The sequence below is a fragment of the Molossus molossus genome, unplaced genomic scaffold, assembly GCF_014108415.1.
Source record: "Molossus molossus isolate mMolMol1 unplaced genomic scaffold, mMolMol1.p scaffold_m16_p_18, whole genome shotgun sequence".
Taxonomy (NCBI): domain Eukaryota; kingdom Metazoa; phylum Chordata; class Mammalia; order Chiroptera; family Molossidae; genus Molossus; species Molossus molossus.
The window spans coordinates 22,423,880-23,577,312 of NW_023425353.1; the positions used below are offsets into that span (position 1 = coordinate 22,423,880).

Here is a 1,153,433-nt window from a genome sequence, read left to right on the forward strand (position 1 = left end):
ATTATTGGCAATTATGCTCTCCCATAGAGTGGGTTCCCTTTCCATTTTGATGGTTGTTTCTTTTGCTGTGCAGAAGCTTTGTAGTTTGATGTAGTCCCATGTGTTTATTTTGTACTTTGTTTCTGTTGCCTTGGATGATGTATCAGTGAAAATTCGGCTGCGTATGATGTCTGAAATTTTGTTGCCTACAGTTTCTTCTAGGATTTTTATGGATTCACGATCAGATGTAAGTCTTTTATCTATTTTGAGTTTATTCTTGTGTATAGTGTAAGTTGATGGTCTAGTTTCATTTTTTTGCATGTAGCTGTCCCATTTTCCCAACACCATTTATTAAATAGGCTGTCTTTACTCCATTGTATGCTCTTGCCACCTTTGTCAAATATTAATTGAGCATAATGTCTTGGGTCAATTTCCAGGTTTTGCGTTCTGTTTCACTGGGTCAATTTCCGGGATCTATGTTCTGTTCCACTGGTCTATATACCTGTTCTGGTGCCAGTAACAGGCTGTTTTGATTACAGTAGCTTTGTAGTATAACCTGATATCTGGTACTGTTATCCCACCTACTTTGTCCTTCTTTTTCAAGATTGCTGTGGCTATTCAGGCTCTTTTTTGGTTTCATATGAACTTTTGAAATATTTGTTCTAGTTCTGTGAAATATGTCATTGGTATTTTGATGGAGATTGCATTGAATCTATAGATTGCTTTGGGTACTATGGACATTTTAATGATGTTGATTCTTCCAATCCATGAACAAGCTATGTGTTTCTACTTTTTTATATCTTCCTCTATTTCTTTTTTCAATGACCTGTAGTTTTCGGCAAATAAGTCCTTTACTTCTTTGGTTAAGTTTATTCCTAGGTATCTTAAATATTTGCTGCAATGGTAAATTGAATTGTTATTTTAGTTTTTCTTTCTGTGAATGCATCATTGGTGTATAAGAATGCCGCTGCTTTCTTGACATTAATTTTTTATCCTTCTACTTTGCCAAATTCATGTATTAACTTGAGGTTTTTGATGGAATCTTTAATATTTTCTATGTATAATATTATGTCTTCTGTGAATAATGACAGTTTCACTTCCTCCTTTCCAATTTGGATTCCTTTTATTTTTTCTTCATTCCTGAATGCTGTGGCTAAGACTTTCAGTACTATGTTAAATAAGAGTGGTGAAAGTGGGCATCCCTGTCTTGTTCCCGTTAAGGGAATGCTTTTAGTTTCTGCCCATTGAGTATGATGTTGGCTTTAGGTCTTTCATATATGGCCTTTATTATGTCAAGATATAATCCCTCTATTTCCACATTGCTGAGCATTTTTATCATAAATGGGTGCTGGATTTTGTCGAATGCTTATTCAGCATCTGTTGATTTGATTATGTGGTTTTTATCTATCATTTGGTTTACGTGGTGTATCACATTTATTGATTTGTGAATATTGTACCAGCCTTGCATCCCTGGGATGAATCCAACTTCATCATGATGAATAATTTTTTTATAATTAATTAATTTATTTTTGTTACAGATGTTTCTCCTTTTTCCCCCACTGGTTCCCCCCACCCCCTCCCTTCCCACCTTGTCCCCAGCTTTCTTGTCCATGTCCATTGTTCATGCATATAAGTTCTGTGGTTTATTTATCCCCCATCATCCCCTCTTCTGGGGATTGCCACTCTGTAACCTCCTTCCACGTCTCTGGGACTACCTTGTTCCTCAGACTGTTGTGTTCATTATATTCCACAAATAAGTGAGATCATATGATACTTGTCTTTCTCTGTTTGGCTTGTTTTGCTTAGGTTGATACTTTCCAGGTCCCTCCATGTTGTCTCAAAGGATAAGAGATCTTTCTTTATTACAGCTGCAGAGTACTCCATTGTGTATATGTACCACTGCTTTTTTATCCATTCATCTACTGAGGAACATTTAGGTTGTTTCTAGATCTTAGCTATTGTAAATAGTGCTGCTATGAACATGGGGGTACATATATTCTTTCTAATTGGTATTTCAGGCTTCTTAGGGTATATTCCTAAGAGATCACTGGGTCAAATGGCAGTTCAATTTTTAATTTTTTGAGGTAACACCATATTGTTTTCCATAGTGGCTGCACCAGTCTGCATTCCCACCAGCAGTGTACTAGAGTCCCCCTTTCTCCACACCCTTCCCAACACTTGATGTTTGATGATTTGTTGATGGCGGCCATTCTGACAGGTATGAGGTGATACCTTATTGTTGTTTTATGCATCTCTCTGATGATTAGTGATGTTGAGCATTTCTTCGTATGTCTCTTGGCCATTTGTATGTCCTGTTTGGAGAGGTGTCTGTTTAGATCCTTTGCTCATTTTTAAATTGGGTTCTTTGTCTTCCTTTTGTTGAGTTTTATGAGCACTCTCTATATATTGGAAATTAACTTCTTATCTGATATATCATTGGTAATTATGCTCTCCCATACAGTGGGTTGCCTTTACATTTTGATGATTGTATCTTTTGCTGTGCAGAAGCTTTTGAGTTTGATGCAGTCTAGTGTTCATTTTCTCCTTTGTTTCTGTTGCCTTAGGTGATGTATCAGTGAATATTCTGCTGCATATGATGTCTGAAATTTTGTTGCCTACCTTTTCTTCTAGGATTTTTATGGATTCATGAGTCATATTTAAGTCTTTTATCCATTTTGAGTTTATTCTTATGCATGGTGTAAGTTGACAGTCTAGTTTCATTTTTTTTGCATGTAGCTGTCCAGGTTTCCCAACACCATTTATTAACGAGGCTGTCCTTACTCCACAGTATGCTCTTGCCACCTTTGTTAAATATTAATTGAGCATATTGCCTTGGGTCCATTTCTGGATTGTCTATTCTGTTCCATTGGTCTATCTGCCTGTTCTTGTACCTGTACCAGCCTGTTTTGATTACAGTGACCTTGTCGTATAAACTGAAATCTGGTAGTGTGATCCCTCCTACTTTGTTCTTCTTTTTCAAGATTGCTGTGGCTATTCGAGGTCTCTTTTGATTCCATATGAACTTTTGAAGTATTTGTTCTAGTTCTATGAAATATGTCGTTGGTATTTTGATGAGGATTGCATTGAATCTATAGATTGCTTTGGGTAGTATGGACATTTTAATGATGTTAATTCTTCCAATCCATGAACAGGGTATGTTGTTCCACTTTTTTATATCTTCCTCTATGTCTTTTTTTAATGACCTGTAGTTTTCTGCGAATAGGTCCTTTATTTCTTTGGTTAAATTTTTGAATAATTTTTTTGTTGTATTGCTGGATCCGATTTGGTAGTATTGTGTTAAGGATTTTGGCATCTATATTTATCAGCCATATTGGCCTGTAGCTTTCTTTCTTTGTAGTGTCTTTTCCTGGTTGTCTAATTAGAATTATGCTGGCCTCATAAAAGTGGTTTGGAAGTCTTCCTTCTTAAATTTTTTGAAATAGGTTGAGGATAATGGGAGTTAGTTCTTCATTAAGTGTTCAGTAAAATTCCCCCGTGAAGCCGTCCAGGAGTGGGCTTTTGTTGGATGGGAGAGTCTTGATTACCTCTTCAATTTTCTTGGTTTTTATTGGTCTGTTCAAGTTTTCTATCTCTTCCCTGTCCAGTTTTAGGAGACTATGTATTTCTAGAAATTCATTTATCTCACTTAGATTGTCAAATTTTTTGCCATGTAATTGTTCATAGTAGTTGTTAACAATCCTTTGTATTTCTGTGGTGTCAGTTGTTACTTCTCCTCTTTCATTTCTGATTTTGTGTATTTGGGTTCTCTCTCTTTGTTTCTTGGTGAGTCTAGCTAAGGGTCCATCAATCTTGTTTATCTTTTCAAAAAACCAACTCTTTGTTTCACTGATCCTTTAGATTGATTTTTTTGCTCTCTATGTCATTTGTTTCTGCTCTGATCTTTACTATTTCCTCCTTCTACTTGCTCTGGGGTTTTCTTTTGGTTTGCTTTCTAGTTCTTTAAGTTGTGAGGTTAGATAGTCTATTAGAAATTTTCCTTGCTTCTCAAGGTAGGCCTGTAGTGCTACGAACTTCCCTCTCAGAACTGCTTTTGCTGCATCCCATAGATTTTGTGGTGTTGTGTGTTCATTTTTGTTGGTTTCCAGGAAGGTTTTTATTTCTTCTTTTATCTCCTCAGTAACCCATTCACTGTTTAATAGCATGCTGTTTAGCCTCCATGTGTTCAAATGTCTTTGCATGTTCTTGTTGGAATTGATTTCTAGTTTCATGTCATTGTAATCTGAGAAGATGCTTGATATGATTTCAATCTTCTTGAACTTGTAGAGACTTAGATTGTGTTCTAACATGTGGTCTGTCTTTGAGAATGTTCCATGTGCACTTGAGAAGAATGTGAATTCTGTAGTTTTGGGTTGTAATTTTCTGTAGGTATCTATTAAATCCATTTGGTCTAGTGCTTCATTTAGAGTCTCTGTTTTCTTGTTAATTTTTTTGTCTAGAGAATCAATCCAGTGATGCCAGTGGGGTGTTGAAGTCCCCTGCGATGATTGTATTTCTGTTGATTTCTCCTTTGAAGTCCTCCAAAAGATTTTTAATATATTTTGGTGCTTCTATATTGGGTACATATATGTTTACCAAGGTTATATCTTCCTGTTGGATGGATCCTCTCAATATTATGTAGTAACCTTCTTTGTCTCTAGTTATGGCCTTCATTCTAAAATCTATTTTATCAGATATGAGTATTTCTACCCTAGCTTTTTTTCCCTTTCGTTTGCTTGGAAGATTTTTTTCCATCTGTTTACTTTCAACTTATGTGAGTCTTTTGTTGTGAGGTAGGTCTCTTGTAAACAACATATACATGAGTCATGCTTTCTTATCCAATCAGCTACTCTTTGTCTGTTTATTGGTGCATTCAAACCATTTACATTTAAGGTGATAATTGATATGTACCTATTTATTAACATTTTTGTGTAATGTGGTTATATTTTTCTTCCTATTTCTTCTACTAATCACAGCAGTCCTTTTAGCATATCTTGCCATGCTGGTTTGGTGTTAATATATTCCCTTAGACTTTTTTTGTCTGGGAAGCTCTTTATTTGACCTTCTATTTTGAATAATAGCCTTGCTGGATAGAGTAGTCTTGGATTCAGGTCCTTGTTTTTCATGGCCTTGATTATTTCATGCCATTCCCTTCTGGCCTGTAGTGTTTCTGTTGAGAAGTCAGCTGAGAGCCTTATGGGGGTTCCTTTGTAGGTAACCTGTTGCTTATCCCTTGCCGACTTTAGGATTCTCTCTTTGTTTTTAATTTTTGGCATTTTAATTACTGTGTGTCTTAGTGTTGGCCTGTTTGGATTCTTCTTATTTGGGGCTCTCTGTGCTTCTTGAACTTAAATGCCTTCTTTCTTCACCAAATAAGAGAAGTTTTCTGTCACTATTTCTTCAAATATATTCTCTAACACTTGCTCATTTTATTCTTCTTTGGGGACTCCTATGATGTGAATATTATTACGTTTCCAGTTGTCCCACAGTTCCCTTAAGCTGTCTTCCTGTTTTTTAATGGTTTTTTTCCTTTTGGTTTTCTGATTGGTTGATTTTTCCTACCCTGTCTTGTAATTCGTTGATGTGGTCCTCAGCTTTTTCTAGTCTGCTGTTTAGTCCTTCCATTGTATTCTTTACTTCTGCTATGTCATTCTTCATTTCTTCTTGGTGGTTTTTCATTTTTAATTCATTGATTTTTAATATTTCTATGTCTTTACTCATGGTGTTGTTCTTGCTCATGCTGTTGAGCTTCCTCGAGATCATGACTCTGAATTCTACCTCTGATAACTTGCTTAACTGCATTTCATTTTTCTCATTTTTGGTAGAGGTCTCTTGTTCTTCCATTTGGGATTTGTTTTGTTGTTTCACTATTTTGCCTATCTCAGTGGGTATTGGAGCCTGTCAAATTTTCCCTGTGGGTGTTCATGTTCTGCTGTTTGTGGCTCTCTCTCTACTGGGTTTGGAAGAGCGTGGGAGGACCCTTGTTAAAGAGCACTGTCAAATCTTACTTTCCTGGATAGATTTGCAAGCCCAGGAATGTTTCAGTTGTATACTAGCTTTTTGCAGGGAGGCTATTAGTTGCAGTTACCTGAAGAGCCTTGGTTTCTCAGTTAAATGAAAAACTCCCTCAGGTGTTCTGCATAAGAGGATTTCCAGAGGGTTGTGCAGATTCTGGTTCTTAATGAACCTCAGTTTGAAAGTCAATGGCCGATCTGGTTGGGGTCCAATCTCCTGAGGGAGGGGCCACCACCTCTCCCCAGAGCCATGGGAAGTATGAAGATGGCCACTGTCCTGCGTGGCCGCAACACAGCAAAAGCTCTGAGTGCCCTCCAAATCCTGAGTGTCCCCACACAGTTACAGTCCAGTTCCTTCTCCTCTGCCAGAGCTTAAGGTGAGGGGCTCTGGCTATTTTAGCACTCTGTCACGGCCCTCTGTGCTGTGGACTGCAACTAGACCATGTTTCCCTCTCAAAACTCCTGCTCCTCCCACCTTTTTTTCTTTGTCAAGGGAAGGTAATTCTACAGCACCTGCTCCATTTCAACTGCGTTTTTAAAGCTTCTGCAGCTGATCTTCATGCTTTGGGTTCCTGTTTTTTTTTTTCTCCAGTATAGGTTTTATGGCCCATCCAAAGAAACATTTTTTTTTTTATATACACCTGTGATTCCCTTTCACTGCTCTCTGTTGTGTTCTCCTAGCACGATCCTGATCCACATTAAATCTAAATTTCTACTTACTCTGTGTCTATAGCTGAGCAGTGAACCACTTGGCTGACTGATGCCATTTCAGTTTCCATTATGAATCTCAACTGGGTCCTGAGATGTCTTATCAAGTTGTTCTGATGGTTTCCTGCTCTCTGGAGATAAACTCATATCTTTTCTATTCTCTTTCTGAAACTCACTTTAATAAAGAAGTGGTCACCTTATCTTTTCTCTGTGTCCCTTCTCCACTTCCACTCCATCACCTCCTTACCAGATCGGCCTGTTTTCCTGCCTTTCCTCCTGTTATAATGGATGGACTTCTCCTTGCCCCTAGTAAAGGCAATATTCATCCACTGCTCCTGTCTATTTGGCTTATTCAGGGAATGCTATGGCCTCTCATTCTTGACTCTTTTTCTACTCCAATCAACATACAAACATAAAGAAAAACTTGCTCTCGTATTTAAAAATAAATCTCATTCTAAGCTCTACCACCTCTTTTAACTGCTTTCTCATTCCCTTGCTTTGCTTAATGATAAAGATCCTTGAGCATGTTGCCTATTCCTGCTGTCTCCACTCGCTTCACCCTTCTTTGTTTCTCAGTCACCTCCAGATAAATTTTGGCCTCCCCCACTCCACTGAAACCACTTTTGACAAGTTTAACAATTAAGTGTTTTTTTAAAAAAATAGAAGTTAGGATGATGTACATATATACTACTAGGAAAACTACTAAGCCATAAAAAATAGTGAAAGATGGCCATCTGTGACAATGTAGATGGACCTGGAGAATATCATGCTACATGAAAGAAATCAGACGGAATGGAACCAGACTCATAAGATTTCACTCATATGTGGGGTATAAAACAGAAAGCAACAAACAAGAAAATAAAGCAAACTTATGTTGTCTGTACAACAGCGTGGTGGTTACAAGAGGGGAAGAGAGATAAAGCGAGGATGAAGGAATACAGAAAGGGGGTCAAATATGTGCTGATGGAAGGAGACTAGTCTATGGGCGGTGAGCACACAATGCAATATACAGATGTTGTGTTATAGAATTGTACACCTGAACCTTATATAATCTTATTAACCAATGTTACCCCCATACATTTTATTTAAAAATAGAGAGGCTAGGAAAAAGTGCCATGGAAGCTGCTGTTTTTCATTGAAAGCCTGTTGAAAAGTCTCCTGGAATAATCATTTCCTTTTTCCTATTCCCATCATCAGAGAGAAAGAGTCAAGATATTGTGAAATTAATATTATACTTAACCTATTAAAGGCAAAATAAAATGGATAGCTAGTGCTCATTTTTTCTTACCTTCTTACCTTGAGTTTGGCGGTAACAATCCACAGTGTTATGATGCAAAAATTACTCAACTTTAGTTTTCTGTCACAGTGACAGTTTATAGGCAGTTTTAAGTCTCAATTTTATTAGTAATTTGTTCAATTTATTTCTTTATTTGGATTTTGTTCAATTTTTACTTTTAATAATACTCCATTTTGTAGAAGTTATATTTTGCCAAGTAAATTGTTTTCTTTTTATTTTACCTAAATTAAGAGATTCAAGAGTGTACTTAATAACATTGAACCATGTACTTATAAACGTGGTTAGGATGTTAAATTTTATGTTATTTGTGTTTTACCACAATAAAAAAAATTAAAAACAGATTTTATAAGCTGAGCGATTTTTTTTCTTAATCAGGAAATAATTAGCATATAGTCTTTAGACTTAATATTATTTTTAGTATTTTAATTTTTCTCTATATTCTGTGGATATATATTTTCTATTCTTCATATAGTTTATTTAATAACAAAATTAAATAGGTAGCTAGACAAACTCCATATATTTGAAAATTTAAAAGAAACTATTCAATAATTCATGGGTCAAAAATTAATCATAATGGATATTAGAAAAATTTTAGCACTGACAGAAAGTTAAAACAGCACACAGAAATGCCAGAAGTATAGAACTAAAATGATGTTTGAAGGAAACTGGATTCCTTAAATACTTATATCAGAAAAGAATAAGGTATAGGGAAGGTTATCTATGAAAATAAAGCCACAATTACACAATAAAATGACATGATCAAAGTTATGCCAGCAATTTTTAAAACAGATTAAACAGACACATTACCAAAGGAATAAAAGGCATATTATCTTAAAAAGAAATCAGAGCCCTGGCTGATTTTGCTCAGTGGTTAGAGCATTGACCCTCAGTCCAAAGAGTTTCAGGTTTGATTTCAGTAAAGGGCACATACATGGTTGTGGTTCAGTCCCCTGCCTTAGTTGGGGTCATGCAGGAGGCAACCAGTCAATGTGTCTCTCTCACATGGATGTTTCTCTCTCTCTCTCTCTCTCTCTCTCTCCCCCCCCGCTCCTCTTCCTCCTCCTCTTCCTCTTCCTCCACCTCCTCCTCCTCCCTCCCTACCTCCCACTCTATCTGAAGATAAATGGAAAAAAAGTATCCTTGGGTGAGGATTTATTTTATTTTTTTAATTAAAAATTTTTTTTCTTTATTGATTTTCAGAGAGAAGAACGGAGAGGGAGAGAGAGATAGAAACATCAACGAGAGAGAACATCAATTGGCTGCCTCCTGCATGCCCCATGACTGGGGATTTAGCTCACAACCTGGGCATGTGCCCTGACCAGGAATCGAACCAGTGACCTCTTGCTGCATGGGTCGATGCTCAACCACTGATCCACACTGGCTGAGCTTGGGTGAGGATTTCAAAAAAAAAAAAAGAAATAAAAAAACTAAAAAACATTATTGAACCAATAAAGGAATTGAGTCAGTTGGTTAAAAACTTTTCACAAGAAAGCACCAGACCCAGAAAAATGTAGTCAAATTTTCCCAAATGCATAAGAAAGAGGTCACTGTAATGTTACATAAACTCATCCAGAGAATAGAAACAAACAAAAGGAAGTTTGTCCTTAACCCACTTTAAGGGACAAACAGCCCAAATACCCAAAGCGAAGAAACAAAAGAGAAAAAAATCACAAGCTTCTCACAACCATGAACATATATACAACTCTTAGGTCAAATCAAATTTAATCCAGTAATGTATGTAAAAGATAATATTTTATGACAGACGGTTTTATACCAGGATGGCAAGTTTAGTTTAATATTAGAAAATCAATGAATGTGATTTATCTCAATAATATATTAAAGGAGGGAAACTATCTGAAAATCATAATAGATGTGGAAGGAAGCATCTAATATAATTCAACATCATATTAAAAATCTTTTTACAAACGGGGAATAAAAAGTCACTTTTTAACTCATAAGTGAAATACACACACATACATGTTCAGTAAACATCATTTTTTAAATTGAATTTATTGGAGTGACATTGGTTAATAAAATTATATAGGTTCAGGTGTACAATTCTATCATAAATTGTTGTATGAATATACTTTTAATATGTTGATGACTAGTATATAATTTATTACCTCAGCTGTTTTGGCATAGGTTTTCTCCCTTTCTTTCTTCCTCCTTTCCTCCCTCCCTCTTCCTTCTTTCCTTCCTTCCTTCCTTCCTTCCTTCCTTCCTTCCTTCCTTCCTTCCTTCCTTTCTCTCTCTCTCTCTCTCTCTCCCCCCCCCCCCTCTCTCTCAGCCAGGCTTAGTGCACCAACTAGATTTGGGCAGCTTAACTGTTTTCAGTGGGTGATGTGGTCCAGTATGATCTTTATCTAAACTTTAGATAACTTCCATTTTAGACAAGGTCCTAGGGATTGGCAGTGTTGGAGCAATACCGTGATTTGCATCCTGATGGCATGTGGGTTATAGACTGTATCAGATAAAATCACAAGACACCATGGGTTAGGGGTTCACGGTCATACTGAGAACTGATTGCAGGTGAGATCAGGGTAGTGAACCATTTCTTCCGGCCTTGAAGACAACTGTGAAGTCTGTTCTGGTGTCCTTCTGTCTGGCCTCATGGAAAGTAGCCACGGGTTCATCCCACTTTAGGGCTGAGAGACTAAAACGTAACTTCGATCAGATGTTATCTTTAGCCTGCCGGAGGTCCAGACCAGTGACCATCAGTCAGGTCCTGGCTACTGTCTCCTGCTGCCTCAGGGGATGCTGATTATCCAGGAAAGGCTACATCTGTGACAGAGAGTGGGCTTTAATCAAAGTTATCAGGACCCTCAGTTTTAGAAAAAAAATCTCTATCATCTTCTGCTCCTTAGGCTGTACTTCAAAATGGCATCATTTTCTGTCAGAAGGCACTTCCATTCTGTTTCCTTTCTAATTTCAGTAGAAAGAGGATTGGATTTCAAAAGTCGCCGGTGCAGTACCGCTCTGAAAAACAGAAGCAAACAAACAGAAATCACGTCGAGTGTCCTTTGAAGGGAGAAAGACAGGAGAGCTGGTTTAGGTTGAATTACCAGGGCCGTTGACTCCTGACCCAGACCGGGGTGGGGCTCAGTGCGGGAAGCTGCCCGGGAGCTCAGCAGACGCCCAGACTCCACCAGCCTTCTCACCGGCAGAAACAGAAAAACCTAACAGGCAAACAAACGCTCGTAAAATCATCAGAGGGAAATCTAAATGAGTTTTTTTGTTTTTTTTTGTATCCTGAAGCTTTTTCAGGAGACAAATCAATCAAGTGCATTAATATCTGGTATGAAAAAAAACTGGAAAACATATATTAAAACTATTTAAAAAGAGGATCATGGAATAATATTTCTTCTGTTATCTAAAAGCATTATTTATTCACTGTTTATCTCTTATTTTATGATTTTTCCCTCAGGAAGAAATAATACAATTTTCAAAATTATTTGAAATTTGTTTTTAAGCAGAGAAATGAGTTATGTGATAATATATTTCTGGCCGTTATTTCAAAGATGGATTTTGGGGGGATAAAATTGGAGTCAGGGATAGTCATTTGGAGGCTATTGCAGTAACTTAGGTGGACTCATCTTGGTATTGGTGTGTTTGCATATTTTTCTTTACTGAATATCTATGTTATGCAGGCTGAGTCTAACACATGGAGGGCAGAGGGCCTCATGAAATTGCATTTGTTCTTTGTGTAAGTCGTCCTTTGTCCATAGGGCAGGGCTGTGTGTCCGTTTCATTTGCTGGTTGGTTTCCCAGTGCTCCGTTACCGTCAGCCGATGCAGTGCCTGGCTTGGGGTGGGCTCTGGAGCACTGGGCGTCGGGCACAGACCTTCAACCAGAGAATGTATAAATGCAGTGAAGATACCGCCATCTTCTTCTATCTGAACAACCCAGAAAACAAGAGACTGAGAAACAAACTAGCAGGTACTTGAAAACGTCAAATGATAACAATCACCAATGATGAGGAAGGGGTGTCTTGGGAAGACAGGGTCCTTGGGGCGCAGGAAGGCCCAGAAGAGAATCGCTGATGCAGCAGAATGTGGCGAAAGCGGGCAGAGGACGCAGCCCCCACACCCGAGGCGGCCACAGCAGCAACAGGGGATGTGTCACAGAAGATGCAGACACAAAACGACCCACCAAACCCTCTGTTTGGCACCTTGATGTGGCGGAACTCCAGGGAGTGGAGGGCGGGGGGAGAGCGGGATTGAAGATGGTAACAGGGCAGTTTCGCTGGGAGGAGTCTGCCCCTGAGGTAAGGTCTGGAGGGAAGATTTAGAATTGTTACCAGATCTGAGGCTGCAGACCTCTGACAATCAGGGATAAGTAGAGGCTCAAGGAACAATCCTCTTTCACATTCTCTCTCGCTCAGATGCACGCGTGCACCCACACATGGCCTGAGGAACTCCACCCTGAATCAGATCCATTGCACGTGCCGCAGCCCTGGACCCGGGAAGGACTCACCTACTTCAAAGTGAACAGTGTTTCAAAAGGAAGCAGCGTATCTATGTATCAATGAGAAAATATTACATATATAAAAGTTTTTTAAAGAGGAAGGAATGAGTGGAGCCAGAAAAACACTAAATACTATCATGAGACAGAAGAATATCGTGACCAAAGAAATTTCCACAAAGTCAAAGATTTTAAAGAAATAGTCTTTTTTTGTTTGTTTGTTGAAGTTGATGCAGAGATATGACTTCAGGTAAGAAATTATAGCTATGTTTCAACAGGAACAGATGAAAACCCAGGAGGCAGAGCTCGGGAAAAAGTTGGAACAGAAAAATTAAACAGCACAAAAATGAAGATCTTATTAAAAAAATGAAAACAAATAAAAAAATTAAAAAAAATTAAAGCAAACATAAAACCTCAGGGAGTGTTTAAAACACAACAAAAAATATGGAAGACAGGACAGATTAAAGAAAGTGAACATAGAGTCCAGAAACTTAAATCAATTAGGGTTAGAGAAAAAAAAAGATACTAAAAATGGACAAAGGAGTGTCAATATACATTTAACGTCCTTAATTTAAAAAACTTTCCACCAAGGTGGAAATTGAAAATATATTCTGAAATATCATTCAAAAAAACATTCTAAACATAAAATATTTACAACCACATCATGCCTCGAGATGTAAGGTCTGGTTAAAGCTGAAACCCAGCCTAGGAAAGGTTGTGATGAATTTTAAAGATAATAATATAATTTGGAGAAGGCATTCTAGCAAAGGGATCAAATAACTTCTAAGGGAGAGGTATCAGGCTGGCTTTAGAATTCACACAGTGCACTTCATTAGAAAACTGGAGAGAAATGCTCAGTGCTCCAGAAAATAAAACATGAGCACAATGTTACACCTAGACACAGAGTTGAAATAGAAAGGCAGCAGCAGTTACTTTTGATCATAGAAACATTATAAGAATACATTTCCTATAAATCTACCTTGAAGAAACCATTAAAAATAAATCTCAATTGAACACTAGCTGAATCGAGACATGGTAACAAAAGGACAGGGGTGTTAAATCCATTTAACTTGAAAACTAAGAAAGAAACAATTCTTGGAATCGCAGTTTCAGTATGGAATGTGAATAGAATGGCAATGAAGAAACAGTATAACTAGTGAAAGTTGGGACAGAAATTAGACAATCGTGTAGAATATTAATTATTTCATCTTTTACAATCATAAGTCTAAAAGTCTCATTTATATCTGATAATTATCAGCATAGAAAATATAGTCAATAATATGTAATAACTGTGTATGGTGCTGGGGGGGTGTACTGGAAATCTTGGGGGGAGCACTTTGTAAAGTATGTGACTGTCTAACCACTATGCTATACATCTGAAACTAGTACAACATAATATTGAAAGTAAATGGTAATTGGAAATATATATATATATATATATGGTTTGAGTATAGTTTAAGGTAGTGATATTCAAGTGGTGTGCCACAAAAAATTTTTAAAACATGCAATAGCTGACTATTTAGTTAGGGCCACTGACCCCTATGACAACACCCAACACTACAAGAACCATCTGGTGTAAATGAGTGAATATTACACTTTTTTTTTTTGTCAGATTGGGAAAAAAAGATATATTTTTTGTTGTGCCACAGAATTTGAGTAATTACTTTATGTGGGCCATGAGATAAAAAAGTTGAAAATTGCTGGTTTAAGGTACAGGAGAACTAATCATTGAGCAGCAACTACTACACAGCTTGTTGTGGGGAAGCAATCGGAAATCTATCAGTTCATTGTTCCAAGTGGCTACAAAATGGAAGATCCCACATTCTCAGTGATGTGATAGACATAAAATAAAACACTAAAATGACCCAACACAGGAGAAAACATTTCCAAAGTAAAGTAAGCTATCCAACCCACACACAAGAAAGCAATGAGGTTATATAGAACATACAAAAAAAGAAAGCAATAAAAGAGACCCCATAACAAAAAATATGATGCTGCAATAAACATGAATTATATATTTTTAATATAAATGGGATACAATTATTGGGAAGAAAAGTGACTCAGGCTGTACCACCAAGCAAACACCATATCATGTTGTATACACAGGGTGGGCAAATGTAGGTTTCCAGTTGTAATACAAGTGACTAATATGATAATGAATAAATAATAATGCAAGAATAAACTCTGTGTTTCATATACCCACAACTGTGAAACTATTTTTGTCCATCCCCTTACGTGGTAAATCTAAAGCTGAAAGATTAAAAATAAAAGGTTTATAACAGCTTACTGAGCCCACATATATCAAATTTGATGCTTTCAATATAGAAAAGGATGAATTGGGCAAAAAGCATTTAATGTTATAGAGAAGGTTCTGTGGGTTGAATTGTGTTTCCCCAAGAAGATATATTCAAACCCTAAACCCTGGTAGCTGTGAATGTGACCATTTTTGGAAATGGATCTCACAGATGTAATCAAGTTAAAATAAGCTCCTACTGGAGTAGGGTGGTCTCTAATCCAGTGCCTGGTGTTCTTATAAGAGAGAAACTTGGGCAGAGGGACACACAGCACAGGAGAAGGTGGAGTCAGAGACTGGAGTTCTGCTGCTGCAGCCGAAGGGATGCCGAAGATTGCCATGAACTGCCAGAATGTAGGGAAAGGCAAACACTCCCCTTGCCCTAGGGTCTTCAGGGCAAGCCCGGACTTGTGGAAACCTCGATTTGGGACTTCTGACCCCTGAACCAAAGGACAATACATTTCTTTTGTTCCAGATGACCAAGTTTGTGGTACTTTGTTATGTCAGCCCTAAGAAATTAATATACAAGGGAAACGAAATTCCAATTAATAGAGTTCATAAATAAAAACATACAGTAAATCATTAAAAATATTAGACAAACACATTGGTCATAGGAGACAATAATTTTCCTATCTAGATCATGAAGATCATGGCAGTTGGTGAAGTGGATCTAAGATATTAGTATCTAGACTCTGAAAGAGAAGGTACCTAATCTTCCTGCCCATTACATGTTTATTAAAAATAAATTCTAAAATATTGAAATATTACAGACAATTATATCTAAATCCAATGTAGTAAAACTAAAAATTAAGATCAAAATTACAAATCATGGCTAACCACCTGGTAAAATAAATAAGAGAATTACATGGGGTGGGGAGAAAGAGAGGGAGAGAGAGAGAACATAGTAGAGAGAGAGAAATGATGGGAAAAAGAGGGATAGAGAGAGAGATCATACGTGTATGCTAGTGTTTTAAATATTAGATCAGCAAAGAAATCAAAATAAAAATTTCAGGATATATAAAAATAATGACAAATAAATGCTACATAATGGAACTTAAGAGATACAAGAGCGTGCTCACAGGAAAATATATATCCTTAAATATTTACATTGTAAACAGGTGGAATGAAAGTCAGTGCTTGGAACACTCAAATCAAAAAAGAAAAGAAAATGAATACATACATGTGAAAGTGTTTGTTTCCTAAAACCTATGGCCTAATGGAAAATACTCCAATTTTCCACTGAAGTCAGGAAGAAGACAAGGAAGTCCCCTATTACAAGTATAAATGTGCCATTAAATGTTGGAAAGAAGTGAATAGTGTTATCATTATTTGCAAAAGATATGGCATAATGGGAAAACATGAGAATGTCAGCTGGGAACTTATTATACCAAATGAAAGGACTCAGTGTGATGTCTGGGGACAAAAGTATTATACAGAAATCAATAGCCTTCCTACATACAACAGATTTTATTTTAAAGTGGCAGAAGCTATTCTATTTTTAATAAAAGAGAAAGATGAAATACCTATGCATGAACTAAAAATATTGAAGATACATTTATTGAAAAACTTTAAAAAATTTAAGACATCTTAAAGACAATTGACCAGAGGCAAAGGCATATGGATTCTGGACAAGTAGTCTCTATCCAATGAAGATTTTAATTCGCCCTACATTCATTTATACATTCAATGCAATTCCAATAAAAATGCTAACAAGATCTTTTTTTCCTCTGAAATTAGTGAATCAGATTTAAAAAATACTTGGAAAACTAGTCATGTGATAATAGAAAACATTTTTGGAAGAAGACTGTAAAGATATAGGAATCAAGACCTGAGAACCTAAATCATACTACCGATATTATCAAACTAAAGTACTGAATGTCAGATACATTACTGGAACAGAGTACAGTCCAGCTGTAGACCCAAATGCATAAGGGATGTTTTTCTGTGTCAAAATGGGGCATATATTAAGGAAGAAAGAAGAGATTATTTGATAAATGCCATAGAAAAAAAATGGAATAAAATTTAAAAAGATAAATGAAACATGGATGTACTCGATTGAAACACGGGAGCATTATTATTATTATGGAGCAAGGGAGGCTTTCAGCGTGGTCCATGTCATAGAAACCACCCCCCAAAATTGATGAGTCCAATTGCACGAACATTTTGCTTGCAAAGGGGACACTAGAAGCAGTGTCAAAGACAGGAGAACAAATGAGGAAAAGGTTTCCAGTAAGACCATAATATAACTAATGTTCATTTTATTATAAGAACTTCTTATGTATCAGAAAACAAACCAATAGGAAAAAGTAGGCATAAGATAAAATTTACAGAAAAATAAAATAAAAGATCTTATAAATATTTGAAAAGATACTAAGATTCACTTAGATAAAAATATATTTATAAAATGTACAGTGAGACACCATTTTCACTTATCAATAGAGGAAATGAAGAAACATTCTTTTTTTGTTACCAAATTGTAAAACCCCAGAGGTCAGCTTCACAATACATTTAATAATATGTATCAAAATTTAAAATGTAGTTACACTTCGATTTAGCAAATTTACTTCTAAAATTTAATAGGTATACACAGAGGCAGATGTATAAGAATAGTCATTGAAATACTTGCAATAGTTAGAAATACTCCAGATGTTGAGCATTAGAAACGTGAATTTAATATATGATAGAACTTGAATGTGTTACCATTTGTGTGCTGCAGGAAAAGAATATATTAGGAAGAATTCCTATAAAATGGAAAATAGTGCTTGCATAGAGGGAAGGAAACGAGAAAGCAAGCAAGTGGGGAAGAGGGTCTTATTGTCCCCATATGTACGTCTGTCAGTTTTGATGGTATGCCATATGCATATAATACCCATCAAAACTGATACAGAAAAAATGGTCACGTATGTAAAAGGACTTAGGAGTCACTTCACATATGTAGTTTATACTGACTTAAACTTGGTATGCATGTTTCCTTCAGGAATTAATGTTACATTATTTTGGGTGTTAGATGGTTCCATTTCTTTTTTAGAGACCAATATACACACGGAATAGACAGAAAAGCTTTCAAAATACTAAAGCGGAAAGTTACCAGTTCTTTCACCATTGATCTGGTGGCCTATGTATGCTTAGTTAAGATAAGAAAAATTCAAGATAAAAGTTTTGTAACTTGCAGTTGTCAAATCACCATTTCTTGTAGGCTTAGCTATTTATATATTTGAAGCAGAACTCTTGAACTCTGCTCATTTGCATAGGTCAGTTAATAAATCCTCCAAATATTTAATTTATACGCAAGATGTATCTAACCCAGAGGTTCCAATCTGTCTTGATTTAATTTGCTATTCTATTTCTTTATTTTAGAACAGTCTGACTATTTACTACAATGCTTGTACTTCTCATTAAAATTCCAACATGGACCTTTCCATCCACTCGACAAATATTTACTTAAGCTCTGGGGCTTTGCAGAATGTGGGATGTTTGTACAGAAGATCTTGGAAGAGAGAATCACATGTTCTGAAATGCCTTATAAGTCTCTGATATTTTGCTGAAATGTAAAATCTTTATATACACTTACATTAAAATTACATTTATTGAATGACAGACATTAGTATATAAAAGTAAATGGTTACTAGGCTTAGAGTGGTCATCCATTGTTAGGTATAAAATTCTGGATCACTCTGTTATAAACTAGAAACTAATGTGATACTATACTTGAATATAAAAGTGATAAGAATAAATAAATGTGACATGGTCATTGATAATCTAGAAGTGTAGAGAGCTACATGGGCTATTCCTATAATGCAGTGTGGCCAATGATTTAGGAAATGATTTACATGAGCCCTGTGGAGAGCATAAAGGAAAGTCTTGCTGGAGCTGGTGACTCTGAGTCTGAAGAGATGGATTGAACTGAACTGGAGCAAATACAGAGAATGCTGCTCACTGGTGAAGCACTACTTTTGAATCCCAGAATCCATAGCTTCCTAGCTGAGTGACCATGGGCAAGTTACTTCACCTTTCTGATTAAAATCGCTATACAGCAGCCCATGCCTGTCAGTGTGGACTGAGGATTCACTGCGGTAGTTAGAACAGTACCTGGAGTGTAGTAAGACAAGGGCCTCGAAGACAAGGGAGTGATGTGAATGAGGATACAGAGACACGAAAAGAAATACAGTTCTGTTACAGTGTCAAGTTCAAGGGAGGGACGACAGGAGATGCTACTGGAGGGGTAGGCAGGGACCCGAGCACTGTGGTGATTTTGAATGTCATCTTTAGGCACTTAGAAATCATGCTGATGTGGGGAGATTGTCCGCAGAGGAGTGTTGTGGAGAGATGGGGGGAACCATGGGTCCCATGAATTCCAGCTTGAAACCAGGTTTTGGTGGTTATCTGCAAAGAAGAGACTATTGCTGGTGAAGAGAAGATAAGTGAGGGAACAAGAGCTAAATGGCATTAGTCACAACCCCTTTCCCCATTTTTTTAAAATCCAAAATCTCACTTTAAACAGCTAAGCCTTTCAATTTGCTCAAGTATCAGCTCAGTTGAGCATTATGGAGAATAAAGAAGTAGAGGAGTCTCCCCCTGACAGATTATGCCTTCTCTCTGTCGATGCAAACGCTCCCTGAAATCACCCTGAAATCTCTCCTCTGTTCCTGAGGACTGGTCGGGAACCCAGCAGGCTATAGTAATCTAATCTCTACAGAAATTCATAAGACAGAAGTGACAGGACAGAGTTTCACTCTACTACATTCAGAATGTTCACATCTCATGGCTAGATGTCACCGAATCTTTATCCATTAAAAGAACATCAGATTCATAAAAATCTAGTAATTTTCTTTTTATTTGATTTGATGTGGCATTTTGAAGGGATTCTGGGCATTTTCCATCTCTGCTTTTACACATTTGAATTCTATATAGACATTTTCAAGGTCTTAGTTGCTGAATCTGCATTGTTAAGATGAAATCATGAGCCTTTTGATTTAATGTAAGAGCTTCATTATTCTCAGCTGTGTCATTGGCTGCCTGCGTCTTTTTTGCCTGAAAATGCCATCAGGATTCATCAAAGTAAACAAAAGTCTCTTAAGACTTACTTTCTGTCTGAGAACAATAGGAACAGTAGCTGGAAGGGTACAAAGAAGTCTGAAGAGGATACACAGTATACTTTCTCAGGCCAACATTTTGAAAATGTCTGATAAATTCAGAGAATGACTCCCCACTTCCTTCCCACAGAAGAAGAGTTCAGATTAAAGACAGTAGCGCAGCTTTCTCTTTTAGTGTGTTGTTTACGTGATATTTCTTGAAGCTGAAGTGGATGCTTATTCCTGTGACATTCATGTCTTCATTCTTCAAATGTAGTGTATCCAAGAACGTGGAGTAAGCATCACATACCACTGTACCTATGAAGTCAGGATTTTCAATAGAAAAAAATGTCACCTTTCCCATTGCATCACCTGACTATTAAAGTGACTCAGTCACCTGGCCGGTGTGGCTCAGTGGTTGAGCATTGGATCCATGCATCAAGAGGTTGCCGGTTCGATTCCCGGTAGAGTCACATGCCCAGGTCATGGGCCAAATCCCCAGTGGGGGCATGCAGGAGGTGGCTGATCAATGTTCTCTCTCTCTCTCCTTCTACCTTCCTCTCTCTGTAAACAATAAAGAAAAAAAATTTTAAGTAATAATAATATAAACAGTCTGTAGATAAAGCAAAATCAAGAGTGTGGTTCTGGTCCATCTAAACTTGGGGCACACAGCTTTGAACGGTTTTCCAGGATTTATTACCATATAGTCAGCGGGCTTTAGTTCCTAGCCACAATTCTACCCTGAAGAACGAGCCTGGGGGACTAAGGCTGGCTATCGAAGAAATGTGATTACTTTCTCTCTCTCTCTCTCTCTCGTTTTCTTTGCCTTTCTTCACCACGTTGCAAGTTTCTGTGAAGACCAAAATGGGATTTTTCTTCTGCCGAGGCTGGCCATCTCTCACCTGGTTCCTTCTGCAGTGTTGGCAGTAATTCTGGAGTTGTCAGCCCTAACATAAAACTCCTTCCCCTGCTTTCTCTGTTGGATCCTAGACATCTTCCTAGGGCGTCCATGGTCAGGGTTGGGGGAAGGATTGGTGGCTGGGGAGGGGAGACATGTAAGGAATTTTGTGGTTTCAGAGGTTTTAGTTGTGGTATGTTTTTCTATTTGTTTGCATGGAAATATAACCAGATAGCATGGGGTTTGGAGGCTGGACTGTGGCGAGTCTATTATCACTGGAATGGTGACTCTGATTGCCTCCGTTTGACCGTTTTATTGATAACTAAGATATATAAACAAGAACAGCTCCTTCCCATAATTCAAACCAACAACTGATTTATACAGCACTATGTAGTCTCAGACTGACATGATTGTCAAAGGTCTGAAAGAAATGTGCTACTTAATCCCTTTCCTGACTGTCATTCTCTTCAAAGGGTATTTCTGGGACTACATGAAGGTGAAAACGTAAGAAGATGTGGAACATAGTCTTAAAATTTGTCAATGTTCAATACAGGGTGTGGCAAAAATAAGTTTCCAGTTGGAGTACGCAAAAAATAGAGTCTATTCTTGGATTATTCATTAATTATTGTAATACTTTCCATATGAATAACTCTAAACCTACTTTTGCCTCACCCTGTAGGTAGAAGTCAGGGATTTGTTATTTCTCCTTTCCAAAGACATTTTTCCTTCACGATTCCGTCTTCTTGACACGTCCAGAATGGAGAAAAGAATGATTGTAAAATTGTTGAAATAGAGGATGATATTAAACCACTGTCTGAATGATTTTTAGAAAGCAGTATGTTTTACTGAAACATTTCATCTTGATTTCCATTTGTTCTTCTTCATGTAAAAATAAATCAAGGCATGTAGGAGCTGAGTCACCACTTAGGCACCAGATTCTTTGTGTTGTGTTTCCAATACAATCACTATCGGAGTGGCAATTGCACAGGTAGGAGACACTGGTGCTGCCTTGGTCCTCACTGGGCAGATAGCTGCGGGGTGTGCGCATGCGCTGGTATGTACAACTCACCAGCCTGCAGCATCAGTTTGCTTTTCCATTGCACAACCACCCAAATCCCCTGTGCCTCCCATGGAAAACATCTATTTCAAAATAAATCTTTGATGGTCAAAATACATTTGAAAAAATGAATGTGGAGAAATTTCCAAGGGGGGGGGTGTCATAATTTTCAGACACCCGATGAGTTCTTGAAGCATTTTCCAAAATTCACAGGTTTGGATGAGATTTTTTTTTTTTTAGGAAAGGAAGAATGGAGACTAAATTACAGGGAAAGAAAGAAAGAAAATAATTCTCTGATTCTAGGATCATTGAATGTTACACCTTATTCCATATTATGTCAAGTGTAATAACATGGCGGAAAGAATGCTGAGTCACAGGTTCTTCCTTTTATAGAAGACGCTGGGACCCAGAGCAGAGAGGGATGTGCCCAGGCCACACGGCTCTTCATAGGTCTTACGACAGAACCCGGCTTCCTCATAGCCTTTCCCTGTGGGCATTTGTCTACTCCTATAAGTAAACCACAAATTTAATGTGATTATAACAAACATCAGGTTGTGTATGTTCCTTATTCGTCAACAAAACATATTCGCTGTGAATCTACTAAAATAGAAACATCTTCTCTTTCACTTTACATATCTTTGTACAAATGAGTGCTCAGTCCAGACATAATATTACAAGCTGCTTGCACTGGCTGGGATACATAGTGGATGTTTAAAGAATTCTCACGCTAGGGTCGCCTGCCTGCCCCTTCATTCATGAAGCTCATGGTAAGTGTGGACTAAAGGGGCATTTTCCAAACGGGCAGGTGTGGGCTCCTGCTCTCATGTGCATCTTTGCGAAGTAGACAGAAGTGTTCTGAAGATGAGGGAGGTCTGAACAGGACCTTTCCCCAAGTGAGACAGGTAAGTAAGCCAGCACACGTCGAATAGGGAAACCGAGGCAGAGAGCTGAACAAACTGACAGAGCAATTTACAATGAATACAGAAGGCCACCTCCCTAGAGATAACATCTGGGCCTCGTTGTATTCCAGCTCTAGGCCCAGAAAAGCAGTAAAACAGGTGGGTGACACCAGGACCAGCTGCGATGACCAAGGACCCTGCCCTGTCACTGACCAATCAGTGGAGACCATGACCCTGAAAGAGCACGCCTAGAAAACTGATGAATATTCTGTGGAAACCCTCCCCCGAGACCATCCTTACGTTTACCGCCTACCATCTTGAGAGGCAAAAGCCTCAAGACAAAGGACCAGCCCGAGCTCTTGCTCTGGGGAGCAGCCTGCACCATTCCCTCCCCCTCTTCTTCCCTCTCTTCTTCCCCCACCAGCACACATCTCCTAAACTCTAATGAACCCCTTGGACTTGCAATCAGGGGAGAAATGGGCAGCAGCAGCTCATCCCGGGCTGACCCCCTGAACCTGTCCCACAGCCCCGTTTCCCTGACTTCCTGTGAGTGAAGGCAGCCCAGCCTGCGCTCTCCTGTTGCTGCTTCTGTGCCGAGCCCTTCTGCATTTTAGGACATTTAGCAGCATCTTTGGCCTCTACTCCATGGATGCAGTCACTTCCCGTAACAGTGACCATCAAACATACCTCCAGACATTGCCAAATGTGCCCTGGGGGGGCAAAATTGTTTTTGATGGGGCGCCCTCTGTGTCCCCACCTGTTACTGGTGTAAGTGGAGCTCTTGGGGTACCACAGGGAAAGGAATTTCCTGAAGCCCCTCAGGAGGATGAGGTGTCATGGAAAGCCTTATTGATGAGGTACCTTTAAGGGAGTTTCCTTCCAAGGTCCCATCACCTTCCACCCCACCATGGAAAAGTCCAGCCTTGTCTGCAGCAGGGCCGAGATCAGAGCCACTGCCCAGAGTTGCCACTCCACAGCAAAGCACAGTCGAGTTCAGCATCTGTCTAGTTTAGCTTGTGTTCCTGGCTGCAGCCCATGGCGCCTGGGTCTGGCCATGCGTACGAAGGCCACCTAGCTATGGAGGGAGGCCGGGTAAGTGCAGGACATGGACCAGGTGGAAACAGGAGTATAAGAGCAAACAAGTAAGAAGAGAACATGTCCTTGTCTGCAGACTGTAACTGGGAGCTTAGCCAATTCATCCTTCAGGATTTTGTGCACTTGTCCCCCTAGCTAATGATCTTTGTTCCCAGGTTAGACTGACAGGCAAGCCCCTTCCTTACATCACCAACTTTAATGTGCAGGTGCCCATCTTCTCTTCCTCCAGTGATTTGCAGGGACTGGACTAGTGGTTCCTGGGGAGTGTGAAGCTGCAGCTGCCCGGATGACCATTCTTATAATGTCTGGCCTCCCCTTTGCTCTCTTCCTATGTTTAATATTAATAACTAGCTAGTTATGACGGTAACAAAATCATCTCTGATTGAAAGCTATTTGTCTTTTAGCCATTGTAACAACGTAGCCCAGCTTTTAAAAGGAATCCCAGACCTGAGCAAATAGTTGGTTTTCAGTTTGGGAGATAGTTTTATTATACTTTGTGTTTCTCAAACTTGATGAGTGTGAGAGGCACTTGGGAGGCCTGTAAAATGTAGATTGCTGCCCCCCTCCTCACTGGTCCCCCAGATTCGAATTCAGTTCGTCTGGGTGGGGTCAACGTCTTTGCTTTTCTAACAGTTTCCTTAAAATTTAAAGTGATGCCCACGCTGGCAATCTGGGGACCACACGCTGAAATTTATCATCAACACCACTGCTCAGCACTTCTGCCTCAGCTTTTGCTGCTTAGATGCTTGTTAGGCAGGACCATACTTTATTTTTATTTTTTCCTCATTGTATCTCTCTACCCCCAGCTCTGTGCACATAGTAAGCCTCCATTAAATTGAACAAATAAACCAGAAAGTGCCTTACAGAGGTTAAAAGGACTTCCGATATAAAATGTCCTTAGTAAGGTAATGGAATATGCAAGCTTTGGGGGTCAGGTTTCCAGAAGCCTTTTTGACAAGAGCTAAATGAAATGCCTCCAGTGCATTTGAATTCACTGGGAGTCAGACAAAGGGCTGCTGTAAATTATTCTGTTGTCATGGCATATCAGGGAAGTTGATGGATAAAGGGACATACTAATGAGACTCTAAGTGATAGAGAACGAAATCAACAGTCTCTACGAGACTTCTTTTGAACAGCGTTGGGAAGGCATCTATTCTCATCATTACTGATCATCAGGATCTCTAAGCTTTTTAGGAGGTGCATTAACTTGAAAAGATCTTGTTCTTCCGCATCGTATCTGCCTAGATATTGGGAAAATAAAGTGGTGAGAGACCATTTTGGGAGTAGAAAATTTAAGAGGAGTTATTAGTCATAATGAGTTTTACTGCTGTGCATCCTACAGTCACGGTTGTCCTTTCTAAGCATTTTTATGCCTAATGCCCTCTGCAGTCCCCTTGTAACCCATTGAAGGTAAGTAAGACAATGATCCCCCCCACCGTGTTTTAAGAGAAAAAGAGAAACCGAGGCACAGAATCTTTAATTGAGAGTAAAACTAAAATTTTAATTGAAATACATCTTTTCAGAAATAGAGCTAAGGTGAGAAAATAAAGATCTTGATTCTTAAAAAGGGGTCCTTCTAAATAGACCACACACGAACACTGACTGCCTCTTCACTTCTCAATTATACGATTAATTTCTTCTTTCACGTGTTCCTCTGTTTCTTTCCTCAGGCACGTTCCTCTTTAAAGCCTGGAATCCTCTTGCCCAATGTCTACAAACCTAGGTCTTTACTATTCAGGTCTTTGCTCAAATGTCATCTCTTCCCAGAGGCCATTCCGAGCCTCCTCTTTTAAGTCGCAGGCAAAGCGCCCATATGTAACATCCTGTTTACTTCATTCATAGAGCTAATCGCAAGCTGACATTGGCGCATGAATTTTTCTCTATGTGTTGTTAGCTGGTCTCTCACTGGAATGTCAACTCCTCAAGGGTCGCGGCATCCTTTGTCTTATCTACTCTCGTATTAATAGCATCTTAGCGCGGTGCTTCAGCATTAACAAGCACTTGGTACATATTGGTTAACTGAACTGATTCATTGTCCCTTGAGTTCCTGCCATGGACCGGGCACCAATAATATTAAATGCAGTTGTTGCCTCAAAGAAACTAATCCTAGGTACCTGGAGATCATCTTCCAGGTGGGCCCGGTCTCCAGTTTGTCCTTTTGCTGCACATTCGTCCTTTCTTAATTCTGCAGGAATAATCTTGCAGCATCTATAGAGATGCCAGTGGCCAGTAAGATCAGTTAGTTTAATAAGAGACAACACAGCATAATGCCTGGCAGAGTGGACTATTGAGCCAGATTGCCTGATTCATTTTCTGGTTCTGCCATTTGCTACCTGTGTGGCTTTAGGCAAGTTATATACCCTCTCTGAGCCCCAGTTTCCTCATCTGAAATGGAGGTAATAATATCCATCTTTGTTCTAAGGATTAAATTTTTTTTTCTTTATTGATTTTTAGAAAGAGAGGAAGGGAGAAGGAGAGAGAGATAGAAACATCAATGAGAGAGAACATCATTTGGCTGCCTCCTGCATGCCTCCCAATAGGGACTTGGCCCACAAACTAGGCATGTGCCCTGACTGGGAATCAAACCGGTGACCTCTCGGTGATGCTCAACCACTGAGCCACACCAGCTGGGCATGTTCTAAGGATTTAAGTTAATATGTGTAAAGTGCTTAAAATAGTACCTCAGCTATATTGAGCACAGTATAAATGTAACTCATATTATTATATGTAGCCACAGATGAGAGTTCCTTCAAAATCAGATTCCATATAATTAGGTTACTGAAATTTAGGAAATAACCCACAAAAACCATGATCACCACCAAGAAATGTGAGGGATGCTGGGTGAGGATATTTTAGACATACGAATGTAGGCTAATATATTTTGCCTTTATTTTACCCTCAACCCCATTTAGATTATATATTGAGAACATTTCAATTTCAAGATATACAGAATGAAATTAGGGGAATCAATAGCTTTTCTAAGATGTCGTGTCATACAGCATAAAGTCCCCTCTAATAAGTCTGCGCTGGGGAGAGTGATGCATGATTGTATATGAGCTAAGTGTGCCTTCATTTAAATGGACTCAGCATTTCAGCACAACTTTACCAGCCCAGGGAGGAGTAAATGAGGAGAAGCAGCCACAGCTCAAACACGTGTCACGGGCACATGCTAAAAGCTGCCTGGGCAGCAATAGCATTCTACTGAAAGGGTTCTGCTGGGATCACCCAGAATCACCACCAAGCAGAGAGGAAATCAAGTTGGAAACTCAGTATATGAGCAGAAAGCAGTTGAAAAGTGTAAAGAAAAGGCACAGCAAGAAGATGGGTCCATGTGAACACTAATAACCACTTACAAGCCAGAAATGAGTCCATAAGGACAAACCCCTTTATTCAAACCAGCAAAATTCCTTTTATGTTACTTTATTTTGTTAATTCATCACTTCTGTCACGTGAACATATTTAACATAGCTAACCAAACATGAAGGGTTTTGGAAGAAGATGGTAGTGACAGTAACAATTTAGCTTATTCCATATGACACTTTGGTCATGGTGGACCACGCAGACAAGGGCGGTCCCACGAGACGATACCGGAGCTGGATTTCCTGTAAGAACTGGAGGGCTCTGTGGCGCAGGAGGAATTTTTTGTCTCTAATGGAGCGTTATCTGTGGGGCTTGGCAGCAGGTTCCCTCCCACTCCCAGCACCTCAACTTTTGAGTGAGATTACATCCCAGTTGGTCAGCCACGGACCTGTTTCAGGCTGTCCCCCCAGTACCTATTCAGAGGGCGCTACAGCCCTTCCAGGTCCAGCGATGGTCTTCAGAGAACACTGCTGTAAATTCTCTGTGGAGGCCCTAAGCTCCTCCTGTGCAGGGACCCGGTCCCCAGGAGCTACCTGAACAAGCATTAAGTGCCATTGCTGTTTTAGTCAAAGCTTCCCGGACTCATGGAGCCAGCCTGTCCCTGTACTTCGGGACTGTTTTCAGGTTGTGATGATGTAAAGCACAGGTAAGTTTTATTTCTCCTGTTAGTTCAGTGCCAGAGAGAGCTCTTTGTGCCTGGTAGGGTCATTGGAACCAAAAACAAGTTTCCGGAGTCAAAACCTTGAGTCCTTAGTTCCACACCCTCCACCTGCTAAGCACTCTCTCTCTCTCTCTCTTTTATTTATGAATACCGCAAAGTTCCTTGATCGACCACACACGCAACCGCCCAACTCGCGTTGCCATGACAATGCCCAATGCCCTTTTATCTCTCCATCTTGATTTCTTGTTGCTACTGATTCTCGAGCTACCTTTCACTCCCTCCTGAGAGTCACTGTTTCTCCTCGATATTTCCAATCAATTCAGCCCATACTGCTGCTCATGAAGCTGCATTGATGGCTTTGATGTTCCGTTTCTGACCTTGTTGGAAGGAAGCAGGGGAGAGGGCTTGTGGGGCAGTGTTATTAAAGCCCACAGCAGTGTGCAATAACGTCCTGGCCTTCACACACTCACCACTCACTACTGACTCTCCCAGAACAACTTCCAGTCTGGCCAGCTCCATTCCTGGTAAGTCCCTTATGTAGGTGGGCCATTTTGTATCTTCTATACCATGATTTTGTTGTACATTTTCTATGTTTAAATACACAGATACTTACTATTGTATTATAATTGCCTGCAGTATTCAGTACAGTAACATGGCCAGCTTGTGGCCTAGGAGTAATGGGCTAGACCACCTAGCCCAGGGGTGTAGTAGGCTTTCGCATCTAGGTTTGTGTAAGTGCACCTGCAGTGTTCCCACAATGACCAGCGTGCCTAACGATACATTTCTCCCTATCATTAAGTGACACATGGCTGTACAATGTAATAGCAATGCATTTGAAATGTGTATGTTCATGTTAACCAGAGAACGACTTTTCTAACCTTAATTTTGCACATTAAGCATGTGTGTATCTTTGGTCAAATGTTCTTCAAAACCTTTTCCAGATTGTTAGAAGTCCTCATGCTATAAGTTGAGCTATTTAATCTCATTTATTTTCTCTTTATGTAGCAGCCACTAGCTGTTCTCACTTTCTCATTTCCAGACCTTTCACAATTATTGCCAAAAAGCATATCTAGTCGACTGCTCAGTCATAATTTTGCTACTTGTTCTTTTATTACACTGCTTGATCTCATTCCTACTGCTGTGGAATTCAGACTGTCAATCGGCACCTTTCAGGTGGTCTGTGAGCCTACAGAAGTTTTTCTCTTCACTTCATCTTGACGTCAACATCTACCCACTCAGACTCCCAATGTCTTCTTCCGCTCTATACAAATCCCATACTTGTCATTTCTGTACTAACTTAATCTAAAAATATGTATTTAGTGGCTCTTCTCTACTTCCTTGTTTATTTTTCAAAACAAAATCTCAAATTATAAGTTCTTGGCATGGAAAGATAATAAACACCTATTAAAAAAAAGGTAATAAAGCATTAAGGTGTCATGAAGAGTATGATCCTATTTCTATTAAAATTAAAGGAGATAGCCTTGGACCGTTTGGCTCAGTGGTTGGAGCATCAGCCTGCAGTCCAGAGACACCCAGGTTGGGTTCCCGTTAAGGGCACGTACCTCAGTTGCAGTTTGTCCCTGGCCCTAGTTGGGTCATGTGGGTGTCCCTTTCACATCGATGTTTCTCTCTCTCCTTTCCACTCTACCTAAACAGAAAATGAAAAAAAATGTCCTTAGGTGAGGATAAAACAAAAGAAAACAAAATAAAATTAAAGAAGATATAGTTTGAGCATAAAAAGTACTAATGGGCCCTGGCTGGTTTGGCTCAGCAGTTAAAGCATCAGCCTGCGGTCCAGAGAGACCCGGGTTTGGTTCCCACTAAGGGCATGTACCTCGGTTGCAGTTTGTCCCCGGCCCTGGTTGGGTCGTGCGGATGGCAGCCACTTTATGTGTCCCTTTCACGTAGATGTTTCTCTCTCTCTCTCTCTCCCTCCCACTCTATCTGAACAAAATATGGAAAAATTTCCTTGGGTGAGGATAAAAAAAAAAAAAAGTACTAATGGTCTGGATCAACTCATTCACTAATTATCTCTGAAAACAGATTTTTCAGGAATTTTTTATTTTTGTATATTTTTTTCTATACTTTTTCTTTAATTGCCAATATGTACTGGTTTTACTTGTTTTATTATCAGAAGATAACAATAAAGGCTTGTTTTTCTATTGACAAATAAAAGACAAAAGAAACATATCTATTTTACTGAAAGGAGATGAATGTGAGATGTTATATGGGTTTAATGGAGATAAACATTTAGTCCCAGTTATATATAAGACATAAGAGTAACAGACTAGAAATAAATGAAAGGTAGGTCTGAAACCTTAACGTGCTTGGCATTAAGCTAGACAATTCAATAAATGATTCAAAAGTCATCAAACCTTATTTATTTATTCAAAAATATCAGGGACTCTTTTGGCATGGAGATGCCCTCTGAACCATCAAATCCTTTTATTTCTACAGCTAACATCTAGTGGAGGAGACAGGCTACCAATAAATAAATATACCACCTGACAATAGTAAAGAAATACAATGCAGGGTAAGAGAGGGTGACAGAGCAATGATGTTTCAGATAAGGCATTCAGGAGAGGCTACTCTGAGAATGAGAGATTCTAGCAAAGAGGCTGCTCTCTCAGACAACAGCAGAGGAAATCGCCAGTGCAAAGGCCCTGAGGCAGTACATGTGAACAGCATTTGAAGTACTCCAAGAACCATTGTGGCTACCGGAGGAAATCAAAAAGTGATGTGATGGAGAATGAAATCAGAGAGATGGGACAAGGTGGAAGACAAATCATATGCAACCTTCTAGAGCAAGGTAAGGTTTTTAATTTTATAACAATTGTTACAGGAAGCTGTGGAAAGGGTGAGGGAAATGGAGTGAGAGTGTTTTATTTACAGTGTAACAGAATCATCTGGCTCTCTGTGGAGAACAGTGGAGGTCAGGAAGGAAGGACAGGTGACCTGTTTACTGAGAGATGATAGTTTGGAGCAGAGTTTGGAAAACTACAGGCCATAGCCACATTCAGTCCACCAGCTCTTTTAGTTGTTTAGTCTGAGAGCTAAGAATGGTTTTGCAGTTTTAAATGATTTCATTTTAAATGGTTATAGAAGTACCTACATGCTATCCTTGATTTTTTGCCTCTTGACCTGCAAAGCTTAAGACATTTACTCTCTAGCCCTTTAAGAAAAGGTTGACCAACTTCTGGCTTAGACGACAATGTTAGGCTTTAGGCCCATGCAATTTAATTGTTTATTATTTCTCCGTACAAAATTTTACTCGAAATAAGAGGAAGAGAAATGTGATTGGCAGATAGAATGAAGGCAGAACATGGAGAAGAGAGATACTTGGATTCAAGACCCATGTGAAAGGCCAAGTGACAGAATTTGCTTATGGATTGAATGTGATGTGTGAGAGGAGTCAGAGATGACCCCAGGAGTTCTGGTTTGAGCAACTAGGTGGATGATGGTGCCCATTTCTGAGCTGGCGATGACTGGGAAGGAGGATGGGCCAGGGTAGGGGGAATTGAGAGTGTTGCTTTGGATGTGTTACTATTGGGATTCTTACTAGATGTCATTTCAAGCATGCCTAATGGATGCCAAGAAGGTGATGCAAACAATGTGTGCTGTGGAATCTCAGAAGAAGGCTGAGAACATGTAGTTGGCATGTGGATAAGACTAACAATCATAATGAAGATGGTAATAATAATAATACGGCCTTAATCTACTTGAAGCAATGTGCAACCTATATGAGCATGCATGCACCTGCCAGACCTTCAACGACAAGGAGCATAACTGATCAAGGGTCCCAGAGCTGAGCTCTGAAGTCCACTGCTCTGGTTGCACTGAAGCCACACCCCCTGTGATGTAACAGTGAAAGGGCTGGACACGGCAGGGGTCCTGGAGCAAGCAGGACTTTGTAGGGGCTGACTGTGTCTTGCAGAAGCTTTGCTGAAACTTGTTAAACTGTGCGGCTGTTAAGGGCACTGCTTCCCCAATCTTCCTCCCAGGGTCAGCCTTGCACCTTGTCTCCGGGCTCCCCTCACCCACATCCTGTCCCTCTCTCTCTCACATAGTCATTTCCCCTGAATCAATCCTTGCATGTTTAATTCTCCTGATCTCTGCCTCAGATACCACACTAAACACAGGACCTGACTTCTTATTTCATTTAAATCCCGTGAGAGGCCACTTAAACAACTTTTTAAAAATAGGCTTTTAGTCTCACATTAGAAATCAAGAAACTAAGTATTGAAGAGGCGAAATGATTTTTTAAATAGTTTTCAGCCTTTATTTTCACAAGTTATTATTTTATGTCTCCTGTTGTCAGAAACGAGATAGAGATGGCTTTCTCACTCTAACCTGTGGTCACCCAGTCTGTCACCACACTGGTTCTCAGGTGGGGACAGCTTTCGAAGGGGATGTTTGACAGGGTCTGGAGACATTGCTGATTGTCACGACGGGGTGGAGATGGTGCTAGCCTCTGGGGGTTGCTGCCAGGGATGCTGCTGACCGTCCTACAGTGCACAAATCAGCCCTGTCTACCAAGGGTTTCCAGCGCCAAACAGCCATAGCACCGGGCTGAGAAGCCTACATGACACGCGCAGAATCTTGTAGTGGTAGAAATGGGGGCAGAGCCCCAAGATCTATATGAGCAATGGGAGAAGCAGGACAGTGGGGGTAGAAGAGTAAAAAGAAATAAATAAGCTCACTCTCGGGGTCTAAGTAAAGAAGAAGGAGCCAAAATAAGCTTAATATATTAAATGTTAACTGTTTACTGTGTGAAAATCTCACACGCTGCATGACCAAAGAGACTCGGATCCAGAGAAAAATAATTGGTTTCAGCTCATTTTAAAATCAATTGAGTTTTGCTGAATAAATGCCATTTGAACACTGCCTAGGAAAAACAATGCCGTGGATGCATTTGCACACTTAGTTATGTGCCAGGCATTTCTGCGAAGCATTTTTACCAGATACACACTGTCATTGACCTCCTTTTGAAGAGGAGAAAACTGAGACCTTGGCTGAGGATGGAATTGAACTGGAGTACAACCTAGAGTCCAGACCGGGAGACGTGAGCTCTACAGCTTTATTCCAGAATGCCCGCCAGAGATTGGAATTTGTGACTCGGTTAGTAAGGACAGTCTTTAAATCTTAAAGAATTGATATTAACCCTGGCCAGTTTGGCTCATCGGTTAGAGCATCAGCCCGTGGACCGGATAGTCCTGGATTCAGTTCCCACTAAGGGCATGTACCTCGGTTGAAGTTTGTCCCCAGCCCCGGTTGGGGTCATGTGGGTGGTGACCAGTCGATGTGTCTCTCTCACATTGATGTTTCTCTCTGTATACTCCCTCTCTCCCTGCCGCTCTATCTGAAGATAAATGAGAAAATGTCCTCAGGTGAGGATAAAAAAAAAAAATTGATATTAATAATTCACAAGCAAGCAGTCATTTAACTGACAACTATCTATTACTTTGATTTCTCTTTTTTTCATTTTTTTTTGTAAAAAACACAAGGTGAATTTGGGATTTTATTAAACACAAGCATAATAATAAAAAAAAAGCAACAAGAAACAAACAACCCAGAAGTTGTTTTGTTTTGTTTTTTAATGTTGGCATGCATACGTGTTGTGTTATATAGATTCCATATGAATGATAAGAATACGCTGTGGGTTAAGACTTAGTGCTAAAGTGTAGTAAAAGTGCATTATTTTAATTAAACTTTTATTTTTGCAATCCAACAATATTTTGTACTACATGAAAAATACTGATTGTCAGTTGTGTTTATTTTCATTAGCAGATATTAGTTGGTTTACAACAACTTCTTGTTTAATCTTTTACTTCTGTAGAGAGAGCATTTTATTGATTGAAATCCTGCTTAAGTGTTTTGTAAAACCATCATTTTGTGCAAGAAATAGTTTCCCTAGAGGGTTCTAAAATTCTCTTTTTCAGAACAATAAACAATGGCTTTGTCATTTCTTACTGTAGTATACTATAGTATTTCAACTGTAGAGGAAACTTAATAATCACTAATACAGGTATTTGCCAGGATTTTCCCGGAGAACTCACAAGCCATTTGGAAAAAAATCAACATCCAGCAGTAAGAGAAATCCTGCATCCTTTCGTTCCGGGTACCCCACCCCCATTACACTGGGTGTTAATTCTCCTGAATAGGTTTTATTGGATGGAGTGAAATTAAATTCCCATACACATTCCTTGGAAAATCCATTGTTTAGTCCCATGAAATTTAGACATACAGTATTTTTTTCAGACTATTGTTTTTTCATTCTGGAGAAGAAAGGGAAAGAAATGAAGACTGGCAACTTACACACAGGGAAGAAAATGTTCTGAAGAACGTTCTGCAGTGGACGACTTATTTAGAAATAGATGCACTGGTAACAGTCACACTGATCACAGTGGCCAACATTTACTGAGCACTCTACGCTAAGCATTCCATGTCTGCTGAGTCCTCAGATCACACACCCCAAGAAGTTGGTTCTGAATTTGCCATTTGACACATTAAGAAATACACAGTTAGGTTAAGTAACTTGTTCAGCTGGGAATTGACAGGGGTGGGTTACAAGCCCAAGTGATCTTGCTCTAGAACAGAAGATCTTGACCAAAAGAACTGCTCATGAGTTTGTTCCCTTCTTCTGCGTCTCTCCTTGAACCTCCTACGGTGTGACCTCAGTTAATAAACAGCTAGGCAGGATGACACACACCACATTGACCACATGGAGTGAAGGGTTCAGTAGACCAGGCTCTGGCCTCAGGGCGAGGAACGTTGGAGGACACTTAGGCTTACTTCTCTGGGTCTGAGGAACTTCAGCTGTAAAATTGAATAGGCTACATGATATAATCTCTGAAGCCCTTCCTCAGAAGCTCAGAATACCACAGGAAAATGTCACAGGGTCCCATTGTCCATGTCTCTTTAGGTGCATTCTGAATGCACAGAGCTGAAGTCTTTGTAGAGATAAAAGTTAGGAATGTACTCTGTGGGTCACACATGATCAACCTGATGCTGAAAAGACAAATCAAATATACGTTAGCAGGGGCAAGAACAATAAATGCAGTTTATTCCAGTGTAGACTTTTCCTTCTCCATCATGATGTGTACATGGGCATTGGTGTCACAGAACGTAAATGACCATGGCTAAAGCAAAAGGTCAGACTGACTGTGTGAGGGCATCTCCCATGTGCTGGGCACCTCTCTTATGGTACAGCAACATTTTTATAAATGGAATCATGCAAATATAAAATACTGCGCTGCTTAAGGATATCAAAATACTCTTACTTTATGTACAAAAATTGAATAAGAAAAATTTCCTCAAATGAAAAGTAGAATCTTGTTCAAACAGTGGTGAGTCAAGTGTGCTGGAAACTGACTGCACTGTCCGTGTGGTGGAGCTAGTTGAGCTGGTGAAAAGAAATAGCCAGCTTGCTGCCTCACAGTGGGCCTCAGTTTATATGATACCGTCTGGACCACATCTGCCTGATAAAGTGATAGTCTTGCAGCTCACTCTGTCACAGCATGAGCCCCTGACTCCGTCTCGGCATTCTCTTATAAATGTAACATGTATTGTTTCCATCTAACAGTGAAAATACTAGCATCCATCTGTACAGGAAAATGTATTTGAACTCATATGTAACCATAAAGTTTATGTGCGTGGGATTCAGATCCAACACTTGGCAGAGCCTGAACTGACTGCTTGAGATTTTTTTTTTTAGGCTTGTACAAGACCTTATTTAAACTTGCAAATGACTATCTTAAAAGCTAAACCTTATAGGTGAAAACTGAGCTACAATGTGGATTATTACCTTTTAGACATAATGGTCAATACGCAGGTTCAAAATTTCATGAGATTGTTTAGTGAGAAAGGAATCCCATAGCAAAATCCCATACAGCTCAATCTATCAGAAAGTAGTCCTTAAAGGATGTACATTTATCAAAGTGTACATGCTTCCATAAAAATTACATTGGCCTTCAAATGTAGCTAATTAAAAGTAGAAATTTACCTGCTACTTTTTCATCTTTAATATTATTGACATAAAAATAGTCATTCGGAATGCTCATAAAAATTGCTTTTCATGTTCCTTACAACCGAAAACAGCTTCCCCGCAATTGGATTAATCCACATTCTCGGAAACATTTGCCGGAACTTTGAGATAAAAGAAAAACATCCTTATGGTGCACCCCTCTTGAGAAAGCAGTAGAAGCAAGATCAGAGTCCAAAATTATTCAGTTCTGCCCCAGCTCTTTCTTGAAACCTTTCCATGGCTGTGATGTGCAAGAAATAGCTGGGGAATTTATGTCTCCACCCCCTCAAGAAACAGAAATCATCTGCTCTCCCCCCGCCTTTTTTTTTTTTTTTTTTTCCCCTACAAATATGAAAGAGGAAAACTGCCCATGATGGTTTGTGGAGAGTAGGTGTGTGTGAGATGTGCTGTTTCCATGGTTAGCTCAGAAGCTGGTGTCACGATTGCTTCCTACACAGCAATATGGGAAACCACAGGAGCAGCAGGAACCCCAGTTGGCAGAATCGCCCATTGTTCCTGTTAAGTAGACAGTTATTTGAGGGAGGAATCCTCAGGCCACCTTGGAAAAGTTAGTCATTGTTTCATGTAGAAATTAGAAGCTCCTAAAATAGTATAATACATTTCAAAGTCTTTCGGAAGTAAATTGTGACACGGTCATAAGTTGTGTTACAATTATTATCATGTTTGTTACTATATTCTTATAGCTTGATACAAGTCTTTTAACAGATACAAAAAATGTTTGCCAGAAAGCAAGAGTTTTGTTCAACAAGAATGATCATTAATATTAAAAACTTAATGAGCCAGAGTAGCTCATTGGGTTGAACGTCGCCCTGTGCGCCGAAGTTACCGGTTCGATACGTGGTCAGGGCACGTATCTGGGTTGTGTGTTAGCTCCCCGCTGGGGGTGCATGCCTGATCCATGTTTCTCTCTTACGTCAATGTTTCTCTCCCTCCCTCTATCTAAGCATGTCCTCGGGTGAATATTTTTTAAAAAACAACAAGAAGAAAACAAAATTAAATTAGATGTGTTAGAAGTTGCCTAGAGAAAAACTGGGTTAAGGAATGTTGACTTGAAGCAGATTGGGACAGGATGGTCCGGGACTGTGAGGCGATCCAAGATGACAGAGCAGTGTGTTGCCTGCCGGCCACTGCACTGGTTTGGCACTGAGACCAAAGGAGCCACTTCTAATAGTGGGACTATGACAAGTGAACCAGGCGTCAGTGTAACAGCAGCAGGCTCTGTGGTCTGAGCAAACTCTGGGGGCTCCATTCCATGTGTTTATTTCAGCAAGTACCATGGGAGAGAAGATGCTAGGAAGAAACAGCAATTTGCAAAGACCATCTTGAGAGGTTTTCCATAAAATCAGAGTCCTGGTCCACAAAGTATGTGCTGCAATCTGTGTCCTTTTGTTCTTGCTCTCAGAACAGCTCTGTGTAGATGCCTTGTCTCCCCCTTATTCACCACATTATGACATCAAGGGATCTTCCAAGGTGCCAAGTGCTCTGATGCCTGTGGAGACCAGTTGTCCCTTCAGAGAAAGTTGGCAGGTCATCTGTTCTAACAAGTCATCACTGAGTTCAGTGTTCAGGTAATTATTCAGGTGTTTCGAGTGCTGCTCAATGGTTCCCTGGGAGGCCTTCGCTGGAACTGGGTGTGGCTTGAACTTGGGAACTACTCATGTCCCAAATTTAGGTGTTTTCAAACTATGTTTTGACTGAACAATCCTTTGTTCAAAGAAGTACTTACAAAGATGGCCAGCAAATGAAATACAGAGGAAGAGCTGCTGTTGCTGAGGTTGAGAGCCCTGTCTGCTCCCCGCCTGTGTCCACCTGCTGCCTTGGCTTGTTCCCCAGGAGCCACTGAGGGAGTCCCATTGACCAGCCAGGGCCCCGCCACGTCCAGTGTAGGAAACACTGCTTAGACAAACTCTGTTTCATTGTCTTTAAGTCCATTTCCGGAGGTCTATTACTATGTTATCTGAAAATGTTTCCTCTGCACTCTAAAAATACCCTCTGGTTCTAACACAGTTAGCATTGCAATATGGATGTGTACCTATAGAATTGTAGTATTCAGGAGTCTTTAAGCAAGTGGCAGAAAACCCAAATTAATCTCACTTAAAGGTGTTCTGATGGGTGACACAATTGTAGGGTTCAAGCCCCCAGAAAGCAGAGAACAGGCAAGATTCCATCACCTGTTCTCTCTCTCTTTACCTGTGATTTGCCTTGTGTGACTGGTAATTGGCTTTATTTATGGGCAGGTATTCTTTTCTTTTTTTTTTAATCCCCACCAGGGACATTTTTGCATTTATTTTCAGATAGAGCAGAAGGGAGAGAGGGAGGAAGAGAGAGAGAGAAATATCCATGTGAGAGAGACATATCGATTGGTTGCCACCCACACAACCCCAACCAGGGCCGGGGATAAACTGCAGCCCAGGTATCTACCCTTAGTGGGAACCGAACCCAGAACTCTTGGGTCCCCAGGCTGACACTCTAACTACTGAGCCAAACTGGCCAGGGCAGGGCAGGCGTTCTTCATGTGGTAGCCCCCTACCATGTCTTTAAGGTGCCTTCCTTTTTGGTAATTCTAACACAATATTTGGAGTTGTGTTTCATTGGACCTGTTGTTGTTCTTCATTAATAGACTATATTTTTTTAGAGCAGTTTTATGTTTACAGATAGATTGAGCAGAAAGTACAGAGTTCTCATATACTTTTTCCCCTACACACACAGAGTCCCCTATTAACAGTGTTCATTAGTGTGGTACATTTGCTACAGTGGGTAAACCAGTATTGACATTTTGTTAACTAGAGTCCATAGCTTACATTAGGGTTCACACTTTGCATTGTACAATTATATAGGTTTAGACAAATGCACAGTGTCGGGTACCTGCCTTTATAGTATCACAAGAAATAGTTTCACTCCCCTAAAAATGTCCTGTGCCTATGCATCCTTCCCTCCCTCCTGCTGAACTTCTGACAGCCAGTGATATTTTACTTTTTACAGAATGTCATGTAGTTGGAATCAGAGAGTATTTAGCCTTTTCAGACTGGTTTCTTTCCTTTAGCAATATTATTTAAGGTTACACATGTCTGTTTGCAGCTTGAAAGCCCATTTTGTTTTATTGCTGAGTAATATTCCATTGTATGGATATACCATAGTTTATTTATTCCCCTATTGAAGGACACTTTGAATGCATCCAAGGATTGGCAGTTTTGAATTAGGTTACTATAAACACTCGTGTAGGTTCTGTGTGAACGTACATTTTTAAATCACATGGATAAATAACATAGAGCATAATTGGGAGATCATATTGTAAGACTACTTTTAGCTTTATAGGGAGCTGCTAACTGTTTTCCAATACCATTCTGCATTCCTAGCATCAATAAGTGAGAGTTCCTGTTTATCCACATCCTGGCCAGTGTTGGAGATTTTAGCCATTCTACAAAATGTGTAGTGGTGTCTTATTGTTGTTTTAATTCGTGATTCCCAATGAGGTTGGACATGTCTTCATTGGTGTACATCCTCAAACCGATCTATGTAGCCAAGTTGGTGGAATGTCTTATTACTCAGGTCTCTGTCTCAGGGCTGTCACTCAAGCAGGGAGCATAGGATAGAGAGAGGTCTGCAGTTACCAAATTTGCAAAGGAGAAGTGATTTGCAGTTATCTAAGAAAAATAATTTGATGACACAGTGATAAACACATCATATAGACACACAGAAAGATAAAAAACCTCCTGACAAAAATATAATAATATTAGAAGTGTTTCATCTGAGAAGAAAACATGTGGTGTTATTTAAAAGTTCATGTGGTATATGTATGGAGTGGAGGAAGGAATAATTAGCAAAGGAAGTAGGGGCTTAATTGCTACAATTTAAAAAAATAGAATGAAATACATTTATTTTTCATATTAATTCTCTCTTGTGTCTATTTATGAGTATGTATAGCTCCTTTCTGTATGAAACATATCACATAGTGGAAAAGAAATAAACAACCCGCTAGAGGTATTTTACAAATTAAATTAAACTATTATTCAATGTAATTACTAGCCTGCATGTTTTAAAGTTCTCTAAATAAGAACTATGAAGGTTGTTTACCAAATGGTTCCTTGAACTCATGAATCATCAACAATGACTGTGTTGATCACATAGCATATGTTTTAGCTGAGGATGTATTGTTGGCAATGGATATATAATGCCTATGAAGTCAAAGAGCTTTTTATATATGTTGATTCAATAGGGTTCTTTGAAAATGAATATATTATCCAATTAATAGATTGCCACTCTAAATCCAGTTGTTGAGTTTGAATCCTGAAGTAGGAAGGAATGAGCATGGGTTAAATGTGTATAAACATTGGTGCACGTTAGGGATGTGACTTCAGGAGAAAACATGGGAGTTAGTGTTACATTCCATGGTTTCATAATGATATTTGTCCAATAACTGATTTAATCTTGGAGTTGATCATTAGCAAAAGTGTAAGCCACACGGCAACTGACATGTACAAATGTGCTTTTATCAGTTAGTTTTATCCATTGAGGACAACAGTTTAAAGATGTAACATTCTCTAAGTTTTTTAATGCAGTATTCTAAAGACTCCCTTCAGAAATAAATTCATTGTTGGGAAGGTTCTGCTGTGTGGAATGTTCTACTATGTAGAATCTTTGTAGTTTCATGAAAGAATAGTGTTGAAAAGAATTTAAGTTGATGATAGGCTAATTCTATTCAACATGTTTATTTCATCCAAAGTTCTGATAGCATCAACAGTTGGTGTTTTCTGGAAATGCAGAAGTGGGGGAAAGAAAAGAAGAATCTATTTATATGGAAGATGTAGATTTTTTACATACTATGTGGAAAAGCAAATTCAACCTAAGTCAAATGGCCAAGAAATGATGGAGTTTGCTAAAGAGAAAAAATCCTATATATTTATATAGATTTCATCAATATCTATCTTTAGTTTTAAATTTATTGATACAATAGGATTTGTGAAGGAAGGTAAATGATGTAGCTACCTGTTTCACTAAAACCGACCACAGTAGTTATTGGCTTAATCAGCCTGCCTTTGTATTTGAAAGAAGACAAGCTGTTTTGCCTCTATAATCACAGATATACAACAAAGGACCCTATTTTCTGACTATGAACTGGAGAACTTAGTTTTAAATTCATCCATCCATTCATTCAAGTGATTTTAATTTAACTGAGATTTAAGACATCATGTAACTATCAACATTCAATAATGTTAGAACTCTCGCATTATTATTTTCATTATCATAACTATTGCTGTTTTCATTGTCATCATCAATAATTCATTTCCATAACATTTTATAATAGTCAAGTTGCCCAAGATACTCAAATTAAATATGATACCATGTTTTGGTCAAAAAAATTGTTTGGGGTTCTAAGTTTAAAGGAGAGACAAAGGGAGAATCTAGATTGAAATGAATTGATTTAAAGATGTAATCCACCATATATTATCTGAGTGATTAATTTGGAGTACTGTGTTTTACTGTAGGTAGAACCAAGAATTGACAGAAAGTATGGCTTACTCTTGAAATGATTTTCCGAAATCCACCGAATCATTCTGAGCCTTTATTTCCTCAGCTGGTAAACAGAGCATAGTTAGAATGAAGTCAACAAGTACTTAGCTTATGTAGTCACTGTCTTTCAAAACAATTGAATTGTCTCAGTGGAATGCCACTCACTTCTTCCTGGCATCTTTATCATAATTTCAGCTTCGGAAAGGGTTGCCAACTGTCTGCCCAACTCTTCCCACTCTATCTGAGTTATATAGCAACCTGCCTTTTGATTCTCTGTCCAGACTGAGATCTTTTTTTTTTTTTTTACCTTGGGTACTTTATTTTAGAAGATTCCAGCTATGGAAAAAGACAAATATAAAATGACAAATCAGGTATCAGAATATATATTTTTTAAATGTCTTCAATCATAAATGATCCTAGAAAAGAGTGCCCTTAAAATTCACTGCTGGTATTTGTCCATCTTCATTCATGCAGTTTGGTCCAGAAAGGAGGAAGCTTGTCATTTTAAGAGCAAATATAGGACTCAATATCTCATTCATTCAGAAGGGGGCACACTTGTGCTTTTAATAGCAGATGTATTCATATTTGCTAGTATATGAAATTTATACATAAACTCCTAGAAAATGACTCCTCATTATCAGAGTTTCCTAAAATACATATGTATATATTTGGGGAAGGGCGAGGGCTTCTTTTTTAAGTCCAGAGTCCTATTAAGTTGAAAACTTTATAATTTTGTTTGATAATTATGTAAAATAATTAGCTTTGCTATTCACAAAGACTTCTGTGACCATGGAAATAACATGCTTTTGACAAATTCTGATCATTTTTGTTTACCAGAGTTCAGTCTCTGAATTTGGGCAACCTATAGCCTTGAAGATATTTGTCTGTGGTGGCAGTGTGCTATCCTTTGTACGCGAAGATGAAAGTGGCCTACTTGGAAGAAGACTTATGCAATGAGTTATCTTTCTACCAGTGGGCTTACTTGTCCCAAGTCATAATCTTTTTCAGGAACACAAGGAAAACCTTAGCATGGTGTTTGCCTAAAATTAGGAGTTTTCTCTGGAGCTTTTTCCAATCATGTTTAGCCCCCACCACTTTGGCCTCAGTATTGGTATGCTCTACCTAATGTAGGGATTTGGTCACAAAGAATAAAACCCAAGCAGTTTAACTAACACAGAAATATCTGTAACAAATACAGAGAACAGGAGAGGATAGAATATAATTAAATTTTGCCTTGAGGTTTTGTTAAAAATAATCTTGGTTATGATCACTATGACAATATATATATATATATATATATACACAAAGGAGCATATATGTAATATATAAAGTGTTTTACAAAGTATTAAGATTATTTAAAGTAACTCAGTGAAAAAATGGGCAAAAGCAAAAGATGGTTATATGACAATTTATAAGAAGAAGAATGAATAGAAAATTAAAATATATTTAATATCTCTACAGTATAGACAGTCTATGTTATAATCCCCAAACTGCATGTTAAACAATGCGTTTGAGCTTTGGACCTGTGTAAATGACTAAGAGTATTTTAATACTAAGAAGAAATGTTGATTTACAGGTGAGTAAAAGAGTATATGTGCAAATATCTATCTACCTATACAAAAGTACATATTCTAAAGTAAAAATATATCTTTCATGTATGTTTAAATTAAGATTTTTAATTAAATGTGCCCAAAACAAAACAGAGAGACGAGAGTGAGATTGTTGAGCATTTGCTCCTAGCTTGGTCTGAGCCCTACCTAAGTAATGTCTCGCCTTTTCATTTCCCAGCCTGGTGTTGATCACTTCTCTCCTTCCTTCAGTATTTTCTCAGTCTTCTGCCTTCACAAACTTTTCTCTCTAAGGTTAATAATCCTGATGCAGATGTAAATTGGAACTATCTTTCTAGATGATCATATGGCAGTATCTGTCACTAATTTCAATGCATATAACCCGTGACCAGCCTTTCAACATCTCTCTGGAGGAAATAATTAGACATTTTAAAGAGATAAATGTGCAAACATATTTATTGCCGTGATATTAAAGCAGTGAGCAGTTGGTAACCACATAAGTGTCCATCAAAGGGAATTAAAGTAAATTGTGCTGAAACCCTTCAAATGAATATTTTATAACTATTAATACCATAAAATGATTCACGTATATTAATTTAAAAAGTCCAAATATTTTGATAAATTGAAAAAGTAGGTTAAAACAGAGATTATGGAGTGTTTTGAATTATATGAGAGAAAAACGTAGAATTATGTAGGTATGGAATAAGTACCTGAACTACATGCTCCAACATTCTCTCCATGGTGATTTTCTTGGCATGGTAGGGTTACATATGTTCTTGATGATATATCCTATTCTGATATTTTACAATCATGTCATTAACTTATATTCAGAAAAAATAACAGAAGTGTTGCTAAAACACAACCAATCTTAAACTCAAATTGCTTGGTTTTCATGGAGAGAAAAAGAGACTAGAATAATTGCCTTAGTAGTGATAGGATCCATAACTAGAATGGAGCAATGGAAATGAGGGACAGTGTGAGAAGGTAGGAATGTAATGGCCCAGACTTAGACATACCGAGCCCACAGAGTGGCACGTTTTAGAAAGAAGCTTCTCTTATGTTACTCCCACGCTTCAAGCCTTCCAGATCACCCATCACAACAACATGAGTAACATCTGAATCTTACCCTGGCCTTGAAGGTCCTGTATGAACCTGGCTCCCCTCTAACTCCCTCTTGTCCTTTCAGTCTCCTCCATTGATGATAGTAGGTCTTCTGACCACTGCACACTGACCACTCCCATCTTGGAATGTCTGGTGGACCTTGCTCTACCCGCAAGTCACCTTTCTGGTAACTGTGCCCCCTCCTCCCTCTCATCACTCAGGATGGAGACAGTGCTACCTAAGGAAGGCTTTCCCCAATTATTCTAGTGTAGCATATCCGCGACACCCCAGTTATCTTGTTGTCTTCATGGTGTCATTTTCCTCTCTGAATCTCACTCATACTTAAGCTTGCTAAAGAGAGGGACAGGTTCTGTCATCTGCCTTGCGCCGACCTTATTGCACAGAGAACAGCATGCTTTTACATCTGTGTCTGTTGTCTTTGGGCTGAACATCTCTCACGGAAAGGTCACAGGGATCCCGGGGTGTCTCCTGAAAACCAGGAAGGGAGAAGAAAACTACTCTTTGATGAGAAAGGGCATCCATATCAGTAAAAACAGCCAAAGGGAATAGAGGGATAAAAAATTCAGGGCAGAATTTGGCCTGCTGGCCCAGATGGTAAGGGAATAAACTACTTGTGATGTTTAATGTAAAGCTATATAAAAGTTAATAGGTTTGTGAACAAATGTCCCAAACTCTCAGCTCAGGGTATGATTTCCCAATCCAAGAAACTTTTCTACCCCAAAGGTTAACAATTTTTACTCAGCTTTTGTGCAAAGAACCTGCCACTGTTTCATATTTTCTTTTCTTTCTCTGTTTCCTTAATGAAAATGTTCAGTATTACTGGGTGGAATTCTGCCCTGTTGTTTAATATCATGGCACTTTCTCCCAGACAGTCTGATGTCTTATCACTGGGAGCCATTGGTGCTAACCAGGACAGTGTATGGTACCAGGGCGTGTGCTAGCAAACTGGGTTCTAGTTCACATTCTTCCGTAATTCACAAACCAGCTACTGATTTTTTTAGAGCCTTTGATTTTTTATTTATTATTTATTTATTTATTTATTTATTTTTAAATTTTTTTCTTTATTGATTTTAGAGAGAGAGGAAGGGAGAGAAAGAGAGATAGAAACATCAATGAGAGAGAACATCAGTTGGCTGCCTCCAACATGCCCCTCGTTGGGGATTTGACCTACAACCTGGGTATGTGCCCTGACTGGGAATTGAACCAGTGACCTCTTGGTGCATAGGTCAATGCTCAACCACTAAGCTACACCAGCTGGACTAGAGCCTTTTATTTTAACGGGAGTATTTGTTTTTATATGTGGATTTTCATTACTCAGCAGTAACAACATCATGATGGAGATGCCAGGCTCTTATTTGCAATTCCTACCCAGAGAGCTACCTGGGATCTAATTTGGAGTCCCTATTCTGGGATTTGGGACATAAAGGTCTTTTCTTGCTACTTCATGGCTGTACAAGCATGTCTGATCTGGGGGTTTCATATGTGCTGCTGTTTACTGGAGAAGGTAAAGGAATCTGATCAGCTGTAACCTTTCTGGGGCAACAGGATGTTCAGAGAATTCTTCAGAATAAACATCTACAGCAGAGTTGTGAGGCCAAAGGGGGACAGAAAGACGCTTTTGCCCTCAGGGTACCTCTCGGACTTTGGGTACTAGCCTGGGCAGGTAGGTGTCTGAGCAGGTAACTAGTCTGGGCAGGTAAGTGTCTGGGCAGGTAACTGTCTGAGTAGACTACTAATCTGAGCAGGTAACTGTCTGAGAAGGTAACTAGTCTGGGCAGGTAAGTGTCTGAGCAGGTAACTAGTCTGGGCAGGTAAGTGTCTGAGCAGGCTACTAGTCTGGGCAGGTAACTTAGTAGACTACTAGTCTGGGCAGGTAACTGAGCAGGCTACTAGTCTGGGCAGGTAACTGTCTGAGCAGGCTATGCCTTTGTAGACATCTTTAGGATGAACAGACAGGGAGAACCTTGTTGTCATTTTTATTGGCAGAATCTACCACCCTGCCCAAGTTAATTATGCCTGAGAAGAATAGTGTCTGGGCACCTGAAGTTTTCAGCCTGCTGCCTTATTTTCCAGTACCAAGTAGTCTATCAAGCCATGTGCATACATGCATTCCACAAGGTCCTCTCCTGGTTTTGCAGCAGACGATGAAACACGGTGTAGAAACGTCTGTGTAATTGTCGGTTTACTGAGCACTTCAGATGTGCCGACGCTGATTAGGTTCCACGTGTGCCTCCTGTCATTTAGTCTTCCCAATAACCCTGCAGAGGAGGTATTGTTGCTCCCACTTAGTAGCCGAGTACATTGGGGCTTAGAACTATTTTGCCCCAAATCACATGACTAAATAATGCATGAGTGGTACTTGAACTGGATTTACTACTGGTTATAATGCATCCCACGCCTTGGTCCAGAGCTGAACTTGCAGACCAGGATCGCCTTTGAGGCAGGAGGCAGGAGGCAGGAGGCAGGAGGCAGGAGGCAGGAGGCAGGAGGCAGGAGGCAGGCTCCAGGGCTCCGCGTATGTGATGTTATGCTCATGCAACTCACGCTTCCGGTTGAAGAGAAGCTTCCTGGCAGAATTTGCTTTCTGGATTCTGGATACAAAGATTCAAAGGGTCTGGTTCTGCTTGAAAAGCCCACGTGCAAAAATAAACAAAGCACCTTGAAATTGCCAGTGAAGAGATCACCCTGAAATCCACAGAGTGGAGTAAAAAGCATAAGCTTTAGAGGAGGAAAATGTGTTTTAAAATAAGGAAATATCCATTATAGCTTCTTAAATGTCATTTATTCAGAGAAGGTGAATTGACGGGGATAAAAGACCTTGAATAAGACTACTTTTCATGTCTGTTTAAATAAAAATTTTATTCAATTTGTGGTACATTAAATAGCTTAAAATTTAAAGTGGTATTCTTAAATTCAAATATGTGAAAATAATTTTTTATGTAATTTATTACAGTTCTTACTGAAGTGGGTCTGAGTTGTGAACAGTTTATGTGATACTTTTCCCTAAAATATCAATAAATTTATACATATCCATTCTTAGACATTTAAATATTATATAAAAATAATATCCATGCTTTCATCCAAAATTTAATAATATAATTTTCCAGCCTTGATTTTAATGGAAGCTAAAAATATAAGATTTTAACACTTTTTATAAGTGTATAGATGATTTTTTAAAAAGACGTTTACCTGTTGAACCATCCATTAGATATATATTGATACAACCCAAGCTCTGGTCACTAGGTTCCATCCTCCATTAAACCTAGTGGAGGAAAAGTTAGGTAAACTGAGACTTAAAATGCAGTATGACAAGTGTTACGGTAGGGCCGGTGTGGTATACTATAATCACACATTGCAGGGTTATCGTATTTGAATTGGGTGGGGGAGGGGTCAGAGAAAGTGACAGGGAAAGCAATACCCAACATATTAGTAAAAGTCAAGGAAAGAGATGGCAAAGAATCATTCAGCCACAGAAAACATCCTACGTGAAGGTACAGAGGCAACAGAAGATTGGATGTTCTTTGAAGAAGTCAGAGAAGTTCAATGTGGGTAAAAGTTAGTATTCCTGTAAGGATGAAACAGGAATTGGGGATAATAGATAAGACTGAGTTCATGGAAGTTCTTGTCACCATTATAAGCTCTTCCGAGAGCCCTGGGATTCCATGGTCATGTCTCCAATAAGGAATTCCGGTCAGGTTCGCATTTTAGAAAAGTCATTTTGTTGTGCAGATAAGGTCATGGACAGGTGAGAGCAGCAAAGCCAGAGGCGGAGGGACCCATCTTCCGGGTGACAGATGTTGTTGGCATGACCTAGGATACCACCAAGTGGGGGTGGACAGAAGTGGCTGGAATCATCACATTTTTAGAAGATTAAATTGAGAGGCTTCACAGATGTTTGAAAGTGGAGGAAGGTGAGGGTCAGAGAAGTGAACTAGATTTCTGGGATCTGCCACCTTGGTAGCTGGGTTCCACTTCCAAAGGTAGAAAGCAGAGCGTTGAAAGTGAAAGTAATGAGGTCATTTGGGGCCTAGGAAATTTTATATTTCTCTGGGAATCCAAATGAGATGGCTAGCAGAAATGTGGATCTATAGATTTGGAGCTAGATATAAATTCTGAAGTTTTCAGCAGGTAGACGGTAATTGAACATATGGGAGTGAATTATATTACCCAGGGAAGATATTTAAGAATTAATCTCTAACTTTGGGGTCAGATGAATTATCCAAGAGATCTGATGAAATGCAGAATCCTGGGTACCGACTGCAGAGTGAGGAGGTGTAGGCTGTAGCTCACATCTACATCTTTGACAAGTAGAATCCCATCCCATCATTTTGAGTTAGATGATGCTCTGACCTCATTTTGAAGTAAAAGGGGAAGAGGATCCTGCAGAGAAGTCTGAGTGGCTTCAGCACATAACAGACGACCAGGGGAAGAGAAACCCAGAAAGAGGACTGAAGAAGTAACCAGAGGTATGGAAGGAAACCCAGGAGAATAAAATCTGTCAAGTTCTATGGAAAGAGAGTGGGTGTGAGAGAAGGACTGGTCCGCGGGGCAAACATGTTGAGCGAGAACGATGCAGACTGAAATAGACCCACTGGATGTAAGGAAAAGGAGGTCATCGCAAAGTTGGCAAGATCGGTTCCAGTAGAATAATGTGGGCTGAAGCCATATTGCAGTGGGTTGAGGGTTGAACTTAAGATGAGGATGAAGAGACAGGAAGCAGAGACAGAATCTTTGAAAAGAAGTTAGGCTTCGACGGGAAGGAGGTTGCTCGGCTGAAGGTGGAGCGGAGCGTGAATGTGTTAGGAAGCCAACCACGGAGTCTTATCTCACACCTGACACGTGTCACCGCTACTTTCTCGAAGGTCTTTTTTTTTTAAAAGTTGTACTAAAGCATAACTTAAATAGTATAAAATTCAGTCATTTAAAGTGTATATTTTAATAAAGTTATAACATTGTACAAGCTTCACCACTTTCCAGTATTAAATAATTCCATTGTCCCAAAGGTGTCCCTCATGCCCACTGACAATTCATCCCCAGCCCCATGCCCAGCCTCAGGCAAACACTCATGTACTTTCAATCTTTCTAATTTGTGTACTTTGCCTATTCTACATATTGTGTATAAATTGCATATGTGGTCTTTTGTGTGTGGCTTGTTTGACCTAGTATTTTGTTCATGAGTTTTACCCATGTGGCAGCATACTGTTAGTCTGTTCTTGTTTATTGCTGAATTGTGTTCCATTTGTGGCTCTACCGCCTACAGTGTATCCATTCATAAGCTCAGGGATATCTGGTTCGCTTCCACTTTTTGACTGTCACTCATGAATTGTACTGATATGAGTACCCACACGTAAATTCGTATGTAAAAGTATGTTTTCATTTCTCTAGGGTACTTATATAAGAGTGCGATTGCTGGATTGTATATTATTATTATTTATTATTTTCTTTTTACAGACTTAAAGGCTTTATTGCTTTTTATAAAGTTAAGTAACAGGCAAAATAATCCATGGCATTACGAAGCAGAACAATAGTAGTGACATCTACAGGTGCAAACTGGCTGGAAGAGGGGGCACAAGACCTTTCTGGAGTGACAGAAATATTCTGTATCATGATCAGGGGCATTGCCCAAATGCATAAATGTGTCAAAATAATCAGCTGGCCCTGGCCAGTGTGGCTCAGTTGATTGGAGCATTATTCCAGGCATAAACCAAAGGGTGGATTCAATTCCTGGCCAGGGCACATACCTAGGTCGCAGGTTCTATCCCTCATTGGGGCACATATGGGAGGCAATGGATGTCTGCCTCTCTCTCTCTCTGTCTCCCTGCTTCCTTCCCTCCCTCTCTTCCTCTCTCTAAAAATCAATAAATATCAATCAATTGTACAGCCTTCATTTCACTCTATATAAATTTCACCTAAAATAAAACTTCTACAAAATAATGCTTTGGCTTATGAGGTATTTTTTTAAGTTTCCCATTTATGTTTTATAAAAAATTATTTTATTAAGTTGTTTTTGTTACAGATGTTTCTACCATTTGACCCAGTGATCCCACTTCTAGGAATATACCCTAAGAAGCCTAAGACACCAATCAGAAAGAATAGATGTATCCCCATGTTCATAGCAGCACTATTTACAATAGCTAAGATCTGGAAACATCTCAAGTGTCCATCAGTAGATGAGTGGATAAAAAAGCTGTGATACACAATGGAATATTATGCAGCTGTAAGAAAGAAAGATATCTTATCCTTTGAGATGACATGGAAGGACCTGGAGAGTATTATGCTAAGTGAAACAAACCAAGCAGAGAAAGACAAATATCACATGATCTCACTTATTTGTGGAATATAATGAACTAAACAAACTGGTGAACAAAATTGACCCAGAGACGTAGAGGTAGGGTAGAGACTGACAAACCTCAGAAGAGGGGGTGTTGGGGGGGGGGAGATAAACCACAGAACTTATATGCATGTATGCAACAACCAGTGGACATGGACAACAAAGCTGGGGATGGGGTAGGAGGAATGGGGAGGAGGGTGTCAATGGGGGGAAAAGGAGAAACATCTGGATTGTATATTAAATTAATGTTGAACTTTCTAAGAAACTATCGAGCACGTCTCCAAAGTGGCTGCAGTTTTACATTCCTACTCTCCTGCCCCAGCCCTACTGAAGCTCATACTTCTTTCCTACTTATTTATAACTGCATTCATTTAGTCAGCCTGGAAGGAAAAAGAGCTGTGCTTCCTTTGGATAGTAGGGAGCAAAGGAAGGAGCTGCCTTATGTTTTGTGCATTAGGGTTATGCCAAAAATGATTGAAACTAGTCTGCATATCATCCTGCCCCCTAGTGGTGGTCTAGATACATGGGCCAAACTTGGAAATGAATTTTTTCTATCCTTTCCATCACATACTCTGTCTCTCCACCTCTGTCTTTTCTTGCAAATATGTAACAGTAGACCGCTGGTTTAAGTATGTCCAAACAAATGTAGGTGCTGCCCTGTGGGGTCCAGTGGGGCAGGAGGGTGGAAGTCCCTACATCCTGCTGTCTACTTGTGATATCAGTATCAATATCATAGCTTAAGTATCTCCCAGCTGGGGGGATTGGGGAATGCTGTTGAACTCCATTTAAACTCAATTTTCTCATCTTTACAATGAAGATTATAATAATACCTACTTTAGAGGGATGCTGTGATGATTAAATGAGATTGCATATGCAAAACACCTAGCATAGTTCAACCCAGAATTGGCATTCAAGAAAGTTGCAGGCATTCATGTTTTATAATGATAAAAGTGTTCAAGAATATACTCAAAGACTACAATGCAATTTTATTCATAATATGTATTTAGTTTTTCTCATTTGTTCATATTTCACATTAATATTCTTTATCTCAAATGGAAACCTCTTTAAATTCAGAACTCGATTGTTTTTATTTAATATGGATAAAAATTACAACAATCCCAACAGTAACATTTTTCTTATTTTAGAGTAACAATATATCAGGATATTTGTTAAACTCTTTCTTATGTAAAAGTTCATGCTGAAAGTTTTATGCGATTGGCCAACATCTCAGATGATCTGTGTCAGAGGAAAGTTTTCAGTACCCTGACCCTACACCTTAAGTACCTGCTGTGCACTGCCTGTGGGAATGATCATGTCGCTGCAGCTTGCTGACACTGAGAGGTACAACGACTAGAAAATCTCTTGAGATGTGGCTTAGACTCAGTACCTCATGAGTTTTATTGCTCTGGCAAAGAGAAGAGTCAAGAGCAGGAATGGTCTTTGTCCGATGACTGTTACTCTCAGCTACTTGCAATTCAAGGTCGTTGCATCCTTCCTCCTACCCCCCCCCCCCACACACACACACTTACTTTCTTTCTTACTTAAAAAAAAAAACAAAAAAATAAACAATAGAAATTTATTCCCCACCATTCTGGAGGCTGGGAAGTCCATGATCAAGGTGCTGGTAGATTCAGTGTCTAGTGAGAGCCTCTTCACTGGTTCACAGACTGTCACCTTCCTGCTGTGCCCTCACATGGTGGAAGGAGCAAGACAGTTCCCTGAGGGTCTGCTTACTTTATTTATTTAAAAAAAAAACTTTTATAAAAGTCCTAGAAGAAAATGTAGGCAACAAAATTTCGGACATCATACGGAGCAGAATTTTCACTGATACATCACCTAAGGCAACAGAAATAAAGGAGAAAATGAACACATGGGACTACATCAAACTAAAAAGCTTCTGCACAGCAAAAGAAACAATCATCAAAATGGAAAGGCAACCCACTGTATGGGAGAACATCATTGCTAATGATGTATCAGATAAGGGGTAAATTTCCAATATATATAGAGTGCTCATACAACTCCACAAAAGGAAGACAAAGAACCCAATTTAAAAATGGGCAGAGGAGCTGAATAGACACCTCTCCAAACAGGACATACAAATGGCCAAGAGACATATGAAGAAATGCTCAACATCACTAATCATCAGAGAGATGCAAATTAAAACAACAATGAGGTATCACCTCACACCTGTCAGAATGGCCACCATCAACAAATCATCAAACAACAAGTGTTGGTGAGGGTGTGGAGAAAAGGGGACTTTAATACACTGCTGGTGGGAATGCAGACTGGTGCAGCCGCTATGGAAAATAATATGGTGCTACCTCAAAAAATTAAAAATTGAACTTCCATTTGACCCAGTGATCCCACTTCTGGGAATATACCCTAAGAAGCCTGAAACACCAATCAGGAAGAATATATGTACCCCCATGTTCATAGCAGCACTATTTACAATAGCTAAGATCTGGAAACAGCCCAAGTGTCCACCAGTAGACGACTGGATCAAAAAGCTGTGGTACATATACACAATAGAGTACTATGCAGCGGTAAGAAAGAAAGATCTCTTATCCTTTGAGACGACATGGAGGGACCTGGAAAGTATTATCCTAAGTGAAAGAAGCCAAGCAGAAAAAGACAAATACCACATGATCTCACTTATATACGGAATATAATGAACATAACAGTCTGAGGAATACAGTAGACCCAGACACATGGAAGTAGGGCATAGACTGACATCCCTCAGAAGAGGGGATGGGGGGTAGGGGGTGGGAAGAGGTAAACCACAGAACTTATATGCATGTATGCATGACCAATGGACATGGACAACTAAGCCGGGGACAGGGGGGAGGGTGGGGTGGGGTGGGGTGTGCCAGTGGGGTAAAAAGGTAAAATATCTGTAACAAAAAAATAAATAAAAATTCATAAAAAAAAAAAAATAAATAAATAAAAAAACTTTTTTCCTTAATTGTTTTCTAGAGAGAAAGGAAGGGAGAGGGAGAAAGAGACATAAATATTGATGAAAGAGAACATCGATTGGTCACCTCTTGCATGCCCCCACTGGGGATTGGGCCCACAACCTGGGCATGTGCCCTGACCGGGAACCAAACCGGCGACCTCTTGGTGCATGGATCGATGCTCAACCACTGAGCCACACCAGCTGGGCGGGTCTTCTTACTTTAATAGGTAAATTTTGCCCTAGAATGGTCAAAGGTTACTTTCTACAGTTTGCCTATATAGGTTATTTAATACATAGACTTTCTCTTTTTATCTTTTTTTTTTTTTTTTTTTATCCTCACCTGAGGACATTTTTCTATTTTTTGTTCAGGTAGAGTGGGAGGGGGAGAGAGGAAGAGAGAGAGAAACATCGACGTGAAAGGGACACATCGAGTGGCTGCCACCCGCACGACCAACCAGGGCCGGGGACAAACTGCAACCGAGATACGTGCCCTTAGCGGGAACTGAACCCGGGTCTCTCGGGACCGCAGGCCGATGCTCTAACCGCTGAGCCAAACTGGCCAGGGCTCTTTTTATCTTTTAATAATGCTGCAGACTGTGTTTTTTTTTTTTCTTCCTAGAATTTATTCTCTGAGGGCAGTTGTTCAGTTGTTCATTTTATAGGGATGCTTTAAAATGTTCATAAGAAAGCTCTCCCCATGCAGAGATCACGCCTCTAACGTGGAAATCAGTTGTTGAGAAAGAAGAACAGTTACTGAAGCACTTTGGACAGCCCATCGTGGTGGGCAGACCCAGAGGGACTCCTTACCATGCAGACCTGCACATCCCATGATTCAGGAGGCATGGCTTCTCTTCAGTGTGCAGTAGCCTGTGGAGGAAGACGTGTAAAGTAGCGACAGTCATGTGAACATGTCTGGCAGGCAACCAAGTAGATGGCACTGGTGCACCTGGGGCTACAAATTGTATTTTCAACCTGGGTCTGCATTTGAAACGTGTTTCTACTATTTCTCTCAATGTCGTCCATCTTAATGCTTTCTATTCCATCTAATTTTTTAAACAGTGAATGTATTCTACAATTTGAAAAAAGTTAAAGTGGTTCTTCATGCCAGAGAGCGAAACTAGTGTGGTCCGCCAGCTAGTCGTCAGTTTCTAGATCTCTAAATTATCGGTCCTCAATCACCCCATAATTGAGCCTAGAATTCTGAAACCAATGTGAGAAAAAGATTGTTTCCTGTGATTTTTAAAGTGTCTGCGAGCCAGCATGTAGAGATCGGGGTGTTTTATACGGAAGTTTTCAGTTGGGCCCCTCTGGTCAACGGAAGATTTCCAAGTGCGGCCTGAGACCCGAGCGTCCCTGCGCACTCTCCTCCTGGCTCCGCTGGCCCTGGGCACTTTGCGCTCCTGCTTGGCGTCAGTGGACATTTAATCTACTGATAGATGTCAATCCATTTAATCCACTTAAAAAAATCTCTTCCCTTGTAGAAAATTGATCCGAAATGTAAAGGTGCTTTCCTAATGCAATCAAGCCAAAACTTACCATCCATTTTAAAGGGAATTTTGAGGCAACCCTAGCATCATGTAGACAGCATGGTGGACATTGAATTTCCTATGCTACCACAGAAATGGTACCTGCTGGGTGTTAAGTACTCGCTGTGTCAGGTGCTGTGGTTTACATATATTACGTCACTTAATTCTCACAACAAGCCAGGAAGTAGGGGCCACATGCTAGTGTTAGTTTAACAACAACAACAGCAACAACCCGAAACTGAGAGAGGCCTGCACAGGGCCCAGGGACACGTAGCTGGCAAGGGGTTGAGCTGGGGAAATTCTCTCTCTAAAACCCACATTCTTTTTTAAAAATATGTTTTTATTGATTTTTCAGGGAGAGAGGGAGATAGAAACATCGATGTGAGAGAGAAACATCTATCAGCTGCCTCCTGCACACCCCCCATTGGGGATCAAGGCCACAACCTGGGCATGTGCCCTGACCCGAAATCGAACCAGGACCTCTCAGTCTGTGGGACAACGCTCAGTCCACTGGGCCACACCAGCCGGGCTAAAACCCACATTCTTAACCACTCTCATACTTTGTGTTCCTCTGACATTTATATTCTAAACTAGTTTTTAAATGTGTCTGTAAATTTTCAAAAGTATTTTTGCATATGCATACTTAGGAACATATAAGTACATAAATATGTAAATTGGCATAAAAATACTTGTCCTCATACTGAATAAAGGGCTCCAGATACTCTCTGCTCCCCACATCCCCTTTAGGTCACCGAGGGTCCGCTTTTTATGAATCATGCATCAAAGGGTCAGGGCTGGGGAGCATTCCCCCCCAGTATTTTCCTTTTTTCCCTATTGTAAATGAATTATGTATACACCCTGAAGTAATTAGCAAACACGCTGTTGTTCAGCTGAATTTTAAACTAATTAAACTGACCTAATTCCTGTCAGAAATAATTAGGATAAAATATGTCCTCCCCGAGCAAGTGTCTCCGGCTGAGAAGCGGGAGCGCGGCCCCGGAGCGTGTACTACGTGCACATGGAGATGGAGAGGCTGTTTACTTAATGGCTTCGGAGGAAATGAAAAACGGCTGCTGTGTGTGAAATGCCACCTAGACATCCTCTCCTCAGTGTCTGTATCTGAATAAAAACAAGAGGCTGAACTAACGACAGGACTCTGGCAGGAGCAATATCAATGACCTCTTAACACACCGTGGTTTGCAGTTAAAATTTAAAAGCTAGTCTCTCCTCTTCTCAAAGACTTTCAAACGAAGGCGTGTGCTCCACTTTCTAGTCCATTCAATTCTCTTAACATAAAAACCATTCAACTGTCTTCTAATGCTCTACCCCAACCCCTACCTGTCCTTTTTAAATTATTTAATTTAGAAAAATGTAACATCCTTAGTGTTCTAATGAATGGAATCATGTAATAATCAAGTCCTAAGCTGTATGTTTCTAGGAGGGTTATGTGGGGAAAGAAAATAAGCGAGCTTTACCCACAGATGCAGCTGGTCAAAGAGTTGACTGCAGGTTTGAGTAGGATGGTGTCTGCTACCAATGACTGCAGGGAGCCTTAACCACGCCCTATTCTTCTGCAGCAGTCCTGCGGCCCTCGAACCCTGCTCTCTGATGTACTAAGGGGCTCTTGGGGAAGGGGAGCACTGCAGAACATTATTCCCATCGCCAAGCAGTTCAGAGTTAATAATTTCTTTATTAAACCTATGAACCCTTCATCTTTTATAGTCCTCCCTCCCCAACCCCCTTCGAAGTTAGTTTCTAGGCAACCAATAAGCACTGAATTACATTAAGCTCTTTTATTTCAAGGCTGCAGTTGAAGGTTTTGCTGCATATTTGTTGGCTCATTTATGGAGACTGCAGCATAATATTCATTAATTCTGTTTAATCTTCAGGACTTTGGTGATTTGGTCCTAAACCACATTACCTGTACCTGTTGTCATGTTTGAGTCACCCCAGTCCTGTGATGCTATTTTATATGTTAATTGTGCCAAAGGCTCTGTGAGCTCTCATTTGGAATCACTGAAGGAAGCAGAATTTCCACAATTTCTGGTTTTGGGGGATCATTCAGCACTTTCAGGTAGCCTGTTAGGATATTACATTTTTCAAAATGTCCTGTCTTGAACGGCCAATGTGTCTACGGCTGACTTTTAAAAAGGAAGAACATATAGTTTAGGAGTAGACTGAAAAAGTAATCAGCATCTGCAAAAGGAAGGATGCTGTTTGTTCTGACAAATTCAGGTTTTGATGTGAAAGAGAGCACATGTACATATTCCTTCATTGGCGTGAGTCAAGGAATCGAGGCTGTCATTTCAAATATCACCCAGCTCTGTGGCTCTGTGTGGGGGCGAAGATCAACCTCCCCGCAGGACTGTTCTCGGTTTCGAATGTTGAATGCTTTGAGACCTTTCTCTCAACAACTCTGAGCAAACATTCTCTCTGTCTGTCTCTGTCTCTGTCTCTCTCTGCCCACATACATTTAGTTCCTCACAACTGAGCAAAAACAGTAATGGCATGTTTTTTATTCTCTAGTTCTTTTAAAACACAAAAAAACATTGGTTACACTAAAGGTTGGCTTGGAAGGGAGGAAAGTAAAATCCTTTGAAAAGCTGACTCAATCTCTCTTCCTTCACCTGATCAAATTCTAGCTAGTGGGGTGGGTGTATGAGTCTGGGTGAGAAAAGTGAATAGTCCTGAAGTTGGCTCAACCAGCTGTGCACCACAGAGTCGCCGTGGACAAAATGTTCAGAAGGTCTCGTTCTCAAGGAGGAACTCCCCAAAGACAACACTGCCCAGCACCCTCCGCCTCTATAAGGTGCCATTCGACAACGTTTTCCATGGTATGGGCAGAGTGATGGTTGGCATCCCCAGGCTTGTCTCACAGAACCTTCCTGTATGGTCCCCCATATGCCTCCTTCTTTCCCCTCTGCCAACTGATACCAGTGTCCCGCGGGACGATGCTCCATCCCAGTGACCATCTGGGCGCATCACTGCTTCAAACCCTGCCAGTAAAGCTATTGTTAATCACTGAGAATTTGGGTGCATCTGTTTCAACAGCTAATATTACTTTCACTGATTCAAGTGCTGTGAGCTCCATGATAGGTTGGCTTCAGCCGGTAGAACCACACACACTCCTCACAGCCGGCTGGGAGCCGATTGCAGAACTCAGCAGTTACAGGGACCAGAAAGTGCCCAAATCCATTCAGTTGTTAGACTAGCAGAAAAAACAGACATAATTCAGACTGTGGCAATGCATTCATTAAGTATATACATGCAAAGAAATGCAAGACGGGAACTCAGTGGCTTATGCCTCATGATGTCAAAAGACTTACATTACCCTGGCATTGACAGATGTTTTTTATTTATTAGCTATTGTTTCCAAATGTTAGTCTGGCCAAAAACAAGTCTGCATTTCAGGTTGTACTCAGTGAACTGAGTCCAGGGTAGACTCTAGACTCAGTAGGTTAAATTGTTTCTTAAAATAGTTGTTTTCCCTTTTGAGCTCTAAGGGCACCTAGAAAACATTTCACTTAACCCTTCCTTTCATGGATGAAGAGAAACCTCTTTTCCAAACGAATAATACCATCTGCTTTAATAAATGTAATATTTAATGTGTGCCAGGAACTATGTTATTCTGTGTTTTAACCAATATTTTTATTGTGAAAGTTAGCATCCACATAGAGGAGTCTGCCGTGAGAGATATATAGGTCAGTGATTTATCACAAAAATAACACCCATATAATGCCACTCGGGTTGAGAAATTGATGGTTGCCCACTCTCTGCTTTCCTTCCCACCTCCCTACTGCCTTTCTCTTACCATCACGGTTGCACTTTACTTTTCCTTATAGTTTTACCAATTATATATACATCCCAAAATGATGTGTGTCTGTGTTTAAGTTCAATTAACTGAATCACAATAGTATATATGCTTTGGTTTGCCTTGTTTCACACCACTGTACATTGGTGATGTCATTCCTGTTCTTGTTTGTAGTATCACTTTGATTATTTTTATTTCATTGTATAAATATGTCACAATTTATTCTACTGTGTCAATATTCTAAAACTGACCTAGTTTGGGATGAACAGCATTCAGTTGTTTGGCTGCTATGAATACAGCAGCTCTAAGTAAGCGTGCACCTGCTTCGCGGCAGACACGTATGTCTATTTCACCTCCTAAGTCTCAGACTTTGGTGTCATATCAAGCATGCATGCTTGTGTAGAATTCGAGGATACTCTCTCATGAAAATAGCTGGGAAGGAAGGGCTAAAATAACATACAGTGATACCTCGGTTCTCGAACATAATTCGTTCCAGGAGGACGGTCGAGAACCAAATTGTTCGAGAACCGAAGCAATGAAACCCAATAGGAAATAATGGAAACTGGATTAATTCGTTCCAAGTCCCAGAAAATGCCTATTTACTGGCCTAATTTGTATATAATATGTAGAAAAACATAAGTCTCAACAAGAAATAAAAGTGTACAGTATGTCTAAGGGTTAAATTCAGTGTAAAGCGTGACTCTCTCCACAAAGCGTGACTCTCTCCCTGCACTCACACTGATGACGCAAGCAAGGCGCGCTGGGCCGAATGAACGCCATTCGGCTCAACTCGGCTCATCTCGGAAGTTCGAGTTCCAAATATTTGTTCGGATTCCAAGACAAAAGTTTCTCGAATCTCCTGGTCGAATACCGATTTGGTCGAAATCCGAGGCGTTCGAGAACCGAGGTATCACTGTAATAGAACCAGATATACGGAATCGGTTACCTGATTGCGGTCTCACAGATTTTTAGTTCAATGTTTAGTGGGTTAATCTGAGTTCCATCATGTATCATTGAAGCAAATGAAGAGAGAAGAATAGGTGATCAGTCTCCTCTTTGGAATGGCATCATTCAGTTTTTCGTTTTGTTTGCCCATTGTTAACACGGATGAGTGCCTTCTTCTTGCTCTCAGGTTTTGCTTTCTCGCTTTTATTGCATTATTTCTGTCCTATGTCAAGCCAGGTTCGCCCACACCACCGCATATGCTGTTCGCTGTGCCTGGGATGCTCTCCCTGCCAAGCCGTGAGTGGCCAGCTCCTTTTCTTACCATGACCGTTTCAGCTCAGAAGTCTTCCCTGATGGTCCTACCTGCCCCAGTCACTCTCTATTATGTTACGTTTTGTGACTGCTTTTAGAGAACATATCACAAGAAATGGTTGTCCTGTTTTTGTGTTATTTTATTTTCTGGTCCCTCCTTTTCCTGCCTTCCTAATATATGTACTCCGGGAATCTGATTTTGTTTTTTGAACAAGCTAGCTCCAATAAGTCAAACAATATCTGGTTCATAATGGGTATTTAATAAATGTTTAATAAATAAATAGATGAAAGGACTAACGAGGGAGGGAGGCCAAGCAGTAAGAGGCTATCCACGTGTCACAAAAATTCTGTAATTCTGCATGACGTGTACATGAGAGGAGATTTGTGTAAGGAGACGGCAAACAGTCCTACAAACCAACCCACTGAAGGTCAGAGAGAGGGAGGAAGCCCAGTGTTCACATAGCGAGGTAGGCTGAAGCAACAAGGGGACAAAGACCCAAGACGGCATGTGACCGTCATTCCAATTTCCTATGTATCTCTGTGCCACACTCTGTATACTTGAATTCTTAACTGTCTGACTCATGTTCATCTCAAAGAAAGAATGTGAGTCAAAGTGACTTCAGGGTTACTAGCCATGGAAACAGGAGAGACAGTGTGGTCATTAGATGCTGTTGTCAAAGAACAAGGGAGGGACAAAGAAGAAGAAACCAGTAAGCAAGGGTTTGGTCTTCTCCCACATTCATTTAGGAGCAATTGGCCAATGGCCAATGTTTAGTGTGAGCGTTGCAATTGGGTAACCCTGGGAGAACAAGTCTATGCAAAATTGCTCATCTATCACTGTTGTAATAACAGATACAGAGGGTCAGTATTTACAAAGGTCCGTGAGAATGTGTAGGAAGATAAGTCTGGGAGTGATCCCCAGGAAATCACAGAGCATTGGGGCTCATCTCAGAGGTAGACATTCCAGGAGTTGAACAGATCATTGGCAATTAAATACATTGCTACACACAAAGAGAAGAGAGGTAAGTCCTACTGTAAGCAGACTCAGTGTAAAGTAGTCAATAGATGGCAGAGGGGAAAAGTGAGCATTTCTGAGCAAAAAAAAAAAAAGACTTTGATGTGATGACTATGAATTTAAGTGAAGCAGAGAATCTGGGACAGAGATCCACGCCTCTCATTTGTGAGAGCTCAGAAGGGGAGAGTCGCAGTGAGTAATTCTGCTTGGCAGTCAATTTATTATCACCCTCCTCTTTCCCCTATTAAAAAAAAAAAAAAAACAAAACTGTAAAATTAGACTAGGTAACAGCCAGATCATCTCCCTCCTAAAGGCAACTCAGCATTCCCCAGCATTTCCATATCACCTTTCAAGAACCGTTTCATACCAAATGAAGTTCGCTTTGCTACCTTGCAAGCAGAGCTTCGGCTTCCAGTTTCTCTTGTGTGTGGTTCACGTGCTGAGCAGGTCCTGGGTGGATGATCCCAACCCTGACCTCTCTCTGCCCTCAGAACTGCCACACTCCGTGAGCCCCGAGAGTTTTCTGTTTCCACACCAGCAGCTAGGAACACAGGTGTGCCTCTATCAGCGGGCTGTTCCTCAAGGGTCCAGAGTGTGTGATCTATTTCACGAAAGTAGCGCCGTTAGTCCCTCAATGTAAGAGAAGAAGAAGCCGATCTCAGTACAACCCTGTGAAACTTGTATTTTCTAGTCTGGGGATAGGCAACATTGAATGAAGAGTCTAGTTCCAGCTTCACTCAGAGGTAGTTCAGGTCAGGAAATCGAGATGAGGATATTATGGCCCAGGGAGAAGTGATTTATAGAATTTATTCCTTGATGCATTTATGTAACATCTAGTTACTGAACCCCAACCACGCATGGACCGCATACTTCACCAGTGGTTAGACAGATAAAATAGTGATTGAGACTTGATTTTTGCCTTCAGGAAAGTGCCAACAACTGGTAGTTAAGATGATGAAACAGAGCGGTAGGCATTGCCATGGCATAAACGAAGACAGTGCATGCACCCGGCAAGAGTGCGGCTGTGGACTGAGGCCATCTGAGTTTAGACACAGCACCACTGCTCACCTGTGCTATGGCCTTGGGCATTCAGCTCACTACTTCAGCTTCTTGTTCTGTGAAATGTTGGTAACAGCAGCGTTGATCTTGCAGGGTTGCTAGATGAGTAAAAGCGAAAACACATCTACGCTTAGGAAAATATTTAAATTAGAAACTGATCAATTAATGCATTCGTAGGAGTCATTGTAGTAGACTAGAAATGTCATCATTGTTACTAAAAGCCAGACCTGTAATTTAAAAAGAAAGCTTCCCAGCAGTTTGACGAGGAGGTCAAGGCTGTAATAAGGTTTCCAAAGAGGGTGCTAGCAAAGGGATTAAATCATTTTCTGGGTTGCTGGCTCTGGTTTCCTAGACTTTATCGCTGACATTTCAAGGCTTTCTGAATGTCAAGTTTTGGCCTAGCCCATACTGCACTAAACACAACCCTAGGAGTGCGTCTCGTGCTCAGGATGAGCTTAGATTTCTATCTCGTGATCCCGTAAATGGCAGTCAGTAAGCACATGAGGATGGAACTACTCTCTCTCTCACGCAAAGATATTGTTTCAGTTGGAAGTGTGGCTTCCTGGGGCATTTTTCTTGCCCACTAACCCAAACATGATGAGCTATATAAAACATGTGTGTGCATAAGATGTGATATAAATGCAAGTTGGTAACCTTTTCTATCTCCCACCATAGGCTGGAAGTGCTCCCAAGTCTGGGATGTATCAGTTATTTATTGCCGAGTAACAAACCACTCCAAATCTTGGTGACTGAAATGATAATGACTGAATCTGAAATGGGGGCAGGGCTCCATGGGGATGAGTTTCTCTGCTCCAGGTGACACCACTGGGGAAGCTTGACTTGGAACTGGGCATCTGCTTTCACGGTGGCTTGGTGACATGGCTGCAAGTTGGCAGTGAGGTCAACCATTGCTGGGGGGCTTCCTGTCCTGCCGGCTGTTTGTTTGAGCTTCCTCGAAGCATGGCTGCCCCAGGCAGGCACATAGCTTAGGGCTCCTAGGTGAGTGTCATAAGAACCAGGTAGACACTGCATGGCTTTTCTGATCTAGCTTCAGGATTCAAGTCACATTCGTTTCAAGCCCGTGCAGCGTCATGGGGCAAAAGTATAGACCCTTATCTCTCCTTAGGGGACGACTCGAATTTCATGATGAGAAAAGCCTGTGGGTGTGACCATACTCAAAACAACACTCTGCCAGAAATGCCACTTCTTTGCCCAGTGGAGTGTCCAGCACAGTGTCCGACATAACATGGGTGCTAAGAATTATTGCCATGGAATGAGTACATTCAGCAAATGAAAATAAATTAATAAATCGGTATTGTTATTCTAGTTTCTGCCCCTTTCCATCTGACACTGATTTCGGAGTCAAACTTGGCTCCCTGGCTTGAAACTGCCTCTTTCTTCTGGGCATTTACTTTTGTGTGTTTACACATGATTTTGAAGTTCTGAACTCCTTTGGGAAGTAAAAAAATGATTCCAAAGAAAGATTGGTAGTGCCTTTGAAGAGTGGTCATTTGAATAAACGAGGTGGAATTTGATTGTAAAGATTTATCAGATCATCAAAGGATGTCATAAGAGGAGAAAATAGTTCTGAAAGAGGAACGTAACTGATGAAGAACCAGCATGGTTGCTGGAAGGACACAATGTGACAGTCAATTGGGCAGCTTCTCGAGGAAAAGCAGCCTCAAGAAGCATCAGCAGAACTGTGGTTAATTAATAATCAGCAGTGGAAGAGGGTGCTCTAAAGAGATTAGAGGTACCAATCGAAGCTGGGCCTCCTGGGAAATATGGGAAGACTGAAGTACTTCTGTGTGCAATGTGATTAAAATCATCAACAAGAATGTTGAACATCAAATTGTGAATTTAAAAGACTCAGCGTCCCTGTCTAACGCTGTAGCAAACGTCAAACAGTAATTCTGATTCATCTTGGAATGTGGGGAAGACCACCAACATAGTGGCTGTTTTCAGAAGGCACAGTGGAACTGTCTTGTTCTTTGTCCCTAGCAATCTGATATGTTATGACCCATCAAGATTTTAGTTCCTGTGCCTTTCATATAAAACATAGTCACAGCTAAGAATTGCAACTTGAACTGTGCAATGTAGGATAAGTTACAGATGATAAATTTCTGCTCTTTATCGTCATTTCTATTTTTGATGAAAACAGGGAAGAGTTTGTAAAATCTTCAGAATAGAAAAAAAAATAGAATACTGTTGATCATGTCATTCTTGGTTATTTTATCAACATCAAGTGTTTCTTGGATTCTTCCAGAATGGTTAACTTTTTTTCCAACTTGGATTGAAGTTAAGAAAATAATCTGCATTCTTTCTTTCTTTATTTTTTAATCATCCTTTTCTAAATTTTTGTTGAGGGAGAAAGTTACACACACAGGGATGTAGCTATCAGGCTTCCGAGTGTCAAAAAATATTAAGAAAGCAGTATCATTCTTGTGTCTTCATACTGAACCCATCTGCCTACTGTCATGATAACGTGTTGGCTTTTTTATTTTATTTTATTAAATTAACACATGATGTTGCTGAGAAAATTATGAGAAAACATAATTTTAAGTATGTGGTAAAATTTACATTTATGTACATATTAATAGTTTAGGATTTCAACACCATAATTTTATCACTGGTTTAAAAAAATACTGAAAATATTTTTGATTTAGCTTCAGATTTGCTATGAGAGATTTAAAATGTAACATGTTCTAACATGGGCTGAGAAGTGAAAGACATTATTTAGAAGTTTACTTATATAATTTAAATTATGCTCAAACAGATATTGCTTGCTAAGTAGAACACGAATTTATGTTTTGTTGTGCATAAATAAATGAGATTTTAAAAGTAAATATATGGCCCTGGCCAGTTTGGCTCAGCAGCTGGAGCATCAGCTTGCAGACCAATAAGTCACGGGTTCGATTCCGGTCAAGGGCACGCACCTCGGTTGCGGTTTGTCTCCAGCCCTGGTCAGTTGACGTGTCCCTCTCACACTGATGTTTCTCTCTCTCCCTCTCTCTCTCTCTCTCTTTCTCTCCCTCCCACTCTATCTGAGGATAAATGGAAAAAGTATCCTCAGGTGAGGATTAGAAAAACAAAAATAAAAGTAAATATGTGTTTTCACTGGTATAATTCGGACTCTCAGATTAAGAGATCTGAAGCACCATGCCATGAGCCTAATGGCGGGGATTCCGGATATGGTTAAACCCTTTCCACAGATCAAAAGCACTGCTCATCAATATCCTGGCATGTGCTCTCTTGCGCTCTCTCTCTCTCTATTTTAACCCTCACCAGAGGTTATTGAGAGAGAGAGAGAGAGAGAGAAACATCAATCAGTTGCCTTCCAATCCAAACATGAAACCCAGGTATGTGCCCTGACCAGGAACCAACCCAGCAGCCTTTCGGTGCACAGGACAATGCCCAGCCAGCTGAGCCGCTTGGGCCAGGCTGCCTGGCCATCTCTTCAAAGGGGCACCGCTCGGTGTGCAAAGGCGAGCACACGAAATGGAGATAAAGGTCCAGATGTGGCTGTGGCTACACAATGAGATACTGACCCATCAATCGGAAGTAGTTTCTCTTCTCTATCCTCACTAGCTCCTCACTTTATACCACCCCCTTTTATCATAGTCCTAATCATCCCCTGCAATTAGATCTTTATTTGTGCACTAATGTACTGCTGTCTCCCTTGCCGGTGTCGGGGACTCCGTGAGGAAAGGCTGTGGGGAATGTGGGTTTCCCCCTGGAATCCCCAGTGCTCAGCTCAGGGCGCTGCGCACAGCACTCTCTTCAGGTAGTTTATGAAAGGGTGAGGCTGCTCCCGTTTGAGGAAAGGGGTTTCTTATTTAACCTTGATCAGAGTCCCATGCACGATTCCCAGGCCTCCATTTACACTCCAGTACATGTGAAGTCCCCAGCCTTGCCCCTCTCTGGTAATAGTCGCGAGTTTAATTCAGCATCTGTTGTCTTCTTTACATTTTCTTTGCACCAGCCCCATAGAGGTGTGGCTCCTTTAAATAGCCCCCACATCTCAAGCTGCCTTTCATGCTATCATGTCCTTTATAGAGTCTCGAGGCATCTGGTAGAAAGGTATGAGTAAAATCTAGCAATAATAATAATGACAATAAATAAAATCTGGCGAACCAGCTCATCTGTCAGTTAGTGGCATGAACCTCCCGGGTAAAAAGTAAACATTTGGCTGGACCAGGTTGTCACTAAAAAGGAGGAAAAATAGCTTTCTCAGTTCACATGATTTTTCTCTCTTTCGAGACTTCTGACTGAGGTGAGATGAGATACACTGTTACTTGATTTTATTTCTTTTTATCCCCCTGTGTGTGTTACAGTGTCTGGTGTGGCACTTGGTTCACTGAAGACCTCCAACAGGGTCTGGTGACTTGAATTCAAGGACTTTTCTCTAGTCGCTTGGTGGGAGGGCATGACATAGGCGAGGGAAAGGAGCGAAGGGGTTCCAGGTTTCACGGCCCACCCTGGAGTATTCCGTGCTGACTGGAGCACTTCGAGCTGTGCAACCTTGGTCAAGTTGGGTCAACTTTCAAAATCTTAGTTTCTCCATTTAAGAAATAAGTTTGCTTTGTTTGATAAAGTAATGCAAGCTTTGCTGTTTTTGGAACAGTGCCAGCACAGTGTATGAGTATACATACACACCCTCCCACAAATGATAAATGATTATTTATTAGCAAATGCAAGATCGAGTTTAACCCTCTGAAATAATCTCCTAAACCTTCCAAACTGCCAAAGCCAATATAATCGTGGTACACTGAACTCCCCATGACTTTAGCATCAAAAAGCAGGTCAGATCTTGTTGAAACAAGTCACAGAAGGTTTACCAATAATATTAAGAGAAGGATAAGAGTCCCCTGTTTTCTGTAATAGTTTTGCTTATCCTGAACAGCACTGTGGAAAGACTCTACCATATTTGGTACCACTCAGGACCTTTTTAAAAAGGTGCTTTAAAAATGTCTCTCTTTTTTTGCAATATCCATAACACGAGAGAAGGTGAGACTCTTCACAAGCTTAACAGCAGAAATAGATCAGAAACTTTTTTTCCCCCTAAATAAAGACCTTATTTTCATGGTGCCTAGTCTCTTTGACCTAAATTGCAATAAGTCAGTATGTGTGAAATTACCTTTTCTAGGACAAAAGATCATAGCAAAAAAAAAAAAAAAAAAAAAGAGGCAGTAAATGGTAAGAGAAAGAGAGAAGAATATATGCAACATAGGCAAGAGTTCAGGCTGCTTGTCCAAGAGCCTGGGACTACTAGGAAACTAAGTAGTTATAACAAAGAGAACTCAGAGAGGCAACAACTAATGAGATGACTAGTAATGATCTCCACTGGGCAGTCATGATTAGGAGGGCGAGGAGGTCTTTTAAGAATGAAAATACAATGATGGCGAGGCCAAAGAATGTCGTTTAATTGAGTTCTCTATTTCTGGGGCTGATTTTATTAAACTTTTTTATCACTTTCAAGTTCATGGTGATGGCATGGCAGATTTATTTCTGTAATTAAATGGATTGTTATTTACCAACAGAAATAAAGCTGGAGTGAAAAGACACATGATCAGTAACATAGTTCAGACTTTATGAATTATTCCTGAGGGCTGATGAATGGGATAATTATTTCTTTCTGTAACAGGTTAGTGAATTGTGTCTCAGGTCTGAACAAACATTGGAAACAGATCAGAAAAGACCAATTACTAGCAATTCGTGACTGTCCATTTTTCCCCCTTCCTTGGCTTCAGAATAAGTCATAACAATATTACAAAATATCACCTTTTCATAGTGCTGTGGTCAGCACTTGAACAATGCTAGTTACAGTCATAATATTAGTGCTGGCGGGTGAAACGTTGGGCTGGATTTGTAAGCCGTGACGTGATGTGTGGGAGCCTCCAGCTTGGTGCAGGAGTTCCGCGTGTTAGGGGTGGGTGACGTATGAACAGACAGGTTCTGAATGAGTCAGCCCGACACAGGCTGGGCACTTTCACTTGGTTGCAGAAACATCTGAAAGGTAACAATGACTGATAACGATACCTCTCAACAGCCTGAGAGCATTATTACATCTTAAAGGATCTCTGATTGGGCTGAAAAATATTGCAAAGGGATAATTCAGTCTTCAGGACAGGGAAATGGGATTAACACAGGAGCGCTGGTCACAGCATCTACAATCAATCTCTGCTGAGTTTCTCCAGGCCACACCCTTGGAGGATGTTTACATGATACTGCTCATGGGATCTACCCAAATCAACCAAATTTCGTTTAAGAGTGAAGGATGAAAGAACATTCCATTTTCAGTTTGAAAAGTTGAATAAGCCTCTAGAAAATTGAGTGTAGAATAAGATAAAACCATCTCCCAATTTTTAAGAGCCGACACTAGTGGAAGCAAGCCTGTTGAGCTTTCCATACCAAGCAGAGTGAAAACAAGAACAGAATTCTTGGTGAGACAGTCGTTGTGCTAATGTAGGTCTCACATCAGTCAGGATGGGTGCATTCATGCTGTGTTAACAAACATCCCACAAACCTCAGAGGCTCTAAGCAACAAAGGTCTTTCTAGGGCTCTGTGTCCGTCTTGGGTTAGCAGGAGTCTGCTTCATATTGTCTTCACTCAGGGGCACAGGCTGATGAACCCACCACGATTTGATGTATCATTTGCCACCTAGGAAAGGAAAGGTAAAACATTGTGTGCTGGTTCATACAGACCCCTACTCACACATTATAGGCCTAAGCAAGCCACCGACACGCCCAGCTTCAAGTGTAATTTGACCATAGTCCCAGAATGAAGAAAAGAGGAAATGCTTGGTAAAGAGCCACAGCAGGAGACTCATCTTTTCTTGATTCACAATGTTTAATTGTTATATATTTTAATATATGTACATTTTAATATTACCCAGTTACCCCCCTTTTCTCCTTTACTATTTGAAGTTATCCCAAGAAACAGACCCTAGAAGTTTCTAGGTTCAGAAACACTGGATTTTGGTGTTAGAGAGATCTCAGAATAGTTGACTTATCTCTTCAATTTACAAATAAAATTGAAGAAGAAAATGTGACCTGGCTATGTTCCGTTACTTACCTAATTGCATAAACTGAGATCATGTCAAAGGTGTGTTCTGATTCTTAATCAGCGTCTTTTCTGTTACATTGCCAAGTATCCTTTGGGATGCTATAGTAGTAACTGGAGTTGATGAAGGGTTTCAATTGAGATTTCAATAATATTCTTTATAGAAAGTACAGAATTTTCATTTTTTGTTTTTGATAAAGCATTGTGTTTGTCTGCATGCTAGCACTTACAAACCCCCTTTGCTATAAGTTTGTGAGAATGGAACATTTGTGTTTCAATAGCTGTTAGGTTCCCAGTGTGTAGAATAGCATCTGGCAGACAGAAGGAACTTCACATTTATCAATTTTTTATTTGTTGGTTTTGTGAATGTCCATTTACCCCGCTCTTCAGTGAATCTAAGAGACAAGTGTTGTTTTATTTATTTGTGTAGTATCACTACTAAACATTACGCCTAAGCCATAGCATGTAGTTAAATTTTGTGATAAGTTAATAAATAAAATAGTAAGCTATTGTTGATATCATGAAGACCATAGGGAAAATCATAATTAGTAGAAAGGCTGAACTAACACATATTTTTCAAATAAATCTTATTTTATTTAAGGTCATAAATGATAACAAAGGTAATGCCACCACCCAAAGGAATCTCTTTTTTGAAATTTATAGCTTAAATGCATAAATTTACCTGCCCGTTTGTAAAAATGAAGTTCTTAATGAATTATCCAATAAATCTGCTTATTAAAAAAATATTTTCTTTAGCTTAGATCTGAAATATTTGCCATCAGTCCCATTTTAGATGTTTTGAAACAATTTGGAATGCTCAGCCAGACTGACCACTGGCTAGCAAATATATAGATGGACTTGAGTTGAATTTACCGTAGTAACTATAACATTTGTCTTCAGCTGCCGACTCACACATGCTTAACTATAGCATTCTAAATAATTACTAGAATTTTCTATTCAGTATTTAATTTACAAGGTGTATAAACTTCTCATCCCTTCTTCAGCAAAATTTTAGTCAAGTATCGGGTTGCCACATATACAAAAGATTAAAATATAAATGCAAATCTCAAAGCAAGCGCTCACTTAGGATGAGTCTTCCACATCCCCTGTCTCATTTTATTTAGAATTTCTTTGGCTTCCAGCAGATTTCATGCAAAAACTCTGTGTCCTTGGACCAGTCCCTTTAGGGATATGTTGGTTTATTATTATGGTGTACTGACATTTGTGTGTGTGTGTGTGTGTGTGTGTCAGGGTGGAGAGGGCATGGGTAGGGAGAGGAATTTTGTACTTTTTATTTCCCAGTTGCAGAAAGTTAAAAATCAGAAGCACTGATTTAAAAGGCCCATAAGCTTGACTTTCTCAGGACTGCCCAGAGCAAATAGCACTGTTAGCATCTCTAACCAGAATGCCACAGTTCCTGTCTCACCACCTCAGAGAAGGAAACCTCAGCATTTTGACGTATCCTAGGCACAGCCAACTGTATGTTCAAGAGAAAGGGATATTTTTGCTATTTCATGAAACCCATGAAAGACAGCTTATATCAGATACCACATGGCCAAACTTCATAAAATCATCCAAATTTCCTTCTGCTTTCCTCTCTCTTGTCTTACCTCCCCACAAACAGGCCCTTTATTTTCCTTTCTCTGCAGCCTTCGAAGTCCAACTGGTTTCAGCTTTCTTTCTACCATCTCTCTCATGCCCTAACACACACACAAGTGCACATGCATGCACGCGGACACACACACACACACACACACACACACCGCCTCTTCTTACTTCCAACAAAGTCCCTCTCCTGACTTCGTCAGTAAGGATTTCCATCTTCACTCCATTAAGAAATATAAAAGATATGTCCTTTTAGGAAGCAAGAAAGCCCATCTGTAGCAAAGAATACTTTCCCCCTTGTCACTCATAGAGGAACTAGGACTCAGTTCTGTGTCAAACTTTGTCCTACACTTGAATTAACATATTAATTCGTTTAGTCAATAAATATTTACTGAGTGACTACTAGTGCCAGACATTTTTCAAAATATAAGCTCAATGTTTAATAATAATTCTCAAATTTATGGTTTGTTTAACCAAAAAAAAAAAATCATGTCATTTGCAGTAAATATCTAGTGTGTGGGATGATCGTGGGGCACTCCCTAGGTGGTATTGGGAGGAGGAAGGGGTGTGTATGAGGCTAAGAAAGGCAGCCCGCTCTCTTGGATCTATGCAATTGATAGAAGGGATTTTAGTGCAGTAAATATAAAGCCTAAATGTCCACTCTTGTCTTTGGATATTTATTTTTGGCCTAAGAGTAAAATTTTGAGTTCAAGGACATCAAAGAGTAAATGAACTAAAGCATGAGACTAAAAAAGAATAACAACATGGACAACAAAGCTGGGGGCGGGGAGGAGGGTGTCAATGGGGTAAAAAGGAGAAACATCTGTAATAAATAAATAAATAAATAGTCAAAAAAGATTAACAGGAGGTAATAGTTAGAATGAACCTAGAAATTATAGTCCCTTTTATGTTGGTGAGAACTAAGAAGTACACAGGGAGGAGACAACATTGTCGGGCAAGTCACTGGCAAGGAGAGCCAGAGTCCTAGAAGCCATGGAAGCTCCTAACAGTGTCTCAATAAGTCATGTTCCACTTACATTAACCAGAAAAGGTTTCTGTGGTGTGGGCTTCAGTGCCCCAGACACATGGTATACTGGAAAGAGCATAAACTTTGATATCAAAACATCGTTTTGCTTTCCTGAATCTCAGCTCATAAACTATGGGAATTGTGATAATAATGATCTCACAAGGTAATAGTTGGAATGAAGTGGTGTGATAAAGTCTAAAGTTTGAAGTGCTATATCTGGTAACATCAATAGAGCTGCATACAGTCCCCCTAATCCCAGGATTTCTTGAGAAAATCAAAGCGACTCTTCACAAATTTTCAGGGAAAATAATAATTAAGCATTGACTTTATTTTATAAGCAATGGATTACCAATCTCTTTCTTTCTGACAAAATCTGCTTTCAGAAGGTTTGCCGTGGACATTATCTTTCACCCTCAAAGTAATTTTCTCTACTCCTAAATGGTCATTTCTTAACCAATAGAATTCCAGAGTTGAAGTCAGTATTAGGGAACATTTATTGAACATGAGCTCTGTTGCCAGAAATTGTAGAGTGTCAGCCATCACACTGAAGGGTTCTGGGCTGGTCAAGGTCATGTACCTGGGTTCTGCATGGATCCCTGGTCCTGCTGGGCATGTGCAGAAAGCATCCAGTCAGTGTGTCTCTCTCACATCAACGTTTCTCTCTCTCTCTCCTTTCTCTCTTCCTTCTTCCCTCCCTCCCTTTGGCTCTCTCTCTAAAAAAAGTCAATGGAAAAAAATATCCTCAGGTGAGGATTAACAACCACAAAAAAATTAGACTTAAAGAGGTAGAAATGTCCTGCTGAAGTTTGTAAATCTGATAAACAAGTGTGTTTGAAGCCACGTATTTTTATTTCAAGTCCGGAGCACTTTTTACAGCAATAAATAGATGTTTCCACCCCGCCTCTTTCCCGTGTGTAAGAGGTGAGGGTTTCATTCAGCCTTTTGATTTCCTGAGAAGGTGAAATCAGAAAGTGAGTGTTACCTCACTCATCTCTGATGCATGGTCTACATTCATCTGTTTGTTGGTCCTATTTAGTAGTAAAATAAATTCAGTATAAACCAAAAGGGGAAGGATTTTCCCTGTTCATTTTATTGAAGGCAAACTGTTTAAAAAGCACTGAATGTCCCTCTTTCACTATAATTTTTTGCCTGTATAGGCACTCTGGTAGGTCACATAAGCAGCATTTTCCTTCTCATACCCACATAGTTTCCTCATCTGTAAATCAAGGATAATGTCAGCACAGACCTCACAGGGCTTTTGTAGGAATTAAAGACGACACATAGTTCTGTAGACTACAAAATATTTATAAAGCACACAGTGCTCCAATGTTAACTTATATTTCTAAAAAGAACGCATTACCCACTTTCAACATAGATGTATATACATGGTTTCCCCACTGTTTGAAAGCAGAACATTCCCATGAAACCTTCCATAAGCCCAAGCAATGACCAAAGGACACATATTGCTAAGAGACGTATAAAATAAATCAAGACAAAGCACAGGTGCTCCCAAAGTTCCAAGTTGCAGCGGCTTCCTGCGGAGATGCCCAGAGTGTTTCCCAGGGAAGGAGCTTGGTGGGTGCTCGCTGCTCTCAGGCTTCCGGCCCAGCACATGCTCAAGGCTAGCTTTGCTCTCTGCCTTTCTTCCTAAAGTGAAACTCTTCTATTGCTTTCAGTTCGCGGAAACAGGTATTGATGTTGTTCTTTTGCAAAAGTGAAGTGGCATGAAGCGAAATTTTGAAAAGTGGGGGAGCCCGGCCAGTGTGGCTCAGTGGTTGAGCATCAACCCATGCACCAAGAGGTTGCCAGTTCAATTCCCAGTCAGGGCACATGCCCATGTTGTGGGCCCGATCCCCAGTGGGGGGCATGCAGGAGGTGGCCAATGTTCTCGTCAGTGTTTCTGTCTCTCTCTCCTTCTTCCTTCCTCTCTCTCTAAAAATCAATAAAGAAAAAAAAATTTTTTTAAAGTGGGGGATACCTGTAATATTAATATATCATATTCTTACATTTAATTTTTATACATAAGTGATTTCTTGTATAATTATATATTTATAAATTTGATATAATTCATATATATCCATATACATATAGATATGTGTGTATGTGTGTATGTATATATATATACATATATATACACAAGAAAATATATATGTACATGGATATATATATCTCTCTCTCTTACAAAAGAAGAGCCCTCTGTGAAGTTAGCACACATGCATCCTTCTAGGGTCAACAATACATCTGCTTCTCTGATTCAGGAACTACAACTTTCCTGGTAGGACCATCTGTCTCTCAGAGTGTGTAGTCTGTAGTCCATCATTATCAAAAATGATTGGATTTGTTAAATAAGCAGATTTTTAGGCCCCAGCCAGACCTACGGAATTGAAATCCCTGGGGTTTGCATTTTTCATAAGAATCCTGTGAAATCTAAAGAGTTTGGATATTTTCCCCCCTTTTTCTGGTTCTGTGAATTGCCGTGGGCAAGTCATGTAACATTTTTGCATCTTATGATTTGATAGAAAAAAAACACCTTTGGTCTTGAAGATGGAGACCCACAATCTGGATTTGAATCTGCCAATTTCTCATTGTGTGCCTTTGAGAAGAGCACATGGCGTCTCTCTCTTTCTCTTTTTTAGCATGTATAAAATGCAAATATCAATGCCTGTTCAGCCTAACATCTGTTTTTTATGAAGACAAAATTAGAATAATAGAAGTAAGTAAAATTTCGAAACTCTGAGGGCTATAGAGAGGAGAGCATTTATTTTCTGTAAAATAGAAGATTTCACAGAATTGAGGGCAAAATTTAAGATTAGTTAGGAATTAGTTTGAATTTTTTTTTCAAAGTTAGGTATTTCTAAAAGGAGAATGTGTCTTGAATGAATCACTTACAACCCTTTTGGGTTGTATTGTTTTACATTAGATAGTGGCAATAATTTATGAAGTGGTTCAGAATTCTCGAATGGAGAATATTATAAATATCCTTATATTTCCCTTATAATTATAATCCATAATTACTAAATGCATAATAGTAAAAATAAATGCCATTTTGGCATAATTGCCTGTTAATGGCACCGCACTTGTTATGCAGACTGAAATAAAGGACAACCTAAATGTTATTATAATAAATAATAGACTCTAAGGATTAAATGATAAATCTTTTTTTGCACATTATTCTACTCCCTTCCTGCCTGAGCTTGGCACAGGGCTGCAGGGTTCTGGTAATTTACCAGAATTAGATCCAACCCAGCTACTCATTCTAGTATTCTCTAGAACGAAAAGGATTTTTCCTCCCATTTTTCTTGTGATTAAACCAGACTAGGTAAATGTTCCTCTGAAGCTGTTGTTTATATCAGGAAATTGACTCTTGATTCACAAAAATCTTTTCTCTCAAAGTTACTGTTCTGTGCAAATAAATAATCATAAGCATGTACTGGGAAGCTCAAAAAATCAGAATTGATGTTCTAGATACCTTGATATTATCAGCAGGGCCTCTAATTTTATACTTTTTGCTGATGCAAATGGTTAAGGATCCCAGGACAAAAAGGAAGTTCTGGGTGGGAAAATCTCAGGTCATTTCTCACTACTTGTGGCTGGGAGACCAAATGGTATCAGGACATGAAAGTTAGTAACACCACATTTGTCACTTTCTTTGTGTCAAAAAATATTATTTTCCTCCTGAATTCTTTCCCTTCCCCTCCCAACCCTGCTCCTTCTTTCTTTCCACTTTCTTTTCCCCATTGTTCATAATTTCCTCATTAGAAGACAAATTCTTAAATGTATTCTCAATACAAACATGTATTCCCTTGGTTGAACTTAATTTATCATAAAGTGTAAATGACTACTAGCAAGCTTCTTCAGAGGAAAGACCTTTCAGGGTACTTAGTAGTTGAAGGGGTATTACAATCTAATTAGAAAGGCAACTTCAGATAAAACACAAATCTTCTAGGCACCTTTTATGCAAGCCGAGAATATTTTTGATGATTATATGATTATGAGGTCTCTCACTTAAATACACTTGGATTTATACCTTTTTGATTCAAATTGTCATTAATTTTGGATCACACCAGGCAGAAGGTTCGATGATATTGTCCAAGTTAGTTTAGCTTACAAAAACGTGAAGGTAGCTGCACATTTCTGGTGAATAGAGAATTTTCCAGTTCCTAATGGAAAACCATCCACAGGGTGGTTGGCTACTCCCTTCAACAAATGAGAGGGAGCACACTGATTTCTTAGCTCATCCCAGGATACATGACAGAGCCATGAATCAAAGATTAGAATTTTGCTTGAGTTAAGTCACCAAATGTCACTCAATTCTCAGTGTCATATAGCTATGACACCTGGATCTCTGCCCATCCTGACTCCAGCCAAGAGATAATTGCTTATATTCAAGCCTAGGCATGCAGCACACATTGGGCTCCTGGTGGGACTCAGAGAGAGAAAGTGAGTGTGAAGAATTCCAAACTTTGATTCCAGTAGAGCTTTTTTCTTTTCTTTCTTTCTATTTTTTTTTTTGTAATTCTTGACACCAATAATCCCTTGCTCCTTGTAATTTTTGGAATAATAAGAATCCGTGACACAATTTGTTAGGAGCCTCTGCAGAGACACCCATAGACTGGCACAGACCAGACAACGCAGGCAGAGAACAGACGCACTTGGGGCTCAGTACACCATTTGCTCTGTTTGTGCTTAGTTTACGTAGCGCTACCGGCAATTTCAAAACAATATTCTTCATTGCTGCACATCTGCAATGAAGCTGTGTGGTGGAAGCCACCCCAACTAAGACTCTAAAGAAGCCCAATGTGTGCATATCTTACATTGGGAAATAGCTTATGCAAAGCACTTGAAGGAAAAGGGATGAGAGAGAACATCTCCAAAAACTAAATGTCTCCATCAATAGAAATTACAGCTACCTCACTCATCTATTAGTAAGGTGACCTAACAAATGAAAAATAAGTCATCGATTAACATACATATTACCAAACTCCTGTGCTTACTAAGTGTAAATATAATTAATAAATACAAAGGACTTTTAAACTCATTATACAGATGAGGCAGGAATAGGTTTACAGTTGTCAGTATGTGAAACGGAGTTTATTCCTGTATTATTATTTAGTAATCATTGTATTATTTTCCATGTGAACAACTGTAAACCTACTTTGGCCCCTCCCTGGCTTTTACAATTATTTCTAATGGTGATAAAAATAAAAGCCTTGGATGATTGGACTTCTATTAAGCGTAAGATTTCATAGTGTTGGCAGTTGCTGCATTTTGTTTTGTTTTATTTTTCTCGGAAACAGGTTGAAACCCCTAATTTATTTCATTAAATGCCATATTTTGCAAAAGAGTCTATGAAATCATGATTCCCTCCCTCCCCCCACAAAATGGTATATATTCCTCAGAAATGAATTCCACTTAAATGTTTCTGATTAGCACAATTATTCCTGAGGGTGCTTGAAAATAATTTAATGTAATTTAATAATGCCTGCTTTGGAAAAGTGAAATTTGGAAAAATGATAAAAATAGTAAAAAGCATGACTACAGAATAAAATAGCTTTGTTAGCTTACCTCAAAGAGGGAGGAAAATTGGACCACGGACTCCGAATTTATAAGGGAGTCATTACAGCTCTAGCAGTAAACATAGCTCTTAGGACCTCTGGCCTGTGACTGTTGTGGACCTGGTTAGCAGAGTGGGGGGCTGATTTGGAGGGAGGCAGCAGGCAGGCCAGGTGTGTGCCCCAAAGTAAATCTGTTGAACTGTAGGCGCCAGACCCTCGCACCTCAGAACGTTCTTGTGCCTATTGAAGATAACAATATTCCTGCTTGAGAAAACATGCACTCCCCCATGCTTGCACGAAGGGCGTCTTTGAGTTATTAGGCATTGGTAGGAATGGCATCAACTAGGCAAAGTGGACAAGTCCCAACAGGAAGGTTTCCAATAGTTTAGAAGGCAACCGCCATCACAAAATTTTTAAATAACAGCAAACTACTCTGCTTTCTGCCCTATCAGACATTTGATATTAAAAAAAAGAAATAGTTCTCACATTTTTGCAATTATAGCAGGACCTTCTCATGACTGTCATGTCCTGGCTATTGAGCAGCAGGCCACTTTCATCTGGTGTCACTTTCCGCCACGCTTGTCACACTGCAGCTGCTCTGCTCCTGTTTTACTTTTTTCTGGGCCATAAATCTCTTTCCCTATACCGAGCCTCACATTGTCCTCCTCCCTCCCTCCCTCCCTCCCTCCCTCCCTCCCTCCCTCCCTCCCTCCCTCCCTCCCTTCCTTCCTTCCTTCCTTCCTTCCTTCCTTCCTTCCTTCCCTTTCTTCCTCTCTTTTAATTCCTTACTCTCTTCCTTCTTTCTTTTTTCCTACCTACCTCCTTTCATCCCGCCTTCTCTCCCTTCCTCCTCTCCTCCTCCCCCTCCTTCTTTCTTCCTCCTTCCCTTCCTTTTTCTTTTTCTCTTTTTTTTTTTATCTTTCTTCCCCTTTGATAATCAACTCCTTCTCACTTTCAGGCCCCTGATATATCATTCACCTGGAATGCTTTCCCAGCCCTGCCCACCACATCTGAATAGGTTTTCCCCTCACCCCCAAGTATTATCTGCCCCAATGTCTTATTTTTACCTAAGATCTATTAAAATGAGAAATTCTTTTTATTGTTCACCTCTTTTTGTCTCCTAGTGACCTTATGGGAAACCATGACTACGTGGGAAATGTAGAATTAGTGAAAAGGTAAACCTTTATTTCTACATTAGATCAAGGAATACAATGCGGTTGGGAATAAAGTCATACTTAAACTAGAGAATGTTGTACCTATTACTGTCTAGAAAAATGGTTGAGAATGATAAAAAGTACAAAACGATTCCTTCAAAGAAAATTAACTCGGTTGGAAGGACTTTACTTCCTTTGGGTTTTTCTGGGATTTTCACTTATGCCTGAGAGGCTGTAACTGAGTCCAGCTTGTATGGCTTCTAGAAAATAGGCAAATACTACTAAAACAGAGGCTGTGAGGAGAGATCATAGCCAAGATATTCTTCTTAAAGAAGAGCATATCCCTACAGTGAATTTGTTTCAAATTCACTGCTACATTTCTCTAACAGTATTATATGGGAGATCTTTTTTGGAAGAAAACAATGGATAATTTAAGAAAAAAAAGAAAAGAAAAGAAAGCCAAGCTGGGAACTTGAACATGGAAGATCGAATCTTTTGACACTAGACTAAAATTGCATTTTTGCTTTCAGATAATGGATAATCAAGAGGAAAATATTTTAGGGAAAAAGTATTTTTTCTGTACGATGATGATAGAGCTGTTGATCTGCTAAATATTCGGTCCTTTAAAATGTACTTTAGTGCTCACATGAAGACTGTGATTCATTAAGGCCAATATTATATATTTCATTAAAGCAGAATTTTTCAATAAAATGCTTCCCTATAACATGTTGTTCTTATTAAAAGTATTGGCCTGATTCATCAGCTGCAAGCTTTAAAAAATGAGACCAACATTAATTTTATACATAAAATAATTCTCCACAGCTCTAATGCTTCCATATTTTTTTAGGCTATTGATATTTACATATATCAGAATAATTAACTCTGGGACATGAATTCTTATGACTATCTGAAAACATTTTGAGGGTGTATTCTAAAGAGTTTCTGTTTTTCAAAATGGCTCATGAATCATTTTAATAAATGAAACAAAGACAAGAACTACACATTTTCATAGAATCAATGAAACAAATATTACTTTCTCTGCAAAGAGATCAACATGGATTTCCTCCCAGATATTTTTACTTTCTATTCTAATGTTTGTATGTAGATATGTTTGTGTTTATGTGTATATATAAAAAATGTATACACTCCCACTTAAATGTGGAAAGAATAAAATATGGCGTCTTTCTTTCTCTATAAGTGAATTTCTGTAAAACTTAAACTTCCTAAGGGGAAGGTAACTCACTATGAGGTGGATAGTCAAGTCATAGTTTATACTTACTATCAAGATTGTTGATTCCATCTCAAAGGGTGTTCCATCTTTCCCCTTTCAAATGTAGTTGTTTTTCTTTTGTTTTTTTTTTTAATCCTCACTCAAGAATATGTTTTTTATTGACTTCTAGAGAGAGAGGAAGGGGGGGAGAGAGAGAGAGAGAGAAACATCTATGTGAGAGAGAAACATCCATTGGTTGCCTCTTGTATGTGCCCTGACCGTGCATCAAACCCACAACCTAGGCATGAACCCTGACTAGAATCAAACCTGCAACTTTTTGGTGTATGGATGACACTCCAACCAACTAAGCCACCTGGCCAGGGCTCAGCTGTAGTTTTACTCTAGGTACACAAAGATACCTATGTCCATGGATATAGGGAAGAGACCACTGGTCTGCAAGCTGTTCTCTTTCTAGCTCAAATAGATTCTATATGATCCCTAACTAGTCTTAACCAGACCGAGCCACCATCTCACACTGTGCTCCACCTGCTGCTGAAGTGCCTTGAAGCTGGTATAACTTACGATCGCGACCCTATCCCCAGTTACTTGGCTCCATCTTGGTTCTCACTGATGCTTCAGATCCTATGAATCTCAGAAACGCCTGCCATCCAGGCCCTGGCTTGACTGTTCATGTCAAGGCCTCCATCTCAACGCTGCTCTTCCCTCACCATGAGGGTCACAGCCTTATGGAAAGCTTGGCTTGGCCGCCAGTCCTCACTCCTTCCCTGGAAGCTTACCGGAATGTCTAGATCCTCCTTCGGTTTCGTGCGGACCTGACACGACCGCATGTGTGCTGTCTTCTCAGACCTTCCCGACCACCCTCCCTCAGCTGCCCGTGACCATGAGCAGCTCCTTTTCAGAGGAAAGAACTTGCAGGGAGTTTAGCAAGTGAAGGTGCAACACTGCATGACTGGAAAAAAGAATTTTTTAGGTACCTCTCTTGAAGAAAAGAAATGTTTTAAAATGATCTTTAAGCAATAGTGAGGTTGCTTACTAAAACACACCTAATTCATATATTTTTTAAAATTCAACACTGCCTTCTACCTTGTTAGGTACAAAATTTATTGGAGCTTCCAGATGCTGATATTGTTGTTGACATAGAGAATGAAGATAAATTTTCTTCGTTGGAAAAGTATAAGCCAACATGAGACATGAAACTGAATAGTGACTGTTATTCTGGGCTGACCTTGCCCTATTTTTACTTGAGGTAATAAACTTCATGACCAAGCCTTCAGGGTAGAATGGATACAAAGAAAGAAATTGACTTACCAGTAGGAGGATATACAGGGAAACTGTTTTAAAAATAGACTTCTAGTATTATATTTTATGCGTAGTTTGAATGAAACAGAAATCTTCCATGTACCATGACTGGTCTGATTGGTCAGTTAATGACAAAAAAAATTTTTTTTAAAGAGTCATTTTTAAATGTTTAATATATAACTACTATTTTAACTGTCATCCATTTTCCAATATTTTGAAGTAAGTCTACATTTTGATTTTGTCTTTTGTTTTTGTTTCATTTTATTTTTTAGTGGGAGTTTGCTGATTGAAGAGCTGTGTTCCTTATTGTGTATAAACTGTATCTTTACTATATTGACTTCTATTTCCAGGTTGTCTTTTTTAAGTCAAATGAGGACTCAAATATATTTGCAAAACCATTCAAGGCTAGACTCCTCCTAGCGTTGACATTCCCCACCCAATCTTTTTTATCTATGTTTTTCTATATAATTCAAGACTCTTTTTTATAACTTGCTTAATTGTTTTGAAAACATTCAGCATAGTTTCAAAAGAACTGCTCTCATTTCGTGCTCATGATACATCAGGTGGTATAAACAATGAAAGAAGTAATAAAAGTTATACCTGGAAAAAATAGATTTTGGAGAAGAACACAGATTATTCTTGCTAAATGCTTACCAATGTGGTGGCACCAGGAATGGAGAACATTAGACCATAACTTAGTAGCCTTGAGCAGTCCTTGGGTGATATGTACATAATTACAAGTTTTTCAAAGGAAATTGAAATTCTTAGTTAATCCAAAAGTTAGTTAAGTGGAGGCCAGTTAAAGGGCTTCCACCATATTTACTTACCGTTTTTATTTTTGTACAGAAATACCAATCGTGTGTGTATTCTTTTCTTTTTTTTTTTTTTTTTTATCCTCACCCGAGGACATTTTTCCATTTTCTGTTCAGGTAGAGTGGGAGGGAGTGAGAGGAACAGAGAGAGAGAGAGAAACAACGATGTGAAAGGGACACATCGAGTGGCTGCCACCCGCACAACCGACCAGGGCCGGGGACAAACTGCAACCGAGGTACATGCCCTTAGCGGGAACCAAACCCGGGACTCTCCAGTCCGCAGGCCAACACTCTAACCGCTGAGCCAAACCGGCCAGGGCTCTTTTCTTTTTTTAAGCTTGGTTGGATCCAGTAGCCTCTGGACCCCTTTCTGGCAGAGATATGCTCAGAAGCACTGGACTGGCTCAGTGGTTGAGCGTGGACCCGTGCACCAAGGGGTTGCCAGTTCGATTCCCGATCAGGGCACATGCCCAGATTGTGGGCCTGATCCCCAGTGGAGGGCGTGCAGGAGGTGGCCAATCAATGTTCTCTCTCATCGCTATTTCTATCTCTATCTCCCTCTCCCTTCCTCTTTCTCTAAAAATCAGTAAAGAAAAATAATTGTTAAAAAAACATCCCACCAAGCACAAAAATTAAAATTATATGGCATTACCTATCACAAATAGACCCCCCCTATTATTTATTTTCATGTTTGTTTTTCTTCTAATACTTTATGTAGTATTATACTGCATAATTTAGTGCTAGTATGAAAAACATAAAAACAGATAGATAAAAGTGTGTGACCTCATCAATGATTGTCAGTCTACATCAGTTAACTAATTTTTTTTTCATGTTCTTCACTCCAGTGTGAGGAGGGGTAAATGTAAATCTCTCTCCATCTCCTGAGGTTTCTGATGCTACACGCAGCTCTGTGATACTGTGAGCAGGACGGCCTCCAGCGCTTTGGCAGGTGTTTTCAGTCATCACCTGCTGTGCGCTATGCCTCATGGGTACCCTGGGTAACGCTGACAGTGAGTGGATAGCGCTATTTGGTCTTCCAGCATTGATGTTCAGTTTTAGGCCAATATTATTTTCTTTCTGATTTCCCTCATCTTTTTGAAATTTATAGAAAACACAAAATGAAATAATTATTTAATGGTTAACATAGTACCATTAAAAAAAGATAGATGCCCAGCCGGAGTGGCTCAGTTGGGTGAGCATTGCCCTGTGCACTGAAAGTTGCCAGCTCAGTACCCTGGTCAAGGCACACACCCAGGCTGTGTTAGATCCCTGGTCAGGGTGTGCAGGGCAGCTGGTTGATGTTTCTTTCTCTCTCTCTCCCTCTCTTCCTCTGTCTAAGCATGTCCTCAGGTGAAGATTAAAAAAAAAAAAAAGACAGCTTTCTAAGTAAGTCTTTTTAGCTGGGACCAATTTTACTATAAGTTTCAAAATTATGAAAATATTTTTGCATTAAACGTGTCTATTGGTTCCCTTAACAATGAATTTAGGAGTTTTTCAGGTCATGTTCCAAACTCCTTTTAGTTTCAATTAAGATTTAGTGAAATATTTGTAAAATTCATACATGAAAGAATATAAGACTGTAAATGGAAATGCAAATCACATTCTTTAGAATTATCTTTCTGCTTATACCTAGTAATTTTCATTCATTTCAATAAAATCGCTAGCCTCATGCCTGACACATATTTGGCACTGAGAAAGGTTTATTAAATTAATGCATTTGAGGTGAAATAACTGTTTGGTTAAGTCTTCTCTGTTTTAAATGTTTTTTTGTTGTTGTTTTTTTTTTTTACAAGATGTTTTCCATTTTTATTTTTATTTATCATTATTTTTATCCTAAACCCTAGGACATTTTTTTTTTTTTTTGCATTTATCTTCAGATAGAGCAGCAGGAGGGAGAGAGGGGGGAACGAGAGAGAGAGAAACATCAATGTGAGAGAGAGACATCGATTGGTGTAAACATTATTAGAAGAATGCACTGGTTAACAATAGAAAATTTGTAATTTTAAGAAAAGATGTTTTTATTAAGTTCAGAAGGATGCTATAGGGAGATACTTCCCTTCACTTGCCCCATCTCGGAAATGTGGTTTGTGTTGTGGTTTGACATTTTAGGGCTGTCCCTTTTAGGCCGATCTTAAATAAGCCATCTTCTCACATAATTGGACAGAAGCAAAATGCTACTACCCTCACAGAAAATGTCACCTGCAATAGATTGGCATTATGCTTGAGATGATAAGTATTACACTAATTCCCAGAGCGCTCTCTCTGTGTTTATCTCTGAAATATTTCTACCTGATGGTATCTAAGAGGAGAGATTTGATTATTTTATTAGGTCAAGTTTTAATCCTTGATAGAGAGCAAAGTATTATAAAAACAGGGCCTGGGACAGTACAGTTTGCTTTAGTCACTGACCATTAGAGCTGGAAAGGACAGCTCCTGACTTCAGTGACATGAATGAAGAAGAAACCCAGTTGCAGAACCACTCTGTGGGGAGGCCTGAGCTCAACCAATAGAGTTCCTGGTTCTTCAATGTTTTTCGCTCAATAGCATTTCTGCAGGTTTCTTTTTACACTGTGGTTTTTATTAGATTAAAAAAAAATTAACACAATGGTATAATCTAAAGTTTCCATGATGAAAAGGTGCAAAATTAGTTTCTAAGAGACAAAATGATCTCCCCAAGTCATAACTCTAGCAGCAGACATAGTTGGAAGTAGGACTATGGTTTTTTGAGTTTTAGTGCATAGTGCTTTTTATTTCACTTTTCCATTCTATTAAAGACCTGAGAACCCAACTGGAATGCCATAATAAGACACGATGACTTGAAAAATTGACAGAATGAATGAAAGGGTTATAAAGAGGATTGGAATCATCATTGATTATCCTTGCCTCATGAATTTTGCCTTGACATACTTCTTTCTCTACCTGTTTGAGTATATACGGATATTGGAAGTAATACAGAATTAAAATACTAGAAGTTTATCCAAAATGCATGAGGTTATTCATCTATATCAAGGTTCTCAACCACAGCACTACTGGAATTGGGGGCTGAATCATCCTTTGCTGTTTGCTCTCCTGTGTATTGCAGGACGCATAGCAGCAAGCATCCCTGGCCTCAACCCACTAGATACCAGGAGAGATGTCTGTCATGACAATCAAAATGTCTCCAGACAGTTCCAAGTATCCACTGAGGGGCAATATCAACCTTGGTTGAAACCACTCCTCTGGATCATGTCGAAACTAGATCAGAATTGAGAGATCTAACTGGAGCTTACCATATGTTGATTTTTGTGTATGGGCATTTGTTCCAAGATTATAAGTAGTCCAATGAGATACTTTGGAAATCCTCTGGGAAAAGATTGGGGCTGTGCAAGTGAGGCAGGTGTGGGGGGCAGGGCTTCGAGTGAAGGGATGAAGTGGGCTGCATAGGAATGGACTACACGCTTGGTGGATGTGGTGTGGTGAGTCAACAAAAATATCCAATAATTGTCATTTAATAGAAGTCAGTTGTCACTAACTCCTTCATGTGGCCCCGCAAATAATGGGCAGAAAAGAGTTACATATTTGTCTGTGATGTCCGGGAAAGGCAGTCAAACTCTAGCATAGAGCATGGTGATGGGGACTGGGTTCTTCAATGCTTGCTAATTTGATGCCTGGGTGTGTTTTAGAGTGGAAAATGGAAAAGTCATGAAGAAAGGGCTCTCTTGAGAAGTGGGCTACGGCACTCTGTGCAACTTCCATCTTAAACTTATTCTTTTACTGCCAAACCCAAGATCTGTAAATCAGCTTGCTGCAGTTGCAATAAAAGGGAGTTGTTTGTTGTTTTATTTTTTTAGTTCTTTTTACTTTGTATTTCGTGAACAACTGCTATTGCCAATGTGGAATTGCTCTCTCAGCCGCAGTGGCTGACCAGTTGTTCATACGAAGCATGACTCATTTTTGCCCAGATTACTTTCATGATATTTTTATATATATTTTTAGGGCCATTGGCATGAAAGTCTCTTACTTTTGGATTTTGACCTTTAACGATTCTGTAAGGTGGGTGGGACTGTGATTGTCTTGCTTGCCAATACAAAGAGCCTGGCCACAACAAGAGAGAACAAAGCCAGCAATCAAAGAAATACAAAGGCGAATAGACCCTCAAAGGCAAAGAGCCCAAAGACTTCTTTAAGCACCTTGATCAAGTCATATCTGAAGCTAGTTTTTCCCTCTTGGACATCCAGCAACAAGAGTCAACAAAATTACCTTTTTGTTGTTGTTGCTGCTTCATATTGTCCATGTTAAGTTTCCATCACTTACAAATTAAAATGATCTGGGAGTATAGTGAATATTCCCATTTAACAAATGTGGGCTAGGAATTGCAAATACAAAGACATAGCAAGGTGACAGCTATAGAGAAGAAGAACAATGGTATAACAATAAGAGGTAGAAAGTCTCATGCACCTTAATGCAGGGATAATGAACAAATAAAGAGCGAACATGCAAGTTATCTTGCAAGCCTGTTTCTCAAGGACAAGCAAGGCATCAGAGAAAAATGACCTCATAACAGATTGAAATAGAGACGATAATGGAGGATGGAAATGTCCAGAATCAAACCAGAGACTTTGTCCTTCTAGTCCCCTACTGTTTGCAGAGTCTGACAATGGAGGACCAATAGTTCAACTCACGGACATAAAAAACTATAATGTATTTATTAAACAAACATTTACAAGGTGGAGGGTTCTGATTTGATAAAGACCAAGTCTCTGGACTTTAGTCTTTGCCAGAGATTTTGGTCTAGGGAGGAAAGAAACAATTCAAGAAATCATGCACACGATTATAGCTATTGCAGTGTAGGTAAGTGCAGAATGCAGATGGGAAATGTACTCTGTTACTTGTGACAGATAAAATCCAATTCAAACTAGCTTCAGTAGGGGGAGAAAAGCTTGCATGGGGGATGCATTCAGGCACAGCTAGACTCCAGAGATCAAATCATGGCACCAGAACTCTGTCTTTCTCTCTGCCTCTTAGTTTTGCTTGCTTCTGAGTTGGCTTTTATGTATCTTCAGGGAATGTCTTTCCACAGTGTGGCAAAAGCGGCCATTGGCAGCTCTGGGTTAACATCATTAGAAGTCATGAGTCCAGTGTCCTCTTCCCCCAAATGACACTGACTGATTCTGCTTTAGTCTGACGCTTATTTCTGGACCCATCTTTGTATCTAAGAGGATGTGTTTCAGCCTTTCCCCTGTTCCACTCTGTAGTTCATGCTGGACCATGAGACTGAGCGACCACTAAGATAAGGAAAAGTGAGAGAGTTATCTAAAGGGCAAGAAGCTGTAGTCAATATTACTGATTGTTGTTATTATTAATGCGTTAGTCTTCATCATCATTATTGTAGATGTCCTTCAGTCTCCTAACACATCCTAGGTTGGACCTGGAAGTTGTTAGGTGACATAGAGAGTAAGTATTCATATGATCACCATTAGGTTTGGATAAAAATCAAGAGGATACATTAGTGTAAAGGATTCAGTGTAATTACATAGGCATGCTTTGGGAAAATTCCCTAATGTCTACATATGCATGAATATTATCTATCATTTATTGAGTATTGATTATGTGCCAATTATTTACTAAGTAAGCTCTTCATCTGATCATCTCATTTAATTCTCCCAAACTTTATAAGGTAAACATTACTCTTCTTCTCAAATTACAAATAATGCCCAGTGAGGTTAAATAATGTACCTAATGAGCAAGTGGCAGAGATTGAATTGAAACCCAGGAAGTGTGAAGCAGGAACTTGAATATTTAATATGACTGTCCTTAAGGTGACCAAACATTTCAATGTATATCTCTTGTCTTTATATAATCATTAGTAACATCCCCTTCTACTCCAAAAATAGCAGATTTGGACAGTGAAATACACAGTCATCACCCTAACATTGCCTTCTTCCTGGACATGTATGAACTTTTATATATTTTATGTATGTGTCTTGCTTTCAAAGTGATTTTTAAAATTTGTGTTTTTAATTATATGTGAGGAGCTTCAGATTTATGGAGAAGTTGTAAAGACAGTAGAGAGTTCTTATATACCCATACACCCCGTTTACTCTGTTATTAGCATCTTATATTAATTTGTCACAATGACTGATCAAATGGACACATGATTATTAACTAAAGTCCATACTTAGGTGTATTTCCTTGGTTTTTACCTACTGTCCTTCGTCTGCTCCAGGAGTCCATTCAGGACACCACAGTGCATTTAATTACCATGTCTCCATAGGCTCCTCTTAATGTGACAGGTTCTCAGTCTTGTTTTGATGACATGGATACTTTTGAGGAGCACTGGTCAGATATTTTGTAGAATGTCTCTCAGTTGGAATTTCTGCGATGTTTCTCTCGCAGAGAAAAACTACAACAGTAAAGTGCCAATTTTATCTCATCACATCAAGGGTTTATACTGTTAATGTGGCTTGTCACAGTTGATGTTAACCTTGATCACCTGGTTGAAATAGTTTTTGACATGTTTCTCCACCATAAAGTTTCTCTTTCAAAATAGTTACTGACCTTTTCAAGGTATGTTTACATGGAGAAAATGCATACATTTCAAGTGTTTGCATTCATTACTTTTAATGGATATATTTACCCATGTAACCATTATCCTAATCAAGATGTTAAATATTTCCATCAACCTTCTAAAATTGTTTTAACTTCTCTTAATTAAATATTTTTATTTTAAAGAGTCCTTTCAGTCATAATTGAATCAGAAGTGCCCCAACTCTAGCAGACATATTACACACTTTTGATATGCCTGGAAATAGCCGTATGGTTAACTTTTGTTTATTCCACCAGGTTACCTTTTATAGATTGGCTGTTTACTCACACACATATCTTCCCTAAAAGGAGTAACTAGGAAATGTACCCTTACTATTCTATGGACTTAAAATCTTGCCCCATAAGTAGAAACGTTAAGGTTGAACCTTGTGCCATAAGTAGAAACATGGGGATGAAAAAACCTCCTAAGAAAAGAAAATGTATTTTAAAAACTCACAACGATCCAGTAGCTTCCTTTATAACTGCTGAGAGTGTGACAAGATGTGAAGAAGCCTGACTTGACCTTGACCAATCGGACAGAGAGAAAACTGTTTTGAGTAAAATTATGGGATACTATCTCTGAAGAGTAGGAATGCAAAGCAAGAAAATCAGGTGGTATTTTATATTCCAAGGTCTGCAAGAAAACAGTGGACCTGAAGTAGGAGAGAGACAGCTGTGATCTTAACATCGTAAGACTTGATATTAATGTTGGAAAGAGAAGTTTCTAAAGCGCTATATCAATGCCTTTTTGAAAGTGTTAGTTATAACATTAATCACTGTTAGAGTTATGAGAAAAATAATGTTTTACGAGAAGCAACACAAACATACATGTAAAAGTTCATGAGAAAACATGTAAGTTTATATTTTAATGATAATTATAAAAATGATGGCATGTAATTAGAACTGAAAGAAATGTTAAAACTCAGAAAGTAAAAAAAAAAAAATCATTTGTTTATAGATGATAAAAATAAATAAGGGAAGAGTTCAAGCCAGGCCGGTGTGGCTCAGTGATTGAGCATCAACCCATGCACCTAGAGGTCACCAGTTCGGTCAGGGCACATGCCCAGGTTGTGGGCCTGATCTCCAGTGGGGGGCATGCAGGAGGCAACCAATCAATGTTCTCTCTCATTGATGTTTCTATCTCTCTCTTCCTCTTTTTCTCTCTCTCTCTCTCTCTCAGATCAATAAAGAAAAAAATCTTAAAAAAAAAAAAGAGTTCATTAGTTTGCCTAGATCCTGATGTTTTCTAACCTTTTATATCAACTTTATTGAAATATAATTCAAATAAACCAAAATGCACACATAGTAAGAGTATCGATTGATGTGTTTATTAATAGGTAAATTAAGCATAACACATTATATTAAAAAAAAAAAAAAAAAAACTACCACAATCAAGTTGCAGAACAGGTTATCAGTGACCTGGAAAGGTTGCTTATACTCATTCCATTTGCTAAGACTAGGCCCAGGCTGACCTGCTGTCACGATGCATTCATTTTGACTTTCTGGAACTTCATGTATGAGGCGTTATGACACACATTTTGGTCTTCCTTATTTTACTTAGTAACACCTGTGTTGTATATATCAGTAGTTTCTATCTTATGGCTGAATTAAGTATACCACGATGTATTTATCCTTTTTAATGGGCATTTGGGTTGTTTTTATTTTATAGTTATTTTGAATAGCACCATTATAAACATTTATACAGAAATTTCTATGGGTGTACATTTTTATTTCCTTGAGTAGAAATGGAAATGTTGGTCTGTATGGTCAGTGTATGTTTAACTTCAGAGTTTTCTCAAGGGGTTGCACCATTGTACATTCTGACCAGCAGTGTATAAAATACTAGTTCCTTTACATCCTTGCCAACACTTAAAATAGTCAGTTGTTTTTCTTTTAGCCATTCTAATAGGTGATGAGGTCTCATTGAGTTTTAATTTGCTTATCCCTGATAACTAAAAGTGCTGAGCATCTTTTCATTTCCTACTGCGCTCCGTGTATCTTCTTCAGTGCACATATCTATCCTTTATTCTCTGTGTGTAGTATATAATTTTTTATATACAAGTTCTTTATCAAATATATGTTTTGTGTAATTTTCTTTATTTCTGCTACCTTCTCTTCCATTTTCTGAGACTGTAAAATTGAAATTTTTTTCTTAAAATTTTTATTAAATTCACCAGGGAACCCATATGGACCTGGAATTTTCTTTGTGGGAAGGATGTTTTTATATATTATTTTATTTATCTTATTTAAGCAGCTTTATTTAGATTTTTTTTTTTTTTTTTTTAGTTAAAATACATCAGTTTCAAGGGTACAATTTAATCATTTTCGGTAACTTGGTTACCAAGTTGTGTCACCATCAACATAATCAGTTTCAGAGCATTTTTATTCCACTAATAAAATCTTTTAAGCCCACTTCCAGTTAATTTCAATTTCTACCACCAGCCCCAGGCAATCCATGGGAAGGTTTTTAATCATAATGGGAATTTAACAGCTATCAACCCATTTATATTTTTTCTTTCTTTTTGAATCAGTTTTGGTAACTTGTGTTTTTCAAGCAATTTTATCCATTTCATTTAGTTATTAATTTTTTGTATAAAATTTTATGTGACATTGTCTTTTCAAGAATGTTGGATCTAGAGTGATTTTTTATTTTTATTTTTCTATTGCTCATTTCTCTTTTATTTTAATCTGTCTAGCTAGACATTTTCAATTTTACTAATCTAGATAAGGAACAGCTTTTGGTATTAGGTGATTTTTCTCTCCTTTAGTTCTTTTCTGTTTCAATGATTTATGCTGTTTATTCTTTCTTCCCACTTACTGTGGGTTTAATTTCTTTTTATCTTTTTAGTTTCTAATGCAAAATTTAGATGATTGACTTAACACATATTTTTGTAACAAAAGGATTTAAGCAATAAATCTCTCCCTGAGATCTGCTTTAGCTACACTCAACAAAAATTGGCAGGCTGTTTTTTTGTGTTTTTTTTAATCACTCATTTAAAAATATTTTCTAATTTAGCTGATATTTTTGTTTGAATTATGGGTTATTTGGAAATGCATTGTTTAATATTAAATTATTAGGGGATTTTCTAGTTATCATTCTGTTATTGATATATATGTTAATGCCATTTCTATGAGAATGAGTCCAGTACTTTTTTTTTTTTTTTTTCCTGGTACGTGCCCCTAGCGGGAACCAAACCCTGGACTCTCTGGTCTGCAAGCCAACACTCCAGCCGCTGAGCCAAACCAGCCAGGGCGAGTTCAGTACTTTTGAATGTATTGAGACTTGTGTATGGAACAATATATGGCCTACCTCGATCAAAGCTTTGTGTTTCTTCAAGTTCATCGATCTTTTCTTTTGTGGTGCAACTGCTATTACACACATGCAGTAAATTTCAGCTCTAGACTTTCCATCTGGTTGTTTTTATATCTTCTACTTATCATTGTGTTTATGTTTCCCTCGAATTCTTGAACGTATCTACACTAGTTAAACGATCTACAATTGTTTTCGATTGCTGTGTCACAAACTACCACAGATTTTGTGGCTTAAAACAACACTCATCTGTCTCACAGCTCCATTGCTCAGATGTATGGGGTGGGCGCAGCTCAGTTCTCTCCTGAGCCTCTCACCGGGCTAACATCAACATGTTAGCAGACTAGGCTCTTATGCGGAGGCTCCGGGGAGGAATCCACTTCCAGGCTTATTCGGGTTATTAGCAGATTTCGGTTCCTTGCAACTGCAGGACTGATACTCCTGTCTTCTTGCTGGATGTCATCCAGCTGCTAGGACTACTCTCAGGTCCTTCCATATGGCTTCCTCTCTCTCTCTCTCTCAGCAACAGAGAACCTCCCTCATGTCACATCCCTCCCACACTTAGCATCTCTCTGACTTACTCTTTTGCAAACAGCCAAAGAAGTCTCTGTGTTTAAAGAACTTTTGTAATTAGGTTAGGCTCACCTAGATCATCTCTCTCAAAGTCAACTGACTCATAACCTTAACTACATCTGCAAAACTCCTTTTGCCGTGTGCTATAATATGATCACGGGGCCTATTTTGGACTCCTGTCTACCACACTGTTTTATTGCACTGTGCTTGTCTGCTGATTACAAAATCTGTCATTATTTTATCTGTTTTTATTGACTATTTTTCCTCCTGCCTTTTCACGTGCCTTATAATCCTTACTGGACTCTGCACAGTGTGAATGTAACATGGTGAAGTGTCTGCATTTCACTTCCTTTAAAAACTGTTACATTTTGTTTTGGCAGTCATTAAGTTACTTGCAGATCACCTTGATTCTTTCAATGTTTGTTTGTTTGTTTTAAGGGTTGACATTTAGTCCTGCTACTAAAATGTAACCTTTCTGGGTCTCTACTGAATGCTCTGAATATTCAACAAGAACTCTCCCCTCTTGAGGGTCATAACTCCAATGTCTCCCAAGTCTGTGAGAGCTCTGTTCCAGTTTCCCAGTAGTTGTTATATTCCTGAGGTCCCAGTTCCTCATCCTCTGTTTCCACAGTTTATTGTTGAGCCAGAACTCAACGGATCTTCATCCAGATTTCTGTCCTTCTTTCTTTAAGCGACTACTTTCGTGTACTTTTCTCTGCAAAGTACATCCTCCTTAGCCTCTCTGAACTCTGATCTCTGTCTCCTTAAATTAGTCAATCTACCATGCTCAGCTTGGGTCTGAAAAATAGCACCAGGCAGAAAATCAGGACATTCACAGAGCTCTCCTCATTAGTTCTTCTTCAAGAATCAGTGTTCTGAGCTGCTGGTTCCTAGTGTCTTTAAAAAGTTGTTTAATATATTTTAACTTTCTAATAATTGGCAATGAGAGGGAAAGTCTGGGACCAATTACTCCATCATAGAGAGAAGAAGCAGAGGTCCTCCATCAAGAGTGATTGACTCAATGAATGTCTACAAGAGCTTAGCTGCTACCTTCTCCCAACAGAACTGAGACCTAATTGCAATTCTTTTGCATTTGCTTTTTCATGGGGGCAAGGAGGTGTCCCGAGGGACTGAAAAATCAAAATCTTTAGAGGATAGAGAACTTATATGGCTAAGACACTAGTATCAACTTGTGTTACATAATTTCAGAGCAGATATGATCAAGAGAAATTGCCCCGCATCACAAAGACTCAAGGCTTGCAAAGAACGTAAGTAATTACCCTACAGAATATTTTTTGATTATTAATGAGGTGTGGATATTGGTCTCATAAGACATATTTAAACAGAGAAAACTGTCCAATATTTTGAACATTTTAACAATAAATTTATGATATCTCTTTCAACTACGTTGAAGGACACATGCTCATCTGGATGGCCATGTTCAGATAATGTGAAAATAGAGTTGTTAGAAAATACACTAAACCCTGGACCTTGCAGACCTCGATTTAATGGAGTTAGGATTGAATGGATGAAATTTCTGGTCCATATGTCACATATGAAAATTAATACCCTGTTAATTTTAACCAAGATTTGCTTATAATTAAATCAACAGGTTATTTTGTTATTTTACTGTTATTTTAAACAAATTTTAGAGAATAGGCCATATGTTGAAAAAAACAACAACACTGTAATAATTTTGCTGACATAAACATATTACATATCTACAATTACAGTCTACATATTTAAATCCAAGAGTCACGGGTTTGGCAAATGGTGAGTACGTGATCATGCTGCGTCCCACAAGGCAATTGGTTCTGTTGTGGCATGGCCTGACTTTCTGCAGCAGTTTTAATGAGAATCCAGCTAATGTGGCCGATGTCCCCACATGCACTCAGCCATGCCCTAGCGTGTGCATTTGTGTGCTCTTAGTGACTGGTGAATGCATGCATTTACTAGACCTAGTCAGTATAACTTTAAAATTACAGCAATGCATATGGAAAACATTTCAGCAAAATTAAACTTTTTATACATACTTAATTTCAATTACACAAACATATCTACATAAGTAAAACCAGGAAAACTAACTAATGTGTCAATTTTTTAACATAAACATTCAGAAAATCTACTTCATTATATAATGGACTTTCAGCTTTAACGGACACTCCCTCACCTGAATTAGTCCATTATATCGAGATTTTACTATATAAAGTAACCAACTAATATTTACCAAATCAAATCTTACCTCAGTAGCCTGGGCTAAAGTGTACACTGATACCATAATGAAAGGGATATTTGGAACCCAGACGGAAGCTATGCCCCTGGCTCACTCCAAATGAGGTGTTGAACTTGAACTTGACTCAGGCAGGTGTTGTACTTGGAAGTTTCAGGATTTAGAGGTGGGAAGCCATTTGGTCAGGAGTGACAGCTCAGTAACTGCAACAGGACATGACACCGGGGGAGAGTTGTGACAAAGACAAAGCAGCTTGTCTTGGACTGTAAGGTACAGTAGAGGTATTCATCTAGGTATTCATGAAGACCTAGATGCTGATTGAGAGCAGACACACCGTACCTCTGGTATGCACCGTGCACATGAGTATGGTTGGCACAGAAAACAGGAATTGGACAGCTGACTACCTATTATTCACTGGACATACCCTGAACATGCTTTACCTAGGAGAACTAATCCTGGAAACACTCTGCTATTAGGGATCAGTGTCTAACACAGAGACAGGAAATATACTGTAGTAGTTAATAGCATGGTCACTGAACTTAGACATGCATGTGAGCTCTGCCTCTGTACCCACGAGTTAGGTGGAACAGTGGTTGAGATACGTAGACTTTGGAGATAGACGTTCTGGTGCTTCCTAGCTTTATATCCTTGGCAAGTCTCTTAAAAACTCTGCACCTCAATTTCTTCATCTGAAAAACGGAGGTTATCATAATGATACCTACCTTATATGTGCTGGGGATTAAATAAATTCTCACTTTATTGTGAGGATTTAAACAATCAACAGCAAATACCAGATGTGTTAGCTATTATAATTATGTCTTGTATAAAATTAGAATAACAACAATAACAGTCTAACTTTTAGAGGTTTGATGTAGAGATTAAATGAGTTACTATCTATAAACTGCCCATTCTAGGCAGTAAGTGCTCAATGAAAAAGAATAAACTTTAGTTTTGAACACATGGGACTACATCAAACTCAAAAGCTTCTGCACAGCAAAAGAAACAACTACCAAAATGGAAAGGCAACACACTTTATGGGAAAGCATAATTCCCATGATACATCAGATAAGGGGTTAATTTCCAAAATATATAGAGTGCTCATATAACTCAACAAAAGGAAGACAAAGAACCCAATAAAAAATGGGCAGAGGAACTAAATAGACACCTCTCCAAACCGGACATACAAATGGCTAAGAGACATATGAAGAAATGCTCATCATCACTAATCATCAGAGAGATGCAAATCAAAACAACAATGAGGTATCACCTCACACCTGTCAGAATGGCCGCCATCAACAAATCATCAAACAACAAGTGCTGGCGAGGGTGTGGAGAAAAGGGAACTCTAGTACACTGCTGGTGGGAATGCAGACTGGTGCAGCCACTATGGAAAACACTATGATGTTACCTCAAAAAGTTGATAATTGAATTGCCATTTGACCCAGTGATCCCACTTCTAGGAATATACCCTAGGAAACCCGAAACACCAATCAGAAAGAATATATGTACCCCCATGTTCATAGCAGCATTATTTACAAGAGCTAAAATCTGGAAATAGCCCAAATGTCCATCAGTAGATAAATGGATAAAAAAGCTGTGGTACATATCCACAATGGAGTACTATGCAGCTGTAAGAAAGGAAAAGCTCTTATCCTTTGAGACAATATGGAGGGACCTGGAGAGTATTATCCTAAGTGAAACAAGCCAAGCAGAGAAAGACAAGTATCATATGATATCACTTATTTGTGGAATATAATGAATATAACAGTCTGAAGAACAGGGTAGTCCCAGAGACATGGGAGTAGGGTAAAGACTGACAATCCCCAGAAGAGGGGGTGGTGGGGGAGAGATAAACCACAGAACTTATATGCATGTACGCATAACCAATGGACAGGGTGAGGAGGGAGGGGGCGGAGGGTGTCAATGAGGGAAAAAGGAGAAACAACTGTAACAAAAATAAATAAATAATAAAAGCTGGGTAAAAAAAAAAAAAAAGAATAAACTTCACACATTGGTTATGGTCAGTTTAAGAACTCCACAAGGGATTAAGAAGCACAAATTCATTGCTAGACTGACAAACCTCAAAGAGAAAGGGGTTGGGGGGGGGTGGGAAGAAATAAACCAAAGAACTTATATGCATAACCAATGGACACAGACAATAGTGTGGGAAAAGGTTGGAGGGGGGCGGGAGTGGGGAGGAGGGGGTCAATGGGGGGAAAATGTGGAACATCTGTAATACATTTTACATCCAACAATAAAGATTAAAAAATAATAATAATAAATAAAAAAGAACTCCACAAGGTTCTACCGGCAGGTTCAGATGCCTCCATTGTCCATAGATAAGCAGGTGTTGAGAGTACAATGGCATGATTCTTCCTTATGATAAAGCAAACTCCACTACTTTAGAATCATTACTAACTTTAGGTAGGTAAAGTATTACACCCCATATATTGTATGTGTTACTTACATAAGAAAATCTATGCTATTGCCATACTGTTATCATGAAATGAATATAAATTGTATATTTAAGACAATTTAAAAATCCATTAGTTATACTCAAGCCTTCTTAATTTTTAATTTTACTTTTCACTCAACTGGTCATTTGAAGTCACTGTCATTTGATATCATATGCTCAAGGTCTGGATTCATATCAAGAGCTAACCCTAAGAGTTTTAGACTCTATGTCATAGTTCAAAACTTTCTATAGTTCATTCCCAAGGAGTCCAATAATTAGTAGCGTTTTTCTTTTAATTATCTGCTTGTCTTTAGCTGTAACAACCTAAATTAGCATCCTCAGTTTTGAAGGACCCCACTCAAATGAACTACTAGTGGAAGCAAAGAACGGGAATATATTTGGGTATCAAAATGTAAGGTTCAAAGGCAAAGCAGCTTCAGGCATTGCTGGATCCAGAGTGTGCGATGACCTCACCAGGCTCTGCTTTTCTCTGTGCCATGGATCTGCTTCCATGTGAGCTGATTTTTGTTCTCTGATAGGCTTTATTCATATGGTGCGGAAGAAGGACAGCTACTGGAGGCCCCAGTTTCTATCCTCACAGATAAGAATCCAAGAGGAATAGTCCTGACTTCTTTAAGCATCAGTACATCAGCTTGCAGGTTCTTTACCTATCCTTCAGTGGTTCAGCCTCAGCAGGGGAAGGAAGTGATCAGTTCTGCCAGCCCTTGATGTGTGCCTACAATTGAGTTTGGGTATGGGAGGCATTAATGTTGACAGCTCCATCTCAACACAGAGGGTTCTTCCCATAGGAATGGCTGATGATGTTACCAAAGGAAGAACATTTCATCCCCTACCAACTTAGGTGGTGCAGAGAATTAGAGGTTTTTTAACACGATGGGACCAGGAAATAGATGCTGGGTAAATGACACAAGACGTCTACTACATATAAATATGACAAACTAGAAAACCATTTCTCTTCCTGTCTCTTCAAGAAAAAGTGACCTCCACTCAGTAATGCAAATCAAGTGTAAGATGGGCAGGGGAATGAATGTAGACCTACACGAAGGATAGAAGAATAGCCCAAGCATGTTAGCAAACAGGGATCACAGCACTTAAGGAAGACAACTTTGTAATTACAATTTGGATTTAAATAGAGAGGGAACTGGATGTGAAGACATTTTCTGCAGATGATGACGTGCAGGGAAGAACAAGGAAAATAAAACTGAGATGATTAAGAAAACACAATACTAAGAATATAAATTAGGACTGAGCCCTTAACTTTAGTTATACATTTTCATTGATTCCTTTTAAGGACACATTACTGACTACACAGAACCAAACCTGTAAACACGTTTCATAAGGTGCCATCTTTGTGCCTAAAACTAGCTTCTCTTCCAGTTAAATATAATACTAGAACAATGCCCCCGTTGTAGATTAACCATTCTCACACAAAGATTTTTCATTCCAGATCCTATGCATCCTTTTCCCGTGTATCTGGTAACAGATCACTCTTTCTGTTTGGTTCAGGTGCTGCTAGTGCCTGGCTTCTCACCTTCCTCAGCCAGCCTATGGCAATGGCCCCAGTTATTGCTCCAGGAATGGTCACTTGGCTCAGGAGGAACCAACTAGAGCCTTCCATGAGAGTCAATCAAGCACTTGAAGGTCAGAGTCTTATAATCTTATGCAACTTGTGTACAACAAAGTTATTAGTAAATCTACTAGTCATCCTTTACATTCTAGAGGCCGCAGACTGTGACTAAGAGGACAGCAATTTATCTGCCACTGTCTCTACCAGTTTGTATTTTGGTCACAGTCGAATAAAGGCAGTGGGGAATAACAAAACCAGTTCTGATTCATCGAACACATGAGTGCTTCTTAGGTGCTGAACACCATCCTAAACACTGTCCAGGAGAAAAGATAAACAATACCCAGCCCTTACCCTCAAGGATCGTACAACCTGGCAGGGGAAATAGACATGCACACAGATGACTGCAGTGAAAAGAAGACAATGATGGCTGCCAGATGCTGGGGAGAATGAGCAGGGCGAAGAGAGTACCCAGAATAAGGCAACAATGAGAGTCACAAGATATATTTACTGAGCCATCCCAAGATGTGAAATGAAAATGAAAGAGTAGAACATGGGTCCAGACATGAACAGGTAAAGAAATCAAGTGACGTTACCTGCTCCCCAACTCCCCAGATATTATTTTGTCACCAAGTTCTTAATAAAATAGCCTTAAATTTAAAACTTAATAAGGATCTAGTCTCTGTCACGTACAGGCTGAAATACTGATACCTAAATATTAGGATCAGAATACCTGTGTTTCCAAGTACGCCTTTCTGTTGCTCTGTGTGCTTCTTTTTATCTTTCTAAATTAGCTGAGTCTACCTAAACTGGTTATCTCCTTCAGCTGTTCCACCCTTTGTGATCTGGTATATTGGAACAGGTGAATTAAAATGATCTTTTTGTCTTTGAACAAGAGAAAGAAAATACTATATAATTAAAAAATTCCAGAGGCAAGCTTTCAGGCAAGGCTGACTCCAGGAGTTTAAGCAGGCCCCTGCTCATTTCTGTCCCCATAGCTCTTTCTCTCTTCCTTTTCCCTCTCCTGTATCTCTTATTATTGGATTCAGATATATCCCTGTTAATGTGGAAGCTTCTGGCACAGCTACAGGCGTATTATCCTCATTCAGGACTCCCAGGGAGGAACGGGGGCCATCATAGCATAAGGTTGTAGCAGACCATTGTATTCAGAATAGCCTGGTACTGGCACAAGAACAGACATATAGATCAGTGTTACAGAACAGAGAACCCAGGTATCAATCCAAGACAGTATGCAGAATTAATATTCAATAAAGGAGGCAGAGCATACAATGGAGAAAAGACAGTAATAAATCAATAAATGGTGTTGGGAAAATTGGACAGGTACTTGCAAAAAAATGAAATTAGACCAAATTACACAATACACAAGAATAAACTCTAAATGGATAAAAAACTTAAATGTAACTCTTGAAACCATAAAAATCCCAGAAGAAAATGTAGGCAGCAAAATCTCAGACATCACACATAGCAGAATTTTCACTGATACATCACCTAGGGCAAGACAAAGGGAAAAATTAACAAATGGGACTACATCAAACTAAAAATCTCCTGCACAGCAAAAGAAACCAGCATTAAAATGAAAAGAGAACCCACTCTCTGGGAGAATATATTTGCCAACAATACATCAAATAAGTGGTTAATTTCCAAAATACATAAAGTACTCATACAGCTCCACAAAAGGAAGATAAGCAATCCAATTTAAAAATGGCAGAGGACCTAAATAGACTATTCTCCAAACAGGATTTACAAATGGCTAATAGACATATGCAAAAATGCTCCATGTCACTAATCATCAGAGAGATGCTAGTGGAAAAGACTATGAGGTATCACCTCACACCTGTCAGAATGGCCACTATCAACAAATCATCAAACAACAAGTGTTGGTGAGGGTGTGGAGAAAAGGGGACTCTAGTACACTGCTGGTGGGAATGCAGACTGGTGCAGCCACTATGGAAAACACTGTGGTGTTATTTCAAAAAGTTAAAAATTGAATTGCCATTTGACCCAGTGATCCCACTTCTAGGAATATATCCCAAGAAGCCAGAAACACCAATCAGAAAGAGTATATGCACCCCTATGTTTATAGCAGCACTATTTACAATAGCTAAGATCTGGAAACAACTCAAATGCCCATCAGCAGATCAGTGGATAAAAGAGCTGTGGTACATATACACAATGGAATACTATGCAGCTATAAGAAAGAAAGTTCTCTTACACTTTGAGACAACATGAAGGGACCTGGAGAGTATTATGCTGAGTGAAATAAACCAGTCAGAGAAAGACAAGTACCACATGATCTCATTTATTTATGGAATATCATGAACAAAATAAGCTGTCAACCAAAACAGGTTCAGAGTCATGGAAGTAGGGTATAGTCTGATATACCTCAGAGGGATGGGGGTGGGGTTAGGGAAGAAAGAAACCAAAGAACTTGTATGCATATATGTACAACCAATGGACACAGACATTAGTTTGGAGAAAGCAGGAGGGGGGTGGCAGTGGGGAGGAGGGAATGATTGGGGAAAAAAGGGGGGATGTCTGTAATACTTTCAACAATACAATAAATAAATAAATAAAAGTGATTGATAATGACTTTGTATACACAAGTAGATTAGTATATTAATTACAGCATTGTTTTCTTGAACATGGCCATAAAATGTTGTTCTTACAAAATCAGAATAGTATTTAACATTTTCAAAAAATATATAAAGTGTTTTGAGGCTACAGGGGCCCCCATTTTCCCAACTCATGCACAGATTGTCTACTGGATAGTGCTAATTCTGTTCATACCTGAGTTACTTCAGCAAAGACCAGGGATTAGCCCTGGATGGTTCTTACTGAGTTCCATCCTTAATCTCATCATCACTATGGTTAGAAGGATCCCATGCTTTGACTAGCCAAGCCTGGATAATAGTAAGCAGTGTCTGTTTTTCTCACACCTTAAGTATTGAAACATGAAGAAAGGACATATCCAAAAAGAAATTGATGAACTTGGTTTTCCTTCGAAGAAAGAGGATTAGGTGATGGATAAGAAGAATCAAGTCCTCTATACCAGGAAATGTTTGTAATAATCTTTGGATATCAAAAAAAAAAAAAAAAGGGTCTCCTACATATAAAGCAACAGAGTATATTGGCCTAAGAGGAGCCTCATGGTCAAAGGCACATGGCCTATTTTAACAGAGGATTTGGGAGTTAGAACATAACTTGGAGAGTGTCCAATTCCATCTCATCATTTTACAGATGGAAAAACTAAAACCCAGACAAGGGAACAGAAATGCCAAGGGATACACAGGTAGTTGGTGGCAGAGACAACCAACTACCTGTCTAATGACTTCTTTGGTTGTGTGTGTGTTTTGTACAAGTTCGTCTTTTTGTACATTAATAACAAAAAGTACACTCTCGCTTCTGGTTTTCTTTCACCCTCAAGTCTGTACAATATAGTTTTGCTGCACTCCGATAGAAAGCCCGATGAAGGGCTGAGTCAACCTTCCAAAGCCCACTCTGGTCCCTAAGGACAAAAACATCACCTGTCCTTATATGGGTCTTAGGGCCACTTGTTGCTTGAAGGGACCGAGTTTGGGCTGAGCCTGCAGGAGCACCTTTGAAAAACAGCTTCTTAATCGCACCGCAGCCTGCTGTGGGATCCTGATATTACCCTCAGGACACCTCTGGCCAGAGAAAGACAGAAAGGCATCCGGAATCACTGAAGAGACTTCTGTCTGCTCATCTTTCTTCCTCCCACTAGCACTTCCTTTCTGCTGTTTCCTGTCCTCCAAAACCTGTCATCAGCCCAGAAACCTCTCTGGAAATGGGTAGGATGGAGCCGCACACCTGTCAGCGCCGGGAAGGAAAGTGCGCTCTGCAGACTTCTCCGTCATCCGTCTCTTGCGAAGGAAAGAAGAAAAGGGCACGTCTGAGGTTTCCACCAGAGATGTAGTGGCTACTTCAGTTGCTTCACCGGACTCTGGTCCCAGTAAACCCTGAAGACCAAGCATGTACTTGCATTCCTAACGTTTTCGTTAGCGTGATTCCCTGCAGGCTAGCCCGGTGCCTGGCTCCGGAGAAGTCTCTGGGTACAGGTACTGTACGTCGTGAATCAGGCTCCCGTGGATGTACGTTTTTCTTGAGAAAAACTGGCACAGATGGATCAGCAGTAGAGAGGAGTCTTCCCTTGGCCCTCCGTCACTGGTTTCTCCACCGCGAGACTCCTAGGCATTCTCCCGGAGCTAACAGCGGGGCTCCGGACCTCCGGCCAGGGGCTAGCTGTCAGCCCCGGACATCCTGGCCCCATCCCGGGGCAGATGCCACCCGTGTTTGTGGGTGCAGGCGGACGATCAAGAGGCTTTTCCTACAGAGAGACGGGGGCACCAGCTCTCCCCTCGCCTGGACCCGAAATCCCTAGATTCCCCGGGGACCGAGAAACTCCCAATCGCAGGCACTCCCCCACACCCCCGCCAGCCGCCCACCCATTCCCCCCCTTACCTCAGTACGCAGCCCCTCCCTGCGTGATGATGCAAACCAGTGGGGAGGGCGGGCACTGGGAAGGGTGGGGAGAGACCGTGAGCTAGCGAGGGAGGGAGGGAGTGGGAGGAGGAGGAGAGGGAGCCGAACGACCATTTAAAGCGATAGCAATCCGTGCCCTCTCCCCAGTGTTGGGCTGTTGAAGAGCGCGAGCGGCTAGCCGGGGAGCGCCAGCGCGGAGCACTCGCCGGCGGATCCGAGAGCGCACGGCGCCCCAAGCTGGCAGGCGCCGCGGGATCCCCTCCACTCTCCAGCCGCCCCTCCGCGGGCGCCCCCACCCTCTGTGCCAGCAGGAGCCCCTGGGCTTCCCTGGAGGAGCTCACCTCAAGAAGCCCGGACCCCAGCGAGCGCGCCACCATACCCTCCAGCGCCGCCGCCGCCGCCGCAGCCAGAGCAGCATGGTCCAGCTGGGGAAGCTGCTCCGCGTCCTGACTTTGATGAAGTTCCCCTGCTGCGTGCTGGAGGTGCTCCTGTGCGCGCTGGCAGCGGCGGCGCGCGGCCAGGAGATGTACGCCCCGCACTCTATCCGGATCGAGGGGGACGTCACCCTCGGGGGGCTGTTCCCTGTGCACGCCAAGGGTCCCAGCGGAGTGCCCTGCGGCGACATCAAGAGGGAGAACGGGATCCACAGGCTGGAAGCGATGCTCTACGCCCTGGACCAGATCAACAGCGATCCCAACCTGCTGCCCAATGTGACACTGGGCGCGCGGATCCTGGACACTTGTTCCAGGGACACTTACGCGCTCGAACAGTCGCTCACTTTCGTCCAGGCGCTCATCCAGAAAGACACCTCCGATGTGCGCTGCACCAACGGCGAGCCTCCGGTTTTCGTCAAGCCGGAGAAAGTAGTTGGAGTGATTGGGGCTTCGGGGAGTTCGGTCTCCATCATGGTAGCCAACATCCTGAGGCTTTTCCAGGTAGGGGGGCGCTCCCTCGGGCAGAGCGCGCCGTACCTCCCGGCGCTGTTTATCCTAAAAAGCTGGTTTGGACTCCAGGGTGCGGGGTCAGGTCAGCCTTCTCGCATTTCCACCCTGGAGATCCTGCCGAATCCCTTCCACCCCGCCGGAGGAGGTACCTTCCCTGCTTGGTTCATTTCCCTTCCATCTCTCCCCTGTCCGAGCTTCACTCCATCCGGCTTGACATCCTGGATTTATGGCCCCATTTACAAGAAGCAATCTGCGAAAAACAAGGCGATGATTTAAATGGGTTTGCATTAGAGTGAATTATGGTCCGAAAACAGGCTTGTAAAAGTGCCCCGGGCTCCTGTGAGAGCCGGTTAGGCGCATGGAATATGAAAGATGAGAAGACGCTTGGAACCTGGGCATTTCTCAACTCCCCAGCTCCCCAGCCCCAAGCCGCCGGGCACGCTGCAGCTACCTTGGAAAATTTCGAGAAGAGCTAGGGAGGCACTACTTAGACTGAGGTGTAGGTCTTCGCCTCCATGTGGATGTTAATTGCCCACCTCTCTCAGGTTGGATTTTCCGACCTGTAGCCTGCCTCCGCGAGGGCATGGGCGGACAGCACGGGGACGCTCCCCAAGTGGGGAGATGCCACCCGCAGACGTGCCCCCCTGGTGATGTGCTGTAAGCCAATGTTTGCACCGTCTAAATGGCATTTGCAGTCCAGCCACTGGCAGGAGCTGGGCGATCGGCTTTCTACTCCTTCCACTTCAGAGCCAGAGATGAGCTCATGCTAACTGCGAAACAAAATCGCTTTCGCTGCCTCATCCCTCCGCCCGCCCATCCTTTCCCGAGACTTCCCTAACGCAGCCCCCCAACCCCAACCCTCCGCTCCTAGGAAGATTCCCGGAGCCGGGCGAGAAGGCGCCTAGAGCGAGGCAGTGAGTGGGGTGCGCTGAGCAAGGCCCCGCGGTCTTCGGGCTCCGGGCGCCGGGCCACTGAGAAATGGGAGGAAGGCGGATGGGGCAGCTGAGCGGTGGGTCTACCGCAGAGCTCCCGGGCCGGCTGCTCCCGCAGACGGCCCCGTGGTGCCTGTGCTGTCTTGCTCTAAATGGATGGCTTGGGGGTTAAGAAATTGAATTTCTGGGTCTGCGTGACTGTGGGTTCCCTTCTCCTGGCTTCTCCGTGTATCTTTCTCTCCTTTCTCCCTGCTTCGTTTTTTCCTCTATTTATTTTCCTCCCTTTCAATTTCTGCCTCTCTTCTCGCTCTCTAACCCCACCTCCGAATTTGTTGTTCATCTCTGTCTGGGGATGATCCTTACCTAATGCACAGCTCTCTCCCTGCCCGATAGTACCCAGACCCAATTAATCCCTTCTCCAGATGTTCCGGCTTACTCGGTGCCCTGTGCTTCCCGGGTTAAAGACTTGGCTTCCTCTCCAGTGCTCTTCCTAAGGGTGCTGGGTTTCTGGAGAGGACTCCTTGTGGGATTCAAACTGTCACCGCAGCAGCTCCCAGGAGTGTGAAGTTTGTTCCTGCGCCAGAAGGAGGGGTGCCTTCCAAGGCTGCAACCTGGTCTGGCCTTTCTGATGTCTGAGCCTCCCTAACACCTCCTCAGTGTGCCATCACGAAGCTCCCTAGATGTTTGCAAACCCCAAAGTGTTTTGGGGGCAGCCTTCACTCTGAGTGGGCGCTTTCAGAAAGAGCTTGGGTTGTGCAAACCAAAACCCAGAGCCAGGATTTCCTTCATCCCTGAGCTTCAAGCTAGACAGCTGGAGGGGGCAGTGCTGTGGGAGAGACCAGGTCAGGGACCACCTGAGAGTCTCTGGGGTTGAAGGTGTGTTTGGTGTGCTGCGTTTTCACATTATTGTGCTGCCTGTGTCTGTGCTCGCTCGGAGCAGGGCAGTGCTGCAGACGGGCCTGTCAGGAAAAAAGACTGAGATGTTCAAGTCAAGGGAGAGACTGCAGACTAGGTTGAAGGACTGTGTTTGCTGAAAAAGATTCCAGGGGGAGCTGATTCCTCTTCCAGTGTGTGAACCTGAGGCACTTGTGAGGAAAGAAACAGCTTGCCTTACACTTAGTCCCTCCATTCCTTGGGCTGGGAAGGGAAGGAGCTGAATCCAGTGATAGCAGTGTGGGCTGGAAGCAAAGCCATTCAGAGAAAACACTGTCATTTTCCTCTAATTTGCAAATTGCAGCTATTCGTGTTGGATTGAGCAGCTGAGGGGAAAAAGAGCCCCCCGTTTTCACCTGCGTTTATTGAGAAGAGGCTGGTAGTAGGAGGAATGCACCAACTTGTGGCGTGTGCTGCAATATATAACTTGTGCTGTGTATGACTGCTGGTGTGGGCATCCTGGTTAGCCATTGCCCATGTTGGAATCTATAGCAGCCTTTTCTGCATATGATCTTAGAAGCTCCTGGCATTCAATCCAATCCCCAGGTTCCCAGGCTATGTAAGCCTGCAAAATGAATAGAGAATGGTGGTATACAGACCCATTGTTCAAAGGCACAGTCAATTTAGGGAGAGAGGGAAAGAACAGGAGGTGAATCTTCTCTGGGATTGCTGGGTTCAGCCCAAATAACACTGTCCTATAAAAAAGAAACTCCTCTAGATGATTGAATTCTCTGCTCTCCAGAGATTCTAGTTCTCTTTTCCCCAGTCCCCGTGGGTTGCTGTGGGGATCATGCCAAACCTATCATTTTAGACAAAAATGTGTGGTAAGATAAGCTTCTAGACTTGGGGAAGGAATACCTAATGACTTAAATGGGGGGTACGAAGTGCTGGCGGGCGGGACGGAATAATGAGATAGTAATAGATGTAGCAAATGCTGCCAGCTAAGCCTGGAATGAAGTTCCTCCCTCACAGGCAGGACCTGGGCAAGAATGACTACTCAGATGCAAACAGCGTCTATGACTTTCAAAGTCTCACTTGCCTGCTGGTGGGCCAGAGCAAAGACAGAGCCAGCAAGTCTTCTCTCTGGCCCTCTCCTCTGTCTGCACACCGAATTGGGTAGTAAGTGACACGTCTGAGGATAAGAATCACATCCAATGGGTCTTTCAAATCCAGGAATGTGAGGATAATGAAATTAGTGTGTGGCCAGGGCTCTGCCAACTGCAATTAAGTCACTGTAACTGCCCAGCAATGCCTTTTCAGCCTCAAAGAAGCGTCGTCGGGGAGGAGGAATTTCTGGAGATTTGTTTCTGAGCCTGTACAAGAGAATACTCTCTAATGCTAAGAAAGATGAAATGTAAATTAATATTAACTATGAGTAACCTATTTTGAAAATAATCACAGAGTAGGGATGCTAAAAGTGGAGAGCTTATGTAATATGGTGCCCGGAGGCTACATCTGCTGACCACCGTTTCATGGGCCATAAGTAAGATACTTTCTAGTGGAAAGTAACGGCAATGTTTTTATTCCAGGCTTCACTGTTATGGACTTGAGAGCAAATACTCTGAGGGTATAAATTACTCTTGCAACACCCTGACTCTGAATGAAGAATATTTCATATGTAGTGTCATAGTCCGAGCTATAGACTTGGAATTGAATGGCATCTGTTTCAGTTTTGTTCCCTCGAAAGCGATAGATGGAAAAAAGCGGTCCACTGACCCTTGTTGGAGCATATTGCAAATCTAACCCTGTGGACCTGATACCATAAATGAAATGCACTTGTACATCTGTAAATGTTTTCCTTCTGTCCGTTGAAGCTGGAATATGATCTCAAATTTCTGAGACAACATTTTATATAAAAGTGCCTATTGTTCTTTCTTTTTTCTTCTTATCTATCTGTCTCTCTATCTTACATAATTGGATAGAAGTAGATACCTGGTATGGTGTGGTATTACTATAGTGGACTTTTTTTTTTTTTTGAAACAATTCTAACCTACTCTTTTTAAACTTTCATAAATATAGGTGCCAGTGCCTTTTGGAATAGTCTTTATAACAATCTCTGCCTCCACACTGACTGTGTTTCGGGAAACTTACCTAACAGATGGTGAGTGGGCAATTTTTAAAGGGGCATTTTTTAAAAGAGCAGAGAGGAAAGGCAGAGAGATAGGTGCATGCTATATTGAGGCTTCCTCCATGTGTATTTCATGTGTGCATACCCCTGCGACTGGGGTGTCTTTGGACATGTTTGCTTCAAGAATTGTTGAAATAGCGGATGCCTTTAATCACGGGTGGGGAACCTTTTTTTCTGCCAAGGACCATTTGGGTATTTATAACATCATTTGTGGACCATACAAAATTATCAACTTGAAAATTAGCCTGCTAGATTTGGTCAGGCCAATGTGGTGAGGTGTGAAAGGTTAGCTGGTATTGATTTCAGGCCTGCGGGCTGGACGTTCCTTAATTCAACTTTATAAACATTTAGAATTTAACACATTTTAAATACTCTAATTTTTACAAATATTGATTGGTCATGGATTTAAAAGACTGTATGTAGCCAGGTTACACAAAGTATGCTCTAGTCTCAATCCTGCCATTCATTAGCTGTGTTATCCTAATAAGTCAGTTAACTTTTCTAGGTCTCATTTTCTTCATCTGATTTTTGTTTCTTTAAAAAATGTAGTTTCCAGAAGTCTGTAATCTCTGTGTGTCATAGTTTAGCTTGGAGAAAACCTGCTCTTGACAAAACCCCATTACTCTGAATTTCCAGCTCCCACTTGGAACATTTGAGTGAGTTTGGGGAACATTTTAAGGATACACTTAATATAATCATCGTAGTAAATATTATCCTCGCTGATTTCCGTACTCAGACTTCCCCTGACTCTTTTACCACCATGCTCCTTAGTGAGCTGCCATGAGGCTGGCGAGCAGGAGGGGGCTCCTCAGTCAGCCTGCTGCATGGCCGTGACCGGGCAGGCAGTCAGAACGTGGAGTCTGGAGTAGCCCATGTAGTTCTCATTATTCAGTGCCCCATCCCCTCTCAGCTTGCACAGACACCAGACTTTTCTTTTGGAGACTGCAGCAATGACATGCTGCCTCCTCCCTGGCCCCAGGGATGGTTGGTTCAGTTAGGCCTTAGCTCAGTCTATCAGAATCCTCCCCCAGACTTTTCTGTCGAAGAAAAGTGGACAGGTTGTCTTTTCTTTCTGGGATTTCTAAGCTGGAGAGCTATGACTTCGGGACTCCCAGTGGTCATCCAATACAAGAAGAGACTTTCCGCAGGAAGGAGTCATGCGGTGGTGAGCAGGAGTGAGTGATGGTGAGAACCAGGATTCTGTGGGTGTTCTGGAACTCCCAACCGAGTCTCCACTGCATCTCTGCATTTCCAATGCTTGCTGTGTGTTTGTTTGCTTTTAAGATTTCCTCCCAGCCATGTTGAAAGCAATTGGAAGCATCGTAGCTACAACAGCCGATTTCCGATTTCCGATGCTTGTAAGGTCCGCTGACTGGAAATCGGGTAAAAACTAGTATCTGATACTTTCTTTACTTTCAGTACGATTCTTCTAGCCCAGGTTTGGGATATTCAAAACTCTGCATCCTTCCCCACTCTGCATCCTTCCCCATCGCGCCAGCATTTACTGTCTCAGCTTTCAGCATTTCCCGTCTTTCCCATCTCCATGCCGTTGACAGAGAGGGCAGACGCTTCCTGATGTAAACTGCAGCCTATAGGCCTTCCGTTCAGAAGCTTCAGAATCATACTTGGTTTCTTTCATTAAAGCACATCTTCTGTGCTGTCCCCAGGGCTCCGAAGCATTTCATAGCATAATGGAGTACGAAGTACATTAAACTCCTGGGTCCCTCCACAGTAAGCATCAAGCCAAACTCAGCTTCCTACCCTCTTCTACTTTAAAGAGGCAGAAAAGAAAAGTGGTAAACATTTCCCCAACAACTAAACTGCACAGATGATTGCCATGTAAGAGGACACGTATGTAACACATAGTCAGATTACCTAATTACTGGACCTTTTGCCCAGTGCACAGTAAATACATATGTTTACGCACTGAATAAAAACACAAAACGGTAAAATCTTCGTACAGGTAAATATCGATCTGAGAAGAGTGTTGTGCCAGCACACTTCACATTCTGTCATTTCCTGTTGGACAAGTAAACTCCATTCAGTTATATTTATACTAGATGTTTCCTGGATTGAGATTATGAGGTCAAAAATAAAATATCTGAAATTGCAAAGATATAGGACACATACCTTATTTTAGGACAGCAGAAGTTCTAATTTCTTTTCAATAATAGTCATAGCAGCCATAATAATATTAATTTGAGTCATGCAATGTACTATACATACCTCCTCTCATTTAATTTTTACAATAGTCCTGCAAAGAGCATAGTTTCATCTGGTTAAAGAGAGTGATTCTCATGACCTCACATCATGTAGCAGGTAAGTGTTGACGATTAGATTCAAACTTCGGTTTGTCTCACAATATCCAGGTTGTTAACCGCTAAGCATACTGCTCTGCTATTGTACAAATGCAGAAATGCTTAAAATAATCATAGCTTTGCCTTCCCTGGAATTATAGTGACTTAAAGACATCAAAGATACTGATTGCTTAACCACCTCTATTTACAGAAAGATATAATATTTTCCATTCTAAAGCAAGATTAAATCTGTGGGTCCATAGAAACTTGAGCACACAAATTGTCACCAAAAAATGAAAGACTATTGTTCTTCATCATTCAACAGGTAGCCCTGTGTGCAGACAATAAATATATAGTAGACTTTTCATTCAAATAAATGAGAAAAGATGTTTCTCTTCATCCTGATTCAGTGCCCATCTTTATGGATTATGATGGCTCTTCCTAAACTTTATTTCATTTACTCCACTCTTTCTACAGACCTCAAGTGGGGAAATTCATCATTCAGATATATGTGCAAAGTGAGATGATTGTATTAATACAATTGCTGAAAGTCAAGTTGAAGAGCCCAGGAAATACATCCTAATAAATGCAACATTACTGTTTGTGTGGGCTGCAGAGTGAGGAGCAGGAGAATTTTCAGTTTAATGGATTATTTTGCCTGTTGCTATAAGAGTGCTGCAGTGTAATAGTTTTATAATTGGTCATTTACAGAAGTCTCCATCTCCGGGTGTTATGCTTTCTCCATTGTGCGGCTGCTGATTTTTTTCTCTTGATCTTGATGGCAGACAGCAAAGAAGCCATGTCCAAGGATTCAAACTGCTTTTCTGCGTTATTGTTTAGATATAAATATCCTCATTTATTAAAGTACTATTTAAACATTTATATCATGTTTTAAAATGGATTATGTTCTGAAGGTATTAGCACAGGCAGACCTAATAGGGGATGTTTTCTAGTGGAAAACACTCTTCTATCCAAGTACTTATCAGAATTTTTATGTAGGGGCTAAGAGTAAAATTCTGAATTTCAGTTCATACTCACCATCTGGTACTTGTCTGTCTGTGATCAAATAGCCGTCACACCTTTCTCATCAATTTCCTTATCTTTGCAATGGGGATCATAAGAATGTACCTGCCGGATTGAATACTTGTAAGGATTGCACGAAACATGCGTGGAAATATTTTAGCACCAAGTTTGCATTGTGATGAGTGTTCAATACATTTAAAAGTTACTAGTTTGCTATTATGCTATCATTAAATGTCACTATTGCTGAATTTGCTATAAGATTACTATAAAAATCTATGCTGGATTCCACTATTCTGTTTCTTCTGTTTAGATGGAAAAATATATACACAGAGAGAAAGTGGACACTCAGTGCTACTGCTCAGTGGAGTGGGAATTCCCAGGGCACCCCTGAAAGCAAATAGTGAAGTCCCGGGACCTGACGTAGCAGGGAGGCTGAGGGCAGGGGGCGGTGGCGTTGGCCAGCTCCAGGTTTGAATTCCATAAAGACCCTTTTCTAGCTACAGAACCTTGAAGTTACTTAAACTTTTTGAGCTTTATTGTTAGTTTCCTCATCTATATATTTTTTTCCAGAAATATTTATTAAGCATCCCTATATGCACTGTCCTATTGCTTGGACCTGTCAGTGAATAGAATAGATAAGACCTTCCTTCCTTCCTTCCTTCCTTCCTTCCTTCCTTCCTTCCTTCCTTCCTTCCTTCCTTCCTTCCTTCCTTCCTCCCTTCCCTTCCTTCCCTTCCTTCCCTTCCTTCCCTTCCTTCCTTTCCTTCCTTCCCTGAAAACTAATGTGGATACATAGCTGGCAGGTTAGAAGAATGTCAGGGAGGCCATCATGGCCGAGTAAGTCCAAGGGAAGGAAGGAGCAGCAGGAGGGTTTGAGGTCAGAGATGGGCTGGGGTAGATTGAGTAGGTCTACCTATCACAAGTATTTTGTCTTTTACTCTAACTGCAGGCAGCCAGTGGTAGGATTTTAGCACAGGTGTGCCATGATCTGTCTCTTGTTTTAAAATAATAAGACTGTCTGTGGTATTGAGGACAGGGAGAGAGTAGAATCTGAGAGAATTCCAAGAGATGACCACTGATGTCTACAAGGCAGATGCTGGTGCTTTGTGCAGGGTGTTAGCAGCAGATGTTCTGAGAGGTGGCAGATTTGGAAGGTTGGGACAGCATTTCCTGGGAGTGCGATGGAGATGTGAAGGGGACAAAGACAAATACAAGACTTGGGGCCTGAGCTGCTGGAAAAGTGAAGTTTCAGTCACCTGAGATGGAAAAGGCTTAGGAAGAAACACGTCTGAGGGATTAAAGATCAGTTTTGGAGATACCAAATTTGAGGTGTTTTCTTGATATCCAAGTATAGATGTTGAATATACAGTGGTATGTGCATATCTGCCATTCTGCACAAAGGTCTAGACTAAGGACACATTTTAATAAAGTGAAGATATGAAGAATGATTACATGGAAGGGTCATTATAAAGATTAAATGGAGTTGTGCGATGAACACTGTGTTCTCAAAACATTCAATAAGTATTCACTAAAAATAATGATCTGAAATGAAAAACAAATCCTGTACACTTGACCCTTGAACAACATGGGGGTAGGGGGCACCCTCTTGCACAGCCCAAAATCCACATATAGCTCTGACTCCCCCAAAACTCAGTGGTCCCTCAGCATCTGCCGGGGATTGATTCCAGGACCCTTGCAGATACCGAAATTCATGGATGATCAAGTCCCTTATATAAAATGATGTGGAACAATACATATAGCCGGACTTCTGCCTCTCTGGACTTTCGATTGCAGATCAAAAACATTGTTTTCCACCCACAGTTGGTTGAATCCACAGATGCAAAACCTCTGGCTACCAAGGACTGACTGTATATTTATTGAACAATGTGTGCAGATAAGTGGAACTGTGCAGCTCAAACCCGACTTGGTCAAGGGTCAACTCTAGTTCGTATTCACAGTAAAACTGAACAAAATGGTGTCACGTTATTTTAATAGTGTCTGTGACACATTTGTTTTGGTCAAGGCACCATAAGTGCAAACATTTAAAGTCAACATCCGAGTCTCCTGCCTTTCATTCTGATATTGTCGCCACAACCACATTTTGTAAAATTCGGGTTCGTCCCTCTTCCATTAGAAGTAATTGTGAGCCATCTAGTTTAGTGCCATTACATATATAATTTTTTATTTTATAATTTATTATATATAATTTATTATTTTATGCCTCATCAAACTCGGTGGAGAATTTGCATCCCTGATATACATCAGAGTTTAAGCAGTCACCCAAATATTCAAGGAAAAATAATGTGTTTGTCTTATAATAACCATATGGATAGCTACTTTGAACAATTTTACCAGGGATTTCACATCTTTCACTCATTTGACAATTGAAAACATGGCAGGAAAAATTTTAGTCACTGGTTTTAAGCCCCTTTTGGCTATTTGTAAATCCTTAAACAGCCTTTGTAGTTAAACCAAAATTCTGTCCATATTCGTTTAGCTACCAGATATTGGTCTAGACATGTACTTATATATATTTTTTAAAAAGGCCCTGGCCAGTGTGGCTCAGTAGGTTGGAACATTGTCCTGTGCACCCAAGGGTCATGGGTTTGATTCCAGTCTGGGCACATTCCCTGGTTGCAGGTTCAATCCCTGGACAAGGCATGTACAGGAGGCAAGTCAATGTTTCTCTCTCACATCAATGTTTCTCCCTCTCTCTCCCTCTTCCTTCCTCTCTCTAGAAATCAATGAAAAACACCTCGGGTGAGGATAAAATATAAAAATAAATAAATGCATGGCCACGCTGTCTCTGCACATCTCAAATTTCATGTTAACACTATCATTATGTAAACTATATTTTAATTGTAATTATAACAAATTTTATATCACCACACATCTATTCCTATTGTGCAGGGGGAGCGGCATGTAGTACATTCTATCAAAATATAGCATCTGAAGAGCGGCACAGAGGGTAATTGTGTAATTTTGTATTCATTATAATTAAGTTCAGTCGAGTTGGCATAATAGAATTACGATGAAAAAACAAAACAAAAACACAACACATCGAGGCACCATGGCTCTCTCTCCTCACACACCATGGGAAGAGTTCGCATCTTTCTGTACAAAACTGGAGAAAGGCAGAGGCCAGAGGATGAGTCACAGGCAGGAGAAGAGCAGAAGTATGACAGGCGACGTGAAAATGAAATACTGCTTTTGGATTTGGTCGGTGGGAAGAACCTGCGGGTGGGTACGCCGGCTGGGGCCACATTTTCTGAAAGACTGAAGCCCCCTGTCATATGCTGCCCCCCTCGCGCAGCAGCGAGGACACAGGCTTTGCCTCCTGCTTCTCGGTAACTGGAAGAGAAAGCTGTCACGGAGGAGGACCGTTGGAGCCAAGGACACGGTGTGGAAATGCCGGGCGCTCCCCGAGCTGCTCCTCTCCGAGCTTGCTCTCGGTAGCCCGGATCATGTAGTCCCGGAGTGCGGTACAGCGAAGGGTTATCGGGATTTCTCCATCTTCAGGAGGCTGCAGAGCATAATGGTTAAGGCTGTAGGTGCTGGGCCTAGTTCAGATCCCTGCTTTCCACTTGCGAACCATACAAGCTTGGGCAGTTTACCTAATTCCCTGGCCTCAGTATTCCCTTCAGTAAAATGGTCATAATGAGATGCTGTCCTCATTGGACTGTTTTCCAGGTGAAATGGGGTTACCAGTGCCAAGCGCTTAATGCCCAGAGCAGCGTGAGGTCTATTTGTTACGGTGGTGGCACCACCATGGTCGTGCCAGGCGTCGCTGCTCTTTCTTACGCCTTGTTCCATTATTCCCCAGCCCCCGTTCCTGCCATGTTTTCTGTTCAAGGGCAGAGTTGTGACAGAGCCTTTGCTTCCACTGACATCTCCCTTGTCATCAGGCGGCTTTACCGGGACACACCATTTATCGCTGCCCGTTCAAACAGGGCCTCTTTTGAGAAGCGGAGTTGGACGTTGAGGCCACGTGGGGTCAAGGAGAGCGAATTTTCTTTCTTCTTCACCCAGGGGCAAAGTGAAATATTCAATCTTCAGAAGGAGAATGGGCAAAAGGAAAAATGTTCCCATGTGATTAAGAACAAGCCAGACAGCCCTGGCCAGCGGTTAGAGCATCGGCCCGCAGACCAGAAAGGCCCAGGTTCGGTTCCCTCTAAGGGCACGTACCTCGGTTGCGGTTCATCCCCGGCCCTGGTTGGGGTCGTGTGGGTGGCAACCATGTGATGTGCCTCTCTCACATGGATGTTTCTCCGTTTCTCTTCCTCCCTCACTCCCTCCTGCTCTATCTGAAGATAGATGCAAAAATGTGCAATGATGAGAATTAAAACAAAACAAAACAAGCCAGACAGACTGCATGTGAACTCATTGCCACCCGCGCTGGCAGTGCCGTGGTGGGTGATCCTTCTGAACGCCGAGCCTTCCCGTCATGGGGAAAGAAAGGCTTGCACTCCCACAACCCACTGCGTGGCATGGCTGTGGGGATTACACGAGTAAGTTCACTTACAGCATCCAGCACACCGTTCGGCACAGAGCATGCACGTAATACATTTTAGCTTCCAAGATACCACTGCTCATAATATTGAGTAGTTGAGCGAATCCGAGGCCCTTGCGTCTCTGAGTGCACAGGCTCCTTTGGACAGCCGGCTCACACTCTTCAAGCAGTGCCGGTGTAAAGCCTCCGGATCCCAGGGGTTCTCCACCTGCACCTCAGCCCAGAGCCAGTTCCGGGGGCGGACCCTGTCCACCGCTGCCACCGTCAGCATCGCCACCACCTCACACCACACGGGCGCTCTCTGTGCCAGGCGCGAACTGCCCTGCGCGTGCGTGTCTCCTGTTGTTACAGTGCAGGCGGGAGTCTTTTTTTTTTTTTCTTTATTGATTCTAGAGAGAGATAGAAACCTCGATGAGAGAGAACATCGATTGGCCCCCTCCTGCATGCCCCCCGACCGGGCATCGGGCCCACAACCTGGGCATGTACCCTGACTGGGAACCAAACTGATGACGTCTTGGAATATGGGCCGATACTCAACCACCGAGCCACACCGGCCGGACTAGGTGGGAGTCTCTAGCATCCCCACTTTACAGGTAAAGACACCAAAAGTAAGCAACTTGAACCATGCAAGAGGTGGAGCCAGGTTTTCAAAACCCTCTTTCTCCCACCTCAGGAGCCCTGGAATGCAGGGTGGGCAAAAGTAGGGTTACAGTTGTGAGTCCATGAAGCAGAGTTTATTTTTGTATTGTTATTTATTCATTCCTGTCTTATTTTCCATATGAACAACTGTGAAAGTACTTGAGTCCCATCCCGTATTCCTATCCCGCACCCTGTTAGGAAAATCTGGCAGCCACGCCAGTAAGAGTGGAGACGATTCTCAGTCCTCACTTCCTATTCCTCACACCTCCTCCCGGGCTGCAGAAAGGGGAGGAGACCAAAAGGGGCCTACTCCCTTGAACCTTTGCAGAATCAACTGACTAATCATTTCTGTTCTTCTGAAGAATCCATCCTCAAATGTTCCTTTTAGTGCTTACCTTGGCCTTTTAGTATTTTTATGTTCTGTACATGACTCATCCACTCTATTTAATGTTAATTTATTGGAGGTCAAGTATAGGGTCTTACTCATCCTGAAGTACAATTATGTGCTGTAGCATGTCCCGCCGGCCTTCTGCAGTTCTTCATTTGAGTTTGCTTGAACTGTGCTCAGCAACAGTACATTCAACATTACATAGAAAACTCTTTCTTATAAGGAATACTTTCCATTTTTTTCTTTTTATTGAATTTATTGGAAAACTTTTAAAACAAATGTCTAGCTGGTTACTTTTATAGGATTAGTATAGAGGTTCTGGATCTTTGAATTATATATATATATATATATACACACACACACACACACACACACACACATTCATACATACACAATACATACATACACACACACATACATATATATTAGGTTAAGTAGGTCCTATATCTTATTTTAACATTTAGTAATAAACCTGAGTTTTCTCTATCAAACCTATCTGGCTTCACTAGCCTTTAACTTGGGCAGTTGATGATGTGTTGGTGACTTCTGCGTTTACAGTGATATCATCTGATCCTGGCAGGGGTAGGCTGGGTGGGAAGGGTTTCTACAGAACTAGCATAAAGAACTTGAGTTTTTTCATATTTCTGCAGAGGGAATCAGTTGTTCTATTTGTGTAATCCATTCATTCAGGAGGTATAAAACTAATTTCAAAATGTTTGTCCTGATGTGCTCATATTCTTCTCTTTAGTCTAAACTGGGGAGAGAGTAGGTTCCATGAAAGAAGGTCATTGTGATGACTGGGAGCACTGGGGTAGGAGAGTCACCCCGAGTTTCGTTTTAATCTCTTCCCTATTGACACTAATTAGATATGACTTGACTGCTTGTTTACTAGGTGCGAGGTGCATTGCTGACCATTGCACATGGATCGTGTCATTTATCCCTTCAGAGTCATATAGTAAAAATATGTACTGTTATCTTTGCCTGTAATGCACACATGGGCCAGAGCCTCAGAAGTGGTCATTTGCTCATTAAAATCTAGTAGAAGTGGAACTTGGACTCGGGTCTCTCTGACTCCCAAATCAGTGACTTTTCCCCATTAAATTAAAGTTGTATAACTCTTTGAGAGTACCCTAGATAGTTTCTATAATTTCCTAGGCTGTAAAGTTTTACAATTGTTTGTCTGATTCTAAGCGTACATGGGTGAAGAGTAGGGAAGAATTCCGTTGTATTGAGTGGTATTTTTCTCAGATAAGTATGAGGTCTGCTTCATGACACCCATTCATTCATTCATGCAACATATATTGAATGTCTACTATGTGCAAGGACACATCATAGTAGAGTGAGTGCCCCTTCCATGGAGTCTCCCTGTCTGTGAGAGAAGCCTTGGGCTGGCTTGCCTGGTCTGCATGGGGAGGGCTTTGGTGCTGAGACCCTAGCTTGTCCCATACCGACAAAGCAAGAAATCCTCACATTGGTTCACAGGTACCTCGATGCCATGGTACAGCAGCACACTTGGATCTCATTATTTTTGCCTGGAATGGGTGCTAGAAAGCCTTTGGGGTTTGACATGGAAAGTGGGTGCAGTCATGGGCTTATTGCTACTATACATATGTAGACATCATGTATTGTCAGCTTGCAGCTACCTGCCATTCCTGACTACTCCTGCTTTTTAAAAACTAAACAAGTACCTTCTTATCCCTCATATGGATCAGCTCTTGACAAAGGCTCCAGAGAGCCTAGCATCCCCTAGTAAGTACATCACTGGCTAAACAAATGGTTTTTCAAATACTGCTCATTAAATGACCCAAGAGGTAGACTGACATTCCTCTGCAGAGTAGAAAATGATATCCCTTTGCAGTTCATGGGGAAAAATAGGCCACTGGACATGCTTTCTCAATTTAAATGCTCAAATTATATGAAAAAATGCCATATATATAACTATTGTCCTCAATTTAAAAATATTAAAATTATTTATACATGATTGTAAATAATTTTAAATTGAGGATATATATATATATATATATACACACACAAATGTTTGCTTCTGCTAGCAAGTTAACAAATGAAATTATTAACACACACACAAGAAAATGATCAATCAGATTAGTTTAAGAACTTGCTTTTTTGTAGGTTTGTGTTTGTGATTTTATACCTGCAGATGTATTTGCTGAAGAAAAGATTTCTTTCACTTTAGACAAAATTGAATTCATTGATCACCCATGCAGCATATTTCAAACATCTTAGTGCAGTTTTAATCTTTAATAGCATCAGAAGTATGGAATTGCAAACATATCAACAAGTCATTTGAACACTTAATTATTTAAATTTCACTTATATCTGTTTACTTTTGTGAAGGCTTGAAAAATAAACATTTAAGTGTATTTATCTGTTTCTTTCTGTGTGATGGAAGATTACAAACACTGAGTGAAACACAAAAAGTGGGAATTAAAAAGGTATTATTCAAAATGATCAAAACTAAGAAAATGGCAAGGACATTCAAAGAATTAAATTTTCAAAGGGTGCTTTTTGGAGTATGTAGTATTTCTTCTCTGAGGGAATTAATCTTGAAGCTCTACTAAGACCTTTGAGACATCTGTTTAATAAGCAACTACTTTGTGTCTGAGACTTTGTGTCACTATACACTAGAGATTCAAAAATAATAATAATAGTACAAACAACAACACATCTTCACAGACATTCCTTGCAAGGAACTAAAGTTCACTGAGAAAACAGGCCAGTAAATCACACATTAAAGATGGCAGGATGCCCAGCCGGCTTGGCTCAGTGGTTGAGCATCCACCCATGGACCAAGAGGTGGCCAATTTGATTCCCGGTCAGGGCACATGCCCAGGTATGGGCCCGATCCCCAGTTGGGGGCATGCAGAAGGCAGCCAATTGGTGTGTCTCTCTCATTGATGTTTCTCTCTCTCTCTCTGTCCCTCTCCCTTCCTCTCTCTAAAAGTCAATAAAAATATATATATGTTAGAAAAATTAAAAAAGGCAGGGATTCTCAAACTTAGTGTGAAGGATCCTGGCAGGCACACTAACCAGCCAGATTCCTGGACCCCTGCTGCAGCTGGTCAGGTTTAAGGCCTTGGAAACTATTTTTGGTGGGCATCTCCAGGACAGTCTGAGACGGGTGGATGTTCTCAGTTATCCTCAACCTTCAGCGTGCATCAGATTTGCCTGCGAGTCTCTTTGAAACACACATTCCTGGGCTCCTCCCCCAGAGTTTCTGGATCAGTAGGTTTCCATGTCTCTATGTGTTGCTGACGTGACTGGCCCAGGAACCACACTTTGAGAACCACTTGTCTGTGGAGAACACACCTTCTGAAAGCCTGCAGTGTGGGATCGTGCATGTGACGAATGAGACGGCCACAGAGAACCATAGGCAGGCAAAGGGTCCATACCCTACACTGGCCAAAGGTGATAATAGTAACTAGAATTAACTAACCCCAGAGAGATTACAGGAACTTCAGCTCCACTGATCCCTTTCCTAAGGTACGCAGGGCCTACTAAGTGTCCTCATCTTGCGTGGGAAGCCAGAGAAAGTGTTAACTGGGCCAAGTCCCAAACTGCTGTCGCAGATTAAGAATTCAAATCCAGGAAGCCCGATCCAGAGCTCACACGCTTAACCATTCTGCTTCTGGAGAACTGAAAGGTTGTCCTGAAGGCTTCCTACGGGGACTGGCCTCCGAGTGGGGACAGCAGCACGAGTGGACATAAACACATGACTCACTTTTTCCGGAGGAGGGGAGCGAGGATCGGGGCTTCCAGAGGAACTCGCCCTCCCCACACAGCTACCCTACGCAAGTCTGATTACGAGGAACCTGCAACAGGAGTAGGACTGTGGGATGATACTGGAAAGGGTTCTAGAAGCCCGAGGCCGGAGTTCCATATCTGTGAGTAATGAGTCTGGCTGAACTAACAGACAGTGAAGAGGATTTTCTTATTGTTTGAATGTAACAAGAAGTTTGCAGGTGGTCCTTCTAATGTGAACTCAGCTGCTGAAGAACATCAACGATGGGAAGATTCCTTCCATCTTTCAGCTCCCACGTCTCTAGCATGTCTCTCTGACCCCCTTCGTCACAAGATGACTGCCTGCTGAATCTCTAACACTGTTCCAAGCATTGGGGTAGGTGGGCAGGCAGGGAGGGAGGGAGGGTCCAAATCAGAGAGCAAATTATATGCCACAAACCATGAGCAGACTTCCACACAGATCTCATCAGCTAGGGATTTAAACCGGCTGCTTCAGCCTGAAGGATAACAGTACCTCCTAAACCAGGGCTCTGATAGCAAGGAATAGGGGTGGTTATCAACTAGACAGCTCTCTTCTTCCCACTATCCCCCCAAAAATACCCCCCAAAGTCTATTTTATTTCATGTGCTTTACTTTAAAGAATGGTAAGGTATTATCACATATCTGTAAATAGCCCCTTGGAAAGGGTACAATTATATAATTATACTACACTCCCCACCCCCACACCCCCAGAGAGCTTCTTCCTTCTAAAAACTCTTTGAAAACTGTTCAAAGTTAAGGCCATTTTGATCTTAATTTAGTAACTTGCTGTTGATTATCCTAGAATGACGTCCTCTCTCTGCAGATGTTCTGTTGGGCTTTAGAAAATTCTGGAAGAAGCAGTGGACACAGAAGTTTTATGGTCCATATATAAGCGATGTGAATCTGTTTGAAATAAAATCCATTTAGGGACCAAAGGCATTTCATGTCTTCGCTATTTTTTCCCCACTCTCTACATTTTCATGATTTTTTTCCTTCCAAAATGCCTTTGAACAAATCTGTTAGATATCACCCATCCATTTCCCCTGTCTGAATTCTTTATTACCAAACATCCGTCAGTACACTGCCGCTCACTCCTCTTTGTCAAAGGCATTTCTCTGGGTCCGCACCCCTCTTATCTCATATTGGGACTCATATTTCAAGCTGAAGCAGCAGTCTGCTATGACTTCTCCATAACCTGAAGAGCCTGATTGTGTTGGGGGGGGGGGGGTAGAGTTTACTGATTAACTTAAAAGGTAAGCAATATGTGGAATGTCTCTGAGAATTAAAAAATAAGATAAAAATATAAGCACTGGAAGGCACTCAGAATTGATCACTTCAAATATTTCATTTTACCGATCAGACAACTGAGGTCTACAGGAAAAACTGCATTAGTTAAACACGAAGAGATAAACCTTGACTCTCTGCAGCGTGACACACTGGAATTTCATTTCTTACTCAGGAGTTTAGTATTTGCTTTGGTGGTTGAGGGGTCCATTTTCTGCTCATGTGATCCAGGAACCCACCTTCCTTCATCATGTGGCTTCTACATTTAGCTCAAAAAATAAAGGGGAGAAAGTTGCAAGATCAAATATCCACTTATTATCCTTCAACTCTAACCTATTCATCTCATTTCTGGTCCCATCCCTTGGGGAAAAGCAGTAATGAGGTCACAGGTAGAAGACAGATGCAAGCAAAGATGGAGAATATTGTCCCTGGCTTGGTTCTAGTGATGCCTCTACCATCTGGAGGAGCTTATTCAAGGCTGCAGGCAACAGTTCGTCATTTTTGCCACAATGAGTGGTTAGCTTAAGGCAATGGGTTGTGTGTTTTTGAGAGACAGAGAGAGAATATACAGACACACACATACACACACACACATGCATATAGGTATATTTTAGTATGTATACTAAACACACACACACACACATCGAGTCTATATGCGTTAGTATATGCTGACACTTGGGGGCTTCTATCATCTGAAAAGAGTATAGATCCAATTTCTTCTTGTTGCTTTAAGTCAAGATCACTACTATCTAGTTCCCTCCAGGGTGCTACCTCACCCCCACTTCAGCATCAGATGAAAACTGTGAAAAAAATTATCCCCAAACCTCCAATGCTGTGAGAAGTAATACAATACTGAATTCTTAACAATATTATACCGTGCAACTTCTACCAATTTTAGATGATGAATCTGTAAGAAGTAAATTTAGATTGAAATGTTAAAAGGTCATTTTTCTTTCACAGGTACTTTGAGCCATGATGCAAAATAAGTGAAAAATTAGAGAAATTGAAACCTTCTTGAAAATTAAAATATTTCAAATTGTAATACTAATACAAACTAATTGCAGAAACTCCAAGGAGTGAGAGGATGTAAAGAAGGAAAAAAAAGTAAAAATAAACTCAAAAATCTCATTTCTGATAAACCACCTCTATAACATTTTTGAGAATTTTTTGTGAGACATTTTTCCTGAGGGAGGTGCATACAAACACAATGCAAGCATAAGATATCTTTAATTAGATCAAACTATAAAATGATTCTATAACATATTTTTTACATGGCAATGTATTATGTGCACAATTCCATATCACCTAATAAAAATCTATATCATCATTTTATGGTCAAACAGCATCTCATTATTTATTGAATCAGTCTCCTGCTCAACATTTAAATTACCCCTGTTTTGCTTCTCTAAACAATGAAAGAAACATCCTTGTTAATATGTCTTTGAGCATTTGTTCATTTTTTCCCCCTTAGAATGGATTTTCAGAAAGCAAATGGCTGCTTGTCAATTTTGGTCTATACTGACGTATTGTCTTCCAGAGTGATTACACTGCCTTACTTTTCTGCTAGAAATTTAGCATCCTCTGTGGTTTCTTACTGTCTCAACAACACCACTATTATTAGTTTGTTTAAATCTGTCATTCTGATGAGTAAAATATGACACAGATTATTTTCTTTGATTAATAATAGAGAGATTAAACATATTTTCATGTATTTATTAGCTATTTATATTTCTTCTTTGGGAACTTTATAACCTTTACATATTTTTCTCATTATTTATAACAACTTTTTATGTATGAATGTGTTTATTTTGTTATATTATTACAAATACAGTTTGTGTTATTTTTAATTTACTAATTTCCATTTTATATGTGTACGACTTGTTTAATATTATCACATTTATTCAAAAACCCTCTAATGAACACAGACATGTCCACTTATTTTCTTTTGGGCCATATGGGAATGTAAATCCTTATTTCATGTGGGTGGAAAGAGTCTATTCCCTCTGAAAGGATGCAGAATTTGAGATTTTATAGGGTAGACAAATGTACAGAAGAAAGTCTATAAATCATACTCCATTAGTGGTAGCCTAATTTATAAAAATAGCATTTGAAGTTGTATGCTTGCCATCAGCTAAGAAAATAATTACTTTTCTAGAATGAAATGCCAATATTAGCAAGAACAGCCTAGGATTGGCTAGTGACAAAAAGGGGGTGGCGGTATTGGAGGGGGGACTAGCCTGTGTCCCCTCCAAGACAGTTAGAACTTTAAACTGCAGGTCCTTGATCCAATTAGCCTGGCAAGTGTGGGCTGTCAGGTAGGGTGAGAGACTGAGCAGGTCACGAGTTCACCGGTGCAGCGAAGGCCGTAGGGGCGGGGGGAAGCGGGGAGGAGGGGGTCAGTGGGGCAAAAAAGGAGGAACATCTGTACTTTCAACAACAAATATAAATAAATAAATAGGACAACAGCAACAAAAAGAGTTCATCCTTGAATCTGGAAACGAGCAGAGAACTGTGTCAGGCAGATGTGATCAATCCGTGGCCTGCAGACTTGGAGTGCCCCCCGCAGTCCTTAAAGTCAGTGTGAGACAAAACGACAACATGAATTATATTGATGACAGTCTCAATGAGGTGACATTTAGCCCTTTAAATGACCCGACTTGTTTTTGCAGTGTGCCACCCATTGGGAAAACGGGCAAAGCCATTTGACAGATCTATCTGGTACAATGAATGAGTCTGACACTCACATTTTGAAAAACTGAAATTGTATCCATTTGTCAAAACCATTGGCTACTTGTTCTACTTAGAACATTGTGGGCAGTAAGATATTACCCCATTTCACCCCTAGAGCTGTTCACAAATTGAAGCTGCCTCATCAGGTAGTCAGGTTCTTGTCACTGAGAGGTTCACATGATCAACCAATAAAGAGACTGTTTATAATTTTATAAGTATTGTATTCACTAGGGCATTCAAGTTATTCTAAAGAGATTCTACCACTATTTTAGAATAGTTTTGAATACTTTTATTTGATTAGTCATAATCTTCTAATTATGACACTTATCACCATTTTGACCATTAAACCATGTCCTTTTCTATGAGTCTAACCACTGCGCTGTACACTGGAAACTAATATAATATTGAATGTCAAGTGTAATTGAAAATAAATTTAAATTAAAAAAATAAATATTTTAAATAAAAAAGAAAGTAAATATAACCTGTGGCTGAGCAATCTCACCTTTATTTATTTATTTTTATTCCTCAACAGAGAATATTTTTCCACTTATCATCAGATGGAGTGGGAGGGAGGGAAGGAGAGAGAGAGAGAAAGAAACATCAACATGGGAGAGACACATCGACTGCCTGCCTTCCACACCACCCCAACCAGGGCTAGGGAAGACCCCAACCAAGACCAGGGAAAACCCCAACCAAGGCCAGGGAAAAAACGCAACCGAGGTACATGCCCTTGATCAGAATTGAACCCGTGACTCATTGGTCCGCGGGCCGACATTCTCACCACTGATTCAAACCAGCCAGGTGCAATTTCACCTTTTGATAAATATCTCAGAGAAACTCTTGCTTATCTATAGCAAGAAACATATAGATACTCAGTAAGGTATTTTTCACTACAATTACCAATAAAGAGCCTAAGTACAAAAAACAAACAAAAAACAATATGTCTTTATTGTCTCATAGCCTAGCTCTGTGGTCTTGGGCAAGACATTACCTGCTTGGACACACTTTTCTTTTATATAAAATAGAAACAATGTTATCCGCTTTGAGGACTGCAGAAAGATGACTGGTGATGTTTGTAAAGTGCCTAGTAGGTAGCCTGGCCCATAAAAGTTACTTAGTTAATTGTAGATGCTGTACATTTTATTTTTAATTTCATTTACAAATATTGCTATATATTGGTTAGAACTCTAACATTTATTCTGAGAGTGGAGAACTTTGGCAACTAAGAAAGCTGTTTGGACTTCTCCAGTGTTCTATATACACCTCCCTTCTATTCCTAGATCATTTATATTAAGAGGATAAATGGTGCTTTTTTTCATGATTCCAAGGTGATGAGAAACTAGGTGAAGGTTCAGTATACACCTGCAAATCTAAATGGATTTCCATGCCAAGCGCAAATGTGAGCAAGGCATTATTCCCACCTTACCAGAGAGGTGGAGTGAAGAACAACCGCTGGAGGAGACTCTGGGCCGGGAGCTGAGAGAGCTCATTCCTGTATATTACCCCACAGCGGCTCCAGGTGCTTTTAGTAGCAGGAATTTCTGCCCTATATCCTTGTGTCAGTAAATTATACCCCATAACTCATATCTGGTAAGTGTTACAGTTATAATAAATATGATTTTTAATCTTTCCTTTCTTCTAAGCATTTTAAATTCATAACATATCGAGGAACACTATATTAGAATAATCAAGAGTGAAGTTTCTTGGGCTAAAAATCCTGGGGTGGAAACTCACCTCCATTGCCTCTTTTTTGTTTTGTTTTGCTTTAGTTTTGTTGAGGTATAATGAACAGATAAAGTGGTAAGATATCTAAATTGTCCATTGTGATGATTTGGCATATGTACACATTGGAAAGGATCTCTTCATCGAGTTAATTAGCACATCCAGTACCTCACATATGTACCCCCTTACTCTCTTAGCAAATTTCTATAATACAATGCAGTATTTTTAACTGTAGTCACCATGTTATACATCAGACACTTAGACCATGTTCATCTTATAGTGGAAGTGTGTACCTTTCACGCACCCTCCTGATATCCTCCACCCCGGCCCCTGGCCACTGGGGGTGGGGTTTCCTCATATAAATGCTACCATCCAGTATTTGTTTTTATCTGTCTGGCTCATTCCACTTATCATAATACCATCCAGTTTCACCTATAATGTCACAAATGACAGGATTTCGTTTTCTAAAGGCTGAATAATATCCAACACCTCTTCAATGAGTGATTTGGGTACATGGTTCACCCTTTTCAAGCCCCGGGACTTTCTTTTTACTCTTCTCTAAAAAATATACTAACAGTTTATTTTCTGATATGCATCATGTTTGTTGAATCGACAGACGCTTAGTTGAGATAATAAATGTGGCACTTAGCATGGTATTAATATTTATTATTTCCTATTAATTTTTATAATAAATGATGTATTAAGTGATCATAATAATAGTTTTATAAAATGCTTGGGATACACCATGCGCTCTTCCTGTATTATCTCCACTGAATCCGTACTGCAAGTCACTGGTGGCTGGAATCTTCCACCTCGTTTTCTTCAGAGAAAATGGAAAGGCAGCAAAACCCAAGAGCTTGCTGAAGATAGGAACTCAGGTCTGAATCACTCACGTAACGCTCCTGACTACTTACTGTCTATAATTCCACATGGCTTTGTTTTCAACTTCCAAGCATCTGATCTGAAATTCCTTTCTGTATCTGGATAACTTTCCACTGTGTGAGTCCTGGTGAGAAGCAGACTTCCTCCCAATACACAAGCTGGAAATACCAGAAACATGGCTTGCTCTTTTCTCCAGCCTGCCCTCCAGCTGGGAGACAGTCAGGTGCCCTGGGGTTGGCCAGTCACATCCATGTGATAAATGATGTGAAGAAACAAGTCCAGCAGTGCCTGGGCCAGCCTCCCACGTTCTGTTCCTGCCAGGTCCGTGCGGCACATGGGACAAGTGGCACCACGTTGGCACGATTCTATAATTTCAATAGGGTGGCCTTGACTCCTGATAGTTAGTCTGCTTCGAGTCACTGAGACCTAACCAATGACCTTGCAAAGAATTTCTTTCTGCTTGAATCAGCCATCTCAGGTTCCTGTTGCTTGCAAAAAAAAAAAAAAAAAAAGAGTGTTCCTGATATACAATGGTGACCTACTTACCAAGCAGTTGTAACATTCCTGTCAGGAGCAGAGGGTGGGAAAGTCCCCTGTACATCTGAACAGGGGGGCGAAGACCCAAGAAGGAAGAATTTAAGCCAGTTCTGCTTGTGTTCTAATTGTACCTGCGGCTGCCTGTTTCACAGAGCACATGCTAAGCACCATGTCCCTTCACCCATTACCGACAGGTGTGGTAAACCCGGGCTGCCGCCCAGAGGCCACGGAGCTGTTCCATGGACACTCGGAGGTGAAATGCTTCACTCACTGTCTTTGTCACTTGACACGACATTGTTCCTCTCTTTGGAAAACAGCATCCTCTGTGTGTGACAAGAATATGTTTAACCAAGACATAAATGGACAGAGGTGAAAGAGAGCAAAATTAGCTGCAGCAATAAAAAGCATTTTCTGTTGCCCTGGCCTGTTTGGCTCAGCGGTTAGAGCGTCCACCTGTGGTCCGGAGAGACCCGGGTTCGGTTCCCGCTAAGGGCATGTACCTCGGTTGCAGTTTGTCCCCGGCCCTGGTTGGTCGTGCGGGTGGCAACCACTCGATATGTCCCTTTCACATCGATGTTTCCCTCTCTCTCTCTTCCTCTCTCTCCCTCCCACTCTGTCTGTACAACAAATGGAAAAGTGTCCTCGGAAGAGGATAAAAAATAAAAAAAAAGCATTTTCTGTTACTTGATGGCGTTAGGACCCCACATACAATGTGAGTCTTTGAAAGGAAGGTGTGTGGCCCAGAGAATATTGAACTTCCATGTGGTAATTTGTCCTCTATCATAATGAAGACGATGATGATAGCATCAGTGACATGTAGCAGCATTGCCTGGGTGAAAGGCACAGCACCCTAACAACTTTGTATCTCCACTCCAGCCCTGTGACGTAGGAGATATTACCATTCCATTATCTTCAAGGTTCAAAAGAATTAGGAATTTACCCAAGATCACAGTTACGTGGTAGAAAGACCTCGGCCTGACTTCTCAGCCTGTGCTCTTAGCAATTATGTAACTCGGTGCAAATCCATCTAAACGTTGCCAAAGCAATAAAACATGTACCCACTTCTGACAGATTCTAACCCAAAGCACTTGCACTAAGCACAAAGCACTTGCACTAAGATGTCTTCATAGACAATGGACACTATCAGGGAGATTGTTTAAAAGTGCACTTGTACACTGCATAAGCTTCTGAGTAATTCACTAACACAAATCTTAATCCAGTTCTACTGTCATTCATCTCTTACACAGCCTTTGACTTATTGAAGCAATTATCCTTGTTCGTTCCCACAAGCACAAACTGGACATCCCAAGCTGCTCACCACCTTGTGAACACGCTTCCTTACTCAGGGGCTGAGTAAGAGTGATGGGGAAGGCGTACATAAATCTCATCCACACAGCGTGCAAAATGTTTTTGTTCTTTATTTTTTATTGAAATATAGTGAATATGCCGTATTATATTAGATTCAAGTGTACAACATCGTTATTCAACATTTATATATCTAATGAACGGGTCACCACAATAAGTCTAGTAACTGTCTGACACCATACAAGTTATTACAATATTATTGACCGTATTCCCTGTGCTGTACATTACGTCCCTGTGACTGATTGATTTTTGTATAGAGTACTGGATTTTTAGAGAGAGCGGCAGGGAGAGGGAGAGAGGAACATCGATGTGAGAGCATAACATCGATCAACTGCCTCCTGTATGACCCCACCAGGAATCCCGTGGGCAACCCCGGCACGTGCCTTTGACCAGGAACCAAACCAGCAACCTCCTGGGGCATGGGATGATGCCCAACCTCCTGGGCCACACTGGCCAGGGCCTCATTGATTTTATAAGTGATAATTTCTCCTCTTATTCTTCACTTTTTTTGTCCTTTACATGTAGTTTATTATTTATATTCTATTTTAATAACACTAATAATTATAGACTGATGAAAACTCATCTAACTCTACACTTTTATCCCCAAATCATGGAAAATAAGGTAGTGAGTGGAAAACCTACATAAATCTTTTTTTTTTGGTGGGATGAGGGGCTAACCTTAGTATTTCTCCTTAGCATTTCCTTTAAATTGTTTATTGTGCCTTCAGTGAATGGGAGCGACTTCCAATAGGATAAATAGTAGTCTGGAGGGCAAACCTAAGGAGAGGAAAATGGAAATTTTAGGTTATGGTTAAATCAACCACACTTTTTTTTTTTTAGTAAAACAAACAAACAAAAAAACATTACCTTTGTAAAGTTCAACACCTTCAGTTCCACGTGAAAATCTTTCCATTTCCAGGTACAACTTTGCACAAAATGCCAGGACATCATCAGCAGAGCAGTGCCGAGCACACCTACTTTAGTTCTCTCTGCTTTCTTTATTTCTTGCTATATTGACATTAAAATCCATTGCGGAATCACGTATTAAGCAGTCTACAAAATTTTTATGACATTTGATCTAAATCTCCAAAGTATATTTTAGATGGAGATGCTGTGAAAATCACATGAGAAAAAAAAATCTGGAAATATTCTTATGTTATGAAATATACAAAAATAGCTAAAGCAAACCTTAGTTCTAGCTACTCAAGGATTATTTCTTTGGTGGTGTTATATTATGGCAGAAAAGAATTGATACATCTCTTAACCCTGTCCTACAAATGCTGAGGAGTGGGGATGGCTGAACTAAATTAATTGGTTTGGAGTCAAGTGGTAGCTTTTAACAGCCATCCTTCTTGGTGACATTCCTGAAGCAAATGCAATTCATTAACCATTGCTGCTAAATATGCTTTTGTGTACCTTTCCCAAAAGAGTATTATCAAATATATGTTTTTATTTTTAAATGATTCATATAAATGCATCATTTATATTAGTATTCTCCCTAATAGATCAAAATATATTTTGCGCTGTGTTCATCTCCTATGGCTTAAAAAGGGACTATATGTTTAAACTCATTCAAATATTTGCTAGGTGCCCACTAAGCACCAGGCACCCCGCTAGGCAGCAGAGGTATTGCCTCAGAGAAGGAAAATGTCTTTGTCCTCCAGAACTGATATTACTGTAAAAGAAATATTAGTCAGACTAAGTCCGTTTCTTTGCTACAGAGCTTAAGATTCTTGTGAATGAAGAGTCTAGTGAACAGCAGGTCCTAAATTTGTTAGAAATGAATCCTTCCTTTTATGGACTCTCTCGTAGGATTTGTGATCCATGGAACACGCTTTGGGAAACACTAGCATTCTATCATTGTTAGATAATTACCTTCTATTAAGCAACTACATGCTGAATCTGTGACATTATTCTGGACTTTTTGGAGGATACAATGATGTACATGACCACTGCAATTATAGGGGGTCCAATTTAGTTAGCAAGAGAAGACTCAGTTGTTGTAACTTAATGTAACAAAGAAATACACACGCATATGCATGTGTTTATATGTCAAATACAATATTTATAGTACACTGTATCTTCTGAAGAAGATAAAGTTGTTTTCAAAGTAGGACCTTACAGTGGGTTTCACTGAGAAAGTAGAATGTGAGTCAGGAGGAATTTTAGTGAGTGTATTTGGTTCTCACTGTAGGAGAAAATCAGGCATTTTCACTGGTTTTCTGACCTTGATGGAACAGCATTTTATCTGGAGGGATCAGTGTGATCGAACATGCAGCGGTGGAGATGGCCAGAGTGTGATGTTTCTGTACCTGGAGAGTACTGAAACATTGTTTCTGGAACATCTCAAGTGAAATGCAAGTGCAACGGAAGCCCGTGCCCTTTGCACAGCTTTGAGCCTATGGCATGCAGCAGTGTTTTAGATGGTCATTATCCAAGAGGGTTCTTAGTCACAGGAGTGGAAAAGAAAGGCCTCTCTTCCTGTGTTTCTGCACTCTGCTCACAAGCGAGAGGAGGTACCCACGTCATCAACCTCGTCACAGGTATCTACAAAGGGGGATGTCAAGACTCAGTCAGTGAAAAGTAACTATAATTCCAAAGGACTCCAAAGATATGCTACAACTTTGGTATATCTTATGCACTTCGTACAACCAAGATGTCCCCTCAGTGGCCCCCCTCCTTAGAAATGCCAGTACACTTCTTCTGGTATATGGCAGAACTTTAGAGGAAAAGCTCGGATAAGGGTGAGAAACCGTCTTAAAAGTCTAGCTCCTTGAACAGAGCCTAACACCCAACAGGTTTTCAACAATCTTAACAACCCTACTCATAAGAAACCATTAGAATAACTGCTCTTTTATGCCAGAATACATTACCAGAAATATATTACCATGTTTTTGTTTTTGTTTTTCTTCAGCTTTACAACTTGAGTTTTATTATTATTTTCTTTTACAGGTCAGGAAAGTGAGGCTTAGAGATCCTAGGTCACTTGGTCAAGGTCACACAGTTAGTAAGAGAGAAATCTGCATGCTCTCTCTCAGCTCCTACAGGCTACCATTTAAGCTTTCAAAATGTACCGAAAACATTTTAATAAATAAGTAAATAAATCCTCATAGTCAGACTGACCAGATCATTATAGTATGTTCAGCAAAGTGGGGAAATAGCATAATAATAGTTGGATAGTTAATACTAGAATTCACATACATTGAATTTTCTAAATGATGTTTAGCCGATGTTTTTATGATGACAACCATTGAATAGAAATGGGCATATTTTGGTGATTGGAATAAGATCTCACATTGAGTGAAATGTACACTTATTCCGAGACCAGGACGACGTGTGTAACAAATGGCACCGAGATGACATCCAGAAGTGCTCTTGTGTGGTTCATCATGTCAGCCCAGCCAATAATTCTAAAATGTTCAGGGCTGATCATCTATGCAGCCATAAAGCATATTTCTAATCAATGCAAATAATATTTTTCCTATGCTAAACCCAGAGTTAAATTATAACACACAGCATAAGATTTATGGACCATTTTTTCATCATCCTGTTGTTAAATTACTTCGTTTGAAGCCATTCAGAAGGATGTGACTAGAAGCTGTGCCTGGCGGTTGCAATGAGATTGGACTTTGATGAAAGTGTTCCCACCCCTGTCCCCGACTTCTCGCTTCTTGGGAAAGCAGGGAAATTTCCTTCTAGATAAATTTATATGTTTAAAATCTGGCTCCTGTTATGCGTAGGGGGGACTGTTATGTCTTCTAAGCAAAACCTATCTTGGCATGTAAAATGATTTTTAACTACCAGTGAGTGAAATGAACAGTGAATCTGAGGTGAGGTCTCTTGCTATTTGGTTCCTGGATCACCTTTCTGAATATATTTTGCTTGAGACTAAGTTTGAATTGAATAACTATCCACAAGGCAGTGTCTGTGGCTGATCTACATAATCTAAACGCAGGCTCTTTGAGGTTAGCTGCTATATCTGCATCATTATGTAACCCTGATTCGAAGCTCAGTGCCTCGCATTTAGAAGGTGCTCAGGAAATACTTGTATGAATAATGTGTGTGTTTGTGTGATGATCAAAGGTCAGCGGCCCATTTGACAGAGACGGAGTCCTCACACTTGTGTTCTGGGAACATCCGGTGCCGGAGTCTTTGCTACATCATTCTTCAGTCCCCTTTGCAGGCTTCTCCACAGGCCTTTCCTGTCCTCAGAATGCCCATCTTTTCATGTGTTTCCTGCAGAGCATCGCTTTTTAAATATGCAGTCCCCTCATCACCTCTTTGAGATGGAATTTGTTACCTCCCTATGAAGAGAATGTGTTTCTTCCTCAGATATGCTCTTCTGCTCTACTAAAACACGTAGCCATTATCACATCGCATTATACTTGTTTGTTTACTTACAGTTTGCTTGAACAGAATGTAGTCCGAGCATGGTGCCTCCATTTCATGTAATTTTTCAATTACAGTTGATATTCAATATTATGTCATATTAGTTTCCGGTGTACAGCATAGTGGTTAGACATTCATATAATTTACAACGTGATCCTGCTGATAATCCAGGTACCCACCTGGCCTTGGTGCATTTCTTCGTGACATGTAGCACCAGGAAATTATTCTGACACCGGAAAGGCTGGCTGAATAAGATCCCATTGTATTGGCAATATAGAGACAATAGTATTTCTTTGAACTTCTGACTGACAGTTAGGAATACAGCTGGACTCAAGCCCTAAAATGTTTGTAGTTCATACTATTGAACAGCTTCTTAGGTCATTGTATAGGGAAAGCATTGTCACCTGAATAGGCAGTTCACAAAGTGTGGTCCCCAGACCAGCACATCAGCTTCTCCTGGGACTTTGTTAGAAATCAAATTCTTGGGCCCTGCCCCAGACCAACAGAAGCAGACTCCGGGGTGGCCCAGTGTCTCTGTTTTACCGAACCCTCCGTGGGATGCTGATGCATACTCAAGTTTGCGAACCATTGGCCTAAACTGAGAACTTATGGTTTAGGCTTTGGACAGACCTGAGTCCTGAGCCCCACGAAGCCACTGGCGTGACCATGAGCAAGTGACTTCTGGTACCTTCTAACCATCTTCGTGCCCTGCTTATTAAATAGTGATTTAATGAAATTAGATGAATGCATGCAGTGTCCTCGCGAGAGTGAGCGAAACAGCGTATGTGACAATAAATTCTAGCTGTTATCATCATCATCATATCATCATCATCAATCAGAGCTCATTGACTCATCCTGAAGACACTCTTCTAATAGGTGTGAGACTGTGGCTTGTAAAGTCAGAGGCTTAGAAGAGCACAGTGAGAAGTTCGTCAGGCGGGGTTTCGGCTGGATAAGTCAAGCAGCATGTAGAGAAATAAGAGATGGAGCAGCATCCTGGGTTCAGTAAGAGTCTGGCTACTTGATCATCTTGACCTAGGATGGGAAGGAGAAGGGAGGCATTGCTGGGGAGAGAAGGCCACCTCTGTAACTTGGTGGGGTGGGACCCAGAGGAATGAACATCCTGACACCAATCTCCACCTTCACTCCCTATGTGTCCTCTTGCTGCTCCTCATTGGGGAGCCTAAGAGGAGCCAGAGCAAGGACACCTATGAAGGCAGTCCATGCAGACCAGCCACTGCACAGAGCTGGATGGAGAAAGGGCCTGGAAGGGCAGATAAGATACATTTCCACAGGGGATGAGCAAAGTGTACCATCACTTGCCACGCTATCCTAATTCTCTTTGGAGGGTCGTGGAGGAACACATGGTGCTTTCTGACTCGGCAGATCCAGGAGGCTTCGGGCAGAAGTAGCATTTAAGTTGATCTTTAAAGGAAGATTCGGGTTTGTTTTTTGCTTTTTCACTTACAGGACCTTCGCTCTTACTCTGTCTTAGTTTCAGATGTGCAGCACAGCGGTTAGGCAGTCATGGACTTCACAGAGTGGTCCCCCCGGTATTTCAAGTACCTGAAGATTTGGATTTGAATGGAGTAAGAATTGGTGAAGAACCAAGGGAGAGGGAGAGATTCATTGTAAGGAGAGAAAAAGCAATAGAATAAAGACAAGAAAAATCAACACATATGATGGAAACAGCATCTACCCTGTGGGTGCTTGGAGCAGAGAAAGGGCAGGGGAGAGCTGGAGGTCAGGATGAAGTAGGTACTTGAATAACACTCCAGTTTCCATCTTTAACCTCAGTGTCCACCTTTGCCTACTTTCTAAGTCCTTCACTGAGAATGGGAGAGTAACAGTGAACTTGACTGGGGTGAGGAGAAAGGCAGAATAAGGAAAAGAGAGAAGAGACTAGAAAGGTTAGTAGTACTTTGGGGACGCTGGGTAATGGTGGGTGATGCTATCGCATCAAAGCATGGGCAGTGACTGTGACAAATTCAGGCTCAGTTCTTCCTACTTGACTGCAGTCAAGGTACTTAAACGCTGTAGGACGCCATCTGCCAGTCTCTGAGGTGGGGATAAATGTAGCTTCCTCAAGGGTTGCTATGAGTATCTAATGAAAAATGTAAGTAAGAATTGAGTCCAGTGGTGAGTTCTTAGTACACATAAACTAAGATGATGATGATGATGATGATGATGATGATGATAATGATGATAAGAATAATAGTTACCACCTATTGATCACTTGCTATACGCCTGATACTGTGCTGGTTCTTTTACATACGTCTCTTTTTTCAATTAGCTTTCTTCTCTCTCAGCTCTCTTTCTAGAGGCAAGAGACAATTGATAGTGCAGTCATGAGGAAAGTATCAGAGCAAAAATGTGCCAGACAGTTAATTCTTAGTGAGCCCATCAGCCTTCTAACAGGGTCATATGAAATGTATGACAAAGACTTGTGCTTACAGTACTCAGTTTGGACAACTTCTGCTCAAGTATGAATTTAATGAATAGGCACAAACAAGCTGGGGCTTCTGAGAGAGTATGTGGTACTATTAGTATATTGTGATGTCTTTTGAAAGTTCTATGGTTTCTGGAGATCACAGCACGTACCAGGAAAGGGTGAGAAGCTCTCTCAGGAAGCTACTGAGAAAGCCAAGTTGCTAAGACTCCAAAAGGGAATATCAGTATGAATCCAGGTTGCTCACAGGCTTTCTAAGAACATTTCCATGAGAAATATTTATGATTAGATGTCAGCATAAAGGAAAATGCTGGTTTTGTGAATGGTTATTTATTTTAGACAAAAGGGCTAATGATAAAAATAATGACAATTTGATAAACTTTTGAAAGTTCATTGACCAAACTGAGACTAAAGAGCGCAATAAAGCAAGTATGAGCATACTTGCACTTACCTCCTTGTGGAGTTGAACAGAGAGCGCACCTGGCACGTTAAGGGGCTGAATTTTATCCAGGGTCACAGTTATGGTGCACTGGGGACATAAACCCATTCCTAAAATTCTTGGGTCTGTATTCTGTTTTTTTGTAGTTGTTGTTAATCCTCACCTGAAGATATTTTTTTTCCATTGATCTTTAGAGAGAGTGAAAGGGAGGGATAAAAGGGATGGGAAAGAGAGAGAGAGAAATGTGAGGTAGACACATCCATTGGCTGCCTCCTGCACGCACCCCAACTGGGACAGAATTGAACCTGCAGCCCAGGTACCTGCCCTTGACTGGGAATCAGTTAGATCAGATGCTCTAACCACTGAGCGACATCGGCCAGGGCTCAGGTCGATATTCTTTCAGCAGTCAAATGTTTGCTTGTCGAAAACAGCGAGAACTTATTTCCAGGGAACATACCTGAGAACGAAATAATTTGGGCAATAAAGAATAGTGCTGTAACAGCTAATTTAAGAATCCAAAAATAGAGGCTAAAAGTGAAGCAATTATTGGTGAAAAGAATGCACACATTCCACTGGAAAAGGGATATATATGGTCAGAGACGGCAGTTTGAAAATGGTGAGTCACCAAAAGTAAAAATTGGAATGGCAAGCCGTTTGGGAGCCTTCGAGAGAGATTTTATAGCTTGAACAGCAGCAACAAGTTAAGAATAAGATGTGAAGCGAACATGTGGACTGCATCCTGGAAAGGAAGCCTTGCAGAGACCTCATCAGCCTAAACTTGTGCTTCTGTGTGTCTGAGCGGATTGCAGGGCGCGAAAACAGCTGTTTTAAATGTACAGACACTTAATTCTGTCAGCTGGTGAATGAGATGAGGTATTTTTGCATTTACAGTCATTCGTGTTCATAAATACCACTTTAAAAATGAACAAAATCCATCATTTCGGTACTAGTATAAAGAGTGGGAAGATCATCTCTGCCTTGAGAAGATGAGGGCATAGAAATTTAGAGAGATCGCATTTTGGAAAATTATAGTAACATTTGTTAGCTGCTGTAGTTTTGAAATGCGGTCATTTAAAGAGAAGGAGACTGTTGATTTTTACAAGGTAACATGTTGGTGTAAAAAGAAGAGAACCTTGTAGAGGTCCCTAAAATGTTCTTGTAAGGATATATTGCAATGTCATTGCAACAAAATAAACACATTTCCCATGAAAATGCAGTGAGGGCAATGGAATAATACAGGTGAAATCCTTCTGGCCTGAGGAGTACCATCAGGGGAAGGTGTTATTGTTTAACACACCACGACCTGGCCTGTGGGTGCCAGACAGTGGCTATTTTTACACGATCCGATGGAGCAAGCACAGTATTTCTAGCCTCAGCACTGGGCAAGAATCGTTTTGTTTGCACCTTCGGGATTGCCTCCTCTATTGGAACTGGATAATCCCTCCTCCCCTACACTGGAAGTAGTTTTTATTCACTAGAACTAAAGTTTATTCTCCGGACTGAGCTTTCTCAACTCTTACAGGTCTAAAATTCATGATACGAAGCACGCTGTATGTGTAATTATTTTAACTTAGGAGTTATCTAAGGTGATTTATGCAATTAAACATGAGTTGCGTGGCAGATGCCAAAATTAATTGTCAACTGTCAGTTTTTCTTTTGAAATCATACATATTATATAACAAAATACAACTAGAGCTAGAAGTCTAAAGAGGCAAAAGATTTAATTGTTTGAAGAGAATTTTTTCTTCCTATCAATTTAACAAGAAGCAGTTAGTAAGACAATTTAGAAGAAAATGGTTTCTGTTTTTTTTGTTGTTATTTTATTTTAATTTGTGTTATTTATGAGTGCTTTTGGCAAGCCAAGGATTTTGTGAAACAAAATTAATGAGTTTTTAAATTTGTATTGACTTACATTTTTGTTGTTTTTAATTTTTTTTCTTTTGGTTTTAATCCATACTGTCTCCAATTACTTTTTTATTTGGAAATCATTTCTTTTTCTCAGGATTGCCATCTCAGAGAAATCCTTTTAAACTACAATGTGTTGGACTTTTCCTTGGACTACTTCTACATTTGTATTTAGTTAGTATGCTTCCAGTTTTCTACACATTTGATGAGAACTTTTCTGTCTGAAGAATTCTTTGTATTTGATCCTTGGAGACAAAATTTATTGAGGGTTTCCTTGGGCTTACATTAGACTAAAAAACTAATTTTTGAATGAAAGGTAAAGGCTTTATTTCAAAGTAATTAAACATTATATGTATATGGGAAATAATTTACGCCTTTCAACAGACCACCCAGCTCTTACCCTCCAGATCACTGTCGACTACTAAGCACATACCTCCAATACGTGGCATTACTTTTGTGACTGCATGTCCGGGGGCATTGTGTCTTTCATAAAAGTCACAGGCTCTTTGCATGTTTTCATTTGTTTGTTTTAATGAGAGCTACCCCTAAAACAAGCTGTACACTTATATACGTGAACACTTGTAAATGTTCCTGGAAAAGGAACATTTTTAGGCAGGTTCATTATCCAATTATGCCTTTGGGTCACTTAGAAAGCTTAGACTCCCAAAGCCCAAATTCATAGATTTTTAGGGTTTTTGTAGTATATGCCTCTAGTTTGTAGATAAACATTTGAGTTGTATAAAATCCAAGTTAGCTTAGCTCAAAATCTAGAACTGTAATTTCACTACCTCCAATACTTGGACAATCCGGCTTTATAAACTCTTGGTAACTGCTGTGGCATTCATTCTGTTAGCTGGAAAATGTTTGGGTTAGTCTTCCAGTGCCATTAATAAGAAAAGAAAAATGTATTTTGTCTAAACTAGGTTGAAAGCAGAATATGGTTGCCAAACCAGATCTGCACATTTCTTAAGAGTTTGGAGAGACACCCAAGCAGCATCTACTGGCCTTCATGACCTTCAGTTTGACTTGCTCAAGAATTGGTAAGATGTAGTAAGGTCCACAGGATGTACTATTGAATTTATTGAAAATATGTACACACAGGCGCACACACAGGCGCGCACACACACACACACACACACACACACACACACACCAAACACCAGCATGCACTTACTCTAGAGCCCAGTATTTTAAGAAGTAGAATTCCTGTGTGCTTCTGGATTAAGGTGGACCATGTATTTACTGGCCACACTAACTAGAAATTCCATAAACAGTTCAAAAACATCTTCTTCAAATTTTGTTTTAAAGAAATGATGATAATTATTTTCCCGAAGGAGTTTTATTCTGACTTTCCAAACTGATTTTTCTTTCTAAGGGTAAATGCTTGTGGGTTTCCTTTTTAATCTCTCATTATAAAAATGTCTAGCTTCTTACAAAACCTGATTTCTCAATGCTTTTTTAGTATGATAACATGGAAACAATGATGATATTTCATCAGTCTTGGTTTTGTTTGAGTTGAAAGGTTATATGATTCTACTGTATACTGTAAAAATAATGTTAAATATTTTGAATTGCTTATAAATAAAATTATATTACTATCTTTGTTTTTAAGGCACATAGACAATATGAACTATGTGCCTCAGATCACGTTGTTCTATTAGCAATGCATATAGTCCCTGTATTTTTCAATATTTATGATATTTTCAGTCCTGACACTTCTCTGTTAGATTTAAATCCTTTCTTCCTCCCTATGTACCACCACTTGAGTCATTTAATATATAATCTCACAACTCATCTTCATACTTGTTTTACGTTTTTCCTCACAGTTTCATTTATTTATTTATTTATTTATTTATTTATTTATTTATTTATTTATTTAATTTTTGTTACAGATGCTTCTCCTTTTTTATCCCATTGACACCCTCCTCCCAAACCCCCACCCCATCCCCAGAATTATTGTCTATGTCCATTGGTTATGCATACATGCATATAAGTTCTGTGGTTTATCTCTTCCCTCCTCCCACCACCACCTCTTCTGAGGGTTGTCAGTCTCTAACCTACTCCCATGTCTCTGGGACTACCCTGTTCTTCAGACTGTTATATTCATTATATTCCACAAATAAGTGATATCATATGATACTTGTCTTTCTCTGCTTGGCTTGTTTCACTTAGGATAATACTTTCCAGGTCCCTCCATATTGTCTCAAAGGATAAGAGCTCTTTCTTTCTTACAGCTGCATGGTACTCCATTGTGTATATGTACCACAGTGTTTTATCCATTCGTCTACAGATGGACATGTTGGCTGTTTCCAGATCTTAGCTATTGTAAATAGTGCTGCTACGAACATGGGGTACATATATTCTTTCTGATTGGTATTTTGGGCTTCTTAGGGTATATTCCTAGAAGTGGAATCACTGGGTCAAATGGAAGTTCAATTTTTAATTTTTTGAGGTAACATTACAGTGTTTTTCATAATGGCTGCACCAGTCTGCATTCCCACCCACAGTGTACTAGAGTTTCCTTTCTCCACACCCTCGCCAACACTTGTTGTTTGATGATTTGTTGATGGCGGCCATTCTGACAGGTGTGAGGTGGTACCTCATTGTTGTTTTAATTTGCATCTCTCTGATAATTAGTGATGTTGAGCATTTCTTCATATGTCTCTTAGCCATTTGTATGTCCTCTTTGAAGAGGTGTCTATTTCATTCCTCTGCCCATTTTTTTAATTGGGTTGTCTTCCTTTTGTTGAGCTGTATGAGCACACTATATATTTTGGAAATTAACCCCTTATCTGATGTATCATTGGCAATGATGCTCTTCCATAGAGTGGGTTGCCTTTCTATTTTGGTGGTTGTTTCTTTTGCTGTACAGAAGCTTTTGAGTTTGATGTAGTCCCATGTGTTCATTTTCTCCTTTGTTTCTGTTGCCTTAGGTGATGTATCAGTGAAAATTCTGCTACATATGATGTCCGAAATTTTGTTGCCTACATTTTCTTCTAGGATTTTTATTGATTCACAGGTCACATTTAAGTCTTTTATCGATATTGTGTTTATTTTTGTGTATGGTGTAAATTGATGGTCTAGTTTTATTTTTTTGCATGTAGCTGTCCAATTATTTTCCTAACACCATTTATTAAAGAGGCTGTCTTTACTCCATTGTATGCTCTTGGCACCTTTGTCAAATATTAATTGAGCATAATGCCAATTTCTGGGTTCTCTGTTCTGTTCTACTTGTCTATGTGCCTGTTCTTGTGCCAGTACCAGGCTGTTGTGATTACTGTAGCTTTGTAGTATAACCTGATATTTGGTATTGTGATCCCACCTACTTTGTCTTTCTTTTTCAAGATTGCTGTGGCTATTCAGGGTCTTTTTTGGTTCCATATGAACTTTTAAAGTATTTGTTCTAGTTCTGTGAACTATGTCTTTGGTATTTTGATGCGTATCACATTGAATCTATAGATTGCTTTGTGTAATATGGACATTTTGAAGATGTTGATTCTTCCAATTCATGAACAAGGTATGTACTTCCACTTTTGTATCTTCCTCTATTTCTTTTGTCAAAGTCCTGTAGTTTTCTGTAAATAGGTCCTTTACTTCTTTAGTGAAGTTTATTCCTATGTATCTTAATTTTTTTTGCCGCGATAGTAAATGGGATTGTTTTTTCAGTTTCTCTTTCTGTGAGTTCATCATTGGCATCAAGATTCTTGATGTTAATTTTGTATGCTGCTACTTTGCTAAATTCATTTATTAACTTGAATAGATTTTTGATGGAGTCTTTAGGGTTTTTTATGTATAATATTATGTCATCTACAAATAATGACAGTTTCACTTCCTCCTTTTCAGTTTGGATCCCTTTTATTTTTTCTTCATGTCCGATTGCTGTGGCTAAGACTTCCAGTACCATGTTAAATAAGAGTGGCAAAAGTGGGCATCCCTGTCTTGTTCCTGTTCTTAAGGGAAATGCTTTTAGTTTCTGCCCATTGAGTATGATGTTGGCTGTAGGTCTTTCATGTATATGGCCTTTATTTTGTCGAGATATGATGCCTCTATTCTCAAATTGCTGAGTGTTTTTATCAGAAATGGATGCTGGATTTTGTCGAAGGCTTTTTCAGCATCTATTGATATGATCATGTGGTTTTTATTCTTCATTTTATTTATGTGGTATATCACAATAATTGATTTGTGAATATTGTACCAGCCTTGTATCCCTGGGATGAATCCCACTGGTCATGGTGAATAATTTTTTTCATGTATTGCTGGATTCAGTTTGCTAGTATTTTGTTCAGGATTCTGGCATCTATGTTCATCAGGGATATTGGCCTGTAGTTTTATTTCTTTGTAATGTCTTCTTCTGGTTTTGGAATTAGAATTATGCTAGGCTCATAAAACAAGTTTGGAAGTCTTCCTTCTTCTTAAATTTTTTGAAATAGTTTGAGGAGAATGGGTGTTAGTTCTTTTTTGAATGTTTGGTAAAACTCCTCCATGAAGCCATCCGGGCCTGGGCTTTTGTTTGCTGAAGATTATATCTTCAATTTCCTTAGTTGTTATTGGTCTGTTCAAGTTTTCTATCTCTTCCTGATCCAGTTTTGGGAGACTATGTGTTTCTAGAAATTTGTTCATTTCACTTAGATTGTCAAATTTGTTGGCATATAATTGTTCATAGTGGTTGTTAATGATCTTTTGTACTTCTGTGATGTCAGTTGTTACTTCTCCTCTTTCACTTCTGATTTTGTGTATTTGGGTTCTCTCTCTTTGATTCTTGGTGAGTCTAGCTAAGGGTTCATCAATCTTGTTTATCTTTTCGAAAAACCAGCTCTTTGTTTCATTGATTCTTTGAATTGATTTTTTCGTCTCTGTGTCATTTATTTCTGCTGTAATCTTTACTATTTTCTTTCTTCTACTTGCTCTGGGTTTCCTTTTTGTTTGCTTTCCAGTTCTTTAAGTTGTGAGGATAGATATTCTATTAGAAATTTTTCTTGCTTCTTGAGATAGGCCTGTAGTGCTATGAATTTCCCTCTCAGAACTGCTTTCACTGCATCTCATAGATTTTGTGTGGTTGTGTGTTCATTTTCATTGGTTTCCAGGAAGCTTTTAATTTCTTCCTTGATCTTCTCGGTAACCCATTCATTGTTTAATAACATGCTATTTAGTTCCATGTGTTCAAATGTTTTTGCATGTTCTTGTTGCAATTGATTTCTAGTTTCATGCCATTGTTATCTGAGAAGATGCTTGATATGATTTCAATCTTCTTGAACTTGTAGAGACTTAGTTTGTGTCTTAACATGTGGTGTATCTTTGAGAATGTCCCATGTGCACTTGAGAAGAATGTGAATTCTGTAGTTTTGAGGTTTATTTCTCTGTAGATATTTATTAAATTCATTTGTTCCAGTGCTTCATTTAGAGTCTCTGTTTCCTTGCTAATTTCCTTGCTAATTTTTTTTGTCCAGAGGATCTATCCAGTGGTGTCAACAGGGTATTGAAGTTCCTTGCTATGATTGTATTGCTGTCGATTTCTCATTTGAAGTCCTCCAGAAGATTTTTAATATATTTTGGTGCTTCTATATTGGGTGTATATATGTTTATCAAGGTGATATCTTCATGCTGGATAGATCCTTTAAATATTATGTAGTGGCCTTCTTTGTCTCTAGTTATGGCCTTCATTTTGAAATCTGTTTCATCAGATATGAGTATTGCTACCCCGGCTTTTTTTTTCCTTTCTGTTTGCTTGGAAGATTTTTTTCCATCCCTTCACTTTCAACCTATGTGAGTCTCTTGTCATGAGGTGGATGTCTTGTGAACAACATATAGATGAATCATGATTTTTTATCCAATCAGCTACTCTCTGTCTTTTATCTCAGCATTAAATCCATTTCCATTTAAGGTGATTATTGATATGTAGTAATTTATTGCCATTTTTGTTTAGTTTGGTAGTATTTTTCTTCCAATTTCTTCTACTAATTTCATCAGTCCTTTTAACATTTCTTGCAGTGCTGGTTTGGTGCTAATGTATTCCCTTAGCCTTTTTTTGTCTTGGAAGCTCTTTATTTGACCTTCTATTTTGAATGATAGACTTGCTGGGTAGAGAAGTCTTGGATTCAGATCCTTGTTTTTCATGTCCTTGATTAATTCATGCCATTCCCTTCTGGCCTGTAGTGTTTCTGATAAGAAGTCAGCTGAGAGCCTTATGGGGATTCCTTTGTAGGTAACCTGTTGTTTATCTCTTGCTGCCTTTAGGATTCTCTCTTTGTCTTTAATTTTTGGCAATTTAATTACTATGTGTTTTGCTGTGGACCTGTTTGGGTTCTTCTTACTTGGGGCTTTCTGTGCTACTTGAACTTGAATGCCTTCTTCCTTCACCAAATTAGGGAGGTTTTCTGTCACTATTTCTTGAAATATATTCTCTAACCATTGCTCATTTTCTTCCTCTTCGGGGACTCCTATGATGCAAATATTATTACATTTCCTGTTGTCCCACAGTTTCCTTTAGCCGTCTTCCTGTTTTTTAATTGTTTTTTTTTTTTTTTTTTTTGGTTTCCTGATTGGTTGATTTTTTCTACCTGTCTTCTAATTCACTGATCCGGTCCTCAGCTTCCTCTACTCTGCTGGTTAGGTCTTCTAATATGTTCTTCATTTTTGATATGTCATTCTTTATTTCTTCTTGGCAGTTTTTAGTTTCCAATTGGTTGGTTTTCAACATTTCTATGTCTTTACTCATGGTGTTGATGTCCTTACTCATGCTGTTGAGCTTCCTCAAGATCTTGGCTCTAAATTATAGCTCTGTTAACTTGCTTAACTGCTCCTCATTTATCTCATCTTTGGTCGAGGTCTTTTGTTCTTTCATTTGGTGTTTGTTTCTTTATTTCACCATTTTGGCTAGCACAGTGGGCTTTGGAGACTGCCAGATTTTCCCTGTGGGTGTTGGTGTTCTGCTGTTTGTGGCTCCCTCTCTTGGATTTGGATGAGCAAGGGAGAACCCACGTTAACCACTGTTAAGTCTTCCTTTCCTGGTTAGAGTTGCTTGCCCAGGAATGGTTCAGTTATCCTCTAGATTTTTGCCTGGAGGCTATCAGTAGGGGTTCCTTGAAGAGCCTTGGCTTCTCAATTGAATGAAAAACTCCCTCAGGTGCTCAGTATAAGGAGATTTCCTGAGGGTAGGGCAGATGCTGGTTGTTAATGAGCCTCAATTTGCATTTCAATGGGTCACCGGGTGGGGTTGACTCTCTGAGGGAGGGGCCACTGCCTTTCCTCAGAGCCCTGGGAAGGAGTACGATGGCCATTGTCCTGTGTGGCTGCAACTCAGCAAAAGCTCTGAGCACCCTCCAAATCCTGAGTGTCCCCACACAGTTCCAGTCCAGTCCAGTCCGCCTTTCTTCTGCCAGAGCCCAAGGTGAGTAGCTGTGGCTATTTTAGCATCTTTCCAGGCTGTGAGCTGTGGAGCCACTTGGGAGTTTAACCCGAGGGCGCTGCTCACAGCCAAAGCCACTGCTAACAGTGGGCTCCCAGCCCCCCTCTCATGCCTCTGCAATCCTACCAGGATCGAGTCAGTGTCCCTGGTTATATGATCCTCGCAAGCTGCTTTTCTGTTGCTTTTTCCTGATGATTTGTCTTTATTTTAGTTGTAATTCCAGTTTGGTCCTAGGAGATGGTCTGTCTAGCTTCCATTCACTCTGCCGCCATTTTGGAATTCCTGTCATACTTGTTTTAAATATATAAACACACACACACACTCATATTTGAAAGACTGGATTGTTCTGTATTTTCAGATATTTTGCAAATATAGTGTTGACTACAAATCATATCCTATGCCTTAATTTATTTTTCTCACAGAATTATAGTTTTATATTTCATCAGTGTTGCTCCATATAAATTAATTTATTGCTCAGGCCACTGTCAAATATTTCCCCATAATTTAATAGCATGTTTTGCTTATCCATTACCCTAGTGATGAATAGTCAGGCTGTTTTCAACACTTTATGCCCACCATACAGCGTTAATCAACTAACTACATGTCCTCTTAAGGAGCAGTGTGGAGTGTCTCTAGGGTTTACACTCAGAAAAAGTGGGGTAGAATTTGCATACACAACTTAATTCACAGATTACTCTATAGAATAGCTGCGCCATTTACCTCTCTCTCTCTCTTATAACGTCCTTTGGTGACAGATATCACTTTTCTCTCTCACCACATCCTTTGCCACCACATGATACTAAAACTTGCAGTTTAACTTTTGGAAGTCTGGCATGTGTCGATTTGCTTAGCTTGCCATATTTGTTTTAATTCTGCATTTTTCTGATTTTACCAAGGTTGAGTCTTTATATACTTTTTGCTGTTCATATTTCATGTTCTGTGAATTGCGTATTTATAACCTTTACCCATCATTCTAACGAGTATCCAGTGCTTTATTTAGATTTGTAGTTGTTTTATATTCAGATATGAATTCGTTATTGATTTTTAGATATTGTATGTGTCTTCTTCCCAATGTTTTTAACACTGACTTTGGTGTCCTTTATTGTACATAAAGTACAAATTATAATGGAGTCAAATTCATTCGTTTTGTTCTATGCAATATCTGCTTTTTTAAAAAAAAATCTATTTTCTTCTTTACCCTGAAATTGCAAATATTTTCTCCCATAATTTCTTTCTTCTAGATTTTACCTTTCACATTTAATTCTTTCTAAATCATTGTTAGATTATTTTTTAACATTTACTTTTTTCCTTACAATTGACATACAATATTATATTAGTTGCAGGTGCAGAAGAAAGCGATTAGACATTTATATACCCTATGAAGTGAAAACCCCAATATGTCTAGTTCCCACCTGACACCATTCACAATTATGATAATATTATTGTCTATATTCCCTGTGCTGTAGTTCACATCCCTGCATCTAGTGTTATTACTGGCAATTTGTACTTCACATTTACTTCTTAAACCTATTGAATTTGAATGTCACGCATAGTGCGGGGTTGTACAATGTGATGGTGTAAAGAATGAGCTCTGAGGACAGACTGTGTGGGTTCAGTTACAGCTTGACACGTACCTCATAGGTTGCTCACTTTCTGTCTCATCTCTATTCTTCACCTGTAAAGTGAGCAAAATTGTGTATGCTTCTGGATATTTTTATGAAGATTACATGAGCTCTATAGTACTGAGCACAATACAGGGGTGGGCAAAAATAGGTTAATAGTAATAATAAAATAATACAATAACGAATAAATAATGATACAAGAATAAACTCTGTGTTTCACATACAACTGTAAACCTACTTTGGCCAAACCCCTGTTAAAGTGATATTATTAAGTTGAGATCAAGTCTGATATAACTTTACATAGTGAGTCTGTTTCCCCAAAACCTATACTTCAACTTGCTCCACAAGATTCTGGCACTGTTCCTTTCATGTGCCAACTTCCTGTCTGTATTTGGCTCTATGTGTAGGGCCCTGTTTGGGTGTGTTTTCATGTTGGCCTTTTCTTCCAACAGCATCACACCATGTTTAGTTGTCATGACTTCCCAGTGTGTCTCAGCATCTGCTAGGGCAAGTTCTCCACCCTGGTCTTATTTTCAAAAACTGCTTTAGCTCTGTGGGGAAATTAATTAGTATAAGAAAATTGACATTAGTGTAGTATTATGTCATCTCATCCATAAATGTGTATATATATTTTTACTGGTGTGTCCTCTGATAGTTAATGCTTTCACTATGAAGATTTTGTGTGTGTTATTTATTAGATAAAGCTCTATACAATCTGGTGTTTGTTGCTATTGCAAATATATCTTGTATCTGATCTTGTTATTGATGCATTTGAGGAATACAATTGATTTTAGTGTATCGATTTTTTTTTTTAACCACTATGTTGAACTCTCAGATTTAGTAGCATATTTGTTTTTCTGGCTTTCCAAATAAATAAATGATCAAAGCAATCTATAAATATGATATGGTAATCTATATTTTTCTAAACTGATCTCTCTGTCTCTCTCAATACATATCTTTTATATTTTGGGAAGTTTTAATAGATCATGGTAAGTGGAAGCAATCAGGTTGGAAATTTTTATCTTGAATCTCTGCATAAGGCAAATGTTAATGTTTTTATTTTATTATTTTATTAATTTTATTTCTTAATTTATTTTTTATTATTGACAGTATATCATATAATCCTCATTCCCCTCTCTTTGCCCCCTTCACCCAGCCCCTGCTCCACCCCAAGCCTTCACCACACTATTGTCTTTATCCATGGGCTATGCATATATGCATACAAGTTCTTTGGTTAATTTTATTTTTTAATTAAATATATCCGGGTGATATTGGTTAATAAAATTACATAGGTTTCAAGTGTACAATGCTATGATATATCATCTATATATTGCACTGTGTGCCCACCACCCAAAAAGTCAGATCTTCTGTCCTCATATATTTAACCCCCTTTGTCCTCTGCTAAGCCCACACCCCTTCCCTCTGGTAACCACCGTACTATTTATCTGTGTCTATGAGTTTTTATCTGTTCGTTTGTCGCTTTCAGTTTTATATCCCACATAAGTTTGAACTCATATAGTTCTTAATGTTTTTTGTCTGACTTATTTCACTAAACATGATATTCTCAAGGTTTATCCACATTGCCACAAGCGGAAGTGTTTCCAATTTTGTTATGGCTGAGTAGGCCATTGTATGAATGTACCACATCATTATCCAATCATCTACCGAAGGGCTCTTCAGTTGTTTTCAATCTCTTTGGCCACTGTAAATAATGCTGGAATGAACAGAGGGGTGCATATATTTTTGTGAAGAAATGTTTTCAAAAGGGAACCTTAATGCGCTGTTGATGGAAATGCAGATGGGTGCAGCCACTATGGGAAACAATATGGAACTTTCTTTTGACCCAGTGATCCCACTTCTGGGAATATATCCTAAGAATCCCAAAACACCAATCAGAAAGAATATTTGCACCCCTATGTTCACAGCAGAATTATTTACAACAGTCAAGATCTGGAAACAGCCCAAGTGCCCATCAGTAGATGTGTGGATAAAAAAGCTGTGGTACATATACACAATGGAATACTATACAATTGTAAAAAACAAGGAACTCTAACCCTTTACTACAGTATGGATGAAACTGGAGATTATTATGCTAAGTGAAATAAACCAGTCAGAGATAAGACAAATACCATATGATTTCACTCGTATGTAGAATCTAATGAATAAAATACACTGGCAAACAAAATAGAACCAGAGGTATGGATACATGCAACAGACTGACAGATGTCAGAGGAGAGGGTGTTCGGGTGAACTGGATAAAAGAAGGTAAAGAGATTAGCCCAAAGCATAGATACATAGCCCATGGACGCAGACAACAGTGTGGTGCAGGTCAGAGGTGGGGGGGGGTGAAGGTGGGAAAAGGGGGAAAAAATTGGGACATCTGTAATAATGTTAACAATAAAAAAGCAAAACCTCAAAAAAAGTGTAAGGGTAGATATCTAGAAGAGGGGTTGCTGGGTCATATAGTAACTCTATTACTCATTTTTTGAGGAGTGTCGATACAGTTTTACCAGTTTACATTCCCACCAGCAGTGAATGAGGGTTCAAGGGCTTTAACACTTGTTAATATTTGTCTTCTTGATAATAGCCTTTCTAACAGGTATGAGGTGGTATCTCATTGCAGTTTGGATTTGCATTTCCCTAATATCTAGTGAAGCTGAGCATCTTTTCATGTATCTTTGGCCATTTGTATGTCTTCTTGGAGGAAGTGTCTATTTCAGTCTTCTGCCCATTATTAGTGGGACTATTTTGTTTGGTATTGAGCTGTATGAGTTCTTTATATATTTTGGATATTAACCCCTTGTTGGAATTGTTAATTTTTTTGAAAAAATTATTAGAATGATCATTTTCATTAACATATGCATGAGCCATTTATTTTTGGTATATAGACCTTATCAAGAAAAGATAGATTTTATCTGGGTCTAGTTCATAGGTTTTAAAATTCATCAGATGCTTGTTATCCCCTACATTTAATACAATGATTATATGATTTGCTTCCTTTAGTTAACTAATACAGTGAATCATGGTGATTGATTTTCTGATATTGAGCTGACCTTGCATTCTCTGGGATAAACCCACTTGACTGTATTATATTATTGTATAAGTTAGTTTTTGGTGCATTACAAGCCACCTCAAAACTTAGTGGCTTAAAATAGCAGTCACTTGGCAATTTGGAACTAGATTCATCTGGGTAGTTTTTTGGTTTCTGGTTTTATCTGAGCTCATTTCATACAGCACCAGTGAGGAATGAACCAGCTGAGTGAGAGCTGGTCAGAGAAAGCCACACTCATAAATCATGATTGCCTTGGACAATGAGAGGACCTTGCCTATTTGTCTTCAAACCCTAGTAGGCTAGTCCACTCCTACTGAGGTCACACTTCTTTGCTGTTTTCTCATTGTCTAGAGCAAATGATAACAAAGCCCAGAGTCTGTGCTGGAGTGGGTGACCAAGGAAAGAGGATGTAAGAAGGGTGTTTCATTTCTGAAACATCTTATCACAATATTTTTTATACACTTTAAAATTGGGTGGAATAGTATAGTCAGATATTAGACTTCTGTTTGATAAGGGAGATTTGACTGTAATTTTTAAAATATTGTGTTCATTCAGTATGCTACTCTTCTTCTACCTCCAACACCATCATTCTAGCTTAGGATATTTAAATGGATTGAAGGAATAGAAATGCGTATTAGATTTTAAATCACATAGTCTTGGACAAGTGATTCCCATCATGCACTGAGGATGTTCAAAAGGCTTTGTTCTCACAGTGGGCTGTAAACCCATATGCGCACCAAGCATTTTCAAGGATCATCCTATACACTACATCTCACTTATTCCTTACTAACATTTTCCCTATGTTTTCAGTAAATATTGTACAAGGAACTAAAATTTATTGCAAAGTGTCTCTAGGGTTAAAAAATGGTATTTCTGAGTATACATTAGATTTTGTACCTTGATGCATTTTTTTTTTTAATAATAATCAATAGCTATTTAAAGTGGACTGAAGACATACAAAATTCTTATTCTGGGTTCTTTTTTTATTTTTCAATTAAAAAAGTAGTAACCCTGGCCAGTTTTGCTCAGTGGTTAGAGCATCAGTCTAGGGCATGTCCCTGGGTTGCAGATTTGATCCCTGACCCCGGTCAGTGTCATGCAGGAGGCCACCAATCAATGTGTCTCTCTCTCATCGATGTTTCTCTCTCTCTTTCTCTCTCTAACCCCCTCCCTCTCTCCCTCCCTCCCTCCATCCCTTTATCCCTTCCACTGTTTCTAAGAATCAATGAAAAAAATATCTTTGGGTGAGAATTAACAAAGAAACAAATAAATTTGAAAAAAGTAGTAAACACTTGAAGAATAATAAAAATATAGTAAAGTAAGAAGGAAATACTCTCCATTACCCCATCCTCACAGGGAAAATTACTATAAAGTTAAGATATAAATTTTAAAATATTTACAAGATGAAAGTGACTCTAAAAATGTCCTTGGAGACATTTGACCACTGAAGAATTATGTTGGAGAATGTAAGTAACAATTTGATCTCAGATCTAAAATACATTGGCAAAAAGTAAAAATATTGTTCTAACAGCATGGCCACAAATCAAAGAACTATATTTAGAACTAAAGACAAATTATGATCATTGGGTCCAATTTCACATTTTTTATATGAGGACTCTGAAAATTCATGAATCATTGAAGGACCTCTAATCACTTCTAAGTAATTTCAGAACGCTATTTTCTCCTAGTTTGACCATGAAAAGAATAGATTTAGAAAGAGAAATAAATTCTTTTGGAGAAAGAATGAGGCCATTTTGATTTTAAGGAATCATGAAGAGATGAAGATTATTCTTTTATAATTTCCTGGTGGCTAGAGCTCTCCCAAGATTACGTCTCATTAAAGTAGAGAAATACAGGACGTTATCTCAAACATCACATCAATCCACTTCCGGTCAACTCTCTTCTGGGTGAACATCTTTAATTTCATTTGTATTATATAGTATTTTAAATTATGAATTTGTTTTATCTTCTTGGGTCAGCTTATTTTAGCCATGTGGGTCTTTTCTCTGATTAGTTATCCTTTTTTCCTTCTTCTTCCCTCCCTCCTTTTCTCCCTTTCCATTTGTGAATTGAAAAGAAAATTCCCTTACATATGTTAAACTATGCAACAGCAAAACCCCCAAAATAGAACATATATTTTCTAAAAAAATAATAACTAAGAAAATATTATAGCAGCAGAATCTAAGACTTTTTGTCCTTTCTGTCTTAAAGTAGATTTAGAAATCTCTTTTTTTCTAATTCAGGGATGTTAGTTGAGCCTTTGTTTCAAACAAACAAACAAACAAACAAACAAACAAACAGAAAAAGCTAATTAGTTTACATAGTTCTTTTACAAGGTTACCTTCACCTTTGGAAATGAATAATGATAAAAAGAATATGATGTACTTAGATAATGTCTTCTTTTTTTTTTTTTTTTCTCATGGGTTCAATACACTTTAGTTTATAGCTCTAACCTACTTAATTCTGCAACAAACTTAAGCAGGAACAAAGAGGTAGATTGTTCTTTCCCTCATTTCACAGATGAGAAAACTGAGGTTCAAAGAGGTTAAATGATTTGGCCAAGGTCATCCTTTGAGAAGATGCCAGAGCCAGGAATAGCACCCCAATCCTCTGTCTTCTCTAATGTGATTCCAGTCACTAGTCCACTCTGACTGCAGAAATGCACTGTACCTGTCCTCACATAGTCCCTGATGTGTCTTTTTATTATGACACCAAGATAGTGACAAGACTGACCAAACACAAAGAATGTGTACAAAAGGAGCAGCCTTTGTGCTGACTCTGACCCATAAAATTCCACAGCCACATTGCAGGAGAAACAAGAGACATCCATTAAGACCATGTCCTCATTAGTTCTAGCTAGAACTAGGTTCTGTAGAAATTAAAAATATGTCTTGTGGCTTGACTGCTAAAATGAGTGCCTTGGGAGTCAGAGATGCATTGCTGCTCCGGTAAGTCAAGACGCCCTTTGCTAATTGTTTCTCCTCTATTTCTTAGAGAATTTAAATGAATGATCGGCATCATATATTATACTTCAGTACTATTCATCATCCAGCTTGTACATATTTGCAGGAAAGAAAGTTGCCCAAGTCATTAAATCCTCCCATGATTCAAAATCTTATGACCTTAGGTGGCAGTTGGGTAGGCAGCTTACTAGGTGCATTAAATCATCTCTGTTATGGACCTACAGGAACATGACCTTCGACTTGTCAAGTTGTTTCTTCATGAAATGAAAATTGAACTGAGAGGTTAGGGAAAACTTCTGAAAGTGTCTGGCTGCTCCAGTCATTTAATGAGGTCCTTAGCATTTCTAGCTGTTAAGCTTGCCCTTTGGTGGCTACTCAAAAAGCAATAATAAAACTGTCCAGCTCTTCTGAGACAGTTTTCTAGCTCTCAAATGTGTAATAAAGAAAACCACCCATTTGGTCCATTATCTTGTATCAATTACTATTCAGGGATAAGTTAGTCTTCCTCTATGAGCACCTTCGGGAAAGACCTGGGGTCTTCTTTTTCACTGTCTTAGGCAGATAGCACAGTCCATGGCACAGATTAAGTACTCAAAAATGTCAGTTCCATGAGTGGCTGGATTGTCAATGTCCTGCAACCCACACATAACTAAGTTAATGTTGTGATTTTTACTGTCTATAACAGGAAATGACTTAGGCCAGGGAAATAAATGTCATCCACATGTGCCACCACTGGTCCCTCTCATGTCATTACAGTACTTGATGATCTGTAATGACATTCTCTCTCTTTGGGTATAGACATGGTAGGTGTAGTAAATGAACAATAAATCTTGATTTCTCATGTCAGAAACTAATATGGATCAGGAAATTCTCTCTTAGCAGATTGCCTTTAATTAGTGAATTGGGAACCTATGCCCCTTACATCTTTTCTTAACTACATGACCTCCTAAATCACAGCAGAAAGGAATAGGGATAGCATAAGGTCTCCTAGCCAGGCCTGGAAGAGGTAGACTCATATACTTTTAGCCAGAATGAAAAGAGCCTGGGAAAAGTAATTGTTCTGTGCATCCAGGAAGAGAAAAGCAAAATGCATCTGTGTCTCAGTCACAATTGAACTCATGTAGATAGTGTCAGAATTAAGTTGAATTCTCAGGACACTAAGCTGCCACTGAAGCGTTGCTTGGTGAGGTAGCATCAGATGCTACAGGTTTCGGGCTTAGTCTTACAAGACTGTGCCTCCTCCAGATGCCAGTGGCCTGTGCTTCTGACCCATGGGAAATTGGTCAGGAGGTCCAACTGCTATCAGACAAAGTGAGCGGTCCTCTTCCCCACTGGGTGCTGCCGAGGGTGGGCCTCTTATGATATCGTGGGAAGAAAAAGATTTTCTGAGACTCACACAGGAGAATGAGTAATTATTATTTGCATGTAATTGAATCCCTGTGTTTCCAAAGTCCCATTTCCCTTAGTCCAGTCAGAGAAGTGTAGCTGGGGTTTCAGTAGAGCTAGAAGCAAAGCCAGTGTCCAGAGTATCCTTTCCATGTTGGAGCTGGGTCCAGTACAGCATCAGGCTAGTTGCAGTCCATTAGTCCACTGTGTGGGGGGATTGGCATGGCCATGGGCCACATGGAAGAATGCCAGGAAGTCAGACGTGAGCCATGAGCCAAGCATGCCAAGAGGAACCAAGAGCATAAGAGCCCAAGAGAACAAACTCCTTTGTTTAGGAGGTTAAGTATCCCAAAATGCTGAGGGCTTGCAGTGACCAAGCCAAGTCTGGCCAATGTTCTCAGGTGTGACTGACAGTCAAGCACCTTTGCTAGTTCCCCTACATAACTGGGCATTTGTTTATCTTCCCTTTGTCCAATCTCTTACCCCCAGTGTTTTGCAGAGAACATGCCTATCATGTTAGGCCTTCCTTATACTCCTTTCCTGTTATTAATACATGTAGTTAGCTAATGACAACAGTATCACAACAACCCTCTCCTTGGGTTTGGTTAATTTGCTAGAGTGGCTCACAGAACTCACAAAAACATTTCACTTACTAGATTAACCAGTTTATTATACAGGGATGTAACTCAGAAACAGCCAAAAGGAAGATCTACGTAGGGTAAGGTATGGGGAAAGAGCATGGGATTTCCATGCCCTCTGTGAGTGTGCCAACTTCCCAAATCTCCATGTGTTCATCCACCTGGAAGATCCCTGAACTGTGTCCTTCTGGGTTTTTATGGGAGCTTCATTATCCACTGGACAATGGCGATTGGACTCAGTTTTTCAGCTCCTCTCCTCTCCCCTGCTGTAGTCAGGAGGATGGGACATCCAATCACACATTTGATACCACAGGCAATTGGTGGCCCCCATCCTTCTGGGGGAGTCCCAAATCTCCTTATTAGCATAGCAAAAGGCACCATCACTGCAGCCATCACTCAGGAATTCCAGGGGTTTTAGGAGCTCTGTGCCAGGAACAGGACAATGACCAAGCACATATTTCTTATTATAAATTACAGTATCAGAGTTACCCACCCAAACAGGTGGTAGTCACCAAGGAAAATAACCTAATATCCAATGATCTTTGCTATTTATTTTTAAAATCAGATTTAAGAAGAGATATTTTATGGCTGATAAAAACTTCTCCTACTCCTTATTTATTTCTAAATTTGTAGTTTAGTTTTGAAAATCGTCTTACGTTTCTAAAGGTTAGAACAAAATTTTCCAAGGTGAAGAAAATTTTTTTCTTCTAAAGGGAGAGTATTTTAGATTTAGTAAAATGGCTATGATGCTAGGAACATGTGACAGTCATGCTTGTGACCTTTTTGAACTGATTTGCATTGTCTCAGCTAATTTAAATTCAGCAACTATAAGCAAAAAATAAATCTGATAATTATGGCAATTTTTCAGGTTGATGGCACTAGATTATGAAAGAAGATCTCAGACTGAAACCAGAATTTTCCCTTAAATATGTTCAAAAGAATACCGACTTCATGGTCATTCTCATTAGTCAGACTGTGGCCAGAGAAATGTAGTTCTCCACCACTAGTAGGAGAGCAGCTGTCACGATATCTTGAGAAAATGGATTTTCTAAGACTCCCACAGGAGAATGAAGTGTGCTAATAGACTTAATTTTTGTGGAGTTGTATTCCTTGGGTTGCAAAGTCCCAGTTCCCTTGGTCCAGTCTTGGAAAGGGGTCATCTGGGGATTCAGCAGAGCTGGAAATAGGGCCAGTGTCCAGAGTTTTCATTCCATGGTGAAGCTGAGTCTGGAGAGCATCAGGCATCAGGCTAGATCAGTCCATCTGTCCATTGTGTGGATCCCACATGGTCGTGAGCCTCATGGGAGAATGCAGGGGAACTCACCCCCTGCAACAGGAGAGCCAGGAGTTCAGGAGGGCAAGAGCTATGAGAGAGGACTCGCTTTTGGAGCTTACGCATCTTAGAGTGTGTGCCCTTGCAGTGACCATGCCTATTTTGGCCACTGACTTGTTCCCAGGTGTGACTGACAGGTAAGCACCTTCCCATGTCACCCAGATTTGACTGGGCATGTGTCTAAACGCCTTTGTCAAGTCCTTAGCCCAGTGATCCGCGGGGAACAGACAGAGAGTGTGCACTGCAGCTTCCTGGCAAAGCTGTGTCAATGGCTGCATTAGCTAGTCCCCCCTTTCCTCCTTTCCTGTTCATGGTAACCAGGTTATTAATGCTGTCAAGGTTTTTGGACTGAAATAAATTTGAGAAATGCTCTATTCAATAAAATATAACATGGTTTTCGCCTGGAGGATTTTTGAGATGTGGAATGAGCTATAATGTGCCCTATGAATTTATATGTTAAGTAGAATTTGGTGTGAAGTGTTTTTAAACTTCATTTGGCTACACAACCGTTTGTTGATGGAAATTTTAAAGGATTCTTATTTCTGAAAGTGCTGTTCTAGTCTCTGTTATGCCCATTAAAATCTTAGCATTTGGAAAGAGGCCTGTAGATAAGCTTATCCAATTTCTGATATGGAAATCTACCCTATATCCATGCTATAGGCTCATTTATCCATGGAGGAATATTCAGCTGATTCTATAGTTAGAATGCACTCCTGTTAAAAAGTTTAAACTTTTTAAGTTTATTTTTCTATTATAAAATTTTAACTTTAAAAATCTTATCTTTTGGATCTAGACCTGATTTCTGCATTAAGACATATCCTACTCAAGTAAAAGAATCTTTTTTTTTTAAATGATGTTTTGTTTAACCTGAAAACAAAAACACTTAAAATCCCAAATGATAACCATTTATATATCAATCATATCTCAAGAAAACTGGGGGAAAATTAGTGAACAAAGTTTAATTGAAAATAATTTAAAAATTTTTTTCTTTATTGATTTTAGGGAGAGGGAGAGGAGATAGAAGCATTGATGAGAGAGAACATCAATTGGTTGCCTCCTGCATCCCCCTCCTGTTTGGCCCACGACTTGGGCATATGCCCTGACTGGGAATTGAACTGGTGACCTCTTGGTGCATGGGTGGTTGCAAGCCACACCAGCCGGGCTGAAAATAATTTTTAAAATAATTTTGATTTGAAATGTATGTTGAAATAGGTTGTCATTAAATAAATAAAACCAGTGAGTTTTCTCATATATCTAAAAGAATTTAGACTAAATTGCAATTATGCACAATTGCTAGAATCAAAAAGAGAATTGCATGTTACTTTGAGAGATTATTCCAACTGAACTGGATTATAGCACAGTGCCCTGCCCATCACTGTGTGCTCAATGCTGGCAGCTCAGCCAAGCAGGATGATTCTGGTAACAGTTCATTCAAGGCATTCATCATTTTCTCTAAGGCTTTCACTTAATTATTTGATATCCAGGTAAATTTATTTTGCAGTCCTTATTGTGTCCCTTTCTCTCTTTGAATTGTTAACTATATATTTTTGCCAGATCCTCATTTATCAATGACTTTGTATGTTTATTCCAGCAGATTTCTGGTATTATTTACAATGGCTTCATGGTACTCTATCTGCACAGTTTCAAATTTCACTTTATTTTAATTTCATTTTTATTAAATATACAATAGAAATATGCATATATGTATAGTAAATATGTTATTACATTAAATCATGCTTAGAAGGGATGAATTCCATGGGCAACTTAAAACTATGAGAATGTAGATGAGTATACTTGGATATCAAGAACCTCATGTTTTGTGAAAATAGGTATAGTGAACTCCCCAAATCTTCTCTTCTCTGTTCTTACTTTCCTCCAGTCCTTTATTCTGGAGTCCTCGATTCTCTTGTCAATATCGAATTCTTGACTATTTGCAGGCCTTTCATCCCTTCCTCATTTCTAGATCCCAGTTGGATGAATAGTTTGGTTTCATCGTTTATTTTGAAGTGGTGGTCTGAGTGAAGCCAGGAGCTTGTTCCATTCAAAGCTTAGTGTTTCAGCAATTTTAATAGCAAGGGTAAGGATGGGTTGTCCTCAACCAGCACAGTCTTCCACCCAAACTTTCTTTTGAGCAACTCCCTACAGTAGAGAGATAGACAACCAGATTAAATGATTAAGTCTAAAACTATGACTAGACATGTCCTCCAACCTTGGCTCCCTGGGCATGCCCTCCCTCTGCTCAAAACAGCCTGCCAGGTAAAATCTCAGTTCTCTAGCTTTGCATTCTGGAATAATGCAAACTTGAATCCCTCAAGTTCAATTCTAGCCCTACTCCTCACTTCCTTCTTTCACACACCATCTGTTCACCTGACTGCATTCATTTACCTGGAGTACAAGTTCTTTCTTTTTCTCATATTCCAGTGTACCCTCGTTTCCTTTGCCTAGCAGTTCACTTCAAAGTCTTTCTAGTCCTAAATCCTACTTGGCTTCTGCTTGACTGCCCTTACTAATGGGCCTTAGGAAAATGTTATCCTTTCCAGGATCAATAAGTCAATCAATCAATAAACCATTAGTATGTTTACAATCTCCTTCAACAAAAATTTCCCCCTCGATCCAAGTAAAGTTAATTTTTTATCAGTAATAGCTATATCGTTCTCATAGAAATGTGTTTTAACTCACTTATTTGCCTAAATGCTATCTAAAATACTACAAAATTCGTCATTTTATGGGTTATTTTTACATGTTTGGTGTTTCTATGACATTGTCAGCTGGCACTGTCAGCTCCTTGGAGCCTTAAAGTATATATTACCGATTTTTCCAAGCCCCTAATGCCCTGCCTTTTTTTACACTTAGTGGGTGTTCAATAAATTTGACTTTGACATTTTAGAAAATGAAGGAAGCTCCCCCAGTCCTACCCATCTGTATTCAAGACCAGTGTGGGCCCTCTCTTTCTTTGCACATTGTTTTCTCACAGCAGCTGGGCAGATGTGTTCGACAAGAAAGGCAGGAGGACAATTCTACATGTTTTCAGACCTAAGCCATATGCACAGTCATATGCAGTACTTTTCCGCATCATAACTGTATTCTTCAACGTATACCCTGGAGAACTGTCCTTTTATGATTCTATGATGAATCATGTAAAATAGTCATTGACATTTAAAAATACTCTTTAGAGTACAATTTTTTCCAAAGTTTTGTTTTTTTATTTTTATGAATATAACCATTATTTAACAATTAAGAGGAGCCAAAACATAATAAGTTGGTTTTTGTTGTTTTCTGTTTGTTTTATACCATAGTATATTTTGGAGATGTTGGGACAACTTTTACTTATATTCTATAGCAGTACATATGCACAATGTTTTAAAAATCTCATGTATAAATATTGAAAGTTACCATTACTTGGATGCCAGATATGAAGAAATGTGATTCATTGAAATATTTCTAATTTCCTGATTTTAAAATAGGAAGCACTTTCTCAAAAGTTTGTCTCCTCACAGTCATAAAGTTTCCATCTTTAACAAAAGTCACTTGGTTCTATGCATGCCAATGAAGTTGAATCTTAAATTTACAAGTCCATGCTAATGCATTCTCTGCTAAAGTTGGGAGATTTTTTTTCTATGTATCCATTGATATTTCACTATTTATCAACATGGTATAAATGCTTGGGTGAGTTTGCGCAAAAGGCATCTAAATTCATGGAGATTAATGTGGAAGTGGGACAATAGAATGAAATATCACAACTAATGGGCTTGATGCTTTTATTTCATTTTGTACTCAAATATATTAAATGTAGATTTTTTAAAAACTACGTCTCAGTTCTGTATATATAGTTCAGCCAATAGCAGAATTACTCCTAAAGCATCCTATCTTTCAACCCAACCCATCAGCTATAGCCTGTACACATAATGGCAAAGTCAGACCTTGACTTGTTTTTCTCTGTTCCAATGGGCAAGGATAGACAGCAAATAGGAACCCAGTTTGAGCAGAATTTCCAATATAAACCCAGGGTAAATGTTTAACATGTTGCTTTCCTTTTTTGTGTTATGATCAAACAAATTTATCGATCAGTCATTTATTTATGTGTTCTCATAGAATTGTATTCCTCCATTAAGCACACTTCCTGTGTACCAAATGTGGATGCTACAGTGATGAGCAATCAGACATAGCCCATGTCGTCACAGATTACACATTTCAGGACACATACGGGACTAAAAGTACCAGTAAGAAGAAGGGGTTCAGACATCAATTAAGTAATCACACAAAAAAACTTGTGAAAGAAAATAATGATGCTAAGGGAGCAAGTAGAGGGAGATCCAGTATTGGCAGGAGGTCCAAGAAACACTTCCCTGTGGCAGTACCATGTGAACTCAGGTCAGAGGGATGCGTTACCCGAACAGTGGCAGTGATGGGGAGAGTTTGAGAAATGAGCAGCAATGCAGGGAGGTGAAGCTTTATTAAGAACCTATTAGGTACCGCTACTATTCCCAGCCCTGAGCATTAAGGAAAAAAAGAACAATTCCAAAAAAACTGGGTGGAGAAGAGGATGTTGGGAAATGAGGCTATTAGTTACTAATATCACTATTAGTAACCCTTCGGATGTTTCCCAATTCAGACATAGTTGTTTCCTTTGGCCTGGGAAAGTGAAGAGACTCCTAGTGATCTATTCAGGAAAAAACTAGCAATGCCAGTCACTAGTTGTGTGACCTCAGGCAGATTACTTAACCACTTTACTCCTCAGTTTTCTCATCTGTCAAATGATAGGGTTAATAGTACCTTATAGGGTTTTGTGAGAATTTAATGAGTTTATGACTTTGTCCAGCAAATAGTCGCTACCTAATTACATGGTATTTTTTGCCTGGTATTTTACATGGTATAGTTTACTAAATTAGGAGTTGAAGAAAATAATTGTAATTAAATAACGGTGAGTATTGATATCATAGCCATTCAAAGTAAATTGCAAGTGATCAATAAAAAATTCCATACAAGGCTAAAATTCAGATACAGAAATGGGAAAATGTTGAGAGGAACAAAACTGATGACAGAAACTGCTTAAAATATGTGCATTAGGAAATGACACCTAGGAAAACTAGAAATCAATAAAGTTTTGTTAATTGCTATTTTTTGGAAAGGGAAGATGGATGTTTGCAATCAAATTCAATGGAAGATTTTTTTAAATGTTCCCTGGGAACAGAGAGGCATAAACAAATGCTCATGATTTCGTGGCTTGGGCTGAAGCATTTCTCAAATGTCCTTGAAAGTTCCCAAAGACAGTCTTTCCTGAGAAAAGTATTTCTCTTGTGAGTAAATAATGTTCTTGCCTAGAAATGAAATGCAGTAATACATTACACTGCAGCTGAACTGATAGCAAGACCGGCAACAGAAGTTCAGGAGAAAAAAAGAAAACATCACATTGCAATCTAGAGTTCGAGGCTCTGTATCTAAACTTCCTCAACTTCTTAAGGGATGTCCTTCATCTAAATCAAAATAGTCTAGAGAAGAAATTTGCCTACTCTTTGCTTAATCATTGGAGGAATTTATTTGGAATTATTATTTATCCTGAATCTTCTGCCTTAAACTTTTTATGGTTTTAGCTGCACAACTGAGAAGCTGGGGTTTCTTTTCAATGAAGCCATATAGCGATGGCATTTAAAATATTTCCTTGCTTTTGAAGAAAGCTTCATACTTTCCAAAGTGCTTTATATGTGCATCTCAATGAGGCAGGTAGAACAAGACCTGTCAACAGTATTTTACAGAAGAAGAAATGGAGGCTGTAAGGAAAGCTGCTTGTTCAAGGTCATTCGGTGAGTTAGACGAGGATTGCATCACAGAATATTCATAGTTCAGCAGGGAAAGCTGAAGATTTTAGTCCATCTTTACACAAGTATTTTTTGCATGCATTTTTCATTTATGCAAAATGAAGTTTATTGGGTACCCAGCACCTCCCTCATGTGACGTAGAGGCTAGTGAGACACTGATGAAGATGACTCAAACGGTCCTGATGGCTGATCACATGGGCTTTAGAATCTGAATTCCAGCTCCATCCCTTAAAGAAGTTTTTTAACCTCTCAGAGCCTGTTTCTCATTTCATTAAATGGCCATTTCAATAGTATTGAATATGTTCATTCATTCACTTGCTAAAGCACCTACTACATGTTAAATACTCTGCTAAGAATGGCTAACTTCTCCAGGAGGCTGGGAGGCATCCTGCAGAGGGTAATTTAGAGTTAAGGCTTGAAGTGACCTTAGGAGAAGGTGAAAGGCTCAAATGGCAGCTAAAAGAGAAAGCACTCTTACACAGGTCCTGGAAACATTGGAAGTGGCAGTATGTTGGGGCTTTGGACAGACGTACCACCCTTCCAGCCTCAGTTTTCACATATTGAAGACGGGAATAATGATCAAACAAGTCTCAGAGTTCATTGGTAATGATTAAATGAGGATTATATAAGCATGGAAAGGGGCAGAGGAATTTGATAACTTATTTCATATGAGAGTATAAGTAAAATTTGTCTCCATGATCCTCTCTCTACCGAGAGATCACAGCACTCTTTAATCTCCTCTCTGAGTCTGAATATGGGCTGGTAATTTTACTCAGCCATCATATCAGGCAGCCCTTACCATATTGATCAGTTGGAAATTCTCGCTCCTCTACTGTAATATAATTTAATTTTAATTTTAGTTCTTCAGGTGTGTGGGCATAAATAGCAGGAAACTAAAGTATATTTCAGATTTTTAATTAAAAAATGTAGAAAACCACCTGGCTGGTGTGGCTCGGTGGATTGAGCATTCTCCCATGGACTGAGAGGTCCTGGTTCAATTGCTGGTCAGGTACATGCCTGGGTTGTGGCTCAACCCCCAGTAGAGGGTAAATGCAGGAGATAACTGATGGATGTTTCTCTTTCACATCAATATTTCTATCTCTCTCCCCCTTCCTCTCCCTCTCAAAAAAAAATTAATACAAACATATAAAAAATGTAAAAAAAAATATTTTATTGTTTCTCATTTTACCTTTGGATACACTTTTACCTCTACACCCAGGCAAAGAGACTCTGAAGTAAACATTATAAAAATTTAATTTCTCATATAAGATAATGGGAGTCTGTCCCTACTTGATTTAGATCTATGCTAATTCTTAACCTCAGGAGGATGCTATAGACAAAAGTTATTTTTAGAAGATTCCAAATTATTTAATTTCTGAGACTATTTAATCATAATAAGAAGTTAGGATTTTATGAAAACATCCTACTTTCCTTTTCTTGTACCTTAACTTGTTTAGAGAAAAATTGGACCTGCTTCACCTTGAGTTTATCAACTAGTTGAGTTGCTAAAATTATACATGGTTAGTTTATGCTGATTTAGTTTACCCCCTCCCCAAATTATGATTGTTCAGCAAACATTTACCATGCCTTTTGTTTTTAGAAGTTTTTTAAAAAAATACACGATCTTATTTGCTCATAATGCTAGGAATTATTAATATATATACATGTTTATTTACTTAGAGCAGTTTTAGGTTCACAGTAAAATTGAGCAGAAGGTTTAGACATTTCCCATACACCCCCTGTCCTGTGCACCTCCCAACCCCTACACACAGTCTCCCCCACCATCAACATCTCTCATCAGAGGGTACATTTGTTACAATTAATAAACCTATGTTGTTAAATCATTATCACCCAGAATCTATAGTTAACCTTAGGATTTACTCTTGGTGTTGCTTTGGACAAATTTATAATGACGTGTATTCAACATTACGGCATTATACAGAATAGTGTCACTGCCCTAAGAATCCTCTATGTCCTGTCCATTCATCCATTCCTCCCCACTGAACTCTGATAACCACTGATATTTTTACCGTGACATAGTTGGAATCATACTATATATAGCCTTTACAGATTTGCTTCTTTCACTTACATGCAGTTAAGTTTCCTTTGTGCAGTTTCATATCATACACTTTTATAGAAGGGAGTAGACACAAGGGGTAAGAGTCAGACAAAGTTTTGCTCTATTCCTTGGCTATACCAATTACATTTTAGAGAGAGACAGGAAGAAAGAGAGAGATTTGTTGTTCCGTCTTTCTGTGCAGTCATTGGTTGATTTCTGTATGTGCCCTGATTGGGGATCGAACCCACAAACTTGGCATATTGGGACAATGCTCTAACCAGCTGAACTACCTGGTCAAGGCATATTCAATTAATATGTAATATATAGCCACTAAATGCTATAAAGCGTGACATAATGTAAAGCATGGTTTCTTGTTTCTTTTAATTTAAATACATACATATTCTTCTTTATTTAGAGAAGATATTTGAAATTGCTAAACTATTTAGTGACATAGTAATGATGAAATTTTACCAATCCTCAAACCAAGAAAAATAGAGGTGGGTGACTTTCCTCACAAATGTGTTAGATAATGTTTCTGCAGATCAAATTAAACTAGTTGACTACAGACTTTCTGAGTTGCCAGGCTTAATGGCCACGTACTTTCGATCACTCTAATGCCCATGATCCCCAGCACCTGGGGCTGGGCCAGCCTCTCCCTCTGGGTTCCCAACCTGGTTGGGTTTCATTCCTGTGATGCTCTCAGGGAAAGCCCTATTCCTGAGAAGTGGCTTCTGTGTGAGTTTCTTACGTTCATATCTCATTTAATGGAGCCTGAATGGATCCAGACATGGTCACAAGAATCATACATAACCGAGAATGTCATCGGCACATGTCTAACCAATAGGAAGATTATGATCTAGAGATATTTCTCACCAGGCTGGCGTGACTCAATGGATTAAGCGACATCCCATGGACTGAGAGGTCTCAGTTTGATTCCCCATCAGGGCTGCGGGCTCAATCCCCAGTAGGGGGCGTGCAAGAGGCAGCCAATCGATGTTTCTCTCACATCGATGTCTCTATCTCTCTCTCCCTTCCGCTTTCTCTAAGAAATCAATAAAAATATATTTAAAAAATAATAATAAAATAAAGAAACTTCTCAGCTGATGGAAGCTTTAGAAAAGTTTAAAGCGACAGATGATTTTTAATTTTTTTTTTTATGAATTTTTTATTTATTTTTTTGTTACAGATATTTTACCTTTTTACCCCATTGGCACCCCCCACCTCACCCCACCCCCGCCCCATCCCCGGCTTAGTTGTCCATGTCCATTGGTCATGCATACATGCATATAAGTTCTACAGATGATTTTTAAATAGCAGCATACAACTTCTGGAACCTGGCTGACATTCTCATGTGAACCAGCGTGAACATTTCTTCCAAAAGCATCCATCACCTTAATTTAGAGGAATCTTCCTTTAGCAAGTGCCTTAGCTCACGCTACAGCCTTACTTTGGCTTATTTGTGTGGTTTAGTTCTAGCCCCCAGCAGGAAGAGGCTGCCAAGAGGCAACTTGTTTGGCTTGGGAGCCGGCCCAACATGAAAAGTTTGCAGGTGGAATCAGAAAGAGCAGCTGCAGAAAGAGAGGTGGGGGTAGATGACAGCTAATGATTCAGAAAGCAATTTGCATGAGAGCCTTCTGCTTAACAGGAGGTAGCATGTGCCCAGGCGATGGTTTACCCTCCACCACCAAGCTGGCCTCTACACCCTGAGTGTTCATTCAGTCAATACCCGAGTCCTGAGGGATTGCCCAGCACACAGCCTGACTTACCTGAGTTAACAGGACCTGCCATCTAGAATTTCAAAGAGCTGTGCATTTATGAGAACACAGGGATTTATTTCATCCTGCAGTTAAGGATGCTCAGTCCCACACAAGCTGATTTAACAACAAATGTTTAAGTACAGATTCAAGACCATCTAGCTACTATCCATCAACAACTTGCTGTGTACCAGGCTCTGCATTGTGTGCTTTACATATTGGATCTTATTTAATAACAGACTTCTGAAGTGGGTGTTTGCAAATCCCAGCCAAGGGCTCTACGTACAAGGAAAAATAGCCAGAAAAAAAGTGAAGTATCATTCATTAATAGTGAGCTAGCCCCTGTTACCTCATTTTGGAATTCTAAATGAGGCCCTTTGCCTTCTTTCTCGCCTCCAAATCACAGATGACTAGATCACAGGACACGCTTAAGCTAACATGCTTTATTCTCCAAATCATAGACTGAGATACTGGATACTGGAACAGACTGTGTGACATGTTTGTCACTTTTCAATGCAATAACTCTGCTCACTGCTCAATAGATGTTTGGTTATTGACCAATAACATTAGCAATTCCTCTTCCAGGAATAGGATGGAGTGGGGAGGCACCTGATCTGTTATTCCCTCCCAAACATGTGAAGGCTGAAGCATGTTCGGAGGAGAAGCATGTATTTTGTCACATGTCTGATTCCCTGTTTTACAGATGTGCAAAGGGAAGATTGAAGAGGCTGCCACTTGTCCATGTGACCTAGCTTTTAACCTTTCTGTTATACTTATTCCTTCTCACTGGCCAATTTGCCTTTTATACTGGTGTCCTGAGAAACAGACCACAGTTCAGTACAGAAATGAACAATCATAAATAAGCTTGAAATGCACATTATTTCCATTAGCTAAGATGGTCACTTGTTTCTTGTAAGTGAGGTTTTCCACCTTTTTGTGGCTGTGACTAGATAATGCTGTGCTTCAGCTGATGAAATAGACAAGAATGCTAAGTATAATAGTCCATATAAGAATCATAGTCCCGGCCGGTGTGGCTCAGTGGTTGAGCATTGACCCAAGCACCAAGAGGTCGCTGGTTCTACTCCTGGTCAAGGCACATGCCCAGGTTGTGAGCCCGATCCCCAGTGAGGGGCATGCAGGAGGTGGCCAGTTGATGTTCTCTCTCATTGATGTTTCTACCTCTCTCTCTGAAATCAATAAAGAAAAAAAAAAATTTTTTTTTAATGATCATAGCTTTCTTTAAGCCCTATGTGTACTTCTAGAGTTTAGATTCTTGATCAAATAGGTTCCTCTTTTCCATGAAGGAAATGAACACAGGATTTCACTTGAAATATCCACTTTTTTCTTCTTCTAGCTATTGTTGGGTTTTGGACATGGTAGATAAAGCCATATCCTTGAGAAAAACCACACAATTGTGGAACTCGAGAATGCATGCAGCTCAGAACTGTGAGAAGAAACCAGAGGAAGACTAACATGCCTGGAAGTATATTACACATCTACATTGAAGCCAGAGCTGAACACATAACTCATCTGGGAAGACGCTCAGAACATGATTGCCAGTCATTTAATGCTCTGTTCAAAGATGATGGAAACACGGGTGAAGTATGGTGTTCTGACTGCCATCAGAATTGTCGGGTTTCAAACAGCCGTGCATTCGTTGGCTCAGACAGGTACAGGAGGTTGACTGATTAAGTGAAGATGACATAGGAGGCCTGCATTCATGTCTTGTCTTGGCCACTGACAGGGATAATGTTGACTTCACGCCCATCGCACAGTCATCTACTGCCTTGATTTCCTTACCTGTAAATGAGGGAGTGACTATAGTTCTTTAATAACCTGTGATCATCTTTAGTCCTATGATCCTAGATGTGTCTTCATTTAACACAGTTTGAGGATTGAGGCCTCAACTCAAACAAGACAAAAAATGTCCTTTTATTTCTAAAATGGCTTCGACACCACATTAACATGGCAAATGAGATCTTTTGAGGATTGTTCAAAGAATCACCAGTGTCGAATTCATCTCCACGGTTGGTTTTTATTGTCTGTTTAACTTTGACTAGCTCTATAATAGTTTTATTTTTTTTCTCTGCACCTGGGCTAGCAGGCTGGGTGGTTGGAGAAGCACATCAACACTTATTTTAGCTGCTTTGTTATCAGAGCCAACGCTGTGATCTTTGCTCTGTCTATGAATTATTTATGTAATCTGATGTGCTTTTCCCTGGATTCATGGGATTTCCTTTTGTCGTGATGTTTCTTTGCATTGATGGGACTGTAAATACAGCTGACTAAACCTCATTAATGCCTGAACACATGTCAGATCTTTTGTCTGAAGGATACTAGCTTTCATCCTGCTCATAGGCCTATATACATGTCCATTCATTTGCTTTTTTTTCTCCTGTTCACCCATGACAGTAGTGTCTGTGGAGTACATAAAATAACAACACCTAATACTTATTTAAATTGGAGTCTGAACACTTGACCCCTTCCTAACTTTTTAAATTTGCTATCTTAGTGGCAACGCGGACCTCTGTTCCTTTCTCTGAATCTCAGTTCACCTGCTGTATGAAAAGAATGATGCCTACCACACAGTGTGATAAAAGTAGAAGGAATTCTGCCCATCTTCCACAAGGCTGGGGACCATAACTGGGCTGGTTTTCGCCAGAGTTGGAGGCACAGTCTGCAATGTTCTGTTGGAACCTGTTGACTACATGGAGTTCAGTGTGTCACTCTGATGGCACCTCAAAGAGGTAGACAGATACCTTCCAGAGCATCATCAACTAAAATAAAGTGAGAGGCATTTTTTTTTTTTATCCTCACCTGAGGACATTTTTGCATTTATCTTCAGATAGAGTGGGAGGGAGAGAGGAATGAAGAGAGAGAGAGAGAAACATTGAGTGGTTGCCAACCACACGATCTCAACCGAGTTGGGGACGAACCATAGTACGTGCCCTTAGCAGGTACCGAACCTGGGACTCTCTGGTTCGCGGGCTTACACTCTAACCACTGAGCAAACTGCCCAGGGCAAGTGAGAGTCATTTTGACATCTCATCAGGAGAGAGATGATCTATGGTGTTAATGATTCTTAACTCTGGCTCTCCATTAAAATCTTCTGGGGTACTTTTAGAAGTCTTAATGCCCAGGCTGTAATTTATATCAATGAAATATGAATTTCTGGGGAGTTGGACTGAGGCACTGGTATAGTTTAAGGTTTGCAGAATGTGATGGTTAATACTGTGTCCACTTGACTGGATCATGGGGTGCCCAGAAAATGAACTACATGTTATTTCTGGGTGGGTCTGTGAAGTTGGTTAGTATTTGAATCAGAAGATGGGGTAAAGCAGATTGCGCTCCCCAATTAGGTGGGCCTTGTTCAATCCGTGGAGAGCCTGAATAAAATAAAAGGCAGAAGAAGGGAGAGTTCAGTCTCTCAGCCTGACTACCCCAGCTAGAACACCGGGATACCCTGCCGTCAGCCCTCCTGTTCTCAGAACTGCACCACTAACTCTCCTGGGTCTGCAGCTTATATTTCATATGTTTACTATTCAATATGTAATATGTATTTAATATTAAATATATATATTAAAGTAACTACATATGTTGCTTTACATATACATATGTGTGTATGTATATACATATGTATATATTCTGTTAGTTCTATTTCTCTAAAGAACTCTAACAGGGAGGGTAATTTCAATGCCCAGAGAGGATTAAGAACTACTATATATGTTGAAATACTGGGGCTAAAGTATCACAAAAGTGGATGCTCTGCCAAATGAGTAGCGATGTGGATTTTTATTTCTTTTTAAATTGTAGCCAAGCAGCCCTGGCCGGTTTGGCTCAGCGGTTAGAGCGTCGGCCTGCGGTCCAGAGAGACCCAGGTTCAGTTCCCGCTAAGGGCACGTACCTCGGTTGCAGTTTGTCTCCGGCCCTGGTCGGTCGTGCGGGTGGCAGCCACTCAATGTGTTCCTTTCACGTTGATGTTTCTCTCTCTCTCTCTGTTCCTCTCTCTCCCTCCCACTCTACCTGAACAAAAAAAAAAAAAGGAAAAATGTCCTCGGGTGAGGATTAAATAAATAAATAAATAAATAAATTGTAGCCAAACATATATATCAAAACACTCTGGGAGGCTGCAAGACACTAAGTAAAGGGACTTATAATATGTCAGCATTAAAACTACGTCTCCAACATGCTACTTAGTAGAAGGGATCTTAGGCCTATGATACGGAAACTTCCATTCCTGTATCATTGAGGGAGATAAAGGGAAGGTCCCAGAATTATTGAAATTTTTGAAGAACCCTGTAACCCTTTTGGGCATCATGATATCAGAACTCATTGGCCCCTGGTTCTTGTTTTGTGATATAGGTACCCACAGTTACATAGGAAATTGACACCTAAAACTACTTCTCAGCTAGAAGTGGAAAGGATAAATATCTGTCATTGAAGAAGGAAATAGAGGTAGGTGTAAGTGAAGAATACAGTAGAGAAAAAGCAAAATAATCTATTTAGAGAAGACTTGCTCCAGGGGTGAGCGCTGGCTATATAAGCATCTGTATTTCCTCCTTCAGGGTCCACTGCATGCTCTATTCTACATTCTTTCAGTTCCCTTCAAGAGTTTCACTTCTGCTGGCATTGTGTTCCATGGAATCCCTGGCACTTAGCAAGTCCCTCTGTAAGTATTTGTTGAATCAAGAATCAATGAATCAGTGAATCAACGAATCCTTCTCAAATCAATTACCTGCTTACTACCACAATTGAAAAGGTTATATTGTTATATTGTTAGGTCGCAAAGGGAAATATGACCTTGATATTAGAAGGTGACTTGATGTCTTCTATGAAATCACTCAAAGTAAAAATGTACTCCATTAAAGTAGGTTCTGGTCATCTAGCCTCATTCTGAGCACTTCTGAAGAGTTGAATGCTGTAGCTGGTGAGTTAAGTCACATCCTAGATATGAATAGCTATAATTTCTATAAAGTATTTTCTTATGTCTGCCTCCCTGAAGCATCCCACCCATTGGTCTTAGTTTGACTTAATGGAACTGCAGGGAAAAATATTTCAGTTTCAAATACACTTGTTGGCATGTCAGATATTTGTAGTCCATTATCACATTACTGAAATTTCCTTTTCTTAAGATAAATGTTCAGTGTTTTTCTTCTAGTAATCTTATGAAAGTATGTACAGTCCACTCACCATCTTGTTTACCAATGTTTGCGCTTGTTTTTGTTTTCTAAAATTACTTCAAAAAAGGGAGTGCTAAGAATTAGATCTAGTGCTCCTGACATGGTCTGTCTGAGACAGAGTAAGATACACACACACACACACACACACAGAGAAACTATATTTCTATTAAGTGTAATTCGTATATCACATTATCTACATATGCTTATTTCAAAAATAAAAATATAAAATAGTGTAAAATATGTACTATTTTACATAATAGAGTATAGCTATAGAGTAGTATAAAAAAGAACACCCAAATCATTCAAAATAACCCATTCCCAGAGAAAAGCCCTTTCAGATTCTTTCCTGTCCATTTGTCTCTCTTTCTCTTCCTGTATTTTGTGTGTTTATTTGTGTGAACATCACACAAGTACCCATACCTGATACATTTTACCTAAATAAGAATTCAGTGTTTTAAAACTGTTTTTAAAACTGTTTTTAAAATATAATACAAATATGGGACATTATTACATGGCTATACATTTAGTTCTACATCAAAGTTTGTAAACTCTTAGCTGATGAGTAAATTCAGCCCACAGACATTTTATTTCCCCCAAGGATGTGCACAGCATTTGAAAACCCTGTACATTTTGCAGCTTCTCTGGGACACACTTGTAATATGGGTGTGCAACCTTACAGAGGAAGTGGACTTTCAGGAGCTTCCTTTACACGGGGCAGGTACTCTCCTCTCCAATGGACTTAGTCATCAGCATTGCCTGCTTCTTAGTCTGTGAACACAGCCCCGTTTTAACAGCTACAGAACTATATGCAGTGGATGTACCACAATTCATCTCATAACCCCCTTTTGATAGACTCAGTGTTGGTTCATGTTTCTTCTGTTTTAAATAGTGTTGCAGCAAGTGTCTTTTGTCCAGTGTGTTCACCAGTTGCTTGACCATCTTATGATACATGGCCAGACTAGATATAGAACTGTTGGGCCAAAATAGACTTTGAGGTTTTTGAACTTGTAGTCTTGGAAACATCATCAGGCCTACAAAAACTGCCTATAAATTTTATAATGTTAAGCAAAAATTTGACCATTATATATGTAACACCAAATTTAAAAAATAGAATTGTTCAAAATTCTATAGTAGCTAAATCAATATTTTATTATAGAAAATGGTAAGATATAGAAAAATTGTAAAAGTAAAAATAGACATACATATACTTCCACAACTGAGATAATTATCTTTTTTACATCTTTCCACTTATATGTACATATGTATTTATATACACATATATATTTACATATACTGATGTTTTCTACACACATTATTTAGTAGTGTTAAGATGTACTGTTTGTGTAATTTTCTTTCTCTTACATTTTCATCTCACATTTATCATGACGATCTTTCATATGATCTAATAGTCTTCATTTGGATAAGTTACAAGTTGCTGCCTATTTAAACATATAGGGTCACTTACTTAAATAACCCCCTATTAATGGGCACTTACATGGTTTTCAAGTTTTTCTTTTTACGAATAATGCTCTAATTAATGCTATTTGCATAGGCTTCTGTAACTTCCTCAAATTATACTTTTAGAATAAATTTTTGCATATCTAATCACTAGGTCAAAAATCCAACTTGTACTTATACAGAACATTTTTAAAAATCTAAATTCACACCTCCACATTCATGGTGACATCAATTAATTTATTTTATTTGCTTTGCTCTTTTTATGCCCTGTTGACAGGCAGGTAGATGGATAGACAGATATTTATTGTAATTTAATACATCCCCCATTGGTCTTATTGCCTCACCTCTCTGCCCATCCTAAATGCTTTTGCATAGTTTGGGCATTCATTAGGCATTTTGCCAAAAAGTCAGTTCAAATTTCCTCGGCTAGTTGCCCAGTGCTGGCCCCCTCCTCAGGCACTAAAATATGCAATTCTAATTGTTAGCGTTTGTTACTGGAGATAAGATGAAGCCCCACAGTTTCCCTATCGGAGCCTACCATGTGCTGGTTTCGCAGGAAAGCGGATCATTACTTCACTCGCACAATGAAGCCGTGCTGATTGATATTCCATCAATGCACCACCGCAAAGGAGGAAGCAAAATCTGTTGAAGTTTTTGAATATGAAAATAATGCCGTAGCCCTGGCTGGTTTGGCTCAGCGGTTGGAGCAGCGGCCTGTGGACCAGAGAGTCCAGGGTTCGGTTCCCACTAGGGGCATGTACCAAAAAAAGAGAGAAAAGAATGATGTAAATGACAAATATTATTTATTATTAAGTATAATTAGTAATTATAAAGCAGATCCTTTTCTGCCAAAGTGCCACATACCTTTCAAAATGAAGCCTTGTAACATATGATGTTTAGCTGGGGGGCAATGCGTATTTCTGTTTTTCGTCACAGCCCAGACAGTGCCAGGCAAACTGCTGATAGAATCAGTGGAAGCTAGTTAAGCAGGTGATTCTCCTCTTACCCTCCCACGTATCACTAAGTGGCTTTCCCATGGATTGCAGTTACTGGAAGGTGTCACTGTAGCCTTCTGCCGGATTTGCCCTGGGAAGGTCGCCTTTTAAACGGAGCACGCCGGGCTAGTAAGTAACGGTTTCGGAGCACTTGTTGGTCTCTCTCAATGATTAGGTTCCCCCGAGACTGCACTGCCGCAAACATGCCAGTGATAGTATTTGAAAGTGGTTTTTCTGTCTGCCCTTCCTGCTGGAAGCTTTATCTAGGTGCCGAGTTAATACTGCAGGCAGCGCGGGCCTCTGCTCCCCCGCCCGCTCGGAACGCTGAGACAACACTGGGGAGAGACGGTGACTGCCAACCTGTTCCCTTCCCTGTGCTAATGTTACTGTCGCACACGCCGCGTTGCCACCACAAATCGGAGTGAAAGCGGTCCAGGTTCTTTAGGGAGGTGTGGGCATGGGGTCATCTCCGTTATGTAAAGAGGGTGCTTGTGTTTGGCGAGAGGCCCATATCCATCTTTAATAATGCACAGCGCTCCCGTTCTTCCTCGTGCCCATTCCTGATGTTGGTCTCCGCGCCTCCCTGGCCGCCTCCCCCATCCCACCAGCTGCTGGGCTCTGGGCTTGCTCTGGACTGTCTTTGGAGACAGCCCCGAGAGCACAGGGCATGAGCTCTGCAAAAACAAAGCGGTCTTTTCTGAGCCCTGGAAAATAAAATAAGAATCAGGAAACTGCTGAAAGGGTGTCTGAGCTAAAATTGAATAATTATGCTGTGGTGCCCTGTTCAGAAAGATGACACAGCAGACTTCCTGCACATTATCACCCAGCAGGTGTGTGTGTGTGTTTCCAGGGAAGCGAGAACAGATATTGTCCATAATTGAGAGAGAAAACTAGAGAAGGATATGGAGGAAGCATTTGGCATCATTAAGGTGTATGGAACAGAAAATGGGCCCTACACCTGGCCTGCTTACAAAGACAGACTTGCTAAAATGAGCACGTAGAAGAAGATAAAAATTGATTAGCATCATGAGTAGCTGTAGGGAAGGTAGGAGGTGCTTGACCGCACCTTTTGCTGGGGTGCTGTCAGAGTGACCCCGGAGATTGTGGAGAGTCTATGAGCCCTAGCTCTTTCTAGCCTCAGGTGGGAACAACTCCCTCCCCCACGGATAAACCGCTCTCACCCCTTCCAAAAGGCAGGCACCTGCAAATGTGTCTGAAGTGATTACCTAATTTCCCCTAACCCCTGTGTGGCTGCGGAGTGAAATAAAGTGGATGCACAGGCAGACAAAGGTAGTAGCTCTGGAGTGAGGGAGAACAGCGCTGAAATCACAACCCTACCATTTATGTAGTTATGTCAGTTGAAAAAGTTCCTAAATTCTTTGAACTGCAGTTGCCTTGTCTATACGATGGAAATAGGGTCAGTCCTTGATGGGTTATTGTAAACATTATACATAATAAATGGAAAAGGCTCGCCCAGGGCTGGCATGAAACAGACGCTCAACGTGGTGACCATTACTATAACTCAGGGAAAATGGTTTATCCAATAGAGGCAGTCCTAAAGTGAAACAATATGTAATGTAAACTTATTCAGAGGGACTTCTAAGTAAACAAAGGTGCAACTGATTGCGTAACTACAGCCTGTGGCTGGGTCTCAATGCATCAATGCATAGCCAAGGAGATTCACAGCATTTACTGTAGGCAGCACATTTTCAATTAATGTCATCATAAGAACTAAACCTTTGTAATTATTTGGTTTCTAAGTGTTTGATTTTTCAACTTTAATAATGCATTAGAGTACTTCTGAGTTTAGCTCTTACTAAATTATAAATGCTATCATTTTATACCTAAGATGCATGGATTACTCAATGTAGGTAGAGGAAAAAAATAAATGTTTCAGGCTGGCTGACTCTCGCTTGCTGGGGTTCTGCTGTCAAGACACAGACAAGGGGGTGAAGTCAGCAAAGCTGGCCGGTTGGTCATTTCTAAATGTGCTAGGATTAGATCAAGATGCTAATTTCCAACTGCATGTTTCTGTTCAGGTGGTCTTCTTTGCTTAAGTGTAAGAATATATTTTTCTGTGTATTTTATTTTTTTTATCCTCACCTGAGGACATTTTTTTCATTTTTGCTCAGAGTGGGAGGGAAAGAGAGGAAGAGAGAGAGAGAGAGAAAGAGAGAGAGAGAGAGAGAGAGAGAAACATTGATGTGAAAGGAACACATCGAGTGGCTGCCTCCTGCACAACCCCAACGGGGGCCAGGGACAGATATGTGCCCCTGGCGGGAACTGAATCCGGGTCTCTCTAGACCACGGGCCGACGCTCTAACCACTGAGCAGACCGGCCAGGGCTTTTCTGTGTATTTTTGACAGCTCTGTTGTCTCAAATAAAAACCATGAAGTCACCATGGCTGGTTTTGCTCAGCAGTTAGAGAGTCAGCCAGAGGACAGAAGAGTCCCGTATTAGAGTCCAGTCAAGGGCACGGACCTAGGTTTCAGCTTGTCCCTGACCTTGGTCGGGATGGTGGGAGAGGCAACCAATCAATGAGTCTCTCTCACATCGATGTTTCTCTCTCTCCCTACCCCACCCCCGTCTGAAAATAAAATGGAAAAATACCCTTAGGTGAGGATTTAAAAAAAAAACATGAAAAAGACAAACCATGCAAAAGCACTCAGTGTATCTCACTTGGTCACCTCTCACCCTTAGGACTTGTCTCAAATGCTAGCTGCCCATTCCAAATATTGAAATGCCCATAGTTTTCTACCATTATTACCTTCACCACCTCCATCATTATTGCTCCTATCAGTTCAGCACCTATGCAGACCCAGGCTTCCTATCCATTTACAGTGCTCACATAAAATTATATTAACCACTTAGAGTAAAATGGTACCATCTTAAGTGCCCGTTCTGAATGATTGGTAGTGGCTTCCAGAAGCACTGAGTTAAGAAAAGTGTCCAGGCTCCGTGTAGCCTTGGTGGGGAAGAATGTCATGATTGATTAGCGATGCCTGCCCTGGGGGAAGACGAAAGAGCAGAACTGGGAAGAGTGACGTGTGGGACAGAGAGGGTGGCGATTCTCGGGCTCCCTTCATTTCCTCCCTCTTGATAACCTTTCTGGAGACGGGAGTAATGTTTCCACTTTCCATCATGGTGCTGCACGGTTCACTTCCAGACCATTTATTTATTCTCTCAGTCCTGCATTTATTCCTGCTGAGTCCTGACTCAGAACTGTCACACACTCCGCTGCCTCACCGTGGATGCTCCGCTGGGACCCCAGACTCCAAAGCGACCTCTGCAGGGACGCCTTCCCTGTTGATCCTAAGAAACTCCCCCGTCATCGCATGTGGCAATATCTTCCTCTTTTAAGCTACAATCCTTATGTAAATTTGTAATTATTTGTTGGGATGTTTACTTGTGTATCTATTGTTTCCCTCTAAACTCTACAAGCCCAAGAACCGTATCTCTCTCCTGACTAGTCACCTTGGACCCAGTACACACATAGGACACTGAATAAACATTTAATGTGTATTTGTTGAAACAATGCATGCACTAAATTTTAGAGATTCAAACTTGATAAAACCGGGATCCTGGCTGCAGGGAACTCATATTCTAGTGAAGGAGAAGGTTGATTAAGTAAGTAATTGTGATGCAATATGGTACCAGAAATACAGCTGTAAGGAAATACCACTGCCTGGGTTGGCCACAGGTGCTGAGTGAACCTCTGACAAGTGATGATTAGATTGGGCTTTGAAGAATAAGGGGTCAAAATGGACCTCAACACAATTTCTACTTAAAAATCAAATGCTACAACTTGTGCTATTTCAAAGATATGTTGCACTAAAATATTTTTTTAAATCAAATGCCAGATATAACATATACCTATAGTATTGCCCTGAAGCATTTCAAAGGAAATATAATGACTCTCTTGCCTAAGAAGGCATACAATTAGGCATTCCCCATAAGGATGTTCTTAGTGTTAACCATTTATCCTGCTTTTTTACTTGATATATCCACTAATTGTTCTGATCCAGGGGCCTTGATGGAAGCTCTTGGTCCATCTGCCACAGGGCCAGTGGGGACTGTGTGAGCATGAATCTTGCGAAGTTTTAAGCAGAAAATGTCTCAAGCATCTCCTACAGTTAGGGAACATGTGGTTACAGTGGAATAATTCAGAGGAGTGAAATTGCATTTGTCTTTTTAGATTTAAATGTATGACTTGGGAATAATACAGGGAGAGTCATTACTAGTACAGCAAAGGATAATTAAAATAAAAGATGGTTTGCCCAGCCAGTGTGGCTCAGTGGGTTGAGCGTCGTCCCATGAACTGAGAGGTCCTGGTTCAATTCCTTCAGGATCAAGGTACATGCCCGGGTTGCAGGCTAAATCCCCAGTAGGGAGGGGGCGTGCAGGAGATGGCCTATCAATGCTTCTCTCTCACACTGATATTTCTATTTCTCTATCCTTTCCTCTCTCTCTAAAAAAAAAAAAAAAAAAAATTGATAAAAAACATTTTTATTAAAAAAAGATGTTTTTAGGTACTATTACAGCTTCAGTGATACATTGTTAGGTGTTGTATTGATTATAGCAGGAGGTAGCATGTCCCTTTGCAGTTGAAGCCTTTTTAGGAATAAGCTGAAGTTTTTGGCTTGATCATTTGTTTATTTTTTAATAAGGTACAGAGGAAGGAAGGGAAGGATAAATTAAGAAAAGATGGGGCCAAACATTTCCTTCAATCACATTTAAAATAAGAGGGAGTTTAATAAAATACAGGAAGGAAAACTAAAAGGCAGCAATTTTTAGAAAAGAAGGCTTTTATAATTATATCACAGCACTTGAGAGAGCTGTAGTGCTTTGTGCTGGACTCTCAACTTTCCCCAAAACATGTTCATTCACCGGAACTCCAATCTTGAGCAAAGAAGAGCTTTCTGGGCATGAACTGGATCCTAACTTTATTGCAGTTCTGTGTGAACCTGTATGTCATGCACAGATAGATGCAGAAATGGTGTTTAAATCAAACAGATGCTGCTTACTTTAAGATGAAAGTTGCCCAATGAATTTTACATTAAAGTGGAAGAATTTATGCAAAGCCGGTAACATCTTCAGCCCATGTTTTATTTGGAGTACAGGAGGCCATTGATGTAAAATGCATTCTGTGACTTGCTTCAGATCAAACTAAAACGGGATGAAGGGGAAACAAAGTAACTGCAAGCTTTGGCTTGCAAAATCAAACCAGAAGTGTTAGTCTAAAGTTGTAGTCATGGATAAGATTACGTTAAAAAAAGCCCAGGCCCTCAGAGAGGGGTGGGGAAGAGGGGGAAATAAATGAAGGAACTTACATGCACATATGCATGACCAATGGACATAGACAACAATGCTGTGTGGGAGGGTGGGGAGCAAGATCAGAAGGAGGGTGTCTGGAGGGGGAAGGAGAAACATCTATAACAAAAATAAATGAATAAAAATTGCAAAAGAAAAAATAAAAATGAAAGAGCCAATTTGGTGAGCTCCAACAATTAATAGCTGGCTACAGAAATCAAGCTTGCCAATGATCCTGGGACACAGTGATGGGAGAAGTAGAAGGACCCTGGGAGAGTGTGATAGGAAAGGAGAAAGATGTCAGCACTGTCACATGTCAAGAAGTCAGGCAGTCAAGAAGATGAGGTAAAGTGCCTCTTAGATTTGGGGAGTCACTGAACTCCTTAGTGATAACTGTGTAGGTTCAGAAAGGCCCAGAAGCCAGAAGAGTGAGTGGGAAGTGAATGGAGTCAATAAATAGAGAGGGAAAATGTCCTTTGTATTAGTTAGCACTCTTAATTTTACCTTTGATCAAAAGAGAAGTTTAAATATAAGGATACAGAGGGTGTCTCAAACACCCAAGGGCATAGCCTGGCTGGCGTAGCTTAGTGGTTGAGTGTTGACCCATGCACCAAGAGGTCACCAGTTCGATTCCTGGTCAGGGCACATGCCCAGGTTGTGGGCCCGGTCCCCAGTGTGGGGTATGCAGGAGTCGGCCAATCAATGTTCTTTCTCATCGATGTTTCTCTCTCTCTCTCTCTCTCTCTCTCTCATTTCCTCTCTCTCTAAAATCAATAAATAAAAACAAACAGACAAATAAACCCCAAGGGCATAGATGCAGCCACATCTTAGGAACTTACAGGTTCCAGGGATAAGAGCATCCTTGGAGACCAAGAAATCCTCTCTCCGTGTCCTTACCACCCTCTTTGCATATCGACTTCATTCCTACATTGAGTTTTTTTGCCTCTTTCTGTACAACATAGAAAGAAAAAACTGCCGTCATTACAAGTGTGTATCTCCTTTCCAAAGAACAATGAGGCTGGTCTGGAACTGCCCCGTCCTACTTCCAATGCCCAGAGCTCATTATCACTGGGTCAGGCCCAACCACCTGCAGCTAGAGGCGTGGCCATGCCCACCAAACCACGTGGACAGCAGAGGGAGAAGCTGTTTCTGGAAAGGCTGTTAGGCAGACAGGCCTATATTTGCCTACCAGCATCTTATGGTAAAGAATTTTAAAAATGTGGTTCAAAATGCCCATTGCATTGGAAACACTTGGCACCCTCCTAAAAGGGCAGACCCCAGAGTCTTACTCCAGATCTGCTCCACTAGCAGCTCTTCAAGTGGAGCCTTGGCATCTTCTCTTCCAGCAAGTTCCTTGATGCTCATAATTCACCCTGGAGTTTAGGAATCACTGCTCTAGAAGGGAAATCTTATGTTCGTGCTTAACCACACCTTTGGATGCCACGCCCATTAGAACCTCCCCTCTGCCTCATCAGTTTCAACCCCACTGCGGGAATCTGGATTCGGACTCTGAATTACCTTTCTTTCCTCCGTGTGTGGAAAGACTCCAGCCTGAAACGATAAGGAATGCAGAAAATACACTCCAGAAATGTTCACCGACAAATTTGTATAGTGAAGACAGTCCCTGAACTGCTGACAGGTGAACGTGATATTAAGCACAGAGGCTGTATCTTTGTATAATTTCACACGCCATGTATACTATCCACAGAGAGACTTGCCATCAGAGCATCGGCTATCAGCCGGTTTCTTCTCTCTGCTCTTGTCCATCCACTGGGCCTTACAAGTATACCCACCCCCATCTCTTACCCATGTCCTTACCCACCTCTTAGGATACAGCATGGAAAAACCCTTGCTCACCCTCTCTCCCCGCCTTTTATCTGAAATATAGCTAAGAGAATAGGGTCAACTAATTTCGCCCATTGCTTGTGGCAGTTTTTTCATGTTTCCCCCACTGACTTAGAGCCTCAGCCCTTAAACCACGGAGACCTCACCTTCTTGCTCCCAGGTACGTTACATCGAAAGGGTCAAGAGGCTGACCACCTCTCTCCAAGGGCCAATGCACATCATCAGTTTTTATTTATGTATTTTTAGTTTTTATTTATTAATTTGTTTTTGTTACAGATGTTTCTCATTTTCCCCCCACTGGCACCTTCCTCCCCTTCCCCCCACCCCATCCCCAGCTTTGTTGTCTATGTCCATTGGTCATGCATACATGCATGTAAGTTCTGTGGTTTATCTCTTCCCCCACAAACCCCCTTCCTCTGAAGCTTGTCAGCCTGTACCCCACCTCTATGTCTCTGGGTTAATTTTGTTCAGCAGTTTGTTTAGTTCATTATATTCCACAAATAAGTGAGACCATGTGATATTTGTCTTTCTCTGCTTGGCTTGTTTTGCCTAGCATAATACTCTCCAGGTCCTTCCATGCCATCTCAAAGGATAAAAGATCTTTCTTTCTTATACCTGCATAGTATTCTATTGTGTACATGTACCAGAGCTTTTTAATCCACTCATCTACTGATAGACACTTGGGTTGTTTCCAGATCTTAGCTATAGTAAATAGTGCTGCTATGAACATAGGGATACATATATTCTTTCTGATTGGTGTTTCAGGCTTCTTAGGGTATATTCCTAGAAGTGGGATCACTGGGGCAAATGGCAGTTCAATTTTTAACTCACATCCTCAGTTTTATAGTGCCGAGAGCCCTGCCGGTGTGGCTTAGTGGCTGAGCATCAAGCCATGCACCAGGAGGTCTCCGGTTCCATTCCCAGTCAGGGCACATACCCAGGTTGTGTGCCCGATCCCCAGTGGGGTGTGTGCAGAAGGCAGCCAGTCGATGTTCTCTCTCATCGATGTTTCTATCTCTCTCTCCTTCTCCCTTCCTTTCTCTCTAAAGTCAATAAAGAAAGATAAATAAACAAATAAAATAAAGTGCTGAGAAGCCCAGTGATATGTAAACCTTTTCCCTTTTAAATCATTTCCCAAACTTATTACACTTGTACTCGTTCTCCCCCGGACACACTAACATCCCTAAAACATGCATGAACCATGGCTGGTCTGGAGAACTAGGACTTGAGCTGAACTCCTCCTCCAGGTGGAGAGAGGGTTTTAGGTGATAAAGCAGAAGAGAACTTGGGGGAGAAAAGACGCGCTCCTGTTTTCTTGCCCCCGCAGAATGAGGAGCCGGGTCACGCCCGACCCACGTGGCTCTCGTACTTCCTCCACACCCCGAGAGTAATTAAATATAAAGCAAAGGTTATGGAATGAATATGACATTTTTTGAGTAGCTGAGTTGCTCTTTTTAAAAAAGAAAATCTATTTATTTACATTTACATTGTAGAAATGCCGCAGCGCTCCAAGGACAATGTGAACTTAACCTATACTTTCCCACCCAAAGAGATTTATTGTTAGTATTTTAATATATACTCTCTGTCCCAGTTTAATATTTATTGTCTGTCACCTCAAAATTCACCCATTTTTACCTGCTCTGTGAAAACCTATCAGGGCCCTTTAAGTACTTTTTCCTTGGGCCGCCTGTGTGATATGAGCCTTTACTAACAGGTGGCGCTGGAGGGATGTTGCAGGAGAGGCCTTGCCTCTGGGCGCTGTGCTTGCTGGGGAGGCTCTTGGCTTCCCCAGTGTCAGGCTCCAGCACCTGGCAGGCTCCCAGCACCCAGCTCTGCAGCGCTCCCACCTTCTCCAGCCCTCAGGGTCTCTGCAGCACCCAGCTCCTGCAGCTCCCAGAGCTCCCTAGGGTGCCCTGCTCCACAGTGCACACGGCTTCTTCCAGGAGGTCCTCAGCACTCCCCAGCAGCCAACAGCTTCCCCCCACTCCTCCCATCAAGAAGTTTTGCAGTAGAGTGCCTCAGGTGAGAACCCTTGACGAGTAGCTTTCCCTGGAACCTGAGAGGATGTATTTCCAGCAGGTTGCAGAGGGCATATTGCCAGGAAGCTTTGCCATGAGGAAGTACAGCAATTCTCTGTGCCATCCAGTAAGCCATGCTCAATCCAGCCAGGGCTGAACCTCTGTCCTGAGGGGTCGGAGGGAGCCTTCTTTCTCAGCTCGAAGGTTAGTAGCTATTTCTCACATCTGCTGTCCCTATATTTTTTTTAGAGTTCACTTCACTTGTCACTAGCAATTCTTTCATTAAACAAATCCCCGTTACAAGTTAATTATTTGTATTAAAACTTCATTGCTAAAATTACCATGCTATATTTTCTGTCCTGATTGGAGCCAAAATAGTACTGGATAAGTTACCGAATCTAATACTGATATATGTATTGTTTCAGTTTTAAAAAAGAATCAGGAACCCCTCTTCACATCATTGTATGAGCTTCTGCATCATTATTTTAATGGGTGTGCAGTAGCCCATATAGTACTAGATACTTTGTTTTTGCCTCTTGTGTGTGTACTGTTCATTTTCCAAAATTCTAAACAATGCTCTGGTGAACATCCTTTGCTCATATTCGTGATTGTCTTACAATTAACTAGCATCCTTTGCTTCTATCCATAATGATTTTCTTACAATTAACTCTTAGTCATTTGCACATTTCAGTCAGAGGCAAATGCTGAACACACCAGGTAAAGTGCATTATGTATTTCCAGGAGAACAATGAATAGAGTGCTTAGTGGTATAATGAAACATCGGGAAAAGGTGAGAAAATGGTGGTTTTTATTGTCTTCTGCCAGACTTCCACAGCAGGGATCTGAAAAATCTCTGGTGTAACACAGGCACTGAAACGAGATTTGAGATTGAGCTGTTGAATAGCCATTATCCTAAATCACTTCTAGCTGTTTTTCTGATTGAATGTTTTCCTTGTATTTACAATCGGGGAATCCACTTCATGAAACAAAATGGGAAAGAAGTAAATGACTCAAAACCTCTTGGTTGTTCTTGGAAGGGAGAGAGGTTTGGGAGAGCAAAGTGTTCACCTGAACTTCTTAGACAAATTGACCCTGGCTGGTTTCCAGGGCTGTCAGAAAAAGAACCCCCGTGGCTTCTGTGGGAAACCCTACCCCACGGGCTCAGCTGTTGTCTTGAGATGACTACATCTCACGTGTCAACAATCTCAGACTGCGCTAAACCTACCTGAACTACTGAGGCTCTTTCAGGTCCGTGGGAACCAACGAAGGAACAGTCCTGATTGGTGACCACTGAAAATTGTCTCCCATCAGGAAGCACATGAGGGCAATCCCTTCTAGAACCAGACATGCTCCTGGAAGTGCTCATCTTAATTCCATGTTTGTTTCCGATTTGCTCTACAGCCGTCCCTGCCACTTCGCGCTTCGACTTTCGCGGCTTCACTCTATCCGGTTTGTTCAAATATATTCATTAAAAAGTTGACCGAGACAGTGGAAATGATACAGCGTGCGCTTGGCTGTCTGGGTCAGTTATACACCCCTGCATTACAGTTACAATTAAAATTACTATACGTATGGACTGTAGGCCTATGTATTCGAGCACCGCAGGAATCCTTCAACGCCAGGTGCAACCGCTAGGGTCTGGAACAAATTAACCTGGATAAATGAGGGACGACTGTAGGTGTTTCCCAAATGAGCTGGTGGGACTGTTAGTACAGTGTGCCATTTAGTGGTTGGCAAGAGAGGCTGTGCTAATCTCAGAACAAGGAGATGGAATGTATGATACATATAATCGCAATATAATTATAAAAGTAGAAATGGGGCATCATTGTTGTCATAGTTACTATGATCAACAACACAATCACTATCACTTATTGAGCTCCTACTTTGTAGACAATATGCCTCTTGTTTCTGAATTAGTTCAATTCGTACTCACAAAGCCCTGAAAAAGTACCAGTGATATCCCCATTTTACAGATAAAGACACTGAGGAAAAGTTAAGAATTGGCCTGTGATCACACAGTTATCTATCTGTCCAGCCGAATTAAACTGTCTGACTCCAAGATCGGGGGAATACGGTGGCCTGGGCACCATGCTTTACCGCTTCCCACATATTTAGGAGCAAAAAGACATTGAATAGTCGGCCTTAAAGGGAATCGGGAATCTTTCTTCACATTGAGGCAGGTCCTTCCAGCTTTGATTTCAATGGAGTGTCTAAGAGACTTAATGTATCATCTAGTATTATCAAATTAAATGACTGCACGTCCCCCCATAATTCGCCATTTTGAGTCGAATTGCTTGGATGTATCATGCTTCATAGTGCTCTGTGATTTAGCATAGCTATTATCAAGTATTTCCCACCTGATGTCACTGTACATGACAAATAGGTCTTACATGCATGACATTTTCTCATGTGCTTATCCAAAATTAATGTGTGAGTCTGAAGTTTGTACAATTTCTTCCAGGCCAGCTGTCATTTTACACCTTTTTCTCCCATTTGCCCTAGAGTCTGCAATTAAGGGCCTACAGTCCAGAGAAACAGAGAGAGATGTTGGCCTGAAAATACATCTTGAGCCTCTATAACGTGCAAAGAGCTAGATCACTGCGGTAGGCTTGTAGGGGATTTAAAAATAACAAGACAGCCTAGGAGAGATAGGCATTGACACCATTGGCCAAAGTCACTTTAATCACAGGGCAGTCAAGAGGGCAAGGAAGTGGGGAGAGGAACACATCAGCGGGGAGAGTGTGTGGTCCATTCAAGTTTCTTCAGCGGAATTCTACTGTTTGAATGTGGGCCACTTCTGGGAAATTCTGTACCATGAAGGTTTTGCTCAGTGTTACAATGTTTCTGGCAAAACAATGAAGGGATCAAGAGGTAATAGGAGATGAAACAGGTAGCAAATCATAAATTTGTGTCTAAAACACAGAGAAGGTCAAACCAACCTCCCAATCCCCCAATCTATTGATATTCCGTGATAGTATAGAATTTTTACTCTGGCACTTGCTGTTGATTTATTAGGAGGCAGAATGGCATAAAAGTCAGAATAACTCAGGTTGTAAACTAAACTCCCCCACACTGTGTTTGAATTTATGACTAAAATAACTACTGCTAAGATTCTATACATTTTAATAAGTAGTTTCCACAACAACTTAAACAGGATCACAAAGTCACATGATGCTCCAGGGATCTCAACACATATTTAATGTACACCTTCGTTTGAGAGATGACGAAACTCCGGCTAAAATTTCAAAAAGGAGAACTGTTCACACCCAATAAAAAAAAAAGTGTAAAGGAGTTGTCATCAGAAATATGCACTTATCATACTTCCTAATTCTGTGATTCATCTACCTTACCACCAATCAATAAATTTGATTCTTCAAATATAGATTATTTTGGCCAGGCTTCTTAGGGTAGATTTTTTTTTTTTTTTAATGGGCGAAGAAACACATAGTGGCAAAAATTAAGTAAATCTAGGATTTTTTTTTTTTTTTAACCAGAGTTATTCACATTGTTATTTTGGGCTCAGAGCTACAGATTGATGCCACATTTCAATGGAAAGCATATTTATTTCATATTTATAAATCTTTAGATTTTGCCTGTGTCATAAAAAATATGGTATACAGTAGTGAGCTGTATGAGATTAATTCCTATTCTGTGTCAAAAAGCTCCATGGTAGGCAATTAATGCATAAAACACCAGCAATTGCCATCCTCAGGGCTGCATTTGCAGAAGGAATTACAGGTCCCAAATACCATCATTATCCTGGCCTTTCTTTTTTGTTTGTGTGGGTCTAGGGAATATATAATCTTAAATTGAATATTTACCTAATCAACAGGCTAAAGGTGTCTTCTGGTTTCTGCCCCCTTTAACTTTAGAGCAAGGTATCTGGCTATGAATATTAATATGTTGCTCATATACTAGGGTATTACTGCTCACTGTTTTCACTTCATGGCACACTTATAAAATATGTATATGCCACACTAGGGTAAGCTGGAGAAGATCTAAATGGAGCTTGGTAAAAATTATATATCCTTCTTTATATTAAATAGTGATATAAAAATAAAATGAACAACTATAAGATAAATAAACACAAACAATTATAATAAAAATATAAAGTATGTAGGAAGATATTAAATACTTAATTTTTATAAAACTCTCAATTAATGTTTTCTAAAGAGAAACTTGTGCTTCCTTCCACAAACATCATTTTATCACTTATATCTTATGTTTTAAGTGGTGACTATCATTCTAACCAAGATATTTTATATTATTGTCCAATTTTTGGTAGTCACCTTTGATGAGAAATGTATAATCATGTTTACAACCATTCAAAAATTTATGAGTTTATTTATTTATTTTAAGAATCTCGTTTATTCTCGCTTTCACATGCAGAAAAAACAAATTATTGGAATACCTTCTGACAATGTGTGTGAGACTGAACTGAATCCAAAGGTGTTGCTGCTTTTACGAGTATGTCATAGGAATGAGGGCGGAAGGCACAGGCCGTGTTCAAGGCCCCACATCTACCAGGCAGTCTCATTGTCTTTCAGTGAAGACAGAGACAGGGGGTCACTACCTCAAACCATGCTGCCAAGTTGTCCCTGACCTGCCACTCCTGGCCAGTCACACCTCTGCCCTGGAACATGAATTGTGCTAGTGATCCCAGCAACCCCTTGGTCACTAGGAGCGTCTGCGTACTCTCAGCTGGTTTAACAGAAGGAGATGCCCATTGGTTGAATTTTGAGCAAATTGTGGTGGATCGAGGGGGGTGGTTTTACTGTGCCTACTGTGACCGCTTTGACCCTCTATCACTCTGTCTCTCTTGAGTCAGCTTCTTGGGATACAGTGTGAATTGCCCCAGGTTTCTGGGTAACCCAGGCTTCCGCTGGGAGCCCCAAGGGTTGAGGGGGTCATTATCACATGTCCCTCTTATAAATATTAGATTCACAACTATGTACCTAGATGGACAGGTTGGGACCCTGTGCTTTACATATTGATTTAAAACAGTCTTGAAGAAAATTGAAAGTAATACCTGAACTTCTTTATTTTCTTCTTTCTTGATCTAGACAAAACCTGCAGCCTCACAGGGGGTGAAAAAAGACTTTTCATACTGAAAATACACATTTATATTTTTGTCTTCTGTTGAAAGCAATCAGCAGGAAGGTAACACGCTTTGAGCACAAAGAGGCAATTCAAGGTTGGGTGCTTTGCCTAAGCCAGAAAGGTTTATGGGGAGAAATTGAGGGTGAAGAGTCAAAATAGACACACTTTTTCTGTTTTTATTTTTGTAATCTCTAATCATTTGATTTAGTTCTGTTCTTTGAATGATTTTGAACTGATTTAGACACAGCCATATTTAAATATAAGCTCAAAAAAGAGATTCTAAAGTCCAATGAAGAGTAATTTGGGTTGTCTTGATATGGTAATGGCATTTTTATTCTCTATATACTTCAGTCTCCCCATTCCTATATCACTATTTGTATTCAGGGATTCATCCATTTACATATTCATTTATATGTTCATGAAGTATTTGTTAATGTGGCTACACCTGGTGTAGCCATTATCATGCCATTACCTTGGAGGCTGTCCAGTCTCGTGGGGAATCAGAGAGGGTAACATATAATTATTGTGCAATTGGACAAGTGTCACTGTAGTCACATGGACAGAACATCAGGAGAGAATAGTCTCATTCAGTTTTGTTATATATTTGAACACTTATATAATAAAGCTTCATGAGGGAATTTCTCCTAATAGAGATTGTGCTTTCAAAGGCACAATTCTTGTCTTAATCACAATCAACTATCGTTATCTCTATTTATATATTTTCAGCTATTTCTTACGATCTCTCCTTACTTCCTTCTTCCCCCAGAATGTTGCTTTTGTTTTTGCAAAGTGGTAATACTACCTCAATTATTGCCTGTACGATAGTGAAGATTAAAAGAAATAATGCAGTTGAAAGCTAGACTTTTAATAGCTTTTTGAGGTATAATCAGAATAACATAAAAGAAACTGTACATCATCAAAATGAATAATATGGAAAATTTTAACTTATGTATAAATCTGGGAAACTTGTTACAATACCCAACACTTACAAAAGTTTTCTCATGCATTGTTCTTATTACTTGTAGATTCACTTGTATTTTCTAAAATATTATTAGGGACTCATGCATTCAGTTATTCTTTCACTCAGCATAATTATTTGGAGACGTATTCATGTTACAGCATGTTTCAGTAGTTTGTTGCTTGTAACAGCTAAGTAGTATTTCATTGTCTGGATGTACCCTTTTGTTTATCCATTCACTTGGGAATTTGGGTTACTTTCAGTTATTTCAGCTATTGAAGTAAAGATGCTACAAACATTTAAGTACGGGTCTTTGTGTGGGTGTATACTTTGATTTCTCTCAGGTAGATACATGGGAGATTAACGGTTATATCATACAGCAAGGGTATGCTTAACTTTCTAAGAAATTGCCAAACTGTTTTCAGAAGTAATTGTACCATTTTATATTTCCACCATCTCTGTGGGAGAGTTTCAGTTACCTACATTCGCACCAAACGTTGTATAGTCAGTCTTTTCAATGTTTAGTCATCCTAATATATATGTAGTGATACCTTACTGAGGTATTTTTATTCATATTTCCTAATGACTGATGATTTTGATTCTTTCTTTATATATCTTTTTGCCATTATGACTTCTTTCTTGATAACGAATGTTTAAATCTTTTTCCAGCTTTTAAGTTTTTTTCTTACCATTGAGCTTTTGAGGATAGTTCGTCTATTCTAGAGACAAGTTCTTTATCAGATGTATGCTTTGATGATTTTTTTGTTCAGGCTATGGATTATCTTCATTCTTCTAGCAATGTATTTCAAAAAGCAGAAATTTTTTATTTATTTTATCAAGTCCACTGTATTATTATTTTTTATTTTATGGTTCATGTCTATGTGTATAGTCTATGAAATCTTTGCCAAAACGAAGGTTCCAACATTCTCTCCTATGTTTTGATGTATTTTAGAGTTTTATAATTTACAATTAGGTCAATAGTATATTTTGAGTTATTTTTTGTATGGTGTGAGGGATGAATTAAAGTTTATCATTTTGCACATGGAAATCCAGTTTTTCCAGCACCATTGTTGGAAAGATTTTTCTTTCTCTGTTGCATGGCCTTTGTCAAAAATCTTCTGCCAGTATTTGTGGGGGTCAATTTATACACTCTACATTCTGCTTCCTTGGCACATTTGTTTATTTTTATGCTAATCCCTCTCAATTACTGTCACTTTATAACAAATATTAATGTCAGATAATAAAAGGTAACGAGCTTTGTTCTTTAATATTATTTTTGTCTATTCTGAGTACTATGCACGTCCACATGAAATTTAGAATCAGCTTCTCAGTTTTGACAAAATTACCTGCTGTGCTCTGTGAGGAACTGCATTAAATTTATTGATCAATTGGAGCAGAAGTGACTTCTTTACAATATTGAGCTTAATGGCGAATGAAAAAGATGTGTCTCTCTTTAGATCTTCTTTAATGTCCACAGCACTGTTTTGCAGTCTTTGGTGTGCACAGCTTACACATCTTTTGTTTGATTTACCCCTAAATCTTTCAAACTTTTGATGCTATAGGAAATGTTATATTTTTAATTCCAACTCTTTGTTTCTGGTATATAGAATACATTTGGTTTTTTAATACTGATCTCATATGTTACAACTGGCTAAACTTGCTTTCTTAGGTTTATGAACTCTTTTGTAGATGGCATGCAATTTTCTACATTTGTGATTATGGCATCTGCAAATAAAGACAGGTTGATTTCTTCATTTTTAGTGTGGATGCCTTTTATTTACTTTTCTAGCCTTATAGCACTGACTAGTATCTCTAATACAGTTGAATAGCAGTGGCCCAGGAGACATCCTGTCTTCCCCATGATTTTAGAAGAAAAGCATGAAATCTTTCATCGTCAAATATAATGTATGCATCTATTTTCATAGATGCCCATTGTCAGGTTAAGGAAGGACCCTCCTACTCCTAATTTTCTGAAAACTTCTATCAGAAATGGGTGGTGGTTTTGTTAATCAATTTTTCTGCATGAAATGAACCCATCTGGCTTGGAGTTTTTATTGTGAGATATTTTTCCTCCATAAATTTGACTTTTTAGTAATATACACCTAGTCAGATGTTCTATTTCTTGAGTGAGTTTTGGTAACTGCGCCTTTCATCTAAGATAGCAATTTATTGACCAAAATGTATTCATAATATTCCATTATCATCTTTTTAGTATCTGTAGAATCTGTAGTTATGTTACCTCTCATTTCTGAGATTGGTAATTTGTGTCTTCTTTCTTTTTTTTTCTTGATCTGACTAGAATTTTACCAATTGATTTTTTTTCAAAAATTTAATTTTAGGTCTCATGGACTTTAGGTCTTGTTTTTTGTTTTCTGTATGATTGATTTCACTCTGACCTTTATTATTTTCTGTCCTCAGTTGACTTCAGCTATATATTTTATAATTTCATTTTTCAATTACAATTCACATTTGGTATTATTTTGTATTAGTTTTAGGTGTACAACATAGTGGTCACAGTGGTTCTCAAGCTTCCTAATGCCACGACCCTTTAATATAGTTTCTCATGTTGTGGTGACCCCCAATCATAAAATTATTTTCGTTGCTCCTTTATAACTGCAATTTTGCTACTGTTATGTCTTAGGTGACCCCAGTGAAAGGGTCATTTGATCCCCAAAGGGGTTGCGACCCACAGATTGAAAACCTCTGGTTAGAGAATCATATACTTTTGCCTGGTCTTAAGGCAGTTTCATTTTTAATTGTTTGAGAAACTTCCATGCTGTTTTCCACAATGGCTGTACCAGTCTGCACCCCCACCCACAGTGCACCAGGGTTCCCTTCTTTCTACATCCTCGCCAACACTTGCTGTTTGTTCGTTTATTGACGATAGCCATGAGAGCCATTCTGACAGGTGTGAGGTGGTGTCTCATTGCGGTTTTAATTTGCATTTTCCTGGAGATTAGTGACACTGAACATCTTTTTATATGTCTGTTGGCCATCTGTATGTTTTCTTTGGAGAAATGTCTATTCAGGTCCTTAGCCCATTTTAATTGGATTGTTTGGGGGTGTTGCATTGTATTGGTTCTTTATAAATTTTGAATATTAACCCCTTATCAGATGTATCATTGGCCCATATGTTTTCCTATTCAGTATGTTGTTTTTTCATTTTGTTTATGGTTTCCTTTTCTGTGCAAAACCTATTTAGTTTCATGTAGTCCCATTTGTTTATTTTATCTTTGATACTTCGGCCTGAGGAGATATACAAGAAAAAATGCTGCTAAGAGAAATGTCAGAGATTTTACTGCCTATTTTTTCTTCTAGGATTTTTACGGTTTTAAGTCTTATATTTAAATATTTAATCAATTTGAATTTATTGTTTATGGAGTAAGAAGGTGGTCTAGTTTCATTTTTTTGCTCGTATCTGTCCAATTTTCTCAACACTATTTATTGAATAGGCCATCTTTATCCTATTGTATGTTCTTGACTCCTTTGTCAAATATTAATTGGCCACATAGATGTGGGGTTTTTTCTGGACTCTCTATTCTGTTTTATTGAGCTCTGTGTCTGTTTTTATGCCAATATCATGTTGTTTTGATTACTGTGACCTTATAATATAGTTTGATATCAGATAGCATGACACCTTCAACTTTGTTCTTCTTCTCATGATTGCTGCAGTTGTTCGGGGTCTTCTGTGATTCCATACACATTTTTGGATTATTTGTTCTAGTTCTGTGAAAAATCCCTTTGGTATTTTGATAGGAATTGTGTTGCATTTATAGATTGCTTTGGGTGATATGGATATTTTATTTCATTAAAATTTTTTTTATTGATTGATTTTTAGAGAGAGAGGAAAAAAGAGGAAGAGAGAGAGATAGAAACATCAATGAGAGAGAACATTGATTGACTGCCTCCTGCATGCCCCCCACTGGGGACTGGGCCCACAACCTGGGCATGTGCCCGGACTGGGAATTGAACCGGCCACCTCTTGGTGCATGGGTCGATGCTCAACCACTGAGCCACACCAGATGGGCTGGATATTTTAATGATATTAATTCTTTCTATTCATAAGCACAGTATATGCTTACATTTATTTATATATTTTGTTTTCTTCATGTCTTATAATTTTTGAGTATAGGTTTTTATCCCCTTGGTTAAATTTATTCCCAGGTATTTAATTTTTTAATGCAATTGTAAATGGGATTGTTTTCTTTTCTGATAGTTTAGTATTGGTTTACAAAAAGGCAACCGATTTCTGGCCCAGCCAGTGTAGCTAAGTGTTGAGCATCGACCCATGCACCAAGAGGTCGCTAGTTTGATTCCCGATCAGGGCATGTGCCCAGGCTGTGGGCCCAACCCCCAGTAGGAGGAATGCAGGAGGCTACCAGTCGATGTTCTGTCTCATTGATGTTTCTGTCTCTCTCTCCCTCTTCCTTCCTCTCTCTCTAAAAATGAATAAAAAAGAAAAGAAAAGGCAACCAATTTCTGGATATTTATTTTGTATCCTGATACTTTACTGAATTTATTTATCAGTTCTAATATTTTTTTGGTTGAGTCTTTAGGGTTGTCTGTTTACAGTGTCATGCCATTTGCATAATAATGACAGTTTTACATCTTCCTTTCCAATTTGGATGCCTTTTATTTCTTCTTACCTGATTGTTGTGGCTAGGACTTCCAGTACTATGTTGAATAAGAGAGGTGAAAGTAGACATCTCTGTCTTGTTCCTGGTCATAAGGGAAATGCTTTTAGTTTTTGCCCATGGAGTATGATGTTAGCTGTAGGTTTGTCATATATGGTCTTTATTTTGTTGAAATGTGTTCCCTTTATTCCCACATTGCTGAGAGTTTTTATCATACATGGCTTCTAGGTTTTGTCAAATGCTTTTTCTGCATCTATTGCTATGCTCATATAATTTTTATTTTTGTTTTGTTTATGTGGTGTATCATGTTAATTAACTTGTGGATATTGTACCAACCTTACATTCCAGGAATAACTCCCGCTTGATCATGGAACGTGATTTTTTTTAATGTATTGCTTAATTCAGTTTGCTAACATTTTATTGAGAATTTTTACATCTGTGTTCATCAGGGATATTAGCCTATAATCTTCTTTCTTTGTGGCGTCTTTATCATATTTTGGAATTAGGATAATTTTGGCCTTGCAAAATGAGTTTGAGCGTCTTCACTTTGGGTATAATTTTCTCTTTTATTCTAGTCTCTTAATGTGAAACCTGAGGTAATTGATTTGAGATCTTCTTTTTCCAATATAGGCATTTACTGCTGTACATTTCTTCTTTGATGCTGTTTTAGTGGCACTTCACAAATATTGACAGCTTTTGTTTTCGTTGAAATTTTGTTCAAAATAGTTTTTCATTTCTCTTTGGATTTTTTTCCCGTTCATCAGTTACTTAAAACTGTGTTAAAATTTACAAGTATTTGGAGGGATTGTTTTTATAGACCATTGATTTCATTTGTAGAACTTGAACCATTTCAAATTTCTTGAGACTTGTGTTTTTATTTGTGGCTCAGAATATAATCTATATTGATAAATGTTCTCTGTGTGTGTATTATCTACTATTGTTGGGGAAAGAGTTATTTAGGTCTTGTTAGTTGATAAATGTTAATTAGGCCAAGTTAGTTGATAATGCTGTAAAAACCTGATATATCTTTACTGACTTTTTTATCTACTTACTCTTGAGACTATTTTCCTTCATGCATTTTGTAGCTCTATGGTTTTGTTTTGTGTTGTTTTTCTTGTATAGACATTTAAGAGTGTTGTCTGCTTGATAAATGGATCCCTTTATCATTATGAAATGATCTTTTTTTTTTATTCCTCTTAAATTTCTGTGCTCTGGCCAAGTGTTTTCTATAGCTCCAATCTGGAGCTAGTTTATCTTAGATTTAAAATATTCTTTCTCCTGGGGTCACTTTAGTGTATGACTAAGTATTCCACACAACTGAGGCCAGTCCCTCAGTTATTTGCCCAATGTCCCATGATTATGTGGTTCTGCATCTGGGTGGTGGCAGTCTTCTACCTTGTGAGCACCAGGCTCTGTTACCACTAATCCTTAATTGTCCTTTTCTTGCTTCCTAATGATTTCTTCACAGGTCTGGTCTAATCAATACTCTGCTAAACACGCGAGGAGAACTCTTTGAAGACCTCTCCTTTCTAGTTTTCCATTCTGTCAACTCAAGCAGCTTTAAATCTCTAGGCTCTCAACTCTGTTTCCTCAACTCAAGCAGACTGCCAGGCATCATCTCATGCCCCCCCCTGCTCTGTGGTCTGCAAATTCTCCCAGCTCAGTAAGCTGGCAATCACAGGTCTCAGCGCACTTGTTTTCTGTCTCAAGGAACCGCTGGCCTTCATTGCCTGATATCCAGTTTCTTGAAAATTTGCTTCATGTCTTACCCATTTCTCTCTCTCTCTCCCTCCCTCCCTCCCTCTCTCTCCTCTCCCCTCCTATCCCCTCCCATCCCTCCCTCCTCCTCTCCTCTCTTAACTTTTTTTTCCCTAATGTTTTGGACAGGAGGATGAATCTAGTCCTCATCACTTACTCCAGTATTCCTTTGTAGCTAGAATTGGGAGTATGTGAACGTACAGAATTGAATTAATTGAACCATATGACTCTCCTTCCTCTGTTGCTCCATTACCAACATTCTCATGGTTAAAATGAAGTTTCGCGGTTCCCTGTGGATTTCCTCAATGGAGTCGTGATGCAAAATTCCAATGGAAATGGATAATAGACTGCACAATACACCATCTGTTCTTAATGAAATAAAGAAGAGTCACATTTCTGCACTATATCAGTGAGGATAATGAGAGTTGGTGTAACAACAAATCTTTATTTGTTAGTGACAACATAAGAAAACAAAGGTTGATTTCTTGTTCACACAGTAATCCAACACATGGTTTCTGATTTGCTAACGGTTTTTCTCCATGCAATGAATTAGGAACCTGGCTCCTTCCATGTCCTGACTTTGCTACTTCCTAGGGCCTCAGAGCCATTAGAATATAGCCGGAAAACAGAGGAGAAGAAGGTATAGAAGGTTCTGTTCTTGGTCCCCTCAAGCCAGAAGTGACATTCACTTTCATTGCCAAGATCCAGATGCGGGAGGTGCTGGTGCCCTGGCCAGCCAGCATCAAGCAGCAACTCGACACAGAGGAAGGAAGCAGGCTCTTTGCCAAATTGCTCACCATCTCATGACAGACATAGGGAACGTTGTGACCTTTTGCTCTTTCTAAGATGCTGGCTTCATTTTTTCCCCACCCCTCCAACCCTCATCAAGAGCAGCAGCCTGAAGACCAGCCCGAGTTCCATCCACTCACGCTGCCGGGGGAGCCTGCTGCTTTGGCACGTCAAGCACAGCACTCGGGGCTTCTTTCCACGTTCGGGTCAACACCACGCCTTACCCATCACCAGGTTGCTGCTGAAGAATCTTAAACATGTGGTGTTCACATGAAAGGAAAAGATGATTAGCTTCCAAGATGTTTGTGAGCCAGAAGTGCTCTACTCCTTACTCCTAACCTATTAACCTACTAACCAAGTAGGTTGGTACCTGCTGGAGTTCTGCAGGCTCTGTGGACTGCTCCCTTGAGGTACATGAAGAAGTCATAGACTGAACAGGCTGGTTGTGAGGACTAAATGAGATATTTAATGTCAAGTGCTGAGCATGGTGTCAGGCAATATACAAAGCAATCCATTATCGAGACTCTTGTGATTGTTAAGTAAAGATAGGATATAAAGTAAAAATTAAAGTGTGCTTCTTGTGGGGGGTGATGAAAGATGGAAGTTTTTAAACCTGTATTATTTTCTGCAACTAACTTCCAGTATGGTTTCAGTGTGTGCTTGCTATCTGATTACTCAAGGGAGTGGATTTTTCTCCTTATCACACAGATATCATCTGAATAAGGTCTGAATATTTGTAACTGGATTCGCTTTTAGGATTTCAGCACCTTGTAAGAGACAGCAGGGTACTAAAGCCCTTTGGTTATAAACTCAGAGTTCAAATTCTGGCTCCAGTACTTACCACCTGAGCAACCTGTTTCTGATCTGTGACTTTTAGGCAGTGATATTTCTTCAAGGGACATTATGATGGAACCACCTTTAGCAGAAGAAATTACATGTAGTAAATACCTAATGCTTCTTATTATAATCAGAATACTTACAAAGAAGAAGCAGAATAATGTAATAAACAGACTATCAGGATTAAGGTGGGATGACTTAAAGTTACATCAATGGTATTTTTTTTTGCTTTTAATCTTGATTAGCCTCAGTCTCCTTATCTATAAAATGGGGCTAATAATACTCTCTGCACAGGGTCTATATAGTGATTATAAGTTATGTGAACACACAAAGAACCTTGTCTAGAACTTGTAAAATTGCCCAGAACATATTAAAATTATTTTCTTTCATTGATAATATCTGTGGCTCTAGGCTAATTGATCTTCCTCTTAATATAAATTATGCCTTCTACATGGCCCATTAGAGTTAATATTAAAAAAAAAAATTCAAGCAACTGTGAATAATAGTACTACATGTCATATTATTATTTAAAAATAGAATAACATCCTTTCTCGCCCTGACCGGTTTGGCTCAGCATTTAGAGCATTGGCCTGAGGTCCCAAGAGACCCGGGTTCGGTTCCCGCTAAGGGCACATACGTCAGTTGCAGTTTGTCCCCAGCCCTGGTTGGTCGTGTGGATGGCAGCCACTCGATGTGTCACTTTCACGTTGATGTTTCTCTCTCTCTCTCTCTCCCTCCCACTCTACCTGAACAAAAAATGGAAAAATGCCCTCAGTTGAGGATTAAAAAAATAAAATAAAATAAAAAATAGAATAACATTTTTTTCTTCAAAGACTTGGCCATTGGAATTATAGAGGAGGCCACTGCTGCCTTTTTGTGGTGACATTTCTGAAGCACACAGTATGACATGAATTCCTCTCATCCACAAAGCAGGGAAATATTAACATGCATGTTTTATCAGCCCTACCCCACGTTAGTTTTAAGATCATTACCAAATACTAATTCCACTGGGAAATGTAATACCATGCTAGAGGATCCCTCAGTACAGAAGTTTAGAAAAGCATAAAATAAATTCAGAAACAGATCAAACTGGCCCAGGCCCCGGACACGGCACCCCAGGCAGGCCAGGCCGGGGCCAACGGCCAGCAAGCGCTGTGATGCATACATGGCGTCTGCCTGCAGCGCCGGTGGGGGCAGGTGGGCGTCGCTCCTGGTGAGCCGCCTCTGTCGTGCAGACCAGATCACTGCATCCTGCCAGAGAAGCTCTGCTGTCTCATATAGTCTTTTCTTTTTTATCCTCACCTGAGAACATTTTTGCATTTATCTTCAGATAGAGCGGGAGGGAGGGGGAGGGGAAAGAGAGAGAGAAACATCGATGTGAGAGAGACACATTGATTGGCTGGCACCCACATGACCCCAACCGGGGCCAGGGACAAACTGCAGCTGAGGAACATGCCCTTAGTGGGATCCGAACCTCCGACTCTCTAGTCTGCAGGCCGACGCTCTAACCACGGAGCCAAACCGGCGAGGGCTATCCTCATATATTCTTCTCTGAGACTTGGAACAAACTAAGGCGCTATTAAGACTTTTTTAACAAGGAAGAACGTTGATGGCTTTCTCTAGCATCTCCTTCATCCTCTTTCTCCTGTTTCTCTCTGTGGACCACATCCCCAGTTCTCAGAATCCTTCCAGGACACCAGCCTCTTCTACGTAGTTACCTGCTCAGTACTACTCATAGATCTCTCTTCTCTCCCAGTCCCTTGAAACAATGTTCGTATCTTTCAATTGAGTGTTAAATCACATAATCTTTTCCATATCATTTAAGTATGTTACTATGTTTTGTTCAAGGAGCGTAGGTGGCAGGGAATGCTGTCTGAGGGAGAGGCTAATACTTGAAGGTGGGCTGATTATATCCTAAATTACAACTTGTAACCCTGTCGTACTGGACACATTGACCAAATAAATATAAACTCAATTAAAATGACACACAAGGATGGCTTCATAAAAATGCTGTTGAGAATAACATCAAGTTTACATCAAACTGAATATCTAAAAATAGCCAGGGGATTATTTAACCTTCCATTTACATGTATCAGTACAGCGTAAAGATTTGCTCACTATAATTTTGTAGGGCGTTCCAGATGCCTTAAGTGGCCCCATGAGCATCTTTTTAATGTAACTTTTGGACCCTGGTTTTACACATTGGGATTGCCACCATGTACAATCCTAAAAATTTTCATCAAGTCTGACTATTGCTTTTATTTCATGAGCTATTTCCATTTATTTAATCTCTGAGCTGCAGGAATACTTCCCAGGACCCAGGGCCCTCCATCTCAATAAAGGTGCCTAACCTACCAGCTTTCTGAGTGCAGTGAGCTCAGAATGTAGCTGGATGGTGGGGAAGCCCAGTGTGATATGTGACATTGCTTCATTCCAAGGTGGGTGTTCCCTGAGGACTGCACCCACACAGCACAAAAGTCCCCTCTGCACCTGCATTTCCAACACCAACTGACATGTCAGTGTTGCTCTTTGGTGTTCCATAGGCAGAACATCTTGCATAGGGTACTTTTAAGTTGTATTACACCTCCACGTAGATTTTTTTTTTTTTACTGGTTTCTGAGTGAGTCTCAAAGCATTTTTTCCGGCCTATCCATGCCCACCCCTGTTCACCTCCCATCTCCCACCTGGATAGTAGAACACAGTACCTGGACACCTTTCCTCACGTTCACCATTGATCCATCTCTTTTTGCCCTGTCCTCAAAGACCCATTTGACAGGAAAGGAGATTTATTTCCAGATATTCGCCAGCACACGTGAGCCTATCGTGCTTCACGCGTCCATTCAATGTGCTAGACATTGAGGAAACACAGTGAACAGAAAGGGAATATTCGCTCTCTGCATGCGGCTGGAAATGCAGACGAAGACAGTCAGCAAACAGGTGTGGCACTAATGATAAAACCCAGGTGATGCATTTAATGAATGGAAAGTGTTTTGACATAGGATGAGGAAGAGGAGCTCATCTTGTCCAGAAGCAGGTGATGAAGGGATAACAGATGGATTTTTTATATCACTCTTTTGAGGTATAATTTATATATAGTACATTGTATATATTTATTTATTTTTCTTTATTGATTTTAGAGAGAGGAAGAAAGAGGGAGTGAGAGATAGAAACATTGATGAGAGAAAACATTGATTGGCCACCTCCTGCATGCCCCCCACTGGGAATTTGGCCCACAACCTGGGCATGTGCCCTGACAAGGAATTGAACCAGTGACTTCTTGGTGCATGGGTCGAAGCTCAACCACTGAGCCACACCAGCCAGGCACTGTATATATTTAAAGTGTACTAAATTATATGATTTTTGGTGTATGTGTAAACCCATGAAACCATCATCACAATCACAGCATCAACTATGTTATCAGTCTTAATGCATTTTCATGCCCCTTTACAATCCCTCCATCACTTTGATGTATTATGATATATTAGTTTACATTTTTTATAATTTTATAAAAAAGAGCAGCAAGTATGCTTTTTTTCCTTCTTCTGGTCTGACTTGTTTTACTGAGCATAATGATTTTGAGATCCACCATGTTATTGCATGTATCAATAGTCTGTTCCATGTATTTATTTATTTACTTATTTATTTCTTACTGAATAGTATTTCACTGTAAAAATGTATCTGTCACCTGCTGGTGGGCATATGGGTTATTGCCAGTCTTGTCTACTCTCCATAAAGTGGCTATGAATACTCGTCTATAAACCTTGGTGTGGATATTATACTTTCATTCCCTGTGGGTAGTTCCCTAGGAGTAGAATTGCTGGGACATAATATCAGGACTTTTGACTGGTGCAAGCGAACAGCGCAGGAAGCCAGAGCGTGCATAGAATTGCATCTTTGAAGGAGAGTTGGGACATCTGTCAGTCCCTTCCCAACTGGCTACCTAGTTCAAAGGTACCTCATCTTTGGCAAGTTTCAGTTTTAGTTCTTGATCTGCACTTTCAAATATGGTTCCCTGTCAGTATTCTTTTAGTTCAGTAAGTGGCATCATCATTTTCACAGTTGGCAGAACTTGAAGCCGGCCTTGACACCTGCCCCCATCACCCTCTTTAATTCCTACAGTTTTCCCTCATGAAAATCTCTACCCTGTGCACTGCCAAGGCCCAGGTATATAGGTCACTGTGATCTGTCCCCGCTCCACTGGCCACCATCCCTTAACTTGCTCTCTTTGTCCACCATCTGCAGTTAAGACAAAATGACCTTCGCAAATGTAAACCTGAGTATTTCACTCTACGCTGACACCTTTTACTGCCTCCGGAACAGTGGGTTAAAGCCGCAGATCTGAGCCTTGGTTTTACAGTCTGTGTGGGCATGTCTCTCTGATGCACACTTCAGCAGTACGACTCCATATTTTTTTACCCTCCTATTCCATTTTATGTTTCACCCATAATGAGTTTTATTTAGGTAATCAAATTCTTCAAGCTCTTTCTCACCTCTTGACTTTTACACTCTCAATGTCTTCGTCTCTATCCCCATTTATTAGTCGGTTCTTACTTAATTTAAATATCATTTTCCCTGGAAATGATTCCATCTAGGTAAAGTAACTTTTGCAGCTTGGTACTCCATACCAATCTTAAGTTATTATTGTGGTCAAGATTCTGGTCAGCCTCTCTAATTATAGGTAAGGCCTAACTTATTTATCATTGCATCTCTAATACTGAGCAATAGCTCATCTTGAACATATTAAGTCCTTGAACTCATTTGAAGTGAATAAGTAGCTGTGACAGCGACCTAGACCTTATATAACAGATGCCTGGCAAATATTTCAGAAGACAAACTGAGATAAATTATATTCATGCAGGGTTTCCCAATAACCGATATGGATGTCACCAATTTCATACACTAAAGCCCATGACTTTGCTTATGGGGGAGCCCCTCTGGCTCCATTTAAAATCACGTTATATCATACAAAGGGTTAGTTTCCAAAATATATAAAAAACTCATACAAATCAATAAAAGGAAGGCAAACAATCCAATTAAAAAACGGGCAAAGGATCTAATTAGGTACTTCTCCAAAGAGGATATACAATCAGCTAAGAGTCATATGAAAAAGTGCTCAATGTCACTAATCATCAGAAAGATGCAGATTAAAATGACTATAAAGTATCACCTCACACCTGTCAGAAAGGCTGCCATCAACAAATCATCAAACAACAAGTGTTGGCGAGGGTGTGGAGAAAAGGGGACTCTAGTACACTGCTGGTGGGAATGCAGACTGATGCAGCCACTATGGAAAACAATATGGTGTTTCCTCAAAAAATTAAAAATAGGATTGCCATTTGACCTAGTGATTCCACTTCTAGGTACATATCCTAAGAAACCTGAAACACCAATCAGAAAGAATATATGTACCCCCATGTTCATGGCAGCACTATTTACAATAGCTAAGATTGGGAAACAGCCCAAGTTTCCATCAGTAGATGACTGGACAAAAAATCTATAGTACATTTACATAATGGAATACTATGCAGCTGTGAAAACGAAAGATCTCTTACCCTTTGAGACAGCATAGAGAGATCTGGAGAGTATTATACTACGTGAAATAAGCCAGTCAGGGAAAAACAAGTGTCATGTGATCTCACTTATATGTGGAATCTAATGAACAAAATAGGTCTAGAGGCATGGAAGCCTGGCACAGGTGGACAGATCTCAGAGGGACAATGGGAGGAAGAGTGGGCAGAGATTAACCAAAGAATTTATAAGTGTATGTGCATAATCCATGGACACAGACAGTAGTGTGGTGAAGGCCTGGGGTGGGGTGGGAAGCAGGTGGAGGAAAGCAGTGGGGGAAAATGGGGGGCATCTGTAATACTCGCAACACTACACTAAAGATAAAAAACAACTAAATAAAATCACTTTATACTCATACAATTTTAGTAAATGCAAGTGCCATGTTTTTACAGCAGAGGACATAAGCAGAACATCCAGTGGTCAAAGGGAAGAATCAATGTGAACATAGGCATGTACACCATAGCAAAGAGTAAAGATACTAGAACAAACGAAAATAGAATTTGAAACCTCAGTAGTCTAGGGCAGTTTTGTCCAGGGTCATATAACCTTATAGTATTATTTGATGATAGTACAGACAATTTTTTTAAACATAGAGGCAAAGTTACTAATTAAATACTGACCTGATGAGGCTACTAATATTAATAGGTACCTGTGATTGTGTTCTATGTGCTAGAATTAAAGCTAAGCTCTTCCTACGCATTCGCTCATTCAATTCTAGTATTCACCCAATCTTAGCTATTGTAAATAGTGCTGCCATGAACATAGGGGTGCATATATTCTTTCTGATTGGTGTTTCAGGTTTCATAGGATATATACCTGGAAGTGGAATCACTAGGTCAATAGGTATTGATACAAATAGGTATTGATACATTTTACAAAAGAGAAAAGGAAAGCTAAGAGAAGTTACATATCTTGGCCTTGGTTATATGGCTTTTGAATCTATCCTGATTAGTCTAATAAAAGATTGTTATGTTATTATACCCCATTTAAGGAAACAGTAAATGTTAAAAGAATTCCATTAAAACCAGATATTATTCTTTAAATTTTTTTATTATCTAGGGAGATGTTGAATGATCTAAGATAGTACTTAAGGTAGAAACACCTATTTCCCAATCATGCCAAGTAAATGACGTTTTTCCGTAAATGCTCTCTGTGATTACATTACACTTCCTGATTACCTGCGAGACTGAAAAGATTCCAGCAAACAGCTTCCTGAAAAGTGGCAAGAGCTGCTGCTAACACGAGACAATGTATTATCCCATATGGGCTCATTAAGGGGCTTGGTTATCATCTCTAATTGCAAAGAACATATATCCCTCAAATGAGTCCATAGTTTTCTAATAAGAAGTACAAGGATTGTAAATAGAACCTATTAGCAGATCCATTCACAACCCATTTGTCTTTACGACTCTATGCATTATGGATCATCAGCCCACGATCATGCAGACCCCATCAACGCTCATCTTCCTTATGGCAAGTTTAAAATGTGGTGTCTCTACTGGGAGAATACTTTTTTTCATACTTGTGAGTGATAGACTCCTACATTCCTAAACACATCTTGCTTAAAGTAATTAACTCTAGCATTGCACTGGGCAAACATACTCCACAGCTGTCTTTTAAAGAGTACTAGCCCCAGGCGATGGCTCAAGGTCAGCCTGCCCCCAGTCCATTCCTCCACTTTCACTGACCTCTTTATGTTGGCTGCTTCCCAACCTCCTCTCTTTTTGACATATTTTCCTCTCCTGGATTTGAAAGATGCCCAAAGAATCACTGTGGTGCCCGTGTAGACTTCCCCATTCCCAGCCATGACCTCACCTTTAGCATTTTGGAAGCCCGCCAAGCATGGCATATAATCAACACGCTCCACCCACACAAATCAGCATCTCTTCATATCTCCTGTGTTCTCACCACCAACTCTTCCCCCGAAAGACCAGTGGGCTTACCCTCCTCATACCTTTACTCCTCCATCACTCTGCACCTACCCAAAGTCCAGGCATTCCAGGATCTTTAAATACTCAGATTTTATCTCCATAGCCCTTTACAGTTCTTAAACTGACATTTCTCCCATCTCTCTTCAATCCCTCATTTCCCAAATACTTTATACATACCCTCTGGAACAAATAATCAGTCATTTCCAAAATTCCAATTTTCAAATTCTTATTTTAATATTTCCTTCATCTTTTGGCATAAATAAAAAATACTAATATATCCCTGGCTGTGTGTTTCCATGGTTACAGCATTGGCCCCCAGACCAAAGGGTCGTGGGTTTGATTACCGGTCAAGGGCACATACCTGGGTTGCAGGTTCAATCCCCAGTCCCAGTCAGGGTTGTGAGGGAGTCAACCAATTGATGTGTCTCTTTCACATCGATGTCTCTCTCTCTCTCTCTCTCTCTCTCTCTCCCTCCCATCCACTCTCTCTAAAAAAAGAAAAAATCAATGGAAAAAATCCTCAGGTAAAGATTAACAACAGCAAAATACTAATATAATACAAAATAATATTGAATGTCAATTTCAATTTAAAAATAAAATTAAAATAAATAAACTGAAAAACAACAAAAGACTGACTTCCCCTGATGACATAGTTTTCCTTACCATCCCCTAAGGTAAGAACTCTTTTTCCTCCTCCATACTACCTATTATAGAGCTCAGAGACTCAAATGTCATTCTCTTCCCCCCTCATTACTGTTTCTAAGATGTTTCTTCTCATTAAAAAAACTCAGCTTGTTTGAAGCACATCCCAACAAATAGTACTATCGTGGTTGTCCTAATCATCTATTACATCCCATTTATTTCTTTTCATTTCCTGAATATTTTTGTTTGCAGCCTTCTGTCTGCCACTATTCTTTGTTTATATAGATCTAATTGATGAGAAAGAGAAACATCGATGAGAGAGAGAAACATCAATCTGCTGCCTCCTGCTTGCCCCCTGATGGGCGTGTGCCTTGACTGGGAATCAAACCAGCGACCTCTCTGTGCATGGGATACTTTCAGAATTGCAAAATTCACATGGATCATATGTTCCAAATCCATTCTTCCAGTTCCTTGGCCTCTGCACATTTGGTGATCTTCTTTTCCACTCAACTTCAGCCTCTCATTCCTTTGGACAGATCCTAGAACGTATCACCAAGTGTCACTTCCTAAACCTCAGTTGCTAGCATCTCACGTTCTCACAGCCACCTCCTGTCTTTCCATTCCACACAAATATTCTTTCTACCATTTGCTGACCCCTCTCAGATCTCGAACAACTTCAACTTAAGTCAACTTCTCCTTCTAGTTTAATTGCTACCGTTCTTGTCATAATCATTTCCTTGCTTGAACCTTCAAATGCTTTGTCCCTTCCCATCTGTTCTGCTTTCCTTGTGACCCTACTCTAATTCTTCACCTCCCCCAAAGCTGAACTGTAGAGTGTGGCTTGTGAAAGATGCACAAGGGTTCCTACTGGTTTCACACTTACTGTCTCAATGGACCTCCACACTGACAAGGACAAACACAAAACTAAAATGACCTGTGAGGATGACACCTATTTATCCCCATTCAGTCGGCACATTTAATGCAGGTAAGAAGAGGTTAAATATGACAGGTTTCCCTTAGCACAAGTCATTTTACTAGGGTCACAGTACTAGTAAGATCAAGATTGGGGTCTAAACCCAGAACTAACTGGAAGTCTTGCTCCTGGTCACTGGGCCACCCTGCAGCGTGCATGACATCCCCAAAGTAGTGGAGGGGGAGTAGTTCAGATTTCATCAAGGAGACCAACAAATCAATAAAATTAAAAAAAGTGGAAAAGATTTCTACCTTTTTTTTAAAAAATGCTGTAATCATTTTACTTTTAAAGTCGAAGCTGCTTACTTGTGGCCAGCTATTACCAATCATGGAGTGATTGTGAGGAGGTGCACTTCAAGGTTCAATGCACGGGAAACTGCCTTCATCCCTGGAAGGCTTCCGGAGAACCCAGTCACTGAGTGACTCTGCAGTGTGCAATTGCAGCTTTTATAAATAAGATTAAAAAGACTCTCGGTTATCTCTGGGAGACCTTATTTTCTTTGGGGATGTTTTTCAGGTGGCCGGTGTTCTGCAAAGTGGGTCTAGCTGCTGCTTCAGCACAAACATGAAGCTCTGCAATTTTTCGAGGCCAGAACAAAATAGGGCCATGTAGAAAACTCAGAGGTTGAAGTCACTTAAAGACTTTCATTGACTGATGTTGCTGCTTTCTTGAGCTTGGCAACCTCAAATACCTATTTTATAACTGAAAACAACATCTGCATAATAACACTGCCAGAATGCAGATGTTTCTGGAGCTATATCGTGACAAGGAGGCATGGGTAGACTACTGCATGAAAAAAATACATCCCTGGAAAATAAAAGTGGTGATCCTAATGCTAAATTTTATCCACAGGCATTTTAGCATTTCTGAAGTCAGGGTATAGTTTAACAATTGATGCAGGTCGTGCTGTAATTGACGGTGCTTTTTCCTTTCTTGTATAAAAGAATGGTATGATTTACATGAATGACATCCTAATTTGGATGAAATCAACACTAATAATAAGGGTATTCTCAGCATAAAGAAGAAAATATAAGCTATTTTTTTATTTCCATTTTCCATTGTGCTCATCAGATTTTGCTAAACTGAAATTCTATTGGAATTTTCTCTACAGACTTTGTTTTCTCTACAGACAGTGTGTGTGTGTGTGTGTGTGTGTGTGTGTGTGTGTGTGACTTCAGTGCCTTCATTTCACCGCTTAATTTTTGTACAAGACCATCTACCTTTGCTCCTTCCATGTTCTCACCACTGACTCACAGCCCGGCCCTCACCCCCTTATGCAATGCTGAGCAAAGCTGTTCTTTTCAAGGTCAAGAATAGTCTTATTTTATTTTATTTTATTTTTTGTATTAAGTTATAATTGACATAAAATCTATATTAGTTTTAGGTGTAAAACATAAGGATTTGATATTTGTATATATTGTGAAATGCGGAGGAAACAGCCTCTTAATCACCAAATTCAAAATTGACGTCCTGCCAGATTACTCACTGGGTGCCACTGGGTGCCTCCCTCCAAGTGTCTGTGTGCTCTGGCCTTCGTTTTCTTCTTTGTCACCACTCTGGCCCAAGTCCATGCTTCTGACCAATTCATCATCAGGGTGTCTGAGTGCCAGAGAGGCCGCTCCTCGTCCCTAACCTTGTCCAGCCCGCTGTGCTCCCTGCGGCCAGAGCCCAAGCTCCGTGTCTGGCGTGCAGCAGTTACTCAGGACAGTTTGCCTAATTGAACTGAACTGTGTCGTGACAACCCACAAAGAGGAAGGACACCTGGGAGACGGCAGAGGGATGATGGTGCAGCCCATGATGAGTCTGGTCTTAGGTGCAGACCAAGTCCTGACTCAGAGGGCTGGACCCTAACCTGCAAGGACCTGAGCTCCTCCTCTCGCTTTGTCAGCCCTGCCGCAGCCACTCTTGTTTACTTTTCTGGATGCCAAACACAGTTGTTTAAACATTTCGATGCCTTTCTGTTTCAGGCCCTATCAGGCTTTTAGCCAACTTTAAAGAAACTTTAGGATGAATTTATGACAGGAAGTCAATATTTGCAGTCAGAGATGTGAGGTGTCACTGTCAAGCACAAGCTTCATTTTTTAATGTTATTTCAGTTGAACCTCATTTAATTTTTTTCAGCTTTATTGACAAGAAAAACATTGTATATATTTAACATGTACACCATGATATTTTGCTATACATATACATTGTGAAATTATTACTACAATCAAACTAATTAACGTATCTATCACCTCAAAGTTACCATTTTTTTTTTTTAATTTAAATATGTTTTTATTGATTTGTAGAGAGAGAGGAAGGGGAAAAGAGAGAGAAACATCCATGTGAGAGAGAAATATCAGTCAGCTGCCTCCTGCATGCCCCATACTGGGATGGAGCCCGAAACCCGGGCATGTGCCCTGACCAGGAATGAAATCGGGACCTCTCAGTCCATGGGACAATGCTAAATCCACTGAGCCACACTGGCTGGCAAAGTTGCCTTTCTTTTCAGTTAAGATCTACTGTCAGCAAATTTCAAGTGTACAACATTTTATTAGCTAAAGTCAACGTGCTGTGCATTTTCAGACCTTCATCATCTTATAACTGAAAGTTTGTTCTCTTTGACCAACATCATCTTATTTCCCCCATACCTCAGCTCCTGGTAATGATGGTTCTACTTTCTGATTTTATCAGTTTGACTGTTTTGAATTGCAAATACAAGTGAGATCACGTAGCATTTTTCTTTCCCCGTCTGGCTTATTTAACTTAGTATTATCGATGGTTCATCCATGGTTCTGCAAATGACAGGATTTCTATCTTTTGTAAGGCTGAATAATATTCCACTGTTTTATCACCTTTTCTCAACCTCATTTAATTTATCCTTAAAATTGGAATGATAAAACCTGTCATATCTACTTTGTAAGGTTGCTGTAAAGATCTCAGTTAATATATATGAAAATATTAATCTAATTTCTAATTTTAGTTTTTCTAATTCAGAACCCTGTCCTATGAGAATTGTGAAGCAGAGAAAGGTTGTAGGTCATTTTTTACCTGTTCCTCAAGATCCCCGTGAGAACACATAATATTGATATATTTTCTTTGAGGGGTGGCAAAAGTGAAATAGATTTTAATTCAATGGGAACAAAAATACAATGTATCAAAATTTATGTGATGCAACCAAAACAGTGCTTAAAAGAAAATCTATCATTTTAATTACATATGTAAAAAAGGAAAAAGGACCCGGCCAGTGTGGCTCAGTGGTTGAGTGTCAACCCATGCATCAAGAAGTCGCCAGTTCAATTCCTGGTCAGGGCTCATGCCCGGGTTGTGGGCCTGATCCTCTCTCTCCCTCTCCCTCCCTCTCTCTCTCTCAAATTAATGAAGAAAAAATCATTTAAAGAGGAAAAAGGAAGTTTATCAATTATTTTATTTTTTCAAATAACTTTCTTTTTATTTTATTAACTTTCTGTGTCATTTGTTTTCTACTTCATTGATTTCTTCCCTGATATTATTTTCTCCCTACCTTGGTTTTCATGTGCATTTCTTTTTCTAGCACCTTAAAGTAGAAACTTAGATCATTATTTTTACACCTTTTTCCTCTTTAAATGGTTTTTTCTTCATTAATTAGAGAGAGAGAAGGAGGGAGAGGGAGAGAGAGAGAGAAACATCAATGAGAGAGAACATCGATTGGCCGCCTCCTGCATGCCTCCTACTGGGGAACAGGCCCACAACTCAAAAAATTAAAAATTAAACTTCCACTTGACCCAGTGATCCCACTTCTAGGAATATACCCTAAGAAGCCTAAAACACCAATCAAAAAGAATATATGTACCCCCATGTTTGTAGCAGCACTATTTACAATAGCTAAGATCTGGAAGCAGCCCAAGTGTCCATCAGCAGACGAATGGATAGAAAAGCTGTGGTACATATACACAATGGAGTACTATGCAGTTGTAAGAAAGAAAGCTCTCTTATCCTTTGAGACTACATGGAGGGACCTGGAAAGTATCATCCTAAGTGAAATAAGCCAAACAGAGAAAGACAAGTTTCATATGATCTCACTTATTAGTGAAATATAATGAACATAACAGTCTGAGGAATGGGGTAGTCCCAGAGACGTGGAAGTGGGGTACAGACTGACAATCCCCTAAAGAGGGGGGTGGTGGGGGAGAAATAAACCACAGAACTTATATGCATGTATGCATGAACAGTGGACATGGACAACAAACTGGGGAAAGGGCAGGGAGGGAGGGGGGGGATTAGTGGGGAAAAAAGGAGAAACATCGGTAACAAAAATAATTAATATAAAAAAAAAGAAATCAAGACAAAAAACACAAATTATTAAGAGGGTGTACCACTCCAGGTCCTACAGAGGATACATTTTCTTTAAATCAACATTCCTCCTAGTGGTTGTAAATTTATCCCTTCCTCTGTTCTCTAAAACTATTTGCAATGCCCCTGCACCCTTGGCCTCATAAATAACCCAATTAAATTATGATCTAACTTTTATCTGGGTGGCATTGAGTAAAGTGTGTTGATAATTCACATTAAATGTCAGTGGATGACAACCAACATGATCCCCCAAGAGATATATACCCATAAATTTTCTTGTTTAAAGGCACTATATTAAACAATATGACTGATAAATTATATTCAATCTAAACATCAAACGTGGGAGCATTTTAAATTGTTACATAATATTGCATTATATGAAATTAATTTTATTTCATGAAACTCAGAAGTGCAAAGAAAGGGATTGATTAAATGAATTTCTTATAATGGAATACTATTCAGTCACTTGAAATTATGATATATAACGACACTGACTTGGAAAGATGTTTGTGAATATTATTCAATTCATTAAAATATTATAAAATTATTTATATGATATGATGTTTGTGTTGTCTGTATTTGTATTTTTACCTAAAAAGTGTGCATAAACATATTAATAATTGTTATTTAAAATAATCAAATTATTTGGGGTTATTATTTTTCTTCTCTGAATTTTGAGATTTTCATTTATTGCTTAATTAAAGTATTATTAAATTAAGTTAAATGCCATGTATTATCAAAATGGAATACTTTGCTAATGAGGAGAAGAATGTCACACATGAAGACAAGAGAGTATGAGAAATATTGGGAGGGAGAGATTTTACCTATTATAACATATTCCGATGCTTTATTTATTTATTCAGATGGTGTTTATTGAGCATCTACTATATCCCGTTTCCTGTTCTAGGAACTAGGGAAATAAATGATGAGCAAACAGACCCTGTTTCTACTTTTCTGTACCCATTGTTTAATGAAGGAGAGCAATAGAAATCAAATTGCTATTTACAGGTACAGGCACAAACAGTAAGAGCTATAGGGAAATGTTTGAGAGCCTTTATTTGTAGCTATGCAATATGGGGGTGGGATATGTGTGTTTAAAGAAGGTTTCATCAACAAAGTAGCATTTGGACTGAGATCGGAGGGATACAAGTAGCTTGTGGCTGGTGGCGAGATAGAGGAAGAATGTTCCCAGCAGTGGGAACCCCTGTCCAAAGACACTGGTGGGAGGGAGCTGCCACTTTCCGCTTGAGAGGGACTGGCTCAAAGCCAAAGTGGCTGAAGCACAGAGATTGAGCTGCTTGGGAAGAATCCTGGTTCTCTTTGATGACTTAGGCTTATAGATGGCACTTTCTCCCCCTTAATTTTATGATCAGGACCTTTTACTTTTACTTGATAGCTCAAGTACATGCTATAAGGAGATTCCTTCATTTAAAATTTTAGCCTGCTCTTAATCCTTCTCAGCCCAATTTCCACCTGTGATCAACTGTTTTTCCTTGCTTTCTGGGGAATTAAATGAGCACTGTTTTGCTTGTGTCCATCGGAGGCTTGCTGATAATGAGCAATGAGAAGAAAGAAGTTGAGCAACTTTTCAGCATAGTCAGAAACAGGTTGCAGTTGAGCTGAGAAACGCTGTCCTTACTGAATGGAAATAATGCTTTGATGATCCATGTGACCATACCCTATCATATGCACCAAGGTGATCTGAAAGATTTTCAAAGCTGAGAGAATCATTAGACAGAAATCTTTTAGAAAAAATGTAGATATCACTGGTGGTTGTATTAAATGCCTTTAGGTTCTCCCCCAACCCAGGTTCTTGTGACGTTAAGAAGAATTTACTGTGGTTCCACAGGTACTTGCTACGTTCAGGGAATTGTTTATACATCTAGAATTCATTTTATGTATTTTAATGGCATCATTTTAATCTCGTTCTCTATCAGACCACATAATTAGAGTAGGCAGGAGGGAAAGAGTTGTGACAATATAATTTTCCTTCATAACTGGTTCCTCTCTTTTGCTGATCAAAATAGAATAACCTTAAATAGGAGGGGAAACATGTAAGGACACACAGTTGGACGAGCAACACAGGGACCTTCTAAGCTGGAGACTTTCTGGGGGCTCCAGCTGTAGAGAGAAATATGGTATGTTTTCGCAGTTTGCATTTCTGGCATATTCTTAGAGAGCAGAGGCAGATTTTACCAACTGGTGAACTTTCCAAACATCGCTTAGCTTTGAGTTTGTACAAGCATTTCCCTGTCTTCCTGTGTTCATTCTGCATGGCACTTTTAAAAATTGGAACCCCTGTTTAAGTTCAATAGATGTGATAAATCACTACATCTATTAGAAAGTTCCAAACTTTACCATAGCGAAGCATGCCTCAAAGAGAAGAGAGATATTCTAAAGGCAGATATGGAAACTGTGGCAGTAAATGATTTATAAAGCAAGAGAGTTTCTGTAATTGCTAATAAAACAAAATAGATGGAGTCCAGGTGTTGCGAGAGCAGAAGTTTCATTGCAGAGAGCTGGGGTTATAGATTCTGGCCTTGCCATTGATTATTTATCTGACCTTTGGCCATGAGATGTAACCTCTTTCATCTCCAGGTGTCTCACCTGTAAAGAAAATAATGATAATAGCTTACAAATTATAATGAGGATTAGAACTGATTAAAGAACATTGGTATGGAAGTGTGTTGTAGTCCACTGACTGGGAGTATTTATTGGCTCTCAGCCGAGATTAGTAACCTCTATAAGCATTGCTTTTGGGTTCCTTGACTATAAGACCCATAAAAAGCTTTCTTTGACTTCCTGTAATTAAGTGACTATTGTTCTACACAAATATTACTTTATTTACTGAAGTTGAAATGAGTTTATGTAACCATACATTATAAATCATTTTCTTTTTTTTTAGTCTTCATGAAAAGAGAGATAGTTTGGGGGATACTTTTATCTATGTAATCAATTAGGGTGGATGGGGTTAGATACTAATGTAGAACATATAGAAGAAAAACTCTTTTGTCCTATGTAAATGTAGAACATTGGCACATTATCTCAACGCCAGGCTCGGGGGCCAGGCAGACATTAGCATCCTCATTCTGCCATTTCGTACAGTGGTCCTCAAACCTGGCTGGCCACTAGAATTCCCTGTTAGTGCCCCACCCCAGGCCAGTCAGCCAGTGTTTAAGTGGGGAAGGGGGGTGGTAAGAAGATCAGAGCACCGATGTTTGTTAAAAATAAACAGAAACAAATGCATGGTGGCCAGACTGAATTGAATAGCTCTTTGAGGTCGGGCCATTTATTTATCCTCCCTGAAACTTAGTGCATTACTTTCCTACGGCAGCAGTAACAAAGCACCGTGAACTGGGTGGATTTGAGCAGCAGAAATGTGCTGTCGCACGTTCTGGAGGCCAACAATGTGGGATCTAGGTCAACGGTGGCGGCTGGTCCACTTTCCCCCTGGGTCTAGGGAAGGATTGGTCCCCGACTTCTCTCTCGGCTGCTGGTAGCCTTGGTCCTTCCTTCTGTGTATGTCTGGTTGTTTCCGTTTTCACTTTTTATTTCCAGTGAACCAAAATTTTAAAGTTGAAAGCACAACTCTTTTCTTATTGTGGTTGTTCTTGTTTTTGAATTTCTGGAATTTATAGTTTAAAGGCTGGTCCCATCAGAGCAGGGTCGGTATGGCCCCTTGGCGATTTAGAGAAATCTTTGTACCTACATAATCTGTTTTCACCTCAAAATAGCCATGGGAGGTAGTCACTGCTGTCCCCATTGTATAGATGAAGATGCTGACTACTCAGAGAAGTTTATGAAATTTTCTGCAGTCAGAGTTCATGAATGGTTAATGAATTTATGAATCTAGACTTGAACCCAAGACTCTAACTTGATATCAGTGTTCTGTCCATTGTGTTTCAGTTTCTACTTAGGGGATTTTGAAGACAATGGGACTATTATAGATTGTGAATGGGTTGGAGAAAAGCAAATGAATGTGCTCCTGAGAGTTGGTGGGAAATCTGTGTGACATCACCATGGTTTCCCCTTGACCACTCCCCTTGGAGAGTTGACAGTTCCAGCCCATGCTGAGCTCTTCGAAGACAGAGGGAGTGATGGCTGGGGCGCCGGAGGCCTGCACCCCCGGGTTTGCATGTTGCACGTTCTGGAGCACAAGGGAGTTACCTGGCAAAGCAAGTCCTGGCTGTGATGGGAATCGGCAGCTCATTTCCTCAACGCCCCTTCAGAGCGTGTAAGGCAGAAATGCAGGTTTCCTTCCTAAGAGGTAGAAGCAATTTTCTCCTGCCTGAGGTGTGGGGGAGCACACCACACACACACACACACACACACACACACACACACCCCAGCACTAGGCTAGAAGGTACCTCTTTTTATAAAATTGCAATTCTAGATATATCTTCTAGAAGAGAAATTGTATCGGTCCCACCTGGGTTCTAGCCAACAGTGACTTAGGACATCTTTCAGCTCAGAACCACCCTACTCCCAATCAGCTCCAAGACTTTTCTTTCTGATCTACAGGTTAGAACCAATGTCTAAATGTCTACAGTATAATTAGGGGCTGTCAACCCATCAAACCAGAGAAAACTAGGCCTCCCAGCTACATCAGCATGTTCAAACTTACTATTTTTTTCTCCAAAGGACATTGCTTGAGTTTAAAACAAACATCAAAAATAACAATAAAAAATTTTGTTCATTGGTCCTAATCTGGATGCATTTAAAAAAAAAAACAAACAAAAACAAACAACACATTGTCTTAAAATCATGGGTACCAACAAAAGAAAATTCAAAAATGTGGTTAATAATTTAACTTTTTATTATTTTGAAATAATTACAAACTTAGAAAAGTTTATAGGAAGAACTTGTCTTCCTGACTCCTTTGAGAATGAGTTTGCCTACCTGATGCCCATCAACCTTGAAGATTTTTGTGCACATTTTTTTTTTTTACAAGCAAGGACTTTTCTCCTCTAAAACCTCAATACAACCATCAAAATCAAGAGATTGACATTGTAACATTACTGCTGTCTAATCCTCAAACCCAATTCAAGTTTCACCAGTTGCTCCAAAGGTGTCTTTTAGAGGAGAAAGTATCCAGTTCAGGATTATGTATTACAACATGTTTGACTTGGATACACTCTAAGCAGATGAATACCAGCTTCCATACATGTTTGCATGCATGTATACTTAGCCTCAAACGCTCTTGTTTTCTTGCTGCGGATTTCAGTTTATGCATTCATGCATTCATTCATTCACTTCACTGAGACAGCAATAATGTGGCTGAAGAAAACCCTAAAGGCCACGAAGGGATAAAAGTCACCTTGAAGAAAATAAAAGCCATGACACTTACATAATTTCTTACGGAGTTCATCACAGGTGTTTTACTAAAACTAAAAACAAAACTTAGAAATAAATAACTTTAAAAGACAATTTTTACTGCATTTTGTTTACTGTCAAAATAATAATGGCAAGTAATGCTTATTAAGTGTTGTACTGAGGTCTTTATAATTAATTATCTCATTTAATCCTCATGTAACCTAAGAAGTAGGGATCATTATTGTAGCCTAGAGCTGGGGTCTCGGAGTGTCTGTCTGTCATCATCTCCAGCTACATTTGTAACAGGGAGATGTGTAGATCAGCACCTACTTCGGAGAATGTATGAGTTGCAGTAAATGGTGTCTTCCCACCTCACTGATATCAGAACATGCAGGGCTGTTCCCCTTTGAAGCGTGTGTGACATCCCAGGGCAGAGAGGCACTCAATTACAGAAAGCCTCCTGTGAGTTTTCTCTGAATTAGACTTTGAATACGCAGGCCCTTTCTCGAACATCTGCAGTCCTGGGATTTCTATGTTGAGAGACTTCTGATTTTTCTTGTCCCTAAGTCTTCTGATAGAAAGCAAAAGATAAAGGTGAGAAAGGAACCTGGCCAGTGTGGCTCAATGGATTGAGCATCCTCCCATGGACTGAGAGGTCCTGGGTAGATTCCCAGTCGGGGCACATGCCCTTCTGCAGGGTGGGTGAGAAATATGTGACCCAGCATATCTGGAGAGGCCCCTCACTTGCTCTCAGTCCAGTACTGTCCCAAGGCTGCTGCCCTGGGTGTCAGCAGGTGGTGTGTGCTGGTGTGGATTTTCCAGGAGGTGGATGCTGAGATGGAGATAGTAGAGCAAATGGTCTGTTGATGAGAAACCTGTGAAAGGAAAAGAAAGGACGTGTGGCTGGACCGTGGTTTAGATCAGCAGACATCTCTTCTGGGCCAGTGGGCAGCTCTGCGGCGCAGGTGATCCCCTGGAAGCACCTCGCATCGGGCAGAAATAGCCAGGCCCTCGTGCAAGGTGGTAACCTTGCTCAGCCATTGCCCCCAAACAGCTCGACCCTATCTCCGAAGCTGAGAGGGTCCTGATGGAGCCACCAGCAGGGCTGTTAGCAAACCACACTCCTGCAGCCAGCGGGGCAGCAGGTCATTTCGTGAGAGGGGATCTCAAGGCAGGTTCCCCGGTCTGCCACAGGCGATGCGTTTATGGAGCGTTCCGGGAGGGACTCGGACTGGGGTAGAGCTGGATGACATGGGTGTCCGTTTTTGTTTGTGTACTGGCCATGGCACAGTGAGCCTTACTTTCCTCCGATGTAAAATGAGAACATAATGTGATTCAACCACAAAGAGGGGTGGAAAGGCAAAAATGAGATAATACAGATGCAGATGCTATTATGGGATACACAGATGCATGGAATTTTTATTGTGGTTTTGTTACTATTCCTCTTGTTTTTTCTAAACAGCGCTCTTTTATAAATTGAATAACTCTTAACTGTGCACTTATTATGTACCATTCTCCTCTTAGCACTGAGATTACTGCAGTGAAGTAGTCAGATGAAATCCATATGCACAAGGAGCTTGCACACCAATGGGGAGAAGGAGAATATATATATATATATATATATATATATATATATATATATATTATATATATATATATATATATATTTATATATATATATATATATGATATATCAGGTGGTGGTAAGGGCTTGGAAGGGAATGAAGCAAGATATGAGGAGGCCCTGGCTGGTTTGGCTCAGTGGTTGGAGTGTCGACCTGTGGAGCAAAGAGTCATGGGTTTGATTCCAATCAAGGGCATATACCTCAGTTGCAGTTCAGTCCCCAGCACTGGTCAGAGTCATGCAGGAGGCAGCCACTCGATGTGTCTCTTTCACACTGATGTTTCTCTCTCTCTCTCTCTCTCTCTCTCTCTCTCTCTCTCTCTCTCTTTTCTTCCTTCCTCCCTCCTTCCTCCCATCCTATCTGAAGATAAATGAAAAAGTATTCTTGGGTGAGGATATTTTAAAAAGATATAGGGGGAGGAATGAGGGTTTCCTTTTACATGTGGTAGTCAAGGCATTTCTCAGCGATTTAGTGAAATTTGAGCCAGATGGAAAGAAAGTGAAAGCGCATCATCAGACTATTTCGGAAAGTCACCATGAGACAGAAAATAGCAAGTGCAAAGGCCCTGAGGTGGGAATATGCCTAGAATGCTCTAGAAACAAGGCATCAAATGATGTAAAAGTGATGATAAGAAAGTGTAAAAGGAGAGGAAGTCAGAGAGGTAGATCCAATGGAGATTGAGCATTGTTGATTGAAAAGAGGGGAAGCTGTTGTGTGAATTTAAGCAGAGCTAGGTGTGATCCAGTAGGCTGGTATGTTGAAGCAGGCTGTGTGAGGGAAAGAGCTAAACAGGGAGACCGGCTACATGGGCCTACGAACATCCAGGAGAGATGGCCATAGCTCAGATGAACCCACACATTTTAGCTTCAATGGGATTGGCTTCTGGACATGTGTTTAAATATAAAGTCAGCAGCGACTACTGATGGAGAAGATGTGAACTGTGGGAGTAACAGAGAAACAAGGATGACCTCCTGAACCACAAAATAGCCATTTGCAGAGACAGGAGATGATGGTACGCACAGCACGTTTGGGGAGGCTTGAAACTACTCTCTGGAGAAAGATCAGGAGCTCAGTTTGGGACAGAATTTTAGATGTTCTACTGGTTATTCTAGTGGAAACATTGAGTGGATAATTGAGTGATAGAATTCTGAAGATCCAACTGAGAATATCAGTTTGGGAACCACCAGCTTAGAGGTGGTATTTGCTGGTGGGAGATCGCAATTGAGATTTATCAAGGGAGGATGTCTGCGTGGAAGATGAAAATATACAGACTGGGCCCTGGACATGAACAGTGAGCAGATGAAGGATGAGGGGGAACCAGTGATTGATGCTGAAGAGGAGCCTCCCGTGAGGTAGAAAGAGAGCAGAGAGAAAGTGAACATGTGGAGGAGGAATTGCAAGGATGAGGGAGCGATCCGCTGTGGCAAGAGCTGCAGCCACATCGAGGAGCAGGGGCCTGAGCACGGCCCATCAGGTGTTCCACAGCGAAGCTGTCTTGTGACCATGACAAGGGCTCTTTGGAGGAGTGCACAATGAGGTAGAACTCTGAGCTGGTTTTCTTTTGCTCAGTTTTGTTTTTTTAATGACCAAGAGGAGGAGGAGAATGGGGTGTGCAGAGAAGTCGTTTGAGGAGCTTTCCTGGAAAAGGGGAGGAACGGAGGTCATGGCAGAGGAACTGTTGGAACGGATCATGGGTTTGGGACATGTTGGGAAATATCCGAGCCTACTTCTCTGTTGATGTGTTTGATCCCATAGAGGCAGATATCATGATGCAGGGGAAAATGGAGACAGTTCTGGCACAGGAATTATTGAACAGGCAAGGGGCAGGATGGAATGCACAGAGGGGTTGGCATTGGAGCAAGTGTCGGTACATCTGCTGGAACACACTGTGTGAGGGTATAAATGTATGTAGATGAGTAACAGCGATGGGAAAGTGTGGAGAATCCCTTGTTTCTTCTGTTTACTCGGTAAGGATTCATGAGCAGAGGATGGGGTAGTGGGACAAGTACTTGAGATTTGAGAAGAAAAGAGAAAGCTAATGACATTTACCAGAAGATCTCAAATCCTAGCCTAAAAGATCTCAAGGGAACAACTGTGATAGTTCCTTTTTGAAAGAAGATTCTAATGAGAGATTTTCAAGAAGACTGACATGAATTTCAGCTTGAGTTCCAATCCTCTCATTTTCTAGCTCTGTCAAATTTGGGAAATCAATTCACTTTTTTAGGGCCCCGCTTCCTTGTCTATAATTTGTAGGAATGAGATTAAATCTGGGGTTTCCCATTTCTTTGACCACAACTGTCCATAAGACTTTTTATACTGTGACTCATTTAAGACATGGTGATGTGCACACCTATACTTGCAAAACCAAAGTTTAAAAAGCAGTGTCTAGCTCTCCTATACTGTATACATTGCTGTCTGAGGCTTTCGAATCAGTGCTAATCTAGTTTGTCCTGATGTACTTTAGTTAGTTTGTTTGTTTTTAAACCTGGCTAATCTGACTGCGAACTACATTTCACAGCCCACTGATGGATGGGTCATGAGCCACAGAGTGAAAAGCCCAGTTTTAAAAGACACCCCCTGAAATGCCTCTCAATCTCCCATTATGAGAGTCTGTGCACCGTTAGAGAGAGCGTGGGGGGTAAAGTCATCTCCATCACAGCCAGCACAGGATGAATATGTAATCAGAAATGGAAACTGGGCCACATGCTGACTTTAATTAGAAAAAATAGAGAGAAATTGTGTGCCTGTCCATGGTCCCTCCTTGAGTTCTCCTGTCTGTTTTGTCTCCCTACACTTGACACTTTATTCATCGAGGCCAGTACCCCTAACACCACCTGCATACAAGTTCGCAGCCCCTGCGAGAGTCTAAGAACAATGCCCATTAACTAAATTTCAATAAAGAAGTATTTATTAAGCAATAAAAATATGCTCAACATTGTGCTAAAAGTTGCACAGGAAAAATAAGTAAGTTTTAAGTGATTCCTTCTAGGATATTACAATGGACTTAAAATATTTAAATAAGAGCATAGACTTCTCATAGATAAACAAGAAATCAGGCACCCAAGTGGAAGTCGGATGCCAAAAAAAAAAAAATGCTATTAATGAGGAGACCATGCATCTCACTTTTCAGGGGACAGTCTCCATTCTCACCTATTGGTCAAGTGTAATTGTTAGTAATCCCCTAAAATCTGTGTTTGGACAGCACTGTATATGATTGTTGTATCTATAGGTTAATATTTTTATTTTGTTTTTTGTTGTGTTTGAGAGAGAGCAACTCTGAAGTCAGCAGGTATGGGTTTGGTCCCTCCGATGGGCATTTGTCCAAAGGAACTTCCCTCATGCTCATCATCAATCCTTCACTGAGGTGCAAACTGCTAAAACTTTGGTTCTCAGATTATCAATTCCCCAGTATTCTCATCCCCAGACCCCTGAGTTTATTTTTCCTTTTACAAGTGTGTTCAAACAAAACTTAACCCGAGCACCATAGACAGGAGAGAGATAAATCATAATACTATTTAAAAGGACAGTGATAATAGCAGGAATAAAGCCCTGCAGGAAATCACCTTGGGCTCTTAGAGATCAGTCCTCTTACCTCTTCCTTCATCTCTTTCAAAAGCAAAAATCCAGTCCCTAGAATGTAGCCAAGAGATAATTCGACCCCTAGATTGCCATGCAGAGGCTAGAGCTGTGATATGAAGTGACTGTGAGTGAATTTATGGTCACTAAGTGGGCATTTACTACTTGGAATGACTCCTGGCCATTGATTCATTCATCCGTCCAATGCTTGTGAGCCAGGCAGGGGTGGTGAAGCCAACCGCGGGCTGAACAGGAGGCTGGATGCTACAGGAAGGTCCGGAGTTAGTTGCTGCCATTTGCTGCTTGTTAGCAACACAACGAAGCAGGAGAGATTAGAAGTTACCTCGACTAAACACAGTGGTAATCCCAGCTTTTAGTCTGTGATTTATCCTTATTCTTTATTGTATGCTGGGACATTTCTCCCATACCTACAATGGAGTGACTAAGCTGGTGTGTGTGTATTATTTTCTATAGGATGAATGATTACAATCAGTCTTTAAGATCACTCTATTCTGTTATGCATCACTATAAGCTCCTAATCTTTTATTATCCTTAATGTCAGGCATTGCAAAAAGATGAGGCATCTGAATTTAGATTCAACAATACCAATCCACCACTCAGTGGGTGGAACCAACCCAACCCACAAACAAAAGCAAAAACAAACACAAGAACTAACAAACCAAACAGAAAAGTGATTTTAAAAACAACCCAATGTTTATTCTTTATATTGAGGATGAATACCTTGCTAGGTTTTACTGGAATGAGCCAAGGTATAGACTGGCAGAGATGATATTACCTGGACTGAAATATATGGACATTGCCAAAGGCTGGGTTCAAACACAACTTCGGTGAGTCAGGGTTCTAGATTGTTGGAAAAGTGTCTTTTAGAGCAGTCCTACATGGTAGTGTTCTTGCTAATGATTGAGTGACTCCAGGAATATAAAATACTTTTCTGCAAAAATAAACTGGGAAAATAAAGTTGCCTCTCATTCTCTCTTAATAAACTTTATACGTTTTATTTTAAATGCCTGAGGTGAGCAAGAGTGGTGGATTGGATGGTGGCTCTCAGACAGATACATGAATGCCCTTACCCCCAGAACCTGTGAGTGTGTACTTATTTGGAAGAAGAATCTTTACAGATATAATTAAGGATCTCAAAATGAAATCATCCTGATTATCTGGGTGGGCCCCAAATCCGGAGATGAGGGAAAGACAAGGCAGAAAGGCAGAGGGAGGTTTGACTCTAACAGCAGGGGAAACACACGGGGCAGGGAAGGGAAGGCCAGGAGAAGACCGATGCTGAGAGGAAGTGATGCAGCCACCAGCCCAGGAACTCCTGGACCACCAGAAAGGGGCAGAGTGGAGGAAAGACTCCCCTAGAGGCTCTGGAGAAAGTATGGCCCTGTGGACACCTTCGTTTTGGACTTCTGGCCTTCAGAATTATGACTAAATGCATTTCTCTTGTCTTAAGCTACTGAGTTTTAGGTTTGGTTTTTTAGTTTTGTTTTGTCCCTCATTTGAATAGCTGCTACATTTGGAAACGAATACAGCAAGGGCAACATGAATTATTGTTTTAGTACTTTCTCCCCTATTTGATCCAACAGGTCAATTGCTCTTGGACACTGAGCTTCATTGTTTTCCAGAATAATGTTCTACAAGCAGAGCAGAGATGTCATTTAGTCAGATGGATGCTGGGTTAGGTAAAGCTGCAGAATCAGAATGTTGTATTTGCTACTTTCCTTGGTCAGGGTGCATGGGAGAGAGGATACATTATTTTCACTGGGCAAGAAAAAGCGTAGCAGAAGATGGAAAGACCTCTTAGAATACTTTTTCTTCTTAAAAATTATGGGAAACACTTTTTTAACAATTGGAAACTTATTAACCCAGAGTTCATGAGTCTGTTATCATTTGTTTAGCATTGTTCTTTTAAGTTGGAAAGGCGGACTTCCAAACACTTTCAGAATAAGCATCCATCCTTGTTGGTGGCTTAAAATAAAGAGACCTAAGAGAATAGAGTTCACATAACTGTTTTTCACTCTACCCAAGTTCTTGTAGTTAGAAGATGCTGGGAGCGTGTATACATGTTTCAGCCAAGTAGTGAGTGAGGAGATGGAACAGATTGTTTCAATATACCTGCTGCATTCTCAGAAAGCACCAAATTGATCAGCATGTATCAGCACTAAAGTATCTTCCAGTAAAATCAACCAAAAAGACCCATCATTTGGCTTAATATTTTCTGATGGGAAATTTCCTGTTTCCTATTAATCTAATAATAAAGAAATTGATCTAAACATTAGCAGGGCAGCTGGACATACCAGCAGTCATGATCTCAAGTCACACTATGTTCAATAAGACATTCAGGGGAAGAACTGCCTGGACTTCCTAGAGCCAAGGTGTTCCTGCCTGTGGATAGAGGAACATTAGGTATCCCATGTTCACCATGAGCCTCAGAAACTTAGAGGCAGATATATCCACAACCATATGCTTTGCATACTTTCCAATTCAACAACCACATTCTCAGGGCTAATGGTAATCATGATGATACATGCAGATTTGTCCAAGAGGATGCTCATCTCAGTGATATCTAAGCTGAAAAGTCATAGTCAATAATATTGCGATGACAGGTATTGTGCCAAATAGGTATGAGACGTCATGGTGGTCGCTTCCTAAGGTATATAAATGTCTAATCACTATGTTGCATACCCGAAACTAATAGCCTATTGCATGTCAACTATCATTTTAAAAAACCTTTTCAAATAGCTGAAAAGTCAAACAACTTAACATCATGATATAGAAATTAATTAAAGTGGCTGTTGAGGTCACAGAATAACCAACCCATTTTTTTAAATGACAAAGATCTATACTTATTGAGATATTGGCCTGATTGCTGTGTGGATCAACCTACGTGATTAGAATGCTGCACCTGTCCGTTCCCCCACCAACCTCCAGGAGGAAGGAGAGGCTGGAATTTAAACCAATTGCCCATGCAACGATTTAATCAATGACTGTTATTCAGTGAAGCCTCCATAAAACCCCAAAAGACAGTATTCACAGAGCTTCCCAGCTGGTGAACGCGGAGAGGTGCTGAGCCCGTGTGCTGTGGGGATGATGAGGAGGCTCGGTGCCCTTCCCTGTACCTCGCCCTCGGCAGCTCCTCCTTCTGGCTGTTCCTGAGCTTTTCTTTTATAATGAATCAGGGATCTGGTGAAGACAAAGTTTCTCGGAGTTTGTGAACCTCTCTGGTACTGTAGTACATTATCATCAAACCTGAGGATGGTGTCCTGGGAGCCTCAGTCAGTCCAAAGTACAGGGAACAACAACCTGGACCTGTGACTGACGTCTGAAATGAGGACTGAGTCCTCAGCCTGTCCACTCCGATGTTATCTCCGGTGGAGAGCGTCTGCATCGAGTTCAAGTTCAAGTACCCAGCTGGTGCCCTGAGGGCTGCTCCTTAGGTTCGGGAACCTTGCCCCCGCATTGGAGTCAGTACCAGAATCTATTTGCCAGGTGAGGTGTGATTAACGGTCTGGCCAATTATGTAGAGTGACATGCGTGTGGCTCTGTGAGAGGCAGCATGTTCCGTGTCCTAGACGAGTGAGACATACGACTATCAATTCTTGGCGAACAACCCTAAATCTGAGCGAGGCTTCCTCTGTTTACCGTCCGGCTTACCGTGTTTCCGAGGCAACGCTCTGTAAGGCCCGTGGAAAGGAAGGTATTCTGCTAACTCCAACGTGATAATATGTTTGCTTGTTGGAATTTTTATGACGAAAGAGCCTTGGGAAAGAAAAGCAAAGAAAACGTGACCCTTTCCATGATTCATCTGATGTAAATCGGAAAAACAATGAAGTTACAAAGTAAACTTAAGAGGGAGTTTTCCCTGCGCACACCCTGGAGGAGCCGACCTTACCTTCCCCTGCCTGGGGGCGGAGCTACCTTAGAGATGGGGCACAGGGCCGAAAACAGGGTGTCCTGGCAAAGCTGTATGAAAATTCTGGGGGCCAAGGAGTAGAATCCAGTCCCAGTTTTACCAACACTCTGAAGGCTGGTGGGGCCCAATTGACTTCTGGATTACATACTTTTTTATTTTTAAATTATGAATGTTTGATTCATTTATAATTCAGATGTGTTCACTTAAGGGGAAAAGATCTTGGCTTTTAGAACTCTAATATAGTTACATGCATGGTCTAAATTTAGGCATATATGAAATTTTCCACAACTTCTGGGCTTTCTTTGCTGTGGGTGTTTTTCTCCCGCAGTTAAAGGTGAACAAGGGACTTAGAAGAAGGCAATGGAGTCTCCCCATGTGTGCTCAGAATTATTTAAATGAGGCTCCAACATGCCTTTAGTTCTTTTTATAAATAATTGTCCATATCTAGAGGCTGGTGTTGGCTCCTTCACAGGCGATTCTCTGGCCACTTGATCACCCTCATATCGACAGCCTCTGATTTGGGGTTTTCTAGCTTGCAGGAGAAAATATCTGTTTCCCCTAAAATCACACTTTGACCTGTCAGAATGGGTGGCACAGGGGAGTCAGTGGAGAGAAAACTGAATATAGAATATAGAAGCCAACTCTAGGATACCTAGGACCTCTTCATCTCATTTTACTTTTTAAATCATCACACCATAAATCTGTCTTTGTTGTACAGTTCTGTGAATATTACAGGCATAGATCCCTGGAAACATCACCACAGTCAGAAGACAGAACAGTCCCATGAGTGCCCTCCCTCATTCCCCCCGTTCTTGGTCAGACTTGGCTAACCTCCGGCACCCCCTGCTCTGTTCTCCATCTCTGGAGTCTTGTCCTTTTGAGAATGTTAATAAATAGAACCATATAGCATAAAACTGGCACTTTTACTCACATGCCTTTAAGATTCTTCCAAATCGGTGTTTGTATTTATAACACTTTTGTTTTTTAATTCTCAATATTTTTCCTTTTGTTCTTTTTTCTTGTTTTTTTTTTTTTTTTCTTTTTTCTTTTTTAGATAGAGTGGGAAGGAAGAGGGAAGGAAAGAGAGAGAGAGTGAAATATCGATGTGAGAGAGACACATTGATTGGTTGCCTCCTGCACGACCCCAACCAGGCCCAGGATCGAACTTGCAACAGAGGTACATGCCCTTGACAGGAAATCAAACCTGTTACTCTTTGGTCTTGGGGCCAAGGCTCTAACCACTGAGCACGGCCAGAGAGGTCAGTTTATTTTTAACCTGCTCAATAGCTGTCTACTGCCCTTCTCTCTTAAATATTTTCATTTTCCCATTTACTTCCCCTCTTTCTTCCTTTCTCGCCTTTCAGTTCCCCTCTTCCTCACCTTCCTCCCTATTTGCCTTTCCTCCTTCCTCTCACCTAGCCTTCCCTATTACCTTATTGACCACTGTTTCTTGAACCCTTATGATGGGACAGATACAAGTTCCAAGAGTAGAACATTGAAAAAGTCAGACAATTTCCCTGCATTTGGGGCGCTAACATTCTTGTGGTGGGGGAGATAGCCAACAGACAAGTAGTAAACAAAGATGGTTTCAGAACTTGTCCTTGCTGCAAAAAGCACAAACAGCAGAAGATGTGGTCAATGTGTGGACAGTAGCTGGCCCTCCTGTAAACGGGAGGTCGGGGAGGACGTGTGCACAGCAGCCGCCTGTGCTGAAACTGCAGGGCTGAAGGGGAGTGTTAGCCGGAGCAGGCGAGTACAAACAGCGGAGTCGGAGGAAGCTGGAGGTGTTCGAGGAGCAGAGAGCAGGCGAGTACAAACAGCGGAGTCCGAGGAAGCTGGACGTGTTGGAGGAGCAGAGAGCAGGTGAGCGGAAGTGCCTTGCGGTGAAGTTGAGGAGTCTTCCAGACTAGATCAGTTGCCCAGAGACCACTATTTTCTCAGTGCAATGGGAAGCCAGGGGAGGGATGTGACAGGGAAGTGATCACATTCCCCTTTTTAAAGATCACAGTGGCTGCTGTATGACAGATGGGGTCCTGGGGCCTGATGCTGGGGTTTCTGGAAGCAGGGAGACCAGAGGTGTCTGTGCACATGGTGCAGGAAGACCTGCCTGGCCGGCCGGTTGGTAGTGAGGGAGGTGGAGGTCATCTCTTTGAGAGTGCTGCCCTCGGTCCAGGAGAGCAAGGAGAAGCCCAGGTGCTCAGAGCTAGACTCTCCCTGTTGAGTTGTCCCTGAGACTCAGTCTGGTGCTCGGGGAAGCTGCAGCAGCTCCAGCTTTCACGGGTCATCATGGACACTCTTTCAGGAATTAACAGCAGAACCTTGTGGGTGGCCATTAGGAGTTCTGGCAGGCACCAGATGGACCCACTAAGAATGCTATTCATTCACTAAGGGAATTATCTTTCTTAAACATTTTTTAAAAATATGTTTTTATTGATTAGAGAGAGAGAGAGAGAGAAACATCAATATGAGTGAGAAACATCAATTGGTTGCCTCTCGTATACACTCTGACTGACTGAGGACTGAACTGCTACCCTGGGCATGTGCCCTGACCAGGAATCAGACCAGCAACCTTTCAGTGCAGGGGTCAAAACACAACCAGGGAGGGAATTATCTTTCTTTTCTTTTTTTAAAAAAATATTTTTTTCTTTATTGATTCTAGAGAAAGAGGAAGGGAGAGGGAGATAGAAACATTGATAAGAGAGAACATCAATTGGTTGCCTCCTAAATGCCCCCACCGGGGATTTGGCACACAACCTGGGCATGTGCCCTGACCAGGAATCGAACCAGCAACCTCTTGGTACCTGGTTGATGCTCAACCACTGAGCCACAATGTCTGGGCAAGAATTATCTTTCTTAAGGCACTGTATTTCTTTTCCTCCTAAGTCTCACAATGGCAGGTCTTAATGTTACCCTTATATTATTAAATATGAAAGCTTAGAGAATCAATACTTTGCAACTTTAGCTCAGACATACACCATGAAATATGCTTATTTTTTTATTCTCTTTTTTTTCATACCAGCATTTCATGATATTTTATATCATTATTTCCCATTTCACATGGAAGCACTAGAGAGTGAAGTCTTAAAATTCCATTTTCACTTGCAGATCCTCCAAACAGCATGTACTTATGCTGTGCCAAAGTTTTCACTGGGACTATAAGTTCCAAATCATTTATATTTTCTATTTTTGAATTGCAAACCAGGGTGGAAGTTGGCTATTTCTTCACTAACTGCACACTGAAGGTAGGCTTATTCTTAGGCTGTGTAAATAAGTGTTCCTAAGGCCATGTTTTCCAAAGGTTCACATTCATTCTTGAGACATTAGTAGGGATTATTGCCGGAAAATTTTCTCATCTCCTATCATTTTTTCAATGGTAAGTTAAACAAAATCTATTTTCTTTAGGATGGGATTTCATAAATCCTTGAAAGTGCAAATGTGCTTTGAGTCTCTCTAAGTGGGCAGAGGTGGGCAGACTGTACCACATTTCTTAAAGCCAATTGACAAGAAACCCCTTATACACAAAGCTTCTAGAAGTAGTGGTCTGTGGAGTACACATCAAGAGAGATCATTTGAATGTCTTTCTGTGTTCCAGTAGCAGTTTGGAAGGTAATTATTTGGTCTAAAAGAAATTATATGCTCTTATGTTTTTTGCATACTTCATATACTTTACCACATTAGCAAATGCTATTAGCACTGTATAGATCGACGTTGACAAGTAAATCCATGGAATCTGAGACTTTTTAAGACTACTCTCAGCATATAAATGAGAACACTCAGAGCCATGAGGGCGAGGTGAATTGCCCTATTATAACACAGATAGTGAGGGGAGAGATCCAGAATTCTATTTCTCATTCTATATTTTCAATGCTTTGTTCGTGGCTACCAGATGACCAGACAACTCCACTCTTTATCTCAGCTGTCCTTCATCCTCCTGCAACTCCTCTCCCTTGTTTCAAATTCTCACTCTGGATCATACAACTGTGAACAGCCATGGTGACAAATACATGAGACATCTGGATCCAGAACCGTTGTGATAAGAGAACTTGACCAAACCTAAGAAGCCAAAGTGAATGTGTTAGAGAAAAGTTCCAGCCTTCGGGTTCAGAGGTCGACAGCTCGTATGACAATGTTGTTGATCAGAAGGGTGCAGTAGTCTTCACTGATCCCTCACTCAATATGAATGATCAGTGTAACGTAGCTGTGAGTGGAGCTAGTGTTATCTTGGGATCCGTGAATGGAAACAAGGTTTCTGGAATAAAAGAGGAAGACTCGTATGTTGATGTCTGTTGGACCATTGTCTCCTCCCAGAAAGGTGGAGAGCAGTTTCTTCAGCACCACCCCCCCACGACGCTCTGTTGCTGCAGCCTCTGAGAACATGCCATGCCAGCTGACCCCAGGTTGCCTTCTGAATTACCTGTGCTCTTGCATTCCTAAAAGACTATCTCACAAAGCCACTTTTTCTCCACACCTGAGGATGTTTTTATTGATTTGAGAGAGAGAGAAACATCAATGTGAGAGAAACACCAATTGGTTGTCTCCCATTTGCAGCCTGACTGGGGATGGAGCTCACAACCTAGGTATGTGCCCTGACGAGGAATCAATCCTGCAACCTTTTGGTGTACAGGACGATGCTCCAACCAACTGAGCCATCTAACCAGGGCAAAGCTGCTTATTTTTATTTCAATCAGGGCTTCCTGTGGACTTCCTGTTATGGATAGACAGCAGTTCTCAACTTCCCATTTCATCTCAAATCCAGAAAAGCTGAGAGCTGGTAATCAGGTTCTGAATCTGACAGTTATTTTTCCCAAATCTCTGAGAGATGTTAGTCCTCTGTACATATATTCTAATATATTGCTTTATTGATATTTAACATTTCCATGAGAAGAATATAAAAACTTTCAAAGCAAGCAAACAAAAAAATTAAATGGTACTAATTCATTGACTCAGTGAGTTCAAAATGTACAGGTATCATTTTACTTCTGAAGGCTCATTAATTCTCAGTTGGGAGACTGTAAGTAGGAATTACATATAAGTAATAAGAAACATTTTTCTGTTTATTTTCCTTCCTTAGTGAGACATCAGGTTCCCAAGACCTTTAAAAATTACTATTATTATCCTTGTTTTCAAAAGTACTAGTAGCGGGACATAGGCATATCAATAAATATTTGATTTTTATGATTTACCATCCACGGAAGAGGTTTAAGAGACAAGGAAACAACAAGGTAGAGAAAGAGGTATAGTCACAAAAAGAGTGGAAAGACAGAAGCAAAGGTAGGTTAGGGTGCAGCCTCAGACTGAGGGGTGTACTAATTTTGAATATGGGCATTTCTCAGAGAAAATTGCTCTTCATATTCCTCCCCTGCTCTATGTATTGTGCTGTGTGCTCTTTGACATGATTTACTTCAAGTCAATGAACTTAATTCACCAAGTCTGTACGGCTCTCTATGTGTGCCAGACCATGCATTGATTATCTGGAGTCTGCAAAGATAAATATTTGACCAGAAACCACTTATAGTCAGTGGAAGAAACGAAAAGCACATACAAATAACTGAAATGCAGTGCAGAATTGGACGTGAGTTACAAAACCAGAAACAAATTGCCTTCGGGGGCTCACCCCTTCCAATCAGTAAGGCTGTCAATAGGGAGCAGAATCTAATTCAGATAGTTCAAAAAATTTTAATGAAGGAACTATTTATAGAGGTGTGGATAGGTTCCAGGTAGCCAATAAGGGATGCTGATGTTGCAGAGCCTAACAGTCACAGGAAGCTGTCCCACCATTAGCCCTAAAGGGACCAGGAGAGGAAGTAGTTCTGAAGCCCAGTGAGAGGAGGAGGCACAGAGCAGAGCTGTCCACAGGGCTGCAGCCATTGAAAAAAGCAACACTGCCCAAAACAAGGTTCCCAACAAGGGGATATTGAGAAAGAAATACAACTTTCCCTCTTCCCATCCTCTTCTCTCTCGCTGCTGCACCCCACTGGCCAAGCCAAACTTGAAGTTAATTGATATGGGACTGGATACAGCCAGTGGGCTCAGCCTCCTGGTAAACAGATCAGGGCAGGGAAGGAGAAGAGCAATCTGGGGCTGAGGAAGCAAGTAGAAACCCCTTGTTGGGAGTACAAAAGAGAGCAGGTCACGGGTGACAAGCCCCAGTCCGTAAAAGACATGGTTAAAACCGGGGGAGGGCATTCCCAGGGGGATGAAAAGATTCAGAAGACACAAGGAAGTGCAGAATCAAGATGGTAACTTAGGTTGGCTGACCTGTGGAACGTGTGGGTAAGTGGTCCTAAGCGGAGGACGGGGGAAGGCCTGAGCTGGTGGTCTGTGCCGTGGTCTGTGGTGCAATGGTTTTGCCTTAAATAGAGTAACATGTTGGAACAATGAATCTAGTGTCGTAAAAGATAGCTAGGAGGGGGAAGGGACTCTATGCAGATAAACCAGTGGAGGAAATACTGTGTTCAAGGTAAGACATCTTCGTGGTCTGGAAAGGATGTTGGCAGAGGGGTGAACTGGACGTGTGGTTCCAGAGCTACATGGTTTGGCAATGGATAGATATGGAAGGAGGTGTGACGTTAAGGCTCTGGACATGGGTGACCTGTGTCATACCACAGCACAGAGGAGGAGGTCGGCAAGAGGCAGAGCCGAGGGAGGGAGGAAGTGATCGATTCCTTTCGGTGACGTGTGCTGGGGAAGGGGTCTGGGAAGGGATTATGGCTGCATTTGTAGATTTGGGAGCCAACTACATGGAGATGGCAGCTGCCTAAGATGAAGAGGTTGCCAGAAATAGAAAACAAAAATAGGTTTATTAGTGGAAATTCGGCAAATGACATTTTAGTATAAATGCGATTATGTAGTTGAATACAAGATGTAGAAAGGGATATTTTGAGGTGGGGTGGGGGAATGCTGGGCCATTAGAGTCCATGAAGAGAGGCATTTTTAAGGTAAAATGTTTCAAAACGGCATCAAGACTGAGAAAAGAACTATTGGATCGGGGAGTGATGGAGATTATTCTTCCAGAGACGTGATGGCCAGGGAGCAGCCCCAGTGGAGACCACGTGTAGGGAGGTGACAAGTGGGAGTGGTTTCTGTCTCTGGGAGAGAACACCTGAGCATGTTGGCAGGGAGCATGCAGGTCATTCCCTTGTTTTTATATTTTCTGACTGGTTTTGTATAAATGAAACACTGTTTGTTGTCCTTAAAAAGATTAGGAATAATATGCTGAGTGTGCACAGGGGGGAGACACTGCTTTCTAATGTGACCCGATGAGTTTTGAAATTGTCATAGTGTCCCAATATTAAAGCAGAAAGAGGAAACTTTTTGTGTGTGTGTGTGTCTCTGGACAGTTTATTTATTTATTTTTTCAATTTTTATTAATTTATTTTTGCTACAGATGTTTGTGGACAGTTTTAACAGGAACATGTTAAGAACACTGGTAGAACATTTATCTGGGACAGGTTGATTTTTTTTAAGTTTTCCTTTTTGTGTTTAAAGACAACTTACTACTTGCTAGTATGAGTTTTACTTTTGTGGGTCTTCACCAGTAATAGTTGCTTAACGTGAATATTTCCTGCTATCTTTTTTAATGTTCCTATTTCCTGATCCTGTGGTAGATGCTTACGACTAATTTTGAGTGTTTCTCTGAAGTCTTCCATGGGGAGGCTGTGTGTTCAGATGGCTGGAGCACGCTGGGTTTTGTAGCTCTGTGTTTAGAATGAGATCATATTTGAGGATGTGCTTATTTCTAGTTCTCTGGCCCCACCCCCAAGAGCACATAGGTTACCATCCCCCACCATCATGACATTAGTCACGGTCACATGACTTGCTTTGGCTAATAAAAAGTAAGTTGAAGTGATGCATTTAAGAGTTAGTGTACACCTGGCCAGGTGGCTCAGTTGGTTGGAGTGTCTCTCCATACACCAAAAGGTTGCAAGTTTGATTCCCAGTCAGGGCACATACCTACATTGGAGGTTCAATCCCCAGTCAGAGCATGTACGCAAGGCAACTGATCAACATTTCTCTCTCTCATCAATGTTTCTCTTTCCTTTTTTCATTTAAATTCTCACTCAAGGATATTTTTTCCCATTTATCTTCAGATAAAGTTGGAGGGAGGGGGTGAGGGAGAGAGATGAGAGAGAGAAACATTGATGTGACAGAGACACATTGACTGGTTGCCTCCTGTACAACCCCGACCTGGGCCAGGGACAAACCACAACCAAGGTACGTGCCCTTGGCCAGAATTGAGCCCAAGATTCTTTGGTGATCCATAGGATGACACTCCAATCGCTGAGCCAAACCGGCCAGGGTGATATTTCTTTCTCTCTCTCTCTCTGAAATCAATAAAAAGCATATCCTCAAGTGAGGATAAAAAAAAGAGTCGCTTTTCCTCCTTTGGTAAATCCACGTCGGCATTGTAGGAAGATGACGATTCCTTCATCATGCACTCCTGTGTGACTCCAATGAGCACGGTCTCTCGGCCAACCTACATTCTCCATGACATATGAGTGCAAATAAAATCTGTTGCAATGAGCAACAATCACTAAACTTTTTCTGCAAAGGACAGGATAATAAATATTTTAGGCTTTGCTGCTCACATGATTTCTATCAGGACTACTTGGCTCCACCATCGTAGTGCAAAAGCAGTCATGGACAGTAAGTAAAGAAATGAGCATGGCTGTGGTCCAACAAAATTGTATTTATGAAAGCAAGAGGCAACCAGATTCAGCCCATGGGCCATGCTTTAGTGACACCTGCTTTAAGTCAGTGAGCTGCTGTGGCAGCATAACCAACCCTATACTGTCTGCTGTAACTACTGCCACACTGACAAAGGGACTACAGCTGAAGGCGTGCACTGACAGTGTATGCTTCTCAGGGGGAAGGTCTGTTAAAACTGGACCGTGCAAAATCAGTTTGAGTTCAGATCTTTATTTAATCTGAGTCATGCCAGGAATCAAAGAAATAAGGACATAAAATCCACTTAGGACGACTATTTAATAAAAAGTGGGTCATACTTTCAGAAATGTTCCTCAAAATTGAAAACACAGGAGAAAAATAAAAACACACAAAAGAAAGCCTTGTTGAGAGGCCATAGTGGTAGCCAGAGAGATAACACCCAGGGAAGTTACGTGCAGACAAGGGCCCCCAGGAAGATGTCTTCTGACTCCTTCCATATCACTTAAACCCCGAAGCGACTGAAAAGTGAGTTTGAATGACAACTGCTGAGTTTGGGAAGAGCAAAGGGAGGCTTCCGGGACACGAGTACTTTTCTGATTTTCAGACCAGTGCAGTTGCACAGATGTGCCCGTTTTGTAGAAAGGCACCCAGCTGTCAACCGGCAGCATCCTTTCTCACATGTATATTATGGTTCAACCCACAGCTTTTAAAACTAATTATTCCAAGAGCTAAGGTGAGGAAAATCATGTGTGAAGTGTTGCATAATAAATGCACACCCCGGTTTCGAGGGTGATTGGGAAGTGTGATGGTCAGGTCAGTCAACCTCAGCTTTCTATAAAACAGTTGAGAGCTCTCTGAGCAAAGCTGTATTTGTGAGTTGGCTCCTGAGCTTCCTTGTTTTCTTAAAAAAAGAAAATAAAATGCTTCTCTTGGTAAACCTCTCAGCTGTCGGGTATCAGCGTGGTGAGAAAACGCACCCCATCTCCTCCCGTAGCAGAGGGCGTCTCAGCCAGATGATTTACAGAGGGTGTCTGTCTTCTCGTCTGCCTTCATTTCTTTCTTTTTTTTTTTTCATTCATTAATTTTTGTTACAGATGTTTCTCCTTTTCCCCCACTGATTCCCCCCTCCCCCTCCCTCCCTGCCCTGTCCCCATCTTTGTTGTCCATGTCCACTGTTCATGCACACATGCATATAAGTTCTGTGGTTTATCTCTCCCCCACCACCTCCTCTTCTGGGGATTGTCAGTCTGTACCCCACTTCCACATCTCTGGGACTACCCCATTCCTCAGACTGTTATGTTCATTATATTCCACAAATAATTCTTATCTCCTGCCTGTCATGCATGTGGCTGATGTCCTGCCTGGTGCAAACGGAAGCCAGAGCCCAGGACGCTTTGTGGAAGGTGAGGGGGTCTTACTCACCCGGCTAAAATCCCCGGCAAACAAATCTGGGGAAGAGGAGAGCTCAGGCAGCCTGGAAGGAATACTTTCCGCCCAATGCCCTGAACTGCAGACGGTCTGAATCCAGATGAAAAGATTCAGAAGGGAAAACGATCATGTCCCTTCAACATAGGAAGAAATTAGCACTGAAAAGCAAAACCAGATATGTTAATAATTTTAGAATCCTGTTTTTAATTTTTTTTTTTTTGCTCACTGTATGAGAATAAAAGCTGAGTATGAATATACTTAATTCATGATCGCATATCTCTTGTTTTCTTAGTGTGTGTGTGTTTTCATTTTAAAATTAAAGCTGGTTTTATTCGCTGTATTGGATAATTATTGTTTTCTTGGTCAGGTGCCATGACTGAGGTTGCTTTCCAGAGAGATCATTTATTTTATTCTTTTAATAGAAAATTTGGCTTAATATCTTACTAGCTTAAGTGAATATGATTACTTCCTTTGAAATAAAAAATGTATTAATTTTGTTTTCAGATTCAACTTCAGACATAACATGTACTTTTAATAATCTGCACTGAATTCATTGTATAGTACATGGATATAGTAGGTTGGCTTACATAATAGTTTTCAAATTTGTTCTCCCTCATGTTAAAACTTTTCATAACAATTTTTCCATCAACATAAATGTGGCTGCAGCAATGACACGGGGGTTGACATTTTACAAAGCACATTCTGAGATTCCCAGGAGTAACAGGAAAAGCATGGACTAGGAGTGGAGTCTGTGAGAACTACGTTTAATTTCAGTATCTTCCACTTGCTGGCTCTGTGACTTGGAGCAACTTAATTTCTATGAACCTGTCAGTTTCTTTATCTGGAGAATGAATACAGATTCCTACCTTCCAAAGCATTGTCTGAAATACATGGGAGAGTAGGCCATCCGTAAATGTCCACGTCTCTTGTCTTCAAAGAGCACAGCAGTCCTGTTGGAAGAAGACCATTTCAATCAACTGCTTTCAAGGCTCACTGGACTTCAACCACAGGCATGTGCCAACTATGTCAGCTGCTGTGGGCTGTCAGATGCATTTCTTTCTGAGACTTGAGCTCCAGGATTGGCTCCTAGTGGGGACAGCCATTTGGGACCTATTCTCATGAAGTGAGAAAACAAGGACAGAGCCGAATGCCTGCTTGCACATGGCCTGTGGCCGTCCTGCTCACGTGTCACTGGCCAGAGCAGGTCACGTGGTGGTGCAGAGATGCCTACACTGTCAGGAGTCCTTCAAGATGAAATTCAACATGTCGGTGGAAAGGAAAAGTGGAAACAGTTATTGAAAATAATGTATTATACCTCAGTGGTATTACCACTTGGGAGACATGCAGTGGAGTAATGTCTGTTTTTTAGAACATCATGAAGTCAGAGAAGGTGGTAACTGATAAACTAACCTTCCAACATAATCCAAAATAAAGTAAAATAATTTTGATGATGATGATGATAACTGTTGGAGGATTTATATCCATGCAAAGCATTATACAGGCTATTTCTGTGTGCATGTGAAAATGGTATATTTGGGGGGGGGGCACACATGTCAACTCTATGTATATATATAATTTATAGTTGAACTAGTCAATCATGAACTTGTTTGTAGATCAAAGACCAAATGAAAAACATATCTATTTGTAAACTGAAAAATAAGCTCTTCCCACATATAAAGAACAGCTTGTTTCAGAGTTTAAAAATATAATAAGGTTAACTTTTAAATTGAGTTGATAAAAGAGTAAGTTACAGATAAATTGAGTTACTAGAGTGGCTTCGCTTTTTAAAACTGAATTAAGGGCTTTGAAATTAATTTATTTTTGAACAAAAGGTGCTCAATGGAAGTTTTGTTTATTAATTTGGTTTCAGACTGACTCTTTTGAATGAAAAACGGTTATTTTAAAACTGGATTTTTCACATTTATGGCTCTGCATCAAACTTTTCTCTGCAATAAACATGAATTACACACCACTTGCAGGGGGAGACCATCTGCACAGTGATTCATGCTGCATGGACCCAGGGCCGTATGCATGAAGTCCTCCAAACCAATGACTTATTTGAGATGTTTAATTTACTTTCATCTTTAATTATATAATTTTGATTCATGATGTAAATAATCCTAAATTATAACCTCAATATTTTATTTTAATTAATGAAAAATAGTCCAGGCAATTTGAGAGACTTCCTCACATATCGATTGTTTTCTTTATTTATTTTTGACTTGGAAATATGTAAAGGCAAATAATTCTATTTGAAGATTAAGAATCATGAAGAAAAGCTATTCTCTTGAGGGTATAGTGGTTAAGAGCACGGGTCCTGGACCCGGCAGAACTGCCTCATTTCTTAATTTCCACAACTTTTCAGATTTGTGTTTGAGGACATTTGCCTTTATTAGACTCAGGCCCCTCATCTGAAAAACAGGATGAGAGGGTTGCTCTGATAATTAAATTAGAACTAATGTTGCTAGCAAATAGCATAGCTTTTATAGTATGCACCATTTAACAGATTACATATTATTTAAACAGGCAGATTACTGACAAAGAATTACTAATATACACATGATATGTTTAAATATGTTTTGAATGCATAAATGAATATCGGATACCTGCTTTATCCTGAGCACTTTGCTAGCCACTAGGGATATAGAGATGCGCACAAAGAGGAATGGTTCCTAGTCTAATGGGAGAGGCATTAAGAAAGACCATTGTAGTTTAACATTTTAGGGTGGTCCTCAGAGGATCATACTATACAAAACTCTGGGATATGGCTGGGAAACTACTATGAATTTTGCTCACGATAAGACTGATACATAGAAATGAGTCACTGAGCTATGTGAATGAGTCTAGGTCTATGTTAAGCACATGTTTCAATTTTGTTTCATTTTGCAATGTTAGAGAAGTAGTAATTAGCTACAGTAGTAATTAATTCAATGCAGCACTATAATAGTGATATGGAGCAATAGTGCATGTAACAATTTTCCCCTTAAATGTAGCAGCTTAAAGCAACAATAAACATTTATTACTATTGTTATTTTCAGTATTTCATACAGTTTCTGTGAATCAGGAATACTTAGTGCTGCTTAATTGTCTTAGGTTCTCTGATGAAGTTTTATTCAAGGTGCCAACTAGGCTTAAGGCTCAACTGGAAAGGGGAGAACCACTCTCTAGAGCACCTCCATGCCTGCCAAGTCCGCTCTGGTTGTAGGGAGAGGTTGCAGTTACTTGCTTTAAGGACCATGCTGTAGGGAAGCTTGGGTGTCTTCACATCATGGCATCTGGCTTCCCCCAGAATAAGTGATCCCAAAGGGCTCAGTGCAGAAACTACAGAGACTTTTATGACCTAACCTTGGAAGTCACACTCCTTTATTTATGCAATACCTCATAGTTGCATAGGTCAGCCATATGTAATGAAGAAGGTGACTAAATAGGAAAATGAATACATCTTAGAGCTGGCTACAATAGTAAAAGTAAAAATAAGAATTACATGTGTATAGTGCACTGAGATCAATAGAAAGAATATGAAAGTATACAAATGAGGTTTGGTGAAAATATTAATTTTTAAATATTATGTAACATTAGTTAGAATTGTAAAAATAGTATGACAGATGCAAAATATTAAATTGGGTAAAACTTTTAAAGAAAATCTGCTTATTATTAATTAGAAACAAACATTTCTTTGAGGGCAAAACTATTTTTAAAAATTATTTTTATGCTTGAAATGGTTACATGAACAATACTTTTTATGAAGATTGTTTCATATACTTGGTAAGCATCTTTAACAAGAAACTTTCGCATAAGTAGATAATAAAAAATTAAAATCATTTTATACCCATTTAAATTTTATCAAATTATGTTTAAAGATTATAACAGCTTGCCTTGGATGGTTTGGCTCAGTGGTTAGAATGTCAGCCCACGGACCAGAAAGTCCTGGGTTCGCTTTCCGCTAAGGGCACGTACCTCAGTTGCAGTTTGTCCCCGGCCCTGGTTGGGGTCATGTGGGTGGTAACCACTCGATATGTCTCTCTCTCTCTTCCCCCATCTCTCCCTCCTGCTCTATTTGAAGATAAATGCAAAAATGTCCTTGGGTGAGGATAAAAAAAAGGATTATAATCACTCTCCCTTTTCAACTTATGATAAAAATAGATTTAAAATTCAATCAATTTTTTCCATGTCAACTGCTTCAAAAATAATGAAACTCTGATTTACAAATTGCAGTGTGTTGTTGGATTAGGAATCCTATGACAAGCTTGAATTCCTGTTGTTGTTTTTTATCTTTTTTTTTTTTTTATTGCTCACCCAAGGACATGCTTATAGAGAGGAAGGAAAAGAGAGAGACAGAGACAGAGAAACACTGATGTGAGAGAGGAACATCGATTGGTTGCTTTCTGTATGCTCCCCAAATGAGGCTCAAACCCACAACCCAGGCATGTGCCCTAAGAATCAAACCAGCAACTCTTTAGTGCACGGGATGATGCTCAACCAACTGAGCTACCCTGACCGGGCTGAATTCCTGTTTTTTAAAAAAATCAAACAAATATCTCTAAACAAGACATCAGACACCAGACAAATCAATATACAAGTGGACTTGGATTTCGGGCTGCTGGCTAGAGTTGCCAACCCCCAGCACATTCCCATGACAGGTTGCACTTGAACCGTTCACCAGGCTCAGTGAGAAGCTTGTCCATGTGGGGAGGCCTGTGGTCTGCAGCCAGCCAGCTGATGAGATAGATGTCAGGTGGCAGTTCATGTCCTTGGCCTCATCAGTACATCATTGTGGAGCAGCAGATGCTGAATATTGTTCATTTCCACTGCCAATAAAGACCATGGAATCCACAATGTTACTCAGCATTTCCTCTCAAGACCACCTTCTGCGGAAGTCTAAAGATGCTTCTCACAGGTGGAGGTGACCTTCCCAGGGGTTCTGTTCAACTAGGCATTGGTTAGCTCTACTTGCACCGCCAAGTACAGGGCATCCCTAGGTCTTGCCAAGCTTCTTTTTTCTTTCTTTCTTTCTTTTTTTTTTTTCCTCACCCAAGGACATTTTTTTACATTTTTATCTTCAGATAGAGTGGGAGGGAGAGAGGGAGGAGGAGAGAGAGAGAAACATCGATGTGAGAGAGACACATTGACTGGTTGCCATCCACACAACCCCAACCAGAGCCAGGGACAAACTGCAACCGAGGTATGTGCCCTTAGCAGGAACTGAACCTGGGTCTCTCTGGTCCGTGGGCCAATGCTCCAACTGTTGAGCCAAACTGGCCATGGCCAACCTTTTTCTTTTAACTAATCTTTATTGTTGAATGTATTACAGACCCACCCCTTCTTTCCCAATGACCACCTCCTCCCCAATTCCACTCCCTCCTTCCTTCCCCACACTATTGTTGGTGTCCATTGGTTATGCATATATGTATAGAAGTCATCCCCCCCCTTACCCCCCTCCCCTTTGAGGTTATCAGTCTAACAACCAATTTGTACTTCTTAATTTCTTCATCATTTTCACCCATTCCCCCAGCTCCCATCTGGCAAGAACACAAAGTTCTCTGTATCTATGAGTCTGTTTCAGTTCTGCTTGTTCATTTTGTTTGTAGATTCGATTCTTGATAAATATGTATTAATTGCCATTTTATAGTTCATATTTTTGTTCTTCTCCTTCAAAAAGACCCTTCAACATTTCATATAATATTGGTTTGGTGGTGATGAACTCCTTTAGCTTTTTCTTGTCTGGGAAACTTTTGATTTGTCCATCAATTCTAAATAGTAGTTTTGCAGGATAGCGTAATCTTGGTTGTAGTTTGTTGCTTTTCATCACCTAGAATATCCCTTGCCACTCCTTTCTGGCCTACAAAGTTTCTTTTGAGAAATCAGCTGACAGTTTTATGGGAGCTCTTTTGTAGGTAACAAACTGCTTTTCTCTTGCTACTTTTAAGATTCTTTGTCTTTAACCTTCGGCATTTTGATGATGATGTGTCTTGGTGTGGACCTCTTTGGGTTCATCTTGTTTGGGACTCTCTGTGTTTCCTGGACTTGTGTGTCTGTTTCCTTCACCAAGTTAGGGAAATTTTCTGTCATTATTGTTTCAAATAGGTTTTCAATTTCTTGTTCTCTCTCTTCTCCTTCTGGCACCCCTATGATCCAAATGTTGGCATGTTTGAGATTGTCCCATGGGCTCCTTCTACTATCCTCATTTTTTTTTTTTTTGGATTTTTATTTCCCTTTGCTGTTCTGATTGGGTGTTTTTTGCTTCCTTATATTCCAAATCAATGGTTTGCTTCTTGGCTTTACCTACTCTACTATTGATTCTCTGTAAATTATTCTTTATTTCTGTTAGTGCATCCTTCATTTCTGACTGGTCCTTTTTCATGTTGTTGTTCTCACTAAGTTCCTTAGATATCTCTGTAAGTTCCTTGAATGTCTCACCAACTTTCTTGAGCAACCTCATAACCAGTGTTTTGAACTCTGCATCTGGTTGATTGCTTATCTCCATTTAGTTTAATTCTTTTCTTGGAGTTTTGTTCTTTTCTTTCATTTGGGACATGTTTCTTTGTCTCCTCATTTTGGCTGCCTCTCTGTGTTTGTTTCTATGTATTAGGTAGAATTGCTGTATCTCCTAGGCTTTGCACTGTGGCCTATTGTTGTAGGTGTTCTGTAGGATTCAGTGGCACAGCCTCCCTGGTCACCCCTGCTGGGCCCTTGAGGTGCATCTCTAGTGTAGACTGCACACCCTTCTGTTGTAATTGAGTCTTGATTGCTATTGGCACATCAATGGGAGGGATTTACTCAGGCTGATCAGCTGCAAGAACTAGCTGTGCCCTCTGACCACTGGCCTCTGACTCCCTTGGACGATCAGCTGTGTAGGGGCCCACCACACAGAGCAAGACTTACTTCAGCAGGACTCTGGTACCCACTGAGTCCACTCATTGAGTGTGTCACTTGTGGAGGTGGTTTGGTGGTGGTGTTTCGATGTGGTCTGGAGCTGTCCACTGGGTGTGCAGGCTCTGGGGCAAGGCCAGCCACTGCCTGTGTTTAACCCGGGGCCACCTAGCATAAGCTACAAAGTGATCTGCAGATGGCTGCTTCTTGTGCTGGGCTTGGAGGTGCTTAGGAAAAGCCAAATTGTGAACCAAGGCTGGCTGCTTCTAGTGCCAGGCCTGGGGCCACTTAACAAGAGGTATGGGGGTCACTGAGATCAGATGCTGCTTGTTTGAGAGATTTTAGGAAACTTTGAAGCAAGATCCAAGGCCAATCCTATGGTAAAACCACTGGAAGCAGCTTGGGTGGGCTGAAAGTTGGGTGGGGCAGGGCCTCAGAGAACCACCAGGGCAGGGCAAACAGTGCGAGCCAGGTTCCTGGAGTCCCAGATGTGTCAGCTGTCTGCCACCCTAGGGAAGGGCTCATCAAAGGAACAGCAGCCTCTGCTAGCATGTCTGTCCCAGAGAAAGCCACCTCTCCAGCCTATATTCTGAGGCCAAACAGCTCAGTTCTTCCCTGTATGTCTCTGGCGCCTCTCAAGATGCCTCCCCTCTGAGCTTAGAGGGAGCAAGTCCCAGTAAGTCATGTGTGGGCCCTTTAAGAGGAGCTTCTTGGGGCTCCAGAAGCCCCAGTCTTCCTCAGCCTCAGTTCCCAGTGTGTTTTTAGCCAGAAGTTATGGGACTTCTCTTCTTGTCACTGGAAACCTGAGCTGGGACCCTGGTGTGGGACAGGAATCCATCACCCCTCAGAGAGGACCTTCATAGCCAAGGTGTTTCTCCTGATTTTTATCTGCAACACATGGGTGTGGGACCAGCCCGGCCAACTCCACCCCCCTACCAGCCTCGATGTGTCTGTTTCTTTAATTTTGTAGTTGTTGGACTTCCTTTCAGCTCAATTTCAGGCAGTTCTGAATGATGGTTGTGTTGTAGTTTAGTTGTAATTTTGATGTGGTTGTGGGAGGAGGTGATGCCGTGTTTACCTGCGCCCGTCATGACTGGAATTCTCTCTTGCCAAACTTATAACTCATTCATAACATAACGTGCTTTAAGAGTCTGTTACATGAGTTTATCCTATAATCCAAACTCGACATCTTCAAAGTTCAGAAAATGCCTCAAACTTTTCAATAATACATTATATAAACTTATATTTGGTAATGATATATGCTAATTTGGGTTTCTGGAGATATATTAACATGTGCTTCATGAGAACATTTTATGCAGTAGTTTTCTAACTCAGCTGATTGTAAAACTCATCTGGGAAAATTTGTTTGTTATGATTTAAAGATACTGGTGGTTAAGCGTTGTTAGTTATAACTCCTGGAATAGCAAGTATTAACAATTCAACTTAAATGTAAAAATCCAGGATTGCTTCAGAGAGAGGAAAACCCAGGACACCAAGCTGACACCAGGCTATCTGCTGGCTCTCTGAATGTCTCTCTGCTGATTCTATTTATTGGCAGCAGCAGGCTTACTTCCTATCTTCACGCTATGCTTACCGTAGAGAGGGTGCCACTCTCTAACAACTCCAACAAGAGGCTCAGCATTGACTCATTTCCCTGTGTGACCATGCACTGTGGTCGGTGGGGAGGGATGCTTGAACTGTATCACCTGCCTACTCACGTAATGAAGGACATTGCAGCCAATTCCATTCAAACAACATTGCTGAGACAGAGGAGAGGCATGATTCCTCAAAGGAGAAATGAGATGCTATAATCAGAAGGGAAAATAGATGCTGGGCAACCCTCCCATTCTTTCGCTTCTAAATCCATCATATCTGCAAACCTGAATTTCAAAGGAGTAGAGCTCTGGGTCTTTATTTTGAGAGAGTTTCCCATGAATTTAGGAACCACTGGTCTATTATATATCATAACCTTTATCATAGATAGGATAACAGATAGAAAATTAATTGGGTCATTAATTCGTACTGAAACTCAGTAGGTATCCTGAGCTTCAAAGTCACACCAATTAGATCACCAGAAAGTGTGTGGAGAACATGTCTGCATTTGCCATGAACTACAGTCTAAGAAATCCATAGTGCCACTTAGTATGAATGCCCACAGGGTAAATTCCTGTTGAGATCATTTCTTGATGAGTGATGTGCTGTTTTTCATCAGATCATACAAATTGCTTGTCTAATTATCTTTGCCTTTTTACTCTGGATACAAGGAAGCTCAAAGAAAAGTTGTTATTTCTATTATTATTATTGCCATAATAATAATAGTCTTTGTGGCTATTGTATCTTTCTTCCCTTCCTCATGACTTTGTTAGTCAGTGCCTAATTTTACAATAATAACGTGGGCCTCACTAAATATAAACACTATTGGCAAATCAGTGTAGTAAGTGTCTGAAGGGCTCCCAGGATGATGTGTGTCATCATCTCAGTCCCCATCAGTTATGTGTTTGCTTTGAATACCAAGTGATCTCCTGAAGGACCAGGCCCAAAACAAAGGACGAGCTTGAATTCTCAACAAGACAAGTAGACCATTCTTGATAAAGAAAATAGACAAATGGAAAGACAACTTCCATAGATGTGTCAGAGCCAATCAGCTCCAGAACTACTTCTGGATCAGAGAGGCACAATGTCTCAAGCAGACATCATCCAAATGAACACGGTACCATCTTGCTACATGTAGCAAGTCTTCACCATCTTTCTTTTCCTTGTTAGATGTTAGACATTTTTGCTTTGAAAATATTATGTGTTAGCTTAATTTCAATGCAGGAAAGAAAGAGGGGAGTGTTCTGAACATTTTTTATGTTCCAGTTCTATAGAGAGTTGGGCCAAGGACCAAGTATCCTTGGTGTCAACAGTCAGTTAATGGGTGAATGGCCTATTTTCTAATACTAAAATCTGTCAAACCAATGTGAAGTTTCAGTGGCTTTAATTTGAAGTTATTGCTAACTACTCTGTGCTACACATTTAGTGTTTCCTCCCTGAAGAAAGGGATAACCTATGAATGAACTTGAACGTTTTGTGGGGCTTCAGATAATTTAAAACTCTTTCACTAATAATATCACAATTTCTAATAAGAGGAAGCTGTAAGCCCCATAATCCAGAACCGAGAAGACTCAAACAGAACTTCTAATTGTAGGCCTTAAGTCTACTTCCAGGCACAGGTGCAGTGGCATTGAGAACGCAGAGAGAGCAGGAGATAACTTGTGCCTAGAGACCTTGAACTATGCCATATACTGAGAAATATTTGCTAATAGGCTGGTCTAAATCTGTGAGTTAGCAAGATTAACAGCTATTACCTCTATTTGGGGAATGTAATTCCTGCTACAGAAGAGTTAACAGCACACAGAAAACCTCTAAGGCCGATGACAGTATCAGTAACTAATGTGCCTATTGATGCTTCCTCTGTTTTACATAAACTGTACCATTTAATCTTTGCAAGCACTCTATAGGTTAGGTGCCATCAACCAGGAGAAAGTTGCTGAAGGAGAAACTCAATTGTTTAGAAATTTGCATCCCTCCAACAGGGGGGAAAAAAGGGAAGCAAAATCAAAATACCATCTTGTTAAAGGAAAATGGTTTGCAAAGAAAGAAAACAAATCTGGATGATGATTTTGTGTTTCTCTCAAATCCAAGTTTATATCTACAATTTAAAATGAAGTACTCAGTTGTTTGACTTTATTTTAGGGCAAGTAGTGGCCTTCAGAGCTTGAGTAGACTTACCTTCTGATCTTCTCTAGGGTCCTAGTCGTCCCTCCCTCCCTCCCTCCCTCCCTCCCTCCCTCCCTCCCTCCCTCCCTCCCTCCTTCCTTCCTTCCTTCCTTCCTTCCTTCCTTCCTTCCTTCCTTCCTTCCTTCCTTCCTTCCAGCTTTAAACCAATGAATATCTGTGCAACATATTAATAGCATGAATTTAAATAAAAGTGCAGGTGATAATAATGACAATCTCATAAAATTTATGAGAATTAGGTGAAATAATGAATATGAAAGGACCTTCTCCAAAATTTTGAGTCTTTATTACTAGGATCTAGTGACTTCTTTAAAGAAATCATTTCAATATTTGTTCATTTTTGGTGTCATGAAAGCCTTTGTTTATCCCAAGGCAAATAGATTCTTCCTAATTCAGTTAAGCCAGTCTCCTTCCATTCTGTCCTCAGAAATAAAATGACTGGCGCCTAAACGTCTCAGCTTGTCCTCAGTTCTATTACAGTTTATCATGCCGTGGTGATAAAAACATCTGTACCGCCATATCTCTGCCATTTTGATAACATGTTGCTTATTTACTTTCTGTTCAGCATTAAACTACATAATATAATTAATTTGTCTAACAACTATGGCACAAGAACTCATGATAAACCCACTTTACAAGTGAGGAAATTGGAATTTGTAGAACTTGTCCAAGGTCACACAGTGGGTACGCGGCAGAGTAGAGTCTATACCTAGTTCTGTTTCCCCGATCCGGTGAACACAGCCTGCCTTCAGGTGTTAGAAATGGTTGTCCTCTTTTGGACAATGAATATGGGTTTTGGAAATAGAGGAAATCACTGGAATTTAATGCAACATGTAGTAGGTGAGTAATTTTCAGGTTCTTACATCAGACTCTAAAATGCGAGGAACTCAAAAAGTTACTCTGAATTGCACTTAGCAATTTTGATCTTCATCAAATGGAACTCCTTCCCTAGACTCAGCATTAAAAACAGTTGTCTTTACACTTATACCTGCAAACCCAGATTTGCAGCATGGGGTGAACAGTGGAAGAGAAGAAAATATTTTCATTGACTTTTTAGAGAGAGAAGGGAGAGAAAGAGAGAAAGAGAAACATCGATATGAGAGTGGAACATCGATTGGCTGCCTCCTGCACACCCACTACTAGGGATGGAACCTGCAGCCCAGGCATGTGCCCTGACCAGGAATCAAACCAGCAACAATTTGGTGCGTGGGACAATGCCCAACCAACTGAGCCACACTGGCCAGGGCTCAAGACTCATTTTCGAAGTCCCTTTCTTTGCAGGGAATTTATTGGTCAAGATTATGGGTCTCTTGGGATAATAGAAATGCCAGAAAATGTAAAAACAAACAAAAAATAATATTTTTTTCCTTTTGTGACATTGAGAAGCAGAATCAGGGGGACAAAGGTCTTCCAAGTTCCTAATCACCTGGTTAATACCTAGTTTAAGAGAAACAATCCAGTAAATACAGGCAAAGACTCGAGTTAGAATGATTATATCTACCCTCCTGGTTAACTCTACAGTTTATGGAGGTTAACTCCTCATAGCTTTGGCTGTCCTACCTGATAAAAATGTTTGGGGAGAGGGGGTAATAACCATAGCTAATTTCTAGAATTGTTATGTGAATTACATGAGATGATTGATATACATGCCTACAATGGTATCTGGCATATATATAATGTTATCCATAATAATAATAATAATAATTAATATTATTAATGTGGACATAATTGAAACCTCACATATAAAAGAACTACCTATTAATATAAGAAAATAACCTTATTACAATTAGTTAATTGATACATCTCTAGTTTAATATTCTTAGAGCCGAGTTTTCTTTTTTTTTTATCCTCACTCGAGAATATTTCCATTTATTTTTATATACAGTGGAAGGGAGGGATAGAGAGAGAGAAAGAAGCATTGACATGAGAGGGACACATCAATTGGTTGCCCTCTACAGGATCCCCAACCAGGACCAGAGACAGAACCTCAACCGAGGTATATGCCCTTAAACCCGTGACCCTTTGGTCTGTGGGCTAGTGCTCTAACCACTGAGCCAAAACAGCGAGGGCAAGTTTTCTTTTTGAAAGCATTTATAAGTTGTTCCGTTAAATGTCTTAATTTGTATATTTTTTAAAGACATGTGATCACCATGATATGCTTTTTATTTTTTTGGCCATTTTAGTCTCTGCATGAATCCCCCACACACAGTTAATTGAATGCAGAGAGCAGAATCAGAGTATTTATCTCCTAGCTTCATTTACATAGCTATCACTCAATGGCAGTGGTTTTAGCAGTGCAGACTCTGTTTTATCCAAAATGAAATCCATTTAATAGCACCAAGAACGTATTCCAATAAATGACTAAAAATTGAAAGCAAACCTAGAAACAGAAAAAGACAGTTACCTATACTGAAAGCCATGGGTATGATAATGGGAATCTCTTTTCTTCAGTCTTGAAGGATTAAAAAGAGATATTAAAATGTTAAGTGAATTTGTAATAGAAACAGTGGGAAAGGTATTATTTTATATTTGAGCTTCTATAAAAGCCTTAGGAAATAGCAAATCAGCCATTTGAATATGTGTGAATTTTTTTCCTGTCTTTTGTTTTGCAAATGAAGCTTCCAAGAAAAGATTTTCCTCTAAAACAAAGCTCTTGTATTAACCTCAGAAAGAAGTTAAACTGCTGATTCAGATGAACCCTGCCTCGGAGTTCAGCTTCTTGAGCTGCAATCTCTTTCCCAGCCACTAGAGTACTGTGGCACACTCTTGGTTTTCCAGTTGCTGCTGCAGAAAAAGATAGTTTTGCTACAGGTCAGTGCATTGAGTGCCCAGGAAAATACAGTACATGAGTGAGAGGGTCAAGCAAAGAGAATGGAAAGCAGTTACGGCCATGACCATCTTGAGGTAGGGTGGTCTGTCTAATGGAGAGGTCTCAGCCCTCAGCGCCTATTCCTTGTTGCCCGCAGAATGTAGTGTTTAGTGAAACCCATATACCCATCACTCAGCTTCACACTTTATTAATAGCCATGCTTTTTTTTTTTATTTCTCGCCTCCTTCTGCCTTATTTTGAAGCAAACTCCAGATGTAATATTTCACCTGTAAAAATTTTAGTAGATTTTCATAATTGTCACTCTAAAATAAATAAGTACATAAATAAATAAGCATCATAATCTCTAACCATTATCAAATATATAGTTGGGGTTCAAATTTTCCTAATATTTTCATATTTTTCTTAGTGCTTTAAATACATACTATTTTTTTCCTTTCCTTTAAGAGTTTGTTTCAACTGAAAACAAAATAAAAGCAATATTATAAAAGCAATTGGTTGCTATATCTTGAGTCTTTTTCAATCTATTCTCTTTATGTATTTTTTATCTATCTATCTGTCTGTCTATCTATCTATCTTATAATCAACTTGTGGAAGAAACTGACTTGTTTTTTTCTTGTGTATTTTTTCATAATTTAGATGTTGCTCTATGTGGTGTTTTGTTGCCGGAGGTGTTGACAGTGAAATTGGACCTTAGTTCTTGAGTATGGCAAAGAAACAATTCAGAGCCAGGAACTACAATTATAAGAGAAAGTTTATCTAGAAAGTCACAGAGGTAGTAGAAGTGAGCCAGCTGGGCTGAGTAGGCTCAGGAAACAAGTTACAGGAGCAAAAGAAGGAATGTATGGCTCTTGCACCAAGAGGTCGCCGGTTCAATTCTCGGCAGGGCACATGTCTAGGCTGTGGGCCCAATCCCCAGTGGGGGGCATGCAGGAGGCAACCAATCGATGTTCTCTCTCATTGATGTCTCTCTCTCTCTCTCTCTCTCTCTCTCTCTCTCTCTCTCTCCCTCTCCCTCTCCCTCTCCCTCTCCCTCTCCCTCTCCCTCTCTCCCCCTTCTCTTTCTCTGAAATCAATAAAGAAAAAATATTTTTTTTAAAAAAGGGTCCCTGGAGCTTAGGAGAGAGAAAAGCAAAGGTAATGCTCTGGGGGAAGAAAAGGGGGAAGAGAACATGCTAGGTCCTTCATCTTGAAGGTTTTAAAGGCTGGGTGTTTAGGGAGGTCTTAGGGGAGAATCTCAATAGAATATTCATCAGCTGCCCCCACCACCACCACCCACCCCCCCGCCTTGACTTTTCAGTATATTGATAATTACCTGTAAGTTTGAATCAAATTCTGGTATTTTGTTTGTTTTCTTTCTTTTGCAAGAATCTGTATAACCATTGTGATTTTGGATGACTGTCTTCTAGTAATACTACATCCTTTGATAATCATTACTTACATCTATTAATTTATTGGAGGATTAAAGGCACAAACAAACAAAAACTCTGGGAACCACCGTTACTAGCTTGACTGTGCCTTGTTTGTCTTGCACAGGGGGAGGGAGGAGGCGTAGTTTGGCTCAGTGTGATTAAAGCAGCAGAATAGAATTAAAGCATTTAATATAAGCTACGATTTTACTTTATTTACTATGTTCTGCCTCAATTTGTGTATCAGATATTAATTGAATATTTATCCCTCTTAAGACTTGCCTTGACTGTAAGCTCCCTGGCAGGCACAGCATCGCCTTGTATCCCAGCATCTAGAAGGGGCACCAGACACATTGTGTTCATGATAAACATTTGATGGGTAGATGGGTAGATGAATGTGAGAGTACACAAAAGATTTAATGAATAAATGGACTGATACATGCTATTCCAAGTACTATTGTCGAGGGAAGAAATACCTAACCTGTAGGGCAGTGGTCCTCAACCTTCCTAATGCCGCAACCCTTTAATCAGTTCCTCATGTTGTGGTGACCCCCAACCATAAAATTATTTTCGTTGCTACTTCATATCTGTAATTTTGCTACTGTTATGAATTGCCATCTGAAATATGTGTTTTCCGATGGTCTTAAGCGACCCCTGTGAAAGGGTCCTTCGACCCCCAAAGGGGTCATGACCCACAGTTGAGAACCACTGCTGTAGGGAATCGTTTAAGTTTATCTGGGCCAAACTGAGGACATATGCCTGGGAGTAAGATCTCAAATGCTCCAGAGAATAAGTTTTGCAGCTTCTTTTATGCATTTGAGATTAAGGAGGGGCCATGTGGAACATGACATAGAGGTGAGAAAAAGCAAGGCAGGGATCAAATTGCAGGAAAAGTAACAAGATTATGAGCTTTCTTGGGGGTGATTGTGGCTTAATTTAAAGCTGTGTTAAACTAAATGCAGATACAATGGACAGGGCTTGCTTCAGGCAAAGATAAACCTTTCACTAAAGAAGTTATATGCCTGGGGCATGACTACCCACAGAGACCTGCCCAGTTAGGAATTTATGATCGGTTCACCCCAGGAGATTACCTTCTGTAGAACCCCCCTTTTTGTCTACACTGTGCTCTTAGTCTATTAGAGAGCATAGGTAAGTAAATGTGTTATTTATCGCAAATTAACACAACAATGTAGCAGCTTAAAACAACACAAATTTATTATCTCACAGCTTCTGTGGGTGAGGAATTCAGGATACACTTAAGTGCCTGGTTCCAGGAGAGAAGCTCTCAGGAGATGGCAATTAATATGTTTTCTTCAACTACAAGTTTATATCTACAGTTCCGATGGGGGTCCCTCAGGTAGCTGTTCGCAGGAAGCCTCGTGTCCCCGCCAGCTGTTGGGAGGAGGCTTGGGTTCCTTGACATGTGGACATCTCCATAAAGCTGCTTGGGTGTCCTCCGAACATGGCAGCTGGCTTTCCCCAGAGCATGTGGTGGAGGAGAGAGGGAAGGAAGTCTCAGTGCTTTGTATGACTTAGCCTCGGATGTCACTGTCACTTCTGTCTTAGTCAGGTCATTAGAAATGAGTCGCTAATTCTTGCTCACTCTCAACCATTAGACCACACCTTTTGAAGTAAATGTCAAAGAATTTTTGGACTTATTTAAAACCACCACAATTAGTAACAAACATGAGGTACAACAAAGGCTGTTGTAGAGAGATGCCCAAAGTGATTTGAAGCAAATCGAATGCCTCTGTAGAGGAATAAGCAGTGAACTAGGGTTTGGAAATCCAGGTTTAAATCCAGGCTGGCTCTATTACAAGCTAACGTGTGACTTTAGGCCAATTATTTTCCTCTTTTGGGTCACACTTTTTTGACAGCTAAAATGTGTAAAATTGAACTAGACTAATGGTGATAATAAAAAAAAAAATACAGTAATAAAAAAACTAGTCCACAAAGAGAAATTTTATAAAATCAAACAAGGAACTTTTATCAGGCATATACTATAGCACCATCATGGTAAATGCAATACATAAAGCACCTCTCAGTACTCTACTGTTTTGTTTTTCATTGTTTTAGAGATGAAGAATGGGGAGGTTGAGGGAGTTGTCCCAGGTCATTCACTGGTACAGACAGAATTCAGATTCTGGGAGCTTTACTTTCAATGTCTACACTGGGCTTTCAACCTGGCTCCTCAATGTGCTGATTGTGGCTTCGTACATCAGCATCACCCGAGGACTTGGTTGGGAAAGCAGAATCTCGAACCACATGCCAGACCTGGGGAATGAGAACGTGCGTTTTCACAGCACCCCCCCCCCCACTCCCCCCAGCTGGCTCACATGCACATCAAAACGTGAGAAACTTCTCATCATAAACATAATTCTAGATGCTGTGCATCTAATAACCATGTGAAAGGTATGTACATAAAGAAAATGAAACCTTTGACTTATTGCTATAGTGAGATTGTTGGTGTTCCAGCATCTCTCATTCCCAGACAATTTTCAACAAAATCAAGAACCATTCAAATTTTATAAAGAGGAACCAGTTTGATATTATGTTTTTAATAAAGCTAATAATAAATAACTAAGACAGGGGTTTGGGAATGACCCAGGAGAGAAAGACATTCATTGTTCAAGTTTGCTGAGCATCAACACCTAGGAGCAACAAGTCAAGTTCCATGACCAATATTGAACAGAATCATACAGGAACTTAGCAAAATGCCAGTCTTAGATGCTCACAGGGAACTACGTGGAAGGTAATGATAGTCCCGCAGTCTGTCATTAATAGTTATATATCTCCTAATTCTCCACCTGCTACACATTATAATCACCTGGGAAGTTTCTAAAAAATTCTGGTGCCTGGGCCTATCTCCCAGAAATTCTGACTTGGACTTCTGTAAGGCTTTTTATCAGAACTTTTTAAAAACCTGCACACATAGTTGAGAACCAGTAACCTAGAGAATGACTGTGAGCTGTGGTTTGACTTGGTGTGACAAGCACCTCTCACAGACACCAGAGAGGTGATATCGGACAACCCCCTGAGTCAGAGGGAGTGGGCTGTCCCCAACCTCTATCTTTGTCTTCTAATATAAATTAATTTAAATAAGTGACTCTAGATAATAATTGCATTGTGTTTAGTGAATTTATTAAAACATTAATGCAAATGAATTAATAATAAAATTAAAGCATGCATATTTATTAATGAAGCAAAGCAAGCAAACCTATACATCTGATTTGTGAAGCACAGATGGGCTCTCAACTAATCTGAAGAGCCAGTGGGGTAGGGGGGTACAGCCTTATGCACCCCCCTGTCTATAAATTTTTTTAAAAATCTTCTGTTGCATATCCTGGTACAGATTAACTCTAAAAATCTTCCTCTTTTCTTTGTTATGACTTTCCTACAATTTATGGGAAGTACCTGGCTTTTTGTGTTTATACTCCTCTCTTCCCCTCTTCCCTGCTGTTGTAACAACTTCAGGATGATTTGCACTAAGTAGTCTGAGATTTCTCCTCCTCTTCTCCCCTTCCCTTCCCCCTCCTGTCCTGCATCCTTCTGTGAGAATGAGAGGTTTTAATCCTTTGTTCTCAAGATAAGGCCTTGCTACAAGTGGCCTGCAAAGCCTTTTGGCTTTGTTTAACTTTTCTGCCTCAGTTTCCCTATTCCACATGTGCCAGAATTTCCCCAGCTTTTCATTGTCCTACACTATTTGTACTCCTTGATTACTCAGTTAATGCTATGTTCAAAAAATTTCCAGGCCAGTTTTCCTGAATGAAAGGATTTGTTGAGCCATATGCTAGCCAGAGAAAGGACCAGGTCCTGGGACATACAGTTCAACCCACCGGCAGCAGGGCTGGATGGAGAAGACAAACATTTTCAATGTCTTGGGGCTAATGGGGGGCTTTCATACAATGAGTTTGGGGGGAAAGATGCAAGTTGTATTGAAAGAATTTACATTTGGTACAGATAAAAGTGGCGGGAGAAGGTGATGTGGCAGAAATGCGGTTGGCGGGAAGAGACAGACTGCATGCACTTGGAGGATTAGAAAATGACTGTTTCCGCTTCGCACTGTCGTATAAGTACCGCACCACAGAACTTATATGCATGTACGCATAACCAATGGACATGGACAACAAAGCTGGGGACGGGGCGGGGGAGATGGGGAGGAGGGTGTCAATGGGGTAAAAAAGGAGAAACATCTGTAACAAAAATAAAATTAAAAAAAAGAATTTTACAGTTAATAGTGAAAAAAGAAAAAAAGAAAATGACTGTTTAATGTGCACTGATCCTGGCCCAGTAGAGTCACCTCTAAAGGCTGAGCCCCAGCCCAGTTCCAGCTGCCTTTTATACGTGATAAGCTGCAGGTATTTGGGGGCTTTCCAGTTCCTCTGTAGTTTAGGTGCTTGGCGGCTGTAAGGGGGTTACGAAAGCCAGCAGCTGGGTGTCTGCACTGCCTAAGGGGGCTGCCTGCAGAGAGCTTGCCTTCTCCGTGAAGTGGGATTAGCTCTGGGGTAGGCGTATGTTCCATAAGGAAGGAATATTTGCTGCTTTGGGATTGGTTGTGGGGAACAATCTGGAAAATTCATGTGTAAGCAAGATGTGGTAGCTTCTGGTGGTATGGTATTCTCTCTAGACAGTCTCAGAAATAGCCACCTGAAAGTTAATTCAAAGTTTTAATAGACATTCAGGAGTGTAAGCAGTTTTTCCTCGGTTTTTTTTTTTTTTTTTTTTTTTTTTTTTTTTTTTTACTACGGGGTTTGCTAACTGATTAGCCTCTCTTGTCTCTCCTTCAGGCCCTCTAGTCATTTGTAATTTAATTTAGGACACATCAGAATTTTCCCCTCGTCAGCTAGTTGAATGGGCACAAGTGGAGATACAAGGAAAGGTTACATAATCACCTCTTATCTGCTATCCTAATAGATATAGCAGTTAAGACCTTTGATTCCAAGTGTTCTAACCACAAGTTAAATAAAAGTGAGGGGCGGCTTTCTGAAAGGATGTGGACAGTTTAGGGAGTTGATGGCAGTGCCCACGTAAATGCAATCCACACACATAATCTTCAATTTCTAGTAACTATGTTCAAAAGAAGTAAAAACAACAGGTAAGATTTTGATATTAATAATATATTTTATTTAACTGATGGAAGGGGAAAAAAAAAATCTCTTCCATAATCTACTAGGTTTTTCCCACATCAAGCAATTCCGCAGCATGTTAACTACCTGCCGTTAGCACAGACCTCACAGGCGAAGGGCGCAGTCCCGCAGGCTGCCCCCACTGTGTACTAAAACACCAACTGGACGTCCACACTGAGTCCGGGTTGTCACCTGTGCTCTTCTGACCGGCCAGCTGTACAGCTCCTTAAGTGTGGTACGTTTCTAAAATGTCTCACAGAACTCAGGAAAACAGTTCACGTACTAGAATATCAGTTTATTATAAAATAATACAGCTCCGGAAGAGCCAGGTGTACAGGGCAAGGTGTGGGGGGAAGAGTGTGGAGCTGTCTCGGGACATCACCTTCCCAGCACCATCTTGTGTTCAGCAACCCAGAAGCTCTCCAAACCCTGTAGTCCAGGGGTTTTCATGGAGGCTTCGTTACCTAGGCATGACTTAGTAAATCATTAGCCACTGGTGATTGAAGTCAATCTCCAGTCCCTCTCTCCTCCCAGGAGGTTGATGAGTGGTTGATTCACCTGGCAACCAGCCCCCTTTGAAGTCTGTCCAGAGTCACCTTGTTAGCATAAACCCAGGCATAGTGGAAAGGGGCTTGTTATGAATAAAAAAAGGCACACCTTTCACCTTTACCATTCCTATCACTTAGGAAACTCCAAGGGATTTAGGAGCTCTTTGCCAGGAATGGGAATGAACACCAAATATGTATTTTCTTATTGTAAATCACAATATCGCAACCCAATACATTAAAACTAGTATTTCAACATGTATAATCAATATAATAACTCAAGAAGATTTTACATTCCTTTTTTTCATACAAAGTCTTTGAAATCAGGTGTATATTTTATATTTACAGCACAACTAAATTTAGACTAGCCACATTTCATGCCAGTTTACTTGGGATGTGACTCCAAAGAGTTGGAATAAGGGTAAGGATAGAATCACAGAGAAAGGGAAAAGATGTGTTACTAAGTGGGCCACTCCTACAAGTGTCTGGTGTTTAACCCTATAGAATCTTCTGAGGAGTCGTAGTAAATATGTCTTATCTGTTACCCTGGGGATGAAAGAAGAAAGTTTTATCCACCCCTCTTTGGACAAGGGTGGCCCCGCTACGCTAACTGCTCTGCTTTTCTGGATTGCCCATGCCTGTGGGCCAAACACGTCCCAACTGGGGTCTCTTGCAGCAACATCTTGGATCTGCACCACATCCCCTGGGCAGGAAGTGAGCTGGGATATGGTGCAGGTCCAATGTGGTGCCATCAGGGAACATCCGAGGGAAGACAGAGCAGTGGTTAGAGTGGGGGAGACTCAGAGGCTCTGGGAGACACAGAGAATGCTCTATACACCAGGTAATGCCAATCACCTGGGAAGTTAATTGTGCTGCTTAAAAATGAAAGTTTGTGAATTTAAAATGGTGGCAATGTGTTATATGACTTGTCACAACTTCTGATATACACTGCAGTGTTTTATGGCATTTTCAAGAGCGAGTACAGCATGCAGCCCTGAAGATGTTTGTTTGGCCAAGGAACACTTTTGGGGAGGTGTATCTTGTAAGACGAGTGTGTCAGGTATCAGGTGTCACATTTCACAGAAAGTTTCTGTACATCTTTGCTGCTCAATATATGTTCCATGGACCAGACACCTCAGCACACATTCCTGCACAAATGCCACTGGGGACCTACGAGGCAGATGGAAAACTCATCAAGTCGAGAGCCGTGCCTGGCAGCCTTTCCGAATGTGGGATCCCAGGCCCTCCTCAGACTTGCTGACTGAGGATCTTTTTTTTAACAAGATCCCCAGAGATTCATAAGTGCACCAAAGTTCCCGAAGCACTGCGGTGCACCATGATTTACTCCAGTAAATTGTTCGAGACTCTCTTGTGATCATTATTTCACTGTAGAAAATAGGTTTGTTTCTAAAAAGTGAATCATAACCTGGATGTTCAATCAAATGCACCATGAGAGACCCTGCTATATGGAACAGTGTTACTCAAATTATTTATCAGACATTGGATTTAGTTGTTCAAGTACAGATTCCTGGGGCCCCACCCCATACCTACCAAAATAGTAATTTCTGAGGATATTCAGGAGATTGGTTCTAAATAAGCTACCAACATGATCAGTAAACCCACTGAAGTTTGAGAACCACAATTCAAAGGGAGGTAACTATGAGATCTGTTATGTAAAGCCTCCTTCTATAGGCTGAATACAACACTATACACATCGTTCTGGTTAGCTTGAATGTAAATGTGGAATTTTAATTTATTAATGCTTCATTTATGCATTTATTTATCAAATATTTTCTGAGTGTCTATTATGTGCAAGACTCTGCTTAGAGCTGGAAATTTCATGATAAAATGAGATACTGTCTCCTGTCTAAAAATGCTTAGTCTGGATGACAGAACATAGGTCATCATTCAGCTGGATGAGGGTCAAGTTACATCATGTAAAATGTTCTGTGAGCCGAGGAGAGAGCAACCCAGCTATGACTGTGGATGGGACCTTTGAGGAAGGAAGGAGACCAGATCTGTGGGGTTTTTTTGTTGTTATTCTTTCATTTATTTGTTTGTTTGTTTGTTTATTTTAGAGAGAAAGGAAGGGAGAAGGACAGAAAATTAGAAACATCAATGAGAGAGAACATCGATTGGCCACCTCGTGTGTGGCCCCCACTGGGGATCGGGCCCACAACCTGGGCATGTGCCCTGGCTGGGAATCGAATCAGCGACCTCTTGGTGCATGGGCTCAGATCTGTGTTTACAATGACAACTACGAGTGGCTAGATAAGATCACCTTTAATAAACTCTGCCAGATTTTGTTTCCTACATAATTTTTTAAATGTTTTATTGGTAATATAAATATGAAAATAATGACCAAATCATTGTTTTCAAGCTAGTAAATATATGTATTTTCTGTCCCTTCCCAAACATATGGTCCTTAAGTTAAGGAATTCTCTATTTTCATTGTATGTTCTCAGTATCATTTAGGCAATGTATATAAATACCCATTTTGTCCAGTTGACTCCAGGAATGTTTCTATAATATGCTGTAATTTCATCTTTTTTTTTTTTTTTTTTATCCTCACCCGAGGACATTTTTCCATTTTTTGCACAGACAGAGTGGGAGGGAGAGAGAGGAAGAGAGAGAGAGGGAAACATCGATGTGAAAGGGACACATCGAGTGGCTGCCACCCGCACGACCAACCAGGGCCGGGGACAAACTGCAACCGAGGTACGCGCCCTTAGCGGGAACCGAACCCGGGTCTCTCTGGACTGCAGGCGGACGCTCTAACCGTTGAGCCAAACTGGCCAGGGCTGTAATTTCATCTTAATGGAGGAGAAACCATTGATTTGACCTGATTTCCCCCCTCTTGGGATGGGATAGATATAGTTTGCTCAGAATTGCCTACCTAGTACATCAAAAAGAAACTCTAACCTGTTATTCTTAGGCCCACCTTATGTCAGATGTAAAAGACCCATGGGGAAAGAAAAAAAAAGAAACTTGTAGTTATCCTAGACATTGAGTGATTGAAGTGCCTTCCTTACCAAGTAAAGGTCATGTAGGTGGTAATTGCTAGAGTGAGAAGGTGGACAGCTAGAAACCCTGGGAGGCATCATTATCAAGTCTAAGTTCCACACAGGTCTCCTGGGAGAAAGAACTCTCCTGATGAATGAGTTAAAGAAATGAACCCTATCGAGGAAATCTTAGAGCAAAACTTGCTTTAAAAGGTTTTAAGACAAAGTATGATTCAATTTCTTAAGCTCTTTTTCTTTTTGCAGGTTAACATGGTGGACAAATATCTGTGGAATGTCTACAATTTATGATATATTTTTTCTTTAGTGTTTAGAACTACTTGGCACTTGGTGTGACCTCAGCATTGCCTAATGCATTACAACACTAAGGAGCTTTCTTATAGAAATAAATTGTACACAATGCTGTCCCTATAGTTAACCAAATGTAATACAAACTAAAAGAAAACTAAAATATATACATATACATATACATATACATATACATATACATATACATATACATATACATATACATCATATACAACCATGTGCTGTATGAAGATCATTGACCAATGTACCAACCCCTAGAGCTTTAGTCTTGCTGAGTTCCACAGCAGCCAGAACTGACTTATTCAGTAGGTATAGGTGCCAGGCTGTGAGTCCACATACTTTCAGGAGCCCCCCCAAAATGTTTATTTTTATCCTCACCCAAGGACATTTTTGCATTTATCTTCAGATAGAGCAAGAGGGAGAAAGGGAGGAAGAGAGAGAAACATCAATGTGAGAAAGACACATCAAGTGGTTGCCACTCACACAACCCCCACCGCGGTCAGGGACAAACTGCAACCAAGGTACGTGCCCTTAGCGGGAACCGAACCTGAGACTCTCTGATCTGCGGGCCAATGCTCTAACCACTGAGCAAAAACAGCCTGGGCAGAAAATGTTTTAATTTCTTTTAAAATTAGAAGAAAAATAACTAAACTTTTAGGTTAAGGAAATTATTTAAACATATAATATCAGTACATTAATCTTTATCCCAGTGCAGGAGGAGGTGGTGTTTGATGTGGACCTTCAAGGACAAATGCAAGATTGCTGGGCACAGAGAGATAACTGTGGGAACAAGTGGGTGGGAAGACATTTCAGGCAGAGGACCCCGTGAGCAGAGACCCAGAATGTGACAACACATGACGTGTTCACACAACAACAGTCCAATGTGGCTACAGGACAATACTGACTCTACATGAGAATTTATTTGAAACTCTCTCCTTGCCCCAGGAAACTCACTACACAAAACAACATTCTAATGTGGATGCCCATGTGTAAAAGTAGGAATGTGGTCATTTTCCATGGTGGTGTTACTAACTTCCACAAAGTTGTTGTCTTGGTAGAACAAGTGAACTTATTATCTTATGGTCTGGATCTGGGAAGTTGAGTGAATCCTACTGGGCTAAATCAAGACGTTGTCAGAGCTGTGTTTCTTCCTGGAGGCTCTAGGGAAGAATTGTGTTCTTGCCTTTTCTGACTTGTAGAGGCTGCCCCATTCCGTGGACCATGCCCCCTGCCCCCTTTATCTTCAAAGCCAGCAATGACTAGTCCAGACTCCCTCACTTTAAATAACACTCTCTCCTGCCTTCATTTTCCCCTTCAGAGGGTCCTTATGATCACATCTGGTTCACCCAGATCATACAAAATAATCTCCCCATCTCAAGGTCAGCTGATTAGCAACCCTAATTCTACCTACAATCTCAATTCCCTCTCCGTGCAATAGATATCCATGACTTCCAGGGTTTAGGGTGTGGACACCTTTGGGGGAGGGACATTATTTTTCCTACCACAAGGAGACAGTAAAATAGAGACTTTAGGCTAGCAACACAATCCTGCTGTGGAAGAAGTTAAAGCCTAGTTCATTTTAAGATTTACTGTATAGCAGAGATGGATAACTGTAGAATTTCTTGTTAATACAAAGCTGGGGCAGATCTTGAGAATTGTCTTAAGATATGATGTTCCAGCATCCCCAGAACTCCTCTCAGTCATCTCTGTAAAGGCTGGGACACCAACTCTGAGAGACATGCATGGACAAAAGCATAGGTTTTAAGAACAGAATTATTTGTACACTCTCCTGCCCTCTCTCCCTCTTCTGTAATCCATGGTTTTTCTGTTCATGGCTTTTTTACATGCCTGTTATGCTCTGCCTATATCTTTTTGTTTTTTAACTTGGGCACTTGACTTCTGACTAAGGAAGTATTCAGAGCCATGACTCAATTACAAGCAAAAGTCTATTTAGAAAGTCACAGAGGTAGAAGAAGTAAGTCAAGGAAGAAATGAGCCAGCCGGGCTGCATGGGTTCAGGAAACAAGTTACAGAAGCAAAAGAAGCGTCCTTGGAACTTAGGAGAAAGAAAGCAAGGATATACGTGCCTGAGGAAAAGAGGGGGGAAAGGCTCCATTGTGCTTCAGAGAGAGCAGGAGCTGGGGAAAGAAGGGGGAGGGGAGGGCCCAGACATGCTCCAGAAAGAGAGAGGGGTGGGAGAGAGAGCGAGCACACTGCCTCACTCTACCTACACCTCATTCTAACATCGGCCTCCTGCAATCTTTTAGGAGCCTCGTTGCCCAAAGATCTAGTTAGAGGGGATTAACAAGTGACCATGACTGAGATAATGTCATTTTCAGCATCTTCATTTAAAAGGCAAATCCCACTCTGCACAGAAAGCTACAATTTAGATACAAGTAGTAGGTGTATCCAGAATCAGAATTCATGTATCAATGTATTTATATCCCTTATATTTCATGACACCTACCTTATAAAGCCTTACATGGCTAAGAGCATGCAGCTAGATGACTACCTGTGACTATTTGTCATCTTCTCACCCCCTGACAATGACTAAATAGCAGCTTCTCAGTGCTGATCACCTACCTTATACCTCAAGCAAAGGAGGTGAGGCAGAGGGAATGGATTGTGGCAGCATCCCATCAGTCATGTCAGAGGGCATATGAGACCTGACATAACCCAGTGATTTGGGGAACATGACTCATGCAGCCTCACTGTCTAAGACAAGCTGGGTTGCACTGTAGATAGTAGCTGAGGTTGTTACCTATTAGAGCCATCTCCAATATGTCAGGTACTTTGTGGCCCATAGGACGAGGGGTGATGACTCAGTGCTTGGCAAATCTTTACTGTTTAGAAACAAATAATGTGACATAGATAGCTTTGGTCTTCACAGTCAAAGAGAGACTGAATCTTGAATAACATGTGTATTTTAGGTCCCCATTACTTACTGCTGTTTATAAATGCTATTGGGACAAGAGGATTCATGGCATTGAGAGGTGAAGGGTTTTTCTAACCCTGGGAGTTTGGTCTGCTATGTTTTTGTAAAGGAGATTAAAATTACCTCTAATAAAGCACTTTGGAAAATTGATTACCATGGTGCCCATCTAAAACAGAAACATACTCAGGAGAGAAGAGAAAAATGCTCATTTATGAAAATGCAGGCCCAGAAATTATGCCCATTAAGAACAATCTCTGCTGATAACTCGATTTTTCTCCAGTGAATTCTCTCTTGCTCCTCTTTCAGCTAAGTTAGACACCTCGTGGTACACCGGTTTACAATAAAGCAAAGCTGTTGAGTCACATCTTCCTGGCTATATCTTACCAGAAAATATGGGATTTGACTGCAGCACTTCTGGATTGGATTCCAAAGCTGCCCAAATTAATGTATTTGACCTCAATCTACCTTTCCAGCTTGATTTACTTCGGCTCCGTTATCGAACTCCTGGTGCTGGCAAGTTGACTCATCGTCTCCCAACACCTCTTGAGATTTCAAAACTTACTGTGTTGGCTCATATCATGCTTCTCTTTAAAACGCCGCCCTCATTGTGTTTGTTCCCCTTAGAACACACAGCCTTCACAGTCAGCACGAATCTCACCTCTTCCATGAAGCCATTCCTGACTCCATCATCTGTCTCCTGTGAGCTCTTACTCAGCCAAAATCACACTGAACATTCAGTCTCGCTTTTCCCAGGTACCCACCCAAACCCTGTGAATATCTGGGACTACAGCAGTTGGAGCATCGGCCTGCGGACCAGAGAGTCCCGGGTTCAGTTCCCACTAGGGGCATATACCAAAAAAAAAAAAAAAAAAAAAAAAAGATAACTTAAAAATCTGGGTGTCTGGACCCTTGAAAAATTGTAACAGCTGGCAACATTGGGCCTATGTTGAAAGTGGCAACAACTGGCTGAAACTAAGTGGCAACCGCCCTCTGTTCACAGAAATTGATTCTTCAGTTTGCTAAAGACCACGCTATTTCCTTAATGATATTCAGCAAGCTTTACTCATGTATATTTTTTTGTTATTCTCTCTCCAAGGATTATGCTACAACCCACAAACTGGCTCCTCCTCTTCCTCCTTCATTCCTCCTCCTCTTCTTCCTCCTCCTCCTTCCTCTTCCTCTTCCTCTTCTCCTTCTAAAACTATTTTGGCTTCCTACTGTTCACTCTCCACCTAGAAGCTGGGATAATCTTTAAAATGGGGGGCAGGGGCGGAGAGAAAGATGACAAAAGTAAAGAATTGTTATCACTCTATTAGTTGTTTTTTACTGAATTTAGAGCACATGCATGTTCCTGTGAGAGCCTCCCTCACCTGAGATCCTCCTCTCAGTGGCTCGCTATGTGTCAATCACATTGTTCCTCCTCCCCCTTGAACACACCAAGTCGTTCACTTCTTCCAATTGCCATTCTTCCAAATCTTTTTCTTCCAGCTTTAATTGAGATATCATTCACATAAGCATTGTATAAGTTTAAGGACTACTGAATAATGTATTGACTTACATTTACTATGAAATTATCACCACAATAATTTTACTTAACATCCTTGATTCCATATATAACAAAAAAGTATATATATTTTTTGTGTGTGATGAATAATTTTAGCATCTACTCTCTTCGTAACTTTTAAATATACTATACAGCAGTGTTCAATCTTGATCATATTGTATCCCTAATACTTATTTATCTCATAATTGCAATTTGTACCTTTTGACTACTTTCTCCAATTCCCCCTTCCCTGCCCTCTGCCTCTGTTCTGGTAACCAGGCATCTGATCTCTTTTTTTATGATAGTTTTGTTTGTTTGGTTTTAGATTCTGTCTATAAATGAGATCATATGTTATTTTTCTTTCTCCATCTTTTTTCACTTAACATAATGCTCTCAAGGTCTATGCATGTTGTTACAAATGGCAGGATTTCCTTTTTCATGGCTAAATAGTACACCACTGTGTGTGTGTGTGTCCCTACATTTTCTTTATTCATTCGCCTCTTGATGAACACTTAGGGTGTTTCTGTGCCTTGGTATTGTAAACAAAGCTGCAGTGAAGATGGGGTGCAGTATCTCTGAATAGTTCTTTCACTTCCTTTGGATACATGTCCAGAAGTGGAATTGCTGTATCATATGGTGGCTCTATTTTTAAATGTTTGAGGAACCTCCATACTTATTTCCATAGTGGCTGCACCAATTTACATTCCCACAGACAGTGCATAAGGGTCCCTTTGTCCACAGCCTCCATTCCATTTGTTATCTCCTGTCTTTTTGATGATAGCCATTTTAATAGGCATGAGGTGATAGGTCATTATGGTTTTTATTTGCATTGCTCCATAATGAGTGATTTGTGGCTTTTCTTCTCAATCTTCCCATAGCTGGTTTCCTTCATCTTTTAGGTCTTAGAACTGACCTCACTACCCTCATCCTTCCTCTAAGTTGTAGTCGCCCCATTATCCTCTCTTATTTTCTTCTTACCTTATGCTTTTCTATTTGCTCTTCTAACATGATCCTATTAATGTATCTGAATACTTATTTTCCATTTTCTCCTACTAAAATGTAAGTTCCAAGAGAGCAAAAACCTCACCGGTCTTTTCCACAGTTTTCCCCAGTGCCTAGCACAGAGCAAAGCAAACTTAGGTGAAGGACAATGACAAAGTCAGCTTACTAAACACGTGTGCCTCCCTCACTCCTGGCTTATAATGCCACTTTATAGATATGTTTGCTTTTTCTATCCGGTGAATGTATAAGGATCTTGTAAGTGAACACCTGTTTACTGATTTTTTTGAAGATACAAAAAGTACAAAGCAATTAGCTTTTTATATACATGAAGTAGACATTTGACAATATGTTTATAGATTGATTCAAGAGTGAATTTAAAAGGCTAGCATGAGGAAGTGTGTTAATTATATTGGTTTTAAAGTTTTCAGATAATAACCTTAGCTCATGAATAGTACATCCAGGCTTCCAATTCTGGCCAAGATGTATTAACAGGTACCAAGCTCATACTCATTCTTAAAAAAACATAAAAAAAAAAAAAAAAAACCATAAAAAATAATTATTATTTTTAAGTCACTGATAATCAGGCAACTAATGACAGAGATTCCTGACAGATAGGAAATGAGGCATGACTGTCTCAGTTTACTGCACAAATAAATGCAAGAAAAGATGCACAATTGGTCGTCGGGCAAATGCAAATTAAAACACCTATGAAATACCACTACATATCTATTAGAGTTATTTAAATGAGAAATATTGATCAAACCAAGTGTTGGCATTGATACAGAGAAACAGGGAGTACAAACTGAAATGTATAATAATAGAACCAGAAGGAGACTTGACTTGGGGCGGTGGACACACAATACAATATGCAGGTGGTATATTATAGAATTGTACCCCTGAAACTCATATGATTTTATTAACCAATGACACCCCAATAGGGTCAATTTTTAAAAAAGAACAGTTTGGCAGATTTTCTAAAAGTTAGACATCCAGAAGAAATTGGGACTCTTGTATATTGCTGGTGGGAATATAAAATGGTACAGCCTCTGTGGAAAGCAATGTGATGCCCCCCAATTAACAGAGTTACCACATGATTCATCAATTCTACTTCTGGGTGTATACTCCAAGTATTGAAAGCCTGGACTCAAACAGACCTTTGTACATCAATGTTGACAGCATTATTCTTCACAATAGCCAAAAGTGAAACAACCCAAATGCCTATCAACAAAAAAATAAATTGTAGTATAAAAAATTCTGACACCTGCTGCAATGTGGATAAACCTTGAAGCATTATGTTAAGTGAAATAAACCAGACACAAAAGGGCAAATATAGTGTGTCCTTAAAATTGTATACACAAAAATGTATAATTATAAACCCAGTGTTTATTAAAATACATTTCATTTTCAAAATGTAATAGAGTCTACAGACATTTGTATAAATTTATTGTGTGATTCTATTTATATGATGTACTGAGAATAGTCAAATTCCTAGAGAAAGAGGTAGAAGGGTAGTTGCCAGAAGCTGGTGAGAGGAGGAATAGGAGGTATTTTTAATGGACACAGAGTTTTATTTTGAGAATGGTGTGGCTCAGTGGTTGAGTGTCGACCCATGCATCAAGAGGTCACAATTTGATTCCCGGTCAGGGCACATGCCCAGGTTGTGGGTCAAATCCCCAGTGGGGGCCATGCAGGAGGGGGCCAATCGATGTTCTCTCTCATCAATATTTCCATCTCTCTCTCTCCCCCTTCCTCTCTTTCTAAAAAATCAATAAAGGGGAAAAAAAAGTTCTGGAGATAGATGATGATGATAGTTGCAAAATAGGAGTGTATTTAATGCCACTGAACTGTGTACACTTATAAATGGTTAAAATGGCCTATTTTATGTTATGTATATTTTACCACAAAAAAGTCAGACATTTACTTATGATATGATCTATCCATTCCACTCCTAGGATTTTACCCAAGAAAAAAAAGCATACAGCTATACAAAGACTTGTACGTGAATGTAAATGGCAGTCTTACTTGTCATAGACAAATACTGGGACTGTCCAAATATTTATCAGTAGGCAAAGGAATCAAGAAACTGTGATATATTTTTATTACTTAGCAATAAAAATGAATGAATTATTAAGACACACATCAACATTGATGAATATTAAAATAGTTATGAAACTTTTAGAAAATGCAATCTAATCTGTATGGCAAAAGGCAGATCAACAATGGCCCACAGATTTGTGCGGGGGGGGGCGGGAAGTGGGGTGACAGCGAGATAAGCTGGGTGGAGGGGTTCCAAGGAGCCACAAGGAAACTTTTGGAGATGATGGATAGCTTCATTATCTTGTGGTGATTTTCTGCTAATGTCAAAACTAATCAAAGTGAACACTATAAATATATGTAGTTTGTTGTATATCAATCATACTGAAATAAAGGGTGTTAAATAGTAAGTTGAACACAATAGAAATTCAACAGTATCTGTACATGTAGACTAACCTTCTGATCCAAAAGCCATTGTTATTTATGAAGGGCACAAGCCAAGACCTGACTCATAGCCACAGTAATTTGATCAAATGGATCCTTGAAATCATTGACTTTAAGAGATGGAATGTATTTAGTGTCCATGCATCTTAATGAAAATTAATGATAATGATTTAGAATTTAATGGATTCCTTGCAGCCCTATTGAAACTTAATAGAAAATGATATAGTATAATTTGAAATCAATTTAAATTATCCAAGTGAATAATTAATATGTCTGTCATAAAACTGTCTAGCATCTATTATTTAGGAGCAAATGATTCAGAATCAGGTTTACCAAAAACTCTCTCATTCTGGAAGTGCAACGTGAAAACATCCTTCTCCTTCCATGCTCTTTGGACACTCCGTGAAACAGAATAAAGAAGAAACTCTATGTTGTGTTTACTAGGGAAAAAATGCTTCTAGTAAAAACTACCTTATTTTTTTATGACAGTAGTATAAGGCATAGCCATTAACGTGATCATGTTATTTTGTAAGTAGGAAAAAACATCTGTGAAAGATATACCAGTGTCTTTTCATAGATTAAAAATTTTCAATACTTGCCAATTACACTTAGGTTTAAAAAAGTCAGTTACTTCATCCAGGGTTTCTTTCCTTATTTTTTATACTTTGGCAGGTTTGCCTTCTCTGGCTTGCTTGAAAAGGCTAGGTTCCTTCGCACCTGATAGCCCTATGATGCTGTTCTCTTGACTCAGTTTGGATGATATTTTCATGTCCTCAGAATGACTTTTCTTAAATTCCATTGAAATCTGCACCCTCTTCTAGAATGTTACTCCAAATACTTTCCCTGTATACACTGCTAATATTGTGTGTTAATTATGCATTGATGTGTTAATATTAACATAGTATTTTACACATCTTTGTTTAATTTCTGCCTCCGCAGTAGACCATATGCTTTGTTTCCATTTTGTTCACAAATGTATCCCTGGTATGTAGCACAACACCTAGTGAACACAGGCATCTAGTAAATGTGTTGAAAATCAATCAATCAAATGAAGACATAGAGAAGTAAGTGACTTGGCCAAGGGAACTCATCTTAAGACGACTAACACATTCTTTTGACCTGTGCCCGCTCCATTAACCTATCTAGCCTCAAACATTGATCAGGCATTGAGGGAAATGGTAATCAGTACTTGTATGTCTAAGGGAAGGATTTTCAGATGACTACTATATTTAAAGCATCTGATCTTCTAAAATATGTAAAAGATGCCTTACATAGATGTCAGCACTATGGGAGTTACTTTGGTAAGCCAGCTTGTGGGACAATATGTTCTTACACTTTAAATGATGATTTTGCTGCCTGAAGTGTATGTAGGCCTTCTGCTGCAGAGAAATGCTTCATCCCCAAATGCATGACTGATTAAGTAGCTGTGGGGAAATGTAGCTTTCAGCCCAAATTGTGCTTATGAGGAATTTATCCTGGGAGTTATTTGGATTGATATGAGTAGTGAAGGTAGGCAACTCTGTAATATTTCATTTCAATTTCATAGGGTATGAGGACTACTGGAGATAACAGATACAAAAAACTTCAGAGAGCAAGAACCTAATAAATGCTTAATAAATGTTAATTATTATTTTGACTGTCGTGCTTCAGAGAAAGTCAGCCAGAAATATATTGTGGCCATGCCTAGGTACCCTTTATCAGATGTGTGATTGGAATCTTTCATTTAATAGTGATGGTCGATTTGATTACATACACGTTGCTTCCCACTAAGCTGAAGAACCCTATGACAAGATATGGGAACTGGCCAAGGGTATGCTAAGGGGAAGATTTTTCTCTGAGTAAGATTATATCAGATTTCTTAATCTCATTCCACCATCGCTCATTTATTTTTACAGTGGGCTCATTACCCATATCACTTGGGGAACATTTTGAAAAACAAATTCTGACCTCACCTCCAAGAGTTTAATAGCTCTCTGGTGGGGATCAGAAATCTGTGTCTATGAAAAGCTATCCCAGGTAATTCTGATAATCAACCCCATTTAGGAAGAACAATTAAACCACTGAAATAGTTGGCCTACATTTGAAAGATCAAGAAAGAGCCATACCCAAAGTATTGACTGGGCAAATAACTCACCAGTAGAAGCATCCCTACTTGATTACAGATACTCCAGAATAAAGCATAAAAATAACTATCAAACTCGAAAATTATGACTTGCTTCCAGACTTCGGTGGTCATGTAATTTGAGAACTGTAAGTCCGTCACAAACGATGCTCTTTTTCTGAGCTTCAGCAAGTATGAACTCAGGAGCCAGGAATAGATGTGCTCAAGAGCAATGAAAAGGTCAAATGATCTTTGGACAAGAACCAGAACCCAAAGCAACTAGGAGGTGACTGGCGAGTCCACCTCAGTCGGACCCAGTTGAAGGGTATGTTAGACCTTCACCCTCTCCTAGCTCAGGGCGGGGATGGTGATGATGGCTGGGGACAGTGTGGCAGTACAGAGGGATATCTCAACTTTCAGAAAGACTCTGACCCTGGAGAAGAGAAATGGAGGCAGAGGATACAGGCTGGATACGTCAGGAGAACACAGCTTCATGGGATGTTGGTCTTTGTGGATTCTCGGTGCGGCCTGTGATATGGGGTTGGCCAGGGCGAGAAAAGCAGGTGGAGAAATGAGTCTTAGCACTGACTGCCTCTGAGAGGCGTGGGTTTCACCTGAGGTCGGAAGGGGAGGGCTAACTGTTGCTGCAAGATTTCTCTTCGGTATCAGAGATCTGCAGGACCTGAGATGCAGACAGGGAAATGCAGAAAAAAATGGAAGCAGAAAAGCCAGGTTAGGGTTTCTTGGTGCTCAGCTAGGAGAGAGGGCATTTCAGGTACTTAGCAACTCAGAAAGAATTCCTATTGGGATAAAATGTAGTTACATTAAGTGTAGGTAGCAGTATAAACAGCACAGAGAAACAGAAGAGAAGAGACTGTTTCAAGGCCTGTGCAAAGAGCTGCGTGAGGAGGCTGCTACCTGCAAAGAACAGCCTGAAGGACATCTTTTATTTTTGATATAATTTAAAAGGGGATATTAGACTAAAGCAATGACCTGCCTTTTCATGAGCCTGTAGATATGTGACAGTCAAGGATGTGGGGACATTTCGGAGACAAGTCCTAGAGCGACATTCTTTGACCTCTGCTTTGGAGATGTTCAGGGGTTCTTTGAGCCCACCTAAAAAGCAAATGTGGCCCGACCGGTGTGGCTCAGTGGTTGAGCATTTACCCATGCACCAAGAAGTCCTGGTTCGATTCCCAGTCAGGGCGCATGCCCAGGTTGTGGGCCCGATCCCCAGTGCGGGGCATGCAGGAGGCAGCCAATCGATGTTCTCTCTCATCAATGTTTCTTTCTCTCTCTACCTCTCCCTTCCTCTCTCTCTAAAATCAATAAAGAAAAAATAAATAAACAAATGCAGCTTAAGCTCGCATTAGTCTTTTTCTGTTCGCCAAAACTTTTTTCTATTGTTGAGAGTATTACAGATGTCCCCCTTTTTTCCCCTGTTGACCCCCTCCTTCCCACTCCCATACCCCTCCTGCCTTCATCAACCTAATGTCTGTGTCCATTGGTTGTGCATATATGCATATAAGTTCTTTGGTTTATCTCTTCCAACCCCTCTCCCCTCCACATCCTTCTGAGGTTTGTTAGTCTGTTCCGTACTTCCATGACTCTGGATCTGTTTTGGTTGCCAGACGTTTATTGGGCATATGCTATGTGCCTGGCTCTGTTGCTAAAGTTGTGATTTTGTAGAGGATGGAAAGTAATGTTTCCCTCTCTCCTTCTGAGATTTCAGCTGAGATCCCTGTGATAAAAGATAGATCAATGAGGAAAAAGCAAAAGCAGACAGAAGTTTGCTCACACGCTCACCTCATGCATGCATGGATAACACCCAAAGAGTGAGCAGCTCTCAAAGAGGTGACTTCAGAATTCAGGATGAAATGCCACCTTACTACAGAAAGGGTGATGGATGTTGGCCTCTGAAGGGACAGGAAATAATTCTTAGAAAAGGTGATGAGCCATTAGAAGAACAGATAGGAGGTGAAAAGGTTGTCTGGTTGTGGTATCTACTTCCAGACTCCTCTCTGCAGTGAGGGAACTTCTGGGGGAGATTTATGACAACCGAGTTCCTTTTGGAGGGTTTATCTTTAGATCGACAAGGGAGATTCAAAGAAAGCCTTTCCCTACATTTGCTGTTTTTCCACTGACTGAAGTTCAAAATATTCAATATGCCAGAGTGCCATATTTCAGGGTAGTGTGTCTGAACTGCAGTCATATTTCGGGCGGCATGTTCTGCTGCCCTTCGATTTGCATCATTTTGTTTGTTCCTGACAACACATGGCAGTATTATAATTACTCCGTTTTACAGATGAGGAGACAGAGACACAGAGAGAGATGAATTCACTTGTCCAAGGTCAGGGAGCCAGAGAAAGACAACTGGGGTGCACATCTAGGTCTGTCCAACTCCAAATGAATTGTTCATCTGGCTCATGCTCCTGAGATTACGGTGTTATAATTTATAGGTTGTGTAGTAAATATCCCTGAAAAGAGGAGATAAAGAAGAAGCTGAAAACTGAGTGGTGGCCATTGGCTGGGAGGAGAGTTAAGAAGAAAAGGAAAGAGTAAGAGACATACCACAGCATGATGGCCTTAAAATGTAATGTCCGAGGCTAATTTTATTTATGGGAGTGAATTTATGTCCTTGCTCCGTGGGGCGAGAATCTGCCTCATGCTGTTTGATCATGGTCTAAATGAAAACGTGGAAAGTGACAAGAGCTCTGGAGGTCATAATCTTTAGAATAGCATCCAGACAACCAAGAGGAGAGAAAACTATGTAATCTCTAAACCATATCTAACTCATTTAAAAATATCGTGAGGAGAGGTGAGAAGGCAGAATATATCCAATTAGAGTTTGGCAAGGAGCTAACTGAACTATAAAATAGATATTTTTAGTGGAGTGATTTTTTTTCTATGTAATCTTATATACTTTAATGTCACTGAATGATTAGAAAGGGTTCCTTATTTATTAAATAATGTCTCTATTAAGGACATTTGATCAAACTTCATTTTCTTTTGCAGTTTAAATCGCTGTTCTTATAAAGACTTTGGAACATCTTTATTGCTTTTGAACACTGAATAGCAGTTATAAACTCAGTCACAGGTTTTGAATAAAATTTAGGCAAATCCTGGACTGCTGGTGTCTTAAATTGCTCCTTCTACAAAATGGGTCTGACCACCGTAATTCCTGAAATTTAAGAAACAGAGAGGTTCTGCCTTGAGTCTTAGATTTCTCCATCTGTGAAATAGTCTAAGCACCACGCCCCCTGAATTTCTGAAATAAACACGGCATGCCAGCATGGGTAAACAGTAGATAAATGTCTGAGAGTGTTGGAATATTTACTCATGTTTCAAATGATGATTCGCCATGTACCAAGGAAAACCTCTGGCCTTGGGTGAGTTCCCAGAAATATTAAAATTATTTCTGTGTGTTTGTCCCAAAACAGGAAGAAAGACATTGTTTTACATTGTAGCTCACTAGCTGACTCAGTCCACACCGCTAATGGGCTTTCCATCACCTTCCCTTAGAGCCCAGCTGTATTTCTCAGGTTGGAAGAAACATACTCTATACACAGCAAAGTTATGAAGGAATCAGGATACCAGACTGCACAGGGTTAGAACCTGGGTTTGTCATTTACAAGCAAATTAAAAAAAAAAAAAAATTGGGAAAAAAATTTAACCTGTTTGTATCTGTTTTCTCGTCTTAAAAATAGGAACAATGATAGCTATCCTGTGCTTGTTTTAGAGATTAAGTAAGTTTAGAGTACAGAAAGGGTCCTAGATGGGTACCTCAGTGGACTGTAGTGTTGTCCTGTACACCAAAAGGCTGCAGGTTCTATTCCCTGTCTGGGACATACGAGGCTGTGGGGTTGAGTCCTGGTTGGGGTGCATATGGGAGGCAACCAGTTGATGTCTCTCTCTCTCTCTCTCCCTCTTCCTCTCTCTCTAAAATCAATAAAAATATATCCTTAGGATTAAAAAAAATGCGACTGTAATTTACTTGGTAGTACAAAAGCATAGTAAAATAAAATAAAAAATAAAGTACGTAAAAGGTTTAGAAAAATACCTGGCAGGAAGTACTAGATCATCACTAGCTATTACTTTTCTCACCTTAATTGGAACTGAGATGACTTTCTACAGAGACATAAAATATTTTTCCTGAAGAACTGAAGAGAACTTTGAATATACTACATCTGATTGAACAAAGGAACCAACAAGCATGCAATGTATTAGATATTGTGTTAAATGTCGGTAGGAACAGGAAAAATATATTTGGTACAAATATTTTAATTTCCACGAGAACTGGGTCCAGTTACCACAGCAGCAGCCACACAGCTGACTAGGACAAGTTCATAAAATAAAGAGGAGAGTTGTCATAGAGACCACAAAGGGGAAATTATACTCTAAGTAGATTTCAAGTCTCTAGTTATTAAATAATAAACTAAGACCTAATAAACATGCAAATGTATTCCAAACATAAAGTACTCCAGCCCTACTCTACCAATTTAACTGAAGTCTAATAGCTTTCGATAGTAGAGATAGCCACTATTTTTTTTTTCAGCCTGCTGCCCTTTTTTCCTCTGATGAATTATAATAAATGGTATCATTTCAGTCAATAAGAAGTTATGAAACTAATAAAAGTTTTCTTTTCACATATAGAAGTCCCTCTGGCCCCGGCCAGTTTGGATCCGTGGTTAGAGCATTGGTCCATGGACTGACTGAAAGGTCATAGGTTTGATTCTGGTCAAGGTAGATACCTGGGTTGCAGGTTTGATCCCCTGCCCCGGGCAGGGTCATGTGGGAGGCAACCAATCAATGTTTCTCTTCCCCTCCCCTCCCCTCCCCTCCCCTCCCCATCCCTCCCCATCCCTCATCTCCCCTCCCCTCCCCTCCCCTTCCCTCCCTTCTCTTCCCTTCTCTTCTCCTCTCTTCTCTTCTTCCTCCCTCCCTCCCTCCCTTTCACTCTATCTACAATCAATGGAAAGAAAATATCCTCGGATGAGGATTTCACTAAAGATGGGTTGATCCACTGCTCTGTGCAGTGCCCCTACAACATGTTGAGGATATTCATTTATTTATTCATTTAAATCTAAAACCCTCTTGGATCATATTTAGGAAAGACCCTTGCTTGACCAGCTTCCATCCAATAATCAGGCAACAAGGGAGGCCCCAGTGTACGCATCAGCACCAGCTTTATGGGCCCATTGTCCAAATCTGGATCTCCTCTCCACCTCCAGATCCTTGCTACCCTGTAAACTATTGACAGATTTGCTTAATTCTCCTTTCCCTTTCTTTTGGCCTGAACTCAGATTCTATCAACAGACCGAGAGAAAGCAAAAGCAAAGCTCATTGATTTAGCTGCTGACTAAGACAGTACTTAGCTTTGAGGGTCAGAGCTCACGGATAGAAAGTGAGGAGCTAGGAAAAGACTCACCTGGTTACGAGACCTAGGATACCCTTCCCCAAATGCCACCTGCCTGGATGATGAGATGAACTGCTATTAGTGAAGATGACTTGGTAATGATTATTTATGTCTAGAGTCTGCCATGCAATGATAAAATTGTTATAAACACCTTACTCTGTGTGATTCTCTCATCAGTAAAAAGACAAGACACAGTTATTATTGTATTGATAAGGAAGCTGAGGCTTAGGGAATTTTAAGAACTTATTCACAGGGGTTGTAGACCCATCATAAGGTGCTTAGTTGAGACCCACACCTTTTTTGCTTTATGCCAACACCCATGTTCTTAACTTTTATGCCATTGGTTTTCAAAATGGGGTCCCTAGAAGCCTGCGACAGCATCCCTTGGGAATTAGAAATTCAGTATTTCAAGCTCCATCCCAGACATACTAAATTAGAAACTCTGGGGGGTGGGGCCCAGCCACCTGTGTTCAACAAGTTGTCCAGGTAACTCTGGTTCAGGCTGCGGTTTGAGGACCACTGCTTGATGCTGCACTGCCTCATGTTAATTATATGTATATATAAATATATGTAAAAAAATATATATGTATATATATTTTTTCTCTCTCATAGTTCAAGTATCAGAAAAATGGCTTTATAGACCAGCCAGTGTGGCTCAGTAGTTGAGTGTTGACCTATGCACTAAGAGGTCACTGGTTCAATTCCCGATTGGGGCACATGCCCAGGTTGTGGGCCCGATTCCCAGTGGGGGGCATGCAGGAGGCGGCCAATCAGTGATCTCTCTCATCAATGTTTCTCTCTCTCTCCCTCTCCCTTCCTCTCTCTCTAAAATCAATAAAGGAAAAAAAAAATTAAAAAGAAGAAAAATGGCTTCATAAACCCAGCTAAACTTGCTAGGTTTCTTATAAACCTGTCACTGTGAGATTTGCATAGCTCCTTTGAAGAAAGAGTAAGTTGTGAAGAAAATCCCAGACTTCCAAATTTTCCAAATACCTGCCGTGCTGTGGCATCATACTTAAGATGCTAACCATACAGGAAGGCAGAAGACATGTAGAAAATTGGCTTAGTCCTAAATGGGAAAGTTTTTTTTTTTTATGTTTTGTGACAGGTGTTCTATGGATTAAGAAATTCCATTTATGTCTTTATTTCTCTAATGAAGTGCACTGAAGTAAAGAGTCACCTTTCATGCTGAACATTTGTGACAGTTTATTCCCTTTCAAGGGATTGGAGCAGTTCATATGTTGATCGCTTCTAGTGGCATCATGTTCTTGCAGAGATGGGGCTGGAGCAGGTGCAAGTACTGTGTAATATTGGATGCGCCAGGGCTGGAGAAAGCCAAAGGCACATAATTTTCACCTAGGAAGTGTCAATCCATAGGAAGTAGAAATTCAGTTTAGGGAAAATGTCATTCTTGTAATATTCTGGCAGAGTAATTGAGAAAAAAACTCAGAATTTCTGGATACACTAGACTGTTCCACTATGGATTGGAGGTCTTGTTGCTAATTTGTCCTTCAGAGCCACGTGGCTCTTATGAATATGGAAACTGGTTATTTCCTATTTTGTTCAAAGTTTTGAAATGTTTATGAGGAATAAGTGATATCTATTGTCTCTGATTCTATCCATGGCACTTTGAAACTTAATTTTTTTAATCCTCACTCGAGAATGTTTTTACTGATTTGAGGGGAAGAGAGAGATAAACATCGATGTAAGAGAGACGCATTGATTGTTTGCCTCCTGTACAGCCCCAACCGGGAATTGAACCTGCAACCTTTTGGTGTACCAAATGATGCTCCAACCATCTGAGCCATCCAGCCAGAGATTTCTTTTTATCTTCCAATACTTTGCTCCAGGTGTCTAATTTTGGAGATTACAAATTACCAAGAAGTAACACAATATTTGGACTAAAAATGTATGTATGAATGAATGCTTGCTTGCCTGTGAGTTTGATTGCTTAATTTTTAATCTGGAAACTTCATTACCTAAGTGATATGCTGGCCAAAACAAATCTATCATGCTCTGCTTCACAGGAGTACCAAAACAGGTTTCATAAAATAATCTATTCATTAGACTCTCTGAGAATTGTCCAAATCTAAGCATTCAAGAACAATTCACTTGTAGACATTGATTTTTTTTTTTTTTTTGGTCCTATTTTTATTAGTTGAGTTGAAACATAACTTACATACAAAATTCACCAACTTAAGTAAGTTTTGAAAATCCAAATCACCACCACAACTTCCCCATCACCCCACAAATTTATTTGTTTTATACTTTCTTTGAATTCTGTCTCCTGGCTCCTGACCAGACCCTAGAAACCACTGGTCTGCTTTCTCTTCCTCCAGTTTTGCCCTTTCCTTAAATGAAATGAAACAGTATGTAATCTTTGCATCTGGCTATTTCATTTAGTTGAATGCTTTGGATATTCAGCCATTTATTGCGAGTATCAGAAGATTGTTTTTTGTATTGTTGAAAATTATTACATTTTTCAGTGCACCAGTTTGTGTATTCCCTAGTTGGTGGGTATTTGGCTTCCTTCTAGTGTGGGGCTATAATGAAAAAAGCTGTTATAAACACTTTTGAACAAGTATTTCAGTGGACACATGTCTTAATTTCTCTTGGGTAAATACCTAGTATTGTATTTCTGGTTTTTATAATTAGTGTATGTTTAACTTCATGAGAAACTGCTAAACTGCTTTCCAAAGTGGCTGCATGATTTGTATTTCAACCAGCACTATTTTATAAGAATGCCAATTGCTCCATATCTTGAATGATACTTGCTTTAAAAGAAATTTTTTTTTCCTTTATTGATTTTAGATAGAGAGGAAGGGAAAGGGAGAGAGAGAGAGAAACATCAATGAGAGAGAACATCGATTGGCCGCCTCCTGCATGCCCCCCATTAGGGATCAGGCCCACAACCTGGGCATGTGCCCTGACCGGTAATCGAACTGGCGACCTCTTGGTGCATGGATGAATGCTCAATCAATGAGCCACAACAGCCGAATGATACTTGCTTTTTCTGCTTAATTTTAGTCATTTTAGTTGGTGTGTAGTGGTATTTCAGTGTGGTTTTAATTTAAATTTTCCTGAAGTTTAATGATGTTAAGAATCTTTTCATATCTCCGTATTTACTTTTTCCAGAGTGTCCTACACTTTGAATTATACAGTATGCGGTCTTCTCAGTTTGGCTTCTTTCACTTAGTACTATGCATTTAAGTTACCTCCATATTTTATCATGGCCTGAGAGCCCATTTATTTTTAACCTTGAATAATATTCTATAGTCTGGATGCAACAAAATTTATTTATCCAGCTACTGAAGGAAATCTTGGTGGTTTTCAATTTTGGCAATTGTGAATAAGGTTGCTATCAACATCCTTGTGCAGGTTTTTTTGTGAATGTACATTTTCAACCACTTTGGGTAAATCCCAAAGAATGCAATTGTTGTCTCCTGTGTAAGAGTATGTGTAGTCTATAAGGACCTGCCAGGCTGCCTTCCTAAGTAACCCTATAGTTTTGCATTCCCAGCAGCACTGGGCGAGTTCCTGTAGCTCCACAACCTCTCCAGCATTCAGTGGCAGATTTTGGTCACAGGCTAATCGGTGTGTGGTGATAGCACATTATTGTTTCAATGTGCATCTCCCTGATGACATATGGTATCAAACATATTTTCACATGCTTATTTGCCATCTACACACCTTCTTTGGTGGGCGTATCTTCAGATCTTTGGTCCATTTTTCAACTGATTCATTTTTCTTTCAATTTCAGTTTTACTTAGGTATAATTGGCAAATGAAATTGTAAGATATTGAAAGTGTACATCATGGCAAAATGGTTATATTGTGAAAGGATTCCCCCCATCCCATCTAGTTAATTAACATATCCATCATCACTCATATCTATATGTTAATCTTTTTTGTTGTTAAGAACATTTAAGTTTTACTCTTAGCAAATTTCAATTACAAAAAAATAAAGTGTTATTATCTGTAGCCACCAGGTTATACATAAGATCCTCAGATCTTATTCATCTTATAGCTGAAAGTCTTTACGCTTTTACCAAACTCTCATTTTCTCCACCCCAGCCGGTGCCAACCAGTGTCCTCCTTGCTTTCATGAGTTTGACTTTCTTTTAGATTTAACATCTAAGTAATACCGTGAATGATACCACCCAGTTTTTGTCTTTTTCTGTCTAGCTTATTTTACTTAGCACAGTGCTCTCAAGTTCTGTCTATTTAGGAGCAAATGGCAGGATTTACTTCTTTCTGTGGATAACCAATATTCCTGTGTGTGTGTGTGTGTGTGTGTGTTTCATCTAGGTTGTTTTTATATCTTGGTTTTTGTGAATAATGCTGCAGTGAACATGGGGGTGCAGACATCTCTTCAATATCCCATTTTCGTTCCCTTTGGATATATTCCCAGAACTGGGATTGCTGGATCATATGGTCGTTTTATTTTTAATTTGACGAGGAGCCTCCATACCATTTTCTGTGGTTCCTGCACCGATTTACATTCCCATCAAAAAACAAACAATCCAAATTAAAAAATGGGCAGATTTGACAGCTTTCCAAAGAAAACATCCAAATGGCCAACAATTCTAGTGGTTGTCCACCTGTGGGTCGTGATCCCTTTGGGGGTCGAACGACCCTTTCACAGGGGTTGCCTAAGACATAACAGTAGCGAAATTATAGTTATGAAGTAACAACAAAAATAATTTTGTGGTTGGGGGTCACCACAACATGAGGAATGTATTAAAGGGTTATGGCACTGGGAAGGTTGAGAACCACTGAATTATACAGGTAGGTGCTCAACATCACCCCTTAGCAGGAGAATGCAAATTAACGCCACTGAGAGCGATCACCTCACACCTGTTAGAATGCTGCCATCAAAAAGACAAGAAATAGGTGTTGTTCAGGATCAGAGGAAAGGGAGCCCTCGTGAATTTCTAGTGGACACGAGCTGGTGTGGTGGTGGTGCGTCGGGAGAGGAGAAGTGTCCATAGTCCTATGACGGGATCTCATTCTCTCTGTGAGCTTATGCTTCTAGGCTATACACTTCTCAAGAATTTCTCAGGGGTTTTCTTCCCCTTTATGGGGGGCAGGATAGGGAGAGTGGGCTGGATTTGGTTATTTCTCTTCCCCCAGGTGAGTTGGGTTCTGATAATAACTCAGTAGGTTAGGCTTTGGTTGCAGTAATTAGTTTCCTCTGCGTGGAGGCCTTGTTAAGAACGGAGTGCTCTGATGTATTTCAAAATAGTCCCTTTCCCCCTCTTCCTACCAGAATTATTAAGGGAGTTTTCTCTGATATGTACTGTGGAAACCTGGTGAAGCCCCTGGGGTAAACCTCACAATGTTATGGGCTCCTCACCCCCATCATTGGGTGCCTAGAGCTTTTACTCTTGGCGGCCTTTACAGTGACCCTCCGTCAATCTCGGGGTAGGTTTTCCTGCCCCGCAGCAGTGCCCCTGGGCCTCCTTCTGCGAGTCTCTGCTCCGGTGAGTAATGGCCCGTGAACCTTCCACTCTGGGGGCAGTGGGTTTGCCTGTGTCCTCCTCTCTCATATGGGTCCAGGAAGGAGTGTAGATTTTTCAGCCTGTTCAGATGTGTACTTACTACGGCCGAGGGATCCCTGCCTGCGGAACCGGAACCTGGCTGAGGCTAGGCGTATTTTCTTCTGTAGTTGTAGGGATATTCTGGTTGTCTAGTTCTTGCTTCGTGCATTTTGGTAGTTGGGATTCTTTAAGAAATTAGTCCATTTTATCCAAGTTTTCTGAGCTGTTGGCATAAAGTGATTCATTGTTCTTTTTTACAGTTATTTTATTGAGATATATTAAAAAAAACGTAAAATTCACTCTTATAAGGTTTATAATTCAGTGGTTTTTTTTTTCTTTGTATGTTTCATTACTCTTAGAATGTCTGTTAAATCTGTACTGATATCTGTTTTATTCCTAATACCGGTAATTCTGTCTTCTTTCCCTGTTTAGTCTGGCTAGGGGTTTATCAATTGTATTGACCTTCCCAAGGAACAAGCATTTAGCTTCATTAGTTTTCTCCATTTAGATTCATCGATTTCTGCTCTTATTTTATTTTTGCCCTCTTCTGTTTTTTGAGAGGGAAGGGTTAATTTTTTTTTTTTTTTTCCTAGTTTCTTCAGGTGGAAACTTAGATGCTGAAATTGATGTTTCCTCTTTTCCAATATAGATGTGTAGTGGTATAAATTTTTCCATTAAGCTTGAATTTATTTGCAAGCAGGCTACAAACTTGTAAGGGCTGTTTTCATTTCTATTTAGTTTAAATAATTTTAAAATTGCCCTTATGACATCTTAGTGGGCCTCCGTCTCTTTTTAGGAGTGTGTTGTTTAGCTCTGGCCTGTTTGGCTCAGCAGTAGAGTGTCGGCCTGTGGACCAATGAGTTGCTGGTTTGATTCTGGCCAAGGGCATGTACATCAGTTGCGGTTCCTCCCAGCCCTGGTCGGGGTCGTGCAGGAGGCAACCAGTCGATGTGTGCCTCTCTCTTCAATATTTCTCTCTCTCTCCCTCCTACTCTATCTGAAGATAACCAGAAAAATATCCTCAGGTGACGATTGAAAAAGAAAGAAGTGTGCAATTTAATTTCGAAATACTTGGGTATTTTACAATTATCTCATTGTTGTTCTAATGTAATTCTTATATATATATATATATATATATTCAGAGTACATACTTTGTATGACTTCAATCTTTCCCAAGTTGATGAAATGTCATTTTGCATTAAACACCCAATTACCTCTTGAAAGTTTAAATAATGAAAACAAGTCTTTGTGTTTCCTCACACTTTTTACCATTTCCATTGCTCTCTCTTCCTCATTCCTGTTCGATACATTTCCTTCTGTCTGGAGGCCTGACTTGAACACTTGCTGAATTTCAGGCCATGGCAATGAAATCTCTCCAATTTACAATGTCTTTGTTTCACTGCTAGTTTTAAAGAATGTTTTTGCTGTGTGTAAAATCTCTCCTTCCACTGTTGGTGGGTATTAAAGATTTCACTCCAGTAACCATCTGGTTTGCAATGTTTTCACAGAGAAGCCTACGACTGTCATTCTTATTTTTGTTATGTTGCTGCTTTAACATTTTTTCCCTTTATCAGTAGTCTTTAGGAATTTGCTAATGATATGCCTTTTTTGTTTGTTTGTTCATTCTGCTTGCATTCATTGAGTGTCTTGGTTCTCTATTTTGTTATTATTATTTTTTATGTTTTTATTGATTTTTTAGAGAGAGAGAGATAGAAACATTGATGTGAGAGAGAGATACATTGATGGGCTGCCTCCTGCACACCCCCTACTGGGGATGGTGACCACAGCCTGGGCATGTGCCCTGACCAGGAATAGAACTGGGACCTCTCAGTCCATGGGAGGTTCTCTATTTTATAGTTTATATAAAACTTAAATGTTATTTGATCATTTAAAAAATTATTTATCACCCGGCCCATGCACCATTAGGTCATTGGTTTGATTCCCAGTCAGGGCACAGGCCCAGGTTGTGGGCCTGATCCCCAGTGGGGGGCATGCAGGAGGCAGCCAATTGATGTTCTCTCTCATCAATGTTTCTATCTCTCTCTTCCTCTATCTCTCTCTTCCTCTCCCTTCCTCTCTCTCTAAAAAATTAAAGAAGAAAAACAAAATTTTAATATTATTTATCTATTTTAGGGAGAGAGGAAGAGAGAGAGGTCTTCCATGTGCCCTGATGCGGTATTGAAGCTGAAATCTTGACATATGGGGATGATATTCTAACCAGCTGAGCCACCCAGCAGGGCTATTTAATCTTTCTTATTCTTTCTTTTTTTTCTGGCCACCTCATCTAGTCTCTACTTATGAGACTGTGGTTAAAAACATGTTAGATGCCCTGGCCAGCTTTGCTCAGTGGTTAGAGCATCAGCCCGTAGACCAGAGAGTCCTGGGTTCAGTTCCCGCTAAGGGCACGAAGCTTGGTTGTGGTTTGTCCCCACTCCGGTTGGGGTCGTGTGGGTGGCAACCAGTCGATGTGTCTCTCTCACATGGATGCTTCTCTCTCTCTCTTCCTCCCTCTCTCCCTTCAGCTCTCTGAAGAGAAATGCAAAAGTGTCTTTGGGTGAGGATAAAAAAAAAAAAAGAACATGTTAGTTGTTTCCCATTGCTCAATGGTAGTCTGTTCACTTTTTTCAAACCCTTTTTCCATTCACTATTTAATTTTGGATAGTATCTATTACTATGTGTCCATTTTTAGTCATTTCTTCCTATACTTTAATTCCATGCAGTGTACTGCACTTTAGATACTGTATTTTTTTAATCTATAGAAGTTCTATCTGAAGGTATTTTACTTTATTCCATTTTTTAAGAAATCTCATGGGCATGCTTTCTTCTCTACCTTTGGAATATGTGGAGACTACAAAAGGTATTTTCTTGTCTTTATAACAGCTCCCTCCCTGTCTGCTAGATCCATTGTTTCTACATTTGTTTCCATTGATTATTTTCCTTTTAATTTCAGGCCAACTTTCCTTGTTTTAATTAAAACCAAAATTTTTTTTTTCAATTTTGTTTGTATGCTGGACACTGCGTTGCATTGCTGGTCACTGGGTTTGCTGCATTCCTTTTCAGTGCAGGATTGTGGTCTGGTGTACAGTAAGTCACTTGGAAGCAGACTGATTCTTCTGAGGTTTGCTTTTGAGTTTTATTAGGTCAGGTGCTGAGTAGCTTCACGTCCAGGGCTAATTTAGCCACTCAAATACAGCAGCTCTCTTCTGGGGATGCAACCGATGCCCCGTGCAAATGGGAACACAAATTATCCCCAGTCCTGTCATAGCTTTGAATAGTTCCCACGACGTCCTCCTGTGGTATGTTCTGTAGCCTGGCTGGTTTCCACACACACGTGCACAGATCAGTATTTGGCCAAAGACTCAAGGAACTCCTTTGTAGTTTCAACTTCTCTCGCTTTGCGCATGTTCCTCTTTGTGCCAGCTGCTCTCTTTTCTGTCTTTAATTCCTAGCCATCTTGGACTCCCTGAAGCCCAGACTCTGCCTCTTCAACCCAGAAAGCTGTTTTGGTTTCTCTCTCCATGCGGTGTCCTAGAGTCCTCCTTAGGCAGAGAGCTCGGTGGTTGTAATGCTCCTTTCGTTTGTTTTTCATCTCTCTGGGATACTGTCCTCTTTCCACCTGGTGTTCAATATACAAACACACACACACACACACACACACACACACACGCATACGATACTTATGTATTACATACATATATGTATACATGTATATTCATGTTTATATATATTCAAATGGGTGATATAAATTATATACTTCAGTTTTTCTGTTGTTTAAGGTGGGTATATAAAGTATAACTCTGGTCTGTGTTATGTCCTCATGACCCCAAAGTAGAAGTTCATTTATTGGTTTTGTTATCAATCTTTTTTGTTTTGCCTTTTCCTGTTTTTTGTTTGTGTTGTTGTTTTTGACTTGGGCCAAAGGCAAATCTTCTATAGTCTTTGAGTGATGTTTTAACTAATTCTCTAAGTTAATATACCAAACAATACATGCGCATTTTTTTTCTTCCTTTCTCTTTCTATCAGGTGGGGAGGATGCTGTCTGTCATTAGCTAGTTCTCAAAACTGTTTGTAATGCCAGGAACTACCTTAAGTTGCCTGACAAACTGGGTGCCTCTTTATTTAAATAATCTCTTCTATAGGTGGAGGGCCACTTTGTTGAATTTATGCTAATGGTCGTCTGTTTTATGCATCAAAATTAGGAGTTTAAATACATATAGTTTGCATCCCATTGGCAATCAAGAGAATCAGTAGATGTTGTAGATGAAGTTTTGCTGCTCTCACCTTGGAATACATACTTTCATTCCATCAAGTGGGAGGTAACTCAGGAGTAGACCAGCTTCTGAAGCTACTCCAGAAGGTGACTGCTTATTTCTCTGAAATCTGCTTACCACCCTAACCCAATTATTATGGGTCTCCAAGGAAAACTATGTGCCTCACGTTACCTATATTTATTAGGTATACCATTCAACTTTGCTTAAAATCTTGCACCCGTTTTCAAATGGTGGGAGAGCAAAGAGACAAAAATTCTTATGTTCCTCCTAAAATGAGTATGATATTTCATCACATCATTAACTTGAATTTGAGTTGTTACATTACATTAATATTATAATTTAGTCCTTGGTTTCACTGTAGACCTCATAGATCTCTTTATTAGTTGTAAGGTTTTAAAAATGTCAGTTTTGTTTACTCTCTGATTTAATTTTCTAAATCATTCTGCAGTACAATTAAACATTAATTTGGACTTTGTAGGGGATATCTGTATAAATGCAGTGTGAATTAATGAAAATATTAAGGGAAATTCAATTACATTTAACACCATTTGGTGTGAAAAACTAGTCTGACGAAGTGAGTGTCGTCTATGATAGATCCCTAGGAAACTTGTTTGAATTGGGAGATTGGAATGATTTTCAATTAACATATGGTTGTTTCTATGCAAATAAAGGTTTCTCGAGTGCTTTAGGGAATGTTTAAAAAGTTAATTTAATTACAGTAGTTGTGAGTATTACCTCAAATCTGTTTCCTCCTGTATTTATACATATCTTTTATTTTGTAGATAAACTGTCATTTAAAGTCACCTATTCTAAATTTGTAATGCAGGAGTTGTCTGTAGGTAATAGAGATATGGATGGTTTACATTTTCTTCTTTAGATATTATTTTACTATTTTTTCTACATTTAACAATCTTTTCCTGAACAATTAATTCTCATCCACATTGCAGATAAAAATGCCCAAGAGCTCCTTTTCTTAACAAAGCCAAACATTTTTTCATAATCAAATATTAGCATGGCATTGCATTTTGCAAAGGAAAATATTGTGATATTTGTAGAGAATATATGACCCATGGCTTATCAGCTTTAGAATATGAGAATGTTTGAGTTATATGAATGGACTCTAAAATATTTTCCAATTTGAATTTTCTAGGTCGAGGAATTGAGGCTCGAGAAGATTTTAGGATGAGCAGAATAGTTTGCAGTTTAATACTTCACAATGTCATTATTTAACACCTGGACATAGTTTAGGATGACCTCCAACCCCATTGCATACTCTGTCTCTATTGTTTATTTCCTGTTTTCTCAGTTGACTTGTTTAGGTGAATGAATGATGCATAGTACAGGTCATCGGTGCATCAGGTATGTTTTGTGTAATATGTGACTTTCAGTTCCTAAACATTCCATTAATATTTGGTCAGTACTCCCTCTGTGCACTAACTACATTTCCTGGGGATGTTGTTGATAGCTTCATTTGCATTAGAGTGAATCACCCAGATCTCAATTTCTACAAGTGTAAATACATGAGGCATTCTACATTTTGTAAATTCAGATGGCCTTTTACTAAAATCTAGAAGTTGAAATTTTTGGATTTTGTGAGATAACTGGTCATCTCAAATTTCTGTCTTTTAGTTATTTATATATACATATATATCAATTGTTTTTAGAGAGGGCAAAGGAGGGAGAGAGAGGTAGAAACATCGGTGAGAACATCCATCAGCCACCTCCTTCACACCCCCCACTGGGGATCGAGCCGGAAACCTGGGCACGTGCACTGACTAGAAATGAACCAGGGACCTCCTGGTGCTTGGAACAACACCCAACCACTGAGCCACACTGGCCAGGCTCAATTTTTTTTTCTTTAGGCTAAATTTTGTAGTTATAGATTTATGTTCTATGCATTTTACAATTGGATGTGTTCAGTACAAACATATTGAAACAAACATATTCAATACAAACAAAGCCTCTTCTTCTATGTTAATTGGTTCCTTTAGACTATCACATTGATTAATATTGAATGTTTAGGTTCGGAAAGTGTTGGCTCAATTTTGTTCTACTGACGTTTTTTGTTTTGTTTTTCATGTCTTTATGCTTCTAGGTGCTGAAGTTTTGAATGGTGGCAATGGTTGTCACTTATTTAGTTAGAGTATATCTTTATTTATTGATGTTTTGGTAATACATATTTTAAGTAGGACAAAAATGAATCCATACAGGACTTAGCCACTGAGGTTTATTTTTTTAATGTTTCAACGCAAAAGTTTTCATATCAATGAGCCCATTCTAAAGAGCCAGTATATATACCATGTTTTATACAATCCTTTCTTTTTCGTCGTTCCTCCCCACTGTTTAATTCACAGGTGATTATACCTGGAAATGTCTTTAGGAGGATTTCAGTTCAATCTTTTCTATGAGATAAGAAAGAGGGCATCTCCAAAGATTAAGAAATTTGTCCATATTAGTTCTGCTTATCATTAGTGGTGCTAAATCTTCCCCAGAAGAATACTAGAGTTCTGGGAAGGTCACTTAAATCTTCCTAAAATAGATTCTTATTCATTCTTTTTTTTTTTTTTATCCTCACCCGAGGACATTTTTCCACTTTTTGATCAGATGGAGTGGGAGGGAGAGAGAGAGAGAGAGAAACATCGACGTTAAAGGGACAATCAAGTGGTTGCTGCCTGCAAGACCCAACCAGGGCCGGGGACAAACTGCAACAGAGGTATGTGCCCTTAGCGGGAACCGAACCCGGGTCTCTCTGTACCACAGGCTGACGCTCTAACTGCTGAGCCAAACCAGCCAGGGCTAGATTCTTATTCATTCTTAGAGGGAGTAGAGCAGACGTATGTTTGGAGAAATTCAGCCGTAGTTTCCTGCCTGTATCCTATCATGATTTGAGGGGCAGAGAAGGGGGAGAAGGCAGAGAAGCATCTGAGAAGATGGATCAGATTTTCTCAGGGATTTTGTCCAATTGAACTGTATTTCTGTCTTTAAAAAGTTAAAGAGTTAACGTCTTTAAATAATTGGCAAAGCGCTTGGGTTTATAATTACGTGTCTCCTTCTGTATCTGGCTGATAAAACCGTGGCAGGAAGAGACCAGCGTCTACCAAGAGTCAGGCTCCCCTGCTGTGGTTTGAGAGAAAGTCACTGGAAATGGGCCGAGCAGGGCACTAGCTTGACCACCGCCGCCAATCCCAGCACTGCATCCTTGTGTTTGGGTGAGTTTACAGGACTGGTCTGTGTCAACAGACTAAGTAGAAAGGACATATCACTGTAGAGATGGTAGAGAACCAGATGGCCTTCTCTACCTCCCCTTTCTCTCTTTGTACAGAGGAATCTGGCCACAGGAGTCACCAATCTACATAGCAGAGAGAATTATTTTGGAGAAGAGAGCTGCCCATGAATCAGACACATCCTTAATGAGCTGTTGCAAGAATGACAAATAAGCCTTTGCATGCTAAGCCACTCTGGTTTTGGTGTTTATTGGATACAGCCACTGATATTACAGGGACTCAAATGGCCTGTCAGATTAATCATGTCAAATAAAAAGAATATGCTTATTTATTTCACTGCCTAGATATGTTTCCTCGTGTCTATAGATGAAGAACTAGCCTTATTTTTATTGTGAAAACTAGGAAAGAAAAACGTGTTTGGGGAGTGATAAAGGGGGTGTCTCTGCATCCTGTGTTCCTAAGGCATACCATTGTTTTGCTCTCAAGCAATTTTGCCATTTCATATGAGCTGTATCACCCTCTTCCACCAGGCCCACTGTCACTGGGTGTCTGATTCACAGAACATATTGAATGTAGTGCAGTGCCCTTTCCGATTTACTTAGAACTCACTGTTGTGTTTGTACAAGTATCTTGTGATGCGCTTTCATAAACATATTAAGATGTATGTGTGCAGCAGATTATTGAAAACCACATCCCTCATGTTAGGTAAATGAGATCTCTCTCCTAAGGCTGTGCATGAAAATTCAACTTAATATGGATGCATTCTTCTTCTTCTTTTTTTTTTTATCCTCACCCGAGGATATTTTTGCATTTATCTTCAGATAGAATGGGAGGGAGAGAGAGAGAAACATCAATGTGAGAGAGACACATCGACTGGTTGCCACCCACACAACCACAACCAGGGCCGGGGACAAACTGCAACTGAGGTACGTGCCCTTCGTGGGAACTGAACACAGCACTCTCGGGTCCTCGGGCCAATGCTCTAACTACTGAGCAAGACCGGCCAGGGCACATTCTTCTTCTTGGTTGAATTCTTCTTAGGCCCTTGCAGCAAGACTGTTGGTTATAAAATATGGCTATAATAATATTACTAACAGTAACAAATATAACCAGCATTTTTTTAAGCCATTGCTATGTTAGATACTATTCAAGTTCATAACATGATATTAACTCATTTCGTCCTCTTGGAAGATGTACGATGTAAGTTACTAACATTACCCTCATTTATACCTGAGTGAAAGAAGGGCAAACACATTAAGTAACTTGCCTAAGTTTCCGTTGGCAGTAAATCTGGTATTGAAATTTGGAGCTGATCATTGTAGCTACTACAAAATAATACCTCCCAATTAAGACCAGGGATTGTAATAGGAAAGAATAAAAGTTTTATATTTTGCCTTTCCTTTATTGGAAAGACTAGGCATACACACGAAATAGATACTGCAACAAAGAAACTGATAAACCATCGATTGGATAAGGAAGAGTGACACTTGGTCTGGGTGTTAGATGGTACAAGCAAGAACTGCCAGACCAAGAAGGACAGGAGCTCATACTGAGCACTTTGCATAAATATCCTCACTCGGGACTCCTCTCTTCCAAACAAAAACACCCAGCAATATAGTGTTTATCACGAAGTTTCAGAGCAAGGCAGCCCCAGCTCCTTGGCAAACTAAGAGTAACTTTCTTGGCAAACTAAGAGTAAGTTAAGTGCTGCAATTTGAACTTGGTCTTTTAAATACAAAAGAGCAGACTTCCCCCATTATTATCTACCTGGTGTTAGAAACATTTTTTCCAGGAGAGAGAATGGTATGGGAACACTTACAGAAATTAGCATGGTAAGAATCAAGGATCTTGAATTGTTCAGAATACAAGGACCTTAGTAGCTGAGGGAGGAAAAGCAAGGGAATCAGGAGATGTGTAGTTAATGGAAAGGAGAAACAATTACGTTGAGAAGTTTTCATCTGTTCAGTGAACTTGAGGACAAACACTGCCATTTTAGGCAGAAAGCAGGGTAAGAATTGGATTTTAGAGCACCCATCTACAAGTGAAGAAAGAAATGGAGAGTCAAGAAAAAAGGGAAAGTTTCATTTTAAGAAGAGAGAATCAAATTAACTAAGAACTATAATCCCTACTATACATGCAACATTAAGCTAAATTTTAGAATAAATACAAAGAACTGTAAGATGTGTTTTCTATAATTTGATACATTTCATTGTGCCAATCACTCCAGAGTGTTTGCATTTTGAAGAAATGTGTCCCAGGTCATGATGATGAGCAATAGAGAATCCAAGTATGAAGTTCAGTTTTGGCATTCTTGTCTAATACTGTCTCCACACATCTAACTTCAATGATACTACTAATCTATGCAAAAACCGAGGCAATCATTCATATATATATATATATAATGACTATATATATATTAGATGACTGTTATCAACAAACTTACAAATTTGGGTAATTTCACAAAGTATTTATTTTATCTGTGCCTCTTCCTAAAGAAATAGCCCCTTGAGAGGAATAGCTTATACACAGCAATGTCTCTAGAACAGCAGTTCTCAACCTGTGGGTCACGACCCTTTCACAGGAGTTGCCTAAGACATAACAGTAGCAAAATTACAGTTATAAAGTAGCAATGAAAATAATTTTATGGTTGGGGGTCGCCACAACATGAGGAACTGTATTAAAGGGTTGTGGCATTAGGGAGGTTGAGAACCACTGCACTAGAAGAACTATATGGAAACTTATTACTGAAAGAGGTAATGATGGTCCAAGGGACCATCTGATCCCTACTGGTATTTGGGGAGCCGTGATAGGTGCCAGACAGCCACACTGAGAAAAGTGCACTTAGAAGCATTGTTTTCCTGCCCTTCTTCACAAAGTAGCACAGTGTTAGCTCAGCTGACTGTCACTCTGCCCTCTGTGTCATAGTCCCCAGTGCAGGAGTCTAGGTCTTGCAGCCCAACTCTCTCCAGTCAGACTTAATTGGTCTGGAGAGTAACACATCACTAATCCGAGGGCAATTAAGACCTAATTAAGACTTGCTATACAAGGCTCACTGAATCAGAGACCATCTTAATTTATCAGATCCATTCATATCGATTATTTTTCCTCCCGTCAAGAATTTTAACTCAGAGACTGTTGTTCCATGTTGGTGAATATTGAGTTGGTGGCCATGTTGGACCATGAGCCTAATGAGTCAACTGGAGAAGCTGGCAGTGAAGGAAAGAATGGGTTGGACATGTAGGAAGAGCAGAAACAAAACACCAGCTACACCTCAGAGGCGGTAGATTCTTCAGTTCCTGAGAGATGCTAATTTATTTGCACAAAGTTTGTTCTCCATGAATCCAATAAGAATCAATACATCTTAAAAGTATTCAATTTTATGTGAAATAATCTGGATAGATTTAGGGTCCTTGAAACCAAAAGTGTCTTGACTAAAACACATCCACTGAAGAACACTCGCCGGCTAGGTGAAACTCGCTGCTGGGGAAGCACTCAGGTTGTTCCCTATTCACTTGAGTGCTGGGTTACTTGCAAAGAAACACATGATGAAATAAAAATGATCTCATTTTCCCTCCATCTGGGTCTGCCATTTTTGAATAAGAACCTATGTAATGTTCAACAGAAGCTCTATATATTAGTGAAGACAACCCCAGATGCTAGAGTCGATGAATCTGGACGTCTCTATGACTTAACACGATGGCAGCTGGTTTACAATTCATGTAGAGCAAAAAATGGTGGATGTGTAGGGTGGCAGCCTGTGACCCACCAGTCTTCCAGGGTCTCAGCTGACAGAGGATCTGCCTTTTTAAGTGCTAACTCCCAAGAATGTGCTGACTGTGGGCCAAAAGCCAAGAGACAAAGAGGAGAGAGAAATAGGAGACTAGAAAGAGGCTTCCATGCATCAAGTCTGGAAAGGTCAAATATTATTGATGGTTAAAGACAGATGGACAGCATTTGGTCATGAGGTCATACCTGATTGTAAAGCTGGAGAATGGAGCACAGCTGTGTGCCTACGAGGAGAGGAAAACAAATTTTGGTGAACAACCAGCTAGTTTTTGCCTTTAGATTTCAACTTTAAGTATTGGACTACCTTAAAATACCTCCTCTGTTAAACTGAAATGTAATACTGATTATGTAAATATATTATGAAAATATCTTTCTATTAAAATAAAGGAATAACTTAACCCACATACCAGCCTATTGAGAACACCCTCTGATGCTGTTAATTACAAGAAATAGGAGAACACTTGGCAATATTATTTATTTATTTTTAATTTTTATTGAATTTATTGAGGTGGCATTGGTTAATAAAATTATATAGGTTTCAGGTATACAAATCTATCATAGATCATCTGTATATTGTGTTATGTGTTCACCACCCCAAGTCAAGTCTCCTTCCTTCGCTATATATCCCCTTTTTCTCCTCTTCTATCTCTCCCCACCCCCTTTTTCTCTGGTAATCACATGCTATTGTCTCTGAGTCTGAGATTTTTTTTCTGCTTAATACCTTTACCTTTTTCAGGTAGCCACCCAAGCCCCCTCAACTCTAACAGCTGTCAGTCTGAATCTATGAGTCTGTTTCTATTTTGTTTGTGTATTTATTTTGTTCATTAGATTCCACGTTTAAGTGAAATCGTATGCTATTTGTCTTTCTCTTACTGCCTTATTTCATTTAGCATAATACTTTCCAGGTCCATGCAAATTGTTGCAAAAGGTAAGAGTGCCTTCTTTTTTATGGCTGAATAGTTTTCCATTGTGTAAATGTACCACAGTTTTTTTATCCACGCATCTACTGATGGGCACTTGGGGTGCTTTCAAATCTTGGCTATTGTAAATAATGCTGCTATGAACATAGGGATGCATATATCCTTTCAAATCAGTGTTTCAGGTTTCTTCTGATAGTTTCCTAGAAGTTGGATCATAAGGCAGTTTCATTTTTAAATTTTGGAGAAAACTCCATACTGCTTTCCACAGTGGCTACACCAATCTGCATTCTAACCAACAATGCCCAACGGTTACCTCACCAACCCTTGTTTGTTGATTAATTGATGGTGTGAAGAGATAATCTCATTGTGGTTTTACTTTGTATTTCTCTAATGATTAGTGACACTGAGCATCTTTTCATATGTCTATTGGCCATCTGTATGTCCTCTTTGGAGAAGTGTGTATTTAGGTCCTTTGTTCATTTTTTAATTGGATTGTTCATTTTGTTGTTGAGTTGTGTAAGTTCTTTATACATTTTTTGAGTATTAACCCCTTTTCATGTGTATCATTGGAGAATATGTACTGCCTTTCTGTGGGTTATCTTTTTATTTTTGTTAATGATTTCTTTGTTGTACAAAACCTTTCAGTTTGATGTAGTCCCATTTGTTTATTTTTTTTTTCTTTTGTTTCTCTTGACCAAGGAGATATATCAGAAAAAAAATATTGCCACGAGAAATGTCTGAGATTTTACTGCCTATGTTTTTTTCTAGGATTTTATAGTTTTGAGTCTTACATTTAAGTATTTAATCCATTTTCCATTTATTCTTATGTATGGTATAAGAGAGTGATCTAGTTTCATTTTTTTGCATGTATCTGTCCAATTTTCCCAGCACCATTTATTGAATAGACTATCTTTACCCCATTGTTCTTGCCTCCTTTGTTGAATAGTAATCAACCATAAAGGTGTTAGTTTATTTCTGGATTCTCTATTCTGTTCCATTGATCTATATCTGTTTTCATGCTAGTGCCATGCTCTTTTGATTACTATGGACTTGTAGTATATTTGTTATAGGTAACATGATTCCTACAACTTTGTTCTTCTTTCTCAAGATTGCTGTGGATGGATATTCAGGGTCTTTTGTGGTTCCATATAAATTTTTGGAATATTTGTTCTAGTTCTGTGAAATATGCCATTGATGTCTTGATAAGAGTTGCATTGAAGTTGTATGGACATTTTAATGATGCTAATTCTTCCTATTCATGAGCATGGTATATAATGCCACTTATTTGTATCTTCTTTAATTTCTTTCTCTAGTGTGTTATAATTTTCCAAGTATAGATATTTTACCTCCTTGGTAAAATTTATTTCTAGTTTTTTGTTATTGTTCTTCCTGTTTGTTATTTAAATTTTTTCTTTATTGATATTAGAGAGAGAAAGGGAGAGGGAGAGGGAGAGAGAGAGAGAGAAACATCGATGACAGAGAACATCAATTGGCTGCCTCCTGCATGCCCTTCACTGGGGATTGGGCTCACAGCCTGGGCATGTGCCCTGACCAGGAATCAAATTGGCGACCTCTTGGTGCATGGGGCGATGCTCAACCACTGAGCCACATTGGCTGGGCTTGTTGTTGTTGTTTTTTAATGCAACTGTAAATGGGATTGTTTTCTTAGTTTTCCTTTCTGATAGTTCATTACTGGTGTATAAAAATGCAACTGATTCTGGATATTTATTTTGTATCCTACTATTACTGAATTCACTTATCTTTTCTAGTTGTTTTTTGGTGGAGTCTTTAGGGTTCTCTATATATAGTATTATGTCATCTGCAAATAATGACAGTTTTACTTCTTCCTTTCCAATCTGAATAACCCTTATGTCTTCTCTGATTCCTGTGGCTTGAACATCCAGTACTGTGTTGGATATGAGTGGTAAAAATGGTTATCCCTGTATTGTTCCTGATCTTAAGGGACATGCTTGTAGCTTTTGACCATTGAGTATGATGTTCCCTGTGCATTTGTCATATATGACCTTTCTTACATTGAGGTATCTTTTGTCAATTCCCACTTTACTGAGAGTTTTTATCATAAATAGGTGCTGGATTTTATCAAATTCTTTTTTCTGCATCTATTAATATGATCACATGATTTTTATCTTTCATTTTGTTTATGTGATGTGTCAAATTTATTGATTTGCAGTTATTGTATCAACTTTACATCCCCAGTATATGGCCCACTTGATCATGGTATCCAATTTTTTTAAATGTATTTTCCAAATTCAGTTCGCTAATATTTTGTTGAGGATTTCAGCATCTATGTTCATCAGGAATATTGGCCTATAGTTTTATTTTTTGTAGTGTTTTTATCTGGTTTTGGAATTAGGATAATACTGGCCTCATAAAATGAGCTTGGAAGTCTTCTCTCCTCTTGAATTTTTTATAATAGTTTGGAAAGGATAGATGTTAGTTCTTCTTTGAATGTTTTGTAAAATTCACTTGTGAAGGCATCTAGTCTAGGACTTGTGTTTGTTGGGAGTTTTTGTTTGTTTGTTTATTTGTTTTATTACTGCTTCAATTTCATTAGTTTTAATTAGTCTATTTAAATGTTCCAATTCTTCATGATTCAGTTTTGGAAGATTGTATGTTTCTAGGACTTTATCCATTTTGTCCAGATTTTCCAATTTGTTGGTAATGTTTTCTTAACATCCCTTGTATTTCTATGAAGTTAATTGTTACTTCTCTTCTTTATTTTCTGATTTTATTTATTTGGGTCCTATCTCTTTTTTTTCTTGATGAGTCTGGTTAAAGGTTTGACAATCTTGTTTATCTTTTTAAAAAACCAGTTCTTGGTTTCATTGATCTTTTGTATTATTTTTTAATATTCTATTTATATCTGCTCTGATTATTATTTTTTTCTTCTACTCACTTTGGGCTTTGTTTACTGTCCTGTTTGTTTGTTTTTTTCTCTTGTTCCTTTAAGTGTAAAGTTAGATTGTTTGAGATTTTTCTTGTTTCTTGGGGTAGGCTGAGGAAAATGCTATGAATTTCCCTCTCAGGACTGCTTTTGCTGTGTCCCATAGATTTGGGGTCATTGTGTTCTCATTTTCATTTCAAGGTATCTTTTTATTTCTTCCTCGTAGATATTTTTTTTTAATTCATGGTATGTAAGGATACTGCACCTATGATGATGAAAAAAAGACAACTTTATGACAGAGTGAGACTGAGAGATAGCATGAAAATGAAATACAAATACATTTGGGTTTTTAAAGTACATAGAGGTAATTACTGACAACATTAATGCAACATAAATGTACATCTTTCTAGGTCATCAGTGGACCAAAGGAAACAATGAGAGCTGTGTAGGAATACAATCTATTCTGGTACAAGTCTTGCTTCTACAATGTGAATTAACTTATATGTTACTTGTAAATAGGGTATTGATATCTGTATAATATAGAAGTCATATTGATTTATATGCATTTTTCCCCCAGGCCATTAAGTTGTTTCCTATCAAATAACAGGAGTTAAACACAAAGAACACTAATGTAGCTGATTGCAGCACACCATAGAGCAATAGTCTACTATCCAAGATACCTATGCACTAAATGATCTTCTACAAGGACCAATTTTGACCATATACTCTCTCAACAGTGCTTTGTGCAACAGTGCTTACTGTGGTTTTATTTATACTGGAAATGTAGTGTCTTTTTTTAGAAAGCAGTGATAGTATTTTCATTAGGAATATTTTGTTAGTGAGTGAAATACAGGTCTGATTGTATAGGTTTTGAATACTCTACCCTCATCCCTTTTTTCCTCATAAACCCTATTATTTTTATGATTGTTGCAGAATGTGAAGTTCTCAGCACTGCATAGTTTCATTACAGAACACATACCTATTTTTAAACTTACTAGTGTCAAAAATGCAGTACAAACTACCTCAAAGAAAATGGAAATGTATTCAATCATACAACTGGAATGATCAAGGATTTTGTTGCCTTTATATAGCCATGAGTGAAAACAAAAACAGAAACAGTTTTTAGGCATCTATCTCTTTTTCTTCATCTCTTAGCTTGACTTTTTTCAATGACTTAGGTTTGAATTCAGGCTTTCTCTGTAAGGCAAATTAATGGGCATTTTCAGACTAAGGCTTGTTCTCATGTTGTCATGATATATATCAGTGTGGATTAATTTACAGGAAACAAATGGCGCAGTCAAAAGGGGTGATTAAAGAGACTTAAATAAGGAAGCTATTTGCAAGTTTCAGGTCGGTTAAGAGACAGCTGTAAGGGATGATGAGGAACGTGGCCTCCCATGGGGGAGAATTAAGGCTGAAGGAGTAAATGAAAGAACAGGTCACCAGAACCAGTGAACACTGTAGCTGTAAGAGGCCCACCATACTGGATCTGTGGCCTTCAGTAGAAAGACACAGCCCCTGTCAAACTGCAACCAGAGGGAGAGAACTGGGAGAACAGATATTCCAATCTCCCTTCCTTCATTCCCTCTAATCTGCTAGTGCTTTCCATGAGCCAAACCCATCGGGGTAGAAAGAAGTTAAGTTGATGAAAGCCACCATGGTCAGCTTCCAAGGCTACAGAGGAGCTGGGAATTAAGTGGTAAGGGGGAAATGGAGAATATCCAGCATGTCCTAGTTAGCCACTTGAGTAAAAAGATTGTTTTTCTTCCAGCAGCTATATGTGATTTTTACAGAAAGTCCTCATTGGACCCTACTTGGACCATGTGTCCACACATGGTGGCCAGGGAAACTTGGTGCTGTGCTTGTGTGTCAGTAAGACTGTTTCGAGAGCGTGGTTAGCAATCTGACCAACAGATCATAGATGGGAGAGGAGTTTTCAAATAAAACACTTTTCTGGATCCAAGAAGCTAAAAAAGTGTGAGAGCAAATGGTGGACCCATGTGTGGTTTTGAGACACGGATTTTCCCTACAGGTGACAGTCCAGCAGATTCCAAATCTTTTGCACTCACACCAATCAAATGCTTCACTTTTCCACAGAGAAGGAAGGGGAATACATACTGGGGGTGGAACAGCAGTCACTGTAGTATTTTCCTTTGGGAAGATGAGCTAAGTCTCCTTTAAGGAAACGTATAGTATGTGCAGGAAGATAATGCCTCCTCATACCTAAAAAAGTTTTATAGCCTCAAAGTGTAACCCAACATATGAAAAAAGATAGCTGCTTGATAAATGTTTTATGAAATGGTTAATGATCAGAAATACAGTTTCCAAACAGTGTTATGTTGACAATTCCCCAGGTAGCTGAGGAAAAAAGAGAAATAACCTGCTCTAGACTACATAGTATCTAAATCCAAGCTCTAAATGCTTAAGACTTTTCTCCTTATTGAATAGAATATGTATTAATTCCAAATGAATACTAAAACTGGAAAGAATTTGTCATTAATAAACTTATTTTAATTGAATAGCTTATGGTAAAGAAGAAATGCAGTGGTTTGTAAATACTGTTCTAGTATAACTACTTAGACTGTTTTTCATGTAGGATCTGTTCCTTTGGTTTGATGGAAATGGTCACAGCATAAAACTTCTTTTAAAATGGGAACAAAATGGACATGTAGCTGATTTCTCTCCCTGTCCCTTCTCTTTTGTCACACTAATTTGTACCTTGAGAGAGCTTTTGAATGTCAGTATAGTCAGTTCATTTATTTTCAGTATCATGAGAATGCAAGTTGAAATAATTGGGGGCAGGGGTAGGGGGTGGGGAGAAATGAGAAATACAGGCATGGCTAATGAAAATTTAGAAGCCTAGAACACCTGTCCCATGAATGGTCAACTGGCTCAACTTCTGTAAAATGAATGTTCATTTTTTTCAACTTTAATTTGCTATTTTAAATTGTTGTCCAAGATTTACTATTTCAAGAGTGCTGAGGGGTTTCCATTTTAGATCCTTCGGTAAGACAGAGTGTTCATTTTTCATAAAAGAAAACAGTCACAATGTGTTCTTTTCAAAAGAACTCACCCTCCCATTGTGCTGGGAACAAACTCATTTAGTGGGACCCTCTGGAGATAAGCTTTAGCAGAGGATGGTGGCTTTCTTCTGTTTGATTCTTACCTAGAGTGATTTATTTCTGTGTGGGAATTTGTTTTTAAGATGCTTCCCACTTTGGATTAGAGCATTTCAGTCTTAGTAAGCACCTGAAAAAATTTGATGGGAATGAAATAGGTGGCATTTTTAGTCACTCTTAGAATAACTTTTAAACCCTCTCAAAGGAACATCCAGGACTGAGAGACCTAACTAGTTTCATCTGGGAAAAAAACTTTCAGGTTCTGTCTCTGTTATTAAGAAAGAACATACGCTTCACGAGCATTGGTTGTTTCTTGATAACAACTATTCTACCAGATGTGAGGTGATACCTCAGTGGGGTTTGACTTGCATTTCCCTGACAATTAGTGATGCTGAGAATCTTTTCATGTGTCTGTTGGCCATTTTGATGTCTTCTTTGGAGAAATGTCTGTTTTTAGTTCTTCTGCCCATTTTATTTTTTCCTTTATTGATTTTAGAGAGAAAAGAAGGGAGAGGGAGAGAGAGATAGAAACACTGATGAGAGAGAACATCAACTGGCCGCCTCCTGCACACCCCCCACTGGGGATTGGGCCCACCACCTGGCATGTGCCCTGACCAGAAATTGAACCGGTGACCTCTTGGTGCATGGGTCGATGCTCAACCAGTGAGCTACACTGGCTGGGCTCTTCTGCCCATTTTAAAATCAAATAGTTTGTTTTTAGTTATTGTGGTCACCAGGTTCTTTATATATTTTGGATATTACCCTCTTATTTTATATATGGTTTCCTGTAAATTCGCTCTCATTCTGTAGGTTGTCTTTTTATTTTGTTACTTGTTTCTTTTGTTGTGCAGGACTCTTTGAGTTTGATATAATTCCACTTGTCAATTTTTTTTCTTTGTTGTTTATGCTTTTGTTATCATGCTAAAAAATATTATTGCTAAGGCCAATATTGATGAGCTTCTTCCCTATGTTTGCTTCTAGGAGTTTTATGATTTCAGGTTTTATGGTTAAATCTTTGAACCATTGCAAGTTAATTTTTCTGAGTGGTATGAGATAGGGGTCCAATTCTATTGTTTTTCCTGTGTTTCTCCAGTTTTCCCAGCACCATTTTTTGAAGAGACTCTTATTTTCCTATTTGGTATTCTTGGCTCCCTGGCAAAATATTAGTTGACCATTTATGCTGGGCTTTAATTCCAGGCTCTCTCTGCTCTTCCATTGGTTGATGTGTCTCTATTTTTGTGCCAGTACAATATTATTTGTATTACTATGACTTTGCCGTATAGTTTGAACTCTAGAAATACGGTGCCTCTGGCTTTGTTCTTTCTGGGATTGCTTTGACTATTGAAATTGTTTTTTATATTTATCTAAGAAAGAGGGAGGGAGGAATATGAGTGCTGATGTTTAAGGGTACAAACTTGTAACTAGTGGTAAATAAGCCATAAAGACCTAATGCACAGGATAATGAATATAGGCAAACTCTACTACAAGTATGTAATGTGAAAAATATCAGTTCATTGGCAATTGTATCACAGTATATAAATGTATCAGAATAACATGTTGTTCATCTTAAACTTATAAAATGTTACACATCACATTTATTCAGTTTTTTTTTTTTTTTAAAGAACTCATTCTAGCCATTCCAGAGATAGGAAAACACTTTTAAACATTCTTACTCAGCTGTCTTTGTGTTTGTCTCTTAATTATTGAGATATTCTAATGACTTACTATTTTTGCATTAGAGTAATCAATGTCCAATAAATAAATTAACAACAATCCTTCCCCACACTGAGGATAGAAAGATGTGTCACACACACAAAAAAACCTGTAGCTAGGCTGTTGTAGCTGAGTTGGTTGGAGGGTCATCCCATACACCAATAGGTGGTGGGTTTGATTCCTGGTCAGGGCACATACCCAGGTTGCAGGTCCAATCCCTGGTCAGGGCATGTGCAGGAGGCAACTGATTGATGTTTCTCTCTCACATCAGTCTCTCTCTCTCTCTCCCCCCCCCTCCTTCCTCCCCTCCCTTCCTCTCTCTAAAAAATCAATTTAAAAAATTAAAAAAAAAAAGAACTGTATAACAGGAATGAATATTTTAATGAAGCCAGGTCTTTTTGCAATAAGTATGTAAAATATTTATTGAATCAAAATCATACCAAATTTACTTTCTTGAAAATGATTTCTCATTTTGGTATCAATCAGTGGCTAAAGAATATTCCTCTACAAAAAGCCAATTTGTAAAGTTAGTGTCAAAGTCCTGTGGCAATGGAATTCATTGCCACAGGACTTTGACACTAACTTCACAAACCTATAGCAGCATTACTATTGATGTATAATACTATTTAACATTTACTCAGGATTTCCTAATCTCAAGATATCTACCAGAAAACAAATGAACAAAAACCACTTGAGTAAAATGTTCAATTCAGTCCTACTGCTACCATGACAACGACAAAGATAGGAAGTCTGTCTTCCCCTTCCATGGATAAATTCACTTCGTGTCTCGGGATGTGTGCCCTGCTCATCCTGGATCACTCTAGTGACAGTAAGAGGCTCGGTCTCTGTGCAGGGGTAACCTGCTGCATCCCTCGTGGGTGGCTGTGGTGCAGGTGTGGAGTTCTTGTGCTCAGGCTCCGTTAGCTGTCATGTACTCTCACAGGGATGCCGGAAGGGACATCTGTCATAGATGTGGTTCTGTGAGTTTGTGAACCCTTAAATACTTTTGGTAAGTTATTGTCTGTGTGTCTATTTACCTGCCAGCTTGTGTAGTCCTGACCTCAATTTACTGAAGTTGTAAAACGCCCCCCAGCTCTGTGTGTTTGGGAGCTCTGCAAAAGAGTCCTGATACTTGGGGGTGTTGACGTGTTTTTCCTTTTCTTTTTTTTTTAATTATTCTTTTTCTTTTTTTCTTTACTGATTTTAGAGAGAGAAGAAGTGAGAGGGAGAGAGAGATAGAAACATCAATGAGAGAGAACATCGATTGACCGCCTCCTGCATGCCCCGCACCGGGGATCGGGCCCACAACCTGGGCATGTATCCTGACCGGGAATTGAACCAGTGACCTCTTGGTGCATGGGTCAAGGCTCAACCAGTGAGCCACACCAGCTGGACACAACATATGTTTCTTTGTTTGAGGGACTGACTGCTGTTTAATGAATCAGGTCTTTCTTGCTTAAGTCTGATGAAGTTTAGATCATGTTATTAACTGTCTTCAGTGTGCATGCTGTATTATCACTTTTGTGTGGGTCTGAAAGAAGGTTGTAAGGGTTAAATAAATAGAAATGAACAGCCCTTTTATTAATTACTTTCTTGAAGGTAGTTAATGAGAATCAGATATATTTTCATACGATAGCAAGGTCTACAGAAAACCTTTTCATTTTCTATGTTTCTTGGTTTCCATGTAACAAATGGTCAAGTGCTACTGTTTTTTATTTTAATGACAAATACATACCATGAATGACCAATGTGGTACAGATCCATTCATATGGATATGATGATAAAATCCTTGAATGAATCCAGGATGTAAAGAAAGCATTTTAAATCCTTTATCTTTTATACCTCAAAGTAATTCCACTTTTTTCCACACCCGTTGCCTTGCAAAATAGACTTTGATTTGCTAATGGTCACGCAGTTGGGAAGTAGTTGTCCACATACTTTATTAAATCCAAGGAATTCATAAGGAATGCCTAATTAATCTCCTCATTTCAAGGCAGCACCGTGTCTTTTCCATCTGAAGGGCAAAGCGATTGTAATTTTCCTTCTAATAGTTGATTATCAGGTCAGATTTCAAGAAACATTTGATTGGAGAAAAAGAAACTAGAGTATGTTCATCAAACATAAAAACACTTGTTGCTGTTTTGAGGTCTGTCAGACTTAGAAGTTAGCCCATTGGATGCTATGCTACAATTTTCCAGGTGTGGCTGGTTATTGGGACTGCACTCAGTGTGTACTTACTGAGTTCTAACTAGGTTTAGACGCATTAGGTATTTGTGGTTCGACGGAGTGGACGTCCTCCTGGCGGCCTTGCCTGCATCTGCAAAGGGCTGGGCAGTAGGTCATGCCTACGCCTTGGACCAGTCCTTCCTAAGTGCCCCGGGGAGCCAGAACGAAGATGCTGTTGAAATTAAACATTCCATAAATGTTCTTTGATTGTTGGCATTTTTAAAAATCACAAAGCTATGTAAGAACACAGATTGGGCGTTAAAGAGGAAGACCACTGGATGGTGCTGACAGGTGCGTGGGACAGGGCTGTAAGCCTCTCAGGCGGTCCGGACGGCGAGAGGAGCAAGGTGAAGATAGAGGTATTTTTGTTGTTACAGTTATTATTAAGAGATCTCTTATCTTTTGAGATGACATAGAGGGACCTAGAGAGTATTATGCTAAGTGAAATAAGCTAGTCAGAGAAAGACAAGTATCACATGATCTCACTTATTTGTGGAATGTAATGAACAAAATAAGGTGATGAACAAAATAGACCCAGAGACATAGAGGTAGGGTTCAGACTGACAAACTTCAGAGGAGGGGACGGGGGGAGGGGTAAATCAAAGAACTTATGCACATAAGCATAACCAATGGACATAGACAACAATACGGGGGGAGCAGCGGGAATGGGAGGAGGGTGTCAATGAGGGAAAAAGAAAAAAAATCTGTAACAACAACAAATAACAACAACAAAAAAGCAGTATTAAAAAAGAGTAGCCACACATACCTGAGTGTTTCTGGTGTACTAAAACATATTCTAAGCACTTTCCATGCGTTGACTTATCGAGTCCTCAACGCTATGGAGTCACGTCCCTTTTGTAGAGAAAGGAAAATGGGGCTTAGAGGTTGAAACTCTCACCTGCATTTGTATTAGTGGCACATGACAGAGCTCACATTCGGATCCAGCATGCGGATACATTCATTTGGCCCGAATCGTAAGCCCTGGAGAGGTTGCCAAGGGGCGGCAGAGGGGATATTGTCTGGGGCGGTGGTGTGTACCACGCCACTCTCGGGTCTGCCACGTGGAGAGCGCTACTCACCGTGTGTCCGCCCGTTGCCTTGGTCACTGTCTTGTGGCAACACAGATACAGAACTGAAGAGTCAGCACTTCAAAACGCTCAGGACAGTGCCATCGTAATCGTATGCCTGTTGAATCTAATAAAAACATTAGGTTTGTATTTTGCACTATTTAAATGACATATTTCTAGGAATTCATTTGTAGTGTGATCTAGAAGTCATAACAGATTGGGGCATTAAAAGAACTGGCATTTTTGTGTGTGTATCATTTGAAAGCCACCGGTGTAGAATCCAGACCATCCTGGTTTCTATTCATTTCTATTACTCTTTCAGTGGTTTTAATATCTACTTAGTATGATTGTTGCCAGATTTAAAAGCAGGAGCCTGTTAACCAGCATCTAGCACTGTGTCTCGCACATGGTAGATTTCCAGTCAAACCTAGGAAAATAGGTTACTGGAAAAAGAAACGTCAGGAGTTGTTAACAGCGTTTTTATTGCATCTCCCTCCAGTGAACATTTTGGTCCAGGGAAGAGTCCTGAAGCAGAAGCACCCCCTTCAGCCTGTCTATTTATATATTTTGATGCTCAGGGAGAGAGGCAAATAAGATTTATAAAGGTCCATGTCAGGGATTTATGCACAAAAAATTTGCAAATTGAAGTCTGGATGGATTTGGATCAGTCTTCCACAGTGGTTTACTGTTGCTGTTGAAATGATGACGTGGGTGCCCAGCCGGTGTGGCTCAGTGGTTGAGTGTTTACCCATGCACCAAGAGCTGGCCAGTTCAATTCCCGGTCAGGGCACATGCCCGGGTTGTCGGCCCTATCCCCAGTGGGGGGCATGCAGGAGGCGGCCAATCGATATTCTCTCTCGTCGGTGTTTCTGTCTCCCTCTTCTTCTCTCTTCCTGTCTCTCTGAAATCAATAAAGGAAAAAAAAAAGATAATGTGGGCACTCAGTTACAACTGCTCATGGAACGGCCTTGGTGCTCACTGCCCAGAACTGCCCACCAGAGGCAGGCGGGGAGGGTCGTGAGCTGCCAGGAGGTCACGTTTGCTGCTGCCTTCGGGGATTTTACCTGATGTGCAGCTCGGTCTTTGAGACTCTGTCTCTGCATCGTCTGTGCCTTTGATGCCCCTTCTCTGTCCTCCTTAGGTTCCTCTTGATCTCCTTTTTCTCTGCAAAACTTCCTGCTTCTAAGACCTGACTTTCCACGCCTCTTTCAGAGACTACTCTAGAAAGGGTCTTCATAGAATATTCTGGCCGATGCCATCTGTTTCCTCTATGCCACATGCCTAGAAGATAGACCTTCCCCTTCTGAGCTTCAGAGTGACTTTTTCTGGCCACATCCCTCCATCCTGAATTCTGAAACCCTGATAAAAGTAATCACATTTAGGATTTTAAAGTCGAAAAAAGAAAAAGATATGGCTCAATGAGTGTTTTGTAAAGATGAGCTGTGAGCCTGCTCCATGAACAAGGCACTCTGCTGGGCACAGGGACAGTGGAATATGAGTCATTTCCTCACTCAGTGTCTGCTGAGGTCACTGGGGTACACATTAGGAACAGTCCAAAAGCATATGTGAATGTGCACTTCAAACATAATAAGACAAAGTAAGTACGAATAAGAAGCTCTGTTGTTTTCTTCTTGCACCTTGATGGACCTCTCGAATATTCTTAGATGGTGAACCCTGATGTAAAGACCCCTGTTCAAAGGTGAGGTCAGACAGGTATTAGGTAAATACATCACCAAGTAAAACATTATGGTTCATAAAAGTTGCAGATAAAATGATAGGGAATGATTGATGGGAGCTAGTATTATTATTTTAATCCTTACCTGAGGATATGTTTTTGTTATTGCTGTTGTTGATTTTTAGGGAGAGGGAGAAAAAGAGAGAGAGAGAGAGAGAGAGAGACATCAATGTGAGAGAGAAACACCGATTAGCTGCTTTCTATATGCTCCCAGACCAGGGATTGAGCCCACAACCTAGATATGTGCCCTGAATGGGAATCAAACCCTCAGCCTTTTGGTGTACAGGATGGTGCTCCAACCCACTGGGCCATCTGGCCAGGGCAGTGGAAGCTCTATTTTAAACGGAGTGGATTCTAAGCGTTTGTTTCACAGGAGTCTATATATTCAGCTCTGGAAATTAAAAACAAACCAATTAATAGGACACTGTCTTGTGATGATTAGGAGCAGAGGTCAGCAGACTCTTTCTAAACACAGCCTGATCAGGAGTGACGTTTGGCTTTGCAGGTTGTGTTCTTGGTCACAGCCAGCTCCCATCAGGCAGGCACAGCAGAGGGAGCTGGCCCCAGGCAGCACCCTTGCACAACTGGGTGTCGCTTGCTGAACCCTGATTAAGAGTGCAGCCTTGAGGGTCATACCTGGTGATGAATTCTGGTATCGGTACCGGGTCTGGGGTAATGTGCCAGTTATGTAAATTCTCAGCGCCTTGGCTTGCTCAATGAGATGCCAGTGGGCATCACCTAGGTACTGGTTAGAAATGCAGAAGCTCAGGCCCCATCCCAGGTCTGTGGGTTTGGAATCTGCATTTTAACAGGCTCCTTGCAGTATTTCATTTTGCACATTGTGGTTGGGGAAGCACTCTGGCAGGTAATGGTGGTGGTGAGAGTGTCTACCATATAGGGGCTGTTCAGTGTGTGGTTGATTGGGATGATACTATTAGAGTACTTACCACAATCTTAGGACTAAAACAGTCATTCTCTCAACTGTTTGCTCACCAATACCTGTGTGAGGCCTTCTCAGAGAGCTCAGTCTCGCGGGTGACGTTGTCCTTGAATGATGAGTGGGGCTTAGTCATCCGCCACACTAGGGTCACTGCAGACAGTTTCACCGGCAAGTCATTGTACTCTCAGGAACGAGTTAGTCAGTGTCTTCAGAAAATCAAGTAGTGGGAGAAATATAGTCTACTTCCTGTTGGCATGTTGTTAGTCCTTACAGAATAAGGATCTTTTTTTTTTTTTTTAATTGCTTGGCTGTGGAATTAGAATTAATAGATATTATCAGAATGGGGCAACTTCTATCTTTGACATGAAAAAGATATAGAGATACCATGTTTGAGAAATGTGTTTTTTTTAAAAAACTTAAACAAAAAACATGATTCTCAGTAAATCAGGATTCCAGTCAACGTGAATGCTGCATTCTTTTAGTAGTTGTTATATAAAGTATAGTAATAATAATGTAAATTAAGATTTCCACATTAACTTGACCTTCTGGGTTAAGATAAAGTCATGGCCAGACCATAGCTTGAATCCTTCTTTTTCCTCTGAGAGGTACACATTCTATATAGACTGTTACCCTGCGAGGTGCTGCTAAGCAGGGGTCCAGGGGAACATAGTCTCGCATTCACTTCGCCTTCTGTGTCTCTGGTCAGGTGTTAAAGGAGAATAATACCTGTTCTTCTGCAGATATTGTGAGGACAGATAATAAAGGTCACCGTGTTCTTTGAAGGAATGGCACTATATAAATCCAACACAGCATTAAAATAGAAGTATTTTATTTCGACCTTTTAAGCAGGCAGCAAAAATGGAGAATCGTCTAAATGACTGGTGAGTCTGACACAGCTCACCATTTTTTTTGAAAAAAAAAATGGATCCTTGCCTGGCTGGTGTGGCTCAGTGGTGGAGCGTCGACCCATGCACCAAGGGGTCGCCAGTTCAATTCCTGGCCAGGGCACATGCCCAGGTTGTGGGCCCAATCCCCAATGAGGGGCATGCAGGAGGGGGCCAATTGATGTTCTCTCTCATCAATGTTTCTCTCTCTTCCTGTTCCTTCCTCTCTCCATAAAATCAATAAAGAAAAGATTCTTTAAACAAAAAATAGATCCAAGTTGACTCGGGATGGGGTGGTTCAACATTACACCTAACGGGCTCCGAACTGATGTTGGAGTGAACGTACCGAGGAGAGAGCTGTGAGACGCAGGAGAGTTGACGATGGAGACCTGGATTTAGACAAGTCACTCTGGGAATTGTAGGGCAGTTATGAAGGGTCGATAGAACAGGCCTTTGGAGATACATGCTGAATACAGGCTCTGGAAAGTAATTTACAAAAAAAGTAATCACAGTGATGTGCTTTGATGGCCTTGTCGCAGTGCCCGTGTTGGAGTGATGCAAGAATCCCAGGTGGTCACAGGAGAACTGTGAGTAATTCCTGTATGGAGCAGGATGTTTATTCGATTGTTCTTATAGCTGGGAAGCTGATGCCAGAGTCATTCAATGAATGGCATTTATGTGAAACAAAGAGTTATGGGTTTCCTTAACACAGCTACCCAAATTCTGTCTACTCATCACAGGCGCGGTGCTAAAAGCAACTGCTCAGCAACATCCCTACGCTGACCCTTTATCATATTTTTATTGTGTGTTTGTTTCTTGCCCTCCCATTTACTCTGCACACTTCTCCACACTGCATTTTTCTCCACAATGCTGAAAAACAAACAAAAAGTAACAAAAGTAGCACCCATCACTTTGGTGTTTTCAAGGTCAAAAGACATTCTTTTTGAAGCCTAATTGTATTAAGTCACTCAGCTTTTCTGATGCTGATAAATCTTTTATTCTTCACATAACACTTTTCCTTTGACTGTGAAATATCAGAGTCTCCCTTTGTCACATTGGGTTCTCTGTCTCCTTACTGTGTACTCTTTGCTTTAGAAATGTCATTCATAGTCATGAAGTTATTGACCGACTATCTCTGACAAGTCCAAAATGTAGACCTCTCAGCCAGATTTCCATTCTCAGCTTTACACTGATGGGCAGAACTGCTTACTTGGCATCTTTTTATAGTTATTTTATAGGCAAATGACATGTAAGAAGTCCCATCTAAATTTCTAAATATAGTATGATATTCTTCATTATATACTGTGCTCTCCGATAATTATAATATTCCATTTTAGCTTTATCTCATCTTGTAATTAGACTTTAAAATATATTGTCTTTCCCCTCTACCAAACTGTAAATGGAGACTTTTTTTTCTCATATTTTTAATTGTTCTTATGTACTCTGTACCTATATAAGCACTGACTTATAACCGTCACTCAAAGTGTTTAGCAAATGAATTAATCTGTTTCCATGAAACTGGCAGAGACTAAGCTACAGAATCACAAAGAATTGACTTCAATGCTTAGGCATCTACTCACACCTGTGCTGTTTCAGGTAATTATGCATCTTCTCTGAGTGCCCCTCTTATCATCTTAGTCCTGTTTACAAAATCAGTCACAGTAGAGTCCTCGTAAGGATATAAATAATGCCACATAGTAAGTGTCTACCACGCTGATATAGAAGCATAGTAAAGGATCTTATGATAATTCATCACTTCTTCCCTGGGACTATATTCATTTAGTTTTTTCTTTTAAAAAATATGCTTTATTGATTTATTATTTTTAAAGAGAGAGAAATAGAAACATTGATGAGAGAGGAACATCAATCGGCTGCCTCCTGCATGCCCCCTATTGGGGATCGAGCCCGCAACCCAGGCATGTGCCCTGACTGGGAACAGAACTGGCCACCTCTTGGTGCATGGGTCAGTGCTCCACCACTGAGTCACACTGGCTGGGCTCATTTATTTTTTTCGCTGATTGACCCAGTAATGTATAAGCAGCTGCTTTATACAAGATATTAGATATTGTCCCAGGTGTTGAGAATCCAGCTCTAAACAAAATGGGCTATGTCTCCGCTCTGTGATTAGTTATGCTTCCATAGGGGAGACAGTAAATGTATATACTAGATTTCAGCTCTATCCTCTGTGAGCGCTAACAGGAAGAACCAAGGCTCTTCCGACCAAGGCATCTGAGCATGCCGAGGGGCTGTCATGCCAAAACGTGGAGGCTGCCAGGTGCAGGCGGAGCCACCAGCAAGCCCAGCTGCGTGGAGGTGGGCATGTGTTTGGGTGTTTGTGGGGCATCTTCCAGGACAGCTGGAGAAAAATTAGTGATTTTAAAGAGGTGGGAGGGCATATCAATGCACATCAATAAGGTATTTCAGGTAATTATAGAGACTCTAGGCATTCATTTCTGAGTGTAATGAAACTATGGGTGGATTTTAAGCAGAGGAATAACATAATTTAACTTTGTTTTTTTTTTTAATCCTCACCCGAGGATATTTTTCTGTTTATCTTCATATAGACTGGGAGAATGGGAGAGAGAGAGAAACATCGATGTGAGAGAGACACATTGACTGGTTGCCTCCCACATGACCCCAACCATGGCCCAGCCAGGGACAAACTGAAACTGAGGTGTGTGCCCCAGATCGCAATGGAACCTGTGAGTCATTGGTCTGTGGGCCGATTCTCTAACCACTGAGCTGGAATTGAACCTGTGACTCATTGGTCTGTGGGCCGATGCTCTAACCACTGAGCTGGAATTGAACCTGTGACTCATTGGTCTGTGGGCCGATGCTCTAACCACTGAGCTGGAATTGAACCTGTGACTCATTGGTCTGTGGGCTGATGCTCTAACCACTGAGCTGGAATTGAACCTGTGACTCATTGGTCTGTGGGCTGATGCTCTAACCACTGAGCAACCAGCCAGGGATTGACTTAGATTTAAAACAGACCACTGGGGCTACTTTATGCAAGAAAACCCAAGGGGAACAAGGGCGGAAAAGGGAAACCAGAGAGGAGCCTATGAAACAGTCTCAGCAAGTTGTAATGGAGTCTGAGTATGGGACGGTGGTTCTCAAGGGTGGTTCTCGGAATGCATCAGTATCGATCACCTGCTCCCCCACAACCCTCTGAATGAGAGACTCTAGAGGTAGATGGAACTTCCAGGAAATACTGATGCTCACCAGCTTTGGGAATGATCGCGCTTGGACACTAATAGTTCTGAAAGCAGTAGGAGGTGGTCAGATTCCCGAGAGATACCGAAATAGAGATAATTGGATTTACTGATGATTTTTACATGTGGTAGTTGTGAGAAAAAAAATAGTAGTGAGATTTTTAAACCAAGAAATGGGGGATCAAGTTACCACTGATCATGGGAGGAGGAGGTGAAATGGGGACCCCTTTAGCTCTGGGTGTATTCACCTCATGTGTCTGTTAGACATCCAGGCCAGGCTGTTGAGTAGCCAGTTGGATCTTTAAGTCTACTGTTTAAGTCCTTCTGTTTCTCTCATTTATAAAATATATTAATTTTTTTTCTTTATTGATTTTAGAGAGAGAAGAGAGGAGAGAGAGAAACACCAATGAGAGAGAACATCAATTCGCCACCTCCTGCATGCTCCCCACTGGGGATTTGACCCAGAACCTGGGCATGTGCTGTGACCAAGAATCAAACCAGCGACCTCTTGGTCCATGGGCTGATGCTCAACCAGTGAACCACACCAGCTGGGCTCTTCCGTTTCTCTTTAATCAATCTATTTAAGTTGTTACATGGTGCCTGATATATAGCTATCCTGAATATTTTTATTCAAAAAGTAAAACTAGACGCACTCTCCGGGATGGTAGTTTTAAAATTAACTCAAAACGAAAAGTGAATCTTTAAATTTTCCCAAGACTCTTCCTTCAACTTGTCATATGCTGTAAATCACCTAATAGAATCTCTTAAATGACTAAGTATATTTTAATGAGCCCAGAAATTAAAGTCATTTCATTATTACTCTGAAAGACAAAGGTGTCATGAGCTTTTCATATCCTCAGATAGTACTCTGGGTCTGATTTAATAGCTTGCTGAGGGGCTGGACTGCTTTAAAAGTTCAGAGTGGCATTTCTGTGGGAATACTATCAAGGATCCTAACAGTCTGTGAAATCTGTTTTATACTAGATCTTTTCGGAATATGCTTGTCCTGATTTGCACCAATCAATTGAGTTTTGAACATCCCAGCCTCCAAGTTATATTGGCTGCTGTTACATAATTTCTTGTTTTATAAATTTCAGATACTTTATGTGTCATGTTATCTAATTTCTCCATTGGTTGAAATATATTTTCTTTCTATTTAAAGAATCAAATGTTGGTCATTTTTTTTTTTTGCCACACTATGCCTGAATTTATAATGAATAATGAGTTTTATTTAGATGTGTTACAGAATTAATAATATAAAGGAATGGCATTATTCTCTAATTGTAAAGAAGAGTAGTTGCATAATTCTGTCCTGATTTATGGTTTTAATATATTTTGATGCTCCAGAATTTCAGTAGGGGCAAACTTAGAAGAAAATGTTGGAAGCTAGGATGAACCTCAGAGCTAATTATCCTAGGTGTCTTGGAAATTAAACAAAGGTGTATTCAGTACTGAAGTAGGAGTTGAGTGGTTGGCACAATAAGAAGTAACTATAGTTAAAATTCCTTGGGGGGCTCCAGTAGCCCCTTTAACCCTCTAATTGGGGAGACATAGAGCTGGCCAAAACATCTACTTTCTCATCTAGATTGCAAACTCCCCAGTCACCTGAAACATGGATCTTGATCTGTTGTGTAAAATCACTAAAGGTTATTCAAAATGCAAATTTATGAATTAGCCATAAAAATAATGTCTGATAGTTAACAATTAAATAAAAATATCATCAATGAAGTAATTAAAATATTTAAAATATCTAAATAACATAATGTTAATGAAATGAAGCATATGATTAAAATTGTTATGGCAGACTTTGAGTGAGCAAGGATAAAGTTTCTTCCTGGCTCAAACATTCGCTACAGTTGTTTCTTTGAAGAAGGATCTGTCGACCCTCAGATGTCTAGTAATTGTTGGTGGCGTGTGCTGATGAGTGTTCAAAGGTGTCCTGGTGTCCTGTTCGTAGTCATCCTCGTTCTTCAGCTGTGTCGTACGGTGCCCTGGGACAGCTCCATTCATGTCCAGCTTAGCCCACAGCTTCCACCTGATGTGGATGCTCTGCCTCAGGCCTGTCAATCACTGTGCAGTGAGACGCAGAACTGGTGTTGGAGAAAATGCTCAGGCCATGCATAGGTTTGCATCCTTTCTCCATGGTCTTCTCCACTTCTCTGGACAGGAAAAGGCGCTGCTTCAAGTTTAGTTCAAAACGGGAGCAACTTCTATGACAGGAGTGTTTTGTTTTAGAAGTGAGATGCCAAGATGCTCACCCCTGGTGTTTGGGCTGGAAGGTGTGGTCTCGCACAAACATGGGCTGTGGAAATTTCTGCTGTTTCCGAAATATAACCCAAGTGTCAGGTGAAGTTTTCAAAAAATAGTGACGCTACTGCTAATAAATCTTTAAAAACAGATGATGGTATCTCATATTGGATTTTTTCAAACTCTCTCACAACGTAAGGCTCTCTCTGTTCATTTATTTATTTAGAGGAACAGAGTACACTTTAGAGAATACACTGTAGCCTGAAGTCACCTGAATCAAGGCTCATTTCAGATGCTTATGGAGGTTATATAACAAGAACCAAGAAAGGTTAGAAAGAAATATAAGATGGATGTGATGTATACCCACGGACATACTCCCTCACCGTCAGAGGCGTGTGCTGTTCTTCTCAGAGTGTTTAAGACTCCCTTCTCAAAGTGTCTGTTACCTCATAACAATCATGATTCTACACCTGTAAAGCAAATAAGAAATGCTGTATTTTAATGTTATAAAATTTCATGTTTCAGCTGGAGATAAAATTTTCAGGAATAGTATACTCAAATTGAATAAAAATCATATCTCAATAACATGGAACAAATATAACTTCAGAAAATGTATTATAACACATGTTACAGTGAAGACAAAGAGGTTAATGTTGAAGGTACCACTAAATTTTATTATTATTAATATTTTAAATATTTTTTATCTTTATTTATTTTAGAGAGAAAGAAAGGAAAAGGGAGAGAGAGATACAAACATTGATGAGAGGGAACATCAATTGGCTGCCTCCTGTATGCCCCCCACTGGGGATCGGGCTCACAACCTGGGCATGTGCCCTGAATGGGAATCGAACTTCTTGGTGCATGAGTCGATGCTCAACCAGTGAGCCACACCAGCCAGGCCAACACAACTAAATTTTAAAGTAAAATAAAGTTGTTTCATGAATCTTGGACAGGAAAGTAACACATTTATAAATAAATCTATATAAGACACATTATAAAAATATATATGATATCTATATGTATTTGTATGATATATATTTTGAATATACAACCTAGCTAAACAAGAATCTGACCATTTTGTATAAACACATGCATTTATGTGTATGTGTATGTGTGCATGCCTGCCTGTGTAGTGTATATAGTTGAGGTGACTAAACATATTTTGTTTTATTAAATTAGAACTCATAAGAAAAAAGAAGGTCAGTTTAAATTTGGGTGATTTCTTTTTTCTGGCACAGATGTTGTTTCCTTACTGTGCCCCCCACCTTTTTGTTGAATCCTCACCTGAGGACATTATTAGAGAGAGGGAGGGAAGGAAGGAGAGAGAGAGGGGGACAGGGTGAAGGGGCAGAGAGAGAGAGAGAGAGAGAGAAAGATAGATTTGTTGCTTTTTATACCAGCCCTGACCAGGGATTGAACCCACAGCCCAGGTGTGTGCCCCGACGAGAATGAACCAGCAACCGTTCAGTGCACAGGATGACACTCAACAAGCTGAGCCGCTCCTGCGGGGCTGCTCCTACAGGGCTGCTCTCCACGTTTTATCCGTCAGTATGTGTAGTTTACACTGCTCTATTCCTTTTAGAAAATACATGTGTCCCTTGAGAGAACAAACGTAGAATAGGTTATCCTCAAAAGTAATGTGTTTGCTTTTTAACATTTAGTTGAACAGTGCATATATTTGTTTTTCTGGGCAAAGTAGTAAGGGGATACATGATATTTTTGGAGAAACATAAGAAATTGGAACTGAGTATTGGCTTAGCCACTATAGAGTGTGGGTTTGTCACCATTGCCACTAAACTCTTTAAATGCTAAATGCAAATGAAAACTGAAGCTTTCTCTGATCACCTCATTTATTGGGAAACTCCAAATAGAGACACAGCAGAGGGGTCTCAGGAAGGTAAGGAAGTCTACCAGACCATCTCAGCCAATCCTCTTCAAGCCCTTTCTTTAACATTCCTGATAAGAAGTTGGCAAGAACTCTTCCTTAGTGTATCCGAGGAAGGGCACCTACCTCCTAGCACCGTGTGTGTGAGGCCGCCCTCTACCCTGAGCATTGCAGCCTCCTTCTCCTTCACGTCAACTCACTGGCCCTGGGGAGGCTCATAGAGCCAGACTGCTCTCCAGAATGAATGTCTTACAGCTTATACCTGCTTGGGTTTTGCATTGATGTAGCATGACCATCCCAAGTGGCACTTTATCAGGATAAGTAAATATGCACGCGAGGCTGTATGTTTGAATATAAATCTATATACATGTATATCTTAGGATTTTAAAAAGCCTCGTAAGAGCACAAGTTAGCAGTGTTCTTGTTAACCACAGGGCAGTCAAGCTAGGTTGGATTTCAGTGATCAGGAGGTTTTTGTTAAAGTAGAGGAACATATGAGAACATTGGGTTTTTCTGGAAGGCAAAGGCAAGGGATGTATACAAACAGGAAAATATTTCCAAAAAAATATTTCAAATATTTTGTGACAGTTGCCCAGTAGCCTGGTGACTTCAGTGCAGATAACTTAATATGAGGTCTTGGGGTTGGCAACTGGAGAGTCTTCGCCTGTTGACACTTTGTTCATTTTTCCAAAAGAGAAGCTCCCAAGGAATGTAGCCAGTGAGAAGAACAGAAAGCTGCAAGGCCTTATGTCACTGAACTGAAGGAAATAAAGGTTGTCTCATTGTTGCCCCTTCTTGTTACTCTGTGAAAACAAAAAAGGTAAAGGGAAGATCCCACTCCGGAGAACTCAGAAGTGGAAACTGCTTCCTGTCGAGGTCACTGTCTGGCTGGCTGGTGGCTGGTCAGACAGGAGCCTCTGCTACTATTTTCGTGACTAATCAAGATTTCAGTCTGTGTGGCTGCCATTCTGGTGCTTCCTTCCAGCTGTAAATAAGGGCAAGAAACAGACACATTCCTGGACCAGACGATGGTGCTAAATAAAGGCAGACGTGTGGTGTGTACCCAGCTCTGCTAAGCGAATGTGCATATTCTGAGCTGGAGCACACTCAGTTTTTTCACCCCAACTAAAAATGTCTCCATAGCTATCATGACCTTTTCCAGTTGGTAGCTGGGCTTATTTACAGGTGAGAGAAGAAAACTTTCAGGATCTAGGGACTTGAGAGAGAGAATGGAGGTCAAAGAGAGGCGTGGCCATTTGTGCTTATTTCCTGCTCAGTCATCCACAGAAGCAAAATTGTCATCACTATTATAAGTTGATACTCTGTTTTAAAGCCCCGAGTACAGAGATGAAAGAAACAGATGGAGTGAATGAATGATCTAGAGCTGAGCGCTTTTTAGGGAGGATGTTTTATAGATGTAGTATAAGGACTCCAGCATTAGGGTTTCTGAAATTAAGTTCTTTACCTGTATCATACAAGTGATACATCATGGCCTACCTATTTCAAAGGTTGTGGGAATTCAATTATTATTTAAATGTAAACTACTTTATTAGTACTGATATGAAGGCACTCTACTGGTGGGCCAACATTGGCTGATGCTTATGAAAGACATCATGGTTAGTGGGCAGAACAATGGGACAAATGATACATTCTGCAGTCAGACGAGCCTACGTTCAATAGTGCTTAATAACTGTGTGTCCTTGAGCAAAGCAGTTAACATCTCTGACCCTCCCTGCCCATAGCTATTAAAATAATAATGAGAGTCTCTAGTTCACAGTCATTCTGGGGAGGTTGATGTGGAGTATCTAGCAATACACTGGTGTTGATTCATAGCAGATAGCTGTTGCCATGACGCGGTCCAGTTGCCAAGGGTTTAACGCCCTTTGCCCACTGCTGGGCCATAGGCTTGGACTGCCCTGCAGAAGGCATTCATGCTGGAGGGAATCACCAGTCCTTCCTTTCTTAATCGTTGCCAAAATCTGGGGCACTTGTAAAACTGGTCGCCAAGAGGGATATTCGCCTTGATACCTTGAAGGAGAAGCTGAGAGAATCCTCAAGTCAAAACATCTTGTAAGTAGGAAACTAACATGGATTATGAAGTCAAGAATGTGAGATTTAAATGAAATGTAGAAATGGATAAGCAGTACATTGACCACACATGGCTGTTTACCAGAGGAGGTGTTCTGTTTGGTTCTATAGCGGCTGCATGTGTGCCGGTGATGACAGGAGGCTGGGATCCTCTACGCGAGGTCTTGGAAATCGCGCAGTTACAGTTTAACATTTAAGAACTAACTGTGGGTTATTGAATGGATCTTTTGTTTATCTTTCCCCTTCTAAAAGTCACCCAGAGCTCCGGTGGGTCCAGCCAGTTTACTGACACCCCCCCACACACACTGGAGCACCCACGGTGCCAGGGGGAGGGTCAAGGCCCACTGGTCCACATGGCACCCCTTCTGTTGTCCTGTGCACCTGCCGTGAGACTGAGGATCTAAAGCTACCTCTTTGCACAATGTGCAGAGCGGGGACAGCTTTTTGTTTTTGTTTTTTTTTAAGAACTTAGTTTAGGCTTTTCTAAACGGTCAGACTTACTGTTTTGGAGACGACATGCTGAGAAGATGCAGTGCAGAGTGCACGTATGGCTATTTTCTTAAAAGCACCAACCTATACAGTTGCCAGTTCGTTACTGCTTTAGCTCAGAAAGAAAAGGCTCGCTTTCCCCCCACCAACAGCAAAAGTCAGTTATAAAAAGTGTGCATGCACTTTTCATCACTTTTGGTTTAGCTTCCCAGTTTTTAATGGTTCGGGTACAGAGTATCTTTTGAGTAATTCCAACTTCATTTGCTAGAGTTAAAATATTCCCTTGGTGCGTCACAGAATTCATTAGTGAAAGGGGGCGCAGACAATCTATAGAAGAGAAAATAGGATAAAGAAATGTTCAAAATCAAATGTCAAGTCATAAAATCAATGAGAAAGTGTCTAAAAGTATAGACGTCTGATATTTTACAATATTCTTGCACCTGCTGTGGGTTTCAGTAATGGGGTGTTTTTTAACGAGTTCTTTTTAAAGCTGTGTGTGTCGCTTCCATGATTCTCCAAATGTATATTTATTCTCTTATGAACAGTCACCCAGCCAAAGTGCTGACGATGAGCTATGGGAGAAGCAGAATAATGTATTTATCATCTCTGTTCTTAATCAGAGTTCTGGAAAAACCTAAGCACAGGGAAAATGAAACTGGAGACAGTAAGGGCACGCGAGAATGGTTGAGAGAAGCAGTGGATGATATAGACAGCCAGGAAGGAAGGTGTCAGTGCAGACTGACTTGTAAATTTTGCTCAAGAATTCGGAGCCTAAGCTGCATCCTTGAAGACCTCGTGTTGGAGTCATGAGAGAAAGAGGAAGACCTGTGCTCCCAAGCCCCCAAAAGAAGATGGATGGAAGTCGGAAAATAATTACATGTCAAGGGATGCTGAGAGACAGGCCTGAGCAGAGTAATGATAAAAGATAAAACTGATTGCTTAAATGAATACTGAATTAAAAAGAGATGGATGCTAGAAAGTGCAGAATTTTTCTGTTTTATAAAGACAGGTGGTAAGTACAGTTTGAGAGTGGTGTTGTTACAGTTAGAGTCTGTGCTGTTGTGTTTGTGTGAACAGCCACTGAGAAAGTTTCGTCTGAAACGTTAACTCGTGGACTAGGGAAGAGCCATCTGGAGAGGTCGCTGTGTTAGGAAACTGTAGCAGTGGTGTCTTGGCTCCAGTGAACTGGCATTAGAAATGGGACCAGGACAGATACATGAAACAACGACAAGTTTCAGGGACATGGAGTTCTTTAAAAATGCAAACGTGTTCCCAACAATGATACTGCTAGAGATCTTTAACCTCCTCTTCTTTTTTTTAAATCCTCACCTGAGGATATTTTTCCCATTTATCTTCAGCTGGTGTGGGAAGGAGGGAGAGAGGGAAACATCCACAGGAGAGAGAGACATCACTGGTTGCCTCCTACATGACCCCAGCCAGGGCTGGGGATGAACCGCAACTGAGATACACGCCCTTGACTGGTCTGTGGGCCAATGCTCTAACCATGGAGGCAAACTGGCCAGGACTCACCTCCTCTTCCTAAACTGAAGACTTTGACCAGCTGCCTCTCAGTTCTGGTAACTGCCTAATTAATTGATTTTGCTTAATTATTCTTATAATGTCGATAGGTAATTAAAACTTTTTATAATGGCCACAGAGAATTGACAGTATTTCAGGCATAAGATTTAAAAAAAAAAAATAGATTCCATTAGCTCATATGCAGAGAAATCTTATTTCTGCCATTTCATGTCTTTAAGGAACTCAGACTGAGAACCAGTGGTAGGCGACAAAGTAAAAAAAAAACTGAAAGAAGAAACTCTAAGATTGCAGAAGTGATCCTATGTCACACACGGTCGGGCTGCTAGCTCAAGGTCAGCAAGGAGTGTTTGAAGTGCTTAAGAAATAACATAGCTCCTTAAAAGAAATCTTAAACTATTATGGAATCTCATTACATAGCTTTTTCAAAGAACTCTTTAAGAAAATTACATGGAGGTTAATAAATATATTTGCATAGTGAAGACACACTAAGATAAGCTTTAACCAAAGAACATGTATGCATCCATGCATAGCCCATGGGCACAGACAGTAGTGTGGGGAAGGCCTGGGGTGGGCGGTGGCTGGGGGGAGCATTATAAAGAAGGGGACTGGGGGACATCTGTAATACTCACAACAACAACAAAATTGACTCTAAATGATTACATTTGACTCTAAGTGATTCACGTCTTAAATGTGTCTGCAATGATTGATTTGTCTCAAGACACTGACATTGTATGTTTCTTGTTTTGAAACATTCTTTGGAATGTACATTATGTACAAATTAATTGATGTGAATTCTGCATCTCTGCAGAATTTTACAGGTTAGAGGAATTTTACAGGTTAATAGGTAGCAAAAAGATTCATCTGCGGGTCCAGCAGCGACCTGCCAAAAGGACCCATAATAGAACAACCCATGAATTTGTTAAACATTGACAGCTAAAGGCACTGTCTTAAGGCTAAACATCCTTTAGGTTTCTCCAGTAACCGAAAGAGATACCACCATAGGTAGCGGAACCACAAAACATTGTTTCTACCATTTGATATAGGATGTTTATTATTTTCATCAAACACAACCCATAACATAACGTATAAATGGCTGCAGAGCACATTATGACGTGCCTCCTGGTGCGTTCACGCTAGTCCATTTTGCACATTTCCCTTTGCTACAGGCATCCAGAAATGACCATTTTGGCAGCGGCTGCTCTGTTTTGGATTTGCGCTCTCATCCGGAGTCCCATTAGCTCATTAAATCATTTATGTGAAGGAGGGGAAGTGCAGTGGTTAATGGCAAGTTCTCACGATCTGTTTTTAATATGTTCTATCTTTTTGACAAAAACACATTAGGAGTAAATCCTATATAAATAACTTATAGTCAGTCATTTAATGTCAGGACAGAGTGTCTTTGACAACATGGTACAGACTGAGTTTAAAATCTTGGAATACCTTTGGAAGCTCTGAATGATACAGTAGCTACTTCAGGCTATTTTATAATTTATGTAAAGTTTTTGCACTAGTACACTGTAGGAAAACTCTTTCCTGGCCAATTTGCAATTATTAAATTCAAAGCAGACAGGTGGTATCACTTTGCTGCTTATAACTTCAGTTTTCTCATTTGTAACCTGGAAGAAAACGTTGAATAAAATAAAGATTTCTTTTAAGCCATAAAATTAAGGAATCGATGATACAATGATACATCAGATAAGAAGCTAGTTACAAGTCCCTAATGAACTTTTTTCATGGCTGATTACCACCGGGACAGACCTTCATATATATAATTTCTTATTTGATCTTAAATTAGAAGCTTTTGTTGTTCTGTCCATATCGTTGAGAGCAGAGGTTTTAGTTGCAGCATCTTGGTTTAATCTGGGATGCACTACTTTCTAGTTCTGTGTTCTTTGACCATTGATAATCATTTTATACCTCTGTTTTTCTAGAAAATGGCTTATTGAGACGTTTAGATAAGATAATGTATGTTAAATGATTGAATGCTGACTAATGCTTAGTGAGCATTCACATGCTAGGTTCTATTGCATATTCTCTGTGTTGATGTTTTTCAGTTGCAATAATCCTTCAATGTGGGCGTCCGGTGCATTCATAAATTACTTGGGATCCTGGGGGAGCTTTAGGGGCTCTGAGAACTACTCTGCCCAAGTCAGAGGAACTGTTAAGGCCTGTAAGAGAGTGGCAGTCATGTTTACAAAAGGCCCTGGAATATTTCGGGTTGACCAGAAAGCTGGGCCCTCTTCTGTTGTCTCCCAATATTAAGCTTTCATGATATTACTGAACTTTTAAACTCTGATGTAGGATGAGCATAGAGCATTGCCAGTCATGCTCCTTTGCTTGCAGATGTCAAGCAATGAAAATATTTTTAATTTTCTAGAGAGGCAATTAAAGCCCAGTTTGGTTAATTGACTTACCAAAGTCATGAAGACAGACAGTGATGGAGAAGGTAAATATTAGTGTGTTGATGGTATGGGCGTGTGAGTGAGTGCTTGGGTGTCTGTCTGTTGGGTGAAAGAGGGAATCCTCATACTCTCTGCATTTGAAACTTCAAGAACCAAGTAGAGAGTTTTTTATTAACATTTATTGGAGTGACATTGGTTGATAAAATTATATGGGTTTCCGCGGTACATTTCTATAATACATCATCTTTATAAGTAGAGGGTTTAATATTGAGCTTCACAGCCCCCTGAGAGTACAAGCTGTGTGCCAGGAACTGTCATAGACATTGGCGTCTGTGTTTCCCATTTAAGGTAACATAGTTAGAGACAAACAACCAGAGAACAAGCAGTTAGCTCCAACGTAGGAGTTCAAAACTATATCTATGGGATGAAATTGTACATGTATCTTTTTCTTGCTATATACTAATTTGACTTATCTCACCATCTTGTTATTGAATTCTTTAGTGATTATTTTTCATTTATTTATTTATCCAGCAACTATTTATTGACTCTATTGGGCTGAAGATGCAGCAGGAAATGGTATAAATAACTTAGTCACCCTCAAAGAGCTTTCATTCCAGTAGAAGAGGTGGACAGGAAGCTAATAGGTAACTAATCTAATGTCAGGAAGTGGAGAGGACTCTAGGCAGATAAAACAGGCTAAGAAAAGCACAATTCCTTACAACAGAACAAGTATGGCAGATTATCTTCTTCAATTCCCTACATTCAACCTACCTAAGTGGCTGGTAGAAACTTCAGGCATGCCAGATCTGTGCCTGATTATAGTACCATATCCTTTCACATGGAAAATAACTTTTGCCTCAAAAAAAATAAATAAATAATAACCCAGAACAAGGAAAAACTTAGAAGATCTTTCAGGCAGGTCTTCTTAGTTGACAGATAGAAAACCAAGCATGAACTTGATCAAGACCAAAGAGGCAGGTGATGGCAAAACTGGCCCAAAGTATGTCATCTGTCTCTCAGATATGATGCTCTTTTCCCTATACCAGATGGACTCCCTCTGTGCTATACTTTTGCCTAATCTTAACGTTCACACAAAAAACTTTCGATAGCTTTTATAGGCAATGCAATTAATACTCCAGGCTACAGACTTTATATGTTGGTTCCGTTCCCTCGTAGCTATGTAGATTGGGGCAAAATAATTAAACTTGCTGAACTTCCATTTCATAATTTATAAATTGAGAATAACAAAATGTATTAGATATGCTATACATTCTGGAAATTAAATGAGTTTGTGCATGTAAGTCACTTTGCACATAACCTCGTATAGACTAATGATAAAAATTTATTAGATCTTTAATCAAGGACCCCTAATTAAAACATTCATTTTAGTATTCAGCATATGGGCAACATTTGTTAATGTTTGATGAAGATAAAAAAGTAGTACTTCATTGAAGATCAAAATACTTTAAAAAAAGTCTGGGAGTCCAGCTCATCTTGCTTTAGTTTCTTGTCCATGCCCCATAACATATTCTTGGGTTGCCATGGAAGCATCTCTTGGTCTCTAGTGTTGATTAATGCCCAACCTAGTAAATGTAAGGAAAAGACTTCCTGAAAGTAAAAGGAGTTTTCACCTTAAGCATCCTTTAAGAGGTGATTAATTGTCCCTACACTTCTCAGGTTATCGAACAGATGGACAAAAGGAAGCCCAAGTTTCCAGATTCCGTTCTTTTATTCAGATTACTGAGTCGCTTGACTTCATCTGTAAACTCATTAATTGAGTGCTTTCTACGTTCTTTTTCAAAGCATTCTTCCCTGAGGAGCTCATCACCAAATTGATGCCCTTTCTTTAAGAAACAATCAAGTTTAATGTCAGTCGTTTTGCTTTCTCTCCCGTTGGTTGGAGTATTGCTTTTATACAAGAACTCAGTCACATGGAGCGCACACATTCTGAGCAGTTTGGGACTTTGGAGATGCAAAACAGCCTCTCCCTCGATGGCTTGACAATGAGTCAGTGTCGTCTCCTGTATCTGGGATGGACATTTTTTATATTTCATATACAATATATTCTGTATTATCTTCATGGAATATAGAGATGAGGTCAAAATGCAGTTGTTGTGAAGAAGGGAGTCAGCATGTTAGTTTCAGAGGAAATTGTTTCTATTGTGTTCACATCGCCATCCTTCTTTTTGGCTTCTCGAAAAAATTTTTTTTTTTACCAACTTCTCTTTTGACCTTATAAAATGCACATTTTCTCAAGGAAAAGTAGTAGTCTAAATAAAAACCCAAATTATTAGAAAAAGAAGCCTTACCTTAAACAGGGGGATAAAATAGTGTGTAATCTTTTTTATGTAAACACTCAAATATGCAAAATTGATATATGCTGGAAATAATCAGAATGATGGTTGCTTCTGGGGTTTTGGAGAGAGGATTATAATATTGGTGTTATTGTAATGTTATAGATCTCTTGGATTATATAGGTGTATGCATTTGTCAAAACTCAACAAATGTCTCCCCATGTTGGCTGCCTCTTTGTATTTGTTTCTATATATTGGTCTTGGGTAGATCTGCTATGTCTTCCAGTATTAGTATGGTGGCCTGATGTAGTAAGTGTCTTTTGGGGCTCAGTGGCACAATCTTCCTACTCACCTGAGGTAGGTGCTCCAGGAATGTCTCTTGTATGGGTTATATGAGCCCTCCTGTTACAGTTGAGACTTGCTTGCTGTTGACCTATCTGTGAATGGGGTTGACCTTCAAGCTGACTGATTATAAGTACTAACCCTGACCACAGTGTACAAGCTGCTATTCGGGGGCTGACTCCCAGAAGTGGAATTGGCCCAAGCAGGGTCTGGTGCCTGCTGGGATCTCCCTTTGGATGTGCTGCTCGAGATTTGTGCTTTCCAGTGTATATGAACCTTACATTTATTTTAAAAAATAGCCCAGCTCCTGTGGCTCAGTGGATTGAGCATCACCCTGTGGACTGAGAGGTCCCAGTTCAATTCCCAGTGGGGCACATGCTTGGGTTGGGGGCTTGATCCCAAGTAGGGGGCATGCAAGAGGCAGCCAATCGATGTTTCTCTCTCTCCCTTTCTCTCTCTCTAAAAAATCAATAAAAACATATTGTAAAATATATATATTGAACATTAGTTAATTATATGCATTTTGAAGTATTTAGAGGAAGGTGTACTGAAGTTTACAAGGTACTCTGAAATGCATGAAAAAGAACTTAGATTGATGGATGGGTGAAAGGATATAAACAATATAATAAAATGCTAATAGTAGAAACTGAATAATGGCTATATGGGTGTTCACTGTAATATTTTTTTAAACTTTGCAATATGTTTGAAAATTACCATAATAAAATATTGAGAGTATGTGGAATAAGTAAGGGAATCAGGTACTAACCATGGGTTGAATTTCAAGAGAAGTTTGGATTCAGAAACAATTGAACCCAACTGTTTATTGAACTTAAAAATTGCTCGACAAATAAAATGGAGATTTGTAATTTGGGGCTGCTTGGCAAATAAACACTCATTTATGTTTAGGAAACTCTAAAGCACATGAGTCTCACTGGAAAGCAAAGCCTGATTTCCAAAAAGGAGCCAAAAGAACCCTGGCTAAGTCATCCAGTTGGTTAGAGCATGATTCTTATATCCAAGGTTGTGGGTTAGATCCCATTCAGGGCACATGCAAGAATCAACCAATGAATGCATAAATAAATGGGAAAATCAATATCTCTCTCTCTCTCTCTCTCTCTCTCTCTCTCTCTCTCTCTCTCTCTCAATTCTTAAATTAAAAAAGTTTTAAAAGAAGCCAAAAGAGGTCTCTTGCAGTCTGGCTGAAGATCCTGCAGTTTGTACACGCCTACCAGGCTCAGCCAATCAGATTCATCCAATACCAGGCGCTGAATTGCAAGCTCGTGAATCACAAACAGTGTTGAGACCTCATTTTTAACAGCAGCATCCAGTTTCCAAAGTCAGTTGTGATCATGGTAACAGACAGCTATGTTCTGTGCTGGTGGTGAGGCTAGCAAAAGATACTATTTGCAGGTGTTGGTAGCATTTCTTAAGGGATAGATCTATCCTCATTTTGATATAATTCTGATTGTGTGTTTTGTAAACCCTGCTGTCTTTCGTGCCATTCCTGAAATGTAGTCAATATTTTATAACATTTGAGAACATGTGTGTGTGAGTATATAAATGTCCTATATATGTATATGTATGGGGGTATGTATGGGTATGCGTATATGTAGTTGTGAGCATATACACATCGGGATGTGTGAGTGTATCTGTGTATATGTGTATGTATTTACACACATGGATGCATATGTAATATGTATAGTAAAATACACAGACACTATGTATACTTTGTATATACAAAACACTTTTTGTATATAATCCATATCCACACTGTAATTTATTGTTTCTATTGCTTGAAATTAAGACCATTTGAATAATATATAAAATATTAACTTTACAGTTATGTGAATCAATTGTTGTCATGGATCTCTTTCAAGTACTTGCTGTATAAACTTCTAATATACCTACAAAAATATTCTGGTTTCCCTTATCCTGAGGGTTCCTCCCACGGCTGGCTCCTGAAGGCTCTGTTCGGTGCCAACACCACTGGCCAGCATCAACCAGGTGTGTAGCAGTACAGCTGTCACGTTAACCGCCTGGTTCGTGGACACTCCAAGTTGAGGCTCTGCCTTCTGCAAGTCTGCTCTTATTTCAGATGCCAAGAGCATGTGGAGTGTCTCCAGATCACTCACACTTCTGACATCCTGGCTATGAATTTGAGGGTTCCCATCACCTCATCAGGTTCAGTAATTCGCTAGGATGACTCACAGAACTCAAGACATTGCTGTACATAAGATCATAGTTTTATTATAAAAGATGCACTGGGGGTGAGGTCTGGGAGGGGGCGCAGAGCTGCCGTGCTCTATTCTCGTAGAGCCAGATCGCATCACCCTCCAGGTACATCAGAGTGTTCACCCACCAGGAGGCTCCACTGAGCCTCCACGTTCAGAGCTTTTATGGGAGTTTCATTGCGTTGGCCTGATTGAATACAGCATTTGCCACATGACTGAACACAATTTCCAGCTGCCATCCCCTTCTCAGGGGGTTGGGATGGTACAAAGTTCCAATTCTTTCATCACTTGGTTGGTCTTTCTGCAGACCCACCTCCTTTCTAAAACTATCTCCAGCCTATCTTGAGTCAACTCATTAGCATAACAAATACACTCCCATCATTCAGGAAATGGGAAAGGATTTTAAAGCTCTTCCCCAGAACCAAGGTGAAAGACAAAGTTTATTTTTTATTAAAAAATCGTCGTGTAGTTGGGAAATGGAGGCAAACACGAGTGAACATTAATCACGGATTCATGGAGCATTTTTCAGTTACCCCTTCTCCCATTGTAACTGGTTACTAAGAAACACAAAAGGCCTAAGTGTGGAACAAGTGAAAATACAACATGAATCTGGGTCCTAAATGAGTGTTAACACATCTTCCCTGTTACATCAAAACCATCCATGCACAGAGGTCAAAGCCAGTGTGATCACTTACCCAGTAACAACAGGTAAAGGAGAATGGTAGATAGACCTATCCCAGACGGTCCGGAGCCCTGTCCCCCTCGCCACTTAAATGGACAATCCAGGTGAATATTGTGCCTACACATAGACCTGTCTGACCAGATGTGAAACAACCAGAAATGGTTACTGCTGTATTTTTCAATGAAGTAGCAATCCACCAAGGTGAAAAAAATGGATCTTCGGATGCTAATCTCTTTGTCCAATCAAATTCACCGCTCCTACGGCCTTGACCTGAAAGGACAATCATGTGGAGAACTATAAACTGTCCCTAACACATTTCTTTCTCCTGTGGAGTGGTGTCCAGGTGACCTCCTCTCAATGAAACCTTGAGGACACCTCGCAACCATCCGCTGCTAATTATGTGTCAGTAGAGTGGCATGAAATACAGGACTGGGATTGCTAATGCGAGCTGGGATGCAGACTTTCCTATTCACAGTACCAAATACTGGGAACAAACAGAATGCTCCCTGCTGCTTTCCTTTCTTCACTACATTGGCCAGTTTAGGCTCCATACTGTTTTTGTTTTGTTTTTTAATTTTATTTTTGTTACAGATGTTTTTCCTTTTTACCCCATTGGCACCCTCCTCCCCATCGCCCCCACCCCATCCCCGGCTTTGATGTCCATGTCCATTGGTTATGCGTACATGCATGTAAGTTCTGGAGTTTATCTCTTCCCACCCCCACCATCCCCTCTTCTGAGGATTGTCAGTCTGTACCCTACTTCCAAGTTTCTGGGTCTACCATTTTCCTCATACTGTTATGTTCATTATATTCCGTATATAAGTGAGATCATGTGGTATTTGTCTTTCTGCTTGGCTTGTTTCACTTAGGATAATACTTTCCAGGTCCTTCCATGTCGTCTCAAAGGATAAGAGATCTTTTTTTCTTACAGCTGCATAGTACTCCATTGTGTATATGTACCACTGCTATTTTATCCATTCGTCTACTGATGGACACTTGGGCTGTTTCCAGATCTTAGCTATTGTAAATAGTGCTGCTATGAACATGGGGGTACATATATTCTTCCTGATTGGTGTTTCTGGCTTCTTAGGGTATATTCCTAGAAGCAGAATCACTGGGTCAAATGGAAGTTCAATTTTTAATTTTTTTTTTTTTTGAGGTAACACCATATTGTTTTCCATAATGGCTGCACCAGTCTGCATTCCCACCAGCAGTGTACTAGAGTCCCCTTTTCTCCACACCCTGCTAACACTTGTTGTTTCATGATTTGTTGATGGCGGCCATTCTGACAGGTGTGAGGTAATACCTTATTGTTGTTTTATGCATCTCTCTGATGATTAGTGATGTTGAGCATTTCTTCGTATGTCTCTTGGCCATTTGTATGTCCTGTTTGGAGAGGTGTCTATTCAGCTCCTCTGGCCATTTTTTAATTGGGTTCTTTGTCTTCCTTTTGTTGAGTTGTATGAGTACTCTACATATTTTGGAAATTAAGCCCTTATTTGATGTATCATTGGCAATGATGTTCTCCCATGCAGTGGGTGGCCTTTCCATTTTGATAATTATTTCTTTTGCTGTGCAGAAGCTTTTGAGTTTGATGTAGTCCCATGTGTTAATTTTCTCCTTTGTTTCTGTTTCCTTAGGTGATGTATCAGTGATAATTCTGCTCCATGCAATGTCCGAAATTTTGATGCCTACATTTTTCTCTAGAATTATTATGGATTCACGGGTCACATTTAAGTCTTTTATCCATTTTGAGCTTATTTTTGTGTATGGTGTAAGTTGATGGTCTAGTTTAATTTTTTTGCATGTAGCTGTCCAATTTTCCCCACACCATTTATTAAAGAGGCTGCCTTTACTCCATTGTATGCCCTTGCCACCTTTGTCAAATATTAATTGAGCATATTGCCTTGGGTTCATTTCTCGTTCTCTGTTCTGTTCCACTGGTCTATATGCCTGTTCTTGTGCCAGTACCAGGCTGTTTTGATTACAGTGGCTTTGTAGTATAACCTGATATCTGGTATTGTGATCCCACCTACTTTGTCCTTTTTTTTCAAAACTGCTATGGCTATTTGGGGACTTTTTGGGTCCCATATGAACTTTTGAAGTATTTGTTCTAGTTCTGTGAAATATGTCATTGGTATTTACATGGGGATTGCATTGAATCTATAGATTGCTTTGGGTAGTATGGACATTTTAATGATGTTAATTCTTCTAATCCATGAACAAGGTGTGTGCTTCCACTTTTTTATATCTTCCTCTATTTCTTTTTTCAATGTCCTGTAGTTTTCTACAAATAGGTTCTTTACTTCTTTGGTCAAGTTTATTCCTAGGTATCTTAATTTTTTTTTGCAGCAATGGTAAATGGGATTGTTTTCTTAGTTTCTTTTTCTGTGAGTTTCTCATTGGTGTATACGAATGCTGTCAATTTCTTGACATTAATTTTGCATTCTCCTACTTTGCCAAATGCATTTATTAAGTCTAGTAGATTTTTGATGGAGTCTTTAGGGTTTTCTATGTAGAATATCATGTCATCTGCAAATAATGACAGTTTCCCTTCCTTCTTTCCAATTTGGATCCCTTTTATTTTTTCTTCATGTCCGATTGCTGTGGCTAAGATTTCCAGTACTATGTTAAATAAGAGTGGTGACAGTGGACATCCTTGTCTTGTTCCTGTTATTAAGGGAAATGGTTTTTAGTTTCTGCCCATTGAGTATGATGTTGGCTGTAGGTCTTTCATATATGGCCTTTATTATGTTGAGATACGATCCCTCTATTCCCACATTGTTGAGCGTTTTTATCAGAAATGGAAGCTGGATTTTGTCAAATGCTTTTTCAGCATCTATTGATATGGTCATGTGGTTTTTATTATTCATTTTGTTTATGTGGTGTATCACATTTATTGATTTGTGAATATTGTACCAGCCTTGCATCCCTGAAATCCCACTTGGTCATGGTGAATAATTTTTTTGATGTATTGATGGATCTGATTTGCTAGTATTCTGTTCAGGATATTGGCGTCTGTGTTCATCAGGGATATTGACCTGTAGTTTTCTTTCTTTGTAGTGTCTTTTTCTGGTTTTGGAATTAGAATTATGCTGGCCTCAGAAAACGAGTTTAGAAGTCTTCCTTCTTCTTGAATTTTTTGAAATAGTTTGAGGAGAATGGGTGTTAGTTGTTTATGTTCAGTAAAACTACCCTGTGAAGCCATCTGGGCCTGGACTTTTGTTTGCTGGGAGAGTCTTGATTACATCTTCAATTTCCTCTGTTGTTACTGGTCTGTTCAAGTTTTCTATCTCTTCCCTGTCCAGTTTTGGGAGACTGTGTGTTTCTAGAAATTTGTCCATTTTGCTTAGATTGTCGAATTTGTTGCCATATAGTTGTTCATAGTAGCTGTTAATAATCTTTTGTATTTCTGTGGTGTCAGTTGTTACTTCTCCTCTTTCATTTATGATTTTGTGTATTTGGGTTCTCTCTCTTTGTTTTGTGGTGAGTCTAGCTAACGGTCCATCAATCTTCTTTATCTTTTTGAAAAACCACCTCTTTGTTTCATTGTAGCTAACGGTCCATCAATCTTCTTTATCTTTTTGAAAAACCACCTCTTTGTTTCATTGATCCTTTGAATTGTTTTTTTCTTTGGTCTCTATGTCATTTATTTCTTCTCTGATCTTTACTATTTCCTTCCTTCTACTTTCTCTGGGATTTTCTTTTTGTTTGCTTTCTAATTCTTTAAGTTGTGAGGTTAGATAGTCAATTAGAGATTTTTCTTGTTTTTTTAGGTAGGCCTGTAGTGCTATGAACTTTCCTCTCAGAACTGCTTTCACTGCATCCCATAGATTTTGTGTTGTTGTGTGTTAATTTTCATTGGTTTCCAGGAAGCTTTTAATTTCTTCCTTGATTTTCTCGGTAACCCATTCATTGTTTAATAACATGCTATTTAGCCTTCATGTGTTCAAATGTCTTTGCATGTTCTTGTTGCAATTGATTTCTAGTTTCATGTCATTGTGATCTGAGAAGATTCTTGATATAATTTCTATATTTTTGAACTTATAGAGATTTAGTTTGTGTCCTATCATGTGGTCTATCTTTGAGAATGTCCCATGTGCACTTGAGAAGAATGTGAATTCTTTAGTTTTGGGGTGTAATTCTCTGTAGATATCTATTAAATCCTTTTGGTCTAGTGCTTCATTTGGAGTCTTTGTTTCCTTGTTGACTTGTCTAGAGGATCTATCCAGTGATGTCAACGGGTTGTTGAAGTCCCCTGCTAAGATTGTATTGATGTCAATTTCTCCTTTGAAGTCGTCCAGAAGATTTTTAGTATATTTTGGTGCTTCTATATTGGGTGCATATATGTTTATCAAGGTTATATTTTCCTGTTGGATAGATCCTTTCAATATTACGTAGTGGGCTTCTTTTTCTCTAGTTATGGCCTTCATTTTGAAATCTATTTTATCAGATATGAGTTATGCTACCCCAGCTTTTTTTTGCTTTCTGTTTGCTTGGAAATTTTTTTTCCATCCCTTTACTTTCAACCTGTGTGAGTCTTTTGTTGTGATGTGGGTCTCTTGTAAACAACATATAAATGAGTCATGCTTTCTTGTCCAATCAGGTACTCTGTGTCTTTTTATTAGAGCATTCAATCCATTTACATTTAAGGTGATTATTGATATGTACTTATTTATTGCCATTTTTGTTTAGTTTGGTTATATATTATTTTCTATTTCTTCTACTAATTACAGCAGTCCTTTTAACACTTCTGGTGCTGGTTTGATGCTAATGTATTCCCTTAGCTTTTTTTTTTTTTTGTCTGGGAAGCTCTTTATTTGACCATCTATTTTGAATGATAGCCTTGCTGGGTAGAGTAGTCTTGGATTCCGATCCTTGTTTTTCTTGGCCTTCATTACTTCATGCCATTCCCTTCTAGCCTGTGGTGTTTCTTGTGAGAAGTGAGCTGAGAGCCTTGTGGGGTTTCCTTTGTAGGTAACCTGTTGCTTATCTCTTGCTGCTTTTAGGATTCTCTCTTTGTCTTTAATTTTTGGCATTTGGATTACTATGTGTCTTGGTGTGAGCCTGTTTGGGTTCTTCTTACTTGGTGCTGTCTGTGCTTCTTGAACTTGTAGGCCTTCTTCCTTCACCAAATTAGGGAAGTTTTCTGTCATTATTTCTTTGAATATTCTCTAACCTTGCTCATTTTCTTCTTCTTCGGGGACTCCTATGTTACGAATATTCTTACGTTTCTAGTTGTACCACAGTTCTTTTAAGCTGTCTTCCTGTTTTTTTAATCATTTTTTTTTTTCTTTTTGGTTTTCTGATTGGTTGATTTTTTTTTCTACCCTGTCTTCTAATTCACTGATTTGGTCCTCAGCTTCCTCTACTCTGCTTTTTAGACCTTCCAATGTGTTCTTTATTTCTGATATGTCATTTTTGATCTCTTCTTGGTGGTTTTTAATTTTCAATTGCTTTATTTTTAGCATCTCTATGTCCTTATTCATGCTGTTGTAGGCTCCATACTATTGATAGTACTAAAAACTGAGAGGTCACCAGAACGTTTCAGCTGGCAAATTCCATGGCCTGGTCATACGTGTCTAAATGCCGGAGTCCTCTGCCCCATTGAACATTTGCACCTACCCTCTTCCCATTGGAACTTTTTCTCTCTTAATTATTACCCAAATGCCGTTTGAATTTGCCATATGTATGACTTACGGGAGTCATCGGGGGACATGGAATCGCTTTGAAGAGGTTGATAATTGATGACAGCCCAATAGATTGTATATTCTCAGCTGTTAGAACCTGATGGCCAACATTAAAATGGCAAAGGGACAAAAGCAAAATAAAGCCAGCAACGTATGAATTTTGTGTTCTCAAAACAGTTGTTAATTTCCAATATAGAAACATTACCAGAATGATTTTTTTTAAAAATTCTTTACAGAGGTCCCTTATTTTCCCAGTAATAACCGATGACTGGGTAAGTGAATTAACAATTTCAAATCTAGTGGATAGTTATTTGTTTGATTATTTTCATTATTTATTCTATACAACACAATTCCATGGGTCAACTAGTGGTTTCTAGAATCCCTTTTGCACTGTCAAATGATCAAGATATTAAGAAATGTCCACCCAACCTAAAATTTAGAGTCAGATACAAGAGCTTTTTCATGTCTGTGAATTAATTTCACATGTTATGTGTTCCACATATTTATATAGTCTACTGAACAATAAGGAAGAAATTAGCTAAAGAAAACGTGAAAATATATGACCTGAATTTTTGGATTTATTCTTTAGCAAGACGATCATTATAGCTTTGGTAAAGAAAACTGTTAGGAAATATTTTTAGGTGCCATTAAAAACAAAACAAAACATCTAACTAACTGTATAATGGACTCCATTTTTTTATACTGCAAGAGGGTGTCACAATCTATGTAGGCTCCTCAGGGTGATGGGCTATGCCTATGATTCACTTTCCACATAAGGGGAAGGTAAGACTTGGTGTGCATACCTGTTAGAGGAGCATTGCTTTATTTCTTCCATGGACAAGCAGTATCCAAACATGAGCATGGATAAATTGCTGTGAAATATGCTCCTTGGTACTCATGGGCCTTTCTTTACTCTAGAACTTATAAATTTTTAGCATTTTCCTTTAAAGTATCCTTAACAGCTTTTAGACTGTGTGTCTCTTCAGGCCAGGACCTGTATCTTATATGTGCTAGACCTCGTTTCCAGCCTACTCTTCTTTTATCGTAATAGTTTGGTAACTGATGATTGAATGAATGACTGAATGCACGCACAAAGAATGGAGAAAGACATTGGGCCCAGAGAAGTTCATGGTTTTTGCTGCAGAAGAAAAAGAAATATTTTTACTTTCTTCACAGAAGGTCATAAGCACTGGCTTAAATCTTTAGTGTAGATTTTAAAACTGTAATTGAAAAGTGGGACAGAGTTCAAGAACCTAAACTTTGATAACATGCTGACCTCATGAACTCTTATATTTTTGTGTACTTGTTTGCTTTAGATGATTGTTGATATATCAGTTTAGAAGGCAACATGGTGCTTCATTGACTGTGTACTTGGTAATATGGGAATATCTGTCCAGGATTTAAGTTCAGGAGCTTTCTAAACAGTGTTAATTGGCACTCCTGCAGTGTTAGGGGGCTTGATGCAGCTTTGGAAGGGGTCACTGTTTTCTCCCACAGAAAGAAACTTGTACAAAGAGAAGATGTTGCTAAATCATAGTCTAAAGTCCCTGGCAGTTTAGCAGTTTAATGTGAATGGGAACAGTGGGGAATAGTGAAAAAAACAAAAACAAACAAACATGAAACTTGAATTTAGATGAGCTTCAAAATTGCAGCTCTGTCCTTCTTGGGAAATGTGATTTTTCTCATTGAAAAATATGTGCAGCCAGTGATGTGCTCAAATCTTAAGAGTACAATCATATGAGTTCTGATACACATATACACCCACATAGACATTTCTCTTTTTTGGATAGAGAACCAGTCAGTACTCCTATGAAGATATAGAAATCTCCATCAAACACAAAAGCTTCTTGTGTCCTCTCCTGGTCAATCCCCACCCCAGAGGCAGATCATGTTCTGATTTTTATCAGAATAGCTTTGCTTTGCCTGTTCTTGTTATTATATAAGGTGATAACACACTATGTACTCTTTGCATCTGGCTTATTTTCCTTAACATATGTTTCTGAGATTCATCTATATTGTTGTATCTATTAGTAGTTTGTTCCGTTCTCTCGCGGAGTCATATTTTGTTTTACAAATATACTAGATTTTAAAAAATGTAAATAATCTTTAACATTTATTAATTGTAACTCATATTTTTCTAACTTAAAAAATTATCTTTATTGTTAAAAGTATTGCAGATGTCCCTCCTTTTTTCCCTCATTGACTCCCTCTTGCCCACTCCTGTCCACCACCGCACCACCCCCACCTTCACCACTCTGTTATCTCTGTCCATTTGTAGTGCATATATAAATATAAGTGCTTTGGTTTATCTCTCATCCCCCCTTGCCCTTTCCTTCTGAAATTTGTTAGTCTGTTCCCTACTTGCATGTCTCTGGATCTATTTTGTTTGTCAGCTTATTTTGTTCATTAAATTTCACAAATAAGTGAGATCATGTGATACTTGTCTTTGACTGGTTTATTTTGCTTAACATAATACTCTCCAGGTCCCTCCATGTTGTCTCAAAGGGTAAGAGATATTTCTTTCTTACAGCTGCATAGTACTCCACTGTGTATATGTACCACAGCTATTTTTTTCCACTCACCTACTGATGGACACTTTGGCTGTTTCCAGATCTTAGCCATTATAAATAGTGCTGCTATGAACATAAGAAAGTATATATTCTTTCTGATTGTTACTTCTTAGGATATATTGCTAAAAGTGAAATCACTGGGTCAAATGGCAGTTGAATTTTTAATTTTTTGAAGAAACACCATATTATGCAATCTATGGATTCAATGCAGTCCCTATTAAAATACCGATGGCATCCTTCACAGATCTAGAACAAATACTCCAAAAGTTATATGGAACTAAAAAAGACCCCAAACAACCACAGCAATCTTGAAAAAGAAGAACAAAGTGAGAAGGATCACAATATTATATTTCAGGATATACTACAAAGACATTGTAATCCAAACAACCTGGTACTGGCACGAGAACATGTATATGGATCAATGGAATAGAACAGAGAACCCAGAAATTGACCCAAGACATTATACTCAATATTTGACAAAAGAGGCAAGAGCATACAATGGAGTAAAGAAAGTCTCTTCAATAAATGGTGTTAGGGAAATTGGACAGGTACATGCAAAATTAAAAAAAAGAAAGAAAGAAGAGAGAGAGAGAGAGAGAAGAAACTAGACCACCAACTTACTGCATACATAAGAATAAACTCTAAATGGATAAAAGACTTAAATGTAACCCTTGAAACCAAAGAAATTCTAGAAGAAAATGTAGGCGGCAAAATCTCAGACATCACAAGTAGCAGACTTTAAACTAATACATCAACTAGGGCAAAAGAAACAAAGGGAAGATATCAATAAATGACACTATATCAAACTAAAAAGCTTCTGCACAGCAAACAAAAAACAAAAAAACAAACAAACAAGCATCTAAATGAAAAGGGAACCCACTATATGGGAGAGTATAATTGCCAATGATACATCAGATAAGGAGTTAATTTCCAAAATATATAGAGTGCTCATACAACTCAACAAAAGGAAAACAAAAACCCAATTAAAAAATGGGCAGAGGAACTAAATAAACACCTCTCCAAACAGGACATACAAATGGCCAAGAGACATATGAAAAAATGCTCAATGTCACTAATCATCAGAGAGATGCAAATTAAAATGACTATGGGGTATCACTTCACACCTGCCAGAATGGCTACCATCAACAAATCATCAAACATGTGCTGGTAAGGGTGTGGAGAAAAGGGGACTCTAGTACACTGCTGGTGGGAATGCAGATTGGTGCAGCCGGAATTTGTTTATCCATTCATCAGTTATTGGACATTTATGTTGTTTCTAGTTTATTATTATTATTACAGTTAACACTTGAAAACAGCAGGTTTGAACTGCATGGATCCACTTATATACATATTTGTTAAAATAAATATTGTAAATGTGTTTTCTCTTCCTTATGATTTTTGTAATAACATTTTATTTTCTTTAGCTTATTTTATTGTAAGAATACATATAACATAAAAAATATGTGTTAATCAATTGTTTAGATTTTCAGTAAGGCTTCAGGTCAACAGTGGGCTACTAGTAGCTAAGTTTTGGAGCAATCAAAAGTTATATGAGGGAAGAGAAGAAAGATGGCGGCGGGCAGGACCAGAGGGAGGGTGAGTGTATGAGAGAGTGAACTAGTGTGTGAGAAAGTGTGAGTGGATGTGAAGGTGGAGGACCAAACCCTATCAGTGCAGAGCAGCAGAGCAGATTCCTGTGCTGTGAACGGAGCAGCCAGCTACTGAGGTAAGTGGCTCTTCAGGGTGCTTCTCCCTGCACTGTGGGGAAATCCCACCATTTTGGAAGATCTCGGGTCTTCCCTGGGAGGAGGCAGTGGGAGCAGCGAGGGCCCAGCAACCTGAGCCCACCAGTGCACCTGGTACCATCGGACCAGTGGACACCCTGTGTCAACACAGACCAGTGCACTGTAGTGGAGCTGCCAAGGTGCTGGTTGCAGAAACTGCAAATGGCCAAGAGCCCAGCACCATCCCCCACAGTAGCAGCCTGATCAGAGTGGAGGTATACACCCAGCAACAGGTGCTGGGGAGCAGACATCCACCCCCAGGCAACAGAAACACAGACCAGCAGCAGAGAACCATCCCCAAAAACTACAGCAAAGACTGAGCAGGAGCTGAGCCCCACTGGGCAGCAGCATTCTCCAACCACCAGCAGTGGGACCTAGGGCTCCACAGAGGCCTGTGAGATCCAGCAGCCCACAAGAGTGGTGCAGAGCCTGTGCCACAGACAGGCCTGTGTGATCTAGCCACCCAAGGAGCAAGCAGGGAGTGCAGCTCCAGTAGGGCCTGAGCAATACAGTGATAGGTGGCACCAACGACTAGCTGAGAACACAGCTTCAGAGGAGCCCACGCAATCCAGTGTCAGCACCTACCAGGACACACCAGTACCAGCCCCCAGTAGTCAGTCCTTCAGGATCCATAGCAGACAAGAGGCGACATGCAACAGAACAGTCTGGGAAGCACAGTAGCCTTATTTGATATACAGTGAGCTGCCTACACATCCAGACATCCCTCACTGGGTCTAGAGCTACCAGATGGCTAAAATGGGGAGACAAAGAAATAACACCCAAAAGAAAGAAAAAGAGGAATCAACAGAAAAGGAACTACAGGAAATGAAAGAAAGCAACTTGTCAGATAAAGAATTCAAAGCAATGGTTTTAACAGTGCTCAAACAATTGGGTGAGAACTACAAGCAACTTAATAAGAATTGTGAAGAGCTTACTGGGAACTACTTCAGCTAAAAAAAAAAAAAAAGGAGGTAGAAGCTATGCATAAAGAGGTAGAAGTTATGCATAAAAATTAAGAGAAAGTAAAGAATGACATAGCTGTTATGAAAAATACTTTAGAAGGGTTCACTAGGAGATTAGAAGAAGCTGAAGACCAAATCTGCAACTTAGAAGACAAGGTAGAGAAAAATACCCAAATAGAGCAGCAAATGGAAAAAAAGTTTAAAAACCAGGAAGAGAGTTTAAGGAAGCTGTGAGATAATATAAAATGTAACAACATTCACATTATAGGGATACCAGAAGGAGAGGAGTCAGAGAAAGGAATAGAAAATCTGTTTGAAGAAATAATGACAAAAAACTTCCCTAAACTGGTAAAGGAAAAAGTCAGTCACACAAGTCCATGAAACACAGAGAGTTCCAAGCAAGAGGAACCCCAGAAGACCCATAGCTAGGCACATCATAATAAAAATGGCAAACATTAAAGACAAAGAATCTTAAAAGAAGCAAGAGAGACACAGAAAGTTACCTACAAGAGCTCCCATTAGACTGTCAGCTGATTTCTCAATAGAAATGCTGTAGTGCAGAAGGGAGTGGCATGAAGTGTACAAAGTAATGCAAGGCAAGGGTCTGAATCCAAGACTACTCTATCCAGCAAGGTTATTATTCAAAATTGAATGAGAAATAAAGAGCTTCACCGATAAAAAATAAATAAATAAATAAATAAAGCTAAAAAAATTTACCACCACCAAAACAGCACTGCAAGAAATGCTGAAGGGACTGTTAGAAGAAGAAGAAAGGAGAAGGAGAAGGAGAAGGAGAAGGAGAGAGGAGCACAGACATAAAATTAAAATGGCAACTAATAATATCTAGCAATAATAACCTTAAATGTAAATGGTCCAATCAAAAGACATACGGTAGCTGATTGGATAAAAATTACACGAAGCATATATATGCTGTCTACAAGAGACCCACCTCACAACAAAAGACTCACACAGGATAAAAATGAAGAGATGAAAAAAATTTTCCAAGCAAATAGAAATGAAAAAAAAAAAAAGCTTGTCATATCTGACAAGATAGACTTCAAAATGAGGGCCATAATAACAGACAGAAAAGGTCACTACATAATATTAAAAGTATCAATCCAACAAGAGGATATAACACCGGTAAACATATATGCACCAAATATGGGAGCACCAAACTATATAAACTATATTTAAAAACTTTTGGAGGACTTTAAGTGAGATATCAATAGCAATATGATCATAGTGGGTGAATTTAACATGCCACTGACACCACTGGATAGATCTTCTAGACAAAAATTAACAAGGATTTAGAGTCCTAACAAGACAAACTAGATCAGTTGGACTTCACTGATATTTACAGAGCATTTCACATCAAAGCTGCAGAATATACATTCTTCTCAAGTGCACATGGAACATTCTCAAAGAGCTTACTGGGAACTAGGACACAAAGCAAGTCTCTACAAATTCAAGAAGTTTGAAATCATATCAAGTATCTTCTGAGTTCACAGTGACATGAAGCTAGAACTCAATTACAATAAAAACACACAAAAACACTCAAACAGTTTCAGGCTAAATAGCATATTATTAAACAACAAATGGGTTACTAACAAGATCAAGGAAGAAATTAAAAAATTCCTGTTAACCAATGAAAATGAACACACAGTAACACAAAATCTATGGGTTGCAGTGAAAGCAGTCCTGAGAGGGATGTTCATAGCACTACAGGTCTAACTCAAGAAACAAAAAATTTCATAATTGATTCTCTAACCCTACAACTTAAAAATCTAGAAAGAAAACAAAAAGAAAAACCCAGAGCAAGTAGAAGGAAAACAATAGTAAAGGTCAGAACAGAAATAAACGACATAGAGGCTAAAAAAAAAAACAGTTCAAAAAATCAATGAAACAAAAAGCTGCTTCTTAGGCCCTGGCTGGTTTGGTTCAGCAGTTAGAGCGTCGGCCTGTGGTCCAGACAGACCTGCGTTCAGTTCCTGCTAAGGGCATTTACTTTGGTTGCAGTTTGTTCCTGGCCCTGGTTGGGATGTGCGGGTGGCAGCCACTTGATGTGTCCCTTTTACGTCGATGTTTCTCTCTCTCTCTCTTCCTTCCGCTCTATCTGAACAAACAAACAAACAAACAAAAAAAGTCCTCGGGTGAGGATTAAAAAAAAGCTGGTTCTTTGAAAAGATAAACAAGATTGATGGACCTTTAGCCAGACTCACCAAGAAACAAAAAGAGAGGACCCAAATAAACAAAATCAGAAATGAAAGAGAAGAATTAACAACTAACACCACAAAAATACAAAGGATCATCGAAAGATACTATGAACAATTATAGTGTGCCAACAAATTGGACAATATAGGTGAAATGGACAAATTTCTAGAACCACATAGTCTTCCAAAACTAAACCTGGAAGAGATAGTAAACTTGAACAGACCAATAACAACAGTGGAAATTGAAGATGTAATTAAGAAACTCCCAGCAAACAAAAGCCCAGGCCGATATGTCTTCACGGGGGAGTTTTACCAAACATTCAAAGAAGATCTAATACCCATTCTCCTCAAACTATTCCAAAAAATCCAAGAAGATGGAACACTTCTGAACTCATTTAATGAGGCCAGAATAATCCTAATTCCAAAACCGGATAAAGACACTACAAAGGAAGAAAATTACAGGCCAATATCCCTGATGAATGCAGATGCCAAAATGCTTAACAAAATATTAGCAAATTGGATCCAGCAATACATCAAAAAAAATTACTCATTATGACCAAGTGGGATTCATTCCAGGGATGTAAGGATGGTACAATATTCACAAATCAATAAATGTGATACACCACATAAACAAAATGAAAAATAAAAACCATATGATCATATCAATAGATGCTGAGAAAGCATTTGACAAAATCCAGCACCCATTTCTGATAAAAATACTTAGCAATGTGGAAATAGAGGGATCATATCTCAACATAATAAGAGCCATATATGAAAAACCTACAGCCAGCCCTGGCCATTTTGGCTCAACTGTTAAAGCGTTGGACCACGGACCAGAGAGTCCTGGGTTCAGTTCCCATTAAGGGCATGTCCTTTGTTGCAGTTTGTCCCTGGCCCCAATTGGGGTTGTGTGGGTGGCAACCAGTCGATGTGTCTCTCCCATACTCAATGGGTATAAACTAAAAGCATTCCCCTTAAGAACGGGAACAAGACAGGGATGCCCACTTTTCACCACTTTTATTCAACATAGTACTGAAAGTCTTAGCCATAGCAATCAGACATGAAGAAAAAATAAAATTGAAAAGGAGGAAGTGAAACTGTCATTATTTGCAGATGTCATGATATTATACGTAGAAAACCCTAAAGACTCCATCAAAAGAGTTAATACATGAATTTGGCAATGTAGCAGGATACAAAATTAAAGTCAAAAAATCTATGGCATTCTTACACACCAAAGATGAATTCACAGAAAAAGAAACTAAAAAAACAATACCATTTATCATTACAGCACAAACATTAAGATACCTAGTAATAACCTTAACCAAAGAAGTAAAGGACCTATTTGCAGAAAACTACAGGACATTGAAAAAAGAAATAGAGAAAGATATAAACAAGTGGAAGCACATACCTTATTCATGGATTGGAGAATTAACATCATTAAAATGTCCATACTACCAAAAGCAATCTATAGATTCAGTGCACTTCCCATCAAAATACCAACAACATATTTCACAGAACTAGAACAAACACTCTAAAAGTTTATACAGAATCAAAAAAGATGTAGAATAGCCACAGCAATCTTGAAAAAGAAGAACAAAGTAGGAAGGATCACATTACCAGATTTCAGGTTATACTGCAAAGCCACTGTAATCAAAACAACTTGGTACTGGCACAAGAACAGACAGATAGATCAATGGAACAGAACAGAGAAGCCAGAAGTTGACCCAAGACAATATGCTTAGTTAATATTTGACAAAGGTGGCAAGAGCATACAGTGGAGTCAAGACAGTCTCTTCAATAAATGGTGTTGGGAAAATTAGACAACTACTTGCAAAAAAATGAACCTAGACCACCAATTTAAACCATACACAAGAATAAACTCAAAGTGGATAAAAGACTTAAAATGTAACTTGTGAATCCATAAAAATTCTAGAAGAAAATATAGGCAACAAAATCTCAGACATCATACACAGCAGAATTTTGATTGATACCACACCTAAGGCAAGAGAAACAAACAAAAAATGAACACTTGGGACTACATCAAACTATAAAAACTTCTGCACAACAAAAGAAACAATCATAAATGGAAAGGAAACTCACCATATGGGAGACCATAATTGCCAATGACGCATCAGATAAGGGATTGATTTCCAAAATATATAGAGTACTCATACAACTCAACAAAAGGAAGACAAAGAACCCAATTAAAAAATGGGCAGAGGACGTAAATAGACACCTCTCCAAACAAGACATACCAATGGCAGAGAGACATAAAAAATGCTCAATGTCACTAATCATTAGAGAGACACAAATTAAAGCAACTATGAGATATCACTTCACACCTGTCAGAATAGCCGCTATCAACAAATCATCAAACAATAAGTGTTGGCGCGGGTGTGGAGAAAAGGGGACTCTAGTACACTGCTGGTGGGAATGCAGACTGGTGCAGCCACTATGGAAAACACTATGGTGTTACTTCAAAAATTTAAAAATTGAGCTGCCATTTGACCCAGTAATCCCACTTCTAGGAATATACCCTAAGAAGCCTGAAACACCAATCATAAAGAATATATGTACCCCCATGTTCATAGCACACTATTTACAATAGCTAAGATCTGGAAACAACCCAAGTGTCCATCAGTAGATGAGTAGGTAAAAAATCTGTGGTATATGTACACAATGGAATACTACGCAGCTGTAAGAAAGAAAGATCTCTTATCATTTGAGATGACATGGAGGGACCTGGAGAGTATTATGCCAAGCAAAACAAGCCAAGCAGAGAAAGCCAAATATTACATGATCTCACTTATTTGTGGAATATAATGAACTAAACAAACTGATGAATAAAATTGACCCAGAGATATAGAGGTAGGGTACAGACTTACAAACCCCAGAAGAGGAATGTTTTGGGGGAAGAGATAAATCATAGAACTTATATGTGTGTATGCATAACTAATGGACATAGACAACAAAGCTGGGGAAGAGGTAGGGGCTATGGGGAGGAGGCTGTAAAGGGGGGGGGGAGAACATCTGTAACAAAACCAAGTTAATAAAAATAATTTTTTTAAAGTTATATGAGGATTTTCAACTGCACTGGTGGATTGGTACCCCTAAATCCCACATTGTTCAAGGGGCAACTGTATTGTGAAAAACAACATTATGAATGTTCTTGTACAAATCTTTCTGTTAACATGTTTTTCATTTCTTTTGGGTAAGCACTTGGAAGTGGAATTTCTAGGCCATAGGGTAAATTTTTGTTTAACTTTATTAAAAAATTCCCGAACTATTATTCAAAGTAGTTATACTTTTTTTCATTCCAACAAACAATGCATAAAAGTTCTAGTTGTTTCATAGCTGCTTCTACTTTTGACATTGCTAATCTTTTAAATTTTAGTTTTTTTGGTGGGTGTATATTTGTATCTCATTCGGTGTAATTTGCATTTCTCTATTTGAAGACTTGTTGGATAGCAATACAGTCTAGCAGCTTTCTTATGCTTACTATTTGCATGATTTTTCTTTTATTTTACTGTCTGTATATTTAAAGTACAGATCTTGTAGACAGTGTATAATTGTCTTTATTTTGTACTCGGATCATTTGAATGTTAAGTACAGTTACATATAATATAATCATTGATTAGGCTGAGTCTATCATCTTCTTATTAGTATATATATTTTTCTCCTGTCATACCTTATGCTAGATCAATCAATTAAATATTTATTAGCTTCTTTTCATTCTTTTCGTTGGCTAAATTGATTACATGAGTTTTGGTTATAATTTCTGTTTGTTTTTCAGTGATTTTTCTATGAATATCAATCTGCAACCTTAATTTATCACAGTTCATTTAAGAGATAGTATTGTACAACTTTACACAAAATGTAAGAGATTTATAAAATTATAAATTCAGTTAACTTGCTCTATCCTTTGTGATATTTTTGTCAGTTCTTTTCTTCTACATATACTACATATTCCATACTACAATATATAGTTGTTTCAATTCAATATTAATTTATCTTTTGTAGCAACTCTATAAAACTGGTCTTTATTAACTCACACATTTACCATTTCTGTTCTGTTTATCTCTATTGCTTTCAGCATGGAAAAACTTGTTTTAAGAATTTTTTATGCAGTTATGCTGCCAACTGTCTTAGGTTTCATTAGTCCAACAATGTTTTATTTTGGTTGTTTTGTTTGTGTATTTGTTTTGCCTTTATATGGATTTGTTTTCAGAATGTGGAATTTAATTAAAAGTTTATTTTTTCAGCACTTGATTATATTGTTCCATCGTACTCTGGCAGCCATTGTTTTTTGAAGACAAGTCAGTATTTCTTCAAATCAATGTTCATTTGCATACAATGTGCTATTTTTCTCTGGCTGATTTCAAGATTTTCTTTTTACCTTTGGTTTTCAGAATTTTTAACTGTGATATGTCTAGGTGTAGTTTTTCTTTTATATTCCTCCTATGTAGAATTTGTTGACCTTCTTGGATCTGTAAGTTAAGTTGTTTTGGAACTGGAGAATATTCTGCCAGTATTTTTTCAAATATATTTTTATATATACATATATACATATATACATACACATATATATATATATATATTTCTTTTTTTTTTTTATCCTCACCCGAGGACACTTTCCCACTCCTTGTTCAGGTAGAGTGGGAGGGAGAGAGAGGAACAGAGAGAGAGAGAGAAACATCAACGTGAAAGGAACACATCGAGTGGCTGCCACCCGCACGACTGACCAGGACCGGGGACAAACTGCAACCGAGGTACGCGCCCTTAGCGGAAACCGAACCCAGGTCTCTCCGGACCGCAGGCCGACACTCTAACCGCTGAGCCAAACCGGCCAGGGCTCAAATATATTTTTATATGTCGTTCTCTCTTTACTTTCTCTCGAGTCTCTAATTACACACATTTGACTTTTTTTAGATTATCCCATTGAATCACCAAGGCTCTGCTTATTTCCTCCCAATATTTTGGTCTCTTCATTCTTTACATTAGATAAAATCTATTTATAGTTGTCCTTGCTATCCCAGGCCAACCTCCCTCAGATACTAAAATCCATAGATGCTCACCCCTTACATAAAATGGTGTAGTATTTGCATAGAGGCTATAGCAGTGTATGATTACACATCACTTTATTCATGTGGATTTAGCATAGTGCTTTTTAGAATTTCCTAGGATTGTTTTTCTGAATATTTTTTATGCACAATTGACTAACTCTGCAGATGTAAAACCTGAGGATGCAGAGGGCCAACTGTATGTGTCTTCCAGTTCCATTAATCTCTTCAGATGTCTGCAGTGTTCTTTTTTTAAAAAAATTTTTAATTGATTTTTCAGAAAACAGGGAAGGGAGAGAGAAATAGAAACATCAATGGGAGAGAGAAACATTGATTGTCTGCCTCCTGCACACTTCCTACTAGGGATTGAGCCAGCAACCCAGACATGTCCCTGACCGGGAATTGAACTGGGACCTCTCAGTCCATGGGATGACACTCAAACCGTGGAGCCACACCAGCCCAGCTGCAGTGTTATTTTAAACCAGACCAGTAAAGTTTTATTTCATAAACTGTTTTTTGTTTGTTTGTTTTAGTTCTAGAATATTTATTTGGTTGGTTTGTATAGTTTTCTTTTTTTGCCAAGATTCCTCATCTCTTCCCTCATCTGATCATCTTTTTCTTTAAGTCTGAAATAGATTTATAATAGTTTCTCTAAAGACTTTCCTTGTTAATTCCAACAAATGGATCGTGTGGGTCCTGTTTCTGTTGATTATTTCTTCTCTAGACAATGGATCAAATTTTCATGTCTTTGTATTTCTAATTAAAAAATTATAATGAAAATTAAGAATAACTGTTGTAGGAACTCTGGATTCTATTATCCTTCTTTTAAGACTAATAATTTTTATTCTAGCATGCTGTTAAAAATCTTGACCAATTAACATAAACTTATGGGGGCTTGTTTCAGTTGCATCCTTTAGTCTTGGGGTGTGTCCTTAGCCTTTGTCCCTGAGGTGTGATCATAAAGTATTTAAGAAACTTCTTGTATTTGGTAGAATCCAAACTCTGAAATCTGCCTACTCTATAAGAGGTAGACGCTCAGGTCACTGCTCACCTTTCTCAAATTCCCTGCTGCCGCTTTCACCTTGGATCTTTGGAGTCTACGCCACACAAATTTAGCCCGGGGATCAGCGCGCATCTTGACCTCCATGATGAAGTTGTGGCTAACGTTCCCAGTGCGCCTGGACATTGAGCTCTTCCGATCTGATTGCTGCAGGCTTCGGAGTCCCAACATTGTACTCTTATCTTTGTCTGAGTTCTTATATTTTCTTATCTCTATTTTTCATAATTTGGATTCTTTCCCCTTATGCTTGTAAAACTATGCAGATTGGGGATTTCCTTGATTGCTATTTATCATCTTATTTCCTGAAATTACCACCCTCCCCCCTCATTTTCCAGGCATCTAGCAGCCTTGACTTCCATTTCTTGACACCTCCAGCTGTTTTTCAATACAAATGAAGCAGTCTAGTGTCCTCAGGTGATAAACCATATCACCAAGGGGTCTCAACCAAGATAGTTCTCTTCTTTTAGTAGTGTAAACCTCTGCAATTCGTATTTTGTTTTGGTCACTCTCCTGTATCATCAAATAGTTTTTTCTTAATATTTTGTCTAGATATTTAACTGTTATCTGTGGAGAGGTTAGTCTAACACAAACTGTTATGACTATAATAATTCTTTGGAAAAATTAAAATCTCTAAGTCTTAGCTTTGTCATCTGAGACAGTCTTAACAACTGCCGAAGATTAAATCATATATTTTATTGCCATCAGTGTTATGCAGGTCTTTCCTGAGGTGACTTGTTAACCTAGAGACTGAACTTTTCAATGTGTAATGTCGTCCTAATTAACTTCACTCTAATTCCAGCTTTTTGCCATTTCCTGGAGCTTTTTTCTTCCTTCAAGTCCTTGCCATTATCATGGATGTTTCAAACATTATACACACATCTCTTTTAATGAAGGAATTAATTCTTGGTCAATCAGCTGCAACTGAACCAACCTGATGAAGGTCATTCTAACTTAGTTCTTCTAGTGATTAATTTCTGACTAATCTCATTACTGACATGTGCTGTGCAATTAGCCTGTTAGCTCATATCTCTGTTTTCTTAACATTCCTAAAGTGCTCTTGTGGGGGAAGTTGTTAAACTCAGTGCATGGTCCTCCTATATTTGATGGCTGACAGATCTAGCTTCATTCAGCTTTGTACTTTAACAATAAAATAATCCCATGTTTACTTATCCTTTGAAACAAAATCAAACTGTTTGTTGAGAATGAAAAGAACTTCAGCCAGGGATAAAAGATATTAATAAATCAAAGTGAGATCAAGACCCAGTTAAGGAAATTAAGAAACAAAACAAAAACAACAGAAAGAGGCAAAGTTTTATTTTATTTATTTATTTATTTATTTATTTATTTATTTATTTATTTATTTATTTCATCCTCACCCGAGGATATTTTTCCATTTTTTGTACAGATAGAGTGGGAGGGAGAGAGAGAAAGGGAGAGAGAGAGAGAGAGAAACTTCGATGTGAAGGGACACATCGAGTGGCTGCCACCCGCACGACCAACCAGGGCCGGGGACAAACTGCAACCGAAGTACGTGCCCTTAGCGGGAACCGAACCCGGGTCTCTCCAGACCGCAGGCCGATGCTCTAACCGCTGAGCCAAACTGGCCAGGGCAAGGCAAAGTTTTAAATAGAGGCAAACCTACCTTAGCTTGTAAGCATTCAGGGGTCTGAGCACCAGTTACCTACCTAGCTTGAGTTTATGATCAACAGTCCTGTAACAAACCATTTCTGAAGGAAATAGGGATAAATCAGGTTAGTTTTTCTGTCTTCCATTCTTCAATTCAATACCTCCTCAATCAAATATATACTAACATTTAATTGCATAGCTTCTTCACAGAATGCTTTGTAATTAGCTCTGGGAACTCAGAGTCCACCGAATTAAGATTGCTTGAGGCCGACGTTTACAATATACACGATCACTGCACAATTGTTATTTGTTGCTACAAGTGTTTGGATTTCACCACTGGGTTCTTACCTTTGTCTGACTTCACATCAAAAAACTCCCATCTTTATGCTATGGACTGACTTGTGTCACCCCAAAGTTCATAAGTTGAAGCCTTAACTAAATAGGGTATTTGGAGATGGGGTCTTTGGAAGATGACGAGGTTTAGATGATGTCAAGAGGGTGAGAATTTCATGATGGAATAAGTGCCATTGTAAGAAGAGACATCAGAGAGTTTATCCTCCCTTTCTGCCTAGCTGTCTGCAAGCCAGGAAGAGAGCTCTCATCAAAACCCAAATGTGTTGGCACCAGATCTGTGATTTCTAGTGTCTGGAACTGTGCAAAACTAAATTTCTGTTGCTTAAACCACCCAATCTGTGGTTTGTTATAGCAGCCTATGCTAACTAATACACTCTACTTCCATAATCTGGTGGCTTGCTTATTTATTTATTTATTTATTTTGTTTGTTTGTTTGTTTGTAAAATGTTGCTCTGTCGATTCGTTTCTATTGATCAGTGCTGCAGAAACAACTCCCAAATATTGGTGACTTGCATCACAATGCTACATGGTTTCTTTCTTTCCCATCCAGTTGATGTAAATTGGATTGAAAGGCTTCTGGAAAGGAGGAGTAAAGACAAACTATTTTCCCATCCTTTGAGTTCTCAGAGGGCTAGCTGACAATTACCAGGGAATTGCTAAGTTTTTCTGATGATTGATTATGCCAGCATTACCTCCTCGATAATGTAAAACATATTAAAGGGACATACACAAACACACTGCAAAGACTTCAACTCCAGCAGTGACTCTGCAAAGCATCATCAATCATTCTATTGCCTCATTTAACACTTGCTGGCATGTAGTTACTTATTGTTAGCTAAATATTCTCTGTCTTATTATAACAATAATAATTGCTAGACTATTTTTTGACTAAACAGGTTTGAAATTTTGTTTTATATCATGCTGGGCATTTAGCAAGCACCCCATATTTTTAGCTGCTACCAACATCAATATGTTCATTATCAGTCATCCGGTCCTATGAAATAATTAAAATTCATTTAATCTTTACAACAACCCTATGAGGTAGAAACTGGTGTTTTTCCTGTGTTACAGATGGAAATTCTCATGCTCACAAAATGAAGCTACTTTTGCAAAGTTAAATAAAGTAAAATGTGGTATATCTAAGATTCAAAGCTAGATCTGTCTGTCCAGAGTCCAGAACTTTAATCAATATAAATTATAATATCATATATTATAATATAATATAATAATATTTCTTATGTTCCATTCACTGTTATAAGTGCTTAACATATTTTTATTTAATAATGTATGGTTTCATAATTTGTTCCCTGAGCATGAAGATATTATTTTATTTTTGCCTGATTAGTAGATATAAGAGATTCCCAACAAATACTTATATATTTCATTTTACTTAGGTCCATACTTTAGAAATATTCAAACTTCATGTCCTTACATATTGTTTAATTCATCTTTTTTTCATCATAGTGTAATAATGAAAACACTAACATGCTTAACATGTATAGAGAGCGAGACTTTTCCTTATTTAGAGTGGTCAAGAATTGAGCTGTTGGCTTAAAATAAGTTGGCGAATTTGTTCCAGGGCTTTGGTTTTCCAAAATGAATAAGAATCACTGACATCCTACATTTGTAACCATATATCCAGGCATCCAGCTACAAAGTTCAGAGACAGGGTGGCAGTTTTATGTACTTTGAAGTCTATCTAATGGCTGTTTTTTGTTTTTTTTTTTTTATTTTATTTTATTTTTGTTTTGTTTTGTTTTTCTTTATTGATGAGAGAGAGATCGATAAGAGAGAGCATTGATTGGCCACCTCCTGCATGCCCCCACTGGGGATTTGGCTCACAACCTGGGCATGTGCCCTGACCAGGAATTGAACTGGTGGCTTACTTCTTGGTGCATGGGTTAACATGAAACCACTGAGCCACACCGGCTGGGCTATCTACTGGCTCTTAACCCTCTTCATCTTGCAGCACACTTCATTGCACCATGGCCCAAGTCATATTTTAGTAAATTTTCCAACTCCCTTCCATAGGAGATACTTAGTTAAGTGTTGGATCTTTATGGTTTTCAGTGTCTTACTTTTCTGTCTACTTCAATAGACTTAATTAAACAAGTATTTACAGTGGTAGGGACCAACAGCCTCTCTCTTAAAATTTTCAAAGATTTCTATGGTAGAAAGTACTCTTTTCCTTATTTATTTATTTTTTTATGTTGGAAAAGCTGCTGCTTCTCATTCATTAACTCCATCAGCTATCACATCTACTTTACCTTCTTGTCTTTGTTTGGTTTGAATGTTTTCGAATACTTTGTGAGATGGGTGGAATTATAAAGTTAGGATGAAAAATTAGTCTGGAGTGGGGAAGTAAATTTAAATGTTTTCTCTATATGTAGTATTTGAGATTTATTTTAAATAGAGGATTTTGGTTGTTATTAAACATGCACAACAATATGCAAAAATATAATTATAAATATTTTTATACTCAGTGATAATATTGGAATAACTTGAATTGGCTTCCCAGTGCCCTGTTTGGACATTATAGTGGTGTTTATTGGTACCTTCTCTCACAATTCAAGTTGTACAGTATAATCCTGCTTGGGAAATCATTAACTTCTCAAAAACTCTATTTGGAAAATGGACATAGCCTCTATGTTGCCCATGCAACTAACTCCTACTTGATTCTATTACTTGCTTCTCTGTTCATTCATTCATTTGCTCAACTAATGTTACCAAGTGACATGCTTTTAAACTGAAAATGGTGATTTAGATATAAAAGGAAAGTATGAGGTATTTTCTTCAAAATTCAAATTTGTAAGATAATTAAATTAGAGGGGATATTAGAGAAGGTCAGTAACAACTTGAACAAAGTAATTAAGAATTATTTCTTCTCTTTGTTGTTGTTTTTTTGGAACCATTCTGCTTTCTTACTGACCCCCACTCATGGTCTTACTCTTTTTTTTTTGTATCCTACCCGAGGACATTTTTCCCTTGTTTTTTTTTTTTTGTTGTTGTTCAGACAGAGTGGGAGGGAGAGAGAGGAAGAAAGAGAGAGAGAGAACCATCAACATGAAAGGGACACATTGAGTGGCTGCCCCCCGCATGACCCAACCAGGGCCAAGGACAAACTGCAACTGAGATACGTGCCCTTAGCGGGAACTGAACCTGGGCCTCTCTGGACTGCAGGCCGATACTCTAACCAATGAACCAAGCCGGCCAGGGCAGTCTTACTCTTTTTTAACCAAACGCCAAGTTTTCAAGCTTCTTGAACATTGCTATGTTAGGAAGCTACCAAAAAATGCAAATGTGGATGATTATTTCCAAGAAAACAAAGCTCTAAATGAATGGGACGCTTGTGCATTTCCAAGAACGGGGCAGCAATCTACAAACGAATAATGGCAACAGCTGAGTTGGAAAAAACAGGGGCTGATCCAGCTGAAGCAAAGGCTACAATTGGATTCATTTGGCACTAGGTCCATTTTAGTTCTGGCATTTGGACCACCTGTGATTTTGCTGGTGCCCCAGTTCCACCTGCATGTGTCACGGCTGCTCCCAGACACTGTACCAACTCTTTGTGGGATGGAGTTCGAACGCTGATCTGGGCGAGAGCAAACACATAGTATGTTTTCTATTTATGCCTTCATTGAATGGCTACAGGGAGACAGGTTGTATATGTCTCACAGTGAGGAAGTCCTGCCCAGTATTGCCTTCCCCAGACAACCTTCAGCAATGACAAGAGGATCATTCCATTTACCGAACACATGATTGAGTGTCTAGTGCAGTGTTGGGTGGTATGCTAGTAACATAGTGATAACCAAAGCAAACCCTTGTTGAGGCCCAGAGCTAGAAAAGAACCACCCTTTTACACCTGCATAAGACCCATGGGTCTATGACATAGAGTGAGGAACAGGAGAGCCTGAGTTGAGACTGGTGGGATAGGACAAGCTCAGATCATGCAGCATTTGTTTTGTTTCGTATATCAAACTATTACTGAGCACCCGTTAGAATAGTTACTCTCCCAGGCACAGAGCCAAGGTCAGGCCAGGTGAGCAAATAGTAGAGAGCAAAAGAGATGCATGGTTCCCATTCACCCCTGGAATAAATGATCTAGTTCTCCCCTATGAGATACTGTCTGGTGCCCAGTAGGAGATTGGTATATGTCTGCTGAGTACATATTCATGTCATGGATTCTATAGCAAAGTTTATGCCATTTTTTTCAAGTGATCCTGTCCAATAAATCTATGATATAGAAGAACATTCTTTTTTCACATTTCTTTTTTTTTTTTTTTTTAATTGATTTGAGAGACAGAGGAAAGGAGAGGGGGAGAAAGAGAGAAACATCAATTGGTTGCCTACTGCATGCACCCAACTAGAGGTTGAACCTGCAATCTGGGTATATGTGCCCTCCTGGGAAATGAACTTGTGACCCTTCAGTGCCCAGGATGATGCCCCAACCAACTGAGTAACATTGGCCAGGGCAGATGAACATTCCTTTTATTTTTTTAAATTCTCACCTGAGGATATTTTTTATTGATTTTTAGATAGAGTGAAAAGAAGGGAGGGGGAGAAACATCCATGTGAGAGAGACACATTGTTTGGTTGCCTCCTGCACAACCCCAACAGAAGCCAGGGATCAAACCTGCCACTCAGGTATGCACCCTTGACTAGGAATTAAACCCGTGACTATTTGATCCACAGGGTCTGACACTCCAACCACTGAGCCAAACTGGTCAGGGCCAGATGAACATTCTTGAAAGGTGATCTTCTCTAGGATAACAGACATGACAATTACCATTTGCTTTGTCACGGGTGGTGCATACAAAGGTGCACCAGACAGGACATCTGCCATAGCAGAGTCCAACCCTGGAGAAAACATCCTTTGGAATAGCACTGATCACACATACATATTATGAAACAGAAGCTGGGCCCAAAGTTCCAGTAGAGCCAGTGGTTCTGAGGTATGATATTTTAACAAAAGACAACAGTAAAATCGGGTGTCAGTGAAGTTTAGTTCATTATACACTTCAGATGTTAACAGTTCTTTGAAGACTTTCAAAGAAGAAAGGGTAGTCATTTTTATTTTATGAAATATTTTTTCTTTATTGATTTTAGAGAGAAAGGGAGAGGAAGAGAGAGATAGAAACATTGATGAAAGAGAACATCAATTGGCCGCCTCCTGCATGCCCCCCACTGGGGATGTAGCCTACAACTTGGGCATGTGCCCTGACCAAGAATCGAACCAGCGATCTCTTGGTGCATGGGTCGATGCTCAACCACTGAGCCACACTGGCCGGGCGAAAGGGTAGCCATGCTTACCATGCTGCATAAAGGTCAGGCAAGATGGGAGCTAAAGAGCTGAAAACTAGATCTGGCAAATTAGCAGTAACCTGGCCATTTACTGCAGCAGTTAAATGACAAGATGTTGCCAAAGACTCAGTTTCAAAGGGTTGGAATGAAAGACAAAGAAGGAGAAGGGGTGGGCATTCGATTACTCATAAGATGCTTGTGAAAGCAAGGCGGGCAGAGAGAGCTACAGTTAGAGCGCAGGTGGAGAAGGCACATGGGCAAGCCGTTGGGGGTTCGTCATTTTCCAGTGTTATTCACTGTGACAAGCAGTAGGCCTGGTTAGTGCCATTTTTAGCAGAAATTGTGTTTGTGATATGATTGGAGCTGGTTTAACTTTTTAATAAGTGCTGCTTGGTTTGGGGTTCCGCAAAGCATACAGTCTTCGACAGTATCTCAGTCTACGGATGGCTGTCAGCAGCCCCGTAAGGGAACTGCACTGGGCTCCGCCTGATTACAGGAAGGAGTGACAAGGTCAGGCGACCATAGGTGATGGGGGTGATGGAGGAGTCTGGGTGTGTATGGCCAGGTTCTGCGGAGAACTGGAACGTGACTGATTGGTTATTGAATGTAGACCCACGGATATGGCTCTGAGGACCGAGGGATCTTGTATTCCGTCAGAAGCAGTTCTGCTTCTACTTTGGCTTTGCTGCAATTTGGATCCAGTCATTCTCAGTATCCACATTTTTCTTTGTTTCATGTCCCTTTGAGATCTCTGCTTCTCTATCATTGCTCTGCCTTTTCTCTGTAGCTCACATTCAAGACAAGCAAGAGGAAAACTTGGTGCAGTCGGTCCCTCCGCCATGGTCCATGATCCTCATTTGACTTTTGAGGCAGGCCAAGTCAGAGACCACTGGGCCTGGTACCCGCTGTGGGCAAGGGAAGAGCTTCCGGTCCAGCACAATATGGCCAAAATAATAGAATCACGTGTCACACAAGAAACGGGCCCTTCTGTGGAAGGAACATCCAGGGTTGCTTTTCTCAGAAAGAGGTTGCAGTCATGTCAGGTACTTGATTTCCAGGCTGATGAAGTTCCCCGAGTTTCTACAGTGGGATAAGATTCAACATAGTAGCAGAATTCATAAGCACACTTGTCTCAGAGGTAGCATGCAACTGGCGATTTTATAATGTCTTCTTGTCCCAAGAGGCATGTTCAGTTTTCTTAATTTAGAAAATTCTCTCAGGGACTACGTGATGCAGGTCTGAGCAGACAGATTCCTCAGGCAAAGGTCTCTGGCTGAACACCCAGCAGGAGAGGCTGATATGGGCTGAGGAGCCAGCTACACCCCGCCTGCCTTCTCAGGGGTCTCTCTTGCTGAGCTGCAGCTGTGGTCGCTTTTGGCTGACCATCTAATGTGAGCTAGAACTCAGCAGAAACATTGAATTCAACCAAGTGATGACTTGGAAATTTGAAGCAAGAAAAGCTACGAAGAGAAATAAATGTAAAGTAGAAGCTAAAGATTATTCTTTGCTTCCACTTTGCACAGTTGAGGTCATGTTCCTGTTGCTAACAGGCTACTGATTTTATCACATTTTGTGCTGTCTCTGAGGAATGTTTTGTGCCCCTCCCTTCACTCATCTGAACTGGGTGTGACGAAGCCATACAGGTTGTCATGTTCAGCTATTTTGTGAGTACCTGAAGGAAAAGTCCTGATTGCCGGTAAACCTGCCATCCAAGAACAGCAAACAGAGGCCGCAAGCTGGGGGGCCCCCTAACATTCGCATCTGCTTCTCCAGTTCGGCATGGAGGAGGCTGGACTCTTCTCATTTCATCTACATCCACTTTGACATGCTCAAAATAAAGGCTGACGTACAAATGAATCAATCCTCTTGCCAGTAAAAGGCAACTTCCGCCTGTATGTTTCTCTTTTTCGGAAGCCGAGCGCAGGTAAGACAGATGTAGAGGAAAGCAAAGCCTTTGCGAGCAATGGTTACGATCGCCCTTCTCCCCGCCGCTGGGAAGAGTGTGTCTATGGCTCCAGTGCAGATGCAATCTTCTTACTGAGCATTGATTTTTCTTTTTTATGTTTTAATCTCCCACTTTTAAATGGAATCTGTTCAGCTTCCCTTAAATTAGATGAACAAAAATCAAAGCCAAAATGTTCTCTGTACAAGTGTACTTCAATGCTTCTTTGACTGTAAATATATTTTCAAAGAAATTATATGGGACATGAGGTTTCTCCACCTTGGAGACTAAGTCTCATTATTTATTTGAAAACACTGAAGCTATAAAACTTCGATCCATTGACTATGGAAAATCATTTACTGCCCAAGTAATTGAACACACTACCTAAATCTCCAATATGTTTTAATTATGGTGAAAAGTTTTTAAAGACTTTACAACCAGATGCTCAAGCAATTTATATTATGTGAGTATTGATTAGGTATTATTCCTTATGGGGGCCTATAACACTGATTTATAGAAATGAATAAGAAACATGCCCAAACTTTTACAAATGCATGGAGTTAATTATATTAGCTTACTTCGCCTCAGGTTAATTACTGCAATTAGACTTTTGCTAGAGGCACCCTCCTGTTTCAGTGAGTCATTTGGTGTACATTTTAGTTCATAAAACATTAACAGATCGCCTACTAAGTGCCAGATGCTGGGCAGAGAGTGCCAGATGAGTAAGAGGCGTAGAAATACTGGTTGACTAGACTGGAGGGGAGAAGGTGTAAGCACAGGAGCAGCGAGGGATGCTGAGGCCGGCGGGGGAAGGGTATGGACACGCTGTGAAGTGAGCACAGCTGAGGAACATTCAGCCCGTGTGCACGGAGGGAAAGATCCTTCCAGAAAATGGTATCTGAGATACGAGTGAACCTGAAGAAGAAGGGGTGGGTGTGTAGGGCGAGGGGAGGAGGAAAGTGTGAGGAAGAGAACTGTGTTTCGAGTCCGTGCCCCAGTTTGAGCAAGGCACAGACAGGGTGGAGAGATGGCCGGGTGTAGGGGGAGCCACACGTGTCAGAGATTAAAAGACAAGGCAGGAGGTGCTATTAAGATCAGCTGTGTTGTTGGTCACAGCCACCCCACAGAGGGACATGTACTTATTATGCCCAGATGCTGAGCCTGCCCTAGCGATGGGTCACTAGAGTTTTAATCAGGGAAGACACAGAGCCTGACACACATTTAAATTGGTCGCTTCAGAACACGTGGTGATAACATGGATTTGAAAGGAGGCAAAACTAGAGGCCAGAGTTGCTCTAAATGTTATTAAATTATAGGGGTCCAGGCAGCAAGTTACGAGGGCCAGATACTAGGACTAGATGTAGGGGGCCAAGTCAAGATACATTTATGGAGTGAAGTCAACGAAATTTTATTGTATTTATTTTATTTGATTCAAGGTAGGGAGGAGAGGGAAAATGAAAGACGGTATTAGGAACCCATTTCTAACCTAAGTGGCGAAGGGATTGCTTTGCCTCTGAACAATAGACTCGCAGGAGCAGAGATTCAGTGTGAACATGAATTTATATAATTAACATAGAGTATAACAAGATAGACATGTTCATGGATGATTGCCATGTATTTTTACCTGTATTTTCCTTAGACTATGTCATAGCCTTTTTGTTTATTTCTGTTTTTATTTTTAGCTTTCAAGGAAATGATAATGTGCATGCGGAAAAGTGTACCCATCATAGCTACACAGTTGTTTTCACTTTGCAAAAAGTCACTGAGCCGTACACTTACCATTTATGAGCAGCTTCATTTGTCCCCGAAGTGAACACACCTGTGGAAAGAACTCCTTGGATTAAGAAGAAAAATGTATTTCTAGCCACCTCCTCAGAAAGCCCCATTGAAGGGCTTTAACGTTAAACCTGAGATCCACTCTCTGTAAAAATGATATTTCTCCAGCTACCCTGCACTTTTGGCAAGGGACGGAAATTGATGAACTTGAAATCTAAGTTGGCAGGAGTGCAAAAGGCGAGAGATTTATCGACACCGTTCATAACGTACACGGTCAAGAACGGATCTCCAAGAAAGCGAGGGTTGTGCAGTTAATTCATGATTTGATAACAGAAGGGACCCAGGGAGCTCCTTTTACAGAAGGGATATGTTACTCCTTAATAGTATGCCAGTTGAGATTTCATATTTTATCATTTTAATAATGCATTTCTTTCCCATTATTCTCTCTCTGGCATGGAGGCATGTAGTAGAAAGGATGTTGTGTCACAGCCTTGAGCAGCCTGGTGCATGGTCACTCTGACTTCTTTGACCGGACGTGCTTGCCCGTGGTCTGCACTAGGGCCAGCGTCACCTCCGCTGAGTGATGTGTACGGCTGGCTACACTTGTTGGTGCTTCATGCTAAGACACACCACCAAAGGCATGAGCAGTTGTCCCGTTCCTTACAGGAGAAGAGAGAACTGTCAGTCACCAGTAACTGATGTGACTGATTCAGCAGGACCCCTGGCAACACCTCAAGCAATAGAATGTCACTTCCTGCTGACTTTGAACAGAAGCTCCTTCCCTTCCAGTGGCCTGTGGCTCCATGGTTCAGCAGAGGAAGAGGTGAAACCGAGCATGATCTGACAAGAGGGCTGGCATCCAAACTTGCAAAGTGAGCTTGGATGTACGTTCTGTAGAAAGTGGAGCGCAGATAGGGATGATTCCCAGCGGGGGGCGTGATGGAGAACAATTGTAGCCTGAATGTGATGAAGTTTTAGGAACACCTGAACAACTTCATTTTTCTTAACGCTATAGAGCACACATAAAACCTGATTATGTAATTAAAATGTTTGTTTCCATAAGTGTGAAATAATTCTTATACAGATTCAGAACAGTTCCAAGTGATGAGAACATGTTGTGCCCTGATTTAATTGCAGTATTCTGTTGTTTTGTTGTTGTTGTTTTTGGTGGTATATTAAATAATGGTGCATCTTACAGTGGATGGTGTCAGATGTAAGGACATACAGTATTTCTCCACACCCCCAACTCATGAGCCATCACCAGAATCCTGTGGGAGCCCTCAACAGTGTGTTAGCCCATGGTGGTGGCCAAAGGAAAACCAGCAATTGACCTCTGAGGACTTATTCTCTCCTATACTGATAAGCGACTTCCATGTGTTATTTGTAAATGCTAACCTCTGTATAAATTAAGTCATCTCAGTATCCTCATTTTATAGATTAAGTATCTTGTCAAAGATCGACAGCTCTTCCGTGTCAGAAATGAAGTTTGAAATCACATCTGTTTATTCTCGATGTCCTGACTGCCGCTATTAGGCGTGTGCCTCTTGGCCACCAGACAGCAGAATTCTTTCTGTCCAGCTGTGTCATAGCAAAGTTCAGCGTCCAACACAATGGAAAGAAAAGCTTAAAATGAAGAGAAAAAATTCATTCCAAAGTGTTTTTCTATAAGGCTTGGGTCGCTCCAGCTCAGATGTGAACACTGGCACATACTCAGTAGAAAGGAATGAACACACCATCTGACTAGTGAGCACTTTAAGGGTTGAATGAACAATGAGGTCATCACACAAGTGCAGCCTCTTCAGAGAATGTCCAGTGTCTTACACACCTCACTTCAAAGCCAACGTTGTTAATAATAACGATAATAATAACAATAAAGTCAACACCATACTAGAATCTAGTTTCCCATGTGCGGTTACAGTTCTTAAGCTCTGGTTTATACAGTTACATCTGGTGGCCCCCTGGTAAACTTAGGAGCTTTGTTCTAAAACCTACCAGACTGAAGTTTTTATACAAACACACTTGAGTGTAATAAAATACATAATTTATTTTTATTTACATAAATATCTTTTTTCTAGAAATAAACATGTGCACACAAAGAAAATGCAGTCTCTTTCTGCAAAGGAGAAGAAAGATTTCTTTTCTCTACTAAGGCCACAAAAAGGATCATTCAAGCTAATCTGTTGTTTTGGTAAAACTGCCCCTCCCCCAATTTACCTAGTTCTGTTGGAATCACCACAGAACTTGTGTCCTGGGGGAAGTCTGAACTCTGCACTTTAGGGAGGCTCAGAGTGTATTGCTAATTCGAATAGTCTGGAGTATAAGACAGGGTCTGGGGGAAAGTCAGAAGCAGGCTTAGACCAAGTTTGATCCGTTTTAACAACCATCTCAGGGTGATTTCTTTTCATTGCTCAGCTCATCCCAGCTGGAGATCATCACTGCCCCCAGCCCATGTTTTGCCCTCTCCTGGTGGCTGCATGCCGTCCTCCTTGCTACTCTGTAACTGGCTGTTCTTGAGCAGGAAACGAGGAGCTAATCAAAACTACCACTTGATGATCACTGCTGTGTGCCAGGCACTGAATGCAGGTGATTTGTGTGAACTACCTTTGCCACTCTGTGATTTAGTCTAACCATCCAGTCCACGGATGTGGATTCCAAGTCACAGAGGCTGCGTCATTGAGCCAAGGTCACATGACTAGGACATAGCTCACGGGTGACTTGAACCCGTCCTTTCAGGTTTCCAAGCATGTGGTGGGAATCGCTGTGCTGTACTTCTTAAAATGTAGAGTCAGGCAGTTTTGGTTTACAGTCTGCTTCAGCTTCTTACTCTGCTTCCTTATGCAAGTTGCTCAGCTGTTTTGTGCTGTAATTTCCATGTCCGCAAAACTAGCAATAACAGACTTGCTGGAGCTTGGTTAGGAATGTTCAAAAAACATATACCACACAACTGAACGTGAAAACCCTCGGGGCTGAGGGCATGTCAGCTTCTCTCCCAAGCCCCCTTTTCAGGAATGGTTCCCAGCAGAAACTTACCTTCTTTAGAGCTAAGGTTTTTTGTTCCTCATGCCTACAGTGAGTGTATAGATGGATGCTGAAGAATATTTCTACGAGTCTTTGGATCATCTTAGGGTCTATGAAAGGCCAATGTGCAGTAACCTCACATTTGTTTTCCAGCCCCAGGAAAGGATTAATCTGTTACAAATGGTAGTCTTTCCTGAAGACAGCTTTGTGAAGTCATACAGGACAGGTCGCTATAACGGTGTCATTCAGATCATCTAGTTAACCGGTGCCTGCCCTGACAGCCCAGGGAGAGACCAGAAGGACATGTAATACATCCGTCCCATTTCAGATCAATTCCTGATTATCCTGAACAAATGGAAGAGTTGGTAGGGAGAACTGGAATAAATAAATGAGTATATGTCAGGGTTGAAATGAATCTTTCAGACTCCTAGAACTATTTAGCTTTTATAAATTAACACCCTAGCATTTCTTCTTTTGGGTACAAAACAGGGACCAGGAAATTGTCTTGTTTATGCATTGTCTTTTAAGTGTCTCATCATGGCCACTCTGAATACTTAGATTCTTCAGAGGACTGTTATGCAAGGCTCCTGGCAATAAAACTGTCGACTTTACAGATAAGGATTTAAAGATAAGTCATAAGGTTTGTTTTGCTAGACTTGTTATCAGTATATTCCAAGGATACATGCTTGCTGTGTTTGACGGGGATACCCAAAGATTGTACTAACCGAGTGTGGTGATGGTGGCAAAAATAAGCCTCACCCCCCCCCCCCCCCGAACTGGTAGCTGTTCTCTTGAAGATCAACCAGTTTTGCCATAAACTGAAAATCCCGAATCACAAGTGAGGCACAACTAACATGGATGCTTATTATGTGCCAGGCACCATTCTGGACACTTGACTTATATTCACTCATTGAATACATACACCAACTTGTCATCATGCCCTGATGCAGATGAGGAAGCAGAGGCATAGAGAGATGCAGCTAAGTAGAAAAACCACAGATTTGCATCCAGGTGTTCTGGCTCTGGAACTCAAATCCTGTATCACTGTCTCTTACTCTCTACCTATATTGATATTCTTATTTAAAAATCTGACTGCCATTGTATTTGTAGAGAAATAATATGGTTACTGTGCTGTTACAAATACACAATAACTTCTAGAGCAAATGGAGAGGGAATAACTTGGAATGATCCCAAGAAAAATAATTCTATAATTATTATACTTTGCAGACATCGGTCATTGGGAGCAGAATCTAAACATTTTTTCCCTTCCTCTAAACAAAGCATAAAGGTTTATTTTGCTGTAAAGCAACTTTATCAATACAGCATAAAAAGCATACTTTGGGTACCTTTTGAAAAAGAATTGGGCAATAAATGGGTTCCTCCTAAGAGTTTGAAATTTCAATTGTGTGTGATTATAGAAATGGATGCGCTGCCTCCTCCGCAAGATTTGACTGCTTATCATATAAATGTGGGGCTTGAACCCAATTTGGAGAATAAGGCTTTGGCTCAGGCAGTGTGACCTTGTGCAATAAAGGTGAAGCTGTAAGAAGGATTTAAGAGTAGATGGGACAGCTTTGGGCGTGACCATTGCTTTCATCACATGCCAGACAACCTGGTCAGCTCTGGAGATACAGAGATAAATACATCTCTGTTCAGAAAGAGCTCTCAGTCCATTTGAAGAGGCAGAAGGACACCATAATAGCATCTTTGCAAGGAAAAGAATTATAGTTTTCAGTTCGATGCTCTGTGGAGCATTTCCACTGGGATCTCCGTCATCACTTGACTCAGATGTGGAAGGAACAAGTCCAAAGCAAAAGGCCTAATCATTTTTCTTCCCCTCTCTTTTCTAACTCTATATAGAAAAAGGAAATAATAGCACAGTTGTTGTCCCAAGAGGCCCTTGAACTCAACAGAATTGTAAACCAAGACTTTGACCTTCCGCTCTTTTCTTTGGAACCACATAATAGCCCACTTGTACCCATGGAGCCATGGACCACTCAGTAAGACATTTCCTTACAGAACTTGCTCTAGGTCGAAGGTGATATTTGATATTTGTTTCTTTCCTCCGGGTGGTCTAACCTATACCATTAGAGCTACAGTCTTCACAGTTGTCAAAAGACTTGAGTTTGAGTCTAACCCATACCACAAACTGTCCTCATGTTTCCCAGTCAATTCTTCAGGCATCTCAGAGCACAAAGAGGAAATAGCATAACAGATCAGAAAAAAACAAAATCCTTGTTGAGAATCCCAAATTCCACCCTTACCTCATGTGAAAGTGGGTAAATCCTTAGTCACTCCAGGCCTCGGTGACATCATTGTAAACTCGAGCATTGGTGAACCTTTATAAGATTTCTCTCTCAAAATGCCAGGCTTATAGTAACCCAGGAGTAAGTCCTCTCTCCCCACCCTCAAAGTAAAAACCCCAGTTTCTCACTATCTACAAACCTGTGGGACCATTTTGATTCATTTTCAATCAGGTCTCAGGGGGTCCTGAGCCTCATAGAACCAAAAGGTACAGGAGAGTAAGTGTACCATGTGTTACAGAAATGCAAGAAATATTTTATTAAGGGGGAAATATTTTTCTTATGACTAATTGTCTCTAAAAATCCATAGAGCCCTGGCCAGTTTGGCTCAGCGGTAGAGCATCAGCCTGCGGTCCAGAGAGACCTGGGTTTGGTTCTCGCTAAGGGCATGTACCTCGGTTGCAGTTTGTCCCCGGCCCTGGTTGGGTCGTGTGGGTGGCAGCCACTTGATGTGTCCCTTTCACGTCGATGTTTCTCTCTCGCTCTCCCTCCCCACTCTATCTGAACAAAAAATGGAGAAATGTCCTCGGGTGAGGATAAAGAAAAAAAAAATTAAAAATCCATAGAGAAGTTGGCCATGATATAATACCTCTTTGAGATAAAGAATGCATTTTATTCTAGTCTCTCCATTGGCCCTCTCTCACAAAAGACAAAGGACAGAAAACAATAGTTTGCTTCATGTAGCATTGAGAGGCATTATATGTGGTTAATTTATGTGTTGAGCCAGTTGAATCCTTTCAATTCCTATTTAAAAAAAAAAAGAAAAGAAAAGAAAAAAAAAAACTGATTCTTCCTTTCTAATGGGATAACCACCCCACCTTTCCATGTAGGTTTGTGGTACCTTATCTAAAGACAGTAAGCCACTGCCTTTGGAAACTTCCTAGAGATAGCTTTTAGCTGTTTAGACCATAAAACACAGAATGTAAAAGTAAATGTTTTGTTTGACAACATATTGTGTCCATTATATCCCAAGACATGGAAGTAGGGAACAGACTGACAAACCTCAGAGTGATAGGGGAGTGGGGGGACGGGAAGAGATAAACCAAAGAACTTATCTGCATAGAGACATAAACAATAGACACAGACAACAGTGTGGTGAGTGGGGAGGAGGGTGTCAATGGGGAAGAAAGGAAGAATATTTGTAACACTTTCAACAATAAAGATATATAAAAAGTGAAGGCTTGGGATTAAGGGGTTATATTCAAATCACTTGAAAGCAACAACAAATACTTTGTGATAAGAAAGTAAAGTATAATTAAAAATAAAATTTTAAAAAGTAGTGTTTCGTTTTCAATCCCAAGAACATCAACATGCCTCTTCCCCAAGTCTTTGTACATCTGCCTACATTGCATCCCACCTAGGAGATTACATGTAGATCTTGAAAGTGTAACTTTTATAATCATATCTTGGCTTGCCTTAAAACAACACTTAGTCTCTACTTTCTTTCTTTTTTTTTTTTTTTAAATAACTGGGAGCATCCCAGATTTTTGGCTTTAAAACCTAGCAACAACTTGCTTGCAGAATTCTCATTTAAAAAAATCAGTTAAAATTTCCCAGTTATTCTTTGATATTTATCCCTTTGTCTCCCTTATTAGAAACCCTGTATGTGTGTTTAACCAATCAGATAATCATATTATTCTTGCATTTCAATTTTGTATATGCTTTTGCATAATATCCTCTCACATTTTCTTTAAAAAATCCAGTATCATTTTCCCATATGATACATTCACATTTTCAGGAATGGATTTTTTCTGTAATTTCTTTTTACGTCCCCAGAACCTTTCAAAATGGTTCCCTTAAAAAACATTGCATGACAATTTTACTGAACATATTCTACTTTAAGTTGTACACCTGCCAGGTATGAATAAGTTCTTGCCTACAAATTTCAATCCTTGGTGCCTTCCTGGGATTTCACAGGCGTGATTGGACTTGGGGATATGTGTACTTTAGAAACCTCACAAATGCTTGACCAAAAGGAAAACTGAACTCTCAAATATATCCTCATAGTTTTTGCCATTCGATGTTTGGGCTACAGAGTGAAATTTAGGATGGATCCATTTAAATGTGTTCTAACATCTATAATCCAGGACTGGACATTTCCTTGTAGCCAATCATAGTATTTCAAATCCTGTATATTGAAGGGTTACCCTAATGGTTTCTCTGAACTTTTCTTCTGTTCCAGTTAGAATCAGGAATTAAGTGCTTATACACTAACACAGTTTCATCATTGTATAGATGAATTCAGATTAGATTTATTCTGAGTAGAATCTGGTCAATATCTTAGAAAATCATGTCAGCTCACATTTCAAAATTATGGATGCTTCCGGTGTTCATAGCTCATTTCCTGCCATTGTAAAATGTGTTTACATGACATTTGTCTTGCTTTGATTAATTATGTTTTTTTTTCTTTTATGCTATTTTTAGAGAGGACAGTCTTGCATTAAGGTAGCAAAGGATGACTTTGTTTTTCATAGTCCTGCAAATAAATCCCAGGAGATTGAGAGGTAAAATAAATGAGCAAAAAAAGTCTCTGATAACATTTAAAAACACTGAAGACCTTTGAGATATTTGGCTCAGGAGGAAAATTGGTGTCTGAAATATTCATGTACCAGAAAGCCTATAGTGAAAACAAAAACCTCCTAGTTAAGTGTGAAGAAATAGAGATTTTTGTGTTGGAGACTGGAGTTCTGTATGTCTAAGATCGCAAGCTCCTGAATTCACACTTACATAGCGTGTAGTTGTCAAACTCCTTAGTTTGCATAATATATTTAGGGAGTGAGAAGCGGGAAAGATTTAGTACTCTCTATCGTTATTATGGTTAATATTGGTTTTGATGTTATGGATGGCACACTATACTTCACTTGCTATAGAAGTGACTCATATGCTCAGGTACTAAACATTTTCTTTCACGCTTTTAGAGTTTTGTGGGAACATGGTAAGATCTGAGCAACAATCAACTCCATGAGCAAATTATACAAGATTATATCAGGGTTTTACTACATGTATTTAAATGCATTGCAGGATAATTATATTTCAAACTATGCAAACACCTTCAACAACATGTAGACCAAAGGCTATTCTCCATTTCTAAAACCAACACAAATCTCAAACTCGTGAACTTCTTGGATGAAGAGTATTTATTTGATCCATAACATCAAAACTCTGAAAACATAAAGTTACCTTTATAACTTTCTAGAACAGTTATTGTTTGTTAGGAGAATTGGATCATAAAACTCAAGTAGAGGGGAATCTTGAATGGTCCCCATTCACCTCCTGTACTTACTACATCACAGCATCCTGTTTTGTTAGTATGTCTTCTGTTTCTCTTTCCGAATCCACACATTCAGCACCTTAGCCTTCATCTACTCCAAGCCCTAGCAGGATTTCTAACTCATGTACGCTCTAACAGATATTTTTGGAGTGGAATAATAGGTGAAAGAGTACTATTGTAAGGTTCTTCAGCTACTGCCAGTGACGTCCATTTGGTCTCGGCCCAAGAACTCAATGTACCGTATGGTAGATTTCATTAAAAGGAAGTGATGAAATGACCAGATATATAGAAAGCAGAACCATTTGACCTTTGCTGTAGTTTTAGACTCTGATTTTTTTCATCTATCCATCCATCCAAAAAAATTATGCTCATGGTAATTTGCCTGTCACATAGTAGATTTTGTTAGTGAATGTGTGACTACCTTCTTGAAGTCATTATGATTTACTCTTTCTTAAACCTATGCCCTAGTCTTGAGTATTTAAGTACTGTCTTGGTTTGTTCAGGCTGCAATAACAGAACACCACAGACTACATGGCTTACAAATAACATTTATTTGGAGCAGTTTTAGGGGCTGAGAAGTCCAAGATCAAAGTGCTGGTAGATTCGGTGCGTGGCGAGGGTCCACTTGCTCCCTGCTCATAGAGGGCTGCCTCTGGCCCTGTCACCACATGGTGGGAGGGGCCAGGGAGCTCTCTAGGTCTCTTCAATAAGGTCACTGATCCCATTTGTGAGGGTTCTACCTTCATGACCTAGTCACCTCCCCACAGCCCAAACACTTCATACCATCCTATTGGGGGTTAGGATTTAACATATGACTTTTGGTGGAGGACACAAACATTCATTCTATAGAAAGAATTCACATGTGGATTTAAGTCCCAGATACTTTTACAATAAACACTCCAACATGACCCATTATTCTATCTGGTCCGAGTCTTCCCTGTCTCCCACCCACTCCCAATGAAAGGCTAATTCATCCGAGAGAGGAACTGAACATGCACAGAACGTTTGTGGGCAGAAGGGCACCTAGAGCTACTGTTGTCCAAAGATCAGTGAGGGAGCAGAGGTGGAATTTATGGGTAATGCTGAAACAATGCCAATTCCAGTGAGTGGTGAGCAACCTCAGCTTGGTGAGGCGTGTGGCCCGCTAGACTGCGGGCGTACAGGGCTGGGAAGGCGAGGTGTAGCAGCCCATCTGCAGACATTTGGGCAGGCATTTCTGCACTACGATTCCATATTTACATTTTCCCCAAAACATGCAGTCCTTTATCTTGACTAACGGAATAAAAAGACATAAAGAACAAAACACATAAATTGTAAAAACTAATGGCATAACGTGTGCCAAGTCCTGTATATAATAAATTTATAAATTGTCTCAAAACAGATTTTAAAAAAAGGAAACCCTGATTCTGAAAGATAAAATGACTGTTACGACACATATTAAGAATTAATCAAAATATTGTGATCTATGTTTTAATAGTGCTAACTCTTCAAATTGTATAAACTAATTTTGTAAAACTACATATTTCACCAGGATGACTTTTATTGAAAATGGTGGTAAAATGGTTTAAAAATCCACAACTGACTTACCAAGAATTATCTAACTTTATTCTGCTTTGAAAATGCTTTTGTGCAAGAGATATTTCAGTGCGAACATTTTAAATGGTTGGATATAGTAAAAGAACATTTTCTGCATCTCGTACATGTGATTTAGCAAACATCTGTTGGGATAGATACCTGCCATTAGGTACAAATTACTCTTCAAAAATAACAGTTGTTAAGTCTAAGATAATTCAAATAGTGAAAGTAACTGATAAGCTCTTAGTAAAGATTTTATTGTGGGCGAGGCATCTGTTTAACCTTGAATATCAGCAGTACAAACAACTTGGTAGCTATAAAAAAGCATCCCTGGGAATTTTTGAAGAAGTTCGATTTTCCCTGATGAGACACATATGGAAATTGGGCACCTTTGCTCAATGTGAAATTGGTGAATCAAAATCACTGTAAACAGAGAAGCTTACCTGTGAGTATATCAGTGGTGAGTATGCGTAGTTCATCCAAGTGATCTGCCCGTCCTGTGTTCTTTTTATCTCTTCTTTCTCCTCTATTAAAAGTTACTTCTATTTGTCATCCCAGTAATGGTTGCCAGGAATCTTTAAACACATTTTCTGTTTTTGTCTTTAAGCTGCTTAGATGAGGATTGCAGATGATGTAGAGAAGTTGGCATATTTAAGTGGTGGTATGCCTGGATGGCAGTCACGTGATTTCCTTAAGCAAATGCAACCCTGGTTGCTCTGAAATACACTCCATCAGGGGTTCTCTTTCTGACTCGCTCACTGCCCACTCCAATGGGATCTTCGCAATAATTCAGTCGTCCACCTTGGGAATCAATGCTTCCTGGATCTGCCTGTGCCTTTAAAAGAACAATATAAACAGCTTTTGGGCTGAGGCCTCACTTTGCTTCATTGATAAAAATCTTTCTTGGCCATTTAAATCTTGTCTTCAAGTCCTTTGGTCTAGTCATCAATTCCTGCAGGTCAATTTGCCATCCAGTCCCATTGCCCCTGACTTTGGGGGGTTTCCAATTCACCCAGTTCTGTATTGAGTATTTCCCTGATCCATTCAAATTGGATTATGTCCTGGGCCCAATTCTATTTCCTGCTGCCTTTACCTTATCACGACCTATTGTCTGTTCCAATCTAGCAATTTCGTGTCTATTTCTCTCCTTTCTCCACACCCCTAATCTGCTGCTGCTTATTCCCTGATGTATTACGTAATCACCTGTGATGGAGCTGACATGGATATGATTGTTTTTATGGTCTGTTAAGGATGTAGTTGAAACAAATCATGTTATTAAATCAAAAGATATAAACTCTGACCAATAACAGTACTCCCAGTTTCTGACAGCATCGTGACTGAAGAATCATCCCAGTGTTTGGAAAGTTAAAATGTGAAGTCTAGAATGTTTGGATCTGAAGAAATGTGGTAATGTCTTTTACCTCTCAAGAGGATAGCTGTAGAAAATCTGAAATTCTGTGGAAAAAATCAAGACCCGGGGAGGCTGGAAACAAGATATAGAATCTGGTTAATTCAGAATAAAATTGGATTAAAATGAACTAATGACTAGTAAAATAGTATTACTTTTCCACTGTAGATACAAGCAAAATTTAGCGCTTTTTTAATTTCTCAGATCACACCAACTATATTTTTTCTTAATAATAGGGAAGTGATTCAGTCTTTACTGAGAGACTCACTTTTATTCAGGGCTCTTTCCCCTTGAGATGAACACGCTTTGTGAGAAGAAAGAGGATAGATCAAAGAGAAACATGATATTTTAAGGTAATAATTAAATATATCCATGTTCCAGTCCCGCAGATGAGTCTAATGTTCCCTTTTGTATCTAAAACATGCCATGCTAGCCTAAAATTAACATTCTTTTTTACTTAGAATATTTCCTTTCTTTTTGGTTGCATCCCACCCCTTATATATGTGTTTCACTCTCTGAGTTTTTCACAGGGCACGTGTAGAAAAAAGATTGCTCGTTGTGGGCCCGGCCAGTGTGGCTCAGTGGTCGAGCCATTGACCCATGCACCAAAAGGTCACTGGTTTGATTCCCAATTATGCCCAGGTTGTGGGCCTGATCCCCAGTGAGGGGCATGCAGGAGGCCGCCAATCGATGTTCTCACTCATCGATGTTTCTCTCTCTCTCTCCTTCCTCCTTTCTCTCTAAACTCAATAAAGAAAAAGATTTTTTTTTTAAATTTCTCATTGTGGGAAAATTAATCTGAGATTAAAAACAAATCTCTGGCTAACAGATTGTTAGAGCTCGCCTACAAATGACTCAAGATAAGAAAGTTATAACCTCTCCTTCATCCATTCTGAGCTGAGTCTCACACCCAGCTGGGCTGTATAAGTATTGCCACCACAAGCTACATTGGCTCGTTCTCTGCCCTGGGAACACTGGCACTCGTGGGTCTGCGGGCCCCATGGAGCGGCATTCAGTGTGCGGGCATCGCAGCATCGCGCTGGCCTTATGGGGGGGGGGTTGCAAAATGGCAGTTTCCTAGGGCTCCGGACCATGGAAGGGGCCCGCTGGCTCTTTGCTGGTGCTCGCATTCTGTGTTGCTGTCCTCTCTGTGATTGCTTCCTTCTCGGGCAGTGGACCAGCTAACCGCAGTGCGCCCCTAGTGTGCATTCGGGGGGCGAGAGGCTTGCCGGGCTTGTGCTGAGAGAAATGGGAGTCATCCGTGAAAATTGACAACTGAATTGTCACCTTCCCCTCAGGTGGTTTGCTAATTATAATTTGTTCTGTGCCGTGTCAGAACTAGAGGAACAGAAAAACAGAATCCCTTTTACTGCCAAAGCCAACGGGATCAGGACAGTCTGGGAGCCAGAGCAAGTCAGACTGGAAATAGCTCCGAGCGCTGGCCGGCTGGGAAGGTGCTCTCGCTGGAGGTGGCTCAGGGCACCCGACTGCCTCTAACCTTAAGTGAACTTGCCTGATGATTTCTGTCCCCAAATAGGACGGCGCACTGGTATTTGGTTAAGTTTGTGATCACCTTTCTGAAAGCGCCGTCTCTCACGGTAACTGCATTCAGACCCCCAGTTCTAGTTGTCGGTGGGGGTCAATGGTGCAGCAGCCACACGCAGAACCCAGCCCCGAACACCGCCCTGGCGCTTTGGGTGCTGGCTCTGGACAGCACCCTTTGTTTTCAGTGGCCTGGAACAGCAGACACACAGGAAACGAGTGGTTGGGCAGCTTCGATAGGGGTCCGGCTTGGTGGTGAAAGAAGGATTGGGCTTGGAAAGGCCAGGCATCTTGCTTGTCAGCATTGTTTCCTATACATCCTTCCACTGCGTCCAGATTATGTGGGGCTTGGAGGTGAGCTGAGTGCATTGCTGTTTACATCATGGGAAAAGTAAAAAGATCCTTAATTCACAAACAGACATCCCAAGGTAAAAAGTGTTGTCTTAAAAAAAAAAAAAAGAAAGAAAGAAAAAGAAACTATTTGGGGTACCTGTCTCTTCTATCTCTCTTTCTCCCTTTTTCTGTCAGTGTATCTCTTTCACCTCTGTGACTTTCCTCTATTTTTTTTTTATTTTTTTTTTTTTATTTTTTTTTTATTTTCATGGCCCTGGAACTTGTAGGGTGTTTTAAAAAAATGCATTTTGACATCATTTCTTTGAGATATTGGGGGCAAGATGCACACAGGCCTGGGTAAACCTCCGTTACCTGAATACCCTGCTTCAGAGAAGTTATGTAAAGGCAGGCAATGGTCAGACGTCAAAAACGACTCACAATTGGCATGATGCCTGTCTTGAGTTTACCACGTCGATAAAAAGTGGTTTTCCTGTGAAATTTTCCAGCACTGGCGTTGTTGTGGGCAGGTGGCAGGAGATATTAGGAGAGAAATTCTTCTTTGCCGTTCTAGACAGCAGCACCTTTACCACACACGTCCAAGCTCACAGTTCTCGCTCTCCTAAATCCCCGAAGAGAGATCCCCTCCGCGTCCCTACGTTCTTCCCCAGGACAGCTCCACTGACATGTTCAGGCACAGAGGGACCAGAGAGAGGACCAGACCCGTCAGTGTGGAGCAAGCGCCATCACTACAAAGAAAATGGGCCGAGCAGCTAACGCTAAGGACAGTGCTGTATCTTCTCATACAAATTAGAATGAATGTTCAAGCATCCATTTCCCATCACCGATAACTTCAATGCAAGGTGGCTCCCTTCTACTGCAGGGTTGGCATTCTTCAGCAAAGCTTCTAGTTAGAATGTTCCTTAGGATGCATACAGGGTTTTAGGGTTATTTTTCTTAACATCAGCGAGGAAGCTGCATCCTTTAAATCACGCATAGTATATGTAGTATTTTATTATATATATAGTAATAGTAAAGAGTATAAAATAGTACAGTGTAAAATAGTAGTAAATAATAGTAAAATAGTAAATAATGTTGTGAATATACTGCATATGCACCCCAAAAAAGTAACTATTTTATTTTAAAACACAGAAGAAACTACTTTGGAATTTCCTGACATTTTCGTTACTTTCAATATTGTTTGCCTAACCCAAAGGATCAATTTCAAATTTGGAGCATTTTAGGTGACTTCTCTAGTTGAGAAGTCAGAGCACCTTAATCTGCTTATTGATTTTACTGTGGCAATAAATTGAGATCAGAATGAAAAGTGGACCCTTTTCTCTGAGGTATAATAGTGCCAGCCTGAGTTAATAGGATTCTTTTTAAGTAGGAAGCACATATGATATGATTTCAGAGAGATAAAGGTGAAAGATGGCTAAGGGGAGGCGAGAAGAGTTCAAAATTAAATATTTGTATGGGGCCCTTGGCTTAAAAATTCTGGCAGATGTAAAATAAAATGACAACTGTTGGGTAGAAGGTAGAGAAAATTCTTTACTTGGCATAGTATGTTTAAGAAAAGTTACTTAACGTATTGATCTTGAGTCCAATGAGATTGTGACTTATTTTTCAGAATATATTTATTCACTGGAGAAATAAAATGCATCTTCATCGCGTTACTTGACATTTTAGCTGGGAAATTATTTTTTCATTCTGTTTTATTTTCTGTGCATGAATATAAATAAACATGACTAAAGTCTGACTGCTGGAAACCAGACACCTAATACCCATAGCACATTGCTCCCGGATGCAGGGACTGATCATCTTGACATTCGAATCTCCCAGGTTCTTTATTTGGAATGATAGTTTATAGGTACGGGTGTTTTCCAGACCTTGGTAGCGGCGAAATCAAGAATTGTTAACTTCTTAATTGCTCAAGGTGGAGTAGGTTAAGGGAGCTATCTTTGCAATCCATCAAGGAATATTATGGCAGAGAAAAACCCAGGAGCCTGAATAAACTACCACAAAGTTGCCTGTAAACTTAAATTGAGAATAATTTAAAAAAAAAAAAAAAAAAAGAATATTAAACTTGCCCACATTAAAAAGAGTCTTGTGGGGGAGAATTGTTGGGTGAACTTTTATGGGTGTTCATAGCAGAAGAAATGGGAAGATATAAAGGCCGTGTGATTAGAAGCACACCTACTTAGTGCCTGGAGTATTTTCATGTAAACAGGAATACTGTTTGGGTATAATTATGGGATAATCCTAATGAAACTATACTCCGAACTTCATTTATCTTTTATGGTCTACATGCACTTGATAGCCCAATAGGGAATTATTGACCATTGACTGTCTTTGCCTTGTATGCAATTGTTTTAAAAATTGAATAAGTCAGAAGTAAATTTTCAACTGTACCTACTCACCCATTCCCTGGCCTAGAGATGCACATGGCCAACTCTTCCACCCTTCAAGACTAATGATTATTCTGTTTCTATTTCTTTCTCTTCTTTAGTAGTAGACCTATGTTTTATTGAGGGATGGTGACAATGTACATGACTAAAAGAACACATTTTTTTCCCCAAAAATATATTTTTATTGATTTTTTTAGAGAGAAAGGGAGAGAGAGATAGAAACATCAATCGGCTGCCTCCTGCATGCCCCCTACTGGGGATCAAGCACGCAACCCAGGCATGTGCCCTGACCCAGAATTGAAATGGGACCTCTCAGTCCATGGAATGACAATCAATCTGCTAAGCCACACAGGCCAAGTAAAGAACACAATTTTCAAAATTCCTTTCTTGCAGTGAGGTGTGACCATGAGACTGTTTAGGATAACAATGTCGGTGGATGTGTTGTTGGCAAAGCTGAGAAGGTGCCTTGGAAGGACTTCAGCCAACTGGAAAATGTGTCTCTTCCTCCTTTTCCACAGCTCCCATACTGTTGCCTGGAACAAGTCCATAATTGCTGGGGCTCTGGCAGCATCTCAGATACTAAATGACTTTGAGAATGGAGCTGACGTGCTAGGATGGTAGAGCAGAGATGTGCAAAGAGCCTGGCCACAGACAATGGGGCTGCCGTGCCAGCTCCGGACAGTCTCTCTACTTATTTTATGTGACAGTAATTAACCTATTTTTGAGCAACTATTTTTATTTTTTTGCGTTTTCTATTTTTGCAGCCTAACCAGTTTATAATTGATATTGCTCAAAAATAAAAATGAGACTAATTTTGGAAGGTAACACGCAGAGGAACTGAACACTTAGAACAGTATGGATTTGAGGAGACATCACTGAAGAACCGAGTCAAAAGACGTGATCCTAGTTGTTTCTCAGTGACATCCTGGCAGTGTGACTTTTGGTAAATGACTTCCCTCTCTGAAGTGGAGCTCGGACTGCCTTCGCAAGCATCCCATCCTTGACCATTCGAGGCGCCTCGTCCTTGCAACCTGGTCTCTGAAGGAGAAGATCAGAAAGAGGGAAAAAAATGTCCAAATCCAGCCAAGACTTGCCTCTAGTAGAAATCCATGCATTATGAAGAGGATTAGCAGCTCCATCTCCAAATCTTCCCTGAAGCAACCTTGTTAAAAATACAGCTCGTGGTGCTGCCATTGACATTTTCTCTCCTCCTCAATCTCCACAGGAAGCAGTCAACCAAAAATGCAATTACACGTAAAAAACGATGCAGTCGTGGTAATTGGAAGATGATATGGTGTCAGGGGGTGTGATAGCAGAAGTTGCAGGATGTAGGAAAAGAGTATTAAAAATGGCAAATTCTAGAACAAATCATTATTTTCAACAATGTGCAGTGAAGAGAACCCACCAGGCTCCTTCAGCCTGAAAAATACCTTGGCAATTTTACAGGAGGTATTCTTTTTATGCACAAACTTAACCAAGGAGCCGTCTCCATATTCTAGGTCGCAAAAGCTGCAGCTAAAATAGAGATTGGTAAAAAACAAAAAACAAAACAAAACAAAAAACACTTTCTCTCTAGAAGGGGGGTGTCTGGGCTAATGAAAACCCCAAGTGCAGAAGCCAATACAAACTCAACTGGCTTACAGTCTCCAGTTCTGTTTAATGTAATTTTTGTTTTCTTTATTTTAGAGAGAGAGGAAGGGAGAGAGTTAGAAACATCAATGAGAGAGAACATCGACTGGCCGCCTCCTGCATGCCCCCCCTTCCCACTGGGGATTGGACCCACAACCTGGGCATGTGCTCTGACTAGGAATCAAACCGGCGACCTCTTGGTGCATGGGTCGATGCTCAACCACTGAGCCACACTGACTGGGCTGTCTAATGTAAATTTAAATATTTCACAATTATATCACAATCTATTCATCCTGGATAAATTTCAGTAACAGTTTGAACCTCTGGCTCAGACTTTACCTTTTCAAAAGCTTTATTATTTGCTTTCCCTTTCCTGCTCCATTCCCATCTAGGAAGAAGGGAGAAAGATTGAGAGAGAAAACTAGACGGATGCTCAGTTTTCCTTCTCCACCAATCTGAGTGCTCTGCAGATCCTTAGTGACAAAGTGAGCAATTCCTTACACCCTCTAACAGCAGGGAGTAGCGTGCTTCAGGTACAAGACGAATCCATGAGAACCTTTTGTCAAGGAGACCGTGTTGAGGAATCAGTGGCACTTGATCTAATTGAATTGTTGTCGAGTGATGCTGGTATCAGAGTGAAGGAGCCTCTTCATTTGTCATTACTCAGGAGGTATTGGGGACTTCATCGCTCTTAGGATTTCTGTTTGTGTATTACCTCACTACCCTTCCGAGAGTGTAGTAGTGGATGCTAGAAAGATTGTGTATGTTTTATTATTCTGCAGGAGTAGTTATTATACTAGCAGAAGAAATACAATTACTTTAGAGAGATATTAATGTTATTTTGTCATCTTGCCCTATCCTTTTCTCTGGCTGTGGGATTATGGATGCTGCCCTCAAGCCTCTGTGTTTCTCTACTTCATTCAGCAAAACTCCACATCTTAGTCACTCTGTGCACCAGATTCCACCGTTGTCTACCCCAGGGAAGTCTTTCCTTTGGCTCCTTGCCAGGAGATTGCGGCCCCCTGTCCTCTAGCTTACACCACTCTTGGTCAGATCTCCGAACTTCCGGTTTTATATGGCTGTTGAGATTCTTCTCAGTGACCTCTCAGTAATTTATTGAGAACAGTTTCCCCCCACCAAAGTGGTTTCTGGGGAACAGTAAGTATATAAGACCACAATAAAGACTCTAGAGGAAAGGGGTTATGACCAAATATACAGTATAAAAGCCATATGTGTCTCCCATTCGTTTGTGACAACGCATGGGTGCACTCATGGAGTTATGTAAACATTCTCTAAATAATTCTTAGATGCCTACAATATGCCAAACTCATGCATTCAGGATGGTGACTGCACAGTTGTCGTGGCAGACGGTCACTTGGCTGCCAAATGATCATTTACTTGTCTGTCCTGTTCCAGAATCCACAGTTGTGTTTTTTTGGTTTTTTGTTTGTTTTTTGCATTTATCTTCAGGTAGAGCAGGAGAGAGAAAGGGAGGAAGAGAGAGAGAGAGAAATTTGGATGTGAGAGAGACACATCGACTGGTTGCCACCCACATGACCCCAACTGGGGCAGGGACAAACTGCAACCGAGATACGTGCCCTTAGCTGGAACTAAACTCGGGTCTCTCTGGTCTGTGGGCTGATGCTCTAACCGCTGAGCCAAACCGGCCAGGGCCAGAATTGTTTTTCCTGGCGTCCAGGAATCCATTCAGAGGCTGAATCACAGCCGATCATGGCAGTCTTATTTATTTTTGCCAGTGTTTGAGAAGCAAAGATCATTGACCCAGTTCCAGCCAGGGAAATATGGTGAGGAGTAGAACATTTCAGGGGAAAAAAAAAATCCTTATTGATCAAAGGTCAACTAGGTAAAAGGGAAAGCCTGTGTTTATAAAGCCCCTCCTGCCTCTGCGGGCCTTTCCGTTTTAATGACATCACGTGAGGCGTGATGCACAGAGCACCTAGAACCACCTTGGAGTCTGAGACCAGAGCTAAGAGAACTTCAGAGACACACACCCAGTACCCTGGCATTGTCCAGTCACTAAACCAATCTGGAAACCAGCTATATCCAGATTTATTTGTGATTTTATCTAAGTCATTATTAATTAATATGTTACCTACAGAGCAAAGTATTCTCACTCATGATTCTCAAATACCAATGCACCACCACTGTTTGTATAGGCCTACAATGATGGGGTACATGGTCCGGCCGGTGTGGCTCAGTGGTTGAGCATCGACCCATGCACCAAGAGGTCCCCGGTTCAATTCCTGGTCAGGGCCCAGGCCCAGGTTGTGGGCCTGATCCCCAATGTGAGATATGCAAGAGGCAGCCAGTCGATGTTCTCTCTCATTGATGTTTCTATCTTTCTCTCCCTCTTACTTCCTCTCTCTCTAAAATCAATAAAGGAAAAAAATTAAAACAAAATGATGGGGTACATGGAAGACAATTTAGACCTTGTTGCTTTCCTCAAGGAGTCTGGAGCATACACACATGGTGATACAAGAATGAGGAGAAAGCCGAGTAACCAACAGCAAAGGGTGATGAGTAGCAGGAAGAGGGGGCCCATGCTCAGGTGGAGAGAATCGGGGCAAATTCCCCAAAGAAGTTTGCATATAATCAATCTGAATATTGAAGAAATACCATTAGAATTTCAATAGGCAAAGACATGAATTAGGTATTTCAGACCCACACAAAATATGAGTAAGCCACAGGGAAGTAAAGAAGTTTGTCCTACAGAATTAAGGCTGGTCTGATAAGTTACAGATATATTTTGGAATAACTTGAATGTTTGGTGTGCATATCTATTTATCTATCATCTATCTATCTATCTATCCATCTATCATCTATCTGTGTGTGTGTGTGTGTTTGTGTATGTATTAGATTGTCATATCCTCTGAAGCTGGTTCTTATCAATTATATCTGCAGTTTCTAAATTTTACAGATTTAAATATGTTTTTATTGATTTTTTTTAGAGAGAGAGAGAAACATTTATGTGAGAGAGATACATCAATCAGCTGCCTCCTGCATGCCCCCTACTGGGAATCGAGCCCCAAACCTGGCCAGGTGCCCTGACTGGGAATTGAACCAGGCCTCTCAGTCCATGGAATGATGCTCAAGCCACTGAGCCTCACGGGCCGGAGTAAATTTTACAGATTATTAAAAAAAAAAAAAAAAAAAAAGCTGGTGATACACTACTCATGTAATATTGTATTATCTGAATTAAATGATAGAGAATTATTTATGGTGCAGAAATCTTATGAATCATCGCTTTTGTTTTAACAGTCACTAACTGCTTGTTTAGTTGAAATGTGAGCCATATAAAAGCTACAGTAAACAGCCTTGCTTCCCCTCCTCTTGATAAGGGCGAAGAAGTAAATAAAGATTTTTTTTTTGCCAAGTAAGCCTCTTTCAGGGAATCAAAGGATCAGGGCAGATTTAGCCTTACCATTGGAACATCTCCATCGGCAGCTCCTCCGATGAGACGGAGGTGCTTCAGCCCCACCAGACCCCGAGAGCGGCTTCGGGATCATCAAGCGAAGCTTGCATCGCGTTCAGTAGCATTTCTGCTAAGTGCCCGGCATTCGCCTCCAGCTTCTGCAGACGGGAGTTCACAGAGCACAGCGCAGGGTTTACTGCCATGTTCAGTGAACCAGAACTCTCCGTTTTCAACCGTCCCAAATAATCAAGACTTTTTGCACCTTAAAAAGGTGGCAACCATTCTCAGAGAGAAAATAAGTTTGGATTTAATTTCATTTTCTCCCGGAAAAAGCCTTCCTTCACGTTGAGAAGCTCCTGGCTGTGTCCAGGTGAAGAACTGAGCGCTCTGGCCGCATTGGCACTGGGCAGTCTATGGAGACACCAGGTGCCTGGGAGGCGCACGGAGCTTTGATCATTGGGAAAGACTGGCAAGTGGACAGGAAAACATGGAAAGTATAGTGCACGAGACATTAAGAACACTTCCTGTTTTCATTGTCACATGGTGAGCACGGTGTTAGGACTGCGATTGTCCTTTTGCACAGATACCTCTTGCCCAGTGATTCTCAACCATGGCAGTTTGGCACCCCTGCCCCCATGGATGTTTTGCACTGTTGGCAGCTGTTTGGATTGTGACGGCTGCAGGATGTGCTGCTGGCAGCTAGTGACAGAAGTTAGGGATGCTGCTGACCTTCCTCCGCTGCACAGGATGGTCCTCTCCCAGCACATCGATGTCAGTGGCACCAAGGTCGAGAGACACTGCTGTGAAGAGATTTCACCTTTTTATTGCTAGTGGAATACTTCAGAAGTCAGTCCTTAGTGTTTGGTAGAGGAAACCTTAAAGCACGACACTCTGGCCCTGGGGCCTGAGAGAGATCTAGGATCATATTTAACAGATATGAGAAATATTTAAAGAAATAATTGCCCAGCCGGTGTGGCTCAGTGGTTGAGCAGTGACCCATGCACCAAGAGGTCGCCAGTTCAATTCCCAGTTAGGGCATCTGCCCAGGTTGTGGGCCTGATCCCCAGTAGGGGGCATGTAGGAGGCAGCCAGTTGGTGTTCTCACTCATCAATGCTTCTCTCTCTCTCTCTCTCTCTCTCTCTCTCTCTCACACACACACACACACACACACATCATAAAGAAAAAGTATTAAAAAAGAAGTACTTACTTTGATTACTTTTTTTACTCGATATATTGTGTTTTACAGGGATACTGGCCAGAGATAATTCATAGACATGTAGGATTAGGAAGGACCCTGAAAGGTCATAAAAATAATTATTCTTTTTTTTTTTTCATCTTTCCATTCCTTTAGAAAAGCAGATGCTAACGGTTCCTGTGGTCTCTATTGGGAGGGCAAGGTCTCTATTGCGCTTTGGCGTTGAAGCTGTGTTGATACGAATGGAGGTTTCTCCAATCTGCGGAGGCCTCGGAGTGCCTATACTACACACACAGATAGAAAGGCAGTACTTGCTGGTATTCCGGCATGAGTCATTTTAAGTTGAGTGAAACTCCAGATTTCAAACTAACTGAAAAGCATTACTCAGTACTTTGCAATAAATACTACCAAAAATTACAGTTCAGGTCCAGCCATCCTAATGTGAGCAGACGTGTTATCTAGGAAATAGCTTAGTACAAATCGAAGAGAATGGTGTTTCCAAGAATGAGCTGAAAGGGTTATTCAACCATTTTCCCTTTTGAGGGATCCATATCAATAAAGCTGAGTAAGAAGTAAGAGTGAAATCACTGCTAACTGTGAACTTAATAAGGTCCCACTGGGAGTTCATTAATATCTCAACAGGTACACTGAAGCATTACCTTAATTGCACATGATACTTCCCTAAACTGCCTTTCACAAGTTTCATGGAAACTGCCCCCTGGAAGAAGCTTCGGTACTTTTGGCATCTCCTTTCCTAGCTGTGCAAATCCCCAGGGACGTGGGCCCGGAACCCTCCTTCACCTCTCCAGAAATAAGAAGTTCCCAGGTGACTGACCTTGTCATCAGTACCGCCCTTGTAATAGTAAGAGGAGGAAATTCAAAATGCTTGAAACCAGTTTCAGAGCTTTCACTTATTCTAAATATTTAAAAAGTTATTTTGATGAAAATCAAGTTTGTGAGGAGTAGTGGGGACAATTAGGATTTTTAAAATATCTGTATTAATATAATCGAATCCACTTCTGGCCTTGAGTCTTCAGTTATTTTGACACAAAGAAGATGACAAAAGGGGTGTGTTTCCAAGCTCATGAGATCCTTGAGCCTCGTGTTTCACGGTAGTGATTATAAGACAACATTAAATTTAGAAGTGTTCAAATCTTGTCAACACTTGGAAAGTGAAAATGCATCACGTACTCATTTGATTTTATATGTATTAGAAATAACATATTATTTTCTCTAGATTCACTTTGTCTCTTTTTTTTTCTTTTCCTATTTTGATTTGGCAATAGAATGTAAACATAAAGTAAAGGCATTTAACTGGAACCAGGAACACTAGTTTTGTCTAGCATCTTATAGCCAAGCCAGGTTGCACAGGGAGTAAAGCTAAGGAGACAGCAGGGCAGACTCACCCTGTGTAAAATGATAAATCCAAGTGGGTCTTTAGTTAGACTGAGCTCCGGGCACTGTGGTTTAAGTTGCCTGGAGTTGTCAGGTCTCAGGTATGAGAGAAACAACAGAGTGAGAAGTCTAAATGATTCCCTAGGTCCCTTTACCTTTGAAGTCTCATCCACTGTTGACTTGCCCTACGTTTCAGGGATGAGGAAGGAAATCCCTGGGAAAAGTATGACGAGGTAGAGAAAGGATGAGAGAAAGTGTTTGCTACCCTGCCTAAAGCTGCCTGCCACAGGCCTGCCCAGGGCAGGGGTAACTTCCAAGTGCCGTGGAAGCCACACCAATGACATGGATAAGGGATTCTGTTCTCTCAGGATTACTCCATTCACTCACGGAGTTCATGTCTTCATTCAACAAATACTGATCAGGTTCCCACTCTGTCCTGGGTACAGAGCCATCCAGTGGTGATACAATGGTGAACAAGGTCCTTGCCCTCCCTGGGGGTAAGTATTCTCCCAGAAAGGAAACAACAATGCCTAGATAATTTTAGTTACTTGTTTAATGACAGTTGTGACACTTGTTACCAAAGAAAACTACAGTGTTCCAGAAGAATGTATCAACTGACTTGTGTATAAACTTATGCTTTCCAGGGCAAATGGAGAGGTTAGGAGCGAGCCTTGAGCTCCTCCTAGTGACTGGTGTGTACCACTAATTAGATATGATTTTACTTGGCATTATTTTTTAGTCCACCTAACGAATTCAGTCACCGCAACCACCTGTGTTGGGATGTGAAGATTGGTGACTTGAAAGTTTCTACAAGATAGAGAGCATATAAGTTATTTAAGTGTCCATTTTAATTATTCTTGAAATTGGTTTCCCCCTAATTTTCCTTCTCTTAGATTTACAGGAATTCTTAGGGCCTGAAGTATGCATTAATGTTTGAAAGTTTAATTAGAAACTGAATCAGGCTCCCCACTATTTTAAGAGTAAGAGACAGGACTGGGAAATGTGGCGGCTGATGACGTGAAGAGTGATGGCTTTGCTGTCTTTGTTCCATTTGTTTGTCGATGTCTGAAAAGAGTCAGGAAAGTTCACTGCTATATACAATTTATCGTATCTTAAAAATGTTAAATGATGATTGAGATGTGAGAACTACTATGTTTCCAAAACGATTTCTTGGAACTGATTTCCCATCCTGATGTCGGGATCACCTGATTCATGTCTTAGGAGAAATTTTCTGGAGAAACTGAGCTTTCCTTTGCACAGGGCAATTGTTGGAGGAGGATTCTTCTTCAACTCTTTAAAGACACTCAGTACAATAAGTTCTAATTAAGATTGTATTTTGGCAAAACAAATTTTTACTAATAATCTTAGTTCTTCATTTGACAGTACATTTTTAAGGTAAGAAATTAGAATAATAGGTTTTGAATGAGTATTGTAGGGAAATAGGAAAAAGGCAAACTATTTCTATCACTATCATTCTTGTTTTCCTGGAAATTGTAGCTAATGTAGTTAGAAAAAAAAAACTAAATTAATTCTTATAATGTGGCTTACTTAACTAGAAATCCCAAGAAAATAAACTGAAAGCTATTAGAACTAATGTGAATTTTAACAAGGGTATAAGTCATAAACTAAATATACAAAATTAATAGATTCCTATATACTAGCAACAAATAGAAACTAAAATAAAAATTTGATATCATTCATAATGTAATAAAAATAATAATTATCTAGAAATAAAGTTACCTACATGGAGACAATGATAAAAATTTACTGAGAAAAGAATGAATAATGGAATGGATGAAAATAAAATATTGTAAATATATCAATTCTTTCCAAATTAATTTATAAATATAAATGTAATATAGTTCTTTTCATAATCTTAATGGAACTTTATTGTGCTAAATTGAAAAATGTGTGCTAAAGTTCAGCTGAAAAATTTAACATGTGATTACCCATGGTTCTTTTTAAAAGAACAGTTATGAAGAGAGAATATGTTCCAATTAATATAGCCCTAAAGACTCTAAGTTCATAAATAAAAAAAAAGATAAAATACTGGCCCAAGACATGGATGACAGAAAAGTAGAATAGTGGAGAATACACCCCAAAGACTCAAGGGTAAAAGATTTTAGTATGTCTCTGACTTTTCCTATCAGTAAATAATATGTATTTAATATATGGTTCTGGGGTAAGGACTTAATCGTATAAAAGAAGAACATATAGTACAATCTCAAGTAATTTTCATGTAGAGACATTTTTAGATGTAAACCTGAAATATTTCTGTCACTCTGGTGAAAAAGAACCTTCACCATTAGTCTAAGAAAATATTCATTTACGACTACAAGGTCTTGAATCAACTGTCAGAATACTTTTTTAGCTTATAGTGCTATGAAAACTTGAAAAATGTTTCAACATTTAACAGTGAAGGTTAGGTTTATTGTAGGCTTAGCTTAGTAGAATAAGTATGCAACCAGGAAGAGAGAGAAAGAGAAATGAAGTGAGTAGGAGGGAAGAAGAGATTAAGACTCATGTTTTTATAATTTGTAATATGTATGTGTGTACCCACATGCCCACAAGAAGGACAGAGAGATATAGCAAATTTTAACAGGGATGAAGGCATAAAATATATTTTCTTGTTTTGTTTCTCTCTTTTTAAAAATAAATAATATATTATTATTTTTCTAAAAAAAAAGAACAAACTCACTCTAAACAAATATGATGAGTTATAGATGTTTAAAATTCTATTTGATACTCATCATAACACCATTTTCGTGTAATAGGAAAATTTTAATGAAGTAAGTAAAGAATAATAAAATAAGATGAAAATTTAGTCTTATAAAGATTAAAGCTGTTTTTTTTTTTTTTTTTTTTTAATTGGAGAAAGGAAGACTCAAAGAGAGATGGAACATGTATTTTTCTATAGCTGAACTGTTGTTATACTACATTATCTTCACCAGAAGACCAGTTCCTCATTTCCATAGGAGACGAGCAAGAAGGGAGGGTTTCAGTAGCAGAAACAGCAAGTACAGCTAGAGATCAAGGAGAGTGCGGAAGTTAATCACTAAAGATGACTAATTGTCATTTGGTCAGTTGTAGGTAACAGTTATAACACATACTTCAAAACAATTACTCTGTAGGCTTAGACATTAGTTTGAAAACAAGTAACTAATTATGCAGCATAATAGCTAAATAAGTACACAGCAATATGTTTCATAGGTTACATTCATTCTTCCAGTTCTTCATCTCTGTTGCTAGGAGGGATATTCTTTTCTTTTTTTTTCTTTTCAGTTTTTATCAGTTAATTTATTTATATAACAGATGTTTCTTCTTTTTCCCACCAGACAACCTCCTCCCTACCCCCCACCTCCAAGCATTGTTGTCTATGTCCATTGGTGAACCATGCATGCCTGTAAGTTCTTTGCTTTATCTCCACCCTCCCCCTCGCCCCCTCCTTTGAAGTTTGTCAGTCTGAACCGTACTCCTTTCTATATCTCTGGGTCTATTTTGTTCATCAGCTTTTTCTGTTCATTTTATTCCACAAATAAGTGAGATCATGTGGTATTTGTCTTTCTCTGATTGGCTTATTTCTCTTAGGAGAATACTCTCGAGGTCTGGAGGGATATTCTTACAACTGCTATGTGCATTTTTATGTCAGAAGTGAAATCCATTTGGTCTTTCTTTACTCTAGCATCATTTATACACAGTGTAGAAATAAGTGTTGTTGGATGTAGGCTGAGTATATGATCCTAAAGGGACATGAGTCTCAAGCCAGGCGACATTTCTCGTTAATAATGGAAGGGGCAGACCACAGATAGCTGCCATTTTCCAAGGCGGCAGTGAAGAAAGGAATCTGCTTCCCTAGGATTTTTGTTACAGAAATTTGGGGCACACTGTCGAAAATGACCTTGCACTGGGGTGCTTCACAATTCTGATATTTTGCAGCAGCAACATTAGTGCAAATCCAAGTTGAGGGCGGGGTGCATCTTTATTAGCACTCCTTCAAGGGTAGGAAGGGATTTTGGCAGGGAAGACAGCTGTGCAATTGTATGAAGCTTTTCCATTTCCACAGGTTGAAATGGATGTAAATGTGTTGACATGCTTGGCTTCCTTCCTTTTTATTTCTTGTAAGAAAAGGTCTCTCTCTGTCTCTCTCCCCCGACTCTGCCTCCCTCCCTCCATCCTTTTTTTTATTTTTCGGCTCAATGCCTTTATTCAGTTGCTATTTTCTTTACCTAAAATTTATAACCTCAGAACTAGAAATGAAACATAGGGAACTCATTCTATGAATATATTTGTATAAGCTTTAATAAGGCATTTAAATAAAATGTTTGAACAACAGCTAGGAGTGACCTGTAAAATAACTTTTTAGTGTGTCAGTAGTCAGTGCTGTGGACAGAAATTGGCCTGGACTCCAATAATCTTTGGTCCTTCCTTGTTTTATGCTTATTATTAAAATGTTTTGGCAACAATTTATCAAAGCATCATAGTCCAGAATTCAGAAATTTGCTTTGGGCAGTTTCGGGTTTGAGTACTGTTCTCTAATCTACAACATTATGATCCAAGACAACATCATTTTCTACTGTCAAGTCTCATTTCCTCATTTGTAAAATGAGTTAATAAGAGTAGAGTAGAGCCCAGCCAGTGTGACTCGGGGTTGAGTGTTGACCCGTGCACCAACAGGTCACCAGGTTGATTCCTGGTCAGGACACATGCCCAGGTTGTGGGCCAGATCCCCAGTGAGGGGGCATGCAGGAGGCTACTAATCCATGTTCTCTCTCATTAATGTTTCTGTCTCTCTCTCTCTCCCTTCCTCCCTCTCTAAAATCAGTAAAGATAAAATATTTTTTTTTTAAAAAAGAGTAGAGTATAAACAGTCTAGTATAATAAAGAATATTTACTCTTGGTTAGGTAAGGTAATATCTAGAAAACTTTAGAACATGATTGGCACATAATAAAGACTTGGATAAAATATTATTTCTAAAGCAATAACAATAGAATATATAAACATATATTATAAGAATATTGAGGGGAGTGTTTGTGATAACATGTCACAGAGAATTTGGGAAGTCAATTGTGGGGAATGGGTGAACTTAGTAAGGAAATCCATCCTGTTCTGTATTTTGGTTATCATTACCCCCATGTATTAAGTACTCACCCTGCCACAGGCATCATGCTAAGCAATGCACATTCATATTCTCACCCCTCAAAACAATCTTATGCCAATGATGCCACTAACTCATTGAGGCAAAATAATGTTACCAAAGTAAACACTAGGGAACAAAAACATCAAGCTTTGACTCCATGTCTTGATAATAGCAAATGCCATTTCAGTTCCCCTCCACCCTACTACCTCTCTAACTGAGGAGTTACTCAGGTCAAGACCCATCAGGTGACTGAGCTTTTTCCACTCTGGTTTTCCACTTTGAGTCAGGGACAAGGAGCCTCCCCCTGTTGGTCATAGCGCAGAACTGCATCAGGGATGGGCTGCAAGGACTTGACTGAAATGCTGACCAGGTTGGTGGAGAAATGAGCTTGCAGAAGGGGTAACTAGCCTTAAACAATGGCAAATGGGTAAACTTCAGTCATACTGCACTGGAAGGAGAAAAATGGGTTAATATTGAGCAGAATTTTCAGGACTGAAAGACTCACTGTGAATGTTGCTTTGACTTCTTTGGGGCAAAGAGTTGGACTGTTGGGCTTTGTCTGAGTAAAGATCAAAACTGACTTTTTGATACCACAGAAACCCTTATGATAAAGCAGGGGTAAGTCCTGGGAGAGTCGCAAGCAGAATTGTGTAAGAGTTGGCCATTGTTGCAGGTAGATTAATTGTACCTATTATAGTCTACGGCATGCTTGTGTTTAGAGAAAGAACGAGGGGGCAGTGTATTGTAAAAGTTAGGCCCTCAGCCAGAGTGCTCATCTATGGCTAGTTTAGGGCTTCTGCTAGGGTATTTGGGATCCCAGGCAAAAAAGAAGAAGAAAAAAATTTCAGGGCCATTTTCTTTATACATAATTTGATTTTGCTAAAACCAGCATGTCAGGATTACTCAAATTGTCTAATCTCACATAATTCTAAGAAATAAATATTACGCCAGCCAAAGGGAGTAAATGCTCGTTAGTCTGCCCCTTGAAACTGGGGTTCTGCTATTGCACTCTAAGGTAATTCTCACAGGCACAAATTCTAGAACTCCTCAGAACATCTGGTTAATCTCATGTGTCAGAGAGTCCTCTAAAGGGAGAGAAAATGGGAATCAGTGACCCACATGGCTCCTTCAGACAGGACTGCCAGCCCTTTTCCAGCTCCCAAAGGGGAACTTAGAACACTTTAAGTTTCTCTAATGGGCTGGGACCACTGAGATGAAGGCCTTGGGGCAGGAACCCCCCTTGCCTGGGAATTACTGGGCTATTTCATAATGTTCTTGTGGAAAATAAATTTAAAAATGCGTGTAGCTTGCTTAGATATCTCCTCATAGGTGATCAACATTCAGTCAAGGTTAGATGGCCAATGACATTCACCAATATTCATTAGCTGTGTCAATTAAACCAATATCTATACATGCTCCAGTGTGTTGTATCTTTGTTTGTTTGTTTCTGTTAGTTTATAAGAAGTAAAGTATGATTCAAAATGGTAGCCAGAATAATTATAAATTATCTTCTCCTAACTGCGATACCCCATGTGATTCCAATGCAACCCTCATTCCTTCTTCCCAAGAGGAGAGAACAAAAGGCCAAGGCACAAAAGTAGATGCTTTGTGCTTTTAAGGAGTTGTTCGTTGCAGTTTTTGTAGGTGGTCTACAGTTAATATAGTGTTGGCAACACACACACATCCTCTTGGAACTCAAGTTCTGTATTTGAAGTAAATTGTTGTCAGTATAATGAGCCTCTCACATCCCGGTGGTTTGCTCTCATGTGGTGCTTTCTTTTCTTTTCAGATCCCCCAGATTAGTTATGCATCAACGGCACCCGAGTTAAGTGACGACCGGCGCTATGACTTCTTCTCCCGTGTGGTCCCACCTGATTCCTTCCAAGCGCAGGCCATGGTAGACATTGTGAAGGCCCTAGGCTGGAATTATGTGTCTACTCTTGCATCTGAAGGAAATTATGGAGAGAAAGGTGTGGAATCCTTCACGCAAATTTCCAAAGAGACAGGTAGGAAGAGATTGCAATGATCAAGATGACCCTCTTCAAATGTCTGTGACTTATAGGGTTCTTTTCAGACTTTATTAAACAAACACTGTAGATAATCACCATGTACCTACTCTCACATCTCCCACGGTCTGTGAAGTAGATCTATAAAGTCTGTGAATAGCACTTCGTTGTTTTTGAAGAGAATATTTTCAAAAGTGTGAAACTAAAGTCCCTTAAAGTATTAGTGGAAGAAATGCAGAGAAGAAAATAACGTTCCAAAATCGATATCTTCTGTGTAATGGATAATAGAGTGGATTAGTGCATATATTAGGGAACCTGAGAAAATGTTTCTAAATCAGCCTCCCTGTGTACCCTCTCTTTCTCTGCTCCTCTTCAGTATTGGGAGACTTGTTTAGAACTATGAGAACCCATTTATAGTGGCACTTTGCTTTGGTGATGAAGAACAGCAATGGCTCTGGCTGACTTGCCCAAAACAAAATCAAATCTGTTATTTAGGCAGTAGAATGTATTTAGACAAACCATCTTTGAAACATTAGATTATTTTGAGACGGTTCTATTTAGCGCTTGGAGAAGATTCTTTTATGTTTGCTTATTTAGCTCAAATTGGAAGTAATGGGTTCAAATGTTTGGCCATCAGTCTTCCATGAGGAGATTTTGAAAAAGGAGACAAAATCTTCACACGTAGGAATCCTGACAATAAACATTCGGGTTTCCTCGCTTGGAAATATTGGATGTAGTAAAAATATATTATAAAATGTGTGGTCGATATTCCTCTAAAGTTCTTTTGCTAAAGTCAAGTCATTAGTTTTGTTTGTAAGAGTTTTATTTATTGCAAATTGTCATTGATCAGAATAGTTAACGTACAGTAAAGACAAGCAAGGCAATAGAAACAGAGGTCCTTGGAATGAGGAAGTGAGGTCATAAGTCCCGATGCAGGGCTGTGGTGTTGGACTGCAGGTATGCTCATGCATGTAATGGTTCAGGAGGTAGATAGCATATTTGCTCATGGCTACTGAAAGAAGGGGGTCAGGACTTGTTTGAAGGTCCCATGATCTTCACTCAGGGCCTTATCCTTAGCTCCGATTTCAAAAATTCACTGGAGAGCTGGGTCATTCTTACGTTCTTCCTTCTGACTGAAATATTCTCACTCGTAATGCCTTTGACTAGGTGGGCCCTAATTACAAGCAGGTCTCATCCTGAAAGTCATGTCTAGGTTCCATGGGCATGGCCTTGTGTTTCCAGTGTCTTCTCCCATAGATCTTGGCCCATGGTAGTCGCACACGCTCTTCTTGTTTTGTTTTGTCTTGTCTGCTAGACCCTACAGGAGACCTTGTCTGTCCCATTTACTGCTGTTGTTCCAACTGCTATGTCTCTAAGGGAAATGCTTTTAGGGTAATTCAGTTAGAAACTTTCTGAATGGAAAAGAAATCTTAACTCTGGCCTAGGGTGATGCTGAGATTTGTACGACTCATTAACAATTGCCTTCCTGAAGCACGAAAGAGATGCTGAATCATTTTTGATAACGGATTCTTTTACTCGTTCTTGTTTCCTTGAATCCTGCTTTGACCAAAATGAGGCTCAAGGTAAACTTAGGAATATGAATGTGAATATGAACATGAAAGCCAATAGCTAAGACATGACAAAGAGAAAATAACAGTTTAGAGCTCAGAGGTGAAGTTCAGACACCTTCTGGCTCTGTGGCTGTGGATGGGCTCTCCAATCCAATGCTGAACTTTGTCCTGGACAAAGCAAAGAGCACTGCCCATTTTGCTGTAAAATTGACAGTGTTCATAAGATCAAAATTATGTTAATGCATTATACAGTAAATCACAGAATCAAGACAAATATTTGCTCTTTCTTTTATGAAAAACTGATAAAGACCTATCTATAGACAGGTTCATCGTGAGTTTTATATGGTTGTTTTTCCTAGTGTCACTTGGTGAAAACTTAAGATGTCAAATCAGGGTGTGCACAATAATGACTCTGCAGAAAAGGACACAGTCCTTGTAACATGGTCTGAACTCCCCAGCTCATATATGATCTGTCAGTGAAATGATGCAGCTCAAAAATAAAGGTTGTGCCCTGGCTGGTTTGGGTCAGTGGTAGAGCATCGGCCTATGGACCAAAGGGTCATGGGTTCATTTCCCAGTCAAGGACACATACCTGGGTTGCAGGTTCAATCGCTGGCCCCATTCAGGCCATGAGGGAGGCAACCGATCGATGTGTCTCTCTCACATCAAAGTTTCTCTCTCTCTCTCTCCCCTCCCCTCCCTCCCTTCCACTCTCTCTGAAAATCAATGAGAAAAAATATCCTCTGGTAAGGATTAAAAAAATGAATACAATAAATAAATAAATAAAGGTTGTGTCCTCGGCAGCCATTTTGGAGATGAGCCCGTAGTCTGAGAACCTTTCCCCTTGAGGATGAGAGTGGCCATGGCCAGCTGCAGGGATTCAGGCGAGCACGAGGGGTCAGATCAGTTGCTCTTCTCCTATGAGTATTATGATACTTGGCATGTATTTATAATAAGTGTATTGAAGCCGTATCATATGTGCAATCCATTTAAATGAATTCACCCTGTGCCCTGCCTTTCCCCAAGAAGAAATGCAGAGAAGGGAAAACTGTAATTTAAATGGTGTGTGGTAAGTTACTCAGTGTGCGGTGTGTTACTTAGAGAAAATATGAGGTGGGAAACATGATCTGTTGTTTCTTGAGTCAGTTTCACTTCTGTGGGCCTCTCATAATGTGAGCATCTTGCTACCCCAAAGGTGATTCCAGTATGTAGAGATCCATATTTATATTCCATGACTTCTAAGAAGACCCAACTACTGCCCTGGCCAGGTGGCTCAGTTGGTTGGAGCATTGTCCCATACACCAAAATGTTGCAGGTTCAATTCTCGGTCAGGGCACATACCTTGGTTGCAGGTTCGATCCCCAGTTGGGGCATGTATGAGAGACAACCGATCAAAGTTTCTCTCTCACATTGCTGGCCCCCCTTACTCTCTCTCTAAAGTCAATAAACATATCCTTGGCTGAGGATTAAAAAAAAAAGATCCAACTACTTCCTCTGATATTCAGTCAAAGCAACAGCAATGTAATCTAATTCAGAATAAAAAAAAATTCATTGGACTTTCTGGGAAGTATACATGCTTAGAATTTCTAAGGATAATTTTATTTACTTATTTTTTATTCCTCACCAGAGGATATTTTTCTATTTATCTTCAGATAAAGTGGGAAGGAGGGAGGGAAGGAGAAAGAGAGAAAGAGAGAAAGAAACATCGATGTGAAAGAGACACATCGACTGGCTGCCTCCCACATGACCCTGACCAGGGCCAGGGACAAACTGCAACTGAAGTACATGCCCTTGACCAGAATCGAACCCAAGACTCTTTGGTTCACAGGCCGAAGCTCTAACCACGGAACTAAACAGACCAGGGCTCAAGGATAATTTTAAATGTTCAGTTTCCTCCTTCACCTGCTGACTGTAGAACCTGACCCCCAAGAAGGACACTGTCCCATGTGTACGTGTAGGACAGGCAGCGTCAGAGACAAGCAACCACTCTGGCTCTCCTTCTCACATTCCGGTACGACAATTCAAGACAATGAGGCCAGAGACAAGAAGGCATCCTTCAACAGGGGCCATCTCATTTGTTTGGAACAAGGATGCTTCCATACAGTTTCTTCAAACTGCCAAAGAAGACCTCAGCAAGTCTTCTCTTGTAATGCCATGGAAGACGTCAATATGCGTGAAGAGAGAAACAAGGACTATGGTGTCCGAAAGATCTGATTTGAATGATGGGCTCCATCACATCTGTGATGTAAAACTTTTGACTGGTGATGTAACTTTTCTTTTTTATTTAATTTTATTCTCACCTGAGGGCACTTTTGCATTTATCTTCAGATAGAGCAGGAGGGAGAGATGGAGGAAGAGAGAGAAACATTGATGTGAGAGAGACACATCAACTGGCTGCCACCCACAAGACCCAACCAGGGCCGGGGACAAACTGCAGCCGAGGTATATGCCCTTAGTGGGAACTGAACTCGGGATTCTCTGGTCCATGGGCTGACGCTCTAATCACTGAGTCAAACTGGCCAGGGCTGTGATGTAACTTTTCAAGCCTCAGGTTTCTCATGTAGAGAATGAGAATAACATGCCTTCTTCAGTGGGTTAGTGAAACAGATAAGATCCTGTGCAGAGAAGCACTCAACCCCCAGTACTAACTGACTGTTAGTGCTTCACGCCAGTGCCCTATTGATCAGTAGGGCTAGTGTTTGGGTTTGAAGATCTTGAGAATAATTTGAGTGGTAAATAGCATTAGTTTTTAGTTATAACTACAGTTATAACTGAGTTATTCTTACTCATATGCTTTCATCATATAAGAAGCATAAGAGAAGAAAGTGAACTACTGACATTGTTCTATGTATGAGGGGTGTGTGTGAGAGAGACAGAGAGAGAGACAGAGACAGAGACAGAGACAGAGACAGAGACAGAGAGAGCGCATAAGCTTCATGATGGTGTTTCCAAGTACTGTTGGGAGGGTTGAAGGAGTTACTTCCATTCTTTTTGAACAGCTTGAATTTGAAGACTGTGATTCTTCTCCTTTGTACATCTCTGAAATACTAAATTAGTTAAAAATACTTTAGTTCCAAATTTGACTTTAGGCTTAAGTTCTGAAGTAATGGCTGCGGGTGTAACCAGGGCCTGGATTATCCCCCCGTGCACTTAGCTGCAGAAGGTGAGGCGAGTTCTCCTCCACCTCAGTCTGCCAGGCAAATCAAGGTAGCGAGGTCAGAGAGAAGCCGCGTCCTTCCACGGGGCTACCTAATTGTTAGGAACATGGGGGCCTGTGTGCAATTTCCCTGACTCTCAAAGGAAGTATCAGGAATTCTTCGCTCCTGTAAAGTCATGGGAGACTTAAATCTCTATGAAAGCTGCTCCTTGTTGAACTTTCAGAGAAGCCTGTGACATGATTTTCTCAGATGATGAGATTGCTTTGTAGAACAGTTACATTTGCATAAATGGCCCTGTTTATTTGAATGGACGCACATGCAGTCATACCCAAAGCAATTTGTTGCTTGATATTGCAGAGAATGAGAGAATATTCATTCCCAACGTGCTTTATATTCAGGTCAACATAATAACCTAAATGGTCTAAATTAGACATAAAAACTCCTCTCTCTGAGTGAGGGTCAAAGCAAATGCTTATGAGAGCATATGGTGTTAATGTATTCCAGATTATTTTTAACCAAATTTGTTCAAGGATTATAATAGTAAGGAAATTACATACGACTCTTACAGTTTGCCAGACAATTTTCAGAAGAAACCCTTGAATATTGCATCACAAATAGTAACGATTTGTTACTTCCACGGTATCGTGACACATGTCACCTTTTCAAAGCCTGCAAGAACATTTAAATGATCCTTTTGGTATTTCATGCCAAGCGCTTAATAGACTTCTTTCAGTTGGTCTTAAAAAGTAATTTTTATTATAATTCAAACTTTAGACTTTCTTTTTATTTTAGCACTTTATCTTGACCTAGAATACCCTTTCCTCAGGTGAAGGCTTAATTGACTACTGGTAACTATTTTTCAGTCTCAGTTTTCTTAGACCTCAGGAACTAGTTGTATTTGCTCATTACAGGATTCTGTTCTCTTTAAAAAATTCTTTGCTTCTGTGTCCTTCACAGATGCAATGTTCCCTTTCATTGCACTACATGTCCATCTCCTTCGCCTTGCTGTAACCTCTATGAAGTCAAGGCCTTTGCCTTGTGATTCTGTCAAGGAGCCTAATTTTTGGCATATAAAAGGCATTCGATAAATATTTGTTAAGGGAAGGAGAGAAGGAAGAATTGTACTTTTCCCTTCACCTTTTAGGAAAAAAGCATGTAGAGGAAGTACTTATATATGATCCCCCGCTCTTTATGATTTTGGAGAGAGAGGGAGAGAGAGATAGAAACATCGATGAGAGAGAACATTGATTGGCTGCCTCCTGCATGCCCCCAACTGGGGATTGGGCCCACAACCTGGGCATGTGCCCTGACCAGGAATTGAACTGGTGACCTCTTGGTGCATGGGTCAATGCTCAACTGCTGAGCCACATTGGTCGGACCTTATATGATTTTTATGATATGTTATTTTGTGACTTGTGGGTCAAAAAAAAAATATATCCTATATCTGTTTATTATAGTTACTCTCACTCTGAGTCCATTCCTTCCTTTCCTCTTCTTATGCCCACACAAAACTTAACGCAATATGATGCAACAAGATTGTAATTCCCAACACTTCCATCTGTGTTGAATTTGAGATTTTCTTTCTTTATTTTTTGTCTCTGTCTATGGCATGATGAATATAGAAAACTATGAGACATTTTAATATCTAGTTGGAGTGTTTCTTGAATGACATGTTCAGTGGTCCCAGTTTATACAGATGTATTAAACATTCAAGGACTTAATTTCAAAATACAAAATCACAAGAATTCTCATGTCATTGATCTTTAATTGTGCTTAACACTAAATGCTAAGTTCCTCATGAAAAGGCATTATATTTTATTTCATTTGTTTGACCCTCAGTGATTAGCACAAATGTATGTGCTAAGGGTGTCCCCCCAAAAATGTATGTACACTTTAACAGCTGATAGCTTAATTGATGTTTCTTTCTTTTCAGTTTTAACCCCCCGGAATTTATAGTTATTCAAAATTTGTATACATTTTTGGGGGCACACCCTATATTTTAGACTTTAACTTATACTCAGTTGGTTCGCACCTCTTGAGTGTGTCCCCGTGTCCCCATCACAATGGTAGTTACTTTAGTTCTGAGACTCATTTTACTCACCTTGATTTACAGGTGCAGGTCTCCATGTCTCCAGATTAGTGCCTCCAATTCAGGATCCATTCAGCCACGGTGCTAATCTGCTGAGATACAGATAAAACCATTTCAGCGTCTGTTCTTACTTCCCCTTTCCCCAGAGGATCAAGTAAAAGAGGACTAGTGTGGAATGTAGGTCTTTCTGACCCAGGGTCTGTTTTAATCATCAATCTCACTCCCATACTATCCCTATCCTCTGTAATTCTCCCCTCGGGCCCCCCTACATACACTCTCTACCCTACTGCAGTCAGCCTTCTGTGGGTATCAGGATATTCTGGGCCTTTGCAAAGGTTTTTCTTTCTGCTTGGACTGCTGGCCAACTCCCATTTATATTTTTCTAAACAACACCTTGGAAAAGGGTATCCCCAACTTAGTCTTCCTTCATGGTCTAAATTTGGATTGTGGTGGGTATGTTTGTCTGTTTTTTTCTTAACAGCACATTTTTAGTCCGTTTCTATGAATAAATTCATGGAGAATGATCAATTTCACAAGTCTTGGTGAGGGCACAGGCCTGCATATCACGGTGGAACAAAAAGGGTCAGCTGTCCATGTTCCCAGCCCCCATTTAAGCTAGGGCACAGCCAGGTAACCCAGCTGGGGCTCACAAGAATAGCTACCGTGGACGGATCGAGAGCTAGGGACACAAAGAAGCAGGAACAATGAGAAACGACTTTTGTTCAAAGCAGCAGCAGCAGCGACACCCAAGCTTCAGGGTGGGTGGCGGCAGCGTACCACCCCTCACTTCCCATTCCGGGAGTAGCAGCAGCCCAGCCCCAGCTAACCTGGTTCCGGGGCACTTTGGGGGGCTGTGGTTAGGCATCCTTTGTTCAGCTCATTTTCTGACTGGTTCTCTGGCCTCCACAGTGATTCTGTGAATTATCCAGCGTCATTTCAGTACATTATTTTTCCACTTAATCTACAAGGGCGTAATAACTTCAGTTGTTTGCCTTTCACCTCCACTGTTATCACTGAGAGTGTCCCTTCCATGAGATCATAACACCTTGTGCCAAACTATCATAGAATGTTTGTACGTATCGTAAGCATTGTAATCTGTCTAATTATCCTCTCCCATTATAATGTATGTTTATTGAGGACAGGTATTACGTTGTATTTAACTTCGAACACTGTACCCAGGATAACGTCCAACATATTTTAGGCTCAATACATGTACACTGAATTTAATTTTTTTCTTTATTGCTTTTTTAGAGAGAGAAAGAGAGAGAGAGAGATAGAAAAATCAATGAGAGAGAACATCAATTGGCCGCCTCCTGCATTTTCCCCACTGGGGATCGGGCCCACAACCTGGGCATGTGCCCTGACCAAGAATTGAACCGCGACCTCTTGGTGCATGGGCATTGAGCCACACTGGCCGGGCAAATGTACACTGAATTGAAAAACTAATCTGTTAATAATGTAGGAGGCAAAGACTTTTGGTTGTAGTTCGTACAGTGAGACTGTTGGAAGTTTTTCCATTTTTGATTTTCTACAGTTATCATGAACCTGTTGTAATAAACTGGTGATTGGCCTTATACTCACACAACAAAAATCTCAGTACTTTCTTGGTATCAGGTGCTGTTCCAGGGTAATAATGATAAATAATAATTATAGAAGTAACAACAAGACAAAAAATAGTCTCCACTTTCTACGAGTGAAAACTCATAGTAAAAAATACAACTCCTCGGGGCATGCTGAAGGGGAGACTGGTCGATGCTGGGCCAAGCCTCAAAGGTAAGGAGGAATTAGCAGACAAAGCTGAAGAGAGCATCATGTTAAAAAATAAAAATAAAATTGTTTAATGTTATTTGAATTTTTAAATGGTGTAAGAGATATAGAATTTCTTTGAAAATGTTTATGGCTGTTGACTTCATGTGCTCTTCCATGCAACAGGAGAACTATTGCAAAACATGCTTTGGTTTGGGGACCAAAGACTTCTAGGTCTGACCCCAACTCCCGGCTGTTGTAACAGCTTAGGGAAGGTTTGCAGTAAGTAGTCCCAGATTCCTCCTCCTCTGAGCCCCTTTCTTTTCCCCCACCTTTCTTGTATTCTTTTGTGAGGAGAGGTTTTAACCCTTTGTTCTCCAGATAAGACCCTGTTGCAAGTGACCTACGAAGCATTTTGGCTTTCTTTAATTTCCCTGCCTGTTTCCCTACTCCACTTGTCCCGGAATTTTCCTAGTTTTTCATTGTCTAGGGGTATCTCACTTTGGAAAGTAACCAGGCCTTTGTAATACTATCATTACACCCACTGAAATTTAGAAGTAGGAGGTCTGATTCATTCTCCCTATTTGATGACATTGCATGACCCTTTGGGCGAAGCTCCCTTTTACCAGGCTTCACAAAAATAGCCATTGAAAGAGGCCTCCAGTTTTGGATCTCACAGGTTTTGATGGATGTCAGCAAGAAAGATAAATTTCAGTAGAAAAATGAAAGGAGGAGTATTAGTTAGCTTACAGAACTGGAAGGAAGTATATAGAACCACGTTCAAGTACTCACGGGGCATGCCTGTGTTTCGGTTGTGGGAAAGTAAGTCACCTTGATTTTGAGTTCTACTGAGGCCGCACGAGGTAGGGAAGAGGTATTTCCCAATGTAATTTCAGTGCTTTAACCAAAAGTTGAGATGGTCACAGTGTTTTTTTAAATGTCATCTAGCCCTGGCTGGTTTGACTCAACAGTTAGAGCGTCGGCCCGTGACCAGAGAGTCCCGGGTTCGGTTCCCGCTAAGGGCACGTACCTCAGTTGCAGTCTGTCCCCGGCCCCGATTGGGGTGGTGTGGGTGGCAGCCAGTCGATGTGTCTCTCTCACATCGATGTTTCTCTCTCTTTCTCCTCCCTCTCTCCCTCCTGCTCTGTCTGAAGATAACTGCAAAAATGTCCTTGGGTGAGGATAAAAAAAAATGCTATCTGTTTGGTTGCTTTTTCCAGAGGCTCCCCAGGGTTTCAAATCCATTAGGATCGGAAAGTAAAGGTGGGGAGGGGGTTTGAACTATGCCCATATGGAAAAATGCAGCGTTGAATTAACACAGAGGTGAGGAGGTGAGCAATGGGATTGGTGAAACGGGTAGTTCTGAAACACGGGCAGATACTCCAGGCCCAGAGACCGTAATACAGTAATCAGTTGCTTACAAAATATCTATTTACTGGACTCCAGCTCTTTCCTAATTATTTTATATTTTGAATAACTTGATATGTGTAAATATGGCCTCTTTGAGACCTGCACAGAGGGCTCTGTTTTCCTTTAATTTGGCAAATGGATCCCTGCTGTTAAATCTTTTAAGATATTATAGGAAATTCTACAAAGCCTCACAGCAATTGCATTAGTGTTCGCAGGCAAACGGAAGGACGGCAGATGATCAAGCTGTCTGGCAACAACGGTAGCTGTCCAAACACTACACGGACTGACTTTGAAACACTTTGACCTTGGTTACCTCCAGGCTTGCCCATTCCCAATTCTTCACATTTCTTGTTTCTTTTTTGACTGGATGTGTTAAGTAGGAAACTTACAACATATTACCAATAACCACTAGACAATATTATTCCATTTTGTTAATATTTTAGAGTTGACATTAACTGTCAAGCGAGTTCCTGTTTAGATAGGGATTACTGCGATGTCATTACACTTTACAATCCATAGTATTGGGATAACCCTCTGAGAAACTAGTAGGTTACAACATACACTTTTACGTACAAGGGAAAATATTAAAAATGAAGTTATTTTAATAATGATAAAGGCCTTAAGAAAAAATGTTGAGGTCTTATATTAGAAAAGCTTAACAATAAAAGAATGCTTACTAAAAATGTACATGTACAAAAAAAAGGTTTATTTTTGCTAGGGTGTTAGTGATCTTTTGGATTTGAACATTTAAGTTTTAAAAATCAACAAGATAAACATATATCTGGTATATTTTTAATCAAAGTATATATATTCCCCTGGAAAAGATAAAATTGTCAGAATTATAATTACAGAAATTATGAACAGTGACAAACTATATAGAAAGAACTATGTTATTTTCAAAGTCTCAGTACTAGAAGGTACAAAAATGATAGACTTCTGCTCAAATATATTTGGTAAAAATTAGTTAAAATTTAGTTTTATATCAGGATCATGCATGTGATTTTCCAAAAACCTAGTATATGGTGATGCATTTACACATTCTGTTCTCCACACTTTTCATTAACTAATATAAATTATGTTATAAATCTTTTCTCACGGATTCTTTGTTCAACATTAACTATTGAGTAACTAAGGAAATGGAAATTGGAATGACTTACATCAAACTCATAGATTGCACTCTGCTCTAGGTTTGCATCATTTACCTGTTGGACTTCCATTATATTTTTCCCCAGCTTAAGATAAAATTGACATATGATGACATATAAATTTAAGGTGTATGTTGACATCTTGTGAAATCATTACCGCAGTAGGGTTAGAAAACATTTATCACCTCACAATTACTATTTCTTTTTGTGGTGAAAACATTTGATTTGCTGTCTTAGCAACTTTCAAGTATATAATACAGTACTATTAACTATATTCAACATGTTGTACCTTAGATCTGCAGAACTTACTCATAACCTAAAAGTGTGTACCATTTGACTGACATCTCATTGCCCACACCCACCACCCCTGTCAGTGACATTCTACACTCTCTGTTTCTTAGAATTCAGCAGTTTTAGATTCCACATATAAGTGATGTTGTACAGTGTTTGTCTTTCTGTGTGACTTACTTCACTTAACATAATGCCCCAAGATCTATCCCCATTGTTGCAAATAACAGGGCTTCTCCCTTTCTAATGGCTGTATTTTATATATATATAAACCACATTTTCTCTGTCCATTCACTCATAGATGAACACATAGGTTGGTTATTTTGAATCATGCTGCAATGAACATGGAAATGCAGATATCTCTTTGCGATCCTGATTTTATTTCCTTTGGATATATATACCCAGAAGTGTAACTGCTGGATCATATGGTAGTTCTATTTTTAATTTTTTGAGGAACCTCTATAATGTTTTTCATAGTGAGTGGCTGTGCCAATTTATATTCCACAAACAGTGTACAGGGGTTCCCTTTCCATCACACCCTTGCCAATACTCATTATCTTGTCTTTTTAATAATAGCCATTCTAACATGTGGGAGGTAGTAACTGTGGTTTTGATTTGCATTTCCCTAATGATTAGTGATGTTGAGCATATTTTTATGTGCCTGTGGACATGATGTTGAGCATATTTTCATGTGCCTGTTTGTATGTCTTCTTTGGAAAAATGTCTCTAAGACATTTTTTTAAAAAATTATTTCTGTCATTGAGTTATGAGTTCTTTTGAATATATTTTCTGGATATTACTCCCTTATCAGAAATATGATTTGCAAATATTTTCTCCTATTCTGTAGGATGCCTTTTCATTTTGTTGATTATTTCTTTTGCTGCGCGGAAAGTTTGTTTATGTAATCCCACCTATTTATTTTTGTTTTGTTGTTGGTACTTTTTGATGTCATATTCAAAATACTCTTGCCAAGTCCAATATCAAGGAACATTTTTTCTACCTTTTCTTCTGGGAATTTTACAGTTTCAGGTCTTCTGTTTAAATATTTAATCTACTTGAAGTTAAATTTTGTCATTGTATACAATGGATTCCAGTTTTATTCTTCTGCAAGATTATTCAATTTCCCAGTATGATTTATTGAAGAGATAATCCTTTCCCCATTGAGTATTCTTGGCTTTCTTGTCAAATATTGACTGTACAGGCAAAGTTGATTTTCCTGAGCTCTTGATTCTGTATCATTGGTCTATGTGTTTATTCTTGTGCCTGTACCATACTATTTTGGTTACTATAACTTTGTAATATAGTTTGAAATCAGGAAGTGTGATACCTCCAGCTTTGTTCTTCTTTCTCGGGATTGCTTAGGTTATTCAGGGTCTTTGTGTTTCCATACAAATTTTATGATAGTTTTTTTCTATTTCTGTGAAAAATGCCACTAAAATTTTCATGGGGATTGTATTCAATGTAAAACATGGATTTGGGTAGTATGGATATTTTAACAGTATTAATTATTCTGATCCATGAACATAGGGAGTATTTTCCCTGTGTCTTTTTTCAATGGTTTTCATCAAAGTCTAGGAGTTTTTAGTGTGCGGAACTCCCACCTCCTTTAAATTTATTCCTAAGTATTTCATTTTTTGATGTTATTTTGAATTGAATCATTTTTCTTATTTGTTTTTCACATATTTTGTTGTGTGTAGAAATACAACTCATTTTCATATATTATTTTTGTATCTTTTAACTTTACTGAACTTATTAGTTCTATCAATTTTTTGGTGGAGTCTTCAGTATTTTCCATATATAAGATCATGCCATGTGTAAACAAAGACATGTTTTCTTCTGTTCTGATTTGGATTTATTTTGTTTCTTTTTCTTGCCTGATTGCTGTGACTAGGATCTCCGGTACTATGTTGAATAGAAGTGGTAAAAGTGGGCACCCTTGTCTTGTTCCTGATTGTAGAGGAAATGCTTTCAACCTTTTCCTGTTAAGTAAGTTAGCTGTGAGTTTGTCATATATGGCCTTCATTATGTTGAGGTACATACCTTCTACATTCAATTTGTTGACAGTTTTTATCATGAAAGCTTGTGGCATTTTCCCAGATGCTTTTTCTGCATCTATTGAGGTGATCATATGATTTTGTTTATCTTTCATTCTGTTAATGTAGTATATATCACATTTACTGATGTGTACGTGTTGAGCCATTCTTGCATCCCGGAGGAAAATTCAGTTGATTAAATTAGATGATCTTTTTAATGTGCTGTTAAATTCAACTAACTAATATTTTGTTGAAATTTTTTTATTCTATATTCACCAGGGATATTGGCTTGTAGTTTTCTTTTTTTGTAGTATTGTCATCTTGCTTTGATATCAGGGTAATGCTGGGCTTCTTAAAATGAGTTTGGGAGTGTTCCTCCTTTTCAATTCTTTAGAATTTCAAAGGATTGGCATTCGTTCTTCAATAAATATTTGGTGGAGTTCACCAATGCAACCATTTGGTGCTGGGCTTTTCTTTGTTGGGACACTTTTTATCCAATCTCCTTCCTCATTATTGGTCTGTTCAGGTTTTCTGTTTCTTTGTGGTTCAGTCTTGATAGGTAGTATGTTTTTAGAAATGTATCCATTTCTCCTAGCTTATCCAATTTGTTGGTGCTTTTATTATTCACAGTAGTCTCTAACTATCTTTTATTAATTATACGGCATCAGTTGTAGTGTCTCTTTCATGTCTGATCTTTTTATTTTATTTTATTTTATTTATTTATTTATTTATTTTTTATCCTCACCCGAGGACATTTTTCCATTTTTTGTTCAGGTAGAGTGGGAGGGAGAAAGAGGAACAGAGAGAGAGAGAGAAACATCGACGTGAAAGAAACACATCGAGTGGCTGCCACCCGCACAACTGACCAGGGCCAGGGACAAACTGCAACCAAGGTACGCGCCCTTAGTGGGAACCGAACCTGGGTCTCTCAGGACCGCAGGCCGACGCTCTAACCGCTGAGCCAAACCGGCCAGGGCTGTCTGATCTTATTCAATTGATTTTTCTCTCTTTTAGTTATCTAGATAAAATGTCAATTTTATTTATCTTTTCAAGAACTAGCTCTTAGTTTTGTTGTTGATCTTTTTTGTTATTTTCTGGTCTCTATTTTATTTCTGCTCCAATCTTTGTTTCCTTCCTTCTGTTAACTTGTGGCTTAGTTCATTCTTCCTTTTACAAGTTCCTTGAGGTGTTAAATTATGTTGTTTAGATGAGGGTTTTTTTTTGTTTGTTTGTTTGTTTGTTTGTTTATTTGTTTAATGTGGACATTTAGTTCTATAGAATTTTCTTTGGGAACTGCTTTTACTGCATGTCATATGTTTTGGTGTGTTGTGTTTCCATTCTCATTTGTTTCAGTTTTTTATTTTTTATTTTGCCTTTTGATTTCTTCTTTGTTCAGAAGTGTGTTGTTTAGTTGCCGTGTATTGCGAAACTAACAGTTTTCTTCCTGTTATTGATTTCTAGTTTTATGCCATTGTGGTTGGAAAAGATACTTGGTATGATTTCAGTCTTCTTCAATTTGCTAAGACTGCTTTAATATCCTGGAGAATGTCTCATGGGCTCTGGAAAAAATGCATATTCTGCTACTATTGGGAGGCATGTTCTGTATGTGTCTGTTAGGTTCATTTAGTTTATAGTTCAAGTCCAGTGTTTTCTTACTGATTTTCTATCAGGATGATTTATTCATTATTGAAAGTGGGGTGTTGAAGTCCCTTGATCTTATTGCAATGTTGTTTGTTTCTCCCATCAGGTCTGTTAATATTTGCTTAATATATTTCGGTAATCTGATGTTGGATGTGTGCATGTGTGCATATATATAGTTTTTATAGCCTCTTGGTGAATTGACTCTTTTATTATTGTATGGCACTCTTTGTCTCTTGTTTAGTTTTTCTTTTTTTGATGCAGGCTTATTACCCTCAGATAGGAGGAAAAAAGGTTGCTTCTACTGGTAAAATAATGCCTATCTGAATTTAGAGACTCAATATCCTCAGCTCTATCAGGGTCTTCCTACATATCCCCATTCCAACTTTCAGGATCTCATTTCTTCAGAATAAGTGCCCTCATTTTAACAGCAGAGAGCCCTTGCGGCATGGTATTATAGTTTGGGGCTTAAAATCTATAGTGTCAGATATAAATATTGTAATCCCTGTTCTCGTTCGGTCTTAACTTGCACAGAATATCTCCTGCCATCTCTTCACCTTGAGCCTATATGTCATTAAAGCTGAAGTGAGGCTCTTGTAGGCAGCATGCCGTTGGGTCCTGCTTTGTTGTGTTTATTGCTTTTTTGTGTTTTTTGTTTGTTTGTTTGTTTGTTTGTTTTTGCCAATCTAGCCACTCTATGCCTTTTAATAGGATAACTTAATCTATTTACATTAAGTGTTAAGTATTGATAGGTAAAGACCACCGATATTTTAGAGTTTTCTGGCTGTTCTGTATTTCCCGTCTTTCTTTCTGCTTCTCCAGCTGCTTTCTGCTCTCCCTCTCTTGATGCCTTCCTTTGTGAGCTGACAATGTTTTTGTGGCGGTATGCTTTGATTCCTTTTCGTTTATCTACTATAGGTTTTTATTGTTTTTGCAGTTACCATGAGGCTTATGCAAAACACCTTATAGATTTAACAGTGTGTTTTAGCTGATACTTTAACTTAAATTGCATACAAAAACTACCCTTTTCTTCCCCCACCCTTTTATGTTTTGAATGTCACAATTTACGTCTTTTTACATTGTATATTCATTAACCTATTATTGTAGCTATAGTTTTTTAAATACTTTTTTCTTTAACCTTTATACAAGAGTTAAGTGATTACCATACTACCATATCACTGTAGTAGAGTATTCTGAATCTGACACCATATTTATCCTTATCAGTGTGTTGTATATTTTTATGCATCCATTTTACTAATTAGCTTTCTTTCACTTCAAGATGAAGAACTCATTTCAGCACTTTTTGTAAGGCAGTACCTATGGTGGGTGATGCACTCCCTAAACTTTTGGTTATCTGGGAGAGACTTTAATTTCCGAAGAACAACTTTGCCACATAAACTACTCTTGGTTGGCATTTTTTTCTTTTCTCACTTTAAATATATCTTTTTACTCGCTCCTTGCTTCTAAGATTTATGTTGGTAAATCTGATAGCCTTATAGGTGTTCCCTTATAAGCTACAAGGTTTTTGTTTGTTTGTTTGTTTGTTTGTTTATACTCTCATTGCCTTTAAGATTTGTCATTGTTTTTTGACAGCATTATTATAATGTGTCTTGAAGAAAATCTCTTTAAGTTGAGTTTGTTTGTTGAATTGTGAGTTTCATGAATTTAGATATCTGAATCTCTCCTCAGATTTGGGAAATTCTCAGTCATTCTGTCTTTAAATAAGCTTTCTGCCCCCTCTACATCTCTTCTCTTTCTGATATGCTAATAATTCACAGATTGCTTCTTTTGATGGTGTCTGTTAGATCATGTAGACTTTCTTTACTCTTTATTATTCTTTCTCTTTGTTTTCCTCTGACTGAATAATTTCACAGTTCCTGTCTTCTAATCTACAGGTGTTTTTCTTTTGCTCAATCCATTCTGCTATTCATGCTCTCTATGAAATCTTTCATTTTATCCTTTTATTCTTTAGAATAAAGAATAAGAATTCTGAAGCTAAAGAATAAAATGAAGATTATTGTGGCACCCTGGTGGTGTCTTGTTTCCTTGGCTTTTTATGTTCCTTGAAAGCTCGCATTGCTGTCTTTGCATTTGCAAGAGTCAACCCCTCCAGTCATTACTAAATTACTTTTAGGAAAAAAAAAAAAAATCTTCCATTAGTCCTGATAGGGAGTCTGAGGTTCTCTCAGTCCTTCTATGAATATGCTGGCTCCATGCTTCTTGCTCCCTCTGTGTTAGAATTCTTAAGCTTCTTTTTCATCCTTTAATGAACCATGCCAGATGCTGGAAGCCTCCTTTCCTTCCTTTTGCTTTCCCAGGGGTGGAGCTAAAGCTCAAGTTTATGATCTCTCCCTGGCCCATAGATTCATGTTGGCTTTCTGCACATGTTTGTTAGATGGCTGCCAAAACTCATGCTTGCCACCAAACATGCATGGAGAACCAGTCACAGGCTGGGATTATGTGTGGGTGAGGTACATAAAGTACTGGGGGTACCCATGAGCCAGTTGAGGGGGTCTGTGGGCAAGGTGTCTCCATAGGTGGGCTTCTTGATGGAGTCTGTGATGTGCAGTAGAATCTACATTCCTTTAATGCCTTCTGAGAGTTCTCTATGCCTCTTTGCCAGACTCTTCTCACCCTCAGACAGAGCTATTACGCAATGTCCCACACTGGTGGGGAAACCTGGCGCTCACCCAGGAGCTCTCGCTCTTCCTCCCCTGGAGAAATCGCAGGCCAAAGAGGTGGAGGTGATGCAAGTAAAGTCTAATTGTTCTTCTTACCCTCTCCCGTATATATTGCTCTAATGATGTACTTGCCCTTCTCCAATAGAATATTGAGCTTCCACAAGGGCTGTCTGCTCATGGGTGATTATCTAAGACAGTGTTCTTCTCTGGCTCAAGGGCCATGGCTAAGAGGGCTCATATCAAGCTCCCAGGCCACTGCAGGGTCCATGACTATTACTGGATACATGGGTGGGCAAGACTCCTTCTGTGTTTTTTGGTGAATGATGCTGGACATCACAGCTCCCACAGCGGTACTTTTTCTGTGGATGGGTACCAAAATGTTGTTATTGAGGGGGGATATAACAAGAGATGTCTTATTCAGCCATGTTGCTGACATCACACCTCCCACTGTATTTTTAAATAACATAATATGTATTTTAGGTGAGCATACTAAATCTAAATGGGAAGAAATAGAACAAGCATATTTTGTAATAAAAATATATATGTTACCCAAGTAATTGACTATGTGAAGACTTAGGTTGGATCAGCTGCAGGACATTTTACTGTTGTTCAATATGTTTTATTAAATCAGTATAAGGCACTCCACCAAATGGTAATACTGTATCCCAAACATTTCTAAACTTATGAATAAAATATCTTGTTGAGAAGACAGAAGGCATTGGTTGGAGAATTACTGGAAATCACTAGAAAAAAGTGAAGATCGTGGGATACTAAGAAGGAGGTGGAAGACATGGGCAGAGAAGAATCAAGAGATGAGAGTCTCTCATTATAAACTTCTTCACAAGTTTTCTTTGGAATGTTGGCTAGGGTGTTTCCTTGATGTTACTGCATAAAGTAAAGTTTTCATTTCCTAAGACCGGGGGAGCTAAGGTTCAATTATAGCTTATATTCTCTGAAAAAATTAACTCAGCCTCAGATTACTGCTTTCATACCAGAGTAATGGCTTTGGGTGGTGATCTGGATCAATAACGTAGGCACTCTAATGAGCTGTCTGATTCCCAGTTTGAGTGGCTTTGGGCTGATAATTATTATTTGCTACCTGACTTTGTCCATTCCTTTTAAAGGGGGAACTCATTCTTATATCTAGTACATGAAAACATAAAAACGTGTTATAGTTGAGTGTGTACATAAAACAACTTCAGCCTTGAAGTTAGTCTCCAAAGTATAAAATGCATAGATTAGTTCAGAGTGAAATTATGAGTACACAATTTTTGTATCATGACCTTGTCTTATGCCCTGGAAAAACAGAACTGGTACTGTGAGTTATGATAAGAGAATTTCTATTTACTTTGGTAGTCATTTTTAACCACTGTGGTTTTGTTGTTATTTTTATTTTTTTAGTCATTATTAGATATTTATTAATTTTTTTTAAAGCAAACAGCAATTTACTTTATACATAATATCTTTCAAGTGTTATTTACAGTTCTTGGTGTTGTCTTAAAGAAGACATCACCTTTCTAACTAAAATTTGCCCCAGTTATTACCCTCAGCACTCCACTTCCCCTTATTTTAATTCTGGACTATTTATTTTTTTATTTATTTTTTATTTATTTTATTTATTTTATTAATTAATTTTTGTTACAGATGTTTCTCCTTTTTCCCCCACTGATTTCCCCCTCCCCGTCCCTCCCTGCCCTTTACCCAGTTTGTTCTCCATGTTCACTGTTCATACGTACATGCATATAAGTTCTGTGGTTTATCTCTTCCCCACCACCCCCCTATTTAGGGGACTGTCAGTCTGTATCCCACTTCTGTGTCTCTGGGACTACCCCCTTCCTCAGACTGTTATGTTCATTATATTCCACAAATAAGTGAGATCATATGAAACTTGTCTTTCTCTATTTGGCTTGTTTCACTTAGGATGATACTTTCCAGGTCCCTTCATGTAGTCTCAAAGGATAAGAGATCTTCCTTTCTTACAGCTGCATAGTACTCCATTGTGTATATGTACCACAGCTTTTTTATCCATTTGTCTACTGATGGACACTTGGGCTGTTTCCAGATCTTAGCTATTGTAAATAGTGCTGCTACAAACATGGGGGTACATATTATTAGATATTTAAATCATTGGGTCAAACAATTTAAGAATTGCCAAAAAGGAAAAAACAAAACAAAAAGAGTTTAAGCAACATAAACCAGCTATAGGTGCTTAAGAAAAAAAGAAACTTCTTTGTAATGTTATGAGGAAACTTGAGAAATGAGAGGCCGGACCAAGGGTCTAAGTTTGGAAAACACAAAAACAAAAAGGCAATTCCAGTGTTCTCCTGACCCAGGAGGCAGGAGATGAAGAACTACACCTGACCCGGGAGGCAGGAGATGAAGAACTACACCTGACCCGGGAGGCAGGAGATGAAGAACTACACAGCCACGGGATGGTGCAGCCACAGCTCCATCTGACCTTTAGTTCTGAAGCACCCAGTGCTCCTCCCTTGATCATGTGCTCGTTTTTGGGAAGTTGATTGACAGTTAGTTGTACCTGTTTTTTGTAACTGTTGTAGACATCTAAGATAAACATCAGATCTTAATGTTCCAGAATTAACTAGTATGAGGTGCTGATGACGAATCTCTATTACATACATGTGATGCAGTAGATTTTCTTCTTTATTTTGTAGTGTCTTTCCATGCACATTTGGAGAAGAGGAAAAATTAATAGCAATACAAAATAGTCTCGTTGAAGCAATTCTGTTATATTTCTGAAATAAAATCATTTTTCCTCTTTAGACAGATCATCAAAGAAACCATTACAACTTTAAATACTTGTAGAAAATTCCTCAAACCACTGGCTTTCTAAAGAGACAGGGAATGTAATTTTCCAATCTTTACATCTGTGACAGGATGCATTAAGAACCATCTTTCAATCATCAGGTGATCCAATTAGCTCTACCTTACCCCTGACTGAGATATAAGGAATGAAAATGGGGTGGGGGTGGGGTTATCACCACTACCAGAAAATTCCACAGTGTCTGAGCACTCATTCTAATGATAAAGGGTCAGGTGGACCATTTTTATATAAGAATGACTTTTATTCATTTGTGCTGAGCAGTTTATAAAAAAAAACAAAACAAAACTCTTTCATTCTTTTTTTTTTTTGTCCTCACCTGAGGACATTTCTCCAATTTTTTATCCAGATAGAGGAGGAGGGAGAGAGAGAGAAACATCAATGTGAAAGGGACACATCGAGTGGCTGCCACCCGCACGACCCAACAAGGGCCGGGGTCAAACTGCAATCGAAGTACATGCCCTTAGTGGGAACGGAACCTGGGTCTCTCTGGACCACAGGCTGACGCTCTAACCGCTGAGCCAGGCAGGCCAGGGCTATTCTTTTACAACTTCAGAATTCCTCCAAACCAACCTCTGCAATCGTGAGTTTTTGATAATGAGAGTAAACACATTTTCTTTGCAGTGTAGAAGTGGCAGTAGACAAGCCTTGTTCCTGAGCTCTTTCCTGCAGGGTCATGAACTTACTAGCATTCCATATTTAACTCAGGAGAAGGAGACCCCCTGACAAAGACAACGATGGGGTCCTTTGCACACTAGGAAAGGGGTGAGAAGCTTCTGGTGTGTTTGCCATGGAGCCTAATACAATATTTTTAAAAACGGCGTGGGAGACCATTGCAGACAGAAAAGTTTCTAGTAAAACCAGAAGATGCTAACCTCGTGGAAGAGTAGTATTTAACCCACATACTCTTTCTAAGATGCAAATAGTCAGAAGCATGTTGTAACGTACAGAACTGAAATGTGGATGCTTAGATTTGGCTTTTTCTGTTATGACCCAGTAGGGCTACCACCGAGAAAGAGGATTGAAGACCCGTCATCGTGCTTTCAAACCATTTTCCTTTCTCTCAGCTTCTGTTTGACTACTTGGTGAGTTGTCCTTGTCCTCTGTTTTCTGGGGACAAGCCAGTCTCCAAACACCCAGCATTGCTTCCCCCCAGGCTTTTACTCAGGTTTCTCTGCCTGGAATATTCCCTCTGAAGCCCAGCTGCCTGGCAAACCCGTTTTAGTGAAATTTCTCCAACATGTTCTTTTCTCTTCTTCGTCTCTCCAGTGCATTGTTCCTGGCACTTATGCACATATCTCTGGCAATACTTATTTTATTTGGTCACTATTATGACCTAAAAGATAAGAATCTCCTGAAGGGCAACTACAGATATTAACAAGAGTGAAGGAAACTAAAAATTTGGGGTTATTTCCCCCAGTCCAGGTACTGGCACAGTCCCCTGAAATATTAAACACTAAATAAACATTTTTTTATGGAGTGAAATTCTGGCCTCTAAAATCCATAAATCTGCTGTCCTTTACATTTAAATCATTTTATAACTTTCACCTCTCCAACAGGGCTTTCATCCCACTCTTTGTTATGCTAGGGACAAACCTCCGTGGCAGTGTGATGGAGAAACATGTATTTCCTAATTCCTTAAGGTTGGTTTTGTTACAAGTTGATGATGGGTTAGAAAATTTAGACACTGGTAACACTAGGTTTAAGATAGTAAAATTAGTGATTTGTTTTCAATATCGTTGAGTTTGTTAAAGTAAGACCCAATCTGATTATGTTTTTAAATGGAAGCTTAAACTAATTCTGTCCATAGATTAAAGGGTTTGTTTTATGTATTTAATACATTAAATATATTTCATAAATATTTTTATTTGTAAAAAAGTTTAAGATTAAAATAGATCATTGATATGTGGTTAGAACTAAAAATTAAAGACAAGTTGGTTCCATTGAGTTGGGAGATCAAAAATGAGTCTTTTTTCCTAAATTTATAAGAGCCATATCAACATGAGAGATAATAAACCACTGAGTTTCAGGTGAAATTAATTTCCCATAGGGCAGAGCTGCTACCTGTTCCAGATAAACTTGCTTTTGTTTTTGCATCATTCAGTGTTGAATAGATTCATCAGAGGAATGAACAGGGTAATACCAACTCCCTGTTTCTAATTTTCCTCCCAAGTGAATTAGAGAAGTCTGGGAGAAAGATCATCTTTATTCTAGTTTTTTGGAAGAGGACAGAGGTTTGCCACCAGGAGATGGAAAAATATCCAATATCTGGCACCCATTCTGCCCTCCTTCCTTCTCTTCCTTGTTTCTTTCCCCTTTTCATTCCCTTCCCCCAAATCCACAGTACACCTGGATATTCTATTTCATAATGGCTAAGAGCATGATTGGAAGTCAGGTGTACCTCGGTGTAAAACCCAGCTCTCTGCCCATTAGAGAAATGTGTGAGCCACTTAGCCTCAAAAAGACCCTATTTCCTGGTTTATAAAACCAAAATACTACTAGTTTATTACTTAAAAGGTTTTTGTGTGAAAGAAAGGAGATAATCCAACACATGAAAGCGCTTACCCTGATATCTATCATAAATACTTGATAAACATTAGTTACTATAACAATTATTATCCTGATGATAATCCTAATAATTAAAAGGATAATACTCTTTCTTTTCATTACTTCTAATTTTAATTTTGTTTAACAAATATTTGTTGAATGTCTACTTGCCAAGCATGATTCTGGATGCCAGGAATGAACAAGCTAGATCTATACCTTTTCCTGTACGTTCGGCAGAGATAAGCATTTGGTAAACAAATATAGCGTTGGAGATTTAAAGAAAAAACTTTTTCTTTATTGATTTTAGAGAGAGAGGAATGGAGAGGGAGAGAGAGATAGAAACATCGATGAGAGAGAACATCGATTGGCCGCCTCCTGCATGCCCCCCACTGGGGATCTGGCCCACAACCTGGGCATGTGCCCTGACCGGGAGCCGAATTGGTGACCTCTCGGTGCATGGGTCAACACTCAACCACCGAGCCACACTGGCCAGGCGTGTTGGAGATTATTAGTGAAAAACAAAAACAAAGTCCTTTCATTTTTTTTTTTCCATGCATCTTTATTTTCATGAACCTCTAACTTCAGAATTTTATTTGATTATAAATGTGGACAATTAACCATAGTACTAAGAGCCATTCTGATGACTTTGTAACCAGTAAAATTTACAGACAGATAGTTTCATAGCACAGTGCAGCAGTTGTATATTCAACAAAATATAATTCAACATGGCCATCACAACTTTGAAATTATGAGAGTTATTTGATACAATTAATTTTATGAAAGTCTTTAATTTTTGATGATTTTATTGTGGTGGTGAACTTGATGGCTTAAAACTGGGTGAAGGGGGTGAGAGGGTGACAAATACTTGGTCATATTTTCAAGGTGAAACCAGTAGGACTTTCTCATTACTTGGCAATACAGTTGGAGGGTCATTCAGTATGACTCAGGCATTTTTGTTGAGAACAATGAATTGGAAGGTGATGATTTTTACTGAAGTGTGAGAAGTAGGTTTGGGGTGTGAAGTGGAAATTAAGAACCCTAGTTTGTGCTTATGAAGTTTGAAGGGCCTATGATAGGCCTATGTAGAAGGGCTGAGTGGACATTTGGATGTACTTGTCTAAAGGAAGTGGAGGGTGCATGAAGGAGATCTAACTTTGGGGAATCATGAGTGTATAGCTGGTGTGTAGTGCTGTAAGATGGGATATCATCACTTTAGTAGAGAAAACGCTGGAGGACTGAGCCAAAGGAATATGTACGAGTCTAGAATTGGAGATAGACCCAGCAAGATGAATTAAGAAGTGCCTGATGAATTAGGGAGTGGTGTGTCCCAGAGACCAAGTTTTAAAAAGTGTTTCAAGAAGTAGGGGTTATGAACTGAAAGTTAAGTAAGAGGAGGACTAAAGACTGATCATTAGATTGAACAACATAAAGGCCATTAATGGATTTGAAAGAGACCTTTGATGGAATGGTGAAGTCAAAACTTGAGTAAGTTCAAGAAAGAATGGGAGGAGAGAAATTTTGCAAAGTGAGCAGAACACCAAATAGGGGAGTGGGAGAATAGAGATAAGAGAAACATCTGTCACAGCTGTGAGGGATCTTGAAAGGCATTTTTGGAGATTTTATTGTTTTTTGTCCCCCTCCCCTTCTGTTACCCCCATGTTTCTTCTTCCTACTTTTCTATTCCTCCCCCTCCTTTTATTCCTACTCTTCCTCTTTTGTTCTCATCTTTCTTCTCCAAACTGTGGCTGCTCTGGACTATATTGGGCTAAGGATATAAATATGAAACCACCCAGGCCTGTCTCTCACAGAGCTTATTGTAGGTCCAACCACCTGAATAGTATGCCGAGATATACTGCTCCAGGGCAGGCTCATGGAGGTGTCTGCACAGGTGGCCAGACAGGGACCCAAACATCGCAGCCAGGGTGTTTGTCCCAGGATTGAGCAATGCTTGCTTCCTGATCTGACCTACACGGAAACACAGAATAATCTTGCTCAGAAATGCAACCAGCAACTCGTTTTTGTTTTTTTTTTCTCAAAGAAAACGAGTACAGAACACAAAAGAGAGAGAGAGATTGTCTTTTCATTTATTCACTCGCCAAGTGTTCAGTGACTGTCTACTCTTAGCTTATCCCTGTTAGAGTTTTTTATTAATCAGTGGTGAATAGTTGCTGTCCACATGGCATTTATACTAGTAAGTGAGCAAATAATTTGCTCATCATCAATGAGCAAATAAAGACCATTAAGGGGGAAGTGTGAAAGGGGAGTGTGTTGGATGTTATTTTGCGTAAGATGGATTGGAAAGCTTCTCTGAGGAGGACACATCTGACAGATGAATGAAGTGAGGGACCAGGCCATGCGGTGATTTGGGAGAAATTACTCTAGGAAGAGGGAACAGCCATGTTAAAGAGCTCGAGGGAGGAATGTCTTATTACCTTCTAAGAATCTCTTTATGTGAATGCTTTAACTGAGATCACGGCTATGTTGTTCTTTAAAAAGTTCCTTTGATCCGTTTTTAAGATGTTTATAGAATTTTTTAAACAAGAGGCTAATTCCTGCCTGGGACACTAGTATAATCTCCCTTGTCATTTTGACAGCTTCCCTATCAGAGGGCTTCCTCATTGCCCAAGTGGTAAACATTCAACTGGCTGCCTGTCAGATCACCCCACTTCATTATTTATCAGAAAACATCTCAACCTAGACTCAAAAATGAGTCGCCTTGTTCCTCTGGACACTATGGAGGTGAAGCAACAAGGAATACCAGATCTTTTTCTCAAAGTTGCTTTTCTGCACTCAGTTATCAGTCATGCCCCAAGCCTTCGGTCTTGCCCGGCATCCCTAATTCTGTCTCCAGCATCACCTTTCAAGTGCCATTAATTGCTAGACCATGTTCTCTTCCACTGATGATGTTCTAGGAATGAGACAGAATTCTCTGGTTGCAAGCAACAAAGTTAAACAATTACTAATTTAAATATAAAAAAATGTATTGAGATCAGCAGGAACGAAGTAGCTGATCAGCACCTGAAAGTTTTGGTCAGAGTCACCCACTTCTTACTGGCCCTATAATTGGAATGAATAAAGTCAAACATATCTTCAGTCTTGGTAATAGTTGACTTCATGGAAAACTTTTGGAGAGGTCCCATTTGGGCCTACTGGATCCTACTGGTTTCCTTTCCCATCACCAGATGATACCCGTATAGAGAGAATAAGCAACAAGAAAAAGAAAGAAAGAAAAAGGAGTCTCTAGGAGTGGAGTTATTCCCACAGTGGGGAGGGGACATCTGTATTGATTGCCCCAACACTGCCCATCTTGTTATAGACACACCAGCTGAATTGGAGATGCAGGACGAATCCTGCACTTGAGATACCGAGGTAGCATTTCCAGGTTGCTAAGTTTCCCTTCTTCCTACTGTCCCCATTATTCCTGCCTCTGCCAGCCCATGAACCGCCCGCGGCCATCCCAGCAGTTCTTGCTTAGACAGCAGCGCCAGAGTCCAGAATGAAGTGTACTATGCAGAGCCATCATTACTTAGATTTTCTCATAGTCGATCAGTTTCTGGGTACTATGTATGACAGGGAAGAAACAATTAGAAAGAAAAAAAATTAACCTATCAGAGTAATTTCAAATCAAATGTTATTTTCTGTGGTCCACTCACTTTATTGTTTGAGTATATAAATATGTTTCAGTGAATATTTTCAGTTGGACCATACTTGGTTTATATTTTTGGTTCAAAATTTCATATTATTTTCTATAATAATGGACCACCAAAGAAGAAAATCTTTCACTAATATAAAGTAACTTTGGAATAGCATTATAACTGAATTATTTCAAAATAGTATACTTAGTAAATTCAGTTATCATATAGCTTGTCAAAATACAAGAACTTAATTTCTTGTGATCATGATATAAAGGAAAAATAGTATTGGTTACCACAAGTTTCTTTAGGAAATTTTACTTTAAAATACTTATTAAAAACACATGTTAATGGCAAACTCATTTAAAGCTCTATCTAAATGTTTAAAACGTGAGTTGAATCCTCTAGTTTTCCAAATATACATTCTGAGACCAACGTTTGTATTATCTATTTGTCAATTAATCTTTTATTCTCAGTGAATTTTCTCAGTAATTGCAAATTCAACTTTGCTTTTAGAGTAGTTTAAATTCTCAAGATTTGAAAATATATTTTCACTTTAATGTTAAAGAGGAGAATGTAACTTTCACCAATATGAATGATAACTTTTCTTTATAGTACTGTTATTTATACTTTGTTACCTGGAAAATTCATTGATTTGGCTAAGGGCCATCGTCACCCATTTCAGAATGAAAGAAATGGGCAGAGAGATCTTGCATAATTTTATACTTAGTGGTCTCTCTACACTGAAGGCAGGGTGCTGGAGCTAGTATTTAATCTATGAACTGATTTCTTTTAAGGAAAGAAGCTATCCCTGGGTTTACATGGAGAAATATTTTTCTTGAATATCTAACAGTGGCATAGGTGAATCCCTTTCCCTATTCTTATGCCTGCTACACAAATATTTCTCCAGAGGGAGAAATTACATACCTAATTTAGTCAATAGCCTACACAAGCATTTTTTATAATAACCATGAATGTATTTCAGTGTTAGAATCACCCCCACATTAGTTGATGAGTGAATAATCCAATAATTAACAGGAGATGTTTTCTCTTGGATTGCCAAATTGTTGTGAACCTTCCCTCGCCCCTCCCCAGCCACTGCCTCCACCCAAATTAGAAGACTATTTTAGTGTCCTAGAGACTGAGCTTCCTTCCAAGGCAGCCTGAAGTGAATAACAGACCTGGGACTCCAGCCCAGAAATGGGGACTCAGCCTGCTGTCCTAACCGCTAGACCATGCACACCAAATCCCTGCATTGTCCAAGCCAATTCCAGGGCAGCTGCTTATTAACAAACAGATGTCACTTGATGGCACCAACATCCATCAGAGAAAATGATTCTGCTTGAATCAGTCCCCGGGCTGTGCCAAAGTCACCACTGTAAGCATTGTCCCAGGATTCCCTGTGCTGTTCATAATAAATGCCCATGTTGCATTGGCATTTGTCTAGCTTTAGGAAGTGAGTAAAAAATGTGACGATTTGTGTTTAAATGAAATGTCTTGTAAATCATGACAACCTTTGCCTTTTATTATATTTTAGTTATTATGAGATATGGTCAGCTTTGCCCAGCTGAATGTGATAGAAGCTTATTATACCTCAAATGAAGTGATGACAAATAGAAGAGTATTTTAATAACACAGACAACATGGCTCTTTGTATTTTATTATTCACTGTTCTGTTGGTATCGGGACCTTGAGAAAACAATTTTGTTCTTAGTCAAATGAGTTCCTCGTCAGCACTCTAAGCAAAAATACTATAGCAGCTTCTCTCTCTCTCTCTCTCTTTTTTTTATTTTGCCCAAATAAGAAACACCAACCCAAATAGGTGAGATTTGCATTAGCCAGACAGAGTAAGCATTTAATTTAGAAACTTGTTAGTTTCTTTCTTATGCAGCCTGTGACGCTCTCTCTGATTAGTGTAGTGTGATGATAGCTTCACAGCCCTATTTGGAGTGAAGATCAAGTTTTTCACACATCCCGACATGTGCCTTTGCAGAGTGCCATTTTGTAGTCAATTAAGAGTCCTTAGGTTGCAAATAACATTGATTCATTTTCACTAGCTTAAGGGACATGTGGAATTCATTGGGAAGATATTTGTTTGTGTCACGGCATTCAAGGCTGACTAGAATAAGCAGCCCCTGAAAAGATAACATGGACAGATCATGCCCTCGAGCGGTGGGTCCATGAGTCTTCTTCCTAGAACCCTGCCGTACCAACTCCAATGACTCCAAGAGTCCGTCTTATTTTTTAAAAAGTCCAAATTCCTTAGCGAATCTTCCCAATTAAAGTCTGATACTCTTAGATCAGGATCATGGTGGCAGTTCCAAGAGAGAGGGGAGATCATTGTGAGCTAAGTAATCAACCCAAGAATGCCTCTTGTAATTCACCCCTTTAGTCTCAACATACACAAACACCTACTTTTCATATAAGAAACTTAGCACAGTATCTGGTACTTTGTAAATGTACAATTAGGTTTCCATTATCATTTTGCTAGTTGTTACATAACTTTTATTGCTGTGATTATTTATTGCATTCAAATACATTCCTATTATTATCCAAATGAACATTTATTTGCATTTTCCAATGTGAGAAAATACAGAGCTGTACCCAGAGAAATAACTTTATAGTAGCTACCTAGGGGTCATGGTCAGCCTCTTCATGGCAGGATTTCACCCTGACCTATATTCAGCATAGAGTGGACAAATCTCCAATGTAATCACCTCTACATTACCTATGTAAAATAAAGGAATAAAAAAATTAGTACAGAAAAGAAAAAGTATCTGAATTCTTATATGTATACATATGCATACATACATTTATTGTCTAGATGATATGTATCTATATAGATATTTATATATGTCATTTAGACTATCTATCTATCCATCCATCCATCCATCCATCCATCCATCCATCCAGAGGTTTTTTAAACTGCTCATGAAGCCATACCTTGTATTCAGGACTCCACCCCCACCAAACCCCTGCTAGGGCCCATTATACTTTACCTTTGCCTTTGACATTTCAAATGGTTCCTTTTTTTTTTTTCTTTTTTTTTGCCAGAAGTTTAATGCAATCTAAGCTCTCTTTTAGAGAGTCTTGTCTATATAGGAGTGGAATTTTTTCCCGGGAAGACTTTCTGTCTGGGGATGGAAGTACAGGAGTATCAGAGGTTTACCTCCGGCTGCTGTCTCTCAGGGCATCCATTTGTACATATTGTCTCTGTTGATGTTTGTGATTCATTCCAGTCACTATGACTCCATCTCTTTGCTCACCTAATTCCCTAGTGTTAGGAAGACCTGAGGTAGCCATTGGAACCCCCAGCTTTAACTCAGTGCTTCTGTCATGAGATTGCTTAGTGGCTTTCTTTGTTATTCACCTGAATCCTTAGACTTGCAGATCAACAACAACAACAACAACAACAAAAACAAGACGTAAAGTGGATGTGAGATAGTGTGAAGCACTGTGAAAATTATATTACCGAGTGAGATGTGTAGAATAATATTATCTGAGATTTGAAAATGAAATAAGGCAGCCAAAGATAGCAAAGAACGTAGGTAGAATCCCAGGTAAAGCTATGTTAGTTTCATCTTATGTAACATTTTTATTTCTGTACTGTTGTTATGTGTCTGTCGTCCTTGGAAAGAGGGTCTGTTGTCATTCATTCCCTTATGACACAGGCATGGTAGAAGGGGTTCTTGGGCAGTGATTAGCCTATTTGGACAAAGAGAAGAGAAGAGAAGAATACAGACATTTCTTTGCTAATCACTAAACTATTATGCCAATCCAATCTAAACACTGAGGATCTAAATATAAATAAAATGTGGTGATTTCCCCAAAGAGCTCAGAGCCTGGATAGGAGGAAGACATTTTTAACACCTGTTAAAATATTGTAAATAGAGGTATCCACAGGGCAATGGTTTTCAACCTTTAGTCTGCACCAGAATTGCCTAAAGAACTTGCTAAAACACATTGCCGGGCCCCATCCCTAGTTTGTTTGCCGTGGAGCCTGAGCATCTGTATTTCCAACTTGTCCCGGGTCTTGCTTGTCTGAGGACCACGCTCTGAGAACCAGGAGTCCTTGAAGGCGTGATGGCGGACTGCTCCCTCTACCCCAGGGGTGATTAAGGAAGTGACTCAGTCATTAGGGCCCCTAATTATTAAACAAAACAGATTTTAGCTATTGAAGTAGAAAAAGTCTATTAAATAGATATTGGATAGTTCATCAGGAATCACCCTGGAGGCCAATTTTTCAGGAGCAATGACCCAACACACCCTACTGGTGGTCCGATGACTCCGTGGGCAGCCAGGCCCGAGCAAGGGGGACTCACTACGGTTTCAGAACTGCCAGGGACGTCATTTGCCAGTGTCCACACCGCCTCTTAAAACTGTAGCCATCCCTGAGGGCGAGATTGTCTTCCCACTTTTCTGGGCGGAGCCTTCTTCCTCCACTTGTGCAACCTTGAAGCAGGCTGTCAGAGCTGAGTGTCCTCCGCGGATGCCTGTCGCATACTTGCACGAGAGATGGGAAGGGGGCTGCGAGCTGCACGCCGAGCCTGGACACGTCTTCACACGGCAGGGGACTGAGCGACGGAAAGCATGGCCACCTCCGGGAAGCCAGCCCTTTGGCTGCCTGCACGCAGGGGCAAAGGGTAAGGGTGGGCTGCTGTAGAAACTGGGAGAACATGTGAGAAAAGATCGAGCTACGAAGAAGTCCTCAGCGGGGCTTTGTGATCTGGCTTCGGCATCTGTTCCAGCCTCCTCTTGCCTTTCCTCCTGGCCATTCACCCCCAGACGTGTCGGCCGCCCTTCAGTCTCACATGTGCCGAAGCGTGTCTGGTGCCAGGCTGCCCCCCTTGTCCACGGCGGTTCTCCTCCTTATTTCTGCCTGGTAAATGCTCGGCTCGCAGCTCTACGGTCCTCTCCTGTGACCCTCGGACCTTCCCCACTGCCGTAGCAAAGGACCACAGCCTGGTGTCTTAAACAGCAGAGGTGTCTTGCCTCCCACTGCTGGGGGCCGGGAGTCCGGGACAAGGTGTGGGCAAGGCTGGTTCTCCCTCAGGGCTCCGAGGGAAGACCCGTCCCAGGCCTCTCTCCGTGGCTTAGAGACGGTCATCGTCTCCCTCATCTCTTCACCTCGTCTTCCCTGTGTGTGCCTGTGTCTGTGTCCGGATTTCCTCTTTCTCTAAGAACTCTTGTCTTACTGTATCAGCCCATCCGAATGACCTCATTTCAACTTGTGTTACCTCTTAAAGACCTTATCTCCAAATACTGCCACATTCTGAGGGACTAGGGGGTTAGGACGACAGCAAACCTGTTTGAGGGAGATACTCTTCAACCCACAGCAATAAGTTTCATAGCACCATGGATTTCCAATTTTAGAATAAACTGCGCTATAGCATTACTGTTATTTGTGCAGTGATAGGATTGTCTAGATCAAGCCACTGTATCATGAGCCCTAGGGGGCAAAGTCAGCACCTCAGAGGTGCCAGAGTGTGTGTGTTACACAAACAGAAAGGTCAGAGTCCTGTGTACCAGTCTGCTTTGTCTGGCCTCTGTCATGTGGGCCACAAGGAAGAGAAGCATGACTTGTTGAGAACTCTGATTTGGAAAAAGGGAACACCACCTCCTCCCTTATTCCAGCACCGTGTGAATGCCAAGTGCATCCCATGTTCCTGGGTGAGGGTTCTGGGCAGTTGGGAAGTTTCACAGTTGAATCAGTCCCTCTACAGCTTCCCCGAGGAGCACAGTCCATCCGCGACGGAGGGCAAACGGCATGCAGCGTTCCCAGTGCACTTCTGTTCCGGCTGCAGAAGCAGGTTTAGAAACACTCTCACTAGAAATGTATGTGTCTTTCAGCACTTATGGGGGAAAGGACTTCAGCACAGGTATTTGAAACTGTCAGTGTGTTCCTTGCCCACATACATTCTTTTAGTGCAGGGCTTTCGAAATAATGCCATGTCAGTAAAACATAAATTGTTAAACACCCAGAGGACCTGGCAAAGGAATATATGAGATGCCCTTTGGGGTTTCAAGTGGTAGATCTCTATCACTGAAGACAGTGTTCATCCCCTTGGCAGCTCACGACCCCCAGGGTATCCTGAAACACACAGCCTTCGGTCACACATTAAGATATATCATGTTACACATTTATCCCCAAGTTGCATCACTGGGCATGGTGTCCATGGCTGCAAACATAACTTTTGATGTTATATTTTGGGAAAGAACAAGTTCTGAGTATTTGATGATAATAGATATTTGGAGTTGTACTTGAAAACAGACACTAAATTTGAAGGTTACACTCAGTGGTACCACTAGACTGAATTTTTAAAATATGATGTATGTAGTAACTATGGATTTTTAATAGGCATATTGATTGTCTAATATTAGGTGCAGCTAATATGCTCTAGGCCAGCCCCCCCTTAGGAAAATAATTGTTTACCAGGGTAGGATAACTATATACGTATCTATGCTGTCATAATAAAAATAACACACCCATACATGTGTGTGTAATGTTTCGCTCAGGACAGTTTTGTGTGGTAGATACTATTAATTTCTCCATCTTCCAGATGAAGCTACTGAGGTAAAGTGACTTACACAGTGTCACAGAGCTAGGAAGTGACAGAGCCTGTATTTGAGCACTGAGATTAGTCTGTCTTCCTAGCTTCTGTCTTAGTCACTGCTCCTTCAAAGATGTGGCTAAGGCCCCAGGAAGATAGCTAACTACATTCGAATGAATCTTCAAGTTATCGTGCCCTTATTACTCACATTTTTCTTGTGTTCAACCACTTCTTCCATTTCTGCTGCTACCACCCTGGCCCAGAGCACGCCCTGTCTCTCATTATACTGGGTCATTCCTGCGGACCCCAGCAGCAGCTGCCAGTGGCCTTCTCCACCAGCTCGGCTGCTCCAATCCATCCTCTACGTGGCGGCCGTAATGGTCTTGGACAGCACATCGCACACATCATTCTTTCCCAAGCTGTCCAGCCGTGCACCATTTCCCATTGGATGAGGCCCAACATCCTCAACGTGGTTACAGGGCTCTTGATCTGGCTCCTGCCTGTTTCAATCAGGCACCATGTGTCCTCTCTGCGTTACCTTTTCTGTTCCTCAAGCATGCAGTGATGCTCCAGACGTGCAGTGTGAACACATCTTATTTCCTCTGCCAAGATTACTCTCCCCTGCTGCCCCCAGCACCATGGCCGTGCGTTTGCCGAGGACATTTCTACCACCCTTCAACCTTGGCTCAAATCCACTGTCCCGTGGAAATCTGACTTCTTTCCCCAGATCAGCACAGGTCTCCCAGTAATCAATCGACTGAGAAACCTGTTAGTTTCTGTTAGTGTTTATACCAGTCGCTATTAGATTATTATTTATGTCTTTGTCTCTTTCCTCTAAAATGTAAACTTATAAACATGAGGTATTTTTGTTTTTGTTTTTTTCTCTTTTATTTCCTGTTGTGACCACTGTGCCCAGTATGAAGTTTTGCATGGTTGATTTGCCGACTTTCTGTTGAAGGACCAGAGAAAAAGAAGCATTTCAGTCGAGGTGGGGGGAATCCACACTGCTTCTCTCTGTGGCATTTAATCTTCATTTTGGAGGGTAACTAGGATCTGATTAAGACAAGGGGTAGGAGTGAGCGAGAAACCTTTCCAGGTGGTAAAAATCACATGAGAACCTTAGTGAGGGAAAACGCAGTGTTTATAGCTGGCGAATTGCATAGATTCAGTCAAATACAGGATGAGCAATAGGGAGTATGAGAGGATCATTTAGAAAAATTAGGCTAAGGCAAAATTGGAGAGGAAGGAGCCATACATGTGTTTCTTAAATAATGAGAAACCACTAAAATATTATTGATGGGAGTGATAACATGGTGATTTAGAAAGAATTATTGGACAGGAACGTACTTAAAATGTAGTATTTTTAAATCAGACACATTAGGTTTCCAACCTAGCTTTCATCTCACTTGCTGTTTGGCCTTGGAAATTATACTTAAGCCTCATGGTACTCAGGGAAATGTTTTCTTGATCCAAATAATCCCAATGTTTCTCTGGCTCAGTGCAATGAAGTGTATTTCTAGCTGTTGTCCAGTATGGGAACCCATGGTCAGTAATCCTCAGCCTTTGTTCCTCATGGCCTGTGGTTCTGCAATCCCCCTAGATTCTCTGAGTTTTCTGTGTTCAGCTGGAAAATAGGGAACGAGTTAGGAGAGAAGGTCTTCTTGCTTCTTAGAGTCTCTCGCTCCACCTTCTATGGTCACGTAGCCATGCCTGGGAGCAAAGGGTGCTGAGAAATGTAATTGTCGGCTGGGAAACTTCCTTTTAGGATACATTTACACTATGAAAAGAGGAGTCTGATATTTTGATAGATAATCAGCCAACTTTGCTCCATACGCTAAACCACAATTTCCTTTTCAGCATAACGAGGATGGCCATTAAAGCGAATATATGGATACACGTATAAGGAGGAATAGTGTATGAAATGTCCCAGCAGAATGTCAAGAACATAAGATCCACCCATTTGGATTAGGAGAGAGATCAGGGACTAAGCTGCCCGGAGGACTGTAGAAAAGGCAAGGAATAGAGGGGAACTAAGAAAAGCACGTGTTAAACTTGGTTCCAAATTGATGTTTCCAGTTTTGCTCCTCAAACGTGAATTGAAATGCATGAGAACTTGAATGAAAATGATAACTTCCCCGTATTCAGCCAGCAGCTGCTTCAAGCAGTCCCAGTCTATGCAAACACCCGAGTCCTAGATCTCCCAAGTTAGCACAGTGAAGTATTCAAGGGTCACCATGGTTTTATCATCTTTAGCAATTTTACTTTCTGAGTTGTTTATTTTTTACGATTGGCTGACATTACTGTAGTGTTTTGATGAAACAAGCAGTATTGGAAAAGATTGCTGTATCACTTCTTACTTAGTGCATAACACTGTGTACAGAACAAATATGAAAACAATTTAATGATAACAACTTGAAATTCTACATTTTACCAGTAAACATCATCAAAGGGAAAACAAAAATACTACCAGAGAAGTCGGCCTTTAACTATTAAAAGTGGAGTGATGCCCTGGCCAGTGTGGATCACTGGTTAGGGTGTTGGCCTGTAGACCAACGATTGTGGGTTTGAGTCCCAGTCAAAGGCACGTACCTGGGTCCCAGGTTTATCCCAGGCCCTGGTTGGGGCACATTCAGTAGGCAACCAATCAATGTGTCTCTTTCACATCAATGTTTCTCTCTCTATTTTCTCCCTCCCTCACCCTTCCACTCTCTCTAAAAAAATAAATGTAAAAAATATCCTCGGTGAGGATTAAAAAAAAATGTGGAAATGATATCTGCATTGTTGACTAATATTTGTCTATCTGTCTGTATCTATCTATCAATCAATCTATCTATCACCTATATATCTATATCTATTATCGATTCTTCCATATACATACATTTGAAAGAGATTATGCTTGCATTATTAGGTACAGCCTTTCTATGTGATTTCTGATTTTGACTTTGACTTGACTAAGTTGATACCATGTGACATGGAAAACTTAAAGAGAGATGGATTTGCCTTTGTAGATTAGGTCAAAGAAAATCAAATACATGTAATACTTCTTATTATAATTCACAATCTCATCCTTTTACCTTTACCCTTTCAGAAAACCCAAATGCAATTGACCTGCAATTTACCTACAAACACTGAATAATATACTCTTCTTTTAAAGAGTACTGAATATTAGATAATTTTTAATGACTCTGAGAAATATAAGATAAATACTTAAAAATGAGCCCCTGCCCGGTCTGCCAAATACTCAAACTGGAAACCTTGTGGTTTTTCCACTCAAGTCTCTTCCTCGGTTCTTCAAACCGTTTTATTGGCCAAGGCTCTGAGTTAATTATATCTGGTCACACCTGATTCTCCTGTCTTCACACCATCCTTATTTATGTCCTCACCTCAACTATTATAGTAACCAGTTAACCCAAGCAGTCTTTCATTTTATACCTGTGACTTAAATCATCGTCATTTATACCACCTGCACGTTCTATGACTCGCTGTTACCTGTAGAAGAGTAGAAGCCAAACTAGTGAGCAAACTTCACTCTTGTCCCCAACTTTTCAACTAAGACTGTTCAGTGAAATCAAAGTTCAAGCCCAACTTTTCTCGAACCCGTCTTTGCTTATTCTGTTCTCTTCCTCCTTAACGCCTGATCAATCCAAGTCAGAATCCAACCAATTCTCCAACCAATTCTTCAAGTACTGGAGTGTCAATACTGGAAAGAGAGGATTAATTCTTAAGCTAGATTCTCAAAATTCTGATCCAACTTAGGTTTTGTATTTGTTGGTTGGTTTGTAGCGGGCATTGAGCAGGCTGTTTAAACTCCTGGAGCCCTGACTTTCTCATTGTTAAAAAAGGCCCTTAAACACATAGCTTTGGGGGCTCATAGAGATTGAAATATCAAGGTGATGACAGCATCTCTTTTCTCTGAGCAACCATGGCGTTTTTTCTGTTTTTCTAGAATGACAGGTACCACTTTCTACTAACCTTATGCATTGGTTTGATTTCTCATACCTGAACATGAGATGCTTGAGGATATAGTAATTATGTTGAACTCATCTTATTATCTACTTTGTTCCCTCATTCAAATACAGGAAAACCAGTATATGATTCATCTAAGTATCCAATTTATTTCTTGTTTTTATCAGTCAAAATGAGTGAAAGGAAGGAAGGGAGGGAGGGAAGAAAGGAGGAAATAATGTTATTAAGAATGTGGACATTTAATGTGTTTTTAATAATGCTACTTATTAAACCACTTGTCTTAATGTATTAGGATCCAAGAGTGAGACTTTCTTATCATTACCTTTAATTCACTATTACTTAATAAGGCCTCAACTTCATTTAATTCCTATCACAAATGAAAATACTTTTACAATAGAATTTTTTATTTCAGCAATAATGTTCTTTGCCTCCCAGAAATAATTCCTTTTACATCTTGTTCAAAATATAGTCATGTGTTAAATGTTAAACTAGTTTGCTTTCTTCTTAATTTCTTTCTTGCTTTTGCTCAGGGTTGCTGATTAAGTAGATGATTCTTTAATACATTTAACATTTTGGTGAAGAATATCTTTGAGCTAATGTGAAAGCAAGGCTTCTTAGAGATAATTTCTCTGTGTTTCATTGAAACCAAAGTTGTGTCATGACATCAGAAAGTCTAGACAGACTAAGAACATTTACTAATTAACTGAAATTTCTCTAAAGACAGCACCTCTAATGTATTGGGCAAAGATCAAGATAAAAAATTGATTTAGAAATCTTATTTTTAGTCTTTTCAATGCCTTATTTCTACCATTCCCTTTTTACTTATAATGCTATATTTGTCTTACACTACATTATCAGATTTGGCCTCCTTTTCTGCATTTTGAAATTTAAATGGCCCAATGATCTTGCTCTTCTGTTAGGGACTTCACATCCATGTAAAATGTAAGCTGTGTGATGAGAATAGCTCAGTGCTTAGCCCATGTGCACACCTTGCCCCTGTTCTAATTACTCTCCTCTAAGTCTTTAGGTGGATATAGACACACAAGCCTCGTATAATGGTTAGATTTAAGAGTCGGCCCATAAAGCAGGCATTGCATATTGCCTAAATTATCCTTGAGAAGCCTGTGAAAATGACAAAGTTGCAGATGGACATATCTTTCAATTGGCCTAACATTGTTGGATTTTTCTTAATGTTGGAATAGATACCCATTTCTTCAATTGAATAGTAAATAAGTGTGTTGGGTTTTTTACAGGGATGTTATATAAAGATATAGACCCTAGAATCTAACAGTCCAGTTCACTATGTGCAGAGAAACCTGATACATGAATTCTATGGAGGAATATCAGACTCATGTCTCTTTTATCCCCAGCCCTTATCAACATTCCTACAAAACATTCACTACAGGGCATGAACAAGTGGAAGCACCTGCAATATTTAATTTCCCCTCCCTCAATCAGTTTTGTTTGTTTCAAAACAAATCTATATCTGAAAAGTACAGACTAGATCCAGGTTTTCTATCTGGATGGTCACAGCTTGCCTTTGTATTGGCTTTCTCCAAGAATGCCTCTTTTAGATCATACAGATCAACCATGACTCACTTTTCTACTCTATATTTTAGCCTCTAAATAGCCACGTTAGTTGAAGAAGCCTAATGCCCCTCAAAAAGGGTGGCTAATTTAACTACTTACATGTTAACCTGACGTGACTTGTTTGAACTAGTAAGAGTTTGTTGAATTGTTCTTCCTTTAGTCACCATGTAATTTGCCTGCCACCTGGTTCAGGTTGGTGACTTGGGGGTTATAACATATCTGGTGATAAATATGGAATGTATGCTCATCTTAAACTTTATACATGCACTTCCCTAATGGTTAGTGATATTGAACATCTCTTCATATGGATCTTGGTCATTTATAGATCATCTTTGGAGAAATGTCTATTCAAATTCTTTGCACATTTTTCTTAATAGGGTTATTTTACAGTTTTTGTTGAATTTTAGGACTTCTTTATGCTGGATATTAACCTCTTAGCAGATACATATTTGCAAATATTTTCTTCCATTCTGAAAGGTGTCTTTATACTCTTGATTGTGCTCTTTTATCCACAAATGTTTTAAATTTTAGCCTAATCTAATTTGTCTACTATTACTGTTGTTGCCTGTGTTTTGGTATCACATCTAGGAAATCATTGCCATATCCAATGTCATTAAGTTTTAGCCTAGGTTTTCTTCTAAGAGTTTTATAGTTTGGGGTCTTCTGATTAGGTCTTTGTTACATTTTGAGTTTATTTTGCATACTTTCTAAGTTAAAGATCTAACTTCATTCTCTTGCATGTGGATATCCACTCTTTCCAACAACATTCAGGTGATGAGCAATTGATTTAAAAACAAATTATCATTGAAATTTATTTGCAAACACTTTTCTAGTAGTAAGGCAGACTGGAATATGAGTACTACCATTGTTTTCTTGTGAAAAGTTTACATATCATATATTTGTTGATTTGTAATAGACTCTTGGCCAGAATTGACATTAAACAGCTTCTTTATCACTATTGCCCTCACCCCTGCCCCCGAAAAGAGATGGAATTAATGTGCATTGTGTTCTCATTATGTGCAGGAGGCTTGTACTTCTTATGTCTTTTACTTCTCACAATAGACTAGTGGATTCCAAACAGCGTTCTGTGGCCCTGCACTAGACTGGCTACATCTGATACAGGCCAGGGTGGCACTCAGGGTGACCTATTTTTAATGTGTCCCAGCAATTGAAACTCAGCTCAGACACATGTCACGGCCACCTCTGACAGGCATTTCACTCATTTCTAATTTGAAGAGCTGGAGTTCACATCCAGAGCCCCAAATTCTGACTTCAAAGTTTATATTCTTTTTTCTACTATAACCCAAGTCAAGCCAAGAATTCAGATACTTCTTTTTAGCAAGGAAAGACTTTTAACAGATGGTGGACAAACTTGCATCTTCCATTACTCTGAAGTCTATCTTCCATGCCTGTCACAGAGAAAGGAGTGGTCCATCTGACCGGGAGTCTGCACCCAGCCCTGTTCTGCTCCTATCATTTTTATTGAACTTTTCTCTCATGTTCGCTACCTTGAGATTAAAAAAATTTAATTCAGTCTATTTTATCCTTAATGCATCCACTACTTAACTTCTATTTCTAAAATGTCATTTTGCTTTTCTTTTTTTTTTTTGGAATCCTCACCGGAGGACATTTTTTCATTTGTTGTTCAGATAGAGTAGGAGGAAGAGAGAGGAAGAGAGAGAAACATCAATGTGAAAGGGACACACCACCACCCGCACGACCCAACCAGGGCCAGGGACAAACTGCAACTGAGGTACATGCCCTTAGTGGGAACTGAACCTGGGTCTCTCTGGACCACGGGCCAACACTCGAACCGCCGAGCTGTTTTTTGTTTTTGTTTTTTAAATATGTTTTTATTCATTTTTAGAGAGAAAGGGAGAGTGTGATAGAAACATTGATAGGCCCTGACCAGGAATCAAATGAGCAACCTCTTGGTTCATGGGTCACTGCTCAATGACTGAGCCACACGGGCCAGACAGTCTTTTTGTTTTTAACTGGGAAAAAATTCCCATGATTATTTTTTAGAAAGTGAATTCCATTCAGCAAAGTCTTGATGGTTGCTGAGAAGATTTTCCCCTCTGCTGCTCATCCCTACTTATTACCTATGTTTTGAGCATGGATATATAATCATAGATCATCTTAAATGTTGTTTTATTTATTTCCAATTTTCCATTATAAATTACCACAAAGTTCTGTTTTATTTTTAAATCACATTTGTTAGGGTGACAATGATTAATAATATTATATAGGTTTCACATGTACAATTCTATGATACATCATCTGTATATTGCACTGTACGCCCACCACCCAAAGTCAGATCTTCTTCCGTCACCATGTAATTGACCCCCTTTACCCTTTACTAGCTCCCATCCCCCTTCCCTCTGGTCACCACCATTCTGTTGTCTGTGTCTATATAGGCCTTTTTGTTTGTTTTTCTTGTTTGTTCATTTGTTGCTTTCAGTTTTATATCCCACATATGAATAAAGCCATGTGGTTCTTAACTTTTATGTCTGACTTATTGCTCTTAGCATGATATTCTAAACATCCATCCATGTTGTCACAACTGATAGTATTTCACCTTTTCTATGGCTGAGTAGTAGTCCATTGTTAGTATGCACTACATCTTCTTTATACAATCGTCTACTGAGGGACACTTCGGTTGCTTCCATGGTTTGACTGCCATGCACAATGCTGAGTGAACATGAGGGTGCATATATCTTTGTGAATAAATGGTTTCACATTTTGGGGGTGAACACCAAGAAGAGGGACAACGTTCTTACACTGGTACCCTCTTTCCTTTCCATACCTGGTTGTGCCCATAATGGTTGCCATGCAACGTCCATGCCTGTGCATGCTGTGTTCCCCCACTCTTCTCTTCAGGGTTAATTTAGGGCCTGCTGGGGATTTGTCCTTCTTCAGCACAGATTCATTCTTCCCAGTCTTAATGCTTTCTTTCCTTGCCCGGGAACTCATCATTTTGGAGCCTTAGCCACAGTTTACAAGTCCAGATTTCATTCTTTGACCCTAAATGCCCAGATCATTGTTAATTTTCTCTATTCTTGTGTGTGTGTGTGTGTGTGTGTGTGTGTGTGTGTGTTTTAAGTAATAAAAGTAACAACAAGCCCTGGCCAGTTTGGCTTAGTGGTTAGAGAATTGTCTGAGGACCAAAGAGTCATGGGTTCAATTCCCAGTCAAGAGCATGTACCTTGGTTTTGGGTTTTATCCCCAGCCTTATTGGGGTCGTGCAGGAGACAACCAATCAGTGTCTCTCTCACATCCATGTTTTTCTCTCTCCCTCCCTCCCTTCCATCTGAAAAAATCAATGGAAAAATATCCTCTTGTGAAGATTGAAAAAAAAAAAAAAGTAGCAACAAAAGCAAAACTCTATTTTGTAAACTGTGTTCTGCCATTTCTTAAAGGGGAAACATATTTTGCCCAGCTTTTAAAATAATATTAAATTACATGAAACTTAAGAAAAGAGGTAGGGGTTTACTCTAATGCATATATGTGTATATAAATCCAATTAGTAATAGCTTCGATATATTTCAAGGCTAAAGAACAGCACAGGTTACCTGGCCAGTGTGGCTCAGGGGATTGAGTATCGTCCCATGGACTGAGAGGTCATGGTTCAATTCCTGGTCAGGGTACCTGCCCCGGTTGTGGACTTGATCCCCAATAGGGGGTGTGCAGGAGGCAGCCCATCAATGTTTCTCTCTCACATCTATGTTTCTGTTCCTCTCTTCCTTCCTCTCTCTCTAAAAAATACATAAAAATATATTTACAAAACTAGCTCAGGCCTCAAATGGTGTAATCTTGTCCTGATTATCACTGTTTTCAACTTTGACATCTTCTTCTCGCTCCATTGTTCTTGTTCCTGCCTGACTTCAACATGCAAGTTCAGAGACTCGAAAACAAAAAACGAACCCGCTTTCCTCAGAATTTACTGCTAATGCAAAAAATAACTACATAGAAGAGCATTTGAAACTTTTTAACCTTTAGGTAGCCTCAAGCGTTCAACCTTTAATGTGCCATTATCCAAGCATTGTATAAAATTAACTGTCCTCTGATTAGCTATTTTGTGCACTTTGCAGATTTTCCTCCATTCCCTTTGTATCTTTTCTGATACCCTGTAAACACTATTGCTTCAATAGAAATCTTTTGGAAAGATCTGCTTTGTTGTGTGTTTTATTTATTTTTTACTTTATTAATCATCTTTTGTTCCCCAATAGTAAAGGAATCAAAACCTCAGGGTGGAAGATAAAATGAGAACATAATGACTCTATCAGTTTATGTTCAGCTCTTAGAACTGCTTCAAAGTGGCTTTGTATGTTTTACCTCATCCCCCAAATTCTTACGTAGAAAAGGTTCACTTTATGGTCACAAGCATTTCTTCTGAAGAAACACTTCCTTCATCTCCCCAATAAGAAGAAGCCATGTCCAAGGTAAAAGACCAACCCTTGAAGTTGATGGCAAATTTCCACTGACCATGTCCTTCGTTACTGAAGTCCACAGGGAAATGGACGGTTTTATGCAACCGTGTGTGATTTTATGCAGTGGATTTTGTGGTGACCTACTGTGTGTTGGGTATTAGGTATGGGGTGAAGAAGGACATGTTAAAAATATGAAAAAGACAATGGTCTTGAATACTTAGTGGTTTCAGACAGAAAATAATGCAACTCATCACCCCTAGGTGAGTAAGCAGAGTATGATAGTGGGGTGCCTTTCACACAACTGGGTCAAAAGGAATTATCCACCTTTACAAACACTCTTGGTGGGGAGGACGGGTGAATACATGGAGTACGAAGGATTTTGAAAGCAGTGCAAACACTCTGTATGATACCATAATGACGAGTGCATGTCATCAAATGTTTGTCCAAACCCATAGGATGCACAATAGCAGGAGCGAACCCTTATGGGAACAGTGGACTTTGAGTGATGGTGACTTGTCATGTAGTTTCATCAATGATAACAAATATACTGCCTTGGTAGGGGATGTTTCTAATGGGGAAGGGGCCTGGGTATATATGGAAAATCTCCGGATCTTCCCCTTGATTTTCTATGAACCCCAACCTGTTCTGAAAAAGTAAAGGCTTGATTTATTTATTTATTTATTTATTTATTTATTTATTTATTTATTTATTTTTTATTCTCACCTGAGGACATTTTTCCATTTTTTGTTCAGGTAGAGTGGGAGGGAGAGAGAGGAACAGAGGAACAGAGAGAGAGAGAGAGAGAGAGAGAGAGAGAGAGAAACCTCGATGTGAAAGGAACACATCGAGTGGCTGCCACCCGCATGACATACCAGGGCCGGGGACAAACTGCAACCGAGGTACGCGCCCTTAGCGGGAACCGAACCCGGGTGTCTCAGGACCGCAGGTCGACACTCTAACCGCTGAGCCAAACCGGCCAGGGCGTTGATTTATTTTTTTAAGTATGAATAAAAAAGATAGGCTTAGCTCAAAGTAGAAACCATGGGTAATATGAATTATCTGACTTTTGGTAAATTCTAATCAATCAAAAAAAAAGCTATTAAAATGTTTCAGTAACTTCTTATGTATGTTTATGTTTGTGTTTGTGTTTCTGCTTTTATTTCTACTCTTGCCTTTGCCTTGTTCTAAGAGATTCTGGTTCTTTAATTCTCGGTTGGGCCTGAACATTTGCATTTTTGAAAGTTCCACACATAAATGCAATGAGCATTCAAGGATAACTATCATTAATATCAAGGACTCCAGATTAAACAACTCATAATTAAGTCCTATCTCGTGTTTTCTAGTGGTGCTCATGGAGGAGGGTACCTACCGCCTTTCACATGTGGTGCTCTGTTTCAGTGGGGACAGGAAGTGGTGGTTTCTGGAACGCTCCTGTCAGTGGTCTGCACCGAGTGCCCACTAAGTGTGCATTTCTGTTTGTACTGTTGGTGCTTCACAAAGCAAACTGCCATGCCTGGGCCTGTTTGGCTTAGTGGATAGAGCGTTGGCCCAAGAACCAAGGGTCACAGGTTCCATTTCCAGTCAAGGGCACGTACCTGGGTTGGAGGTTTGATGCCCTGCTCTGGTCAGGGTCATGCGCGAGGCAACCACATCAATGTCTCCCCCCCACCTCCTGACACTCTTTCTAAAAAAAAAAAATGAATGAAAAAATATCCTCAGGTGAGGATTAACAAGCAAACAAAACAAAAACACACTATCATAAATACTACACCGTATATGCGCACACACACTATCACATAGAACATTGTAAAAATTCAGAAAAAACAAGCCAGGGTGGAGAAATTGAGAAATTCTTTAGAGAGAAAGAAAAATTTAAGTTTGGATTTAAGAAATTGTCTTCAGTTGAACAGAGAGACAAAGAATACTTTGAAAGCAAAATATGTTTAGTCCTGAATGCCATGTTCAGAAACGTGGCCCTTATAAAAGATGTCACGTAAAGAAAGTGACATCTGTCAATGAGTAAATGAATAAAAAAGATTTTATATATGTGTGTGTGTGTGTAATGAAATCTTATTCAGACACGGGAAAGAAGGAAATTCTGCCATTTGTGACAGTATGGATGGACCTTGAGGACATTATGCTGAGTAAGGTAAGTGAAACAGAGAAAGACACATACCATATGGTATTATATGTGGAATATAAAAAAGCAAAACCTGTAAAATTGTAAGGACAATGCTGGTTACCACAGCTAGAGGCTGTGGAAGTAGGAGAGATACTGTTTGAGGTTACAGACTTTTAGCTGGTGAATAAATACACCCTGGAGGTCTAAAGCACAGTATGATGAATATAGACAGTGGTGTTGTATTATAATCATCAGACTTGCTAAGGGTCTCCATCTTAATTATTTCCACCACAACATAGAAAAGATAATTATGTGACGTGATAGAGGTGCTAGCTATTGTAATAGCAATCATATCACAATTTATAAATGTATCAAATCAACATCTTAAATTTATGCAATGTTACATGTCAAATATATTTCAATAAAATATTAATTTCACACTCATGCAAAGGAATAAAACTGCTAAACATGGCAAAGAAGTGTCATCGAAGCTGTGTTTAGAATGCTAATCTTGAGACAGTAGGTGTGATGATTGGGTGGGTGCAGAGAATAGAGACTAGAGACAGAAAGGCACCATCATTTAGGTGCACAATGTACTATGTAGTACACTTTTAAGCAGAAAATGCAGTTTTATATGGAACAATCTGTTCCCATCTTTGAGAAAGTAAAACACTGGTGAGTACAGTCTCCATATATCCTGTCCTAGAGGACTGCCCCCTATTGTGACCTCTGTCTTCTTGTAGAGCTCCTTATATTAACTGTATTAATCAATTTCATATATCAATTGCTAAAATAAAACTAGCTTTAATGCCTTTTCTAAATGAAAAAAAATGCACATTCAATTGTAAAATATATATTTCTGACAGATATACATCTACATTTATATGCTTATTTTTATAACATGGTGGTATATACATCCATCTGATCTAATGTTGTGTAGTCTCTCTTCTTCCTCTGTGTTTTAATGCATCATGGTATCTTTCCATATAAATAAATTAGAGCTGCATCATTATTTGTAATGACTGTATGGTATTCTGTCACATGAACTCTATTTAAGCAATCTGCTCTCCATAAATATTTATAGATTCAAATCACTTTGCTTTCACAACCAAGTTGTGATGGAGACCCCTTACATTATTCATTTGGCAGCCCCATTCTGCATTAATATCTCTGTGGCTGACCCATTTTCATTTCACTCTTGTGTTTCTAATGATTGATGTTTTATGCTCACTCCATATTCAATAATAGTAATAATTAGAAGAAAAATATGAATATTGAGCATTTACTGTGTCAGTTACTCTACTGTATGTTTTTAGATGTTCTGTGAAATTTATTAATTTTTTTTTTCCTTTATTGATTTTAGAAAGAGAGGAAGGGAGAAGGAGAGAGAGATAGAAACGTCGATGAGAGAGAACATTGATTGGCCGCCTCCTGCATGGCCCCCATTGGGGATTTGGCCCACAACCTGGGCATGTGCCCTGACCGGAAATCGAACCAGCAACCTCTTAGTGCATGGGTCAATGCTCAACTACTGAACCACACCAGCTGGGTTGTTCTGTGAAATTTATATAATTTTATTAACCAATGTTACCCCAATAACTTAAATTTTAAAAATAAAATTGAAAAAGAAATTAAGATAAAATTTAAAGTAATTTTAGGTCTACAGAAAAATTGTGGGAAAGGTGTAGAGATTTCCTATATACCCCCTCCCCCACATATGCGTAGCCCCCTCTATTATCAACATCCCCCATCAGAGTGGTACCTTCGTTACAACTGATGAATTTACATCAGCACATCATAATCATCCAAAGTCCATAGTTTACATTAATGTTCACTTCTCTTTTTATGTTTATTTCCTTTTTTAAAATGTTCACTCTTGATGTTGTACATTCTATGGGTTTAGACAAAAATATAATGACATGTATCCATCATTATTGTATCATGCAGAGTATTTTTACTGTCCTAAAAATCCTCTGTGCTTCACCTGCTCATCCCTACTCCCAACCCCAACTCCTGACAACCACTGATTTTTTACAGTCTTCTTATCGTTTTGCTTTTTATAGAATGTTATATAGTTGGAAATGTACTGTATTAGCTTTTTTCAGATTGGCTTTTTTCACCAAGTAATATGAATGTAAGTTTCTACCATGTCTTTGTGTTGCCTGCTAGCTTCTTTAGTTTTAGCCTTGAATACAATTTCTGTCTGGATGTACCACAATTTATTTACCCACTTAACTAGTGAAGGGTATCTTGATTATTTTCAAGTATGGGCTGTTATGTATAATGCTGCTATAAACATCTATGTGCAGGATTTTGTGTGAGCATAAGTTTTTAACTCATTTGGGTAAATACCAAGGATTGCGATTGCTGGATAAGATTGTAAGAACTTTTTGAGGTTTGTAAGGAACTGCCAAACTATCTTCCAAAGTGGCTGCACCATTTTGCATTTCCACCAGCAATGAATGCGAGTTTCTGATGCTCTGTATCCTTGTCAGAACTTGGTGGTGTCAGTGTTCTGGATTTTGGCCATCCTAATAAGCGTGTAGTTGTGTCTTGTTGTTTTAATTTGCATTTCCCTGATGACATATGATGTGGAGTATCTTTTCATATGTTTATTTGCCCTCTAAATATCTTCTTTGGTGATGTTTGTGTTAGAGTTTTTGGCCCAATTTTAATCATATCATTTGCTTTCTTATTGTTGAGTTTTAAGAGTTCTTTGTATATTTTGAATGACAGTCCTTTACCAGATGCGTCTTTTGCAAATATTTTCTCTGAGTCTATACCTTGTCTTCTTTTTCTTTTGAAGATATTATGTAATGTCTTTCCCCAAAGGTGATATATACTAGGTAGCATTATTAGTAGTTCACAGTAAAAAAACCAAGGCTTGCCCAAGGTGATACATTTAGTAAGTGCTGAAACTAATATTTTAAACCCCAGTCTTTGTGAATGCAAGCCCCATCACTTTAATTACTGGGTCATGTTATAATGAGGGCAAGGAAAATAGCTTGTACTTTTATCCTCTGATATTCATCTCTTCCCAAATTAGTTCTCAGCACCTTCAGAGGGGATTTGGAACTGGTTGGATGCCACAGTGCCACTGCACATTGGAAATTAAGAAATTATATATATTTTTGGCCTTGCTTGTCTATTTATTTTCATGTATAAAAGTTCATCTTTTGCTGCTGACTCATTAAACACCAAAATAGAACTTGAGACAATTTGTGCCCAAAAGAAAATAATCATTTTGGCCAGGTTTGCTCAATTTTCAGATGGATCATAATATATAACTCAGTTTGGGCTATTGATTTGATTTCTGTTTTGCAGCTACCCATTGAAGGTGATCCCATTGGAAAGCACTGCTGGTCAATATAAGATGGTGTCTAGGCATCCTAGTGTTTTTTATTCAAGTAGTTTTCAACGTGTGGTCCCCAGAGCATCATCATCACCTGATGTCCTATAAAAAATGCAAATTGTTGAGATTCACATCTTACCTACTAACTCAAGCTCTGGGGATGGGACTTAGCAATCTGGTTTTGATTCTGATATATGCCAACATGTGCAATCAATGCATTGTAGTTTATATAGCCAACTGGCAACACCTGCCCTTCACAGATTTCAAATCATACAAATCCTTACATCCTTGGGACCAGGTCCAAATACTTCACAAGGAAATTGTGTTTGTGAGGTCAATTTTGACTTGTTCGTTCTTATCTATCTTCAGGAGGCAATAATATGCCCTTCTTTGTAACCAAAAATATGAGTCAATATCCTAATTTTCTCAACAAAATGTCATATTTGCCATGGACATGTCTGCCTGTTCTTCCATCATCAGGAGACAAAGCCTGTTCCAGCCATTTTCTCAACGAGTTGGCCCTTTTCTTTGTGAGATAATAGATTGTTTTTCAAAGTGTTGACTTTTTTTTGGAAATGTTATTAAAGTACAGTTGGCATACAATATTATATTAGTGTCAGGTGTACAACAGAGTGATTCCATGTTTAGATACATTATGATGTGATCATTACACTGTCTAGTTACTGCTACTCGGCACCTGCCAGAACCCTTCCTATATCCATTGAGATTCAAGAGGAACCTTGTAATGACCTAAATAATCATCCATATTTCTACTTTTGTTTTGTTCCTGTCCCTTTGCTGTAACCCACTATCGATTTGAGTTAACAAAGGTTGAGTGCTTGGCACACATGCGCAGTTGGCTTGTTTCCTTAAGAATTTCAATACAAATCTGTGCTTTAGAGATACACTTTTTTTTGTAAAGTTGAATTTTAAAAATGTTACATATAGACATTTTATTTTCATTGTGCAGGAATCCAGGCAATAAATTCTGTTTAATGTCCACCACTAGGAAAAAGTTGTACTGATTACCTTGGTGTCAATCCAGTTGTTCATTAAAACACTTTAGTGGGATATTAAACTCAGGAGACCTAGAGCATAGTTACTTAAATATATTATAACTGAATATATCACTAGATAATTCAACTGTGCTGGTTGACTGATTCTCTTTCTTTTTTCAGGCAATATTATCTATCTATCTATCTATCTATCTATCTATCTATCTATCTATCTCTATTGCATATGTTTTTTGTCCACTATGTAACTCACAGATATATTCAAGAAGCTTTAGTAATAACCATCTTAAGCCCAAGTTACTGATATAACTGCAGTCTCCTTTGTACTATATAACTTTCCACTATATAACTTTTACTTTAATCATCCTGATATTAATTAATCTTCTATTGTTAGTAATTTCAAACTTGTCCTGGCAATAGTGTAATTATAAATAATCTTTTATTTTTTTTCTACCAGTAAACCTGAGTATCTAAGAGAGTGCACTTCAGATAAGCATGTCAAAATTAACAATTGATTTGATCTGAATTATTGTATCTCCATCAGCTAAAGGCACTTCTGAAGTATGAGCATCACTCAGCAGAAGGGGACACACACACACATGGTTTTCTCCTTTGCTGTAGAGAGCAACAAGATGTACCTTTAGAACAAAATTAAAATGGCATGAGGTAAACTATCCCGGTGTTCTTCCCACGTGGCACTCTGGTTCCCACTGTTAGCATTTATAACCTCATATTGTCAATGCCTTCTTGTCTTTTTGGTCTTCCACAAATTCCCGAGAGCAAGGGCTGTGACATATGTACTGTTACAGTCTCAATGCCTAGTAGAATAACTGATCCAGAGTTGTTTCCCAGGAATACAATTAAGTGCCATGTAGTGTGATGCCGAGTTCCCCTTTCAGGAGCTCAGAAGAAAGTCCAACCTACAAGCATCTGAGTCTCCTGGCTGAAATGTATGGAGGAGGAAAGACATGAAGTGGGTATTGGCTGACTGGTCTTGTTCTTGACATTTAACTTGCCCAGGGGCACAGAGACGAGCTGTACAGGATGTCCACCCTGGGACAAGGCATTGAAGGGGGAATGAGGGAACAGATCTGTAGCAGGTAGTAAGATGGGAGGTCAGCATCCAGCCCGAGGAAGAGCCGCAATGCTAGGAGAAAACTCTGTAACTAATAAAATAGGAAGAGGGGATCCAAAATGCACTGTGAGTGTGTTTGTGATATAATATAATTTGTGATGAAAATTTCCATCTGACAACAATACCCTAGGTCACAGTTGACTGACTATGGCCTGCTGGCCAAATCCAGCTCACAGCATGTTTTTATATGGCCCTCAAGTGAAGAATTTCCAAAACACCTTAAGAGAGTTATTAAAGAAAAATAAAATAGAATATGTAACAGTGACCTTTATGGCCTCAAAGTCTAAAATGTTTACTATCTAGCCACTTACAGAAACATTTTCCTGCTTCCTGCATGTCCCCGGAGATTAATGCGTCAAGATAAACAGGTGGGGCAAAAGTAGGTTTACAGTTGTGAGTATGTGAAACACACCTTATTCTTGTATTATCATTCATTAATTTTTGTATTGTTGCCCATATGAATAACTGTAAACCTACTTTTGCCCCACCCTTTACATACTCACACACCACACACATGTATGAAGAGATACATTTAAAGATGCTATATATGGACATACATGTGTATGCATATGTGCACATATGTACATACTTACCTATGAACATGTACACATACACACACATTTATGTGAGGAGGCAATGAATCAAGGGAGTTTGGAGACTAAGAGCCTGCGTCTCTTCTACTTTCCATTTTCTAGGTTTCTCTACTTTTTGCTACAACTCTCCTACATTCCAGTGGTGAAACTGAGTGAGATGCTATCATCTCTAAAATGCTTTTATTTTCTCATCAATCAAATGGGGACTGTCTGGCTCCTGGCTTTGTAGTGAGGGTTAATACGTAAAGTCTCTAGGTCACTGCCTGGCATCTAGTGAATGCTCGATGAAAGCGGACTGTAACTGCCGTTGCTGTCACTGTTAGTGTCGTTACACCGAAGAGCGATACAAAAATATTCCAGGAAGTGTTCACAGGGCTGAGCAGCAGCTGACTGTGAATAGATGGGAAGAGACTCAAAGCGCAATGACCCCAACCCTTTGTCTTACATGGTGAAATAAAGAACCCAGGGAAGATGGGAAGAGCTGGCTTGCAGGTCATGCCGAAAATACGTACCCACCAGCAAGGCAAAAACAGAAATGAAAATAATACTTGTCACCTGTATTCTTTACAGAGTCTAGGTAATTTAATGGTCACAAATCAAACATAAACATCATAGAAATGTAACACTGCAGAATAAGGAATAAATAGTGATTCCTACTGCACTGTATTAGAATGCCTAATCACCACCCCTTTTGCTGAGACTATTACTACACATACCACACACACACACACACACACACACACAATCCACAACACACAAGCAACTTCATGGTGAGTAAATTGTTTATTTCTGAGAGGCTGTTGAACAATGATAGAAACCTTGTGTCTGTATTGGTTCTGTCTCCCGTGCTAAGCTGGGAGCCATGGTCATGATTGTGATTATATTCTAGGCAAGTAACATATCTGTTGGTGCTACTTGTTAATATCCTCTTTCTGTGCTTTCTTTTTTTAAATTAAAAAAAAAAAAACTTTAAAGAGAGAGAAAGGGAGAGGGAGAGAGAGATAGAAACATCAATGAGAGAGAACATTGACTGGCCGCCTCCTGCATGCCCCCCACTGGGGATTTGGCCCACAACCTGGGCATGTGCCCTGACTGGGAATTGAACCAGTGACCTCTTGGTGCACGGATCAACACTCAACCACTGAGCCACACTGACTGGGCTGTGCTTACTTACTAGTCTTGCTTAGCAGACACAGTTTCAGAAGCATGTTGATCAGATGAACAGGCATTGTGTGTTCACTTCACATTAGTAAGACTAGTTATTCCTCCACCAACTTAAGGGATCTATTAGTTATCCTCTGTGTACAGTGTCTCTTCTGGTAATGTTCCCAAATGAATGTTGTCTTCGTCAAAAATAAGACTGAGAAGCAGATTTCAAAACAGATGTGTGTCGGTTTTAGACACGCAGACTTACGGGGCCTATTTTTAAAGCCCAGGGAGATTCTAAAGTCTGTCTGCTCCAATTTGGAAACGAGACTTGACAGCCCTCGATCCATCCCCACTTACCCCTGAACAGCTTCACTTCACTTGTTAGGTTGTTCACAGACATTGTGACTCACACCAACATGGCGCGTTGCTTTTTGCCAGTTCTGATTTCTGGATTGGAGCACAGATCGAGAGATCATTATTTTCCAAGCTTGTTACCATTTGGTGGCTGCCTCTCCTGTAAGCAGTTCACTAGTTTGTTTTTCACTATAAGACCCCCACTTCCCCAAACAGAGCACATTGGCATAGCCGAATCCTCAATTAACACATTGAGTTGAGTATCCTATTAGACTTGTCCTATTGAAGGACAAGTGTGGCCCCTGGCTCACCCCAGTTAGAGGTAAGGCAGACATCCCACAGAAATTACACCAGCATATGGGAAATCTATTTCTTGTTACCCCAAAACCAGGATTTCACAACATAAAACATGATTTAAGTGGATCTGACCTTATCTCCCACAGCGCAAACACCTCTCACTACTACCACCCACCTCCTCTGAAATAATCTGCCCTCTGGCCGCCAACATACATGCATACACATGGCCTCTATTCTTTATCAAGCACTGACCGACTGCATACTCTTTTCTATTTTTTTATATAGTGGTAAAGAATAATTTTTATTAAAGCTTTTTTATTTAGTTTACTGAGGTTGGTCATTGCCTTGGTGCCCACAGGGCTCTATAACAATAACCTCGGCAATGAGAGGAGAAAGTGGTCCTACAATGTGATCATAACAACATTGAAGTGAGTATGTTGATATTCAGCCCATGGCCAGCACTTCCCCGGGGAGCTCCTTCCCCTCACCCCATCCTTCACTCCATTGTAGTTACTGTGTATATATCTATGTCCTCTGCTTCATATAGAAGGTCGTTCTGCATCTCATTCAACTTTGTGATAATTCTTCTATACCTAGACAATTAAAACTTTATGTTATACATAATGACAGATCAATAACTATTTGTTAAGAAGTCAATAAATCAGCCCTGCCCAGTTTGGCTCAGCGGTTGGAGCATCGGCTCATAAACCAATGAGTCGAAGGTTCGATTCTGGTCAAGGGCACATACCTCAGTTGCGGTTCATCCCCAGCCCGAGTTGGGGTCCTGCAGGAAGCTGCCAGTCGATGTGTCTCTCTCACATAGATGTTCCTCTCTCTCCCTCCCTTCCTCCAAATCTATCTGAAGATAAATGGAAAAATATCCTTGGGTGAGGATAAAAATAAAAGAAGTTAATAAATCAATCATCTTTATAGAAACCCCACTCCTGGTTGTTTACATTAAAGAAATGAAGTCTTATGTTAACACAAAAATCTACACACACATGTTCATTGCAACATTTTTCATAATTATAAAAACTGGAAACAACCAAAAGGTCCTTCAGAGGGTAAATATATAAACAAATTGTGGTACATCAATATATTGGAATACTATTTAGCAATAAAAGGAAACAAAATATTGATAAAAGTAAAAATTTGGATGAATCTCAAAGACATTATGCTGAATAAAACCAGTCAGTCTCAAAAGGTTACACACTGTACGATGCCATTTATGTGACATTCTTGAAAGGACAAGAATGTTGTGATGGAAAGCAGCTCAGTTGTTGCCAGATGGTAGTGGCTGGGGGAGAATTTAACTACAAAACACACGAGAGATTTTTGGGGTGATGGAACTATTCTGATTTCAGCGGTGAGTACACAAATTTATACATGTGCTAAAATTCATACAAATGAACACCAAAAATGTTCAAGGTTACCCTATAGCAATTTTAAGAATAAACATTTTAAAATCACCTCTGTGAACTCCTATGCCCCTGTTAAAACTCCTTCCCAGTTTCCATCACATCTAGACTTGAGATCAGTGTTCTTGAACTTGACTGATCATCCGAAACAGCCATACCTCGCATTGACAGCACAGTATCCCAGAACTCTCTGTGGAGGATGAATTCAATCGATCTGCCCAAAAGCTAACAATTTGTTTTCTTGCAAGAGCCTAAGTGATCCTGGGATAGAAAAAGTTGGAGAAAATGCTTCAGACTTCAGCGAGCACCAGAGTCCATTCAGAAGACCTACCCAGGTCAGAAGTGGAGTTCACAAAGTGGCATCATTCTCAAGGATCCTAGGAGAATCTAACTCAGGTGGACCATGGGACAGACCTTGAGAAATGTCATGGTAGCTCAACGCTATTAAATTAATGTCAAATTCAGCGGCTCCTCTGTGTCCACCCAACAACTCTAAAAGTCCTTGGTTATCCTCTTGTCCATTCTCCAGCACAGGCATCATATACCTACACAGCCTTAACATTCCCCACCTCACTCCCCCTTGCCTTTGTCACCTAGAGAAACAACATGTTTCAATGTGCTTTCCTTCAGTTTCCTGTTTTTATGCACAAAAAACGTGGAGCCACCTCTAATTGAATTCTCTCTTTTCCAGTGCTGGCGGAAGAGGTGTGTCTGACCTGCAGAGCTGACCTCTGACTATGCTCTTGATCCTCTGCTTTCTGTCTCCGCATTTCCGACTTTCCTTCTGCAAAGGCTCCGTCCATGCAGCCTGGGGATGCATCCAGTCACCTCCTTCTCATACTATCAACTCTCCTTTGACTTGGAAAACCCTTTTATACTCACCCTTTCTGTTTACAGCCAAACTCCCCAAGCAGATAATCTCCAGTTACAGTTTCTACTCGGTGTCTGTTCTTTCGCTTTTCAACCCACAGTAATCAGTTTTTCATCTTCAGCCTTGTACTGAAATGTCGCAGGTAAACCCTGCCGGTGACCTCCTGGAGACCCAATCCTCCGGACGCAGCCTGACATCATCTGGCTGAAGTTGGCCGAGCCCTCTTTACTTATTAAAAACTTCCATGTTTTCTCACTACTTTATAGGAACGTTGTGGGAACTAAATGAAATAAAGCATATCGTTAGTGTGGTTAACCCCGTGTTTGGCATATAAGTGTTCTGAAAATGTTGGATGATGATGTTGTTTTAGCTGTCTTATGTCTACTTATATTTTAATTCATTTGAATTCTAGAATTTTTTGCTCCCTGGATCTCCCTTATTAGTCATGCCTCAGAGCTGCCATCGGTCCTCAGGGGGTCATTTTCTACTTGTCCCACCTGAAGTGGACCCCCAGTGCCCTTCTCTCCCAGCATGCAACCTGGCATGGCAGCTAGACTCAGGCAGGTGTTTTGCCTGGAGGAAGGTCCTGGCTGTACTGAGTTTCAGCCTCGGTACTTCACCTCCCCATGGCTCAGTGTTCTAAGCTAGTATTTAGGTAGGAATGGTACCTGTCTCATAGGGTTATTGTGAGAATAAAATGCATTAATATGAGTAAAATGCTTAGTACAATTCCTAGTACAAATTATTTGTTAAATATATTGTGTGTGACCATAGTCTCAGCACTTGTTGCTTTCTGAAATGATCTTGCTGAATTATGATGCTGTAGACTATCTCACTTCCAGAATAAAAGAGGATCCAACAGAAGAAAGGATCCATGCTTTGCATTGTCTCATTCACGGCCATATCCTTAGAGCACCAACATGGCCTAGTGTTCATCACATTCTTGTTGAATGAATGAGTAAATGAGCAATGCGTACAATCAAATCATTCAGTGCCTAATACCTGGCCTAGCTCATACTGTTATTGCTAGTAGTATTGTCCATAGTACTAAGCACAGTTGGTCATTAAAATGTAATTGTAATGGTAAATACCAAGTATTGTGCATGACTTAACAAAACAAACACACCTGAAGTCATACAGACATTGCATAGTGAGAAATTGAGAGCTTTCATTGCTCTCTGAATTGTGTCTATTTTTTTAAAAGAATTCTGAATTCCCTCCATGCTTTAGTGCCAGAGAGGCTGCCTCTGTCTCACTTGATTTAGTTTGGTGGCTTCCCTTGGAAAGGTGCCATGAAAACAAATAACAGGACCCCCACACACACACCCCACACTGAGCACCCCAATGCAATGAAAGTTCTTCATAGATCTATTTCTACAAAGAAAAATAAATTGATGTGTGTTGTAACTTGGCGATCTGAGTTGAATTTTTCTTGTCATTCCACTAACAGTGTGTGCAAGTTCTAGAGGAAGAAAATTGGGATTTGGGAACTGTTGTGCTAGGGGCCGTAGAGTAAAACTGGCAACCAAGCTGCTTTATTTTAATGATTTCCCCAGTAACTTCTTTAAAGCAGGGAGCTGCAGAAACTGAGAGTGGACTTGATTAAACAAACGGGGAAAAGGAAGGTGTGAAACGCATAGCTGAGAATATTAAAGGGATAAAGGAGCTAGGGGGAGACAGCGAACCTGGCAGCCCATTCTAGGAGTCTAGACTGAGATACTAGATAAAAAAGTATCTGCTAGACTTCATTTTGTGGTGACTAATATTTGCTAATGACACGTCTCTGCTTTCCATTCTAATCTTGCACAAAATAAAATGTATACGTTTTCCAAGGTGTGTTGTATTAGGGTTCTCCAGAGAAAATGAACCCATAGAATATGTGTGCATATGTAATAGTCGGACAATCGCAACATCTGTATGGTCAATGAGCACACTGGAGACCCAGGGAAGAGCCAGCATTGCGATTCAGATCTGAAAGCAGAACCCCCTCTTGTTCAGGGGAAGGAAGTCTTTTGCTCTCTGTTCAGGCCTTCAGCAGATTGGATGAGGCCCGTCCACATGGGGGTTGGGGAGCAATCTGCTTTACTCAAAGTCCACCTACTTCCATGTGACTCTCATCCAGAAAGACCCTCTCAGAAGCCTCCAGAATAATGTTTAACCAGATATCTGGGAACCATGGCCCAGACAAGTTGAAACATGAAATTAACCATATTTCTTCTCCCCACTTCGGGGCCTTCATGTATACTGTTTCCTCTGCCTGGAAAGCCCTTCACCCACTCATGGCCTGGGAATGTCCTTCCTGTCCTCCAGCCTCCGCTTAGAAGGCATTTTCCTAGTGGGGATGCTTCCGATCTTTAGCCTTGATCAGGCCTCCTTGTTAGAACCTTAGCATCATGCCATGTAATTTCTTTCATTATACTTATCACAAATTTTAATTGGAAATATTTTCTGTGTTGGTCAGTTTACTACCTGTTTTCCCTCCTGATTTGGATACTGCACAAGGTCTTGAACTTGACTCCTTGTGTTCACTCTGTCAGCACACATGACAGCCGCCCAGGCAATATTGAATAAACAAACAACTGGGTGGCACTTCAGATAATTGCAAAGACACGTTTTCCATGCAAATCTTAGAAATCCAAAGCATCCTTTGAATCAGAAACACTTTGAAACACGTTGGTACACCTTTTGCTATCTCAGGCAGATATTTCTTGAATTAAAAGCACTCTTAGAGTTTGAGCAGGCATTCACTTAAAAACACATATTCTTAGCCACTAATATCCCATGTAATTCAGTAGGTTAGGGAGTGGGACTAGAGGGTTTTGTTTTGTAAAAGGTGTCCAGGGACTCTGAAGCTTCTGGTTAATAAACCAGCAGCTGGGAACTACCTATATTAGACCAAGCTTTAACCTAAGTCAGGAATCCCACCTCAGGTGATGGAAGCTCATTGTCTACTGATGTTACTTCTGTCACCTTGACACCCACAGACTAGATACAATTCTTGACTGAATGGAGACAGACATAACATTCTTTCAAATAAGTACATTTTTCATCTCCACTATTCCTTCATGTTCAAAATAAAGAGTTATAATTTTTTTCAATGATAATTACTCCCTTTTAGACTCTCAGTCTTCTCTGATGCCTTTAGTGCTATAATATATGGTAACTCCAAATCTGTGATTATTAGACTCAAGCAGTGCTCTTTATCCTGACATATTCCTAGCACCGAAGGATGATTGATTCTTCAAGATAACATATCTCCGTTCATGCAGACCTGTGTTCAACTGTTTCTCTGAAATTTTTTCATTTTGTTTGTTGCTAATCAGTTTATGTGTTTGAGATCTCAATCAAGATTTTTATATTTTGAGAATTCCTGCTTCTAACTGAGATAACATCTCAAGGAGTAAATACATTCTGCTTCAAAGTTTTCCTACTTTTTAAAACCTGTTTAGCCAGAAATAACCTCAACTTTGTTGTGTTATGAGATCTCTTATTGACCAGTTGGCTGAGTGTATAGTTATTAGTGTTTAAAAATATAACTGAGCCCTGGCCGGTTTTACTCAGTGGTTGGAGTGTCGGCCTATGGACCAGAGAGTCCCAGGTTCAGTTACAGCTAGGGGCAAGTACCAAAATATATATATATTTGAAAGCCCAACCAACTCAAGTGAGAAAGAAAAAAAATATATAGGACCTTGGGAGGAGGTCTAGTCCTCAGTTTCAGGATCCCATTTAGGCGGAAAGAAAATGTGATGGAAGTAAAAGATTAAGTAGAACCCAGTTGGGTATTCTGATTGTTGAATAACATAAGGTGTGAAAAATAGATTGATATTAGATTGTGGAAGCTAAACATCTAGATTTTATTTTGGGAGTTGTGCAGATCCAAGAGCTGATGATAAGTTTTTATCAGAAGAGCTACAGAATTAGCTTTTAAAGAGGATTAGTGTAGTTAAGGAATAAAGGGTGAAATGGAAGAAAAGAGGTGGAGGACAGGTATACTGTTGAGGAGAGGTCAAAAGCGTCAAGCTCCGTGCAACAACAGAGATGACTCTTCAGACGTGGTACTGAGCAAAAGAAGCCAAACACAAAGTGGTAATATTCTAAAATTCCATTTATAAGAATTTGAAAAGTAGGAAGAAACTAATTTACAGTGATAGAATTCAGTGGTTCCCTTTGGAGGGAGGTAATGACTGGGAGGCTCCTGGGGTTTTATAACCTTTGCCCTAGTCCAGGATGTAAAAGGTCATCAAGTTCTACAGCTTAGTTATGTATACTTTATAGTATATGTGTTCTAACTCAAAAAGTTTACTCCCCCTAAGACAGTTGGGGTTAGGATGGAGGCAATGGAGTTGGAAAGCCAGAAAAATTTCTATCCACAGTGCATCTTTCAGAAAACAAACAAAACCTAAGTCTAATTGGATATACAAACAGGGTATGGCCATTCCTGTTACGAAAGTGGGCTATATCCGCAAGGTTCATCTTGGTAAATAGTCTCTAAAGGTGACTGCCATCAACGCCTCCCATTATGTAAGTCGGTAACATCTGTGTGTCTCCCCTTGAATCTGGGCTGCCTTTACAACTTGCTCTGACCTATAACATTTGAAGGAAAGGGCACTGTGGCAATTCTAGGCCTAACCATTAAGATGCCTGGAAGCTTCTGTTTCTCTCTTGGGAATTCATCCATCACATTGTAAAGAAGCTTGAGTTGTCCTAGCGAATGCTGAGATGTCACTTGGACAGGGAGAGCTCTGAGTGACCAGATGTGTGAGTGAAATGTTCATGGATTTTCAAGTTCAGCCACTAACAGAAGACAACTGAGGGAGAGTCATAGCTGACGCCACATGGAGCAAAAGAACCACTCAGCTGGCCCTCCCCTGAATCATTCCCAAACTCTAGAGCAGTATATGACACAGTAGTAGATCACTGCAACGGCTGTGTTCTAGAGCAATTGCTCTCGGCAGAGAGGGGCATTGTGTTCCCCCAAGAGACATGTGTCAATGTCTGGAGACATTTTTAGTTGTCATGACTAGAGAGACTGCTGCTGACATCTAGTGGGGAGAGGCCAGAGACAATGCTAAACACCCTGCATTGCACAGACCGGTCCCAACAACAAAGAATTATCTGGCCACAAATGTTTGTGAGATGCTGACACAGAGCAACGCTTTATAACTTAGGTGAATGCACAGGAATTTTTCTCCAAAGCCAAATTTTCTAAACTTTACTAGTAATATTAATGACATGGGATGTATTATATATATAGTCTCAAAATTATCTCAGCCCTTCAGAACCAGAATTTCCAGGGAAGGGACTTGGGAAGTTATATTTTTACTTTGGGGGAAGTTGAAAAACATCACCCTTGGCTAGTGTTTCTCAGATTTTAATGTGCCTACAAATTGTAGAATCTAATTCACTGTGACTGGGGTGAAGCCCAAAGGTCTGATTTCTAGCAAGCTCCCGGCGATGCCAAAGCATTGCTCCTTGGACCACATTTTGCGTAGCAAGACTCTAGAGCAGTTCTACAGCGTTAGTGGACATCAGAATCTCCGGGAGACACAGACTGGCTGGGCTCAGCTCCAGATTTTGATTCTGCTGGTCTGGGTGGGGCCTGAGAATTTGTATTTCTGACAAGTTTCTAAGTGATGATAATGTTGCTAGTCTGGTAATCACACTTGGAGAACCAGTGTCCTAGATAAATATTTTACATATCTAAGTGCACATAATAATTTACCTCAGGTGACCCCAAATGGAAGGTTCTCGGACCTCTCCCCACCCCTCACTATGTTTCTTCAGTCAGGGTCAGTCTGCACTGGGAACCAAGTACGTTGCATTTTAATAAACTGCCTCACCTGAGGTCCTTCCAGTATCAGTGGCCTAGGACCACACGTTATGAAGCACTGCCCAGGCGATCCTATTAGAATATCTAGAGTTTGAGGGAGGGGCAGGGGTAGTTTGGAAAAACACATTCAATTTTATAATTGGTTTAATCTAAATTTATTCTGAAATGTCAAATAACATTAAAAGAATAGAAGAGATGTTTAGGCCCATTAAAGGTGGCCCTGGGTTCTACTAGAACCAGAAGGACTGTGTTAGAAAAGGGCATTTGCTCCCTGAGTCAGTCACTCAGTTCTTTGTGAGCTTGTACATTTCTACTCCCTGTAGCAGCTACGAGTTGGATGCTGCTGCCAATTTAAGACGAGACATTATTAATAATGACCACGGTTAAACTTTGTTGAATTTTTGCTGTGGACCAGGCATTATGTAAATACTTTGCAGATGCTCTGCAATGTAATATACTAGATAACACCTTAAGAAGCAGGTCCCCAATTATCCCCAATTCACAGATGGGAAAATTAATGCATACCACATTTAAGATACTTGACCAAGATTATGCAGCTAGTTAATATCAAACCCAGAGTTTTCACCTTGTCTGATGGCTAACAGATAGATGGGTACGAGATAAGATATGGGCATCTGGATCTAAAACGATTTTATTTAATTTTTTTATTATTGAAAGTATTACAGATGTCCCCATTTTCCCCATTGACTCCCTCCTTCCCCCTCCCACTGGATTTAATTTTAAATATGATTTTAAAAAATAGAATAATTCTTATGTAAAGCAATAGTTCAAATGAAATTACCTTTTTATATAATGAATAAAGGATGTATTGTGGAATAAGATTTACTATTAATTACTTTACCAGGTATTTTTAAACATTATGAGAACTTTAATATGTTCTTCTTACTATTAGTACATGAAACTTTTCGAGCAATATGTTCTCTAGTAGTGGGTTTTGTTTGTTTTGGCTTTTAGCATGGTTAGTTAAGAAAGTTTACAGTGGTCTCAAATCAAATGTCATTTTCAGGGCTATCTTCTTCTTCAGTATGATGTCTGAAGGAGATAAATCTTTTCCCTGTCGTCTGTTACCTTCCTTCCTTAAATACCTGCATCTGGGTCAAGTTTCAAGCAGGCTTTTGCTATTGCTGCTCCTCAACTTCCTACTCCCAAGTCAAATACACAAAATATTTTAAAACTATGCACACATACAACATTTCTTTTGCTGCATTAAAAAGATCACTTGGTGCTCAACTATATTAAAGATAAAATCATGCAAATTAAACCCATCCCAGACCATATAAGTCAAAAATCTCCAGGGAAGAGATTTAGAAACTGTTTTTTAACATTTATGGAAATTTAAGCTTCTACATTAACCTTCATTTCCACAATCTTGACTTTGAGCTACAATTGTTTAGAAGGCCATTGACATTTTAGAAACTGATTCTCATTAAAGTGTACTTTCAAAATGTGTTTGTGGCCCTGGCTGGATGCTCAGATGGTTGGCACATCAACCCATACACCAAAAGATTGCGGGTTTGAGCCTCAGTGGGGAAAAATGATCGATATTTTTCTCTCACATTGATGTCTCTCTCTCTCTCTCTCTCTCTCTCTCTCTCTCTCTCTCTCTCTGTCCCTAAATAACAATAAAAAATATCTTCAGGTGAGGATTTAAAAAAATGTGTTTGTATTTCGGGTCCAGACTTTAAAAAACATATATTATGCACCTTCTGATATATTAAGCATTATATAACAGACAAAATATTTTGTCCTCAGACACACAGGAAATAGATGTCCACATGTGTTTATGTTCTTACCACTACTGTAAGTTTAGATGTTGGGTGTTAGATTGATTTCGTGAGTCCATGGCTGGGAAAGGGAAGAAGGATCTCCTTAGCCTCATCAGGTCTGGAGGGTAGGTAAGCTCTCCCCGAAGCCCACGGACTACCTCATAAGGAAGGACGGAGAAATCGGTGCTGGGAAGGCTAATAAATCTAGAGATAGGAAGAAGGGCTTGGCCAAGTGATAGAAGTGTTCTTGACTGCATCCAGCATCACTGTCTGACTTCTCCACTGAGAATGAAGGACAGTCCATTGCTTTAACAGTGATAGAAAAACACTGAGCCCAGGACTGGATTCATTACAGAGCAGTGTTGTTCCCCCACCCCCTTCCACTTATAAGTGAATGCATTAATAATTGCTCATATTAAAAATAGCTTTGTAAGAGGAAAAAGATGTAAAATTTATGTTCTAGGTCAATATGGTGGAGATGTCTGTGCTGTTTTTCATTTGTAAATATGTCATTTAGTAAAAACTGAAAAAAATTGATCCAGATAAGTGAATACTTAATGATCAGTTTGCTTCCTGGGTGATTTATTTAAGTATTATTTGTAAAAACAGTTATAGAAAGAAGACAGCAGTGTGGAAGAGTGACTAAGCGTTATCTGTACATTCAGGGAGAATCATGGGAATGTGCAGATCAGGGTTTTAGACTCCCAACAATGTCATGTTCTTAAGTTCACATCAATGTTCATATCAACTGGGAGAGCCTTGGTTTTCAGAACCATGTTACAAATAATAATAATGTCAAAGAGGCTGACGATTCGGGGACTCGGGTTTCTATGGTGCTGCACTGGACTTGGTGTCACCATTTCTTGTGCACTTTGTAACTTTGAATTAATAATCTGGAAAAGGCCCTGGTCGGTGTGGCTCAGTTGGTTGGGCATTGCCCCGTGCACCTGGGGGTTGCTGGTTCAGCTCCTGGCCAGGTGCATGCCCTGGTTGAGGACTTGATCTCTGTGGTAGGGGGCGATGTTTTGTACTCACGTCAATGTTTTTTTTCTCTCTCTCCCTCTCCCTTCCTTTCTCTTTAAAAATTATTGAAGAAGATCTTTAGGTAGGACCATAAACTTGTTCACTTCATCTCCATAGCTAGGTCAACCAAGTCACATGTACTCTGGTGGCAGCAGGGGGGGAAGCTGCCTCCAAGGGCCATCATTAGTACAGAGGCACATAGTTTGTCCAGAGCCAAGCACACTGTGGGATCGTTAAGCTGTGTTACTTTTACTTAATAGTCTTACATCATGTTTCCTTTTGAAATGGCTTTCCAGTATCAAGACTCATTGACATTAATATTCTCTGAGATGATAAATCTTCATTCTCTGAGATGGTAAATTTTCATGTGAGGGTGGATTTAATATTTAAAAAGGCAGCAAATCCAGGCAGTATAGTGTGCAGTTAATTCTGTTAGTAGGGTAACTCATGAAGGAAAGGCAAAACCAACATGAGTGTACAGTAATAATCATAATTTTCACATGCTGCTCATAAACTGGCCATGAAGATTAAAAAAAAAAAAAAAGAATGTATATTGATAATCTGCTCATTTTAACCACATCAATGAAAGGCCTGAATTTTTATGTTTATTGAAACACCCTGGTTAAAATAGGAATGAATATAATTATGCTAAGTGTCTTTAAATAGTTCTTAAATTTTCCCCAGGTATCTCAACGTATTAGGCTGGCTCACCTTTGCTCATGATACTGTATCACTCCACTTGTTCTAACTCATCTATGCACTAAAGGCTTCTAATGAACAGAGGAGCCTCTTCACAGTGGCTGTGGATGTGATGTGGTGAGTGGTGACAGAAATGCACGCGGGTCTATGTGTTTCAGTCTTTTTGCTTCTATGTTGTCTTTTTCCTGTCTCCTCCCAGCCACTTCTCTGCTCATTAGATCTCTCATTAGAAGGCAGATAGGGAAATCAAAAGGTAATGGAACTTGAATCTGCTAATTTTGCAACTTGTTAGCAGCTTCTATTACATGTTCAGTGGGAAAATATGCTATCATTATTAACTCAAAGGAAGCTTAGGGATAATATATGGAATTTATTTATCTTTTACTAATTCATTAATAATTGATCATTAAATTAAGCCAACTCATTTATTGCACAACTAAATTACATTGAATGTGCTTTTTTGTTTGCCCATGGTTAAAAAAAAAATTGCTGGAAAGAAATCAAGTATATATTTAATAAAACTCAAATTTAATAAAGCAAGGTCCACAACCTCATAAGTCAACTTCCTTTATTATCTCAGATGTATAACAGTGCTAATAATGGCGACATTGACTCATCATGAACAAGGAAAAAATAACCCTGTTGTTTCTGAGTTGCAAGACGGGACAGCCTATCTATATACCTGCTAAGTCTTTGCAAGAAAAGCAAAAGGAGAGAGAGCATCTGAGAAAATTCAGAGGTGTTGGTGGCTTTTAGGGACCAGCTTGTGATAGTGTGACTATAATTGGTTTGAGGAACAAGGTGTTATAAAGGAAATTTGCAGGCATGTCAGCCTTCTCGCATCATCTGATGTGCTCTAATGGATGGACCCTTGCTTCCCAATAGCTGGCTTTGTGATAGAAGCAGAACCCCCAGGTGCTGGGAACTGCTTAAATGGAGGGAGTATCAGCCAAGGCTTTGGGTTGAAAATATGACCAAGCTCTATACGTAAAGTGAAGCGGGGGTTTTAGTTAATAATTTGCATATGGACTGTTTGGATGGACAGAAAGGGACAGGAATAAAGCAGGCTAGCATGAGAAATTAAATGTAATCTGGAAGAGAAATAGAAGGAAATAAAAGGGAGCAAAGGTTTGCCTGGGAGCATGCAGAGGGGGAAAGAGCACACTTAGCATGGCCCAAATGAGCAGCTGGGTCTCCTGCTTTCTAACATCTGTCTGCATTAGAGACAGGAGAATAGTAGTTCACAGTTTGGCTGAACTTTGGAATTACCCAGGGAGTTTGAAACTATGCTGATGCCTGGATCCCACTCCTAAAGATTCTGACTTCCTCTGTCCAGGACAAGGCTTGTGCATCAGGAGTTTTGAAAGGGGCACAGATGATTCTAATAGACCACCAAGCTTGCCAGCTACTGCTCTGGAACAGGCAGATGCCATTTAATGCCATCTTCTCTCATGGTATCTGCAGGCTCCCTTCGTATGTCCTGCCCATCTCCCTGTCCCCTCCACACACATCATCCAGCCACAACAGAGATCTGAATGAGCTGATGAAATATCTCAACTCCCAAGTTGAAGAAGGACATTCTTCATAACAGCATCTCCATAAGTTAAGGTTTCTATGTCAGACGGAGGCTCCTTCCTCCTCAGCTTCAGCTTCGGACGCTAAATGTGTAGCACATTAAACTCTATAATGGGAAACAGTCAAATTGTGGGAGAGAGTTGATCTTTTTCAGACACCTCAGCATACATTTCAGAATATGTTGCTGTCTTTCCAAATTGTAGTAACTTGGCTCTATCTGTTTAAAAAGACATGATGAAAATGACACATCTCATCTTTCAGTTGCCTCTGCAGTTATAGCCATAAAAATGGGATTTCTTTACTCAACCCTGTTTCTTTTATACGGAAACATCTGCAGCACAAAGGAGAAATATTATGACACAGGTCATTTGGTGATGCTGGGCCTCCTGCATGTAGCACACCTGACTTAAATCAGATGTGGCGGGCAAGTAGACCAAGAAGACTTTGTTTTGTTTAAAACAAATTGTTTTTTTCTTTATTGATTTTGCAGTGAGAGGAAGGGAGAGGGAGAGAGAGATAGAAACATCGATGAGAGATAACATGGACTGGCCACCTCCTGCATGCCCCCACTGGGGATCGGGCCCACAACCTGGGCATATGCCCTGACCGGGAATAGAACCAGCTGAACACTGGCTGGGCCCGAGAAGACTCTTTGAAAGAGGCATGTGTCCTTTTAACAACAGCATATTCAGCCACAGTTACACCTCAGAATAAGAGAGGATAGTCATTTTACACATGTACCCACATTGGACCTCTCTCCAAAAATATATGTGTTCACTCACTCATTCACTCATTTGTTGACTCGGTTATTTTTCAAATGTCAGGGATACAAGAAGAGAGAGCATGACAGATGTGGCCCTGGTCCTCACTGGGTTTAACATCTCAGTTGTGACTACCAATGTGGTGACACAAAGAATGTGAGCTCAGTGCAGTCGGCTGGAGGCCCGAGCAGTCCAGAGTGACCATTCTCAGGTGAGCACTCACGGCTTGCCTGCTAGTGTATGATGGTGGGCAGTCTCTCTTATCCTCAGATGTAGTCACAAAGCTGCATTAGCAGTTTCCGAGTCTCGGGCATAGTGTCGGGGATGGAGGTCCAGCAGGGAGCCTTGCTCACAGGTCGTATTTTCACCCAGCACCCACTGCAATAAACACTAGCTGTCATTGCGCATTGTCACTGGACTGCATTGGGTTCTGTGGGGGATTCAGGACATCAAGGGTGATGACGATTACACTGTTACACTGATCATAGTTCTATAAAACAAATTATTTTGTTGAAACAAATCATGGAATCATCTCCGATTGTTCTGTAATTTGTCTTTTCCTAGCAGCACTCAGGGATCTGTGTGTAACAGCAGAGATGATAAACATTAAACATAACCCTGGATGGGATTCATTCACATTTCAGATCTCACACTGGATCGTAGCACAGATTGTGAGTGAGGAAAGTAAGGGAGCCAGCCCTTTTTCCTGACCCCCAGCTGCATCTGGCTTCACTAATCCTAGGGGCGTTCATGCAAACCACCTTGATGTCTCAGGTGCAGTGTCTTTCAGTCTCCCTGCTCCTGTGACCATTATTTGGGTGGCTTCCTCTTGGGTGTTTTTTATTTAATTTTTTGGCACTTCTTCCACAACTACCCAATGTCATTTCCTGAGGCTTACCTCCTTCTTTAAATAGGATCAACTATGTCTGGCTGGTGTGGCTCAGTGGTTGAGTGTTGACCCATGCACCAAGAGGTTGCTGGTTCGATTCCCGGTCAGAGCACATGCCCAGGTTGTGGGCCCAATCCCCAGTGGGGGGCATGCAGGAGACGGCCAATCAGTGTTCTCTCTTATTGATGTTTCTATCTCTCCTCTCCCTTCCTCTCTCTCTAAAATCAATAAAGGATAAAATAGGATTAACTATTACAGGGATGCACATCTCCTCCTAAACTACCTCCCCAGTCTTGACTTCATCAAGCCCAAAACTCCACGCAGTTTCCAGTGGAAGCACTATGTTTATATGCCAAACAATGCAGTTAACCCACGCCCCCTTCTAAATGAAGCATAGTTTCCAAACTTTCTTTAGCTTCTGTTGTTTCTTTCTTTTCTTCATTTTGTTTTTTTCCTTTTCTTTGCACTAAGATTTACATCCTCTTCTACTCTTTCATTTTCACCAAATGGTAGAAAAACTAAAATGTCTATCTGGTTTCCCTGATATTCATTTTCTCCCTCCTTCTCTGTCTTCCTCTCTTTTCTGTCTCTCTCTCCATTCATTCACTTTCTATTTATCCATCCATTCTTTTATCCGTCAACCTATACAATAAATAGTTGTTAAATGCAAATTATGGGTCAGTATTCTGCTAATTTTCAGAGATATATTGAAAACACACAAAACAAAAAAGAACAAGTCTAGCTTGTAGGAACTTTAAAGAGTAAAAATTAGTGAAAGAATCACACAAATATATAATTGCAAATTGTGCTGAGCACTGAGAAAGAAATGTCCAGAATACTGCAAAATCCCTACCTGGGGAACCTGATCTCGTTGAAGACCAGGAAGGGGTGAAGGAGGACATTTCTGAGAAAAATACTTTCCAGCTGAAAGACAAGGACTTACCTGGCTAAAGCTGAGTGGGGACAAGAAAAGAAGAATGGCCCTGGACATCCCAGTTCAGACTTGAAGAGTAAAACAGAAACCAGTATGTCACTGTGAAGAATGACATGTTGCAGGAAGAGTTATATCCTGGTGTTATGATGAAAGGGTCATGCAGGATGATGTCACTGGTTCCATATTGAGAAAAGTCTTCAAATATGATGAGTCAGAAAGACATCAGAACACCCATGGAAGATGCAAGACTAGCCATCCTGACCCACAAGAAGAAGCCAAGAAACTAACAGGTCTGGGGAAATACGCATTAGCACATGTCCACTGAGCGGTGCTTAGGGGTCAGAAGGCTGTTAGTTGCATTATAGCCGCAATGACTACTGTCATGGATAAGACTTGGTTAAAAACTTCTAATGAGTTGGATGCCTTTTCAGACTCTCATCATCCTAACTGTGCTCCATTTCCATGTTTACTTCCCCTTGCTGTCCCTGAGCTCCCAGTGAGGGAGTTCTGAGCTGGTTCTGCCAGTCCCTGGGAGGCAACGAGACTTCTTTACACGCCCGCTCCAGAAGTCAGAAACAAAATTCCTAGAGGAGTCTCTTCTAGAAAAAAAAAAGGAGTGTTGTATCACCTTGATATGAAAATCGGTTTTCAACAGTATCATAATACTCCCCTCCAAGACCAAAAATACGTGTGCTTTTCTTTCTTTCAAACATCCATGGAATTTACCACTCATATATCTCATGATAACATTGAGTCGTGGACTCATTCAACTTTAGAGGTAGGAGGGTCCTTGGCACACCACCCACTTCCATCTCTTAATGCTACAAATAGAAGAAAAATGTACCCCAGTGACTTGATCCTAGTTATGTAAATACCATCTATGCCTTAATATAGATGTGACTTGATGCTAGTTATGCAAATACCATCTATGCCTGAATATAAGGTATCTAATTTCGGGTTCTCTGGGATATAGGTCATGAAACAGTCACACGTGTACAGGACGATTACTGGGGAGCACTTTTGGGAACTGTGATGGAATAGAGGGATTAGAAGGGCAGAGGAAGAGGTCAAACTTCCATGTAGTCACACAAAGGCCTCAACAGTTGCCATGGCAGACCCTGGGCTGGGCTGGGCTTGCCCTTCAGAGTTATCCTGCTTTGAGGCACATGGACAAGGCATTGAGTGTAGGCTGCCCTGGGGAGGGGCATGACCTTGCACTAGGGCAATTCTAGGAGAGCCCTCAGCAGCTGGGGGAATGAGGGCCATGGTCCTGAGGGGTATCTAGGGAGCTCACTGCAGTGTCCACCCAATCGATGTTTCTCTCTTACTCTCTTTCTCCCCCTTCATCTCTCTAAAATCAATAGAAACATATCCTCAGGTGAAGATTAAAAGATGATTTTTAAAAAGTAAGTATGCATTAACGTGTCTTATAAGTATTCAAGGCTACACAGATGTCCTGTGAATGAATTTTAAAGACATGTCCCTGTCTTAGACACTGCCCTCAGCACAGCCATTTTGGAAAATTAGAGGAAGCTCAACGTTCCCACTGTGAATACTCAGGGGTCTCCTGGGCTTTTCCATCTGGTTGTCCATCTATGGGAAGCCCTTCTGGAAAAGGTATTTTGTGTCAGAAGACTGGAAGAAGAATTATCAAATATTTGCCATTTATAAAATCAGTTTAGTCCTATCACTATATATAGGTTTTAAAATTTTCTGATCTTTTAAAAACAACAAAATAAATGTCTCATTATTTTGAAACATTACTGTTTTTGTTTCCAAAGTGCTTTAAAATGCCCTGGAAACCTACTTTTTTTTCTAATTCTTTCACTTCCTAAGAACATACCTGATGGAGCATGTGGTGTTGTGTCTGTATTTTTGTAATTCAGAAGCTTGGGAAAACAAAGGGTATGCATTTTTCCATAGAAAACATAATTTTGCATTATTATCATAGGTAAGCATAATTATATAAATAATGATAGCACTCTCAGTTAATTGATAAAAAGTAAATATATGTCTGTGGGGGGGATGTGGGGGTGTGAGATAGGCTTTAAGTGGGGAAGTTTTTATACATTTTGTCATTCTTCTTTGCTCAGAATAATGGAAGTGGCACCTAAGCAGATGACAGAATATGGTAATACCATCTTTGCTAACACTGTGGGCAGACGAGATGGTCCCCTTCTCCATAATGCACGAGCGTTTGAGATGACTTTGGAGGTGTGTTCACAAACGGAAAATTTCACCTTTTGTGTTCCTGCCCTTACATACCCGGGTTACTAACACTGCTGCCCTTGCTCTCCCTAAAAATACCCCAAATAAACTGGTCTCTCCGATTGCAGACATTTGTTAGCAAATGTTTCTGTTGCTCAAGCTGAAAGTGCACACCCGAGGAATGGGTAGGGTTTTTCTAATTGAGTGTGTGTGTGTGTGTGTGTGTGTGTGTGTGTGTGTGTGTGTGTTGTCCTCCCTGCTGGCTGATGTTTTCATTAGAAACACAAATGACCAGCTCACAGCCGTCGAGGCGTTGGAGATGCCAGTGGTGAGTTCCGCAGTGTCCACGCGCGGTAGGGTGTCCCTGGCGGTGCAGATGTCTGTCTTCGGTGTGTGGTTCAGGCAACCCTGCAGTCAGCTAAATGGAAAGTTTTCTAGTAATTCATCTAATCACATTGTTTTGTTTTTCGCTTCCTGAGGAAATGGTTTCCTTTCTGTAGGTGAGCTGATGTGCTATTAGCGTCATTTGTCTGCTCAATGTTGCTGAAATGGAAAGAAAGGGGAAAAAATAAACAAAAATATAGAGCATCTTGCTCAACAGAGAGGAGCTCATTAGAAAGAAGGAGGGATTCTGCCTCCCAGGCTGAGAAAGGAAGTGATGAGGCCCCAGAACTACAGATGGCCCACTGGTGAGCCTGCGATGGGCATCAGGCAATCCTAATTTTCCTCCAATGGTGTATTGACTGGAGTGCGTGCCTACACCTCATCCCCACTCGGCTGCCAGCACACCTGCTGAGTCCCTGGGGCCTCCTGTCTGTCCCTGAAGCTTCATTACCTGCAAATGGTTTTCCTCCTGGTTCCCAGTCTTACTACAGCCTTCTTATGTGGAAATGATGATCCAAACCTACAATCTGAAGGAAACGTTACCAATCACTGGGACTGTTATACTTTTATTTCACTTAAAAGACATTTCAATGATGATAAAAATTTTGAAAAAGCAATTACCCATAGTCCTTTGTTCATGTTTTATTGAATTTTCCTTGTGTATACACACACACAGACACACACACACACACACACACATTCGGATTGAAAAGTAATAGGTGCACATTGTGAAATCTTTAAAATTTCTATAAATATATATGACATATAGGTATTTTATAACATGAAACATTTAATATTTAAAAATTCCTAAACTTAGAGATAACAATTGCTCATATATATATATAATATATATGATTATATATACATATGCATATATATACTTTTTCTCTTAAAAAAATAAGCCCTATATTTTATAATATTGTGATTTTCTTTTTGTCAGTTATAATGGTGTGGTCATCCTCCCGCATCCTTATTATTCAATATTTTTATTTCCTTTAAGAGTGTGATTTTATTATACTATAGTATTACATTTATCAACTATATTTATGAAAATACATTTAGCCAAGGTTATATCTTACCGTGAGCATGTAGCATCTGGGCTGTGACTAACATGGGAGCAATCAAACTTACAGTTAAGCCTCTAAAAAGAATCAGATACTTTTCTTAGCAAAACTGCCTAGAAGTTCAGTTGTTTATTAAGTATGTATCTGTTTAAGTATTTTATATATATTTTTAAATTTCTACAGAGAGCTCTTACTGACTTACAATCTAAACAGGTCACATCTGTTTGCTAAGTATTATCAATATTTTTCAGCACTAAAAATTTTTTAGGTGATACAAGATATTACCTTAATTAACATTATTTTGATTTCTAGAGAAGCTTAAATTGTTTCATATGTTCATTTGCAATCTGCATTTTTTCCTTTGTGAATTACCTATGCCCACATTTTATTTTTATTTCTAATTTTTTAAATAAAAATAACTTAGCTTGTCCGATTATGAAGATAATACATATTCATTTTGGGGGAGGCTAAAGTGATATATAAAAGTTTAAGATGAAAATGGTAAGTGTAGCAATATTTCATTTTCTCTCCATCATTGGTATGTAGTGACATCTATTTTTGTAATGCATTTTCCTAATACTTGGGAAGAATTGAGCATCTTTTTAGATGTTTTTTAGCCATTTGAATGTTCTGTTAATTGCCTATTTACTCTCTGTCTACGTTTCTATTGAGTTGTTTGTCTTTTCAGGTCAAGTTGTAAACTTTTTTTCTTTATTGATTTTAGAGTGAGAAGGAGAGAGAGATAGAAACATCAATGAGAGAGAACATTGAGTGGCCGCCTCCTTACATGCCCCACACTGGGTATTTGACCCACAACCTGGGCACATGCCCTGACCAGGAATCAAACCGGTGACCTATTGGTGCATGGATCGACGCTCAACCACTGAGCCACACTGACCGAACTGTAAACTTTCTTTTAATATTATAGATATTGATGTGGCATTTGCATTACAAATATTATTTTTCAAAACTATTGACATTGACATTTCAGTGGTACATCTATTGATATTATACTTGCTACTTTTGTCATTAAAGTAGTTAATTGTATTTATGCTATTGATTATATGATATTTTTACTATCAGTGACAGGAATTATGTTGAATTTAGATCATTTAACATAGATATATGGTTACACAGGGTTTTATGTTCCTATTTAAAGTCTTTGATTCTGAAGCTATCACATACAGATTGAGGAAGGACTTCATTTGTTTCAAGCTCTTAAATTTCCTTCCTTAGTTATTCATCTAACATCCTGTGACTTATTTATTGATTTCTCTTACTCATCTTTTATTCACTCATGCATTTATTCATTAGTTTATTGAACACTATAACTTGGGGATCTTTTCCAATCAGAATATATAGAGCTGACATATCTTTATATTGAATACATTTATTTATTTGTTTACTATTTGAGGGTGGTATTTATATCTTGACTTTGAAACAGTGCTGCAGTGAATGTCTTTCTACATATACAAATTGGCCTGCATTATTGAAATTGTTGGATGTCCATATTTACTTAAAATACATTGTATTCACTGCTGGAGTATGAAGTTATCATTAACAATGTTGGGAGGCCACAGTGATCCATGTGGTAATGGAACAGAGTTCAAGGCATCTGAATGAATAAACGTTTAGTTTAATATAGCTACAGATGGTTACATGTGGAAATATTTATAGATATTTGTATATACATGGATTAGTAAATATACATATTTTTCTTTCTCTGTGTTAGCTGAGAGGATCTACAAGCAACTACACCTCAATAGCAATCGCACACCTACCACCCAGGTCTTGATTTCTATACTATTCCCCAAAAAATGGTATCACAGTCTCTTGGAGAAATGGCTGATTTGTGCAGGAAATATGCAGAATAAATCTTGAACATGTTATCATTCTAGAAAGTAAAGTGCTAAAAAAAAAAAAGTCACAACTCCTTGTGTATGTCAAAGGGACATAAGAGCCAACTGAAAGAGTTCTCAATGTCCACAACTAGAAATATTTGAGCAGTGAAATAAATAAATTAGTATCAGATTATAAATTAAATTATAAAATGAATATCATGAATCTATATGATATAAATAAATGGCAATAAATACATAGCTAGGAGAATATAGACATATTTTCCTTTCAGAAGAATTCCAAAGGATTTCTGTAGGTACCCCGCCTCAAGGAGTAGGACATGTATAAAATGAGTCTCAAACATCTAATTATTTCAGAAAGTAAAGAAGTATTAAACACACACACACACACACACACAGAAACCCAGCCACAACAGGCGTCACTGTCCATTTTGTTAGTGTGAGGTGCCCATAGTGACCTACCTCTAGGATGTGAAGGGGAAAGAACATAACTTTGCAGTGGAGAAACCTGACCATCACCACCTCAGCGAGGAGAGCTAAATGAACCTCAGCAGTGATTATTCCTGTAGATAGTTCATACCCGTGTCATGATGTGATGAGACTGGCACTCCCTCCCCCAAACACATACCCAGACTAATCATGAGAAAAATGTCAGGCAAATACCAGTTGAGTGACATTCTACAAAACCCCTTACAGTCCTCAAAACTGCCAGACTAAAATAAAGCAAGGAAAGTTTGAGAAAAATTCATAGCCCACAGGAGCCTCAGTAGGCATGACGACTAACCATATGCTTGTAACCTGGATTCACCTAGGAACAGATAAAGGGCATTATGCTAAAAAAGGAATTAAAAAAAATTGTTTTCTTTATTGATTTTAGAGAGAGAGGAAGTGAGAAGGAGCGAGAGATAGAAACATCAATGAAAGAGAACATCGATTGGCTACCTCCTGCATGCCCCGCACTGGGGATCAGGCCCACAACCTGGGCATGTGTCCTGACCAGGAATCAAACCAGTGACCTCTTGGTGCATGAGTCAATGTTCAACCACTGAGCCACACTGGCTGGACAAAAAAGGAATATTTAACATACAGACTTTAGTTAATAATAATTTACCAATATTGGTTCATTAACTATGACAAAAGTATCATACTAATATTAGATGTTAAGTATAGGGGAAACTGGGTATGAGGTCTCTTAAATAGTTTTATGCAAATCCAAAACAACTCTAAACTAAAGTTTCTTAAAAAAAAAAAAATGACATTGCCCAATCACCCTCCATTAAAGTTACCCACAAACAGAGTAAGAAATGTTTTCTTTATAAAATATTTAACAGACATTCTGTGTTTTGCTACTCTGATAGGCTAAATGTAGAATCTTAATGTAATTTTAATTTTTATTGAGCAGCTGTTCAGATGTTATAAAAATATTTGTATGTTTTTCTATCTGTTCTGAATCTATATCTTTTGCTTATTTTTCCATTGGGTGGTTCTTTTCTCTCCTTTTTTTGATTGTCGCTGTTTTATTTATTTTTTATTTTGTTTTTTAGATCTACATAACAGCAAAAGCATATGGTATTTGTCTTTCTCTCTCTGATTGATTTTACTTAACATCATACCTTATATGTCTGCCCATGTTGTCATAAGTGGTAAGATTTATTTTTTCATGGCTTAATAATATTCCATTGTATGTATGTATCACCTCTTTTTTATTCATTCATCTATCAGTGAATACTTATGTTGCTTCCATATCTTAGCTGTTGTAAATAATGCTGCTTAAACATAGAGGTACATATATCTTTTTGAATTAGTGTTTGGGATTTCACTGAATTCATACCCAGAGGTGGAATTACTGGGACATAGTAGCTCTATTTTTAATTTTTTGAGGAACCTCCATAATGTTTTCCATAGTGGTGCACCAATTCACATTTCCACTAACTTTACACAAGGGCTTCATTTTTTTCCACATTCTTGCCAAAACTTATTTGTTGATTTATTGATATTAGACATCCTGACAGGTATGAGTTGATATCTCATTGTGGTTTTGATTTGCATTTGCCTGATGATTAGTGATATTAAGCATTTTTTAATTGAATTTATTAGAGTGACATTGGTTAATAAAATTATACAGGTTTCAATAGCATCTTTTCATATGTCTATTGGCCATCAGTATATTCTCTTTGGAGCAATGTCTGTTCAGGTCCTGTGTGGATACTTTAATTAGATTGTTTTTGTACTGTTTTGTTTTTTGGTGTTAAGTTTTAAGAGTTCCTTATATATTTTTGGATATTAATCCCTAATCAGGTGTATCACTGGCCAATATTTTCTTCCATTCAGTAGGTTGTCTTTTCATTTTGTTGATAGTTCTCTTCACTGTGAAAAAATAATAATAATTTCATGTGGTCTCATTTATTTATTTATTTATTTTCTTTCCCTTGCCTGGGGAGACATATTCAAAATAATATTGCTAAGAAAAAGCTACATATAAACACCGTAAAAGCTCTGGCCAGTTTGGCTCAGCGGTTAGAGCATCGACCTGCCGTCCAGAGAGACCCGGGTTCGGTTCCCACTAAGGGCATATACCTCGGTTGCAGTTTGTCCCCAGCCCTGGTTGTGTCGTGCGGGTGGCAGCCACTCGTTGTGTCCTTTTCACGTCGATGTGATAAAAAAATAAATAAATAAATACACACCATAAAAAAGAATACTGCTAAGAACAATATCAAATCATTTACTGTCTTTGTTTTTTTCTAGGAGTTTTATAGTTTTAGGTCATACATTTAAGGATTTAATCCATTTTGAGTTTATTTTCATACATGGTATAAAAAAATGGTCTAGTTTTTATTTTTTAATATATTTGTGTAGTTTATCCAACATTGAAGAGACTGTCTTTACCCCATTGTATAGTCTTGGCCCCTTTGTCATAGATGAGTTGACCTTTTAGGAGTGGGTTTAATTCTGGACTCTATATTCTGTTACATTGATATATGTGTCTGTTTTCATGCCAGTACCATGCTATTTTGATTACTATATTCTTGTAGTATAGTTTGATATGAGGTAGTACAATACCTCCAATTTTGTTTTTCTTTCTGAAGATTGCTGTGGCTATTCAGGGTCTTCTGCAGTTCCAAATAAATTTTAGAATTATTTGTTCTAGTTATGTGAAAAATAACATCAGTATTTTTATAGAGATTGCATTGAATCTGTAGACTGCTTTGGATAGTATGGGCATTTTAACAATGTTAATTCTATCAATGATCACAGTATAGCCTTCCATTTTTTTGTATCTTCTTCAAAGTGTTTCTTCAATACTTTATAGTTTTCTGAGTACATGTCTTTTCCTTCCTTGGTTAAATGTATTCCTAGATGTTTTATTATTTTTGATTTCATTGTAAATGAGACTGTTTCCTTAATTTCTTTAGCATTTTTATGTTTTCATTTGCATGAAATATATTTTTCAAACCATTGACTTTTAGTCTGTCTTTATATCTGAAGTGAGTCTCTCATAGGCAGCATATGTATGGGTCCTATTTTCTTATTCATTTAGCTACCCTGTGTCTTTTGATTGGATCATTTAATTCATTTATATTTAAAGTAATTATTGATAGGTATGTTGCTACTGCCATTTTATTAATTTTTTCGAATTGCTTTTGTCATTCTATTTGTTTTTAATTCTCTTGTTCTCTTCTCCTGTTATGTCGATGGTTTTCTATAGTGTTATTTTTATATTCCTTTCTCTTTATTTCTACTATATTTCTTTGTGGTTGCCATGTGTTTCATATATACCAAGCTATGTTTGTAGGATTCTATTTTAAGTTGATGGTTGTTTAAGTTCAATCATATTTTGAGTCACTACAGTTTTTAATTAACCCCTCCACATTTTGTTTTGTCATTGTTGACTTTTTGTTTGTGTCTATGTTTTTCTGTACCCCTTAATTTATTGTTGTAATTATACCTGATTGTTCTACTTCTTGTCTTTTAACTTTTTACTAGCTTTATAGTTGGGTGATCCACTGCTTTTATTGTTTGCCTTGGTCAGTGAGACTTTTTTTTCCTATATTTTTTGGTTCCTAGTTTTAATATCCTTTTTAAATATATATACTTTAAAAAGCTTCTTTAATATTTCTTGTAATACTGGTTTAGTGGTGATGAACTCCTTTAACTTTTTCTTGTATGAATAACTGTATCTCATCTTTGATTCTAAATGATAACCTTACTGAGTAGAGCCATCTTGGTTGTAGATCTTTGCCTTTTATCTCTTTGACTATTTCAGCCAATCTCTTGGGGCCCGCAAAGTTTCTATTGATAAATTAGCTGATTGTTTTATGGGAGTGCCATTGTACATAACTAACTGCTTTTCCTTTGCTGTGTTTAAGATTCTCTCTTTGTCTTTAACTTTTGGCATTTTAATTATGATGTGTCTTGGTATGGACCTCTTTGAGGTTATCTCTCTCTTCTTCCTGGACCAGGTTAAGAATATATTCAGTTACTATTTCTTTAAATAGATTTTCAATCCCTTGAGCTCTCTCTTTTCTTTCTGGTACACCTCTCATGTGAATGTTTGAACATGATTTTGTCCCAAGGATCCCTTAAAGTATCTCTATCTTTTTTTTTTTTTTTTATCCTCACCTGAGGACATTATTATGTTGTTGTTTTTTGTTCAGATAGAGTAGAAGGGAGAGAGAGAGAGAGAAACATCAATGTGAAAGGGACACATCGAGTGGTTGCCACCCGCACAACTCAACCAGGGCCAGGGACAAACTGCAATTGAGGTACATGCCCTTAGCAGGAACCAAACCCGGGTCTCTCTGGACTGCAGGCCAAAACTCTAACCGCTGAGCCAAACCGGTCAGGGCTTTATTTTTAAATTATTTTTCTTTTTGCTGTTTCAATTGGGTGTTTTCTTCTACCTTGTCTTCTAGATTGCTGATTTGACCCTCTGCTTCATCTAATCTGCTCTTTATTTTCTCTAATGTAGTCTTCATTTCAGTTATTGTATTCTTCATTTTTGACTAGTTCTTTCTTATGGTTTCTATCTCCTTTTTAAATATTTTAATCTTTTTGTTGAAGTTCCACTGAGTTTATCAAATTTTCTTTTAAGTGTATTGAGCATCCTTTAATTTGTTTTCTGAACTCTATCTTGTGATTGCTTATCTCTATTTTGTTTAGTTATTTATTTTCCTGGAGTTTTTATTCCCATTCTTTTATTTGAAATATGTTTCTTTGTCTCCTAATTTACAGACTCCCTGTGTTTGTTTCTGTATATTAGGAAGATCTCTTAAGGCCTGATTGTGTCAGAGTGGTCTTAAGTAAAATGTGTTCTGCGTGGCCTAGTGGCACAATCTCCCTGATTACCTGAGTCACTAGTGTTCCAGGGATGTTCCTGTGTGTTTTGTGTATGCCCTTCCTTTAGTTAGGTCTTTATTTCTGTTGGCACATCAGTAGGTGCGGTTGATATCCAGGATGACTGGTAGTGAGAAAATTCCATGACTCTAGAGGCTGAGCTATTATGCTTACCCCACAGAATACGAGTCTCTTTTGTGGAGCTCTGATACCCACCAAGTTCACCCTTCAGGTGTGTCATTTATGGATCTGATTGGATTGTGCTCATGTGAGGTCTAGAACTGGCCACCAGGTATGTTGGCCTCTTTGTTGGGGTCTGGTATAGGTCAAGTTTAGCTACCACTTGTGCTGGGCTTTGGGCCTCCTGGTAGGAGGTATATAATAATGTGCAGTTCATTGCTGCTTTTACTGGGCTTGGTGGTGCTTAAGAAAGGATACACTTTGAACTGAGGTTAGTTGCCTCTTGTGTAGGGCTTGGGACCTGTTAGTGGGCACTGCAGTGTGAGTTGAGACTGGCTGCCTTTTGCTGGTCTTGTGGCCACTTAGTTGAAACTACATTTCAGGTTAAAACAGGCTGCCACTTTTGCTGGGCTTGGGGCCACCTGATGGGATTTACAATGCAAGTTGAGACATGTTGCCACTTGCATTGGGCTTGGGGCTGCTTGGCAAGAGCTACAAGGCATGCTGAGTCTGCCCACTGTTTGGGATTTGTGGACCTTTGAAAGATTATGGGAAAGTAAACAGCATGAGCTGAGCAGGACGCCTATGTGGCCACATGGCAGGAAAAGGCTTAGGTTGGTCAGATAAGTTGGGTGGGGTAGAGTCTCAGAGAATCACCAAGGCAAGGAGAATGGTGTTAGCAAGTTTAATGGAGAGCATAAATTTGGTGCCCACCTGAGCTGAACTGGCCACATGAGAGGATTTTTCAACCAAAGGGCAATGGCACCTCGCAGTCATTCTGTCTCAGAGAGAGTTTCCCTGACCCTTTCCCCTCTAGCCCTCATCCTGAAGTTACACAATTTAGTTCTTCCCTCTGTCTCTGGGGGTTTTCAACAGTGGTGCCTCTGTGCTGGGACTTAGAGTGAGTGAGTTTGTGGGTGAATCTGTGCATGATTCCTTTAAGACCTGCAGTACCTTTTTTAAATCCTCACCAGAGGGTATTTTTCTATTTATCTTCAGATAGAGTGGGAGGGAGGGAGAGGGAGAGGGAGAGAGGAAGAGAAAGAGAGATATAAGAGAGACACATTGACTGGTTGCCTCCCATAAGACCCTGATCAGGGGTCGAACCGCAACCAAGGTACGTACCCTTGACCAGAATCGAATCCATGACTCATTGGTCTGAAGGCCAACACTCTAACCGCTGAGCCAAACAGGCCAGGGCAGACAAATCCCCTCTGGTTTTCACAGGCAGATATTATGGGCCCTCCTTTTCATGTGACATGCTCTAGGTTGGGGAGCCCAGTGTAGAACCCATCACTCCTCAGGGGGATCTCTAAGATATCTTGGACAGCCAAGATATTCCTCTTGAGTATTAATCACCACATTATGGGTGGGGCACCTGCTCATTCCTCATCTCCACCCCTCCTACCAATCTTTACATGGCTTCTTTATATACGCAGTTATAGAAATTCTGTTCAGCTCATTTTTCTTTCTGTTTTGGGGACTACTTGTAATTCTGCAATGGCATCAGTAGATTGTGTCTTCTAGCTCACCTCTTATTTCATGTTCTGTCTTGTATTTAATTTTATTATAATCACAAGGAATATTACAACACACTTTTTTACCCCCTAAAGATTTTTCTTTTTCAAAATAAACCCTTCTCTCTCTTGAGTAATATGTTCTCCTCCTTTTTGACGGAAACTTTTTATGATTGCCTTTGGATACTTTCTGTTTATTAATATGTACATAAGGAAGCCTAATTGTTACTATATACATAGCAAGAAAATTTCCTTTGTCCATATTATTGTTCATAAGGATACTTGGAATTCTTTTGCTTAACCTTAATCTGGAGAGATAAATAATAGAAATATATATGACCATTCTGGAAATGTTCCAGATGGAACACTGTGAAGAGGAAGCAATTGCCACAGGCCTCTGAGCAAAGAAACTTGCTTTCTTTATGTCTCTCTCTCTCTCTCTCTCTCTCTCTCTCTCTCTCTCTATATATATATATATATATATATATATATATATATATATATGAGGCTGCTCTATCATCTAATTTTCTCTTTTACCTGGTCACCATTCTTTGATACAGTATGGTTCTTTATGTTGTCTTTTCTGTTGCTTTTATCTTTTGACTCAGGGATTATCCCAAATATGTATTGGCTATCTCTTTGATGTCTTTCTCTCCCTTGATCATCCTGGAGAAACTATATCCCAGACTGTTATTCTATAATAGAACACATACTTGTAAGATAGTGGTCCTGGGAGACCCCATAGCTAACCCTGATGTTCAGTGAAGTATAAGAGAAGGAAAGATTATAGTGGAGGTTGTTCACTGAGCACATTCTATTTGTTCAAATTTGTTCTCCAAACCACGACTCTTAGCAAAATATCTCAAAGTCTGGGGATAGACTTGACACATTTTTATTGCCAACAATTATGGAGTACCTTTTCTCATTTTATAGTCCCTTGATCATGTTTATAAGGTTTTGACAGAATGGTAGATGTATATTTGATAGTGTTAAGGGGACAGGTCATACACAGCGTTGGACACATATCTCTAAGTCACCATCTATTCCCAGATATCGAACATTTTATAAATCCTATATTCAGTAGTTTTGCTCATTCTCTATGTGCCCTTTTGTTGTGCTTTGTATAATTCAAATTGTGTACTAAACAATGGTAATGTTGCCCAGCTGGTGTGGCTCAGTGCTTGAGTGTTGACCCATGCACCAAGAGGTGGCTGGTTCAATTCCTGGTCAGGACACATGCCCAGGTTGTAGGCCCAATCCCCATGGGGGACATACAGGAGACAGCTAATCAATGTTTTCTCTCATCGATGATTTCTCTCATCAATGTTTCTATCTCTCTCTCCCTTCCTCTCTCTTTAAAATCAATAAAGACAAATTTTTTTTTAAACAATGGTAATGTTTTTCTTTAGTTTTGATAATTATAATTTTATAGTGATTTGATCTAATATTCAATTAGTTTGTGTACCAAAATATACCAGAGTACTTCCTTACTGACTCACATTTTGGTTGTTTATTCTCTTTGCTGTTATAGAAAATATTAGAATGAATATATCATTTTAATGTTTCTTTTGACATTTTTATTTACACATATTTCTAGAAAGAGTACAATTAATGTATTACAGGGTATGGGCTTTATCTTCAAATTTTTCACTCATCCTTTTAAAATTGATTTTCTAAATATTTATACCAGTTTACAATATTTTCAGCAATATGGACTATTAGATTCTACTGAAACATAGCAACACTGGGCATAATTTCTTTTATATTTTAAATGAATTAATTAGCTAGAAATGGACATATCCAGCTTGCCAAGGTGATTATTTTCTTAGTATATTATCAGTCTTCTTTTAAATTAAGAAGATACAGAATGGCCCACCTGGTGTAGCTTAGTGGCTGAGTGTCAACCTACACATTAAGAGGTCGCTGGTTCTATTCCTGGTCAGGGCACATGCACAGGTTGTGGGCCAGATCCCCAGTGGGGGGCATGCAGGAGGCAATCGATGTTCTCTCTCATCGATGATTCTCTCTCTCTCTAAAATCAATAAAAGAAAAAAGATTTTTAAAAAAGATGTAGAATTAAATTAAAGAATTAATACATATATTTACTTATCCCATTTGCAAGATAGTAATATCCTATAAATTATTTTAAGGGAATTTCTGAAACTTAAACCTAGTTTGCAAATGGTACCTGGAATATAAAACCTCATATGATGATCCACTTGTAATGAGTATTTTCTGGGTCTCTCTAACAGTAATAAAGTCAGTTATGAGCAGTTTAGGAGGTTTATATCCTGTCCACAGATCTTCATGGACTTTTGTGAAATAAAGAATATTAATACCTTCCATTGGTTAAGGCAGTATTCTCAATTCTGTCATCAAACAAAATTAATTTTACTTATTTTTTCAATAACTATTTCTTGTGTGCTTATTAAATGACAGGTCCCGAGACTCATCAAACATGTAGAAAAACATTTGACAACAGAAAGTGTATTGTTTTTCTATAGCGATGTCACACATCATCCTACCTTTAGCAACTTCAAAACAAAACTCATTTATTATTTCATCCTTATTATAGGTCAGAAGTCAGGGCAAAGTTGAAATCAGGGTGTCCGCCTGGGCTGGTGTGTCATCTAAGTCTTGATATAATCATTGAGGTGACATTCTATTAGTTTTGCCATAGTCTCGCAGTTAGAAGCAAGTCCCAGGATTTACTTGCACTCAAGGGGAAAGAATTAAATGAGGGCATGGACCCTTCAGTCACCTTAAGGTGTGTCTACCATGGAAAGTAATCAGAAAAGTCTGAGTTACCAATTTTCAACTGTGTGAAATAAGCTCCCTGCCCCATCCCTTATTGTGTTTGATTCTCTCTTGTGTTTTGTCTTTGTGAAAGTCCTTGAGCTGTGTTACACTCCATAGTCTGCTCCTCGGGAATTTGCATGATAATAAAACTCTATTTTAAGGCTTTCTTTTTTAATTTCATCACAAACATATGTTTCAGGATCAAACCATACAAAGCCTAAGAGTGGCATTGCTCTAATTTGCTCCCATGAATAACATTTACTTGCCATTAAGCATATTCAAAGGGCATTCTCATCTAACCTACACTTGCTAGAGGTTAAAGAATTACTCAGAAATTGGGAAAAATATATATTTTCACCAGAATATCTGGTTATAATTTGATTTAAATTAGTGTAATATTAATTAAGGTATCTCTTGCAAGACACGTCTCCATTAGATATATAATTAATTGTTTCTATACTAGATCACATTTATTTTTGGATTGCCATTTGTAATTTTATCATTTATATGAACCCATGGGGAATTACAAGGATTCAATTTATATTGAATAAGTGATCATCGTTCAGGCATTTGGAAAATAAAGGGCAATAATTTTTTGTAGAATAATTGTGCAATATCACATGGTTATTATAGTTCTAGCAGATAATGGAGAAACTGTTGCCTTGGAATGCCTACCCTACTGTATTTGACATAGTCTTTTCAGTTGACCCACAGAAGGTAGAAGCATTGAGTTCACAGAGACCTGGGATTATGTCCTATGCCCACCTCTTTCAGTACAGCTTTGGATGACGTACTTCACTGTTCTCCTCTTCAAAATTCTTGTCTTCGAAAGGGGAATGATACTACTACTTTCCTCGTGTGGCTGTTACTCCCCTTGAATGAAATGGGAAACATAAAATGCTTACCACCATAGGAAAGCACGTAGCGAGGACTCAACAGATGGGAGTTATTTTTTAAATTGCAGTAATTGTAGACCCCTTATCTGCGGTTTCAGTTATCCACGGTCAATTGCAGCCTGAAAATATTAAATGGAAATTTCCAGAAACAAACAGTTTATGAGTTTTACATTGCGTGCCATTCTGAGTAGCACAGTGCAATCTCATGCTGTCCCACTAAGTTCCCCCCAGAAAGGGAAGCATCCCTCTGTCCAATGTGTCCATGCTGTTCCCTCTACCTGCCCGAGTCACCAACTCGGTTGGCAGACTGACTGTTACGGTATTGCGGTGCTTGTGTTCAAGTAACTGTATTTTATTGTTGTAGCGTTTTAGTTTATTGTTAGTTATTGTTGCTGATCTCTTACTGTCTGATTTATGAATCACACTTTGTTCTGGGTATATGCGCGCAGGAAAAACATAGTTTGTACAGCATTCAGTATCATCAGCAGTCCCAGGCATCACCCAGGGGTCTTGGAATGTGGCACCCTTGAATAAAGGGGTCAACTGTGTTCCTAAAAGACATACAAGGGCAGTGATGCTGCCATGTGTTGATTAGCATCAGAACGAACTTGTGACAGAAATGTTCACGGGCTGTCACATTGGATAAGACTTTTTGCTGCAAGTGAAAGAAATACAACTCGTAAGAGAGAGAGAGAGAGAGGTGACCTAATGACTTAGATGAGTAAAAAATCAGGTTCCTGGCTTTAGGGATAGTTGGATTCCTGGCTCAAACACTGTGTCAGAGGTAGGTCTCTTTCACAGTCTTGTGTCTCCTTTAATATGAATAATCTTCACTGAGTCACTTCCTCTCTCAAGGTGGCCAGAAAGGTATTCCTTCCCAGTTTGTTTCCATGAAATACCTGTGGTTCGTGCTGATGTCTCCAGCTTATGTCATGTACGTAGCCTAGAACTATGAGGAGGGGCGTTTAGCTAGGATTGCTCTGCCCCAGGGCTTGTAGGTGGAGCTAGTCCAAATGGGGGCCCATGGACTGAGAATGGGTGCGGGAAAGGGCTGATGTCATAAAGGGGGGAGGATCGAGGTATCACATCAAGAAATAAAGTGGCAGATGTTCAATACAGCTGTATTTAAGGCAAATGCTCATTTATGTATGTTACAGTTCTGGGATAGTAAGAAGCAGATATTGATTCTGGCTAACACCGAAAACAAAACAAAACAAAACAAAACAAAACAAAACAAAAACAAGTTTATTAGAAGGATAGAGGATTGGTAATCAAATTCAAGAAAACGGGTAGGGAAACAGAATTCAGGGATTTCAGGATACATCTTCAGGAATGTGATCATGGGCTTTTGTTTGAAAAACCTCTGGGAATTTACCACTTTTTTTTTTTTTTTTTTTTAACTGTTTGAAACAAGAATCAAATTGTAGGGAAAGTGTGCACGGTGTGCCTGGCTGGGTTCATGTCTCCATCCTTCCCACAGGCGTGGAGAGAATTGTGAGGGTTCCTTGTGCAGCAGTCCTGCTAAGACTGTGTCCAGTGGGAGAGGAGTCAGTTTCCAAATCAAAATCCGAGGAGCCATTACAAAGATACGTGGAGATGGATGTTTGAGAGACAAGAGTAGCAGAGGGCTCTGCGGCCAGTCTCCTCCCTCACGTAGAGCCCCTTCCAAAGAGGTTCATAACATTTGGAATCAGGAGTTCCGGGTTTTAATCATGGCTCTACTACCCAGATGTGATATTACCCATGTTAGTTAGTGTTTCTAGTCTTCGGCTCCCTCACTGTGGGTAGTATTGGGATCTACGCTTTAGGTGTCCAGAATGGGAAAGGGCAGTAGCTTCGATAATTATTTGATGAAGATATGATCAGCCACCAGTTGACTGGAGGAGGTGTTACTAGTTCTATTAATAATTTGACAAATGGATAAATGTTGACATAGTAAAAGTGTACTTTTATACAAAACGAAAAAAGGTTTTTTGTTCTTTTTTCTTTTTTTTTCTTTTAAGACCTCATGGCATCATGCAGTGGAAGGGATCATGGAATGAGAATAAGTAGATTTGAATCATTTTCCTGATGTCCATTGTGATCAACTGTATGACTACCGTCCAGTGTTAACATTCATGACAATGAAATAGATGAGAGAGAGAGAGAAAACAGTTACTCTATAGAAACCTTCTTATCACTAGATAACTTTCTGAGCATTGACTACGTAACAGGCATTGAACTAAGCACCTCCCTGTATTAATTCCTCTAATTCTCACAAAGACACTTTTAGGTAGGCTCTTTTATTATGTCCTTGTTAGAGCTGAGGAAACCAAGGCATAGAGTTGAGAAACTTGTCCGACATCTAATATCTAAAAGTGAAAGGGGTAAGATTCAAACCCACGCACTACAAGAGAATTTTGTTACAATGCCTCTCATTGATATATGAAGATAGTACCCACTTATCTACACTCCGGTTTAGCACACTCCATGGGAGTTGGAACAATGTGGAGACCATTTGAATATTGTGTAAAAAAAGAAAAACAAAAAGAAGAGTAGATGAGCTTTAATGGGAAATACTCTCTGGAGACAAAAAATGACAGCGGGAGAGACAGAAAACAAATTAGCTTTTTTCTGCTCCAACTCAGCTCACCCTAGACGCATTTTTCCTGGTTGGCAGATGTTTAATGTTTCCTTATGTTTATAGACTTTATGGATCAGCAATTTCCCATCTTCCACTTGAACCCTTGTGTAGAAAAGAAATTACCTACTCAGATTGATTGAATTAATTGAGAAATAAATACATGTTCACACATGTTTTAGAATAGAAACAAACATAATTGCATACCAAGCACTTGGAAGGAATTAAAAGTGAAAATAGAGAAGGGACCCTGGGGATGCTTATCACTTTGAAGAAATAGGCATCTTAAGAGTAAGTAGGATCCCTAGGTGGTGCTGGATTTTCACACCGACTGCCAAGGGGCACCAGGTTGCTATGATGTAGGAGTCCAGGTCATCTAATGAAGAATGCACCAGCAACTGTGCCTTAGTGTTCAACTCTGAGTGAAGGTTTAGTTTTTTATGGGAGTTGTTTGCTGTAACTGACTCTCCCTTTGGAAGTGTCCGGGGTGCCTCTGGACTCCCTGAGAACAGTGTGAAATATAAGGGGAGACTGGGACGTTTATAAACTAGAAGTGGGCTGTGGGTCAGTGGCACGAGGAAGCTTTCAAAGAGATTGTGTTTGTATAGGAACACTTCTTCTGAACAGTATTTGTGAATTGACAACAATCAGGAAAGGCCGAAGATCGGATGTGTTAAGACATCTTTGCAAACGGCGTGCAGCATGCTGCAGGGAAGACATAATGGAGCGGAGCAGGGTTGTGCGTGCAGGAGGCATTCTGGGGAACAGCTATTGCATAAGAAGACCCTTCAGTGTATTTGTGAATCCTGCAGTGGGGGAACAGTGACGCAGGCCATCAGCACCTCCGCCGAACCGCTAGGAACAGCACTCACACCTCCCCAGCCATTCACATTCACAGGAGCCCTGAAATCACCCAATAGGCTTCAAGTCCTAAACTTGGAGCTTCTATGAACCCTGTGTGTGTGTGTGTGTGTGTGTGTGTGTGTGTGTGTGTGTGTTGTGGGGAGGAAGCGGGGAGAGGTAGACAGCTAGAGGAAAAGAGGAGGGCCTGTTTGACAGCTTTGCTTGGTCCGCTTGTCACTTATCCCATGGAAGTTTCTGGAAGTGAGCTCTGGGCCCTGAATTCGGCATCTGGCACATGAGGTGGTGCATTCCAGACTCCAGTCAGTGTTCGTTGCACACACCACGCATCCGAAGAACATGCGCTCTACACAGATTATTTTAGTAAACGTAATGCCCAATCTAAAGGTGTCTGATAGTGTGATATCAGCACTTGGCTATGCTTCTTTTAGACTTTTATCAAATTGGCCACCTCCAACATCTGAACAGATGGCATTCTAAAATATTTTTCTCTGAATTTTATTTTAATTGGGAGTGTGTGTGCGTGTGTGTGGTATTTTTTTCCTCCAGAACACTTTCTATATTGATTAAGTTCCATGCCTCAGTAATAAAAACATTTTTTTCTGGGATCTTCCTGGACAGTGACATGACAAATCTATAGATAACTCACTGCAACAGTGATAACAACCATCGTAACACCGTTTTTACTGAACACTGATTATGTGGAAGGCACTGATCTGGGAACTTTCTATGCATCAAGTTATTTAATTCTAATGTCAGCTCTGTGAGGTAGATGTGATTTTCTATTTACAGGTGAAGAAACAAAGGCGTTTAGTAGTTGAGTGATTGCCTCCTTTAAGGACCCATTTAAGAAGAGATGCATCTGGTTTGAATGGGGCAGTCCAGATGTAAATCAGCTGCCTAACTCCGTCCCTCCTGTTCCTCATTTGGTAAGATCCAGGTTATGGTGGCCACTGTCTTGATGGCAATGATAGAGTGGAGCCCCAGGCCTATGGCAGCGAGACAGATGACAATGAGACAGGGGCAGGGGGACATCAACAGGTGACCACACAGTGCACTGAGCTGACGTGTGTCAAAGGTAATCAAGTAGGACAGAGACGTAAGTGATTCACTCCTGAGAAGTAGCAGAAAAGGAAAGATTCTAAAGATGCAGCAACATCTGAGATGCCTTTTTTTTTTCTTTTAAATCCTCACCCAAGGATACTTTCCCATTTATCTTCTGACAGAGTGGGAGGAAGAAAGAGGGAGAGAGAGAAACATTGACGTGAGAGAGACACATCAACTGGTTGCCTCCTGCACAACCCTGACCAGGGCCAGGGACGAATCCCAACCGAGGTACGTGCCCTTGACTGGATCTGAACCCACGACTCTTCGCTCCACGGGCCAAGGCTCTAACCGCTAAGCAAAACCGGCCAGGGCCTGAGCTGCCTTTTGATGCAGAGGCAAACTGTGTGAAGGGCCGTGACAGGGGAGAGGAGAGAGAAATAGCACGTGTGCAAAGCACAGGGCGTGCAACCGTCCTCCTCTATATGGGGGGACTCTCTGCCAACATCTTTTCTCACTCTGATCTTGGTTAAAAAAAAAGTTGAATTCACAGTGTTGGCCCTGGATTGAATCAAAATGTGGACCGATTTTTCCTAAAATATAGGTCAACTTTTCAGTCAGACTGAGCTTTCTTATTTTCTTTCTTTCTATTGAATTTATTGGGGTGACACTGGTTAACAAAATAATACAGGTTTCAGGTGCACAATTCTACAACACATCGTGTGTACACTGTACTATGTGTTCACCACCCCCAGTCAAGTCTCCATCCACCACTGTTTATCCTCCTCATTTCCTCCTCCACCTTGCCCTCCCCTGGCTTTCTTTTTTCATTATTTTATTAATGTTTTATTTTTTAAAGACTTTTTTTTTAGCCCAGGCCAGTTTTTCTCAGTGGTTAGAGCATCAGCCTGTGGACCAGAGAGTCCCGGGTTCAGTTCCTGCTAAGGGCACGTACCTCGGTTGCAGTTTGTCCCCGGCCCCGGTTGGGGTCGTGTGGGTGGCAGCCACTCGATGTGTTTCTCTTGTATTGATGTTTCTCTCTTTCACTTCCTCTCTCTCTTCCTCCTGTTCTACCTGAAGATAAATGCAAAAATGTCCTCTGGTGAGGATAAAAAAAAAAGACTTTTTTTTAGAGCAGAGATTGAGAGGAGGGTACAGATTTCCCATATACCTTCTGCCTCCACACATGCATGGCTTCCCCCATTAGGGACATCCCCCCACCAGAGTGGTACCTTTGTCACAACTGATGAACCTACAGTGACACATTGTTATCACCGAGAGTCCACAGTTTGCCTTTGCTCTGGGTGTTGTCATTCTATGTGTTTGGACAAACGTATAGTGACATGTATCCGTCATCACAGACTGAGTTTGGACAAAGACATGATAAAAAGCAGGTAGATAGACTCTGAGCACTTATCATCCCTAATGCCCACCACAGACTCCATCCTGGAGGTGAGAAAAATCTGTATGGAAGTGGGAAAAATGGGCCAAAGTCAGGTGTCAGGTAGAAAACTGCAAATGGAGAAACGTTTGCTCAGGGTCTGTTTGTATGGCAGGGATGTATGTCAGTCAACATCTTCTTGAACTCCTTGCTACTCTTGAGAGAGAAAAAAGGTGCTTGCCATATGTAATGAAAGAGTATTTAATATCTGGGATATACTCCATGTGCCAGGCACTGTGCCGAGGGCTTTGCAAGCTTGAATTTAATGTATCCACTCAACCAGAGTGCAGTAGTTACTTTTATTAGCAACATTTTGCAGATGAAATTTACACAACTCTAAAAAGTGGAGCAAAGACTCACTCAGATCTGACAGACTTCAGTTCAGGTGGCGTAGGGTGAACTTTCAGACCTCTGGACATTGGCATGGCCGTCCTTATCATGACCCCTTGGAGGTGACTTCCTTCCGAGAACCTCACACAGTAGTGAAAGTGGATACTTATAGACACATATGAGTATCATGATGGGAATGCTCTGTAAACCAAGAGGCTGAATACAGATTCTTTTTATTTGCAAGGCTATTGAGAGAGTAATATTAAAATAGTTCATGTTGAATGAATTTATAACTGTTACCAAGATTTGGTTTGCATTCTTTTTTCCTTCAAAGGATTTATATTTTGGCTTTAAACACTGATTATGTGTTCTTGAAATAGAGAATAGAATATATGTGTCCTCGTTTAGAATTCAGGAAAACTTATCATTGAAGTTATGACATTACATTTTGAATCAAGAAAGCCCAGTGTATTTAATCTGCTATTGCAGCTTTCTGTGATAGAATTTATCAGACGACTGAAAAATCTTCTGACCACTGGCAGGTCCTTCTAAATAGGCACTTTGATTAATTATGATCCTTGCACTGATTAAACATCAGTGACTAATCCTCTAACATAGGAATTAAACCACTGCTGTAATTGTTGGAAAATTCAATAAGGATGCAGAGAACAATATAAAAATATGATGATGGTATTAGATTGCACCAGCTATTTATTGTAACTGAGGTTTCCTAAAGCCTTGTGGAGTATATAATCTGGGCACAGAGGACAAATAAAGTCTTTTGTAATTATACCAACTTTGAGAAATATCGCAATATTAAATACCCACGACGTGGGAGACACTGAGCTAGAGGGAAGTGTCAGGAAATTAGAACTGCTCTACTTTGTTTTCACCTAGACAGGACTTTTGAATGGGTGAGAGCTTTTCTTTTAGACAATGATTCCAAACAGCAGCGAGTAAACCCAGCTGCTGGCTCCATGACTCTCTGGGCTGGAAGGGAGCCCCCGGTCCTCCACTCCCGTCTGTGGTTCAGTGCCTTCTGATCTGCAGCAGTCCTGCTGAGGGGCCACCTGGTCCTTCCTGGGGTCCTTCTCGCTACAGCAGTTTCTCATGTCCTAGAGCAGCTCATAGCATTTTCAAATCGCTTGGAACACAAGAAGTTTTCTTCCGGTAGCTCCCACCGATGGGTTCTAATTTCAGTTGCCCCCATACTTTCAGGCCTTTAACACAGTTTTAGATGTTGAAAATATAAACCTTTGTAATAGCCAAAAGAAGAAATTTTTAAGCAAATTATAATGGGATTGTTAAAAATGAGATTATAGCCCTGGCCAGTTTGGCTCAGCAGTTAGAGAGTCAGCCCGTGGACCAGTGTCCCAGATTCAGTTCCCGCTAAGGGCACGTGCCTTGGTTGCAGTTGGTCCACAGCCCTGATTGGGGTCGTACAGGTGGCAGCCAGTCAACGTGTCTCTCTCACACAGATGTTTCTCTCTCTCTCTTCCTCCCTCCTGCTCTGAGTATAAATACAAAAATGTCCTCGGTGAGGATAAAAAGAAAAAAAGAAATTATATGCATATTCATCCAGAAACAATGCTTCAATAAAATATTGAAAAATAAGATAGCTTTCATTAATGAAAACCAAATTTGACTTCTAACTTGGATTCTGAGGTTCATTAGAAAATGTGTACCTGCCTTTTTTTTTTAATCCTCACCTGAGGTTATTTTTCCATTTATCTTTGGATAGTGTGAGGGAGAGAGGGAGGGAGAGAGTGAGAAACATCAATGTGAAAGAGACACATCAATCGATTGTCTCCACAATCAAGGTACATGCCGTTGGCCAGAATCGAACCCACAACTTTTTGGTCCATGGGCCAATGCTCTAACCACTGAGCAAAACCGGCCAGGGCTGTGTACTTGCCTTTTTATGATTAATTATTACCTCCAATTGGGGAAAGGAGGATGGTGGTCAGGATGGACTCCAACTGTAGGATCTGGGTTCCCATCTCGACCACTTACTAGCAGCTACACTTTGGGCAAGTTACTCCCCTGTCTAGGTCTCAGTTTCATAACCAGCAATAATAATACCCATATCATAGGATTGTTGTATGCTCATAAAGTACTTAGCAATGTTTATAAAGTACTCAGCAATGGGTCAGGTCCATAAAAACACAATAAGACCTTCATTCAATGAAGCCTATTGATGACACCATGTATCCGTATCTCACCCAAGGAGTGATTCTCTATATGACACTGTGTGATCAATCCTTACTCAGAACATTTTTTCAAAAGTTACATTTTCCCATATATTTTTCTAACAAGACCCAAAGAAAATAGTTTCTTTATGTTTTGGGGAGCATGGCCCTCAGTTTACAAAACACTATTTAGTGGCAAAATACTATTTTTTGATATAATTTGTTAACATAACAGTCAAGATAAAGAAAAGATTTATGTCATTTTTTTTCAGAATATACCCACCATTAGAGGTGATATTTTGCTTAACTGCTTAATATTCTTGAAAGATGCCAAATCACAGCTTCCCTCCCTATAGTCATTAGTTTTTCCTTTCACCCGTTTCAGGACAGCCCTCTGCTGTGGGATGTTGCCTGTGACCAGTTATGCTGCCCCTCTGCAGAGCCATTCTGAACCTAATTGCCATCTAAATAAATGATCAGAATAAAGTTCCCAGCCTTGACATTAGAAAAACAGGTTTTAAAGTTTTTTGCCTGAAACTTATGTTATCTTGCTAACTGTCACCAATCAACCGGTTACCAATCAGTAGGGACAGCCAGTCCTCTCCTTTCTATTTGCATGTGGATATCCGGAGTGCCTGTCCTCGGTCCTTCATGCCCTGCCGCCTGGCCATTGTCTGCCCCTGTAAATAGCATGTGCCAGCTCTCGGTACATGAGCGAAGTCACTCATTGCCTTTGTTACGGCGTTTTCTGTGCATGGACGGGTACAGAGCCTTTTGCTTCTTAAATTTAACTAAAGAGATGTTTATCCTGGTAACCTGGCCATCGCCTGTGTTGATTCTACGGCGCTGATAAGCACTCTTGGGCTTCTCATAGTGCTCAAAGGTGGACTTGCCTCCAGCCCTGTAGGCTGCGATGGCAGAGTTCCACTTACCTCTCCTTCTCAGGGAGTGGCAGCAGCACCCTCCTCGTGCACTGATAGCTCGCTTCTATGCTCAACTTGTTGCATAAAATATGCAAATGCATTCAACTCACGGTGGAACACATTTTTGAGATGCCTGCACAGAGAGCATTCATTATTTCTAAACTAGATTTGGAGCATATAACATACATATAATTTATTCTTCATCCAGAATTAAGTCTATCTGGAGTTCGGTTTTTCTTTGAAATCTTCATTTCCGTGTGGAATATGGAATAGCGAATATGATGGACCCAAAGCGGAACCACTGAGAACCAAAAGGATTGGACTGGGTTATGATATGTAAGTTAGATGGATACAGCGAAGGCACCAACATTTACTGGGTGCCAAGGTTGTGACAGTGGTCTAGATCCTTTCAATACTTTGCGTCATTTTATGTTGGAAACAAACATGAATAAATCTTGCTTTCCCCTTTTTTTTTAAAGTCAGAGATGTGGTAGATGGCTTGTGGTCTTAATTTTTCGTGCCTTTTTAGATCCGTGCCCATACAACGTGGCTAGTGTTCCTCTACGGCCTGGCGATGAGCTGTCCTTGTCACTTGCTTTGACCACTAGCATGTGGTGGAAATAGACAATATGCCAGAGACCTTGGCCACTTGTACTCTCTGTCTCTGAACCCTGCCCGGGTGCCATGGCGTCAAGTCCAGGCTAGCCTGGTGGGTGATAAGAGCCCCAGGTTCCAGGTTTTACAGCCACAGCCAAGAGCCAGCCAACCATCAGGCGGGTGAGTGCTAACTTTCCTAGAACACCCAGTCCCCACCTCTGACGCAGCTGACTGCACACCCTAACAATCAGCCACGCCTGGCCCAGATCCCAGAGCGGCAGGACCCCGAGTGGATTACCGAGCAACAATGCGTGATTCGGTTTCAGACCACTGTGCTCTGGGCTGGTTTGCTAGACAACAGCAACCCGATGTAGGAGGCTCTCTTCCACTCACCCAGTGCACTGGCTCTGTTCATTTCAAAAAGAAAAGAAATGATTAAATGCTTCTGATGGACTATCCTGTGAGGACCACAGTTAACTCACTTGGTTCTCAATGAGTTTCAGCGGAACTCTATCTCCATCCGCAGGTGAGGAAGCTGGAGCTCGGGAGAGGTGCCTGCACCGAGTCACTGGGGTGTCGAGTGCAGGGCCGGAGTCGGAGCACAGGCCTGAAGCCACGTTCTCCGCCCCGCCCTCTTCCGATGTTTTGATGTTCAGCAGTTGTCTTAGGAAACCCTGCACTTGAAGCGGGCCTTACAATGAGAGAGAATATTTTAGTACACACGGACTCCTTTTTCTATCCTTTGCCTTTGGGCCTATGCCTGGTGGTAGAGACACACAAAACCCCGATTTCTTCCTTCAAAATCAAACCCCACAAACTGAAGGGACTTATTTCAAGCAACATAGGATTCGACCACAATGATGCTAGTAACAGCACTCTTCAGTTATGTGGTCAGCATTCCAGATAACCCTTCTCGTGGCAACTAGCACCTCATCCAGAGTCCTGTGCCTTCCTCCCCGGCTTCGAGGTCCACTCTCATCCGCTTGTGCAGCAGGCCCGGCGCCCTCGCTTCTGCCGGCCCTCGTTCCGCTTTGGGGTCATTACAGTTGCTAGTCCGCGCTCTCGGGGGGGATAAGCCAGATCCCTGTGGGCTGACGCTTCTCCTCACTCAGCCCCAAAGCGAATCCACCTTCGGAGTGAAGCCTTTCTTGTTTAAAACTGACCCTCCAAAGTCTCTATCACTTTCCATTATTTTATTTCAGATCAGTTCGCACTATCTGACATGATTTAATGAACGGATTTATTTATGTATTCTTGTGTCTTCTGCCACTTATACACCCCGTGGGGCAGGGGTAGTATCTGCTGTGTTCACTGCTTCACTCAGGCTTGGCACACAGGAGCGTCAGGAGACATTTGTTGAAGGAATCGCCTTAAAGCATTTGGACTTATTCGGTGGCAGGGTAGGAATTTACCCAACGTTAGTTGTTTTCCCTTCTCCTAGACCTTGTACTGACACCTTGCTAATTCAGAGTCACAATGAGATGCCGCAAAAACGCCTTCCTATTTGGAGAAAGAGACCTGACCTATTGGCTACTCTCCAGCAGGTTGTGAAAAGGTACTTTTCTTGATGCAATAGTGTGTTGGCCTAAAAAGTATGACTAATCCCTCCTACCTTATGAAGCAGTTGTGAGTATGAAATGAGTAACTCACATCAGGCATATAGCACAATGCTCAGCATATATAACAGGCTTTCAATAAAATAAGTTTTTGCCCAGCCAGTGTGGCTCCGTGGTTGAGCATTGACCCATGCACCAGGAGGTCACCAGTTCGATTCCCGGTCAGGGTGCATGCACAGGTTGTGGGCCAAATCCCCAGTGGGGGCATGCAGGAGGCAGCCAATCGATGTTCTCTCTCATCGATGTTTCTCTCTCTCTCCTTCTCCCTTCCTCTCTCTTTAAAATCAATAAAGAAAAAATAAATTAATTAAAATAAGTTTTCTCCTATCTCTGCCCCTTTGCCTCCCTGTCCAACTTCAAGTCAAACAATGGTTTGAGCAGGGCTCCGTGTGGGAAAGCGTTTTCCCAAAGGACTGTACAACTTGTGGTACAACAACTCTGTTCTATGGTTGTAGTGAAAATAATAGCCAAGTCTCTATCTCAATGGGTGGGTGGGGCTGTTCCAATAAAACTTCATTTACAAAGACAGGCAGAGACAGCCTGTGGGGCAGAGTTTGCTGAACCCCTGATCCAGAGTTACCAACCGTCTTATATCAGTTCTGCCTTTATTCTGGCTTCTCACAACTTTAGCTTGGTTTCCAAGTTTTGTGGAGCTCAACTGGGGCTGAGCTCTTCTGAGATCGCTCCCACTTGCAGTTCCCGAGACCCTCCTAACTGTCCCTAACTCCCCATCACAATCGCTTAAGAACACACTTTCAGGGGCTGAGTACTGTGGACAGAGAGAGACATTAGATCTGGAAATTTTTCTGAAAACTCTCAAAAGACACTGCTCATTTAACTGTTTTTCTGAAAGCAAAGGTCTGGGAGGGAGCAAGAAGCACAGGGGTTAAGGCTTCCCTGCTGCGTTCGGTACCAGGGCTTTCTCCCGGGTGTTAATTCACAAGTTAGTTCTGCCCCGCTTCTGAAATCAGAGCATCCCACGCCGTACGCGGGCTGTAACTTCCGATCACATTTTCAATTACTTTGGGCTGCAAGCAGTCCCCAGATTTTAACAAGCGTCCTTAGAGTAAAGGCACTTCTTTCACTTTTATCAATTAATTCTTCATACCCGACTGGAGATAATGTGCAACAGTAGCAGACAGCTCCTCTCCCCTGTGGATTTCCAGCAGACATCCAGGAGGCAGGACTGCCAGCAGTCTTTCAGTAAGGATGTTCTTGGTTTTGTTTTTGTTCCTCTCGTGGTTTGATTTCATCCTGGTTTGGTGATGTTTTAGAGAGAGCGGAGGCAGATCTAGGTGGTATGGGACCAAAATTTATTCAATGTGGTGGTGGGAGGCCTCTAAGAAAAAGTATATATATATAAAATTGGGTACGGGGCCTTGCAAGGAATTATGCTACTGAGGAGCCCTGGATGAAAGCTTCATGTAATATGCATCATAGTCAGTGGGGAATAGTAGAAATCCATGGATGCAGGGCAGAGGCCACTCCCCAGTGTCTCACAAGTATTGTGAGGATGTGAAGTGAGCTAAGTACATACATGCACCTCCATGTCATGACACTGGCACCCCGCAAGGACAAGCCTTTTCTAAAGAAGACGACAGGAGTCCTCTCCAGTTGATGGCGAACATGCAGCAATGACAGGCCCCATATGCCACATCTTGCAATTTTTGTTTTTTATGAATTAATTTATTTTTGTTACAGATGTTTCTCCGTTTTCTCTCACTGACACCCTCCTCCGGATCTGCGCCCCCCACCCCAGCATTGTTGTCTGTGTCCATTGGTTATGCACATATGCATATAAGTTCTTCGGTTTATCTCTTCCCTCTTCCCCCAACCTCCTCTGAGGTTTGTCAGTCTGAACCCTACTTCTACGTCTCTGGGTCTGTTTTGTTCATCCACTTATTTTGTTCCTTACATTCCAAAAAAAAGTGAGATCCTGTACATCTTGCAATTTGTTAAAGCATCTGGACAGATGATAGTTTTTTAGGCCTGAACGTTGCCAATTTAATATGCATCAAATAAATATGTCTGTTGAGAGTACACTCAGACCACTGACTTACAGTTTTGATCTCTCCAATCATTTTTATGTTTGCAGAAAAACATTCACCCTAGTTTGAAATATGAACGAGGGAATTATATATCTGCTCTATGTGGTTAAATGTTGGCATATACTGAGACCTAACTTGTAAGAACCATGAATCTCATTCAGCCCTTCAACTTGACATGTATGTCAGCAACCTAAGCCTCTCACTTGTAACACTGATACAGGATGAAAGGGTCTATTTGTTTTCTGCTTTTCAGGAAAATTTCAGTCTCACCCACTGCTTATTCTTTCAGTCATTCTTTCTCACGTGGTTCTTTGCACAGTTACTGGCACATACACAAGCAAACAATACATAGCATTGAATTAATTAAGTAAAATGTAATTAAGTCAAAGTTTACTTTAAATTTGACCTTTCTTGCTTGATCTCAAATTTGAGAGGGCCTTAAACAGTGAATAACATACCATGGCTTCATTTAATAAAATATGTTTGATTGCAGCCTGACCGATGAGGCTCAGGGGATTGAGCATCGTCCCATGGACTGAGAGGTCCTGGTTCGATTCCAGTCAGGGTACATGCCCAGGTTGCGGGCTCGATCCCCAGTGGGGGGGCATGCAGGAGGCAGCCTATTGATGTTTCTCTCTCACATTGATGTTTCTATCTCTCCTTTCCTCTCTCTATAAAGAATCAATAAAAATAGTTTTTTTTCTTTATTGATTTTAGAGAGAGAGGAAGAGAGAGATAGAAATATTGATGGGAGAGAACATCGATTGGCCACCTGCTGCATGCCCCACACCGGGGATCAGGCCCACAACCTGGGCATGTGCCCTGACTGGAAATTGATCTGGTGACCTCTTGGAGCATGGGTCAACACTCAACCACTGAGCCACACCAGCCTGGCAATAAAAACATATTTTTTTAAAAAAATGTTTGATTTTGATTTTTATGTGAATTGTGAATAAAGGTGTCTGTATGGATTACAAATATCTGACTAATAGTACTAGTAGTCATTATAATAACAACAACAATAACAATAGTTGTTGCTTATGTATGTGCTATGCACTATTTAAGTGCTTTAAACATATCGATTCATTTAATACTCATAATTGGCATTATTAGTTATTTTTAGAGAAACTTACTTTTTAAAGTTTAAATTAGAAATTTTAAAAAATTGTAAAATGACTAACTAAGACCATCCCATGCACTTGAGGTCAAGCAAGGAAAAGGAAAGCTTAAAGGCAAGACTGTTTACTCTCACATTAACTACACGCAGTGCAGATGCTCTCGGATACCCACTGTGAGCTGGACACTTGGCTAAACACCAGCTACACACGCTGGTGAGCTAGTGAGTCAAGGAGGTGAACAGAGGCCAATTCGAAATTTCCAAAATGCTTCCAGTCTCCTACAGTGTGAAAAAGGGGAGGTTTAGGGAGCTGGCGGTACTTCAGGTTTGCCAGCTGAGTAGGTCACATGGTCCCTCTCACCAGCTTTCTAGGGCTCTTCTCCAAATTTCCCTTTATGCACAGATGTGTGTTGGTTGTTAGAACATTTCAGAGATCTGCCAGCTTTCCAGGCTCTCAGCTTTGTCATCATTCCCTGGAGCAAGTTCCTCAACAAGGCTGGCGTACAGTGACAATAGCTACACCTGTTTTGCCTGTGTTTCCTGCTGGCATTTTTGTTGTTTACCTATGGAACTTTTTTATAGCTTCAGTAAAGTTAGAGAGAAACGTCTTTATCGTCGAGAAAAGTGCACACGCACTGGTACCACCAGCTGAGCCGTTAGTTTGTAAACCCTCTTTGTGCTCAATCTTTTTATCTGATTCCCCGCAGGATATATCTTAGCATCCGGAGAAGATTAAACAAAGATATCAACTTAAATAATGACGTTCTGATTGGCCAGAGCAAAATGGTCCAGGGAAACAGCACATGCTGGTTACTTCCCCGGGAAACCATGGGTCCATAAATGAGATCTCTTGCAGTGTGTGCACCTCAGATGAACGGCCGTGGTTGAGTGCAGTGTGGCAGAAGAACCTGTATGGGTCATCAGAAAATGATCAGATTTAGAATGGTCTTCTTTACCCTTAAAAGGATGGGGTTGGACCTGAGAATGAGTGAGATCTCTTTCACCATAAGGCCACTATCCATGCCCACATTCAAACTACGCCTTGCCTTATGTAATTGAAAAATGCCATTGCTTTGTTTTTTGCAACTATATTGCACATGTGAATGCAATATTGAAAGTTGGTGGGTATTAGTAAAATGATAGAAACTGTAATGTTGATAGGGCCTATAGAATCAATATCTATATCTATTTTGGCATGTTTGGACTTTGGGATATCATATTTTCTTAAAACTGGGCATTAATACAAACCATCTAGTTTTCAGATGAAGGTAACGAATCTGTTTTAGAATTATTTTTATGCAAAACTCATCTCTGGTGCCCTGTCTGTTCCAGGGTTGTGGGTTAAGTGTCTCTCCATTTGTTAATTATGCCTTTCCATTTTTTTTCTTTTAGTGTTGACATAACCCATTTCCCCTCATGGGTGTACAATATGGTTTTGAACTTTGATACTAGAATTTTGCAGCCAAAATTGGCAATGTGGAGTCATAAAATGGCATTGAATAAAAATCCCTTAAAGATCTCCTCCTGCAGCTTTCTAATTTTTCAAATGATAAAAATGAAGTTCAGAAAGAGAACATGGTTTGCTTAAGGCAATGCTTTGCAAACATTTTCATAGCAATGCACAGATGGAAGATAATGATATGCTTATGACAAGCTGGTGTAACATTTTGAGGTTGTCCGTGTTTGTAGCTGACCAGTCCAGGGACTCCAGGAACTGTGGATATTTTCTGGCCTTCCTAAAGGCTGAATAATTAAGATCTAAGCATCTTTCTCACTCTTTTATGATACATTCCCTAATACACCATTTGCAGAGCTCTAGGCTAAACTCAACTGGTATCAGAGCCCAGTCTGTATTGGCTTGAGGTAAAATGGTATTTATTGCCTCACACAATACAGAAAAGGCTGAGGCTTATGTAGGGTATCAAACTTCATGTCAAATACCTTCATTCCTTAGCTCAAACTGGCTCTCATTTCACTGTATGTTGGCTCCATTGTCAGGAGGTTGATAATCTCATGATGGCAAAATGGTTTCAGCAGTTCCAGGTTCTTCAGACTCCTAGGTTAAAATCCTGCAACAATGAGAAGCTCCTATTCAGGAGTCCTATAGAAATTCTTCAGACGTCTCATTGGTTCTGAGTAGAACACAAACCCATCCCCAAACCAATCAGCGGGCTCAGGAGAATGTAATTCACTGATTACCTTAACCTAAGGTCATGAAATTTACCTTTGGGTCAGTGTGAGCCTAAATGAAATTGGGAAAAGGCAGCATCTCAAAGTAAAACTACAATCAGTTACCAAAAAAAGAGGGAGAACGGATGGCTGGTAAAAATAACAGATGTCCTCTATATTCTAAAACCTAGATTTTCTGATGTGTATATCACTGTGATTTTTCTATTATTTTACATTTAGGAGAGATTTAAAAACAATTTAAAATGGCTAAGTGGAAATCTCACTGAAAATGCAATATTTAAATTACAAAATTTAGATGGGATTAACAGCATGTTGAACACAACTATTCTTTGATCAATGAGCTTGAGGAAAGGTAAATAGCAATTATCTAACTGAAGCCCAGATTGATTGAAAAAAAAAACTGAACAAAACCTTGATAACCTGTGAGATAACATTAAATTGCATAACATATGTCAATTTGGAGTCCCAAAGGGGGAGGAGAGATTAGAGAGAGAGAGAGAGAGAGAGAGAGAGAATATATTAAAATAAGTAATGGCAAAAACATCTGAAAATGATGAAAACAGTAACTTCTAGATCAAAGAAGCTTGTTGAACCTCAGGCAGGTTGATACAAAGCAACCCATATCTAGGGGTATCATGATCACATTCCTGGAAACTAAAGAAAATGAGACTTATTTGATGTAGACAGAGAGGAAAAAAATAATTAAAAAATGTAAAAAGAAAAGAAAAATGGTAAGCTGTGTCTGAACTCTTTTAGGAAACAGTGAAATATCCTTATAATGCTGAATTGGAAAAGAAGGGGGAAAAAAACAGATAAGAAAACCCATAAATCTAGAGTTCTATATCCAGGGGAAATATCTGAGATTGTTATTTTGTGTGTCAACTTGACTGGGGCTATGGTATGCCCAGAAAGCTGACAGTATTATTTCTGGGCATATCTGCGAGGTTGTTTCTAGAAGATGTTAGCATTTGAATCCATGAACTGAGAAAAAGATTGCCCTCACCAACATGGGTTGAAATTATACGATCTGTTGAGGGCCTGGATAGAACAAAAAGGTGGAGGGAAAAGGGAATCGACTCTCTTCTTGAACTGAAATATCCATCTCCTCCTGCCCTCAAACACTCGTGCTTACGGGTGTTAGGTCTTTGATCTTGAACTAGAACTTACAACATTGGCTCCCCTAGTTCTCAGGCCTTCAGGTTTGGACTAGAGTTAAACCATGGCCACTTTGGGTATTCAGTTCGCAGATGACAGATGGCAGATCATGGGACTTCTCAGTGTCCATAATCACATGAGCCAATCCCTTATACCGTCTGTCTGTCTATCTATCTATCTATCTATCTATCTATCTATCTATCTATCTATCTATCTATCTATCTATCTTCTATTTCTCAGGAGAACCCTGACTACTGACTAATACAGTACTCTTCAAAAATAAAGATGGGTTAAAAACATTCTCAAATATAAAAGTTGAGAGAATTAACTTCAACAAACAAGCACTAGAGAAAAATACCAAGAACATTCTATATGTATAAGGAGAGTGATATCTAATGAAAATTTGGATCTTTGAAAAGGAGTACAGAGAAGTAGAAATGTAAATATGTGGGTGAATAGGAATCACTATTTGTTTTCTCTTCTTAAATTCTTTAAATTACAATAGACTAGTCATAACAAAAATAATAGCACTGTATTTTGGGGCTTATAACACATGAAGAATAAAAATTATAGTGAGAGTAAGTGGAATTATTTACTTGTACATTTCTTAAATTGAAAGTGCCTTTTGAAATATAAAAAATAAAACACATAGTAATAAATTGAACAAAATAGGTGTACGTTTTAAGACATTACTAAGAGAAATTAAAGAAAATGCAAATAACAGAAATAGAGCTTTTTATAACTAGAAAGACTTAATATTATTAGTTTGTCTTTAAGTGAATCTTTAACAAAAGCCTTTCTCTTTTGCATGAAAGTAGTCTCAAAATAGAGACCGCTATGTTATTTGACTACAGTAACATTTTATTAGAAATAAAAGTTTATTAGATTTCTACAAAGTTTTCAGCTCCGCTCCCCTAGAAATGTGAAAAAGATCAAAGCAACACCGGCTATATAGTAAATGTGACCCCAGATCAGCACATAGCATCTGCTTGGGGAGTGGTATAAATTTCTGATGGGAAGCCTTAGCTTTTTGCTTCCTTTAGTGTTATGAATCTTATACATTGATCTAGCTCTTGCAGGAGCCCTGGAAACTGTATCTATGAAGTTGTAATGGGAGGTATTGGCTCCTGCATTCATTGGGTTTCTCAGAAAGGTGGACCTCACATCCACAGTGGGGATCATGTTTCCTTTCACCTCAGCTATTATCACTTGGTAGATCAAAGACATAATTCCTGGATGGCTATTTAGACAGATATAAGGACTACTTTGAGCAAGAATGCCAGACTCTGCCCTGCTGCTAACTTCATGCCTGATCTAAATCCTCCAAGTAGACTGGTATCAGGTATGGCCTATTCAGGGCTTGTGAGTCTGAACAAGACATGAGGGGACCGAAGAAGACCTCAGGGTAGACATCGCTATGTCAGTACTCCAACTGATCTATAGATTTAGTGCAATCCCAGTCACACTCCCAGTAGGATTTTTGTGTGTGTTGAGATTGTATAGCTAATTCTAGAATTTATATGGCAATACAACTGGTGTAGAATAGCCAACAGCCAAAACAATCTTGATAAAAGAGAAGATGGTTGGAGGTTTTAGAATACCAGTTTTCAAGACCTGTTATAAAGCTACAGTAACCAAGACAATATCACATTGACCTAAGAATAGAACATATATCAATGCAGTATAATAGAAAGTCCAGAAATAAATCTACACATGTCAATTTATTTTCTACAAAGAAACTAAGATAATTCAATAGGGTTAGGAAAATCTTTTCAACCTACATTTCTTGAATAACTATACATATATAAATAAACTTCAACCCTAACCTCTCTACATACATAAAAATTAACCAAAATCATAAATATAATGGTAAAAGTTAAAACTATTAAGCTTTTACAAAAAAGAATACTTAAGAATATACATGTATAACTTTAGGGTAAACAAATATTTTGTAGGGCATTCAAATACTAATTATATAAGACAAAATTTGTAAAGTCAACTTTATCATAACTAAAAGTTCTGTTCATCTGAAAGATAAGCCACAAACTAAGAGGGATATATATGCATATCACTTCATGTAAGTGGTGTTTTAAATATAAAGAATGCCTACATGCCTACAAATCAATAATAAAATATAGCCCAGTGAGAAAAGATAAATGACTTAGTGAAAATGTCACCAAAAAAAGTATGCAAACAGAAAATAAGCATTTGAAATATTTCTCAATGTCACTATCATCAGAAATGCCAAATAAAACTGCAATGAGCCCTGGCCAGTTTGGCTCAGCGGTTAGAGCGTTGGCCTGCAGTCCAGAGAGACCCGGGTTTGGTTCCCGCTAAGGGCACGGAATTCCGTTGCAATTTGTCCCCAGCCCTGGTTGGGTCGTGTGGGTGGCAACTACTCGATGTGTCTCTTTCACATCGATGCTTCGCTCACTCTCTCTTTCTCTCCTACTCTATCTGAATAAAATGTGGAAAAATGTCCTCGGGTAAGAATTAAAAAAAAAGAAAAAATGCAATGAGATGCCATCTTATATCCACTGAAACTAAACTGAAAAAAAAAAAAAGCCTACAGTATCCATGTTGTCCACATGATAGAACTCTCATAACTGGTGGAAGCATAAAATGATACAGTCATTTTAGAAACATATCTGGTAGTTTTTTATAAACATATACCTGGACTGTAACCTAGCAAGTTCACTTTCAGCTATTTATGAAAACATGTATCCACTTAAGACTACTACATAGATGCTCACAGCAGCTTTATTCATAATAGCTAAACCTAGAAATGACTCAAAAATTAATTAAGAGCAAAAAGAATAATACAAGTTGTGCTATGTTCATACAAGGGAATACTATTCAGCAATAGAAAGGAAGGAACTATCATTTCTCACTGAGGTATGAATGGATCTTAAAACCTGTCAGGTAAGGAAGCCAGACACAAAAGAAAGTATACTGAGTAATTTCATTTCTGTGACATTCTTGAACAATCAAAGCTGATACATGATAATGCAAATCAGGATGGAGCTTGCCTTTGGAGGAGGTGGGTTAACTGAAAAATAAATTTTGGGGGGTGATAGAAATGCTCACTGTCTTGAAATATTGATTGGTTATACATTTGTCAAAGCTCACTGAACCTGAAACTTAAAAATCTGTATATTATAAATTATTCCCCAATTTAAAAAATATCTATTGGAAATAAAATTAACTGTATAGGTTAATTTTTATCCCAAATAATGCGATTTAGATGTCTGGCTCCAAATTAAACAATTGTAGCTTCAAATAATAGATCTGTCACTTTTGGGGTGGGGGGTGGCTTGCAATGTTACAAACTATTCATGCTTCAGATAAGCCAGTGTAAATCATCTATATATGACACTTCTTTGGAAGATTTAATGAAATAAAGAGTGTATTGTACCTTAGGCATAGAAGGTCATCACTAAGGTAGTTTTTCCTGTTACAGTTTTTATTTCCACTTCTATCAACATTTATAAGTGGAGATCAGATAGACAACTCAATAGTTTATTAAACACTAAACATATTAAAAATCCAGAAAAAAAAAACAGGTGATATAGAAATAAATTATAGATAGATAGATAGACAGACAGAGACAGAGATATAGACAGACATAGACATAGACATAGACATAGACATAGACATAGACACAGACATAGATAGAGACAGACATACACATACACAGTAATAGACATAGACTTAGGCATAGACATAGACATAGACATAGACGTAGACATAGACATAGACAGACATAGACATAGACAAACATAGACATAGATATTTATATCAATTCAAGTCTAGGTGTTTACTCTGAATTCACATATGATCCTCTAGAAGTCGGTGAATTGATTTCACTGAATTATATGTTAAATGTACATCTCTATTTCTGTGTATGTTGTTTGGGCTAGAACTTTCATAAGTTTTTTGAGATTCTAAAAAAAAAAAAAAAAAAAGTGTGATCCTCCCCTCAAAAGATTAATATCTACTCATGGAATTGTCTTTCTTGACATTCTTTTACTCCAGTTAACCAGCTTTTGAAAGTAAAAGTGAAAGGACTCTAGAACATGCTTGTAAATGTTAGTTTGCCATCTATAGATGTCTTAGCATTTTTGTCTTGGGCTTTGTTTAGTTTGGACAGAACAATTCTATGTGTTATCAGCCATATACTTAGAGACAATTAGGCAATGTGGGTAGAAAGCATTTTGAAAACTTATCTTCAAAACTATAGGGTCGTGTGATTTTAAAAATTAAATATAGGTTAATAACATAAAAAATGATTCTGACAAGGGAAATGAAATTAGATTTAGAGGTAAAAAGGAGCATGACTGAACAAAACACTTTTAATCACCAAAATGAAAATTATTGACATAGACAAATCACCACATTAGAATGGGGTTGCTTCCTGAATTTGCCATGAAGAAGCTGTGGATTCTGTGTTTGTTATTATATGTATATATTGCTGTTTCTGTAATTGTTATAATATATATATTGCTGCCTAGCCAGTGTGGCTCAGTGGATTGAGTACTGTCCCATGAACTGAGAGGTTCTGGTTTGATTCTCGGTCAAGGCACATGCCTGGGTTGCAGGCTCAGTCCCCACTAGGGGGTGTGCAGGAGGCAGCCGATTGATATTTCTCTCACATTGATGTTTCTATCTCTCCCTTCCTCCCTCCCTCTCTAAAAAATCAATAAAAACATATACATATTGCTGTATGAGAGACCAGAAATAGCATAATAAGTACAAGAGAGAGGTGTACCTCAGCCTGAGTGGCTCTGTCTACAAGTCATCAGGGTCCCAAACTAATTCTCTTTTCTCTACCATGCCAAGAGCATTGCACTCACCGGCAAGAATCAAGATGGTACACCCTCATGTCTGTGTTCCAACCAGAAAGAAAAACACCCATCCTCTCCAGGGGCATCGCCAGAGGTTGTAGCCATCCTTGTGCTTATATCTCTTGCCCAGAAGTTAGTTACATTTTGCTTTTTGGCCAAGGGCTTAGCTAATTATTCTGCAGAAAAGGGAGAGTAGGTATTGATGGAACAACATATTTGAAACTAAAAATCCCTTAAGGATCAAAGCTACAAAGAGTAAACAAAAAAAACTCAGAGGATCCCTTTATCTTTATGCAATTTCTTTCCAAGAATTTTATGATTCCATATACTTGGTAATGATTGTTACTGGGAGCCAGTGGATAAAAGTGTTTTTTCCTACTTTGGCAGAAAACACTTAAAAGTAGTTAAAAGAATGCATTTATTTTATGATATTCTTTAACTGTAGAAATAAATTGTGTTAATAAGCATTCACGTGATAACGAAACATTCACCAATATTAAAAAAATAAATACATAAAAGTAATTGGCAGACTGGGGAAAAAACTTTAAAACCCTTGCATGGTGGGCACTTGGGAAACTGGAAGTTAGTCTAGTTCTTTTATGAATGAATTCGAGAATTCATTTGATCATGGCTGAGAGAAACCCAAGGATGGCGAGAAGACAACATGACTGACAGGAAAGCACAGAGTAAAGGCTGGTAGATCAGGGTGGAGGGCTTGCCTTGGGCTGGACTGTGGACAGCAGGGAGTCATAAAGTGGATGCTATGTTACTTACTCTTCACCAATGGTATACTGAAGAATGTAGCCAGAGTTGATGCAGTTCAACAAAGGGCTATTAAAAGTGTGAATAACCAGGAAGAATTTTAGTGCTTTCAATGCGGGAAAAACAGAGTAATGGTTTATTTACTAAGAAAGGTGTACTGAGCTAGGAGTCAAGACCAAGTTATTCTCCCAAATGCCTGACCTTGAGTCATTTATCTTTTAGGGCTTCAGTGTCACTGTGAGGGTATTGTTATCTTTTTCACAGAGACAGCATAGGAATATAATGAAAATACATGAAAAAAATTAAATGGCATTCAAATCCCAAATACTGGAATAATCTGAATCAGTGCTATGATATCATTATAATAGAGCAAATAACAGATAATTACACTAAAGTACTGTGTTGGGCGGTAATGGTCCTTATATTTTAATTGTGATACTTGTGAGACAAAGAGTCATTACAGGCCACTGCTTGGTTCAGGCAGTGCAAAACTACCCAAAGCAACTGGCCTCTGTGAGGTTCAGTTCTGTGACATTCAGTCCTTTCAGTGACTCTATCTGGGTACTCATCCTGTAACAGACCCTCCAAGTACAGCGACTCCCTCAACATATCCCCTGGCAACCTGGTTTTTAAGTTCCCTTGTGTGTGCGTTAAATGCATGTGGAAAAAAAACCTGTCATGGAGAGCAAATTATATGGATTAGTTATTACTATTCTCTTTTATTATTATTATTTTTATTAATTTGTTTTTGTTACAGATGTTTCTCCTTTTTCTCCCATTGACACCCTCCTCCCCACCCCCCCCACCCCATCCCCAGCTTTGTTGTCCATGGCCATTGGTTGTGCATACATGCATGTGGTTTATCTCTTCCCTCCCCCCACCACTCCCTCTTCTGAGGTTTGTCAGTCTGTAGCCTACCTCTATGTCTCTGGGTCAGTTTTGTTCATCGGTTTGTTTAGTTCATTATATTCCACAAATAAGTGAGATCATGTGATATTTGTCTTTCTCTGCTTGGTTTGTTTCGCTTAGCATGATACTCTCCAGGTCCCTCCATGTCATCTCAAAGGAAAGAGTACTATTCTCTTTTCATTGCTGAAAGTAAGAGGCCCAAAATGAATGAATGAACTTCAGTGTTCAGAGGACAAAGCCTTCCTTTTTTTCCCCAATTATTGGAGGTACTATATGTAAACTGGGAGTGAGCACTCTGGGAATGTAATCCCTACCTAATCCTCCCCTAACCCCCCAAAACAATCATGGGACATGGAAGATAGCTGACTTATATTCACATTCGTTATAACTTTCCCAGGTTGGCTTTTGAGAGTGAAAGAGGCAAGACAGGACTCCACACAAGCAGCTGAGGAAATACGTTTTGTTATAGAAAAGCAAGAGCATTAACTCCAAGCTCCTGTGTCCTAATGTGAGTTTCATGTGGTTATTGGCACTAGAACTGATGGCCTTGACGAGGACACGTTTTGTTTCCCTGCCCCCTTTGCCATCCCTTCCAGTTGACCTTGAGTCCTGTTGGACACAGAGCTCCACAGTTTCTCAGAAGACCTTCCAAAATCGAATGCTCTGCTCTGGGTTGAGATTTGCCGATGTTCCTTCCAGTGACGCTCTAGGGCATGTGTTCTTATCCCCTTTGTGGCGCACATCCTTGAGAATCTAGTGGAAGCGATAGAACAAAGCTTGCAAAGTGTTTGGTTATAGGATGCAGTTAGATGTTGTTGAACCTACCCAGGGTATTGAAATGAAATTGATTTATTGTCAACATAGAAACTTGGGGAGGTTTCCTGAAAATATTCAGATTTCTGGTTTTCCTTGAAAAAAAAAAGAGCTGGTCCCATTGGAATAGTTCTGGACGTGGCAGCAACTGGCTAAATGGCTGCGTGATAGACTTCCATAGGCATGCATCCCTGATTTCAGATGGTGCTCACCACTCGTTGTTGTAAAACACCAACTGCATTCACATACGTGGATCCCTTGTTAACTTATGCAGGCCTACGTAGATATTTCAGTACACAATCTCTTGCTTATAGCTTCATCCATAGGAAATAATAACAATGATGATTGATATTCAAACTTACATAGTACTAGGCATTTGCCAGATGTTGTCCTAAGCATTTTACACATTTATCTTCATTTAATCCTCATGGCGCCCCTATGAATAAGTAGTATTTATATTCCCACTCTATAGCTGATGAAACTGAGTCACAGAAGTTAAGAAACTTGCCCAGGGTCACAGTGCTAGGATGTAGTGGAGTAAGGATTCAGGTACAGGCATATCCCCTCCAGAAGTGTGACTTTAAGCTATCCTGAATGACCTCTCAAGTACATATCCATGGACTTTCCCACCATTTCAGACTATATTGATGAACCTCACCTCTTCAAGGGACCCCACAAAGATCTCAGGGAATTTTTTGGAAATGCTCACTTCATCAGGAAATAGATATTCATGGAAATTAAAAATGCAGTTGATTCATCATCCTATTGTGTGATGATTAATGAAAAATGCACATGAAAACTGAAATTCTTTGCCATTTCTGTGATCCAACAAATGTTGGCTGCATAAGTATTGCTCAAAGGCATGAAGCACAGTGAGTTAGTGCTGCCAAGTCCAAGGCACACCGCTTTGCATTCTGGGAACCCCTGTGGGGTGCAATTCATGTGGATGGGTACATGGCCTTCTCCCCATCCCAGGAGGTCACCTAAGTCTGGAAGTGCAAGAAGGAGCAGAGGGTTCCTTCCTTATGTGTCAAGATCACCGTGTCCAGCTCTCCTGGGCATAGTTGTTTTGCAGCCTCTGTCAGCAAGGCTGTAAATTAGAAGGAGGAGCAGGGTCAGCTTCATGGGCACACAATGGGTACCACCCACATGACCCGATGCTAAGAAAAGGCCCTTTGCTTTTGACATCTGGAAATTTATTTTAACAAAGGACGCCCATTTGTATTTTGCACAGGGCTCACAAATTATACAGACAGTTGTGATTAAAAGGCAACATATCTCAGGGTAGAGCTTCACAGAGGCAAGGAGCTTTATCTGTTCTGTTTACTGGATCTCACAACACCCAGAACAGTGCCTGTGCCTCCCACCTCGACTCTAAGCACTCAGTAAACATCTCTTGAAGAATGTAAGGAGTATAGGCTGTAGATCACCTGACTTTTTCTTTGTAGTGTGGAAGCAGCCATGGCAATGGAAGGAGTGAGCATGGCTGGTTCCTACATGGAGAGGAAGTGGGCTGTATTGGGCCAACAGGCTGTAGTGTGCTGACCCTCCCTCTAGAGTCAAAGGTTCGGATTGAAACCCTGACTAGCCCCTTTACTCTGTGGTGTTGGACAAGTTGCATAACTCCCTGAGCTTCAGTTAATTTTTCTGTAAAACAGGGATAATAGATGTACTCTCCTCACAGGTGGTTGTGAGAATTCAGTGAGATCGTGAACAAAAGACACTTAGCAGAGCTCGACACATGGTCACTGCTGGAACTGCTGTAGTTATTACTCTTGTGATCATTACTATGAACTGCTCGACTTTCAGAGTCTGTGCATGGCGCAGATGGTAAAGACATATGAAACAATTGCGTCAAAGCCTTTTCTGGATCATCCTTAAGAGAAGAGCAAATATTCTGCTTAATATCCCGAGTAAAGAACCTTTCTCCACCTTCCTTTGCAAATCTTCACAGCAAGGAAGTAATGCTTTTGGTCTTCATGAAGGATCCCTGTTTACTGGAACTAGTCAGCCAGGAGGCAGAGCCTCAGTTTATTTTGTTCAAGGGACATACCATCTTTAAACCTCAGTTTCTCATCTGTAAAATGAAGGGACTGCATTAGAATAATATCCAAGGCCCTAGTTAGTTAGTTAGTTAGTTAGTTAGTTATCCTCACCCAAGGATATGCTTATTTGTTTAAATATGTTTTTATTGATTTTTTAGAGAGAGAGGAAGGGAGAGAAAGATAGAAACATCGATGTGAGAGAGAAACATCCATCAGCTGCCTCCTGCATGCCCTCTACTGGGGATCGAGCCTGCAACCTGGGCATGTGCCCTGACCGGGAATCAAATTGGAATGTCTAAGTCCTTGGGACAATGCTCAATCCACTGAGCCACACCTGCTGGGTGAGGATATGTTTATTGATTTTAGAGAGAGAGGAAGGGAGAGAGAGGGAGTGGGGGAGGGGAACATTGACATGAGAAACAGTTGGCTGCTTCCAAGCATACCCCGATCAGGCATTGAACCCACAACCTTTTTTGTGCATAGGGTGACACTTCAACCTACTGAGCCACTGGCCAGGGCCAAGGCCCTTTTTAAACCAGAGATGTTCCCTGATGTACATGTTAAGCGCTTACACTCTAGAATTGCATTTGGGTTTAAATCCTGCCTCCATTAGTCTCTAGCTTGTGAGGTACATAGAGTCTCAGAGGGATCACTGCCTCTTCAGCGGCCAGAGTGAGTGGTCTGCCCACTTCCTGTTCAGATGATAGTTCTTTATGCGTAAAATCAGGAATCAACTCATTGCCTTGACAATCCAAACATGACTTTGAATAAAATTGATGTGTTTATTAAAAGAAAAAAAAAAAAGTCTGCTCAGAAATGTTCCCATTTTAATTATATGCTTTGGCAACATGGTTTCTTTGCTTCAATATTTTCAGATAAGAACAAAAACAAAAATAGCCTAAAAACAATTGTTCTATTTATTCAAGGTTTTTAAATCATATGCCTTTTTTTTTAATCCTCACCTGAGGATATTTTTTATTATTCTTCAGATAGCATAGGAAGGAGAGAGAGAAATATCGACATGAGAGGGACACAATGACTGGTTGCCTCCTGCACAACCCTCACTGGGGCCGGGGATTAATTACAAGTGAGGTACGTACCCTTGGCCAGAATGGAACCCGTGTCTCACTGGTCCGCGGGCCGTCGCTCCACAGCTGAGCCAAACGGGCCAGGGCAAATCATATGCCCTGTTTATATAAAGGGTGCTAGAGAGAAACTGGTTGGGACAAATTAGCTTTCTTTCTCCCTTGAAGACAATGTTGATGAGAACTGTGTAATAGTCTCACAGTGAACATAGGTTCTATCTGGATTCCACAAAGCACACCAACCGGCAATACAATGTCACCCCCAACTGAATTACTGCAGTAGCCTCCTGTTTCTGCATTTCCACCCTGGTCCCCAGCAATGCATGTCTCCATGGAGCTGCACAAATCATATAAAACTAAGAACTAAACCATGCCATCCCCTGCTAAGTGCTCCATTAGCACTGAGACAAAATGCACATCTCTCACCAGGCCATTGTGCTGACACAGACACTGCTGTCGGAGACCCTGTCCCTCACTCACGGTGCTGGCCTCTCCTCCGCTCCTCCAGCACTGTGCTTGTCCTCATCCAGAGCCTCGGCCCCACGATTTCCTCCATCTGCACACGCTTCTGTCCTTGTTACTTCTCAGGGACCCGCTCAAACATCGGGGGTCACTTCCTGCTCTAGGAAATTCTCTGTTTTATTCATCAGTTTACGGTTTCCCCTGCTGTGAAGAAATCACTACGAAGCAGGACATTGCCTGGTTCAGTCCGGCGCCTAGAACACCACCTGATGCATGTTAGTATTCAGTAAGTCTATTCATTGAGTGACTAAATAGATGCGTAGGGATGATTTCTGTTGGTAGTTCGTCTGAAAGATGGTATTTAATTAAGAAGAACAATTTGCCTGCTCACTATTGTATGATCTCCGTATCAGAGAAAATTCTGGGTGGTGACTGCAGCGCCTCTGTGGCCTTCTACTGGTTGCTCTGGTCAGAAATTCAGCGTTTTTATACTGGGGTGACTCCCGCAAAGTAGTGTGACGGCTGTGTTATGTGTGGAACTGGAGACTTCTCAGTCACACATGTGTGTGCCCCTAAAGGAAAGTGGGGAGCACCTAGGGGTCCCAAGGCATACTCTAGGTCCTGAAAATGCCAAGATGAACAGACCTGGCACTCATTCTTGAGGAATTTATCATTTAGTAGAGGGCGGAGATCAATAAATAAGTTATAATTTGATGAGTTTCCTAGTGGAGATGCTTCAAAACCGCTGAGAGGACCGAAGGCAGAGTGATTAAGTTTCTCCAGGGTATTTCAGAAGCCTTGACTAGTTAGCTAGGTCCCCAGTGGTGAAGAGAACTTGCCAGGCTGGCAAGACGGTGCCATCCCAGAGGGAGACCCCTGCTCAGCAGAGGCTCAGCAATTGAGAGTGAGGTGTAGTGGAATTCTCTCTCCCGTTCCAAGAAAGGCAGGTGCCCCTTTAGGAGTCCTCAGACTGTCTCTTTTTTGGAGGCCCTACAGGAAGATCTTTTAGGTAGGGGAAAGTTAGGTGAGGGTCTCATAAGGTCTTCTATGGGAGCCTCTTGTACTGCAGACATATGTTCCTAAAAGACCATATTCCACCTTTTTAAAAAAATTATTGTCTGCATGTGGGCTATTATATCCCCACACCCACCTGTGAAGGCATTCTCTAGGGATATCTTGATCACTCAACAGCAGAGTCTTTTTGATCAAGAGCAACCTATTTTGGGTAGCAGAGTGAATCTCTCTGAATGGCCATGGAAACCTGCTTACTCCAGGCCAAACGCAGGAAGCTCAACACCTCATGAGGAGGAGGGAATCAGTGGGGGGAAAAGGAGAAACATCTGTAACAAAAATAAATAAATACATTAATTATTTTTTAAAAAAAGAGTCAAATTCTTTGGCTCTACTTCAGCTTCCACTCCTTCTCCCACAACTACAACATAAGAATCGATACTTTCGCTCACATCTATTATATAAATTTATTCTTTTATTCACCCAATCTTCCTAGCTCATAATTTATTAAGGTAATGATTGCTTTTGCAAGATAGTTCCCGTTAGTATAGATCCAGCGTTCAGGTCCCCGCAGATCTGCCAAGAGCCTCCTTCATAAATCCCACCTGGATTTTGTGACCTTGCATTTTAGTTTCGTTCTTTGGCTCTAGAAGTTTCCCGTACTAAAAGAGTAATGTTGGTAGAAGTATTCCTTCTCTGTTACTCCTTGTTTTCCTAATTCCCATAAGAAATTGCGGCGGGTGTTTGTACATCACCTTCTCTTTCCTGTGTCACACTTTAATGAGTTTCCCATGATTCAGCATCCATGCATTGGGTGCCGTGCTGAGCATTTTAATCAATCCTTACATGCCAACCCTACAAGGTGGGTGGTATCCGCATCATACTCTTTCCAGTTGAGGCCCAGAGAAATATAGTAGTTCACAAAGCACATCCAGTGAGTGACACAGTAACCCAATTCCAAATCCTATTATTTAACCACTATGGGATAGGGTTTCCTTGCCAGCTTCCTGCTCTGAGGTTAAACTTTCTCTGTCTTTTCATTGCTCTATTTCTGAACTAACACCCTTTCTACTCACTCATTTACATCATATCTTCTAGGGTCATTTAGAGGCTGAACAGAAGCATACTTAACCCTAGAGTGTGGGGACGGTGGAATGGGTGATCAGGTTGAGAATGTAGGCTTTATGCCAAAATTCAGAAACCTAAAGACCTCAGTTCTAGGTAATATTACCAAAAAAAGCAGACAGGACATAAAACCTGCAGGGGGCAACTGGATAATACACATGTGTGTTTAAAAAGGGGGCTGCTAGTCAGACCTGGACAAGTGGGTTCCTTGTGGCTAAATCCTCTGGTTGTCCATGGAAATCCAGAAATCGAGATTCTTAGGAGGAAAGTTCCAATTTTTTTTCAATGGTGGCAACGAATTTAAACCTTCTGAAATGAAGTGTCAACCAAAGATGCCTGCAGGCCACTAGTTTAAACTGTGAGCCCAGGGATGTTGGCCACAGTCCATCCTTTCTATCTGATTAATTTCAAGAAAAATTTGCATTGTGAATTCTGAGTGCATCATTGCCGCTCAAATAGCGTGTGAGGAATCAGGAGGAAAAGAAAGAAGATGGGAAAGGCTGGCTGGGGGGAACTGGGGATGGTGAGCACACGTACAGGGCTGATGGCGCAGAAGGGAAAGGATACTGAAATGTGGTGATCCAAGGGCAGTGTGAAACCCCCAGAGGTTTTGTGAAACCACAAGCCCCACATACGGTGTGCATGATAATGAGTGCTTCCTGCAGCGTGTCCCGAATGGGTCCACCAGCATGGCTCCATCCGGGTGGAGCCAGACGGAGCGGCCAGAGCTGACCCTGTGAGGGGTCCATCTGGTTTGTGGTCACAGCCTTTCTTATGCATCACGGCTTTATGTGGGGAAGGTTCTGGTGAGTGCTTTTGATTTCCAACAGTCACAGGATGTTAGTCCCACAGAGGCCCCTTGAGATGCTGTGTGTGTTCTTCTTGTTCTGCTGATGAAGAGCTGAGACTCCAAGAGATGAGCTGAGTGCCCACGAGAAGGGCTGCATCTGGTTGTCTGCTTTCCCAGGGCTTGGTCAGGTGTATGCTCCGGTTATACATACCATAGGCGCTGGAGTCTTGGAGACTAAAACTCAACCTCTACCGGTTATTAGTAAGGGAGTTCTTGAAGTTAAGAGTACACTGTTCTATAAGCTAAGGATTGCTTTGAAGACCTAGTGTGTGAATAAATAAAAAATACTTAATATTAGGTGTATGTCAAAAACATATTAAAGCCATTCCTTTGGGCTCAGTTTTGTCTCCTGTGAAATAAAAGTGGATGTAATGAGCAAAGGTATTAAAAGCAGCTTACATTAAACCTGCCACTGGGTTGGTAGTCAATGAATGTTTAATTATTAGTTAACTTAATAAGTTTGTTTATTTTCATTGGATCTGCCTCCATCTTTCTCAATGAGGACATGTGTTTAGTGGTTGGTAGAGAGGCAAGTATTCAAATTTAACCTTCAAATCTCTGGTGTACTTCTTAGCAGGCAATTTTTCCTTCCGGGGAAACAGGCAGGTGGATGTTTGTGAATTCTTTCCCCAGGACTAGGGCCACATGCAGGTTTATCTTGTGCTAGAAAGGGGGTCAGAAATGATACAGCCCAGCTTGTCTACGCTATCTCTGGACATGTTTTGTTTTTTAAATAACTTTTTTTTTTATCCTCACTCAATGACATTTTTGCATTTATCTTCAGATAGAGTGGGAGAGAGAGAGGGAGGAAGAGAACGAGAGAAACATTGATGTGAGAGAGACACACCCAGTGGTTGCCACCCACACAACCCCAGCCGGGTCCGGGAACAAACCGCAACCAAAGTACACGCCCTTACCGGGAACTGAACCCAGGCCTCTCTGGTCTGTGGGCCGACGCTCTAACCACTGAGCCAGACTGAACAGGGCTCTGGGCATATTTTGAATGGAAACCTTTTCAGTCCAGACTTTTGATAGGACTTGACTTTAAGGGCAAGACTTTGAAGAAAACACCTATTCATGCAATTTGCTTATTTAACGAACAGGTGCAATGCTTACCATTACTAGGCTCTTTTTCTAAGAGCTTTGTAAATCATAGCATACAACAATCCTGGGTTGGATATTATTATTATTCACATGTTACACATTAGCATCCGCTGCAAAGGAAGGTTTAAATAATGTTTGTCATGGAGGAAAGCAATGTCATGACCCTGAGAACAATTGTAGATGAGGTCCAGATTCCCACATGTGGAGGCACTGGATCCAGAGAGAAAGGAACAACACTTGAGTTCATCCACGAGTTGCAACTATAGGCACTGCAGAGAGAGCACGTTTCAAGCACAGATGCCACCAAGTCTGGAACTGTGCAAAATGCTTTCTGGATGTGGGAAGGGAGGGCAGAGCTGCAGGAAGGTGTGGGGAGACTGCCCTCCGGTTTCCTGTCCTGTCGGAGTGGCACTTGGCTTTCTATCTGCCTCAGCACAAAGAAGACTACCTCTCTTTCTTTTTCTCTAAGCTACCTGAACTGTCTCCTTTTTCATTTTCTAAAGATGGTCCTGCTGAGAAGGTGCAAGTCTTTTGATGGCATTATCTCCTTAATCCTCCTACATGCTCTGGGAGGCCAGGGGGCGGGGCTGTGGGTTGTCAGGAAGAGGATCAGGCCATCTGATGCTTCTTTGGGACCACTCAGGGAGACAGTGGTCAGTGCCGGGCATGGGGCGCGCTCTTCATTCTGACCCCAGAGGAACCTGTGATCTTCTGAGTCCCCGAGCGCCTCCACAACAATGAAGTAGAAAAAATGCTTTTAAGAAATGAGAAAAAAAACCTGTGCTATTCCTCACCGTGATGAAATGACCAAATGAATGTGATAGCTATAATAATACACTAGAAGAAAAAATATTAGTCTGTTCAAGTAAAAAAAAAAATCCAAAGTATATGTTAAAGCCTGTGCTATTGAAACTTACTTTCTCTGGCTAGAAATTGAAGGATTCAGTAGGGCAAAGTGTTACTTTTCCAAAGAAGGCATTTAGGTTGACGGCACCAGGCTTGACAATCACCTAAATTACTGCATCAAATTATAAGAACTGGTTCTGAAAAATAAAACCATGTCATGGAACATGGAGTCTCTCAGGGTAAGTAGGGGTTGCTGGAAATTGTTTTCTGCAAGACAGCCCGAGTGACATCAGGAAGGATTGTTTGTGTGCGACCAGGGTTGTATCCAGAAATTACATGCAACAAACAAATCTCTGTGAATTAGCAATGCTTGAATACTGTTATTACTCACCCTTGAAAACCTCATCTGGGGAAAACAGTGTGCCTACGTATCTATTTATTATTTTTTTACCAAGCAAAATGATTCCTATTTTATATTTTTAACTCGGCAAAACACATTTAGCTTGGGATTTTGGGTATAAATATAATATAACCTAGAAAAATATATTTATTTTATGACAATCTAAACAGAAACTGTGCAACTGATCACATTTCAAGTTGTTGCATGTACTTGAACCTACAGTTGCAAAATTACATTTGCAACTAAACTTGGGTAATTATTTTTTTTAACAGAGGTAATTAACCAAGTATTCTAAAATAAATTGTATCCTATACTTAAATGTAACTTTCAGTTATTTTTCATCCCCAAAACAGGCTCTTTGCCTTTGGGATGGCCAGGTGGCCTCTCGTGTCCAGGAGGCCATTTATTTGATTTATAATAGCAGCTCCTGGTTTTCTATACAGAGTGGGGATATTTGCTGATACTGTTCTCTGGCGCTTTTGTCTGATTTTTCAGGGAAATCCATCATAACTGTTACTGTGCATTTGAAATTTGTGGCTGTCTTTTCTTTTAGTAAAAAACGAAAGGTAGAAACTGCTTCTTTATAGAAAATTGAAATGCACTAATTGATACTCATGATGGGAACTTAAAAGCCCCAAGTTGAAGGTGTTATATTTTTTAAATTATTAATTAGTCTCATCTCACTATCTTTGATTGGCAAGGAGAAAAAGTTGTTATTGTTTTTTTTTATCCTCATCCGAGGACATTTTTCTATTTTTTGTACAGATAGAATGGGACGGAGAGAGAGGAAGAGAGAGAGAGAGAGAGAGAGAGAGAGAGAGAGATTGACGTGAAAGGGACACATCGAGTGGCTGCCACCCACACGACCAACGGGGGCGGGACAAACTGCAACCAAGGTGCATGCCCTTAACGGGAACTGAACCCAGGTCTCTCTGGATCGCAGGCCGACTCTCTAATCACTGAGCCAAACTGGCCAGGGCAGAAAAACCTTTTTATCTCTCTTTCAAAAACTCCAGTGAGAGAAAATCTCCCTAATGAAACCATGCTGTTACCACAAGACCTCCATGAAAGATTGATCTCCAATGGATTAACGGGAAAATTGCCTCAGTTGGTGTTGTGATGAGGAGTGGGGAGGCGGGGCTAGAGCTGTACTGTAGGCATAGCTTAGTTCGCAGACCCAGGTAGACAGAGAAGTGGACGCTCAGTTACTGTGATAAACACCCCAGCTGCTTTTCATAAGCCCCAGTAGAGAAACCCTACCACACCCCCACATTTCTCAAATGTCTTCACTAATTTAGAGTCAAGGTTGTATTAAAATTTAATTTTTTAAGCAAAGTAAAATAATAACTCATACAGATATAAAATGAACACATTAGAATTTTTATTTAACTAATTATTAATAAAGGCACAGGGGAGATGTTATAACCAGTGCAGAGGAACACCCAAGAACAGGCACAATGAAAGATCAGGAATATAGAACTGACTTGAAAATGGAAGCAGAACGGGCTTGGGGGGAGGGTAGTTAATCGAACCTCCACCAGACAGAATATATTTGCCTGTCTTTAGACGAGAATTATGTCCCAGTGCCATCAGTTATGTACAACTCATAGCACTGTAAAGTAGCTTCAAAGCAGTGGAATGACAGCGCCCCCACAGAATCAGAATTAGGAAGTATGTTCTCTAATTAAGGCATCGTTTTCCACAGAAGCAAATAGTTCGCACTGTCGTTTTATGTTGGAATCCACAATCCATTCTGCTCATGAAAATGAATCAACAATTTAATAGAAAGCCTTTCCAATCTGAACATAGGGATTTGAACTAATAAGCCAAAGTGGACACTCCCGTGTTCTTTCTTGCCTGAAGCATCATCAGAGAAATTCAACCAGAACCACACTTGGTTGACTCAATTTTCAAACTGAGCAGTTGCTCAGACAATCCTTGTTGCCCATTGGAACTGCTAGATGAACTTGAAAAAAAATCTGATACCTGGACCCAACCCCAGAGAGCCAGTTTAATTGTCCTGGGTTCACTTCCTGCACCTTGCATTTTTAGAGCTCCTTAGGTAATTCAATGTAGCCATGCTGAGAACTAGTGACATAAATAGCTGGGTACAACTTCTCAACCACTTCTCCAGATGAGTTAGCCAAGGTTGCAATACCAAAGGCCTTTGGGGGCGAGCTGATGATGTAAATGCATGAAGATCCTACTCCTCCTACTCATTCTAATTAAAGTTGATTTTTTTGCTAGCTAAGGAAGATAGGGCTATAAGCAAATTCTGTCTCTGAGCTGCCATTTCAATATCTAAGACTTCTCCTTGTCTCTTTCCCCAGAAACACCTCCTTGCCTCTCTCTTTGTATCCCACCCCCAATCTTTTGCACATTAAATCCTAACTTCGTGTAGATGAATATTTTGCAAACTTGAGCATGAATCAGAATCACATGGAGGTCTGTTTATGCACCTATCCTGGGTCCCACCCCCAGATTTTCGGATCCAGTGGATGTGGGTAAGGCCAGAGAATTTGCATTTCTAACAAGTTTTTCTGTGGTGTTGATGTTGCTCATCTGGGACCACACTTTGAGATCACTACTCTAAATCCTAGCTTGTTGTCATCCCTGCTTTGACTGTTTTTATTGATTTTTTTTTTTTTAATCCTCACCCGAGGACATTTTTGCATTTATCTTCAGATAGAGCAGGAGGAAAAGAGGGAGGAAGAGAGAGAGAAACATTGATTTGAGAGAGACACATCGACTGGTTGCCACTCACACAACCCCAACTGGGGCTGGGGACAAACTGTAACCGAGGTACATGCCCTTAGTGGGAACCAAACCCGGGACTCTCTGGTCCATGGGTCGACGCTCTAACCACTGAGCAAAACTGGCCAGGTCTCTGCTTTGACTGTTTTAATTGGCTCTCCACTAGGGTCTCGATAGACTGCACCTCACTGAGGACACAGATGGTCTTTTGTGCACCATAGTATCAATAGCATTTGTTTGGAATGATGGGCAAATAAATCTCAAATGGTGGATAAAATTTTTCTTGTTAAGCATTTAACTTAATATGTAATTGTTTGCAGCACCTCCCCATTTTCTTTGAGTTATTTTTTCTTAATTCTTAATGTATAATTATGCCTTCTCACCATCTAGGGATCTTCTCTGTGATACCTCAGCTTGGCTTAGAATGGATTTCTCTCCAAGTTGCATCTTCTTGATCCTCAAAATATGGTTTGAGCACCAGGAGCTTCAGCATCACCTTGAGCTTGTTGGAAATGCAGAACCTCAGGCCTGACCTGGGACTCACTGAATCAGAATTGCATTTTAATAAGACCCCCAGTTGATTCCTCTGCATTTTAAAGTTTAGGAGACACTCTTCCTTCTGTTGGCCTAAATGCATCCTCAGTCTATCCCATATTTGAATTTTTTTTAAAAAGATGCTAGTTGTGATAGTTGCTTGGTGTTTTCTGAAGGCCTTCATCCGCGCCTATCAAATCTCATCAACACGTTTTTGCTGCACCCTTGGCTGCTGATAACTGCTCCTGTATGCTTTCTCACAGATCCCTGTTTCTCTTTTAACAGGGTCTTCACAAGCTCAGTCTAAAAGAACCAAAGAAACAGAAGTTTAAACATTGTGACAGATTTATGGAGGAGAAAGACCTATCAGGGAGCTTTAAGTCATACACACATTTTGTTGGACAAATCTCATTCTCTGTAGTTAGGATACAATCATTTCTTCTCACAGTCCCTCTTCATTTATTTCTCTGTCGTCATCCTGTTGGTTCTTCCTCTTCTCTTTCCTCCCTCTCCTTCGTGACCCTTTCCCCTCTTCCTCTCATATTCTTAGACAACATTATGTCTGTGCAAAATTACTTTATAATGTAAACCATCTTATTTGGAGTCTCAACTTCCATATGATGCAGGCCAAGGCTCATGGATGCTCATTTCCTATGAAGTTTGAGTAGCTGAGGCTAGAATAATGCAGGCTTCTGATGTGCAGTCTATGACCTTCCCTCTATAGGCGAAGGGTTTGACTTAACCTCCCTATGAGTTGCTGCTGAGCATGTGTCCTCATGAGACAAGACTGTGTAGGAGGGCGTGTTTTAGGTGATTGCAGATTACACACCACCATGCCGTGTGCAATGTTTCTCATTTTAACCAATACTTCTTTAGTGAAAGCTCTGTATACAATTGTCTATCCCTTTATTGTAAAACCACTGCTTTAATCTAAGACAAAATGAACACCCTCTCAAGTTTAGTATATCCCTTCCAAAATCACGACTTCCATCTCCGACCCATTTAATTGCAAAAGGTCAATTCATTTCATTTCTCCCCTGATGCCCTGCCAAGATAACAGAGGCCACTCAGAGAGGCAATGCAGCCGCCTCCCCTAGACGGGAGGCCTTTGATGTGTAGACCGGGACTTACTCTTTTTCTTCTAATTCTCACCTGATAAAATGTGTTTTTTAAATTGATTTTGAGAGAGAGAGAGAGAAAGAAAGAAAGAAAAAGAGAGAGAGAAACACCCATTGGTTGCCTCCAGGAATCAAACTCACAACCTTTTGGTGCCCTGGAGGACACTCCAACCAACTGAGCCTCCCAGGCAGGGTGGGGCATACTCTATGGACTAGTATTTAGTATCAGTGTACACTTCATCATTATCGTAGATGAAAACTATTGCATGATCAATGACTGACATAGAGGACTATAACACACTCATAGAATTCTAACTGTGAGGCTCTTTACCTTTATGGACCATTTTTCAGACGATGTCAAACCAAGAGTTCTGCCCAATGATCAATAACTCATCTTTGTGACCTAGTGAAAGGCACTTCTAGCTGTTGGGATTACTAATGCCTAAGTTTCCTTGTCTTTTTTTGGGGGGAAGGGGGGGCATCTTTTGCCTGTTGTACCACATGCACAATATCATGTATAAAAAAATGCTTTATAGATATAGTAATATGACATATTAGTTATTGTTTCATTATGCTCAATGACAATTGTTGGGGTTTTTTTGTGAAAGTTCAACTCCTTTTCAGCTTACAGTAAAGTTTTGTCACAAGGGTTGGGTATTTTGAACTCGAAACAATTAAAATCAGTGTTATAATTGATAAGTCAAAGAAAAGATGCTTAATTCATCAATCACTTTACTGATATGATCATCACTAATCATTTATGTACTTTAGCCTTGAGTTAATTCAGATTCTACAGAGAAACAGAGCCAGTTGTATTTGGAGAATTTATATATATTTATATGTATATAAATCTTTGTATATATCTACCTTTATGTGTATATATATACACATATATATACACACACACACATATATATACACACACTATATCTATATCTAATCTATCTATGAAATTTATTTTAAGGAATTGGTTCATGTAATTATGGAGGCAGAGAAGTCCCACTATCTACCGTCTGCAAGCTGGAGTCTCAGAAAAGCCTATGGTATAGTTTCAAAGTCCAAAGGCTTGAGACCAAGGGAGCTGATGGTCTAAGTCCCAGTCTGAGTTTAAAGGCAGGAGCAGAAAAATGTCCCAGCTCACGTAGTAAGGCTGAGAACATGAATTCTCTCTTCCCTGTCTTCTGGTTCTATTCAGGCCCTTACTGGATTAGATGAGGCCCACCTGCCTTGGGGGCACTGGGGAGGCCAATCTGCTTTTCTCTGTCCACTGACTCAAATGGTCATCTCATCCAGGGACACTCTCATAGGCACACCCAGACATGTTTAATCTGGGCACCCCTGGATCTAGTCAGGTTGACACATAAAAGTAATTGTCACAACCCTAGAGTTTAGTTTTAACCTCTTATTTTCTCTCATAAAGACTTTGTCCCTCCACACTAAGCTGGATAAGTGATTTCCAGAATGTTAGATTTCATGGACCAAACAATTTTCTAGAAAAACTAAAATGTGTGGGCACCCATAAGATTGCCATTGCTTTATTTTCCTACATACGACCCTTTAAAACAAAATATATTTCTAGCTACTATGTGCATTATTTTATAAGAGATGAGTGTCTCTTATTGGCCACAGTTGATCAAGATGGTCATTCTGAGCCAATCAGTAGTGGGCTGAGGTAGAGGTTCATAGCGCACAAATTTAGCTGTCTGGACCTCCATGTATAATTAAGAAGAAATGGCTGTTTCTGTATGTTTTAAATATTGTTATTGCATTGTCTGCATTCTTACACTTTTAATACGGTACATTGAAAAGAAAGCAGGTGATGGAGAATAAGATGAAGACAAAGGAAAAAGAAAAGAAGGTGTACTGTTGGCATGTTTTACATTTTATTTGTAGGCATTAGCTAAGAAAGATATTTCTTGGCACCTATTTGTTAAATTTTGTATCAATTTCTTACTTAGGACACTTGAGTCTAAGTAAAGATGATTTTTCAAGATATTAAGAATTCTAAATCATATATTGTTGCTGAGGAAATACTTCTTGCTTTGATATCTTATCTTTTTAATATTTGCCTTTCAATTTCTATTAGATATCATTTGATTTTTTTTGACATGTTTATTTATTAATTTACTTAACCATTAAACAAGTGTCTAATATATGTCCACAGTGCTTAACCCTGAAGATAAGTCTCATTACCTAATTTAATTTTATTTTTGTTACAGATGTTTCTCCTTTTTTACCCCATTGACACCCTCCTCCCCCTCCCCCCCAGCACCATCCCCGGCTTCGTTGTCCGTGTCCATTGGTTATGCGTACATGCATATAAGTTCTGTGGTTTATCTCTTCCCTCCCCCCACCACCCCCTCTTCTGAGGGTTGGCAGTCTGTACCCTACTTCCATGTTTCTGGGTCTACCGTATTTCTCAGACTGTTATGTTTATTGTATTCCATAAATAAGTGAGATCATGTGGTATTTGTCCTTTTCTGCTTGGCTTGTTTCACTTAGGATAATACTTTCCAGGTCCCTCCATGTCTTCTCAAAGAATAAGCGATCTTTCTTTCTTACAGCTGCGTAGTACTCCATTGTGTATATGTACCACAGCTTTTTTATCCATTTGTCTACTGATGGACGCTTGGGCTGTTTCCAGATCTTAGCTATTGTAAATAGTGCTGCTATGAATATGGGGGTACATATATTCTTTCTGATTGGTGTTTAAATTAAGTTTACAATAGCATTTCTATATTATGGAGAGTTTGATTTAGGTAGCATAATAAAAATATTCTTTTATTTTAAAGATGCACTCAAGACTGTAAGTCCATGTTTAATCGACTATATCTTAAAGCTCTTTCTGAATACAAAATCTTAACTTATAAAGCATTAGTATTGGGCCCTTGGTTTTATTTTGACTTTTACTTTAATTTTATTATGGTTAAACTAAATCTAAGATAAAAATAAAAATTTGGGGCCAGCCATTGTGGCTCAGTGGATTGAGCATTGTCCCATTGACTGAGAGGTCCCAGTTCAATTCCTGGTCAGGGCACATGTTCCAGTTATGGGCTTGATTCCCAGTAGGGGGCATGCAGAAGGCAGCCAATTGATGTTTCTCTCTCACATCAATGTTTCTATCTCTCTCTCCCTTCCTTTCTAAAAAAAAAAAATCAATGAAACATATTTTTAAAAACAATAAAATAAAATAGAAAAAAAATTGATAAAGCCCAAGCTCTATGATTTCCTTTATTTGAGCAAATCGGTGTTTATATAAATGAAAACACATATTTAATGAATAATTCAATAGTATATATTTTTTAATTTTTAATATATTTTTTATTAGTTTATTTCTGTTACAGGTATTTCTTCTTTTTCCCCCATTGACACCCTCCTTCCAATCCCCCCCACCCCGTCCCAGCCTTGTTGTCTATGTCCATGGTTATACATACATGCATATAAGTTCTGTGGTTTATCTCTTTCCCTCCCACCCCCACCCCCTCTTCTGAGGTTTGTCATCTGTACCCTACTTCTGTGTCTCTGGGTCTATTTTGTTTATTAGTTTGTTTTGTTCATTATATTCCACAAATAAGTGAGATCATGTGATATTTGTCTTTCTCTGCTTGGCTTGTTTTGTTTAGAATAATACTCTCTAGGTTCCTCCTTGTCATCTCAAAGGATAAGAGATCTTTCTTTCTCACAGCTGAAATGGTATTCCATTGTGTATATGTACCACAGCTTTTAAAATTGATGTCATTGTTTTAATTTGTCTTATATATCTTAAAAGAAAAGACCATTTGTTTCCTTTCTTCCATTCTTATTTTTAACTTATTCATTGATTATTTAATGCATAAATTGTTTATTCATTTATTTATTCATCTGACAAATCTTCATTGAGCACCTGTTTACAGTAAGTATTTACTTAGTGTTAAGAACATAATGATGAATAAGATTAGACTTCTGCTATTGGGTATTCACTATCCAGTTGATAAGGCAAGTATAAAAGCCAAGAGCCCTGACCAGTGTAGCCAGTGATTAGAGCATTAGAGGGTCATGGGTTTAAGTCCTGGTCAAGGGCACATACCTGGATTGCAGGTTTGATTGCTGGCCCTGGTCAAGGGCATGCAGGAGCCAACCAATTGATGTGTCTCTCTCACATCAGTGTTTCTCTCTCTGCTTCTCCCCTCCCACTATCTCTAAAAAAATTAATTAATTAAAACATATATATCTCCATGAAAAAAATATCCTCAGGTGAGGATTAATAAAAAAAATTGATAGGAGCCATGATAAAGTATAGGATTCAATTTGCAAAAACATTGGGAGAAATGGAATATAAAGGATTCTCGGGTCTTTGCTGAAGAGCTTAGTTACAAACTGAATGATTTCAGAGCAAATAAAAAAAACATCAAACACAACTATCATTTATCTCTTTGGTAGGCCTAAGATTAGAAATTTCAATATTATCAAAACCTCATTGCTTTGGTCTTGGGGGAGAATCATGTCAGATCCAATACAGATTATTTCTGTAGTTCTTTTTTAACCCTGAAAATTTATGATTCTAGCACTCACTTTGGTGCAAACATTAAATATTATATAATAAATGCTTTAGTTTTTCAACATAGATAAGAAAAGATTATATTACAGGTTTACTCACAACTGAGTTGATATAAGGGATGTGTTGAGTTTCATCCAATATTGGAGTTATTTGTCAAGTAAAGGTATAATTTCATATTATCTGAAAGCCTTAAATCCTAAGCATCTCTCCATTTATTCCAAATAATAAAAGTATGGGCATACCTAGATCAATTTTAATCTCAATGGACTAGGCAACTTTTAGGATGGCCACCCAGCCTCTCCTGTTACTTTAGCATCACCTTCACTGGATAAAAACATCTGTTGTAAAGGACAGTCCTCCTTTTTATCTCTGCACAACTGATTGCCCGAGGAGTGAGCATTTGACCAGACCATACTGAGAAATGCAGCCAGTTAGCCCTGGTTTGGGCCCTGAGAGTTGGCACCGCAGCCACCGCAAGGAAGCAGAGGAAGTTCTCTGTGGATAACAGAGGACCACAGATGAATGCAAGTAAGAAGGTAAGAGATCAAAAGTGGAAGGAAGAGTAGATGAGGAGCGGCTACCTGAGAAATTCATGCCTTTTCAGCTTCACTTCTGAAAGACCCGGCTGAGCACTGTTGCCATGGTGTGCATGCTTCTCGGGGCCTTCATACCTCTCCGATGTGTGTGCCATGCGTGTTCATCTGTGTCTGTGGATGTGAGAGAGAAAGAAAGCTTGAGTTGGCTTACCTTCATTAACACCAAAAGAACTGCTGTTCTGAAATGCCAGTAGAGTTATGGTTGTGATTTTTTTTTTTTTTCCTGCTGGGAGCCAGCTTTACTAAGCAGATGGTCATATTTGGACTGTTTCTCCTGGTTCTAAAAACAGTGGCCCATGCCCTTCCCTATAAAACCTCACCATGGGCTGGGAGTCAGGAGACTGATGATCACGAAGGAGCCTTGTCAGTACGGATGTCTTCCAAGACCTGGACCATATTCTCATCAGTCGTGGGTGTGCTTGCTGTGCTAAAATAAAAGCTAAGTTATTGCTTAATTAGAAAGCCAGAAATAGCCAGCATTTTATATCTCCCTTAGCCACAAAAGGGCTTACCCATCCTCAATTTTTGTGGGTGAAGTGGAATTTATCTACACTAGCAAAACTCAGTGAAAGTGGCACGTTGATCCAGTACATCAGACCAAGGAAAGTCCTTGGTCTCTGAAGGCAGTAAGCAATATTTAAATGGGACTTCTTGTGACCTTTGGCATATCATGCTCCCTGGGTATTGGTTTCATCATTTGGTAAGTGCAATTTTCTACTTCTTGCAGTTGTGACAACAGTTATGTCACATAATTGTTCAATGAGTGAGCTCTGGAACCAGTCTTCTGGATTGAAATCCTGGCTCCTCTACTAATTAGCTTTGTGACCGCTGGCAACAGATGTGATATATGTGATGACTTTATGCTTCAGCTCACGCATCTGCAAAATTGAAATAACAGCGGTGCCCATTTATAGGCTGTCCTGAGAAGTCAATGTGACAAAATGCATGAAGCACCGAGTCAAAGGCTGGTAGTGCCAAACACATAGTAAGAACTCCGAAAACTATTTCCAGTGTGTGTTTATATTATATAAGTGCTTTGAAAAGTCCACAGCACTGTATACATGTGGTGCTATTGAAACAAAGGTTCCTTGTGGCACAAAATGATGAATTTTGAGTTAATCTTTAAAGTATCTACAATTGACAGCTTGCTAATGGCTTAGTCTGTAATTTAATCTCCTTATAAAAGGACCAGTTAAGTAGAAATAGTCTAGAAATGAGCTCCCTTGTGGGACTGAGCAGGTAAATGAAAAGCTTTTATCACCTTTGCCAGACTTGCAGGTAAGGAGAATGCATTTGTTTCGAAGGATTTAACTTGGCACCTTTCACAGACACTAATGTTTTTCTGAAAAGAAAAGAGAATAAGCATCTGTTCTTTCTGTGCTGGTAGAGGTAGTAGAAAATGGCACTCTTTGGTACCCTTGAATTTACTTTCGCTCTTTTCCCTCCAAGGCAGGTACAAGGTAAGGTCATTGACAAGGCTTTCTGGTCCCATGTATTTGGGTATTTCTAAAGCAAGTAGGAAGCATTGAAAAGAAAATGTGTTTTAAAATATAATTTTTAAAAGAGAACAAGGCGGAGATCCCCAGATTTATTTATTTTTCTAATTTATTGTTTTATTCTATGTAAATCGAATTCTGTTTGCAGGACTGAAACAGGTATTTTATATGACTTTGTGATCAAATCGAGGATTTTTCATAAAGCTTCGTTTTGTGCTTCATACCACCTCTGTTTTATTAGTGAATCAGATGTTTCTTAAATTGTTAGAGATTGGAGATTTCAATGAATTGTGACTTTTTTCCTCTATCCCTTTTCTTTAGAAAAATGTTTGTGTCATAAATACTGATGGATGAGATAATACTTACAAATCTATTTTCATGAACATTTATCTGCAGTCAGATATTTTCTTTTTGGAACTTAATGGTTTTCCCCTACTAAAGTTTTCCTAAGAAGCTGGAGATTTTTTTCAGGTGGTCTTGTTAAACTTTGCTTCTCTACACGTGAACATCTGACCAGCAGCATCAACATCACCTGGGAGGTTGTTAAGAATGCAGAAAAAGGTTGGGCCCCATTCCAGACATATCGAACCTGAATCTGGATTTTTGAAATGTACCCATACAAGTCCTGTGCACATTAAATTTCAAGAAGTGCTACATTAAAACATCAGAATTCCATCTTCCCCGAGCTTCCCGGGTGTGTCTCTTCAAGCCAGGGTGATGGACTAGATCAGAATTTCCAAAATTAACTTTGATAGTAGGTGTTAAAAACAAATGGTGTGTCAGTTTCCTATTTGCTGCTGTAACAGCAACTTCTATGACTTTAAAATGAGTGCCTTAAGACTTTGCAAAACAAGATGTACGTTCTTATAGTACTGGGGGTCCGAAGTCCAAAATGGATCTCAGTGGTCTAACATCAAGGCATCTGCAAGTCTGTATTCCTTCTGGAGACTCAAAAATTCATTTCCTGCATTTTCTAGATTCTAGAAGCTAACCCCATTCTTGGCCACCTTCCATCTTTAAAGCCGGTAGGGTTGCATCTTCCTCTTTCGCTCTGACTCTGACTCTTACGCTTTCCACTTTCAGTTACAATGACCCTTTTGATTATTTTTGGCCCACTAGATAATCTAGGATAATTTCTGCACCCTGGGGTCAGCTGATTAACCTCCTTAATTTCATCTGCAATCTTAATTGTCCCTTGTCATAAAAATAACATGATCAACATTTCTGGGGATTAGGGATTGGGCATTTTAGAGGTGTTGTTATTCTGCCTTCACAAATAGAATCTGTGACCCAGTAAACGTGGGCAATGTCGCTTAAACACAAGTCAGAACGTGTCTTTTCTGCAAGAGTTCTCAGAATGCTGAAACACCAAGGGGGAGATACAGTGTGCAATACTCCTCAAATGTGTTTGGCCACATAAACATCTCCCCACAGAGGGGACTTTGGGAAGTGTGGACTCGAGGGCATACACATTCTTCCTTTCCTTCTATCCAAGGATTAACCAACATAGCCATGGAGCCCTGAGCTTGAAGATTTAGAATCAGGTTTCATTAGGGGACCCATTATTCAATACTTGAATTGTGGGCAGATTGCTTCACTCTGCTGTTTTAATTCTTACTGGTTTTTTGGAAAACCTATATTCACATCTCAGACCTACCATTTACTCTTTATGTGGCCTTCATTTTATCTTTCTAATTCTGAATTCTGGGTTGTGGGAAACGTTAAGAACTTGGGTCCTGTCAGACAGCCCACAGAGAGTGCTAATGCTGCAGTGTGTGACCCAGAAAAGGGTACTGACCTCTTTGTGCTTCAGTTTTAACATCTGCAAAAGGAAGGCAATAGTAGTGTCAACCTCATACCACTGTGGACTTCAATTAGATAATACACATTCAATACTTGATAAAAACCCTGGCACATATGAAGAACTCATGTAAGTTTTATTTTCAGTTATTATGTATTATTTTATTATAAAATAAGCATAAACACTAAAGTCCCATGTAAAAACATAAATGCTATAAGGATAAGTCTTGTTCGTCATGGGAAGGTTGACTTAATTAATATGAGTTTTTTGACTAAAAAAATTGAAGGAATTGTAAGGTAAGATTTACTGTTAAATGCAAATCAGGAAGAAGAGTTTGGAGAGGGACTTTGTTGGATAAGTAAGAGTTGCATTTAAAGGCTTTGTGCTATTATATGGCAGAACTACTTTTATCAAGAGTAGTAGTTCAGATGAATATCTATGGAAATGTAGCCAACTTTATCCAAATCACTGAAAAATTCTTCAAAGTTGTACACATGGATTTTTAGTGGCAGTTAAAAAGTTCACCAAGAAGATTATTGACACCCAAAAATACTTCAGGAGTTTTTATTTTAAGAAATAAGTGGGGTTCTTGACCTGATATCTTATTTTAAAATTCCAATTAAATTGATTGTATATGAAAGCTGATTCTAACAACATATTAATCAAACCAATTTAAAATATTAGGTCTTTTAATTAAAAGCACTCTCTCTACCTCTGCAAAGCAGCAATTCAAATATAACTGGAACTACAGTATCAATATATTTCCTGAGAGACGAAAACATAATTGGGAATCTTAATTTGTTTCTATTGCAGCATAATAACTCAATTAAGTTGTGATAGAAAAATGAGCTTTGAAAGAAATTGGGAGAAACACACTAATTTTCCCAGGTTTAATTAGCTAAGTAGAAATCACAATACTCATCATCACAGATACACCTAGTTACAAAATGCTGATTACCAGAGTACCAGAGATTCTGGCTTCAGGAATATAGAGTGCATGGTGTGCATGTGATATGTTAGTGCATGGCATGTGTGGTGTGTGTCATAGGAGTGTAGTGCATCTGTGGTGTGTTTGGCATAATACATGTGTACATTGTATGTATGTAAATGTTTGTGGTATGTGTGGTATGATATGTGTTGTGCAACATGCATGTGTATGCCTTGGTGATGTGTGTGGTATGTTGTGTGTATGCACATGTGTGTGATGTATGGTGTAGTGTGTATCATATGTGTATGTGGTATGTTCATGGAGAGTGTGGTGTGGTCTCTGTTGTGTGTATGGTACATGTGTGTGTGTGATGTGTATGATGTGTGGTATGCAAGTATATATGTACTTTTTTTTTATCTGCACACTAGTGCTGACAACTGAAGACAGCAGTCAAAATGGACAGATAAATTAAAAAATATAGGCACTACCTCACATAATTAATAAGATGGAAAATGCCATCTGCTTTGAATAGGGAAGTCTAGTTTGGAAAAGGTTGAACCGATGAATTTATAAGTTGTGACTTTTCTGCCTCTTTAGTCCAATCTGGATTTAATAAACTCAGTAGAACACAGACTAAGAAACCTAGGGCTAGCTTTTCACGTTCTAATTCAGGTTTGTGTCATGACATAGTAGGATATTTGTGTTATAAAATTAGACCTAGTTTTGAAATTAAGCTTTAATTTACCTTCTGTTTGGTCTTGGACAAATCATCTTTTCATCGTTTCCTCCATTTATGAAACAAAACGATTTTTTGCCTTAGGGGCATACTTAACCTATTTGAAATTCAAAGTAAACAATATTTAAATAACTCCTTACTCTACATGACAAAGTTATTTACAATAATTAGAATGAAATAAAATGAATAATAATAGTAATTATGGGGAAAGGAGCAAGTTGTAAAATTCTTATTGTTCATGCCTTTAATAAAAATTATAAATAAACATACCAATTAAAATTACAGTATAAAATAAGAATACAGTAAAAGAGAATCTTTAAATACAATACTTTTTTTTAAAGGGGAAAGATTTTATACCTCTGCATTGGTTGGCCTATTACAGTAACAAATAATGATATCCCAGTTTCTGTTTGAAGGCTTTAACATCTCTGAATTTGTCAACTGTTTTGTAAAAATTGGTGTTCTTTGCCTATTCATGTTCAATAGACAACTTAACCACATTTGTTGATCTATATTTTTTCAAAGTTGATCAAAGAACACTTATAATTAATTTTATTTCAAAAAGATTTTTTTCAATAAGCAATAGATATGCTATTAAGAAACTCTTAAAGATGAGCATAAGTTTGGCTCAAATTTATGATATTCCTATGTCATCATAACTTTCAGAAATTGCCATAACACATATGTCTCTATTTCTTTGGGATTGATTTTTCAAATATCTTACATTTTAAAAATTTTCTCTAAAATATCTTTGTTGAAAATTTTGTTTTAAATGTCTATTGTATACTATAACTTGCAACACCTTCTTTTATTATTGCAAATGTACTGTTTGTTTAAATGGAAGACTAGGTAACACCACAGGAGTTGGATGCAGGAAATATGCTTGGTGTGAGCTTGAATGATTCCTGTCATGAATGTACACTTGAAATGAACATGTAACTGAATGTGCATGTGTCAGAGGCCGACTGAATAATTTGAGGTTCTCTGAATTCATTTCCATGTAGAATGCATTAGTTAAGGGATAAGGGTTAAAAATAGGAATCACAATTTAAAGTTTATACATGTATTACTAAAACTCAACAGTAACTGCAATAATGGTTTAAAATGCAAACGAGAGGTTAGTAAACTTTGACCTTTAGGCCAAATTTCTCCAGCTTTCTATTTTTATAAACTGTTTTTTTGTTGTTGTTTTTTTGAAATGACCATTTTTTTACATATTATCGAGGGAAGTTGGCTGCTTTGATGCTGCAAGAGAGCCGGGCAGCTGTGGTGGAGACCACATGGCTTACAAAGTCTGAAATATTTATTATCTGACCCTTTGCAGAGAAAGTTTGTCAACTTCTGACTTAGATCAACAAAAATTATTGGGAGAAGAATGTTTTTTACCTATATTGTTTAGAATTGGTATCATATAGTTGTGATGAAAAGCAGATGACTTTCTGTTGTTTCTTTTAAAAATTTCTTACAAACAGCACACCTCTTATTGCCTGATGATTCCTGCCAACCCCATCCCAGTTTGCCTCTGAGTCAACTTGAAGTTTTGTTATGTGGTTTTATTGAATGAAGATCATACATGAGTACCAAATAGGGTCTTATACACAGTAAGCCTTCCATGATTACTAGTGTGCTTTTCCTGCAAGTGCACAAAACCATAAATTGTAAGGATAGGTGGTTGAAAAATGTGCAGGTAGTAGAAGAACTGGGGGTAAAATGTTGGATGGCACAATGTGTCTGTGCTCACAACAGCTATATAAACTCATGTACCCCAGAGTGCCAGGCTGAACTCTGTATATTCTAGGGCCTGCTGAAATTTCAGATCCTTTTACTTTCGGGATAGTACTTTGCCTTTTTTGATTGTAAAGTGTGATGTCAATCTCCTGTTGACAGGGCAGCTCTAGCTGTTGTCTGAGAGGAAAAGAGGGTTTCTGATTCTCTATGCATGACCATGTTTTTAGTTAGCATCTTTCCTTATGGACTTGTCTTCTTCCCACTTATTTCTTAGAGTAATTTCTGAAGTCTAAGGGTTATTTTAGTATGGATACAACTTTTGGAGCCTAAGCCCATATAGTATGCTTAGCAGGAATGTAGGGTAAATCCACACCACATGTGAACATGGATGGTCATGTGCATTCCTTTGGTTCCTTTAACTTACAGTCTTGTCCAAAATATAGCAACCCAGACCTGGTTCTAATTTCTAATCAAGGTATTCGAATGAGACAAAAGATGTGCCTTTTCCTCTAGGGAAGGACACTTGCCAGAGCTAGCTTAGTGCTCAGAGCTCACATGATCACAATGGTGATTGCTTGGCTCAACCTAAATTAGAACCTATACTCATTGTTACAGGATTATGTGTATTAGTTCGTGTTAAACATGTAACATCCCATTGATTAGACTGTATTTTGTGCAATCACATTTCAAGATGTAATTTGGCTGCTTTTAGGCAAGTTGGTAAACCTGAGGTTCATGTCATTGCTGACTTACTATACTCTGGATAGAAATCATGTGATGTCTACAAGTGTTTGTTCTATCACATTTTTCCTTGTGGGTGTTGCTCTGATACTAGCCTGGAACTCAGTTCATCAGAAGCAATTGGTTTGCAAGTCCAGCTGCTTCAAAAGCATTGGTTTTATTTTTATGCATTGTATCTAGGCTTCTCATTAGATTTTAGTTTCAATAAACCTTTGAGTATCAAAGACAAAGGTGAAAATCATGCTGTATGCTCTCTTACAGTGTGTGAGTGAGTGTGTGTGTGTGTGAAAACATTAAGCTTTAAAAACTGGTCATGTTTTATATAATCACTCAATGACTCATGTCTCTTTCCAGGATTTGAGGATATCTGGATACATGCCTCTTACTCTCTTCTTTCAAGACTTGCAAATGGTTTATATTGAGGTCATTAAAAGTGTGGTTTTATTTACTTTTTTGAATAATACTCTATGCTTGAGAATAAAAATGTTTCTTTCTATCATCAAATCATAAGTATATATCAAAAAAGACAAGTATGTTTTAAGATGTGCTGAGATAAAAAGGTCATTTTGGTTTAATACTAACAGCTAACACCTTCTTAGAACAGGATTTCAGCTTTATCAGGTGCAGCTTTGGGTAGATTACTTGGAAGACAGTTGTAGAAAAATCTGTTTCCTAATTCTTGGACAGAAGGCTTGCACTCCCTTTAAACCAACAAGGTTCATGTTGTGGAAGGAGGTGAATCAGTTGATCTTGAGAATAATCCTATTAATAAGTCCTTCTCTCATTTGTAAATGATACACAGGCCTGCCTGGAGAAATTTATTGCAGTAAATTCTTAAAACTCTTAAGTGACTTAAGAACTCAGAAAGTAGCTATGTTTGTGGCTTGTCTTCTTGTGGGAATTCTGTAGAAAACAAAGAGATTGAGCAAGACTTCAATGGCAGACCAGTAAACTGGAAGACGAGGGGGATCTATTTCAAGTGTCTTGTTCTGTCCAAGACCCTTGGAAAACTCAAAGAACTCTTTCCTCCTTCCTGTTAACTGTTTGATCAACCTCCTGGATCTTGGGAAGCAATTATACAAAGCCACCTGCCGAGTCACATACATGAAGACATGATGTTAACCACGGGCGTTATTTCCCTGTTGTGTGTAAGGAAGCATCAGCTGGCATAAAGCCTTGACTGCCCCACTGAGGGAGGGGAAACATGTCTCTGAGCCTGATACAATGATGAGGGTGACATGTTTCAAAACCCTTCAGTGCAGGATTTATTTGTTTCTACTTCTTTGCTTTGGGACATACATACTGATAACTAGCAAGGTTTCTAAAACAATGATAAACACTCAAATTCTTTTACATGGTTTTTATTGATGTGTACTTTTTCAAGTCTTAAGAGAACAGGAGTTTGCTGCAGGACTAATATATCTTAGCAGAGACAAGAAGGAGAAGAGGAAGAGAGCTGCAGGAAAAGCGATGAGAATAGCAACTTCTTTAAGTTCAATTTATCTTCTAGTATGCAGAGGTCCCTCTTCCAATGACAGCTAGTCATCTCATTCTAACTTTGATACCCAGTATGGCAAATTGCTATCCATATTGATAGCATTAATCATATGAAAGGAATGCTTTCTCTTTTGCTTTACAACGTTGAATTCTGTGTTAACATTCCATCAAGCGTGGAGAGCAAGCCTGCGATCTGAGTACAAGTTTTCCCTTTGCTAGTGACAGGATGAAGTCTCTATTTTTCTCCTCTAAAGGTATGCAAAGAGAGATATTTGTGTAGAGAGGTTGAGTTCACATAGCTGGCTCTGATTCATGAAATGAAAGGATACTGTTGTAAAAGACTTAACGAAAATGTGCACTATTCAGAAGAGTTTGATAACCTAGATAGTCACAGGAGTTATAAGCATCCCACTTATTCTGTTTTATTGATTCATTGAGAGGAATGTGATGGAGGAGAGTGTAAGGGGTGGGAGGTGGGGGGGGATCTCGGCAGAGTTCCTAAGAGCTGGCAAGGAACTAGCTCTGGATTGAGGACCAGAATTCTCAGTTTTTATCCTGGTACTGACTTTAGCTATAGAGTGTTGGCTCAATCAACTTAATTCCCAAGCTCCTACCCCCTCATCTATAAAATGGATAGTATTCCCACCTTTCCCCACCTCTTATAGTACTTGGTAGTATTCAAATAAGATGGGAGGAATTAAAAAATTTGGGGACCAATACAAAGAGTCATTATGGGGGAAAGATATTGCTTTAGTAAAAGAACCAATAAAAATAACATAAATCACATTAATTTATTCAGGGAAAATAATAGTATGGAAATGATTGCTAAAATTACTGTGAGACGTACACACAGGTTATTAGAGAATTCACAAATGTAAGAGCACATCTTTAGAAACACGGCCCTAGAAATACAATGGAATAGTATTTCTTTATATTAATGCGTCTGCCCGCAGCTCCAGTTGAATTTGAATTCTCTGGGCGGATTCCCACACAGACGGGGTATCCTATTATCCCCTAGTTTTCAAGATTTAAAATGAATCAAAAACTAGGCCTGCTCCATTTCTCCCAAAACATCTAAGGGAAAACTCCAAATGCAAACAGTAGTTTGGAAATATCAGCCACATTTTAGACTCCTGAGCTGACCTCCTTTTTATTGTCCAGGGATCCTAGGGGGACATCCGCACAGAGCTGCTTCTTGGAGACAAGTGACAATTGATTCTGACGGCTGAGGCTGCTCAAGCCACAGGGAACACAGTGACTGCAAAAAATCAGCCAACGTCTTCGCCGTCGTTCAGGGGAAGGAGCAGCTTGCCTTCCAAAGGTTTCCTGAATCAGAGCACATCCTTGATTAACCCACTCATGACCTGCCAAGATATCAGCTGTCAAGAAGAACTTGACGTTCCGTAGTGGGGTTTAATTAGTAAGCTAAATTCAGAGCAACCGTGGAGGCCATCACGGTTCTGAATGATAATTTAGAGGGAAACCAGCTTTATAAGTATATATTCCCATGTGGAAGAGTAGGACCTTTGTCTTCTGTGTTGATTTCTATATCTTAGCAACTAAAGGAGTGCCTGAGGCATGGCAGATGCTTAGCAAATATTTTTTTGAATGGATGCGTGGATGTAAAACGGCAAAAGAAGTAAATCACCAGCTGAAAGATGATCCAATTAGGAATCAAAACAGCTTAATTTCAGAGCATCGTCTCTGATGCTACATTGGTCAGTCTCTTCTCCTTTCCAGATGGTTTTCGCCATCATTAAAATGGGAGGATTTTGCTCAGTGGTATCTCAGTGTTTAGGTTCTATGATCCCATCAGCTAGAATATACATGGATCGGTTCAAGGTTGCTTTAAGCCTCAATGTTTCCCAAAGTATGATGCAAATTCTTGGGAAAATTTCTGGACATGTTTCACTTAGACTTCCTGCCCCAGGATTCTTGCCTGGGAGATATAATGGGCAGAGAATGCATGAGTCCTGCTCTCAGTGAGAGAGAGACCTGGTCCCACTGCGGAGCACAAGCCGAAGGCTTCTTGTCCAAGCCTAGAGTTTCTTGAGTTTGTCTTACAAAGTCGTGCCATCCAACCCAAACACCACCAATCTAACTATTACATTTTATTACATTTTTTGTAGGCAAGCTCATCTCTCCATGCTCCCCAAAGGGATATTTATATGCTGGTTGCTGAGCATTTTCTTCAGCTGTTTGCCTGTCCTTGCTTTCTGCTTTCCTCCTTTTCTTCCTCTCGTCAGTCCAGAGAGGACATGCCAATAATCATGCAGAGTTATTGACTAAGAAAAGTCAAGAGCCCTGAACTCCTAAGTCCCAGGCTTCCAACAAAATCTACTTCTTCTTCTTCTTCTTCTTTTTTTTTTTCTTTATTGATTTTAGAGAGAGAGGAAGGGAGAGGGCGTGAGAAATAGAAACATCGATGAGAGAGAACATCGATTGGCTGCCTCCTGCATGCCTCCCACTGGGGATCGGGCCCACAGCCTGGGCATGTGCCCTGAATGGGAATCGAACCAGCGATCTCTTGGTGCATGGGTCGATGCTCAACCACTGAGCCACACTGGCCGGGCCAACCAACAAAATATATTTCTATCACCAAAATTATTTCCCACTTTCCTCCACCTATTTCCAATGTCCATATGACTCCACACTCTCTTCCACGCTGTCTCCTTCTCCCAGAAGATTCTTGTCCACAAACCCATGCAGGTGCCCATGAGACTGTTTCCCCATCATCCCTACTGCAGGGGTAATTTCTGGTCTGTCTTTGCTTTCCTTGAAATTCTTTCACTTTCAGGAATTGTCTCCCCCTTCTGTACTGCACTTGGAATTCTTTGAAGGCAAGGATAAAGTAGGAGGGTGTTCAGGTTCAAATAACAGAAAACTGACTGCCTGTCGTTTAAATAAAGAGGCAGTTTGTTTTCGGAATATCAGGAAGTGGTTGCTGGAGCTATTTGTTCTGCTCAGTGTTGTGTGGCCTCAGGGACTCTGGTTCTTGCTGTCTCTGTTTTACCACTTTAATGTGGTGGTTTTTATCACTTTGCTTGTGGCCCAGTGGTGTCAAGAGGACAATAAGAGCTCCAGACATAACATCCACAAAGCTGGAGGAAGAATGGGGTCAGTTTGTCTCTCTCCCCAAAAGGACAGGTTTTTTTCCATAACTGTCTCCAGAAAATCTCTGCCTGTTACACAGATAACAAGGTCACTCCTGCTTTGAAAAGAGGACGGGACACTGGTGCAGGTTGTTAGTCCCTTGGTGATTATTGATAGGCTATTGTTTGGGACTAGAAACTTCATCACCCTTAGCCAAACCAATAATCTATTCCCAAAGAAAGAAGTGGGGAAGACAGGTTGGACAACTGTATCCAAAATGACCTGTCTCTTCTGTCCACTACTATCCTTCCACAAACACCCTCCACAAATGTGAAATGACCCATCTGAGACGGAATGTCTTTCATAAAGCCTTTGGTGATTGTTCTAACAAGATGGGTTAAGTCCATCCGTGTCTTAAAATTTTTACTTTATTGTTGAAAGTATTACAGATATCCTCCTTACCCCCCACATTAGTCCACTTCTCCCCCTCCTGCACTGCCCCCCATCATACTATTGTCTGTGTCCATTGTTATGTATATATGCATATAACTCCTTTGGTTTATCTCTTCCCTTGCCCCCTCCCCCTTCCTCTGAGGTTAATCAGTGTGTTCCCTTCATCCATGTCTCTGGATCTATTTTGTTCATCATTTTATTTTGTTCATCAATTTCCATATATAAATGAGATCATATGATCCTTGTCTTTCTCTAAATGGCTTATTTCACTAAGCATAATACTCTCAGGGTCCCTCCATGTCGTCTCAAAGGGTAAGAGATCTCTCTTTCTTACAGCTGCATAGTGTTCCATTGTGTATATGTACCACTGCTTTTTTATCCACTCATCTAACTGATGGACACTTGGGCTGTTTCCAGATTTTAGCAATTGTAAATAGCACTGCTATGAACATGGGGGTACATATATTCTTTCTGATTGGTGTTTCAGGCTTTTTAGGATATATTCCTAGACGTGGGATCACTGGATCAAATGGCAGTTTCAATTTTAAATTTTTGAGGAAACTCCATAGTATTTTCCACAGTGGCTGCACTACTCTGTATTCCCACCAGCAGTGTACTAGGGTCCCCTTTTCTCCACACCCTCGCCAGCACTTGTTCGTTGATGTTGATGGCAGCCATTCTGGCAGGTGTAAAGTGATAACCTCATAGTTGTTTTAATTTGCATCTCTCTATGATTAGTGACGCTGAGCATTTTTTTATATCTCTTGGCCATTTGTGTAAAACAGCCTGGTACTGGCACATGAACAGGCATATAAATCAGTGGAACAGAACAGAGAACTCAAAACTTGACCCAAGCCATTATGCTTAATTAGTATCTGACAAAGGAGACAAGGGCGTACAATGGAGAAAAGACAGTCTCTTCAATAAAGGGTATTGGGAAAATTGGACAGGCACATGCAAAAAACTGAAACTAGACCACCAACTTATACCACATAGAAGAATAAACTCACAATGGATAAAAGATTTAAATGTAACTCATGAAACCATAAAAATTCTAAAAGAAAATGCAGGCAGCCAAATCTCAGACAAAACATGTAGCACAATTTTCACCGATACATCCCCTAGGGCATGAGAATCAAAGGAAAACATAAACAAATGGGATTATATCAAACTAAAAAACTTCTGCACAGCAAAAGAAACCAGCATCAAAATGAAAAGGGAACCTACTGTATGGGAGAACATATTTGCTAATGATACATCCGACAAGGGGTTAATTGCTAGAATATATAAAGCACTCATACAACTCAACAAAAGGAAGACCAACACTCTGATCACAAATGGGCAAAAGTCCATCAATTTTTACTTGTGTAACGTCCTGCTCTCCCCTCTACTTGTAAAGTATACAGACGAAGACAGGAGTGCTGTCGTGCCATTTAGCATGAAGAACAGGACAATGAACATCCCAGCACTCCTCTGCCATTTAATTTGTGACTTGGGATGTGTTACTTAACTCCAGATACTTCCATTTCCTCCTGTCCCAACGGGAGTGTTTGCAGCCCAGGTCCCAGAGTCATAGGGTTGTATGACTGCTGATCATGTGAATGATATAAAGCACTCAGGATGGTATGTGACACAGAGACAGACCTCAGTGATTGCTGTCTTTCCTCTGTGATTAATATTATTCCTGTTAAGCTCTCTGGGCCTCAGTTTCCCCATTTGTAATGAAAAAATTGAACGAGGTTATTTCTAAGGCTACCTTCTACTTCTTTCTTATATTATGCTTAAAAAAAAATTCTAGAAAGCATTTCAAATAATAGAGTCTCAATAAATATTTGCAAAATTGAATTGACTTGTCTAAATAATAGACCAAATGATCAGTAGAACTGTATTGTATTTAAGCTCGGACAGAATTGAGTAGCAAACTTTAAATGGTTTCCTAGTGTTTCTGCTTATTAGATGGAAAAGAATCCATAACCATTTGAGAGAGAAGAATTTTTCAAGGAAACCATCCGTGGTCTGACTCCTGAGGTTCTTCTTGCTGTTACAGATTTGCTAGCCACCACAGGCAGACAGAAAACTGACCAGTCTGCAGCTTCAGACTGAGGAGCAAATCGATTTCTGGGACTCAGAAATTCCTTCCATTACCTCAGTGGCTTGTATCTGCTCAAGCCACTAACAGCGAGCTTTCTCAGTCAAAGATGACATGTCATTGGCATGTCATAAATGGAGTTGTCCTGTCTGGGACATGCCTCTTCATTTGCAACATTTATGAAGATACTGTCCAATTTGTCCTACATGTTTGCTCCTCACAGAAGTGTGAATGAATTTGGCAATTGCAGTGCCAACTGTCACTCCAGTCTCTATTTCGTGTTCACATGCAAACGAAATGTCCCTCAAAACTTATATTTTTTTATTGAATTTATTGGGGTGGCATTGGCTAATAAAATTACACAGGTTTCAGGGATACAGTTCTACCATACATCATCTGTATATTGTATTGTGTGTTTATCACACCAAGTCAAGTCTCTTTCTATCATTATTTATCTCCCCTGTACCTTTTTCTACCTTCCCACCCCCTTTTCCCTTTGACAATCACCACACTGTTGTCTGAGTCGCTGAGTCTCTCTTTTTCTTTTTCCTTTGGTTAATCTCTTCATCCTTCTCTGCACTGCTGGTGGCAATGCAGACTGGCATAGCCACTGTGGAAAGCATAATGGAGATACCTCAAAACCTTAAAAATGGAACTGCATTGTGGCCCAATGATTCCATTTCTGGGAATGTATCCAAAGAAGCCTGAAACACTAATTCAAAAGAAGATATGCACCCCTATGTTCATGGCAGTGTTATTTACAATAGATAAGATTTAGAAGCAGCCCAAATGCCCATCCATAGATGAGTGGATAAAAAAAGTGGTGGTACATTTACATAATGGAATACTACTCAGCTATAAAAAAAGAAGAACATCTTACCTTTTGCAACGGCATGGATGGACCTGGAGAGTATTACGCTAAATGAAATAAGCCAGTCAGAGAAAGAAAAGTCATATTCTTCAGCTCTTGATGTAGAACTAATATCTTCTCAGTATAGTCTGTGCATATACTGTGGTGACCAGGCAACATCAGAGATCCAACAGCGGGCAAGCTGAGTCCACTGCAGGGGACTAAGCTAGAACACAAGCAATAAGTCTGCTTCAGTAGGGCAGCATCTTGGGATGAAAATAGGGTTGCATATCAGAGGAGAATGTAGTGGGCTGAGTTGTCACCATTACTGAGAAAGAGGTTAGTGGATATCCAAACACCAGGGGTGGTGTGTACATGTGTGTGGACCACTTCTTTTCTTGCCGGAAGACAAACAAAACCTGCATTATTTTCTTACAGTGACTCACTCCGTCATTGCATGCTTGGTTTGAATTGAACACTTGGGTGGAAGTTACCTACGTACAATATCCGTTAAGTGTTTAAACCTATTGTATGCTCTTACGAATCTGAGGCAAAGGAAGTGACTTTCTTTCCAGTAGGTAACACTCAAACCCTCCAAGAGCAGATCAAAACAGCATGTTTCTCTCATCCTGTTTTCCAATCTTCTTTCTTTGTTACGTTAACTTTATGAACATGTTCATCCGAATTACCATGTTAATCACCAATTTCTTTCTTCTGTTGAGTTGTTTGACTTCATTCACCTATGGGCAGCTGTCTGTAAGAGGGGGGTGAGCCTCTGGATTCTGCAATCACAGAACTATAAGCAAGGCTTCCCCCAGCACACACTGGGTGCACCCCAAGTCCACGAGTGCAGTCTGCCCTTCCACTAACCTCATCACCTAATGTAGTTTGTTCTAATTTGTTTAATTACTCAGCTGCAACTGAGTCCTGATAGGAAGCTGGATTTCTATCCAGAATTATGCCCCTTCTTCTGCCCAAAAGGTGGTATAGTAGCTATTTCTTCCCTCAGCAGGCCCAGGACAGTCTGCAGATGGTTCTACCCCTCCCTGCTCTGTGATGTTTTCCAGACTGGGGGAAATCATGGCATCGAGACTGGTCACCGTTACCCAGGAGTTCTCTCTCTCTCTCTCTCTCTATCTATCTATCTCTCTATCTCTCTATCTCTCTATCTCTCTTCAGCATTGTAAACCTTCTAACAAAGCATGACATCTATCCTAAGAAGTCCCTAAACAAGTTTGGCTAGAATATGCATGCATTAATCCTTCTTTTACCTGAGTTGGCTACAACCAATTTGGAGAGACTAAGTGAATGTTTCTCAAAACCCCCGGCCACTACAGCAGTATACCTTACTGCAGTGGTCCCAGGTGTGTCCCCAGACCAACAGCATCAGCATCACCTGGGAGTTTGTTAGAAATGCAAATTCAGAAGCCAAAACCAGTGATGAGAATCTCTTGAGGTGGGACCACAGATGAGTGTGTTAATGCATGATGAACTAATGCATGATAAGAACTGACCTAAATTAAATCTCTTGTTAAAATTCAGATTCCTGGACTTGCTCTAATACTTACTAAATAAGAATTTATTATTGATAAGACCTACCCAGGTAGGTAGATAGGTAGGTAAGTAGATAGATAGATAATTAGATAAATAGATGATAGATAGATAGATAGAATTATACATATATGTATTCATAAGTGTAAATTTTTATTTTGAAATAATTCTAGATTTACAGAGGAGCTACACAAATAGAATTCCCATATACCCCTCTCCCAGTTACTACACATGTAAATAAGCAGTGTAAATTTACCAAAACTGAGAAATTAGCAATGGAAAAACACTATTAACTCAACTACAAAATTTATTCAGATTTTACTAACTTTTACACAAATGTCCTTTATTCTGTCCCAGGATCCAATTCAGTGTTTAGTTCCCCAGCTTTTATTTCCTAATCTTGACAGTTTTAAGGATCACAAGTCAGGTATTTTATAGAATGTCCCTCAATTTGGATTTTTCTGGTATTTTCTCATGATTCAACAAGGGTGTTGGATTTGGGGGAAGAATAAAACACAAATGGGGTGCCCTTATCACATCATATGAGGGGATTCATGAAATCAACATGACTTATCAGTAGTGATGTTAACTTAGTGATTCGGTTTAAGTAGTGTCAGCCAGACTTCTCCACTGTTAAGTTACTCTCTCTTTTTTTGAAATATATTCTTTAGAAGCAAGTCACTAAGTCCAGCCTATACTCAAGGGTAGGGGTTGGGAAGTTAATCTCCATCTCTTCCAAGGGCGATTATCAAAGAAGTTGCAGGCATATATTAAAACCTCCAGAGTAAGCAGTAAATATGTACGGGGAGATACGTCTTCCTTCCGTGTTTCCTTACAGTTTCCCACATTCACTTTAGCATTTACCAGTGGGTCTTATGCGCAGCAATGATCAGCATAATGTTCTAACAGTGATGTCCATTTCCCTCCTTCATTCTACACTTATTATTTGGAATTGTTTTGTAACATTTATTCCTTCTCTCTTCTTTGTTTAGTCATTTATTTGTATCCGGATGCGTTCATAAGTGTGTGTTGTATTCTTTGGATAATCATTCAATACCTTAGTTATTTCGTGTGTTGTTCGTATTGTCCGAGGTTTTTTCGTTGGATGCTTCCAGGTGGCTCCTCTGTTCTTTGGGTATGCCCCCTCTCTTTTCCGTGGTACTTCCTGCTTCCTGACACTGCTGTCTCATCTTGTGTGTGCCCTGTCCCAACCTTAGAATAGCCCTTTCTCTAGAGAGACTCGGCTCTTTTGGTTGAAAGATGGTTTTCAAAACCAACATGTGGGCGCTGGTTGCTGGTGGCTCTGGGGTGTCATTACTTCTAGTCTGTCTCAGTGCTAGGATATATGTGTATACTAACCCATGCATGCAAGCCTGCCCCTCCCTCTCTCGCTCGCTCTCTCTGTCTCTCTCTGTTTCTCTCTCTAACTTGAGTTTACACTGATATTCCTGACTCTAGCACCACATGGTTCATCCTACCCTTATTCTTTTGCTTATATATAAATTCTTTCTCTCAATATCTATAACTTATTTACTGTGTTTTTTTTTCCCAACTGAAGTGTGGAAAGTAGATCCAAAATTGCTAACTCATATGCCTGTGAAACATTTACAAATCAAAGAACCGTTTTAAGAGCACTTATTTTTGTCTTTCGTCCTAGAGTCTTAGCATTTCCAATCAAACATCCCTTTTTCAAGTTATCTAGGTCAACTCCTTTTTCACTCATCTCCTTCAGTGAAAGTTCCTCATACATTTTTAATACATTTAGATTTCATTTGTCACAGTCTGCATTCCACTCTGGGACCCTTCGATAGCCTTTCTTGTTTGTTTTAATTTTCAAACAGTAGAGTTGAAGTATTGTGGTGTGTTCTTAAGATTTGGACAGGTATACAGAGTAGTGTGTCTACCACCACAATGCCATATAGAAGTGTCTATACCCCCAAATCCCTTTTCATCACCCCTCCTTCTCTCCCAACCCTGGCATCCACTGATCCACTTTCCACGCCTATGGTTTTGTTTTCATTTTCTAGACTGCACATGAAGAGAATACAACATTATGCAGTTTTTTGTTTTTTTTTTATTATTTGATTTCTTTCATTTGGCAAAAGGCATTTAACATTTACTCATGTTCTTCCACAAATCAGTAGTTCTTTTTTTGTTGCTGAGGCGTATTCTGTTGTGTGGACGTACCACAGTTTGTCTATCCATCACTTGTTGACAGATGTCTTAGCTGTTTCCAGTTTTAGTGATTACAAATAAAGTTGCTCTAAACATCTGTGGATGCACGTGTGTGAACATAAGTTTTCAACACGCTTGGATAAATACCTAGGACTGGAACTTCTGCTTGGAATGTCAATTATGTACTTAACATTTCTGGGATGCCAATTTTCCAAGGCAGCTGTACCATCGTGTATTCTCATCAGCAATGAACAAATGTTCACATTGCCCTGCAGCTTCGCCAGCATTTGGTATTGTTAGCTTTAAAAAACATAAATACTTTAATAGGTTTGTATGATATAGTATTGTGTTTTGATTAGCATTTTCCTAATGACTGATATTGAGCATCTTTTCATGTGCTTACTTGCCATCTTTAAATCTTATAAGTGTCTACTCAGATGTCGTACCCATTTTGAGTTGTTTGTTTTTTTATTGCTGAGTTTAAGAGTTCTTTATATACAAATGATACAAGTCCTTCATTAGATATATGATTCCACCAACTCCAGTCTCTGGTTTATGTTTTCATTTTCTTAATACTGTTTTTCATAGAATGGAAGTTTTACATCTTTATAAAATCCTATTAATCATTTTTTTTTTTTTTTATGGATTGTGCTTTTGTTGTCATATCTAAAAACTCAAAGCCAAACCTAAAGTTATACAGATTTTCCATTTTCTTCTAAAAGTTTTCTAGTTTCAGATTTTACACTTAGGTCTCTCATCCATTTGGAGTTAATCTGTGGATACGGTGTGAGGTATATTTCAAAATTCATTACTTCTGAATACGGATATCCGATTGTTTCAGCATTATTTGTGCAAAGGACTATCCTTTCTTCATTGACTTCCTTTGCACTGTGCCAGCAATCAGGTGACTTCATTTATGTTGGTCTATTTCTGGGCCTCTTTGCTATTCCACTGATCTCTCAGCACCCATCATTTTACCCGTCCCATACTGTCATAATTATGGTAACTTGATAGTAAGTCTTGAGTTCTCCAATTTTGTTATTTTTCAGAGTTGTTTTGACTATTCTGTACCTTTGTCTTGCTGTATAAATGTTAGAATTAGCAGTTTCTATATTTTGAAAAAGCTTCAGTTTTGTTGTTTTTTAATCCACACCCAAGGATATGTTCATTGAATTACTTACTTTTTTTTCTTAGAGAAAGAAAGGGAGAGGGAGGGAGGGGAGAGAGAGAGAGTGAGATTGATTGATTGACAACCTAAGTATGTACCCTGACCAGGGATCAAACCCACAACCTTTTGGTATAGAGGACGACATGCCAACCAACTGAGTCACCCAGCCAGGGCTAAAAAGCTTGAGGTTTTTATTACAGTTGCATTGAAGCTATAGATAAAATTGGAGAGAATTTATTTAAATTATTTTTTAATTTTGTTTAGCCATATTTTATAGTTTTTGACATACGGGTCCTAGACATATTTTGTTAGACTTATAAATAAGCATTGTGTTTTGAGTGACATTGTTAATAACATTGGTTTTAGTTTAAAATGTCATTTGTTCATTGAAGATATATAGGTATATGACTGACTTTTGTATTTTGAATGCAAACACTGCAACCTTGCTTAACTCACTTTTTAGTTCTAAGAGATTTGGGACAGTATCTTTGGAGGGGGGTAGATTTCTACATAGATAATCCTGTCATGTGCAAGTAGAGACACTTTTATTTTTTCTTTTGCAACCTGCATGCCTTTTGTTTCTTTTTCTTTCCTCATTCCTCCAACAAGGACAAATAGGAGTGATAAAGGAGGGCGGTCTCGCCATGTGCTTTCTTACTGTTAAATTTGGTACTTGTTGTACGTTGGCTTTGTTCAGGTGCCTATCATTAGACTAAGAAATTTCTTCTCTAATCTAACTTCACGGTTTTATCCTAAGTGTATACTGACTTTTGTTAAGTCCTTTTTCTGCATATCTTAAGGTGATCCTGTGATTTTTTAAAAAATTTATTCTGATAAAATGCAAATTATAATTGAATTTTGAACAATGAATCCGCCTTGCATTCCTTGGGTGAAATCCACTTGTTTATGATGTATTACCCTTTTTCATGCATTGCTGTATTTGTTTTGGTAGTTTTTTTAGGATTTTTACAAGTATGGTCATGAATGATAGGTCTTTTTATTTTTTTTTCATATCTTTATCTGATTTGGTATTTGGGTAATACTGATCTTATGAAATGACAGATTTTTCTCTCCTCTTCTAATTTCTGGAAGAGATTGTGCAGATTATATTTTTTTTATTTATTAACTGTTTGGTATAATTTATCAGTGAAAATATCTGAGCCTGGATGTTTCATTTATGAAAATAATTTTTTAACTGTGAATTTGGTATTTTAATATATATATAAGATTATTTAGGTTTTCTAGTCTTCAAGGTTAGTTTGGGTAGTTTGTGTCATTGAAGGAATTCATCCATTCATTTAAATTGCTAAATTTATTAGCATAAAGTTGTTTATATTATTCTTTCACTTATTTCTTGAACTAGAAGCTTTGGTTGACTTATTTTGGATTTCTTTTCTTATATAAGCATTTAATACTGTGTATTTTCCTCTAAACACCACTTTAGCTATAATCTATGTATTTTAATATGCTACACTTACATTTTCATTTAGTTAAAAATATTTTCTTAATTTTCCTTGACACTTCCTCTTGACCCATGGATGATTTAGAATACTAGACCCAGGAGCTACTAATAAGCAAGAGATGGAGCTGTGGGGAGTATATCAGTTGCTTAGTAAATGGCATATTTCTCTGCCTTGAAATTCATGATGTCAATTAATATAACAACTCTGAGAATCCTGGAGTAAACTAATTTACTTAGCTTTTTTTGTCTTCTAGCATAGAATGGGTAATATTATCTTATAAGAGTTTAAAGATGAGATAACATACATAAAACAATTGTGGCTTAGGCACATAGTACATGGTAAATAAAAATGTGTTAATGTGATTTATAATAGTAGTTGGTGGTGTTTGTGTCATTGTTTTATTTTTAGATTTATTTCATTGGTTCTGAGTTTTAAAAGTTGGGATGGGTTTGAAGAAAAAAAAAAAATCCTGCAATGCAAACTCTAGAAAAGTCACAGAGACAAACATAAGCTTTACCTATTCTTATTATTTTTATTATAGCTTATTTACTGTAGCTTTATTGTAGTATCTTGCATTAATTTAAAGACCTCCCACCCACTTTCTGAACCTAAACCTACCTCCCCGGAATCAATGATTGGTATCCCTGGGCATAATTTGCATGTACAAGTACATTACAAAGAGAATGAGGCTGGGCAATACCATGGAAGGTGCACCAAGTATGAACAATAACTCAGGATTCTGCATAATGTCTTTAGCCTTTTTCATTCAGCAACATCACCAAGACAGTGCTGTGCACTCAGAATTAAAACTCTCTTCCTCCCTAGTTACTTTCTCTGGTTTCTTCAGTATCTTTGCAAGAACTTTATTGACAGTCTGCTTTCTTCTCTTGAACAGGTGGGCTCTGCATTGCCCAGTCCGTGAGAATCCCCCAAGAGCGCAAAGACAGAACCATTGACTTTGATAGAATTATCAAACAGCTCCTGGACACCCCCAACTCCAGGGCCGTCGTGATTTTTGCCAACGATGAGGATATAAAGTAAGGATGACTGTGTGAAATTTGTTGATATGCATGTTCCAACTTTAGGAAACAGAAAGATCAGGATACTACTGGCAGAGAAAGGGTCAGAGAGAGCAAAGAATAAATTCTATAATCACACAGTGGAAAGTGCTAGTGCCTTCTACCCACGCACGTTATTACAGGGAACCATGGGAGCTGCGCCCTATTGCATTGGTCCTGCATTTCCCACCTATTAGCAAAACAATGGTTTAAATTACTTATAAAAAGAGAAAACCACTAGACCTTTTCAAGTTTTTTTAAAATAATTTTTCTTTATTGATTTTAGAGAGAGAAGAAAGGAGAGGGAGAGGGAGAGAGACATTGATGAGAGAGAACATCAATTGGCCGCCTCCTGCATGCCCCCCACTGGGGATTGGGCCCACAACTTGGGCATGTGCCCTGCCCGGGAATCAAACTGGTGACCTCTTGCTTGGTACATGGGTCAACGCTCAACCACTGACCCACAATAGAGTAGCTCAAGTTTCTTTTATTAAAAATATATCCAAATGTAACAGACTTTTATCCAAAGAATGTAAAAGAAAAATATCATAATTCTTGGCTGTATCGCTACAGCTTTAGACTCAATATGTTCAGAACCGCACTTGCCATACCTCTTCATTCTCCACCGGATTTTTCTTCTCTCTTTCCTTACCTTGCTCCTCCTCAGAGTGAAACATCAGATCGTAATCTTGACTTTCCTTTTTCCCTCTTGGTTGTGTTCTTGACCAAACCTTATAGAGCTAACCTCTAAAATGCTTCTAGAACACAAACATCCCCTGCTCTCTTTACTGACCACTGCCGCCCTGGTCCAGAATCCTTACTCATCTGTTTCAGAACAAACAATAATTATACCAGATTAAAAAATATCCAGGTATAAGAAAAATTTTCTAGCTGACATGTTCTCCTTTCCAGATGAAATGTCTAATTACCAGGTCCTTCCATGGTCTTCTAGAAGCAGTCTGTTTCACACACACCGCTGCACACGGTGTGTACATGTCTGTGCACTCCCTGCCAGCTTTCACGTACCATTCTATTGTGGAGGTTCCTGAATGTCAGCACCTGTAAATCTATTTCAGTCCTTTTAATAGCCGTGTACCATTTTATTTTGTATCTGTATTGCAATTTATCTAATTGCTCCCTTATTGATTGACACTAAAGTTCGATTATAGACTTTTATAATGATAAATAATGCTGCAATAAACTTCCTTTTACACAAATCTGTGAGCACAAATGTAAATATACACATATGTTAATATAACATATGTGTGAGTATATTATATCAATATGATACAAATATGTATTATTATACACAAATATATTACTTTTTGTGATTATAAGTATTTATAAATTCCTAGAAAAGAAGTTTTCAGGACAAAGCTATGTCCCTTCTTAAAAAAACATGTGAATACTGTCTTATAAAAAGGTTGTACAGGTTATACTTCTGCTTCTGTAAAAGAGTTGTGTCAGTTTTATTAAATCTTAGTCTTATAGTTTAAAATAATATTTACTGACTTTGAAAGTTAATATCTTTTTTTTATCCTCACCGAAGACATTTTTTTTTGTTTTTTGTTCAGATAGAGTGGGAGGGAGAGAGAGGAAGAGAGAAAAACATCTACATGAAAGGGACACATCGAGTGGTTACCACTCACATGACCCAACCAGGACTGGGGACAAACTGCAACCAAGTTACATGCCCTTAGTGGGAACCGAACCCAGGTCTCTCTGGACCGCAGGCCGACGCTCTAACCGCTGAGCCAAACTGGCCAGGGAAAAGGTTAATATATTTTATCATGGGTAAAGTCTAAGGGCCCAGCCCTTTATTCCATCCTGCTTGGACCAGTGTGTTCTCATTATGGCCAAGCTCCCATTCCCGTGTCTCTGGCCTCCATGTGTATCCTCCACCTCTGCGTCCATCCGTCCGGCGAGTATAAAGCTCTGGTCACGGGTGGCAGGACTGCTCGGCAGGACGAGTATTAAACCTGAAGCTGGGGTACCTGGAGATTTTAAGTTACTTAAACAAGCATTGTCTCACCTTGGGCAAGAACCTTGTTCGCTTCCCACATTCTGAAGGCCTAGGTCTCCCATCAGCACAGCGAAGATCCCGTTGAGCTGTTTTTGTGGTGACCCTGCCTTGTCTACAGGCCTCTAATGTCACTCCACACCTCCTCACATCTTCCCGGGCTCTGTACGTTCTCTTCCGCCCGCCAGGGGCGCTGTTCCCCACAGCACCAGTCTCGTGCCATCTCTACACCGCTTTCTGAACAATCGACTTCTTCGAGCCGTGCGGCTTTGGCAAATTCTTCATAGTTCGTGTCAAGATGTCATTTCACATCTTGTGACTGTATTTAGTGTTTGTGTTCTCCACTAGTCTGTGAGCATCATTAGGGCAGAGATGGTGCCTCTTTTTCTTTTTATTCCAGGTTGTACTACGTTGTCTTCTAGAATCCCTTGAATTTATGATATTTGCTGCCAAAATTATTTTTATTTTATTTTTAAATTATAGTTTACATTCAATATTATTTTGTATTAGTTTAGAGTAGATAAAAAAAGGTTACAATACCGATATTATCAGGGAACTATTACTTATCCATAAAAAAGAACACAATTTTTCCGTTTGTGACAGCGTGGATGGACCTAGAGGGAATTATGCTAAGTGAAATAGAGAAAGACAAATACCATGTGATTTCACTTACATGTGGAATCTGAAGAACAACAACAAATGAACAAATGAAGTAGAAACAGACTCATAGATACAGAGAGCAGACTGATGGTTGCCAGAGGGGAGGGGGACTGGAGAGTTGGGTGGAAAAGGTGAAGGGTTCAAGAAGCACTAATTGATAGTTACAAAGTAGTCACGTGATGTAAAGTACAGCATAGGGAATAGAGTTGATAATGGTGCCTCTTTTGACTTCTTTTTGTATCCTCAGCCCCTATCACAGTGCTTAGTACATAGGCTTTGCTCAATAAATAACATTCAATGGATGAATAAAATGCCTAGTCTAATGCCCACTATTTAATAATACAGATTTGCCTTTCAGAATTTCATGATGCCTTAAAATACGGTTCTATTTTGACATTTATACCTCCTCTTCACTCCCCAGTTCTCCATCCAAAATGCGTGACCCTGGTCCTTCAGCGTGTCCTGATCCCTCCTGCATCACCGCCTTTGCGCGTGGCGTTTCTTCTGTCCTTCTCTACTGTCCAAAGTGTGTCTGTTCTGCAGGCTTGATTTCAGACAGGCTGTTCTCCATGGAAACTGTTTCCGATCACCGCTTAAATGTATTATTTCTTTTCTTATAAAATGCTGATTCTTTTGCTGTTAGGGCATTTTCTCCCACACTCTATGATTTAGCTATTTAAGAGAATTTTGATTTCATAATATTACCCTGTCTCCTTGCTCCAGGTTTCTTCAACTCTACTGCTATCTTTCTTAATTATATCATAAATCTTTCTCATACCTATTTTGTACATTTTTTAAAATGTGTAATATATTCATAAGGTGTGACTTTGTGTTTATTTTTATTTTAATCCTTCCTGAGGATTTGTTGTTGTTTTTTTAATTGATTTTAGAGAGAGAAGAAGGGAGAAAGAGAGAGAGACAGAGAAACATTAATGTGAGAAAGAAACATCAGTGGGTTGCCTCCTGTATTCACCCCAAATGGGGATTGATCCCCTAACCCAAGTATGTGCCCTAACCAGGAATCAAACCCACAACCCTTCAGTGCACAGGACGATGTTCCAGCCAGCTGAGCCCCACTAGCCAGGGCTGTGTTTATTTTTAAATACATGGTACACAGCACATTAAAGTTTTACTGCAAATAGCAATGGTGATAAGTAGGATTTAATACTCTTGATTTTCAGGTAACATGACATTTTAATTTGGGATATAAAAGTGTGTATAATCCTCTTAATAACTATGCTCATTCTTTTTGCCTTGGGGCTTGTTTGTGTGTTTATTATTTCATACTGTGATTTACAGTATTGATAATAATAATAGCTCTTGAACACAGTAGTAGAATTCAGTGCATATTTAAGTTTCTTCGAAAATATGATCTTAAACATGCTGATGTCTGAAGAGTATTAATGACCTACAGTGTCATGTTATTTCTGTTTTCAGGAAATTTACACTGTATATGGGAAATTTGGAGATTTCTTAGAACATTAACTTTAAATATTTTGTCAGAAAAGAGTGGTGAGAAGACATTAACATCTAGATTTTGAAACTAAGGTGCTAAGTCAGTCACGGGTACTAATAACTTGGATTTTAGACAAGAGTGGATTCTTTTTCTGGAACAATTTATTCTGATTATAAAATAATACATGGCTATTTATAATACTTAATTATCTCAAAACATTGAAGGTGAGGGAGAATCACCAAAACTATGACTTTCTGTAATCCCCATAAAACTTGCGATCACAACACGCAGAGATACCAGTGACAAAATTCTAGATTAATGTTTGTAATAGTTTTTTTCCTAAACATACATAAGTTTGCCCCAACAGACTTGGGATCACATTGAATTTTATATTTTACTTTTTGCAATTCACACTTCACTTTTTATACCCTTTGTATTTTTAAATGGTTTAATGGTATTTATCTGAATAAGTAAACTGACACTTTCACATAAAGATGTTGGGGCAAACGTCTGCTGTTTGTATTTATGTAGTTTCATCTCCCTTTCCTCCCACACCTTCCATCCTCTTCAGATTCATCAACACCTCTTCAATGGATGGTTGTTATTAACAACAGATTGATGTTATCCATATTTATCATATGTATGTATGTTTCAATTTATTGAAGCTAAAAACTTTCACCATTCCATCCACCCCCCATCTTCTGCCTCTGGCATCCATACATATCTAAGCTGTCATGTGACCCTATACTTTTAACTGCACGTACACACAAATCCTGGCAATTTTTGGCCAGCTTTCTTTATATACAAATTGAACAATCTTCTGCAGCTTCTTTTATCTGACTTTTCGTCTTTAACAGTACCTGGTGGAAAGGGCACTAAGTCTGTTCTACGCGCTCTCCGTCCATCCTTCGGATACACTGTCCTTATGTCACCAGGTCCCCGAGGCTCTGCTCTCGGGGTGTCTCAGTAATGCACGTACGGCTGACAGCATATCTGATTTCCTTTGGGTAGATCAGTAGAAGTGGTACTTCTAGATCAAGTATAAACAACTGATGGGTTTTCTTTTTCTTAAAATAATAAATGCATATATTTTGAAAGATATGACTGAAACAATTTTGGTGCAAAACATTGGTTTCCTGTCCCATTCTTTTAAATTCTGCATCTGTTTTCTTTGAGCAACGATTTTGATTCTTTAAGCTATTTCTTCAGGTCTTATCTGCACAATGTGTCTATACTGTAATTTTTGAATTATTATTTTAAGATGGTATCTATTAATTTCTTTTATGTTAGGTAGAATGTGGCTCAATTAGTTCTTCCTTACCTTCCCGACATCAATGTATCAGATTTTCATTTAATATTAATCAGTGTACAGTATTGTCTGTATAGAAGATAATCTGTGAGTTTCATGGCTTTTCTTGGCTACTTCCCTCCTGAAATCTCCATCTTTCTTTTTCTCTCTCTTTCTCTTTCTCTTTTTTTCATTCTTATTCATAGTTTATTTCATCATTTTGCTGGAGCCATCCTCCAATAACTTTCTAATAAAGAGGAAATTAAAGAAAAACATGCCTACCTTTTATGCCTAAAAATGTTCTACCCTGCCCAGTTTGGGTCAGCAGTTAGAGTGTGGGCCCACGGACCAGAGAATCCTGGGTTCACTTCCCGCGAAGAGCATGTACCTCAGTTGCAGTTTGTCCCTGGCCCCGGCTGGGGTCGTGTGGGTGGCGGCCACTCAAAGTGTCTCTCTTGCATCAATGTTTCTCTCTCTCTTTCTCCTTCTCTCCCTCCTACTCTATCTGAAGATAAATGCAAAAATGTCTTCGGGTGAGGATTAAAAAAAAAGACAACCAAAAAAAAGTTCTTATCCTGTCTCCACACTTAACTCATAGTTGGGAATGTAAGGTCTGGATTCATATTTATTTTTCAATACATCATTCCGGGCACAGAAATTCTTATAGCAAATAGCTATGTGCCTAATGAGTTATAGGAGTAGTAACATGCAGGGAGCTTGAGGTTCTAATTTTGGAAGGAAATATTTGTAATACCCACTGATTATGCTAATTCTATTTGTATTGGAATTCTTTATGTTTTGCATATTAGAATTCTAAATTATAAAATAAATTTCCTCAGAATTGGAGAGACATTGCTCCATCATTTTTTTTTCTCTGCTTCTTATTTTTCTGCATGTGTCCTGATTTTTCTCCTGAAAGCTTTTAGGATACTCTCATTATTTTCAGAAATCTTAAATTTTGTGACATGCTTGACTTTTCCTTAATATTATGCTGGGTGAGACTTTTTAGTATGGAAAGTTTTACTTTCGGTTTCTTGGATCGTCTTCATTATTAAAAACATTTCACTTTATTTTTTTTTTCACATTGTTCTGGAAATGTTATTAGTTGGAGGTATGTTTTCCTGGATTCATTCTTTAAATCTTTTCTCTATTTATGTTCTACCCTTTTGTTGTGGTTTTGCTTCCTGGAGAATTTTCTTCAGAACTTTCCTCTTTTTATTTTCTAGCATAACTTTAATTTCATGGACATATTTGTTGTTGTTGCTAATACTCACTCAAGGACATTTTTCCATTGATTTTTAGAGAGAGTGGAAGGTACAGATGGAGAGAGAGAGAAACATCAATGTGAGAGAGATGTTTCTCGATTGGTTGCCTCCAGCATGATCCCAGCCAGGGCCAGGGATCAAACCTACAACCCAGGTCCATGCCCTTGACCAGGAATCAAACCCATGACCCTTTGGTCTACAGGCTGACACTCTAACTGCAGATCCTAACTGGCCAGGGCTAATTTCATACATATTTTTTTAATCCTACATTTGGATCAGATAGAGTGGGAGGAAGAGAGAGGAAGAAAGAGAGAGATTGACGTGAAAGGGACACATTGAGTGGCTGCCTCTTGCACTACCCAATCAGGGCCAGGGACAAACTGCAACCGAGGTACGTGCCCTTAGCAGGAACCCAACCCGGGTCTCTCTGGACCGCAGGCCGACACTCTATCTGCTGAGCCAAACCGGCCAGGGCTAATTTCATATTTTTAATATCTAACCTATTTCTTGTCCATTTCTATCCTGTTCTTGATTACAGATGTGAGAATTCTCATTTAAATGTATTTGTTTTTCCCATAGATATTCTCGGCCCCACCTCATACTGGGTTTGTTTTCCCCTTGTTAAATGTTTTTGTTTTCTTGGAGATTTTCCACAGTTATGGCTGATTTCTAGCAGGTTCCAATTGCGTAAGGTAATTAAAAGTTCTTTGTACATGTTAATTGATAGGCCTCTCAGTACACTAGTCAAGCTCCATTGGAAGATTTCTCTGTGACAATATCTAAGATCTTTTTCCTGGGTGGCTCAAAATTTTTCCAGAAAAGCTATTTTCTGCCAGGAATAACATACCCTTAGTTTCCAGAATTCTGTAAATTTAATAGAGGACCTTATCATTTTAATACTTAATGGTAACCTTAACCTCTCCCCCACCCTCACCATCCTCATGTTTAACTCATCATGGCTCACCTACAACCTTCTGCTGTTTAGGTGTTATAATAGCAGAATCTGTTTCTTTTTTTTTAATCCTCACCCAAGGCCTTTTTTTTTTTTTTACATATATATATTTTGTTCAGATAGAGTGGGAGGGAGAGAGAGAGAGAGAAACATCGATGTGAAAGGGACACATCTAGTGGTTGCCACCCACACAACCCAACCAGGGCCGGGGACAAACTGCAACCGAGGTACATGCCCTTAGTGGGAACTGAACCTGGCCGCAGGCCGACGCTCTAACCGCTGAGTCAAACCAGCCAGGGCCAGAATCTGTTTCTTAAATTTTTATTAGAAAATTACTATTCCATGTCCTGCATGGGAGGAGGAGAAAACCTGGGTTTTTGGCCATTCTACGCATAATCTTTCAACTGACACTACTGAATGTACTACGTTCCTCTGTGGTACTTGACAGCTCGGAGCCTGAGAGACTCACCAGCCTCTTCTCCTTTGGTGTTACCCACCTGTATCATTTAGTTGTAGGCTTCTCTGTTCTGGAGATGTAGTTCCCACTGATCTATCCTCTGTTCTTCCAAAAATATGATTGTAACAACTTGTCCATGAATAACTAGTTTCCCTTTTTTCTTTTATTTATCTTTTTATTTAATTAAACTAGCTCTTACAATGACAAGCACACCTTTGTATCATAAGTAACAAGGACAAAATATTTTTGTATGAAAGTTAAATTCTATGAGTAAATGATATAAATTATGATTAGTATTCAAATACCTTGTTGCATACACACACACCACATACACACACACACACACCTATAAACATTGGTTATACATTGTTCAAGCTTAACCTGGGATTCTATAGGTTTTAATCAATAATTTCAGACCTTCTATTGGGACTGGCCTATTGCTTTCCAGATAGTATATTACCACCAACAAAGAATGTGAGTGCTCATTTTTCCAGCCCCATGCCAAACTCACAATACAAAATTAAACAAAACAAACATTTTGGCCAATACAGGAAATGAATTTTCTATCTCGTTCTCATTCACATGTTCCTCCTTTCCAGTGTATGTGAAATGACCAGCTTATTGGTCATTTATAGTTCTCCTTTCATCAGTTGACTCTTCATACTCTTGGTCTATTTTCCTCAAGCTGGTGGATGATTTTCCTTATTGGTTTACCAAATCTCTTTATATGTTATAGATCTAAATTCTTTGGCTTATATTTTTGGCATTCATTAGTTAGTCCTTGAGAAACAGTAGCTTGCTTGCCTTCTGCTTGATCCCTAATTTGCATACTTTCAGCAGCTGCTCTTTATCCTAATCTACCTTTTCCTGTTCCTTTCTGCAGGCAGATCCTCGCAGCGGCCAAAAGAGCTGACCAGGTGGGCCATTTCCTTTGGGTGGGCTCGGACAGCTGGGGATCCAAAGTAAACCCACTGTACCAGCACGAGGACATCGCGGAGGGAGCCATCACCATTCAGCCCAAGAGAGCCACCGTGGAAGGTAGGGGGTTGACGTGCTCAGAGTCTGGTTGCTGCTGCGCAGTGTTTAAAGCCTGCGTCTCTTTGAGAGTTTGGCATTTTTACAATTTATGTTCTCCTTTCACTTGAAAAGAAAAATGATTTCTAAAAGAAGACACTGCAAAGAAAAGGAACTCCTCCGCCGGTTTCCTGCTTTGTGTTCCTTTTCTGACGGGCCAGGTCTCCAAAGATTCCCGAGACACGCTGTGCACATTAAAAAGAACTCTCTCCTCTCACTCAAAAAGAGATCAAATATTTGCATTTCTCTCTACTTTGTCTTCACTCCAATCTAATTAATTATTCTCCCCAGAAGGCTGCCTGGTCTGTGTAGGCCTTTTAAAACAAGCTGGGTTGTGGTTCTGTCGCTGTTGCCTTTCTGTGTTATCTGGGGAGATAATGATCCCACGAGTCTCCCACGTGTTCACTGGGAAGCTTTGAACTGATTGCATTCCCCCTACATGTCTGGAGAAGATGCTCTCTCTTACATCCCAGACCAATCCATTTGCAGATGGGCCCAGGCATGCAAGACGTTTTAACTATCTCCACTCCTTTTCCCTTAAAAAACTGGAGTAGCAACAGTGTGCCTTGTTCTTTGCTAAGCTGGTGACACAAGATGAGACAAAATCCTTATCCTCAAAGCTTACAGACCTGAACAAAGGTGTCAGAAAACAGTCAGTGACTGTACCATGTGAAACATCCTAGTGCAATACGAAACAGGTGTCCCAGGGCACACAAAGATGGTGTGGGCGTTTTCCGAGGGTAGTGATCTTGTGGTTGGAGAGGACTCCCCAGTGGAGGTGACGTATGAAGGAATGACTTAGAACTCACCAGACAGATAATGAGAAGAAGCAGCCCAGGAGATAAGAACAGCAGTGAAGAAGCAGGACGCATTGGGGTAATTGCAAATAGTTCACTCTGCTGTGCAGTCCTACAATGATAGTCATCCTACAATTCTTCCAGTTCTTTAAAAATTTCCCTCTTATAGGGCATTGGGAAAACTCTTCCCTCTCTTCGAGTACCAGGTGCTATACTGTTTGGGTGTTTGACTCCTTTCTGTCCTTTGGGTGTCAGCTTACACATTAATTCTCCTTGAGAGTCATCTGTGACCATTCCATGCGGCCAAGTCCTACAGCATCTCACATGTCCCCTCGTGCCTCTGTGCCATCTCTCTCTGGAAATGTATCTGTACGTACCATGGTATCCTTGGCCCCTAGATCTGGCCTGGATATGGTAGGATGCGTGGGTAGATAGAGGAATCACAGACCACATAAGAATCTTGCACAAAACATGGCTGAGGAGTGGGCCACTGTTGGATTGTGAAGCATCTTGGAAACTACAGTGTGAAATTTGTATTTGATTCTGAGAGTCTGAACCATACCTGTGGGTATAAGTGAAATGTGATCAGAGGGGGTTGGAAGGCTCACTAGGGTGACTCTGTGGAGGAATAATGTCAGCATTAGGTGAGAATCTAAGCACAGGAACAGATTAAAGTGTCTCTACTGCCCAGCTGGTGTGGCTCAGTGGTTGAGCGTCACCCCATGCACTGGGAGGTCTCCGGTTCAATTCCTGGTCAGGGCACATGCCCAGGTTATGGGCCCGATCCCCAGTGGGGGTCATGCGGGAGGTGGCCAATCAGTGTTCTCTCTCATCAATGTTTCTGTCTGTCTCTTAAAATAAAATGAAGTGTCTCTACTGAGGTCCTGTGTTCCTAACCTATTGACGCCATACAGACATGCATGCCCATGCTCCATGATCACTAGCCCCAGTTTCCAGATACTTTAGGAAATTTTTATCTCACAAGTTTTATAAATTCTTGAAACCAATACATTTTCCATGTGTATTTAAGGCTACACAATGTTATTCAATCAGATACAAAGCCACATCCTAAATATGCCACACACATGCACGCGCATGCACACGTACACAGAAATGGGAGAGAAATGTTATTATCAATAAAGAGATTGTTGGAATATATGAAAGCAGCAAGTCTTCATGCACTACGTTCCACGCCTGCTCAGCTAAACTAATGATGGTTTCCACTGGGCTGTGTGGACACGCTGTGTTGTGCACTGAGCCCTGTGTCCTTCTGTACTGCTGCAAAGTGCAGCCAAGACCTGCTCACTGACGTAGAAGATGGAACATCTAGATGGTGGCTATGCATTTCCAGTGTCACACTCGTGAGAAAGTGGCAACATAAATGCACTTAGTTGCACCAAGATTTCTGAACAAAGATATGAAATCTCTCAAAAGAAACTCCAGCTGGAGCATATGGTATATGGGCAAGTAAGCTTTTCTCTCCTGCCTGTTTTTTCCACTTATTTTTTTTCCCATTTTTGTGGAAGTTTCATATTGCATTCTAATGGGGTGGAACATCACCCAAATACTCATAACATTGCTACATCCTTTTATCTTTGTGTTGCATAATGCTGTGCCTTTGAAAATAAATAGAAAAAAGCCAATCAATAATCAACATTTTTTTCTCTCTTTTAGATCCATATTTTGAAAAGGTTCTGCAAACATCTGGATGTTTAGTGTTTTCTGTATCTGTGTGAATAATTAACTATAAACTGCCTTAGGCCAAAGTGCAAGCAACTGTATTGCCTCTGAGAGAATAGTGTTCATCTTCTTTTCTCTCCTGTCTGTATTTATTCTTCATTTATAGAAAAAAGGGCCTTTGTGTTTGCTAGCCGAGGGTGGTGTTTATTCCCCTTTCATTTAACGAGGATAGGAACTGTGCCCGGAAAGGTCAGCTGTGGCCCGCTGGCCGCCCGGCGCTCACGGGAGAGCTCAGAGTGTCTCCAGGACTTGGCAGCACTCCTCCGGCTCCTGAGCCAAAACAGTTCGGAAATGTTCAGTGCCTCTGCATTGTCTGATGAGCCAAGAGACGCTGGCATCTTTCTCCCTTCTGCTGCCCCATTAACTAGGGCTCTCAGCTATCCTCTCCGCCCCCAACAAAGGCACGGCACGAAATGCCCAAGGCGCCTTTAACTCTTTATCTTCCGAAGTGCTGGGTTCTCTGCGAGTCGTGCCCGAGGCCTCCACTAATTAGCCAGCAAGGATCGTGGGTCAGCATCTTTCTATCTGTGCATCATCACTAACATGAGGGAGCTCTGTAAGGAGGGTGAATTTCCAAAGCGAACTAAGGGCTCTGTCGTGCACCGGTGATGGTTTTCAAATGGGTCTGCGGGGCGGCTGGAACGAAGTCTGTGATGTATGTGGGAAAAGACCCCATGTGTCTGGGCCTGGCATGCAAAGGCTGGTTATCCCCTGCTTTTTGACTCAAGACGAACACGAACGCTTTCTTTGTTTTTCCTAAAACCAACGAGGTCAAAGCTATGAAGAGCTGAAACCACATGTTTCTGGCTCCAGTTTCGGCATGTCCTACTTTATTTAGCCTTCCTGGATCGCTTGGAACGGTTCACGTCACCCCTGGAAGGTTGCAGGTCACAAGGTTTTGTTAGGTGAATGGGAGAAAAGCGCCAATCAAGAAAACATGGCCTTAAACCGCTGTTTCTAAGCAGTGCATGTACCTCTTAGACCTCTAGCCTCGTTTAATGGAAGGGCTGCTGGAAGTTTGCGTACTCGACGCCAGGACAGTTTTGCTCAGTGAGTCCTTCATAAATGCGTATACGCTCTCTCAGGGTAGCAGGCACACATTGAAACACTGAGCTCTAGCAGGTGGCGCTCTAGACCAGGTTCCTGCTCTCGTGACGTGGCCGTCTTAATATGGAGGTGGCAGGTGATGAAAAAGAATACAAATAAGAACATGCCATATTGAGAAATGACTCTAAAGTGCGCCCCCTTGAAGACCAGCTTGTGAATTGCGGAAATGCACAGGAAGAAGAGGTCAGGGGGCCAGGATCTAACGCAGGTCAAGGAAAGGCCGGGAGGACATGCCTGCAGGCCGCTGGCTCAGGCCTCTGCTGCCCGTTCTAGATCCAGGGCACATCCTCCGATCAGATCCTTTCACTGCCTGAAGTCTACCGAGGATTCCCATTTTCCTATTTCTTATTGATCTAGTAAATAAAATTTTTCTTCAAGATATGGCAAATCATTAATCTTTTCAAAGGACTTTCTGCCTCTCCCTGAGTTAGTTTATTCTGCTAAACCAAGCTCATTGTTCCCACAGCCCAAAAGGTGCCACGTGTCCCCTTGACAGCAAACGCTGACCATCCTCATGTCCACACGTGGCCCTCACAGCTGGATCTTGAACCTCGAGGGCGGTGCCTACCGCTGTGGGTTCCCAGTGATTTTCCACCTTCATTCCCCCGAGAGGACCTAGCACACAGGAAGTTTTTGAAAAGCTAAATTTATCTTTTCTATCACATCTGAATGTACTGAGGAGACCTGAATGCGCCAAGGCCTTCATGTTTGTATGAATTGGAAGTTTTCTTGGGAGAGAGAAATATTCGTCCAAAACGGTTGTCTCTTTGATTTTTTGTCCTAAGAAAGATGCACTTAACCCTACAATGCGGGGTCTCGCCGGAAATTTCAGGTGTGAGTTTGTACACTTTTTCTTTTGCTTCTCTTTGAAGTACCTCTTGCAGTCTTTGTTCATCTTGACCTTCTTTGCAGTTTTGGAAGGACTTCCTTTTCGGGCCTGGCACAATGTCTCAATTAGGTGACGTGTTGACCGTTACAAACATACAGAGACGGTCTCAGCTCTCTTCTCGGGAAGTAGAAAGTGCAGACACGGCACCTCGGTCGGTCTCAGACATTCCCCCGGGAACTTTCTTTCCAGACCCCACAGACCATGTGATAGGATGGACTGAGGGAGGGAGGGCTAGCCCAGCTGAAGGGTGGGAGTATCTGGGTGAAGAATTAGAGCATCTTCTTTTTAATCTTGCGATATTTAAATTTGAGATTATTGACTCTGAGCGAGTGGAAAGAAATGTAAACAGAAATCTGCGACCTAGATGTGCAGGGAGACCGGGGAACAGTTGACCTGAGCTCTGTGTGTGCACAGTGCCAGCCTGAGCCCCCTGCCTCTCATCTCCTAGGGTAGACACCTCTGAGCTAATGTCACTGCCCTGGCTGCCAATCATTTCCTAACCGGCAAAGACGTGAGCCGAGCAGAAAACGTCTGTTCTGTTAGCAAGATACACTGTCCGATGCCCCAGGGCACTGGACTCTCATAGCCAGTAGCCCAATCTCTAGTATGTCCCACCCACTTGAATGTTTGGATACCAAGAACTAGCTCCTCTCAATGATAACCTATTCTTCTAGAAACAGGCAGTTGTTGCTGTCATTATTTAATGCAATAAAAATTTATATAAACCAATGAAATGAGTGGAGAGAGATGCTATTTCAAAAAATAGAAATAAATCTGAATGGTTTGGAAATATGTGGTAAAAGTCACTATTAGGCACTAGCTGGTTTGGCTCAGTGATTAGAGCATCAGCCCACAGACCAGAGAGACCCGGGTTCAGTTCCCACTAAGGGCATGTACCTCAGTTGCAGTTTATCTCCGGCCCAGTTGGGGTTGTGTAGGTGGCAACCACTTGATGTGTCTCTCTCACATCGATGCTTCTCTCTCTCTCTCTTCCCCCTCTCTCCCTCCCACTCTATCTGAAGATAAATGCAAAAATATCCTAGGGTAAGGATTTAAAAAAAAAAGTCACTATTAGTTGTGGGCAACACAACAGTAAATTTGGGGTAAATCAAAAACACTATAAAAATACTGCAGTTAGATTGCTGAGCAACTACCTCTAAACTTTCATTTTACTTTTAATACCCCAAGAGTGAATTATATTATAGTTGATTTTTTTTCCCCCAGTATTATGACAGGGAGGCCAATCGGGTGATGCATTAGTCCCAGAAAATAACTGATCCCACATCAGAATATTGACGAGAGACTGAATGTGTGTTTGTATTTTGAATTAAAATATTTAATGTAGTTATGTATTTTTAATGATTCATTGCTAAGATACAAATTTTTAATTAACTGACTAATTTTTTAATTATAAAGTTTCCAATGTACTTTCATTTGAGCTTTCCTTTTCTAGGACTTAATTTTCTCACCTGTAGAGGAAAGATTTCAACTAGATTAACCCAAGTTCCCTCCTAGGGAACTTATTTTTTTTCTTATTTTTTCTGACCCCCCCCCGCCCCCCCCAGCATCCATGCCCTCTTCTCCTTACAGCCCCACATTTCCCCTGGGGAACCACACCCTGCTGTCAGACCATGTGGTTCAGATGGGAATGATCCAAATCCATGGCTCTGGCAGCAGACACAGAGGTCATCTCAGATCACACCCCTGGCCAACCTCTGATCACACCCCTGGCCAACCTCAGATCATACTCCTGGCCAACCTCAGATCATACTCCTGGCCACCCTCAGATCACACCCCTGGCCACCCTCAGATCACACCCCTAGCCACCCTCAGATCACACCCCTGGCCACCCTCAGATCACACCTTTGGCCACCCTCAGATCACACCCCTGGCCACCCTCAGATCACACCCCTGGTCACCTTCAGATCACACCCCTGGCCACCCTCAGATCACACCCCTGGCCACCCTCAGATCACACCCCTGGCCAACCTCAAATCACACCCCTGGCCATCATGAAGATTGTGTTCGAGCTAGTACATGGCCCATGGTGGACTGTGGTTATGTTATCTAATCCCTAAAAGTTTTAATAAAACCTTTGAGAAAGAGATATGACCTCTCTCTCTGTCCTCTCCACCCCCTCTCCCCCCGTCCTCTCTCTCTCAGTTACTATGCTGGAAAGGTATTAACTCCAAGCAGGAGCCCACTTTGAGAGAGAGAAAGCCTGCATGAAAACATGAGAGACCTGAATGCCGGAGAGAAAGGCACCAAACCAAGGGCATCACTGACATTCCTGAGCCCCCCTGAACCATAGATCTGGGTCTGGGCTCCTCGTCTTTATAAACTAACAGACTCCTGTCATTGGTAGATGACCCTTCAGAACCGGGTAGCATTAAGTCATCTCGACTGAATTAACAGACATGGTCAATTGTTAGGACAGACTTCTAAGCATTCTATTCTTCCTCTAGCCTTTCCCAGGTCCATCCTTCCCAAGTGCTGATAACCTCACAAAGGTGTGCCTCTCTTCCTTGTTCTCTTTCTTTATCCCTCTCTCATGAACACTGGACATTCTCTGAACCCCGCCACCCGTCTCCTCCGCCCCGTGGGGCGTTCCGTCCTCATCACCCAGCCTCGCTCCTCATCCCACCCTCTCAGCATGCCGTGTTTGTTCTGCTCATGGAGCATCTTCATGTATCCTCACGTATTCTCCTTCTCCACTCAGGGACACTAACTCGACTCTATGGCATGAATGTAAGTGTACTTGGGAAACGCTAATGAATGGTCCCATCACCCTCGATAAAGCTGATTGTTTGAGAGTTGAGCAGGCCCTTGAGAGAGAATTTCTAACAAAAGAATGACAAAATGGCCCTGACCCGGAAAGAAAGTCTTAGTTGTGAGAAGGAAGACATGGACTTGCTTCTTCCCAGGCCAATGCCCCGGACCCACCCACGGCTTCCCCAGCGGACAGGCAGACTGTAGGCGTGGATCTCAGTCAGAACAGACCGTGGTACTATGCTAACAAACACTCTCTCAGCAAACACACATCGCTGCCCCGGGCAAAGCCTGCTGGGCTCCATGAGCCACTGGCCTCCAGGTATTGCTCAGCCTCCTAGGCTATTTCTGTTGCATCACCTCGGTATCAGTACATCTGTGCAATGTCGCCACAATTCTCGAATGCTTTTATCTGGAAGGGATGCACACTAGTTCCACTCTCACTTCACTGGCCGAGGCTAATCAAAGCAAGATGCTCTTTGAGGGTGTCTGTGCTGGAAATGAAGGAGAGCTGAAGACTGCCGAACCCAGTGCCTGTCCCGCAAGCTCCAGCTGACTAATCACTTGTTGGTCAGCTCTTAGGACTTGCTAACAGCTCAACATATGAAGAGAGTGGCATTCTCGCCTACTTTTCCCCAGACTTCTGAACAGCTCTGAAACCGTGAGCAGAGCCTTGGCAACAGTGCAAAGCGGGGGAGTCCAGTGTCAGTAGAAAACATGGTGTTTGGCATAGCCCTGGCCATGCCACTGTGCCCAGAAAATGCCCAGAGGAATATAGCAATACCTAGAAAATAGGAAGCTGTTCAGTAGGCTTGCTCAGGAGAACGTGTGTGACACCCTGCAGGGACATTCTGAATGAGCCACATGGAGAGTGTCTGTGGGGCTTGGCAGGACATCTTTATTCCTGCAGGCTGTGAAGCCTGGTGAAAACCCAGCTGCTTCTGTGAGAATGCAACCTGGTCACTTGTGACCGACACTCTTGACCGATCACCCAGCAGCCGTCCTCGTTCACTTCTTTTTGGCCAGCAGAAGCCTCCACCTGCTACAAAGGCTTAAAATGCCAAATGCTCACTTAGCCAAACTTCCCTACAGTTAGAGCCCGAGCAGGTGACTTAATCCTGACCATTGGACCCATCAGGACATTTTCTGAAAGAGTTTATTGGAAGTATTTTTCTCCCTTCAAAAGGGGGAATATTACTGAAGCAATGATATAATCTTTTTGTCTAATCCAGGACAATTAAAAGAGGGCGTAGACTGTGATTGTCCCAGGCAAACCAGGGTATGTGGTGATCCTCGCCACCAGGAGGAAAACCCCTGCCTTCCTTTCGTATGCTTGTCATGCTGTCTTGTGAGGACAGGATACTTGGAGCTGTTGCGGTCATCTTGATGAGGGAGGCATGCGACAGAGGAGAGCTGAGAAGCAGGTGGAAGGCGCCAGGACCCATAATGGCTTGCTTCAGTTGTTGAACCGATCCTTGAATCATCTACCCCAGGCTCTCTTCTTAGGTGAGGGAATTGCTCCTTATCTGTAAGCCACTGTTAAGTTAGATTTTTGTTGCATGCCGCCTAAGATGTCCTTATTGGTACACCTGCCTTGGTCGCTTCTCTGTGCCCAGCATTTGAATAATGCCTGTAAAATAAGAGACTCTCCAAAAATATTTGTTGAATAAATGGATTTTACAAAATAGTGTTCTTTTTAAGACTTTATTTTTTAGAGTAGTTTTAGGTTTACAACAAAATTAAGAGGGAGGGATGGAGATTTCTCACATGATCCCTGTACACACACACACACACACACACACACACGCACACATATAACCTTCCCATTGTCAGCATCACCCACCAGAGTGTAAGTGTGCACGTGTGTGTGTGTGTGTGTGTGTGTGTAAATAACAAATATGAACCTACATTGACACATATTAAATGCTCAAAGTTCATGGTTTACCTTAGGATTCAGTCTTGCTGTTGTACATGCTGTGGGTTTGGATAAACATATAATGACATATATTCGTTATTAAAATATCATCTCAGCTGGTGTGGAGTAGTGGTTGAGCATTGACCTATGTACCAAGAGGTCACTTCCCAGTTCCCGGTTCAATTCCCAGTCAGGGCACATGCCCAGGTTGTGGGCTTGATCCCCAATAGGGGATGTGCAGGAGGCAGCGAATAGATATTCCGCCCTTGTTGGTGTTTCTCTCTCCCTCTCCCTTTCTCTCTCTAAAAATCAATAAAAACATATTTAAAAAAATATATCATAGAGAGTACATTCACTGCCCTAAAAATCTTGTGTTCTGCCTATATTTATTGGGGTCTGTTTCTGGGCCCTCTATTCTGTTCCATTGATTCATTTGTCCATTATTTCTCTGGTACTACATTGTCTTGATTATTGTAGTTTTATAGTAATTTTTTTTTCTTTGGTGGTCATAGCTTTTTTATTTTTTGCTCAATCCCTCCATACCTCCAACTCTCCTTGACAACTGTCAGCCTGTTCTCTATCTACGAGTCTGTCTCTATTTTGCTTGTTAGTTCATTATGTTCATTAGATTCCACATATGAGTGAAATCCCGTGGTACTTGTCTTTCTCTAACTGGCCTTATTTTGCTTAGCATAATGCTCTCCAGGTCCATCCATGCTGTCACGAAGGGTAAAATGTCCTTCTTTTTTATGGCCAAGTAGTATTCCATTGTATACATGTACCACGACTTTTATATTTACTCATCTACTGATGGACACATGGGCTGCTTCCAAATCTTGGCTATTATAAATAACATTGCAATAAACATAGGGGTGCATATATTCTTTATTCAAATTAGTGTTTTGGGTTACTTCAGATAAATTTCCAGAAGTAGAATCACTGAGTCACAAGGCAGTTCCATTTCTAATTGTAGAAAGCAGTGTGGAGTTTTATAGTAATTCTTGAACTCTCCAACTTGTTTTTCTCCTTCAATATTGTATTGATTATTCTGGGTCTTTTGCCTCTTCATATAAATCTTAAAATCAGTTTGTTAATATCTGTAAAATAACTTGTGGGGATTTTGTTTCAGATTACATTGTATCTTTAGATCAAGTTGGAGAGAACTGACACCTTCACAATATTGAATCTTTCTATTCATGAATACTGGCTCTCTCTCCATTTACTTAGTTCTTTGATTTTATTCATCAACGTTTTGTAGTGTCCTTTATATAGATATACATATTTTGTTAGATACATACCTAAGTATTTTATTTTGGGGGTTTTAATACCTATTATTTTGTTTTCAATTTCAAATTCTACTTGTTTATTGCTGTTATATAGGAAAACAGTTGACTTTTGGGTGCTAAGTTTGTATCCTGCAACCTTGTTATAATTGCTTATTAGTTACAGGAGTTTCTGCATTTTGTTTTGTTTTATGTTTTGGTTCATTCTTTTGGATTTTCTATGTAGATAATCATGCCATCTGAGAACAATGACAGTTGTGTTCCCCTCCCCAACTGATATAACTTTTACTTCCTTTTTTTGCCTTCTTGCATTAGCAAGGACTTCTACTTTGATGCTGAGAAGGAGGAATGAGAGGAGACATCCTAAGGGAAAGCTTGGAGTTTCTTACCTTTCAGTATAATGTTAGCTGTAGGTGTTTTGTAGATACATGCATTTTTTAAAAAAAACAAATGTAGACTATACAGTAAGTCATACTATCATAGAATGAAAATTCATATACCTTCAAGAAAGATTTTAACTTCACCTACATACCTGTATTTATCACCATAAATAACATTTTGTTAAATTTTAATTAAAAGTGAAGCTATTTCATAATCATTTTATAGGAGTTATAAATTATATAAAAATATGCATGCAAAAATTGTCTTTAAAGGAAAAATATAAGCTAGGGAATGCTCTCACGGTGAAGTCAGTATAATTTGTTGCTCATCGGTGGACAAAAATTGTAAAAAAGAGAGACAGAGAGAGAGGGAGATATTTAATATTTTAAACAAACACCTTAACACATTGAAGTTTGAAATGTATAAATATTTATAACCTAATTTTAATTTTGATTGAAAAAGCAGAATGCCAAAGTGTCTTAAAACATTTTTTAGGCCCAGGAAATATGACACCAATAATATCATGTGGGAATTCCACTGAATTAGCACACCCTACACTGTAAAGATTCCTTCCTTAATATAAATCATGACATTTATGTAATCTTTGCCCAACTGAGAACGGATTGGGTAATATATGCTCAGAGTTACAGACTGTTCATCCAACTACGTCGCCAGCAACTTTTCTCCCTAGTCATCAGAGTCAGGAACTTCCACTCTATAAAATGCCTCTCCCATTCTTTGACCAACTCCAAACGTAGCCAGTCATCACATCATCTGTAATGTTCCTTTATATCAAAGAATATGTTGTTGACTCTAGAAGAGGCCATTTATTTTCAGCCATTTAACAAATGTTGACAGTCTACTATCTTTCAGGCACTGACTATGTGCTGATAACTAAGAAACAAATATCCCTGCCCTCATGGAGATTATGTTCTAGAAGAGGGAAACAGATAATAGTCAATAGGCACAGTAAATAAACAAAAAATGTAGAATGTTAGCAGATGGTAAGTGGTATAAAGTATATATCTTCATTGATATTCTCATTTTGTTTATTCATTATTATACAATTTTCTTTAGTTCTTTGTCCATGATTTCTGTTATCTCTTTGAACATATTGAAGACAGTAGACTTACAGTCTTTACCTAGGAAGTCCAATGTCTGGGGTTCCTAAGTGATGGTTGGTCTTTTTGTTGTTGTTGTTGTTGTTTGAATGTATTATAATTTCTTATTTCTTTGTATGCTTTGTGATTTTTGTTGCTGTTAAAAAATTGGAAATTTAGATATTATAATGTGGTAACTCTGGAAATTAGATTCTCTTCCCTTCCCAGAATTTAATGTTCTTGATTATTGAAGACTATGGTTGTTGGTTTGTTTTGAAACTTCTCCAAACTTGAAAAGACTATCTTTCTTGTTATGTGTGGTCACTGAAGTACCTGCTCTGTTGACTTGTATCCGATGAGTGTTTTGAACACTCAGATTTCCTTGAACACCAGGAGCTAAAACAAACAACAACAACAACAACAAAATACCTATCATGGTAAATTGGTTTGTTAGGGCTACCATAAACTGGGTGGCTTGCACAAAAGAAATTTATTGTTTCACAGTTCTGGGGCTAGATGTCCAAGATCAGGTTGTTGCCAGGGTTATTCCTTATGAGGGTTATGAGAAAAAAATCGATCCCACGCTTCTTGGGTACCATCTGACGATTTCTGAAAGTCTTTACTATTCCTTGGCTTGCTTTTAGCTTTACATGATGTTGTCCCTGTTTGTTCTTCCTGTCTGTCTCTCTGTCCCAATTTTCCCTTTTTATAAGTATACCAGTCATTTTGGATCGGGGTCCACTCTAAACGCTTCAATTTAGGTCATTATATCTATGATGGCCCTACTTCCAAATAAGATCACATTTGAGGTACTGGGGATTAAGACCTCAACATAAACATTTTGATGGGGACTCAGTTCAACACCTAACTCCCAGTCTGGGGTGCTCCTTCGATCTTAACCACTCTGCTTACAATGCTGCCTTTGCCTTCACCTGCTTTGGCTGAGCCTGGAGATTAGCTAAAGATGAGAGCTTAAGGACTCTTCAGGTCCTTTCTAAGCATCCATCCTGCCCTGGATCTGTGTGTGGCGTTCAACATTCCCCAGTAGTCCCAGGTACTTTAGACTAGCCTAACTTCCTAGAGAAATTCTCTTTTCAGATTCATTTCCCAGGCTATAGACTGTCTACTGTATTTTTCTATTAGAATCTCTTATTCAAGGTGACTGCATTTTTTTTTCATTCAATTTATAATGTTTATGAACAATTCTTACTTTTTTTCCCCACTCTGAATGAGTTATAATTTAGGCAAAACAGGGACAACTGTGTTGTTTTCATCCTTCAGTAACCCCCTAAAAGGTTAGGATAAAGAAACACAATACTTTTTAATAATGTCTGCTGGGCTCTCTCCCCAGAACCAAGTACTTAGGTCTCACCCTGCAAATGCAGGCTCACATCTTCAGGCTTTCAAGACTGCCATTGAGAAAATGGCCTGTCCGTAACCTGCTTTTCTACTCTTTTCAGAACGTTAGCGACTTCTTGCCTCCTCACAGGGAAAAGGAAGCAGCTTGCCTCTGTTTTCGCCATTTGAGAATGTTGACTTGCTCCCTCCCCTGGAGGAAGACAGTTAAACCAAGGCTGAGACTAAGGCCTCCGTTCTTTGCTGGCACTGGGCCATCCCAGGAGCCCACAAACTCACCTATGGGCTGTGAAGAGCTGCACCTAGAATAGTTAAAAACTGTCATTATTTTGGATTGGGTAAGAACAATAACACAGAACACTTGAAACCATTAAATTCAGGGCTGACTATGAAAGCACAGTAGTAGAAAGAATTTAAAGGGCCATTAAGTTAGCCAAATGGATGGCTGGAAGAAAAATCATTTAGAAGAATTGAGAGGTTGGAAGGGCTTCTTTAATGTTCTTTAACAAAAATTAGATGCTTGGTAATCTTTTTGTATTTGGATAAGGAGGGGGTAGGGAAAGCCCTCCAAATCAGAGATGGGTTTTTCATGCTCAGTATATTCATGGTATTAGATGTGTGCTATTAGGTTAATTGGAATTTTAAAGTTAAAATGACCTTTTTCTAACTTTAAATAGAAACATTTGTTTTCCTTAGTCAATTGCAAATGAGGATGTTTTGCATACTGTTCCCTAGGAACTAAGTCTACTGTGCTATTTGCAATTTGACTTAGAAAATTACTTCCCTAACCTCTGAATGCTCTATCCTTCTTAGTACTGCTAAAAGGGCCACTGCTTTTCCTTACAATTCACCTCTGGGGCAGAAATACTAGTTAGCCATTTTGAATTTTAGGAAGTATTTCCACAAGTTATAGGGCATTCTATACCTGTTTGAGGTTTTGAAGTTCCTTATTCAACATATCTTCAACAAACTTGAGTTGAGTGCAGCCCCAAAATTCTGATAGGTTCTAGGAATAAGAGATAAGATACCATCCCTGTATTAAAGGAATGCACAGGGTATTTGGGCAATCAAATACAAAATATCAGGGCTTTATAATATCAGAGGATGACTTATGATAATAGAGTTAAGTTCAAGGGGTTGCCTGAATGCCAATGGGCAGGAGGCATTAACTGACAAAAACGGGTGGCATAAGCCTAATCCCTTAAATAACAAAGCAGTTGACTACTAAGTAAGGGGCCGGGGGCACCATTTAGTCAGATGGCATTTGAAAAGGGCAAACTGCAGCAAACAGTAAGTCACCATGTTAGAATGAAGAGAGGGTAAAGGAGTTTGGATGAGGAGTGGAGAGATTGGCAAGAATCAAATCAAAAACAGCACCCTGGGGTGCTTTCTTGAGAACCTATAGCAAAATGGACCAATCTTTATCTTTGGAATATGGGTTCTAGGATTTGATATCAATGGACAGCTGAGACTGATCTTTCTTAGATATCTTATGGACACCAGAATTTATCCTGAGAGAACCAGAGCAACAGAATCCAGGACTAACTTGCTATTTAAAAGTATTTAAGTCCAGCCTGCATGAAGCTTAATAGTACATTTTACACAAACTCCAAGAATCCTTAACGTGTCATGACTAAAGAAAACACTGACCTACAATACATCATTCTTGTTTTCTTACTGTTCTTTAGATGCATTTCCTGATTTAAAAACCTCTTTTATTTTTGTATCCTATTGCCCTGGTTTTTAATATGTAGATCTTTAATGTACTACTCAATGACTTAAATTTTTTTTTTTATTCTTTATTGATTTTAGAGAGAGAGGGAGAGAGAGATAGAAACATCAATGAGCAAGAATATAGATTGCTGTTTCCTGCATGCCTCCCACTGGGGATCAGGCCCACATCCTGGGCATGTGCCCTGACCGGGAATCAAACCAGCAACCTCTTGGTGCATGGGTCCACACTCAAACACTGAGCCACACCAGCCGGGCCTCAGTGACTTTTTATATATTTATATATGGAAGTAACCACTACATAAATCAAAACAGAATATTTTCATCATACCAGATAAATTCAATTGGTTCCATTCTTTGTCACTAATCCTCCCAGCTTTTCAATGCAATTTTGCTTATGTTTGAACTTTATAGAATTATGTATTTATGCATGGAATCATACTGTGTGTATTTGTATGTGTGTATGTGTGGCTGTGTGTCTGATTTCTTGATTCTTGTTTTGGGATTTGATTCTTACTGTTGCATGTAAAGGTAATTATTTTTTATTAATTAACTTATTTTTGTTACAGATGTTTCTCTGTTTTCCTCCAAGACACCCTCTTCCCAATTCTGCCCCCCGCAAGCATGATTTTCTATGTCCATTGGTTATGCATACATGCATATAAGTTCTTTGGTTTATCTCATTGCTCTCCCCTGCCCCCCTCCTCTGAGGTTTGTCAGTCTGAACTGTATTCCTTTCTATTTCTCTGGGTCTATTTTATTCATCAGCTTATTTTGTTCATTATATTCCACAAATAGGTGAGATCATGTGATATTTATCTTTCTCTGATTGGCTTATTTCACTTAGCATAATACTCTCCAGGTCCCTCCATGTTGTTTCAAAGGGTAAGAGATCTTTCTTTCTTACAGCTGCATAGTATTCCATTGTGTATATATACCACAGCTTTTTTATCCACTCATCTACTGATGGACACTTGGGCTGTTTCCAGACTTTAGTAATTATAAATAGTGCTACTATGAACATGGGGGTACATATATTCTTTCTGATTGGTGTTTCAGGCTTCTCAGGATATATTCCTAAAAGTGGGATCACTGGGTCAAATGACAGTTCAATTTTTAATTTTTTGAGGAAACACCATAGTGTTTTCCATAGTGACTGCACCAGTCTGCATTCCCACCAGCAGTGTACTAGAGTCCCCTTTTCTCCACACCCTCGCCAGCACTTGTTTATTGATGTTGATGGTAGCCATTCTGTCAGGTGTGAGGTGATACCTCATAGTTGCTTTAAGTTGCATCTCTCTGATGATTAGTGACGTTGAACATTTTTTTATATGTCTTTTGGCCCTTTGTATGTCCTTTTTGGAGAGGTTTCTATTTAGCTCCTCTGCCTATTTTTAATTGTATTCTTTGTTCTTTTGTTGAATTGTATGAGCACTCTATATATTTTGGGAATTAACCTTATCTGATGTATTGTCGATGATTATGCTCTCCCATACAGTGGGTTCCCTTTCCATTTTGATGGTTGTTTCTTTTGCTGTGCAGAAGTTTTTTAGTTTGATGTAGTCCCTCGTATTAATTTTTTCCTTTGTTTCTCTTGCCTTAGGCATTGTATAACAGTATTTTTTATTGCTATATAATATTCCCTTGTAAAAATATATCACAATGTGTTTATTCATTGATACATCATAAACATGTATTCTATGGTGCTCAGTGTAATTTCTGATACTTCTGATTTCAAGCTCAGAGAGTGTATTAAGACCCAACCATTTCTATTACCTTTCATTACTTATGTCTTACTGGGTAAACTCACATGCTGGCACATTTTTCAGCTGATGTACCATTTTAACAAAACTAGTGTTTTTTCCATTGTCTTATGTCTTACTGTGATTGAGCCCCCCCTTGATGAGCTTTTTGATGCAGTCATAGAGTCACAAAGAAAACAATATATATGGGTGGACAGGAGAGTTGGAGAATGCAGATAACTATGGCTATATAACGCAGGCACTATTAGGATTATGTGTGACTTAAGCCTGAGTTGTCGCACAAATATTACAGAATTCATGAAGTTCTGAGATTAATGATGGTCCTAAAACATTTTAAATTTGGATAAGATTTTTATTTGTATTTCTACCTATAAATTCAGTTGCCTCATGACCTATGTGTGTACATAGCAACGTAGGGAGTGTGTTAAGTAGGGAGTTCAATTACTTGGTGAATTTAATGAATCTAGAAACCAACCCGGACCATTCCCAAAAAGTAATTAATCCCATCATTTCTGCCTTAGGAATTCCACCTATTTATGATCTCCTTGCCATACATTTCTTTTCTATCCTTACATAGCAAATCAGAGTGGAACAAAATTTCTCTTTTCCTATTTTGGTACACAGTTGAACGATCTTGTGTTCGCGGTAGCTGATGTTTTGAAATCAAATACCAGCTCTCCAAAAGCCAATCACTCTGACACTGGCATTTGGAGCACTCATTTATTCTAACCTCGGGGAATTTGCTTTTTAGGAATAAATTGAGCATTAAAATTTTCTGTCTGATGTTTTTAGAAAGGTTTATGGAACGTCTTACACACCAGCCGAGTGAAGCACAGCATGTCGGCACTCATCCAATGCTTTTGGGTACCATGGGCTTCTGAAAAATGTCCTTGCCTTGAATTAATTATTTTAACTATAAATTCATTCACATGGATGTTGGCAACTTATGCTGTGGATAGGTGCTCTCTGGCCTCCCTATGTCATGTGAATGGCCTCTAGCAAATTAGTGTTTGATTCCAAGAAAAAAACAAGAACATTCAAAGCATAGTCAATAGTGAAATAAAAACAGGATTCCTTTGCATTAGCTGGAAAAACACTTTTTAAAATGAGTATATGGAGGGGTTTTTTCCCTCCTTTTCCTTTAAGGATAGGGTGATCAGATAATCATAGGGAGCTATTTAACATATCAATGAAAATGATGATGATGATGATGATGATGATGATGACAACAGGAAAGACATTAGTAGTGAACATCTGTTAAAGACTTGTGATATGCCAGGTGCTTTAAAATACAAAGTTGAAAATAAGGACTCTTTTTATCCACTTCTTATACATTAAAAAAAGGGAAAAAAAATGGATGTTTGATTAGATAACTTGCCCAAAGTTACAGAAGATAATATCTGCTGAAACTAATTTTACCACAAAAGCTATCTGATTCCTAACATTTGTTTTCTTCACTACAGTGCTATGTCATACTCTGTTTAGCAAAGTGAAGACTTACCAGCTGGTGTGTAAAATGTATCATTTTATCAAAAATGGGAAAGCATTAAAAGGGTCATTTGGATGTTAGGACTGTGCCCATTTTAATAGCATCAGTGTCTCAGATTGAGGTCCTTGGAGTCGGAGCCTAAGTCAGGGATTGGGATGCATATGTTTCATGGGGAGAACTCCCATGGGAGAGAGGAAAGCCGGGTGGAGAAGGGAAAGGCACTAAGTGAGGACATGACGCCCATTAGAGTAGAGTTTCAGCCCGATCCCATGGCTTGATCCAAAGGTTTGGTCCCACTACAAGGCAAGATATGGACATTCATATTTTTGAGTCACTTATTTATTAGTACAGGCAGCCCCTAAGGGTGGGGATGAGTAACTTCACAGTCAGCTCCTGTTTAGCCAAAGCAGAAAGGAGTAAACCGGGAATCATTAGGTGCTTATCATGTGTCAGTCCATCTGCGCTGCTAAAACAAAATATCAAGGATCGAGTGTCTTATAAAGAACAGAAATGTATTTCTTATGGTTCTAGAGGTTGAACAATTCAAGACCAAGTAGCTGGAAGACTCGGAATCTGGTGAGAGCTCGCTTCCTGGTTTGTGGCCATTTTTCTCACGGTGGCCTTCGGTGGAGGAAAGCGAGAGGATGCTCTGTGGGGTCTCTTTGACAAAGACGCTGATCCTATTCCTAAGGGCTCTGCCCTCATGACCTAATCACCTCTCCAAGGTCCCCCCTTCAAATACCAGTACTTTGGGGATTAGGATTTAACATAAGAAATTTGGGGTGGGAGTAGAGGGCCACAAATATTCAGTCTGTAGCATCAGGAATGAATTACGAATCATATTTTAGAAGTAAGACAGGGCAAGGTGCAAACTTCTATCTAACTTTGAGAAATTAGTCTTGACGTGTCCAAAGCTACTAATCTCCCAAACACTTCACTGACATAGCAGGAGCCTACATCTTTGCAATTTGTCTTTCCCACCATCTGGTGCACACCTGTCTTATGAAGACATATGGAGAACTTGCCACTTATTGTTCAACATGTCTGATGAACATTAATGGAGTGACCCCGCTTTGCTCTGTACAGGATGTCCGCAATGTTGAAAGATCCAAGGTGAGGGAAAAGTAGGTTTACAGTCGTGAATATGTGAAACAGAGAGTTTATTCTTGTGTTATTACTTATTAATTATTCTATTCTTTTCCATAAGAACAACTGTAAACATACTTTTGCACCAGCCTGTATTGTGGCAGAGAGTAGGGAAATTGTTGTAAACCTTGGTCAGTGTTAATGTGTACTGTTGTCCCTCCCAAATGAAAGTGAACTTCTCATAATAGTCTTTCCCTTTGGGGAATTAGAGGAAATGAAGACTCATTAGTCAGTGCTGGCCAGTTTGTCTCAACAGTTAGAGGGTGGGCCTGCAGACCAAAGAATCGAGGGTTTGATTCCGGCCAAGGGCATGTACCTTGGTGGCTGTTCATCCCCAGCCCTGGTCGGGGTCGTGTAAGAGGCAACCAGTTGATGAGTCTCTCTCACATCGATATTCTCTCTCTCTCCCTCCCACTCTATCTAAAGATAAATGGAAAGAATATGCTCGAGTGAGAATTGAAAAAAAAACAAACACAAACACTGGATTCATCAGATCAATAGCCACGTACCACATTCCACTTTCTGCTGTGGTATTTTAGAATCTCTACTTCCAAGAGCCACTATAGTGCAATAAGGATAGAACCCTTGGAATCCTTGTCAAGGTGACAAATCTGGAGTCATAGCAGAGTGCCCCATGCCAACGCATTCTCTTTTCCCTTCAGCCAGCACCTTACGGGTCTACTTTCTGATGTCCTTTTCTAGTTCCTCGCGGCATATTTTAGCTGAGTGCTGCAGCTTTTCCAATGCACAGTTATTCTTCTCACTTAGCACTTTCAAAGTTGGCCCAACCTGAGACATAATCCTGGTTATGTTCCCAGTGACCAGAAAGGGAGGGGAGGCGGATCCCGAGGAGACCACAAGCGCTGTCTTGGTTTTACCACCTGCTTCAGTCCGTGCTCTTTCAGAACCGTCCAGCAGTCGTCCCCCACTGTTTTCTTAAAAGGAGTGGTCCAGGAGGTTTAGGGGAAACTGGATATTGAAGGTTCTCAAGTGTTCGTCCTAAGATAGTCCTGAGCCAAGTTCCCCTGGTGGGAGGAAAAGGTGGCAACTTCTTTAGTTGGCTTTTGTTTTGACCTAAAGGGAATTCTCTGGAGCAGCATTTCTCAAAATGGAAGTGTTTATCAGACTCATCTGAAGGGCTTGTTAAAACAGAGATGGCTGGGTCTCAACCCCAAAGGTCCTGATTTGCCAGGCCAGGGGTGGGGTCCAAGGTTTTGCATTGTAATTTCCCAGGTGATGCCGATGCAGCTGGTCCAGGGACCACACTTTGAAAAGCACTGCTCTGGAGAAAGGGCAAAGGGGCAGCTCTGAGCTGTTCATAGCTGACAGAGATAAACTGCCTTGTGCAGGGATTCTGAGGGGACACCAGACCACCCAGTACCACCGGTGCTACTTGAATCTCAACAGTGTTGAAATAACCACTCTGATCAAATGAGATTTATTTCAGAACAGCATTTCTACAAGAATCACTACATATCATGTCATTGAAACATTTGCAGTGTCAAAAACTTAATGTGAATGTTTTTATTCTTTAAAAATAGGTAAACAATTAAAACGTTGGAAGTTTCTGGCCTTTCTCCCAACTTAATTCATTTATAATGCTCTCTCTCTCTCCCTCCCTCCCTCCCTCTCCTCCTCACTCTCCACCCCCACCACCCGCTTTGCTGAAGAAATATTAGCCTAAACCAGTTCATGAGTAAGAAACAGCACAGTGTTTTCCGTCCTAATGAGTCATTGACTAAGGGAACCTACATAGGAAAATGAGTTCTGGCATACCTAAGGAAAACAAATCACCCCTTCTGATTTCCCAAAAGCGAGACTGCCACTTGATTCTCAGTAAAGTGAAAAGAGCTTTGAAATTAGGTTTGAGTGACAACCATACTCATAAAGGGTGCCAACTTTATGAGTATGGGGCCTACTTAAAAATTCAACTGGTAATTATTAGATAGGAATCTCCTTTTGTTGGTGTTGGTTTAATTTCATCTTGAAAACTTATTGGATGTAACTGTAGGTGAGTTACTGTTACATTTTTTTTTTTTCAACTGCCGATGATGGGACATCATAATAATTGACTCCAGCCTTTCTCCTTTAGAGAGCTCAACGTTAAAGCATGTTTCCAGGCAATATGTGCGTTAGTTAATGGCCATATCATTCGATAGTGAGGTTTAATTAAGCATTCTGGTATTCAGGGAAAAAGGAAGAGACAGTGAGGAGAAGTAATTCAGAGGGAGAGATTAGGATGAGCTCAGGGAGACAGGGTGACTGAGAGGGCTGAGAGCGAGATGAGGAGCTGGAGTGTGGGCCATGGGGCAGGTGCAGAGAGATACTGAGAAAGAGAAAGAAAGAGGGAGCGATACATGGGGAAAAAACAATGAAAGAAAAAGACACAAAAGAAAGATACATAGACACAGACAGGTGGGAAAAGTAGATACAAGCTCCAGGACTGTGCTCAAGGTGGTGTGGGTGGGAAGTGGGTGTGCTTTGAAAAAAGAACATTTTTCTAGGTGAATATATATTATATATCCAGTTACAGGGCAGCATAGTCAGCAAAGGCAAGTGGCTAGAGTCAGAAAAGAATAATATTTACTCTATCTTTACATGTCAAATCCAACCTTCATGGTTAACATAAAACTTGCTCAAGGAGATTGAGTTCATGTGAACCTACTCTCTCATGTTAGCTTGGTCCTGCTTCTTCCAGGTGGTCTTCAGGAATGACAATTTGTTGTTGTTGATTCAGGAGGGGGCTGGTCTTCACTTAGGCAGAGAGATGTGTTCCTCCAGGCGGCTGCTTTGCAAATACAGTACTGTAATACTGTCATCAACTGTGTTTGAGGGAGGGAGGAGACTTGGGAACTGTTAGTTTAGTAGGGTTTTTTTGTTTTGTCTTTTAACCTGCCTATAACCTGCTTAATGCATTATTTTAGTTTACTATGCATATGTTTCATTCACATGAACTGCTTAGGACAGTGTCTAGCACATAGAGAACAATCAAACATTATTTTCATTGTTGTAGTCATCACCACCATCACAGTTAGGTTACATCGTTTTATCTCTGCGACCACTTACCTACACACCCATGCATCCATCCGCCCTTCAAGTCATCCTTCGTGTTCTCGCATATTTGCACATCTCTCTAAATATCTTTCCTTTGTATTTCTCATCTCTCTCTCCGGTTGTCAAGCATGCATCCTTCCAACAAATATACTTCACACATTCAATATTGTGAAATCTTTGCCATTTCAATATTGTGAAATCTTTGTCATGTCTTTTGCTTTTGGCAAAGGGAAATATTTTTTCTTCCTTTCTATAATTTGTATGACATTTGATTTGGGACCTGAAAGTCACTGAGAAGAGAGGTGTCAGATTGTTGGCTCCTTTTCACCCGAGGCCAAAAGAGCTCTACATGATTTGACCTCCCTCTTCTCTGGCCCAAAAATAGACCCTCTCTCTGGATAACAGAGGTTCGGATGCACTGGCCTTCCATGTAGGTTGCAAACTTCTTCCTGGTTCCAAGACAGCAAGTCTTCATATTTACCCTTTCAGTTACGATAGCACTGGCTCCCGATGTTTCCTTGGACTTCAGTGTTTCTCTCAACATTTTTGCCCACCCCCACCTTGATATTTCTCAAAGGAACCTATATTTTTTCTTCGCCATGATTATTATAGTCATATTTAAATTATTATAGTTGCATTTAAATATTGTAGTTGTATTTAAATAGTTGTACTTATTTGCATAAGTATTTGTTGAATATCTGTCTGTGTCCCTAGAATTTAAGCTTCATGAGAACACATACTTTATCTCTTCCGTTCACGCCTAGCATGGTGTCCTGAACTTATAGGTTCTTAAGACCCTTTTAAAGAGATTAATTGGTTAATTAATTAGAATGATGTTCTGCACCATTCAATATCTCTGGACCTAAAACTAATCCTGAACATGCCTGTGAATACAAATATTAAGTGCTAAAATTACATTTTATCACATAAGGATAAACTCATTGAAGAAAAAAAATTCTTATATTGAATATTTTAAAGATGGGCTCAGAGTTAATATCCGTGAATTTCTTTTTTATTTCCAGATTTCAGGTTTATATTTTCTCGTTATATTTTACCAATCAAAAATACTGGCATTTCCTCTCTGCTAAAACGAAGAAAGAAAGAGAGAGAGATAGTCCGTTTTTCCTTCAATTTCAATATAATTTCATGATGCAAAATTTGATTTGAGTTTACAAGAAAAAACTGAATATAAACTACAATATTTATATTTATTTATATATTTTAAAAATTACCTTTAGTATTATATAGTGAAAAATTATCTTTCTACATTTATCCTCAAAAATCATCTTGCTATTCCTTTGTAGAAACTATCCTTTCAATGAATAGACAGTTGGAACTCTTGATTTTTCCAAGTTGGGTGCTTGAGTTTCTAATAAAGATTATTAAGAAATAAAGAGCACTGTCACCTGAGTTTCTGACTTACTGGGTCTAAAACAGCGGTTTTCAACCTGTGGGTCGCGACCCCTTAGGGGGTCGAATGACCCTTTCACAGGGGTCACCTAAAATCATCGGTAAACACATATTTCCAATGGTCTTAGGAACCAAGACACCGCTCCTCTATCCATCTCCAGGCGGGTCCACCCACATGCAGATACGCCCACATACAACATGAGGAACTGTATTAAAGGGTCGCAGCATTAGGAAGGTTGAGAACCACTGGTCTAAAAGGATGTCATAATAGTTGCATTTTTAACAAGTCCCTCAGGGGACCCTGATATTAATTCATCCTGACATTAAACTCACATCCAATTCCAGAGCATCTTGCTTTGAGGCAGACAGAATTCTAAATAATATATAAGACCCTCAGAAGTCCTACAAGAGACCCATGAAAAGATAAGTGGTATTTTGTACCTGGAGAAAGTAAGACTTTGAGAGCTCTGGTTTTGGTCAGGGCTATTAGCTCCTTAGGGTCAAAAACAAGATTTGAACCCAGAGCTCTCCAATGCTGAAACCCTCCAATGCAGATCTACCTACCGAAATGCAATGTGGTGGCTTACCTAAACTCCAGGCTTAACAAAGGCTGCCTATGAAAAGACTTATATTGCATGTGGTTGAGTTCCTGAGGATAACAGATTAGGAACACATTTGTTGACTGTCATGATTTTTGTGTCCTGCTCTAGTTGATAAAAACGTTATTGGCCCAGTGTATACCCAGATCATGTGTCCTAGTTCAGAAGTCTCTAAAGAAAGATTTGATGTAACAGAAATCGTTGCTTTGCATGCCTCCAAACCTTATCCCAGACCTCACTGCTAGGCCACGTCTCGGTATCTTAGCTTTCCTGCTACTCAGAGGTGACTGGGTTTGGGTTAATGAAATATGAACAATGACACGGCCCTTCGCACTTGACCCGGCCACATAATGCACGTGCAGATGTGACACCTGGAGCTGCATCTTTCACCTGGGTCAATAAGCCAACATAGTAAGGACAGTAGAGTGGAAATTTAAAATAAGCCTGGACCTCTGATGACATTGTTGAGCCCTTAGACTTCAGCTTTCAGAACACTTGTTAGAAAATAAAAACACACCCTATCTGTTTATGGTCCTGTTAGTCACTGATCGCATTACTTTTAGCTAAATTCATTCCTCTCTGACATGGCCTTTGATAGATATAGAAAGCTATGTAGTAAAATCCTTTGCAGAACAGGTTTATGATTTAATTCTATGGTTCCTAGAATTGAGTTTTTGTGGTAGAAACACCAGGAAGTTTTTTTGGGGGATGAGTGTGTATGATGTCTGCTTTGCTGTTTTAGTATGTCTACCTTCTATTATACTGGGCCTGTTAGTCTCTTTGCAGATGTTCTCCCATAAATTAGAGTTCTCTGAGAGTTGGCTTTGATAAAGAACATCAAATAAAATCAGAACCAGTCCCCGTTATATTTACAACCTGTGTTAAGGATGTTTGTTCTGAGACATTAGTATTAATCATAACCTGCCTTCTGCCACAAAAGACATCATCAAAGTATCTGAACCAAGGCCACAAGTCACTGGAGAAACATTCTGATGAAAAATTGTCTCCTAGACTTTGTTATTTGGCTACTACTTCCCAAGGTTCCCAAGGTGCTCATTCTAAGTGGAACAGTGAGACTGAAAACTGCTCCATCCATCATTCAACAAGCGGGTCTCTTCAACCGTGTTTCATCATAAGTGGCTTTGCCCTGCCACCACTCACATTGGACCTTGGAGAAGCTGCTTGGCCCACAGTGTCTGCATCCAGAATGTAGAAGCAGCAGCTGATTCTTCTTTCCAACTGGGAGTGTGCAGCCAAGCTGCCTAATCTTCTCCTTCCCCTGCTCTGAGGAGACAGGACTTCCGTGATAAAGCCAGGTGACTCAGTTAGACCATAGTTTCTGAAAGACTAATGTATACCGTCAGTGAAGTGATGTTAGGCATATACAAGTGGGCGTTTGAAACTTTTAATAATCATGCATTTTATTATAGTTTAAAAACATATTCTAGCATATCACATCTGATTGACTGGATGTTCATGGATACTCAGTATATTGTATATGCATGTGTGTGTATGTTTGTTTTCTCCTAACATGTCTTTATATGCGTGTATATGTATCCTTCAGTGTATGCAAACATGTACAGACATTTCCCTTTATAATATGCTTATTAAATTTAGAAGAGTTTTTTTAAAGAAATGTATTAATTTTTCAATGGTACAGGTGGTACATGAATTTAGCAAAATTGTTAAAGGTGGAGCATGAATGACTAGTGTTGGGGAAACAGTGAATAGTTCCAATGACTCAACTCCAAGAAAACCACTTGGAGGAAGAAAGATGATTGTGTGACAGGTTAGCCAAACGCAAAGGCTAACACATGGGGCGTCCACTTCAGATAGGGAGAATCCTTCCCAAATGAACTCCACTGTTCTCATAAATTGCACTTCACAGTTTGTCAAATATATATTGAGTTCCTACTGTTTGTAAGGCATTATCTTAGTCCTATGAGAGGCACAAATATGCCTAATCTGCACTTGATGTTTTCAAGGATTCAGTAAGGACATCCGGAAGAGCCTCACACGACATGCCCCATGACTTTTGTCCCGCTTGAAGGAAACACCAACTTTCTAGGCTCATTTACAAGGGCTACCAGCTGCCCCCCCCCCCACTGCACAGCCTCCTGCAATGTGCCCCCCTGTAGACATGGGTCCCCTTCCATTCAGAGCTCCCTGTTTGTTCCCACTTTAGGACCTGGAGACAAGAGGGTTCTTCTACCTGGAATCTTCTTCCCCTATTTCCATAGGGCTGGCTTTTCCTGTTCACGCAGCTCTTACCTAAATTGTCACCTCTTCAGAGAAGGCTTTCCTGAATACCCCGTGCAAAGAACCTCCTTCTACCCTGAGTCCCTGTAAAAACGTCCTCTTTAACTTACTTATTTGGTTGATTTTTCTTCACAGCACTTACCATTACTAGCAAACTGTATATGCACTTGCTTATTAGCTGTCTCTTCAGTAGAACAAAAATTTGACAGGATCAAGGACCACATATATCTCTCTTTGCTATGACTATCTCCCCTCTGAACTCAATTACAAAAAAATGTCTGATAGACATTAAGTATAAATACATAGTTTTAAATGAATGAATGCAAAGCTGACATGATGTTTCATGCCCAAACTACACAATAATAATAATAATAATTAAAAAACTATGTAGTTGAGTAAGCATGTCTGATGAGGCCATTGGGAAGAATTTGATGATGGAAAAGGAATTTGCCTGAATTTTGACAGGTAGAAGTATCAGAATGGAAAATTTTCTTGAAAAGGCGGATCATATGATCTCGTCTAGGTAAAAGATTGAGACACATTTGGGAAGATTCTGAAATGGAGCAGAAGCAGGGACTCCAATGGACACACCACCACTTAGGTCAATGTATTAAGAGACAAATGTCACACTCAGAAAAAATGGTACCTTTACTCCTACTGCAGACATCCAACCAATCTGTGAGACAGCAGCATGGATTGTCCGTTCAGCTGGTCGTCCCGGAAGGCCTGTGGTTTCGGTCATAGAGGTATCAGCTCCATACCCCACACCCAGGGGCCTTTGCTGTGTCACAGAACAAGGCTCCTGGTGCCTGCCTTCTGCCTCAGAGTTGTGGTAGGGCATCAGAGGAGTCTCATCTCACTGAGCCCGCTCCCCATGCGTTACAAAGCACAGAGGAAGCTCCCTAAGGTCTCCGCTAGCTCTGGCATTCAAGAATTAGGGAAGAGCCCTGGCCACTTTGGCCAAGCGGTTAGAGCATCAGCCCATGGACCAGTGCGTCTTGGGTTTAATTCAGTCAAGGGCACGTACCGCAGCTGCGATTCCTCCCGGCCCTGCTTCATGCAGGAGGCAACCACGAGATGTGCCCCTTTCATGTTGATGTTTCTCTCTCTCTCCTCCTTTCTCTCCCTCCCACTCTCTCTGAACAAAAATGGAAAAATATCCTTGGGTGAGGATTTAAAAAAAAGAATTAGGGAAGAATCAAGGAACTCAATGTTGGGAGTATTTTGTCAGTGTTTCCATGCAGTACAACACTGAAAAGTCATCCAACCCAAAGCAATCCCATTGGGTGTGTTTGGAAAAGGATGTTAAAACCTAAAGCACATAGAAGGGACATCTGTCATACTTTCAACAATTAAAAAAAATAAGATGATGGTGACTCATACTGGGGTGGCAGCGGAGGTGACGGTGAAAGAGGTCAGTTTAGATACATTTTGCAGGTGTATCCAGCAGGGATTTCCCTTTTGTCGAAAGTGGACTTCGAGTCTTTGTGGCACTAAGTAAAATAACAGGGACGCTGTAACATGGTGAAAGTGGAGGTCGACCCAGTGTCCCATGAGTTACCCTTACAGCTGCTCTGGGTTTGGGTAAGTGTGTGTAGCTTACTTAACTCCTTCCACCCAGTATATACTGTGCTCCTGCCAACAGTTTCGTGTGGGGAAAAGAGGGGGGTTTACGGTTCATCTAATTTATAGGGAAAGAAATAGAACTAAGCTCACATGTGGTTTATAGGAAGGGTCAGCCTCGTACTGCAGCCTCCTATTTCCATATGGTCTCTCGGGACAGAAGGAACTAAGCTGTGGACAAAAACAATCCGTCTTGAGCCTGGCAATAAACTGGTTTCACAGTGTCCAATAGTCTTTCAAGTAGCATAAGTAGACTTTGAAATCATGGCTCGTGTCTTCACCTAATTCCCCTCTGGGTCATGTATAAATCTATAACACAATCAATAACAACATAGTCTTGAAAGAGCTTTTCCTTCAATTAAAAACACATTGTCCTCACATGGACCTTCAGATGTAGTAAGAGGCTACCAGGAGTACTTAGGTGATTCAAAAAGCATCCCATGGCGACATGGAGACATTTGCCTTTTGAATTCCACCATCATGGATGCTTTATGAAAATATCTGTACTTTGGGGATCATTGATCCATGGGTCTTAAAACTAGAAAACTCTCTTTATTTGAGATATGATTGTAAAAATAACGGTTGGTCATTGTCTCCAGAACAAACCTATAAAACTTGGGTATTAAAATCAGTAAATGCTCTCTGATTTCATGATTGTTAGAAATAAAGTTTGATCTAAATGTCCAGGTCAGGAAAAACTTCTTAATTACATCATCATCTTATAATATTATCTTTTTACATCTGTTTTTAAAAAAATCAAATTTTATAAAATAACATTTTATTTAATTTTTAATTCTTTATTGTTGAAAGTATTACAGATGTCCCCCCCTTTTCCCTGTTGACCCCCTCCTTCCCACTCCCACTCCCCCAGCCTAGTGTCCGTCCATGTAGATTGGTTGTGCATAAATACATATACGTTCTTTGGAATAACATTTTAAATACCAAAAACCTCAAGCCACAGAAAATTGTACTTGGCAATAAATTTTTGACAGTAATTTGATAATACAAATGGGGTCTTAAGAGGTCTATTGCAAACACGGACTCTGAAAGCATATGGTTGGACTATTTGGAATCTCTCTGCAGAAGAGCTGTGGAGAAATCTATTTTCTATTTTATGAATTGCTAAAGTCACAATGACAGTTCCAAGGCCACTTGGGTAGCAGGTAGACCTATAAAAGAGTGGAAAGTAATCAAAAGGACAAAGATCAAGGCAGTTAGTAGGCACCAGCTCTTATGCTCCATTTCTAGACACCTTTTTGCTTTTTTTAAGCAGGCTCCAGTCAAAGAGGGGATGCGTCTTTTCAGTAAGTGCAAAGTATAACTGAACACAGAGTTTACATTTTCAGCTGAGATGGGTGTCTCATGGAAATATAGTATCTTAGATGCACTGGTCTCTGATAGAATCTAAGATTATTACCCCCTGATGAGTTGGGAGAATGTTAGTTTCCCTCCCCTGAGCTCCAGCCCCCTTGGGGATTTAGAGTCAGCTGAAAGAACAGTTAAGCAGACAGCACCTAAAGATTAGCCAGCCTGGTGTGCAGGCTCCCTGTTTCAAAGGAATTGACTTAAAAGACAAAAGGGCTACTTCTTATCAGGAGCAAAGTCAGTCATACCTCAGTAAGGGTGTGGGGTGGGGGGGGCGGGAGGAGGGTAAATTGAAGAGTTTTGCTGAGTGCCCCCCGGGTGTTCAAAGAAAGGAGAGTGGATCTGTTTCTTCTAAATAACCGGGCAGTCATTGGCCAGCTCAAAGAACACATTCTACCAAGTGTAAAATCACTTCAGTGATTGCTGATAGTTGTGTCCATTTGGACAGCAGGAAGGGGGAAATACAAGCCAGATAATTAATACATTTTTTATTCTAAAGGTCATTATTCAAAAGTCTGAATCCTTGTGAAACCAAGAAAGAACTTTCCTAAAGATAATTTTGAATATCCAGGGATAAGGTAATATGATTACATTTCTTCTAGTACAAACATGCAAGACACCTTATATGTTGAATAAGTGGTCTCACAGTAACCAGGATGGTGTTTGACCTTCTCCTATTAAATCACAAGCTCCTTCTGAGCAAATACGGCATCATATTCGTCGCTTTTAGATGCCTTACAGGGTGCAGAGTCAGGACCTCCTTGAATATAAACTTTTTCTATAAACGCCCATCATTGTGCCTTTGTATTTCCCCCTGGTTAGAAGGAAGACCCCCCCCCCCAGAAGTGCAAGCCCTTGCCTTAAACCACATTATCTCAGCTTTGGGATAATCTTTTATGCTATTTCTATTTACTAAAGAAGAAAAATGTATATCCATGATGAACAAGAGAATGTAATAACTGCCAGTCTCGGACCGAGAGAGCTTTCGGTGAAATCAAAGATGGTCATAGAAGACGATTGCACCGAGCTCGGGAGTCGGGGGCAGTCATGTGTCTGCTGAAGCCCCGCGCGATGCTGAGGGCCCCGTTGGCTGGTCCCCTGTGCACCTGGCGCCAGCAGAGGCGGCCTGAAGCCCCCACAGCTTTCTCAGCACAAACACCACCAAACGCTGGGAATGAAGAAAATCACACATGTGATGCTTCTCTTTGTTCTTGCGCATCATTAATGCTGGGACAACTTCTGACTTGATAACAAGAGCTTTAGAGAAGAACCATTTACTGTAAGAAATATACCGTATCTCTGAATGAAAGGCCAAGGTCACAGTCAACTGCTGCTATGGAAAAGAACGTTTCTGCAGATTTGAGAGCACTTCTAGTGATCACGTTAGGGATGAGCATTCAATAGATCTAACATTACGCCGCCATAGGGGAATATCATTTAAAGGAGATTGGTCTGGGCAGGGGTTATAGAGATAAATCAAAAGTAATGGTAAAATTCAGGTCATGTCTTCCTTGTTTAACAAACATTTATTCATCACATACTATGCTTTAGGCCACTGCAAAGGCTCATGAAATATTGTCTCTTCTAGGAGCTTACAATCTAGTAGCTAAATGTAAACTTGAGTCGGCAGCATGCTGTGCACTTTAACTAGATCAGCCAAATTACCTTAGCCAAACGTCTTTGTCTCTTTGAATCCAATCCATTTGAAGAGCACTTGGCAGGGTACAAAAGGCGTGTCTGTCCCAACAATAAACTCATTGTTCAATTTAGAGGGCTGAGATTTATTGTTTATTATGTATTTTGCATGTGTTTAATTCTTGCCTAAATCTTTTGGTTAGGACCTTGTATCGCAGGAACCAAAACTTGGGAGAAGGTTTTGAACTGACTTGAGTTTGCACAGTGAGTTAAAAGAAGGCTGCGGGCCAGCCAGAGTGGCTCAGTGGTTGCGCATCAACCCATGCACCAAGAGGTCACTGGTTCGATTCCCAAACAGGACACATGCCTGGGTTGTGGGCCAGATCCCCAGTGGAGAGCATGCAGGAGGCAGCCAATTGATGTTCTCTCTCATTGATGTTTCTATCTGTCTCCCTCTCATTGCCTCTCTCTCTCAAATCAATAAGGAAAAGTAAAAAGAATGTTAAAAGAAGGTTGGGATTTGAACTCAGGCTGAGTTGAGAATCACTACTATGAACCATGAATCGATTGCCCCTGTCATTGAGGAGACAGTGTTATGGGCATAGAATGTAAATTACAAATTATAGATCATACAGACAGGAGGACCATTTAGGAATGGTAGGCAATACTAGGCACTGGAATTTCCTTAACAATAAATATACATGAGTATGAGATATAAGAGGAACAGCATTATTTTACTGTACCCCATTGTCTGGAAGTCAGAGCCCCAAAATCTACTTGTAAGGTCTATGTCCTACCTCCCAGAGAGGCAACAGAATCAATTATTTGCTCTAAGTGATATTGCAATGACTGAGGGACCCAGAGATGATCTTTTCCCCGACTCCCTGGTGTGGTGATTTTCAAGGCAATTTTCAGGGTGGGGAAAAGAAGGTTTATAGTTGTTCATATGAAAAACAATACAGTAATTAATAAGTAAGAATACAAGAATAAACTCTGTGTTCCCTGAATAAGTTTTAGTCACTCTGCGGTCAGTTGCTTTTTGTAGATGTGTCCTCAATGCAGACTTGTAAACTTGCCCACAAGGATCAAACATGTCTAGGTCCTAGCATCTCGAGTGTTTCTAGGTGAGAGGCATGCCCTCTGCGCACCGCTCATCCATCCCACACATCCAAGTCCACGGTCAAAACCACCACCCCTCTTACAATTGGCCCGAGAGACTTAGTGTTTTCTCTACCTCAAAAATTTACTGAACGCAGAATGTATGCTGTTCAGTCTGTCCTCTCTATAATAGTGATTATCCACCTTTATTTAGTCTCAAAACGATGTGCAGATTTCTGGCTCCATCCCAGAGAGCCCATCAAACTCAGTATGTCTGGGCTGGGGCCAAAGAATCTCTAACAATTTCCCAGGTGATGCTGATGCTACTAGAACAGATACTGCCCTTTGAGAACTACTGCTGTTTCATCAGTAATATCATGGAGGAGAGCATGGGTTCCAGAGCCAGATGGCCTGCTGACATGTCTGCCCCACCACTTCTGAGGTCTGTGGCTTTGGACAACTTATTACACTGGGTGCCTGCAATACCTCATAAGTAAAGTGCGGTAATAGTAGCATCCCCTGCGGGGTTATTGTAGGAATTAATGGAGTTCAAATACATGCTTAAAAGAGGACTGGAACTTAGTTTATTAGGATATGTTGGCTAATATTATTTATTCGTTTTGGTTATTGTACATGGCAGGTACTCAAACGCTTAGGTGATTGGAATTAATATGCATGATAATGTTCTGACATGTGACCTCTTTAAACAGCAAGAGGCTCTAGTATGTAAGAGGTTACATCAGTTTACAGCTCTTTTAGGAGACCGTTTTCAGTTGAAACATTTATTGACAGACTCTATGTTACCAATCGCTTGAGTGATTGATGATTGGATCGATACACAAACAGGCAGACCTTTGCACAGTTATTGATGGTCAGAAAAAAGCAAACACCCGTCATAAGGAAGAAAAACCAAAGTGCTGAAACTTCTTTAGCTTTGCCTCTTGTTGGAGGTAGAGCAGGATCTTCTTTGCAGAAGCACTAGGCGAGTTCTGAAATAATTGTGTTGTTACCAGACCGTGGCTCGGCTTTATAACTGCATTTCTCATGATGATGACCGAAATCTGTCATCGGAATTACTTCACTGTTTTCATCATTAGTCCATGTGCCCACAGTTGTGTGGTTGCCTTGGTATTCCTTCTGAGCCCCTCAGCTACAGGCTGCATAGAGCAAGTAAGGAGAGATGTAGGAAGTTGGTGCCCTGATATGGAGACTACTGGTCAAGGCTTGACTGTCTTAATTTAAAACCAGGACATTCAAATCAGCAAAGGCTTTTCCCCCTCTTATGTGTGAGGTTATTAAGGTCAAAATACTCTTGGTTGTATATTTGCCAAATCATATCTATTGAAAAATAAGAAAAATGTGTAAAATGGAGAGTGATGAAAAAATCTAGAAAGTGTGATTGTTATAGAGAGAAATTGATCTACTATAGAAGGGGTATTTTCATTATAAATATCCGAGTCTGAACTTGATCTGCACTCATTATATGAGGTTGCCTATAAAACAATGATAATGACCTCTACTCACGACTGTGGAATATGTCTCAGGTCTTCGCCATTATCCTGACTTCCTGGTGACCAGCAGGCCTTTGTCACAGCCCACTTCAGATGCAATGTCTAGCATATAGTAAGTACTTGAATACATGTCAGCCATTTTTATTGAATTTGTTGGGGTGACATTGGTTAATAAGACTATATGGGTTTGGGGTATCCAATTCTATAACACATCATCTGTATATTATATTGTGAGTTCACCACCCCAAGTCCAGTCTCCTTCCATCACTATTTATCTGCCTTTACCCTCCTCTACCCCCACCACCCCCTTTCCCTCTGGTAATCACCATGCTGTTGTCTGTGTCTATGAGGGTTTTTTGCTTGTTCAAATGTTTTGCTTAATCCCTTCATCCTTCTCACCCTGCTCTTCCCAACCCCCTTCCTTCTGACAGCTGTCAGTCTGTTCTCTGTATCTGTGAGTCTGTTTCTATTTTGTTTGTTTGTTTGTTTTTACTCATTTTGGAAAACGAGGGAGAGAGAGAGAGAGAGAGAGAAATAGAGAGAGAACATGGACATGAGAGAAACATCAATTAGTTGCTTGTTGTACACGCCCCAGCAGGGGACTGAACCCACAACCCAGGCATGTGCCCTGAGTGGGACTCAAATTCGCAACCTTTGGTGAATGGGACCATGCTTCAACCAACTGAGCCACACCAGCCAAGGGTGTTAATTTCTTTTTTGTTCATTAGATTTCACATATGTGAAATCATATAGTATTTGTCTTTTCTCTGACTGGGAAGCCATGTGCACTGTTGGTGGGAATGCAGATTAGTGAGGCCACTGTGGAAGTTACCTCAAAAAAAAAAAAGAAAAAGAAACTGCCTTATGACCCAACAATTTCACTTCTGGGAATATACCTGAAGAAACCGGAAACACTGATTTGAAAGAATATATTCACCCCTACATTCATTGCAGCATTATTTACAATAACCAAGATTTGGAAGCAGCCCAAGTGCCCATCAGTAGATGAGTGGATAAAAAAGTCATGATACATTTACACAGTGGACCATTACTTGGCCTTAAAAAAAAAAAAAAAAAAAAGAAGGAAATCCTACCTTTTGCAACAGCATGACTGGACCTGGAGAGCATTATGCTATATGTCAGCTATTTGATCAGAGTATATATTTAGTTAGCCCCTATAATGTGTAAAGATCAACTCTGCTTCCCAGTGCTACCCATTTTTCATCCCTGTAGCTATTGGGTGAAGCTGAGACCCATAGGCGGCTAGGATAATGTGCGTTCATGCGCAGTCTCAAAAAATAAATCAAGTTCACCCTGGCCAGAGTGACTCTGTTGGTTGAGCATTGTCCCATGCACTGAGAGGTCACCTGTTTAATTCCTGGGCAGGGCACATTCCCAGGTTGAAAGCTTTATCCCCAGTAGGAGATAGCCAATTGATGTTTCTTTCATCAGTGTTTTTCTCTCTCCCTCTCTCTTCCTCTCTCACTAAAATCAATAAAAACTTATTTTTAAAAAATGAATAAATTTCAATCTGGAAAAACTTTTATTAAATCTTAAATGGTGTTGTAATTAATGTTGCAGCTTCGAGTGGAGTACAGATGTTATAATGATTAGCAATATTATTACAAAGAATGATAGACTGAATGAAATTATACTTTTCTCCCCCAAAAATATTGACCACAAATTGCAAAAGCTATAAATTGATAATTAGCCACTACTCTAGCCATTTAGGTACCTAGCAGATTAAATCAGATAGCAATGACCATAGCTGAGTGAGAGCAGGCTTATACTATGGTTTTTATCATCCATTGTCTGTATGCCTAGGTGATTTCAATACTATAGAAGCAGTGATTTCAGATTTTAGCAACATCTTTGTCTGCAAATGGTCTATACCATATCAACTCAGATAGGTTCCAGCAGGAACTGTTGTAATTTTAATAACTCACCTCATTTTTCTGAATGATGGATTTTGTGAATTCTAAGAGCCGTAGAAGGTCTTCATGTTTTCAGACTGTGTAGCAAGTAGATGGAATGTTTTTTTTTTTCTTTAGAACTAAGCCAAACATTGAAGTCCTAAAAAGAAAGAAAAGACCATGTATTTTATTGGGATGGCTTGTTTGATTTCTCCAGTGAATCATTTTCTTGTCAGAAAGATCACATTCTTTGGGGATGCTTAGAGAATAGTTACTCCCAGGAATGTCTAGCTACAACTACAATGGCGTGCGAGAAAAAGAGAGACTGGGTTTTCTTTGATTTCTCCTCTGGAAATGGGTAATTATAAGACTCACCTTTACCTTGGTCTCCTTATCCTTGTTCTATTATTAAGTAAGAAATAAAAGAACCCAGTAGTAAATGCATCACTAATAAGCTCAGGGCACAACATACATTTCCTTTTTAAAAATATCTTTATTCTTTATGATTTCATCATTTGTGTTGTATCTATTTTACCTACTCTGATGCTTTCTAGTGAGATGGTTTTTCTATGTGAGCTCTGGTACCAAGAAAGACCATAAGTCTAAAATAAGAAATCATAAACCTGTATGACAGCCCCTAACACCTACTGGGGCTTTCGACTTCAGCAGATCTAGTGAGGCAGCGTGCTATCCCAACACCCTGAAAGCCACCAGCCAGACAGAACGGTCAGGCACATGGGTCAGGGAAAGAAACAGTGCATTAAAAATAAACAGAACATCCACCAGGGAAAAACACCCTGGAGGAAATTTTAGTATTTTAAGCTTTCCCCAAGTTTTCAGTCTATCCAGGTCACTTAGTGAAATCGATAAAATGTTATCACAGTTCCCATGAGCCTTCCAGCTTGTTTAGTGAGAAGGATGGCCCTGAAATTTAAATGGCTTGTCGCTGCTCCTGTGCTGTCACAACACGTTGAAGATATTCCAGGCCCACTTCTTACAACATGTCTCAGACAGTGTGCCTGGATTTCTGTCATCGCTTCCGTGTTCTTGTGTAAATGGCTGTTTGGTGCTTAGTGTACAGCACCAGACAAATCCAAATACAGATCCCCCCACTTTATGGACCCTTCATGAGTCTACCTGCAACACTGGTAGATGTGCCAATGAAATTTTCTCAGGAATGGGTCATTTTAACTTGGAAACTATTCTCCCCAGTGCCCCAGTTTAATTTGGAATAAATCTTCCTATCGTAGGCCAGTCCACCTTGTCATGCAATGAGTTCTCTCAAGTAAGTATGCCAGCCATGGCCCGTTTCTGCCTTCGTTGTTTGGAGAGCTGTACTGTCCAAACATCTTGCCGCCCCTGTGTTCAAGGGTTCCCACAAATCTACCTTTGGCCAAATGTGAACCAAGCACAGAGGAAATAAAACAAAAAACACAATCCTGGTTTGTTTCATATCTTCCTATTATCACCATTCTAGCTCATACTGCACTCTTTTCAGGCACCATAGGTGAGACATCTTAATCTGAGGCCTATTCATTTCTTCTCTAACACATGTTATTGGTGACAAAGTCCTCAAAGCGCTTCTTTGATATTGCTTCTTGGTTTTATTCTTTCCTCTCCATTTCTTCCATCTCATTTCTGGCCTGATAATGAATAACTATTGCGGGTTTGTAGCAAAGCTTTGTGCTGGCTGCTTTTCATACACACTTCCATTTCATCCTTACAAAAATAGTAAATCAATAAAACCAACTTGGAAGGCCATTATTCTTATTTTACAGAAAAGGAAATTGAGGGTCTGATTGATCAAGATTCCTCCAGCGAGGTCAGTCTCTTTATTGACATCCCAGTCACACCAGGATCTCCACTCATACCTGGAATTTGCTCCTTGTTGGTCCTGCAACTAGTCCCTTGCTTATATTCGTTCCTCCACATTAGCTGAACTATCTTCTGTACTCCCCTCAAGTCCCAGTCAAATGCTCATATCATCTTAAAACATTCCTTATTCATTTGGCCTCTTTATTAGTTAGGGCAATGATAGCTGCTCAAGCAAATAGACCCCCAAATGTATAAACTTGTAAATAGAATAGAAGAATATATCCATAGTCAACTGATGACTTCATCCACCCAGTGATTCTGGGACCCAGACTCCTCTTATCGCATGGCTCCTCCCTCCCTCAGAGTGGTCCTCCTATATCAGCAACTTCAGCATCTCCTGGGAACCTATAAGACACGCATATTGTAAGGTTTCATCTCAGATGTACTGAATAGGAAACTGTGGGGTTAAAACTCTGTTTGCACAAACCCTCCAGGTGATCCTGATGTACACCCAAGTCAGAGAGTTACCACTCCACAGAGTCATCTACAATCAGTCGCTGGAAGTTCAGAGAATGTAGAAAAGATCCATATGCTTCTTAAAACATTGCCCCAGAAGGGACACATATCACTTCTGTTCATATCTTACTGGTGAGTGCTGAATAAATGGCCATCCCTAATGCAAAGGAATCTGAAAGGTAGTCATCAAAATATAGGTAGTAAATGTGAGCATGGCCCTTTAAAGAAACTGTCTTCCTAACCCTGATTTTCATAGATTATGCTTTTGAATGCAACCTGACAGGTTCTTGAAGTTTATTTCAATGCCTCTGTCAGCCTAACAGTGAACATTTTTGCTCCTTTTTCCTCTTCATGTAGTTTGATTTTCTTCATCATGTATTTGCGTACTACTTGACATAAATTTCGTGCTCTATTCATTATGAGACTGGCCACTGCACACTTTCAGTTGCAGGTTGCTGTAACATGTCAGCCTAATTTCTATTAGCAGAGAATGGCCCGGCTGATGGGCTTGTCATACAAAACTCATGACAAAATGGCTAGCTGTTCTCCAAGCACAGTATGAACATTTCTAATTCTGAACTTGCCTTCTCTACATGTATTCTGCACTGCTATTCATTGGCATTCAGGTCCTGAAGGTGTTCATGGACAGGAGGGATGTTTTTTAAATCGTGGTATCAAAGTAGATGAAATGCAACTTCTCTGTGAGACCTAGCTCTGTACAACTTAATCAGGCAAGTGCATTGTTATGACTGGACCCCACCCATGGGGAACATTCCACAGTATAGGGCACAACCAAATCATTATGGGATCAGATTTCTCTATTTATTATTTATTCCCCAATAAAAAGCAACCTCCTATTTTTCAGATAGCACAATTCAAAAATGTTTATTTTTGGTCAGTTGTACATGTGTAACTATAAAGTGTGTAGAAGAAATAATCAAATATCTATTTATATATTTTAATGTACTGATTTTACTTGGCATACATTTTTAATATAAAGAATGACATTAGACTTCTTTTCTTTTCATAAAATAATATTCAAATGCCTCATAGGCATCAAGTCTAGTTTATTTGTCTTCTCCAGACCTACTTTTTGAATCATCTTATAGATTTTCAGAGCATATTGTCTTGACGTCCACTTACATTGTTGGAAAGACAGTCCTGATTCAATCTATGATGAGGCCATCATGGATTGTTGGTCCCGGTACAAATACCCAGTCACAAAACATAAAGACTATGTTTGTATTCTTTAAAGTTTAGTTCATCTTTTAAGTGTTCACACTCTTCCTCTATAGCATAACCATGTACTGTACTGCTTTCTGAAATGACTTAGAATAAGTTTTTTAGAGGTTTCTAACTAGCCCGGCTGGTGTGGCTCAGTGGTTGAGCATCGACCAATGCACCAAGAGGTCTCCAGTTCCATTCCCAGTCAGGGCACATGCCCAGGTTGTGGGCCCAATCCCCAGTGGGGGGCATGCAGGAGGCGGCCAATTGATGTTCTCTCTCATTGATGTTTCTCTCTCTGTGTCCCTCTTCCTTTCTATCTCTCTAAAAGCAATAAGGAAAAAGAAAAAAAGTAAAAGTTTCTAACTAATACTTAACACTTTCGGCTAATACCACCAACAGTAGTCCATAACTATGTGTTACGTTTCTTTGGATGACTTTTTTCTTCTTTTAATTGAACTTAGTAATACTACACACTAGTATTAGTTGAGATTGTTATAGGCTAGAGTCTTTCCTAATTATGTTCTGATATTTTCAACATAGGAAACCAGAGGATGCCCAGTGATATGAACAATTTTATATGATTCTATTATAAGCAAACTCCCTCTGGTACAAGACATAAAAAGTAAAAATAAAAGTATACACACACACACACACACACACACACATTCAAATGATAAAATTTGAGGAGTAATCTCTGAGGTCTGTAGGACATCCGTCTAAATTCTCATCCCTGAAAACACATGACCTCATTTATTCTTACATCAACCCTGTGAGATGGGCATTTATCTTTCTGTTTGTCATGAGGATGCTGAAACTCTGAAACTTAAGTGATATTCACAGAGTTTCCATTTGTTGGATGGCATGTCTTGTGATGTCGTGATGACTTTTATGGCTAGAACTATGTAGGCTAATTATGGGTAAATAATTGTCAAAATGTGATAAAATTTATGCATAGCATACTAGGCTAAGCTAAATCACTAGTCCTTAAATATTTTTTCCTTTTAAATGTTCCTTTACTGCAAGACCCCCTCCTCTTTTTTCGCAATATCATTCATTGTCTGCATTCATGTTTAAAGACAGTTCAATTCTGGTCATGCTTTTTGAGGAGTTCTGAAATTCTCTGTCTAACCTGTAGTTCTTATCATGATGCCTAACCCCAAAATTCTTTTTTATTTTTATAAGAGTTTATTTGAACCAAGCTGATAACATATGATAGGAAGCAAGATCTCAAATGTTCCCTTAACGATTTCAGTGACCAATTAAAACTTGCAAGTGCCAGGAAATTAACCAGTGTTATTGGTTCCTTATTTGTTTGTATGCTTATGCACTTGCTTTATTTTATTTATTAATTATCTATTCTCTGACCCAAACAGAGATTTGGCATTCTAAGTAACCAATTTAGACTTATAAATAATAAGTGCATGTTTTTAACTAGGATTTTTTTTTTTTTAATTTTTGTAAATAGCTTTTAGAATTTTACCAGTAGCCACCTCTACCCTATGCATTTATGTGATCCTGAATTCTGAATACCAACCAACTAAAAATTCCCAGTCTGGATCTAAAATCACTCAGAGCCATTCTTGCTATTTTTTCCCCCAACCATATTCTATGGCAGGCCAGTTTCTTCTTGACCCTCTTGTCTAGCTATTTCCTGTGCTTGATTTCATTTCTGTTGTTTGTACTTGGAGTCGCTATTTGGTTTTCTAGTTTTCAAAATCTTTCTGGCTAAGATCCACGTATCTGTGTTATTGTGGTTGCAGTCACCCCCTGTGGGCTACCTCGTCCTGCATCTGAAGTCTGGGAGACCACTCAGGCACTGCTGCATTGTTCAGGGTTCAGAAACCAGTGCATTCTAATTCCAAAAAATAAACATCGTATAGAAAGTATGTGGTTCATAGATTAGGGGAGAAAAACTCCAAAAGGACAGAAAGGTAGACAGCTCATGAGATCTAGGTACTAAGAGATATTTTATCTGGGCTGCTGGTAGATACCTGGCCCCAAATGGGTTCTCAAAATCTTCTGTTCAAGGATGGAGGAAAGGTTTGGACAGAAAATACTTATATACAGCCTTGGTGTGCAGAATTAGTTCAAGATTGGAAACTATAGAATTGGAGGACCTCTGGGGAGGATTTGTACTGATTCTAAGGGTTTAAGGAGACTCTAACCAATGTTCACATATCAGGCTGGTGTCAGACAGGTGCTTGACAAGTTAGTTTCTTCAGGTCTTAAGTCTCAGCTTCGATGGTGGTGTCATCTTACAACACTTGCATATATCATAGTGACCTGAGAGGTGAAAGAGTAAAACTAGAAATGCAGAGTTACATCATGCCATTGTATTTGACATACCTTTTTTATTTTTATTTCTTAATTTATTTTCTTTATTGATTTTAGAGAGCAGAAGGGAGAGGGAGAAAGAGATAGAAACATAAATATATATATATATTTTTATTGATTTTGGAGAGAGAGGAAGAGAGAGGGAGAGAGAGATAGAAACATCAATGAGAGATAAACATTAACATTGATCAACTGCCTCCTGCATGCCCCCTGCTGGGGATCAAGCCCACAACCTAGGCATGTGCCCTGACAGGGAATCCAACTGGTGACCTCTTGGTGCATGGGTTGATGCTCAACCACTAAGCCACACCAGCTGGGCTGACATACCTTTTTGAAAATAGTAATTCTTGAGACATTTGTAACAGCATGATCAAAGTGCACAGGGACACAGATGAGTGAAAGTTGATACTCCAGTAGGAAGTGAGAAACCTTTGATAATTATTTTGAACACCTTTTAAACACAGCATAGCAGGTTCCCATCATTAAAGATATATTCCAGTTTTTAAAAAATCTATTGCCAGATATTAATGAGTTTAAACATATTTATAATTTCTGTCAAAAAACTAAATGGGACAAAATGACCATGCTTGAAAATAATTGTTCTTTGGTCATTATCGCAGCAGAATTTGAAAGCGATACTAATGTGAGATGTAAAATTTTTAGGAAACACTGGAAAAATGTTTCTCTTTTTTCGCAGCCAATTATTTTAAATTCAGGCTACTTCCTACATGGTCTACCTATCTTATGGTAGCTTATGCATCTGGTCTCATTAATTAACACAATGATATCCACCACTACTCAGCTATAACTATTGCTCTTTAGTTGTCATACTCATTAAAAAAAGTAATTAATGACTGTTTAATTAGAAAGTTCTTTGTGGGTAATGTAGAAAATAGCCCTAAAGTTAATCTCCCAAGTTTATTTGAAGAGTAGCAGAAAGATGTGTACTTCAGATGTCAATTCCACTGCTTGCTACTTGTATAATATCAGCCAGGTCTCTTCATTCCAACCTTCAGTTTCCTATTATTTGGAAATAGGACAGTGAAGAGAATCTGAATAAACAGATTACAACTAGTGAAATTGAAGCAGTAATCAAAAAACTCCCAACAAGCAAAAGCTCTGGACAGGATGGCTTCGCAGGTGAATTTTACCAAATATTAAGAGAACTAACACCTATGCTTCTCAAACTATTCCAAAAAATTCAAGAGGAGGAAAAACTCTCAAGCTCATTTTATGAGGACAGCATTATCCTAATTCCAAAACCAGAGAAAGAAACTACAAAGAAAGAAAATTATAGGTCCATATCCCTGAGGATCAGATGCTAAAATCCTCAACACAATATCAGCAAACTGAATCCAGCAATACAGTCCAGCAAGGCAATCCCAGAGAGATAGATATGTGATTGGCTCGAGCTCCTAGCACTTGTCAGATACCCCTGGATGCTGTCAATATGCATCTTGTATCTTCACGTTGTATACAAGCTAATGACGTTTGCCAAACATAGGCGAATTCAGGTGTGCAGTTAGAAGTCAAGTCTTACCTTGAAGCCTAATCAGTCTTAAGAACCAGAATTCGAGAACGTGGTCTGCCTGTGTAGAATTAGCTCCCGATTAGCCTGTGGCTACAAGCGTACAGTAGCCCTTACTTGTGTGCCAGTCATTTTGGTCACAGGGTAGACTGTAATATTTTGACAACTAATTATTATTCTTCTCTCATGTGGCGGGAAGACTCAGAATAAAAGTTCCCAAGAGGTAGCAGGTGTTTTCAAATGCTGCACTTTGGTACGAAACAGGCAACTCTAGCTACTTGTAATCTTTGTCAAGGACAAGGAAGTGTCCGTCATTTTATTTTAGGCCATATTATCTCTTACCACAGCAATTATCTCTTACCACTTCTAATTTGATGTATAGTGCGTGTGAAAGGGGTGTGTTAAGGGGGACTGGGGGGTTGGAATAAGGGAAGAATGAAAACAGCAAAAAGATGTTTCTTTTTAAATTTTATTTTATTTATTTATTTTTATTTTTCAAATTTTTTTCTTCCCTTTACTGATATTTTTTAGAGAGAGAGGAAGGGAAAGGGAGAGAGAGAGAGAAACATCAGTGAGAGAGAACATCGACTGGCCACCTCCAGCATGCTCCACACTGGGGATTTGGCCCACAACCTGGGCACGTACCCTGACCGGGAATCAAACCGGTGACCTCTTGGTGCATGGGTTGACACTCAATCACTGAGCCACACTGACGGGGCCCTTTTTAAAATTTTAAGGTAACATATCCTTGATAGTGAGGACAGGGATGAGATATTAATTTCCTTTTAGTTAATATATTTTTCTTGAAAAAGGAAAAGTCTTATGTAATGTACCACTAAGCCAACACAACCCAAATCGCCATTTAGAAAGCATAATTACAGCAGAATGCTTGAAATCTTTCTGGAGTTTGGAACATTGTGATCCAGCCATTGAAGAGATCTGAAGGTACTGAACTGTCTTCTCTCAAGGTCATTGCGCAGAAAGTGTCCGAGTTCACAGGAAAGCTGCCGCTGTCTGCTTAACACCTTCATTATTCGTGGTACCTTATCTTGGTTACCACTGGTACCCTGCTTTCTGAATCCTGTGTGCCATGTTTTAATTTCAGAATCACAAGTTGCTTGTATGCTTGGTGCCCAGAAGTTGGATCATTAATTTTTCAGAAATCCGAGTGTGATAGTATCCCAAGTGATGTGCATTTGGTCAATTTTATTTTATTTTATTTTATTTCTGTACACACAGGCAGAGAAGAAAGTCAGGTAATGGGGATGCTTAGACTAAGCTTTGATCCCCCTACAATGCCTGGTAGGTAGACCTTCTTCATCAGTTTTCTGTGGTCGATCCCAGGTTCCATTAAACAGCATTAAGAAACAGCGCCAAGAAGCCCGTCCTTCCCGAGGGAAGCTCAGAGCATCTGTGCTTCAGCTCTTCGTTTTATTCGCACCACTTCCCCTTGTTCTAGGGCGCATCTCTCGCATCCACACACAGGGTTTTGCTGCTGAGGAATGAAGAGGAGCAAGGGGAAAGGGCAGCTGCTCTGTCCCGTCTCTGGGCTGGGGACACGAAGAGTCCGTTCCAAGGTTTCTGCTTTGGCAGCTCTGGCGTGTGGCATACGCCCTTGGGACTGCACATTCTGCAGCAGCCTCGCCCTATGTGAGACCTCTCTGCCCTGATGAACGGTCTCCTTCTGGGCTGAGCGGCCCGGTAGCCACTAACCACATGTGGCTCTGGAACACGTGAAGTGCGGTTGTACGTATTTTCAGTGATTTACAGCAAGAGCCCCGTGGGACTAGGAGCTGCCGTGTGAAGGATGCACCATCCTGGGCGGTGCCAGGTCAGCAGCATGGGCTTCGGCAGAGGGGCACGGTGCAGCAGAAGTCCAGCCTCTTTCATGGTTCTCCTGGGTTCCTAGGCCTGTTGTGTGGTACATATGTCCCTGAGCCTCAGTTTCCCCACTAGGAAAAGGCCAAGTAAAGACGCTTTCTTGAGTGAGACGAGGTAAGACATAACACGTTGGAAACAGGCTTTCTCAAGGTGCAGCGCACGTAGACACCTTGTAAATATTTGTTAAAAGATATAAAACTGAAACTCGTAGACACGGGCAACAGGATGGTGGTTGCCAGAGGGAAGCGGGCGGGTAGTAAAGGGTAAAGGGGGCCAAATATATGGTGATGGACGTGATGTGACTTTGGGTGGTGGGCACACATGCAATGTACAGAACATGTATCACAAAAATGTGTACTTGAGCCCTGGCCAGTTTGCTAAGTGGCTAGCATATTGGCCTGTGGACCAAAGAGTCACAGGTTTGATTCCGGCCAAGGGCACATATCTTGGATGCTGTTTGTCCCCGGCCCTGGTCGGGTTATGCGGGAGGCAATCAATCAATGTCTCTTTCATATTAATGTCTCTCTCTCTCCCCCCCCCCCCCCTTCCCACTCTATCTGAAAATCAATGAAAAATTATTCTTGGGTGAGGATAAAAAAAAAAAGTACATTTGAAACCTATATAATCTTACTAACCAATGTCACCCCAATAAATTTAATTTGAAAATAAAATTTAAAAAACTAAAATAATTCAGTTCCATAATGATATATATCTATATGAGTTTATCACATTGATAAAATAAGATGATAATTCCTGCCCTGCCTACCCGAGGGTACTTCCAAGTTCTGAAATGATTGCTTCCTGTTTCTTGAGTCAGTTTCAGTTTTCTTTCCTCCTTCCCGTGACCACGGCCTCGTCTCTTGTATGGGATACACCACAGCCTCCTACCAGGCCTCCTCCCCTCCACTCTCTTCAAATACGGAATTTGTGTCATGAGTTGAGCTTTGAAATTTTACCTCTACATTCTCCATCACCTGAAGAATCAAGTCTATAGCCCTCTGAATGGCGTTCAGAGATGAACCATGAACTGGCTCTCACTTAAACATCCATTCTTTACTTATGTTTCCATCTTCAAAGTTAATCTCAGACTTCCCTAGACGCCTTGTCATTCTGCTGTCACACGCCACCCATGTGCCCTGCAACTCCTCAGCTCCAGGGCTTTGCTCTCCCTGTGTCCATACTGTTTCCTGTCCGTCCTCCCAGCCCATCAATGGGTTAACTAACTCTTCCAGTGGCCCCTCTCTCTTCACTTGTCTTGCCACCTCTATTTCTAGATTGACTTCTCTTTATTTGAGCACTTAGAAGCAAAACAACCTAGGCACACCTGCCTGGCCACCTCTTTTCTTAGCCTCACCCCCAAACCAGGCTGGGTTAGCATTCTCTTCCAGATGAAAAACTTTTTCACAGAACAACTGAACACCGCGTGCTCTGTGCCTCTGTCTGTCTTCCCTGAAAGAAAAGTGCATGACTCCCTTACCTTTGTAACCCAAACACCTGCTAGTTATAGTGCAGAAAGGCTTGCTGGGGAGAGGAGTTGGTCCCAGGGACCCCGTGAAATAACGCAGGTGAAAGCATTTTCAAGATGGCAACGCTCTCCAAAGGGACAAGACGGTACTGCTGGAATTACACTGTCCTGCTGGCCTGGGATCTGTGTCCTGCTGACCTGGGATCTGTGTCCTGCTGGCCACTTTATGACAAGCAAAGAGCTCACACCACATGTTTCTGGATGTTTCTCACCATGCGGCCAGACATCCTATTTCAAATAGGATGATTCTTTGCCCCCTGATTCCCACTTGCTAGGATGTTTCTCTGCCCCTGATTCCCACTTGCTAGGATGTTTCTCTGCCCCCTGATTCCCACTTGCTAGGATGTTTCTTTGCCCCTGATTCCCACTTGCCAGGATGTTTCTTTGCCCCTGATTCCCACTTGCCAGGATGTTTCTTTGCCCCTGATTCCCACTTGCCAGGATGTTTCTTTGCCCCTGATTCCCACTTGCTAGGATGTTTCTTTGCCCCTGATTCCCACTTGCTAGGATGTTTCTTTGCCCCTGATTCCCACTTGCTAGGATGTTTCTCTGCCCCTGATTCCCACTTGCTAGGATGTTTCTTTGCCCCTGATTCCCACTTGCTAGGATGTTTCTCTGCCCCTGATTCCCACTTGCTAGGATGTTTCTCTGCCCCTGATTCCCACTTGCTAGGATGTTTCTCTGCCCCATGGTTTCCCACTTGCTAGGATGTTTCTTTGCCCCTGATTCCCACTTGCTAGGATGTTTCTCTGCCCCTGATTCCCACTTGCTAGGATGTTTCTCTGCCCCCTGATTCCCACTTGCTAGGATGTTTCTCTGCCCCCTGATTCCCACTTGCTAGGATGTTTCTCTGCCCCTGATTCCCACTTGCTAGGATGTTTCTCTGCCCCTGATTCCCACTTGCTAGGATGTTTCTTTGCCCCTGATTCCCACATGCTAGGATGTTTCTCTGCCCCTGATTCCACTTGCTAGAGTTTCTCTGCCCCTGATTCCCACTTGCTAGGATGTGTCTCTGCCCCCTGATTCCCACTTGCTAGGATGTTTCTCTGCCCCCTGATTCCCACTTGCTAGGATGTTTCTCTGCCCCTGATTCCCACTTGCTAGGATGTTTCTCTGCCCCTGATTCCCACTTGCTAGGATGTTTCCTTGCCCCTGATTCCCACTTGCTAGGATGTTTCTCTGCCCCTGATTCCCACTTGCTAGGATGTTTCTCTGCCCCCTGATTCCCACTTGCTAGGATGTTTCTTTGCCCCTGATTCCCACTTGCTAGGATGTTTCCTTGCCCCTGATTCCCACTTGCTAGGATGTTTCTCTGCCCCCTGATTCCCACTTGCTAGGATGTTTCTCTGCCCCTGATTCCCACTTGCTAGGATGTTTCTCTGCCCCCTGATTCCCACTTGCTAGGATGTTTCTTTGCCCCCTGATTCCCACTGCTAGGATGTTTCTTTGCCCCTGATTCCCACTGCTAGGATGTTCTCTTGCCCCCTGATTCCCACTTGCTCGGATGTTTCTCTGCCCCCTGATTCCCACTTGCTAGGATGTTTCTCTGCCCCCTGATTCCCACTTGCTAGGATGTTTCTTTGCCCCTGATTCCCACTTGCTAGGATGTTTCTCTTGCCCCTGATTCCCACTTCTAGGATGTTTCTCTCTGCCCCCTGATTCCCACTTGCTAGGATGTTTCTTCTGCCCCCTGATTCCACTTGCTCGGATGTTTCTTCGCCCCTGATTCCCACTGCTAGGAGTTCTCTGCCCCTGATTCCCACTTGCTAGGATGTTTCTTGCCCCTGATTCCACTGCTAGGATGTTTCTCTGCCCCCTGATTCCCACTGCTAGGATGTTTCTCTGCCCCCTGATTCCCACTTGCTAGGATGTTTCTCTGCCCCTGATTCCCACTTGCTAGGATGTTTCTCTGCCCCCTGATTCCCACTTGCTAGGATGTTTCTCTGCCCCCTGATTCCCACTTGCTAGGATGTTTCTCTGCCCCCTGATTCCCACTTGCTAGGATGTTTCTCTGCCCCTGATTCCCACTTGCTAGGATGTTTCTTTGCCCCCTGATTCCCACTTGCTAGGATGTTTCTCTGCCCCCTGATTCCCACTTGCTAGGATGTTTCTCTGCCCCTGATTCCCACTTGCTAGGATGTTTCTCTGCCCCTGATTCCCACTTGCTAGGATGTTTCTCTGCCCCTGATTCCCACATGCTAGGATGTTTCTCTGCCCCTGATTCCCACTTGCTAGGATGTTTCTTTGCCCCTGATTCCCACTTGCTAGGATGTTTCTCTGCCCCCTGATTCCCACTTGCTAGGATGTTTCTCTGCCCCTGATTCCCACTTGCTAGGATGTTTCTCTGCCCCTGACTCCCACTTGCTAGGCATGTTGCTGCAAGCACGCTGCCGACATCCACTCTCAGAAATGCCGGACTCCTCAGGCCAGGTTGTCCTGGAGAGGGGCCACGTCAGCAGCACGGGCTTCTGGAGGGGTAGCTCGGGGCAGCGGAAATCCAGCCTTTCGTATCCATCTATTTGTGGTTATAAGAATTATACCTTAAAACAAGGAGAAAATGAGTGTAAAAAATAAAGAAGAGCTTAGTAACTGTCTTGTATATACTTTCCCCCTCCTATGCAAAATACTTTTGGGTTCCTTAAGGAAAATATAATGGAAGATTCAAAGGAGCCAGGATTTCCTGATAACCTAGATGGGATGCTTCCTTGCTTGAAAATAGGGTCCTCCTGAGAATACTTAAAATAGAGCTTTCAGCCCCCTCTGGGCTGATGTCTGGCAGCTTCGGCACACTTTAGACCTGGGGTTGGCGATGCACGGCTCTCAGGAAAGATCTGACCCACTGCCTTGTATGCCTGTCTATGTAAATAAAGTTTTATTGGAACACAGCCAAGCCTATCTGTTTGTGGATTATCTATGGTTGCTTTCACACTACCACAGCAGAGTTGGTAGTTACACCAGGACCTTATGGTTTGCAAGGTCGAAAATATTTACTCTGCTGTTCTTTACACACAAAAATTCTAACTTCTGTTCTAAAGCAAGATTTCTCAACTTCAGAACTATTGCCATTAGGGGACTAATAATTCTTTGATGTGTGTGTGTGTGGGGGGGTCCTCTACAACATGTAATATTCAGCAGCACCACTTGCCTCTACCCACTAGATACTAGTGGCAGGAAAGAAGGAGGAAGAGAAAGAGGTACAGGGGTTGAAGGAGAAGAAAGAGGAGGAAGAGAGGGAGGAGGGGGATGGAAGAAGGAAAAAACTGGTATGTGCTAAGCACCACCTGGAGTGATAAAATATTAAAACCATAAGGTGTTAGGGTTGAGAAAACATTAAAGGGACCTCAGATGTTGGAATCCCTGCTATGCGTGTGTTTGAAGACAATGCGTACATCCCCTAGGAGATGTGAACTAGGTCTTTGGAGAAAGACATGGTCTAATTCTTCGAGCAGCTACTCTGAAAGCCAAACAGTGATACTTACATAACAAGAAGTTATATAAGAAGAGTTAAAAATACGGAATACTAGTTGTGTTAATAAGAACACAAAAATCTTGTATTTAGAGTCTCAAAGACATCAGAAGTTGCTGCTTTGTTAAACGAACAGTGCCAACCTTTTTTTTTTCCCTAAGAATCTTTGATTTTTAGTATATCTGTGGACGATAAAATGGTGGTTCTCAGTTATATGGAAAGATTGTTGTTCTCATTTCCCAGAACTGAGTCACCTACTTTTATATCCTTCTGGGAAGCCCCCATCTCCATCCAAATGCATTTGTTGTCGTGAAGATGACTCTACTCTGAGTTCGAGGCAAGGGCACAGGATACCAAGACTAAGCATTTCAAGCTTCCTGGTGACTGGGGCCCGGCGACTGCACAACCAAGTCAATAGACTCATGGATTCCCAGAGAAAGACTTTCCGTTGTACCTCCTCGTCCCGAAGCCCGCGCAGATGCAGACGTTAGGGTCGCCACCATCATCATGCTACCAGGCGAAGTCTGCCTCTGAAACTCCAAAGCAACAGGCTGAGATAAAAAGAGAAATGGATCTTTTATGATATTTTGTGCCCTGAATCTACCAAACCTGGAAGTCACTGGACACCTGGATGTGTAAACGTAAATAAAGTTTTCTTTATTTAAATAAATCCCCATCTATAAATCACCGGCTGTCAACAATTATTAGGAGTTTGCCACATTTGACTCATTTATCTTTTTAATCCCCACTTAAACATTTCAGACAAAATCTGAGACATCACACCTTTTCTCCCTTAAATGTTTCAGTATGCTTCTCCAAGAATTAGAAATATTCTCTTACATAATTATAATGCTTTTCTCACACCTACCCAGTGTATTATCAAATTTCCCAAATGAGCTAAAAAAATCTTTGTCATATAACTCTTAAATGAAGCATATTTATTTTTTCTTTATTTTTATTGTTGACACTATTACAGATGTCCCCATTTTCCTCCCCTTTGATCTCCCCCCCCCCTCAGTCCCCAATCCCCTTCCGTCTAGCCATCACCACCTTGTGGTCTGTGTCCATGGGTTGTGCATATATGTTTTTTGGCTAATCCCTTACTGAATCATATTGCGTGTCAGGCATCTTCTGGATATTTTGCCCAGAGGTTGTCAAACCTCTAAAGATTAGAGATGATCATTGACTCACCTAAGAACAGTCAGATTCGGTATCCTAAGCCCTGAACGGCTAACAGTACAGCCTCCTTTATGTTCCTAAAACGTTACTAGTAATTCTTTTTTTTTTTCTTAAAAATTATAAAAATGTAGTATTTATCTGTTTCTCTTAGATTTTTTTTTTTACTTCTCTTTTTGGTGTGAAATTGACCAAATGTTTTCTAAATCTGTAAAAAAAAATTAAAAAAAAAAATGCAAGTATGTTCATTTTCAAGAGAAAATGTACCCACAGAAGAGGTTTAAAATGTAAAGCATTTCGGGGGATGTGTTCGCACACATTTCTTCTGTACTTGGGGCTATGAGGTCGCCCTAGATCCTTGCTCAGCATCGCCAGGGGCCCCTTCTCGCTCTCTGTCTCTTTAGTTGCACAGAGCACAGGTTTCCATAGATGCCGAAGCAGATGTTCTTTACCTGCTTCCTTTCTGCACCTCAAGCCCGGCTGCCTTCCCTCTGTCACCAGGTCTCCAGCTCCGCAAGCCTTCCTCTTGTCCTTGCTTCTTCCCCACCAACAGTCGGCCCTCTGCACCTCATTTTTCTCCCACTCCAGCTCTGCAAGACATTGCAAACATCAAAGCCACGTGAAAAACTAGCAGGAAGGGCTGGCCTGGCTTGCAACGTGGGAGTCCATATTCGCTTGTAAAACAAAATAATAAATGAGCAATGGTAACATTTCCAGAGAAGTAAAGACTGGTTCAGAGAAGTCCTGGATGTGTCCCCCAAGGATACAGGCAATGGTCTGAATGACCTACTTTGGACACAGCCAGGAGAAGTTTTAACATTCCCCTGTGGAAGATTGCTGCTGTTGAGGCTACGAGGTTAGTCTGGAACAAAAGGAAAAAAGAGAATTTGTACCCGGCACATTAAACTCTGCTCAGAACACATTATACTCTGTTCAGAACACAGATACTTTGTGTTATATAGGTACTGATGAGAGTTGAAATGTTGGTGGATAAATGTCCCGATGGAGAAGAGTCTTTGCATTTTCAGGGGGACTCTACGCACATTTATTCTCTCCCAAGCTCTCGGTTCCTTTTTCTCCAGCTTGGAATGCAGAACTCATAGTCTAAACACTGGCTTTGTAAACCAATGAGTAATTACAGCTTAGCCCTGAGATGTTGCACCAAAGGGAGCAAAAAGGCGGTGGTGAAGACCTCAGGCCCCTTCTAACCTATCAAGTAGTGAAATTCAATTTCTCAAGTCCTGCTCCACCTTCAACGCACTGACTTGCCTGAAGAAAGCCAAGCTGAAGATAACGGAAGGAACGTTGGCTCTGGACCATTCCAGCTCATGCAGCTCAGCGTTGGGGGCCAGAATTTCACTGGGTCGCATGGAAATGCTCAGCAGGATCCATTCCTGCTCTTTCCGTCCCTGTTATTCTTTTCAATAAACATCCTTTAGGAAACAGGTGTTCTTTCCAGGGGACTATCTAACATCTCTGAAATTTTGTGTGAAGATGAAAAATCTGAAAGGAAGGCTGTGTGCTTTGAGGTCACAAGACAAGGTCTGCAAAAATGGCATCTTATAATGCAGAAGGCATAGGTGATGGAGAGCTTCCATTTGGAAGCAGAAGTAATTCGTCATTTTCCTCTCTTAGCAGCAGCCAGTGGAAGGCTCAGAGCCAATTTCACTCTCCCCACATATATTTCTGGGTTTCTTCGAGCTGTTTTCATTGCTTCATTCGATTATTTAGTATATTTCTTTTTATACTGAACTTGACTGCTCTTAAGATATTGTATTTTCCATGTGTTATATGTTTTATCACTTCATTTCTAGTATGTGGGGCTCTGGGATCATACGATCATGACAAGAATCCAGGCTTTCCTACCTAAGAGCTATTCCAGTTTGGCTGGGTTTGTTCTTAATTTATTCTTTCTTTTAGCCACTCATTGATGTCTTCTGCCCATAGTTATTGAGTGATGACTATAAGGTGACAGTGGTGAACAAAACTGATTTAAGGTCTCTATTCTGAAGTGCATGGCTCATTGTGGAAAGCGAGCATCAATCAAATAGTCATACACTGGGTATGTAAGTGGAAGCCGAGATACGTTGTCTAGGAAAAGGTAAAGCAGATGGTAAGTCAGTTGGGTCTGTGAGAAGATACAGCCAAAGAGCCTGACCACATTGAAGTAGCGACTGATCTCTTTGACCCCCATTTCCTCATTCATAAAGTGAAAATAATAACAGTAACTATAACACAGGTGTAGTGAGGCTTCAATGTGCTGTTAGAGATAAAGGGCTTAGGGCCAGGAAAAGAGTAGAATTTAATTAATTTAAGTATTTACTACTATTGTGATTTTTATTATAATTTATTAATATTAAGATAATAATTAGACAAACAGAATCTTTATTTTATTTTATTTTTATTTTTTTTATCTTCACCCAAGGATATTGTTCTATCCATCTTCAGACAGAGTGGGAGGGGGCGAAAGGGAGAGAGAGAAACGTTGATGTGAGAGGGACATATCACCGGGTTGCCTCCCGCACGACCCCAACCAAGGTCAGGGACGAACTGCAACCCAGGTACGTGCCCCTGACTGGGATCGAACATACGACTCATTGGTCTACGGGCCAATACTCTATTGCTGAGCCAACCAGCCAGGGCACAAACAGAATCATTTTAGATTTGGAGGAACCTTTGAGGTTATGCATTTTTTAAAATAAGTAGACACTCAGAAACCACAGTGTTTTATGTATGTGTGTTTATTTCTAGAATGATGGTCATACGTTATATCAAATCTTTGTTTTTCAGTCTAACTCAAAATAAGTTAAGAATCACTGTCCATTAGATCCTGTACCAGACAGATAAGAAAACCAAGAACCATTCTTCAATGTTGTTTTATGAATTTCATAACAAACCTTAATTTCTCTTTCTCTTTCTCTTTCTAAATATTTACCCCCCTGGTTACCTTATGGCTTCTTTTGCTGTTATAAATTGCATCATTATTGGGATATCTATAGTGTTCTTACTGTTGTTAGTGAACATTGTTATTTCTGTGCCAAGTTTTTGATATTTACCAAGTATTCTCATGAACTCGGTTGACTCTAGATTGCCGTGAACCTTCTCTGCATATAAGTATGTTGGATGCAGAAGAGGATGATGTTGTCTCTTCTTTTCAAATCCATGTCTCTTCTTTATTTTTCTTCTTTTATTATGGTCGAGAAATTCTTCATTGTGGTACAGAGGAGGGCAGTGATGGTGTGTATCTGCCTTACTCCTGGACTTTCCTGGGAACCTCCTTCAGTCATAAAAATTTTACTATTGTAGCCCTGGCCAGTTAGGCTCAGCAATTAGAGCATCAGCCCGCAGACCAATGTGTCTTGGGTTCGATCTGGTCAAGGGCACGTACTTCGGTTGAGGTTAGTCCCGGCCCTAGTGGGGTCAATGCAGGAAGAAACCAATCAATGTGGCTCTTTCACATCCATCTCTCTCTCTCTCTCTCTCTCTCTCTCTCTCTCTTCTCTCTCTCTCCCCTCCCTCCCTCCCTCCATCCCACCCTCCCTCCCACTCTATCTGATAATAAGTAGAAAAATATTCTTGGGTGAGGAATAAAAAATAATAATAATAATAAAAAGAATTTTACTATTGCAGAAAACAAAACCCATTTCTGTCCCTTTAAGAAGAATGTTTTTTTCATCTGTTTTGTTCACTGGTATTTGAGTTCTGAATAATAACTTGTACATCGAAGACAATAACAGTTTGTTGAATGAAAAGGGGAAACAAAAAGCAAGAACAGAGGTTGGTACCAAAGAATAACTTAGTCTGAGGGTATTTGTTCATAGCTCTTAATTAGTTTAGAAGTGGGTGACATAAAATGACATTTGATGAAATTTGGGCAGACTACCCTTGAGGCTGCATTAAGGAAGCAGATCTTGAAGATGGTAGGATTTTATAAGTCTGAGTGTTCAAACTACAATTCACAATCTGAATTTACTCAGGAACTTTGGAGCAGGTCTTTTACCCTTTACTTCACACACATTCCATCGTAACTCACCAGACGCCCTGCCCTTACCACCCATACACTGTGACTCCAAGGACAATAACCTGACTGGGATTTTTAACCATGCCAAGTCAGCCATGTGTTTGCCTTGATCTTTCTTATGTTATTCATGAGTGTTCTTGAGCATCAGCACAACCCAGTTCCAATGTTAAGACCTTCCCACGCACATTTTAGAGGTAAACTATTGGTTACTGAAGCATTGATCCTGGAGAAAAGATCAAATCTTCTTTTCTTTCATGTGTTTCCATGGTGATATTAAAATGTTGGCTGCTGACACCTGTTGGCTGTGTTTAATCTTCCTCATGGCTTGTTGGTTACGTTGTAGAACTGTGGTAGCTAAGGAGACATGCTGAAAATAGAGATGGGATGAAGATGGTTTATAGAGGAGTAGAAACAGTAAACTTTTGTTATCCAAATAGATAAAAAAGAAAATGAGCTTTTAGCCCGGCTGGTGTGGCTCATTGGTTGAGCGTTGACCCATGCACCAAGAGGTCAGGGCAGGTGCCCAGGTGGTGGGCCAGATCCCCACTGGGGGGCATACAGGAGGCGGCTAATCAATGTTCTTTCTCATCAGTGTTTCTTTCTCTCTCTCTCTCTCTCTCTCTCTCTCACTCTCCCATCTTCTCTCTCTAAAATCAATAAAGAAAAAAAATTTTTTTAAAAAGAATATTAACTTTCAGATCATTCCCATACTCTTAGGAAATAGTGCCTTGTACACATAACCATACAAGAAAAGGACACAAATTTAGTCACTGCTTATATACATATTTCCTATTGAATTACTGCAGAGTAGTATTTACCTATCAAATAAGATGCTCTAAAGGCAAACACCCTTTGTTAGATAATTTGAGGCACAACATCAGAAAACAGTTCAATGTGAAATGTCATAGATTCCCCCTGAGACTACCTTTGGACTTTCTCTACTATATTAGAAAGCAGAGCTTTATAATCAGAAACACAACTGCATTAAAGTCATCCAAATATTAACCCAATAAAATATATAGAACTATACCCATACCACAGTGGGAATGGATGAAGTTTATCTCAAGATTACTTTTAATTAACATTAATGTTTACCTTTTTAAGTAGAACTATAATTTCCTTTGTCTTTCTTTCGCTTTATGGAGTTTAGTTTTTATATCTAATACATATTAGCAATTCTCACTAGGAACAAATTAGGCACCTAGATCTTACTCTAAGTGTATAAATGAACTTTTTATGACATTATAGGCCCCACAAAATAATAACAAATTTATATCCATTTGAAGAGTATCATGAAATTTATATATGAATCTGAAAAAAAATCCATGAACTTTTAGAATAATTTATTTTATTAGGGATTGGTACCAATGCTGTCCAATAGAAATATGATTCACACATACATGTAATTTTATATTTCCTTGCATTAAGACAAAAGGTGAAATTGATTTTAATAATACATTTTATTTAACCCAATGTGTCCAAAATAGTATCATCTCAACATAAAATCACATAAAATTTTGAATGAGATATTTTAAATTCTAATTTTTTTGTACTAAGTCTTCAAAATCTTGGATATATTGACTATTTGGAGAACATCTCAGTGGCCATAGCCATTTTAATTGCTCAGGAGCCACATTGGGCTGGTGTCTACCATGTTGGACATGGCAGGTGCACACAGTTACAGAACTGCCCTGCAAGAGTATCATAGAGCTGCCTGATCAGAACTCTCCAGTGCCCTTCTCTTTCCCTCTCTTTCCTCCAATAAGTGTAAGAAGGTTAACAAAAGCACTATGCAGATCACATTTCTTATGAATAGGTTTCAAACTATATGTGTGATTAATAATAAAAAAAGACAGTTCACCTTCCATTTGCCTTAAAATGAAAAACATTTCATCTGTAAAACCTCAAATAATGTTCAGAGCTCATATTTCCTCTTAGGACTAAAGAAAGAAATTAAAACATCCCTTTTAAAAATGCAAACATTTCCCTGGCCAATTTGGTTCAACGGTTGGAGCGTTGGCCTGTGGACCAAAGAATTATGGGTTCGATTCCGGTCAAGGCACGTACCTGGGTTGCGGTTCAATCTCTCGCCCTGGTTGGGGTTGTGTGGGAGGCAACCAAATGATGTGTCTCTCTCATATCGATGTTTCTCTCTCTCTCTCTCTCTCTGTCTCTCTCTCTCTCTCTCTCTCTCTCTCTCTCTCTCTCTCTCTGTCTTCCCCCTCAACTCTGTCTGAAAATAAATGGAAAAATACCCTTGGATAAGGATTTAAATAATAATAAAAATAAAAATGCAAACAGTATCTTAAAAACCTTTTTCATCAACATAAAGGAAAATGCATTTCTAGGAAATTAAATCATGTTCCATTTGACCACATAGAATGTGACTTTTATTTATTTTAATATAATATGTGTGCTGTTGAAAGAAATGTGTTAGACATTGATAAAAAAAAAAGCACTTATTTGTAGCCAAAATATGTTGCTGAAACTCAATTTATACAAAATATATTCAGTTATTACCATTAAAGTTTCTTAAATTTTATTTCTACATATATTTTTACGTACAGAAGTGTCAAAAAGTAGGTTTAACTGGTATGAATTAATTATATGTTCTTGGCAATGGAAAATAGAAAAATAATTTGAATAGTAACTTTAATATAGTTTTCATGAATACTCTTCCATGTGCACACAAATGCATTACAAGTCATGAGAAAAATATTATAGCACCCTTGTTGCCAAGAGCCAAACATTACAAGCAATTTAATTATCCATCAGTGATAGAAAGGATAAAGACACTATGATATTTTCATTTCCTGGAAACGATACAACAATGAAAATGAATGCATTATAAAGGAATGCAACCACAGGAGTGACTATTCACATTGAAACAACATGTTGACCACAAGATACAAAGTACAAATGTTCATACAGTATGATTTCATATGTATTAAGCTCAGAATATTGTACTATACTGTTTAGCTTTGTGTACAATGTACTAAAGCTATAAAGAAAAACGTGGAAGTGATTATCATGAAAACCCAGAATAATGATTATCAGTGAGGGGGGGGTGTGATGGTAGAGGGATAGCTTCTGGAGGCCAGCAGTGTTCTCTTTCTGGATCTGCTTGTTGATGACATGGGTGCTTGCTTTATACACATTCATTCTAGCATGCAACTAAGTTTTATACAATTTTCTTCATGCGCAATACACAATTAAAAATGTTCTGTGTGCATGCATATTTGCTCCACTCACTTTCATCAATTTCAGACTGTGTCTCCTATCACACTATTAACCTTCTTCTGTATTTCAAGTTACATAGAAATTTGGTAGAAATATGTATCTCCTAAGTCTTTATTCAACAAGCTGTTGATTCAAAGCATGAAAAGGTCAGGACCAGGGAGAGGTCCCTGTAGCATACCATTAAGATGCCTCCCATTAGATTGTAATAGTGATGATAATATTAGTATTAATAATGGTAATTATAACAATTATCACATGGTAAAATTTCTTCATCTTAGGCATTCTGCATATGTTTTACATATATTGTTTTATATATTGTTACAACGCATTAGTATTTTAAACCCTAATGCATTATGGTTATCACCATCTTAGAGACAAACTAACCCAGGCTTAGAAAATTTAAATAACATGATCAAGGTAACGCAGTTATAAGTGAATAGAATCTGAACGTAAACCCAGATTGGTCTGGTTCCAAGAATTGTACTTCTTCCTCCCTATTGTCTTGCTCTCTCCTCTGTTTTGAACCATTATTCAACAGTAATCATTAGTTCAGTCCGCTGTAATCCACCTACGCACATCTCTCCAAATGGGAGAGTCACAAAGCCTTCCTTTTGTTTGTTCTTAGGATCTGGAAAAGATGGTAATAAAATCAACACGTTCAATGAGGACATATGAAGTGTAGTAGAATTATTGCCTGCTAATCGAGGCTGGTCATGGAAAGGGTAATCTGATATCACCTTGTTTTGGTCAGGACATAGTAGCTCTCTCTTGATGATCATTAAATTCTTTTTTTGTGCTCACCTACCATTCGTTATGTAAATACATAAACAATTTCCAGAAAATGGCAACAAGGTTTTCCATGATTCATCTTCCTTTGCCCTCCCTTTTGAAAAATAGGGGAAAATTTTTTCTAGTTGAGATCTTATGTACCCACTCTAATTCTTATCATTTTCATCCATTTCTGACTGTCTTTAGTCCTAGAGAATATTTATACTATAATTTGTTTAAACCTGGATTTGAATTCATTAAAAATGACAAGATGCCCTCTTCCTCTGTCTTCAACTGCTTGGAGATTTAGTTTCCATTGTATAAATATTTTTCTTCATCCACTTCAAGTATAATTTTCTTTGAATAAAAATATAAAGTCAAAATAGACCTTGAACAACCTTGTTTACTTTTCTATCATTCATTTCAGATACATTGTAGTCACGGGCAAGGGTACATATTAGTTCTCTTAATAAGTGGAGAATAAATGTTCTTGCTGTCCCTCTTTTTCTTCCAAGTCTGGTATAGAGTTTGACTTCAGGGAGCATCTCTTCTCCCCCATTTCCCACTCAGTGAAAATAAATTAAACCCAGAATATCATAGGTTCTTTTTATCTATGAGTCTCAGTTCTGAGAGGGCCCATGTTCTTCAAAATTATGTAAAAGTCATCAATGAGACCCAAGGAAGCTATGAGGCATTTTTGGATAAAATGAAGAATTTCCAAGTAATAACTTTTTCAAAATACTTATAACTATATATTGGGTTTAATGTAACCTGTATGTTTAAAGCTGTAATGAAATGAAAGTGAAACCATACAAACTAGAAAAATGAATCACATGAAAGATGTCTGATGTAGTGGGGGAAAATAACTATTTTTTTACTTGCTATTTAGCTTTAATTTTCAAAAAAAAAAAAAATTAAATGGAAAAAGATGCCTGTTAAATATTCCTCAGTTAACCTACCCTAACATTTAATAAATTCTCATCTCAATTTGCATGTGAATTACCATGTTGGAGACGTCCTAACTGATCTATATTTTATTCTAGGTATTGCTCTGTTTTAATATAAATGCCCATATGAAGCTTTGGGAATTGCAAGAGTAGTGTCTCATGCTTAATTAGTTTGTTTTTGGAATCATCAAGAATTAGTAGCTGTTTAAGACATGTGTTTTGAATGGGTGAGTCGGCACATGTATAAAAGGAACTCAATCCGGTGGCCTATTTCACAAGAACGGCCCAGCCCCCTTTGTGCATGGCATCCGATGCCAGTGGCACCATCCCCTTCTCCCTTGGGAGCAGCTGTGCCTTGGCATGGTGGCACGTCTTCATTCTAAAGCACTATCCCTGGCTTATTGCATTGGCGTAGTTTTCCTGTGTGTATATAAAATAGCTGTGGATCATAAAGTAGAAGAACTTCATGGACTCTAATATTATTCACATTTGCTGTAAACTGCAGGGTATGGGTTCTGGGAAAGCAAAGAGGAAAAACATAGTGCCCCAGGAGCCTATCTTATGAATCTTCCCAGAATCTGTTTATACACACGGGCTCCATTTCCTTCCCACCCACATGATCATTATTTGATTTCAAAATGAAAACATCATTGTTTCTCTCTAATTATAAAAAGTGCTCATTGTAATTGTTAACAATTTAAAGAGTATGGAATGTGTGAGGATATAACTAAACAAACAAAACACGAGGTACAAAGGAAGCAACGAAGTTCGTCCCCCAGGGAAGTTCACTACATTGAAATGTTGATGACCTCCCTTCCTAGCATCATGATATTCATTCATGACTTAAAGAACACTGTGTCACAAAGTGCACGCCAATTTCACATTCATATGTCAATGTGATTATGAGAAAACCCTATAATTCAGTGAAGCAAATACCGTATATTCACTTACAGCTATCAGGTAGCGTTTTTTCACTTTAAATCAGTGGATCTCACCCAAGGGTGATTTCATCCTTCAGTAGACATTTGGCAATGCCTGGAGACCTTGTTTTGTCACACTTTGGGGTGGAGAGGAGGTTACTAGCACCCAGTGGATAGAAACCAGGGATGCTGCTAAAATCTTACACTGCGTAGGACAGCCCCAAAACAGACACGGTGTCAATAGTGCCAAGGCTGAGAAACCCTGCTTTAAAGGAAGCCAAACACCTGGAACATACCCAAGATACAACTAACCGAAGTGATGAGGAAAAAATTTCCCAAAATTTAGGGAGAGTTGAAGAAAATGAGAATATTCTATGTAAATATGATCATTGCCTTTTAAAATTGTTCAGGATTGCCATGTGGGAATTCATTTAAATTTTCAATGTTTCAGAATTTAAAAGTTAAGATTCAGAAATCTAAAGTTGGGTAACTTGGCCTACCAGTACATTTTAAAATCTTTTCTGAAAGTGAGAAACCACCCAGGATGTACGGTTCAGAATCATTTCAATTGATCAGTACTTATTAAATGCTCACTCTGTGCTAACCACATTCCTGGCGATTGGCGGTGAGTGGTTTATGAGAGAAAGTGTTTGAGATCAAGTAAATCTTGAATGTTAATGATAACATGGAAACACAATTAACTTATACTTTGATTTCTTCAAGATAGAGACCAAAGCCCGGCTTGTGTGGCTCAGTGGATTGAGCATCACTCCATGGACTGAGGGCTCCCGGTTTGATTTCCAGTCAGGGCACATGCCCGGGTTGCAGGCTCAATTCCCAACAGGGAGCATGCAGGAGGCAGCTGATCAATGTTTCTCTCTCACACTGATGTTTCTTTCTCTCTCTCCTTCCTCTCTCTCTAAAAAAATCAACAAAAACATATTTTTAAAAAAGAGTATAACCAAGACAGATATATAGAAGTTACAAATAGATTTTAGCTTACTATAGAAAGAGTGTCTCAAAATGAATATGTCTGAGAATGCAATGGGCTATCCCCAAGACATGTTGCGTTCTTTGTGACTAGATGCATTTATAGAGGCATTTGATAGTCTATGGTTGGAGAAAGTTTAAAGGAACTTTTATCACTGAATGGAGAACTGGAAATGGTGACCCCTGAGATCTTTCTAGACCTGGTTATATTTTTGGTGCAGACCATTGCAAAATAAAAAGCTCATTGCTCAAAAACTATTATGAATTTTAAGGTGGTGCCATGAGAGCATTAAACCAAAGTGTGGGACCAATCTAAACTTGGATTCCTGTGTGAGTCTGGGTTACATGAGCATGATGCCAACCCTGGGTCTTACTGAGCTGTGGGATGCTACAAGTATCCTATGGCCCCTTTACTTCTCTGACAATTTCCCCTCTATTCCCATTGATGGCTATTTCATTTCTCGTTGACATCTTTAATTGTGGCATTTCTCACAACTCTTCTCTTCCTGTGCCATCCTCCTTTCTTTATACAAGGCTTTTCTTTTTTTAATTTATTTTTTCACTCAGTTCTAAGCATCTTGTGTTTGTTTGACTGCTGAATCCAGACTTTACACTTCACAGCACATTTCTTCATGGTTCAGCCATTACCTAAAGCTCAGTGATTTGGAAATCACACCATCTTTCTGTTGAAAAAGAAAAGAGAAGCAAAATAAAAAATAAATCTCTCAGCCCACTCTTGAATCCAACCTCAACCTTTTCCCCCATTAGAGTCAACCATTAAGTCTCCCTTGTTCCTGCCTCGAGGTCCCTTCTTTTCAGTCTGTCCTTGTAAAACATCCCTCTCTAGTTGTCACATGTGTTATTTCTTAGTCAATGGTTGCTGTAATTGAGAAGCTTATAGCAGAACCATGACCACAGGCTCTAGAGCCTGAAAATCTTGGTGAGATCTCAACTCTTCCAGATATGACAGGATGTTTTGTCCCCATCCATGGGCAAATGACCCATGTTATCAGTGCCTCACTTTTCTCATCCGAAAAATGGGTCTAATGCAATATCTGTCTCAGGGCTGTTGGAAGTTTTTAATGGGTTATTTCATGTAAATCACTTAGAATCTAGAAATAGTAAATGCTCAATAATATTAATTGCCACTATTATAGCTTTGCAAGGACTCTTTGCTTAGTGTTTTTCATAGCAAATTATCAAGTAAGCAGACTAAGACTAAAACATTGTGTTTACTTTGTTCATTTTGTGACCTTGAAAGAGGCATCTTTCCTTACATCCAAGTGTAGACAGGGTCGTTTCTACCTTTCAGTGTCTTACAAGAATTATAGTAGATCACATTGAGATGAGTGCTTCTATCACAATGTCACTCACTAAATGTAAACCCCTCCCAGTCTTGTTAGTGTATTCTTCCTCAAGTACTTCTGTTGTCATGGTATCCATTTGTAAGAACTTAGATAGTGACTTTACAATGCCCATGAGATGAAATCCCAACTCTTTATGCTTTAGACATTCCATAGTCTGGTTCCATCATACCTTTACACAAGCTTCTCCTCTGCAGAAAGCACTCATTGTGATCAAATCCATCATCACCCAGAAACACATGTGATGCAACCAACTTACCCCCTTATTCTTGCTATTATCTTCCTCTACCTTTAGCTCTTCTTGTCTATATGAATGCTGCATTTTCAGGACTGAACTCAGATCCTAACTCTGCCATGGTAGACATGCATATAACTCCAGCCTGGCATCTCCTTTTATCCCCTGAATTCCTGTAACATTTAGCAAATACCTTTGAAATTTTTATATGACCTTTTTCTCTCATTTTTTGTTTCATTGAGTTGGGGAATTTACCCTTTGTAATCAGGCAGCTTATGTTTGGGTTTTATTCATTAGCTAAAAGCTTTGGGGCAAGTTATTTAAACTATATAAGTTTGTTTATTCATTCACCAATTGGGGAAAATAGTGATGGCTAATTTGTAGGATGTTTGTGAGGATTGAAATAACACATTTAACATTCTTAACCTAGTTTATTTGTTTTTTGTTTTTGTTTTTTCAACAAACAGTCCATATTGTTGTCATTTGTATTTCTTATCTATTCCCAAAGATTGAAAGTACGTTGGGGGCAAGGATCATGTATTATGTTTTCATAGTCTCCCTACCATGGGCCTCTTGCTTTAATTAATTTCTGCTCTGTAATGCCTTTTAATGACTTTATTCAAAACACTTGACATTTAAATGATAAAGAAGCAATCCTTGGTGACTAAAATAGAACTGTATTCCTGTGAGTAATGTCACTGACCTAGGTAATAAGCCCAGGCTCTGCCAGTAACCTTCACAGAACTCGCCTATGGTACTCAGTGTGCTGCCTGCTCTGAAGAGGAAGAGACAGCTATCAGTAGGGCTATGGTGCAAACAATGTGGACCGTGTTTTGTTGTTGGAAACATATGTCCAAGGCAAGACCATATTTATTCTGTTGCTGTATGGTTTGAATACCACGTCTATTCATTGCTCATGTCAAAATGCAAAGCGCTGAAGGTCTTCCACCAACAGTGTTGCACATTAAGGATTCTGTGCCAGAAACAAATAGCAGAGAATTGCGTGTATACTCCTTAAACACTCATTACCTAGTTGAATATTGAAAGAAAAAAAATAGAGTTGGTCATCATTCTGGACATTTTCAAATACATTGACTGGATATCATTGCTCTGAAAAATGTCGGATCCACTTTCTCTAGAGCCAGGAATATTTGCTTCCTCCTCTGAAATTGTCTACCAGCTCATCTCTATAATTTCTGACACTCTCTCCTTTTTGTTAAAGTTATCTGCATGTATCCACTTCTTGGCAATTTTCTTGAGAACAAGATCTATATCTGATTTATCTCACATCAGTGTTAGTTACAACCCTTATTGTTGCCAATCAATGGCCGATGTCCATTGGGATTTGCCTAAGCACATAGGAAGAGGGATGATTTGTTATAAAGATAAAGAGAAGTCTTATAGAGCCCAAGGGCAAGGAATACGCTCACATTCTAGAAACAGATTGGAGTCGGGTACATGAGGCCTATAGAAAACAGAAGATACTTTTTTTCCCCTCCATGTCTTTTCTCTCTTGGCCTCTGATTGACTCATTCTTCTCTCTCAATGCAAAGCAACTTTTTCTATGTCCTAGCCTACATGGCTGCTATCAGCAACTCCTGAGTTTACATCCTTGCTATTAAAGGGAACAGTTTGAGTTGACACTGGAATTATATTATGTCCAATTTCAGGTTACCAAGGAAGTGAATTGATTGGCCCAGGTTGGGTAGGGTGCTCACCTCTAACTCAGTCAATTGACACTAGTACAACCATGTAAATGTGTAAGTGCATTCCTAGAAAATCCAATTGCCCAAAAGTAGAAGAGAGAAGAATTCAGAATAAATAACTTTTCCTCTTATAGTACCTAATGCAATGTCTTTACTTCAGAAATATTTTTATAACTTGGGTAATGAAAGAATTAAGTGATCTGAATTTGCTGAACTTAATCTTCAAAAGATGTTTATTTAGTTATTTTTAAATTATCTTTCTTTATTGATTTTAGAGAGAGGGAGAGAGAGATAGAACCATCGATGAGAGAGAACATAGATTGGCTGCCTTCTGCATGACCCCTACTGGGGATCAGGCCCACAACCTGGGCATGTGTCCTGACCAGGAATTAAACCGGCAACCTCTTGGTGCATGGGTCAGTGCTCAACCACTGAGCCACACTGGCTGGGCAAAAGACGTTTATTTACATGATACATCTATTCTCAGCTGTTTTTACATTTCTGAAAGTATGATGTCTTCATTAAATGTTCTAAATACTACCCAGAAATATAACATACATGTATTAGTGTTTGCTGGAATAGGATTAAAAAACCAAGATGTTGGGACAGTTTTACGAAAATCTGAAAATACCACAAAATAAACTGACCTGTGTCATGAAACTATTAGATGATATATTAAATATCAATTTAAGCTTTTCTCAGTCCCCATAAAACCTTTTCTTCTTTGTTTATATTTCTATGGAAATTCAAATAGTAAATGATTATACGCATGAGAGACACTGATATTATTGTTTTACAATGCTTTCTTTCCTCTGTTTTTTGTCTTTTCTTTTTTTCTCTTAGATCTGCATAAGAATAGCCCTTCCATCAAAATGTTAGGCATTTGTTGTTGCATTTGACCCAATTTTTAGGCAGTAGCTGATTCTGTGATTAGAAAAAAATATATATATAAAATTTTTGGTAAAATTTCTTCTAAATTCTTATAGATGTTTGATTATGTAAGTTTAGTTTTGAGCACACTGGAAACTTCTGGCGGCTGAGATGCTGAGACATTTTTAGATCAGAGTACAAAATGAAGATGGTAACCAGGCAACGTGGTTCTTGCACAGTTATTAAAAATAAAACGTGAAGCTTTCGCAATGCAGAATAATTCTCTGACAAGTTTGTCTGGCTTTTTCTGCCGCTGTCTGGAAAAATAGGTAGGTTCCATTTGTTGAACTGTTCAATACTTTCAGTGGGTTAAAATCATTATTTTGTAAGATTATAATTGTTGGAAAATTATATACACACATGAATGTAATCATGATAATTTAATACGATTCAAAAAGTTTTTAAACATTTCTGCACAAAAAAATTACATACAGCAAATGTTTACAAAATTTACTGTGGAAACATAAATCTGATTCTACACTCATTAGGATGGCAAGCTTCAATGAACATATGTGATACTCTATAGCGGAGTATTAGTAATTAAAAGTTTGGAAAGCTTTCCTAAAATGAATGCCAATTTTCCAAGAATAGCACTGAGTTGCAATCGATTATGGCAACATATTTCAATCTTTTTGTATCAGAAGACATTAAAGTATGTGATATTATCTGAGTAATCATGGTCTATACACCAAGAATAGAAATGTGCAAGTTCAGGGACCTTGTCTTCTGTGTTTCTAGTATCCCTTGGACAACTTGTCTGGGCCTCTGTGCAAAATGAACATCAGTAATTAACTTGCATAATATTCTAGAGCAGATGTTGTCAACCCAGACTGCATCAGAGTCACCTGGAAAGTTCAAAATATAGATGCCTAGGCTCGTCAGCAGAAACGGGTGATACCTACCTAGGTCCAGCAGTCTGGCTTGGAGTCTAGGTATAAGTACACATTTTTTAAAGATTTATACATAATGCCATTGGATAGCCATGGGTATAAACTACTGTTCCAGACATAGGTTTTCTGAAAATACTTCATTTAGAACCAAGGAAGAGTTTTCTAGAAGGGGAACTCACACACATTTGCGGGTTGTTGTGCACAGCCCCAGGGAGATGCCTCTGCAGGCATAAGCCCCTGGCAAGTACTCCTCTTTTTATCAAAGGCTGTCTTTCATGAAAAGCAGATCTCAGTGGGGAAATTCCCTGCCAGATCCTCAGTGATTGTTTTGGATTTCACATGATCTTCAGCTAGGATATTGGGCCCACAGCCTACCTGGGACCTCACTGCTGCGCTTCCTCCTGGGTGTGGATAAACAGGGGCTTAGCTGGGGTCTGAGAGTTCAGGAGACAGGGAAGAGAAACTCTGGTAGATGACTGATTCTTGAAGGCCTGCTTTAAAAAAAGATAAAGAGATAAAGGAACTGTCCTGGAATCTACTAAGATAGGCTTTCTACATAACTAGAATCTGCAGAAGGTAGACTTTAACCCTGAGGGCAGAAGGGGCTGCAATACCATGGAGAGGGAGAGAGAGAGAGAGAGAGAGAGAGAGAGAGAGAATGAACACCATAGAGCTCAGGAACGATGCTTCCTTTTAACTTTGTTCTTTTCTCCTACAGGAAACTCCTTGGTAGCCCAGTAGGAAATGATAAAAAAAAATCCCTATGCTTTTAAGTTCTACAGAAAAAGAAGCTTAAAATGCAAACAAGCAACAAGATCAAATCAAAGACACTGTTCAATGAAAAAGCAATGTTTGCAATGGACTCTTCTATTCTTTGTCTCCCATAAAGACAGTCCCGACCATCTATCACATTTCTTTCACCTCCTGCATGCCCCACACTGGGGATTGGGCCTACAACCTGGGCATGTGCCCTGTCCGGGAATCGAACCAGCGACCTCTTGGCGCATGGGTCGATGCTCAAACACTGAGCCACATAGGCCAGGCTGCTGATCTATATTGCATATATGTTTTTGTTTTATACATAATTGTGTTTCTGCTTTTCTTTATATTTATGTTATATATAACTCTATATAAAGAATCAGAAAACACAGATGATTTCAAAGTAAAATAAATATCACCCACCCTTCAGTAATAACCCACCACTGATATTTTATGAGCAATGTGTGTGTGTGTATGTGTGTCCATGTATAAATATTTATTAATTATATACATAACTATATATAATAAAATATAGCATTATGTATTTATACATAACATATATATAAAATAGTCATATTATAAAAGTATTTTTAACTTTTTTGATATGACATACTAATATGAATTCCCAGTTCCTGGGGTGTGCTCTTAAAATCTATATATAATTTCCTATCTGTCAAATTCTGGTGACTACATACTACTGCAGCATGTAAATATTATTTAATCATGTGTGTTTGGAAATTTGTGATGGTTCTACATGTTTTGTGTTATAAAATGTGCTGTAATCATGACCTTCATAACTACTTTAAAATATTCTATTATAGAAATTATCAAACATACATAAAAGTGGAGAGAATTAGACAGTGACCTCCTTGAGCCAAAAACCTAGCCTCAAATGCCAACAATATTTTACTAATCGTTTTAGCTATTTCCCTTTGAACTATTTTTGGTGTTTTTAAAATATGTTTTTATTGATTTTAGAGAGAGAGGAAGGAAGAGGGAGAGAGAGAGAAACATTGATGAGACCAAGAAACATTGACCTGCTGCCTCCTGCACACCCCTTGCTAGGAATCAAGCCTGCAACCCAGGCATGTGCCCTGACTGGGAATCAAACTGGCAACCTCCTGGTGGCGGAGACAAAGCTCAACCAACTGAGTGAGCCACACCAGCTGGACCCCTTTGGACTTTTATTGTGAAGGGACATTTCAGATAAAATCCCACACATTTTATCTTCTCACCTAAAATAGTTCAGAAAGTATTTCTAACTGATAATAACATATTATTTACATAATCACCATGCTATTATCTTATTTGATAACATTAATCATTTAGTATTTTATATATCTTTTCTTAAAAATGCATATAGTCATTTCATTAGTACCTTAAAATTAAATAACTAGATCAAAGTTTGAACTTTTTAAAAATTACTTTTGATACACTGTGCTAATCTTTAACACAATCAAGACTGATGCAGTCAAGATTGAACAGATTTAACATCACAGTTCTTATAGTCATTGTTACTGGGGTGAGGGAAGAAATCTGTGTAAACTTGTAATATCTTGAAAATAGCCTAGTAAGGATAGATGAAGGGGAAGGCGAGGAAGGCAGGAGGGACAGAAGGTATAGCAATGACGGTAGGAACCCAAGCCCGAGAGAAGGCTATGACCTATCTGAGTGATTGGTGCCACTGAGTCAGGTTCCGCACAGAACACTAGGTCAGGCATGCAAGCTGAGCGTCGTTCTCAGGGTAGGGAAGAAGGAAAGGAGAGCAGGAGCCCCCTCCACCCCAAATCCTTCACCTGTTCAACACTCTGCAGAAGCAGCCTGTGACCTCCAGGGAGATGGACTCTAAGCCTCAACTCTAAAGCATCCACTAGAAGGTTGGCATTTTATACTTCATCTCGCCGTTCTGTGCCTCCTGAGTTGCCCAGAGCAACACAGACTCAGTCTACTGAGGTTACCTGGCTGTACACAGCCAAGGAAAACACTGAGGGGCTTTTGGGGGTGAAAGGCTGTCGCTTTATAGTGTCTGGAACTGACACTAAACTATGTACATTAACAAGATGAGAGGAACCTGTATGTATTCAGCAACTTTAAGATGTTGATTGGTTTAGCCTTAATACTTTAAATCTTTACATCTATCTGTAAGGTAGGTACTACTATCCTCATTTTATAGATGGAAAAAGTGAATGGACGAATGAATGAATGAAAAAGTGGGTAAGCAAACAAACATACAACAACAAAACATAAACAATAGAAAACTAAGGGACCAACCTAGTATAAGATAAGTTAAATGCAATAGCTAGTAGTTGACAGAGCCAGGATTCACACTCAGGACCATCTGATTCTACAGGCAGGATCTTGATAGCTGAACATTTCATATATAGTTCCTAGTCTTTCAAAGTTTCCTAACTGTTCCTTTCTTGTTCTCTCTTTCTCCCTTTTTCTCACTTGCCATGTGTGTCTGTGTTAATTTTTTTTTAATTTTGTTAATTAAAAACATTTTTTTATTGATGTTAGAGAGAGAGAGGAAGGGGGAAGGGGAGAGAGAAAGAAACATTGATGAGACAGAACATCAATTGGCCGCCTCCTACATGCCCCAATCAGGGATTGGGCCCACAACCTGGGTATATGCCCTGACCGGGAATTGAACCTGTGACCTCTTGGTCCATGGGTCAATGCTCAACCACTGAGCCACACCAGCTGGGCATAAGTTAGTTAATATTTACACTCTTACTAGGTGCCATGCATTATTCTAAATGCTACCTATGTTCTCCCATGGAAGCCTCATAGCAATCCTGTGGAGGAGATATTATTATCATCCCCACTTTATAGATTGAGAAACTGACACTGGTTAGGTCATTTGCTCAAGGTCATCTAGCTAACTAGTAGTAAAGCTAGAAATTGGACCCTAGAATTCTAGTATCAGAATCTGCTTTAACCATTTAACTATTAAACTATCAATGGTAATTTATACTGTTTGAACCCATATTCGTTTCCATATAAGCATACTCAGATTACATAAAATGCCCTTCTGTTTCCCAGGCAATCAAAAGGAATGGGAAAATGGCATGCATTCTAGTATTATATAATACGCAACATCCCTTTGGAGGCATTTTGTTGAATACTATTGCAAACATTATTCCCTCTACCTCATCCATCAGCACTTCCCATGGGATCTCCGTTGTGTGTGGAATAATTTCCTTTGCAATAATTCTTATTTGTTTTCTCAGAAATAATGGCTGGTTTCCACCACTGTCATCAATGCACTGTGCGTATGGCTAGCCAATCTGTGGGTGCATCTGAGAGCCTAGAATTGTCCCACTAGGTCAGTAGTGATCTTCTTGCCAAACTGATTTATGTGTCTTCAACTTCAATAAATGTTGACAGGAACTTGAATTGGGAAGGTAAAGAGGAGGAAGGCACAGTCTCTGTCCTCCAGGAACGTAGTTTCCTGAGAGAAGCAGACAAGGAACCAACTGATTAAAGGGACCCCGTGCAAAGGGTATCAGGGGAAATGCCACGTGGCACTGAACCCACTGCAGACATCCTGCAGCAGGTGGCTCCAAGGGTGAAGGATCTCTAGTTCTTACAAGATGTGCAAAATCCACTCAATTGCAGAGACTGAAGACCCCAAATTCACTTACTAGGGTTAAGTTCATGTAACGCTTCCCATATTTCCTTGTGGACTGATACAAGGTTACGTTTCTAACTGGGATCCAATTTGATCATTATTCAATTGTGTTGGAGGAGATCATCACTAAGATGTGATCTCCAGTTGACCTTCAAACTGGGCTCAGGCAATCAGAGCCTGCTTCCTTGTCCCTGGAATGTGGGCTCTGAGCTCCTTCCCACAGTGGGGGCCATTTTCAATGAAGCAGCCTTGAGAGAGTAAGGTATTGTTGAGACCCTCTGGGCCTAATACATGACTGAACGTTAAGGCCTCTATAGAAAGTTTTAAGATTCTGGTGGGCATGTGCAGAGATCTACTTGTCTTGTAAGCTCCCTTACTTCTTAAATCTACCAATCTGACTCTTTCTTGGGTCTCTCTTTGCCCTCCGTGTACCAGGACCAGTTTCAGATTTCATCTGGGGAGCACGCAAGTTTGCAAACTGACAAACAATTAAAATGGTTGCTGTTCATTAGATTATTATTACAAGGGAAGCATATCCCTTGAATTGCTACCTTTATTCCCTGTGATATGAAATTCTAATGTGCAACTGGGTTACTTCTGGACTTTCTGTTCTATTGCATTGGTCCATTGATATCCTGATTCTTGTGTCAGGACTCTTCTAATTCTAGAGAATGTGCCGTCTGATGTTGTGATATCACACCTGTTGTTGCAATATCACACCTGGTAGGATGTGCGCTCCCTCCTCTCCCTCAACAACCCCAAACACTCATGCATGCTTGCTGTTCTTTTTCAGAGTTCTACCGGTTCTCATCTTTTTTATATGAACTTTAAAAACAACATGTCTAGCCCTAGGGAAAATAAATTCACATTTTTATTAAAGTGACATAAAATTTACAAATTAACTTCAAGGGAATGGACATCAGGGAAACCTGAAAACTCTATCTGACTTAATGGAACGATACTTGTTCTTACTCGGTGCTTCTTGGTAGCTTTTTCACTTGCGATCTTTTTCATTACCTTTCGATGTGATTTTGTTTGTGCGTACAAGGTAGATGCTTTATCTGTGTCCGGATTATTCCCTACGGCTTTCCCAACTTTGCTATGTGTTTAGTAGCTTTTTCAAGAACATAGTCTTAGGGGCCTGAGGTAGCATTTCTCAGCAAAGGAGAATTCAAGTCAGAGAGAGGCATTTCTTGAATGTGGAAAAGATCACCGTCTGCCATGACAACCGCACCGTCTTGCAGATGAGACCATCAGAGGTGGTGGGGAAACGCTGCGGGCGGAAACACGACCTGGAGGAAAGAGCTAGCTTCAGCATGCGGACAGCTGCCATGTGGGCATAGGGTGGTGCCATCAGGTCTTCCAACGTCACAAGCATGTAACGCCAGAAATCCGCACATACAAGTGAAGACTCCTGGTTTTTAAATTCGTTTTAAAAATGCTCTGGGACAGAATGGAAAGGATGAGTCCAGAGGTTAAACATTTCCCCAAAGCCATCAGTTCGCAAGGTCTGAGAAACACATGTTGTCACTCAGACCAGGCAGATGCTGTAGAATGCGATACTACCACAGGATTTATTTTAGTTATTATGGGTGTATTCGCTTCCAGGGATTACCATAACAATGGCCACCAATTTGGTGGCTGAAAACAACAGAAATCATTGCCTTACAGTTCTAGAGGCTGGAAGCCCGGAATCGATGTCAGCAGGCCGTGCTCCCTCTGAAGGCTGCAGGGAGGACCCCTCCTGGCCTCCTCTGTGACTACAGGTTTCCTTGGCTTATGGCTGCAACTCTCCAGTCTCTGCCTCCATACTTAGCTGACCTTCTCCATGGTCTCTCTCCCCATGTCTCTGTGTGTGTCTTATAAAGATAGTTTTCATTGGATTTAGGGCCCTCACAGAGAATCCAGGAGGATCTCATTTCGAGATCCTGAACTTAATGACATGTACAATGTAATTTGTTGTCATACAGTATTCAGTTTCCAAATAAGGTCACACTCACAAGTTCAGGGTGTTAGACACGGTCATATCTTCTTGAGGACCACAGTTCAACCCACTACAAACGACTTATGTCACAGAAATAGAAAAGGGCATAGAACAAAGACAGACCTATATTTAAAAATTGCTGTTCTGATACATCCTCTTAGCGGCAGGGACTGTGCATTCTTGCTTCCTCACCTCATCCGTGTCCCTGTTCCCTTCCTCCCCCCTCCTCTTCCCCCTCTCCGCCCCCCTTGCTCCTTCTCCATTCTCACATTCTCTCCTGCTCCCTTTCTCCTTCCCTCCCTCTCTCCTATCTGTCTTTCCTTCTCTTCTTTTTGCGCATCAGTGTATTCCTCTATTCTGTTAGTATTCCATTCCTGAGGTGTGCCAGGAGTTGTGTGTTTCTGAAACAGGAACGCATCCTTCCTGAGTCAGAAACAGACCAGCAAGAGCTAAGAGCTTCTCCGAACAGGCCAGCGGAAGCAAGCCTTGCAGGGACGAGCTGACCTGCAGTGCATGGCCAGGGTGGATGAACCCGCGCTCAGGGCCACTGGTCACTTTCTGATGCCGTGTGGAGCCGCACTAGTATCTGTCAGTCTTTCTTCACCCTGGCCCTCGGGCAGCTGGCTGACCCTCTGATGGCCTCCGCTCGTCCCGCACTCTGTGAGACCGTCCTCCTCCTCAGCTGCAAAGGTCGCCTCCCAAACGCACCACCCAGGGCGCACTGTCTGTGAAATCACACTCGTCTCAGCCACAGCTTCAGGGCGTGTTTGAGGGCAGCACCCCGGCTACAAGAGGACAGGACCAGGTAAGGTAGTCACAATGCTGCTAAAACCCTGATCGTTATTTCTGTGCTGTTCTAAGCTTACTTCCAAAATTATAGGAATGTTGTGTACCATGTACCACTGGGACATCAGCTTCGGAACTACCTGGAGATTAATTTCTGAAGTTAAAGCACACCCCCACCCCACACAAAGGAACAATTTTATTATAACAGTTTCACCTGTCCCTTATAAAAAAACAACGGTCTTTCTCCTTTAACATAAATCTGATTCTGTTTCCTGTGACTGCAGTCCTAGTCTTAATGCCATGGGTTACACTGAAAATCTCTGATAATTTAATTAATAACACCTTTATTGTGTCTCCAGATCACTTTTCTTCTGAGCTCTAGTAGCAAGGAGAAAAAGTCTCAATATGCTGTGATACACACACACATATTAGTTTAGGTTGTTAGAGTTATTCCAATGTTTGCTTCTATCTCTGTGGCAACTTGGTGACTGTATACCTTGTAGTAAATCACAGGAAAGTGGTAAAATCGTTAGGCTACAGAAATGATAGGTCTAGAGCAGCAGTTCTCAACCTGTGGGTCGCGACACCTTTGGGGGTCAAACGACCCTTTCACAGGGGTCGCCTAAGACATAACAGTAGCTAAATTACAGTTATGAAGTAGCAACAAAAATAATTTTATGGTTGGGGGTCACCACAACATGAAGGACTGTATTACAGTGTCACAGCATCAGGGAGGTTGAGAACCGCTGGACTAGAGGCAGGGCCAGGGGCCAGGCCAGAGGCAAAGCTTTGGAGCAGCCGTATCAGAAGCTCGGTATCTGCTGATGAAGCCAAGGTATGCTTGAGCCTGAACCCAGGGCTGGCCAGCATATTCCAAGGCACTGGGCATGCATGGCTACAGCAAAGCCTCTTTTGAAAACATAAATATCCCGTGGACAATTTTATTCTTTTTGAATGGAAATGAGTAGATAAAACCATTAAGAATTAACTTACCTTTTGCCATAGCCTTGCCAAAAAGAAGTCAACACATTGCTAGGCCCTGAAGGAAACGTGACTCAGCTGAGGCAGGTCAGCGCGGATTCCCTAAATCGAGTCACCTCTCTTTGACCTCTGCTTCCGCCGCTTTGAATGATCTCAGAGCTCGGTTCTGAACCTGGCTCGGGCTGCAGCCCTCTCAGCCCATGTCTCCAGTCTCACCATCCTGACGGACTCCGCACTCCAGTGCCTGCCAGGTACGGGCAGGCCTCGGAGGTACCGCGGGTTCAGTTCCAGACCCAGGTACGGGCAGGCCTCGGAGGTACCGCGGGTTCAGTTCCAGACCCAGGTACGGGCATGCCTCGGAGGTGCCGCGGGTTCGGTTCCAGACCCAGGTACGGGCATGCCTCGGAGGTGCCGCGGGTTCGGTTCCAGACCCAGGTACGGGCAGGCCTCGGAGGTACCGCGGGTTCAGTTCCAGACCCAGCTACGGGCAGACCTCGGAGGTGCCGCGGGTTCAGTTCCAGACCCAGGTACGGGCAGGCCTCGGAGGTGCCGCGGGTTCGGTTCCAGACCCAGGTACGGGCAGACCTCGGAGGTGCCGCGGGTTCGGTTCCAGACCCAGGTACGGGCAGACCTCGGAGGTGCCGCGGGTTCGGTTCCAGACCCAGGTACGGGCAGACCTCGGAGGTACCGCGGGTTCAGTTCCAGACCCAGGTACGGGCAGACCTCGGAGGTACCGCGGGTTCAGTTCCAGACCCAGGTACGGGCAGACCTCGGAGGTGCCGCGGGTTCAGTTCCAGACCCAGGTACGGGCAGACCTCGGAGATACCGGGGGTTCAGTTCCAGACCCAGGTACGGGCAGACCTCGGAGGTACCGCGGGTTCAGTTCCAGACCCAGGTACGGGCAGACCTCGGAGATACCGGGGGTTCAGTTCCAGACCCAGGTACGGGCAGACCTCGGAGGTACCGCGGGTTCAGTTCCAGACCCAGGTACGGGCAGACCTCGGAGGTACCGCGGGTTCAGTTCCAGACCGCGCCACACACTCTTACCACAAAGCAAGTCGTAATCTTTTTGCTGGTATAGGGTCTTGGCGACGTCAAAACGCAACACGTGTGAAGCTCAGAAAAGTGAAATGCGATACAATGGGGTGTACGTAAATGTTTTGCTCGTCCACTTGTTGAACCAGCCAGTTGCCCAGTGGAATTTATGGCTCATGTGGTAGTTTGGTGAGGAGGCAGTTGGCATGGTCAGTGGGCTGCAGAAATGCTCCACAGCCTTGGTTCTCCACCTTCGTTGGGTATTAGACTCTCCTGGGGAACTTGCTGGGGGGGAACCCGGGCTGCTACCCCGATGAACCTGGTCTCCATGTTCTTCATCAGCTCTCTAGATGATCGTGATACTCACCAACATGTGTCCATCACTGCTCTGTAGTATGTAAGTCAAAAACCAGGGTCTAGAATTGGGCAGACTTGGGCTCAAATCCTCTCTGAGCCTAAGTTTCTACCTCTAAAGTGTGGGCAAGATTAGCGCCTACTCCTTAGGATGTATGGGACACTGACTGAGAAAATGTATATCAAATGCTTATTCTTTTTTGTAATTATAAATACTGATGCCGTTTTGTTGTTGTTGTTGTTGTTGTTTTCATACAGTCAAATCAAAAATCTGTCCGACATCAGAATTTTTGACAATTATTTGGAAGACAAACTTCTTTTATATATTTATGCATTCATTGGATAAGGGTTTATGCCACTGGTTTATTAAAATTTTAGTAGCAACAATAGATTTCATATACATAGAAGATGGTCCATGTATATTTGTTGTGTTTGAGGCCCTAGCTGTCCTGGAACATTCTGTCTTGGTAGCGTGACTTGGATACTCCTGAGGCATAGCACAGTTCTTCCATCTGAATAAATTCCCATCTCTGCCCACCTGCCTCCCTCAGTGAAACCTGTTTCTACCTTTTCTGATCTATGTATCCAGTCTCTCCAGGAAGCGCCTTTCAGCCTCCTAAAACAGTTATCTTTCTCTGTGTGAGCTCCCAAATATCGTGTACCTCCCTTCATGGAGGTCATCACAGCCATTATTTTATATTTACTCAACTACGATTCTTAAAAGTCTATCTTCTCCACAAGACTGGCTATAAATCTCAGGAGGGGCCAACTATGTTTTAATTCCAAAATATGTAAGTATAGAGAGTAGTGCCTGTCACGGAGCAGGGGCTCAGTCAATATTTAATGGGGGGATGTGCTTATTAAACAACCAACTGTTACTGTTACTCTTCATCAGGCGCAATGCTGAGTACTTCACACATAATGACTCATTTAATCCTAATAACAACCCTATGGGGCAGGTATAACTACTAACACCATTTCACAGATGAGGAAACTGAGACACACAGTAGCTGAGGAATGTGCTTCAAGGCCATACGGGTAGAAAGTGGCAAAGCTTTGTGACTCTGTCTGTGTTCACCACCACATGGTATCGCTTCCCTGACCACAGAAAGTGCAGCTCCCATGCATGTCAGCACTTCAAGCTCTAGCAGTCTGGCCGGTGTGGCTCAGTGGCTGAGCGTCGACCCATGCACCAGGAGGTCGCTGGCTCGCTTCCTGGTCAGGGCACATGCCCAGGTTGTGGGCCCGATCCCCAGTGGGGGGCATGCAGGAGGTGGCCAGTCCATGTTCTCTCTCATGAATGTTTCTATCTCTCTCTCCCTCTCCCTTCTTCTCTCTCTAAAATCAATAAAAGGAAAAACATAAAAGTTCTATCAAAACGCCTCAAAGCAAATGCACAGGCATACCTCGGAGACATGTCAGGCTTGGTTCCAGACCACCATCATAAATTTAGTATCATAACGGAGCAAGCTGTACTCTCGTTGTTGGTGGAGGTTATTGCCTCCAATTTGTAAAAAAAAATGCACCGTCGATGAGTCTCCATAAAGCTAAGGGCAGGGGAACAGGTCTGCCTGTATGCTGTGTCGGGACCTGGCTGAGGGCTCCGAGTTTTCCCTCAAGGCCCATAGACCTTCAGAGGAGGCAGAGCTATTTCAGGTGACCCTCTTAAAAACACTAAGACACAGCATGAAGATCTTAATTCCAGCGGGGAGAGCCCATAGCGATAACAGGAAACAGGTGAGTCCTATAGCAGCCACGCTCAGGGGAATGTAGAGCAAGTGTCCCAGAAAATATCATCAACAGGTCATCACCAGCTAGAGGATGGGGAAGTAGGGCTTCTCCCTTACTGAGCAGGGCACTAAGCATAAGTCTGAACTACAAAAACAGAGCAAAGACCCATCCGAACCAAGACAAAGCTTGAGGCTGAGAGATAATGCTGCTGTCTAACCACCTGAGCTGAAATCACTCACATCTCACCTGCTGAAGTTCAGGATTTGCTCTGGAGCCCTGCTCTCAAAGTATGAGCATCACCTGGGGCTTGTTACAAAGACAGCCTCCTTGGTCCACCCCAGGTGTCTTGAATTAAAATCTGCATCTATGAGAGCCCAGGCAATTCATATGTAAATACATCTGGGGAGCAAGCATAGTACTCAGCCTAAGTGATGGTGGCCAGCAGCAGCAGGAGGAGGAGGAGGAAAAGGAGGAAGCTGAGCTCCTGACACCTGAGTGAAAAGGACAAAGGTTTTGGCCAAGAGAGCCTGCCCTTGGGTGGCGTCCGACCATGGTTTATGCTGACAGACTCTGCGGTGCGTACTTTTTTCCCAGAAGTCTGTTGGTTCCCACTTAGGACAGGGGGAAGTGGAAGTGACTGCTGCCTCCCCTTCCTTTTCTCTTGTAAATATTCCCCAGTCACCAACCTGCGTGTTCCCTGCAAACCAGCCCTCCCTTCAATATCCTTCTGGACATCCAGCAGACACAGGCTGAAGAGAGACGCTCCTGTTCTGAGTTTGGCTTGTGGTCCCGATGTGTGCACGCGGCTGAAGGTTTGCCTTGAAGCCCCTCTGTGTTCTGTTGGGTAGCTTTCTCCTTAAGCATGTGCTGGTGTTGGTGCTACCCAGAGAGGGTCTGGTGTGGTGATGGAGAGTCCAGCTGTCTATGGCTGCGTACAAACGCCTCAAATGGTGTGGCTTAGAAGACAGAGGGTCCCAGTTCTGCTATTGGGGCTGGTCACCTAAGTGTGTTTCTTCTGTTGTAGTCAGTGGGTGGGGATGGGGGGGGGGGGCTAGAAGGATGGAATGGGCAAAAGGCTTTGCTGGAGGGCTGGGTCTGGCTGGACTCCTCTCTGTCACATGACCTCATATCTCCCCGTCAGACCTCTCAGATCACAGCAACCAGATTCCAGGTAGAATTTGGACAGGACAAGCCACGAGGGCACAGGGTTTATAGCCTTCCCTTGCATCACCCCTCCCAGTGTCCCATGGATAACGCAGAGCAGGGAGGGGGCTACACCACGGTGTGAAGCCCAGAAGCAAGGGCCACCGGGCCACATATGTCACGGTTCACCAGCCTGGCTTCCTAACCCCTCGTCCCCACCCCACGCCCATGGCACAGATGGAGGGAAGAAATGCAAGCTGGTTACTAGTCGTTGTGTGTAAGTGTGTGTATGTATGTCCATGGCCAAGTGCATACATGTAGTGATCTTGGAAACAGAGAGAACTCACATTTTCCCTAAAGATTTCCCTTCATTTACAAGTTTTATGTTAGTCTACTGAATATTGTCTGGAGGCAGGTTCTGGGGAAACTGAGGTGAGAAGAGGGCTTCTAGGCAGATGGATTGATCAGTCAGCACTGACATCAGGATGAGATAAACTACCACAGCCAGATTATTCTTAAAGCAGTTAACAAGGCGGCAATAGAAGGATAGTTGGCTGGGTACCTGGCCGAGACATCATAATGTTTGCTCATGTCCTGACAGTAGCCTGGAAAATGGCCTAAGAGATAAAAATACTCATTTTTTATTTTCCCTACAAAACTATATAATTTCCTTTCCTTTATAGATTTTTTTTTTTTTTTACTATCTTGTTTACTTATTTCAAGCTTTCTGTTTATAGTAGGCTTACTGTGTGTCAGGCCATGAATTCAGAGCTGGGAATGTAGTGAATTAAATTAGCCTGACGTCTCCTCTCTCAGAGTCTGGAGCTACTTTTTTAATGGCCCTGAAAAGAGGGGAACACGGAATCATTTAAATAATGTGACAGTAAGTTTATCTTCTTCCATGGTCTTGACCCTAAACTCTGTAAGTTCCTAGTGTTCCCAGCATTACAAACAAACGGAGGAAGGCGGGGAGGTCATCTTGATGTTTACAGATAGATGACAGGTGGATCCAGAAGGTTAAGGACGCACTTGCTCGTGTTTCCATGACTCGGTGAGATGAGTGAGCTGGGGTTCAAGCCCAGGCTGTGAGATACGGATTCCAGTCTGATTCTCACGAGACCATAGGACTTCACTGGCATATTTAAAGTAGTGCTATCCTAGTGAGGTAGCTAGCAGTTTCCTGGGGACCCGGCCTTCTGGGTCCCAACTCATCTCAAACTCTTCGTGAAGAGCATTGAGCTAAGATTGGTCTCAATTGACCAGTGGCTTCTTCAAAAATGTAATTCTACTTTGACTGGAGACTCAGTGACATAATGGGGCATTCCTAAGGAAAATAGGATTCTCAAAATGATATGCACAGGTCAGTAGCTCACATGGTGAGAGATGCAGACTACGGTGACATTGTTGACCCTGAGCGCATCATTATTCCACTAAACCTCTGTTTTCTTTCAGCAAAATGGGAATGATAGTAACTCCTGCATAGATGGTTTGAGATGAATAAAAGAACCCATGTAAAGTATAGGGTCTGGTCCATAGTAAGCACTAAAATGATCAGTTATCCTGCTGGTGCTAATGATGGTGACAGAAACGCTTGGTTCCGGGTCTCGTTCACGAGGCATGTGAGGCGTGTTGTAAGGATTGTGTCATGCCTAAGGCCTCTAATGCAGATTTTAGTTTGAAAATGTCATCTATAGGCCACACATCTGCCTGACAGACTGATCTAGAAATATAGGTATAGGTTAGCATTAGAATATTTATTTCTTGTGACTTTTTTGTTCCTTTGACACACAAGAGCCTTCAGTTTGCTAAAACAAAGCAAAATCACCACTGATTTTTATTTCCAAACGTCCCAGCAGTGCCCCGCGAGCAATGACCTTTTCATTGAACTCTCTTTAGGGTTTGATGCCTATTTTACATCCCGCACCCTGGAAAACAACAGAAGAAACGTCTGGTTTGCTGAATACTGGGAAGAAAACTTCAACTGCAAGCTGACGATTAGTGGGTCAAAGAAAGAAGACACAGATCGCAAATGCACAGGTAATTTCATTCTATTGTCCTGTTACCCCGCAAGGCCAGCGCTGAGAGGTCCGCCTCACTGACAGAAGGGAACCTGGCTGGAGACAAATTGAAAAAGTAAATTGAATTTTACTGGAGTGCTCAGAAAATGGAACAGGAGCATCAGTCTTGCAGGACAAGAGAAGTACAGACAAGATTCTTCTTTGCTGCCTATCCATCTAGCAGTAATTGACATTTTCATTGATTCTTTCAATTCAAAAGAGGTCATGTTGCTTTGAATGCTCTGGATGGTAAATATTAGTTCATGTCGTAGCCAGGAGTATGAAGTCATTTTCACATAGACAAAAATCTCTGACAAATTCCATATCAGCACTGGATTTAACTGTTAGCCATGGACGATATATTTGATGAAGGAAATGAAATACTTTGGTCTAGAGCAGTGGTTCTCAACCTGTGGGTCACAACCCCTTTGGGGTTGAATGACCCATTCACAGGAGTCGCCTAAGCCCATCGGAAAACACATATTTCTGATGGTCTTAGGAACTGAGACACTGCTCCTCTGTCTCCAGGCGGGTCCGCCCACATGCAGATACGCCCACATACAACATGAGAAAGTGTATTAAAGGGTCGCGGCATGAGGAAGGTGGAGAGCCACTGCTCTAGAGAAATGAGAATTGCAGCTGATTTTCATAACATCCAAGTTAGTGACTCACCTGCTATTTAAAATATGTTTAAAAATAGTCACCAACCTCCTATGTATCCTTGCATAACTATTCCAAATTAAAAACGCATGTGTGTATGCAGTGTGTGTGTGTGTGTGTGTGTGTGTGTGTGTTAGTCAGAAGGCAAAGTTACACATTCATTCATTGATTCATTCACAAATGTTTACTGAGCAGCTTCGTTCTGTGAAGCACTGTGCTGGGCATTGGTGAGCTGATGGTGAGCAAACCCAGTAAGGACCCAGCCTTCATGCCACTTAGAGAATAGTGGGGGAAATCCACATTATTCCAGTGATCTTGCTATAACTACATAATTACAGTCTTCACCGTGTGTTCGATGGCTATAAAGGCATATAACCAAGGAATTTCACCCCCTGAAGGCAGAAGCTGTCTCCAAAGGCCTCCTGGAGGATGAGAAGTCATTGGCTTCTCCGAGAAAGCAGGGGCAGGACAGATTAGAAAATGTCTGATGGTGCAGTGACATGGTACAGGCCTGTGGCAGGAAGAATTGTGGCATCTACAAAACAGATTGTGGAATTATGGGATGTGAAACACAGAAAAAGGTGATGATAAAACAGTAGAATGGATGTGTGAACCGAGGCCACCAGTACAGTGATCTGGGAAAGGAACAGTCATATTGGCATGCATGTAGAATTTGGTCTTTATCCTAAGAGTACTAGACATCCTGCGAGGGTGTGCCACGATCTACTGGCTTGTCACCTAGCCCTTTATGAAACAGCATTCCCCAATTCCATACTTCAGTGACCTTCACTGTTTGCAATGATGACCTTGAAGTCCCACCAAATTAAAATGCCTTCTCCATGCTCAGGAAAGTGACACTTATGGTGGGCACACTGCCTGTGTTTAGTTTATTCTTGTGATAACTGCTCTTTTGAACACCCATTCCAAAAACACCTATTAATTAGGAATAATGTATGCAAAGCATGATACTAAAAACACCATCAATAGTGTGAAGAGGCTTAAGTGTAGGCCTTTTCCTCAAGAAGGTTTCTGTACCAAAGGAAAGAGAAGATATGAACGGAGATGTGAGTAAAACAATGACGTAAAGAAATCTGCACAATTGAATGTATGACTCGGTTAACTAGAATGTCATAGTAGCCACATTCTCTGTGCCACTGCATATTCCATCAGTGTTTACAGACGTATCCTTGTAACGTTGGGGGAAGGGAAAAATTCATTCAACGTTGACTAGACCTGGGTGACTCAAAGCTTTCACATGGAAACTGAAACAATTCGTTGGGTGTCTAGATAATTTGTCTATATGACAAGGAACATCCAAGTATACTAGAAGTATCCACATGATTGATGAGAGGTTTTTGGTTCTTTCTGACATAAAATACACTGTTGAATGTTGGGCAGGTGGAATGGATTGTCTGGTGGCCATTAGGATTGTTCGTCCTGAGGTCTAGCCTGTTTTTTTGTTTTGTTTTGTTTTTGGGTTATTTATTTATTTATTTATTTATTTTGGTGTGTGTGTGCTATGACACAAGCTGTTTTATCTGTAGTCATAGTTTAGTGCTGATCGTCAAGAATTTGGATTTATAGAAACAAGTTCATTAGCCAAACCACCACCTTTTAAAAATGGGAATAGAGCCTGGCTAGCATCTCTCAGTGGTTGAGCGTCGACCCTGTACCAAGAGGTCGCCGGTTCCATTCCCAGTCAGGGCACATGCCCAGGTTGTGGGCCTGCTCCCCAGTGGGGGGCATGCAGGAGGCGGCCAGTCAATGTTCTCTCTCACTGATGTTTCTATCTCCATCTCCCTCTCCATACCTCTCTCTCTAAAATCAATAAAGAAAAAAAAAATTTTTTTAATGGGAATAGAAGTGGTTGTGTTTTCATATGATGCTTCTTCCATGTGAAAAATCGATGATCGCATTTATTAAATTATTTACTAAATTAGCTATGATCCCAAATTATTTGAATATTCTCTCCTTTCCCTTTTGTTTCTTCTTGAACTGGCTCCTGTACTCAGAGGGTTAGTAGAGACCAAAGAAAGAAGCAGACCACTCTATATTGGTAAGTGGCAGGTTTAATAAGCAAGGGGACTGACTTACTAGGCTTGTCTTGGTGCTATAGGCAAGTAGATCTCTACAAGTGCCCACCAGAATCTTAAGAGTTTGTGTAGAGGCCTTAACGGGGTTCAGTCCAGATGGTCCCCACAACAGATTCTCTCAGGGCTATGTCCTTGGAACAGCGCCCTCTGTGGGGATGGTAGGCAGGGTGCACATTTCAAGGACAGGGGACGTGTGAGGAGTTTGACTGGTTGGGTCCAGCTGGTGGATCACTGGCAGGCATATCCTCTCGATCACCCCCTCTAACGCCTCTCTTTTCTTAGCACTTCATTGTGATGAGGCACACCCCCTTCAGTGGCAGTAAAGACGATTCCTTTCACTGTGTCTCTTGCTCCATCACTGGATATGAAGACATGAGTGGTTGTGTGTGTGTTTTTCTTTCTTCTGCTTCTTTTCCCAAATTCAACTGAACTTGTATTTTGCTTTGGAGATGTTACCATCATACTATTTTAAAAACCCTAACATCTCAACTTAGAAGTGGGGAAACGGCAGAAAAGGCCTGCTGAGGTTTGCTAGACGAGAGGAAGAGAAGAAGTGATGTAGAGGAGTGGCAGATGGCATCGTATGGATGAGAGTTCTCGACACTGTGGTCAGAAACGAAGTTTTATTGAGGGGAAAGAACGGAGGGGAGAAGGACGCGTGATGATATAAGGGAAAGCTGCTTTGGCAACCAGAGTTTGAAATATTAAGGGAATGAGCACATTGGGAAGAAGCTACGGGAGGAAGGGCTCGCAGAACAGAGCGACATTGGAGATGAGCTGCCTGGAGATGGGGCTGCCCTGACGTGAGGGCTGAAGAAGGCACCCCCTTCGCGCGTCACTGTCCGCTGGGGCTCTGCTAATGAGTCAGAGAGTCCTAAAACATTCATTCCTCAGGTTCGGGCACAAATTAAAATGTAAATTTTTTTCTGGGCTGGGTGGCCTTTTTAGCCATAATGAGCAATTATATATTAGCTTTAAGTAGACTCTCATTGAATCAGTCATCTGGCAAGACAAGTTTTGAAGGTGAGGTATGGGACCCATACTACTTGGAGAGAGCAACTTCTGGGGTCGGAGAAGAATAAGTTCCAAAAACGTGAGGGGGTATAAAGTAATAAAAGAGAGAACAATTGTTGAACATTTTATTAAAGATCAACTATGTATACTTCACAATTTAATAAGGGGCTACACGTGTATGAATTCTTATTTTAAAAAATGACCTGGATAACAATGTAGTCTTGATTCCTATAAACTATCCACATGCATTTAAAGTCTTCTTCAACCAAGAAAGCTACCCCATTCTTCAGTATTTTAACAATATCACAGCTTTTCTTGATACTCAGTCCCGAGATCTCCCAACCCTGACAGCTTGACATTCTTCCTCCTACTTTCCCTTGTGGTGGCCTCATTTCCATCGATGGAGATTAAACCTTGGCAGTGACCCATCCTGCTCATGGACTATCTGGGCTGCCATTCCACAAGGGATCCTGCAGATGAGCAAGTTGATTGATGATTTAATCACGTTCATGGGAAACACAAACCACATTTGCTAGGTACTAATGCCGCCCATGCTACTTTATAGTAGAGCTACATTTTCTCACGGACTGTGCTAGCTACATGCACAATAAAGGACGCTTGCAGATGGTTCGGCACAGAGTATTTGTCATCTGTGGGCAGAAAGGTCAGATGTGACTGTTCTTCAAGTAGTGTTCGTGGGCTGACACCCCCGCACCACTTGTGTGTGCTCCAGCGGAAGACTCGCAGGTGTGTCCCTGACACAAAGGCCAGTTTGGAGTGTATCTCTTTGGAAAGAATATTCTATTTTTGTGAAGATACCAAGGTCAAGAAAAGAAAACTACAGAGATGAAGTGGTCTCTGAAAAAATAGATTGAGGACAAAGAGCATTTAAGAATCCACGGGTTTGGGACTGAAAGAGACCTGGGCTTGTGTTCTACAGTCACTCCTGAGTACCCTGTGAGCTTGGACATTATTTAAACTCTAAAAAGCCTTTCCTCAGCTTTGAAGTGGGGGTGGTCAAACTTGATACCCAAAGTCGGTGTTGGGATTAAAGTGGAGAATTCAAGTAAAGGATCTAAAATCAAACTGGCACATAGTAATAGCTCATTAAAGCTAACAACTCTCTTCTGTTCTGGGCTGAATGCAGTTGCCTGTGAGGGTTTCATGATGATCCTGTTACCTTACAACAGTCCCAAGGAGAATCAGGATACATGTCAATTTCTAACACAAAAATGAAGCCAGGAACTTGAATAAGCACAGAATATGAACGGGGGTTCTTCCCTGGGGCACACATTGAAGAGCAATGTCCCGAGGTCTCAGGAAGTGGGTAGACAGGTAGCATACAGCCTTATGCTGTGAAAGGAATCAGATGCTCGGGGCGTAAGGAATTTCAATGCCATCGTGCGGCTGTGTCCAAACATCATTGGGTCTTGGACTTGCCCAACATCTCATGTCCCAAATGTTGTACCATTTTATCCCCGAGGTGTTGAACCTTTGTGTGGTTAGTATCATCTCCAAGGTCTTTGCTCCCAAACTCATTCTTTAAACTGAGAAGGATGAGAATCTGGGTGTGCTTGGCTCCGGCAGTCCATAAAATTATCACTGTCATATCATGTAGCTTACAGAGAACATTTGTCTAACTAACATTACTATTCTGTCAAGTGCTGCTTGGTGAATACTGATTCATCAGTTACCTCTTTGCTGAAAAGAAGGAACTGAGGATTTAGAAATCCATCATTCCATGAAGGGACGTTTTGCCTTTCAGAGATTTGTTTTCCCTTTGAGATGACAGAGGATGAATAAATTGACGATTTTTTTTTTTTTTTTCAGGTAAAGGCCATTGTATTCCATTGCTAGTACTTTCAAGTCACACAATAAGCAAATTCAGTTTTGATTTAAGTCCCTAATCGACCAACATTTACTGTGGAAAGTGTCAGAGGCTAAAGAGCATACTCTGATAAATGTCCACATTTTGGGAAGTCAGATTCTTAAACTGTGGTTTTCTTTATACCTCACTTCTCAAAGCTAATAGTTTAAGTAAAGGTCACTTTGTTGGTGGAGCAAAATAAAATAAAATAAAATAAAAGCCTGGTAAGAAATGCTGTTAGTGAATACACCATGTATTTCTCAAGTCTGTTATTCTTACCTAGAACCCAGGCCCATTAAAGCCCATATCAATTTTTAACAAAATGATCAAAGCAGTCAAGTGCTTTGAGAAAATGTGTACAGACAGAATCTGTGACTATGCTAATCAGTTTCCCTGTTATTTTATTCTATTCTACATTGACCTTTAATTGTTATATTGATGTTCTTTATTACACCTAACTTATTCAGCATGATTGAAGAGTCCTGATCAAAAGTTATGGATAAGTAATGGCCAACTTGTGGCGCTCTAAGACTTTTTGAAGCCATTTTGATGGGAAACAATTTAAAATGCGTTTTACACCTTTGCACTTTCTTAAGCCAAGGTTTGACACTGATTATTTATGACTTAATCTGTTGGGAGTTTCTGTTATGGGATTGTAGGTTAATATCGTTCTTCCTTAAAATGTTTATTCTCTGAGTCATCTCTGAACCTCAGTCTTGGTTGACGTTTCTCTTTTTACAATCACCCTTAATCTTCCCCAGCCTCCCTCCTAGTTGGCTGGCTTCCATATGTGTGGGAACTAACATTGCAGGTGCCAAATTATTTTTAAAAATGTATCTATTCATTTAAAAATGAGTGCTAAGTAAGTATTAATTCCAGAATCATCACAACAAGGCTATGGTATATCACTTTGTAAATTTAATATAGCATTTTGTAGTAAATATTTGAGTGACTTTACTAATACAATTGAGATAGATAAAATGCTAATTAATATAGTATTCTCCAAATGAAAATTATATGTCATATCTGAAGTCCTCATTGTTCTTAGAAATCCTTAAATTCTTTGGGAACAAAAGTATTAAATAAAAATTCTATGTCAAAAAAAAAAAAGACTATTCCTAGACCTTGGGTTCCCATTTGTAATAGAGAAAAAAAAAAAAAAGGTTTTAGTGTAACATGAAATCATATTAATTGGCATGCTAATTCTGTGGTTTTGCTTTCAATTCACTTAGGTATGAAAGTTAATCTTGTATTAGTTTAAAACCAATGATAAAGAAATTGAAGAACAAAATGGTGGCCCCTTTTCAGTGGGAGCTGTCACCCGCGTTATCAGTTATTGCACTGGATGAGTTTGAGAGGAGATGAGGACATGATGTTAGTTCTTCTTCAAAGAGCGAGACTTCTGTGGCCTTTTCTATGGTTATCAACCGCCATGGGCGACCTTCGGGCCACATATTCACAAACCTGATCATTTCTTACAGCTTCTCTTTGCTTTTCAAGTCTCCATTCCAACAGTTTGTAGACGTTGAATCAGTCTTTTGAGAAACCCTTATTCACCTGGTCGGTGGGGTTGAAGCTTAGTTACAGAAGACTTATTGAAGGCCAGGACATTGGAGGCATTTGCTCCATTTGCTCTGGGCCTTTTGCATGCATTAATGACTCCCGGCTGTCCACCTCGAGGATGAACTTGTCTGTGCCTCTCCTGGGCAGTGAGGTCAAGGTGACCACAGCGTGGGATCTACATTCTGGCCTCAGGTTTCTCCAGGTTCGGCTCTGATCTTGATTCTTTTCACCGCCCTCCTCAACCATGGTGGGGAGGTGGCAGAGCCTAGGACAGTCTTCAGGGGCATACACTGACATTTCACTTCCATGCTCGCCTCCCTTTCATCTTCCTTTCCTCACTGTCCATTAGAGGCTGGGGGAGGGGACGAACTTAGATCAGCCACATCCTTCCAGGTCTTTTGTACATGGAGTACATTGCAGGTCCTGAATTGTTCAGCACTCAACTTCCAAAGCCCAGAGATTAATATTGACCACATAAAACTAAAAAGTCAATTGTTTTTGTATTTATTCTTGTTCTGTGTTCTGTCATTACCTTCTTCCCTAATTACCTGAACTAGGCTTCAGGATAGAGCCACAAGGTTATTTACACATACATATGTGAGAATCTGTAAGTTGCGTCATTAAGATGACATATTCATATATAAGAATATTACCATTCAATACTCTACTAGCACAACCAGAGTAAAAGAGTGGTAGATGGCAGGCCAGGTCCTAGTCCTTGCCAAATGGTACAAACAGCAATAAACCTCGTTTGTTCAAATCTTGACCATATGCAGGGGCTGGCTATCTTCAGCCTTGTTAAATCAACGTTGATAGATGGACCCTGCAGTAAATGAATTCTTTCTCTGCCACCAACCCGGCGACGTTTAAGAAGTGGTCGCCAGCGCACACATTTTACATCAGGCCACGTTTCCTCAAGTGCCTCTGCCACACAGCACACTGAGACAGCTACAGGAGCTGTGCTTAATCCTGGGTACAGCCACTCCAGGCCGTGGAACCCCAAGTTGAAAACCCAGGGGTGCCCAAGCAAAACTCTTTCATAAACACTAGAAGCCATAATTATCTGCACTGCGTGTCATTTCTTTCTCATTAACTCCAACAGGCAATGGCTTTAGAAATGGGAGTTATGGCCCTTCCATTATCAGAAAGTCTATCAGGCTGGGCAGTTAGTGAGAAGGAATTCCTGAATGAGGGGAATTAATGCACATGTCTTCTCAACAACAGTCCTTGCAAACAGTGCCTCTCGTAAACGATGTAAGTGTTGTAAATGGGGTACTTAGTGTGTTTAGTAGGTGTACGAAAGGGCTGTTGAATGACATACCAAGTGCCATCAAGCGAGCCAGAATAGAATGTGGCTTTCTTCAGGAATAGTTTCTAGTAATACAGGTTTTCTTTCTTTTTTGTGTTTCTTTCTCTCCTGCAAAGAGAAATAGGGATACTGAAAGCATTCTAGGTCTTTACAGTGTGTACAGCATCGTATTCATTTCTCTAGAGCAGTGGTTCTTAACCTTCCCAATGCCGTGACTAACCCTTTAATACAGTTCCTCATGTTGTGTGTGGGCATATCTGCTTGTGGGTGGACCGCCTGGAGACGGAGAGAGGAGCGGTGTCTCGAGTCCTAAGACCATCAGAAATGTGTTTTCTGATGGTCTTAGGAGACCCCTGTGAAAGGGTCCTTCGGCCCCCAAAGGGGTCACGACCCACAGGTTGAGAATTGCTGCTCTAGAGAATGAAAATGTGCTCACAAGATAAATATCGAGCATACATGAACCCCGGTAAGAACTTTCTAGGGCTCCTCCTAACTGTGTCTCACTCTTTTCAATAGCAGTAGATCAAGTATGTGGGTGAACCCATGGGAAGGCTTCCAGGTCCTCGTCCTCCAATAGCATCTGTTTACCCTCCTGGGAGAGGGTCGCTCTATGGGCACGTAAAGCACAGCTATGCTTCTGTTATGGAGAAACACAGAGCTCACGCTGCCTGCTGAAGGTGCCCTGGTCCACTCGTGAGCGCCGTTCAGACTTGAGTCATATTGCCCAGGTTTTTCACTTCGTGTGTCACTGGGGCAAGTCACTGAAACATGCTTAGCCCTTAGTCTGTAGAATGGGATAGTCCCTGCCACATGGGGTCCTTTGTGAGGACGAAATAGAACAGCACCCCGTGGGCTCAGGGACCATCACTGTGGCTGTTAGCCATGGGACTGTTGTTACCTTTGGCCTTTGTACAAATAAAAACTAAAAAGAGAACCCCTCCTGGGCCTTTATTTGTATATCCGATCATGTCCTTCTTTACTTTCAAAGTCCTTTGCTTGTATAGTGGTATACATATATCTAGGTGCTTTTAGGAGTTCAGATCACCCAGTTTGGTGCCTCTATCAACCCTGTGAAATAGAGAATAGAGAAGGCAGGTATCTCCTCCCCCCGCCCCCCTTTATTTACAGATTCAAGGAGGACACACTGAACTTGGAGAAAGTCTGTGACTTGTATGGGACTGTGGCTGGTAATGAGGGAATAGAAGCCCATGGACCAATGGCATGCCTTCATTTTCTCACACGTCGCCCCCTCACTGTACGTCACGCGCGTGGGCTGAACAGGGGGCCAGTGAGAACGCAGCCCAGGTGTCTGCTGTCAGGGGCTTCTCTTCCAGGGTGGAAGGCAGACAGAAACCATAGGAGGAGAAGGAAAATAGTTACAGGTTGCAATTAGTGCTGTGAGGGAAGTAAGAGGCTGAACCAGAAAACAACACTAGGGAATTATTTTCAGAAAATAGTCAGCGGAGATCATCACAACAGCGCCAGTGGTCTGCGAGGGGTTATCATCCCCACTGTTCAGATGAGCAAATCGTGGCTCAGATGAATCAACCAGAGGATAAGTACTGCTGATTTCTCCCTGGGCCCTTCCTCCTCCGACGTTTCGGTGCCTTCTGAGACCCTGAGAAAGCAGAATGTGGATAGGCCCTTTCTCACTTGGGGGGCACTTCATGGTTTCATTTATGTGACAATCCCCTCACGCCGAGACGCTCGACCACCGTAGGGCTCTTCGGTACATAATTGATAATGATCCCACATTGATTCTTTGGTCCTCACTTATCAACAGCTGCAGTGAAGAAGCGACCTGATTTCTTCTCTTCTAAACTCAAAATAACATTATTTTTCAGCATATTCTCACACTTTGCTACATCGATAAAAAGCTGGTAGCTTGTACAAAGAGAAAAGACAGAGGATTCAAATGCCTCATCTCTCAGGCAGCATAATTATACCACAGGGAATTACAGCCACAACTATGAAAATTTCTGACTGTTTTTCATCCCCTGGGAGTCTGTTTCTTAGGATCCGGCAAAAAATCATGCCTGCAGCCTTATCAAGGCCAATAGCAGGGACTGGAGTGTTGAGAGACCCAGTGCGAAATAATCCCTCTGAGGAGGAGAGCTCACCAATGCTGGAGGAGGGGTTATAAGCTGAGCTACAACGTGGCCCAAAGTCCTGGCAGTAGTGAGCAGCTCACGGTGGAAGAGAAATGCTGGATTACAAGATGCTATTGCTTTTCCATTGGAAAAAAACGCCAGCGTCACAAGTAAATTTCAGACAAGTTTGTAATAAACGGTCACTCTTTAGAATTCAGTCTAAAAACAGAAACACAAATGAAAAAAGAAAACTTCCCCAAGAGCCAGGGCTGCAGCAGTTCCTTGGATGTGAACACAAGGGTACAAAAGTCATTCGGAGAAATAATCACTGGACTTGCAGTGCCTGACAGCCGGGCTGTGCAAGGGACGGCGTGAATCTTGCCTCCAGCACAGACTGTGTGTTTCAATAGATTCTTTCCTTGGACATGTGAGATTGTGGAAGTGTTACTGAATTTCAGGAGCTTTTTGAAACTGAAATCGGTGGTATTTTTAGCACACAGACAACTGATCGTGTTACCTTCTATATTTAAGACGGTCTAATGGTCATATCTGTTTGAAGGAAGACTAAGACTGTCATTGTGGTCTCCAGGGTCCCTTGTGGCAGGGGTCTTCCTCATGCTTCTTGGGGCTCTCATCATCGTTCAGTTCTTTCTATAAAGGCCCCTGGTTCTCCCTTCATTGGGCCTGGCTTGAGCTGTTTCCTCTGCCTGGAATTCCCTTTCCTCGATGTACCTTTTGACTGACAGTCATTCACCCTTCGCATCTCGGTGGCACCTCTTTCAGAAAGCCTCTGCTGATGTCCCACCACGATCCAGGTCAGGTGCTTTGCTGTCCGGTCTCCCACCTTCCTTCCCTTCTGCTGCACTGGCCTCCGTGTGCTGCTGTCCTCACGAGTGTGCATACGTGGGGGAGTCTCTCCTGTGCCAGCTGCAAGCTCAGGGCACCCAAGCACTCATTGCCCTGCGTGTGCCTTTCTTCGCCTGCCCAGCCCCAGCCAGGCCGGGCACTGAGCAGGAGCTTCGCAAGTAGCTGCTAAGAAACGAATTCTACTCTCCATGCTTTAAGCAAAAATCTGCTCTGCGCGGGACATTCCTTGCAGGTTGTGTGGTTGGAAAGGAGGGCAGTGGGGTGTGCCCGTTTCCCTGATGGTGCCCAGCTGGCAGAGTGCTGAGGCAGAGCCTCTCATTCGCACACTCAGCCAATGGGCTGAGTCAGAGGCTTCGTAGGATTTATTGGGCTGCACATGTTAAATGTTTCCTAAGCCCAGCATGTTGATTTTTGTAAGACATAGGAAGAAAATAACAAGTTCTGCACTTATTTGAGTTGATAAGTGTTCCATTTTTGAGTAAAAATGTGGAAATCCCCAAATTCAATGAGCTGTAATATATTAGCCACTGCGTCCTTTTGAAGAAGAAAAATTCATGAGAACAGAGGATTAGGGAACGTATCCACCTCCCAGCTTTGACGACGCCAGTGGTTCTCAACCTTCCTAAGGCCGCGACCCTGTAACAGTTCCTCATGTTGTGGTGACCCCCAAGCATAACATTATTTTTGTTGCTACTTCATAGCTGTTATTTTGCTACTGTTGGGTCTTAGGCGCCCCCTGTGAAAGGATCGTTTGACCCCCAAAGGGGTTGCAACCCACAGGTTGAGAACTGCTGGACTAGACCTTTCGCTGTGTTGATTTATGTTATAACTGAAGAATTGCTGTGTTTTATATGCTATGAGGAAGAAATTAGATGCAGGGCTGAAACCATAGTAATAACAATAATAAAATAATCCATGCTTATTAGGTACTTTTTTTTTTTTATCCTCACCGGAGGACATTATTGCATAGATCTTCAGATAGAGCAGGAGGGAGAAAGACAGAGAGACACATCGAGTGGTTGCCACCCACACGACCCCAACCAGGGCTGGGGACAAACTTCAACCAAGGTATGTGCCCTTAGTGGAAACCAAACCCTGGGCTATCCCATCGACAGGCCGTCGTTCTAACCACTAAGAAAACTGGCCAGGGCTATTAGGTACTTTCTTTTTTTCTTTTTCTTTTATTTTCTGTGTTGCATATTAAATTATTTTTTATAAATTTTATTATTTTATTTTATTTATTTTTTGGAATTTTTGTTTTTAATTTTATTTTTGTTACAGATGTTTCTCCTTTTTCACCCCATTGACACCCTCCTCCCCATTCCCCCACTGTGTCCCCGGCTTTGTTGTCCATGTCCATTGGTTATGCGTACATGCATATAAGTTCTGTGGTTTATCTCTTCCCACACCCCCACCCCCTCTTCTGAGGGTTGTCAGTCTGTACCCAACTTCCATGTTTCTGGATCTACCCTATTCCTCAGACTGTATGTTCATTATATTCCATAAATAAGTGAGATCATGTGATATTTGTCTTTCTCTGCTTGGCTTGTTTTGCTTAGGATAGATAATACTTTCCAGGTTCCTCCATGTTGTCTCAAAGGATAAGAGATCTTTCTTTCTTACAGCTGCATAGTATTCCATTGCGTATATGTACCACTGCTTTTTTATTCATTCGTCTACTGATGGACATGTGGACTGTTTCCAGATCTTAGCTATTGTAAATAGTGCTGCTATGAACATGGGGGTACATATATTCTTTCTGATTTGTGTTTCAGGCTTCTTAGGGTATATTCCTAGAAGCGGTATCACTGGGTCAAATGAAGTTCAATTTTGTGAGGTAACTCCATATTGTTTTCCATAGTGGCTGCTCCAGTCTGCATTCCCACCAGCAGTGTACTAGAATCCCCTTTTCTCCACACTCTCGCCAACACTTGTTGTTTGATGATTTGTTGATGGTGGCCATTCTGACAGGTGTGAGGTGATACCTCATTGTTTTAATTGCAACTCTCTGATGATTAGTGATGTTGAGCATTTCTTCATATGTCTCTTGGCCATTTGTATGTCCTGTTTGGAGAGGTGTCTATTCAGCTCCTGTGCCCATTTTTTATTGGGTTCTTTGTCTTCCTTTTGTTTATTTATATGAGTACTCTATATATTTTGGAAATTAACTCCTTATCTGATATATCATTGGCAATGATGTTCTGACATACAGTGGGTTGCCTTTCTAATTTTGATGATTGTTTCTTTTGCTGTGCAGAAGCTTTTTAGTTTGATGTAGTCCCATATGTTCATTTTTTCCTTTGTTTCTGTTGCCTTAGGTGATGTATCAGTGAAAATTTTTCTGCGTATGATGTCCAAAATTTTGTTGCCTACATTTTCTTCTAGAATTTTTGTGGATTCACGGGTCACTTTTAAGTGTTTTATCCATTTTGAGTTTATTTTTGTGTATGGTGTAAGTTGATGGTCTAGTTTCATTGTTTTACATATAGCTGTCCAATTTTCCCAACACCATTTATTAAAGAGGCTGTTTTTATTCCACTGTATGCTCTTGCCACCTCTGTCAAACATTAATTGAGCATATTGCCTTAGGTCCATTTCTGGGTTCTCTCTTCTGTTCCACTGGTCTATGTGCCTGTTCTTGTACCAGTAGCAGGCTGTTTTGATTACAGTCGCTTTGTAGTATAACCTGATATCTGGTATTGTGATCCCACCTACTTTGTCCTTCTTTTTCAAAATTGCTGTAGCTATTCAGGGTCTTTTTTGGTTCCATATGAAATTTTGAAGTGTTTGTTCTAGTTCTATGAAATATGTCATTGGTATTTTGATGGGAATTGCATTGAATCTATAGATTGCTTTGGGTAATATGGACATTTAACCTAAATTTTAAGGATGTTAATTCTTCTAATCCATGAACAAGGTATGTGATTCCACTTTTTTATATCTTCCTCTATTTCTTTTTTCAATGTCCTGTAGTTTTCTGAAAATAGGTCCTTTACTTCTTTGGTTAAGTTTATTCCTAGGCATCTTAATTTTTTTGCCACGATGGTAAATAGGATTGTTTTTTTCAGTTTTTCTTTCTATGAGTTCATCATTGGTGTATAAGAATGCCACTCATTTCTTGACATTATTTTGTATCCTGCTACTTTGCCAAATTCATTTATTAAGTCTAGTAGATTTTTGATGGAATCCTTAGGGTTTTCTATGTATAATATCATGTCATCTGCAAATAATGAGAGTTTCAATTCCTCCTTTTCAGTTTGGATCCCTTTTATTTTTTCTTCATGTCTGATTGCTATGGCTAAGACTTCCAGTACTATATTACATAAGAGTGGCGAAAGTGGACATCCTTGTCTTGTTCCTGTTCTTAAAGAAAATGATTTTAGTTTCTGCTCATTGAGTATGATATTGGCTGTAGGTCTTTCATATATGGCCTTTATTATGTCAAGATATGATCCCTCTATTCCCACACTGCTGAACGTTTTTATCAGAAATGGATGCTGGATTTTGTCAAATGCTTTTTCAGCATCTATTGATATAATCATGTGGTTTTTATTCTTCATTTTATTTATGTGGTGCATCACATTTATTGATTCGCGAATATTGTACCAGCCTTGCATCCCTGGAATGAATCCCACTTGGTCATGGTGAATAATATTTTTGATGTATTGCTGAATCCGATTTGCTAGTATTCTGTTCAGGATTTTGGCATCTATGTTCATCAGGGATATTGGCCTCTAGTTTTCTTTCTTTGTAGTGTCTTTTTCTGGTTTTGGAATTATGCTGGCTTCATAAAATGAGTTTGGAAGTCTTCCTTCTTCTTGAATTTTTTGAAATAGGTTGAAGAGAATGGGTGTTAGTTCTTTTTTGAATATTCGGTAAAAGTCCCCCGTGAAGCCATTCGGGCATGGGCTTTTGTTTGCTGGGAGAGTCTTGATTACCTCTTCAGTTTTCTTAGTTGTTATTGGTCTGTTCAAGTTTTCTATCTCTTCCTGGTCCAGTTTTGGGAGACTGTATGTTTCTAGAAATTTGTTCATTTCCCTTAGATTGTCAAATGTGCTGCCATATAATTGTTCATAGTAGTTGTTAACGATCTTTTGTATTTCTGTGGTGTCAGTTGTTATTTCTTTTTCATTTCTGATTTTGTGTATTTGGGTTCTCTCTCTTTGTTTCTTGGTGAGTCTAGCTAAGGGTCCATTAATCTTGTTTATCTTTTTGAAAAACCAGCTCTTTGTTTCATTGATCCTTTGAATTGTTTTTCTGTTTTTTTTGTTTTTTTTTGTCTCTATGTCATTTATTTCTGCTCTGATCTTTACTATTTCCTTCCTTCTACTTGCTCTGGTGTTTCTTTTTGTTTGCTTTCTAATTCTTTAAGTTGTGAGGTTAGACAGTCAATTAGAAATATTTCTTGTTTCTTGAGGTAGGCCTGTAGTGCTATGAACTTCCCTCTCAGAACTGCTTTTGCTGCATTCCAAAGATTTTGTGTTATGTATTCATTTTCATTGGTTTCCAGGAAGTTTTTAATTTCTTCCTTGATCTCCTTGGTAACCCATTCATTGTTTAATAACATGCTATTTAGCCTCCATGTTTTCAAATGTCTTTGCACGTTCTTGTTGCAATTGATTTCTAGTTTCATATCATTGTGATCTGAGAAGATGCTTGATATGATTCCAATCTTCTTGAACTTGTAGAGATTTAGTTTGTGTCCTATCATGTGGTCCATCTTTGAGAATATCCCATGTGCACTTGAGAAGAATGTGAATTCTGCAGTTTTGGGGTGTAATTCTCTGTAGATATCTATTAAATCCATTTGGTCTAGTGCTTTATTTAGAGTCTCTGTTTCCTTGCTAATTTTTTTTTCTAGAGGATCTATCCAGTGGTGTCAACGGGGTGTTGAAGTTCCCTGCTATGATTGTTTTGCTGTTGATTTCTCTTCTGAAGTCCTCCAGAAGTTTTTTAATATATTTTGGTGCTCCTATATTGGGTGCATATATGTTTATCAAGGTTATATCTTCCTGTTGGATAGATCCTTTCAATATTATGTAGTGGTCTTCTTTGTCTCTAGTTATGGCCTTTATTTTAAATCTATTTTATCAGACATGAGTATTGCCACCCCAGCTTTTTTTATTTTTTGCTTTCCATTTGCTTGGAAGATTTTTTTCCATCCCTTTACTTTCAATCTATGTGAGTCTTTTGTTGTGAGGTGGGTCTCTTGTAAACAACATATAGATGAGTCATGCTTTCTTATGCAATCAGCTACTCTGTGTCTTTTTATCGGAGCATTCAGTTCATTTACATTTAAGGTGATGATTGATATTGCCATTTTTGTTTAGTTTGGTTATATTTTTTTTTCCTATTTCTTCTACTAATTACAGCAGTCCTTTTAACATTTCTTGCAGTGCTGGTTTGGTGCTAATGTATTCCCTTAGCCTTTTTTGTTTGAAAGCTCTTTATTTGACCTTCTATTTTGAATGATAGCCTTGCTGGGTAGAGTAGTCTTGGATTCACATTCTTGTTTTTCATGACCTTGATTACTTTATGCCATTCCCTTCTGGCCTTTAGTGTTTCTTGTGAGAAGTCATCTGAGAGCCTTATGGGGTTTCCTTTGTAGGTAACCTGTTGCTTCTCTCTTGCTGCTTTTAGGATTCGCACTTTGTCTTTAATTTGTGGCAGTTTGATTACTATGTGTCTTGGTGTGGGCCTGTTTGGGTTCTTCTTACTTGGGACTCTCTGTGCTTCTTGAACTTGAATGTCTTCTTCCTTCACCAAACTAGGGAAGTTTTCTGTCACTATTTCTTTGAAGATGTTCTCTAACCCTTGCTCATTTTCTTCTTCTTTGGGGACTCCTATGATGCGAATATTATTACATTTCCAGTTGTCCCACAGTTCTCTTAAGCTGTCTTCCTGTTTTGTAATTGTTTTTTCCTTTTGGTTTCCTGATTGGTTGATTTTTTCTACCCTGTGTTCTAATTCACTTATCTGGTCATCAGCTTCCTCTACTCTGCTGTTTAGACCTTCCAATGTTTTTTTTTGTTGTTTGTTTGTTTTATGTGCTGCATATTTTAATAAACATAAAAGAAACATTTAAAAACTAAGAAAAGAAACAAAGGTTCTTCTCTCCACAGCTCTCACCCTGTCACTGGGGTGATGGGGTAGAGGCAGGAGGGGCCATGAAGGCTGTGTACTGAGTGGGAACCAGCAGAAGACTTGGAAGTGGGGGTGGCAAGTGAGTGGGGGGAGCTGTACACTTGGTTCCAGGAGGCCTGGGCAGGGCGGGGGCCCGGCGGGTCAGAAGCATGGGTGTGGACAGTGGGGATGCGCCTCACACCGCTGACTAGGCCCCAGGCAAGCTCAAAGGGCCATGGACTTTGGTCGCAGCTCGGGGGTCAGCTGGGGTGGGTGCTACTCCATCGGGTGTGGACTGCTTAATTCAGGGCACTATGCAGATCAGTGGGAGGGAGCTCACGCTCACCCACCACACGTGGGCCATCACTCCAGACCAGGGTGTCCCCGCAGCAAGGAGGGTGACAAAGGTCCCTAACACTTCCCTTCCAGATGTAATGCCCAGCAAGGCTCTCCTACCTGCCTCCTCCTGGTATAGGTAGTTGCACCTGTCCTAGAAAGTGGCAGGGGGTGGGGTGTGGTTCGGGGGTAGGCAGGCTCTGCTTCCCTGAGGATTTGGGGCTGACCTCTCCAGGTCACAGCCCAGCCAGCAGCAGTGTCTTGGGGTCTCAGGGCACAGGGGCCAGACCCTCTGGGTGGAGCCAGCTGGGATGGGGCTCAGGGCTGGAGTCCACTCCAGAATATGGAGAACATCCAATGTGTTCTTTATTTCTGATATGTCATTCCTGATTTCTTCTTGGTGGTTTTTAATTTCCAATTGGTTTATTTTCAGCATCTCTATGTCCTTACTGATGCTGTTGAGTTTCCTCAAGATCATGGCTCCTGAATTCTAGCTCTGTTAACTTGCCTAACTGCCCCACAATGATCTCATCTTCGGTGGAGGACTCTTGTTCTTTCATTTGGCTTTTGTTTCTGTGTTTCACCATTTTGGCTATCACAGTGGGCTTTGGAGCCTGCCAAATTTTCCCTGTGGGTGTTGGTGTTCTGCTGTTTGTGGCTCCCTCTCCTGGGTTTGGATGAGCCAGAGAGGACCCACATTAAACACCACTGTCAAGTCTTACTTTTCTGGTTAGAGTTGCTAGCCCAGGATAGCTACTGTTATCCTCTAGCTTTTTGCCTGGAGGCTAGCAGTAGAGGTTACTTGAAGAGTTTTGGGTTGTCACTTGATTAAAAAAACCCCTTAGGTGCTCAGCATAAGGGGATTTCCTGAGGGTGGGGCAGATGCTGGTTGTTAATGAGCTTTAATTTGCATTTCAATGGCCCACAGGGTGGGGTTGGATCTCCGAGGGAGGGGCTACCACCTCTCCCCAGTGCCCTGGGAAGGAGCCATATGGCCACAGTCCTGTGTGGCTGCAACTCAGCAAAAGTTCTGAGCGCCCTCCAAATCCCGAGTGTCCCCACACAGTTCCAGTCCAGTCCACCCTCCCTCTGCAGGAGCCCAAGGTGAGTGGCTGTGGCTTTTTTAGCCTCTGTCCCGGCTCTGCGCTGTGGAGCCGCCTGGGAGTGTAACCTGAGGGCGCTGCTCCCAGCTAAGGCCGCTGCTGTCTGTGGGCTCCCGGTCTCCCTCTCACACCTTCGCAGTTCTACCAGGATCGAGTCAGTGTCCCTGGTAATATGGTCCTCACAAGCTGCTTTTCTGTTGCTTTATCCCGTCTATATGTCTGTGTTTTAGTTGTAATTCCAATTTGGTCCTGGGAGACGGTCTGTGTAGCTTCCCTGCACTCCACTGCCATTTTGGAATCGCCTTAGGTACTTTCTTAAGTGACAATGCTTCTTCCTGAAAAAAAGTAGGTGAATACAAATCTAAATGAACAGAAAGTTAAGTTTTTGTGATTTTTTTACATTGAAGGCTTTATTTTGAGCATCTTTAAAAAAGTAATTTCTTTACTCATATTTCTCTCAAACTTCGCAGGTACATAGAAAATGCATCAGGAGATATCTTAAGACCTCTTGCTTTTTCCTTTTCTTGGATTCCTTTCTTAGAGATGAATTTCTAGAAGTCATTAGAAGGAGTGGGAAAGAACAAAAATCTCCTGAAACCAGTTGTGGTCCCTGCCCCATTCCAGCTATAAAGCCTCGCATAAATGTCATTGCATCTCTGTGGCCTGTGTCCTAGTTTGGAAAATATATGATGACCACCGATGGAGTTTTGTTTTATGTTTTGAGGAGAAGCACTACAATGAGTTAATGCGTGTAAAATGCTTACTCCATCGCCTGACACAAAGGAAGCATTGCCTATTTTTGTCATTACAGATTTACAGTGTAAGTTCTTTCGGACAACTGAAGAGTATTGTCGAATTGTTTTCTGAAAGGACTGTGCTGATTAATTCAGCCATGGCAACACTGCTGAAATGTTACCTCTGTTTGGATTGGCATGCCTTGGGATACTGGAAAGATTGAATGATGGTGTCCATAGGGTTGCATACTGATTTATCTTTGTTGCGAGATGCACTTTAGAGTGTTCAAATTGTTTTACTGTCCCCCGTGTTATCTGATCATCCCTACAACTCAGCACAGATGGTACTACCCACAGCCTACTGAAGAGAAAGGTAAAAGCAAACTTCTTAGACATCTGTTAAGTGGCTTGCCCAGAGTCACTTGGCTAGTGCCTGGCAGAGCTGGGGTTTGAACCACAAAGAAATTAGTTTTACTCTTGTGCACAACAATTCGCCAAAGGGGCACCTCCTGGCAAGGAAGGGTGACCCTCATATTAATAAATAAATAAAGCCTAACGTCTTCCTATAATGATTTCAAGCCCTTAGGAAAATATGATTTAAACATATTATAAGCTGTATTTGGGAGTCAGAATCTCTGATTTGGTCACGATTACCCCACTATTTCTGGTTCAGAAAGCTAGATGTATCAGAGTGCAAGCAGAAAAGGATGGCTCATTCAAATGAGAACATTTGAAGAGTGTTTCATTAAAAGACAGTCTGCAAAGGTGTCAGGGCAGTTACTTAAGGCAGCCAAGGGTGGCGCAGAGCCTCCGCTAGTTACAGAACCGTGGCCACTCCACACTGCAGGTGCACACGGGGCGGGAGACTGGGGTACCAGAGTCTTGGCAGAATATCTGCAAACAGAGACTACCTGACGAGGCGAGAACCAGACCAATGAAAAACCAAACCATCCTCCTCCCAGTGACTCCCATTGGCCAAACCAACTGGCTATCCAAAGGCAAGAGAGTTCTTCGATTCTGCCTATCAAAGTGAGCTTCTTGGAGTGTAGATAAAGGTGATGAGTGGACCTGGGGAGGCAGTCTGTCCAGTGCCGCAGTCCTCATATATTTAGACAGGCAAGATCTGGAAAGTGGGAAGGGCAAGAGTCTATTTTGTTTCAGACGGGGGCATCTGGCTAGAAAAGTTAAGAAGGCAATTCCGTGTACATGTCTCCGTCTCAGAGTCTGTAGTGGAGGTACAAAATACAGATTTGTTAGTGATGGTAACATCTTTGGAATGAACAGGATTGCCCAGGAAACAGTGAGTGTGAGGAGTACAGAAACATGGGCCTCAAACCCAGAGATTGATACTGTCACGAGAAGAGAGAATACTGTTGGAAGGAAATTCTCCTTGCCTCTGTCATGTTTCTGATGTCATGAGAGCAGAGACACCACTGTCTTTTCAAGGATGCTTGTATGGCAGACCACCTTGCACAATACAGGCGGCGTCTCTCTTCAGAGCAAAAGTTAGGCATGCTTACTGCGAGTATGAAAGACCAGGTTCCCTCAGCTCCTGGTTTCTCTCCTGTACTATGGCCCATTATGTCACGTGGTCCTCTTTCTGTCACCCTGTGTGAATTGGGAGTCGGGGAACCAGAGCCTGAAAATGCTAATGCTCTAACTACTACTACTATTCCTGTGAGACATTAAAGCCTTTGTCCCTGACCCTTGAGTCTCTTGTCTCCTGCCAACATCCAGAAACCCGTGGCAGGATAACTTATAGGCTTGCAGGTATGGTAAAACCTCAGACCTGTCACAGTTATTGACAAACGAGTCAAGACCTACAGGGGGTAAGACTCAACGATGCAAATTGTACTGGGGAGTAAGGGGCACCAAGATACATGGGTTATACAATGAAAGAAACTATCTCCACTTACTAGAGCTGCAGGGTTAAGCCGTGTTCTCAGGAAACATCAGTGTGTTAGTTTAGTTAAGGAAGTATTTGAACACTGGGATAAGGTTAGACGGAGGAATGATCAATGTGGATTAGGAGTTTCAGAGAGCACAAGGGACTTGTGAACATAAAAGGAGTTGGTGGTTGAGAAAGGGAAAAGTTAACATATGGGGGTGCGAGCTTGGCAAGTAAAGGGGGATCAGAGAGGCTCGTCCAGCGGGTAGTGTCAGGAAGGCTTTCTTCTGAGGATGTTCTGGAGGAAGGTGATCACTTGCGTTTATGAAGATTCAGGTGAGCTTTGGAAACGAAGCCTAGGGGCTAAATGGTCAGTGTTGGCAGTGGTGAGGTACATTCTGAACTTGGTCTTGCTAGTCTGTTTCTGACTGTGTGCTGGGAGGCATTGCCAGTGTTACAGTTTCTAGCCACACGGGAAATAATTATGTTTCTCTTTCATAATGACTACTTTTTTATAGATGAAGAAACAAGCTTAGGGAAGTTACATAACCTCCCCTGAGTCACAAGCATCATGCACGCAGAGGCAAAATCTCAACCCAGGTCTGTCTGCTACCAGCCTCCATGCTCCAGACTCTTGTTCTCGTGCAGTGGTTGGGCTGATCACAGGGGACACAGCAACGCCATCCCACGTTCGCTCCAAAACGCTGGGAGTTCGAAGGACTTTTCCCCAATTAAATCACATTGGCAATATGTTTTAAACTAAGTCTGGATTTGGAGATCTTGCATCAAGAACCTTCTTCGGTCCTGTTCTAGAGAGGTTTTCACTCTAATATCTCTTAATAACTTTTCTTCCACAAGTAGCAGGATGTGGCTACTCTGCAGGCAAATTATCCAGTGTGTTCTGACTGTTGACCTGTCAAAAGATTCAACCTTCTGGCTAGGAGTGGTTAAGACTTTTCCCTTGTCAGGATAGCTGTTCTATTTTTCTTAACACGGGTGGAATGTGACATTCCTAAGAAGTGCAAAACCTTCAGAAACTCTTATCTGAGAATCACATCAACTACATTCTCATCATTATGAATATTTTTAGGGCTCAATAGGAAGGAACCTATCTTTTTTTTTTTTTTTAGAGTGATTGTGACTAAATGGTCAGAAGGATAGGTGAAGAGGTACGTATATATCTGTATGTTTTAGTGTAAAATGAATCTTGACTTTGAAATAAAACTTTACTTGAATAACTTAGTGGAAACCTGTGGAAGCAATGATAAGTAGAGTCTTTGGCCACATAAGAACTCAGGTGAAGAAAATGATCCCATATATCAGGGTTTGGCATGTTGCTATTTTCTCTTAATCTCAGCCTACAATCATCTGGTCACCTGAATTAAACTCTCTATCTCAGCCGTCAGCTCTCCAGGGTGAAGGATTGTAACCTTTCTTTTCTACTCTTTTACGGAAGCTGCTTGCTTGTTATTTTCTTTTCCTTCCCAGGGTATTCATTCATTCTTTCACCCTTCATTAAACACTCATTTCCTGGATGCCCATTCCATGGCGGGCCCGGTTTGGGGTTCTGAGCCTACATAGCCATGTTTAAGGTCGCGACTTGCCTCTGGGGAGTTCAGCATATATATAAGGTATATCCCTTTATTTCCAGTCACTAGAATGAGATGCACAGTGCAAATGGAGCTAAACAACAGCTTTTTCTTTTTCTACGGGCTTTCATTGGACTGATGGTTCTGAGAAGTCCTTTCAAACCCTCCCGTGGGATGAATTCCCTTAGTCCTTTCTCTGCGTCTCAGGAGGCAAAGGGTCGTGGTGCCAGTGAGACGAACTCAGTCCAACCCCACAACATACCCACCTTGTGTCCTGGAGGGGACGTTGGACCCTGGGCGTCAGGAAACCCGCCTACAGGCCACAGCACTGTGTGCCGCTCTATGAATGCCCGGGATGCAGAATCACCTGTAAGACTCAAGATGAGGCGGGAGCGGAGCTGGGACACGAGGGAGCGTGGAAGGGTTCCATGTTTGTAGCCGGCACTTCTCTCTATTCGGGTGTCACACGCACCCTCAGTTCACTTACATGCAAATAAGTTCACCTCCTCTACTGCCTTCCTGCCTGTTTCCCTTGTTCTTAATCCCACTATTCTTCTTCCTGTTCCTGTTCGTTTCCTACTTTCTCCTTGTCTTCATACTCTTTTTTTCCTCCTCTTTTATTTTCATTAGCATCATGTGATCCTTCAAACCAACACAAAAGCCAAGAGAAAAAGAGTGATAGATCAAGTTATCCATCATGAACCACACAGTATTCTATTTGTGGCCAATTTCTTTTCACATATATTCCACACATTTTTTCCCTCACTACTGCCCAATTTAAAATAAACTTCAATGGTCATTTTGTTAAAATACTTAAGTATGCATCTCTAAGAGACAAGAGCTCTTAAAAACCTATAGCACAAACACACACACAAACAAAACCAACAGTTGCTTATTATCATCAACTATTCTCTCACTTTTCTCACGAATATGTTTATACTATTGGTCTGTTCACATGTGGATCTAAACAAAGTTCATTCACAACATTTTTTTGCTACAGCTAAGTCTTTTTTAATCTAAAAATGTTCTTTATTTTTACTTTTGCCAGTTATTTGTTAAAAGAGCTTGTTACAGTTTCCATAGAATTTCCCACTTTTGGATTTGGCTCTTTGCATCTCTGAAATGTTGATGTACATGTTTCCCTGTTTTCTGTATTTCCAGTAAATTAGTCTACAGATCCAGAAGGTTGATCAGGTTCAGGTCTCTCTCCCTTTCTCTCGCTCTCTCATGCACACGCACACACACACACACACACACACACACACACACTCACACTCTCATCAGACCATTTTCTAAAATTAGTTCCTTGCTAACATCTAAAGCAAAAGGAGGGGGTTTGCGGGTGTGGTGCAGAAGAAAGGAAAAGCCTGGGCAATGGTCCCAGTGCGTTGCCATGGCCTGGTCACTGCAAAGTGCCACCAGCCTTTCACGCATGGCTTGAGCAGCTGATGCTGATGAGGGCGCGGTCCTCACTTCAGCTGGTGTCTCAGTGCCTTTTAAGCAAAGTGCTTCATTAACACTCTGAAAGTTCCAGCTGAATACAACTCCTGGAATGGCATGAACAGAATTTTAGGGGCCAGACCTCATTTTATTTTTAAAATATTTTTATTGATTTTTGTTTTTTAGAGAGAGAGAGGAAGGGAGAGGGAGATTGAGAGAAACATTGATCGTTCCTCCTGCACACCCCCCACTGGGGATTGAGCCTGAAACCTGGGCATGTGTCCTTACCTGGAATCGAACCCACAACCTTTTGGTGTATGGATGACACCCAACCAACTGAGCCATACTGGCCAGGGCACAGAATCCCATTCTAAAGGGGTTTTGGCTGGAGAATGGGTTAAGAGGATAGACATCTTTAGCAGTATAATTTTTATTTAATATTGATTAAATTTTTATTTAATAAGTCAATTCTGGAAAGAATGCTTGACCGATGATTTTACAGGTTGCACAGAAGAAGCAACGAAAACTGTGTAAGTAGAAATTTAGCTGAAGAGATCAGAGGAGAGAAAAATCTGAGATAAATGGAAACTGAGTCAATGTATACGTTCTGTAAGAGAACACATCTTTTTCTTGTTGGTCATAGCACACTTTCTGGTGGGTTTCCGAAGCCTTGGTCTTACCTGTGTTCAGCTGGTTGTCACTGGCTACCTGAGACTGCTGTTGGTCCTGGTCAAGTCCTCGGAACACCTTCCACACTTTTGGGTCCCTTTGATCCTGTGCCCTCTGTACATGGTATGAAACCTCCCCACAGCCCGCCCTGCCCCTCCGCAGCCGTGTTTACCGTCTGCATGTGTCTTTACCTGTACTTCACCTGGACACTGAACACGGACTAGCAGCAGAAAACTCAGGCTTAAGTAACAATGAAATAGCTCTCCGGGAAGCGTCCTGCGTGGAAAATGGCTAGAAATGAGGGTTTGTGCTAGACATTGCTTTTCTCCCTCGACAGAACTATGTTTGCATTTAGATCAGAGAATTTGATGTGCATCCACTGCAGAGCATTAGGATGTGAAGAGTCAAGTTGCAACTACATTTTGGTCATCAAGGTAGAGCAGTGATTTTCAAGCGGTGTACTGTAAGAATTTTTTATTTATTTTTTCTTAGAGAGGAAGGGAGAGGGAGAGAGAGAGAGAACATTGATTGGCCGCCTCCTGCATGCCCCCCACTGGGGACTGGGCCCACAACCTGGGCATGTGCCCTGACCAGGAGTTGAACCGGTGACCTCTTGGTGCATGCATGGGTCGACGCTCATCCACTGAGCCACACTGGCCAGACTGTAAGAATTTTTAAAACATGCAATACCTGACTAGTTAGGAGCACTGACCTCTTTTCCCTTGGCTTGCCAAATAAAAGGAAATGACAACAGCCAACACAACAATAGCCGTCCAGTGTGAATGAATCAAAATGATAACCGATTTCTTTGTCAGATCTGCCAAAAAATGTATTTTTTGGTGTGCCACAGATTTTTAGTAATTAATTTCTGTGTGGCATGAGATGAACAAGGCTGCACATCGCTGAGGTAGAGGATCCGTCGGTAAGTCATCTGGCATTTTTGCTGTTTTCTTTGTTCGTTGGCCAGCCTTCTGCGATTGTCCGGGTGTTGACGTTTCCGCCGGAGGAGTGGTCAGGGAAGAAACCATCCGTTTCCTCCTTGCACTCGGGATAAGAGGATGTAAAAATCATGCCTAATGTGAATTGTGAGGTTATTTTTGTGTCTAAACTTAAGCTGAAAATAAAAAGAATTGAAGAGGGAAAAAATCCCAGTTCTCGCTTTCCGTGTGCTGACCTGGAAGGAAGCATCTATCCAAGTGGGTGGGATGCATCGTGCAGTGACAGAGCGGCAGGGAATGGATGGCCATGGCAACGCAGTCGTACCTGCCCACGAGTGTTGCGAAGGTTAAAAATTAAACTATGACAAGTGCTTTGCACAGCGCCCGGGGCACAGAAAATGTGCGTGAACGCAGGCTGTCCGCCACTCGTGGCTGTGACCCCGTCCTGCTTTCTGGGAGCTGCTGGTGCGCTGAACCCCCACGAGGCCTCCCCTGCAAAGAGGCACCACGGGGGCCTTTGACTCAGCCCAGGTCTTCAGCCTTTCCTTCCACTGCTACCCCTTCGGGCCACGGGGTGACTCTGAGGTTCTATAAATATGGTCACTGGAAAGATGACAACAAAGCAAATTTCTATAAACACAAAATCTCGTTTTACTATTAACATTCATCTGATAAAGATAAATGTATACCCAGGAGGCGAAAAAAGTTATCTAGGAAACTGAGTTATTTATTTTGTTTTTAAATATGTTTTTATTGATCTTTAGGGAGAGAGAGATAGAAAATCAATGAGAGAACATTGATTGGCCGCCTCCTGCATGCCCCTTACTGGGGATCAAGCCCACAACCCAGGCACATGCCCCAGCCGGGAATCGAACCGGCAGCCTCCTGGTGCATGGGGCGACGCTCACCCACGGAGCCACACCAGCCGGGCCTGACTTATTTACTTTAAATTATGGGAGGATAGTAGTAACATTTTCAGAAGGCTTGTCCAGTGACCATGGCATTCTTTAGAACCCTGCCACATTCCCTCACGCTCTGGATGGCCACCCTCTGGCCTTGCGTCCTCTCTACCCAGAATCTAGCAGTTTTGTCACAACCAAAATATGCCCTGACCTTATCTTCAAACCCCCTGTGGCATATTCTTCTCCTGTTTATTAGGGGTATTCATCATTGGCAATAGATCCAAGCATTAGTATCTTAGTTATATACAGTAACACTCAGGACTTCCACCTCAAGAACTATTTAAGAATGCGGCTTTATATCCAATAAAATGAAATTTCTTGAATGGAAGGTTTAAAAGCACAGTCAGCACAAGCATGCATCATTTCAGAGAGGTCTTCCCAAAGCACATAGCTTCAATTAATATATGAAATCCCAATAAAAGTCACAGATTTTCCCTCCTTGGCCGCACATGGTAAGCACGGGGCCAGTTCACATCTGCTGAAACATTCTGGTGTGTTTTCGCGTCTGAATTGGCAAACCTCTTCGATGTGTTTCCTGCCTGCCTCCCACCCTATCTCTTTCTTTTGGCTTCCCCATTGGAATCAGAATGTTAATCATTTCAAATTCACATTTTCTTACACTTCTATGCCTTCCACCCCTCCACCCCCAATAGTTACCTTATGCGTATCTACTCAGGCATATATTCTGGGAAAGCAGTATATTGAAATGGGCAAGTTACACAGGTCCTTCGAGGGAAATTCTCACCAGCCGCATGAACGCTAGATATCCTGGTAGTAGAAGTCGATGGATTATTCTTACATAGTGCAGTTGACAATGTATTCAACAGAGGTTAAAAGAGTGGACTCTTTGAGCAAAAAGAACAATAAAGCACAAAAAATCAAGAGACTTCAAAGGTAAGCTTCTTTGCATGCTGAAGCAAAAGAGAATGTTTTCGAGTTCACCTCATTTTATCCAAACCTCGGATTCCTTCCTGAGGAATATGATGGAAAGAAGGACCTTCACCCTGGGAGAGAATGTGACAACATCTCAGTTAATCTGAAATATCGAAAGAGCTATTAACTGAGAAGTGAAATTAGAGGAAAATGCATTCTGTGCTACTTCATCTATGTTGTGTGTGTGTGTGTGTGTGTGTGTGTGTGAATTTTCATTTAATTTTTATCCATCACTATTTATCCCCCCATACTCTTCCCAGCTCTCTCACCACCCACCTCCCACCCAAATCACCACACTTTAAAACTGCATTTCAGCCCTGGCCAAGTTGGCTCAGCAATTAGAGTGTTGGCCCGTGGACCAATGAGTTGCGGGTTTGATTCCAGTCAAGGGCCCCGGGTCGTACGGGAGGCAACCAGTCCATGTGGCTCTATCACAGTGATGTTTCTTTTTGTCTCTCTCTCCCTCCCTCCCACTTTATCTGATGATAATAAGAAAAATATCGTTGGATGAGGAATAAAAAAAAAACAAACTTCCAAAACTGCATTTCACTTTTTCCTTTTGGTTGGGGGCTGGGAGTGGGGCATACTTAATGTCAGTCCCTTAGGATGTTGTAAAGTGGTGCATGGATAAGAAGTGTAGTGTATCATAAACCTGGAAAATACTTTGCAAGTCACAGCTCAATTGCCTTTTTATCTCTCTAACACATTTTTATTCTGCTGTCATTTTTAAGAGGTGTGATTTCCGCAGGACCACAGAGTGACTAGAGTAACTGCAGGGTGTGTGTGTGTGTGTGTGTGTGTGTGTGTGTGTGTTGCTTTTCACGTAATTGAGTCCCTCTCTTTTTAAGAGCAAAGAAACTTTTCCAGGAGTTCCCCAGTAAACTCCTTTGTTCCTTCTCATTGGCTAGACTTGTGCACCAAGCCTGTTCCTGAATCAGCTCTTGGGAGGAGATTGGACTGGCTTAAGCAAGTCCGAACTGCCTCAGCGAGGCTCCAGAGAGGGCCAGAACCTCTGGCTCCCAGAGTAGGCCACCCGTGTCCATAGAACCCGAGTTCTGCTGGGGGGAGGGGTCGGTGGTAAATGAGCAACCAGAAACTCTGAAGGGGCGGAGTCATGTCTGCCACAGTAGGGGAAGTCAAGTTAAACTTCTAAAATTTTTACTAAGTAATTTATTTTAATCCTCATCCAAGGATATTTTCCCATTGATTTTTAGATAGAGTGAAAGGGAGGGAGGAAGAGAGAGAAAGTTCGACGTGAGAGAGGCACATTGATTGGCTGCCTCCCGCACAATGCTAAGAGAGCAGGGGATCAAACTGACAACGGAGGTGCATTCCTTTGACTGGGATTCGAACCTGTGACTCTTCAGTCCACGGGCTGATGCTCTAACTGCTGAACCAAACCAGCCACAGCAAGTTAAACTTCTTTTTTAAAAAAATGAACTGGCCACTTCTGATATAAGGGTACATTTTCTAGTCCTGGTAGCCCCAGAGACAAATGTATCCCTCAAGTCTCACTGTCTTTACTATGCTAAGGCACCTGTGACTCCAAGAGAGGAATCAAGCCCACAGTGTTTCACAAATAATAGACTAGTTCATTATTTAAAACACGGCCATTATTTTTCATGGCATTCTTTCGGGGATGAATGTCTTTATGAGTGCGCTTTAGAAACTGCTCTCCTGAATTATTAGTCTGAAACCATTTCATAGTCTATATTTTATGGTGGTCATCATGCCTGCAAGATTGCCTCTTTTGAGTACTATACATCATAAGAGAAATTTGTAACGTAGCAGGTTTTAAAATGAATATTGAAAAATGAACTGCCTTATAAAATAAGTGTAGTAAAATTTTCATGTAAGTGTCTGGGTGGTGGGTTCACTGGAAAGTTCTTTCAACCTTGCACTGTGTTTAAAATGGTTCATGACCGCTGAAAAATAATGAAACAACCACAACAAAACAATAGCTCTTCTGTATACGACAAAAAAAAAAAAAAAAAAAAAACAGTGACAAGATACATTGCAAAAAAAGACCGTGTTTATATTAGCAAAAATACATGCCATGCCTAGGCTAACTTCCTGAGAAACACTCCCAACCTGTGTGGGAATAACTTGAAAACACTACTGAGGGAAGCAAAGCCAGGCTTGAGCAAATGGCAGGACACAGGTCGAAGACTCATCTTCCTAACAATTTCTGTTCTAACCAAGTTTATTTATAAAGACAACATAGCCCCAACTAACGTACCATTAGGGTTTTTCTTTCTCTTACTAGATAAATGGTTGATAAAGCTTATTTGAGTAAATAAGTAAAAATAACCAGAAAAATTTGGGGAAAAATGAAAAAAATATGGTGGGTGAATAGTTATGGAGGAAGAGAAGCTTAATTGACCAGTTATTAAAATGTTATAAAAACCTTTATAAGTGAAACCTTTGCATTGGTACATGAATAGGCAAACCAAACAATGAAACAGCTTTAAAATTCTAAAACAGACCTAATTACATATGGACATTTTGTATATAATAAAGGCAGCATTTCAAATTAGTAAGAGAAGATAGATTGTTTTGTGTTATAACTGAATAATTATATGGAAAATATAAAATTTTTATTTATTTCTCATACCAGAATACATTTTAAATAAGTCAAAGATATAACATTTGAAAACACCATTTCTAGAAGAAAATATGGATCTTCTATATTCTGCGTGTGGGGACTCTTTTCCAATCATGATTGAAAATTCAGAATCAATAAGAAAAAAAAAACTGATAAATTAAAAAAAAATTGTTTTCATCTAATATAAAAAAAACAAAAACAAAAAACCTGCCCTGGCTGGTTTGGCTCAGCGATTATAGCATCACCCTGTGGACCAAAAAGTTGTGCGTTGAATTCCAGTCAAGGGCACATACCTGGGTTTGATCCCCAACTGGTTGTGCGGGAGGTAGCCAATCCATGTGTCTTTCTGACATCGATGTTTTTCTGTCTCTCCTTTTATCCTGCCCCCACCTCCCTCTCTCCCTTCCACTCTATCTAAAAATAAATGGAAAAATATCCTGGAGTGAGGATTGACCAAAAATAAATAAATGAATTAATTTAATTAAATAGACTACCTACAGTTAAAGAAAAATTATAAACTGGGAAAAATATTTGCAACTTAATCTCAAGGAAATAATATGTTTAATTAATAAAAAGCTTTTAAAAATGGAGGAGGAGTCCAGCCAGTGTAGCTCAGTGGTTGAGCGTTGGCCTGTGCACCAAGAGGTCACTGGTTCTATTCCCGGTCAGGGCACATGCCCAGGTTGTGGGCCCAGTCCCCAGTAGGGGGTGTGCAGGAGGCAGCCAATCAATGTTCTCTCTCATCAATGTTTCTATCTCTCTCTCCCTCTTCCTTCCGCTCTCTCTAAAATCATTAAAAGAAAAAAAAATTTTTTAAATAGAGGAGAAAATGACCAACAACTTTTACAACAATTGGCTAGATTATAGTCAGTTTGCAGGAAAAGAAATGCAATGGCCTTTTTTAGGGGAGACATTCAGCTTTCCCTGAAATAAAAAATAAAAAAATGAAAATACACTAGTAGCATTATTCACGTATCGGACTGATGAAAATCCACGTTTGACCATACGTTTGGGTGGTGAGTTGGTGGGGAAATTAACACTCGTCTCTTGCTTGCAGGAAAGCAAGATGGGACAAACGCATTAAAGAGGAATTTGCCAACGAATAGAGAAAATACATATGAATTTACTCTTCAACAAAGCAACCCCACTTCTCAGAATCTGTCACTGAAATATTCAGACAAAAAATGAACAGCACATATTCTCATAAGGCTGTTCATTACATTATACTTTTTAGATTGGTACACATGATTGTTACTCTAAAAATGTCACCTGCATTCTATGGAATAAAGTGAATGAATATTCATGATGGTGTCATTAAGAACAAGGGTTTTCTTGTGAAAGAGGGGGGTAGAGCTGTAAGAGTGTGGAGTGTCGAGGTTAGAAAACACCCTGTAGTCCTGATTTGAACTGGGAGTAGCAGTAGGAATTTATGGGAAATTTTATCTTTAAAAAAATCCTACTCTAAACATGCTAAAAGGCTTAAGTCAAGTAACAAGTGGTGAGCATAGGTTGATTTGGTATCTCAGTGAAATACTCCTAAAATACAGAAGCATCTGCCATACAAGACAGCGGTGTGTGCACTGAGAAGGGAACATGCAAACTCAAGTAAATTTGGGAAAGTATAAATTTTCTTGGAGATTATACTTTTATTATAAGATTAAAAGCTCAGAAAAACTCTGGCAAAGAAGTCTAAACTTACTTAACTGCCAGGAAACCTTTGTATCGCAGGAGAAGAGATTGGGGTTGCAGAATTCCAGATGTGTCTTCACCCACAGATGGGCCCCAGGAAACAATCCAGGGACTGGTGCTGGGAAAGGGGATGCAGCTGGGGGATAACTGTGGGTCGCAGGGGTACAAGAGGTCTGGAGAGCGTTGCTGGTACCTTGTACTGAGTGAGTGCATAATTTAATACAGCTGTTGTTTAGAATCCGCTAGATACTAACTGCTGTGTTCTGTGTTGGGAATATAAGGGGGAAAAGTGTGGGAGATAAAAGGTAGAGCATTAAAATATAGTGCTGTTATTAATTTTATAATAAAGATTTGAAGTGTTTTATGAAACCTTTCGTTGTGATCGAGGGGCTGAGTGTAGGCCACCCCTGGATGGTGCCGTGGAGAAGGAATTAAATTATGATGGGCAAAAGCAAGGGGAAGGACATTCTGGCAAAGTAAAGAGCATGAGCAAAGACTGTTTAACATTAGAGATCATGATGTATTTGGAAAAATTGCCATACCTGTCTGGAACAACAGTACAAACAAAAGTAGGAAAGCATGGGGCAGGGCCAGCGTAGTGAGAAGAACGTGGGCTTTGGGGTCTGACAAGCCTGAGTGGTCATCACTGATCTGCCAGTAAATGACCATGGAAAGATGCTTCCATCTCTCTAAGGCTCAGCTTTCCCATCAGGATAATGAGGATACATAATATTTCACTCACAAAGTGAGGGTGAAATACAAATAATATATGCAAAGGTTCCAACACTATGGAGTGGGGAGTACTTCATGTCAGTTCCTACTGTTACCGGGCAGATGAGGCTGAGCATCCTCAGTTGTCAGAGGAGAGGGTTTGGATTTTGTTTTGTAGGTAATGGAGAGCCATTGAGGAATTTGGAGCATGGGGGTGAGGTGCTGAGCTCTGTGGTAGGACAGATGGACACAGAGGATGAGTAGGTGAAGGGAGGCGGGCAGCATTGCATCCTGATGGGCGATGAGAAGCTCAAATATGGGGCATTGGCGCTGTGCCGAAACTTTTTGGTGTTTCGAGGTGGAATTGATGGAACTGGGCTATTTATTAGCTACATGTACATGGGAGTGGGGAGTGAGAGACAGGAAACAGTGAAAAACGACACCAGGTTTTCTAGCCTAAGTATCGAAGTTGCCAGTGATACCAGTGATTGAGACAGGCAACAAGGGAGGTGGAATGGGTACATGGAAGAAGGTCACAATTTGGTGTGGAATTTAGTTGGTTTTCCACCATTTTCCTTCTGGCCTCTCACCTTTCTAGAGTATGTGAGCTTTGATGATTTAAATGTAGCAGCCTGGCTTCTAATCCCAGTGTTCCCTCCATTCTCTGCGACCATCATATTTTGAATAGTGTATTGGCTGCTTCTAAAGTTTGTGCAACACTAATCGAAAAGGTTAGTGTGATGGGCTCCAAAGTCAGCTACTAAAAACCACCTGGCAGGGTAGTTGCACGTGGCTACGTGGCTTGCACTATCGTATCCCCTCAAGACGTCATTTGCTTCAAGCACAGTCAATAGTAAATACAAATTCAGAGATTATACTCAACACCAAAGTGCGTGTGTGTTTCTTGCTTTCATGTGCAGGACAGGAGAGAATCGGGAAAGATTCCAGCTATGAGCAGGAGGGGAAGGTTCAGTTCGTGATTGACGCCGTCTATGCCATGGCTCATGCCCTGCATCACATGAACAAGGACCTGTGTGCTGACTACCGGGGTGTCTGTCCAGAGATGGAGCAAGCAGGGGGCAAGAAGTTGCTGAAGTACATCCGCAATGTTAATTTCAACGGTGAGTCTCCAAACGTCCATGCTTTTAGGAGTCCTGTGTTGGCATTCGGCTTCATAAATTACATGTTGAATAACTGTTTACTCGAGCATGTGTCAAAACCTGGTTGATTACATAATTTCAAATGGAATCAATATGTGAATGAGTGAGTAGTGAGTGAATGAGTGAATGAAGGGAGGAATATTTAGGGATGATTTGACCTCCTTTCCTTAAAATAGGTTTTCATATTAAGTCAAATTCTTCCTCCGTGAATATAAGTGCAGAACTGTGGGGAAAAAAATTATTGTTTATTGTACACTATTTATAGAATTATTTTTATCTTCAGTCTTATAGTATTAACTCAAATACTGACTTCCAAAATTACTGGCATTCATTTTTTTTTTCTTCACCCTTTGCAGTGTGGTTCTGTTTTTAATTTGTTATATAGTCAGGTTTATTTATCACTGTATTGAATTTTGTTTTATACCGTGTGATGGTGAATTTTATGAGTTAACTTGACTAGGCAAAGTGGTGCTCAGGTAGCTGGTAAAACAGTATTTCTAGGTGTATCCACGAGGGTGTTTCTGGAAGGGATTAGCCTTGGACTTGGTGAACTGAGTAAAGCAGAGGGCTTTCCCAAGGTGGGTGGGCATCACCCAATCCCTCCAGGGCCTGAATAGACCCAGAAGGCAGAAGAAGGGCAAATTCACTCTCCTTCTGCTTGAGCTGAGACATCTTCTCCTCCCGCCCTCCAACCTGAGTGCTCCCTCTTCTCAGGCTTCGGACACAGATGGGGACTTAAGGTATAACTTTAATATGAGGGAACCTTACAACATCACTTCTGGGATCGTATTGCCAAAAATATATAGCCTCGATCTAATCACAAGGAAACAAGACAAATTCAATTTGATGGACACCTCACCAATTAACTGGCTAGTAGTACACTGCAGAAGTATTCCTGTCATGAGAAAGACAGATGGAGGAATTGTTCCAGACCGGAAGGGACTAAGGAGGCATTATTATTAAAAGCAATGTGGGAAAATTAATTGATCCTACACCAGAAAAAGGAAACTAGTGAGACAATGTAGAGATTTTAATAAAATTTGCAGATGAGTTTTAAATAGTATTTTATCAATATTAATTTTCTGGTTTAGATACTTAGATTAAAGTAAAAGGAAACCTTCTTGGTACTCTGCTTAAAAATAACAATCCATTTAAACCCACAATATTATATCAGTCTTCCAGGAGGTATCTCGTATTTGGAGGAAGAGGAACCACACCCAATTTGGGGATCAACAGTTTTCTAGTTTAGATGGAGACAAAATGACTATGTTTAAAACCAGAAAGTAGTTAACTATAAATAATCTTCTTTTTGGAGTTTCTTCCTGATTTTACAGAATCTCCTAAAATATATGATTAATTTTCCCAGAACCAAACACAGGTTAATTTCCTTATTTATCAAACACTAAATGGCATAAGTTGGGTCCAGTTTCGGGTCTTCTTAGATATGCATAACCATTCTTACACGGGGGCCCAGAATGAGCTTTCTGAGAGTGTTCTCAGTGTTCCTTGCCTCGTTCCTCCAGACAGGGCTTAGAGACTCATTTTGTCAAAATGACCTTTGTTCACAGCTGAGCCAGAGATGCCAAGTTTCCCATGAGACACAGGGCCTGTGTTTATCAAATGACTACTGTGTGCTGGAAACTGCTATGAACCTGTGTTGGCTTATCTAATATTTAAAACACCAACATGGCCCCGCCACTGTAGCTCAGTGGTTGAGCATCGACCCATGCACCAAGAGGTCACAGGTTCGATTCTCAGTCAGGGCACTTGCCCAGGTTGTGGGCCCGATCCCCAGTGCGGGGCATGCAGGAGGCGGCCAATCGATGTTCTCTCTCATTGATGCTTCTATCTCTCCCTCTCCCTTCCTTTCTCCTCAAATCAATAAAGAAAAAAATTTTTAATTAAAAAAAAATCACTAACATGGTATAGACACTATTATTGACCTTTTTAAAAAAGGTAAGGTAACTTCACAGAGAATTAAGAATGACGATATCAGACCCACACATGTAGGCAGTGATGGTGCTACCCGGTACCTCGGCACCGGACTCCCCGGGGTGGTGTCTGAGAGGAAGGACTGCCTGCTTCCTGCCGCTTGGGCTCCGAGTGGTGCTCTGCGGGAGGATACAGGCAGCATCCATGGCTTCTCTCTCTGCTCTCATTGCAGTCCTGACCCTGGGCTACGTAACCGCCTTTTCTCTGAGGATTTTCTTTTCTGCTATAAGGACAGCCAGGAGACCTCTGGGTCCTGGGGCACTGTGACATTTGTTTATGGAGGGGCTCAACCGTTTTGTAAAACACAGAAACTGATTTCCTTTACTCTGTTCATTATTTTTTTTAAATAATCTTTATTGTTGAGAGTATTACAGATGTTTCCCATTTTTCTCCCCATTGCTCCCCTCCACCTGGTTCCCACCTGTCTCAGGCATTCACACACTATTGTCTGTGTCCGTGGGCAATGCATATATGCATGTCAGTTCTTTGGTTAATCTCTTCCCTCCCTCCCTCCCGCTTCCCTTTGAGATTCCTCAGTCTGTTCGTGTTTCCGTGCCCCTGGTTCTATTTTATTCTGTGCTCGATTTAATTACTGCATTTTGTGTTACTTTAAGTGAGCAACTATTAGTGAAGAGCAACCTGACATTTTTCATGTATTCAGTTTCCTGATTTTTATAGAAAGAAATCAAATACTAGAGAGGAGAACATATTTGTCCAAGACTTCACAGCTAAGCCAATGATAGAGAGAGATCTAGAAACCAAGTCTCATTCTAGTCTGTTGTGAAAAATTTGGCCTTTCTTTAGCATGCTTTAGTGGGATTTTGATGTTTTTTGGTCTCGATAAGCCTAATTGTTCTCTTCTGTTACTTTAATACAAAATTTGCTGTACTCGTAGGAGTTTTGTTCCAGATCAATAGAGCACAGTTTAATAACTCTGACCCTCACACTTAGCAAAGCATCAATTTAGGAAACAGTAATAGAATGTCCTAAAAGCATTGCTACAGCTTCACCAAGTACTTAACCTCTTCTTATGAGGCACCCAGAGGAAGGATGACTAATTTTATCTTCCTCACTCCTGGCCATGTTTTTCTCTGCATCCCAGATGAATGCAGTGACCTGAGCCTACATTTGCTTTAGTTATATCTACACTGGCCCATCTAACCAGATGTCAATACTTGTAGATGTAAATTTAACAAATGCGTTGCCTGGGATACAAAATCTTAGAGAACTGCTATCTAACAATGTATTTGATCTGAGATGTATCTGTCCCTAGATTCACTAGCTTCCAGAAGGAAAATTGGGTTACAGTATATCTTGTAAAGATTGCATGGATTGCATAGATTGCCCGGGCAAGGGGAGCCAGTTGGTTGGAGTATCATCCTGTACACCGAAAGGCTGCAGGTTTGATTGCCAGTCAGGGCATATTCCTAGGTTGTGGGTTCCGTCTCGAGTCAAGGCACATACGGGAGGCAACCGGTGGATGTCTCTCTCTCACATCGATGTCTCTCTCTCTCTTTCTCTAAAATAAAACAACAACAACAAAACATATCCTTAGGTGAGGATTAAAAATAAAGATAACACATATGCATATGTGTTATTTTTGAAACAGGAAGTTAGCTTTCCTTCATCAAGAGGTGAACTCATGTTCCCTCCCCTTGAATTTGAGAGAACCTGTGACTCATGCAGGATTGACACCATGTGACTTCTAAGGCACACAGGGTAATAGGGCTCATGCATCATTCTCTAGGGACATTTGTATTGCAGACACAGCTTCTGTGTTGGGAGGAAGCCGAGAGGCCAAACAGACAGGCCACATGTGGGTGTTCTGAACACAGTCCCTGCCAAGGTCCCAGCTGACAGCTGGCATCCACTGTGAGGCATGTGGCCTTCAGCTGCCTAGCTGACATGAGTGGACCAGAGAGGTGCTGTCCCCAAGCCCTGCCCAAATTGCAAAATACAGGTTGTCATTGTTTGGAGCATAAAGTTTCAGGGTAGCTTGCTGAGCAGCTACCCCGAGTAGAATACAAATCAGCGTGATGTTTCTGAAATTTGTACATGGGGTGGTCAAATGAGAAGACGAAACTTGTAAATACACTGATGTGGAGGGCTGTTTGGTCATCATCTGAGCCATCAAGAGCCTTCTCTACCCAGGACGAAAGGACTTGATTCAGATACTCTGACCCAGTCGAGAAGATTTCATACTTGAGTACTTTCATCCTCTCAGTATCCCATCTTGTCAAGTGGCCCTGTTTCCTTGACATCTGTGTGCCTGCACCCCAGCCCTGGTATCTGCAGAAATGTTTGAACACATCTCCTTTGATAACTTCTTTCTCTTCTCTGGACTGCTTTGAGGTTTTTTTAAATAATATGGTGGGCAAAATTAGGTTTCAGTTGTGAGTACGTGAAAATAGAACCTATTCTTGTATTATTATTTGTACTTAAAAAAAAAACTGTTATTGATAGAGAGAGACATCAATTTGTTTTCCTCCTATTCATGCATTCATTGGTTACTTCTTGTATATGCCCTGACCATAAACTGAACCCTCAGTCTTGGCAAATGGGGACAACCCTCTCACCACATAAAATACTCAGCCAGGGCTAATTATTGCATTATTTATTTGTATTATGTAAACCTACTTTTGCTCACCCCTGTATAGACTTCATTGACCATCGTCCCCTTTTTTCTCTTTCAAGAAATTTAGGGATGCTGTTACAAACATGTTGTGGGGAAAAAAAACTGGAAATAATAATCTACTTGCTTTATAGAATCCATCAGAAAGGTCAAAGCCACATATGCTATTACAAGTCATCACTTAGATAAAGTATTCGGCTCCTCTGTCTTAATTTTTTAAACGCATGAACTTTAATGAGAACGGAAAGGGCATGACAAGAGCCATTTCGCCTCACAGAGACTGTAGGAGGGAGAACCATTAGATGGTGTGTCCCGTCCTGATGAACATTCAGCGGGTGAGCCTGAGATCCTCTGGAGCCCCGGGCCCCCAGTATTCTTCTCTCCTCTCAAAGACGATGACAAGCTCAAGTCATATTATTTAATGACTGGAAGCTGAACAATCACAGCACAGCACACCATAAATCCTAGTGCCCAATATGAAAGAAAAGGAAGGTGAGTATCTGAATCTTAATGTCTTCCTGTAAAATGATAGGATTATTTTCTTGCTGATAACATGTAAAATGTGGATTTAGTTTGTTCTTCTTATATACTTGGAAGTAGAAAGCCAGTATTAAAAACTTCTTTTTGTTAACTGTACTCTCTCTCTCTCTCTGGACTGGACAGTCTTCTGTTGATTCCTATAGAGAGAGGGGGCTGCAGAGGTCCCACTGGGAGACAGCGGAGGCTTTGTGGGCTATGGGGACAGTGTCCAGGAAGAACATAGATGGAACAAGTTGATAGGGCGCCTTTGGCCACACACAGATTCAGCCACTGACTGGAGCTGGAGAGACCAAACCTACATTGTCTCCTAGGTCAGTGTCCACTCCCACAGTGGGCTCTCGCCTGCCGTTTAGAAGACGAAATGTGTGCACAGGAGGAACTGAGATTAGATAGATGCCTGTCAGAGTCGGCTTTGGTGCAGGGTCAAGTCTGGATATCTGAAGGATGCCTTCTGGTCCTGAGAGATCAGCAAATGAAACAGTGATAGAAAGAAAAACTATGAAATATCATGACCCTCTATGGAGCACTTATTATGTAAAAGGCATGGAACTGTGCACTTTGTATATATTATTACATTTAATCCTTACTAAGGCTATAGATTAAATATCATTAGTGACAATCGGAGGTAGTGGGAGACTGGATCATGGAACTCCCAGTTTTAGGGGATTCCAAAGCCAGCCACTAAACTCTAGTCTGCTTAATTAGCTGAGTGGCCCCGGGGCACATGTCTTTCCCTCTCGGAACTGAAGCCCTTATCATAAAATTAGGATGGTCCATATTCTGTGTCCTCTGCTCTGTAGGAGTTCCCTGTGGCTACCCTAAGGAAGAACCATGAGTTTAATGGCTCGAACAGCACACACTTATGATAGCTCTGTAGTTCGGAGGAAAGTCGGACACACCGCTCACTGGGCTTTACTTAGGGTGAAGGCGGGGCTGGGTCCCTCTGGGCCGCAGGGAGAACTCAGCGCCTTCTCCAGCACTGGAGGCCACTGCGCTCTCTGGCTATGACCCCTGCCCGGGGTCACCCCCACCTCCTTTTTTGGTCCTCACACCTCCTTCCTCCTTCGACTCCTGTGCCCTCACTTCCGAGGACCATTCTGATTACACTGGGCCCACCTAGATTATCCAGGACAATCTCCCCCACCGAATGGTCTTATTTAATCACTGCAAAGTCCCTTTTGCCTGGATGGTAACATTCTTAGGTCCTGGAGATGAGGACATGGACGCATTTGGGGAGCCATTATTCATTGTGTTCTGTCCCTGTCTTCAGTGTGCAGATGCCCTGTATTCTGCACGTCGGACACCCCCCAGCAGGTGTCACTTTTAGCACAGGATCGCAGCATCACATGCCTCTCATTGGACCCTTCTGACTGCCTTCCTGTGCGGAGTGATCACGCGGTGGGCCCACTTCCACCATCGTGCCTGCTCCCTGCGCATTGGCAGCTTTTCCTACTGTATTTTTGTTGTTGTTAATCTTCACTTGAGGATATTTTTTCCATTGAATTTTAGAGGGAGTGGAAGGGAGGGAGTGGGGGAGAGAGAGAGAGAGACAGAGAGAAACATCAGTGTGAGAGAGAAACATTGATTGTTTGTGCCTCCCACATGTGCCTGGACCAGGGCCATGCCATGGCTGGTTTGGCTCAGTGGTTGGTATCGGCCCTCAGACTGAAGGGTAGTGGGTTCAATTCCCAGTCAAGGGCATGTACTCTGGTCGGGGTCATGGAGGAGGTAACCAATTGATCTCTCTCTCTCTCCCCCCTCCCCCTCCCTCCTTTTCTTTCCCTCCCTTCCTTCCACTCTCTCTAGGGTTCAATGGAAAAATATCCTCAGGTGAGGATTAACAATAACAAAAAATGGCCAGGGATTGAATCTGCAACCCAGGTACATGCCCTTGACTGGGAATTGAACCAGTGATCCTTCAGCACTGGCCTGGGCTTTTTCTACTGTTTTAATTATACTCTCTCCCTTTAATTAACCTGCTTTTGTTTTTTCTTTCATCCAGATCATTAATGTAAATGCCACATTGGCCCTGATTCTGCAGATGCTAATGACCATTAACCAGATGCAGAGCTCAGCCACCACCAGACTTAAACTGGCGATCAGAATTCACAATAGTGCTTCCTCCTCCTTTCCCAAAATAGCAAAATGAACTTCTGTTCCCAGTGATTCTTTCTCAGTTTGTAAACTGTCTGTATGCTTCCTTGTGAAAGACAGGAAACAGAGCATTGTTTTTCACAAGGAATATTGATCCTGTGTTAACGAAAGGCAGAGCGGAGATCAGTCACTCACCCTGAGACCACTGACATCTGTCCTGTTTCCAAGGGTCCCAGGGAGAGAAGTTGTACTCAGTTACCAAACTTGGAGATCGCTTTGTAACTGTTGCTGAAACTAACCAAACCTCACTAGTTTCATTCTCTGTATAGGATTTGTTGTTAATATGAGGGGACTTTTCAGTCATATCTAATTTTCAAAGATATGTATCCTTTTCTTTTTCTCCTTCTCTAGCTTTCTATCTTGCTAACATACTCTCAATACATTTATTAGCATTTTTAAATAGACTTCAATGTAAAATTCTGCCCAAATAATTGGTTTCCTCGTAAGATAAACATTTTAAAGACGTGAGATCCAAAGGGGAGACTGAGAAAGAAACTGGTATTTTTTTTTTTTTTCTTATCCTCACCCGAGGGTATTTTTCCATTTTTTGTACAGATAGAGTGGGAGGGACAGAGAGGAAGGGAGAGAGAGAGAGAGAGAAACATCGACGTGAAGGGACACATCGAGTGGCTGCCACCCGCACGACCAACCAGGGCTGGGGACAAACTGCAACCGAAGTACGTGCCCTTAGCGGGAACCAAACCCGGGTCTCTCCGGACCGCAGGCCAACGCTCTAACCGCTGAGCCAAACTGGCCAGGGTGAAACTGGTATTTATTAGACATTCCAGGCACACTGCTAGGCATTTTAGACTGTTTATCATATAAAGTACTTTAGAAATAATCAGCCAAAAATATTTATAAATGTAATCAGTCTCCAACTACCTTTTTACCTTGTAAGTAAACTTTTTCTGCTTTTTTTTTTTTTTTTAATTCTCTGGCTTGCCCTTTTCCAAGTTTATGTATTTGTTGATTTGTTATTTTATAAATGGTCCTTTACTGACCACAATTTAGGTGAGTGGAAGCTAAAATGTGATAATAAACTTAAGGTAGTCTAGAAGATAATTTATTTCTTTTTATTCTTCACAATAAAAAGATTAGGATAAAGTATTAAGAAGTATTGAGAAACAGAACTATTCAAAAAAGAAGGCAGGTTGTCTTCCCACCTCCTGTAAGTAGCATCTGTTGGCCCAAGTGACGACTTGCCCAGAGTTTGAGACCACTGGAGGACCTGCTATGCAGTGGGGTAGTTGTACCAACCACAACAGGCCTCTAGACAATTGCCAATGGCACGCGAGATAGAAAGGACCTCGCTGAACTCTAAAATCTGTCATTTTCTTCTGTCCCGCAGGTAGTGCTGGTACCCCGGTCATGTTCAACAAGAATGGAGATGCCCCGGGACGGTATGACATCTTTCAGTACCAGACAACAAACACCACAAACCCTGGTTACCGTCTGATTGGACAGTGGACAGATGAACTTCAGCTCAACGTGAGTTCTCTTCTATCCTCTTCCTTTGCTTGTGTGATGAGTAAAAGGGCGTTGAGTTTGCTCACTAGGCAAATGATTTTGTTTGCTTGTGCAAATATGCATGAGCATGCAACATGTTAATAGGCGTCAGCAGGGACTGATAATAATATAACAGTGATAGTGATGATGTTTATGACGATGAAGATAGTGATAGGATTCATGTGTTGAGTTTATACCAGACATTGTACTAGCACCTGTGTGAATGATCTCACTTAATCTGAGCCTTGGCTTGTGAAATAATCAAGTTACTAGCTAATACATTAATGCTTCTATAAGATTCTTCTCTTGGTCAGAACTAACTTCCTTCCCTCCTTCCCTCCTTCTCTCCCTCCCTCCTTCCCGTCCTTCCTCCCTCCCTCTCTCCTTCCCTCCTTCCTTCCTACTTGGTGGTGTATTTTTTTTTCTTTTAATGCATTTTAATGAGTCACTTTGTTTTCCATTGAGATTCTCATAGTAACCACAGCTTTGGCCAGTCCCATAACCTCTCTCACTTTCTGCAAAATATGACCTCGAGTAAGTAGTCACTTCCTTGTGCAAGGTTATGTCCAAGTGCACCTGGTAGAGACTATTGGGAGCTCATCTAAAGTCAAACACTGTTAGGTTTACTTAACTTGCTGAATAAAGGACACACTTCTGCCTGCACAATCCTGGAATCTTCAGGATGAGGGTGATGGAACAGGATTTACTGTAGGCTTTGGGCTCAGTTGAGTGATTTAAGCAGGTTTAGGGAAGCAGGGGCCCACGTTGGTTTGGCTTCTCTTAGAAAGCAGGAATAATTTGCTGATTATATGTCTTGGTGATTTTTGTCGAGGAAATGAAAGGATGGAGGGAAAGTGTGGGTTGCCATTAACAAAGAAACAGTAAGCACTTATGTGAACCGAAAAGGGGACATTTCAGTTATTTCTGTGGTTGCAGAGTATTCTTGCCTGTCTCATTTCAGACATGATGGCAGAATGGCCTTGCTTTGGTCTTATTCTACCAGAGTCGTGGAGTGGCCTTGTCTGATTGTCACTGGTATTTTGCTGAGACTGTTTATGCTCTGGTTGAATATTCCTTCCTAGCTGTTAGCTGACAACTGTGGGACCATTTTCTTTCCTTCATATTTAAGTTGAACATTCAAGAGTACGCTTCTAATAATACTTGCAATGCCCTACTTGGGATTTTTGTTCGTTTTAAATAAATATACCAACTTTCCCAGGGAATGAAGAACACAGGCTGGGGCACCTCCACCCTGGATGGGCCCAGCATATCTGGAGATCAGCACACCATGCTTCCCCTACATTCCCTCTCCTCCCAAAAAGGGGATTAAACAGGCCAGGCTGCGGACTGGTGGCCAGGGGCCTGGGGCCAGGGTTGGGGATAGAAGTTGGAGGAGCAGGTGTGCTACAGGGCCTCGTCTGCTAAGATGCACTGGACAGGGTTGCACTTCAACAGGTCTGATGCCTCCCGGTGGCAGTGAGCATGGGGACGGTGCTCACCAGGGATGTTGTGGCTGGGTACGTTGGATAGGGCTTCCCAGGCCCATTAATATACTTTGAAATCATAGTATATGGAAACACAATATTATTTTGCCCAGCAGGGCCCTACATTACTCTGGGTTCTCCAGAGAAACAGGATGGATGGATGGATAGATAGATAGATAGATAGATAGATAGATAGATAGATAGATAGATGATTGATAGATAGATGATTGGATAGATAGATATAGACAGATATAGATAGATTGATAGATGATAGCTAGCTAGATAGATGATAGATATAGATAGAGACAGATTAGATAGATAGATAGATAGATAGATAGATAGATAGATAGATAGATAGATGATAGATAGATAGATAGATGGATGAGGGCGGGGGAGGGAGGGAGAGAGATTGGCCTACACTGCTATGAAGGCTGAGAGTTCCTGAGATGTGCCGTCGGCAAGCTGGAGGCCCAAGGGAACTGATGGAGTAAGTTCCAGTCTGAGTCCAAAGGCAGAAGACTGTGTTCAAGGTCAAAAATAGACAGGGAAAGGCAGGATTCTCTCTTTCTCAGCCTTTGTGTTCCATCCAGGTCTCCAGTGGAGGCCTACCCACACAGGGAAAGCAATCTACTTGATTCAGTTTGCCAGTTACAACATTCATCTCATCCAGACACACCCAGACTTATGCTTAACCAGCTCCCTGGGCACCCCAGTCAAGCTGATGTATATAATGGACTGTCACAGCCCCGTCACGGATCATTCCTTCTATTGTTTCTCCTAAAGCTGGAAAGTATGTCTTTATCAGTAGCTTTTATCAGTCTACACCTTACTGTATGCTATGGACATTTCTGAGAGCAAGGCTTCTGGGGAGTGAAACACAGAATTGATGTCTTGGGGGCAATGGCATGTGGGCCATAGTTTCTAAGAATAGAGGATTGTACATAAGGGACCAGGGCATCAGTGACGTCCCCACCAGCCAGTCACTTCCTCTGCACGTGGACCTGCCTGGCTCTGCTTGTACCTGCCCGGTGGCCCCTGTCCTGAGGCCCATCATCTAGGTGAGCTGGCACACAGGTTGGGTCCAGGGGATGGTGACCTGGCACCCAAGAATGGATGGGGCCGGACAGCAAGTGCCTGCCGTGGCTGAGACAGATGCTAAAGGCCAAAGCCAAACAAGAAGCGAAAAGCATCCGGACTCAAGGCCCTTTTTCCAAGCAAAAAGAAAAATAGAAATAAAAGCAAAACAAATCAATAGATCACCAACCAAATCCTAATCGGTAAACCCAAGGGGGTAGGAATCCAAAGCACAGTCAGAGCAGCGGCCTGGCGGGCACACGCCGTGCTGTCTGAGTGATACAGAGAACCCAGGTCTGCGGTGAGAAGTGGACGTGCTCAGGGATATTGTGAGACCCAGGCGATGAGATAATACGTTCACCTGTTCTAGCCAAGCCCTGCACCAGTGCTGGCTTCTGGCATGTGTAATTTGTGCGCCTACGCAAGAATTCTCAACCAGCCTTCCCCAGCTGCAGACGTTCCCAGGACTTCTAAAGCAAACTGTTTTTAAGAACCAACACCAGCACTGATTTTATTTTTGGAGTGTTTGTTTTGTGTTAGCCCGCATAAGAATTGGATTTGATTAGCCGTTCAATGCGTTTTCTATTTGTTTGTCTTTTGTTAAAAATACTCTCAGGTGATAAGTACTGTGAGAAGCAGCAAGGGAGAATAATACAAATATGGTCCCCGTTCTCGAATATTCGCTGATCTGGTATGGAGGTAGGTGGTAAACAAGGTAACAGATATGCGTGGAAATTCCAAAGTACAATGTGCCATGGTGGGGGAGAGCACAGTGGCGGGGGAGGGGGACCTGCTGGATGAGAAGCAGACAGTGAGGAGCGGGGTCCACCGGGCAGGTCGGGGGGCTGACTGGGGATAATGGCGTTCCTGGGGAGAGCAGGAAGAGTTGGAGCCACAGGTAACAGCTAGAGCACTGGTACCTTGTAGGCATGATCCATAGTTTAAAGTTTTATTCTGAGTGCATTTAAAAGCCATTTGACCCAGTGATCTAGGAATATACCCTCAGAAGCCTGAAACACCAATCAGGAAGAATATATGTACCCCCATGTTCATGGCAGCACTATTTACAATAGCTAAAATCTGGAAACAGCCCAAGTGTCCATCAGTAGACGAATGGATAAAAAAGCAGTGGTACTATGCAGCGGTAAGAAAGAAAGATCTCTTATCCTTTGAGACGACATGGAGGGACCTGGAAAGTATTATCATAAGTGAAATAAGCCAAGCAGAAAAAGACAAATACCACATGATCTCACTTATGTACGGAATATAATGAACATAACAGTCTGGGGAATACGGTAGACCCAGAAACATGGAAGTAGGGCACAGACTGACAACCCTCAGAAGGGGTGGGGGAGCTAAACCACAGAACTTATATGCATGTATGCATGACCAGTGGACATGGACAACTAAGCCGGGGATGGTGCGGGGGTGGGGTGGGGAGGGGGGTGCCAATGGGGTAAAAAGGAGAAACATCTGTAACAAAAAAATAAATAAAAATTAAAAAAAAATAAAAATAAAAAGCGAAAAAAATAAATAAATAAAAGCCAGTAGGGTAATTAGGCAAGGGAGTGGCTGGATGGAATTTAGGAAAACACGGTACTCCGTTACCGTCTGCTGGGAAGGGGATGAACCGAAGGGGCCAGACGGGCAGCAGAAAGACCCAATGAGAGTCTTAGCAGTCATGGAGCTAGGGCGGGTGGCTGAGTGAAGGGGTTCCCAAACTGCAGCACGGCCCGTCATGTGGGGGGCTCGGAGAAGCCGACTGCTGGCCTCACCCCCGGGGCGTCTGATTCAGAAGGTCTGAGGGTGGGAAAAGGCCCAAATATTTGTCTTTCTAAGGAGCCCTTGCTTAACGCTGAGTGCACGTTGGCTGCACTTGGCAAGGGTGAAATTAAAAATCCCAATTTGGTTTTCTTAAATATCCGAGAGACAAGTTGACATGGATATATGTTTGTAGCTCAGAAAAGAATTTGGGGCTATAGTTATTTTGTCTTCGTTTTTTGTTATTTTAATGAAATTGTTGAAATAGAAAACCTTTCATCTATTAGAGAGTAGAGAGAATAGCAAAGAACCCGAGGCCTTAAACTCCTCATAGAAAATGACAGTTTTGTTCCAAGTGCTACAAATACCACCCAATTTAAAATATTCTGTTTAAAATGTCTGGACAGGTAAGCTGACCTTATACTTTGGATTTTTTGCTGCTTGTGGGAGCTAGATCTGGGACATAAGCTCGATTTGGCCTTTGAGGGGACTTTTGTGGTTCTACTTTGTCATGCTGAGAAGGGTGTGTTCGGAAGAGCCGACGGGACCCCCAGTCCTCAGGCGGAGCCAGTGGTTTGTCCTCGGCATTGCGTGGAGCTGGAGGGCATGAACGGCCGAGCCAAGCACAGGGCCACGGTTAGACCTGTGAGAGGCTGGGATCATTCAACGAGAGTAGCCGCTGAGATCACAGGCCATGTAGGAGGTCACCCTGTTGATGTCTTTTACGGGCCCTTTAGGATATTAGCAAATTGAAGTTGAATCAGAAAGAAAAGATAAAGAGGAGGCAAACACAATACTCAGAGGACACGGGGCACCCTCAGCGGAGAGCCAGGACCACAGCCCAGGTTGTTTATCCGGTGGTTGGCATCCTACCCAACATCACCTGCCCATGATGATCCTTTGGCTCTAACTGTTCTGATTTGGTTCAGAGTTCTGTGGGAGTGGAATTTGGGCAAACTGAGTTTTGTAGGGTTGCTTTCTTCTCATCAGCAGAACAAAATAAAGCCAGTAAGTAACGAGGCACTTCTTATTTACAAAGACACGCGGGTGCACATTCAACCCCCGGTTAGGTCATTGCTAGAAAATGTCAGGAGAACTTTCTCTGTGGTCACTAATTGCAAATGAGTTTCCCAGCCCAGAGATCAGTCTGAGTCTCAGAGTCCCCATGCTGGACACCAGACAGCTCTGTGTTCCAGGTCGGGTTCTCCGGAATTTCGGTGTCCGGGGGCGCTGTCCGTTACACGGTGCCCTCGACACTCACCGCCAGAGGAGCTCTGGCCCGTCACCTCTGTGGGCCAGGAGACGACCACATGGTTTGCAACTGGGGTATTTCTGCATGAACAAGAATTCATGGGAAGGAAATCACAACGAGCAAAACCATTTACTCTCTCAGTTGCAACCCCCACAGAAAGTGCCCTGATTTATTTTCTCAGGTTTCTATTCTACAAGGCAGAGATTCCACAAAACATTGTTCCGGGAGAAGCAGGAGAAGGGATAACACAAAGAACAGACATTGGTTCTCGTCAGTGTGTGGGGCAGGAGGACAGCCAATGGAGATGCTGGGATAAATGAGGGGCAGGTTCAGACTAGGGTAAAGGTTCTGTACTAGACACAGTGTTTTTATTTATTTATTTATTTTTCTTTATTGATTTCAGAGAGAGTAAGGGAGAGGGAGAGAGATAGAGACATCGATTGGCCGCCTCCTGCATGCCCCCTACTGGGGATCAGGCCCACAACCTGGGCAGATATAGTGTTTTTAAAGGGCTCATATAGGCACTGATTTAGGAAAATCTACCAAAAAGTTATATTTGAACTGGGCTTTGAAAATTGAGTGGTAGTTCCCAAGATGGAAAAGAGAAAAAAAATTATTTGAAAGAACAGTGTAGTACCATATAAAAATAGTGATAGTGAAATATATTGGGGGGGAAAAATGCAAGAAGTGAAATGTGGATTCTTTAAAAAATTCTAAATTTATGATGTGAAAGAAACTCTCTGATATTATGTGCATGAGAGACAAAGGTTATTTTTGTCAGTTTTTATTTATTTGCAATAAGTAGGAAATTTAGATATGCCCAAAATGTTAATATTTGAAATAACTAAAATTCTCTAAAATACCAAAATGCTAATTAAAGTTTTTTGTTTTATGCTTTTTTTCAAAAGGGCTATTCATAATGAGCAACTTCCTACAGTGAATTCACTCTCTTAAATAGAAGCCCCTGAATGAATACTACTTAACCTTTTCTGGAAACTTAATCATCTGCATTCTGTAGGCTAGGCCAACCCGGGATCTCTTGAGGCAAGTCGGGCTGTTGGCTTTTTCTGTTGTTTATTCTCTATTGAGCTTTCTTTCCACCTAGAGAAGGAAAGTGCCTGGAAGATACAATCCATGCTTTATATACCTATCGACAGTACCTAGCACACAGTGGGTATCCATGCTTTATATACCTATCGACAGTACCTAGCACACAGTGGGGTTTTTTTTTAAATATAAAATTAACATGAATTATTTTTTTTCCTTTATTAATTTTAGAGAAAGAGGAAGTGAGAGGGAGAGAGCGATAGAAACATCAATGAGAGAGAACATTGATTGGCTGCCTCCTGCATGCCCCCCACTGGGGATCAGGCCCACAACCTGGGCATGTACCCTGACCGGGGGTTGAACCACTGACCTCTTGGTGCATGGGTTGACGCTCAACCACTGAGCCACACCAGCGGGACAACATGAATTATTTTTAATGATGTATATTACCTCCAGCAAGAGCCCCTCTTCCTTCTTCTGGGAAGAGCACCCAAGTTTTCTTTTAGATGGGCCGTTTGCCCTAAATAGTTCTCAAGTCCAGGCGCAACCTAAGCCAATCACCATGGCCATAGTGACAGGCCTGGCCGTCAAACTAAGTCTGTCCAATCAGGATGAACCATTGGATGTCTGCTGGCCAATCCCGGACAACACTGTGCCCTTGTTGGAATTCAATGTGTCCCCAGGAGCCACATGGGGCATTTGGAGAAGGTGTCAAAACTTGGAGAGAGAAATGAGGTCTAGGTCACATCATTTCAGCCCTAGGAAACCCTTACTGGAAGCCATTCAGAATGCTTTCTGGATTGTTTCATTATCAATAAATTAAGGCAATTTAGGTTACATACTCTTTACTTATAATCTCATTTCCAGTAACAATCAAAAATGAAAAAACAAAGTATTTTTGCTCTCATATATCCGGTTGGAAAAGAAAGAAAGTCAGTCTACCCTCAATAAGCAGATTCCCCCCCCCAGATTTTATTAAACTGAGGTGATTACAAATTAATTTCAAAAGTGATTTTTATTAAATATTATCTCTCTCACCCTGGTTAGAATTGTGACTCTCACCGGCACTGAAAGACATTAAAAGTATGGTTGATTGCCAACATCACCCTTTAATCAAATTATGTATCTCAAAATCAATACTTATCTCTACCAATAGTATTACTAATCACTCTATTGTTTCATAATTGCAACGGTAAAAATATTTTAATCTAGTCACACTCAATTTACAGCGCGTTGCATGAGCCGTGGGGAAATAGCCTTAACGGAGTGCTGACAGAGAGAAAAAGCTGTGAGTTGTCAAAATCGAGGACTTTTTCCGCCTCAGTTTGAAGCTTTATTGACTCACCTTATTGTTCATCATAATGAATGGCTCTTATCTGATCATTTATAGCTCTGTTGTTAGTGATTAGGAGAACAGGCTCTGAAGCTGACCGGAGTCTCAGCTCCACCATGTACTAACTGTATAGCAGGATTATAGTAGTGCTGATTGTATATGGTTATTGTTAGAATTAAATGTAGCAATATATATAATGTACTTAAAACAGTGTCTAGTACCTAGTAAATATCACTCGATGTTAGCCACCACAGTAATAATAATTTACTATCTTTATCTTATTACATCATTCATACCCCTCAAAATGTCAGTTTCTAGTGCTTCACTAGATTATTTTTCTTTATACCCCTGCACCTAGCATAATGTTGAGCATATAAAAATGGCTTGCTCTATATTAAGTAGATGAGATGAACAGACACAGAGTTGGATTCTATCACAAATTATTTTTTAAAAAGAAGAGTCAAAACAGCAAAGGATTTAGGATCAAATGAATCTGGTTTATAATCAGGGCACAGCCCAGTTGCCAGATCTGTGAACCAGGAGAAGAACGGCCTCTCAGAAAAGGGGACTTTTTAACTTGTAACCAGAGCGACAAGTTATTTCCATTTGTCATCATCTTTGAAACCATGACATTATACAAAGGATGTTTACAAATTTAAAAGAGTCAGTTCTATTTCCCAATTGTCAGCTAGCTTGAGATGAGAAATCCCAAACTGAAAACAGACAGCAGTTAGGTGTAAAAAGTTAATTACTTGCCAATATTTTAAGAATCAAGAAATGTCATAATTACATTTTGCTTCTCTTTAAAAACAGAAGATCTGGCACTGATATGTCTTTTCCCATGCAGCAGAGCTAGCCAGATATAAGTAGGGACTTCCCACTTCAGACAGAGTGTGAGTTCTCAAGTTACCGCAGACCCCACCGTTCCTTACTGCCTCGCACCCAGTGTCTCTCTTACTCCCATAGGCATTTTGGGATGCCATAATCTTGACTTGACTTGGTTTGAGCACATGCTTGAATTTATGGTTTCTGGAAACTGGTTTTTAAATATGTATCAACAATATTAATAACCCTGACCCCCCACAATTATGTAATGATACCGAAAGGGTCAATAAAAGCAGCCTGCAAGAGAGGGCTGCCTTGGTAAAGACAATGCTTTTGTTTGGAAATATGTATTTGCGCATATTCTGAAACATCCTGGAAATGAAACAGAAGAGCATCACCCTTGTGTTGTCAGCGTTTCTTCTAGCAATCAGTGGGGTATAGCTGTGTTCTGTCTGCGGATGTCTGGAAGATGAATCATATTTATGATGATCCGTATGGCTCCATAGCATGGGCATTAGAGGAGCCCAAATCCCCACAATTTTCTGTTTGCATTGTAGGCGTTCAAGCAAACCACTGATGTTTATGAATATGCAGTGGCTTTCTGAGGGGGATTGTTGTGTGTCCTTACTGTCTGCATTCTGGGCTCAGGGAAATGTGTGTTTGAAAGAAGAGGCAATCAGAGGATGGCTGGAGAGCTTAGCCATTGGAACAGGCGCTCTCGCCAGTGGTTGCCAATCCAAGACTGCAGAAGGAAAGAGATGAGCTGATGTCCCCTTTGCCCTGGGGAGCCAGAAATTCTACAACGACTTCTGTTAGAATTAAAATATAAGAATTTGATTTGAAATGTTTTTTAAACAACTGGGAGATAGTCTTATAAAGGGGGGCAGTGTCAGAAAGCCCACGTTGAGTCCTGCCTTTGCCACCTGATGCCACCTGAAGGACAGTTCCCATATGTATTTAAAACAAGGCCAGGCTGAGCAAATAGCTAATTCACAAAGACACTGGAGAAGGAATTGCAATCATTCTTCTGATATAAGAATGCAGATGAGATAATGTGGTCGTGTTTCTTGTATTCGTTTTCTGTTGCTAGAGTAAATCCCAGAAATTGTGGCTTTAAACAGCACAGATTTCTTATCCTACAATGTGTAGGTCAGAATCCAACACAGGTCTTGGGGGGTGAAGGTGTCAGCAGGGCGGTGCTTCTTCCGCAGGCTCTAGGGGAGAACCTCTTTCTTGCCCAGCCGGGTTGTTGGCAGCATTCGGTTCCTCGTGGTTGTGGGACGGAGATCTCTGTTTCTGGTGGCCGCTTTGCTCCGTCCTCAAAACCAGCGGGGGGGGGGGGGGGGGGGGTCCAGTCCCTCCTGCTTCCAGTCTCTTATTCCATAGTCACAGGTCTGTGGCTGACTCTGCTGCTTCCTCCACCTTGGAGGGCTGATGGGATGACACTGGTCGTCCTGCATAATCCAGGATATTCTCCCTGTTTTAAGATCTGTAATCTTTTCCCATCTGCAGAGTCCCTTTTCCATGCAGTATTCTCAGCTTCAAGAAATTAGGATGTAGCCCTGCGGGTCTGGCTCAGCCCGCCGACTGCATGGTCTCAGGTTTGCTTTCCAGTCAAGGGCATTTACCCGGGTTGGGGTCGTGTGGGAGGCAACCAGTATCGATGTGTCTCTCTCTCTCTTCCTCCTTTCCACTTTCTAGAAAAAAAAAAAAAATCAATGAAAAAAATATCCTTGGGCAAGTATTATCAAAAAAGAAATTAGGATGTATAAATCTTGGGGGGCAGAGGAGAGTAAAGAAGGGGCAAATTGTTTTGCCTACCACAATTCTTTACTATTTGGCTTTCCATGCATTCTATAACATCTGTATAAAATTCCCATTATTTTTAGAGAGTTAATATAGTTGTTTAAACAGATATGGGTTTAATGTAGTTCTGTACACTTAAGTACCTTTGGTATTTAATTGAGCTGATCTGTTTGTTTGGCAAATGTTCTAATGACATTCCTGGAAAAGTCTGGGGAAGAACCCAGAATTCAGAACTCTGAATTAATGATAAGCAAATAGCATCAGAATCCCCCTGGAGTGCGAAGGCAGGAGTAGAGAGTAACAGGAAGAATGAGGGATGCCAACACCGTGGGAGACTCAGATGAGCTCCGGGAGAGAGTTCTGTTGACAACGGTTTTGCAGGTTCCCACAGAGAACGTGGCCCAATCTGCTGAAATGGAAAGGAACTTCCAAGGGGGTAGCGAGAGATGAGGCCGCACCTACTCACTCATTTTTCCTTGTCATGTGTAGTGGGATGGTATTTTGATCAGGCTAACTTATGTTTCCCAAGCTTCCTACCCCCAACTAATCATTTAATTTCTAATACTTCTTAGTCTTAATCTAAAAGATTAATTCCTTTAATCTTTTATTCTCACTTTGGCCCTACATTCCTGAGTATTTTTATTTCATTGCGTTAGTTCTCTTTATATGACAAGGCCGAAATGCAGAGAAAGAGAATAGATTGACAGTCCTCCAAGAATTAAGCATGAAATTGTCACGTGAATGAGCAATTCTACTCCTAGGTATATTCCCAACTCTGACATTCTCTGCTCTGCGGAAGGCTGTGAAGTATTAAAATATAGTAGTTTTCCCAGCTGGTGTGCTCAGTGGATTGAGAGTTGTCCCATGGACCTGGTCAGGGCACATGCCTGGGTTGTGGGCTTGATCCCCAGCAGGGTGTGTGTGTGTGTGTGTGTGTGTGTTGTTGTTGTTGTAGTAGCAGTAGTAGTAGTAGTAGTAGTAAATAGCTTGGAATTTGGGGTGTTGACTGACAACTCCCTGGCAAATCTACCCACAGAGCCTGTTGATACAGTAGTCATGTTGATCATTTACTGCAATAAAGGAGACTACCCCCTTGAAAGAGTCTTAGCAACTTTCCAGGCGAGGGAGGTCAAAGACAGATATTTTACAGTTGGGGTTCTGGATTAGGCACCTCTTTCAAAGGGAGAAGCTTAATCAGAGTTGGGTCAAGTCTGTGATATTACAGTGTTTTCTCGGCGGGCCCAGCGAGGAGGGTTTTGAAGCAAGTCTTTTTAGGTAAACAGTCATTTGATTGGAGGGCATGGTCAGCTGAGTGCTATGCATCCCTGAAGAATCACTACTCACCCATAGGCAATTTATTTTGCTGAGACTGAGGTGATCTGTCATTCAAATAGATAGAATTTTATAAAGTTCCTGAAATAAACTGCAAACATATTTGTCACTTTATCTTCTGGGGCAAGAATGTCTCCAATTATAAAGTCATTATGAGCATAGAAAGTTTTGGTTTCCTTGATCCTGTGAGCCTGGGTGTTTGCAGGCAAGTAGTTCTGAGGAGCTGGACCAAGGTAGGATGTTGAGTCTGCAGTAAGCCAGCTGTGTGCAGTTATCCTCAGAGGAGTGTGTGACACCGAGTAAGGGGCCGGTTGGTGGCATCACTGACTTCTAGCCACGTTCAGAGGTAACTCTTCCTCAAATGTCATGGGCCATGGTGAAAACGCAAATCTCCCCCAACCTTCAGAACCGAAGCAGCACAATCACTGAGCTGGATGTCACCCCACCAACTCCAGTTGCTTAAGCAAGCCAACTTGGGAATGATGCTGTTGAAGTCTTCCTCTAAATTACAATGCCTGTGTCCTAAGGAGGGGCCTTTAGTCCGAAAGAGTTCATTTTTCCAGTTACTGCACCTGGAAGCCCCCTCTGACAGTTTTCTCAAGTAAACACTGCTATTCCCAGCGAGGTTTTGGCCACGCCACCTTTATTTCTGGCATTTTAACTTTTTTTTTTTTTCCTTTATTGATTTCACAGAGAGAGGAAGTGAGAGGGAGAGAGAGAGAGATAAAAACATTGATGAGAAAGAACATCAGTTGGCTGCCTCCTGCATGCCCTACACTGGGGATCAGGCCCACAACCTGGGCATGTGCTCTGACCAGGAACTGAACCAGCAACCTCTTGGTGCATGGGTGGACGCTTAACCACTGAGCCACACGAGCCGGACTATTTCTGGCATTTTATGTAGCGTCGTGTCTACCTATGTATGAGAGCAGCAAACCCTCCCCCCCAAAACATCTAAATGAGCCAAGTCCCCCCATCCCTCAGCTTTGCACGTTCCTTGATGTTTCCCAGGCCTGAGACCAGCTGCTAGCTCGGCATTTCCCAGCTGCACGACTAATTCTCTGATGTTAAGGATAAAAGTGGTGTCAGTGAGCTTACCCTCCCTCATTTCACTGATCGTGGAGCCCCAGGAGAAATCTCTGTCCTTCTTGAAAAGTGGGGTGAGAAGTCTTGAAGCGGTGGTTTTCCAGCTATGCACTTGGTCTTCAGTCTTGGGGTTACCTCACCTGCCATTCAAAGCCAGCTCTCTGGCCAATAGGTACTCATTACTTACAACCTTCTCAACAAGCACACCACTGTTCAGATGCAGGGGGTGTTTTCAATTGCGATTGCCCTACTTAACAGTCCTCCCAGACATGACAGTGAGAGAGAAGTAACAAGCTCAGAACACGGAGGACAGGAAAGATGAGATAAATAGCAAATGCATTCTTGATGTATTGTGTGGCGATACTGTAACAGAGCCTTCACAGTGACTGAGTAGGATCCGAGGAGGGCCTTATCTTAGCAGGAACATGACGCCTGCCACTGGAAATCCCACTCTGGAAGCTGCTTGAACACAGTGATGGATGTGCCTCTGGAAGGTAAGTGGCTCTTAGAAATTGCCCTGAAATAGTTTATGCTTCAGTAAGGAGCCGGCATTGAAGTTGGTAAATAGTCAGTTACATGATTTGTGCACATATTTCTTGATGGTTAATTTTTTTCCCATTGAAGGTATAGATCACCTTCGCTATAAACGTCAGTCCATAGGATTCAATCAGGAGTGCCAGATTAGAATGTCAGCAGTCTGGGAGGAGAGGAGGGATGAAGAGCTTTTCTTCCTCATCACTGTTATTGTTACACAAATGAGTGTCATCACCACTTGAGGGACTGCCCTGAATGAAAGGAGATTTGAGCAGGACTAACTGATTGGCTTGAGAGTCATTAGCTTGCAACATTGTGGCCAAACTATTGATGGTTTCCTAGATGCCTTGCACATTTCACCGCCAAGGCCTTCTTAGGCACGTGCAGTATTGTGAGCATTTTTATAATGGAGTATTTAAGATTTACGGACTCCTGTTGAAATGCCGCCTTTTACCCGTCGCTGCTCTACATTTAAAGGTGTTTCTAAAGACGACTGGAACTAGAACAGTTGATAGGATTCGTTTTCAACAGAAGACTCCACTGATTCCTGTGTGACCTCCCCTGAGTCAAATCTGCTTTCTCTGCCTTCATTTTTCATTTGAAAAGTAGAGAGGAATCCGTTGGTCAGTGTTAACAGGTACATGTGGGTGTGGGTCATTGACGAAGAGGCAGTGTGACATCATGTTGAGCAGCGTGGGCCTTGGAGGCAGGTGGCTGGGTGTCATCGCTGAACTTCCCACTTACTAGCATTACCATCTCCTTCACCTCACTTAATTTGCCTCACTCACCCTATCTGTAAAATGGGGCTGATAACGGTATGGACCCCAGAGGACTGTTAGGAGGATTACCTACATGAAAAGCACTTAGGACGGTGGCAGGTACAATACATATGTGCTGGGACTACCGTTATTGTTGCTGTTGCTTTTCGTAAAACCAGGATTGACCTTGTCAGTCCTCGGTGTCAAACCTTCCCACCCCTTTCCCCTTCCTGGGGGATCTGGGTGGACACCAGCTCCTGCCTCCTCCTCCTCAGGTACCCTTCATTCTGCCCTCACTCCTGGTACACGGGTGTCCCTGAAGCGCCTGTCACATTCCCCATGACATTTCTATATTGTCCTTCCACTTGAAATGTCACAGTCCACCACTGAGCTGAACACCAGTCCCTGCACCCATTTGGGCTTCCGGGGGGAGCCCTGCACTGGCCTCCCCTCCCCCTCTTTCCCCAGAGTGGGACTGTCCCTCCCCCCAAGGCAGCTTCATTTCTCTGATGACCTCCACGGAGATCGCAGTGGCACCGGACCTCCCAGGGCCCCGCACAATGTTAGGCACCAAACTGATGCTGAAGGTGAAATTGTAAATATATTCAAGCCAGGGATCTTCTATGGAACCAGCTTCCTTTATTCCAGAGAGGTCTGTGGTGCGGCGTAGAGAGAAGGGTCTTTATTGGAGCTGGCAGAAGCCCCTCCGGCCCGAGTTCATAGAATGCTCCACAGGACCAATGCCCAGCTGCCCAGAGCGGTGCAGCCCAGAGCCCAGCCTCGTCTAGAGAGGACTCCGAGGGGACAGGAAGTCTGCTGCAGACAGGGACCAGGGCAGCCTTACCCTCCCCTTTCCCACCCTCCCCCACTCCGCCGCATGCTCCAGACATCTACCTTTTTAATGCCCTCACGCCACTGGCTTCCAGATGGATAGGTGGAAATCGATTCCTATCAAAGATGGTTGCTTGAAAAAAGACATCCACGGGTATGTGGCCAAAGAAAAGTAATAGATTTCGCTGTTCGGTAACTTCTTTAAGAATGAACACCCTACAGAGAACATGGCTTTGGGGCTGTTATTAGCCTGCCTCTCATTTTTATTATTTCTTTCTGCGGTATGTATCTTTATTACTTTGTTTTTCACTCTTCACTCTGATCAACACATACAAAAATCAATATATGTTCCTTTTTAAATATGTCCTTTGAAATCGAATTAGAATATTGTTGAATGCCTCCTTGCAGCCATTTCTCATGGGGTTGCTGATATCTCTCTCCCTGCCCAGCCTTCCAATTAAAAAGCACAACCACACACGCACATATTCAGAATACGATGGCACATATCAGTTTCTGATCGAAAGCCCGGGATCAAGGGAGTTCTGATGTCCAGTTGTTCGGTTGTAAACTCTCTGTCCGTAATCATGACCCCTTGTCCCTTCCCCCCAAAAGAACAAGTTCAAACTGTCACAACTTGTGACTTCATGAACGTGAAAAGGGCAGCTTTGCACCTTGAATGGCGAGCTGGGCGGCCCCTGCTGATCCCTGGCGCTGTGCTTGCCCAGCAGTCGCTTTCCTTTGCTCGGCTCACCGAGCCTCACCCTGACGGCGCGTGGCTGTAACTATGAATCCGCGGGCCTCGTCTTTCCCCGGCCAGCCGGGAGGAAGCCTGGGGAACTGCTGGACTGTTGAAAGACCGTATGTTTCTGTCGTCTTAGGTGGACGTCTTCCCGGCTAAGCTGGGCTCTGTTGCTTCAGCTCTCCTGCTACAGGGAAGGCACTGATGGGGAAATTGCTCATGGCATTAGAAATTTATGTTGGACAATGTATCAAGTAGACATTCTGTAAGAGGAATGGGGCATTTGAAAAGGAAGGGGAGAGGAAGAACATGGGATTTCATCAGCAAATATCTTTGTGTTCTTCCTTTTGCCAAGAGGGCTTATTACAAATATTTAATAACCGGTAAGGCCCAGGGACCAGCTGCTCAGTAGAGTCACCGGCTCTTGCGGGAGGGGAGTCCTGAAAGCGTCCCCCTGTGTTAACCCAGAAGTTGCTGGATTAGAGGCAGACCCAGGGCTTCAGGAAGGCTGGGATGCAGAGCAGTGGGGAGCACTGGAGGGAGGAAGCCGGTCCTACTCACCAAATTAGTGAGAGCGTTTTAGTATTTTAACACCTCACAAGGTCATTCCTGTGCATATGACTGCGGATTCGTCCTGTCTCTGCCCACCCCAACCCCCAGGTAGGTAATTTCCTCACTTCTTTGCAGGAACAAATCGAAGGTCACTTTTTCTGCAGACCTTTCCCAATTCCCAACGGTTGCAACCATGACTTTATAACACTTAAAGTCATGAGCTAGCCCTGGCCAGTTTGGCTCAGCAGTAGAGCGTCAGCCTGCAGGTTCGATTCCCGGTCAAGGACATGCACTTGGGTTGCAGGTTCGATCCCTGGCCCCGGTCGGGATCCTGTAGGAGGCAGCCAATCAATGTCTCTCTCTCATATTAATGTTTCTCTCTCTCTCTCTCTCTCTCTCTGCCCATCCCTCCTTCCTTCCCTCCCCTCCTTTTCCCCTCCCTCCTACTCTCTCTAAAAATTAATGGAAAAAATACCCTCCAGTGAGGATTAACAAGTAACAAAAGAAGGCATATGCTAAGGACCAGAGGTGGTTATGTCATGGAAGAGAAGGAGCATGACCTCCAGGTACACGCAGCCTCCCTACATCTCATCTGTGAGGTGGAGACGCCCGTGCTAATCTAGCCTGTTTTGTACAAAGCAGATGATGAGATGAGGATTTGGTTGCAAGATTTGGAGACGATTCCCACAACATGTAAGGGGGGGAGGCGGATGCGGCACAGAAGGGAAGGGACAGTGCAGAGTGTTGACAAGTTATCACTGTGGGCACCTGGAGCTACATCCCACTGGAGATTCTGAGTGAGTGTCTGGAATGGCCTCTGAACTGTGGCAAGGAAGCCGGGGACTTCTTACAAGGACCGCACCTCCCAGTCTGAGGGCTGCTTATGGGGAATCTCTCCCCAGCACTTCAACCTGATAGCACCCTGAGGCAGGGTGGCACAGAGGGGCCTGCCAGTGTGCTGGGGTCATCGGCATGTACTGAAGCAGTTCCCAGGGACCTCTGGCTTGGCCCCGGGAGGTATGAATGAGCCCAGACACTTCCTATGAAGACCTTCACAGAGTGTCTGTGATCATGGATGCCAAGGGGCTACTCTATAGATATGTGATTAATAATTAAGATAGGTAACATTTTGATCATAGAGAGACTGTATTCAAGTCACTAGGCTACATGCTAACTCCCTGAACCCTCACAACTAACTTATTAGGTAGGGACTCTTTTTATTCCCACTTTACAGATGAGGAACCCAAGGTGCCCAACATTATTGGTCAGGGTTAGATAGGTAATTAGTGGGAGTGATAAATAAACTGGGCAATCCGGCTCCATAGTCCACACTCATCTTCACTATGTGTAAAGCCTCTCTATGAATAAGAGGGAAAAAAATGGCTGAAAAGATCTCTAGAGTCACATCAATCTTAACTAACTCTAACCCTTAACTTTACTTTGCACTCAGGCAATTTATCTGACACCAGGAGCAGGACTGTGGGATGCAGGACTTGACACTCTTCTTAATTGAGACCCAGCCCATTTATTAGCAGTCACGGAGGGTGCTGTGCTTGTCAGACACAGATGCTGTCGTTAGTCAAGAGCACTTACGGCATGTTTCCCGTGTGCAAAGCTTTGTTCTCAGAGCTGTTGTGAGTCACGCAGGAAGTGGGAGGACAGTCCCATCCATCACCGAGTCTAACGGGTAGTGCAGATGCCCAGAATCACCCACCATGTGCAGGGATGAACCCCAGGCATGCAGAACGCAGCCAGTCCCCTTCAGCAACGGAGCTGGGTTCCTTTCTCCCCTACAGTGTGTGTTCCAGGTTTCAGCGGGTGCAAATGAAGATTTAGAGCAAAATAAGGAGAAAAATAAGTCACAGGGGAAGTGTTGTGTGGAAAATGGAAGGGACCCGCCTCCCCACGTAGGGCAGGGAAAGTGGGTTGTGAATAAACACACCTCAAAGCAATTGGAATTGAATTGGGATTTGGGCTTAGAGCTGTCTTTAACAATGACTGAGCCACTCGGAGACTGAACCTCAAAGTGTGAAATTGGCCCCATAACATCCACCTCACCAGGGTGGTACAAGGTTAACTAAAAAGCAAACGTACAAAATGACGGTCCATAAGTGTTATTTTGTTTCCTTGCTTGCACGTGGGAGGAGTAATTCACCGGGAGTGTTGCAGGTGCATTGCTAGTCGGGGATAAGAAATGTCAAGTGTACACGGCTCAGAGCTGTGAGCGTCAGCCTCGCCGTACATTCAGATCGCTGGCACCGACGTTGAAATGGATATTACCAGAAGCCACCACCACCTTTGAAATTCTGATTCTGCCAAAACAAGCCTGTTCACCACTCAAGGTGACTCTGACATAGATCAGTTGTAGACCTCACTTGGAACACCTGGCCCAAAGTTCCTATTTGACACTGGATCCAAAATGGAGCTGCACAAAGTAAACACAATGATTTAGAAATGCAAGTGTATTAGAATCCAGAATGCTTACCTCGATGGAGTGCTTAATAGCATGTGGATGAGGGATTGGGCATGAGTGAGGGCATCAGGCTATAGGATGCATCAGTCTTTATACTTTTTGTTGTTGTCGTTAATCCTCACCTGAGGATATATTTTCCCCATTGACTTCTAGATGGAGTGGAAGGGAGAGAAGGAGGGAGTAACATCAATTGGTTGCCTCCTTCATGGCATGACCCTGACCAGGGCTGGGGATCTGGGGATCAAACATGCAACCCAGGTATGTGCCTTGACCAGGAATCGAACCTGTGACCCTCCATTCTGTGGGAAGATGCTCTAAACCCTGAACCAAACCAGCCAGGACATACTTTTAAAGCAAGTTCAAATTCATTTTTTAATTTGATGCAAATGTTAGGTAGACTTGGAGTTGAGTCCCCCACCTGTCAAACAATGGTTCTCAGGCTTGAGCAACTCATTGGGCCTGTCTGGACCTCAGTTTCCTTAGTTGGGAAAGGGGGTATAATACCCAGCTAGCAGGGTTGTTTTAAGGATGAATGATAATTTTTATCTGTATGTATGCCTAAATCCTGAATATATCTTGTAATTATTTGGTAGAGGAAACCTGTCTCGGGGAGGGAAAAGGACGCGTGTGTGTAATGTGCATGTGGGTATGCACCATGCCTATTCAAGGTTCTTAGAGCTTATGGAGAACATATCCTCTGTGTAGCTGGGCTGAGCATCTGGCCACCGTGGTGCACACTGCCTGCTGGGAGCTACAGAAAGCAGTGGAGGTGTGCATGCACTCCGGAGGTCAAAGCATTTGGCTAATTAGAAATTAGTGTTTCTCACCATAGCAGGCAAGTCAGGTCTTGTGAACCTAGTTAGTTCGATTGAATGTGTCTCAATACCATCGACACTGCTCTAGAAGAAGGATCTGTTACTTGGCTGCTTCTAGGTAAACTCAGGTGACCAGAGGAGAAGTAGCCACTTGTTGAAGCACAAATAGGAGGGTAAACTGGTATTTAGGTAACCAGGTGCCATTCAGATGCCAGCAACTTGACCCTACCTGGAAGAACTGAGAAGGTCAATGACAAGTCAGCCTATGAGTTCGGTCCTGAAGGAACTGTGCCAAGAGGGACCAGCGTGTCCTTCATCAGACAGCCCAGAAGCGCACCCTGATTTAGGAAAAAGCCAGTTACTGAGAGACTGTAGGATGCCAAGGAGATAATGCGGTGCATAGGCCAAATCTGGTGTCCAGTTGTGAAAAACCCTTTATGCCAAATTAGGCCGACTGCATCTTTTTCTGGGAGAAAGTTGACCTAGGAATAGAGGTTTTGTAGAGGAATTTTAAGTGGGGAAAGTGGGTGAATGAGCAGCCTTTACTAGTGAGAGGTTAAGCAAGGAGCTCTCAGAAGTTTCTGGAAAATGATTAAGGATGTGGCCCCTCTGATTCTGAGGATTCATGTTCTCTGTTGTGTCATATGATGATTTTTTTAGAACAAGTGACATTCAGTGGGTTGCACATTCCTTGCGGAGGGAAAGGGAAGAACTAACATTTATTTAGCTCCTCCTATGTGTCGGCCTTCCATTGAAAATCACTTATATCATCTTATTCAATGTCCTCCAAGAAAGTTAAGTATCTGTTTTTTAATTCCCATTGCCAATAAGGAAATGAGCCACAGGAAAATGAATAACATGACTTTCTTCCCAGTATCTTCATGAGTTCATTCATTCATCCAGTAGATAAGCACTGAATGTCTAATGAGTACCAAGCAGTATTCTAACTGCTGAGGGTTCCACCTTGAACTAGAGGAAGCAGGTTTCTGCTCAGATGGAGTATAACCTCAGGTGCAGGGGTCAGTGGTAAGCTGGTAAGAAAATAGCGATAGCCTTAGATGCTACGTATAAGGCAAATGAGCTAGGTGACACCAAGGGATAACGGATGGAAGGCAAAGTCTCGTTGAGGAGGTGACAATTGAGTTGACATGGGAGGGACAAGAAGCCAGGCCTACTGATCTGCAGCAGAATGGACTTGGGAGAAGGGACAGAAAGCAGAGCCTTCCAGGGGAGAGGGCCCTGGTGTGTCCTGGAAGCGGAAAGCAGACACTGGGATGGGAGAAGGTGAACCCGGTTAGACACACAGGTGACAAGTGAGGGGTAGGCAAGGGCCAGTGCATCTTGCTTTTGGGAAGAGTTCGGGTTTTCTGGAAGCCACTTAGGAATTTTAACTAGGGAAATGACATGGTCTGAGCTGGATCTGTGGTTTGAGGGCTGAGATTGAGGTGGAGGGACAGAGTAGGAGGGAAGTCCATTAGACCGGTTGGTTTTATTATTCCAGGTGAGGGATAGGTTTATAGTCTTTCAACTGGAAATCCCAAAGGGTTCGCTCTCTCCCTCTCTGTGTATATATATGTAAAATGTTGATAGACAGAGATATATAAGTGTATGCTTATATCTATGCACATATGTATATTTATGTGCGTATGTAACATGTATTATCTAGAAATTGTATATGGACCACCTAGCTGTTATTTAGGAATATTCTGAAACACACAAAATGGACATTCCTAAGGAGGAAAGATGAATTTTAAATAACTTACTGCATTAAAAATAAAATATTGCTCTCACTAAAATCTTACTATGAAAAGCCCTATTAATATTTTAGTGAGAGTATATAATTGAATATGCTTCATGATTTTTTAAAATAAAACAAATATTTGCTTTAACTCCTTGCGATATGAAGATTCAAAGATCCGGCTCTGATATCAGTTTGGTGTGCAAATAAGTCTCCTGCGGCGCCCAGAGCTGGGAGCACAACACCGGCAGAGGTGACAGGCTCCAGAGCTCTGGTTGCGGAGGTGAATGAAGGGGGCGTGGCCGTGAATGAAGGGGGCGTGGCATGACATCCCCAGGTGTTCCTTCACCCAGTCACGTGCCAGGCACCGTTCTCAGAACTGGGATGCAGTAAGAATTAAACAAAAAATAGTACTCCCAGTAGTAATGTGTTTGTACAATTTCCTAATCACTCTACTTTTCTGACTTCTGATGCTGGGAAATTTAACATTAGGTAGAGCTGTCTAAGCTCAGGACGGGGCCTCTCAGCTGGCCCCAAGTGCTCCTCACCTCCTGGATCCATACTCCTGTGCCCCCTTCCCGGTGTGTCAGCGAAGCTCCTGACACTTCTAACTGATACATAGACAAAGGCAAAGGCATCGGGCTGTTCACTTCGGAGGCGAAGTTACTAAATGTGGCCTCTGTTTCGGGTACTGTCTCACTCTCTCCATTTCTCACTCTGAGAGAAGCTCGCTGTGAGACTGCATTGTGCTCTGGAGAGACCCACGTGGCAAGGAACCGAGGCCTTCCACGGACAGCCGGGAAAGGACCGCGGTCCCCCGTCCAACGCCATGGACCCTTGATCCTGCCAACAGTCACGTGGTGAGCTTGAACGTGGCCCATCCCTTGTTGGAGCCTTGGGATCAGTGGACACCTTGGCTATAGCAATGAAAGAGATGCCGAACTAGGGGACCCAATTAAGCTGTGTCCTGATTTCTAACCCACAGAATATGTAAGAAGATAAATGTTTGTCGTTTTAAGTCAGTCAGTGTTGGGGTAATTTGTTACACAGCAGTAGATAACGAATAGGCCTCTTTTTCCTTGGGTTCAGCAGTTTTTAAAAATGTACACACTCTCAAGTGAGTAAGAACCTACCAACGGAATGTTCCTTAATGAGCTGCTCAGCTGCTCAGGGAGCCCCAGGCCGTGGGTCAGATGCGGCCAGTGGGGAAGTGCTGTAGCGCAGGTCTAGGATCATCCGTCCTTGCGTCTCCAGGAGAGAAATCTGTCCACAGCAACGTGATGTGTCTTTTGGTTTGTGCATGCCATTTCCTGCTCAAATAAGTTGGGAAGCATAATTTCCAGAAAATTAAACACAAAGCATTTTACATTTGACCTTGAAGCCAGGAGAAGCATCAGATCATCCCAGAGAATCAGGCATTGTTTAAGGGAGTCCAAGAATTTCTGATTCTTCTAATAAATGTGATAGCAGCCCTATGTTTTCCCAGAAGTCTTTTGGCTCTCTTAATTTTTGATTTTTCAGAGATTACAGAAAAGATATCATTATTATTATTATTTTCTTTATTGATTTTACAGAGAGAGAGGAAGGGAGAGGGAGAAAGAGGAACATCGATGAGAGAGAACATCGATTGGCCGCCTCCTGCATGCCCCCCACTGGGGATTTGGCCCACAACCTGGGCATGTGCCATGGCCAGGAGTCGAACCAGTGACCTCTTGGTGCGGGGGTCGACGCTCAACCACTGTGCCACACTGGCCGGGCAGAAAATATATTATTTAGTAGTCATTTTATAGCACCATCTCTGGGCACAACATTAAGAGAAATTTGGGTGTCAGTATATAGAAAGTTAATGGCGCAGATAATTAACCCTGTTTCTCAAACTGTGCCCACATGTAAAAGTGAGGCTGAGAACTGGAAGTACTGAAATGTTTGTTTTTCTCCAGCAATTCACAGGTAGGTATCAGTAGAAGCTGTAACAGGTGAAGACATTAAGTGAATGTATAAGAAAGTGCACATGCATACACAGATCCAGTAACATGATCAATCCTCCAGAAATAAGCACTGAATCTCATAGAAGTTGAACATATGCTTTAAATTTGTTAAAGGAGTCCAAGGACCAGGCAAGAATGTGATCTTAAACGCTGTTTCTTGAACTGACTCCGATCTAAGAATATCTTTCCTTGTGCTCTAAAAGGGAACATAAAATATCATAAGATTTTTCATAAGTTTAAATGTATCTGATAACCTTTATTCTGGGATTTTTGTCTTGTTTTATTTGTATTTACGTGTTTTTGCTTTTTTAAAATGGTGACAATGATGACGGTAGCAGCCATGATGATGATGATAAAAAGGAGGAAGCTTATTTTGCGGTGATTGTTCTTAGCACAATACAAAGGTGGTCGTCTGAGTTCAGACTCCTCTCTCCTCTGCTGCTGCTTGGTTCACATTCTGGAACCACGGATCTGGAAAGGTTTTTATTTTTTCTTTCTGGAAGAAGGCACTATGTGTAGACAAGTGGAGTTAGAATGCATATCCAATAACACTGCTGGCAGAGGTGGAGTCGGAGAGACAGTGTCACTGGTACCCACGTGCGTTGTGCCTGTGATTTAGCCCAATTCTGGGGGTAGAATGCACAGTAGCATCAGAAGTGTGTGTATGTGTGTGTGTGTGTGTGTGTGTGTGTGTTTTCCTGTGATATATTTATAATTTTTTTTTCTTTATTGATTTGAGAGGAAGGGAGAGGGAGAGAGATAGAAACATCGATGAGAGAGAACAACAATTGGCCGCCTTCTGCGTACCCCCCACTGGAGATCGGACCCACAACCTGGACATGTGTCCTGACCAGGAATCGAACCAGAGACCTCTTGGTGCATGAGTCAATGTTCAACCACTGAGCCACACCGGCCAGGCTGATATAATATTTTAAATTATACACATGCTCATAACAATCACCAAAACATCTAGTCACCATTATTAACCTTTACCAATTGTTTACCTTCTGTAGGTGTTGCCTCAGGTACTTTAACTGCACAAGTTCTTTTAACAGCATCCCTAAGAAGGAGATACTAACATCAACACAGTGTTAAGGTTCTCCACAGACACGTTTGTTTAAACTTGTTTGACTGGGGTCCATAGTAATAAACACATTTCACATCCCAACCCAAATACACCCACACACACAAAAGAAATTTTTTTCTATTGTTTCACTTTTCAAAAGATATTGATTGTGAATTAATAAATCATATTCCCTTCCTTCTTTTCTTTAATCTTCTCCACTATCTACCATCTGTTGAATATTTGTATATAATTTATTTCACTGTACATAAGTAATTTACTATTCACAACCTTATAAAAATTGTTATCTTCTTTTTATTTTCCCCATTTCACCTTCTTTGCTCCCCTCCACCCAGCTCCCACCCACAACAGCCTTTTAATGCACATGTTATCCTCAATTTAGAAATGTATCTCAGAGAAGTACGTCTCACACCCGTGCCGCTAACAGGAGGCAGAGTCAAGGATTTGAACCAGACACGTCAGTTTCAAAACACGCTCTCCCCATTCTGCACTATGAAGCCATGGCCAATGCCACCTCTACCTATACGGTAGATTGTTTGGGTGACCGTGTAGCCTGCTGTGCATTGTTCCTGTAATTAAGCCAGATTCTTTATATAGTTATTGACTTTTTTAGAGAGAGAGAGAAACATGGATGTGAGAGCAGAACATCAATGGACTGCCTCCTGCATGCCCCCTACTGGGGAACGAGCCTGGAACCCCAGCATGTGCCTGACCAAGAATCAAACAAGCAACCTTTTGGTGCACAGGCTGATGTCCAACCAACTGAACCATACCAGCCAGGGCAGATTTTGCCAGATTCTTGAGGTAGAATACATGGTATCACCAGAATTATCTGAATGTGTATGTATATTATTATTAATTTGATATGTGATAATATATAGTATTTCCTATAATGTATGAAATATATTTTATATACATAACTATACAAATACATCTATATCCCTTATACTATTAATGAGGAAAATTAAAAATATGCTAAAATCCTACCCTGATCGATTTAGCTCAGCGGTTGGAGCACTGGCCTGCAGACCAGATAGTCCCTAGTTCGGTTCCCACTAGGGGCATGTACCAAAAACAAACAAAAAACAAAAAACAAACAAACAAACAAAAATATGCTAAAATCTATCCCAACCAAAATTCCCAAATGATTATAACCAAAAAAGACATCAATTGAACAATTAAAAATAGTTTATGTAACTAATAAACAGTCATCTGGAGGTTATGCAATGAAAATATAATATAAATTCATTGTATTCATTCTTTTTATTTTTTCTGAGCATTGTCTTCCCTGTTATTTTTACCTTGGCATCACATAACTATCTTTCACTTAAACTTAATTAAAAATAACATTCTAGTCCTACTGGTTGTTTTAGCCCAGTGGTTGGAGCGTCAGTCTGCAGACCAAAGGGTTGCAGGTTCAATTCCTGGTCAAGGGCATGTACCAGGGTTGCAGGTTCAAGCCTTATCCCAGGTTGGGGTCATGCAAGAGGCAACCAATCACTGTGTGTCTCTCAAACTGATGTTTCTCTTTCTCTCTCCCTCCCTCCTTCTTTCCTCCTTCCTCCCTTCCACTCTGTCTAAAAATCAATGCAAAATATCGTCAGGTGAGGATTAACAAAAAAAAAAATTAATAATAATAACTTCTGGCACAGAAATTATCTGATTTAGAGCAAAATACAGGCCATGACAGAGCTCTGAAATAGATGGTCGTAGTGAAGGAGATGACCTGGGGAGTCAGAAGATTCTTCCCTTTAAACCTCCCCCTTGGCATACACAAGCCAATTTGTATTTTGAGTTCAAACAAATGTGGCATGAGATTCAAAGTGTCTCCATATAAATTTTCTAACTTGACACTGACTTATTTATAAAAATGGGTGAATTTGTCTCAGCCTGAAGCTATCATGTTTAAATGCCACTTGTAGTATATTCATTTAGTGGATTGTGGGTGGAAAAAAAAATAACAACCTTCTCCAAACCCCATTCCAATAAAATAAATAGTTCAAAAGTGGCATTAATAATTGTGGAAATTGAGTGTTTTATAGTACTTCTCAATGTGTCTCCCAGAAACTGTGTAAAGTATGGACAGCCACTCAGAAATAAATTTGGCAGAAAGTTTGAACACTGTACAGATACTCCTATCCTTATGAGCCCACAGCTCTACTCCTCAAAGTCCAAGGTCAAACAAAAACACATCTATACACACTCTTGTGCACACTGTATTATTATCTAAAATGATAAAAATCTTAAAACAAGACATCCTATATTAAACATAAGTAAGCAAATTATGTTTGACCTGAATGAAATGTGTTTTGATCGTTCAAATATATAATTATGTGGATCTGTGAGAAGATTACTCTGATGTAATAATAGAAATGGACTCATCACTATCTAAGCTCAAGAGGATAGAGCCTATCTATTTACATACATATATATATATATTATATTTATATATATCAATATATACATATATATTTTTCCCCTCTTAATCCTCATCTGAGGATATTTTTTGATTTTTATTTTTTTAGATAGGAGGGAGAGAGAGAGAGAGAGTGAGTCACATCAATGAGAGAGAAACATCAGTTGGTTGCCTCCCCCATGACGCCGACCAGCTCATTATATCCCCAAAGTTTAGTAAATTCTGTAGCTGATATTAGGTGTCTAATTAAAATACATCAAATGACTAAGTGACTTCTTTGAAAAATACCATATTCAGGTAACAAGAACTAAAAAGAAATATGTAAAAATGAAAATAGCTGATTTTTTAGGGATTTATTAGAGTGTTGGAACTCTTGATGGGTGAGTTATTGTACATGTTTTGATTTATTTTACTCTTACAGTTGTGCTTGTGCAAAAAAATTATTAAATTTATTTAGATAGGACATACAATCTATAGCAACATTAATAAGCCTTTGGCCTTTAAAAATTAGAGTTTCTCTAGTTGGTAATCTACATAAAAGATTTGTTCATTTAGGGTGTGGTCTTCCCTTGGGCTCCCAGGAATGAAGCCATGGGACTGTCCCTCTGTCTCTCATTGAGGAACTGAGGGAGTTGAACCTCCAACCCTCCATTTCCTTCCAGTTTTTAAAATGAGTAGATACTGTGATAGCCTACTTCCAGTTACCTGCAGGACGTACAATGGACATGGGAGTTGGACTTGGACACCAGCTTCTCCAATAGCTGTAGGACCTTGGACAAAGCATTTTCTTCTTTTTTAATTAGTTTCCTTATTTGAAAAGTAGACAATGAGAATTAAATAAGAAAAAGCATGGAAACACCAGATATACTGTTTGGCACTTGGTAGGTATTCAGTAAATACCTAAATGACAAGCAACTCTTTAAACTAGTATTTTAAAAAATGTGCCCCTTTTCCAGAAAACCTCTTGAGTTTCCCTGGTCTACCTGGCCAGCACCCTAACACTAAGACAGTGACAACAGAGAACACAGATCTTTCTTCTTTAGCTTGCTCATATGGTTGATGACATGGATTAGTTTTCTAATGTTGAACCATCCTTGCATACCTGGAATAAATCCCACATGCCTATGATATATAATTATTTTTATACATTGCTATATTTGTTTGCCAATATTTTGTTAAGCACTTGCATCAAATGAAAGATATTATTCTGGTTTTCTTGTCATGCACTGTCTGTGCAGGATTTGAGTATCAGAGCAACAGTGGCTTCATAAAATTATTTGGGAAATAGTTCCTTCTCTTTTGTTTTATACAAGAGATTAGATAAAATCAATGTTAATTCTTTTATATGCTTCATAATATTCTTCCATGAAGCCATCTAGGCCTGGCTTTCTTTTCCAGGAGATTTTAGATTGCAGATTTGATTTATCTGATGGTTATATAACTATTCTGATTTCATCTTAATTTAGTTTAGGTAGTTTATAGTTTTCAAGGAATTGGTCTATTTCTTTTTTATTTTCTTTTTTAAAATTCATTTTCTAGAGAGAGAGGAAGGGAAAAGGAGATAGAGAAACATCAGTGCTAGAGCAAAACATCAGTCGACTGCCTCCTGTATACCCCCTTCCAGAGTTCAAGACTGCAACCTAGGGATGTGCCCTAACTGGGAATTGAACCTGCAATCTTTTGTTGCACAGGACAATGCCCAACCAACTGAGCCACACCTGCCAGGGTTGGTCTATTTCTTTTAAGCAAACAAATTTAGGAATATAAAGTTGTTGGTTGTATTCGTTTATCTTTTTAATGACTGCAGGATCTGTAGTGATATATCTTATTTAATCCCCAAAGTTGGTGACTTGTATCTTCTTTTTATTTCTATCACTTTTACTGGAAATTTATAAATTTTTTTGAAGAGTCAACTTCTTGTTTTATTGATTTAAAAAAAAATGAATTTCCTATCTATAATTTCAATAATTTCTGCTCTTTCCTTTCTTCCATTGTCTTAGGGTTTATTTTGTTTTGTTTTTTTTCTAGTTTCTTGAGGTAGGAACTTAGGCTATTAATGTGAGAACTTTTCTCATTTCTAAAGTAAACTTTTAGTGTTATAAATTTCCCTCTTTGTATTTCAAAAAGTTTGATGTGTCACATTTATGTCTATTCACTTGTATGATATTTTAAGATTGTCTTTGAGATCTTTTTAACCCATTAATTATTTAGAAGTGTATCATTTAATTTTACATATTTAGTGATTTTCTTGTTGGTTTTCTGTTACTGATTTCTAATTTGATTTTATTGATATTCTAGATCACAATGTATTGTTTCAATTCCTTTAAATTTTTTGAGGTTTATGGCCCAAGATATGATCAATCTTGGTGAATGTTCTAGTGGCACTTGAAAAAAATATATTTTTCTCTTGTTGAGTGGAATGTTCTATTTATGTCAGTTAGATCTTGTGAATTGACTATGTTGTTCATATCTTTAATATCCTTGTTTATTGTCTGTCTAATGTTTAACCACTTGCTGAGACAGAATTTTTGAAGTCCCAGCTATGATTGTGAATTTGGCTGTAACACATTTAAGCTCTGTCAGTTTTGTTTCATGTAATTTGAGTTTCTGTTTATTAGCAAGTATGTATTTAAGATCATTATGTCTTCCTGGTGAATTGATCCTTTTATCATTACTGTAACATTTTTCTTTGTCTCTAGTGTCTTTGATTTGATGTCTATGGTATCAGATATTAATATAGCCCTACTGCTTTTTTTTTTATTAAGTTAATGTTTGCCTGTTATAAATTTCCCCATCATTCTATTTTCAACCTACTTATGTTGTTAAATTTGAAGTGAGTTTCTTTTGAGCAGCATGTAGTTTGGTCATATTTTTTATCCATTCTGCCGATCTCTGTCTTTTGATTGGCATAGACCATTTCCACTTAGGGGAGCTGTTGACACATAGTGCTTCACTCTGTCATTTAGTATTTGTTTTTTATGTGTTTTCTCTGGTTCTTGTTCTTCTATTTTTCTTTCTTGTCTTCCTCTGAGTTACTTAAACATTTTGGAGGATTCCAACTCAATTTAGTTACAGCAATTTGAGTGTATCTCTTTTATATATTTTTATAATGGTTCTTCAGGATATTGCGCAATATATATATATATATGACTTGTCACTGTCTAATGGAATCAACAATTTAACACTTTGAGTGTAGTTTACAAAGCTCACTACCATTCATGTCTCTTTACCTTCCCCACTTTTAAATATCATTGTCTTGGGTGACAGGCAGTGTTCTACTTTTTATTTCAGTTATCAAGTATGAAACTTATGAAGAAAATTATATACTATTGTCTATATTTCTACTCTATTGTTACTTCTTTCCTGTTGCTATCAGAATTCTTCTTTTAACATTTCCTTTTTGTTTGAAGAACTTCCTTTCAGAGTATATCTCCTAGCAACAAATTATTATTAAAACATTTTTTTTCCTTATTGATTTTAGAGAGAGAGGAAGGGAGAGGGAAAGAGAGATAGGAACATTGGTGACAGAGAACATCAATTGGCCATCTGAAGCATGCCCCCAACTGGGGATATGGTTCACAACCTGGGCATGCTCCCTGACTGGGTACCAAACTGGCGACCTCTTGGTGCATGAGTTAATGCTCAACCACTGAGCCACACCAGTCAGGCGCAGCAAATTATTTTTGTTTTTCTTTCTCTGAGAAAATTTCTATTTCTCCTTCATTCCTAAGGGTTATTTCACTGTGTATAGAATTTATAGTTGACAGTTTTCCTCTTCTAGCAGTTGAAACATATTGTTCTTCTGGCCGTCATAATTTCCATGAGAAATCTACGTCATTCAAATTGTTATTCTCCAATAACTAAACATCTTTCAAAACTTCTTTGTATTTAGTGATAAGAAATTTAATTATGATGTGTCTTGGCATACGTTTCTTTGGGATTACTCCTTTTTAAAAATGGGTTTTCATTGATTTTTGAGAGATAGGAAGGAAAAGGGAGAGACAGAAACCTTGATGAGAGAGAAACATCAATATTGATCAGCTGCCTCCTGCATGCCCCCTACTGGGGATCAAGCCCACAGCCCTGGCATGTGCCCTGACCAGGTATCAAACCAGTGACCTCTTGGTGCATGGGATGATGCTCAACCACTGAGCCACACCAGCAGGGCAGGGATTACTCTACTATATAATTCCAGCACCTAAGTCATCTCAGTGTTGGCATCGGTTGATTATTTTTTCCAATTCAGATTGTGATTTTCTGCTTGGCACGACAGGTGTTTTTACTTGTATCCTGGACATTTTGTTTATTGTTTAGAGACTGGGTTTTACCTGAATCTTTTATTTTGCCAGGCTAGCAGTTACTGCATGAAGGTTAAGTGTGTAGGTCTTGGCCAAATTCTATGAACTGTGGTTCCAATGGCAGTTACATTTTTCAGTCTTTGTGGAGTTATTTTGGTCTACTTGGTTCATCAGGTCTATTTGGGTTCCCATTGGTCCTGAGTGACAAGTGGAGGTTTACCCAGGCCAGGATGTCAGATGTCTTGGTGGAAGAGGGCTTTGGTAAGATTCTCCTGTTGTTCCCTCCTTCTCCTGGTTTGTCTTGGGAAGGAAGGAAGGAGAGAGGGTCTGCAAGGACAAAGAAACCTTTTGAACCAGGCTGATTTCTATAGATGGGTCCCTCCCTTGCCCATCCCAGTGTCTCTGGATGGAAGAAAATTGTCTCAGGTTCCTAGAGATAGAGGTACTACCTCAACCAAACCCTTGCTATAGCTAAGTCTTGCTAGTTTGCACTTCCCTTCCCATATCAATATCTCTAAGAGTGTTTCCCTGGCTACTTATTTCTGGTGGGACTCCTAACTAAAAGACCTCTATTGCCAGTGGTATCAGATTTACCTGATGTTGGCAGAGGCACTCCTGTTTTCTCTGATGGAGAAGTAAGCCTACTTGAACTGTGTTCTATTCCTAGATCCTGAGTCAGAAAACACTGGGTTTCAGCCACTTATGGTTGGATGGGGGATGCAAGATGCCCATCAGTTGGATAGCAGATGCAAGATGCTTTGCCACTGTGCTGTTCCTCCAGCCCTGAGTTCCCAAATTAGAATCACCACCTTCTTACCTTCTTTCAGAGTTCTCCCTTCATTGTCTCTTATGCAAGTTCCCAAGTTGATGGTTGTGCTTAGAGGGAAAAGGCAAGGAAAACTGGGTCTGTGTGAGTTTATCCAGAGAGGAAGAATAAATGCATTTTTATTACCACATTTTATTACATCAGGTAATTTATTATAGGTGTTTATTATAAAGCTCATCTTGCATCTTTCTTATCAGTGGGAAAATGTGGAAGCTCTCTGGGCACAGACTTACAGGCAGCTGGAGGTGGGACGTTTAATCATGCAATCAGAGGTTACAATTAAGAAAGTATTTCCCGTAGATCACTTATTAATTACAAGAGAAGAAACTGTATCTATCCAGTGAAGGAACTCAACAATTTCTTTCTTTTTTTTTTTTTTATCCTCACCCGAGGACATTTTCCCATTTTTTTGTTCAGGTAGAGTGGGAGGGAGAGAGAGGAACAGAGAGAGAGAGAGAAACATCGATGTGAAAGGAACACATCGAGTGGCTGCCACCGGCATGACCGACCAGGGCCAGGGACAAACTGCAACCAAGGTACGTGCCCTTAGCGGGAACCGAACCCGGGTCTCTCCGGGCCGCAGGCCGATGCTCTAACCGCTGAGCCAAACTGGCCAGGGCTCAACAATTTCTTGACTGATTGTTAATATCATCAACAAGTACAAGTGAACACTATGAGCCTCTTGACATGACACGATAAGAGAAATATCGTCATCTGAGTAGTATTCTGGTCAGGAATGCTTAACCAGAATCTTATCATGAGGAAATATCAGAAACTCTCAAAATGAGGGACATTTACTTAAAAAACAAACTGGCCCATATTATTCAAAAATGAGTCATGAAACACATCTCTGTGAAATGTTCCGATTTGCTCACTTTGCTGTGGTTATGTAAGAGGATGTCCTCATGCTTAAGAAATATACACTGAAGTATAAAGGGACACACATGCACAAGTGCACACACACACAGGCATGCACACACACTGAGAGCATGTGGTAAAAATGTGGCAAAATATTAAAAAGTAGTTAAATAGCGTATGAAGTTTTCCATATTATTCTTCCATCTGTTCGGTAAGTTTGACAGTATAGTGTGAGCTACTTTCAGACACGTGTGGAATTTATGTCACCACAGTAGATGAACGGTGAGGTGCCTTGGAGGTGTTTAGGCACATGAGGACATAAGTAAAAAATAGGGCAAGATTTCTCACCGGGTATTGGAGACCATGTATAGGTCTCTTATGACGCAGAAACCTACCTGTTAGGATCTGTTATGCCTCATGAATCCCTCCTCCTTCCCAGTTGATTGTGATCCTAAATTTTTTGTCACGCTACCAGTCTCTACCAACATTATAAATTTTAGACTTGGCTAAATTTAGTTTTTCTCTCAAATCACATTTTTAGCAGATTACACGGTAGCACTTCCAGTTTTCAGAGCAGGTCCACATGTTCCATCTCATGGGATTCTCTTTTGTGTCCTTTTAAAGAAGTGATGGAAGACTCAGGTTGGTATATTTATGAGCCCTCTGTGTACAGTCAAAAGGAGATCATCTCACCTGTAAGTGATGTCTCTTGTGTTGCTAAGGGAAAAGCCTAGACTTGAAACCAGTCATTGAATCCTGGATTTAAATTCTGTCTCTCCTGTATATTAGGTCTCTGGTCTGGGCAGTGTTTAACCTGTCTGAGCCTTAGTTTTCTCATGTGCACAATGCAAATACCAATGACCACATGATCGGGTAATTGTAAGGACTAACGATAATGTATTTAAGATAGCTGTATATGCTGGAGACTCAATAAATAGCATTAATAATCAATAATGTTAGTATTATTGAATATTCTTCCTGATCCTTTGGAAAGAATCAATAAGGAAATACAGATCTTTGTTTGAGGACTTCTGATTCCGTAAGTCCCTGATTTCCCCATGCTGGTCATCATCTGGATTTCCAGACTCCTCATCCTCTCTCCCCGTGCACACAAAACAGTCTTTTGGGGTTCTGTACCTTGCTTGGAGAAAATATCTCCACTGGCATTTCCCACTAATACATCTTATCTCTCTTCTTTTATTATTTGGGTCTCCATAGGTAATTGCTTATTCTCTAGAAAAATTATTGTGTGAGAATGATTAATGAATTACCTTTTAAGTTGGGACAGAGCTTTAGGTTGAACAGTGTTTTAGAAGATAACTGTGCCATGTAACTAACACTCTACTTGCAGGTAGAGGCGATCCTTGTTCACAACTGCCATGAAGAAGCATGACCACTCTTCTTTGTTAAGCAAAGTAGCTCACTTTAGCTCTTGTGTTCTTGTTAGAAGTGTGGGCTCTGAGATCAGAATGCCTGCTTTCTATCCTGCTCACTGTTTCACAGTTGGTTGACCTGGGGCTGGTGGTCATAATGTGCATTTAATGATTTCATGTACATAAAGCACTTTGCACAGTGTGTGTGGCTGATCATGCATATTCAAGTGTCATTATTTTATGTGAAATCTATTTATGAAACTGTGGACCTAGAAGGCATTTTTTGAGATATTATCAAATGCAATAGTCTTCAAAGTTTTTCTTTTAGCAGTAGAAGCCTTTTTCCCCTTCCAAGCTAGAAAATAATAGTGTGCAGAATTCCAATGCAAGAAAGCTGTTAGGATTGACAAAAGAGGGTAAGACCCACATTCTCTGACTACCTTGACTCTCTCTTTCTACTTGGGTGGCTGCAGGATCCCTAGGACCTGGGCATCCTCTGTTACATGACAAATTATGGGAAAGCAGTGGCTGAAGACAGTAGCTGTCACTGATTTTGCCCCTGAATCTGAGGTTGACCAGGCCTTGTGAGACAGTTCTTACTCAGATTCAGTCCTGGATTTGCAGTCACGTGGTGGATAAGGCTGGGAGATTCTGAAGGCTTCTTTGTTCTATGTCTGGATCTGGTCTAGAAGAGCTGGGGCACTTCGGGCATCTCTCTGTCTCCATAAGGTCTTGGATGTGGTCTTTCCACATGACAGCCTCAAAATCACTGGGATTCTTACATAGTATCCGAAGCTCCCAGAGAGAGTCTCCCCAGGAATTAGCAAAAGCTGCAGGCCTGGTCTAACCTAGCCTCAGGAGTCACCCAGAGCTTCCAAAATGTTCTGTTCTTCCCAGACACAAAGTCATGCCCAGTTTCAGCAGATGACACAGAGGCTGCCGCTTGATGGCCAATGAATTTGCAGACCTGTTATAACCACCACCCCCTGTAATCTGCAGACCCTGTTTTAAAGATCTCTGAGGAGTAAATCCCTTTCTAGATTCATTATGAATGTAATGATGATAATGCTGCTGACATCCATAAAGCTGATATTTAATGAGCGATCTCTCTCTAGAAGGTGCTACTTTAAACACCTGACCTATCGACAGCCTGTGAGAGTAGGTGGATCTTTTCAAATGAGGAAACTAAGTTAGAGAATGAGATTGCCCAAGATTAACACAGATAGTTCAGGCAGAGTTAGAAATTAAAGCTGAGCTCTTGGCCACTTGCAAAATAAAACTGCTGAGGCAGAGATTCAGCCAAAAGCAGACAGTGTAATTGAAGAGCTGGGTCCCCACATACTTTCTCACTTCTTTAGGCCACTCAGTCTTTTAATTCTAACTCGCACATTGTGCCTTTTGACACACTAGGGGAAGTGTCCCCTTAAATTCACCATGAAGCTCACATGAGCTCTTGTCTTTTTGGTTTTAAGCTTCCTTTAGTTCATTATGTAGTAGATATCTTCTATCATCAAATACACGATATTCACAGACCAGCTGTTGTCTGGTTTGGAAGGAAATTGTTTCTGTTTTGAGATGGATTGAAGGTGCCATCCCCTTGATGGCGATGAGTTTGCAGTTGGCCTTGGCTTCACTCTGCAGTGCCCTAAGCTCGAGCTTTCCTTATTTGTAATTCCAAAGGCAGCCTTGCTGCCAGAGGGCCCGTGTTCTTCAACTCGGTCTTCGGGAAGAGATCTTGAGGGAGAGTTGAACCTGCTCAGATTCAGTCACCCACTACCTAAGAGTTTGGCTGTCCAGGGACCAGAGGCTTAATGTGATAATGGATGATGTTGATTAAATTGGTCAATCTAACTCATGAATACTTAGAATTCAACTGTGATGAATTTGATTAGTTATCAGATCTTCTTTTCTGTCCCTCCCCATTTTGATCCGATACACTTCCCTTCTTCCCTGGCTTGGGATGGGCCTTGTGACTTGCTTTGGTTAATGGACTGTTAACAAGCAGAACTGGAACAGAGACATGGTTTGGTATATGCCAAAACTCCTGACATTCATAATGAGAAAAAAACATTGCCCTAAGGACTCACTGGTACAAGAAGGCTGAGAAAAACATGGATCAGCCTCAGACTCAACCTGTAGCCAAATCCAGCCATTTCCCTTCATGGAGTTGCCCACCTGAGCCCAACTTATCTTAGCCAGATCAGTGAGCCTCCAGATCTGTGAGAGTGAGAGAGGCCTGCCCTAGCAAGGCACTGAGGATTTTACACTTTTGTTTCACAGCATTAATAAAGCAAAATATTACTAACTGATGTGTATTGACTACATAATTGTGATATTGTGATTTTTAATAAGAAATACCCATTGATTTTTAATAAGAAAAACCTATTTGGTCTTCATTCCTTTCTGGCACAGAGCTCCTAAAACTCTTGTAATTTCTTAAGTGGTGGAAGCAATAAATTGACTTTTGTTGTGTTACTGAGCTGACTTTTGGATCCCATCTAAGGATGGGGTGTGGTTGCCATTGGAGCCAACCAGTGGTTAGAGAGTTGGAACTTTCAGTCCACCCCCAACTTCCAGGGAAGTGACAGGGGCTGGAAATTAACTTCAGTCCCAATGACCAGTGATTTAATCGTTTATGAGTATGTAATGACGTCTCCACAGAAACCCCACCATAGTGTTTGGAGAACTTTCAGGTTGGGTTGGCGAACATGTGGAGGTGCTGGACGTCCTCTCCCGCAGAGAGGACTTGGAAGCTCCAAGCCCCTTCCCATACCTCGCTCTATGCATCTCTTCCATTTTTTGTTCCTCTATATATATAGAGGTAATGCAATAAATAAAATATTTCTCTGAGTTCTGTGAGCTGCTGTAGCAAGTTAATTGAGGGGAGAAGGTAGTAGGAACCTCTCTGGTCTATAGCTTGATCAGAAACACAGGTGACTATCTGCACTTGTGATTGACCTCTGAAGGGGTGTGTGTGTTTGGGGGGGGGCTCTTTGTGGGATTGAGCCTTTAACCTGTGGGATGTAATTCTGTCTTCAGGCAGAGAGTGTCATGGTTGAGTTTGAATTATGGGACACCTAGTTGATGTCAAAGAATTGGTGGTAGTATGGGGGAAAAATACCCATTATGTTTGAATTGGTATATCACATCATAATAGTGTCTATTTTAAAATTATTTTTAAGTACCTAAAATGTGGTATCAGACACTGTCTAAACATATTTTGTGCATTAACTCTTTTAATTCTAAAACACGCCTATAAAGAAGATAATATTATCTTTATTTTAGAGTCTTAGAGACTTTGCTTTTGATGAAAATTATTAGAACAATTCATCAAAACTTACCCTTTGGAACAAGGCACCAAAGTGGGTTTTGGAAATCTTCGTCAAGATCAGAAAAGCAGGTGTTTCTGAAATTCTTGGGGAACACTAACAACTTTTGCTTTTAAAGAACAGGTCTTTGCCCTGGCTGGTTTGGTTCAGTGGTTGGAGCATTGGCCTATGGACCAGAGAGTCATGGGTTTGGTTCCCACTAGGGGCACATACGAGGGCGGGTGGGAGGGAGACAAAGAAAGAACAGTCTTTGCAAAACCATGCTGGGAACCACTATCCAAGGCACAGCAGAGCAGAGTGGTGACAGGGGCTGCTGCTTATTGACTATTGACTCAATGCTTGATCATACCAGTTATTGCACAGCAGCTATCTGAGGTTGCTACTAGATTTATTTCCCTATATGAACAACTGAAGTACAGAGAGATTAAGTAATGTACTTGTGATCACATAGCTTGTAGGTAATTAAAGTGGAATTCAAACATAGTTCCTGACATCTTATCTACTACTTCAAGGTGCCTATAATAGCGCCAATGTCTTTGCTACATGATTGATGCCCTGGTTCACAACCATTTTCTTTGTAGAAAAATTCTATTTCCTATTTGAATGATTTTAACAATTTTGGCAATTATTTCTTAAATATTTATTGAAACTATATTATGTACCAGGCACTGTGCAATGCAGTGGAAGTGAATAATGGGACAGCTCTGGGTATCAGAAAACCTAGATTCTGTTGCCATATGACCATAGAGCATGAGGGTAGAATAGGTTTCGTGTGCAACTTCCATTGAGTGTTTTGTCCTGTGGAACCTTGTCACCTCATTTGATGGACAACGCAGCACGGCATAGTGGTGAAGAGCACTTGACTTCAGGGTCAAATGAAATTGGACATAAATTCTGGCTCTGCTGCTTGCTACATAAGAGCTTGGCCAAGCTATGTCACTTTGCTAACCCTAGATATCTTTATCCATACAATCTTAAGTGTACAGCTGACTGTGAATCATTGTAGGGAGACTCAAGAGTAAAAATGTATTAAAGCTCTTGGCTCAATGATTTATCCTAAGAAACAGTAAATCATATAGTAGCAATCACTGTCATTATACAAAGAATTATACTTAGTCTTCTCATCATCTTGCTCATTCTCATTTGGATAGATACTCCTTTGAAGACTTATAAAAATAAGTATTTTTATTCTTAAAAATACTACAGAATTGAATACATTCTAGTTGACTGTCAATGCTTGTTGGGTGTACACAAAACTTATTAATCAACTCTATTCCTCTCCCTGGGCCTCAGTTTCTTGACATTAAAAGGAGGCATTTTGGGCCCTGGCTGGTGTGGCCAAGTGGTTGGAGCATTGGCCGAAGGCATGTACCTGGCTTGTGGGTTTGATCTTTGGCCCTGGTCAGTGTCTGTCTGTCTGGCAGTCTCTTTCTCCCCTTCCCTCTTTCCTCTTCCCTCTCAAAAATCAATGATGCCCAGCCAGTTTGGCTTAGTAGATTGAGCATTGTCCCCATGGACTGAGAGGTCCTTGTTTGATTCCCAATCAGGACACATGCCCAGGTTGCAGGCTCAATCCCCAGTAGGGGGCGTGCAGGAGGCAGCTGATTGATGTTTCTCTCTCACATTGATGTTTCTCTTTCTCCCTTCCTTTCTTTCTAAAAAAGTCAATAAAAACATATTTAAAAAAACAAAAAACAAAATCAATGGAAAAATTATCCTTGGGTGAGAATTAAATAAGAGAGAGAGGGACATTTGGATTAGATCAACATTTGGTTCCTTGTAGATATAAAACAAAACAAAACCAACTAATAAAACAAGTGTATTATTCAATGATGAATAACCTGAATGAATGTTAATTCTCATGGGTTTTTTTGTTTTGGGTTTTTTAATATACAGAGTGGGGAAAAACTAGGTTTACAGTTGTGAGTATGTGAAACACAGAGTTTGCTCTTACATTATTATTCAATAATTATTGTATTCTTTTTCCATATGAACAACCATAAACTTTACCCTACCCTGTATAATCTCTATGGCTGAATACTCCCAATTGGCCCTACTTAATAGTTCACTATTATCTCTGTCTCATGGATTGTTCTATGTTTTGAAAGGCCCAGAGAAAATGCATAGTATATTGGTATTTAGCCAGAGAAATGCTTCTCTGCTGGTCAGTAAATAGCTACTACTACTCAAGTGGTGAGGATATTGGTTGTAATAAATCAAAAACAAAACATAAGACCTTTTGGTTTGTTGTGGTGGTAGTTGTTTAAATATTAATCAACATCCATTTTAATTGTAAGGCTACCCTTGAAGTGTGATAACTCCCGTTTTGCAGATGAAGAGACCCTGAGTCATTACTAGACAATTTCCATTCAGTGTTACAGTGAATTATGTGATTCTCAGTTTAAATTCTTGCCCCACTTCTTTGCCCATGCAATAGACTTAATAATAACTGATATATCTAATTTGTTCTATGGGCTATCACTATTCCTGTCACAATGCTGTGTCTAATTGGCATCAGAGGGAGTGTCTAGAAAGTAGGACAGGAGAAAACCATGTAGGATGATAAGATTGCTTCCCCAAGGACATGTAAACCCTCCATATCAGTATTTTTGACAAAATCAAACAGCCTAAAGAATTCTGCAATTTATTAACAAATGAAGAATTCCCAAGAAAGGACAGAGACCAGATAACTTCATGTCTCTTACTTTCCTCTGTCTCCCCCTATCTTGCTTCTAGTGCGATGGGAGGAAAGAGAAGGCATAGCTCTTTCTTAGATGACAGTAGCCTCCCCACCCAGAGTGGGGAAAATATTTCTCGGGATTTGCCTGAGACATTCCTGAATATTACATCAGATGCAACCTATTTCGGTTCTTTTGACTTCCAGAATTATTCTCAGCAAATTGCTTACCCACCATTTGGCACATCTCTGGTGATTATTCTTTTTTAAAAATATCATTTGTGCTGGAAACATTATGTTTTAACCGCCCACTACAGAGTAGATCCTGAACTAGGTAGTGTATTGCATAACCCTCTGTGTACGGTGTTAATACAATGTATTAAAGATGATTATTTCTGTGTGTTCGAAGGGATTGGAAATGTCTGCATGTTTGTTATTATTTGTGAAATCCTCTGAAGTCAACTGCTAATTATAAGAGCTTGTAATTTTAGGGACTTAGCTGACGAATCCAAGTGAACTGTCAGCTTTTGCAGGCTAGATTGGATATATAAAGTATCTCCATCCTAATTGCTTTAATTAATGGCTGCAGAGATAAGGCAACCCATAGAGAGAAATGCTGCAGCATCTTTATGGCATTATTTCCATACATGATAACTGACTAAGAATAATCTGTTCTTGATGGGCACTTGCAATATCAATTACTGCACTTTTATGGGACACCTACTATGTACATAATATATGGGAGTAGAAACAAAGTGCCTGACATGTCCCCAACTCTGACAGGGCTCATAATTTGATTAAGCAGCATGCCTCAGGTGTTTGAAACAAGTAGGAAATAAATAAAAATCTCATGATAAAATAATTTTAGAGAAATATATTTTTGGAGTAGTGCTACCTTCTGGGATTTTAAAGCCACTGGTGACTGGAAGGGTGATAAGGAGAGAGCAGGGCCCACTTGATGGGTCTCTTACTTTACCCCTCACCTTGGAATTGCCAAATGTTTTGTTCTTTCTCTCTTTGTGCTTCTTCTCTCTGTATGGAATGTTCTTGGCCCCACCTCTCCAAAGTACTGCCTCCTTCTCGTTAGTGAGATGTGGACTCTGAAATTATCCTGGAGGTTCATCTAGCACCTTATCCAAAGGGAAACACCGCCCCTCGGACACCCCCTGTGTTATCAGCTAATCCTCACCACTTTTGTAACCACCTCTTCTAGCAGGTGAGCCCCGGGGAGGAGAGACCTCCGTGCCTGGCAGATGGTGGGCATTTTAAAAACACGCGTTAACTAAACGATTTGTCATGCAAGGATATTTTATTGTAAGCAGCAGAAATGGACTCTGGTTAATTTAAACAAAGGGGAATTAAGTAGAGTTTTTTCTTGTGAGGTTGGAGAACGAGACATAGAAACAGGCAGGAAACCATTCGGTCTAGAGGATGTGGAAGCCAGAAGGACAGGAAGGTGCTCATCGCGGGGACCATCTGGTCAGGGCACAGCTGGTGGGATCAGTGAGAACCACCAACCACATCGTTTCTCTTTGGACACTTACAGAAGTTTTATTTCCATAGAGAGGAATATGAGCAGATGGGAATAAAACTAAGTCCTGAGAGAGAGCAGCTACCACATGGTGTATCTGTCTTATTGGGAAAGCTGCGTCTAGGAAGACACTTGTTATACTCCAGAGATTTGTCAGGTTGAAGGGACTATCATGGTTCTGATAAGGTGTGCAAGTTAATGAAAGTGAATTAACCTATCGGGGAATAAGAGTGAAGCCAAGCACTCTCGTAATGCCTAGTCCAGTTGCAGAACTGGCATGGTTCCCCTCTTTGAGCTACTTGGGGGAGAGGGCGTAAACGTGCATTGATTATGATTTGCTAGTTCATTACCACTGAGAAAGCACTAGGTTGTTCTCGTTGTTTGGATTTTTTAGAATAGTGCCCATTGTCAGCCTTCTGTGTATTTTATTTCTCTTTGAAAGGATTCCCAGTGTATAACATAGACGTTCATTTTATTTTAAACAAGGTAGAATTCCTACTACGTTTCTGTCTCAGTTTTGTCGGAAAGGACATACAGTTCTTGCTCAAGACTTATTTCCAGCCTGCTGGTGACAGCACCTGGGTGTTTTTTTTGCACAGTCACTCCTATTGCCATGGCCTCCTTCCAAGGATGTGCTTGTGGTGCGAGGGCTGCCGCAGGACCATGTGCATTATTTTCCTACCTAGAGGATTCAGAACTAAAGCAACATTTTGAATGTCTTGGGAATGAAACCTCTAGTCTGTATTATTGGTTTTTGTGTTTGTTTTTTTTTTCCTTTTCAGACACTTGTCAAGTAACTAATCCTGGTCATCCCAGTGAATAGAGGGGGTGAGGGCTAGCTGGAGTGACACTGTGAACACAGGAACATGTGGTCCAGCCTTCGAGTACTAAAATAGCATCAGACATGGATATTACATTTATAATTAGCCCCGTGGGAAAAATATAAAAAACGGAAGGAGTAAACTAGGGAGCAATAAATTACAGTTGCATTATTGGAGAGAAGGCACTGATTGATCTGGACCATGACATTATATTTCTATAAATGTTACTTCAAGGGGTATTTCATCCTTATACTTAAGTGTGTTGAATTTGTGTTCAACAAATAGTCACACACTAAGTATTTATACACTAAAGAGTGTTAGTGTATACTTTTATATGCATGTACATATGTATACATGAACACACATAAGTATGTATGCATATTTTATAATACCTATATTATATATAATTACATATATATGCAGGTTTATACGATACATGACATATAGCATTGTATACCTAATTATGTAAAAGAGCTCATTGGTGACACCCTATGTAATGGGTACATTATATACTCACACATCATTTTCTTCCAGGATTTTACTTTTGTTACTGAGCAGTATCGTGGTGAGGCTGGAATGTATTTCTGAGGGTATTCTTAGCCTCTGCCTTGGGCCAGTCTTCCTTCAGGGAGTTGAGAGTTGTTTTTGAAGAAGTGATTTAGGTGGCATTTACCCAGAGAGAATTAAAGGAGAGGGAAATGAAACAGGAAGTTCAGAATTCACAAACACCCAGGGAAGGCAGCATCATGTCCTGCTAGTCGGCCCGGACGCCCTTCACTGATCTGTCACGCATGTGCCGAGTTCCCACCATGCACCAGCCCAGCTCTGCTCCACGCGTGTCTGCACTGAGCAGACGGAAAGGGGCGAAACTGCGGACCACTCATCCCCAGGATGGAGACCAAGCTGCTCTGCTCAGCCCTTCAGGGTGGACTTGGACTGTGAAGTCACTGGGAGGAGTGGACTCACCCAAGTTAACTAAGCCTGGACAACGACAGTCCTAAGGGCAGGCGAGGAGCAGTCTTTCTTTAGTGACACTTCAGAAAGGCTGCATAGAGAAGGTGACCACAATTCACTTCCTCTGAGTACATGACAAGTGGGGCCAGGCTCACTTTTATTTATTTATTTTTTTCTTTATTGATTTTAGAGAAAGAGGAAGGTAGAGGGAGAGAGAGACAGACAGAAACATTGATGAGAAAGAACATTGATAGGCCGCTTCCTGCATGCCCCCCACTGGGGATCGGGCCCACAACCTGGGCATGTGCCCTGACTGGGGATCGAACTGGCGACCTCTTGGTGAGTGGGTCAACACTCAACCACTGAGCCACACTGACCAGACCAGGCTTACATTTTTCATTGGAGAGATTTTCTTTAATATTGAGAAGGACTCCCATACCTAAGTATCAGAAGATTAAAAAAAAAAAAAAAAAAAAAATGAAAGAGAAAAAGGATATGGAATCACCAAGAATTGGAAAAGCTAGACTCTGCTACTTGTTTAATTTCATCTCATCTTGGAAGAAGAGAGCTAGACTTGATCCATACTTGGCAGACGGTGAAAGTAAGCTGTGTCATCCCTAATATTATGTTTCTTTTTTTAACCAATAGAAACATCTTAAATGAAACACATCTTGTTTACATTGATTTTTGAGAGTCTGATTGCTACTCCTCTCCCTGCTCTCTACACCAGAGCTTTAGATGCTCCGTTTTGTTGTCCCTATCTTTTACCCCCCTGAAATGATCTTCTAGAAACTCGGTTGTCCTGGCTCACTCTTAGCATCTCGGACTTTGTCATTTTCTTTTCCTTCTGAACTTGACCTTGGAATATCCAAGCTCCCCAGAGAGCGTCCTGTGACACCACGGGTGATTCTTTACCTCCTGCCTTTATTTCTCCTGGGGACTGTCAGAGCTGTGACCCAGAACGCTCCCTCAGGAAGGAAAGACAGTGTCGGCCTCAATTATGCCATGTTCTCAGAGCCAGGTACAGCCCTTGGAGCATGAAAGGTGCTCGACAGAGACTGAATGCATGAATGAACAAACTGGGAACTACGAGCCCGCAGAACCTTGTGGCCAATGTCGGGTAGACATAAATGCCCCGCGTACACGCTGCAGTCAGACTGTTCCCCTCACAGGCAACAGTAACGGACCAGGTAGAGGAGGAAAAACAAAGGAACTATGGGAAGGAGATGGTTAGCTCAGGGACAGAGAGGGGACAGGTCAGACCGCTCCTGCTGCCTGTTTTTGTACAGCCCCTGAGCTAAGAATCATTTGAGATGACAAATAGTTGAAAAAGTCGAAACACGAACAGTATTTCATGACATGTGGAAATGATATGAAATTCAGATCTCAGGGTCTCTAAATAAAATGTAAGTGCAACACAGGCGTGCCCATGCGTTTGTGTGTTTTCTGTGTCCGCGTTGGTGCTGCAGTGACAGGGTGACGTAGTTGTGACTGAGACCATTCGTAGCAAAGCCTACAGTATTTACTACCTGGCCTATTACCGAGAAAGTGCACCAATCCCCAGGTGAGCTCATGGAGCCCCAGCTGGGCAAAACTGCGGGAACTCAGAAACCAGGGGACCCTTGAAAACCCAGGTAGCAGAAAGAAAAAGGCTGTCGTTTAGGGTGCCACCATCAGAGTAAATCCGTTTAACCCCATTCTTATTTCATTCAGCTGAGTTTCAAATTCCAGAAAAAATTGAGCCAGAGTAGCCTGGCTTAGGTGACATGCCCTCCCCTTGACTGTCGGGGTGGCGATGGAGGGAACCTTGATTAATGTCCCCATTATATAGAAACTTAGCAAAAAGAGCAGATGCGTACTCTAGTACTGGACCCGTGATGCCAAGAAGAAATCATAGCTAAACCTGTTCCTTCTCCTCTCCACCAAAAAACAGAAGCTGTGATCTACCTGGTCACAGTCAGAGACTGTTGCGCAGTGGTGGGTGTACACCTGACACTGTGACCTCTTGTCATTAAGATTGAGTAGACTCCTCAACATAGAGTATGTTCTCATTCATCAGAAATGTCAGCTTTCATCTCTTCAGCTCCATTTCACCCCGGATGATCATACCCAGATGTACCATCTCATGCCCAAGTGGCTGAGCACCAGAAGAAGAAGGGACTTTTAAAAAATTTTTTTTATTTTCCCAATTTAGTTTCAGAACTGTTGTAAATCACCTTTTAATGAAGCTAAACTGGAGATGTTCTATTGATAGTCCAGAGGAATTAGTTTACCTCTAAGGAGGTAAGAGAAAGCGGGATCGTCAAGAATGGGACTTCATGGCCGCAGTTTTCAGAGGGTGTCCAGCCTCCTCCCTCAGGAGGCCACGAAACTAAAACGCCTGTCATGGAAAGGCGTATGAGCAACAATGTTCAGTGCAAAAACCATGATGTTGTTCTTGTGAGGAGCTAACGTAGAACAGAATAAGGAGATATAGATAATTTTCAAATATGAAATTCAGTTTTATGAAAAAAGTTACCTATGCTAGATAAGAGGTTGGTCAATTACTTTTCAGTGCGAAGATCAAAGTTTCTCTGAAATAAATGCAACTTCTATTGAGCCCATATGCAGTCGTTGTAGAGCATGAGCTTGTGGTGTGTGTGTGTGCGTGTGTGTGTGCACGCGTGTTGTATGTAATGATGTAAAGTATTTGGCAGAAATGGCCTTGATGTGAGTGTGCTTTGACTCAACCTTTATTTTTCTTACATCTGGGTTCCAGGAAGAGAGAGACTTTGAATATCTTTTTTGGGAGGAAGTGGCTCTGTGGTGGGGGAGGGATGGTTTATCTTTTTGTGTTAGTTTGGGTTACTTTTGAGCTGAGAAGAGTTTTATGGGATATTGAAGGATTAGTGTAAGCGTGTTGGTGAGTATTCTTCCTTCAAGTCAAGAATATGGAAGGAAGTCAGTGTCTCTTAAAAAAATCCCTCAGTTGATGCTGAAGAAAACATTGTAACCCAACCTGAAGCACACTTGGGTGAGGTCCTGGCAGCTGCTGCTTTGAGGAAGAGAAACTAAGATGGTCATTGTTGGAAGGGTGGAGAAGAGGCAGAAAGGGGACCATGGGACTGGTCAGTCTGAACTCTGAGGATGTCCTTCCCTCTCCCAGACAATAGATGCAGTTGCCTCATTGAACGAATTCATCACTGTGGTGAAGGCAGGAATACTAATTAAGTGTTTTTAGCATAATAGAAAATCAATTTTAATTGTCCCAAATGGAACTATTGTTTACAGTTACAGATGGCTGCCAGGCAGTACCTGGAGAAAATAAATGAGTCCAGGGAGTAGGGAATTGCTTTTAATTCCTAGGAGCGTTGCAGGGAAGGCATTAGAGAATTCAGCCTAAGGAGGTTGTTGCACAGAAAACAAATTGCCTCTAAAGTCTGCAAAATGATGATTTCCATTAGGACGATGCGGTCAGTGGTGTCCATTTCAATGTTCTTGCTTCCCTGCTGGTGTAGCCAAAGGAGGAATGAGCAACAGAACGGTTGTTACCACCACCAGAGTCTCCTCCATCCACCACCAGGTTGAAGTTGCTTTCCACCTCTAAGCCAACTTTTTTCGATTCCTGAGCTGTGCCTTCCTTGAGAATAGTGAAATAGATGCCCATACACCCTGCACCTAGAATCGCACACTGTTAGCGCTTCCTTCCGTTCCAGAGTCTGTGAGGGTCACACGCAGCCCCCACGGCATGCATATCTTAAATCCCAGGCAAAGCGGACTTTCTTCCACTGCACTTCAAACTTCCTAATTGTGGTTATTTTCAGTGTACCGTATCTTTCACCTAGCCTAAAGCTCCTTAAGGACATGCTAGTGAGGAGATCAGCTTCATTTTAGTAATGAGCTAAACTCAGCTCTTGACTAGGAACTGTGCACCTTGCGTGACTGACTCAATCCGTTTCCTGGGCTGTGCGATGGGGTGATGAAAGTGTCTGGTGTGAGCACCAATGAGCTACTTCAAATGAAGCTTCGAGCAAAAGTTCTGAGGTGTAGTTTGAACTCAAAGATGGCAGCTGCTAATACTTTATTATTTTAATCTTGTCACGTTTCTTTGAAGAAATAATCGGAGCCTATCACGTACAAAAAACTTATAATTCCCCTATCGAAAAATCCCCGGGGAAGGACAGAAATCAGCATTCAGGGATGGAGTCTTGCTCTAAGTGGCTTCGGTGCAGGTTGGCTTCAGGCAGTAATTAGAGGGACCCTTTGCAGCAGAACTGCCTGAAGTGCTTGTTAATATTGCAGATTCCTGTTGAATCGAAATCCCAGGGATCAAACCCAAATTGTGTGTCTTTAATAAGCTTCGCAGGTGATTCAGATGAAAGCTAAACTTTGAGAATGTGAGTCAAAAGAAAACACTCAGCCCCTGATTTACTAAGCGATGACACCCAGGTATAGGCTCTCATAGGCCAATGTGTGGTGTTGCATTCATTTTCTTGTCAAAGGGCTTGGTTGAGGTGGCGGTAGCCAGCCAGCATCCCTGTCTTCTTTCTGTCCGCTGGGGTGAAGATAACGGATTTCTCAGTCTCCTGAAGCTCTTGGGCATTGCTCCCAGGACTCCCCTGTGAGAGCTATAGGGCCATCTCATCTGCATAATTTAACAATGAGCATAAGTCATTGCATGGTGTCACGTCTGTCCAGAGTGAGCCTGATGTTGGCCTAAGTATACATACCATGATCAGCAGAGCCAACCTGATCCTGAAGCCCCCGTGCAGCTCAGCAGAACTGTTTCCATAAAACACGAGCACTTGATTTTATTCTCCAGAATCCTTTTCACTGAAACTTTTCTCCGATTTTACTATCTTGAAAACTCAGCTGGTATCTGGGAGTTAGGTGGGATTTTCTTCTTCTTTTTCCCCCCTGAATTCACATTAGGAATCTTTTTTCACAGAAGATATCCAGTGTATCAAACACCTGTGTTTGAATCTTGTTTCGATGTGACCTTGGGTGAGTTATTCAGCGTCTTTGCCCCTCAGTCTTCCCATGTGTTAAATGGGGATACTGATAAATACAGTAAGTCCTCACTGAGAATCATCCATAGGGTTCAGTGACTTGAAGCAAAACACCGCATAAGGGAACCGATTTTACTAGAGGCCAATGGAGGTTAACAAGAGTTCAGTTCCTAGGGTATCTCAACATCATTCAAGGACCTCAAAGGGTGTTTTGAGAATTGAGAATACACATGAAAGCACTTATTACACTTGCAAAGTGCTCAAGAGAAGTAAGTTTGTGTCCTTTGAAACACAAGTGCAGTATTAGAGAAAGAAAAAAAGAAATACATTTTCTCTGAACCAAGGGTTTCTCAGTTTCAGGACTATTGCCATTTTCAGCCAGATTGTTCTGTCTGTGTGTGTTTGGGAGGAGGGGGGTGCCCTGTGCATTGTGGGAGGTTTAGCAGCACCCTTGGCCTCTACCCACTAGGTGCCAGCAGTATCCTGTGCCCCAGTTGTGAAAACAAAAACATCTCCAGACATTGTCAGATGTTCCCTGGGATGTAAAAAATTGTCCCATTGAGAACCACTGCCCTAGCTCTTTCGCTATCATTTTAAGGCATTAGATGGTAAAATAAAACTAAGAAATAAAATCTTGCCAATACTTTAAAAAAATGTTTTTTCTTTATTGATTTTAGAGAGAGGAAGGGAGGAGAAAGAGACGGAAACCTCAATGAGAGAGAACATCGACTGGCTGCCTCCTGCATGTCCCCCACCAAAGATTGGGCCCATGACCTGGACATGTGCCCTGATCGAGAATCACACCAGTGATCTCTTGGTGCATAGGTTGACACTCAACCACTGAGCGACACTGGCCGGGAAAAACTTGCCAATATTCTAATAGCCTCAAGAGAGGAACTGAAGCATTACCTAGCTGTGATGGTTATCTTTGAGAAAATTCCCCAGCCTTGTGCAGGAGAAGTTTCACAGTGTTGTAGGTGCAGCAAAGGAAGGCTGGCCTGTCACCAGGCAGACTCCCAATGATTGATGACTTTACCACAGCAAAGGGTGAGATTCTCAGCCTTGAAAGGCCATGACCTCAGACGTGCTCATACTGCGGATCTTCCTGAACAAGGCTGGATGCCTCTTGTTGCATACACTAGGGGTCAATGACTTTTGCATGAGACTGATGTAAAAATTGGATGGTTAGTTTATTCCTTCATAAAGAGAAATGGAACTGTCAAAGAACCTTTATTCAAGCTGGTTTGACCAGCCCAGATGATTCCTACAATTGCAGGGGAAGCCAGATTACCAAGGTTACCCGGTGAGTATGCAATGAGAACAAGGGCATGCAGTGAAGTACTGAGGGCCAGATGGTATCAAGCCCCCAAAACCGGATCGGGGCATGTGCCAGGGACTACTTGTGAGGTCTTTGCCAGGCGTGGCCAGCATCTGCCTCAGCATTCTGATTATTTTCTCTTTCCATTGCTGATAAAACCTCTGTAGTGACATAGCATTTCAGCATTTTTAAACTCACATTTAATCTGGTCCTGTTAGACTTAGATCTTTGCCACTGGCATGAAGATGACTTTGTGAATCTCTATAGGACTCTAACTGGTGTTTTTATAGCCGACCCTTAAATGCAGGTTGTGGAGAGGCACCTCTTGGGCCCCCATCTGTCACCAGCCACCTGGAACATCAGCCTCTCCGTTGCCAGCCTCCCTAGGGTACACGGACCCCGTCCAAATGTCTTCCACAGTGCGGCTGTGGAACTTTTCTCACTCATTTGACATCATGGTCACAGGACATGGCAAGACAGGAGACAGCGACAAGTTGGGGCTACATAAATCACACTGCCCACCCCCCCCCCAAACTGTCCTGCTGCTTTTCTCTTTGGTAAAATAGAAGCAGAAGCTCAAAAGTGTTTTGTTGTTTGTTTGATTTTGTTGTAATTTCACAGAAGTTGCTTTGTTCTTGCTGTAGATGTCGTTAGTAAACATTAATGTACATCTATGGAATAAGAATAAGTGTTGTGTGTATAATAAAAAGAATGTTTGATATTATTCTAACGGTATTTATAATTTCTTGATTTCTGGTGCTGATGATTTTTAGGGCTTGTATGGGCCAGACATTAACACGTTACATGAATTATCCTAATTCATCTTCATAGTGATTCACTAATTTAGAACTTCTTTTGTCCCCAGATTTTAAATTAAGTACTTAATCTCACAATTTACCAGCTGACAAGTGACAGAAGAGGGGTTTGAACTGCTGCCCAAGTGCAAATCTAAGGTGGTTCACGACCCATGCAGCTAAGTCCCGAGAAAGAACAGCTGTGGTGTGATTCTTTCTTCAGCAAGACCTCAGTGTCTTTTTGCAGGAAGGCCTAGGAGCATTTTGAAGGGGTCAGGGAGTTCTGACAAAGCCAATGGAAGTTCTGCAAAATCAAACCCGGGGTGGAGGTAGATCCATGTGAATGCCATTGAATGGCTTCTGTGTAAAGTACATCTGAGAGCATCCCAGAAAATGCTTCCTCATTCTGCCTTGCCTGAACAGTGCCCTGGTCACCCACGGAACTCAGGCATGATAGGCTCGGCACAAGAGTATGTAAAGTGCCAGCCAGTGTTCTCTCCTCTCTTTCTAGGAAAAGATTCCAGGTCTAAGGTTTTTCTTCCTGACTTTACCTTGTTCCAGTCACAAAGCCATTAATTAACTCATTGATATCAAAATGCTAAGAGAGCCCTGGCCGGTGTGGCTCAGTTGATTGGGCATCGTTCTGTGCCTCGGGGGGTTGCTCGTTCTATTCCTGGTCAGGGCACATGCCACGGGTCAGGACTCGATCCCCAGTGGGGGGTGTGCAAGGGGCAGCCTGTCCAGGTTGCACTCTCACATCAGTGTTTCTCTCTTCCTGTCTCTCTGAAGGTCACTGGACTGTTCTTTACAAATAAATAAATAAATAAATAAAATGCTAAAAAAAAAAAATGCCTCTGAACTAGCTGAGGTTTTCAAAGCTCTAAATCGTAATACCACAGCTGCCAGCTCTGGTTTTCTGTGGCTTCTATTTCTGCTAAAAGCCTCACACCAGGTGATCCAGCTGAGACGCCAGGCATGGTTAAAACCATAGGCATCCAAACAAATTAGTAAGATGACTATCAGTAAATAGAAAATACGTTTCACTTTTCTTTTTTTTCATTTATAGCTTACTTTCAGTATTATTTTGTATTGGTTTGAGGTGTACAGTATAGTGGTTAGACAATCATATACTTTTCATAGTGTTTCCCTCCATATTCCCAGTATTCAACGGCACCATACAATGTAATCGCAATGTTGTTGACTGTATTCCTAGGCTTGACTTTACATCCCTGTGACTATTTTGTAACTGCAAATTGTACTTCTTTTTTGTTGTTGTCGATCCTCACCAGAGGATATTTTTCCACTGATTTTTAGAGAGAGTGGAAGGGAGGGAAGGAGGGGGAGAGAGAGAGAGAGAGAGAGAGAGAGAGAGAGAGAGAGAAACACATGAATGTGAGAGACACATCAATTGGTTGCCTCCTGAACTTGCCCCGACCAGGGCAGGGATCAAATATGCAACCCAGGCGTGTGCCCTTTATGGGAATCAAACCCAAGACCCTTTGGTGAGTTGGTCAATGTTCTAACCCCTGGGTTACATGGGCCAGCGCTGAATGTGTACTTATAAATCCATTCACCTCTTCTAGTCCCCCAAGTCCCCTCCCTTCTGGCAGCCATCAGTCTGCTCTCTGTGTCTATGAGTCTGTTTCTGTTTTGTTTTGTTCATTAGATTCTACATATAAGTAAAATAATTTGTCTTTCTCTGACTGACTTATTTCACTGAGCACAATGCCCTCTAGGTGTATTATGCTGTTGCAAATGGTAATATTTCATTCTTTTTCATGGCCTATGAATAGTCCATTGTGTATATGTACCACCTCTTGTTATCCACTCATCTACGGACGGGCACTCGTGTTGCTTCCATGTCTTGCTAATTGTAAACAATGCTGCAATGAACACAGGAGTGCATATATTCTTTTGAATTAGTGTTTTCAGTTTCTTCAGATAAATCCCCTCAAGTGAAATTACTGGGTCATAAGGCAGATCCTTTTTTAATTTTTTGAGGTAACTCCATTCTGCACCAGTCTGCATTCCCGCCAACAGTGCACGAGGATTCTCTTTTCTCCACATCCTCGCCAACACTTGTCATTTGTGGATTTATTGATGATAGCCATTCTGATAGGTGTGAGGTGATATTTCACTGTGGTTTTAATTTGCATTTATCTGACAATTAGTGACATTAAGCATCTTTTCATAGGTCTATTGGCTATCTGTATATCTTCTTTGGAGACTCCAGTGGTTTACCCAATACCATTGATTGAATAGACTTGTCTTTACCCCATTGTGTGTTCTTGCCTCCTTTGTCAAATATTATTTGAGCACATATTTCTGGGCTCTCTGTTTTGTCCCATTGATCTGCATGTCTGTTTTTATGCCAATACCATTCTGGGTTATTATTATTATTTTAGTTAGTCATACATGCTAATGAGGATTAAGGGTTTAAATACATTCCCAGGGCTTTTTTCAAAGTGACACGTTGTTTTGTAGTACAGTGATATCAGGTAGCGCAATTCCTCCAACTTTATTCTTCTTTCTCAAGATTGCTGTTGCTATTTGGGGTCTTTTGTGGTTCCATATAAATTTTTGGATTATTTGTTCTAGTTCTGTGAAATACACCATTGGTATTTTGACAGGAATTGTGTTGAATCTATAGATTGCTTTGGGTGGTATAGACATTTAAGGATGTTAGTTCTTCCTATCCATGAACACAGTATATGCTTCTACTTATTTGTGACTTTTTCAATTTCTTTTTTTCAGAATCTTATGATTTTTCAAACACAGGTATTTGTTTTAATGCAATTGTACATGAAATTGTTTTGTTAGTTTCCCTTTCTGATAGTTCATTATTAGTGTATAAAAATGCAACCGATTGCTGAGTATTAACTTTGTATCCTGCTACTTTACTGAATTCATTTACCAGTTCTAATACTTTTTTTGGTGGAGTCTTTAAGTTTCTTTTTATGCAGTATCATGCCATCTGCAAATGTGACAGTTTTATTTCTTTTCCAATTTGGATGCTTTTTATTTCTTCTTCTTGTCTGATTCCTATGCCTGGGACTTACAGTACTAAATTGAATAAAAGTGGTAAAAGAAGACATTCCTATCTTGTTCCCAATCTTAATGGAAACACGTTTAGGTTTTCCCCATTGAGTATGATATTGGCTGTGCGTTTGTCACATACGGCTTTTATTATGTTGAGATACGATCTCTTTGTACTCATTTTGTTGAGAGTGTTTATCATTATTAAGTGCTGGATTTTGACAAATGTTTTTCTGCATCTACTGTTATGATCATGTGACTTTTTAAACCTTTATTTGTGTGGTGTAGCATATTAATTGATCTGCGGATATTGTACCAACCTTGCATCTCAGGAATAAATCCCATTTGATCATGTTGTATGATCTTCTAATGTATTTCTGGATCTGGTTTGCTAACATTTTGTTGTGGATTTTTGCAACCATGTTCATCAGGTATATTAACCTACAATTTTCATCTGGTTTTAGAATTAAGATAATGCTGACCTTGTAAAGTGAGCTTGAGAGTCTTCTTTCCTCTTGAATTGTTTGGAACAGTTCGAGGAGGATAGGTGTTAGGGCTTTGAAGGTTTGGTAAAATTCATGTGTAAAGCTGTTCAGTCCAGGACTTTTGTTTGCTGGGAATTTTTTATTACTTCCTCAATTTTATTATTTGTAATTGGTCTGTTCATATTTTTTTATTCTTGTTGATTTATTTTGGAATATTGTATGTCTAGGAATGTGTCCATTTTTTTCCAGATTGTTCAATTTGTTGGCATATAGTTTTTCATAGTATTTTCTTATAATCCTTTTTCTTTCTGTGTTATCAGTTATTTCTCTTCTTTTGTTTGATATTTTTGGGGTCCTCTTTTTTTCAGAGATTGGTTATAGCTTTATCAACCTTTTTCATATTTTCAAAGAATCAGCTCTAGTATCATTGATCTTTTGTGTGTGTGTGTGTGTGTGTGTGTGTGTATCTATATGTCTCTATTTCATTTATTTCCACTTTGATCTTTATTAATTACTTTCTTCTACTCACTTTGGGCTTTGCATATTGTTCTTTTTATAGTTCCTTTAGGTGTAAAGTTAAATTATTTATTTGAGATTTTTCATGCTTCTTGAAGTAGATCTGTATTGCTATGAATTTCCCTTTTAAGAGTGCTTTCACTGTGTCGCATAGATTTTGGGTTGTTGTTTGTCCTTGTGTCTCAAGATAACTTTTGATTTCTTCTCTGATACCATTCTTAACTCATTCATTGTTTAATAACATGTTATTTAGCTTCCATGTACTTGTGTGTTTTTCTTGTAATTGATTTCATACTATTGTGGTTGGAGAAGATTCTTGATATACTTTTAAGCTTTTGAACTTTACTGAGACTTGTTTTGTGGCCTAACATGTGGTCTATGCTATAAAATGTTCTATGTGCACTTGAAAAGAATGTATATTCTGCTGCTGCTTTGGTGTGAAATGCTCTGAAAATAACAATTAAATCCATCTGGTCTAGAATGTCATTTAAGGCTGCTGTTTCCTTGTTGATTTTCTCTCTGGAAAATGTTAAAATCTCCTGCAATGACAGTATTACTATTGATCTCCCCCTTTATGTCCACCAAGATTTTCTTTTTATATTTAGGTATGCCTGTGTTGGGTACATAGGTGTTTATAAGGGTTATATTCTCTTGTTGGGTTGATCCCTTTATCATTATGTATTGTCCTTCTATAGCCTTTTTTTTTTATTAATTTATTTTTTATTGATTAATTTTGTTATAGATGATTCTCCTTTTTTTCCCCACTGATTCCCCTCTCCACCTCCCCTCCCTGCCCCTTCCCCAGATTGTTGTCCATGTATGCATGAATAGCCTTTGTTTTAAAATACATTTTATCTGATATAAATATTACTACTCTAGCTTTTTTTCATTTCCTTTTGAATGAAATATCTTTTTCTATCCCTTTACTTTCTATCTGTACCTTTCATTTTGAGGTGGGTCTCTTATAGACAGCATATATATGGGCCTTGTTTTTGGAAAGTAAGTTTCATGTAATACCTCTGAACATAGGTTAATGAAAATAAGGCCTCCATTTTTCCTCAGTGAAAGATAGACCTCTGAATAATGTTAAGATTTGACTGGCTATGTTCAATGTTAATACTTTTTTAAAATTCATTGAAAAAACTCATTCATAACTCTCATTCATGTAATAATCTTGAGCACTTTTTTTGTCTATTAATCAATTTAATTAATCTTCAGAGGAATCTTGCTATTAGTCATTGTTCTCAATCCTATTTTACATTTGAGGAAACTGAGGTCTAAAGGAATTAAATGACTTGCCCAGCTAAAAAATGAGTGTGAAAATTGCAACTCAGTTTTTCCTCAACATAATTTTACTGCTCTTCATGAAACCAAGCTGCTTCTCAGTGAGCTTAAAAGTGTTAACTTGCATCTATAAAACCGGTATATTGTCCTTCTTTCTGAAAATCTGTATATTTATCTATAACATAGGCTGTGTCTAGAACCTTGTTGTTATATGGGACTTATAGTGTTAATTTTAATATTAGACTGAGATAATAGCATTCATTTATTCTCTATTAATTGGGGCAGAAGAAACAGAGGTCAGAGATAACTTCAGATTACCAGTGAAACAAAATTAGGGTCACTTCTTGATGATGCAGGAATTAATTTGCCATTTTTGCCTGAGTAATGTTATATACCTGTACTTGTGCACTTAGGCTGCCGTAACAAAACACCAAACATAATTTGGCTTAATGAGTGATTTTAAAAACAAAAATGTGTTTTGCACAGTTCTGGAGGCTGGTAAGTCCAAGTTCAAGGTGCTGGCCCATTCATTTTCTGTTGAGATCTCTTCTTGGCTTGCAGACAACTGCCTTTACATTGTGTCTTCACATGGCAGAGAGAAAACTCTGGTCTGTTCCTCTTCTTGTAAGAGCACCATACCATCATAAGGGCAATTTGACCTTATCTAACTCCAATGATCTCCAAGAGGCCCCATCTCCAATATGGTCACATTGGGGATTAGAGTTCAACATATGAATTTTTTTAGGGGTGGACACAAAATTGTTTACCAGTATTGATCATCTGTTAACAGGTATCTAGCACAATAAAAATTACCCTGACACTTGGTGGCTCAAAACAAGACAAATTTGTTTTGGTCATGAATCTATAATTTGGCAGACATGGGTAGAGATGAGCTCATCTCTGTTTTACTTTCCACCCAATAGGGCAGCTCAGAGGCAGGCACTAGAATCATCTGAAGCCTCCTTCACTCACTTGGCTGGTGACTGATTCTGGCATCTGGCCAGGAGGTCTCAGTTCTACTCCACATGGGTCTATCCATGTGGTTTGTCTGTGGGCTAGGTTGTGCTTCCCACAGTATGGCTGTGGGTTGCTAAAGGCAAGCACTAGGAATGACAAGGGAAACAGGTAGAAGCTGAGCCCAAAGACCCAGCCTTGGACAGAAGACCACATCATTTCCATCACGCTCTGTTGAATGGAGCAGTCGGCCCCCACCCAGATCCAAAAGAGGGAACATACCTCTCACATTTTGAGGGACAAGACATCAATTATATCATAAGAGATGCAAGATGGGCCATATCTGGAACCCATTATTTTCCCCTCAGAGTTTGGTAGTCTGATTATCCATGGTTACTAGAACCCTGAAGGAAAGGCAAGAACACAAAGAGGAGGCAGGCGAGTTCCTGTTGAATTAAAAGGTTTAAGAGCCTCTTTTGTGGTCAGCCAAGTATGCGTCTGGTTTAGGCACATGAGTCCCATCTTACTTTTATTAGTCCTCTGACTTCTGGTCTTGGACTCACTTAGCTCCTTTAAGTTCTGTCTCCTTTATTTCCCAAATTCTAATGGTGCTCTGGCTGTGATAAAACACCACCATGTGACCCTTAACATCTCCCCATTAAGATAAAAGGCATTTAAAGCCCAAAATCAACTGAGTCTGATCCCAGGGAAAGCTCCCATGCTATGGATTATTTCCATTTTGTTTCTCAAGGCGGATCAGGGTATGGAGAACACATTTCCCGGGGCCCCATCCATCGCCTGCCCTTGTTTGAGTCTCATAATGCCATTACATAGACAATTGAGCTGTAATTGTAGCATTCAGAGTCCCATTTAAAATAGATTCCATTCCCTGGGGGAAATCATTCAAATGGCCTACTTTCCCAAGGGGGACATCTGAAATGCTCCTGTCAGCTTCTAGTGCCACACGTAATTATGAAGGCGACTCCAGTGTTTACAGATTTGCTGCATGTCCCCACAATATAATTAAAACTTGGGGATTTCCTTTCCAAACATATCCCAGGTTTTCATTTGCCTTTGATACCTAATACCTCAAATTCTGAGGGGCAGATGGGTTCTGACCCAGCTTTCATTGTTCGTAATGAGCAGAGTAGAGGGTGGGGAGGCAACTTGATAAGAGGATGTTTGTCCAGCTGCAGTGGATGAAATTATCAGGCCAAAAACTCGGGTGTGCAAAGAATTACATTTGAATGAATAAGCATATCTACTTGTAGTTTGAGCCCCCATCCCACTGGGTGGCGGAACCTGGTGTTAAGCAGGCCAGAGTCTCCCCGCTTCCCATCATTTCCTAGGTTCCCAGGGCCCACATGGACACTGGCCTCAGAGCACTGGTGGCTGGTTGGGGGTGGTCTCAGGGGCTCCTGCCCCTCCACAGACAATTATCTTGCTGTCTGTGGGTTCTGTCCCACGGGCCTCATTATGGGATATTCTCAGGCCTGGCCTCTCTCAGATACTGCTATGCTCCTTAGGGATAAAACAAACACTGAGTGGCCCTCCTGAGCCACTTTGGACACGTAGGAATTCAGTGGTCGTGACCACACTTCCCTGTGTGGAAAATCTTTACGGCTCCTGATGCTCAGTGGTTGGGCGGAGCGGGGTGGAGCGCCGGGGGCCCCTGCTTCCCTGTGCCGTACAGCCGTGTCTGCTCTCCTTCCTCCCTGTGCGAGTGCGGCTCCAGTCCTCATGCCCCTTGGCCCTCCCTCAGGGAGGCAGCTCCCACGGGGCTACAGCTGCCCTCCTCCCCAGCCTGCTTGGGAGGTCCGCGCGCCTCTGCAGGTTCAGCTTGGACTGTAGCTTCTAGAATCTTCCTCAAGCCTGGACAACAGGCGACGAGGGCAGAAAGAACCCGTCTCTTTATGATCAAATCTGTTGTAATATGACTAGACCTTGGCTTTTGAAAGTCCAGATTTTTCTCTTACATCCTGCGGTATCATCTTTCCCTTCCGTACAAATGCAGTCAACTGGAGGGGAAAAAAAAAAACACAAAAGACTGGAATATGGAAACATAGAAACAGACGAAGAAAAACAGTTGCTTCTTTCTCCCCTTTGCCAATTCCCCCAGGTCCTGAGAAGTCCCTGGATGTGTTCCCACCCGTACATCTGCCCTGACCACTGGCTCCGTCCTGATATAGCTGCTGGCCTTTAGTGCTGTAAAACCTGCCCTCTCCTCCGCCCAAAGACCTGTTTACTGCCACCCAGACCACCTTCCCCACCTGCCTGCCCCACATACATACCTGGTAGCCAGAAACTTCAGTTTAACTGGCACAACAATGTCACAAGCTGGTACGTGAAAGAACAACCTCTGAATCCCATTGCATGGACTGAATTGTGTCCCCCCCAAATTAATATGTTAACATTCTACCCCCAATGTAATGATATTAGGATATGGGGTCTTTGGGAGGTACTTAGGGTTGGACGAGGTCATGGAGTTGGGCCCAGGATGGGATTCATGTCCTTATTATAAAAGGAAGAGACCCCAGAGCCGGCTCTCTGCAGTGTGGGAACAGTAAGAGGGGCATGTATGCAAGGCTGGGGAGCTCCCACCAGGAAGCTGGTGGGTTGGCACCTTGATTTTGAACTGCTCAGCCTCCGTAATTGTGAGAAATACATTTCTGTTGTTTAACAGTCTATGACATTTTGTTATTGCAGCCCGAACTAATATACCCATGTTACTATATTTCCTTTTATTCCTTTTCTGCGTATCACATTTTCTTCCTATATTCTCCATGACCCAGGGACAAGGTATTTGTCATCAACTGTTTCCTAAAGCGCCTTTGAGCAAAGAGGTAGGTCAGGGAAGAGGAAGGATTTGATGATGTACAGAAGGAGTTTTTCCCAATGCACAACGTTCCAACTTTCTCATCTCTTCTTTATCGCTAATTAAACCTGGAAACCTCACCTAAGCAACTTTCCTGTTTTCCTGTCACAGATGGAGCCTAGGAGGCTGCTGAAGTGTTTGGCTGGACTGGGTAGTGTGGTGCGCGGAGCCTCTCTGAGTTGGCAGCGGGCACTCCTGTGCATTGCACTGTGTGCGTGAGGACCAGAAGCAGACAACGCTTCAATAGCACGTGTCATGTGACAGTTTGCGTCATTGAAATTTGAAGGAAATGAGCAAATCTGGGAAAACGATGCAGGGAGCGCTTTCCTGACAGTAGTATGATCGGGAAAAGACATTGGAAGGGGAGGAATTCTTTAGGATCTGAAAAAGGACCTGGATGAGAAAGGCAGGCATTGAACTGTGCCTTTATGATGGTCACAGGTGCTGTCACATTGCAGGTGGGTGTGTTGTGGAGATACAGGGGAATAAAGACCTAGTCGGGGACAAGCAGCAATGGGGAGAAGAAATATATCCTGACTTTAAGAAAAATAAAGGGTAACTCTGAGTAGTATTTCAGTGTGTGTGTGTGTGTGGGGGGGGGGGGACTATGTTTTAGTGATGCCTTTCCAAAGTGATACAATTCAGGTGTCTCTGGAAAAGCACCTCTTCTTCCATCTTGCTCCCTAGAGGTTGTCAAGACTTCCATTGGGCTGGATCCAGTTTAGGTTGGCCCTGAGCCACTGGTCACTATTTCTCAAAGGCAGACCACGGGCCATGTGTGTCACAATCCTCTGGTGATATTATTCAAAATGCAGTTTATTGATGACGGTCAAAATGAACTGAATCAGAATCTTTGGGAATGGGCTCTGAGAAACTGAATTTTGAAGAAGAGTCTTGGAAATAAATGTTGTGCAGTAATGTTTGAGAGCCCTTTTTCCTGGGAATTCCATCGTCTAGTCGGCACCTGGCTCCTAGTAGTCACAAAATAATTCTTGCAGTGAATTGATAGAGATCCAGTGGTTAGCGTAGTTCCTGACACAGGGTCGTGTTCGTTAGTGTTCACTGAATGGATGTTTAAGATGTCTTCTTATTCATAGAAGTATTTCTGAATGAAAGAATCCACGTATCCAGTTAACCGGCTTGCTGTCCGTTCACACACCCATTCAAATTTTGGAATTTAGCATGGAAGTGAGGCACCAGAAGGGGAGTCAGAAATATCCACTGGAAGTGGAGAATGAGGATCTAAGTTAGTAGACTAGGGGTGCAAGGCAGAAGGGGCAGGGGAACGACGTGGAAACGGCATCCACTAGGACCTGCATGCCCGCTGCCCCGGTAGCCGGCACACTCGGCGAACCCTTCAGCGTGTTTGTACGTTTGCACTTGCCTCGGGGCTGGGTGGGAGGGAATGCCGGAGCCGCTGGAAGGGCTGCTGGGTTGGAGGGACAGCAGGCCAGGAAATGGGCCAGATGCGCGAGCCAGCCAGCATATTCGCGGCAGGACGGTAGAGGAGGAAGAACAACAGAGGCAGTCGGTCCCACGGGAGAACTTCTCTCTCCTGTGAAAGCCTGTCTGACTGCGCCCTCACCCAGCCCCCCAGAGGTCTCCCCTGCGCCACAGCAGATTCTCGTTTAACAGGCGCGAGAAAGGGGGTGAGACGGGGGCAGCAAAGAGGGCAACTACCGTCTCAGATGCGGTGGGCTCCTGCTTTAGCTCGTGCCCTCCATGCTGAGCCGGGGGGGAACAGAACCACACCAAGTGGGACTTACAAAGAGGCTGTGCTTCAGGAGCCTGTAGCTGAAAAGCAAGTCCGATTCTTTCCCAGTACATTTCCCTGTTGTCATTGTGATCCACGCTTATTCTGGGAGTTTTGAATGGGAAGGGAAGGAAAGAGAAAGAAAGACGCTTTAAAATTACCCTTGAATCCACATCAATATGCATTTTGGTGTCCTTTATCTAGTCTGCTTGCTGTACATATCCCCTATGGCGTTTGTCATTCTGTATGTGTGGTTTTATGCTCTGCCATTTTGGTTTACTTAACTTGACATGATCATCTGCAATGGCGTGTGTTTGGTAAGTAGTATTGCAGAGGTTTTGAGCCCAGACTGGGAGTCAGGAGAACCTAGATCGGCGCATGCGCTCCTGCTGCTGCTGCCTGTGTAACCCTGGCATCCTTCTCTGTCCTCTCCAGTGTCACCTCCCTTCCTGCAAAACAAGGCTGAAGTGAGCACTTCAGCGGTGTGAGGTTCCAACGTGGCCACCTAGACGGAGGCTGTCAGTGGTGCCTGGCACATGATAAGTGCTCACTGATGTTCTTAGAAAGAAAAACAAAGACTTTCAATAGCTGCATTCGAGTTTAAGATATGACAAAACCCAACCACTAGTTAAACCTCTGCAGCAAAGTACATATTTGTGTTTAAAACTTTTCTTATGAGTTTTTATGTATTTTTATGTTTTTATTGTTGTTGTTGTTTTAGAGAGAGGGGAAAGGAAAAGGGAGGGAGGGAGAGAGAGAGAGAGAGAAACATTGATGTGAGAGAGAAACATTGGCTGCCTCCTGCACACCCCCATTGGGGATTGAGCCTGTAACCTGGGCATGTGCCCTGACTGGGAATTGAATCAGGACCTCTCAGTCCCTGGGACAATGCTCAATCCACTTAGCCACAATGGCTGGGCTTGTTTTTATGTATTTTTATGCACTTTCAATAAGAGAAACCTAACTCAAACTACCTCAAACAAAAAGGTAGATTTATTGATTTGTGTAATGAAAATGTGAGACAGGTAGAGGTGGACTGTCTTCAACATTATTGCATTCTGGGACTCCATCCTTTTGTGTCTTTTTCTCTCCAATTGTCATCTCTTTTCTCATTTGCTGGACCAGCTTTTCTGAGTCTGGAGACCTGGTCCCTAGCAGCTACAGGCTAACATCCTTATAAACTCATGAAAAGGGGGCGGAGAAGTCCTTATTGACGTAGCTCTAGATTGGGGCAGGGCAGGAGGGGAGAGTGGGATGCAGAGGGAGATCTCTGTCCTGGTGTGAGTCACTTGTCCATTTGCTACTGCCAGGGAATGCGTTACTGTGACTGATTTGGCATATGTCATGGCCAACCGCCTCCTGGGGTGGAGGAAGGCTGTGATTGACAGCTCTCTACAGGAATGATTTGGCACTACCCAACCTAATAAACCTAAGCACTGTTTCTTAGGACAGAGCCTCAACTGTGGAATCACTGGATCAGGGTCATTAAAATTATAGACTCTCAATGTATACATATTGCCCCATTTTCTTGCTGCATGATTTTTTTGCAGACTTTCCTTGAGTTCCTCACACCTTGGTTCCTTGTCCACTCTTGATATGGTGCCCTGAACCTCTGAAAACTCTGCCTGTTGCTCAGGGTTGACCTGCTGGTTTGACACGTTGTTCTTGCTGTCCATCTGCATCGTCTAATCTGGCTCTTGATCCTGGTATTTCTGCCCAGCCCTGTCCTGAGGATATACGGTTCCGGCATCACACACAAAACGTATGGACATTCTCAAAAGCTTTCAAAAAATTGTGGACATTTTCATAAAGGAATAAATAGGCTGCTTTTTAAAGTCAGGAGACCATACGACATTAGGTCTTTAAGGGCGACGGTGGTGGTTGAATGGTCTCTCTGCCCCCGGCCCTGACGAGCCAGCCATGGGCCTCACAGGGGCTGTCATACTCCAAAGGAAGCCCCAATCCTGAGGAAGAGCAAACTTTCCTGATGTTTATCGAACGTCTGTTTAGTGATTGACTGCCACCTTCCACTCTTCCTGCTTGAAATCAATAGGAGACTTAATGAAGTGAAAATGAAATCAATATTTAATTCCCGTGGGTAAGAGATACTTGCATGGCCTACACTCTACTGCCAGCTTCCCCCAGTTCCAAAGGGTAATGAGAGCTGGGCCATCTCAGCCTCACAGTCAAGACACCTGCACTTTCTCCAATAGTGACTTCCTGTGTCCCTACTATGTTTCAGGCATTGTGAGGGCCTTAGACCACATCCACACAATAATTCCAACAAGTGTTTTATTAACTGAGTGTTAAATATTTGGCATGTAAAATGCCAAATGCTTTAAATATGCTGTCTAATTTAAGCCTTACTACCACACTCTGAGATACATTACTGTCTGACTCTACAGGTCAAGAAACTAAGGCAGAGAGAAGTGAAGAAACTTGCTCTGTTACAATTCTGTAGAGCCAGGATTTGAACCCAGGTTATTTCATAGCTAGGGTATTTACCCACTGGTCTTTACCATCTCCCATTTCACAGATGAGAAAACTGAGGCTCAGAAATACAGGCCACACACAGCTAAGAAGAGGATCCCCATGCTTAGCTTCACCTTCAGAAGTTCCTTTGAAGTACGAGTTAAATTTCAATTGTCCCGTTTATGAAAGAGCTACAATGAGTCAGGCACTGTGCTCAGTCCTTTAGGGAATATAAATTTGGAGATACAGTCTTCATCCTTACAAAATGTATGGTCTAGTTGGTGATACTATAGCAAATAGAAACAAAACTTAGCATGTGGGAATCTAGACAGGGCTCAGGTGGTGAATATATTGAGCTGCCTTTGGCTTTCAGCAACAGAAATCCATAGGAAACTGACTTAATCATAGGAAATGCATTTCCTCATAGATTGTGAAGACCCTGGGCTGGATGTTCATTCAGCATCTCAGTATTATAAGGATCAGATGCAGGTTCTTTGCCCTTTTCCACTCTTCCACCTTTGTTTTGTCATTTGTTGTCTAGCTAACCTCCATCACTGTTACACGGTACTTGTAGGAATGAATATCAGGTGTTTCACTGAGGAATGACCATGACCCACAAGACATACCATCTTTATTTGTCTCTCTTTTTTTTTAAGAGTGAGAAACATTTCCCAGAGGTTCCCCACATGTCTTAGGATGTCTTTAGCTAGAATTGCATAATATCCCATTCCCCAAGCTATTAATAGCTCAGGAGATGGGACAACCATACTGAATTAGGGGACCCATGGGACAGGGTTGAGGCAAGTGGAAGAGGATGAATATCTAAAATAAATAAGTCAGGATTTTATTTGAAGAAAGGTAAGGAAAGTTTAAAGAGCACTTGGAAATAATAGGGTATTGCTTTAGTAAGAAATCTGAGACAGTCACAAAGTAGTTCTCGGAGCTGGCTGAGATGATCACTGTTGAGTATGGAAATGGTTTAGAAGTCATAGAAGGTCCAAGGGAAGCTGAAGGCCATAGAGACAAACGCACCTCTCCTCTTTGGGGACTTACCTGGGATCATCTAGACTTTGGGGGCTCATCTGGGGTCACCTTTCAGAACAGTTCAAATGACAGCTCCTGCTGTTTTATGCCTGTGTGATCTTGGTCAAACCACGCAACCTCCATGTACTCTTGTTCCTCTGCCTGCATAGTAAGGTTCTCTGTCAGGCACTGAAATTTTTAACTCTCCACTCTCCATGCCCAAGGATACTGAGAAGAAATTCTTCTTTAAGCTTCCATTAGGACAGGAGACATTCATTGGAGCATTTTTATCAATAAAAATACTGTATAAACTTATACAAACTACAGGGGATCAAGGGGGGTTAAATCCAGCCCATGTATCACTCACAAGCTGTGCATCTTGGTGGATGCTTCCATCACCCCAAGGAAGACATCATCTCACAAGGACAGCATCTCTTTGCCAAGCTACAGGTCTGGGATCTGCATCCATACAGGGTGGGCAATGCCTTTTAAAAATCTACACCAGGCTCTATGTGGGTTATCAGCATCCCTGCTCCTCAAGGTGCTCAAGGGGCAGGAACAGGTGCTTTTCTGTTGAGGCTTCATTGGGGTCAGTGTACAGAATGGTAGGCATGTGTTTATAATTCTCCTTTGCATCCCAGAACCTAGTACCAAAAGGGGATGGTGGCTAAGAGCATTGGCTGGGGAAGCCCAATGCCTGGGCTTACTTTCCCATCTTCTTCTTTGTTGCTCTCTTAGTTTTTGCTTCTGAGCCAAGGATTTGAGAGCAGATAGTTTTTGGGTAGATAATCCCAGGAAGCACAGTGAGTTAGTAGGGGACAGAGGAAATCCATCAATTTGATCACTTTTGGCAACTGGGGTTTTGTTCCACTAGGGATTCTCTGAAGGATTTTGTAGGACACAACTTAGAATTGTCTTATCAAGGGGCAAAGACTGAGGTATTTAATGCAATGCCTCATTTTTCATTAGAGGAAGATTGATCCTGGGACATGTGGTAGCTAGTGAACAAGATAACCCCAATCATCCCCACCTCCTGATATCTGTGCCCTTGTACAATCCCTTCCCACAGTGTATCAGAATTGGTCTGTGTGCCCAGTAGAATATGGCGGAGTGATTAGATGCCACTTTCAAGGCTAGGTTATTAAAGACATCGTGGCTTCTGCCTTGTTTTCACTGTTGCACCACTCACTTGGGGAAGCCAGATGCCACTCAGGAAGCCAAGTGCAGAGACTCATATGGCTCCTGTTGGCTTCCTGCGCGCAGCCATGTGAGTCCGTGATCTTGGTAGTGGGTCCTCCAGGCCCAGTCAAACCTCCAGATGATGCAGCCCTGGCCAGCACTTTGATGTAGTCTCATGAAAGAATTTGACACCATCCCACTGAGCTTCTTCCAGATTGCTGACCCTCAGGACATGTGAGATAATAAGTATTTGTTGTTTTAGATTGCTAAATGCTGAGTACCCTGTTATGATACAATAGATAACTTTTTGTGGTATTGACTTCCCAACACTTCTGAACCATTTCTTGCATGTGCCAGGCAAGCTCGTGTGGCCAGAAAAAGTCACCAGGAAGAGGGGAACAGGTAGCTGAGAAAGGAAGTTGATAGCATACACTGCAGGAGGTGGGAGGGCAGGCCAGCTGTGCAAACTTGGGCATGGCCATTCACATCTGCAAGCTTCAGTTTTCTCTCCTTTTTGCCCACTCTTCATTTTCTTATTTATCTCTCCTCTTCTTTCCTTCTCTTATTTATTTCTTGATGAGTTAATTTTGAAACCAGCTACCTGCTTGACCAAAACTAGGGTCCTTGACTCTCAGCTCAGGGTGGCCCTGAAAGGGTACTTACACAGACTGATGATTCTTTGACTCTAACATAAAACTGTTTTTGGAATTGAGTGTCTGGTTCCATGGCTGGAGGCAAACAGCAAGCCCCACCATAGCAGATTCCAAGGAGTGGGGGAGGAAACGGGAGGGACTCTTCAAAAAATAAAAGTAAGTAAATGAGAAGGCAGATGGGTTAGTGGCTCAGTGACTGATGATTTTGGTGTAAACGCTTCAGTAAGCATGCAGATGTTCATCTTTAGAAGAGAAAGTCTATTTCTTTTGATCTTAAGGGCCCCCAAAAGAGTCACTGATGTAGGTGGTACAGTCTGCAATATGGATCAACATGGCAGGAAATGGAGCTTCAGCTGAGCTTGTTTGCAGAATACTCATGGCAACCTGAAAACAGGATTTGGAAAGAATGTGCCGCGTAGGAGTGTCCAAAGTTTTAACTGGGTCTAAGCTTATCATCTATTGTTTCCGCTGGTTCCATGGCTAAAATGAGAGTTTCTACCTATGCTATGAGTGCGTTTTGATACACGAGTTCTTTTCTCTGGCCCACTTTGGCTGTTGCTGCCTCTGGGCTAGGAGTAGCCATGCTGGGCTGGAGCAATTATATCAGCCAATGCTCTTTCCACAGGGCTGCTGAATGGCAAGGCTTAATTGAATCAGCTCTGTTAGTTGCTGAAGGCATATAAACATCTTGGCAGTTTTTAAAGTATTAATACAATTATATTCAAATCGGTCAATATTGTGAGTGCCAGCTGCTTGTTAAATTCAAGGCTGATGTGGTTCCACAGCAACAGCAAAATCACAATAAAAATAACATACAATTAATCAGAGCTTCAGAGGTTTGCGAGGATTCAGGAGTATGGGCTGTTTCAGGAGCATTCCTTATCGTGGATCTTGTTTTTTTGTTGTTGTTTTCTAACAAAATCAAGTGAATAAATCCTTGATAAACCTGGGTTACTAAGCAGGTTATCAGAACAGGGACTTGGCTGATGGGATGTGATTTCATGCTTGACTGCAGCTAGGAAGAGAAAAAATGAATTTTTGCTGCACTGCACCTTTGTGTTTCAGAGAGGAACTCACAGCGGCCGCTGCGCCCCCCTCCCCCCCCCCAAATTAACTGTCCCTTTGCCAAATGATGCAAAATGTGGTTCCTCTTCATGGACCTATAAAATTAACTTTCAGATGGTTGATTCTTATAGATGAGATCTGGGATTCTAAGAACTTAGAGGCCATAGAACATGTCTGCGGAGGTGATTCATTGTGCCCAGATCAGCAGAGAACTGGTCGACACAATAGCTGGGGAACACACCACTCTCCACTGAGCGTCACCAGCACCAAACATTTACTACCTGACCTCCACGGGGCTTTACGCAGGTCTCTGAAAGAAAAAAAAGAAGAAAAAGAAAAAATGACCCTACAACTGATCATGTGCTTAATTCTGTAAAAAAAAAAAAAAAGTCACTTTTTGCTTTAGAACCAGGAAGTTCTTGTAGGTGTCTTGCTGATATTCTCCTTGCTTTCTTGAAAGCCAATCCCTCATCCGTCACTGACAGCCTGGTAAAGACAGACCAGTGGAATGCAGGAGAGGTTGAATGCTTCAATTGCTAGGGTTCTTTGGGCTTTAAGAGTTCATTAGAATTGTAAATGACACTGGCACTGAATTGAATTTCAAAGATGGCTTGTCTTATTTAGTCTTTAAAATATCTTGTGTGTCTCTGAGGCACACTAAAGAAATATTCTCTGCACGTTCTTTCCATTCCTTGCTTTTCTGTGTAGGAAGGACAACTAGCAATTTAGAAAATTGCTTTAGAAAGCATTCTCAAATCTATTATCATATTTGCTCCTCTTAATAACTGTGCAAAATGGATTTTCTTATTATATCCCTATTTTAAAAATGAACTATCTGTAATCAAAAAAGAGAGACACAACAGGTGTTGGCAAGGATGTGGAGAAATTGGAACCCATATACATTGCTGGTGGGAATATCAATTGGAGCAGCTGCTTTGGAAAAGTTTTGCTGTTTCTTAAAATGTTAAAAACATGGTTACTGGATGACCTAGCAACTCCCCTCCTAAGTATATACACAGAAAATTGAAAATATATGTCCACACAGAAACATATACATGAATTTTTATAGTTGCATTGTTCATAATAGCCAAAAAGTGGAAACAACCCAATTGTCATCAGCTGTCGAGTAGATAAATAAATGGTGGTATATCCATTCAATGGAATATTATTTGACAGTATAAGAGGAATTGAAATATAGATGCGTGCTACAATAGTAATGAAGCTTGAAAACATTATGCTAAATGAAAGAAGTTAGAACCACATGCAGAAACACACATGGCATGATTCCACTCATATGAAATGTCCAGAATAGGCAAATCCATAGACAAAGAAAATACAATAGTGATCGCCAGGGATGGGGGGAAAGGAAAATGGAGAATTATTGCTAAGGAGTATGGGATTTCCTTTGGGGTGATGAAAATGTTTTAGAATTCATTAGTGATTATGATATATACAAGTTTGTGAATATATTAAAAGAATCCCAATTGTATATTTGAAAATAGTGTATTTTCTGATATGCAAATTAAATCTATATTACCAAAAATATATGAGAAAATAAAATCACTTAAAATTAATTTCTTTGACCATTTTGCTTGGTGGCTACTTTTTTTTGACTCCCTGCATTCATTTCTCTCACCACCCCTAAAACCATGCCTTGAGCAACCACCAGTCTCTCTTCTGTATCTATGAACTTGGCTTTTTAATCCTCATCCGAGGACATTTTTCCTTTTTTTTTTTGTACAGATAGAGTAGGAGGGAGAGAGAGGAAGAGAGAGAGAGGGAAACATCGATGTGAAAGGGACACATCGAGTGGCTGCCACCTGCACGACCAACCAGGGCCGGGGACAAACTGCAACCGAGGTACATGCCCTTAGCGGGAACGGAACCCGGGTCTCTCCGGACCGCAGGCGGACGCTCTAACCGCTGAGCAAAACCGGCCAGGGCTTAAAAATTTCACATATAGAAGAGATTATATGGTATTTGTCTTTCCTTGCTGACTGATTTTACTTAGCATAAGGCCCTAGAGATCCATGCATGTTGTTGCAAATGGTAGGATTTTCTTCTTTTATATGGCTGAATAACATTCCATTTCTCTAATATATATATAGAGAGAGGAGGGGAGAGAGAGAGAGAGAGAGAGAGAGAGAGAGAGAGAGAGCGCGCGCGAGCACGCGCAAGCACATTTTTTAACCATTTATCTGTTGATGGATACTTAGGTTGTTTCCCTATCATGACTATTGTAAATAGTGCTGCAATGAATATGAAGGTGTATGTATCTTTTCTAGTTTGTATTTGTTTTCTTTGGATAGTCAAAAGTAGAATTGCTGGATCAATTAATTTTGTAAGGAACCGCCATACTGTTTTCCAAAGTGGTTGCACCAATTTACATATTTACATTCTCACCAACAGTGCACATGGGTTCCCTTTTCTCCACATCCTCACCAGTACTTGTTTGTTTTCTTCTGTTTTTTTTTTATCCTCACCCGAGGACATTTTTCCATTTTTTTGTTCAAATAGTGTGGGAAGGAGAGAGAGAGAGAGAGAGAAACATCAACGTGAAAGGGACAGATCGAGTGGCTGCTACCCGCACGACCCAACCAGGGCTGGGGACAAACTGCAACCGAGGTACGCGCCCTTAGCGGGAACCGAACCTGGGTCTCTCTAGACCGCAGGCTTATGCTCTAACCGCCGAGTCAAACCAGCCAGGGCTCTTTTCTTTTTTTATAATAGCCATTTCTTATTGTGGTTTTCAATTGCATTTCTCTGACTATTAATGATGTTGAACACCTTTTCTTGTACCTGTTTACAATCTGTTTGTCTGCTTTGGAAAAATGTCTATTCAGATCTGTCCATTTTTAATCAGATTGTCCTTTGGCTACTGAGTTGACTACGTTCTCCTTTATATTTTGGATACTACCAATTTATCTGATATATAAATTCTAAATATTTTCTCCCATTCGATGGTTTGCCTTTTATTTTGTGGATGATTGGATTGGGAAAATTAGTATTGTTAAACATGTCCATACTACGCAAAGCAATCTACAGATTGAATGCAATTAAAATCTCAGTGGCTTTTTTCACAGAAACAGAACCAACAGTTCTAAAATTCGTACAGAACCACAAAAGTCCTCACACAGCCCCAGCGGTCTTGAGAAAGAAGAGCAAGGCTACAAATATCATGCTCCCTGATTTCCAAGCCCATTATAAAGCTATAGTACTTGAAATGGTATGATATTGGCATAAAAACACAGGGTTGGGCAAAAGTAGGTTTACGGTTGTGAGTATGCAAAACAGGCTTTATTCTTGTATTATTTATTAATTATTGTATTTTCCATAGGAACAACTGTAAAGCTACTTTTGCCCACCCTATATATAGAGAGATGGATGGGACAGAATAGGGAACCCAGAAGGAAAGCCACACATATATTGTCAGTTAATGTACAACAAAGTAGCTAAGAACATAGTGCCTGTGTAGTCCTGTTGCTGAGCTGATCAGCTTCTAGCACAGGGAGACAGAACTCCTGGTCTGCTGTCTTGCTGTGCACTGGGAAATTTGTTCAGTCTTTCTCCACTGCTTACAGTTCTGTGGGACCCAGAGGCAGAAGCCCCAACTGGCCACCAGACCCCGCAGTGTAGAGTTGCCCTCTGGCAGCAGCAGCACATGTTGGGGTTCTCTTCTGGGAGGTGCTGGTGCTCTGGAGTGCAGGCAGGGAAAGTGCAAATGGCCCATCATTCTCTGTTCCCGGAGGGTGCATTCAAGCCGCTTCCCAGGTGTGTGTGTTAAATGAGGTGCCTACCCCTCAGAAGATACTTTCATATAAGCAGGTGCGCCTTCTTCACTTAGAGTCTGAGCAAAGTCGGCTGTCTCTGAGTGGGGCTTGGGGCAAGTGAATCTGAGCATTTTCTGGCCCTTTAAGAACCCTTTCTCGGATCGCTAGTGTTGTGGATCCTGGTGGTACTGGACAGGTGACCTGGCCTTGAGTGCGTCTGCCTGGGGCCAGCTGGTAGTATGTGGATTCTTGATTTCAGGCAGGAAAAGTTTCACAACACGAGTCCAGGTGAATTTTGGAGGATCTTTATTAAAGCTGGGGACATGAGCCAGGCTGGGCGGCTTAGGCTCACTACGAAGTCAGAGAAAGGGGGCCTTGGGGGCAGGTTCAGAGGGTTTGTCTGGGACAAACTGACATTGCCCATGCTGCTCTGGTTGCAAATCTCCTGGGGTGCCTGAGAGTTTAAGAGGTGCATGTCTGTGGAGGGAAAAAGGTGGGGGGCACAGGCGTGATCCAGGGAAGGAGTACGTACCTGGGACCTTTGTTTTGAGGGGTTTTGAAGGCTGGGCGCGTAGGGGAGTTCCTAGGGGAGAATTTCAATAGAATATTCATCAGCTTTCCAGGTGTGTCCTTGAGGGTCAGGGTCGTGGTCCTCACTGATTGGTCCATGTCAGGGCAGGGGTTTGATAGTCATCGCAGCTGGTCCTGGTGTCACCCACCTGGTTTTGCTGCTTTTCTGGGTCTGCAGCTGAAATACGACTGAGGCCCAGATGTTGTCTTCAGGGAGGGACCTTCTGTGTCTGCTGTAAATTGGTCTGTCGGTTTGTTCAGCTCTCTGCCTCAGTTTCCCTAGTCCACCTGTCTGGGCTTACTAGCCTGTCTCACTGGGACATGAACCCCATTGGTTTTCAAAATTAGATGTTTTAGGAAGGAGCTCGTCTCTTGGGTGCAGGTGTTGAAATTAGTGTTGACCAACCCTTCGCTCCTCATGGAGGAGCTCCGGGTTTTCAGTCCCCTCCGATGGAGGGTTGCCACCCCAGGGTGGGGTGAGAAGTATTATGGTGAGATTATGTCCCTGCCCAGCTTTGATATGGTTTTCTTCTCATTTGCCCAATGTGTAGTCATCACCAGCCTTTACTTCTTTTAAAAGAAATTTCCACATGTAGCTGTGGATTTCGACTCTCCCCGGGAGGAGGTGAGCTGAAGATCTTCCTACACTGCCGACTAGAATGGTTCCCAGAAACGATCGAATCTGTCCTGCAAGTGACGCCCATTGGAAGAAGAACGGATTAGTAAATATGCGCAGTATAGCCCTGACTGGGCGGCTCAGTCGGTGGGCATGCCGTCCCATACACCAAAGGGTAGCGGGTTCGATTTCTGGTTAGGGCACATACCTAGGCTGTGGATTTGGTCCCTGGTCGGGCACGTACAGGAGGCAACCAATCGATGTTTCTCTCTTACATCAATGTTTCTCTCTCTCCCTCTCTTTGTCTTTCTTCCTTCCTCTCTTCCTTCCTCTCTCCCTTCCTCTCTCTCTAAAATCAATACATATATCCTCGGGTGAGGATTTTAAAAAATGTGCAGCATAATCACACAGTAGCATAGTTTACAGCAGTGAAGCAGAAATGACTATAACTATAGATAAAAACATGGATGAATCTAAGAAATAGAATATTCAGTAAAAAATAAAGCAAGTTGAAGAAAAATGCTTAGAAATTACTCAACATGTTTATAAAGCTTGAAAATAAATAAATATTTTTTAAAATAAATGTGTATTTAAAATAGAGCCAAGGTTAGTCAGTACAGTGATATGGGGTCAGGAAAGGACAGGAGTCTGGCAATATTCTTATTCTTAAATGTAAGTGGCAAGTGTTCATTTTGCGTCGTTGTGTATTATACATATTCTTTTGCATGTAACTCTTATATGATCTTTGGTTGAAACATGAAATTGTAATATTTCCTGGTCAAATATCAGCATTTTCATGTTACTCAAATCTTTTAAAAAGGTAAACAGAATAATGGGATTGGAACTCAAGCTTTGTCACACTAAATTTAACTCAGTACACGCTTTTTGGTGCCAGATTTTGTGCCAGGCTCACTTAGGTTCAGATGGGAAGAAAAATGTGAACAATAGTCACATTGATATTAGCAAGAGTAGCTAACTCTTAGTAGATGTTTATTCTGTGTCAGACACTGGAAGTCTTCACAGCAAATCTCTAACTCATATTTTACAGAGAATATTTGGGTTACTTTTAAGAACTCACCCAAGATGACTTTAGGAATGCTAGTAGAATTATGGGCTGTACTATAAAAACCTTAGCTAGCCCTTTCTCTCCCTTTTCACTGTGACAACCTTAATCCAGGCCACTGTCATTTTTTCTCTTGACTACTGCAAATCTCCGGTGTTCCACCAACCTCTCCTTTGGCCTCCTTCAATCACTTGGAATCTGGATTCTTTATTGCCATGGACAAGATTGTATTGGTTTCCCAGGGCTGCCAAAACAAAGTACTACCTACTGGAGGGCTTAAAGCAACGGGAATTTATTTGCTCCCAGTTCTGGAGATGAGAAGTTCTAACTCAAGTTGTCAACAGGGCTGTGCTCCCGCTGAGACTCTGGGTAGACCCTTCCTTGCTTCCTCCTGGCTTCTGGAGGTAGCTGGGAGTCTTTAGCATTCCTCTGCTTGCCGGGCATCATTCCAATCTCCACCTTTGTCATCACCTGGTGTTCCATCTGTGCATCCGTCTCTTTCTGTCTCTGTTTTCTCTCCTTAAGGACACAGATCATATTGGAACAGGACCTATTCTGATCAATTATGACTTCATCCTACCTTGCATACAGTTTCAAAGACTGTATTTCCCAATAAGGGCACATTCTGAGGTGCTAGACGTTAGGACTTTAACAATTCAACTCATAACAGAGGTCTTCCAAGACCTGTCCAACAGTCAATAACCTCGTGCCTGTGTCTCCACTATCCACTGCACTGATCTTTCGGCTCCTGGAGCATTCAAGTTCATTTCTGCTGCAGGGTCTTTGCTAGTACTGCTCTCAACCTGGAACACACTCTCTTAAGCTTCCTATGACTTGCTCCTCCTCTGACTTTAGGTCTTAGTTTTATCTATCTATCTATCTATCTATCTATCTATCTATCTATCTATCTATTTTCGTGGTACGTGCCCTTAGCGGGAACCAAAGCCAGGATTCTCTGGTCTGCAGGCCGACGCTCAACCGCTGAGCCAAACTGGCCAGGGCTAGGTCTTAGTTTTAAATAACGCCACCTCTAAGATGGGTTTGCTCTCCCACCCTCTCTTAAGCAGTCCCTTATTCCTCTTTATTAGTCTCTCTCGTTTATTGTCTGATAGTTTCCCTCATAGCAATTTGTAGATAGTAACAATGCAATTATAAATAAAAGCAATTTGTAAATATTAAATTAGTCTTTTTGTCCCTCCTCCTCCTTTGCCAAAATATAAACTCTAGGAAGGGCAGGAATCTAGACTGTTTGGTTCTCAGCTGGAGCACAGTGCTTGGCACACAATAAGTATGCTTCGTTTTTGTTCGAACAAATACATGAATGAACAAATGAGCGAATCAATAGACCAGAAGCAAGTATGGTGGGTCTTCTCTAAACCACACCTCTCTTTCGGGGAGTCCGTTTTACATAAAGGGGTCAGGGCAGAGGGGTTCAAATAAGACAGGCATGCCAATTGTACAATTTACCATCTGACCTTGCCTTGACTCCTCCAAATCTCTGTCATGTTGTCTAGAACACAGGGGTGGATCACCGGATCTTCTCAGCTCAGTAAATGAGGAGGAAGTGCTGGGCACGGTGGGTGGCGGAGGTGGTACTGGAAGGATAATTTGGGAATTTATTGAAAAGCAAGGATGTAAGTTGAGATCTGCCAGGAAATTGCCTAAGGACCTGCCCTGGCTCCCTGAGCTCATAGGCCCGCTCCACAGACCTGAGGACCACATTATCCCGAGGCCACGCCGTGTGTGCTTTGCACTCTCCCAGCAATTCCGCTAATGACTTTGGCAGAGATTCTTCATGAGGCTGCAGGCCGAGGAACCCGCCCATCACAGAAATAGTTCAAATCCTTGAGTAAGGAGATTACAGTGCAGGAACTGGGAAAGATCCACGCTTCTTATTTTATGGAGGAAAATTTCGTGAGGAGCTGTGAGGGGAAAATTGGCCAGAACTTCACTGTAGAAAAGTCTATGGTTATATCTTTAGGAAGAAATAAATCAACCCCCAAAATCTGTGGCCGTGGTGAGCACTTGCCGCAGGGGACAGAAAACAAAATACAGGTCTGGGGATGCTGCTGCTCTTGAGTTTGCTTTAAACGAGAGGCCTGGATTTGTCCCCAGGCTTGTGCTGACCCAGTGAGGACTGAGTCTCGATGTACTTTTTGTCAAGGACATTCAAGTTTCCTTAAATCAGAGATTGGCACTATTAAAAAGCGATTGTATGAATGCCACAATTACCTCCAGAGGAAACCCAAACACAAAGTCCATGGTTGAGTACAGCCAGGAGAGCAAGTTGGGTGTCTGGTGTGCAGAGAAGAAAGACTTGCTCTAGCCGGCCAGTGAGGTCCGCTGTAAGACCGGAGAGCATTCGCAATTTGGGTTTACATCGGAGGGAACGGGCTCTGGATTTGCAATCAGATCCACCTCTCACTTACAATGTGGCAGAACTTAGGTCCTCACCAACCTCAGCCCTGTGTTTCACCTTTGACGATGATCGTTGCTCCGAGAATCCCTCCAGGAGGCAACCTGAGATCAATCACATCTACGTTCTCATTTCCAAGGACTCACAGCTACCTGTTCTCCCGGGTCTCTACTGTAATAGTCATAATTTGTTACTGTTGTTTTTTATTCCCCCAAGATCAGTGTTCTCACCTTGTTTTTCATTACTGCTCCTTAAGGAGTATTTTTTTTTTTTTAATCCTCACCCGAGAACATTTTTTGCATTCATCTTCAGATAGAGCAGGAGGGAGAGAGGGAGGAAAACAGAGAGAGAAACATCGCTGTGAGAGAGACACATAAGAGTGGTTGCCACCCACATGACCCCAACCAGGGCCAGGGACAAACTGCAACTGAGGTACACGCCCTTAGCAGGAACTGAACCCAGGACTCTCTGGTCTGCAGGCTGATGCTCTAAACACTGAGCCAAACTGGCCAGGGCAAGGAGTATTTTTTATGTTATTTTTCCAATTGGGCTCTCCCCTCCCCGTGCTATTTTAATGCCCCAGATATTCTGCACATCAGTTTACATACTGGGTCGTTTGGGGGGCCATAAAGCACTGAAATTTAATTTTTTTCCTCCCTCCCCCATTGGAGACAGTATTGCCCCCTGTTGAGAATGCATGCCCCAGACTATAAATTGTAGGTTAGCCAGAAGCATTTGTCATATTTTAGTAGTATCCTCAGCACACAAGGCATAAGAAATACATAAGATATCTAAAGGATAATTGATAGATGAATCAACTGATGGATGACGATTAACTGAGAACAATGTAAGGAAATTGCCCATTCTTATGACTGCTGCCTCACAAGAGGAAATATATATTTGCTCCCACTTCTGAAAACTCATCTGACCCTTCCAGTAGCATTGATAAAAATTATTTCACATCTTTATCATTATGTTTTGATTTCTCACCCTACAGTTGACACACTGAGGACACGTGTCAATTGCCCACTGCTGTGTATCACCTACCATGTCAGTTAACTATTTAATGAATGAAAGGAATAATTGAGAACTGCAAAGCTTAGCTCATCCTTGGCTGGAACAATTCCAGGAGTCTAGTGGTAAACTGAAGGGACTTATTTCTGCTACCTGGAAGCCCTCTGTAGGCAGAGGGGAAGCCACCTTGCACATTGGAGTAGCAGCTTATTCAACTCACTCTTTTTAAACCAGAAAGTCTTTGGGATGTGAATGCCAGTACTTTGCAAAAGGAGAACTTTGCCCCAGAAAAGTATTGTGTTTGCACACAATGAGAACGAGAGCGAGCAAACTGAATCTGTGGTTTTAGGAGTCGGGAGCGGGGATAATTTGGAGCAGAGGGGCAATCGCTGGGAGGGAGAATGAAGAAGTTTCGAGGGTTCTGGGGAGGCTTGGTTTCCTGATCTGGGTGTAATGATATGAATGAGCTCAGCCTGTGATAAGCTGTACACTTATAATGATTGGTGGATTTTTCTGGATGTGCATGATAATGCAATCAAAGGACAGAATAGCGAAGCCAACGAGGGGGGTCTTAGGCTTCTGAGGGTCAGCTGCTCAGGCAAATCCCTTTCCTTCTCTGAGCTTTGGTTTCTTTCTTTGTAAAACAGAAATAGGTAGATAGTACCTACCTCAGGTTTGATGTGAGGATTGAATAATATATAGAATACAAATCACTTAGCATAGTGCCTGATTAGCCATTATTTTGAATTTGTTATTCTAATTCATAATCATTACTCATTTAGCCCAAATTTGCTGTGACCATCCCAACAGTATCCATCACTGTTATTTCATGTGCAATGGGGTATAAATATGGAAACAGGGTAAAATAGGACTTCCCCCTCCCAATATTTCTTTATTGAAATTTTCAAACACACAGAAAAAAAGAAAGAATGGTACCATGAACCCCGTAGATGTACCACGCTCAACATTTTGCGAGATTTGTGTTATCGTGTGTCCACGCACTTATCCAGCACTCAGACCGTGTCAGGCCCTTTGTGGGGGACTGACCATGGCCCTGTGACGGGGCTGCCAGGGACACTTAGTAAGGAAAACAGCAGTTCTGGCTCCAGCAAGATGTCCCAGCTCAGGTGACCGAATGGAGCTGCCCCTCGCTGAATAACTCAGGTCCTATATCCATACCTCCGAGCAGCCCGTCAACAAAGATCTTGCTGTGGGACGTGGAGGCAAAGTGGCTTCAAGGCTACTGTGTCCTGCAAAAGCAAGGGAAAAACAAAGCCTTCGGGTGACCTTGGCTTGGTCAAGAGTATATGCACACAAGATGTCAGATTTCCCCCAACGGCTCCTGAATCGTGAATGAACACTGACCTTGAATTGGTAGCATTTTCCTCTGGAGGGATACTGAAGAGACTGGAGTTATTTGTCTCTTGCAGACATTTCTGGATTTAATTTTTCTATGAGGACTGTGGATCATTCGCACAATGAGAGCATTTGCTGTGCTTCCTGCCTTAATAAATCATGGTTCTGCTTTAATGAACAAAAACAAATAATTTGTAATTGGTCCATAAATTATTTACATATAAATGCCTCTGTTAAAATAACTTAATAGGCCATTGAAAGACATTCTCCTTTGCCGAGTTACAGTCTATTTAGCAAGGGATTCTCTGGGGCGGGCCAGGGGAGAGGTTATTTGGTTTGAAAGCAGGAGGGCCCTGGGAAACTAAGTCAGACTGACTCTCAGGGGTCTGAATCCTCAGGAATCCCCAAGGCCCAAGTGAAGGAGGGAGGCTCAGTGAAATGCAGTAAACAAGGGACCTGTCAGCCAGGCGGTGGAGGACGCTGCGGGAGGGTGGCCTTCCTTCACACAGGCGCCCACAGGGTGAAATGTCCGTACGGGGACTGTCTGCTAAAGGCAGCTGCACGCAGAATCACCAAGGGCACATCACAGTCCCCGTGCTGGCCCGTCCTCTAGCAACAAAATGAGGTGTTTCGGGCTGCGACCCCGGCATCAGTATGTTTTTAGAGACCCCAGAGGGTTAGCAAATCCCCAGAGGTAGCAAAGTTTGGCAAACAGTACCCCATCCACTCACCCATGTACCCAAAGGGAAAAAAACAACCAAACAAAGTAGCAAAAACAAATAAACACATACAAGCATACACCACCCCCACTCCCACAGCAGCCACGTCCATAGGGTAAGAAGTGTCATTCCTTTAGCTTTTGAAAATACGCTGACTCGCGGTCAATGAGACATCGGCTACCTGAAGATTCGTTCCCAAAGAGCTGGCCTGGGAAAGATAAAGGTCAGACTGCAGATCCCAAAAAACACCTGCGGAAGGTGGAAGGTGAAAGGTGAAAGGTGAAAGCCGGCGCATACTGAATAGCAATCCGAGCCAGTGAAAAAGAAAAATCAGATTTGTTTTGGGAAAGGGAGTGAGGGATGGGGCTGTCCAAAGGGAAGAGCTGCCCAGCACCCAGCTCCCAGCCGTGGGGTGTTGGGTCGAGGATGGTAGCCTTTAGGAGCTGGAGCTTAAATACAGCCACTAGCCGAAAGCTTTTGTCTCGTGGGCTTGGGGGGCTTGGGCAGCAGGGGTGGGACCCCAGGAATGTGATGGATCCATCGGGTGCTTCTCTGGCAGCTTTGGTTCCTTCTAAGGCTTGATGCCTGGCCTGCGGCATTTCTTGTCTGACAAGTCCTCCAGGTCTTTGCTCTCCTGCTGCAGGGATGGTTGTAAAATGGCCATTAAGAATGATACAGCCCCATGGTGCTACCTCAAAAAATTAAAAATTGAACTTCCATTTGACCCAGTGATCCCACTGCTGGGAATATACCCTAAGAAGCCTGAAACACCAATCAGGAAGAATATATGTACCCCCATGTTCATAGCAGCACTATTTACAATAGCTAAGATCTGGAAACAGCCCAAGTGTCCACCAGTAGACGAATGGATAAAAAAGCTGTGGTACATATACACCATGGAGTACTATGCAGCGGTAAGAAAGAAAGATCTCTTATCCTTTGAGACGACATGGAGGGACCTGGAAAGTATTATCCTAAGTGAAAGAAGCCAAGCAGAAAAAGACAAATACCACATGATCTCACTTATATACGGAATATAATGAACATAACAGTCTGAGGAATACGGTAGACCCAGACACATGGAAGTAGGGCACAGACTGACATCCCTCAGAAGAGGAGATGGGGGGTGGGGGGGTGGGAAGAGATAAACCACAGAACTTATAAGCATGTATGCATGACCAATGGACATGGACAACTAAGCCGGGGACAGGGTGGAGGGGGGGTAGGGTGGGGGGTGCCAATGGGGTAAAAAGGTAAAATATCTGTAACAAAAAAATAAATAAAAATTCATATAAAAAAAATAAAAAAACAAACAAACATGGAATTATTAATTATTAAAAAAAAAAAAAAAAAAGAATGATATAGCCTTTAAGTCCTCACCGAAGGCAGGAGGGTGGAGATGGGAGGTGGGGGGAAGACGAGTACAGATGTGTCCGGTTTGGATCCCAGGAGATTCGGCCAGAGCGTGACAGAAAAGAACTCACAGAAGTCCTAAGGCCAAAAACACTTGCTAGAAATAGACAAAATGTGTTTTCTAGGGAGGTGGAAAGCAAGACCATCTGTTGGTCAATCTGACGATCTGTTTGGTGCTCCTCCCAACCTTGGCCGCTGCGCACAACCTCCCATTAGTCCCCGCGGTGTACATCGTGTCTGGGACCGCGTGCGAGAGTTCAGGACAGGCCTGGGTCTGGCCTGGCTGCGGTTCTCGGTTGTCTCCTTGCTGAGATCTACAAGCCTCCCCAGCCTCGGTGTGTAATGGAACCAATATCTGAATCTGTGTCACATTAACGTGACAGTTAATGAAATCGTGACTGGAAGCACTTCTCAGTGAGTGTGGAACTGGGGGGCCCAGGCCGCGAGGGAGTGTTACTATCTACCCGGCCTGAGGCCAGATAAGTGGGGTGTAGGAGAGCTTGCAGCTTGAGGGGAGTTTTGGGGTGTGGCCAGGGCACCTGGACCTGGCTCTCACCATCTCCCATCAGCTCACAAGAGCTGACTTAAAATTTTAGGAAATTGGCAAGGTAGTTGTTTGTTTGTTTTGTTAATCCTCACTCGAGAATATTTTTTCTATCGATTTTTAGAGAGGGTGGAGGGAGGAAGAGAAAGAAACAGTGATGTGAGAAAGGAGAGAGACATCGATGGGGTGCCTCCCACACCCACCACAACCTGGGCTGGGGATTGAACCTGCAACCCAGGCACGTGCCCTTGACCATGGCCAACCCATGGCCCCTCGGTGTCCGGGCTGACGCTCTAACCATGGAGGCACACCAGCCAGGGCTGCAAGGTAGTTTTTAAACAACCATTATTAAAATTAAATGACAGAAACTTCCAATTAAATAAATTAAATTCAGACCCCAAAGAAATATTCACAACTCCTGCCTCCTAACCACTTCACCGTATTCCACGGTTACCTCTGTGCATGAGGTTATTTACATGGATGGAGCTGGTCGAGTGGAAATGCTGCATAATTGTGTTGCGAACTTCCTGTGGGCATCACGTTTGAACCTGGAATCAGCCGTGGTGAGTATTTATAGCATGGAAATCACCAAGTGCTGCAAATCAAAGCACCCCACCCCCAGAGAACTGGTTGTTGTCAAAAGTTCAGAAATTACAGAAGTACAACCTATCAATCACTGAAGTCGTAATTAGTATGTTTATTGCAGTCCCACCAGAAAGCAAATTTGCACACCGGGAACTCAAACCAAAACGTGGAGTGAGGCTCGGGTATACCATCACAGAGCAGTTTATTTCTTTCAAATTTTTTTCTTTATTGATTTTAGAGAGAGAGGAAGGGAAAGGGAGAGAGAGAGAGAAACATTGATGAAAGAGAACATCGGTTGGCAGCCTCCTGCACGCCCCCTACTGGGGATCGGGCCCACAACCTGGGCATGTGCCCTGACTGGGAATCGAACCGGCGACCACTTGGTGCAGGGTTGACGCTCAGCCACTGAGCCACACCAGCCAGGCACAGAGCACTTTCTACAGCCAGAAAGCAGTGACCGCTTCTTCTTCACATCTTCACAGTGACTGGTGATACGATTCGGGTTTTCACAAGTTGCTTAGAAAACCAAGTGAGGAGAACAAACTTCTCTCGGTGTATTATTCAAACAAGGCAGAACACTGCGAAAGGAAATCCATCGACTAGCTGTGGAATCCAGGTGTTTCCTAATGGCCATATCCGTTCTGTTTTCACACTGGACACAGATGCCAAAAGGTCATGCAACTACCACGAGAAATCCAAGGCCAGCTTCGTCAATCCTGGAACCAGAAATTGCAGAAGAGATAATCAGTGTTTGCATTTCTAAGTTCAGTTTTAAATAAAATGTATTCAAACGGTCCAGGAACCCAGAAGGTATTAAAATTAAGAAGTGAACATAACTGCCTCTTAATACCCTACACCACCGTATCCGTATTGCTCTTTCTCCATATAGAAACCTTTTTATTTCTCTTTTGCATATCTAAGTAAATAGAAGTTTCTACCCCTAGACAAAGAAGGTACCGTAATATACGCACTTGCTTTTTCCCCATTAATACGAGACAGTGGTTACCTTCCCGTAGGAGTGCAGAGGGAGTTCCTTCATTCTTTGTAAGATAATAGCTGGAGATGGTGCCATCATACGAATAGGCTGTAATTTATGTAACCCGTCACTGAGATGTCGGACCTCTTGGTGGTGTGTCCGGCCCTCTGCTGTTGATAATCCTGCAGTGAATAACTTTTTCTAATATTGGCAACACGAGCCTGCCTCCCAGAAGCCTAGCACACTCGAATGAGTGGTCAAAGTCTTGGGTGTTGCTGAATGGATGAATCTGACGGCCGAACAATGGTGTCTCCATGGGATTTTAATTTGTATTTCTCTTATTCCGAGTGACATCGAGCTCTTTCCATGTGTTTAGAAACCCTTCCCTTTCCTTTCTTTCCGTTGTTTTAATGAGCTGTCTATTCATTTGCTTTCCTCTTCCTATGTGGGGGTTGTTTTATTTTAAAGCCTGCAGACATCACCTCAGAAGCTTCCTAGGATGGAGCCTACATTCCCATGGCTGGTGAGATCTATTTATCGGTTTCTTGTTGCCATCCCATCATGCTAAGCTTTCAAGTTGGGCAGTCACAATGTAAGGGGGGGCAAGCAGGTGAGCTAATGTGAGCCCATCCCTGAAATGTCTGTCCCTCACACAGGCACACACAGCCTCGCTTTCAATCAGATGTCTTCCCGGAGCCCGGAGGGCATGAGGTAACAACCGCCCTCCAACTCAGGTCTGGTCTCAGGCTCTTCTCTCTTCTCTCTTCTCCTTCTTCTCTCTCCCCCTCTCCCTCCTCCATTCCTCCCCTTTCACCTCAACGGGGCACCTCATCCTCCTGAGAAACCTGTGCTCCGGACCCTCTCCTCACGTCCCTTGCTTTGCCCACGTCCCGCAGCAAACTCCTGGGTGCTGGTGTGTGGTTGGTGGTGGGGTGTGGGTGACACCCCCAAGTCTGGGTTGGATGGTGTGAACTGGAAACTCAGCTCCCTCACTTACCACCTCCTTCAGCCTTAACTTACTCAACCCACAGCTTCTCGAAGCCCTGGTCTGCTGCTCAAGAAAATGTGGAAGCGGGGTTGGAATCCTCGCTCATCTTCCTAGTGATGGGTAGTTAGCTGGGTCTCTCTCTCTCTCTCTCTCTCTCACACACACACACACACACACACACAGAGAGAGAGAGAGAGAGAGAGAGAGAGCGCACAAATGCAGCACCAGACTCTGGACCTGTTACCACGTTTATAAAAAGAGAAACCAATCTCTACGGGTTTGTCACATTTCCGCATGTTCTGTGAGTAAATGAATTCAGCTTTTGTTACCAACTTATATCCCCCAAGGATATTCATATAGTGAACACTGTGAATGACAGAGATAAGTTGCTCCTTATGGAGCACAGGACAGGTTTGTTTTCTGTCCGGGATAACAAAAGTGACATTTCCGTGTGTCAAAGCTTGGACAGTTTGTATGCAGGTCCTATCAGATCCTGGGGTTTCTAAACGCAGGGCTCTCCCCTTGCAACGCAGCCACTGTCTGTACAGCATCCGCGGGGCCTCTTCACGTCGCCCGTGGCTCCGGAAACCACGTAACGCTGGCTGGGAATTATTACTGTGAATAGTAGCCAGTCCTTCCACTGACCCAGAGGTTGCATATCTTCCACCAGCACCTCAGAGAATGTGGCAGGCACCCTTCAAGTCAGCTTTCAAGTTGGGTAAAATCTCAAACCTTTGTGCATCTTGGCATTTACTTTATAGATGTGTTGTAATAATTAAATGTGAGGACAGGACGTAGAAAGACAGTGTCCCTGCCTCCTTCATAACAGTTACATGATAAGCAGAAATTCTAACGGATATTTTTCTTCTTATTATGCTTATTTTATTACCTGCCTCAGAAGATTGGTGTGGGGTGAATTAGCCTAGTGCCTGGCCCCTGGTAAACTCTCAGGCAGGAAATTCTTTATGTTTATTCATGCATTGTATCATCTCCTGGGGCCTATGATAGCAGGGAGGGACCACAGATGTATTTCAAAAGTAGAAGATTTCAACCTGTTTTCCAGAATTCAGCTAAAGGACTGTGGCCCCACAGAGCAGGGGCAGGGACCTCTAGGGACGTACGTTGGTGTTGCATTGTAATTCCACACGAATACCTCTCTTGGGGAAGAATGTATATAATCTTTGAACCTAAAGCTTTCATTTCAGAATATGCTTGTAGACACTGGTGTTCCTGGTTCTTGAACTAAACTTCATTCAGTAGGGTCACATCTCAAGGGGGGAGAAAGCACTTCGTGACCAGCCTCCCTCATCACGTAGGTACAATTCCTCCCCGCCAGCCCAACATTCTGTAACAAAGTACCACCTGTTTGCCTCAGGCTGGGTTTTCACTAGGCACTAGCTATGGTCCTCAATGAAACAGACTTGCTTACTACCGCCAGAGGGCATACAGTTGAAGCAGAAGGCCCTATTGAATGACATGCAAATAAACTAAAACTGACTGTGACCAGGTAGGGAGGAAACCAACACTGTTGAATTAATTCGGGTTAGGAACCCACTCCTAAGTCTCAGCAGCTTAGAAAAAAGTTTATTTCTTCTTTTTTATAATCCTCACCTAAGGATATTTTTCCATTGATTTTTTTCAGATAGAGTGGGAGAGAAAGAGAGAGAAACATCAATGTGAGGGAGACACATCTATTGGTTGCCTCCTGCATGACCGTGACCAGGGCCAGGGATTGAACCCGCAACCAAGGTATGTGCCCTTGACTGGGCATCGAACCTGCAACTCTTCAGTCTGCAGGCCAATGTTCTAACTGCTGAGCCAAACCACTCAGCGCTATTTCTCTTCTTTTGTGATTTCATTTTTACTTTAGAGAAACATTAAGCAGACAATAATGTATTTCTGTCTCGTGTGTGGCTAGGTAGTGGGGACTGGGGCTGGCGAGGAGATAGGAGGACCTGTGAGGATCTGGCCCATCCATTCTTTGAGGAGCCCAGACCCTTCCCAGTGGCCACACTGTCGTCTCTAGGTCTCCTTCCTCCTCTGTATTCAGCAGGGGCGGCTGAAAGGCAGGGCATTGGTGGGGAAGGTCTGTGGGCAGGCAGGCCAGTGGCACACCCACATCCACTTGTAGCATAAATGCTGGGGAGGCTTGGAACATGTTCCAGCTGGGTGCCTAGGAGAGTCTTTCCTTGTTTCTGCCACAAGGGAAACAGTAGCAGAGAACAGGGTGGGCAGGGATGGCAGCGTCCGGACACGACTTTGGTTAGGAAGGCAGGGTCTGAAGGTAGATTGCCGGCGTCTCCTCTGGGCTGTGCCCCTTGCCAGCTGGGGGCCTCGGGTTTAGTGACCCAGCCTCCCTAGGCCCAGTCTTTTCAGCTGTAAAATGGAATGACAATCATAGAACAGTTGTGAGAAATCAGATGAAATTACTGATATATTTGGTAAATAACATTTAGCACAGGGTCTGATTGGTTTAGTCTAAGTACAACTTAAATGATCACAGTTGTCATTAGTAATGATAAGGCAAGACCCAAAGGAATTTGAATTTTAAACCGGAGTGGCAGAAAACACTACTGTTTCTGCGACCCTGTGCCCCACTCCCGGCCAGTGTGACGGTTCACTGGGTCCCTCGCTAACAGTGCTGGGGTAGCCTACACCGTTCCTTCCTTACCTGCTTCATCAGGTGCGCGGACCCAGCTCCTAGCCAGGACTCCGACTGGGCATAGATCATGCCTTTCATTTTGACTCGCATTTTGCAAACTGATTTGGCCTTTCTCTCTGGTAAAATGATGTGTTCAGCTGGCTCTCCTCCCAGGTTTCCTTCAGTCCTAACAGTTGCTGTCCCTTTAAATGGGTAATTAGAACACGACGATGACTGCCTGGGTTCGGGGGCACGCGTTGGGCAGTAGAGCATTGAACTGGCCAAGATTTGTACTTACTGGACATTCAGGGCAGAGGATTACAGTAAAGGGGCAGAATCTCTGCTCACCACAGAGGCAGAGCTCGCATGGGTCCCCCGCTTTCTCTGCTGGGCTCGGCAGGCCCGGGCCCCACTCCGTTCTCATGCAGCGGCCGCTGTGCATCGGAAGCCCGCTCTGCCCGCCTCCCAGAGGACACGCTCTGCATGAAGGGAGAGGACATCGTGAAACTTAATAAAGTTAATTTCTAATTTAAGTGTTTAAAGGGGAATCTCATTTTGGATGATTAGCATATGTTAAGTTCTTTGCTTGAATTCTTTTTTTTTAATCCTCACTTGAGGATACTTTTCCATTTATCTTCAGATAGAGTGGGAGGGAGGAAGGGGGGAGAGAGAGAGAAAGGAGAGAGAGAAACATTGATGTGAGAGAGGCACATCAACTGGCTGCCTCTCGCACCAACCTGACTAGGGCCGGGGATCAAACCGCAACCAAGGTTCATGCCCTTGACTGGAATTGAACCTGAGACTCTTTGGTCTGTGGGTCGACACTCTAACCACTGAGCCAAACCGGCCAGGGCTAGGTTTGAATTCTTCTGACCTCTACAAAATAAGGCTGAAGTCTGGCTGGCATGGCTCAGTGATTGAGCATTGACCCATGCACCAAGAGGTCACCAGGTCAATTCCCAGTCAGGACACATGCCCGGGTTGTGGGCCTGATCCCTAGTCAGGGGCATGCAGGAGGCGGCAGTCCATGTTCTCTCTCATCAATATTTCTCTCTCTCTCCTCCCTTCCTCTCTCTCTAAAAAGAATAAAGAAAAAAAAAATAAAAGCACCAAAATAGGGCTGAAGAGGCCAATACTTGTCACAAAGATCCAGTGTGACCCAGTCAAAGCGCCTAGCAGCGAGGAATCACCATGTCATTCCTACCCGCTGCGGTAGATGGCGATAGTTTTGACACGGATTTGACTGATCCTTAGTGGTTGTCTGTTTTATGCCAGGCATTGTGCTGGCGGAGGAGAACAGAGCTGAGAACCACACACTGTTCCTGCCCACGTTGCACTTACCACTTGGAAGAGGGACAGATGGTAATCAAGGGCCCTCACACACAATACCAAACTGCATCTGTGACAAGGACTGGTGCTGTCAGCCCACTGTAAGGGACATCCACCTAACTGGAAGGTTGGAAGTGGCTTCCTCTGGGAGCTGAGGGCTGGAGGGTGAGCAGGAGCTGGCCTGGGCTAGGGGAAGAGCCACTAGTCAGAGGGAGCAGAAGGTGCTGGAAAGACTCAGATGTGGGTGAGCCTTGGAGGAACGTCAAGGGGACCGTGACCGTGAGATGAGGCCGAACAACAGGCCTTGAAGGCTGCAGTACGAGTGATGGCCTTTCACTAGGAGCAGTGAAGACCCAGGTAAGGGTGTTAAGCAGGAGGAGTGGGGTTGCAGTGACCAGATGAGACCCGCCTTTTGGAAAGAGCACTGTTTCTGGGGGTGGAAGTGAGCAGACATGTGTGGATCAAAGTGAGGCCCTCTGAGCCCAGGGCTGCATGAGACATGAAGAGAGCAGGCTCTGGGGGATGAAGGTAGAGAGAGAAAATGGAGAGGCTGAGACAGGCACCTTAGAGGGTTAGGTCCACAGGACTTGGTGACGGATCAGATGTGGAGGGAGACTCCAAGGGCTTCGGTGCCCTGACTTGCTTGGGTGGTCACGCCATCCATGGAAACAGTGTCAGATGTGGGGAGATCATACATTAGTCTTTAAGTTTGAGGTTATATTCTGTAATTACTATTAATTTAAAAATAGAATGGCAATATTTGTCAACTCAAAAAACATAGAAGGAGAAAGGATAAAAAAACAGAAAATCAATCACCATGTATTTTTCATCAACTCCTGTGTTTCGGGTGCTTTTAGTTTATTTTGGTTCATCTTTCTAGAAACTTTCTAAGGCAGACGCCGTCCTCACTGATCAAGTCAGAAAAAGGTTGTGAAAGATTTAGTGACTGGTCTCTAACACACAAATAGTGATTAGGAAAATACGGGTTTGGTTTCAGATTTGAAACTAACACCTACCGCCACCTTTCTACCATATAATATCTCCTCCGCACCTACTGTATGTTGGTTCTAAACACGACAACATGGGATTCCAGCCCTCGGGGAGTTTATAGGAAGGTGTCAGTGTACGTTTTAGGAAGGCGATGGTTATCATTCCACAGTGGAGGTTTAATAAGATGTCCTGGGTTTAGAAGGGAAGAGGTCGGAGATGTCTCTGTGCCTTCTGGACATGAGGGACTCTGATTTGGGTTAGGAAAAGAGATTCATTTCACCAGGGTCAAGGATGCACAGGGGGCAGGTGTGGCCGGGCCTCTCTGGGATGGAGAGATTCAGGAATAGACGACGCAGAGAAAGGAGAGGGGGAGAAGGCAGAAGGTGTGTGAAGACACGTTAGAGCTATCCGCAATTGTTGCTAGCTTCACAAACCTACCTTTGCCCATGAAACAGTAACCAGATACCAACCTGGACACACTTGGCAACAATAAAAGACTTAATCTCATTCATAGTCTTTAAATAATGTATAATTAGTGTTATGAAACATACTTTTGAACAGGGGCCTGGATACGCACAGTTCCCTTTTGTGGCCTTAAGCCAGCAGTGTCCAAATAAGGAAGTTCTTTTCATTTCTGAGCATAACCTTCGAGGGCCAGAGAGTCAGGTGAGGAGGGGAACGCTTCTTAGAAACAAGCACGTTTACCCGACCAGTGTGGCTCAGTGGTTGAGCATCGACCCAGGCACCAAGGGGTCACCAGTTCCATTCCCAGTCAGGACACAGGCCCAGGTTGTGGGCCAGATCCCCAGTGGGGGGCCATGCAGGAGGCAGCCAATCAATGTTCTCTCTCATCGATGTTTCTATCTCTCTCCCTCTCCCTTCCTCTCTCTCTCAAATCAATAAAGCAAAAATTAAAAAAAAAAAAAAAAAGAAAGAAGCAGGTTCAGTATTTGATGACTGATGTATCGAACTGCTGGGAGCACTGCTTTCTCTCCTTGTCAGTCCTGGAAACACACACACATACACAGAAATGAAAGTGAACTTAGGTAGTGCAATTAGGGAAGGTGTTCCTCACAAATCCACTCCCACGTGCACAAGAAGCTGGCCATGTGTGCCTCGGGGAAGTTGGTGCAGACCGAAAAGGAGACTAACTTTGCAGAGTGGATGATTCTGTGCCTCGTGCATTTTTAGGCGATGTGTAACTAAACGCATTTTAAAAAGTCCATGACTTGTGTGGCCTGAAAGCTGCCAAGATGTATTTAGAAAGATGATGGACTCAGGCAATACCTGAGCCTGAGTTTTCTCATTCATAAAATACAGAGACTAGTTCTTACCTTGCATGGCATTTAATGAGGATCAGGGAGTGTGCATTGCATACCTGGCCTAGAGTGGCTGTTCAGTAACAATGACTGTATTATTGAAAAGTAAAAGTCCTTTGTGATAGGACTCTGTTTTCTCTGTGACTGCATAAATCTTGCACCTGTTATTAAATAAAACTTTTTCTGGCTGTTTTATATCTGAAGAGGTTTTGCAAGGAAAAAAACTGACGTAGAGTAACAAAAAAAAAGGAAAGAAGGCAACACCTCCAGCACTGCTGTAGTGCTTCTGGGCTGGAGGAGAGCTCCCAGTTCTAGCACAACTATCTGGTGGGAGACAGGAGAGCAAAATAACAATGATAATAGTAATAATAATAACGCTAATAATAATAATCCTATTATTATGCTCAAAAGCTTATTTATGTGACTCAGGACCAAGCAAATTTCATCTCCATCTCATGTGTTTGATAATAGAATTAGGAGTTCATGTATCTCAGTGGATCGTATTGCCTAAGTGTTATTGACGTAGTCTGGGCATTAAGCTATTATCACTTTCAAGGTCTGGATTAAGAAACTAATTACAAGGCTTTGTTGGTTAAATCCTAGCTGCCAAGTCCTATGAATATTGCAGTGCTTCCTTGAAGGCTGAATAGCTGTTGACATGGTAACTGCTTTGTACCAATGGTCTGTAAGGTCGTATGGTCTTTGGAGCATTGTTCAAGAACTGTGGTCAGACATGGCCCTTACGTCTGGGAAGCTTGTTGCTAAAAGCACGGCCAGCAACGTGGTTAATTTTCCTGTGAAATGATGTCAATTAACCCTAATAGAATTATTTTGGTGCTGATTTTGTTTAATCAAACATCACAAAATAATTGAGCCCTGAACAAATGTCTTTTGCAGAAGTGTGCAGGTTGGCAAAAAAGATTGGAGAATGTGTTTCAAGAATGTGTGTATATTAATAATTAATTTTTTCTTTGTTTTTTATTGATTTTAAAGAGAGAGGAAGGGAGAGGGAGAGAGAGAGATAAAAATATCCATGAGAGAGAACATTGATGGGCCGCCTCCTGAATGCCCCCCACTGGGGATTGAGCCCATAACCTGGGCATATGCCTTGACTGGAAATCGAACCAGCGACCTCTTGGTGCATGAATCAATCCTCAACCACTGAGCCACACCATCTGGGCAACAGTTACTTTTTCCATCAAAATAGGCAATTACTTCCCTGGCTGGTGTAGCTCTCTTGGTTGAGCATTGTCCCAAGCACAGAGAGGTCACCTGCTTGATTCCCAGTCAGAACACATGGCTGGGTTTTGGGGTTGATCCCCACTAGGGGACATGCAGATGGCAGCTGATCGGTGTGTCTCTCTCCCTCTCCCTTCCTCTCTCTCCAAAATGTTTAATATTTTTTTAAAAATGGGCAATTCCTGAGAGGCCTGGTGTCCAGGCCCCCGGGGGTGTGTGGCCCTCACTGAGCTACATGGCTTCTCCTCCCAGATAGTCAGGTGCTTTGACAGTGGGACTTGGGCATTTTAAGGGAAGGCAAACCGATTCGTATTTATCACCTACCAGGTCTGCTGAAGGGCAAAAGCCAGGTTTGTGTCCTATTTATTTAGAGACATCTTATACCCCATCCCTTCCTCCTGGGTCTCCAGAAACCTTTTTAAAAACATAATTAGCCCACTGTTTCACACCTCTGGCTGCATAGAGGAATCATATGGGGAGCTTTTAAAACATACTGGAGAAGTCCAGGCTGCATCCTGACCAGTTAAATCAGAACGCCTCTGGGTGGGGCCTGGGCATGGCTGCTTCAAAGCTCCCAACATGACCCGGCAGAGGACCCCTGCTCTGAGCCGTCAATCACTCGCTGGGTGACTCGTTCACCCCTCTGCAAAGGCGTGTGGACGCGAAGCCTTAGGCCAGTGACTTCTAGCCGGGGTGCTGTGGCACACACGGGTGTCTCAAGAATTTTTAAAACACGCAGTAACTGACTATTTTCCCTTAGTTTGACAAATAAAAAAATAACAACAGCCAACAATAGCTGCCCAAAGTGAATGAATCAAAATGATACCTATTTTTGTCAGATTGGCAAAAATATCTATTTTTTGGTGTGCCGAAGAATGTTACTACTTAGTTGATCTGCATGAGATGGAAAAGGTTGACAGTCATGGGGTTAGGGTGTCAAACCCGACTCGCACAAATCGGTGATCTTACCCAGGTCGCCCGGGCTGCCACTCAGAGTTCCACCAACGAGGCGGCTTTGACAGCACGACTCTATTCTCTCCGGCTCAGGAGGCTGGAGGGCTAAGGTCTCCGTGCTGGCAGGGTTGGTGTCTGGTGAGAACTCTCTTTCGGGCTTACAGAAGGCCACCCTCCAAGTGTCCCTACGTGGCATTTTCTCTGTGTACAAACATCCTGGTGTATCTTTGCTTTTTTTTTTATCCTCACCCGAGGACATTTTTCCATTTTTTGTACAGGTAGAGTGGGAGGGAGAGAGAGGAAGGGAGAGAGAGAGAAACATCGACGTGAAGGGACACATCGAGTGGCTGCCACCCGTACGACCAACCTGGGCCGGGGACAAACGTGCCCTTAGCGGGAACTGAACCCAGGTCTCTCCGGACCGCAGGCTGATGCTCTAACCGCTGAGCCAAACTGGCCAGGGCTATCTTTGCTTCTTATAAGTACACAAAGCCTCCTGGATTAGGGCTCTACTCTTACGACCTCACTTAACCTTAATAATCACCTTTCAGGCCACATCTCCAAATGCCGGCACGCTGGGGTCTAGAGCTTCAACGTGAGCACTCGGGGAGGATGCTGTTCAGTCCGTAACAGCAGCAGTAAGCTTCGCTCTTTCATCTCAGGGTCACACAGTTGTGAGACACAGGGAACGTCAGGAAAGGTCTGAAGTACCAGCACCGCTGCCCAGATCCTTTCTTGCCTCCAGGTCAAGGATGTTAAATTGACTCAGGATAATAAAGTAGGTTTATAAGCAATTTATAGGGCTGCCTACGAAAAAGAGAGCTGTTTTTGTTTTGAAACATCATTATTTTAAACTGAGAGAGATACACAGCTTACAGGATGCTTTTCAGGATAGCATCCCGGTAAATTGAGAGGACCCAGGTCTGTTTACCATATGAAATCTCAGAGGGACTAGGCACATCCTCCTAAAAGCCGTCCACAGATAAGAAATCTCAAGCTGTCATAGACCATTTGTTTGTCAGGTCCGTTGTTAGTCAAAGAGAATTTGACTAAGGGATTTTTTTTTTTTCTGGAAGGTGCTCCCACATTCATCTTCTCCTCCCTGCACCCCACAAGAATGAACTGTGGGTCTGCTGAACCGTATCCCTCCCAGTGGGTCATGTGACAGTCCTGGGCGGCCTCTGCCTTTCTCTCCACTCTCATGTACAGTGTTGGTACTCTCACCACTAAGCTCTGGACTCCCTCTTTGACTTCTGTTCCTTTAACACCTTGTTAGTAAAGTGTAGTCACCAGACCAGTGCCATCTCCTGGGAACTTGTTTAAAATGCAGAATCTCAAGTTCACTCTAGGCTGACTGAATCAAAATCTGCATTTTAATAAGATTCCCAAAGAATTTGTTTGCACATTCAAGTTCCAGAGACACTGCCCTAAAACATCAAGTCTTCCGGGCCTCAGGGCCTTTGCACTTGCCTTGTTACTTCCCATGCTCTCACCTTTCAGGTTACAACTTTAAAAAAGCTCTTCTGTCTCTTTCATCTACTGTTTAAAGGAGTTATCCCTCTGTTTTCTTGCCTTAGCACATTATTTATTTCCTGCTTAATACTTGTTACAATATATGCTGTATTGATTTGTTGTATTGTTGGTGCTTTGTCTCACCAAGTCTAAGCTTCTTGAGCTTAGGAGTCATATTCAACCTGTTCAGCAATTGTATGCAAATGAACATCACTTAGGATACTGGGTAGCCAATAAACAATGTTAAATCAAAATTAAGTAAGCTGGTTTTCCATGATCTAGTGCCTACCTGTGTCTGTCTCTATCATTGTCTTCTTCCTTCCTAGCACTTTATATTTCAGCTCAAAATAAACTACTTATAGCCCCTCATCCTCATCCCCATCCTCAGTGGAATGCCTTCATGCTTTGTTGCATTTGTTCAAACTGCTCACTGTTCCTAAATTACTTTCCCCTTATTGTTCCACTAAAGAGTAAATGTTCATTCTCTAAGATATTGCTTCAGTGTCTTAGAAAAAGCAGCTTAAGGACCAATTAGGCCATAGTTATATATTAAATGATACTAGATTTTATTGGAATTTACATGTAACTTTCTAATATGACATCACGATCCTACTGAAGGAGAGAAAGTAGGTGTTTCCTACATCTGTACTGTTGTTTCTTAATATAGTTCATAGGATGTGGCGACTGCTTAGCGAATAGTGTTTGAATTATGAGACACGAGAAATTCAAGGCGGTGTCAGAAGGATGGTTTAAAGATCACCCATGCCTAAGTGTTCAACATTTTGTTATGAAAGGTCCTTCCTGGCCTTCATAGTCCCTGTAGTCCTGTATGCACTTTTCTTGATAAAAAAGTACTTTTTGTAGCCTTTTCATCTTCCATCACTCTTGAGAGATAAGCTGAATCAAGTAAATTCTTCATTTGTCTCACTTTTTGAAGGTGACCTCGTTTCTCAATGCAAAAATAAACAAATATGCTGTCTGAGTGCATTCAGGTTGGTGTAACCAAATATCACAAGCTGGCTGGCTTATACACAACAGAAATTCATTGATTTCTCACAGCTCTGGAGGCAGGTAAATCCAAAATCAAGGGTGCAGCAGATTGTCTTCTCACTGTGTCTTTCCATGACTGAACTGGGTGAGGGACTTCTGGGTCTCATGAGGACACTAACCCCATCCACAGTGCTCCACCTCTGTGACGTAATTGCCTCCTAATACCATCACAGTGGGGATTAGGCTTCAACATATAAATTAGAGGACACCCAAGCTGTCCACTTCTCTTAGCTTTCTGGATTTATAAGGTTGCGAGATAGTAGACTTCATTTCTTCAATAGTCTATCCGATTTTATTTATATGTAAGTGGATATAGCCATCAACACACATACATCTCAACAGCCTTCAGCAAAACTCATTAGGGCAGAGGACAGAATTCACTAGCAGTAAGCGGCTACTTAGAGGTAGGATGAGGGATACCAAAGGCCTCCTACCCAAATATGTCATGACTACTTCCTCTGTGCTGGCAACTGAGCCTACAATTCCAACTAGTTGAGTTGTTTCCTTGGATTAATGTGGAGGGATCTGTCAAAGGGATGATTTTCCAGTCAATCACTGGACAGTACATGCTTTAAAATCAACACTTACTGACTTATGCTCAATGTGTAGGGAGCTGCAATCCCTTGTCCTGCAACACGGAGGGGAGCATTTTAGTTCAGCGTGTCCAGTGTTCCCCAGGAGGATGTATCTGCATCAGTCTCGCTGACCTGTGTGTGGGAGAGGTCGTGCCTGTCAGTAGGGGCTGTATGAACAGAGAAGCAGTGAGCAAGAGAAAGCTGAAACCCACATGCCATACTAGTTTATTCTTCTTATAATGAAAAAAAGTAGAGGAAAAAAAAAAGTTATTTTGAGTCAATATTACTCTTTAAAACAGTTATCTCTATAATCTTAGTTGATTCTCCGATAAGTAGCTTTATTTTGCTGGTGTGGAAATAAGCCTCACAGAAGCCAAAGATGATCCGGCCAGAGCTCTGAGAGTTGACAGCCCAGGTCCTGTTTGCTTGCATTCCTTGACCCCGCAAGTGAGGAAATGATCCAGAAGATAATGCTAGAATCTCAAAGTAGTAATTTCCCAGTGTTATTGGTGGGATTCAGATGCTGCAGGATGTTGAGATCACAGATGTTACAGGAGGGGAAAGACTGTTCTGTACTCGAAAGAATTAGAACCCGTGGCCTATCAAGGCATAATCTCCCCTTAAGAGCAAAACTTCTCAGGGCCTTTAATAAACAAGTGTGCACTGTGGGTCCTCCCAACGTGGCGATATTGAATAGGGTGCTTTCTGTGTTCCAAAGATTACATTGCAGGGCTCGCACTCGTTAGATGAAATATGGAGTAGCTGTCCTAAATAATCTGTATGAAAACTTAACTTTTCTCTAGTTCAAAAAAGGGGAGAGATTCAGAGGCAACATAGAAAGGAGAGAAATAAACAGAAGGAAAGTCAGGAGTCCTTCTTGTCTCAATGGTAAACTGACTGCTGAGCATTCTTCCCCATTTACCTGGCAGAGAGCATGACTCGCCCCAGATGAGTGGGTGCAAAGTGCTTTGCAAGTTGTCCAGAGTGCAAGGAGCTCAGATGAATGGCTGAGCTGATTAGAAAAGAAGATTTAGTAGCAGTGATATGAGGATTTCTCTCATTCTTGCTTGTGTAGTTTGCCATATTTAAGCGAGTCAGCCTTGGGAGGCTCAAATGAAACGAAAGAACAAGGAACATTCGAGGGCACTAAAAGAAGGTATTTTCATCCTAAGGATTTTATCCCTTTTTGTCCTAAGCTTGGAAATTTTTTCTTGGGATAGAATCTGCTTATGCTCCATTTCACCTTTGTGGTCCCGGGGGGTTTTTAAAACTACACAGTGGCCACAGTTGTCAAAGTATAAGAGGAGAACAGTGCAGCTAAAATGCTAAGATATGAGAACAAAGGGAGAGGCATTCCTAGTTTAAAGGCATTGGGGAAGATTTGGGGCATCTGAGCTGGTGGTTGAAGAATTAGCGGAAAAGCGTGACAGCTAAGAGGACAAGTGTAAACGAAATGGTGTAAGCAGGGCATCTAAGGGCATTAAATTACTCATAAGCAGTGCGATTTGCTAGAAGAGTAAGGGGTATGTGGGTGGGGAGGCAGATGACCCTGGAGTAAAGGGTCAGAGTTCTGCTTTGGAGCAATGTGAATGCTGAAATGAGGTGACTGCACAGGCTCAAGTGGGCAGTGGATTCTCATCCAGGCTGCAGGGAACCACACCCACTTGCACTCTGGCAACTTCCTGGCTGTTTTGAGCCGCTCTTCTGGGCACAGGTGAACCAATGTGCTCTCTCCAAGGGGAGGGAGACAAACCCAGAGGTAAATGCCTAGCTGTTTAAGTTCAGAGAGTAGCTGCTTTGAAGAGAAAAATACTGGAGCGCAGGAATAAGAAACGAAAGGGAAAACCTAAAATCAGAGAGAACAAGTAAAGAGACATAATAATAACTCGAATAGATCCATGTCAGTAGGGGCAAAGAGGAAAGGGGTTGTGGAAGAAGACTGGGACAAACTTTGAAACTTCTTTTTTGAAGAGAGCAAAGTAGAGAAGGGTGTCAAAGATGACAAGTTGTCTGGAATAATAATTTCAGTAGACAGGACTCATCAAGCTTCTGCTGTGTTGTCAGGCAATGTGCTTTGCAGACATTCACTTTCTCAGTACGTCAAGGGGGTAATCATTATTATCTTTATCTCGTAGACAAAAAAAATAAGGTTCAGACAGCTTAAATGACTTCATCACTGTCACTCTGCTAGGATTTGAGCTCATGTCCACCTGAGTCCAACGCTCATGGTGTAAATCTCTGCAGTAGAACAAGACAGGCTGGGGGTGTGTGTGTGGCAAGATCTAGAGAATGGGAGGCACGGTGGTTTTAGATATACATAGAGTCTGAAATGCCTCTGCGGCAGTAATTGCTGGTGATATTCAGTTGGACAAATCAGAACTCAAGAGAGTGGGGAGGACTGGGGATGATCATCTTAAAACATTTTGCATGGATTAAGTTGATCATGAAAGCCATAAAATACTCTAATAGAAATGAATAATTATTTAGGCCAACAGCAATGTCTCAGGCACCTTGTTAGTGCGTCACATGTGTTATCTAACCGAGTCTTCATAACAAATGAACCTGGGACACGGACACTGCCAGATGACTTTGGGCTTACTCTTGTGAGATGATGAAGTGAGTCTCTGAACCCCGTCTCTGTCTCCCCAGTTCACTGTTTCTCTGTTCTGAACTGTAGCTGAGCTTAACCAATGCAGAACGCAACAGTCAGAGACCCACTGAAATCAAGCTCCGTCCTTGGCTGCATTTCTCGGGACTTGCTTTTCTCCCTCTCCCTTGTGTGTTAATTGTGTTCATGTTCCCTTTACCTAGCAACTGAGTACTCGGTATCTATTCCCTTTCTCTCCTAATGAAAATGCCAAGGGTGTTTCAACTGGAAACTTGCACTCTTTAGACAGACGTGTAGTAAATGACCAGAAGACAGATGAGACTCACATAAGTAATTATGAATCCTTTCATCATGTCTGATTATATATGAATTGGGAGATAGACTTTAATGGAGTCACATATTTACATAATTACTAATTGTGTTATCTCTTTGAAGAAGGTTCTTTGAGAATTTATAAAAGGAGGACCCAATCTAGTGGGGGTTAAGTCTTCCTGAGCAAGATTCCATGAACTGAAGAGTTGTTGAGCATTTTATTGCAACATGAAACCTGCTATGAGGGAGGAAACTTCATGAAATTCAAGTAAAGCCAGGAGAGGAAGGTCAACTGATGAATGTCCCTGCCAGACTACGCAGGGTCTTCGAAGAGGTTTAAGAGCTAGGAGAGCCACTGACGAGATTAAGCAAAAGGGTGACTTGATCAAATCGGCATGCTAAAGGATCCTTCTGGCTGCAGGCAACGAATTGAATTAGGAAGGTTCCAGAAGGAAAGGGAGGTGAGAAAAATCTGTAGAAGATTTTGCAGAGGAGGTGTGGTCACGGTACTCCCCAAGAGTCCATTGACCAATGCACATGGGAGTCGGTGCTTATGGCACTGGGTACAAGAAGAGAAAAAGCTTTTATTTCAAGGTCAACCAGAAAGGAGATGGGATAGAACTCAAACCTTCCTGCTGGATCAGGGTTTGGGGATGAGATGTAAAGGGTTAAAAGCAGGGCAGTATGTGTATTCATTGGGATTACATCATCTGGTATATGTATATTCATTGGGCAGTATGTGTATTCATTGGGATTACATCATCTGGTATAATGTTCATAATGCGCAGGCACAGGCAGTTCCTATAACTTCATGGGTCATATGTACAAATCCAGGAGCAGTTGACATGCAGTTCCAGGAGGATCTGGGCCTTGTGACTTCATCAGGTTGTCTTTAGGGCAAGATTTTTCTGTCTGTGCAGCCTCTGTAGACTGGTTAAGGTTGGTAGTCTTGGGACTCCCTTTCGGGAGGTAGGGGATTCTTCCCTTTCCCATCGGCTATGACCTGAGGCCTCATTCTGTTGTCATCCAGCGGAAAACAGCTGATGAGTTATTAGGGCTGATTGGGTTTCATCTATTAACCTGTTGTGACAGGAGCAACCATGAGAAAAGAGACTGCATGCCTCTCCTTTGTTCCCGGCCACCAGAACAGGTCCAGCATCCTAAATGTACTTCATATGTAGTTGGTTGGATGAAATGATTAACTTAAGTGATTTGCAAGTGATGAAATCTACACAAGTTGTTGGTCATGTAGATATTGGGGGCGGGGCAAAGAAAGGAAGGTGTCAAAAATGACCAAACCTCTGGTTTCTGGAAAAATAAAGCTACCTTGCACTGGGGCTTTGTCCTCCCGTTTGCCTTGGATCTGAGTCAGCCACTGTGTGTAAAGGACCTGACAGCGCACAGTGGAGGCCTTGTTGGCCATGCATTCCCAACCACACCGCTCTGCCGTGGCAACGTGAAATCGGTCCTGGGCAAGAGGTAACCACAAGAGTGGTGATGTTCCCATAACGAGTTATTTACAAAAACGGTGGGCAGGATGTGGCCCCTGGCTATAGTTTGCCAGTCATGTGTTAACTTCTGAACAAGTATAAATTGAGGACTCCTCATGAATATGTTGACATTCCAAATTATTCTGATTAACCCAAGGTTTAAAACATGACTTTCAGAGGTATTTAATAATTTGAGCAAGATTAAATACCTAATCTTGGATTGGTAAGCACATTTTAGGGAACCGTGTCCCCAGAGGAAGGGGAATAGGTCATTTGCAGTAGCATATACACTGGGCGGGACGGGTTCTCCAGTGGCAGCATTCTATTAAGGTTTTAGTAAGTAAAACTATTATTGCAGGGAATTATCCAATAGAAGCAGCAGCCAGCTTGGGCTACACAGTAAGCTTTGGAAATGTGCTAATTGAATTTCACCAGAGAAAATATGCCTGGAGTGACATTTTCCTTCAGATAGAAAGTGTCTGTGTGGGGAAAGAAACAGGTCTCTGCTAGATAAACAGGGATGCCCAAACGCTGTTTATAAAATTTCTGTCACTGTTTGATTCTTGCATTTGGCAGTTAGATAACAACTAATGTGGTTTTATTTTAAATTCCAGTGATTATAAGGTCCGCAACACCCCCTGGGGAGTAAGGTGCTCTCTACTAGAGCCATTCCCCGACTTTTCCTTGGCCAAGCGCATGTGGTACAGAACCAGAGCTGACAGGTGCATTTTCGTTGTTTCTGTCCACCCCAGAAGAATGGAGTGACAGCTGATATTCTGAGACCAGGACTTGATCACCCTCTTTTCTGAGCATTGTCAGGAGACAGAGACAAGTGTTTCTGATCATGTGTGATTCAGAATTTCCCTTTCCTTCCAGAGCTACCCGTTATTTACGTAAGAGCCTACATCACAGGCCAGTCGTCTAACAGATTCAGAAGGTCTGCACATGTCAGATGCATAAGCAAGAAAGAATGTATTAGATGGTGGACTGCAAATAGTAGACTACCATGAAGAATTGAGTTACCACTAAGGAGAGTTGATCATTTCATATTAGAAATTCAGTGGTAGAGTGGTACCAGTGTTAAGTTGGTGACATAATGATGCCATCAAGAAACAAATTATTTATTTTTTGCTATTCTCAGTGCATTGGCTTTTTTCCTTAGCCGTGTCTCTTCATGGATACAAAGTGGCAACTAAGTTTTCACACATCATGTCTGCACACATCAAAGTTCAAATACTAAAGACAGCATATTCCTTCTTTGTGTCTCTTGTTTAAGAATGAAGAGCACCTTCCTAGGACTTTACAACAGGCTTATTTTTGCTTTTATTAGCCAGAGCTGCATAATTTTCTCTTTCTTAAAACATTAGTCCACATATTCATATAATCTCTGTCCCATGCATGGTGTTGATTGATGGCATTAGCTATAAAGTTTTATTCTCTTGCCAAGAACTGGGATCTCTACAGTCATTCCTCATAAGTCAGCTACTAAGTAGACCCAGTATCCAGTAACCATAAAGTTTGGGTGTCCAGGGGGAAAATGTATCCCTATCAGGGAACTTAGCCCTATCGCTTCTAAAGAAAATGATGTTAAACATGTAGCCCTTTTCTTATCTTTTTGCCCCTTAATGTTAGGTGTTCCAGCTAACTGAACCAGTTTTGTTGCAGAGGTCAGAAAAAAACTTGAAATTTGCATTCCTACTAGCCTTCTGACTTTACAGCTGCTTTTGCATAGCCCTATATGATTAGTCTCCCTTAATGCCTCTGGGCATTTGCAGGCAGGTGACAGTTTCTTCTTATGAAACAAGGCTCTGGATTTGTGTGGTGGGTATAGATACGCACAAATCACATGCGTTGCTTTAACAAAATTCTCAGTTACCGGCGCTTTGAAAGGTTATTTGGTACTTTTGTAGAATACAGGTTATACAGGGTGGGGCAAAAGAAGGTTTACAGTCATTTGTACAAAAAATAATACAATAATTCACAAATAATATAAGAGGAAACTCTGTTTCACATACAACTGTAAACCTACTTTTGCCACTCCCTGTATTATCATTAATGAATTCTGTTGGCAAAGCAATTAAATTAGACTTTTGTGCATTTCGAGCAAGAGGCAACTTTGTTGGTTTAATATATACAAGTAAATTGAGTTAAGATATACTTTAAATGAAAATTGACAGCAAATTAAGTAATCAGTCAATGCAATGTTTATAGTTATCGCTCTCATATGTTTGGGTAAGTTGAGAAAAAAGTTGTTCAGCATTGCCGGCATTTTATTTTAATCCAAGGGGAACTGAAATAGTGAGCTGGCAACATTTGATCCGATTGTAAAATATGACACAATGGTAATGTGTGCCTATATTTGTATGAGCCCTACATTTATTCCCATAGATCAACTTTAATCATGACATATTTGTTCCACTTGTGTTAGAATAGGCAATCTCAAGTTTAGCTGATAAAATGTATTTAAGTGTTTAAATTTCTCTTACCATGAGCAGGACCTTTTAATTTGACATTTGAAAACATTTGTATTAATAATAGTATTTTTTTAAGATTCCCACTTCTTAAACTTTGACCTTTATAAAGCTAATGCATGTCTTTACTCTCTTATTACAAATTCTTGCCTTAATTCTATGAACGAGAGATGGCTGCCCAGGAGTTACTCCCACCAAAATGAGGATGTCGAGAGAAAAGTGATGATGTTTTCTATTTAGTTAGATTTATTATTTATTTTTATTAATTTATTTTTGTTACACGTTTCTCCTTTTGTCCCCATTGACACCCTCCTCCCGATCCCCCCCATCCCCAGCCTTGTTGTTGTCCATGGTTACGCATACATGCCTGTAAGTCCTGTGGTTTATCTCTTCTCTCCCCTGACCCCGTCCCTCTCTTCTGAGGTTTGTCAGCTTGCACCTTACTTCTATGTCTCTGAGTCTGTTTTGTTCATCATTTTGTTTTGTTCATTATACTTATACTTAGATTGGGTTTTGGACTCAGGCAAATGAGGTTCACACAAAGCGTCAGAAGAGTCTCAGGTCTCTGGTTAGAGTTTAAATTCAACTATTGGATGGTTATGATACTTTATGAATTTTAATCCCTGAGCTATTTTTGTTTCTGTTAACTCTGTTGATTTAGATTTTGCATGTAGTTCTCATTCAAGTTTTGATGGAAGCATCACACTTCGTTATAAATTACATCTTCTTTTTACACAGCAGTGAAATTTCGATGAGCTATGAACTAATTTTCTTTCCCTCTTATCTCTTAAAATTATTTTTATCTCTAAAAAAAAAAAGCCTCAGACTTTCTAGTATCTTTCTAACCTATTTTTTGGTTCCACTGTATTAAAAATTCAATTAACACAGCTTGGGAAATATCAACCAAATTTGTTCATTGGAATTTAATTTCTTCTTTAATTAATTTGTGAGATGTATCTTTTGCAACTTGTAGATCCTGAAATTACTTATTGAGTACGTCTATTTTTCAGGACTCTTGGTTTCAAGTGAGAGAAATGCAATTTAAGTGGTTTCAGCATAGTAGCATTGACTGGCTTCCATCATGGCACCGCCTGGGAAATGCCTGCTTCAGGCAGAGCTGTATCTAGTAGCTCAAACAGGCGCAACAGTAATCTTTGCCTTCAACTCTCCATGTTGCTTCCTTTTATGTTGTCTTCTTTTTCCGACAAACTTCTTCTTGTAGCCATAAGCATCCCTACCTGCTGGAGATTGTAAATCCCACAGAAACAAAGATGTTTAATCTCTACAATTTGTAGAGATTAAAAAAAACATAAAGTTAACTTCTGTGCCATTACAAAACAATCCCATCCCTGACCCCATCTCTTTGGCTAGGAGGAGAATGTATCAGTGGTTGATGAAGTGTGGTCCCTAGAGAATCCCCAGCAACATCATCTGAGATTTTGTTAGAAATATATAGTCTCATGTCCCATCCTTGACCCATTGCATCCAAAAATTAGAGAGTAGGGCCAGCCTACTGGTTGTAACAAGTCCTCCAAGTGGTTCCGATGCACACTCAGGCTTGAGAACAACTGCAGTATGCGCACTGGCCATGCATGTGTCACGCATCTGCCACGGAGCTTCAGTGTAATCTCCGTCTCACAGAACCACACGGGAAAGAGACCTGAGAAGTGACTTGAGGAGGGGGAAGTAGCTGCTGTGCTGGCAAAGACCAGCAGTGTCCTGCTGTGAGATTTCAGCCCGTAGTGGATTGTGAATTCCCATCCAGAAAATCAACATTCTAATTAGGCAAATGGTCTTCCATCCCCCTCTAAGTGACAGTGTTTTAGTTTCGTTTTCATCTTTAAATAGGTGCACAGACAATCTTGAAAGGTTTCCAGACCATAGAATTTTCTTATCAGATGCTTCCTGGTCTCTTAGGATAAACCTTTCTAGAATTAAAGTCCTCAGCAGGGAACCTTTTCACTCCTGTGTGATAAATAGAAGGAAAGCTTCACTTTGCTGCAAAATTTCTCAATGAAAATGGCAGTGGTGCCTACAGAATTTTAGGGAAGGTGGTCAGCACTGAAAATTATCCAAAAGCATTTTAAAACTTTTTTTTTTTAAGCACCTTATAAGGGAAATAAGTATAGCTTTTACTTAAGAGTGCGTTTTGTTTTTAAACTTGGTCTGGGACATTTTCACTTATCCTGGCGAAGGCAATAGAGTGCATGTCAGTAGTTCTCAATTTATCTAATGATAAGCATCCTCTGGGCACTTGTTAAAAACCAAGATCCAAAGACTTCTTTTCAGGATCTTCTTTGGAAGATCCAGGGTGGGGACACAGAATTTATATTTTTTAGAGTTGCCACAGAAAGGTCTTAGACTCAAGCGTGTTTGGAACTTACTGGCGTGGATGGTAAGGATGTTTCAATGAAAAGGTGGGGAGTCAAATCTTGGCCGTTGCTCCTACTAGCTGGGCTAAGTGTCAGAACCTCATCAGGTGTCAAATACTCCTGCTGTTACTGTTCATTGCTATTGTTCTTTTCCTTCGCTCTTGTGTAATTTGTCTGTTGCACCTTCGTATTTCTTACACTGCAGATCGAGGACATGCAGTGGGGTAAAGGAGTCCGGGAGATCCCCCACTCGGTGTGTACATTGCCATGCAAACCCGGCCAGAGGAAGAAGACGCAGAAGGGAACCCCATGCTGCTGGACCTGTGAGCCCTGTGACGGCTACCAATTCCAGGTCGATGAGATGACATGCCAGCATTGCCCTTATGACCAGCGGCCCAATGAAAACCGGACTGGCTGCCAGGATATCCCCATCATCAAACTGGAGTGGCATTCCCCCTGGGCCGTCATTCCTGTCTTCTTAGCAATGTTGGGGATCATTGCCACCATCTTTGTCATGGCCACCTTCATCCGCTACAATGACACGCCCATTGTCCGGGCGTCTGGGCGGGAACTCAGCTATGTTCTGCTGACGGGCATCTTTCTCTGCTACATCATCACTTTCCTGATGATCGCCAAGCCGGATGTGGCCGTGTGTTCTTTCCGGAGAGTGTTCTTGGGTTTGGGGATGTGCATCAGTTACGCAGCCCTCTTGACCAAAACCAATCGGATTTATCGCATATTTGAGCAGGGCAAGAAATCAGTGACAGCTCCCAGACTCATAAGCCCGACGTCACAGCTGGCAATCACTTCCAGTTTGATATCAGTTCAGCTTCTAGGTGTTTTCATTTGGTTTGGCATTGACCCTCCCAACATCATCGTAGACTATGATGAACATAAGACGATGAACCCCGAGCAGGCCCGGGGAGTTCTCAAATGTGACATTACAGACCTCCAAATCATTTGCTCGTTGGGATATAGCATTCTTCTCATGGTCACATGTACTGTGTATGCCATCAAGACTCGGGGTGTCCCAGAGAATTTTAATGAAGCCAAGCCCATTGGATTCACTATGTACACGACATGTATAGTATGGCTTGCCTTCATTCCAATTTTTTTTGGCACCGCGCAGTCAGCGGAAAAGGTAAGTGAAAATGCACACCACACCATGCATTTCAAATGTGTTTCTTTTTGTAAATATTGAAACCAAAGTAACTGTATAGAGCCAGAGGTTTTCTATATGCGAAATGGTATTCCAAAGAGTAGAGAAATCCAAAATGAATAGGCATCATTGTTACAAAAGTCTACAACCTGCAGTGAACTTTGCTACATTTATTCCACTGGAAACCAACCAGAGGTGGCCTTTTCGAGTTAATTTATTATAGAATTATTAAGTGGAGCAAGAGATTATCCAGTATGAAATTATCGAATCTATCTAAATTAAACCTTCCTCTAATTCTATACTCTCTCCATTTACACACACTTCTTTGGGACAGTTCCTTGTCCTCCAAGATAAGGATGCTCATTACTCTCTTTCTCAGTGGTTTCAGGTTGTCATTGTGGATTGTATCTAGTACATTAGCTATGCAAAATATTCGAGTTGCCCAACTGCATGTATACATACACACACACCCACACAGTCATGTACCTCTTAACTGTGGGGGTACATTCCAAAAAATGTGTTTTTAAAGTACATTAATCATCAAGTGAATCAGAGTGATATCAGAGACTCAACTTTCCAACAGAGGGAGGAACAGTGTACACACACACACACACGCATGCATAGTACAGCAAGTATCCTCAAGCTATGAAAGTTCAAAGTTTTCTAAATTAGTGGGCCCTAATATGTTGGTTTTAAGCATGGTCACTGCACATGATCCCCACATGTAAGTGTAAGATTTTATGAATCTGTAGAGTGTTGATTCTTAGTGTGATTCATGTATGTGCTGTGGGTTTGACATGCTTGCAAATAGGGAAATACGAGGTGATAATTTCAGTGTGGTTTGTACACATCTGCCTTCTATACCCACCCCATCTGGCTGTAGTTTTGTGTATATGCAAATTGAGCAATCTTCATACATTGATCTTGATAAGATGTGGTGTCCTTCACTGGCGAAGACATGCCGGTACAGCCGAAGCAAGAACTGAGACCTAAGTCCTAACTTAGGAGAAAGCATCGTTATAGTTGGATTAGAAGTGAGGACTTTGGGGGTGTAGCCTGATTCCATGTTACTTTGGAGAAGTCTCTTAAACATTCAGGGACTTAGTTCCCTAAACAGGGAAAATAAGGATTGAATTAGGATTGTCTACACATTTACTAATCTGTTAGTTGAATCTGAATTTTTATTGTTACTTCTGTTCTCCATTTAATTTTGTAAAGGATTAATGGCATTTTGCTGATTTTCCGACCAAAAATATCTTTTACCTACATTGTTTGATTCAAAAGCTGTAAGTTTAGGCTGTATTTTTTTAAATAGTGAGTATCTCATGAAACCAAACAGAATTCTAAAACCAAGGATAGTGAATGGTTCCAGATTATGGTTTTAGTCATAAAGTGTCTTGAAGGAAATTCTAAATATATGCTCAATGAGCATAGTATGTTTCTAATGGTATGTTTCAAATCCATAATGCATGTTTACTGTCTGTGAAACCAGCTTGAATTTCATTTTATTGCCTCTATCTGTCCCTGAGCCAAGGAAATAGTAAAATGTGAGTTAGGGTAGTGAAATGCAATAGAGAGAAGGAAAAAATGTCTCCAAATATATGCTGTAAGTCGATACCCACTGAACCTTTTATGAGTCATGATATACATCATCATAGCCTGTGGAGATGATGAGTGTTTTCTTATTAAAATAAGCACAGTTCCCCATGCAACAGGTTAAAAAACATAAAAGCCTTTTCTTATAAATGTATTCTTGAGGGGTGGAAAAGGGAGGCATACTTGTGGTTGTATTATAGATGAGCCTTCTTGTGATGAATTTTTGACAGTATATGTCTCTACCATTTTATTAGTCATTTCTGTCCATTTCCAGTCATGACTATGTATCTTCTCAGGAAGGTCAGGGATATAATTTATTCATTTAAAAAACTGAGAAGGATACAATGTTTTAGGAATTGAATTCACTGATCCTGATTGTTCTAGAAGATGTGCCGGTAGTGCTAGACTACAGGAAACATTAAGTTGTCTTCAAGCAGTGTGCCTTTTGATCCGAGTTTAGAAGGCACAGCTGTGTGCTTGTACACCCTCAGTGGGTTACGATGTTTTACATGGCTGATCGGCACAAGGGTACCTAATTGCCCAATGGGAATTGAATTGTTATATGAAAACGCACACACCGTAAGAATAGGCATATGACTAGAGAAGCATGAGTGATCAATTAAAAATATTTAATGTACACAAAACCATGGAATTTAAAGTGTGGAAGGTGACAAATTACCAAACACAACAAAGAGGTCACAGCAAAAGACATTGTCACCAAATAGCGACATACAGAATCATAACCCTTCCATTTTGTTCAGGTTTAACCATTGAAGTATCTCAAATGGAAAAATGTCCTTGATAACAGAGGGGGAACAAAACAATTAGGCAGCAAATTCAGTAATAACTATTTACTGTTTCAGGAAATCAAATTTATTTTGATTAAGCTATGGATATCTTGGTGAAATTTCTCATCAGTAGGGTTTCTGAGCACAGCATAAAGCCCGAGGAATGTTTCTTGTTTCTCGCAAAACATCACACTCCATGAAGTTTTTCACTCTTGTGAAAAAAGACGCTGTCTTGTCTTTTCTTTGCCAACCCTGTAAGTTCTAGAATGGGGCTCTTGCAACATGGCCAGGGAGGGAAGAGGGAAGTTGAAGCCATAAGAGAATGGTTCCTGCTTTGAGGCTTTGTATTTAGTGACTGGGATGAGTCAGGGAAACATCGCCAGTGGTAGAGCGGTAGCACAGTAGGAGCTAGCTAGTGAGCTGTGGAAATATCCCGTTGCTACTTAGAGGCACTGTCTGTTGGAAGACTAGGTTTTTTTTGCATGAGAAACACAGGCTTGGCTTGTGGATATATCTACACAGAGAGTTTTGCATGCAACCTGGATAAGAAGCACCCTTCAGGTAGGGAGGACACAGGCTGCCCTGCCCAATGCTGAGAAACCCTATCTTTGTTTGTTCAGAGCTTTTTAGCTGAGTGTTGCCTGCAGGACTTTCTAGGTGAGCCAGTATATCATCTCTTACACATGTACAAGTTTTCTCCACTTGGCTCTGCAAAGGCAGAGTGGACCGTGGCCCACCAGGAATGTGATCACGGCATCTGGAGATCTTCTCCTCTGTGCACACCTTTTTTTGGATAAGAAGGTGGTGAGAAGAGAAGGAAGAACAAGACTGAGGCATTTGCTGGTCAGAGAAAACATTTCTGGGAGAAGACAAGTAGCTTGAAGGAAGGACCGAGTCTTCCACAGAGGTACCGTACCCACAGGCTTCTGTTCTGCATATATCAGAACAGAACCAGGGTGAATTACATCATTTAAGTAATAGGATTACTTGGTTTAAATTGAAGAATTATTCCCGAGAATAACAGAATTAAAGCTACTGAAGTAGCTCGGGGCCCTTAACTCAGTGGTTCTCAAAATCAGGTCTATAATAATCCCTAGAGGAATTTGTTTTAAAAATATTCTGTCTTCCCTGTCCACTGGTTCATAGGGCCAGAATGGGACATCGAACTCAAGATTTTTAACAAGCATGTGAGGAAAATAACAGTGGAAACCAAGCATGCTTCTTGAAACTGCCTAAGCTTTTCTTTCCAATCCACAGAAGACATCCTGCAAATATTTCCTTGAGTTCTACTTTCAGAGCCTTTGGGAGTAAGTTCATTGTCATCCCAAGCAAATGGGAGGTCTGGAGATCAGGGAACCAGGAGATTAGAAAGATATTTTCTGGAGTCAAAGACAAAGTCCAGAATAGGAAGGTCTGAATGAAGTGTCAACTCCAAGGTGTGAGCCAAAACCCTTAAAGTCCAGGAGCAAGGTAGTGTCCTTGAGACCAGCAATAGCAAGAGGTCAGGCAGATAGGAGTGTTTCCCAGGAGTATTTCTTGAGGGGTTGAGACCATAGGCCAAGACTTTTGATCTTCAACCTGTAGTAGATAGCTTTCCAGCAACTAAACACACAGCAACAGCACAAGAACTAATGTAGAGATCAGAAGTATTTGGCGGGTAGATAAACATTTCCTAAACTGTGCCCAAAGCAGACATCACTAATCAATCATGGCATGCTTCTCGCGAACCCGGGTGTGCTCTTGAAATCCTTATCAGCACAGTTTTTAGGCAGCCACCACCAATAAGTCAGAACTAGAATGAATTTGAAATCCGTGTGCCATTTCTGATTTAATATTGGCCTCCAACAAATGACCATATGATACCTCTTTCTATCCAACGATTTGTTATCATTTCATGAAAGTCAAGAAGGGCTTTCATTAAGATTAATCTGCTTACCGGTAGAGAGAAGTCAAGGTAACGGGGTGTGCTTTAGTTAGTCTTTAGCCTGTGATTACGAATCTCTTTTTGTAAATGGCCAAACACCATGCAGAAAGAAGCAGTCCTGGTTCTCTTTAGGAGTTATATATTAGTTTATGCTTCATCAATATTTGATTTGGTTAAAATTTTCTCATGGTCTTTCAGCAATTGAACTTCCAACATGAAACACCTACAATGTCCCTACTAGCCTGTGATAGGCTGTGATATAGAGGTTAAGAAGTCACTCTCCTTGTCTGTCAGGAACTTAAGGCTAGTGGGCAACCTGGGACTTCAAACAAACCTGGACTAGTGTGAGGCTGCCGTTGTCACACACTGAATGAAGGACGGCCACACAGACCAGGGGACCCCATTGAAACCTCACAGAGAATGTGATACGTGGACTGAAGTTAATAGAGAAAGCAATAGAACAATCTAGGAAGAAATTATGTCACATGTGAAAAAAGAGCACAGGGTGGTGTTTTTAGTGCATGGCACACAGAATGAGAAGACATTATGTTGATGTGACTTTGACTTCTGCGAGTAGGAGAGAGTGTAATAAAAAATGTAATGAAACTTCATCCTGTGGGCAAAGTTTGAAATGAGGTAATCCCCAATGTTTCATTCCCAAATTAAACTTTGGGCAAGAATCACATCTTTTCAAAGGGGTGGGCCCAGTTAATTTTAAATACTATAGCTTGTAAGCAGAATTACTTGCTTTATTAGGAAAAAGTATCCCCGTACGCACATGCTGAAGTCTGCTTGGTCTTCCCTCTGACGGAAGTTCAGCCCCCCTGGTGTTCCCCCTGGACCCTGTAGAGAGGTAATGATGCAGTGAACATGAGTGGAGCCAACTTGTGAAGTTTGTAGATGTTCTCCTTGAAGCTATAGGGCTGTCACAACTTGATAAATATGGGAGGATTGTGGGCATTGAATTTCTTTTTAATGGGAATTTCAGGGATAGCACTTGTGGATGAGCAAACGGGAGAAGGAGGTAGAGGTAAGAAAACTGGTTAAGTAGCTATTACAATAGAGCAGTGATTTTCAACCAGTGTACTGTAGCATACAGGTGAGCTGCAAGAATTTTTAAAACATACAATACCTGACTATTTAGTTGGGGCCACTGACCTCTTTTTCCCTAGATTGTCAAGGAAAAAAATGACAACAGCCAACACAACAAGAGTCTTGGTATGAATGAATCCAAATTACACTTTTTTTTTTTGGTTAGATTGGCAAAAAACATAATATATTTTTTGGTGTGCTGCAGAAGCTTAGTAATTAGTTGGTGTGAGCCATGAGATGGACAGGGTTGAAAATCGCTGCAACAGACTGGCAAGAGATGGCACGGGTCTGCAGAAGCCCAGGGGATTGGCCAAGATGGAGCAGTTTTGAAAGCAGGTTTGAACATAAAAGAATATGTGAAGAGACTGTGCCTTATCTTTCTTTTTGGGTTATGTTGTTTTGTTACCGAAATAGAAATATACTTATAGATTTTTTTATTTTTGAAAGTCACTGTGCCCACTATTTAAATCTTTTTTCAAATGGCATCTAAATGAAGAAAGAAAAAGGACTCCCATTATCCCATCCTCTGGAGGCAGTCATTGTCAACAATCTGATGTCTCTACTTCCAGATACATAAATATGCACATATTTACACACATATACAAACATCTTTAAAAGAAAAACCCTTCTTTTCCCTTCTGGGTTGCTTAGTAAGAACCTTCCCTGTGCATCTGAACACAGTGGAGAGAAAGGTTCCAATACCCAGTTTATACTGAGGTTGTTGGTACACCTGGGCTCTGGTGGGCATGCAGACTGGTGGTTGAGATCTGGCTTCTGTTGTTTACTTTTGTCCGGTTCTATTTATATCAGATGCATGTAAAACCATCTCCATTATGCTGCCTACTGTGGTCTTGGTGATAACTGAACTTCTCTCCAAACAGCCCACTGAACCAGCTGTGTGGGTCTGGTGTTAGCCAATGCCTTTTGGTGGTCCAGCCCTCCTCTCATCTTCTGATGCATCAGCTAATTTCAGGGGCAGTCACAGAGGATTATCAGAGGCTTCACCATCATAGTCCTTTCCTTTAGCAAGAATAACCAGTTCTGCGGGTAAAAACCCAGACTTGTGTCTGGCTGGTGTGGCTCAGTGGTTGAGTGTCGACCTATGCACCAAGAGGTCGCTGGTTTGATTCCCAGTCAGGGCACATGCCCAGGATGTGGCCTGATCCCCAGTAGAGTCCTGCAGGAGGCAGCCAGTTGATGTTCTCTCTCATCAATGTCTCTATCTCTCTGTCTCTCCCTTCTTCTCTCAAAAAATCAATGAAGAAAAAACAAAAACCAAGACCGTGTAAAACAACTGAGCTAGAACAAGGAAGTAGCTTAGGACTTTAAAACAAAGGCCCTGACCCTGTAAGATTTGAACAGTGAGTTATTCCAGAAAAAGAAATTTCTGCTAAAAGGGAATATGAAGGGAATATGCGACAAGAGACCTTGAATCTGCCCCCAGTGGGGTGCTCGCTAGAGCACACTTTTCCCATTAGGTGTTTTTTAATTTTAGACTTCAGTCGTTGAGAGACCCGGCCTTGGAAACCAGACCTCACCTTTGCAACTAATACCGGGATCATCAAACAAATCTCTGTTCTGTGGCATTTGTCAGAGCATCAGAGACCACCTATCATTTTCAGAAAGAACTTTTCTCAAAGTGTGAGAAATCATAACAGAACGTAGTCTTCTGATGAGCAGCGAGGACGCTGCGCTGGGGTCCTGAGACCCCCACACTAGAGATCATTACACTGGCCCAGCTAGGATTTCTTTCTGGCCCTGGTTTCTCTTGTCCTAGAAGCTGGCCTGATGACTGTCCTCCCGGCCCCACCATCCTCTGGTGTTCGCACCTAAACACTACGTATTTGGATGTGCATTTAACCGGGGTTCTTTCAGCTACATAATGAGTATAATTAGTCTTTAAGTGACTTAGCACAACGTTTGAAAGACCGGCGATGTCATGTGCTGGGAGAATTGGAACAAGTGGGGCTCTCCTACACGGCTGGGGAAAATGTAGACAGTGCAATGACGGAGGAAAACAGCTGAGCAGGTTCTTGAAAAGAAACATACCCCTATCATACTATTCTAGCTTCACTCCTGTGTCTTCATCCACGAGAAATAAAAAAATATGTCCATACAAAGGTTTGCACATGAATTTTTTTCTGGTAGCTATATTTTTTAATAGTCCCAAACTGGAAAGAATCCAAATGCCCATCAATGAATGAACGGATAAACAAGCTAAAGTTTATCCATAGGATGGGATACTACTCCGCAATAAAAAAACAATAGACTATTGATACTCTTCACAGCAAGAATAAATTTCTAAATAATTATGATGAGTGAAAGAATGTGAATAAAAAGGAGTGTCTGCTGTATGTTTTCACCTGTACAAAATTATTTTTAAATCTTTATAGTGATAGAATGAAGTCAGTTATTGGCTGGGGAGGAGGAGGAGAGGGGACAGAGGAGCACAGAAAACATTTAGAGGGTGGCTTATGTGTTTGCTTTCTTGATTGTGGCGATCGCTTCACAGATATTTACATACATCAAAGCAGATCAAATTGCATACTTCAGATATGTGCAATTGATTATATATCAATTTGTCAACAAACAAAACTCAACTCAGTACAATGGGAAGATCTTACTGGCTTTATTCAGTGATCCATGAAATGGGCAGCATCCCATCTAGCAAACAGAGAGGAGTTCTGAAGAGCTGTAGAAGATAAAAGACTTCTTACAGGCAGAAGAAGTTAAAACAAGGAAGTTACTAGCAAAGAGTAGACTGTTTCAGCCAAGGTCACCTTCCTTTGGGGACAACATGGGCCTATCAAGTGGTTTACCTTACTAGTGCTGACCTGACCAGGTAATTCTAGACTGACTGGATAAGAGGTTGAACTGCAATTAGGTTAGGTATTTAGTCTCAGATTGGTGATGGGAGCTTAGCATGAGTGACTCCATTGTAGGCCTGTTGTCTGTCTCTCTCTCTCTCTCTTTTTTTTTTTAACAAATCATACATCAATAAAAAATAGCATAAAAAAATGCTTTGCACAGAAACCCTTTCTTTCTCTCCTCCTCCTCCATTTTCTTGAAATTTAATCATCAAGTGTTCATATACCTGTTGGCCTATTGGCACAGTACTGAAACTAGAAATTGCATCTGCAATGAAACTAGAGTTGTATAAATGAATTAGACTGTATCAAGAAGGCTTCAGATACTCTCTGGCACATGGTAAATGTTCAGTAAAAAATAGTATCCTTCCACAGTAGGCTCCCCTTAGCAAAACAGTTCTGTCTGACAAAGGCAGAAGGTAAAATAGTTATGTATTTGGGGAAACCATAAGTACAGAATTTAATGTGGATTAGAGGACAAGATCAAAATCTGGAGATGTGGGTAGAGGTGAAATCTTGGAGGACTCTGTACACTTGACTTTTTAGGTAAGGGAGGAGGGTGCTTCAGTGTGTTGACAGTGAAGTGTGACATTGTTGGATTCATGTTTTAGAAAGTTTATTCATTGCTTATGAGTAATGGTTTGCTTGATAGCTATAACATTGTGATTTATAATATGAAATATATATATGGTCTTTGTCTCTTTTCTGTCACAGAGCTCATGTAACCCTTGAAATTACTTAAGTGATGAGAGTCATAAATGTATCTTTTGTTATGTTAATGAGATGGCTTTAGGACCACACCTATGAATGGAGGCCGGTTGCCAGGACAACCAATCATATTATAGAGTTGGCGCTTTCAGTCCAACCCCCCAGATCTCCAGGGAGAAGAGGGTGTTTGAATGTTGATCCATTGCCAATGGCCTATGATTTAATCAATAATGCCTCTGTAATGAAGACTCCATAAAAACCCAAAGAATGGGGTTTGGAGAACTTCTGGGTCGGTAAACATTTGGAGATCTAGGGAGAGGGTGGGCTAGGAGAGCATAGAAACTCAGCATCCTTTCCCCACACCTATACACTATGTATCTCTTCCATCTGGATGTTCCTGGATTACATCCTTTTATTTAAAAAATGATAATATAGTAAGTAAAATATTTCTCTGAGTTCTGTGAGCTGCTCTTGCAGATTAATTGAACCTAAGGAGGGGTCATTGGAACCTCCAGTCCATAGCTGGTAGCTCAGAAGCACAGGTGACAGTCTGCTTACAGTCGGCATCTAAAGTTGGGTAGGGGAGCAGTCTTGTGGGACTGAGCCTTTACCCTGTGGAATCTGATGCTATCTCGGCGTAAATAGTGTCAGAACTGAGCTGAAGTGCAGGGCACCATTGTGTGGTGGGTGTGGGGAAAGTCTCCCACACATCAGAATTAGATACAGAATCTTTTTAAAATAATTTTATTGATTTTTTAGAGAGAAAGGAATGGAGAGAGATAGAAACATTGATATGAGAGAAAAACATTGATCAGCTGCCTCCTGCACATTCCCCACTGGGGATTGAGCCTGAGACCCAGGCATGCGCCCTGATCGGGAATTAAACCAGCACCTCTCAGTCCATGGGACAATGCTCAGTCCACTGAGCCACACCAACTGGCTGGGTACAGAATCTTTAAGAGTTAATATGTGAAATTCTATTCTATTCTATTCTATTCTATTCTATTCTATTCTATTCTATTCTATTCTATTCTATTCTATTCTATTCTATTCTATTCTATTCATCCTCACCTGAGGACATTTTTGCATTTATCTTCAGATAGAGCGGGAGGGAGAGAGGGAGGAAGAGAGAGAGAGGGAAACATCGATGTGAGAGAGACACATCAAGTGGCTGCCACCCACACAACCCCAACTGGGCCAGGGATAAACTGCAACTGAGGTATGTGCCCTCGGCAGGAACCGAACCTGGGACTCTCTGGTCCACGGACCAAGAGTCTAACTGCTGAGCCAAACCAGCCAGGGCCAGACAGTGATGATTTAAATGGACTTTTCCTATGCTCAGACTGTTAGAATCACAATAATATAGAACCAGAGGTTATGAGAAAGAGTGAGAACAATTTCTTAGAGGAAAAAATTGGATCAGATCTGGTAGCCAGCTGTGTCCCCCTCCTCCACCGCTCAATAAAGGGGCTAGCAAACCTCCCATCCCATAGAATCTTAGAGGAGATCTGGGCATTAAATTTTTCTGTAAGATCATTAGTAGGGAGGAGACTTTGGAACACTGCCTTCAATCTATACCCTCCCTCCCCAAGCGCAGAGAAGGACCTATGGCTGAGACTGCGACACAGCAGCAGCGATATACATTATGGGTGTTGGAGATGGTTTTGAAGAGTATCTATCCACTAGAATACTGTTTGTACACAGTCTGCCTTGATTTGGGGATTGTCAGTGGTGCCACTGCTTTGGCTTCTTCCAAGGATAATGGGTGTCCGGCTTTTGAACTATAAGTATTTCCTAATGAATACAGCTGTTCTCACTTGGGTGTCCAAATGCAGGGTGCATGACATGTGCTAAGGAGTTATGTGCCCTCTAATAGCCCAGCTTGTTAACCTGTGCCTTTGGCTCCCTGCCCGGGCTGAGCACCGCATTGGGCTTTCCAGGTCTGACTGGGTTTGGCCATAAAGCCAGGGATGAGTCAGTGCATCGGGGAGCAAACAGCCTAAATAAACGATAATCCAATTACAGGCTCCAAGGAGGGCTCGTGTGGAATTTCTGATTGAACCAAAGCTGCATTCTTCTATTCACGTCTCAGGCACAGGAAAGACTTAGAGACGAGAAGGGAACACAAGCAGTCAACTGAGAAGTTGTTGTGCAAGGAGTGTAAAAGACAAGTCAGTGCCACTAAATTAGCCATTCCTTGAGGCTCTCAAAGGTCTGTATATGCCCGAAGGAGAGACCTCGGCACAAGGAGTCATCAGTAAACATCTCTTGGTAGGCAATTGAATGACTGGCACAGAGTTCCATTTTCTTTCCTATATTGCAGGCTCTTTAATCTTCACTTAGGCCACTGATATGATTGTGCTTTTCTGATTTATCACTTGCAAGACGCTAATACTGTTTCCAAAGAGGCTTGATTTATATGTAAGGAGTCAGTGTTCACACCTGGGAAATTCTGGCGAACAGACGCAAAGCTCCAGATCAGTTTGTAATGATTGGGTGTTAGCATCCAAGACCGATGTTTAGGGTGGCTCAGTCTGCCTTCCAGTGCTTCAGTTCCATTGCGTTTGTCTGGTCATCTTCCCAGTGACCTGTCGAAGTGACCAGGTTGACACTCCATGGCCAAATTGCTTGTTGATGAGGCCAGGGCCGCTGCCTGGTGCTGGACAGAACACGAGATGAATGGAGCACTGGGTTTTAACCCAGCGATCATTTTATTCCTTCTTTGTTTCAATGTTTCCGATCTCAAAGTTTCTTGTACATGTCTTTTTTTTTTTAAGATGCTGAACTGAAAGGCAAGGAACCACATAGAGGTTTCTAATTTGTGTAGTAAAATTTAATTTAGTTTTTAATGCCCATTTCCCAGAATCCTTGCTGGATGGGTGGACAGGGATAGAGGTGTTTTATAAGACCTTGGCTCTTTTATATTAGTTTTTTAATTGGGATGTTTTCTGGTTACGGTGCAGTGGGGAATAGGGCCAGGATCTTCAGTCTGACCAATATTGGAAACCTGGCCTGAAAAGGTAATAAATAACAAATAGAGGCAAACTGCTGACCCAGCGATTGAACGGAAACCCTGGGCACGCCTGTGTCGGAGGAGGCTGGCTGGCTCCCGGGTTGAGAGCTGAGTGAACAGCTGGTACGCACGCTCATTAAACTCGAGATCCTCATAAAGAGCTCTGGGAAATGGAAAGGCCTATCATGGCATTTTGTCCCAGAAATCCAGTTTCCCACTACAGCTGCGGGGACAAGAAACTGGAAGGAAGTGGCTTCTTCACGGTCGCTGGCCACCCATCCACCTGCACGGAGCCACTGGTTTCTGGAGGCCCGGGGACCGGGGGGAAAATCGCCTCCATCATGGCTCATGCGCCCGCTTCCAGCTCCAGGCGCTGACTGACTGCTTGGCTGTTGATCCAGTGCCTCCCCCCACACAGGTCTTAGGAAAGCAGGTTGGTAGATATGCCAATATAGCAAAGGTGAGGGTTTTGTTCCCGATAATGACACTTTTGTCCCTCCAGTGGCCTGCCATCTCTGAGATAGATATTCTAGGAGAGAGAGTTTTAAAATAGTTATTTCTCTCTCTCTCTCTCTCTCTCTCTCTCTCTCTCTCTCTCTCTCTCTCTCAATAATGCCCCCTGTTATTCAACAGCTGATTTTTTGCCTGTTACATGTCAGGCCCTTGGATCCCATCCAACACCTGCAAATCATATCACTCCCTATCATGTTTGTATTATTATTTCTGAGAGAGAGGAAGGAAGAGATAGAAACATCGTTGGCTGCCTCCTGCATGCCACCCCACCCCCCCACTGGGTATTTGGCCCACAACCTGGGCATGTGCCCTGACGGGGAATTGAATTGCCACTTCTCAGTCCATGGGAGGATGCTCAATCCACTGAGCCACACTGGCTGGGCATATCACTTCCTTTTAAAAAGAAATCCTCATGCAGCTGGTGTGGCTCAGTGTCTGAGCTTTGACCCATGCACCAAGAGGTCGCCAGTTTGATTCCCAGTCAGGGCACATGCCCAGGTTGTGGGCCCAACCCCCAGTGGGGGGCATGCAGGAGGCGGCCAATCAATGTTTTCTCTCATCGATCTTTCTATCTTCCAGTGGCTTCCCATTGAATGTATTATTATTATTATTATTATTATTATCATTATTATTATTGCTATTGCCTCCCTGCCACCATTGGAATGGTAATAGTGTTTAAACTCTTCCTTAGAGCCCATGAGACTTAGATCAAGAGTCATTAACTATGGGCCACTGGCCAGATCTAAACACCTGCTGGTTTTTATAAACAAATGTTTACTAAAACACAGCGGTGTTCATTCATTAACATCCTGCCTATGGTGGCTTTCAGGCTACAAGGGCAGACTTGAGTAGTTGTGGCAGAGGACATGTGAAGCCAAAGATATTTATAATCTGGGTCTTTACCGGAAAGGTGGTTGCCCTGCCTTAGATGAGCCAGTGCCTTCCTACCTCTCTGAGCCTCATTTCTCCTGCTTTTCATTCTCATTGACATCACTTCAGTCTTGTGATTTCCTTTCCAGGACCTTTGCACAGGTGGGCCATCTGTCAGGACTCTGTCACCCGGAATGTCTCAGTCTGCCTCTTCTCATCATTCAGATCTCAGCTTGCAGAGGAGTCCTTTAACTCTCGTCCGTCCACGTTGAAGTTATCTCCACCCCAGTTACATTCTGTTACTGGCTATCACTGTCCATCACTAACTGATGTCGGTTATTGTTTTGCTCCTGTGCTTTCTGCCGGCCCCTCCTCATAAATATAAGTATCTTGAATGCAGGCACTTGGTCTGTCTGGTTCTTATCTGGATCCCTGGGGCCACAACCAGTGACTGGCCCCAGTAAGTATATCAATAAATCTCTGTGAGATGAATGAATGAATGAATCTGTTTCGGAGTAAGATGCATACCCTGCCATCAATAAATAGAGTAAAAGCGCAGATAGTCATATAAGCTAATATTTGTGAAAAGTGCTGCAATATAAAACCATAGGAAAGTAGGATTATAGCAAGAAATGAAAAAGATCAGTCTTGTTGGAGGAATATATTTCTCAGACTGCACAGACCAGACATACCTTCAAGGATGACCAGGCATTGTTAGATGAATAAACATTCTAAACTGAATGAACTGATTGTGAAAGTGATTTATTGACATTGATTTTCAATGAATCTATAAAATGTCCAATCTCACACCCTTCAGCATAGTAAATATGACAAAAAAAATCCCCAAATGCACACGACAGTGTGTGCATGGAAAAATGGATAGTCTTATGAACTACAAGTGGATGTCTAAACTGATCAAATTCTTCTTGGGGAGGGAGGTCTGGATTTTTTAACTTTTTAAAAAATTCTTAATTCTTTTTTTTTTCTCTAGTTTTATTGAGATATGTTTGACATTGAACTAGTTTAAGGTATACACATAATTATTTGATATGGCATGTATTGGGAAATGATTACCACAATCAGTTTAATTAACATTGATCAACTAAAATAGTTCTCTTTTCTTGTGATGAGAACTTGAAAGATCTAGTCTCTTAGTGACTTTCAAATATGCAATACAGTATTGTTAACTATAGTCACAATGCTGTACATTACATCCACGTAAATGATTTATCTCATAACTAGAAGTTTGTACCTTTTGACTACCTTCACCCAATCACCATACCTTACCTCTGGAAAACACCAGTCTGTTATCTGTTTCTATGAGCTTGTTTGTTTGTTTGTTTGTTTAGAGTCTACAAACAAGTGAAATAGGATAGTATTTGTCTTTCTCTATCTGACTGATTTCACTTAGCATAATGCCCTCAAGGTTATTCTATGTTATTGGAATTGGCAGGGTATCTTTTTTTTATAGCTGAATATATTCCATTGTATATATGCACCACATTTTCTTTCTTCATTCACTCACTGATGAACACTTAGGTTGTTTCCAAGTGCTGCAATGAACATGAGGGTACAGATACCTCTTTAGGGTAGTGATTTTGTTTCCTTCAGATATATTTCCAGAAGAGAAATTGCTGGATAATATGGTAGTTCTAGTTTTAATTTTTGTTTTGTTTTGTTTCGAGGAAAGTCCACACTGTTTTCCATAGTGGCTGTATCAACTTTTTTAAAATATGTTTTTATTGAGTTTTTTAGGGGGAGAGGAAGGGAGAGATGGAAACATCGATGTGAGAGATAAACATCTACGGGCTGACTCCTGCACACCCCCTGTAGGGGATCGAGCCCACAACCTGGACATGTGCCCTGTCCAGGAATCCAGCTGGCCCCTCTCAGTCCATGGGACAACACTCAATCCACTGAGCCACACCAGCCAGGTGACTGTATCAATTTACATTCTCTCCAACAGTGTACAAGGGTTCTCTTTTCTCCCTATCCTCATATGCATTTGTAATTTACTGATTTATTGGCTATAGTCATTCTGACTATTGTGGTTTTTCCCAGATGATTAATGATGTTGAGCATCTTTTTATATATCTGCTGTACATCTATATGTCATCTTGGGACAAATGTCTACTCAGGTCCTCTGACCATTATTTAATTGGAATATTTGGGTTTTGTTTTTGTTTTTTGGTGTTAAGTTGTATGAATTCTTTATATAGTTTGGAGATTTAACCCTTATTGGATGTATCATTTGTAAATATCTTCTCCCATTCAGTAGGTTGTCTCTTTATTTTGTCGATGGTTTTTCACTGTGAAAAACCTTTTAGTTTGATATAATCCCATTGTTTACTTTTTGTTTTGTTTCCCTTGCTCAAGGTGACATACCAAAAATATATTAAGAGCAATATCAGGAGTTACTACCTATGTTTTTCCTAGGAGTGTTATTGTTTTAGGTTTAACTTTTCATCTTTAATCCATTTTGAACATTTTGCATATAGGGTAAAAAAAGTGATCCAATTTCTCTCTCTCTCTTTTTTTTCATTTATCTGTCCAGTTTTACAAACATCACTTATTGAAAAGACTGCATTTTATTGTTTATTTTTGCCTCTTTTGCTATAGATTAATTAACCATATAATCAAGCATTTATTTCTGGGCTCTTTCATTCTGTTCCATTGATTTATATATCTGTTTTTATGCTAGTACCATACTGTCCTGATTATTGTAGTATAGTTTGACATCAGGGTGCCTGATACCTCTCACCTTGTTCTTTCTCAAGGTTTCTTTGGATCTTAGGAGTCTTTTGTAGTTCCGTATAAATTTTATGATCAGATTTTTTCTGATTCTGAGAAGAACACAATTGATATTTTGAATATGTATATTACTTTAGGTAGCAAGGACATTTGAACATTATTAATTTTTCCAATCTGTGAGCAAAGTATATCCTTTCATTTACTTGTAGCCTCATCAATTTCTTTCTTCAATGTCTTATAATTTTCAGAGTGCAGGTTTTTCCTCTCTTTGGTTAAATTTACTCCTAGGTATTTTATACTTTTTGATGCAATTGTAAATGAGAATTTAAAAATTTTTTTCTTCTGATCATTTGTTATTGGTATGTAGAAACACAACATATTTCTGTATATTGACTCTGTTTTCTGCAACTTTACTGAAGTTATTTATTAGTTCTAATAGTTTTTTGATGGAATCTTTGGGGTTTTCTCTATATGGTATTATGTCACCTGCAAATAATGAGAGTTTTGCTTCTTCCTTTCCACTTTGGATGCCTTTTATTTCTTTGCTTTGTCTAATTGTTGTGGCTAGGAATGACAATACTCTGTTGAATAGAAATAGTGATAGTGAGCATTCTTGTCTTGTTTCTGACCTTAGCCGTGGTGGGGAAGTTCTGACCTGCAGGCCACATAAGGCCCACAAAGTCAATACCGGCTAAGACTGCATGCCTCACCAAATTAGCCTGACCAAATAGAGCAGGCTAATTTTTAAGTTGATAATTTTGTATGGCCTGCAAATGATTTTATAAATATCCAAATAGTCATTGGCAGAAAAAGTTTTCCCACCCCTTCAAGGCTTAGCAGAAAGGCTTTCTTAGCTTTTCACAGCTGAGTATGATATTAATTGTGGGTTTTTCATATATGACCTTTATTATGCTGATATATTTTCCTTCTATACCCACTTTATTGAGAATTTTTATTAAAAGAATGTTGAATTTTGTTAAATGTTTTTCTTCATCTATTGAGACCATTATTTGGCTTTTGTTAATCTGAGGGATTACATTGATTGATTTATGGATGTTGAACCATCCTTGAATCCCTGGGATGAATTGTACTTTGTCATAGTGTATAATTCTTTAATGTATTATTGAATCCAGTTTTCTAATATTTTGTTGAGTATTTTTGCATCTATGTTCATGAAAAATATTGGCTTATAATTTTCTTTTAAGTGTAACTAGCAGATAGTGAAAGAATGTTGTTATAGCTTTATTTTCCCATGACTTTCTGTGTTTATCCAGTTTGCTGTTTTGGACAGTTTTCAGTTTCAAACATTTATTTATGCATTCATTCCACAAATATTTACTGAAAGTCTATTATGTGCCAGGTACTTTTCTGGATGTGAGGGACAGAACAGAGAACAAGACAAATCTCTGCCCTCATGGGAAGAACATTCTCGTAGTACCCTGAGACAAAATACAAGAAGAAACAGAAGAAATGGGGGAACAAAGGAGGATCTGTAAGGACAGGGGCCTCTGTTTTTGATGAGGTAGGTCCAGGAGGCCTTCTTGGGGAGGTGCTCTTCAAGCTGAAATCTGCGTAGAATGACAGAGCAGAAGGAAAGTTATTGGGAGAGTGGAATTGGCTTGAGAAGTAGAAGTTGGAGTGTAGAGAATGGAGGTACAAAATGGAATGATGGAGTGGGCCAGGGGATGTTCATGTAGGTATTTAGAATTCATTCTGAGCAAGATGAGGAATAATAGGCGGCTTCAGAGCCTGATTTATGTTTTTGAAAGAACACTTGGACTTTCTGTAAGGAGCAAACCACAGAAGGGTAAAAGGAGGGTCAGAGAGACTAGATAGAATTTGTATAAGCATCAGCACACTTGATAGAGCTTTTGAAATGACATCCTTGACACAATCCATGGAATGAAAAAACTGAAGAAAAATGGATTTACTCACAACATAAGCATCACTCTTTCCTAACTTTAGGGAACCCATTTTATCAGATCAATTAGGTAGTCAAGGTTCGACAGCTTCCCTGAAGTAGGCAAATTCTATAGGCCATGTCCCTGGGCTACAGATCCCAATTCTTCCCTCCTTTCTGAAAAGATGTGGGTGTTTCAGGCCCCACCCACCTGCCCACTGGCCACCTGAGATAGTTCCCAGAAAGCAAATGAGCCTCCCAGGTTTTCCTTCCCCCTGATTTATTCAGCGCATTTTACAGAGCACCTTGATGTGCCAGATGCCATGAATCAGGACCACAATGCAGGGCATAGGATTGCATCCTGCACAATGCCAGGGGCTGCTGTTCACAAAGACTGGGGTTAGAACGCCACTTCATAGAGCTGGGCAGTGCTCAGCCTGCACAGCTCTACCCTGTGGGCTGCCACTTTGCTAGGCACTGGGACTAGAGATGATGGAAACACACTGCTTTCAGCTAACCAAGAGCCAAGGTTGCAGCAAGTAACCTTGTCTTGTCTTTTAAATGAGTCCTTATACCCATCAGCATCTTTCATGTAAAAATGGAAGTGGCGAGGCTAACTGCAGGGCGTGTTTCTGAAAAAGCAAAACTTCCAAACCTTTCTCCCAGAACGCTTCTGGCAGTATTCATTCTGGAAGCCTATCAGAAGCATTGCAGATCAAAGCAGGTAGCAGAGGTAAGCTCCAGCCAAGGCTGATGTGAGCTTCCAGATGCTTCTCAGAGTGCCATCTGGGCCTCTGCTGAAACTTCTGCAGGCTCTCCTCAGTGTTCAGATACCTCGCACCACGAGCAAGGTGAGCTCTGTGGTCTCGGGAAAATCAGCAGATGAACTGCCTGACCTGTCATGGGGTTAAAAGTGTCAGCTCAACAACATTGTGGAAGGAGGGGGTGGTAAAGTCACCTTCTAGTTCCTGACCTCCTTTGCGTGTGTTTCTGATGTGGTTCTCATTTTTTGGTGCCTTCTATTGCAAAGAATTAATCTAGCCAATTGGTGATTGACTCACTGATTCACTGATTAATCTGTATTTGGGGATATCATCTTTGTGGATGCACTCTCTGGGCCTTGGGAACACCGAACCAAATTGACAAAGTTAGAGTTTTCATGAAACTTACATTCCAGGGAGAGAAAATGATCAACAAATAATTTTAGATAGTCATATGTGTCCTGAAGAAACTAAAACAGGTAAATGGTTATAGAGAGTGGCTGGAAGGCTTCCGTGAGAAGGTGATATTTGCGATGAAGTAGTGATGAGAAGGCTCCAGAGGGCTAACATCTGTTACGTGCATTCATACCGAGTTGCCAGACACTCCTCTCTAGCCTTCTTACCCCTCTCCCTTTTGTTCCTTCTTTTCTCGACTTTGTTAAGCATCTACTTTATGAGATAAAAGAGTTAAGGAATCAAATTCCTATTCTCATGGTACTTTCATTCTAGTTCAGGAAATAGATATTAAATGAATCAGCAAATGAACGTGCAATAAAATATCAATTGCCCAATGCTGTGATATGATGGATAGAGAAAGAGGGATAGACAGGGAAGATGCACAGGGAACAAAGCAGGAGAAAGAGCTGTTAATATATTTGTAGGTGGGGTGTGGCGGGCTGCAGACAGAGGGACAGCAAACACAGGACAGGAGCTGAGGAGGTGTCAGGACTGGCGAGAGAGTGGAGGTTTGTGGAGCAGAAGGAAGTTCACAAGGGGGCAGGGACTAGACCATTTAGCAGCATGGCCGTGATGAGGGATTTCAGTTTTATTCTGCATTTTGTGAGAAGTCATTGGAAGGTTTTGAGTAAGGGAACGATATGATCTGACATATTTTGCAAAGACCAGCTGGCTGTTGTGAGGGGAAGAGACTCTAGGGGTAAAAGTGGAAGCGGGGAGGTAAGTTTGGGTGCAGTTAGAATAATGTAGGGAACAGGTCAGGGTAGCCTGAGCAGGGGAGAGCTGGTGGGGTATCTAACAGTGGTGGGTCTAGGTGCCTCTCCCTCCAGGGAGATGCCCTCGCTTCCCCCCACCACCCAGGGCGTCACCTTTGCCTGTCCCTCTCCTAACTCCAGGACCCTTCTGCCTCTGTCACTTGTTCCCTGAGCCTACGCAGCCCCGCTGGCTCACTTCTTCTACCTCTGTGACTTTCTAATTAAACTTTCTCTTGTAATTTGATAAAATGAATAAATAAATATAAGTGGGTTGTGTCGGTAGATGAGAAGATGGAGGAGACATCCTGGTGGTTGACTTTAAGAGGGTATGAACCAAAGAGCGCAAGCAGATGACTCCGCGGTTGTTGGCGTGAACGCCCAGTGAATGGCAGTGAATTGCCTGAAAGGGAGGACTCTCGGGAGGAGCAGGCTTGGTGGAGGGAGGGGCTGTGTTTGACATGTTAACGTTGAGATGCCTGTGAAAGATGGTGAAGGTGTCAGCTAGGGGTTGGATATGCAATTCAGGAATTTAGAAGAGATGCTGGGAATTATTATATTACCAATGATACATTAAATATTGAGACTCCGTGAGATCCTTTAGGTATGACTGTGCACAAGGAAGACAGAAGACTAGTCCTGGGGATGTTTCCGTATTTAGAATTAGAGGAGGAGGTGGCAAAGAGGCTTCACAAGAGCATCCAAATAGAGAGGAGGAGACCCTTCTCCTAGAGACCAAGGCAGAACAGGGTTGGGAGGAGGAAGGAAAGGTCCAGTGATGCTGAGATGTTTAGTAAGATGGAAATCGAGATGTGACCATGGGACTGGGCAATGGGGCCACCATTGGAGACCTTGGAAAGAGGTTCGGTGAAGTGCCATCGGGGGAAGTTTGACTAAAGTAGTTGCAAAGAGAACAGAGGAGAGAAAGTTGCACCAATGAGCACAGTAAAGGCTTTCAAGGAGTTTTACCATCTCCATTAAAAAGATCTCAAGTGTAGCTGTATTGCCCCAAGTGGTAGATGGGGGAGGTTCTAGGCTGATGGAGGGGTGTCTTTTTTTTTTTTAATCCTCACCTGAGGATATTTTTCCATTTATTTTCAGACAGAGTAGGAGGGGGAGAGAGAGAGAGAAACATTGACGTGAGAGGGACACATCAACTCATTGCCTCCGGCATGAACCTGCTCCAGGGCCGGGGACTGAACCGCAACCAAGGTGCATGCCCTTGACCAGAATCGAACCCATGACTCTTTGGTCCGCAGGCTGACTCTCTAACCTCTGAGCTAAACCAGCCAGGGCGAGCGGTGTCTTTAAATGTGTGGAAAGAGGAAACTTAAAAAGTAGAAGAGTGAAGGTATCATCATTAAAGTGGCATGCTTGTTGTCATTTGCTTATTTGTTTTCTAAAGCCTTTTAAAAATGTGAAGACCATTCTTAGCTTGCAGGCCATATAAAAGCAGTCTGGATACATTGCAGATGTGGCCAGTGGCTCAGTGTGCTGACCCCTGCAGTCCGCTGGACTGTTATCTTCCTTGGCTAGAATTGATGTGCTGTTTCCAGCACATCAAGTCCTGGGACCTTGGTGTAGGTGGAGATTATGTCTCCATCCAGTAAGTGGTATACATAGTAAGCTTCTGATCCAGGACCTCTCTGTCCTTCATGTGGCTCACCCTGTTTTTGTTTGTTTGCTTTGTTTCCATGAGAATGAGATTGAAAAGTATGTTATTTGCTGGAACCATGGATGGACTTAGAATTTCAACTTTCAAAATAGATACAGCTGGCAGATGCCGGAGTGGAGGAAAGCGAGGACAGAAAGCAACACGTGCCATAGACGAGGCAAAGGGGACGTTCTGGGGTGAGAGAGCGAGCTCACTCTCTGGGAGGCCAGCGGACACCCCTTGACCACACGCCCATGCACGCACCTGCTGGAGCCTTGTTAAGCTGTGAAATCTGCATGCAGATCAGAACCCTCTCTGGACTCAGGATTGTGTTCTCCAGTCATCCTGACCTAACATGTCACAGCTAGGGAACACGATGCTGGGAGACTTAGTGGACAGGAGCAGTGGCCACATAATATCAGGGTGGATGTCAGTATAAAGACTTGCATTAGTCAGTACAGGGTGTGACACAGTAAGATAAATCCCTGTATTCCAGTGGCTGGTGACAAAGTGAAGTGCCATCAAGGTTGAGAGCCCTTCTGTGTCCTCTAGTTATGCTTTCCAGGACATGTGGCTCCTGAGGTAGCAGGGAGGAGTGAGAGAGTGTCTGAGAGACGTAGGAGAGTCCAGGGACATTTGGTGAGCACTACTTCTGCCACAGCAAACACTGTCACCAGGCACAGTCAGCTTGTATACCCCACCCCCCTGGTTAGCCTTCTCCTCAGTCAAGTCATGATACCCCCAACCCTTATAAAGAAAAGAATATTTAAAACAATTTCATCAATTATCATAAAAGAGGTCTTGATGATGGACTTTAGGTATAAGGGTCTTGAAGTTATCCTTCATGTGACATTAAATCATACAGGACTTTTTAATCCTTGGATTGATTATAAAATCCATTTAAAAAGCTGTGACCTTCACTGAAGTTTCTGAACATCCGTTGTCCACTCTGGATTTAATGAGGTGCACTTCAAAGCAGGCTAGACGCCGGCACTTGGCAGGGCAGAGGGTTTCTCTGAGATGAAAAAAAACCAGCACTTCCATCAGGACTGATACAATCAGGAAGTGACTTTGGTGATTAGCCGTGGAGCAGTGATGACCTGGAACACAAATGTGTCTTTCCAGAAGGACTGCAAACTTGGATGTAATGACAACAGCTAGAAATAATGAGTGCAAAGGGCAAGGGTGCAGGGACTTCATTTTTTCTGTTCTTAAATCTTCATATATGCCTCTTGCAAGAGAATGCCCACTCATAGGCTATTTAAACTGGAAGGAACTGTGGATATAATCTAGTCCAGCCCTCTTATTCCACACATGAGAACAGAGACTCGGATTTGACCTGACCTGCCAGGGGCCCAGCAGCAGCAGCAGCATGGATTTCATTTAATGGGATGCATGTAAATTATGTTTCCCATAATGCACTGAGAACACCCCAATACCTTTACATATGGGCTTTTTCTTTATTTCTGGAGATACTTCTTGAGATTTTTTTATTATAAATTAATGCTTTCCTTACAAAATTAAGCACTTGGAATTTAAATATCCTTTTGTTCTTAAAATTTTTTTTCTTTATTGATTTTGAGAGAGAGAGGAAGGGAGAGGGAGAGAGAGATAGAAACATCGATGAGAGAGAACAATAGTTGGCCGCCTCCTGCATGCCCCTCACTGGGGATCAGGCCCACAACCTGGGCATGTGCCCTGACTGGGAACTGAACCAGTGACCTCTTGGTGCATGGGTCGACGCTCAACCACCGAGCCACACCAGCCGAGCTGTTCTTGTTTTTTTTGAACAAGAAACTAAAATGCATCTGCTGTGGTCATGCTGGTTCTTGTGCACTCTGAGAGCACCACAGGGTGACAGATTGTGAACATCTGTTTAGACTTTAGTCCCTGGGTCTTGGTGAGTGATGAGAAATCTTGTTTCTCAGAACACGAGTGTTCAGGCTTTGCGTTAACATGTGGTGCGGGAGCGTGTCTGTGCTTTCATAGGCTGGCACGGGACATCCAGCCTTCAGTACCAAAGGCTGCGACTCGGTGCCCCGCAGAGCACTGTGTGAGGGAGCCGTCTCTGTGGGGCCGACCGTGCTTTACGGACTCATGATGGAGGAGGGCTTGGCAGAGAGTACCTGGCTCAGGATCTTGGTGGATTCGTGGCAACCCGAACCCTTAGCCCTAACTGAGGGTTGAGTGCAGAGTTTGCAGACCCTAACGTCCACAGGTGGAAGGTTTCCATGAAGAGAAAAGGATTGCTGAGACCTGATAAAAGTCCCTCTCTATTTTGAGTGACAGAGCTGTATGTTCCAGTAACTGTCCTGTCACCTTAGCAACATCTCAAGCACACGGGTCATTTAGCATCTTTTATGCACGGTATCTGGAAGACTACAGTTTTTACCAAGTGCCTGAACTGCCCAGAAATGTCACTGTCGTAGAGATACAATTACTGTCTCCAGGAAAGGAAGCCATTTTTATAGCTAAGTTGTTCAAAAGGCACACAGTGGCACCATGAATTTTATGCTTCTTATTGTTTGGTTTTTTTCCAGTGGATACTTAAAAATCAATTTATTTTTATTCTGGTGTGTACCAGGGGTATAGTGTTTGTTAGGATGAAAAAGCAATTTTAATTTAGTTGGAAATGGATTTTCTTGATCACAGACTAATGTAGAATAGATGAGAGACACCAAATAAAATTCTCATTCTTGATCCCGGGGGTTGAGGTGGAGAGATGGGCTGGCAGTCGGACAAGTGTAGATTTTGATAATTCTGTTTGAATTTCTCCTTAGAGCTCTTCGTTGTCAATAAAAGCTTTTGGTAAGTAACACAAATGACCCAGTTATGCCTGTCCTGTTGAACTGGGTGTCCTGGAGCAGCGTGGACAGTGCCCACAGTGGAAGGACCAGGGCTCGGGGTGGCTCTGCTGCCACCCACCTGTGTGGCCCCCACCAGCCATGTCTTCTCTCCACACCTCAGTTTCCCCATTCATAAAATGGATTGGTCATTGTTCTAAGCCCTTAATTTTTCAATTAACTGGGAAAATGTTTCAGAATTTGCCCATATCCTCTCAGCCAAGGTTTTTGACCATCAAATATAGATCATACTGTCACTGGGGAAACATTTTGTTTAACTGAATTGATAAATAGACCCATTCATTTCAAAAGCTATTTCTGCAATTTCTTTTCTATAGTTATTTCCTTGCCATTGTATGTGATATTTCAGCCGATTCATGTGCTGTTTCCTAATCACAGTCATTTGAGGGGGGGAGAGAGAGGGAGAGGGAGAAGGAGAGGGGAAGGGGGAGGGGGAGAGGGAGAGGGGAAGAGAGAGAGGGAGAAGGAGAGGGAGAGGGAGAGGAAGAGGGGAAGGGGGAGGGGGAGAGGGAGAGGGGAAGAGAGAGAGGGAGAAGGAGAGGGAGAGGGAGAGGGAGAGGAAGAGAGAGAGAGAGAAGCAACCTCATCCATATCCCTCTTTGCCATCTCCCTGTGATCCAGCCACACTGGCTTTAGTCCCTAATACTTTCCACATTTTGTCCTTTTTACATGCTTAAAACAGTCACAGACATATTCAAATCATACTATACTTATTGCAGCTACCTCAAAATGCCATTTATGCTCATTACTTTGAAATTATGTTGTTACTTTAATTTGTTATTTAAGGTATTAATAGAGCAGCATATGTATGTGTGTGTGTGTGTGTATATATATCACACATACTCAATGTCACTGTTTTTAAAAGTATTTTGATCCCTGTATGTTAATATCTGCCTGGGCGTGAAAGGCAATATTCTGAGAACAGGTCCACAGGTTTCCCCTGATGGCCCAAGAGGCCTTCGGTGCCAAGAGCTTGAGAACATCTGTATGAGGCCACAAGTTCGGGAGAGTGGGGCTGGATCTGACTCCATGTATCGAAGCTGGTGGCTGACTGCAGGTGCCACATAAATGTTGAGTAAAAAAATGCGAACATAGAGGGTGGGAGATGACCAGGCTTCGTTCCGGGAGGTTCAGTTCCTGAAGAGGTGCGTTAAACCTCATGCTGAATTAAAATGTTTTGGACTGCAAAATCTGACTCGGGGGCTTGACTCCCAAGAAGGGGTGTGTTCGTGGAGCCCCGCGGTGGCCAGGCTGCAGGCACTGTGTGGTCAGTGTCGCCCTGAGGCGTCGGGGACCCAGGTGTGTTCTGGGTCAGGGCCACTGTCTGCCGTCTTCGCCCACAGGATGCCACCAGTAGCGCCTAGGGCCATGTCGCTTCTCTGTTTCGGTTCCACCATCACAGGAACAAGAGTCTTCCCTTCGATTTCACGGAGCCAAGTTAAAATCAGTGCCATTCCTTGGACCAGTGATGGTGGCCAGGGCACTGCCACCTGCTGATTAGGTAAGACTGACCAGTGTCCGTCTTGGCAGCCCAGGCGGGGCAGACTGGAAAAGGAGCAAACAGTAAGCCACCGTGGAAATGGGAGGGAGAGCTGTCGGGTGGGCAAGCAGCAGCGTCAGGGACAGGATCTCTGCAAGGAGGCTCAGCCGAGGACACATCGCGGCAGAAAAACATCATTGTGTTTGTTCAACAGTTATCTTTGGAAAAGAAAACGGGGCGAGAAGGTCCGTAGGAGATAATATTTATCAGCAGACCTGCTTTCGATGCTCTGAGAGTAGAGTTTGGCACAAGAACGGGCAGAGGAAGGAGCAGCAATCCACTCCTGTGAATTGCCACCTTCTGTGCCCCTCAGTCAGGTGGCACACTGAATCCAAAGGTACACTCTGCAAAAGAAAGGGGACGGAATGAACACCCAGGTTTAACACAGTTCTTTTCTGTTTCGTCATATTTTATTCTTCGTATTCATTCAGCATCCATCTCTGATTATCATCTACAAAAGAGATAAGGAAGAAAGAACTGAATGTCAGAATGCTTTTCCCTGTAATTACCGACAGATTCATATGCCTACTACCAGAAGGAGAGATGCTATCTCACAGAGGTAACAATTCATGTCTCTCCTGTACTGTCCCTCGCGTCCCCGCTTGCTTTCAGCATCAGGGACTACTCATGCATAATTAGCTTTCCATTGATTTCCTGAGATTTGCGCTCTTGGAATAGAAATCTTTATGAAGATGCAATTTGCCTGCTACTGTTCGTAATAAAGAAAGTTATTTCACATGAAATTACTTTTCTGTAAATGAGAATTCTCTAAGGTAGGCTGGTAGTCACTGTGGAGTTCTTTGAAGCTTGAAAGTTTCCTGCTTTGATGTTTTGGTGGAAAATCAGGCTTTTCTGCCATCCCTACCATCTCTGAGCAATCTAGCCACCTACACTATTTCCAGAAGCTTGCTGGCATTCAGGTGTGAGTTTGTAAGTCAAGCTTGTAAAAGTTGTAAGTTACTCTGGTATGCAAAGCACTTATTGCCCAAACGGGGACCTCGCTGTATTGGGAAATCAGACGTAAGACCGGAGCCATCTGATTGCCTACAAATCTGCGATGTAGACTGTACTTCGGGAAGAAATCTGTCTGATTAGAACCATCATTGAATGTTGCACTAATACCCACACATGTGCCTTGCCATGAAATGTGTCTATTTTCAGTTGGTACAACAGACCTCGGGTTTCTTCCCCAAAGACCTGGATTACACATGGTCGAGGGCAAACCTTTACTTATTTAGTGGGGGAAAAAATCAATTTCTGTCAAATCAAAACTCTTACCCACGCATCCACACACCTGAAGCTGCCTTTTTTTTTTAATTCTCACCTGAGGACATTTTTCCATTTTTTGTTCAGATAGAGTGGGAGGGAGGGAGGGAGGGAGGAAGGGAGGGAGGGAGAGAGAGGGGGAGGGAGAGAGAGAGAAACATCGACATGAAAGGAACACATCGAATGGTCGCCACCCACAGGACCCCAACCAGGGCCAGGGACAAACTACAACCGAGGTACGTGCCCTTAGCGGGAACCAAACCCGGGTCTCTCTGGTCCGAAGGCCAATGCTCTAACCCCTGAACCAAACAGGCCAGGGCCCTGAAGCCACCTTTTGCAACCCGGGGAAAGGAAGGTTACCAGTGGTTGACGAGGTATGCCCCTTACTGGAAATTGTTGTTTTTGTTTCTTTGTTTTTTTAAGTTCTCCCCAGCCCCCAAATTTCTAGTTTTATAATCGATGTCACAGAGATCAAGACTTCTGATAAGCTATAAATCACACTAGAATTCGAAAAGGTATCTTTCTAGGTTTTGTTACATCCCAGTACATCCCAGAGAAAAATTGTGCAAGTGAGTTTAATTTCCATAGGGATGGTGTCTTGTATGTCCCTCATCACACTGCATCCTCAAATACACTATATGACTGATGCACCTGTTGTTTTTAAAAATCTGTTTCTATTGATTTTTTGTTCGTTTGTTTTAGAGAGAGGGGAAAGGAGAGAGAGAGAGAAACATCGATTGGCTGCTTCCTGCACAACCCCTACCGGGGATGGAGCCCGCAGCCTGGGCATGTGCCCTGACCGGGAATCAAACCAGGACCTCTCCGTCCATAGGACGATGCTCAATCCACTGGGCCACACCAGCTGGGCGCCGGTGCACCTGTTTTATCTGTTGTTGCTCTCCTTTGGAATTCGAGTTCTAGGATGGTAGGATTTTGTTTCCTCCTCACTCCTGCATCTGTCATAGGTTTCAATCAAGTAGGGAACAGGGATGCAAGGTAATTTGATACTATTAAAAACTCCAGCTTTGCAAGTAATTATTTTTAAAATGTTAATGTACACATTTAAGATTTTATTATCTAACTTTTAACACTGTTAATGAGGACACCAGGAAGGTTTTTATAACCAACTCAAAGACTAAATCAAAGAAGCACACATTTATGTGGGCTCAAGAAACACTGAAATGAATATGCTAATAGACACAAAGTTGGCTTTTGCCACGGGGTGGGCAATTAGACTCCTGGCCATAATGGACACAACGTATCTTCTGACTACAGACAAGAATTCTTTTTTTATCCCAGTGAATTAACTTTAAAGAATGTGAAATAGTTCGAAGGCTTTGAAAGGCCAGATCAAATCATCTCGGAGGATTTGCTTTAAAATGTACTTAGTTTGCTATTGGAAACACCAATAATCATTTTGCTTATTCCCAATTTCTTACATTCTTCTCTGCTTCTGATCACTAGTACTCTCAGAGATAGAGAGCGATTATTCTTGATTATAAGATAAGATTCGTCTCAGGAGGCTTGGTTTGGTTATCTCCATAGGTGCAGCAAGTATTAATTTACTATCTAAGACCGTTTAAGTTGGCTTTGCCAGAAATTTTCATAAGAAATCTCAAATTAAACTTTTGAAGCCTCTATCATTTGCCATTCTGAGACTAGAAGGTTAAGTCCAACAACGCGACCAGATTCCTCTGCAGCATCTATACATTTGGGTTTATCTCTACTCAAGTTTCTCAAATTATTCCACTATTTTTGCCCTGCCAGAAAGTGACATTCCTCACCACCTGCAATGCCACGTGCCAGATCCGTTTTCTTGTGAGGGTTCCGTAAAAGTCAATTTAAAAAAATTTAATTATTGGGGTGACATTGGTGAACAAGACCATATAGGTTTCAAGGGTACATTTCTACAATACAGGATGTCACCTTGTGTGCCTACCTGCTACCACCCAGAGTCAGATCATCTTCCATCACATAGACTGAGCGCCCTTTACCTTTTACGACCCCAACCCTGTCCTCTGGTAACCGCCATACTGTTGTCTTATGACTATGAGTTTTTGTTTGTTTTCCTTGTCTGTTCCTTTGTTACTTTCAGTTTTATATCCCACGAGTCAGTCGTACTTCTTTACAAGTGGTTTGCCATGCCTGACTAAATGAACATCATCCTTAAAAAGGATATACCAGGCAACACTTTGGTTACATAACCCATATTTATTATATTTTGGCAAAAGAGGGGGCAGGCTAATATTGAATATATACAAACAACTAAGAGTCATGTAAAGTAAGGAAATTCAATGAAAGCTCTGAATTGGGGCTGGGAGAGTGACTGAAAAGGGGAAAATCAGTCAGAAGTTTAATTTCAGTTTACAAAAGCAGAGCCTACCTCACTGTTACAGTTACAGATGGCTTAAGAAGAAAGAAAAGGGACTCCTTATCTATTCAAGTAATAGAACATTAGCCCAACAGTATTGCAAACAAATAACACAATTTCCCTTATTAGTTCATTCAGTCCTAGATAATTAATGTTTGTTCCATTTGTACTCTTGGGTAGCAGTCTCATGAAGCTGTTTGACGTTTGATTAAAGAGAGTTCTGGCAATCCTGGTATTGTCCAAATGACGCCATCCGAGTCCAATACGGTCCTTTTCCTCAGGCATCTGAGAGGATCCATAGCTGACGGCAAAGCCCTTAGGAAAGAGGCGGAGGAAAACAGAGACACTGACAATGGCCATGGTCATTTATCCCAGACCATTTTCAAATGTGGAAGATCCGATTAGGGTTCATATTGAGAATAATGCAACTCACAAAACATTTTAGTTGTTTCTGTAGCATGCAAAGCAAGATAACAAAGCCAATCCAAAAAATCTTAGGCAAATGTCCCTAAGAATAATGATTATTGCTACTTTCAATGAAGAGAGGAGATGCTGCGTATCATATATAAAAAATAAATGAAAACAATTTTATAAAGGCAAGCATCTTGATGGATAACATACAACAATCTAAGACATAATATGCGTTGGATACCAATGGCGTAGCAGGAGTGGGGTAACAATGTCAAGTAATGAGACTAAGTAAGCCCAGATATCTGCATTTTTATAAAATTTCATAGTTAAGGCTGATATGTATTCCTAATTTAAATCCATTGTCCTAGGAAATACCAGATTAAAATAAAAGATGTGAGGTTGTGGACATGTAAACACGTTAAATAATAGCTGAAATTATGTATGATAAAACAACATTCCAGGCACTGGTCAAGTTTTTCTGTAGAAGGTCAAAGAGTACGTCATTAGGCTGGTGGGATATAAGGTCTCTGTCACAACTACTCAACTCTGCTATTGTAGTGCAAAAACAACCATAGACAATATGTAAACATATGGGCTGTCTGTGTTCTGATAAAACTTTATTTATAGAAACAGGCCATGGGCCATGTTGACCAACTCCTCCACTACATTGTTGCCACCTACTCTTGTTAGAGAAAGCAGAACCAGGACTCTGAGAAATAGATACAGGCCCAGTGAGGACCCTGACAAATCTCTAGCAACTTCCAATAAAGCATATATATAATTTCTGAATGTTTATATTAGTAACATGTATCCTATACAAATTTAATCCAGAGAAGGTTTAGCAACTCTTCTAACTTGACTTTTCTGTATAACCTATAAACAATAGCATAAATGAACTAGTTACTTCCACTTCCTCCTTTGTTATCAAATGAAAGAACAAATCTTTGTGATACCATGTGCCCTCTGTGAACTCTCAAGACAGTTTTAGGTGTAAGAGATCCTGAAAGTTTTCATGTTTTCCTACATTAAGAATCTCATTTGAGGAGAGCCAAAAAGAAAAATCTTAATTATCAGCTGTGATTTACATTCTTGATTAAGATGTGACAATGTAATGCAAGAATAAGCATACAAGGCCATACAATTGTTAAGAGATTTAGCTCTTTTCAAAGTGAGGAAACTGGGCTTATTTTCTTAATAAGCAAGAACATAATGTCAACATGAAACATACAACATTTTCTGATAAAATAAAATCTTTGTTATCTAGACAGATTACACTGAGAAAAAATTACTTATTCATATTGCCGCTGAAGGCATGAATCAGTAAATGAAAATAAGTCAAAGTTGAATAAGCTTTGCTACTACTTGAACACATTACTAGCTTTCATATTCAGGCATTATAAACTAAAGCAAATCTATTTCACTCTCTAAGCTATGTCTATCATCGTGTTCTTTCATGTTCTGGACCAGATTGACACTATTGTATGACAGAGCTCAGAGGGTCATGAGGTCAAAACTAACTTTAGACTATCACTAAGTGGTTATTAATATGCAATATTTTCATCTTTGCCTGCTTCATATGAATCATTATGTAAGCAAACAGCTTTCTTTAAATTTTCAACATGGTCAATATTGACAGTTACAATGTACAAATAAAAACCTCTTAAAATCCTCAATATATTTAAAGAATGTAAGAGTGTAAGGTATGTAAAGAATTTAAAGCTCATAGTGTAAAAGAAACAAAACAACAACACCCTGATTGCCCACTGCCTAAGGACAAACTATTCTTTTCCATGAAAAACACAGCAGTGTTTACACACACATACACACACGCACGCACACACACATATATACACACACACATACACATACGCACACGCACACATACACACACACACAATTTTATTTCCTTGAAATTGTACTTAATATAATTTCATACATTTATTAATTATTAATTATGACTTTTAACCAAAGTTCAAGTCTTATTACACAGCGAAAACTGGAGGCGTGGATCATTGAGGACTGCAGGTCATACCCCAGCCTTTTGAGACTCACAAAGCTCATAATCACATTGAACTTTCTCCCGCCCCACACACACGCCCCTGATACAACTTCCCCAAATGGCAAAAGTGAACACGTGCATTTACCTGGTTCAAAGATTCAGCTGCTAAGTAAGAGACGCCAATGTGTAAGTCAGAGTACATATTATATCTTAGTTAGAAACGACCTAGATTTCCAAAACGACTAGAGAAGCAGGGATGATCTCGGCTGTTGAGGGAAATGGGGCCAGTAAATAAAATGTAACGCTGGGAGAAACCACAGCACGTGCATGTCGATGGGGACGGCCACCAGGGAGAGAGGGGTGGTGCAGGCCACTGGAGCCGGCTGCAGGTGTGTTCTCGAGTAGGGGGGAAGGGGAAGGCTGCAGCCAGCCGATGGAGATGGAGCAGTTCCTTGAACTGGGGGAGGGCTGTTCACATCTCTCCGGAGGGAAGCAGAGCACATGGGCACAGATGTGGTAAGTAGGTAAATGTGGTGTTGGAAGCTGGTGGCCATTTCTTTCTGAGGCTTGTATTCTGTGAAATAGAAAGCAAAGTCATCAAATGAAGGTCAGGAATAGAGGTGCTGAGGTTTGAAAGAAAGGCAACAGTGTATGAAACAGTCACCTAGAGAGTCGGAATGCATGGGGCTGGCAGTGTAGGCTGATGGTCGGTAACATCAGGAGCCTACTTGTGAGTAGTGGTGCATTTATTTATTTATTTATAAAGCTATTGTTATTGATTTTTAAAGAGAGAGGAAGGGAGAAGGAGAAAGAGATAGAAACATCTATGTGTGAGAGAACATCGATTGGCTGCCACCTGCACGCCCCCTACTGGGGATTGAGCCCACAACCTGGGCATGTGCCCTGACCAGGAATCAAACCAATGACCTCTTCTTGGTGCATGGGTCAACGCTCAACCACGGAGCCACACCAGCTGGGCTGTAGTGATGAATTTAAAGTGAAACCAGCCAATGTGGGGAATCCCCTTGGAGAACCACTCCCTTAAACAAGGAAAACTAAAACAAGTAATGCCAGAAAGGAAGTAAGTTTGGAATATAGCTGTCCCATTTATACCTGCCAAATAGATCCCTAACCCTTTCACACCGGTTCTTGGTTTTACTTAAATAAAATAGACTTAACTATAGCCCCTCTATGCTTGATGTTTATGTTTTAACTTTTTGGAAAGAGGGGTGGTCATTCAACAAGTACGATTAAGCATTTCTCTTATTGAATGTAAGGCACTAGGAACAATTCTCGGCTAACTGCCTTGGGATAAAAAGTTGCCTTGGTTTTAAGTATAAAATAATGTAGGATTTTGATCCCTGATGATGGCAGTTACCTCAAGGAATTATTTCTATAAAAATGTGCAGAGCCGCTCATGAATTGTCTACTGAGTCAAGAGTTAGTCGTAACAGAGATGCTTTACAAAGGAACTTAAACACCCCCCAATGCCAGTTGACTTGACAGTCCATTACCAGGAATTTCCAGCGGCCCTGCTGACACTGGTTTCAGACTAATCCAATGAAGCAATTACCCTGCGGAGGAAACAACCAGATTGCACTTTTAAATCTGTGCAATATCTGTCATCAGGCATTTTCATTTATGTTCTAATTTCTATTAAAATACATGGTTATGGCCATGAAATTACTACTCAGAACTTAATGACCTCCTATCTGTTTGGGGAGGATTTTTAGTTTCCAGTGGGTAATTGGCCTCACAGAAGGAGGCAGCAGGAAAATGCAAGTCAGCGATCGCCAAGGTGACCAAATGGATTAGGCACAAGAAGCACTTTGGGATTTTGTTTCTTATTACGATGCAGGTCATTACACCTGGGCTATTCCATTGTCCCTGTCGCACTCGAAATGTCCGCCTTTCACAGCCTCCAGATAATCCCCAGGGCCACATGTTCTTAGAGGGGAACACTTGTTGGTTTTGTTTTTTGTTTTCTCCTGTAGTCATCACACGGTGCATTAGAATGGAAGATTATAACCAACAGAATGTGGTCAGCTGAGACTGTACTTGGACCATCCTGGTCTGAGCAACTGAAAAACAAATATCATTAAAAAGATATTGAATGTCTAATCGTAGTGTTTTGTTCCCTAGATGTAGCTGAACCAGTGAAGTACCGTCAACCCTCAAATATTTATATAGCATTTGTATGCAAAGTAATCTTAGCGAACATGTGAAAAGGACTTATGCATCGCCTCGTGGATCATATTTAATTTAATTCCACAAATGTGTATGAATTCCAGACCTTGTGCACGAGACGTCTGCTGAGACTCTTCATGGAGGAAGCAGAGATGCTATTAGAATGTATCTTCTTGGATTACTGTGAGGATTAAATGAATTTATCCACTTTCATTTTTTGAAACAGTGCTGGCCAATTGCGAGTGATAATCATTTTAGAAAACCATCATCTCATTATTATCAAGGGGCATGTAATTCGGTAGAGAAGGGTGGTAGTGAGGAGAGGGAGCTATGATATATAGATGGACGTGCAGTGAGGGAGAAACAGGGAATTTAAGAAAGAAAGACGGGGGTGCAGAAAACTCTTTAGGGAGGAGGCCTCTGATCAAGTCCTTACTCCAAAATATATCTGTAAGCCCTCTGCTCTTCTGGTCTTCATTGCTATCGCCTGCATTGCCACCTTCGTCCTTTCTGGCCACCATGCCCGTCTCTGGACCGGGTTCTCCACTTCCACCCTTCCTACCATGCTTTCTTCTCCACGGAAGAGTGAAAGCAGTTTTTTTAAATGCAAAAGACTATGTTTATATGCAATTAAAACTTTCTACTATGTTTTTACACAATTATAACGTTCTAGTAGTTTCCCACTGCACCCCGTGCTATGTGTATAAAGTCTAGGATTTAAAGACTACACAGGCCCACTCGGTATGGTCCCAGCCTCTCTTACCCAGGCTCAGCCAGCATGTTGTCCTCCTCCCCAAGCTTGCTTTCTGTTCTCGAAACACATGATGCTCACTGTACTTCTGTACGACCTCCTGATCAGTACAGAACTCTCTTAAGTACCTCTGACGCCTCTGCTTTGAGCACAAAAGTCACCTCCTCAGAGAAGGCCTCCATGATTGTGCTCTGGAGAGCAGCTCTCCTTCTTACTCGGTCATTGCCTCTCGGGTCACTGTACATCACATTGTTCTGCTTAGTCAGTTCCATAGGACACGTTGGAAAGTCAACCCAGAAGATAAAGAAATTAAGAGACAGAGGCCAGGGAAAAACAAGTGAAATTGTCATAGACGTACTAGAGCCGGAGGGGGTCTTTTGGATTCCTGAGGCCAAGCCTCCCCAGTGACAGAAAATGAAAAATGGAGCCCAAAAAACTGAAACAGCTGTGTCCTTGCTCCTAAATCCGGACGCTTAGACTAATAATATTGGCATATCTGGAGCCTTGCAGAAATGCAGAATGATCTCAGGCCTGACTCCTGACCTCCTGAATTGGAATTTGTATTTTGACATGATCCCCAGGTGATGTGCATGGGCCCGTGAAGGCAGGAAAGTACAGCCTGGCCAGTGTGGCTCAGTGGTTGAGCATCAACCCATGCACCAAGAGGTCGCCGGTTCGGTTCCTGGTCAGGCACATGCCCAGGTTGTGGGCCCAATTCCTAGTGGGGGACATGCAGGGGGTGGCCAGTCGATGTTCTGTCTTACTGATGTTCCTTTCTCTCTCTTTCTCCCTTTCCCTTCCTCTCTCTCTAAAATCAATGAAGAAAAAAATATTTATTAAAAAAAAGGTGGAAATGCATGGTTCTGAACAGCTAGTCTTGCAAAGAGAAGATACGTAAGATACGTCTAGCAATGGAGGGACTCGAAAGTTCATTCGTAGTCTGATAGTACAGCATCATAAGTCAGTCAATAAATAAATGTGAATGATTTTTAAAGACAGTCACGATTTTCATAAAGAATATTGGAGGAAGAGCTTTGGACTAATGGCAAAATCCTGAAATTTTAATCCAAATTTTGTCACATTGAAGTCCCTTCATTTCTCTTAGACTCATCCCTTCATCTGTGTGGCTTTGCTAGATTTTCTTATACCCTTTTTAAAGTCGTGGATTGTACATCCGTGTTCATGGGTCAGTAATAATGCAGGGTGGCCACGACGTTAGAGAATAGATTCACAGTGCAGAGTCTAGCTTGTTTTCAGGAGGAAATTGATATAATGTTTGTAAAGTGTGTGAAACCATTGAACAGCATGTATTTCATATTCCAAGCCCTGGGCTATGATGTATAGAAGTCAGAGGGGCCCCAGCTTGTGAGGAAGATCGAAACTCCTATGTTGGTTCAGATCAGAGCAAGTCTGGACCTAGGGTGAGTGGTCAAGCTCAAGAGGATCATGGGAAAGCTAAGCTCTAGGTCAGGGGGAAAATGGAATATGTTAAACTTGGGAAAAGTAGGACAGCTGAAGGGACATAAGAGAAGAATTAAGGTAAAACTGGGAAGCGATCTTGGATGGATGACTACTAAAGATTTGGGAAGCAGACACTCAGAGATCTGGGAAGTCTTAGATTTAGGCGAGAGAAAGTAATTTATTTGGGCACCAAGGAAGAATTCTTAAAGACAACTTCAGTAAAATGGTGCGAATTTGAATTAGTGTGTGGAGAGGACCGGCCCTCTGATTTGGTGAGAGAGTCCTTACTTATCTTTAAGGAAGCAGAGTTTCACTTCTTTTAAATATGCATAGAAACTGGAACCAATTACTCTTTCAGAGCAAATTAATGAGCTGCTTTAATGGACAGATAATATGAACATATAATCAGCAGCAGCATGAATATATAATTAGTGTTTCTAAGTCTTTTAAAACATATTTATGTGGTGGAAAGACCTTAACAATCTTTCAATGTATTTACCCTTTCAGTTTGCCTGGGAAATACTTTTCATCTGCTGAGTGAAATTCTGCCTATTTCATTTAGCCTAAATGAGTGTGGACTTGGAATCAGTGACAGCCAGATTAATGAGATGTGGCTTAGATAGTGAAGGTACAGATCGAAGTGTTTGGTTTACCTTATCAATAAAAAATATGCCTCCATATTGTTCTCCTCGAAGACAAGACTTACTCTTTCATTAAACATTCCAACCAGAACGGACATATGTCAGGCATATTTCAACCCAATTCAATTATAGCTGACAAGACATTTGTAAAGGCAGCTAGATTTTAGCCCAGATGGTGACTGGACATTTGATGAACATTCTAAATATGTGGCATTATTCCTCCCTGACACTCAGAAAATAAGCATAAGGCAACCACTTCTCCCAGGGCAGAGACGGCGAGCAGAACATGTCCACAGCATCCCGGTGGACACACAGAGTTGCTGTTTCCCTCGAAGTTGAAGAATGTTTACATTTTACTTTAACAAGGAAGAGCATCTTCCCCCATGCTCCCAAACGCATGACCTATGCCTCCGTGAACTGGGTGAAGTAGGTGAACTGGGCCTCCGTGTCCTCTCTAAGACCTTCCAAACAAACATTGAGAGCATCGTCTACACTAATTCAGAAGATACAGTACATTTCAACTTCCGACATCGGGGCCTCATGTTTACATGCTCTGCTGATCGGCATACCATACCCAAGTCCAGATATATGGGAAGTCGGCAAAAACTTATTTTTATACAGGGTGGGGCATAAGTAGGTCCACAGTTGTAGGTACAAGAAACACAGAGTTTATTCTTGTATTTTGATTTCTTAATTATTGTATTATTTTCCATATGAACACCTGTAAACCTACGTTTGCCCGACCCTGTATTTAAAATGTCTGATAATACCACTGTGAACTTGTAGAAAACTTTAATTTAAAAAAATGAACTAGCTAACAAATTGAGTCAAGTCCCTGAATCATACAGGTACAGCTATTAATTTTCACGGAATGAACATGTCCTGATAACCAGCATCCCAAGTTATAATCAGAACATTTCTAGCACCCCAGAAGCCCCCCTGTTCCCCGCTTCCCATCACTGAGTCCTCAGTATGTGTGCAGTGACGGCAGTCATTGAAGAACCCACTCGATGATAAAGACCTAGAATCCACGACCTTGGGTGGCCCACTCCCCAGATAGGTTTCAAGAGCTCAGGAGAAATAAATTTTTTATCTTTTTCCTTTCAACTCTCAGCGCCCTTATATTTAAGATATACAGTTGGAATTTATTGTATCATCTAATCAGGCAAGCGTACTCTTTTACTTTTAGTTTACTTTGAGTTTGCCATTTCTCATTAACCCAAAGGAAAGCAAGAAAGGGCACTGAACAGATATATATGCTTTCCTTCCTTTCCCTCGAGCTGCAGTACAATTACAACAGGCATCCTTGAAGCGAATTCTAACATGAATTATTGCTCTGCCTGTTTCTTTTGATCATGCTGGTATCCTAGAAGAGCAGTTCCATCCATCCCCTCCCTTGTTTAAATACCACAGTTGTCCTGCATTTTCTACCCCCAAAGTCAGGATTACTGTACAATAAATCCATTTCTATCTACCCACTTATTCTTTCTGACCCTTCATTTCTCCTTAAATCTCTGAACTGTGATGAGAACTCAGTTTTCCTGTCATGCACAGTGGGCAGTTTAGTTTTGTTTGAAAATTTAGGTCCAGTTTAGAAATGGCATTTTATTGTTTTAGACTTACATGGTTTTTGTCGAGAAGTCAGTCATATTTTTTCTTCTTTGAAAGTAGAAAGTTTTTTTTCCCTATCTCGTGATTTCAAAGATTTCTATTTTGTTTTCATCAACTCTGTGTGCGTGTGTGTCTATCCTGCTGTGGGGTTTTTAGCACTTTTGAAGTCTGTGTGTGCTTTTCTTGTATCATCTTGTATCAGTTTTAGAGAGTCTCAGTCATTACCTATTTAAATACTACTTTTTTTCCCGTTTTCACTTTCAATTTATACTGAGACTCTAAGTTTAAGTAACTTAGACTGTCTTAATGCATCTCTTATTCCCCATAATTTTCTATTCTAATTCATCTTTTTCTCTTGAGCTGTGCCCTAATCTACCATTAAGTCTATGCACTGATTCTGAATTTGTTGCTGTTTCAATCCCATTACCTTGAAGACCTGATAATTCACACCTACTGAATATTGTGCAGGAGATAATTAGAAGTAGTTGATAATAATGTTTTCCCCAGGAAGGTGAAGGTGAATTTTTACTTCTAAGCAAAGCTTAGCTATTCCCTATGAAAACTGGTGTGTTGCTAAATAGTCCTTATGCCCAGTTTAAGGCCGTTAAGGTCTCAAACTAAAGCCTGTATATACAAACCAAAACCTGTATAAAACATATATATATATATGAGGTATTTCTAAAAAAGCAGATGGCTCTTGGAAGAAAAACAGAATAGATGTCCCATACTACATGGAAAGATGTGTATCAAAGCCAACATAATTAAAATGTTGTCAAAGAGCTCAGTGCAATACAGCAGGGAGTACAGAAACAGACTCATGAATTGGGAAAATTGGGTTTATAACAATAGTGTCTTATATCAAGAAGTAAAGGTGTTCTGCTCAATGCATAACATAGGGTGAACTGGATGTCAGTTACAGAAGGAAAAACTACTTCATATCTTGCACAAAAGGAAACTGGAGAGAGATGAAACAGCTAAGATGAAAAAGAAAAAAAAATTCTCTATATAATATAAATTTGAAAAGCATTGGAGTGGGAAGTACTTCCTAAGAAAAACAATAACCCAGAAACCATAACAGAAGAAATTGACAGACTGGACAAAAGTCTTGTTAGCAAACCAAAGAGAAAACAATATATAAAGAATTCTTTCAAGGAAGATGAAGCAAATCAAAGGGAGGGAAACCCGTGAAATAACAAGCAACTGAGACAGAGCGGGCAGGTCAGCTGAGTCGCACACAGTGACCGGGAACGCAGCAAGACACTTAATGTCCTCCTGGAGATAAAGAGCGGAGGAGCTTTGGGGGCGTCTCCATGACAATCCCAAATGTTTACTGTTACTTTATTTTATTTTTTTTGTTAATCCTCACCCAAGGATATTTTTCCATTGATTTTTTTATTAGTTAGAGTGGAAGGGAGGAGGGGGGAAGAGAGAGAAACATCGATGTGAGAGAGACACACAGATTGGTTGCCTCCCACAGGACCTCGACTGGGGCCGGGGATCGAACTTGCAACCCAGGTCTGTGCCCTTGACCAGGATTCGAACCCATGACCCTTCCGTCCATGGGGTCCCGGTCTAACTGTTGAGCTGCCAGGGCTGGATGTTGACTGTTTTAAAAAATAAGGATTTGTTTCTTAGTAAATTAAAACCATTTCTATTTAGTAGTAAACCTCAGGACCTGAAGAATGGTGAGGGTTCCAAGTGTTGCCTTTCAGAGTGCGGTCCTGCCCTGTGGGTCTGGGCAGATTGCCCCACCCTCTGTGCCTTCTGGCATTTATGCAAAGGGAGGGTGGGGGGATTCTTAGAGCACAGAGCTGTCCAAGAGAGCAGCGGGTAGTGCCGGTTCCAGGGGTGGGCACTCAGCAGCGGCATAGGAACTGTTGGCTGATAGAGTTATTACTGTCATTCTTTCCCTCATGTGGAGCTAAGAATCAGAGCCCGTGTCTACACGCAGGAGCTGGGGGCAATCTGAGTTGAGAAAGTGCCTTGGCCTCTGGAACACCTGCAGTCTAGTCCCTTCCCACACACCCAGCGAGCCGAAAACATCTGCAGCCATCGGGCTGTGTGCTTCAGGGTCAAAGGGAACCTTTAGGAAATGCACCCACTTTCTAAGTAATCGGGAAAGAGGCAGAAGGGAGGAGCATGATTTTTGAGGATGTTGTTTGGTTAGTGTTGACGCAAATGGTTTATTTTCTGTTGCCAGTTGTGACTTTAACGGACCCAATCAAATATCACAAGTAGAGTAAGAGCCAGCTCTATAGAATGGAGTCTGGATGAAGAGTCTATTTGGGGGTCTCCCTCTTGGAGCAGCCTGTGCCTTTCCCTTCCCCCTCTTTTTCCCTCTGGGGCATCACCTTTGCTTTTCTCTCTCCTAAGCTCCAGGGCCCCTTCTTTTGCTTCTATAACTTGTTTCCTGAGCCCATGAAGCCCAGCTGGCTCATTTCTGTTACCTCTGTGACTATCTAGATAAACTTTCTCTCATAATTTGGGGAAAAGAGTCTATTTTGACTGTACACTAGATTTCTGGGCATGAGCAGTCAACACTAAGCCCCGTGTCTGTCCCGGGAGCTGTTGGGTACCTGCTCAATCCACCCGCTGGTTTAGGAGAACACACCTTGAGGACAACAGTTACAGTGAGCCCACATGTCCACAGCTGCTTCCTGGTAATAACACAGAAAAGCCATCTGAAGGTCCAGTTCTCTTGACCACGGGCAGGGATCTGCAAGCAGAAATGACCCACTTTCAGTTCCCCAGGAGAATGCAAATCTCTGGTGAGTGTGGCTTTGGAGACGTCTTTATCATCACAGGGCCAGGGCTCAGGAAAAAGATTCACTTTTGGAAAGTGGTCCGATCTTCCGCTGGGGAGTATACGGGCTGTTCTCCCCTTTGACCATAGTGAGAGAGGACGACGGCAGGGGCAGGCAGGGTGGGCGGAAGGGACGGTCAGGAAATGAGATGCACGGGGCTTCTTTGCGTCTGCCCACTTTGCAAATGCGTGTCACGGAATGCTGTCGTCCTTAATGAAGGTAATTAAATGTAATTTGAAGACAAGTTTATCCTCTCCAGTGATGACACAGCTCCTGCTAACAATTTTAGGTTATCAACATAATGTGAAGACTAAATTGGCCTGAACTAATGAAATTGAGGGATTGGGATATTACTCAAATGTCAGGTGTCAATAAACGTCTAAATTGGACCGTGCAGTGGTGCGGAGTCAGTCTGGGGCACCTCTAAGTTAGGAAGAAATGGGTGGATTGCAGAAAAACCTCAGCCTTGGCATGGAAAGGTCTGCCTGGTCTCAGGAGGTTCTGGGAAGACCAAAAGCAAGATATCAAGGGCCTGCGTACGGAGCAGTAGGACTTGGCAGAGTCGGTTCATTTTAGGAACAAAGTAAGCATTTTAGAGGTGACTTCAAGAAGTTCTGTGAAACGGTCAGTGCACTGCTGGGTGGTTCATAGGTCTTCAGAGCAAGAGCAAAAAGGCATGGATGTTATCCAGGCATTTCTTTTCTTTTTTTAGTGCAAACATGTTACTTGCTTTTTTTTAAATTGAATTTTCAGTTTTTATTTTTTGATATTCCATAGTATTTGATATTAGTTTCAGGTATACAGCAAAGTGGTTAGACAACTTATGAAGTGATTCCCACCCCAAAATTCCCGTACCCACCTGGCACCATGCATAGTTATTACAATATCACTGACTATATTTCCTATATTTTACACTGGGGTTTCTTTTCAAAGAAGCAAATCTATTCATGGACTACATGGCTACTTATGATGGGGTTGGTGTGTGGAGGGCTTATTCAAGTAGATTTCTAGAAGGCAGTGTCTTATCAGAAAGGTCCCCCCTTGGAACACAAGGTCCCCCTAGACTGATGTTGAGCAAAGCCTTGGGTTTTGTAAACACTTATGGCTCCTCTTCCAAGTTCACCCTCCTTGGCTTTCATCGTTCCGGGACTGCGTGGTGCATGCTGGGGGAGACAGTTGTTGGAAAAGCATTTCAGCAGCCCAGTGCCATTTTTCTGGAAATTCCGTCTTTGACCACTGCTAGCAATGGCAGCCACCTGACTACAGGCCCCGGAGGCCCAGCGGTCTTCAGATTCCCGTGGCCCAGGTGTCCTTGCCCCTCCCCTTATTGCCTGACCTCTGAGCAGAGATGAGTGTGCATCACGCGCGTGAAGAGGTGGAAAAGGAGAGAGGCCTTTAACATGATCGGGAGCATTTCAGGGCTGAGAAGACGACATTGCAGAAATGTTGCTTCTGGGGTTGCCGGGTTTAACAAATGAAAATGCAGAATGCCCAATTAAATTTGAATACTAGATAAACTCTGAACCATTTTTAGTGTAAAATATACACTCTTTGGGACCTCTACTAAAAATGCATCTGTTGTTTATCTGGAATTTAAATCTAACTGGGTGTCCTTTATTTTATCTGCAACTGAGCGAAGGACAACACCGTTTAGGGAAAGAAGGTTATTTTTCAGGATTTTAGATAATTGAGGGCTTGTCTCAATGAAGCACTGTGACTTAAACCACAGTTTCTCTCCAGAAACAGAGCTGCGGGAAGTGAGTGGAACTATAGCATGCTCAATTTATACTCACAGCCTGCAAGGCCGGGCTCTGGCCCCTGGGGCCAGCCCGATGTGGTATATGTGGTACACATAAATATATATTGGCTTTATTTCTGAAATGACTTACGTACTGTGGAGGAATATAGCAGACTACTTTTCTCTTTATTTTTATATGGTTATGGAGTATAGAAATTGCTTTCAAATGATCCAATTTGTAAACCACCATTTAGCAACTTCTATTCAGGAGAAGCCGACTCCATCTCCTTGCCTGCTATGTTACAACATCTTTGCCCAGAATTGCAACAGGGCGCTTCTGTGTTCTTTCCCGTGGGGCAGCAGACCCTGGTGGTAAAATTACTAAAACCAGTACCCTTGCCACCAGGGAGTGGGGAGAACCACCCACCTCAGAGGAGGAGGTGAATAATTAATTTCAAGGTCGTCACCGTTTTAGCACAACACAGATTTTTATCTTCTCTGCTTTATGCCAAAGAAAAAGGGATGCATTCCCCCACCCCACAGTGCATTGGTAGCCATTTTTATGGACTGCAATATCTCCCTAATTGAACATAAACATGAGGGATCTGGGGATGATTGGAACTTGGCAAACATAAGTGAAGTGACAGACTCCTTCTAATGACATGCATTTGAAATGAGGAGCTGCACATTACATTCCAAAGTGACCAAATCCCCATTTGACAATAACCATAAATGTATGCTGTGGAGAGGTGCGGATTTGATGGGCTCCAAAGTAAGCCATCCTCGTTTCAGGAATTACGACGGAGCCAATGGTTTCCATGGCGACCGTTTGCTCTAATTGTGATACATTAGTAGCGACAAGATCTGGATGGCTCAAGTCATTTAGTTAATTAAACACAAACTTGGACTCTGCCAAAAGAATTATAGATGGAACTAGGTTCTACCAGAACACACCTGTAAAATGTGGATGGCATTTAGTCCTGGTCACAGGGGGTTGAGGTACTGGTTGTATTTTCCAAACACACCGAGCTCTCTGAGAGAGGAATTATGATGGAAAAAGCTGACGCAGGCGTAACTGTGGCAGCCCAGCCATGTTTGGACATCACTGAATCCTGGTGGGTGCGTCACCAAGGGAAGAGGAAGGATGCGACAAATCGGGTTGAGATAAAGAAGGAAGTTGATGTTCAATTCTGTTTATGAATGGGGAATGCTCTCCCCCATCAGACTTTACAGGTGGATGCCTGCATCCATTAGCTCTGTTAATATTCACAGTTCTAGGAAGAAGGCCTGGTGATCTCCTCATTTCAGATGAGAACTGAGACTTGGAGAGGTCCAGTGGTTTACCCCAAGTCACTGCACCAGGGCCATTCTTGTTCTCAACATTGTAGAGGAGAGCTTCAGAAATAGCTCAGGGAGGGACGTTAGGGCATCAGTTTGTTCAGTCATTCAGTGTAGGTATTTATGAAGCATCCCCTCTGGTGGGCACATGGGATAGAAAGGTGAGAAACATCTAGCCATGAAACTCCCCTTTTCATATTGTCTTCCTGTGCCACATTGCCCTTCCTTTCAACATGCAGCCGACCATCTTGGCTTTGGACAAATCTGCTCCATGCTCGTACATCCCACAAATTTCAGTTGAATGCACACAGGGAGTGAAGGGTACAATGATGAGTGAAATGGACATGGCCCTTGCTTTCAAGAGCTGTGGTCAGGTAGGGGAGACAACATTCTTATTCTAACCCCACAAAGAAATGGAAAATTGCAATGGTGATAAGTGCTCTGGAGAGGGATGTGGAACTATGGGGCATAGGACCAGGTAGGACTGACCTAGTTTCAAGCAGACGTGGAGCTGGAATCTGAAGACTTAGCCAAGGTTCAGTGAGCGAGGAAGAGCCATGAGGCAGTTGTGGGAGCCGGGAAGCAGTGTCTGTAAGACAGTTGTCTTGGTGTTTGATGCTGGAACTTGAAGGCCACAGGACAGGCAGTGGAGAAGGGAAGAGAATGTAAAGTGGAAGACAGTAGGAACAAGCTGGAGCCTTGGAGGGCTGACTGATACCTGTGTTGGTATTTGGTACCTCTGACCTCGATGGTGTGTCATGGAGCTGTACATGCACATGCACACTCACACACACACCTGCCTGCCACCCATAAATCAAAGAAGCTGAAGGAGGATCCGGAACAATGTAGGGGCAGTTGTAGGCTCAGAGGATGAGTTAATTATGGGCATGAGCTAACAAATGGTGGTGCTTCGCTTCTGTCTTCCAAATCTCATGCAAGAACTCCTCTTGTGGCCTAACCTGCCTTCACCGGAAACCCCCAGGAAAGGCAAATCTGAGAAATATTGCAGGTTAGTCTAGACAAATGGACACCTTACAAAGTCAGGACGTGAGAAGTAGAGGTCATGACACGTTCAAGGCTTTGGCATGGAGGATGGCATGCGACTCTTGAGGAACTGAAAGAGACCAGCATGCAGAATCCGAGAGGGACAGAGGAAATGTCATTCACCAACCCAGTGTCTTCTCGATTTGGGTGAATGAGGCCTGCTTCACGCACCTTACTTTCTGCTACTACAAAAACCATACAACAGTTTGTGAAGTGCTTTTTTGGAATCCCTTCATCTGAATTTTCTTAAAGCTGGGCCAAGGTGAAATGGAATCAAAGCTCCTTTAGGCTGAGTGACCCCCCAAATTCAGGTTCACTGAGTGCACATAATGAAGGAATGAACCTTGACTTGTGTACTGGTGAGTTTGGCCATGCGCTCAAACTGCTCTCTTGGCTGACTACCGATCAAGCCCACCATCTGTCTTGAAGCATCCCTCGCACCAAGGGCTTGTCTGGAGGAACACCAAGCATGAAATGAGGGCTCAGCCTCCCAGGTGTTATTGTCTTACCAGCACGATCAGATGTGCACAAGTGAAATTCTCCAGCACCGGAGTATGGCGTGTATAACAGAACGAGCCACCCACCAGATCCGCAAGTCCAGGGGAAGGCAGAGGGCCCCTCAAGGCGGGCATGTGTTTATTCTATAGGCAAAAGAAGTCAAAGCCAAATTACCTGGAAGAGCAAGGTAGAAAATTTCCCAGGTAGGAGATTGCTCTGCCATCGAGAACCTGGTTTGGCCAGAGTTCTGGAGAGCAGAACCTGTTGACGTTATCAAACTGCCTTATGAGACAGTGGAAGGGACCCGCATGGACCCGGTCTATCAGATTAGGGTTAGAGTGTTGGCACAAGTCACTGAAGTCCTTTGAACGTCTGCCCTTTATAATACAGAGGCAATACTGTCTGTCTGTCAGGGTTGTTTTGAGGACTAGATATGATAACGAACCAAAGTCAACAGTCTTAGAGGTTACGGTCCTGCAAAGCTGTAGAGAGGAAGCTGCTCATTGCTGTGGAGAAACGTAAAGCAGGTTGAAGGGTCAGAGAGGGCTCGCTGCTGTTTCGTACATGGATGGGCAAGGCCTCTCTGAGAAGTCACCTTGGCATGAGGGATGCCGTGTGGACTTCAGGAATTAAGGATTTAAAGTAGGTCTCTACGGAAGAAATCATAAATATACCTATGTAACAGTCTTAGAAACTGAAAAGCTTTGGAGTAATTGTACAATTATGATGGGATATGAGCCCTTGAGTATCTTTTCTTTTTTATCCTCACCCGAGGACATTTTTCCATTTTTTGTTCAGGTAGAGTGGGAGGGAGAGAGAGGAACAGAGAGAGAGAAACATCGATGTGAAAGGGACACATCGAGTGGCTGCCACCCGCATGACCCAACCAGGGCCGGGGACAAAATGCAACCGAGGTACGCGCCCTTAGCGGGAACCAAACCTGGGTCTCTCAGGACTGCAGGCCAACGCTCTAACCGCTGAGCCAAACTGGCCAGGGCTATATACTGTTTCTTAAACACTACAAAGTGTTAATATATGGAAAGTGCTAGAACAGTTTGTGGGCTTTACAGATTTAGCTATGAACCTAATTATCTGTACTAAATGTGATTTGATCTGTTGCTGAATTGTTATGAAGATCTGATGAGATAATGCATGGGAACTACCTAACTCGGGGTCCAAAATGTTTTAGAGGCTGAACAAACAGTACTGCATCGTAGAAATCTTACTGTAGATGAGATTAGTGGTCATCTTCTGGTTGGTCCATGGTGTGTTTGTTCAAAGTTTGAACATCCCCTGGCTGGCAACCTTGGGAGAATTTGAGCACAAAAGGAAAACTGAGCTTCAGGAAGGCCAGTGAGTACCCATCAGGCAGACGGCGGGCAGCGGGGCTACTTCCCGGGACAGAGAAACTCTTTAGAAGCCAGCAGAGGTGGTCACGCTGTGATGAGGGCCAGTTCTGGGCGCTGCGTTGGGAGTGCAGAGTCAAATGCTTGCAGGGGGACTTTCGAGAAAGAAACACGATTTGCTGGAAAAAGCAGTAATGAGAAGAACCCAAAGTGCAAAGTCTGGAGGATAGGAAAAAGTAATAAAATTCTAACAAAAAGCTAGATGTGTGTTGTTTTCTTTTAATAACTGAATTTTACAGCCGAACGGGCCCTTATAAATCATTTGCTTCTTTCTTAGACAGGAACACGGAGGCTCGGGAATGGTCTGCTCAGCGTTACACAGCTCCCGGGATAAGGAACCTAGAACAGGAAGAGCTCCTCTGTCTGTCTTTTGCACCCCCTGCCTGTCGGGTTAGATTGGGGCAATGACCGGACATCCAAAGGGGGATGTGCCATGGACAGGTCCTGTGTGAGGACTTCCAAAGAGAGGCCCAGGGCTTTTACATCAAGGCATTTTGCTGACAATATCGGCAAACGCACAGGGCTAACACAGAACAAGGGATGGCCGGGAAGGGAGAAGACAGGATGTTCCCTCCTGTCCCTCTCGCAGAGAGCAGGGCCATTTCAAGAACGTGGGAAGCACTGTGTTTGGCATCGTAGAGCTGTTTTCTAGGAAGAAGGGGAGCCCTTTTAGGACAGTAGTGGGCTCATGTCAGGAGCTGGCTTCTCGGGCAGCTCTGTCTACCCTGAGTCCTGGCCCCTCTTCCCGGGGCCCACCTTGGACAGTGCGGCTCAGTGATGGGTACTTGGTAGGAAACTGAAGTTCTGTGGGCTTCGTGGATAGACCACATCCTCCAGGAAGAAATGTTGAGAAGACAGCTGCAGTGCCCGGGCCAGACACTGCAGTTCTGTTGGCTGTGAAATCACCACCTGGGCAGCTTTGCTCACAGGACTGGGTGGGTTTGCCAGGGCAGCTCCAGCAAAGGAATACTGATCTGGTGGCTTGAACATGAGACGTTTCTTGTTTCACAGTTTTGGAGGCTAGAAGTCTAAAAGCAAGGTGTCCTTAAGGTTGCTTTCTTCTGGAGTCCGACGGAGAACCTGCTCCATGCCTCTGCCCTAGTTTCTGGGGATCCACTGGCATCTCTGCCTGCCCTCTGGAAGCATCACTACTCTGAACTCTGCTTCTGTCTGCACATGGCATCACCTCTGTCTGTGTCCACATTTCTTTATGAGGACACTAGTTATAGTGGATTAGGGACCCACCCTGCTGCAGTGTGACTTAATCTTAACTAATTACATCTACAGTGACCCTATTTGTACGTGAGGCCATGTACTGAGGCAGTGAGAGTTAGGACTTCACCGTGTGTATCAGAGGGGGCGGGACACACATCAGCCCATAGAATTCAGGTGCTTTGTTCTGTTAGGATCCTATTACCTTGGTCTCACCACAGCTCAGGTCCAAAAGCCTACACACACACCTCTGTTCATCTTTACCTTCCTAGAAACTCTGAGATAATGAGTGTGTTCCCTCTCTTTAACTGTCTTACAAGGGTCAGGGTTTGCATAGGGAGTAGGATTATTGGACCGCAGGCCCTCCTCAACCATGAGGAGGCTGTTCGGTAGGTCTTCGAGCCTCAGCCTCCTCATCTATGGGTTGGAAATTCATCCTTCCTAGTCAGAGGATTGTGGTTCCAATCAAAGAAAATGTGAGAAGAGGTTGGAAAAGCTACAAAGCACAGTGTTATTTTTATCACTTCAACTTTATAAATACAAAACCACAAAGAAAACTAGTCATTTTTTTTCTGTTATCAGTCAACATATGTTTGAAATTAAGCACATGCCTTCGGTGGCAAATTAGTCTCAAAAAATGTTACCTGGAGTCCAAACTAATGCTCGAGATTTCTGTGGATGTAGAACAGAGATCGTGTCTCCTGTTTCCAATGTTCCTGTTATTACTGCAGTTGATATCTTAGAAAATAATTATCCTCCATTGAAAGAGCAGAATCTCACAGTCACAAAGACAATAATAAATTTTCCTCTGTAGGTGCAGAAATGTCAGCATGACAGTTGCCTGTGTAGCATTAAAACCACAGCATCTCAACTCGTCAGAGTCGAAAGCTTGTGGCTATAGCTTGCTGGAGAACTTGTATCTCCGGGTATGTGTTCTGACTGTATTGGTTTGCTAGGCTGCCTTAACAAAGGACCAGGGACCGGGTGGAGTAAATCACAGAAATGTATTGTCTCACAGTTACAGAGGCTGGAAGTCTGAGATCAAGGTGCTGGGCGGTTTTGTTGGAGGCCTCTGTCCTTGGCTTGCAGATGGCCATCTCTGCCTTGTCTTCACCTGGTTTGCCCTGTGTGCATGCTCAAGTCTGTGTCCAAATTTCCTCTTCTTCTAAGGACACCAGCAGCCAGATTAGACAATGGCTCAACTTAATGACCGCATCTCCAAAGGCAGTCACGTTCTCAAGGTGGGCGTTCAGCATGTGAACTTTGTGGAACACAGTTCAGCCTATAGCCCTGTGCCCTCTGACAAGTCCATGTTCTTCTCATAGGCAGAAGTTATCTGTCATTTTACTTTAGGATCCTAAAGCACAGCGCCAAAGATTTTTATAAAAATTGAGGCAATTTTTCCCTTGAAATATCAAGATATTTAGGGTCATTTTTCCTTCCTCCTAAAACAGGTGGTGTATACTTCAATGATATTATAGATAGTAGCTAATTTTTTCAATATGCTTTTCCTGAGGGTCTACTGTGTGCCGGCCCAGGGGCTGTAGAAGCATCTTCAAAGTTCTGCTCTCGTAGCTTCCAGAATGTTCCACAGCTTGCCCAGGCCATGACTTCAGAGGGAACTGGAACCATTTCTCCTTCGTGTTTGTATCCTCATTACTTGACACTCAGCACTCATTACAACCCGTTCCCCTTCTTTCGTCTCATTACGTGTTAAAAACTCTTTGGACATGCGCGTTTCAGTGTGCTGGGGTAAGGAGAGCGGTGGGCCAGGAGTCCTGGGCTGCATTGCCAACCTCCTCCCCCACCTGAGTTTCTTCGATTGTAAAACAATGTGACTTGGAGTGTGGATCTCTGAGAGCACTTCCGATTCGGGCTTGGGGAACCGGAGACGCTTTCTTGGAAGAGGGAGCATTTGAGATTCACCAAGTGAGAGTCAGCAGAAGGACATTTAGGGCAGTGGAGGGACCAGAACTGATCGCGGACCTAGTGTGCTCTCCGAACGTGGCTCCAGACCCGCCCACCATGTCGGCATTTGAATGCAAGGCTGCTCACCTCCAGGAACACGAAGAGGCCTCATTCAGACATGCAGCTTAATTGTGGGTCACCTTAGATGACTGGCCTTTAGGTAGTGGTGGTTCTTGGTTTTTTGTTTACCCTCTACTGCTATCCTGTTGAGAGGATGCCTGACATCCATTCTGCATCTCCATTAGCCTACCCATCCAACTGGCTACAATCTATAGAAGACAGGAGGATTCTAGTAGGCTAATAGCTAGTATTATTTATAAAAGCTCTGTTAAGGAAGTGACTGTCACGGCTCAAAATGCATGAGCGTTGGGACAGCTGTTTTTATTATTTAACATTGGATTTACCATGTAAATGAAATTGCCCCAGAAACACACCTCCTTGGAAATGAGACTGTACTGCAATGTGCTATCAAAAGAAGAGAATTAGGTAGATCATATGTAGGCTTGGCTGCCATATCAAAAGACCACAGAATGGGCGGCTCAAACAACAGACATCTATTTTTTCCCAGTTCTAGAGGCTGGGAAGTCCAGGGTCAAGGTGCCCGCTGGGATGGTTTGCGCTGAGATCTCTTTCTGGTTTGCAGACGCCGGCTTCTTGCTGTGTCCTCATGTGGTCTCCCTGCACATCCACGTGGAGGGGGAGAGCTGTCTGCTCTCTCTTCCTCTTCTCATAAGGACATCAGTTCTATCTGAATAGGCTTCATTCTTATGACTTCACTTAATCTTAATTACCTCCTTGAAGGCTTTATCTCCAAATAAAGTTACATTGGAGTTTAGGGCTTCAGCGTATAAATGGAGGGGGGTGGCAGTTCAGTCCATAACAAGTCGATAGAGAGCCATCCGTGAGCACTGCCTTATGCTAAATAGCATAGGGACCAGGTAACCGGAGCTTGCCACAAATTCTAAAATAGCATCTCAAAAGCCAGCACCGCTGCGAAAGGAAACAAGTTTCATCTGTCTGCAAGATGTGAAAATTATTCTACCTCCCTTTTTCTCTCTCTCAGCCTAGTGCATTTTAAAATAGATGTGAAACCCAGGAAATTAGCACCTTTAATTTATTCCCAGAACAGATAGCTAATAAGTAGGGAAAATTAAAAATTTTCAGCCAGCTCACTTCCATGTTTTATAACACGTACCACTTTGGCTTTGGAGTAGTTTAATTCAAATTACTCATTAGACGCGCTTCAGAGTTAGAAATTACATGATATTTAAAGCAAGTTACCTATTGTTAGGATAATCTGACACTTAAAATGTAGCCTGAGGTGCAGTCAGTCATGTCTAAGCTTGATACTCTACATATTTTTAGCGCCAACACATCAGATGACAAGGATGACTTCCGAACTCAAGTTCGAATCATTCGAGGGTGGGGGAGACTCACGAAAGAAAACCCCTTTAGGAATACAGGTTACAGGTAGAGGAACAGGACTTTTCTAGCTGTTCTATCAAGCTCACGATTCTTCCCTGAGATGTTCCACCAGGCACGCAGAAGCGTGACAGTAGAACCCGCGGACGGCCTCGGTACTCGACCGTGTTGTGCAAACGTACAAATCAGGTGTCCGCGGTGATCTGCATCTCTGCCCAGCTCACTCGCCACACTGACAGCGCGGCCAGAGTCACTTCTTCCTGATCAGAGGGAAGAGCACGAGGAGGGGAGGGCGACCGTCAAAGGATGTGTTCTCGCGAGCTGTGCTGCAGGCTGTCAGAAATCACTGGCACGGGGAAGACAGGGTTAGCTTGTCCCGGACGACTCATTAGAAGGTAGCCGCATCCTACCCCCACCCCCAATTCCATGAGCTGACCTGTTTCCAATGAGAACATTTGCTCTGATAGGTGAAGCCAGATAACCCTTTAATAGGACAGGCTGACACTTGATCAAGAACAGTTAAGCACATGTCACATTTCCTCACAGACATGAATTTGGTAGAAAACTGTTGACCCTCAGGGGGTAGCTGTATATGGGATGTTACTCACCATTCAGGGGCATTTGCTGCATGTTACCTAGTTTCTCATTTCTGTTCAATTATCTGTGTTGCCACCAAGTGCAATAGGTAAAGGGGAATTCTTTGCTTAATGATGCTGTGACTTCTCTAGAAATGACAAATGTAATCATCTCTGTAACCCTGGGGTGCAGTAAAAGGGGAGAGTTCTGAGAAGGCGCTGTTCCGGTCCCCTCTGGATGTGTGGCCTGTTTCAGAGCCGAGTACTTGCCAAACATTTTGGCTGCTGGGGCAGAGACCATTGTCCGTTTAGCTGCAGGGATATCATTGGCCCATCCAACGACAAACTGTAGTGGAGAAGGTGGGTGCCACACTCACCACCAGTAGGTAGGTGCTGGCCAGCGCCCTGCAGTGCTGCCCTTTGGGGAAGCCTGTTTGTTACCAATCTTTGTATAAGAAAGACAAGGATTTCAACAGAGGACTTCTTGGTGCCTCAGGAAGAAGTAGCCTGCAGTGGAGACTGTTAGAGAATCCCCACGTCCCTAGAACCACCCCGAACAGAATGGGGCTCCTGGTGGAATCTGAGGCCTCCAGATGTCAGAGACTTTTGTCCCCTTCTTTATTATTTACCCATTAGGATATTTCTAGGTTCTGGGACAACAGTGATCAACAAGCCAGGGACGGGACTGTCTTCAGGAAGCTTTCAGTATAATGGTGGAAGCAGACCAAAGCTTTCCACCTTCAGCACTCTTGACACTTAGTGCTGGGGTAGGGCAAGCTTGCCGCTGGTTGAGCTAGGCTAAAATATAAGAAAACTACATATAGGTGTATATTTGTTATAATAACTATCACAAAGGAAACAAATGTGGCGCTAGCTGAAAGAAAAATTCATAGACTGGATTTAGGTTAGATGGTTATGGACAGTCTGGCTGAAGAGGTGATACTGAAGGACACTGACCACAGGCGAGTTCCAGGAAGCACAGGGCAGAGCTTGATCCATTCATGGTGCTAAAACAGGCCATTGTGAGCGGAGGGGTGAGAGGGAGACAAAGGTCACGTCAGGAAGGGCTGAGGGAAGACTCGGGAGAATATGACTTGGCTTAAGAGCAACAGATTTCCCTCTACGCTGTAGAGATACGTGTGGCGTGGGTGAAATGGAGGGTGAGTCAGCACTGTTACTCTCGTTCTGTTGTGTGAAGGTTCTTGGCATGTTGGACTTACACTAGGTGATTAGAGGGGTGTGAAAGTAAAGGGAGAGAAGACTGAAGGTAATGTGGAAGAACCCCATCAATGTAATATGCAGCAAGACCTCATCTGAAATAATGAAACAGAAGAAATGACGACGGTACAGAATCAAATGGTTGAGTGATAACATCCATATGAATATTGATTTCTTTGAGGACTAAATCTTCCAACTTGTAAAATGGGGATCAAAATAGGATGCCTTTCATAAAGACAGCCACAATACTTAAGCCTGACTCCAAGGACAGACACACATTTCTCAAAGGTAGTTATGGACATTATTGTTTTAACTATTGCTATCGAGAAAAATTGCATTAACTTTGTTTAAAAACACACACAGAATTCAACCGAATAAAATTTTAAAGATCTTAATGGCTTTATGCAATGATTCGGGCAGCATCTAATCTAGCAGATAGAAAGGAGCTCCAAGAAACTATATAAAATAAAATACTTATAGGCAGAAGGGAACAAACAAGTTATTCGAGGCAAAAAAAGTGGGTTGCCTACCGCAAGGTTACCTTCCTAGAGGAGGGCAGGGGTCCGGCAGGCAGATGACCTAACTAGTGCTGCTCAGGCGATTCCTGATGGGCCGGTTTCAGATTCCGTTTCTAGGAGAGCCAACACTGTAACAGACAAGGCTTGATGGCGCGGGGCTTAGCATAAATGACTCCATTTGGGGCCTCTTGTCTTCTTTTTAACAACTTCCTCCCTTTGATCAGACTTAACTGTGAGATGTGATCAAAATTTAGTCTCCGAGCTGCTACCGCTCTGTAGCTCTCGCCGTTTCTGTTGCTGAATCTGTGTGTGGTACATTCACAGGTCGGGCTCACATTGTTTACGTTGCTCCTTCTCTTCCCTCCTTTCCTGATGTTCTCGTTTTCGGGAGATCGTGTGCTTGGGGGTTAGTGGCTGTGAACATGCATTTAACGCTTTTGAGAAAACGCAGGGAGACTGCCACGTGCAGGAGAGCTCCCAACACCTGGAGTGCAGTTCGGAGCCTAGGTCCCAACCAATCAGAATCAAGTTAGTCAAAGAAAGGAGGAGTCACTTTTTGTAGCCAAGGGGCTGAGGTGCACCTTCCCCGGAAGGATCAGTCCAGGTGCAGCAGGTGGACTCCCTGCTCAGCTGAACTATAACCGAGGGCTAGCCCATCATCAAGAACGACTTTGGCCTGAGAGCCTAGGGGTGTTTGTTGGGCGGCTATTGCTTTAGCAGCAGGTCTCCCAGAGGTAAGAGGGTCTTGATCATAGCTTCATTGGCACTTACCTCTAGATAGGGATCTGCCAAAGGAAGTAATTTGGAATCACAGATGCTTCCTGATACTTCCCATCTGAGGCTGTGGCTGGAGACTGGAAAGTAAGAGCATTGGAGGCCATACATTTGAGAATCTGTAGACCACACAGCCAGCTTTATCCTGGTTACGTCCCTTTCTCCATATAGAACCTGGGTAGGGGTTGTTAACCAGAGAGGGAAATGGACCCCGGCATTAGGGAGTCTGACACAAAATAAGGGGACTGAGTTTGTTCCAGAGAAACTGAGGCCCTGGAAATCAGAAGTTTGTGACAAATCCAATAGCCATTTGCAGGTTGGGGCCCACTTGGCAGTGGCCTGAGATCTGTGCACAGGGGCATTCTCTTTCCAGGTCAGGCCAAGGCAACAGGTAGACATAAGACTTAAAAAGACCTTCATAGTATAACAATTAGGAAAACCATGTTTAGAGAGGGAAGGAGGAATGGAAAGCTATGTTCTTGATCTGACTTCTTGGGGAGAAGCTACTTCTCTTCCCAGTCCATTTTGAGGTCTTGGCCTTGGCACAGGACCAGATGGAGCCTTCCTCAGTTGTGCACCCAAGGTTTGACACCTTGTAATCTATCAGAAGTGTCAAGAGTACCTGGGAGGGTCCTTTCCGAAAATCTCATTTTTGCAGAAGCATCAGAGTTAAACAAGAACTGTCTGTAAATGACAAAAATACACATAGTTAAAGAAATGATGAGAGTGCATTATAATGGACTTGACAAGGAAATTTGGTTATTTCTGTGTAAGATAACATTTTAAGAAAACTGGACTTATGGCTGATAAGATAATACTAGGTCATATCGTAGTTCTGGGAATTTCATAGAGTTTTTAGAACAATTATTATAATAACATGCACCCATACAAATATAATCTAAGCTTAACATCACTTCTATTTGATAATGCTTCCCATTATTTAATTTAACATCAAATAAACCTAATTATTTTAACATCTTACTAGGAGAGAAACAAATCCTTTGAGTTTTCCAGGGAGCCTAAAAGAAAGCTTTATCTCTGTGTTAAAAACACAGAGAAAACGAAATTCTAATTTTGTAACAGTATAATTTTGACATTAAAACTTATTATTTTTTATCCTCACCCGAGGACATTTTTGCATTTATCTTCAGATAGAGCGGGAGGGAGAGAGGGAGGTTTCCCCAGCCGGGGACAAACTGCAACCGAGGTACGTGCCCTTAGCGGCAACTGAACCCGGGACGCTCTAACCGCTGAGCCAAACCGGCCAGGGCAAAAACTTATTTTTTATAATCTTAGCTAGCTGGACTGTACATAAAATTTTTTCCCCAAGATCCCATTTCTGCAAAACTGCTTTTTCATTTCCATCTAGATTTTGTCATTTTACATACATAGTAGTTTCCCTTCATCCTTATTATTTCTAAGTAGTTTATAAAGAAAAATTTTTTTTGCTTTATTGATTTTGGAGAGAGATAGAAACATTGATTGGGCACCTCCTGCATGCCCCACACCATGGGTCGATGCTCAACCACTGAAGCACACCGGTCAGACCTAAGTAGTTTTAATTATATACATATTAATTAAAATTCCTTACCCTTAGAATCCTTCATTCCTACTGAAAAGAAGTAAGCAATCATGGATTATCTGTTATGCCAGCATTTTATGGAATGGCAAATTTATAAATATGGGGGTGGGCAAAAGTAGGTTTATACTTGTAAGTACATGAATTTATTCTTGTATTATTATTTTCCATGTGAACAACTGTAAACCTACTTTTGCCCAACCATTGTATTTTGTAATTTATACAGGTATAGTTTAGTGTGGCATGTTTACTAATAGACCCAAATATCTTTAGTTCCTCATTAAAAGAAAACGGATAAACCTATGTTCAGCAATTAATATTTCATTATTTTTATCTTCTAAGACAATCTACATGTTCAATGAATAATATATCAGTGTAACTTGAAAGTTTGAAGTTATCAAAAAGATTTTAGAACCTATTTTTTGATATACCATAATTATTACCAATAAGTTCATTTACAAATTTTACTTGTTATGAAGAATTATATTTTGATTACTCATGAAAATTTTTTGAGACATTAAACAGCTAACCATCATCTTTCTTGCTGACAAATTCTGTAACAGAGATAACATGAACTTATTTGACTTCCAATAAACCTAGGTAGAATAAAAGTACCATATTTAATTCTAATAACGCTAAAGGCACACCTCTTTACATAGAGCTAGAGGTAGAAACTATTACACATCTGTAACATACATATATAGACAAACATAGACACAGAGATGGTATAGCTTTCGTTTTTAGCCATGCAGTGGTATAATAATGAAAAACTCACTAGTCTCTAAAAGAATAGTTGGATCTGGCAGATGGAATAAGTTAAGGTTACCTGCTCAGCTGGCTTAAACTCTATTAATACTTGGGGCAAAGATTTTTCATAGACCTAGTTTTCAAATAACTTTTTTTCCCTTTTTCTGGTAAGAATTAAATTTGGTACCGAGAGGGACTTTCCTTCTCTGAGTCTGGGTCTTTCACAGTATCTACACGCCTTTTGGGATGAATAGGAAAGGCTTGGGGATTGATAAAAAAGGACAAGCCTGCATTTCTGTTTTTATAAAGACTCACTTTAGACAGAACAGTTGTGTTTAGTTCCTCAAAGACTTGGGTGGCAACCTAAATGGCAGCAAGAGGCTGACACCCATCTGACTGCATTATTTGCAATGTGCTTCTTTTCATCGGGGAAAGATCTTCAATAGGATAAGAATCAAAAGGTTTCTATGTTCTAGATTTATAGCTGTTTTTCATCCCCTCTAGGTTCATACATAATTTCAATTTAGCTTAGCAGGGAAGACTTACACCAAGTTAGGGTTTGGCCAACTTCTGACCATAGAGCTACTATATTCTTTCAAATAGTTTTAGCAGTATTGAACAACCCTTTGTACACAAGAGACATCCCCAAAGAGGGTGCAAAAGCTACTACCCTCCTGAGATTGATAGCCACGCCCCAAAACAGACATCAGTTCCCTGAGAGCTGGCAACAGTCAGCAGGGCCCCAGCTACAAATGGAGTGCAACCCATATTTCTATCCCCCCCCCCCCCCCGCACCTGACAGTTGCCAAGTTCTCTGGACACAAAATGCAATAAACGAGAAGGTGCATTGGCTATCCCTGGGAGAGAAAGGGTTGATGACCCTTTCACCAGCTGCTGTCAGATTTCCCAGGATTCCATCTGCAGGTTCCGGTGTGAGTGGAGTTTAGCATCTACCAGAATGTGGCAAGGTTTTCCATGAATTGCAATCCCCATCTCGCCTGAGCTGTGTGAGGGTATGAGTGGTAGCAGCCTACCGGAGAATCCCTCAGGGTCTTGTCAATCCTGGAAGGGGCCCTCCTTTGAGGGTATCCCGGGGGGTGTCTGTAAGGCCACAGGCTAGGCACACTTTTCTTTATGGCCTTGTAGTTTCTTCAGAGTGGAAAGAGGATTAGTCGACAGTGAGTACACAGGTAAAGGAGGATGGAGGAGAGGTAAGAGCCTATCAGTTTTATAGTCTTTGTTTTAGGTACCTCTTGTGCCTTAATTTTTCATTTGCCTTTGCAATGCGTCTTTCGATGAAGCTATTTTCGCATCTTGAAGGCTTCTGAATCCCAATTAAAATAGGCAGCTCACTGTGTCTGATGCGCGAGCCCTTGCTTTCCAGTGCACTTCGTAAATGAACGGTCTTGTCTGATTGGTACATTCTCCATAATGGCCATTGTACTTCTAGGCTGTATCAGTGAGATTTTGACATTTTTGTTGATATCAACAGCTTCCAGGACTAGAGTTATTTAGGTATGAAATAAGCTGTTGTGCTGGTAAATCCAATCATTGAAACTTGAGCTCATTTCTTTAGCTAAGCCTTGGATCTCTCGGAGTCAAATGCATACGTAAGAGGGATGTACCACTGTGTGGTGTTTCACAGTGTACCTCCTTGCACAGAAATGTTCTGGAGGTTGACTACTAGCCCAATGTCAACTTAACCCATTCTGTGACCAACTTACCCTAACATGGAGCCTTAGAGTTAGATGATGAGCACTGAACACGTTTTAAGTACCCACCCAAGACCACCAGTTTTGCAGCTTTGGCTTCTGACATTCCCATTAACAATAATAGATACATGGTTTCTCTTCCATATGTGCACATTAATAGAAACCAACAGTAACTGAGGAAACAGAAGTATGGACACCAGCAGCAACCAAAGAGATGGTACTGCTGACCAAGAGAAGGCCTTGGCAGGTGCAGACTGAACCAGCAGACCCTGACGAATGGGCACTGGACTAACTGAAGCTGATGCATGGGCACTGGGACTGGAAAGCCACTTAGATCAGGAGCTAAATGCAAAGAAGTGGAGCTCTGATCTGAGAGGGACTTACCCACGGAAAGTTCGAGAGACAACTCAAAGGGTTCATGGTGTCAATGCCTGTGTTTCTTGCTGTCCATCAGAAGTCTCCTTTGGATCGCATCACTGTCACCAAACTGTTAAAAACTGGGTAAATTGTAATGGTCTTATTGGCTTTATTCAACAGTCAATAAATTGTGCAGCATCCCATGTAGCAGATAGAAAGGGGCCCTGAGGATCTGTACGAAATAAAGACTTTTATAGGCAGAAGGGGACAGGAACAAGGAAGTTATACTAGGAAAAGAAGTGGTTGGTTACTGAAGGTCACGTGCCTTAGGGGAGGGCAGGGTTCTATCAGGCAGATTACTCATTAGTACTGAACAGATGATGCCTGGTTTAATTGTCCATCTCTGGGAAGGCAGAAACCAATTAAGCCATGGTTTGGCAATTGGGGCTTCGCATAAACAACTCCATTGCAGGCCTGTTTTCAACAGCTCCTTACATGTAAATATCATGTTTTAGTTTCTACATATTTATCAAATTCTTCTGTTCTCGACCACCATCAGTCTACAATCTATTGCCCAGACTTAATAACAAAAATTCACATCTTACTCATGTAACACTTGTAAAAGAGATTTTAGTAAAGGAAAAAATGTAATGGTAGAGCGAGAAAAATCTGCAATGGATAGCCAGTTCTTTCACAGAAACAATCAAAATAGAACAGTGCCCTGATTGATCAAGCAGTTACTCATCCACCAATATGGATTGATGCCTACCATGAAGAAAGTATATGCCACGTACTGGGTTACAATGGGCATCAAACTCTAGATGGTCGAAGCCAATGCAAGAGTAGAAGAGACTTGCATTTATATCATAATCATGTGACCAAAATGTGAATGTGTGGACTATTGCTGTGATGTTTTATTGAAGACAGACATTGTGCCAATGATGGCGTACACTTACCATATGCCAGGAACTATCTGTCATTACTCCTTCACCCTTCCTAGCAGCCTGATCAAGGAGGCATTATTATGCCATTATTAAAGATGAGGCTGTAGAGAGGTTTACTAACTTGTCCATAGATACATAGCTAGCAAATGATGAACCCAGGATTTGAAATTAGGCACATTTGTTTCATAGTCTGTGTCTTATTAAAATACACAGCTGCACATGAGAACAGCAGAGAGAAGAACAAACCAAGACTGAAGGCCAGTGAAGCTGGCACACAGAAGGGTGCAGGTGAACAAGGAGGAATATAACTGGACTTCTGTAATCCTCAGTTGTGAAACCTCTTCTGATCCTCCACCATGGACAGCTTCTAAACCCAGCCCAACTACTTTGTGTGGGATGCACAAGAGCCTACTAGAAGATCCTCACAAACATTTCCAACATGATCACTGTTCTTTTTCTGCAAAGCATCTCCTTGCTTTATCAAGAAGACCATTTTAAGCTGACCTTTTCCTAATTACTTTTTATTTGGGCTTCTTTTGTTACAGCTCATTCTCATCAAATTAATTCCAATAAATAGTGCTCTTTCTTAATTACCAAAGTCCTGCTTCTTGACCTTGGGTTGTATGTACAATGATAGAAATTGCCAGCAGCCTAAGAGAAAAATATCCCAATTTGTGTTATGCTTGTTTTTTGTCCACAAAGATGCTGCTATTGATTGAGTGTTCCAAAGCATTGTACATCTCATTTCATATGGAATAAAACCAGGTACGTGGAAACTCCCACATTAGACTTAGCACATGCTATCATACCCAAAAGTTCATCTCCTGCTTCCCTTCACTCTGTGTCACTGACGTTTGGATGACTTGACTGATAACGTAATAATCCACTAAATTGTCACATATCATCTTATTCCTTCCTGGATCGATTAGAAACCTGTTTCCTAAAGAAACAACAATGCAGACATTGACAAGTCTTTTTCCAATGTTCAGATGGAAAGAATATACTATTAAACACATTGTCAAATTTTCACTAACGGTGGAAAATGTTTAGGATTCAGTTTTGCTCTTTTTTTTTTCCAGGAAAATCTGCAGATCTTTCAAAGTTACTGGTAAATTGTCCAGATTTTGAATATTTTATCCACAGAAATCAATACTTTGTAAAAGATACAAAAGATCTCTTGGAAAGCATAGCCTAATACTCTTATAATATGGGTAAGAGGGATTAATCATGGGTGTTCATTGATTAACACTGCCCAATAGAATTTTCTGTGATGGAAATGTTCTATATCTGCTTTGCCCTATATGGTAGCCACAGCCTCATGGGGCTATTAAGCACTTGAAATGTGATTAATGGACCTGAGGAATAAAGTACTTCATTTTAATTAAATGTAATTTAAATTTAAATAGCACACATCTGGCTAGTGGCTACTATATAGATCAGCAGAGGTATTAATAGTTTTCTGCAATAACAGTGAAAGGAAGAAGCTAGGAATTTACTACTCCTAAAACAACTACTGGCACTAGAAAATCAATCATGAAAAGAATGCAGCAATGTACATGAAATAGATCTCTCCAGTGGCTGAAGAGAACTTTGGCTGAAATCAAGCAGAACTTGAAGAATGTTGAACACTGTGTTTCATCAAGGACTTGGACACATGTGGCTGTCACACCCGCCTAACTCTTTAATGAAGTGGCATCTTTAATTAACTTTTCTAGATGACATGGTCACTAGTGTTTAAGTTGAAATTCATTATTTCTCAGCAGAAAGCTATAGAATGCCCTGCTGCCTTTGCATGTAGCATCTTCAGTAGATAATTACTCCAATCCTTATTGGAAGTTGTTCACGATGACCTGAGGTCCAGAGACCTCTGTGTAACACCATCCTGATCTAAAGAGCCAGACTTGCTGCAAAAACCTGTCTGAGCGAATTCATTCTGCCACACGAAGAATGAACTTACTCATCATTCTAAAAATAGGCCACATTGCCACAACCAGCACATGTGAGAATGGGGATTTCTTCAAAATCACTCGATGGCAAAATTTTAACTATAGGTTGTTCATCTGCATAATTAACTCTTGCCTGAAATACCCTTCATTATCTTGGCCAACTCCTACTTTTCTTCCAAGATTCAACTTCTTTTCTTGCCCCACTTCCTAGACATTCCTTCAATGAGAGTAATATAATAGAGATGCAGGAGTGACTGTCCTTGTCTCTCTCTGCCATTGGACTTCAACTAAATGACAGGGACTCTGTCCCATTCATCTTTGCTCTTTCCTGGCAGTCTAATGGTGCCTGGACAGAGTAATAACACTGTAAATGTTTGATAAATAAATACATATTCACTCTAAAAGATTTGAGAACATTTTCATGGAACACTGTAGAACAATTCCAAGGGTCAGATCTCAGTGAAGGTACTAACCAGATATATGATTGTCTTTGTCAGAACAGCAACTAGAGAGACAGATCATTCAGGTCGTGATAAATATTCGTCAGCAGTTTTCTCTTTAAAACACATGCAATAGAGGGTTGGATTCAAGATAGAGATGTTCAGATGCCTTAGAGACTCCCCTAATCACAGAAGCCCCTTTAGCAGGGAACATTTTCCCACATAGTGGGTGTGTGCCAATGCAGAGCGACACTCAGCATCGTGGTGATACAAGTACTAGGTAAGCAGCACATGCGCCAGCCAACGACTCAGCACCCCCAGTCCACCACTGCACCATGGCAAAGTGCCAAGCCCCAGTTCAGGCTGGAGATCTGTCAGGGTGTCTGGTAAAGCATGAAAACATTAACATTCTAGCTACCAAAACCAACGGTTTCTATGAGAGAATAATTTCCTCAAAGAGCATACCCTGAAATGGCCTTTCCCCTTGATTATGGAACCACCCCTTCATGGAGTGAGCAAGGCATGGAGATATTCCATAGAGATTAAAGTAGCGCAAATTCTTGGCCTGTTTTTTTTTTTTTTTCCAAATGGCTTTAAAAGAGTGGTTAGCAGAAATGCATGAGTAGGAGGGATGGAGAGATTAGTAAGATGGATATTTGTAGACATGTCCCCCCCAAAACAAGAAGATGTATCAGAAAGAGTCTTGATCAGAATATGTTTCCTACAAAAGAACTAATCATATTTAGCCAGGGAATACATGGTTTTCCTTTCTTGAGCAGCTTTCCCTGAGAATAGTAGTTCTGAAGTGTCAGGCATCAACCCCTATTAAAAAATCAGTCTGACATAAAGTGTCTCTAAAGATCCAAAGGAGAGCAATGGAAAAACAGAATGTGGTTTACAGAAATTCTCTCTAACATGGCTTTGCAGGGGCATGCCACCTATTGGATCAAAGGGGGGCACACCTGTTTTTTGAATCATGACTTGAATTTATTTGATATTAATGCACCTCACGAGGGATGCCCTCATGGTGGGCCACTCGCTGGGGTGACAGGGTTGGTCAACCTGAAAAGCAGTGTTGCCCTGTCACCGCAGCATGTGAACCTGATGCAGAAATGACAGCAACAGAGAGTGTTCTATCAGTGGTGAAACTCGAGACCGACAGGCTGTGTTTCTGAGCCCCTTCTCCCATGGGAGCCGCCGCCACGCTCTTTAGTCACATCTGAAGTGCAAGAACCTGATCTCACATCAACCTCATCAGATTCCAAAACCACACTTGCTCAGAACAGCATCCAGACATGGACTGTCCTCTTGGGCAAAGCTTGATAACATCTCTCTGGCATATCCAAGAGAATTGAGAGACAGGATAAGAAAACTCCCCTGAAAGAGTCTTCGGTTATGAGTTCAACCCCTATCCACTTCTCTCTAGTTCATTTCCACACGTCCTCACTTAAATAGGCCCACATCTTTTAAGCAGAGGGTAAGGTCAAGTTCCAGAATCACAGCTTAATCTCTGCAAAGGTTAATGGGTTTTCCAAGTGTCCTGGGAACACATCAATGCTGGAGGAAGTAGAGGCCCCACAGATACGGGGACTGCACCATTCTGAAATGCAATCACTGGCTTGCAGTGTATAATACATTTTGACACCAATTAAAATAGTTGATACTCAAAATAACTCTCCGAGGTAGACATCATTATCTTTTTTCAGAGCAGGAAGATCACATCTTGAAGATAATAGAGGTGGGAGGCCCACTGGTTCTTCAGATTCTTACTGTCCCACACAACCCACCTGCATACATATCCCCGGAAGGTAACCCCCCTCTTTGTTCTGAGTAAAAGATGTACCTAGTGATTGGATGTCTCAGTTGTTCTGTGATCATCATGCCATCATCACTGAATTTAGACTGTTTCCATTATCAAGACGGAAGACCGTTTCAGGGGACGCTCTCTGAAGGAATGTATTGCCTAGAAGAATCTGAAACCCGAGTCTTCATAATATCATGAGGAAGCACAGCTGAATAAAAGACAGTGTTGAAACAAAAGATGTGTCTATTGTCTGTTTCCTGTATCAGTTGTATTCAAGAGCTCACTGGAAGATTAGAAGTCAGAAGAACTCAAGGGACTAGAGAGCTAATGATTTGGCAGAATCTCTTATAACCTTATGGTCTGAGCTTCTCAGCTTCCCTGACTGTTCACTGTGTATCCAAGAATGTGCTTACTCGTCTAGCAGTCTAGCATTTCTCTAGCTTAGGATGTCCAACACTCCTTTCCAGACCCATTCTTTTCCTGTTTCCTCACTGGCTGACCCCTGCTGCCAGCAATACTTAAAACCTTTGACCTCTCTGTCTACCTTACCTCCCATATCCAGACAACTCAAAGACAATTTCTACACAGTGCCTATTAAATTTGCCCCTTCCCCAATTTCTTTCATTCTCATACAGTGGGTCTAGCACCGCTTTTAGCTTGTTTAGAAACCAGCAGCCTCCTAACTCATTTTGTCAGTCCCTCCTTCTTCCTCCCATCATGGGGCACACTGTAGCCAGACTTCTTGCCCAAGCATGGCCGCAATCACATCTCTCCCTGACTGCCAAACATTTAGTGCCCAGCCATGTAACTGATGATTTCAGTGTAAGACCCCAAGCTGCCCCTTGATCTCTGTCACACTGCTTGGCAAGTATTACATTCACAACTGCCCACGCTTCGGTGAATGCTCCCTCCAGTTTGTCATCGTCTTCCTTCCCCTAGCAGTGTTCTTTGTCAACTGCTGTTCAGCCTTCAGGGCCATCCTAACGGCACACCTTCTAAGTCTGCAAGTTTACCTGACCACCTCTCCTTCCGGTAAACTGCTTTCACTCTATTTTTAAATGATGATGATGATATTTATCTATCTATCTACATCATATACACACACAACACATGTGCATATCTATGCATATATACATTTATGTATACACATGCATATATACATACAGATACATACTTTTATATAAAAAAATGGCAAGTCTTCAGTGTCTTTGGGATAAATTTTGACAAATGTGGATACTTGTATTACCATCATCTATATCGAGATTTCCATCACTTTGAAAGTTCCCTTTGTACGTTTCCAGTCAGTATTTATCTCCAGATAACTATTCTCTGACTCCATTATCATAGATTAGTTCTACTTGGTCTTGAGCATCATATCAATAAAATTGTACAGCATGTACTCTTGTGTCTGGATTCTTTTACTCAAATTTTTTAATCCAGTTTTGTCATGGAGTGTATATAGTTCTGAACTCCTAGGGCACTTTGTTTCCACATCTTTTAAGACATTCTTGCCTTTCTTCATCATTTTTGTCCCACCCTAATAAGCTCTTATGAGCAGAATTTGCAACCACTTTACCTGTCTCCCATAATGCCCCACACAGGGTTTTCCATGTTGTTGATGACAATGCATATTTGTTGGACTAATTGAGCAAATGAGCAAGTCCTTTCTTGGGTCACCTGATGATGACTTTAGGAAGAAAGACCAAATGTAAGCAGAATAACAGGTCCTGTGTGAAACTCTGTGCCCCTGGGACAGGTATTTTATAGAGACAAAGGGTTTACTGGGCATGATGTAAAAAGGAAGGCAGAACAGTGCCTGTGGTATATTATTAAATGGTGAGAATTTATCGCAAATATCTAATGTCTTGTTTAGTGAAATTCTGCATTTTGACATGAGCATATGCTTAGGATAGGTCATCGTGCCCTAGATTCTGTGGATGTTATGAACACAGAAATGTCAAAAATCCTCAGTGTACTTGAATAATGAAATGTGATGAAGTTAAAGAACTCAAAGTCTGAATGCCATTCAAGCAAATATTTAGAAGGAAAATATGTTCCATTTGCCCTTTTAGTTTATATATAAAGTGAATCTAAAGGAAAGGCTGAGAAGTATTTGCAGCCATAGCTAGAATGTGGTACTTCAAGGTCCTAAAGTCTTAGGACCGGGTGACAATCTATTAGGGCACAGACAAGCAGAGAAATTATGCCGCAAAGCCTTCTGCAGTGATGCCCTCTGCTTTTGGGGGGACATGGTATTTCACTCTGTCTCCAAGCTGAAGTCAGGATCATGTCATGCAATGTCAAGACCTCTGACTATTACGAAGCCATCACAATAATTACCCTGAGACGTGGCTGCCTCTGATAGCCCCTTTGTCTATGCACAAAGCACCTCTGTAGAGGAAAAATAGTAATAACAGAGTAACTGTTCGACAGCAGAGTTTTTCATACTCTGGAATGACAGGGAAGGATGTTTCCATGGGTCTCTTTGGTGATTATCATTAAGACTGCTCAAGTCTATCTAACTGAATAGTTCACTCAGTTAATCATTAACTAATTTAGTCAGTGAAAAGCTAAGTTTCCACTAGTGACTGTTCACAAATGAAGCAGTAAGCCCCATCCCTTCCTGCTCCTTCTCAAACTCTTTTATAACAGAACTTTCTTGAACTTGCTACTTCCTGACCTTTTCCCACTGCAGGAATCAATTATCGGGACTTTGTCAGACCAATTATCTGTTGCAACTGAAAGGGAAAGATAGAAGAGGAATTATAGACAGAAAAGAAGACTTGGAATATTATTCAGAGAATTCAAATATGCCCTGGGTTGTACTAAAAAAATATCGTATCATCAACTAAAGAAAGAACCAGGTAAAGAATGAAACCATGACACAATTAGAAGCACTTACAGTTGAATATCACCTGCTCTTGCTGTAGGGCAGGGCTTTCTAGGTCAAGGATTCTCAGCCCTGACTGCATAATAGAATCACCTGGGTGATTTCTGAAACTCTTGATGCTGCCCTGGCCGGTTTGGCTCAGCTGTTAGTTAGCCCACGGACCAATGAGTCATGGGTTTAATTCTGGTCAAGGGCACATACCTCCATTGCGGTTTGTCCCCGGCCCTGGTGGGGTTGTGAGGAGGCAACCAGTCCATGTCTTTCTCTCTCTCCCTCCCACACACTCTATCTGAAGATAAATGGAAAAATATCCTCGGGTGAGGATTAAAAAAAAATCTTGACGCCATGTAGGATGCCTGTCAAATCAGGATATCAGAGGGGTGAGGGGAATCTAAGCAACGGTAGTTTTCGAAGCTCTCCAGGTAATTCCAATGTGTTACCAAATTGAGAATCACTGCATTCAACATACTAAAGAAAATTCTTTCTGATAATACGATTACATAAAAATATGAGGATTCTGATAAATGTTACAAACAAAAATAAAAATGGAAAATAACATGCATAAAAGACAAGATGTCCATGTTTTTAACACACACAGAATTCTTATAAATATCTAAGAACATATTTTATGTGCTGCATATTTTTCTCCCTTTCTGTGTGCCCCACACATTCCCACCATGTTTACTGGAAGTCAAGAAGGGGGAAATGTCATTAGGAACATTAACATTTCTCTGGAAGGTCAGTGTGTAGACTCCCCAACACTTTCTACTTCCTAGTGCCTAGCTTTTCTGCATGAAAATGTCCTTATAATATAAAGCTACAAACCAAAACAGCCATATATTGGGAACTAGCTTTGCCCCCACCTTTACAGGGATAAAATTGACAAACAACATTGGGTAAGTTTAAGCTATACAATGTGATGATTTGATACGTATTTATTAGGGAATTATTACCTCAATAAAGTGAGTTGGAACTGTTAACAAGGAACCTAACTCAGAGGTTTTTGGACTTTCATTTGGGCCTAAGAAACTCCACTCAGGAAAACTCCCAGGAAGTACCCATCTATTTGGTCCTGGGACCACATTTTGAGTAGCAAGTACTCCGTCAACTTGCAAAATTTTAGAGGAGGCTGGAGCTAATATTCACCTTTTGTTTCCCTAAGGATCTGAGAAACACTGGTCAGGGAGATGTAAGACATAACAGGTATAAGCATCTCATGGACAAGGATAGGTGCACGGCTATTCTCAATCTCATGCAACCGAATGGAGTTTCAGGGGTAAAAGCTGACATGTGAGTACTTGTCTATTCTCATGATGAATTGTCTAGAAGAGGAAATCTTCAAGTTGCTGTTGGAAAAGGCCTTCAATCAAGTGAAGCTGCCCGGCTGATGGCCACCCTCAGAGGTGTGGGGTTGGAGGACCATATTGACCATGTGGGTTCCTCCGGACTCTGACGAAGTCTGTGCTTTCAGTGCAAGTTAAATATCAAAGTACTTCTAGAGAAGCCCAGGCCCACGGCTCTGTCTCACCCGAGTCAAGAGTGGGATAGCTCAACTGAATACCCTTCTTAAACGTGACGTTGAATCCCCACAGTCGCGCACGGTGCACACCACAAGGGAGGCACTCACTAATTATTTGATTAATGAATGATTGAGGAAAATCTCACATACCCAAGTGGCATAGAGAAGGGAAATATTATCAACCCATTTTACAAATGATAAAGCTAAGGTCCCAAAATACTGTACCATTCAGAGTCAGCACAGCACTCTGTGTACGCCCATCGATGCTTCAGTGGTAGGGAGACAAACTCATTTAGTCAAAGGACCAAGGAGATCCCCAGGTCTCCAGACTCCGGAGGACAGTGCTCCTGGCATTTGATCATAGACTAGTGCTTCGGTCACACCACACCATGGGCGACTTTTCAGAATGCAGATTCCCGGTTCCCATACCTGGACTCTAACATCCAAATCAGGCCTTTCTGTTTGAGGGCCACTCCCTAGAGACAGAAGCAGAGATGGACTTGGTATCAGAGCTCTGGTTTCGGTTCCTGCTTCTGCCACGTATTGGTTGGCTGAGCTTAAGAACTTTTGAAATCCCCCGGAGAACTCGCAAACTCTAGTGTCCGCAAGGACCGCACAGAGCGCGGGCAGGAATGGGTGACAGGTCCAGCAGGACTGTGACAGGTGAAAACACACGTGTCCTGCTTACGGAAGGTCATCCCTACTTAGTTGCAGAAAAAAGTGAGCAGGTCTTGAGATTTTAAGAGAGACATTGGAAACCTTGCATTTTACATGAATATTTAGGACGTGCAATGTCAATGATTCATTGAGAAGTTGGACGACCTTGTGCGTGCTGCTCTGGGGGTCAGGAGCTCTCCCTTGGCTCCCACGTTACAGACCTGGTCTTCAAACCTTGTGTTTGTTCTTCTGTAACTGTAACACGGGGCTAATGACACTAAACATGTAGGGCTGTGTGGCAGGGGTCAGAGATAATGTAAGAATAAATACTTTATAAACCATAAACATAAAAGTAAGAGCTTATTAATATCACTATCATCACCATAATGGTTGCACCCCAGTGCCTAAGTGTTTACACGGTGAGGAGAGAAAGAGGGCTATTTCCTCTTCAAGTCCATTAACCCACCGAGAGTAGACACAGAATGTCTCTTCCCTTATCATCTTCTTCCTATATGAGAAGTGACTGGACAGTCTTCTAAGGGAGAGGACCCTCGTCATGATTCTAAAGCATAGTGAAAGGTGTGTAACAGTGAGGGACCAATAGAACACAAGAGAAGCTTTGAGATGAAACTATAGATGTGTATGAACATTCTTCTATAACTACAGATCTAATAATATAATTTGAAGAAATAGTTGGGTATTTTTTATTTATTTTTCTGTTAATCCTCACCCAAGAATACTTATCCACTGTTTTTTTGTTGTTGTTTTTTGTTTTTGTTTTTTTTTACATAGAGTGGAAGGGAGGGAGGGGGAGAGGAGAGAAAGATAAACATCAATGTGAGAGAGACACATCGATTGGTCGCCTCCCACACGACCCTGACCGAGACTGGGGATCAAATCTGCAACCGAGGTACGTGTCCTTGACTAGGAATCGAGCCCTTGACCTTTGGTCTGCAGTCTGATGCTCCAACTGCTGAGTCAAATGGGCCAAGGCAGAAATAGTTTTAACAGTACAGACCTAACCCCTCAGTTATTTCCTGGTCATCATTTGATATATGTTATATCAGAGATTAACATGATTTTTCTTTATTCCTTATATCAAATTATCTACATAATCAAATTGCATTCCAGACTAATTCCCAGAATATTAAAAGATACAGAAACTGCCGAGCCAGCGTGGCTTAGTGGTAGAGAGTTGCCCCATGCACCAAGAGGTTGCCAGTTCGATTCCCAGTGAGGGCACATGCCCAGGTTGTGGGCCAAATCCCCAGTGGGGGCATGCAGGGGGTGGCCAGTCGATGTTCTCTCTCATCGATGTTTCTATCTCTCCCTCTTTCTTCCTCTCTCTCTAATATTAATAAAGAAAAAACATTTTTTAAGATACAGAAACTAAGGAACAAGGCTTTATACCTCTTTATTCCTAAACCTTTCTTCTTCATCATGCTACATCCTGTGAAAGTATCTTACTTTACAGTCTTTGAAAGGGTCGTTGCTGGAAGGCCAGCTGGGGAAATGAGACTGACAACCACCTATCCTGATAGTTTACTATAGAAAGATCTTTGGTCTCAAATCTCTGAATTTATCCCGGTAATTTTTTAGATCCATGTAATCTAGAAAGTTGTCCTCAACACTTTGCCAGTCTACCAGTAGTCCATACAATGTGTTAGTTTACGAAGTTGTTTCTTTTTCCCCAGAAGAATCCACATGGGCTCCACCCTCCCTTCAGGGTGAGCCCAGAGGGTAGAAACCTGTTTGGTCCCAGCCGAGTTCCCCACCCACCACCCTCTGCCTGGATGCCCACTCGGGCTCACGTGGCTACCCTCACACCCCATTCGCACCAGGCGCACCTCTCTAGAAACCCTGTTCAGCTTGTGAATTCAGCCTGGAAATGGGGGCTGAGGAGGAGTGAGGCTCCACGTCGCCAAGGCTGAGTCCTCTCCAACGTGGGCTCTCCCTGCCATGTTCCCAGAGGAGCCTCTCACTCCACGAGGCAGGGAGAGTAACTCAGACCTTGACCCCAGAACCCCCGATGCCCTCCCACACCCTCAGGCCTCCGTTGACTCAGTGAGATGGATCAAAGAGACTCTTCAAAGCTGACTCCAAAAAAACTGAATTCCCTGCCTCCAACCCCTAGAAAAATGAAATAAAAATTAAAAAGTCTACACTGTCTATGTTTTAGACCCATGAAACCCAACTGACAAGCCAACCTCCACAGGGAACAGCCACAAGACGTGACATTTTACCGTGGCCCCGGAGTGCAGAGCGGAGCTGCGTGAGCTGCCGGAGAACCGGAAATGAGCACTGGGGGGCCTGCTTATGGGGGAGCGATCGGCCTTTACATTTAGCCTCTGCAGCTGGTGATCGTCCCAAATCTGACCCCGTTTTCCTTCCCGTGTCCAAAGCCGCCTGCTAGTTAGGAGCACATTGAGACTGAATTTATCACACCTGGTCCCTGCATAAATATGCTATTTTATGTCGTCAGTGTCTGTGGCAATCTGATTGGCTGTTTTACATCGGAGGGTCTTTCTGCTAAGCTCTCATAAACACACTGAAATAACTGTCGAGATCTCTCTCTCCTTCTCACTTGGGTTTAGACGTCGATCTGATGAGCAGGCTCCCAGTCTAATGAAGAGAGAAAGGTCTTTGCGTCGTGGAAGGTCCACGTGGCGGAGCTGTGCTTGGGTGCGCCCCACAGGGCAGTCAGTCCGGTGGGATCTAACATCTGACTTCTTTGTAGGCCCTGTTTGTGTCATGAAATACGTGTGGGGCCAAAGGCACGCTTGTTTTTGTCAATAGTCATTGCCTGGTTTCCAGTGCCTGACCAGCAGCCACACCTCTCTCTCTGCTTCGGGGTGATTTGGGGGGGGGTGGCTATGTGTGCTTATATCAGAAGAGGGAGGGTGACCTCAGAGCCTCAGATGATAGTCAATGGTTCTGGATTAACTCTTTTCTGGTCCAAAAGACACTTTCTTACTCTAAAGAAGTATGATTCCACAGCTTAACTGCTTCATTAATCAGGGCGGCCTTTCTTCAGGGGGCTGTTGGAAGTCTGTCTTCTCCAGTGCATTTTCAAGGGCTGAGGCAGGAAGGGTCTGAGTCCCAGAACTGCTCTACTGACCTCTCCTTTCAAAGGCAAGCCGTCCATTGCACCCTCTTCTGTCCCAACATTTCCTTGGCATGTCATTCTCTCTGCCCATGGCGCTCAATGACAGTTGGCTAGATGGATGGATGGATGGATGGATGGATGATTACACAGATGGAAGGAAATAACCCCAGTAGGTATGATGAGGTGGGTGTGGACACCTGTCTGTAAGAATCAGTACAGATGTTTTCCCTCTTATTTCCACATCAAAAGGTCCCTGACTGATTATGACCCAACTACTTGGTCAGCTTTGAACCGTCTCCATCATTGATCTTGGGAAGAATGCAGGCGTACACTTCCCTTTGCTTCCGTCAGAAAGCAGTTTACTTTTCCACTTTAGCGATATGTAATCTGTCTCTAGCCTTTGAGTGTAAGTGCTTCTGGAGTTCCCAAAGGACGTTTTGAGAAATAATGAGAGAATCCTTTAACTATTTTTTTTTTAATGTGGCCATGATTTTAAATTGTTAACTACGCATAGTTTTATTTCTGATCTTTGTAATAGGGAAAATGGTTCTTTTGTTGTTGGGGAGCAGGTGGAAAGGGGGGATGTTTTCATCGTTAGGGAACAGACACAGAGATGTGGGGCACAAGAAGGGAAAAGAAGAGGTAGATGTCCCAGAGTAGCCGGGACAGAGAAGTTGCACCCTCTGAAGCTATCAAAAGGTCTTCAGGTGCAGCTAAGATAAACTTTCTAAAGAGGATACTATCTTCCGAGATGACAGGCATAGTAACACTACACAAAAATACGTGTCCTGGGAGTGGGTGAAGCCAGACTGTGGTGTTCACAGGCCAGACCCACACCCAAGTGCCCACAAGTCAGAGTCAGCGTGGCCTGGGTCTTTGGTGAAAAGAACAGACCAAAGGAAGTCCTTACTCATTTCACCCCGACCGCATGGGAACATGTGGCTGCCCAACAGAGCCGAGCTCCCTCCGCAGGACAATGCCTCTGATGAAACAGGGGCTCATCAAGTTACTGTGTCTTCAACTGACCAGGGGTAAAAGAAATCTTCTTGGTACAGCTGTAAAAAAGACCCATTTCCTGTCTTCTTGTTGATGGTGGGTGTTTTGTTTGCCAATTGTTCAAGGTACCAGAGGCAGGTGGGCAGTGTCACTCCACACCACCACCACCCTGCTTATTGACACGCAGCGGCTATTTTTACACCTCTTCTCTTCCACAGCCGTCTGTCCTTTGGGGGAGATGAGCTGGAGTGACATTTAGATCAACAATGACTGTTGACTGAATCCAGCTGTTTACCAGCCCCCTTCCCCAAACTATCCCTAATTATATAACAGGACCTATATAATTTCCCACACAGACTTACTTCTATTATTGGTTCAAAAAGGGGTGAGATGGGGAGGATGGTCCTTTAACAAGGAGAGATTTCAGAAACCAATTCAAATGCTGTAATAATTGTTAATTTCATAGTGGTGATAATAGATTGTTATTTTTATAATGATTACAGCGCATCATTATCTAGGCTTCAAATGGAAAATCTAAGGACATAATTATAGGGTGAGTTATTTGTTTTTATGTTCTTTCCTCCATTATTTTGATTTGAATGCTTATGTCTGCATTTCCAGCTGATTCAGTAAAGGAAGCAAACCTTTTATCCGACATCAGGAAAATATGGTAATTTGAAAAAATGATTTAATGATATTTTGAAGCCAGTGACATTAAGTAACATTAGAGTTTCTCAAGACTTTGCTTGCTCTAAGCCCACGAGGTCTGGAGTGAAGACTCCCGGGTATGGATTCTGGCTCCTCATCCCTGGCGCTATAACCTTGAATGCTCTGGACCTTCTCTGAGCGCCCTTGCGCATCCGGCCTCTGGTGGTACTAACGGTGCCCTCTCCTATGGCGTGGAGGGACTGAGCCTGTGCACACAGTGCTGAGCAAAGCCGCGTCCTTTCAACGGGACCATGCTGCTTGGTTATTGTGTCAAAAAGGTGACACTTCTTCACATCAGGCCGTATGGGAATTTCTAAACAATTCTTCCTCCTGGTTAAGACAAGACAGCATCTCTTGCACCTTGCAGAAGGCATTCTTTTTGTCACTTGTGGAGGCTCTGGCCCTGATTCGGTTTCAGATATGGAAAATGATTAATTACTGTAACACGTCTTCTCTCTTAAAGAGAATAAGAAGCAGAGGTCGTTTTTTGAAAGTAGACTGAGAAAATTCAAAGTCTATAACAATACTCATCCTCATCAAAAAAGATCAAAGAAACAGCATTGGAGGGTCCTTGAAACATTGTAGCAAGGATGCTAATGACAATTCACACAGAGCATCTCCTGATCCCATCCCTACCCCTCATTCTGGCCGTGGCTCCCGTGGTTTTAGAGAAAATGGGGGGGGGGGGGCGGGCGGTAGGGAAGAAGGCAGCTTCATTTCCAGTCCACACAGGAAACTCACATCGCTCAGGGTATTGCTAAAGCCTGCATCTGCTCTGATAAATGACAGAATCCCACAGTTCAGGGGCCCCGAGGGTTTCTTTCTCCTTCCTAGACTTTAGTCTCAACATCTGAAAAAGAGAAGCCTGGCCTTGGACCTTGTGCTAGGAAAGAAATTACAGCCTCAGCTGAAAACCAGGCGGAGAGAGAGAAGTGCAGTTGTCTTTTGGTCCTCCAAAAACAAAAAACACCTCAGAACCATGCTGCTTTTACTTCCAAATGCATCCTGCCAGCATCGCTCTTCAGTATTCATTTGCACTGTCTATGAACTGCCAATTCATTTGTTTGCCATCCCAGTGTCTGCTTTGCAGAGATGTGGGAGGACGATGATTATTTATAGGCTTCGCAGTGCCTCTTTTGCTGGACCAGAGAGGTGAATTTCTTAGGCAAACTGGCAAAGCTCCTGTTCTGTAATTGCGGAGGCTGGTGACCTGGAGGGCTGGAAGGGGAGAGCTATTTACACACACCTCATTCGATCTCCTCCTCTGGAAAGAATCCCCCATCTGGCTCTGTGCAGAGAATTGCTGTTTGGTTCCACAGAGGAAATTGCAACCAAGGACAAGTGGTGCTCACTCCGTGTGGCTCTGATTGTGACTTCTGGGCTGGGGGGTTTTGCGATAACAGAGCCCAGCCTTGCACTTTTACAGGAGAGACAGCAGTTCAGAGATAGGAGGCGGCTTATCAGGAAGGGAGCGTGTGTAGGAGTGGAGGTGGGAGAGGAAGTCTAGTCCTCCAACCAAGCATGCTCGCTTGCGTGGCATATGGTTCAACCCAAGGGCTCCTGCCCACCTTGGTAAATATTTGGAAGATCTTGTCTCCCTACTCCAGCCTCTCATCCCTTTGGAATTGGACAAGATTTTAATAGGACACTTTGACCAACATTTGGAAAAAAAATAGAATAGAAACCCCTGACGGTCCATGCATTTACCTGAGGCTGGGGACATCTAGGTCAGGGTAGCAACAGCTGGTTTATTCTGAATACAGAGAGATGAAGAAGTAGGACCAATGACTCACCTAATAGATGGGGCCAGAGCTGCTTCCACACACTGCGGCTCAGACTCGGCTCCCCACCCCTTCCTCTGTCACCCCGAGAGCACAGTGCTTCTGTTTTCTCTCGAATTCTCTGCCAGGAGATAGAACCACACTCGAATGCTCATAGCTAGTAGTTGTCCTTTCTTAGATTCCTCTTCAGACCTTCTCCTCCCTTCCTTGACTTTGCTGGGGTTTTTTGTGTTTGTTTTTGTGGTTTTTGGGGTCTTTATCTGTAAGCTCAGATAGTTTTATGATAAGGCTCTTGAAAGTTTTTGGGAAAGACCTCTGTGGAGTGCATGGGACACGTAGTCAGTCGCAAGACAGTCAATACCCCCCCCTGGGGGGGGGCGCTCTCCAGGCTGTCCTGTCGGCCAACTTGCTCACTCAGCACAAGAATGACAGCGGCAGGTGTAACTAGCTTTGTCTGTCACCCCCACACCTGTTGGGTGACATCTTTTGCCCTTGTGCAGTCTCTGTAGTTAAAACGTCACCAACTCTAATTGCTATCTCTACTGCACTCTGTCTTTTGCCCTAGAAACTCCTTTTGTGAGTCTTAGCTCATCAGGCATCCCACGGAGAACCAGAGCTGTCTTCCTCGCAGTAGTTGGGGGGCAGCACTGCTTGGTAAAGAGCACTTCTGTCTCCTGACTTCAGCCTGTTTCCAGTCCAGTGAAGAGACGGAGACCTGGGCTTTGGGACCAGGAAGCCCTGGGTTTAACACTCAGCTTCTCCATTAACCAGCTACGTGACCTTGGCCCCACCTCCTGAGCCCAGAAACAGGAATTGCCTGAGACAGATATTGTGGCTCTGACACGAGCTAACGTATGAGCCACACTGTACAGAGCACAGAGCCGGGCTCGGAGTACACGCTCCTTCTGGCCACCTGTTAGCTATTGTTTCTGTGAAATGCGGCCCATTCCTTGACTCCCAGTTCTGAAGCAGAAAATAATCCCACATTGTTGTCCACATATAGGTGCAATTTGTGCTCATCTCTACTATTTAAGAAGGCTAGAAACATACCTTCTTTTCCCACCTTCATCTTTCTCCTTCCTCTTACAGTGTAATAGGAAGTCGATGAGCTTATATAGGGACCTTTTCACCAGCTGCCTCAATGGTCTCTAATTCCAGTTCTGGGAAATAACCCATTTAAACAAAAATAAATTGTCTAGAGACAAGCCCAGCTTGTGAGTCTCCAACCACAAGGTCATCCAGGGTAGGTTATTTCAAATAAAGTAAAACAAAAACAGTAAATTGATGCTAAAATTTTGTATACACACAAAAATACAGTAGCTTTGCTTTGGCTTATTGGCAAAGACCTGAAGGAAATATATAGTTAAGTTTGATGCAGTTAAGTTTGAACATTTTATTCAAAATCCCGTGAGATGTGAAACCCAGGCTGTGGCTTCAGCCTCTCTAGTGACTCACCCCATATCCGCCGAAAGTTCGTTCCCCAAAGCCTCAGAGGAGTAAGTCTCAGACTCATACTGCGCCATCCCCCATGAAGCCCTAGTCATGACAGCATCCTGCCTTTTCCAATGCTTCCACGCTTTGGCCCTCTGCAGACTAAACGGGGTCATCGCTTTTCTCCGTTTGTAATCCTTGCAGGGGGGCACGAGAAGTGGGGGAGCAAGCTGTCAGAGCTAAGGGGACAGGGGGATTCTCCTTCCGCCTCGTAATGATAATCACAACAGAAGCTATTACGTACTGACCATTTTCTAAATCCTAGAGCTGTGTCCAGCCTTTCATCTGTATTATTTAAACTATTTCAGTTATTTCACAACCAGCAACCCTATGAGGGTTACCCTCACACCCATCTACAGTGAGGAAACTGTCTCAGAGAGTCAGTCACTTGGCCATGGCTCAGCAGCAGCTATGTCAGAGCTGGGTGGGAGGTATCGGGTCATGCCTAATGGGAACCAGAGAGCTGATGGGCAGGAAACAATGTCCTCTCTTTTATGGACACTTTGCTTATGGTTTCCTAGGGATGGCTGCTCCAGCCCAAGGAAAGTAATGATTTTATTACTTCAGTTGATTTCCCATCAATGATTTCTTTTAGCCTGTACTTAATAAGCACCTCCATTTTTGGAAGGTAGGTTTTTCTTTTTCTTATCCTCACCCAAGAACATTTTTGCATCCATCTTCAGATAGAGCAGGAAGGAGGAAAGGAGGAAGAGAGAGAGAGAGAAACATTGATGTGAGAGAGACACATCGACTGGCTACCACCCACACGACCCCAACCGGGGCCGGTGACAAACTGCAACTGAGGTACGTGCCCTTAGCGGGAACCAAACCCGGGACTCTCTGGTCTGTGGGCCAACGCTCTAACAGCTGAGCCAGACCGGCCAGGGCTAGAAGGTAGTTTCTTTCTACCATCAAGAAAAAGCCTGATAATAGGTCAAGATCATCATCTCATGTTCTTCACAGAATTGCAGAGTTAGAAGAAACCCGAGAGCATCTAAGCACACTACTTACAAATTATAGTCAAAGAGCCACCAGTCTAGACACTGCAGGAACTGTTAAAAAATAAGAAATTCCAGGTCTCATTCCAGAGCTGCTGGACTAAAGGGAGGCTAGAAGCGAACCTTCGTTTTCATTTTATGAACCTTCATTTAATTTCCATGCACTCAATCCTGGATAACTTGTATGCCGCAGATTTAAGAACTACCATTGCGGACCAACCCTTTCATGTTACAGAGAGGGACCTAAGGTCTGGTGCAAAGAGAGATGTGTCACCTCGCATCCCATCCACAGGAATCAGAAGCACATTGTAACAAATATAATCGAACTGTTCTCAGGATGACTGTGTGGACAAGTGCTAACAATAAAGATGACATCATGCGCAATGATTGGTACATCTATTTTCCTGTATTGTATTGGTTCAAAGTCCTACATCATCAACTCTTACTCTAAGAATGAGATGAAGCATGTGGTTCTGCTCTGTGGAATGATTGAAAGGAGAATCAGTGCAGGATTACAAATACAAAATCTGTCCCCCAAATGCAAATTATAAAGCCATAATGAGATACTACTACACACCCACTAGAATGACTAAAATTTAAAAGACCGACAATCCCATATGTTGGCTAGAACACGGAACAAGGGGAACACATATGCCTTAGGAATAAGTATACAAAACTGAACAGTCACATCAATAAATATATTTGCAGTTTTAAAAGAATAAAATTAAATAAGATGAGCCAGCAACTCTTCTCCTGGGCATTTATTCATGAGGAATAAAAACATGTGTCCAACTGAAGTTATACATAGATGTTCATAGCTGCTTTCTGTATAATCACCAACAACTGTAAAGAACCCTGATGTTGCCCTGGCTGGTTTGGCTCAGCAGTTAGAGTGATGGCCTGCGGTCCAGAGAGGCCAGGGTTTGGTTCCCGCTAAGGGCATGTACCTCAGTTGCAGTTTGTCCCCGGCCCTGGTTGGGTTGTGGGGGTGGCAACCACTCGATGTGTCCCTTACATGTCGATGTTTCTCTCTCTCTCTCTCTCCCTCCCACTCTGTCTGAGCAAAAGATGGAAAACTGTCCTCGGGTGAGGATAAAAAAAAAAAAGAACCCTGATGTTTATCAGCAGGGAATGCTAGTATATCCATGCAATGAAATGCTAGTCTGCATTAAAAGAAACAGTCTACTGATACATACAAGAACATGGATGAATCTCAAAAGCATTATGTTAAATAAAAGGAGCTGGACACCAAAATCAATATAATATATGATTCCATTTATATGAAATTATAGAAAAGGTAACATTGTGATGATTAAAACAAAACAAAACAAAAAACAAATCACTGTTTACCAGGGTGTAGGGAAAGAGAATTGATTGCAGAGAGGCATGAAGGAGCTGTGTAGGATGATGGAAATATTCTATAGCATGATTATAGTGGTAGTTATATGACTATATATTTGTGAAAATATCCATTTGTGCAGTTAAAACTGGTGAATTGTATTGTATATAATTCTATCCCAATAAAGTTGACCCAAAGGTGGTGGAGGGAAGGGAGGATTGGGAGGGTTATAGAATGAATGTGTGTGCCTCTCCCAAAATTTATATACTAAATTTTGGGGCCCCAGCCCCACCCCAAAGTAATGATACTTGAAGATGGGAACGTTGGGAGATAGTCTGGGTTAGATGAAGTCATAAGGGCAAGACCCAAATGATGGGATTAGTGCCCTGTAAGAAAAGATATCAGATAAGAAGTTAATAATTTCCAAAATATATAGAGTACTCATACAACTCAACAAAAGGAAGACAAAGAACCCAATTAAAAAATCGGCAGAGGAACTAAATAGACACCTCTCCAAACAGGACATACAAGTGGCTAAGAGACATAGGAAGAAATGCTCAACATCACTAATCATCAGAGAGACGCAAATTAAAACAACAATGAGGTATCACCTCACACCTGTCAGAATGGCCGCCATCAACAAATCATCAAACAACAAGTGTTGGTGAGGGTGTGGAGAAAAGGGGACTCTAGTACACTGCTGGTGGGAATGCAGACTGGTGCAGCCACTATGGAAAACAATATGGTGTTACCTCAAAATTAAAAATTGAATTGCCATTTGACCCAGTGATCCCACTTCTAGGAATATATTCTAAGAAGCCCGAAACACCAATCAGAAAGAATATATGTACCCCCATGTTCATAGCAGCGCTATTTACAATAGCTAAGATCTGGAAACAGCCCAAGTGTCCATCAGTGGACGAATGGATAAAAAAGCTGTATACACAATGGAGTACTATGCATCTGTAAGAAAGAAAGATCTCTTATGTGTATGTATGCATAACCAATGGACACAGACAACAAAGTCAGGGACGGGGTGGGGGATGAGGAGGAGGGTGTCAATGGGGAAAAAAGGGGGAAATATTTGTAACAAAAATAAAATTTAAAAAAAGAAAAGATATAAGAGCCCTGACCGGTTTGGCTCAGCAGTTAGAGCATCAGCCCGTGGACCAGAGAGACCCGGGTTCAGTTCCTGCTCGGGGCATATACCTTGTTTGCGGTGGTTTGTCCCTGGCCCTGGTTGGGGTTGTGTGGGTGGCAACCGATTGGTGTGTCTCTCTCACATCAATGTTTCTCTCTCTTCCTCCTTCTCTCCCTCCTGGTCTATCTGAAGATAAATGCAAAAATGTCCTCGGGTGAGGATATTAAAAAAAAAGAAAGAAAAGACATCAGAGAGCTTGCTCTCTCTCTCCCCTTGCACACAGATGAGGTCATGTGAGCACACAGTGACATAGTGACCTACAAGCAAAGAGAAGAGGTCTAAGAATGAAACCTACATGTCAATACCTTGATTATGGACTTTCCAGCCTCCTGAACTATGAAATGCACAGTCCTGTTGTTTAAGCTACTCAATATATGGTATTGTGTTATGGTATCCTGAGCTGACAAGGAGAGGAGAGGAGGGGACAGAGGAGAGGAAGGAGGAAAGAAAAATCAATCCCAGTGATGCTGTGTTCATGAAGACCCTTAGGGTTTGCATGAGCCCCCAGACTGGCTGTACTAGTTTCCTAGGGCTGCCAAATTATCAGAATCTTGGTGGCTTAAAACCACAGGAATGTATTCTCTCTCAGTTTTGGAGACCAGAAATTCTCAATTAAGATGTTGGTGGGTTTGGCTCCTTCCAGAGGCCCTGGGGAGGGTCTGTTCCGGCCTCTGCCCTAGAACCTGTTGTGTGCCAGCAAAATCCTTGGCTTGTAGCGTGTCGCTCTCCTCCCTGCTTTTGTATTCACAGCGTCTTCTCCGTGCTTTCTCCTTTGTCCTTTAAGGAGTCTCATTGGGTCCAGGGCCCACCCTAACCAAGATCTCCTCATCTTGTGACCCTTAATGTTAAGATCTGCAAAGACCCCTTTTTTCCCAATAGGGTCACTTTCACAGGTTACAAATATATATATATATATATATATTTGGGTTGCAGCACAATTTTATGCACTGCACTGACCAATTATCAAATGGCTTCTTCTTGGTCTGAGAATGTACCTTCATGCCTCATCGGAAAAGGGCAATGCCCACTATGGGGGATTATCACCTCGGTACAGGTTTACCTATTGTCAGAACTGTTAAATACCAAGGATTCCATAACAAGAAAGAGACTAAGAATGAACTTCTGCTTTTCCAAAGCACCATCTGGGTTCCAATGGCAGGAACCACTTCTCACTGTGAATAGAAAGTGGCTCATCCTTGCCCTCTTCAGAAATTTTGGACATGAGGAAAAGTCCCAAAATAACTGTATCCGTTTTCATGGTTTATTTTTAAAGGAGCCATGTGTAAGACAGATCTGGGTCCCATCACTTATAGGCTATGCAACTGTATCCATGTTACATAAAGAACCTTGGCTTACAATCCCAAGTATGAGGATGACATTATTTCAGATGGTTCAAGTGATACTGATGTAAAAAGCACAACCCTTGGCGACAGTAGCAATGTTAAAGGAGGCTGTTTGGTGGCCTGTCAGTGAAGGGGTAGTGTCTTTCCTTTAGATTTGCTTTTTACCCTGTCCATAAATTGTGTGTGCGTGTGTATGTGCACATGGGTATTTCCTAGCACATATAAAATGACATGTACAAAGTGCATGGTGGCAGACGGAAGAAAGGCAGGTAGTGTTTTATGTCACAGATAGTGTTTCTGTCACAGGCAGAGAGAGCCCTGTCTCTGGGAACATCAGCATTCATTCATATTGGAGTCAAGCTTCTTGATGCCTCCACTTAAAATTATAAATTACCACCTACCCAAGGAAGTATCTCTACTAACTGAAGTACTAGGTCACCTAAAATAGGTGATTTTTAAATGGGTGAATTCCTAGCAATTGAGCTGGTAAGTGAATTCACATTGACTAATGCTGCTTAAACACTTAGTCTATTGGAAACTGAATAATTCATTATTTTGGGTGAGGAACAAAGATATTTTTAAATTGACAGAGAAAATCTACAGGGTTCCTATATCGACTAATGTGTCTAACCAGGTAAGAAATGCAGAAGAAATGGCAAATTTTTGTGCAGAAAAAGAAAACCTGCTTTCTGTGTTTCCTACATACTTTCTATGCTTCCTACAGCCACAGAAATAATGGCCAGAATACGTTGTCCACAATTCCCTTGGGCTTCCCGGGTTATGGTGCTGTTATTTTAGAGTTCTTCCTTCTAATGTCACTACGGTTCCCTAAGTGAGAAAAATGTCAAGAAAGTAGAAAAGAAAATGACCAGGATTCAGGGTAAAATCAGGTAATCAAGGAATAGCGATTATTTGGGTCACACCTTCATGGTGTGAGGACACCGTGGATAAAAACCAGCGGAAGTGATGACTCTATCATCAGATAGAAACCTGTGGGCAGGTTCACCTGTGACACATGCAAGCTTTTCTTTTTCTTGTTTTTTTATCCTCACCTGAGGACTTTTTCTTTTCTTTTCTTTTCTTTTTTTTTTTTTGCATTTATCTTCAGATGGAGCTGGAGGGAGAGAGGGAGGAAGAGAGAAAGAGAGAAATATCAACGTGAGAGAGACACATCCACTTGTTGCCACTCGCATTACCCTAACCGGGGCCGGGGCCAAACTGCAACCAAACCTGGGCCTGTCTCGTCTGTGGGCTGACACTCTAACCACTGAACACACTGGCCAGGGTGCAAGTGTTCCTTTTCCCCCATCCACAGAGATGAAGAGTGAGAGCAGCTAAAACATGCTTTCGGAAGAGGAGAGGGAGTTTCATTTGATGTCATTTCTACTAGGGAATGCAGAGCTGTGAAATAACAAGGCAAAGAGAAAAGATAAGAAGTCCTCCCACTTTTTTGAAAGGTAAACATTTAGTGCGTGTCTATCACTTTGCTGGTTATTAACATTCAGGGGATGGGCTTCCAGAATGAATAACATATGCTTCAGAAAGCCTCCAAGTCCAGCGGGGTACTGCATGGGAGAGGAGGGGCAACAGAAACACACACCATCACTTACGTCGATTACAACGGAGGCGATGCCTTACTCTGCCTGGGAAAGTCAGGAATACGTGGCAATAGCTGGTCCTTGAGGGACACCCCTGATCCCTGAGAGCAGGAAGACTGGTTTCAATATACCAACCAGGCTGGTAGGTACAGCGATCACTCATTTCTCCAGAGATCACTCCAACTAAACAAATAAGTGAAGCTCGGAGAAATCATTCTGCCCCCAGGCACGTGTTTCACACCTGCTAGGACTTCAACCATAAAATAACGGCTGAGCCAGAATTGTCAGGATGAAAAACACCTTCACAATACGTTCCTCTCTAATCCCCAAGTTCATGTGCACCAAAAGGCATTCCTTATGACTGCATGCAGGAAGAGTATGTATATGTGTACACATATCAACACACCCTCAAGTTTAAATGAACCTTCGAAGTGTCAAGCCTTGCTGGGTCTCATGGTGGATTTTATAAACCTAGTTCAATAAATTCCTAATAAATGTAGACAATAGAGTATTAAGCCCCCCAATAAATGCACATGATACACCTTTTGAATAAAGAATATTCTAAAAAGTAGGTGAGGGACACATCTGATTGTGTGAAACGTGAACTGTTTGGTTTTGAGAAATGCAGATTGGCTCCGTTGGCATACTGGGTAGCCTTCTGCCCAGATCGAAGTTGGCAATAATTTTGGCATGCTCTATCTTATCTTGTCAACTCATTCAACCTATGACATCAATGAAAGTGAGCCACAGCAAGAGTTCCTAGGAGCAGAAATGTATGGAATCCAGTGAAAGTGATTCACAGTGAATTTGTAGAGAGAGAGCTGATGTGAAGAAAGTAAAGGGTGCCCTCTGTGATAAATACGCCTAGACAGTGGAAGGGGGCCTTAGAGGGGTAAGGATTCTGTAAATAGTTACAATGTATCTTAGGAAAATCCATCCCATTGTTTATAATACAGTCCAGAGAATGGCACACACCAAAGGAAATGATCAAATAGTTATTATAAAATATGTGACCTAGATTTATTTGAGTCTTTGAATTCTTCCAGCAATTTCCCATCCATTTCTGTTTACATGAATTTCAGCTTCTTTTGCTATTTATTTTTTAATTTATGAAAAGATAATAAGGTATGAACGTTTTAAAAAGGTTAACACCAACATTTTAAATAAATATAATGTTGGGGCATCTGACAGGAAATATTTCTTCACATGTTTAGTAAAGATTTTAAAATTGCTGCAAACCAAAAAGTTTTAAATAGTTCGAGTAATTCCATTTCCTCAACCCAGTAATTAAATACTCCTTTGTCTGAACTGCTCATATTTCTGTCTAGTCGTCTCCCTTCAGACCTGCTCTGAATCAAGCCAAATGAGGTGAATATCAGCTGGAACTTGCTGGATCTTGGCAATATTCCTCATGAGCAAAAATAAATATTGCTGCTTCCCCATAATTTGCAGCACCTTTTCACTCAGGATGCAGAGGGACGAGGGACACTGCAGGGTGGAGCGCACTGCACCACCTGCAGTTTAAGGACATCGCCTGCTACAGAAATATACCTTACAGCTCTGGGACACGAGACCCTGGAGGGACACAGAGAGGTGCATTGGATTAAAGCAGAGAGCCCAGTGTCCACTTAGAGGCATCTTCTGTGACCACTAATAGGCTGTTTGTGACGATCTGGGACCAGTCTCATCTGTAATGTTCCATAGCACTGAGCCTGATGCAAACTAGAACATCAATAGGCACGAATTCTCCTCAGAATAGAAAACACATCCTGTCTGGAAGTCAAGTGATCACCTATCGGAAGCCCCATCTGTTCACGCAAAGTACACGCCATTATGCAAGCAAGACACCTGTTTTTGTTTAATGCTGATTGAAGGCCTATGAAACAGATTGGTTCATTGCTTATAAGCCTGTATAACTGATCAAAGCCTGCCTGGCTCCATAGTGACAAGATCTCCCTGAGACAGGAGCCAAACGTGAGTTGTCTACACTTTGGAAGGCATTTTTAAAACAAGTATGAATAATTTTTTTCAATATCCTGATGTCTGTAGGGCTCATTTCAGGTTTCCTTCAGAAAATTCCCACCCCTCATCAATCACTGTCAGGGAAACATTTCCTAGCGGCGTATTATTCCTAGCTGTGTATTATTTCAGAAAATGAGGGCAAGGGAAAAATTAGCATATTCTTTCTAATCTAGAGAGAAAATTGAAATTTTATTCACCAAGAAAGATAATAGATAAAAACAATCACATGTCAGAGCACAAGCATTAAATCCAATCTTATGAATTAACTTTTCAAAAAACATTTTTCTCTCAATGTATCACTGCTAGATTATTTTTCAGTAACAAAGGTAAACTGTGCCATTATCATAATGAGATCTGGTGGTCACCACCTTAACCATGTGATCAGACAGCAGCAGCAGGACACCACGCCGTATAGCCTCCTGAGAGGAGGCACTCGGGTGCCACCATCTGGAAGAGTCAACCTGAATTTAATTACGAAGAACCAGATAAATCCGAATATGGGGCATTTTATAAAATATTGGTGTGGGCGTGGGATCTCTGAAAAACTCATTGTCCTTACAGATGACCACTAGACATATGAGAAAATGCTCAATGTCACTAATCATCATAGAAATGCAAATGAAAACCACAATGAGATATGACCTCACACCTTTCAGAATGGCTCTCATCAATAAATCAACAAACCACAGTGTTGGTGAGGGTATGTAAGAAAGGGAACCCTTGTGCACTGTTAGTGGGAATGCGAGTTGCTGCAGCCACCGTGGAAAACACTGGAGGTCCCTCAAAAATTAAAAATGGAAGTACCTTTGACCCAGAAATTCCAGTTCTGGGACTATGTCTGAAGAAACCCAAAACATTACGTCGAAAGAATATACTCATTGCAGTGTTATTTACAATAGCCAAGATATGGAAGCAGTCCAAGTGCCCATTAATAGACTAGTAGATAAAAAAAGTAGTGGTACATATATATAATGGAATATTACTTGGCCATTAAAAAGAATGAATCTTACCATTTGCAACAGCATGGATAGACCTAAAGAGTAGTATGCTAAGAGAAATAAGTCAGAGAAAGACAAAAAAACATATGATTTCACTTATATGTGAAATCTAAAGAACAAAATAAACAAACAAAATTGAAGCAGACTCCGAAATCCAGAGAATAGACTGATGGTTTCCAGAAGGAATGGGTACCGGGGGGCTGAATGAAAAAGGTAAAGGGATTAAGAAGTACAAGTTGGTAGTTACAAGATGGTCACAGGGATGTAAAGTACAACATAGGGATATAGTCAATAATATTGTAATGACTGCATGATACCAGGTGGGCAACGGAAATATGGGGGAAACACTTTGTAAAGCATACGCTTGTCTAGCCACTATGCTGTACACATGAAACCAATACAAAATGATATTGAATGTAAACTGTCATTAAAAAATAGAATTAAAAAAAATTAAAAATTAGGACAAAAAATAAAATAAAATATGACAGACCTATTTATTGAAAACTACAAAATATTGCTGAGAGAAATTAAAGTAGACAATAAGTGGAAAGATATACATTTTTATGGGGTAGAAGGCTCAATATTGATACTATGTGAGACCTCCCCAATGTATTCTATAATTTCAATCCAATGACAATCAAAATTCAAAAAGGTCTTTTCTAGAAATTAAAAAGTGGATCCTAAAATTCATATAGAAATACAAAGAACCCAGAACAGCTAAAACAACCCTGGAAAAGAACAAAGTTGGAGGTGTAATACCATCTGATGTTAAGAATTATTTATAAAGTGACAGTGTGACAGGGGTTTAAAGGAAGATAGAGAGTTCAATGGAAGTGAACAGAAAGTCAGTGAATAAACCCGCACGTGTATGAACAACTGATTTTTGATAAAAGCGCAAAGGTAATACAGTGGATAAAGAGTGCATTTTTACTAATTGTGCTAGAATGATATTATATCCAAAAAATGAACTTAGAATAATACCTAGTGCCATATATAAAAAATAATGCAAAATGGGTTATCGAACTAAACCTAAAAGCATAAAGCTTCTAGAATAGATAGGAGAACATTTCTGTGGCCTTGAATTAGGCAAAGACTTCTTAGATAGCACAACAAAAGTGCCATCCATAAAAGAACAAATTGAAAAACTGGACTTCACCAAAATGAAAAACTTCTGCTCTTCAAAAGACAGAATTAAGAGAATAAAAAGATAAGCCACAGAATAGGAGACAAACTTTTGCAAAGCACAAAGTCCCAAACTTTCAAATCTTAGCAATAGGGGAAAATCCAATAAAAAAAACAAGTGGGCAAAAGATTTAAATGGTCATTTCACCAAAGAAAACACAAAAGGCAAATAAGACAATGGAATCTGCTAAATATCTTGACTTTCTAGGAAATTGTAAATTACAATGACAATGAGATTTTACCGCACACATATTAGAATGGATAACATGAAAAAGACTGACCATACCAAGTGTTGAAGAGGATTTGGAGGAACTGGAACTCTCTCATACACTCTGATAAGAATGTAAAGTGAGTGTCAATGGGGGGAAAAGGAGAAACATCTGTAACAAAAACAAATTAACAAAAATAATTTTTAAGAAAATGTAAAGTGATACTCACATTTTGGACAATTCTTTGGTAGTTTCTTAACTTTAATCATGTACCGACCATCTGGTCCAGCCATTTCTCTTTCATGTATTTACCCAAAATAAAATAAAAAATATGTTCATAGAAAGCTTAGTATATGACATTCATAATAGCCCAAACTAGAAACAACCCAAGTGTCCATTGATAGATGAATGGTAAATAAATATGGTAAATCCATACAATGGAATACTACTCAGCAATAAAAAAAAAAAAGGACTATTGATACATTCAACATTATGGGTGATACTCAATATAATTACATTGAAAAAAAAACAGAAGAGAGTTCATCTTATATGATCTTACTCATATAAAACTCTAGAAAATGCAATTGATGTACAGTGACATAAAGCAGACCAGTGGTTACTTTGGGATGGGGGTGGGAAAGAGGGAAGGGAAAGATTAAAAAGGGGCCTGAGAACACTTTTGAAGGTGATACACATATTCACTATCTTGATTGTAGTGATGATTTCACTGGCATATACATGTATCAAAACATCTGATTTTACTCTTGAAATACTTGCAGTTTCTTGTTTATATCAATAAAGCTATTTAAAAATCAAAGTCAGGGAGACTGTTCTAGTTTATAAGAATCTAAAGAGACTTAGCCAAATGCAATTCATGAACCTTGATTGAATTTTGGATTGGAGAAAAATCATATGGGACTAGGGAAAAATAGATGAGCTTGACTTTGTATCACGTATTAAATTATATTATGAAATTACTGTTAAATTCCTTAGGTGTCATAACAGCCTTGTGGTTATGTAGTAAAACATCCATTTCCTTAGGTGATATATACATACATAAAAAAAGAATGAAATAGTATAATGTGTATGACTTGAAAATCATTTAACAAAAAGCAAGGAGAAAACAATGTGGTGAGATATTGACAAGAGGTGGATCTCAATGTGGACAGTACAGATGTTCTTTGTCCTGGGTCAAAGTTTCTAAAAATTTGAAAGTTAAAGAACTTATATACATATACACAACCAATGGACACAGACAATAGCTTGGGGAAAGCTGGACAGGGGTGGGTGAGGGAGGGGGGTCAATGGGGGAGAAAAAGGGGGAACATCTGTAATACTTTCAACAATAAAAAATAATAATAATAAAATTAAAATTTTGAAGGAAAAGTATGTGTTGTATGTGAAAAGTGAAAGAAGGAAAATTTTTTGTTCATAGAAACGAGTTCTCGGAGAGAATCCATATTGTCTGAGACTTGCTGACTTTGCCTAAAATATTTTATGAAAGTTGTAGGGCGCTCAACTTTGAGGTATATGCTACAAAAGGAGTTACAGATTAAATTGTATGAGAACATTCTTGATTTTGATGGACTAGGACTGAGATGGTCATAAGAGTTCCAAGTGATAGGCTAAGTCTCAGGTTGGCCTCCCAGGGAGCACAGGTGCAGGTTTATTTGGGGTACCCTTGGTATCAATACCAACAGGTGGATGGGGAAGAAACAGGGTTGGACAAACAGAAGTTGGGCTGTGATGTACTCAAGGTCTCAGCCAATGCCCCTCGAGGAGCTCTGAAGCCCCCTTTCATAGCTGTCCCCTCCTGAGGCAAAGGGCTAAGCCTTCCTACCCCAACATCTCCCATTGATTCTCTGGGGACGGCCCTGGGGAAGGGGCTGGAATGTCAGGCAGCATGAGACTCTGAAGCCAAGGCAATTCCCAAAGGGGACCACTGCCTGAGAGCTGTGGGCTGCTGACATCCCCAGTGTCAAGGGTAAGAAACCCTTCAGTCCTCAAGGGGGATGCCAATGGGTGGTGCAGCATGGCACCCAGAAGCCCTGTTTCTTGTGGTTCTTTCTTTTGATTTATTTTTTGTTTAAGTATAATTGGTATATATTCTTATATGGGTTATATTAGTTTCGGGTGCACAATATAGAGATTTGACATTTTTATACCTTACAGTTTGATCACCCCACTAATTCTCGAAGCCATCTGTCACCATGTAAATGTATCACAATGTTTTTCACTATATTCCCCTTCCCCTTTTCACCTACCCCCCTCCTTATGTTAAGTGAAACAAGTCAAGTAGAAAAAGACAAATACCTTAAGGTTTCACTTGTCATGTGGAATCTAAAAACAAAACAAAAAAACCTCATAGAAAGAGAGACCCAATGGAGGGTTCATGGTTCTTTTATACATTGTCAAAACTTTTTGCACAAGTCACACATGACTAATTATTTATAATGCTTATAAAATAATTGGCACATGATCATTCATCCATTTTATACATTGTGAGACTGGCAGTCATTTCAAAATTCTAGTTTTCTTTAAATCATTGCTTAACTTTCCTCAATTCATGGCACGCTATGGAGATTATGGGTCTTACAAAAAAATGGTGTTCAGTTGAGAAAGTAGAAACATATTTCTGAGGTTCAAAGGTGAAGAGAACAAGCAGCCCATTGTCACACATGTATTTACAAGTGGCCTTGTCCAAGTGCCACAGTCATTAAATGGCAGGGCAGAAAGTAGAATTCAGATTTTCTGATACCTGAGTCCAAGGACCTATCCCTATACCATTAGTATATCTGTTCTGTTAGCCCTAAGTCTTCATGCAAAGACCACTGCTTTTCTGACCACAAGGTCAAGGAAGCTTGTCCTGAAACATCACTAATGGGTATAAGCACCATCCTATAGCTTCATAGTGAAAGGAAAAAGGGGATCGTTCACTATTTAGCATCCTATAATCAGCCAGCCAAGATGCCCAGAGTCCAGACATAGGTAGAAATGACTAGTTTCTTAGATTACCGCCATATTTCCCAACCCAAGCAGTTTCCTGTCCCCTAGTCAACTGACATCCCTTCAACTCAACACCTTAACAAGTGGAGGCACTTCCATTAGAGGCCACCCCCAAGGCACCTCTCTGTTGTGGTTCCTGGGGAATATACCCCCTGTGGTCGTCTCCCTAATAGCCATGGCTCACTTTCCCAGAGTGCCAGCTCTCGGTCCCCATCTCTGATACGGATAGTCCACATTTCAGATCCATTCCCCATGCCCATAAAGGATCACGCCACACCTCTCCCGTTGCAGGGCTGGGTCTCCTCTCAGCACACCTCTTCAAGCATCACTGTGCACACAATCTATGCTTGGAGAGGACTTACGAAACGCTTCAACCCATTTTATATGTAAGCTAAATAGCGAGCGAGTGAAAGGGGCGAGGTGTCCTGTCCTAGCACACAAAGACTCTCGGGCATTCACTGTTCACTGGTAAATCAAAGAATCCCAGTTGACCTTCCTGATGTGGCTTCACGCCCCTCTCCTCCCCTATGCCTTGTTGCCTCGGTCTAGTCTTCACCCTCTCCTCTTAGTCATCATCATATACACATGGCAGCAAACATCGGGCAGTGTAACCTGTTCATTCTTCAGATAATATTTACATTCTATTTGCATATTACTTATTTTTCATCTTTTTTTCTGCCTGCTCCAGCCTGCCTCTTCTCAGCCAGGGCTTCCGCTGGGTGTAGGTGTGCACACAGCTGGGTGAATGAATGGATAGCAGCACTGCATCCTCTGGACAAGAAGCTGGGCTTGGCAAGGAAACTGGACACAGTTTGAATCGCCGACAGGATGTTTGCTCATTATTCTTAGTAGGAAATATGGACTTGAATATAAAACACACACAAACACACAATTTGTGGTAAAGAATGGACACTTTTTGTCTGTTCCCCCCAAAAATGTATACTGGGCATCTGTAGATTCTATTACATTTTGGAAATGAAATATCTTTTAATAAACACTGGCTTCATAATTACACTTTTTATGCATATACATTTTTTGGGACACCCTATACATAGAGCTGTTTGTCTTTTTAAGCATTGGAAATTAAAGCCTCAGAGAATTAAAAATTAAACAGTTCTATGAGCTAGTCTTTTTTCAAGTAGCCTTTTTAGTTGAATGTGCCTATCAGCACAGTAGAATGACTAAAAAATTCCAACCTAAATCTCAGCTCTGTCCCTGAAGACTGTGACCCTGTACAAGTCATGTGACCTTTCTGGAAACTCAGAATTTTGACCGAATAGCCTGTAAATGCATTCAGTCTAAAAGCCAAAATCTAACCCAAATGTATTTACATCTCAAAAGAAGTCAATTCACACATCACAATGCTTATATTTGTACCTTCCTCTAAAATTATTTTTTAAAGACTGTATTCCTTTATTTAAAAAGAAAAATGTTCTGAAGTCCTGCTTTGTGATAGGAGAATCCCTTCCATCAAAAAGCTCGAACTCAAGTAGGAGAGTGGGAGCTGAGATAAGCGAACCCATGGCTCTGTTGGTCATGATTCAGTGTGACATGTACTGTGACTGAAAAGAACAGGCTGCTAGGCAAGGGCATCATGGGAGGGGAAAATCCAGGCTGTGGCGCCATCCAGTCATGTGAATTCTGTCAGAGGAAATGCATGGAGGTGGAGCTAGAGGACGAGGTAGGGGTTAGCTGGGTCAAGAACTCAAAAACAAGCAAGCAAACAAAAAATCATTGTGGGCCAAGAGATGGTGTGTGCTAAGGCCCTTTGCTGGCTGAGAGCCGACAATGCTCCGGAATGCTAGTAATCCATCATATTCAAGAGGGCCTGTGGGGAGTTGGAGTGTAGCCAGGCCAGATACTGTAGGGCCATGGGAAGCCTTTGAAAGATGACCGCGTGGTCTGATTTGCACTTTTATAAAGATCATTCTGGTTGCTCTGTGAATTGCTTAGAGGGAGGCAAACATGGATGTAGCAGTTAGGATGCTACTACAGCATCCCAGGAACAATGCGCAAGGGATTAATAATTACTCTTGTAATTATAATAGCAAAAGTAGAGAATTTTCAAATGGTACCCACTGCTGTCTGTTCTGACGTGTATTCACTGATTAAATGTATTCAAGATTAGGGTGTGTTTCACTTAGGATGATACTTTCCAGGTCCCTCCATGTCATCTCAAAGGATAAGAGATCTTTCTTTCTTACCGCTGCGTAGTACTCCATTGTGTATATGCACCACTGCTTTTATATCCATTCGTCTACTGATGGCCACTTGGGCTGTTTCCAGATCTTAGCTATTGTAAATGGTGCTGCTACAAACATGGGGGTACATATATTCTTTCTGATTGGTGTTTCAGGCTTCTTAGGGTATATTCCTAGAATTGGAATCACTGGGTCAAATGGAAGTTCAATTTTTAATTTTTTGAGGTAACATCATAGTGTTTTCCATAGTGGTTGCACCAGTCTGCATTCCCACCAGCAATGCACTAGAGTCCCCTTTTCTCCACACCCTCGCCAACACTTGTTTGATGATTTGTTGATGGCGGCCATTCTGACAGGTGTGAGGTGATACCTCATTGTTGTTTTAATTTGCATCTCTCTGATGATTAGTGATGTTGAGCATTTCTTCCTATGTTTCTTAGCCATTTGTATGTCCTGTTTGGAGAGGTGTCTATTTAGTTCCTCTGCCCATTTTTTAATTGAATTCTTTGTCTTCCTTTTGTGGAGTTGTATGAGCACTCTATAGTATTGGAAATTAACCCCTTATCTGATACATCATTGGCAATTATGCTCTCCCATACAGTGGGTAGCCTTTCTGTTTTGATGATTGTATCTTTCGCTGTGCAGAACCTTTTGAGTTTGATGTAGTCCCATGTGTTCATTTTCTCCTTTGTTTCTATTGCCTTAGGTGATGTGTCAGTAAAAATTCTGCTGCGTATGATGTCTGAAATTTTGTTGCCTACAGTCTCTTCTAGGATTTTTATGGATTCATGAGTTACATTTAAGTCTTTTAATCATTTTGAGTTTATTCTTGTGTATGGTGTAAGCTGATGGTCTAGTTTCATTTTTCTGCAAGTAGCTGTCTAATTTTCCCAGCACCATTTATTAAAGAGGTTGTCCTTACCCCACTGTATGCTCTTGCCACCTTTGTCAAATATTAATTGAGCATATTGCCTTGGGTCCATTTCTGGGTTCTCTGTTCTGTTCCACTGGTCTATGTGCCTGTTCTTGTGCCAGTACCAGGCTGTTTTGATTACAGTGGCTTTGTAGTATAACCTGAAAGCTGGTATTGTGATCCCTCCAACTTTGTTCTTCCTTTTCAAGATTGCTGTGGCTATTCGAGGCCCCAAAGGGCGGGGGGGGGTGGGGGCAGAGATAAACCACAGAACTTATATGCATGTATGCATGAAAAGTGGACATGGACAACAAACTGGGGAAAGAGCAGGGAGGGAGGGGGAGGGGGGAATCAGTGGGGGAAAAAGGAGAAACATCTGTAACAAAAATTAATTAATTAAAAAACAAACAAAAACAAACAAAAAACAAACAAAACATATATCCTTAATAAAATTTATAATTTTATTAGAGAAAGACCATGAGAAAATGTGGAGCCATTGAAATAAAAAGCAAAACAGTATGTAAGATAGAATTAAACTATGTATAGAAGAGAATAAATGTCATAGAACTTTAAAAAAAAAAAAAGCCTAGGCTGTGGGCAGTGGGAAGAGAAGGGAACATAGTCAGAAATATTTGACACATGCTTTAGCTCACGGGAACACGCTGGCTATGAAGGATAAAATGAAGGGACTGCAGTATCAAAGAATAACCCTTGACGTTCCGTTTTGTGCAACCAGCTCGATGGAGTAACAGCTCTAAGAAATGGAGAATTAGTGGAGAGGCCGTTCAAGAGGGAGAGCTCCATTGCCAAAGCCATACGGGAGGCCCGTTTGTCCAGCAGCCCTGTGCGGTGGCCTAGATGGCGTCCCTGTGTTAAAGATGGTGAACGTCTACATGCATGTATGAGAACAGCCTTCTGGGAACCTCCTTCTGCAGGGCTCTCGGAGGCGTGGGCCGAAATCTCTAAGATCACTCAGTACACCAAGCAAAAGACCTTTCGTGTTGATCTGTTCCCACCAAACATGTCTGGCATCCTGTCAGCCAAGACCGAAGGGAGAATGTGCCTTGAAGATTATGTTGTAAACTCATTCATCCACTTTTCTTAGAATTATATCAGAGCTTGATGTGGTTTCATTTCAAGAGTCAGATAAAACAATAGAGTTTTTTTAATCTAGGAATATTTTTCTTAAATTATAAGGACTCTATCCATGAGCCAAATATTTTCTGGGTATGGAGAGAGAGCAATTTACTCAGATGCTCATTACTTAACCAATGTATGGATCTCTTTCATACTTCTTAAGAAAGTGGATTTTTTTTTTTTTTTTAAAGGAAGGGTAGGTTAGGAATTCCAAATAGGAATAAAATGCGGGGCAGAGGCCTGAAGAGAGAAAACCTTAGCAATAGGAGTCAATGGGGGGAAGAACTGTCTGTGCCTGGCTGTGGCTGGATTAGGCTGGGGGCTCCTGGGGGGGGGGGGGGGCGGTGAAGCTGGTGTGCATTCTGGGCCTAGCGCTCTAGCAGGGGCCCCAGGAGCAGCTTTGTTCACATCACATCATTTTGCTTACAAAGAGTTTTGGTCAGTCCACCCTTGCTTGGGATGGGTTGGAAACCTTTTTTTTAGGACAGTTCAGACCCACTCAGGGGTTTGTACAATGTCAATGTGGTTTAGGATAATATCCTTGGATTTGCACAAAAGGAGGGAGAATGCACAGAACGATCTCTTACCCTGACTCCTTCCCATCCAGTCAATCCACTTGTCCTCTCTACCTTCCACCATCCCTCTCCCCTGTCCCCTGCTCTCTTCATTGCTACTACCCGAGTCTGAGCCACCACTTACTAACAAAGGTGAATTTTTTAAGACACATTTATAGATGATTTGGAAAAACTCCTGGAGGGATCAGAATTGCAAAACAAAATGCATCTATGGTTTCAGTTAAGTCAAGTCCAAAAAGATATATATATTTTAAACACCCTGAACGCGTCACTGAGTTGTCATGGCAACCATTTTCTTTCTTTTTTTTTTTTCCCCATTGAGGAGACAATTAGTGGCTAACCTGGGTGTTCGCCCAAAGTTTTTGGAAGAAAAGCGTCCTTTTTTCCCAAAGGGGCAGAACTGTTGATTTTTATTATTACTTCAGGCTCTCAAGGACCATTATTGACAGTTAATAATGTTTAATGAGCCCTCGGACGATGGTCAGGGAATGCGGGCGGCAACCCCCAGGACAGCATGGTCTGTTCGGTCTGTTCCTGCCTTGGCCCAGCGGTGCAGGGCTCCTACAGGGACCATCAATTCATGGGGACAGCTCGCCCTTTCTCCTTCGTGGCAGGCACTCTTCGGGCTTTGTTCTCCGGGATAATGGCAGGGAGGGAGGAGAGATTACACACGGAATTTCTGTGTGCCTAAGACTTCCTTCCTCCCAAGTACCGAGTCCCTTGTATCTGCCACCCACAGTGCCGCACGCCAATCAGAACTGCCTGCAATCCCAGTGCACACGCCACAGCCGCCGTTCCTGGCTGCACAGGGTCCACTCCCCACACGGCGCTCATTCACCTGTGCGGCTGCTGGAACTGAGCGCTCACTGAGGTCCAGGGGCTGTCTCCAGGACGGCGAAGATACGGCCCGTGCCCTCCTGGGGACAGGCTAGCGAAGGGATGCTTGTTAAATAAACACTCGAATGAACCGATGGACATGGACAACAAAGCTGGGGATGGGGGGCAGGATGGGGTGGAGGGTGTCAATGGGGAGAAAAGGAGAAACATCTGTAACAAAGATAAATTTAAAAAAGAAAAGAAACACTTGAAGGAATACTCACAAACTGTGATTAGTAGAGTGAAGGGGAATAATTTATTCTATGAGCAAGTGAGAGAATAAGAGCATAATATGCACTCGAAGGTCAGGGAAGCCCTTCCCGAGGAAGTGAGGCTGAGACTCGGAAGAGAGGGAGGAGACAGCCAGGTGGAGATGAGTGGGAACAGCATCTAGGGCTGCGGGAACAGGCATGTGGAAGCCTTGAGGTTGGGAGAACATTGTGCCTTTGAAAGGCTTAGAGAAGGTGAGGGAAGGCGGAAGGGGACCCTTCTGTTCCTTGGCCATGTTAAGCAGTTTATCGTCACTCAAAGTGTGGTGGGAAGTTGAGGTAACGCAGCAGGACAGCTGGATCCTCCAATACTGTCGTCCTCGGCATTGCCTTTTCAGGAGAAATGAGACCTGGACAATACCTCTCAGGTCTGGCACAGAGTTAAAGAGCAGACTCAGGGAGGGTAAAATAGAAGTCAGACTGCAGGCCCTTGAGAGTGAGTGGGTAGGAAATGGTACTTTGTAGGCCCCTGACCCAAAACCTTGGAAACAAAAATAAAAGGGAAATGGATCTGGTGATGGAGGCAAAACCATGAGTCACTCAGCCCTACCCCTTGGCCAGGCTCTGGCTCTCGCACGCTCTCTCTCTCTCCCTTGGCACAATGGGTATTGTTTCCCTGCCCCATCCCAGAGCCCTCATTGTTCCATTTAGGGGCATAGGCTGAGTGGCCATTTGTCTACAATTTTCTGGGGACTCTCACTGCGATTATTTGCTCCTTTTGGGCATAAACCATTACACAGCTGGGGGTCTTGATGAGGAGTCAGAATGTACCGTTCTGACTGGATGGGCGATTCAGCTAGCCTGGCTTCCAGCTGTTGACATGGTTTGCCCTTCAGCCAGGGCCACCACTTAGCTCGTGGATTAATGGGTACCACAGCGCCCTATGCGGCCAAGGCAGGGGTGGGCGGCTACCTCCATCCACACACACGTGGACGCACCGGTGTTGGTAGAAAAGCAGGGGAACAAGGAGGATGCAGGGGGGAGGATGAGCTCGTGCAAGGGGAAAGGAAGAAGCTGAAGGACAGGAAGGGAGTTGCCATTGTTCACTGGCAAGATGGGAAAAGTATAGACCAGATGGAACAGAGAAAGGTCAGGAAAAAGAATAGCTAAGTTAATAAGAGGACAGAGAAAGCTGGATGATTATGATGATCAAAACCTGTCCAAGTTCATCAGAAACCCATTGTCAATGGCTCTGGAAGCTGAGATGAAAACACACTTTCTTTTTCTGGGTCTGACACTGTCTTCTTGTCAATGACACTCTTGGGTTCAGTTTCAATCCACAAGTCCAAATTAAAACACAATGTATATGCCTGAGAAATGCAAAGGCGGTCTCTTCCTTTTAGCTATTAATCTGACATCAATAATTTCATTTGATTATTATCTTTGTATATTTACTAGAACTACAAAGATGACTTTAAAAGTTGGCAAAATTAAACAGCTTTGCTCTTATACAAATGGAATATTTCAAATGACAACTTTAGAAACAGAATAAGTTCAGACTTTTTTTTAATCCTCTGGTTTACTTGCAGAGTAGTACAGAACATCATTGTATATTCCCTGGTCTATTCCCCAGGGAGGAACAAGCCAGCATTTTCACGTTACAAGACAGAATCTGACACAGTCTCCTACGAAAAGACTGTTAGGTTCAGTCTTGATGAATGTGGCCAAGGCTTCCCAGGTGGCCAGCGGGATCTGGCAGGTGTCTCTCTCCAGGTTGTCTGTGGGGAAAATGCTTTGCCCTTTTATGTAAATCACCAAAGGCAAGAGACCTAACAATTGTGGTACTCTCCAGCCAGAAGGAACAGTAAATAACTTTTAAATAACCACACAGAGCAAATAGTGCCAGTATTAGTTCTATAAAAGAGTAAAACTTCTACCTTGAAGTTGGAGGGGAGAAAACTTAAACTCAAAATTGAGGGGTCAGAAGGCTGGTGGAGGAAAGACATTCTGAGTATCGGGGGGTATGGGCGGGGCTTGTATGTGCCCAGAACAATCAGCAGTGACTTGCCTAGAAGAACTGCCTATCAAAGTGGCCTGCAGGCCATTAGGGTAGGTGTCATGAGAGTGAACACGCAACTTCCCAAGGATGTGGTCATTGGAATAACAGCATCTCTGATTGTGCTGTGTGGGAACAGACACCACCCCAGGCTGCTGGTCGAGAGAGCAGAGAACTGAGATGTAGATGAGTTCAAGCATGACAGTCACTTATCTCCTGTCCCAGAACTGAGCTGCCTTCACCTGGAGCACTTGTCTTATATCTGTCCAAGTACATAATGTGATTGTCGGAAGGCTTAATATCGTGTCTGCCCGGAGATACTGAGAAAAACAAAACACAGTATACCAAGGTCTTGTCCAATCATCATCTAGTTTCCCCCATTATCTATAACTTCATGCCAGATGTCTGTCTACAGATGTGTCCCATCATATTTGATGTATCTCTTTATGTACATCATCTATGTGTTTATATATCACTTACTCAAAGGGAGCATGACTAAACAAAACATCATGAAAAGTATCTGCAGATGGTGGGACCATCAACTCTAACAAGAACACTTGCATTTCCTGAGCATCCACTGTATACCAGACACCGTACTAAATACTCTTCACACATGACTTCCTTTATGTTTCAAAACAGAAAGTCTCCATGGTAGTGGTGGAATTTTGTTTTTTGTTGTTGTTGTTAATCCTCACTCCAGGATATATTTGCACTAAATTATTTTTATTTTTTAGAGAGTAGAAGAGAGGGAGGGAGGGAGGGAGGGAGGGAGGGAGGGAGGAAGAGACAGAGAAAGAAACATCATTGTGAGAGACACACATCAATTGTTGCCTCCTGTACTACCCTGACTGGCGCTAGGGGTGGTAGAACCCACAACACAGGTATGTGCTCTTGACCAGAATCGAACCCACGAGCCTTCGGTCTATGGCCTGACACTCTAACTGATGAGCCAAACCATCCAGGGCTGAGGTGGGTTTTGTGTCAAACACTCTAATAACACATTGCTAGATTTTAGATTTTCACTCTGTCACTCGAAGTGGCTTCCCAAAGTCGCTCATAAACAACCCAAGTCCAACATTTAAACTCAGTTCTAATATCAAAGATCTTGGTTTTTTTATTACACCATCCTTCTAGAAGATGCAAATCTCCTTCCATGGGGGAAAAAATTATTTTCCCCCATCATTATGATGAATATTTTTATCATCATATATTCTTCCGCAACTAAGTAAAAGCCTTCAGTGTGTCGACCTCTGGAAGACTGAGGAAGTCCCAGTTTCAAACATCCTGTCACATTCCCAGACACAGATCATTATTTATTTCTCAAAAATATGGTTCTTCTAATTAGGAAGCAAGAGATACAGGCGCTAAGGATAGAAAACAGTGATTTAACTGCCAGGAACTTTAATTACAGTGTAGTCATGTGACTGTTCCAAACTGTTCTCAAGTAACAGAGTACCCTTCCTCTTCACCATGATTGCATCAGACAGTGTTTTATTTTTCTTTCACAGACTTCGGGATGTCATGAGAATTATGAAACCTCTCCCATCCCACCTAAAACTACAGAAAGCCTTCTTGTCCCAATTCTCAGCTGTCACTTGGGAACAGAAAATTGGTTATTTCTCATAAAATAGTCAATGACAGATAAAATAATGCTTTGAGTATACTTTCAGACAAAGTAGAAGCAAACTTAATAAGATATTGTTCCCTAAAACAGGCTGTTACTCAGTGGATTTCATAAGAAAGATCATCAGTTAAAAATTTATTAGGATTGTATAAAAAAAAAAAACATAAAAACAAGTTATTTTGTTACAGCCAATAAATAAATCAGTGATACTAACTAACAGTCCTGATTGGCTGCTACACGCTGGGCACCTGGGCATGTATTTTACAGTGGTGAGCCTTTTGATCCCAACAACATTATAGGTACTGCGATCCCCACTCTAGAAATGAGGGACAGAGATGCACTAATATTAGCCAATCACAAAAGACAACAACAGCAAAACACTAAGAACTTTTCTTAAAACAATATTGAATGCCAAGGATATTTATCATACCTAATACTTGCTTTAGTGCAGAACTTTTGCTCATCTGGAATTTAATAAGCACATACTTTGTGGCAGACATAGTGTTTATTATCCAGCCAGTTCTGCTATAATGTGACATGTGTGTTTTTAAAAATCACCATGCTATGCAATATTGTGCAATAAACACAGGAATTATGGGAAACATTAAGTTAGGGACACACACTTTAAAACAGCATCAGTGACATTTAAAAAAGGGGTAGGAATCTAATAAAAATGATGGCATGGTTTATACATGTTAAATGGCTAAGCAATGTATAAATATCACAAAAAGTGGCACTTTACCTTAAAAACATTTTTTAAAAGGCCTGAACTTTGCTCGTGGAAGCAACAATATCGCTGTTTGTGATTCACTGTGAAGTTGCAGAAGCGGAAGCCGGCAGATGTTGGAGGCATGAGCGTGCGTGTGCATTTCATATGTTCCTGCACAGCTGGGTTCAGCTGGGTGCAGCTGACTGCGCTCATCTAGTGTATCTTGGGGAAGAAATCACACATTTGCAAACATAAACTTTGTGTTATACTCACATTGTTCCCTAATGTATCAATCTTGTCGGGATGAATTTGCATTTTCAAAGCAAATCATGACGACCATCCTCACAATGGTGTGCCCAGAGCCTGGGCCAGTGCAGTCCCTTGGTAGTGTCTCGGTAAAAATGGTGAATGAGTAAGTGGATGAATGCACAAGTAGTGGGAAAGTATGTATGTCTCCCATAGCCTATCAGAAAATACCGCTAACGATGAATCAACAGCACGTGGTCATGGGTTAATTGTTGCTATATTAATGGTTGACACCACCAACTAGTACCAGGGCTTTTTCTAATTAAATTTTTATATAGTTAAAGGTGGTAATTCATTAGTGTAAATATATTGTTGGTTCATTTTTATAGGACATACTTCTTATTAAAGACATCATTAGTAATGATGGACTATTTCAGTGAACCCTAAAATCCAAAATTGGGTTTTTCTTGATAGTTTTAGTATTTTATCTATGTACTTTGTTTTACTTTCTTTTTCTCTTTATTCTTTGGACAGTAGTGAAAATACTCTGATTTTCAAAGTTTAAAACTTGTGACTATTACTATTAAAACTTGCGACTATTACTATTAACAGCTTGCCTTGAAATCTTTCAAAATGATCTTCAACTAAACTGATTCTGAAACTTACACAGAATTGGCAAATGTCAAAGTTTGCTCATGAATACTATCTAACAAGTTGTCAATTTTGTTAGTATCTTAGAAATTGAAAGTTAGATAAGAAGAACTCAACTAACCCTAAGTGCCATACCTACTTACAAAGCAACACTGGAATCTCATGATATGAATTCACATTTTATCTGACAATGAACTTTGAGGCCAAGATGAGCAAATGCCTGAAGTGGATTTAGGTGGACTTTGCCTGGCACTGAATTAAGCAAATACCTGTGTGTGTACTCTATTCTAATAGTATATGTGCTGCTACATTTCAGTCAGACAAGATGTGAACAGGTATGGTGTTTTAGACACCACAAACTAGTCAATTAATAAGACATATGTAAAAAGTCTAAAATACATGAAAGTAGGTACAGGGGAAAGCTTATCATGAGATCTACACCCCAACAACCTAATACATACATATTAGGCAGAGAGTAAATATGAGCAGTTAACATTTCATGGGTACTTATTTCCCAGGCATTCTGCCAAGCACATTTTAGATATTAGTTACGTCTTCAAAACCACCATAGGATGTAGGAACTACTATTATCTGCATTTTATAAATAAGGCAACCGAAAGAGAAAATATTTAGAGCTAAGAATTCCATGCATCAGTCTTGAGGAAGACGACTGTTCTAGACTGTTATGCAAAGCTCTTGGCTGGCTTGACTCTGAATCCCTCCCCTAAATGCTCTTCAGCTACATCAGCTGGATTATACATTACAAATGTTAGAAAAGCCGCCTTCTGCCATGCAGCAGAGGCTCAATTCGGGAAATTCATTTGAGTTGATGATAAAATTAAAGCTTAATTATCAAAACAGAGAAATGACAAGGCAGTCTGCATCCCTCGCACAGGCTAGGCCCTCAGGATTGACCACCATGGGGAGACTTTTCTCCACTGGGGATGACAGCTGAAGGCCAGCCCTAGGAACTGGCTTGATCTCAGGAAAACTGGGTGCAAGATTCCTGGGCTCTGATGCAAGCGTCCAGTAACGATCACCAATGCTTTTGCATCTGTAAAGGAATTATAAGAAAGATAAAATAAAAGGGTGTGAAATACCCAAGATGAAACAGAGTTAGGCATTCCACAGTAAGCACCAGAGCAGCTATGGAACTAAACATAAATATGTTGCAATTTGATAAAAGAATGTACTGAAGGAGATGCTAAGATGACAACGCAGAGCTTAACAGTGAGCCTCTGACTGAGTAGAAAAGAAACAGCGACTGAGTTTCCCTCCCGGGGTTGGAGCCCTGTGGACCAGTAAGTACCTCTGGGGTCCCTGTAGGCCAGAACCTTCGTTTCTTTACACTTATTTTACAATACTTTATAGTGCAGCAGGTCCTCAAATAATAGTATTTCATGCAATGTTGTTTTGTTATAATATTGATGAGATGCCATAGACGTTTAACTCTTGTTTGTATCAATTAGCCTATGGTAAAATTGGTGAACATAACAAAAGGTGATGCTATTTTGTTTAGCTGAGTCACAGAACCCATTGACGACATTCAGTGAGGACGTGCTGTGCTGACTGTCGGCTAGGTTCTAGCCTAAGCACTTTACAAACAGTAACGCATTTAATCATCGAGACAGCATCATGAAGTGGGACCAACATTATAACCCCCGCTTACAGACTCAGAAGCTGAGGCCCAGAGAGGTGACGGATTAGTCCAGGTCACAGGACTAGCAAATGAGACCTGGACTTGGGCAGAATAGCTCCAAAGACTGCAAACTAGTCAAAAGAAAATATCAAAGTCTCAGTGGGCTCCAGTTTGAGAATAATGAAATGAAACACTCCATAAAGTAAATATCATAGCTTTTTGAGTCTTACATTGCTAAGTAGTCTTTGTTAAGAAATATATGCACACACGTACACACATGTACACACGTATACACATAAGCATATCTACATATATAATCTATAGTTATATATAAATAAATAAAAACTGTGAATGATGTCTTCCACTGCAAAATTTGTTTAAGAGCCAAGAAACAGAAACAACATCCCAGATCCCAAGTGTTCACTTCTCCCCCTTTCTGGGACGGCTAATCCACACTTGCAAAGCTCTCGTGAGCAGGGTGTCAGCAGCGGTCACAAAGGGAGGAAACACGTTGCCCAGGTCCATAAAGCCCGAGACCACACAGTGCAGGTGGGCAGGGGACAATGGGGTCGTGAGTCTAAAGATATTCTAATAGGAAAAGATGCTCTTTTAAAAGATGGCCTGATGCACAGCCCAAAGAATCATTAATTCAATATTGTTTTTGTCTTTCTAGTTTGTATTCTTATGTATCACACAGTTAGCAGCTGGCAACTCCTTTAAACTGTTCAGAGACATACAAATTCACATTAATGTTGGCTGGAAAATGGTATTTCCTCCAGAGAAGATGGCAAAGTCTCTTTTCCGTTTTTCTCTGGGGCCTTGGTTTGAAGAAGGTCAGAAAGGCCCAGGCAGCCAGCAGGTCTGATAGATATTCTGCAGTACATTTAGAGAAAAGGTGTTTGTCCACTCAGCCATGGATAGGAACAGAGATCTATCACACAAACACACGCGCTCATTCACCATGTACTCACTGAGCGCCTGCTGTTCACCAGCACTACAGACACAAACCTGCACCCCAGACACAGGACTCTGCCTTCATAGAACCCATGGCCTAGTCGGGGAGACAGACGGTCAGACGATCAGGGTAGTGGGAGTACAGTTAAAAATGGGGACCAAGGATCTAAAGAAGACAGGTTTTTGAGGGTGTGTCAGTTAAGGAGCTGGCCTACCCTTGAGGCAGCTGGGGTGGGTGGATGGTCTAAGCACTGCAGGAGGAACATGCCAGACAGATGAAAGTGAGACTAAATACCACATGTGTGCATGTGTGAAGGGTCTGTGGCCAAGTGAACACAGCATCTTCAAGACCAGGAGTGCCCCTACCGATGGTGCCCTGGGGAGGCAGGTGGGAGCAAAAGGTGGAAAATTAGTCTGAGAAGTAGACAGGAGCAGACCCTGTGGGGCCTTGTAGAATCCATTAAAAATGGGGATTTTATTCTTAGATGAATGTAAAGGCAAAGTTGTGGGAAACCATGACCAATATGTTCTCAAGGAACTAGGCTTTCCACTAACATGGAAACCTGTGAGAGCTAGTGACTCTTGAAAGGGAGGGGAGGGGAGGGGAGGGGAGGGGAGGGGAGGGGAGGGGAGGGGAGGGGAGGGGAGGGGAGGGGAGGGGAGGGGAGGGGAGGGGAGGGGAGGGGAGAAAGAAAGAAAGAGGATGGAGGGAGGGAGGGAAGGAAGGTAGGAAGAAAGGTAGGTAGGTAGACAAATAGATGATAGATTAAATTTATCTACCTTCTACCTATGTACCTATTTATTTATTTCTATCCTTACTGGGATATGATTGACACATAAAAATTATATATATTTAGTTATATGACATGATATTTAAGGCATACAATGTGATGACTTAAGATCCATTGCAAAATAATTACCACAATCAAGTTAATCAACATCCATCACCTCACATTTCATCCAGCCCTTACAAGTCATGTAAGACACAAATATACCTAAACGTATTGCAGTGGGTTAGGGGGCACTTCTAGATCATAGCAGGGACCAAGGCAAGTTGGGTGTAGTTTTCTGCTCACTGATCTGACAATTCCCTCCACCTTTCAACCTCCATCTTTTCAAATGTAGGCAGGACAAGGCTTTAGCACATTCAACAGGGAGGTGGTTGCTCTACTGATTTCCCAAGGAAGCAGAAGGACACAAGGATCCTATAGGCACCACCTGAACCACAAATAGCAACATCAGAAGATTTTGGGCCCTATTAGCAATTCGTCAGTGTACAGATACTGGACAACATGACTAGACCTTGGTCCCTTGCCATTGGTGTTTTTTAAATCAGAATTAAGCAAGGACTTATTTTCCAGGGAAACTCAACTCACTACTTTGTAGATGTGATCAAGGTGAAGCCTTTTGAAAAACTGTACAAGAGGAGACATATATTGACATGTGACTTGTCAAATAAGGTCCAAGAGTCTCTGTATCAAGAGGTCATGCAGCATTAATCATTTTGTGTAGGTATGGGGGATAAAAAAAAATGCCCCTTACTCAAGGGGCATTCCATGATCTTCATGTCTTCATATTTAATTGCCATCAGATTGAAGGCACTTCAAATCTGACCCTAGGTCTACCCTGAACTTCTATGTAGGAGACTTCTCCAGGGACAGCATGCACATGGATGCTCCCAATGGCATTCAATCGGTAAAAACACGCATAGACTCTCTAATAAATGTTTAGAGTCCTTCTGCCTTGCTTTTTTATTGTTTGTCAATAAAACAATGTGATGAGATTGCTATGCGTTCTCTCCTAGCCATAGTCATTCCTGATGTCAGGCGAAGTGTTCGGACTCCCTCTGCAGTCATTTTATTTGTAATAGTGTCTTGTGTGTTGTGTCTCCTAGCTCTACATACAAACCACCACGCTCACAATCTCCATGAACCTAAGTGCGTCAGTGGCGCTGGGGATGCTGTACATGCCGAAAGTGTACATCATCATTTTCCACCCTGAACTCAATGTCCAGAAACGGAAGCGAAGCTTCAAGGCAGTGGTCACGGCAGCCACCATGTCCTCACGGCTGTCACACAAGACCAGTGACAGACCCAACGGGGAGGCAAAGACAGAACTCTGTGAGAACGTAGACCCAAACAGTAAGTACCTCTTCCTTCCTTTCTTCTTGCCATCCCGCCTCAGGAAGCTCTGGGAAATGTGGTGTGTGCTTGCCTTTCTGCGAAGAAATGCCACCAGTCTCCTTGTCTTAATGACTGGGTTATCTTGATGACTACTAACATTAGCTCTTAAGAGCCCTGCCTTGTTCTCACCATCCCTTTTGTTTTTTGCCCTGTTAAGAAGAAGCTTCCAGAGGCATTGCTTCAGAAGCAAGAAATCACCCCTTCCCCTTGCTTCTTGGCCTTTGGTCTTGACCCTTCCCAACAAACGCCTTTGTTGATTCTTTCCTGTTGGGAGACCAACTTCCTGTTAAGGCGAACGACACCACCTGCTTGAATTCTAGCAGGAGTGACATTAGAATATTTAAGAAATTTGGAATCATAACTTCTTTCCATGGGAACACGAATGTGGAGAAAGTTGTGATTGTTTACTAAGCAAGTTTTCTAGACATAAATATCAGCAACCTTTTATCCAAGTATATAGGCCCAGAAACCACGTAGTGATGGCATCCCCCTGTGAGAACTACATCTCCCACCTCAAGGCAGGAGAGTCCCATTCAATGAAAAACTAAATAGTAAGAGTGGAATTATGGATGAAATGTCAGATTTGATATGCTACATGCATATTTGTAACATCTGGGTAGCTGGGTTTTACTCCTGCAAGTGATCCCAAAGAAGAAGGGCATAAAAAAATTATCCAGACGTTACAATCTTAGACTTCCACATTGTTATTTTACTAACATTGGTGGTAAGAGTCAATTTCAGATGAAAAATGAGACTTCTTGGATATGTTTTCTGGAAATATTTGATCAATTTCATATGGAATGAAGTAGATACAAGTGTTCATGATAATTCCCGTCTTTAAAATGGAGGGGAGGGGGGGATTCAGATTGCCCATAAAGTCACTCGAGACATTATTTTTCAGCTATGAGCTGATTCTGCGGTAGCCACAGGCTTATTGCTGAGCAGAAAGAGTTTCTATTCTAAATACTCTGAAGTAATCCTTTATGCTCTGCAGTGAGAGAGAGGTCTTTAAAAACCAAGAGGCAATGAAGTCTGATTCTGACAAATACTGGGCAGAGATACGTGGTCTGGCTCATCTCTATCCCTAAATAGTTGGTTGAGTGAACATTGTACAGCACTTTGAGAATCTGTCAACAAGAAAACAAAGGCTCATTAACAACGTGGTGGGCTTCACTTTGACTTTTCAATAGAAGAGATTCTGGGACAAGGTGATAGGAAGGAGAGGCATCACCCTGAGAAACAGGAGAACCAGAATGGGCAGAATGGATGGACAGGCACTATCCTTGGGTTTTTAGAGCAAATGGTCAATTGAGAGGAGGAGAAGTGGATCGCAGGTTGCCATGGTAATCAGTGTGGTGCAAGAAGAGCTTCAGGTTGAGACAGACCTGGGTTCAAATCTAAGCCACTCACTTACCAGCTGTGTGACTTTGAGAATCACTGAGCTTTTCAAAAACTCCACATTTTCATGTGTAAAATGGAAATAATAATGTCTGTGTCATAAGTGTGTCAAATATCATGCATCTAGAAAACAGTCAATTAAGCGTGAATTTCCTTCTATTCCTGAAAGGCAAAAATCTTTGCTAAAAGTACATGTCAGTGTGTGTTATCACGCCGACATGATGGTGCAGCTACAGAAACACTGAACACCAGGAAGTAGATGGAACTAATTCACAAAAAGAAATATTTCCAAGAACATGCCTATGTACTGTGTCTATGTATGCCTGTATTGATAAGTATAGCTGCCTATTTATACTTCTGTAGAGTTTAATTTTAGAACCCCTTGTCAGATTTGCTTTTCACAAAATTCTTATCCTGGAGACATACCAACAACAGGTTTACATTTATATCTGTGTGTGTGTGCGCACACAGACACATCGAGCAATGCCTAAAATCAATAAGCAGAAAATATGGTCAAAAGTCTATATGTATTGAAAAAAATTACCAAATTAGAAATTTGTAATATGGACAATTAAGTCACTAGTTCACTACTTAAAAATAATTAGCTTGAAATAATATTTCTCCTATGGTTAACATTTAATAATTAGGTTCTATCCCTACTGAAGCTGTTTGGGCTATGATAATGGTTGTTAAAGTGCTAATACTCATAATAGTAATAATATTAATACTACTAATAATGACTGTCCTCTGAAATGGGCATGATGCAGAATGTTGTTTGTGGACTACCTTAGCCCTCACAATAACAGAAGAATGGAGGTTATTATTTTCATGTTACTGAAGAAACCTAGGCTTATCAAGATTAAGTGGCCTTACCAAAGTCACACATCTTGTTAGCAACAGAGGGGGGATTGAAACCCAGGCCTGATACCCAAATCCATGCTTGTTTCTCTCTACTGCTGTTTCTTGGAACGTGAGTGGCATGCCGTAATCCTGACGCAGTAATGACGTTTTTGGCTTCCTCCGTTGGTAATGCAACTTGCATATAAAGAATGGGATGCTGTGTTGTGGCAGACTCTATAATTACATGTGCTGTGAAATGTATCATTGCTTGCGGTGTTGTCTAGAAAGCAGGGGTGACTTGTGCACAAAGAAGGCTGCCCAGGTAGAGGCCTCATCCTACTAACTCAAAAATGCAATTATCTTGTTATCTAAATCAGTCACATTTGTCATTCCACTTGGAATTCATGGGGTGCATTTCCTTTGAAAAAGTTTTGACATCATTGTTGTTTTGGTGTTTACAACCAAGATAAATCAAATAGAGCCTTGATCTCATATTCAATCCAAAAGATTTTGAAAAATGGAGTTAGTTCTTTTGGATTTGTGTAGACTCTCCCAAAACACCATAAAAAGGTAGACTAGATGTCTGCTGAACCATAGGAGGAGATTTGTGTACCTCCAAATATTGAGGTTTCTAATGGCCCAGCTCTTAAAGGTCCCAAAGAGAAATCGAAAGACCTTATCCAGACAAATGGTGGACATGTTCTAGCCACATGTGGCAATTCAGCACTTGAAATGTGGCCACTTCCTGAAGAAAGACACTTAACTTTACTTCATGTGGATGAGTTTAAACGTGAACAGCTTCTATATCGAACAGCACAACTCTAGCAACTAGTGATCTTAACAGGCAAAGGTTTCACTTTAGGACAGCCCATATCCCAAAGTTTCAGCAGAGATGCTGAGCTAAAGCAAAGTTAATGTAAAGAAATTAAACATTTGACCTGAGACCAACATGCAAACAGTTATTTTAAATGCTCTAGAAAGACCTCCTGATAAGGAAACAGTGATTTCACAGGGAGCAGTTAGACGTGGACAGCCTGTCTTTACCAGTGCAAACATGTATGTGTGGAAGGAAAGAGCAGCAGGAAAAATTATTAACAATAATAGGTAACTAGACCTTCTGGTGTGAGGGCACATTATGACTATATTTTACTTAGTGCCAAAAATATAGCTCCAATTATCTCACATTTCTGAACTTTGGTAACAGAGACAAAGAAATTATTTCCTGAAATTAAGCTGTCTGGTTAAAAATAAAATAAAAGCACAGCTTGGAGAAGGAATGTGTCTTTCCAAAGAGGAAATTCTGTGCACTCTTCTCTGAGGGAGGAAATGGAAAACTCCAGTTTCTAGCATGAACTACAAAGCAAATAATGAAACAAGAAGCTCCCCTTACTCGTTGCTGCTCTGGACACAGCCTCAATGTGCTTCGATGCGCAGTGTTTCCATTCTAACAGCCCCGCTCCATCACTGCAGCTTGGCGCCCCGTGCATGCGCACTTCCACCCGTGCAGCTCCACGCCGCGGCCGCATGTCCACATCCAGACAAGTCCGCGTGTTGGCTTCCTCCGAGCAGACATCAAAATCGTCCTGGCACAGCGTGATTTTTCCCCAAGAGGTTCAGTTTGCCTCTGAGGTTACTTCTTCAGTGAAAAATGCCATTGTTTGAAAGAAACACTGCTTTCTGTACAGAATAAACACAATACCTGTTCCCTACCAACATTAGATATCCAGATGCCTGTGGGTTTCCTAACTGACTGTAGAGCAGCGGGGGGAGGGGGGGCAGAGGGGTAGCTCAGCTGCTGACTGAATCTGCATTGCTACAAAGAAGATCCCTGCTGCTAGAGGGTCAGGAGAGCCCGACCTCATTCGGATAGCTGTAGACCTGGCCACCATAATGTCTTCTCAACACTCCTGTCTAAGATGGGCACCTCAAGCTCTGGTTTGCACATCTGCATTCTGAATTTGGCAGTGTTGCCAGGAACCATTCTATAGTTGACGCGGCCGATGCGTGGTCATGGCAAATGAGTAGTCACCAGATAAGCAGGGGGACTTGATTGTGCTTGGGACTCAGCTTATCGATGGCCACCAAGACCCTTTTCTAGTGGGATGGTAACAGGAACAGAGGCAGCATGAGCTTATTGAGAGGAGTGGGGAAGACCTGCTGCTTGCCTCACCAGGATGGGCCAGAGTCAGAAGATGCTCTGTGACTTATTCTCTGATCAGATGCTCTCCCGGTAAAGGAAGTCAGTGTGTGGTGATAAGCAGCCCTAAACCACCTTTGTCCTAAACCACCATCCATTTTCTAAGCTAATATCCCCAGGCAGTACAGAGAAACTCCTGAAGTTCCTGGGCTGTTTAGAATTAATTTACTTTGGAAAGTCAATGGTAACTTGAGGTGCAAGGCAGGTGGACATCTTGGGACACATTCCCTTCTTGGATGTGGGGATGTGTGACCGAGTAATTGACCCTGAGATAGAGGCTGGACATATACACCATGTAAAAGACTAGTTTAAACCAATGAGCATATGATAGAGTGGAGCACATCTCATTGTGTTTTTTTGAAGCACATTTTAGAAGAAGAATTTGCACCTAAAATAGAACATTTAAAGTAAGATATATTACATAAGTTTGTACTCTGATGCTGTTTTTCTTTACTACCATGTTTGCATGTATGGGAAGAAAAATATATAAATAACTTGTGTTATTCTCAAAGAAGCAATTATTACACAAAGAAGTTGAACTATCAATACAAGGAGACACTTGATTTAAAAATGCAAACACACACACACACACACACACACACTTCTGGAAAATGGATGTGTGCATCAAAGCCTACATAACTAACAATGCTTAGAAAATTCTGGAACACGTGCCTGTGCTGTGCAAATTTGTTATGGTTTTTGTTTCGTTTTTGTGCTGCTGCTTCATTTGTTAGAGTCCTAGCATTCTCAATATTATGTTCTTTGCTTCATCCTCTGGACTAACCATGCAGGCTGGTTAGATGCCTGGAGTGGGCTGGGAAAGATTGGGATGGTTATAGGAAGAAAAGAGCTCTGACCAGTTAGATAAATCACTGGGGGGCTGGTTCCCTCAACTGCTTCACCTCAAGCAAGTCAAACCCCAAACTGCCTTCATCAAAGAGACACCAGTACTCCCATGTTCAGAGGTACCTGAATTGTGGTGAACTGGTCTACCGAAGGCTAATGAACCCACTGCAAGAGTGGGCACGGTATCTATGGTATCCATTGCAGCCTCTTCTCCAAAAGGAAAAAAAAAAAGAATAGAAAGGAATATTGTTTGAGTATTTATTTTATACATACCTATATATTTACTTTTCCTGTAGACTGTAGACCACCAGTAAGAAAGAGTGTACAAAAGTCTGTTACTTGGTACACTATCCCACCAACAGTATAGCTTTTGCCTGCCTTCCAAAAGGTAAGAAAATCTAATTTTTATTTATTTGTGTGTTCCTGTCTTTACTGAGAATTAGAAATGTTTCCATGAAAATTGTGCATGACTACCTGTAAATCTACTTAGATGAAGAAACGTGTTTTCAAAGATGATCTGTTAGCTGAGTGTGGTGCAGGGAGCTGCTGTAAGTCATGGGCTTGGTGCATTTTCGGGAGAACAAATGTATGAGCGTGTGTGCATCGGTCTTTCCCGAAAAGGTAGCCAATGATGGCAGAATGGGTGCTGGTCCTTCTGATACATGCTCTACTTTAAAATTACCAATGGTGAGAGATTATTTTCAAATGTATGTTTTCACAGTCTAGTTTTAGAAGGCAATTTCAAAAACTTACAGGGAGAGAGGGGGGATATTTTACAAGCCTAGTAAAAATGTTTGTTCTGGTTTATTTTTTTATTAAGTACATTCAAAGAAATGTGTACCTTCCCAGAAATGTATTCATTCAAATACCAATGAATGTCCCAACCATCTTAAACCCCAAATGGTCTTGGTTTGTTCTTTGCAGCTAAGAAATGGGAAAAAAAGGGTTTGCTGGCTGAGCTCGATAAGGTATTGAAGGTGATTTGTGGCTCATAGTCCTACCTTCGAGAAACACTGAACCGACATCAGTCATTTCACAGAGCTGGGACAGGTTCAATAAAAGACCACAAGAGTCTAAACATGAATTTCAACGTTATTCAAACCCAAGAATTACCAATAAATATCAATGGTATTCAAACTAATAGCTTAAAAAAACGGTTAATGGTGTGATGTGTGAATTGGGCTTGGAATGGGCTGCCATAAGGATAATAACTGTTTCACCGTTGATGCCTATGTACTACTTTGGGCTTTTGCTAAAGGATATATTCTATAGAAAAATATAGCATTTGTATTATTACCTCCCTGTTTCAGCCTAAGCAATGTCATAACATAGTGGAAATCAACACTTGCTTTCGCAAGCATCCTTGTCCAGCTGGAGGCAGGCTATGCCCAACTGGGGGAAAATAAACAGTAGAAAACATGAAGTTATTAAATCATGCTGTGGCTTTGAATAAAAAGTTTCCTTTTGATTTCCTCTAAACCTCCTATTGTGCTACTCCGGCCGGTGTGGCTCAGTTGTTGAGTGTTAACCCATGCACCAAGAGGTCGCCAGTTCGATTCCTGGTCAGGGCACATGCCCAGGCTGTGGGCCCAATCCCCAGTGGGGGGCATGCAGGAGGCAGCCAATTAATGTTCTCTCTCATCGATGTTCCTATCTCTCTGTCCCTCTCACTTCCTCTCTCTCTAAAATCAATAAAGGAAAAAAAGAATAAGTAAAAAAAAAGAGAGAGAGAAAGACCTATCCCAAGACAGATTCCTAGAGAGAGAGAGCAGAGGTCATGACATGGGAGTGGGGAAACATTGGTTTCTAATTTGGGCTAGTCTCTCTTTTCCATGATGCTAACATGGAACTTTGATCAGATCATCGCTATGTTTCTTCCAGCTTTGTTTTGTAATGGAATGCTATGTACAAATAACCCCTTGCCCTTCTTAAGTCATTTAGCAATGTAAGGCAAGACAACAGTCCTTTCAAAGAGTAATTACATTTTCTGTTGATTTTAGACAGATGCCAGGAACTCAGTCTTAAATTTGGGATGTAGTTCATACAGTTATTTCCTTTTTCCGTATCAACATGACCTGTCCTACTTTCTAAATAGGGCATTCTCTTCTCCCAGTGAATATGTAACTGCATCCCAGTGAGATTTCAAGTTTCTGCAGTACAAGTGCTTGTCAAAACACAGCAGCTCGTCACTTTAATGGTCCTTTCACAGGAGACGGCGGCGGAATAAATGAGGAGGCATTTTCCCTGGGTAAAAATGATAGATTTAATCTCGACCCATTAAAAATTCTCTTTGGCTCCATTCTAAATTGACGCCTTTTGGTTTAAAGGGTGCAAGATGAAAATGGTTCCCAGTAATCTTTCAGTTTAAAAATACTTTCAGGATGTGCTATTTATTTATTTTCTTTCTTTCTTTCTTTCTTTCTTTATTTATTTATTTATTTATTTCTTTATTTAATTTTATTTTATTTTGGCCAAGCAAGGGCTGATTTTTTTATTGAGAGGAAATGTATATAATATGAAATTCATTATTTAACTAGTTTAAAGTGTACAATTCAGTGGTTTTTAGTAAGTTCACACCATATATCACCACTAATTCTAAAACATTTCCGTCACACCAAAAAAGAACCCCCTCACCCTTTAGCTACCGCTCCCCAGATACAAAAAGCCACACATTATATGATTCCAGTAGTGTGAAATATCCAGAATAGGAGAGACATAAAGCCGGTCAGTGGTTGATAAGGGTTGTGGAGATGGAGGAACCAGGAGTGATTGCTGAGTGGACATGAGGTTTCGTCTTAGGGTGACAAACAGCTCTGGAACTAGACGGTGGTGCACAACACTGTGAATGTACTTAACCCCACTGAACTGTCCACCCCCAAAATGCAACATTGTATATCGTGTATATATTTTTAAATTTATTTATTTTTGTTACGGATGTGCTATTGCGAAGTCAACTCTTTGCCAGGATTGTCTCGTGTCAAGACTTTTGATGAGGTGCTCTCCTTTTCTGCCCATTTCAAGGTGGCTTGACCAATGAATGATAAACATTTAACACAGCTGCTTAGAAACAACGGGGAGTGGAGGTTAATCTAGTTCAGTTTCTTCCAAGAAGGGCCTGGACCCCCGTGGGTAACGATGAGACGGGAAAGCCCGGGAGCGTAATGGAAGAAGTTCCACGGTGCGTGTTCAAAGCCATCTCTACATGATTGTTTTCAGGGAGATAAAACAGGAGAGACAGATTTGGAGGTTCTCGTGAACCTCCACACGGCAGTGCTAGCAGGACTTGGCTTTCAGCCCCACACCCCAACAGAGGCATGCTGTACAGAGTGGACTGACACCTGCTTGTTGGGGGTGAAAAGAACCTGAGACAGAAGAGAACCCAGCCTGGTTGGAACGTGCCTTCCGCAGACTGCACACCTTTGACGAGCACAATGGCCCAGCATCCACAGGATCGGTCCGCCTGCCCCTTTTGTCTGAATGTTTATCCATTTTAAAACACCGCAGAGTGTTATCAATCTAGTCACATTTATTTTAAAATGCAATTAAGAAAGAAACAAAACAAAACAAAACAAAACAAAAAAGCCCAATTAATTTGGCATTATCACCAGGTCAGGAAACAGATTATTTTGTTAGGAGCTAGATTTTCAAACCACAGGATGGTGTTCTGATTCTTAAACCATTAAGTGTTTAATTCAGCAATTATGGACATTTAACAGACCTGCGTGGTTTTTTTTTTTTTCAAACAAGATATGCTCTTCCAAGCAAGTACACTGGTTTTAATATTGTTGACATTTCATTCATTTATTAAATGGTATAAAAAATAATTATCTCTTCTTTTCTATAATTACTATAATGGGGTCATTTCACATTTTTTAGTTTTTGGCACTGTGCAGTCCAACTTCATGTCGGGTTCTCTTCACTTTAACATTCAATGTGATATTTCTGAGTTAACTGAAGACTCCCTCAATTCAAAATCCATTTTGAAACTCTGTAAGTACAGCATAGCAAAGAATATATGTTACCTGACCTTTGATGTGAAATCATCTTAGAAATAAATGCAGCTATAAATCTTTTCGGCGTATTTCTTTCTGCCTAAGAGCGCTGTGAAATACCATCATTTCTCTCTTCGGGATTTGAGATCTCAGAAGCCTCAGAAACCAATTAATATTTGCCATCTCTGTTCTGCCACTTCAGTTGAACTTCAAGAATGGGATGAAAGTTCATGTGACCGGGATTTCTACTAGTATTTAGCATTAAAGAAACACACACACACGCATGCACACACTCCAAACCCCCAAGTCATGAGAACTGGGTCAAGTCTCACATGTAAGCATGTCACCGCACCATCGGGCCAGGATTCTTACGTTGGGTCAAAGAGACATTTGTCAAGCACTTTGCCTCTGGGTCAGCCCTGAACTGACTAGGAATTAGGGACAGAAGTGGACAATACCTCAGGGAGCCCAGATCTGATCTAAGACTTCAAGGTAAGCAATTGTGATTCGAAGAGAGAGGGGCTCTTAGGAGAGGTCCGTAGCGAGTGCACTGAGCTATGTATGGAGAGCATCGTTGTTTGAGCGGCATTAAAAGACAAAGGATAAAGGAAGGACATTCAATACAGGAAACACATTTGCAGAAAGAACTTGGAGAACAAAAGAATAGGGTGTCCTAGGACTGGCAAGCAGTTCTGTGAGGCTGAAGCATTAGGTTTTAAGGCAGATGGGTTCCAGGGATGACAAACAGGAAGCAGTCGGGGCATAGTGGGACTGAGTCACCTTTGTCCCTGTGCCTTTAGGGAAGGGCCTGACAAATAGCAGGTCCTCAGAAAATGTGCATGAGATGAAGTAAACCACCTCACATACCAAGGGCTCCTAGGCTTATCTAGAATATAGTACATACACAGTAAATATCTAATAAGTATTTGTTAATAATAAGAAAATACTAGCCCAGCTGGTATGGCTCAGTGGATTGGGCATTGTCCCATGGACTGAGAGGTCCTGGTTTGATTTCCAGTCAGTGCACATGCCCGGGTTTCGGGCTCGATCCCCAGTGCAGGGCGTGCAGGGGGTAGCTGATCAATGTTTCTCACATCTATGTTTCTATCTCTCTCTCCCTTCCTCTCTGAAAAAAAAAAAAAAAACTCCATAAAAACATATTAAAAAAAGAAGAAGAAGAAGAAGATACTAAGTCTACAGCAGCAGCAAGTAGATTGTATTCTTCCAGTTCAGACCTCCAAAGTCACACACACTGCCCTGAGAAGGCAGGCAGTCCTGGACCCTGATGTCTTGGCTGGGCGGCTGGGCCCCAGTGTTGACCATGGCTCTGACGCTCCAGCCAGGGCTGCGTCTACCCTGGGTGACTGCTGTCTCCTTGGATGAGCAAACCTCATGTCTAAAACCAACCAAGGGTTATGCCTCTTTCCTTCCTGTTATGGACCACAGATATCTACACCATTTTTCTTCCAAAAGGCACATGAACTTCAAAGTTACCATTAGAAATGGCTCTTAGGTACTTACTTGAAATGGCTATACAGTCTAATTCGATAAAAACATAATCAATCAAGTGGTGGTTTTCAGATTATTACGTGCATTTTCTTAGAGACGGGCACTAAGGGCAGATTTTGTCTTTTAGGCCCCAAGCATCATTTGCATTTGTAAGAGACAGTGTGTCCTAAACCAAGGTCAGTTAATCTCTACAATCTCTCTTCCTCCCAATTACTGTGAATGAGCAACTTCTCTGGACTCAAGTGATGGCGACTCTGGTTTCTGCCTCCTAAGGACAAGTCTCAGCTTCGGGGATATTTTTCTTTTTTTTTATTCTCTCTTTTTTTTTCTGGCTGTGCAATGGAACTTGGATGCATTTTAAAATAACTTTCTAGGAATCAAAGGTAATTATTATTTCTCTTAATGATCTACATGAATATTCTCATTTTTTTTCTCTTCAAGTTTAAAATGAGTTTCGAATTACCTCTATATCTCTTCCCTCTTCAGGGTAACCTCAGAGGACTCCAGCTTGCACAGAGGACTGAGGAAATGTCTCCCAAGCCTGTTCTTGCTGAGCAGACCCCAGCACTTATAAAACCATGACACGAACCCACAGTCCCACCTGCTGTAAGTGTTGGTTCAAGTATCAGTTACGACCTCGTGTGTCCTGCACCTTTTCTCTGGCCAAGAATAAGGAAAATGGGGCCAGGTCCTGGCTCTGATACTTGGGGTTGCAGAAGCTTAATTACCTCGTGGACCTCTAAGTCATCTTCTCCCTGATCTTCAGTTTCCTCCTAAATGAGGTGGGAGCACATTTCTTTGATGAGGTATCATGCAGATGCCATGGGAACATATAATTGCAAGTCCTCCTTTATGAAGGGCTGTGTGTGTAGGGTACCACTGTTAGTCCCTGCTTGGCTCTGTCTTAATTGGCTTTCCTTTCTGCTCTTGTTCTGTGGTTACATTTTTTGTCCACCCTAAGCCATCAGCGTGGGAAGGAATGCCACCCAGATTGCCTACGCAGCCAGGAGACCGTTCCTCTGGCTGAACACCCAGCTCTGTTTTGAGATGGTCCGCTGTGGTCCGGTGATGTCTCATTAATAGTTTTTTGTCTTGGTGAAATTGATGGAGGCGGCTATCAGTCACTCCGCCAGGCTGCAGTGGGACAGCCGGGCTCATACCACCTGATGTATGAACCACTCCATGTGATTAACTTCGACAGGTAACTTCAGGCCGGCTGGCAAGCTGAAGAGCATTTTAAGTACAAATAACAGCTCGGGGATATGTCTTGAGTGATAGAATAATGACTGAGTGCAACAGAGGCCTTTAATCTTTGCTTGTGAAAACACATTTGGTTTCCTTTTGAGACCAGGATACTACAACAAAATCAATTAACAAAACCTCACGGAGATCTTTGTTAACACTTTGAAGTTTGGTATTTTTCAAGCTTACTGCTAGTAGAGAACTCCATGGAGGGCCAGGCTCATTCATCTCTGTCTTCAAAGGGCCCGGCATGGTTCTTTATAGAAATGTAATAATAACAACAACAATGCCATGTTTGAGGACGATAATTGCACCATTTATCCCCATTGCTACAGACTCACAAAGTGCTCAGCCATCCATTGAGACAAATCTTATTGTCTCCACTTCACGCGGGAGGAAACTGGCTCGAGCTGGGAAGCAAGTTGCCAGAGACACAGGCCAGTGAGCGGCGCGGCAGACGCCAGGACTCAGGTCTTCTGGCCAGAGTCCTTTCTGATGAGCCTGTCTGAAATTCAGCGGATAGGACAAAGCGTCAGTCTACATAATCTATCTAATCTTTCTTGTTCTCATCAGTTGATTCCTGAAGATGAGTGAGGCCCTCCAGGGCTTCAAGGTGAAAATCATAATTTTATTTCAGGGCCATTTTAGAAGAGAGAAATACCCTCTATTTTCCTTCCTTCCTTTCTTCCTTCCTTCCTCCCTCCCTTCCTCCTTTCCTCCCTTCCTCTCTCTCTTTCTCTCTCTCTCTCTTAATGATACCAGAAATGGTAAGACTACTTGTTGCTATTTCACCTACTCTTGGATCCTTTTGATGGTCTGAAAAATTGAAGAGTATATTTCTTGCCTCAAGGAACGTGACCTTCTAGAGCTGGGCATGTTTAACTCTTGAGAATTCATTGAAATCCACTGAGTCACGTAATCAAAGTGCACTGGCTGTCAAGGCTGAGTGCCGTCTGTTCACAGGTAGGGTCACAGTCGTCACATGCTGATGGCTACAAGCAGACTCCACCTCTGCAGAAGGTGACAGAGTCTGGCACGAAAATCTGCGCACAGGACGTTAACTCAGAAGACGATTTGGTAACATTAAAAAAAGGACACTTTCCTCACTCGTGACTGTGAAAAGCTAATTCCCATCACGGCTCTGTCACCGTTTCTTCTCTCTGCTTTCAACATAGCAACACTGTACAAAGACACTGACCACGAGGCTCGTCACCATCTGAGTCGACTGAAAGTTTGATTAAGCTGGCTACCTGGGATTAGCGTGAAAAATGCCAGGTGTTTGTTCTGGGAGCTTAACTCCTCTTTCCCTGATTTTGGTCATGTTTGCACATTTCATTTGCATTTACATTTCCCGTGGTTTGCCAAAGTCCAGACTGAGACTTGAGCTGTTGTTTCCATTCAGGTGAAAAGTGCAACCACAACTGACCATCCGCACTGACCACAGTCAGGCGATTGTCCAAGGCAAGTCGTTCTTGCGTCCGTCTAGCTATCCTAGGGAGGCTTTGCTACCAGCCCAGCAATGAAGTCAATGAATGGAACAGTCCTTGTCCAGTTTCCAGAGTGGGTGGTCCTCATCACGTACCAGCAATATCCTCTCAATATTCAAACATAAGGAAAAATTGCACTAAAAGTTGTCTTGAGACCTTGGCCCATTAGAACCTATTCTTGGAGCTTTAAGAATAACATCAGTGCCACCAAATGGGGGAGCAATCCCACTGTGATGCAACCCTGAGAAAGCCAGCCTCCTCCGGAGCCCTGAATTCCTAGTCTTTTCTGGGGCAAGTAGCTGGGACAGGAGCAGTACTGGTGTCCTACTTGACCGTACAGGGATCCGCGGGTCAGACTCTCCTGTATGCCAACCAGCTGAGTGCTGCCTCTGTAGAAAGGCACCTCTGTGCCTCAGGGCACATGGTGGGGAACAAGGCAGTTATGAGGACTACAGAAAGCAAAGCACTTAGACCAGAGCTGGCACCATGGGTATGCAGCTGTTAGCCAGCGGTGTCGTCATGGGGTCACCTACACTAACTGGGTTTCTCTGCTTGTGTTCCCTCTAGGAAAGAATCTGGAGATTCCAATCTGACCCACTGCCCTGCGATCTCTTGTACCCATTCTCCTTCTGTACCATCCACAATAAAGTTTCAGTGTCCAGTAACCCATCTGCCTCTGGGTTTTTGTCTGAAAAAACCTGCAGGAATTTTCCAGTTGAAATATCAGTGCATTTGTCTAGTCTTCAACCTGTTTAACACCGATCATTTTTGGAGCAACAGGGTCCTCAAGCCAAAATCTTACTGTGCTCATCAAAATGCCACCTGCACTCAACACCCTTCACTGGGGTTCCGATGCCCATCGGGTTTGGGAAGTCTTGTTGAAAATCCTGCCTGATCATCAATGCACACAACATGGTGTTGGTGTGATGGCGATCACACAGCAGAGCCCTTTGCAGGATATTAAAAGGACGGATTTTTAAAAATATGTACATACGGGTTTATCACACGGGCAGCCTTCTCCACGTTCCCAGGAAGTCATCCCTGTCTGGCTGCCAGCCCTCTGAGAAGCTATTTCAAGGTCTTCTCTCCAGAGATCTTCCAGACTGGTGTTGCAGACTAAATAAAGACGATGGTAATTGCTGAACTCTATTACTGGAGCGGAAAACATAGCACCATCTTTGTGTGAGGCAGAATCTCCATGACAACAAACAAGAAGCTGGTGAATATTTTTTTCCCTCCTATTTCCAGTGGGCCACGGGTCACGGCCTTCTGCAGGCAGAGTAGATGGACACATCCTCGTGCAATTATTCCAAGCTACTCAGGGCAACTCTGAATCCATCTAGCCCTGAAGTCCTCAGAGATGACTATTTTTAAATCGCTGGTCATGCTTTGATGGTGTTCAGGCCTTTCTGCCCAATTAGGTAGTGAGAATGGTCAAGATAACCCCTGCTTCAATTATTTTGCTATTAATAAATTTGCCATCATCTTATGGAGAGGCCAGCTAATGCACAGACCGAAGGCGTTAGAACCCTTATTCCTAGATGCTAATCCAACTCTGCCCTGCTCTAGATTGTCCTGTGGGCTCAATGCTTTCTCTCTGTGCATCACTTGTCTCATCTGTAAAGTGGGTATAACATTAGTAATCATTTCTTATGTTTGTCTATTAGGATTAAATGCATAATAAGGGCATATAATGCATAATACAATGCTTGGCATATAATTTAATGCTCAATAATTAGCTGTTACTCTTCTTATGAATATTACCAACTAAGCTATAGCTTCTCAGTTTAGATGTCAGGCACTCATCACACATGGCTGTTTAAATGTAAATTAACTGGAATTAAATAAAAGTAAAACTTGCCTTCCTCAGTTGCACTGGCCACATTCCAAGTACTCAGTAGACACACACAACTAGCAATGAGCAAATTAGACAGTGAAGACACAGAGCACTGCCACCGTCACAAAACGTCTGAGCCACGGCTAGCGCAAGTCCAAAAGAGAAGAGGAGCTTCCTTTATGGAAGAGATAGACAGCTTTTGTTCTCAGCGCTCTCCAGTGACCACAGTCTCTCGGAGAGCATGGGGGCCCCTTTGTCTGGAGCATTTCTTTTGTAGCACCTAGAAAGAGGTCTACATTGTGCAGTGAGCAACAGATATTGTGAACTAACAACAAAAAATGTTTTCCAGAACGGTTTTCGTGCAGTTGGAAGATTACCTCCATTCCTTCAATACACTATTCATAAGGCTCTGTAGCTATTGATTCTAAAGTTGCACATACTTCTTGAAAAGCAGACAAGGTGTCGACTTTGTAGTCACCGCGTGTCTTGGAGGGGAACCCTGCAGCTGGAAGGCAGGATGGTTCTCTGAATCACCACCCACATGGAAGCCATGTGGCTCTCCCGTGTGTGCCTATGTTGCTCAAGAGTAGAAAAGCCAAGTTCAGTGTTCATGGGTCAGGCCCTCACACAATCTTGAGCAGCACATTCCCAGGCACTTTTCACCTGCCATTGGCCGATTTGGAATTCTGATGCCAGCTGGAAAATGCTTGGTCCTTTTCCTCAGTCACATCGGTGTGTCTTATTGGTCCTGTGTTTGGTTAGCCCCTGGCATCATTGCCTGGCTGGTGCCTCACACATGTTTGAGGGCAGGGGAAAATACAGGAAAAGGAGAAGTCTGTCATTTTCAACAAGAGACATTTTATGTGGCTCATGAACAGTTAGTAATGTTGCAAATTATCTAGAGGGATTTCTGCTATCAGTTTCAATATGGGGAGAACTTTTGCAATAAACCCAGCATGGAAAGTTAGGAACAACACTTAATCCCAGACCAGCTCTGTCACGCTGGTTCAGTACCCTGAACCTGAAGAGAACTGTCTCCCAGTCTCTCAGGTGCTCACTCCAGAACTCTAGCTAGAGCGCAGTGCTTGTTCCAGAACTCGGGCTAGAGTGCGGTGCTCGTTCCAGAACTCGGGCTAGAGTGCGGTGCTCGTTCCAGAACTCGGGCTAGAATATGGTGCTCACTGCAGAACTTGAGCTAGAATGCTGTGCTCACTCCAGAACTTTAGAGCTAGAGTGCGGTGCTCGTTCCAGAACTCGGGCTAGAGTGCGGTGCTCATTCTAGAACTCGGGCTAGAGTGTGGTGCTCACTCCAGAACTTGAGCTAGAATGCGGTGCTCACTCCAGAACTTGGGCTAGAATACAGTGCTCATTCCAGAACTCAAGGTAGAATATGATGCTCATTCCAGAACTCGGGCTAGAATGCAATGCTGGTTCCAGAACTTGAGCTAGAATGCAGTGCTCACTCTAGAACTCAAGCTAGAATGCGGTGCTCACTCCAGAACTCGAGTTAGAATGCGATGCTAATTCCCTGGCCCCATGACATGCCAGGAGCATCTCCCTCCTGCAGTTGTACACATCAAAAATCTCTCCAGAAAAATGTCCCTCAACCTTGTCAGATGTTCTCCGAGGACAGAAATGCCCCAGTTGGAGACCACTGGACAAGCATATGGTGTGTGAGGCTGCAGAAAGGCAGAACATGTATTAGAACTCAACTGTGAATATCCTGAAATTCTACTTTGAAGGCTGTGGAACGTACCCTGTAGAGCAGTCGTTCTCAACCTTCCCAATGCTACGACCCTTTAACACAGTTCCTCATGTTGCGGTGACCCCCAACCATAAAACTATTTTTGTTGCTACTTCATAACTCATTTTGCTACTGTTTTGAATCACCATAGGAAATATGTGTTTTCCAATGGTCTTAGGCAACCCCTGTGAAAGGGTCATTCAACACCCAAAGGGTTGAGAACTGCTGCTATAGAGAGAAAAGTGTCGCCTGGGGTTTAACCAGTGAGCAGCAGCCGAAAGACAACCCAAAGAAACACGGAGGGACTGTGTGCGACAAGGGACTTCCGAGTTCTCACATACAAACAGTATGTGTTCTCAGACTTGACACATCGCATGTTCAAAAATCCTAGAGCTAAGGAGAGCCAAGGGTCCTCTAAGAACAGTGCAAAAGTTCAGGCAACGATCTCTCCCCGTGTTTGCTGGAATGTGGCCAATCCTTGATCTGGAAGCTCAACATTCAAAGTTTCCTTTTAGCTAAGAAAGCTTCTGAATCTTGGGGACAGAAAGGGTTACCCGGTTTGTTTAAGATACCCCAGTGTCAGATTTCATGTCATTGTTAAAGTGTGAACACAGGATGTCAGTTTTGCAGAGGCTCCCTGTGCAGAAATATTCGCTGGACACTTGGCAACCATGGGAAAAATGGAAATATTCTTCCCCCAAGGCCCTATAATGGACAGCATTTCAAGCCAAGCAGTATATGTTCAGAGCAGGTCTTTTATAGGCAGGGAAAATGATCAAAGCACCTTCCAAATATTCTGCAATGAACATGTTACTTTTACAAAACAGAAGGTGGTTTTCAAATGACCTGATTCAGAACTCTACCCTCAGATGGTGAATCAATGCTGACCTAGTTGTACAGTTCCATGTATTCCTCAAGCATCAGCTGTCTTCTGTCCCATTACCTGTTTGGCTTCTAGTGAATTCTTTATTGTGTTGCTGGGAAGGATGAGAAAGGATGCTTTTCTTCACCCTCTTTACAAGACTGCCATGATTTTGAATTGTGTACAGCTCTAAGCTTTTAACCAACATCACAGTTTTTAAGATGGATTTCTCTTAAGAATAACCTGATTGTCCATGAAAAGTTCTATGATCCCAGAAGAAACAAACAATGACCAAAAGCCAGCCTAGGGTCAGAGTCAAGGGCATCCAAATCAGACATGGCATAACTATGACACAAACATCTTCCTACCTCATCTGGCAACATGGGCATTCAAAGTCCCTCGTCAACCAGGTTCTTCTGAGGCTGTGAGAAGGCACAAGCTGAGGTCCCACGATGTGGTCTGATGCAGGGCTGACAGTCAGCAATTGGTGTCCCTTCCCATCCAGTGTTTAAGAGGATTATTCGGGACTTTGGGGAGATCAGACCTGCCTTGAAACTCTCAGAGACTCTTGTGTTCAGATAAGAAAATGACCTGCCTTCAACAAGAACATCTCCCGGCCAGTTTGTGACCCTCCCTCAACTCCAGGCAGAAATCTTACCCCCACGACTCACCTCACTGTGATCTCTGACAGCTGGGAGGGCTGGGAGCTGCAATGGTGGGATCCCAGCCCCTCTGCATCAGCAGTTCTCCTGGGAATAAGGCCCTCAGCTCACATTTAGTGGGGAAAAGATGTAATAGCAAGCATTGTCTTCAGCAGCTTTGTTTGAAAAAAGATACTCAAATAGCATGCTGAAGTCTAGTTTGGGCATTCCTCTAATGACTTGAAATTTGAAACAGCTGGGGTTTTCTTTCAAGCCTTACAGGGTGTCTTTGAAAAACACTGCTAAGCTTTTAGAGTCCTCATAAATAGTAAATAGATTAAGTCATAAATGCCCTGTAATATGTGCTTTGTTCCTTTCATTCGGAGGGAAGCTGCAAATTCTGATTAAACATGATAAGTCATTATACAGCGGCCATTGTGCGGGGCGAACAGCCACCGAGAAGTGCCGCTTCTGCACTGATGAAAGGCATGTAAAGACATCAAACCCCAAACATCTGCCAAGCATTGCTGGTGGGGGAAAAGGGGCACTGAGCAATGTCTCCTGGCATTTTAAGGACAGCAAACAGCTGGCACGTATGTAAGTAGTAAGAAGATGCCAGGAAGAAGTTCAGATCACAGGATTAGGTGATCAGCCCTCATTTCACAGGTGACTCCTTCCTTCCCTTGTGAAGTGAAAAGGCGTTCTTCTCCAAGACAGATGTTAACAGAACAGAGAGTGAGCAGTCAGAAAGTGCAATTGGTAAAATCCCAAGAGGGCAGTGGAATGAAACATTCTCACCCCCTTTCCTCCAGGGAACAGGAGCATGGCATTGTTTAGACTATTTGGGGACTCCTGATAGCAAGCTTGAGTTGGCATCAGAAGCAGCCCGAGACTGCAATAGTGAGAGGCTTTGGCAGAGCAACAGACAGGACCTTTGCTGGCTCCCTGCCCCACCTTTCCCAGAAGATGCTTTCAGTCTCAGTACCACTGATTCTCCCTGGCCCCTGGGTCTGGGGGCACATACAGAAGACCCATGTGGTTGCCTTGACTGCCCTCCATCCCTTCTGGACTCAGAAAGAGTTGGAGGAGGAGCGTACTCACACTGGTGAAGGAGAGTCACTCAGAAAATGCCCACTTAGCCTAAAGTGGAGGGTCCATTGATACGGATTCCCAACAGAAGTTGTTCTTCATTAGGATTATTTGCAAACTGAACACTAAATGGAACAGAAATTAATATTTATTCTTCATGTCATGCAGGCCTGCTAACTACCATATCCCATTAGACACAGAGTGATGCTAAGTTCCCTGATGATAGGAGCTGTTTTTCCTTCCCTGTGGCTGTATCACCACCATCTAGCACAGTCCCAGGCCCGTGGGAGATGGCAATCCCTTTCTGAGCTGACATCAAATGCCGTAGGCGTCGCGATGCATGTGTTCTCAAGTAACATGAACTCAAACACGTGGATTCCATAGGAGAAAAGGGTGGCATGAGAAGAGGAAGAGAGGGAAAGAAAGATTGTTCTTCTTGCTGTCGCTGTTGAACCAGTCTAGAGCCGGGCTTCCACTCCTAGGGGCAAGCGACGCCTCAGCGGAAATGCAGAGAGAGTCCACATAACTCTGGACTCCAGCTTCCATGGTCGCGGGCCTTACTGATTAATGAATAATGAGAGACGGTGTTTCTCAAATATTACTGTCCAGATGATCACCCAAGGGTCTTGTTAAAATGCAGATGTGGAATCACTAAGTTGCTTAGACCCTACATTTCTAAGGAGCTCCTGGGTGCTGACCATGGTGCTGGTCTTTGAAACACCCTGGACAATGTGGATTGAGAAGACTGTGAAGGCACATTCTGACCATGCCCAAACCCTGCCAGGCACACTGGCTTTAAAACCTAGCTCCTATAAGAAATGAGTCCACTCGGCACAAACATGTTCATCGGACCTGAGTCATTGTAGAACTGAATTACACAGTGAATGTGAAAACTTGGCATGATTCAGCTGGCTATTGTTATCGGAAGGTGTTTCTGTCGCAGCAGAAAGCATACAAATATGGCAAGTTGTAATTTCACCTATGAGATGTTTTAGGTTTTCTTGTGAGTACAATGGTTTAAAGCACCTGAAGCAATAAAAAGACAAATAATAAAGTATTCAAGCCCCACTTACACTGTCATATATACTGATCTTAATTGCAGAGTGCAGATTTTCATCTCGCTGCTGGCAGTAAGTCGGCTCTCAAATAATTAGGGGGAGGAAGGGCTGCGACTTATCGCTGACAGTCCCGGAGTACAAAACGGCTTCTGTTTTTCATATGTCACTGTGACATTTCAAAAATAAACAAAGAAGTTCAAAAGAGAAAGACAGTAGTCGCAAAACTAATGCAAATACTAATCCAACACTGCAGTCCAGAAAGAGGGGCCCAGCTGACCACCTGCTGCAAAACAGATCCTGTGTCTCTGTGGTTCTCAGGGTACACTACCCACTGCGGTCACCTGGAGCTCTATCGGTCTACACCCACTCCAAGGCCCCACCACCCAGGAGTCCATGTAGTTGTCTTAGGGTGGGGGGTTCAGGCAGCTACAGATTAACTATATTGCCAGGTACATTTAATAGCACCCAGGACTGAGAACCAGGCTCTAACACAGAGATTCTCAACTCTGGTCCCAGAACCAGCAGCATCAGCATCACCTGGGAACTTACTAAAAATACAGATTCTTGGGTCTCTTCCTAGACCTACTGAATCAGAAACTCTGGGGATGGAGCCTATCAATTTGTGATTGAACAAGCCCACTAGGTGTCTGATGCATGCTATACTGCAAGTCCGTTCTTGAGAAGGGTGAGAGACCTTGTCAAAATTCTTACCCAGAGATTCTTATGAGAGATCATTGAAAGATCTCTGAAGACTTTTCTGTTGGATGACCTACAACTTGGGCTGTGATGGTAATTCTAGAATTGGCTCTGTTACCCCAAGTCTGGGAGTCTCAGCAACAGAAGGAAACTTAAGGCCATTTCATTAAAGATTTAAGTGTCACTGAGCCATTCCCAAAATGTGATCATATATAATATGCTTGAATACCTCTGGTGATAAGGAACTCGCTACCATATGGCCCAATCTTTTTCATCTTTGGGTACTTACTAGGCACAGACTCTGTACTACATATTATATGAAAATGACTCATGTGTCCTTGACAATGTCCCCTGAGGTGAATGTCATAATCTGTATACGACCCCTGCACAGAATGTGGCTTAGAAAGGTTTCACAATTTGCCAAGGTCATGTGGTTTTTTTTATAAGATTTACACCAAGTTCTTTAAGGCCACATATAGAATTAATTTTCAGAAATGATACCCTGTAAGCTGCTGTTTAGAAAACCAAACTGTCTCTTAACATTCTTTTATTTCTAAAACAAATACCGCTTGCTCCTCACAGCCAATATCTACCCCTTTATCAGCCCTGCTGAGTCCTTTTGATCAGTACATAAGACTATTAATAGACTGTTTATGCATTTTGCCTATCCATGAAATCAGTGTTTTTTCATACCTTAGCTCATGTTTAAAAAAATGATAATATTGATAAGGCACTCTCAGTAAGCTAGAGAGGATTTAGGAGAAAATATGTAAGGATTGTGTGGAGAGAAAAAAAAAAACAAAAAAAACATTATTTATAAGTGTGGTACCCACCCCCCCAATTAAAAAGTTCTACAGAAAAGATTGAATATGAAATTTGTATCAACCTTCAAAACCTAACACTTTCAGTCCTGGCTGGGTTGCTCAGTTGGAGGGAGCGTCATCCAGTACATCAAAAGTTTGTGGGTTCGATTCCCAGTCAGGGTGCATACCCATGTTGTGGGTTCTATCCCATTAGGGCACATACAGGAAACAACCCGTTTGATGTTTCTCTCTCACATCAGTGTTTTCTCTCTCTCTCTCTCTTAAAATTATGTATCTGTATTATGAAGTAGAGGGCAATTTCTTCAATGCACGTGGCCAATCATCTTGAGATCTTTACAAAGATGTCTGTGTGTCTATCTGTCTATATTATATGCATGTCCCTATGCAGAGTCTCATTTGTAATTTGTAGCTGTATAAAGCATTTAGGCCAACTGCAAAATTTAGAGGAAGCAGTCCTCAAAAGTGTCACCAGTTCTGCTACTAACCACAAGTTTGGAGTGTTTATTAAAAACCTCTCAGATTTGATCATTTGCTAGAAAGACCCACTTGAAAGCTGTTACACTTGCATTTATGCTTTATTACAAGGCTTAAACTCAGCTAAAAGAAGTAGCACTCGAGGAGGACCAGGCATGGCGTTTCCATTGTCCTCTCCCCATGGAGTCGGGATGCGTTACTTTCCCAGCTTCCATGAGTGACAAGACACAGACCTCGCCAACCAAGGAAGCTCACCCTGGACTCGGTGTGCAGAGATTTCATTGGGGCTCCATTCTATCTGCATAACTGATTGATTGCCCATGTGATTGGATTCAAGTCTCCAGACCAACTGATACCCCCTGATCCAAAGCCCCCACCTAAATCACATTGTTACTATCTGGCTAGCCCAAGGCACCCAGGCAAATAGTGACTACATCCCAGGGGCCAAGAGCTAAAGGCCAGATATCATTTTGGGCAAGGTTAAAATTTTTACTACATAATACTCTAACAACATAAAAAATTGATGGTTTATGTAACCAATAGTGGAAATGGAGTTAAAGTCAATATTACATTGAAATAAGAGTGTAAGGTTATAGAAATGAGCTATTTTTCTTGTAAGAAGCAGATTATATCAACCAAGGTTAGAGTCTACCGTGCCCCGAACTAGTGTTATACCTATTAGATGAAAAAGCTGCTTCTGAGAATTTCTCTATTCGTTTTCCCTTACTGGAGTCAAAAATCCTACTTCCTGTGGTCATCTTCGGGGAAACATGAACTTTTGAGATTGCCTAAAAAGGAAGCTGGTCTCCATGACAGCATGTTAATCTCCCTCCAAGTTCTAAGTTTCTTGGTTTAGTTCTTTCTTGCCTACTGAGTCAGCTAATGGGCCAGATTCTATGGTCCTCCCTTCATCTATCTGAGGAGAAACCACAAGAAAGCTGAGAGGTAGGTTGCTTTCCTGCTTAGCATGACTATTGCATATACTTTGCCATTCAAAACAAAAACAAAAACCAAGCAGTTGCCATGGAGACTGACACTTGACATAATGCGTAAATGATGGTGTGACCATCAGGAGCACCATGTTCAGTTGGCATAGTGGCTGAGATGCCGTCTATTTTCTTCACTGAAGCAATCTATTCGAAAGCATGATGAACATATTATTGACAAGCCACCCAGCAGATGTGGAGTCATTACGGTCACCAGGAATTTCCAGAATCACTTAGGCCAGATGCCTCCACAGCATTCCTAGGAGCTCCTCTGACACTCGCCGTCTCTGCTGCAGAAACACTGAGTCCCCTGGACCATTCCTGTCCCTCACGGGCTCTCTGGCCAGGACAGAACCGCTGCTGAGTGGTGTGACCGTAGGCTCCGCGCCGCACACTCCCCGCATCACTGTCTTGCCCCTTGACTGTCCGCAGAGGAGACCGTCTCTGGAGTTCCACAGGGAGAACATATTGCTGTAACGGTTTCCATGTGTCTTATGTTCCACGCTTTGTAGAGCAAGCTTCTTGCTGCCTTCCAAATTCAGAAAACGGAAGTTTGGGGCGTTTGTAATAGAACATTGGGGATCTCGTGCAGCACTTCTTGGTTAATTTCACGTGACTACGAGCTTTTATGGGACACAACACGTTTCTTCTCTTATTTTTATCTGCCTCACCAAATCTCTGATTTCCCTGTTCAACCTTCAATCACAATGACACGCATCTAGTTTTCTTTTTGGTGTTCTTTTGTTTGTTTAATTTTCAACACATTCTTTCGTGTATACTGTTACCGAGAATAAGCCCTAGGTTTTTAAGTACATTGAGATTGGTATACAGAAAGCAGTGAACAAATCATTGTACGCACAGTAAACAAATCTGGCAAACAATTACAAAGATGGTAGAATGGCTGATGGTGTGGAAAGCACAGAGCAGAAAAGAGAAAGGACCCAGTTCTGCCTGGGGACGTCAGGGAAGGCTCCCTGGGACAGAGGACATGGGGTTTGAGTCTCCGATGCTGACTAGAAGTCGACAGGGCAGGTGTGCACAGTCTGCTGGGTAAGACGGGGAAAGCAGCTAGGAATAGCACATTTATGTCCACAGGAGAGGATCAGGACATTGAGGGTGTGTAGAGAGCCAGGAGGAAAGGAGTTTGCCTGGGAGACAGTCAGGCATGACTTGGACAGAGACTAGAGGGCAGCAGGGGAGGGTGGAAGCCATTCCTCTGTCTTGGCGTGGTGCCCGATGCCCTGTGGTTGGACAATACCCCTCGCTCACTCAGCCCGGTATGAGCCAAAGGAAATACCTGGGGTGAGAAGTGGGTTAGTGTGCAATTAGCTGTAAATTAGATTGGACTTCTGTCTCATTTATATTTCTATATACATATGAAAATATAACTATATACAAATACATGTAAATTACATTTCATTTTTAAATGTGTGTGTGCGTCGTTTCCAAACCGTGTTCTAATGACATGGGAGCATCATGAGGTAGCCCAGGGGGGACAAGCTGGGGTGGCTGAGGGGCTCCTTCCTCTGTGTCAACCAGAACAGCTTCTCCATATGTTATTTGTTTGGGTTGCCGAGTAGGGTTCATGCGAGTTAGGGTGCCGAACAAGTTTGGAAACATCTGCTTTCAACAGGCAGCTCGGTGTTTCTCCGACTCCCTGCACTGGTTGGGAGAAACGTAGGTTGGAGGGGTTTTCTTCATGATCTCTGAACCTCTTTTCTCCATAACGGGGAGCTGGCTTCCACACAGGACTGCAGATGTGTCAGTGCAGGTGGATCATCTAACTACCCTGGCCCCTACGCCCACTCCCCACCTCCCAGCCTCGAGATGCCATTAGCTACTGCCTGGCACGGGACCCCTAAATCTCAGTGCTGGCCCACCGAACCACAGGATAAGAATTCCAATACTGCACCCATGCTCACTTGAGTTTCTGTAGTTTAAAACAGTTCAGTACATCTCCTCATAAAGCACATTAAATATCCATAATCGGCCTCATTATCTGGGCAAAAAAAATGCATGATGCAGAAGCTATTTTCATTAAAAAATAAATAAATAAATAAAACAGCCCCTCTCAAACTTGAGAACCCCACGGGACCCATTTTTGCTGCAGTAAAAGGTTTTGTACAAAGTGCAACCCTGTCACTCACGGCCATGGTAATCACGGGAGATTACCAGTCATTTTCATTATGGGTAATTGCAGGGTGCCCTGTTTGCCCCGTCACTCATGCTCCTGGGACCTTGCCTGACGGTGCCACGAGGAGTACACCAGGGAGTCAACTGGAGCCCCAGAACCGGAGCAGGAATCCGAGGCCCAGCGGAATATTCCAGCCCCAGGAGTAGCTGCCTACGCAATGATGGGGTGGAGGACAGGTGGCGCTGGTCCCGCCCAGTTAAGGGGCACAGGGCGAGACGCTGCGCTCTTCCCTTTCCCTGGCTCAGACTTCTGTGCTGCTGCACAGGACACACTAGTCTATGTTCATCGGCACGGGGGACCAAGTTCTTCAACGGTCTTGTCCCAGACTCATCTCTCCCAGCCCCCGATGTCATGACCTACACCCCACTCAACAATATCCCCTCATGGACACCGCTCTCTCTGCCATGAACCTGCCTCCCCTCTTCCCTCGTCTCAACCTCAACCTTATGCTGTCTTCAGCACGCTACTTCTTGTCACTTTTTCGGAGTAATTCTCTGACCTCAGCCTGGAATGCCCCCCCTGTGCACCCCCGGAGCCCAGACCTGCCCCTCTTACACTTCTCTGGGGTTGCCCAGTCTCATGTACTCCCACAACCCATGTTTGGTGAGTGGCTCCTAGGTGTCAGGCATAATGGTACCCATGATAAATCCTTACCCACGCATGGAAAAGAAAGGAAAATAAAAGACACATGTGCAGAAAACCATTTAAGGCCTAGACCAGTGGTTCTCAACCTTCCTAATGCCGTGACCCTTTAATACAGTTCCTCATGTTGTGGTGACCCCCAACCATAAAATTATTTTTGTTGCTATTTCATAACTAATTTTGCCACTGTTATGTCTTAGACGACCCCTGTGAAAGGGTCGTTCGACCCCCAAAGTGGTCACGACCCACAGGTTAAGAACCGCTGGCCTAGAGTGTGGCTAGGGGTTGCTATCCTAGGTAAGATGTCCCTGGAAAGGTGACATGTGAGATGAGACTGAATGATGAGAAGGCACCGGCCATGCAGATATCTCTGGGAAGGCATTCATAGCATCAAGTGTGCAGCAAGCATATAGGAAGTGCAAAGGCCCGGAGGTAGGTGGCGTGCATCAGAATGGCAAGAAGGCGAGCATAACGAGGGTGCAGGAGAATGAGAGGGAATGAGGTCAGAGCTGGAGAGCAGAGCAGAGCCAGTGGCAGTCCAGTCTCCAAGGGTGTCATCAAGAGTGTGACGTGACCTGAACGACCTCTGACTCTCCATTCAGAATGAGGTTTCTCAGAGAACACACACCCCAAAGACACAGAAGGTATTCAGGAACATTCTGCTGAATCCGTGAGCTGACCACTGACACTGGGCCACCACTCCCTTCCCGGTTCTCTTGCTGTGTCTCCTGCGTGTTACATAGCGAGGCCGACATCGCCCTATGAAAACACATTGCTTCTCAGAGATTAATGTGACTTGTCTGTGAAAAGCATAAAGTCAAGTCATTCTAGCATTTCCAAAATGTAATAACAGCAAGAACAAAACCAGTCCATGCCCTTCTGCACCTACTTTAGCTACAATGGCAACTAAATCACTGAACAGGTACAGGAGACTATTTTAAGCCTTTGACAGTTAGTGACTTCCTTAAAATGAGCATTTCTCTCAGGCTGACACATGACCGAGCTCCAGGAGACGGCACTATACCCACAGCTCCTCTGTGTCTGGCCCATGGGTTCTCCAGGAGAGCCTCAGTCTCCCCAGGTGGCACAAGCCTCACTGGCCACCATACTGGGGACAGGCAATGGGAGCATCGGAGAGATGGACTCTGGGCTCCACTTTTACTAGCGGGTGGCTTTGGGCAAGTTAACCTCTCCAGGCCTCCATGTCTAACATCTATAAAATGAAGATAATGAAAGTTATCTTTTGTATAGCGTGTGTGTGTGTGTAGATTATATGAACTTGTACTTAGAGTGTGTAGACTTGATACCATTTATTGGATACATGGTGCTGTAGCCCCAAACGGGTGACCCCCTGGGCTGCACTCAGCATAAGGGCCTATTTTGTTAGGACAACACAGTGTCTCTCCTCTTCCGCATCTCCCCCCAACCCCATCCTTCTTCCTTTGTCCCTCCCTCCCAAATTACCTATTTCCAACGAGGTGACATTCGCAGGTATCTGGAATGAGGACATCAATATAGCGTAAGTGACGGGGATGCAATTCAACCTATAACTTGTTCCCCGTGAAACCACAAAGGGTTATTAAAAGCTAAGAACCCGGGAGCAGACCCAAGTGTGACTTCCAGCCCTACTTCCGATGTCTGCCGTGGCCTTGAACACGTGGCCAGATCTGAGCTGTTTTCTCATAGCTAAAACATCTGGCTCATAGACTAGTTTAGGCATTAGTGCCAAGTAAACTTCTTAGAATAACTCATGCTAAGGGCATGCCAATGATGAACACTGTTAAATAAAGAAAGCCATCCAGGTGGACTTGGTCCCCGGGCCACATGAGTAGCACAGGCCATGGCTGCCGGTTCCTTGGCAGGGGTTTGTGTTTGCCTGGGCCACCCCTCACACTGCCTGCTTTCTGGGACAAACAGAAGGTGTTTCTAAAGACCCTCCCAGCATCTTGCTTCCTGGAATTAAGCAGAGGGAGCCTCTGCTGTCGGTCTTGTGATGCAGAATTGGAAGGCAGGTGTGTTGGAACCAGTTTCCATGAGCATGCATTGCCAAGGTTACCTGGGGAACGAAGCCAGACATGCAAAACAAAGCACTCCACCGACCTGTGCCATTCAGAAAGCTTGGTTATCCTGAATGCTTCAGCAAATAAATTCCACGTGGGGGGAGAACATGTTTGCACAGGCTCTCTCTTTAAACATATGCAGCAAATAATGGAAAATTGAGACAAACGTTTCCATATCTCAGCCCAAAGAACCACATCCGACCTGGGTTTATTCTCAACTTTTATGACTTGACTCGTCCCATGCAAGTGCCAGGTCTCCTTGGAACTGAGTGTGGCGTCAAGGCCAGGAGTGATGAACAGAACCTGACAATGCTGTGAATTTCCAGCAACGTCCCTCGCGCCTTGCTGTAGGCGATGTTCAGTCTGTGGGCCAGCAGCAGCACCTGGGGCTTGTTAGACATGCATACATTCAGGCTCCATCCCAATTTCACTGAGTCAGAAGCTACAGTTTAACAAGACCTCCGGGTGATTCACAAGCACGTCTTAGTTTGAAAAGTGCTCTTTGGCACTAATGTGCCCTCCGATCTGCTTCATGCTGACGCATGTGAGTATGTATCTACTCAGAGCCTGTGTGTACCAGCCAAGGGCCACCAACACATCATCCCCTCTGTGCAGAATATGCTCTCCCGAAGAACGGTTGGCTGCTGGAAGCCTGTAGCTAAGTCCATTTCCTTCCAAGTCCCAAGAGACACCATCACAAGCCACAGCTAATATATAATCCACGGGGGTTGATGGTACTGAGATTCGGAATTGGAGCCTGGCTATGTTCCCGCCTATGAAAATGTGCAGGTGGAAAATGCTAAATCAACCTCATTCTCAGGCCAATGGCAAAGGAACAGGAACCCAGCTGGTGGTTTCTCTTCCCAGAAAAATCAGTGGCTGAACCAAGGCCTCTCCTTGCCAAAAACATAGCATTCACGGCTCTTCCCAGGGCCACATGCCTTTTGTTTTCACAGAGAAACAGTCTACCTTCCTCACCTTCTGCTTCTGTGGGTGTGACAGGTTTGCACACTGAATGGCCCCAGGGAAGTTCGCAGCGCTACCTACCAGTGTCTGCGCCCAATCTGAGCTGGGTTCATGGGTCAAAGAGCTCCACACCTAATCTGTTGAGACGGGGCATCTTTTCCATTGACCAAGAACATTAAACACACATCTCTACAAACACAGGCACCTGAAACTTAAGGGCAGTCTGATTTGCAACATGATGAGTCCCCTGCTCTACTCCATGGAGAAAATGAATTGTTTTAGCCAGAACTGGTTTATAGTAAGTCTAGGGGTGTCCAGTAGCCCCTTCCCCTGCTGTGCACTCAGCATTTGAACCCCAACAGCACTGAGGCATCTCACAACCTGTCCACTACTGTGTCTTTAAGCACTGGATTAGTTTCTATGGGTCTTGTCAATCCCGCAGTTCCCAATCGGTATTTTGGTTACTGATGTATACACTGTTTTTGAAAAAAGTTAGCAAGTTCAAAACACATTTACAAGGGGATTGTTTCTTCAAAAATCTTCCTTGTGTGGTACAAGAGAACAGACTTGGGGAGGGGAGCTATACAACACACTTCTACCTAAGGGAATTAGCAAAGTATTGTGTACCCTTCCTTTGACATCTTTTAAGGAATGTCTGAGTAATTCTGAATATAAATAAGCCACTTCAGCTGAAAGCATTCCTCATGACCCAGCTGTTTCCACGGCAGTAAACACTTGCTTAGGTGTACGAGTCCCATGGGGAACCGTTATAAAATTTACTAAAGTAGTTAGTAGCTGTATCAGCTGAGTGATTGCAGCACATTAAATATAGTCAATATCTATTTCCAAGGAGGCATCCAATGTCTCAGAGCTCGATGCGCCATATATTCAATGTCAGTGTTACTTGAACTCAAAGACAGTAGTGTGTGCTCTTCAGTTTACAGAACTATAACAAAAACCATTTTCTCTGTAGGGATAATGACTTAGTTGACCATCATTAAATAAGAATGATTCAAGATCACTGGCATACCATATAACCCCTTTGCGTGAAGAGAGTATTTTCTTTATTTCTGAATTAAAATGGGGTGATGGCTAGTGAGAAAGGGGGCGCCATTATGATCACCTAACTCCCTGCAAGGTCCCTAAGATATTTGGACACACAGCAGACACACATGACCATTTGCTCCTGGCTGGGTCTGTACTACCAACCCTATGTTAAAACTGAGGCTAAGGCTCAAGGGAAACTGCTTGTCAAAGCTAGTGGGGAAGGAAGCAGAGAGTGAGTGTTAGAACTATGGCTCCGCAGTCCACCTTGGACAGCAGCCCCTGGCCAGTTTCTCTGGACCACGCTGAGGAAGAGGAAGAGAAACCAAAGAGAGAGGAAGATGGTTCTGAGCTCCTGTCTCTGAGTTCATGGAAGGAGTGAAACCATAATTGCCACACTGCCTGAGCTTGACGACCTTTCTAATCCTTTCTGGAAGTGTCTTCACTCTGGAAGTGTGGGTCTGTACAATACCCAGACACAATACCAATCTAACTCGAGAGGTGGGGAGTACTGACATCCACAGAGGTCAAAACCAACAACTAAGAGCTCAACAAATTGGAATAAAATAGCTCTAACAAAGTGCCTTCTTCTGAAGGGAGAATGCTTAAGAGGGGCCTTTAGCTGCCGAGGCCAGAACAGCAAGCACCAGTGTGGCTTAGCCTTTGAGGGCAACGCCACGCATGCCAGAGGTTGGGAACACAAGTGAAGGGCGCCCAGAACTAAAAGACACAGCCCCTTTGTAAGCGAACCAGGACTCTGGAATTCGTTACGGCCTCAAGTTTACAAAGGAATGCATCACACATTTCCTGTTAAATGGATAGCACTTTGCTTGTAACTAATTCATTTCTATACCATGTCCTCCAATGTGTCTCTGACAAAGAGAAAGCAACAGAGGAGAAAGAAGGCAGCAAGTGAATATATCTATCAGGGACGCACATAATAGTGATAGCGAGTGCACTTTAAATGTGCCAGTGAGCCCAGCTGGTATGGCTCAGTGGTTTGGTGTCGACCCATGTACCAAGAGGTCACCGGTTTGATTCCCGGTCAGGGCACATGCCCAGGTTGTGGGCCCGATCCCCAGTGGGGGGCATGCAGGAGGCAGGCAATTGATGTTCTTGCTCATCGATGTTTCTCTCTCTCCCTCCCTCTTCCTTTCTCTCTTTGAAATCAGTAAAGAAAAAAAAAAAAATTAAACATAAATAAATAAATAAATGTGCCAGTGAGTACCACCTACTGTCCTTACCTAATCTCAGAACCACTAAGTCCTGTTCTTCTTCTTAAGTGGTTAAGTAAACTGAAGCAAAGAATGGTTAGCTACCCTGCTCAAGGTCGCACAGGAAATGCAGAACAGGAATTCAGACACCCACAGTCTGGCTCCACAGTCTCGTGTACGAAAGTTTTACTCATGCACATTCTGTGTATATGGACTGAACTAAGATGTAACTTAAAGGTCACAAAGTCAGCCTTTTTTAATCATTCTTAAAAATCATTTGTTTGTCTCCCATTCCTTCTTCACCTCTGGTCACGTGCGTTCTTTCCTCCACTGCTCACTTCCACCTCCTCTCCCAGGGAGATCGCAGGACCTCGACCGCCCTCCCCTAGCCCGAGTTCCCCACTCCAGCATTAGTTTCTCCCTCTGATTCCTGACTTACCTCCCCCTTGAACCACCAGGCCCTCCCCTTTCAGAGAACCCATCCTGTGTTCCAGGTACATGAGTATCTGAAAAAATTCAAGGTCTAGTTCAAAGGCCTGGCACCTTGGCCAATGGAGAACTTTCTAACGTGTGTGGAAGATGCTTTCCTGGTTCAGAGACACGTGGGATAAACACAAGCATGCCCATTTGCTTCCCACTGCTGGCCGACAAGCTGTCTCCTTATGATCCATCATAAAGCACCTGCTCAGTTCCCCACACTCATCCCATAACTACCCAAGGCCTGGGATACCCTGATTGCCTTCATTTCTATTTATTCTGCCTACAGGGTAAGTAACACTTGCAGAATATGGAGGAGAGCCTGTATATTGACCATTATCCAATCCATTTGCAGCAAAAGTGATACCAATGTCTAGTACTTTACATGTTAGCATCTCAAAGCCTGGGGCATATGGTAAGGAGTGGAAAGCATCTATCGGCTTTTATGACAAAGAAAATATGGGCAGAGCAGCAATGGCCTGAGTTCGCTCACGGAGTGCCACAGAGGACGCAGAAATGGAAGGAAATCAACGGCCGCAGTCCGACTTGAATGTGTAACGCGGTCCATTTGGACATCCCAGTCCCACACGTTGGATGATGCTGCTGATTGATTATATTTTTACAGTTGGCTCAGTTACAGAAATTGATATTTGGGCTGTATTTACAGGACATCAAAAAAGCCAGTTGCAAAGTAAGTGGATTCATTCAAACTGATTTCAGCAACATAAGCCGCGAACAAGGGAAATCGGGTGCCTGAAGTTGATTGAATTTTCTGGTTGACTTGGACTTACCTGATACCCTCTCTGTTTCATTTCTTACAGCTAAAATTCTCATTTTCAAAAATACATACTCCATTCTGTTTACTTGGTGAAGCATGCTGAGCATTATTTAATCTTTTTGCTCAGCGTTTTTCTGACCATTGGTGCTATCGTAGAAAAATTACAAACATGGAGGGCTAGAACACAGGGTATCTCCCGGGGGGCATACTAATTTCCTGGAAAGGAATCGTTTTTCCATCCCACTTTTCAAAATGATGATTGGTGACTTGTTTCTTCTTCCCCATCTACAGATGGATGAATTGCAGACAGGACAATTTGGGTTTTCACTTTGAAATCATTGAAATAATGGATAGAAAATACTCCCAAAACTTTGATATTAAAAACATATAAAACACATATTAAAATCAGACTCACATTTTTGTCAGCAAACAGAGGCAAAGCACAACCCTCTCGCTGACCGCAGATTCGGAAAGGAGAAATCGGGTTGATTGGAAATGTCGGCAGGTGGTTACAGAAGGTCTGAAAATGACTTGGATTTTTCTCTCTCAGAGACTAAAGAGAGTCGGCCATTCAGCCAAAAGCTGCTTTATAGTATGAGTGCTTCAATCCATCACCTGTGTTAGACTCTAGAGAAGCAATGGGTATATTGTTCAAGTGTAGAAATTATAACAAGCTAAGTGGAAGCCTGGATTCAAATACAAGAGCCTGGGATAAATCAAATTCTTGTCCCACTGAAAACTGACATATTCTTGTTTCTGGACATCTATTGGCAACCTGTAGCTCACTGGGTACAATGGCCCATCAGTAGCAGGAAGGGAGAGTCATCGGTGCTGGACAGAAATGAGAGTCTCTTGCCAAGTGTGAGCTTTTCCAGGAGAGGAGAGGAAAGAGAGAAGCATTCGGGAAAGAAAACTCTACCCAGGATGTTTAGTATGAATGAATCTCTGCTCTCTGCTTTTCAAAATCTGTTACCACATTTTATGATTCCTCCCTCATGTGACATCGGAGGTACCCCAGAGCACCAGCAGAAAGGACCTGCGTGTCACCAAGGCCCACTCACGCGATTTCTCCTGCTGTACAGGATTTTCATTTGCTAAGAGGAAGTGGATGAGCAAGAGCAGTTAGGAGGACAGGTTCCAGCGAGTCAGACTTGGGCACCAGGGTCAGCTGGCCTGGCGCTGTCAGCTGTGCAGCCCTGGGAGTTATGCTCAACCTCTCTGTGCCTGTCTTTCCCACCTGAGGGGAAGGCACACACCTGCTCAGGGGGTTGATGAGGCGGTCTGTCTTGTAAGCTTGATGCCAAGTCTGGCACAGGAAACGCTCTGTAAGTGTTAACCATTACTGCTCTGGCCAGTTTGGCTGAGCAGTCAGACCAAAGGGTCATGGGTTCAATTTCCAGTCAAGGGTGAAAGCTGGCGAATTTGGTGTGTTAGGTAGTTTTGGTTTTCTACAGTTCAGAACTTCTGGAATAGCTGGGGTGAGGCCTTACAAATCTGGAAAAGAAGATGCCTCATGTTAGGGGTTCAGTCGATATTTGACTGATTGCTGCTTCACCCTTTGCTTCAAGGGAGACGGGTAGCGGTGGTGACAGGAGTGGTATGAATGTCCTGACAGTTCAGGTGACACATCCCGGGGGACAGTAACTATCTCAGGGAATAGAAGCTGTCTAGAAGTACTTGTCAGAAAAACAAACAAATAAAAAAACCCAGGCTGTTCTCCTTAGCAACACAATAATCCAGATTTTCAGGACACCTTTAAGAATTTTCTCTGTGGTTGTCACCAAAACCAGTGAAAATTTCCCAGAAATGTAAATATTTTTTCAGCCAAACTCCATCATCTAGAGATGCACTCTTATTTTCTGAAGTGCTACAGAAATGTACCTTCTAACTGTGCTGTTTTCTTGGCAAAAATATAGGCTCCTTACGTACTGTAACAGACTCAGAAACCTCCTCCCAGAGCCGGAGGGATTGCACTGAAGACTGAGTTCAGAGTGGAAACTTTCCAGTACATAATAGCAATCTGGCCATTCCGAGTCTCACATCAATATCCTGTTTAAATGACATTCTACAAAGGGAATTCAACCCATCAGACAGGGGCCACCCTCAGAGCTTAGGTAGGACTATCCTTCTGAATTCCGCTGTCTTGTATCAGTAAATAACTCTCAATAATGATTACTATCATGGTCAATAATGATAACTATCATGGTCAAGTGAAGATGGAGATGGAGGTGATAGCGGTGATGATGAGGACAAAAATATGCCAAGTGCCCAGTACTGTGCTAAACACGTTATATACACATCATCACATTTGATCCTCCCAACAGCACCAGTATAATTATCCTGACTTTGTACAAAACGTAAAGGCCAGGAAACTGAGGCTTGGAGATCGCTCACAAGATCATAGGTCGTTGAGAAAATCTTGAGCGGAACTCCCAAAGGCTGATGTGAGAGGCCTCTCCTTCCCCACAACAGCACATCACCTCCAGCATCACTGACTTGGGCGGTGCCATCTCTCTTCTTTGGAGGAAGGCAAAGGCTGGACAATCTTCAGCTTTTTTCTTTTTTTTTCCCAGCCAAAGCCTATTCTGTGAATGTAATGACTGGGCTGTGATCACAGGGTCTGTTTCAAACCTCCCCTCCAAGCCTTAAAAAGTGTGTGTTCTGCACAGACTCACTTGGGAGAAGAAGGTGGTGCTGAACAACAGCATCCTACCTGCCACGTTTCTCTGCTGGGCACGTCACTGCCTATGGAGCGCATCTCAGCCTCCTGGCATCTAAGTGTCTGACAGCCGGTTCCGCCACCGAGGCTTCCCAAGCACCTCACAGGATCCGCTCACTCCCGCAACACGCTGAACATTCATGGGGACTGGGTAGGGAATTCCGGGGAAGCAATCAGGGGTGAGAGGCGCCAGAGAGAAACAGCAGTGAGTGACACAGGTGTTGTCCTGATTCCTTGGAACCTGCTGTCCAGCCCTGCCTGACACTTGGAAGATGTTTGTTGAATGAGGAATACCTGTGGCCCCTGACAGCAGCCCCCCTCTCCCAGCCCGCTCTTGCCTTATTGAAACCATTGTTTGGAAAAGGTGGGGATACCTCATTTGACATTAGATGTGTTCCTTAATCTCTCTAAATTTCAAATGCCCTCTGATAAAGTAGAGATGATATTGGTGCCTGCCTCACAGGGCCTTCTGGAAGGCATAAAGGGTTTGTGAATGTAAAGTACTCAGCAGTTTCTAGCACGGTTTAAGTTTTCACCACATGTTACTATATTCAGAGCACAAGTACTTGTATTCTGATGCCTTATCCGGGACCCATACATTTCTCAACTTCCAGGAAACAAGAGCTATCGAGAGAGAATTGTTTTAGTGCCCCATTATCCCAGCGATGTTGACTGCTTCCATGAGGACTCACCCCACACAGTTTCCAGTCAGTATGTTAGACTACCCTTCACAATATAGAAGATTGTTTGGGGTGTTGGGCACATGAAAGCTTCCCTGAAACCATGGAAGTTTTAATAACCCACCTGGGTAATGTAGACCCAATGTGCATATCCACTCATATGTCATAGACATTGTGCATATCCAGTCATACATCATAAACATGCATGGACCCAATGTGCATATCCACTCATATGTCATAGACATGCAAGGACCCAGCGTGCATATATACTCATACGTCATAGATATGCATGGACCCAATGTGCATATATAGTCATACGTCATAAACATGCATGAACCCAATGTGCATATACACTCATATGTCATAGACATGCAAGGACCCAATGTGAATGCATATACATCCATACATCATAGACATGCATAGATAGCTTGGGTTGCTGTCCTTTTGATAGGATCAACTTGGTAGTTGCTCCTGTCTTCATGCTGCTTAATCAGTACATACACAGCTCAATTATTAACTGCAAAATTGACTAGTGAATAAATAGAGGATAACTCGTTTCAGCTAATCAAACTGACATCCCTACAGCACTCTTCAGTAGATATTCAACTTATTAAATCAAAATGGCTGAATATATAAATAAATGCATATTTATAAACTCTAACAATTGATTTTGCAAATAACAGTACTATAATGAGGGCTCCTAGAATCTACGATTGCCGGTTTCAATACTGCACAAAGATGAAACATATTGCATGCAGGAGCTGCAGCAGCCATTGACTGTGTGTACAAGTCTGTCTACGCAGTAAGAAACTTTCGTTTTTGCTCTAATAGAAACTGCCAACCCTCTGCTTTCCCGTTGGGCTCCAGCTGACTAATACAAGCTCTCAAAACACAGCATTTCAATATCACACTTTTGCACAGATGAACCAGTGACTAATGATGACAGTGGAGACATGTCCACAGTGATCTAACAGATTCCTTTCTAATGAATAGATGAAATCCACTAGGTGCTCTGATGACTCCTCACACCTCCTCAAGGAAAGTTGGTGCCCTCACAATGTTCACAACCAATGTTCACAGCCCAAACAACTAATTTGATTTTGTTTTATAGGCAGCCTGACCTTCCACTTTGGAAGGACCTCTTTCTTTCAAGGGAAGAGCATATGCATACACAATGAATCAGGTGCTCATATGTGTGAGAGACAGTCTCCACATACATCCAGAAAGAAGGCTAATAGGAGCTAAACTATCTTGTGTAAAATTATATCAAAATGCATTCTAAGTGTCTTACATATATTAACTCATTCAATCCTCATAACAACCCTAGAGATTGGTACTATTATTATGCTCAATTTTCAGAGGAGAAAACGGAGGAACAGAGAGTTAAAGTAATTTGTCCAAGGATACACCACTAAGTGGTGGCTCTCCTTGTGTTTCTGTCTGTCCACATGTTCCTTCTGTGCTGCCTTTTACTCTGGTGTCTGTTTTGATGATCACTCTTGAATTAGGATCACCAGAGTTCTACACCAGGCCACAGAAACTATGACACTTTATTTTCATCTCTTTTCAAAGACACGAGACTGGCTTGCAGGTGCTATTCCTCGGTAGCAGACATTATGAGACAAAAGTAGGGCTAGATCCCAGCAACACTAGGAAGTATACACTTTGCTTCAAAGATGAGTTCCAAGCTTTTTATCATGAAACACTGCAAACATTCAGAGATGTGGGAAGAGTAATAGTACAATCCACTGCCATCACTTAGCAACCATTGCCATGCTGCCATATTTGCTTCTTCTAATGCATTTTTGTCTTGGGCCATTTTATTTATTTCTTTATTTTAATTCCTAACCCAAGGATACTCTTCCATTTATCTTCAGACAGAGTGTGAGGGGGAGAGAGAAAGGGAGGGAGACATCAAAGCAAGAAAGATACATCAACTGGTTGCCTCTCGCATGACCCCGACCAGGGCTGGAGACTGAATCACAACCGAGGTACATGTCCTTGACCGGAATCATACCCATGATTCTTCAGTCTGTGGGCTGATGCTCTAACCACGGAGCAACCAGCCAGGGCTGTCTTAAAGTTAACGACAGACATCATGATGCTTTCTCCAAAATATTTTAGCTTATCACAAAGTACATTGTCCAACATTGCTACCATATCATTATCATACCTAACAAGTTCAAAGAAATTCCCTATTATCATTTAACATCCCAACTGTGGGATATCAGACAAGAAGTGAGTTGCCTCCTTATCATTAGCTCAGCTCCAATTAATCCCCAAACAAGTACCATCTTTCACTCATTATGTTATTTATGTTCATGTTTGGCACTGCCAAAAGTCCTGTGGATACAATGGTAACCAAGACAGGATGTGTATGTAGAGTTTACATTCTAGAGGGGAAACAAGTAAATACATTGAAATATAAATAAATTTAAACACTTTAAAGAGTGATAGTGGTAGGTGATGAAAAATAAAAATTTGTAGTGGGCTGGAAAATTGGAGTTGATGAGAGCTATTTTATAGATTGGGTTAAGAATTGAAACCTGAAGGAGAAGCTATTTGCAGCACTGGCCATATTTGAGGGAAGAATATCCAGAGCACAAGTGACTTATAGTCAGAGGGTATCTGCCTCCACATGCCTGTCCCTTTCCTCTGTGCACCCTTGACATGGGTGTTATGGAGAAGTAACTTTCTCTGTGTGACCTTGGAGCCTGACTCAGAACACTGTCCCTGCATCTTGATTCTATATCCACAATGTATCAATCTTTAGCAGTGTTCCCTTGAATAAATCAATTCCTAAGACATCACACACACAAAGAGAGATATATGCATGTGAACACATGAACAAAACTTGGGTTAGAAGAGACAGGAACAAAAGCAGGCAATGATTATCCTTCAGACCCAGGTGGCCCCATGATTTACTTCCTCATCTAGGTCCCCACTGTCCTGGAATTCTACTGACCACAAACACAACCCTCATCTATCAATCTAGCTGATATTTGCTTTCCTGCAATTACTATCCTCAACCTCTACCCCATTTCCAATCCATCCTCCGGGCTACGGTTGGAGCACTCTCTCCTTTCAAATATTGATAAACTTTTCACAATTCATCCTAATGTCCAGGACCCTGGATGCAGCATAACACACCGCTGGAGATCTGAAGTCAATCTCCCTAGCAGCCTCTTCCCTCAGCATTCTTTCTTCTCTGCGTGGACCCTGTATTCACCAAACTCTTCCATTTTTTTTGCTGTTCTCTCAACGCCCTAAGCTTTTTCACAGAATATGGCTTTGTCAATGTAGTGTCTTCCATCTGAATGGTCTTCAATGTCTATGCCCCAATACGTAAACCGGCCTGGAAAATGCCTACTGTCCTAATATACTGCTCAGGAAAAGTCATTACTTCCTTATCTTTGAAACATTTCTTGAGTTTATTAGGCATTATTTTCTACCCCTTCCTCTGTTCACAAGTTTTTGATACTACCTCCTGCCAGGGTTGGAATTCTTCGTGAATACCGCTGCATCTGTTCACTCTTGGTTCCAGCCATCCTGAGCATTCTGATGCCAGCCTCAGGCTCTGGACCAGCTGTTCAGTCTATGATCCAGTATTTGCATAGCTTCTCTCTCATCTCCTTCAAGTGTCTGCTCAGATGCCATCCTCTCTGAATCCTACCTACCATTCTACCTTGGACAGCAACCTCTGCCTTACGCTGTTTGGGATTGCCCGACATCATCCTACAAATGATCCTTGTTATTTGAGGATTCTGTTTTTGCAAACTCACCTACTGGCTCAAACTGTTTTGTGACTCTAACATGAATACCTCTGGTGCTTTTGAAGTCATGTGTGGACATACACAGAGGGCAAAACACACATAGGTTCCTGCTGAGGGAGAACAAAATGTCTCTCTGCCATATCTCAACTCTCATATGTAAACAAGTGTGCTTTTTGCAGCCTATTGAATACCTGTGTTTTGCATTTTGGGGCTATCTGTTGGCGATTTTGCTGTTTAAAGCAGCCCCCACAGGTAGTGCTGATGTGGTGTGCAGTGTCCCCAAGTGCAGGAAACCAAGTGCAGTGTCCTCAATGTGCCTTACAGAAAACACGCATGTGTTCAAGCAGCTCAGTTCAGGCATGACGTACAGTGCTGTTGTGCGAGTCCAGTGGGAATGAATCAGCAATATATATATATTAAGCAAGGAGTCTTTAAACAGAAAGACACATAAAACAAGGTTATTTCTTGATTGGTTGATGAAAATGCTATGACCAGAGGCTCACAGGAACCTAATGCTCTATTTTTCCTAGGAGCAATAATCATTCATTATTCACTCATTCGGTGTTTGTGGCAATTTTTTATAGAATATAACAATGAATAACAAAAATGGAATTACTTTTTTTTCTTTATTGATTTTAGAGAGAGAGGAAGGGAGAGGGGGAGAGAGAACATTTATTGGCCTCCTCCTCTATGCCCCCCACTGGGGATTTAGCCCAAACCTGGCATGTGCCCTGATCGGGAATCGAACCAGTGACCTCTTGGTTCATGGGTCGACGCTCACCCACTGAGCCACACCAGCCAGACCATTTACTTTTTTTTCCATGATCTGTCTTCCCTCAGAAAAACATGAGCTTCATAAAAGCAGGGACTGTACTGCACGTAATATGGTTATATTCCCCCTGCCTATCCCAGAGTTTGACACATAATAGGTGTAAATAAATGTGTTGAATTTCACTTCTCAAGCATAGAGAATATTATCCCCACCTTTGTGCTACTAGTTTTTAGCCAAGCAACTAGCACATTGTAAACTCGGAGTTCTAGGTGAATAAATGAATAAAGGAATGAATGAATGGACAGTGAATCTCTGATTCCAGAATAATAGCAAGGCCTGGATTTTAGCTACAGCTTTCCTCCCAGGAACAGAGTGCTACTCTGCTCTTATTTGATCATGACTGCCTTATTTGTAACATTATCCTTAAGACAGACGTTGATGCACAGCTTCAATTTTGGATGCATCATTAAACTGCATCCGTAATATGCTCCGGAATGCTCGCGTCCCTAATATATTGAAATTGCAAAATACACAAAAGCTTTTCAATGTCCAGGCAAAGTGCATTACAAGAAAAAATAGAAATCTTTGATGCAGTCATTCAGCTCATCCCCACCCGCCCCCACCCAAGGCAAAACCTATACGACCTCAATCAAATTGACCACATTTTAACTTGGCCCAGCTTAGAGATGTTTCAAAACAGATTCAGTCTATTTACTTTAAATACATCTTCTAAGAAACCTGTAAACCTTCGCTTGATGCTTTATATCTTAAAGTACAAATTAAATTTTTTTTTTAAAAGAAACACAGAAACGTTCATTGACTGCCTTCATGGCAGAATTGAAAATTGATTTGCCAGTGTTATCCAGGCTGTTTGGACCCTCCTTGGATGTTAAAAGGGAAAAAAGAATGCTGTGGTTTCAACATTACACATGAAATCTGAGGAGTGATAGCAATCGTTAGCTTTGTACATACCAGCACCAAGGGGACGTGGGGGAAGGAGGGCACAGCTCCCAAGCGTTTTGTGTGTGGTCTATTTCTGACCTAAGATCCCCCAGGAGCTGGCGGCGAGAGAGCGGAAACCCCTCTAGAGCCAAAAGTCCAAGAACTATTAAGCACTTCCTATGTTTTACCCATTTCCTAGTCATTAGGAGGACAACAGCCTCTTCCCTCACAGTGGGGACATTGGACGCACACCTAAGAAGTCAGTGATTCACCTGGTTGTGTTAAGTAGGACAAGAAAAGTAGAGAGTCCATGAGAGAGGGCTCAGAAACCTAACTCGTCCGGAGGGGGTCAAGGAAGGCTCCCCGAGCATTTAAGTGACTTTGGAAACTACAAAGGAGCAAGGGGCAGAGGTAACCAGTTATGAAAGAGGTAGTTAACATGGGGTAGTTTCAGAGACGTGGAAGTGGGGTGCAGACTGATAATTCCCAGGAGAGGGGGTGGTGGGGGAGAGATAAACCACAGAACTTCTATGCATGTGTGAGTGAACAATGGCCATGGACAACAAAGCTGGGGATGGGGTGGGGAGGGGGGAATCAGTGGGTGGAAAAAGGAGAAACATCTGTAACAAAAATTAATTGATTAATTAAATTAAAAATAAAGTAATTGTTGGTAGATAAAAAGAAAGAAAGAATGAATAATACGTGTGAAAAGTCTGCTTCAAAACCATTGCTCCGTGTCTCTCAACTGCAGCAAGTCCTTCAATCACATCATGTCATTTGACATCATTTCAGTATAATGTAGATGAGAAAAACATTGATTCTGGCCAGGGCTACTGTCTGTGAGGTTCACACATCCTCCCCATGTCCACATGGGTTTTCTCCAGAGATGTCAGTTTCCTCCCACATCCCAAAGACGTACATGAGAGGTGAACTGGTGTGTCTGAATTGTCACAGGATGAGTAAGAGTTGGGTGAGTGCCCTTGGAATGAAAGGTGTCCTGCCCTGAGCTGCAAGGGAGAGGCTCCAGCCACCCAACCCTGAACTGGAATAAGCAGGCTAAAAAATCATTCTCTTACATGCTTTTATTCATCTTTCTTAAATGCATGTATAGCTCACATGTATTTCAATGTTTAATATTAGAAGTGTTTGGGGTCTTTATTTAGAAGTCTGGTGGTGTTTTAATGACCAGAAATATGTCTGGGAACTAAACTCTTATTAATGTCAATTAGCCTCAGGTATAGTTGGTTTCATTATACATGTCATTTCGCTAAACGTTGCAGCTTCCAAGAACCTATGGAGGACATGAAGTGAGGACTTACATACCACTGCCTTCACTTAGCATTCAAAGCCTTTGACAGGAGCCTCCATTTGGAAGCTAAATAACCATGGAAATGTTGTCGTCTTCATCACTTTATCTCCCGTACCTTGACTTTAGTATGTCAGCATGCATATTTACTGAAGTAATTACCTGGCCCCTCCTACCCTGCCAGCCTGAGACCCAGCACCCTCGGGATCCCCTCCCCAGGCACCTGGTTGGAAGCACAGTACACTGTCACATGACTGCCTTGTATCTACATTTTCTCATTCTTCATCATTCAGATCGAATGCCATTTCAATGAGAAGCTTTCCCAGACCGAGTATAGTACATTGACATTCAAGACAAAATGAATTAGTCCTGGTAAAACTCTTTAGGCACTTATCACAGGAACTGTAATCATTTTCTCCACCATACCACCAGCTCCAGGCCACTGGGGCATACCTGACTCCTTCACCTGTGTCTGGTGAAAACGGGGCAAGCACTTGGACATTTTTCTAAGGTTTTCTAGGCTGCTGCCTCTATTCTAGCAACTGGATTTCTGCTGTCTGCAAATACGGTAGACTGGTCCCAGCAGCTTCGATGCCCATCATCCACTGACCAGCCTGCCTCACTCAACATTGGTGAAGGGTATCAGTTTACTCTGGGTTTCCGCTCGATGTGAGTCTAGCCTGTGATTTCACGCCTTGTCCTTATCATGTTTCATAGAAGGAAATAGAAAACAAAAGAAATGCCAACCCCTTGCTGAGGCAGCTTCTATAAATGTTAAAATAACCTGACTATACAATAAATGAGAGAGAAACAAAAAAAACTTGCAGACTTCCTGGTTTGCAAGGTGAGCATGCATTACAGTGACTGGAATTTAATAGGTGTTAAGTAATATTTTTGTTAGATGAATGGCTGGATAAATGAACAGATATTCAGAGTTTGGGGATTTTGCCACTGGGCTAACATGAATGGTGATTTGGAATCCGGACTTATTTGACCAATTGATTGCATCCCCCACCCTCCACCCCCCGACCCCCGCCAAGTTCTTATGTCAGGAAATCTAACTAACATTAGGATACATGGTCTTACATCTCCTGATAGATTGTGGTTATAGAGTTGGAGGTGGAGCTGAGGAGATATAGAAAAGTCTAATTTGTGGGGGGGGGGAGGTTGGGGGTTAGAAACCTACATATTTGTGACTCATTTTTTGGTAATCATATTCTCCATTCTTATTCTTTTGAATCTTTTTGTCTAACTTATGTGCTACTCTTAGATGATAGTCATTTTTTTAAAGATTTAGGAGAAATGATTATAAAATAAAGTATCTTTAAAAAAAAATACAGGAAGCTTAGTAACCTATTTGAAATCTTGAATGAGAACTAATAGTTGAAGGTAACATCTACTCTTTGCCATTAAGTGATGAGCTAAAGGCAGGCAACTTATTGATGAAACCAACCAGCAGGAAACCATTCATTGATCAAAGAATTACCAAAAGTATTTGCTTAAGTTTCACTAACTGCAAACCATAATATGACAAATCCCTTCCAGTTGAAATGTTTATAGCTTAACAACTCTAAATCAGGGTTGACAGGGAAGAAGTGGGGGGGGGGAAGGGCAGCACAGACCCAGTTTAGAATAGGTTCACAGGAAGGTCAGTTTGTGCAAAATTTCATCAGGCAATAAACCAGTGTTCCAAAGTTTTGTCAGCTTTATAAATGACTAAAGTAATAGGAAGGATCAAGAATTAAGAAATAGGAGGATTTCAAGGTGGTTGTAGAGTAGATAGAAGCAACACTCATCTCCTCCTGGCACAAAACTGAATTTACAGCTAAATAATAAAGCAATCAACCTGAATAACCAACTGAAAGCTAGCTAAACAGAAGTACTATAACCAAGGATTTACAGATGAAACCACATAGAGACTGATAAGAAGGGCGGAGATATGGAAAGGGGGTGCTGGCCCCCGCACCTCAGTACATTTCCAGAAGTCCCCACACAGAGATCCCCAACCCAGAGCACTGGAGCTGGGAAGAGGAACTCACATAGCACCTGACAGTGAAACTCAGCAAGATTGAGTTTGCTTGGGAAAGACAAGCATCTGCTAGAGACCCAGTCATCATCTTCCCAGGGTCAAGCAAAACTATTACAGTACCAGCCTGGGGAGTGAACTACCCTGTCCTCCAACTTCTGGCAACACCACCCCGCTGAGCTCAAGTCCTGCAGAAAGGTCTGCTGGATACACACAACAGGGACATTTGGGGTGCTCTTTTTTCTGAAGAAGCTCTTGGCAGAGATTCAGACAGTAATTGAGCTGTGTAGCTTTGGGACGGGAGCCATTATTTCCCACCTCACATGCACAGCCAGTGCCTCCCACCCACATTGAATCACTTGGCCTGTCCTTCTCACAACCAGTAACCCTAGCCAGTTGGGTTCATTTCCAGAGAGGGATAGAAGTGCTGCATAGATCTGGGACCTTCAGAGTGCATCTCCCTGGAGGCTCTTGTCCAGGACTCAGATGGGCACAGGGCTGTGTGGTCACAAGCTTCATGGGAGCCGTTCTTATCTCTCCTGCAAACTCAGCCCATGTCATTCTCCCCAGCAGGAGACTCATTTGACTGGTCCTTCATAGAACTGTTGGCTCTGCCCTGGTGAGCTCATTCCCACAGGGGGATTAGAGTGCTGTCTAGAGCTGGCACCTTTGATCTATCTGGGAGGCTCAAGTCTGGATTCAGGCAGGTGCTGCTGGGTTATACAGTTCAGGCATGTGGGGAAGGGGATATTCTTGCCTCACTTGCAGAATTGGCTGATGCCACGCCCAGCAGGTGACTCTTTGGATCTGTCTTCCTATGTCCTGGTGGCCCTGCTCTGCTGAGCCTGTTACTGCAGAGGGGCCAGCTGGCTTCACTCAACCTGAACCTGCAGGGCACACATTCTGGGGGAGCTAGGGTTGGAGACTCTGGAAGAAACTGGGTGGTATGGTTCTGGAGTAGGGGCCACTCCCCCCACCCCAGTGGATGCCTGATTTTGCTGCCTCCAAGCAGGAGGCACACTAGCCCCATCCTCCTCCCAGTTGCCCACCACATTAAACTCATGCCTTATGGGTTGCAGCCAGCCTAGGCATACCCTACAGTCTCTTTATGGAAGGCTCACAAGGAAGACCAGGTGACCTCAGGAGGTGGCAGTGTGGCCAACAGGAGGTGGTGGACCTCAGGGTGCCTTGGAACTTTTATTCATCTGACTCCAGTTCAGAGCTAGAGGAAGGTGACCCTTGTACAAAGCTTGGCTCCTCCCATGCACACCCTGGCCCAGTAGAGGCAGCCACAAGCAGATAATTGTGTGGTAGCTCCAGATAGATAGTCCAAAGCTAGTTATGGGCATGGTCTGATATCACCATGCAGTAGAACCCCATCCAAGTGGACCCAGAACCAACACAACCAGTGGTAGACTTCATACCCCACCAGCGCTTGACCCAACTAACTGCACAAGTGGCACACCCAAAGGGAGATCCTGGAAAGTACCAGACCCTGCTAGAAACAACCCCACCTCAGAGTGACAGCCTCCACACAGCAGTTCATACACTGTGATTGAGGTCTATCCTCACAGTCAGCCAGACTGAGGTTTAACTCCATGCATGAACAGGCCAACTACAACAGGAAGGAACACATAACACACACGAGACATCAGGAGCACCTAGGTCAGCTGATGTGGAAGAATACATAACTAAACCCCACAAGAAAACTGCAATATAAAACCACCATAACAAATTTGGGAGTCATAGCATATCTTCATAATACACAGTGACAAACACAAGAAGGCAGACAAAATGGGGAGACAAAGAAACATGCCCTAAATGAAAGAACAAGAGAAATTACCAGAAAAAGACTGAAATGAAATGGAACCAACCCAGACACCAGATGTAGATTTCAAAACAATGGTTATAAGGATGCTCAAGGAATTTAGGGGAAGAATGGATTATCTCGTGAGAATGTAAACAAAGAGATAGTAAGTATGAAAAAATATATAGAAACTATAAAAAGAAACATAAATGAAGAATAAAATATCTGAAATGATTAATACACTTGAAGGAATCCACATCAGGTTAGAAGAAGCAGAGGGTCAAATCAGTGATTTAGAGGACAATATAACAGAAAACACCCAAACAGAGCAGCACAAAGGAAAAATAATTTTAAAAAATGAGGAGAGTCTTAAGGACCTCTGGGACAACATTAAGCATAACAACATTCACATCATAGGGTTACCAGAAGGAGGAGAAAGTGAGCAAGGGATTGAGAACTTGTTTGAAGAAATAATGGCTGAAAACTTCCCTAACCTAGTAAAGAAAAAAGACATACAAGTCCAGGAAGAACAGAGAGATGAACCCAAAGAGGTTCACACAAAGACACATCATAATTAAAATGTCAAAGGTTAAAGATAAAAAGAGAATCTTAAGTGCATTAGAGAAAGGCATGTTAGTTACTCCAAGGAAGAGCCCTAATACTATAAACAGATGTATCAACAGAAATACTTTAGGCCAGAAGAAATTGGTGTAAAATATTTAAAGTGATGAAAAGCAAGGACCTACAACCAAAACAACTCTATCTAGCAGGCTATCATCTAAAATTGAATGCAAAATAAAGAGCTTCCCAGACTATTAAAAAGCTAAAAAAAGTTCATTACCACCACACCTGTATTTCAAGAAATGTTAAAGGACCTTCTTTAAGAAAAAGAAAGAAGCCCTGGCCAGTGGCTCAGTTGGTTGGAGTGTCATTCTACACACCAAAAAGGTTGCAGGATCAATTCCAGGTCTGAGTACAGACCTAGGTTGCAGGTTCAATGCCCAGTCGAGGCATGTATGAAAGGCAAGCAATTGATGTTTCTCTCCCTCTCCCTCTCTCCCCTCCCCCCACTTTCTCTCTAAAACTAATACAACAAAACAAAACAAAAAAGCATATCCTTTAGTGATGATTAAAAAAAATAAGTAGAAGAAAGAAAAAAGGGAATATATATAGAGAGGGGAACATAGATATAAAGAAAAAATGGCAGTAAATAAGTACTTATCAGTAGTAACTTTAAATGTAAATTGATTAAAGTCTCCAATCCAAAGACACCGGGTAGATGAATGGATAGGAAAATAAAACCCATATATGTGCTGTCTACAAGAGACCCACATCAGAACAAAAGATACACACAGACTGAAAGTGAAGGAATGAAAAAACATATTCCACACAAATGGAAATGACAAAAAAAAACTGGAGTAGCAATACTTATATCAGACAGAATAGACTTCAAAACAAAGAACATAACAAGAAACAAAGAAGGACATTCCATGATACTAAAGGGGTAAATTCAACAAGAGGATATATCCATTGTACATACATATGCTCCCAACATAGGAGCACATAAATATATAAAGAAAATCTTAGTTGACTAAAGGGAGAGATCAATAGTAATAGTCACAGTAAAGGTATTTTAACACCTCAGTGACATCAATAGCTAAATCTTCCAGACAAAAAATGTCAACAAGGTAGCAGCACTGGATCAGATGGGTTTAATTGATATTTACAGAACATTTTTTTTTTTTTATCCTCACTGGAGGACATTTTTCTATTTTTTGTTCAGATAGAGCGGGAGGGAGAGAGAGGAACAGAGAGAGAGAGAAACATCGATGTGAAGGGACACATCGAGTGGCTGCCACCTGCACGACCAACAGGGCCGGGGACAAACTGCAACCGAGGTACGTGCCCTTAGCGGGAACCAAACCCAGGTCTCTCAGTACCTCAGGCCGACGCTCCAACCGCTGCACCAAACCGGCCAGGGCCAGAACATTTGTTTTTAATCCTCACCCAAGGACATTTTTTCCATTTTTTGTTCAGATAGAGTGGGAGGGAGAGAGAAGAAGAGAGACAGAGAGAGAAACATCGATGTGAAAAGGACACATTAGGTGGCTGCCACCTGCACGACCCAACCAGGACCGGGGACAAACTGCAACCAAGGCACGTGCCCTTAGTGAGAACCGAACCCGGTCTCTCTGGACCGCAGGCTGACACTCTAACCATGGAGCCAAACAGGCCAGGGCTACAGAACATTTTATCCCAAAACAGCAGAGTATACATTCTTTTCAATTGCACATGGAACATTCTCTAGCACAGACCATATGTTAGAACACAAAACAAGCCTTAATAAATTGAAGAAGACTGAAATCATATCAAGCATCTTCTCTGACCACAATGGTATGAAACCACAAATCAATTACAATAGAAAATCTGGAAAACACTCAAACACATGGAGTCTAAAGATCAAGGAAGAAATAAAAAGTTACCTGGAGACAAATGAAAATTAACACACAACAACCCAAAATCTATGAGAAACAACAAAAGCAGTCCCAAGAGGAAAATTCATAGCATTACAGGCCTCACATAAACAAACAAAAACATAAAATAAACAATCTAACCCTACAACTAAGAGAAATAGAAAAAGAAAAACAAAGCTTAGAGTAAGTAGAAGGAAGGAAATAATAAAGATGAGAGTGGAAATAAAAAGACATAGAGACTAAAAAAAAATAAATAAAAAATACAAAAGATCAATGAAACCAAGAGTTCGTTCTTTGAAAAGATAAACACGATTGAGAAATCTTTAACCAGACTTCACAAGTAAAAAAGAGGGAGGACCCCAATAAATTAAATCAGAAATGAAAGAGGAGAAGTAAAAACTACCACCACAGAAATACAAAGGATTGTAAGAAAATATTAAGAATAGGTATATGCCAACAAACTGGACAACCTGGGTGAAGAAAATTTTCCAGAAATATACAATCCTCTAAAACTGAACCATAAAAAATCAGAATAGACTAATCACAACTAATTAAATTGAAGCAGTAATCAAGGAACTCCCAGCAAACAAAAGTCCTGGAGTGGATGGTTTCACTAGCAAATTTTACCAAACATTCAAAGAAGAAATAATACCTATCCTTCTCAAACTATTTCAAATAATTTGAGAAGAAAGACTCTTAAGCACCTTTTATGAGGCCAGCATTATCTTAATTTCAAAACAAGATAAAAACACTACAAAGAAAGAAAATTATAGGCCAATATTCCTGATGAACAAAAATGTTATAAAATATTAGAAAACCAGATCAAGCAATACATTAAAAGGATAATAAACCATGATCAAGTGAGATTTATCCTGGGGATGCAAGGTTGGAAAATAATTGCAAGTCAGTAAATGTAATACACCACATAAACAAAATGAAGGATGAAAATCATTTAAATAGATCAATAGATGCAGAAAAAGTATTTTATGAAATCCAACACCCATTTATAAGAACTCTGAGCAAAGTGGGAATAGAGAGAATATATCTCAACATAATAAAATCCACATATGAAAAACCCACAGCCAACATTATACTCAACAAAAAAGTGTTCCCCTAAGGTCAGTAACAAGACAGGGATGTCCACTTTCACCACTCTTATTCAACATTGTATTGGAAGTTCTAGCCAGAGCAATCAGACAAGAAAAAGAATCAAATGCTTTCAAATTGGAAAGGAAGAAGTAAAACTGTTATTATATGCAGATGCCATGATAGTGTATATTGAGAACCCTAAAATAACTCCACCAAAAACCTTCTAGAACTGGTAAATAAATTCAGTAAAGTAGCAAGACACAAAATAAAAATCCAGAAATTAGTTGCATTTGTATACACCAATACTAAACTATCAGAAAGGGAAACCAAGAAAAAAATCTCATTTATAATTCTATCTAAAAATAAATAAAATAGTTTGGAATAAATTTAACCAAAGAGGTAAATGACCTATACTTAGAAAATTACAAGATGAAGAAAAAATTGAGAAAGATACAAGTAAGTGGAAGCATATATTGTGTTCATGGATAGAAAGAATTAACATTGTTAAAATGTCCATACTACCCAAAGGAATCTATAGATTCAACACAATCCCTATTAAAATACCAATGACATATTTCACAGAACTAGAATAAATACTCCAAAAATATATATGGAACCACAAAAGACCCCCAATAACCTCAGCAATCTTGAGAAAAAAGAACAAAGTTGGAGGAATCATGCAACCTGATATCAAACTATACTACAAGGTCATAGTAATCAGAACAGCATGGTACTGTCATAAGGACAGGCAGATAGAACAATGGAACAAACTATAGAGTCCAGAAATAAACTCACAACTTTATGATCAATTAACATTTGACAAGGCAAGAACATTCAATGGTGTAAAGACAGTCTAGTTAATAAATGGTGTTGGGAAAATTGGACATGCAAAAAAATAATGAAACTAGACCACCTCCTTACACCGTACACACAAATAAACTCAAAATAAATTAAAGATGTAAATGTAAGTCACAAAACCATAAAAATCCTAGAAGAAAACATAGGCAGAATAATCTCAGAAATTTCTTATAGCAAATATTTTCTGATGTATATTCTCAGGCAAGGAAAACAAAAGAAAAATTAAACAAATGGGACTATGTCAAACTAAAAAGCTTTGCACAGCAAAAAAAAAAAAAGCCATGAAAGCCAACCTGCTGAACGGAAGAACATATTCACCAATGATACATCTGATAAGGGGTTAATTTCCAAAATTTATAAAGAACTGAAACAATTCAATACCAAACAAACAAACAAAAAAACAATCTAGTGATTGCCAGAAGAAAAGGGGGTTGAGGGAAGTGAAAGAGGGCAAAGGGGAGATTAATGGTGGCAGAAAGTTTACTTGGTGGTGAGTGAATGATGCAGTGCGCAGATGATGTGTTATAGCGTTTTACACTTGAAACCTGTATGGTTTTATTAACCACTGTCACCCAAATAAATCCAATAAAAAATAAATGAATTAGAGTTAAGAAATTACCAAATGTATTTCATAAAGTATGTTCTTGTATAGTTTAAGAAGATCTAAAAAAGGAAGTAATAGAATCAAATAAATTTGGGGAACAGTGCAAATAGTGTCACAATGTTGCAAACTGACAACCTAGAGACTGTCTGGTCTCTTTCCTTTGTCTTGCTAAATATTTTAATATGATTTTGAATTGTCCACTAAAGACAAGTATTCCTGATACCTAGAATATATATAATATGTGCTTGATAAAAGAAACATCAATTTTGAGATGAAATTTTCAAACAAATGAAAACCAAAATTTTATACACAAATACAGAAGTACAACTCTTCTTCAAAAAAGGAGCCCTGGCCGGTTTTGCTCAGCGGTTAGAGCGTCGGCCTGCGGTCCAGAGACTTGGGTTTGGTTCCCGCTAAGGGCACGTACCTCGGTTGCAGTCTGTCCCCAGCCCTGGTTGGTCATGTGGGTGGCAGCCACTCGATGTGTCCCTTTCACGTCGATGTTTCTCTCTCTCTCTTCCTCCCTCTCCCTCCCACTCTATCTGAACAAAGGATGGAAAAATGTCCTCGGGTAAGGATAAAAAAAAAAAAAAAGAAAAAGAAAAGAAAGAAAGAAATATCTGACTAAATTGAAGCGACATCCCACAGTGATTATGCTGTTTAGATAAGCAGGTGTTTTCTAATTCACCAGGAGACTGTGGTAAACTACAGTATAGACATACTTTTCCTTAACATCTTATGCTGGGCTCATTTCCTCATTTATATTATGTGACAAGACCTTATAGAAAATTTCCTCTTAGAGAATAATAAAGCACATTATTATACTAAAAGCTCTGAGAAGTCCTACACATATCCATGTGCACATGTGAAAAGTGTCTCAAGGATATACCTAGAAATGAAATTTCTGAATCAATGATGTGTGTATCATCAGCTTTTCTAGATATTTCCAAGTTGCTTTCCCTTATGACTGCACCAATTTGCATCCACACCACTGTGGCCTAATAATCCCCACCTCTTTCACTCTCACCAACAGCTGGCATCAATGCATTTCTATTTTGTATTGGTATGGGCGTGAAATACTATTGTATTATGGTTTTCATTCTAATTTCTGTAACTGATAAGGCTGAGTATTTTTCATTTATTTGTATTATTTCATCTACAAATTGCCTTTTTATACCTTTAATCCATTAAAAATTAGTTTGCCTTTCATTTATTAATTTATACCAGTATAAAATATTTCAGATATCAATCGTCAGTTTAAATATATTGCAAATAATTTATCCTGTTCTACAGCTTTGTCATTTAACTTTATCAATGATGTTTTTTAGATACCGTTTACTCCAGCATTGTTTCTTATTGGAAACAATTAGAAAGTAGGGTTAATCCGTTAGAAAAGAGTTACAAATACTTTGCTATGTTTTTACAAGAGAACTATATAGTAACTATGATGACCAATAGACAGAAATAAATCTTAAAACCACAGTGTTACATGAAAAACAGATTGTAGCCCGGCCCGTGTGGCTCAGTGGTTGGGTTTCGACCCATGCACCAAGAGGTCACTGGTTCGATTCCCAATCAGGGCACATACCCAGGTTGTGGGCCAAATCCCCAGTGTGGGGCATGCAGGAGGCAGCCAATCAATGTTCTCTCTCATCGATGCAATTATCTCTCTCTCTTTCTCCCTTCCTCTCTCTCTCTAAAATCAATAAAGAATAAAAAAGAAAAGAAAACAGATTGCAAATGGATATGCATGGAATTATACTGTTTTTATATAATTTAAAAAGCACAAAGTAATACTATCTATAGTTTATGGGCAGCTACACATGCAGTAGAAGTATGAAACCACCTCAGGAAGGATGCAATAATAGCCTTGTTGAGTGGAGGAGGAGAGGAGAATTGGCCGTGGGGATGGGGAACCTGGAAGGGTTCCTACCACGTCTGATGTTCTCTGGATGGACGGAAAGGACCCAAAGCACAGGTGTCAGTACATCAACATGTGTTATATTCTGGGCTGTGATATATTGTTTTTACCTTTTGTAGCTGTTTGAATCACTTCATATACACACTTATGCATGCATACATATATACATACACATTTAATTTCTCTTAAAGAGCTCAGGAAAACACAAGGTGTAATGTCAGTGAACTATATAATTTCTTATTATTTAAGAAGTAAAGAAATCAAATATGGGGTAGGGGAAAGCCCTCTTTAATGTTACCTATTCAGTATTTCCCATCATTTAATGTTTTTATCCACGGGACTCTCTTCCCTTTCTCTATTTGTTTCTTTACTTCCTAGTAATCTCGGTGGCAACAGTTCCACAGACCACACTTTGAGAAATGAAATCTTTGTGAGGCAAACAGGCTCAGAAAAAAATTAAAGAGAAAACAACCAGTTCACTGAAATTAATGTCAAATTGAGTTTGCTTTTGACCAACACCAAGAATAAGTTGAAACGTCTGACCTTTCTTAAGTAGCAAGGGCACATTTGTAATTCAAAAACCCGTGTCCACACCCTGTCCTATTGCAAACATCTTTTCCAGAGACCTTGCTTTGAGAACTACTAATGTAGATAACTTTTGAAAATTCAATAGAGGACATACCTACTCCTTAAAATGTAAAACTTGATAAGAAAAAAATCTAGCTATTTCAGAATAAATTTTTTTAAAAGTCTATTTCCTTAGCAAGTGTTTTACTGCACAACTATTTTGAGCTAAGCAATTTTCTTTCCTAGGCCATAAACGATATTGCTATTCAAATAAATGGAATTATTGGACACCATAGAGGCACTTATTTTATTTACTCATAAGTCTGGGACAGTTTAAAAATAAACACTGTAATACATTGGACGTTGCTCTGAAAAGTACGTAAATTGCCACCCCGGGACCTGCACAACTCCATTAGCATTGTGCTGAGATGTTCCTAAGCTATTCTGAGAAGACAGCATGCACTGTGGCTAATAATTCTGCATAGAACTTAGTCATTTAAAAATACATGTACATGTTATGTTACCAGGAGAGAAACGAGCATTTCATAGTCATGCCAGTCACAGCCCACAGGGTGACAATTATTCTAGCCATTCTACAAAGACTCAGAGAAGTTCTGTGTCACTAGACTGGTCTAGGTCACACCTCAAGTAAATGACAGAGCTGAATTCCATGATCATTATAATTTCTAGTTTTGTTAAAATATAACCCCATCCTGACTATAGTTGAATGCAAACCAATGCTCAGCTTTAGAACGCAAGGGCAAGGTTTACTCACTTACCAATTTTCTTTTAGCAAAGACCCTTCCTGAGTGTTTGGTGTTTTAAAGTAACCTGTCTGAGGAATTCCAGATGTTTTGCTTTTTTTGCTAGATAGTTATGCTTATGTAGAAAACAATTTTGATTTATCACACAAGAGAAGTTGTCTCATATTTAGGTCAGCATAAGCTTCTCGGCGGGTTTGTTCCACAACCCCCAACCCCACCTTTGTCCTGAAGATGACTACTATCTTGGCATTTGACAAGGCACACTGAGACTATTTCTTGCAACTGTCACTTAGGGTTTCTAGCTATGACACTGTAAATATTCTTCAGAGTAAAAGGAAAAACCATCTTTAGAAAGTCTCTTGCTTTATACTCAAGCCAAGCATGTTGTTGAAGTCAGTGAAGCCTGTGAAAACACAGGAGACCTTCTTAGACGACCCAGGGATAACTGAAGCCTGGCATTTACTGAGTGAGGACACATCGTGACCAGTCTCACGATCAATTTTCCAAGCGACCCTGAAATTCATGTAATTCTATGTTCCCTTTCATTTTAGCTAATTAATACAACATGATTTATTAGAGAAGTGAAACTTCAAAAACTAGAATTTTCTAGGAGTGTCCAAATTTTGAGTCCAGAAAATAAGATTAGTCTTCCTTTATAGTGTAGATGCATTACACGCATCTGTGCATCTGTAACATACTGGCTGCATTACTCAACGTTCAGATACAAATCCTCTGTCAGTACATTCTTGTGACTTCTCTGTTCCTCTATTAACATATAAACCCCTGCTTAAGAGTTCTGGAAGACTTCTTGCTACTTGTTTGTGTTAAATGAACAGTACCTTTTAGAATCCGAGAACAGTAAGTAAAAGAAGCCATCCATAAATCTACATGACAGTTACTCTGTGTTCAGCTGAAGCAGATGCAAAACTACTAAGATTTAATGAATAAAGAGCCTAACACATCCAGCAACTGTATTACTTGGTATTGAGAACTGGAACATAAATAGAGTCATACCTTGGGACCCTGGTGTCTGTTTCCAGCATAAGACAGGAAAGGGTCTGATTTGCTCATCAGCTGCTCATCAGTGCCCAGCCTCGTGTCTAGCAGATGGTAGACAATCGACACATATCTACAGAATGAATGATTGAATGAGTAAGTGAGTGGGTGAAGACAAAATCATTGTACCAAACAGAAAAATAATGTATTCTACCTTTAAGGGAAGAAAAATGTAGGCTGTGTTGAAACACCTGCAAGATTTAAGTAGCTTCAACCCTTGATGAAAATAGTTCTGCAAATTTCCATTTACAACTTATTATGATAACACAATAAAAGTCAATCTATAGCCATCTGACTTTGTGAATCAGAACTGGGGAAGGCACTTTGGTTGACCTAATCTTTGGTCAACCCACATACATTCTAGAGATGCAGGACAGCTCTTCCCCAAGAAAAAGCCTTTTGTTATGAGAAGGTTTGGGAAAAGTTCACACAACAAAATACAATGCAACATGAGTGGGCCTTTTAAGCTTAAGGTTGGCTAATTAGCAAGCATGATATCTACTCATGAATTTACTAATGTTACAAAACATACAGAGGAAGGTTGAGACATCTCCGAATAGAGAAGCCCAGATGGTTGGAGAATTGCTGGGCACTCCAGATTTTAGTGGACAACACCTTAGAAATAGTCATGAGTCCAAAGTGATGTGCGTGCTCCTCAGTGGTGCATTGGCCCATCTTGACTTTGCACCCAGCTCGTCACAGATCTAATTCTACTTCTACCTTTGCAAATACAGTCATTGCCACAACTGACTTTTTCACATTTTTCTTTCAGGCCCTGCTGCAAAAAAGAAGTATGTCAGTTATAATAACCTGGTTATCTAAGCTGTTCCATTCCATGGAACCACAGAGGAGGAAGACCCTCAGTTATTTTGTCACCCAACCCGGCATAGGACTCTTTTGGTCCTGCCCGCTGTCCATCACTGGAGAAGCATCCCAGCCGGGAGACCAATGTTAGAGGATCCAAGAGTCCTACACAGCTGCTTTATGAAATATTCCTACTTTATCTTGGCTTAATAAGTCACTGGCATCAGCACTGCCAACTTGGCTGCGATTTTGGACTTTCCCTACCAAAGGGAGTGTTGAGACTCAAGTCCCACCCAGGCCCTCTGGGATGAACCACTGAGAGCCACAGCGACTGTTTTGGGGCTGACCTGTCTTTCTACGTATGTACTTCTAGGTTGCAAGGTTTTGAAATTTTCTGTACAGTTTGTGAGGACTTTTGCCCTTTTGCCATCCGATGTTGTACCTCGGTTCACTGTTTGTTTCCGAACGCCCTGTTTTCATAGAGCCCTATTCTCTCAGACGGCGAAATATTGGGGGAGATTTTAACACAAGTACAATTCTGAAAATTTCTCGGCAGACTAGAAAAACAAATTTAAACCACATATCTACACGACTGTATAATTATGATTACAGTACCACTGCAAACCATGTTATTTTTTTTAAAGACAAAAAAAGATACTTAAAGACCAATAACTGTGCTGACAAAGTAGGGCCCGCCTATCTGTCGTTGGTATGTGACCGGTCACAGGAGAGGAAGGTATGGGCTGAACGGAATAGAGGTCTTGATCTTTGGAATGCATGCCAGTAATGTATTTTAAAGTACATGTTAACAATATGTTCACTATTTGTATTTGTGTTCTCTTCTGTTCTTTTATTTAGAGTCTATGGATATTTTGCAATAATTTTAATAATGATTAAGCTCTTTGGAGACAAGACTATGGATTTTTCACGTCTTGAGGTTTCGTTCATGCCCCCCTATGACTGACCAGTGTGATAAGGACTTTAAACAAAAGCATGTATGTTTTTTACTGTTTGTAATAAGTATTTTCCTTCATCTTGCTGCTTATGTGCCAATTTAGTGGAAACACACCCTTGCTGAAAGTTTCTTCTTTCCATTCTCTCTCAATTCTGTGATATTGTCCAAGAATGTATCAATAAAATACTTTGGTTAACTTTTTATTTTTTATTTTCTGCAATAAATCTTTTTAGTTGTTTATTCCCTTTTAGTTACAGTTGATTTCCTAAAATCTGAAGTTAGGGAACAATGGGGCCCACACTTGTTCAAGGAACAAGCCCAAGCTCACAGTTACAGCCATACTGGAAATGCATGTTAAACACCCAGGGATCTAAAGTCTCTTAAAGGAAGGAGCTGGCACAAAGCCCCTGCATTTCGTTTTTTCATAATTGAAGCTGAAACCTGACAACGCGCAGACAAGTACTCAGCAAATCACCTATCAAAAATAGCAAAAGTGCCAGAGGAAAGAGAAAGCGAAGAGAAATTACTAGCTCCGATGAACAGCAGTCTGGGGACAATTTAGTGAAAAGATAAATATCTCTGCAAAACTTAAAGGACATAAGTTGGTAAAGATAACTCCTATAAAGAATGTGGCTATATTTACAAACAGTATGGTGGCCACGTTGTTGATTGCAAGGCTAAGACTTGGGGTTCCCCAAACTCAACATTAGGAAATATTCTCATGAGTTAACTCACAGTAACTTGGGTGTCAGAAACAAACAAAAGTATCTATTTGCAGAGTGATATTGGTCCTTAGCACTCAGGGATGGACCCCTAAAATTCAAATGTATTTCAATGACCATTGTGCATCTAACTGTGACTAATTTTCTACTGTGACTAATAAAACCAACACCTGATTCCACCCTTGGCATCCGCTGACCTCTTCCTGCTGTCTCTCATCTCCCTTGGCCCAACTGATGTGCGTGCAAAGACTGAGAAACTCATTTCAACAGAAGACTGAGAAAAACAAATAGATCTCCCAGTTTTTCCATCCCTTAAACATCCTTCAGATGATAGACCATGGGGGAGAAATGCAAATTAAAACAAAAATGAACTTTGGATTGTTCATATTTTCAAGCTGTGGAGATAAACAGCCTATTCTAAAACCTGGCTCCTTCTTCTGCTAGCTGTTCTTGGAGGTGCTACATAAATATTCTGAATCCCCCCATTTCCTTAACTGGAAAATGAGTTAATACTACCACCTATCTCACAGGACTAAGAGGGTTGAGAGAGAGAATCCATGCAAAGGGCTTAGGACAGTGCTTGGCACATGGCTAACCTACCATACACATCACATTAGCTAACATGACCAACACCACCACCATACCAGTAGCATCAGCACCCATCAAGGTTGTTACATGTTGTCTTAAAAACAAAATTAAGTGTGCAGTGCTTCCCCATTCCAGACCTGGAAAGAGCATCTCTACGCTAGCACATGGGCAAGCCAGGCTGTCTTCTGGCCATGCAATAGAAACAATTTTTTTCCCCAGAGAAGCTGTGGAAGAGCCTATCCCAGTATTCAGATGTCTAACCATGAGTGCAGGGAAATAACAAAATCAATTCCGGTTAGGATTGGAAAGAGCAGGCTGCCAAAGACCTTTGCTCTGTAGCTGGATCCTCAGGGCAGAATTGAGGTAACAGTGACCATGACCATCACAGGGATAAAAACTAAAGCTTCTATAGCACTGTGTACAAGATGCTATTTATATTCATGGTATACTTTATAGATCATAAACTTTGTGTATATAATATGCATTACCATGTCTCTTTTATAACCATGAACTTAATCTTCAAAATGCAGTTCTAACAGCTTCCGCAACCCCCATCACCAGGGCAGCAGTTGAGTTCAAGTGTGCCAGTCGCCACAGGACAAATCTAGTAGGAAGCATCGTCAGTAGAAGGCAACACAACGAATGTTGATCCCCTTTGCCACACAGGTCCCCTTGCTCTTCCTCCATACACCCAACGTCTCCCACCTCTCTTGTCTTGCTTGGCACCCCTTTCCCCCAGATATTCGCATGATTGCCCTTCTTCATTTATTTCTAGTTTCTTCTTAACCATCATCCGGACCCTATTGAACATGCTACATCAGAGTGAATTCATTACCTGTTTTATGTTTCTTTATAACACTTATCATTATTTGACTTTGTAGATTTGATTTCTTGATTCTGTCAGTCCATTCTGCAGTAACACCCAGGAGAGAAGACATTCTCTATTGTGCTCACTGCAGTCTCCCAGAAGTTAGAACAGTGCCTGACCAGTAATCATTCTGTAAATACCTGTGAAGGAGTCAGAGAAAGAAAGAGTAGAAGGGTGAAGTTAAAGACCTGCAGACTATGCAAGGAGGGCTGGAAGGGCTGGTGGGTGTTGGGAGGGATTCTAGCTGGGTCTTTAAGGATAGACAAGACTCAGGTAATCAGGAGAAGGAGAAGAGACTGAACTCTTCCCACTCAGCCTGGGTAGTAAAGGAAAGAGCTACTACTATTAGGTGGGGTTTCTTTTCATCAACAGATGAATCACCTTCTTAGAAAGTGAAGTGGGAACTTGATAGAGATAGCTAGCTATTCTCATTCAGAAACCTTTTCAGCTGAAGGAGGAGGGGAGACAAGGAGGGGGGCACAGCAGGAAAGCACCATTCAAAACCAGACACTTAGGCTAGAGAGCTGAGCTCCACCACCCAGGAGCTGTGCAATCTCAGCTCGTCCATGCACCCGTGGGATCCTCATGTCTCCCTCTTCACAATGGGACTAGAATATGGATTCAAGTATTCCCATTCATCAGGCCACTTTTTTGGACTTGTTCTGCAGAGAATGTGAACTTCACAATCAAAATGTGTTCAAGTCTGAACACGAAAATCTAAAAGTGTTAGAGGTGATTGCTGGGGTACAAGTGGGGAAGAATAATCTCTTCTTTGTTAATGTGATGAGCTCTGCCAAAGGTATCCAGAAGGGCTTTTGGCCACCGTTTTACACAAATAAATGAAATTAGGCTCCAGTGGACTGAAAGTCCCACAGTCCCTGCACCAATTGCTGCTGTGTTACTTCTTATTGGATATTTTCCCTCTATTAAATTATCCTGTTATAAAATTTGCTTTATCATACCCTCTTTTGAATGGTTAGATCCTGATAATTATATCTAGTCTCTACCCTTCCAATCACCAGGGTGGTGAGAAGTCTGCCTTACTAGTCCTCAGCCAAGGCAGTGATAACCTTCAGGAGATGACAAAATCTGGAGTGGGCCTTGGACATGGCTGCTTATAAAAGAAGAAGAAATAAACCAAAGCAAAGGACATCTGCCATGCCTTGTGAAATCAACACACTTCCTATATCTGTGTTGTCTCTGAGCAACAATCCTATCACTCATGAGCCCTGAGTGGCTTCTGGGACTGGCTTTGCTCTCCAAGTAATCATTAGACATTGGCCTGGAATTCTGCCAGGGAATCAAATCAGCTCCATAAGTTATCCCCAAAGTCTTTCCCCATTGATGGTCTGGTCATGTTGCAGCACCTCCAGACACTGAGCACACTCCCGTTCCCTGGAACTCCTCACCAGGAGAGTGGGGAGGGCAGGGTATGAATCGAACCCTGGAGGAAAGTGTCTTCACTCTTCCAAACTCATCACCAAGGCCAAGGATCACACATGGGTTGCTGACTTTGAGTTAGTCTATTTTATTTTGACCTAGTAGTCTATATTTTGTTTGGCCAACGGGTAATGTGAGTACTGCCCAAGGAGATAAGGACAATTCAAGCATATAAGTCATAGATAATACCCATTTCTCTCATTCATGTGACCTGCCTGTCATCTGCTTTTCTTTGACCCTGAACCATCAAACTTCATGTCTCATAAACCAATATGTTTATCCTGGTTTGTTCTGTCCCATACTTTTACTAACTTTTGAAAAGTTAGTACATCAATGGATAAAGAGAAAATGGAGACAAGGTACAGATTCTGATTTCTTTCCTGTAACTCATCTTTACCAATGCTTCTCAGACCTTTGTGTGCCTCTGAATCACTGGAGCAGCTTGTTAAAGACACAGATTCTGACTCAGCAGGTAGAGCCGGACTCTGCATGTCTAATAAACTCCCTGGAGATGAGGACGCAGTGGGTACTTGAACTGGAATTTGGTTCTAGAGTCTGCCTGTACATTAGATTCACAAGGAGCTTTAACATATGGCCTTGGCCAGACTCGAGGGTCCATTGTAACTGGTCCGGGGTAAAGAGTCAGCATTTTTGGTTTTGCCTCCACATGTTTCCCAGGTGACTGTCATGAATAGAGTGGACGATCAACGTTCTAATCGGGTGTTCCCAAGCTCTAGTGAGCATCGGGTTTCCTGGAGGGCCTATCAAAGCACACAAGGCTGAGCCCCAGCCCAGAGTCTAATTCAGTAGGTCTAGGGTGGGGGCTCATAATTTGCATTTCTAAACTTCCCAGGTGATGCTGACGCTGGACCAGAGACCATCCTTTTTGAACCAGTGGTCACATCCAAGCAACCAAACTGCTCTTTCCACATTCTGCCTTTGCACATGACAAAGGTTAAAACAAACAAGCAAAAGACTCTTATTGGCTCAAACACATTTTGCAAACCTCCACTCATTTTGGACTTTAAACTTTAAACACTACTCTAATCTCGGTCACCGCTTTGCAGGGGTCTGCATTCGCCTCCTTTCCAGCTTCTGCATGAATTCGTTCAAACCTAACTCACTCGGAAGTGTGCTATGTACCTACAGCTGTCTCTCTAAATCATTTCATTTCTCTTTCCTGGGATCATGGCCAGAGAGTTAGAATTCTACTTCCCAGTACCTGCCCATGCTCTTGGGTCTGCTATCTTCCTATTTCTGGTGTGGGGTGCATTACCATATTTGGACTTTTTAAATTTTTATTCTAAAATTATTGTTTAGGGTAGTTTTAGGCTCACAGAAAAATTGAGCAGAAAATTCCCATATCTCTTTCCAAAGCCTCATCTGTCCACCTGGCTATGGGCAGCCTGTCCCCCTGCACCCCGCCCCAGCTCAGGCACTCAGATGACATTGGGGCTTCCCCTAAGCTTCTCCACCAGGCCCTCCTAACTGATCTGAATTAGGTTCCTTTCCCTTCCCTGCCCTGTGGGTGTTATAATGCAGTAAAAGAACATTCAATCAACAAATGATTAGAGCATCTACTATCTGAACACTAGACATTTGTCTAAATTCTTGAGGACACAGCAGTTAGGGAAGAAGCCTGAGCCCCAGACCTGGAGACGCTTGCCTTCTAGAGCAGGTGTAGAGTGTCTCAGCCCCAGGTGGCATCTCCAGGTTCAACACCAGCGTCGGCACGGACACGCCAACCCACGGCTGCACTGTCCTCACATCACTGCTCCCCCTCCTCTGCCCCCCACTTCTACTGAGGAAATGTGGACATGCTGACTCTATTTTGCTTGCTGTTACTTTATGATTTACTGCCCTGTGGGATCCAAGAGGACATGGAGATCCAAACAGGTGGATTCCCAGCTGAGTACACACCTGGTTTCATAGTGGAGAGATTGCATTTGCCTCGCAACTGTGGGGGCCTATTCACTACAAGAAAGGGGACTACTAGGGAGCAATTGTTCTAACTTTGAGTCTGCTAACCAGCCAGCAGCAGCCCTTGTGAGAGAAATTGGCAATGTTTTGTACCTTCTCCTTTAAATAAACAGAGCTCTCTGGAAAGTTCTGCATCTGACTACTGAGCTGGACAATGACAGAGTCCATCTTGGTGACTGACATTCTCCCCAGGAGTATTTACCACCAGGGAAACTGGGGCAGGGCTGACCTGCTGCTCTGCAGACACTGTGTGCACAGGGCTGGCGCAGGGACATGCGTCAGCACTCACTATGTGCTCAACACTGTGTGAAGCGGTTCACATTTATCTCATTTAATTTTGAAAACAGCTCTACGTGGGAGGATTAATATTATCATTTTAAAGAGGAACCAAAGGAAACACAGACTAGTAGAATAATTTCCTTAATGACATGCAATTGGTAAGTTTCAAAGCTGGGATTTGAACACAGATCTTACTGATACTGAATTATACTATTAAATTCTGAATTATAATGCCCACAATACAATTCTTTTGTTTACCCAAAAACAGCAATTACAATCACAATAAAAATACTAAACTCCTAACCAGCATGAAACAAAATTATGTATGAACACATAATCACTGTTATAATAAAATAGACTACTAAACAGCATTAAAAGTGACCCAGAAGAACAAGTATTATAGAAAAATATTCACACAGTTATTTTCAAGGTGTGCCCACCTACATAAATATACATGTCAGGATAAAGCTTGAAATAGATACAAAATGAGTTATGCAAGTGTGAATTATTTTCTTAGTCTTAATCTTTTCCGTAATTTTTGTCCCCTTTGCAATGACTGTGCACTATATTTATAAACGGGGGGGGGGGGTAGCTTTTAAATCATCCTGTGGGTTTCTGCTAGGACCTCGAACCAGCACAGAAGATGCTGGTTCCCTGCTAGAAATCACCTCTGGGCACACATTCTGCAACGGTTCTTCTGGACCTGCGTGTACATTAGAGTCTCCGGGGAACATTGGAAAAATCACAACACAGATGCTCAGGCCCCTCTCAGTCTAATTAGGACAGAAAGTTTGGAGGTAGACACTGACACTGATAAATCTCCCCACAGTGAGGGTTTGAGAGAAACAGACACTGGGGGTTGGGACTTGCATGAAAACTAGGAATCAGGAACAGTGACCCGCACCGCACCGCACCGCACCGCACACCATAGCACTCACCACACACCTGACCCCCACGCCACTGGACAGAGAAGCCGAAGCCCGCGGCGGGGCAGAGTGACGGCGAGAAATGGAGTGAGCTTGGCTCTTCGTCGTGGACAGAAATGAGGAAAGCATTCTGCATGTGCAAAGCACTTGGGCCGCTTGTTCGTATCACGTGTACTCAAAATAATCGATTCCAAGGAACTGAGGCTATAAATGTCAAAAAAGGCAAGAAGGTTATAAAGGATGTCCTTCTAACCTTTTGTGTAAGAAATGGTTTCTTCTTTTTTAGTTATTATTATTTTTTTAACCCTCACCTGAGGACATGCAAAGTGATTTTAGAGAGAGGGGAGGAAGGGAGGAGGGAGAGAGAGAACATCTCAGTTGCCTTCTCATATGCACCCCGACTGGAAATCGAGCTCACAGCCTTTCAGGGAATGGGATGATGCTCAACCACCTGAGCCACTCCGGCCAGGACAGAGATGGTTTCTTAAAGATGACAGAGAAAGGACTAACCATAAATAAAACCATGAATAATTCTGATTACATTAGAATTAAGAATACTATTCATAAGTAAAGCTACTTTAAAGAAAGTTGAAGTAAAACCACAATCTGAAGACAACATTTGCAATGTGTTCATTAACACAGAATTAATATTAAAATATATATTAGGAATAACTATACATATGCACATGGAATATACTTATTAAGAATATATATACGGGTTCATCTTGTTTGGAACTCTCTGTGCTTCCCAGACTTGTATGTCTATTTCCTTCACCAAGTTAGGAAAGTTTTCTGCCATTATTGTTTCAAACAGGTTTTTGATTTCTTGTTCTCGCTCTTCTCCTTCGGGCACCCCCAAGATGCGAATGTTGGCATGCTTGAAGTTGTCCCAGAGGCTCCTTACACTATCCTCATTTTTTTGGATTCTTTTTTCTGTTCTGATTGGGCATTTTTTGCTTCCTTATATTTCAAATCGATGGTTTGCTCCTTGGATTTACGTACTCTATTATTGAAGCTGTATAAGTTATGCTTTATTTCAGTTAATGCCTCCTTCAATTCTAACTGTGCATCCATGATTTCTGACTGGCCCTTTTTTATGCTCTTGAGGCCCTCACTAAATTCACTGAGGTTCTCACTAAGTTCATTGAGCATCCTTATAAGCAGTATTTTGAACTCAGCTTCTGTTAGGTTGCTTATCTCCCCATTTCGCTTAGTTCTTTTCTTGGGGTTTTGTTCTGTTCTTTTTCATTTAGAGGCCCACACCAAGACACATCATCATCAAAATGCAAAAGGTTCAAGACAAAGAGAGAATATTAAAAGCAACAAGAGAAAGGCAACTAGTTACCTACAAGGGAGTTCCCATAAGGCTGTCAGCTGATTTCTCAAAAGGAATTTTGCAGGCCAGAAGGGAGTGGCAAGAAATATTCAGAGTGATGAAAAGCAAGAACCTACAACCAAGATTACTCTATCCTGCAAAGCTGTCATTTACAATCGATGGACATATAAAGACTTTCCCAGACAAGAAAAAGTTAAAGGAGTTCATCACCACCAAACCATTATTATATGAAATGATGAATGGTCTTTTTGAACAAAAAGATAAAATATATGAACGAACAAAATGGCAATGAATACATATCTATCAACAATGGAATCTACAAACAAAATGAACAGGTAGAACAGAAACATTCTCATAGATACAGAGAACATTTTGTTGGTTGCCTGATGGGAGGGGGTTGGGGGAATGAATGAAAAAGGTGAAGGGACTAAGAAGTACAAATTCATTGCTAGACTGACAAACCTCAAAGGGAAAGGGGTTGGGGGGGGGTAGGGAGAGATAAACCAAAGAACTTATTTGCATAACCAATGGACACAGACAATAGTGTGGGAAAAGGCAGGAGGGGGCGGGAGTGGGGTGGAGGGGGTCAATGGGGGGAAAATCTGGAACATCTGTAATACATTTTACATTCAACAATAAAGATTTTAAAAAGAGAGAGAGAGAGAGAGAGAAAGAAGAATATATATACGACCCTGGCTGGTGTGACTCAATTGGTTGGGCACTGTCCTGGTACCAAAAGGTGGCTGGTTCTGTTCCTGGTCAGGGTACATTTGGGCTGCAGCTCAGTCCCTGGTTGTGGGAGTGCAGGAGGCAGCCGATCGATGTTCCGCTCTCAAATCAATGTTTCCCTTTCCTTCTCCCTCTCCCTTTCTCTCTCTCTGAAAAGCAATAATAATATTTAAAAAGAAAGAAACAAAGCATTCTTTAAAAATAATATATATGGAAAATAAATTGTTAAATATATATCCTATAAATAGGTTTTATATACACACATATATAAATCAGTAAGATAAAGGCAAACAACTCAATGCTGAAAAGAATAGGCATTTCACAGAAAATTATGAGACTAATAAACATATACAGAGATGCTCAATTTCAATAGTAACCAGGGAAAAGAAAATTGAGGCCACAATGAGGGAACATTTTACACCCCACCCCCTTCAACTGGCAATGTCAAAAAAAAAAGCATCTCAGAGGTTGCTGATTTAAGTATTAACTGGTACTGCCACTTGGGCACACACTTTCCATTTTATACAGCTTACCATTTGTGTTCATTATGACCCAGCAGTTCTCCCGCTTGCATGGACCCAGAAGCACTGTTTGACAGGTGTTCCGGGAGACAGGTAAGACATTTATGATAAATAGCTCTGTTCACCATTATGAAAACCTGGAAATAGCCCAATAACTACTGACGGAAAAACAGACACATAAACCACAGTGCAGTCCTACAGTGCAATATTATGCAGCAGTGAGATGAATGAAATTGCTTAAATAAACAGTAGGTGGAAAAAGCAAGTCCTGGAACACCATATAATTTAGGATCATGGGTTTCTCTAGGGACAAAGAGAAAAATGGTAAAGAAGAAGGACAGAGGTAGATGTGAATTACTGGTAATGAGTTCTTTGGTTGAGTGTAGGTTAGCAAGTGTTCATTACTATATTAGCTTATTAAAAATTAAAGAAGGGTAGGAATAAAGCAATAATATTTCATGTATCAAGGATGACAACTACTTAAGTGTCATTGTGGCTACACACGAAATATGTACACAACAGTCTCAACTAAGATTCCAGTCTTCCCACTCTCCACCATGAAATGACATGATATCACATCATGCTTCTTGGATTATTTGCTCAGCCACCGTCTTCAGAGTGACTTCAGAGGTAGCAAAGCTCCATCATATCTGCTGTCTCTTTTAATTAGGTGTGCAATTCTGTTAGATGGGTGGTTCTGTTTCCATTTGACAGAAGATGAAACTATAGAAGAATGGAGTTAATTAAGTCAACTGAGCTAGTTTTACTGCTAGCAAGTGACAGACCATTCAAAGCTTGAATTTAGACCTGACAAGTCAAAATAAAGTATTCTCCTGAAGGCATCTCAGAAGCTCTATAGGAGGGGCTAGAACGAGTCTGCAGGTACTTAGGAAAGAGAAACAGAGCAATCAGCTCAACACTATGCAGACCACATGGATCCCTTTTGCCTCTAGTGTTATTTCTACTCTCATGATCAAGAATCCATGAATAGTAAAAGCTATAGGTTTTCTCTACAGAAGAGAGAGAGTTATTCCCCTTTACAAGCCTCGGACCTTGGTTTCATTAGCCTGGTGTTCTGCTAGTCCCACTGAGAAACGCAAATCCTGTGCTTCTCTCTGATAACCTAAAAAGTTAAGATCAGACATCGTGGTTGCTGGGGGGACCTCATAGCTATTGTAAAAACCCATTAGGGAGAAATAAAAAAATTAGGAACCAGCCATTTTTATGCAAATCAAACTTCTCAATTGACAGCAACAAGGGTGACTTCCCTGGCTTTAGCACAGACAGTCCAGCCTCCTGGTAAATCCCCCAATCCCAGGCAATTTGAGATGCTTGGCCCCACCGACCCTGACCCCCTCAGTCATTTCATTGTGACATGATTGGCCTCTTGCTCCTCCTGTCTTGAATAGAAGTACTCTAGAATACAGATCAAAATTAAGTTCAGGGGTTTTTCTACCTGGACACGTCCATTTCTATCTCCCAGTAGAAAACTTAGCAGAACTGTGAATAAACCTTTTTCAGAAATTCCTTAATGCTTTTTACAGTCACACTTTCATATGTATTTTCTCCATCCAAAGGCTTGCATTCCACAGTAACAGTGACTTGTATGGCTCACTGGGATACATACAGTTGTTTTCAACAAAAGCTTCAAAACTAACTTTTTCAATATTTGAATGATTGGAATATAAATATTATTGAATTTTAGAATTACATACAACTCATTTCCTCATTTTTTGCAGAGACTCAAAAGTGAGAAAGATAAATAACATGTAAGCAGGAAGCCCCCTAAACTGCCATCAGTAGAGGAAGGCCACACCTGTCCCCAGCTCATCAGCATTGTAGAGGGAACAATTTAAATATTAATTTACCAAGTCTGTTGCTTTGCATTTTCTGAAGACAGCCAAATCAATTACACTAATGAAGGTAATTAACATCCAAGAAGACCTGACAGTCCTAGGTGAACTTGGTCTACAACAGATCCATGGGCCCCAACAGGATTGCACTTCTTTTATATCATGGTCACAAACCTTCCCTCAGGATGGAGTTTTCAGAGAAAGAAAAATCGCATGTTTTCCATTTCAAAGAAGATGAATTATAAAATGGAATGTGTAATATAAGCTCTTAACCGCCATCATCCAACACTGTGCAGTTGATCCCTTGGGAAGACTGGTTCTCAAACTTGAGCGAGCATCCGAACCCCCGTGGAAGACTTGCTCGAAGGTAGGCGGGTAGGTCCATTGGCAGCATCTCTGATTCAGAAGCACTGCTTCCCCAGCCAGTTCCCACTGCTGACCCTGTGCAGGACCACACCTTGAGAACAATGGAGGCCCTGGACCAAAGCAGGAAGGAACACAGAAAAGCTATGTTCTTCCACCTGGCTCAGCAGTCTCACATCTAGACCAGTGCATGTCTGGATCTCTGGAGAGAAATTGGCAGAGCTGCACATAAATATTTCTCAAAAATGTCTTCGCACTTACTGACACAGGATTCTCCCCAACTATTCCAAGGGCCATGTAGGGGATGAGCTCAGCTTCCAAATGGTAATAGAGTTATGTGATAAAGCAAATACAGCAAAATATAAAATGTTGTGTTTAGGTAGTAGTGCATGGGCATTTCCTGCTTAATGTTTTCATTTGTATATGCTTCAAAATTTCATACTAAAATTAAAAAATATCTAACTTCCCATTTTCAGTCATATTTTGGATTACACAAAACTCCTTAATTAAATGCGTCATACTTTCCCCCAGTATTTCAAGGGATTACATAAATTAAATTATATGCCTGACACACAAAAATGTTTTAAACGTTTTTAAATGTTGGTGTGGTTGGCGATTGGTTTGTTAGTGGTCCATGTGCATGTCAGTGTGTAGGCAGGATATGTGGGAAATTGGGCGAGGGGTGGTGTTATTGAGAAAGTATCCACATGAGAAAGAAAAAATCTGGGGAAATGTTTTCAGTATTTAGCAAACTATATCAAATAGGGTTGCATTTGGCTGAAAGCAACAGAGAACTCAACATATAGGGATTTATTTTTCTCAACAAAGGCAAAGAAGGTCTGTAGGCAATCAGGTGAGGCCTGTTCCAGCTAGTCAAGGATGGTGTCAAGAACTGGGTTTGTTTTCTTCTCCTGCTCATACTCCACCTTGATGTGTGACCTACATCCTCACATTCACAAAATGGCTGCTGTGCCTCCAGACATCACACCCATGCTGTAAGCAGCACAAATAAAAAAAAAAAACATAGACCTCTTTCTGAGGTTTTATCTTGATATTCAGGAAGTGAACCCCTTCTCCAAGAGTTCTTCATTTGTTGGCCACAAACATGCCACCTAGCTTCCTCTGTGAGGCTCTTCAACATGGAGTATATAGGAGTCGACTATTGGGAATGCATCTTGGCAGAGAAAACAGTATCTCTCAAAATAGTGTTCCAGAAGATGTTATATAAACTCTCCCTACTTCTAGCAACTTCTTTCTAAATAGTGGCAACTATTTAGAACACGAAATCACTACCACCAATAGAAGCTCTCCAAATAACACCACACTCTGGAAAACCAGAAATGTTCAAGAAGAGGGTAAAGATAGACCTGTGCTGATTCTGGGGGAAATCTCCTCATTGAGAATCCCACACAGCAGAGGGTCTGGGCAGACTCTCTTGCACAGAGCTGTCTTTGGAAGCCTACAAATGGGCATCATCCTGAGAGCGCTTAACTAAAGCTCACCACGGGAACCAGTCGGGGCTGGCAAGGACCACTCGGATCCATTTTTCGTAGATCTTTAGGCTATTGCAGAAGCCTGTTTGCTCTCTGGGTAGCAACAATGGTCCCAACATTTACTCTCATTCTGAGTCGTATTTTAGGGCAAATTATCTATTCAGCCTCCATTGCCGGCATGTGAGCAGTCACAGTGAGACATTCCAATTCAGGCTGCGATTTCTGTGCCAAACTGTCTTGGAACAGAACCGAGCATGGAACTCATTCTGCCCCTCCCTGCTTTATCCCACTGCAACTTCCTTGCACCCAAATGAAAAGGAAGCGTAATTCCAAATTGCAGAGATGTGCTGCCATCCCCGATGGAGGCAGAATGAATCAAAGATGCAACAAAGACAGTGTATGTCTCTCCCCATCAAACGAGATGCCTATACCTTTTGTCCGTCTTGGAACACATCACCTATGATCGAAAAGATTACATTTATTTTAATGATTTGTTTTCTCCAGTCCACCTTTTTAATTAATCACATTACTAGTCTTTCTCACAGCCCTTCAAAATCAAAACAGAAGCTATCCAGCCATTCCCTAGTCCTGCCCACTTGGCCAACTACAGCAGCAGCATACACATGCAAAGGTATTGTGATGCTCGTGTTTGTTGACTGCCAAGTTCAGTCCTCAGACTTCTATCCATTTGCTTGTCTCCTCCCAGCTGCATGTTCTGTCTGGAAAACCTGTGGACAGAGTGAGTCCTGCTATGTAATGATGATGGGAATGGTAGGAAGTGTCACAATATAGTTGACTCACTGTGTGTGCTGGACACTGTGCATTCCTCCCTCAACTACCTTCCACAGTTCTAAATAGAGAAGTAGTTGTCCAATTGGTGTGGCTCAGCAGCTGAGCATCGACCCATGCATCAAGGGGTCGCTGGTTCGATTCCCCATCAGGGCACATGTTCTCTCTCATTGATGTTTCTATCTCTTCGCTCCCTCTCCCTTCCTCTCTCTGAAATCAATAAAGAAAAAAAAATTTTTTTTTAAACAGAGGTAGAAAAGCTGAAAGATAGTCTATGCCGAGCTGAACATCGGCTCCTGCACGCATTGTGACTTCCTTGGGGAACCCTGCACTGGCCTCCCCTCCCCCTCTTTCCCCAGAGTGGGACTGTCCCTCTCCCCATGGCAGCTTCATTTCTCTGATGACCTCCAGGGAGATCGCAGTGGCACCGGACCTCCCAGGGCCCCGCACAATGTTAGGCCCCAAAGTGGTGCTGAAGGTGAAATTGCTTTCAAGCACCGTGTGTGTGTGTGTGTGTGTGTGTGTGTGTGTGTGTGTGTGTAGAGGGGGTAGAGGGGGGTTGCTGGGGGAGTAGGGAAGAAAAGAGAGCTGAGCATCCAGGTGAGGTACTGGATCTTGAGTTGTGAAGGGACCGAGGAATAGTTAAAAATAGGAATCTATATAACACTGAACTTTAAATATTTTCTAAATGCTGTGACTGAAACCTCTTCACAATTCAAAACCCTCAATCAATTCTTTCATAAACACAAAAACCTGGTAAGTATATGCTTCCTCTCATATGGTCCTTACCATACGAGAGGAAGCATATAAATTTGGGGAGAACATGCATTGCCACGGGTGGAGGAACAGGTTTCCAACAACATGAACTGGTAGAAAATGTCTGTTGACATAGGGGTCACAATTAAAATCTACCTTCTAGAAGTAAAATCACTGGGTCAAATGGAAGTTTAATTTTTAATTTTTTGAGGTAACACCATATTGTTTTCCATAGTGGCTACACCAGTCTGCATTCCCACCAGCAGTGCACTAGAGTCCCCTTTTCTCCACACCCTCACCAGCACTTGTTGTTTGATGATTTGTTGATGGCGGCCATTCTGACAGGTGTGAGGTGATACCTCATTGTTGTTCTAATTTGCATCTCTGTGATGATTAGTGATGTTGAGCATTTCTTCATATGTCTCTTAGCCATTTGTATGTCCTGTTTGGAGAGGTGTCTATTTAGTTCCTCTGCCGATTTTTTAATTGGGTTCTTTGTCTTCCTTTTGTGGAGTTGTATGAGCACTCTATATATATTGGAAATTAACCCCTTATCTGATATATCATTGGCAATTATGCTCTCCCATACAGTGGGCAGCCTTTCCATTTTGATGATTGTATCTTTCGCTGTGCAGAAGCTTTTTAGTTTGATGTAGTCCCATGTGTTCATTTTCTCTTTTGTCTCTATTGTCTTAGGTGATGTATCAGTGGAAATTCTGCTGCATATGATGTCTAAAATTTTGTTGCCTACAGTTTCTTCTAGGATTTTTATGGATTCATGAGTCACATTTAAGTCTTTTATCCATTTTGAGTTTATTCTTGTGTAGGGTGTAAGTTGATTGTCTAGTTTTATTTTTCTGCATGTAGCTGTCCAATTTTCCCAATACCATTTATTAAAGAGGCTGCCCTTACTCCACTGTATGCTCTTGCCACCCTTGTCAAATATTAATTGAGCATACTGCCTTGGGTCCATTTCTGGGTTCTCTGTTCTGTTCCACTGGTCTATATGCCTGTTCTTGTGCCAGTACCAGGCTGTTTTGATTACAGTGGCTTTGTAGTATAACCTGAAATATGGTAATGTGATCCCTCCATTTGACGCAGTGATCCCACTTTAATGAATATACCCTAAGAAGCCTGAAACACCAATCAGAAAGAATATATGTACCCCCATGTTTGTAGCAGCACTATTTACAATAGCTAAGATCTGGAAACAGCCCAAGTGTCTATCAGTAGACGAATGGATAAAAAAGCAGTGGTACATATACACAATGGAGTACTATGCAGCTGTAAGAAAGAAAGAGCTCTTATCCTTTGAGACGACATGGAGGGACCTGGAAAGTATTATCCTAAGCGTAACAAGAAAAACAGAAAAAGACAAGTATCATATGATCTCACGTATTTGTGGAATATAATGAACATAACAGTCTGAGGAATGGGGAGTCCCAGAGACGTGGAAGTGGGGTACAGACTGACAATCCTCAGAAGAGGGGGTGGTGGGGGAGAGATAAACCACAGAACTTATATGCATGTATGCATGAACAATGGACATGGACAACAAAGCTGGGTACAGGGCAGGGAGGGGGAGGGGCGAATCCGTGGGGGGAAAAGGAGAAACATCTGTAACAAAAATAAATTAATTAATTAATAAAAAAAATAAAATAAAATAAAAGCTACCTTCTAAGCTGAAATCTACCTGATAGCATGTACCTTTGGTCCTGTTCTGGACCCGTGGCCGCCCCATAGACGGTCCTTCTCCAGGCCACACCAGCCTCTCTCAGCAGACACACAGTGTTGTCTCTGCCACCCAGTGGGCTCTCCAGTAACATGCTCCACGTTTCCAATGTTCCTCTTAAAGCACAACAAAGAGAACTGAACAAAAAATCCCAGAAGTAGCCGGCAGATCAGCTCTGAGGACCTGGATGTCTCAGATAGTATTTACGTCAGTGCGGCTGTCACACCAATGAATGAACATTAGTGGGTCGACAGCAAATTAAAACCCATGTCACTGTCCAGTGGGCGGCTTCCTAATGAGGTCTTCCACCCCTGTCCTTGGACAGGGTGTTAGAGTTTTCTATGGATCTATACCCAAGAAGTTACACTCATCCCTCTTAAATTTAATCTTCTGAGGTTAGACTCATCATTCCATCCAGTTCGAACTATTTAGAACCTGATTCTGGTATCTAATCTGTTTACTGTCAACCGTACGTTTGTGATTCATGACGCCTCTAACTTTACCCGAGACCCTGTGGCACAGATCTAAAGAATGTCCCTTGGAGTAAACATTGACTCTTGGATAGAAGGGTGCACCTGACTCCGATATCTGCCTCCCACTCCGACTCCTCTGAGCGCCTCTGAGGGCTGGCGTACCGGGCAGCTCTGGAGACCCACCGAGCTGTCAAGCCTCAGACTCATCAGCAGCTAAGCCAGCGTAGAAAGTCCCCGACTTCCCCTGTGATTAGCACGGTGCCCTGCATGGAGGAAATACTCAAACCGCCACCAAATCGATGCTCTGTAGGTGCCGCTGTTTGCCGGCCTCCTGGAATTAGCAGGACTGACGCATGGATCAAGTTTAGTTATCTCCGCCCCGAGGTAATTCACTAGCACCTGGGAGGAGACCAAATGAGCATGATTATTCCCAATATGTCCTGTCCTCTGCTTATTCGAAAGGCTTGTGGATTTTGCCCAATTTGTTCCTTGCAATCCAGAACTTCTACTCAGGTCTCTGCCATTGTCACGGGGTCTTTGAGTTTGTGATGCAGAGTCTGTAGAACGAAAAGAAAGTGACAAACCTGGGAAGACGGGGAGGAGGGAAAGGAGGCACTGGCCAGCCCCTGGACAGAAGGAAGCTATGGAGTTTGGAACACAAAGGGACAGAGGGGCTTAGGACATAAGGGCAATAAATGGAAAATAAAATTCTAAGAGCTACTGCAATGAACTATTTCCATCCTTTATGACAACATATAACTTTTAAATTATTTTGTAATTACCTTTTGTTTCTTGGGTCGTGTGCACTTGACATGGCATTACACCTACCCTGGATCACATGCATCCCCCTTTAGGAATGCCTATATTTTCATGTATTTATGTGATAAAAGAAAACTGTAGTCCCTGGCTGGGTAGCTCAGTTGGTTAGGGCATTGTGCCGATATGCCAAGGTTGCGGGTTCCATTAGGGCATATACAAGAAACCAATGAATGCATAAATGAGTGGAACAACAAATCAATGTTTCTCTTTCCCCTTTCTCTCTCTCTAAAAAAAAGGCAATAAAAAGAATGTTCTTAAGTGTTCAAATCTTTGCTTTCCTTTTTGAAGTTTTACCAAGGAAATTGCTGAAGATGACAGGAGAAACAGGCTTGCAGTTCAATGGTTACAATGCCTTAAATCAATCAAATGAAGGAGAAGACCAAATGGGTCACTGCCTTCCTGGTGTAATCGTGTCATGAACGGATCCAAAAGGCTCCATGTCCAAGAATGTCCCCTCAACGGCCAGCCACCTTGCCTCTAATTTCTACCTTGTAACTATATTTTAGATTGAGGCACTATCTTCTCAAGTAATCTCGCTGGTTCTACCACGGCCCAGACACTTTATATGTATTACTTTATTTCTCCCCATGGCAACCCTACAGGCTTTTGTTTAAACACTGTAACAACTGCTTCAGATTGAACTTTTTTCCTCAAAAATGTATGTTGAAGTGTTAACCCCAGTACCTGAGAATGGGACCTACTGAAACAGGGTGGTTGCTGTGTAATTAGCTAAGATGAGGTCATGGTGGAGTTGGGGAGAGGGTCCTTAATTCAATACGACTGGTGTCCTTATAAGAAGAGATCCATTTGGACGTAGAAGCAGGGAGAGGAGGGACATGTGACAGGTCTGAGACTGAACTGTGCATCTACATGCCAAGCGTCACCAGCGACGGCAGGCAAACACCAGAAGCCAGAAGAGGCCAAGAAGGAGTCTCCCCTCAGGTTTCAGAGGGAACGTGGCCCCACCCACATCTTGATTTCCAACTGCTGCCCCCCAAACTGAGAGATGATAAATTTCTATTGTTTTTAGCCACTTAGTTTCCTATGACAAAGAAACACACACTAACTGATAACCAATAACTCAGGTTCTAAAACCCAACAAAGTGGGGGTTCGATTCTGCCTTTGCCGTTACTTGTGTGACCTCGTGTACATTTCTTCAAGCTTGGTCAACCTTCAATTTCCGCATCTGTAAGCTGCAGATAATGATGTCTACTACCATCTAGATTTCTTAAAAAATGAATGAAGCAGAAATCTCTATGTTCTGCCTACCCCAAATCCTTGCATCAGGCAAGCCTATAATAACCAGCGTGTGCTTCTGAGATCGTCCCATGATCAGCGTGTCTCCTCCTTGTGAATGAAGAACTGGGTTAAAAACCATGCATAGCTCTGCAGAAGTCCCAGGCCACAGTGCTTCAGCCTAGCCATTTGGGCCGTTTGATGCAGCTGACTAAGGTGTTGGGGGTATCAGTAGTGGGAAAGAAGCAGTATAGAGATTATGGCAAGGCCCAGGGGGAGAATTCAGTGTGGGCTCCTGAACAAAGGCATGTCATCTGTGGCAGAAAAACTCTTCGAGAAATAGCAATGAAACTGCTATATGACCCAGTGATCCCACTTCTAGGAATATATCCGAAGAGTCCCTAAACACCAACCAGAAGGAATATATGTACCCCTATGTTCATAGCAGCGCTATTTATAATTGCTAAGATCTGGAAACAGCCAAGTGCCCAGCAGTAGATGAGTGGATAAAAATGCTGTGGTACATTTACACAATGGAATACTATGCAGCTATAAAAAGAAGGATCTATTACCCTTTGAGACAGCATGGAGGGACCTGGAGATTATTATGTTAAGTGAAATAACTCAGTCAGAAAAAAACAAATATCTCATGATCTCACTTGTATGTGGAATCTAATGAACAAAATAAAGTCATAAATAGAATAGGTCCAGAGACATGGAAACATGTAAAAGATGGACAAATTTCAGAGGGAAGTGGGGTTGGGGAGTGCCAAGAGATTAATCAAATAATTTATATGCATATATGCATTGCCCATGGACACATACAGTAGAGGGGTGAAGGCCTGGGATGACTGGGAGCCTGGTGGAGAGTGGCATTGGGAGGTGGGGAAGGAGGGACTCTGTAATACTCTCAGCAATAAAGATAATAAAGGGAAAAAAAACATGCCCAATGGCAAAGCTGGAGTTCCAAATGAGGTCTGCCTTCTTTCAAAGAGCACAGCTGATTCTGAAACAGCCATTAGGAGATGGATCTTGTTTGCTCAAGAATCTGGGGGTGTTCTGAGGAGCTGGACAGAGAGGTAAGATCTTGAACGTGAAGAAAGAGGAGAAATGGACTCACAGTACAGGACACAGGGTGCCGTCTGCGCGGGAACCTCTCTTAGGCAGTGTGGGAAATCAGGAAGGCTAAGCTCACAGCTTTGTTCCCCCAGCTCTGGCCGACACTGCCCCGCGTGCTATCCCGGATCGCCACCCCAAGTTCATGTTAACACTGCCATTTCTTTCAAAAGACCGTGTTTCCTTCTTTCAGTGAGACCGAGTTCCTTGAAAGGATCTGACTTCACACAAGCTGCTCTTTTCCTTGGGAAGTGCAGCAGGCTGGCTTCTTTTCATCTGGGCGCCTCTGGTCCCCGCCTACAGCAGTGCCCGAGGCAGAGTTACAAGAATCGGGGCCAGGTTCTTGCAAATCCAGCTGAAGGCTCCTAGTTGGTGGTCACCTTTGCTTCCCAGAAAAAGTGGTCCTGCTCTCTGAGCCAGAAGCACAGTAACACCAGGGCCACGATAAAAGTTGGATATGATTTTAAACCCTATTTAATTTCTGGATGATTGAGCTTCACGAACATCAGTGCATAGATTCTGAATGGAGTATATTTATTTTGAAGCAGGCATGGATTAAAAGAAGAGACAGACAAAAGCCAGGGAAATAAAAGATCGATGCAATAAATATCCAAGGCCCCTATCTGGTAACACCGCCACATCATAAGCATTTTCCACGTAAGAAAAGTGTGGCTCAGACAGAACCAAATTCTGGCTCCGCACTGATAACTTGCGTGCCCCTAAACCCAGGCCACAGACAAATGGCCAGTGACAAACCACATCGCAGAATCAGCCCCCTGCCTCTTACTCCACTGCGTCCCATCTTCCTGTCGTAGGCGACTGCACATGAAAATGAACATATGCAACAAGAAAGGAAACCATTTAGAAATTGCATCAGTAAGCGTCCAATTTATAGACTCTCGGTCTCTGTTCCCTCCTTAATCCCAGTTTAGTCCATGGGACTCCATGTTCACGCGGGAGAAGTCCTGACTCACAAATAGCACATCCCTTTCTTTCCACTCCTCACGAAGCAATGCACACAGGTTTTTAAAAAGTACAACAGTTTAATCTGTCCCCTTTATGCCATAAACACCAGTTAATGCAGTTTCCAATGCAAATTTAAATGTTAGATCCCATATCCTTTGAGATGGAAGGTACCAATAGGCTGGGGGAGGGGTAACCAATATGGTACTGGCACATCCCCAAATGGGGAAAAGGTCGGTGCAGACAGAATGCACAGCTCCGTGAAAATGTAACAAGCTATGTAGATGATGACTGAGTGTGCACAGAAGTTCAAGGACAGTTGACTAAATGAAACGAAAAATAGCTTTAGAAACCTGGAAACTTCTTACTTATATTTAAAAAAGTAAAAAAAGAAAAAAAAAACACAACCTTTTCCAAGTTGCCTAGTGTGGAGAAGGTTTAGAATTAAATGTGAATGGCTCTTTGATGACAGACCTAGGACACAGTTCTCTCTGCAGACCCTAATGGAAGCCAGTTGCCTTAGATCTTAAGGCAAAATTTGCTCCTGTGTCTATTTTTGTTCTTTTCACTTTTGGCCTCTGTCTTGGACTCTTCTTTTCTGTACGCAGAGCGCTCGGGGTCGGGTTCAGGGCTCCTCTGAGGAGACCTCGCAGACCTCTGCTGGGGTTGCAGGCCTTTCCTCGGGCCAAGTCTGCCCCGACGTCTGCCACCTCTGCATCGCACAGAACCGAATCTGATGCACAGAGCTGCCGGGACGGGAGGATCCAGGAGTGTCTGAATGTGCCTGCTGGGATGGAGGTGGGGAAACACAGGTCAATAAATCCAGCACTCAAGAGGTGTGATGGGGCAGGAAGACACGAACCTGTCTTTGAATGTCACACCCGCCTGATGCAGTGACCCAGATAACAGGAGCTAACTCAGCAGGGCCTCTTCGAAGCAGAAGATTAATATGAAACAGCAGAAATTGAGGAAATATAGATGGGGCTTAGATCCATTTCCCCCATTCCTGAGCATCTCAGGGTCTCTCAGTCAAGCTCTCATCTCTCCATGACTCAGGTTCCCCATGTAAAATGGGGGAAAGGTCATGCCTACCACCTGAGGTTGTTGGAGGGACTGAATAAAATCTTTCCAATGAGAAGACAGGCACAGCTCACTCAACAGAGGTGTCCCGATTGCGGTCCCTTGACTGACAGGGAGTTTGAGTATAAAACACTGGGCTGAATAAAATCCAAGACAGGACCTCAACACTGATTCATTTCTTCGGTGGACAAAGGCATTTCCATTATCCGAGGCATTCTGGGGCAGGGAGGATGGAAAAGAAAAAGATAGGAAAGTGTGGAAAGATGTCATGAGATGGGATATCCAGAATATGGGTGGCAACCACGTCCTGTCAAAGGAACTGAACACTGTGCTCATGCCGGGCTTGAGTTTAACAACCAGGAGACAGGCGCATGCATCTTCCTTTCTGTCCTCCAAACTGTTGCCTCAGGCTGGAGGCAAATGCACCAGGGGTGATGATACAATGTGAGAAAACTGAGAGTCTGATCAAAGGCTTGAGCACACGCAGGAAAGACATAACCGATTCTTCATGGAGGTTCCAGCAGTGTGATGTGCAGAGAGGACGTGACCTTTAAGTGAATTTGAAGGTTAAGCAGGACTACACCCAGGGAAAAGGAGAAAGACAGACAACTGTGTAGACAGAACGACGTCCCCTCCCTGGTGTCCACACCCTAATCTTCAGACTCCGAATATGTTACTTCAATTGGAAAAGGGACTTGGCAAATTTAGTCAAGGCTACAGACCTTAAAATAGAGAGATGATCTTGGGTTATGAGGGTGGGCCCAATCTAATCACAATAGCCCTTAAAAGCAGAAACTTTTTCTCTGGCTAGACTCCAAGACATGGCAGAGAAGAGGAAGTTGGACAGATTCAAAGTTTGAGGGGGACTCGAGCTGCCATTGCTGGGCCATGAGAAGGCGAGTGGGCAGCCTCCAGGAGCAGAGTCACCGCCTGCTGACAGCCAGGAAGGAGACGAAGGCGGCAGTCCAACAGCTGCAAAGACCTGAACTTGGCCAAGGACCGGAATGAGCCTGGACATGATTCACTCCGAGTCTCTGGAAAGGCACGCATCCTTCCCAAAACCTGGTTTCAGCCTGTAGACCCTAAGCAGTTGTGGTATGCTGCATCTAGGCTTCTGCCCTACAGAACTGGGAGATCATGTTTGTGTAGTTCTGAGCCACGAATTGACCATACTTTGTTTATAACAGCAAAGCAACACCTAAGATGTATGCTAGCAAAAGGGACAGAAGAACAAACGCCTGGAGTCAGGGAAGAGCACAGTATGGCTCCGTGCACAGTGGGGATTTGGGGAACTTCTGGGAAGAAGGCAAGAAAGAGGTACAGCAGCTTGGTAGGAGCTGTATAAAATGGGGCCATGCTGTAAGCAAGAGGGGGCCTTGAGAGGCTTTGGGCAGAGGGATAGCCAGTATGATCTGGGAAGAGTGGGTGAAAATTTAATAAATTTCTGAATTCACCAGAATCCTTAAACGACCAAGGCCCTCTTTTCTTTAACATAATCATCTCAATAATTTGCATTTTGATTCAAATGAGGCTGCCATGATCTGAATATCCTGGCAATTTCTCTTTGAGATTTGATTTTAGAACTGCAGTACTTTACATGTACAAACATGAATGCTTGGGATTTTCATGATCTCATTCAGTTTATAGAAGGCCTCCATTTAAATACAAAGGGTAGTAACTTTGAGCATTTTTTTCATATGTCTTTTGACCATCTGTATGTCCTCTTTGGAACAGTGTCTGTTTAGGTCGTTTGCCCATTTTTAATTAGATTGTCTTCCTTTTGTTTAGTTGTATGAGTTCTTTATAGATTTTGGAAATTAATCCCTTATCAGATGTATCATTGACAAATATGTTCTCCCGTACAGTGGAATTCCTTTTCATTTTGTGCATGGTTTCTTTTGCTGTGCAGAGGCTTTTTAGTTTGATACAGTCCCATTTGTTTATTTTTACCTTTGTTTCTTGTGCACTATGCGATGTATCAGTGAAAATTCTGCTACGTGAGATATGAGATTTTGCTCCATATGGATTTTTATGGATTCACAACTTACATTTGTCTTTTATTCATATTGAGTTTATTCTTGTGTATGGTGTAAATTGGTGGTCTAGTTTTATTTAATTAATATAATTGTCCCATTTTCCCAGCACCATGTAATGAAGAATCAGACTATCTCTACTGCAATGTATGCTCTTGCCTCCTTTGTCCAATATTTAGCATAATGGCTTGGGTCAATTTCTGGGTTCTCTGTTCTGTTCCATTGATCTATATGTCTGTTCTTGTGCCAGTACCAGGCTGTTTCTATTACAGTGGCTTTGTAATATCATTTGATAACTGGAATTGTGATCCCTCCTACTTTGTTCTTCTTTCTCAAGATTGCTGAGACTATTCGAGGTTTTTGTGGTTCTGTATAATATTTGGAGTATTTGTTCTAGATCTGTGAAGTATGCTATTGGTATTTTAATAGAAATTGTGTTATATCTATAGATTGGACATTTAAATGATGTTAATTCTTCCAATCCATGAACACAAAATATGCTCCCACTTGTTTTTATCTTCCCTGTTTCTTTTTTCAATGTCCCGCAGTTTTCTGAGTATGGGTCTTTTACCTCCTTGGTTAAGTTTATTCCTAGGTATCTTAATTTTTCTTGTTGCAATGGTAAATGGGATTTTTTTTTTCAATTTCTCTTTTTGAGAGTTCATTATTGGTGCATAAAAATGTCATCAATTTCTGGATGTTAATTTTGCATCCTGCTACTTTACTGAATTCCTTTATTAAATCCAGTAGATTTTTAGTGGAGTCTTTAGGGTTTTCTATGTACAATATCATGTCATCTGCCAATAATGACAGTTTTACTTCCTCTTCAATTTGGATAACTTTTTTTTTTTTTTTTTCCTGGTCTGACTGCTATGACTAAGACTTCCGGTACTATGTTAAATAAGAGTGCCAAACATGGACATCCCTGTCTTGTTCCTGTTCTTAAGGGAAATGCTTTTAGTTTTTGCCCTTTGAGTATGATGTTGGCTGTAGGTTTGTCATATATAGGCTTTATTATTTTCAGGTGTGATCTTTCTATTCCCACTTTGCTGAGAGTTTTTATTAAAAATGGATGCTGGATTTTGTCAAATGTTTACCTGTATCTATTGATATGATCATATGGTTGTTATCTTTCATTTTATTTATGTGATGTACCACATTTATTGATTTGTGAATGTTGTACCAGTCTTGCATCCCCAGGATAAATCCCACTTGGTCATGGTGAATAATCTTTTTAATATATTGAGATCTGATTTGCTAATATTTTGTTGAATATTAATACTCAAAGTAACTAATCATCAGAGAGATTCAAATTAAAACAACAATGAGGTATCACCTCACACCTGCCAGAATGGCCACCATCAATAAATCAACAAACAAATGCTGGTGAAGATGTGGAGAAAAGGGGACACGAGCACACTCCTGGTGGGAAGGCAGACTGGTACAGCCACTATGAAAAACAACATGGTGTTTTCTCAAAAAATTAAAAATTGAACTGCAATTTGACCCAGTGATCCCACTTCTAGGAATATATCCTAAGAATTCTGAAACACCAATCAGAAAGAATATATGCACCTATATGTTCACAGCAGTACTATTTATAGTAGCCAAGATCTAAAAACAGGCCAAGTGCTCATCAGTAGATGAGTGGATAAAAAAGCTATGGTACATTTACACAGTAGAATACTATGCAGCTATAAAGAAGGATCTCTTACCCTTTGCAACAGCATGGATGGATCTGGAGAGTGTTATGCTAATCAGAATAAGCCAGTCAGAGAAAGACAAGTATCACATGAGCTCATTTATATGTGGAATCTAATGAACAAAATAAACTGACAAACAAAATAGATCCTGAAGCATGAAACAGACTGACGAATCTCAGAGGGAAGGGTGAGAGAGGGAGGGAAGAGATTAACCAAAGAAGTTATATGCATAACACATGGACACAGACAATAGTGTGGTGAAGGTCTAGGGGAGGGCAGAAATGAGGTAGACGGGGTCAATAGGGGAGAAAAGAAGGCATCTGTAATACTTTCAAAAATAAATAAATACATAAATAAATTCAAAGGGTATTTATTTTCTTTTGTTTTTTAATTCCTCACCTGAGGATATATATTTTTTCTATTTATTTTCAGATAGAGTGGGAAGAAGGGAGGAGGGGAGAGAGAGAGAGAAGCATTGAAGTGAGAGAGACACACAACTGGTTGCCTCCTGCACAACCCGGACCAGGGCTGGAGATTGAACCACTAAGTCAAACCGGCCAGGGCCAAACGGTATTTTTAAGGCTCTGACTTGACTTCTCAGCTATATTCATCAATAGAATCCAAACACTTATTTTCAAAACATTTGTTTTGTTTTGTTTTCTCTTAGTGTCTGTGATACAGTAATTCCTGGATTTCTTTCTACCCTTCCTATTTTTATTTGCTGATTTTTTTTTCTATAAATTAATTTTCCTATACCCAGAAAATAAATGTGAAGATTTCATCAAGGCCTAGTCTATGAGTTCCTATGAGCTTCCTCATAGACTAGGAAGCCATCCTCACTCTTACACTACATCCCTAAATGATTTTATCTTATATCCTACTTGGAAATGATTTACAAATTTCTCTCTCCAATTGAGACCTGTCTTCTAAGGTTTAGAATTAATATGTCCAAATACATGTCATAGTTCTTAGATCTCTCAGAGTTAAGATACCCATAACCAAACTTGTCAATGTCATGCTTGATTTGGTCTTTCTTCAGTGTTTTCTCTCCCAGTAAATGGTGTTCCACTATCCACAAGCTAGATTCTAGCATTATTCTTGTTGTCTTCCTCTACCTCATCCCTCACATCCAAGTTCAGACTTCATCTTCCACTTGAAGTCGCACCAAAAGCTAATTTTAACTTCAAGCCTTCATTCCATGTTAGCAAGGAAAGAGCAAGCAATGCATAGCATAGAGACCGATGAGTAAGTGAGAAGTCATGAACCACTTTAATGAGTCACCCACTACTGTAGTCAGTAGACACTAGAAAAACTGACCCAGAGAAGCTGGTGGGGGAGGACATGAATATAAGATCTATTTGTCCCTCAATCATCAATCCTCAAGTTTGCTACTCTGGGTGCACTCAGCTGCCAGACCTCAGAGGACTCTGCGTGGATGGCAAGAGACGTTCCGATCTCAATAAGAGTCAGGAGCACCACAAGCCTTGATCCTACTTTCATTTATACATATCTTTTTGTTAAAAGTAATGAATTTAGTTGAGTGACACCTGGCTGAGATGCCATGTTTAGCTCCTAGTCATTTCTGAGGAGTAAAACAAAAGTTAGGAGACAATGTTTGACTAGAGACCCATTTTAATGCCAAAAAAAAAAAAAAATCAATCAATTATTTGAGTAAAGACTCATCTTTACAGCAAAAAGTGTTACTATTCCCCTTACTAATTAGAATTAACTCAGAACATTATTTGGTTGCTTCTAATAACTGATTTACCCTCATAAAATTCATAATTGCCCATTGGTTAGGCATAATTAGAAGCTTGCTGGAAAAGACAGTATTTATTTGGTGCCCTAACAGCCAACCGAGGTGCAGCACCACCCAGATTTCAGCAGACTTCCACACTTCAATATCATTTTATTAATTTTTAAAATATGTTTGTATTGATTTTTTTTTTTTGGAGAGAGAGGAAGGGAGAGAGAGAGAGAGAGAAACATCAATCAACTGCCTCCTGCATGCCCCCTACTGGGGACTGAGCCACAACTTGGGCATGTGCCTTGTCCAGGAGTTGAACCGGACCTCTCAGTCCACTGAGCCACACCAGCTGGGCACTTCAATATCATTTTATAAACCACTGAATTGGTTAGTATATTCCACTCAATACCTGGAGCCACACTCTAAAGGAAAACAAATGTGAAGAGGTCTGCTTAGAGAGATACAATAAAAATGTTTCATGAGCAGGTCACCTGAAAGAACAGTGGATACATTTCTTGAAAAACAGAAGATTAAAGAGAGTGTAGCTGAAGGAAGGGTCTGCACTGAATTTCTTTATTTAAGGCCTTAAAGTAGTACAATCGATGACTCAAAGCCATAGAAGAGCAAAAGGGAAGCTTGATCAGGATGTATGAGGATGGAGAAGGTGGTCCTGGAAGGGCATCATCTGTCTATTAGCTGTGTTCCAGCTTGACAGAAGGACACCATTCCAATAGCCAGAAACTGGTCATGGATTGCCTCCTCTATAACAGCACATCAGAGAGATATGTAGGTAGGAGATGGGTCTTTGGACTGCAAGACCCTCAAGGTTTCTCCCAAAACTGAGCTTCTATAATTCCACATCCCTATCATTAGATTCAAATATCAAAATGCAAGTTCATGTTCTTTAACTTTCTTCAATAGTTGGTGAGATGTTTATTTTGCCTTCATTCTACCATCATATGTACCTTGGAGACAAGAAGCAGAGATGAAGTGGGACAGGAAAGGAGGTACAAACTGTAGCCTAGCTCTGAGCCTTAGTGTTGGAAAAGTACCCTATGCCCCAGCTGCAGAGTGCAAGAAAGATCCAAGCAATTCAGCAGGCTGAGAGCCAGACCCTGAGAAGGAAGATGTCTGCAAAGACACGCCATTGGGGTGATTCCACAAAGTGTCTGGTTTCACAATTAGATATACTCTGAGGTATATTGGGTGAGGTATACCAGTGAAAGTTCCTATATTTTCTTTTGAGGTTGGTTTCCTAGTCACACCAACTTTTCATGGGGCCTCTCCACTTATTTAGATTCTGGGATCTCTGCCAAGACATACAGACTCTAAGATACAATTTTTCCACTGAGTATGTCTTGGTTGGGTTTCCTCCAGTGGAAGAGCTTAAGACAATAATGAGAGAAATAATGGGGAGGAAATCCAGTCATGGGTGCAGAAGACAGAACAGGCCAACAGCAGAGATATGTCATCAAAAAGTTACCTCTGGCTCTGGCTGGTGTGGCCCAGTTGGCTGAGCAATGTCCCCTGAACCAAGAGGTCACAGGTTTGATTCCTGTCAGGGAATATGCCCAGGTTTTGGGCTCGATGCCCAGCAGGGGTCATGCAAGGGGCAGCTAATCAATGTTTCTCTCTCATTGATCTCTCTCTCTCTCTCTCCATTCCTCTCTCTTCCTCTGTCTCTAAAGTCAATAAAAACATATTACTCCCCTGGGAATAAGTAGACATAATCTCTCTAGGAAACTCAGAGAACCCATATAGAATTGTACCCCAAAATTATCCCAGTAGAGAAGCAAGGGCGTCCTCATCACTCATTTGGTTGGGGGCTGGTTTCTGGAGGCATTTACTTTCTAGTACTTCTGACTGCCATGTGCAGGAGCAGAGTGGACTCAGCCACTAGAAAACTTCCACCCACAGAGCAGCAGATGCTGAGAGCTGAAGTCAGCCAGAGTATGCTGTGATGGCAGGGCCCAGAGAATGGGGGTGAAGTACCAGTTCCTTCTGCTACAGGGCCCTACATGTAAAGCTAACACTCCTCCCTGCCTTTACCTGGGTTACAGAAGTATGTGTTCAACCATTAATATTCTACTACTAGAAATAAGTTTCTGCTTTATAACATAGATATTCAACAATCCATATTGACGAACTACTGTGTGAGCATCATACAAATTAAAGGCAATACGATAGTTGTGAACAGTAAAAAGAAAAGGAAAAAAAAAGAAAATGGAAAAGAGGGCTTCAAAGATTGAGATTTTTTCTTCAAATCTATTCTTATTATACATACCCCTGCAGGTACCTTTTCAGGTATAACGTATTCAAACTCTTATTTTATTCCTCTGTATACCTATTTGGACTGAATTTTGTGATATATTTTCAGAATCAGGTGTTTTACTGACTTGCTTGCTTTTACAGATACAAATGATGGAGTCAGTGGCAACAAAATATGCCCATGGTGACAAGGACGGGTGCCCAGTGAAAGACCCGGATTTTTTCTTTGGGTTGCTTGGCAATAGGCTCTCTGGGAGGTGGATCTCCTCCCTGGAAGGGCCACAGCCCAACTCAGCTTCCACAGACTGTGGCCTGTCAAGCAGACATCTTGCTGTAATGGACCTCCCTACTACAGATGTTCTGGCCTAGGTTTCCAGAGCCCAGGCAGATAGCATCTCCTCAAACTTGCATAAATAGCTGGCACCTAAATTCCTGCTGCCTGGAGTCCCAGCAGTTCGGTGGGTTCATTAAAGGGGAGATGGGCAGGGAGCAGGATCCTTCTGCTTTTGCACAACCCTGTGACTTGCACCCAGAGGCAAGCTGGCCGACCACACCTCTCTGAAGCTGCTGAGAGACCAGAAAGCCCACTGAACCACCAGCCTTCCACAAATCCAGCCCACACCAAATGACTTTCACTGGTGTCCACTCCAACTCATTTCATGGGACAATGGAAAATCAACTGTTATAAATAAAACCTCAGCTGAGTTCACAATAAATTACATTAAAATGATAAAAAAAAAAAAATGACAGAGCACTCCAAAATCAGTTAGCAGGGAAGGCAAGAGCATGTAAATGAAGCTGTTTGTGGATCAGTGGTTTCAACATACACCGTGGAGGTGGGAGGGAGACAGCGAGCAAGGGGAAGTCAAAGGGGAGGTCCTTCCAGTTGACACCTGCAAACGGTGTGAGTTTGTTTTCACTGCTCTCTTCCGGGCAAGGAGGGCGATAACTCATTTTGGGGAACTAGGACTGGGCCCAGAGTTGTCCTTGGCTCTCCACCAAGGAAACAGGTCACAGTAGAAATGGCCTTAGTTATCACCAATAGGGATGGACCTATGACCGCATCCAGCTTGTTGTTTCCCGTGTAGGGTGTGAAGAATCCTACTTCGCGGAAATTCATTTATTGCGGTAGAGTCTGGAACTGAGTAACTGCCACAAACGAGGGCCGACTGTAGTACAGTATTGGAAGAAACTGCTAAAGAGCGCAGCCGCGAAAGTCGAAGCGCGAAGTAGCGAGGGACGGCTGTGTTATGATGTCCTAAAAATCAAAGGAAGACTTTTGCAGCTATGTTTTTTTTATATTTAAATATTTCCCTCTGCGGGTAGCTAGCTGTCCTAACCCAAAAAACTGCAACCAGTCAGGATAAGTAAGAAGATTAGAAAGAACAATGCCTTCAACACTTACCTCCCAAACACCTGGTATTGCCAGGCACTGTGAATAGGATGGTAACAGGCCTATTGCCTGGTGTGACAGCTCAGAGTGTGAAGGAGGAGGCGAGGAAGCGGAAGGCAGTTATCCATAAACAAGTGGAAAGTGAAGACAGCAAGTATTCAGAGGGCCTTTCCCTCAGCTGGTACACACACACACATAGACATGCACACACACATATACGTACATATATGCACACATGTATACATATATACACATGTGTCTATACACACATATACATATATACACACATACAAGTGTGTGCATGCATGTGTGTGTGTACATATTCTCCTATTTAATCCTTACAACAAACTTTCAGGGAGACAATAGAATTCCCCTTTATCAGATGATAAAAACTGGGGCTTAGAGAAGCAGAATTAATCCCCAGATCAACTTGAACCTGGTGTGGTAAGTGCTGTAGAGAGGTACCTATGCCTGGAGAGTCAACTGGCTCCCTCTGCAGAGGAGGTGAATCAGGAGTCAGAGGTACCACGGTGAGAAGACATGCCTTAGGTGGAAAATCAGGGATGTGCCTTCAGGGACGAGGGAGCAGCCATTAGTCTGAGAGGACAGGGTGTGTCCCCAAAACCAGGAAACACCCCATGGCATTGTACTTCAGGCAGCACAGGGAAAATGAGCGGCGACTCAACTGCCGAAGAGCATGTGGAAACAGAGGCTCTGCAGGCAGTGCGGATGCTAACGACTTGAAACCAGGGCTACCATAAGCGAGAGCCAGACAAGGGAGGGCCAGCCATCGGACTGCCCTGTTGCTTACACAGGACTCATGTAGCAGAACTGTTGAGAATATATCAACCAGCTACAAGTGAAGGAATGATGCCCTCCTGAATTTGAAATTAGCATCCACCAGATACTATCACTGAGCATCTGGTATGTGCTGAGCTTTGGTGCATACTTTTTCCTTCTGATGTTCTGATTTTATAACTCCCTGAAGAGATTTTGCTACAACCAGATAGCAGAGGTTTAGCTCTTTGAAATCTACACTCCTAGGCAGGAGTACACGCTACAAGACATGGTTGGAGATGGGAGATTAAGGCGCTCAGAGGTCTGAACTGCCATCTTGTCTCTGCAGGTGTATTACACCTGACTCAGTCCTCTGTGTATGATGATATCTGGGAAAATAATTATATTACTATGTTATACCTTATTAATTTACACCATTTGTGGAATTGTCCATGCAAATTAACAAAAGCACTAAACTACGAAGATAGAGTTATGTTTTCAAAATCAGATCTCCTCGCCCTGGCTGGGTGGCTAGGTTGGGTTGGAGTATCATCCTGTACACCAAAAGGTTGATGGTTTGATCCCTGGTCAGGATGCGTACAGGAGGCAACCAATGGATGTTTCTCTCTCACATCAATGTGTCTCCCTCTTCCGCTCCCTCTAAAAATCAACAAAAACATATCCTTGGGTGAGGACTGAAAATATCAGATTTTCTTAAAGTGAGTGTCATGGGGTGCCAATCTAGAGATTATCTGCAAATTGATAATGGACAATAATGGGGATGAACCCAAGGACCATTCGAATCAGCTATTGCTATGTAGCACATGACCCTGAAGCTCAGCTTAGAATATCAACTATTTTATTATACTTCTAGATCGTGTGGGTCTATTCATTCAAGACTCAGCTGGCCAGTTACTTCCCTCCATGTCACAGGGTTACTTGCTGATATTCCATTGGCGTCTAGGCTAGTCTATAGCATCGAGGCTGGTTTCAGTAGCACACCTGGTTCCTCAAGAGAGCTGGCTGGAAGGCTGGGGTCGGCTAGGCCACTCTCTCCTGGGAGTCTCAGCATATCAATGTCATCTCTCCAGCAAGGTAGATCCATTTTTTTCCCATGTGCCTCAGGATTATAAGAGACCAAATGAAACCCGCAGGTCCTTAATGGTTGGGTCCAAACTACCCTAATGGTATTAGCACATAGTCTATTGTGCAAGGAACTTCCAGGCCAGCCCAGACTCCAGGAGTGGAAGGAGAGACACCACCATTGGATGGGCAATTCGCCTCCATGCATGAGAGAGAGGGTTGATGCTGGGCATCCTGACGATGAGCCGCATGGTGGCAGCTGTGACCTGCTGTCCGAAGGCAGCATGGGGCTCAGCACACTCCCTCCACGAAAGGCCAGACAACACATCTTTCTGGCTTTATCAGCTACAGTCTTTTGCATGTTCTTTGTTTTGAACAACTGATTAAAAATGTAAAAAACATTATTTCACAGACTTCGTGCACAGAAACAGGCCACAAGCTGGATATGGCCCCAGGGTAGTTGTTTCCCAACTCTTGTGGGGGCTGGGGGCTGTGATAAAATGAACACGTGCAGCCATATGCTCTTCTCTTTGCAGAGCCTCCAGGACACGGTAGCAGAGCAGAGGCTCTGGGGAGTCCTGAGGGAGGGGATCGATGTGATACCACATTTCACACAGCCTATTGACCAATTCTCCACCTGAAACGCATGTCGCCCAGTCTTTGAGAAAACAAGGCTCTGCATATGACATTAGATTGCGACCAAGAAGTAGACTTTGACCTAGTTAGAGATTCCAGTTCGTTAACAGTTTTTAAAATAGATTTCTATAAAAAGATTAATTGGATATAGGTAATACAGTCTCCTTTTAAGTAGCTTCGACTGCCCTTTACAATGATATTTTAAGTTTATAAGCATTTTAAGAATGTCTATTGTTTTATTTATTTTTAATGTTTTTTTCTTTATTGACGTTAGAAAGAGAAAGGAAGGGAGAAGGAGAGAGAGATGGAAACATTGATGAGAGAGAACATCGATTGGCCACCTCCTGCATGCCCCCCACTGGGGACCGGGCTCACAACCTGGGTATGTACCCTGACTGGGACTCGAACCAGTGACCTCTTGATGCAAGGGTTCATGCTCAACGACTGAGCCACACCAGCTGGGCAGAATGTTTATTGTTTTAAATTACTAAAGTCTATTTTTAGCACATGCCCCAAATCTCACAGATTGAAAATCAGAGAAATTTAAATCGATAAGCCAATGCAAGGACATCAGTACAGCTTTGTCCAGGAGTGTAGGACTTGGCCTCGGGGCCTCTGGATTATGTCAAAGTGCTGTCACTTAATAGCTGTAAAATTTAAAATAAGTCACTGAGTTTCTCCAACCTTCAACTCCCGACACATTGGAGAAAAGACTTTGCCTCCCCAGATGATTGTGAGGACTGGAGTAAATGAACACGGACATGTGGAAAAATTTTACAAACTCCTCTAATTACTGTACAAAGAGAAGTTAGCCAGTTTCCCACAGAAAAGATATCATAAGAGAGGCCTCTAGTTTTAGGTGACTTCTGCCTTACTAAATGTTGTGTTGTTATTGTTTTCAATGGACAGTCAGAGGTAGAACTAGGTAGGGTAGAGGGTCAGCTTGCCTAGGTTTGTCTCCCAGTTCACTGTCTATGCAACCTTGGGCAAGACTCTTAACCACTCTGAGCCTAGATTGCCTCATCTGTAAAAGGACAGCAATCTGCCTACTCCATGGGGTTGTGACAAGGATTTAGTAGGAAGAAATAAAGTGCTTCAGTGCTCAGCCTACTATAAGGTAAGCAATCATCAAATGTAGGTATTATCATTATTAAAATTAATAATTATTAATGACCCTACTATAGGAATCTTATAATCAACTTCAGATTCTAAGATTGCTTTTCCAATTGTGTCCAAAATTATTTGACTAAAAATATATGCTAATATCATCAGTTAATACATTTATAATGCCAACTATAGATTTACATAAATTAGATCATTTACTCTTACAACAGCCTGCCCTGCAAGGTGGGTGCTATCATTACCCCACAGAAGCACATAAATGCTAAGTGATTTGCCTCAGGTTACACAGATGATTAGCCTTGGAGCTTATACACCAAGTCTGGAAGCCAGCTTTCAAAGTGAAGATTCTCAACCACCAAACTACATCTCCTCGGAAGAAGGAAGATTGGGAAGAGAAGGCAAGAGTTAGATCCCCCAGAAAAGGGATACATTGTCAGGACATTCAGCCTGCTGAAAAGAGCAAAATCAGTCTCTAGCATGTAATGTTCTTGCCTAGGACATGTTGTACCATAGGATCTCCTCCTCAATGCACAAGAAACAAAAACATTACTTTGTGGATAGAGTATTACGGACAACGAGTTCCCTGAAACATGCAAAACCCTGTTTGAAAGAGTTAATACATTTAAAATATCTCCCCAACCTCCCAAGTTTTAACAGCAGCCAGTGCAGCAGAAGAGACGTCAGACTGAAACAAAATGTGACATGACCCACTTGGGATATTAGGTATGTGTGTACATTGCAGTTATTGTGACTGGCTTTGTACGCCCAGGGTAGCCTATTTAATCCCTCACGCGTGCGTACCCCAGCAACCCTTCACACACGCTAGGCCAACCATATCCCACTGGCTCTGGTTTGGACCCCTGAGAGTCAATTTTAGCATAAGCCTTAGGAGGACAGGATTAGAAAGTTAAATTTGTAAGGGATGCCTATATAAAATGTGCATATTGATTAAAAAAGCATGTACTGAGTGTCTGCTATCAGCCAGGCACTGCTCTGGCACAGGAAATTCATCAGCTAACAAGACAAAAAGAGAATCTAATTTTAGTACATTTACATTGTTATGGAGAAAGTCAGGCCAGCCCTGGCCATTGTGGCTCAGTGGTTAGAGGGTCTGCCCACGGTCCGGAGAGTCCCGGGTTCAGTTCCTGCGAAGGGCACGTACCTCAGTTGCAGTTTGTCCCCAGCCCTGGTTTGGGGTCATGTGGGTGGCAGCCAGTCGATGTGTCTCTCTCACATCAATGTTTCTCTCTCTCTCTCTTTCGTCATTTCTTCCTCTCGCTCTATGAATACAAAAAGCGTCCTCAGATGAGAATTAAAAAAACAAAAACAAAAAAAAGGCCAAAAAAAAAACCCACACAAGATAATTTCAGATAATGAGAAGGAACTAGAAGACTATATGCCAACAAGGTGCTGCAATGAGGTGAGACCTTTTGAAAAGATGGTTGCATCCATTACCTATCACTTTTTAAAAAAAAAAAAAAAAAAAGCACCCCCAAATACACTCGCTTTAAATAGCAAGTGTTTATCTTAATACAGTGGCTTGAATAGCAACGATCACTTCTCATGAATGGAGGGACAAGCTAAGCAGTTCTGCTGGTGTCCACCAGGCATAACTGATCTTGGTTGGGCTCCCTCGTGAATCTGCAATCAGGTGAGAGATCCGCTTGTGTCTGGCTGCTAGAGAAGGGCCCCACGCACAAGCTGGAGGTCGGCTGTCAGCAGGATTGATGACGTGGCTGGACCATGTGTCTCTAATCATCCAGCAGCCTAGCCTGGGCGTGTTAGATGGTGGGGGCAGGGCTCCCAGAGATCAAGAGATGATACAAGGCCAGATGAAGCCTGTCACCTATGCGCTGGAGCTTCGGCTGCATACTGTTGGTCCAAGTAAATGTACACGGCCCGCTGAGTTTCATGGGAAAGGGAGAGACTCCACATCTGATGGAAGCAGCTGCCAAGTCACATTGCAAAAGGCACAGGTACAAAGAGGAATGAAGATTAGGGACAGGTTTGCAATAAATCACCACAGTAGTCAAGAAAGGCCTTTCTGGAGGAGTGACACTTGAGCTGAGACTTGAATGATGGGAGAGTCGGATAAACAAATAACTTGTTCTAGGCAAAGGGGGGGGGGGGTCAAGCGCAAATGTACAGGTGCCCTTGTTCATGACCATGTGAAATACACACGTGTATGTGCATGAACAAGCATGCGTAAGTGTACGCGTACATAACATCTGATAAACATGAACGGAGTGTTCTGCTGGCTGAAAATGCCTACGAGCCTCTCTCGCCTGTCTTCTCTCTTCCCACATGGGAATATCCACACATCAGCAGAAATATGACTCCGTATACTCCACTCTCACAACTTAACGTGCAGACAAACCATCTTCAGAGCGTTCAACATCATGGATCCTGGGGCCTCTTCCTCAGAAATTCTGATCCAGCAGACCTGGGGTAGGACCCAGCCATCTGCAATGTAACAAGGATGCCTGTCATTTTGAGGCAGCTGTTCTGTGTCGAATACATTAAGAACAAACTTCCATTTTTTTTTTTGAGTTTCAGCCTGTCCCCACTTTTCTCTATTCCCAGATTAACACCTGACTCTGTCTAATTTACATGACCAATCTATACTATCTGGTCCTTTTACAAAAGACAACCACATGAATGTGGACCAGTTGATAAGGAAACATAGAAATGGATGCACACACTGAGAAATAAAAAATCTCAAGATAACATATGCAATTCCCTCGCTGCTCGTTCAAGTAAGAAAACCTCAACTTCGCCTGCTCCAGGGTGACTGAAGCCCAGGTATGTATCTCCTCAAGTATCACGTTCCTGGTAAGAGGATTCTTCACAGACTTTCTCAACACTGCCCGCACAGCCAAATAATCCTTTTAAAATAAGTAATCACATTAATGGGGGTGGTGTGGGCCCTGAGCTCAGGTTTTTGATTTTTAAGGGCCCCCATATGATTGTGATACATGGTAAAGACTGAGATCCACCGAGTTAAAAAATCAAACCGGAAACGTTAGAAAACAGAAAACACCTGCTTCGGTAGGAGCCAACCAGCTCCACGTGCAATAGCACAGGTGCGCTGGAGGCCAGGCCAGGCTCTGGCTCAACGCTGGGCAATCAAGTCTTTCCTTCTTTCCTCTGGTGTCCCTCGAAAAACGGGATCATAAAATCCACTTAGCTGGTCGTATAATCATTTCATTAGCTTAGCAATTGCCATAAAACATGATTTACTTTAAAAAGTAAATATACCACGGTGATGTGATTGTCCTGCAGGGACCAGTTCTCATCTTTCAGTTTTTAAAATGCCACTTGATTGTATTTAAGGAAGGGAAGAAAGGTCACCACATTATAATCTATATTACTTTGGTAGGAGATGATCCCCATGATTAGCCAGATTCAACTGAAATAGTGCCACGTACAGGCAACATAAATTTTGCAGGTTGACAAACCTCCACTTGGCTCCCAGTCAATGGCCTATGTGATTTGGGGCATGTTTCTCCCTGAACATGTCGGGAAAACGGCATCCTAATGCTGGCTCCACGGGCTCATGCCAGGAATGGTTAGGAGAAGAAATTTAAAAACAAAAAACAAATAGAGGACTTCCGGTCAAGATGGCGGCGTAGGTAAACGCGGTATCGTGTCCTCCCACAACCACATCAAAGTTACAACTAAACTACAGAACAACCATCATTCAAAACCGCCTGAAATCAAGCTGAATGGAAGTCCTACAACTACGGAACTAAGGAAAAAAAAAAAAGCAGCTACATCCAGACCGGTAGGAGGGGTGGCAGCGCGAGGGGGGGCGGCGGCGCAGTGGCAGCGGAGCGCGCAGCGGTGAGACGGGCTGGTCCCACACCCAAGCGTGGTGGATAAAAATCAGGAGGATCCCGTGGCTGGGAAAGTCCTTCCTGAGGACTGAGGGGTCCCCGTCCCACACCAGGTGTCCCGTTCAGGGTTCCAGTGCCAGGAAGAGAATCCCCATAACTTCTGGCTGGAAAAACCAGCGGAAACTGAGGCTCAGGGAAGCTGAAGCGGCTGGAGCCCCAGGCAGCTCCTTAAAGGGCCCGCGCACGGACTCATCGGACTCTCTCCCTCTAAGCTTGGAGGGGAGGCAGCTCGAGGGGCACCAGAGACATACAGGGAAGAACTGAGCGGTTTGGCACTGGAGCGAGCGCTGGAGAGGGGGCTTCCTCGGGGACAAACGTGCTGTCAGAGGCCTTTGTTCCTTTGGTGAGCCCTTCCGGGGGCGGCAGACAGAAGCCATATCTGGGACTCCAGCAACCTGGCTCACACTGGTAGCCCCGCCCTGCTGACTCCCTGAGGCCCCGCCCCGCCCCACACAACTTTCAAGCTGTTGCCACTTGCTTAACCATAGGATTGGCCTTGGATCCTGCTTCAGGTTTTTCCTAAATTCTTTCAAACGAGCAGCACCGGGTCTCAGCGAGCCCCATACCTCTCATTAAGAAATACACAGAAACAAACACAGGGAGGCAGCCAAAATGAGGATACAAAGAAACAGGTCCCAAATGAAAGAACAGAACAAAACCCCAATAAAAGAACTAAGCGAAAGGGAGATAAGCAACCTAACAGATACTGAGTTCAAAATACTGCTTATAAGGATGCTCAATGAACTTAGTGAGAACCTCAGTGAACTTAGGGAGGGCATCAAGAGCATAAAAAAGTACCAGTTAGAAATCATGGATACACAGTTAGAATTAAAGGAGGCTTTAACTGAAATAAAGAATAATTTACACAGCTTCAATAATAGAGTATGTAGATCCAAGGAGCAAACCATCGATTTGGAATATAAGGAAGCAAAAAATCCCCAATCAGAAGAGCAAAAAGAAAAAAGAATCCAAAAAAATGAGGATAGAGTAAGGAGCCTCTGGGATAACTTCAAGCGTGCCAACATTCGCATCTTGGGGGTGCCCGAAGGAGAAGAGAGAGAACAAGAAATCGAAAACCTGTTTGAAACAATAATGGCAGAAAACTTTCCTAACTTGAAGGAAACAGACATACAAGTCCAGGAAGCACAGAGAGTCCCAAACAAGATGAACCCCAAGAGGCCCACACCAAGACACATCATCATCAAAATGCAAAAGGTTCAAGACAAAGAGAGAATATTAAAAGCAGCAAGAGAAAGGCAGCTAGTTACCTACAAGGGAGTACCCATTAGGCTGTCAGCTGATTTCTCAAAAGAAACTTTGCAGGCCAGAAGGGAGTGGCAAGAAATATTCAGAGTGATGAAAACCAAGAACCTACAACCAAAATTACTCTATCCTGCAAAGCTGTCATTTAGAATCGATGGACATACAAAAACTTTCCCAGACAAGAAAAAGTTAAAGGAGTTCATCACCACCAAACCGTTATTATATGAAATGATGAAGGGTCTTTTTGAAGAAAAAGATAAAATGTATGAACAAACAAAATGGCAATGAATACATATCTATCAACAATGGAATCTACAAACAAAATGAACAGGAAGAACAGAAACATTCTCATAGATACAGAGAACATTTTATTGGTTGCCAGTTGGGAAGGGGGTTGGGGGAATGGGTGAAAAAGGTGAAGGGATTAAGAAGCACAAACTCATTGCTAGACTGACAAACCTCAAAGGGAAAGGGGTTGGGGGGGGTGGGAAGAAATAAACCAAAGAACTTATATGCATAACCAATGAACACAGACAATAGTGTGGGAAAAGGTGGGAGGGGGGCGGGAGGGGGGAGGAGGGGGTCAATGGGGGAAAAATGTGGAACATCTGTAATACATTTTACATCCAACAATAAAGATAAAAAAATAAAAAAAATAAAAAAACAAAAAAAAACAAATAGAAAACACAACCTTTTTTGGTAAAGTCTAAAATATTTTATACTTTATGGGTCAGAAGGTTTCTGTTGAAACTCTGCCATTGCAGTCCCAGAGTAGCCACAGGTAACACGCAAACGCATGAGCACAGCTGTCCTGGTGAAACTTTATTTACCAAGATGGGACCCAGGCCACTGTTTGCCGACCCCCAACTTAGAGAAGGTAAGTTAGCACTCAACATAATTCCAGACAAAGTATAAGCACAGAAAATGGCCCGCAGCATGACGACAGTGACTTTAGGACAGTGACAACTGCTCCTCTTGTCAGCACCGCCATCGCCTGAGCTGAGCACCACGGGGAATGGAGCCCCGTTCTTCTGCAGACGCTAGGGCTTTGGTCAAGTTCATGCCCCTCTCTGGACATTCTCTCCGAAGGATGACACCACCAAAGTCAGCCCTCCCTCCTGGGGTACCAGTATTTTCTGCAAGTCAAACAATCAGTTGAAATCCACTCTTCTTTGCAGCATTTCCCACCGCATCACTGGGTTCCCTCTTCCCGCGAGCAAGAGCAAAGAATCTGGCAGGTGGAGGGAAAGTTATCCGAGGACGACCCCCAAGCACCTCCAGGAGCAAGGCCTGTTCCCTGCAGTTATCTGGGATCTGACTCCAGTTGTCAGAATGAATAGACTCCAACACACCGCAGGATTTGATTTTCACCGTAGGTTTCAACACGCGCTTCATAATTGGGTAAGGACGCAGGCGCCTCCTCAGGGAGATTAGGTAAGGTGTATTCAAAAACATTTGAAAAGACATCCCACCATCTCACCAGCGATCATTCACAATCTGAAGACAGAGTTAACAGCTGTGAGTTATAACAAGCGATAGAATGAGTTCAGCTTTTTCAGAGCAGAAGTGTCGATGCACGCTGCTGGAAATTAAGATTTAAACACAACCTACAAACAAAGTACCGTTTACATAAGGCTGAGTCTCCAAGTCTGGGTCTCAGACCAACAGCATCAGCATATCTTAGGAATTTGCTAGAAATGCAGAATCTCAGGTCCTTGCGCCAGGGCTAATGCATCAGAAACGAGGTGAGGAGCCCAGCAATCTGTGGTGTAACAAGCCGTCCAGATGACCCTGATGCATGCTCAAGTTTGAGAACCACCGAGTCAAGTGCTAAAAGTACCCCTGAGCACAGCCCCTAAGCATCCAAGGAGAGTTTGATAGCAGACAACTGCTGTTCTGTGTGTCATCCCTCCTCCCTTCTCTGGGATGACCCATTCCCCAGTGCATATGGCCCTGAAGAGTCTTTCCATCAAAGTCTCCTGTTCTCATGGTAGCCAAGGGGTGTCTCTTTTATCCTGGAAATTTGGATTTTGAAAGGATTATAGTGGCTTTTGTCTCAGCAGCTGGACCCCAAAGAGAACCCATTTCTGCTTAGTAGACCCCAAGAGTTGCCAGGATCTTGTCATTTCCAAGTTCTGATGATTACACATTTCCTTCCATCATATGGGCTACCCTGTATCCTTCCTCAATAAACACCAGGGTTGGTCGCCTGACAACCGCAGAATAATTAACAGACATTTTAACTGCATAAGACGACCAAGTACCTGAACAAGGAAGGCTGATTCTGAGCTGTTCAACGTGACCAACCTACAGGTGGAGCATCCGAGCACTGACCAGGACAAACCCCAGCATCCATGACGCAGGGGGATGGAAGCCGGCAGCACATCGGATTGGGATGAAGGGACGGAGGACAAAGCAAATGGTACGACAGCGGAGCCCAGGAAAGGCGCTGCGAGGCTGGCTCCAGGTGGAGAAGCTGCCACAAGCCCCTGCAAGGCACTGGCTGGGGGCGTGGCTCTCCAAGTCTCATCACCTGGGAAACTGACAAGCACCTGCGCTAGGACCAGCCATTGAGGACTCATCATGTGGCAGAAGCCAAGTTCCCAGGCCACACTGACTGAAAGGATGAAGGATGTTGTTTCTTCACATAACCACAGAGCCCCGAGGCTGGGCAGGATTCAGGTCAGTCTGAGCTTCTCACAGTTTTGAAACCGTGCCTCAATGTCCCCAGCATCTTAAATATTCTTTCACCATTTTCCTCCTGCTTTAGTCTGGGCTCGCTCATTAGTTCCTGGGCTAAAACCTTCCACGTTCATATGCAAGGGGAGAAAGAATGTTTCTCTCTTCTTCTCAAGCACTGGTCTTCCACCTTTTGGGTAAAGAGCTGATTCTGACTTAGTAACAAAGGCAAAGGGCTGGGGTTGATCCCATTCCAACTGGAAACAGATGGGCAACTGCTGGAGGACAGCTCCATGCAGGCAGGTTGGGGGCTTTAACCTGCGGAGCACTTTAAATGAGATTGTTTACAGCAAAGACTATGTTAGCAAGAAGAACAGATGAATACCGGGGTGTGGGTGTGAAGGTTGTTGATACGGTTGTTAAAGACTTTTCAAGCCACATACTGTAGAGACTTCGATGACATAGAGGCGGGGTCAGCCAATAACGTAGTAGGTTTTGTGGTCCATCTAGTCTCTCTTGCATCTAATCAGCTCTGCTATCATAGCACCAGAGAAGCCACACCTAACAGGTAAACGAATGAGCACCAAAGTAACGCTGACTTTTCCGAGGCAGGGCTAGGTGGGATGTGGCCTCCTGGCTGTACTTGGCTAAGCCCTGAACTGGGGACCAGACCTTGTGTTTGCCACCATGAGGAAAATCACAGGTGAGAAAACGCACTGTAAACCAGCACCCGCCTTGATCTTTACTGAGTATCCAGAGTTCCTTGGCGTTTGCCTTCATATTTCTTCTCTGGAGACCGGCCTTATAAATGACAGCCTCTACTTTTATTTGCCATAATATCTTGCATCCTGCCACTCTTCAGAAGTGTGATAACAAAGGGCCACCCTTATCTTAGTGGGTCACCCCACTCTAGCTCACGGTGTGCTGGCTGGACCAACACCCAGTACAAAGAGCAGACATGTGGCACTTTACCAGGGCACATCCTGGCCTTGGCATTGCCCGTAGGACATCCTTTGGCCACCATCCCACCTTCCTCTCCACCTGCTGTCAAATGGACACTTATATTTTTTTCATCTGCCTCCAACTAAACATGTCCCAAACCAAACTCTTCGTCTTTCTGCCAAACCTACTTACCGTCTTAGCATCCCGTTCCCAGCCTGTCTTACTGTTCTTCTTCGTCCCCTTGGCCTCCTTCTTGATGGCTTTCTACTTTCAATAGCCATTGTGTCCTGTTGATTTTCCCCTTAAAAGTCCACTTACAATGACCCCCTTCCTTCAGTGCACTGCTCCCGTCTAATGCTGGCCCAGAACCACTCCACACTTTGCTGTTATAATGAACCCTCACGGTCGGCCCCTTTCTCAGTTTTCCCTCTTCTCGTTGTTCCACTGGGCACCCTACCTCTTAACAAGCCTCGCTAAAGGAGCACGCTCGCCCTCTGGGCCCGGCTGTGGACTTGGGGAAAGCGCAGTCCAAGACCCAAACACACCGTGTCAGCTTCCGGCTCGGGAGTCAGAGTCCCAGTGGTGGCACTCTGGTCCCTTTCATCGGTTCTGGACTTTGCTGGTCAGTACCTCCCCCATGGATCAATCAGGCTCCACCACCGACTTTAGAATCATTTCACCATCAGACTTCTCCACCTTCCTCAGGACCTGGGTCTCAAAAACGCCTCTCCCGCCGTCTCGCCCCAGTCCATGACAAAGTCCTGCCGGTTACAAAGCGTCAACGTTTGCACACTCATCCCCACCGTCACGTCCCTTTCCGGAGACGCCCCCAGGACAACTCACCTCCGGCGCCACCGTGGCCTCCTGTCCCTGTCCCCAGTCCCTGTCACTGTCTCCTGTCTCATTACAGCCAAAGTGATTACAAAACAAAAATCTGATCAAGTCACTTTTCTGGTTGAAAACTGTCAGTGGCTTTGTATGGTCCTTCTACAGCGGTTCTCATCTCTGGATCAATATTAGGATGACCTGGGGTTTTTCAAAAAATCCTGACGCCAGGGTCAGGAAACCTTAAATGTAAAACAAAAAGGAAAGAAAATCTTAAATGTAATTGAGAAATTGCTAGAGGCTCAGTACCGACAACTCTGAGATGCAAAAATCCCAGGAGACGGGGCCTTTGAGCCCAGACACAGGGGGACGCACCCGTAGGAGCTTGAGCAGGTCCCCACCGTGGACTCGGAGGGACCCTTGGCTCTCCCAGGTGGCAGGACCCACAGCCATGTGGAAGCCCTGGCCCTCGGCCTTCTTAAGGGCTGTCCTCAGGGGAAACTAATTAACGAGACCCTGCCTGACCGAGGAGGGAGATCTCCAACTCCCATTCCAGCCATCCTGTCCCCCTAGGGGAGAGAAGAAGGAACGATTCTTGTGAAGTTTAGAGCCAGAGGCACCAGCTCTCTAATCACAGGACGGGGTGCTTCCCTCCCCCACACCCGCCACCTCACTAGGCCTGTTCATAGCGCTTCCTTCTCTCACTACATCGTGTCCAGCTGTCAAGAAGAAATTACTAGTCACAACGGAAGGCAGCAAACACAATGTGAAGAGACAGGGCCAGGCGACAGGCCGGCGAGGCAGGGGTGTGGGACGATCAGACCAGGCACGAGAAACAACTGTGATGAGTACGTCAAGGGCTCCCTCACGGCGAAGCAGACAGCGTGTAGGAACAGATGCACGGTGTGAGCAGATAGATGGGAAGCCTAAGGAAAAAAAAAACAAAAACAAAACACAAACAGAAAGAGATGCCGGAGCTGGAGACACTGGAGCAGACATGAAAATGCCTGCGACGGGCTCGTTAGCAGACGCCATGGCTGAGGAAGGACCCTGAGCCAGGGGATCGCAATCCAGTACTTGAAAACTGAAAAGAAAAGAAAAAGCAGATCATAGCCAAGGACCGTGGGGCAAGTATGAAATGAAGAACACATGAATCACACCAGAAAAAGAGAGACAGAAATGTGAAATAAGAATGACAGAATTTTCTCAAATTAATGCCAAACTAACCACACCTTTTTTTATGATTATTTAAAAGTCTAGCATTCCAATTGCTAAAGAAGCTGGAAATGGACTATTAAGAAGGATAGGTCTTGGCTGTGACATAGAAGGAAGCATTTATCTTCCGTGAACCACACCGATTGTAACACAGAGATTGTCAGAGTGGACACCAGCCACGACCCAATGATACGTTGTCTAGGAGAAACACACTTGTTTGTGCTCCTCCCCTCCCAGTTTTATTGAGATATAATTAACATTCATCACTGTATAAGTTTAAGGTGTACAGCTTAATGGTTTGATTTACATATACATAATCTGCATAGGCCAATAACTATTAAAGAACTGAACGAATAGTTAATAACCATGCAACACGGAAAGCACCAGGCCAAGATGGGTTTACTGCTAACTTCTACAAAATATTTAAGAAAGAAATTATACCAATTCTCTGCAATCGCTTTCAGAGGCTAGAAACAGAGGAAATACTTCCTGACTCATTTCATGAGGCCAGCATGATCCTAATACCAAAACCAGATAAAGACATAAACAAGAAAACTACAGACCAATGTCTCTCATTAACATAGATGCATAAATTCTCAACCAAATATTAGCAAATTGAATCCCAAAAAAGATCAAAGTAAGTATATACCATGACCAACAGAGATGTATTCCAGGTATCAGGCTCCTAAATGGACTGTAACCCATTGTAGATAATTCACATGCAGCTGTAAAAAATGATACAGAGATCTTTTGTACACCTTGCTCAACTTTCTCCAGTGGTAACACCATCTACTATTAATAGCACCACCAGGATATCGACACCCATCTTATTCAGATCCCCCGTTTTGCTTGTCCTCATGTTTATGGGTGGGTATGTGTTTGTATATGGTGTGTGCATGGTGTGTATGTGTGTATGGTATGTGTGTGTATTCTATTCTACAGTACTTTGTCCCAGGTGTAGGTTAGTGTACCCATCACCACACTTATGATGTTGATGGGCTGTGACACAGCAGTGTAACACCTTTTGCCCTTAGATTGGTGGTGCCACAGCTCTGCATTTATGACAAGTATCTTCACCAAAGGTGGAACCCCACTAACTTACCTAATTCCCCCTACTGCTCCAATGCTCAGTTTGCTCGGGTTCAAGTCACTTCCAGACTCGATTATCCAGTCCCCATTATACAATCCCATAGTAACCTAACCTTTTGAAAACACTCTATATGCCCTGACCAATTTGGCTCAGCAGCTGGAGCGTTGTCCTGCGGACCCATGAGTCGCAAGTTCAATTTTGGTCAAGGGCACGTACCTCGGTTATGATACATCCCCAGCCCTGGTTGGGGTCGTGCAGTAGGCAGCCACTAGATGTGTCCCTTTCACATAAATGTGTGTGTCTCTCTCTCTCTCCCTCCCTCCCTCCCTCCTGTCATCCCTCCCTCTCACTCTATCTGAACAAAAAACAAAAACAAAACAAAACAAAACAACACACTCTGTACAAGTTAGCTACATGCATTATCCATAGTGCTAATCTGCCCAGCTCCAACTACTTTTCAGGGAAGAAGCCTGATGCAGATCCTGGGCTATCTGATTCGATAGGGACCGTCAACCATGCACTACCACACCCCCAGGCTCTGAACAGCCAATGGTAACACTCCCGGAGTTGTCTCCCAACTAACATTCAATCTATTATTTCAATTTTGTCAGCACTTTTCATTTCATACCCTGAAACCATGGAACATGGAGAACCTGTTTCGTACCACTTTCCCTTTTAAAACTGTGTTATTCAGCTTCTAAAAGCCCCCTTTCAGTCTGGCATTCTTCCCAGCAGAAACGATCTTCCCAGTGACCCACAGCCAGGCTCCCTCTTCCCTGTGTGGTTCAAATAGCCGAAAAGTTATGGGGCTTCATGGAGATCCTGCACTTGGCTGATCTATTGGGCCTTTCAAGATGCACAGAGCAGAGATGGAACCCAAACACATCAATGTGCCACTGCATTAGCACAGCTGTCCCTGATTTGGACATCAAATCAGATGTCAAGGAAGGGTCTGTCACTTGTGTAACTCCTCATTTCTGCAAACTTCTAGCTGAGTTGAATCTCCATGTTCTGATTACCATTTTGTTTATTCTCTTCCACAGATGCTCTCTGCACCATGGACACCCATGGAGTGGAAGAAAGCAGGTAATGAGAAAACAATCTAATCTGTTGGCTCTCAAACTTGGAGGGCTGTTTGGAAGCCAGATCTTGGGCCCCACCAGAATGTCTGATTCTGTAGGTTGGTCCTGGGCCTGAGAGTGTGCATTTCCAGCAAGATCCTTGGTGCTGCTGCTGCTGCAGACCCATCCCATCACCTTTGAGAAGCTCTGGTCTAATCTAATCAGGAGCCAGTTGGGCAACACTGATCTCCCCAACTTGATCCCAACCACATTGGCTACAAAGTGTCAGTCTGAGATGGGCTTCCTGGAGTCCTTGTATTGCTTAAACATTTTTGAGAAATCTCTGAATTAGGAAATGCCACCTTGGAACTCAAACTCCCAGCTTCTATTTTAGGAAAAAAGACTTGGCAACGTTGGGTCCTCCCTCCTTCATGACAGCAATGGGATGATGCTGACCAACATGTCTTTAGAGCTGGGCTTCTTCATCTTGACTTCGTATTTTAATAACCTGGGAGGCTTTTAAAAAGTGCAATGCCCAAGCTACCTCTCAGCCCAGTTATATGTGAATGTGTGTGGTGGCACCTGCCTCTTGTGTAAAATGGCAGGTGGAAAACTATACCACCTAGAATCACTGTGAGGGATAAATCATATAGTAGGAGCAACAGATGTCATCTCCATTATTTATCGAGCAATTACTCTGTGTCAAGCACTGTTTTAAGTGATTCATAAACATTTTTATATTTAAAGCTCAGCTGGAAAATAGTGGGCACTGAACAGGCATTGGTGATCAAAGGAGGTATTTATAGAGTGAATCTATTATTATACGGAAGGAAGGGAACTTATGAGGGTTACAGTCGTCCCTCACCACTTCATGCTTTGACTCTTATGCCTTCACAAAATATATTTGAAAATATATTCATTACAAAGTTGATTGAGACAGTGAAAATAATACAGAGCATGCTCAGTTGTCTGAGTCAATTATATACCCTGTATTATAATTAAAATTAAAATGACTGTACATATGGACTGTAGCCTATGTATTCAAGCACCCCAGGAATCCTTCAAAGCCAGGTGCAACCACTCCACCACGCCTTGTGTGTGGGCAATAACTTTTTTCAAAAGGTTGGGTGTGGTGAAACCAAGCCAATCAGAGCGTGCTGTTTACTGGTTGGCTATCTTGTCCTCTTTCTATCCTGGCCACTGATTGGCTCAGCCTCATGCAAGTTTGTTTCTCTCATACACACGTCTACATTGCTACCCAGCAGAAGCATCTTTGCTCTTGTAAGTGTTTGCGATTTCTGAGAACATTTATCTAAGCCCCACGATGGCTCCTAAATGTGCTGCTGCTTCTAAGCCTTCTGACGATGAAACTAAGCACCAGAGGAAGAGGCTTACCATCCAGGAGAAGGTGAGACTCTTGGATATGATCAAAGATGGCAAGAGAATTGCAGAGGTTGCCCATCACTACAACTTGAATGAGTCTATCATTCGCTCCATCCATAAACATAAAAAGGACATCTGTGCAATTGCTACTGTCTCTTTCAACAAAGAAGCAAATCACATCGTGACAAGTCATAATAAGTTCATAGTGAAAACGGAGTCTGCCCTAGCCGTTTGGATCAGTGACAACTGCAAGGAAAACATTCTGTTGGAGTCACTGGTCATCCGGGAGAAGGTGAGGCACCTCAGTCAGCGCTTTATGGCAGATGAACCCCAACCAAGACCCTCTTCTGCTATGTTCATGGATTTCACCACAAGCAAGAGTTGGTTCAAGAAGTTCCAGAAGAGGTATCATCTGAAGAGTGTTGTTCTCCATGGAGAAGCTGCCTCTGCTGACCAGCCTGCAGCAGAGGACTACGTGAACAACATGTTCCAGAAGATCCTTGAGAAGGGTGAGTATCATCCAGAACAGGTGTTCAATATGGATGAAACAGGACAGTTCTAGAAAAGAATGCCTTCTCGGACATTGATTTTCAAGGATGAGGCCAAGGTCTGTGGCTTCAAGGCGTATAAGGATCATGTGACTGTCATATGTGTGGAAATGTTGAGGGATTTTTGTTCAAGCCTGCCCTTATCTACAAGGCCAAGAACTCTAGGGCCCTGAAGAATAAAAACAAGAACCTGCTGTCGGTGCATTGGATGCACAATGACAAGGGCTGGATCACAAAGCAGCTGTCATTGGACTGGTTCCACGAGTGTTTCATCCCTCAAGTCAAGCTGTATCTCGCGGAGAAGAGACTCAAGTTTAATGTCCTTCTCCTCATGGACAATGCTGGAGGTAATGTGCAAGACCTATCCTAGGACAGAGTGCGGATCAAGTTCCTTCCTTCCAACACCACTTCGCTGATCCAGCCCATGGATCAAGGTGTTATTTGCACATTTAAGTCCCTCTACATGCAAAACACCTTGCAGCACCTCGTCGAAGGCAGGACCTTGAGGAAAACTTCTTGCTGAAGGAGTGCTGGTGGCAGTATACCATCACGACCTGTCTGAAGAACATCCAGGCTGCATTGAAGGACATAAAGACGGAGACTGTGAAGGCCAGCTGGAGATGTTGTGGCCTGAAATTGTCCATGACTGCAGAGGATTCACCCCAGAGAATATAAGCAACTCAGCAGTGGATAAGGCAGTTAGACTGGCTCGGATGCTGGAGGAGAAGGTTTCCCAGATATGACTGTGATGACGTGGATGAGCTGCTAGAGACACATTTTGATCCCTTAACTGATGAGGATCTGGTGGAGATGACTAAGTCTGCAAGTCAGGAGGAGGAAGAGCAGCCAGAGGTTCTTGAGGGTCAGGAGGAGGAAGTTGACCTTATACTTGAGTGTCTCTCGCAAGTCATGAGAACTATAAGGTAGTACAGGACATGACTGGCGAATGGGACCCACAAATGATGTGTGCATTGCAGTTTCGGAATGCACTTCATGGAGCGATAGAACCCTACAAAAGCCTCTTCATGCATATGAAAAGACAGCACCAGCAATTGCCTATCACGATGTTCTTCAGCCGTGCACCCAGACACCCACTTCCTGCTCCTAGTCTCCTTCAGCTGAAGACGACGCACCTGCTGAAGACACTACACCACCGGAAGACTCTCCTACTGAGGTCGTGCCTGCAGAGGAGCAGTAACCTTGCTCTTCTTTGCTGTGCAGTACATCTCTTCATCTTCATCGCATCATCATCAAACAAGTTGCACTATTTTCATAGGTTAGTGGTTGTGTGTAAGAACTGTGTGTGTGTATGTGTAATTAAATTTATAACAACAATAATATGAGATTTGTAACATCTAATATGTCTTATGTTCTTTTATTTTGTCTAATATACTAGGTAATATGAGTGTAATGGTGACTAAAGGGTGTTATTTCATGTCTAGAGGGCTCTAATAATGTTAAAAAACATATTTAGAACGTCGTAAACAGGGTTTCTATGCTCTAACTATGAAAATATTCGATTTATAAATAATCACACTTCGCAGAAATTTATTTATTGTGGCAGAGTCTGGAACTGATTAACCATGATAAACGAGAGCCAACTGTAATTAGGAAAGGGAAATTAGTTGGATTTATTTAAAATCTGGTTCTGCCATGGACTGGCTATGTCATCATGGGGAAAAAACAACATGATTTTGGTTTCCTCGGTTGTAAAATGAAGATAATATAACCTGGCTTCTTGGGACAGAGGATTAAATCATTTCATTCAATGTACATGGGCTTCCAGTCTCAGTGACATGAAAATACTTGGAAACCATCGCTTCTGTCTTTATAAGAGGAGAAAGCTAGATAAACTTAGAAATCAATGGCTTTCCTTGGACCCATCAGAAAATCAAGGTTGTGAGGCAAACCACCACCCTGACATCTAGAGTCAGGTACATGCAGAAGGTCATTGCTAAGACCTGCCCACAGTAGCAGAAGCCACAGGGGCCGTAAACTCTTCAAAACACTCCAATAGTGATGTTGGTGGATTGCTGGCGGCCAAGCATATTACAATTGCACTGGCTTCATCAAGAGCTGGGAAGTGTCTCCTTTTCTTTTCTGGAAGAGTTAATATAGGATTCAAATTTATTTCTTCCTTAAATGCTTGACAGAATTCACCAGTGAAGTCATCTGAGCCTAGACATTTATTTGTGAGAATCTGTGTGGCCTTTGTGTCCCTGTGAGGACATCTGCAAGTGGCCATCTGCAAGCCAAGCAGAGAGACCCCAGGAGAAATTCATCCTGCTGACACCTTGATCTTGGACTTCCAGCCTCCAAACCTGGAAGAAAATAAATGTCTGTTGTTTAAGCCACTTGGTCTGTGGTATTCTATTATGCTGCCCAATAGACTGATACATTCAATGAAAATTATAAATACCATCCTCAGTTGCCCTGGATCCCTTCTCTAGGGTAGCCATTTACCAGTTAGAAAGAATATGCAAATGAATGAAGGCGACATCAGAGACTGGTCCATATCTATTCTAGCTAGCTCCATTTAGGAGACATATTTGGGAAGGAGTTTCAGTGATGTTTGTGCTGAGAAAAACCTACGAAGATATGACATCCTTAAAGGCATTTAAATTGAGCCAGAAGAAGAAAAACCAAGAAAACAAACCATAACGTGGTACGAATATTTAAAACAATATAATAAATCTCCACAGAAATATAAGAATATTTGAATCTTCATGTTAAAAGGGCTTACAGGTTAGCTGTTAAATTTAACTAAGAATAATCAGCTCCTCGTCAGAAATCATAGCCTGATGGTATTTTGATTGTGATTACATCGAATCTATAGATTAATTTGAAAATTGCCAACCTAACCATTTTTTGAGCATTTCAATCCATATAAATGGTATGTCTAGGTATTCAGATGTTTAATTTCTTTCTTCAGTGCTTTCTAGTTTTCAGTGTTCAGTTTTTGCTCTTACTTTGTTAAACTTATTCCTATGTATTTTGTTTCTTTTGATGCTATTGTGAACTAAACTGTTAATATCATCTTCAGATTAGTCTTTTTGTTTTTTGCTAGTATTCAGTGTGGGACAAAAGTAGGTTTACACTTTTTAGTTTATTCTTGTATTATTATTTATTAATTATTGTATTATTTTCCATACGAACAATTGTAAACTTACTTTTGCAGAAACACAATAATTTTTGCTTATACACGTTGAATCCTGCTACCTTGTTAAGCTTGCTTATTGATTGTATTCATCTAGTAGATCCCTTAGGATTTTGTAACATACAAGATCATGTAACCTGAAAAGAATGATAGTTTTATTTCTTTCTTTCCAGTCTGTATGGCTTTCACTTCTTTTTCTTGCCATTTTGAACTGACTAGATCCTTCAGTACATTGCTTCGTACAGGTAGTGAGAAAGGACAATGTTGTTTGTTTCTGATTGTAAGGGGAAGATTTTACTTCTTTGTCATTAAAAATCACGTAGCTGTGGTCTTTTCATAAGAACCCTTCATCAGTGTGAAAAAATTTCCTTGTAAATGGGCTGAGAATTTTTTTTCTCTTATTGTGAATGGCTGTTGGATTAATTTCAAGTGCTTCTCCTCCGTGTATGGAGATGATCACGTGTTTCTGTCCTTTATTCTATCAATTTGGTATATAATATGAACTGATTTTGAGTGCTATAAAAACCTTGAATTTCTGAGGTAAACCCATTTGGTAATGGTATACAGTGCTTTTTATATAAAGCTGGATTTGATTTGCTAATTTCATTAAGAACTTTTATATCTATGTTCCCAGGGGATACTGGTCTGTAGTTTTCTTGTAAAAGCTTTGGTTTGGGTATCATGCTAATATTGACATTATAAAATAATTTGAGAAGTGTTCCCACCTCTATTTTCTGAAAAAGTTTATCCAAGGTTAGGAGTCTGCTTCAAGACAGAAAAAAAAATAAAAAAAATGTTTCATACTGTTCAACAGAAAAGCCATCTGGACCTAGAATTTTATTTGTGAAAAGTTGGTTTGTTTTTTCTTTCTAATGCAATGTCTTTATTTGCTATGGGTCAATCCAGATTTTCTATGTTTTTCTGGAGACATAATTGGCATTTTGTGTTTTTCAAGGAATTTATCTAGATTGTCTAAAATGGTAATGTGTTAGCATCAGATTTTTCATAACATTTACTTATCATTTTTATTGATTTCTATGGAGTTCAAAGTAATATTCTGATTTTATTCCTATTTTGGTGATTTGTGCTTTCTCTCCTTGTCCCCGAGAAGAGAACAGAATATCTGGAAGTTGTAACAACCCATATGAGAAAGAAAGAAACCCAAAGGTGAAGCTGAAATCAGCCAGTGACGAGGTAATGGAGACACGTGGGTCTGAGAAAGGGTTCAGAGCAGAGCAGCTAGCATTAGTGAGAAAGCATAGAAGGGGGGGGGGGCGCAAAGCTGTCCCCGATTACTGTATGGTCTTTCTGGGTAAATGGTGACACCATTTCACATATCTTTGGACCTTAATAGAGAAAGTCAATTTGAGGGCGAAGGTCAGGTGCTTTTGCAACATGCAAATATCTTGTCTGAGAGAAGTAACACGAATTTGCAGATTAAATCACCAATTTTCTTTTCTTTTCTTTTCTTCTCTTTTGATCCTCACCAGAGGACATTTTTCCATTTTTTGTTCAGATAGAGTGGGAAGGAGAGAGGAAGAGAGAGAGAGAGAGAGAAACATCGACATGAAAGGAACACATCGAGCGGCTGCCTCCCACACGACCAAACCAGGGCCGGGGACAAACTGAAACCGAGGTACGTGCCCTTAGCGGGAACCGAACCCAAGTCTCTCTGGACCACAGGCTGACGCTCTAACTGCTGAGCCAAACCGGCCAGGGCTACATCACCAATTTTCTTTCAAGCAGCAAGTGATGCTAAACATTATACTACATTAGCGTGGAAGACGTCGTAGGGGGAAGGCCAACCTGTGGGACACCTGTAGCATCGGGGGTCACCTGGCCCCCGGCGGCCTTTCCTCCCTCTCCGCTGTGGACACGCAGTCTGTGGTCCTTCACAGTGCTCCTTCAGTGGACAGCCCATTCTGTCCTTCAGAGAGGGCACCAAACACAGTTCGTGGACACCTGAGACCAAGTCACCTCTAGAGGGAGCTCTCCATAGAGAACATCATTAAATTACCTATGCCTTTCATTTTCTGTATTCTGATGTTTTGACTTGATGACTGTAGGGGGACGGGCCCTCCCAGGTTAGACCCTACCCAGAGATAGCAAACAACTGCCTGCAAACTTAACCTTCACATTCAAATCAGCCGAGGGGAGCCCACACGCCCGTTGCTCACTTCCTTTGTCAGGATCGCACACTCCGGGCCGCCGTCCACCTGCCCTAAGTACCTCGGGTTGGCACTAGACCCTAGGGCCCGCCCCTGCCCTCCAGAGCCCATCAAAATCACTGGAACAAGCCGGTTCTAAGCATGCGTACTGCCTACCTTCCCCAAAGCACAACAGAGGCTCCTGCACACATTTCCAGCCCTGCCTTCGGCCCTACCCTGCCCCTCCTTGGGGTGCAGTGCGCCCTTTCTTCTTAGGAACGCTGAGTAATAAACTCTTTCAGTGACAGTCACCTCCTGATCGATGGGCTTTGCCATATCTAAGTTAAAATAAAACCTGCATTTTGAAACAATGAGCAGTCTCTGCTGGGAGAATAAATTAGGTCCGTGGGTGCCCGTGGGTACCCATGGCACAGAGGACTATGCCTGTCCATATCCAGGGCAATTTTTCCCTCCATGACTGACACCCTACCAAGGCTGCATCCTGGAGCTTTTCAATAAAATGATCCCCACAACAACAGATTGAAGATGACCTTTAGAAGAGTATTTGGGACCTAATTATTTCTGTCAAGTTCCAGAGAGTATGAGGAGATTGATCACTGAAAAGCTACCCTCCCGTCCTCTTCGCTGGATTCGGTCTGGTTGGTTTCTCTCAGTTGGGCAAAGGGAGTGGGGCAGGAACTTATTTGTCCCCGTCATTCCCCAGATCGCCTTCCCATCCAGGTTTTCTTTAACATATCCGGTGAGATCATACCACAGAGCTCACCAAGTGCAAGTGTGCGTGTTGGGGTCTGGCCAAGATGAAGAGGAGACACTTGAAATAGTGCAGGCGATGCCTTCTGCGCCCATCAGTGAGCATAAGCGCCTCAATGTATGGATGAGGTGAGACCGTGTATTTGCTTTATCCATGTTGGTTACACTTCCTGCACGCCTCTTACAATAGGAACACATGTACCCCCAAGCTACGTGAAAGGTGTTTAACATCGCTGTGTATTTTTACTACACATAAGAGTCCTTCGTCTTTATCTCTTGACCGAGCAAAGAAGTATTGACTAGGTGTAATACTGCAAGGGAAAATAATGCCTTATTTATAGATGGCATATTATGAAAACTTTTTTTTTTTTTAAATCCAGGGTAAATTTGACTCTCCTGGATGTTCACCTTTCAACTGCCTTTAGAACATAAGCTTCAAGCAAGACTAGACGTTGCTAGACTTGGCACTGACCACGGCCAGGGAGCAGGCTGGGCACGTCGGACTGCAGAGGAGCTTGTGGGCAGCGTGTTTTCTAAGCGCGTTCACTTACTTGGGCAGACACATGAACAAGTAAAACAGAACGAGTCAAACTTGAGGGAAAATGTCAAATGAGAAGACTGCCCAATAGATGCTATTTCAGTTGAATCTTGGTAAATGGATTTCCCCGAGAAGAGAATCCTAGACTTGGGAAGTTTGAGGGAAGAAAGGAGGTCTGAGAAATGTGTCTGTTTGCCTCCTGTATTCAGACATGTAAAGTAGCGAAAGGATCAGGAAATGTAGCAGCTTCCACGAACACTGAAAGTGGGCGGACACAATGACCCTGCTGACCACGCTGAGCACACCTAAAAAACACCTGCACGCATGCACAAAAAAATCACATTTTCTTTGCAGCTTTGCAAAAATGTGAGAACACCCCAAATGCCCACCAGCCGGTGAATGGATAAACAGAACAGGCAGAGGAGAGCAGTAGTTAAGGACAATGAATACGGACCTCTTGGAACAACGTGGCTGTATATCAGCAAATATGGTTGAGTGAAAAAAAGTGAGTTATGAAATGATGTGCTTGATATGATGCTATCATGTGAAATAACATAAACACAGAATAATACCGTGTATTATTACATTAACAATATGTAACCAATTCAAAACGGAGGCTACTTCTAGGAAAGGGGAGAAGACATCAGAATTGACGAGCATAATGAAACACAACTTTTTATTTGTAATATCTTTTGTCTTTTGGAGAATGTATTTTCTATATTGCCTTTATAATTAAAAATGTATAAACCACAGTAATTATACACAGACATGTATTTTTTAAAAAGTAGAATATGAAAATGCCAACAAGGATTTATTCTACATAGAACTAGGAATGCTATCTTATGTTTTGTACTTGTCAGATTTCTTAGCCATCAATCAAAACTCTATCCTTCCCCAACTAAAATGTGCAATTAAATTCCGAGAGCAGGAAGCATAGCTGGAGGCCGTTGGGGAGGACAGTGTGACTGGAGCCGATACAAGAAGATGAGGTCAAAAGATAAATTGGTGCTTGGCCCCAGAAGCCTCTAAACGCAAGGTTATGAAGTTCGGACTTCACCCTCTGCCCATGGAAAGTATTACTTGTTTCTAAGCTGAGGAACATCATGGATTAAAAGGATAAATCAATATCCACTCTTCCCCCTTGCCTCTCAAAGGGTATCTTATCTCCATCATCTCTGACTTGATAGAACTCTGAGGGGTTTAGATGTCAGGCAGGAACTTCAATGATATATTCTATTTTCTCCACGGGGGTTCCTGTTTAAGGAAGGACTTAGATTCTTACGACTTTACAAAACACATGAAGAACGGCCCCCTTCCTCTCCTGGCTCACCCTTACTCCGCAGCGTGAATGCTGCTAATAGGTCCTTGAAGACAATGATGCTTTTTGACTATAAGTAGCAGCGTGTTCAGCCACCACCAGGAAAAAGCATGATCCCATTTCTTTCATCTCCTTGGCCTCCCAGGTCCTGCCTCTCAAAGCAGCAGGAGTAATAAACCCTTTGGTAAGAGAGCAAAACAAGCCCTGGCCAGTTTGGCTCATCAGTTAGAGCGTCGGCTCGCGGACCAGAGAGACCCGGGTTCGGTTCCCACTAAGGGCACGTACCTCGGTTGCAGTTCATCCTTGGCCCCGGTTGGGATTGTGTGGGTGGCAGCCACTCGATGTGTCTCTCTCACATCGATGTTTCTCTCTCTCTTCCTTCCTTTCTCCCTCCTGCTCTATCTGAAGATAAATGCAAAAATATCCTCTGGTGAGGATAATAAAAAAGAACAAAACAATTATGAATAGGGTGACTAAAAAAAAACAGGTTTATCCTTCCTGGAAGCCCAGAATGTTGCTGTGTTAGAGACACTGAGCAGGGAAAGCTGTGAGCCAGACCCCGGCAGAGGAGCAGGATTTACCACGGGCCACGTGTACATGACCTAGCCCCGCACCTAGTGGAGAGAAAGACCTGCATGGTTTATAGCCAAGGATTACATACTCAACGTCCCCCACCAGACGGAAGGGCCTGCTACTTGCCTCCCTGTCTTTCAGACCGAAACCAGACCAATCCTTGAATAACTCTTTTCTATGCCCTTCCAGACTCCTGCTCAAAATGGTCAAATAAAGCATCACAAGGAACAGCGCAGAGGAACAAGCCTAAGACAAAATTTAAAGAAAAACAGTGGCAATAGCCAGACTAGGAAGGACGCCCCCAGGCACAAGCACCTGCTGACTCAGACCACATGCTGGGGACCCCACAACTGAGGGCTCTCAGTCCTCAGACCCTTCAGGGCTCATTCCTTCTTCTGCCACGCGCACCAAGGCCGTGCTGAGCCAGGCTCTGCTCTGTGCACGGGGCTCAGCAGCAAGCAGAGCCCCTACCCTCACGGAGCCTGTAGTCACTGCGGGTAACACAGAAGCAAGTACACGGCCTCCTGGTGGCTCCTTTCAGAGGCGAGGAGCCCATATGCTGAGTGTAAGGAACTTGCCTCGAGTCTGGATTGCTGTCCCTGTGACAACCCCTCTTATCATCCGCAAGGGACCACCACCCACGATAAACACACTTCACAGATATCACCGTTGTCTACGCCTGTAGTAGAGTTATACTCACAGTGGGCCTCCGTCTTATGAAACAAACAAAACCTCATGCGGCAGTTTCTGAACCTGAGTGAAATACAAAATATTGTCACTAGAGGGCAAGATGACATGTGCCTTTTTTAAAAAGAAAAGACAATATTGCATTCTTGGAAACAGAACGCCCTTGCATGGGCCCGTAGCTACTGCAGAATTCTCATTTTTACAAAAATTATGTGAAGAAGCGTGACTAGTCAATGGTACCCCCACGCACCTCTGACGAAGCATCCTGCGAAGTTCAGATGAACGAATACCGTGCACGGCCTCTTCCCATCTAAACCACAGATGCACTGGTTCCTCACACTCAATTTTAATAACAAGGATTAAAATGGATTAGGCTTCATGGAAATCAAATTTTTGTCATTTTCCTCCTTGTGTGCCTGAGGAACACCCACTTTTCTTTCAAGGTTCAGCGCACCCTCCTCTTCTTAGCCTTGGCTCCTCCGCTCTCCCCGGGGCCTTGCTCCGTCGCCAGCTGGGTGCACTGCAGGGAGCTGTCTCTCACAGCACAGCCAGGCTTGGATATCAGCTTCCAGACACTGCGTCTCCCTGTCCCAGGCACTTCTCTCCTGTTGACTCTTCTACTCTTCACCGCCATGCTGCAAGGAGAGACCTAGGACTTCTCCACGGACACGCGCAGCTAACTGAGCCCAGAGGCAGGCGTGGAGAGGCTGCAGCCCTGTCGTTGAGCTACCAACGTGGTCATTTTCTAACAGATGTTTTTGCTAGACTGGATGCAGCTTGAGGGCCGGGATCTCTACACACCCCAGGACCTAGTATTGTGCCTGCAGTAGGCTACAGGCTCCATAAATATCGGAGCAAGCCCACGCTCCAGGCTCTTCTAACAGCTCCTTGGCAGGGCTGTGGTGAGGATGACATGCCATGTGAGCTGCGTACCAGCTCTGATTAGTATTATCAGTGTGCTGTTGGTCTTATAACAGCACGTTGGTCAGCTGTTAACATAACTTAACATTCAAATTCCTCACCTTGGCCCTGAAAGATCTGGCCTCTGCTCCATATTGCCCCACTCCCGGGCCACACCGGTCACCTGTCTGTTCCTCCAAGGTGCCATGCTGGTCCCTGCCCCAGTGATGTTAGCTCCCCAAGGACATCACTTCTCACCCTTTAAGTCTAACTTCAGCTGTAATCTCTTCAGAGAGACCTTCCCTGGCTCCCTGGAGTATCACCTCCACCCCTCCTGCCTGGTCTCAACCCCCGTTTCTCTCCTTAATGGTACTAGGTACAATTAGAGATTCCTTAGCTCATCTGTTGACTGTTTCTCTCTCTCTCTCCTTCAACTAGATGGTACCTAAGGGCTAAGTCCCCGTCTGCTGGCATGTACCATGGCCGGCTCAACGCTTCCCACGCCGAAGGCCATTGCCAAATGTTCTTTCGATTGGAAAGGTGGATGATTAGCTGAAAAAACAAATAATTACCAATTGTGAAAACTTGAAGCCGGAGAAATAAAAGGGAGTCTGAGAAAAGAATGGATGGTATTATGGGTTGAATTGTATTCCCACAAAGAGTTTGCTGCAGTCCTAACCCCGCCCCCACCCCCAGGACCTGTAGAGGTGGCCTTATTTGGAAATAAGGTCTTTGCAATTGGGCAAATAAAGATGAAGTCACTAGGGTGGCCCCTAGCCCCATAGGACTGCTGTCTGTATAAGGAGAGAGAAATCCAGACACACACAGGAGAATGCCCTGTGAACACACAGGCACAGGGACACAGTGATGTGAGGACAGACAGAGACGCCAGTCATTGCTGCCACAAGCCAAGCGACATCCGGGGTGCTCAGAAGTCAGGTCCTCTCCTCGAGCCCTCAGAGGGAACATGGTCCTGCTAACATTTTGTTTTCAAACTTCTAGCCTCCACTACTAGGAGACAACACATTTCTGTTTTTCTGAGCCTCCTGTGCATGGTACTTTCTTGCTGTAGCCTAGGAAATGAATGCACGTGTCACCTGAATGTGGTAGAGAGACACACACAGGTTCGGAACCCAACGTAGCAGGTGTGAGCCCAACTGTGACAATGCATGATGTCTTGTGCTGTTGTCTATGAATGATAACATACTTTCTTAGAAAAAGAAACTCTTCTGTTCAAAAACTCCCACTAAACAGGGAACAGAACTCTAAGAGCCAGGATCATCTTGGTCTCCTGAGCTGCAACCATCCTTGGGGCTGGGTGTGGTGGGGATCTGCGAAGACTCCGCACTCCAGGCTCTGCGACCCAGCTGGCTCTCTGGGCTCCCGGCCTCCACACCGCTCTGCCAGGACTGTCGCCGCCCTGCCAGGCCTCGGTGGCTCCTGATCCAGAGGGATTTAAGGAGCTGGAGTTTAACCCTTCAGAGACTCAGCACCTCAGTCTACTCTTCCACCAAAGTTATGGTCCCATCGCCAAGTGGCTTCAGTCATCAGACCCTTACCTTCCTCTTTAGTCCTGGTCTGCCACCTTGATAACTTACTAGAATCTACAGGCAGGTAACGAAGCGTGGAATCCTATGTCCAAGGCAGACGGACCAGCATTCACGGCCACACCCTGCTCAGCTGGCTTCCCTGGGCCACGTGCGTGCTCCTCTGCAGGTGGACCTAACACCCCCGGCAGGTGCAGAGGGAGCACACGCACTCAATGTGGCTCCCACCCAGACCAGACCTCAGCGAGGCTCCCAAATGCCTCTGGCGTCAGCCTGAAAGCTTAGCAGTATATATTTCCATATTCCATCTAAGTAGACATCAAGTGCTGAAGACCGGGCCTTAGCCTGGCTCCGGTCCGGCTGAATGCAGTAAAGAAAGTACTCCTCCAGCTTGTGAGATGAAAGAGTTGGAATGGAATAACCACTCAAGAACCTCTCTCGACCTGCTCAGATTCAAATGGGAAACCTGCACTCCACCATCCCCTCTGATCCTTCAAATGGAAAGAGGAAAAACTGTCAGATCTGGAAACATATGTCAGCCCTCCCAATGCGCCATCCTTGGCCGGAGATGCGCATGTCCAAGATGCGTGTACCCAGACCTGGTCCGGAACAGCTGCACACCACACAGCAGCGACAGCACAGACCGCATCTGCGGAGCCAGGCCCTGTTCTCAGCGCTGTGTGCAAACTAGCTTTCACTCCTCACAGCACCGCTGAAGATGGGTACCACTGTCCATTGTATAGAGGAGGGAAGTGAGGCACAGCCTACCTGTCCAGAGTCCTTGCTGTTCACCACCACCAATGCTGCTTCCCTACCAACGGCACGTACCTGAGCACCTACCCCTGCCAGGCACCAGGCTGGCTGCTTTCATGGCGGCCCTCCCTCGGGTAAACCACCAGCCTCTCCAACAAGTTTGAGGTGATGCTCCAAAGCATCTATTTTAAAGTGTTTTGTAAGACATCAGCTTTCTAACAAATGCTATTCCTGTTATATCAGAAAGAATTGCTAGTGTCTCCCGTGGAAAACTACAATGTTGTGAGCACACTCGTCTGAGCTAGCTGCCTCTAGCTCTTCACTGCCCTTGAACTACAGTCCTGAAAGTTATAAATAACTGATAGTTTCAGAACAGAGAGTACCCATAGACCGACGAGTACATTCTTTGATAGTCAGTTGACTTCACCACTTTTCCATTGAGGGAAAAAAAAAAGGCTATCCATTTGCACATTCAGTAACCTTCCTCTACTCCGTATAAATCTGTCCTTGGGCTTCTGTGAGCCTTCTACAACAACTGTCTGGTTCACTCACTAATAACGAGTTCCGTAAAATCTTTAACATATGTTATAACTATGTGAGCCATGCTTTTACTGTTTTGTGTATAAAATTATCCTTTAACACTACTTACTACTGTGAAAGAATACAAAGAATGTTTTGGCTTGCTAATTCTGTATGTGTATCAGTCAGCCAGGCTCATCGGGACCCTTACCTCCCTTTGTACTACATTCAACTGCCTTTATTGCAGTAGATCAAAACTGGTCAAATGCATGCCTTCGTTTACTTTCCTATGCAGGTGACACGCATTGTATGTAATATCACAAAGTTGAGCCCTGGCCAGTTTTCTCAGTGGTTAGAGCATTGGCCTGCAGACCAAAGAGTCACAGGTTCAATTCCGGTCAAGGGTACATATTGCTTCGGTTCAGTCCCTGGGAATGGTTGGGGTCCTGCAGGGGGCAACCAGTCGATGTGTCTCTCTCACATTGATGTTTCTCTCTCTCTCCCCCCCTCCTTTCCTCTCTGCCACTCTATCTGAAGATGAATGAAAAAATATCCTCAGGTGAGGATTTAAAAATAATAATAATATTACAAAGTTGCTGCGTCCTGGGTTAAGAAAGAAGTTGGGTCAATGTGTGCAGACTTGGAGATCTCTGTAAGAATGCAGAAACACATGAACTGTAAACAGGCTTCGTCCTACATATCTACACAAAAAGCAAGTCAGCGTGACAGTCAGGACAGATGCCACAGAGACCGGCTTCAGAACGGGCATCCAAGCAGATCTGTACTGACTGGCTGGGGGGGGAAAATCCAAGGGAACAAAGACTCCACTCCACACACAGGATGGCCAGACGAGATCCTGAAAACAAGTCCTCTGGTAAGACACAGCTTGATACAGAAGAATGAGGTAAGTGAGATGGATGAGTCTGCGCTATCCGCAGAATAAACCCAGAGAGGGAAGGTGAAAATTCTGAAGATTCGTCCCACAAAGAAATCAACTTGGAAATGAGAAATGGAACGCACAGCCAGAGTGGTAATCATCTGGCCTTGCGACAGAGCAAATAAGCAGCAGAGAAGAGAGTCCCTTGGATGAAAAAACAAACAAAAACTACAACACAAGCAGATAGTTGTCATAGGATCTATTTTACCTACGAGGAATATTCAAGCCCAAAGCTATTTTAGGGCGATCTTAGAAAAAACAAAATTTATCACTTTTGTGTGGCTCAGTGGCTGAGCGTCCACCCGGTACCAAGAGGTCACCGGTTCAATTCACAGTCAGGGCACATGCCCAGGTTGTGTACCAAATCCCCGGGGAGGGTGGGGGAGCATGCAGGAGGCAGCCAATTGATGTTCTCTCTCATTGATGTCTCCATCTCACTCTCCCTCTCCCTCCCTCTCTCTCTATAATCAATAAAGGAAAAATATTTTTAAAAACAGATGTATCACTTTCACTTTATTGACATGGGAGGGGTGCTAAACAAGGTGCAAAGAGTACGCCTACTCTCCCCGGCCCATTGGGCTCAGCGGTTAGAGTGTTGGCCTGCAGTCCGGAGAGACCAGGGTTCGGTTCCCGCTAAGGGCACGTACCTTGGTTGCAGTTTGTGCCTGGCCCTGGTTGGGCTGTGCAGGAGGCAGCCACTCGATGTGTCCCTTTCACGTCGATGTTTCTCTCTCTCTCTCTCTTCCTCTCTCTCCCTCCCACTCTATCTGAACAAAAAAAATGGAAAAATGTCCTTGGGTGAGGATAAAAAAAAAAAGTATGCCTATGAGCAAACGCATACACATTGAGGGCCCTGCTACAAGACAGCTACAATAAAAACGTCAATTAGATAAAATTAAATAAAAGGGTAAGGAAGACAGTTCAAGATGCACAGCAGAAATACTGGAGGAGCTTCAGACACTCCAATGCCTGAGTTCCACACCCAGAGGTCCTCATTTAACTGGCCTGGCATGGACTTGCTGGGTCTCTGTACCTGATCCTTTATGCAGGCTAGACTGAGCGAGACGACGCTCAAGCAGCACTTTCCCAACTTGAGCATGACTGAGAATCGCCTCCACAGGAGCTGGGTCATATCCCAGAGTTTCTGATGTAGTAGGTCCAGGCTGCAATTATTTGCATTTGAAAGGAGTTCCCAGATGATGCTGATTCCGGTGGTCCAAGGGACTAGATTTGAAGAACACTGGACTAAAAGAGGTAACTAACTACCCAGTACAATGTATAAAAGTTGATCAGCTCCTGATTTTAAAACAAACATAAAATGATTTTAAAGTGCCCAGCCAGTGTGGCTCAGTGGTTGAGCGTCCATCCATGCACCAAGAGGTCGCCGGTTCGATTCCCGGTCAGGGCACATGCCCAGGTTGTGGGCCCAATCCACAGTGGGGGGCATGTAGGAGGCAGTCAGTCGATGTTCTCTTTCATCAATGTTTCTATTTCTCCCTCCCTCTCCCTTCTTCTCTCTCTAAAAACATCAATAAAGAAATATATATATATATATATAAATAAAATATATATATATAAATAAAATATATATATATATTTTTTTATCCTCACCCAAGGACATTTTTGCATTCATCTTCAGATAGAGTGGGAGGGAAAAAGGGAGAAAGAGAGAGAGAGAAACATCAAACAACGATGTGAGAGAGACACATCGAGTGGTGGCCACCCACACAACCCTAACATAGGCTGGAGACAAACTGCAACCAAGGTATGTGCCCTGACCAGGAACTGAACCTGGGACTCTCTGGTCCACAGGCCAATGCTCTAACCACTGAGCAAAACCGGCCAGGGTGAATAAAAAAGATATATATAAAGATTTTACAGGGACTATTGAGGAAGTTTGAAGGTAAAATGAGATTTTTCATTTTCCTAGGTTTGATAATGACATTGGGTCACAGAGCAGTTTGCCCTTATTCTGAATGCTGAAGTAGGTAACTGGTGATTCCTGAATTTAACTACCCTGTAGGACTCAAATGGTGTAATACTACATTGCAATATAATTTAACTATTGCATTATTTGCTTTATACTCCCTCCAAAAACATTAAATTTCTCAAGATTGAGATTCATCTCTTTTGTTCATTTTATAACCATAAACACCTCCCATAGATACATAACTCTTGCTGATTGTTCTTGAATGCACCTAGAGGCCCTCAAGCACAGAAGAAGATACTCCATTATTGAATAATCGGCCTATAATTTTTAACTCGAAAATGAAAATTAATGTAAAAAAACAACAACAACAACAAATATTTTCATAGTCTGTGGAAAGAGGGCTTATTTAAATGAGATTTTTTTTTCCCCTGAAATTGAAATCTCATATAAGATTTTTCCAATTTTGCATCACTAATGGGAGCAGAGAGCTGTCTAAATCTTGCAAGACGTCAGTAACAAAAGCTGTCATATCCCAGAAACAACAGACCAAAAACTAATTCTCCCCAAATGTGCCAGTGAAAAGTCAAGCTTTATTTTATTACCTGAGGACCCCGAAGTCCAGCCAGTACTCACGTCAGCTCTGCATATTTTCTCGTCCCTGTCAAGTCCCATCAATCCTATGTTTACATTTGATTCCCCATCCCTCTGCCTTTGTCCAAGCATTTATGAGCTTCCATTGAAATTTCTTCTACAAAACCAAAAATATTCACTATTTTAACCTTTACCAAAAAATTTGCAGACGCTTGTTTTTTGCACACAAAATGTGTGATCCAGGGACCAGCAGCTCGTATCAGCATCCCCTGAAAGCTGGTTAGAATTGCAGACGATCAGCCCCACCCTGAGACTGCTGGATCCAATTCCCTATTTTATCAAAATCCTTAGTAGATTCACATAGTCAAAAATGCAACACGAGCATTGTCCTGACGCACGATGGTCCCATCACTCTTCACATGTCCCTCTGAAATGTCCCTTTGCAGATTCCAGTAAAATGTGTGACAGGCATGTGTGTTCCAGTCAGCTTTATGTCACACTCTAAGACCTCAATTTTTGAAAGACTTAATGGGAAAGTCACCCTCCAAGGGTGGCCATGGAAAGTGTTTCAAATAACTTTTTTTAAATTTTGTTTTTCTTTATTGGTTTTTAGAGAGAGAAGAAGGGAGAGGGAGAAAGAGAGAAACATCAGTGAGAGAGAACATCAATTGGCCGCCTCCTGCATGTCCCCTCACTGGGGACCAGGCCCACAACCTCGGCCTGTTTCTGACTGGGAATTGAACCAGCAACCTCTTGGTGCATGGGTCCATGCTCAACCACTGAGCCACACCAGCTGGGCTATTTCAAATATCTTTATCTAAGTTGGCAACAGAGGGTCTGACTAGTAGCTAAGTAGCATCACAGATGACAGCGTGAGCCTTTCTTGGAGAAATGAGTAGTGCCGACCATGTGGGTGACGAGGAGACTGAACCAGGACTTCTGTCCTTTGTGAACAACATGAAGGACTTGGCAAGCCAATAGCTTTACCCTTGGGGGCACTTTCCTAGGTCAGAATGATCTCTTTGGTCCTGATCCCTCCTCTTTCACAGAGAACTCTTTTCACCTAGTCCAAATGCAAGGCCAGCTGAGCCAGCCAGGAGACTATCAGTGCACCCGCTTCTGAGCGCTTGCCCAGGTGGGTACGTCACTGAGCCTTCAGAAACTGGCTGCTCTTTCTCGAGTCTGTTTATAGACAGGGTGCGCGCATCCTACGCTCTCTCTGGGACTGGCTGTCACTAAACCAGATTGTGGGGGAGGGGGCTAGCTACCCCAGCATTTAATTATGGGAGATAATTAGATATTTACCAAAGAAAATGACAGTCAAGTGGCTCAAGTGGCTCAGGTAAGCTTGCAACAGGGTCCCTGTCGGCCACTGCCCAGACACACTGACTAGAATGCCCCCATGCTGTTGTCAAATAAAACATCTCATAAAGGTAGAAGAATCATGACTCTACCTTTTAAACAGATATAAAATGCAGGCATGTTAAAGCTGTCATTTAATCTATTATTAATGAGGGAATTGGTAATATATTACAAGTTTGAAGAAGTCAAAGAAGCATACATTTATAGGGAGTAAAGGAATATTAAAGTGAATTATAAATAGATGCAAGGGGTTGAGGGGGGAGAAGCTAACTGATCCCCCTCGGGACAGAATTTATTTGCATGTACATAGAAAAGAATTATTTTGCATTACTGTTAGTTACAATTTACTGGGTTGCAAAATAGCTCCCAGGCAATAAAAGGGGAGTCATTTAATCCAGAAAGTTATATGCACAGTTTGCCACGGGAATCACTTAGCACTCTTTTTAGCTTATTTCAAATTTCCTTTCCTGTGGAGACTTGCATGTGTCCCCACAGCAACATCGGGGAGCAAGTCACAGCTCCCCACTGCCCACAGGCTCTGCAGAGCTCGGTCTCTTTTCTCTGGGGGCATTTCTGCTTAGCAGCATCTCCTTTGGTCATGAATAATCTTTTCAAAAACTAGTTTTTAGGGGCAAAGAAAGGCCCAAAGGGGAGAGAGCGGCATGTGATGTATGCCATTGATCCAGTAACGTAACCTCTCTTGAAGCAAAAGGAATTGAGTAAAAAAGGGTCTGCCAAGAACGGGGTCTGTAGGGAGAGAAAACACAAGTGAACATGCCCAGATATTTTCTAGCCACCCTGTCAGATGTTGGGGAAGAAACGCAACCACGAGCAGGTTCTTACTAGAATTCGTGTAATATCTTTGCCCCTTGGCCTCCTTAGTCCCTATTGACCAATATGATCAATAGCCAGAGAGGGATTTAAGGAGACCCCGTTCAACAGATCCATGTATTATACTCCTTCTAACCTGACGAGCCAAGGAGACCGGAGCTCCTGCCACCTTCGTAAACACAAGCACCACTTTGAAGCTCGCGCCCTGAGAATTCCTTCGATGATCCCATGTCATCACTGGGTAGGGGTGGGGAGATGCTTGCTCCCCGCTTGCTCGTAGGATTCCTCCCCCAGCAAAGTGAGGGTTTACTAGAAGCAGATAGGACAATACCCCAGAGATGTTATGAGTCAAGCTAAAGTCAGCGTCTGCACCCAGAAACCTCCCGAGACTGGACCCGGGGCCGTTTCACACCTTCCCTAAGAACTCAGATTGGCAGCTTCACTAGATTATTTTCAGTGGGAACTTAAAAATACATATCAATGTGAAGAGAACAGTTTAATCAATCCCTATATACCTACTGCCAACAACTATTGATGTTTGAAACTACATATATATCATGTGGTTGGGCTAGAATATCATATGATACATGTCATGTCATATATCGAAGATGCCACATGGAGCTCATCCCAGCCACGTGATTTGAATTCTGTTCATTTCACAAATGATAGCGCATCTCTATCAGTCATTATACTGATTCAACGTAACTAGTTTCACCTGTACCTCATTTATTAGGCTAATTGGAAAAATGTTGGGGTTGCTCAGAAATCAATGCAGTGAAGCCCTTGTGCTAGGCACCTTTAGAGTAGGAACGGCACTGGCTGACCGTCCTAGAGTACAGATCGTTAATCAAGATTCTAGTTATACCTAACATGTCAAAGACACTGACATACACACGGTATGTTCGGGGGTCTCCCCAGTATTCCACAGGCAATCACAGACCCCATAAGAAGCATCATGAGACACATGGCTTCTTTTAGCCTCAATTCACCTGACTTTGTCTAAGTGTGAAATTCAAGAGCCAAGACATGGAATGCCACCAGTGTCCAAGCCAGAACGTGTGTCCCTTTGATAGGAGAGCCAAGGAGGAAGAGACCTTCTCCAAGCTGGCTGAGGGCAGGCTGGACACTCGGCATAGGAGTCTCATTTCGGTTCCCACACCAGGTAGGACAAGAATGATCATCCCCATCATTCAACAGGGACACTGAGACTCAGAGAGGTTACGAAACGTGCCCAGTGTCTGTAGCCACCAGTAAATCAATTTCTTCCTGACTCCAAAGTCCTTGAACCCAACTGTGGTCCGTGTAGAAAAATAGACCCAGAGACATAGAAGTAGGGATCAGACTGACAAACTTCAGAGGAAGGGTTGGGGGGAGGGAAGAAATAAACCAAAGAACTTATACGCACGTGCACATAACCAATGGTCACAGACAAAAATGCTGTGACGGGGTTGGGACTGGGGAGAGGGTGTATGAGGGAAAAGGAGAAACATCTGCAACGAGACTAAATTCATTAAAAATAAATAAATGAGAAGGAAAAGACGGTTGTTTCTGAAAATAAGAGGAAAAGAAAAGGCTGCACCAATTCACGTCAACAATCCTCCGCGGACCGTGGCTCCTGTCCGGAACTGCTGAGCACGTACAAAGAAAAGTGGAGAATCTCTCGTGTGTCAACACTGATGAGCAGAACCTAACATGTATCAGAAGTACCCCTGCAACAGAGGCAACGTGGGCACTTGGAATGTTCTCACTTATCTAAAGACCACCTGGGAAAAAAAAACAAGCCCTTCCAAGAAAACTCTGAAAGCACACATTGTCTAGAAAACGGTCTGCCCATTCACACCCCTCAAGTGTGGAGAGTGTGCCATGAGAGACCCACAGATGGGAGGGGAGACACGGACCTCAGGCGGCTGCGGCTCAGAGCCACACACATGGGCACCGTGTGCCCAGCCCCGGTGGGTAGAGGCTATCTTCAGATAGGAGTCACTCTCCCATTTCATAGATGAGGAAGCTGATGTCGGAAGGTGAGCGAGCTCACCCCACATCACTTACCTAACAGGTGCTAGAACAGGTTGTAGATTTATGAACAGGAAAGCGTCCGCTCATTCATTTCCCCTGAACTTCGTAGTAGGATTGACCTGGACTCACGCACAGTGGAAGGCCCTTCCCCAAACCGCACACCTCCGACTCTGGGTGGCCGAGCCTGTCCTCGCCTCTGAGCCCTCACACTGTCTGCCAACTCCCTTCACCGTCACAGAAATCATTGAGGATTCTGAACCTACATTAGGCCACCAATTCAATCTCATGCCTGGTTAAATCTTATTTAAATGAAAAACTCCTGTTTTGTTTTGTTTTTTTCCCCTCACTGCTTTTGCTGAGAAACACAAGCGGCATTTTTTTTGCTATTCTGACCAACACTTTGGGAACCAAAGTAGTATTGAACAACCATTTCCTGGCAGAGCAATGTTCTCTGTGAGGACACCAAAATAATCACCAAGAACAAGTTAATCTATGGGAGGTTTTTTTTTTTTTTTAAGTATTAATAATTGGTGTGCTTTTTTTCTCTCCCTGGAACTGTGTAATGAGTGTAAACTGTCACTAATTAATTACAAGAGAATACGTCTCAAATACCATTGTGCAGTCATTTTACGGAGCTGATTTCCCTCCATTAACAAGGTACCGGCCTTGGAAGTAGTAAAAGATTTATGGACTTCACCTCCCTTATGGTAATTAATTCTGTTTAACAATGCCGCACCTCTCTGAGGCATTAGAAAGCTACTTGCTACGAAGGTTGAATCTCTGGCCGAATGCTGAGACACTATGTCTAACTGGAGAGTTCAAAGCATCATCCTTGTACTAACACGTCTTTGAGGAAGCCCTCAGCGCCAGCTTCTGTGATAGACACCGGAAACTCACAGATCCACGTACTTACTTATTTTTATTGTTTCATTATTGATTTTTAGAGAGAGGAAGGGAGAAAGAGAGAGACAGAAACATCAACGAGAGAGAACATCGATTGGCTGCCTCCTGCATGACCCCCACTGGGGATGAGGCCCACAACCTGGGCATGTGTCCTGACCGGGAATCAAACTGGTGACCTCTGGGTGCATGGGTCAATGCTCAACCACTGAGCCACACCGGCCGGGCTATCCATATATTTAAAGAGGACCAACCATCGGCCAGGCACTGTTGTAGGCAATAGGGATAGAGGCGTTCCTATATCATAAGAAATTAACTGGCTTTTGTTCCCAGTTCCTGGAATTTCCCAAGTGGTAGGAATTCACGGTGGGCCCCTTAGACCACATGTGCCTTTATGTTAATAGGTGTCTTGTGGTGGATCCCTAGATAGTTTAAGCTAACAACTCAGGATAGGGGTGGTGAGAGGACTGGGGCTCTGAGACCTGCTATCAGCTGACCGCTGGGGAGAAGAAGGTGTTAGAGGGTGAGTTCAATCCCATGGCCAGGGACTCAACCTTTTATAGCCCGTGGAAGTGGAGTTCTCACTGTGTCGCAAGAAAAAGCATTTTCAGGGACTTACAAGGGAGGATGAGGTCTGGTGGGAGATTTCTTTGGGTGAAAGCAGAGCACGGCCCCTGGGTTTCCAATGTTCATTCCAACATGGAGACTCAGGGCCAGATACAGGGCCAATGTCCAGAGACCCTGTGTCATATTAAAGCTTAGCCCAGTCCAACCTTTCTCACCACTGGGCTAGCTTGGCTCGTGTCCCCGGCTGCAGTCCGGACTGTGCTGTGTCCAGGCTCCGCCTGGAGCCGGCCTTTGGAGTCTGCTGGCTGCCAGCCACACAGCTGCCAGGGCCACATGGACAGGTTGCTGTGGACAGAGAAGCCCAAGCACATGTGACAAGGTGGGGGGCGGGGAGACAGAGATAGAGGGGGAGACTCTTTGTTCCCTAGACTTATATAATCCAGGGCTTGGGAAGGACAAGGAACGTTTTCAAAGTAGCCCGTCAGCTTCCCAGGCTTCCCGGGTTTGTGCTGGCCGGGCCTTCCAACTAATCTACCATTTCCCGGCTAGACTGAGAGGCCTCCATGGTCAAGCCTCTCCCCCGTGCCTTTGACTTTTAGTGTGCGTGTATAAACGTTTTCTTTAACCTCATTTATTCAAAATATTACTTCAAAATCAACATGAAAATGTTAATGAGGTATTTTCAATCTTGTCTTTGTGTAAGTCCAGTATTCATTTCACACTCAGTTTGAAGTAGCCACATGTAAGGTGCCCCGTGGCCACCTGTGGTTAGTGGCTATTGGAGTGCAGCTCTAGCCAGTGAGTAGCCGTTGAGCTGAGGCCCCATACTTACAAAATCCAAGCCTTTGGCTAGTGCTGTTGAAGCAATTCCATTTTAGTGTTTTCTTTCTTGTAAGCAGCCTTTAAGACTATATAATGATTACGCCATTTTTCTAGCCTCCTTTGCAAGTTGATTTCTACCAAATTTATATATATACATGTTTATTAATATACATGAATTATGTATGTGATAAATAATATATAGAATATGAACATATATATTCATATTTTATATATGATTTTTATATATTCATATATAACATATTTATAAAGGAGTATATATGCATATAAAATACATTCATATGGAATATATATTCACATTGAATATAAATAATATATGAAATATAAATATATATTTTATATGTTATATAAATATAAAATATAATACATTTCTATATTATATAATAATATGTAAAATTTTATATATATATAAATAGCAGCAGCTATTGTTCACAATATTGTTATGATGTTATGCTGGCTTCTTACTAGATGAAGTAGGACTTTTCACAGGTGTTTCCTCTAATCAAGGTAGCTGGACACAGGAAATGGATTTTTTTCTCCCACTGAATTCTCCTGATAGCTAGCCTACATTAACAAAAATCAGCAGGTGATCACTCAAATGACCTAGCTTCCCAGTAATGCTATTAGCATCCTTCATCTAAGTCTCCCAAGCACATTAGGAGCACAATTAAAGCTTTGAAATGCCCATAACTCCAATAGCCTCCATTTACAAACAAACCGATAAGGCAGCCAATGGCTGAGTGATTTCTTTCCAAACCCAGGCCCCACTCTAGCAGGCTGGCAATCAGAAGCCGTCCCTTTGGGCACCATCCACTGTTCGTCTGACCTCCTATGGACATTGCATTTTCTCTCTTGAATTGATTTTTCTAAGTTACCTAAAGCAATGGTCTGGTGAAGAATGATGCTGGCAAAGAGAAAGAAAACGAGCTGTTCTGATCATTAAAATAATGATTTTTCAGATAAAGTCATAGTTAGAAGTAGACATCTTTGCACACTGGGAATTATTGATTACTCCAACAAGAGAAAATAAGGTTACAATCCATGGTAATTAGGCCTGAACCAAAATAGTAATAATGTGTTTTCATAGAAAGAAGAAAAAGCAATTTTTTTTTTACTGAATTGCTAGGGGCAATTGCAACAGAAAATCCCCAATAGCATAGACAGGTGTCATTTACCCAGGAAACATGTAAGTGCTAGTATTCTTTACTGCCTGGTATTCTCCCTCTGTACTACTTACAGAGGCCTTTAGTCAGTTTCAGACATATAGCTATTTTTACTCTTAATTATTCACCATTTTGAGCATTTATCTTGCCAGTTACTACAATGAGAACTTCCATAAATGTTATCATTGAATCCTCATATTAATACTACAAAGTAAAAAATTTTATCAGTCCCATTTTAGATGAGGGAAGTTAGTGAACTTATCTAAGATCACAGATATTAAATACAAGAGACAGGACTTGATCTCATGTCAATCTAACTCCAGGTTTACCATGCTGTTAACCACCCTCTGATACCACCCTCCTCAGCTCCCAGTTCTGAAAAGTCATAATGGTTTAAAATAATCTTTTTCATATAATAAGCCATAGCCTGACTCTTATACATTTTACCTCTTGATATTAGCTTAGTATTTTGAGGCCAAATCAAACCAATTTTACTCCTTGTCTAATTTATGTCTTGGGACAACTATGGTTTCTCTAAGACATCTCTTTCCTAAACTACCAGATCCCAGGATCCTTCATATCTTAGGTGCCCCAATCCCTTTGCCATGAAGAAACTCATCTTCTACAGAGTTCCCATTACATTTGAATGAGTCCTTACATATACTCTCTTACATAGTCTGATGGGTTGAAGGAAAAGTTTGAAATCACGGTACAGTTACTTACAGATACCAGGTAGCCATAGATATCATTAGGTAGCAAGGCATTATGAAAAGAGTCACTCATTTGGAAAACTACATGTTTTGTGTTCTTTGATTTCCCTCTCTTTCACAGACATAAAATCTGATGGTAGATGCTCTGGTAGAATAAATCCATAAATGGTATGAAGAAGTGGGGGAGGGGAGAGAAACTGAGCAGCTCACAAGACAGTGCAGTATGGCAGACTGCAAAATGGGCCGCTGATCCCTCCCTTCCTGTATTTGTGTTCTTTGTGATGTGTATCGGCAGATCTTCCAATCAAAAGATGGAGTGTGTTTACCTCCCCCTTGCACATGGGCTGGTATTGTGGCTGGTTTGAGCTCAATGAGGCAGCAATGACACATGCCTGTTCTGAGGCTAAGCCTAAAGAAGCTTGCAAGCTTTCACTCCGCCTCTTAGAAACCTCCCCAGTGGCCATGTGAAATCAGTAGGCTAACCTGCTGGAATATGAGAGTCCACATGGAACAGACATGAGCTGTCATCGTTGAGGACATCTGAGATAAGCCAGCCCCCTGGCTAACCCAGCAGTTGACCACAGGCCCATAAATGGGACCAGCTGAGACCAGAATGACTACTCAGCTAAAGCTCACCTAAATTGTCAATCTGCAGAGCCATGAACTAATTAAATAAATATTGTTTTATTTATTTATTTTTTAACTCCTCACCCAAGGATCTTTTTTCATTCATCTTCAGATAGAGTGGAGGCGGGGAGAGAGAGAGAGAGAGAGAGAGAGAGAGAGAGAGAGAGAGAGAAATATTGATGTGAGAGAGACACACTGACTGGCTGCCTCCCACACAATACCCCGACCAAGGCTGGGGACTGAACCACAACTGAGGTACATGCCCTTGACCGGAATCAATCCCACAACTCCTTGGTCTGCAGGCTGACGCTATACCACTGAGCCAAACTGGCCAGAGCAATAGATATTGCTTTAAAGCCTAGGTTTTGTTGTGTGAGAGGGCTTTTTACACAGTAAAAGCTAACAGGTATACCACGTCTGCAGCTAATGTATAGTATCTTCAAGGAACAAACTCCTTCCATTTCAGTAAGATACATCTAATATTGTTTCTTTTGGGTTAAAAATGTCAGAGAGAGAGAGAGAGAGAGAGAGAGAGAGAGAGAAGGGGGAGGGGAGGGGAGGGAAAGGAAAGAGAGGGGAAGGGAGGGGAGGGGAGGGAAAGGGAAGGTAGGGAGGGGAGGGGAGGGGGAGGGGAGGGAGGAAAGGGAGGGGAGGGAAAAGGAAGATGGGGAGGGGAGTGGAGGGGAGGGGAGGGGAGGGAGGAAAGGGAGGGGAGGGAAAAGGAAGGTGGGGAGAGGAGGGAAAAAGAAGGTGGGGAGGGGAGGGGAGGGAGGGAGGGGAGGAAAAGGAAGGTGGGGAGAGGAGGGAAAAAGAAGGTGGGGAGGGGAGGGGAGGGGAGGGAAGGGAGGGGAGGGGAGGGGAGGGAGGGGAGGGGAGGGGAGGGGAGGGAAGACCACATTGACCAAGTGGGAGACCTTCTTTTTTCTTAAATACCACACGTAGAGCCATGGATGAAAGCTGTATCTCCCTCCATAAATCATGGCAGCTAATACGCATTCTTACATTCAAAAAGGCTCACACAAGTGGCTATTTTTATATGACATGAAAATCTCTGATTCTGCCATATTCTCACTCTGCCCTCCTGTCTCAGTCAGTTGTTTAAAGCCAGGAAATTCCTGACAAAAAAAGAAGCATCAGAGACCTTACAACACACTGTAACCTTTCCCATTGTCCTCACAAATAGATGCTGTTTTGACATCTCTCACCCTTGGAAATTCTCTGGTGAGTCTTCAAGATGTGTGTCCCAGCCTTTCTGAAGGCTGCTCTGAATCTCTTTTGCATGTAATATGCACTCCATTGCTTTCACAAACTGAAAAACCTAAACGAGAAAATGACAATGGCCCCAGTTATTATAAATTAATCACCGGTGAACACAGAACATCCTCTATCGCATTAGGAATTCGGAGGAACTCAAGTCCCAGTTGGAACATCTGAGATGTGATGTGCTTCATGTACTTGTCAATCTCCCAGTCTTAAAATGACAGAGTGGCAGTATTTGGTAAGAACATCAGGGGATATTGACCAGAAATCAAGCCAATTTAGTATGTAATTTGCAAAGTGGTAACACTTTGTTAATAACAATTGGCAGATTTTAAGTTGTACGTCATTAACAGAATGTTTGTCGCAGGCATTGTAGTTGTGTTTTGGTTAGAGTAGGAACTGTCTAATTATACTACCAGAATGGGAAGACTGACCTCACACTTATTAGCTGTTTGACTTTGGACACGTTCATTGATATCTCAGTGCCTGAGTTTCCACACCTCAAAAGTAGGGGTAATAATACTCCTATAATGGTCAGCATGAGGATGACATGAGTTACCACATTTTTTGAGCGTACTGTGCTGGAAGCTCTGCTATGTTATACTCGGGTAGGGGGAAAACGGCACTGAATTACATACTCATTTTGGAGAGTTTAACTATGGGGGAGAAAAAGAATATATTAGAATTAATGAGATTTAGTAATATGTGCAAAGTGCTGTATATGTTTTTGCTAAAACAAACAAATATAAGTAGTGTTTTCTCCATTGGATCAATGTTCATAAGTTATTTAAAAAGAAAAATATTCCTGGAATTCTCCCAATCCTGTGTTGGAAAATTATTTCAAATACTATTCTATAAATATGAACAAAGAGAAGACTGTAAACATTTTATGTTTCTAGAACACATCCAAGCATGAAATCAAATTTATTAATAGATATTAGGATAAAACTATAAAGCCCATGAAAGCAACATTATTCTGTTGTTTTCTGGAAAACAGCTTGAGCCCACAAAGTGTACTGTGGTCCTTGCTGCTGAGAGAGGGTCGAGGGTGTGTGGCACCCTTTACACAGGGTCTGCAGACAGACCCACTCACTGCCACACTTCTCCATTCAAACACTGCTGGGAAATCTCTCTTCATAACCATGTGATATTATGAGTCCTTCACTGGGAATAAAGATGCAATTTTCTGATTAAGTCCAACTCTGTTCTTTTTTTTTTTTTTAATCTCACCAAAAGACTTAAAAAATTAAATTGGCGCCCTGGCCGGTTTGGCTCAGCGGTTAGAGCGTTGGCCTGCGGTCCGGAGAGACCCGGGTTTAGTTCCCGCTAAGGGCACGTACTTCGGTTGCAGTTTGTCCCCGGCCCTGGTTGGTCATGCGGGTGGCAGCCACTCGATGTGTCCCTTCACATCAATATTTCTCTCTCTCTCTCTCTCCCTCTCTCTCCCTCCCACTCTATCTGTACAAAAAATGGAAAAATATCCTCGGGTGAGGATTAAAAAAAAAAAAAAATTAAATTGGCATATTGAGACACAAATTCAAACCCAACAGCAAAAACGTGCATCCTAATATATTTTGGGAGCCCTCAGTGAGGAGGTAGCCATCTGGGCTACCAAGAGTGTGCTAATTTTTTAAAAGACCATAATAACAACTAAAACCAGAATTTAGTCTCTCTATTTCTCTCCCTCTCTCTCTGTCTACCAATCATCTATTTATTGAGGTGTCTTTTAGATCTCAAGCATGTCGGCAGAACCATTATACTTTGGCGCTTCATGAAAACCAATTTGAAAAACATGGTGACCGTGGGAAGAGAATGAGCTTTGGGACCAAGCTTTGGGGTGACCACTTCCTACCAGCGATGGGACCAGCCATGGGATCACCTGTTTTTGGTTTCCCTTTTTACAACACAGAGATAATAAAAGTGAGTATTAGAAGATCTTTGAGGGTGATGTTCAACATCCCTCAAGAAACTGGAAATGTCATAGAATTGGCCTTTTAAGTGATCAACTGAAAAATGCATGTAAAAGTTGATCAATGACAAGTGATATGATTTGTATGCTTCACTAATCAGAACTATTTCTCAACTTCCTGGGAATAAAAAAGGAGTAACTTTAACAGCCCTGGTGCCATGCTCCTCCATCCACCACCCACTGAACGAACACATGCTACGGAGGGAGAGCCAGGCCCCAAGCCGGCTCATTATACAGTTTGTGTCAATTCCTGCTCACTTATATTACCTGGCCCCAAAGGTGAACCGGTCACTCTACCTGGTACTTGTATGGAGAAACACAGTCAGTTCCAACACTGCCAGGAAAATGAGCTCTTGGACTAGCAGAGAGATGCTATGTCAACCTATAACATGATGAATAAATACACGTAGTATATTATACAAGCAATTTTGGGGCTATCCAAGAGGATCTGACAATAGTACTTGGAAATGCCTCTTAGAAGAAGGCAGTCGGCATTGGACTGGACAGCAGGGATGGCGCCGGGAACCTTTCGCTGTCGGGATGAGACCTTGCCCCGACCACCTAATAGCGGGCTACCTTTCCTAAGGAAAGTTTGCAGCATGCTGTCTTCCTCCAACCCCTTTGTCTTTCAGATCATGTTCCTCACTCTCTCTATTGGGTCTCAACCTTTATTTTTGGAAGGAGGTGAAGCAACCTTCCAAATACTTCGATTTTGCAGGTGGACCTCTGCAAGGAACTATATGATGTCTTCTTGTGGGTTAATTTACATATCATCCTTATGATCTTGTTCCCATTGAGAGTACCCCTTGAGAGATGGAGTACCCTGAGCAGTAAACAAAATCTGCTCAGCAAGTTCATGAGGCTGAATGGCCAATGCAGTACTGAAAACTGAATCAGACGATGGATGCCACTTTTCAAGGATACTGAGGAGGCAGCTGGCTATGGGTGGTGGTGTCAGAGGGAACTGATTCAAATCCTGACTTTAAAATGCACTATTAGTATGAAAATAGACAACAGCTTAATTTGTCTAGACCTCAGTTTCCTCATCTGTAAAATATGGTTAATAATGAATGCCCGGTTTGTAGTATGTGCTAAATGTAGTAAAACTTGTAAGGTACTAATCAAAGTACGTGTCGCACAGTAAGCACTCAATAAATATTAAGTTGTGGTAGTGATGGAATTACTAACCTTTCCTTCTACACTATCACTGTGACTTGTGATAATAATATGTTTCCTTTCCTACTTTAATTTTTATAAAACCACGGTGAGCAATAGTTATAATCTAATAAAGTTCCTATCAGTGCCTGGCACAGAGCAGCTGCTCAATAAATTATAGCACTTTTACAATGACAACGCAGTATTGTGATGATCACTCTTGTCATCGAAAGATCCATCCATCCTCCTTCTGGTCCCTCTGAGAATAAGCCCTATTGATATGAGGATACATTTTATGATAATTATGGTAACACACTTCTCACTCTAATGCAACATCATCGATTCTACCCGGGACCCTGACCAAGCTTGTTCTTTCAGTCAGCATTGTAGAGGCTGAACTGGAATTCAATATGTATTTGAAAACAATAGCAGCTCAACAGACTCCTGGAGCAGAAAGAAACATCTTCTTGGAGAAATGAGTATCTGGTGAGCATTCCTTACACATGCCTGGGGCTGAATTCCACCATCCATTCCTCCCAGCACAAAATGAGTAGACACTACGATTTCACCTGTTTTACAGTTAAGAAAACTGAGGTATGACAGTCTAACTGGTCGGTTTAGGGTTCCGTATGAAGGAAAAACGTTGGAACCCAAGGCTGTCTTTGTAAAAGCGCGTGAATAAGCTGCATGCTGGGTGGACTGCTACACTCCACCCTCCTTTCCTCACACGAATGTTCACCTTTAACTTGTTTGAGCCTCAGCTCCTCTTCTAATATTACAGGAATGCACATGGTCAGAACAGGAGTGGGGTTTTTTTTGTTTTGTTTTTTAATCCTCACCGGAGGATATTGTAAGGTCGGTGGGCTCCAGGGAGCAGCATGACCGGGGAAATGGACAGCCAGAGGAGAAATCAACACCTGACCCCGACACTCCGCCTTACCTGGATGCGGCTGAAGCGACACTCCTGGTCACGTCCCTACCCTTCCCAGCCAATCAACAGACGCATTACCCAGCAGCTAGCCAGTCACCTGACGCCACACCTAATTACCCCACCCAGGTCCCTAACGTCCCTATAAATCTTCCCCCGGAAGGAGCAGCGCGACTTCCCTGGCCCCCCGCCACGTGGACCAGTGAACCTCGCCCGGGAACACTTCAATAAAATGTTCTTGCCCACTTTTGTGGCTCCGTTTCTCTTTCTTCTTCAGCGAGATACCTTACAGATATGTTTATTATTTTTAGAGAGAGAGGAAGGGGAAGGAGAAAGAGAGAGAGAGTCCTCCATCAGCAGCCTCCCATGCTGCCCGACCTGGGAACAACCCACAACCTGTTGGTGTTCGGGGTGACAATCAACTAAACCAACCAGCCAGGGCCAGAGCAGGAGTCTTTTTTTAGTCTGACGAGGGTCTGAAAAAATATGGAATGAATAACTATCAAAGATTGAACGCATTCCTTATTTCCATAGATCAAGCAGCATATAAGAATGTGAAAGGAAAACTTCAGCAGTTAAATTGAAGCCAAGAGGGCTTGAAGTCTGTCCTGCTAAGACAGGCTGAAAAGATGATGACTGGGGTGTGTACAGCCATGAACTGTGATGATTTCTAAACCCTGGCAGACATCCAGCAGGTGGCCTGCGCTTGGCCATGGGGGCAGTTTCAGAGAATGACATGGACACTTGGCACTGCAGAGAGCAAAGTGCCTGATGCTGTCACGTGTACATACAGGGACAGTCCTGCAGATACAGAATGCCCACTATGGGCCAGGCCACGCTAGGTGCTCTGTGTAGACGACGTCATTACTTCTCATACCTGCAAAGGCTTCATACTCATTTCATGAATGGGAAAATTGAGCTTCATGAACAGTCAACATCTTATGTAAGATTACAGAACAAATAAATGGTAAAAGTCTGGATTTGAGCCTTCTTTTCTAATATTTAATTCTGCGATAATACCAGTTTGAGGTACCAGTGTGTTCCTGTTAGTGAGGGTTAGATTTTTTATTAAACTGTGGGAAAAGTTGGATTAAAGAAAGTTAGACCAGCTTTCTCATTGTGTAAATTATCCGAAGCTTTGTTAAATTTCAGAAGATGGATATAACACGTATTGTTTTCCAGAATTTGTTTTACAAGAGGAATTTCTTTGACTATTTTTCTGAACTACAAGTGGGGGAAGCACCGGCTAGATATATCCCCAGATGAAATATTTATTATGGCTACAAAGAGAAATTACATAACACCAGGAGGCGTGCAGGCCAGCAATGCCTAGGTTTTGGTCCAACAGTGAGAGACACATATTGCTTTTTCCCACCTGGGGAATGAGTCAGGTGAAGTGGGCTTTTCCTAATAACATCTAATATATATGACTTTGGTTTTTCCTGTAGTTACGCTTAAAACTATCATTTTACTTGATGGTCAAGATGGGGCGAGTCTGGATAGTTCTTTGTTTGTTTTGCTTTTTGAGTGTTAGATAATGCCACATATGAATGAGTAGGCAGGGAAATGAGAAATCACAGAGCTGGGGTGAGTTTAAATTTATACAAACACATCAGAGAGCAACTTGACAATTTCTAACTGATTTCCACTTCTAGATGAACAGCTCAGAGAAGCTCTTACAAATGTACAAATGTGCACCGAAGACCTGTAAAAGTATATTCATTACACAATGTTTGAAACATCAAAAAAAAAAAATCTAATTGCCCATTAGGGAAAAGCAAAAATAAACAAGTGTATTCATAAATTTAATCTTATATGGTAATAAAAAAATAAAATGCATGCTTCCACATAAATTAATCTAGAAATATTATATTAACAAAGAAAAAGCAAGGTGTATCTGGCTTCATCCCATTAATCTAATTGCTAATTGTGCACAATCAGGTATTCGTATGGAGTAAAAGTATCAAGACATACTTTATGTCACATATAAAATCTATAACATTTATATGATTGATAGTCACTAATCTTAAATAGGCTATACATAAGGGAGAAGAAAGGGAAAAATAATAAAAAGAAGAAGCTAGCTGAAGTATTAAGAGTTGTTTCTAAAGAAAAATAGCTCTAAATATGGCAAAATACAGAGGTGGCAAAGTAGGTTAAATTACTAGCCACCCTTACCTAAAAGATAAGTCATGAGTAAGGATATGAAATAATAACAACAATAAGAAGAAGATAAGTAATACGACAGTTAATAAATAAATAATAATAATATAAGAATAAACTCTGTGTTTCACATACTCATGACTGTAAACCTACTTTTGCCCACCCCTGGAGTAATGTGCCTGCTTGGGTTAAGTGATCAACGTCTTCTTTTATTTACTTCTATGCATGTTTGAGTTAATGTTTTTAATAAAAAAATAACAAAAATATTTTTTGAACTTAAAAGTCCTACTAAGACAGTCACCTTGATGATTCATAAACAGAATTAAAATGACTGAAAAATAAAAGAATTGAAACCTTGCTTCTATTCTTATCAATTGGTATATTCCATGGGTGGGGCAGGATTTATTTTGCATCCTTTATTTGCAAAGAATTACGAAAGGCGCACAGTCCAAGTACTAATTTAAGAGACAAATGAAAAATGAAAACAAAATGAAAAATATCCATCTTACAATACATAAAATATAGTGAATTTGTCATTTTTAGAGTATTTTAAATAGTTACTAGGTGTAAGGAACTATTAAGAAATTGCCCCAAGATTATATTTTTGCACAAGAAATGTATGACTGAGTAATATAACTACATCATATATTGGCTGGTGTTTTTCTTTATATCCCAGGGTATTGTAAAGTTTATTATAAATACCTGACATGACAATATCACCTCAAGAATATATTCATTCTATCAGTTCGCTTTTTTATGGTTTCCATAGTCAGATGGCTCTGTGTCTCGCTTGCACCCTTACGATTTTACATTTATGTGGGTTTGGATTGAAGTTATAGCAGAAGGTACATCATTGCTAGCTTTAAAAACAAAAAATCGATAACAGCTCAGCTGTCAGCCCCGTTGTTAAAGCTGCCTCTTATCTATCAAATGGCGGTATATAGCAGCAGACTATGTCATTACAATTCTTCATAGCGCTACAAACCTCCTCTGACATCAACATGATTATTTCCTGGGAAGCTATAACTTGACGCAATTCTCTGAACTTCAAACCTCGTGAATCAGCAACTCGAATTCAAGATTTGAAGTGTCAGCGAAACATCTTTCAAAAATGAATATTTCCTGGAACACTTGGTTTAAAAAAGGAAAATCATGTGGTTTGCAAAAATCTTCACAGGCCTGTGTGATTTTTTTTTTTTTAAATGTCAGGCTCTCAGCTTATTTTAAAAGATTTCTAAAAATCTCAAATGGTACCAAGAATGGAAAGAAAAATAATGGGTGTGCCTTACTTAATGAAATCTAAATTCTCAAGATTCATAAAACTAACATGCTTAATTGCACAGGAAGATTTCACTACACAAAGTATTTTAATTACTTGTTTTAATGAAAAACACTTCTGATGAATTTAAATGCAATGTGACGTTCTTTGAAGGTTCTTATTTATCTTGGGTTTCCACTGATATCCCAATTTTAGTCAGCCTAATAATCTTTTCTCAAATGATGATCTGCTAACATCATATAAATCAAAGAGTGTAAAATCCTCCAGAAGCATCTAGTGCACAGTTAGTTGTTCCGTTTTTAGCAGAAGAGGGCCCATTTTCCCACTAAAAACGACTAGGAATTCTGGATAAAATGTTTTTTTAAATAACATATTTGAAGGTATTGAGGAGAAACCAAGGTGGTGGGCGTTCAGGTGAAGATCTGCACAGACGGAAGGACGGGGTGATGCTGACATCGGGGACAGGATTTGGCCTCATAGCATCTGCCCACTGAGCTGGTTTGTCTACAAGCCAATATTGGATGTAGCAGACACCATGAGGGGCATTAAGATATCAGATATTAATAATGGGCATAAAGCAGCTGCTGAGAGACTGAAGCTGAACACTAGCTAATCTCCAGGGCTTAGGGAACAAAAACTGTAGTTTAGGGACCACCAATAACAAGGAACCAAGGTAAACATCTCAGGTTTTCGGTTGGGAAGTCAGGAGGGTTACACCAATGAAGTAAGGGCGGAGCAGAAACACACTAACACTCACAAAGACGAACACCCAGTTGAAGTCAGCTCAACTCCAAATTATATATAGGTGGTATGTCCCCAGCCCAAAACAGTGTTAGAAGCAAAATTAAATTTTATCTGAAAGAAGATAACAGCATCAAACCATTGAATTATCTCTACATTTTTTTACACACGATATTTGACATTCAATACAATTTTTAAACAGTAGTATCATTCAACTTACCAGGAATTAAGAACCATTGAAATCTATTAAAAAGAATTCAAGGAAAATCACTAAAGTGAATAATACAATAACTAAAATTACATAAAGATAATAAAGCTAAAGAATTTGTACAATGGGAAATTGGTCAGTAGAATATACTAAAATGGAAGTATAGAGACATTTTTAAAAGGTGAAAAAATAATAAAAGACATATGGGATTCAGTAAAATGGTATAATATATAAATTATTAGAATTTCCAGAAAGAGTGATGAGAAAGATTGTTGCAGAAACAATATTTGAAGAGATATTGATCAAAATTATTTCAAAATGGAAGACATCAAACTACAGATTTAAGAATCATTACAATCACCAAGCTAGAAAAATATGTAGAAAAAAGTATACCTCAGAATAAAAATGCTGATGACAAAAGAGACAAATGCTAAGAACTCAACCCCTGACAATCTTCAAAGAAGCAACAAGATAGTTGAATTCTCAACAGAAATAGAAGTCAGAAGACAATGAAATATGTTCAAAATAATGAAAGAAAATAAATGCCAAACTAGAACTTCATATCCCACAAAAACATCCATCAGAAATAAAATAAAGGTATTTTCAGACAATTACAAATGAGAGAATGTCCTGCTAGCAAACTGAAACTAAGAGAAATACTCAAAGAAGCTCTAATGAAAAGGCATGCAAAAATAGAAATATGTGGACAGATCTAAATGAAGACTGACTGTATAAAACTACTATAACAGTATAAAAGTTCCTCAAAAAATAAAAACAGAATTACTATATGACCCAGCAATGCCACTTCTGGGTATTTATCTTAAGAAATCTAAAACACTAATTTGAAAAGATATATGCGCCCCTATGTTCATTGCAGCATTATTTACACAGGCTCTGGCATGGAAGCAACTTAAGTGTCCATCAGCAGATGAATGGAAACAGAGGAGGCAGTACATACATACAATGGAATATTACTCCTCCATAAAAAAGAATGACATCTTGCCATTTGCAACAACATGAGAGACCTAGAAGGTATTACGCTAAGTGATACATCAGAGAAAGACAAATGCCATATGATTTCACTTATATGTGGAATCTATAATCAAAATAAACTAACAAAACAGAAAAAATCTTGTAGATACAGAGAACAAATTGATGGTCATGAGATAAGAGGGGTTTGGAGAGGATGGGTGAAAAAAGTGAAAGAGATTAAGAAGTACAGATTTCAAGTTATAAATATAGTTATGGGGATATAAATTACAACATAGGCAATTTAGTCAATAACACTGTAATAAATATGTATGGTGTCAGGTGGGTACTAGACTGAGTAAGTGGATCATTTTGTAATGCATATAAATGTTTAATCTCTATTTTGTACACTTGAAACTATTATAATACTGTATGTCAACTGTAATTGAAAAATAAATTTTAAAAACACTATAACATGTAGAGTTTAATGTACATGCAAAATTAAAATGAATAACACCATAAAAAGTAAGAGGGAGTTAAGTGACTTTCAAGTATTATAAGGCCCTTACATTTTCCAGGACATGGTAAACACACCAATTTACATACTTTAATGAGACAAGTATGCATGTTCTGTTCTCTGGAGTTACCACTAAAAGAACAGCAAAACACATAATACACTTGTGAGGGAAACAGGTAAAGTAATAAAAACCTCTTTGAATTATATTAAAAAAGATGAAGGAATATAGAATAGTGGCAAACACTGAAAATGAATGAATAGTAAAGGTACTGGTTTACTTTAAATGTGTAAGTATTTAAATTAAATATAAATACATTAAATACTTAAGTCAGAATAAAAATATTGCCAGACTGAATAATAACATTGATTTGAAGGATTAAGGTAAACTCTATGCTTTGAAAATAGACATATAAACACAAAAATGTAGAAAGCTTGAAAATAAAAGTATGAAAATAACATTACACAAAACTAAATTATGAATTAAATGGGTCCCCACAAAATTCTTATATTGAAAATCAACCCCAATGTGATTCGATTTGAATATAGAGCTTTCAGAGGTAATTAGAGTTAAAGGTAGTACACTAATCTGATAGCTTGGTGGCCTTATAGAAGAGATCTCTTTCTTTTCTTTCTTCCATTTCCATACACTGAGGAAACGCCGTGTGAGAATATAGTGAGGTGTCAATGGGGGAGAAAGGAGGGAGATCTGTAATACTTTCAACAATAGAGATAAATACACACATAAAAAGTACAGTGAGAAAGCAGTTATCTACAAAAGAATAGACACCAGCCACCAACCCTGCTGGCACTTTGATCTTAGACTTCCAGTCTTCAAGACTGTGAGAGAATACAGTTGTGTTGTTCAAACTGCCCAGTCTATGGTATTTTTTAAGATACTATCAAAATGAAGGCTGAAATTAGACTTTAAGACAAGAAAAAATTATTAAAGCAAATATGGAAGAGTGTAAAATTATAAAAGATCCAATCACTAGGAAGGTCAATCATTTTTGTAATAATAACATGACCTAGAATATGAAAAAGTAATTAACAGTACTAAATGGAAATGTAAGCAAATCTATAATCATAGAAGGATATTTTACTATAATTCTCTAAGTCGCTGATAGTATATAAAGAAGAAAAGGTAAAAATATAGATTTGAACAATACAATTAATAAAAGTAAATTGATATATACAAAGACTGAAATGAACAACTGCAGAACACAATTTTTTCAAGAAAACAGGAAATATTTATCATAATTAGTAATACATTATACCAAAAAGAAAATTACAACAAATTTTTTTTTAATTGATTTTGGAGAGAGAGGAAGGAAGAGGGAGAGAGAGATGGAAACATTGATGAGCGAGAACATTGACTGGTCGCCTCCTTCATGCCCCCCACTGGGGATCTGGCCCACAACCTGGGTATGTGCCCTGACTGGGAATCGAAACGCTGACTTCTTGGTGCATGGAGTGATGCTCCACCACTGAGCCACACTGGCCAGGCACAACAAATTTTAAACAATTGAAGTCACAGAGAAAGTTTACTAGCTACCATGGAACTGAACTAAAAATCAATGATAAAAAGGTAACTAGAATATCCCCACATATGGAAATTAATCACTTCTAAACTTATGGCTTACATGAGAAATAACGATGGAAATTACAAAACATTTTTAATAGATTGACAAAAATATGACTTTCCAGAAGTTGTGGGATTCAACTAAAGCCATGGCCCAAGGGATATTTATAACTGTAAGTACATATATTTAAAAAGAGGGAAGACTGAAGATTTGGGAGCTAAGTATTTATATCAAGAAATATCAAAGAAATAGCAACTGAAACCCAATAAATTAGAATGTAGATAACAATGTGTTTAAGAGGAAGAATTAATAAAATACAAAATGAAAGTACAGTGAGAAAGTATTAACAAAGTTAAAACTTGTTTTTTTAAAAGACTTGTAATATTTGTAAACCATGGAAAGACTGATCAAGAAAAAAAGATAAAATCACAAAGTATCATACATTGGAAGAGAGCTATCATTAAAGATCCTAGCAATATTACAAAGATAATTAGAAGTGATTTTGAATAATTATGCATTTAGTATAAATTTGAACATCTGGATTAAAAGACAAATTTTTAGAAAAAATAAAATCTAAAATTGACACAAGACAGCTCTTTAATTTTTTGAGATAACTCCATTTTGGAAGCAGTTCAACTGTCCATGAGTGGATAAAAAGCTGTGGTACATCTATACAATGGAATATTGCTTGACCATTAAAAAGAAGGAAAACTTACTCTTTGTGACAGCATGGATGAAACTGGGGAGCATTATACTAAGTGAAATAAGCCAGTCAGAGAAAGATAAATACATGTGATTTCACTTATGTGTGGAATCTAATGAACAAAATAAACTAACACACAAAATGGAAACAGTCTCATAGAAACAGAGAATAAATCTACAGCTGTCAGAGGGGAGGGGGATTGAGGGGCTGGATGAAAAAGGTAAAGGGATTAAGTAAAAACAACAACAAACTCATTGACACAACAGTATGGTGATTATCAGAAGGAAAAGGGGTAGGGGGAGAAAGAAGAGGGTAAAGGGGGGATAAATGGTGATGGAAGGAAACTGGACTTGGGGTGGTAAATGCACAAATACAATATGCAGATGATGTATTGTAGAACTGTACACCTGAAACATACATAATTTTATAAACTAAGGTCACCCCCAATAAATGTAATTAAAAAATAAAATTGGCCCTGGTGAGTTGGAGTGTCATCTTGTAAACCGAAAGTTTGCAGGTTCAATTTCCAGTCAGGGCACACACCTGGGTTGTGGGTTTGATCCCCGGTTAGGACATGTACTCAAAGCAACTGATGCTTTTCTCTCTCTCACTTGCACTCTCTCTCTCCCCCTTCCTTGCTCTCTAAAATCAACAAAAATGTCCCCTAGGGTGAAGATTTTAAAAATAAATAAATAAATAAAAATAAAATTAATAAAAGAAAAAAAATAGACAATATGGATAGAATTATATCTAGAAAAGAGAATAAATTAGGAAATTAAAAATAGCAACTTTTCCAGAAAGAAAACTTGAGAGCACAAATCACTGCTTCATTGGATTGAATACTCCATTGACTTAATTAAAGTTATTTACCAAAAGCCAATAAGAAACTTTATGATTAATGAATATTTTGCATCTTTCATTTTAAGATTGGAAACGAGAATATTTGATATCACCAATTTTAACACTGTTATTTAATATGTAGTACAGAATTAAAGTGAATGGATTAAACACTGGAGAAATAAATGGTCATTATTGAAACATTTTTAAATATTGGACTTATACATTTGAAGAAACATAGAAGCTACTGGATTTGAGAACTCTCTTCTACCCTACCACAATAAAGAAGATCACAAAACATATGCAAAATTTGCCTTCATTTATTAGAAAGCATAGATCTTAATTATAATCACAATTACCTGCAAGTAGAGAAGAAAAGACATCCAATAGTCCCATTCTTGCTAGGCACTGAGAGGTTGTGGATGTAGAGAGCTATGCAGAGAGCTTTACTGGGAAACCTAGACAATATACAGGTTGAAGGTAATCCCACTGGCCAAATCTGGGAACATTTGAGCACCAGAATAAATACATGCATGAATAAATTATAAGCCAAAGAAAGATTAGGAATCTTTAAGTCCATAATGATGACATCCAGATAGATACATATATAAATAAGCGGAGGAGAAAGGAGGGCTCTTTTATACATTAGAATGCTGAGAACCAACTGGTAATGATAGAATGTTAGAATTAGCAAACTATCGTTTTTCTGCTTTCATAGAAAATCCTGTTTTAAGCAAGAGCCTTGATGAATGCTAAAACTAGGGAAAAGTTTTGACACAGAAGAGAATATTTGAATCGCATTAGAGTATCTCCCCAAAGAATCCTTAGTGGTTGAAAGGGAAAAATAGTAATTCTCCAGTGGAGAAATTGGATTCCTCAAAAGGTGATCAAAATTAGCATCACCAGCAAGAGGCAGAGAAACACCATGTGCCTCCAGATGAGATATGGTGAAGACACAATTTCTCTTGAGTAGCCTGGGTCTAATCATGAAAAAAACATCAGACTATCTAAAATGAGAAACATTCCGTTAAAAAAAGTAGAGATTCTAGGTCTTCAAAAACGTCAATCTCATAAAAGACAAATACTGTGAAAATGTTCCATAGTAGACTAAAGAGACTTGGAAACCTAATGCATTTCTGATATTACATTGCATCTTGTCCTAGAAGAAAAAAATGCTGTAAACAAAGTCAGTGGGTCAGTTTACAAAATTGGAATCATTTGGTACATTAAAATATTCTATCAGTGTTACATTAATGCTGATGATTATATTGTAGTGATATAAGCTAATGATCCCTATTCTTAGGAAATACCCACAAAAATATTAAGGGGTAAATTTCCATGATGTATGCAACTTATTCTCAATTTGACCTAAAAGAAATATTATATGCATATAGCTAAAGAAGGGAAATAGAGAAAATGATCAAGCAAATAAAAGAAACTATTCTCAACATCATTAATCATTAGGGAAAAGCAAATTAAAAACACAATGAAATATCACCTCACACCTGTCAGACTGGCTACTATTTTAAAAAGACAAAAAAAAATAACAAGAGTTGGTGAGGATGTATAGAATAGGGAACCCTCGCACACTGTTGGTAGGATTGTAAAATGGTGCCTTTACTATGGAAAACAGTATGGAGGTACTTCAAAAATTAAAAGTAGAATTATCATCTGACCCTGCAATTCCACTTCATGTTTTTATCCAAAGGGGGGAAAAACACACAAATTCAAAGAGATATATGCATACCATTTTCACTGCAGCATTATTTACAATAACCAAGATATGGAAGGAACCAAAGTGTTCCTCTATAGATAAAGGAAATGTGGAAAGGTGGAGCAAAAATAGATTTACAGTTGTGAGTAAACCACACAGTTTATTCTTGTATTACTATTTATTAATTATTGTATGATTTATTTGTATTATAACTATAAGCCAACTTTTGCCAATCCCTGAATGAATTGGAATATTACTCAGTCATAAAAAAGAATGAAATGTTGCCATTTATGACAACATGGATGGACCTATAGGGAATTATACTAAGTCAAACAGAGAAAGACAAAAACCATATTATTTAACTTACTGTGGAATCTAAACCAAACAAAACAGAAATAGACTCATAAATACAGGAGGTTACCAGAGAGGGAAGATGTTGGGGGGTCAGGTGAAATAGGTAGATGAGATTGAGAGGTACACACTTTCAGTTACAAAATTAAAAAGTTATGGAAATGTAATGTACAACATGGGGGATATAATCAATAATATTGTAATAACTTTTTATGGTGACAGTTATAATATATATAAATATTCAATCACTAGAATATTATTTGTCAATTATATATCAAAAAAGAGAGAGAAATGAATCCATAAAAGAGTATCACGAGTGTTTCTTGAATGCTTATTATTGCAATGTTTCTGTGTTAAGATTTTTTAAATGATAAAAAAAGTCATTATTTTCAGTTGATAGATTTGTGAACTTAGAAAATTTAAAGGACTCTATAATTTATTTATTAGTAATTGAATATATATTTATCTACATATACATAAATAAACCTAGATAGGTAAATAGATACATAGATGGACCTACATTCATAGAAACATAATGTCGAGTGAAAGAATATATATGATTATCACATGTGTATTTGTATATATCAGTAACAAAGTATTAAAAAACACTTCAATAGCACCAAAAAAGCCATTCATTAAATAACTAAGAATGATTAAAATAAAATAAAAATCAGTCTTTATATGGAAAAAAATAGCCAAATCAAATCAAATAAGACCAAAAATAGCCTGGCAGGTGTGGCTCAGTGGTTGAGCATAGACCCATGCACCAAGATATCACTAGTTTGATTCCCAATCAGGGCACATGCCCAGGTTGTGGGCCCAATCCCCAGTGTGGGGCATGCAGGAGGTGGCCAATCAATATTCTCTCTCGTAGATGTTTCTATTCCTCTCTCTTTCTTCTTTCCTCTCTCTAAAATCAATAAAGAAAAAAATTTAAATAATCAAACATTATTAAGAGAAATTAAAGACCTAATTAAATGGAGGGATATGCCATACCATGTTTGTTGATTGAAAAATTCAGCATTGTTATTACGTCAATTCTCCTCAAACTGATATATAGTTACAATACAATTACAATCTAACGCTGGCAAATTTGAGTGTGTATGAAAATTGAGTTGTGTATGCAAATTCTATTGTATGAATATGCCAAAAGTCAAATATTTTAAAACAATTTTTAAGAGTCAAGTTGGTGGATTTAACTGATAACAGAATTTTAAAATTTCAGTAATTAAGATACTATAGAATTGGTACAGGTTTTGACAAATAGACCAATGGACTAATGGATCAGAACCCAGACACTAATCTCTGTACATTTAACTTATGACAAAAATAGCAGTGTGACAGAGATGTGAAGAAAGGATGGCCCTTTGGATAAATATGACTGGTCCAGTTGGATATTCTTATGGAAACAAAAAATGAAGTATTCTCCATAATCAAAAATAAATTCAAGTTGAATTGCAGTATATAATATTTTCTTGATGAAGTTTACAAAGATTACTTACGCGAGGCACAGAAAACAATGATCATGGAGACAAAAGATAGATAAACAGTACTACATTAAAATTGAGAACTTATGTCTATCAAAAATACCATTAAGATAGTAATAATGACAAGTCAGAGTATAGGAAAAGATATTTGTGATGCATATAACTGATGAAGGGCTTACATCCAAAATATGTACAAAATTATTATAGAAAGATAGAGATCAAATCCAATAAAATAATAAAAATACTTGAATAGATACTTCACAAAAGTAGATATCCAAATAGCAAATAAATATGTAAAAAGATTCTTAACTTTATTAGCCATCAGGGAAATGAAAATGAAAACAATAAAGAGATACTAGGGCACACCCACCAGAATGGCTAAAATGAAATGAACATCCAATGCCAAATACTGGCAAGGCTATGAAACAACTGAAACTTTAAACATTGCTAGTGGGAGAATGAATTTGTACAATCACTTTGGAAAACTATTTTGGAGAATCTACTAGAAGCAATCAACAGTAAAGTAAATAAACTGTGATGGATTCATAGAATGGTAAAGCATATAACAAGTAGCCTACATGCAATAGGAATGAATCTCACAAGCATAACACTGGGGGGAAAGAATCCAGAAACAATAGAGTATATGTACACTTACAAAAGGTACATTTTACATTTACAAAAAGTTGAAACAAATCTGACATTAAAAATCAAGATAGTGATTATCCATACGGAAGAAGTGGTTAATGAAGAGAGCATATGTAGAATTTCTGGATGGTTGGTAATGGTCCATCTTTGAATTAGGATCGGCATTACATAGGTATGCTTCCTGTATGTTAATTCCTCAGCCTGTACTGTTGTGAATTCTGTACATTTCTATTTATGCTATACCTCAATAAATAGATATCCCACCAAGTATAGTCTAATGTAACTGTTAGGGCCAGCTTAGACCAAAGTTTTGCTGTATTAACCAATGACCCACAAATCCCAGTGGCTTATAACATCAGACCTTTGTTTCTCATTCATGTATAGGTTGGCTGTGAGTTGGCTTCTGTTATGATGTAAGTATAAAATAATGCTGGCAGGATCATAGAATGGCTCTCAGTCTTCCTCTCAGATTTGGCATTTCTCACTCCTTGCTTTCATTCCATGAACTAACACAATTCCTGTGAACAAGCCTGACACATTCAGGAAGAAACTGCAGGAACAATGGCTCACAAGGACCCTATCATCTTGCCCTGACTATGTCGGCGACCTCATCTTCTGTACCCAACACTTTCAACTCCACTGACAATGAGTTGTTCACAATTCTTTACAATCATTTTGCTATATCTGAGCTCCAATCCTTCACTCACCTCATCTCCTCAGCATGGAATACCCTTGTATTCCACCATGCTTTTACCTGGCTCAATTATACTCAGAGTCTTTGAAGACTTAGTTCATATAATTTAATCCATGATATTTAAATTATTTAAAATATATTTTTATTAATTTTTAGAGAGAGAGAGGAAGGGAGAAGGAGAAAGAGATAGAAACGTTCATGAGAGAGAGAAATGTCTTCTGGCTGTCTCCTGCATGTTCCCTACTGGAGACTGAGCCTATAACCTGGGCATGTGCCCCAGCTGAGAATTGAACCAGGACCTTTCAGTCCATGGGATGATGCTCAATCCACTGAGCCACACCAGCTGGGTTAAGTTATATAAAACCTGTGTGCCATGGTTAGAGATGCATCATCATGGATGTACCCATAAACAGCAAGCCTAGCAATGTGTAGTAAATAACATTTTTGGATTTCTCCTCCTCTATGAAACTTCCTTTGACTCCTTCCCAACAAGTTAGGTGCCTCTACTTCAGATATATTCTGTGCCTATCTCTACCACTTTGCATACTATAGTGTTCAGCAATTTCTGATTACAAGCTTGTCATCCTCACTAGACTAGGGGCCACTTGAACCCAGGATAATGTGTTACTGTTTCTGCAGGACATAGTAGGTGTTCAACAAGTGTTCACTGAATTCCTATCTGTTTCAATTTTGAATTGATTTGGGGTAAAGTAAAGCCTGTGATATATGGAAGGTAAACGTGACTATTATGACCCAGTGCTATCACCTATGATTTCTGTCTCATTAATTCCTTGCTTTTCTAAAGCGCCATTCTTTTAAGGTTGGGCTACTTTCTACTGGGTTCTGGGTCTAGCAGGCATACTGATCAGTGAAATAGCAGAGAGGATCACTGTGCGTAAATTAATAGAATACACATATTAAGATGCAGAGATATCTCATGTCAGTTCACAATTAGCACCCCCTCTGCGTAGCTGCTAAGAAAAATCACTCACATGAAAAAATTTTAAACATATAACATAGTATATGTGGCTATAATAAGCCACTGAGTATTAAATGGCTGATAAATGGCCCATATAACTATTTATCTCAACTAGCCTTTGAGAATTAATGAATCATTTATATTTTCCTAGTTTTCCCCCTTAAGATGATAAGTGATCTTTGGGAAAATACCACTGTATACATCTTGATGAAGATATTAAAACGTGTTTATCACAGCTACCCGAATTGTACAGTATGACTCCTTCAAATAGTTCTGATGAAAACTCGTGGATGGCGAACTGCCTTGGGCCATCCATGCTGACACTGCCCCCTGGAAATGCCTCCTTGGGGCTCCCTCCGGAGAAGTGAGGGCATTCCTGGCCTTGTCCCTCCTACCGCAAACATGACTGTGACACTTCTCACCTCATCCTGCTGGACTGAGCATCTTCCTTCTTCTCTGTGTAACTTTCTTTATTCAGTGCCCCTGTTTCCTTATTTGGGCATCTAAAAACAAGCATATTTACTGTATTATGACACTTTTCTTTTCTCAATTTGGTGATTCTCAACTAATATCCATGAGGTCTGAGGACGCCTTAGGGTCAAATGATCAACAGCAATGTCGAGAACGATGGCGTCTAATACCAAGCGCTCTTACTGCCTACTGTGCTAAGTGCTTCTTTGTTTAATTAATTAATTTTTGTTACAGATGTTTCTCCATTTTTCCTCCCTCTCTCCCCGCCCCCAAGCATTGTTGTCTATGTCCACTGGTTACGCATACATGCATATAAGTTCTTTGCTTTAAACACACAGAGCCTCATTTAAAGCTTGCAGTCACCCTCTAAGGTCAGGGCTCTTATAAACTCCATTGGCAGATGAAGAAACAGACTTGGACATAAGTCCAGACCTATATTCATCCAGCTGGCAAATGAATGTTCAAAGGTTCAATTTTAGTTTGGATACCAGAGTTCCCCTTATTCACAACACAATAATGCCTTTTGATCTCTTGATTCTCTTAGGAGCGTCCTGGAATAAAAGTCTTTAGGGACTTGCTTAAACTAAGAACACAAATGTCTAACAGTCTATGTATAGTACATCAATCAGCACAACAGAAAGATCCAGTGGCTGGGGATGAACTTGGTGGTTATTGTGAGGTTGTTTACCCACCATTTATCTAAGTTCTTCATGAATGGGTGGTGTTGTTGGGTTTTTCTTTGTTTGCTTGTTTTTCGTCTTCCAAATTCTCTAGAGTCTAGGAAGGATATTTGTAAAGTAGAGAGTGTTTCTGTCTAGGACATGATTTCCTATCCTTTCCAACACCTGTAGCCCAGCTTTTTGCTCCGACATTTTGGACTTCCACCAGTAAATGCAATTCTGCCTTTGGGTATTCTCTGAGCTTCAGTTGTATTCCCAGCCAACTTGATGACAGAAGAAGCCCATGATTTGTGTTTATATCAAAACTACCCCATGTATGTGATCTTTCAAAATAGCAAATAATTGTTCATATGCAGATGGTTCTAGAAAATCCTAGGAAACAAATAGTTCACTTGACAGGATTAACCATCTCCCGCAAGCAAAATTATTTCCAGTATTAATTTATTTTGAAAAATGTATTTTGAGAAGCAGTAAAAGAAGCTGGAGCCCATTGCTTTGTAAATATACCGATTCTTAAGAAAAAGAGGAGAAATTCATAAGAATCGTGGCTGCTCTATAATTATGTACCAGGTATTTGCTAATGATTTTTGCATGAAATACCTCATTTATATGTATTTATTACTGATTTGTAAAAATGTAAGCCTTCACACTTTTCAGACTTATTTCTTCTGAGTTTTATCTCCTTATATGAATTCCATTGTTTTACCGATTTGAGAACATTTTGGAGCCTGACATTTTCCTACTTCTAAGCATTAGGTCAAAATTGGTATTATTCTTCTCTTTCTTTCCTTCTTTCACTGCTATGTGCATGATTTTTTTTTTTTTTTTGGCCTACCAAAGAGCCATTTGTTTTTGAAATAAAGATAAAGGTCATTCTGCTCTTATTAGTGATACACTAAGTATATTCTGGCCTGAGATGCTGCTTTAATACAAAGTCATCCCAGAATTACTTGGAATGCAAAGGAAAATCAAGTAGGAAAATAATTGTGAACGTTTTCAATTCATTCAATGTAAAATTCATTGGGACTTCATAAGGGACTCATTCCTTAGACCATCCAACAGTTGAAAAATGTTTTCATTTTCTGTTTTTAAACACATAAGCCATTTCTGATTTCCTTTCGGGGTTGTTATGACTGATGGCAAAAGGAATAACGACGTCAAAAATCTATCTGTCCATTTCAGACTCATATTCTAACTCAGGATATATTGGTCTGCGTGGGATTGGAACATCAGGGCTGTCAAATATATGACATTCAGCTAAACTTAAAGAAAACTGTTATTTTCTAACAGAAATTCTTAACCCTCAACTCATAGCTAGCTTTTGAAAGCTATATTAAATGTAGAATTCTGTGCAAACGAATTCACAAATGTGCATTTCGGGAGAGAGAGTGTTCATAATTTTGACATGATTCTCAAAGGGGTCTGAGACATACGGAGATTATAAATTGCCATTCTTTTCCCCCCATTTTATCTGGTAATTGACACATACCACTATGTAAGTAAGTTCAAGGTGTACAGGTGTTGATTTGATATATTCATATGTTACAAAATGATCGGCACCATTGTGTTAGCTAGTCCATCCATCATTTCACACAACGACTACTTCCTTTTGTGGTGAGACCATTTAAGATCTACTCACTTAGCAACTTCCAAGCACACAATGCAGTATGACAGGCTATAATCACAATGCTGTACGTTAGATCCCCACAACTTATCCATCTTGTGACAGAAAGTTTGTGCCCTTTAACCAATGTCTTCCCACTTTCCCCACCCCCAGCCCCTGCTAACCAACACTCTACTTTATATAAACCATTATTTTTTGTTGTTTTGTTAATCCTCACCCAAGGGTATTTTTTCCATTGATTTTTAGAGAGTGGAAGGGAGGGAGGGAGGTGGAGAGAAAGAGAAACATTGATGTGAGAGAGACACATCGATTGTTTATCTCCCGCACACGGCCTGACCAGAGCCAGGGACTGACTGAGGAATCCCATTGTCTGCAACCCTTGACTGAGGAATCGAACCTGCAACCCTTTGGTGTGTGGGCCAATGCTCGAACCACTGAGGCACACTGACCAGGGCTAAACCATTTTTCTTTTTTAAAAATTTTCTTTTCTTTATTTGTTTTAGAGAGAGAGGAACGGAGAGGGAGAGAGAGAAGGAAACATTGATGAGAGAGAACATCCTTTGGCTGCCTCCTGCATGCCCCTCGCTGGGGATTTGGCTCATGACCTGGGCATGTGTCCTGACGGGGAATCGAACCAGCAACCTCTTGGTGCATGGGTCAGTGCTCAACCCCTTAGCCACACCAGCTGGGCTAAACCATTATTCTTAAAGGAAAATATAGAGATTAGGATTCTCACAATGCCACTGTGAAGTAAGTTTTCTTTTACCTCATACTATATATAAACAGGCAGAGGAAAGACCTCTGCCCACTTATTCTTGTAAACTTAGGTGATGCACTAAGTTATTAGAGAACTCTTGATAACTGGTCCGTGGTTATTCATGCTGCCTTCAGACAGAAGAGTGTGTGCAACCGAGAGCAGGACATGCATCGCGGAGGTATGGAAACAGCACCTCCTGGGCACCTGCCCCTCCAGGGCTGTCACAGGCTCACTCACAAGCAACACAAACCTTATGATAACCTGGTGAGATTAACTGCACTCCTACTTTACAAATAAGGGAACTGCAGAGGTGAGAGTTGCTTTAAATCACAGAGCTAGGGACTTGCCAAAATGAGATTCAAATTACAGTCTGCTTCTGAATAAATGGGAATGTTTGCTGCATAAGAGTGGTACCTGGACCACTTTTAAAGGAGACATGGGGCAGGAAACAGACACTGTCTCAAGAGCAAGCGTTTATGTTGACTGATAGAGCCATTAACCTGCAAGTAACAATTTGAAGAACAAATGGAAGGGCCTCTATCTCCAATCACTTCTCTCAAAAGGGTGAGCACTGATTAAAATTTAAGAGGCAAAAAAAAAACAAAACGTTAAATATTTATATCATTTAAAATGACACAGATTCTGCCCTGGCCGGTTTGGCTCAGCAGTTAGAGCATCCGCCTGCGGTCCGGAGAGACCCGGGTTCAGTTCCCGCTAAGGGCACGTACCTCGGTTGCAGTTTGTCCCTGGCCCTGGTTGGTCGTGCGGGTGGCAGCCACTTGAAGTGTCCCTTTCACATCAATGTTTCCTTCTCTCTCTCTTCCTCTCTCTCCTTCCCACTCTGTCTGTACAAAAAATGGATAAATGTCCTCCAATGAGGATAAAAAAATAAAATAAAATAAAATAAAATGACACAGATTCCCACAAGAATATCTAAAGATAAAAATGATTAATAACTAAATCATAAAGAAATAGAAGTGGTACAAAGGAGCTAGATCCTTACTGAGTCAGCTAAGATATGACGTGGTGATAAAACCAGGTAAACTGGCTGAAGAATTAACAAGTAAAATGACAGACAAACCTGTTTCAGGAACCACCAAAAAGGCACTAGAGATGCACTAGGGATTCTGAGAAACAATTCTTTTGAACAATTCTATGCTAATTAATTTGAAAACACTAAATGGACATGTTTCTTAAAAAAAAAAAAATCTAACTTAATAAAACTGAATTCAGGAAAGATACAGTTCTATATCTAGTACAAATGTTGAAAAAAAAAATTTTTAACATTACCACCAAAAGAAAAAGAAAAAAACATAGGCGGCCCAGATACATTTATAGACAAGTTTTAATGAAAGTCTGGAGTGATAATTCCAATGTATATATGCTTCAAAAAAAAAGAATTATGAAACAAATAAAAAGAGGAAACATTATCATTTATTTTTATTAATATTATCTGTTAAAAATGTTATTGCGTCCTGGCTGGTGTGGCTCAGCCATTCTGTTGCTTTAAGCCACGTCACATTGTGGTTATTTGTTATGCCACCTGTAGGAGCTAATACAATCCCTTAATATATCTGCAATAAGATAAGAAAATAAATAAAAGAGAAAAGGGTTAAAAAGAACAAGATTATTATTCGCAAATCATGACTATATAGAAAACAAAAAGAATTATGAAACTATATTTAAAGAGTGAGTTTGGCAAGGTTGGTTAATGTAAAATTTATATGACAAAATCAATTGCATATTTATAAAATAGCCACAAAATGTCAAAAGTGAATTTTATCACATCTTTTTATAAAGACATTATTTGTAACAGCAATAAACTTATATAAACAACCTAGGAATAAACATAAAATATATACAAGAATATTTTTCTACCCTGGCCTTTTTGGCTCAGCTGTTAGACCATTGGCCTGCAGACCAATGAGTCGTGGGTTCAATTCCGGTCAAGGGCTCATACCTGGATTGTGATTTGTCCCTGGCCCTGGTTGGGGTTGTGAAGGAGGCAGCCGCTCGATGTGTCCCTTTCACGTCAATGTTTCTCTCTCTCTCTCTCTCTTTCTCTCTTCCTCTCTCTCCCTCCCACTCTATCTGAACAAAAATGGGAAAATGTCCTCAGGTGAGGATAAAAAAAGAATATTTTTCCAAAAATATTATAAAAGTATTAAAAGTTTAAATAACTAGTAAAATAATGTATGCTCATAGATAAAAAGACACATTTTGGAGAAATCAAAACTTGCTCTAGATCGATAAGTGAATTAAATTAAATTCTACTGAAAACCATACCACACAGTTCTCTGTGGACCCTGACATGCTGATTTGACAATTCACATAGAAGAGCAAGAGGCCAAGAATGGCCATATCATTCCTGAAAAAGAAAGTTGGCTCAGAGAAGAAGGGGATCCTCTTAGCTGACTTTAAAACTCTTCATAAAACCATAGTAATTCAGACAGTGCAGTGTCAGCACAGGGGTAGACAAACAGACCGGCAGAACAGAATTAGAGAATCCAGAAACAGATCTGTGTATATACACCAACCAAAAATGTGCAACACTGAGACCAAGCGTTTAGAAAAACCGTAGCAATCTGGAACTGCCACATCATCCAAATGCTTGACTTCACAAGTATAGGTTCATAATAGATTGGAAATTAGATCCAACAAAACCCTGGTTCCTCACTCCTTTTTTAAGTACTGGTGTAGGGAACAAAATTAGAATTTAAAAGTAATCCTGAATAATAAGGCAAAATGATACTTCCTAGATACACCAAAGGAGACAGAATGTGGTGAATCAAAATGAGCAAAGCTGGACGATGAGCTGAACAGGTTGGAATAACTGGGTCAGGCTGGGGAAGGATTTGGAGGTCAGAGTGGATGCAAGCAAACCTGAGCCTGATATTCATTCACTAGGATTGAATGTATGCCCTCATGATCTGCTAACACTGAAATATAGAGGCACTGACACTCGAGACCCCACTGTGGAAAACCAGCCACTGGCTGTAAGGATCCCCTGGACATGCCCCATATTTGCACAGCTCCAGGGAAATCAGTGCATGTCACCGAGCATTGAAGCTGGAAGACATCCCCCAAGCCAGGAACCCTGTCACTTTTACAGCAGACAGACGAACACTGTGAGGTTGAACAACTAACCCCAAGACCACCAGTGCCTGGTGAGGCTCGTTGAGACTAGAACCTCAGTTTCCTGAGACATAATAGACTTGTGCGTATGGCTTGCAGAAAACCTACTCTAAAGTAGGCAGCTCCATTTACCAGCATGAAACAAAACTGCCAATTACCATAAAAGACATAAAACCACATTTTGCAAAACCATTAGATCTGAAGGGAATGTCTCATCAACCAGAAAAACACCACTCATGCAAGTCCACACACAGACTCCCCATCTCCAAGTTCAACATGGGTACTTGGGCCAAAATGCATCAGAGGTGATGAACAGGCCACAGTAATTCTACCCATACCTATGAAATTCAATCCGTTTGTCTTATACTATTTAGCAACACAAATTGAAAAGGCCTATATATTCATGGACTGAGATCATTCCTTTGACTAAGTGGGTCCTTCCTTATCTCCCCTGTGGTGGCAATCAAAAGACAGATCAAGGGAACCATAAAACCAAGCCCAGCAAAGCCACCTTTCTAAAGGAAGGTGTTCTCTAGAAGGTCAATAATTAGTATTAATAACAAATGTAAAGCACTCAACTGGTTGCCAAATCTTTAAAACTCTTGTATAGTGCCCTGCCAGTGTGGCTCAGTGGTTGAGCATTGACCCATGCACCAAGGGGTCACCAATTCGATTCCCGGTCAGGGCACCTGCCCAAGTTGTGGGCCAAATACCCAGTAAGGGGCATGCAGGAGGCAGCCAATTAATGTTCTCTCTCATTGATGTTTCTGTCTGTCTCTCCCTCTCCCTTCCTCTCTCTCTGGGATCAATAAAGAAAAAAAAATTAAAACCCCTGCACACTGTGAAGTAAATGTTATCATTTCTGTTCTGCACAGGCAGACACTGCTGTTAGTAGCTAACAAGCACTATAACTAGGATTTGACCTCAGAAATCACAGCCCGAATTGAGAGCCCTTGCTACCATGCCACACATGTTCATCTTACATGATCCCAGAAGCCAGTCATAGGAACACAGACCCCTGGAAATGACCGTGTTTTAATCATTGTAATGGGGTTGGGGGGTTGCAGTAAGAAAGATAAGCTTATATTGCAGGATAGGGGTATAAATAATGAGGATTTCTGAACCTTTGGCATGTGATCATTATGTCTTTGGTTGGGTTAAAAATAGTGTGAGAAAAAGGAGCACATATCTTGTTATAATTTATATAGTCCTAGGAGGTACAGATAACCAAAAGCAATGTTCATGGGAGCACTGGACATTATAGCAGACCAAAAAAAAAAAATGTCTTGAGGTGAGTAGATCGTAGGAAAAAAAATTTGGTTATTGTTTGGTCCTTTACCCTTTACCATGCTCCTCGAGGTTCCTCCCACAGGTGAGGGAATATATGCCCCTGCCCCTTGAATTCGGACTCCACTGCGTGACTTGCTTAGTTCATGGGATATAAGCAGATGTGACTCAAGCAGAGGTCTGGTGTGTGTAGGTCTGGTGTGTGTAGCTGGGCTGTGTAATGGCAGAGGTACCACAGGACTTGAAAAAATCTTTTGGTTGATAGTAGATGACCCTAAGATCCATCCCCAGAAAGATCACGTAAAGCAAGTCTGAGCCCAATCCACAGTGAGCAGCCAGTCCATCAACCTACCCAGCTGCATCCAGCCTAGACTAGACCATTTGTAGTCAGCATGGAGGCCCATGAAAGCAGTGCTTATTGTTATATGCCACTGAGTCAAATGCCAAGTTCATTTGTTATGCAGCATTATTGTGGCAAGAGCTGACTGATACAGGGATAAGTATGTTTAATGATGATTCAATGATGAATGATGGGGGGAAGGCAAGTAAAGAAATACTGCTTCATTTTGCTTAAGACAAATTAAAACGTCCATGTGCTAATTGGAGTGTACAATGAAACAGGTACTCTGGAAAACAGCTTGGCTTTGTTTTCTTTTTAACAAAACAAATGTGCAACTACTATATCATCCAAAAACTGAACTCTTGGCATTCATCCCAGAGAAATAAAAACTTATGTTCACACACACAAAAAACATATACTTATATTTTCCAGCAGCTGTATCTGTAATAGCCAAACACCTGGAGACAATCCAGATGTTCTTCAATGGGAAACCAGTTAAACAAATGATGATGCATCCAACAGTGGAACACTATTCAGCAATAAAAAGGAACAAGCTATAAATATACACAACAAAGTGGATGGATTTTCATATAATTATGCAGATTGAAAAGAGCCCATCTCTTTTCACTCAGCACGAAAGGTTACAGACTATCGGATTCCATTTGTATTGTATTTTTCAATGACAAAATTTGATAAATAGAGCACAGAGTCAGGGGTGTGTGGAAGAAAGGGAGAGAGAGGTCATCTGTGGCTATGGTAGGACAATACCAGGGCTCCTGTGGTGGTGATGAGACTGCTCTATATCCTCACTGCATCAATGCCAATATCCCGCTGTGCTAGTCTACTCTACTTTTATAAGATGTTATCTTTGGTGGAAACTGGGTCAATGTCATACATATCACTCTGGAGTATTTCTTAAAACTGCAGGCTGGTCTACAATTATCTCATATTATAAACTTTAATTTGAAAAAGTCCACAAGTACATCAACTTTAGGCATACTAGGATCTAAAGATTCAATGAGTAAAAGGAAAATATCATCTCTCACCTTCATTCTGAGGCAAAATGATGACTGATTGCTTCTAACTTATGTTTCTACCAGCTAGAAAATCCCTGAAATAATGGAGATTCTCTTTTCCAATTATTCCAACAAAACTTTTGTTGTTTTTTTTTTTTTTTATCCTCACCCGAGGATATTTTTCCATTTTTTGTACAGATAGAGAGGGAGGGAGAGAGAGGAAGGGAGAGAGAGAGAGAAACATCGACGTGAAGGGACACATCGAGTGGCTGCCACCCGCACGACCAACCAGGGCCGGGGACAAACTGCAACCGAAGTACGTGCCCTTAGCGGGAACCGAACCCGGGTCTCTCCGGACCGCAGGCCGACACTCTAACCGCTGAGCCAAACCAGCCAGGGCCAACAAAACTTTTGGAACTGAACCTCAGCACCCCAACCCGAGTCACATGATAACCTCTGACCCAGACATGGAAGCTAGTGGATTCAATCTACCAGTGGGCTGGGGCTGGGTCCTACACCCATTCCTGGACCAGAGCTAGCCAGCCCTTCTCATAGAATTACCGTAGGAATGAGCCCCATGAAAAGGGCAAGAGCGGTCTAATCATCAGGAGGAGGAACAGATGCCAGGCACACCAAAACCTCAGAGGTCCACTGGAGGAAGTACCAAATAATGCCTCAGGTTTTAAAAAAACATGCTTAGAAGTACTATTCAGGAAAATTATAAAATGATGGTGTTTTATTTTATGGATCAATAAATATAGAATATAACATTTAAAGTAAATGGGGGGACTGGCCAGTGTGGCTCAGTGGTTGAGCATTGACCCATGCGCCAAGGGGTCGCCAGTTCGATTCCCGGTCAGGGCACATGCCCAGGTTGTGGGCCCGATCCCCAGTGGGGGGCATGCAGGAGAGGGCCAATCGATGTTCTCTCTCATCGATATTCTATCTCTCTCTCCCTCTCCCTTCCTCACTCTCTAAAACCAATATAAATAAATAAATAAAGTAAGTAAGTAAGTAAGTAAGTAAGTAAATGGGGGGAAGGGAGGACGATAACACAAGGAAGAAAGAAAACAAACGTGTGCCTTGCATCTCACGCACCGCCTCACACTGGGACTGCTTTTGCTCCGGTGCTCCATGGCCTCCCTCCAGTGATGTGTAGGTGTCTTGCTATCACAGCAACACCACAGTGAGACACAATTTCCAGGTGTACTCCTCTCTTTTTTCATATCAAACTTAACAAATTTTACCATGTCATCTTCATATCCATCACTTCTCACGTCTGCAGAATGTTCCATCCCAGGTATGTATGTATCACCTTTGCTGGGTTCCCCTACCTGTATAACTTAGGATGTTTCCAAACCACTGATGCTATTTCAAGGTTTGATCAAATCTATCCATTTTCTGTCTGGTAATTCCTTCAACTCCGAAAACAGGCAACTCTAGTCGGGGCTTTCGAGCACTATACTGGCCACTAGTGGTGGGCATGGGCGCTCTCTCTTCCTTATGGCCACATAAGCACTGGAAAGGGCATGTGATCCAAGAATCAGAACCATTCTCTCGGATCTGTGTTTTGGTTTGGAGCTGGAGAGGACTGTACACTGTGAACTGGTATTTGTCTGTAGCCCCCTTCCCACTTAGCAGAAGACACCTTTCCACAGAAGAGAAAGGAAATCAACATAGATTCGCAGAGCTGAGAGAGAATTGTTAGGAGAAAAGACTGAACATCTTTTTGAACTACGGGATCCAGCCAGACCTGAAACAAAATGTTTCTTGACTCTTTAGGAGTACAAGCCAATACATTCCCAACTGCTTAAATTATTTTCAACAAGGTTCTAGATAGACCATAAGCAATAATTGTAATACAAAATTCATGCTGTGAACGTTAATCCATTTATCACTGGCCATGTCTATGATATAAAAAAGAACAGAGGAAAGAGAGACTGCCTGGACTTTGTTTTCTTTTTGCATTTATCTTCAGATAGAGCGGGAGGGAGAGGGGAAGGAAGAGAGAGAGAGACATCGATGTAAGAGAAACACATCAACTGGCTGCCACCCACACAACCCCAACCGGGGCCAGGGACAAACTGCAACCGAGGTACGTGCCCTTAGCGGGAACTGAACCCAGGACTCTCTGGTCCGCGGGCCCATGCTCTAACCACTGAGCATGATTCTGCTGGTTCTAAAGACCACACTTTGAGGGGCAGAGCAATAGATTATATGTTGCAAGATAAAATAAAAACACAGTGCAATATAGAGATGATACATTATAGACTTGTACACTTGAAACCTATATACTTGTGTTAACCAATGTCATATCAGTAAATTTAAAAATGAGTTTGAAATAAATTAAGATATAAATTGAAGTGGAAAGATATTGAAACATAAATAATAATCTCTGTAATGACAGAGATTGTAAGGATTGTAGAAAGAATGTCATGTTGGGAATAGAGAGTCCCCAGTTCAAGTCCTACTTGTAGTTCTATTAACAACCAGTTGTGTGATCTTTAAATTGCCACAATTTTTGTCAAAAGCAAACTTTATAAGCACTACTGTCAATGAAAAGCCTGCACCAGTGAGAGCATGTAGGTAACTTCAAAAACAATGTGAAAATGAGCCAATTTTACCAATTTTTAGTTAAATGCTTTGCCTACTAAAGAGTTGGAGGGTGAAGCATGCTTTCTTGGCTAAAAACGGAGATTCACCAGTGTTGAAGGTGTTAAAGACATATTAACGTCAGAGCCTTTCCTCTTTAAGTAACTAGAAATACTGACAGAATTGAAAAAAAAGTACAGATACTCTAAAATGATTCAGCATGGTGTGCTTTCATATTTATAGATCTCCTTACTGGTGCATGTCCCATCCCACAGAAACACATAACAAGAGAATTAAAGGCAAAGCTTTTTTATTGTTTTCATCACATTTGTGGGTGCAAATCAAATTGAATACTTAATACAATGCCCTATAAAAAGAAATGGGAAAAACAAACAAGCTAGATCTATCTTCTAACAGACAAACCATTGATTCCTCCTCTCCACGTTTACTCTTGCATCAGAAGAGAGAACGCTTCATTTTCTTAGGATATTCATTTTTCTGAGGATCTTCTCAAAGCTGTATTATTATTGAACCAAAGGTATAACCTTACCTAATCAAAAAACATTGATAAATATTTAGATATAAAAAATCCTCAAGGCCAGGTCACACTAACTAGAAATGATCCACGTATTGTTTTACATTCTAAACCTAAGCTGACTTGACCACTCACCCTAAATATATTCATCAATAACCTAAGAATTCAGAGATGATATTATTTTGTCCATATATCCCCCCTCTACCTACCTCAAACCCTGACACTCTTCTTTTATGTCCTTCAAAAGGAAGCAATCAAACAGCACTTAAGCCCTGGCCAGTTTGGCTCAGCGGTTAGAGCGTCGGCCTGCGGTCTGGAGAGACCCGGGTTCGGTTCCTGCTAAGGGCATGTACTTCGGTTGCAGTTTGTCCCCGGCCCTGGTTGGTCGTGCGGGTGGCAGCCACTCGATGTGTTCCTTTCACATCGATGTTTCTCTCTCTCTCTGTTCCTCTCTCTCCCTCCCACTCTACCTGAACAAAAAATGGAAAAATATCCTCGGGTGAGGATAAAAAAAAAACAAAAAAAAAAAAACAGCACTTAAAAGAAAACTTCACAGGGAAAGTTTTGCTTGGATTGGGGTGAGGACTGATCATTGAACAAGACCTTGAAAGAGATACTTGTTGGCCATGTAGACGTATCTACAAAGGGCGTGAGCAAAGCCAGAGACCAAGGGTACGAAGCACAGGCAGAGAAGCCAGGGCAGAGGTGGGACCACTGAGGCATACGCAAGGTCATGTGACAGGCAAAGGGCAGGTTACTGAAGAAAAGGATGGCAGATGTCACTCCCTGAGCATGTGTATGCTGGGCCCTCCAACAGGCAGCTAAGAGCCATCCCAAGATCATGAGGACGTTGATTCTGTGCCTCAGGAGACAGACCTGGAAGGTGCGTAGTCAGCCCCCCTGGCAAGACTGACTCTCACTTAGAACATCGAAAACTACAAGTTAGATTTCCTCTTTTTCTTTCCTCCTTTTTGTTGTCTGGTCTATTTATGAAATGTAACAAAGCTAAAAATAAAAAATATTCTTAGGTATTTACCAGATACATTCAGTTTTCCTCCAACAGCAAACATTCCAGAAGGGACATATGTCGAAGGAGTAAGACAGGTTGATGGCTGATTCTTTCTCCTTCCACAGACTGACCTCAGGAGGATGAACACCGGGCCCTGGCACAGGTCTGCCGTCCAAGGGCCTGGCACGGCCACTGGCCCCTCAGGGCTTCACCTCTCCACCTGGAGGCAGACAGCGCAGGGGCCGCAGTGCAGACTCCGCAGCGAGAAAGACCTGGGTCAGAGTCCTGGTGTCCCCATCTACCAGCCGGGTGACCTGGGGCAAATGACTCAATGTTTCTGTGAGAAGCAAGAGAGAAATGGATATTTCAAACTCCAGCTAGTGTTCATGGACTATACTTTAGACAGGTTTGATTGATACATATTTTTAAAAACAAAACTCAGCCCTGGCCAGTTTGGCTCAGCGGTTAGAGTGTTGGCCTGCGGTCCGGAGAGACCCGGGTTCGGTTCCCGCTAAGGGCACGTACTTCGGTTGCAGTTTGTCCCCGGCCCTGGTTGGTCGTGCGGGTGGCAGCCACTCGATGTGTCCCTTCACGTCGATGTTTCTCTCTCTCTCTCCCTTCCTCTCTCTCCCTCCCACTCTATCTGTACAAAAAATGGAAAAATGTCCTCGGGTGAGGATAAAAAAATAAATAAATAAATAAAATAAAAACAAAACTCAGCATACATCAATAAGATCTCCGACTATTTTTCAGAAGTAGAAGTTGGGTGTGTTATATGGCAAGAGGATGGGAAATAACATTTATAACTTGGATCGAGATACTGGTACCCCAATCCCCGAGCTGTGTGACATTTGGCAGGGTTAATCTGGGAGACTCGGTTTTCTCCTCTAGAAAACGAGGATCAAAAAGACAGCATTACTGGGAGCATTCTGCGCATTACCCAGCGGCTGGCTCCGTGGGCGCCTGGTCACCGTTCACTTCCTGCCCTCCTCTTTCTTCTGTAGGAAAATGAAGGTCTAGACACCAGGTGAGCTTTATTCTTCATTATCGGCCTTAGGTCCAGATTTCAACTAGATTTGTTTTTCAGAGCCAAGAGGGAAAATTTGAAGCAAATATGATCATTATTATTAATGACTAAGCTCTCAAAGTGGGAGACTGATGTTACCAATAACAGAAAATTGGAAAAGTCTGGAGGGTGAAGTTGGCTTGGAGGAAATGATGATGAATTTGGCTTCGAATATACTAAGTTTGAGTGATCTGGAGACTGGCAACAGCAGGAAGGACTGTAGATGAGTGAGGATTTGTGAAGCATGGTAAAAAACGGTTAATATCAGGAGGGTGAGAGGAGGTGGGAGATGGCATGCCAAAGGGCAGCTGCAGAGGACAGACAGCTGTACCTGCTGGACCACACCTGCCCACCTTAGAAAGGCAAGTGTAGGAGAGAAACTGCTTCAGGGAAAATCGAAGGCAGACACGTAGAATGAAGAGAACCCCTCCATGGGAAGAGTGGGCACGGCAGAGGTCAGCATAGACAGGGCTGTCTGCATGTGCGCAGTACACACCTGCGCATCTACTCATTAAAATATCTAGGGTTAGTCCTGCCGGGGTGGCTCAGTGGTTGAGTTTTGCCCCATGCACCAAAGGGTTTGGTTTTGCCCCATGCACATGCTGGTTTGATTCCCAGTCAGGACACATGCCAGATCGTGGGCTCAATTCCCAGGAGGGGATGTGCAGGAGGCAGCCAATCAATGTTTCTCACTCATTGGTGCTTCTATCTCTCCCTCTCTCTTTCTTTCTCTCTCTAAAATCAATAAAAACATGTTTGGAAATATATACACACACACACACACATACACATATATACATACATATATATGTAGGGGTCTAGTTCCTGGAATTTTAAAGCAAGAGTTGTCAAGTTTTTTCTATAAAGAGTCAAATATTCTATAAACATAGTAGGCTTTGCAGGCTGTGTGATTTCTGCCACAACACCTCAACTCATAGTGCAAAAATAGACACTGAAAAATATGTGCATGGCTATGGCTGGATTCCAATAAAACTTTATGTACAAAGACAGGAAGCCCTCTGGCTTTGACTTCCAACCTCTGTGTTAGAGACCTGTGAGAGCCATGAAATAGAAAGGCTTTGTAAGGCCAGGGCTACAAGGAGGCAACTGCCCATTTCAAGATGCCTTAAGGGGTCTTGGGGACCAAAACACATTGAAACCCCAGAAGCATCACAGTCATGGTGCTGTCTACCAAGCCCCGAGTCCTGGTCAGAGGTTCCTCCTGCTTTGGAAAACTTCAGCCCCCCACCGTGCCTCAGAAGAGGGCGTGTCCGCCGCATCTGAGCAAGATACCTCGGAGACATTCTCCACTTGCAAGAACCAGACTGCTCTGAGAGGTCTCATTTGGTTAACATGCACAGGCCATGCTGTCGTGATCTAAGAAAAGTCTAATGATGACAGAATTGTAGAGGGACCGTGCTGTTTCCATAGGGGAAGGTGGTCTGGCTGTTGTGGGTCCCACTCTTCCCCCCGCCGAGGCCCATGGGAATGTCTTTGTCTAACCTGACTGAGGGTGAACATGGGGAGCTCTGGTTAGGCCCCAGGCTGGACAACAACTAGCCCTGCCTTTATTTAGATTCTGCCCAGTTGGACAGACCTCTGAGTATTGATTTATTTAGGCTCCAAAACGAAGGTTCGTGCACTTTGCAATTCCAAGCTCCCGTCTGCACTCTCAGGTGTATTGCTTCTGAACTCTCAGCTCGAAAACGTCCCATCTCAAGAGTCAGTGTGCAAGTCCTTGGCTCCAGGTTGTTGACCGGGAGCTGAGTTTTCTGCCAGATCTGAACCTTCACTACTATATCATCCTTACATGCAGTTCTCACTCAGCCAGACCGGGTAAGGGGTCCCCACTTTTGTGCCCCCACCTGACAAACTCAAATACACAACAGAAGCTGGGAGCTGGTGGCCTGCGTCTCGCTCTGGCTCACTTTCCAGTCCCTGCAGAGCTCAGCTCTGCTAGTTGTCCAAGAACTGTGCCTTCGTCACCTTTCTACGCCAGGGCCTGTCACTCAGAGTGCTGACGGACCCACCACTGAAACCAGGCAACCCCTCGGCTCCTCTCCTCTGTCCCACTCAGCTACCTTGGGGATCCACTCCCCACTGCGCTTCCGAGAGGAAGGCAAATCCAATCTAAACAAGAGAGGAAAACACTCTCAACAGTCTCAGTAAACCAAAGTTGCACACAGACAGACAGACCCACCACACGGAGCCCCGACAAATCTCCAGATGAGGCTGAGTTTCTTTTCTTGGAATCTTAGATTCTCTCCTCTACCCCTACACCCAGTAAGTCACCTCAGCTCCTTTGCCAGGGGGGCGCTTACTGAATGAAAAGTGTGCTGGCTTGTTGGTGGCTGTCTGGACGGAAGATAATACGACAGGAAAAAGAAGGGGAAGAAGAGGCAGATGATTCTGTAAGTTGTCTCTCTTTTTTTCTGAAAGCACCATTTACATGAGCATATTAAGGGTTCTTCTAGGTCCTGCATTTTTTTCAAATTCACTTGCCCTTTTCTTTCTTTCTTTTTTTTGGTATGTGCCCCTAGCGGGAACTGAACTGGGAGCTCTCTGGTCTGCAGGCTACGCTCCAACCACTGAGCCAAACCGGCCAGGACTCACTTGCCCTTATAAAGTATCCTTCATGTGCTTGTTGTTGTTGTTGTTAATTTCTCACAACTAGTGTTCATGTGATATATTTTACTTTTATTATTATATTTCAATCCTTACACATGGATATGTTTTATTGACTTTTAGAGAGAGAGGAAGGGAAAGAGAGAGAGACATCAATGTGAGAGAGAAATATCAATAGGTTGCCTCCTATATAGGCCCCGACTGGGGATCGAACCCACAACCTTCATATGTGCCCTGACTGGGAATCAAACCCACAACCTTTCAGTGCACAGGACAATGCTCCAACCAACTGAGCAACCTGGCCAGGGCCGTGTGATATATTTTAGAAATTGCTGATTTTCAGTTTTTTTCTATGTTCAAGGCAACTTTCTTTCCATTCAGTCAGAAAGGAGATTAGAAGAGGAAAGATTATATTAAAAGGCATGTAATAAAAACAAACCAAAAAGTGTTGTTTCCCAGAGAAACATGCATAACGCATCCACTGTATGGCCACGCGGCGAGAAAGGGGCCCCGTGGCCCCTGGGTGTGCACTCAGGCCCTGGATTTCTGGCTGAAATTGCGTCCTCAATCACTGTTTACTCAGCATTTCAGGGCTGATGTTTCAGTCTTGGGGTACTTGTTGGTCCTCGAACACTTATATTTGGTTCTGACATTGCACTCTTATTTTGTCTTTCAAGCAAGCAAAGTCCTAATTGGCTTTTCGAATGCTAATCAATAAACAACTTTATTTTTCCCGACAATTGAAACCAAGTACAGTGTGAAAATTGCAGGGCCATTGCCTCGGCACAACCGGGAAAAATCAATCTCTGGGTCTTCCCCAAACAAGCTGGTGTTTATATTCCTTGATGAGCGTTAGCCTCCCCTTTTTCAAAATTCTCTGTTTGCTTCTGCATGACTACTTCTCTGTCCTCAAAAGTGGGAATGAGAGTCTCATTGCTCTCAAAATATTTTTAACCCGCTGAAGGATGCCATCCCCCTGCTACAAATCATTCTTACTCAAAAGCAAAATTGATGCACTTCGTCCAGAAGAAAGCCAGGTGCAGGCTGAAAACCTGAACTCTGATGGAGATGTCAAGGTACCAGACTGACAGTTCCAGAAACATGTACATATAGTCGTTTCTCCTCATTAACGATTTTGCTCTCCACGGTTTCAGTTACCAGCCGTCAACCGCGAGCCAGCAATATTAAGTGAAAATATTCCAGAAATAAACAATTCGTGAGTTTTAAACTGTGTGCTGCTCTGAGTAGCATGACAAAATCTCATGCTGACCGGCTCCATCCCCTCCCCACCCCAGGGAATCATCCCTTCGTGCAGATTGGCCACGCAGTCTGCACACACTGCCTGCCTGTCAGTCACCTAGCAGCCGGCTCGGTTACCAGGCCGACTCTGCGGTATTACATCACTGTGTTCAACTAACCCTTACTTTACTTATATTGTTATCATTGTTGTATTATTAGCTACTGTTGTTAATCTCTTACTCTGCCTAATTTATAAATTAAACTTTATCGCAAGTCTGTATATATAGGGAAAAGCATAATATAAATAGGGGTTGTACTATTTGTGGTTTCAGGCATTACTGGAGGTCTTGGAACATACACTCTGCAGGTGAAAGGGGACTACTGTATGGGTATCTATGGGGTACAGGGATCAAATGGAAAGGTAGTATCTCAACAGATAATAGGCAATGACCTATGTTACTGATGCGGTGTCAAAGCAGCAGTGATTCAATGTGTGCATATGTGTGTGTGTGTGCATGGGTGTGCATGTGTGTATGTGCATGTGTGTGTTTCAGTTTGACAGTATAGCTTTGAGGAGATATGACAGGCATCCGCAAATATGTGAAGTAGGATCGTGTGGAATAGGTCACTTTCATACTCATAAACCTCTGATGAGCAGAGTTTGCAGGGAAAAGTACCTAGATTATTTTCTACTCTGTTACTGACTGCTTTAAGTTTAAATGTATATTTTAGATTTTAATCCTCTTTAAACTGACTGTCTCTTTAGTCTAAGGTCCTGAATGAAGAGCATGTGGGATTATTCCATTCCACAAGAATGGGTAGATTTGTTTTTATATCACATTCATGTCAGTTTCTGCTTTGTTTTCCTGTTAGTCTCATTTAAACATAAATTAATTCAATAACAATAATTTCCAGGAAGATGGACCATAAAAGAAATTGCTTTAGTGGTGCAAAATTAATACAGAACTCTGTCTTCTCCTTGAGCATATGCTTGAAAAACAAAATCACAAATACTTATTTTATGTAAATATGCCTAAATTGATGTATGTCATTGTGATATGAAGTGCAGTTACTATTGACAATTGTCAGATTGACTAGTTAATTTCAAACCAAGTGAAGGCCAAGAAAATGCCCTTACTATTATTGTCTTTATTACTTCATGATATCAATGACAACTCTCATGCAGTTCAAGACTCTCCAAAATTTGTTCTCAATTTTCTTTTTTGTTTCTGTTGTCTTAGGTGATATATCAGTGAAAATTCTGCTGCATATGACGTCTGAAATTTTGTTGCCTACATTTTATTCTAGGATTTTTATAAATTCATGAGTCACATTTAAGTCTTTTATCCATTTTGAGTTTATTCTTGTGTATGGTATAAGTTGATGGTCTAGTTTCATTTTTTTGCATGTAGCTGTCCAACTTTCCCAACACCATTTATTATAGAGGCTGTCTTTACTCTTTTGTATGTTCTTGCCTCCTTTGTCAAATATTAATTGAGCATATTGTCTTGGGTCCATTTCTGGGTTCTCTATTCTATTCCATTGATCTATCTGCCTGTTTTTGTGCCAGTACCAGGCTGTTTTGATTACAGTGGCTTTGTAGTATAACCTGGAATCTGGTAATGTGATCCCTCCAACTTTGTTCTTCTTTTTCAAGATTGCTGTGGCTATTCGGGGTCATTTTTGGTTCCATATGAACTTTTGAAGTATTTGTTCTAGTTCTGTGAAGTATGTTGTTGGTATTTTTTTTGATGGGGATTGCATTGAATCTATAGATTACTTTGGGTAGTATGGACATTTTAATGATGTTAATTCTTCCAATCCATGAACAGGGTATGTGCTTCCTCTTTTTTATATCTTCATCTATTTCTTTTTTCAATGACCTATAGTTTTCTGCAAACAGGTCCTTTATTTCTTTGGTTAAGTTTATTCTTAGGTATCTTAATTTTTTTTGCTGCAATGGTAAATGGGATTGTTTTTTTAGTTTCTCTTTCTGTGAGTTCATCATTGGTACATAAGAATGCCAAACAGAGAAAGACAAGTATCATATGATCTCACTTATTTGTGGAATATAATGAACATAACAGTCTGAGGAATGTAGTCCCAGAGGCATGGAAGTGGGGTACAGACTGACAATCCCAGAAGAGGGGGTGGTGGGGAGAGATAAACCACAGAACTTATATGCATGTATGCATGAACAATGGACATGGACAACAAACCTGGGGATGGGGCGGGGAGGGAGGGGGAAAGGGGAATCAGTGAGGGGAAAGGAGAAACATCTGTAACAAAAATAAATTAATTAATTAAAAAATTTTTTTTTAAATTTGTTCTTAAAGATTTCAGTCCTAATTCCCTCAATTTTCTTTGGCTTTTTATTTTGCATTGTAAACACACTGTAACATATTTCATATCACAACAGAGTAAGTACTTAATAAACAACAGAAAAAAATATATATATATATATTAATATGTTGATCCGTGAGCCTTGTGCTGGGTAAGAGACAGCGGGCACGGGGCTGCAGCACAGAAGGCTCCAGCTGGTGCCATTTTTATGGTTTAGACAAGGATTTGTGACGGTCACCAGACAGGATGACCACTAGTATATCACATGTATCCTCATGCTGACGCTTTTCCCAGTGAGAGGAAAACACATTTTGTAGCTCAGCTCCAATCTCAACTCACTCTTCTCACCATAATAAACGAGCCCATAACCATCCCCTTGGTGCAGGTGCTTGGTAAACTCACAAATTCCCGCCGAAATTGAAAGAGAAGCCATTTCCATGATATACGTGCCCAGAAGTAGGCACTTCAGAGCACGTAACTAGGAAAAAAGCCAACTCTTTCTCGCAATACGATTGATCAGAGTATGTGCTTAAAGTGAGCCTCGAGCAAGTGAATAAACTGAGATTAAGAAAAGGGAATACAATTCAAGGCTGAGACGTACACACAGGAGGAATGGCAAGAATGATGATTAACACAAGTGCAGGGACAGCCCAGTGACACTGATGGAAGACGAAGAAATCTAATCCAGTCGGGAGAGTTCTGACCCAACTATGCCAAAGGTTTTCACCACCTTTTACCTCTAACATTGCAAACATGCCATTTGTTAAATGGATAAATAATTATCATATTGCATAATGAATCAGTCACAGTTGATTTCATCATAGTAAGGATTCAGACCTTTTCAACTAGTCCTTTTATCATCTTCATAAAGGGTTAACCTGGTGAATTTCTAATCTGACCATTAGGACTCAGGATTTGGTGCCTACACTAGAAAAATTATTTATACTCCTCATCAAAAGATACCTCAACATGCTCATGAAGAATAAGCCGTTGTGAAACAATGCACTGTTCTACTGGGAATGAATGTTTAGGTGGCAGAGTAATTCTTCTATTCAGAATACACACAGCCCACCAAAGAGGAAGCATTTGATTCACTTCAGAACTAGCACACAGGGGCTTGCAGCCTGCAAATGCTCACTCGGTATCAAAATGAATACATATTTACACATGCAACTTCCGTTCCGTGCACAAGGGAGGAATACAGCTCGGAGCAACTGCACCAGGGAAGATGCTAATATTGCCTAATGCGTGTCAGCCAGCATATATAAAGCCGACTCTGTAAAAAATTATAAAGACATTTTGGAGTGTCAAGAATTATATGTGAAAGTGTAGGTTGAAAGGCCATTATTAGAAAATCAAAGATGGCCTTTCCTTCTCACGCAGAATATGTCATTTATCTTTCTGCCTCGGAGCTATCATTGAATTTACATTATTGTGACACTTGATGGATGCAGGTAGACAGGTAATGAGGAGACGCAGAACCACACCGTCTACTCAAAAAAACGTGTCTCAGTCACCCGGTATTTGACATCATGCTGCTTTCTACCATTAGATATTGCCAGGACCTGCAAATTTTTTGTTTGTTTGTTTGTTTATTGATTTTAGAGAGAGAGGAAAGAAGAGAGAGAGAGATAGAAACACTGATGAACGAGACTATCAATTGGCCGCCTTCTGCATGCCTCCCACTGGGGATGGAGCCCACAATCTGGACATGTGCTCTGACTGGGAATCGAACTGCAACCTCTTAGTGCATGAGTTGATGCTCAACCAGTGAGCCATGCCAGCCAGACCTTTGCAAAGCCTGATCTATTGCTATTGTTGGTGTTCATCCTTCTTCACATCATGAAAAGAAAACAGATTGTCCCTTTTAGTTCATTGCTACTTGTATTAGTCTGCAAAGGCTGCCATAACAGAATACCACAGATTGGGTGGCTGAACATCAGAAACGTATTTGACGTAAGTCCAAAATCAAGGTGCTGGTTGGACTGGTTTCTGGTGATTCTCCCTGGCTTACAGATGATCACTGCTCATGCTGTCCTGACATGGACTTTTTCTCTCTGTGCACTCACTCCTGGTATGTCCTGTCTCTTCCTCTTCTTATACAGAGACAACTCAGTGTGGATTAGGATGCCACCATTATGTCCTTATTAACCTTAATTACCTCCTTCAAGGCCCTATATCCACATATAGTCACATTTGAGGGTTAAGGCTTCAACACATGGATGCATGGGGGAGGGATTAGGGGTACAATCTATGATACTACTCTTAGAGAAAATTTAATAATGTCAAGAAACCATGTAGAGCTAGGAATTCTACCATGCAATTATTATTTAGTTCTAATTTTTATAAAAAATAGATGACATTCAACATATTCAACCAGAAATGCATCCTGCCCAGCCAGAGTGACTCTGGTTGAGTGTCAACCCAGGCACCAAGAGGTCACAGGTTCAATTCCCCGTCAGGGCACATGCCCAGGTTGTGGGCCTGATCCCCAGTGGGGGCATGCAGGAGGCGGCCAATCGATGTTCTCTGTCATTGATGTTTCCATCTCTCTCTCCTTTTCCCTTCTTCTCTCTCAAGAAGAGAAGAGAAGAGAAGAGAAGAGAAGAGAAGAGAAGAGAAGAGAAGAGAAGAGAAGAGAAGAGAAGAGAAGAGAAAAATGCATCCTGAGCCTTGATCCATCAGAACAGGGCTGGAGCAAGGTTCTGGGGGCCCCAGCGGTGTGGACAGTGGGGAGAGGCAGGGGCAGCAGGATGAGGGCCCTGGGGGTTAGTGGTAACAGTGCAGAAACTGCATATACTGAAAACCAGTGAGCTCCCTCGGGTCCAGGGGGCTTTGTTATCACCGTTGACTTTTAAATGAAAGACCTCACTCTTTTTCTTCTATGTTCTCACTTATGTAATAATTCCACATCTAAAAGAGCTGGACTGTGGTCCTGTGGCTCGGGAGGCAGTTCTGCTGCCTTCACTTATTTGACGTTTATGTCTGTGCTTTGCACGCCAGAGCGGCCGCTCCGCGGGGTCCGTCCTGCCACCTCCCGGCCATGATCAGAATTGCAGCAGAAAGGAGCAACCCGCAAATAACCCTGAAATCACAAAACAAACAGGAGCCACCGGAGACAGAACAGTGTTCACCTCGTACTACTGGGCTCCACATTTTTCTTTGTTTTTCATTTACAGTTGACGTTCGATATATTATTTTCAGGTGTAGAGCATAGTGGTTAGACAGTTATATAACGTACAGAGTGAGCACCCGGATAAGTCTAGTCCCCACCTGACACCAGGCATCGTTATTACAGTATTACTGACTATATTCCCTATGCTGTACTTTACATCCCCACCACTAATTTGTAACTGCCAATTTGTACTTCTTAATTCCTTCGCCTTTTTCAGCTGCCTTCCAATATTATCTTTTTTTTTTTAATCCTCACCCAAGGATATTTTTTCATTTGCCTTCAGGTAGAATGGGAGGGAGGGAGATGGAACAAGAGAGAAGCATCCATGTGAGAGAGACACATCAATCGGTTGCCTCCCGCATGACCCTGACCAGGGCCGGGGACCAAACCCCGACCAAGGTACATGCCCTTGACTGGAATTGAAGCCGTGACTCTGGTCCACGGGCTGACGTTCTAACTGCTGAGCCAAACCAGCCAGAACCCAATATTATCTTTTAATTTATCTGTGTTCTGGTCTACTTTGTGTTTTAGGTGACACAAACCTTCTCCATGTCTCTCATCTCTCTTACATCCTTAAGAATAATTTTACAAGGTCACATTTGACTAAATTGAGTGCTTTGTAACCCAGAGGGCATCTGTGTCTCACAGCCCAGGCGACCACATCCTAACTAGCCCTGCTCGACTTCACCATTGCTGACCTCGCGTCCTCACGCTCCATGCCTGGGATGCTTCCCACAACCCCCGTGCCTTCGGCTTTGGCCACCTGAGACCCTCGGGTGCTGACTATTGACAAATGGTAGATGGACTGTGACTGAACTCTCCTTCTGCCATGTGTCAGCTCGGTGATCTGGAACACCACACCATGTGACAAATATTTTTATTTTCTGGGGACACATCAGTAGGCAAGACAAGAAAGGTGTTTGCTCTTTGGGGTTGAAATTCTAGAAGTATTTCTATGTTTAGATGTGTCAGTAAGCCCTCCAAGCTTGTTTCTGCAGCTGTAACTTGAGGTGAAGACTTGCAGGACTTCTCACCAAGTTAGACACACATTCTCCACTGTGGGTGTATTTGCATATTGACACTTTGAGGGTTACGTCATTAACCCGATCGATTTTTTTTTTCTAGGCCCACTTATACGATATGAGAAATGAATTATAACTATATTTAGTCAATGATATCAAGCCATGCCACAAAAGTCTAGATTTTGAATTGGAGATTGATGGTATTTCAGGTTATCAATAAAATGTTTAGAATCCCTTTTTTTCTCTCCTGAATTTGGAACTATAGTCATCAGAGTCCAGACAGGAAAATAAAACCCATACCAGGTAACTCAATAAAGAGGATTGAATATGGGGAATCATTATAACAGTGTTTAGAAGAATTTTTTAAAAAGCAATCATGGAAAGGGGTCACAATCCAGAGATCAGCACCTGGAGAGAGCCGCGACCCTGAGGGCTGGAGGGGCAAGGGAAGGGGACAGTGTTAAAGGAGCCCAGGAGATGGCACCTCTGCAGAAACCAAACCGATACTGGAGCTCTCTGCAAGGCATTTACCTCTGTAGGGAGCAGCTGGGTGGCGGGAGCTGGAACTGAGGTGTGTCTGCCACAGGCATTGCTGAAGCGGCTACCCTAAGCAGGGAAGGGGCAAAAATACCCTGGCTTCTCCCTTTCTCCTGTACTCAATACCCTGCCGGCACCCACCTTGCTGCTCCGGTCAGAGGGCAGTCAGCAACCAGCTGGAAGTGTAGCTTGGTGGGTCAGGCCCGGGCAGTGGAGAGGAGGACGTGCAAGGGAACCATCCGAGGAAAAAGAAGCTGATGATCGGAACAGGAACCAAATGAGAATTAAGACTAAGGAGACTGACAGATGGAAATCAAAATGTTAAACTTATTACTGAGAACGCTTTTTGGACAATATGGCTTTAATCTGTGGGCAAATTTGTTCCCTATTATTGTCCGAAATTAGACAGACCTACCCGCCCTGTAACAGACTGATCTGAGTAGCTGAGAGCTGCCCCCAGAGCAGGCAGCTTGTTTTGGTGATGAAGTGTATATTAGCCGGAAAGATATGGCACCTGTCGCTCCTTTCTAATGCATGGAAATCGTTCACCATCTTTTCCAGCATCACGGGAAATCACCTTTGGGAAATCGCAAGTATAAAATGACTAGACATTCCATCGCGGGTGACGACGCCCACCAAATCAAGGCAAAGGGCAACCAAAGCTTTCCTTTAGAAATAAGAGATAATTACATAACTTTTAAAAGGCTTGTTTGACTTTGTGTTTCTCTGGCGATCGGGAGATGTTCAGAAGCAACTGATTTCTTGAGAACATACTAGAGAATCACATTTAATAATTAGGAGAAAGGGGGCCAAGCATTTGTATTACAAGCTTATGGTCAGTGGAAAGTGAAATGGTCCAAGTAGCGCTTTTGCAAGAATAAAGTAGTGGAGGGAGTCATCAGTGATGAGGAAGAGTGTGGATATGAAATGGTCAAGCTTGCAGTGGTGGGAGGGAGGTGGCTCAAGGTAGGTTCAGTTCTTCTGACTTCTCATGAGCCGTATGTTCATGGTCCTGGTATGTACTCTGTGTTGTCCCTTTACTCTGGGGTCACACGGCAGTCATACTGAGGCTCTTCGCTCCAAAACCATGCTAGTTAATGATCCCAATCCTCTCCAGAGAGCAGAACACAGTCCCACCCTGCATCCCCACAGAGGACTCCAAAAGCTACTCATTCAGCCACTCAACAATTATCTAGTAAAATAAATTTTGGCTCCAGGTCAGCCTTCTTTCTGGAATGGCATCTTTGACTTGAATTATCCAACACTCAGTTTCTTCTAAAAAAAGTTGTTATGCTAATACTCTCTAGTTTTGAAGTCTTACATGAGGTGAACATGCAATGGCCTCAGTGCTAGGCCAGCTGGGTAGTAAGCATTCAACACAAATCTGTTACCACCATTAGCAGAGCAGAAACCTACTGGATACTGGAAGGCAATATGTGTTGGAGCCTCGGCTGTTCCTCCTTTGTTCTGCATGTGATCTACTTTCTCCTTTCTTCTCTCTTCAAGGTCAAATTTGGTTTCCTCTATCAAATTGTCCCCAAACAGTGTCATGATGGGTCTGTTTACATACATGTCTATTGGACCAGCTGGGGAGTTACTGAGAATTTGAGTTTATGACTTATCTCTGTATCCTCAACTCACTTGCACATTGTAAGTGCTCAGTAAACTGTTTAACTAGTGAGAGCCTAGATGTGGATGATGAGTGAGTTCTCAGCACAGAACCTAGGGACTGTAGCCACGCTTATGTGTAAGGTCCTCGGAAAACAAGGTGAGCCAATATCATGAGCAAGGGGTCTTCCATTTCCACCACTGTAAAAAAAAGGAATAGAAGTCTCTGGAGATGTTGAGAGGATTTTACAAAGCTACACGTGTGCACAGTGCTGACCACTGACCATAGCAACCAGTAAGCATTCCAGAAGCAGTAACATGGGCTTCATTTAGAAGTTGTACCAATGCACAAGCCAACCCAACACTCCTTTTCTACTAACTACAGATGAGCCACCTCTGTTCCCTGTGAGTTGGGCAAACATTCTGAAAGCTTCTGGACCAGATAGAGGTCTAGACTAGGGGCACTGATCCTTCCTGTTATCTCACAATACAGGCACCCGACAAGGGGCTGCAAAGGGGAGGTGCCTGAAAGTTATAGAAATTCAGATCCTGGGAAGCAAGTTTCTTCTCACAAAACTCCACTTTTTCTATGGTCCAATGAGCAGGCACACTGTTTAAAGTAAAGCAAAATCTTTATGTATCAAGGTTGTTGGGTTTTTTTGTTGGTTTATTTGCTTGCTTATTTGTTTACTTAAAGGTTCTGCAATACAGATGGAGTTGCCTTAAGATGATCATGTAAAGTAGCCCAAGATTGGATAGAATTCAGCCAACCAAGAAAAACAAAACAAAACATAAACTACACTGTGACCTAAGAAAGTAGGTAGATAAAAAGATAGATGATAGATATCAATAGATAGATGATAGATAGATAGATAGATAGATAGATAGATAGATAGATGAGAGAGAGAGAGAGAGAGAGAGAAAAGGAGGGAGGGAGGGAGGGAGGGAGGGAGGGAGGGAGGGAGGGAGGGAGGGAGGGAGGAAGATGCATGCAACAGTGGTCAGGATTGGGGCAAGTTGAAGCCTGTTTGAGGAACAATGTAGTCCAGCCCCAAGTCTCCCAAACCACAGGTCTGGGGAAACTGTAAGTTGTTCCCATTTCATCATGACACCTCTATTTCTAACTTAATGCTTTCCTATAAATCAACTCACTTCATTTTTAAAAATAATTTTATATGGCTGCTGCAAATACAAAAGTGGTATCACTTCTCATACAGAGAAGGTAACTGTGAAAGTGAATTCAACAGAGACAAAGCTATGCTATTAAATCTAGCAGAATTAAGTGAGCCTCGCTGTCCCTGCTACACAAAGATTAGCAAGTATGCACAGAGGTAGAGTCTGACATTGAATGAAGACATTCTCCTTGTTGGAGTCAGAGAAGCTGAAAGAGGCTTGGAGAGGGAAGGACTCTCCCAGCATGAATTCTCCAAACCCATCTCAAGAATCACTGAGGAGCCCTGTGCTTTGGGAAATGTTGGTGCAGATGGAAGAAGAGGGAAGCTGGATAGTCACCTCAGCTCCACGATCACTGATTCACAGCTCCACCCCACACAGAAACTCACTCTCTGTCACTGGACCTCAGTTTCTCCATGTGTAAAATAAAGCATGTAGTTATTTTATTGTTCCCCATTAAGTACAGTTACAAACCTGTTGTATGCATCATGTTTCACTTCTCCATCGTAGGTAAAATAAGTGGAAATGCAACACTGTCCCCCAAATTTAATTCCCATGCGGGTTGAACATTAGCATCAGCAATGACAGAAAATGAGCGCCATCTTGTATTTCATTTGCTCTGCCCAGCCCCTCTGTAAATAGTAGGACCCACCAAGATTTAAAGGGAACAATCCCAGATTAGATAAAAGATGGCAGTGAGGGTTCTCTTTGTCATCTAATCCTCTGTGCTCAAGAATAAGCATGGGGAGACTTCCGGTCAAGATGGTGGGTAGGTAAACGCGGTATCGTGTCCTCCCACAACCACATCAAAGTTACAACTACACTACAGAACAATCATCATTCAAAGCCGCCTGAAATCAAGCTGAATGTAAGTCCTACAACTACAGAATTAAAGCAGCAGCCACATCCAGACTGGAAGGAGGAGCGGAGGCGGATGGGCTGGTCCCACACCCATGTGTGGCGGATAAAAATCAGGAGGACACCTCAGCTGGAAAGGTCCTCCCTGAGGACTGAGGGGTCCCATCCCACACCAGGTACCCCGCTCAGGGTTCCAGTGCCAGGAAGAGAAGTCCCCATAACTTCTGGCTGGAAAACCCAGTGGGAACTGAGGCTCAGGGAGGTGGCTGGAGCCCCAGGCAGCTCTTTAAAGGGCCTGCGCAAGGACTTATCAAACTCACTCCCTCTAAGCTTGGAGGGGAGGCAGCTCGAGGGGTGCCAGAGACATACAGGGAAGAACTGAGCTGTTTGGCATTGGAGTGAGGTCTGGAGAGGTGGCTTTCTCCAGGACAAACGTGCTGTCAGAGACCTTTGTTCCTTTGGTGAGCCCTGCTCTGGGGCGGCAGTCACCATACCAGGGACTCCAGCAACCTGCCTCACACTGGTAGCCCCACCCTGGTGATTCCCTGAGGCCCCGCCCCACCCAACTTTCAGGCCCACCCAAGCTGTTGCCAGTTGCTTAACCATAGAATTGGCCTGTCTTGGATCCTGCTTGAGGTTTTCCTAAATTCTTTCAAACAAGCAGCATCTGGTCTCAGATAGCCCCATACCTCTTGTTAAGTAATACACAGAAACAAACACAGAAAGGAAACCAAAATGAGGAGACAAAGAAACAGGTCCCAAATGAAAGAACGGAACAAAACCCCAAGAAAAGAACTAAGCAAAATGGAGATAAGCAACCTAACAGATGCTGAGTTCAAAATACTGCTTATAAGGATGCTCAATGAACTTAGTGAGGGCCTCAAGAGCATAAAAAAGGACCAGTCAGAAATGATGGAGTAATTAACTGAAATAAAGAATAATTTACACAGATTCAATAGTAGAGTACGTTACTCCAAGAAGCAAACCATTGATTTGGAATATAAGGAAGCAAAAAGCACCCAATCAGAACAGCAAAAAGAAAAAAAAAAATCCAAAAAAATGAGGAGAGTGTAAGGAGCCTCTGGGACAACTTCAAGCGTGCCACATTCACATCTTGGGGGTGCCAGAAGGAGAAGATAGAGAACAAGAAGTTGAAAACCTGTTTGAAACAATAATGGCAGAAAACTTTCCTAATTTGGTGAAGGAAACAGACATACAAGTCCAGGAAGCACAGACAGTCCCAAACAAGATGAACCCCAAGAGGCCCACACCAAGACACATCATCATCAAAATGCAAAAGGTTCAAGACAAAGAGAGAATCTTAAAAGCAGCAAGACTAGTTGCCTAACTAGTTACCTACAAGGGAGTTCCCATAAGGCTGTCAGCTGATGTCTCAAAAGAAACTTTGAAGGCCAGAAGGGAGTGGCAAGAAATATTCAGAGTGATGAAAACCAAGCATCTACAACCAAGATTACTCTATCCTGCAAAGCTATCATTTAGAATTGATGGCCATATAGTTTCCCAGACAAGAAAAAGTTAAAGGAGTTCATCACCACCAAACTGTTATTATATGAAATGATGAAGGGTCTTTTTGAAGAAAAAGATAAAATATATGAACAAACAAAAAGGCAATGAATACATATCTATCAACAATGGAATCTACAAACAAAATGAACATGCAGAATAAAAACATTCTCATAGATACAGAGAACATTTTGTTGGTTGCCAGATGGGAGAGGGGTTGGGGGAATGGGTGAAAAAGGTGAAGGAATTAAGAAGTACAAATTCATTGCTAGACTGACAAACCTCAAAGGGAAAGGGGTTGGGGGGGGGGGAAGAAATAAACCAAAGAACTTACTTGCATAACCAATGGACACAGGCAATAGTGTGGGAAAAGGCGGGAGGAGGGTGGGAGTGGGGAGGAGGGGGTCAATGGGGGAAAAATGAACATCTGCAATACATTCAACAATAAAGATTTAAAAAAATAAAATAAAGAAGAATAAGCATGGCCCTGCTAGGAAAACAGACATATCTTGTAGACAGTGTGCTAAATTACAGGGGGGGAGAGTCTCAATTTATACTTTACCAACAATAATCCAATTCAGGTTTAAAATCCCAAAGGCAGCTCCTAAGAAAATGTGTTTGTTAGACATTAGACTTCAACAATACAAGATAATAGATGATGTTCATTTTGTCCTATGTCACAAGGGCCCAGATTTTAATTAAAAATGGTGTTTTCAATTGATTTAGCATACACTTTCTCCCCGATCACAAATGTCAGCACAAACCAGTGGCCCCAAATCAGTCTGGCAGATTTCTCTAAGGCACAGCTGTTAGAGGGAATGCTTGTTGAGAGGCTCGATGCTCACGAAGGTGAGAATAACACACGCTCCCTCCCCCAGGTGAATCCATTCTTGTGGCCTCCCCAAGGTAAAGGCAGGTCGGGGACATCATACAAAGCAGAATTATGTTTATGCAGGTGAAGGGATAGATCCAAGCTCTATTTTCTTTGAGGCTGAAGCTTTAGTTTTTATCAAGCCCTCTGGGAACTAAAATGGGTGAATGATGAGTCCTGTTTATAAATAAGATGAAACAGTCACTTAGTCTTTGATATCAATCGAAAGATGAAGAGCAGGATGGCTTGGCCTCAGGAAAAGACATGGAAAATAAACGTTTGCCCTCTCAGCACAAGAAAGACCAACACCCCCCCCCCCCATATGATTTTTCTCTTTATACTCCCGAAACATTCTTAGTGATACTTGTCCATAACCTTCTGTGCACAAGCAGAGAGGAACTAGCAATGCCGAAAGGCAGGTGGGGGGTTTTCAGGAATTTTTAAAATGAGGAAGTCCTAGTCGACTTGTGTTGTGTTTAGCAGTCTAAGTTCCTTTCCTTTTTTCTTTCCAATTTTTTTTCTTAATTGATTTTAGAGAGAGAGGAAGGGAGAGGGAGAGAGATAGAAACATTGATGAGAGAGAACATAGATTGGCCGCCTCCTGCATGCTCCCCACGGGGGATCAGGCTCACAACCTGAGCCATGTGCCCTGACCGGGAATCGAACTGGCAACCTCTTGCTGCAGAGGTTAATGCTCAACCAGAGCCACAAAGGCCAGGCCCCTTTTTTTCTAAATCCTCACCTGAGGATATTTTCCCATTGGTTTTCAGATAGGAGGAAAGGAGGGAAGGAGGGAGGGAGGGAGGGAGGGAGGGAGGGAGGGAGGGAGGGAGAAAAACATCGATGTGAGAGAGACACATCGATTGGTGACCCCAACCAGGACTGGGGATTGAACCGCAACAGAGGTACGTGCCTTGACTGGAATTGAATCTGAGACTCTTTGGTCCAAGGGCTGATGCTCTAACCTCTGAGCCAAATAGGCCAGGGTTACTTCCTTTCCTTTTGAGAACCATACCAGTCTCTTCTTTATACAGTAAAGTTCTGATGGTTCCAACAGAGTACTTCCCATAGCCTCCCCACAATTACTAAATCTTTCATGATTGGTCAAAGAATTTACAATGTGACCTCCTAGCTGACCAATCATATTTCTGGGGCTGTTTTACAGATTATAGAGAAGAGGTTTATTTTCCTATAAGATTTCTAGGCTGGAAGATGTGCCTTCTATGAAGTTAGATGCCCGCTAACCTGCTATGTGAGGAAAGTCTGTTATTAGGGGAAGCCAAATAGGGACACCTGGGAGTGAGGGAGAATGAGGTAGAGAGACAGGCAGAGAGAAGGAGATGTGAATCCATGCCCTGAATAGTTTAAATCCCAGTTCAAGTCTCCAATGCTTGCTGACTATTGCTTATCAAAATTTCTCTTGGATCCTATGAGCTATCTTTTACAGCCCACTAATTAATAAATTCATTCTCTCCACACACACACACACACACACACACACACAAACTCCCCACCTCCACCCCCACTTTCACCCTTCCCCCTCCCTCTCTCTCTCCACATTTTGGCTTTGTTTTGTGATTTTTTTAAAGCAGGTTGATTTGAGAAAGTTCTGACTAATAAAGTTAGGTTTGGGAGAGGTTAAATAGTTGATATAGTATAGACTCTATAACCTGACATGCAAGGTCCCTCTTGAACTAGACATACCACCTTTCCAGACTCATCTCCTAAATCCCTGGCCAATTTCACACCCCCCACGTGGATGCATTGGCTTCCCCCCTACAAGAACTTTCCATTTCTTCTTAAAATTGGGTTTCTGTACATACTGTTTCCAACCCCTTGGGGCACTTCTGTTCCCTCGAGAGTGTTCTGGAGAGGGGAGGTAACACATACAAAGCTGTCTTTGTAGATTTCTATTCAACCTTGGCATCTCAGTTTTAGCTTAGACATGTCCTCCCATAGCACCAGAAAGCTGTCCCTGGACCAGACTGCACGAGCTGTATCTCTTGCATGCTCCCATGCTGACATGCTTACTCCATATTTTAACACATATCTACACATATGTGTAATTATGTATCTGCGATCTGTAATTATGTATTTACTTACTTTCCCCACCAGTAAACAAGGTCTGTGTTATGCTCATTTGTATATATCAAATGACAGTGCTTGGGAAAATATTTCAAATACTTGTTGAATAAATGAATGTCAAATATCAGTAGCTAGAAAATGATATATTTGGATCTAGAACCCATGATTTCTAAGAAGTGAGTACTTTCTCTAATATCTTTTCATATTAGTCAAGTATTTACAAATGCCTCCAAAGTATATTAATTACCATAAAGTTTAACATGGCCGAATTGCTTCCTTTCCCCTGGACCATTTTTCTAATTTTCAAAAGAAAACCTGGAAATGAAGAAAGGTCTGTAAATAGGTGTCATGATAAAGCTACTCACTTAAGGCAGGTAGGCTCCTATTACTTCCACCCTAGCCCCTTGCTGGCGTGATTTCCTGTCCATAGAGAACTACATTTCCAAGAAGCCCTTGCAGGGAGTTAACGCAGATGACCTGGGCTTGGCCAGGCGACACATACCTCTCTGAGACTTGGAAGATAATTATAAGCAATACGAGGAGGTGGCAGGATGCAGAGAAAGCAGAGCTTCTGTCGGGCATGAAGAGGAAGGTGCACGGTTCTTCTAGGGGAAGCTTGGGAGGAAGTCCCCAACATCCCTGTTATCAAGTGACATGAAGGGCAGGGATGCAGTTTCACTCAAAACACTCCATGGTGGGGCTGGACATTCTTCCTGGCCACATGTTCTTGGTTATGTAGATCTAAGCTCAGGTCCTGGCCCTCCTGAAAATTCTATAAGCTACCTAATGCTCTGTGCTAATTTTCTCTCTGCTCAACCAGATAAGCAGATTCTGTTATCTGCCACAATCTTGATCTTCTTAATCTCTCTTCACAAAGAGCCTTAACCTCATTAGCCACAGAGTTCATCCGTGAAGTATTGGAAACTTCCTTGAAATAATAGTATTTCTGGTGATGAGAAAGTCAAGGTTTAGGGAACTGCACCTATAATAAGTCACATCAAGTGAAGAACTGTTTTATTGAGGCGCAAGAGTGAAGGTTCCTATCACAAGCTATGTGTCACCAAGAAACAGATTTACGGGGTGTATCATTTTCATTATACTCTCCTCATGGAAAGGTGTTTCCTCCCCACTCCCCTAAATGATTATAGAGCAAGCTTCCTGGTGCATTTGTTTTTGCAGGAATGATTTTGAAAACGACATGAACAGTGAAATAAACAATGGGGAAACTTATACTATGAGGGGCAAAGAATTGAATTACATTGCAGTTAACATCAATGGATAGAGAATGTCAACGTTCTGGATTCCGAGCTCAGAGGCGCTCATCTCACTTCTCAGAGAATTCAGGCAAATGTATATTTATTCTCGATCATTTAAACGCATCTAACTTGGGGCTTCCTTTTACCTCTGAACATATGCTATTTATTTCAGGACTCTGACAGCAGCCTTTTGTTTAAGAATTAATGCCTTACGTAGGAGTCTTTACATAAGTTCAAATAAAAAATAGGCACTTATCTACTTAATTTAGTTTTATGCTTCAATGAATTTCAAATACATTCTCACTTTTTATTGCATTACTGCAGCAGGGTGGGTGTTTAAGCTTAATTGTTTTATCATTAGACAGTTGATCAATTTTCATCTGTCATTTACTCTAGCTAGTCATTTAGCTACTGGGAAGTGAATATTTAAATTTAATATAAAGGATGAATATTTAGGATTTCTAGGCCATCTTCTAACGCACTGGTTTACATACACAGTAAGCCCATTCTCTGTTTTTACTTCACAATTTGTCTACAGATGTGACGTGAGGAATTATAAAAAATGAATACTTTAGAGATAATGTGGACTGACCTGGTTTTTTGTTTGTTTGTTTGTTTCACAGATTAGAATCTCAAATACTAAAGGAGAGGGAAAGCCATACACCTTTTCCATAATGGGAAGATAGAAAGACAGCAATGACTTCCAAGGACAGACACTCAACTTTTGCCATTTCTGCATCACAGAAATCTGCATTTTCTTTTTTATCCAAAGTCAGAAAAACCATCTCTTCTCTTCATACCCCTTCCAATTTCCTCTAAAATCCTACTCAGGAGAATAAGGAAGTCATCGACCTCACCTACCATGGCTCTGGGCATCACTGACAAAATTTCACTCAGATTTTGGGTCTGGTTTTTCTCATGAGGGTAGATATTTTTAATATGTTTTCTCTGCTCTATTTTCAGCACCTAGAAGTATGCCTATTACTTAATGAATACTAAATGAAGAACTGAATTGTTGAGTAAATTAATTACTGAATAAATGAATGAATGGATAAATGACTGGCTGGCTGGCTGGCTGGATGCATGGATGCATAGATGGATGGATGGGTGGGTGGATGGGTGGATGGATGGATGGATGGATGGATGGATGGATGGATGGATGGATGGATAAAGCAGAGACAGATAGATTGGGGTAGTAACAAAGGATCTACACACAACCTGGTAAAGCCTTCCAGGCAGTAAGCCCACCTAGCTCTAACAGAAGGGAGATGGGCAAGGTCAGACTGGGAGTGACCAAGAACAGACGTAAAGTCAACAAAGGAGGTTGTGACCAGAGGCTAATTTTCCTAGTATGCTTCCCCTTTTCATCCTGGTTATGACTTTTCTCCCTTTGAAGAGAAAACAATCCAAACAACTCATTTGATTCACTCCTTTGAACAAAAACTGATAAACTCTAGAAGTAAAAAGATTCACCAAACACTCTTCCTGGACTGGAAAACTTTCCCACCTGGGGAAGAGTGAGATCTGGGAACAGACAACCTGCACTCTGATGTTATGAGGATGGTGCCTTCAATCCATCTGGGATAAGGCAAGGAATAAATACATACAGCCATAAGTGTAGGCGGTGGGAAGGGGAAGGGATAGAGATGAAAATCAAAGAAGGGTCAGGGAAAAAGAAGCAATATTCAATGTGGGCCTTGAGGGATAAGTAGAAGTTTAAGAGATGAACAAGAAATGACAGATAGAGAGACAAAAAGCATTCTTGTCAGCAGAAACTACTTGAACCAAGGAACAGACCTGGCTTCACACACCTGGCCCCGGCCCCGGCCCCATCAGTCCCCCTGCCCACCCCCAGGCTCAGGAATGGCATCACTATCCAGCTAGTTGCCAAAAGCTGAAACCTAGAATCTGTCATCATCGCCCCACTTCCCGCTACTCTTTCTCCTTCATCATGTCAGGTCAATTTTAGCTTCTAAATCAGTTTCAAATCACATCACCCTTCTCCATCTCTGACCCCATCCTGGTCCTTGTTACCACAACCCCACATATGGCTTCCCACGGCTGTTTCCTTACTGCGCTCCCACTCCCACTCCCACTGGTGCCTTCTTTCATTTCACACTGCAGTAAAATGATCTTTTTAAAATGAACAACTAATGAAATCATTTCCCTACTTCAGACACTTCAGTGGTGTTATGAACTGAATCATGACCTCCTGCATTTGTAATTTTAAGCTTTAACATTCAATGTGACTGTGTATGAATATAAGGCCTTTGGGATGTAACTAAGGTTAAATGTCACAAAGGTGGGTGTCCTTATAATAAGAGCAATATGCCTGGTATTCATAAAATGAAGAGACACCAGGGAGGCACAGTCACAGAGCCACGCTAGGACATAGCAAGAAGATGGCCATCTGCAAACCAAAGAGAGAGGCTCTTGAAGAAACCAGCCCTGATGGCACTTCCATCCGGGACTACCAGGCCATGAATTTTTATTGTGTAAGCCGTGGTATTCTGTTACAGCAGTCCGAGCTGACTTATGCAAACAGCTCCCATGTTTCTTATCCAACTTGGTCTAACTTCCCAACTCTGCAAACAGACCATCAACTGATATTTGTACATCCAACTCATTGTTCTCTCTTCATAGAGTTTACCTAAATAGAATTCATTAATAATTCTAAGAGCTATAATTTTTTTTCTGTAAATCAACTTCTTTCTGCAGATTATTCCCATAAACTTGGGGAAGAAGAAAGATTAGATTATGCACCCGCTCCTTCTCTAGGAATGATCAGAAAACTCTGGAAATCCCTATCTCCTTGTAAATAATACTGAAGGAAAAACATAAGTCCCATTTGTCAGAAGTCTACTTTGAGCCAGATGTGGTCTATACACCATCTCATTGAGGACTTTCAACAATGATGAAAAGTAGGTATTATTTTTCTCCTTGTTAAAATGAAGGAATGGAGGCTCAGAGAGGTCAAGTGACTTATTTAGAGCCACACAGAGTTAAAATGGGAGTAGAGAATTAGAGTCAGTCTTACCTTGGACATCATAAACCTCATATATACATCTTACAGCCTAGATATCATAATTCCCATGTAAGAAAATTAGTGTCAATCCATGCACAGTTTAAAGTCCTATGTTCTTTTCACCTAAACTTTTTTCTTTAGTAATGCCTGAGATTTCTAAATATCACCTCCATTATCTGATTAATAATAATAGTGGCTACAACATGAATATTTCAAAAGCAATATGTACTTTATAAATGTTTTCATGCATACTTAATTTCCATTCTTCTCAACAGCTAAAGAGAAATTTAATTTTTCTCCCAGTTTTATAAATGTGGATACTGAAGTTCAGAGTAGCTAAACTCACATGGTAATAGTCATGACTGGTTTCTGGACTAAAAACAGTCAATGATGTTAGATAGGAAGAAATAGCAGTTTAGTTCATCAGTGAAGGAAGCATCAGAAGTGATGCTGAGAAGACAGGCCTGGATAGTGACTGATCAGTGTTTGGGGATTTGAATGTTTAGTTGGTCTTCAGCTGGGAAAGATATAATTTATAAGACATGTGAGGACATCCAGAAGATCGGCTGCCAGTGAATATACCTAGTAGTACTGTTCTGGGCTCTCAGTGGCCATGGGCTTCGAGGATTCTGCCAGTTCCTTCATCCTGCCCCTGGACCCTGCCAAGCAGTGAGCCTGTTTGCCAAAGATCATAAATGAAAGAAAAGCACTTCTAGATCCCCTCCCATGGCCTCCTCCCCCCTCCTACACTCTGCTGGAGTGCACTGGAAAACGCGGCATCGATGGCCTGCTGCTGGGACGCGAGCAGCACCATGTGCGAACACACTGGGCACCGCCTGGCACAGCCTGGCACATGCAGCTCAGGACCAGCTGCTCGGGTGGCTTCCAGCCTGCTGAGGAGACAGCAAGCTAGCGCGCCAAAGGCAAAAAACAAGCTAAAAATGAGCTTGTGAAGTCTTTGTTAAACTAAAGCTAATAACTTGCCTCCCAATCTGTCTAGGGGGGACACTACCTTCCCTTTTCATCATGCACTTAGGGTAGTGTCAGGCACATGCTGAATACACATGTGGCAAGTGAATGAATATAATATGTCACTTAATATAGCAGAAGATGATGTCACTCTGAATTATCAATCCTTAGCCTATCTCATAAAAAGAAAAAATATATCTATATGTGTGTGTATATATATGTGTATGTACATATATATATATGTGTGTGTGTGTGTGTATATATATATATATCTTAACTTCAGAAGAGAATAAGATTTTATTATCTTTAAAGGTGAGTAATATTCCATTGCATATATAAATAATATCTTCTTCATCCATTCATTTATTTATAACACATAGGTTGCTTCCATATCTTGACTATTATAAGTAATGCTGTAATGAACATACATGTGCATATATCTTTTCAAATTAGTGTCTTTGTTTTCATTAGACAAATATTCATAACTTAAACTGCTGTATCATAGGGTAGTTCTATTTTTAATTTAAGGCACCTCCATACTGCTTTCCACAGTGACTGCACCAGTTTACAATCCCACCACCAGTGCACGAGGGTTCCCTTTCCTCCACATCTTCTCCAGCACTCGTCAGTTTTTGTCTTTTTGTTGATAGCCACTCTGACAGGCCTGTGATTGTATCTCATTGTGGTTTTGATTTGCATTGGCCTGGTGACTAGTGATGTTGAACATCTTTTCTTGGTTATATGTATGTCTTCTTTGGAAAAATGGCTATTCAGGTCTACTGCCCATTTTTTAATGGATGGATATAGAGGATATTTTGCTAAGTGAAATAAGTCAGATATAGAAAGACAAATACTGCATGATTTCTCATATATGTGAAATCTAAAAAACAAAACAAACCAAAAAGAGGGACAGAAACAGATTCATAGATACAGAAAACAAAGTGGTGCTTCCCAGAGGGGGAAGGGGTTGAGGGAAGGCCAAATAATGAAGAGGGTTAAATGTTACAAGCTTCCAGTTACAAAATAAATGTCACAGTGGATGTAACCTACAGCGTGGGGAATCCAGTCAATATCATTGTAATAACTCTGTATGATGATGAATGGTAACTAGACTTATCAAGGGAATCATTCTATAATGTATATAAATATCAGCTCACTATGATGTAGACCTAAACCTAATAGGACATTGTATGTCAATTATATGTCAATTTAAAAAGAGAATGAACGAGTAAGAATTAGTAGCAGTGCTAAGATTTCTTTCAACTCATCACTTTCTCCTGGTAACTTTATAGAATGCAGTTTTGGTAGGAATAAAAGTCATTATCAGGCATCTAAATTATTTTTTCTAAATTTGGAGAATCCCAAAATAGTGGAAGATGGGAATTGGGACATAGGAGGGGATGGGCCAGTCCATGATAAAGACCCAAGAATTAAAACCACCAGTTAGATGTCCCTGACAAAAACCTTGACTATGAGAAAAGGAACTCAAATACCCCACCAGGCAAATATATTTTCAAGGTGATGGCAGCTGGCATCCAGAGGCTCAGAAATCTTGTGAGGACACATGAGTATCCAGTGGCGGACACATAGCAGTGAAGAGGTCAGCAACAGCGTTGTAAGTAATCACTGAAGACTGTTCACTCAGAAGGTCATACGCACACCTGTTTTTTTGGTGTATTTTGGTTCTGGCTTGTTTTTCAAACCTCCCAATCTGATTGATTCTATGTACTACTCTATAATCTTCCACTAGATCTACTTCAGTGTCATTCAATCAAAACTAGTTTCATTGATTTACAAACAAGAACAAACTTTGATTTAAAAAAAAAAATACTGCCAGAAGGCAATTAGAGCTGCCTAGATTCCTCCTAAAGGGTAATAAATGCTTTGGAGACAAAGCGAGGTAAACTCTATTACCTGGTGCTTCAGAATGCTTTACCTAGCAGCCGGGAACCCAGAGAAGGAACCGGGCATAGGATGCAGTCATTTCTTCACTTGTGCATGAACTCATGACTGACACACTGCCAAGTTACGCCATTCATTTATTCTTCCCTCAACATCTACTAATTGAGTACCTACTGTGTGCTAGGAGCTATGCTAATTGCTAAAAATGCGATAAAGGGTAGATGAGGCGCCAGGTTTCACAGGGTAAAATGGGGAGCCTGAGATGCAGCTGCCTGGGCTGGAAGACTGATGTTATCTCTTCCAGCTGTGAGATGCTGGCAGTTAACTGATCTCCCTGTGCCAGTTTCATCTGCACAATGATATTAATAGCATCTGCCGCATAAGGTTGTTCCATTAAGACATTTTATCCTTTTTGAGCCCGGCCGGTGTAGCTCAGTGGTTGAGCACCAACCTATGCACCAAGAAGTTGGCAGTTCGATCCCCAGTCGGGGCACTTACCCAGATTGTGGGCCAAATCCACGGGGGGCATGCAGGAGGCAGCCAATCAATGTTCTCTCTCATCGATGTTTTCATCTCTCCCTCCCTTTCCCTTCCTCTCTCTCTAAAATCAATAAAGAAAAAAACAATTTTTTAAAGATATTTTATTCCCTTTGAAAAGTACCTCATGAAAGAAGCAGTCCATGAATGTTAGGAGTGGTTGCTGTTGTTATTGGACAAATGTTGGACACAGAAAAGACAACAGTGATACATTAGACATTTGAAACGTCATAAGCAAGATATGCAGAACAATTTTGAAAACATGCACATTTAAAAGAAGAGAAAAATATTGAGGTAGTCCCATTTGTTTATTTTTTTTCTATGTTTTCCTTGCCCTAGGAGATGTATCAGCAAAAATATTGCTACAAGAGATGTCTGAGATTTTACTGCCTATGTTTTCTTCTAGGATTTTGATGGTTTTGCAACTTACATTGAAGTCTTTTATCCATTTTGAGATTATTCTTGGTGTAAATTAGTGGTCTATTTCACTTTTTTGCATGTACCTCTCCAATTTTAAACAGAAGGGGGAATAGAGGCTGGGTGGAGGTAAAGGGGGGATAAATGGGCATATCTGTAATAATGTCAACAATAAAAGTAAAGTTTAAAAAATTTTAATAAAATTTAAAAGAAACATTGAAAAGTATATACAGGGAAACTTTGAAAAGAAAAACCTATAAAAGTCATTTCAAAGCAAGGAATATCTAAGCTAAGACCTGAAGGGTAATGGGAACCAGGTAGTTTGAGTGGGAATGGTCAGGGTAGGAGGAAACAGAATGCGCAAAGGACCAGAAGATCAAGAGGACATGACCACTGGAAGGAAATGAACACGTTGAGAATGGTTAGAGTGAAGGCCATGTGGTGAGGGGGTGGGGGTGGGGGGTAGGGAGAGGAACAGTGGGCTATGGGGCTGGAATGGTAAGCAGGAGCTGAAGCGTGAAGAGTCATGTGAGAGACCATGCCCAAGGACCATGAACATTCACTCAAGAAGTTTAAGCAGAGGAGAATTGTGATCAGACTGGCAGAACACGGTGGACAGAATCTGGAGAACAGCTGGGAGGCCCAGGGAAAGAGCAACTAGGCTAGTGTGTCACAGTGGAGTAGACACCTTGGTGTGGGGTGTGATACTGAGGACTTCAATGAGGAGAAATGAAAGGTGTTTAAGATACTTATGGGGAGCAGACTAAAGAGAAGTTAGCAATATATTCAAAGTAAGAATACAGCAGGAACGGAAGAAATTGCAAATGAGGTCTCAGACGCCCTCGCACGCCAGGAGGTGGCGAGTACTTGCTGGAGTGTGCAAGCAGAGGGAAGGGGTAGGTGGTTGCATCTGTACTAAAAGTGTACAGGCTTTTTTTTTCTTATAGTTATTCCTGAAATCATGTAGCAACTATTTGCATAGCATTTACATTAGATTAGGTATTACAAGCAATCCAGAGATGAGTTAAAGCATACAGGAGTATTTGCACAGGTTATATGCCAGTAATGTTTAATTTATATAAGGGACGTGGGCATCCACAGATTAGGAGGGATCTTCGAGCCAACACAGTCCTGGACAACTGTATTTTTCTCCAGAGTTGGATTTTCTTTCTCTCCATGCTTTATTCTTGGGTCAAAAGTCTCAAAGGGAACATTCTTGATTTTCATTTTTTTTAAAGGACCTCTGGCTGTTTGGGTCAAGATGTTAACAACTTATGTTCTTTGAGCATACCAATTTACCAAGTACTCCATCCTCCTAACAACCCAGAGGAGGGGGATGACCTCAAACTACTGGACACCAAGCAAGCAGATGGAAGGTGGAGGGCCCGGCCCAGCAGCTCTTGGCCTGCACAGTATTGCGCAACTGCCTCAGACCCGCTGGTACCAGAGCCACCCTCATCAGCAACCTCACAAAACCAGCACTTTGCATGTCTCCCTGTCTGGCCTCACCACTGCAACAGCATGAGCCAGTGTGGGACCAGCTTACGTAACAGCTGACCCTGCAGACAAAAAATAATGGAATATTTTCAGTGTCTATTAAATGTGTCACTCTAGAATAGGTGGGACTGATGAGTGATAGAATAAGTTCAGATGGCAGGACAATGTGATAGACATCTGCTCTGATACAAATCTTTTTTTTTTTTTTTTTTATCCTCACCCGAGGATATTTTTCCATTTTTTTGTACAGATAGAGTGGGAGGGAGAGAGAGGAAGGAAGAGAGAGAGAGAGAAACATCGACGTGAAGGGACACATCGAGTGGCTGCCACCCGCACAACCAACCAGGGCTGGGGACAAACTGCAACCGAGGTACGTGCCCTTAGCGGGAACCGAACCCGGGTCTCTCTGGACCGCAGGCCGACACTCTAACCGCTAAGCCAAACTGGCCAGGGCTCTGATACAAATCTTGATGATACGTGAGTGGTGGGAAAAACAGCACAGGTCCGTTTTCACTGGATACCATGTATTGCTCTTTTAAAAAAGCAAATACTGCCCGGACAGTGTGGCCCAGTGGTTGAGTGTCGACCCATGCACCAAGAGGTCCGCCAGTTCAATTCCTGGTCAGGACACATGCCCAGGCTGTGGGCCCGATCCGCAGTAGGGGGCATACAGGAGGCAGCCAATTGATGTTCTCTCTCATTGATGTTTCTCTCTCTCTCCCTCTCCTTTCCTCTCTCTCTAAAATCAATAAAGAAAAAAAGTTTTTAAAGCAAATACTAAAAACACCTATGTAAGTAAGACAAGATGACTTCAGAAGAGTGGTTCTGGAGTGAAGCATTGGAGTTCTAAATCTCCTGTGTCCAAAATAAAACATTTATCATGTGTTTATTGTATGCCAGACACTGTGCTAAGTGGTTCAGGAAGATTGTTTCATTTCATTTATGACTTCTTCTGTAAGTCCCAACATTATCTTTTTTTACAAAGGAGAAAACTCAAGTTCTGAGGGCCTTGAAAACAAACTATTTTGTGACCTTAACTCTCCCATCACCAGGCTTTGGCCACATCCAAAGTAAATTCACAAACTCCTGGTCTTGATATATTATTTATATTTTTTCAAGTAAATTAAAATAAATGCAAAATTACTGAGGAAAATAAAGCCTGCCCTCGCATTATCCATAACCATTTACTTTGGCCACCACCATGTGAGAACATCTGATTTTAATAAAACTTGGACAAACTCTGATGGTGCCACAACATCTCGATTCTTGATAATATTACCTTCATTATATTAATAAAGTATCGAGAAAATATGCTTAATTCGTATATTAATGCAAAGATTAAGAATCACAGTAAAAACGCATGTTGTTTATTTAATAGGCGCCAGGCATTTGCACCGTGATGCAATGAGATACTACTATCATCTCCATTGTACAGATGAGAGAACTGAGGCATAGGAAAGTTAAGTGAGTAGCACAAGGTTGTGTCAAGCCAGCCAGCAGCAGAGCCAGGTCTTGAACCCAGGAAGTCTACCTTCAGCGTCCGGGTGCTCACAGACTCCCTGCCTCTCCATGACACATCAGCAGGCTGTCTACTGCTAGCTTCCTCCAACCCGCCATGATAAACATAACCACATGGAGCCCAAGGTCCTTCAGGTCCACACAGACTTGTGTCTCGTACCTGAGGTTCTGCCCAGTCACACTGACCGTAAGGACGGAAGATTCAGAGCCACCTTTGATCAGGGACCCTGAGAGCTTTGTGTTATTCCTGAGGCCATTGCAAGGCTCTGGGAGAAGATCCACCATGGAGACAGAGCCAATATAAGACCTGAGAGAAGGCATTCTCGGCCTAGAGCCAGGAATATTCCTTTCTGTCTGCTAATGGGAGCCTGCTGAGCCGTGTGGCGGAAGATCTGAAAACAGGCAGCAGCAACGGCAGGGCATCCTCCTGTCCAGCAGGAGACCTACTGACAGGCTGGCTGTCCCTGAGTTAGGGAGAAAAAGGGGGAAAGGAAAAGGGCAGCCAAAAAAGGCCTCAACCAGATTTAAGTCAATAATGCTTAAAGCAGCCCTGGCCGGTTTGGTTCAGCGGTTAGAGCGTCGGCCCACAGACCAGAGAGTCCCAGGTTCGGTTCCTGCTAAGGGCATGTACCTTGGCCCCGATTGGGGTCGTGTGGATGACAACCAGTCGATGTGTCTCTCTCACATCAGTGTTTCTCTCTCTCTCTTCCTCCCTCTCTCCCTCCTGCTCTATCTGAAGATAAATGCAAAAATGCCCTCGGGTGAGGATAAAAAAATTAATATTAATAATAATGCTGAAAAGCAGTTCACAAACTGCTTTTATGCTCCTGGTAATCTCATAAGGTGGGTGTTATCAGCATTTGACATGAAGAAACTAAGGTTCAGAGTCATTAAGTCACTTGACTAAGATCAGCCCAACTTATAAATAAGAGAGCCAGAATGCAAAACCCAGCCCACGTGAACAAGTTCGTGTACAAGACAAGGAGGGAGACAGACTTACATTCATTCTTCAGAAAGGCAGAGCAATGTTAAGTCTATGGATTGAGAGGCACTTTCCCAGGACGCTGTTTATTTTGAAATCTGCATGTACATTGTCCATAGGGTTCCGTGTGACGGTCTCCATCTATGTTCAGAGAGAAACAGAGAAAGTCAGTATGTTGGGATTGCATGTGTTGGGACCAGGAATCACAGCATTAAAGGCGATAGGGAAACTGGCCTGGGCTTTCTCAAGGAAGCTGCCCCTCACCCTCCAAGTTCACACATGCACAAAATATCACCTACTGCAATGCCAGGGGTCGAAGGTGAGCACCAGCCACACTCAGGCATCGGGTCACAAAAAACTCACAGTGTCAGAGAGCATTTACCCTAACTTGCCCCTGTCCCCCACTCTGAGAAATCAGAGGTTAACAAACTGAACAGGCCAAGCTCACATTGAGCAAGTCTGTGTGACAAAGACTAGAACCCAGGCCATTCTGGTTGTTAGTTCAGGAGTTTCTCCTCTACGTTCAGGTTATAACACAGGGATTGTAAGTGCAGTGCAGGGCTCTGGGCTCAGATGAACCGGGTTTTAAGTTCCCATACTATTTGATGACCTTCCACAAGTTTTTAACCTTGTGTATACTCAATTTCTTCGTTAACAAAATGGGGACAGTAGCTGTACCTTCCTAATAGAGTCACGGTGCACAGAAACCAAAGTTCTCTGCATAGAAGCACTGAGCACTGAGTCTGACCCAGCGATGAGTTCAATAAACGTTAGCAGTTTATTGCGATGCCCATGAAAGTACATTATAAACTGTAAAGTGCCAGTGGATGTTATTTATTACTGTAGCCTGATTTCCCTAACAAGGTAATGTACCATGCTATAAATCTCCTCTCTCTTATATATGTCATAATAGCATTTAGGCAGTTAAAAAATAATCTATAAAGTCATCTTGTTTCTCATCATTTTTAATGTAAAAAATGCAAATGGTACACATAATCATTGTCAATGCTCCTACATATCACAGTCCAGGCCCAGGTCGTAAATGTCTCCCCGCACGATGCTGCAGATTAGTCAATAAGACGAATGACCTTCTCTGACAACGGTATTTATTCCAAACAAAATTGAATGATATGCTCTAACAAAGAAAGAAAAAAGCTTTTGGTCTCTGTCCGGAGTGTCTGGCACAGTACACCTGAAACCTTTGGGATCCTCGAGTGACAGACAGGTCTTCCGTTATTTCTAAGGAGCCCTTTCAGACCATACTTGAGTGTCTGCTAATGAGATGACGCACAGCGGGGCCCCTAGGTAGCCTGCGATTAGGGACTGGTCATCAGAAAGGCCAAAGGTGGTCAGAGGGTGGGAACTTTCAGTCCCCCAATGTCTGCGGAGATTGAGTACAGTCACGTGACCAATTATTTTATCACTCAGGTCTACTTAATAAAGCCTCAGTAAAAACTCAGAAACACTGAGGCTCAGAGTTTCCAGGCTGGTGAACACACCGGAGGGTGGCAAAGCTGGAAAGGGCGTGGAAGCTTCAACCCCATACCTCGCCCTGTATAATATCTCTTCTATTTGACGGTTCCTGGGTTGTATCCTTTACAAAGAGCTGTGATTGAAAGTACAGCTCCCTCCTAAGTTCCGTGAGTTGTTCTAACAAATGATTAAACATGAAGGGGGGTTGTGGGAACTGCCAAATTTGTAGCTGGCTAAGCAGAACTGTAAGTGGCTTAGGGACGTTCAGACCTCCGGACTGGCATTTAAAGTAGGGTCAGTCTTTTAGGATTGAACCTTTCATCTGTGTCTGTGCTAACTCTGGATAGTTAGTGTCAGAACTGAATTCTGGTGTCAGAGAACAGTGTAGAAATGATGCAAAAGAGAATTGCTTTGGCTCTGAGGCTTCCTCCCCATGTTGACAACTAGACTGGGCATGGACTTTAGTTTTTCTACCTCTCGTGATTTTTTTCATTTCCCAACTGGAGCAAAAAGAGAGGCTGTATGCTCTGTATGTCCTCAAACCATGTCTGAGGTAATGGAGATCCAAGACCGTCAGTCACCAGATATGATAAAAACGAAGGTAGAATTTTAGAAGCAACATTAATGACCTACTGTGAAGTTTACTTCTCTGAGTCATCCCTGGTTTTGGCTAATCCTTCTAGTTGTAAATTAAGACAGAGGTGTTTTGCCTGGCTGTGTGGCTCAGTGGTTGAGCATCAACCCATGCACCAAAAAACAGGTGTTTGCTTCTAAGGTATTGTACAGGGAGATGATTCAGCCAGAGACCCAGGTAGGTCCAAGGCATCCTGGATGAAGGACTGGGATCCTGAATTCCAGTGCATTTGGGTTCTGCTTCATAGAGTTTAGGTGACCTCTTCGAGGTCATACAGCTAAGGTGTCTCCATTCCATCATTCTTACAGTGAGGAGCATGTATCAATTTCAAAAGTGTGCTCTAAGCAACCTGTGTTACACTCACCCAGCACACTTGTGATGACAGTTTATGCTGCCCCAGCTCTGATGACTCAGAATAGCTGGACTTGGGACCCTGGACTCTACATTACAGACAAGCAACCCAGGCAACTCTGGTGCCCAGTAAAAATTGGCAACTGAAAGACTCAATCCCTTTCATTCTATTATAGCATTTTATACCACCCGTTCTTATCATTTCTTTAAATGAGAAATTGGTTGTCAGTTTGGTGAAGGCACTAACAAGGTAGGTGGCATATGCTCCAGATTAATGAGTCTTGCTAAGTGGTAAGGCCGGTTAGAGAAAACCAACACATATAATGTGTCACTCTAGAATATTCTCTCTGATGATCCCCCAAACCTCCTTGCATAACTCCACCTCTGTGATAGTTTCTTTTGTGTGAGTTTTTCAGATAATGGCACTATCTTTCCAATTAATTGGTATACACAGTTCCAGACCCAGAAGTAAATCTCTCTCCCAATTATATACCAAGCCAGTTGCAATCTCCTTGACGGATGTAGTCATTTCAGGCAGTGAACAAATACACTTAATGCAGTTAATGCTTGGTGCATATTTTAACCATCATGAAAGTGTTCCTTAGAGTAACAAAGGAATTTAAGTGATTTGGGTGTAGTTAAAAATGCTGATGCTTCGGAACATACAGATTAGTGATGATTCCTCAAATCCCTCCTCTTCAAAGGGCATCCACTATCGCAAAACTTCAGAATCTCGCTTCTCCTTTTTTCTCCCTTTCTCCCTTCATCCTCCCCTTTCATGTAGAATTTAGGTTGTTATCTTCAGCACTTGGCTGAAGTCATTGGCTTTGTTCTTTTCATTTTCAAATACCTGGCTCCTACACAGATCTCTTTACATTTTAAACAATATTTTCACTTTCTGATGTTTCCCAAGTTGACATGTTGGGAAGACACAGGATGAATTAGATCATCTGCCAGACCTAAATTCCCACTTCCCTCCTGTAAGTGGCCACTATAGGGATACCTGAGACACATATCTAAGCTGTTTGCCATAAGTAAGGTCATTTAAAGTAACTCCAATTGGCTACAAAAATCTCAGATTCACCAAAAAAAAAACCACAACCTTAAAATCAAGGCTGTCTTGGATGGTGAAGGACTTTTATTCTCATTATTCTAGAAGATTTCAAGGGAACCCAAGTCCTCAAGCTCTGGTTAGATTTTAGGAACAAGACTATCTAAATTCTGGTTGCACAGAACTGACTCTCTGACTGTGGTCCTAACTACTTGGGAGTAGGTGGGCAGGGTGGAGGCACTCACAGCTCTGCGAATATGGTCCAAGCTGCCATCTCCTTTGACCATAGTTTAAAAAGGGGGTGGGGACCTGTTCTGTTCCCAGATTCAAAAGGCCTGGGCTGGGAGCCTCTCAGGCAGAGCTACTCAAGCTGTGGGCCACCGGCAGGGCTGACCCGGAAGGCACTTGCCGCTGCTCTACAAGAATAGACCGAAATGGAGGGAAAAGCATTGAGAAGCTTTATGGAGACTTGAGAACAATCTCGGCAGTCCGCTCAGCGCCACTCAGCCCTCAGGGCTCGAATGCTCCAGGGTTTCATAGCTTTGAGATTCAGAGATGGCTAATGCTGGAACTTAAGATCTGTGTACAGTCCCGAGTCCAATGGCTTTAACCAAAGGAGTAGAGATGCCTGAGGGTTTCCAACAGAGACTGAGACAAGAAGCACTAGCCAGCCCAGGAGTCTGGTAGGAGTGAAATCAGAGGAAAGGCAGCGTGAGGGATCCCCTGGGTCTCTTTCCCTACAACTGTAACATGTGGATCAACTAGAACTCAACAAATGATCCCCTGCTCAATACAGAGGACCACCCGAGAGACCAGCGTGCTGAAGCATCTAAAGGATTTCTATGATTTTGAGTCCAACATTTAAGTATTTAATCCATTTTGAGTTTATTCTTGTGTGCTCAACTCACTAGTCATCAGAGAAATGCAAATTACAAGCACAGTGAGCTATCACCTCACGCCTATCAGAATGTCTATCATCAATAAATCAGCAAACAACAAGTGTTGGCGGGGGTGTGGAGAAAAGGGAGTCCTCGTGCCCTGTTGGGAATGCAGATTGGTGCAGCCACTGTGGAAAGCATTATGGAGTTATCTCAAAAAAATTTCTTAAAAAATGGAACTTCCTTATGTCACAGAGATTCCATTTCTGAGAATTTATTCAAAGAAATCCAAAACACTAATTCAAAAGAACATATGTACCCCTATATTCATTGCAGCATTATTTACAGTAGCCAAGATTTGGAAGCAGCCCAAGTGTCCATCAGTAGATGAGTGGACGAAAAAGATGTAATACATTTACACGATGGAAGACTACTCAGTCATAAAAAGGAAGATAGTTTTATTCTTTGTGACAGCACGGATGGACCTGGAATATATTATGCTAGGTGAAATAAGCTAGTCAGAGAAAGGCTAGTACTATATGATTTCATTCATATGTGGAATTTAATAAATAAACTGAACTACCAAGCAAAATAGAGACAGACTCATAGACAGAGAGCAGGCAGACAGCTCTGGTGGGGTGGGGGGGGGGGGCATGTTGGAGGGTGGAGTGATTGAACAAAAGAGAAATAAAGAAAGAGAACTCATGGACATGGACAACAGTGTGGTAACTGGGGGGGATGGAGGTAGAAGAGGGCATACATGGTGATGAAAAAAGAACAATTTTATGCTTGTTAAATATAAAAATATAAAAAGGGAGCTTGTAGTGTATGTGCTTTTTTTATTTAATTTTTTAATGCATTTTGATTGCATTTAAAAAGTATGCTAGTCTGCAATGGATTAGAAATTTTCAAAACAACAATAAAACTGACCCTTCCCCACAGATAATCTGAGAAGCCTGTCTCTACATGGTAGCTTGCATTCACCTTTCATAAGAAGTCTCAAAGTTCATGGGCCTCCCAAGCCATGATGCGCCCATCGGTACAGATTCCCAAGGCCTGTGCATCTCGTGTGTGAGATGTGGTTTCCCCATACCCCAGACAAGAGATGCAGCCAAAGAGATGGCAGACAACCTCATGCCATTTTTACCAAAATTGGGTCAAGAGCCAGAGCTCCGAATCTCCAATGGGAAAGAAGGAATCGAATAGCAGGAAACACAGGGAAGGGGTGGATGCTGTTATAACGTCCCAACATGAGCCTCAGGTCTTTGAGCTCAACCTGGAGGAAAGGTGCACACCCCTGAGGGAGGCCCTGGGCCCTTGGAAGAAATACATAGAATGCACTCAGTGTCCTTATTCTAATACCCGTACTCAGAGGCCATCAGTGGGGACAGCCGTGTGGGGCAGGAGCCGTGGGCTACAGAGACTGTGGGAGCCTCGGTGAGCATCTCAACATCTCCTGCCCATAACTTCTCTCCAGGGAAACTAATCCACTGAGGGAGCTGGGCACCCAGAGTGTGGGAAGGCTCCTGATAACACCCAGTCCTGGAGCCTCAGGGGCTTCTGAAAAGAGTCCACATGCCTCCTTGCTCAGGGCAATGATGTTCTAGGGGTGGGGACTAACAGAATTCACAGGGGGGGAGTTCCTTCCAGCAAGCTGTGCTGTGGTCAAAATGTACAGTGAATACACAAGTGCCAAGAGGACACACCCGCCTCCCATCCCAGAACCTCAACAACTCAAATGCAGCACTGTTAATGGTGAGAATTACTAGGTCCTTGAGGTAGGTTGCAAAAAAATTGTCTAAGATAACCCTTGATTTTACTGATCTAGGTAGAATGTGTAAATCCTCAAACAAGCCAGGAACTGGGGAACAGGATAGCAGGTGCCCATGCCAATCCTTCTCCCCATCACACACACACACACACACACACACACACACACACAGGCATGCAGGCACACATGCATGCACATGCATATTCCCATCACTAGCTCCCTGTGTGACTCCAGGCACAAAGCAAGGCTCACACCCACTCAGGGATTGCACAGCTCCCCCAAGGCCACACAGCCTCCTGTAAGACTTCTCAGATGTCAGCTTAGGTCTTCCAGCCTCGGGGCCCCACACTCTTCACTTCTCTGATCTATTTGGATTTGTATTTATTAATTTTGAGAGAAAGAGAGAGAGTGAGAGAGATTTGTTGTTGCACTTATTTATGCATTCATTGGTTGATGCTTATATGTGCCCTGAGCAGGGAATGAACCTGCAACCTTGGCGTATCAGGATGATGTTCTAACCACCTGAGTTACCCAGCCAGAGCCTGTGATCTATTTTAAAAGTAAACAAACTCTGCACTTACTGACTCCAACTGAAAGCAGAAAAATCTTTAATTATTTATACCCGGCAAATGCATTCCATGTCTCAGATCTTGTGAAAGACCCAATGAAATGTCAGCTTCAAACACGATTTTTTTTAAAAAATATTAAACCTTGGTATTGCAATTGAAGTATGTGCCTGAATAAACAGACCAAATGTTTAGTAATAATCACACAGCCATGAAACTAAACACAGAGAACAGTGAAAGAAAAACAATGCATTCAAATATTTCTCACTGAAAGCCAAGAATTTTCACAGTGGTTTTAACTTCAAGGATAGCTCAAGAAGCCGTACATTTGATAGACATGGAAGGGGGTCCATGCTTCCCTGAATTGGTACATTGACTCCAAAAGCCAAATCCTTGTATCTTTTTCGGGACCGTGAATCGCTGAGAGGCCTGTTGCTGGGCAGGAACTGGATCATTGGTGGGAACAAAATACAATCTCTAACGCCTGAGAATCCCACTCTCCTTCCTTCCCCAAGGAAAATCCACCTTTTGCTTGCTGGGTCTGGCCCATCTGTCTACCTTTGCCACAGGATCTCATCTAGAATGACCATGTCTGACTTGAATGGTCACTGGATTGATCTATGACAGAAGGAACTATAAGAACCTGAAGACCCTGTGAGACTAACATTGGAAATGAAAGGAACCGCTAAGCTGGAGGAAGGAGGAGAGAGGACTCGGTGCAGAAGGGCAGGGAAAAGGAAAACCCAAGCAGGTTTGAAGTGGAAGGGATGCGTGGGCCAGTTTCTGGTCGGAGAAATATATTTAGAAAGGTGCAAAGAGTGATTATGAAATTTCATTGTGATGATGACCCTAAACTTGTAAATCTGCTTTGATCGTTACTCAACCCTGGGAAGTAATGTGGGGAGCGGGGAGCGGTGTCATTTTGAATCAATGGAGTACGGGATGTTGCTTAGCAGGTGCACTCAAGGACTGTTTCATTCTCTGGAAGACTGTACCTGGTTTGACATTGCTATTTACTATTTGATTACAGCCCAGACACTGAAGTGACATGTTAATGCGTAGATTTATGTCCAGGAGACAAGATAGCCCCAAACATTACAGTGTTAAGGTTTCATTGCCCTGCAGGACATTAATTAGTTTCGTATCCAACCTAGCAAACCTAGGCTAACAATTTTTAATTCCTGTAAATGCCTCATATGCTCTTGCAGCCAGCTTTACCATCTCATCTGTTCCCTTGTCGGTGAGTTGAATACATTTGACACCTGTTTATATTACATTTGTATCAGGATCATGTTTTTAAGTTTTTGAAAATTATAGTTTGACAGAGATAAGAACGCAAAACTCCCTTGACACTATCACCATGGTACCATCTCCTTTTGTATGAAAGTCTCAAATTTGTTTTTTATTTTTTCAGCTACTACAATACTTTGAACGACAACAACAAAAAGCCATTCTATTTATGTGTGAGATGTAAGTCCTTCACATTTTTTCCCCGGTGCGGGAGTTGCATTTGGGGATGTCCAGAAACCTGGGGGTCAGGAAGTCTGACTTCCGGTCCTTGCTCTGCCTGACAAGGTAGGAATAGCTCCTTTCCTTTCTGGGACTCAGTTTTCCCACCTGCAAAATGAGAGGTTGGGTCTTTAGGAAGCTTTTCCCGCTTGTAACAATCTTGGAGTCAATTTCCGGATGTTCTCTGAAATGTTTTGTGGGTTATCTCATCTATGTGGCAAGAATGTGCTGATACTTCCTCAGTTTCCCCTCTCTTTCCACAAAGAAGACAGATGATCTCCACTGCAGGTCACGCTGAGCTGCGTAGACCAACCAGAAGAGGCAATACTGTGTCCCAACTAGAAAAGAAATTCATCGGACCAGAGGGAAGCTCAGCAGAGAATATCGTAATGAGCACACAGAAAAGCAAAGAAAAGCAGTCAAAGTCTCTCCCAACCCTGCCAACATGTGACTCCTTAGCAACTTGCCAATGATTTCATTTCCGTATTTGGGAAGGGCAATGACAGAAAACTATTTCCATTGCCATCACGGGTAAATATCATATTTAGGTGCCAAATCAGCAAAATCACAGGTGGTTCTGGATTCATTTTCCAGTCATTCAAGGTGTTCAAATCTGATGAATATGTATTATTAAATTAATGCTGATTGGAGTTAGGAGGCAGCCTAGATTAAATGTATTTTATTGTGCTGTAGGTAAAACTGAGTGTGGGAAGCAAACATCTGGCAAATTGAACCTGCTGCGCCCCCAGTCTCCACTGCTGGTGAATACCCGAGTCTCCCAGTACCTGCTGGGCTTCCTTCCCACAGGTGACGGGCAGGCTGCTTCCACAGCTGTCTTGCAGGGAGGGAGACCAGCGTGAGGGATGGAAGGGGACACCGGGACATGCCCCGAGTACTGAGGAAGGGCCAGAGAACTCCTCGTGGTGTTTGAATGAATGAAGGAAGGAAGGATTGAAGGGGAAAAACACTTATGAGTTCCTTTGAATTTAAGCAAAGCCAGGGTTGATTTTTTAGTTAAATGAAGTCAAGGCAATGAAAAGTACATTTGATTTAAAAAGGGGGGCGGGGCATAGATTCAAGTGGACTTGCTTGAGGGAAGAGAAAGGGTGAGTCAGATAAGAGAGACAGAGCTCAGATCGTCAAAGTTCTGATTCAGTTTTAACAGGGGAAACTGGTAGCGTTTGCCCCATAGGACAGATTCCTAAAACTATTAGGGTTTCTTGGGTATGACTTCTCCAAACCTCCCCATTCTGTTCTCTTCCTGCGACTTTTCATATCACAGGAGGACATGTCAGTGGACAGTGTTTCCCAAAGTTCTGTTCTCCGGCTCCATCCCCACCAACACCTGTGGGGTCCTGGAAGCAGTTGAGGCTGGTGGCAGAGGGGATGTGGTGGATAAGAAGATGCTGGGTGAGACCCACAGTCAAGCTTTACAGTAGGTGTGTTCTCCACACTGAGGTTCCCTGTCCCACAGAGGCAGGCCTCTGTCACAAGGAGGACCAAATGGGCAAGAGAGTTAACACAATTACTGCACCTGCCCAATAATAAAATAATAATTCAGTGTATCTATTTTCAGTAAAATTTGCCACATTTTTCCTTATTGCCATCAGTTGGGTGACTAGTTAGGCTCAGTCCAATAAAAATAAGGACTTAAGAAGATGACCATTCTGCCTGGCTAGTGTGGCTCAGTGGTTGAGTGTTGACCCATGCACCAAGAGGTCACTGGTTCAATTCCCTGTCAGGGCACATGCCCAGGTTGTGGGCCCAATCCCCAATGGGGGGCATGTAGGAGGTGGTCAATTGATGGTCTCTCTCATCAATGTTTTTATCTCTCTCTCTCTCTCTTCTTCTCTCTCTAAAGGAAAAAAAAAGGAAGATGGCATTCTAAGAAAGTCCTACCCAAGTATCTGGATGAGTGTGACAGATTTAAATACAGACAACAGAATTTTCTATTTTTTAGTAGGAGAATCTACTTGGATTTCTGGAAGGGGATATTGTTTTGTCTAACTGTGCTCTGTCATATGACCATATATAGGGAAGAAATAGACTGAGTCCCATTTTTATAAAGACCAGATTTAACTCCATTTATGAAACAATATAACCAGGATAAATATGACAATAGCTAACACTTTTCAAATACCTTTAAATGGCAGGCACTCTTTTAAATGTTTTACACAAATTACCCCCCATTTAATTCTCACAATTCTATGAGGCATCCTGTATCCTCCTTTCCATTTTACAGATGAGGAAACAAAGAGGTTAAATTAATCCACCCAAGGTCATACAGCTGGTGTTTTAGTCAAGAGGCTAATTGCTCTATCAGGCAATCCTAAATCTCTGTTACCTAACATACCAAACATGTATTTCTTCCACCAATGAAGTCCAGTTCAAATATTCCAGCTACCAAGTAACAGCCATCCCTGTTGGGTGGCTCTTGTACAAGCAATAACTCAGGGATCCAGGTCAGGAGCATCTCATGGAGCTGAAAGCTTCAACATGTGGCCTACGAGAGCATCATGGAGGGGCATATGTGTAGAGAAAGCAAACACTATTCCCAGAAACTTCCTGGGTCAGGATATGACATGCATCCTTGCCTCCTACATTTTATTTCCCAGCACAAATCACGTGGTTCCACCTAGATGCAAATGAGCCCAAAAATGCAATTCCTGGCTGGGCGTAGCTCTTCTTAGTAATAACTCTCACCATTAGCCCCGCTGAGCAGCCCCCTTCTCTGCCACCACTAGTTAGTGGTAGAGCTGAAATTTGAAACTTAGCTCTTTAAACCTTTACTGGATCAGCTTCTGGCATCAAATTTTGTTTTGAGAACTAGTATTCCTCTTAATATACAACAGTATATTGCCCGGCCAGTGTGGCTCAGTGGTTGAGCGTCGACACATGCACCAAGAGGTTGCCAGTTCAATTCCTGGTCAGGACACATGACCAGGTTGTGGGCCAGATCCCCAGTGGGGGTGTGCAGGAGGTGGCCAGTCGATGTTCTCTCTCATCGATGTTTCTATCTCTCTTTTCTCCCTTCTTCTCTCTGTAAAATCAATTAAGAAAAAAATTTTTTTTCAATATACAAAAGTATATTTCCCAAAGTAAACCTCTAAGGAACAATAGTGTGCATTACAGAGGCTAGGTAAATCATTTAAAGAGGTAAACCAGCCAGGGGAGAGGAAAGAGTGACATTCATACTAGTTGAGGAAAAATACTATCCAGGTTTCAGGCCAGGGGAGAGTCTGTTGGAGGGTATGGAACTCTATCCAAGGGCAAGTCTATATGAAGTGTGGCTGATCTGTCACTTCGGAGTTTTGCTACAGAAAGGAGAGAGAGAAGCCACCCATGTGAAATTTTATGAGAACGGTCCGGATTTTTAAATACAGTCACACTTCGTTTTATTGCAATTCACAGGCATCATATTTTTACAAACTGAAGGCAAGACCCTCCTTCAGCAAAAAGATTATGCCTTGCCTTATTGTGATACTCACTTTATTATGGTGGAAACGAACCTGTGTTGTCTCTGACAGGCATTTTGTTTCCAGAAGAATCAGCATTGAAAAGACAGATGATTCCATGGGGATGGGCCTAACTGATTGCAACTGGTGTCCTAATGGATTGGTGAGAGGGTCTTCCAGCTAAGAGCAGTGGAACTTCTCTGTGACACCTGACAGTGGCTGGACCGCAGGCTGTCCTCAGAACCCTCTTTGGCTGACCACTGTATAACACAGTTATAAACGTTATATGTCTATTATATCTCTGTAATAACAATGAAGATGAAGCCCACAAGAATGCCGCGGAAGTGAAGTGGTCCAGGATGTGGGGCCAGACGGCCCAGGTGGGAATCGTGGTTTTGCCATTTACCGTCTGTGAATCCATCAGCAACCTAAACTCTGGACTCTGTTTCTTCATCTGTGATGAAGAGACCATGATACTGCAACCTCACAAGTTCACTGTAAAGATGCAAGAAGCTGCCCTGGCCGGTTTGGCTCAGCGGTTGGAGCGTCGGCCTGTGGACCAGAGAGTCCCGGGTTCGGTTCCCGCTAAGGGCATGTACCTGGGTTGCGGTTTGTCCCCAACCTGGTTGGGGTCGTGTGGGTGGCAACCAGTCGATGTGTCTCTCTCACATCGATGTTTGTCTCTCTCTTCCCCCCTCTCCCTCCTGCTCAAAAAAAAAAAAAAAAAAAGATGCAAGAAGCTGACACAGGTGGAGAACTTGGACTACCCCCCGTAAATACTAAGTGCTCGATAGAAAGGAATGTCATCTTCAGCAGACAGGCTGTGAGTTCCTAGTCTTTCTCTTTGGTCATCAGGGTCATCCCAGCCCCTTCCAGCTGATCCAGGACAAAGTCATGGAGGGGTGGACACCTACTTGATCAAGGCATAGGACTGGGATCCTCAGGCGGGGACTCAGCGGGCTCGGACCCCTACAGGCTCTTTACAGAGGCATTCCCGTCTGCCAGTTCCAAATAGTTTGCATCTCCCCTCCCAGGCAAATGGGAGCTAGCTTTCAACACATTCTTCCCATTCACCCGCCCAGCTGTGAGTGTCCGCAAGATGAAAATTTCTCTTGAAAAAAATGTGGGAACATTCAGTAACTCTAAAGAAGGGCTTAAAGGCGTAAACTATTTAAATGAGACCCAAGAGATGGTATTACTAGAAGTAACTACTTCCACATAGACTAACAAACAGACTGACTCTGGCGAGACAGCCTCTGGATGCACTCCCCAAAATGAATTACATGGAATATAAAGCAAAGGCATAAAACAGAGAAGCCAATATTTCATTATTACTTTTATTATTACAAGTCACTTTATAAGCCAACTTGCCATAAAAGTTTCTAATCCTCACTGTCAGTTTCTATGCTCCGTGCAGCATGGACCGTTGCAGTCTGTGGGCCTACACTGACTCAGGGCTTTGAGGGGCCCTGAGCTCTAACGAGCGGGGTCAGGTCAACACTAACCTATTTACAGCTTCTTCGTGGAGATTCCGTGGGTAGAACTTGGAATGATGCTCTGTATATAAGTCAGGGTTTGGTCAATATTTACAGTTATTGCTATCCAACTCTTCTTCTTTACTTCATGGTGAACACTCAAGTCTCATTAAATGCATCATGTAATTTCTCTTCTGTATGTGTCTCTCCCTCTCCATTCCCAGAGCCGTGCCTTCAGTTCTGTTAGACAGACCCTCGTACCACACGGGCATCACATTTCAATAGCATTCTAATCAGAGACAAAGGTGGTTCCAGACTACAGGGCTTGGGTGATGGGATGGCCAGTGATTCCTCGGTGAAAACAAAGAACACACTCAGACTCTCAGGAGGGAAAAAGACCAGGTTGCTTGGGGAACACAGAGTGGAAGCAGTGCGTGGCTGGAGGCCCACTAGACAGCTGACCCACCCCCGACTGCCATGATACTGTGTCCACAAAAGCCAAGTTATTTTGTCCCATTTCCTGCAAACTCCCATTTTCTTCATTCATAATAGAAAAGGGGAAATAAGGGAGCCTTTGATGACTTCTTTCATGTCGGCTCAGATAACCCACAGTCAGCATAGAAAGCTGGAGCAGAGAGAGGGACAAGAAAACACATCCCGTTAAGGATGGGCAGGGCAAGGTGGGCCCCTCCTTTGCAACTAGAACGATGTGTTCACTGTGAGCAGCCCTAGTATTATACTACATTTATGCCTCTGTCTGACTCACATCAGACAACTCCTGGAATCATTTCCAGTGATTTCACCGGAAATCAAACTCGAGAGAACTGTTGTAGAAGAAGCTTCCAGTGGCAGAACTATCCGGCCAAGGTACTCAGAGTCTTAGAACCTACGCCGCATGACATGCCTGATGGACAGGTGGGGATTAAAAACTGGAGCCTTGGAATAGTGTGTTTGGGGAGAAAGACCCACCGGAAGGCTTTGGAAGCCCATAGGCACCAGAAGGACACCTGGATGCACATGTCATTTCAGGCAGTTGTGCAGCTCACCGAGAGTTCAGCCTTGGAAAGACGATACACCCACAGGACATGTTGTAGATTCTCCAAAGTATTGGAAAAAACCTGAGCAAGGGCAAAGCCTAGTGGAACCCTTGTGTTTAAGTGTGGGAGAAGAGTCAGGGATGAACACCTAGAGGAAGAAGAAAGTATCAGAGAAGATGTTGGTGAAAAATATTTTAAGAAGGAAGGGATGTCTACAATGTCACCTAGAAGAGAAAGAAACCTATTGAGCGTGGAAACTGACTGAATTTAATTACTTGGAGGGCACAAAGAACCTCTGAGAAAGTGGATGGAGCAAACAGAAAGAGTCGAAGCAGAAGGGCGCAGTGAGACACCCTTCAAAACTGAGACGGGACGACGTCAAGACTAGTGACAAGAGAAGCGGAGCAATTACTCTCCCACACAGTTACCCTGCCAGTGACCCGATTTATTTTTCATTGTTATTAGTTCTTCCTTTGATCATTTATAAATGCAATACCTTACTACTTGTTGTCGCAGTAAGTCAAAGCCTCAAATACAGTATTTTTTAAAGGCAATTCTGTAATTCAAGCCAAAAGGTACCTGTTGATTAGAGCTACTGGATATCACAAAGGAAAGCATCCTTCCACTTTCTCTTAGAGAGGGCTGGAGTTAGGAGCAATAGGGGAGAGGACAATAAGAAATGGCATCTGTGACCTTACCCGGTGTCCCAATTGGAACAAGAGCTCTTATTAAGACTGTTCTATCAAAGATTTCAGACACAAACGTGAACTAACATTTAAAGGTAGAAAATGATAGAAAGATAATCAACTCCACCATCCACTGAGTCTCTGATTACACAGTGTGTGTGAGATAACAGGACATGCATAGAAGCTACAGTCTCCTTCATAATCGGGTTCAATGCCGAACCAACCAAACTAGCCTTCCACTGCGTTTAGAGTCTGACATTACAGGACATCATTACCCAATGTAGGTTGGAATCTGGGGCCAAGCCAATTAATCAAACCTTCTCCATTTCTTTTTTTGTTTGTTTGTTTATTTGTTTTTATCCTCACCCGAGGACATTTTTCCATTTTTTGTTCAGGTAGAGTAGGAGGGGGAGAGAGGAACAGAGAGAGAGAGAAACATCGACGTGAAGGGACACATCGAATGGCTGCCACCCGCACGACTGACCAGAGCCGGGGACAAACTGCAACCGAGGTACATGCCCTTAGCGGGAACCGAACCCGGGTCTCTCTGGACCGCGGGCCGACGCTCTAACCGCTGAGCCAAACCGGCCAGGGCAAACCTTCTCCATTTCTTGAAGAACAAGAATTTTCGCAGCTTGCGCTAAATGTTACAGGAGATCTTGAAGTCCCGTGTATGAGAGGTATTGATTTTTTATTCACTGCTGTTAGAAGAACAATTCTAGTTTGACAAGTCTTACTCTCAGAAATCAGTCTGAATCCCTTTGCCTACTCTCCCTTGCTTCCCACAGGCCCTTCTTTCTAGACAGACAGTCATCACCCACTACTCACCCCAATCCACACACAACTCCTTGGCATGTTGCTCCTCTTCAGTGTTGTCATCTCATGGAAGTGTCACCTCCTTCATGAGACCATCACAAATTACCTTTTCAAGTACACACAAACCTCATTTTCTCTGACCTCTGCTTAGTCCCTTCAAAACAACTGCCTGAGGTATTTACTGCTTACTGCTCTAGGGTCCCCCTCTCGCCGTTCACATGCATCCCAGCAAAGCAGAAGCTGTAACTGTTCTTTCACAGTTTCGTATTTTGAGAAACATTGGTGGAAGCACAGGGACAAGAGTAAGTGGGGAGGAAGGGAAGAGGGGAAGAAAAGTAAGGGAAGCACGGGTGTGGACACAGGATGAGACAAAAGGGGGCAGAGGTTATAGTTCCTGTTTCTACTGCACTAAACCACTACAAATGTATTGGCTTAAGACCACAAATTTAGCTGACAGCTTTTTAGGTCAGAAGTCCAGAATTGGTCTTACATGGCTACACTCAAGGTGCCGGTAGGATTGCATTTCCCTTGTCTTTCCACCTTCCAGAGACTGTCTTCATTCTTTGCCAGCTCCTGGCCTCCTCTGCTTCTCTAACTCTGACCCTGCCTCCCTCTTCTAAAGACTCTTTTCTTTTTTTTGTTAATTCTTGCCTGAGGATATTTTTTCCATTGATTTTTTAGTGAGAGTGGAAGAGAGGGAGGAGAGAGCGAGAGAAAAAAAAACAGATCTGAGAGAAACACATCAATTGGTTCTCCCTACTCGCCCCAACCAGTGCCTGGGACTGAACCAGCAACCCAGGTAAGTGACCTTGACAGGAATTGAACCCTCAGTGGGCAGGCCAGTGCTCTAACCACTTAGCAACAATGTCCAGAGCTATAAAGACTCTTATGTTTGAGAGTCTAGACAGTCCAGGATAATTTCCACAGAATTTCAAGATCCTTAACTTAATTGCACGTGCAAAGTTTCTTTAACATACAGGGTAAGATGTTCATAGGCCCTGGGATTAGACTGTCAACATCTTTGATAGTCCATTACTTGGTCTACCACAGAGTCAGGAAGAAAAAGGAGAAGGGCAGGGAGGAGAAGAAAGAAGGAATAATTCCCTCCTCCTAATCCCTCATTCCCTTTATCCTAGGCTACTACCTGAAATCTGATTCACAGAAGAAATCTTTCATTGAAACCCTGTAAACTCCTGTATCTTTTGGTCACTCTTCTCTTCAACTGAATTTTTGTGAGTTCAGATTGAACTCACAAATTGCTATGACCAGTCCGAATTTTTATTCATTCTTATTAATGAAGTATATCACCTTTAGTTGTTGAGGACTTAAATAATAATTTCATTTGGCATATTCCATGCCAAAATGCACAACTATTAACCATTCCAAATCAAAATAAAAATTCTTAAGGTTAGGAGTCTCTGGGAAATAGAACACAATGCCAGTGACCGGCAAGTAGTCCCTGCTGTTGGAGATGGGCAGTATCTATTTGTTTCCATAGAGGTGACTAGGTCAGTTCCTTAGACAGCCCTTCAAAACATGTAGTTATTAATTATTCAACTCAGTCAAATGGCCAACCCAGAAACTGTTCAATAAGCTGTCAGGTTAATTAAAATAAATAAATAAATAAATACACGCGCGCGCTCACATATATCTTCCAAAGAATTATTCCTATTACTTTTTTCCCCTCTATGAATTTTTCTGGCTGCTTTCATATGTAAAAGAAGTAAATGAAGCAAAAAGTTGATCAGAGCCCATAAACATGATTAATTAAATATAGGCACCAATTCTTCAGAAAACAAGAGATTCTTGAACAATATCCAGAGTAAGTACTCAGTAAGTGTCAGCTATTATGCTACCCATCCCTATGATTCTTATCTTGAAAGCTTCCAGTGCATAGCTAATTAACAGATAATCTGCTGGCTAGAAACGCAGACTTCTTTTAAGATTTAGTTTTCTTGATCATGTTTTTTCCTGAAGCTGAGATCCTCCTCAAAGCCTCATGCTGGCTTTCAATTTAAGATGTATTCTACATTCGGAAATCACAACAAAACTTTCTGCTGCCTTCCAGACCTGCAGCTCCATAGTTGATGGAGTATTTCATTATGTGGCTTGCGGTTCTTGACAAGAGGTGGGAGAAAGAGCAGGAGAAAGACATTTTAGGAAATAATTGAAATGAGAACTGTCACCTTGAGTTTAGTGTCAGTGAGCTTATACTCAGCCTGGGCTGGAAAGTAGACCAGGGAAGTAAAAAGGCATTTACAAAAAAATACCTATCCTGTGCACGAACAAATCCATCTTTCATTAATATTTGATTTTTGTGTTGTTGTTTCCGAATTGATTGCCATGACATATTTGTCACCCGGCTGAGTCCCACAACTTCTATTGCAGGCAATTTCTTGCAGAATTACTTTCCTGAAAGATCTGGACATTGTAGCAGCCTTTTCAAACTGCACACATCAACAGCATTTGATAGTGACTGTTCAATAATTAATTTACGAGGCCAGACTGTCAAAACAGTTTGCAAAGTCCCTGTTTGCTGTTCATGTTCCTTGAGGCCGACAACCCAGAAGCATCATGAGTGGACCATGTATATATAGCACAAGTACCAAGTTATGTGATCAGATATAATCAACTTCAAATGTGTCCTGAAGAAAGTGAGTTCAGAATCACAGAAGATTAAAGCTGGGAGGAATCAATACCAATGATCATTTTATAAGTGACCCGTTAATCATTTAAATCTTTGATTTTACAGAATTTGTGACATCACCATTAATAAAGCACAATTAGAAAAGTGTGTTTGCTGGAATGTGAAAACAACACATTTATATATTATCCATCACTGTGTGAGAAGGGACCAATAAATAAAAAACTAGAACTAAAAAGATAAAGACATGCTAAGGACAAGCCTGCTTCAAGTTTGCTCTGCGTCATAGCAACTCTGCATAAGACTGAGAAGAAGCATGCTTATTTTTAGTAGTCATTCAGGGAAATATTTCTGATTGTATAATTCTTCCAGTCATGGCAGTTTGAAAACATGACTGCAAATTCTTTGACACTCTTCCCACTGAGAGATGGAATCTAAGTCCTCTCTCCTTGTACCTGGGCAGACTTGTGACCATTTTAATTAATAAAATACAGTGGGAGCACTCCATGTGAGTTCCAATGCTAGGTAATGCAACTGCTGCCTTGGTCACTGGAACACTGACTCTGAGTGCTGAGCTATTAAGGAAGAAGTCAAACTACTCAAATACTACCATGCTGTGGGGAAGCCCAAGTCACCTGAGGAGGCCACATATAGACACTGTGGCTGATAGTCCCAGCTGAGCTCAGCAATTAAGTCATCCCAGCTCAGGTATGTGAATAAGAAAACTCGTAGATGGTTCTAACCATATGCCATTAAGCTTCCCCAGTTGAGGCTCTGGATATTGTAGAACACAGACCAGCCATCCCTGTTGTATGTACTCTTTAAATTCTTGACCTGTGCAAATTGTTAGCATAATTAAATGGTTGATTTATCCCACTCAATATTAGAGTGACTTTCCATACAGTAATAGATAATTGCAATATTTATCTCATTCCAATTTTAAAGTACAGATGAAGAAGGAGATTACTTTTTCTTTCTCTAGGCAAGAGTACCCTTTGTTTCCCTTCTGATGCACAAACACATCTACACTCTCAAGGAAAGATGGGCATAGAAAAGGGGATCAAGAAGACAGTTTGCACTCACTCAGAAATAGAATTAGTTACAGATGCTCAGAAGAACCATTGAATGAGAATTAGAAGTACCTCGGGGTGGGTACAGAATGTGGTATTTTACAACTATACAAAATTAAGAAAGTATGCCAAGGGACCAGTATTACCTGCAAACAATTTCTGAAACTCTACCTGAATTTATTTTATTTTATTTTTATTTATTTTTTTCTTTTATTTTCTTTACTGATTTGAGAGAGAAACAGAAACATCGATGACAGAGAACCTCCACTGGCCACCTCCTGCATGCCCCCCACTCGGGATTTGGCCCACAACCTGCTCAAGTCCCCTGACCAGACATCGAAGCGGCGACCTCTTGGTGCATCAGTTGACGCTCAACCACTGAGCCACACTGGCTGGATTTATAATGTTAGGATAAAAACTGTTTCTTGTATCAATATTTAATAATAAATTTAAATTCAAAAGTCCCTTTTAGGTTATTATTTGCATAGGTTATGTATACATGAATTACTACACAATGCTGAGTGGCCCCATGAAATATTACCTGTCATTCACAAAACCATGGTGGTAATCCCTGAAGACTGGCTGCCTGCCTGCCATGATGCCTACACAAAGGACTTGGATCATAAAGGATTGCAAAGCCTCTTTGCAGGGTAGACAAGCCATGTTGTAATTTAAATCACATCGCTGCCCCACAAAAATCATCAGAGGCTTCTCACTGTCTAATTACTACAGTTTAGTGCTTGTATTTTACCCTTCTGGGCGTTGCATAGTCATCCTCAAACTTACTCATCCAGTCCAGGTTATTTTCTTTTATTTTAATTGATGAAAAAATATTTGACCTACTCTGTGTCAGACATTATTCTTGGGACTATACTAATGAATAATGATAGAGAAAGACTCTGCTCTGATCAAACCAACATTCTAGTGGGAAAGTCAGAATTCTCAGAAAATAAAGTATTGCACCCCAGGCAATGTGACTCAGTGGACAGAGCAGCAGCCCAAGCATCGATTCCCAGTCAAAAGCACTTACCTGGATTGCAGGTTCCATTGTTGGTCCCAGTCGGGGCGTGTACAGGAGGCAACAAAACAATTGATGTGTCTCTTTCACATCAATGTCTCTGTCTCTGTCTCTGTCTCTCTCTCCTTCCCTCCTTCTCTCCCTCCCTTCTTTTCACTCTCTCTAAAAATCAATGGAAAAATATCCTCAGGGGAGGATTAACAAAACAACAACAAAAATATTTCACGAACTGCCATTGAAAAAATAAGGTGATATGATGGAGTATTGGCTAAAAGGGTGTTCATGGAAAATGGATTTTTCAAAATTTTTGTTAACACATTAGTGAAGACTCAGCATAGAGAATATTTTGACAAATATTCCAATCAATTTTTGAGTTAAAGTAATTTATAGACATATTTCATCACTTAAATGCTCAAATAATTTTGAAAAACAAGGTTATTTCCCTACATAAACATAGTAACATAAGACACTAAACACAATTGATAATTTTCTAATGGCAAATGATGACACTCTATGCAATCCAGTTATCCCCCAAAAGTCTTTATAACAGTTTTGTTCAAAACAAGAGTCAAATAAGGTTCAATAGTTACCATAGATTACATCTTTTTTAATCTATAAGAATCCTGACACTCCCGCCTCCCCCCACCCCCCATGATATTGACAAGTTAAAGACATTGGGCTAGTTCTGGATTTGCCTAAAAGTTTTCTCATGATATCATTTAGCCTGTTCTCTCTCCTATATTTTATATAAACAGGAAGTTGGCTGTGAAGGCTTGATAAGATTCAAGTTAGACATTTTTGCAAAACCTGTTTGACAGGTGATGCTGTGCACTCCATATCACATCACGTCAAAGAGCACGCAACACCTGGATGTCCCCCTTAAACTTACTGGGTTAAGGTGGTGACAGCCTGATCCTGCCTTCATAGAGTGACATTTCCTGACTAGCAACCAGCAGGCAGTACACACAGAGAGTATGCTACGGCATGCATATATAATTCCTTATTATCTTTCATTGATCAAATGGTTTAATTGATGATCCTTGACTCACTCAGTTATTCCATTAGGCAATTGAAAAGGGCCATTTTTCTAATTGCTTTATAACTTATAATTGTGCTCTCTCTACATTGAAAAAGCTTAAAAGCAATAACTTCTTAGGACCAATGAGTACCCCGGCATTTAGCTTTTATTCTCTAAATATCATTTCCCATTAAAAGAATGTAGGGCTCTTTGGTGAAGTGACTGATTTCTGGTTAGAGAATGCCCTGGGTGTTCCTGGGATGGCCTAGAAAGCAAAGAATAATTAAAGACTAATAGGGTCATTTAAAGAAACACAGAGCCGCCCTGGCCGGTTTGGCTCAGCGGTTAGAGCGTCGGCCTGCGGTACTGAGAGACCCGGGTTCGGTTCCCGCTAAGGGCACGTACCTCGGTTGCAGTTTGTCCCCGGCCCTGGTTGGTTGTGCGGGTGGCAGCCACTCGATGTGTCCCTTCACATCGATGTTTCTCTCTCTCTCTCTTCCTCTCTCTCCCTCCGCTCTATCAGAACAAAGGATGGAAAAAATGTCCTCGGGTGAGGATAAAAAAAAAAAAAAAAAAAAAAAAAAAGAAACACAGAGCCAATTTGAGGGGCTCTTAGTATCCACAGTTTTTATAACTCAAATAACAGTAAGAATACATATAATTTAGTATAGTATAATATATAAAATTACATGAATCCATAGTCATTGTCAAAAATTGAAACCCATCCTGGCTGGTGTGGCTCAGTGGTTGAGCATCTACCCTGCACCAAGAGGTGGCTGTTTCAATTCCCTGTCAGGGCACATGCCCAGGTTGTGGGCCTGATCCCCATTGGGGAGCATGCAGGAGGCAGCCAGTCAATGTTCTCTCTCATCAATGTTTCTATTTCTCTCTCACTCTCCCTTCCTCTCTCTCTAAAATCAATAAAGAAAAAAAAATTGTTTTAAATTGAAATTCAAATTAAAGTCAAATAATGACAATAATAAAAAAAATCCATTAGAGATTTAAAGGCAAAGAAGTATTTATTCTGCCTTTCCTCAGAAAAGTACAGCTTCATTTGATAAGAGAAGGCTCTTTTTCTTAAACAAAAAACTACTTGATAAAATTATCTTTTAAAAATTATAAGTACATATGGAGACTTCCAAGTCAAATTAAGCCCTAAATGTGTACTTTACATTTTTCTTATTTTATAGTTGTACTTTTCTGTTACACTGGAAGTCAAGGTTTCTAATTATAACAACATACATGTTTATTTACTTTGCCCTCTAATTTAAATATAGTGGTTTTAAAATAGCAAAACTAACACCATTCCTAAAAACTCTGTGCTATAAGGGACACAGTTACTACTACATCACTTGAAAGAGTCTCTCTTGTAGATATCTTATCAATTTTATATATACTTAGATTAATTTGTTCATGTGCTCTAATTTATTTTCAACTTTAGAGACTTTAAAAAACATCCCACTAATGATAAATGGTCAAATTAATTTATTCTATTAGCAATAATCGCTCCTCAAATAAACCTCATTGGCTACCATAATTGCCACTGCGCAAAGCTAAATTAATTTATTCTAAAGTCATCTGATAGAAATCATTTTGTTTGTGTGGCTTTTACATAGTTGTCTATAATTATTTCTATTTTCCAAGTCAACATCATTGAGACATAATTAGAAAACAATAAAACAAACCATTTGAAATGTACCTATTTGACAGGTTTTTACCAAATAAACACACACCTGAAACCACCACAATCAAAATACAGAATAATTCCGTCATGTCGAGGTCATTCCTGCTCCTTCACAGGCACTGTCTTCATTCTTGTCGATTTGCTGTTGGGTTCCACTGATTAGCTTTGCTTTTTTCCAGAAATTTACATAAATGAAAATTTTACAGTATGTTTTATCTTTATTAATGATTTATCTTCCTTACTTTATTATTAATACATGAATATATCACAGTTTGTTTATCCATTCACCAGTGGATATCTGACATTTTCTATTTTTGTTTGCTTCTTTGCTATGTGTGTAGTTTGTTTGTTTTGCTGTTAGGTATAAAGCTATTATGAATGCTTATGTGTAGTGTTTTTGTGTGACTATATGTTTTATTTCAGTTGGATAAATATATATGTGTGGGATTACGGTTTGCACCGGAACGTTCTGTGCAGCTTTAGAAACAGTCCCCTTTTCATAAGGGGCTATCAGTTATGTACTCCCAACGAGAATGAGTGGGAGTTCCTGTTGCCTGACTCTTTTGCCAACACTTGATATTTTCAGTATTTTTGAAAATCATATTTAGTGATGTATAGTTTACAAACATTAAAATTTGCTGTGTTGGGACTCTCATTTATATTTGACAAATGCATATTTATGAAATCATCATCAGAATCAACGTATAGACAGTTACACTCCACAGCAAATTCCTCTGTGCTCCTTTGCGGTCAACTCCTCTCCCGACTCCAGCTCCTAGTAACCACTGACTTCTCTTCTGTCTCTATAGTTTTTGTCTGTATTGTTGCATGTCTCAGTACTCCATTGCATATTATTACTGAGTAGTATGCCATTGTATAGATGTGCCAAAGTTCATTTACCAGTAGATGAGTATTTACATTGTTCCCAGATTTGGTATATCAAAATAAAACTACTGGCCAGGTAGCTTAGTTGCTTAGAGAATTGTCCTGGATACGCCAAGGTTGCAGGTTTGATTCCTAGTTAAAGCACATGCAAGAATCAATCAGTAAATGCATAAATAAGTGGAACAGCAAATCAATGTTTCTCTCTCTCTCCCTCCCTCCATCCCTCCTCTAAAATCAATCAATTAAAACAATAAAACTACTATAAACATTTGAGTACAGATTTTCATGTAAACATAAGATTTGTTTCTTTTGTATATGAGTAAGATTGATGAATCATGTGATAAGTATGTGTTTAACTGAATAGCTTATTTATATCTTCTATTTCTCTCCTTATAATTTTCATGTTTTTCTTCCTATTTTCTTAAACATATGGAATGTTTTCTAGTAGGTTTTTTAACATACTTGCCCACTAATTTTTTCCTCTCTGTTATGTCTGGGTCTATTTTTGTTCATTTGTTTCATGGTCACGGATTATATTTTCTAATTACTTTGGATGCTTGGTTTTTGCATTTTTGTATTTTTCTTTATTGATTTTAGAGAGCGATGAAGGGAGAGGGAGAGATAGAAACATCTATGAGAGAGAACACTGATTGGCTGCATTCTGCATGCCCCCCACTTGGGATCCGGCCCACAACCTGGGCATGTGCCCTGACCAGGAATCAAACTGGCAACCTCTTGGTGTATGTGGGTCGATGCTCAACCACTGAGCCACACTGGCTGGGCGAGGATGCTTGGTATTTTTGATCTGATGCTGAACACTGGACATTTTATGTTAGTTGTTGGACTTAGCTTTGTTTCTTTAAATAGGACCGCACTATTTTCCGGTGCTCAGTTAAGTTATTTTGCATCAGTTTAATCTGTCAAGGTTTGCCTTTAAGCTTTGTTAGGGAAAGACAAAGAAGCATTTCGCCTAGGGCTAATTTATCCCATCTATTAAGGCTGTAACCTTCCAAAGACTCAAACCAATGCCCCATGTATTAGGAGGGTTCCCAAACTGGTCCTTATGACAGAAAATATTCCCTGCTGAGAAGGATCTCTGAGAGCCATCTAGCTTTCTTCTCTCCAGTGGTTCCCTCCCTGGCCTTGGGCAGTTTCCTCTGCACTCAAAGACCAGAACCCAGACAAAGACCCGAGGGGATGCCTCTGCCATCTCCAGCCTCTCTGTTCAGCACCGTCCTGTCTGGCGCCCTGCCTCACAGCTTCTTGCTCCCTTGGCCTTCCCGAATCCCCCTCCTGTGCTTAGATACTGCCCGTGGGCAGTTGCTCTCACCTCCACCGTTTCTCCTCTTCGGGGTCACAGTCCTGCACCACCTGCTGTGCAGTAACGGACCCACAGTTTCATCTTTTCTGTTGTCTTGTTATTTAAGGGAAATGTGAGTCTGTCTTGACCCCATCATATCTGGGAGTGGGGGACCTTATTCCCCCATTCCCCACTGTTTACTGTTAGCAGCTTCTTCCTTTTCATTTTAGGAATTCTATTTCTCCCTGACGCACTTCTGTTTTTAAATTGACATGTTTCAAAGTAGAAATAGGAAAAATAAAGTCAGAGTAGTTTCATTTATGAATGTATGCCCACACACCACACATTTGGATAGCCACTTTATCAGTGGTCTTATGTACCCTTACTTAATGTACCCTTTCAGAGCTCAGAGCTCCCTGGGATGCTCTCATACGGTGCAGGAGACACGGAGACAGCTCTGCAGAGACACGATCAAGTGCAAAGGCTCGCTGCCTTCCAGAGCACGGCTTCTTAAACAAGAAAAAACAAAGGGACAGACTGACGCGAAAGCCCACAGTGTGACCAGCGTATTATAATGAGGGAAGACGGGGGGCCATTTATTTCAGGTTGCAGAAGTCAGAAGGAATCTCATCAGGCTGGGCATTGTTTGCCGGAATAACAAACTTAAGTTATTCTTCTCAATGGATAGGAGGCAACTGAAGAGCCTGAGGCACAGGAGTGAAAGGACAGGGTTTATTCTGAAACCATCACCCTGGTCGGGGAAGCATGGAGAACAAGTTGCTAAGGGGACAGGGATAGACTAGAGACAAGTTAGGAGCTCATGATAAAAGTCTAGGTGGCAGATAACTACGGTTGTGTCCGTATGGGTGACGATGGCAGACACAGAAAGGAGTAAACGGCTTCAGATGACAGTTTCGCATCAGGACAAGAGTTGCTGACGAGTTACCTGCAGAAGGTGGAGAGAGGGGAGTGGAAAGCATGGTGAGGTTTTCCTGGGCATCTGCCTTGAGCAAACCGGTGTGCTGAAATCCTCCCTGGGAGAAACAGGCCCGTGGGACCAGCATTCTATTTTGCCTGGTTAAATCTGAGGGGTTATTAGACTTTCGAGTTACAGATATCAAATAGGGGGTCAGATATATTGATCTGTAGCTCAGGGACAAGGGCGTACAGAAAAGTCGGAGAGGCAGTGGGTAAAGCACTAGATCAAATCTTCCAGGGAAACCCATGTGTTTGGAGAATAAAAAGAAGAAAGCCCAAGCTCTGGGGAGGCATCAACTTTCACAAGTCTGGCAGAAGTAAAGAATGCAGCCAAAAGTACTAAGCATACAATGTTGGTCAGGTGGAGAAAAGCAGAAAGCTGTATCGTGGGTGTCAGGGGTAGAATCTGTGCTGAGAAGGAGATAAGATCAATTGTGTCTCACTCAGATCTGCAAAAAGGAGGACAGAGCAGTCTCCTGGAGAAGCAGAGACACAGAGCAGGTGGTCGGTCCAGGAGGCAGGGCAAAAGGAGTCACCCAATCCTTTCTAGTTCCTGTGATGTTGATTTATATTTATACAATTAAGATCTGAGTCATTCCCACTGAATTCCAAGCTCATTCCTTTTTCTTATACTTTTTGAATAGTATGTTGCCACTTCAGAGAAAAAACGTGATCACCTAAAGCTGTAAGCCATATGTAAAAAGAAAAAGGTTATTGATCATCGTAATTGATGATTAGAGCCATGAGTGATATTTTTAAGGGGTAAAATGAAAGGATTTGAGTGCTGGCTATATACCTGACATGAGATATGTCTTAGGACACACTAAGTCACTTAACATTATAGCAATCATGCAACATTATAAAGACATCATCTACTTCCACATAAAGACATCATTACATAGCACATTTACCAAATCTCTATTTCTCCATCTAAAGCAAATGTGTGGCAGAGTCAAGTTTCAAATGAAAGTTTGCTTCAAAGTCTACACTTACCACCATGATTGTCCTTCAAAATAGTAAGTAAAGCCATTGTTTCAAAGTGCATGACATATTTGCCTCAGCAGATCCCATATCCTGTGGGCAAGGATCCCATCAGTAGATGCTGCATGAGGCCCTGACCCCCACCCCTCAGCGATGCAGAGACAAGTGGGAAATACTGTCAGCCAGATTGGGACTGCTCAGTGACAGAGAACACTAGCGGTAAGGGTGTTTCCTGAACACCGCACAGACCATTCTGTATGTGACATCACACACACACTCCCAGAGTAAAGCTAGTTGAGTGAGGGCATGAAAGCAATGTGTTGAATTTAGGTAGAAAACTTGCCACACAGAAAGGAATAATAATTCATAGAGGAAATTCTGAAAATTTTATAATTTCAGCTTGGGCAAAATGTACAGTTATTTATAGGTTGCACAGAAATCATTATGCAAAACAACTGTGGATTTAAATAGCATTGGAACAAAGCTGAAGAAGAAAATTTCAGAGATTGCAAACCCTAAGTGTTCTATTTTACAGATGTGGACACTGAGATACAGAGAATTTCAGTTACTTGCTTGCTTAGCAAAGACAAAGTAGAAATCAGGGATCTCTCCTCCTAGGATCAAGCTCTTTCCAATACTGATTGAGACCCATGTGTATAAATAACTGGTGATACTTGTAGTTCGAGTATGGTAATGCATATTTAAGTAAAATATAAAATGAGCTTTCTTTGAATTCTAATAGTTCTCTAATTCCAACTTTAAAAAAGAAAAACATCATTTGTTATCTATTTTTATCACTATCACCTTGTTTTTGTTTTGTTTTAAACCAAACCAAATGGCAGGCTCTGTCATGTTCCTGGAGGATTCTTCATGTTTCAGCATTTCAGATGGATGTGATGAGGAATGGAAACCTCGAAGAAAATTACTGCAGCCCTATCAGTATGGAGAGGGGGCATCAGAGAGGTCAAAGGTCAAGTTGCGCATGGGTGGACTCTTCTCTCCCCTTTGAAAGAACCCTTGGCTTTGGAACCACCCAATTCTACACCACAAAGGTTTTGTGTAAAATCTGTGAAGCTAAGAGGAGTCGCTTGGCACAGAGGACTAGGTGTTCTGAGCTAGTCACTGAAGCAGGCAAGCCACGGGCTCCAAGCTAATCCAGAACAGTGGCACCCATCCTACTGCCCTTTCATTGAAACACTTCTTTGGCAATTAAGCCAAAAGCAGGGTCTCTCAGGAGTCCCTCAATTTCAGTGCAAATGATGAGACAGTCTGTGTTGCAAAGGGATAACTGAGGATCAGGAACCTAAATTTAAAATTGTGTCAGCAACAACTAGACATATGATCTTGACCAAGTCACTTTTTCTCTCCAAGTCTCAAGTTTCTAATCACCAAAATAAAGAGATTATATCAGACTGGTAAACTGGTTACACCCTTTGGGCCAACTCTACATGGTAGATTTATGTTGCCACAACCCACGTCAAATCCCAACTACACGTTGCCTAGCAAAAATGCATTTTGCATATAAAGTGACAAATAGGTTTATGGTAAGTGTACAGAAAAAGATACAGTATGTGAACACTAATGATGAAAAAGCTGGACTTTATCTATATAAAAAATAAAGCCCTGGCTGGTGTGGTTCAGTGGTTGAAGTGTCAGCCCATGCACTGAAGGGTCTTTGGTTCAGTCTGGTCAAAGACACAGGGGACGTACATGGGTTGCAGGTTCTTCCCCACACTGGATGAGGTGCACGTAGGAAGTGACCAATTGATGTCTCTCTCTCACATCAATGTCTGTCTGTCTGTCTGTCTCTCTCTCTCCTCTTCCCTCCCTTCCTTCCACTGTCTCTGAAAATCAATGGAAAAATATATCCTCAGGTGAGGATTAACCCCCCCCCAAAAAAAGAAATCAATATAGTAGACTTTGGGTTGAGGTTTATTTCCAGATTAAAAGCAAGTATTTGTATGACAAAAAGGAACAATTTATAAAAAGGATATACAAATCTTAAATATGTATGCATCTAATAACGGAATTTCAAAATATATAAAAATACTAACAGAACTAAAAGGAGAAATAGGTACAACTACATATACAGTTGGAGATGCGCACTTCTCCCTCAATGACTGACAAAGTGGACAGAAAAATCAGTAGTAATATAGAAGAGCTAAAAAACACTATTAACCAACTCAATCTAATTGTTATGAGAGAACATTACACACTTGGAAGATCATATATTTTTCTTTTAACTGAACATAGTCATTCACCAAGAGAGACAGAAAATAGTTGAGAATTTTTCACAATTCAGAAAACAACATGGATTTGCACATTCAGAAAGGCTAAGGAATTCTGGGAAAAATCAGAAACAAATCCACAGCTAAACATTTTGTGGTGGAACTACAGAACACAAAGGAAAAAAGAAAGCAGCCAGAGAGAGAAAAAAAAATCACCTAGAAAACGTAATAATTAAACTGGCAGAAGACATCATTAAAGCAAGAATGCAGTAGAAGAATGCATTTAAAGGTCTGAGATAAAATAACTCTCAATTAAAATTATGTCTCTATCAAAAATATCTCTCAAATAAGAGATCAAATGCTATTTTCAGATAAAGCAAAACACGGTTCAGTACAAAACTTTCTTAAATGAATTTAAAAATTCTTACTTTTAGAAGAAGAAATATTATACCAGAAAGGTTTGAGATACAGTTGGCTCTCGTTTATCGCGGTTAATCAGTTCCAGGCTCTGCCATGATAAGCAAATTTCCACAAAGTGGGATTCTTTATTTATGAACTGAATATTTTTGCAATTAGAGCATAGAAACGCTGTTTATGACCTTCTAAATACGTTTTTTAACATTATTAGAGTCCTCTAGACATGAAACAACACCCTTTAATCTCCATTACACTCGTATTACTCAATATATTAGAGAAAATAAGACATACTAGACATTACAAGTATCATATTATTATTGTACATTTAATTACACACACACAGTTCTTACACACAACCACTAACCTGTGGAAATAAGTGCAACTTGTTTGATGAAGCGATGATAATGAAGAGATGTACTACACAGCAAAGAAGAGCAAGGTTACTGCTCCTCTACAGGCACGACCTCAGTAGGAGAGTCTTCAGGTGGTGCAGTGTCTTCAGCAGGTGTGTCGTCATCATCTTCCGCTGAATGAGACTAGGAGCAGGCAGTGGGTGTCTGGGTGCACAGCTGAAGAACATCATGACAGGCAGTTGCTGGCGCTGTCTTTTCATATGCATGAGGAGGCCTTTGTAGGGTTCTATCGCTCCATCAAGAGCATTCCGGAACTTCAATGCATGCATCATTTGTGGGTCCCATTCGCCAGTCGTGTCCTGTGCTACCTTAATAGTTCTCACGACTTGTGAGAGATGTTCAAGTATAAGGCCAACTTCCTCCTCCTGATCCTCAGGAACCTCTGGCTGCTCTTCCTCCTCACTCACAGACTTAGTCATCTCCACCAGATCCTTGTCAGTTAAGGGATCCGAATATGTCTCCAGCAGCTCATCCTCGTCATCGCGGTCAGCAGAGCCAGCTTCTCTGTGGAGAACAACACTCTTCAGATGATACTTCTGGAACTTCTCGAACCAACCCTTGTTCGCTGTGAAATTCATGAACCTAGCAGAAGAGGGTCCTTGTTGAGGTTCATCTGCCGTAAAGCACTGATAGAGATGCTTCGCCTTCTCCCAGATGACCAGCGAATCCAACAGAATGTTTTTCTTGTGGCTGTCACTGATCCAAACGGCTAGGGCAGACCGTTTTCACTATGAACTTATTACAACTTGTCACGACGCGCTTCGCTTCCTTGTTGAAAGAGACAGTAGCTGTTGCGCGGATGTTCTTTTCATGTTTACGGATGGAGCGAATGGTAGACTCATTCAAGTTGTAATGGCGGGCAGCCTCCACGATTTTCTTGCCATTTTTGATCATATCCAAGAGTCTCACCTTCTCCTGGATGGTAAGCATCTTCCTCTGGTGCTTAGTTCCATCGTCAGAAGGCTTAGAAGCAGCATGTTTAGGAGCCATCGTGGGGCTTAGATAAAAGTTCTCAGAAATCGCAAACACTCACAAGAGCAAAGATGCTTCTGATGCACAGCGATGTAGAAGTGTGTATGAGAGAAACGAACTTGCAGGAGGCTGAGCCAATCAGTGGCCAGGATAGGAAGAGGATAGGATAGCCAATCAGTGAACAGCACGCTCTGATTGGTTTGGTTTCACCACACCCAATTTTTTGGAAAAAAAGTTATTGCCCACACACAAGGAGCGGTCCAGTGGTTGCACCTGGCATTGAAGGATTTGTGGGGGTGCTTGAATACATAGGCCTACAGTCCATACGTACAGTCATTTTAATTTTAATTGTAATACAGGGGTGTATAATTCACTCAGACAACTGAGGGTGCTCTGTATCATTTTCACTCTTTTGATCAACTTTTTAATGAATATATTTGAAAAAACTGCAATAGAGTGAAGCCACGAAAGTCAAAGTGCGAGGTGACGAGGGACAACTGTACAAATAATGAAAGCGCAAGATACACCTATAAATATGTGGGTGACTCTAAACAAGCACTGATGATGTAAATTTATAACAGTGATTTGGAATTTCAAAAAAGAAGGTAAAATTCAAATACTGAACAATATTAGTCTCTAAGCCTTGCAGAGGCGATGAGAATTTAAACATCCTAAGGTCTCTCTATTGTCCACAAGAAATGATTTTTGATTAACTTTAGACTTCATAAAATTAAGAAGACATAGGAAAATGTCAGTTTGAAGAAGAACACAAATCGTTTTCTTCTCTCGCTCTAAAATCGATGTTGAACCTGAATTTTGCATATGTCGGAAAGAAAAGAGACTTAGAACTTTGCAAAGTTAACTGAGTGCCAGAATCTCATGAATAGGGTTGTAGGTGGGAGAGAAGGAAGGAAATGGAGATTAGGGGGTTGATCTGTGTAAAGATCTGAATCATCCTTTGGGGTGAGCAACTTATCTAGACACATTTAGTCGGATGACCACAGCAAGGTGGGCCTGTGGGGGTACAGGGAGGGATGGGGCTGGAGGGATGAGCCAGAAGCATCACCATAGAGGGGGCATGGACATTGACTGACAAGCTGGACCTCCTTTAGGTGCTGTGGGTTCGAGTGGCAAATGGAGACTTCAATGCCATCTGGGACTGTGGAGGGCACCTTGGGTTCTATGGAAAATGGGGAGTGAGGTCAGCCGAGCGGCATGATCTCATCCATCCTTCTCCCTGTGGAATGGTGTGTGGGGTAGGGTCCTCCTCTGTGTGTTCTGCTGCAGTTCTTACACTCCGTAGCCACCATCTCCCTAGAGCCCTCAGCATGATAAACCAGGTTTCATTTGGCGTATCAGTACCAAAGCAGAATGACGGGTCCCTCCTCACCAAATCCCCAGGCGTATCAGTGCACATTCACCCAGATATCTTATGCATATTCACCCAGAGAGCAATTAGAAAACAACTCTGAAACAATTCTTTTTATACCCAATACACCGAAGACTCAACCACCAAAGTCTTTTTTAAAAGTTGATTAAAGATTATTCATTTAAAGTCAACTTGAAGATTTTTATAAACAAAACAAATAGCAACCACAGTCATCAAACCCCCTCCCTTCAATCCCCCCAAAATACATTAAACACAATAGTTCTAAACTGCCTTAGGGAATAAAGCCACTAATACCAAAAAAAAAAAAAAAAAAGTACCAGTGATACCTCGGTTCTCGAACGCCTCGGATTTCGACCAAATCGGTATTCGACCAGGAGATTTGAGAAACTTTTGTCTTGGAATCCGAACAAATATTTGGAACTCGAACTTCCGAGATGAGCCGAGTTGAGCCGAATGGCGTTCATTCGGCCCAGCGCGCCTTGCTTGCGTCATCAGTGTGAGTGCAGAGAGTCACGCTTTGTGGAGAGAGTCACGCTTTACACTGAATTGAACCCTTAGACATACTGTACACTTTTATTTCTTGTTGAGACTTATGTTTTTCTACATATTATATACAAATTAGGCCAGTAAATAGGCATTTTCTGGGGCTTGGAACGAATTAATCCAGTTTCCATTATTTCCTATTGGGTTTCATTGCTTCGGTTCTCGAACAATTTGGTTCTCGACTGTCCTCCTGGAACGAATTATGTTCGAGAACCGAGGTATCACTGTAAATAATAGGAACTTCATTCTGTTTTGTAAATTTGCATATGCAGACTTATATAAGAATGCTATAGAGAGAAAAATCAATAGTAAGTTACACTTAAAAACTATGTTGACCTACAAGCTGAATATTTAAAAACTGAATGAGTTGAAAGGGGGCCAGGAAGAAATAAACCAAAGTACTTATATGCATGCATACATAACCAATGGACACAGACAACAGTGTGGGGAAGGCTGGGGGGGGAGACGGGGGGCTAAGGGAGCAGGGAGGAGGAGGTCAATGGGAGGAAAACAGGGACATCTGTAATAATTTCAACAATAAAGACTTTTTTTAAGTGAATGAGATATTAGGCTGCTACCATTTGCTATTTCACTCAGTGCCCACAGAAACCACTGATGTTGGCTGAGACATTTCCATCAGCAGAGCCAGAGGACAGCACACTCTTGACTACCGCTGCCTTTTTCTTTTTTTTTTTTTTTTATCCTCACCCAAGGACACTTTTCCATTTTTTGTTCAGATAGAATGGAGGAAGAGAGAGAGAGAGAGAAACATCAATGTGAAAGGGACACATCGAGTGGCTGCCACCCACACGACCCAACCAGGGCCGGGGACAAACTGCAACTTAGGTATGTGCCCTTAGTGGGAACCGAACCCGGGTCTCTCTGGACCACAGGCCAAAGCTCTAACCGCTGAGCCAAACTGGGCTACCGCTGCCTTCTTACAGGGTGCCTGATCTGGGGACCCGCAGGGCACTTCTCCCGAGCGCTGTGAACCGTGGTGAAGTGTGCATCTGTGCACTGCAGGCAGGAGGCGAGGCTGAGGAAGCTCTCTGCAGAACTTGCCCTTACACCAACCCCCTATCATCCCAACCCCAGGTGTCTGTCCAGTAATAGCGATTTCCTAAGAATCCTTTCCACCAGGGGGCAGCTGACTGTGGTGCCTGGGCCCTCTCCGGCCCACGACTATTTTATACATCAAGTTTTATCAGAGCACAGCCACGTCCAGCGTCTTCTCTACATCATATTGTCGGCAGCGACTTTCTTTCTACAAAGTTAGTTAACAGACAATATGGCCCCAAATGCCTAAAATATTTACTATCTGGATGTTTACAGAAATAAGTGTTTTGATGCCCACCTTACACTATTGGGCTATGAAAATGATGTAGAAGAGAACTTAACAGCAAAGGACTAGACACTCCTTAACCCAGGTTTGCATTTTCATTCTAATAGCCACCCTCACCATGAAAAATATGGACTACGTGTAAGTTGTTTGTTAACGCAGTACCGGAGGCTACGTGGAATGAGTTAGAAGAATCTAACCTTGCAAATGAGCACAGGCTCTCTCAGGAGCCAGGACAGACATCATTCAATCATCACAGAACTCTTCCCAGAATCCTTTCTCTAGGCAGCCAGAAATGGACTGGAGCTAGCATAAAAGATGACTTTTCTTTTTGCTATTTCTGGTCTAATTAATTCTCATGTTCATATTTTAAATCATTATCGTTTAGTCTACTCCCCCCCCCCGAAAAAAAATCTGTCTTCCAGTTGCTTCTATCTATTGGGGCCCGTTTGGAATTTGAACTCTTTTCTGAAATGACAATCTTACCAAGGTTAGAAAAACATGTGTGTAAAAACTGGAAAAAACGGGACTGCAAGTGACTAAATAAGTTGATACAGTAGTCTATTGGATTAGGAAAGTTATATTTTCAGAACATTACTTCCAGTTCCGTGGTTTTTGCAGATTTTTTTTGTTTGTTTGTTTTGGGCCAATGAGGACCCAAGGCCAGGGTAACAAGTATGACAAACATTAGAAACCCTAGAAATGTGGGGTCCCCTCCAGCCAGTTAGGAAGCCACACGGCTGTCCCTCCCGGAGCTCACGCCTCCACTTACCCGTCTGCAAATGGAGGGAGGGCTCTCACCTTCCGGAGGCTGCACACAGCAAGGGGCCACTGCAGCCTCCCGCAGGGCGAGCTGGCTTCCCCACGCAGGCCCAGTGGACCGCGTGACCCAGGGCGGCCACAGGTGCCTTCTGATGTGGCACCTCTCATTCCTTTCCGACCTCTCATTCACCCTTTCTTCTCTGTCTCTTCTTCATGAGTCCACACAAATGCTCCACACTCCTCTTTACTCTGTGATGCTGGACAAAATGCTTATTCTCACTGAGCCTCAGACTGCACTGCCGTGAAGGTCAACCTGAGAAAAATCTCGTCTTTGAAACTGCATCTCAGGGAGGAGCCTGGGAGTCTGTGCACTTAACCCAGCACGTGATTCCAATGATGGGCCAGTTTGAAAACGGCGCTTCGTTAGCGCCACAGACCACCTGCATGGCTGGGAACTAGGCAGCTCTCCCCGGTCTCCCCAACCTGCTGGCACAGACTCCACTTCAGAACGTTCAGGAACAGGTCCGCCTCGGGAAGCACTTTGAGGAAGCCCTACTTAAGGCCTTGACACTCCGTGTGGTCCTCGTTCACCAGGATCAGCACCGCCAGGAACCTTCTGGGACTTGCAGAGAACTCTGGGCCCCACCGCCTCCGGAATCCACGTGCTGCTAGCAAGGTCCTCAGGTGATTCCCGTGTGTGTTACAGTGCGTAACGCATGGACGTACATCCAGGGCTGAACCACAGAACCCCAGCTCTAAACACTGCTCTGTACTCAAATGTTCATAGCTTAATTTAAAATGTAACCTAATTTCCTTAGTCCCTATTTCAGATGAAGAAATTAATGCACAGCAAACTCTAACAGGGACGGAGCTGTCTGCCTTCAAAGCTGAGGCCATCCTAGCCCGGGGATCAGAGCTATTCTGGGGTCCCACTTCGACTGCCCAAGAGCTGACTACCTACCAGCTGCTTCTCAAGGTCCATGGCAGTAAAGCATCAGCTGTTAGGAATTTGGCAATAATAGGTCCTTGAATAGGGAAAATGGCATCTTAGCTCAGGCCTCAGTTTTCCAATTGGTAAAAGGAAGATAAGCATGATCACTTCACTGGTTTCCAGAGATCATCAAGATGATGTATATAAAATTTCGGACATCATACAGAGCAGAATTTTCACTGATACATCACCTAAGGCAACAGAAACAAAGAAAAAAATGAACATATGGGGCTACATCAAACTAGAAAGCTTCTGCACAGCAAAAGAAACAATCATCAAAATGGAAAGGCAACCCACTGTATGGGAGAACATCATTGCCAATGATGTATCAGATAAGGGGTTAATTTCCAATATATATAGAGTGCTCATACAACTCCACAAAAGGAAGACAAAGAACCCAATTAAAAAACAGACAGAGGAGCTGAATAGACACCTCTCCAAACAGGACATACAAATGGCCAAGAGACATATGAAGAAATGCTCAACATCACTAATCATCAGAGAGATGCAAATTAAAACAACAATGAGGTATCACCTCACACCTGTCAGAATGGCTTCCATCAACAAATCATCAAACAACAAGTGTTGGCGAGGTGTGGAGAAAAGGGGACTCTAATACACTGCTGGTGGGAATGCAGACTGGTGCAGCCACTATGGAAAACAATATGGTGTTACCTCAAAAAATTAAAAATTGAACTTCCATTTGACCCAGTGATCTCGCTTCTAGGAATATACCCTAAGAAGCCTGAAACACCAATCAGGAAGAATATATGTACCCCCATGTTCATAGCAACACTATTTACAATAGCTGAGATCTGGAAATAGCCCAAGTGTCCATCAGTAGATGAATGGATAAAAAAGCAGTGGTACATATACACAAAAGAGTACTATGCAGCTGTAAGAAAGAAAGATCTCTTATCCTTTGAGACGACATGGAGGGACCTGGAAAGTATTATTCTAAGTGAAACAAGCCAAGCAGAAAAAGACAAATACCACATGATCTCACTTATATATGGAATATAATGAACATAACAGTCTGAGGAATACAGTAGACCCAGAAACATGGAAGTAGGGCCAGACTGACATCCCTCAGACGAGGGGGTTGGGGGGTGGGAAGAGATAAACCACAACTTACATGCATGTATGCATAACCAATGAACATGGACAACAAAGCTGGGGACAGGGCGGGGGTGGGGTGGGGAGGAGGGTGTCAATGGGGTAAAAAAGGAGAAACATCTGTAACAAAAAAATAAATAAATAATTTTTTTTAAAAAGATACTTTTAAGACAGGACAGATCCAAGTACTTGGGGAGATTCTATGATCCATGGCACTATTAAGGCTAGATAACCCAGTATTGTTTTAAGCGAGTAAAGGGAGGTTTTGAGATTAGAGGGGTTAAGCAATTAGGCCAAAAAACACAGGGAGTTAGAAAAAATTGTCCCCTACTTGACAATGACAAGTTTCCCCAGGGGACTCATAATGTTCACATCCTAATCCTAGGGTGCTGAGCGGAGCCCTAGGGGAAGACCACACTGACTCAGCCCATCTCACCCACCACACTTGAGGCGTTTGGCAGGAAAGCACAGAGAAAGAGCTTGTGCAGTAAGTAGTGCGTGGTGGAGGTGTTCACAGAGAATCCTTCAGCTAGGTCTAGAAGCGACCAGGAATGGTGGAAGTGCTTTCTCTCCATACCCTCTCTCTGCCCAGTTCCCTCTCACCATCTCATAACCCTTACCCCTGCTCCCGACGCTGCCATAACAACAGCACAAAGTAACCCCGTTTCCATGATTCAGTGCCAGCTAGCCATATTGAAACAGTTAAACCAGGCAAGTACCCACCTCCCCCAGGGAGAGAATCAGAAAGAACAAGGTGTGGCAATGAGCAATCAGAGATGCTAATTAGACACTAAGTGTCATCATTTGTTCCCATGAACCATCCTGTCTAAGAGAGTGCTGCGAAATGCCAAATAAAAGACCAAAATAAACCCTCACCTCACCAATCCAAAGACAGGGGAGAGGCGCAACCTTTTTTTTTTTTTTTTAATTTTATCCCTCATACGTGAATGGGAACACAGACACCAACATCCACACAATGCCACATTGGCTGATTGAAAACCCAATTCAAAACTTGCACAATGAGCCCAGCTGGAGTGGCTCAGTCATTGTTCTGTGCACTGAAAGAATGCAGGTTCGATTCCCAATCAGGGCACCATACCTGGGTTTTGGTTCCTCCCTGAAAGCAACTGATCGATGTTTCTCTATCACATGGATATCTCTCTCTCTCTCTCTCTCTCTCTCTCTCTCTCTCTCTCTTTCTCTCTCTCTCTCTAAGCATGTCCTCAGGTGAGGATTTAAAAAAAAATTTTTTTAAACCTGCACAATTAGGTTTATAGCAGCTTTATTCATAATCACCAAAATGTGAAAGCAGCCATGATACCCTTCAGTAGGTGAATAAACTAGTCCCTCCAAAAAAAAATTAATAAATAAAAAAATAAAATAAACAAAATGCAAGCTCAGCCCAGCGGTATGGCTCAGTGGACTGAGCGTCATCTCATGCACCGAGAGGTCCCCATGTGATTCCCAGTCAGGGCTCATGCCGGGGTTGCGGGTTCGATCCCCAGTAAGGGGCGTGCAGGAGGCAGCTGATCAATGTTTCTCTCTCACATCGATATTTCTCTTTCTCCCTTCCTCTCTCTCTAAATAATCAATAAAGACATATTTTAGAAAAATAAAAAAATAAAATGCAGGCTCAGGGTGTGGCAGGAGGCAGGGTTCTACTGGTGAAAAGGAGTTAGCGAGCTTCGGGGAGGGGTCACCGACAGTCCTGGGAGTGGCAGTGTAAGCCCTCACTGGCATGCTGGTCCTGTCTCACTGTGGCCAAAGAAGGGGAAAGAAAGAACACTTGTATCACAATGACATCACATCAAGAAATAAGCACGGAGGGTAAAAGATAGGCATGACCATGGAAGACGTTTTCCCCAGAAAAGTTCATTTTTATTCGCTGCTCCTTGGCCTCTCCTTTTATTGTTCTTACTCCAAACTGATAGTGCCTCACATTTACTAACAACCTGGAATAATAAGGCAGTGGCCCAAATCTTAGTAATTTCAAATTTTTGAAATGTAAACACCAGCAAGATTATTTTGTATCTTTCCCTCAGTTTCTTTGCTCTAAATAAAAATATGAACACTGAGCTAAAGATACAGTAACATGTTTCCTTCCTATATGAATTCAAACATGCATTAATTGAGCACATACTATGTAACAGGCACTGTGCTTAGCTCTCTATATGTGTTATCATTTTATTATTTCATTTTACCCTTCTTATAACCCAATAATTAAGAACTCATTGGCCCTGGCCCATGTGGCTCAGTGGTTAGAGTGCCGGCCCATGCACAGAAGGGTCATGGGTTTGATTGCTGGTCAAAAGCATGTACCTAGGTTGCAGGTTCGATCCCCGGCCCAGTCTGGGCACATGCTGCAGGCAGTGATGTCTGTCTCTCTCTCCCCCCTCCTTCTCCCTCCCCCCCTCTTTTCCATTCTCTCTAAGAATCAATGGAAAAAATATCCTGGAGTGAGGATTAACAACACAAAACAAAACAGGAGCTCATTGTATACCCTTTCTACAAAAGAGGATACTGATGCAAGTTAGCGTAAAACCTTGCCCAGGTCATTCAGCTCCTGAGTGACAACGATGGCTGACTTCAGATCCAATGTCCCCTAAACTAGCAGATGAAAGAGCTACTCTGTGCCTGGAACTGGGGTCGTGGAAAGGAGTTGCCTTGAGTTTTTGCCCTCAGAGGCTGCCCGTAAAATAGGAGACTACACATGCTAATTAAAGGATGCTCATCCCTACTGCAAGTCACCAATGCTTTTCACTTGCCTGTCGCAGACATAACACATTGAGCTCAATCGCCTCTCCCCTGAATCTGGGCCTGGTCACATAGGGCTCCAGGAAACCACCACCATTGCTTGAAGTTGGCATTGCAGATGACATTTTCTATTCTTGCACCAGTGGACATAAATACAAATCTGACTTATCCTAATTGCATCCAGAGTTGGCCTATAACAGCGGCAAAGATGAATACTGATATTATGTGCAACTAAAAATAGGTAAGATTCTTTGCAAACAAGCATGGTCCTAAGAAACAAAAATAGTACAATAATCAAGAATGTTCCTTTCATTTGTTCAGCTCTCAGAGAAGACAGCCCAGCCTCTACCCAAATTGCCACATTTCCTAAATCTCTGGAGTTCATGTAAGTTATTTCCTTGAAATTTATCTTTTTAGGAATTAAAAAGAACAAGTTTAAAATAAAATGGGGCTAGCCCTGGCTGGGTGACTCAATTGGTTGGAGCATCATCCTGAGCACCAAAAGGTTGCAGGTTCAATTCCCAGTCAGGACACATGCCTGGGTTGCAGATTTGATCCCAGTTGGGGCACGAATGGGAGGCAACCAATTGATGTTTCTCTCTCACATCAGTGTTTCTCTCTGTCCTTTCCTCTCTAAAAAATCAAAAACATATCCTTGGGTGAGGGTTTTAAAAATGGGACTAAAACAAAGGTCGAAATAAGGATACAATACAACCTCCTTTGATGTCAGGAGGGGTGGGCTGACAAGGCAGAAATTTACCTTAGTGAACCTATGATAAGCCACCTTTCACCAGTTAATGGAAAATGTATTAATGCACAGTTGGGCTTAGTTAAAATGAGCATAAAAGGAAATCATCTTTCTGTTTATATAATTTGCACGTCCTTGTAATCAGTGAAATGACAGAGCAGACAAGAGGCCTGCCGCTGTGGTGCAATCTTTAATCCCTGTCACATACTAATTATCCCCCTGTAATATAATAAAGCTGCTTCTGTCATGATGGCATTAAATGTAAATAGTTCCAATTACTGGCAATTCTCCACCGTTTTGCAGAAAGAACAGGGTGACCTGACCCATGGGCTTTGTCAAGAAACACATCATTAAAGAAGGTAACAGAATGTTGCATCTTGGTCAAAACTTTTCTGGGTTTATTTTTCTTGGGTTATTTATAAGCGCTGAAGCAACAAAGAAGCAGACCCTTGGGAAAAACTAAACAACAGCAACAATAAAGCCTTCCGTTTGTAAGCTCAGGATGATAGTGATAGGCTGAAAGAGAGGGAGCAGTTTGTGCTGCTAATTTCCCAGGGGCATTTTCCCAGTCTCCACCCATTACAGTGTGAGGCCTTTGCATAAAAAGGTTCTGTTTGAACTGGTTATTTCGGTTGCTCTTTTGGCCTATGAGAGAAATAAAAATTATCTGCAGCAGTGAACGTGAGCACAGGACAGGGAACAAATGGCACACCTGCCCAGCATTATGAAGTGCTCCCCTCCGAGGTTTCTCTCGATTTCAGCAGCATGGAAACCTCCTGACACTCTCAAAAAGTAAATGGTCACTACTCTTTCAATGCTTCCGAAGACGTTCCCCAGATGGGAGACGCTGCCTGAGACTGCAGAGAAAAGCTGTCATCCAAGTTAAAGGGCTCAGATCAAGGTGACACATGCGGTCACTCCTGCACCAGTGGCAGACGTCACTAATTAATTGCAGTGATTTTCTCAGAAGCCCACATTGAACCTTATCCCCTCAGGCCTCTGGACAGCCATTAACAGTGAATTGAATGTCAAGTAAGAGGTAAAAGAGATTTGCCATCTCTTCTCTTAGATTTTTTTTTTTTCATTTATTGGTTTGAGAGAGAGAGAGAGAAACATTGATTTGTTGTTCTATTTATTTATGCATTCATTGGTTGATTCTTGTATGTGCCCTGACCAGGATCAAATCTGAAACCTTGGTGTGTTGGGACGATGCTCTAACCAACTGAGCTACCCTACCCGGCTAGGACCTTCTCTCAGATTTCAATTGGAAGCTAGAGACAATGAAATCTCTGCTGTTTTGTTGGAATGACTTCTTCACTGGAGAACATAATCTCAACAATGAAGAAACGAAAATGGGGAAGGGGATGTTTGATGGGAATCCTTGAACTTTCCCTTTCCTCATGCTCCTACCTGCCCCTCATTTTCTCTTTAAGAAACAACAAAACCAACTGTAGACATTCTAGGCTAGGAGACCGCAATTTGCCGCCAATGTCTAGGACTAAAGATACCTAGACACCTAAGTGCCACCCATCACGGAGTATCTCGGACAAAGACCAGCTTGGAGCACTCAGCTGAGCCGTGAGACAAAACACACATTTTGCTACATCATCTCCCCAAATCCAAATCTCGGAATGCTCAATTATTCCTGCAGGGCACACAGCATGATGTGTGATGAGAGATGACTCCCACAGGACCCCCACGTCCCCTTATCAACTCAACTTCATAGACTGGGTAAGATGTGCATCTGCCTTGTCACGTGGTGACCACAAGTCTAAGTGGCCCATAGCATTGGACTTTCTTCTGACCAAACACATCAGCAAATCCCTTTTGCTCTGGGGAAAGAGGCTGGAGTATCTTCTCCCCTCCAGTGATCTCATTTTGAAATCTATATGTGCATCCCAGGCAACTCCTGTCCATCACCCAGCCTCTCTGACCTCCTGAGGCACCGCTAGGGTGTGCAAAATGACTCTGTACTATTTGAAGTCTCTGATCAATCCACATTGATTTGTTGTTTCCATATAGACTGTAGAGCTTTTCATAGTGGAGATAGCTTTACTTCTGTGTATCCCACTGATGTTACTCATACTATAGATTTCACTTGGTAGATGTATGGTAAATATTTGTTGATATGATTACTTGCCGCTGTTAATAAATGTGTAAGTTACTTAATCATTATAACTTGATGAAACTAATTTTATAGACATGCCAGTATTTCTTTAAATGTTGCTCTAAATTGATAGAATTGTAAAAGGGAGTGTCATGATAACAGTATCTTCATTTAAAAGAACTAAAGGATGCCCAGCTGGTGTGGCTCAGTGTTTGAGTGTTGACCCATGCACCAAGAGGTCTCTGGTTTTACTCCTGGTCAGGGCACACGCCAGGGTTGTGGGCTTGATCCTCAGTAGGGGGCATGCAGGAGGCGGCTAATCAAATGTTTGTCTCTCATTGATGTTTCTGTCTCTCCCTTTCCCTTTAAAAATCAAGGAAGGCTTCTTAGAAAAAGCAACAGCTACAAGGATGGCTGAGAGTTAAGTATGCAAAAATGGCTGAAAGGTGTCTGCTGAGGAGAAAAGCATTCTCCCTAAAAGCACCGATTTTCTGATGCTGGAGATCTGGTTATATAAGCAAATTACATTCCTGTTTGTTTAAGCCACCGTTTGTGTTAATTGCAGCCCAACATAATCCTAATTTATATACTAACCCTGAGTAGAACAAATATTCCCCGGCAGTGGCTCTGACCCTACCCTCGGGTTTCATGAATGACCAGGCACACCAGGCCAGAACCCCAGGGATCCCCTGCCCCTGGGTGAGGGAAGCACAGCCCTGAGCAAACACCGCCACTTCCAACGATTTTACTTCCTCCTTTCCAGACCCAAATCCTCCTCCTGTGCTTAATTTTACCAAAGGAGCAGTTCAGGCTCCAAGGACGGAAAAGGACAGAGAGATTTCTCTCACGGTGCGCGTGGGTTTCCCTCGCCTCTGGCTGGGGAACAGTAGTGAGACTTTGCAAAGGGCTTTCAGGTTGCAGATACACAAGCAGTCTCAGCACAAAGAATAGTTACCATGCTCAGAGGGGTTTTCCCTTTTCGTTTTCCTTTGGGACTAACATACTTTTGTTCCAGGGCTCCTGTGTCACCCGCGCACCTGCTCTCAGTGTCTGGGACGCGCCAGGGAAGAACAGCCGACCGCACGTCCTCGCACGTGGCTGTGCTCAGTGTTGACGAGAGAAACGTGCACTTTTGTTGAGTGGATGGACCGAAAGTGAGAAGGGGGAAGCGGGGGGGTCTTTTCCTGCACCTCTCTTACTTCAACATCCTCTCACTGCCTGGAGTCCCAGGGGTCAGTGCCGGCTGGATGGCACCGGCGTGATTCTTTGAAAACTATTTATGAGCAAATATCGCCTTTTCCCAGACTCTAGACCAATCATCTATTTCCCTGGTATTTCACGCCCGAAGCCTGGCCGTTAGGAGGAAAGGGCTGCGTGTGTGATGCAGGCAGAGACGGGGCTGCGTGTGATTTACTACAGATGAGCGTGAGAGGGAATATAAAATCTATTCCATTAATTCCATTTTCATTTTAGTGGCTATGTAGACTTAGTGGCCTTGAAAATTATCTTCTCATTCTCTCCAGAGAGAGATTTGCAGAACGACAGAATGGCTGGATGTGCTTTGGCATAAGCAATGGAATCAGCCTGAGGAGGCAAGGTCCCCTCACTCGCCCAGCCCCAACCTCCTGTGATGACTTTTTGGGCAATGAAAGGTAGGTGTTTAGAGCCTTCTCTAATTCTACACATTCCCAGGCTTGTCACACTATCATATCCCTTCCTACTAATTATCCCTAGGTTATCACTTCATTCATTCATATTAAGCCCATCTGTTCCTTAAAGGGTCTCAGTAATGTGTCTACACATGGACATGTTAATATCCTGGTTCGCTCTCATGTCACAAAAGCTCTTTTTAATATCTTCATTGCGTTTCAAAACCCAGATTTGTAAACTGGACACTTAGACGTCATTTAAAATTCATACCAGTTTTACCAGTTCCCAAAGGTGTTTATAAGCCAGCAATTCCCAATAACTTCATACGTGCTTGCTCTATTGTAATATAACTGCCATAAAAACATTTCGCATTAAGCAAATAGGCAATTATATTAGCTTAAATGTTTTGGTATCTTAACCATGACCCTAGAAATCCTGTTATATGGACAAACATCATTTCATTTCAGCAGCTGCACAACTCTCTGCGGTGGAAACAACCTTCAGTGTTTTCATCATATAAACAGTAACCACCTAGAATTTCAGCTAAGATCCGAGCTGGAGTAAAGGGCGGAGCCTAGCTTTGGACACAGGTGTTTATTTCAGTCCAGAGTCTAGACTTGTAACTGCAATACAGTGCTGCCTCCAGTGAATATTTTCGGGAAATCTGTGCTTTGCAAAGCACAGTTATTAGCCCTGCGTTCCCTGAGGCTCTCTGGATGACATCACGGAGTTAGTAGAGCAGCAGATGTTTTCGGTGTGCAGCCCAGCGTCATTTTTCCTCCGCTCCTTCCTTTCGACATCATCATTCCGTTCAGGCATCCACGCTACTCCCGTTTCTTCAGCAACATCTTCATCTCCAGAGGTGATTCTTGATTAGTCTAGGTCAGCAGTTTTCAACCTTTTTCATCTCATGGCACACATGAGCTAATTACTGAAATTCTGCAGCACACCAAAAACTTGATTATGTTTTTCGCCGATCTGACAAAAAACAAAATAGATATAATTTTGATTCATTCGCACCAGACGGTTATTATTGTGTTGGCTGTTGTCAGTTTTTTATTTGACCATCTAGGGGAAAAGAGGTCAGTGGTCCTGCCTAAATATCAGGTACTGCATGTTTTGAAAATTCCTGCAGCACGCCCGTTGGAAGTCGCTGCTCTAGACCGATGATGGAACTCTTGTCCTCCTGTGGTGACTGGGGTTCAAACCTCAGCCAGTCTGCTCTGGAAATTCTCCTCGTAATCATCAGTGGTCCAGGAATGGGCTCAGTAAGTCAGTCTGTCTCATAACACTGCAGAGAAGAACATCAATCCTGTAGTTGGGGAGACGGGTCGTCTCCCTCCTCCTAGAACAAAGCAGCACCTTATCCCAGTCACTGTTGGCACTCCTGGCCATGAAGAGAGCCGAGCTGAGAGCAAGTCCCTACAGAGAAGGACAGAGTCCAGAGGAGAGCAGGAACAGCCACAGCCCTCATCCCTGGGGCCTCGTCACACACTTCTCTTTCTGGAAGGTACATTTCCTTTCCATCGAAGTCCATCTGACTCATTGTTTCTTTATAACCAAATGTATCCTAAGGGACACAGGTAGCCACTCATCTGGTATGATTTCAGGGGCACTGAATGGCAGACTGCACCCATGTATCCCATCCACCATCTGTTACATTGCCTGCAGGTTTTATACCCACACTCACTCCTGAATGATCTTGATAATGCTGATCATCAGCTAGGTCCAAGTAACACACTATGTGGGGGCAGGTATTTAAGTGCATTGGGTTCACAGGCTAGTTCATCTTCACCTGGCCTTGCTTGGTACCCCACCTCCCTTTTTCTCCAACCTCATCACACCCTGTTCTTCTCCTAACTCCCACACACCTGCCCCACGGCCTGTCTTTCAGGTGTTCTAGTTGACCATGTTCTCTGCCGCTGGCCCCTTGCTGCTACCATCCCTCCGCACTATGTACACACACACACCGCACATCACACTGCACGTCACACAGCGCGTGCGCACGCGCACACACACACTTGCTGATCTCAGCTTTCAGAGCTCCCCACCCCTGGTTCTTATGCAGGTCACGTCCCCCTGTGAACCATTCCACAAGCAACATTGTAACAGACACCTCCTCTCCCTCCATCTCTACTTTTCTCCTTCTTCAGAAGTAGAACTTGAAATTTCAGCTGGACACACAGCTGACCAGGATAAAGACTAGTCTCCTGTTCCTTTACATCTAGGGGTGGGCACAACTCAAATGTCATAGCTGATGCTCCTGGGGTTCGTCCATTTCCCCTGAGCAGCTGCCCTTCTAGGACACCCACCCTCAAGTTACTGCCAGCCCTGGACCCTCATGGCTTGGAGGCATGTGCCTGGAGCTGGCAGCAAATGCTTAGCTATTAATGAGGCCAGGAGCAGCCTTTGGTCAATAAAACCTTAGAACAGGAGTATAAATACCTCACCGGCCTCATCCTGTGGGTGGTATTTTTCTAAAGCATGTTCTACACTGTCTCCTACAGTCCTCAGTGGGATTAAACCTCAGTTGTCCACAGTGGGGACCTGTCCTAGATCATGTTCTTTATTGGCTTCCTTCCCTTCCCACGTGCCCACAACCCTGCCAACCTTCTGGGATTACCTCCCAAGTAAACTACTTACACTTCAGTTCTGGTTTCAGGGTTGGTCTACTCCTTGAGAAACCCAACCTAAAACACAATACTCTGAACCTACCAAGCTTTCCCCGCTCCTCCCAAACTAAATGGGGTCAACTTACACAATGAGTATAAATGGGTTCAGAAAAATGTCTGTTGTGACAGTTTATTGTTCCCCATTTCATTGGCTGGCGCCCCAGTGAGAATCTAAACTCTTTGAGCATCAAATTAGAAGCTTAAGATCAGGTGTCAGACAAATTTCAAATGCCGCTCTACCTCTAACGAGCTGTCCAATCTCATACTGAGGAAATGTACAATCTGGGTACATTTCCTCATCGGTATAATAAAAATAATAGTGACACCTATCTATCTTTTAGTATTTTTATAAGGATTGAACTAGGTAACCCATGTAAAGTATTTAGCAAAATACTTGATAGAAGTCATCACTCAGCAAATGTTGGCGACTACCATTTTATTAGTATTATTAGTATGTGTAGAGTTAGTATTAGTAGTAGTAATAATTGTATTAATCTTGGCCTCTCCTACAGGGTATAATACGACACATCCATCCAGCATATGGTAAACACTAAACTGATATTTGTTAATTAAATTTAAAAATGGTGAAACAGAGCAGCACATTCTGTTTTCATAATCAGCACTGAGATTTCACTCGGCCAATGGGTTTTTATAGTACACACGACAGAAATATTGCTACACTGCTCAATCCTGAAGATTTCTCACAATGTAAATATAAAGTACAAGTGATCTTCCATCTGTTCCATGAGCAATATACAGTTTGTCATTTTCCTGAGAAGTTCAAAGGCACAAAAACATGTGTGAGATACCTTTCTTCTTCTTTCATCTACTCAGGATATGTTTCAAGGAACATAGCAGCTACACTTAGCATTTCCACGTGCAGAGTAGCTTTGGGAGAAATCCGGCGGCATTATATATCTTTCTTCCAGACATCTGGATCATGCCCGACTGAGGCTTACACACCAAGCCGGGCCGGGTTATTCTTCTGCTGAGATGTCCTCCATGCCTCCCCATATGCTCCTTGAAATATCAACCCCACAGGGCAAGTCAAGTCAAACTTCTTGTGGTTCCTCTGAAGAGGGCTACCTATTCATATGCATTGCCTATGCTGATTGTTTTGCCAGAAATGCCCTTCCCCTTCCTTTCTTTCTCTATGACAGTTGTGAACCAAGAAGTCAAGAGAACAGGAGGCCTGGGAATTCCAGAAACAGGTTGTTTGCACAGTGATTGGGCACACCCCCAACCGAGAGGGAAGGATTGGGTTTCTTTAAAAAAAATAATGAAATAACTAAAAAGCACTCCTTCCATAAAATGCCCTTATAAACAAATGCAAACTAGCATGTATGATAGAACCTAGAATTTTAAGAGCAGAAGCTGACAAGCTTTTTAAATAAAATCGATCCCTCTGGCCTCTGATTCATTCCCGAACAGAGCAACGTGATATATTGTAGATAAGGAGGCAAAGCAGTGTGGAGGCTCATTCAGAAGCTACTGGGAGGCTCGGAAGTCATTTCAGCGACCAACATGTTGATAAAGAAGGAAAGAAGCCCAAGACTGCGAAACAAGCTCAGCAGATGCACACAGGTAAGTTTCTTCTTTTTGGTGGAGGGAAATCAGCTTCATTACCTGAACCAGCCACACCACAGCCTGCCTATCCTTTTCTGTTCTCCCCTTTCACTTTATATCGCATTTGAGGAGGAAGGAGAGTCAAGGTTGAGAGGTAGGAAGATTCTAGAATGGGAAGGTGGTAAAAGTGGACTTGTTTCTGTAAACAGTGGTGAAGCATTAAACATCTTTTGAGCAGAAAGGAGAAAAGCGTGCCTTGGGGATATTCCTGGAGCAGCAGTGTACACAAAAGATGGAAGGGAGAAGATATTGAAAGAGATGGATTTGATAGACATTGAGAAAGAGAAATTAGCAGGATTTGGTGACTGACAGATTTCGGTTGGAGAAGGAAGAGTTATAGGTTTGTGCACTTGAATGAATGGCAGCAATGACAGAGATATAGATTTTATTTATAAAACTTATATCTCAGAGTTTATTGCAGGTAATTTAAGATGTTATTGGCACAGCAAGAAGTCAACCTGCAGGGTAGAGAATAAGACACATTTCCCTCGGGGGAAAGTGGTGAACTGGAAAATGAGGAGATAATTTAACTTATATATTAAAAGAAATAAGAACTTTTTTGTTAAAAGAATCATCAAATAATTGGGGATGCTATTCATCTTTTAATATAGTTAAACACATTTAATTCAGTGAAGCAACACATACACTCATTTAAAGGTATCATGGTTTTGTTTACTTTGAAATGGCTGTTTTAATGTCAAATAGAAATGTTTTTGCCTTTGAGGACATTATCTTGAAGATTGTGTCAAATGTTTATAAGTTACTATTTGTGTATAATCCTCATAGAGAGCTTAAGGCCCCTGAGAACATTACTTTTACTTTTTAAATATGTTTTTATTGATTTTGGAGAGGGAAGAGAGACAGAGGAGAGAAATTGAGGGGGGAAAAAAGAGAGAGAAATATCAATGTGATAGAGAAACACTGATTGGCTGCCTTCTGCATATCCCTACTGGGGGTTGAGCCCATACCCTGGGCATGTACCCTGACCAGGAATCGAACCAGTGACCCTTTGGTGCCTGGGATAATGACCAAATGAGCCACACTGGCCAGGGCAAGAGAAGATTACTTTTAAATTAGGACATGATTACAAATCCACTAATCTTTTACAGTTCCATTCCATGACCATCACTGTGGTGTTGTTCCTCATGTCAACTTTTAGAACAATTTAGCAGACATCTTTTGATGTTCCTAGCCACTTCCATGTGTTCTGATAACTACCCTTCCTCCCACCAAGAAAATGAGCATAGCTACACATGTGCCATAGGACTCTGCCGCTTGCTCATAGCTGATTGGTCAGAGGTAGTCAGATGACCCACATGGAGCCACTCAGATGTCTTCTCCTGATAATGGGCACATGGGTCAAGACAGACTGAAACATTTGGATTTGTAAAAAGACTTGTAAAACGATGTGACTTGACTGGCCACAGGCACCATTTTGGGGGCATGGTTCATGGGCAAATGAAGAAGAAAAAGTCTTTCCTCTTCTGAAAATAAATGTAAAAGAGACAGAAAGAGAGAGAGGGGGCAGCCCCTGTGGTTCCAGAAGAAGATGAAGAATTAGGCTACTTCGGATCCTTGGGGCATTCTGGATGGCAGGAGACCAAAGTACTTATACTTCCCACACTTGAATTCTATGAGTAATCCCCGAATCAAAGCCACCACCTGAATGTTAGGCCCAGCGGATAAAAGTTAGCGGATAAACAAAGGTTTTACAGCCTTCTAGGTAATCGTGCTGAATGCTCAGGGTTGTGTTTGGGGTGTTCCAGTCCTGACACTGTCGGTCAGGTTTGCTGATGCCCCGCTCCACTCTGAGCTCCTAGCCTTCATGTGCCGCCCCTACATCTGCCGTATGTTCTGTAGAGTTAGCGCTTTCATGCCTACTGCTAAAAAGATTCTTTTGTGAATTAATTTGCCTGAATCGTTCTAATAATTAGAATGATCCAGCGAGCCAGGTACAACATGGCGTGATGCTTCCCTCAGATAACCAACACACATTTTGACATAAAATCACTACTCAGTGAATCAAATCAGCAAATCAACAATGTGAAAACAACTCATATTAATTCCTTCTACATACTAATTTCGATGGCTAACATATCACCCTATAGATATCATTAAACCTCCCATAGAAGATATAGTATCCTCTACTTTTATCTATTTATACATAACTGCATCTCTCTGGAAATACCCTTAACAACATAGGACCTTTGTCAAATCACAAAATTGGTTACTGATTCTAGGATGCTCTTGCCCAAACCTACTTAATACGGCCATTCTTCTCAACCACCCTGACAAAGTCAGTCCTCAGAACGGCTGAGATTGTGAGTGTATGCTTATGTGTGTGATTGTGTATTTTTATTCCCGTTTTAAATTCTCCAACCAATACCATCATCCTCCGTGATATTAGAGCTGAGGAGACAGTCCTTGAAAGAGATGCTCTCATTATTTCTGGTCTCCTGGTTTTGATAGCTTGGTGGTTACATAATCTTTGTAATATTCGGAGATGCATAATGTTTCAAGCACTTCGACTGCCCCAAGAGCATCAGAGACAGATGGGATGTGTAACGAGAGTGAGGGTCTCGAGACAGATCTTGCTCAAAGCTGGCCAGTGGGGATGGTGAACCTACATCCACATTAGTTGAACTCTGCCATGAACTGAAAACTGGGGAATCTGAGAAAGAATCTGAAGCCTTATAGAGCTGCTCGCCCACAACACTGGGACCCCGACAGGCCCAGGGTCAGTGCAGCTGAGCCTGTGGTAAGCAGTCTGGAAGCAAGTGCAGAGCCCTGCTGAATTATCTGTCCCTCACGTTTTCGGTGCATTCCCTCGGATTGTCATGCATAGGCTTTGAGAGCATTTGGGTGTACCATGTTCACTGGATTAAAGATAACAAACCCTGTCCCAGTAAAGAACCTCTGGGTCCGACTGGAACCTGAGGGGTCCGACTAAACATGGCAGGCATTCTTGCTGCCTGGGAGCCAACAGAAGTGCTTGATAAACAAAGGGGAGAGAGAAGAAAGAGGACCATGTGAGCAGAAGGAAGGGAGGTGAGGTGAGAGACAGCAGAAGGGAGAGTAGGGAAGAGGGGACGGGAAATTGGCAGGGTGCTTGGACCTATGAAATGGGGAGGGAAAATGGGACAGGGTAAGGCTGGAAAATAGTGAGGAGAGGAGAGAGGAGAAAGGAGGAGAGCAGAGAAATGGCAAAAATGAAGAAGAAGGGTAAAGTATTTTTTAAAAGGAGAAATGGAGGAAATGAGAAAGCAGAAGGGAAAAGAAGAAAAGGAGAGACAGAAAATGAAGAGAGGAGGAAGGAAAGGATCCATGTAAGTCAGGCAATACATTAAGTGTTCTAGATACCCTCAAAGCTAACTAGAGGAATAGAAGAGGTGACGGTGACCCCAAGTCCCTCTGACTTGCACCTGTAGACTGATCAGAGACAGACCCCTGTAACACCTTGCGACTTTGAAAGAGGAAAAAAAATACCTGTGTAATGAGAAGATATTGGGCAAAGAAAAATGTATCTTTCCCCTAAGATTGCACCCACGTTCTCTGGCTGGATGTCTCCACCCTCCAGGTTCTTCCTCAGGATGGCTGTGGCTGATGACAGGTTCCAGTGTCAGTTACTCAGGACTTTAAAACCTATGGACCCAGCCCTGGCCGGTTTGGAACCTCGGCCTGTGGACCAGAGAGTCCCGGGTTTGGTTCCCACTAGGGGCATGTACCAAAAAAATAAATAAATAAAAATAAAAGTTATGGACACAGCCCTGGGCTGTTTGGCTTAGCGGTTAGAGGGTCGGCCCACAGACCAGAGAGTCCTGGGTTCAGTTCCCGCTAAGGACACATACCTCGGTTGTGGTTTGTCCTCAGCCCCTTGGGGTCATGTGGGCGGCAGCCAGTCGATGTGTCTCTCTCACATCGATGTTTCTCTCTCTCTCTCCCTCCCTCTCTCCCTCCTGCTCTATCTGAAGATAAATGCAAAAATGTCCTCGGATGAGGATAAAAACAAAAAACAAAAAAAAACTAAGGACTCTAGCTAGGTAATGTCTAAGGAACATAAGAGGAGTCAATTTGGGTTTGCAGAAGACTTACATAGACAAAGGAAGTGAAATGCTCACCACAATAGTAACATCTCACAATCAAAATGAGACCACTTACTACAATGTATCCCTCTGATGCTGTCATCCAATGCACGAGCCCATCCTTCCCTGATCAGTTTCCCCCAATGTTGTAACAACCAGCTCGCTTTATATTGCTGGATTTTATGTTAAGACCTTATCATAAGTATGAGATTATTATTGTATTAACTTTTAACTTGCTTCGGAAGGACACAGGTCTTGCAATAATACCAGGAAACAAAATGTTCTTGTAGCCAAAACTTGCTAATCAGTGCAAGGTCATTATTTTTGCAATTGTTATTATTGTTCTTAAGTTCATAAACCAACTTGTCATATTTTTTCTCCTTTCATTTTTCAGGTGAATGATGTCTGTGCCTCACCCAGATTCCCTTTATTGGGCTAATACACCATCCTCCAGCTACTGTGTATATTGGATTTCAATGTTCTCTTCTCCAAATCTTTAAAACAAGAATTGTGCTTGGCCAAATGGAGCTGCCTCCCTGCAACATGGTTCACCTCTCCCACATGTAGTCACTCCCTGACAAACTGACGTGGGGCTGGGTCCCTTTGCTCAAGGTTGGCCACCTCTGTAGTGCGGTTTACATTCCAAAGCTCTCTGTGGGACTCAACTGAGGCTCGACTTATCCGGAAATCATATTTTTGTTTGGCTTTTTCCTTTATTCCCTTGCTCTGAAGTGCACTCTCTCAATAAACTACTTACACAAGATTACACATCTCGGGCTCTGCATCAGGGAATCTGAACTAAAACAGTAAGAACACCACTGACAAAAATAGCACACCCCAGGGCCACCGATTCTGGAAAGAGTCAACACCATCATGCTAATGTCTACCTGCTAAGCCATTTGCATGCCTATGAAATTAGATTTTATGAATCGTTGCTGCATCAATATTATTTGGACCAAAATGCTTGAGTTGGGGGCTCCGTGCACACCAAAGGGTTAACGTATCTAGATGTTTATTTGCATACTGTTAGATATAAGGTCTTTTCAAAGAATACTTATAAAGTTTCCCTTTACTCAATTCTTTATCTACTCAGTTTGCAAAATACTGTATTCATGGTGCAGTGATATGAATGCATAACCTCTGGGTTGAGGAGAAAAGCAAAGTGCCCCAAATTACTTAATATAACCCTTGTGGTGATAACCAAGCACTTTCTTCAGCATTTTACCATTTATTGACTACATTTTATTCCTGCTTCAATGAGAAGCTGTCAAGTATTCTGAGAATTTCACAAATACACTTTACATTTGCCATAAATTAATTACTGCGAGTGCATAATGTTTATTTCTGCCTCCGGCAGTCTGCGCTCCTCGGTCTTCTCAGCATTCATTGAGGAATATAAAAATGAAGAGTAGAGTTGGCATGAAAAAAACATCGATGCCTTCACATCTCCGGTGATGAGGCTTAAAAATAGTTTTCGGCTTTTATGTCTTGGTTGAGCTTTGTGTCAGAGGCAGCTACTCCCTGTCTTCTCGTTGGTTGCACAGGACAAACGCCGCTCAGGTATTCAAGCTGCCTCACCTGTTAAACGCCCACAGAGTGGAACTCTGCAGATGGCTGATGAGACGGAAGCCAGTTCTCAGACATTTCTATACACTAGCACTCTAGATTATAATGTCACAGAGGGCAAGAGACAGCTCTGCGTTCTATTTGTTTGTTTTTACCTGATTCATTTTTGTGTCCCCAACAAAAACATTTCATAGTCACCTACAAATACCCAAGTATCATTAAATGCTTGTTAAATAGGTGATGTCCTCAAAGCCAAAAGATTTAGGGGGGGGGATCATTGTTTGGTATCTGGACAACAGATTTGGCTACCAGTACTAGGACATGCTCAAACCATGTTGGGCATGTATGTGCTCTTCATGTATCTTTTCTAAAGTTCTGGGGGATCTGAAACCTCCCTTGCAAATGTGCAATTCTGGAACTAAATGCTTGACCTCACTGATAACATGTTTGGGGGTTTCAGAGGTGGGATTGGGGGTCTCTGAGGGCTTTAGGGATGTGATTCTATTCGGAACTCTTCTGTAAAACTAACTTGAATAAGTCAAATACGACTTGATCTTCCTGTGCAAAATCATTAAAACATGTTGTGGCACTTTGCTCCTCAAGGTGGGTCTCATGAGCAGCATCCATGGCATCACCTGGAGTTTGGCAGACAGAGGTCAGGCCCAGCCCCAGACCTCCGGGTGCTCCAGACTCCGTATGTCTGGGTAACGCATGCGTGCTAAAGGTTGGGGGCGCTCTTACAGCAGGCTCTTGGCAAGCTGCGCATGGGCCTGGGTTCCCTTTACGATATTTGGGTTGTCTCACTCCCAGCAGCCAACACAGGTGTCTGTGGTCACAGCCCTGCCCTCCGACAGCCAGAACTCAGTTTACCTTTGTGCACAGAAACAGAAATGCATGCTCCGAAGGGACAGTCCTTAACCAGTGACTGGTGGGTGAGACTACAAACAGTCCAGATCTTTCCTTCATTTCTAATCAGATAACTGTGTTTGCAGAGCTTCTCTGTGGGACTGAGTCAAAGTAAGACTCCATGGGACCGCACCTGAGACCCCATTCCTGTTTGGAATATCAAACTCCATCACTGGCCCTATTTCCTTACGCCTCTACTATCCCCTCATTTCTGGAATAATTCCAAACAAATCATTTGCTGGCAGAATCTCACTGATGGGTCTGTCTGTGGTGATCACAGTTAGTTTTCTAAGAGGAAAAAAATTCTCGGATTTTTAGTTTTCGTCAGTTGCCACAGTGCAATGCTCCCAGCACTACAGCTTTCAAGGTCTAAACGTGAGACCATGGAGTTAAGAAGAGATGCTCAAATCTGCTCACAAGCCAGTGTGAACTGGACTAGCGTACCCCTGCATAGATTCATGCCCACCTTCATTAAAAGCAGCAATTCTTTGCTAAGGTTTCTGGAAAAACCACTGTAATAGAATTCTGCAGAATTGTATTACGGAACACAAAGCAAAACTTTCTAAATATACATCTGTCTAAAGAACTATGTAGCACAAAGATGCTTCAATTCACTGATTCAACAATCATTTATTGACCAACCACTGTGTGCCCATCATTTTTGTAGGGCAGAAGTAAAACTGAATAGGACATGCATAATCCCAGTCTATGAGAATTTTACAACCTAGTGAGGGGAGAAAAAAAAAATCAATAGTTTCAAATTGTGATAAATCCTATGCATGAAACAAAGGAATCAAGACCAAGTTCTGACTGAGTTTGGGGAAATTCACTTGGGACAGACTGGCCAAATAAAGGTCCTTCTAGAGAACGTCCAGTTAACCCGAGGCCTAATGCAGAAGGATCTGGCTTTGACAGAGTGGGAGGGAAGCCATACCAAGCAGAGCGCATAGCGTGGGCAAATGTCTGGGATGTTTGAAAAACTGACCCAAAAAATGCTATCAGAGCAGATTATCAGGGAGGGAATAAAAATGAGATTGGGTTGTTAATGCCCTTATCTTGCTGAGCCTAACAGGCATGGTTAGGAGTGTGGGATTTATTCTAAACCCACAGAGCAGGCATTGGAGAGTTCTGAGCAGATAGGGGAGTGAGTGTCACGAGTTATGTTGAGATGATTCTGAATGGGTGCCCAGTAGACTGACAAGAGTAGGAGCTGGGGGAGCAGTTAGGAGGCAAGGTGTGGCCAGGGGGAGATGATGCGCCTTCGATTTGGCAGGGCCAGAAGACACTTGGAAACGTGAATGAGTCCAGAATGTATTTTAGAAATGGAGCTGAGAGGATTAGATATAGCCATTGAAGAAAGATGAGTCAAAGTGACTCTGGATTGATGGCTTCAGCAACAGGAGGCAAACAAGTTTACCTTTTGGGTTTGTTTGTTTGGTTAATTTTGTCTTTTCCTAAAAGAACCAGTTCATTTGGCTGTCTTGGTCATACCTTTCTTTTTTGCCCCCTCAATACATTCCTAATTTTTTTTCTTTTCAACTAAAGATCATAACGTGTCTTTTTAAAATTTGTATTTCTTTAGATTCTCAGAGTTTCCATTCATTTTTCCATTCAACACCTATTAACAAAATCTCACAAACACAGTTCAGCATGGTCAACAAAGAAATCTTGGTAAATACCCAGGGAAAGAAGGATTAACTGTAAATACGCCTATATTACTATGCTATTACATTCCTGTCTTACTTAAAGGGACATGAATCTGTCCAGTGAAGACATATCATGCTTCTCAAACTTTAAGGTACATCAGCATCACCTACAAAGTTTGTTAAAACACAGTTACTGGACCCCACCTCTTGAGCTTCTGATATGGTAAGTCCGATAGAGCTCAAGAATTTGTGTTTCCAGGACATTCCAAGATGACAGTGGTGGAGATGGTCCAGAGTTCTCACTCTGAGAACCACTGAGATAGACCATCGAAGTTGCATTTGGGAATGCCCAAAATATTCAAAGAGGGAGATGGCACCATTAATGTACTATTTTTTAGGTGGCTCAACTCCCAATGTAATTTCCTCCTCTAGGTCTTAGGCAGTGAACTCCTCAGTCAGGGTGCTGGACTGAGTGTCCACCTGTCACTCTGTGTAAAATGGGAACTGCAGCCTTTTGGAGAAGCAGGACACTCTGGGCACAGTGGTGACTTCTCATTACAAGAGATGAAAACAGATGAGTTAATCAGAAGTCCCTTCATCTCCTCAGAGGCTCCTCATTCCTATTTCAGCAGTTCAGACAAGCAGTTAATCTGCTGGAAAGACAGAAAATGACCCGGCTGTAGCAATCTATTCGTGCCAGAGGGGACCTTCCATTAAAAAGAGGATGCTCATGTATTATCATTAAAGACATCTAGATTTTTCATTCAAGTATTTATATTTTAATGCTGCATTGCGTCAGCCTGCTGGCCTTTCCCTTCCAAGTGGGGAAGAGTCACAATAAAATCATCCTATGACTGTACACTAAATTACAGTGCGAGTGGCCTTCCATGGATAATATATCTTTTAAACATTAGAAGAATCTGGGAAGATAAAAGTTATTCCCTCCATTTTGCAGATAACGAAAGTGAAGCTCACAGAGATCAAAGACGATGGTGAATACCCCCAGCAAGGGAGCAGCTTAAATGAGACTTAAATTCAGGTCCTCCAGCTCCTCCTGCAGTGATCTGACTCCATGAGAAACGAGGCTTCATGATTCCAGGGCTCCACGAGTTGATGGAGTTGACTTCCCGCTCATGACTCCACGGACTGATGGAGGAAAGCTCCAACCCAGAAGGCTGACACCCACACAGCCATGAACTGAACTGATCTTCTGAAAGTCTGTCTTGTAAAGTCTGTGCTATGAGAAACCAGTGTTTGAGTTTCTGCTCACCAGCCTTCTGCATACATTTGTTCGGACACTAAACCCATAAAGATTTTCAGCCCATTTGTTTCAACTAGTGGGTATTGCTCCCTTACAAAATGTCAAATCCTGCCCGACTGGTGTGGCTCAGTGGTTGAGCATCGACCCCTGTACCAAGAGGTCATCAATTCGACTCCCAGTCAGGGCACATGCCCAGGTTGTGGGCCCAATCCCCTATGGGGGGTGTGTAGGAGTGTAGGAGTGTAGGAGGTGGTCAATGTTCTCTCTCATCGATGTTTCTATCTTTCTCTCCCTCTCCCTTCCTCTCTCTCTTAAATCAATCAATCAATAAATAAATAAACAAAATGTCAAATTGGGATTAAAGGCCACAGTAAATTGGGTTTAAGCCAATGAAACAGTCACATTTTGACTATTTTTAACCTACCATTTTATATAATTTATTCATAAATAACAGCAATCGTATCAGCGCTTCCCATTAAGGATGACGAAAATGCCTCAGGGCCAGAAGCTCCGGGTTCCTGCAGACTCTGCACACAGCACCTCATGTCTGTGAGTCTCAGCTGTTGACTCGAGGAGACAGAAATGATGACAGTAGTGCCTGCATCACAGCATCTTTGAGAAGATGGTGTGAGATTGTTTCATTCGGCTAAGATTGATCAAATAGCTATATTGTTCCAGGAGCTCTGCTAAGTGCTGAAAACACAGAAATGAACCAGGCAAGTCTATGCCCACAGAGAACACACTGAAATGAAAGGGAGATGAGCAAATCAGCTCCTGCAAAATAGCTCAGGAAGTCACGACGAGGTGCAGTGGATGCAGAGAGGAGGTGGTGCTTACTCTGTCTCTGATCAAGCTGGCACTGAGAAGACTCGGAGGTGCCAAGCAAGAAGACTCTCTAGATCCATGGATCTCAAACCACCTGCGGAACTTTAGAACATGCCACTGCCCTGAGACCCCTTCCACGTGTGTTTGAACAGGTGAGGAGAAGTGGGGCCCAAGCTCATGTGTAGGCAAAGAAGTTCTGCAAGCTAAAAGGGCTGCACTCTCTTGAGACATTGTTATTTTATTTTAAATAAATAAAAGGCAAAGGGACAAGAAACGATAGCTTTCTTCCTATGAAAGCATTTATAGATGGAAGTATGGACAGAGCGCTACTTCAAGCATAGTGACAGCAGGACCCCCAGCCTGAGCTGCACCCCCCCTTCGATACATGAGGTGCACCAGCGGACGAGAGGAGGGCAGGACCTGGAGCCAGACAGCCGGCAGGAGTGGCCAGTGTATGTCCAGACACACCTGAGGAATCAGATCTTCTCCAGACAGAGTGTTTGCAGTCAGACATGATGGGGCACACTTTTTCATTTTGGTATTTAAGAAAAGAGAACAGAGTGTCTTCTCTAATGGAGGCTGATGGGGTCTGAGGCACTAGGGATCAACACTAACGTGTCCTTATCTCAGTTGGAGAAAGCAAACAAACAAATAAGCATGTTGGACAGGTGGGAGCTCACAATCTGTCCCCTTTTCATCCTTTGCCTGACACCATGTTTCCAAACAGCAAACTAGTAAATGAGAAAAAAAGGTCTTGAGAATCCACAGTGTCGGAACCGAGCCCAGAGTGTCTGGAAAGAAGCCAGAAGGATGACAGCCCTTCCCAGGAAGGTAGCAGGAGCCAAGGGTTAAGTGCTTTCTACCCAACTATTCAACAGACCCATAGGAAGGCAAAACTAAATGGCAGTTAATAGCAATCTCTAAATGCCTTAATTACTTTGGTTTTTGCTTATTAGTTAATGAGCTGGAAACATGAGTTAAGACGACAGTATTAGCTCATGAGCAATCTGAATAATTCAATTAACAAAACTAGGCAAGACGTTGTTTGGAACCCTGTTGCAATAAAAAGAAATAAAATATCTTCGGTAAGAATTCCAAGATAAACTAAATGGCCTCCTGTCCTTCCAAATTATAGTGAAGTAACTCACAGCGTGGACTTTTTCATCTCAGTTTTCCTTGTCCTGACTATAACCTATAAAATCGAAGAATCCAAGGCTAAACCAATGAAATGACCATACATCTCTGTCTCTGTGAGGTGGAAGTTTCCTCACTCCTACCACATGCACAGAGCTCAATAAAAAAATGTAGCTATAAAGAGTATTGTAGTGTGGGTTTTTGTTTTTTTTTCCCCCCCTAATGACTAAGTTAAATTCAACATCTGGGTGACCAGGCTCTGCCTCAAAGGCTGTTAGAAGATGAAGGAGATCCCAGCCCTTCTCACAGGAAACTCAACAGTCTACTCCCGCATATGACGTATTTACAACCAACATGACATATGCAATACTAAAAACACACAAAAAAGCATAGAGAGGGCTGATGAGAGAGAGATGAACCGGGTGGAATGAATGAGCTAGGATTGCAAGGAGAGTTGCACTACAGCCAGGTCTGGAATTGGAATAGACGAACAAAGCCGAGCTGAAGAGGGCTCCAGGTAGAAGAGTATGAATTGTCAAGAGCACAGACAGTAAAACAGTGAGTCACAGAGTACAACAAAGTTCCAGTTGTTTGTACAGCTGGAATGAAGAGTGGAAGAGGAGGGGCTAGAACGGTCGAGCAGGCAATAGGTCTACTGAAACATTTTAAGCAGAGAAATGATTAGAGTAATAATTTTTTCAATGTATTTATTTATTGCAAAGGAGACTGTTGTCTGTGGCTTGTTTAATCAGTGGGTTATCAGGAAACATGTATGAAGATGAGATCATAAGATCAAGTGCATGCTGGCCAGTAGCAACCTCAAGTCTGTGATGAGGGATACTATGCCTCCCTCACAGCAGTCATTTCTGTAAGGGCAACCCCTACAGCAGGTATTTTATTGTTGGTGGGTCTGTTAGGAGTAGCAGCTGGGAGTCTAAAGAAGCTTCCAAATTTAGGGACCGTCGGGATGGCCCAGGGAGCTTGGAGCCAGCTCTGTATTGTTACCAAAGCCAATGTTTGCACGCTGAGGTTGGAAACGCTACCGGCAAGAAGCAGGAGGTGTTATCATCTGTGCTTTCTGGCCTGTACTCTGCTGCTTTGGCATTTTCCTAGTGCCACTGAAACATAATGGAAAAGGGGAAAGAGAGTTTGGGACCCAAGAATGCCAGGACTTGGGTGTCAGAATTCTTTTTCTAAACCTAGAGAAATATCACCAATTAATTGTGGGAGTCCTTTCTCTAATCCTCATATACGTTTAATTAGTCCAGGCTGCCACCAACAACCAATTAGCATTGGCACAGGAAACAAAGTGTCATCTCTGTTCTAGAACAACCCAGCAGAATGGTTTGTTAACATGGGCTTTATGTGAACCTAATCCCAATGACATGCTGTTCAACGTGGCAACACCCATGTTCGATGACAGGCCCTTAGAAGGTGAGGCTGAAAACCAGTCCTTGCAGAGTCAAGGCAAAAACCAGAAGGTGAGAGCAGGAATAAGCAAAGGAAGGGTATCCAGAAGTCAGAGCTCAGACTCAAAGCCACATGCTAGTCCTGCTGCTTCAAATACTCTTCCAGTCTTCTTTCGGCAAGTCTCTGTTTATCCTTCCGTTTCTAGCTTATAAATCCTTTTCCCTGCTGAGCCTCACCTGTGAACTCAGTCACACCTTCTGTGGCACTGACAGCATCCTAGGCTTTCTCTATCATGGCAACTTTACCATCTGTGGAAATCATGTGGGCATTGCCTCTACCCTCCAGGGATGTATCATGTCAGTTCACCTCAACCGTATAACTAGCACAGCAGATGCCCCATTTCAGTGTCTCAAATTGAATTGATATCAGAAGACAAAGAACAACAGGATCCCACCACCCAACCAGGTTAGTTCAATCAAAGACTAAGTATGTTACCAGGCAACGGAGTCAGAAACTAGACTTTGAAACAATGCCTTAGGCAAAAAAAAAAAAAAAAATCTTTTATTTCTCTTCTATAGTAGAGCTCTATTCTTTTCCCAAGATAGGACCAGTCCAAAGTCTGAGCTTAAAGCCTCAATTCACCATTTCGGGCAGCACCTGAGATTTGCGGAGTAAATATCATCAGTAAAGAAACATGCTGGTAGCCCTGGCCGGTTTGGCTCAGCGGTTAGAGTGTCCACCTGCGGTCCGGAGAGGCCCGGGTTCGGTTCCCGCTAAGGGCATGTACCTCGGTTGCAGTTTGTCCCCGGCCCTGGTTGGTCGTGCGGGTGGCAGCCACTCGATGTGTCCCTTTCACATCGATGTTTCCCTCTCTCTCTCTTCCTCTCTCTCCCTCCCACTCTGTCTGTACAAAAAATGGAAAAATGTCCTCGGATGAGGATCAAAAAAAAAAAGAAAGAAAGAAAGAAACATGCTGGTAGAGTCCAGTTTGTTATTACACCGACCTGCAGGTACTATGTATATCTCATTGCAACCTGGATATAAAATAAACAATCTAACTGGGAAGAAAAAGCACAATGGTAAGAGTCAGAAAGATCTGGGCTTTTTTATTTTTTAAACAAGGAGGGACAACTTATATTTTCATTCTGTGTAATCTCGGCCAAGCCACTTAGCCTGTTTGAGTTTCTGATGTATTCATTTATATAATTCCAAGCTTGTGGTGAGGGTACGATAGGACATCTGTAAAAGCTGACACAATGTTTGACCTATAAGGGGCTCTAAAAAATAAAATTACTGCTCCTCGTTTTAAAAATTATTAATTGGATAAAAACTTAGGTTCATATGCCATCTCATTCAAGACTTATAAAGTAGGGTCTCTTATTAACTCTTTTTGATAGACGATAATATTAAGCCTCGAAGAAGCTCCCTGACTTGCCCAAGGACATCCAAAGAGTTAGGGGCAGACTAGGATCCAAACCCACATCGCTCTGATTCTGTAGCCCATGCAGCCCACTGTGCCCACCACTCTGAAATACAACTGGAAGGATAGCTCTGACTTTGTGAGGATATGCAGATGGAATAGCTATACCTGCAAATTGTAAATGATTTTTGGCAAATTCTATATAAAAACCCAAATTTCCCATCTTCCCTTGAGATAATAGGTGAAAGTTGCAGTGTGGGGCTTCTCACAAAGTTCTTTAAAGGGAGCTCACTCAGGGGTGACTCACACGATTGGCCCTCTCCTTTCCTCCATGCTGCTGCCTGGAACATAAACTTGATGGCTGGAGCTATGATGGCCATCTTACAACCATGAGGCAAGCTTGAGGGTGAAAGTCATACTAAAGGAGGAGGAGAGAGAGAGAGTAGGACGATGTCATGGGTAAATGTGGAGCCACCGTACCATCTCTGGACTGCCAACCACCAGTCATATTTTATATGAGAGAGAGAGGAAAAAACCTCCTTTCTTAGTTAAACTGCTGCTATTTGAGTTTCTTTCATATGCAGTGAATTTTGTCTTAACTAATATGGCCTTCCAGTATATTTTTCATTTTTATATTTCTCAGACTCAGAGATAATGTGGTTTGGAGACTCCAATCATATTTTAAAATTTATAAAGCATAACTGAATCAGGCAAGGTGCCCACATGAGTATCTAGGAAATAGCAAAATGACAGCAGAATCCACTGCCACTCCTGGCTCAGGAAATTGTCAAAGTGAGAGAAAAAGCAAATATTCATTATTCTCCTTTTGAGTACTCCAGATATTTATTATTCTGGTCCTCAGGGGAAGACTCTCAAAGACTGAAGTTTCTGGAATAAAATTTTCTATTTCTCTTCTCAGAGATCATCCTACTAGTTGGTCTACAAAAGTAGTCTCTTGATCTTCATGTTCTTGCAAGAATGGGATGCAAGAAGGTCCTAGAATACCAGAGGTGGCAGCAACAGCAACACAGGCAGCAATGACCACAGCAGTAGGGGCACCTATTGGGTACTTGGGCTATGCCAGGCAGTGTTCCAAACCCTCCATCTCTCCTTACTCATTGAGTTCTCAAAACACCCCTGTGATTGTTTATTTCTCTTACAAATCAGAAACTAACATACATGGAGATTCTGAATTAGGTACAAGAAAAAAATGATTCCAAAGAAATAAAGATGGAGCAATTAATTTGAAATCCATCTAATGTCTGTAGTGGTGAAAACACAGTATTATGAGTGCCCTCTGAATGAAAAGGAAGGGAAAATATGAGATCAGAAGTATGAGTTTCTCTTTATTTTATTTTTATTTATTTTTTTATTTTTTAATTAATTAATTCATTTTTGTTAAAGATGTTTCTCCTTTTCCCCCCACTGATTCCCCCCTCCTCCTCCCTTCCCGCGCTGTCCCCAGTTTTATTGTCCATGTCCATTGTTCATGCATACATGCATATAAGTTCTATGGTTTATTTCTCCCCCACCACTCCTCCTTCTGGGGATTGTCACTCTGTACCCTACATCCACGTCTCTTGGACTACCCCATTCCTCAGACTGTTATGTTCATTATATCCCACAAAGAAGTGAGATCATATGATATTTGTCTTTCTCTGTTTGGTTTGTTTCGCTTAGGACAATACTTTCCAGGTCCCTCCATGTCATCTCAAAGGATAAGAGATCTTTCTTGCCCTGGCTGGTTTGACTCAGTGGTTAGAGCATCGGCCTGCAGTCCAGAGAGACCCGGGTTTGGTTCCCGCTAAGGGCACGTACCTCGGTTGCAGTTTGTCCCCAGCCCTGGTTGGGTCATGTGGGTGGCAACCACTCGATGTGTCCCTTTCACGTCAATGTTTCTCTCTCTCTCTCTCTCTCTCTCTCTCTCTCTCTCTCTCTCTCTCTCTCTCTCTCTCTCTCCCCCTCCTTCCCTCCCTCCCTCCCACTCTATCTGAACAAAATATTGAAAAATGTCCTTGGGTGAGGATTAAAAAAAATAATAATAGAGAGTTCTTTCTTCCTTACAGCTGCATAGTACTCCATTGCATATATGTACCACTGCTTTTTTATCCATTCGTCTACTGATGGACACTTGGGCTATTTCCAGATCTCAGCTATTGTAAATAGTGCTGCTATGAACAAGGGGGTACATATATTCTTCCTGATTGGTGTTTCAGGCTTCTTAGGGTATATTTCTAGAAGTGGGATCACTGGGTCAAATGGCAGTTCAACTCAACAAAAGGAAGACAAAGAACTCAATTAAAAAGTGGGCAGGGTCCTGGCCACTTTGGCTTAGCGGTTAGAGCATCGACTTGAAGTGCAGAGAGACCCGGGTTCAGTTCCCGCTAGGGGCACGTACCTTGGTTGCAGTTTGTCCCCGACCCTGATTGGGTTACGTGGGTGGTAGCAACTCCATGTGTCTCTTTCACATTGATGTCTCTCTCTCTCTCTCTCTCTCTCTCTCTCTCCCTCTCTCTCTTCCTCTCTCTCCCTCCTACTCTATCTGAACAAAAAAAAATAGAAAAATATCCTCAGGTGAGGATAAAAAAAACATGGGCAGAGGAACTAAATAGACACCTAAATGGCCAAGAGACATATGAAGAAATGCTCCACATTACTAATCATCAGAGAGATGCAAATTAAAACAACAGTGAGGTATCACCTCACACCTGTCAGAATGGCCGCCATCAACAAATCATCAAACAACAGGTGTCGGCGAGAGTGTGGAGAAAAGGGGACTCTAGTACAGTGCTGGTGGGAATGCAGACTGGTGCAGCCTCTGTGGAAAACAATATGGTGTTACCTCGAAAAATTAAAAATTGAGTTTCTCTTTAATAAGGTAATTGACTTTAATTAGAGAAGTTATGGAGTATATCTCTAGAATGGTGAAGTACTTTGTTTATTTTGGTTTTAAAGCCCTTTCTTATGCTGATAGAAAAGTAAGATCTATGATTTGTAATTTGGCAAACACAAAAAACCTTGGATGGTTGACAAACCAGCTAAGGCAGAAAGTTTTCAAGCTTAAGGGAAAGAGTTTCTCAGAGGAATTGCTCTGCCTTTCAATGCAAAGAAATAAGAAATTACCCTACGATCACTTTACTATAGAAATTGCTTGAGATGCATTTAAATATGAACCTACATGTTGTTTAGATGCCAAAGGTAGTGAAATGTATCTTAGATAATTGTGGCAAAATATGAAAAAATGGCTAGTTTAGATTAGAGTAAAAGTTATACCTTTTGTTAATTACTTTATATGTAAATGAATAACAGTAGACTTACAAGTAAAAAGTCATATTTCTTTAACATCTAGATCTAAGTCCCCCTTTTCTTAAATATTAAAAACTCCAGAAGATGCCCTGGCCGGTTTGGTTCAGCGGTTAGAGCGTCAGCCTGTGGTCCAGAAAGACCCAGGTTCGGTTCCCGCTAAGGGCATGTACCTCGGCTGTGGTTTGTCCCCGGCCCTGGTTGGTCGTGCAGGTGGCAGCCACTCGATGTGTCCCTTTCACGTCGATGTTTCTCTCTCTCTCTCTCTCTCTCTCTCTCTCTCTCTCTCTTCCTCTCTCTCCCTCCCACT

At 41.2% G+C, this 1,153,433-nt stretch overlaps 1 protein-coding gene across 2 annotated transcripts; it reads left to right on the plus strand.

Annotated features, from left to right (window-relative positions):
• Positions 1-103,117: 103,117 nt before the first annotated feature.
• GRM7 (glutamate metabotropic receptor 7) lies at positions 103,118-945,799 on the plus strand. 2 transcript variants are annotated; one of them, XM_036266781.1, is made up of 11 exons: positions 103,118-103,907; positions 386,996-387,212; positions 539,160-539,301; positions 548,304-548,458; positions 630,207-630,347; positions 664,471-664,671; positions 673,377-673,516; positions 778,622-779,557; positions 887,095-887,341; positions 892,961-893,052; positions 944,611-945,799. In XM_036266781.1, exons 1-10 carry the CDS (start codon positions 103,389-103,391, stop codon positions 893,029-893,031), a joined length of 2,769 nt encoding a protein of 922 aa, XP_036122674.1. In that variant the 5' UTR covers positions 103,118-103,388; the 3' UTR covers positions 893,032-893,052; positions 944,611-945,799. The 2 variants fall into 2 exon arrangements, with proteins under 2 accessions (XP_036122674.1, XP_036122675.1); XM_036266782.1 differs by lacking the exon at positions 892,961-893,052.
• The last annotated feature ends 207,634 nt before the right edge of the window (positions 945,800-1,153,433 follow it).

What these genes read in the sequence shown, in the direction of transcription:
- GRM7 (XM_036266781.1), top strand. Translation starts at nt 103,389, where the DNA reads ATGGTCCAGCTGGGGAAGCTGCTCCGCGTCCTGACTTTGATGAAGTTC. An exon ending in GCAAATTTCCAAAGAGACAG is followed by an intron (nt 387,213 to 539,159) that starts GTAGGAAGAGAT and finishes TCTCTTGAACAG; the next exon opens with GTGGGCTCTGCATTGCCCAG. An exon ending in GCCAACGATGAGGATATAAA is followed by an intron (nt 539,302 to 548,303) that starts GTAAGGATGACT and finishes TCCTTTCTGCAG; the next exon opens with GCAGATCCTCGCAGCGGCCA.